We start from the raw sequence: 1,153,433 nt of genomic DNA on the forward strand, positions 1-1,153,433 counted from the left end.
AGAAAAAAAAAAAGATATCCCTGGACTAAAATCTCAGCTGTGGCACGGGCCGTACTTCTGTCCTGCTTAGCCATGTGATGAATGGCCGTTTCTAGTTGAGCTTTGAGAGGTCTTCTGCAGGATTGCAGATACTGCTGTCCTCCAAATGCCTGAAATTACACTTAGTCTTAATGGAGGAGTATAATAAAAGTCATAATAAAAATAACGATGACATGAAGATGATGTTGAAATGTTCTATTGTGATTTTGCTAAATGTACATGAACACACTGGTGGGCTTGTAATAACTTCTCATTTCTTAATATTAACAGAAACCCCAGATATTGACTATAAACGCATTTAAAAACAGGCTCTATGCTGTAAAAAAGCCTTGTTGAGAAAATAGAGTTGTCCAAAGCTGCCATGTGAAATATTTTCGTTGTTGGCAGCAGTTAAATCCACATTCCCCCAGCCCCCTAACTGGAAAAACAATTTTCATGTGAAAATGCTTTGGATTACATGGTTAGTGAGAGCAATTTTTCTTACAGTTTGTGTGGTTTCAGAAAAGGGAGTGCTTCCATATGTGCTGTGAGCTTCAACTGGTTTTTATCTTTTCCAGCCAAAAATATATGCATTTCTTGCTCAGACTCTGTGAGTATTCAGGGTCAGGAATTGCACTGCTTATCACAACGTGCTTAGGAAGGGATCATTTTTGAGATCACTGGGTCACATCCGTGCCTCATCAAAATGCCCGGCAACCCAGGAGGAAAAAGAAAAATGTTGGGCTGCTCCCACTGAGAAATCTGGCCCTTGTATTTCAGAAAATGCCCTGCGTGGCCAGAGCTTCCCTCACAGAAGTTCCAGTGATATTACGGAGCACTTGGTCCTGCCACATGTACGTGGGAAATGTCACTGTCCGATGCAACACTCCGGAACAGCACACATGAGGCCAGCGATGAATCAATGAGATGGGAACAGAGCCAGGCTTTGTGAAGCACTAAGAACAGAGACTCCATCAAAATTTAAACACAAATGTTGGACAACCGCACTTCGGCCAGAAGGCACGGCACATTGTTACTGAGTCTTAGAGAGACGTAACCCTTGCCTTCTTCATGTCACCTTCAGCCTCGTGGCTCTCCAGCCAACGGTCCAGCCCCGTACTACCCCATCTGACGACCTCTGACCCTCTCCCTCATGCAAAGCAGACCCCATCACCAGCAAAATATTAATATTGGTGCCCAGGGTGGTGGTCGGGGGATTACGGCAATCTTTGTTGTATTTCTTTATATTCTTCTGTATTTTAATTTTTCCAAGTTATGCATATAACTTGAAATTAGAAATAAAAGTTTTTAAGTTAAAATAATACAGAATGTAAGTTGAGTTAAAAGAGATAAGAGAATTATAGAGGAAGCCTTCCCTCACAACGGTCTTGGGTACCCTGATGGAGCTCTGCAGGGGCAAAGCCCTCAAGCAGCCCTGCTCCCAGGCTGGAGCTGGCTCGGTTCTGAGCTGGCAGCCCCACTGCTCTGGCTCCTGCAATCTTGGGGCCTCACTATTGCTCCTCTGGCTCCCACTCAGTCGGGGCCACTATATTTTAGGCTGGCTCTTTCAACTCTGAATGCTCTCCCTTGCCTGGTACCTACTGCTTACTCTGGATTGTCTCTGGCTTTGCTTCTTTCGGAACCAGATCACACAACCAACTTAGCACCTTACAGTCTATTTCTGCCCTTCGCACTGGCACACAACTTGATAGCTAGTACATATAATGCAGTAATTAAGAGCACAATCCGTGAGTTTAAAGCCAGGCTCTGACATTTAATACTTGTGTGGCTTTGGAAATGTTGCTTAATCTCTGGGCCTTAGTTTCCTCAAATATAAGATGGGAATAATGACCAAACACTTTGAGGAACAGAGTAGCAGGGGGGGGAGTCTGGGGACCATGGGTTCAGGGGACATCTAGGTCAATTGGCATAACAAAGTGTATTAAGAAGACGTTCTGCATACCACTTTGATGAGTGGAGTCTGGGGTCTTAAAAGTTAGCAAGTGGCCATCTAAGATACATCAATTGGTCTCAACCCACCTGGAGCAAAGGAGAATGAAGAACACCAAAGGCACAAGGAAAACATGAGCCCAAGAGACAGAAAGTGTCACATAAGCTAAAGATTCCATCAGTCTGAGACTGGAAGAACTAGATGGTGCCTGGCTACCACCAATAACTGCCTTGACAGGGAACACAACAGAGAAACCCTGATGGTGCAGGAGAAATGTGGGATGCAGCCCTCAAATTCTAGTAAAAAGACTGGACTTAATTGTCTGACTGGGAGTAGAGGAACCGCAGAGGTCGTGGTCCCCAAACTCTCTGTTGGCCCAGAACTGGAGCCATTCTTGAAGCCAATTCTTCAGACAAATGTTAGACTGGACTGCAAGACATAAAATGATGCTGGTGAGGAGTGTGCTTCTTAGCTCAAATAGACACTAGACTGTGTAGGCAGCTCCTGTCTGGAGGCAAGATGAGAAGGCAGAGGGGGACAGGAGAGGGTTGAATGGACATGGGAGATACAGGGTGGAGAGAAGGAGTGTGCTGTCACATGTAGGGAGAGCAACTAGGGTCATATAACAATGTGTGTGTAAGTTTTTATATGAGAAACTGACTTGAATTATAAACTTTCACTTAAAGCACAATAAGAATCAATCAATCAATCAAATAATGTTGGGAGAGACAATCTGCCCTGAGTACCCCTGCAGGTTCTTGCTGGGTATGCCAAGAATTAACACCCTGGGGCTTTTTACCCAGGCCATTTCTCAAGGTTACTTTCACAGGGAGCAACTTGAGGGATGAGGTAACATCTCCTGAGTGAAGAGCAGGCCAGCTTCTGCTTTAGCATAGCAGCAGGGACTCTGTGACATTTCATGCTCCTCAGTGCAGGCATCCATTATAGGCCATTTGCTTGTCCCCTGTGGGACTTCAAGGGCATGGGGAACCAACACAAACAGACATGAAGCTCAGGCTACTGCTTTTCTTGTGGATAATTAAGTCTTTTGTCTCTGACCCAGGTGTGTCATGTCTTCTGCCAGCATCCCTGAAACAATAACAGGTGAACTTGTTAGTTTGTAAGTAGGTAAAATCCAGACCCTGTTACCTTTCTTAACAGATAATAGTACTTACTTCATAGAAATGCAGTGATTAAACAAGATAGTGCTTGTAAAACATTTAGATCAGTGCCTAGCACAAAAAAATTAGATCTGTATTTTCATATTTGCAGATGGGAGCACTTGAACCAAACTTTTGGGACTGTAACTAGCTGACACAGTCAATCAACAGAATATTTGTCCGAGGACACTGGCAGTTTTCTCTTCACCTCACTCCTACCTCCACCCCAGCCCATGGACAACCATAACCCTAGCTTCATACTCAAAGAATATCTTAGCGAACATATTTGGAATATGTTCATGCAAGACAGACTTTCAGTTAAGGCTGTCTTCTCAGGATCTGGGGCTCTTGGGTCTGTCGCTCAGAGCACTAGGGGGGAATACTGATTAGAATCAAGTACTGAGTCTGGATTGTCATCGGAAGGGCAAGAGCTGAATGCCGAAATATAAATGGATGTGTTTGACATTGCCGTAATAGTTTCTGTGAAGGAAGCTAAGCTGCAAGTCAAGCATTTCTTTCCACGGACTCATTGATAGTTTGAAGGTTTGTTAATCTAACCCAAGTGGACTGAAATGTGGATTTACTAATTTTGTACTTGTGCTGTTAGGAAATATCTACCATATGTTACATCTGATTTGGTTTAAAAGAAACCTTACTTTGTCAGAATTTTATGCCGAAATGTTGTCACTTGAACCTCACCTTGATAACATTTATGAAGCACTGTGCAATTTGGTGCATTTTCTCATACATGTTACAATCTAAACCTCCCAGTCCAATGAGCTGGGAATCATTATAATTCAAATGTTACTGACAAGAAAACTGAGGTCGAAAGTGGTTGAGCATGCTTCTCAAGTACACCACATTTTCTCACATGCAAACGTCTCATATCTAGTTTGGACCACAACCATTTTAAAATAACTGGGAAATGACGGTGTTGATAGTTTCATGTGTGTTTCGATTTTTATATGTGTCTCAAATTTCAAACCTCTAGGACTGACCACAATTTCCTGGAACTATCAGGAATCACATCTTTTCATAACATTGGCAACTTTCACCATGTCTCCAATCTGTCCTCGTGAAGTGTGTTTCATAATTTGTACAACACATGTGACCATTAAAAATAGCCTTGGTAATGACCAGGGCATATCCTCAGTGAATCTATGCAGAAGGCAAGCTCACAATCACTGCCCCACATACCCAGGGCCCTTCTACTACCCCTTTGCTTCCTTTCCTACCTGCCTAGAGAACAGACATCATGCCTGGAACAATTTCCTGCCTCTTTCCCCCATGAAAACAGACCCCTGTGGCCATGGATGATACAGAAAGTAGTTACCACCTGGTACAGCCCAGCAGGGTCAATAAGAACTGTGACCGGCCTTACCACCAAGGCTCCCGAGAGCCCCTGCTGTGTCCGGAGTTACCCCTTAACTTTCTTGCTCCTGAGCAGTCTGGAGAGCCCAGAGGAGGCACGGGCATAGGATGTCTGAGGAATAGGACAGAGCAAGGGGAATTCAGAGATCTTGGGGCAGTGGTTATCTACCAACCAGTATGCAAGTACATGGAGCCCCTGGGTAATGCAGATGCCTCATGTGCTCAGCTAACAAAAAGGTTGGTGGTTTGAGCCTGCTCTGAGGTACCGCAGAAGAAAGACCTGGTGATCTAATTCCAAAAATCAGCTACTGAAAACCCCGTGGAGCACAGTTCTCTCTGACGCACAAACGGGGCTGCCAGGAGTCAGAATCAGCTCGACGGCAACTGGTTTATGCAAGCGCAGAGCTTGAAGATGGTAACAATTTTTTTTTTTATGTTTTTACAGAAATCAATTAAAATTACTGAAGGAGTTTATTTAACCTTACATCCCATGAGCATCCCTCCAGCTGTCTCTCTACGGGAAACGGCTCTCCTTGCACAGGCTGCATTTCTTCAAGTGGGGTTCCTAATCCTTTGCTCAAAACCCCTTGTTCCATCCACTGCAGCAAAAAGCTGGCTCTTTCACACCTTTTAAAGCTTTCCATGATCTGCACCCAAGCGGGTCATCCATGGATAAAAATGTGCACCAGGAGAAAAAGTAAAGCTTGTCTAGACAAGTCAAAGTCTCGGCTCCGCCGTTTTAACTTCCAGCTATTTGTCTAGTGTCTGTTTGCCCATGGCCATAGTTCAAGGCACTCGAAGAACTTTTCAGCTGTTCTCATCCCTCTTTGGCATGTAACTGACCGGAATATTCCATCCATGGCCACGTTGCATCCACGCCTAGCACTACTCCTTTGAGGGGATGATTTCTAGCCTGGACAGAACGGTGGTGTTTAAAGATAGTAACAATTGAGAAAACCAAATTGATGTGTACCCATTACATCTGAGTGCTGTTTTATGATATAGAAATAGTCAGAAATGATTAAGTACTTACTACATCCAGGGCCATGCCAGGTGCTTCACAATACAGCCCCTCGTTGAATTCTCCAGGTGCCGGAGGCACAATCATTGTCCCCAACAGATGCTTACTTTATTCAACTAGTAAGTGACAGAGTTCAATTTCCAAAATCAGGCAGTCCCAGCTTCAGAGACCCAGTACTTAATCTCTGCGCTCTGCGCCCTCCCTGAAGGAAGACAGAAAGAAGCTCTGCTGAGCTCACCCCCATCGGCACTGTAGGAGTTGTTTTCTTTGTTAGGTAACAAATTACCACAAACATGGTGGCTTAAAACAATACCTGTTCTCCCTCAAGCCCAAAACAATTGGATTCTATCCCAAAGCTTCTGGCAACACATCTTTGAAAGCTAATTAACTTCTTTTTTTCATTATAGTCCTTTCTGTTAATAAAGTTCCATAACACATTAAGCTTTATTCTGACTTAATATTTGACTTTTCACAAAAAAATTGGCCTGGACCATATTCCATTGAAAATTATTTAAATACCACTGTTCTGAATCGACTAGACTACAACTGGTTTGGTTTTTTGTTTTTGTTTTTTATTCTGATTTTACAGTCAACTCTTCAGCTTCCCAAAGTTATAGTAATGAGAAGAACCACCAAGATGAATAAGCAGAAAAATATTGCTTCCTTAAGACATCTTTAATATTTCTTAGCTGGATGTTGGAATAAGAATAAAGAACAAATCCGCTGGGAGAGCTGGTGAGCTAGGCCCTCTACATGGAAGTTCCTTGTGAAGGAGCATGTAACAAGCGGGGTCTAAGAATTGTATGGTTTACTCTATGAATGGTAACCCATTTCATCTTCAAACAAGGGTGTAAAGAAGCCATTCTTCTAATCACCCCCATTTTACAGCAGAAGAAATGAGGTACAGAGAAGCGGAGTAATTTTCCTACCATCACATGGTTAGTTAGTAAGTGGCAGTGCCCAGATTCCCACCCAGGGTGTTCTGGCTGAAGAGCATATATCCCTTTTTTTTTTTTTAATTGCCTTTTTAGTGAAAATATATCAACTTGACCACAATGGGTTTGGTTTTTTGGTTTAGACACATTAAAACAGGTTCCCATTCAACAATATCTATAAATAATGTTCAACGACACTGGTTACATTCTTCACAGGTGTCAACATTCTCATTATTTCCAATCTAGATGTTTCACTCCCATTAATTTAGACTCACTGCCTCCCAAACTAATCATCTCTGCTTTACAGTAACTTGTCCATTTGGTCTCATACAGGTAATTTTTTAAAGAGCTCGGTTCTCAAAGGTGGAATTCTTTACTTTTTGAGCTAACCTACTTTTTTTCTTTTTTAATATTTAGGTAAAAGGTGATTTCAGGGGATAGCTTCTGTTCAAGGTTTAAAGAGTGTCTCAGGGCAATAGTCTTGGGGATTCCTCCAGTCTCGAAGGGTCCAGTAAGTCTGGGTTCACTGAGAATCTGAAGTGCTGTTCCACATCCCCCATGCCCCATTCTATCAGGATCCATCTATTATGACCCTGATCAGAATGTCTGGTAATGGTAGCCGGGCACCACCTGGTTCTTCTGGTCTCAAGATAGAGGAGGCCAAGGCCTCTTTTTTTTGTTGTTGTTGTTGTTGCTGCTGTTGTTGAGTAGGTGAAGTTGCCCAGTTTTAAAAAACATGGGCTTTGTTTTCAGAGAAATCCGAGTTTAAGTTCTGGCTCTGCCATTTTTTGCTCTGAGACCTTGGAGAGCCCATGGTCTTAATGACTGTGATATACTGCTAATCTTAAGGATTAGAGGAGAGAGAAGAATGCACAGATATCATTCTGGGTACAACTGTGAAGAAACCACCCACATAGCGACCCTATAGGACAGAGTAGACCTGCCTCACAGAGTTTCCAAAGGAGCGCCTTTTCGAAGAAACCACACGGGGGGCATATATCAGGAATTATTAAGCTATGGTAGGAGGTTAACTTCAAAGATGGAAAAAGAACTCTAAGGGGTACTCTTGAGCTGAGGGACAGCACAAGGAAGGACCAACCTGAAAAGGGGGACCCCTCCCCAAGGCTGGGGTTCAGATTTCATTGAAGAAGGCACCATTACAGTCCATTAGATGGTGAAATTTGGTGGGTTACACAGGCCAGAGTCGCCAAGCAAGCAGCACCAACCATCTTGGGAGCAGGTAAGTGGAGGCCAGTGGGTGGGCATGCAGAGAGAGTGGGAGCCCTGCTGCAGGTGGAAGGCCTGGGCACAAGGTGTTTGAGTTGGGCAAGGCTACAGGAACAACTGTTCCAGATGCAGGAGAGAGCCAAGGTGACCCAAGGGCAAGCAGGCATGCAAAAGGTGTTGTGGTCCTGCTGCAGCATTGCCAGAACTGGGAGCCCTGGAGCAAACCTAGAGCACTTCTGTGTACAACTTAGGTTAGGATGGCTGCAGGAGGCTGGAATGCCGAGGGAAGGTCAGACATGGGCTTACTAGGTGGTGAGCCCACTACATGTACAGACGTGGGGCTGAGATGAGGGCTGAGGCACAGAACTAGGACTTTAGGTACACCACCGCTGCCTGAGTCAAGAGGCAGAAAAAGCACACGGTCAAAGGCTAGAGAAATCTGCACCCTACACGCACCTGTCATCACCCGTCATTGGAGAAATGTGGCTGAGCAGTGGAGGAGAAAGGTGTGCTGTCCAGGATCCTGGAGACTGAGCCACCAGGATCAAGAAGGAAGACTCCTTCCTCCTGCAATGTCTCCCTCTCCAGCACCCTCCAATCACAGAGCTTAACAGCATGCCAATTGCCAAAGGAAAGGGCTCACATTTATTCTCAAGGAGCAGGCAAGAAAGGGTGAATGTGGAGCTGAGAAGCAATAAATTGATAGCTGTCATGTTATGAAGAAAAAAACAAAATGATAGAAAGATCTGAATTTGATTCCTGTTTCCAAACTTAGTATTTGCGTGATCCTGAACAAGTGTCTTACTGCTCTAAGCCTCTAACTTCTTATCTATAAAATGGCTATAATAACTCCTACTGTTATGAAAGGAAAATATAACACATGCAAAGCACAGCACTCCAGTGCCTGCCCCATAAGGGTATTTAGTAAATTGTAGCAATGATGACGACAGAAACCCAAGCATATGAGGCAGACACTTTACCTCAAGGGTTTCACGATTCCATTAGTGGAAAAGTCATCTGATAGCTCTAACTGCTCCAAAGCTTAATCAATCAGGAATCATGACTAATATTGATATTAAAAACCAAAAAGACCTGTTGCCGTCGAGTTGATTCTGACTTATAGTGACCATATACGACAGAGTAGAACTGCCCCATAGGGTTTTCAAGAAGCAGCTGGTGGATTTGAACTGCTCATCTTTTGGTCAGCAACTGAGCTCTTAACCACTGCATCCCCAGAGTTCCACTTAATACACTCTGGTTGAGGAGCCCTGGTAGCACCGTGGTCAAGGGTTTGGCTGCAAACCAAAAGGTCAGCGGTTTGAACCCATCAGCCGCTCTGTGGGAGAAGGATGAGGCAATCTGCTTCTGCAAATATTACAGCCTTGAAAATCTTATGGGGCAGTTCTACAGTTCTACTCTGCCCTATAGGGTCGCTATGAGTTGGAATCAACTCAACGGCGGTGACTATGCTCTAGGCATGGTTCTAAACACTTTACACATTTAAACTTTTCAATCACACTCCGGGGTAGGTACTATTATTATTGCCATTTTATGGACACTAAGACACATGTGTTACTTGCTGAAGTTTTGACAGCTAGTAAGACACTGTAACAGATGGGGTAGAGACTAAGCTGCTGTAAGAAAGAGGCCCCAAGATGCAGTGGCCTGTACAAAATGAAAGTTCACTTTCTCTCACATACAGGGTGTCTAGGACTGGTAGTGAGGTTCTGCGATACTCAAAACATGGATGTCAGGTCTGAAACCCAGGGGACTGCATCGTCACTCTGAACCGGTGGTAAAGGGAAAAAGGCCAGGGGGATGGAGGTAGGGTAGGGACTGCACACGCATTCTTTGTTGTGGTCAAGATGTGGAGACAGTCAAAAAAAGAAAATTGCTGGGTCTCCCATCTCATTACCCAGGACTGATTCACCAGGCCAGTATAAGCTGCACAGTGTGCCGGTCAATGTAGCCTCTAACTTCTAACTGAGAAGTCAAATGTCCAGCTAAAAAGTGGGAGATTTTAGGGGCAAAATGGTTCTTGGCAAACAAGTAGCCTTCTCCACCGCAATGGGAAACTCCAGGCAGTTCAGAGATTAATCACTACGCTACACTCTCTCCAATCACGGGGAAGAGGGTGATGTTCTTGTGAATCCCCAGTCAAAAGAACTCATAACAAGTCCACTTACATCTGTCAAAGTCAAGGCCAAATCCAGTGCCTAAGTTGCTGGCAGATGCTCACATATACTGGACAGCAGACAGCATCAAAGGTCTGCTTAGCACTGGAGAAAATGCAAGGGCGTCTGGCCCTTTGGTGAGAACACTATTGCTGGCTCATTTCCGCACAGCCATGGAGTACAGACAGCCACATGTGGGGAAATACCAGGATGGAAGCTCAGAGGGCTTGGGGGTGCCAGATTAGGAAAGTCAGAGATAAGGACACACACATCTGTCTTGGAAGAAGTACAATCAGAATGCTCCTTAGAGGCAAGGATGGCGAGACAGCGTCTTACATACTCTGGACATGTTGTCAGGAGGAATCAGTCCCTGGAGAAGGACATCATGCTTGGCGGAGTGCAGGGTCAGGGGAAAAGAGGAAGACCCTCAACGAGGTGGACTGACACAGTGGCTGCAACAATGGGCTCAAGCATGACAGCGATTGTAAGGGTGGCGCAGGACCGGGCACTGTTTCGTTCTGTTGTTCATAGGGTCGTTATGAGTCAGAAATGACTCGACGGCACCTAACAACAACAACACAAGAACACGGTGAGTTTTAGCTAAAAACAGAAAGAAATCTCAATTTTCTAAACTCCAAAAGCGTAGGCAGCTGCACTAGTGCCCTCTAATTTGCAAAGAGATACTGTCACTGGCCTTCTCCAAAGCGGCCCCGCCTTCCTAATTAGGGTTGCAGCAAAATTACACGTTTCAAATTCTCTTCACTGTTTACCCCTAGAAGCTTTACTTATAAGACCCTTCCCAAAAAAGCTGATTTTCATTTTATGAACTTTGCCTTTGTGGAATTAATGCTGAGAAATGAACAATTGGCATGGATCTTTGGAAAATCTGAAAAAGAGTCACAAACATAATCACAGAAAGTTTGCTTCTTAAAAAAATCTGGAACAGAAATGTTGGGTTTCCATATTCTTCTTATCTTCATGGCAGTCCTTTATGCGGCAAGTTTTAGCTCGGTTGTATAAATATAAAAATAGATAAATAAGGAAGGATGGAGCCCTTATAGGTCCCTAAGTGGTGCAAACAAGTTGCACTTAACTAATAATGCACTAGGTTTGGGTTTTAATAACGTAAAGTTTGACTGTTCGAACACAACCAGCAGTGCCATGGATGAAAGGCCTGGTGACCTGCTTCTGTAAAGACTAGAGTCAAAGAACCCTACGGAGCAGTTCTACTTGGTAATACATGGGGTCACCAGGAGCCAAAATTGGCTGGAAGGAAACTATTAACACCAGAGTCATTACGCAGTAAAGCAGTGATCCCCTGCATACAGCCCACACACCAATAGCATTAGAATCACCTAGAACCCTGTTAGAAGTGCAAAATCTTGGAGCCTCCCAAGACCTACTGAATCAGAAATTCTGGGAGTGGGGCCTAGCCATCCGTTTTAACAAGCCCTCCAGTTGATTCGAACACAGGCAGAAACTGGAGGACCGTTAAGGTAGAGAGTCTGCCGCGTACAGTGGGAAATGTACCAAGGCTCACGTCTTTTCCACCCCTAAGAATTTGTAAAACCCTCCTTAAGCCTCAGCTGTGAAATCTCTGAGCTTCACTTTCCTCAGTCGTCATGTAACCATGATGCCTCATAGAGCTATCATGAGGCTGAAATGAGACACGGTGTGTAGAACTTTGCAAACTGATGACCACTATGAAAATAAAAGATATTTCAAGAAGCAATGTGATGTAGTAGAAAGAGCATCCTTGAGGCTTTGAAATCAGACCCAACTACCTCTTACTAGTTGTGTAGCGCTGGGTATCTTAACCGCCATGAGCTTCACCTGCTTTATCTGTAAACCAGGAATAACAATAACTACCTCATTAGAGGTTTTGGGATTAAAGGAGATAATGTCCTTACAATAAATTACATGTTAAATATTTACCCAACATTGATTCCTTTCCTTTCTTCTTCTACAATTAAATGTGATCTTTAGATATGGTTTCCAAATCCCCAAACTCTCAATCAGACAAGGTCTACTATTTCTTAAAAGGTCATTTGGGCATGTGTTTAAGATGTCCTGCTGTCTTACTCTGAGTATATTTATGCTCTGTTGGAATCATTTTGATCTACTTGTCCATCAGAAAGTTTTTCATTTTCTCATCAATAAATAGTTAAAACAGCCATGATTAGGGACTCTCGAAAGATATTCCCCCCACGTCTGTCAGTTTGTTGTACAGTCGGGGTTTGTGTGTTGCTGTGATGCTGGAAGCTATGCCCCTGGTATTCAGATACCAGCAGGGTCTTCCAAAGAGGACAGTACACTTTCAGCTGAGCTTCCAGGGTAAGACAGAGTAGGAAGAAGGATCCAACAGTCTAATTCTGAAAAGCATTAACCAGTGAAAACCTCATGAATAGCAGCAGAAGTTGTGAAGGATTTCATCTTACTTGGATCCACAATCAACAGCCATGGAAGCAGCAGTCAAGAAATCAAAAGACGCATTGCATTGGGTAAATCTGCTGCAAAAGACCTCTTCAAAGCGTTGAAAAGCAAAGATGTCTCCTTGAAGACTAAGGTGCGCCTGACCCAAGCCAAGGTATTTTCAATTGCATCATGTTCATGTGAAAGCTGGACAATGAATAAGGAAGACTGAAGAAGAAATGACGCCTTTGAATTGTGGTGTTGGCGAAGAATATTGAATATACCATGGACTGCCAAAAGAACAAACAAATCTGCCTTAAAAGAAGTACAACCAGAATGCTCCTTAGAAGCAAGGATGGCGAGACTGCGTCTTACATACTTTGGACATGTTGTCAGGAGGGATCAGTCCCTGGAGAAGGACATTATGCTTGGCAGAGTACAGGGTCAACGGAAGAGAGGAAGACTCTCAACCAGGTGTATTGACACAGTGGCTGCAACAATGAGCTCAAGCATAACAACAATTGTGAGGATGGCTCAGGACCGGGCCGTGTTTCTTTCTGCTGTGCATAGGGTCGCTATGAGTCGGAATCGACTCGACGGCACCTAACAACAACAACAAAGATTATTCCTCAACCTCAAATAATGGTGGTTCCTTGGGGAGATTAAGATGGCCAGCTTCTCTGGACCTCCTCAATTGGTACTATGGAAGTCACTACCTAAATAGGGGGCTGGTCTTTGTTTCCAGTTATATTGCCTCATGGTGGGGGGGAGTGGGAAAGTCCCACTTTTTCTGCAGCAGGAGACCCAGAAGGACAGAGAGGTGGATGGAGGCCATAAGCCAGCCTTGGCCCAGGGCACAGAGTAGAATGGAGGATAGAGAATAGATCGGGGAGGGTGTTGGGTGGAAAATGAGACAGGGTTGCAAATAGAGAATACCACACAAACAATAAAGATACAAACACAAAGATGTGGGGAAGGTTAGGGAGAACCTGTGGTGGAGCTGCAGTGTGGAGAGCCCAGTGGTGCTGATAACCTACCGTCAAGACCAGCTACATCATTTTCAGAAGCCAGAGCAAAATGAAAATATGGGGCCCCTTGCTTAAAATTTAGAAATTTCAATATGGCAACAGTAGACCATCAAAGCGTGTGGTCTTTCTGAGGTAGGAGCTCTGTGCAACCCCACAGGTCACACGGCCCTTTGAATCTGTATGATCCAAAGTTCTTTCCACTCCGTCCATCTCTGAAGACCGAGGCTCTGATGAGCTGCTAGCATTTGGCTTTAAAGAAAAAAAAAATGAGATCAAACAGTAGCTTACAGGAAAGCTGGCCCAGAAAGAAGATCAAAGCAAAAGCCCCAACTAACTGTATCAAGTGTCAACTGTTTTTTCTCTTTAAGAAACAAATTTCAACATTTCAGAGAAACTACTTCTAATTCTTCTTAGAAATATGTGTTTGCTTCCAAGGTAATGGAAAAACCTCCGACAGTGACTCACATGGCAACAGAAATCCTCCTTGGTTAACACTGTTTCCTGATACCGGACAGGAAGAAGCTGGCCTCCGCCCATGGACAGGGAGAAGACAAAGTGATACGTGTTAAATTTCTGGCAATACAGACATCAGCAACACCCATCAGGATTTTCGGGCCTGCGGACTATTCCCAGAGCTCCAGCATGTAAAAATCGCCCATGGTCTCAGCATGGTGGTAGACCCTCCGACTATAGTAATTCTAGGAATCAAAATGCCCGACCATCTAAGTGGCACCATTGAACAGGTCTGACTGTGAACAAGACAGAGCTATAGATGTCCAAAGGCATGAATTTCCCCTACCGTTTCCTGAGACTCTGCTTTTTACTATTCGAGATTTACCCATAATCCAAATGTCCAAAGGAGTGAATTTCCACCAAGATGCCTCTGGGTGAACTTGAACCTCAAACCTCTTGGTTAGCAGCTGAGTGTGTCAAGCGTTTGGACCACCCAGGGACACTGAAGGAACTGAGGAATTTTACTTAGAGGGAATAAAAAATGATCAAAGGAAACAGGGTAACATTCTTTCTCTATCAGAAGGATATCCTTTTGAAGGAAACACTGCTTAGTGTTTTGAGGCAGATGTTAAATTTATTTCTTTAGCAAGTTGGAACAGAACTAAAACCAAATTAAAAGGCATTCTATAAATGTGTGTTGAATGAATGCTAAGTCCCTGCCCTACCCCTTACTACTTACCTAAAATGACCTTTGATTCTTCTCAAACATTAACTGAGTCCCTACCATGTACAGGAAGGTCCCTGGGTGACACAACGATTTGTGCTTATTACTAACCTAAAGGTTGGAGGTTCGAACCCACCCAGTGGGCTGCAGAAGAAAGACTTGGAGATCTGCTTTCGTAAAGATTACAGCCAGGAAAACCTTACGGAGCAGTTCTACTCTATAACACATGGGGGCACCATGATTCTGTAGGAAGGCGCTGTGGGGTTGGGAGAGCGACAGATGCTAGCCATACATAGGAGTAGAATCTTTGATGTGGTAAAAAAAAAAAAAAACCTGAACTTGTTCACTACAGATGATCCGTTAAGCACCATGCTCACCTTGCCTATTGGATAATCCTCCCCTGAATGTGTATGTATATATTTACGTTCAGGGTTTCGAACTGGTACACTCTGGTTCAAACCCCAGCAGAGAATTTGCATTTACTTGTGTTCAGTGACTGCAGAGACATTCGACTGTGTGGATCATAACAAATTATGGATAACATTGCAAAGATAACATTGCGAAGAATGGGAATTCCAAAACACTTGATTGTGCTCATGAGGAACCTGTACCTAGATCAAGAGGCAGTCGTTCAAACAGAACAAGGGGATGATGCGTGGTTTAAAGTCAGGAAAGGTGTGCATCGGAGTTGTATCCTTTCACCATACTTCTTCAGTCTGTATGCTGAGCAAATAAGCTGGGCCATATAAAGAAGAACAGGGCATCAGGACTGGAGGAAGACTCATTGACAACCTGCATTATACACATGACACAACCTTGCTTGCTGAAAGTGAAGAGGACTTGAAGCACTTACTGATGAAGATCAAAGACCACAGCCTTCAGTATGGATTACACCTCAACATAAAGAAAACAAAAATCCTCACAACTAGACCAATAAGCAACATCATGACAAACGGAGAAAAGATTGAAGTTGTCAAGGATTTCATCTTACTTGGATCCACAATCAACACTTATGGAAGCAGCAGTTAAGAAATCAAAAGATGCATTGGGTGGGTTGGGCAAATCTGCTGCAAAGGACCTCTTTAGAGTATTGAAAAGCAAAGATGTCACCTTGAAGACTAAGGCGCTCCTGAGTACGGCCATGGTGTTTTCAATCACATTATACGCATTCAAAAGCTGGACAACGAACAAGGAAGACAGAAGAATTGACGCCTTTGAACTGTGGTGTTGGTGAAGAATCAAACAAATCTATCATGGAAGAAGTACAAGCAGAGTGCTCCTTAGGAGTCACTATGGCAAGGCTTTGTCTCACATACTTCGGACATGTTATCGGGAGGGATCAGTCCCTGGAGGAGGGCACCATGCTTGGTAGAGGGTCAGGGAAAAAGAGGAAGACCCTCAGTGAACTAGCTGGACACGGCGGCTGCAACAGTGGGCTCAAGCGTAGCCACAATTGTGAGGACGGTGCAGGCCCGGGCAGTGTTCCGTTCTCTTGTACACAGGGTTGGTATGGGTTGGACAGCACCTAACAACGACAGCCGAGGTTTCCAGGCATGCTGCTGGTTAGGGACCAATTCTGAGCGCCACTAGTAAAGCGGTGGTTCTCAAAATTTATTGTTTATTACTGGGGCTCTTGTTAAACTGTAAATGCTGATTCAGTATATCTGGGGTGGAAATGAAAATTTGAACTGGTTCGAAGTCCTGTTTACATTATAGTAAAGGTTTGCTAAGACACAAGCTTTCAAATTTCTTTGAATGCCTCCTACAGTAAGAGATCATTTTCTATCATGGTGGATACACACAGAAACACAAACACATGCATGAGAAACCGAAACAAAGAAGCTTCTTTGAATTATACTTCAACTTTACTATGTGCAAGGTATTCTGACTTTTTCTTTTCTATTTCTTCTCTGCTTCATTATATGAGTTTCTTGACCTCTCCAAAGGTTTGCATGGAGTTTAAAATTTTAAAACAACGTAAAATTTGCCTGAAGGCATGTAAACTATTTAAACCAAGTTTTCTAGGCATATATTATACCTTGTAACATGTTCTATACCTTAAGTTCTGAAACCATTCTGAGCTTTTAAATTATAAATACTAATTAATAATTTAATTAATTCAAAACTGATTATCCCAGCTTTAAATAACAACAGCCTTCTGCTGGGTTTTAAGTCATTTATAGCACCAAAACCAGTTTCAAACGTCGCTTTTGTTTTAAGACCAGGACCTCCTGCTGTAAAGCCCAAGACGAGGGCTGCAGACCGTTTCCTGCACCACAAGGGGTCAGGAGAGAGCCATTTAACATCTCCCGGAGTGATTAACGGAGTGTCTGAAAGAGGCCCGGTCAGATTCGCTTCACTTCTGGAGGAGGAGTGGACTGGGAGGAAGAGGGAGGGAGAGGCAGCTGGAGGGAGGAGGGCCAGGAAGAGAAAAGAAATAAAGGCCTGTCGACGAAAGCTAACTGCTGGCCAATCCCCTGAGCATCCCAACGGAAGGCCTCTCTGGATCTTGTCTGCTGCTGGCCTGGACGCCCCCCTTTCACCCTTGATTACAGAGTGTGGGTATCCTCCTCCTGTTACAATTAGGACCAGGCCTGCACTTCCCTGCCTTCTTCCAAGACAATTCGCTCTGCTTTCCAGATTGTTCCCAGACTTTGCTTTCTCTCAGCTCTCAGAAGTATTCTGACCAGAGGGCCTCCTTCCTTGTCCCCTGGTCCTCTGTGGCCCTGCCAGCATCTCCCCCATGAAAATATTGCTCAAATATGCAGTCTTCTCTCTTTTTCCTTCCACGGTGCCACACTTCCTGTAAGCCTCTGGAATATGGGAAAGCTTAGCTCATCCGTTCCCAAGTTTAAAATTTCCACAGTCAGCTCAGCCTCAGTGGCTTCCATTTCGGCACAGGAAATCGCCCGCCTTCTGCCTACTTCCTTTCTACATCATTTGCTTCAGACTCTGATCTCTTCAAAACCAGGCTCATGAACTGAGGCCAGTAGGCAGGCTGCTATCTGAGCCCCAGCTTGTTCACACCCAGAGGGCCAGGTGAACACTTGAGAAGCTGAGCATGGCACTTGTCATCAGGTGCCAAACACCATGTCTGACACTTTGCATGTAATATCTCAGAGACTCCAAGGAGAAGCATCCCCATTTTTCAGCTGGAGAAACTGAAGCTCAAAAAGGGTAAAGTCGCTTGTCCAAGGTCGCTCCCCTAATAAATGGAAAACCCAGCATTCAAACCCAGACCTGTGACTCCAGTCTCTCTTCTTACGCCCAGAAAAAAAGTATATACAGAGCTGTTGTCACTGAGGAGCCCTGCTCATGCAGTGGCTAAGAGCTGGGCTGCCAACCAAAGGGTCTGCCATTAGAGTCCACCAGCTGATCCCCGGAAACACTATGGGGCAGTTCTACTCTGTCGTATAGGGTCGCTATGAGTTGAAATCAACTTGATGGCAAAGGATTTGGTTTTGGATTTTGTTGTCATTGAGAAAAATTTCACTATTCTAGTTAAGTGAAATATTATTTCTTCAGGATTGAGAACTGAAGAAATGATCGAATTTTCTTACGTCTATTTGGTCTGTCAAGGGAGAAAAAAGTATCCAAATAGAAAAAAAAAGTTGTGGTTTCCAATGACTGCACAACACTCAATACAAAAACGCGACCCTCCCCTCACACACGTGCCAGGGGAAAGTGGGTGGGAAAGTGTAGCATCATGCATGACAAGGACATTGGCTTGGAAGCTCAGTGATATCTGGGTTTGAATACTGCCTCTGCCACCAGCAGGTCTGGAGCCTGGAGTACAGTCAACCTCTCTGAGCTCAGTTTTCTTGGTTGTAAAATGAGAATGATAATAACCAACCTGCAGGGTGATCATAAGGACTGAATGTGCTAGAATGCACGAACGTGCCCAACAAATGTTCCCTGTTTATCCTTCTTTTGCACACAGCGTGACATAGAAGAACCTGGCTCCTTGTCTAAGACTCACCGTTCCAAGTGGGAAGGCAGCTTTGGATTCAATGGATTTGGGGCCTTTTTATGTTTTTATTTTTCTCCTTCTATTCATTACATGAGGAGTTGTTTTCTGGTGATAAATGTACTTTCTCAGGCATTCATATCACTCTGTTACATAAACACTAGCAATTGCCGTGAGAGGCAAAGGACAGGCACAACTATGCCAAGCACTGAGCTGTGGGCTGCTGGGCTTACCCTAAGGGCAGCAGGGCTCGCTCCTGATTTTGCAGGAAGCAACACCAGGAAAGAGGAGGGACCACAAAGACAACCGAATTAGGAGAGCTGGCCTCTAGCTCAAGGACTTCCCCAGAGAAAGGAAGAATCTTGCAGAGGTGGGTTTCCTTTTCTGGGCTTGCCCACTGCCTACCCTCCTGTCCTTTCCTGTACAGGTTGTGGCTCACTAGGCCGGTAGTTAATCACCCCTCCAGCTGAAGTTCTCAAAGGAGGGTTCCAGTAGAAACCAGGTGATAGTGAGGAAATCCAAGAAGAATCTACCCACAATTTTAGGCTAGGTAGATTCACTTACAGGGCCCTGGTGGCACAGTGGTTAAGTGCCTGGCCGCTAACCTAAAGATCGGCGGTTCAAACCCACCAGCCACTCTGAGGGGGAAAGATGTGGCAGTCTCCTTCCATAAAGATTTACAGCCTTGGAAACCCTATGGGGCAGTTCTACTCTGTCCTATAGGGTCGCTGTGAGTCGGAATCAACTCAACAGCAATGTTTTTTGTTTTGTTTTTTAAGTAGGATCACTCTAAGTCAGGATCGACTTGAGGGCAACAAGTTTTTGGTTTAGATCCACTATAATTTGTTTATTTTACTCACAGATTAATATTGAGAGATAAACTATGGTCTATGAAAAAATTACCTCACATCAAAAATCAGTTGTGACTGGCAGTACTTTTTACCAATTATTATTCCTTAAAATGCCTGCAACAGTTGCTGATGAATCAATTCCGATTTATGGTGACCCCATGTGTGTCATGGCAGAACTATACTCCATAGTGCAACCGTACTTCTCAGTGACTACTTTTTCAGAAGCATACTGCCAGGCCTTTCTTCCAAGGTGCCTCTAGGTGAACTCCCACCTCCAACCCTCTAGTTAGCAGCTGAGCCTGTTAACCACTTGGACCACCCAGGGACCAAAATGCATGTGTGGTGTGCATAAAGCAGGCACAGTACTGTGTTTTCTAGGCTACAAGAAAAAAAATGAGACTCTTATTCAGAGTCACAACTGAAGGGGACAATTAATAAACAAGTATATTTGTATTATCTAGTCAACAAAATTATAAAATATTGCTTTTCAGATATTGTGGCCTTGGAAAAGTTATTTTATTATCTGTGTTTCACTCATTCAACTATAAAGTGGAAATAAAAATACCAACTCATCGTAAATTCAAAATTGAACTAAATCGTAACTTTTAAACATCACATTTTCATTTATATGTGAAGAATGAGCAAACAACAATGTGACTCAAAGAAGGCATGTGCCCTATAACGCTCTAATGAAGGAGGCATGGTACATAAATAAATATTTTAAGTGACAGCAATTATGTCTCAAGAGAAGAAAACTTGAGTTCAAAAGCAATGACTTCCTTCTTGATGAAACAATATTCATGCCTTCGACACATGGGTGGCAAGTGATGGCCAGGTGCTGTGATATCCAAGGAGATACAACAGTTAAAAAAAAAATACTCTTGTCAACCCTGCTGCCTGCACCAAACTGCCAAGAAAGACGTGGCTTACACACAGGAATTGGACAGAACAACACTTTACTCACACTGAGAAAGGTAGAGAGATCAGCTTCAAGAGTTGGTGACAATCTCTGATGGCCAGTGGGTCATCCCCCCAGCAGTCGATGCAGGGGTGATGGTCCTTAAGTACTGCTGTTGTGCCACAGAAGAAGGCCCTTGTTCCCTTCCCACCCAGAACAGATATAGAAGTGGGGTCGGCCAACACAACACACACACATAATTAGTAACAGACTATGTACCCAGAACAGGGAAGGAGTTTCCCTGATGAAGAAGAAAAGTCTCAGTTCCCAAGAACTCTGATGAGGCAGTCCAGGTCAGTGTCAGAAGGCCATACAATAGACTCTTTCCCAGTAAGTCTGCAGGTGTGTCTTCATGGAGAAGGGACTATTTGATAAGTAATATTGGTGTATGTGTAGAGAAAGGATATTCTAGTTGAAAGGGAGTGTGAACAGAGGTAAAACAACAGGAAAATTCAGGACCCATACAGGAAGGAGAAAAAAAAAAAAATAGTTCCATATGACTGGCTATCAGCATTCATAAAAGGAAGGTAAGGGAAGGAAATAGGGTTGGAAAGAGCAGTAGGGGCCAAAGAGTGAAAGGCCCTAAAGAGTTTGGATTTCATTCTAAAGACAATGGGGAGCATTTGAACAAGTGTTGACTCTTTCTGGGCTGTTCTGGAAAAGCTTTTATTACTTAGGACTTGTGGGTAAGCCTCTCTTGTACAGATTGATGAGATTTTGGCATGAAGTGCACCAGAGGATGAGGAAGAGGGAGATACAGTCACGTACGGTGGGTACAGGCAGGTGGACAGGGGGCAGGTTGGCAAAGTCAGGAGCTCAGGTACTGGTGGGCTCCTTAGGGAAGCACCCAGGTACTCAGGGCAGCCTTCGTGGACAACGGAGGAGCTTTCTTCCTGCTCCACTGTATTACGTTCCTGAGGGAAAACAGTTCATGGGAAGAAACCTTTGAGAAAGCCTCACGGCTGTAGCCAAAGGTCCTGATACCACTGATCCAGAGAATCTGCTAGAAGCTGGACTCCGACGTGGAGCCAACTTTACTTCTACAAACCTGGTGCTTCCTGCCATCAAAGAGCAGGTGGAGACTGGATTGCCACTTAGCTCTGCTTCAGAGATAAGTACATCAAATTGCCAAAGGGATGCCAGCTCCTGGAGGGCAAACAATGTCTTGTTCGTTACCATACCTGCACCTCCTAGCAGAGGCCCGGCACATGGTAAGCATTCCATAAATATTTACATTTATGGAAAACAAAGTTGACTGAACAAAAGTGTCGTGATGTCCAGAAAGATTTTCAAGTAAGTTACAGTCACTGAAGTCCCCAGAGTCTTATCAATTTATATTAACAGTTGTTGTAAATGTCCTTCAGCATTTTCCTTCCATGTCTAAGAAAAGAAACCTCTCCACTCCCTTCCCACTCTCGGGGGAAGGGGTCAGGAGAAGCAAGCTGGCCAAGCCACAAGCATGCTTCCTGAAAACTCACAGCAGCTCATCTCTGGTGGAATCTCTTTGTAAGATAAACTGCTTTCCATGCTTTGCAATCTTTTGTCCAAACTCTGAAAAGCATTGCCTGTATAAAAATGAGCTGTCTCTTATGAGGGAGTGGAGAGGGAAATACACTTAGTAGGCAATAGGTAAGTGGTGACTTTGGTGAAGGGTAAGACAGTACACAATACTTGGGAAGTCAGCACAACTTGACCAAGACAAAGTCATAGAAGCTTCATAGACACATCCAAACTCCCTGAGGGATCACATTACTGGGCCGAGGGCTGAGGACCATGGTCTCGGAGGACAACTAGTTTACTTGGCTTAACATAGTTTATAAATAAAATTTTCTATATCTTGCTTTGGTGAGTAGCATCTGGGGTCTTAAAAGCTTGTGAGCATCCTTCTAAGATACTCCAGTGGTTCCACCCCATCTGGAGCAAGGGAAAATGAAGAAAACCAAAGAAAGCCTTCACCAGACTGAGTCCAGTACAACTAGATAGTGCCCGGCTACCACCACCGACTTTTCAGACAAGGATCACAATAGAGGGTACAGGACAGAGCTGGAGAAAAATGTAGAACAAAATTCAAACTCACAAAAAAGACCAGACTTATTGGTCTGACAGAGACTGGAGAAAGCCCAAGAGTATGGCCCCTGGACACTCTTTTAATTCAGTACTGAAGTCACTCCTGAGATTCATCCTTCAGCCAAAGATTAGACAGGCCCATAAGACAAACAATAATACATGTAGCTCAACCATGTGTACGAGACTGAATGGGCACACCAGCCCAGGGGCGAGGACGAGAAGGCAGGAGGGGACAGGAAATCCGGGTGAATGAAAATGGGGAACCCAAGGTCGAGAAGTGGAGAGCAAAGTTGTCAGCCAATGTCACAAAACAGTAAGTGTATTAATTGGTTAATGAGAAAATAATTTGCTCTGTAAACCTTCATCTAAAGCTTGATTAAAAAAAAAAAAAAGTTCCTCCAAAGAAAAAGAGAGCTGTCTCTAATCCTACCTTCATCTTCTGTAAGGCATACATCTTGTCCCGACTTCCGCGTCTGGCTCTGCTTCCAAGCTCCTCTATTAAATTTGCCAACTGCAGCGTGTAGGAGTACGGTGGAGCTACAAGTGATCTTATAAGAAAGTTCCACTTGAGACAAATGTGGCAATATTTTCACAGTGGCAGTGGCAGCAGCTAGTGATCTAGTGCAGATCAGGAAGCATATTTTTCGAGAATGGCTTGCCAGACCGAACCAAGGGCTAGAGCAACACTCAGAAGGGCTTTAGGATTTGGGGGATTACAAGATTCTCATACCCTCGTCCGGGAAGAGTAGAAGTATACAATACTACTCTCGATTCCATGTTTATTCGGCACCACTGATTTTGTCAATGAAAACTTACCGCTAATATGTGTTACGCCAATTAAAGAAACTTCAATTACAGGCAAATCAAGACGGGAATAGATGATGTGCGTGCAGTAGCCACTGTGGTATGACATTGCTGATTAAAGTCATTCAGATGATAAAAAGCCACCCCTAGGGTATGTTTTCCTGAGAGGTGACGGCATATGTTAACAAACCTTTCCTCAGCCATGGATTAAAATCTATACATATACCCACTCTCACTTATCAACATGGTTAGGTTCCAAAAACCAGGTCATTGTGGGAAAATTGACGGACGTTATGTGATAATGGAGGATGACCACATTCAGACCACAAAATGGAGGATGACTACATCGGCTGCCAAATTACATCATTACATAACTGCCAAATTACATCATTACATAACTGCCAACCACTGAGAATCACGGCCCAGCCAAGATGACTTAAAACCTTAACTGTCACAACCAGCATTACTCTCTCCTCGCACCTAGGCATTTGTTACTGCCAGATTTACATTGTTAATGAGCAAAATAGTCAGATTGTAGATATTTTACTACTGACATAAATGTGAAATGTCAGATAAGGAGATAGTCCATAAGTGAGGAATAGTTGTGTGTGTGTGTGTGAGTGTGGGTGCGTGGGTGGGTGTATTCAGTGACAGACATAATGTTGTTAGCTGCCATGGACTCACGGCAACTCCACGCACAATGTATCAAAATGCTACCCAGTCCTGCGTCATCCCCGTGATCAGTTGTGGACTGGACCTTTGCGATCCACAAGGTTTGTATTTGATTTTTAAAAGTAAATTGCCAGGCCTTTCTTCTTAAGCTGTCTTAGTCTGATAGCTCTGCTTAAACTGTTCAGCATCATAGCAAGATAGATACAACATCACAGATAACATAAATCCAATTTAGTGGAGGATATCAGAGAAAAAAATTAGAAAAACTGAAAGACTGCAGTTAGCAAAAACTAGTGGAGCTATTATGCAGGACACTCATCATGCTGATTTGTTCTAGCAATGTTAATTATTTTGAAGAGGGGTGTCTGTAGGTGGAAAAACAAGCTGTCTGAAACTTTTGGCCTGTACTTTTAAATAGTTCAGCTTATTATGCTCTGAGAGAGCCTGACAAATTCCAGCTAGCATTATGACCATTAACCTACTATTACTAGCTTAAAGATAACTTTGCAAGCTGTTTTTGTTTTTTACTTTATTAATCTCCTTTCACAGACTTGGCTTCCTGCAAATAATTAAAGCTGGAAGGTCCTATTTGGAGTATTGCTCGGTATGTTGTTCATGCCTTTCTGATTGCTATTTCATAACTGCGTTTGCAGGGACAAACTAGAGAACGAAACAACAGCCCAGGCAATTCAGGCTTAAAGATTCTCACCCCTGGGTAGAGAAGCCAGTCCTCCCCCTACACCAGCCTAATCTGATCTTCTCTGCCTGGAAAAAAGACCACTTTGCCCTAAATACTTAAGATAGATTGAGTACAGTAAACACTTTGTTGCATGTGTAGAATGTTTTTATTTTTTAGACTCCCAAGGTGACTCAACCACCCTCTGCCACCAGAGAAGCAAAGTCAAGAAGTAAAAACAAAACAAAACAATGAACCAAATAAATGCTGGCAGGTTCTCATTGTCAATGATCCCATTGCAAACACCAGCACTGCCAGTTTGCCGTAGATACCTGGTAGGTTCAAGACTTGTTGCCTTCTACTTCAGAGACCGTCTTTAAAGACCAGGACAGTAAAACACTAAATATTTCAAAATAGATCCAATTACCAATGTTAATGGTATGAGCTGTCAGATAAGATTAAATGAGATAATATATCACATCTCTTAGCCCAGTGCCTAGGACCCATTTCAAGGTGCTGAAGAAATAGAGTACCCTTCCCCACTGGTCTTATGAAGCCGACATATCCTCATTACAGGAAGAAAAAGTTACAGACCCATTTCTTGCATACATAGACCCAAAACTCCTTACCAAAATATTAGAAAAATGAGTCTAATGCTATGTAAAAAGAATAACAGATTAAGCCTAGTTTTATTTTAGGAATGGAAATTGGCTTAACAATTGAAATTAATCAGGGTAACGCACCATACCCGAAAACCCAGTGCTGTCAAGTAAGAGAAAAAATGATAAAGACCATAGGACAACATCAACAATGGCAGAAACACTATGTAATAAGCATCAACATCCCTTCACGATTGAAACAAACAATAACAAAACCTGGAATAATAAGAAACAAAGGTATCTTTCCTAAGTCTGTCAAATGGTATCTAGAAAAACACCCACACACCCACAAAATCAGGGAAGAGACAAATACTTAAACTATCTCCATTTCTTTCAGCATCATACTAGAAGTACTAACCAGGGCAATATGGTAAGAAAAAAAAAAATTAAATAGCATTGGAAAGAAACAAAACTTATAACTGCAAACAAAATGATTATCTATGTAGAAAATACAAAAGAATATAAAGAACAACTATTAGAATTAATAAGTGAAATCACCAAGGTTGCTGGATATAAAGTCAATATCCAAAATTCAATTGCATTTCTATATACTAGCAACACACAGTTAGAAAGTGAAACTTAAAAAATATGTACAACATTTACAATAATATAAAAATAACAACAGCAAGAAATAAAGTTGAAAGACCTTTATAAAAGAGGCTATGAAACATTACTGAAATTTAAAGGATCATAAATAAATGCAGAAATATACCATGTTTATGAACTTGAGGGTTAAATGTTGCCAAAAATACCAATTCAATCCAAACAGAATTACAGATTCCATGCAACACAATCAAACTTCCTGAAGTTTTTTTTTTTTTTTTTTGGTGGAAATTGACAAGCTGGTACTAAAATATAAATGGAAAGGCACAGGGCCAAGAATAGCAATGACAATCTTGAAGAGGGACGAAGCTGAAATGCTTGTACTACCAGATATCAAGGCAATTCTTATAAACTTACAGTAACTGAAACAGTGCGGTGTAGGTATGGGATAAATAAAACACAAAGGAAAGTCCAGAAACAGGCTCAAACGGATATATCCAAAGGTGACAGAAAGTGTGGTAGAAAAAGGATAAACTACTCCGAATATATACTACTAGGTCAGCTGAATATCTATATGAAAAAACAAATGTGGATCGCTACAAAATATAATACTTAAAAACCATTTCAACATATACCATAGAGCTAAATGTGAAAGGTAAAATTAAGTTTCTAGAAAATTAAGTAGGAAAATATCTTAATTTCAGTTAGGCAAGAATTTGTTAAACAGGAAACAAAAGACCATAAAGAAAAAGACTGTTAAATTGGACTTGATTAAAATTCAGGATTTCTATTAAAATATAATATTAAGAGAATCAAAAGGCACGAAGCGAGAGAAGTTATTTGTGATACAAATATCTGAAAAAGGACTCATCCAGAACATATAAAGAACCACTCCAAATTAATAACAAGATGACAGAAAATTATTATTTTAAATGAGGAAAAGACTTGAGCAAGCACTTCACAAAAGACCAATATACATATCTGAAGGTGCTCACCCTCATCCATTATCAAGTGAATGCAAATTAAAACCACAATGAAATACCCTAAAAAACCAAAACCAAAATTAAACCCCTTGCCTTCAAGTCAATTGCAACTCACAGTGACCCCTATAAAACAGAGTAGAACTGCCCCCATAGGGTTTCCAAGGTGGATTTGAACTGCCGAGCTTTAGGTTAGCAGCCATAGCTCACTGTAGTTCTTAGCCACTGAGCCACCAGGGCTCCACTATATCCCCTAAAACCTAGGAGGGCTAAATTTTAAAACTGTCAGTGTCAAGTGTTGAAAATGATGTAGAGCAACTTGAACTCTTAACCTTTGCAGGTGGGAATGTAAATTGGTAAAGCCAATTTGGAAAATCATTTGACAGTTTTTTTTTATAAAGCTGAACAACAAAGAACAAATTATCAGTGCACTGAACAGCATGGATGAATCTCACAGATGCAATGTTAAGCAAAAGAAGACAGACCCAAAAAAGTACATACCATATGATTTCATTTGCATAAAGTTCACAACTAGGCTAAACTAACCTATGGTAAAAAAAAAAAAAAAAAAAAAAAGTCAAAGCAGTGGTTACTCTGTGGGAGGAAGGTGTGGCAGGAAGAGGCTTCTGGGATGCTGCCCATATTCTATATCTTGGTTTGAGTGGTTAATGCTTTCAAAATTCATTGAGCTAAAATGGAAATTTGTGCCCTGTACTCGATGTGTGGTGCCCTTCAACAGGAAGTTGACCCACGGTCGTTTTATTATGGGGTTTACGTCTCTGAAAATATTTTCTCCTTTCGGAGAGGAAAAGTATTTCTAACAGAAGAAGCCTAACTAAGAAATCTGTCTCCAAAAGAGTTCTAAAATTAATACAAAGGGGAAGAGAGTAAATATAAACTAAGTGGAGGTCAAATATTGTGTTGGCATCATTTGTAATAACCATTTCATTATCAGAATTTTCAGCGACGCCCATGCTTTTTCTGAGGATTTTAATCTCAGCATCACTCAGGGGTTTCCTAAGGGGCTCCTGCATGGTCACTGGAGAAGGACTCTTGCTGCCACAGCTGTGGATTCTGTTTCCATACCGTGGCATACTTATTGAAGTGGGTGTCCATCCCAAAACCATTAACACTGAGTCATTCTGACTCATCGCAACCATATAGGGCAGAGAAGCACTACCCGACGGCGTTTTCAAGGCTGTAACCTTTACAGGGTGGCCCAGGATGGCGCAGGACTGGGCAGTGTTTCGTTCTGTTGTGCGTAGGGTCGCTATGAGTCAGAACTGACTCAATGGCACTTAACAACAACAACAACAACTTTTACAGAAGCAGACTGCCACATCTCTCTCCCAGAGAGTGGTAACCCAAATATACAGTTTGTGGCTAACCTAAATCCCCACATTTTCATGTGTAGCTGCTTCTCTATGAACTTAAAACCAAAAAAAAAAAAAACCAAACCTGTTGCCATCGAGTTGATTCTGACTCCTAGCAACCCTATAGGACAGAGTAGAACTGCCCCATAGGGTTTCCAAGGAGTAGCTGGTGGATTTGAACTGCCGATCTTTTGGTTATCAACCAAACACTTAACCGCTGCACCACCAGGGCTCCTCCAGGAGCTTAGCAAACCATAAATATCAGACTTAGACCCACTTTTCTTCCCTCTCTCCCTCCCTTCTTTATTCCCATAAAAAGCTCCTCCCTTCCCCAATTCTTCTATGACTGAATGTCCCGTTGGTGGGTTAGGAAATCTCCACAATTTTCAAAGTAAAGAGACTTAGCTCTCTCCTCCTCCAAACCTATAACCCAATAATATCTCACAGCACAGACTCCGTTTCTGTAAAACAAAAATTCCTAGTTAGTAATTGTTATTACTCCTTGGGGCGGTGGGGGGAGGGAATAGAACTCTTCTTGCCCTACTCCACTGTATTGCGTCCAGTCCATTGTTGCAGTTTGATACTTCGAGGTCCTTAATGCCATATTTTTTCCCTTGTATTTACAAAATGCTGGAGATGGTGAAGCATTCCTACAAATACTATAGCTGGTTTCTCTCTCTCACTCTTGAGAATATTGACCCAGGGGTTAGAAATTTCATTGAGGATTTTTCTGATGGGTAAACCCCCACAAAAAAATAGGAAACATCATTTTGGTTGTATATTTTCTGTTAAAATATTGTCTTTCCTAGGTCTGGCAGTTGGAACCTAGCTATAAAAAGAAAAAAAAACAATGGTAGTGTCTTCCCACTACATCCTTAAGCAAGAACACAGCTATTCCCTAGCTTCTCAGAAACCAGAGCTCCAGTACCTTTTTAATATGTGGCAAGAACGTCATTACACTAAAGTCACACACAGCAAAGGTAGCAGAACCAAGTAAAACCATAAACATATGTAGACATAGGTGAGAAATGCCTTACAGCAGAACAGCCTTTCACTTCCTTCCTCCCAGGAGGCCCAGTGACCACCCTGTAGTCTGTGTTGAGTAAACATTGTTGACTTGATTGTGATGCATTTGGGCAAAGAATCCTGGTAGGCCAGCTTGCATGTGTCATCTTCCAAGGTAGTCTTCAGGTGGAGGCCACCCTCTCTTGTCTGATCACTGCCTGTCCTCATTCTGTGACAGTGGAAATGGGAGAGACTCAGCTAAACTACTGCTAAAATCATCACATTTGGCCACGCCAAGCATCAATGTGTATATTCTCAAGAGCCTACCACATAACTGCTCCAAACCCAGCATGCACACACACACAAACATATTTCCTTTTTTTTTTTTTTTTTGACTCTTTTTTAGGAGAACTAGGTGTGATTGGCACAATGGTTAAGGTCGGCAGTACGAATCCACTAGCTGCACCTTGGAAACACTATGGGACAGTTCTGCTTTGTCCTATAACGTCCCTATGAGTCAGAATCAACTCGAAGGCAACAGGTTTGATTTTTTTTTTTTAAGGTCCGATTACAATAAGGCCTGCCTTACGCTCTATATCTCCCTAGTCACTTTTCTCCTGAAACTGCATCTTCTGATGCTGTACCCTGACTCTGAAGATGCCGGGGACATCTTATTCTTTTATATTATCACACATTCAATAAGCACCTCTGGGCCCCTATCCTTGTGCCAAACCTGGGGCTAGAAAGATGAAAAATTTTCTCAAGAGATTCAGTTAGGCAGAAAGGGAAACAAAAAATGACAACATGGCAGAAGAAATAGTCGAAGTATGAATCTCTCATTCATAAAGATAGACCAAGTTCAGACCATGTTCCAGGTAACGTCTATGCCTTACAGCTGGCAAGGGCTGAAGGAGCAGTTTTCAAGAAGCCTTCCCTTCTCTACCAATTTGAAAATTTCATTATCTTAAGCCGTTTTTATAGACAAATCTGTTTGGCTCAACTCATTAAAAAATAAAATGGACTAAATTCCAAAAATAGTTGTCTGATTCTCTGTTGCACTATACTAAATCTTAAATCTGATTAGACTGTTCTACTTTGCAGTGTAGTTTACATCATGTATACACATTCTTAACATTTTTATTTATATCTCACCCTTGTTCTAAAAAAGATTGTGGCATTCCTTTCATGTTGATCTATGGACAAGTGGAGACCAATATGGGAGGAAAATGTTTGTGTGAGTTGACTTAGTAAAAAGAAAAACCAGTCACAAAGGAAAATTATCTTGGTCCTGGATTAGAAGGGACACTCTTTACTTCACTCCAAAGCTTTCCTTAGCTGTGCTGACTTGGCTTTTTGGAGGTAGTCTGGGAGAGTGAAATGCTATTTCATGATTACCGTAATCAGAATGATGATGACAACAGCGAATGCCTTTCCTTGAGTGTGTGCTCTGTGTCCAGTGTTTTCTGCAGATTAACAGAAGACCCTTCCTCCATCCTACCTGGCCCTACTTCTAGGACGTTAGTATGGGTAAGAAGCACTTGCATCATCTGAGAACTGAGAGCTAGAGATGCAGAATCTTGGGCCTCATCCCACACATATCGGATCCCCAGGGGATGCGTGTGCACATTAAAGTTTAAGAAGCATTGTCATTACTAGAAAAGGTGGTGGTTTTCTCATTCCTGACTCTGCCTCAAGCCTCGCTTCTCTACTGCTCCCTGTTTCTAACCTGCCTCTCTCAGGATCTCCACAAACCTTGCAGCTGGTTTTTGCCTAGAACTCTGGGACTTTCACCTTCTTCTGCTATGATGTGACTCCCACCCAGCTAGCCTCAGAAGACTGATATGTGTCAGCCACACTTTCCTTTACTGCACGATCTCTTGATCCCCCTCATCACCATGAACAAATGTCAAATGAGGATAATTGACCTTCCTGAAGATTCGGTAACAGCTGGTGGACACCACAACACAGGCGAGGGCTGGTGTGAGCAAAGGACCAAAAGCTGATTCTGAGAGTCTGTTGTTGTTGCTGTTAGATGCTGTCTAGTCAGGCCCCAACTCATGGTAACTCCACGCACAACAGAACACTCACTGGTCCCATGCCATCCCCACAATCAGCGGCAGATAGGACCGTTGTGATCGCTAGGGTCTTTACTGGCTGATTTTCCAAAGGCCTTTCTTCCTGGTCTAAGTCTGGAAGCTCCACTGAAACTGGTCCAGCCTCACAGCAATATGCAAGCCTCCACCAACAGACAGGCGGTGGCTGCACGTGAAGTGCATTGGCGGGGACTAAAGCCTAGGTGTCCGGTATGGAAGGCCGGTGTTCTACCAACAGACAGGCGGTGGCTGCATGTGAAATGCATTGGCTGGGAATAAAGCCTAGGTGTCCTGTATGGAAGGCCGGTATTCTACCAACAGACAGGTGGTGGCTGCATGTGAAGTACATTGGCTGAGAATGAAGCCTAGGTGTCCTGTATGGAAGGCCAGTATTCCACCAACACACAGGCGGTGGCTGCATGTGAAGTGCATTGGCTGGGAATGAAGCCTAGGTGTCCGGTATGGAAGGCCGGGATTCTACCAACAGACAGGTGGTGGGTGCATGTGAAGTGCATTGGCCGGGAATAAAGCCTACATGTTCTGTATGGAGAGCCAGTATTCTACCAACAGACAGGTGGTGGCTTCATGTGAAATGCATTGGCTGGGAATAATGTCTAGGTGTCCTGTATAGAAAGCCAGTATTCTACCAACAGACAGGTGGTGGCTGCATGTGAAGTGCATTGGCTGGGAATAAAGCCTACATGTCCTGTATGGAAGGCCAGTATTCTACCAACAGACAGGTGGTGGCTGCATGTGAAGTGCATTGGCTGGGAATAAAGCCTAGGTGTCCTGCAGGGAAGGCCGGTGTTCTACCAACAGACAGGTGGTGGCTGCATGTGAAGTGCATTGGCTGGGAATAAAGCCTAGGTGTCCTGCAGGGAAGGCCGGTGTTCTACCAACAGACAGGTGGTGGCTGCATGTGAAGTGCACTGGCGGGGAATAACGTCTACGTGTCCTGTATGGAAGGCCGGTATTCTACGACTGAACCACCGATGCACCTCCGACCACTTATCTACCACAACTTATATATTTTTTTGTTGTTTATTTCTGTCTATCAAGAACCATGCCAATCTCATTTGCTACTGTATCACCAGCACTGAGTGTGTGTATAGCACAAATTAAACAAACAAAAAAAAAAACCCAAACCCATTGCCATTGAGTCATCTCATCTCATAGCAGCCGTATAGGACAGAGTAAAACTGCCCCATAGGGTTTCCAAGGAGCAGCTGGTGGATTCAAACTGCCAAACTTTTTGTTAGCAGCTTGTAAGCTGTATCACTTAACCACTGTGCACCAGGGCTCCATGACACAAATTGGGTGTCCAATAATTCTATGATCAATGATTAAACAGCTATCAATAATTTTTAGTTTTCTCTTCTCAGCTCAATAGCTTTGGTTCCTCCAGTCATTTCACACGTAACACGGTTGAAGGGCTCTGAGCTTTCAGGTAGTTTGCTTATGGTTCCAGCTTCCCTCGAGATGCGTTGCCCAGAAATGATGGAAATACTCCATTTGAGATCTGACCGTGCAGGAAAAGTAAAGGACCATTCCCATTCTAGAGACTTTCACACGTAGTATAAAGCTAGTTTATTCCCATGGTCTTCTGAGCTGGAGGGGGAATATGTCTTACCCAGTTTTATAGGTGTGGAAACTGAGGCACAGACAAAAAGAATCACTTGTTCAGGATCACACCACCTCTGTGCAACAGGGTCTGAAATCAGTGCCCACTGGAATGGGAGGGGAGGGAGGGATTTGGTGGCCTTCTGTTACTTTCGGATGGGCACCAGCACCCCACAGCTTTCTTTTCCGTTCCACCTTTGCTCTTCTTTTAATAATAATTGCAACTTCCTGAGTGCTCACCATGTAGCAAGCACTGAATTTGATAGGCTCTTTTTTTTTTTATTTATACTGGAGCCCTAGTGGTCCAGTGATAAGAGCTCAGCTGCTAATCAAAAGGCCAGCAATTCAAATCCAGCAGCCGCCCCTTGGAAATCCTATGGGGCAGTTTTACTGTGTTTTTTATAGGGTTGCTATAAGTCAGAATTGATTCAACAGCAATATATTTGGTTTTTTGGTTTATTTAGACCAGTATTTCTAACCTTCACAATCATGTTGGTTGGACAGGTGAGGAAAGCAATTTGTTTAAGGCCATGTGTGAAAAGTGGGCATGCAGGGACCAAAATGCAGGTCTTTTTGATAGCAATGCCTGCCCTCTTTCCCCTACATCACAGACCACTGCCCACTCTCAAAATTATTCTGTGCCGATTGCTCTACTAGTCTGCCCTATCTTCACATAACAAATACGTGAAAATCATTAAATGCTTCTCTGTCCCTTTTAAAAATAGTTGCCCTTTTTTGGCCTCTACTTGAACTCCCTTCCTCCCCCCTCCTACAATTACTGGCCTTAGGTGGGAAGTGTGGTCAAGAATGAGAGAGAGTTAGGAGTGAGTGGCTCAGGAAGGCATGTGTAGGACATTATGTGCTTGGGAGCAAGATGAGCGATCAATTCAGAACCATTTTTCCTCATTCTCTGCTCTTCCAATGGAGCCCGCCTATGAAATCATGTTTGTGAACTACTTTTGTTTCTCATAAGTAATGCAAAGCACATTTTGGCCTTCTCTTCCTCAGTGGCTAGCAAGGGTAATGAGCGTCCAGGGGCAATCTCTAAGATGCGCCTCCCCAGCACAATTTCAAGATGAATACACGTCGATAGCAGCTACGCTTCAGCAGAAATGCCTTCCCCGCTCTTGTCCAGCTGCCTCAGTCAAGTGTCTTTCACGTTTGTGGGGCCTCAGAATGTCATTCTGTGCCTCATCTGGCACCCCCTTGGACTTGTGCCTGGGGGCAAATACCCCCCTTCTCCCCTCCCTTGCTATGCCTCTGCGTTTCCCTTGAAAGACTAATGCCTCACAGCATTAGTTGCCTGGCCTGGGCTAACCAACCTACCAGGAAGGAGTCAAAGCCATGGTATGCTACTAAACCGACTGTTCAAAACAACAACAGCAAAGCCCTGACTTGTAGTATTTGCTATTTTCCGTGGTGTAAATATTCCCACAGTAGCCAATATCAAGCTGCCAACATAGGTCACTGAACATGGAGTTGGGAAGCCGTGAGTGGAGCCGACTCTCAGACATGCATGGGTGCCCTCTATCACACCACTGGTAGAAGGTCAATTTGAGTGGAATTAGAGACAAGTTCAGGTAACCAATTAAACCAATTGTCATAAAGTCAGTTCTGCTACTTGGCGAACCCACGGGCGTTGGAGTAGAGCTGCGCTCCATAGGTTTTCAGTGGCTAATTTTTTGGAAATAGATCACCAGGGCATTCTTCCAAAGCCTTTCTAGAGAACACAAACATCCAAACTTTTGGTCAGTTAAAAACATAAACTGTTAACCATTTGCACAACTCAGGGAATCTAAGGCCGGTTAGGTGTGAAGATACGACTTCCCCCAGAGATTACTCCAGGTAAACTTTGGAAAAGACCAACGGAGTCTCCAAATTTCTCTCCGTTACCCTATTTCCCCCTAACCTTTATAGTAACTTCCTACCGCTTCCGTTCCAGGCCACTGGAATGGTTGAGCAAAGACTCTGAAGCGTGGAAGTCCATGGAGAGTTCAGAGACACAAGAGTAGCTCAGTGTGTCTGGAACACAGGGAGAGGGAAGGAGGTCAGATGGGAAAACGCGTTGGGGCCAACTTCTCTGATACATCCTGTACTTTCTCCAATCAGTCTCAGTACTATGCCTGTCACATCCCTGAGCATTTTCTTATGCTGTCTGTCTGCAGCACTTTCCGCTCCCTTATCTGACTGGTAAATGCCTTAGACAGCCTTCAAGAGTCAGCAACCTACTTCTCAAAAAAGCCTTTCCTGACTCCACTTCATACCTCCAGCAAGTAGCACTCTCTATTCTCCCCCTTTATTTTATTTATTTTTAAAAACTTTATTATGCTTTAGGTGAAAACTTACACAATAAATTGGTTTCTTATTCCAAAATTTACACACAAATTGTTTTGTAACATTAGTTGTAATCCCCTCAATGTGTCAGCACTCTTCCCCTTTGCAAGTAGCACTCTTGGTACACTTTTCTGTTACAGGATTCACTACTTTTTAATACAGTGATCAGTTTTACATTCTTTTCTCCTTAGTTAACTCCTTTTGGCCAAGAACTTGGTGCTAAGTCATTTCTGAATCCCCAGTACCTGCCCAACACTTGGTTGCTGAACTGGCCACCAGAATATTTGCTTTCTGACTTATCAAAGCCTCAAGCTAAAGAAATGTCCCTCTAATAATAGATTTCCAGATCTCAGCAAGCAAAACACTCATTCCCAAAGAGGATCACCCCCACGCTCCTGGAAACGTCTGGCTGCATGATCACTTTGGGGCCTTCGGGTCCTTATTAACCTCTTTTGCTTGACTGTAATCACTCTTCTAGGCTTGAAGAGGTGTTGTAGGTGCAGAATGCTTCAGGAGATCTAGAAGACCGTTATTGGCATGAAGTTTTCGCTCAGTTTTTAACAGGCTGAAACCTAAGCTATATTTTGGCCCCCAAGTCATCATCTCATACCTCAGTGAATATTTCCTTTTCAAAGCTAATTGCCTAAATACTCTCGAAGCACACGCACTACTCCCTAATGTAATCTCTGAGCTTTTTTGAGTAAACAATGGGAAATACCTTTCCTGCTTTGGAACTTCCTGTTCTGTGCAGAGGCCTGACAGTGTCTCCCCTCCCCCCTTGTGAACTCTGCTTCTGTCCCTTGAATCCAATTACCTCCTACCAAAGAAGAGGTTTGGACGAAGCCCAGTGTCCTAGGGTCATGGGGAGGGTCAGTTCTGTGAAAGGACGGGGCTGTACACTGGAAGCAGCCATGAGGAGCAAGGTTTGATAGCCTTAAAGGCAGATGAACAGCAGTAAGAGGGGCAGCTCTAATTCCAGAGAGAGCGGCCACAAGTGTACTTGTACATATTTCCTCTACACAGTTCCTAGCTTCTTTTTGGTCAAGGAATCATTTAGAAGCCAATGGTAGCTATGGAATCTTTTCACAGAAAAGTATGTATAAGCACATGTCATAGATTGAATTGTGTTCCCCCAAAATATGTGTCAACTTGGCTAGGCTGTGATTCCCAGTATTGTGTGGTTGGCCTCTATTTTGTGATCTAATGTACTTATCCTCCATTTTGAGATGTGTTGTCAGTCCTAATCTGTGATGTTAATAAAACAGGATTAGGGTGGAAATGTATCTTAAGCACCATCCTAACCCAAGTCACCACCCTTACCCAAGTCACCACCCTTGCTTGAGTCACATCTTTTATCTATGAGAGATAAATGGAGAAAGAAGCGAACAGAGAGAGAAGGACTTCAGTACCACCAAGAACAAAGAGTCAGGAGTGGAGCCCATCCTTTGGATCAGGCATCCCTGCATGGAGAACCTCCCAGACCCAGAAGAAGACTGATGCCAAGACACATGAAAATCTCCAAAGGACATCGGGTCCACAGATGTTGAAAGGAGACAAAGACTTTCTGCCAGAGCCAACAAAGAGAGAAAGACTTCCCTTGGAGTTGGCTCCCTGAATTCTGACTTCTAGCCTTCTAAACTGTGAGGGAGTAAATTTCTGTTTGTTAAATCCATCCACTCATGGTATTTCTGGTATAGCAGCAGTAGATAACTAAGGCAGCACATCTAAGATGTTAACCGAAAGTACAAAATCTAGAGTCATACTCCAGATTCTAAAAGGACTTATATTCATTCCATAGGAAAAAAAAAGTTTAGGTCATCCAAGGGATGGAAGTTACAGAGAAACATATCTTGAATTTCAGTATCAGAAAGGAATTTTCAAGTGGTTGCAACCAACCAAAGAAGGAATAGAATGCCCCCGGAGGTGGTGAGCTCCGTGTTACTGAAGGTTTTCAGGCAGCTGCCACGTGGCCTCTTGGCAGGATGTTATGTCTGATGGTTTCTGGACCAGATAACTTTCACATCTCTTCATACCCTCAAATGCTATATGTTACAACTCTATGGGAAAGCTCTGCTCCATAGTCTTGGGATCAGGCATCTCTGAACACCTAGAGATACAGATAATGACTGTGAGACATACGGTTGTGCATTGCAAGTCTTTCAGATGAAAATCGAGGCTGTCAACTCTATATATGTCAGTGAAAAATCCCTATAATTGACGTGCAAAATATTAAATACAATGGTTGATCTGTATAGATTGAATCTTGCACTTTATTTACTCCTTTTATTTCTTGGGCCTTTCAGGAGTCTTTGGATTGTTTCTTAGAAACTAATCATCGCAGACCACAGCCAGTTAGTTGCACAGAGGTTGGGGAAAGTTGCTGTCTGTCAAGAAACCCTGGTGGCACAGTGGTTAAGTGCTTGGCTGCTAATTGAAATGTTGTTGGGTCAAACCAGGAGAGAAAAGTGACAGTCTACTTCCGTAAAGATTTACAGGCTTGGAAACCCGGTGGAGCTGTTCTACCCTATCTTATAAGGTCACCATGAGGATCAACTAGAGGGCAATGGGTTTGGTTTGGGTTTGGCTCCCGGTAAGCCCTGAGGCTTCCTGCATGATTAGTAAACAGTCTTATGACATCATTAGTGGTGAAACTGGCTGACTTCAGGAGATAAAGGAATCCACTCATTCCCCATGAAGGCCAAACACATACTCTAAATATTTACTAGAGATATAGTTCTGTTTCCCGCCCTGAAATAAAGCAGATGTTCCACTAAGCAGTACGTTCACTTAACTTCATTTACAAGCTCCAGAAGAGAGAGACCAGATCTCCCCAGTTAATAGTGAGAAAGGACGTTCTCTTCAGCATGCAGTTGACAATATCCCGTTCCTCTCCCCTCTGCCTCCACCTACTTATTCTTCTGGACGCCTGTCTTCATTTGACTATGCGACAGCTGTGGCCCCTAGGACTACCCAGCCTCTTTTGGCTGTGGGTTCTCCTTGAAAAGCCAACACAGCTGTAACCTTGGCTGGCTAATTCTAAGAGCGCTCCTAGAGTTCAGAGTGAAAAACAACTGGCTCTTTGTGAAAGAGAAACTTGGCACAGAGAGGAGGGTTGCCTCTCTGTGTCAGCGGCAATCCCTGCGATAGCTGGCTGGCAGGCAGGCTGGCTGAGCACTAAGCTTTACAACGAGCCCCGGTTGTGGGACCATCACAGAGCTGCCTGGCCTCTCAGACACTCAGGGCCATCTCCAGAACTGAAACTGTGGAGAATTGGTGTGGGGAGCATAAGTCTTAGGCTATAAAACTCTTATCCCCAGAGAATTATTGAATTATTCTTTAATGGTGAGGGTAGTTTATTTTCAGCAGTTTTTATCTAGATGGGGGTTCAACACCTCCACAGATATAGAGCTTTTTTTATTTTCTTGACTCTGAGCCAGAATTTTGCCTGCGTCCGCATCCTCCCGAGAGCCGGGGGAATGCCATACACTCCCTCCCACACTCAGGAGGTCAGCTAATTGAGAACTTGTGCGCCTTTCTCCTCCCAAGCCAGCAAGGCCAAGTGTTATTTTACACATGGATTTTTTCTCACGGAAGTTTTCATTTGCACACAGTTCAAAACAGGATCCCATCTCCCAAAAAGGCCACTTGGTTTCTTCCCAGGGTCTCAGCATGCCCCCGGTGAGTGTCAGCGCCATCACTCTGGGCCAGCATTTTTCTCTATAGTCTTCCACGGAAGAACAGCCAGTCCAAGGTCCTGGGAAATGCCAGCCTTTTTAATCCTGTATTTGTCTGAGCCTTTTTGAGGGGCCAAGGGCTGGAGTGGAGGAAGATAATTGAAGCTATTCTGGGGTCCCCTGAAGCTCTGGTGGCACAGTAGTTAATGAGCTTGACTGCTAACCAGAAGGTAGGCAGTTTGAATCCATCAGCTGTTCCTTGGAAACCCTATGGGGCAGTTCTACTCTGTCTTATATGGTCCCTATGAGTCGGAATTGACTCAATGGCAATGGGTTTGGTTTGTTTTTTTATTCTAGAGTCCAAGGTGGCTCATTTGAATAGAGGGGCCCATCAGTGCTTGCCCAAACGGCCCTCAGAGAACATCTCACCAACTCGCTGGTTTATAGGTGAGAAAACTGTGGCCAAGAATGAAGTCTAGCCCAGGTTTCCCTTGATTACCCCTGAATACCAGCACAGCACCTTGTACACAATAGGTGTTGAGTAAGTGGTTGTGAAATGCTCCTTAAGAGCCGCACCCCGTGGACAGTCAGCTAGAACTAGAGCACAGGCCATCTGTTTTCCAGTGAAGAGTTCCTCTGCCCATGCTAAGTGCAGAAGACAAATTTGTCCTGCTTCCAAAATTTTTTCAAGTCCAGCCTTGTCCAAGTTTTAAAAAATTAATACCCAAGGCTAGGTGGCCAGGACTGGATCATATTTTGACCCAAACCAGCAGAAGCCTGGGGACAGATGGCCAGTGAGTGAGGACAGGCTGAAGGCCGGAGGGTCACACTACATAGCACTCCCTGCAGAGAGCCTCTGAGTTACACAAACCCTTAAGCAATTGACTACTAATGGAAAAGTTGGTGGTTTGAACCAACCCAGAGGTTGTTCCAAAGAAAGACCTGGAGATCTGCTTCCCAGAGGTCACAGCCTTGAAAACCCTATGGAGCAGTTCTAGTCTGACATACATGGGATTGCCATCAGTCAGAATCGACATGGCAGCAATTGGTTTGGTTTTGAATTGTTTTACAGGGTTCCCTGGCCTATGCAGATGTGGGGCAGAAAGTTGTCTGCTTTCTCAGCAGAATGAAGCCTCTGCCTGCTAACACCCAAGTGAACCAATGGATTTTAATGTCTCTCATACCTAAAAAAAAAAAAAAAAAAAAAGAGTGGAAATTTTGTTGTTATTATCTCTAAGTGGCAGTCTCTGGTGCAAAACCTATTATCACGGGGTTTTCGCTCTCTGTTCTCTTCATGACACCCTAGCGTAAAATAGAATTCTAGAAGCCTAAGGAGAATAGCCACAGGGGAAACAAAATCATTTATTCCGCACCAAATTTTACCGTTTCTCAGGCACAGTATTAAACGTCGTTCTCTGATGACAATTTAGCAGATCCTGTTAGCTGATCAAACAAAACTGAACCCCAACGTTCTTCTTGCTCTACTTTTTAAATCTTCAGACAGAAATCTGACTCCAAGAGATGGAGAAGAAATTGTACATCAAGGGCTTTCCCAAAGCAGTGCAGACAAGGGCCTAGGTCTGATAAAGCAAACAGACAACGCCAGTGACGTCCATTCACACATGCAGCCTGGGTGCAGGATACTCAACTTCCCTATTTTGGGGCCTTTAATGGACACTAACTGCCAGGTTAAAATTAATGGAAAATGGTAAAGTTCAGAAGAGCCATAACAGGATTAGGTTCGGACCATGGATGTCCTCAGACCAGAGAGCAACCTGACATCAGTGAGAACACTCAGAAGGTTAGAGTCTTATGAAGGCATAAAGTTCTAAGTGCTCACAGCAATGACTCCCTCCTGAAGTGAGTGGCCCCAGACAACACCTTCTGCATGAAGTGGCTGTGCTTCTGGTCAGAAGTGTCACTTGAAACCAACCCTGCTGCTATGCACAGGATAGATTGGACCAGGGTTCCATACCCAAACCAAAGTCAACAGGTAAACCATGGACCTAATGGAGGGTTAGTGCCTGTGCTAAACTATGTCCAGTAGGGACTGTCCTGAATGAAGGAAGTAAATTCATCTCATTAAGCCCTTTCTCAGGGGTACCAGTACACAATGCACACAAAGTCACACTAACAGGAGAAGCTGCACTGGTATCCTAAGTTACCTGGTCCTTCATCCCCGCACCCGAGGCCCATTGTACAGAAGAGGCTTAGAGATGCTAGGCCCGCCATGAGGCATGCAATTGAGATGATTCAGCACTTCTCCACTTCCCCAAGCACGCTTTTAAAACAACAACCTAAAGCAAATATAGCAAAATAAGTCCCAATGTCCAGTTTCAAGTCTGACCAATCACAGTGATTGATCAATATGCAGATAATTTTGAGGGTGTATCTGGGTCCCTGACAATTATCACAAAGATGGCACAGAACTGGGCAGCATTTCGTCCTCTTATCCACAAGGTCTCCTTGAGTCAGGGCAGACTTGACAGCAACAAATAGCAAAAACCTGGGTCTTGAGAGAAAACATGTGGGACTTGATTAGAACTCTGCTGTTTGCACTACCAGGTTTGTTGGGTATGCTCTATATTCCAGACACCCTGGTTAGTGCTAGAGATTCAGGGAGGAACAACTTAGAGTCTCTTTTTAAAGCATAAATTTCAGCAGGGAATACAGACAAAAACAATTTGTGACATTTTTCTTCTTTTCCTTACTAATAAACTTCTCTTGCAGTTTTGCAGGTAGCAATTTGCCATTTAAAAACTTGTATTTCTCAGCCCACCTTGCAAATAAGAGTGGTCATGTGACACAGTTTTGACCAATGAGATGTAAGTGGAAGGGAATCTTTTAAAAGAGGGAAAACTCAGCTAGCAGGCACCTATTTGCTCTTGTCCTTTGTTTCTTCTGCCGCTTCAAATAAATACGCAACAGCAAAATCCCCAGCAGCCATTCTGAAAGCTAAGTACAGGAGCCCTTTTGTAAAGATGGTAAATAGTAAAGAAGAAAGCATCACACAAGGCCTAGGGAGGAACCTAAGTCCCTGACGACACTGGAGCAGTCATACCAGCCTGAAACTGACCTCCCCTAGATGTCCTGGTTGTGAGAGAAAAAAAAGAATTCTTTTTCAAGTCACTTTTACTTGGGTTTTCTGCTGTGATAAGCCCTCTTCTTTGGAAATATAGCAGCTGAATTTCAATCACTAATGAAGCATGAGTAAACAAATCAGGGAGATTATTTCAGATTGACCTAAGGGCTATAAAAGAAATAAATGGGGAGACGCGACATATAAAGAGGGGGAGGGCACCTTGGATAGGAAGGTCAAGAGAGGTCAATCTGGGGAAGTGATGCTTGAGCTGAGAGGTACAAGACCAAAAGGACTCAGCCACACAAACAAGCTGTCCAGGCACAGCCAACAACAAATCTGTAAGTTTTGAAGTGGCAGTGAACAGCTTGTCCTGGTGTGAGGAAGACAGAGGAAGCTGTTTTGGATGGTGCTTAGTGAGAGACGGAAAAGAAGGATTAGAAAAATTTGGAGAGGGGAACAAGGACCTGGATATGCATTAAACCAAAATCAAACCAAACCTGTTGCCATTGAGTCAAATTCCGACTCATAGCAACCCTACAGGACGGAGTAAAACTGCCCCATAGAGTTTCCAAGGAGTGGCTGGTGGATTCAAACTGCTGACCTTTTGGTCAGCAGCCAAACTCTTAACCACTGCACCACCTGGGCCCTAGTAATGCATTCCTGGGGGCAAAATTTCCTCAGTTGAGAACCTCTGTTCTAATATATTTTATAAAGAGGGGAGATAGGATTGTAAGAGCCAAGTGCGGAAGAAGAGCGACCAGCTAGCTGGTTATATTAGTGGTCCAAGTAAGAGATGATCAGAACCTGGGCTAAGTGATAACAGTGAAGATAGAGAGAAATGGAATGACTCGAACTGTATTTTGGAGGAAAAAAATGATACATTAAATATATATATTAAATGTAGATGGGAAATGGTATATGAGCAAAAAGGGGTATAAAGCCATGGCAGAGGCAATGCTATGTGTTCAATAAAACATACACATGTTTTTCCCAGGCACAAAAGAAAAAAGTGACTAATTTCTCCCTTGCAGTTATACGGGGGCCACGCGACTGGGTTCTGGTTAATCAGATGCGGGCGGAAACAAGGTCTGTCATTTCTAAGCCAAGCTGGAAAGCCCTAAGCATGACTGCCCTCCAAGCGCTCTCTCCTGCCCTTCAAGAAATCAGTAGAAAATGTCAGAGTTGTAGCACCACACAATGGAAGGAGCCCAGGTTCTTCAGAAACTAGTTAGAGGAGAATTTTCCAAGAGAGCTGCCTGGCTTGAATCAGGCTATGATGTGGTTGAGAAATAACTTGTTTTTGTGTTACGGTGTAAATTTATCTGCTGCGGCAGCTAGCTAATGCTAACCTGGCCAATACAAAATCATAACTTCTAAACTTTACAGGTGAGGAAGTGGGTAAATGATTGGTGGTGCTATTTACAGAGATGGGGAACACTAAAGAGGGAGACCTGTGAGGGAGAGGAGGAGAATAAGGAAATTCATTTTTGATGTATTAAATTTGATATACTTCTGAGATTTTCAAGTGGAGATGTCAAGTTGTTGTTATCGTTGTTGGGTGCCATAGAGTTGATTCTGACTCAAAGCAACCCCATGTAACAGAGGAAAACGCCCCCGTAGGGTTTTCTTGGCTGTAATCTTTACGTAAGGGACTCTGGCGACACAACGGTTAAGCACTTGGCTGCTAATGAAAAGGTTGGTGGTTCAAACCCACCCAGCTGCTCCTTGGAAGAAAGAACCGGTGATCTGTTCCCATAATGATTATATCCTAGAAAACTCTACGGGACAGCTCAACTCTGTCACACGGCATTGCTGTGGGTAGAAAATCAATGCCATGGCACCCAGCAACAACAATCATTATGGAAGCAGATCTCCAGGTCTTTCTTTCACGGTGCCATGGGGTGGGTTGGAACCACCAACCTTTGGTTAGCAACTGAGCACTTAACCATTGAGCCACCAGGGCTCTTGGAGATGTAAAGTGGGCAGTTGGATCTGGAATTCAGAGGACTGAGCCAAGATGGAAAAATGCTCTGGGGAATCAACAGCTTGAAGAAGTTATTGAAAGAAAAAGAAAGTAGGGGGACACTGAGGGAAAAGGCACAAATAGAAAAGAGAACCCAGGATTAAGCCCTAAGAGATAGCAGCTCATAAAAGTTAGCTCAGGGAGGAAGAGCCAGCAAAGGAGGCTGAGGACAGGCTGTGAAAGAAGAGGAAATATGAGCATATATAGAGTCTTGGTGACCAACAGAGAAGAGTCTGTTGAGAATGGAGAGGGCACCTACATCCAAACTGTTAAGGTAATGGCAGACAAATGACCTTCTGATTGGGCAACCTAGAGGCCATTTGTGACCTTGAGATTTTTGTAGCATGGTGGAGGTAAACACCAGCTGGGAGTGCATTAAAGATGAAATTGTTGGTGACTGACAATCTAGAGACTGTGAACGTAGCCAACTCTTCAAAAGTTTGGTTGGACATGAAAATGGGGGAGTACTGCAGAAGATATAGGATCAAGAGGTTTTTTGTTGTTGTTTTGGATTGCAGAAAAGAGGTAGGGAGAACATGGCCGTATGCTGATAAGAAAGATCCAGTAGAGGGAGAAACTGATGGTATTTTCCATGGTTAGGAGACAGGGAGTATGGGGGATTCTATCAAATATCTGCTATCCTGATTAACATTAATAAGAACGTGTCTTTCTACCATAATCTGAAAAAGCCTATTTAACACAGTGTGTAAAAAATAGGCTAATAGAAAACCAAAGCTGGCCATAGAGAAGGAAGGCCAGAGCAGAGGAACATTGCAAGGCTCACGATTAAGCTGATATCCATATGCAAAAAAGGCTAAGGAACATGTCAACAGCTGGAATTTCAGTCCAATTGAATTAAAGATGAGAGAGAATACAGGTTAAGGTCCCTAGATAAAACACAAGAGGAACACTCAGTTAAATTTAAATCTCACATCAACAATGAACATTTTGTTAGTATAAATATGTCTCGCACAAAAGTCTAATTTAATTGGGCATCCAGTATTTTTATTCACTCAATATGACAGCCCTAGTCCAGGTGGGGAAAGATGATGTATAGATCAGGCAAAACCAAGTCAAGAGACTAGACAGCAAGAGCAGACCTAGCATTCTAGAGTATAGGGAACGTGATCAATTCTTCAAAAACAGGCAAGAACCAGGACCCGAGCACAAACGCTGAGATCAACACTTGTCAGCTTGATGCAATGAGAAAAGCATGGACTTTGGAGTTAGACACATGTAGGATTGAATCTTATTTCTGAAACTTACTGTGTGACCTTGGGAAAGTTACCTAAACTGTCTGTGTCTCAGTTTCTTCATCTGAAACACTGCAGTAATATTACCCCACACGTAGCAGGCTGTGATAAGGGTTAAACTGGATAAAGTATATAAATGAACTCACTTCAAGCTTTACACAGAGTAGGTGCTCAATGCATGCCATTTTCCTTTAAGCAGGACCTCAATTCTAAAGGAAGATTAGGGCAAAGGGAAGGGCCATGGGATTGGATTAACTATGGTGTGGATGTTAAGGCCAAAGCTGCACCCTGTGGGTTAGATCGGTGCCCACCCGCAATCTGGGACCAGCTCGAGTGCCCCAGCTTGCCTCTGCAGCCTTGGAGCTCTCTTTTGGGGATCAGAACACGCCATTCCAGGCTTCCCCAGATGAAAGTCCAGAGTCTGCTCCTGTGCTGTCTGTCCTGGTCAGGACGATTCCCGAGACCTGGCAGAACATGCTGATGGGGTCCTTGAAAAGAAGACAGGTGTGGGCAGCACAAGAAGACAAAATGGGTGGGGAGAGGGGCGAGGCCAGAATGAGAAAAGATGGCTGCCTCTGCTCTGGTCCTTCAACAGCCACTTTGCTAGGTGTCTGTCTGTGCCAGCAAGAGCCATCTCTGGTCAGTAAGCAAGACCAGGTGGGGACAAACATCTAAGTCTGTGGGGTTCCTTGTTTTTTATTTTGTTTTGTTTTGTAACAGTCATTTATTATGGTCTGTGTATTTCTAGAGCGCCTGATGTTTAACATAGAAGTTTGTTCTGGCCTGAAACAACGGGAGTACCAGTACAATATGGTGGGTTAGCTCCTTACACTTTTGAGTTGGGAGGGGGAATCCATGTGCCCTGCTGGGAAGCACAAGGGCAGAATCATAGAAAAACTCTCTCTGCTTGGAACAGTTCCAGCATCACGTGGTCTGGCCCAGTGTCAATCCCACATCAGCTCTTCTATCCTGGTTCAGGATTTGGATATAATATATAGTTACCTGGTAAGTATCTTTCAACTCAAAACTGTCCAGGGGTACAGCTTATCACAACTAAGACATTCACATAAAATTTATATTCTGATTTTCTATAATGGGATCTTGAGTTAGGGCAGGAAGGAAGCACGCCTTCAGTGGGGACATGAGCCAAGCACTGTGCTAAGCATTTTACGTGCATTTTTCTCCGTTACGCCTTACAGTAAGTCTATCAGGTGGACGCTATTATCTGTGTTTCACAGATGAAGAAATTGAGGCTCAGTGAAATTAAATAGTCCATCTAAGTTCACCCGGCTTGTAAGGTAGGATTGAACCCACAAATGTTTACCTGCAAAGCTCTACTAACCACCTTGTTATGTTGCTAGGAACTTTACCTACTTGATCTTCGTTTATCGTCCCGTTACAAATAAGGAAAACGAGATTTTGGCCAGTATCACCTAGAGCTGGGATTCAGATCTGGGCTTCTCAGTTTTTTCCACCACACCACGTTGCTTTTCAGGGTATCTTGACCACCGGTACTTCAAGACGTACCAATTACTGTGTATGCTGGATGAGAAATCAGCCTGGATTGTTTGAGCAAACTCAAGCGTTGAGATAGCAAGTGCTGCTCTGCCTGTGTTGGGAAGCAGCTTCTAGTTTGGTTCCCAGTGACCCTGTGCTTCCAGCTGGTGGCAGAAATCGCTGTTCTCTTGTGACAGATGAATGGCCTCAAGGCTGGGAAAGCAATATTGACCAGAAGCTTATCAGGGAAGGGAGACTCCCTCTGATAAGATGTAAAAGCACCTAAAAAAAAAGCGGTCCCAACAGCACGCACCAGCGGTTACAGGATTAACTTTAAGCATGACCTGCTCCGGCTGTTGCCAAGCAGAAGAAATGCGTCCAAGATGTCATGTGTTAACTCCTAAGAGACTCGGTGGCAGCAGTGGACGGAGCCAGCCAGGTACCAGCTGAAATACTTGAGAAGACCTGGATGAGACCAAAGAAAGCCCCTGAGTTTATGGACAATTCGGTTTACCTAACAATTTGTCTATCAATGATAACCCTTGGGAGAACATATTTAATGTCACTGATCTGTACCTGTAAAGGTGGTTGAAATGGCAAATGTTTTGTTACCTATGTATTTATCACAGTTTAAACAGAAGGAGGAGGAGGAAGAGGAAAAGGAGAAGAAAAGACAGCAGGACAAATAAACTTCCAATAAAGTATTTTCAACTGTGGGGAAAAAAAAAAGTAGCGCTTAGTAGTATTGTTCCATCAATGAGATTTCCATGGAATACAATTTAGGCGAATCTGTAGGAAACACCTTTCAGCTTCCTAAGATTCATTGACTACGTATTGCACACAAAACAGATATCATGCTAAATGTAATAGGAATTTAACAAATAAAAAAGGTGGACGGTAAAAGAATGTAATAAAAGAATATATCTAAATGGTTAATTATTCCAATAATAGACAAACTTTGTGCATCGTTATTGTAGTTTTCTTCCTCATGCTCCAGGAATGTGACTACATAAAAGCATCCATATTCTTACAAACAAACGAAAAAATAAAAACCAAACCAGTTACCTTTGAGTCAATTCCAACACATAGCGACCCTAAAGGTCAAAGTAGAACCACTCCATAGGTCCCCAAGGACAGCTGGTGGATCCAAACTGCTGACCTTTTGGTTAGCATCTGAGTTCTTAACCACTGTACCACCAGGGCCCCTACCCACCACTCAGTGCTGTCGAGTCGTTTCTGGCGGGATCTATAAATACCAGTTGCCCATCTGCAAAGGATGGAGAGAAGAAAGGAATTCAACACCTTATGTTATGTTACTTATAAGGAAGTTATCATTTTTTCTCTTTTTACATGAAAAGAAAGTGAACCCAAAGGTTAAGAACATACCAAATGTCTCGCAGGTGGTAACTGGGTTTCAGAACAAAAATCTCAAAAGCAAATTTTCCTTCCACTACAGCCGATTGATCCTTATAATGAACAAGAAGAAGAAAAAGAGGGAGTCTCTTTGAGGTGGTGCCTTAGAAATGCCTGGAATTAAAAGACGGGTTCCTAAAATATGTGAACTGTGCCTCAGACAGGGAGATGGGCCAAATGGCCAGATAGCCAGAGGGACAACTAGGAAGTGGTTGCGCCTGGACCAAAGAGTGCAAGGTCTATGACAGAAGACACTAAGTCACCAGTGCATCTGTACAGATTGAAATCATTTTCACTATTTTACTTAGAAATGTTGTTGTTGTTAGGTGCCATCGAGTTGGTTCCAACTCTTAATGACCCCATGTACAACTGAACAAAACATTGCCTGGTCCTGTGCCATCCTCACAATTGTTGCTATGTTTGAGCCCATTGTTGCAGGCACTGTGTCAACCCGTCTTGTCTAGGGTTTTCCTCTTTTTCACTGAACCTCTACCTTACCAAGCATGATGTCCTTCTCCAGGGACTGATCCCTCCTGATAACATGTCCAAAGTATGTGAAATGAAGTCTTGCCAAGGAGCAATCTGGCTGTACTTCTTCTAAGACAAACTTGTTTTTTATTCTTGCATTCCATGGTCTATTCAGTATTCTTCTCCAGCACCATAATTCAAAGGCATCAATTCTTTGGTCTCCCTTATTCATTATAAATAACTTAGAAATGTTGTTGTCGTTAGGTGCCAATGAGTCAGTTCCGACTCATAGCAACCCTATGTACAACAGAATGTAATATTGCCTGGTCCTGTGCCTTCCTCACAATTATTTTTATGCTTAAGTCCATTGTTGCAGCCACTGCGTCAGTCTGTCGCATTGAGAGTCTTCCTCTTTTTCTCTGGCTGTCTACTTTAACAAGCATGATGTCCTTCTCCAGGGACTGATCCCTCCTGACAACATGTCCAAAGTATGTGAGACGTAGTCTCGCCATCCTGGCTTCTAAGCAGCATTCTGGTTGTACTTCTTCCAAGATAGATTTGTTCGTTCTTTTGGCAGTCCATGGTATATTCAATATTCTTCACCAACACCACAATTCAAAGGCTCAATTCCTTCTTAGTTTTCCATATTCGTCATCCAGCTTTCACATGCATATGAGGTAACTGAAAACACCATGGCTTGGGTTGGAAACCCTGATGACATAGTGGTTAAGAGCTATGGCTGCTAATCAAAAGGCCAGCAGTTTGAATCCACCAGGAGCATCTTGGAAACCCTTTGGGGGCAGTTTTACTCTGTTCTATGGGGTCACTGAAAGTCGGAATTAACTCAAAGGCAACTGATTTGACTTCTTTCTGTTTTGGGTCAGGCGCACCTTAGTCTTTAATGTACCATCTTTGCTTTTTAATACTTTAAAGAGGTCTTTTGCAGCAGATTTGCCCAACACAGTGTATCGTTTGATTTCTTGACTGCTGCTTCCATGGCTGTTGATTGTGGATCCAAGTAAAATGAAATCTTTGACCACTTCAATCTTTTCTCTGTTTATCACGATGTCGGTTATTAGACCAGTTGTGAGGATTTTTGTTTTCTTTATGTTGAGGTGTAAATCATACTGAAGGCTGTAGTCTTGACCCACAAATCCATTGCCGTTGAGTCGATTCCGACTCATATAGTGACCCTATAGGACAGAACAGAACTGCTCCATAGGGTTTCCAAGCAGCAGCTGGTAGATTTGAACTGCCAACCTTTTGATTAGCCGCCAAACTCTTAACCACTGTGCTACCAGGCTCCATTTTCTTATAGTATCTTTTAAAGCACTTTTTTTTTTTTTAATTTTGATGAAATATGTTATCTATTCTGTTGTTATTGCTTGTGTTTTTGGTATCATATCTAAGAAACCATTGTCTAATTCCAAGTCACGAAAATATGAACCTATGTTTTCTTCTAAGAGTTTTATAGTTTTAGCTCTCATATTTAGGTCTTTGATCACTTTGAATTAATTTTGGGGGGGGGATGGAGGGTGACTCCAGGTTTCTGCTAGGGCAACAGAGCTGATGGGGAGCCATTTACCAAGACAGGGGACACAGGGGAGCAATGTGGAAAGACATTGCAGCCTATGCAGCGGCTGTGAAAAGGAGTTCAATTTGGGACACGCTGAGTCTGAGCTGTGTATGGGCCAGCAGGGAGTGTTGTCTGGAGCTCACAGCCAAGGACTGGAGGTAATAAATGGAAACTAAAACCATGGGAATGAATGTAATCCCATAGGAAGCATATGTAGAACGAGAAGAGGAGAGAACCTGGGACATGTTGGTGAGAAGCTCCAACACGTCAAGGTGGAGTTGAGGAGGGAGAGCCAGCAAAGTGGGAGTGGCCAGCTGGACAGGAGGAGAGCAGAAGTGGGGAGGCTCCCACCCTTCTGCACCCCACTCACATTTCTGTGACACTCTCCTTCCCTCTTCTCTCTTCTATAAATCCCAGTAAGGGAATGCCTCCCCAGTGCTGCTAGAGAGGGAGTAAATTGCTACACGTTTTTCTGGATGGCAATTGTGGTAGCAAAAATGATTTACAAATGGCCAGACCCTTAGCACAGAAATTGCTCTTCTAGAAACACAGCCCAGTGAATGGACGTAGGTACAAAGTTTCCCCTCCAGGGGAATGATCTCAGCACTCACTGTAGCAAAGCAACCCATGCATTCAACAACTGACTAAATCAACAGGGCACGGAAAGGTGTTCATGAAGGGTGGCTACATTTTAAAAGCAGTCTACAAAATAGTCTGTAAAAAATTATTGCTCCTTTTTTGTTAAAATATGTTCATGTGTGTACCATAAAATTCTGGAAGAATGTAACAAAAATATTAACAATAGCTTAGTGTGGTTGGGTTGTGTGTGGTCGGATTGTGTGTGGTTGAATTATGGTTGTTTTTTTCTTTCACTTGGCTGGTAAGGTATAATCTAAAATGAGCCTGTATTAATTGTGTGATAATAACACTAATAAGGATGAAGATGAAAAGTTAAACAAGAAAAAAGGGAAATTGTGGAACTTCAAGCTAAGCACTGAATAGAGTTTTAATTTAATTTAATTAATAACTCCTTATTAATTCTCCTTCATTAGCAATCCCTCCAGAGATTCGTCCTTCTCCTCTAAGGCATTCCTTGGGTAGATACCACTAGGAAGTAAACCCAACCAAAGAGACTGAAATTAAAACTGAGAGAGGGGGGAAAAAAAAAAAAGAAAGAAATGGTTGTGCCATCTGAAGCAATAACATTTAGAATAGTTATCGTCTTCCCAAACAAGAGTGATGTTCCAAAGAAGTGCATCAACAAGAACTTGCCAAGACACTTGGCCTCCATGGGGTCAGACGCTACGCCAGTGAAAGGCAATCCATCCCAGTTGTGTTCCAGAATTTGGCAACAAGAGGGCCTCTACAGACCAAAAAAAACTCACTTGAGGTTAATATGAAATAATTACTAAGATGTTTGATTCATAAAGTGTTTAGCCTTTCAAGCCCTACCAGTCACCTCTAAGGGAATTCTTTTGTTCTTCATCTAAGTTCTTGGAAATATTACAAGCCTTGGGTCCATTTACGTGAAGTTTAAAAACAGGCACCAATTAATCAGTGGCATGCAAAGCCAGCAAAGTGGTTCGCTGGTGGGGTAGTGTCTGGGGGCCCACGCTCAAGGTCAGCTTCAGGAGCACTGGTACTGCTGTTCATGGTTTACTTGTTGATCTGGGTGTTATTTGTATGAGTGTTTGCTGTTGTTGTTATTGTTTGATGCCGTCAAGTCGTGCCAACTTATAGTGATCCTATGTACAACAGAACGAAACACTGCCCAGTCCTGTGCCATCCTCACACTTGTTGCCATGTTTGAGCCCATCGTTGCACCAATGTGTCAATCCATCTCGTCAAGGATATTCCTTCTTTTGCTGACCCTCTACCAGTATCTTAGTTATCTCGTGCTGCTATAACAGAAATAACACAAGTGGATGGCTTTAACAAACAAATTTATTCTCTTACAGTCTAGGAGACTTGAAGTCTGAATTCAGGACACCAACTAAGGGGAAGGCTTTCTCTCTCTGTGTGGGCTCTGGAAATGGAGAGTGCTGTGTCACACTGAAGCACGTTGTTGTTATGTGCCAGCCAGTCAATTCTGACTCATAGCGACCTCACAGGCCAGAGTAGAACTGCCCCACAGGGTTTCCAAGGTTGCAGTCTTTATGGAAGCAGATCTCCAGGTCTTCTCTCCTGCAGAGCAGCTGGTGGGTTTGAACCACTGATGTTTTGGTTAGCAGCTGAGCACTGAACAACTGCACCACCAGGGCTCCTTCACTGAAGCATATATGCTACGAAAAAAAAAAAACAAAAAAAACAGAGTGTGAAGCCAGAAGCTCTGGGTTTACGTTTCCTTGGCTTTGGTGCATTGAACGCAACTTACTCCCTTTTTACAGCCTGTATTAGTTTCCAAAAGCTTCTGTAACCAGTTACCACAAACTGGGTGACTTAAACAAGAGAAGTTTGTTCTCTCACAGTTTTGGAGGCCAGAAGTCCAAAATCAAGGTGTCAGCAGAACCCTGCTGCCCCTGAAAGCTCTAGGGAAGAGCTCTTCCTTGCCTCTTCCGGCTTCTGGTGGCTGCAGGTGTTCCACGGCATGTGGCAAAATAACTCCAGTGTCTGCCTATGTCTTCATAGGACCTTCTCTGTGTGTCTCTCTGTGTCCTTTCCCATCTCTTATAAGGACTGTCTTATTGGATTTCGGGCTCACTCTAATCCAATAGGATCTCATTTTGATCCTTACCTTAATTACATCTTCACAGGCCCTGTTTCAAAATACGGTCACTTTCTAAAGTTCGGGGTGGACATAAATTTTTACAAGGCCATTCAATCCTTTAGTAGATTTCATTGCTCTGAAGATAAAGGCTAAAACCTTTGAATGCCCTCCAAGTTTCAACAACATCCGCCTCCTGTCTCACCCGCTCTCCACCACCACTCCGCTGCAGCTCCATCGCATGCCATCTCTCTCGGTTCAGCCACTCTGGCCCGTGGCCGTTCTTCCAACACACTGCCTTTGTCCCCACTCCAGAACCCTCACAAAGAATATTTCCTCTGTCCAAGCCACTGTTCACTTGTTAATTACCTCATTTGTCCAATAAATGCTTATCCACTGATCCTACTTATTTGTATTATTATGTTACTAATGACTGTTTTCCCAGGACCACACATCCACAAGGACAAGAATCAGATCTGTGTGGCTCACCCTTTCATCCCCAGTGTATAACCCAGACCCGGGATATGGTGAGAAGGAATCTGACTTTGCACAAAAGGATGGGTAGAGAGTCACTCCACTCACCTCAAGCTTGCACTCACCCCCCTACAAATTTAAGAGATTAGACCAAATGTCCTCAAAGATTTTATTCTAACTCCAAAACTCTCTGAGTATTTGAATTTTCTCTTCAACTGAATGTTAACCAGAAAATCTTCATGATGGAATTTTTGCAGCCGAAAAACTCTCTCGCACTGAATGAACCCTCCTCTCTGCCATAATAACTGGATTTTTGACACAGAGCCTTGGATGGCCCCTCAGGCTATTATCATTTATGGCTGTACTAGATGTTGGATAATGGATTTAAGTGATCCTGGATTATTCCTCTAACATTTGTTTATTAAATAAATCCCTATTACAATCTTTATTTCATGTATATCACCTATTCCTCCTTAAAACCAGGGGGTTGGAAAAAAAAAAAGTTGGTTCTATTGAGGGTACCAGTTAATTACAGAATGGCAGTGTTCCATTTGGAGTTCCCAGATCAGCTCCCCTGGGTAATCTCCGTTTTCTCAACTCTGTTGTCAAGGAACCACCAGGGTTACGTCAGTCACTGACACGCAACAACTGCTTCTGTTTTGTTGGGTTTCTCAGTTTCTCATAAACCAAGGGTAATCCTATTGACCCGTTTTATGGAATCCTCAGGAGGGCAGGCTAATACAAACCACAAGGGAATCACTTAATTAATGTGCCATAACAGATGTCAGCCACAGCAGGGCTAATGGCCGTGGCATATGATAACGGAGAGGCCACATTCAGAGCACATGAAGCACAAACGATTACTGTTTGGGCGGCTGCCCCCTGTCAGTAAAGATTCCACTCCTCCATTGCTTTCTTTTTTCCTCATCATAAAAGGAGGCTTTTCTTGGCTCAGGTCTCACTCACTGCCCCCATCCCCACCCCTTCTCCATTTCATTCTTAACAAAGCTAGCTGCCAGAGGAACTTTCTAAACTGTAAAACACTGATCCTGCCACACAAGTGCTTGGAATAAATACTTCAATAGCTGTGTTTTTGCCTTCAGGGTAAATTCCACAGACCCTTGGCGCTCTAATCTTACCTCCTTCCTTAATTCCCCCTCCAAGGAGCCTCTGCTTCCAAATGCACGCCAGCCAGACTAAAGGCTGCAGCCCTCAGCATGCTCCAATGCACTGCGCTCTGTGGGCTTTCTGCTCTCCCACCCACCCGACACCCAGATCGATCTCTCCAGGGCACCTCCAGACACTGCCTCCCAGGCTGGGACTCCTGCTCTCCTCTGTGTTCCCACAGCTCCCTGGACACTCCTTTTCAGCGCTGTCACATCGTATTGTCATTGTTAATAACTGCCTCACTAAACCTGGGGACGGGATGGTGTCTTTAATCTCCATGTCCACAGTGCCTGATGCACAGGAGGGAATCAAGAAATATTGTGAATGAAGGAATGAATAAGTAAATGCTATGATGCTCTGCTCCAGGTCCCTAAAAACAAAACGCGCACCAAAAGCTCACTGCTGTCGAGTCGATTCCAACGCATGGCAACCCTGTGTGTGTCAGAGTAGAACTGTGCTCTGTAGGATTTTCAGTGGCTGATTTTTTGGAAGTAGATTGCCAGACCTCTGTTCTGGGGCACATCTGAGTGGACTCCAACCTTTCAGTTAGCAGCCAGGCACATCAACCCTTTGCACCACCCAGGGACTCTTTCAGAAAGCACGGCAAGATGAAAAACCCGTCTCAATACTAAAGAAACTCCATTTTAAATACACGTGTGTGCTGACACACACCCCTCAGAAGAAATTCCTGGAGACAACCTTTAGCCTTCAGAGCTTCCTTTAGATCATAACCTGCAGAGGCAGGGAAAGCGGAGCTTCTGAGCGGCCAAGGGAAGAGGCTGGAGGGCTTTCTCTCGGATTTCCAGAGTGCTGCAGAAATCACAACGCGTGGTTGTCATCCGGCCTGGGAATAAGGCAAGCCCAGAGGCTCCCCTGGCGGTTTGCAGGCAGGCTCGGCGGAAGGGCTGCCGCCTGCAAAAACACCCCTGGAGGAGCCTGTTGAACATCTGTCTAGTCCCTATGGTTACGCCTGCAGTAACAAGCTGTTCCCAGGAAAGTGGAAAATCTGCTATGAGAAAAACAGACCATTCCTAATTTACAGCCCAGAGAAAGGAGACTCTGGGACAGCTAGGGACAAGGAGAACAGAACAGGTTGATTACACTCCAGGTATTCAAAACAGGATCCGAGGGGTCACAAAAGGCAGGGAAATCAACAGGCAGGGATGAAACAATGCAGACTCAACCAATGGATTCCTGTGATCTCCTGGGCGTTTACCAGACACCAGCTGGGCGTAGGCCCTCTCCTGGGACCTCTATGAGCTTTCTTTCTCCACTGTGTTTCTGGAGCAATTGCTTCACTTGACCTCAAGAACCTCCAAGGCTTGTCTTGGTCTGGTCCCTGGGTAACCACAGGAGAAGGATTGTCAAGTCCCACTTGAATATCCAAGGCGACACAGCTTGTTGCATTGTAGAGACCACCACCCGTGGCTGTCAAGTTGATTTACACGAGACCCCATATACGTCAGAGGAGAACTGTGCTCCATACTCCTCAATGGTTGGTTTTATTTTTTTTTGGAAGTAAATCCCCAGAAATTTCTTCTGAGGTGCCTCTACGTGGACTTGAACCTCCAACCTTTCAGTTAATAGCTGAACATGTGAACTGTTGCACCCCCAGGGACTCAGATATAAAGACAGGACTTGGCTGAGTCCCATGTCCCAGGTAGCTCCAGTGATGCTCCACTCCTCTAGGCAATCATGCTAATTAAAAAATAAAAAATGGGTCTGCAGGCAGAAGCCCTGACTTTCAGCCCTAGAGATGTGACCTCGGAAAAGTCATTTACCCAAGATGAACCTCAGAATTCTCTTTAAAATTAAAACAATTCAATCAACTGTCAAATAAAACCAAGGACACTAAAAACTGTAGCATTCATTAAATCTATCTGAAGAATTTTCCTTGCTCAAATACTACTTGGTCAAAGATATTCCAAAGGACTAAAGTAAGCTGCCAGGGATAATTTTGTCAGAGTTAAGATCCAAAATGGAAACCTATGATTTTGCTCTCTGGGGCTCAGTTTTCCCAACTGTAAAAGGAAATGGTTGAACTAAATGGTATCAAGTTCCTTCCTAGCTCCTAGGAAGAGAGGGATTTGAGGACCCAGAGAACAACTTCTATAGCTTCAACATTTTCACAGCAAAGGAGAGGAGCAGTATTTGCTGTAAGATGCTGATTGGGTGGGTAACACTTTGTTAAGGAATGCAAACCATGAAAGGAAGCTCTTTAGGCATCCTGAGCCAGCTCTCTCCAACCTTCTGGATCTCAGTTTCTTTACCTATAAAGGGACAAGGTGGAAGTAATTTGAAAGTTAAGCTCTTCCATTTATAAAAAGTCTATGGTCTTTGAAATCAGCAAGGTGGGTGGATAAAAGAAAAATGGTTTGTCTGTCTACAATTCTATCTGCTATAATAAGGATTTTATACCAAACCCGCATACCCTAAGCCAACGTTTGCACGCTTATTTCGCTGCTATTCTGAAAACAATTCCAGGCCCAACTTTATGACCATAACCAAGATGCCAATTTTTATTATTGCTTTTAAGCAGAATAACTTATATCTACATAACATAGCAATTCAAAAAAAATTAAGAATTTTTATCTTATTTGACCCTCACAATTCCTGTACAGGGAGAAATGATCAGATACTATTACACCCATTTAACAGATGTTGAAACCTAAGAATGAGCTTCTGTGGTGACAAAGGTAGTAAGAGACCACAGATATCATCAGCCAAAATCTTTGTGGCCACACCATCCCATCCACGGACTTTTGAATCAATTCATTACTTATTATCGGATTCAGCATCAGAGCAGACTATTGTATCATTTGAACCGTGGTATCTGAAGCAACGACAGCAATAATTTAAAAGGTGGGATTTTAGCATCTTCCAAAATTATAAAGAATTTTGTCTACAAGAATATCTCTTCAATTTTTCCGGGTAGGAGGTGGGACAAGAAAAAAAAAAAAAGACATTTTTCAACCCACTACATGTCTTCTCTGAGGTTCAGCCTTAGGCTGTGTTGAATTGGGGGAGGCAGCAGGCTTGACATCACAAGCCCTATGCTCGGTGAACTGCCTCCACGCCTCTAAGCAAGTCCTTGAGTACCCGTGAGCCACAGGTTCATGTACAATGTGAAGAGGGATGGACCGAAAAATCCGACCCCACCACAATTGGAATGAAGATTGAATGAGATACAGCGAGTAAAAGCTTAGTAAAGTTACATGAGACTCTTATTATACCTATGCTTGGATATAAATGAAAATAAAATTTGTCTTGGCCTTAAAATGACTCTTACATGGTGACTGGCCTTTGTCCTCAGAAGATATCTTTCAAGTAAGTCATCATAAGTCAAGAAAACCCCTTTGCAGAGAGATTAACAGACAGAAAGATAGAAAGAAGGAAGGAAAGAAAGAGAGAAAGGAAGAAAGAAAGCGAGGGAGGGAGGGAGGGAGGGAGGGAGGGAGGGAGGGAGGGAGGGAGGGAGGGAGGGAGGGAGGGAGGGAGGGAGGGAGGGAGGAAGGAAGGAAGGAAGGCAGGCAGGAAGGAAGGAAGGAAGGAAGGAAGGAAGGAAGGAAGGAAGGAAGGAAGGAAGGAAGGAAGGAAGGAAGGAAGGAAGGAAGGAAGGAAGGAAGGAAGGAAGGAAGGAAGGAAGGAAGGAAGGAAGGAAGGAAGGAAGGAAGGAAGGAAGGAAGGAAGGAAGGAAGGAAGGAAGGAAGGAAGGAAGGAAGGAAGGAAGGAAGGAAGATAGAAAACTACAGATACGAATATAACCTACTGCCATGGAGCCAATTTCAACTCATGGCAACCCTATATGACAGAGTAGAACTGCCCCATAGCGTTTCCAAGGCTGTAAATTTTTAAGGAAGAAGACTGTGACATCTTTCTCCCTCCAAGTGGCTGGTGGATTCAAACAGGGAACCTTTCAGTTAGCAGCCAAACGCTTAACCACTGTACAACCAGGACTCTAGACACAAATATAGCTTTATAAATTTATAGCTCTAGGATAAAAAAAAAAAAAGGAATGGTTAATATGCACATGGTTTAAAATCATTACATGAAAAGAAATATTCTGCCTGATTGATTTGCTAAGAAACTTAGACTTCGATAAACCAAAACCAAACCTGTTGCCGTTCAGTTGATTCCTACTTATAGTGGCCCTATAGGACACAATAGAGCTACCCCAGAAGGTTTCCAAGGAGCTGCTGGTGGATTCGAACTGCCAACCTTTTGGTTAACAGCTAAGCTCTTAACCACTGTGTCACCAGGGCTCCAAACTTTGCTACAAAGTAGAAACAGATACTGGGCAGTTACCTCTTTTCTCCAGGTCTCAGTTTATTTGTGAAATAAAAGAATGGAACTAGAAATCTTTAAGGTCCCTTCTGACTCTATAATTCCATGAACCTGAAAGCACTGTTCCACTGCAGATAGGACAGGGAAGTTTAAAAATAAGCAGAAAACAAATCAGGAAAGGCCAACGGAATATACTGTACACGCCCTAGAGCACCCACTGTGAATACTGAAGCCTCTGGAGAGGGGAGGCGCTGTTTGTGGGAAGGGAGAGGAGTCCCAGAGTAAGATTAGGTTGGAATATGCTTAGTTTAGGTCTTAAGTATTCCCATACGTTGCCCAGGAACAGCTGGCTCCTAAAATTTCAGAGTTGTGGAAAATCTTGGCTAGTTGGTGTTCTGGGCCCAGACTCCAGGCAGGTGTGAAGTGTGACTGGTCTCCCACAGGGGAGGCTGAAATTAAGAATGGATGAAATTTTTTATAAAGAACTTGGAGGAGAGCTAAAAGAAAAATCAAGTTGACATGGCTTCTCCTGGGCCTTAGAATGGTATGTTTAAGAAGAAAGAAATCATGATGGTGGTGTTTTGACTCATTGTTATGAAAACCAGATGAACCCATGAGTTTACATTCTTTCCTGGACTCTGGAGAACAGACAGAAGACGTTTCCTTTGCTTCTCTCTTCTCTGCTGTCAGGTTTCCACGGTCAAGAAAAAATAAGGGAAGGTGTTACGGATTGAATTGTGTACCCCCAAAATATCTGTCAACTTGTCTAGTCCATGATTCCTAGTATTGTGTGATTGTCCATTATCTTGTCATCTGATGTGATTTTCCGATGTTTTGTAAATCCTACTTCTATGATGTTAAGAGGTAGGATTAGCAGCAGTTATGTTAATTAGGCAGAGCTCAATCTGCAAGATTAGGTTGTATCTTAAGTCAATCTCTTTTGAGATATAAAAGAGAGAAGCAAGCAGAGAGACGGGGGACCTCATACCACCAAGAATGTAGTGCCAGGAGCAGAGTGTATCCTTTGGATCCAGGGTCCCTGCACTGAGAAGCTCCTAGACTAGAGGAAGCAGATGTCAAGGACCTTCCCCCAGAGCTGACAGAGAGGAAGGCCTTCCCTGGAGCTGACACCCTGAATTCAGGCTTCTACTAGACTGTGAGAAAATAGACTTCTGTTCGTTAAAGCCATCCACTTTGTGGTATTTCTGTGATAGCAGCACTAGATAATCAACCACAGAAGAAAACCCAATCTTCATTCATTCAACAAAGAGTAGGAAGGCCCACTATCTGCCAGGGACACAAAAGCAAATGAGTGCTCTTATGTCCTCAAGGTGGGAGACCGATATGCTGACAGCTCATTCCATTACACTGAGAGAAGGGCTATAGTGGAAGCATAAGCCAACTGAAACCCTTCTCCATGCACCCAAGGTCCACCTCACCTACTCAAAGAATCGCTCCTACAATTTTCCCCTCCCTTCCCTACAGCTGCAGTTCTTCTCTCTCAGCTGGGTCATTCCCAATAGGAAAACCCAAAAAAGCAAAAAAAAAAAAGCAACTTGCGTTTCTATTACATTATTTTTTAAAAAGGCAAAATAAAACCCTCTCTTGATCCCACTACCCTTGCCAATTAACACCTATCCCAGAAGCGTTATCTACACTCGCTGTTCCAAATTTGTCTCCTTATGTTCTCTCTTATACCCAGTGCAATGAGTTTTCACCCTCTCCTCCACAAAAATGCTCTTGACCAAGTCACCAATGACCTCCACTTTGCTAAATCTAATGATCAATTCTAAGTCCTCATCTGTCTTACTCGAACAACAGCATTAAAAACGTGGATTGCTCCCTTTCCCCTTCACTTGGTTTCATGGATACCACAAGCTCCTACTTTTCCTTTACCTTTTTGCTTCTTCTCCATCTCTTTTAATGGTGTCTCATCCTCTCCAAGACTTCTTAATGTTAGAACGTGTGTTGCATAGTCCTTGAACCTCTTCTCCTTAATGATCTCATCTACTCTCATGACTATCAGTATAAGTTGAATGCAAATGCTGCCCACATGTATAGCTAAAGCCCAGATTTCTTTCCCCAAAACCATACTCCTATATCCAAGTTCCACCCAGTGCCCCTCACTTGGCTATCTAAATTATTCCTCAGATTCAACGTGACCACCGATCTTCCTCCTCACAGTCTTCTCTATCTCAGTGGACGGCAAGTCTATCCTTCCAGTTGTTCCGCAAAAACTTTGGAGTTGTTCTTAACCACGCTCTTTCTCTCAGACACTTCCTAAATCAATCAGGAAATCATGTTGATTCTACAACATATTTAAAATATGTTGAGAATTTCACTTCTCACCACCTTCACTTCAGCCATCTTGGTTCCAGTCACAGCCATCTCTCAGCCATCTTACTACAACAGCTTTCTAACTTGTTATACAGGTGCAGGGAAGGTCTCTTCTGCATTGCTACCTGTTGTGCACTACTGTTTCTAGCAAATTCCACAACATTATAGGATGTCAGATAAGCAACAAGATTTAATGTAAAAGGGGGAAACTTACAAGAGTCAGTAAGAGAATAGAGGCACAGGTAACTCTGATCTCTCTGATCTTCCACATGGCTAAGGTCAACATCAAGTAGCCCGGGAAATATACTATACCTACTGTAGTGAGGGAGCCCTGGTGGCACAGTGGTTAAGAGCTACGTCTGCTAACTAAAAGGTCAGGAATTCCAACCCACCAGCCATTCTTTGGAAACCCTATGGAGCAGTTCTACTCTGTCCTATAGGTTTGCTATGAGTTGGAATCGACTCTATGACAATGGATTTGGTTTTTGTTTTGTTTTGTTTTTTTACTGTAGTGAGAGGCACCACAAAGTCACTTGGCAAAGGACATGAGATGACTGAGAGTGAGGAATCAGAAACCAGTATCCAATGATTATGTCAAAAGGGAGCTTGGTTACAGCCCTTCTACTGAGCGAAGGGACTTTCTGGTCCCAGCCAGCTCATTTTCTAGGTATCCCAGAATGAGTTTTCAGAGTCATTTTATCACTGTTCTGCTTGCTGCCTCTACCTTGCCCCCGATACTCTATTGTCAGTACAGCAACCAAAGACATACTTGAGCTTCATCTTGCATGGCTCTCTAGTTCACTCAGAGTACTAGCCATAGTCTTTACAACGGTCTGCAAAGCCCCATATGACCTGTTTTCTCTTTACGGCCCTGCCCATTTCTCTTACTAATCTTTACTTGGCTCATTCTGTTCCAGGTTTACTGCCTTGCTGTCTCAGGCCTCTGCATGGCAATTGCCTCTGTCTGGAATGCTCTGCCACCAGATCTTTGCATGGCTCACTCCATCAATTCAAGTCTGAGCTCAAATGTCAGTCCTATTTAATATTGCAACCTGCTTCTTCTCAGTCCTCCTAACTGTCTTGATTCTACTTACCCTGTTCAACTCCGTTTTAAAATAACATTTATCTTCTAAGACATGATAAGCCAAACCATACCAAACCCATTGCCGTTGAGTTGATTCTAACTTAAAATTACTTATAATGCTTATTGTTTATTAATTGTCTTTTCTTTTCCCACTTCCAACTATAAGGGAAGCTCCACAGGGCAGGAGTCTTTGTTTTGTTCACTGAAGTATCACAAGTAACAGTGTCTGGCAAATAGCATCCCTTTAATAAATACATATTAAATGAATGAAAGGTTCACGCAACACTTAGGGATAAACTACTGCGAGGTAGGACTTGTGCTAGGTGCTGAGGATGGAAGCCTGTATTTAAAAGGATAAATTTTAAATCAATAAGGCATGGTCCATGCCCTCAATAAGCTCATGATCTAATCCTATCCACGTGTATAAAGTGTGGATTAGTACTGCTCATGCTTGCTGATGCAGCAGTTACTACCAGAGCTGGAACTGGGATCCAATTTTCTTGGGCTTATTTTAACCTAAATCCCTCCTCTTTCCCACTGATGAACCCTCAGCTGATCCTTTCTGGAATAACAACTGTGGAAAGCTAATTCCAAGCATGTTTCCCCAATTTGACACCAACAAGTGGGAAATTTCCTGGGGACTCAAGCCCAGGCTCAGTTTTATGCAGAAATGAAACATGTGCCTCACCCCACCTCACCCTGTAGGAGTGCACCAACCTAGGTATAAGCAGAGGTCACACCTAGGGATTTGTCCTTCTTGAGTCAGCTTCTTTTTTTTATCATTGCTGTGATTTGAGAGGAGAGAAGAGAAGCATAAAAAGAGAGAAAAAAAAATGAATAGAAAGGATTGTGGGAAAGGGAAGACCAGTTGGTGGGACCAGGACTAACCCAACATGTGAGGTTGCACCAGGGAGGTTAAGGATGTGGCCCCTCCAAACCAATACTCTTTAAGTGTGTGCAGAGGTGTGGAGGAGAGAAAGAATGCCAGGGAGAGGAAGAGCAAAGAGGGAAGGGTACTCCTGGAAGCTTCCTGCCTCTCCCTTAGCCAGAAAGCAATTGCCCTGTTAGACATCTATTGATCATGGTTGTCCCACATCCCTCCCTGACTTTCAGTCCTAGCACCCCATTTTTCCTTTGGCCATTCCTCCACCGGGTGTCATAGTGAAGAACTTGGATTGAATGACCAGTGGATATCTCTCTCTACAGATAACAAACATGCTGAGAACCATGACCAGAGTTTATTCATCTTGGTATCCACAGAGGCTAGCACAGAAAGGCTCAATAGATGTTTGTTATAAAGCAATGCAATGAAGCACAGTGTTGGGGGTCCAAGACTCCCTTCCAACCATTCTTTCCCAAAGAAAAGAAAATAAGAGGGAGAACATACTGTAAATATCATGATAATCTTTCTTCCTGAAGCCTCCTAGGAAGCTTTGAATAGGAATCTTGCAGCTGGGAAACTCAATGAGTGTCTATGAAGTGAATGACATGGGATTTATCACGAGTTGGAAGGCGGCTATGACCTAGTTCTCTATCGTCTAAGGTTGTAGTGATACTTCTATGTAAGGCCACCAGGTAGAGTTGGTTGGTTTTGCCAAATTTAAGACATGGTAATTCTGTATTTATCATGACAATGTCTCTACAGAAGATAATAAAATGTCTTCAGGAAGAGGTGCCTTTCACACAAAGCCTCCACCTGGGCCAGTGGTAGACCTGCTTAGGAGGGTTCAACAGCCAGAGGAGTCTTTAGTGGACAGCAATGACATTGGATTGCATGACTTTTGAAGACCCTAACATCACCATTAGTGGTCCCGGGCTACTGACAATTGAGAAGGATCACAGTCAGATTCATTTGCAAAGCAAATAATCAAACAGCACTAAGTATTTTTACTAATCCACAAGGTCATTTATAAGTTTACTTGAAACAGAGCAAACTCTGATGCCTCCAGGGATCAGGCAGTTAAAGAACTTGGTCATAGACAGCACATGCTCAGGAATAGATGCAGCCTGTATAGCTCCCACCTACTGCTGCCATGTGGAAATAAGAGTGCTGGGTTTCAAGATCTTCCAAAGAGCAGATAGATACCTGAATTTTTATATGAACTTTCCTAATTTTTAAGGCACTCTGTGTAAAAAAACTACTCTCCTCGGTGAATCTAGCCTGTGGTCCAACAGTTTGCAACTTCTGGTTTAAAGAAAGATCCAACAGAATATCACCCCCTAAAACTGATTCCTGTAGCTATGATGCTTATGGTTCATTGGTTATTCAAAAACTAAAGGAGTTTGAAGGCATCGCCTTCTCTGCAAAAAAGATATACTATCTCTATGACTTTGCTTGGTAAAGTTGAGGGTCAGAGAAAAAGAGGAAACCACTCAACAAGATGGACTCACACAGTGGCTGCAACAATAGGCTCAAGTGTAACAGTGATTGTGAGGATGGCGCAGGACCGGGCAGTGTTTCATCCTGTTGTGCATACGGTCACCATGAGTCAGAACCAACGCAACGGCACCTAACAACAACAACAAATATGAGGTATGAGATTTGGAGTTTTCCTCTTCTTCAGTATTTTTGTTTAGATGGAGTCAATAAAAATAAATGTCCATGTATATAAATCAGTGGTTCTCAAATTTTAGTGCAAATCAGAATCATGCATGTATCAATGGGTCCCACCCCTAGAGTTTCTGATCCAATAGCTTAGGGTGGCTGATAATTTTCAAGTCTCAAAAATTGCCAGGTGATGCTGCTGGTCCAGAAACCACACTAGAGAGCCACTGGTATAAACTAAGGCTCTGTAGCCATCACCTAATAATCTTTTCTAGTAAAGACAACTAACAACATCTGTTGACTAAACAAATCAGGGAGCAAGTCCCCTTGGGTGTTCTCATTAGATTCTTCTCAGATGTGTAAGATTGCTTTTATGGAAAGCAAACTTAATTTATCAGCCTGCAGACCACAATAACGCACCGATCCACACAGATCCACATCTGTGAATGACATCACTGACTTTGTTTTCCAGAACCAAGATGACATCAGGCATACTATGTCCAAAGCTCAAACCATAGCTAATTTGCCATAACCCTCCTTAGCTGTTCTTAGGGGGAAGAAAAATGGTGACCCCAAATGAGACCGTAAGGTGTAAAACACAGGGCTCAGTCATTTATTTATCAGGATCTAAAATGGGTACTGGGTAAATACGCCAGAAATAGAAAAAAGGATCTTTTCTGCCTCCCTTCCTGTTCAGCATCACATCCAAATGTTCTCTCATGACTTTAAGACTTTGCTCATGTTGTTGCCTCTTTGGGAAATGGTTTTCTCCTTTCCTCCCAATTCCACTTAAAAAAAAAATTTAAAAAGATGTTGTCCAGCTGATTCTGACTCATGGCAATCCCATGTGTGTCAGAGTAAAACTATGTTCCATAAGGTTTTCAATGGCTGATTTTTTGAAAGGCACTTCTGGGTAGACTCAGGCTTCCAACCTTTTGGTTGGTAGCTGATTGCATTAGCCATTTGCACCACACAGGGACTTCCAGTAGCCCCTAATTATCTCAAAGACTCATGCCCACACCACCTCTTTTGGGACATTTCTCTTTTCATTCCTGTACCTACCTACCTTATAGTTTTGTTCTGGGCTTAAATGAGATTATGTATATAAATACAGACCTACATAAATATCTATTGCTTGCAAAATATATAAAAGTATATTATCTATATAAATATATATCTGAAATACATTACATATGTAGATATATAATTATCCATTATAAAACATGGCAGAGTCCCTGAGTGGCACAAACAGTTAAGCAGTCAACTACTAGGTGAAATGTTCATGGCTCAAACCCACCCAGAGGTACCTCGGAAGACAGCCTGGTGATCTACTTCTGAAAGTCCACAGTCTTAAAAACCCTGAGGAGCAGTTCTACTGTGCACACATGGGTCACTGTGAGTCAGAACCAACTCTATGGCAACTAGCCATTAATGCATATGTGCTTCCTTCCTTTTTTCCAGAATACCATCCTGGAAAAACAAGTAAACAACCCTGTTGCTGTGGAGTCGATTCCAACTAATAGCGACCTTATAGGACAGAGTAGAACTGCCCCACAGGGTTTCCCAAAGAGCGGCTGGTGGATTCGAGCTGCCAACCATTTCGTTAGCAGCAGAGCTCTTAACCACTGTGCCTCCAGGGCTCCAGAAAAATAAGAAGGCATAGGTAAATGTGTTTACAGAGGGAGGAAATTATATTTTGCCCAGTGAAGAGAACCTCTTAAGCTTGGGGAAGTTAGGGAAGACTCTGGAAAGGAGTTGGTCCTCTGAGTTGGGTCTTTCAGGATGAACTTTTGTCAGTTAAATATGGGATTGGGGAGTGTCCCAGGCAGAGGTAACACAGAGTGAAAGATCCCTGAGGTTTCTGGGAAATGGAATGCAGGGGTGCATGGGCCAAGATGAACAGGAGACGGGCTGGAAAGTGGGTTGAGACAAACTGTGAGGAACCTTGGGCTTAATACTTGAACCCAGAAAACTCGAAGCAGGAAAATGGTGTAACTTTTCTATTTATTCTTAAAATGATAACTTTGGCAGCAGACTGGAGAGTAGCCTGGAATACATAATGATATAGCAAATTGACAGGTTAAAGGCTATTGCAATGGATTAAATGACAAAGGATGGCTCAAAAAAGACAAAGTGGTGGTCACATACTACAATGGCCCACACTGAATAGGAAAAGTGGTATTCACTGAAGTAAATTTGAGTTATGAGATAATAATAGTAAGAATAATAATGTAATTAAAAGGCAGAAGTCATGGATTTCAATAGTCAAGTTTGGTGTAAAAACAATATCATGTATCTTTATTTGCTATCAATCAACTTACTTTTTGTTTCATAGTCTGAGCTTTCTGCTCAACTGGTCTTGAGGGTTCTCTCCCCACACTCAGTCATGGGGTCATGTCAGGCTTCTAGGATCTCGTCCAGTGTGAGGAGTCATGGAGAGAGGCTGCTCTGGTAGCTAGTCATTTGTCCCATTCCTGACCACTGAGACACCCAGGCCCAGCAGCTCTGCTGCTTTGGGCCGCACTTGAAACACAGGAAACTTAAGGTTTCCTCTGGTTTTTGGTGGTTCTGCCAAGCTCATACAGGTCATCCCTGCTCTTTGGACTGTAGACTCCTTTCTCCTCCTTCACTCAAATTGTCGCATTTCTCTCAAGCCACTCTACTTCTTCTTGCTTAGCCTTTACATCCTTGTAAAACTGTCTAAATTCTAATGGGGATCTAAGATTTTGGAAATCCAAAAATAAAAGCAGAATTCTTCTGCCTTTTGCCCTGTTACTTTCTTCCCTGTGGAAATGAAATATAGTCAACCACCCACTTAAATGAATGAAAGTGAAAAAAGAAAAGGGGCAGGAAAACATGTTAACATCATAAAATATTATACAGCTATAATTATAACAATGATGTTGATGATGATGGCCAGAACAATCATTTAATTTACAAGGTACTATGCTTTTTTTTTTTATGCTAAGCATTCGATGATCTTTTAATTTAATCCTGAAAACAGCCATAGATCTATAAATTATTAACCTCATTTTATAAAACACATAATTGACGTTCAACAGGTTAAGCAACTTAATCAAGCACTGCACAGCTAATGAGAGGCTGACCTGGACTCCTCACTTAGGTCTGTCAGTTCTATTGAGTGACTTGCATTCTTGACCATTATGTAAATCTACTCAGAAGACTAGTTCCAGGAAATCCACCTGCCGCGGAGCCACATGGCACTGCTCAACCCCCATCCCAAGCACTCTTTGCTCTTCTCACTTCCTCCGGGACCTCTGCAATACCGGCGTCTCCAAGTTTCCTCATCATGATTTCACCTCCATCTCTAGATTCCATTTGAAGGTAACACCATTGTTGATACCAATGGAGAACTGTAACCAAAAAGCTAGTTTTTTTTTTTTTAATTAAAACAAGATCTTGAGGAAGAAGGCTATATCCCCCTACTCCCAAATTACTGATATAATCAATATGCTTTTTGATAATAAAAGAGGTTAAGAGCTTGGCTGCTAACCAAAAGGTTAACAGTTCAAATCCATCAGCCACTCCTTGGAAACACTATGGGGCAGTTCTACTCTGTCCTATAGGGTCGCTATAAGCTGCAATCCACTCAATGACCATGGGTTGGGTTTAGGTTTTAGTTGACAATAAAAATCATTGCTAAGTTCTCATACCAAGGGCGTTAAAATTCATTCCACTCATCATATGTCTAACAAACTGTTGAGCTTAGTAAGAATCACTGCACCTCCCAAAAAGCAGACATGCTGAATCTATTTCTAGACCTAATATTATGATGTCTCACACTTATAAAAGCTAATATGAATCATCAGCATATTTGGAAAAATACCATGTGCCTTAGTTACATGTATCTGGTGTTTATTAAATATTCTTCCAAACTGATATAATGGGTAGAACTTGGTAGTGCAATTCAGTTAGTGTCATTACCAAAGAGGTCAAGGATGATCATAATGAAAAGTAATAATGATATCAGCTACCATTAACCTACCATCTACTATGTGCCAGGCACTGTACTAAATGCCAAACATGTTCTTTCACTTATAGCAAGAATCCTGACATATGTCAATGTTAATTTCTATTTCAATGATCTAAATAGACTATTATATACATTAATCTAGGCTCTCTTGTGAAGAAAATATATCTGTTCTTTGTATTTTCAATGTCAAGAAAATAAATTAGTACCAGATTCGACACCAGAGCAGTCTAAGCACATATAAATTGTTTACAGATGGTGGTTACAACAATTTTAATTTTTGTCCAAGAATTCAGTTACTAAAACAAGAATCTGTGCCAGGAGAGAGCCATCTGATAAGGCCACCACGTGTCTTGAATGAGCAAAGGGCCCAGAGGAAGTATCTCTTCATAACCCTCTTCCTCTGATTATGAAACCCAAAGATAAGGAATTGTGTCTCTTTGGGTCAATAGTGGATCTTAGCAAGGCCACAAAGCTGGCAATAAAAAGAAATGGCCACTGTGTGCCTAAGTAATTACTGAATGAGTGAATTAATCCAAGGTCACTTGTCCAACAATTGCATCTTTTTAGACCCCAATGAAGAACCTAAACATAGACACACACACACACACACACACACACACACACATTCATTAAAAAAAAAAAATCTTTTTGCCTAGTTTCTTCCAGCATTATTGGGAAATTTTACTCCAAAGGATATGATGAATTCGCTCAGTTTTCATACATTTCGCACTAGAAGCAGGAAATCAAAACAGAGGATTAGCCAACACACATGTGCCTGGTATACTCAGAGCAGAACAAACTCCAGGTGATAAGCTGAGGAAGGAATAAGACATTGTTTTGCCTGTTCATTTATTCAGTAAACACAGGCTTAGACATCCTATGCAACAGGAACTCTGCTTAGATTTAAGCATAAAAACAGTAAGACACGGCATCTTTTTTGTTGAGAAATTCACATAAAATATGAGACAAATAAGTAAATATCTGGCAATTAGAAGGCAAGAAGGAGGCCTCTTCACGTTTTGGTCAATTGTGAGGAAAAGTTGTGTTAGCGGGAAAAGGCCTCTAAGCTGGATATAAACAGCAAAAACTGAAGTCCAGAGACTGTGGCTGTGCCAAATAGCTCTTCAAGCCTCATTGGCTTCCAGCATCACTAATGTATAGCACAGCCTAATCACTGACCTTCATTGAAAATAATTAAGCATAGCAGTTTGTCTCTTTAAGGAAACGGAGAAGCGTGTACAATTAAAAAAAAAAAAAAAAAAAGACTAAAGGCAATAATCTAGATTATGCCCCATCGGGCCCCTGAAGGACAGAGTAGAACTGCCCCACAGGGTTTCAAAGGCTTTACGGAAAGCCGACTGACGCATCTTTCTCTCTCAGAGCAGCTGTTGGGTTCGAATTGCCAACCTTTTGGTTAGCAGCTGAGGGCTTAACCACTGTACCACCAGGACTCTTTTTTCATTCATTTAGAGTAAACAAATATATTTTGAACACCAACTACCTGCAAGGCACTGTTCTAGGTTCAGTGAACAGAAGGCAGTGTTTCCATTAGCCCTGTGGCTAAATATGTGAGTATTACCAATATCAGATCGCCAAAAACACAATCAGTGGATAGCTTTCTTTTTCTTTTGGTTTTTCAGAACCATATAACACAGTAACAGCGTGGGAACAACTTCCCAAGGAACCAAACCAAAACCAAACCCACTGCTGTTGAATTGATTCCGATAGGACAGAGCAGAACTGCCCCACAGGGTTTCCGAGGAGTGGCTGGTGGATTCGAACTGCCCACCTTTTGGTTAGCAGCCAAATGCTTAACAACTCCATTACCAAGGCCCCTCCCAAGGAACAGTGGACTGTAATACACATTTTCCTCCAGAAGTTATTATTAGGTCGAAAAAAGGGAAAGAAATTCTGGTCCAGGTCATGGTTCTGCTTCTGTCTCTCACCAGACAAGTTAACTCATTGCTCTGAGCTTCAATTTCTCCATCTGTAAAATAGGGATAATCAACTCTACCTGCCAGTCCTGGTAGTGAGAGAATATAGAAGAAGGTGCTCTGTAAAAGGGAACACCCTCACATAAGCTATTATGAAACCATTAGTTTGTCTTGCTCACGGAAGTACAGTATTTTCCATCACATAGTTGACATATAAATGTGTGTGTGCATGTGTGCAATTTTAATGAATTATTGAATGAACGTAATGACTCTGGTTATATGGCTCTTCATGGTAAGATGTCCACAGTATTTGAATTCCAGACCAAGCTGCCTCAAGAGAACTCTTTTAATTCTTGTTCCATTCAGTTGTGTTTATTTATTCATTCACTCACTCTTTCATTAACTAACACTTACTGTGAAATCACTCTGTGCTGCCCATATTTTAACCTCTTATATATTACAGTGTACCACAGGAATAAGGATTCATACCAGTTAAAATACAACAGGCCAGAAAAAGTCATGAGAGTAGTTCCAGGTTACAATCATAGATTGAGCATTTTGTAGACACCAAACATTGTACTAAGCCCTAGGCTACAATAAAGGAATCCTTTTGATTGAATGTGGCAGATAAGTGTGGTGGTAAACCCAGGAGAGCACATGGCTCAAACTAGAAACATCAGGGAGGGTGTATAACCTGAGTGGAAGTCAGCCAGTGGTGGAGAAAGGGCATTCCAGGCAAAGGGAGTAGTACGAGTGAAGGCAAGGGAGAGACGCCAGCTGGGGAAGGAGAGAGAAGCCAGTTCATTTGGAATGTCAGAGCATTGCTCAGGAGTTTGGGCTGTGATCGTGTAGAGTGAGGATGGGAAAACATTTTGGTTGCAGTTGTCAGAAAATCTAACTCAAATTAGTTTAAGTGAAAAGTGGAATGAGTCTATAGCTCATAAAATGCAAAAGACATGGGGGAGGTTCTAAAATACAGCTGGATCCAAAGTTTGTCGGGAGCTTTCTCCATTTCTCCCTCTCTCCCTTTCTATCCAAATGCCCGCCTCTTTTTTCTACCTTTCCCCCTCTCTCTCTCTCTCTCCCCAAATCTCTTTCTTTACCCTCATATCGCTATCTCTTTCTGTCTTTCATTTCTACTTTCTTCCTTGTTGACTTCACTTTCACCCTGAGGCCCTCTTCATGAGTTGACTCCCAACAGATCCACGTTTACATTAATCTTAGAACTAGCAGTTCTAGTCAAAAGAGGTCTTCTGTTTCCTAAGACTCCCACTTCCCACCAAAGTCCTGTGTAAAGACTTGTTGAACCAACTTAGGCAATATGTCCTTTCTTGGAGGCAAGGAGTAGGGGTGAATATCTCCCACCTTAACTACATGGACTGAGGATTAGGGATTGTAGTCTCCCAAAGGAAACTGAGGTGCAGCTATTAGGGAAAAAGCAGAGCTGGAACTAGGCAGGCGAAACAAACATTACCCACCAAGGGAAGGACCTCTTCTGATTTGCACTTCAGAAAGATCTTTAAGGCTGAAGAGTCGAGGAGGATTGATTTGAGGAGAAACAGGGGGACTAGGTAGTGACCCAGAGGAGGGCAGAGGAAGTCCTAGGAAAGCTCATTTTCCAGACAGGGAACAGAAAGACTTCTTGACAGAGAAGCTCTAGTACTTCAGTTTGAAGAACAAGAATGATTGGGGTAGCCTCTGAGTATCACCGTCACCTCCACCAGCAGCTACAGAGCACTTACTGTGCCTCAGGGCCTGAATCCCACACAGCAAGGTTTAACATTACACCACTTCATGTAAAATGTGGAAAACTTGCAACCATACAGGCTTTCCTTTCATGCTATAATTGTCTTAAGTTTTACATCTACATACATTGAAAGCCATACCAAACTATTAGAATTTTTGCTTTCAACAGTTACACAAATCTTAAATAACCTAAGAGAAACAAACAAACAAAAAAAATAGTCTTTCATATTTGTCCCAATATTTACCATTTGTTTCCCTTTCTCCACTCTTAAAGATCCAAGTTTGCCTCTGGTATCATTTCTGTCCACCCTGAAGAGTTTCCATTAACCTTTCTTGTACAGCAGGTCTGTTTGTGATGAATTCTCTTAATTTTCCTTATTTTTAGCATTACTTTTATTTTGCCTTTATCCCTGAAGGAACTTTTGCTCGATATAGAATTCTTGGTTGACGGTTCTTTTCTCTCAGCACTTTGAAGCTGCACTGTCTTCTAGGGGATTTCTGGAGAGAAACCCAGTCATTCAAGTCATTGTTCCCCTATATGTAATGTCATTTTTCTGTAGCTGCTTTCAATTTAATGCTAGATGTAGGGCAGGTGAGAGTATATTTACTTTGAAATTTAAATTCTATACTTCCTGGCTGAGAAACACAGTAAAAGCAGAAAAATTTGTCTACCTGTGAATGCCAGAGAGACCTAGAAATGGAAGAGTTCTTTACCAAAATTGGACTTTGCTTTAGTTGTGTCTGTGAATGCTCCTCCAGTTTGCCCTATTTATTGATGCCGTCTTGGCCCATTCTTGTTTTCTACAGCCATGCCTGCCAGGCTTGAAGGTATAAAAACAGCCACTGGCATCTACAACATAGCTGACTTGCCTATGGTCATGGTGGCTATAAGCTGCAGTCACTTACTAAGGTCAAAATCACAGGGGGTCCTACCCAAGGCTGAAAGCCACCCTTCCTCCCCTCTCACAGTTTTGAAGGCTAGAAGTCCAAATCAAGGCAATGGCTCTAGGGGAGGTCCCTCCTTGTCAGTAGCCCTATGTATTTATTTCCTAGCTTGTAGACAGATCTTCACATGGTCTCTTCCTCCTGTGTGTCTCTCTATGTTTTGACTCCCCTTTATAAGATACCAGAGACCTGATGGCAGAGTGCAGAGGAAGACCAAAGGCCTGTCTGTCCACGTCTTAGTTTGTTCCCAAATTCCATTCCTTTTTTATTTCTAACTGGACCTTCTCTAGATACAGGGAAATTGGAGCTTAAGTTCAAAACCGATTGAGGCATATTATGCAGAAGTCAGGCAAACAGAAATCAAAATATAATCTTTATTACTTATAAAGTTGATGTTAAAGTGGCTTAGGTCTGATTGCCAAGTAAGCTTGTTAAAGTTCCTTTTCCTCCATTTCCTCTTTCCCTTAGTCTAGACTTTGCAACAGCCCACCTGAAGGAGAGCTTGGGTCTACAGTGATGACATACGTATCCATGATATTTGACTTACAGTTGTCTACAGTTGGAGGGTAAGGAAAGGAAACAACTTTTTTTTACCTAATCAAGAATATGGGCCAATTTCTGTCACCTATGAGTGAGGTGGAGCCCTGGTGGTGCAGTGGTTAATCGAAAGGCCAACAGTTTGAATCCACCAGCCACTCCTTGCAAACCTTATGGGGCAGTTCTACTCTGTCCTATAGGTTGTTATGAGTCAGAACTGGCTCAACAGCAATGGGTTTGAATTTTGGGAGGGATTAGATCTAGGACCCATCCTACTCTATATGACGTTATTAATATAACAAAAGGAAAATCCTATTTCCAAATAAGTCACATTCATAGGTCCTAGCCCCTCAACACACTTTTTTTTTTTTTTTTTTTTGGTGGTGGGGGGACACACAATTCAATCCATATTAAGGTCCAAATGAAGCTAAGAGTAGAAAATTGGAAGGGGTAGGTCTGAGTAGGGAACACATTGATGGATACTGGGTAATGAAAGGAGAATACTGGGGAGCCAATAGCAGGAAGGAGTCTGAGGAGAATAAGGCAGCAAATGTGACGGAAGCAAATTCAAACATTAATGATTTTACTCAGGCCTCCCAGATCAGAGCCCTCTGAAAGGATGAAAAGTTTGTGTTCTTATCCTCAAGGCATTTACGCTTGAGGCTGACTTTCTCCCAAGTTTAAAGTAGCTGGCCAAAATCCCTCACTGTGCACACTACTTCCATTTGCAATTTAATCGTGTGATATGTAGAGAGAGATTTAACTACTCGTGCAGTTCCTGTGAGGAAAGAAACGCCCTGCTCCAATATCAATAAAGCTTTGTCCGTATTGGTCAAATAAAACATTCCATTTACGAAGTGTTTATGGGTGTTGTCCTTGCCAGTTCACACAATCAATCTCTCTCTCTCTCCTTCCCCTTCTCTTCCCCTTTCTCTCTCTTTATAGGGTATAATAGACACATCACAGCTCTGTTGATTTGGGAAGCAGCAGCAACATTACCTTAGAGTCTGGAGGTTGCAGGGGGGTGAGAGCTGGGCACTTTGAACTAGACTTCAGAGAAAGGCAGCTTAAAAGAATTCGTAGTCAAGATGGCTGTGACTCTTGGGTTGCCTTGACCGTAAAGGAGCCTTGACTAAAACCACTAGAGCAAAATTCTGAAAGTGCAATAGAAATGACACCAACAAAGAATAGCAAAAAAGAAGAACATTATCTTAAAAAAAAAAAAAAAAAAAAAAGAAGAAGAATCAAAATAACAATGGTGATGATTGCTTGCTGGTGAAATTTTTTTTTTTTTCCCCACAAATTTCTAAACTGTGCATGCATGCTAGCGTCAAAATTGTCTACATTCTGGTCCATAATTAAGAAAAAAAAAGAATTTACTATCTAATGCATCCTCTTTATTTGACATTGAGGAGGCTGTAAATTCACTCCAAGAGCATTCTCTTTCATGGACACAAAGACACCGTGGCCTCTTGAGGAACTGAAGGAAGGGCAAAATCACGTGTCGTTGGAAGAGATGGGTTCGACGGCCTCTCAGGCTCTTTTCTACTCTGAGATTCTAGCCCACAGTTCCAGGGTTACAGTCAATCCTACAACAAGCACATGGAATCTCTGCAATGAAGTTCACTTCAAATGATGAAAGCAAGTCTCATTTAGCTAAGGCATTTATATCTTTTGTTCCCAAAAAACTGGGTACTTGCAGAACTGCAGTTTAAATAATAAGACCCAATTTTGTATAGTGCTTTAGACATCAAAGAGCTTTCACACTTCACATGACAAATTTAACCCTCACCGTCCTGTGAGGGAGACATGGTAGCTTGTGGCATTGTCATCTCAGATGAGGACCTGAGATTCAGAGAGGCTAACAGATTGGAGCCAGGTCTCCCATTGACTGAGTGGCAGAGCTGAATAACCCCATATTCTGCGTTTTTATAGGGTTATTCACCACTGTATATATGCAGGTTTTGGAAAATTCTATGATCAACCTGTGTGCTATGAAACAGTCTCCAATCTTAGCATCTCAGAAAACTTCTTCAAATGGCCAGATAATAGCATTCATTTGCTCCAAAATGTTTATTAAACACTTTCTATGTCAGCCACTCTCCTAGATCCAGAGGGTAAGAGATAAGCATCTCACAGCACCACCTCCAAGGGCCGTGTCTAATAGAAGGGAGAAGAATGACATCATTTTACAAAAGAGAAAAGAGAACTTCTTTCTGTTCCTGAAGCATTCGCTGGGTTTCTGGGAGGCACAGGCAGCCTGACTGGTCTCTAATGGCCTTGATGGTGGTAACTAAAAGCCTAAAAGGTATACAAGGGGATCTGGACATGGAGTAGAGAATTTGGGCCTTCCCTGAGGGTGCTTGAGCAATGAGGAGAAACCCTCTGTGTGTTTCCATGGGAATGGGAAGAGGCAGATTTAAAATACAGACCTACACAGCACAACCGGACTAAACCAAAAGCAAAGACATTTCCTGAATAAACTGAATGCTTCAAAGGCCGGTGTAGCAGAGGTGGGGGTTTGAGGACCATGGTTTCAGGGGTCATCTGGGTCAACTGGCATAATAAAATCTATTAAGAAAACATTCTGCACCCTACTTTGGTGAGTGGTATCTGGGGTATTAAATGCTAGCAAGTGGCCATCTAAGATGCATCAATTGATCTTGACCCACCTGGAATAAAGGAGAATGAATAACACCAAAGACACAAGATAATTATGAGCCCAAGACATAGTAAGGGCCGCATAAATCAGAGACTACCTCAGCCTGATACCAGAAGAACTAGATGGTGCCCAGCTGCAACTAATGACTGCCCTGACAGGAAACACAACAGAGAATCCCTGATGGAGCAGGAGAGCAGTGGGATGCAGACCTCAAATTCTCATAAAAAGATCAGACTTAATGGTCTGACTGAGATTAGAAGGATCCTGGAGGTCATGGTCCCCAGACCTTCTGTTAGCCCAAGACTGGAACCATTCCCAAAGCCAACTCTTCAGATAGGGATTGGACTGGAGTATAAGATAGAAAATGATACTGGTGAGGCGTTAGCTTCTTGGATCAAGTAGACACATGGGACTACGTGGGCAGCTCCTGCCTGGAAGGCAGATGAGGAGGCAGAGGAGAACAGAAGCTGGCTGAATGGACATGGGAGTACAGGGTGGAGAGAAGGAATGTGCTGTCTCATTAGGGAGTGAGCAACTAGGAGTATACAGCAAGCTGTACATAAATTTTTGTACGAGAGACTGACTTGATTTGTAATCTTTCCCTTAAAGCACAATAAAATTAAAAATTAAATAAAATATAGACCTACAATTGGACAATGAATAAGGAAGACCAAAGAAAAATTGATGCCTTTGAATTATGGTATTGGAGAGGAATATTGAATATACCTTGGACTGCCAGAAGAATGAACAAGTCTGTCTCAGAAGAATACACCCAGAATGCCCCTCAGAAGAAAGGATGGCAAGAATTTGTCTCACGTACTTTGAACATGTTATCAGGAGGGACCAGTCCCTGCGGGACATCATACTTGGTAAAGTAGAGGGTCAGTGATAAAGAGGAAGACCCTGGACAAGATGGAATAACACAGTGGTGCAACAGTGAGCTCAAACATAGCAATGATTGCGAGGTTGGCACAGGGTCAGGCAGTGTTTGGCTCTGTTGTACATAGGGTTGCTATGAGTCTAATTCCACTGCACCTAACAACAGCTCTAACACTCATTTGATAATGAATCAGGTAACACTGTATAAAAGTTCTTATATTTTTTGTGTAACTTTTTTAGGAGGAACCTGAATATGCACTGAAAACTTTTCCAGTTGTGGCTTCATAAGGCCTAAGTTCAACTGCTGCTTCTATTCCATACAACCCTATGCCCTTGGGTATGTCAGAATATTTCTAAGTGAAAGTTTCCACAACTCAAAAAGGAGAAAAAATATTTCTGCCTCCACAGGATTATCACAAGGCTCAAATGTGTTAAAGGAAAATGCTTTACAAACTATGAAGTGTTGTGGCAGATTACATTTAGCCAGAAACTTGCTTAATACGGCCGCTTTTTTTTTTTAGCCATAATCTTTGTGACTCACACACAATGATTGAGTGGGACCATGCAAATAAAGCCTATGGAACCCTAATGAAGGGGTTGGTCAGTTTTGCCATCCAGCTAGACTCAAAATGAGCCATCCCACAGGCAAGAGGAAAGGATCTCACCACCACCAAGAGAGAAGAGCCAGGAGTGGAGCACATACTTTGGACCCAGGATCCCTGTGCTGAGAAGCTCCCAGGACCAGGAGATTGAGACAGAGGAAGAGAGAAAATGAGACAGCTGTTAACACTGAAGATGGCGAGAAGCAGTGGCAGAGAAATGACCACAGGAGAGACTGGCAGGAGACAGTGCAGTGGACCAGGAACTCACAGATCAAGAAAGCTGAGCACCTTTGTGCAGGAGGCTTGCTGGTGGAGTAGGGTGCATCTGGGAACATGGAGGTGCTAGGTTTACCCACCCATGGAGCCAGAGCTGAGTGCCTTCAGACCAAGGCTTACTGGCAGGGTGCAGTGCCTCGGGCCACTTAGCAGAGCTAAAAGAGCTTTGAAACACTTGTCCGAGCAGGGCAGAGGCCAAGGGCCAGAGGGAGGCATGCTTGCAGGAACGACTAAAAAGAAGCTGTCCTGATGGAAGAACTGTATCCTGAGCATTCCTGAAGCTGAATTGTAACCTGTTACTTCTCTAATAAGCCCCATAATCGTGAGTATTATCTATGAGTTCTGTGTGGCCACTGCAATGAATGATCAAACCCAGCAGAGAGGTAGAGAGTGCATGGGAGGGTGGCTGGTGTCAGAACTGGCAAAGATGGCGGAGAGAGGAGGCTTGTCTGGCCTCCGCCTCTTGGGAATCAGCCTTGAGCTGTTGATCTTGATTCTCCATCCCCCTTGTGAAGTTACAGGAGGTCAGATGCTGCCCCCACACCATTCTTACACTCCCGCATCAAGCCTATGTCCACATCTCTCAAACCTGGGTGGAACTTTGTGGAAACTTTGACTACTAGAATGTGGCAGAATTGCAACTATGGACTTCTGAGGCTAAGTTATAAAAGGTGGTAGGTACAGCTTCTGCTTGCGTCTCTCTCCTGATATGCTCACCTTTGAAGCCTAGCCAGCATGCTAGCGAGCCCAGGCCACATGGAGAGGCCCGCCAGGAGGTCCTCAGTCCTCAGCCTGGCAGGACTTCCAGCTAACTGCAGTAGGACTCATAGTGACCCTATAGGACAGAGTAGAACTGCCCCATAGGGTTTCCAAGGAGCAGCTGGTGAATTCGAACTGCCGATCTTTTGGCCAGCAGCTGAGCACTTAAAAGTGTCAAAAGCATCATAAATAGACATGTTTTTAGCAGAGCAAGTCAATTAAAAACTCTGATCCCAGCAGTTAAGAACAAAAAATTAACACAATTAAAATCATCTAGTTGAGAGATGTCATTTCACTGAAGAATTTTCAACTTCTAATGAAAATGAAAAGGCAGACTTAAGAACAAGGGATACATCTCTCAATTTGCTGAATTCCAGTCCTGTCCTAACTTAATGCGTGACTTTGGGGACAATTCATTGCCTTTCTGAGACTGTTTCCTTATTGGTGAAGCCCCTTACTGGTTCACAGTGAGCACACAGGTCAGGACACTACTTGTCATGGAGACATTGGGCCATCATGGACCCACATCTAAACCAGCAGGACAGGCAATGACACAGGTGTCCACTCTCCTGTGCAGAGTCTCAGTGCCTCACCTGTACACAGGATGGCTAATAGGTGGCCTCTGTGCTGCCACTCCCATCCCTCTACCCAAGACAGGCCCTAGTCATTGTTTTCTGTTGTTGCTGTGTGGCATCAAGTCAATTCCAACTCAGTGACCCTATAGGATAGAGTGGTTTCCAGGGCTGTAAATCTTTACGGAAGCAGACTGCCACATCTTTCCCCTGCAGAGCAGCTGGTGAGTTCAAACCACCGACCTTTCAGTTAGCACTGGAGTGCTTTAACCATTGTGCCACTAGGGCTTCTGTCACTGCCCTCTAGGCCATACATTTTCAATGGCATCATCCTAAGGGGGGTGATATTATGATTTCATTGGGGGGCTTGATTAGGAACAACATGTCTAAAAAGATTTCTTAGCAGGACCATAATGGAGGAAAAAAAAGGGGGGGGGGGGATGAAAACACTGCTCTAAGCATATAAGTCTGTGAAAATTTGCCATTGATATTTGACCAGTTGGCCATTCCTGAACTAGAAAATTCATTCATTCAACAAATACTTAATATTGAACACTTACTATGTGCCAGGCAGTCTTGACAACAACAAACCCCGTTATCATCAATCAAGTCGATCCCAACTTACAGCGACCCCATGTGTTACAGAGTAGAACTGCTCCATAGGGTTTTCTTGGCTGTATATTTTACAGAAGCAGATCCCCATGACTTTCGTCCATGGCATCCCTGGGTGGGTAGTATACGTGCCACCCAGGGACCTTGTTGGACATATATCCGCCTGCCCCCTCCTGAAAAAAAAGCAAACCTATTGCCATCAATTTCAACTCATAGCAACCCTAGAGGAGAGGGTAGAACTGCCCCATAGTGTTTCCAGGAGCAGCTGGCAGATTCAAACTGCCGACCTTTTGATTAGCATCTGAGCACTTAACCATTACACCACCACGGCTCCTTGACAGCTGACAAGCTATAGTTCTATTAAAGGAAAACCTAGTGATTCTCTCCAAGGGTTTCCTCCCCAGCCAGGCATGCAACTCCTGACACTTCCCACAGGCAAGGGTTCTGGTGGCAGCTTAAGGTCCTCAGTACCCAAGTCACCAGACGAAGCACCACATTCAGCTGGAACTGGTTTCCCTCAAGAGCTGAACAGATTTGAGACCTAGCCACGCCCTAGAGCTGGCAATACAGCTCAGAGGAAACCAGGGTGGTGAGACAGAGTTGCAGTCAGAAGAGTAAAAGGTAATTCTGCAGCCAGGCAGGTATTTACCTGTTTCCTTGGAGGGTCTCTTTTCTTTGCTCATTCAGTGATTGATACAAAATGTTCTCAATTCACACTGGCATTGCTCTAGCTGGGAGCACACTGGTAATACTCATGATTAAGACAGGATGTGTGCCACACAAACAAAAGCTCGGCTATGCTGGCTAAAAAAATAACCACCTCACCCTATCTGGAGGCCACAGACATCAGGGTCATCTTCTGAGTATTCACTTCTCATCTTCAGCAGATCAGTTACTGTGGAGTTGATGCTGACTCACGGCGACCCCATGTGTGTCATAGTAGAAACGTTCTCCATAGGGTTTTCAATTTTTGGATGTTGATCACCAGGCTTTTTCTGAGGCATCTCTGGGTGGACTCAAACCTCCAATGTTGTGGTCAGCAGCCAAGCACAATGACCACCTGCACCACTCAGAGACACCAAAGTACCTACTATATATGTCATTTGTTCAAAGATCGATTGCCTCTCTGGGGTTAGAACCGTGCTAGAATCTGGAATAAAAGGGGGCAAATGGCATACTGGTCCCTGTCCTTAGGAGGTACAATTTATTGAAGGAGCTTTCACGATAGTTCAAAAAAGTCCTGTACACTTGATGACAGCAAATTGGATTATCTCGGATAAGTAAGAGGCAAGATTCTTGGATGATTGCTGTATCTCTGGTTGGGCAACAGGGTGGACTGTGGTGCAGCCAGCTGGCCCCCTGAGCTCTGCTCACCTTTTTTTTCCTGTGACTTCACTAACGAGATAAAATAATTAGTTCTGCGAACCAGCAGCGAAAGGGGTTTTATCTTTTCATTATTTTGAAAGGAGATTGGGAGATTTGTCCTATATGACTACCAATTTTGAAAATGTGGCACCCTTGACATTCCCTCTTCATCCAAATGGCCTCTTCTCTTTCCCACCAAAATCTATTCTGAGGAAAGTGTCTTAAGCAAATAAATATATGAGAAGGATGAGTGTGTTGGCTTTTTCAGAATAAGATTCTAATTCAGGGCTTCCAACCAGTTCAGGCCAGCATGGTTCAGTAATTGGTGACGTAAGCAAGGGCAGCCTAAGAGTTGCATAGCAACCAAATCTGTTGCTGGTCAGATTTTGACCCACAGTCCTGGCAATAATCCAGTCTCCTGCTTGGATCCTGAAAGTTTCAGGAGCCTGATGCAGGATATTGGATTATTGGCAGGACTGTGGAGAGCAACATTCAAAGTGGTGCTATTTTTTTCGGCCGCCATCTTTGAGTGGGGCATGGCTGTTTGTTTCCTACTTGGGTCAAAATTCAAAGGGGAAACAGATTTCGTTGCTATGCATCCTGTATACCGCCCTCATTGTGTCGGCAATTACTGAACTGTTTCGAGGCAGTTCAATGCCCAGGGCTCCAGGGATTCTCATCACAGTTACAGTGTATTTGCGTATTTATTATGAAAATTGGAAATGGAAGTAATGTGTCTGGTGGAAGGGTGCCACTTTCCGACTCATCAATTCACTCTTGATCTCCATGTTTCCTGTGAGTTGACCCACCTGCTTCTTGCCCATGGAGTCTTCCTTCTCTCCTTTCTCTTCCTAGTGTTTCACCAGCCACTTTCTTCTAACTTCTTGCTCTCAGAGCTCGTGGTCCCTTTCTCTCTCTCCTCGGGCAAGGGAGTGGAGAGTCCTCTCTTCCTAAGAAGTTCTAGGGGAGTCAGTCCCCACCTTTTGCAGGAATCCAGCTGTCCACTGTAGGTACCATCTAGAGGTTATTCCCCTGCTTCAAACCTGTCACAGCTTCCCCAGAGCAGTCAGAAAGAAAAAAATAAACTCCCTAAGCTCCTTAAGACTTTCCGGCCCCTGCTTACCTGCTGTTTCACCCTGGAGTCCCTGTGGTCTTTCTGTCTGGGATGTCTGCCATCCTCCCACACATCCAACTCCAGCATGTCTTCCAGGTGCTTTTCACCATCACAAAATTTTCTCGACTTTCCAAGGTGAGTGAGGAGCTCCTCCTTTGTTCTCCTGCATCATCCGGTGCTTCTCCATCATTGCCTCTATGCTTGCCTGTCCCCTCTCACACCACGCTCCTTACAGGAACAGACTCCAGTCTAGCCTGTGTCTTGTTCACAGATCTCCAGAGCCTAGCACAGCACCTGGCAACTAGCAGGTGCTCAACAGACGTTAGTTGAACGCATAAATGAAATAAAGGATGAATAAATGAATTCCTGTTCATAATTTAGGGTGTGCCCAAAGTCTAAGTGAACAAGCTGAGGTTACTATACTGCCCACTCATCCTGACCGCACAAAACAGTACATATACAAATGCACACGCACGCTTTGGTTTGGTTCTACACAGAACAAGAAGGTATTTATTCACAGGATTCAGAGAACAAAAGAATTTGGGGTTATTTTCTGGAAAAGCCGTTTTCCCCAATCAAACAAAGAATAGGGATATATGCTCATCTGAGCCATTAAGAGGGTCCTAAGCCACTGGGTTTTTCTGCAGGAGAGGTGCCCACAATGCCCCATGGACTGCGTGTAGCATGCAGACCATGCTTCTGCCCAAAAAGTAGTTTCCTGGAAGCTTACATATTTATACTTTTTCTGTTCTGTCCACATTACCATAACTTAAAAAATTTAAAAAAACTACCAAGTAGATAATTTTCTAGATGGCGAAACTGAGGCTTAAAGAGGTTATGTAATTTGTCTGAGATCAAGCAGCAAGTGACAGAGTTAGCACTCACCCAAGTCTTGCGTCTTCAAAGACATTGTCTGCGAAAATAACAGGCTCCATTGGATCGGCTTGCCAGTCAAGATTCTCACTTACAAAAGCAACAGAGCCTTTGTCAACTTAAAAAGGTAAGGGGTAAGAATCAGTAATTATTTTTAAATAAGAAAAAAATCCCTTGAGATAAATATAAGATGGGTAGGTGCCTGTCCCTTAAAGGGTTTGTGTCCCCTAGCTGGGGAAGTAAGAGGCATACATAGGAAAACGTGTCAATGATTAATGACAAACAACAAAGAACTGGCCCAGACACAGGTCTTGCCCTTTCCTGCTGGTAACTTTGCCAGAGATAGGTCACTGCAGCCTGAGGAGGCGACAGATAGAGAGAATATAGAAATATCCCAAATAATAAGGATGGAAAGAGACAACAAATGGAGCATAGACTAAGAGCAGGAAAGGCATGTTTGGAAGGCCATGGGGAATTCAGTCCACTGGAGTGGGGGGTCTTATGGGAAGGAGGGGCTTCATGGGGGAGGAGGCTGGAAGGAGGGCTAATCCTGAGCCCAAGTGCACAGTCTCTTATGAACACATCCTGGCCTCTCTCTGGGATATTAGCCGTTGACTCTAACTTGAAGATGTTCTGGGTCAAAGTGGGGAGTTTCTCATCATAACTTCGTGGCTTTCTAATTCAGGCAGCATGTGTAATAAAGGAGTTTCAGCATTTCTTTCTTTTCCTGTTTGCATGAAAGCTCAAGTCACCACATTGTTATTATTATTACTTTTGCACTTTAGATGAAGGTTTACAAAACAAACTAGGTTCTCATTACAGTCAGTACCCATACTGTTTTATGACATTGGTTAACAACCCCACGACATGTCAACACTCTCCCTTCTCGATCTTGGGTTCCCTATTACCAGCTTTCCTGTCCCCTCCTGCCTTCTAGTCCTTGCCCCCGGGCTGGTGTGCCCCTTTAGTCTCATGTTGTTTTAAAGGTCTGTCTAATCTTTGGCTGAAGGGTGAACCTCAGGAGTGACTTCATTACTAAACTGAAAGGGTGTCCAGGGGCCATACTCTCAGGATTTCTCCAGTCTTTGTCAGGCCGGTAAGTCTGGTCCCTTTTGGTGAGTTAAAACTTTGTTCTGCATTTTTCTCTAGCTCTGTCTGGGACCCTCTATTGTGATCCCTGTCAGAGCAGTCCGTGGTGGTAGCTGGGTACCATCTAGTTGAACTGGACTCATTCTGGTGGAGGCCACGGTAGTGGTGGCCCATTAGTCCTTGTGGTCCGTTACACTCATCTTTCCCTTCTGTCTTTAGTTTTCTTCATTCTCTCTTGCTCCTGAAGGGATGAGACAAGTGGAGTATCTCAGATGGCTGCTCAGAGGCTTTTAAGGCCCCAGGCGCTATTCACCAGAGTAGAATATAAAACCTTTTCTTTATAAATTATGTTATGCCAATTGAGCTAGATATTCCCGAGACAATGGCCCCCACAGCCCTCAGCCCAGCAATCCCATCCCTCAGGGAGTTTGGATGTGTTTATGGAGCTTCTATGACCTTGCCTCATACAAGTTGTGCTGGCTTCCTCATATTTTGTGCTGTCTTACCCTTCACCAAAGTTACCACTTATCTATTGCCTAGTTAGTGTGAAAAACCACCACTTTTTTGATGACTAATTATGGCACATGGGGAAGCAGTCTTGAAGCCAGAACCCTCTCTCCAGGAGCGGGGCTGGACTTAAGATGACCAGAAAAAAAGATGGCAACTAAAATCGCAGGTGTGTGTTTGAGCCCTGCTCTGTTCTAGGCACTTGGATATGAATACCTCAGTTCATCTGTACAGCAAACTTGTGAGGTATGTGGTACAGTTACCTGTGTTTAACAGATGAAAATAATAGATTCAGAAAGGTTAAGTGACTTGGCCCAGGCTACACAGCTAATCATTACAGTCGGGATTGCAGGTCAGCTGAAGAAGGAAAAATTATTTGACACATTCTGATTCTTACAGAGAATTCAGTCCTTCCCATACGAGACACATTCTATTGACTATGCAACCCTATCAGCATCCTGGGCAACTCACAAAATGAATCAAAGTATTGATTACAAGTAGATGTGTGTTTCCTCTAAGTTTGGTAAAATGAGAAAAGTACCGGCCTCGGCATATGGAGAAATGGGTTTGGGTCTTGGACCCAAAAGTTACTGACTTGCTGAGAGAGTTAACGACAGCGTGACAGTGAGAGGGACCAGCCTGGCACACAGTATATACTCATTACATTTTCGGGGAAACTTAGTGCCCAAGGGTTCCCACAGAGCACATGGCAACCGACAAAACATCAAAACATCCATTTCCTTCAGGTTTTTTGACCACTCACTCTGAATCACAGTTCTAAGAAGTGATGACCAGTAGTCATTCTCGGGGTCCATTTCTGGTGCGGTAGCTTTTTAAAGACTATAAACAAGAATGTTTTCCGGGAACTTCCTTTAAAAACAGCTGCATGTGAATCATTCAACAGAGGCTCGATTTGTATCTTCTGATTTGCTTTGCTCGATGAAGACAGAACAACCAGAGAATCGGTTTGTACGCTGGGAAGGATGTCGGCAATTTAAACAGCATGTCAGGATGATGTCGTGGAGTTGCTGGATTTAGGGCTTTGACTATAACCGCGAACTAATAATTATTAAAGGGAGATTTACTTTTAGTAAAATACATTGGAAATAAAAATTTTCCATGATACCTAGGATTAGGCTCGATGTTGGGAAGGGCAAGAAAATACAATGAAAATCAAGACTTCTATTCCAAACTTTACCAAAACCTCTGTAATCGAAATGCCACACCAATTTACCATTATATATTTGAACAGTCATCGCAACAGATAAAGGGGACATAAAACATGTCTCTCCCCAGTGACGCTGAACTACTTCAGCTGTTGCCACCACAACCATACTTTCAATAATGAAGCTATTTCTGAAAAATGGGGTTTCCTGGTAGCAATGTACTAGACTAGCTACTAGACTGACAGTCAGAAATTATAATGAAAAAAAAGGGGGGGTGACTTTAAAATCACTTTATTAAGCTAGGGGATCTTTTATGGCATAAGGTAAAGCTGTTTTGAGAATGACAATGAATAAGGTATTGAGATTTTTCCCAGTAATCACTGACTTCCTTCCTCAGGAGACCCGTTGTTTGAACAAAGAAAACTTATCATGGTAAAAGGAGACTGAGTTATTTTTAGCAAATCCCACAAATATAAAAACAGTCGCCCCTACATATCCTGAAGTTTCTGGGACATTCCAACCCACATGTACTGCTCCCCCTCCCCCAGTCAATGCCTGGAGGTTTTAGGTTTGAGAAAATGTCTTACCAAAAAATACAAATGAAAATAAGTCCATACTTTGAAGATTTTGAACATAAAGGCTTAACACTCAAGGCCTCAAGAAACAAAAATGCACTGGCTGGTCGATACCTTCGTTAAAGTCACCACGATGATAAAGTGCAAAAAGAAACTTACCCAGATGTTACAACCAGAGTGAAACATTACAGGGAAGGAGCTTATTGGAAGAGGTTTTCAGTTGGGAAATGAATGAATGTTAACAGAAGCTGGATCTTTAGGGAAGCTCCTGGCTAAGAAACACAGCAGTGTGCTACGGGGCAAAGGGCTGAGTGCCGGGGGCCAGCCTCAGCAATGAACAGGGTTACCAGAGGAGGGGTAGAGTTCGGCGAAAAAAGAAGAAGCGGTAGAGTGTCTTATATTTTCATTCTGCAGAAAAAGAAGGCTCTGCTCTTTATTTTTTACATGGTCTTTTATATCATAAGCTTACAAAAGCATAACATCGCATGATCAATAAAGGGGCAGTACAAGATATAATCATAAACATTATTTCCCAGAGACATAATTTTCCAAGTGACACATAGTACAGTTCCGCATACATACACAAGTACAATGAGTTTTTTGTTTAATTGAAGAGAATATTTTGTTGATATATTTTTACACAAAATAATAATTGACTTCATATTGCTTTACACTTATGCTTAATCTTGCAATACCTTCCACAGTTTTTATAACAATTAATCTTTTTGCAAAATCATTGTTACATAGGCTTTGTCCATCTTGTCCAGGGTGGTCAAGTTCCTGAAGCCCAGCCACTTTGGGTTACGTCATATTGTCCACGATTATGCCAAGGACAATTAGCCCAATCTCTATACCCAAAGACCAGTCAAGCGCAGCAGTGAGCGGGGTGGACGAGAAAGTTGACCTGTAATTGGCTGAGAGATTGGCTGAGAGAACTCACTGCCTTTTGTTTTTCCACTTTTATGGGGTCATGTGTGGGTGGTGGTTTAATCACAAAAAGGGCCTTGGTAAATACCAGGATTTCACCATCCTATTCTTATTTTCCATAGTCGAGCTATTTGTTTTTCCCCTAAGACAACTTCATGTTGACCCCCAAGTAATACACGGGCTGTCCCTACCCAGGATTTCACCAGGGGATTATGAGTAGGACGCCCCCCGTCCAAAGGTCCCTAAATCTATAATGGAATTTTATGCTTATACATTCTGCTATACACAGGCTGAAAATGAAATAGAAACATAACACAGATGACAGAGATATTCCTGACTTTTCAGGAATTCTTCGATGTTTATGCTAGGGGCAGTGGGTGCAGAGGGGCCGCCCTTGCAGCCTGGCTCTTCCTGACTTTTCAGGAATTCTTCAATGTTTATGCTGGGGGCAGTGGGTGCAGAGGGGCTGCCCTTGCAGCCTGGCTCCTCCTGACTTTTCAGGGATTCTTCAATGTTTATGCTGGGGGCAGTGGGTGCAGAGGGGCCGCCCTTGCAGCCTGGCTCCCAGCATCTCCCCCTTTTTTATTTTTTAATTTCGCCAGATGAAGATCTGAAGCCACCTTTTGGATAGCTTGATTTAAGATTCGGAAGATGACTGGAAGAAAGAACAACAAAATCAAGAATAAACATAAAGAAATACCCGTGTTTAACAGAATGTTTTTAAGACTATGCTTTTGAATAAAGGAATTTAAGGAATCAATAAATTGTTTAGCTGTTTGAGAAGAGGAAAAATCTTTTTCTGCATTTGTAATAATATCTTGTATTTCCATATGTAATTTGTCAATATTAAAACTCAAATCGGAATGATTCCATATGCCCTGGATATGATTTTTGATTTTTTCCCAATTATGTATGGTAGTATTTACAGGCAGTGGAGTAACACAAATCCATTTGAAACTTACATGGCATCTCAAAGTAAGTCGCACTTTGAGATTAGTGATTTCTTGTCCTATATATAGAATTGCTTCTTCAAGGGCATTAACTTCTTGTTGTAATTTTCTATCAATGGCTTCTTGTGTGGCTAAGGCTAAAGTAATATTTTTACTTAAATTATTTACATAGTTTGCAGTATGAATCTGTTGTGTTAACGCCATAGCAGAAAGTGAAAGAGAAGTTGCTAAAGCTATGAGAGCGGAAATCCCCAGTATTAAAGCTGCTACAAACCGTTTGGCTCGAGATAAAATAGCAGAAGCTTGTTTTAAGGCTTCTAGGCCTGAATCATCATACCAATCTTCTTGTAAATGTACAGGAATCATAATATATTTTGGCTGTTGTAAAATCATCATACTTTCGACAGGAATTGCAGGATTTATACAACTGGTCAGTATACAATTTTCACAAGAACTAACATAATGTGTTTTCTTGTTTTCTATAACAATACTAGAGTGATTGCTGCGGCTAATTAATAACACATATGAAGCAGGTACACAAGCTTGAATATCAAAACTCTCATTATTAAAAGGACGGGACAAAGTGACATTGCCAGCAGCAGTTGCCAGTCTCCACAAAGATGGATGTATGTTACCCGTGAAGGTAGAAAGAATAGGGGGAACCCATCCATTTATATGCCAACGATTAACTTTTTGTGGGAGAGGGACTAAGGTATCTTGCCAATTAAAACGATATCGAGCTGATTGTAAAAATAGACGATAATCATCTTCAGGATTTAAAATACTACAATCAATAAGACGTGCAGACATTTTAGGCAAAGCATATACAACTTGTGAATTATACATACAATTTCTCCAAATAGGAAATCCTTTTGAAGGGTCAATCATAGCCCAATCTTGATTGCTCTTAGAATCCTCAGGAGGCGACTTATCACAGGTAGGAAAAAGAGGAGTGTGTACTTTTGGGATACCTTTAAGAAAGTCAGTTTTTTCTGGAAGGATGAGGCGTAGAGCCCATAATAATCTGTAAGGCTGTTGGTTTTAATTTCCATTAGGTGAGTCAGTAATCATTGATTTGAAGCCAAAAGGAATACAGCCAGGGATAGTTTTTTGCAAATTTCTTAATTGAATACAAATAGGAGGATTATCTGACACACCAGAATAGGAATAATTAGAATTAAAGCCCTGAGGGTTCCAAAATATGGTTTCGCCCCCCAGTAATGCAGAATTATTAGTAAATACAGAGGGGGAAGGATCTTCCCAGGTGACGGGATGAAATATAGGAGGTTTTGGGACATAAGCCCAATGTATATCAGCCGTAACAACACATACCTGGCAGGAAATGATAGCGAGCATAGCCACAAAAAGAGTACCCGCATTTACGGGAATATGTTGATCCACGGTTAAGGTGTGAGCCAGATGAGTAAGTTTTTTGAGTTGGCCCCAAGTTGGGGGCTCAGCCGCAATGGTTTGATGGGTTCTTGAATAGGGAGTATGTCTCCGGCTTCTCCACCGCACTTTGTCTCGAGATGAAGAGTTGTTGAGGTTTGTAGAGGGTTGTATAAAGTCAGTGAGAGGGGGTGGAGTAGAAGATGAAGAGGAGGAACTAGAGACAGGCAAAGGTGGGGGTGTAGATGGAGCATTTTCAAGAGACAGGTTTCTCAGAAGAGTCGTGGGAGGTGTTAGGTTTGTGAGCAGTGAGGGAGGAAGTGTTGGAGGATTTTTGGTGGGTTTTGGGTCTTGCATGTCTGATGAGTCTGTCAGGTATCCACAAAGGGGAAGTTTTGTCCTGTGGGAAAACACAAGCATAGCCTCTTCCACAAGAGATTAATGGGTCAGGTCTTTTCCATTTTCCATAACAAGAAACTACCCCCTGGTAAGCAGGATTTTGCCAGCTGATACCAATCATAAGGAGTCATCCAGCTGGTTGACAGAATATCTATTAACGACAGTGTGTATGGAGACAGGGGTCCATATTCTTTGCAGGCATTTTTAACTTCCTTGAGGAATTTATAAGAAAGAGGAGTCCATTCTGTATCCTCATCAAATTCCCCGCTATAATGTACTGGAAAGCACAAAGGGAGGGTAAGGTCTCCCTCAGACAAGCCTTGTTTTAAGGCTGCTTTGATTTTTGATTTTCCTGCCAGAGAAGGAGGTGGGGGAGGTAAAGGTACTCTATTTCGAGGAGTAAAGGTCAATGATTTAACCTCATACTTTGGAGGCTGTGACTCAATTTGCAACTTTCGTAAAGGAAGAACAATATCCTCATCTTGATGATATCTAGCAGCCTCCTCCTTTAGATCAACTTGCTCCTCCGGGCTCAGAGTGTCATTTGTGATTGGATTAGACAGACCAACCAAGGGAGGGGCTGAAGGGGTAGATGCTACAGAAGGATGTTTCTGAAGCAGAGGTGTTTCTTCCTCCTCTAAAGTGGGGTCAGAGTCAGGATTGTCTAGTACTTGGAATGCTTTAACAGAATCGGGAGCTGGGTCAAGAGTATCTCTGATAAGCATCCATAATGCAAAAGCATCAACAGGCACCCCCTCAGGACCACATCTAGTATAATGTTTTTGTAGCTGTTCTCCCACAGCTTTCCATATGTCCAAATTAACCGAGCCTCCCTCTGGGAACCAGGGGCATTGTTCCTGAACAAAATGTAAAAACCGAGCTACTTGGCTTCTAGTCACTGCGGTTCCCCTTTTTTTGAGCATACACGTGATGATATCAATAAACAGTTTTCTTTCTGCAGAGGATGTTTGTCCCATAGTGTTTTTCTAGTATTCTCCTGCTTATACAGGGGTCTAACAACTTCTCATATGTTTTGCCTATCTTTCCTTTCCTATCCCCGTCCTCTCTAACGACGGGGTGGCTAAAGGGAGCTTTTCTCCTTTCTTATTTAGCTCTAGGCAACAGCCCTATCTACCCCGAGACGACAATGCTTACCTTCAGGTCCCTGTTCGGGCGCCAGTTGCCGGGGGCCAGCCTCAGCAATGAACAGGGTTACCAGAGGAGGGGTAGAGTTCGGCGAAAAAAGAAGAAGCGGTAGAGTGTCTTATATTTTCATTCTGCAGAAAAAGAAGGCTCTGCTCTTTATTTTTTACATGGTCTTTTATATCATAAGCTTACAAAAGCATAACATCGCATGATCAATAAAGGGGCAGTACAAGATATAATCATAAACATTATTTCCCAGAGACATAATTTTCCAAGTGACACATAGTACAGTTCCGCATACATACACAAGTACAATGAGTTTTTTGTTTAATTGAAGAGAATATTTTGTTGATATATTTTTACACAAAATAATAATTGACTTCATATTGCTTTACACTTATGCTTAATCTTGCAATACCTTCCACAGTTTTTATAACAATTAATCTTTTTGCAAAATCATTGTTACATAGGCTTTGTCCATCTTGTCCAGGGTGGTCAAGTTCCTGAAGCCCAGCCACTTTGGGTTACGTCATATTGTCCACGATTATGCCAAGGACAATTAGCCCAATCTCTATACCCAAAGACCAGTCAAGCGCAGCAGTGAGCGGGGTGGACGAGAAAGTTGACCTGTAATTGGCTGAGAGATTGGCTGAGAGAACTCACTGCCTTTTGTTTTTCCACTTTTATGGGGTCATGTGTGGGTGGTGGTTTAATCACAAAAAGGGCCTTGGTAAATACCAGGATTTCACCATCCTATTCTTATTTTCCATAGTCGAGCTATTTGTTTTTCCCCTAAGACAACTTCATGTTGACCCCCAAGTAATACACGGGCTGTCCCTACCCAGGATTTCACCAGGGGATTATGAGTAGGACGCCCCCCGTCCAAAGGTCCCTAAATCTATAATGGAATTTTATGCTTATACATTCTGCTATACACAGGCTGAAAATGAAATAGAAACATAACACAGATGACAGAGATATTCCTGACTTTTCAGGAATTCTTCGATGTTTATGCTAGGGGCAGTGGGTGCAGAGGGGCCGCCCTTGCAGCCTGGCTCTTCCTGACTTTTCAGGAATTCTTCAATGTTTATGCTGGGGGCAGTGGGTGCAGAGGGGCTGCCCTTGCAGCCTGGCTCCTCCTGACTTTTCAGGGATTCTTCAATGTTTATGCTGGGGGCAGTGGGTGCAGAGGGGCCGCCCTTGCAGCCTGGCTCCCAGCAGCTGAGAGTGCGTATCAGACCAGAATCTTCCTTCCGGTTCTGCTCTTAACTTGCTGGATGGCCTTATGCAACCTCACCTACCCTCTGGGACCACTTCTCCTCCTCTGTAATTAGATGGCAGAAACACTATAACCCTTAAGTCTATCAAGCAGAGGCTACCCAGCTAACCACATGGTAGGGATAGCTAGTAAACTCAAGCATCTAATGGCTTTTGAAAATGTTTTTGCTTATCCATCCTACCTCCAAGATTCTAGGGTGTCATGGCTATAGATGCGGGTACTAATGAATTGGTAAAAGCAGAATAATTGCAATACAAAATCTAGTTTGTATAAATCAGATGTTTTTCTAAAACTTCCTAAAAATGCCAGAAAACACACTTATTTCTAAGTATGAAATACGCTCAACATGCATTTGGGGAGCTCACTGAGCATATGTAAGAATCCTTTGGTGAAGCTTTTGACTAAAATAACGGTTTACAACATTTAGCATATAATTTCACATGCAGGAAACAGGTTTTACGTGTTAAGAATAAGACAATAGCAATGTTTATCCCATATTTTCTAAAGCAATGTATACAATGATTAATTTCTGCTGGTTTTATATCATGCGTTTTAAGTTAAAACTGGCACATGACACTCACTTTCTGACCCCCACTCCCACTCCGTGCAAAGTACTGACTAGGGAAGCATCTAACTTAGTACCCGAGTGGTGTAAAGCAAATGAGTTTCAGGTGTGCCAGAACGAAACGAGCCTCTGGGTCGGTAGACAAATTGCTTATGACTTCTAGCAGCGCTGAGTGAGACTGTGGACCCCCAGATCCCCTGCAGAGAAGAGCATCACAGACATCACTGCCACCACCACCTCCTCATCCCACTCACTGCCCACGTGCATGCGCGTAGCCTGGCCAAAGAGGCGCAGCCCTGAGGCAACTATCTCAGCAGCCATCAGCAGAAGCCTGCAGGGGCTTCCATGGACAAAGGCCTTGTGAGCTGCTGCAGGAGCTTCCGGACCAGGTGTTCTGGAAACTACACAGCACACGGCATGGCAGGTACTCAGCACAAGATGCTGCCCTGGGGGAGGGGAAGATCACCAGGTGCTGGGTCCCCATCTCCACAGACATCCACTGCTCCTATTATGTTGTGGCTAACGCGCCCTTTTGTAACAGCTTTAACCCTGCAGGAGTATTTCAAACACATTTAAGGGAAACGGACATCTACTCCCATCATGCAAAAATTTTCAACGTTACATTTGCCACTGCAGAGCTGTTAGTCTTTAAATACAATTCTTCAATGATTGCAAAAGATGGCTTCAAATTCATTACCTTCTTGTGTGAACAAAGTTGATCACTGATGGCATCTATCAAGGATTTGAAGGAGCCTCGATGGTCCTGTGGTTAAGCACTAGGCTGCTAACTGAAAGGTCAGCAGTTCGAACCCACCAGCCCCTTAGCGGGACAAAGATGAGGTAGTCTGCTTCCTTAAAGATTGCGATCTTGGAAACCCTATGGGCCAGTTCTACTCTGTTCTACAGGGTGGCTATGAGTAGGAATTGACGCCATGGCAACAGGTTTGGTTTAGGTGGTTAGTATCAAGGATTTGAAGACTTCATCATTACAAGTATCAAAGAATTTAAGTATGTAATCTCACAAAAAAAGTACATTCAGGAAAACAGCTCAAGTTTCTCAATACAAACTTTGAAACGGTTTGGAAGTTTTTTTTTTTTATTCAATACTTAATTTCCCTGTAATATTTCATTTTTAACAATTTATTATGTAAACAGAAATAATTTTTTTCAGGCCCTGTACAAATACCCTCCAGTTATTTGCATAACAACTTCCTCTCTTATGCCAGGTTCAGAGCACAAGTGGATTGAAAGGGGTCACCCATGGTTACATATTTCTGGTCATAAAGGCACATACAAGCACAGTTCTGTAGAGGCAAAGTTTGTCTTTCTTGACCTCCAATCCTCCCTTATCTGTGACCTTGATTTTCATCTTCTCACCTTCCACTTGGGAAAAGCCGACTATCTATCATTTATAATTCAGTGTGAATGAAAGCCAACTTGTACGACACACTTCCTCTTGGACAAATAAATATCTTTGTCTACACCACAAAAACTTTAGGCAGCAAGGGGCAGACAGTTGCCAGAGGTTTTTTATGTTAGGCTGGTGGGGTTAAACTCCCACCCACCTAACATGAAAAAAGAGGAAAGGAGGAAGGAGGAAGGGAGAAAGGGAGGAAGAGAAGGAGAGAAAGAAAGAGAGAGAGAGAGAGAAAGGAAAGAAGCTGGTCCCATCAGTCCAACTAAGGCAGTCTAGCTACTTGAGTCCATTTAACTAATTCCCTTTCCATTTTTTTTTTCACATTTTTCATATAAAAGAATTAGTGACTACTACAGTTCTCCTGCTTTTTTGCCAGGACCTACCTCTTTTCATAATCATGTTTCAGGTCTCACACAGTGAAAACGTTATTACAGGTGTGAGGGGAAGAAAAAAAAAAAGCCATTCTCATTTGAACATGTGGCCCATTTATTTTAACTGAAAGGCGTCATTACACAGTGCAAACCCTTCTTTGGTAATGTATTGATTACAGTTAACATTAAAAAGGCATTTGGCAGTTGGCAACAGTTAGAAAAGTAAATAAATATGTACATTTTGCTTCATATTACAGCAATCTCCTTACAGTGGCTACTAAAACAAAACGAAGTTCATTCAGGCACTGCCCACTGTTTTGATAATATCTATAAAATGACACTGGTGATTCTGCAGCCATTTCAATTGGGATTACAGAATTTTATTGTAAATCACAGACAGCTTCTCCCTTCTGTTCACCGAGAACAATCATTTCCACATTGGCCCACGCCCCGGTTCCTCCCACATCTTTTAACCACTTACACACTGCCTCGGCAATGGCACTACAAGTTCGCCTCCAAGTCATATTTAGACATCCAAGCGTCCCCAGAAGACTAATACATAATCTGCTGTCATTTTTATACCTGAGCAACTTACACAACCATCAAATTTTTAGAAAAAGTTATACATTTCCTAGGGTGCAGAAGTCCTCCATTCCAAGATTTGATTACTAAATTTGACTCGATTATTCCAAAACGAGTCCCGTGCCCCCGTGAAACACCAGCCAGATTTTATGTATCATTTAATACCATGAGGACAGATGTTAAGCTAACCGTTTTTAAACAGAAAACAATGTATATACACTGTAAATACTCTAACAGGAATGTCAATACATCCCCGGCAGAGGTGGTACAGTCACAATGCAAAAAGGAATTTGTTATCTCTTGTAAGGAGGCTTACACTAGACAAGTGACACCAGACTGATCTATCCATGACCAGCGGGACACTGCAAAGGGACTTCACCCATCCTCGCCCCCTGATAATTGTAAAGTTTCACAGAAAAAGAACCACTCTCCAGGAAGCCTTCCTTCCTTCCCTCTATCTCCACACTCCCACCCTAAGCCACACTGCCTTCAGCACTGCTGCCCACGAGCCGTACAGCCAGCCAGCTACCGCCTTATACTGAAATTGCCTGGTTTCTCCTGTGTCTTCGCACTGGGAGTGCTATGAGGGCAGCGACGGTTTCCTCCATCTTTGTATTTTCTGTACCCAGCAAAGTACCTGACACATAGTGGGCACTCAGATAAATTTATTGAACTGAACTTGTATGTTCAGCAAAATGTTTCTTAGAACATATATCACTTTGTAGTTAGGAAAAAAAAAAGAAAAGAGTTTTTGGTCAATTAAAAAGAAAGAGACCATGAGGTACGATAGTTGCTTTTCAAGGATTTCTAAAAGAAGTTTTGCATAGTGGAAATGATTTTTCTGTCCTTTTCTAACACCTACAAAATGGGCAAAATGTCATAAAACAATGCATTTTAAAAATACAAATGAGGTATAGGGATGACTTAATTTTTTTTGTAAAGCACTCACACGACCTGAAGTTAGGAAGTTTCCAATGATCCAATTCCTTCTATCAGAAGAACCATCTAGAGAGTTATTCTTCTGTATGCACTTGTTAGGGACAGAGCCTTGCAGGTATGAACAGAGCAACAGCTGTCTGTGGACTGGTCTTGGCACCGCACAGTCACTCAGTAGATATCGGCAGATATGAAATGGCATTTCAGGGGAGTTTCACATTGTGTTCACAACTAGGCAATATGTATGCAAGTCAGAAATAAAAACGAACCTGTTCTCTAAATGTGGCTTCATAATCATCGCAATCATGTGTGAGAGGAGCTGAAACAGAGTCCCAGGCTTTAGTATGCTGTGGGCAAGGGGAATGTTTATGATTAAATGCTGATGAGCTGTGAAACGTTACACAGAGAACCAGGAAGAGGGGTATCATCAAATGTTGCTTTGGGGGGAGATAGGAGAGCCTATATTTCACTACTGAGACTCTGTATCACCGTGAACCCTCTCATTAAAAAAAAAAAAAGATTCCGTTCAGTTTGCCAAATACTGACTTTCTTTTTTTAATGTTGCTTGAAATGTAACCCAGATTTCGGCGTGCTTCTTTCTCTGGCGGCTCCATTATTCACACACATCTGCAGGAAGCACACTGGTAAGCTTCTGGTATCAGAACTAACTTTTAGAGGTATCCTGCTTTATTTAAAAAGAAATGGCAATATTAGCGGAAATCACTTTAGGAACCTAAATGATTTAACTGTGCAATTTAATAGTAGCACCAATTTTTTTTTTTTTCATTAAAAAAAAAAAAATTAAATAAAAACCTGAGAAATCTAACATGAAGTTAGGACATTTACCTACTTCCCTTCCCCAATATCTGCACTAGTATCTCCTTCCTCGTGAACACTCTGTAAAACGCGTCCTGTGCTCTATTCTGTAACAGCACCAGTTGAATGTTGTCGTGAAATGTCTTGAGTTCTTGATGTTTCTTTCAGTCTGCAGTTACCTGTATTGGCCATCTGATCTCAAGATGACTTAGCAGAGAAACTCCTAGGAATTTTTAAAAGGACCTAAGGCTTCTTTCCCATGGTTTTCTTTAAGCAGACTGGACAACACGCTCCTTTGATTTTCACGGGAGCCGGGCAATCTGCTGGCTGACAAGATTCCACGAAACAGGTAATCTGCCCGTCCTGTAGAAGAAAGATATTGTTCACAAATACATCATTCCCTGCAACATTTCCTTTCACAAAGCTCTTCACACTTACTTCCAATTTGTTATTTTGTACTGCTTTGATCACGTATACAAATTTTACCTCTTTCTGTGTATCCTGGAGCCCTGGTGGAGCAGTGGTTAAGCGTTTGGCTGCTAACTGAAAGGTCGGCAGTTAGAATCTACCCGTTGCTCCTTAGAAACCCTATGGGGAAGTTCTACTCTGTCCTATAAGGTTACTATGAGTCGGAACTGACTTGACGGCAATGGATTTGGATTTTTGTTTTGTGTATCTTGTAATAAAGGACTTATTTTCTTTCCTGATTTCACAGCTACCCACTGAGGATCACAAATAATAACGCAGGTATCTACACAGATATACGTAAAGATAAAGCCTTAGCAATAAGCAAGAGTTTAATGTTGAAACACGCACACACACCTCTCAGAAGGCTTGCTTTCCACATCTTTCACTACATCCTTTTCCTGTCTTCTTCCAGACCTGAGGAGGGCTTGACAAGAGGGCATGTCAAGCCCTCCTCACCTGCAACTGGCTAACGACTGATGGTGTGGGTGGGTGTCAATGGTAAGGAAGAACGGAGAAGGAGACAGAGGGGGGAAGGAACTCAACTCTCCTCTGTCTGCTCTGTCCTTCCCAAACAGACACAACCACCAGTGATATGGAAACAAATTTCTCCCGCTATCCCGCAGGACAGGGGCACAAATCCACACTTCCCATACTGGCACTGGAGGTTTGGGTCCCCAGATTGGCCCAAACCTTCCTCCTGTCCTCATCTTCCTAACACTTTTCATGAAGGCTGGGCTGCAGCCAGAGCCATCTACACAGTGCTGACCCCCATCACACCACACACCTGGCTAAGCAGGCCTCCTTGGTGCAGGGTCTCTGCTGCTTCCATCTCTCTGATCCTGCCTATGAACAGGCTCGTCTGGAGAGCCCTCTTTCCCTACTCTCTCCTTTCCTCAAGGCTAATTTCCCAATTTCCTTGTGGAAGCCCTTCCCTATGACTCAGCCTGAAAGGGTCACTCACCCTCTTTGCTAACTCATAGGTCTCTTAATGGGCTTGTTTCCATTTGCTGTCTTCCCACAGCCCTTGTATACATGGCCCAGGGACCTGGGCTTGGGGTTAAGTCTGAGTCATGCCCAGCCCTCCCCTCTGGGAGGACAAAACCCGGTTGTACAAGAGCAGCCCAGGCTGGACTTCAGCCCCACTGGCCCCTCCTCCAGGCACCCTGTGACCACACTGAGCGACCCTAGTTAAAGACTCTGTTCTTCATTTATAGTCACATTTGGCAAGTCACTTAACATCTCCGAGTCTCAGATTTCTCGCCTGCAAAGCAGAGTAATAACCATGACCTCATAGGGCACAAAAACACGACTGCTTAAGGGTTTCTTAAACCTTTCCTAGGACAAGTTAGGGTATAAACAGATAAACTTTGATGAAAAAGAATGAATTTTGTAAATGTATTTATTAATTTTTCTTTATAGGTCTGCTTTCTCTGGAAAACCATGAGCTGCCTGACGGGGACCACGTCTTATTCACCTTTTTAACCACTCCTCTCCCCTACCCCAGAGTGACAAAGTCAGGGGTGTGTCTAGGTAAATGTTCAAATACCTGCCCTGTCAGGTGGGAAGCCCTGATGTGTGGCTTTTTTGGGTTTCCATGGGGTAAATACTCCCAACATGGCTGACTTCAAGCTACCAAACTGTGGCACTGGGAAGGGAGTACACAACAGGCTCTCATGGGTGCTGCCCCCCTGCTGTAGGTGTCTGCTGCCCGCCTGCAGTGGGTGCCTGCTGTCTGCCCGCAGTGGATGGGTGCTGCCCGCCTGCTCTAGGTGTCTGCTGCCCGCCTGCAGTGGGTGCCTGCTGTCTGCCCGCAGTGGATGGGTGCTGCCCACCCACAGTAGGTGCCTGCTGCCCACCTGCAGTGGATGCCTGCTGCCCACGGGCAGTGGATGGGTGCTGCCCCCCTGCTGTAGGTGTCTGCTGCCCGCCTGCAGTGGGTGCCTGCTGCCTGCCCGCAGTGGATGGGTGCTGCCCGCCTGCAGTGGGTGCCTGCTGCCCACCTGCAGTGGGTGGGTGCTGCCCGCCTGCAGTGGGTGCCTGCTGCCCACCTGCAGTGGGTGGGTGCTGCCCGCCTGCAGTGGGTGCCTGCTGCCCACCTGCAGTGGGTGGGTGCTGCCCGCCTGCAGTGGGTGCCTGCTGCCCACCTGCAGTGGGTGGGTACTGCCCATCCTGAGGTCACATTTATGCACAGGCTCTGCACCTGCTAGTACTTCCTCAGCAAAGCGGTGCTGGCCAGACCCAGTGCTTCCGTGTGAAAGATGGGTGGGGGGAGATCAGAAACGGAGAGCCGGAGGAGGCATGTTTCTGAAACTTGGGCCCACCCACCATGGAATCACCACCTTTAGCTCAGTAAATCCGTCTCTTGGGATTTCAGAGTGTAACCTGGAATGTGGAAACAGATCTCCAAACTCACTTTGCATTCACAAACGGTGCATGAGTCCTTTTTCCACCTCGCGTTGTTTGTGTGAGATTTACCCTTTGCGTCAGTACACTCAGTTTTACTGAGTCGGGATTCAAGTTTCTTTATCTGCAAGAAAGCAAAGCAAAAGCATTTGTTGGCCACTTCGGGTTAAACTGTTACCTCTTATAGCTTCTGCTCAGGGTGGCCTGCAAATCTGGAAACGGATAACGGTAACGGGGGAACAGGATGATAAACGTAACGAAGGTCACTGAATTCAACCTGTGAAGAACACTGAAAAGGCACACGCTTTGTTACGTATGTATTTACCACAATTTAGAAAAATTGAGCTTTTATATTAAATGTTTCTTTGCTTTAAGTGATGCCTTAAAATAACACAGCTTGAGATGATTAATTCTAAACTTGTACAGAATGGGAAGTTTACAGATCAGGCAGGTGCCAGTTGTGTCGCAGTGCTTCATGACCAGATTACCTGTCCGTTGCCTCATCTGGTACCAGAAGGGTATACACTTTAATATATGGTGGTGGCTATGTGTGCCAGAGTCGATTCCGACTCACAGCGACTCTATATGACAGAGTAGATCTGCCCCATAGGTTCCTAGGTGGTAATGCTGACAGGAGCCGATGGCCAGGGCTTTCTCCTGTGGAGCAGCCAGCAGGTTCGAACCGCCAAACTTTCAATTAGCAGCCGAGTGCTAAACCATTTAGACACCAGGTAATTTCTTTAAAATATGGTTAGTAGTTATTAAAAAAAAAAAAACCTTTGCAAACAAACAACGAGGATATTCTCACAGGGCTGTGAAAGCAAAAATCAATGAACCAATTAGATGATAAAAACCTACACTTCTATTTTCAAATGAATGAATGACTGTGACAGGCTAATAATTCCCAATATCAAATCTTTATTTCTATAATATAAAACCACTCATTTTTTTAAATCTGGAAACACGGTGTCCAAGAATAAAGACTACACTTACCAACCTCCCTTGAGGCCAGGTGTGGCCAGGTGACTAAGTTCTGACCAATGGGATGTGAGCAAAGGTGCACCTACTTGGAAGCGTCTTCTAAGGATGGAGCATGCCCTTCTCTTACCCTTTTTCTCCCTGCTGCTGAGGGGAGGGCAGACAGGGTGGTGGTGGCTGAAAAATCCTTGAGCTAAGAAGTGACCTCAGAGATAGAGGCCACATACGATAGAGCAATAAGATAGAAGCAGCCTGGGTCTCTGACGCAGCAGCCTGGGACCATCGAACCCTAGACTTACATGAGAGAGAAATCAACTTCTATCTCATTTCAACCACGTTATTGTGTGTTTTCTGTCACTTGCACCTGAACCTAAACCTAGCTGATAAGTGAGGTCTGGAACGGATGTAATTTATTTATTGTAAATGTCCCCATTCTTCTAATAAACCTTCTAACAAACCATGTCCAGGTTTGGGTAAGGGTGCCTGCTTTGATAAAGTGGCCATGAATAAACTTAAAAAAAAAAAAAAAAATTCCTATGTACCTATTTCAACTAAAAAGCCTTCCATTTAGTCTGTGCCACAGCTTGGCAACAACAAATATATTGTCTTAAAGGTACGTAAGAGCAGATTATCTTACTAATGCAAAATATTACGCTATAGAAAGGTGTGAAAAATCACCTTAATCTCTGAATTTTAAGATTCTACAGCACTGATAGCCGGGTCTTCTAAGATTTAATTACTCAAATAGGCATTAACTTTGGGAACTGTCTCAGATCCAGCTCCTAAATGAAAATCATCTTTAAAATATGAATCTCTCATTAGCGTAATCAGCATTCAATTTATCTTAGACCCTTCCTAGTCTAAAACATGAAGCAAAGGGGGAAGTTCCGTGAAGCTTCAGAAGTCATGCTGCAGGATGGCTGGAAAGAACTCAAAGCTGCAAACCAGGCCATCTCTGTTCTCTGGAAGCCGCTGAGGAGGTCTGAAACATTCACTTCACTATCTGTTGGCTGACTGTTTTTAAATTTAAAGTCAGAGAGAGGAACAACGTAATTCTGATCCAGCATTCACCTCAGAGATACTCAGAATAAACACAGCTGCATGGAGCAAGTATGGTAATATATGGGATGCGGAGAGAGGTGATATGACCACAAATTTTGCACACGTACGTCCTGAGCTGCCATCGGTTGAAAAAATAATGACAAATACTCCACATGGCTTTCTCAAGGCATGGCAACATTTCTGAGGATGGCCACGCCCACTGTCTTCTCTGATGCATGTAGCCAACAAAGGGGTTCATAGCACTAACTTGGATCACACGCAGTTTATAGAAAAGAAACAACGATGCCAGAGAAAAACAGAAGTAACGAACAAACCCTAGTTAGTGTGGAATGTTGGCCTACAGCGCCCCACGCGTCATGCTGTTTTCTGCCTCCCTGCCTTTTCTCAAGCAGCTCCATCTTGCAGAGACCTCACCTCCACCCACCCTTTAAAAAGCATCAAAGAGTCATTTAGTCTAGAAAGTCTGTTCTGGCTGACTGTGCTAGTTACTACATATGCCCCTGAAGCCCGCAGCTGGCTCACTGTAATGCTCCGTGCCCTGATCACAACGCTCTAAGTATCTGCTTGGGTTTTCCTCTCCCATTCCTAGGCTATGGCAAAGGGTATTATTTCTTGGCACCTCTGGCACCTTGGACAATGCCAGGCCCATAGTGGGTGCTCACTCAGTCTGCTGAGTGACTGAATCATCACTGCTGCCAAGTATCTGAAGGGCTGTCATGTGAAATAATTCATTTTTAAGACTCCAGCAGGGAGCCCTCACAGCACAGTGGTTAAAGCACTCGGCTGTTAATAAAAAAAATCAGCTTGAATACGCCAGTGGCTCTGCAGGGAAAAAGACCCGGTGATCTGCTCCCATATAGATTACAGCTGAGGAAACCCTACAGGGCAGTTCTACTCTGTCATATAGGGTCGGTATGAGTCAGAATTGGCTGGATGGCACACGAGACTCCAGAAGACAGAACAAGGATCTGCATGTAGGAGGCAGATGTGGAAGAATCTGGAATTTCTCTGTGTTTCTGAGAATGAAACCTTAGAGACAGACTAGAAAATAACTAAAGTATCTTCCAAACCTAATAAGTGAGAATCCTATAAGTTAACAGAGCTGCAGATACAAAATTCAAAGTATTACAACATGAGCACCACTTATTTGTATACCTCATGAAAATTGTACCACGTGTAATCCACTTAAGTATGAAGAGCAGTGGTTTGCACGCTTCTTTTTATTTAGCCTTATGCTTTCTTCTGGAAACCCTGGTGGCGTAGTGGTTAGAAGCAGTTCAAATCCACCAGGCACTCCCTGGAAACCCTATGGAGCAGTTCTACTCTGTTCTATATAGTCGCTGTGAGTCGGAATCGACTCGACCGCAATGGGTTTGGTTCGGTTACATTTCTTTCTCTCTCTCCCAATGAATAACCCCGATTTTACCCAAGAGTACAATATAGAAAATAGGAAAGATGGAACTAAGCTCCTTGGGCAGAGTGTTGTTGTTGTGTGCCATCGAGTCAATTCGGACTTATACCGACCCTGTATGAGAGAGGAGAGATGCCCCCACAGGGCTTCCTAGGCTGTAATCTTTACGGAAGCAGATTGCCATATCTTTTCTCCCATGGAGTCGACCTTTCAATTAGCAGCCAAGTGTTTAACCACTGCGCCACCAAGGCTCCTTTCGGGCAGTGTAAGTCTTAGTTATCCCACAGGGAGGAGACATTCGTTGTTTGCAAAACCTCTGAGGTGCCTCAGGAAGTGCCTTGTGGGGAAATTCCTGTAGTCCTGCTTGACGCACTGGAGGGTACCTGTCACCTGACTCACATCCAGAGGTACCTGATCAAATACATCCAAGCGCCAACCCCAAAATACATCCCACCACTCCCTGGGAGCAGTTATTTAAAAGTTATTACTGAAGAAGTAGCTCAAGAGTTCAAACGAAAACAAATCTGAATCCTCCTGAAGTGAGCAGAACACTGGCAGGACTTACCGTATTTTTTCACAAATACAAGCCCATGTGAACAATGAGTACACACATACAGTGCCTGGAAATGATGAGGTTCAGTAAAACAGTTACACACAGTGCGCCCATGCAAGTGCCCCACACGTCTTGTGACATTTCCCGAAGTGAATTTCGGCCTCATTCACCTGTCCTCCCATTTTACAAGTAAATCACACCGTTCTGTTCCTATTCCTTTGTTCTCTGCGTTTTCTTTAATCTCCTGCTTACATGTATAATAACAGTCCAAAATGTTACTTCCGATCATAAGTGTACAATAAAGCTATAGGTCATGATCAAGAAGTCTTGGACCAAGTTTGGTAGCGCTTTCTCCTCACCCCCGGAAATCAGAAAAAAAAAAAAAACCCTGCATTTGTTTCTATTAAGTTGATAATTACAGCACATTAGCCTAACAGTTGAATGCCAAAACTTATCAGACCGTCTTAAGTGAAACCGTTACTTTATGTTAGGTGCTTATTTCGTAGTTTAATTATGTCTTCCTAGTGCTAATGTCTTTGATCAATGACCATAGGTCGCCTTAGTCACATGCTTGCAAGCACAGGCGTATAAAAGGACCCTTGCTGCTTCTATTTTTTTAATTTTATAGAACTTTAGATGACGGTTTACAGAACAAGCTGGCTTCTCATTGAACAGCGGGTACACATACTGTTTTGTGACACTGGTTAACAACCCCACGACAGGTCAGCACTCTCCCTTCTCGACCTTGGGTTCCCTGTTACCAGCTTCCCTGTCCCCTATTGCCTTCTAGTTCCTGCCCCTGGGCTGCTGTGCCCCTTTACTCTCATTTTGTTTTATGGACCTGGATAATCTTTGGCTGAAGGGTGAACCTCGGGAGTGACTTCATTACTGAGCTGAAATGGTGTCCAGGGGCCATACTCTCAGGATTTCTCCAGTCTCTGTCAGGCCAGTAAATCTGTTTTTTTTTTTTTTTTTGTGGGACCCTTGCCACTTATATACCTCACATTTGTGATTAGAAATAGAAACTTAAGTCAGCAACATGTACAAAAAAAAATTGGTATAGTGTGCTTACGAAAATAACGTAACACAGTTATAAAAAATGTATAACGCGTGCATTATTTGCGTAAAAACGCGGTATGTGGTATGGATGTTTCCAATAGGCAGAGGAATTGTGCAACTCCCACCCTTCCAACAACCGTCACAGGGTTGGCAACCCTGTGGCTTCTGCGGTGCTCAGGTGTTCCACCACCTCAGTGGACCTGATCAGGCTGGGCAGGGTGGGGATGACAGTTCAGTGTGACTCGGTTGCAAACAAGGCTAAAAAGAAGAGCAAAGCAAACAAAAATACCCTCTGCTAGAGGTTCTAGGAGTTTGAACATTTATGGATTATTACAAAGTGCTGAGGCAGAATTTACATCTTCAGAATCACCTACTAAATAAAATGTTTTTAAAATAGGTAGGAAGGATTTATGCTATTGAAAATGATGACTGTGGATACAAAGACAGAGTAACTTATAATTCCCATTACCTGTTTTCTGAGGTCTGTGATGGTCTTTTGCATTTCCAGAACAAATTCTTTGAAGTCATTTGTCCCTGGTACATTTGCGGGCTCATAGGAGGCTGAAGTGGCGTTACTGAAATATTTATTGTGTTTTACAACACTGTAGGGAGGGAAAAAGGAGAAGCAAAATATAATTTTAGCAGTTACAACTGCTGTCATTTTATGCAAGTTCAAAACCTGCCACCTTCAGAGCTCAAAGGAAAATTGAAAGTTGCTTGAATGGTGCCACTGGGTTAGATGCTTGACTCTGAGCTTGATGGAGGTTGCACTATCAATACAGACAAGGCACGACACAGGCTACAGGCTTGTCCCACTGCCTAGCCTACCAGCCTGTGTTCACCACCTGTCACAAGGGGGACCTGGTGGCAACAGAGATCTGCCCTTGCAATCAGCTCAATCCCCAATAATACTATGATGGTGAGACTTTCAGAACTATTTCTAGGAGTGTGGGAGGTCACTCTATACATCAAATTTTACCCATGTTGACAACCGTACCTCAATATTTTTTGTTGTCTTGTTTTCTTTGTGGGTTTATCTTCCTGGTAGCTGAATTCAAGAGATCGTCTGCCTCGGAAATGATATGAAAATGCGTTAAACTGTCCCCTAGTCCTACAGTCTGAAATGAAAGCATAAAGAGGTCTATTAGCTGTTGATGACTCTAATTTTAGGAAAAATTAAGTATACTTTTTCAAGTATTCACAATCTTGATGGCACACCTATGAAATATACTGTGACATCTTTATGTCACAGGCGATGACTGAGTGGATCGAATGGATGTACCCCCACTCTCCTAGACCCATCAAACCAAATAACCAGTCTTGCTGATTTAACCCTCTCTCGTTGCCTCCATCTCTGGTTCAAGCCCTCCTTCTCTCGAGTCTCCACTTCTCCAACAGCCTCCTATCTAGTCTCCCTGCCTGCAGACAGCCCCAGTCAAATACAGCCTTTACAAAGTCACCCAACCACACTCACCATTCTGTGGTTTAAAACCCTTACATGGTTTCCCATCACCTAGGTATGGGGCTCCCAGCTCTCCAGTCTTCTGGGATATGGCTCTGTTTACTCAGGCAGTGCCATCTTTCATCTCTGCCCACTTAATCTTTTGCTCTGGGAGCCCTTTATTATGGAATTCCCACATGTATCATATTACTTCATGCCTCCCTGTCCTGTTCTTGGGACCAGCAGGCATGCCCGTCCCTGTTTCCCCTCCTGGATAACTCCTATTCACCTTTCAGACCTAGCTAAGAGTTCCTTCCTGATGCCCTCAGATGGGAGTAAACTGCTCCTTAGTTCTGTCTCTCTCTGGGTCCTGTCTCCACACTTCTGAACAAATCATCTGGTTCTCAGTGCAGAGGGTATGAGTGTAAAGGTCATATACGGCCATTTTCAAAATTCAAAAGACTGGAGGAGAAACTCCGCAAGAAGAGAAAACCTACAGGAAGAATACACTGAAGCGAACGTGTCTGCTTACTCTCTCCCCTGCAATCATTCTTCTGGTCTAGATTTGTCCTGATTAAAGCTGGAAAGTCAAGCAGCCAGCGGTTGTGTGCTTCAGCTTCAAAACCTACAGCTCCACTTCTACCCACATATTAAAGCTGATAAACAATTCCACGAATGTATTTTGGCAGCTAACTAGTTTCTGATACAAATCTAGAACGCTGGATCCATCTCACTGTATTTTACTCACCCATTGTCTGCGGTAGAACAGAAAACTGCAGTGTTTCTTAAACAGCAACCAGGACATGAATAAAATCCTATAGACAGGAGCTCCTCTCCTTGACAGCCACACCCTCTCCCAGTAACACACCAGCCCTCTGCTGCCCATATTCCTTCCAGAGCTTTCCTCCCCCTTTGACTCAAGACCACAGCCTAAACATTTCTGAAACAAGAATGATTATTCTTGGCTTAAAAATCCCATCCCAGACTGTGTAGGGTTGGGGCAGTGGGGAGGGGTCCCTGTGGAATCATAAAGGTAACACACAAGCACCAGCATGTGAGAATAAGGCAGATGGAGGTACTGATCCAGTCACCAGGTACAAGTGTGAATAAGGGCTGCGGTGTGGACCCTGGCTCCAGACCCAAGAGCTTCTACTGAAATGTCACCGCAGGGGAACTCTGCCAGCAATGTCCTTCACCGTTGCCTCCACTCACCATAAAAAAAAGCACAGGTGAAATCACACCTGTGCAGCCACCACCTCCTTGCTACCCTGCATTCCTAGGCAACAAGCAGGTGGCCCTCCTGGGACCTAGCAGTGTATTTCCCACACAGTGCTTCTTGAGGTTGGTAGTAACGGAGGCTGGTGCACGCACCACATAAATGTACGAAGCCCATTAGATGCCTCCGGATCACTCTGTAAAACAGAGGATAGCCGGAGTTCAAAGGCGAAAATCCACATTACAAGCATCCCGCTACTCTTAGGAAACAGCACCAGTTTCAGTGGGATTTTAAAATAATCCGGTCCAGGTGCATTTCAGCATAGCAACAAGAGCTCATTTTAAAAGAGAAGAAGTGTTTGTTTTCCTAACCCTGATGACATTTTCCTGTTATCAGAGTTACGGATCTCTTTTCTTGTCAAGCACTCACATCTCATTTTAATCAAGTCATCCAAATATCACCCATCACGGGACAAAATGACATCAGGTGCTTCCTAACACGATGCATTGAGAAGGACACAGCATTGCCTGTACTGTATCCCAGCCAAAACTGCACAGCCTGAATCTAGTCATGAGAAAAAAATCAGACAAACCCAAGTGGAGGAAAATGTTATGAAAAGGATAAAAAGTAAAACTGAGAAACTGTTCCAGATGCGAGGAGATTAAGAGACAAGCAAATAAAATGTTAATTCATGATTCTGGACAGAATCCTGGATTGGACATACGCTGATATAAAAGGACATTATCAGGACAGCTGGTAACTGAATAAGATTAAGTCAGATAACAACATTTCCCCCGTGCTCAATTTCCCGATTTTGATCATACACACTGAAACCAATTATTTAGGAGTAAAGTAGCAAGATGTCTGCAACTTCCTCAAAGGACAAAATACATAGGAACGAAATATGTAATATGTGTATGTAACCCGTAATATGCATATACAGAGAAAGAGGATAGTAAATAATGAAGTATATGCAGCGAAATGTTACCAATCAATGAATCTGAGCGAAGTCCACGAGTTCTTTGTACTATTCATCATTTCTGCTCTATGTTTGAAATTATTCCAAAATTTGTGTGTGTGTGCAAGCACGCACGCACTCATGTGTGCGTATATTCTTTCCTTAACTCTTCGATTTCCCAAAAGCTGTAATTCTTAACTCTGGTCAAGAGAAAAAGAACCTATCTACCCTGGAGTTGCTTCTTTATGTTTGCTTTGTGCAGGGGTGTCATTCTTTAACTTAAAAACAAAATAAAATTTTAAAAAACTGATTAAAAGGTACAGCTCAAGAAAGTTTACTTTCTATGAATCTTTTTTTAAAGTTGAAATGAAAATTAATTAGCAATCAGCATTTGGTTCTACCAAACCTTTTTTTTTTTTTTCTTTCCTCTTTCCCTCTTTCTGCTCTACTTAGATACGGCTTCTGGACTAAGATCAGATAAAGCTCATAAAGCACTTTGGGCTTGATCAGCTTAGGGCTATGCCTGCTATTCTGACGACGAGGGAGTACCTGGAAAAAACTATGTCAAAAATTGCTTTAAGTAGCTAAATTTCTCAAACAGTTCAACTGACAGTAAGGAAAGGGCTCATAAAATAACGGAGAACAATGCCTGGCTTTAAAAGATTAAGTCTTTAAAAGGGCTTTGGATTTTCTGAGCAAAAGAGCAGAAAATCTGGCTCCACTGCTTCTTAAGCAGCTAAAAGTAACCTGGTAGACTTACCAGAAAATGAAGTTTTTGTATCAGAGAATAAAAAGAATTAGTACTTTCCAATGGTTTTCCAAGAGAATAATGTTCTGCAAATACAAGAATCAACTTTTCTGCCATGCTTGTGGAAAAGTATATTGAACTGAATAAACTAGTGAGGATATTAAAAAAAAAAAAAAGATACAGATTTCCAACAGATTTAAAACCAGATTTAGAAAACTGAGCACAATTTTAATTTTTACTTGAGTTCTTCTACCCTATTACACATCACATTTTGCTTTAAAATATACATACATACAAATACATATATATGAAGCTGTTAAAACACAACTCCAATGTATCAATTCAGATTTAAAATATTTACTAATTAAAATATCAGCCTGACCAGAGCTATTACTTCAGGAAAAAAGAGACGGTGGAGAAAATAATCCTGTATTTTCTGAACTTTGTGTGTTTTTCTTAAACTACTAATTACCCCACTACACTACAAAGTCCAAAGTGTATTGGATTAGGAACGTGGAGACCACAGTTGTGGTTCCATCTCTGCCAGCAGCTAGCAGTGTGGCTGGGTGACTTACCTCATCTTCCTGGGCCTCATTTCCTTACCCACAAAATTGTAGGGTTATATAAATGTGTTATAAAAGTCTCTTCCAGATCCACCATTCTATGGGTCTTTGATCATAGTTTGAATAAAGCCAACATCATATTCAAATTAGAAAATGGGAATCTAGGTTAACCACAAGGGGATTTTAGGAATGCAAGTAGGAACTGACAATGTTATTACACCAGACACATAAAACAGGTTGCTGTTAAAACAACCAACTAGTTGCCGTCAAGTCACCTCCAACTCATGGCGACCCATGTGTGCCAGAGAAATGGCTGATTTTTTGAAACTGGATAGCCAGGCCTTTCTTCTGAGGCACCTTTAGGGTGGGCTCAGACCTTGCAATGAGGGCATTAACGGTTTGCACCACCCAAACTGTCTTCAAAGTAAGCAGCTGAGAGCTAACTCAAGGAGCAATCTGGAACGCTGCATATAATGAAAACGCGCCTGGGTTGACTGTTATTCATGAAGCATTCTGTCCACTAAAGCTTGTAGACTCAAAATAGTAAGACCACCTTTGTATCTGCATGGTACACTTTAATTCTGTAAAACATATTTTATAACATTTTTCTTTGATGATACAGAAATTTAGAAAACCCAGCATAAAGTTTTTAAAAGAAAATTTTATATATTTGATATGCTCTTTTGTTTCTTCTGTATCCTTTATTTGTGGGCATTTCTGGGTTATAGTAAACAAGCAACACAACTCATATTTAGACACAAAGAGTGAAACCTGTGAGAGTCAGATCTGGACGGGACTTCCTCAGAGAACAGAGGATTATTTTCAAGCTTTGAGGGCTAATGTAATGTGTTCTGCTGACTTGCTTGGTGCCTGTTACTCCTTCTTTTCCTCCAGTTTCTCTCATTTGTAACGGAAATGTCTAGCTTGTGCCTGTTCTGCCATTGTACCTTTAGATGCAGACAACTCGTATTCTAGATTTCACGGATGAAGAGGAATCTTTGGATTTTGGACCTGGAGTTAAGACTTTTGCTATACGATGGGGTGAATATGTTTTGCATGTTGCAAGGATGTGATTTTTTGAGGGCCAAAGGGTGGCATGTCATGGACTGAACTGTGTCCCCCCAAAATATGTGTCAGCTTGGTTAGGCCATGATTCCCAGTATTGTGTGGTTGTCCTCCATTTTGTGATAGTAATTTTATGATAAAGAGGATTAGGGTGGGATTGTAACACCCTTACCCAGGTCACATCCTTGATCCAATGTAAAGGGAGTTCCCTTGGGATGTGGCCTGCACCACCTTTTATCTCTCAAGAGATAAAAGGAAAGGGAGGGGAGTAGAGAGGGGGGACTTCATACCACCAAGAAAGCTGCACTAGGAGCAGAGAGCATCCTGCACTGAGATGTTCCCAGACCAAAGGAAGACTGGTGACAAGGACCTTCCTCCAGAGCCGACGGAGAGAGAAAGCCTTCCCCTGGAGCTGTTGCCCTGAATCTGGACTTGTAGCCTACTAGACTGTGAGAGAATAAAAAAAAACAATTCTCAAAATCACAGTTTTTATTTTTTGGGCTTCATAATTCCTTAATAGGGATATAACATAATTTAACAAACCCCAATATTAACCACTGCACCATTAGGGCTCTCTCTCTCTCTCTCTATAAATACGTGGACCCCTGGTGGCGCAGTGGTTAAGAGCTTGGCTGCAAACCAAAAGGATGGCAGTTCAAATCCTCCAGCTGCTCCTTAGAAACCCTATGGGGCAGTTCTACTCTGTCCTATAGGGTCGCTAAGTGAATTGACAGCACCTAACAAAAACAACCCTGGTGGTATAGTGGTTAAGAATTTGGCTGCTAACCAAAAGGTCAGCAGTTCTAATCCACCATGCGCTCCTCGGAAACCCTATGGGGCACTTCTACTCCGTCCTATAGGGTCACTATGAGTCGGAATTGACTTGATGGCAGTGGGTTTGGTATTTTTTGGTTTAATAACAACAACAATATTTGTCTACATATGTATGTGTGTGTGTGTGTGTACTCAGCACAATAAAAAATTAAAAACAAAATTCACCAAATCTGGTAAAACGAAAAAGAAAACAAAGTCAAAAATGAGAAGCGATGCATGTTTTCGAATACAAACCTTCACAGCAATCCTGCCACATCCTTAAATCAACTCTGGGAATGTCGTCACAATCGCTGTATCCGTGTGGGAACTCCGCCATTCTGAACACATCCTTCTGTACGCGGGTGATGTTGTCAGCATTGTCGCATAGGATCCTGGCCAGGGACGTTTGCTTGATTTGTGTTAACTGAGCAGGGGAAAGCACCCCGGGGTTTTCATACCATAACCTGTATTTCCCCCAAATGAAAACAGAACCAGGTTAAAAACAAGGAGACTCAAAGACCACAGGGAGCTGAATTAAAATATCCCTCTACTAAGTTTCACCTACAGAAATCACTCAAACATTGCCCGTATCTCCTACTTATAAGGAAAAAAAAATTCCCCAAAGGAACAAAAATCTGGACTAAAAACAACAGAGGGCTAACTGTTCTAATTAACTACTAATGAGAATAGGCTTCTTTTTAACAAACTGACATATGCGTAAGCTATCTACTGAATTACTTGCTGGTGTTGTCACTAGGAAAGGCCTGCCACCTGCTTTTCCAATACATTAAACTCAACTGATTAACATTAAACTAAAATTGAAACTTGAAAATCTTGCTATAGGGTCAAACTCCTCTGAACACCTACAATGGGGTAACTGTAGGAACTGTTCAATTCTTTTCAGAACAAAAATATTCTTATCAAATGAAAGTTCTCAAGTTGTGGTGTCAGGTAAGCCCAAATCAGTTAATCAAAAAAATCAGTTGTTCACAACAAATACTAAGGGGTGAAGCATTTTCCTCATACTTAGCCCGTGGAAACCCTGGTGGCGTAGTGGTTAACAGCTACGGCTGCTAACCAAAGGGTCTGCAGTTTGAATCCGCCAGGCGCTCCTCGGAAACTCTATGGGGCAGTTCTACCCTGTCCTATAGGGTCGCTATGAGTCAGAATCGACTCGCCGGCACTGGGTTTGGTTTTTGGTCTGGTTAGCACGCGGGCAGAGCCACCACCAAGTCTTCCCCCCTCCCAAGTCCCACAAAGGATTTTCTTCTCTGTTGCGTCTATGTTTACCTGTCCCCGTCTCGCAAGCGTTTAAACTGTGTGCTCAGCAGGCACATCAGGGTGGGTCCCAGTCGGCTACCAGGAACCAAGTCTTCCACCATGAGGGCAGGAAATAAGTCGATGTTTAATGGTGAGCCGTATAACCTACAAAAACAAAACAAAAACCTTTAAAATATACTCAACAGAGCTCTATCTGATCAAAAACAAAGGGGATATGAAAAAGTCATTTTTTCTGTCACTCTTTCACATTATTCAGACCTTTACCTCCCAAAGAAAACGCATCCTTATTTCTTTAACTTATTCATTGCACTTTAAAGAAATTTTCCTACTTTCTGATTTATTCATAAATGTACGTGTGTGTTAATATAATATTTATTACGATAAGTTTAGAAAAGCCAAGAAATATATAAGGAAGAAAATTAAAACCACACCTTTTCCTACTATTCAGAATAACCACGCTTAATATTCGCTCCCATAGCCTTGCAAATTTCCTTCCACTGATACACGTAACCACACGTAACATCGGGGTGTATCGCCTTCCAGTATTTATGAACACCAAGGAGCCCTGGTAGAGCAATGGTTAAGGTGCTAGGCTGCTAACTGAAAGGTCAGCAGTTCGAACCCACCAGCTGCTCCATGGAGAAAAATGTAGCAGTTTGCTTGCATAAAGATTACAGCTTTGGAAACCCTATGGGGCAGTCTACTCTGTCCTATAGGGTCACCATGAGTCAGAATCAACTCAATGGCAATGCGTTTGTTTTTGTTTTATTTTGCTTTATATGAACACAAACTATATATAGCTACAGACACATTTTTTAAAGAATAAAATTGGGATTCTACTATATATTGAACATATACTGGCTATAAAGAAAATCTTTACTAAGCAGAGATAGTATAAAAGGCTAAGACAATAAAGTTGAAATGTTTTAAGAACAAACATATTCATCAAATTCTTCCAATTCCTTAGAAATATACTCTTAGTAAAAAACCAACAACTTCTATTATAAATTATTCTTATCTAATTTATATAACATCCAAAATACTCCACCAGGCAACAGGTGGCTTAGTTTCAGTTGCTATTCGAAGTGCCACTATGTTTTTATAAAATACATTCTATAATTCAGACCGCCCTTTTTTCACAAAGCTGAAACGAGTGACAGCTGTCATCAAGACAGAAAGTCTCCTTCTTAACTAACAAGGTGTACAAGGCTTATGTGTCCTCAGTGGACGTTCCTTTTACAAGGAAAATAGAGGTTTTTTAAAATAACATTTAGTTTTTGGAATTAAAGTTTAAAAGAAGGGTACGTTGTGCTACGTTCAATGACATGAACATTGAACTTCCGGGTATAAGGTATCTATTGTGATGCAAATATAGTTAGAAAGAACCTTGAAGGTTATCTGGTGTAGTGACTAAGGTAGTGTGAGAAACAGGTGTAGTGTGAGAAGCAGGTGTAGTGTGAGAAGCAGGTGCGCTGGACTCACCCAAGGGTCTTTTCAAAAACAAGAGAGAACTCTTGCTCCTGAGAGCGGAAGTTCCTTCTCTCTGCTCACTCTATCCAGTCCCAGAAGTAACCCATCATTATAGGACTGGAATAAACAGATTCTTTAGGCACGTTCGAGATTAAAAACCAAACCAACTTTAAAGTCGCCGCTTTAGTCCAATATGCTATTTTCATATCTGTGTTCATGTATTAGTGGTAAAAAAGATTGGAAGGCTATACACGCTGATATCAAGTGTGGTTACATGTGTAACGGCAGTAAGTGTGACTACATATATTAGTGGAAAAAGAGGTTATGTAGCTTGCACAAGTTAACACAGCTAGGAGCAGACACAGCTGTCTCAAATCCAAATAAAATCCTATTCACTTTCCATTCACCTTGGTGCCTTGAAATAAAAATAAAATAAATGGGTCCCAGTAAAATAGATAATAATGACGTTTCATTAAGATCTGTTACCAAACAAACAAACAAAAGTCCTTCTTCCCTTTGAAATCCTCACAGAGTTGATGTCCCCTGATGTGGCATAGTGGTTAAGAGCTATGGTTGCTAACAAAAGGTCAGCAGTTCAAATCTATCAGGTGCTCCCTGGAAGCCCTATGGGGCGGTTCTACTCTGTCTTATAGGGTCACTATGATTTAGAATCGACTTGATGGCAACGGGTTTTGGTTTGGTTTTATCATTGTTTAATTTTTCATGTATCTATATTTATTTCCCCAACTGACAACCTACCTCCCCTAATAAATAATGGGTTAACAGAGAAAAAAATAAATTAGTGACATAATATGCGGGTAAATAGTATGTAATTTCTACATCAGGGTCTATAACAAATAACTAAGCACAACTCCTGGGTCTGCCAGGGACAGAAAGTTGGACTGCTAACTCCTTTGAACTTTTTCAAAATAAGTTTGGCAGACGAGAGAATGACTGGAAAAAGTAATCCATTTCAGTCCAGACAAGAACAAAGGAGTATATTTAAGCACATAAAAACTGAAAGCAGTCCACAAAAATCCTAATTAAGTAAAAAATGTGGCAAAAAAGGATGAAAAATAGGTTGAAACCAGTAGAGCATATGTATATTTACTTAGTGATTTAATGGTATTATTTCAATGAATATTGAAATATATTAAACTTGGCAGGAAATAATCATTTATTCACAGCTTGCAAAAATTATAAGCGCAAAATCATTTTTCTCTAGAAAGCATGGGTCAGATCGTAAGGAGAATATGGTTCTAACTTCAGTGCCAGTAAACTGGCAAGGGTTCAGAAAACACGCTAAACAAGTCTTAAGCAGAATTTTTTTGAAGCAATTCTTTTCAAATGGGAATTAACATATTTAAGTATAAAATGAATGATAGAACTAATTAAGTCTGTGGACTATGAAGGATCGTTACGGTAAAAACTCTAAGAAGTAATTATTCTTATTTCCATAAAAGGCTGTACCCAAAGAAATTGGTATAAATAGCCTGAAGAAAAGCTAATGAGCAAAGGAGAGATAGGAACAGGCCTTTAAAGCAAGAAGAGCTGCTCGATCTCTACACTTAGGAGAACTCTGGAGACAGTCAGATTGTCTCAGAAGTTCCAGGGGAAAGTGAGTGGGTCTAAGCCTGGAAACCTCGACCCTAACCCCAGCTCCAGTACTTACTAAAGAGCTGCAGAGTACTATCTTTGCTTTTTACCCGTAACATAAGGGGTCACAGAAGGTGAGCTTGAGGGTTCCTTTTAGATGTAATTCACCTAAGGCGTTTTTCATTTTCTTAGGAATGGTAACTCACCAAATGGCTTTGTGACTCTGCTTTCCACTGAGACCTACAATTGTAGGCCAATGAGATTTACCCCCAGATCGGTAATGTTACTGCTCAGAAGACTGTAGGGAAGATTTACTGAGCCACAGTCAATGGCAATCACAGAGGATGTGGCTAGAATGGCTTGGACTTGGGGTAACACAGTGAATACAGGGATAAGTTACAAGCCAAAGCCATCAGAGATGGTTTGTTCAAGGGCCCTACTCTGCCAAGGAGCCCTGTTGGTGCAGCGGTTAAAGCAACTGACTGCTAACCAAAGGATCGGCAGTTCAAAACCACCAGCAGCTCCACAGGAGAAATACGTGGCAGTCTGCTTTACAGCCTTAGAAACCCTATGGGTTGCTATGAGTCAGAATCGACTGGAGGGCAGTGGGTTTGGTTTTGGTCCTACTCTGCCAACGCCAAGTTTTAGCTCTTTTCTCCCTCTACTCTTGATATGAATAGGAAACCATTCCTTGAAACCCAAAAAATAGTTTCAGGTCTGGTGTTTTTCCATTCAAATAATTCATAGCAACCCTATTGGAAACCCTGGTGGTGTAGTGGTTAAGTGCTACAGCTAACCAAAAGGTCGGCAGTTCAAATCTACCAGGTGCTCCTTGGAAACTCTGTGGGGCAGTTCTACTCTGTCCTACAGGGTAGCTCTGAGTCAGAATTGACTCGACGGCAACAGGTTTTTTGGTTTGGTCTGTAGGACAGGGTAGAGGTGCTCCCAGAGGGTTTCCAAGGCCGTAAATCTCATGGAAGGAGACTGTCACATCTTTCACCCACAGAAGGGTTAGCAGCCAAGCGCTTAAGCAATGGACTACCAGGGCTCCTTAGCCTCTTTATTACACAAACAAAAGCTTGACTATGTGTAGTTGTGGCTGGCTGCAGTAGAGTCAATTCCGACTCTTAGTGACCCCATGCACACAGAGCAGAACTGCTCTAAAGGGTTTTCAAGGCTGGGACCTTTTGGAAGTACATCTCTTGACCTGTCTCCTAAGGCACCTCTGGGTAGGTTTGAACCGCCAACCTTTTGGCTAGTAGTCAAGGGTTAACTGTTTGCACCACCCAGGATCACACTATTTGTCTTTACAGTCACCAAAACGCAGCTGTAAAAACAAACAAAATACCTACAATTTGTGTATCATTTTTCTTAACCTGTTGTTTAAAAAACAAAGGTTTAGAGTCACGGTTTCTTTAAAACTCACCTCTTCAGTTTCTCCCGGATTTCAGGATTTTTTATTTCATTTTTCAGATCTTCAAATGTGTAAGCTGAAGACAGGTTACAGTACACTCGGTAGTCATGATAGGGCGGGATTCCGTGGTCCCGGCCTCTCTGGATGTTGATGGCAGCCAGATCCAGGGCCACCGTGTGGGCCATGGAAAAGAGCCTCTCCGTAAGCTCCGTGTTCAGCAGCTGGGAGGGCATGCGCATCTTCCCCGCAACCCCAAAGAGGCCTCTGAGAAGCGGGTCGATGCCCCCCTCGTTCACGATTCGGAAGGGAGAGAAGAAGGCTTTGTGAAGAGGTATGTGGCCTTGAGGAATAGGCTCAAAGTGCTCATCGAGTCGGTAGAGTATTGGATTAACAAGTGTGTGGCCAAACCTAAAAGCTGCCGTGGCAAAGGCGTTGAAGATGCCGGCGTTAACGCCGGGGTCATAGCCCTTATACTCCCCCAGCATCTTCATACCCACCTCCCCAAGGATCTTGGGAAGCCAGTGCTGATATGTGATGTGCTGAATCTCCGCACCCACAATTTTCCTTGTCTCGTAATAGATGGTGTCTCCATCCCAGTGGGGATTCAGCTTGAGTAGTTCGGTGGCGATGCGGTTATGCTCTCTAAACCACAGCGTGTGCATGCTGGTCAGGCCCAGCTGCTCATTGGCTCGATGGTCCCCAGCTAAGAAACAAGGAATCGGACTCTCGTTTTCATCTCTCATGCACTCAGTCGGCGGCCCCGTTGCAAAGGGAAGGAGCGGCTTTCCGGATCTCTGCACGATGCCCTGTTTCAAAAGCCCTCGGTGGCTGGCCAGATCCCGGATTTCTCGGGCCTCGTGGTTGGTGCTGCCGTACACATTGGACGCATCTATATAGGAAGTGAGCTGGTTGATCTGTTCTCGGGGGTAGACGGAGTTCATGAGAAGGGACGTCATGCCACTGCCACAGACGGGGCTGGATCGCACGAAGAACATGCAGCGGGCAGCGTTTCTGACTCTGGGGTCATTGGGCGGGATGAGGACTGAGAAGCAGGGAGGATCGTTGCTGCAGACGGAACTACAGTGCTGCCCGTCGGAAAAACGGGCCTGGCTCAGGGCCACCACTGTGGAGTCCAAGTCATGGTCCAGGAACTGGCCCCACTGCATGGTCATGTGGGTGAACTGCTCATCAGGGGTGATCGTTTCCGTCCCTATCAGAGACGTCGACACCAAGCGGGGCATTGGGAGCACGTACCCATTGTAGAGTCGGTTTGGATTAATACCTCGAGGGGTGTTGAATCCATTTTCGTACACAGACTTTAGTAAACGTTCAAAAGCTGTCAGGGAGGCCCCCCACATAGGATGCTGGAGATTATTGCACGTTCCATCGTGAGTCCTGTATTTCTGGTGAAAGCACATATCTGAGCAGTTATTCACTCGCCGGTGGGCAGTGCAGCCGGAGAGATTAGCAATCAGACTCAGGTACTGGGGGGACACAAGGTCATTATAGTGGTAACCTAAAATGAGATGCAAAGGCAAGGCAAAACTTACTTCTGTTGGAAAACTGGGATAGAATATTGGTCACCCACTAGTTCCTTCTTATCTGTACCGTCTCTGAGCTCTCCGTAGCCTGCCACACTACTCTGAACCTGGCCTTCCTGGTGGACACTCTCTCACCTTCTTGTTTAGTAAAATTCCTTTTTGTCCTATTCTGCTCCTTTTCCTTCCCCCAACTCCAAATGAAGGTGTTCTCTCTGCCTTTCCTGTTCCTCTACCATGCCTCCCTTAGCAATTGAGCCAACCTCATGGTATCAATTACTAATGCTAAGGGGGATAATTCCCTATTCCGTAACTCCAGTCCTCACACCTTTCATGAATCCAAGCTTACATATTTTCAACTTCACTTTAAACCACTGCATGTAACTTGCAAATAAAATTCAATATAACCAACCACAGACAGCCTCCCGCCAAAATCTGCCCCTTCTCCACGTGTCAGGGCCCGTTTCCCAGACATAGATCATTCAAAACTTCAGTGATCTTTGAAGCTTTCATTTCCCTTTGCCTCAACAGGCAATCAGTTACCAACTCCTGTCTATTATACCTCCAAAATATTCCTAAAATCTGGGCCCCCCCCCATTCCTATGTTCATACCCCAGGTCAGATTTCACTGCTCCTTGCCTTGAATTCCAAGATCAGCCTCCCAACAGATAGTGTACCACTAACATACCCCCCACTAACCAATCTATATGCAGTGTTCTGACTAGTACATTTTCTTGCTAAAAAACCTTCAGTCTTTGCCCACTAGTTACAGAAGAAATCCCAAACTTGTTAGCTGGCAAATTACTCCAAATAGATCCTCATAATCATATCTGCTGTCCTTCGCCTTCAAGACATTTGCTCCAGTCAAAAAGAACTACTTAACATTCCCAGGGTGGCACACGCTCATGACTCTTTCCCTTGCCAATGTCCTTCCCCTAAATGTTCGTGCGTCTAAGCCCTTCTCAATCTTCAAAGCTCCTCCTCTCCAGGGCCGGCTCTAACAGCTTCATACACAGATACACATTCCTGAGCTCTGAGTCATCACTGCAACCTCCTTCTAAGGTGTCTAAGAGCTGATGTATGGCTCTCAAGACCAACTCTGCACACATTTAAAGCAAACAAGAAACAGGCCCCTTACCCTGGTGTCTGTTGAACAAGGCCCTTTCTTTGATGTAGGGCACCACGTACCACAGCAAACTCAAAGAGGCACCAGGAGCTATTTTAACATTTTCAGGAGAACACAGCAATTGATAGTGGATGTCTCATAGACACCTGGTGAACTACAACGCAGCTCAGTTTGACACTAGATTGCACTTCATTCTTTTCAAAGCTGGGTTTTCGGCGGTTACCCTGATAAGAAGCAAGCACCCCAAGAAAGTCAGTGCGTAACAAGAAACGACAGCAGCGAGGTCCAACCTAACTTCAGGGTTTCTGCAGTGTCCACCAAGTACACCTGTTCCATTAGCAAGTGACTGTGGTTATTTAAGGATAAAATAAAGTATGACTTTATTTTCCGAAAAAAGAAAGAAGAGGCCCCCTTTTGTGCGGGGGAGGAGTCTGAAATCCTTATGTAAGAATGCAAAAAAGAATTAGAAGGAAAAAATACTCACAGGCTGGAGGAGAAGCAATTTAAAGAAATGTAATTACTGGCGTATGGCATGGGAAAAAATTTTTGCCATTGTATGTAACACGCAGGTTTTCCTTGCCACCAGAGCTTTCAGGCTCAATTTGACTTGAAAGGTTTTAGCAGCACACACTTCCCGAGGACTCAACAGTGAGACTGAAATGTCTGGCTCTACTTTCACAGTTAAACTTTTAGGAAGTCTCAGAAAATTTTCAATCTTGAAAATCAGAAGAGCCAAGAAAGAAGACAGCCAAGAAGGAAAATGCTTCCTCTGAAATTTTCAGTCTGTGGGCTCAGTGACAAATCTCAGTAGCTTTCTTCAAGCACTATCATTTTTTCCAAGGCGTTTAGCCATAGGTTTAATAACAGACATGCTGAATCTTAGCGGCCAGAGAACGGGCAGTAGCACAGTCTTTCGGGCTTGCTTTCCAGGCTTGGCTTTGCTTTATGTCCTTGGACATGGGATCACACAAAGCTCAAGCCACAGGGCAGGCATCCACCAATACACATGAGAACAAACACACAAACAAAACTATCTTTTACAAACCAGATAAAGTCTTACAAACCGAACCTACTTATAAAATTAGGGAGGGCTGACCATCCTCCGTGGGTAAGTAACTTGTAAGATAATGAGCCTTTCATTAGGAATTTTGAAAATGTCACTGACATTTCAGACCGCTTTTATTCACTCTAGATGTAATCTGCTTTAAAATACAAGCACGCCGCTAGGGTTTCCACTATCTCAAATACAGACAACAAATAATGATTAAAAATATTGAAATGTGAGGAAAAAATACGTATCTAAAAATAAGGAAATGGGCTAAACAATGAATTATGACACAGAAAAATGTCCATGAAGAACTATAGTGAAAAACTTTTAAATTGTATTTTTAAACAGTGAGTTACTTTATCGCATTACAGAATCAGTATACACGTGTGCCTGGAGATAAATGTGTGTGTATGTGTATGTGAGATAATCCTATCCCACTCTTACACTTTATCCTCACTTAATTGTCCCCCATTTCATTAAGTGTCATCTCCATTCTTCGAACTGCTTGCACAAACCCCAAGTCATTTCTGACTCCTCTCTCTCACCATCTATACTCAAGCTATGAGAAAAACTTCTCCTGTCTACCTTCGAATCACATCTAGAATGCAACCACGTTTCACCAAAGAAGCCTGGTGCAAACATTCATCAACTCTCTTATTTATGTAGACCTACCCGAGTTTTCCTGGGTCTGGCCCCATCCTTTTACAGTCTTGTCACACAACAGCCTGATACCTTAACCTTCCTTTGCTCCGATCTAGCCATACTACTTGGTCCTCAAATGCCAAACATGAGCCCACCTCAGAGTCTTTGCTGTTCCTTCCACCTGGAACACTTTTCCCTCTGGTATCTGTGTGGCTTGGTTTTGTCAGGTCTTAGCTCAAAAGTCAACTTTTCAGTGAGACATTCATCTGTTGACCAAGTTATATAAAATGGTAACCCCCGTCCCAACCAGCACACCATATACACCTGCCATTCTTATTTTTATTAATCTCACTCACCTCACCATGTGCTAATTACGAATATTGATTTACCGTGTATTGTCTATTTCCCCCACTGGAATGTAAGATCTTTGGGAGGCAGAGATTTTTTTTAAGATCTCAGTCTGTAACCCACTTTTTTTTTTTTACTTTTTAATTATTGTACTTTAGATGAAGATTTACAGAACAAACTATATTCTCATTAAGCAATTAGTACACATACTGTTTTGTGACATTGGTTGCCAACCCCATGACATGTCAACACTCTCTCTTCTTGACCTCAGGCTCCCTATTACCAGCTTTCCTGTCCCCATTTGCCCCTGGGCTAGTGTGCCCCTTTAGTCTCATTTTGTTTTATGGGCCTATCTAATCTTTGGCTGAAGGGTGAACCTCCTGAGTGACTTCATTACTGAGCTAAAAGGGTGTCCAGGGGCCATACTCTTGGGGTTTTCTCCAGTCTCTGTCAGGCCAGTAAGTCTGGTCTTTGTGTGTGTGTGAGTTAGAATTTTGTTTACATTTTTTTACAGCTTTGTCCAGGACCCTCTTTTGTGACCACTGTCAGAGCAGTCAGTGGTGGTAGCTGGGCACCATCTGGTTGTGCTGGACTCAGTCTGGTGGAGGCTATGGTAGTTGCGGTCCCTTAGTCCCTTGGACTAATCTTTCCGTTGTGTATTTTGTTTTCTTCATTCTCCCTTGCTCTTGACAGGGTAAGACCAGTGGAGTATCTTAGATGGCTGCTCCCAAGCTTTTAAAACTCCAGACACTGCTCACCAAAGTAGAATGTAGAACATTTTCTTTTTAAACTATTTTATACCAATTGAGCTAGATGTTCCCCACAGCTGAGGGCAGAGATTTTGATCTGTTTTGTTCACTGCTATATCCCCAGACCTAGAGCAGTGACTGGAACAGAGTATGTGCTCAACACATACATGTGAAATGAGTTAATGAATTAACAAGTGAGTGCTTAGATAAAAAGCAAGTGTATACAATTATCTCAACTTGTGGGGGATTACAGCTGACTTTACTTTTTTTTTCCTGCTTTTCCAAGTTTCTAAATTTTTAATTAATTGTTTGAAACCAGTATACAGTTTATCATAAGAAGCAATTTTAAACATAGCCTCAATTTGAGTATGGGCTTCTAGATTTGCTTTATTTTTGTAAGGACGGTAGGAGAAGGTTCATGTGGTTTGCTTGTTGAGGCTATCACAGCAAATGTTCAAAGAGCTGAACCATCGATTAAAGGAAGAAAAGTAGGTAGTAGCAAGAAATAAAATTTAGCAACTCCCATTTAGCCTTCTCCAAAAAAGGGCCAACAAAACCCCCGTGGATCACAATGATCCAATCTGCAACCCATCATGAGGATGGTGCAGGACCAGGCAGGTTTTTTCTGTTGTACATGGTGTTGCCATGAGTTGGGGGTCAAGTTCATGGCAGTTAACAACACAACATTTAGTTTTCTATACCGGAAAGAAAGTAATCTCCGGGAAAAGGCCATATCAGGGACTTGTAAAAAAAACTGGGAGATGTGACAACGAATGTGTCCAATTAATCCCTGCGTCCCCAGCATCTAGCCCCCAACCAATAAAAAGTGTCTAAAGATTCCTGTCGAAAAAATGAATGAGTTGTGACACTTCCTCCAAGAGGTGATTAGGAGGTGAGGCTAAACTTTTGTCCATAAGTAAAACTGGTAACTGTTCTGAGGCTGTCAACTCTGACAATACTCCATCTAAGGGGTCAAGTGAAGGTCAGGGTGGTAAAAATTTGCAAGATTTGAGAGAGCAGAACAACGGTTTACACACGGCTTTGATTTAACGGTGTCTGGATGTTTAACTAAACGCATAAAAAAATAAAGTTGCTGTTGAGTCAATTCTGACTCACGGTGACACCATGTGTTTCAGAAGAGAATTTTCAGTGGCTGATTTTTTGGAAGTGGATCGCCAGGCCTTTCTCCCAAGGTGCCCCTGTGTGAATTCAAATCACCAAATTTTCGGTTAGTAGCCAAATGCTTAACTGTTCGTGGCACCTAGGTCTAAAACATAACAAATTGAGAAATGGCTCAGAGCAATTACTGTGCTCCAAGACAAGGAGAAATAATCCTACAATTCTCATTTCTACATCCCTATTATCTCATACATTCATATTTTATAGTATTAAATTTTTAACAACTTTATTTTCCTAATCAAAAAGATATGCTCACTGAAGACAAGTTGGAAAACGAAAGTGGGACATTACTACAGAGCCTACAGAAATAAAAAGGATTATGAAAGAATACTATGAACAAGTGTATTCTACAAATTAGATGATTTTGATGAGATGGACAAATCCTTAGAAATATACAAACTGACTCAAGGAAAAAACAGAAAATTTCAGCAGACCTGTAACAGGTGAACAAATTGGATCATTATCAGTGATCAAAAGCCAGCAAACGAAGCAAAATTCAGGGCCAGAGAGCTTGTCAATTCGACTAGACATTTAAAGAAAAATTAACTCCAATCCTTTTCACACTTGTCAAAAAATAATTAAATAAAAATTTAAAAAAAAACAGAAAAAGAAGAAACACTTGTTCTATGAGGCCGGCATTACCCTGATATCAAAGCCAGATAAAGATACCACAAGAAAAGAAAACTACAGACCATTACCCTTTATGGCTATAGAGGCAAAAGTCCTTGACAAAATTCTGGTATACTGAATCCAACAGCATATTAAAAGGATTATATGTGAGATTTTTTCCCAGGATCCAAGGGTGGTTCGACATAAGAAAATCAATCAATGTAATACACCACATGGATAGAATGATAGAGAAGAATCACATGATCATTTCCATTGATGCAGATACATCGTTTGACAAAATCCAACACCCCTTCACTATTAAAAAACACTCAATAAAGTAGAAATAGAGGGGCAATTCCTCACAACGATAAAGGGCATTTTTGAAGCACCCACAGCTAACATCACACTCAATGGAGAATACTGAAAGCTTTTCCCTTAAGATCAGGAAAAATAAGGATACTGGCTCTCACCATTGCTATTTAGCACTGTGCTGGAAGCTCTAGACAAGAAAAAGAATAAAAACCATCCAAATCCAAAAGAAAGAAGTAAAACTCTGTATTGGCATATGACTTGTGATTCTACGGATAGAAAATTCCAACGAATCCACGAGAAAGCTACTAGAGCTAATAAATGAATTCAGAAAAGTTTCAGGGTATAAGGTCAACACATGGAAATCAGTCATGTTTCTACACCAGCAATGAACAAACTGAAAATAAAATTAAGAAAAAAATTCCATTTACCATAGCACCTAAAAGAATAAAACTACCTAGGTATAAATTTAAGCAGGATAATTAAAGGCGTGTACATTAAAAACAATAAAATAATGCTGAAAGAAATTAAAAGAAGATCTACATAAATGGAAAGACATTCTGTGTTCATGGTCTTAATATCGTTAAGATGTCAATATTACCTAAAGTGACCTAGAGATTCAAGGCAATCTCTACCAAAATTTCAACAGATTTTTTGCAGAAATGAAAAGCTGATCCTCAAATTCATATGGAATTGCAAGGGCACAGGAATAGCTAAAACAATCTTGAAAAAGAAGAACGAAGTAGGACTCATACTTCCCAATTTCAAAATGTACTATAAGGCTACAGTCATCAAAACATTCTGGTACTAGTATAAAAATAGGCACAAAGACCAATAGAACTCAGAGTCCAAAAATGAACCCATACATCTAAGGATACTGATTTTCAACAAAGATTCTAAGTCCATTTAATGGAGAAAGAATAGTCTCTTCGACAAATGGTGCCGGAGCAACTGGCTCTTCATATGCAAAAGAATGAAACTGGAGTCACACCTTACACCACAGACAAAAACTAACTCCAAATAAATGAGGGGCCTAAATATAAAAATTAAGACCATAAAACTCTTAGAAAAAAATAGGGACAAATCTTCAGAACCTTGTTTTTGATAGTGGATTCTTAGATATGACACTAAAAGCATGAGCAACAAAAGAAGAAATATATAAATTGGACTTCATCAAAATTAAAAACTTTTGTGCATCAAATGACTTTATCAAGAAAGTGAACAGACAGCCTACGGAATGGGAGAAAACATTTGCTAACTGTCTGTCTGATAAGGGCTTAAAATAGACTCGACGGCAATGGGTTTGTTTTTGTTTTTTTTTTTTAGTAGGATGGCTACCATCAAAAAGAAAGAAATAATAACAAGTGTTGTCCAGGATATGGATAAATTGGAATCTTTGAATGCTTTTGGTGAGAATGTAAAATGGTGTAGCAGCTGTGGAAAACAGTTTGGTGGTTTCTCAAAAAACTAAACGTAAAGTTACCATATAACCCAGTAAGTCCACTAGGTCATACCCCTGAAAACAAATACTTGTACATCAATGTTCACCATACATCATTCACAAGAGCCAAAAGGTGGAAACAACTTCAGTGTCCACGGAAAGACGAAGGTATAAACAGGATGTGGTATATTCATACAATGGAATATTATTCACCATAAAGAGAAATGAAGCTCTGATGCATGCTTATGACATGAATGAATCTTGAAAGCATTATGCTAAATGAAATAAGCCAGACACAAAAGTACACATATTGTATGATCCTACTTACATGAAATATCCAGAATCGGCAAATGCATAGAGACAAAAGTTTATTTGTGGTTACCAGGGGTTAGAAGTAGGCAGGAATAGGAAGTTATTGCTTAAGGGGTACTGAGTTTTTGTTTGGCTTGATGAAAAATTTCTGGAAACAGTGGTAATGGTTGCACAACATAGTGACTATAATTAATGTCACTGAATTGTACAATTAAAAATGGTTAAAATGACAAATTTTTGTTATATATATTTTACCACAATAAATTTTTTAAAAATAATGATATTATAGTAATGGCATCTCTATTTACTGGGCAACACCATGTGCCAGGAACAGAAGCAACTGAGTATCATATATTACCTTACGTAATCCTCACAACAGCTTCTGAGACGGTTTTATTAGCCTGTTTTACAGGTACGTGAACTCCTAATAAACATCATTTTTAACAGTTGTCCGATATTTAATTGTACGCATATAGTATCACTTGTTGTTGTTAGATGTCGTCGAGTCGGTTCCGACCCTATGTACAATAGACAGAAACACCGCCCAGTCCTGCACCAACCTCACAATCATTGATATGTTTGAACCCATTGTTGTAGCCACTATGTCAATCCAACTCATTGAGAGTCTTCCTCTTTTTCAATGACCGTCTACTTTATTTAACTATAATCCTACAACGTCTTCCATGAAATCGTCACAATACAGGACGTGCAGTGTCACAAGTCTTGTTATGAGGCCAACACACAGTCCACCAGATGCACTGTTTGGGGCGGTCTACCTACCATCGACTGATGAATAAGTCTCACATGACTCAAAGATTTTCTTGTTAGACCAAAAGTGGGCACTACAGAACCTTATTAGCTCAACAGAACCTATATTTTTAAAGATATTTTATAATTTATAAACGTGGAATAGAAAATGTTGGAACTTTTCATCATGAACAGTATGGCACCAAATGAGATTTGATTGTCTATGCTTAACATATAGTACACTCAGGTAAGGGGAGGCAGAAGTAAAAAACACATGAAATACTAACTTGTTCCGTTTAAGTCAACCATTAAGCCATGCTGCACATGCTCCTGAATAAGCTGCAACGTCCTTTCAAATATTTCTCCTGCTCTTGCTTGTTCAACAGTGTAAGGGTCTCTTGGATACCGGAACAAGGCCAGCAAATCACTTGGAGAGCGAGGACGGCTACGGGGAGTTTAGAGAGGAAAAAAAGAGAAAATACAACTCAAATAAAAAAAAATTACTGAAGATGAAAATCCCTAATACCCAAAAACATAATCACTGCTATTTTAATATTTCTGTAGCTACCTTTATACAGACGTAATATGGTGATATACTGCACTTATCCAAAGCGGAAGGCAAAAAAACAAGAACAGACAGACAAAAACCAAAAGACACTAAAAACAAATCATTAATTACATCAGCAGAGAAAAACATACGTATTCCATTTTAATTCAAATGGAGAAAAACTCTTTGAATTGCTAACATGAGATAAATACATGAACGGCTTTCAAAATATTTTTGTTTTTGCCAAATCGTTTAGGAACAAGCCAAGAGAATGAGCTAATTTTTTTTTTTTTTTATTTGTGAGTCAGAGTTCCACTTCTATTTGGAAAATAGATGTCTTTCTGTTATCTTAACCCCCAGAAAATAGTCAGATGCCCGTGTTGTCTGTGATTTTTAAATGAAAACAGTTTGTTCTACAGATGTAACAGAGGTCAAAGATTTGTGTAGTAGAATTGCATGCATTCTTTAGATCCTGAAAGTGCAGGGACTGAGGGTCAGAAGCCTGCCTGCATCTCCACAGTACCTGTCAAACAAATGCGTGCGGGTGGAATTTATAGCTCTGTCAACAGTCGCAATTGCTTCAACAATTGATGTGGCTACAAATGGGTCTCCATTTCGACTGACGTCAGGAACTAGGAAAACACAAAGTTGCATATTACCAGGAAAGAAAAATACTATATAAGTTACTCATAAAATAACGTCTAGACACTACATCATTTAGACTTATGGCACACTTTTCTCCAAATGTTATTCTAGTTTTCAAACCAAAGCTTGAACTATTTTATCACAAATTCAACTGGAAGCTATTTTTAGATGGTGTGGAAATTACAGACTTTTTAATTTTTGAAATCATGTGTTACCCTGTAAAAGGACGTGGAAAAGTAGGTGTAACATAAAACGCTGAGGTTCTTACAACAGCGAAGCATGACAGTCTAACTAACGGGTATGTTAGCTCAGGCCAACCTGGGTGGACAGAGAGCGGTCAGTGACGGTGTTTTAACTTCAGGTGCATTCTGGGTTTTCTTCTTCTATTTCTCCTCTCCACCAGCTCATACGCTACTGCTGTCTAAAAAGCCTGTAATTTGAACCAGGAACCATCAGCTCCTGGCCCAAAGGCATGAAAAGCAAGCTTGTTTTGCTCCTGTCACCCACAAACTTCTCCGATGCTACCAAGGCTGTCCGCTCCAAAGCTACAAGATAAATGCAGTGAAAATGAGAACAAGTGTTTCATTCTCTTCAGTCTTGGTCATGGAGGCTGAAGGTTCTGGAGCTACCATTTTTTGTTTCCATCAATCAGCCGCCAAACAAATCTATTCTTTCTTCAGGGTACTTCCTAGTTGACCTTCTGCTATGCCACTGCAGACACGCTAGGCCAGGCCTCCCTCCCTTCATCCAGAGATCCTGACGGCAATTCCCCATCTGACTTCTTCCCCTGGAAACTTCCCTGCGTACTCGGGACCAGAATCATACTGGGGATGGAGGAAGACAGTAATGCTTGCCAAATATTCCATGGACTCGCCTACATTTCTCAGCTCCATTAGTCAGAATCGCTTCAAAGGCAACTAACTAACAACAACAACATGCAGCTGGGCAGCAACATGTGACTAGTTCTGGTCAATGGGCTGTCAGCAGAATTGATCTTTCACTTCTAGGTCAAAGCACAAAATCCTATGGGGCAGTTCTACTCTGTCCTACAGGGTTGCTATGGGTCAGAATGGACTTTACAACAGTGGGTTTGGTTTGCATTGGGTTACTAAATTTTAGTCGAGATAAAAAGAGCAATAATAATAACGATGATAGTCAATATCCACTGAGTGTCTGCCATGTCATTAATATACCAAAGAGCCATATGAGCTAATAATTAGTTTTATATACATCTTACAATAAGGAAACTAAGCCTTAGAGTACATGACTTACCCAAGGTCACACAATCCATTGGCTTACCTTCTAAGCCAGTGCTGTCCAATAAATGTTCTGTTGATGAAAATGTTCTATATTTGCACATGTGGCTATTGAGGAGTTGAACTGTAATAAGGGCTACAGTTTTAAATTGTAATTGATTCTAATTAACTTATATTTAAATTTAAATAGCCACATGTGGCTAGTGGCCTACCATATTGGATGGCACAGTAATTGTCCTGCCAAATAATTTACCTTTCTTTTATTCTCCAAAAACATTACTTTTTAAATCTTATTTATGAAGGAAGTAGTGGCAGTAGCACTAGTGGCAGCAGGAGTAATAATATCGCCTAATATTTATTATTTCCAAACGTGCCGGGCTCACAACAATCCTGTGCTATAGCTCCACTATCACTTATTTTCACAGATGGGGAAGCCGAGATTCAGAGGGCTTACAAAACCCACACAAGGCCAACAGGCAGCGAGTGCTGGAGCCAGTACACAGACATGGCCTTGTTCACTGAAAACCAAATTATAACAGTGAATAAATTAAAACATACATGAAAAAAGGACATCAAAACCCTCTGTTTAGTCCATGTTCCTTGGAGGAAAAAGTGTCGGTAGTAACTTCTTCTACAAATCCTTACAGAATTTTCTCTCTGTACACACATACGGATACTTCTATCTACCCAGCCATAAAAATGGGATCGCACTATGCATGGTATGCGGTAACCTGCTTATTTTCATTTAAAACTATATCATTGATATTTTTTTACATGATCTGTATCATTTTCATGGCCCCTCAGTAATCCCCTTTAAAGGTATCACTTACTTAACCAGTCTTCTATTTTTAACATTTAGACTGTTTCCATCTTAAGTACACACACAACTTACCCTTTAGTCTCCTGACGATATTGTCTCATTACTACTTTCCTCTTATCATTTATTCTTCACTTAATATTTGTAAAGCAGCAAGAACTTACTGTATAAATAACTCCCTTCCAGCCAATCTTGAATGCTTAACTATTGAATTGGCTCTTGCCAGGTCACCAACATTTCCTTCACTTGACTTCTGAGATACACTTACTTCTGGTTTTCCTCCTGCCTCACCAGGACTCCTTCTCTGTCTCAGTGTCTCTCTTGCACACTCTTGCTCTATCTCTCTTCTTCTGACCAACAGGTACACAGAGTTGGATTAATTATAATCCTTGCTTCCTCATGCATACTGATCACTGACCCATTTTGGGGTGTCTTTTTGCTGGCTTCTCTTTCTTTGACAGATGTCTAACTGCCAGAGAACCCCAGGGCATAATAATCAGTGGTTTTGTCTATCTGGAAACCCTGGTGGAGTGGTGGTTAAGAGCTATGGCTGCTAACCAAAAGGTTGGCAGTTCGAATCCACCAGGCGCTCCTTGGAAGCCCTGTGGGGAAGGTCTACTCTGTCATATAGGGTCGCTGTGAGTCAGAATCAGCTCGAGAGCAATGGTTTTGTTTTTGTTTTGTTTTTTGGTTTCTTCCATCTACAGCCTCTCCCTAGGTGATCTCATTTGATCTCATGGTTTTAATGTTCTCAAGTTTATATCACCAGCCCTGATCTTTCCCTTGAGCTCCAGACTTGTATATCCCATTGCTTACTCAGGCATTTCAAACTTATCGTGTTCAAACAGAACTCTTGATTCTCATCTTCCCCCAAACTGGCTCCTAGCCTGATGATCTCTACCTTCCAATACACAGTACCTAAATAGCTCAGGCAAAAACCCAAGTGTGATCCTCGATTCTACTTTCCCACCTCTGAGAGGCCACCCATTAGCCCATCCTGTCAGATCCGCTAGGTAATATGTCCAGAATCCAGTCAATTATTGCCTCCACTGCTACCAACGCTGGTGTAAGTCAGTAACTTCTCTCACTGGGACCAGAATCCTCATCTCATTTTCTTCTTTCACATTTAACCCCTTGCAATTTTTTACCCATCGCAAAAAAAAGTAATCTTCTAGAAATATAAGTTGACTTACAGCTCTCCCCTACTGGGAACTGTCCAATGACTTCCAATGATGATTAGAATAAAAATCGAATTCCACAGTATGACCAGCAAGGCCCACAGGACTGGCCATTTTCTCTCCAGCCTTTTCTCCCTGTGCTGATCCTCTTACAGAAGCCTATTGCTCTCACCACCCTGGCTTTCAGCTTGTTCTTAGGGCATCATACCTGCTATTCCCTCCAACCAGATTGCTCCTCCCCAGGTTCCATGTGGCTTCATTTTTCTCATAATTTACTTATTCCAGGAGGTCTTCCTTGACCATCTTATCTAAAAAAGACCTCCTCCATCTCTCTCTAACCCTAGGAGAGCTAAGGAGATTTCTACAAAAGGGATATTTGAGCATGATGGGGCTTACCTGGTGTTATGGACTGAACTGTGCCCCCCAAAAATACGTGTTGTAAATCTTAAACCCTATACCTGAGAATGGGTTTTCTTTGTTACGGTAATGAGGCAGTGTCTTAAATCAATCTCTTTTGAGATATTAAAGAGCAGATTGAGGAAGTAGCTAAGCAAGCAAGCACAGATAGTACAAGATAGATGTCACGTCACATGAGATCTCCAAGGAACCAAGAAACAGAAGCTGTAAAGAGACAAGGACCTTCCTTCAGAGCCAAAAGAGAGAGGAAGCCAACAGAGAGAGAGCAGGCATACTGAATTCAGACTTCTAGCCTCCTAAACTATGAGCAAATAAATTTCTGATCATTAAAGCCACCACTTATGGTATTTCTGTTACAGTGGCACTAGAAAACTAAGACCCCCAGTGAAGTTAGGTATTCTAGTATAGGCCAAAGCACAAGCAAGGGCTAAGTGCCACACGGGGTACGCAGGTTCTAGGAGGCATATGGCTAAAACTAAGGGTACACAGAGAGCTGGGGAGATGGACTATGCAGCTGGTGACATGCAGGTTGGGGACAAACTGTAAGGACTTGATGCAACGTTAAAGGGTTTGGATTTTATCCTAGTATTAACAGAAAGCATGAAGAAATAGGAGCAACATGTAATGAGACTTATTTTTGTAGAAAAATGACTCTGGAGATTATGTGCAGATACACTAGAATGGTGTGAGGCCTGCTGCAATAACCTGGACAAAATACAACAAGCACCAGGGTAAGACAGGGGCAGCGGGCAGAGAATGCAAGAGGGAATAGAATGTGGAGGCAGAATCAACACGATTCTAGGACTACTGACAGGCCTTAGGGAAAGGGAACTGCTGATGGTTATCTAGAGGTTTATACTGAAAGACACTGAGGACCTAATACACCCCAGCAGTACGCAAGGCCATACTCAATAGAAAGAAAAAGCACAGCTAAGGAGCATATAATTTTTTTTACAGCAATAACTATATCACTTTTGCCAAAAGATGACTGTAAATTATATATTTAAACAGTATAGGATTTGAATGACCACGAAACTAAACCACCAAATGATTGAACAAGGAAAGTTTTACCAAGTGAATAGACCACAGTGGCTTGCAGAATCTCCAAAGAAGAGCAGAAAGAATGAGGGCCTGGGAGACTGAGCCTGGCCCGGCCACTAACTGAGCTTTATAACACTGGGCAAGCTGCCTCTCTGGGTCCTTGGTTTCCTCACTTGTAAATTCACGATGTGTTCTCTTCTAAAAACAATTCTTAAAATTCTCTACTAATTAACCTGCCATTACATGGGAAGGCTGAGTATTTTCTTTCAGTTGCCTCTGACACCATTAAGTTTATGGGAGTTATAAAAGACTCTGTGAGCCCGTGTAATCTTACCGTTCACACTCAGGACCATACTAACTGAGGCATAGCCAATGGTGTTCCGGGCCACACACTCATAACGGCCTGCATCCGCTGTTCCAACATCATTGATGGTCAAGAATCCCTCAGGGTTAATGTGGAATTTTCCACTCTCTGTTACCTGAACCCCATCCTGGAGCAAAATGAATAATAATAACAATCGGAATTAGAATTAGAGGTTTTTGTTTTTTGGGGCGAGGGGCAGGAATACCATTTGTTAGGCCTTTCCAAATGGAAATGTCTTAAGGATTTGGCTCAGATCTTTCCAAAATTAGAGAGTGAAATTTAATATAATTCGACCAATACCAATACAGTGGAATAAACTTTCTTAAGCATTTACCCTTTGCTGAGGTCAAAGCTGGATGCAAAAGATACAAAGAGGAATGAGACAGGCTGTACTGGACAGAGTTTTCCAGGACAGTGGTGGTGGTGTTGGGGGGCGTGGGGAGGATCCACATGGTAATCTCCATAGGATAAATGCATAAGATATAGGATAAAATATGGTATGAATGCTGGGGCGCAATGGAAGCAATGGCCTCTAATAAAAACAGCCTATGAAATGCTCCCTGAAAGAGACAACAGTAGAGCTGAGACTTACAAGATGACTTGGAGCCGAAGAAGGAACAGGTGAGTGTTCCAGGCCCAGGTAGGAGCCAGGACAAACACACAGGTGTGTATGCAGAAAAGAAGACATGTATGGTTTGGGTACAGGCTGAGAGGTAAGGCAAGGCAGGCTGTGAGATAAAGCTAGTGGGGCAGGCAGGGGGCAGGTACAGAGGCCCTTAGACTCCATGCTTCAGAATTTGCACTTTATTCAGTGGGTGATGGGAACCATTAACATGATCATCTCTGATCATTTCCATATTAAAGCAATTGTTTGCATTTTTTAAGTACAGTGAAGAATTTTTATATCAGGCTTGATAAAAAACAAACACAAAAAACTGAAACAACAACAAAAGCCTTCCTGACTCTATGGATTATGTGACCTTGGATCTAATCACAGGTTTTTCTTTGCTTTTGTCACTGGGGAAACCCTGGTAGCACAGTGATTAAGAGCTATGGCTGTTAACCAAAAAGGTTGGCAGTTCGAATCCACCAGGTGCTCCCTGGAAACCGTATGGGGCAGTTCTACTCTGTCCTGTAGGGTCGCTACGACCCTGTAGGGTCGCTATGAGTTGGAATTGGTTTTGTTGTCACTGGGAAGGATATGAAAAGGACAATGTCCAGAGTTTGGCTGTTTTGTTTTCGTAAGTCAGGACACCCTCAGAATTTCTTCAACTCAAAAGTTTACAATTTGAACATTTTGTTCTTTTTCCTGGTATAAAAAATCTGTAGAAGAAATAGGCAGGTACTAGCTCCCCTCACTTAATAAAACTTCCTACAACAGAAGTAGAGTCTGAATGGCTCTTCTGTGCTCTGAAGACAAGGCAGCACCCAAGATTTATTACCTTATTCCATGTTATGACTGGCTCAGGCTCACCCTGGGAACTGCATGGAATCTGGACATTGGTGCCAACTTCCACGGTCATATCACTTGGAATGCTGGCAAACACTGGGGTAACTACAAGGCAAGGGACATGCGACTGAAAAATGTGCAGAAACCATGAAAACTTGAAATTTATACAAAAAAAAAGCACAAGCACGCTTTCCCTCAATCAGGCCAGATCCAACAGCACTGAGAACTATTCGGCACAGGTACCAGGCCCTTTCTCTAATCTCCTAACTGCTTCTTCACTTAATGACAAAGCTAAAACGGACAAGAGATCATCTGCCCAACTACTCACCCCATAATCCAACACTCTTCACAACATGAGCTCTGGTGTTTGAAGAGTACAGTCAACGCTAACTCCTCACCGCTCCTGAGCTAACAGCCCCAGTGCCTCTGACATATCCCAAAGATCAGCCTATGCTGAGTGCTCTCAGCACCTCCCACACCTTCGTCCCCCACCCCCACCCACTACCCACACCACAGGGAGCCATGGCGGCCAGGGACAGTCTCTGAGCATATGCTGAGGAGCATAATGAACTCTGCAGAGAGTTTGATTAGAGGAAGAAAATACATAGTTAGACAGAAGTAGCTTTTCTCTTCTGAAAAGTTAAGAAAGTTGGCTAAATATGATAAAGTTCTGGGTGGTTTTTTAAAATCAGTTCTACTCCATGTGTTCTCCCCGGGAACAGGCCGAGTGTTTTTAGCCACCCCAAATTCTATCAAGTCAGGAACCACAATGGCAAACCTCATAAAGCCCAGAGCCAACAAAGCCGGGTTGAGTTTTCAACAATCTGTTGATAAGAAACAAGAGGGGAGCCCTCTCTCAAAGTCCCAAAGCATTTCACATGTCAACAAAGAGTCATGATGGAATTCAAATGCCCTTAATCCCACCCCACTCTTCTCACTCTCCTGACCTCACAGGTCTGATTTTCAGTACAATGGGCTCTGGGTTATAAAGCAGCCTTGGCCGCCTCATTTCTAGGAGCCGCTTGGGCTTTAGCTGTCTGTGCTTGGAGACATTACTTAATCTTCTTTATCCTGATTCTATCAAAAAAGATATGAGGTAACTAAAAGTCTTCTAGAACAGGCTAGACAAAAACAGGCAAACAGCACATCCAAAAAGGACGAAGAAAAAGCAGGAATCAAATCATCAGACGGCAAACAGGAGAAAAACACAACTGGGCCTCAGTGAGCTGGCTTTACGAAACCCTTTGCTACTTAAAGGCTCATCTTAGAAAAGATTCGTATGAAACAACCCTCTTCTAAAGTAATATTAATTACCGCAGTCGATCTAAAAACCTGATCGGTCTCACTTTAACAAGTCAGCCTTATCAGAATTACATTTGAGCATCCTTAAAAAAAATAAATCTTTTCACTAGCTAAAGTGAATGGGATCTAACGAGATGCTATTTAAACACTTTAGGAATACAAGTATAAGTGACATGAAAAAATACAAAAACGGAAGAGTAAAATTCTTCTAATTAACAGTAAAACTAATATCGGCAGTATCAGAACAAATCAACTGAGTACAATACAAAGGAATGGGACACGGACCTCTTGGCTGTACCGTCAAATGTGCCACAACCCTCTGGGAGCCAATGATGTTGACAGCCTGGCACTCATACTGCCCCTGATCATGAAGAGCAACTCCGGAGATCCGCAGCGTGCCCGATGACAACACCAGGTGCCGTCTGTCTACGGAGAGTTGACTCCCTGAAATGCAGAGGTGGTATCTGAGTTATTATTTCCCCTCTACAGTACACAATTCGTCATTGATGTTAATTAAAGGTCCAAAAAAAAAAAAAAAAAACGAACAAATCAAACTCATTGCTGTCAAGTCAATTCCAACTCACAGGTATCCTATAAGACAGAATAGAACTGCCCCATAGGGTTTCCAAGGTGGATTCGAACTACCAACCTCTTGGTTAGCAGCCAAGCTCTTAACCACTGTGCTACCAAAACCAAAATCCAAACCCATGGCCATCAAGCCAATTCCAACTCTTAGTGACCCTATAGGACAGAGTAGAGCTACCCCACAGAGTTTCCAAGGAATGCCTGGTGGATTGGAACTGCCAACCTTTTAGTTAGATGACGCTGCTCTTAACCACTATGCCACCAGGGTTTCCCTGTGCTACAAGGGCTCCTAATTAAAGGTAACAACCAAAAAACCAAACCCACTGCCGTCGAGTCGGCTCCAACTCATAGCGACCTTATAGGCAGGAGGTGAAAAACTCAGGGGTTAAGGAGAAATGCATCGGAGTCTGGCAGTATGAGCCACGACATGGAATAATTTACCCTAGCCCCCCCTTTCCCTCCAGTAAGCAAATAATTCATTCAGCAAACTTTCATTAAATGTCCTTAAGATAAGCCATACATAAGCTGTGTGCAACCAACACAGGGATAAATAAATACAGTCTCTGACTCCCACGTAACTCACAGTAAGGGGGACGAGAGGCACAAACAGGAGAGAGCGCTGCGACGCACGCACTGAATAAGAATAAACTAGGATGACATGGGGACTCAGTTTGTGTTTGCTTCTTTACTTGTGTCCCAGAGGAGGCAGGAGATTCAGGAAGCCCGGGGTCTGAAATCTTACCTCCTTTCGTCCATGCAATGACTGGCTGTGGATAGCCCTTTGCTTCGCACTGGAAATCAACTGTCTGGCCCTCGATAACAGTCCTGTCTTGAGGTGTCACAGTGAACTGAGGAAGAGCTTCCAGAAGTGAAAACATTCAAAACATGAAATTTAAAAAACAGCAGTAGGTAAAAAGGCTACACATCAAAGCTAACATTAGCAATTTTTCTTCACCCTAGGGAAGCATGCTTCCATTTAAAAAAAAAAAAAAGTTCCCACGGAGTCAATTCCGACTCATAGCGACCCTATAAGACAGAGTAGAGCTGTCCTATACAGCTTCCAAGGGTACCCCGTGGATTCGAACCGCCGACCTTTTGGTTAGCAGCCGTAGCACTTAACCACTATGCCACCAGGGTTTCCTATAATTCCATTAGTGACAAGAAAACGATCAGAGTTGTAACAGGACATTTTACTGCTGAATACACAATTGATGAGAAGATAAGAATGGAAAGATTTACCTCGTTCCTCAGCTTAAATTAATATGTGCAAATGATGAACAAAATATCATCTAGTACATCTGTGTTTACCGACAGAAGTTTTTATTTATTATTGTTGTTGTGAAGTGCTGTCGGGTCAGTTCCGACTCATAGCAACCCTATAGACAGAGCAGAATTGTCCCATAGGGCTTCTCAGGAGTGGCTGGTGGATTCGAACTGCTGACCTTTTGGATAGCAGCCAAGCTCTTAACCATTGCACCACCAGGGCTCCGTTTTATTATTATTGGGTGAAAAAAGCAAGTTAGAGAACAGCATGTCCAGTATGATTCCATTTTTATGAAAATAGCCATCACTACAACAAAGAGTAAAGACCACATAACATGGATACGTTGCTATACGTGCTACAGGTGCATAAAAAGAACTATCAAGATGGATTAACAACAGACTGCTGTCCCTGGAGGCAAGAAACGGGTCGATGAGAAAGGAGCAGGGAAAGAAAAACATTCTTTATATTTTGCACTTTAGTATTGTTTTAATGTTTTCTAACAAACACCTCATTTTCCAATTTATTTAAAAACTAAAAAACCCATTTTTATAGTCAACTAAGCAGTCTGGAAACACATAGCAAAAGTCTTTAAAATTTAAAAAATAAAAAACACACTCCCAGAATTTTATGTCCAAAAATCGGTCCCTGCAAAGCATTCAAAGATGCATACGCAAGGCACACTGACTAATTCAATCTATGTGTGGGCAGACACACATTCATTTACTCCACAGATATTTATACATGCCAGGTGCTTTAGCTGCTAGGGATGATCACGACTGGAAAAAACAAAGACCCTCTAATAACGGAGCTTCTAATCAGAAAATAAAAAAAAAAATCACCAAGTCATACCTAATAAGGCAAATGGTGGTAGTATGATTTGACAAAAATGAAACAAGGTAGGGAGAACACAGAGTACTAGGATGGGGATGGAAACCAGGACAGGGCTTGCTTCTAGAATGGTCACAAATAAGACAAGAGGGTAAGCCATGTGGATACACTGACCCAAATAATCTGTCTTTACTTCTACTGCTTACCTTGCACAATGATATGAGCAGTGGCATGGATGCTATCGATACTGTTGGACGCAAAACACATGTACTCCCCACTGTCTTCCTGTATGACGTTCTGTATATAAAGGCCACCAGAAGGAGTGGTATTTACTCTAGGATCAGCCGGTAAAGGTGTTCGGTCACCTTTCGTCCAGGTGATGCGTGGTTGAGGGTGACCTGTGGCACTGCATTCCAACGTGACACTTTCTCCCACCAACACTTCCGTGTTCTGTGGCTGTATTACGAATGTGGGTCGAGCTGTCCCAATTAAAAAAAAAAATCTGAATTAATTTCTTCCAGTTAAACAATAGCTCCTTGAAGCATTCTATTTTAAGGCTCCTCACTCTACATAATTTACCTCCAAAACTAGCAAACCGAACACAAAAGTTAATTGTGTACTTTTCTTTCTTTTTTTAAGAACTGTGCAGACAGGTAAAGTGGATCATTGCCTTATGTCAAACAAAATGCAGGTACCCTGTGCACAATAAAGAATTATGATGGATTGGTAAGAGCCAAACTGCTTCTTTACATATTTACTTGACTCTGTTGAAAAGTCTAACATCTGTTCATTCTGAATGTGTTATGGAAATCTTACCAATTGTTCTTAATGACCCAAAACATTGCTTTTAAAGGCAGAGGCATTCAGAGCATATAACAAACATTACATTTGACACACAAAAAGAAAAATGCAAATTACAACTATATTAAGATAGTATTTTTCAACTCTGAATACATTTACTAATGAATTTTGTGGGTGAGTTTATGCAGAGACAGGATTCTTATACGTTATTAGTAGGAATACTGACACAACTAACCTGGAGAGTACTATGACCATATATATCAAAATTAAAAATTACTATGACCTTTTACCCAGCAATTACCCTTCTAGGAATTTATTCCATAGATAGTTTTACATGCACGTAAAATGACATGCATGCAGGTTCCCCCCCCCCCCCATATTATTTCTTCAGGTCAACAACCCTTATCCACAATTCTGAAATCCAAAAATCAAATTTTTTCACTTACTTGTTGGCAAAACTTGACGTGATCTGGCATGAGGCTATTTATAGTCTTTATTTATTCCACTTACTGTGACTATTCATTCAGGTTGCTACAGAATATGATTATATTGATTATAAAATAGTACCCAAGACTCTGCTGCCAATTTAAGTTATCACATGGATAACGCAGTATTTTACCCTTCTAAGGAAATTTCTCAAAACTCTTAATTTCAATTGACATCTGGCCTGAAGGATTTCTGGATAAAGGAGTGTGGGCTGGTGACAGCAAATATTTTTGGGAAAAAATGAAATGTACACCAAAAGAGAACTAGTTAAATAAATTATATAAATTTTGGAACTCTCGGTCCATAAAAGGCATGCTGAATATTCCTTATACATATGAAAGAGAGAAAACAATTTTTAAAAATTTGAGTGTTCAAATGAAAGGCTAGAAATAATTTTAAAATCTAGCAAGTAAAAAAAAAAAATCACTTGTCTTTCACGTGCTTTTAACTTTTCTAGCAGGATGAAGAAGAAACTACTATTAGTAATTTTGGGAGAGGGGAACTGGGGTGTGAATTGAGTGAATAATAGAAATAGCCAGGAGGGAATCTTTTCTATATGTTTTTGTTTGTTAATGTGTAAAACATAGTAATCAAATATCTAAGTAGAATAAGTAATAAAAAAATACATAAATGACATTCAATATCAGCCTTGCTAGCGATATGGCAAACTAGAGACAGTGAAGTTACTCACAGAAATAAGTAGAATACCAGTTAAAATTTGCTTTGAGGACATTTGCAGAACCTTATAAATTTGGCATTAACTAGCCTTAAACCCATTGCCATTGAGTCAATTCCAACTCATAGCAACCCTAGTACAGGGCAGAACTGCACCACATGGTTTCCAAGGAATGCCTGGTGGATTCGAACTGCCGACCTTTTGGTTAGCAGCTGTAGCTCTTAACCACTACGCCACCAGGGTTTCCTAACTAGCCTTAAGGGATGTGAAAGACAAGAGACAAAGATCAGAACCTGCCCAAGATGAGGCGCCAAATAGAAAACACTATATAAAGCTGGGTCCCCGAAGCACCATAACATCAGTATGGGAAAGTACTAGAAGTAAAGTCAACTTCCACCTACCTCCCACCCAGGGCACTATGCTGAGTAGAAAGGGAAACAGATCTTATTTACATTTTCTTAACTAAAAGCTGGTCCCCACATGGGTTTGCTGCATTACCCCACATTAGACAGAAGGAAGGTGATCTCCAATGGAAGAGCTGAGATGCAGATAAAAATAAAGGGCCAAAAAGTGCTAAGTGTATGGCCACATCTAGACAAAAACTAGGCAAGTGAAATAACAATGATGTTTTATAAGTTAAAAAAAATAATAATAATAACTCAAGTAAACTAGAAAGGGTGATTGTATTTGGGGGAGAAAGACAAAGACAGTAACTTTAGACTTTGGCAACTTAAGAACTCATATAAAATTTTCTAGGATAACTACTTAAAATAGTAGAATTTGAGTATACAACTTCCAAACCAGTAGTGGGAAATGAAAAGTAATTATTCCAAAATATGGCAAGAAACATAGAAAACGCTGGACATACAACCAAAAATAAGATGTAGATAGATAAATCTAAACACATTGGTAATTACCATACATATAAATGGACACACTTCAAGAAAATGATTGTCAGTATGTTTTGTTTTTTTTTTTTTAATTAGCTCTAAATTGTTTCTAACAAACACATTCAGACCATATGGATATAGAAAGGTTCAGAGAAAAACGATGGGAAAAAATACACCACAGAAATACTAATCAAAAGAAAAGTATTTCACCTATATTAAACCAAATTAACTTTTAAGACACAAACAAAGGTAGAAGTGTTAATGATAAAAAGTTTAATTCACCAGGAAGACAAAAATTACAAACCTTTATTCCCCCAATACAGAGCTTCAATAGATGGTGTATTTAACCCTTTATGACCCACTGAGATTTACAAGTCACTCTCTTATGACTACTATAGATTATTACTGCAGTCTAGGACAGGGGTTGGTAAACTGTTTCTGTAAAGGGCCAGGCAGTATATATTTCAGGCTTTGGGGCCACAGAGTCTACACCCATTACTCAACTCTGCCATTATAACACAAAAAAAGTCATAGACGATCCGTAAACAAGTGTGGTTGTGTTCCGATAAAACTTGTTATTGACATTAAACTTGAACTTCCTATAATTTTCATGTGTCATAAGATGGTACTCCACTTAAAAATGCTTGGCAGTCTTAGAAAAATGGGGGGTGGGCCAGTTTGGGCCCCCAAGGTATAGTTTGCTGACCCGTGGGCTAGGCTATTGGGTTTCTAAATGGCTGATTCCCTGTCTCTATAGTGACTTCCTATATACCAGACTGCAGGAGACACTTGATGTGTATGCTAGAGACCTATGTCAACATGCTCAAATTAGCATATTAAATAACGTGGCACAGTGGTTAAGAGCTCAGCTGCTAATCAAAAGGCTGGCAGTTCATATCCACTAGCCACTCCTTGGAAACCCTATGGAGCAGTTCTGCTCTGTCCTATAGGGTCGCTATGAGTCAGAATTGACTAGAGGGCAACAGATTTTTGGTTTGGTTTTTCCTAAGAAAAAAATTTCAAATCAAAGGGGTTAAATTTTGGAACTCTCGGACCATAAAAAGCATGCTAAATATTCCTGTTCCAGGGACCAACTAACCTGCTAACATAACAACTCTCCTAAATGTTTTATTATTCTCCCTTGTTCTATAACATATTCTTACAGCACTGAATCATTTTCTTCACTTTTTTGTGGTTTTTTTTCATTCCTTACACAGACAGTACAATCTCCTTATATACGGAGCTGTATCTTTTTTTTGCACAGGCTAATAGTAGTCTGAACACCTAGAAGAAAAGCTGACTTTGCAAGATGCTCAGTATCTTCTGTTAAACCTGTGGGAATATGCTCAATTAAGAACTTTGATTCAACAGCTGCATCTTCCTTTGCTTTTCTCTGAACTGAAATTTCACAGCTAGGAGTTCTCATTCATTAATATTTATCGACTCTATACTTGCAGCCCTGGCGGCACAATGGTTAAGAGCTTGGCTGCTAGACAGAAGGTCATCAGTTCAAACCCATCAGCCTTAGAAACCCTGTGGGGCAGTTCTACTCTGTCTTATAGGGTCACTGTGAACCAGAATCAACTCGATGGCTAGGGTTTGGTTTTGGGTTATGCTTGGACGTACCAAGCAATACAAAGCCAAGACTGGTTTTTAAGGAGGTAAAATTTTAAACAAAAAAACACAAAACTACTTATAATGCCATCTGTTAAGTTTTGCAAGGGCTTAAAATATAAAAAAAAAAAGACCAAGGGAAACAGAGTAGAGAATGATTTATTACACAGTGGATGTTAAGGGCAGGGGAGAAAGCTGCGCAGAGGAAGTTACAACTGCAACTTTGCCTTGAAGAATGACCTGGACTCCCCCGGCCTACACACCTGAGAATGGCCCGTAGACCCACTGAGAGTCGGGGAGTGACTTGCGCTGTTTTTACAGTAGCAACGATGGATCTAGACTGCTCCACTCCACACTTCTTTAAGAGCTTGCTCCTCTTCAGACCAAAGGTCCCAGATTAAACGGACGGATGAGAGCAAAGGCTGCAAGGCGGCAGGCCCTGGCTGATTACCCGCCACAGCTGTGTTTGGCTTGGCTTGGATGGTCTTTCTAAATTTTATGAATTAATTGCCAATATTTTAAAATTTTGCATAAAAATCCAGATGTTTGGCTACTTTCAGAAAAAGAAGATTAGAGAATCTAGCAAAATAGAGACCCTCATCACCAAATGGCAACAAAAGGCTGTGCTGAGTAGTTGCCTCCTTCAGATGGGGGGTGAGTGGGTGGTGTCACCGGGTGTTCATACAGCCTCTTCAGTCTTCCACAGCTCCCCCTGGACTCCCTGTGCTCATGCCATCACCTGCCTTGACGGCGTAGATGCCCCTGGATTAGGGCTGACTATAACAAAGCAAGTCCAATAATGAAGAACTCGTGACACCGTGCTTCAAAAGCCACGTCAGCCAACCCCGGTATATAAATAGGAACTTCAACTCGAGACTTTAGCAATTAGTATTATTTTGTTGAGTTGGGGCGAAAGGAAAAGAAGGAAAGGGCTAGGAAGGAAAGACAATTCTAGAAGGAGCCTGTTACATGAAGATGTTACGTACCTGGAGATCCAAAGTACCTGAGGGTCACCTCTTGTGTTTTCACTTCTCCTGCCACATTTTTCGCCATGCACTGGTAAATCCCCTCATCTGTCTCCTGAGTGTTTTGAATCATCAGAGTTCCATCGTCCAATAAGTTTAAACGGGAATCTGTTTTCATGCTCAGCTCGTTACTGTCAAGGCAAAAAGCTGACAGACTCAACATTTTAAGGCACACGGAAACTCACCAGCCCCAGTGAAAGGTTTTTTGGGACCAAGAATGGGATTCCAGCATTCCAGAGAGAACGCTGAGCACCTCAGAGAGGCAGAGCGGGAATGCCTTGGCTTCTCAGGACCTTTTTCTCTGAATAGCCTCTGTCTTATTGACATTTTTAGGAAAAGTGCCTATGTATTCGCATCTCTGATTAATTCATATATTCACTTTTATTATTTATATGTTCAATCTAGATCTATGTGTTTTAAAGCCATAATTCTGAAGGGAAAACTATAAAGATAGAAAAAAAAATTCAGCTAGTCATCTAGTGCTGCTATAAAAGAAATACCATAAGTGGGTGGCTTTAGCAAGAAGAAACTTCTTTCTTCACAGTAAAGTAGGCTAATTGTCCCAGTTCAGGGCGTCAGCTCCAGGGGAAGGCCTTCTCTGTTTGTTGGCCCTCTTATCAGTCTTTTTCAGGCTAGCAGCTTCTCTGCGCAAGTACCCTGGGTCCAAAGGACACGCTCTGGTCCCCGCGCTGCTTTCTTGGTGGTATGAGGTCCCCCACTCTCTGCTTACTTCCTTTTCTTTTTTATCTCTTGTAAGATAAAAGGTAGTGCAGGCCACACCCCAGGGAAACTCCCTTTACATTGGATCAGGGATGTGACCTTCCTAAGGGTGTTACAATCCCAACCTAATCCTCTTTAACATAAAATTACAATCTCAAAATGGAGGACAACCACACAATACTGGGAATCAGGGCCCAGCCAAATTGATACACACAATTGGGAGCGCATAATTCAATCCATGGCAGTAACATTTTCCTTTGTTTGAGACAAACAGATGAAAGACAAAGGAGTAGGAACATATTTTTACATTACCAAAAGCAATGTAAATATATATATATATATATATATATATATATATACATATTTTAAGTAACATCTACAAGCTTCTGAGTGCTTCTGTTTCAAAATATACAATAAGCCAGTGGTACTGCTCCAGCTGCCATTGAGAGCTCATCTGCCCAGATGTGTAATTCCCAGGACACTAATCTCTTGATCCTCCACATGACTGGTGAGTCCTCTGAACAATAAAGGCCTCTCAGCTGGGCTCCTGCCACATCACACAGACATTACCAATTCACCTTGTCTCACAGCCAAGAAAAGAATCCTGTGACTCAGCCCTCCCCCCATGTCTTCACACCAGACTTCATCTCTCAGTTTCTGCCCCCAAACCCCTACTCCACACCCATGTGAAAGTTCTTGGGTCTCATTGTTCAAAAACACGTGAGAAGGCGACAGTTGAAGTTTGACGTGTACCTAAGATCACAACTCATGGTAAACGTGTCAACGGAATAAGAAAAGCCAATATACTGAGCTACATGGGAGAACCCCGTTCCAAAATCTGTTGTCAATGAGTCAATTCCAACTCATAACAACCCTATAAACAGAGCAGAACTGCCCCATAGGGTTTCCAAGGCTGCATATGTTTACGAAAGCAAACTGCCACATCTTTGTCCCACGTAGCAGCTGGTGGGTTCGAACCACCGATCTTCTGGTTAGCAGCTGAGCACTTAACCACTGTGCCACCAGGGCTCCCGTATGGGAACACACACACAAAAAAAATGAAACCCACTGTCATCGAGTCGATTCTGACTCATAGGAACACGGTGGCACAGTGATTAAGAGTTTGGCTGCTAACCTAAAAGGCTGGCAGTTCAAATCTACCAGGCACTCCTTGGAAATCCTATGGGGCAGTTCTACTCTGTCCCATAGGGTCACTGTAAGTCTGAAATATGGGAACACAGACAGATCTAAAAAACTCCTATTTCTACCAGATCATCAAGACAGATAAAGACACTTTGGCAATAAAGGTTCACTTCCCTTAGTTCAGGAGCCCTGGCTAACCAAAAGGTTGGTGGTTCGAACCTACCATGATGCTCTGAGGGAGAAAGATATGGCAGCCTGCTTATGTAAAAGATTTACAGCCTTGGAAACCCTATGGGGCAGTTCTGCTCTGTCCTATACAGTCACTATGAGTTGGAATCAACTCGAAGGCAGGTGGTTTCCCTTAGTTCATGTAATTAATCATCTTCAGTGCTGAGAACGGCTCTACCTTATTCTCCTGCAAAGCCAAGAAATTGTGATTGATTACACCCACTGGAGGAAAAAAAAAAAAAAGCAATTTTTTCTGAGGTGTATTTTTTTCTAAATCATGCTTTAGGTGAAAGTTTACAGCTCAAGTTAATTTCTCATACAATATTTATACACATATTGTTACGTGACCCTAGTTGCAACCCCTACAATGTGACAGCACACTCCTCCTTTCCACCCCGGGTTTCCCATGTCCGTCCAACCAGCTCCTGTACCTTCCTGCCTTTTCATCCCGCCTCCAGACAGGAGTCGCCCATTTGGTCTCATGTATCTGCTTGAACTAAGAAGCATTTTTTAAATGCATCTCCTGTGGGCACTGTTAACAGAAACCTCAGAGTGCTTCCCAACAGTCTGTAAAGGCTCTCCTGTGTGATCCACACACATCCTATAGCCCACCAAGTTTTCTTAAGCTCTTCTCTGCCTGGCATGGTCTTAGTCACTAATCCATGAGAAGATTTTTGTTTCTACACAAACTTTTCTGGATAGACGCAACAATCATCTCAGGCCCCGTAAATGGCACTCATACCAGTACAGCCCAGCCTCCTTCCAATATCCGCAGTACATAGCAAGTGAGGTGGTTAGCAGAGACACGCTGGGGTAGTGGAGAGAGCCCCAGCCCAAGAAGACAGGTCTCAGGGCTTTGGCCCTAGCTCTGCCATATTTGGCTCTGGGATTTTTAACTCTTAGTATCAATGTGCTCATTTATAAAACGTGGGTATGAACTGTTAGAATCAAATTTATGCTCCCCTATCTTTTAAATCTACCGCCCATGTGTCAGTTTGTCATATTTCAGTGGTGTGTGTGTTGCTATGATGCTGGAAGCTATGCCACCAGTATTTCAAAAAACAGCAGGGTCACCCATGGTGGACAGGTTTCAGGGGAGCTTCCACGTGAAGACAGGCTAGGAAGAAAGCCTGGTGATCTACTTCCAGAAATTACACAATGACAGTCCTATCGATCACCACAGAATATTGTCCAATGTAGTGCTGGAATATGAGCCCCTGGGCTGAAAGGCGTTCAAGACACACAGTGGCTACAACCATGGACTTAAGCATACTGACGATCGTGACGATTACACAGGACTGGGCGACATTTCTCTGTTGTATGTGAGGTCACCATATGAACTGGACCTGCTTCTACAGCACCTAACAACAACTTTTTAAATACACATTTCATAATACTTCAGAATAACTCCAGTGCGACTGTCTGGATTTTAAACCTCGTCTACTTCAGAACCATCTGCAATACCAAGATATTTAAAGACCGGGACAGCATGTTACATCTTCCCTTGCACAGCAATTGGATCCAACCTCAATGTTATTTCACGGTTCTGACGACAAAATCTAGAGTGACATCAAATCTCCATAGTCTTTGTACGTACTAACATGTCCTCCCATTCTGTATCTGACTTTCCCACTATTCTCGTGTTCCTCTTTTCTATAAATGCTGTTTTACTCACACAACCCAGCCAGGTTTGCCTTTGAGAGTCTGGCCCTCAACTACTAAGGAACGATGAGTCAATCAGTGTCTGAACTATGCAGCAGTGGAACGAACTGAAACCTGAATCTTCTGAGACATCACCATTGCTCGGTCATGTCTAAACACGGCCCGTGAGCTCAAAGTGAAAACACTAAAAGCTGAGATGAACAGCAAAAACTTTGTTCCTAAATGTGTGCGTGTCAGTATCCTTGTACACATAAATCTGATGAGTAATGGGAGGGCCATCTGATGTTAAAGAATTCCTTTTTAGGATTAGCTTCGTAATTTAAGTTTGAGCACACCCCTCTTTTAACATGCAGGACCTTTAGTGATCTGACCCCAGACTTCTCCCCAAGCTAGCATTTCACACCATATACCTTTGCCCATACCATATACTTCCACTGCCCAAATGGGTCATGTCCTCCTGGCCGATTCCCTTGCACATTCTGTAATTTCCTTCCCTCATCTCTTATCCCATCTTTTCATGGAATCTTAGCTGATTCAGCTCCGTAACCTAACTGGGGGCAGAAGTAGGCCACTATCTACACTTTGCCCATACTTCTGTCACAGCATGGTCATCACCGTAACAGTCAGTTGATAGGACTTCCCCCCGTGGTCTGTGAGCTCCTGCAGGCTGGGGTGTGGGGGGTTTATCTCTGTAAATCCAGAATTTAGCAAAATATCTCACTTTTCAAAGGCCTCTTATAAATGTTTGTGAAAGAAAACGGAATCTTTGCTACAGGAGACAAATCAAAACCAAAACCAAACCCACTGCCATCGAGTTGATTCTGACTCATAGTGACCCTACAGGACAGAGTAGAACTGCCCCCCAGAGTTTCCAAGGAGCACCTAGTGGATTCGAACTGCTGACCTCTTGGTTAGCAGCCGCAGCACTTAACTACTATGCCACCGGGGTTTCCAGAGAAAAATCAGACACCTATAAACCAAAAAAAAACCTAACCCACTGCCATCGAGTCAATTCCTACTCATAGCGACTCTATGGGACTTTATAAGACAGAGTAGAATTGCCCCATAGAGTTTCCAAGGAGCACCTGGTAGATTCAAACTGCCAGCCTCTTGGTTGGCAGCCATAGCTCTTAGCCACTACTCCAGCAGGGTCTCCTAGACATCTATAAGAACTCAGTAAATATCTGCTGAATTAGCGGAGGAAGTCTGCAGCTGTTCCCACTTATCCTGTCTCCCTCAAGATGAGTCCTCAGTGGAGGGTCACTAATACCACCCTCACCCAATCAGGTGTGATCACTGTCCTCCAAGTTCAATGCCAGTTAACATCAATGACCAAAACCCTGCAGCTTCTGGCCAGAGCCAATCTGCTGCAGCCAGGAGATAAGTGGTGGGGGAGAGAAGAATGTATATTAACTTTCCTTCCAGTTTCTAATTCTGGGCAGTGGGAAGTTACATAAACCAAAACCAAAAACCAAACCCATTGCCGTTGAGTCAATCTGACTCATAGCAACACTGAAGGATAGAGGAGAACTACCCCATAGGGTTTCCAAAGCTGTAATCTTCACAGGGACAGACTGCCAGATCTTCTCTTCCCGAGGATTGGCTAGTGAGTCCAAACCACTGACCTTTCGGTTAGCAGCCAAGAGCTTAACCACTGTGCCACCAGGGCTCTGCGGAAGTAACTTTGCTTCTCTTTAATTCAAACCACTGCATGCTGGCAAGCACAAAGTGCATCGCCCTTTATGAAATGAGACCTGCTGAACTCTAATTCACATCCCTGTTCCTAAGCCAATGCACTTGGCAGATGTCCTTAAGACTAGCAGAAATGTCTGTTCCTAGTTCAGTTTGGAGTCCTGGTGGCACAGTGGTTAAGAACTCAGCTGCTAACCAAAAGGTCAGCAGTTCAAATTCACCAGCGGCTCCCTGGAAACCCTACAGGGCAGTTTTACTCTGTGCTATATGGTCACTATTAGTTGGAATTAAGTCAGGTTTAGTTTCAGTATAGATACCGAAACCACCGCCTGTCTGTTTGTCATACTGTGGTGGCTTGAACATTGCTCTGAGGCTGGAAGCTATGACACTGGTATTTCAAATACCAGCAGAGTCACCCATGATGGACAGGTTTCAGTGGAGCTTCCAGACTAACAGAGACTACCAAGAAAGGCCTGATGATCCACTTCCAAAAATTAGAACATGAAAACCCTATGGATCACAACAGAGTACTGTCCAGTATGGTGCTAGGAGATGATCCTCTTAGGTTGGAAGGTACCATACAGTGGCCACAACAATGGGCTCAAGCATACCAATGTTGTGAAGATGGCGCAGGACTGGTCAACGTTCCCCTCTATTGTACATGGGATCACCATGACTCGGGCTGACTCGACAGCAACTAACAACAACAACAAGTCCAGCAGAAGAGATGCAAAAAAAAAAAAAATGCTTTTTTTCTTTTATATACTTGCCTACATGGAAGAGAAAGAGAGAATCAAAGTAGAGGATGGGGAAGCTGATAGGAGGTAGTGGAAAAATCCACTGTCAAGCTAACAGAGCACCTGAAGATTATATTGAGAAACATATGTACCAAATGTATTCTAATGACATTTCTGTGCAACATTCAACTTACTTGTTTCGAAGCCAAATAATTTCGGGTTTGGGATTTCCTTCGGCTCTACAAGTAAAGTAAACGGTGTTCCCGGAGGTCACATCGGCGTCCTGGGGCTCTGACGTAATCCTTGGTCTTTCTGTTATCACATGATGAAAAGGAAACCTTATTAGTTCTAAACTGTCAAGTGAAATTACACAAGGGCACAAACCAAAGTCCTTGTGTTCACAAGAAACTCAAATGCACATCTCAACCATAAATATTTTATTGACCTCACAAAAATGACAGGTTGGCTTCTTTACAGGTATCATTTTATAGCATGAATCTTTACACTGCATTTTTTTAACACCCCAGAGAGGCCACTCTCTAAGAATCTTAGAGACGGGGTAACTCTGAAATGTTTTCAGTCAAGCATCATTACTTTAAACTGGTTTAAACGTCAGAGGTAAGCAAGGGATATCCACGTTCACGGTCTCTGACTTAGTACTTTCACTCCTGTGACTTCACCCTATGAAATTAATCCAAAGGGAAGAGTTCTGTGAACAAAAGTGATCACAGCAAGGCAACCATTATTTGTAACAGCAGAACCACTGTCCACCATCAGAACCTGGTCCTTATACAGACATTCACATGATCAATACAGGTATTATAGGGCAACTCCTGGTATTTAACTTTATTACAACCAGTCAAATCTGCATATAAAAATGTGCATATAAAAGTTTCTAAGGAGATAACAAACACACGATGGCCAACATAGCTATGTTATGGGTGGGATTATGGATGGCATTTACTGGTTTTTAATTTTCATTGATGTTGTTTTTATGTTGAAAAAATAACCCTACTTTGGATAAAGAACTAAAAGACTAATTTTAAGAGAAAAGAAAAAGTGGATTAAGAGAAAAGCTGAACATTCCTTGGGAATTGCAACTTGATTGGACTTTCTTTTCTTTTGATTTTTTTTTCTTAATTGAGGTGTTACATATATACAGTGAAGTGCACAAATTTAGAGCATACAATTCAATGAAGGCTTCACGTAACTACATTCCCATGTAATCACCACTCAGATCAAGACACAGAACAATTTCAGCTCCCAATAAGGCTCCCTCGTGCCCATTCCCAGCCAATACCTACCTTGGAAACCCTGGCGGCACAGTGGTTAAGAGCTATGGCTGCTAACCAAAAGGTCAACAGTTTGAATCCGCCAGGCACTCCCTTGGAAATCCTGTGGGGCAGTTCTACTCTGTCCTGTAGGGTCACTATGAGTTGGAATCCACTTGACAGCAACTGGTTTGGTTTGTTTTGTGGTTAGACCCTACCCATGGAAGCATCCACTAACCTGACTTCTATTACCAGTCAGGCAGCTACAGCTTTTAAACACATATTTGGTGGGAGAGAGGAATGAGGGAGAGGCAGTGGCAATCTGTAGTGGAATCTTAAAATAAAACCTCAAGTTGACTACCAAATAGTTAAATAGTTTCTTATGGATGCTATAAGAATATGACCTGATCAGTCCAGAAAGCTGTCTGGGACCCCCAGTGCTCTTTGTGGTATCAGTCTGTAAAGGAGAAATCAAATGTCCCCCTTTATATGCCATTATACATACAGTACCAACCTGATCGAATCACACTGGTATGATCATAATTAATTCTAGTGGCTACCATTCATTAAGTCTTACAAGGCACTTCCCATGCAAGCCTATAACCCATGGCAAGTTAGGTATTATTGTCCCCATTTACAGACTGAGAAAATGAAGCTTAGAAAAGTTAAGTTTTAGCCAACATAACCATTAAATTTACGACCCATCTGTCAATTTTCCATACTGTGGTGGCTTGTGTGTTGCTACGATGCTGGAAGTCATGCCACCAGTATTTCAAATACCAGTAGGGTCATCCACGGTGGACAGGTTTCAGCAGAGTTTTCAGACCAAGAGAGACTAAGAAGAAAGGCCAGGTGATCTGCTTCTGAAAATCAGTCACTGAAAAACCCGATGGATCGCAACAGAATACTGTCCAACAAAGTGGTGAAAGATGAGCGCCCAAGGCGGGAAGGCATTCAAAACACACAGCGGCCACATCAATGGACACAAACAGACCAGTGTTCATGAAGGTGGCACAGCACGAGGCAATGTTTCGTTCTGTTACATATGAGGTCACCATGAGTCAGTGCCCACTCAACAGCGACTAACAACAACAACAGGTACTAGAGAGCAGGGCTTCTCAGAGGATGTCCTTGTGCAGGCCCCCACCAAGATTTTATTTTTATAAGAACACAGCAAATGATGGCTGAAGAGATAACTCTACATGTGAAAATCATCTCAGGAATGCTAAAACCCAAAAGGAGAGTCAACCCAGATGCCTGGTAGAATTGATCTCCATCTGGCACTTCAGTGTGGGAAGGCACCAAGGGCTTACTCACCACAATTAAGTTCTTCTGGAGTGATTGTTGCCACTGATCTTCCCTGGATTCTTCTAGGATATTCACAGGTAGCTGCTGCTTGAGCATTACCAGACTGGGCGTAGGTCTTCAGCAAATCTGCCAGCCACAGAATTTCACAGTCACAGTGAAGTGCATTTGAGTCCAGTCGCCTTTGAAAAGGAAGCAGCAGCCAGTGAGGAATGGAAATAAGTAGTGTATTTTTTACGCAAATAACACACCTTCTGCTATTTTTTGCCGGCCTCATCTTCCTTCCTCCGTGAGGTATTATTTTCAGCATCCTCCCTTCTCTGTGAGGTATTTTCATAAAAGCGCTATGCTAATTTTTTTTTTTTTTTACAGCAACATATGGAAAAGGGTTGGCATGGCTGCGCTTGTGAGGGTGCCTCGCGGTGGGGAGGGTGCTATCCAGCAAACGAACGCTTTATTTGTGTAAAAATACAGTAGATGTTAATCCATTTAGACAGACAAAGCCCTCATGGTCCAAAAGTCACAAGTGAACCCGAATCAGCAAATATCCCATGGAAACTACCGGCTTTGTTTTACACAACGAAATATGAGACACAGCCCAGCCCTCAGAAACCTTGGACTAATTGGGGAAATGAAGCATAGACACCTACACCTCAGTAAAAAGAACACAAAGGGGGAGGTGGGAGGATCCCTGAATAACTAATAAAAAATGGAATAAGGCAGATTAAATTAATACGTGTTCAAATATTACACGTTTTAACTTCAAAACTAAGGAACAAATGTGGACCGAATAGGTTACAAAAAGTTTCATGAATGAGATATAGGGCAGAAGCCATTCATGAAATCGATAACATAGTAAAATTAGGAGCCACATTACTACATATTAGCTCAGTGAATCCTTAAAGAGCACACAAGGTAGAATACTGCATCGGAGCTGCATCTTACGCCTGCGGTTTGCTTCTACCGCCAGGCCGCAGGACAGTAACCACAGTCAAAATCACCCTGGCAAGTTTCTGATGAAGTGCCACGCTGAAGCCTGACACAGTATGTCCCCGTAAGGGAAGCACCGACCGTTCTGTTCTCTCCACCACCATTAGGGAAGATTGCTGTTTCTTCAGTGAAGAACAAATCTTAGAACCAGTAGTAGGAAAAGGAGATGGAACTAGAATAGCTAGCGGTCATGAAGCTAACTGTTCTGGACCCTTGTTATATGGCAAGTACGGTCACCTGAGAGTCACAGGAACTAACTCATTATCAAAACCCCTACGAAGTGGGCACTCTCTTTGTTTCCGTCTTATGGATTTAGGAAATGAGACCCAGAGACGTTAAGTAACTGACCCCAGGTCACAGCATTAAGGTAGGCAGAGCCAGGATTTGAACTTCAGCTATTTCCGGTCTTTAAGTTCACACTACCACCTCCACGACCAGTTGCCTTGGATTTGATTGCAGATATATGCGCGGAGTAGACTGCATTCTGTAGGGTTTTCACGGCTGTCACCTTTCAGTAGCAGCTCACCAGACACTTCTTCCAAGGCGTCTCTGGGTAGGTTATAACTGCCAACTTTTCAGTTAGTAGCCCAGCACTTAAGTTTCTGCACTGTCCAGGGACTTCCAAGTTCTCGTTACCTCTACTTCTATCCACTACCGTCAAGTCGATATCAATTCATAGCGACCCCGCAGGATGGAGCAGCACTGCCCCATAGGGTTTCCAAGGCTGTAAATCTTTACAGAAGCAAACTGCCACATCTTTCTCCCGCGGAGCCGCTGGTGCGTTCCAACCAAAGACCTTTCGGTTAGTAGTCGAGTCCTTTAACCACTGCGTGACCAGGGCTTACTTTTCTCTACTTAGCACTGGCAAAATCTTACAAGTAAGTTGAGCAATGTAAAAAGAGCAAATAGAGGAGAGAAAGGAGAGTATTAACGTCAAAGGATTTGCATTAGTATACAGGAGAGAATTTGTCAGACATCTAGGAGGCTGAAAACGAGGAAAAATGGTTGCCAGTATATTCAAGTCTTTAATTAACCCCTCCTGCCTGCCCTGAGTGGCGAAAACTGTTTGCGCTAAATACTAATTGTAAGCGTGGAAGTTCAAACCTAGCCAGCGACACCAGGGAAGAAAGGCCTGGCAACCCACTTCCCTTAAGATCACAGCCAAGAAAACCCTACCGAGGAGATCTAGTTTGTAACTTATGGGGTCACCATGAGTCAGAACTGACTCAACTGCAACAGGTTTTGGTTTTTTGCCTGCCCTGAGCCCTACTTGGGTCTTTTCTGGAGTATTTACCTGGCAATTTCTTTGCTACTCTCCTTTATTAAATATGAAAGATGTATCATGTCTTCTCACCTAGAATAGAGTTTTTATTTTGGCTGGTGATTTCTTTATCTTAAAGAAAAAAATTTTAAATAGTTTTGAAGGTTTTTGTCTTATTTCACTGAAAAGATAAAAGAACAAACAAAATCACTACTGGATCCAGGTTTGTTTCTTCTACTTTTCTGTTTGTTTCCTGAATTTCTACAAAGTAGGCGCTCAGTAAAGGTGCCCTGGTGGCACAATGGTTAAGCACTCAGCTGCTAACAGAAGGGTTGGTGGTTCAAACCCAACCAGAGGCTCCACGGGAGAAGGACCCGGTGCTCTCCTTCCGTCAAGATTACAGCCTAGGAAACCCTGTGGAGCAGTCCTACTCCGACACACTGGGTCGCTGTAAGCCGGAATCAGCTGGGCAGCACCCAGCAACAACGGGCACTCAGAAAGATTGAATTGAGAATAACGACCTTCAAGGTCAGAAGGAAAACCCAAGAAGCATGTCAAATAACCTTATCAGTACTAAAACAGCCTAAGTCTGGTGTAAGAGATTACTCAGTATCACATATATATGAGACCTTTAAAAACCAGGTAGACTTCAGTCTGTTCGATATAGTTTAATTTTATGTACATCTCAAATAAAAAGAATGGAATACAGTACAGAGATTCCTTCTAGACTGATTTTACCTCCACCAGTAAATTATTATACACCACTGTATGAAAAGTTAACTTAAAGAACTCAAAGATGGTTTAAAAAAAAAAAAGGTCTTCTCTCCTAATTTTGGCTACTGACCTCACAGTCTCAATGGAAAGACTAATTTACTACCACATTCACTGAGTCACATCTGAATTCTGTTTTACATTCTAACTGGTTTAATCCACCCTCTGTATGTTGGCACTCTTTCCTGATGCAAATTCTGATGGTTATACGCGCTTCAAGAACCCCAATACAAGGGATCAGGCAAATAAATGGAGGAGAGGGAGAAATTAGGCTTTGCTGAAAAAGTCACACAAAAGGTATTATACTTACAATCTTTTCATGGATTCCAAGTGATTAAAAGTCCCTGGAGCTAAATGTGTAATTCGGTTGTTATGTAAAAATCTGTTGAAAGAAATAATATAACAAACCAACTTTTTGAAGTATTTCTCAGCCGTGTAGAAAAGAGAATAAACAGTCTAATATACCAGCTTTTATCCATATTTCAGTGATTACATTTATTTAACACAAAAGAATCTGACAACAATGGTAATCACCCCTGGATCCCGCCCTCCCCGCCCTTTTATCATCATTTCCAAATAGAAACAAATTATAAGCCCAGCTGCTGCACTGTTAATTATTCTAGGAACACAGGTTTTGCACCAGAACAGTTTTCAGGTATTTGAACAGATAATGTCCTCAATTCTGTAAAGCCAATGAGCAAAACCCAGACACCGAAGATCTTCAAGTAAAAACATCAGGTGAAAGAACAAAAAGCAACTTACAGCCTTTCAAGCTTTGGTAGATGCTGAAATGATTCTGGGTCCAAAGTTTCTATCTGATTAAAGTGCAGGTATCTAGAGAAGTTTTTTTAAAAGGGAAAAGAAACATCATTTAAAACTATTTTAATTTTTTTTTTAATGCAAATTTTCCGCTAAAATTTTTTTTGGTTTTTCTAAGTAATCTCAAATTCAGAAATCAACAGGTAACCCTCTAGATTTCCTATAGTGTATGGAAGACAAATGAAATACTAAAATAGGAAGATTAAATAAAACTGAAAGTTGGGTATAGATGGTCATAAAATGTAAACTATAGATCTAGACACGCCGACTCTAGCAGGATGCTCCTCCAGGCCTATTTTGTTTCCTTTCAAAATATATGGCCCTATCGTTAAAGAAAACCAACATAATCTTAATTATAACACATATAGAAATATATAAATATCACCATTAAATATTCTAACTTATATACTAATTTGGGAGGGGAAATCAACACATACTTTAATTTACCACTAAGAATAAGTATATTGTCAGCTAACTAAACAATTACAGGAGCAATACAAGAAAATGACATGGGATTAAGACATAGCATTTCCTCGTATGTTCTTTAATTTTATAAAATATCCAGAGTTTATCATTCTTCCCATTCAAGATGCCTCCTTACATTCCAAAATGTATTCTTTTTTTGGTATAACAGATTTCTTCCAGTTTTCCTGAATATTGCTATCCTGAACACTGGTTTGTCACTTTGAAAATCGGTGCTTTTTTTTTTTTTTGTCCTTAAAACATATGACACAATCATCCTACTAACTGGGGTTTGTAGATGACCAGGTTAGCACTTCTGCAGCGTAAACCTCCTCTCCACATACAGCAGGAAGACAGCTACCCGCTCATACGTTCACTGCCAATCAGCACACATGTATTCTACTTCTAAAGATTCTGGGGACCAATCAGAGTAACAGGATTGAAATATCAGGAGTTACAGGTCTTTATCGTAAGTCCAAATAAAAGAAAGCTTTGTCAAAAGTCATCCCAGACAATGGTACCAGGATACTGCCACTGACTGCTCTGACAGCGATCACAATAGAGGGTCCAAGACAGAGCTGGCGAAAAATGTAGAACAAAATTCTAACTCAAGAAAATCCAGAATTACTGGCCTGGCAGAGACTGGAGAAACCCTCAGAATATGGCCCCCGGACACCTTTTCAGCTCAGTAATGAAGTCATTCCTGAGGTCCACCCTTCAGCCAAAGGTTGGACAGGCCCATAAAACAAAATGAGACCAAAGGGGCACCCGAGCCCTGAGGTAAGGACTAAAAGGCAGGAGGGGACAGGAAAGCTGGTAATAGGGAACTCAAACTTGAGAAGGGAGAGTACTGACATGTCACGGAGTTGTTAACCAATGTCATAAAACAATACGTGTACTGTTTAATGAGAAACTAGTTTGTTCTGTAAACCTTCATCAAAAGTACAATTAAAAAAAAAAAAACAAAAAACCCAGACATTACCGATTAGAGATTTTATTAGCTTTTTGAAATTACTTTAACCTCCCTATCAGCCACCTTCGACAGCCTATGTTCTCTGTCCTGCTTCTTCTGTGGCTCTTTCCCTGGACAGATCACCAGTCAGAACCACCACGCAGTCATTTCTCAAGTTTCTGAGAACATCTGCAACCATACCCAATGTGGCCAAAGGACTCTGGGCACCCTATCAGACTTTCCTTCCATTTTGGAACTGCCCTTTCCTACTTTTTCTCTTGCTTTCTCAGGTGGATATTTCTGTGCTTGTTACACCTCTCTTGTGGGGGAAATGTGAGAAAAGGCAGGAGGAACTGGAGCAGGAAAAGGAAAGAAAGTCAAAAATCAGTGACTGTCACATGTTAGTATCTGTAGCAAAGATGGAGAAGGAATCAAAAAAAAATTTTTTTTTAATAACATTTATGGAGCATCTTCTACATGTTAGGTAATGTTCTAATAAATAAATCATGGTCCCTCACTGCATGCAGCTGAGACCGGTCAAGGAGGCAGACACACAAAACAGATAATATTAACACAACGTATGATGCATGGAGGAGATACTTTTAGTCTAGCCTGGGCATGTGTGGAGACCTGCGTTAAGCCTTGAAGAATAAGTAGGGGTTAATCAAGAAAAGAAGGGGAAAAATGCAAAAGTCTCCATTTTATAGTCACTTTTTTAAAAAATGCATTCGCCTGGAACCCTTGGTAAAGGCTGGGCCAGGAAAAAGGCTGAGTAGGTGTGACTTAAGCATTCCACCCTAAAAGGCACTCAAGAAAAATTACTGTCAGGGATATACAGAGTCCGAGGGGTGCTGGGAGCTTCTCCTAAGAGCTTCCAGATTAAGAGAGACTAGGAAAAAAGGCCTGGTCACCTAGTTCCAAAAATTAGTCAGTAAAGACCTTAGGGATCACAACAGAACATTGTTTGACTGGCTTATTTTGGACTTGTCATCAAAAAGGAACAATTGCTGAAGGAAGACATCATGCTTGGTGAAGTAAAGGGACAAGGTCCAGGGAGACCCTGCATGAAATGGATTGCCCAAATAGGCACAACAGTCTGGAACATGAGACTGTGAGGAGGACACAGGACCCAGGCAAGGTTTCACTCTGATGCACACAAGGTCGGCATGGGTAGGAGCTGAACGGACAGCGACTAACAATAACAGGGCTGCCGGAGCTCCAAAGAGCCTGGGTGTCATCTCACCCAACCCTCCCACTGGACACTTGAGGAAACTAAGGACTAAAGGCCTAAGAGTGACTTCTCTCTTCCCAAATACATTTAAATCGTTGCTGAACTCAAATCCATGTTTCCTAACTCTGGCAAAGCACGTTTTCTGATACGGGACAATGGCCCCACAAGGAGCTCCCCAGTCCAAAAGGCTGCTCACGTAGACACCAGGGAGCTGGACCCCCCCAGGGGCCCTCACAGCCCCTCGCAGCCTTTGCATGGGGGCTCTGCTTCTTTGCCTTTTCCTTCGTGACTCAGACATCTTCCCATTAGCCTGGCTTATCAGGACACAAGTCTAAACTGCTTCAGAGAGGCTCTGTGCTTATCAATCTCACCCCTGGCTGCCTAGAAAGCGTGTATTCATCAGCAGCTTGGATCTGAAGAAGGAGCTCCACTGGATGCAGTTAGCCGAGATCCAGAGCTAACCGCTCCCTCCCCCTGTACTCAGCACTCCAAACACAGGTCAGTGATCACATCTCAACCGAGGTCTTTGAGGACATGCTTATCTCCTCCCCAGACAGGGCACTCCCTGAAGGTGGACACTCCGTTCTAATTGTCTATTTCCCTCAGATACTCAACGATGTTTATCAAATGAAACAAAAGCCTCAGTGGCTGAGACCCCTAACTCATCTAATCTTGAAGGCAGCCAAACTGACTCAAAACGCTCTCCCTATAATCACCAAAATGTTTATTGTCTAAAAGTCTTCATATATATGCTACTCCTTCTATTTCCTTCCCAGACACTGCCCGTTTCTCCCTTAAAAATAATGCTCAACTTACCTCCTCCCAAAGGTAGAATCCCATAACCCATTGCTGTCGAGTCGATTCCGACTCATAGTGACCGTACAGAACAGAACTGCCCCCATGAGTCTCCAAGGAGCACCTGGTAGATTCAAACTGCTGGCCTTTTGTTGGTTAGCAGCAGTAGCACTTGAGCACTCCTCCACCAGGGTTTCCGAAGCTAGACACCCCGGTGCTGTAGTGGCGGTGCTTAAAGCTGAATTAGTGTCACCTAACGCTGGTCTTCTAGCTCATGGGAATCTTAGCTGTGATTTTATCACCGTCTGCTGTGATCATCGTACTGCTTCCCACTGTATTAAAAGCTTGCTAAACACAAGTGTCCCTTTGTAAGCTCTCCCTGCGTCTACGTGTCTTTAGGTAGTTCCATAGTTTTTGCTATAACTTAAACTTTTTTGTTTCATTCTTTCCGAAGCAGAAACTATATTACTCTTTATATAAACCAAAAACCCATCGCCATCTAGTTGATTCTGACTCAGAGCGACCCTACAGTAGGACAGAGTAGAACTGCCTCACAGGGTTTCCAGTGCTGTAATCTTCACGGAAGCAAACTGCCAATCTTTCTTCCGTGGAGCAGCTGGTGGGTTCGAACCATCAACCTTTTGGTTCGCAGCCTAGTGCTTTAACCACTAGGCCACCAGGGCTCCTACTTCTTCTATACAACTTCTCAAATACATTTTATGACTTGTGCAACAAGCACAGGAAAGCAGTTCTTACTTGGATAAACACTTATTTTAATACATGAGCATCATGTGTGCTTCTAACACACAAGGCTTCAGCGTGGGTTCTCTCCCCAAATCTGCCTTAAATTCTTTGAAAATCTTTCTGGGCCCAGTCAGCCAATGAATCATGAAAACAAATAAACTGTTGTAGCAGAAGAAAGTCATCCTACATTACACCAAACGTCAGCTGTTTTCCATCCACTTCAGTAAAAGTGCATGATAACTGGAAACTCTCAGGAATCAGGTCAGCTAATTTAAAAGATGGCTGGCCAAGGTAACAAACCAAAAAAAAACTTTCAATAAAATCAACGTGCTGACTTCACAACGAAGTAGGATGTCATGAGGCTAAAAGAACAAACTCAATTTTGTTGCAAACTTAATTACGTTTAACGTATGCTAACTATAAATGGATAAACTCTGATAAAATTTGTTTTCTCCAAAATAATGGCATCACGATTGAGGAAAAGTAAATGGCACTATGCTCAGTTACAAAAACGAAACAGTGTACAATAAAAACATCCTCATTCTCCTTTGCCCTTGAAATTTCTACCACTAACAACCTTTGCTTGCATGTTTCTCTCCCATTAAATTATAAACACCATCAAGACAAGGAATCTGGCTTATTCTTCTTTGTTCATTAATGCATGGCACAGGATCTGGTGTATAGTAGAAACCCAATAAATATCTACTAAATGAATGAATGGATGGTTGGATGGATGGATAGATGGATAAATAACAAGTGAATTTACTGCTTTTTCATTTTCATGCACATACTATTGGGTCTAGCTACCTGCATCCCATTTAGTATACTCATGCATCATGCAGAGTTCATTTGTTCCCTAAGAGAGGCAAAAAGGCAGGTGGCATCAAAGAAGCTAAAGCACAGAAGAGAAAAGGCACTTACAGTTGCTCTAGAGAGGCAAGTCCCTTAAATGCTTGCCTGTCAATTGACTGGATTTCATTCTTGTACAAATAGCTGAAACAAGAAACATTGGGGAGTATTAGTACACAAACAAGAGGTAATAACTTAAGGTGGAAAAGGAGAATTCAGTTGACACGTGGAGACAGTTTTCAAATTAATGGTCATATTAGAATACAAACAAAACGTTTACACAGTTAAGTACGGTTCCTCTCAGACATTTCCCTTCCTTTCTAAAAGGAAATCTCGAATGGATCAATAGTGAATGGTCCAAACTGAAGTTAAGCAAACCCTTCCATCACATAATCTATAGGTTCTTGACCTATGACTTATGAATTGTTGAAAACACATTCTCTTCACAGCCTGAATAAAACAGGACCTTTTCCCCACTAACGTGTAAAATGCTCATCTTCAGAGGAAAAAAAAAAATCCATTAAATGTAAGATTTTACAACTGATATTAATACAGTTTTCAAATATCCAGAAAGGATTTAAGGAGTAAACAATACAGAGACTAAATGATGTATTGAATTACTCACCGACCAAGAATTCTAGTCTCATCAAACTGAAGCAATAATGGCATACCAGAGGAATCACATAAACTGGCCTACCACCCACTTTTTTATAGCCTATAAACTAAGAATGGTTTTCATATTTTTTAATGGTTAAAAAATATCAAAAGAAGAATACTTTGTGACACACGAGAATAATAAAAAATTCAAATCTCGGTGCATAATAAAGCTTTGCTGGAACACAGCCCCATTTACTCACTTACATGTTGACTACGGTGGCTGGGCGGTTGCAATAGAGACCATAAGGTCTGCGGGAATGGATTACCCAATAGGCAAGGTAAGCACTGGCTTACTTGTGTGAAACTGAGCACCACGGATTAGTAAGTAAACACAGTCAATCCTGTGCATACCTTGCTTCCTGTAAGCCATGTGGTGTACCCTGCTTACTGGTTCGTCTGCCTCTTGATTAAGAGAGGTACTTTCTGGCAATTTAGAGAAAGAGTTTGCCAACCGTATAGTAGGACTAAACCGTATATAGGACTTGCTGCTAGAGAACTATTATAAGGAAAACTGTGCTGAAATCAAGTCATCGTTAGTATACATGGTTTTATAGTTCTTTCTGGGATGACGATACTTTTGAATTGTAATACTTTGGTATGTCTTCATCCTTGATAGGTTAGGCCAAGTGTTGCAAACTGTTTCTCTCAATTGCTGGAATGCACATATTTTAACTTCCATGGCCCTTATGGTCTCTGTCACAACTGCCCTGCCATTGTAACTCAAGAGTCGCCACAGGCAACATGTCAACGAGTAAGCATGGTTGTGTTCCAGTAAAGCTTTATTATGGCACTGAAATTAGAATTTTATATTATTTTCATGTGTCAGAAATTATTCTTCTTCTTTCGATATACAGTTCTACAGCAGTAAGTAGCCCTGGTGGCGCAGGGGTTAAGCACTTGGCTGCTAACTGAGAGGTAGGCGGTTCCAACCTACCAGTCGCTCCAAGGAAGAAAGACGTGGCAGTCTACCTGTTTAAAGATTACAGCCTTGGAAACCCCATGGGGACAGTTCTACTCTGTCCTATAGGGTCTCTGTGAGTACGAACTGACTCGATAGCAATGAGTTTGTTTTGTTTTTTGGATAGCAGTTAAGCTCCAGTGAACCACAAGAATTTTGATTTAAATAAAAGATAAATTCTATACTCAGACACATAGGTATGTGCCACTGGCATCTCCTATAATCAGGCTGGCTTCGATTTCGATCTAGGTAGATGCACAAATCAAAATCTGCGCTTTTCCTAATTTTGACTTTAGGCAGAAACTTCTTTTCTGGTACTCAGTGAATGAATTTTCACCTACCTATTCTGCTAAACACACTTTTTTTTGTCTCACTGCTTATAATGCTGCATACTTCATTTTCAGGAAGACAGTAGGTCCAAATGTGCCTTAATTAGAGTAATGCTCAGTGGGGACCAAGCTTAAAAGGGCCTGCTCTGCTATCTTTAATTGTTGCAATCCATCTAAATGGTTCTCATTTCTCCCCGTTTGCAAACTTGCTAAGGCTTCCCCGCAAAGAATTACAAGCCTGAATATAAACCAGCCAAAATGTCCCTACCAAGGGGCAGCCCAGTGGCAGCACTCAGAGGCAGAGTTTGGCAGTTACTCAGCCAGGCTGCGTGGGTTTGAACCCTTGAGCTGCCATTTCCTAGCTGTGTGATCTTGAATAAGACATTTAACTTTTTTTGTGCCTCTGGCCTTTTTTGTTTTGAGTTTTTTTTTTTTTTTTCCCTTCTTCTTCTATAAAATGGAAATAAATAGCAGCACCTTTCAGGATGGTTGTGAAGATTAAGTAAATTAATAGATTTAAAGCTCTTAGAATACTGCCTGGCACATAGTAACTGTCTAGGCATCAGTTATTATTAATCCTACAGAAGGTAGGAGCCCTGGTGATGCAGTGGTTAAGAACCTGGCTGCTAACCAAAAGGTCGGCAGTTTGAATCCACCAGCCGCTCCTGGGAAACCATATGGGGCAGCTCTACTCTGTCCTATAGGGTCACTGTAAGTCGGAATCGACTCAGTGGCAACAGGTTTGGGTTTTGGTATGGAAGATAAGTCTGAACGTAGATTTCTGTGCCTATTTCTTAAAAACAAAACAGAATATCAATACTAATATCACAGTGCATGCACTAAAAAAAAAAAAAACAACAGAGTAAAGGAATTATTTTAAAGAGCACATAAAACAATTCAATCAAATATCCATGACTAAATGTTTATAAACACACTGAGGCATAATTTGTTCTCATAAGAACCAGGCACTAACTGAGCTAATAATAAGTTATAAGTAATTTTCTATTTCATAGACTTGACCTTTTGACCGTATCTCAAGAGTTAATTTCACAATTACAAACATTTCTGGCCACAGCAGAAATAACAGGGTTTCAGGAAATACCAGAATATTCAACTAATAAAAATACAGTTTGATGCTCACATACACACTGAATAGACCAGGTTGAAATAATAAATTCAGGAGCGTTCTTAAGAATTTAAATTATACTGCTACACAGTCTCCTAAACAGGGTTATCTTAATGTATTCTACCAATGCCATCGATTCTAAGGGATCTGGAGAAGAACAAAATTGGCAATTCCAAATAGCTGGATAAACGAGTCACCTTTCCATCCCCTCTTTATAGCTCTCTCCTTGCTTTCTGTCTTTTTTTCTCAGAGTGATGCACGTCCTCCCTTGACTAGTGACCTACTGCTTCACTTCCACCTTCTATGATCCGTGTTATCTACTGCCAGCAGGAATCACAGGTGCGTTTTGGAGAAGAGAAAGAAGAAGGGTTGGAACGTGGATGCCTTGAGAGTACGTGGTCAGTAGTCAAGGTTTAAAAAGTATCATTTAAAACAGAGTATCCCAAACTATTTAACATTCAAAATGTTTGCAAAGTAAATAGTAAGCTCTTAAGTAACCCAAAATAAAAATGAACTATTAACAAAGAAAAAGCCATGCGATATGAATGCTGGCTATCAGCTACCTGGATAGGCTTTGCAAGAAATCAAAAGCCCCTCCTTGGAACCTATGCAGCATTTAAATTATAATAATAATAAAGCAAACACATAAAAACTCAGAGTATAAATAGGAGACCTGTTCTTTTTTTTGTTTGTTTGTTCTTCATTTTAAAAGTGAGTCCAAATAGGTTTAGTAGTGTTCACAGAGAATTAAAAATTAACGTACTAGGTCAAAAAGGATGGTCAAGAAATATTTATTTGTAGTATTTTCATATACATTCACTGAGCTGAATATATTTGAATAAACGGATTAAAATTAGCTCTGTGGCTAGGAACCAGTGACACAACTAAAAAAAATCTAAACAAACTGCAAAATATCCATCAACATTAGCAATAGAACTGTTTTTAAAAAATCACCATAACTAATGTTTAGGTTCACTTATGACATAAATATCATTGATATAAATCCCTCGTTAAGTGGCTATATTTGAAAAGTTATCTAAGTCTAAAATTAAGAATAACTTGTTAATGGCACATGACATAGGCTTCCAATTTGTTTAGAACCAAGAATTAAACCTGAGTATTTTTCTTAATTCTTCCCAATTTTAAAATAAGTGACTTTTAAGTGTACAAAACCAGTACTTTCTGAAGAGATCATTTGTAAACTGCAAAACAGACTTGAGCAAACAGAATTTTTTAATGATAATAAATAAAATCAATTTTAATAGTAAAATAAAATTTAATTACATAAAGAAGTGAAACCCACTTGGAGGAATGCTGTTAGAATTAGCAAGTATTGGTGAAATTCCAATTGTATTTATAATTTACATCTATTTTTCACATACAGCTGGACAGGCCTGAGTGATTCAGCAATTTTAAAAGGCTATGAAAGCTTGTATTTTGCAAAACTTAGGTCAGTTATTCATGTTAGCAACTAAGTATAAGTTACATCTTCCATCTCAAGAATCTTGCATTATTACTCCTAAAATGATTTTCAGTGGCTATGCATTTTAATCTTATTCAGCAGCTACAGCTCTTACCCACTGTGCCCTGGCTATTAACCAAAAAGTCAGCAGTTCAAATCCACCAGCTGCTCCTTGGATACTGTTTGGTGCAGTTCTGGAGTAATGGGTTTTTGGTTTATGTAACTAAAGGCTTAATAGCTAAACACTAAAAATCACACAGTGTATACTGATGGAAACCCACTTTAACAACTGCAGCCAAAATTTCACTCACCTTCTGAACATAAAATCTCTTTAAATGAATGTATTTATAATAACTCATAAACAGGAGATAATTTAGCTCAATGATTAAATAGTTTAAATATATATAGCAGAAGCTTTTAGGTTAAAGAACTGATCATTAACTTACAGATATTTTAAATTTTCCAAGTCCTCAAATGATCCACTAGGTATCTTCTTGATCTGATTATTGTTGAGAAGCCTATGAGAAAAGTTTCGATAAGAATTAGAAAAAAATAAAAATTCTAAATTGTATTATGAAACAACATTCCTATAGTCTTAAAGAGAAGCATAAAATTATTAAGCCATGGACCTGCGTATCAGCACACAGTAAATGTTAAACTATTAACGACAAATAGCATTTTAAGTATTTAACTTTCATTATTACAAATTTTCTGAAGTAATGACTATCCGTATCACCTCACATTTTTATAACCTTTGAATACAATAAAGAAATAAGTCTCTCTCTCCTATACAAAACAGAGCCCTGGTTGCACAGTGGTTAAGAGCTCAGCTGCTAATCAAAAGGTTGGCAGTTCGAATCTGCTAGCCACTCCTTGGAAATCCTATGGGGCAGTTCTACTCTGTCCTGTAGGGTTGCTGTGAGTCAGAATCGACTCGATGGCAACAGGTTGGGTCTCCTATACAAAAAAAAAAACATGCCCATTGCCATCGGGTCAATTCTGACTCACAGCAACCCTATGGGACAGAGTACAACTGCCCCATAGGGTTTCCATGGAACACCTGGTGGACTTGAACTGCAGACCATTTGCCTAGCAGCTGTAAGCCTTTATCACTCTTAACCACTACACTACCAGGGTTTCTGGGTCTCCTGTACAAAGAAGCATAATCCTTCTCCTGCTTTCTCTTAGATTTTCTACTTCGGCAGGCTAATTTTAAAGGCAATCATAGAATTGCAGAATGGTCTAGTCAGATGTGGGAAAACCCTGGTGGCATAGTGGTTAAGTGCTATGGATGCTAACCAAAAGGCTGGCAGTTCCAATCCACCAGGCGCTCCTTGGAAGCTCTATGGGGCAGTTCTACTCTGTCCTATAGAGTCACTGTGAGTCAGAATTGGCTTGATGGAAACGGGTTTTTGGTTTAGTCAGATGCATAATTAAAAGTACGCCATCTAGTTCAATGAGCCATTCATTTTCCCAGATAAGGAAACTGCTACACAGCACAGCTAAGTGATCTGCCCCCAGAGGTCAAGGTTAAAAGGTGACACAGTTCTCACTCCTGTTTCCCTGCACTGTCCCATCACTTGCTGTCCTGGGGTAGAAGAGCCAAGAGGGACAAGCTTTCCAAGATACTAAGTGTGCTCTACAGCAACATGAGGCCTGCTGCAGAGTCATTCAAACGACGGGCACGTCTGTCTCCTTAGCTCCCCCTTTGAGGTCTGAATGCTGGGGTGCAATGGGCTGCCTTAAACGTTCTCCAGTGTACGCGCTGAGTTCAGGAGCAGTGCATCCTTCTCAGCCTTGCAATCAAAGACATGAACGAGCGGGTGTAATCAAGCCTGTTCTAAAAAGAGGCAAAACTGATACAATAATGAACCGCACAAATAAAGAAAAGGGGGTCACTTGGTTGCTTTTATGGATTATGCCCAATATAGGCAGAGGGATGAACAAACTGCGGACAAACACAAGAGTCTGCAGGCCTGAAATTTTCATTTGCATGTACTTCTCTCTGTCTTGGTCTCTGCTTTTCCCCATCGTGCCCAATCAAGATGGACAATGAAGAGCCGGCCATACTACTGAAGATGTACCAAAACCGAACCCACTGCCGTTCAGCTGACTCCAACTCACAGTCACCCTGTAGGGTTTCCAAGGCTGTAAATCTCCACAGAAGTGAACGGCCACGTCTTTCTCCCACAGAGCTGCTGGTTGTTTAGAACTGCGGACCTTTCAGTTAGCAGTCAATGGCTTTAACCAATGGGCCACCAGGGTTCCTCTATACCTCCAGACAAATGGCATAACAAGATACATATATATATGTATGTATGTATGTTTTGTATTTTTTTTTTTCTGTTGGATTCCAATGAAATGTTTCAACTTACAATGTATTCAAGTTCCTCAGCCGTCTGAATGCCCCAGGCTGGATCTCTCTAATTCTGTTAAAGCGAAGATCCCTGTGAAGAAACAAGAAACATACTTACACATGAGAGAAATTTGCAATCATCACTACTTCTACGCTATTCGTATATATTCAGTTCCATGACTGTGATAAGGCATTTAGAAAACACCGTGAATGACTCAGTTCACTCCCTGGATGAAGCATCTCTTTGCTGAGGTTAATGTGTGTATGAATATTTATTTGAATGACAGATTGACAATATCACATAACAGGAATTCATTTAAACAGTAATCATGGGGAAATAAAAAATTACATTAACCACCTACACATCCCACCTTCTGCCAATCCACTGTAGAACTCAATGTTCGTTAAGTCTGAAGATAATAAACCTGGGTTATTGTGTATATATTCCAGAAGACAGCACCACAGTCAAATCTGCTTTAGATTTCACTCTAATTATTTCATGAGCTGGAATTTGACTGTGTATCAACTAACTACCTATAATGTATCTCAATGAGAAAGTTTAGACTGAAAGTCTCAAAACCACAAAGCTAAACTAATCAAGCATATGAATCAGAAAAATAAGGCTACTTAATGTATGGATTTTAATCTAATGTTTCCAACTAGGGTTTTTTCTTTTCTTCTTTAATTGTGTTTTGGGTGAAGGTTTACAGCAAAAATTAGGTTCTTATTCAAAAATTTATGCACAAATTGTTTTGTGACACTGGTTGCAATCCCTGCAAAATGCCAGCACTGTCCCCCTTTCCCTTTCCACCCTGGGTTCTCTGTGTCCGTTCTTCCAGGTTTCCTGTCCCTTCCTGCCTTCTCGTCTTTGCTTTTGGGCAGGTGTTGGCCATGTGGTCTTATATACTTGACTGACCTAAGAAGCATGTTCCCCATGTGTGTTATTGTTTGTTTTATAGGCCTGTGTAATCTTTGGCCAGAAGGTGGACTTTGGGAATGGCTTCAGTTCTGAGTGAGCAAGGTGTCCAGGGGCCATTGTCTTGGGGGTTCCTCCAGCCTCTATTAGACCATTAAGTCTTATCTTCTTTTGTGAATTTGAATTTTCTTCTACATTTTTCTCCCGCTCTGCACAGGACCCTCTAGTGTGATCCCTGTCACAGCAGTCAATGGTGGTAGCCGGGCACCATCAAAGACACAGGAAAATACCGGTCCAAAGGATTCATGGACCACACGAACCACAGCCTACACCAGTTGAGTCCATCCAACTAGGCATTTTAAATGCAGCTAAACTTGTATTGGTAAAGCAGTTAGTTTTATTTCTGGGGTGCGGGAAGGCCTGAACAGCTTACAGAAGACCAGAAAGTGTAGCAAAGTTGACATAGACGCTGAACTGTTCAGCAGACCCAGCCAAGGAAAAATGTATCAATGCTTCTAGATTTATCTCTCTGGCCAACTGAGAGTAGGGCAGCTCTTACCCATATGGAGAACATGTCTGGTGACAAGATACACAAGCCAAAGTCAAAAAGCCATCAAAGCCACAGTGGGAAGTAAAGGAGTACAGAAACGTCTGTTTTTACCCTCCTTAAAGGCCCATCTCTAACTTGGATTAAAAACTATAAAAGTTAACAAGTATCAAAGTCACTACGAAAACTAAACAGGAAGACCACTTCCTTTATCAAATCAGTGCTAGGGCAAATTAAAATTCCTTACTCCCAGGCCCAAACCATTCCAACACAGTTCAGTAGGAATCCTGGGGACACATCTGACCACGGAAAAAGACTTTAGTATAAACACAAATAAATGGAAACAAGCTTCTTATCTGATACATAACAAATATGCGAGTTTCACAGCATTTGAACAAGCAAGCCCTGCACTGACAATAGAGAAAATATTCTCCTGGTGTCATGCCACATGATACGACGTCGAGGTTAAAATCACTAACTAATCAAGAAACCAAAACTACAGCTCCAGGGTAAAGACGGTGGACACGCCTTTTCACTCCCTGTTCCTGGTCAAAAATGACTCAAATCAGAGAAGACAATGGCCTCAGCATTTTGGAGGCTACAAAGCTGATTGATGAAGGATAAAGGACTCGGCAATTTAAAATTAAAACCTAAGTTGACTGCAGGGAGAGCTACAAGCCAACCTTAGTTACATGGCAAAAGCCACTGCAATCTGAAAATGGTGTCAACAAAACCTTTCGTAGTGACGGAGGTGAGGAAGTGTCTAACTGTGCTGCCCAATACAGCAGCCACCTGTGCTGCTTGTTGAATGGATACTTGAAATGCGACTTGTACAAAATGAGACATGCTGTGAGTGTAACACACACACCAGATTTCAAATTTCATAGGAAAAACAATTTAAAAGTGTATCATTAATAATTTTTATACTTATTTCATGTTGAAATACTAATACTTTGTAGGGTTACAGTATTAAAATTTATTTAACCTTTTTTTTTTTTTTTAACATTGTTGTTGTTAGGTGCTGTCCAGTCAGTTCCCACTCATAGCGACCATATGTACAACAACAGGACAAAACACTGTCCAGTCCTGTGCCATTCTCACCATCTTTGCTATGTCTGAGCCCATTGCTGCAGCCATTGTGTCAATCCATCTCGTTGAGAGTCTTCCTCGTTTTCACTGACCCTCTTCTTCATCAAGCATGATGTCCTTCTCCAGGAACTGATCCCTCCTGATAACACGTCCAAAGTACATAAGATGAAGTCTCGCCATCCTCACTTCCAAGGAGCATTCTGGTTGTATGTTTTCTAAGACAGATTTTTATTCATTCTTGTGGCAGTCCACGGTATATTCAATATTCTTCACCAACACCACACTTCAAAGGCATCAATTCTTCTTTGATCTTATTTATTTATTATCCAGCTTTCACATGCATATGAGGCAACTGGGTCAGGCGCGCCTTAGTCTTCAAGGTGACATCTTTGCTTTTCAACACCTTGAAGAGGTTTTTTGCAGCAGATTTGCCCGATGCCATGTGTCTTTTGATTTCTTGACTGCTGCTTCCATGGGTGTTAATTGTGGAGCCAAGTAAAATGAAATCCTTGACAACTTCAATCTTTTCTCCACTTATCATGATGTTGCTTATAGGTCCACGTGTGAGAATTTTTGTTCTCTTTATGTTGAGGCGTAATCCATACCGAGGGCAGTGGTCTTTTATCTTCATCCGTAACTGCTTCAATCCTCTTCACTTTCAGCAAACAAGGTTTTGTCATCTGCATAAGGCAGGTTGTTAATGAGTCTTCCTACAATTCTGGTGACACATTCTTTTCATATAGTCCAGCTTCTCAGATTATTTGCTCAGCATACAGACTAAGTACAGTGAAAGGATACAACCCTGACTCACACCTTTTCTGATTTTAATGCACTCAGTGCTCCCTTGTTCTGTTCAAACAACTGCCTCTTGGTCTACGTACAGGTTCTGCACGGGCACGATTAAGTGTTCTGGTATTCCCATTCTTCACAATGTTACCCATAATTTGTTACGATCCACACAGTCAAAAGCCTTTCATAGTCAATAAAACTAAATTAAGGAGGTAAACTAAATTAAGGAGGATTACTTGACAACCTGTTTATAAGTAATCAGACTGTCAGATCAATTCCCCCACAATGCTTAGCCAGACAACTAGAAAAGGACTGAACACTTATTCTATGTAGAGAATAAAAGAAAGGACCACCTTTCCAACAAAAATACCTTAGCATATAAATTTGAATACACTCTGAGAGCCTCTGCTTAAGAACCTCTTAGCATATAAAAAAAGGTAGTGCACCACCTGGGGACCTGTTAGAAAACCAAGTTCTTGGGCCCCACCCAAAGCATCCTGAATTAGAAACTCTGGGAGTGAGGTCTGGCAATATGCTTCAAGATGTTTGTTTGTTTGTTTGTTTGTTTGTTTAAATAGGTTTTATTGTTTAGAACAATTTTAGGTTTATAGAAGAAGTGTACAGCAAGTATAGGGAGTTCCCATACACCTCCTCTTCCTCATCCACAGTTCCTCCTATTATTAACACCTTGCTCTCCTGTGGTATATTTGTTACAACTGATGAACCAATGCTGGTATGTAATTAACAACTAACAGTTCATATTAGCATTTACTCCTTATGTTACACAGTCCTATGGGTTTGGGCAATTCATAACACTACCGAAACCCATTATACCACATGTCCACCGTTAAAGGACCACACAGAATCATCTCACTGCCCTGAAGACGCCCTGCGCTCTGCCTACTTGCCCCTCCCCACGTCCGCTGGACCCCTGGCAATCACTGGTCTTTTTACTCTCTCAGAGTCTTGCCTTTTCTAGACTGTCATATATTTGGCATCATATAGTATATAACATTTTCAGGCTAACTTTTTTTTTAAATAATAATATTTTATTGAGTTTTTGGTGAAAGTTTACACAGGAAGTCAGATTCCCATTTGACAATTTCCACACAAATTGTTCAGTGATCCTAATTCCATTTATCAGGATGTGTCAACATTCTCTTTAACTGTGTTCTGTTTGTCCAATTTTAGTTTCCCTGCCCCCTTATCTTCTCACCTTGGCTTTTGAGTCACTGTTGACCTTTTGGTCTCATACAGGTGGTTTTTAATCAGGCTGGCTTCTTTCACTCAGCAATACGCACTAAAGGCTCTGCCACCCTTTTTTCGCAGCTTGACAGCTCATCTCTTTTTACTGCTGCACGAAATGCCATGATATGGATGTACATTCACTTATTAATGGGCATCTTGGTTGCTCCCAAATTTGGGCAATTACGATTGAATCTGCTATAAACATAAGAGTGTAGGTTTTCATGTGAACGTAACTTTTTAACTCATTTGTCTAAATATACAGGAACACAATCTGCCTTTTAATAAGCCTTCCAGGTTACTCTGAAACAGAATAATTAAAAATCACTGCTCTTCAGTAACACTGTGAAGGAGCAAGGTATGTATGTATGACTGGTGTATACTTAAACGTGCATGTTTGGAATGCACATGAATGAAGTCTGCACACACACGCAGGCATTTGCTGGTTCCCTTTGCACTTCCACCATGTCCAATTCTTAGATCACTTATTGTTACCGGCATAAAAAAAAAAGCTTACATTAAATGAAAACAAACTAGACTCCCCAATTTAAAAAGTGGTTAATACCAAAAATGCAAATGGGGATTGTTCTTTTTTTTTTTTTTTTAAATAATGTCTGCACATGTCTAGGCAGAAAAATGTCTATTCCTGGAGAGTAAGATTTAAAAACTTACAAACAAACCCACTGCCATCCAATGGATCCCAAATCACAGCGACCCTATAGGACAGAGGAGAACTGCCCCCACAGACTTTCCAAGGCATTATGGAAGCAGATTGCTCTATTTTTCTCCCTGGAGGAGCCTGGTGGGTTTGAACCGATGACCTTTTGGTTAGCAGCCAAGCTCTCAACAAGATGGATTGACACAGCCTAGCAACAATAATGAACTCTCAACCACTTAGCCATCAGGGCTTTTTAGAGAATAAAATTAGAGAGGGTCATTCCTTTCCTATATTACACACTTACGCATGCCTCAGCTTTTGTTTCTGTTTTTTTTTTTTTTTTTTTTTTTTTTAGTAAGACAAATTATGGTAGGAGACTGTTCCCAGCAAATCCCTGAACCAGAGAACCGTAGGCATACCTCACTCATTCTATCCCACCAACGACAGTAACTCATCTGGAGTCTAAGAGCTCAATCGTGGGCTCTGAGCAGCAACTGGGAAATAAAAACAATTAAATAAAGAATAATTTCTGGCTATTTAAAAACTCCTGAAACTTAGTGTTCTTCATAATAATAGCTAACAGGTAGAAAGAGAGAAAAAAAAAATAGCTCACATTTCACTTACTTTCCATCAGACACTTTTAAAGCACTTTTTTCTGTATGAATAATACTTAAAAATGAGCTTCACATCACAATGCCTCCTCCCCAGAAGGTTCCAACAATTCTGCAGCCTCCTACTGTGTGATCTTGGGAAGCTAGAGATCCTCTCTAAAATTCAAGTAACCAAAACATAAAACACAACGGATAGTAATATTATTTCGTGTACAAGGTTACTGAAGGATAAAAGATCCTCTACGTGAGGCATGTCTGGTAAACTTTAAAGCTCTTTGTAAATATCCATCATTAACACCATTACAATGTCAAGTGGATCTCAATGATTCATTCATTGAATACACTAAGTACTTACTAAGTGACAATCACTGAATTAAGGAGTCTCTATTATTTTTTTAGAAAAGCTACGTTTAAGAGAACCTAAATATACAGGAAATCACTCAAAAATATCACGGTGCGTTTCATGGTCCATTTCAATCTTGTCTGGCTTGTCTTGAGGGAACCAAAGTAACATATTGGGGTAAACGTAAGCCAAATGCAAATTAGGACATATTAAGCGTGGTTAGTTTTAGGAAGGAAGAGAAGGAAAGGAGAGGATAGAGGGAAGGAAAGATGGAGAATTAGAATTAGATCAGAAGAAATTCCCTCATTTGGCAAACAAAAATTCAGAAACAAAGAAAGATTAAGCGATTTGCCTAAAGTCACTCACTCCGTAAGTGGCAAGACTAGAAATGAAACTAGAATGAGCCCAGGACTCCTTGCTCAGCACCAAATGGCTCCAATTCAAGTCCTTCAAGGTTTTAATCCTTGCTCCTAGAATTCACAAGACATCTCCTACCCCTCCAGCACTTACATTCAAGAGCTTTTCAAAATTTTATAGGGCTGCTTCTTCTGACCTACTTTAAACAAGTTTGGAAGCCAAAAGCAAGCCCTCTCAGGTTTAAAGAATAGCCTGGAATAACTATTAAAAATGAAATGTGAAATTTTCAAATCAGATTCTAAAAAACAGAATTCAGGTCAATTTATATTTTAAAAGCTAGTATAAACTTCTCTATGTCAAGGACTGCTCATTTTGATTGTTTTTGCATCTTTTTTAACGTTTCTGTTATCCCTATCAGGACAGTTCTACTCTGTCCTATAGGGTTGCTATGAGTCGGAATCGACTCGACAGAAGTGGGTTTGGTTTTGGTTTTATTATTCCAAAAGTCTTGATGGAGCCCAAAACCCCACCAGGAAAAACCAACAAACAAACAAAACTGGAAGAACTGTACTGTTTCGGATGAAGCATCAAAGTACAAGTTTATATTCAATACCAAAATTCACAATTCATTACAAAAAGGTAGAATAAATAGAGTTTAGAACTAAAGGGAAATTTAGAAATCCAGGTTTTAATCTAATAAAATACATCTATTGGTCCCATCCCATCCCATCTGGAGCAAGGGAGAATGAAGAAAACCAAAGGAAAATACTAACCTAAAGGACTAACAGACCACATGGACCACAACCTCCACCAGCCTGAACCCAGAAGAACTAGATGGTGCCCAGCTACCACCGCCAACTGCTCTGACAGGGATCACAATAGAGGGTCTCAGACAGAATGGGAGAAAAATGTAGCACAAAACCCAAATTCACAAAAAAAAGACCAGACTTACTGGACCGATGGAGACTGGAGGAAGCCCTAATACTGTGACCCCTGAACATCCTGCTAACTCAGAACTGAAGCCCACTTTTTAGCCAAATATTAGACAGTCCTATAAAACAAAGAGTAACACATGTGAGGAATGTGTTTCTTTGTTCAATCTATCATATGAGAACAAGTGGGCAACACTTGCCCAAAAGGAAGCGTGAGAAGGCAAAAACGGACAGGAAAACTGGACGAATGGACACTGAGAACTCGGGGTGAAAAGGGAAAGGGGGAGAGTGTTGACACATATTGGGACTGCAACCAATGTCACAAAACAATTTGTGAATAAATTTTCAAATGAAAAAAAAATTAAGAATGATTTATCCAAAAATTCAAACTTACACACCATATGCTGTTTGGTTTGAGAACCTAAAGTAATTCAATTAGAGGCTGAAATTTAACCACGTGAGAGCAACGAAACACGATAAAAATTACTTTTATGACATGATGATCACAGCTCTGGCATTTTACGCTTTCTTGGGTTTGTTTTGTATTTACCGGCTGTGTTTCTGATAAACAAGAGCCAGGCTGCTTGGTTCTTTAAAGTATTTCTTTACAAATAACACATTTCACTGTTGAACTGTCTTTATTCCTATTACATTTTTATTCCTATTTTCTCTTTGGGTTTGAATTTTTTAATGAAGTATTTTGGCTTCTTAGCTCAAGTAGGCACGAGACTAAATGGGCAGCTCCTGTCTGGAGGCAAGCTGAGAAGGCAGAAGGGGAAAGAAGCCAGCTGAGTGGACACAGGAAATACAGGGTGGAGAGGAGTGTGCTGTCAGATTGAGGGAGAGCAACTAGGGTCACATAACAATGCATGTATAAGTTTTTGTATGAGAAACTGACTTGAATTGTACACTTCACTTAAAGCACAATAAAAAAAAAGATTACAGCCAAAAAACACACAAACAAACAAAAAAGTATTTTGGGTATCTTTACATGTTTAAAAAAAAAAAAAATTTTTTTTTTTTTTTTTTTTTTAAATGTTACATACAAATTTTGGTCACATTTGGATCACAATGTTAAAACTCATCTTGAAGCTCCCTGCAGGATTATCCTCATTTTTGTGGTCTTCATTGACTTGTAGAATATCAACGGAAGTATTCCTTATGCTTTCTGCTATATTCATTGTGGATGTAAGTAAAACAGCAATCAGCCACTGATTTTGTGCTGCTTTGACAAGCATGTTGTCCGGTAGCTACAGCATATTCAATATAAACCTAAAGGCTTTGGAGGGGAATTTTTTTAAATATATACTTTTTTTTAATTTAAAAAATGAGTATTATAACAGATGCAGTATCCCTTTAACAACATGAATCCTCAAATGCTATTACCAGCTCCTGGGGTTCTCAAACCATTTGGTTCGAAAACGCCAAATCACACATCAACCTGCCCTATTCAACTTCTTACCCAAACTGTAAAACAACTGCAGATTTACCAGTAATGCAGAATTCGGAAAAAACATTCTAACTGGAGCTTATCCGTTAAAATTTGGCAGGTCTAAAACCATTGACTTTTTCTTTCATATACTAATGAATGCATTTTAAACACTGAAAGTACAAACACTTACACGTGTGCTTTCAGAGTTGATGCAAGCACTGTTCTCTGGATGGGGAAACACACGTAAGTCTACTGATTTAATATCTACTAGGTGTCTTTTGATGCACAGTCTTATACGGCACAAGGATCCCAAGTGGCACAACTGTTAAGTGCTTGGCTGTTAACTGAAAGGTTGGTGGTTGGAACCCACCCAGCTGCTCCAAGGGCGAAAAACCTGGTGATCTGCTATAGTAAAGGCTGCAGACTAGAAAACCCCACGAGGCAGTTCTACTCTGTCACACGGTGACTATGAGTCAGAGTTGACTCAAGGGCGCCCCACAACAACAACATAGGGCACACTTAATTGTTCAGAGTAAATGATGATGACTTAACAATGTCATTTACTCACTTATTTAATAAAGACTAATTAAAACCAAAAATAAAGCAAACTCATTGCTGTCAAGTCGATTTTGATTCACAGTGACCCTACACGACAGAGCAGAACTGCCCCATAGAGTTTCCAAGGAGCACCTGTTGGATCCAAGCTGCTGACCTTTTGGTTAGCAGCCGCAGCACTTAACCACTACACCACCAGGGTTTCCAAGACTACTCAAGCAGCCATTGTAAGTCGATCACTGTAAAATGGAAACCCGCTGAAGGGTGTCAAGCCTACAATAGTGGCAGGAACATCAGATGGAAAAGTGGATGGACTTGCGATATATTTGGAAGGTATTCTCAATAGGATTGCTGATGGACTGAATGTGTGGCCTGTCGAAAAAGAAGCATCTTTCCTCAACTACTGGTCAATGTTGGAACCACTCCCTGAGGATGGAGGAATTCAAGGGCTGGGAGGGAGGATACAAGACAGGTTGGGAAGGAGGAAAACGAGTTCAAGTTAGAAAATACTAAGTTTGTAAGGTCAGTTAGACTTACAATTATGGATGCTGAGTGGACATGGTCTGGAGCTAAGAGAAGTCCAGGACATAACCATAAATTGAAGAATTAATGGCATACTGAGGCACAGAACTAATATTTAAAGACACAGGAATGGAAAAGATCACTTAAGAAGAACGTGTAGAAGAAGGGAAGGGGACAGGTGGGAAAGCGAAAGGAAGTAAGGAAGGGAAGGGCCCCGTGGATTTCTAAAGAATGTCAACGTTCAAAGGAAGAGAAAGGAAGCTAATGAAGGACAGTAAGAAGGAGCAGCCACTGAGGTGGACTAAAATCTCTGTTCCTAAAACTGAGAAAGGAGAATGTTTTCAAGGAGTAAACACTTTAACTGGTCTTTTAACTGAACCTCACCAACCCACTGACCCACTCCTGCTGAGTCAATTTCGAACCATAGCTACCCTGCAGGACAAAGCAGAACTGCCCCACAGGCTTTCCAAGGCTGTACTCTTTATTTATAGCCCATGTTTTTGGTTAGCAGCTGAGCAATTAACCGCCTCGCCACCAGGGCTCCTCAAGCCTCGCCAAATGAGGCTAATTAATGTTTGCCGTAAATTGTTTATCTGGGGAACGCACTTAACTGTTCATACTAAATAAGTTAAAGACCTCTCAGGAGAGGAGTAATTTTAAGGAGTTTCTAAAGAGTTGATAAAACTATGCTGAGATATAACCCAAAACAAAAAAAAACCTTGAAGGTTTCAACACACAACTCACAATGTCTCCTTTCAAGCCAATTAAATAAAGCATTAAAAGATGATGAAATATACTTTTTCATTAAAATGACTAAGTTTTGATATTTGCCAGCGGAAAAAGCAAGTTCAGTTGCTCTGTGGTACAGAAAAGCTGACAGAACAGGGGTTACCACTTTTCTTTCTCTCACTAGATGATGCCATGATTTCAAGCACAAAAATGAAAAGAAACCGCCCAAGTACATAAAAACAATCCAACTCTTAATTGAGATGTTCTACTTCTTAAATATGAATGTAATCTTGCAGATTATTAGAAATTAGGTTTCCATTATTAGACTATTAGACAGGGTGGAATTAGAACCTCGTGGCTGAGCACTAGAATAATATTCTAACCTCACGGGTAAAATTTTCATTCCAGAAATGAGTAATTTCACTGCATTCCCCTTTCCACTGGCAGTTTTCAATGCTGTAGCCTTCTCCGAGACAGGCAGTTCCGAGACAGGCAGTGCTGTCATCTGGGGCCAGTTAGGAAGCCTGGCTTCCAGCTCATCCAAGCCCAAGGAGTACTCCAGCTTCCTCCTCAGTCTAGGGGACTGGGAGGATGAGAAGGGGCTAGACGTGAATCACGATTTACCAAACTTCGTCACTTAAGTCCTTATGGCAGGGTGGGGTGGTCATCTAACCATCGAGTGTAATGGTCTTAATCAACCTAACACAAGCTCATTGTTTACTGAAATCTAGCATTTACCCTAAAAACGTAAATGCATTTCACATTCTACCATGTATTACTATGATTGCTTTAAAACATGACATTTTAAAACTACATAGCAGGAAAGAAGAGGTTCCCACCATGTTTAGCATCTAGCTTTGTGATGAATGGAGCCCTAGTGGGGCGATGGTTAAGAGCTTGGCTGTAACCAAAAGGTTGGCAGTTCGAATCCATCAGCCGCTCCTTGGAAACCCTATGGGGCAGTTCAGCTCTGTCCTATAGGGTCACTATGAGTCAGAATAAACTTGATGGCAAGGAGTTTGATTTTTTGTTTGTTTTTTTAAAAATATATCCCTGTTCTCTAAGCACAGGGAATTAATGACATCAAAAAGGATGCTTAGGCTACAACCAATAAGTCCTGACAGGGAACACAACAGAGAATCCCTGAGGGAGCAGGAGAGCAGTGGGATGCAGACCCCAAATTCTCACAAAAAGACCAGACTTAATGGTCTGCCTGAGACTAGAAGGACCCCGGTGGTCATGGCCCCCAGACCTTCTGTTGGCCCAGAACAGGAACCATTCCCAAAGCCAACTCTTCAGACATGGATTGGACTGGACAATGGGATAGAAAAAGATGCTGGTGAAGAAAGAGCTTTTTGGAGCAAGTAGACACATGAGGCTATGTTAGCATCTCCTGTCTGGAGGGGAGATGAGAGGGCAAAGGGGGTTAGAAGCTGGCAGAATGGACGCACATAGAGGGAATGGAGAGAAGGAGTGGGCTGTCTCACAAGGGGAAGAGCAATTAGGAGTATATAGTAGCAAGGTGTATATAAATTTTTGTATGAGAGACTGACTTGATCTGTAAACTTTCACTTAAAGCACAATAAAAATTCTTTTTTAAAAATTTCTTTAACCAAAAAAAAAAAAAGATGCTCAAAGGCACCTCATATTATACGTGTCTTAGACCAAAACTCATGATCTGTGACCACAGATCCTGTTTTCTTCCTGATTCTGCAACTCAGCTAATGGCACAATCAATCTTCTAGTTATCTAAGCCAATGCCTAAAAAACTTGTTTAATATTTCCTTCTTCTCCTTCAACTCCTCCATCCATCACCGAGTCCTATTTTACATAAATGCATGTCACATCCATCTGCTTTTCTCTATTTCCACAAGCTACCCTCCAGTCTAAGCCTCCAGCTTCTCCCCCCGTGACTTCCACCGTGTTGTTGTCGTTAGGTGCCGTCGAGTCGGTTCTGACTTATAGCAACCATAAGCATAACGTAACAAACCAGTGCCTAGTCCTGCACCATGCTCACAATCTTTGCTGTGTTTGAACCCATTGCTGTAGCCACTGTGTCAATCCATCTCCTTGGGAGTCTGCTTTTCTTTCACTGACCCTCTACTTTACAAACATTTGTCCTTCTCCAGGGCGCGGTCCCTCCTAATAACATGCCCAAAGTCTCACCATCCTCACTTCTAAGGAGCATTCTGGCTGTACTTCTTCCAAGACAGATTTGTTCGTTCTTCTGAAAGACCATAGTATATTCAATATTGTTTGCCAACACCATAATTTGAAGGCATCAATTCTTCTTCAGTCTTCCTTATTCATTGTCCAGCTTTCGCGTGCATACAAGGCAACTGAAAATACCACAGCTTGGGTCAGGTGCACCTTAGTCCTCAAAGTGACATCCTGTCACCATAGCTTCCCAAATAGTTCACCTATAATCCCTCTGGTACATCCTCCAATCTGATCAAGCCTGGGTGACCTTTTCAAATATGATGCCACTATTGAATTTAAACCATTCAATGACTGTGCACTATTCTTACAAGAAAACATGATTCTTTAACAAGACTAGGAAGGCCCTTCTGGTCCTGCTCCACCTATCCTCTCAATGCTCCATATCCCACACTCCCAGCCTTCTCCACTCTCTCTACGCTGGACTTCTTCAGTGGCTTGTGCTCACCGTGGTCCCTCCTATCAAGGACACTTGGTGCATGCTGTCCCCTTAGCCTAGAATGCTCCTTCCTCTACTCTTCTACTTAAGCCCCTACTAAAGCACCACGTTTGCTCAGGAAAGCTGGACCAGATCTCCATGACCAGGTCAAAACAAACTTATCTCTGCCCTATCTCGAGCAGGTTACAATTTTCCGTTTATGTCTGTGATTATGCAAGTATAGGAAAGAGCTCTAATTTGTAATCCACATGTGGGCTCATAAACAAAGCAAGAACATGTAAGAAACTTTGTGGTAATGGAAATGCTGATGGTTTGAGCAAAAACCAAGACGTCACCGAGTACTAGGTTTGGTTCAGGGATGTTTAGGTTTTATAGCTACAAGTCAAAACTCTAAAATGCACCTTTATTAATGAAAGTCTTTAAAAAATAAATTTGTTTAGATATGCTTAAAATCTTCATTCCATAGGTAACCAAGCAGTTCCTGGGCCAAATCCTGTCTGAAGGTATGTTGTTTGGTTCACACAGACTTGGTCCCCATTGTGTCTTTTAAAAATCTAAATTAATGTCAACCTTTTTTAAAATAGGATTTTTTACCAAAAATTTGTGATTTTCTTTCTTTTTGACAAATTTTGAAAAAGAATTTATGAACACTGGGCCCTGCACTTCCAAAAGGTGCCTTCACCTGACACTATCAGCCGCCCCTTGAGAAAGGCACGTACCCAGCATTCCTGGTTTTTCTCATTCCAGCCCATTTCAGTCGTTTATACGCCTGCTCTCTACTGGCATTTAACTTTCAGCTCTGGTTCTAGTTAGCAGCACCCCATTAAAACGGTTATTTTAATGATAGAAAATTATATTAGTCAGAATGTCTGGTTGCCAGTTACAGAAACCTGACCTAAATTAGTTTAACCCAAAAAAACCTATTGCTGTCAAGTCGACTCCGACTCATAGTGACCCTATAGGACAGAGCAGAACTGCCCCATAGAGTTTCCAAGGAGCGCCTGCTGGATCTGAACTGTCAGCCTTTCAGTTAGCAGTTGTAGCTCTTAACCACTGCGCCACCAGGGTTTCCAAATTAGTTTAGGTAAACTCAAACCCAAATCCACAGCCATCAAGTCAATTCCAACTCATAGTGGCCCTAAAGAACAGAGTAGAACTGCCCCGTTTCCCAGGCTGTAAATCTTTACAGAAGCAGACGGCCACATCTTTCTCCCACGGAGCAGCTGGTGGGTTCAAAGTGCTGACCTTTTGGTTAGCAACCAAGTGCCACCAGGACTCCTTAGTTTGGGAATAAGGAGTCAATTTATTAGAGAGATACTGGAACACCTCATATAATTGAAGGCAGAAGGAGCCATCAAAACTTGGGAAGGGTGAAAACTTATTTGAGACTTACAAGCAACTGGAAGGAGAGATTTGAACACTCCTTTTCTTCTCTCTCTCCCCTTTCCCCTCCCTCCCTCTCTTGCTTCGGCTTCTCTCTGCACACTAGCTTTCTCCTCTCTCACTACAGACTGGCTTCCTGCACCTTGTAAGGAACACAGTCTCCAACCTGGGGCTCCCACCAGGGAAGATTCTCTTTTTTCAGCTGCAGGGCAGGCCCCACCAGAGCTGTGTTGCCCAGACGCAAAAAGCAGGATGTTCCTGAGAGCACCGTGGAGACTCGGGCAGTGGTATGCCGCAGATGACAAATGCCTCCACGATGACATTTCTTGGGAAATCAACCACCACATCTTTGACTATACATTATTCGCGGAGGTGTCCTGATGACTAAATGAGATGGTGCATGTGGGGACTAAACCAAAGACCAAAGCCCTGCCACTGAGTCGATTCCGACTTCACAGCGACCCCAGAGGGTTTCCCAGGCTGTAAATCTCTATGGCATCAGACTGCCACATCTGTCTCCTGAGGAGCCTGTGGTTTCAAATCGCCGAACTTTCAGTTAGTTAGCACTCAATCACATTAACCACTGTGCCATCAGGGCTCCTTATATGGGGACTAAAACCAAAACCGAACCCAACCCGCTGCCGTTGAGTCGATTCCAACTCACAGCAACCCTCCAGGACAGGGTAGAACAGCCCGATAGGCTTCCAAGAAGCATCTGGTGGATTCAAACTGCTGACCTTTTGGCTAGCAGCTGTAGCTCTTAACCATTACGCCACCAGAATAAAAATCACCTGAAATTACATGAAAAAGGCAACAGCAATAATAAAAACATAACCCATATGTCACCTGGCATTACCTACTAAGTAAAAATGCAGTGTGTTTACACCACAAGTCCCGGTGCCCTAAGCCCCCAACTGCTTGAGAACGAAAAGTCCCAGTTTACTCCTAAACTGTATCTGCCCCACTGATGTCACCTTGAAGACTAAGGTGCACCTAACCCAAGCCATGGTGTTTTCAATTGCCTCATATGCATACAAAGCTGGACAATGAATAAGGAAGGCCAATGAAGAACTGATGCCTTTGAATTACAGTGTTGGTGAAGAATACTGAATATACCATGGACTGCCAGAAGGACAAACAAACCTGTCTTGGAGGAAGTACAGTCAGAATGCTTCTTAGAAGCAAGGTTGGCCAGACTTTGGACATGCTATCAAGACGGATCAGTCCCTGAAGAAGGACATCATGCTTGGTAAAGGGTCAGCAAAAAAGCGGAAGGCCCTCAAGGAGATGGACTGACACAGTGGCTGCAACAATGGGCTCAACCATAACAGCGACTGTGAGAATGGCACAGGACTGGGCAGTGGTTTGTTCTGTCGTGCATAGCGTTGCTATGAGTCAGAACCAACTCAATGGCACCTGACAACAAGAGGAAAGCTGGAAGTGGGGAGAGATGAGTGAGGAGGTGGGTGATGTATAGCTATCTCATAAACTAAGGAATGCAGCAAGCCATCGCTGCAGTCCTTCTGCTCTTGAGGTCTGTTATTTCTCTGTGCCCCAGGAGGCCCAACCACACTGCCACCATGCCATCTCCAACTTCCTCCAGTGATTTTTCTCCCTCTAAAGTGAGACAGAAAACTCCTATTGCTACTTGTGACCAGCTCTTTCAGAGAGGTTTCCTACAGTGGCGGTGTTGGGCTACCTACCAATGGCCCAGTTGCTCTTTGTATCACAGCCCTTTCCTGCTCAGATATACCTAGGCTTTCTGGCAGAGACAAGTCAGGAGATGGCCAGGCCCAGCCTCACACTCTTCACGGAGCCACAGTCCCTGTGACTGCTAGGTGGTGCTGCTCAGGTTCTCTCAGCCAGAATCTTCTGTCAAGGTCATTTTGTCCCCAAACCCCCATCTTTCTCCAGTTTAGCTTCTTTAGGGTTTCGGGCCTTCAGACAGCTGCACACATCTAGTCCCCAACTGTAGGCTGTATTCAAGTGCCCTCCCACCACGTTCTTGGCTCCAAGCAAATCAAGAAACCTGCCTGAACACAGGATTTAGCATCTCTACACTTCAATGACAGGTAAGAAGCTCCAGGATTTCTGATGCATCTGGAGGCTGCTCTGCCCAGAGCATTTAGAGATCTCCAAAGGTAGATTTTCTCTGTCATCGTTCCTCAACGTAACTGTCTCAGATCAGAACAGGCTAAAGCCCCAGCCTTCCAATAGTCCTATCAGAGGCAGCAGTGGCTCAGTGGTAGAATTCTTACCTACCACGTGGGAGATCTAGGCTCGATTCCCTGCCAACACCCATCACGTGCAGCCGCCACCCACCTGTCAGCGGAGACTTTCGCGAAGAAGTTCCAGCAGGCCCTCCAGACTAAGACAGACCAGGAGGAAAGGCCTAGTGATGTTCTTTCGAAAATCAGACAATGAAAACCCTAAGAATCACAATGGTCAGATCCTGTTGTGCATGGGGTCGCCACAAGGGCGGACTCGATGGCAGCTAACAGCAACAACAGTCGTATCAAATCTTCCTAAGAGTGAGAGGTAACCATTTTTTAAATGACAGCGAAAATGTCTTTCCTAAAGCAATGTAAAAACAATACTGTCTTACTAACATCTCCAGAAGTTTCGACACAGCGTTCCCAGCTCAGTCCTACACTATATCCGCCCAGTTAAAAGTAACAACCTAAAATAACGACACATTTTTGATCAATCACAGATGTTGCATCTAAGCTTGTTAAATCCAGTGACAATATATAATCATAAAGCAATTATATTTTAATTGTAGATACATTTGACTTGTATAAAGAATAAACCCACCTAACCCAGTGTTCCTGGAACCACGATGCTGCCAAAAGCCTTCTAAAATGAAACAAGAGAAATCCCTGTGGTTTTTCCACTGTAGAAAAGGCAACAATTGTCTAAAGGAGGATGAAAAGAAAAGAAACTGTGCTGTGCATATGGCAGTGAACTGAAAAATGCTTTGGGGCTGATTCTTGAAATTTATCATAGACTAGAGAACTTTCCTGCGATGCCTGAAGTAATAACATGTGGCTATCCTTCCCCATGAAACCATCTCAATTTCCCTTAAAAAGGGAACAAAAAAACCTAGTATTTAAGACTAAAATATATGGAAGATCTAAACTTCACCACACATATACCAGCTTCGTGCCCCAGTCCTAGAGACTATTTTAAGAATGTTTAAACCAGCACAAAATGAGAGAAGTGAAACCAAACCCAGGTTATCCTAAACAGAGCCATTTTTCTGGCTACAACAATAAGCTCAGTCAAGGGAACAAGGGGGAACACGTACAGGCCCTGGTGATGGCAGCAGGAATGAAGGGTACCTCTCAGGAGGGTTATCTCCACAACATCAGGCCTGAGTAAATCGGGGAGCTTGGATTTGCTTTGGGCCCACTCTCTGTTCCACATTAAGAATGTCTGGAGGCCCCACTTGATTTTACGCAGGTGTCTAGGTTGAGCAATGAGGTGTGATCACTCATCCTTTGTTTCTGGCATCGTCCTGCTCCTGAGAGTTCGGCAGGGGAAAAAATTGCTCCTTAAAACACAGCAGTGTCTTTAGCTGACAAAGCTCATGTATTTTAACATAAAAGATTTCCTTTTACATTTAGAGTGGCACCCCCCGTCTTTATTTCAGGAGCTTAGTTTATCCCTAGGATTACCTGTGGACTCACTAGAAGATTCTTTGTTAACCTTCCCTTCACCTGGAATAAACTCTGTCATTACTTAAATCTCACCCACCTTCACAGCCCCTACTGCATGTTCTGCCTTTTGCATGAAGCCTTTTGCTGACTAGAATGATAAAAACCTTCAGAATCCCAATTGATCCTTAAAGTCACCTTTACAGAGGCAGAAGCCGAGGTCCAGATAGCTTCCACTTCTTACCCAAGATCACAGAAGTAGCAGAGGGTGGGTCTCCTGACACATGTCCCACCGCAGCAGTACCCTGTCTGACACAGTGCTCACTGGAAAGGCAGTAACCCTCCCAAGGGGGCTTCCTAAGCTTACGCTACGCTTCCAAGACAGAGAATGACTAAATCCACTGCTCCAAAGCATTCAAGGTATATGAACATCTAATATAAAAAAAAATATAGAAACAACAACAAAAAAAAAACCCACTGCCGTCAAGTCGATTCCAACTCATAGCGACCCTACAGGGCAGCGTAGAACTGCTCCATAGAGTTTCCAAGGAGCAGCCGGCAGATTCAAACTGCCAGTCTCTTGGTTAGCAGCCGTAGCACTTAACTACTACGCCACCAGGATTTCCAAATACATAAACAGCAATGTTTAATTTGAATCTGTTTTAATCATTTATTTCCTGTGGAAAACACAAATCATGAAGACCACCTCAAGTTTGGTATGACTTATTGTGTTCATTATGGCTCTTTTCTAAATTTTTATAGGTTTTAAAATGTAAGGTATTATTAAGTTTTGATGTAGAATTGTTGCTGTTAGCTGCCACCAAGTTGGCCCCGACTCATGGCTATCCCAAGCAAAACACAATTGGACTATTATGATCCATAGGGTTTTCACTGGTTGATGTTTTCAGAAGTAGATCTCCAGGCTTTTCTTCCTAGTCTGTCTTAGTCTGGGAGCTCTGCTGAAGCCTGTTCTGGCTCATAGCAAAACACAAACTTCTGCTGACAGACAGGTGGTGCCTTAGTCATCCAGTGCTACTATAACAGAAATACCACAAGTGGATGGTTTAACAAAGAGAAATTTAGTTCTTCTACATTGGATCAGGGATATAACCTGGGTAAGCGTGGTGCAATCCTGCCCTAACGCTCTTTAACATAAAATTACAATCACAAAATAGGGTGCAGGGAATCACGGCCCAGCCAAACTGATATATACATTTTGGGCGGGACAGTTCAGTCCATGACAGGTGGGAGCTGCACATGAAGCACACGGGCTGGGAACTGAACCCAGGTCTCCCTCACAGAAGGTGAGAATCCTACTACTGAACCACCACTGCCCCCATCTGATGGAAAATACAAGAACCCTGGATCTTACACTCACACAGACAGTACAGTGATAGGAAACTATGCCAAAATAATGGCAATTATCTGTCATTATTTCACTATTAGGCAGCTCTAATTACTGGCCAGCTCTTCTGTAGGTAAGCCAGACTCTGCTTCCTTGTCATTTCTTCCTACTGGCTCTGGATCTAACCTTTAGAGCCACAAAGAAGCGCCCAGTCTCTTTTCTAGTCATTGACACCTAACTATTTATCGAACACTCACCAGTGGTGGCCACTGCCCTAGGTGTGGAGAATACAGAGGTGAATAAATGATCATTCCTGCCCTCCAGGAGTATACCGGCAAAAGCAGAAGTTCTCAAACTCGAGCGCTTCAGAACTCCAGGAGGGCTTGCTAAAGCACAGGCTGCTGGGTGCTACCCCCAAAGTTTCTGATTCAGAAAGTCTAGGATGGGGCTGAGAATTTGCCTTTCTAAAATGCTCCCAGGTGATGCCGGTGCTGCTGATCTGGGGCCTGCACTTTGAGGATCACTGCTCCAAAAGGCGAAACAGGCCTGCAAAACTGAAGTTGTGACATTTGTACGCGCGTAAAGTACATGGGAGGAGAGAGAAGCATCTAATTATGGCTCGGAAGAGTCAGGAAAGGCCTCACAGAGTCAAAGATGCTTAACTTAAGGCCTATAGGGTGGATAGCAGTTTGCAAAATGGATAAAGATGTTGGGTTTAAACGTTTGTCTTACTGTGGTGGCTTGCATGCTACTATGATGCTGGAAGGTATGCCACCGGTATTATAATGCCAAAAGGTAACTCACAGTGCACAGGTTTCAGCAGAACTTCCAGACTTAGACAGATGAGGAAGAAAGGCTTGGCCACCTACTTCTAAAAATCAGCCAATGAAAACCCTATGGAACACAACAGAATATTGTTCAGCTTGCTTGCTTTGGACACATCATCAGGAAGACATCCCATTTGGTGAAGTAGAAGGCCAGCAACGATGAGAGAGACACTTGGATTGGCACAGTAGTTGCAAGGAGGGACTCAAAACACACCAGTGATGGTAAGGATGATACATAAATTGGAGTCAACTTGACAGCAGATAATCAATCAATCTATCTATCTCCACAGCAGTATGTACATATTTTCCTCACTCCTTTTTACAGCTGTAGAGCATACCATTGTGTAGATTTACCATCGACTTTCCAATCCTTTTTTGGGGGCCATGTGAGTTACTTCCAGTCTTGTACTATTAAAACTAGCATGGCAATGACTAGCTTCCTGCATATATCATTTCAAGTATTTCCTAGTGTATTCATGGAATAGATATCCAGAAGCAGAGTTGCTGGGTCAAAGGATAAACACATGTAATAATAGCTCCCATTTGTTGCACACTTGCTACGTGAGGGTCTCTCTTATAATACATTTTATCCTCACGCCCCAGATGATGGTACTTTCAATCACCTCATATGCATGTGAAAACTGGACAATGAGTAAAGAAGACCAAAGAATTGATGTCTTCGAACTGTGGTACTGGTGAAGAATATTGAATATACATACCAAGGACTGCCAAAAGAAAGAACAAATCTGTCTTGGAAGAAGTACAACCAGAGTGCTCCTTAGAAGCAAGGGTGGCAAGACTGCATCTTACATACGTTGAACATGTTGTCAGGAGGGATCAGTCCCTGGAGAAGGACATCATGCTTGGTAAAGTCGAGAGTCAGCGAAAAAGAGGAAGATCCTCAACGAGATGGACTGACACAGTGGCTACGACAAGGGGATCAAGCATAACAACAACTGTGAGGATGGCACAGAGCCGAGCAGTGTTTCGGTCTGTGGTACAAAGGGTGACTATGAGTTGGAACCGACTCGACGGCACCTAACAACAACCCCAGATACTACCACCACCCCTGCTTACAGGGGAACTAGGAAACTTGCCCAGAGTCACACAGCTAGCAAGTGACACCACTGGGACCCAAATCCACTCAATCTTGCTCTGCATTCCATGTTCCCAGCCACTATGCCATACTGCCCCTAGTTAAACCTAAAGCAGGACATTTCATGGGATTTGGTCTTTTTCCTAAAAAGTGAAGAGAGACGATGAGAGTTTTGAGCAGAAAACTGACAAGATCAGGTGAATTGTTTGAGAAACGACTGTGGCATGATATGGAGAGAGCTGAGAGGCATGAGCCTGGAGACAAAACAGTCAAAAGGTGACTCAGTTATCCAGAGAAGAGCTGATAAGCTTACAGCAGAGCGGTGGGAGTTAGTGAGCAACGAGAAAGGGTAAAGTACAGGCATGCTAAACAATGAGAGGCACCTGGGGTGGCTCACTGGCTTCTGGCTGGGAGAGTCGAATGGGGATACTGTGGATTACAGCAACAAACACTGATATAGGAAAAACAGACTGGAGTTCAGTTGAATGAAGTGACCATTAGATACCAGCGAGAGAGGATATGTAGTAAAAAAATACAGCTCTGTGGCTCCAGAGACAATCCTAGCCTGAGATATCCATACATACTGTTCTTTCACCACTCTTCTCTACCTGACAATGAGTATTGATTCCATACCAACCACATCTCTAAGGCTTATTTCAGTTTGTCTGTCTTAAAATATGGCACCCAGAGCTCAATGGTGTTCTAAGCAACATGGTGTGACCAGTACAGATCGTAGCAGGGCTAAACTATAATCTATTAATAGGGAGTGGCAATCTGCCATGAGCATTCCCAAACGTTCTTGCTGGGCATGCCAAGAATGCAAGGCCACGACCCCTCTTTAACCACGTCATCTTCAGAGTTGTGTTCGTAGCAAGCAACCTTGAAGGATGAGATAATGTCTCCCCCCTAGTCCAAGAGTAGGCTTGCTTACTACCCACCATATTCTCAAGCTTGGTGTCCCTCTCCTGTGATGCAACCCAATGCCTATACAAGCATCCATTTAGGTCCATTTGCATTGTCCCTATAGGTCTTAGAGAGCATGAGGAGCCAACACAAACATGAAGCTCATGCTGCCTGCTGTACTGGAATAAAGCCGTCTGTCTCTGACTCAGGAGCCTCCTAACTTCTGCCAGCATCCAAGAAAGACAAACAGACCTCAGCATTACTTACCTTGATTTGAACACTGTCCTTTAAATAAAGCAATTAACATTAGTATTTTCTGGCAATCGGATCACACTTTCCTATACTGAGTTTGGATCAACCAGTGCTGGTCAATCAAAGGAACTGCTTCCAATCAATGCCCTCCCATCTGGTATTTATGCAGCTGATTTTTAAAACATAACTAAATTCAGTATTCGCTGAGCCACTCAGAAAAAAATCAAGGGTCAAAGTCAGAAATTACGGGATTTTTATATATAATGATAAATTTAGCTTTATTTTTATTGATTTTCATCTCTATTTTCTTCCTCTCACAAATAATGAGAGGCAGCACACAAAATACCCACAAAGAACAATAGATGATACAGTTCAAGGAGTTAGGGGGAGAAGAATACAGGTAAGAAAAAGAACAACATTAACATTCAGAAGCTAGAAAAAAACAAAAAAACAAACCCAATGCTGTTGAGTCCATTCCGACTCATAGCGACCCTACAGGACAGAGTAGAACTGCCCCCATAGGGTTTCCAAGAAGCAGCTGGTGGACTGGAACTGTGGACTTTTTGATTAGCAGATGAGCTCTTAACCACTGTGCCACCAGGGCTCCAGGCAGATGCTAGCAGCAGGCTACAAACCTGGCTGTAAGCGGCTTAGCAACCAAACCAAAGAGGAAAAGCTGATGAAGTACAAGATTCAGTTGACCCAAAACAATCCTTATTCAACCACTTCGGAGAAACGAAAAGTTCAAAATTTCCGTCAAGAATCCTCATAAATACTAGACACTCTAGTTGTAGTAAACAACATCTCTAAAAGAGATTCAATGACTGATCTTGCATGGATATTTCTCTGTCCCTCACTGTAAGCCAATGGCATGATTTTAATGTATGATTCAACAAAAGCAAATGTACAAATGTCATTGTGTTTATCTTGGCTCATTACTGCAGCCTCTAAAGGTCTTTTTGGACTGTGATTTGCATTCAAGTATTAGCCAGTGCTCTCAGCCGAGTGCTGTGTACTTGTATAATAGGTCTGCACACTCCTTCCTATCCAAGTTGCGGGATGGGGGAGCATAAAAGAAAAAACAAAAGTGTATGGTACCAAAAGTCTGTAAATCCCAGTGTCGAAGACCTGGATGTAAGCGTTGGCTGCACCAGTTTACCACGCACTCTTGGACAAGTGACAATCGAATCAATAATATCAAATAAATAATTCTCACTCAAATGTTTCAGGGTTCTTTGTTGGGATATACTCCACATATGAAAAGCACTCTTGGACACTGGACAGGTCAGGATATGACAGTTCGCCCTTCCAGAATGTCTACAGTGACTATACATCCAGGTTTAGTCACCCACGATGACCCAGTATACATGTCTTTAATGATGTAATTTTTAATAACCTCTTTTCATTTTCAAGTGTCCCAGTATATATGGCAAATTATCTGATCACTCTAGGGATGCCTGACATGGATCCATAAGTACTTGTTCTCACGGTACATTTGTTTAATATTCTGCAAGACGGCATCACCAGCTACCTGTTCTCCATCAAATCCACAAATACTTTTGTGAGACTTTACTACTGAAGGCAGGCCTAAAAAATATCAAGCTGTATCAGGTATGAGTAGAAAGCACACTAGACTGCAAGTCTGAAGATCTGGGTTTATTTCCCGGGCCTATCATTTTACTCTGAGTCCTTAGCCAAGTCAGTTAATCTCTCTGAACTTCAGTCTCCTCAGGTATAAAATAAGGAAAACCACTTCATGCCTGCCCTGGTATTACAAGGGGAAGGAATGAGAGAAAAAAAAGAAAAAACATATATATGTGTGTGTATACACACACATATATAGAGCCCTGGTGGTACAGTGGTTAAGAGCTTGGCTGCTAAACAAAATGTCGGCAATTCAAATCCACTAGACGCTCCTTGGAAACCCTATGGGGCAGTTCTACTCGGTTCTATAGGGTCGTTATGAGTCGCAATCAACAACAGCAATGGGTTTCATTTTTATATATATATAGTTACTACCGTTAGATGCTGTGGAGTTGATTTTCAACTCGTAGCAACCCCATGTGACAGAGTAGAACTGCCCCACAGGGTTTTCTAGGCTGTCATTTTTACAGGAGGAGATCACCAGGTCTTCCTCTGGCAGAGCTGCTGGACAGGTTTGAACCACCAACTTTTTGGTTAACAGCCAAGTGCTTAACTGTTCGGCCACCTGGGCTCATCCACACATATATACACACACACACATACATGCATACACATATATAAAAAATATTATCCAGTGAATATCAATGAGTTGTGACTACCCTATTATTTACATATTGTTTTCCAATATAAGCAGTGGTTTGAGGTAGCTTTTTTTGAACATGGAATACCTTGGGTTCCTAAAACCCTTGAAGAGTAGAGAGTTGTATATTTTGTTTTCACGGCACTGGGTTGGATCATAGAACAAAAAGACACGTATAAACTTCTTTCATCACTGGATTAAAATGCTTATGTAGAAGAGAGTCATCCAAATTTGATGATATAGTAGACTATTTTTTAAGAAATGTCTCAAAGGAAAACCTCTGACGGAAATGAAAACTATTCCCATACCTCCAGCAACTGACTTCCAATTTCATTAACTACTACTTCTACTTGATAAACTACTTATTCACCTCAAAACACTGTAATCGTCTCAATAAGCAAAGTAAAACTATCTGGCAAGTACAGGAGAACCCTGACTTATGACTGTATGGCGGGGGAGGGGGGTGTCGAAGGATTATAACAACTTCTTTTTAAGGCAGGGAATTTTTCCTCCCAAGGAGACATATTATACAAAAAGTAGTGGAAAAATTCTAAGTAAGGTATTATTTTTTATGTAACATGGCCATTAGGAGGAAAAAAAAAAAAATCAGAAGAAAAACTGATGCATTTGAACTATGGTGCTGGTGAAAAATATTTCTGTACACTGAAGGCCTAGAGCCCTGGTGGTGCAGTGGTGAAGAGCTGCGATTGCTAACCAAACGGTCAGCAGCTCAAATCCACCAGCCACTCCTCGGACACCCGAAGGGGCAGTTCTACTCTGTCCTACGCAGCCGCTGTGAGTCAGAATCAACTCCACGGCAATGGGTACAGTGTACAGCGAAGCACCAAAACAATGAACAAATCAGTCTTAGAAGAAACACAACTAGAATGTTCCTTAGAAGTGAGGCTGGCAAGATTTCGACTATTATTTTGAACGCATCATCAGGAAAAGACCAATCGCTAGAAAAGGACACCACGTTTGGTGGAGGGCCAATGAAAACGAGGTAAACCCTCAGTGAGATGGACGGACACAAGAGCCACCACAACGGACTCAAAACACCCATGATCACGAAGATGGCCAGGACCCAGCAAGGTGTCACTGTGCTACACGTAAGGTCGCCGCGGATCTGAGCCAACCCAACAACAGCTAACAACAACAACGTGGAGTGACTCCTTGCTACAGCCAATTTAGAGCCCCTGGGTGGTACAGGGTAACCTTGGCGGCATAGTGGTCAAGTGCTACAGCTGCTTACCAAGAGGTCAGCAGTTCGAATCCACCAGGCGCTCCTTGGAAACTCGATGGGGCAGTTCTACTCTGTCCCACAGGGTTGCTATGAGTCAGAATCGACTCAACGGCAATGGGTTCGGTTTTTTGGTCCTGGGTGGTACAAACGATTACATGATCATCTGTTACTCAAAAGGTTGGCAGTTTCAATCCACACGAGGTGCCTCAGAAGAAATGCCTGGTGATCTTCAATTGAACACGCAGTGCTTAAGAATCCTATGGAGTTGTAAACTTTCACTTAAAGCACAATAAAAACAAAACAAACAAACAACAAAAAAGGATCCTATGGAGGGCAGTTCTACTCTGACACACATGGGATCGCCAGGAGTCAGAGTGGACTTGATGGCAACTGGTGCTGGTATAGGCAATTTACTGTGCCACGAAGACACAGAGTTAGCAGAGACTTGAATGTCCTGACTGCTTCTAGTTCTTAGCTATCTTCCCCCGGCACGGAGCGAACCACCACCAGTCGTGAAGTGGACTAGCATCTGTGGAGTCGTCAGTCTTCAGTGAGGTCAGTGCTTCTCAAACTATCTGTAGAAAAGGACAAGTTTTGCTGAGTTCCCCTATCCCCAATCCATTTTAAAGTGGTTGTTCTTATTAGGAGCCATCCAATTGGTTCTGAATCATAGTAACCTTACGCACAACAGAACATGAGTATTTTATTGTACACGGAATAGCTTTGAATTCCCTGCTGTGTCTATGACTCATCCAGAATCTCAAACTGCAAAAAGGAAGCCACAGATACACGAACACTTGGGATACGACTTGTCCAAAAAAAAAAAAAAAATTTTTTTTTTTTTTAGTTGTTCTCTCCACCGCTGCAGTGTAAACACCATGAAACCGAGGACCATATCTCTCTTGACCACGGAAGTTGTGGTATCTGACACATGTTGTCATTGCTAGCGAGGTGCTGTTGAGTCAGTTCTGTAGTCTTGCCATCCTTGATTCTAAGGAGCATTCCGGTTGTACTTCTTCCAAGACAGATTTGTTTGTTCTTCTTATAGTCCACAATATATTCAATATTCTTTGATGACATAACAATTCGAAGGTGTCAATTCTTTTCCAGTCTTCCTTATTCATTGTCCAGCTTTCATATGCATATGATGCGATTGAAAATACCATGGCTTGGATCAGGCACACCTTAGACCTCTAGGTGACATCTTTGCTCTTCAACACTTTAAAGACGTCTTTTGCAGCAGATTTCCCCAATGTAATGCATCTTTTGATCTCCTGACTGCTGCTTCCATGTGTGTTGATTGTGGATCCAAGTAAAATGATATCCTTGACAACTTCAATCTTTTCTCCATTTATCATGATGTTGCTTCCTGGTCCAGTTGTAAGGATTTTGTTTTCTTCAGGTTAAGGTATAATCCATACTGAAAGCTGTGGTCTTTGATCTTCATTAGTAAGGGCTTCAAGACCTCTTCACTTTCAGCAAGCAAAGTTGTGTAATCTGCATAACACACGTTGTTGATGAGTCTTCCTCCAGTCCTGATGCCTTCGTATAGTCCAGCTTCTATATGACACATATTGGGGCTCAATGAATATTTTCTAATGAATATATTGAATAAAAGAAGGAACAAACTACTAGAATAAGTCACAGGAAAGGCTTTGTTCTAGTTTCATGGCTGATAAGTCTTCCAACACCACCAGCTTCCACTGCATTTAGAAGTCACAAACTAAAATAGACCATTAAAGAACTGCTAGTGTGCAGCTCATTTTAAACAGGGGCTTTCTCTTATAACGTCGTTTCTCCAAATGCCAGGCTCAGTGCTTAAGAAAGAAGGCAAACAGACTAAGGGCCTTCTCCACTACCACCACGTCCAAAATTCTGCTGGTCACTCAACCAGCTAATTCCATCTCAGCTTCCTGAACGCAGAGTGCTCAACTAAATCACCTCTTGAGCCATCTTCTGGTAAATAAGCCTAAAAGTTCTTTACAGTTTTGATTGGTAATGACATTGAGAAGTGTATGTAAATAAAGAGTAAAGAAGAAGGCAGAAAAGCCTTTTTTTTTCCTCCAATGTACATTTCAAAAAAAAAAAAGTCTGGGAGAGAGAATGACACAAAGTATAGGGCAAAAAGCTTTGTTTCAACTTCAAAAGAAAACTGGCTTTTAGAAATGAATCAAGGCACTGATGCTTCCGTACCAGAAGACCTTGCCCTTCTCCCTTGGAACCCTGATGGCACAGTGGTTAAGAGCTCAATTGCTAACCAAGAGATCGGCAGTTTGAATCCACCAGCCACTCCATGAAAACGCTACAGGGCAGTTCTACTCTGTCCTACAGTCGACTTGACAGCAACAGGTTGGGTTATGCTCTTCTCCCTCACCCCACCCATGTCTAGTATCTCCAGTTTTTCCTTTCAATAATTCACACTCCAGGTTTAGGGTTCTCAGAGAATTCCAAATTCAAACACAGTCCCCAATATCTTCTACAGACTGATCTAAAACAATGATAGTTTTCTGGATTAACAATCAATAATAATAATAAAAAAAAAAAAAGGAACACTGTGCCTTCCCCTACTACACCACTAAAGCTGTGATCAACTGAAGCTCTGCCTCACCGCTTCCATGAAAGCAGGAATTATCAGGGCACCCATGTGAACAGAAAACAGAGAGATCCGAAGGAGGGAAACAAAAGCAATACCTGGAAAACAAAACCTTTTCCAGATTCCTACCAAAGTAACTTCTGGCCCAGGGAAATAATGCTTAGATGAGTCATCTCTGCAGACACAGGTGTCTCCCCAACAGCTTTTCAGAACCCCTGTGGCCTCTCCTGCTCCCCACAGCAGCAGCTAATAATGCCAGCTGCTCTATTTCCCAGCCTCCCTTGCAGCTAAGGGTGTCATGCAGCTGTTCCAATCAAAGCGATATCAGAAATTGTCTAGGAGACTTCTGGGAAAGATCTTCTCCTGGATAAAAGCCCCTTTGTCTTCATGGACTTTTGCCCAGGAAGTCTATTTTGTGAGGATCTGGTATGTGTAACTGTTGTAATCATCTTGCAAGGATGAAGGGATAAGCTGAAGGTAGACAGACCTCCAAAATCTGAGTTCAGCAAAGGAGAGATAGAGGCAGAATCTGAGCCCTAAAAGACATCATTATACTAAAGCTGCTTCCTCCCAGACTTTTGCTGTGTGAGGGAAGTTGGTCAAACTTGGTCAAACTGCTGTTAGTCACACATTCTGTCATTCTCAGCCCAAAGTGTCCTGCTGTACCCTTTGACCACAATTTCTGGATAGTTTAAACAAGAAAAAAATGTAGAGTGTTTGGGCAGGAGAAACTAATGGTCGCCCTGACAGAGGGGCAAATGAGAAGTAAAACGTGAGGTCAAATAACCAAAGAGGAAGACAAGCTTCCTGATATACTGTATTATGTGGGCCAGGTGGATGCTGGGCAGCATGTTGAAAAGGAAGCAAAAAAAAAAAAACTCTACAAACTTCTCTGACTCCACCAATAATGACCACCATGAATGTCTTAGTTATCTAGTGGTACCATAACAGAAATACCACACGTGGGTAGCTTTAACAAAAAGAAATCTATTCTCTCACAGTTTAGGAGGCTAGAATTCTGAATTCAGGGGGCCAACCCCGGGGGAAGGCTTTGTCTCTCTGTTGACTCTGTGGGAAGGTCCTTGTCATCAATTTTCCCCGGTCCAGGAGCTTCTCAGCACAGGGATCCCGGGTCTAAAGGACACACTATTCTCCTGGCTCTTGTTTCTTGGTCGTATGAGATCCCCATGTTTCTCTGCTCACTTCTCTCTTTTATATCTCAAAAGAGACTGACTTAAGACACAACTTAAACTTGTAGATTGAGTCCTGCCTCATTAACATAACTGCCGCTCATCCCACCTCATTAACATCATAAAGGTAGGATTTATAACACATAAGAAGATCACATCAGACCACAAAATGGTGGACAATCACACAGTACTGGGAATTATGCCCTAGCCAAGTTGACAGGTATGTTGGAGGGAGACAATTCAATCCATGACGAAGGATACTAATAATTTTTTGAACCGAGTCATCTGTTGGTCTTCTTTGTGTATTCAGTCATGTATTCATTCTGAATTTACATGTCACATGTACTGTACTTTCCAATAAGCACCTAAGGGGGCCCAACCCAACCCCAGACCAAGTTCTTCCTCCTCTCAGCGCCCTCCATAGAAAGCCCCTTCGTGCATGCGCTCACCTCCCTCAGCACTCAGTCCTACCCCTTTTGCCTCTACTGCTAATTACCTGTTTCACAGGATAGAAAGGTCTTGCTTCCTCAGAGTAGACTGATGGTACTTTATAGGCAGAGACCCTACCTCTTTCACTTTATAAAAATTCCACCCCCTTCCTAATCCCCACCAAAACAGTCTTCACTGACTAAGTCCTTCATATACCGCTGGTGCATTTGTAAGAAAAATGTTCCTCTTAGAACAAGGGCCAACAAACCTTCCCTGGAAAAAGCCAGAGAGTACAGATTTCAGGCTTTCTGGGCCAACTGGTGTCTGTCACAGTGCAAAAGCGGCCACAGAGAACATGTCAACCAATGGACGTGGATGTGCTCTGTCGTACATATCTACCAGTGCTTCTCATAAAAGAAATGCCACAAGTAAGGAAGCTCTCACATACAAAAGATTTATTTTCTCACAGGTTAACGCCAAAAACCCATTGCCGCCAGGTCAATTCTGACTCAGAGCCGCCCTGTAGAACAAAGCAGAACTGCCCCCATAGGGTTTCCAAAGAGCAGCTGGTGGATTTGAACTTCTGTGATTAAGACCTCGGCTGCTAACCAAAAGGTCGGCAGTTCAAATCCACCAGTCTCTCCTTGGAAACCCTAGAGCATCTGCTCTGTCCTATAGCGTTGCTAGGAGCTGGAATCAACTCTAGGGCAACAGGTCTCATAGTTTAGGAGGCTAGAAGTCTGAATTCAGGGTGCTGGCTCTAAAGGAAGGTGTTTCTCTCTCTGTTGGCTCTGGGGGAAGGTCCTTTTCTCTTCAGCTTCTAATTCCTGGTTTCTTGGAGATCTCCATGCAGCTAGGCACCTACCTTCCCCTAGCTCTGCTTGCTTAATTTGTCCTTTTATATTTTGTGAGAGATTAGCTCAAGACACACCCTATGTTAATCCTGCTTCATTAACATAACAAAGACAATCCCTGCCCAAACAGGATTATAACCACAGGCACAGAAGTTAGAATTTATAACACATATTTTGGGGGGGACACAATTCAATCCGTAACATGCTCCAATAAAATTTTCTTTATGGCACTGAAATCTGAATTTCATAAAATTTTCAGGTCATTAAATACTACTCTTGATTTTGCTTCAACCATTTGCATAATGTAAAACAGACAGCTAGTGGACCATACAAAAACAGGTGGCAGGCCAGGTTTGGCCCACTGCCCAGGGCCTGGATTAGGGTGAGGCTAGTGAAGCACCTTGGGCACAAAATGTAAGGAGTCACTCCCTCTCAGGGTCCTGCAAGTGCTGACCTGAAACTGTACTTTTCCCACCTCTGGACCCAAAGGCATCTCAGAAGAAAGGCCTGGCCATTGAAAAAACTATGGAGCACAGTTCTTCTCTGACACACATGGGGTAGCCATCAGTTGATGTAGACTCCACATCAACCGGCTGGTCCTAGGATTAATCTGTCTCTAGGTTTTGTTCTGGGATTACTGTTTTTCAGGCTATATACACACACAACCAATTAATGCAACGTGTTCCCTTCAGCATTAAAAATAAACAACATAAATCTATTAGCTCACGCCTATTGTTTCCTCTGGGTGTATGGGGCGGGGCGGGGCGGGGGGGGAGAATAAAACTTCTTCCATGGATGTTAAAAAATGACATCAGTATTTTTCCTGCTTCCTAGGCCAAAAAAAGAAAACACCAGAATTATGTACCAAAAGATTTTTTCCAAGGTCATTTTATTCTTTCCCAGCAAGTCCACAGCACAGGGGTTAAGGTTGAGGATAGCAATGTACTGCAGAGTAGAAAAGGGCCTCCACTCATTTTCTAAGCCAACAAGGAAGCATGCAAAAACAACAGCAAGGGTGAGCATGAAATCAATGAAAACATAAGCACACAGACTCTTTCTAATTAGAAACAGCCAGGCAAACAGCAAATTCACGGCAGCGAGTTCCCAGCAGGAACGCGTAAACGCAATCCCAGGCAGGCAATGGGAAACTGGAGCGCTTGCCTTCTCTTGAAAATTTGTGTATTTCTTCCTGTTATGAAAACAGGACACAGGTGCAAATGAATGAGTCTATCTTCTATGTCTTCTAATTAAAAGAACATGCAATGATTTCCGACTGGAGGCCTTCCATTAATATCAAAGGACAGACAAGAACAGCTCACGATGGGTCTCACAGTTCTGTGGTCAAGCCTGGTGCCCAGCTTCCAGCCTGTGGAAGCCAAACAGGCTAAGGACGTAACAACCAGGCAGAATCAGGGCACAGAGAACCGCTGAGGCACTCAGACAGTCTGTGAGAGGACCAGAACGCAGGGCCAGCCTGCCGCACACCCAGATTACTCAGGCTAAGGACGTAACAACCAGGCAGAATCAGGGCACAGAGAGCCGCTGAGGCACTCAGACAGTCTGTGAGAGGACCAGAACACAGGGCCAGCCTGCCGCACACCCAGATTATTCAGTGAACTGAACAGTTTACTCTTACTCAATCCCTCTACCCCAACCCAAACTCCTCCTGGTAAAACTCTTCCATGCTAAGGGTTAAGGCACTTTTCCTTGGAAAACAAAAAGAAGGTGTGTGTGTTTAGTTTTTTTTTTTTTTTTTTTAATTAGAAGCAGGCAAAAGCTCTTAATAAACTGTTCTGAATGTTGTTGTTGGCTGCCATCAAGTAGATTCCAACTCATGGCCACCCCGTGTGTCTACCAATCTTTTCTAAGTTGACAGCAGGTAGAGAGACTGTTACCTGTAGAAGAAGGAGGAGACCACCCTGAGATAAATCCCACTGAACTGGATATGAGATCCTGGACAAATTACTTGAACTCTCTAAGCCTCAGTTTGCTTGCCTATAACCTAAGACTAGTACTACCTACCTCGCAGGATTTCTGTGAGGGCTAAGTGAAATAAGATATGTAAAATATGAAACTCAGCACTAAGAGAAAGATCAGAGGGGTCTAAGGAAAGCAGAGAAGGCAGAGGGCACGAGGGGGCACAAGGACATGCTACACAAGGAAGCAGGTGGTCAGCATACACCACCACTTCGTTGGGACTGCCCCTGACAGAGACGAGCTCTGAGAGGGGCACCATGCTGGATCCCTGGGAAGGGTGGGGACTGACTATGTTTCTAAGGCAGCACTTGGCCAGCACTGATCCCTGTGGTTGGCTACACATCAGGCTGTTGTGACCCACAGGGCTCTCATCAGCTGATTTTCGGAAGTAGGTCGCTGGGCCTTTCCTCCTCTTAGGTCGGTGGGCCTTTCCTCCTCGTCCGTCTCAGTTTGGGAGCTCCTCAGAAACCCGATCAGCATCACAGCAGCCCCCACGCCTCCGCTGACAGACAGGTGGTGGCTACACGAGGTGCCTTAGCCAGGAATCCAGCTCGGGTCTCCCACACAGATGTACTCTCTTCATAACAGACACCATTGTCCCAACCTGCGTGACCTATAGATGGCACAACCAAAGCCTGGAAAGGTTACTTACTCTCTCAAAAGACAAAAATGTTAAATATTTCCTCACAGCACCATATGAGGCTATAAAACCTTCAAAGAACATCTAGTTCCACCCTTTTATTTTGCACTAAGTGGAAAGTTTCAGGGAGGTGAGTTTATTTGGCTAAAATCACACAAGACAACAGGGGCAGAAATAGGGGCAGGTTCCGGGCCTCCATCTTCCAGGTCTGTCCTCTCCCCTCCCCCATCTTCTGCCTCCATCTTCCTATGGCACCCTCTAGACAGTCCCTTCGCCAAGCGTTATGCATAAAACAGTCAAATTAGCCCTCAGCATTCCCCAATTTTAACTTGGCTAAAGAGGAAGACCCTCAACGAGATGGACTGGCACAGTGGCTCCAGCAACAATTGTTATGCTTGGCACAAGACCGGGCAGTGTTTCAATCTGTTGCGCACAGGGTCGCTACGAGTTGAAACCAACTCACCAGCACCTAACAACCCCAACAACAAGATGCATTTATTGAATTAAAGGTTAATCTGATTTTAATATAGCCATTTACCTTAAAATACTAAAATCACTCCAAATTGGAAGCTGAGAAACAATGGCCATGTCAAATTTCCTTCCCTCATCACAGCAATTGAGACTGTTATAAAAAATAAAAGGATGCAGGACTGGGGATTTTCTGTCCTTCCTTTAACAATAGATGAATACCCAACATGGCTGAGAGAAAAACACCAGTGGAAACTTTGACTGCTGCAAATTCCACAGCTGTCTCTCTGCTATTTAAGACCCCTTTGTTCTCAGTTTAGATGCCTGTTGATCCGTTCAAATACTTCTAGCCTGAGGCTGTCTAATTCAACTGGTCTCAGCGGCTTTTCCTGACTGGGAACCTTAGGACCAGGGAACAACGGATTCTGTGCACACACTGAAAAAGACTTCACCAACACTCTCTGGAATCTTTGGACGCTCCTATGGGGGAAAAAAAAAGCTTGCTATTGACTCAGTGGTTAAGAGTTCAGCTGTTAACCAAAAGGTTGGCAGTTCGAATCCACCAGGCACTCCTTGGAAACCCTACAGGGCAGTTCTACCCTGCCTTATAGGGTCACCATGAGTCAGAATCAACTCAATGGCAACAGGGTTTTTTTTTTTTTTAATATTCCTGAAAGGGTAAAGGCTAAGACTCATGTTGCCAGATTACTGATACGGGAAAATTCTTGTTTATGGAATTAATGCAGAAGTAATAACAGAATAGAGTTGTTGTTGTTAGTTGCCATCCGGTTGATTCCGATTCATGGTGACCCCATGTGTGCAGAGCAGATCTGCTCCATACGATTTTCAAGGCTTTTTTGACATTTAGAAGCAGATCGCCAGGTCCATCTTCCAAGTGCCTCTGGGTGGGTCTGAACTGCCAACCTTTCAGCTAGTAGACAAACGCTTAACTGTTTGTGCCACCCAGGGACTCCAAAATTAGAGTTGTTGTTAAATGCTGTCAAGTCAATTCCAACTCATAGTGACCCTATAGGACAGAATAGGGTTTCCTAAGCTTAATCGTGTCCCACAGGGTTTCCAAGGCTTAATCTTTTTTTTGTGCCTTAAGTGAAAGTTTACAAATCAAGTCAGTCTCTCACACAAAAATTTATATACACCTTGTTATATACTCCTAGTTGCTCTCCCCTAATGAGACAGCACACTCCTTCTCTCCACCCTATATTCCCCGTGTCCATTCAGCCAGCTTCTGTCCCCCTCTGCCCTATCATCTCCCCTCCAGACAGGAGCTGCCCACAGTCTCATGCGTCTACTTGAGCCAAGAAGCTCACTCCTCACCAGTATCATTTTCTATCCTATAGTCCAGTCCAATCCCTGTCTGAGGAGTTGGCTTTGGGAATGGTCCCAGTCTAGGGCTAATAGAAGTTCTGGAGACTATGACCTCCGGAGTCATCCTAGTCTCAAGGTCTGGAGACTATGACCTCCGGAGTCATCCTAGTCTCAGTCAGACACTTAAGTCTGGTCTTTTTACAAGAATTTGAGGTCTGCATCCCAGTGCTCTCCAGCTCCATCAGGGGTTCTCTGTTGTGTTCCCTATCAGGGCAGTCATTGGTTCTAGCCAGGCACCATCTAGTTCTTCTGGTCTCGGGCTGATGTAGTCTCTGATTTATGTGGCCCTTTCTGTCTCCTGGGCTCATAACTACCTTTTGTCTTTGGTGTTCTTCATTCTCCTTTGCTCCAGGTGGGCTGAGACCAACTGATGCATCTTAGATGGCTGCCTGCTAGTATTTAAGATCCCAGATGCTACTCACCAAAGTGGGGTGCAGAATGTTTTCTTAACATATTTTATTATGCAAGGGTTAATCTTAAAGGAGGAGATCACCAGGTCTTTTCTCCCATGGAGCTGCTGGGTGTGTTCAAAGCACCAATCTTGCAGTTAGCAGCCAAATGCTTAACCACAGCACAGCCAGGGCTCCTTGGATGCCTATTAGAATTAGTCAGTGATCTGCAATGGCTGCTAAGAGCACTGGTTGATGGGTGAGGGGAAGGCAGAGGGATCAGGCTAACCACACTGAAAAGCACTATCAGCTCTAACATTACAGAATAGAAAGTCATCTAGACACAGGTGTCTCCTGACATGCTGCAACAGGGAGCTCATTATGCTACCTCTGAAGTAGACTTATCAAAAACAAACCAGAATCTGATCTTGCCTCTAGATCTAAACCCCAGTTTATAGGAATGCAAGGCATAGAGATGAAATCACCAAAACCTTAGAGTGTGGGAAATCCTACAGGACAAATGCGGAGACCAACAGATTAAAAGAAACCCAAGTAACCAACTAAATGCCACACATAGACTGTCTTTGAATCTCGGCTTAAACAAAGTATTTAGACAACCTGACATGCACACACACAGAATAACTGAAGACATTAACCACTGACTGGATATTAAAAAAAAAAAAAAACTGGATATTAGGTGATATTAAAAAAAAGTAAAAGATATTGTTTTTTTTTAGATATTAAGAAAGTATTAATTTTTTAGATGTAATAATGGTATTGTTACTTTTTTAAGGTGTTCTTAAAAATAAAAAAATAAAATTTTTTTTTATTTTTTACCTTTTAGAAATACCTGCTAAAATATTTAATGTATGACATGAAAACTAAAAACTATAAAACGGAAAGACATTTAGTTAAAAGTAAATAAATACATTTAAGGAGCCCTGGTGGCACAGTGGTTAAGCACTTGACCACTAAAAGGCCAGCAGTTTGAACCCAACAGCCACTCCATGAGAGAAAGATGTGGCAGTCTGCTCCCGGAAAGATTTCAGCCTTGGGAATCCTATGGGACAGTTCTACTCTGTTCCATAGTGTTGCTATGTGTCAAAGTTGCTCAATGGCAATGGTCCCCACCCCCCGCCCCGGGATATACATATATGTCGGTGCTGCTGTTATTGTTAGCTGCCTTGAAGCCAGCTCCATACGCAGGGCAACTCTGCTCACAGCTGAATGAAACACTGCTCGTTCCTGCGCCATCCCCATGAGCGGCTAAAGATCAGACTGTTGTGATCCATATGGTTTTCCTCGGCTGAGTTTTGGAAATAGATCAGATTTTTCTTCCTCGTCTTTCTCAGTCTGGAAGCTCCCCTGGAACCTACTCAGCATCATAGCAACACACAAGCCTCCACTGAGAAACGGGTGGCGGCTGTGCAGCGGGTGCAGTGGCCAGGAATTGAACCTGAGTCTGTCACACAGAGGGCAAGAATGCCACCACTGGACCGCCACTGCCCACACGCACACACACACATACGGTTCAAAGTGAAAAAAATAATAAACAGAAATAAAAGCTTAATATGTGATATCAGGAACAAACTGAAACGTCAAGGTTAATACTATCTGTTTATTCATTTACAGAGCCTGTTACAGGCCTTGCTATGAATAAATGCCCAATTAATATATGTTGAAGCAAGCAATGCTGCGGTGAATGCCTGTCCTCTACCTTAAAATGGCCCAAATTGTTTTCCTGAGAATAAAATAGAACTCGGCAAAAACCCATCTTCGAAAATACCGATCCGTACAGTTGCATTTCTATAGCTTTTGTCTGCTGTAGGAAAATCAGTCCCCTAAAGAGCCAATGTGTAGCCCAGCCTTTCTGCAAATTATATGGCAAATACTTACCCACTCTGCAACAAAAATTAGAGCCTCCTTTGGGGATTTCTCCAGATTCACAATAGAAAGAAGAACATTAAAGGGTCTGAGATGTCCTACAGTGAGTGTGATGGTGAAGATTGTGTGTCAACTTGGCTGGGCCATGATTCTCAGTGTTCATATGTGATCACTCCCATGATGGCGTTTCCTGTGAGAAGTTAGAAATAGAGCTACCATACAATCCAGCAATCCCACTCCTCGGAATGTATCCTAGAGCAATAAGAGCCTTTACACGAACAGATACATGCACACCCATGTTTACTGCAGCACTGTTTACAACAGCAAAAAGATGGAAGCAACCAAGGTGCCCATCAACAGATGAACGGATAAATAAATTATGGTATATTCACACAATGGAACACTACGCATCGATAAAGAAAAGTGAGGAATCTGTGAAACGTGTCATATAATGAAGGAACCTGGAAGGCATTACGATGAGTGAAATTAGCCAGCCGCAAAAGGACAAATATTGTATAAGACCACTATTATAAGAACTCAAGAAATAGTTTAAACTGAGAAGAAAGCATTCTTTCGTGGTTAGGAGAGGAGTGAGGGAGAGAGGGTGGGAGAGGGGTATCCACTAATTAGACGGTAGATAAGAACTCCTTTAGGTGAAGGGAAAGACAACACACAATACAGGGGAGGTCTGCACAACTGGACTAAACCAAAGGCAAAGAAGTTTCCTGAATAAACTGAATGCTTCGAAGGCCAGAATAGCAGGGGCAGGGGTTTGGGGACCATGATTTCAGGGGACATCTAAGTCAATTGGCATAATAAAATCTATTAAGAAAACATTCTGAATCCCACTTTGAAGAGCAGCGTCTGGGGTCTTAAACGCTAGCAAGCAGCCATCTAAGATGCATCAATTGGTCTCAACACACCTGGATCAAAGGAGAATGAAGAACACCAAGGACACAAGGTAATTACAAGCGCAAAAGACAGAAAGGGCCACATGAACCAGAGACTACATCATCCTGAGACCAGAAGAATCAGATGGTGCCCAGCTACAACCAGTGACTGCCCTGACAGGGAACACAACAGGGAACCCCTGACAGAGCAGGAGAGCAGTGGGATGCAGACCCCAAATTCTCATAAAAAGACCAGACTTAATGGTCTGACTGAGACTGGAAGGACCCTGGTGTTCATGGCCCCCAGACCTTCTGTTGGACCAGGACAGGAACCATTCCCGAAGCCAACTCTTCAGACATGGACTGGACTGGACAATGGATTGGAGAGGGATGCTGGTGAGGAGTGAGCTTCTTGGATCAGGTGGACAATTCAGACTATGTTGGCATCTCCTGCCTGGAGGGGAAATGAGAGGGTAGAGGGGGTTAGAAGCTGGCGAAATAGACATGAGAAGAGAGAGTGGAGGGAGAGAGCAGGCAGTCTCATTAGGGGGAGAGTAACTGGGAGTATGTAGAAAGGTGTATATATGTTTTTATGTGAGAGACTGACTTGATTTGTAAACTTCCACTGAAAGCACAATAAAAATTATTAAAAAAAAATTTAATGTCTGTCTTCCACCCCTACTTCCCCTCCCATCCACTCCTTAACTCCCCTCCGCTCCCCGACACCATCAGTAGAACATAAGCTCCACAAGGGAGATAATTTTGCTTTGTTCACTGTTGTTTCCTCAGAAGATCTGACACGCAATATCGGCTGAATAAATCTTTGTTGAATTAATTAATGGATCTCCTGCCCTAATACATGTGCCCTCTTTGCTTATTCTGCCACTTTTTTCAAGGATCAACTCCCATCTCTACTCAGTTCCCCCCTTCACGCTGAACTCTCCCCTACCTGTGCCTTGTCTCCATCAAAACTCTGCTCCGTCAATAAACACTTCTCTTCTACATCCCCAGCCTCTTACTTTCCACTGGGTCCTCCTCTTCAGCTTCTCTTTTACTTATCTCTTCCTACAGCTCAGAGTTTGGAATGCAGGGTTAGTTATCCTATCTTTGGACTTCCACAACACTTTGTTCTTGCTTCTAGTGCAGAGCTTCTGGCTGAGCCGTCATGATGTTTACACATCCTCCTTCCTCCCTACATCACTCCAGGGCTCCAGAACTCTTACAGAGTAGGGCAGGATCCTGAAAGGCTACATACAGTTTAATATATGTATGTAATGTCAACAATGTCAACAACAATGCTTAGATACAAGTATAAAAATAAAATATCACTATGGTTGGATTTGCCTTATCTGGAGTTTATATAGCCATCAAACTCAGTTATGTGGAATAGAGCAGAATGCCTGGACTTGAAAAAGTCTCCTGAATAACTCAACCTGGGGCCATGAAGCCCACACATGTACCAGCTCTCGGAGGGGAGCCACTGAACTTACTACCTCAATGGAGTCACACATATTTGATGTGTAATTCTAACAAACTAGCTCGTATGGGTGTCCCAACTCAAAGGTGGCTAAAAGCAGAATTTCAGGAGGGTGAGAATGATCAGCTCACACTGACAGAAACTAGTCAGGATTAATGTCTGCCTAACATTAGATACAATGACTCAAAAAAGGTAACTCAAAGAAACACAGAAGCTTGGACAAGGTTGTGGAAGCTCCACAGGTACATCCAAACTTGCTGAGGGACCGAATTGCTGGGTTGAGGGCTGTGAGGACCATGGTCTCGGGTAACATCTAGCTTAACTAGCATAACATAGTTTATTAAAACAAATGTTCTACATTCTACTGTGGAGAGTAGCGCCTGGGGTCTTAAGAGCCTGTGAGCGGCCATCTTAGATATTCCTTCGGGAGCAAGGAAGAATGAAGAAACTAAAGATACATGGGAAAGATTAGTCCAAAGAACTAATGGACCACATCTACTATGGCCTCCACCAGACTGAGTCCAGTGCAACTAGATGGTGCCCAGCTACCGCCACTGACTGCTCTGACAGAGATCACAATAGAGGGTCCCAGACAGAGCTAGAGAAAAATGTAGAACAAAATTCTAACAGAAAAAGACCGGACTTACTGGCCTGACAGAGACTGGAGAAACCCCAAGAGTATGGCCCCTGAACACTCTTTTAGCTCAGTAACAAAGTCACTCATGAGGTTCACCCTCCAACCAAAGATTAGACAGGCCCATAAAACAAAATGAGACTAAAGGGGCACAGCAGCCCAGGGAAAGGACTAGAAGGCAGGAGGGGACAGGAAAGCTGGTAATAGGGAACCTGAGGTCGAGAAGGGAGAGTGATAACATGTCGTGGGATTGTTAACCAATGTCATAAAACAGAATGTATACTAACTGTTTAATGACAAACTGGTTTGTTCTGTAAGCCTTTGTCTAAAACTAAAAAAAAAAAAACCACAGATGCCTGCAGCCAATTGATACAGGCATTTTTAAAAATTCCTTAACGGGTGGTGAAAATGACATGCAGAACAAAAATTTATATTCATAATGATGATCTTAACTTATCAAGAGAATAAACACCAAAATCTGTAAGAATAAAAAGCTACATAATACATGATGGTATGACTTTGTGCCAAGAGGGGTAAGGGCTGGTTAGCTACAAAAAATTCTCTCCTATGAAATATCTCCTTCCTTGTGCATGATGCTAAATAAGGGTTCCTGTGCAGTGGCAGAGAAGCCAGAGCCCTCGCTGAAATCTGTCCTCTGATTGAAACAAGGTAAGCCCAACTCAGACTATCCATAAAGGCCTTTTGCATTTGGACTCTTATGTACCTTGATTTAGAGCGAGTGGGTAATTGTTCATATAGCACTGGACAGAACAGTAGTAGTTGTGGAATCTGGACAAGCGTGCATATGAATAGGAATTAGAATCAAGGAATATAGGTCTTTGATGGGAAGTTAAAGGTCACCTCCTCCAGCTCCCTTATGTGAGGAAAAGACAAACCGAGGCTCAGCTATCGATTGCCAGTCAGGAAACCAAAGCCCTGAAATTATCACGTGGCTTGTTGTAAATCACAGTGCCAGTTAACTGGAGACCAGAATGCGACTGGAGGTTCTCTGAGACCTTATGATTCCCCACCACATCACAATGAGTCCCCTGTCCCATTGTATAACTACTTCCATCAGGAAGGCTGGAGGCAATCTTATTAACTTAGCACTGCTTTATGCATCAATTATAATGTCATCAAAAACACTTTATAAAAGCCGTATTTTTCTAAGGAATGGGATTACAGCTACAGACAGCCTTTAGACAGGCTTGGGGCTGCATTTCCCTGCCCAATCATGTACGAAATCCCACTATCAAGTCAAAAAGTTCAAGTCGATTTTAAAAACTGCAAGGAACAGTGAGAGATTATAACAAAACAGGGAAGTCCCACTCTAGCGGGCAGATGTCATACTGTTGGCAGTCCAGGGGCCCCCCAAGACAGAAGCCAGATACCCACTTTCCTGGCCTCGCTTCGGCTAGAGCACAGTCAACGTAGCGAGCTCCACCAATGAAACACACTCCTTTTAAGCCATCAACTCAAAATACTGTGAAATGAAAAGGGAGAAGCCGCGAGAGTGGTTAAAAAGAACCCCGGCATTTAGAAGCGTAAGTGCTTCCAGAAAGTCCTAGCAGGACTACCTCATGCCCAGGAGAGTAATCAATGTGGCTCCAGGCTGTGTAGACTCCAGGTCTCACTCTCTTGTCTTCCTAGGGATTCTGTGAACTTCCTAATATTCCGTAACAGGGTCCTTTTCTGCCTGTCCTAATTGGAACGGGCCCTCTCGTTTGCAATGAAGAGCCCAGATACTTTAATGTACACTGTCATGTGGGGCTTCTTATGTCTCAATGCCTTTCTCAGCTTTCTTCTTTCTTCTGTAACATTGGCAAATTTCACAATGACATAAAACCAAGTACACACCACAATTTATTGTTCTACAGCAACCCACCATGACTTTGGCCCAAAAGAGGAATTTTTACTACAAACAGACACAGTAAACAAAACCATCCTTGATGAATATAACATCTAGACGGCTTGTCAAAAAACGATACAAGGTTCATACAAAAGCAAACACTTGCTAAAACGGCCTAAGCTTCAAATACAAGAAGAACTGCTAGCAAGAAGAGAGCCCACACTTCTCAGCTAGGACAGAGAGTATTTATTCCTTAGAGATGGTAAAGTGAGCCTGAATGTGCATCACTAGGACATTTATCCCCTTCTGAATTATACTGCCTCATCCAACATGCATAATGACCATTTCCCGTATTAATCTAGTTCCCAAACTAAATGGTAAACCCAGAGAAGTCAGCGAATTCCTTTTTATCCTCTTGGAGCCCCAAACTTGTTAGAATCCTCCATAGAGGAGGTCAGCCACAGACAGCATCCATGAGAGTGAAGCCTGCCATGCGGCAGGCACTGGCCCACTGCACAAGCAGCCCAGAACACTGAGCCTCCTGCCCCTAAATGCACAGAGCAGAGTGCCTAGGGGTAGATTTCAACCCCACAGGACCTCTCCTGGATGGGTGATTCCTGAGCCTGAAGCTCCATTCGGTCCAATACCTAGTCCTCTCAGCACCCGCTACAGTGTATAAGCTCAGTAAGGGCTCCTTTAAAGACACACACTCAAGTCCTCATTGGATTGCTCCTTCAGCATTAATTCTTACACGAATTACACAAACCCTTTACAGGTCTACAGTGAAGAAAACGTATGTCGTAGGTTTATTTATGGGGATCAAATGAAATAATGTATGTTAAGAAGATGTGAAATTAAAAGGAAGTATACAAATAAGAGGAATTATAGCATACTGGTTACGAGTGTGTGTTTCATGGGAAATAACTGCACAAATGGAATCCTGGGTCTGCCATCACTGACTGTATGACCTGGGGTCATTTACTTAATTCCTGTAGCCTTGGTTTGTTTCCTCATCTGTAAAATGGAACTAACAGTGGTACCTACACCTAATGGTGTGTTGTGAGAATTCATGGAGATAGTGCACGTACACGGTAGGGGCTCAGTGAGTTATCATGATGATCACGTTCATGGAAAGTTACCATCTTTGGAGATGAGCAAAGGAGAGGAAAATGAGGACCCGCTGATGATGCTAAAAAGATCTCTTCAACCACCATCTTGGTCTCACCATACAGAAAAGGACACATACACAGAAATAAAACAGGTAGAGAGACAAGTAGATAGACAGAAGCACAGATAAAGACATAGGTGTAGATACAGATGATCTCACTGTGGTAAATAAATAATATAAACAAATAGATGCACAGGAGAAAAGACAAAGTTTATATGCCCCGAGAATTATGGGCTACAAGAGTATAAATACCTCTCTTTTTACTTTAACTGTATTGTAAAATTCTTAAATGAGTGGCCTTGCTTATAAAGTAATAAATAAAATACAGTTAGTTCTCTTTTTTTATTTTATTCTACTTTCAAAAGAAAAACATAAAATGCTTTCTACGCTATTGTGGGTTCGAGTAACAAAAATCTCACTCAACGACCTTAAGTCCTGAGCAGGAATGGAGGCAGCTGTAGAAACGGGGTCCTCTCTGAAGCTCTCTCATCAGTCCCATGCTCTTTCTCCAGGTGTCTCTGCCTCTAGCTGTACTCCTGCACCAGTGTCCCCTCTCTACTGACACATCTCCTCTGCTTCCCAGGGAGCTTCTGTCCATCCTAAAGAGTGGCTTTCATGGGGTTGTCATGACCCAGCTGGCCCCTTCCCCTCATCACAGCTTTCCTCTTTCAGCTCCCACTGCTAGCTGTTTATTCTCTGAATATTTTCTATATTGAGTCCCCCAGAGAGAGCATCAGTCTGTGCTAAGCTCAGCCGTACGGAACTGGCCAACACAAGGATTGTCCTTGGATCAGGTGCCCATCCCACAACCAATCAGCTGTGACCTGGGAGAACCAGGATCCTGTGACATACAACATGGACAGTAAGAGGAGTGAAAGGGGCAGCTTCCTCTTAGAAGACAGTGTGAATGAAGCAGGCGTGCTGAGATTTAGCCTACTTATTAAAATAATAAACATTAGAATTCAAACAAATGAACGGGTTAACTGCAGTTGCTCCTGCACAGAAAGACAGCGCATGCTCTTTGAGTTCAGCAAAATAAATGAATAAATCATGTTATCCCACTGGGCAGGCATCCATGACTTAACCAACTGGCAAGCAGAAAGCCACACACCCTCAGCACGAAACCAAGCCCAAGAAATAACTGATTTCAGGCTCTACTAAAACAGACTTTTTTTTCACTGGCTGCTTTTTGAAAAGCCCCAAAGCAAGTTAATTGTGTTTTGATTACCTCCACTTGACCACAGGATCATATACGGAATCAACAACAAATATTTATAGCAAATAATTACCTTCTACGTAAGAGGCTCAGTGTACAACGTCCGGGACTTCCTACACACACAGAACTTAAGGCTTTTTAAGAAGACAAGAAATATAATTCAAGATAATAAAACTGAATGAGAAAACATTTTTTAAAGTGCTAAATAAAAGTTTCAGCAATCAGAAAATACCACAGGACAAAATTGGTATGGGACAGATAATAAATACAAAAGGAATCTATAATGGGCGGGTGTGATGAGCCTTTTAAACAGAATAAAAATAAATCTTACCCAAGGCAGTCACTCTCCAAAGTTTCCTGTGAGGACCTCTTAATTTTAATTAGGCCTACTCCAAGTCTCTAGCTTTCCTTCAGCTCTCTAGCTGGGGGCCTTGGGCAGTCTATCCTGCACTGAGTCTTCAGCGCGCTCGTGGTCTAGCAGAGAAACTAGGCCCTAACGCAGCCCTCTATTGTACGTAATGACTCCATTCATCTCCAGCCTCCAGATACTAGCTCGCTATGTTCCTTAAAATGTTCCTTGGAAGAGCTGAAAAAATAATCACTCAAATCATTTCCTGTTGGGCTTTATTCTCTCTGGAACAGGCTGAGAAAGGCTGCTAGACAAGAACTGGGAACTTCAAGGCAAAGGGGGCTACTCTAAGACAAAAATAAATAGTGAGGAAAATCGATTTTAAAGCTAGTACATTACCAGCTTAGGAGAAAAGAGGCTTGGTGTATAGGCAGGGCTCTTCTGCAGCTCTTTTTCTATAACCCTCTTGCTCTGCTTCCTACCCCATACTTAAACCATGAGGGAGGGTGGAAGGAGCAGGGCTGGGCTGCAGCAGGACAGAAGCACTAGCTATTGAGGCACTTACTATACAACTGGGTCCCTGACTGGCACAAATGGTTAACACACTTGGCTGCTAACCAAGAGGCACCTCAGAAGAAAGGCCTGGCAACCTACCTTTGAAAAATCAGCACTGAAAACCCTATGGAGTACAGCTCTGCTCTGACATACGTGGGGTCACCATGAGTCACGATCAATTCTATGGCAACTGGTTTTTCATTTGGGGTTTAACAGTTTAACTCCCCTTCTGGCCCACTTTGAGTACTCAGAGAACAGCGTTTGTGTATGCTTCATACTACTGCCTGATACTAATACGCATTCCAATAGGATGAGTGGGTGGGTAGCTGGGCGGCTGGGTGGATGGGCGGATGGGTGGATGGATGGATGGATATAGGCAGTGATCCAAGAAAATTACACAATGCAAAAACACACACAAGAAAACAAACGCTCAAGATTAGTATTTAGCTACCTGCTGCTATGCCAATACACACATCCCACAATTCTGAGTAAGTAACAATGATGACTAACTGTAACCACTTAAATTGCTATTTATAAAAGTTAAAAGTGCTGCTCTGCTGGTTATACATTTTTAGAAATATTTGCTTCAAAGCCAGGAAGCAACAAGCCTAACCTAGGTTCTCCTTCCCCAAACAAAGCTTGGCTGCAACTAGGAAAGAGGAGCATAAATGTAATAACCAGAAATCAGGCGAACTGCAGCCTTTGTCTCCCTTTGTTGAAACACACACTACGTACATTTTCTCTACAAAGTCGCTTCTTTCCTACAACACTTCTGAGTAAAGAAACCTTCCTGTCTCGGAGCTGGAATAGCCTTTGACTTTTCCCCACAGGAAGGGAAACTGTCCATCTTAGAGCGCCAATCACTGTTACGGCAAAATCTTGCCATCTCTGCCAAAGTCTGTCTTACATTTATTGAGTAGCTCTGAATTTCCATTTTTATTGTCCTCAATTCTTAGAAAATAATTTGCACTAGATCTATGAGGGTACTGTATTTTAGGAGAACCATTTTTAAAAATAAATAAAGTAAGGGAGTTGGGGAAGGGGCTCTGAAAAGGGCTGGAAACTGACATTATAGAGCATTTCCTGAGCTCCAGGCCTGTAAAAATTCTGTTGTCCCAAGGAATAATTGTTGTTGTTAGGTGCAGTCAAGTCAGTTCCAACTTATAGCAACCCTGTGTACCACAAAACGAAACACTGTCCAGTCCTGCGCCATGCTCAAAATCGTTGTTATGCTTGAGCCCACCGTTGCAGCCACTGTATCAATCCAACACTTTGAGGGTCTTCCTCTTTTCTGCTGACCCTCTACGAAGCATGATGTCCTTCTCCAGGGACTGATCCCTCCTGACAACACGTCCAAAGTATGTAAGGCGTGGGCTCACCATCCTTGCTTCTAAGAAGCATTCTGGTTGTACTTCTTCCAAGACAGATTTGTTCGTTCTTTTTTTTGGCAGTCCATGGTATATTTAATATTCTTCACCAACACCACAATTCAAAGGCGTCAATTCTTCTTCAGTCTTTATTCACTGTCCACCTTTTGCTTGCATATGAGGGGGCTGAAAACACCATGGCTTGGGACAGGCACACCTTAGTCTTTGAGGTGATAACTTTGCTTTTCAACACTTTAAAGAGATCCTTTGCACCAGATTTGCCCAATGCAATGCATCTTTTGATTTCTTGACTGCTGATTCCATCGGTGTTCACTGTGGATCCAAGTAAAATGAAATCCTTTTCCCATTTATCATGAAGCTGCTTACTGGCCCAGTTGTGAGAATTTTTGTTTTCTTTAAGTTGAGGTGTAATACATACTGAAGGCTTTGGTCTTTGAACTTCATCAGTAAGTGCTTCAAGTCCTCTTTCAGCAAGCAAGGTTGTGTCATCTGCATAACGCAGGTTGTTAATGAGTCTTCCACCAATCCTGATGCCCCATTCTTCTTTGTATAGTCCAGCTTCTCCGATTATTTGCTCAGCATACAGATTAAATAGGTAATGGTGAAAGGATACAACCCTGACGCACACCTTTCCTGACTTCAAACCACGCAGGATCACTTTGTTCTGTTTGAATGACTGCCTCTTGATCTGTGTACAGGTTCCTCATGAGCACAATTAAGTGTTATGGAATTCCCATTCTTTGCAATGTTATTCAAAATTTCTTATGATCCACACAGTCGAATGCCTTTGTATAGCCAATAAAACACTGGTAAACATCCTTCTGGTATTCTCTGCTTTTAGCCAGGATCCATCTGACATCAGCAATGATATCCCTGGTTCCACATTCTCTTCTGAATCCAGAATGAATTTCTGGGAGTTCCCTGTCAATACACTGCTACAGCCACTTTTGAATGATTTCAGCAAAATTCTGCTTGCATATGATATTGTTCGATAATTTCCACATTCAGTTGGATCACCTTTCTTGGGAACTGGCATAAATATGGGTCTCTTCCAGTCTGTTGGCCAGGCAGGTAGCTGTCTTCCAAATTTCTTGGCACAGACCAAGTGGACACTTCCAGTGCTGAATCCCTTTTTTGAAAGATCTCAATTGATATTCTGTCAATTCCTGGAGCCTTTTCTTTTTTTTTTTTTTTTTTCCGCCAATGCCTTCAGCACAGCTTGGAATTCTTCCTTGAGTATCATTGGATCCTGATCATATGCTACCTCTTGAAAAGGTTATACGTCTACCAATTCTTTTTTATATAACGACTCTGTATTCCTTCCATCTTCTTTTGATGCTTCCTGCATGGTTTAATATTTTTCCCATAGAATCCTTCACTGTTGCAACTTGAGGCTTGAATTTTTTCCTCAGTTCTTTCAGCTTGAGAAATGCTGAGCCTGTTCTTCCCTTTTGGTGTTCTATCTCAGCTCTCTGCACATGTCATTATAATACTTTGTCTTCTCAAGTTGCCCTTTGAAATCTTCAGTTATTTTACTTCATCGCTTCTTCCTTTTGCTTTAGCTGCTCAATGTTTAAAAGCAAGTTTCAGAGTCTCTCCTGATATCCATTTTGGTCTTTTCTTTCTTTCCTGTCTTTTTAATGACCTCTTGCTTTCTTCACGTACATTATCCTCGATGTCCTTCCATAACTCATCTGGTCTTCAGTCATTAGTGTTCAATATGTCAAGTCTATTCTTGAGATGGTCTCTAAATTCAGGTAGGATATACTCAAGGTTGTACTTTGGCTCTCATGGACTTGTTCTAATTTTCTTCAGTTTCATCTTGAACTTGAATATTAGCAATTGATGGTCTGTTTCACAGTCAACCCCGGCCTTGTTCTGACTGTTGATATTGAGCTTTTCTGTAGTCTATTTCCACAGATGCAGTCGATCTGATTCCTGTGCATTCCATCTGGTGAGGTCCATGTGTATAAACAACAAAAAAAAAATCTCAGCTGTTGCCGTGAAGTTAATTCTGACTCATAGCGACCCTGCAGGACAGTAGAACTGCCCCACAGAGTTTCCAAGGAGCACCTGGCGTATTTAAATTGCCGATCTTTTGGTTAACAGCCGTAGGTCTTAACCGCCACACCACCAGGGTTTCCACGTGTATAGTGACCGTTTGTGTTGGTGAAAAAAGGTATTTGCAATGAAGTAGTCGTTTGTCTTGCAAAATTCTATCATGCAATCTCCAGCATTGTTTCTATCACCAAGGCCATATTTTTCAACTACAGATCCTTCTTCGTTTCCAGCTCCTGCATTCCAATCACCAGTAATTATCAGTGCATCCTGATTATATACTCGATCAATGTCAGACTGCAGAAGTTGGTAAAAATCTTCAATTTCATCTTTGGCCTTAGTGGTTGGTGCATAAATTTGAATAATAGTCATATTAACTCATCTTCCTTGTAGATGCATGGATATTATCCTACCACTGACAGCACTGTACTTCAGGATAGAGCTTGAAATGTTCTTTTTAACAATGAATGCAATGTCCTTCCTCTTCAAGCTGTCATTCCTAGCATAGTAGACCATATGATTGCCCCATTCAAAATGGCCAATACCAGTCCATTTCAGCTCAGTAAGGCCTATGTTTATGCGTTCCATTTCATTTTTGATGATTTCCAATTTTCCTAAATTCATACTTTATACATTCCAGGTTCCAATTATTAATGGATGTTTGCAGCTGTTTTTTCTCATTTTGAGTTGTGCCACATCAGCAAATGAAGGTGCTGAAAGCTTTACTCCATCCATGTCATTAAGATCAACTCCAGTTTGAGGAGGTAGCTGTTCCCCAGTCATCTTTTGAGTACCTTCGAACCTGGGGGGCTCATCTTCTGGCACTATATCAACGTTCTGCTGCTGTACATAAGGTTTTCCCCGGCTAATTCTTTGCAGAAGTAGACTGCCGGGTCCTTCTTCCTAGTCTGTAAGCTCAGCTGAAACCTGTCTGCCATGGGTGACCCTGCTGGTATCTGAATACCAGTGGCATAGCTTCCAGCATCATAGCAACACACAAGCCCCCACTGTACGACAAATTGACAGACATGTGGGGGAAGGAAATTTAGGAGTTCCTTAAACATTTGATTTGGCCTGTTAGAGAAAACTGCCTATTTAAAATAAGTTGAACACCTATGTGTATAAATCATTTCCTGTTTGCATCACAAATATCTGCTTTGATTAAGGTCAGCACATACAATAAGGCAATAAAGTCAAAATCAAGCTCTCTGAGCTCACAGCCTGTTCTTTGCCTGGAGAAATGCCACCATACAACACAGTCCATCCCAAATACTCCCGACTGTTCCAGTCTTTCCTGAGTGAAATAAGTGTGAGTTCTCCCTCCCCTGATCTCCTCTGGCACTGCCTCTACTTTTCTTTGGGCAATTATGTTCAAATATGCATGCTTCAATGCAATCAAGATTATGATCACAAACACGACAACAGTTTTCATTTAAAAACCACCTACTTTGTCAGGAACTGAGTTAAGAGATTTACATGTATACTCCTCATAACGGAGGCCCCGGGCGGCACTAAAAGTTAAACACTCAACTGTTAACCCAAAGTTTGGCAGTTGGAACCCACCCAGAGGTGCCTTGGAGGAAAGGCCTGGCGATATGCTTCTGAAAGGGCACAGCCATGAAAACTGTATGGAGCCAGTTCTGCTCGGAAACACACAGGGTTGCCATGAGTTGAAATCCTCAAAATATTTCCACAGATGGGGAAGTTAAGGCTTCAGGGAATTAAATAACTTACCCAAAGCTGCACAACTGGTAAGCAACTGAGCCAGGATTCTAACACCACACTTAGCATGCCGTCTGCCCTGCTACAGGCTATTGCTACTCTGAAGTGTTTTTTCTTAGCCCTCAATTAGACAGAATTATCTTTTGAGGGCAGATCTCCATACATCTAACTCTTGACGTATCTCTCAAGGCTCCCTCAAGATATGCACACTACCATTCATAGTGGGGCCCGTCCTATTCTACTACAATGTTTAATGGAGTCCGTCATCTCCTGCCCACCAGACCACAGTACATCAAAATCAGATAGTCGCCTAGTCACTTCATATTCCCAGCACCTCCACACACTAGGTATTTTAAGACTCTTTAAAAAAGAATAATTAGATTCAAAGGCTTTGAAGTTAATACGTCAAAGGCAAAATATTTTGTCCCCTGAGGAAGATTAAGTCGAGACCGTTAAGAATTTTAACTGTCCTATTATTCTGCATTAGGAGCCCTGGTGGCACAGTGGTTAAAGCGCTTGACTGCGAACCAAAAGGTCGGTGGTTCAAACCCACCAGGGGAAAAAAGATGCAGCAGTCCGCGTCCATTAAGATTTACAGCCTTGGAAACCCTAGGAGGCAGTTCTTCTCTGTCCTATAGCGTTGCTATGAGTCAGAACTGGACTTGATGGCAACGGGTTTGGATTGGGTTTTCGTTATTCTGCATAGAAAACAGTCTTAAGTCCTGTTCTTACCAACTGATATAAGCCTTGAGGCACCAATTCCAAGGAAGGTTCTACATTAGGGAGCTAGGCTGGTGTCAGAGCACCTTCTGCTAAACAAAATCATTTAACCCTTCAGTGCTCAGTGTCTTACTTAGAACACAGGCCTCATCTAGTGGAACACAGGGAGCTGACCTAGAAGATCTTTCGAGCTCCTACCCAGCACAGGATCTCCAGGCTAAGATGTGACCGTCAGTCTAGGTGAAACAGGTAACGATTCGGCAGGGAACAAACATGAACCAGGCAGGCCACAAATCAAGGATTACCAGGATGGAGAAAATGGACAGAGCTGTCTTCCAAGTTCAGTGGTAGGCACAAGCCCTAAGGCTGGTTTAGTTCTCAGGATACACTGACTATCAAAACAGTCAGAGAGAAAACAAATGATAATGAACAAAATGTAGTTGTTGAACAAGTAAACGTAGATACATACAGATACCGTATTTCTTAAATTCAGGTATAAGAGAAAACGTCCTCCCTACGATGCTCCCCAAAGCACATGGTTCTTATAGACTTCCTCTATCTGACTTGTATTAGCTTGGTAGTTTATAAGTGATCAATGCTCAAATAAACAAGGACACTCATTCTCAGGAAACATGGACAATGGTGTCAAGGAAGGGGGATAACAAGGAAAGAGCCCAAATATGCCAATCACAATTCTTGGTACGGATCAAAATTTTGTAGATTATAGAAATGTACCGTAAATTTAATCAGGACAAATACACAAAAATATGTACAATGGTATTCTGAAAGTATTATTCACAGTAGCAGGAAAGTAGAAACAAAGAACTGGCACACGATGAAAAAAAAAACAAAACCCAGTGCCATCGAGTCACGACCCTATAGGACAGAGTAGAACTACCCCATAGATGAAGGTTTGGTTAAATAAATCTGATAATTCCAAGCCAACAAGTGCTATGTGGCTATTAACAATGGCAAGGCACACCTGTAATTATTGGCAAAGACACACATTCAGACACATTAGTAAAAGTACATCTGAGAGCAGGACATGTACTGGGACTCAATTTCTGGAAACATAGGCACATACATGCAGGAGAACATTTACACATGCATATACATACATACGGAAACCCTGGTGGCGTAGTGGTTAAGTGCTACAGCCGCTAACCAAAGGGTAAGCAGTTCGAATCGCCAGGCGCTCCTTGGAAACTCTATGGGGCAGTTCTACTCTGTCCTATAGGGTCGCTATGAATCAGAATCGACTCGATGCCACTGGGTTTGGTTTGTGTTTGACACATACATATGAGCATGTTTGTGTGTGTGTTTCTAAGAAAAAATTATGTTAACAGTTCTCTCTGAGGATAGGACTGGAGTGATTTTTGTGGTTTTTGTTTTGTTTCTTCGTATTTTCCAAATTTTTCTACTACGAACATGTACAACTTGCATGAAACCATTTTTTAATATGTTGTAAAGGAAAAATAACCAGGATGGTGCAATTCTGCGGTAAAAGTGCAGGTTGCATCATCTCCTTAGACACAGTGTTATTTCCAAAAAGCTGCTCACCCCTCCTTCACGCAGGAATGGCTAATGTGGCGTGTCTGTTCATTTAACCCAACTCCATGGTCTACAGAAGGTCAACAGTGATTAACGGTTAAGAAGTCCTAAGACAGAAGGCAGTGGGGCAAATTTCCAAGGATCTTACAAATTTCTACCCAATTTTAGAATTATGGGAAGTAAACAGGAAGAACTGGGAATCTTCCTGAGAACAGCCAGGCACGAGCACACACGCCAAAGGGCATACCTCATACCTGGCCTAAAGGCATCCGAACATGCACAATTGCCATCCTGAGCACAAACTGTTCAGAAATACAGGTGATTCCTGATTCTCAGAAGCTGGCGATCCAACTGGAAGATTAAAGATTCCTCCTTGATTTTCTCCTTCTAGCCCTTCACCACTTCACCAATTATTTCTGTAATTACCCAGCCCAGACGTTACGTAAAACTTAAATCTTCCTGGCCACTTGGAGAAAAGTCTTTAGTTAAGCAACTGGCTTGAAAGAAATCTGGCTGCGATCTATGGAGTACAACTACTGAAACCACGGTACCCTTACCACAGACAATCGCATTTGACAACTACATATTAAGGACAAATACATTTGCCTTTCATCCCCAAATAATAAATAACGAAATTTTCTTTTCACCGGAACAGGGACAGCATTTTAAAACTCTATTTATCTGTGTAAATATTTGCTACTGTCCTTCGTTATGGGTTGAGTTGGAAGCAGGGGGGGATAAAATTACCAGCATAATTCAAAGAACATAGAAACAATGGGAATTTCAGCATCTAGGAGACTTCTATGTTAGAAAAGCAGCAGAAGCTTAGAGCTATTCCATCCATCTACATTGTAGCACCCTGTCACTGACAGCACAAAAAAGGACAACAAAGGCGCAGAAACGAAAATGTCCCATGTAGGTCAAGGACAACATGGTAGCTGAAAATCAATTAGGGAGAGAGAGTTTAAGAGCGAGCACAATAACTACGCTCTATTAAAGCTCAGCACGACGGTGGCAGAGACTGATGAGATGCCCAAAACCACTTCCTCAGTACGCTCAGCCGAGTTACATTCCCCAGAACCCTTGCATCTTCAGAAGACCGAAGAATTGACACTTTTGAATTTTGGTGCTGGTGAAGAACATTGGCAGAATACTGACTACACCGCGAACTGCCAGAAGAACAAACAAATCTGTCTTAGAGGAAGTACAGCCAGAATGCTCCATAGAAGCAAGGATGCTGAGACTTCATCTCATGTACTTTGGACATGTTATCAGGAGGGACCAGTCCCTCAAGAAGGACATCATGCTTGGTGACGCAGAAGGTCACGGGAAAAAGAGGAAGTCCCTCAATGAGATGGAATGAAGCAATGGCTGCAACAACAGGCCCAAGCATATCAAAGATCATGAGGATGGTGCAGGACCAGGCAGTGTCTCGTTATACTGCACACGGCAACACCAGGAGTCAGAACTGACTCGAAGGCAGCTAACAACTCACATCTAGATGGGGAAATGTTGCTAGTTCTTACCAGTGCAGTATGAGCAGAAGTGATGGCACTACTTCTCAGCCCAGGCAGTGAAGAGCAAGTGTGCCTTTTCTGTGTTCACCCTCCTTCTTTCCCCTTCTGTGCCAGCGTGGAGGGCCAGGCACTGAGGATGACAGAGCTATGAGACAGAAAGAGCCTGGATCCCAAATCATTGTTTAAAGCAGGGCTGGCTAACATTTTCTTAAATAACCATGTAGTAAATATTTTAGCTTGTCACAATTATTCAACTCTGCTTTTGTAGCTAAATGGCAATCATAGACAATAGGCAAACAAAGCAGCATGGCTGTATTCTAACAAAACTATTTGCAAAAACAGGCAGCTAGCCCACATGCCATAGTGTGCCAACCTCTGGCTTAGAGCAGAACCTCCAAGGACAGCTGCTCAACCAAGAACATCCCCATTGAATTTGTGTGAGTGAGAAACTCACACTGTTTTAATCCACTGAGGTTTTGTGACTGTTTATTATAGCAGCTTGCATTAAATTACCCTGACTAATTGATTCGATGGCACTGGGTTTTTGTTTTTGTTTTTTTTTTTTAATACAACGGTATTACAAAGACAAAGGAAAAACACCAGGGTTGATTAATTTTTTTTGTTGTTGTTGTTAATCTGGACTTTGCAATGGGAATTCAGTCATTACTTTATTCTGATTTGTATTTATCTTTACCAAAACTTGTTGCAGAGGAGTTTAAGGAAGATTAAAAATAGAGTTAAAAAGAAAGAAAAAAAGTTGAGGACTTCTACTTTTGACCAAGATGGCATAATGGAGACTGGACTTACCCTCCTGCCTGAAACAACTAAAAAAACTGACAAAACATATGAAACAACTGTTCTTATGACACTGTACATCAGTCAATGGCAGGCAGTGATCCCTGAGAGAAAGAAAATGAACAAGACAAGCCCTACAAATGGCCCAGCTTACTTACTGCATAAGAGAGATTCCAGGGAAAACCTAAGCAGAGCCTGGAAGACTCTGCATTGAGAAAATGATGCTGTGAATCTGGGGAGGCCAAGACAGCTAAAATGCAGAGGACAGAGTGCCAGAGGTAAGATATTTATATACTCCAGGGGAAAAAGACAGAAAACTCCTCAGATCAACAGTGGCCCCCTCAAGTATTCAGCCAAGCACTGATCAGCACATGTGTACCTAAGCCTGGGGAAAAACCACCCGAAAGAATTAAATGTCACAGTGCCCAGGACTCATACAAGGCCAGGAACAGTACCTGTTCCCACCAACCAGACTAGAAAACCTCAAGATTTACAGGTCGTTGAGTAGAGTTCAATAGTATAATTATCCCTAGACTGAGCACTACTCCAGTCCTGCCTGACAAAGCTTAAAAGCAAGATCTGAAACAATCAAACTGGTTCCAAGTAACTTAACTACCCTCTAGGATAAAGCTCAAGAATAATTATAGGAATACAATAATAATCCTGCACACAACAAGACAAAAGGCACAATGTCTGGAATCTAATAAAAAGTAACATGCATGAAAAGAAACAGGAAACTATAATCTATAATGAGGAGATTAAACCAATCAATCAAAACTGGCTCAGCACTGACAAAGAAGTTAGAATTAGGAGATATGGATATTAAAAGAATTATTAAACTATATTGTAAAAGTTGAAAATGTTAAGACATGGAAATTTTTTTTTAAAGAAGACTCAGATTTTCGAGATGAAAATGTCTGAAATGAAAAATACACTGGATAGTATTAACAGCAGATTACACATTGAAGAAGAAAAGACTGGTGGCTTTGAAAACATAGCAATAGATACGACTAAAAATGAAACATACAGAAAAAAAAAAAAAAGGTCCACAATTAAAAACAAAATTGAACAGAGGCAGGGAGCTGTGGGATATTTAAGTGAACCACTATATGGGTAACTGGAATAATCAAAGGAGAGGAGACAAAGGTGGGGACAAAAAAAAATTGGTAAACTACCATCCAAAAATTTTCCAAATTTGTTGAAAACTGTAAACCCACAGATCCAAGCTTAAAAAAACCCAACCACAAAAAAAGGAGAGAAAACTACCTCAATGCATATCATAATCAAATTGCTCAAAACTTATGATATCAGAAATTTAAAAGCACTAAGAAACAAAAAACATGATACATACAGAAGACCAAAGATAAAGATGACAGTAGATTTCTCGTGGGAAACAATGTAAGTGAGAAGAGGGTGAATGGAGCAACATTTTTAAAATGTAAAAGAAAAAACTGCCAACCTAGAATTCTATACACAGCAAAAATATAATTCAAACATAAAGGCAAAATAAAGAATTTTTTAGACAAAGTTGAAAAGAATCCATCACCAACAGATCTTCACTACAAGAAATGCAAAAGAAAGTCCTTCAAGCAAAAGGATAGAAATATGGATATACACAAAGGAATGAAAAGCACCAGAAACAATGGAGAAATTTTTATTGTTTAAATCTCTTAAAACAATAATTAACCCCCACTAGAATGACTATTTTTTTTTTTTTTAGAATGACTATTAAGTTTTTCTAGAATGACTATAGGACCCCCGGTGGCACAGTGGTTAAGAGTTCAGCTGCTCATCAAGAGGTCAGCAGTTCAAATCTACCAGCCACTCCTTAGAAACCATATGGGGCAGTTCTACTCTGTCCTATAGGGTCACGATGAGTTGGAATTGACTCGATGGCAATGGGCTTTGGGGGGTTTAGAATGACTATCATCAAAAAAATGTAAAATAACAGGTGTTGGCAAGGATGTGGAGAAACTGGAGACATCATCCATCGCTGGAGGGAATGCAAAATGGTACAACTGCTGTGAAAAACAACTTGGCAGTTCCTCAAAAAGTTAAACATAGAACTAACATAAGACCCAGCAATAACGATTCTAGGTATCTGCCCAAAAGAAGTGACAGCAGGAACAAAACATATACCAATGTTAACTGCAGCACTATTGACAGTAGTCACAAGTGGGAACAACCCAAACGTCCTTCAACTGACAAAACGTGGCATGTACATACAACGGAATTTACTCGGCCATAAAGAGAAATAAATCCTGATGCATGCTACAAAATCACCGAACCCTGAAAACACTATACAGAGTGAAATAAGTCAGCCACAAAAGGAAAAATATTATATGATCCCACTTACATGCAACAGGTAAATGTATAGAGATCAAAAACTTAGTAAGGGCTACCAGGGATGAGAGAGAAGACAAAAGTGGAAATCATTGCTTAGGGGGCACAAAGTTTCTGTTAGTGGTGGCAGAATAATTTGAAAAAGGATAGTGGTAATGGGTACAAAATAAGATGAATGTAATCAAGTCACTGAATTTACATGTAAAAGTTGTTGAATTGGTACATGTTTTGTTATATACACTTTTACCACAATAAAAAATACATAATTGTATAAACAAAATGAAAAATGTAGTGTGGGATTTATAAGTTAAAGTGTATGACAAAAATATAAAGTGTTGGGGAAAAGAAAATGCTCCCACCAGCCAGACTGGAAAACATTTAAGACTCGTGGGCCACTGAGTAGAGCACACTGACGAAGCTTAAAAGCAAGATCTGAAATGACCAAATTGTGTTCAAGTAACTTAACTGTAAGGCTCTAATACTATTTTAAGGTTATTATACTAAATTTGAAGCTAGAGTGTGATAAGACAGAGATGTATACCATAAATCCTAAAGCAACCATGAAAATAACAACAAAAGCGTTACAGCTAGTAGTCAACAAAGGGGATCAAATGTAAGCATTTAAAACACGCATTTGATCAAAAGAAGGCAGAAAAGTAGGGAAAAGAAACAAAAACAAATGAGACAAATAGAAAAAAAATTAGCAAGATGATGGATTTAAACCTAAACATACTAATTATCACATTAAATTTAAATGGTCTAAATACCCCAATTAAAAGGCAGAGGTTGTCACAGTAGATAAAAAAGTAAGACCCAAAACTAATTGCTACCTACAGGAAATACATGTAGTATACAAAACACAAAAAAGTTAAAAATAATGGGTAAAAAAATATGATGCTAACTCTAATCAAAACAAAGTGGGAGTGGCAATATTTATATTAGACAAAGAGATTTCTGAGCTAAGAATATTACCAAGAATAAAAAAAGATATTTTATAATAATACACAGGTCTATTAACCAGGAGCTCATAACAATCCTAAATGTTTGTGCATCTAATAACAAAACATCAATACACATAAAATAAAAATTGATAGAAACTCAATGAGAAACAGATCAACCTACAATTATAATTGACAAACTAAGTGAGCAGAGAACCAGCAAAGATATAGAAATTTGAACACTATCGATGAACTTGACCTAACTGATATTTATAGAAGATTCCATCCAATAACAGCAGAATGCATTCTTTTCCAGCACACAGAACATTTTCCAAGACAGACCATATTCAGTGCCATAAAGCAAGTCTCAATAAAGTTAAACAGATCCAAGTCATACAACACGTATCCTCTGATCATAATGGAATTAAATTAGAGAAATCAATAACAAAGATTCCTAAATCAGTAACACACTTCTAAACAACTCTGAGTCAACAATGGGGCTGAAAGGATTTTGAAAATCAGAAAGTATCCTGAACAGAATAAAAGTGAAAACATGCATACCAAAATGTACTGATGCCTCTAAAACTGTACATGGAGAGAAATGGATAGCCCTAAACACCTATTTTAAAAAAGAAAAAATGTCTCCAATGACTTCAACTTCCACCTTAATAAATTAGAAAAACAGCTAATTAAACAAAGTAAATAGAAGAAATAACAAAGCAGAAATCAATGAAATAGAGAAAAATCAATGAAACCAGCAGCCTGTTCTTTGCAAGGACCAACAAAACTGATAAACTTCTAGCCAAAATGATCAGAAACAAATAGGGAAGACAAATTTCAATTATCAGTAACAAAACAAGTGCTATCCACAGATTCCTCAGATATTAAAAAGATAATTTTAAAAAATACTATGAACAACTTTATCACAACAGGTTTGAAATTTTATATGAAATGGCCAAGTTCCATGACAGGCATAATCTACCAAAGCTCACTCGAGAAGAAATAACTATCCTGAATAGTCCTATATCTATTAAAGAAATTTAAATTGCAGTTAAAAACTTTCCCATAAAGACAACTCCACACCCAAATCGATATACTGATAAAATCTAACAAACATTTAAGGAAGAAATAAAACCAATTCTACATGCATACTTCAAAAAAACTGTAAAGAAGGGAATGTTTCTCAACTCATTCTATGAGGCAAGATTTACCCTGATGTGCCAAAAGCAGATAAAATATTCCATGAAAGGAAAACTAAAGACTAAAATCTTCCCTTGTGAATGTAGATGCAAAAATCCTAAATCAGGGCAGAATGGTGTAAGGGAAGGATTACCAAGGGGAGCAAGAAAACTTTGGGGGCAATGGATATGATGTTTGCTGTCCTGGCCATGGTGACGATTTCACAGAAAAAGACATACGCCAGAGCTCATCAAAGCACACACTTCAAACATGTCCACCTTCTGAAATGCCACTTATGTCTCAATAAAGCTGGATTTTTTAAAGGGAAAACTCATCAGGACAAAATGTCAAATAAGGGAAGTAAGTCATCAGTTAGGCTTCTGCTTCAGACCTTCACATAGAGCAAACGACTAGATGATCTCGCAGGCAAGCCCCTTGGAAGCCTTTTGAGCTCTTCAGTGCTCCGTATATGGCCGACTATTCCAGACAGGGTAGATGCTTAATAAATGACTAATCAGACAGTGTGTAGTAAGTATAAACACTAGCCCCTTACTCTCTGAGCTCCTCAGATGGGCTGAGGAGCTAGACACAAATAAGGTATGATCCCTACCTTCAGTTAGCTGATTACACAGTGGGCAAGCATTTCTGGAGCAAACCACCATTTAAAAAAAAAGTGTGAAGTAAATCCTACGAGATGAACAAAGAGTGCTCTGGGGCAACGGATCAATTATTCGTGACCCAGGATTGTTATGCTAGGTTATTTTAGGGTCAGTGTCTCCCATTTCCCCAGCCTTCACGGTGCTTACAAGTAGGGGAGAGAGCAACCATTTCCAGAGTCGATTAGTTAACAAGGATCATTGAAAAACTAATACAGGCAGATCCCTCAAACCTTGTATCAAAGCCAGAAAATGGAGACCACAAGATGTAACTCATTAAACAATCAAAGCATTTTCCCTTAATTTTCTTCCCAGCTTCAGCTTACATCAGGAGTAATCATTCCACTGAGGTGTTCCTTAGGCTTTACCTATTTTGTTTACGGACTTGTGGCATCTCAAGAGAAACCAAACGACTAGGAAAGAAATGTATGTCCTTATTTTCAAAGTATACGTCAAGACGAAGAAAATATAAATCATTGTGTTCTATGGAGAAGGATTTTGATGCTATTTAAATTATTTTAAACACCCCAAAAACATTCACTTTCCAATCAACGTATCTATGCTGGGGCCCTGGTGGTGTAGTGGTTAAGCGCCCAGCTGCTAAGCAAAAAAGGTCAAGGGTTCCAACCCACCAGCCACTCCAGGGGAGAAAGATGTGGCAGTCTGCTCCAATAAAGATTACAGCTTTGGGAACCCTATGGGGCAGTTCTGTCATGGTCTACAGGGTTACTAAGAGTCAGAATCGACTCAACGGCAACGGGTTATGTGCAGATAGCACGCAGTAATCCAATCCCTGATCTCAAAAAGCTGCTGGTCTAATCACAACACAATGAATGTATAATCAGTGTCACTGAATTGTACATATAAAAATTGTTAAAGTGGCAAATGTTTGGTTATATGTACTTTTATCACAATTAAAAAAAAAAAAAAAAAAGCTATTAGCCTAAATAGGAAAATATCACCAACAGACAAAATAACTACATTTTAATTGACCAAGCATCAAACACAGAAAATTTTAACTGCTCTTAAATTGAATTCACCAGGGAAGTGTACTTTTAAATAAATCTCATTTTCTTCTGTATCCCAAAGGGTATGAAACTGTCACCAGTAAAATAACGAATAAAACCAAAGACTGTGACGTACAAGTAACCTGACACGATAGACACTGTAGGTCAGTGATGCCCAGCAACCTCCAAGATCATACAGGAAGACTAGAACTCAGGTCTCCAGCCCAGAGTTCTGCCTTTCTGGAGCTCTGCTGCCACACCCGGCGTACATTCATCCACTTGCATTTTTATTTCACTTCTCTTCATTGTCAACTGCAAAAAGAAAAGCCTGGTTTTCTCCAATCAAAAAGATAAGAACGTATGATTAGCAAATGGGAATGAAACATAACGCATGTTATCTTCCACCTTTTACCTGGTTTTCAAATAAATGAAAAGATTAACTCTGGAGAATGGAATTTTACCTCTGCGTTAAACTTTTTAATTTCAATTTTTAATTTTCAGCCTTGAATCAGTGTGGTAGATAGCTCTTATCTAGCCTGCCCAACATCCTTTCTAGTCTTGTAAGAAAATGCCTGTTTGCATTCTAGGCACATGTTCAGAACAGCAGACTCTATCCATCGCTCCAGAAGCAGCCATGAGCCCGAGGCCTGGTGATCAAGGCCTTCCATCCCTCCCAGTGATCTGCTCATGAAGGGGAATGTCACACCATCAGGTCCATTAAAACTAGCCCCAAAACTTCTGCTGTGCACCCAAAAAAGAGTCATCCGTTCTCTTCTTGCTGGACTTACGGCTGTCAGAAGGTAAACCTAAAGGTTTTAGCCAGTCGTCACTGAGCAGGGAAATCAAGTCAACAGAGAAGGAAGCTGAGCCGAGTCACCAAGGGAAGAAAACCAAGCCACGAAGGCAGCATTCAGACCCTAGATCAACCCAAGCTTAAAGTCGAGCTGCCTCTTGGAGTTTAGTCACGTGGACTAATATACTTTCTTTTGTACAACCAAAATAATCCTGGCTAAAATAGCTGGTATAAGGACAATTTCCTTGACATATTAAGAACATTAAGAAAGGGGAGCCATTGTTCGAAAAACCGAAGTACAGCTAAAACGTTGTATGAATTTCTAACAGGCAAGATTCTTTGCAAACACATAGTTTCAAACATTCAATTTTCAAATGTTAAAGTTGTAGTTGTAACTAAGCATATAACATACTCCCCAAATGACAAACTAGACTTCCCAGTAATCCAAAAGTCACGGCCCTCCAGGGATGGGCTCTCTCTGGGCTTATTCTTTTTTTCTTTTTAATATTGTACTAAATATTTATGTAACAAAACATTTTCCATCTCAACATTCTTCATATGAACAATTCTGTGGCATTAATTATGGTTAGGAACCCTGTGGCACAAAGGATAAGTGCCTGGCTGCTAACCAAAACGTCAGCAGTTTGAACCCACCAGGCCACTCCTCTGAAAAAAGACCTTAGCGATCTGCTCCCATAAAGATTACAGTTTAGGGAACACTATGAGGCAGTTCTGCTGTCACGTCAGTCGAGGTAAGTCCAACACTGACTCAATGGCACCTAAGCACATTACCAACAATTACGTTTATCATGTTGTTCAATCACTGCCAATAACCATTTCTAGATTTTTCCATCACCCGTAACAGTACCTCAGTGTCCCCTAAACTAAGCTTATTCTTGAAGGCTTAAGATTTTCTTCTCTTCTGAACACAGCACACTGTGAGCACCTAATCAAACTGATAATAAACCACCTTCCAGGCGTCTACACGTGATTCCTCCACAACAGCTAGTAGGTTGAGCAACTATTTGGCAGTCCACCCAACATTTTGGAAAAATAAATCATCAGTACCTAAATATTTTTTTACATGTCCTTATGGTACTTTCCATATGTATTTGAGTGGCGATAATACCTTGACTTCAACATAATAGCTAATTTAAAAGTAATTGGTTTTATGTATCTTAAAGACTCATCAGCTGAGGCCAGACGAGACCTGATACCGCTCAGGGGAGGGTTAACCAGTAAGCAAGGTACGCGTTGACTTAACGGTGTTCACTTACTAATCTGTAGTGCACAATTTCACCTAGTTCAGATTAGTTATGTAAGCACAAGTAAGCCCGTGCATGCCTTGTTCATCGGGTAATCTGCTCCTGTAAGTCGTTAAGTCAGTCTTACTGCCTCTGACTTCTACTACTGCAAATCTCCCAGCAAAGGAGAAGAGGCTAGCTGAGAGTATCCCTGGAGGCCATTTGGCCAGGAGTGAGGGCAGTTCTAGTGCTCCAGGAAAACGAAGCAAAGAAAGTGAATACTGCCAAGTGCTCAAAGAGAAAAAAAGTCCAGCTCGAAAGCACTCCCAACAGACAGCTTTACTCCACTGCCCACCACTCCAGCCCCTTCTCCTAACCCTCAGGGAACAAGTTTTACCTCCCTCCAATTCTAGGGAGTTCTCATTTCTGTGAAAAGGTACTAACTGTATAACGGAAGTTGGTGGAGAAATTAGACTCTCCTTACAGCCAAGTCTGGGTTAGCCACACAGCTTATAAACCTAAATCTTGGGCAACAGCTGTAGTTTACTTGGCAAGTCTTAACAAGACAAACGAAAACACTTAAATGGCCAGAAGACTCATTTCTCAACCAGGGTGTCATGATTCCCAGGGGAGGCCTGCAGGAGGGTGAGGAACCCCTGAAGCTACACAGGAGGTTGGCAGCAACGCTGCGACCTTCTATTGCTTGCAGAAAGTGGGCAGCCACTTGGCCCCATACCACCAGAGATGGTCCAGTACCCGGAAACTTGGCCACCGCCTCTATTCCCACAAAGCCCAGTACTTCCTGGTATGTATGGTCACTCTCATCACACCACTGGAAATTTCTCCTAACTCCTCCAATGTCCCCACTAGACTGTGTATTCCATAAGGAGTCAGGTCTCTTTTATGAACGAAGTACAGCCCTAACACTTAATCCTGTAGCAAAACCTCTTGCCATTGAGTCAATTCCTACTCATAGCAACCCTATAGGACAGAGTAGAAATGCCCCAAAGGGTTTCCAAAGGAGTGGCTGTGGATTCGAACTGCGGACCTCTTGGTTGGCAGCTGTAGCTCTTAACCACTGTGCCACCAGGGCTCCTAATGCATAGTAATTGACCAGAAAATAGCTGATCAATGAGTAAGCCAACGTCTCGCAGACTAACCCACGTGCCCAGCACTCTCCTTCAGACCCAGCAGCTGGCATGCTTTGGGGCCATGTCCACTGATACCTCTCTTGGCCCCACCCCAAACTTCATGTCTCGGACTCTCCTCCAGCTCCAGGGTTTCCTGTCACATTGGCTGCAGTTCGGGGTCACTCTCATGGTTTTAGAGTAGCTTAGGATGGATGTTAGTTTTGAAGAGCTGATTCCCATGACCTCAACAGTGGAGGATATAGAGGAAAGAAAGGAAGTCAGAAAATGACGGACAAATATGAAGGGCAAAGGCCCTGACATGCCCGTGGCCTCAACATCAGTACAGAATCCCTTTTGAGAAACAATCTTTAAATTTTTACTTCCCAAAAAGGCTGGGATTGAGAGGAGGGAAGGAAGGGGGCAGGGTAAAAATATCATAAATAAATTTCAGTATAAGTTTTTAATTATCATTCTAACAAACTTCCATTGTACTGAATATGGTATGGTATTCAAAAGTTAAACATCGCTATGGAAACGTCCGAGCAAAACTGAAGTGATACATCTTGATAGTGTTACAAAGGCGTTCTCTTAAATGGCAGGAGAGCGACATACCAGCAAAACCACACAGAGCCCTGAGGACGCTAGTATCACAGGTTGTCTGGCTGGTGTTTATTCTAGAATACCACATTCTACTTCTCAGTTGGAGGTAACCTCAAGGGTCAAACCAAACCTGAATCACAAGGTGGTCTTATACCATTATTTTCTGCCCCAAACCACAAATCAAAACAATCCAATATTAGGCCTGGCTTGAACACACTCCTGAAACGATGTGGAAGGAAAAAAGGTCTAATATTTTCCAGTAACATCTGATTCAATCTTCTTTTTATGGGGCAGGGAGGAGGTCTTGAAAGCAAAGGGGTGATGTGATGGTTGGATGGCCCAACCAGGTTCTAGAAGAGCCAGTTTCTTTATTTTCCTATCTTTTATGTTCACAATTTCCACCAAAATGCCAAAAACTAAAATAATGATAATAATAACTACATAAGGAGAATGGGAGAAACTACAACAGCAGACAAGAGAAATTAGCGTGCTTTCAAAAGATTAAAAATGGATCGATGGACGATTATTACCAGCGTTAGCTGAACCAAGACTCCTAATTAACGTGCCAGCAGAGAGGGCTATGCGGGAATTACCCAGTCATGCAGAAATGGTTGAAAATAAGTGAGAATCCGGTCATTCTCCCCATTCCAAACAGCTAGGGAACTCTTCTGGTGATGGCTCACTTCCTTCTTACCACATTCAGGAGACAGCAGAACTTCTAGCTACTAGTTCTACACTCTTTTCCATGTCACTAATAATAGTAATAGGCAGCTGTACTTGTTCTCTCTGAGCCTGTTTCCACATCTGTAAAATGGGTATGTGTTCAGGTCATTGACACTCTCCTTAGTTCTATAATGGATTTGGTCAGCTTAACATCTTTTTTGCTTGTCTCACAGAACTGATGAGATCAAACAGTAATTTCAAAACATTTTTGAAAACTATAAAAATAAAAATAGAAGGTATAAATTTATGCAAATAAACGCTTGCTGTACCTCTTCCAAATGCTGGGACAAGGTCACTTCACTCTCATACGCTTGGCCACTTTTACAAATGCTTTAAGTTTTTATGGAGGACCCTAGTGGTTAAGAACTCGGCTGCTAACTAAAAGGTCAGCAGTTCGAATCCACCAGGTGCTCCGTGGCAATCCTACTGGGGCAGTTCTACTCTGCCCTCTCAGGTCACTATAAGCCAGAATCGACTCTACTACAACAGGTTTGGTTTCTTACCATGCGTAGCATGGCAGAGGACCCACTTTGGTCCTATAAACACTCATATTTTAAAATACTGTTCTTTTTAAAAAGCAATTAAGATTTGGGGACAGAGCATATTACAAGTATCAGACTTTGGCCAGATATGAATAATGGTTTCATTGTCCAAGTTTTTTCCACTGACTCACTAAAGAATTAAAAGTATCCATATCCAGAGAAACCTCACCCTGTCCCATTTTAAAAATCCATTCCTTTATATACTATGTCGCCCTCTTGGCTATGAGCCCTTTGCTGGCCATTCAAACTCCCTGGGAAGCAAAGTTCTCTCTCTAGGGAGAAACTATTTCAAAGACTGAGAATAAGTGACCCACCAAAGGACCCTGCGGGGAGTTGCCTAAAAAACTCAATGACCACTAAGAAAGGTGTTCTGTCAATGTACTTTCTTTTAAATGGAAGAAACACTAACCACCCACTTTCTGAACAGTTCACTAAAAATTTTACAACGTTTGCAGGGTTTTTCAGGGGTGCCAAAAGTTCTCCGGCTGAGCCAGGAAAAGTGAAAACTATTTTTGGCATTCCGAATGGCAGCTATAGGACACTGAGCTACAAGTCAGCACCTAAAACGAACGCCTGCCTTTACAGATTTTGAAAACATCTAATCAAAGTCTCCTCAGAACACATCAAGTCCTGCAGCGAACTCTGGCGGCATTTCCGTACCGAAGAAAAACACACACCCCACAAAATGATGGGAATTCCTTCCTCCCTTCTGAGAGCCCTAGGTTGGCACGAAGGTCGGAGAAAGTTTTTCGTGTTTACGGTGAGATTCGTGAAGTGTGTCTCCTGTAATACATTTTATTAACTTTAAAGTGAATTATTAATAAAGTTTAGTACGTCCGATGAATACAGAGAATCCAGGTTATTTAAAAAAAAAAAAAAAAAAAAGCTTGCAAAGGGCAGATTAAGTTATGTATCGAAGGATCCAGAAGCTTCTCTAAGCACCTCGGATTTCCTCCTAGACCGGGTTTTGCTCTGCAGAACTTAGTAACCCGCGACAGGGCCCCTTCCTGGGCAACTTCACAGACCGGCTTGGGGAAGAATGAAGAGAAAGCCAAGCTAGGAGCGAAGACCGCGGCATCCTGCAGGACGCTCCTCCGGGGACGGACCTCTACTCTACAAGCACCTGGGAGGACGTGCGGAAGCTGGCTGGGCAAGGGTCTGCAGGCTGGGGCCGCAGGTAAATACAGGGCCAGGGGAGAGTCAGCCGCGCAGGGGAGGAGGGCGGGCTGACCGCGCTCCCGGGAGCTGGGGAGAGCTACAAAAAGCAGGGAGGGGAGGGGAGGGCTGGGGAGAGGAGGGGGCCCGGAGGTGAGCGCGAGGCCGAGGAAGGCCGGGGAGGAGGCAGGAAGAGGAGCGGGGGAGCGGAGGAGGAAAGCAGGAGGGGGAGTGGGAGCCGAGCAGAGGAGGCCCGGGACACCAGCGGGGACTCCCCGGCGTCTCCCGACCACTTCCAAATTAAGCGGTGGAATCTGGAGTTGGCCACAACGGCGGCTGCAGCCGGCGGCCGGCGCCAGGGCTGCGGCGAAGGTCCGGCTCCGCACCCGCGGCGCCCCAGCCGGGGCGGCCAGACAAAGGCGGCAGCGGGTCCCGACCTCCCGGGCCCGGGAGCGCACTTACAGGATGGAAGTCTGCGGCGCCACGGCGGGCACGGTCTCCAGCATCAGATGCATGCACCGCACGGTGGTGCGGAAACACAGGCAGCGGCTGGGGCACCCGCCGCCGCCCCCGCCGCCCGGCTTCGGGGAGACCCCCACCAGCACCCCCCAGCTGCCGCAGAGCAGGAGCGCCAGGCACCATCGCGCGGGACCCGCGCGGCGCGCGGTCATGGCCCACCGGCTGCGCGGACGGACAGACTGCAGGCGGACGGAGGGGCCGAGGCGTGCTCCCCGCGCAGAACCCAGAGCGCCCGCTGCGTCCTGCCGGCCCGGCTCCCCGACTGCGCCGGCTGGGAGCAGGGCGGATTTCCCAGCTGTGGGCAGGGGGAGCGGGCCGGGGGGGCGGCCAGCTGTGCACATGCGCCGTGGCTCCTCCCCACCTCCCCCGAGCCTCCCAGAAGGGCCGCGGGGCGGAGCGAGGGATGCGCGGGCTGTTCCGAGTCCCCGGCGGCTCTGCCTGGGATTCCCTGCGGCGCCGTGGCCCCCGATGGGCCGGCGAGGCCAAGGCCTCCACCCCGGCTTCACCGGGTGTGAAACTTCTCCGTGGTGGAAAGCTAAGAGCATTCGGGGCCCGGGTTTGAATCCCAGAGTCTCCGTTTAGGAGCTGAGTGTCCTCCGAAAAGTTATTTCACCTCACTTAACCTCAGTTTCCACATCTGTGCAATAAATTGGGTTTTGTTTAATACTTTCAGCGTACTTACAATTTTCCAGGCTCTCCCCTCTCTCAGTTATATCCATATGACTTCAAAACAATATCTCAGATGGCAGCTCAGACCCACTAAATGTTTCGGGAGAGAAAGATCTCGGTCCTGGAAATTCTATAGGGCAGTGCGACTCCGTCTTGTAGGGTCGCTATGAGTTACAATCAACTTGACGGCATCGGGTTTGTTTGTTTTGGTTTGGTTTGGTTTGGTTTAGGTTTGAATAATAGATGGTTTGTGTAGAGTCCTTGGTGCAAGGCACAGCTAGGTAGGGGCTTATGATCTTTCATTCTCTCTTCTGTTGGGTGGAATGGGGGAAAGGAGAACCTTGGGCCCACCACATGTTGGATTTATACGGATACAACAGAAGACATGGAAAGGAGGTAAGAAATGGAAGTTAAATATAGACAGAATGCCTTTTAAGATTTTACATACATTTTCTCAGTAATTTTCACAACCACCCTCTCTTTCCATTTATCCATTCTTGGTTGAGGCTGAGTAGTTTGCCTAAAGCCACACAGTAAGGGCTACATTCAGAATTTGAGCCCAGGTCTGTTTTGACCCCCCAAACCTGTGGTCGTCCATGTACCTTACGGTGCTGGTGTTCCAGCATTGTGGGATGGCAACGGTGGGGTGATATATTTATCTGTTGCTGTGTAGCAGATTACTACCAAGCTTTGCTTAAAACAACAAACACTTTCAGAAGGTCGGGAATCTGGCAGCAGCTTAACTGGGTGGCTCTGGCTCAGGGTCTGTCATGAGGTTGCAGGTTAGTTGTCTGCTGAAGAGACTGAAGATTCGTCTTCCAAGCCCGCTCATATGCCTGTTGGCAGGACGTTTCCATTTCTTGCCACACGGGCATCTCTACAAACTAGCTCAGAGAACATGGCCGCTGGCTTCCCCAGAGTAAGTATCCCAAGAAAGAGAATGAGAGCACCCGCGGTAAAAGCCACGGTCTTTTTATAACCTAATCTCAGAAGCGACAAACCATTGCTTCTGCTGGATTCTGTCCCTAGAATCAAGTGATAAACCCAGCTCACACTCAAGGGGAGGAAATTACACAAATGCCTATGTCCTAGTGCTGCAGCTGTGACAGACATACCATCAGTGGGTGGCTTTAAAGAACATAAATTTATTTGCTCGCAGTTTAGGAGGCCAGAAGTCCAAATTCAGAGTTTGGCTCTAGGAGGAGGTCCTTCATCTATTTCAGTTTCTAGTAGCTGGCAATCCTTGATTCCTTATCGATCTCCATGTGGCGTCTGCCTTCCCCGTTAGTGCTTTTATTTCTGTGTCTGTGCTGCTCCTTATAACTCAGCACATTTAAGTTAGGGCACACCCTGAACTGATAGGAGATCATTAGCATAACAAAAATTTCTATTCCAAAATGGAATTATGTCCACAGCTAGAAGGGTTTAGCATTCCACCACCTATTCTGGGGAGACGCGATTCAATCCATAACAACAAGGGTGTGAATACCAGAAGGCGGGAGACCTTTTTAAGGTTAACTCTTCTGAGTTAGTAAGGAACCAAGGAAGTGTACAGAAATAATCTAAGGTGACGTAAGGGCAGAACATTGGGTGGGAGTTAAAAATAGTCAGGTTGAGCAGAGCTGGGAGCAGAGGTGATGTGGTGCCTGGGAACAACGCTGGGCTTACATCCTGACTTCTCTCCAGTCTCAGGACTGCCGCTGTAGTAACAACCCAGCCACGCCAACGTTCTCTGAGAAATAGCCTTGTGCCCAATGCTTACATAGAAGAACTTGCTTAATCTTCACAGAGCAATAGCTATGTTATTATTATCCCCCTTTTATATAGAAGCAATTTCTCCATTTATCAGGACCTTGCTTATTGGTCCAGTTGTAAGAATTTTTGTTTTTTTTATGTTGAAGTGTAATCCATATTGAAGGCTGAAAAAAGATTGAAGTTGTCCAGGATTTCATTTTACTTGGATCCACAACCAACGCTCATGGAAGCAGCAGTCAAGAAATCAAATGATGTATTGCATTGGGCAAATCTGCTACAAAAGACCTCTATAAAGTGCTGAAAAGCAAAGATGTCACTTTGAGGACTGAAAAGGTGCACCTGAACCAACCCATGGTATTTTCAGTCACCTCATATACATACGAAACCTGGACAATGAATAAGGAAGACCGCAGAAGAGTTGATGCCCTTGAATTATGGTGTTGGCGAAGAATGTTGACTATACCACGGACCGCCAGAATAAGAAACAAATCTGTCTTGTAAGAAGTACAGCCGGAATGCTTCTTGGAAGCCAGGATGGCGAGATTTCATCTCATGTACTTTGGATATAAAAAAAAATCATGGACATCATGCTTGGTAAAGTAGAGGGTCTGCGAAAAGGAGGAAAACCCTCAGTGAGATGGATTGACACAGCCGCTGCAACAATGGGCTCAAACATAGCAAAGATTGTGAGGATGGTGCAGGAATGGTCGGTGTTTCATTCCGTTGTACATAAGGTCACTATGGGTCAGAACCGACTCGACAGCACCTAACAACTGCAACATAGAAGAGCAAGCTGAGATTCAGAAGGTTATGCAATTTTCCAAGAGGCATACAGTTTCTAAGTGATTGCATTAATTAAGGTTGATGCTAGCTCTGTGACAGATAGACCTAGGAATACAAAAAGTCCCACACGTAATAGAAGTTTCTCACTCATGCAATAGTCCAAAGACTCCATTTCTGGTTGATGGATAACTTTCCTCTCGGCTGCTTCCATCTTGTGGCTCCACCATTCCTAGAAGCTTGACGTCATCATCATCATCATCTTCATCCAGCAGAAGAAAAAGAGCTCCTCAGTGCTTAAGATGTTTGCTTTGGAAGTGACACACATCATTCCCACTCTCATTCTATTGACAAATATAGACACACGGCCACCCCTCGATGCAACTAAGAAAAAGAAATGGGAGTTTTTGGCTGGGGAGCCATTTTCCAAAGAAAACTCTATTCTGTGGAATCCACCACAGATTTTTGGTTGAAAGTGACCAAGCAGGAATTTTGAATCTGGATAGTCTGATGCTAGGCCCAATACTCTTCACCACTGTATTTTAAGTGGCTCCTCTCTCAGGTCAAGTTGCATCTCCCCTTCATGTCTCTGTTTCGTCATTCGTATGGAAAGCATACCAGACTATGTGTTCCAACTTCCTTTTAATACTAAGATTCTAAGATCCTATTAATAAATAGAGAACACACCGTGAAAGAAATTAAAGCTTTCCTCATCTGCAACATCTGGGGCCCTTAGTGGTCAAGAGCTTGGCTGCTAACCAAAAGATCGACAATACAAAGGCAGCAGCTGCTCCTTGGAAAGTCTATCGGGCAGTTCAGCTCTATCCCATCCAGTCACTATAAGTCGGAATTGACTCAATGGCAATGGTTTTTCGTTTTGTTTCATTTTTTGTTTTTTTGCTAAGACTCCTAGCTCAGGGTTTGACACCCTGTAGCAGCTCCACAAACAGAGGTTTCTCTTTTCCTCTTCATTTCCTTGACAGGGAAACCCAGACTTTCCAAAGACGTTCACGCTTAGGCAAAATGTCTGTCATTGGAGCTAGTATCCTCATTACAATATGGGACGTTCTGAGTTATCTAGGGCCACAGAACAAGCCACTCAGGTGTCCTACAAACTTACATCCACAGCTTTTTCCTGGGCTCCACAGTCTTCAAATTCCCTTACAGATACCTCTACCTGAATGTCTTGTAAGAATTTCAAGCTCATCGTGTCAGAAACCCAAAATATTATTCTCTGAAAAAATTTTTATTTCTCTCATAATTCCTAATTTGACCCTACAAACCACTTTCTGACAACTAGTACCTTGAAGTTATTCTTACCTCAGTTCTCACCCCACATTTAATTACAGTTAAAGGGGTTTTATTTTGACGACTATGTCTTAAGTCAGTTCTGATGTAAGTTGAATACATCATTTTTTATTATTTTTCATTATTATTGCCTTTTGTTATCAGTATCTTTATAAATCCAAACTTTATTTGTCTTTGGAGGTTGCAAACATTGCATATAAATTTACAGATACATTTTAATGCGTACATACATAAAAAAACACACAAATCATAAGATTTACGCCAATGATGAAGAAGAGCTGGACAACATGAGCATTTTGTCAGTTGTGGTAATAACTCCTTTTGTGGAAGGTTCTGGATCATCTGGATTCTCCCTGGGAATGGGGATGGCATTTCTAGTCAGAAAATTAGTGGGAGTCATCTGTATGGCCTTTTTCTTTTTTCTTCATATATTTCCCCCTAATGTCTCACTGCTTCCAGAATCTGCCTACCAGCTCCACCAAATCAACCATCATCAAGTCCATGTTTTCGAGCATCTGAAGCCCCAGGTTTAGTTTATACAAAAACTCCGGGTTAATCCTTTCACTCTAAAATTTTTTGACAACTTCTCTCCTTCCTCTTCCTCATTATTTTGTTGTTCTTACAGCATTTCTTTCCTTTTTAAAATCCTTTAAGCCCTGATCTGTCAGTTCTTTGCATCTATAATGTCAAGTTCTTGCCACATGGACAATTTTTTACCAATCTCTTCCATCATACTATCCTGATCAAACGCTTGGAACATGCTCACATTCCAAAAAACCAAAACCAAACCCAGTGCCGTCAAGTCGATTCCAACTCATAGTGACCCTATAGGACAGAGTAGAACTGCCCCATAGTTTCTGAGGAGCACCTGGCGGATTCGAACTGCCGACCTTTTGGTTAGCAGCCATAGCACTTAACCACTACGCCACCAGGGTTCCCATGCTCATGTAACACATTAATTTTTTCCATATCCCCTGTAGGCATTTTCCTGTAAATTCCTCCCAGGAAGATCTATTAAAGTTAAGGTGGATTAAAAAAAAAAACAAAACAGGTTGAAAGTGTGGTTTTTTGTAACTCAGATACGTGGTAAGTCAGGGACTACTTGTAATTATGAAATCCCATTCCTTCTATTTATTCGACATCGCTCAATCCATTTCTGTCCTTTCTATCCTCACTGCCTATAACTGGTTCTGGTCCTCATCAGTTCCCCTGGACAATTACTGCAGACCCCTTGCTCCACATCCTGCTTCTAGGGTCTGCTCCACTCCATCCTCCATCCAGCCAAACCAAAAATCCATTGCCATTGAGTCAATTCCGGCTCCTATTCGTAGCGACCCTACAGAACAGGGTAGAACTGCCCCGTAGGATTTCCAAGGTGTGGATGGTGGATTCGAACCACCAACCTTTTGGCTAGCAGCTGAACTCTTAACCGCCGTGCCACCAGGGCTCCATCCTCTACCCATTGGACCCAAGAATACATTACAGCCTTGACCCCTCCCTCCACATCCCTGTTCAAACCTTCTACTGCCCCTCTGGTTTGACAGAATGAAGTTTGCCTGGGGATCCTGATTCAGTAATGCCCACACACCAGGTCACTAGTCAGAATTGCCTCTGGAGAGCTTTTTGCTTGTGTTTGTAGTTGGGTTTGATTTTGTTTGTGTGCGTGTTTATTTATTTTAGACCAGATGTCCTGGCCTCATCCTAGGGATTCTGGTTCCATGCCTGCAGTATGACCCAGGATGCTGTGTTTTCTCAGCTCTTAAGTCTGCCATATGGCCAGGTTTGGTGACCTCTGGTCCTGGGCTCCATCTTCAGCTGTTTTGTCCTCCATTCCTGCACACCCACCTCTCCCCTTCTACCAGGCACCATGTTATTGCAACTCTTCTGCCTGGCAAACTCCTATTCAACATTCTAGCCCTTCTAGTTTCTGATGGCTCCTCCTTGTGAATCGTTTTAGCCCCCTTTCCCATCTCACTCCCCAGCATTAACCTCTCTCTACTGCTACATCATACTTTCCATAAAATCCCATGATTACGTTTCAATACCTAGACCTTCTTCATGGCTCTGAGCTCTGGGTGAAGGACCATGGACATCCACTCTTGCATCCCCTTCCTGGGCAATGATTGAGTGCCCAGTATATATCTGTTAATGTCCCTATGGTGCAAATGGTTTGTGCTTGTCTGCTAACCTCATGGTCCGTGGTTCAAACCCACTCAGCACTATCTCAGAAGAAAAGGCCTGGTGGTCTGCTTCCATTAAGATTACAGCCAAGAAAACTCTATGGAACAGTTATACTCTGTAACACATGGGGTTAGCATGAGTAAGAATCAAGTCTTGACTCTCCACAGTAGCTGTTTTGTTTTGTTTCCTTTTCAGATGACCTTAATGGCTTCTGGGCAGGCTTGTACTTCTAAGTCTGCCTTGACACTGACCTAGAATGGGAGATGGCCTTGAAAACATCCAGACAACACCTCAACATTTTCTGTACTAGATTTGTTTAAGTTTAGGAATCATAATAATTATCTTGATGCTTTATAGTATTTCATCTTCTCAACAAAGCTCTAAGGGTAGCCTTGAGTATTGGTATCTCATTTACCCTGATCCGTTGCTGTCGAGTCGATTCCGACTCATAGTGTCCCTATAGGACAGAGTAGAACTGCCCCCATAGGGTTTCCAAGGAGCATCTGGTGGATTCCAACTGCCGACCTTTTGGTTAGCAGACAAGCTCTTAACCACTGTGCCATCAGAGCTCTAGTTATTAAATTTCTAGCTAAATGTCCTGGTGCCACATGTAGAGTGGTGCTGCTCAGAGTGAAACTCGTGTCTCTGACTCCCCAGTTACCAGTCATCTATCTAGTCCAGCCTCTCTCACAGACAAACCTGCAGCCCTCATGCATCCCAAACCTGACAAGTCCCAACACCCCCAGCCTACTGCCATTTCAGGCAGGAGCTAGTCACTAACTCTTCTCAAAGCGAGCCATTTCTGTGGTATTGGGCTAGGAGGTGGAGAGTGATAAAATATACTATTTTGTCATCAATTCTCTTTTTTCAGTTCAATACTACTGAGTGCTACAGTGAACAGGGCTGTGCTAGGGTGAGCGCAGTGATGAATGAGGCCTGAAAGAACTTTAGTAATGACATATTTAAGTATATTGAGCTAAACGTGCTTCTCCATGTCTTTCGTTCATCAGTTCATCAGTTCCTGCTTCTGAGCCACAGAAGCCTAAACACTTCCACTTTCACGATGTTGACCTCCAAATAGGTCACTTGTCTGAGGGCTACGAAAGCTACTAAAGATTTCTTTTCCCCCGAAGCCAGGTAAAATATTCCCATTTTTCTCTGATGGCCACTTCCCAAATCTGATTATCTTACCCAAATCTAGGTATCTGTGCTACAGCAAACATTCCTTTCAGGTGCTGATTGTGCTAGGTAGCAATCTTTAACTGTTGAGATATTTGTACAAAGAAGTAAAGATTCAAACCAAAACCAAACCCATTGCCATAGAGTCAATTCCAACTCATAGCAACCCTATAGGACAGAGTATAACTGCCCCCATAGAGTTTCCAAGGAGTGCCTGGTGGATTCGAACTGCCAACCTTTTTAGTTAGCAGCCGTAGCACTTAACCACTATGCCACCAGGGTTTCCAAGTAAAGATTAGTGAGTTAGAATATACTATATTATCGCCACAGGTAAACATCTTTCTAGTATTCTGTGCTTTCAGCCAGGATCCATATGACATCAGCAGTGATATCCCTGGTTCCACATCCCCTTCTGAATCCAGCTTGAATTTCTGGCAGTTCCCTGTCAGTGTATTGGTAAAGATGCTTTTAAAATGATCTTCAGCAAAATTTTACTTGCTTGTGATATTAATGATATTGTTCAATAATTTCCACATTCGGTTGGATCACCTTTCTTGGGAATAGGCATAAACACGGATCTCTTCCAGTTGGTTGGCCAGGTAGTTGTCTTCCTAATTTCTTGCTATAGATGAGTGAGCACATCCATTTCTGCATCCGTTTGTTGAAACATCTCAGTTGATATTCTGTCAATCCCTGGAGCCTTGGTTTTTGCCAATGCCTTCAGTGCAGCTTGAACTGCTTCCTTCAGTACCATGCTACTTCCTGAAATGGTTGAACGTCGACAAATTCTTTTTGGTACAGTGATTCTATATATTCCTTCCATATTCTTTTGACACTTCCTGCATCGTTAAACATCTTCCCTATAGAATTCTTTAATATTGCAACTGGAGACTTGAATTTTTTCTTCAGTTCTTTCAGCTTGAGAAACGCTGAGCGTGTTCTTCTCTTTTGGTCTTCTATATCCAGGTCTTTGCACATGTCATTATAATACTTTGTCTTCTTGAGCCGTCCTTTGAAATTTTCTGTTTGGCTCTTTTATGTCATCATTTCTTCCTTTTACTTTAGTTACCTGATGTTCAGGAGCCAGTTTCAGAGTCTCTTCTGATATCCATTTTGGTCTTTTCTTTCTTTCCCATCTTTTTAATGACCTCTTGCTTTCTTCATGTATGATGTCCTTGATGTGATTCCACAACTCATCTGGTCTTCGGTCATTAGTGTTCAATGTGTCAAATCTGTTCTTGAGATGGTCTCTACATTCTGGTGGGATATGCTCAAGGTTGTACTTTGGCTCTCGTGGGCTTGTTCTAATTTTCTTCAGTTTCAACTTAAACTTGCGTATGAGCAATTGATGGTCTGTTACACAGTCAGCCCCTGGCTTGTTCTGACTGATGATACTGAGCTTTCCCATTATCTCTTTCCACAGATATAGTCGATTGTGTATTCCATCTGGCAAGGTCCACATGAATAGTTGCTGTTTATATTGTTGAAAAAAAGATATCTGCAATGATGAAATCATTGGTCTTGCAAAATTCTGTCATGCAATCCCCAGCATCGTTTCTATCACCAAGGCCACATTTTCCAACTACCAGTTCTTCATTTCCAACTCTTGCATTCCAATTACCAGTAATTATCAATGCATTCTGATTACGTGTTATATCAATTTCAGACTGTAGAAGTTGGTAAAAATCTTCAATTTCACAGATGTCTACCTGTGTTTTATTGACTATGCAAAGGCATTCGACTGTATGGATCATAACAAACTATAGAGAACATTGCTAAGAATGGGAATTTCAGAACACTTAATTGTGCTCATGAGGAACCTGTACGTAGATCGAGGGGCAGTCATTCAAACAGAACAAGGGCATGCTACATGGTTTTAAGTCAGAAAAGGTGTGCATAGGTTTTTATCTTTTCACCATACTTATTCAATCTGTATGCTAAGCAAATACTCCGAGAAGCTGGACTATCTGAAGAAGAATGGGGCATCAGGATTGGAGGAAGAATCACTAACAACCTGCATTATGCAGATGACACAATCTTGCTTGCTGAAAATGAAGAGGACTTGAAGCACTTACTGATGAAGATCCAAGACCACAGCCTTCACTACAGATTACACCTCAACATAAAGAAAACAAAAATCCTCACAACTGGACCAATAAGCAACATCATGATAAACAGAGAAAACATTGAAGTTGCCAAGAATTTCATTTTACTCGGATCCGCAATCAACACCCATTGGAAGCAGCAGTCGAGAAATCAAAAGACACATTGCATTGGGCAAATCTGCTGCAAAAGACCCCTTTAAAGTGTTAAAAAGCAAAGATGTCACATTGAAGACTAAGGTGTGCCTGACCCAAGCCATGTTGTTTTCAATTCCCTCATGTGCAAGCAAAAGCTGGACAGTGAATAAGGAAGACCACAGAAGAACTGACACCTTTGAATCGTGGTATTGACAAAGAATATTGAATAGACCATGGACTGCCAAAAGAATGAACAAATCTGTCTTGGAAGAAGTACAGCCAGAATGCTCCATAGAACCAAGGATGGCAAGACTTCATCTCACGTACTTTGGGCATGTTATCAGGAGGGACCAGTCCCTGGAGAAGGATATCATGCTTAGTAAAGCAGAGGGTCATCAAAAAAGAGGAAGACCCTCAACAAGATGGATTGACACAGTGGCTGCAACAATGGGCTCAAGCATAACAATTGTGAGGACGGCACAGGACTGAGCAGTGTTTTGTTCTGTCGTACACAGGATCATTATCAGTCAGAACCGACTCAATGGCACCTAACAACCACAACAACAACATTTTATCACTGTTTCTCTTTTTTCAGTTCAGTACTGCTATTGAGCACTACAGTGAACAGGTACTGTGCTAGGCACTGGAGATGTTGTTGTTGTCAGGTGCCGTCGAGTCGGTTCTGACTCATAGCAACCCCACGCACAACAGAATGAAACACTGCCCAGTCCTGCGCCATCCTGGAGATACGATGAGAAAAAATAGTTAATGCCGTTTGAATATCTGCTCAGCGGCAGGAATTAGGTGATGCTTGTTACAATCATTTTATTATACGTTCCTCACAACATCTTGTGTACAAACATTTTATTATTATTCTAACAACCTGTGAAGTAGGTATTATTTCCATTTTGCAAACAAACAAAAAAAACTTACAGAAAATAGTATTAACTCAGCATTTATCATGTGCTGGGCACTGAACTGTATGCTTTATATATTGCAGTAGACATTGGCTATGCCCTGGCCAGGTCTTTTTTTCTGCTACACCCACAAAAAAAAAAAAAAATTTTTTTTTTTTTTTTGTTATTAGTATGGCTGCTAACATTCTCTGGAGATATGCCTAGGAATTTCAGGAGCCAAGGAGCCATGGTTGCACAGTGGTTAAGCACTCAGCTGCTTACCAAAAGGTTGGTGTTTGAACTCACCAGCAAGAATAGACCTGATGATCTGCTCCCATAAAGTTTACAGCCTTGGAAACCCTATGGGACAGTTCTACTATATCTTACAGCATCACTATGAGTTAGAATGTCCTCAACAGCAAGGGGTTTGGTTTTCGGGTTTTACCAGGAGCCATCTCACCTGGAAATGCCTGGAAATTTATACCCTTAGCCAAGTGCAGCCAACAGCCAATGGCTGACTGTTAACATGTCGGCATCCTTGCTTCATGGTTGGACAATTCTCTAGTGCCATTCATGCTCCAGAGCTCTCTGTGGGATCAGGCTGAAACTCCACCTTTGTTAGCTTGTTCCCCTCACTCCTCAGGGTACTCCCTCACTCCTCAGGGTACTCCCTCACACCTCAGGGTACTCCCTCGCTCCTCAGGGTACTCCCTCACTCCTTAGGGTACTCCCCCACACCTCAGGGTACTCCCTCACTCCTCGGGGTACTCCTCCACACATCAGGGTACTCCCTCACTCCTCGGGGTACTCCCCCACACCTCAGGGTACTCCCCCACACCTCAGGGTACTCCCTCACTCCTCAGGGTACTCCCCCACACCTCAGGGTACTCCCCCACTCCTCAGGGTACTCCCTCACTCCTCAGGGTACTCCCCCACACCTCAGGGTACTCCCTCACTCCTCAGGGTACTCCCCCACACCTCAGGGTACTCCCTTACTCCTCAGGGTACTCCCCCATACCTCAGGGTACTCCCTCACTCCTCAGGATACTCCCTCACACCTCAGGGTACTCCCCCACTCCTCAGGGTACTCCCCCACACCTCAGGGTACTCCCTCACTCCTCAGGGTACTCCCCCACACCTCAGGGTACTCCCCCACACCTCAGGGTACTCCCTCACTCCTCAGGGTACTCCCCCACACCTCGGGGTACTCCCCCACTCCTCGGGGTACTCCCCCACTCCTCGGGGTACTCCCTCACTCCTCGGGGTACTCCCTCACTCCTCGGGGTACTCCCCCACAACTCGGGGTACTCCCTCACTCCTCGGGGTACTCCCCCACACCTCAGGGTACTCCCCCACACCTCAGGGTACTCCCCCACACCTCAGGGTACTCCCTAACTCCTCAGGGTACTCCCCCACACCTCAGGGTACTCCCTCACTCCTCAGGGTACTCCCCCACACCTCAGGGTACTCCCCCACACCTCAGGGTACTCCCTCACTCCTCAGGGTACTCCCTCAGTAATTATCACTTGCACCAGAACCCCTGTGTCAGGCTCTGCCCTTTGTGAACCCAACTCAGACATGTATATTCTTTCATTTGGCATTCACAAGGATCCCTTAACATACATGTTCTATATTATCTGTTACCTCATCATGGTGTAATGACTTGATCTATTTACCTGTCCATTTACCCCACTATGTTAAACACTCTTCAAGGGTTTATAGAAAAAAGAACATGGGTTTTAGAAAATGACAAAACTAGAGGCGGCCTTATCACCACTGCTTTCAATTGTGTAACCTTGGGTGCCCTTTTCATTTTTTTCCTCCATAGAATTTTCTTGACCATAGTCTTTGTGGAAGCAGATCGCCAGGCTTTCGTTATGTGACGCTACCGGGTAGATTCAAACTACCAACCTTTAGGTTAGTGGCAAAATGCAAGCTGTTTGTACTACCCAGGGACCTGAGACGAGGATAACAGCTCCTATTTAAAAAGTTGTTGTATAGCGGTTATGGGTTAATTTGTGTCCCCAAAAAAAGATATTTTCAAGTCTTAACTCCCAGTACCTGTGGATGTGACCTTATTTAGAAACAGCATCTTTGCAGATGTAATTGGTTAACGTGAGGTCATGCTGGAATAAGGTGGGTCTTGGTCCAATATCACTGGTGTCCTTATAAAGACACAGAAAGACAGACACACAGGGAAGAATGTCATGTGAAAACACAGAGAGGCACAGAAGGAAGACAGCTGTATGAAATTGGGGGCGGAAATTGAAGTTTTGCCGCCGCAACCCAAGGAATGCCTGGGAAGACCATAAGCAGAAAGAAACAAGAAAATCTTTTCCCTGTGAGTCTTCAGAGACAGCAGGGCCCAGCCCACATCCTGAATTCAGACTTCTGGGTTCCAGAACTGTGAGACAATAAATTTCTGTTGTTTTCAACCATAAATCAACCAACCCGTTGCCATCGAGTCGATTCTGACTCAGCGACACTATAGGACAGAGTAGAACTGCTCCCATAGAGTTTCCAAGGAGTGGCTTGTAGATTTGAACTGCTGACATTTTTTTGGCTAGCAGCCGTGGCTCCTAACCACTGTGCCACCAGGGCTCCTTTATGCCATATTAAAGAAAAACCAAACCCGTTGCCTGGAGCTCATGCCGACTCATAGTGACCCTATAGCCATATAGCTGGTTATGATTAGTTACAGCAGCTCTGGGAAACTAGAAGATAGATTAAATGAGAAAAGGTGTATAAGGTGCCTGAACATAATAACATTTAATAAGTATGGTTTGAATGAACAAGTCAGTGAAAGAATCAATGACTCTCTTGCCTGTGAACATTCTTATGGTCTGAGTAAAACCTGGTGTCTGGAAAGCAGTTGAGTCATTCCTAGACGGTGAGTCAGGCTCCCTCACAGAACCTGCCCATGCCAGGCCAAATGACCTCCTCTCGATGTTCATTCACCCACTTATTCGGCAAGGATTTGAGGTGCTTACTCTGTGTATCCACCTGCCTACCTCCTTCAACTCCAATTTCAGTGCTGTGGAGGCCCTGATGATGAAGCCCACAAGGACAGTGAAGACCAACAACTGGTTCAGGGCTAAAAGTTAAGAAGGTAAGTGTCTTAGTTATCTAATGCTGTTATAACAGAAATACCACAAGTGGATGTCTTTAACAAACAGAAATTTATTCTCTCACAGTTTGGGAGGCTAAAAGTCTGAATTCAGGGTGCCAGCTCCTGGAGAAGGCTTTTCTCTCTGTCAGTTCTAGGGGAAGGTCCTTGTCATCAGTCTTCCCCTGATCTAGGAGCTGCTGAGTACAGGGACCCCAGGTCCAAAGGATGAGCTCTGTTCCTGGTGCTTTTTTCTTGGTGGAATGAGGTTCCTATCTCTCTGCTTGCTTCTCTCTCCTTTCATCTCTTGTAAGATAAAAGGCCATACCCCAGGGAAACTCCCCTTACATCAGGTTAGGGCTGTGACCTGAGTAAGGGTGTTGTATCCCATCCTAACCCTCTTAAACATAACCTAATCTTGCCTGATTAACCACAGGCAGAGATTAGGTTTTACAGCACACATCAGATCACAAAATGGAGGACAACCACATAATACTGGGAATCATGGCCTAGCCAAGTTGACACATTTTTTGGGAAAACAATTCAATCCATGACAGAGCCCATTAGCGTCAGGGTCCCAGCATGAAATGATGGCACACTCAAAAGAGTTTAATTGAAGAGAATTTAATGGAAAGGCTATATGTAGAGGTGGCGACAGAGTTAAAAGAATCTAAAAGGAATGGTGAAGCACCAAGGATTAGGCCCAAAACCACATTTCTACCCTCCAAGGTTTTGGAACGGCAAGGAAAGGGATGGTGTATCCTGGCAAGGTCTGTAACTATGAAGCAGAGGCTACCCAACAAAAGCTGTGGCCACAGGTAGAGGGCTGTAGCCACTGCTCAAATCCTGGCTCAGCAAGGAGGATGGTGGGGAAAATAATCTGCTGGTGCCTTCCACTGGCCACCCCAAAAGGAAGCCAGATGAGAAAAGGGTCTTGGTGATGCAGTCCATTAGACATCAGTCCCCCAGGGTACAGAGCCTGACAAGGAAAGGTAGAGATTGGATCTGGAGGGGCATAAGACACTAATGAGCATAGCACTCATTCAGCTAACTTGGAAGTGAGCAATTGACATATGCTCTGAATTACAAAAAACAATAATCAGGGTACCTATTAAGTTTGGTGGAAACACAACCTTCTAAGTAAGTCATCGGAATACAAGTGGATGACCCCAACCTATAGGATTTATATAACATATGTAACTGTGGGAAACCCTGGTGGCACAGTGGTTAAGTGCTACGGCTGCTCACCGAAGGGTCAGTGGTTCGAATCTGCCAGGCGCTCCTTGGAAACTCTATGGGGCAGTTCTACTTTGTTCTCTAGGGTCGCTATGAGTCAGAATCGACTCGACAGCACTGGGGTTTTGGGTATGTAACTGTGACCCTGGCAGTAAAAATAACAAATGTAATAATAAAAAGCCAATTGCTGTCAAGAGATGTGTGCCATTGTAGAACTGAGCTCCACAGGGCTCTCAGTGGCTGATTTTTCAAAAGTAGATCGCTAGGTCTTTCTTCTGAGGTGCCTCTGGGTGGACTCAAACCTCCAACCTTTCGGTTAGCAGCCAACCACGTTAACTATTTGCACCTCCCGGGGACTCGAAAAGTAATAACATAGTAATAATAATGAGAATGATTATTATTTATCATAGCTGATATTTAATGAGTGCTCACCATGTTTCAGTCCCAATGTAAGACCTTTAGAAAAGATTATCTATGTCCACTGTGTTGTTGTGTTGCTGCTGTTAGGTCCCATCAAGTCCACTTCAACTCAGGGTGACCCCACGCGACAGAGCAGAACTCGCCATAGCATCTTCTTGGCTGTAATCTTTATGGGAGCAGATCACCAGGTCTTTCTCCTGCAGAGCCACTGGGTGTGTTTGAACCGCCAGTCTTCCAGTTAGCAGCTCATTTTGTCACCAGGGGCTACTTATATAGTTATGTAAAATATGGTTGTGTATTATAGTTATGTAAAATATTACTGTTGGAAGAATCTGGATTAAGGACTGTTTGTACTATTTTTGCAGCTTCCTGAAAGTTTATAATGATTTCAAAATAAAAAATATTTTAAAACTTTAAGAATAAATCATCTATTTCGGACCAAATGGTCAACATATAGTCAAAAGCAAAGATGAGAAGGCCAGGAGGCAGCGAAACTAGATTACTGGAAACGAACAACCAGAATGGAAATAATGAGAAAGTTGACTCACTGTAAAAAATGTAAACAATGTCACTGAACAAACTGCATAGAAATTGTTAAATGGGAACCAAATTCACTGTGTAAACTTTCCCCAAAAAGTTTAATTTTAATTAAAAAAAAAAAAAAACTTCTGTGAAGGCTAAGACAGTACAAGGTACTGGAAAAGTCAGCACAACTTGACAACGGCAAAGTCATAGAAGCCTAATAGACATATCCAAACTCCCTGAGGGACCAAATTACTAGGCTGAGGACTGCAGACCATGGTCTCAGGGGACATCTAGCTCAATTGGTGTAACACAGCTTATAAAGAAAATGTTCTACATTCTACTTTGGTGAGTAGCGTCTGGGGTCTTGAAAGCTTCTGAGTGGTCATCTAAGTAAGGTACCCACTGGTCCCACCCCGTCTGGAGCCAGGGAGAATGAAGAAAACCAAAGACACAAGGGAAATATTAGTCCAAAGGAGTAATGGACCACAAGTACTACAGCCTCCACCATACTGAATCTAGCATAACTAGACGGTGCCCACGTACCACCACCAACTGCTCTGACAGGGTCACAGTAGAGAGTCCCGGACAGAGTGGGAGAAAAATATAGAACAAAATTCAAACTCACAAAAAAAGACCAGACTTACTGGCCTGACAGAGACTGAAGAAACCTCCAGAGTAACATCCTCTTAACTCAGTACCAAAGTCACTCCTGAATTTCACCCTTCACCCAAAGTTTAGACAGGCCCATAGAACAATAATACACGTAGTTCAACTATGTATATGAAACTCAATGGGCACACCAGCCCAGCGGCAAGGACGAGAAGGCAAGAAGGGACAGGAAAGCTGGACGGAATGGAAATGGGAACCCCAGGTCAAGAAGGGGAGAGTGTTGACACGTCATGGGGTTGGCAACCAATATCACGAAACAGTATGTGCATTAATTGTTTAATGAGAAACTAATTGGTTCTGGAAACTTTTATCAAAAGCACAAAAAAAAATATATAAAAAGCATTACCTCAATTAATCTTCCCAACACCCCTAAAATGTAAATACTATTATTACTATTAGTTTTTAGAAACACATAAGGAGAATGAGACAAGGATATGTTAAGTGGTTTCCCCAAGATGACAGAGGTAAAATAAAATGGAACCATGACCCAAATCAGGCAGTTCTTTCAGTCACGATGCTGTATCTTCTCCCTAGGGATGTTTCATTTCTCTGAGCCCTGTTTTTTTCCATCTGTAAAATGAAACAGAATCTGTTTTTCACCTAAAAAATAAAAGTGTCTATTGTATAGGGTTGCTGCAAGGATTGAGCGAGATATGCTTCTAAAGCTCTTTCCATGGTGGCTGCCTAGTACACCTACGCTCATTATATGCATATCTTCCCTTTCCAACTTCCCTTTCTAACACTCCGCCCATCAGGCCTCTGCACTCCTGAGAAATGTTCCTGCAAGACCATATTATTTGCTCTTACTGCCTGTCATGGATTGAACTGTGTCCCCCCCAAAATGTGTGTCAACTTGGCTAGGCCATGATTCCCAGTATTGTGTGGTTGTCTGCCATTTCGTGATCTGATGTGATTTTCCCAGGTGTTGTAAATCCTACCTCTATGATGTTAACGAGGCATGATTAGAGGCAGTTATGTTAATGAGGGATGATTAGTGGCAGTTAAGTTAATAAGGCAGGACTCAATCTACAGGATTATGTCGTATCTTGAGTCAATCTCTTTTAAGATATAGAAGTGATCAGAGAGATAGGGACCTCATGTCACCAAGAGAAGAGTGCTGGGAGTGGAGCACATCCTTTGTACCCTGGGTCCCTGAAAAGCTCCAACACCAGGGGAAGATTAACGACAAGGACCTTTCCCCAGAGCCAACAGAGAGAAAAATCCTTCCCCTGGAGTTGGCACCCTAAATTTGGACTTTTACCCTCCTGTGAGAGAATTTCTTTTTGTTAAAGCCATCTACTTGTGGTATTTCTGTTATAGCAGCACTAGGTATCTAAGACGCCCCCTAAATATTCAGCTTTTCCACCTCTCCACCATTTCTTGTCCAATTTCACCATTCTATTCTTCAAGACTAAACTCTAATGTCATCTCCTTTTAATAGACCTCCTTGATCTGACCAACCTGCAGGAAAAGTTGGTCTTTTTCTTCAGTGCCCCTTAGCATTTTTCTCTTTTCCTCCACTACAGCACTTAACGTCTTCCATTGTTAATTCACATGTTTTTATCCCTCACTGGATCGTGAGAACTGTTTACTTTTGATAGCATAGATGCTGTCTTAGTCATCTAGTGCTGCTGTAACAAACATCACAAGTGGATGGCTTTAACAAAAAGAAATTTATTCTCTCACAGTCTAGTAGGCTACAAGTCCAAATTCAGGGTGTCAGCTCCAGGGGAAGGCTTTCTCTTTCTGTCAGCTCTGGAGGAAGGTCTTTGTCATGGACCTTCGCTTGGTCTGGGAGCATCTCAGCCCATGGACCGCAGGTCCAAAGAACGCACTCTGCTCGCGGCATTGCTTTCTTGGTGGTATGAGGTCCCCATGTCTCTCTGCTCACTTCTCTCTTTTATAGCTCAAAAGAGATTGGCTTAAGACACTATCTAATCTTGTAGATGTCACCAATATAACTGCCACTAATCCATCTCATTACATCATAGTGATAGGCTTTACAACACATACCTGAAATCACATCAGATGACAAAATGGTAGACATTCATACAATACTGGGAATCATGACCTAGCCAAGTTGACAGATACTTTGGGGGGACATAATTCAATCCATAATAGATGCTAATAACCACTAGCTAATGAGCACATGGGGAACTAATGAGTAAATGAAGGGCAGGATGGACAAAAAGCCCCATTACCCTTGGCTGGTTGTGGAGCTTCCTCTGCAGACTGTGTGCGTCATTGCATCAGGGGTTCTCTGTCTTACTCACTATTGTGGCCCCATGCCAGGCACATTGCCTGGAACATAGGCTCTGGAGAAATGTTGAATGAATGAATGTATGAACATATGTGGCATGGACAAGGTGTGCTGAACAGGTCAAGAAAAGAAGTCTTCTCCATTGGGTTGACTGCCGTGGGAGGGAGTATACACTAAGGGTAAGAGAGCAGACTCTGGAATCAGTTCTGCCACTTACCAACTTTGTGCCCTTGGGTACATTATTTTTTTTTTAATGCCTCTGTTTCTCCATCTGTAAAATGGTACCTACCATGTAGGGTGTTGTGAGGATTAAATGAATCAATCTAGAGAGAGCACTTCAAATAGTGCCAGGCACACAGAAAGTGTTTGCTCTTGTTACTATAGTAAGTCAAATCCCATTATGAAGACATAGCCAGACTCCTTTCTGTGAAAGCTTTCTTGTATTTTATTTTGCTTGTATACCCACACCCCCAAGTCCTCTAGCTTCTGGGGCCCCAGTTCCCACCTCACATTCTATCCAGCATCCTCTCCCATATTTCCAGGAGTTTCAGGTTATGTTCCCCTGGTCATCTCCACCTCTGAGTTCCCCTCTTCCTACTCCCCAGGTGGTCTTGTCCACACTAGGCACCACATTGTCCACTCACGGCCACATTTCACAGAGCACCACAGCCACAGGCTGCTTCATGTGACAGATCTTTCCACATAGGATGTGAGGGTAACATAGGGGAACTATAGACAACACTGAACAATGGATAACTCAAAATTGCAAGTTAACTATTTCTTTTTATAAACATCCTAAACTATCCCTAAAACCAAAAAAATCAAACCTGTTGCCATCGAGATGATTCTGACTCATAGCAACGCTATAGGACATAGGACACAGTACAACTGCCCCATAGGGTTTGCAAGGCTGTAATCTTTATGGAAGCAGACTGCCACATCTTTCTCCTGCAGAGTGGATGGTGGGTTCATACTGCCAACCTTTCAGTTAGCAGCCAAGTGCTTAACCACTGCACCACCAGGTCTCCTAAACTATTCCCACTGCAGGGAATTTCTCACCCCAGCCTTTATTCTGACCACCCACTATCTTCTTTGGGATCTGCTCCAGCCCCTCCTTCCAGTCCCGATGCTCCCAATGCCCCTTAACCCCTTTTCCCTGGCACCGAAAGCCCTTGACTCCCCCAGGAGTATTGTGAAGTATTTGAAATATTTTGAAATCATAACATTTTTGCCATCACACAAAAACAGATAATGTGTTTATTTGACAGAGCTATTTAATTCTGCTTTGTCTCAACTGCTGTACCCCAGACTAGATGCTGGGGCCTGCCTTTGCATAAATAAAAACACTAAGGAGATTTTTTTTTTTTTTCCTTAAATGAAGTCCCACCTACTCTGATCTTTGGGGCAGCCACTTTCTTTAACACGTCCTCAAGTGAAGGCCTGTACTCTATTTAAAAACGAAAGTAATGTATTGAGAGCAAAGGCAGGTCGAACCAAGGACATGTCAGATCTCACAAAGTGAAAACAAGTGCTCCAAAATGACAGAGTTACAGAGGCATTTTTATGAGTTAAAATGCCACATTCTGACTGCAAGTTGCAAGATTAGGTAAGCAGGAGGCGGGGCAACTTGAAGCAGGGGTGGGGAGAGGGGACTTTACAGTGACTGGTTGGAAGCATGAATGCGGACTAAAGGGACTGGGTACACTCACATAATTGTGGAAGTACATGTCCCAAGATGATTAATAGAGGACCAGGGTCTGCTGGTTCCACCAGCCAGAGACCCAAGGTTACATTCTCAGGAATGCAAAAGTAGAAGTCACAAAATGGAGTCAGGCCTACACTTGAGCCAGCCACCCCAGGCATACCAGGCACCTCAGTTTTGGAACCCTTACACAACCTTACCCAAATCCACTGGCATTAAGTCAATTCCAACTCATTTCAACCAAATAGGGTTTCCAAGGCTGGAAATCTCTGCGGGAGCAAACTGCCACATCTTTCTCCCATGGAGCCACTGCTGGTTTCAAACCACCAACCTTTTGATTAGCAGTCCGGCACTTTAACCACTGCACCACCAGGGCTGGCACAACAGAACCCTTATTCCCTCTGCCCCAAGCAGCTCCTGCTCCACCTGCCCCTCCCCCCTGCTCTTTGCTCCTCCTCTGACCCTATAAACCAAACCAGTTGCAGTCAAATCGATTCTGGCTCTTATAAAGGAGCTCAAATTAACAAATATTTATTGAATGGTTATTTTGTACTGAGCTAAATCCCAATGGAGAGATAAAGGTTTTCCTGCCTGGTGAATAACCAATAGGAAAAATCAGCTACGTGTCACAGGTGCTATCAGGTTAATGAGGTCATTTTTTTTTACCAGAGTAGGGTAGATCCTAATCCCCTGTGTCTGTCTTAGTTATCTAGTGCTGCTATAACAGCAATACCACAAGTGGGTGGCTTTAACAAACAGAAGTTTATTCTCTCACAGTTTAGTAGGCTAGAAGTCCGAATTTAGGGCTCCAACTCCAGGGAAAGGCTTTCTGTGTCTGCTCTAGAGGAAGGTCCTTGCCATCAATCTTCTCCTGGAGTAACAACTTCTCAGCACACCAACCTCATTCCTGGCACTAATTTCTTGGTGACACGAGGTCTCCATGTCTCTGCTTGCTTCTCTCTTTTATATCTCAAAAGAAATTAGCTTAAGACACAACTTAATCTTATAGATTAAGTCCTGTCTCATTAACATAACTGCTTCTAATCCCAACTCATTAACATCGTGGAGGTAGGATTTACAGTGCATAGGAAAATCACATCAGATCACAAAATGGTGGACAATCACACAATACTGGTAATCATGGTCTAGCCAAGTTGACACACATTTTGGGGGGGCACAATTGAATCCATGACAGTGTCTTATAAAAGGGAGGAACAGACACAGGGACAGAGTCATACAAGGGGAAGACAGACGCCATGTGACGATCCATCTACAAGCCAAGGAATGCCAACAAACGCCCTAGGCTACTAGAAGCTGAAGGAGACAAGGAAGGATCTTGGGCTTCAAACAGATTAGAAATGGTTCAGTCATGGCTGATGGAAACAAGGAAAGTGTATACATTGTGTAGGAACCAAAGCTCCTGCCTGTGAGATTTTGTCCCGCCTGAGTAGGAAACAGCTCTGCCCTGCTCAACAATGGCGGCCAACTGCACCACTTTGAATGTGTAACAATCTCCACATTCCTGCCAATAGTCTAATCACCTGCATCAATGTAGAGAATGACACACATTCAAAGTGGCACGGTTGGCCGCCATCTTTGAGCCTGGTAGCATTGTTTCCTACTCAGGACAAAATCCCACAGTCAAGAGCTTTGGTTGCTCCCACTTTGGTGAGTAGCGTCTGGGGTCTTAAAAGCTTCTGAGTGGCCATCTAAGATACTCTACTGGTCTCACTCCTTTGGGAGCAAGGGAGAATGAAGAAAACTAAAGACACAAGGGAAAGATTAGTCCAAAGGACTAAAGGACCACAACTACCAGAGCCTCCACCAGACTGAGTCTAGCACAACAAGATGGTGCCCACCCACCACCACTGGCTGCTCTGACAGGGATCACAATAGAGGGTCCTGGACAGAGTGGGAGAAAAATGTAGAGCAAAATTCAAACTCACAAAAAATGACCAGACTTACTGGTCTGACAAAGACTGAAGAAACCTCAAGAGCGACACCCTCTTAACACAGTACTGAAGTCACTCCTGAGGTTCACCCTTCAGCCAAAGATTAAACAGGCCCATAAAACAAACAATAATACATACAACTCAACCATGTATATGAGACTAAATGCATGCACCAGCCCAGGGACAAAGAAGAGAAGGTATAAGAGGACAGGAAAGCTGGGCAAATGGAAGTAAGGAACCCAAGGTGGAGAAGGGGAGAGTGTTGACACGTTGAGGGGTTGACATTCAATGTCGCAAAACACTATGTGTATTAACTGTTTAATGAGAAACTAATTTGCTCTGTAAACCTTCACCTAGAGCACAATTTTAAAAAAAGAGCTTTGGTTGCTATGCGGCCTGTACACTGCCCTTGTTTCAGCTGACCTTGACTGAGCCATTTTGAACCAGCTCAAAGCCTTGAATCTTACCTTATAGAGGACAGAAAGGGAGCACAATCCTGCCAATGCCCTGAGTTTAGACTTTCAGCCTACAGAACTGTGAGAAAATAAATTTCTGTTCTTTAAAGACACCCACTTTGTGGTATTTTGTTACAGCAGTGCTGGGAAACTAAGACACTATGTGAGTTTATGTACGTACTATTCATATAGTGCAACATGTACTACATATATACATATGTACATATACATATGCATAGGTACTATATAACCCACCCACTGCCGTCGAGTCGATTCCAACTCATAGCAACCCTATAGGACAGAGTAGAACTGCCCCATAGAGTTTCCAAGGAGCGCCTGGGGGATTTGAACTGCCAACCTCTTGGTTAGCAGCTGTAGCACTTAACCACTATGCCACCAGGGTTTCCAGGTACTATATATACACTGCAATATGTACTACATATATACATACGCACATATACGTATGCATAGGTACTACAATATAGTGCAACATGTACTACATATATGTACTTACACATATGCATAGGTACTATACATATAGTGCAATATGTACTGCATATATGTACATATGCATAGGTACTATACATAGAGTGCAACATGTACTACATATATGTACATACACATATGCATAGGTACTACACACAGAGTGCAATATGTGCTACATATATGTACATATACATATGCATAGATACTATACATATAGTGCAATATGTGCTACATATTGCTGCTTGGAAACCTTCTGGGGCAGTTCTACTCTGTCCTATACTGTTGCTGTTAGTCAGAATTGACTCAACGGCAACAGGTTTGGTTTTGGGGTTTGCTTCAAACTCATAGGAGCCCTGCTGGCACAGTGGTTGAGGCGCCCAGCTGATAACTGAAATGTCAGCATTTCTAACCCACCGGCCACTCTACTGGAGAAAGGTATGGCAGTCTGTTTCTGTAAAGATTTACAACCTTGGAAACTCTGTGGGGCAGTTCTACTCTGTCTTAGGCTGGCTAGAAGTTAGAATCACCAGCAATCTCTTTCTGAAAGGTCACAACCTTGAAAATTCTATAGAGTGCATTTCTACTCTGCAACACATGGGGTTGCCAGGAGTAGAAATCAACTCAACAGCATCTGGTCTGGTTTGGTTTTATGGGTGAGGAAGGCAAGGGATGGGTAAGCCAAATAACTCGCCCAAAGTCAATCTGTAGCTAAGTGTGGGTGCAAATATATGAAACTAGGTAGTTGAGTTTTAAAGACTTTTCTCCAAACCATTATGCTATATATCCTGCTAACACAAAAGGAAGAAATACGGAATTTGAATGCAAGAATGGGTTGCTTTTTATCACTTAAAAACCACCTTCTGAGCAGAGTTGCAGCGTCTTTCTTATTCAACAAATGACTGAGTTGGACAGCTTTGAAGTGGACTTGAGGCTCTGCCAAGGTTGTGCCAATGCCTGGGAATTTCTCCAACCCTTTCTCTTTGGTGTAACATTCTTCATGTACACATCCGCAGAGCAGCCCCGTGCTGGCAGAACAGCCCCACAGAACAAGTCAAAATATGACAGTATAATTATAGTAAAAAAAAAAGTCCAACGCACTAGGCTAAAGATGCAAAGAGCAGCTTAAGGAAAAATCAAAGATCACCAAAGAAAGTGTCACCTTCGTGGCCAGAGTGGAATGTTTATGTAAACCGAGGTCATGAAAGGCATATGAAAACCCATGTGTCTCCTCAAGAATGAATTATTTTCATAAAATACAAAACAGCCTGCGTCAGAAGTCTCAAATGAACAGCTTACTGTAGACTGCTACAGGGTGACATCATATGTCTCCAGTGTGGAAATAGAGCATTTAATAAGCACTCACCTTCCATTGTGGCAAATATACTTAGTCTCCAGCCCAAAGTATACAGCATAACACGGAGCATGCGTTTGTCTAACAGGGGTGAAAATCGTAATTAGGTCCTGCTTTTTTTTTTGAAATGCCCCTCTAGTCCTGTATAAGGAGTTAATCACTTCGGTAACAACAGTGTGGGCACGCTGGCCAGTTCCAACTGCAGCCAAAGTCACTGCTGATTCAGCAAATCCAGTCACAGCCATACAGTTCCTTGATGAATGTTTTCTAATTTGTCAGGCGCTTTTGTACGTAATCATTGTAAATATATATTACCTAGCAGCATTTACCTAGCAGCCAAAGAATGTTAACTGTAACACCACGTAACTGCTGAAACTTACACTGTGGATGTGTTTTCCATCCCTGACTATAGAATTAATGAGTGTTTTATGAGAAAATTCCAGGACCCTCCTTTGTAAACTCAATATGACTTCAAAAGAGTCTCTCCATCCTCACAGCACAAAGTAGTTGAGTATATTTGAGCTCTGGCTTCAAAGGCTGAACTCCACACTGGAGTCATAGCACCAAGGTTCTCACCCATGACTGCCAGACATGGACCCAGTGTGGTGGGAAAAGAAATCTGGGTCATCCCTCCCTTACAGTCTGACCCCCACTTCAGGACTTGTACCCTCAACACAGACCCAGGAAACCTGACAGGGTCAGAACCCCTGCTATTGCTTCCAGTCTTGTCTTTGCCTTGGAAAGTTATGTGGGGCTCTCTTCCTGGCTTTCTGAATTTTAGTGTGGGCAGTACTGTTGCTAGATGGGCGGAGCAGAGACTCGTTTCAACTTTAGCCCTGTTATCCATCGCTGGACTTTGGACAAATTCACCACTCAGAGTCTTAGGATCTTCTTTTGTGAAATGGGAATGGTATCAACCAGAATTGGTGTAAGGGCTAAAAATGGTTATGCGTGTCATTTGGTTGGAGCTAACAAAAACAAAGGTCATTTATTACTAGTTCCCCTCTACCCGTCTGGACTTTTCTAAGAAATTTAACTATGCTTCTCAAATAAGGAGCAGGGAATACATGTTCTTTTTGAAAAAGGGAATTTGGGTCTTGTGTGTGCAAAACGACTTCGGTTTCAGTTTTTTGAACTCTGTTTTCCCTCCCCTTCCCTTCTTTCTTTTTTGTGAGGGGAAGGTTAAGTCTTAATATTCGAGTCTGCAGACTCTGGGTGGCCCCACGCCCAGAGATGGTGCCCTCCACAGTCACTTGGTTGGCGGCCAGTGGCCTCCTCGGCCTTCTGTGGCGGCCACAGGATCATCCTCAGCTCAAACTCCACAACCAGCTCAAGCTGGACATAGAGGCTCGGGTGCCAGCCTAGAGCAAGCCGGTGGCCAGCACGCAGCGGCCCCCACAGCCCACGCCCAGCAAGAGCTGCCTGGGCCCAGGTAGAAGGTGGCCTGCTCACCAAAGACCACTCGAACAAGAAGCTACCGTAGGCAGCCTTGCGACCCATGTCACTGTGCATGAAGGCCATGACTCAGATCGTAATGCCAGGAGACCATTCCAGAACCTAGAGAGGAAGCTGCCTCCCGAAGAGCCAGCGTCCAGGTAGTGCAGCTAGGACACGGGAAGAGGGGCTCTGGAAGGGAGGAAAAGTGAAGCCCCAGCGGCTGGTTGGGTGGGTGGATGCCTGGCTGGGACGAAGGACCCCTGGACATTTCCCTCCATCCCTGAGGGGCTGCCAAGGTGGCGGCAGTGCTATCTGGAAAGTGGCATTCCATTTCTGAACTCTTGACCTATGTGCCACATTTCCAGAGATCATCTTGATTAATCAGTAAAAGCACCCGTTAGGATTTTAAATGACATTAGCTTTTTTTAGTCCAAAAGTAGTTTCCACACAGATGGGAACTCTGCTTGATTTTATACCCAAACCACACACCACACTACAAGGCAATACAACCATGGATAGCAGAGACAGGACTATGTTGCCGTGGTGTTCATTCCCACTCATAACACCCCTATGGGACAGAGTAGAACTGCCCCATAGGGTTCCCAAGGGAAGGGGGTGGAGGGTTATTAACCATCCCATAATAGTTGTTTTTCAAAAAAGTCTACTCTTTTTACATTTCTGTTACAACACCTCACCATGCCTGGTTGATTCCCCAGGTTTCCTCTCTTCTCCCGGCAGGAGGCTGAGGCACAGGCACACCGACTCCAAATTCACCGGCTACGTGACCTTCCTGGGGTGGCACTAGCCAGCCGCCGCCATTTTTTTAGGGCCGTGCGCGGTATTTTTAGAGCCGTGTGCAAATACTCATTCACAAAAATTAGGTGGGCTGCGCAGGCGTCGCAGGAGTGAAGACGCTCCCCTCACTGTCCCTGAATATGTCTGTCACTCCTTACATAAGGAGCAAGTCTGCCTTAGCTCAGGGAGCTGGCAGCCTTAGGTCCTGAGACCCTGGCTGCCTCCCAGCTTGCAAACTGTGAATAAACCTTTCTGTTTTCTGACTGGAGTCTGCCTGACTTCAATTTGCTAGTCTGCTGGGCAAGAACCTATTAGTTGTCAGCTTTATAAAGAGCAGCTGGTGGATTTGAACTGCCAATCTTTTGGTTAGCAGCAGAACACTTAACCGCTGGGCCACCAGGGCTCCACACCACACCACCCACCCCACCCAGTGCCGTCCAGTCGATTCCAACTCATAGCGACCCTATAGGACAGAGTAGAAATGCACCATAGAATTTCCAAGGAGTGCCTGGAGGATTCGAACTGCCGAACCTCTAGTTAGCAGCTGTAGCACTTAACCACTAGGCCACCAGGGTTTCCCCGGGGCTCCAAGATGTTAATAACAGGAGGAATAGTATGCTGGGGGGGAAGGGGAACTCTTCTCTGCACAGTTTTTCTGTACACCTAAAACATAAAGTCTATTAAAAAAAAAAAAACTTTGCTGAGACTTAGCATTCTCTTAAGACTCTAAATCTCTGACATTAATACCCACAGCACAAATCCAACATTCGAACTTTTTATTTATTTTCGCTGTTGTTGTTTTAATTAGCGAACATAGCTCCGAGAACAGTGGTTAATTCTCTTTAGTTTCTCAGGTCAGTTATTGTGGTCATCAGCAATGGCTCATAAAAAAAAAAAAGATTGCAATCAGTGTATCAATGCCATCAGTTTGGCAATTGCAAATTAAACAAATTGCTTGTAACTAAACCTAGAACTCTTCAATAATTTGCAGTTTCACAAGTTAAGTGCTTCATGGTTCTAGCAGTCCACTGAGGTGTCGTTTCTTCTCATAGGATTGTTAACGCCTGGGAAAAATTCTCCAAGCACTTCTGGCATGTTTCGAAAGAAGCAAGTGTGTTTAGCGTCTGGCCAAACAGGGCAGCTCTGGAGGTCTGGGCCCTGGTGGATGTGGGAATGTGGTTCCCCAAGCCTCAGACCATCTGGCCACATTTCTCCACCAGAGGTCTCCATCCAAACTTCACTTTTGTTTGTCGCGCTTCAGATATTTTTGGACACAGTCTCTTAACTTTTACTATTCGCTACCATATTTTCTTTTTTTTTTTTTCTCCTTCCTAGTAATTCCTTTTATCCTCCCCACTAGCCAGACCCCCAGCTTGGGGCAGTGGCCCTGTCAGTTCCCTCTCCTCAGGGGACTATTCTCTCAAACATCCTGCTTAGAGCTGGTCCCTTTGTGGTAGAATTCCAGGCTCAGGACCAGGCAGCGGCCAGCCACAGGGCACTTATTAGTTTACTCAGCTAGCAACAGCCTTGACTCAAGTGAGCAAACCAAGGGGGAAACTCCAGCATTCTACCTGCCCTGTAAAGAACTCAGGCCCTCCTTGCCCTCCAGCTGCTCCCTCCCACATCCCTCCCCTTCCCCCAGCTCCAATAAACTGGGTCCATTTTTTTTTTAAGTCAACTTCATGTTTTAGAGCAGCTTTACTGCATTGTGCAAGAAGACAGGCAGAGTCCCAGGCAGTCTGGGTTATAACCATGGCAGGCTGTCTCCTAGTCAAAAGCTGAGCTGTCTCTATTGTTCTCTCTGCTTAGGTCTTCTGTGTCTTGTGAGTTGCCATCCCTTTCTTCCTCCTTGTCCCTTTGCTTCCCACGTCCCCTGGAAGCTACCTCCTCCCACCGACAAGAATATTCTTGGAAAGGTACCAGTTGTATAAGTTACTGCCAAAAAGTCAGCAGAATTGCTTCTCTCCATGCCAGCTCTTGGAACTGCTGACCCGACTCATAATTACAACAATAATAGAAACCCATAATAATAATAGAAACTGCAACTACTAAGATGTCCTGAGCCTTTCTATGTGCCAAGCCCTGTGCTGTGTGCTCTAACGCCTTTTTCATTCCTCCCTTGAACCAACCTCCCGGGTAGGACCAACTATTATGTCCATCTTACAGTTGAGAAAACAGAAAAATTACATAATTGACTCAAAGTCCCATAACTAATATCTGGGTTTAAGCCCATGTCTCACTTAAAAGCCCGAGTGCTACTGACTTCAAGGGTCCTGGCTCCCCATCTTTGTCTCATATTAAACAATTCCCACCCAGGTTTTCATTCCCTTGTCCAGCAGCAACTCAGTTCACAGTCAGCTCTAAATGATGGACGGATGCAAATGCAGAAACAACCAGAAAAACCAACAGTGGGGGCCGTACTTCCTGCACCCTCTCCCTGTTCATCTGTAAAGTCCTGATATACCTGGGTAGCATGGCTGTTTAAGAACATGATATCTATGAGGGCAAAAATGCATTCTTGTTAACCTCCAGGTACTCTTTCAAAAATGCGTGGTCCAGTGCCCAGGAACCATTCGTTACGGGAGATGATTAACAGCGTGACCTCCGCTGCCTGAGAAGGTGCGTTTAGCCCGAGTCAGGGACAGAGTTGGGGGTTGTTGAACTGGGCGCTTGTTTTGATGGTGCGCTAATTGCTTTCGTAGGTAGAGTGCACTGTTTTCTATAGAGCAGGATTTTCTGTTTTGTCTTCTTTTCCTGCTTTCTGGCTCCATGTTGAGTAGCTCCTCCCTCCTGCCCCCCCCCAACCACCACTCTTCCCCCTACTCAGTTGTTTCAACTTCATTCTCCACCTGAACTGCCAGCACACCACTCTGCAGTGTTCCCAAGGTTTCCACTTGTGCAGACAGGCCAGGCATCCATAGCCACTTCCAGGTCCAGCAGGGTGGCTGCTATTTCTCATGTCTACTGCCAGCACTCCCTGAGGACCCGGTCCAGCTGTGTGAGTCAGGGTCGTGCAGCAAGGGAGGGAGCAGGGGTTTGCAAACTGACAAATTTGCAGATATTTTAAAAGTAATTCTATCCCAACCATGTTCTGTAAGCATACGATTGTCCTGCCTAGTGTCCAGTTTGAGAAGAACTGCCAATGAACCCAGGCTAGGAGAGTGACGTAGGGAATTATAACTGGGAAAGAGCACCTGGGTGCATACAAAATGGAATTGTAATAGTAAATTTTGCATCCCCTAAACATCATTTTAGTAAGATAAATCCTCATGGGAGGACTGAATTTGGGCTCCAGGCCTGGTGGGGGGAGGGGGGTTCTTCTTTAGAGGACTAATCTTGCCCAAAGATAAGTTTGTCCCTTGACCAACTCCTCGGAGGTAACCTCTAAGCCCTTGGAATGTCCTGCCTGATAAGGGTGGCTTTGTTTACCTAGGGGCCTTGGACTACTCCAGATAGTCCATGCTACCAATGTGATTTATGGTGGGGACCTTTGGCTATACAGTATCAGCCTGACTTCTGGAGGGGCTGGAGACCAAGGTTAACCATTGACCAACCCTCAGTAAAAATCCTGGATACCAAAGCTCAAGAGAACTTCCATGGTTGGCAACACTCTATGTATGCAGCCACACATCATTGCTGAGAAGTAAGCACTGTCCACAAGACTCCAGAGGACAAGTGGAAGCCCTGTACTTGGTCTCTCCTGGCCCTGCCCTAGGAAGCTTTTCCCATTGCTGATTTTGATCTGCATCCTTTTGCTATAATAAACCATGAGTTTACTATGAATGCCTCTAGAAGATCATTGAATCTCAAAGTGGTCTTAGGGAGCTCCCAAACTGCAGTAGCAGAATCTGGGGCAATACTAGAGGCAGTCCTACCCCTGAATTTGTCAGGCCCAGGGCAAGAGCTCAACTGGAGACCGCAGGTCATGGCCTTTTCTTTCCATTCTGACTTATAATGCTGTCTTAGTTATCTAGTGCTACTATAACAGAAATACTACAAGTGGGCAGCTTTAACAAACAGATTTATTTTTCACAGTTTAGGAGGCTAGAAGTCCAAATTCAAGGCACCAGCTCTAGGGGAAAGCTCTCTCTCTGCCAGCTGTGGGGGAAGATCCTTGTCTCACCTTCTGTTCTCTAGCCAGCCATCCACGCAGTTCCTGGGCTTGTGGACTGGTCTGCTTCTGTCATCTTCAGATAGTGTGCGTCTTCCCCCATGTCTGCCTTCTTCTGTGCCTAGTCTGCTGTTTTATATCTCAAAAGTGATTTGCTTAATACATACCCTACCCTGATATGGCCTCATTAATGTCACAAAGAAAGCCCTACCCCCATATGGGGTTACATCCATGGGCCTAGGGGTTAGGTTTTACAGCACATATATTTGGGCAACATAATTCAGTTAAGAATAGACACCCAGTGAGGTCGTCTGAGCACAAGAGTGTGAATGTCCCTTCCCAGCCAAACTGTCCCCAACTGCTAACAACTGCCCCTTGAGCTTAGACGTGCATGCACAGGCCCTGGAAGTGGGCTTGGAGTTCTCTGGGAAAATAATTCAAACAGTTCTTAGAACATTGGCTAGGAGGAGGGTAAGGGCATGGGTTCCAGCTGGGCGTGTCTCTTTGACCCTGTGGTCTCTTTACTTCTTGAAGAGGGATACAGCCTGAGGAGAGCCAGAGCAGTGCCCTATAAAGACAGAAGGCCTTGTTTTCCAGTCTGGGTCAATGCTGACTAGAGGTATAAATATTCTTAGAGAGGGTGTGAGAACACAGATCACATAAATACCTGAGAGCCTGACTTTACATGGCTTTACAAGCCCTGGTGGCACAGCGGTTCAGTACTCGGCTACTAACCTACAGGTTAGTGGTTCGAACCCACCAGCCCCTGCAGGAGAGAAGACCTGGTGATCTGCTCCTGTAAAGGCTTAGCCTAGGAAACCTTATAAGGCAGTTCCACTCTGTGCTATAGGGTCACTGTGAGTCAGAATCAACTCGATGGCAATGGGCTTGGTTGGGTTTGACAAGCCAAAAGCCAAATAATTGGTTCCAAGCTCTTACTAAATTAGTCACTTTTGTCAATTCTATAGGTATGGGCATGTTTGGTTCAATTCAGAGGCTAGTCCATTTTTTTTTAAAGGTCAGTTTTTATTAACTCCAGTTATAGACCCATTCACCTATTAGACATTCCTTCAAAGTAACATGCCAGTTTCCTGCTCGACAAACTATAAAACTGATAAATTGCAGGCTTTTCATGCCCCCAGTCTACAGGAAGTTCAGGCAATTTTAGGAATGGCCACTAATCACAATGCTATGCTCTACTGGATATGCATGTCTGAAGACCATGAATGAGGTCAAATTGTTTAGGAACATAAGATTACACAATGCTTAAGCACACTTTCTATTGCCTTTTGCTCGGTGACCAGGATTTAGTAACGTACATTCGTTATATGAAGCAGCGCACACACACAGTCACACAGTGTGTTCTGTTTTTTATTTCCAGAGAAGTACTAGGCACACATTCAGTCTCCCTCCCCCTTTCAAGGACCTGATACCATTCTAGGGCTACTGGAAACTCCCTATTCCAGAGAATGGGAATACCTTTATAAGCGGATGGTATCACTACCATATAGCTTAATAGATAAATGAGTTTAAGGATTAGCTCTTCTGAAGTCAAAGCCATTCTTTTTGGTAAATACCCCTCAAGATTCCACTGTAACTCCATATAAGACCCTTTTTTGGTAACCAGTTTATCTTAAAGCTTAGTTTAGTAAATTACAATGGTTAACATTAGTCATGTAAAGCTTTTTTAATTTAATTTTTTAAATGAAGTGGAAGAATAGAAATACCCACTCGCAGTTGTTTTAGACTATTAATACAGCTATGCCTGTGTGGCTCAGCATTTGGGGGCTGTGATTACTAATTCTTTCTTAAATAAATGTTGAGCCAGCCCTTAAGTAGCTGTTCACTTAACTGTGCAGGGGCGTCCATTCAGGCCCACCTCCTTAGCATATTTTTCAATTCTCTTAAACTACCTGGCATGCAGACCTTGGCAAGGGAGGTTTCAATGGAGAATTATGGGGTGGCAGAAGCCAGATTTCAGTGAATTGAGGAATAAATTAGAGGTGAGAGAAGGGGGAAGTCAGAAGGGTTGTCAGAAGGGAACATAGGGTCCAGGGAGGGTTAGGATGAAAGAGCTTTGAGTCTACTAATAGGGTAGAAATCCAGTAGAGAAAGAAGGGCTGAAAATGTAGGAGATGTAATTGAGCCTGTTGCAAATAAGGAGTAGTGGCTAGACCAAGGGCAGAGGTGGAGAAGTTTCCCTCCATCAGGAGGAGATCTCATAGCCTCAGAGATGAAAAACAGGTCTCACAACTGGTTGCCAATGTAGGTAAATTTATCTCCCTTCCTTACATGAGTTCTGTGGTGAGGTCGGCCCCTCATTTGCTGCAGCTCAACATGTTTCTGGCGATGCTGTCCTGGGGTCGAGAGTGAGAAGATGGCCACCCAGGTGAAGGATCAGGTCCGTAACATCTCCCGGTGTCGAGAGTCAGAAGATGGCCACCCAGGTGAAGGATCAGGTCCGTAACAGGATTGCTGTTTAGAAGTGAGGGGTCTGCTGAACGCAGAGAAGCTGAGATTGAGGCCAGCACAGTCAACAACTGTTTCTTCAAAAACTCTATAAAGTGTAAAAAGACCAGACTTAATGGTCTGAATGAGCCTAGAGGAACCACAGAAGACAAGGCCCCTGGACTCTCCGTTAACCCAGAACTGAAACCATTCCTGAAGCCAACTCTTTAGGTAAAGATTAGACTGGATTATAAAACATAAAATGATACTTGTGAAGAGTGTGCTTCTTAGTTCAAGTAGATACACGAGACTAAATGGGCAGCTCCTGTCCAGAGGAGGGATGAGAAGGCAGAAAGGGATAGGAGCTGGTTGAACGGATACAGAAAACCCAGAGTGGAAAGGGGGAGCATGTTGTCACATTATAGGGATTGCAACTAGGGTCACATAACAATATGTGTAAAAATATTTGTATGAGAAATTAACTTGAGCTGTAAACTTTCGCCTAATGCACAGTTTTAAAAAAAAGTTTAAAAACTTGGGGCAAAAAAAAAGCCAAACTCTGTGAGATCCTGTAAGTAGAGCAGGAAAAGCTGACTGTGTATAGCTTTGGCGGGTAGGCGTGTGGAAGGACAAAGGCATGTGGGAGATGAGTCTTGTGGAATGGGAAGAACAGCTGGTGGCTGGTCAGTGCTGATATGGTTGAGCCGGCGTCTCAGATGCCTAAGGATCCAAGCGGTGGAAGAAGACGACTCGTAGACTGAGAATCTGGGTAGTCACAAAGGCCAGTTTTGGTTGCAGAGGGAGGAAGGAGGAGTTCTGGGTCAGAAGTAGATGTTCCAAACCTAGTTTCTTAGAGATGGGTCATGAGAGTGACCAGAAGAAACCCAGGGTAGGCCTGAGCTGGAGAGGGATTCAGGCAGGCAGCAACACGGTCATGTGGGCTGAAGAAAAAGAAAGTGAGGCTGGTGTGTAATAACGTACTTCAGTTTGGACCTATTAGGAAGCTTGGTGCTGAAGATGGTTAGAGAAGCAACAAAACACAATGGAGAGTGCAGAGATCAGAAGCTAAAATCACTGAGCACAGGAAGAAAGAGAAGGCAGACAGCAGCAGAGGATGTAAGTTGTTGTTGTTGTCGTCGGGTGCCGTAAAGTCGGTTCCGGCTCATAGCGACCCTATGCACAACAGAACGAAACACTGCCCGGTCCTGTGCCATCCTTACAATCGTTGTTATGCGTGAGCCCATTGTAGTAGCCACTGTGTCAGTACACCTTGTTGAGGGTCTTCCTCTTTTCCGCTGACCCTGTACTTTGCCAAGCATGATGTCCTTTTCCAGGGACTGATCCCTCCTGACAACATATCCAAAGTATGTAAGGTGCAGTCTCGCCATCCTTGCCTCTAAGGAGCATTCTGGTGATACTTCTTCTGTTTGTGTAAGTAGAACCCAAGAATCTCAGAAGAACCTATGATAAGTGGTGCTGGGGAAAAAATGGCATGATGGGGGCTCCAGAGAATAGGTCGATCCTTCCTGTCTTCACAGTTTATAACATTTATAAACCTTGTCGCCCTTAAGATACATATTGAATGCATTTTAAATAAATTCACAGATGACAAGCCAATTGCAAAATAAACTGAGAAAATTCTAAAGAAAACACAGAATGTTCTGTATGTATAAAGCAATGTGGTATATCTGTCAGCACAAACTATTATGTATTCATTTCAGGTCTCAGCTGAATAAATGCTCTGCTGGTATCAACTTTCTCACTCATACAAGAAACTTCCTTTGGAAATTGAATAAAATGAGAGTTTAGAGGAGCTATTAGGAGTTAATCATATCCAGGCTATGCATATGAAACTATAAATATATTATTTTAAATTTCCTGGGGAGGGTAAAGAAAAATGAGGGAGAGATAACGGTTGAATTTTTAAAAAATGCTGGTGATTGTCTGTCAAACCGAATGCAGCTTTGAAAGGTCCATGAATGATTGAGCTGTCAAAGGTTCTCTTGTTTCTCAAACACACCGCGCAGCTTGTGTGTGTGTGCGCACATGAGGGACGCACAGGTCATTGATGTTTTTAGACACTTCCCTCCTCACTTCTGCATTTTGGAGGCAATAAGGAGCTGGGAGGGTGCCAGGGAAATGCTTGCCTCTCCAAAACTCTTGGCAGGTATCTATTTTCAGTTCATTTAGACAGTTTTACCCTTAATGTGTTGCAGAATAATTTCACTGTTTATTTTGCATCCACTTAGCTTCCAATTACCCCAGGAATGTGATAGCCATTACCCAGGATTCAGTTCAGGTGGGCCTGTTTGGTCTCTTACCGTTCCTGGCAGACTGTGACAGCAATTAGTACTGGATGCAGCATAATCCCAGCTATTACAGTGTAGAGCTAATCACACTGGCATTCAGCGAACCTCGGAGACAGGTGGATTCCTGCTTTGTCAGCATTTTAAATAGACTCAAAGCTGGAGGTCAAGCATTTCCTGCCGATGAGCGCAGGACATAATTCATTTGGTGAGACACACACAATGAGGCAGGAGGTTTACGTTATCCCCTTTGGACCATTGCTCCTGGCGTTAAATCGTGCTCCGGAAGTTACAAACCAAGGTCAGCGAGACACCAGGGGTATTTCCATGAGGAATGCGCAGAATTTTTTTTTTTAATTATAAAAGTAATCCATTTTCACTATAAAAAATTAAAATAATGTGCACAGAAAAAAAGAATACAAAAGTCCCCTTATGCCTCTCCCTCCTCCTTCACTTCAGGTGTAATCACCGATAATGGTAAGGTGTATATGCTCCCAGGTTTTTTTCTATAACTCAAGAAACATGTTTTTTAAGCTATTTAAACCAGGCAACTCTTAGATCAAGATCTTCAAAGTTCTTTTAGCTTAAAAAAAAAAAAAGAAAAATAGTTGCCAAGTTGATTCAGACTCATGGGAACCCCATGTATATCAGAGTAGAACTGTGCTCCATAGGGGTTTTTTTTTGTTTGTTTTTTATTAACTTTTATTGAGCTTCAAGTGAACGTCTACAAATCAAGTCAGTCTGTCACATATAAGTTTACATACATCTTACTCCGTACTCCCACTTGCTCTCCCCCTAATGAGTCAGCCCTTCCAGTCTCTCCTTTCGTGACAATTTTGCCAGCTTCCAACTCTCTCTATCCTCCCATCCCCCCTCCAGACAGGCGATGCCAACACAATCTCAAGTGTCCACCTGATATAATTAGCTCACTCTTCATCAGCATCTCTCTCCTACCCACTGTCCAGCCCCTTTCATGTCTGATGAGTTGTCTTCGGGGATGGTTCCTGTCCTGTGCCAACAGAAGGTTTGGGGACCATGACCGCTGGGATTCCTCTAGTCTCAGTCAGACCATTAAGTATGGTCTTTTTATGAGAATTTGGGGTCTGTATCCCACTGATCTCCTGCTCCCTCAGGAGTTCTCTGTTGTGCTCCCTGTCAGGGCAGTCATCGATTGTGGTCGGGCACCAACTAGTTCTTCTGGTCTCAGGATGATGTAGGTCTCTGGTTCATGTGGCCCTTTCTGTCTCTTGGGCTCTTAATTGTCATGTGACCTTGGTGTTCTTCATTCTCCTTTGATCCAGGTGGGTTGAGACCAATTGATGCATCTTAGATGGCCGCTTGTTAGCATTTAAGACCCCAGACGCCACATTTGAAAGTGGGATGCAGAATGTTTTCATAATAGAATTATTTTGCCAATTGACTTAGAAGTCCCCGCAAACCATGGTCCCCAAACCCCCGCCCTTGCTCCGCTGACCTTTGAAGCATTCATTTCATCCTGGAAACTTCTTTGCTTTTGGTCCAGTCCAATTGAGCTGACCTTCCATGTACTGAGTGTTGTCCTTCCCTTCACCTAAAGCAGTTCTTATCTACTAATTAATCAATAAAAAAACCCTCTCCCTCCCCCCCCCCCGTAACCACAAAAGCATGTGTTCTTCTCAGTTTATACTATTTCTCAAGATCTTATAATAGTGGTCTTATACAATATTTGTCATTTTGCCTCTGACTCATTTCGCTCAGCATAATGCCTTACAGGTTCCTCCATGTTATGAAATGTTTCACAGATTTGTCACTGTTCTTTATCGATGCGTAGTATTCCATTGTGTGAATATACCACAATTTATTTACCCATTCATCCGTTGATGGACATCTTGGTTGCTTCCAGCTTTTTGCTATTGTAAACAGAGCTGCAATAAACATCGGTGTGCATATATCTGCTTGTGTGAAGGCTCTTGTTTCTCTAGGGTATATTCCAAGGAGTGGGATTTCTGGGTTGTATGGTAGTTCTATTTCTGTTTAAGATAACACCAGATAGATTTCCAAAGTGGTGGTACCATTTTATATTCCCACCAGCAGTGTATAAGAGTTCCAATCTCTCCGCAGCCTCTCCAACATTTATTATTTTGTGTTTTTTGGATTAATGCCAGCCTTGTTGGAGTGAGATGGAATCTCATTGTAGTTTTAATTTGCATTTCTCTAATGGCTAATGATCGAGAGCATTTTCTCATGTATCTGTTAGCTGCCTGAATATCTTCTTTAGTGAAGTGTGTGTCCATATCCTTTGCCCACTTCTTGATTGGGTTGTTTGTCTTTTTGTGGTTGAGTTTTGACAGAATCATGTAGATTTTAGAGATCAGGCGCTGGTCGGAGATGTCATAGCTGAAAATTCTTTCCCAGTCTGTAGGTGGTCTTTTTACTCTTTTGGTGAAGTCTTCAGATGAGCATAGGTGTTTGATTTTTAGGAGCTCCCAGTTATCTGGTTTCTCTTCATCGTTTTTGGTAACGTTTTGTATTCTGTTTATGCCTTGTATTAGGGCTCCTAGGGTTGTCCCTATTTTTTCTTCGATGATCTTTATCATCTTAGTCTTTATGTTTAGGTCTTTGATCCACTTGGAGTTAGTTTTTGTGCATGGTGTGAGGTATGGGTCCTGTTTCATTTTTTTGCAAATGGATATCCAGTTCCATAGGGTTTTTAATTGCTGATTTTTCAAAAATAGATCACCAGGCCTTTCTTCTGAGGACCCTCTGGGGATCTAGGGTGCACTAGATCCCCCAACCTTTCTATTAGCACCACCCAGGGCTTACTGGATCCCAAACCTGGAGTGTTCGTTAAAATACAGATTCCTGGGTCCCATACCTTTGTATTTTTATTTGGTAGGGCCGAGGAGGATAGACCTGGGTGTCTGCACATATAACATGCTCCCCAGAGGATGCTGTTGTAAGGAGCTTTGGGGAATCCATTTATATCATAGATGGGGCCAGTGAAGCCCAGGGACATGCCCAAGGTCATAGAGTTGTTGGCAGAGCTAAGACGAGGACCTAGGTCTCTTCCTACCTATCCAATGTCCAAATTTCTTGTCATCATGCCACATTGTCAGAACCAAATACAAGTAGTTAAGATGACTTTTAAGAACAACAGAATCGGGTATTGGAAATCAAGACTATTTGAGTTACATGGTTCTTCCTCACCGTACTGAACCCTTGGGTTTTGATGCGGCCATTTTGGTAATGGGCACACTTCGAAATTCAGCCTAATTTCGTATCTGTAAGTGACACAAATGGTGACACAAACGGTTAAGCATTGGACTACTGGCTGGAAGGCTGCGGTTGGAACCCACCCAGAGGATCCTTGGAAGACAGGCCTGGCAATCTGCTTCTGAAAAGTCACAGCCTTGAAAACCCAGTGGTGCAATTCTACGCTGCACACAAGGGATCACCATGAGTTGAAATCAACTTGATGACAACAGCAACAAACATCTTGCAGCTTTTAAAAAAAAATATCTGGTGATGTGCAAAGTTGATAATCCTGTCCAGCCCCTCCTCCAGGTATCAGTGATGACCTAGCCTGGGGAAGACCCCTCGCAGCCTTCTGCTTGGAGCCTAGCAATGCTCGATCTGTCAGCCATGACCAGAACCAGGCTGAAGCAAGTTGTTGCTGAGTAAAGAAGAAGTTTTATTATAAGCAAGATCTGGCAAAGATCACTGTGAAGTGGCAGTCTTTTCTGTGCAGATCTTCTGACCACTATGGGTAGGTTCCTTTGGACATTCCTTCTGACATGGAAAAAAACACCCAGATTTTTCTGTAAACAACCACCTAAGTAGTGTTTCATGGAGCCCTGGTTGTGCAGTGGTTAAGAGATAGGCTGCTAACCAAAAGATTGGCAGTTCGAATCCACCAGCCGCTGCTTGGAAACCCTAAGGGGCAGTTCTACTGTGTCCTGTAGGGTCACTATGAGTTGGAATCGACTCAAGAGCAATGGATCTGTTTTGTTTTTTTTTAAGTGTTGCATTATCCCTCCCCAAAGAATGAGCCTCTCTCAAGAGAATAGAGACAAGTGGGGTACACCCTCAAGCAATTAACTTCTAATTATAAATGTCTGGCATTGTAACATTTATGTTTAAGATAAAATAAAATTTTCGGTGTGCATAAACCCATTGCCATCGAGTCGATTCCGACTCATAGTGACCCTATAGGACAGAGCAGAACTGCCTCATGGAGTTTCCAAGAAGCGGCTGGTGGATTCGAACTGCAGACCTTTTGGTTAGCTGCCGTATCACTTAAAAACTGTGCCACCAGGGCTAAGATGAACTAAATTTTAAAATGTTTTTGCTTTGAATTTTTCTTTTAAACCACACCTTTTTACTTTAGGAACAAAACAAAACAACAATTTCTTTCCTTCTCTCTCCTTCAGCAATCTCAGTTAATCTTAGACTTCAATTCTCGCCTTTAATCAAAGACACGTAGCCTTTCCAATCAGAGGGCTTCAAGCCCCCCCCCCCGCCCCCCGTGCAGATTCCAGTCACACAAGTTTATCTCAGCAGCAGGATGACCTGCAAGGATCTGCAACCCACAAGTCCAAAACTACATCATCACCCCCCGCCATTAGCATTAACGTCGCCCTGGCTCACTTGGGGAATGACATCACCATCTGCTGATGACGGATGGCAGCACCAGGTCAACAGTCCTCTCTCCCTCAGACTGCCAACACTTCCTCCTCCACATTTGCTGTGACCCCTGTGTTCCCTTTCTATTACCTGCAGTGTTGATTTAAATCAGGCCCTTCTTACCTTTATATCCTCCTATGGGGCGTTTCTCAAATATCCCCAATGGTAAGAGTCACCTGGGATGTTTGTTAAAAAAAGTTTCCCAAGCCCCTCCCTTGGAGAATCTGATTCGGTAGGCTTGGGGTAGGACCCAGATGATTCTTTAACTATGGGCAAGATGAGAAATAATTCTGTAACAACATAGCCTCCTAATTTGGCCTCCCTGCCTCCAATAGCTCCCTTCTCTGACCCACCTGATAATCACTATTGCCAGGTCTTCCAAAGGCAGAGCTCAATCGTACTGCCTTTAATGATTCCATCTCTTGAAGTTGCAACTCCAGAGCCTGGCATTCAAGGCCCGCCAGCATATCACACCAGCCTATTTCTCCCATTCTTGTCCTGTGTACAGTTACCGTCTATGAACCATTGTACATATTGGGCCCTAACAGACTATGCCAATCTCTTTACAAATGTTTTCGCCAGTCTTGATGACAATCCTTGTGTGCATCTACCCCTCTCTGATGCACGAGGAAATGGAAGCCCAGAGAAATAAAGTAGCTTTCTAAGACCACAGAGCTGGCAAATGGTGGCACTTGGATTTCCTGACCCCAAAGGCTTTGATTTTGTCTACTTCCAGAGACCTGGGTACTTACCTTTCCAGCATCTTCATCACTTTTCTGTTTCATGCTACTACCTCTGCTTTTTCACTCGTCTTTCAAGACCCAGGTCACCTCCTCCATGAACCTTCATTTCCCACCCACCCACCTTGCAGAAATCTTGCTCCCAAGGTGGGGTTTTATGCTTAGCATAACTGCCTTTTTTACCTAGCTATTTGACATTTGTCTATGATTCTTATCTTCCCTACTGGACTTCGAGGGCAAGGACTGGCTTCTTCTTTTGCCTCCCCTAAGGGAATGTGGAGCCCTGGTGGCACAGCGGTTAAGAGCTACAGTTGCTAACCAAAAGGTTGGCAGTTGGAATCCACCAGCCACTCCTTGGAAACCCCATGGGGCACTTCTATCCTGTCCTATAGGGTTCCTGTGAGTCAGAATCGACTCGACAACAACGGGTTTGGTTTTAAGGGAATGTACTTTCTTCAGAATATTATGAAGGGCTGGCTAAGTGGAGTCGAAAGGTGATACTAGTATAATGTCACTGAACTGTCCATGTAAAAAATATTGAATTGACAAATGTTTTATTACATATGCTTATCATAGGGTCACTATAGAGTCACTATGAGTCGGAATCAACTCGACAGCACTGGGTTTGGTTTGGTTTTTTTTACCACAATAAAACCAAAAACCAAACCCAGTGCTGTTGAGTTGGTTCCGACTCATAGCGACCCTATAGGACAGAGTAGAACTGCCCCATAGAATTTCCAAGGAGCGCCTGGTGGACTTGAACTGCCAACCCTTTGATTAGCAGCCATAGCACTTAACCACTACGCCACCAGGGTTTCCACTTGCCACAATAGAAAACAAAAAATAAAAAAACCTGGCAGTAGTACTTGGAATACTAAATGTTACCAAAGGTTTTAATTTGGTGGGGAGAAAAATTTATGAGTATATTAAATTATTTTGAGGTAAAGTTCATACCTGTATTAATTTTCACTTAGTCTTGGCCAATGTTTCACAAAATAGCTATTGCAAAACGTGGTTGGCTTGGCCTGCCCTGACCTTGCAATTGAGACATCTGAAGAAACTTCATTTTAGTTTTCTCCTTAAAATCACAGTGGCAAACCTGTGGGGCCCTGTTACTCATCCCAGAATGAGCATGGAAGAATGCAAAAACCGGGCAGCTTCGGAAACCTGCTTGGACACTCCCTCTTAGTTCAATGCTGCCCCCTGCTGGTTGGACCTCTTGTCCCCACAGTGCCCTTTGTGGACCTCAACTGACTTTCACTGGGAAGTACTGTCTTTAAGCTTACTACAAGGTGAACCATGGTGGGAGACTTTTCTCCCCTTGGAAACCACATTCAGTGAGGTGTGAATCCCTCTAGTGGCTCTGATCTGAGAAATGCACAAGCCTTGTATCTGTGTTTGAGATAAACCCACTGCCATGGAGTCCATTCCGATGCTTAGAGACCCTATAGGACAAAGCAGACCTACCCCATAGGGTTTCCAAAGATGTAATCTTTACAGAACCAAATCATCACACCTTTCTCTTGTGAAGTGGCTGATGGTTTTGAATCACCAACCTTTTGGGTTAGTGGCCGAGGGCTTAACCACTGCGCCACCAGGGCTCTTGTGTTTGAGACACTGCTATTCTGAAGATACCCAGTAACTAAGCCCCATCTTAAATAATGTATAGACCCTACTGAAAGAGAAAACATTAAACACCCCCTCCATACTTTTTTTTTTTTCCATACTTGACACCAACCCTGGCTATGGCGAAGATAGACCACACACACACACACAAAATCCAAATGAAATGCTAAAATATTTGAGATACAAAATACCGAAGATGCAATGGTGCTTCTGCTACATTAAGCCAACCAAAACCTTTGCACTCAATGGATTCATAGCGACCCTTTAGGATAGAGTGGAACTGCCCCATAGGGTTTCCAAGGCTGTAATCTTTGTGGAAGCAGACTGCCACACCTTTCTCCCCTGGTGGGTTCCAAACACCAGCCTTTTGTTAGCAGCCAAGCACTTAACTGCTGTGCCATCAGGGATTCCTATTTATTACATCATGTGGTAACAACTCTCCACTGTCTGAGTGGAGTGTCATCGAGAAAGGAAAAGGCCACGCAGTGACATACATGATAACCCGTCAGAAACATGGCCTCTATTGATACAGCCAAACCCTGCACTGCAGACAGGGAAACTGAGGCTCATAGAGAGAAACTGGCTTCCCTAGGTCACACCAACCAAACCAAACCTGTTGCTGTCGAGTAGATTCCAACTCATACAGACCCTATAGGGCAGAGTAGAACTGTCCCATAGGATTTCCAAGGAGCAGCTGGTGGATTCCAACTGCTGACCTTTTGGTTAGCAGCCCAGCTCTTGACCACTGCACCACCAGGGCCCCCTAGGTTACCCAGCAAGTACTAAAGACTGTTGAGAAAGTGCCAGGTATGTTCTGACTTAGCTGGGCTCTTCCTTTTCAACTTTGCTTCCTAGAGACTCATTTTCTTTCAGCATAGAGTTCCACCAGGAAGACTGCACACCTCAGGAATTCTGGCTTCCTGCAAACCCTGGTGGTGTAGTGGTCAAGAGTTACGGCTGCTAACCAAAAGGTCGGCAGTTTGAATCCACCAGGTGCTCCTTGGAAACCCTATGGAGCAGTTCTACTCTGTCCTATAGGGTCGCTATGAGTCACAATTGACTTGAGGGCAATGGGTTTGGTTTTTTTTGGTTTGGCAATCTTAAGGAAATCACTCCCATCAAATATGCATCCACTAGGCTAATGCTTCCCCTCCTTTAAATTGAACGCTTCTTGATATTTTTTCCTTATAACTGGAATGTATGGTCAATGTAGAAAAATTGGTGGGTAAATTTGAGAAAAAACAAACCACACATCGAGAAGACCACTGTATTTTCATTTTATACTTATAAATTGCATATATTTTTCTATTCACATACTTATGAGGAAGGGAGGGCTACTGGAGTCCTGTCCTAGTCCTCCCCCTCTACGTCCCTTACTGCTCTGGAGTCCCCAAGGCACAGTTTGGAAACCACTGAGTAAGTAATTTTGTCCTTCCAGCTAGAAAATGGAGACTTGGTGGTTCAATGGTTAAGAGCTCAGCTGCTAACCAAAAGGTTGGAAGTTCAAATCCACTGTCCGCTCCTTGTAGAAAACAGCTGCTAACAAGCACATTGCTGGACCAGAAAGGAAGCCTAGTGATGGGTGGGGAGCACCCTGCAGGGGTCTCTCTAGGAACTGGTTGGAGAAAGATGAGTGTGTCAGAGGAGAGTGTGCGGAAGGGGGGCAGCAGCAACCTAAACCCAGGTGAAGTCGTGTAGAGATTCCCTACAAAATTAACCCGCTGTTTCAGCCTGCTGAACTCAAAAGCAGGGCTGGGACTAGTTTCATAACTTAGTAGTCAGCATATCTCTGGAGGAAACAGTGTAAGTTCAAAACCTGTGCCTACACTTAGTGGCTGGGTGATATCAGGCAAGTCACTCAATCTCTGTGCCTTCATTTCCTCACTTCCAACATGGAGTTGAGATGTGAGGTTTAAATGAATATACATGAAGCATCGATAGTGCCCAGCACTCAGAAAGTGGTTGGCCTTAACTAGGGCTTCACAAACACAGGTTTAACTACCACTTTTAAAAATAGATTTCATGGTGCCGGGAGGTTGCTCTAAGTTCATATTCAGAGGCTGCACCACTGTATTTTCCAAATGCATCGGGGGAGTCCCACAAGCAGCTTCTGCTGTGGGTGACAGGCAGATCTATCCTTGGTTTCCCTTTCATCTGCATCTGAGGGGCACGCTGGTCTTTTATTGGAACACAGTGTACCCCAGTGAGGGATGCTCCCAGGAATGGCAATTGTCTGACGCACTTGGAAGCCACGTGAATGGACAGCCCCTGCAACTGAGAACAGATATTGAGGCTGATCTGCTAAGGGCCTGAACGTGGAACCAATGGCCATTTAAAGATACGAGGTAACAGCGGGCGCACCAAAGTTCCTTGCGTTATTCTATTTTTAGGCCTTAAATATTGGCTTATTTTAATAGCAATTTTTAATAAATCAGCCCAAGAATTCCTGTTCTGGGTACATTTTCTGCTGTAACAAACCAATAATTAAGCAGAAATTTCACTGGAGTCTTAAATACTGTGGTACAGTATCGGGCTCACCTTCAGAGAGGTCTTAAAACTGGTATTTCAAGATTAAAAGCCATGGCCTCTTTTCACTTGAAAATGAGGAATACACCGAACTAAAAGGCAATCAGCGTGAATTAACACAGCTGGGGTCCTGACCTTCATTCCTTAAATTCTCTGTTACGCAAAGAGAAATTATAACAGAGCCCTTCTGAAAATAGAAGTTCGCCACCTTAGTCACTCCTAAGACTCAGCATTTTCCCATTTGCTCTGAAATTCTGCTCTGAACACCACTGCTCTGAAATTCTCACAGGCCTATTTTTAGGTTAAATTAAGAATTCCAACTAGTCATTCTAGAAGCAGCAAAGTCTTGGGAAAAGCTTACCTAGAGCTAAGGAACTTAGAACTTAGCTTGTTAGTACCAGGAAGAGGAGACTGCATTCATATGGAAAAGGGAACCAGGGGTCTGGGAAAAAGAAACATGCTTCTTCACGTCCCCCAAAAATAAAGCAGGTCTTGGAAGTGATTTAGAGATCAAGATTCAAATTCTTAATTTTATCTGGGGGTCACTGAGTTTGTTAACGGTGGAATATTTTAGAATAGCCCATTGCCCTTGAGTCAGTCGATTCCGACTCATAGCAATCTTACAAGACAGAGTTAAAACTGCCCCATAGGATTTCCAAGAACGCCTGGTAGATTCGAACTGCCAACCTTTTAGTTAGCAGCTGAACTCTTAACCACCGCACTGCTAAGGTTTCCTATTTTAGGATAGGATAGTGGTAACGGTGGCAAGAAAAATGTAATCGTTACCTTTGAATTGTAGATATGGAAGTTGGCTGCTGGTTTTGATGTTTACATTTTCATGGTTACAGAAAAAATCCAGACTCAAGACTTTCTAAGAGCAGAAAGTAAAGGGTTTTTTCCCCATTTTGCAGAAGAAAATAATGTAACCGTGGGTTTACCTTTGGGGTTTACCTTTCATAGTCTCCATCAGATATGCCCAAAACATCTTAGAATATTGTTACATCAGTACTGTACTGCATTGAGTTCCTGGAAATATTTTTGGCAAATACAGCCACTAACGTAATCCACAAAGCAGGAAGCAAGCTTACCATCTGGACTGAACCTGTCAAAGGAAATTTTACTGAAATCTTTGACCAAAGGTGAAAAAAAAAAAAAGACTGAACTGACCTGGAATCCTGCTAAATTCAAAACCTTCTTAACGATGCCTAACCTTTTGGGCTCCTTACCTTGCTCAGCCACCATCAGCAGTCGGGAAAATGCCTTCCCACTTTGGCTGTGCAACACACGGAAGGAATGTGTTCTAAAGCCTAGGCACACAGATACACGAAGTCTCATCTCATTCTCACAGGTCGGGACAGTTATCTGGAACCCCCTTATGTTATCAGAAAAATGTTGCCTCAAGGAAGACATTTTCAACTTATCTTGTTTACCCTGTTGAAAGCAATGCAACTTGAATAGTGTGTAATGTCCTCAATAAATGCTTGCAGTACACAATCTCAGGAAGCCTGTCTTAAGATAGCTAATCAATACCTAGTAAAACCTGTCCACTGTCTTGACTATGGGAAGAGGCTCCATCCTGACATCATCTTGTCACCAGTCTGGGTCTGCTGATCCAGCTGTTGACCCACATATCCTTTAAGAAAATCACCGATAAATTCCGCTGAGAGAAAGCTAGCCTTTAACTTCTAAGCACTTTGTGAACTGTTATCTAACCATGTAAAGATGTTAGTGTATTTTATGAAATGATTTCCTGGTGTCATGTCAGTGAGCAGCGTAGCCCCCAATTTGAATCGTTCTTTAAACCCTTAATAAACCATTTAAGGTTTCTCTACAATAAACCTCAACATTTGGCTCTGAGCATTGAAGACAGGAGATAAAACCGTCATCAAGCAGAAAGTCTGTTTTTATTAACTGACAAACACGTTGTTAGTACAATGATAGAAAAAGGTGGAAACTAAAATGAGCAAAGTTTTACAGGGAGATACCCAGGAGGAAAAGGGAAGAAAACTTTGAAGGCGGCATCAGCAGATGTGACTCCAAGAAAGAAGGTAACATCTACGATGAAAACTAAGTTTCATTTTCTAGATCCTGCTGTGGCCAACCTATCAGCTTCTTCATTGCCTCTGATGCCTCGATGGCCAGGAACATACTCCTATTAGGGTAAAAAAAAAATTTAGAGTTTATTATTACTCATCCCAAATCTTTTCCCATGCCCTAACTCACCCCTAAGATCAGCAATGAAGCTGTCATCTGTTATGGCACACAAGGAGCTTGTGTGTAGACCAGCCAAGTTTAAAGGGGAAAAAAAAAAACTTGTTATGGCTCAAGGCTGGTCCTCCAACACCTTGGGTACTTTCCTCACATACATTCTGTGTCTGAAATCTATCAAGCCACAAAGGTAACAATGGTCATTGTGCTGAAGTTTTTGTTTCTTACTCTTCGGCATTAACACTTCCCAGGTAAAAAGTAATGTGGTAACATAAATAACTGGAGGAAAATGGTGGCAGGCTTCAGAATGCCAGATCGATTGTCGTAGGGCAAACTTACCTGATTTCCCACTCTTCATATCTTTCAAAGGTAAGATGTTATGATGATGGCAGCATTATACAAATCTTTGATTTACTCTATTCCCTCCCCCCATTTGAGGGACATGGTACTGAACTGTAAGTGTAGCAGTGTAATTATAGAGCATTATATGAAAAAAAAAAGATGGGGGAATGGAAGCCTCCCATTTTCAACATTTCAATCTAATATTGATAGAGGAGACCCCGGTGGCTTAGTGGTTAAGAGCTATGGCCAAAAGGTCAGCAGTTTAAATCCACCAGGTGCTCCTTGGAAACTTTATGTGGCAGTTGTACTCTGTCCTACAGGGTTGCTATGAGTCAGAATCGACTCGATGGCAATGGGTTTTTTTTTTTTTTTTAATATTGATAGAATAGCTACAGCATGAAGACCTCACTTTTGTGTGATGTTCCAGCCTAATGCTCAATTCCTACTTCCCAAGTCCCACCATGAATCCAGTCCCACAAGAACTTAAGAGTCTTGTCTTCCCCAGCAACAAATGGACCTACAATGCTGAATTTCAAAAGTGTACCTCTCCCATCCACTGGACTTGCGTTTACTCCTCCTGGTCCCTTGTTTTCAGTTACCCCTAAAATGATGGCTTCCCGTGTACTAGAAACGGATGTTTCTTTAAGAATAGCAAATCTGTATAGTATCAGAATTTCATAATGCAGGATTTATTGTATCCAAAATTCAGAAATGGCAATTTTCCATTAAATATTATGTAAGTAATTTTCCCAGATTCATTTTTATCATCCCTCAGCCAAAATTCCTTACATAGGAATGTATCTCAAATCACGTGTTGAAGAGTTATTATGTTTTAGGAGTGTATCTGTTTTAAAAGATGTAATGCAAAGCTAAATAGTTACCAGTATTAATTTTAATTACTTTAGCTTTTAATATAATTTTACATATTTTATATATATATTTATATATATTATATATATATGATATATATGCCTTCGAGTGCATTCAGACTCATTGTGACCCTACAGGACAGGGCAGAACTGCCCCATGGAGTTTCCAAGGTGCACCTGTTGGATTCAAACTGCCAACCTTTTGGTTAGCAGCAGTAGCACTTAACAACTATGCCACCAGGGTTTCCATATAATTCTTATCTCTTAAAAAGTATTTGAATTGGGATGGAATTGAAATTAGGCACTTGTTTGGTTTTCTTCTGGCTAGGCTAGTTTCTAAAACCAGAGACATATTTAATAGGGAAACATGATACAGAAATAGATACATTCTCCAACAATTCTCACAGCTAAACATGGAATAGAAGAAATGGACCAACAAAGTTTCTGCTGACCTCAGAAGTTTACGTAATCTTTCATGAGAATGTAAGGGGTTCCGTGTTTGAACTCTGTATTGGCTGAAGACAAGCAAACGCAGTTCTAACTAGGTCTCTGGTACTGAGGACTATGAGCTGCTTAGTGGTTTTCTGAGGAAACCATCCACCTTTTGGCTTTTAGGCAACTAAAAAGTTAAGAATCATACTAATGGCTAATTTTAAGTTGCCATAAGGCATAAATTTGTAACCATCTTCCAGTGTCTTAATAGATTTGTATAGCCCTAACCCAGTGTTGTTATTGACTGTCAAGTGTGCCCACCCACTTATGGGGTCCCATGTACAACTGAAGGAAATGTTGCCCAGTCCTGTACCATAACCGTGATCAGTTGGGGATGAGACCTTTGTTATCTATAGGGTTTTCACTGGGTGATTTTTGGAAGTAGATCCCCAAGCCCTTCTTTTTAGTCGTAGTCTGGAAGCTCTGCGGAAACCTGTCAAGCATCATAGCAACATGCGAGCGTCCACTGAAGAGGGTGGCTACCCATGAGGTGCACTGACCAGGAACGGAACTCAGGTCTCCCACGTGGAAGGTGAGACTTCTACCACTGAACCATCAACGCTCATATTCTAGCCTAGCAATTAAGAGATTATAATAGGAACAGCAAGTCTTTCTCACCCACTGAATATCCATGCCTTGGGAAGCTTGATCAATCTTCTCAAAATCACTTCTGTTGACAACGTCTTTTCCAGTGACTGTTTTCCAACCATTTTGCTTCCAGTTAGGCATCCATTCTGTCACGCCTAAACAATTAAAATACAGCACACCTCTGAGGAGAAAACTAACTATCCTTCTAGCTTTCTAAAAATTTCTCCATGCTCAATTATCTAGTGCCTTTTCTGAAATGAGCAAAGAATCCTGTAGGATTCTGCCAAGATATATTCTCTGCCCCTGAATCCTAAGAATCTAGAATTTGGACAACTCAGACATGGATCCATCAGGAAGGAAGGTTAATGGCCCTCAGAGGAGGCAGAAATTTCTCCTGGAAAAAGGGAGGAAATTAACATATGACAAATTTTGTTTTCCTCATCTTGCTTTAGCCTTCACAAACGTTGCTCTGATGGCACAGTACTCAAATTTTAAACATAACTCAATGCAGGTACCGGGAGGCAGGACTGGTCTGCAAAACAAGTGGTAGAGATCAGATTTTTGGCGGTTCTCCTAATTCTTCTGTGATGTTGAGGGGAACTGGAATTAATGGGAAGATGTTGCTGGAAGGGATGGTCAGGGAAGACTTCACAAGGACAGTCTTAAAGGATGTGTAGGTAGGATGTAGCCATGGCAAGCCTCTACTCAAGAATCCTCCTTTGAACACTAAATCCCCACGAAGTTAAAAAGGGAAGTGTGTGAAAGGTGGGGGCCAGAATCTACACTACATCAACTCAGTCTGTTCATGGATTACATACAGGTAACTCAAGTTTCCTTAGAAACTAACGTGAGACAGAAAAAAGCCTTTTCCTCCAACCTTGTCCATGTCTGCAAAGTGCCAGGGATTCTCTGGCAGGTGTTTTTAAGTGTTCTCATGTAATCCACATCTGAAGGCAGGTTTTTATTCCTTTACAGAAGAGAATCTGAGGCCAAGAGGCTTGCCATGGCTGAAAGACTAAAACATCAGGTTCCTTGTTTTCAAAGACCTTGAGCCTCATGGACAGGCAGCTGTTTCCCTATTGTGTACGGAATAAGACCACCGGGGAAGACCTGGCTTACAATTGGCTAGTCTTGAATGTGACACATCTGACGCCTTTGGCTGAAGATTAATGAACTGGAATAATACCAAGAATAGAGCTTAATTCTTGAGGCTCTTGTGCTAAGTATGTCTTTTCAGCGCTCTTATCTGGAGCCTTTGTTTTTTTTTTTTTTTTGGATTAAGAATCACACTTGAGCAACAACGAAGGTGTCTTTTCTGATCTTCCTTTCAAGCAGCCCAAGCACCCCTCACTCACACTTTTCCTGATTGAAATCAGTGAACAAATCAAGTGGCTTTCTGTCCCAGATTTTACCTGGCAACCTACAAGCTATTATCATTCTCAGTGGAAAAGTTACCTTTGACGACAAATTCGCTATCAGTTTTAATGATGAGTTTGTCCATATTTTGGCTCTTTGCTTGTTCGATTGCTCTGTGGGCTGCCTGTAAGAAAGTTTCTGACTTTTATTCTTCAGAAAAAGATAAATTTTCCAAATAAAGTACATTAAAAAGTTCAATTTAACACATGGCATGCAACAAAACCTTGGTCATCACCCTCTATGTGTACCTATATGTACCTACCCTTAGGTATCATGCTTCCCATCTGTCTTCTTGATCTTGGAAGGGAGGATCAATGCCAGGTTTATCCTAGAACCTCAATGAGTAGTGAATGGGGTGCTTAAATATTAATATCCTTAACTGACACATAGGAGTTTTCAGACTCTTAAACGGTAAATACGATTGACTAGCAAGATGTGTCGGGAGGCTGAGGGGTTGTGGAGGAGAAAAGGTTCTTAGTTCCCGAGCCAAGAAAAAGCACTGTGGTTTTTAAAGAGCCACAAAACTAGAGTAATTCTGTACCTCTTAAAAATCTATTCAACTGCCTTTGGAAGATTTGGGAGGCTGGTTGGTGAAAGCAGTTTGCAATTGGCCTTTAACCTCAAGGTTGGTGGATCAAACCTGCCCAGTGGGGCTCCACAGAAAGCCTGGCAAACTGATTCTGTGAAGACTGCTGTTGTTAGGTGCCATGGAGTCAATTTTGCATCACACTGACCCCAGGTGACCCATAGGGTTTTTCTTGGCCTTAAAATTTATAAGGAGCAGCTTGCCAGGTCTTTCTCGCATGGAGCCACTGGATGGGTTTAAACACCCAACCCTTCAGCTGGCAATCCTGCAGACACCATTTGTAGCAACCAGGGCTTTTTTCCGTAAAGGTAACAGCCAAGAGAAACCTTTAGAGAAGTGCTACATACACAGGGTGGTCATGAGTATAAATGACAGGATGGCAACTGGTAGTGGGTATTGCTGCCCCTTTGTTACTTTTATGGTAGAATTAGATGGGAAAGGCAAAAATTACTCCTATTCATTCATTTTAGTAAAGTGGAGGGCAGAAAAGAGGGCATGATTCATCTTTAGTAGTCAAGTGCTAATAAAAAAAGCAAAAAAAGTTAACAATAAAGCAGAGACTAAAAAAACAAAAACTACAAAACAGCCTGAACACCACAGTGGTCTGGCATGAGGGGGCAATACACCTTGTTCCTGTGGGGGCCAGTCTCCCACTGATTCTTCGCTGGGAGACTTCAGCATTACAGCCCCGAGAGGAAAAGGAGCTTGCCCATCCTATATTGATATTTTCTCCTTCACAAGAACCAGATTACAAATAAAAACGGAAAGCTGAATGTCGGAACTGTTAACGTGCGTTAACACAACTCACCCTCAGTTCCGCCGTTTGGTTTGTCTGTCGTCCAGAAACCCTCTCGCTTACATTTCTGTTTTGGGATTTAGAAATAATTTGTTAATTTTTTATTGTATTAAGAAGTTCTCATTTTGATCACGGACTGCCCCCAAATTATGACAATCTACACTGTCACTTTTTTATGGCACCATCTAAATTTTTATCTTAAATTCAAATTATTGCCAAGAAGTCAATTTCTGGCATCTTGAAAATACAAATAGCTCTCCCCATATGTTGTTATCCAGCTCTCCAACTACACAGGATTGGAATTTTGGACAAACGTAAGGAGAGTTCCCAGGGATTACCTGAGGGAGTATGTCCTTAGATTTGGATAAGATTTTAGAGGAGGTCATTTACCTATGAATGCTGAAATGTTATTGTTTTAAATGTATCCAATGGAATCTGACTACCACACCATTTGACAGGTGAGAGGGACAGCTGTCTGCTGGGAAAGCGCACCAATAAGATTTTTAACAGCAGGACATTGTATATCTATCCTCTTTTAAACACGTCCCACCCCCCACAGCATTTTATTCTAAATAGAATAAATTTCCACGGTTGAAAATTTACTGATCAATCTATTCACCAATTATAAACACAGGATTTAAAATGTCTTATGTTCATAATGAGCTCTGGTGGGCACACTGGTTAAGAGCTAGGCTGCTAACCAAAAGGCCAGCAGTTCGAATCCACCAGCTACTCCTTGGAAACCCTATGAGGCTGCTCTACTCTGTCTGTCCTACAGGATCAGAGTAGGAAATCAACTTGATGACAAAGGGTTTGATGTCCATAAATCTCTAGGTGTTTTTTTCTTTTGGATTGAATTATTATAAATAGCAGACAATAAGTTTTAAGTTTTGATAGATTAAAGTATAAATTTTATGATCTCGGGGTTTCTTTAACATCATCCACACCCATGTACGTCTTGGATACCATGGACCCCTGACCCCTCCCCCCCAGCTTAATGAAGTCTTTAATACCCTTTTCTAGAAAAGGAAAAAGGAACGACAAGGCTCAGCACAGTGGTTTCCTCGGGTGAGAGGAGGCAGTGGGATAGGGGGAATTCTCACAGCTGTGTTCTGATTTTCCTACATGGTGGGGGTTGCAGGTGAATTCATGATTCAACATAAATATACATCAACGGATCGAATGAGTACACGAAGGCCTTGCAACTCTCTAGTGATAACCGTGTTATGAACCATGGATTTTTACTAATTCTTTAAAATATCTTTTTCGTAGGGGTAAGAATTTAACACAGGAGCCCGAGTGGCACAGTGGTTAATTGCTCAGCTGCTACCCAAAATGTTGGAGACTCAAAACCACCAGCCGCTCCTTGAGAGAAACGATGTGACAGTCCCCTTCCATAAAGATTACAGCCGTGAAAACCCTATGGGGCAGAGCTTTACTGTCCTATAGTGTAGCTATGAGTTGGAACCAACTCCATGGCAACGGGTTTTGGTTTTCGTATCTATTTAGCTTTAAATTTATTTTACTTACAGTGGGTGTCCAGGTCCCCAATAATTGCCATATCCAGCTCTTGCGCCATCTCTCCCGTTATTTTTGCAGCTGCCATCTATGTAAACAGTTGGCGTGTGCTCTGCAAAACAAATCAATTGCCTAAGAATTGCGTACGCCTCAGTATACACTGCAAGCTCACATGCTACTGGGTGAAAATGGTTAAAAGTTCTAGCCAGACAGATCCCTCGGCTTCAGGCAAGTATTTGAGGTCCTAACACAGGGAGCAAAGGCCCTGAGATCGGAGGGTACCTGTTTGAGAAACAGCAAAGAGACTGGTGTGGTTAGAAGAGAAGCAAGTAAAAGAGAAACAGACTATACTATCAGGCAGGTAATAGGTGATGGAGCGTGGAACCCAGAGACTTAGTAAGACAGGGAACAGAGGGGCCCCCAAATCTGCAAACAAAGTAACAAGAGATGGGCCAGAGCACAGAAAACAAAGCCATTCCCCAGAACAATGGGGCAGAGTTATCTAAAAATAGTGCACAAACTTCTTTAAAGTTGCCTTTTAGAAGCAGCTAGAGAAAACCAGGCCCAGGGGCATGCGCAGAACATCCACCTGTGACTGCTGTGTGACCTTCCACCGGGGCAGTGAAGGGCTACAGCCCCAGCCAGGGAATCGAACCTGGGGAACAAGAGACTGCGCAGGCGCAATTCCCCATAAGTCTTGCTATGAGCCCCAGAGGCCTCTGGGACAAGAGCCATATTGGAAAGCTGCCGCGCATGCACCTTAATTAACATACCCCTTCCTGTGCCTGTGAATAAACATGAATCTTTTCCTGCCCAAGAACTTAAAAAAAAAACAAAAACCGCAGGCCTCTCTTCCGTTCTGTGAGATGAGGATAAGCATTGCTCTAGGCCCTTCTCATTTCCGCTTGCAAGCCTCTTCGATAAAGCTTTGCTCGTGTGGAAAACTACATGCCTTACCTGCTCATTCTTGAGCCCAGTGAGAGGCAAGACCCTTATTCAGGTAACAGTCCTTCCTACCCTCTCAGGAGTGATGGGGGGATATGAAGAGCCTGTCACAGAATTTCCTGGCCCCAGCAATGGCAAACAAGGGTAGCCAGAGCAGGTTCCTGAATTCACGGCAGGTGCAAATGCCCCTATTGTAGGACCAGCCTCCTCTGGTCCCCCCAGAGTTCAACTGAACTTAGGCGTCCTCGCCACAACCTGGTGCCGACTCATGGCATTTATCAGGACAAGCAATGCCCGTTCATTTCTGGGCTGTCTCCTACACTCAACACCTGGAGGGTAAAGAACCAGTTATTGGGTCTAATCTGGGCAGCCAGGAAAATGGCTATTACAAGCCTCTACACCCTGACCCCTTTTTATCTCCCTCTTAAAGCAGTGTCTTTTAAAGGTGTCCTGTGGAAGGGTACGTATGTTTATTTTTAGTGCTTAGCACAGTGCCTGGCACAGAGGCTGTCCCTCAATCTATGGTATTTATTAAAATTAAAAAAATCAGCCATTACTAATTTGCCAATTCCATTGTCAGCACAAAAACAATTTTCCTGCCCGAATATCCCACCGTGCACAGTGCAGGGAAGGGGGTCCCAGTTTCAAACTTTTTCTTGGTTTGTCTTCAAATAGCCAAAGTCTTCAAAAAACAAAAACAAACCATTTTCTGCCAATCTGGGTTCAGAACCGAAGATTTTTTATCCCCATTACCAAGCTTTTTGGGCGACCACGTAATATTTAAACGACCCCTTTGTAAACACTAAGAATGGAGGGCATCTCCCTGAAGGCCACGAAGGCACGCCAAAGTGAAGGGACAAGGTTTACGCTGGCTGTGACTAAAAAAAAAAAAAAAAAAAAAAAAAATTTTTTTTTTTTTTGGGGGGGGGAACCAAATGGCCCCAGGATTTCGGCTCCATCACACGTGGTCTCACTTCCGGGTCACTGGGTCCTTTTGCAAAGTGAAGGCACCATCTCACTTTTTTTTTTTAGACGGCTCTGCACAACACGGATGAGCTTACTAGACCCCATAAACCTACTACGGAGCACGCAGGGGCAGCGGGCTGGAGAGGTTTTTGCCACCCTGACACCTTCCAGCCGTCCACCAATCCACAGCGGTGGCGCCGCTCCTCCCAGGGTCGTGGAGAGCGCGCTGGAAAACAGGACCTGCCTTGCGCAGTGACCGGCAGGCGCAGGGCCAGATTTGTTACTCACCTAGTGCATCCTTCGCGCCACAATCCGCTACCTCCCAGGTTTCCCACACACCCTCCACTCACCCAGGGCTGGAGAGGAGCGACCAAGGCCGGCGGTGAGGGGGTTGCACGGGCGTCGTGGAAAGAGGCCAAGAGGGCCCAGAGGCCTCAGCGCCCACCCAGACTGGTTCCTGGGCACGTCTACCGGGGCACCCCTAAGTCCCTTCCCTTAAAGCTCTTAAAGTTTCTGCGTGTAGTGAACCCACGGGAGCATGTGGGAAGTTAAGAGTCTTTGCAAATAAAGGATATTACGTGCGAGCAAGGCCCCTGGAGGCCTCGACGACTATCCCTACAGATCTTGGGAGTATTTGGGAAGTCCTGACCCGGGACTAGGGGGTCCAGCTCCCAAAACAGCAGCCCCCACAGCCCCCGCGGCCATCCCTGAACAGTCGCTCCAGCCCCTTACAAACGCGGTCTCCTCTCTTCACTTCGGCGACGTTCCCAAGATGGCTCCGCGAGGTCGCTCCCCAACGCTGTGGGGACGCGCCGAGCGCGCGCACCTCCGGAGCATCAGGGTGGCCTCCCTACCCAAGCCAGCGGCTCACCTCCGCCCCGGCCAGAGTACTGTCTGCGACGGTCCCCGAAACTCATGTCGGACTTTTCCACCACGGTCAACCTGAGACGTTCCCGGTGCCCCCGTTCTGCAGTTCTGGCCCCCGCCGACGCAACCAATTTGAGGAAGCGCCCGCCGGGGGGGCGGTGCTGGCTCGGAGACGCCCACCTCCTCCTCCTTTAGCCTGAGGGCATCCGGGGCACTTGCCTGACTCTACGCAGTCCCTCTGAGCCTTCGCTTCCGCGTGGCTTGGCAGTCGGCTCCTCCCCTCCCTCCCCAGGTCACAGAAGCCTTCCGCCCTTCCTCCCTGGTCCCCCAATCCATCCCTGAGGTCACCTGCTAACCTCAACGTCTAGTGAGCTAGTGAGATGCGAGTGCCTCCTCCGAATGAAAGCCAGCTAGAGACTCGTCTCCTTAAAGGCTGTGTCCCCAGAATTCTGAACCGAGTCTGAGTCTGGCATTCATTACGATCTCACAAAAGTACCTGTTGGACAGATAAATAGATGAATGAATGACTGAAACTTTACAAAGAGAGCAGCGTAATAAGTGGGAGGCCCAAGGGTAAGGGAGCTCCGGGGGCAGGTGCGGAAGTACCAGGGAGAAGAAAGGCTGTTACTGGTAAGGATTACTATTACTTGTAAGGATTAGAAAATAAAACTTCAGGCAGGAGGCGCCATCTGAAGTGGGCCACTGTTTGGACTAGTCGCGATGTTACCACTAGTGACACTGACGAGAGGTGTCACCTAGTAGGTGTTGAATGAAAATGTATTGAATTGTTTTAGGAGGAAAAATCAGGTTCCTAACTGAGTTTTCTATATTATTTCCGAGTATTAATTCTGCTACAGAGAGCAAGGGTAAAGTTTATGTCTTAAGCATAGAAACCCACTCAAACCAAAGAAGCTATGAGCCTGTGAGACTCCTTACATGAAAGAACATGTCTGTGAACATAGATTTAAAAAAAGGATGGCAAGACCAAGTAAACACTAAATGCTCATGATAAAAATCCATTTGTCATCAAGTCAGTTCTGATGCATAGAGGCCCTATAGGACAGAGTAGAACTGCCCCATAGGGTTTTCAAGGAGCAGCTGGTGAATTCAAACTGCTGACCTTTTGGTTAGCTGAGCACTTAACCACTGTGCCACCAGGGCTTCAATATTCGTGATACCTTAAATAAATGTAACTGGGACTTACTCAACGGTTTTGAGGTATGCTGCCCATCTGTCTAATTTTCTACCTATCCTGCCAGTTCATTAAGGACAGGGATCCTATGTTATTTTGTATCCCTAATGTGAAAGCTGGACAATGAATAAGGAAAACCGAAGCCTTTGAATTATAGTGTTGTCAGGAGAAAGAACAAATATGTCTTGAAAAGACATCCAGCCAGATTGCTCCTTGGAAGCGAGAATGGGGAGACTTTGTCTCACGTACTTTGGACATATTAAGAGAGGCCAATCCCTGGAGAAGGACATCATGCTTGGTAAAGTACAGGGTCAGCAACAAAGAGGAAGACCTTCCACAAGATGGGTGTATGCAGTGGCTGCAACGATGGGCTCAACATAACAATTGTGAGGCTTGTGAGGGTGGTGCCGATTCTCTGTTGTACATTGGATCGCTGTCAGTTGGAACCTACTCAGGGATGCCTAATAACAACAACCGCTTTATAACATCACCTGAATGGCTTGTCTCCAGTGATCAATCAGAAACAAAATACTTGTTAACCAAACTTTGGTTGAGATTCTCTGCTTACCCAGTCCCTTACCTTTCGCCCACCCTCAGCCTGAGCCACATACAACCACTCCTTCAGGGAATAGGCTGGCCTTGGTGAAAAATGTTCTTTGGTTTCCTGAACCATCACATCGCTCTCTCATCCCACATCTCCATATCTGATTTTTTCCCACTAGTTTCATTTGGGAAACCCTGGTGGTGTCGTGGTCAAGAGCTATGCCAGCTAACCAGAAGGTTGGCAGTTCGAATCCACCAGGTGCTTCTTGGAAACCCTATGGGGCAGTTCTACTCTGTCCTGTAGGGTCATTATGATTCAATGGCAGCAGGTACTGTTACTCTTGTCTCTATAAAAGAAAAAAACCTTTTGCCTAAGCTTTTTTTTTTTTTTAATTGTACCTTAGGTGAAAGCTTACCAAGCAAATTAGTTTCCCATTCGATAGTTTGTATGTGAAGTGTTCCATGACATTGGTTTCATTCCCCACAATGTGTCAGCAACTCTCCCCATTTCTGTCCGAGTTTCCCCATTTCCTTTCGCCTGATTTTTCTACCCCTTCCTGCCTTCTCATCTTTGCTTTTGGGCAAATGTTGCCCTTTTGATCTCGTATAGTTGATTGTTCTTAGGAGCACCTGCCTCTCTGGTGTTATTGTGTATTTTCTGTGGTGGTCTCCAGGAATTTGCCGAACTCTTGAAACACAGTTTTTTGAGGATTCTGCCTGTTGCAATAGTTCTTTCTGAATAAATCACCTCCCTATCAAAGTCCGAATATTTGTTTATTTATTTATTTTTTGGCATGTGTCATGCCTCAAATGGAGCCCTGGTGGTGCCCTGGTTAAGAGCTCGGCTGCTATCCAAAAGGTTGGCAGTTTGAATCCACCAACCGCTCCTTAGAAACCCTATGGGGCAGTTCTATTGTGTTCTGTAGGGTCATTAATGTACCACATAGGCGCCAGAATTTTCAGGAGGCAGGTCAAGCAAAGGAACTGCAATTCTGACGCAGATTTGGAGGCCTGCTGAGCTAAAGAACTGGAATTCCGATGCAGATTTCGAGGCCGGCCATTCTCACAATTGCTGTTAGGATTGAGCCCATTGTTGCAGTGACTGTGTCACTCCATCTTGTTGAGGGTCTTCCTCTTTTTTGCTGACCTTCTACTTTTTACCAAGCATGACAATGAGGGAGGAAGGAAAGAAGAAAGAAGGAAAGGGAGAGGTCAACTGAGCAATGGAACTAGAGATGGCCAGGTGGGCCAAACAAGCTGCGGTAGAATTTTTGTGCAGCCTGAGAACCTCTGTATTACCGGCAGGCAGAGGCTCTGGTATTTTCAACCCATCGACTTCCGAGGTTGCTACGGTTGTCTTCATCTTAAAAAAAAACATGGGGAAAAAGCATGGAGGAATCGGACCCGGAAATGTCACTTAGATTCTTTCAGCTAGAAATGAGTCCTATAGCCTATAGCTGACCAGAAGAGTAATTGGAAAATATGACTTAGTGCTAGACCCAGGAATGGAGTAGAGCACAGGTCTTGATGAACAACTAGCAGCCTCCGTCATGGTGGAGTCCTGTAAGTCTTTGCCAAATTCACAGACTAGGGTCGCAGGCTCCCACTTGCCTCATACTAGGAGGCTCTGCCTCACTTCTTGACCCTGGTGACACCATGTGAGGTCTGAAGACTTTGACCCCCATCAGACAACACTTTCCAGCTTCCCCTTCAACTCCTAACATTTTCTCTCCTCCTTTCCCCCTTTCTTATTTCCTTCCTTCCTTCATTCCTCCCTCCTTCTTTCTTTCCTTCTCTCCCTCTTTCTATTTATTTACTTCTCTACCTCTTTATCCACTTATTAGATTTATATTTACCTTACACCAGTAAGTTGCATGAGGGACCACGGAACTATACCACAGCCAGGTCCCAGGTGGAAAAGAGAGATACGGTCCATCCAGAGCAGTGACAGCAACTCTCAGTTAATCAATCTCCTGAGGCTCTGAGCCTCATTTTTAGATAAACCTCTAGAGGAAGGATTAAGGGAGTAAGATATGTTTCTGGAGGGTTTTAGTTTCTCTGAGATCCTGCTCTTTTTTGTTGTTGTTGTTGTTAAATGCCGTATAGGCTTTTCTTAAGTTAATTTAGTTTTAAAATTACACATGTAAAATCCTAGTTTTTCTTAAACTTTTGAAAGTTCCACTTAAAAATGTTATTCTTCTATTTATATATAACAGGTTTTAACAATTACTTGTAAGGACTGAAAAGTTTCAAACTGGAGATGCTTGTGTCAGACCCAGAACGATGGGGCCAACATGCCTTCTCAGGAAACAAAAGGTCAGGCTGTGAAGCATTTAGAAAGAGTGTGTCAAGATGTAAACGATTGTTCTTGGAAAGAATGTGTTCATAATTAACCCAACAGGTCAGGGTGTAAACCATTTGGGAAGAATATGTAAACAGTTTGCTCTTGGCACCAGCTACAATCATGAATACCCAAAAAATTCACTGCTATCAAGTCACCTCTGACTCAGAGCTACCCCATAGGGTGTCCAAGGCTATAAATTTCCAAGGAAGCCAGCTGCTACATCTTTCTCCCGCAGAGCCTCTGGTGGTTTCCAATCACCCAGTTTTCAATTAACAATCGCCTTAACCATTGAAATACCAGGGCTGACTACAATTCTAGGATCCTACTTTTTTTAGTTTTTTATAGCCTAAAAGGTGGACTTCTCACACCTAAGTGGTGATTCACTCCTCTGTCCTTTGCATTTCAAGGGACTTCAAGCTGAAGCTAATTATTTACAATCAGTCATTAACTCCTCACCTTTCCTTTGTTCTCTGTGCTTGAAAGGCGCCCTGATGGTGCAGCGGTTAAAACGCTTTGCTACTCACCAAAAGCTTGGTGGTTCCAATCCACTGACGGCTGCAGAAAGATGTAGTAGTCTGCTTACATGAAGGTTTCAGCCTTGGAAACCCTATAAAGCAGTTCTACTCTATCTTATAGAGTCACTATAAGTCGAAATAGACTTGAAGGCACACAACAATAACAAACCTGCTAAACTTTTTTATAAATTAAACAGGCCCCTTTTCCCTTAGAAGTACTTTCCTTGTCTGTTGAAAAACTTTTTCATGTTATTCTTATAAATAGAACTTAATCTCACAAATGGGTAAGCCCTATTTCTTTCAGTGGCTCTGTTGATACACGTAGAGGAAATCACAAATAATTCAATAACTAAATTACCCACTTGTAATCACAAAGCTAAAGCATCAATCTAACTGGCCAATTAGCTTAGAAGTTTCAATTTCTTAAAATATCAAATATGCCAAATTTTATCAAAAAAATTTTAACTTACAACTCTAAATTTTAGCAAGGCCAAAAATACTTACTAATAAGAAAACAATTTGGGGTTTACCTTCCCAAGTAATTTTACTGGGGCTTCTTAAACCATTGGACACCCTGGCCAGGACACTCACCAGAGTTTTTACAGAGTTGGGAGTGAGTCACACTGTACCCTAGTTGTGAGTTTATTCTAAGGTACTTCTTGTGTAACCAAAACCTTTTGTTGTCCAGCCGATTCCGACTCATAGTGACCCCATAGGACAGAGTAGAACTGACTCATAGGGATGCCAAGGAGCAGCTGGTGGATTCGAACTGCCAACCTTTTAGTTAGCACTCTTTATGTAAAACCCATTGCCGTCCAGTCGATTCTGACTCATAGTGACGTGACCCAGAGGACAAAGTAGAACTGTCCCATAGAGTTTCCAAGGAGTGCCTGGTGGATTCAAGCTGCTGACGTTTTGATGAGCAGTAGCACTTACCCATTGTGCGAGGACTTCCATAAGTAAACTGAAAAATGTAGATACTACTCCTCAAACCTCGAGGCTTGAGCTATTTGACTACCCCTTTGTGGAAGCCTTGGTGGCATAGTGGTCGAGAGCTGTGATTGCTAACCAAATGTTGGAAGTTCAAATCCACCAAGCGCTCCTTGGAAACTCTATGGGGCAGTTCTACTCTGTCCCACAGGGCCACCATGAGTCAGAATTGACAGAATCGACTCCATGGCAATGGAGTTTGGGTTTTCTTTCTTTTTTTTTTTTGGCTTTTGAGTCAAATAGCTCAAGTCTGGAGATTTGAGTAGTAGTATCTAAATTTTTCAGTTTTCTTATGGAAGTCAGCTACCCCCACCTAGACAGTTACATCACTTAACCTTTGTATTAAATTGGTAGTAGCTCTCAAGTACTAAAGGCCTTTGAAAATGAAGAAATGCTGCACTTTTTTCTTAATCTTTTCTTAATAGACTGCGTCTTGAATATTTAAAGTGCACCTACTTCGATTCCAGTGTCATAGAGCTATGTCTGTCCCTATGAAGGGAGGGAGAGAGCAGAGTGTTTCCTCCAATGCTGTCCCCTCCTGTGTGGGAAGCAGAAGCCTCTTCCCTCCAGGAAAACGTGACGAGAGATCTTTGGCTCTCCTCTCACACTATGCGTCTCTGTGTTTTCTCTAGTTCAACCAAACACCAGTTACCATCAAGCTGATTCCCACTCATGGTGACCCCTGTATATCAAAGTAGAGCGGTGCTCTATATAGTTTTAAATGGCTGATTTTTAGAACATAGATCACCAGGGATAACCACAGAAAATATTGAAGTTGTCAAGGATTTCATTTTACTTGTAACCACAATCAATGCCCATGGAAGCGGCAGTCAAGAAATCAAAAAGACGTATTGGATTGGGCAAATCTGCTGCAAAAGATCTCTTTCAAGTGTTGAAAAGCAAAGATGTCACTTTGAGGGCTAAGGGGTACCTGACCCAAGTCTTGGTGTTCTCAAAAGCCTCGTATGCATATGAAAGCTGGACATTGAATAAGGAAGACTGAAGAAGAATTGATGCCTTTGAATTATGGTGTTGGTGAAGAATACTGAATACACCATGGATTGCCAGAAGAACTAACACATCTGTCTTGAAAGAAGTATAGCCAGAATGCTTCTTGGAAATGAGGATGGCAAGACTTCATCTCCCATACTTGGGACATGTTATCATGTCCTGGAGAAGGACATCAAGTTTGGTAAAGGATCAGCAAAAAAGAGGAAGATTCTCAATGAGATGGATTGACACAGTAGCTGCAACAATGGGCTCAAACATAGCAATGATTTGAGGATGGGACAGGACCAGGTAGTGTTTTGTTCTATTGTACCTAGTGTCTTTATGAGTTGGAACCAACTCGATGGCACCTAACAACAACAACAGATCACCAAATCTTTCTTCTTAGATGCCTTTCAGTTAGCAGCCCATCTCATTAACTGTTTGTACCACCTAGGGTCTCCTTTCACTGGTTAGGATGAGATGTTTCCTAGGAAATGTTGCATCCCTCAGGTCATTCAGAAATGCCTGGAGATACCTGATTTCTAGGGGTGGATACTGCTCAGCTGTAGGAAAGTCACCAAGCAAAAAATCTAGTGTGGGGACTGATGAATAATAGATGCTAAATAATGTCACTTTTCTAACCCCCTCCCCCAAATGGTCTTGGGAAATTTTTTGCCCACAGATTAAATGAAGAAAACAAATTGAACACGTATTCTTTCTACCTTACACAGGAGAAAGAAAAAAATGTTTTCTAAATCCAAGGAAAGGCACAAACCACGATTGTGCAGTAGATCTTATCAGATACTTGTCATTTTTTGTTAACGAATTATTGCTTGAAATCTCTGCTAATTTGCCCAGGTCTGGCACAGTGGAGGTGGGTGGAGGTTGAGATGTTATTATTCAGAAAGTCCACAGATCTATTGTTACTGGTTAATGGTGCGCAGATTGTCACGACCCAGATTTTCTCCTTTCCACTGGTAAAGATGGAATGTTTTCACAGTCTGGGAAGTGAAAGTTTGTGGCTCACTCTTTGTCTACCTTTCTGGTTGTCTGTTTAAAGAGTTAAATAAAGTTCATATATACTCAGGGTCAACTTTTTTAAAGAAATTTACTTTCAATAATCTAATATTTTGAAAATGCAGTCTTCATTTGTTCAGTCATTTAACTTTTAATCTTTAAACTCTGTTCAAGGTATTTGAGAGCAGCAGTAAGGAATACAACTTTAGGGACATCTTTTTCTCCCTCATGATTGAAGATCAATATGTAAAGCAACAAGAAAAGACCTGGGAGGGCAGAGAGAGGTCGGATGTGGAGCTTTGTGGCCTCTGAGGACTGGCTCCTCTTTGTAAATGAACAGGTAAAGTGCTTGTCTGGCTGAAGAAAGGCGAGATGCTAGGAAAAGCAGGCCCACCTGAGGATAGGGGTGAAACTGAACCTCAAGGAATGATAGGCTCATTACTATATTAAATCATATAACTCTATTATAAGCACAAAAAAGTCGGCAGTTCGAATCCTCCAGCGCTCCTTGGAAACCCTATGGGGGAGTTCTGCTTTGTCCTGTAGGGTTGCTTATGATGGGATTTGACCGTTACGTTGTTTTTACATTTAGCCCAGAACGTGTACAGTAACCACTCTAAAAACCAAACACATTGCTGTCGAGTCGATTCCAACTCATAGCGACCCTATAGATCAGAGTAGAAATGCCGCATAGGGTTTCCGAGGTGGTTTAGAACTGCCGATCGATCTTTTATTAATAGCCAAATGCTTAACCAACCACTGCACCACCAGACTTTATTTATTCATTATTGATGTTGAAAAATAAAGTCTGAAAAAGTGATATTGAGATGCCACACCATTAACTGATATTTACGCTGACTCGAGTTAAGGAAGTGGAAAAAAAATCCAAAATGGCCTCAGACTAATTGTGTATGGGTCATATGTGTGGGAAAGAGGGCATTTGGTGGGAGGTCAGAGAAACAACATACAAGCTGTGCTGAGGACTAGGGTCTCTATGAGTCAGAATCGACTGGATGGCAACGGGTTTGGTTTCTTTTGGTGTAAGGGCTAGAAATGGATTCTTATGTAATTGGAGAAACCGAGACCTACTTCCTGACAAGGAGGGAGTGAAGAGAGGACAGTTGGGCTGGCCTTGCCAATAATAATGGAATCTAGGAGGAGATGGAAACCTTGGTGGCGTAGTGGTTAAGTGCTATGGCTGTTAGTGGTAAAGGTCGGCAGCGCAAATCCACCAGGTGCTCCTTGGAAGCTTTATGGGACAGTTCTACTCTGTCCTATAGGGTTGCTATGAGTTGGAATTGATGGCAACGGGTTTGGTTTTGGGTTTTTTTTGGCAGGAGATAGGTAGCACAAAAGGTCTGCTCTCAACCACTAACCTAAAGGACGGCCGTTTGAACCCACCTGGCAGCACCACAGAAGAAAAGTCTAGTGACCCACCCCTGTGAAGATGACAGCCAAGAAAACCCTATGGAACTTGGTTCCACTTCGTGACACATGGGGCCACCATGAGTTGGAATCAACTGGACGGCAGTAGGGTTGGTGGTCTGGTTTAGAAGGAGCCAGAGGTCAGGCCAGTTCAATCCAGAGCTGAATCTGCTAATGTGTTAATTGTTTGTTGACCTGCCTGTGGCTGGCCTGCAGCGGCATTCACCTCTTAGCATACATTCTCTTCATCCTTCCCATTGTGTTCTTGGTTCTTGTTTTTTTTTTTAATGCCAAAAAGATTAAATAATGCAGCCTTGGAGGCATTGCCAGAAGAATTGGAAAACTATTCTTTGGATGCACTCAATGCCTTGCCTCAGCTCAATAGCCTTCTTCCCCTATGTTGTTGTTAGGTGCCGTTGAGTCGGTTCCGACTCATAGCGACCCTGTGCACGACAGAACGAAACACTGCCCAGTCCTGAAGGATGGCTCTTCTCCTATACTGTGCAGAAAACCCACTGCTGTCGAGTCAAGTACAACTCATAGCGACTCCATAAGGTTTCCAAGGCCGTAAATCTCTGTGGAGCAGACTGCCACATCTTTCTCCCTCAGAGGCGCTGGTGGTTTCAAACCGCTTAGCAGTCGATTGCTTTAACCACTGCACCACCAGGTTTCCTTACACTCTGCAGAAGCCTCAGTAAATTCAGGCTTTCCAGAATAATTCCATTTCTTTGTCAATGGTTAGAAAAATGCCATCAAGGCCTTCTATTCTGGTACGCATAGTTGAAATATGTACAGGTATGCCAGTGTGAGACAAAGGACTCTGGGGAAACCAGGTAAATCACACAGCTCTTTTTACTCAAGGCTGTTTGCTTTCTAATTTCAGCTTCACTGACTTTCCTCTTTCTCTCGCCCCAGGTCCGTCTCTTTTGACAATTCACTTTGATTTCCTTGAGGCCAGTGAATAGTGTATGCCTTGTGGCTCCTAGTTACCATAGCAAGGAATGTGGTGGAGCCCTCCTTATGCAAAACAGTGGGGCTTCCTTAGAGCCCGGGTCCCATAGTAGTTAAGAGCTCAGCTGCTAACCAAAAGGTTGGCGGTTCAAATCCACCAGCCACTTAGAAACCCTGTGGGGGCAGTTCTACCCTGTCCTATAGGGTCACTATGAGTTGTAATCAGGTTTGGTGTGTTTTTGGGGGGGACTTGCATGGAAGGCAACAGTTGAAGCTCATGAAATACGGTTATCTCAGCAGTTAATACATATACCAACTTGTTCTAAACTTGCTGTTGGTGACCTGTTTCTTCATGTGTTCACAGTCTTTTGTATCGTTCTCCTATTTTATCACAGGCATTTTCCATCCTATTAAAGAATATTTGTAAACCTCATTTTAATAGCCCTATGGCATCCTATCAGGTAGACTTATCATCAGCGACTTGACCACTCCACCATAACTGGGCTTTTAGGTTGTCAGTGTTGACGTTGGTGTCTTCACAGTTGCTTCAGTGAATACCTAAGTTCGGTATCTTTAGGCTAGACTTCTGGAATTGAATTAATGGGCCAAGAATTTTATAGATCTTTTTCCATTATTGACAAACTGCTTTCAAAAATGTTTGTACCAATTCACAGCCACTTTGCTCATAAAGGAAAAAAAAAATTGCTTTTAATTATTAAGACTACAGACTTAAGTAACTGACAAAAGCCTGTAGACATTTACAGCCACCATCTGCATGAACTTCATTTGTTCCTAAAGACAGCCTTTGACAGAGCTTCCATCCTGTAGGTCTAAACCAAAAAACCAAACCCAGTGCCATCGAGTCGATTCCGACTCATAGCAACCCTATAGGACAGAGTAGAACTGCCACTAGAGTTTCCAAGGAGCGCCTGGTGGATTGGAACTGCCGACCCTTTGGTTAGCAGCCATAGCAGTTAACCACTATGCCACTGGGGTTCCTGTAGGTCTAAAAAAAAAAAAAAATTTTTTTTTTTTTTTAGAGAGTTTAAAATGTATGAATCCTAAGAAAAGATGGCATAGTCACCCCCTCACCCTACAGGCTTTAGTGAATCTGACAAAGAATCTCAGTAGGACCGTATTTTAATCCTTAAAGTTTCCAGAAAGAACTGCAGTTTCATGTAAAATATCAAACAAGACTAGCCTGCAAGAGGTACTCAGGTAACCTTTGATCTTAGAACATCAGAACACTCCAGTCAGAATAAATTTTGGGATTGACAGACACTATGAGGGTCTGTTCCTTAAATTTTAGATTTTGGGGAATTTTGTCTATTGCGGGACAGTATTTTTGGAGTTTTAAATTTTGACTTGTACTAACAAAGGCAAAGTGAAAGTAATTCATCGTTAAATAATATTTGTGGGCTACTTAAGTTTTATTAGTAATATTGACACTTGTGATCTTGTTGATCATGTCGAAGTAACGGTGAGTTATTTCAAAGCCCCAAGATAGTCAATCACAGAACAAACTCACAGCAGGTATCCTTGATGCGGTACACTGAGAAGGGTACAACATCTATTTAAACTCTCAGGAGGAGAAGCCCTGTTCCTTGGAAACCCAATGGGGCAGTTCTACTCTGCTGTGAGTCAGAATTGACTCGATGGCAACAGGTTTGGTTTTTGGAATCATGAGGAAGCATCAGACAAATCCATCTTCAGGGGTATTCTACAAAGTAGCTGTCAAAAATGTCCATGTCCTAGGAGACATAGAAAGTTCAAGACACTATTCTAAAATAAGGAGATAAAGAGTCAGGACAACTGAGTACAGTATGTGATCCTTGATTGAATACCAGATAATGAAAAACTATTTATAAAGGATCTTATTGATTCAGTTTAGCTAGGGAGCCCTGGTGGGGCTGTTTGAATTCAGCAGCCACTCCTTGGAAACCCAGCAGGGGCAGTTCTTCTCTGTCCTAGATGGTTGCTATGGGGGGAGGGAGTACAGTAAATGATAATATAGTATTAAATGTGATAATTGTATTGTGGTTGTGTAGGAAAATGTCCCTGTTCTTAAGAAATAGATGCTGGAGTATTTAGAGGTCAAGTGTGTCATACTGCAATGAACTCTCAATAGTTCACACCAGAGAGAGAGAAAGACAGAGAGAGATGGATAGCAACCAGGACAAAATGATTTTTTTTTTTTTCAAAAAAGTAAGACACACTGAAGATACTATAAGCTACTCACATAATTTTTAGAAAAATCATTTAATTTTACATGTCTTGCACTGGAAAATGAAACCTCTAAAAATGTTTTTTAAAAAAAACTACCCTTGGAATGAAACTTTCAAAGTGGAACCTGCCTGGGCCCCAGATGCTGCTTCTCCACAGAGTCAAGTAAAAACACAGACCCGGGCTAGAGAACTATCATGCTACAAATATGGCAACGCCTTTTTTTTTTTTTTTATTTAGAGTAAGATGTGTTAACATCCAGCATGACAAAATTTGTACAAAGTTCACAATTTAAAAATGAAGTATCACAGCAACTTGTGATTCCACACATTTATAGCAAAATTAAAACGTCAACAAATCCATGCTGTGTAGTACAAAAATAAAGGAAACTTCAGTTCCACAGAGAGCACAATAAATAGTTTATACAAAATTCTGTCCTTAATAAATGATTACTTAAATTAACTTAGAAATGAATATGAACAATAAGTTTTAATAAATAAACTCTGATGACTCACAATAATTCCATATGAAAGGTTAGCATTCTAATATATGACACTTTTGTGATCCCTATATAATAGTCACGGATAGCTTTTGATTTGATTTTATGTACCAACAGTAAATGAGCAGCAGATTTGTGCTTAAAACCCCTTTCCATTGTACATAGGTGATAACAAGAAGAATCCAAAACTGATACTACCTATTAGTCTACTAAAAGCATTACTATATTGGCAAAGAAGCTGCAGACACAATGCAGTGGGGAGATGCATATGCCATTATGAACAATGGAGGGCCCTAAAAGGAGGCTAGGGCCCTGGACAATATATATGGCATCAGGTGAATGACAAGCACCTTGCTTCAGCTCTCAAAAAGGCAATTCTGAGCATGGCCGCTACAACTAAGAACACAACAGAAAGGGGGCGCTGTACAGAGAAGATCCTGCAGAGCCCCGAAGTAATTACATAATCTTTTTTTTTTTTTTCCCAGCTAGTTATTAAAGTCCTCGTGGAAAACTGTAAGCTTTTGTACAGTGAACAGTATAAAGTGCCGCTGGGATATACATATATTTATACATATATATATACCGAGGTTGAGTATTGTATCAGAATATTTGTTGTGAGATCCCTGTAGTCTCCCTTTAGCAATATTATTGGATCAGCCGTCCAGGTTCAGTGTCACGAGGCTAATGACACAGGAATTGCACACCTCCGTACGGATATATAGGACAAGGTAAGTGCAAATAATCAACTGGCACACTGTGGGGACAATGACCCTGTAAGTCCTGTTCTGCTAAAAATATTTTTTTTTATTATTATTTTTACAAAACCCATCTTTTTTTTTTTCATAACAAAATTTTAAAGTACTTTTGTACTTTCTGCATAACATCAAGACATGGAAGGAAAAGAGATGCTATTAAATGTAAATCAAGTCAACACCAGGAAACACCACACATCATCAAAGGTACTACTCAAAAGGGAAAAATGCAGCAATAAAAAGTGGTCTTATGCATACATATAGTGCAGTCATTTGGAATAAAACAATCAAATCTTGAAGGTATAAACAAGTCTAAAAGGATCTACATTAAAGCAAAAAAAGTGCTGAAGTATATTTAGTTCCTTTTCAAATCTGATTGCATTCATTCTTAGAATAGGTCACAATAAACCAAACAACAAGGCTACGTAAGTGCGATATGGTCCACTGATCTCCAGCGAAAGTTAGAACCTAACTGGCATTTTAAGAGTACTCTGAATAGAACCGGAAGCTTATTCAAAGCCAAGGTTGGGGTGGGGGAGCGGGGGAGAGAGAAACTTTACTGAACGGCGTTTCCTACCCAAGCCAGCAGAAAATTCAGTCCAGTAACTAGAATACTCACACGTCATTTATGTGTAGCCCCCAAAGGTCAAATAATGTTAGTAATAATTCTTAAAAAAGGGGAAATAAATGCTCTTCAATGGCCTTTTAATTTAAATGGAAAACACACAAATTCTGTTAAACTACATTGCAATAACAGACAGTTCAGAGGGGCACACAACTCTAGGGGAGATAAGAGAAGGCTGTTGCAGAGTTTATTGAAAAGGAAAAAGAAAATCTTCATGTTGTCCACCTCTGATAAGCTCCTGTCTTAACTGAAGTCTCCATGGTCACACCATGTAATGCTTAGGAGTTAATTTAAAAGTGCTGTTTAAGCTGCTTTGAATCTTCTGTCAAGTTTCCATGGCTTGATGTTGTCTTACAATAAATTACTTATTTCATTTCTTATAGTTAATCCATGCCATTTCCTTGGAATTCAAAAAACCTCATTTACTGCCCCCACCATACACCATCCTCCTAAAACAAACAAAACAAAAAAATCACATAATATTTCCAAGCATTGTTCAAAAATAAAGCATTTTTGCAACCAATTCTTGCTATGAAACAATACGCACACAAAGTGTATTTCTTAAACTCCATAAAATCCTCCAACATGAGGCAAAACGAGAGCGTTTTAAAAAGTGGCTGCAGGACCGCAACATTGTCATTCAAAGCTATTTTTTTTTTTGTCCATTTCAGTTCAAAATACTAAAACATTTAATCACTAAAGCATTAAAAAGAATTTACACTCTATTTACTTTTGATCAGCTTACCTCTTCAGAAATATATATACCCCCAAAATGTGCATACATTAGCAGCTATCGACATTACATGGCATATCACACTATGTCAGCTTATATGAAAACGTACAAAATGTGGATGTATTCAAAAACTATTCTGCAGTTACTATCTTTAAAGCAAGACATAAAATCATTATGAAGTCTTGTAAGCATAACACTGTTTCAAACAGAAATAAATATAGAACACTTTCTGGTAAATACAGCAGCAAAAAACAGGAGGCATCCTTTTTTTAAGCAAGATTTTCATCACTAGAGCAGCTGTTCAGACCTGAATTCCTCTCACAGCCTGCTTTATATTTTCCAGTAGGGCTTTATTTTCTGGACTCTGATAACGATCTTGATTTGTATACATGTCCGTCAAAGTAGTCACGTAAGCATCAAAATTTTGTTCATTGATTGGATCCTACGAGATATTAAATAGTAGTTCATATACAACTTTTATTTTCTTAATAGTATATTCACATAAGCATAAAATAGTATAATACCATAGTGCCACCATTTCGTTAATATTTAAAAGGCCTGTTTAGAGCATACTTAATTTTATGGGGTACATTGGATCAGCCCCACCAATGTTTTTTAGCAGTTAACTTTATGGTTTCAGGGTAGTAACCACAAATATCCAACGGTTGAAGAACCATAAAAATAAAGAATTAAAAAAAAAAAAAAAAAAGACATCTACGTTATGCTGTGCACTGCGGAAGATTGCCAAGTTCCTTATCTCGCACTCTCAGTCACTTACCATATGTGGCAGCTGGATATTAGCTAGACTATGAATTAAAGACTGGCTTAAATTGGCCAGCTCATGAAGAAGAGACTCATTTTGCTGTTCAATTACTTTGTTCTCCTCTTCTATCGTCTTCAGGTTGCTCTCCATTGTGGTAATCTAAAACGCACAAATTTGTGTAACATGTAATACAAGGCAAGCCGTTAGGGAAGCATGTGCTTTTGCGTTGAGTGACAACAGTTCTATCAGATGCAAAGTAAGAACTTTTTTGCTTAAATAAAAAGGCTTCAGAGTTAAAAATTTCGCGTTTTCAGGCTTTATTTTTATGTTTTTTATTCATTACACTTGGAAATTTGGCAACTTGACTGTAACGGCTTGTCTTTCTGAGTGGGGTTAGTGTAACGTAGGTTCCTGAGCTGTCTCAACGTCCATTCCATTTTTACAACAATTGTTTGTCATTGCACATTTAATCATATGACTACTTTTTCTCTATATTACCCTGCATTTTACTGACTTGCTTCTAGTACTAATTCTTTTTTAGCCTGAATCTAATTTTATAAAGTCACTGAGTGGGGCATACTGTTAAAGCTCTCAGCTGAGAACCTGATGATTGGAGGTTCAAGTCCACCCAGAGGCTCCTTGGAAGAGAGGCCTAGAAATCTACTTCCGAAAAATCAGCCATTGTACACCTTCTGGAGCACAGTTCTCTGCTGACCCACACATGTTATCGTCTTCTTAGATGAATGCCATATACGCACTCTGCTTTTATCTACATATGATAGCATCAATTCTTTTGTAGACCAGATAAAGACCTATCATGACTTCCTGTCCCACTCTTTTTTTCCTCTGAAGAGTCTAGATTGAATGTTATCGCCAAGGTAAAGAACCCTTTACTGTGGGTGCCTCCCTGGCCTCCACATAATAACCAGACACTCTAGTACTTACTTACCCAACAAATTTCCCAGATACGGCACCAGAGCTGCCCCTTGTCTGTATGATGGTCTCTGCAGTTTTGCATCACACAGTGTAGGGCACAAGGGCCCCAAGGCATGCCTCTTCATTTGCTCTGGATCCATCTTTCTCCACTAACCGATCCATGAGGTCGAAGAGCTCCCTTGCCCATCCTGTTCCTTCTTCTTTCCCCACTTGTTACTCTTGAATCCATCTCTCATGAGCTTCTTTTCTTTTTTCCCCTCTATTTCACCTTTTCCCATTTTCTTATTATCCTTCAGGTATTTGGTTTGCCATTTTTTTTTTTTTTAAGTCTCATGCTCTCTCCCTTTCAGTACCTCCTGTCTGTCATTCGCTAACCTCAATCCCAGACTCTTTGTCAGAAACCAGTGGTCCCACTTTTGCTAGACACTCTCAGGCGATGCCTACCTTCATGTGGGGTTCCCCCTTTGAAAGGATTCAGCAGTCCACAATGTTCTCTCAGGGACTTAGAGAGGCCCTCTCAATATCAAATGGGTTTATTTCTCCCACAACAACTTTCTCATTTGTTTTTCTTGTAATTATCAAATTAGTGTTCCCATGTCAACTGACTCATCTGATGAGAATAACAAGCTCATGAGTTGATGTATGGCCTGATCCATCTCGCCTAGCCTTTTAGTTAGGCCCCTGAAGGGCAGCTTTTCCTTATTTTGTTTTCAAAGTGGATTTTGTAACTCTCTACAGGGCTTTCTGTGTTACGCTCAGACCGGATGGTGACCCTTTGTGTGGGTCAGAACAGAAATGGCCTGCTTAGTAAGTTACTGGAGAATATCAATTTGAACAGATATGCTTTTTCTGTGTTTGAAATATAATTTAGGGAGGTGACAAAATTATCACATAGGATATGGGTTTTTAATCAGAAGGAGAATGAATAGGAAACACACAGGGGTGGAGGCACAGTAGAAGCAGTGGGTACAAGGATTTACACATGGACAAAGAGGAGAGTGGCTACTCCTCGCCTTTCTACCTGGGGATTTCTATGTAACAATGATGCCTTGGTGCTAGCTACAGCTCTTCGACCATCCCTTAGGCTCTTCAAAGTCCTCTGTCTTCAGAAAGCCTTTCTGGGCTCCAGCCCACTTGCCTTTTACCATTCTGTTGCTCTCCAACAATTTTTTGTGTGTCTTCCTGATTTCCATGAGAATGGAGAAGACAATTTAAGAGTCTTTAAGGGCAAACACCAAGCCTTAGGCTCTGTCTTGGGCTGTTTAGTATCTCCACTTGCTAGGGGTCAATTTAACTTTTGCTGCTTGTTTGCCTGCCTCCCAACCGTTATTAATGGTGGCACATTTTAGATAAATTTCTCTTTCAACCTGTGTTCTATATCGAAAATTTGACAACCCCTTTGAGAAGGGTGAAGAGTCTTCCTGTGGTCCATAAATCCAAGAGAAGTTATATCATAACTTCCCACATGGTGTGACTAGAGTTGTTAGCTAAGGCTCTACACCAGGCCGGGTGAGCCTACTTATAAATTCTTTGCCCTTCTCCAGAGTAGAGTAAATATTTTGTTGGTTTCACTCAACAGTGGAACAAAATATGCAGTCTAAATAAATGTACTTTCAAAGCATTTGTTACAAAGGGCACTGGGACTCCTTGGATGCCTTAAGTGATTTGTATCAGTCTGTTTTTGGCTTAGGAAAATTACCATCTTCTGAACCAGAACAGCATGCCAACCCTACACCGATTTTCAGAAGGGATGTCAGAAAACAGAGACTTCATCATTTTAAAAAATAGAAATGTTAGATATATGTTGGGAGCCTTGGTGGCGTAGAAGTTAAAAGCTCTGCTGCTAACCAAAAGGTCAGCAGTTCGAATCCACCAGCCGCTCCTTGGAAACCCTATGGAGCAGTTCTCTGTCCTATAGGGTCTCTATGAATTGAAATCCACTTGATAGCAATGGGTTTGGTTTTTTTGTTGTTGTTGCTGTTGTTTAGACTTTGATTTAGGAGGCCTGGGGTAGAATCCCGGTTCTACCTGTCATTAACAATGTGCTCCTAGGCCACCCATTAACTTTTCTTAGCCTCTGGGAAAAGAAGAAAGTTGTCATTTATCATTGACAGCATTTCCACTGCACTAACCTGAGTCCCTGGTCGCATAGTGTTGTTAGCTGCTAGCCAAGAGGTCGGCAGTTCGAATCTGCCAGATGCTCCTTGGAAACTCTGTCGAGCAGTTCTACTCTGTCCTATAGGGTCACTACGAGTCAGCATCGACTCGATGGCAGTGGGTTTGGTATTCAGTTTTTAACCTGAGTCTCATAGGGTTGCTATGAGTTGGAATCCACTTCAAGGCAATGGGTTTGGTTTTAATCTCAGTCTACATTGTTGATGAACATCTACTTCCTCACGGCAAAGATAGGAACTTGCTCAGCATTCTCTTTCTGACTCTCTACTTAAAAAATTAAGCCTGTACAAACTGCTAGCAAACAGGTATATTGCATATCCTACTCCTTTTTCGAGAACGTTGTCTTTATTTGCAGGCAGGATGATAAATGGGTCTAGGTCAAACCCTGCATGTTACACAAACAAGTTTACGCCATCTCACTTTCTGGGCCTAAGTAAGCATTTCATAAGACCAGTTGTTGTCTAGACCAAGAATTGGCAAAGTACAGTCCGGAGGTCAATTTCACCCTGTTGTTTGTGTTTGTGGAGTCCTGATGGTACGTACAGTGGTTAAGAGCTCAGCTCCTAACCAAAAGATGGGCAGTTCGAATCCACCAGCTGCTCCTTGGAAACCCTATGGGGCTGTTCTACTCTGTCTTATAGGTTCCCTATGTGTCGGAATCGACTTGATGGTGATGGGTTTGGCCTGTGAGCCAAGAACATAAAACCCCTGCGCTAAGAATTTTTAAAATATTTTTAAATGGTTGAAAAAAATCAAAAGAAGGATATTAATGGAGGAAAAAAAAACTTCTGACATAAACATGTCAAGTTCAAATTTCAGTGTCCACATAAAGTTTTACTGGAACACAGTCACACTCATTCATTTCTGTACATATTGTCTATGGCTACTTCCATACTATCAGGGCAGAGCTGAGTCACTGCAACAAAGACTACATGGTCCAAAAGTCTAAAATGTTTACTATCTGGTCTGTTACAGAAAAGGTTTGCTGATCCTGGTCTTGACTGAGTACCCAGGATGGTCTGATATGGTTTTAAAAACATTTGCAGAATAAGCATAAAATATACAAGTATTCAAAGAAGTGAAGAGTGGGATGGTGGAAGCAGATAAATTCAAGGAATGTGTCTTTGCTAAGGGGAAAAATGCCTTCCACCATTAATTTTGTGTCTTTGAAGACCGGTTATATGCTTGAAAATGAATAGAAATTGGTATTTAGGAATTATAAGGAGGCTGAATTACATATAGAAATTTTAAGTCAAAGGTAGAACAACCTGTTATCTAATAAATCGTGCAGAAATACTGTGACCCAAGACTCTAATCACAAGGTTAACTAGCCTACTAAGCTCAGAAGAAGCAAATTTAATTATCCTTAATATTAAGATGTTCAATACTCGTTCATTTAGCCCACCAAGACAGAACCTATACAATTTCTCAACTAGGTAACAATCTAGCCTCAAAGTACTACTTCCCTTTGTAGTCTAATACTTCGTCCTGTCTAACCACCTCCCTAACAGAACAGCTATGGTGGATCTGACCATTTTACCACAGTAGACAACTTCACTGCTTGGGAATATGTTTCCTACTCTCCCTGCCATCGTTTTGTTCTTGTGCCTCCCTATGCCTGGAATGATCTCTTCCCATCTCCCTCATCTTTGCTGAAATCCTCCATTTCATTTTGGGCCCATTCTTAAAGACTTTTCCTTCTTTAGAGACTCTCACTCTGGACTTTGACAACGAGGGTGGTGTGGTCTCTCCAATTCTAAAGGCCCTTAGAACATTCACGGTTCACATCCAGCTTTACTTACCTCACTCTTCCTGGTGTTGTATTGCTCCCATGCTTATCTTACACTTCCTTTGTGTTCCTTAGCAGGCACTTTTTTTTCTATGCTCTATAACAAGCAATTTGTATACGTTGCATGAGGGCAGAGAATGAGTTTTACCCCTTTGTATCTCTGTGCCAGTACTCTTCATGGTAATAAGTGGTCAATAAATGTTAATAGGAAATGAGTTGAATTGGGATGACAAACCTTTTTGGGGTGTGATGAGTAATCTTGTGGAATTCAGAATAGAATCTTGCGTAGGCCTAGCAGGGGGGCCTGGCAGGTCATAAGCACCTCAAAATATGTGTTGCATTGAATTCAGCTGAATTGAGACTGGGAAAATAGCCAGCCTGGTAGCAACTTCAACAATTTTGCTGGTGCTGAATTGCAATGGGGGCAAAGTGTAATCCAGAGATTCTGTAATGGGGCAGGAATTTAGTGTTTCTGATCTGGGTATGTGTTCCGGTAAACAGATCCCTTATGATTGCACTGCAGAGCATAAGAATGTCTGGATTTCTCAGGTGCAGTGAAGTTGTCTTGATTGTACTAACTTGAACCAAAAGACTTCACCCTTAATACTGTTCAAACACATTCCAATTTGGTGAAATCATCTATTCAATTAAACAACGGTGTATTTGCTCTAGATTTGAATTCTTGCAACCGGGTAGTGAACAAATTGTATTCTACATTTTAATAAGAACAACTCTTGGGTTAGAGATGGCACCGCTAACATCTTTCTACCGAGAATGGCAGGGGAGATTGTCTCACCCTGGACAGATATTTGAAATTTATAAATGGTTTGATCAAGTTCCTTTTTTTTTTTCCTTCTCTCTATAATTTCCCCTGTTCTCTAAGAGATTCAAAGTGCATAATATACAAAATCCAGGTACGGCTAACGTGAAAAGTAGGAATTAGAAATGAATTTAGCTAAGCAATCCCTGACTCGATAATACTAAAAACAAAAGATAACTTTTCCAACCATTTTAAATAAAGAGACAATGAAACGCTGCTACTTTAGATTTCCAGGGTTCTTGTTTCTCTTCTGCTGCTACTTTGATATGTGACCTTGGAAGTTTGGCATGTCTTAACTGGACCTCAGATTCCTCAGTTGTAATATGAGGGGTTTAGGTTTGATTGTCAGTTTATGAAATTTTTTAAGCAGCAGAATATATTTTAAATTGAAAGTGTATATGGAACCCTCGTATGTAAAGGTAGGGCATATTATCAGGAGGGACCAGTCCCTGGAGAAGCACATCATGCTTGGCAAAGTAGAGGGTCAGAGAAAAAGAGGAAGACCCTCAATGAGATGGACTGACACCGTGGCTGCAACAATGGGCTCAAACACAGCAACGATTGTGAGGATGGCGCAGGACCGGGCAGTGTCTCGTTCCGTTGTCCACAGGGTCGCTATGACTAGCAGAACCAGCTTGACGGGACCTAACAACAACAGTGTGTAAAGCAGATAAGAGGGAGACTACAGGTGAGGGTCAGAGCCCACTTTCAAGGCCTCTCAGGAGGGCCTGGAGCTCAGAAACCAGCTCTGACATCCTCAGCTCGCACGTTTCAGGGGAGAACGTCATATCAGTTCTTGTTTACCTCATAACATCTCACTGGTTGTTCTTGCCTTTTATGGGTTCGGACTCTGGGAACAAGCATACATTCCCTTTATTATGGTGGTGGTGTTAGCTGCCATCAAGTTGATTCTGACTCATGGCGACCCCAGGTGTGGAGAGTCGAACTGTGCTCCACAGGGATTTCAAGGCTGCGAGATTTCAGAAGCAAATCATCAGGCCTGTCTTCTGAGGCGCCTCTGGGTGGGTTTGAACTGCTGACCTTTTGGCTAGCAGTTGAGCTCTAACTGTTTGCCCCACCCACGGGCTTCTCCCTATAGGACAGAGTAGAACTGCCCCACAGGGTTTCTAAGGAGCATCTGTTGGATTCAAACTGCTGATCTTTTGGTTAGCAGACGAACTCTTAACCACTACTCCATCAGGGTTTCCACTGTGTTATAGTGTGATTTAATATGTTAGGTGGCCCTTGGGAAAACTTTGCCTTGATCTCAGGTCAGATTTGTCAAAAATATATACAAGTGTGGAATCGCCTCCCCTTTCTGGTATTGCTCAGCTAAGGGAATGAGAGCATGAGACTCCTTAGCAAAGCATCAGAACCTTAATGTTCCAGTGTGTTTTTTTTTTTGAGACAAGTAGGAGGCTCAATCAGTAGAGCACGTGTGACTTTATAAACCTGGAAAGCCAGACTCAAAGCACCATCCAACAGGGCATGCGGACCGGGTGCGTAAAGAAAGGGAGCTCGTTAAGGCATCAGCACAAGTCGTTTTCTAATAAGTTTTGTCCAAGGTCTAGCCTATTTAAGAGATGACCATGACCTTATGTTGCCTGTGTTGCCATCTGCCTAGCTCAGTATTTGAGACTGATCTTCAATCCCCATCCTTACCCGTACTTAAGCACATGGGCTCCAGCCCCGCCAACAGCAAGGCTTAGGGAATATGTGGCTTGGTGCATCCTCAGCCCTCTGAACTATTTCTGTGTTCCCAGCTCACTTTTAAGAACTTGAGCTTGCTTTTCATAGTATAAACTGACCCACTCCTACGTGTATCTTTCATTAGCCATGTCAATGAGAATAAACATTAACGCTTAAAATTAATTTTTGGCACCAGACATAAATAGACGCAGTTAGAAGCAAATGTTCACCTCTGATATCAAGAGTGAAAAACAAGCTAGTGAGAAGAAACAGAGATACAACAATTCCTGAGGAGGGAAACCCAGCGTGCACAGTGATTTGTCATGTATTTCTAGTCTTCATGGCTCTTCAGCCAAAGAGGATTCAGTAGGGTTCTGTATTCTTCACTACAGGGAAGCTTCGCTCTAGGTGAGCACAGCATTTATCCTGACATGGCTCTTGGCTAAGCTCTAGCAGTTGAGGCTTTCCTTACAGCTGGAGGGTGAGAACTGTTTGTGGGGAGGAAGAGGACTAGAGCAGTTTCCCATCCATCAATGAACAAAGACATTGCAAACCTGGGTCTTCACCGCACAGGAAGGCACTCAGATAGAGGGAAAGACACACTTCCTGGGTTTTCAAAAGGTACCATGTTTGAAACCACCCAATGGGGTATGGATTTAACTCCAGGGGCCAGATAAGAAAATTAGAAGTCATCAAGAATTGCTTTGAAATGTGCAATAATCATTCAAGATTTTCAACCTTATGAACGAAATAAAACACAAGGGTAGATTTTTTTAAGGAGCCGTGGTGGCGTAAACAGTTAAGTGCTCGGCTGCTAATCAAAAGGTTGGCAGTGCAAACCCACTCAGTGGCTCCAAGGGAAGAAGACCTGGCAATCTACGTCTATAAAGATCACCACCAAGAAAACCCTATGGGGCAGTTCTCTCTGTTGCACGGGGTCTCTATGAGTCAGGATCGACTTGACCGCACCCAACGACAACAGATATTTTTACCTTACCCAACCAAGCAAATTATTGCTGATTTGGTTATCTCATTTCCTTTACCAGAAAAAGAGATCCATGGAATACTCTTGTGGCCGTGGAGTCCTCTGAGACCAAGAGGCTCCCTCCGTGAACTCGGCTGCTCCAATGGTCGAGAAAAACCACATGACTGTCACTTTATCTTCCAAACCCAAAGTTTAGGTAAGCTTTAAGGAGAACTCCGATCTGTTTGGCCAGGACAAATAGACAGAATCTGGCTAAGGCTTCAGCACAATTATAAGTGCTGAGGCACAGAACTGGAAAGATCAATAGACTGATACCCACGGATTTCAGTAAACAGGTTGGTATCAAAACAATTTAACAGCAACAATTACGGCCAAGTAGAAATTTTCTTCCCTTTGTTTCGTCCTTGCACTTGGCGGGGGCACCGTTGAAATTCCATTCACTTGCTCTGGAGGCCCACATCCCCTGAGGATATCTTCGCTTTTGTGCCCCCCATGAATGTATGGAAGAGCAGCAACAGGTGACAGAGCAGAGCTGTTGACCACTAATGGCTGTCATTATTAAACCTTGGGCAAGTTACTTGATCCCTCTGAGCCTTAGTTTCTTCATCTATTAAAATAAAGCTAACGAGAGGACCTACCTCATGAGGGTGTTAGGAGGACTCCATTACTTAATCCATGCAAAGCCCTTAGATCTGCCTAGAGTAAACACTGAGTAAACGATAGCTGCTGGTTTTGCCATCATAATCACTAGCTCTCTGAACTCATGCCTAGCCAACTGAACTAACTTTACGGAGGATGCCGACGCATTTCCTAAGAATATTCACGAATACTGTGTACTACTTGGAGAGTGCCCTGTTTGGGTTAGATGGTCCAAGTCCACAGTGATGATCAGAGGTAGAGATATTGTTTCTAGTGGAATAGCAATATCTCGCCTTACCTGTGTTAACACAGTGGAGAGGGTCCCTTTACCAGCAATGGACATCTACTCCTAGAGCCTACGTTAAGCGATTCAAAGGCTAGTGGAAGGCACGCTCGGCACTGCATGTGGCTTGGAAGTCAGAAAGACCTAAGTGCAAATTCCCCATCGGTGGGGTGTGTGACCTTGGTTTAGCTGAAGCACTTCACCTCTCTGAACCTTAGATTTTCCATCTGTAATATAAGGCTGGTAGCACTTACCTTGTGGACCATTGGTGAGAATGAAATGAGATTACATGACTACAACCACTCTGATATCTGGCACTTAGTAGGTGCTCAATAAACCTCTCTTCCCTCCCTCCTTCCTCAATGCAGACTGGCCAGCTGTACACTTCTGTGTACCTGTGCAGGCTGAGGCCTGGGTCCCTGAGAATTCGGCACATACATGGAAGCTTAGCTACAAGCACCAGGCACTGAGGAGTTAAGCCTTAGGTACAGGCACCCCTTATTTGTAATCCTGGTAATACTGGCTGTCAAATATAAAGCGATTAAATAATATTAAAGTCCTAACGTGTCTTGGGAGAAAAATAACTCATCTGCTGAAGGAATAGGCCATCCTCTGGGGATGACTATTCATGATGGTATTTCTTTAAAAACAAACATAACAAAAAACAGAAAACAAGAAAACCAATGGTTTCTCTGTTGCAGCAAATGTGGCCACTGGTGCTATTTCAGCAGAAGACCAACATATAGAGTAGAAAAATGAAGGATGAAAAACAATGAGTAAAGAAAAAAAAGGGAGTGGCATCTGTTCTAATGGTTTGTTGACACGTTCCTCCAGTGTGAGAGCACATATACACAGCTAACGTTTAGGGCTTCGAAAAACTGTTACCTGAGTTCTGAGTTTAATCATGTCAGCTTCCATCTGAGAATTGGATTCATTTAGCTCCTTGATTTCTTCATCTAACTGTTTGATTTCTTCATCATTTTCTATACCTGTAAAGACAAATATCAGTACGTTAAAACTAGTATTAGAGCTAGAATTTTGAATTTTCTTTTTATATTTGGAATGGGACTTGCCTGGAAAATATATCCCTTGAATTAAAAAAAAAAAAAAAGATTTGCAACTTGTGTGGCTTTCTATTCCCAAATCTCTTCACCCCCAATTTAGGTACTTCAAAAAAAAAAAAAAAATCAATTGAGGGCACAAAACACATAGGCATTGAAAGGTTAAAACTCCCTAGGAATAATTAGGATCTTAAGGACCTGACCCTTTTGCATTGGACAGAAACCATCTTTGCCCAGGATATTTTACTAATTCAGCTACTTATTGTCGCCTTCATTATTCATGGGCGCATGTGTTCACTCACTTTCTCACCGTTCACTCTGTGAATGTGCTGGGCTCTGTAGGTACACCTGCCAACAACATTCACCTGTGTCCGCTCTCAGGGAGCTTATGTTTTGGTTTGGAAAACAGACAGCAGATGTAACCAAAGGTAGAATCCTGTGAGTGTTAAGTACTAGCCTACCTTCTTTACCAAAATGAAACAGTTTAATGTGAATGTGACTGACTGGGGGACAGTGACAGACTTTAGGTAGGTGGGCACAAAAGGATTCTGAATATGTGACACCTGAATGATAAAAAAAGTGCTTCCATTTGAACATTAAAAAATACATCAACTCACAAAATTACCAATTTGTATAGCTTTGCAGGAATGACTCCATCCAGCCGGCTATGTCTCTGATTATATACGTGACCCTAACAGAAAGTAACGATATGGCTGGTGATTGCCACTGGGTATGAGCAGCTGAGTGTGGTGGAATGGACTATTCAGTCTTTGCATATCTGGGTACAAGGGCTACATTATTATATTTACAAAGGACATTTTCAATCCTACTTAGTTGGCAGCTCTGTTTGACAGCTGCCAACATCACGTTGTTGTTGTTAGATATCACCAAATTGGTTCAGGCTCAAAGTGACCGTATACACAACAGAATGAAACACTGGCCAGTTCTGCACCATCCTCACAATTGTTCCTATGTTTGAGCCCATTGTTGCAGCCACTGTGTCAATTCATCTCATTGAGGGTCTTCCTCTTTTTTGCTGACTCTCTACTTTACCAAGCATGATGTCCTTCTCCAAGGACTGGTCCCTCCTGATAACGTGTCCAAAGTACATGAGATGAAGTTTTGCCATCCTTGCTTCTAAGGAACATTCTGGTTGCACGTCTTCCAAGATAGATTCATTTGTTCTTCTGGCAGTCTATGGTATATTCAATATTCTTCTCCAACACCATAATTCAAAGGCATGAAATTTTATTCCGTCTTCCTTATTCATTGTCCAACTTTCGCATGCATGTGAGGCGATTGAAAATACCATGGCTTGAGTCCGATGCGCCTTAGCCCTCAAAGTGACATCTTTGCTCTTCAACACTTTAAAGAGGTCTTTTGCAGCAGATTTGCCCAATGCAATACTTCATTTGATTTCTGGATTGTTGCTTCCATGCCTGCTGATTGTGGATTGAAGTAAAATGAAATCCTTGACAACTTCACGTTACCAAGATCTGAAAGATCCACATTCCTTTTCATTTTTAGCCATTTGATCTCATATGGCTGAGTGGACTCCGGTGGGGGTAGGGGGGGAGAGCAGAAATTTTACAAGTAGAAAAACCAAAAAAAAAAAAAAAACAACTAAACCGTTGTCATCTAGTTGATTCCGACTCATAGCTACCTCATATAACAGAGTGGGACTGCCCCATAGGGTTTCTTATGTTGTAAATCTTTATGGAAGCCGACTGCCACATCTTTATCTTGCAGACAGGCTGGTAGGTTGGAACCACTGACCTTTGGGTTAGCAGCCAGGTGCTTAACCACTGCGCCACCAGGGTTCCTGCAAATGCAAATAATCTTGAAAATCCATGACACGTGATTGCTGTTCCCATTGGTCACAAAGGACAATAAGGAATCCTTATTTAAAATCAGTGGAAAATATGTCAGTCAAGGCCTCTGAGGGGAGCTCAGGGTGGGCAAATGCCTCTTTAAACTTTGTAGATGGAGTTTGTAGATGCAGCTTATTGAGACCGATGGAATAAAAGCATCCAAAAATACTGCAGAGACTAATGTGACACTGCTCTCTCCACTTAGATTTTTAAGTCAAAGAAAAAGAGAAAACAATGGGATAAATGAAATTCGTTCTAGGTGGTTGTGTTTTGTCTTGTTTTAGTGAAATGAAATTGATTCTACAGAGGTAAGCAGCCCTGGCAAAAAGGAATCACGTTGCTTCCAAAACATTATCATTTCTCCTAAAAGTAGTAAGAAAGAACATGGGATGCTGTTTTCTTATTACAAAATTCAGAAAACTGTGGAAAAAATAGTGTCTAAAAATTCCAGTTAAATAATCGTAATTGGCATGTAGGAGGCACTCAGTAAACGGTGACTAATATAACAGTTAAGCATTTAAAACACCCACAAATGTCAACATCTTTATCTTGGGGTTGTCGTGAGCTGCTCTCAAGTCCCCCTAGACTCATGGCAACTTCACGCATAATGGAATGAAATGCCACCCAGTCCTGCACCATCCCTCTGAAGGGTTGCGGCTCAGACCGCTGTGATCCGTAGAGTTTTCATTTGTGATTTTCAGAAGTAGGTCGCCAGCTCTTTCCTCCTAGTCTATCTTAGTCTGGAAGCTCCACTGAAACCTGGCAGCATCCTAGCAACACGCAAGCCTCCTCTGACAGATGGGCAGTGGCTATGCTTGAGCCTGTATTGTCCAAAAATAGAACCCGTGTTTTCTGCACGGAAGCTGAGAGAGAATCCTACCACCGAAACACCAATGCCTCTTATCTTGAGATTAGACTCTTGCAAATTAAAATTTAGAAAAGCTTTGATAAAGTTAGGAGAAGAGAATGTGGTCTTTCTTGAATGTAGGTTAAATCTTAGAGGGCCATTTTGCTTTACTTTGATTTTGTATAAAACAGTTTCTAATGATTCTTATTTTCTATTTAACCTTCATGAAAAATCAACATTGAAACAGTGGCTAGGTCTCACATGACCTGGGGAAATTTTCTGAAGTACATAGGCATTTCTGGACTGTCATGATAAGAAGTTAGGAGTTAAGAGCCTGGGTTTTGGAACATGACCAGCCTGGAATCTCAATTTAGATTCTTCTACTTAAGAGTTTTGTAATAATGAGCAATTTTCTTAATGACTCTAAGCCTTAAGTTCCTGCATTACAAAATGATGGATAATAATAGCACCTATTTCATAAGGTAGGAGCCCTGCTGGTACAATAGATAAGCACTTGGCTGCCAAGCTGAAAGCATGCTGTTTGAACCCACCAGTGCTTCCTGATATGCAAATAGCTAGGTGATTTACTCCTACATTCACGCTTTTGCTGCTTGCTTTCTGGACCGGAATTATTATTATAAGGCAAGCAGCAAAAATGAATTTCAGACGAAATCACCTTGCTTGCTTGTTTGCCTGGAAAATTCCTTTGTATGTGTCTGAGGAGGCAGCAGTGTGCCTGGTCTGACTTCTCTACTGATCCCTGAGTCCCAGGAGTGTTGAGCCCTCCACCTCATAACATTTCAGATGCCAGAAAATCTGTCCATTAAACTAAAACAAAATATAACATGATGTCACAAAGGAGCTCCGGTGGCACAGTGGTTAAGAGCTACAGCTGCTAACCAAAAGGTTGGCAGTTTGAATCCACCAGCCGCCCCACAGGAGAAAGATGGGGCAGTCTGTTTCCGCAAAGATTGACAGCCATGGAAACCTTGGGGCAGTTCTACTCTGTCCTGTAGGGTCGCAACAAGTCGGAATCAACTTGATCGCAACAAGTTTTTTTTTACGTCACAAACGAAGCAGTCTTGTCAAATTAACGCACATGGTCTAAGAAGACTAATTTATTTGGAGGTCTTGATAGCTCCTGAAAGATAAGCATTCTTATATGGAAGGGAAGAGCTTCAGAGTTAGACCACACTGGTAACCTTCACGAGTTCCTTGGCCTGATCAAATTAATTAACCTCTTTGAGTTTCCTTTTCCTCACAGGTAAAGTGGAAACAGCAGTACCTAGTCTTCAAGGTTGTTGGGATATTAACTGTGATAAAATACACCAAGCCCCCAACACAGTGCTTGGCCTTGGAAGTGCTCACTAAATTTAGAGCTCATTTCCTTGGCTTCCTTTCTTCCGTAACAATAAAGGAAAGAAAAAAAAAATGTGTTATCGCATATCCTTCTCTGCCAAAGCCTTGCCAAAAAAAGAAGGCCAGGGAGACCACTGCTTCAGGCACGATGTTAACAGGCCTAAAACAGACTTCTTTTGCAAAGGTATTTTGGACAGGTAACTGCTGATAACTTCAAGTTACACTAGGCTGTCAGGATATACGGAAACCCTGGTGGTATAGTGGTTAAGTGCTACAGCTGCTAACCAAGAGGTCGGCAGTTGGAATCCACCAGGTGCTCCTTGGAAACTCTTTGGGGCAGTTCTACTGTGTCCTATAGGGTCACTATGAGTCAGAATTGTCTCCACGGCAATGGGTTTGGTTTTTTGCCAGGATGTAACTGAGTACTAATTAATTCTATGAGATCATTCAGGGGGATCATGAAAATAATGATAATCTTGTTGGAAGAGATGAGAACAGAAACTTTTCCAAGTTAAAAAAAAAAAAAAAAATTTAGAGCCGGAAGGGATATTCAAGGACGTTTAAAATACTTCTCTCCCTTTTCAGATAAATGCTTGAGAGAAAAAGCTAAAATCCAAAGACAAGGACTTGCCCAAGTTAGCGTTAGCAATGTAATGGTGCAGTTAATCCTAATCAAACTCCTTGAGGCTGCTTAGTACTCTAAACTGGGGCAACTGCAGGAGAGGGGTGTTTCTGACTCATTTGTTACATATGAGGGCATGAAAGTGACTTCAAGTAAGATTTTGCATTCATGATACTTGATAAAAGAAAGAGACCCAGAGGTTGTGGTCCCAGGACTCTTTGTTAGCCCAAAACTGAAACCATTCCAGAAGCCAACTCTTCAAAGATTAGACTGGACTGTAAGATAGAAAATGATACTGGTGAGGAGTGAGCTTCTTGGCTCAAGTATACATATGAGACTAAGTGGGCAGCTCCTGTCTGGAGGCAAGTTGAGAAGGCAGAGGGGGACAGGAGCTGGCTGAATGGACATGGGAAATACAGGGTGGAGAGGAGGAGTGTGCTGTCACATTGTAGGGAGAGCAACTAGGGCCAAATAACAATGTGGGTATAAGGTTTTGTATGAGAAAATGAATTGTAAACTTTCACTTAGGACACAATAAAAAAAAAAAGAGAGAAAGAAAAAGAGATCATCTTTTCCACATTTATAGCTGTTGTTGTCGTCAGGTGACCTCGAGTTCATTCCCACGGATAGCGACCCCATGTACAACAGAACGAAGCACCGCGTGGTCCTGCACCATCCTCACAATTGTTGCGGTTTGAGCCCATTGTTGTAGCCACTATGTCAATCTGTCTCGTTGATGTTCTTCTCCAGGGACTGGTTCCTCCTGACAACATGTCCAAAGTATGTGAGACGCAGTCTCGCCATCCTTGCTTCTAAGGAGCATTCTGGTTGTACTTCGTCTAAGACAGATTTGTTCATTCTTCTGGCAGTCCGTGGTCTATTCAATATTCATTGCCAACATAAAAGCAAGTCTATTGACTTTTAAGGATACAGTCCACCACCCATCTGTCAGTTTGTTGTCCTGCAATAACTTGCATGTTTCTAGGAAAGCTACTGCCACTGATATTTCAAATACGGCAGGGTCATCTATGGTGGACAAGTTACAATGGAGCTTCCAGAATAAAACAGACTAGGAAGAAAGGCCTGGTGATCTACTGATAAACCTTATGGATCACGAAAGAATATTGTCTGATACAGTGCTGGAAGATGAGCCCTCTAGGTTGAAAGGTCCTACGCAACAGCCACAGCAATAGACTGAAACATACCGACACACCAGCGATCGTGAAGATGGCACAGCGGCAGGCAACCTTTCCTTCTATTATGCATATGATTACCACGAGTCAGAGCTGACCCGACAGCAACTCAAAACAACGGTAGTTACAGTGGACAATGGAATATTTGTGCTTCTCTACTCTGAAGAGCAGTAGCGACGTGCTTGTTGTCTATGGCCTTGAATTAACAACATGGAGATGACACACAATTCTCTATACCCTCTATCACAGCTTTTCCACGAAAAGAAGTATCCTTTAGAGTTTAGTAATAAATGTCTCTGGTCTTTGTACAAGTGGTGTCAGGACGGACTCTAGCAAAATTGGAACGAAGCTCCAGGCTTCCAGCATGGGCTCTGAATTTTTAAAGATCTGGGTTTGAATCCTGGCAGCTTCATCTTCTGAATGGCCTTGGACTTTTCCATCTGTAAAAAAAATTTTGTCCTAAAACTTAGAATTAATCAAACTGTGTCCAGTGACTTGGATTAAACGCCAGAAAAATTACTGAATAGTGGCCCAAGAAGCAGTAGGAGCTGTGTCCAGCTGACGAGCCCACGTGACCATCTAGTATCTGTGTGGTAACTGGTTCCTTGCTAGAGATGAAACCCTGTTGCTTGGTTCCTCTAATTAAAAGCCACAGTCCAATTGTTTGTTTTAACCTCTCTGATACAATACCTTTTTTTTTTTCTGATTAACAGTTAGTGTCTGGAATTACAGAAATTATAGGTTCTGAATTTTTGATGTTCTAAGTGTTAACTCATGCCAATTGATAAAGGGATGGCAATTTGATGGCTTTGCCAGGCCAACAGCTCTGTGAAATTGTTCACCGTTTGCCTGTGGTAGACCAGACACAGGTATAAACATTTCCTCCTTTACTATATGCAATCTGTTCTCTCCTGATTTTCTTTCTTTCTCTTCCTTCCTTTCTTTCTTTTCTTCCTTCTTTCCTTCCTCCCTTTCTTCCTTCCTCTCTTTTTGAAAATGCAATGCCACCTAACTATTATTTTCTTTATTAATGAGTAATAAAGTTTGCCATATACTCAGATCGATTTATTAAGAATTTCTGCTTTCACAGCAGGGCTACTTGAGTGTAAATGTCATGGAAGGTATTTTGGAAAGTGCCTGGCACACAGTTGGAGCGCAGGGGGTGTTTCCCTTCTGGCAATGAATGTTGCACCTTAATGACTGAGAGAGAAGTAGACACTCGTTATCCTGGAGTCTTAAAATTGAGTTCCTTATGATGGTCATTTGCTACTCCAGGGAGAGATCATACAGGCTGATCTGAAGACTTCTTGAAGGCCAACCCATTGCCACTGAGTCAACTGTGACTCATGGTGACCCTATGGTGAGAGTAGCACTAAGCACCATAAGGTTTTCACTGGCTGATTTTCTGGAAGTAGATTTCGGATCTTTCTTGTGGCACCTCTGGTGCACTCAAGCCTCCAGCCTTGCAGTTAGCTGCCAAATTCATTAACTGTTTGCACCACCCAGGAAGGCAGGGACTGTCTAATTAATGTCCATCTCTTTAGCACCTAATTGTGTGTTAAACAGAAGTAAACCTGTAGTGAGAAAAAATGCTAGGCTCACAGGAATATCATGTATCTTATTCTTCTGGTAAACTCATTGACCACTTACTAAGGAATATTTTGAGCTTGCCACTGACAGAGGCCACACTTTTGCAGGCAGGTGCATGCTCAGTTAGGGCAGTTGTTTCTCATGCTGTACTCAGGATTCCAGATGGATGGTTAAGTGGCAGACAGACACTCTCTTGACTGTAGCCCCGAAATTTCATTTACCAGTAGATTACGGTGCTATTCAGATTCAGTCTCATTGTAAGTTGATTACATGGGGGAAAAGCGAACCCTTGAGAAATGCTACAGTTTGGGGCATCAGTAGTTCTTCCTCAGGACCACTTTGTAGGATGCATATATTTTTGGTGGATTGAAGAGCCTTCAGCCCTGGAATGACCCAGATTTTGTGGGGTTTGAAGAGTATATACTCTTGGTGTTCCCGTTAAGAATACAAACTTAGGTATGGGCCTTGCAAGTGAGGGGCCCAGAAGCTTCTGTTTCATTAGTTTCATGGTAAATCCAATTTCACTTAAGCCCTATTCTTCATTACAATCTTCTTTAGAGGGGGAGAAGTGAATGATGAACTTCCCTAAAAACGTGACAAGTTTGCTGATGAGTTTCAAGGTAAAATGTTTATAAGGGCAACATAGTCAATATGAGAAGAATGGGACTTAAGCAGCTTTTCTTCCTCCTTCATGCTTCTCCTGAGGCCTCTATAGAGCTTTATACACTAATGCTGGCTGGTAGCAACAGACACTTAGTGGGAAATGGACCCTACAGGCAGATTCAAGAAAATCCTTCAGGCAGCTGGACAAGCTGAGAGTGAAACGAGGGAAGGAATGAAAGAGAGGAAAGGTGTTGCCATTCTTTTACTGTTGTGCAGCCGAATGCTCCTCTTATTTTGCTCGTCTAGTTGAGAAGGTTCAGGATGCTTCTTAGAGTGAAGATGGTAAGACCTTGGCTCCCTTACCTTGGACATGTCATCAGGAAAGGCCAATTGCTAGAAAAGGACATCATGTTTGGTAAAGTAAAGGGTCAGTGAAAAAGAGGGAAACCCTCAGTGAGATGGATTGACACAATAGCCAAAACAATGGGCTCAAACATATCAAATAAAATTAGTTTATTATGGAAAACATTAAACTTACACAAAAGTTGAATTTAAAAGAAGGTGAAGGACAGGGCACCGTTTTCTTCTGTTATACATAAGGCCACATGAGTCAGATCTGACCCACAGCAACTAGTAACAACTCTTAAGGCACAAGCCGAGAAGGCCTGAGGACCTGAGCAGGGAAGAGGCAAAGGAAGTGATGTCTGTCCCGCGCTTCTTGGGGTGCAAGTCTCCTAATGTCCGACACTCTTTCGACTTTAGGTGTGTGATGCTGGGGACAAGTAAAGTCTAGGAGATGACTTTTGGAAAGACTGAGTTCTGAAAACTAAGTTGATTAGCTCTACAGATATGACCAGAGTTATTTCTCCTTCTGCTTTCTAAGAAAATTAGAGTGTAACTGTCCTCAGTCCTGGTATAATTAAAGGATACAAGAACTGGGGTTATATTATGTAATTGTGGGCTTATTTCTGATCTGTAGATGAAATGAAAAGATGTGAAGAGAGCGTGGTTACCGTTACTGGCCCGCTGTTTGATGGTTAGCATCTGCTCTCCAGACAGCTTTGCTTTCTTCATTGCTGATGTCGCCCTGGGGCATCCTGACAAACTGGGGACAACAAGAAACAAAATGGCCTGTTAGTCACAAGTCTCAGGAGAGCCCCTAAGTCCAGCAGAGAAAATGGTCGCAAACAAAGTGCCACTACAACATTATCTTCTTAGGCCAGTAGCCCATGAAAGACTATCTGAAAATGGGAAAAACCAAAATGGAAAGACCAACATATAAGTATGCCCAGTTATCTATACATACAAGATGAAAGGATGTGTGTGGGTGTGTAATGTTTATGTTTGTATACTCGTATACATTTTGTGGGCCGATACATAAGATAATGACTGCAGGTTGCCTCTTGGGATGAGGTCAGAGGACACGGGATGCTGAGGTGGGAGGGAGATGTACTTTTCATTGTAGACCTTCTAGAGCTATTTGGAATTTTATGGTGTGAATATATTGCTTTAAAAAACTATTTTATTATGGAAAATATCAAACTTACACAAAGGTTGAATTTAAAACAATTTGAAATTTATATAAAAGTAGAGAAGAGAATAATGAACTCATCATGGAAAATCTTATTTCAACTATCTCCCCTCACAATTCCCCTAATAGATTACTTAGAAATAAATCTCATATGTAAAAACATAAGCAAAGCCTCATTATCTTGCCTAAGTTTTTAAAACTAATTTGTTAATATCATCAAATATACAGTCTGTCTTCAAACTTCCCCAATTGTCTCATAACTTTTCAGCAGCTGGTTTGTTCAGTGCAGGATCCAAACTAGATCTTCACTTAGCGTTTGGTGGATATACCTGTTAAGGGTCTTTTAAGCTAATGATTCCTCTGTCTTTGTTTTCTTTCTGGACATCAATTTGTTGAAGGCAGTGGGTCATTTATCCTGAGTGCCTCTTTTATGGCATCAAGTGCATGGGCTTTGTGACAACGATCTCAGTGTATTAGGGGTCTTCCCTGTCTCATGGCAGGGTTCATGGCTACGTTCTGAAGAACTGGGTTTACCAGAAGCCCAGAATTTGGAGAGGTAGACTGTTACTCTACTTATGGACAGAGTTCACAAAATACTTCATATAAGGGTAAAATAAATTATACATATATACTTATATAATGGTGTATTAGGGATCTATCTATATCCATCTAACACTCAGTGGTAGTATAAATAGGTTAGGTAATTATTAGAAAGGTCTTCTTTTTATATATATATAGGTATATATAATCATATATAATGAGGTTTTTAAAATATCTCTTCAGAAAAATTTTTCTTAGCAGATGTTTTTGGGTAAAATCTATCTTTGTATAAGCAGTATTTTTACTGTTCTTTGTAATTTACACTGAAGGTCTAAGTTGTCTTTTTAATGTAACTGTACTATAAAAAAAAAAAAAAAAAACCCATTGCCATTGAGTCAATTCTGACTCATAGCGACCCTAAGGAATGGAGTAGAACTGCCCTATAGGGTTTCCAAGGAGCATCTGGTGGATTCAAACTTTTGGTTAGCAGCCATAGCTCTTAACCGCTACGCCACCAGGGTTTCCGATATATTATAATATCCATAAAATGTTAAATAATTATATTTGTTGCATTTCCCAAAACCTTGTGGTAGTGAATTGTATTTTCTTATTATGCTTCTAGATTAGCACCTGTGCAACAACTAAACAAAGCAAACAAACAAACAAAAAAACACAACCAAACCCATTGCAGTCAACTCGATTTCAACTCATAGCGACCCTATAGGACAGAGTAGAACAGTCCCATAGCATTTCCAAGCAGTGGTTGATGAGAAAAAATAAAACATCTCTGTGAAAATGCTTGTGAGGTTTAATAAGAATGTACAGCTATGAGGATAGGGTTTTAAAATATATACATATTTTTTATCCACTGCTATGTTGGAATGGTGCTTGGAATAGAACAGGTTCTCTATATTTTTGAAAGAATAAATCTATATAAACCCATTTTATACTAAATAGACAAGCTATTTAAAGGTCTATTTCTATTGACTGCATAGACCGTTCGGAACCAATGGCACGGACTGGTGGGTGAGAGGTCCAGGTGAGGGTGAAGGTAATGAGAACAGTATAACAACATGCTCTTGTATGGCAAGTGCCGGGGACCTTGGAGGACGAAGGAAGTGTCCTAGCAAAGGACAGCGAGCGTCATTTTATCACGTTTCCAAATTAAAGGAAAACTCTTTAGTGCTGGCAAAGAGAGAAAAATGCAGCTGCAGCCGCACTGGGTCTTAGCGTGGAGAAAAGATCCAGGCTGAGCGTAACAGCGGGAGGCCCGTGGTGGATGCTGTTGTATGAACGCTGCTGTGGCCCTTACCCATGATTGGAATTGCTGGAACAAAGACAGTGCTGTTTCCTGACTGGGAGCCTGGTCAGTGAGCAAACACAAATGTTCACACAATCTGCTATAGTCTGTATATGTGTTATAATATTGGTTATGGCATAATGTGCATGATCATGATGTTATGAATTTTGCTGGTCCCTGGGTGACACAAATAGTTAAGTGCTAGACTACTAGCTGAAAGGTTAGCAGTTCAAATCCACCCAGAGGCACCTAGGAAGTAAGACCTGGCAATTTGCTTCTGAAAGGTCATAGCCTTGAAAACCTTATGGAGTGTAGTTCTCCTCTGTACACACAGGATCACCACGGGTCAGAATCGGCTGGAGGGCAACGAACAACAACAACAATTCTAGAACGCTTATAAAGGCAGAACTCTCTTGCACAGGTACAATTCTCCAGGAAATATGGGGAAGTCAACTCATATCCTCTTTGTTCGAAACCTCCCTGGTCATTTTTATTTGCAGCTTCTAGAAGATCTGGCCATGTGTGCTTACGAATCACCTCAAACTGGATGGAGAGGTGGACAGTACGGATATCAGGATGAGAATTATAAACCCGTTAACCCTAACACCCCCAAAGACCTGTCTTGGCATTTCCACCGTTCGAACGTGTGATTAGCACAGTGCCTGACTTAGAGCAGCAGGCAATGAATGTTCCCTGACCTGGCTATGCTGAGGTGAGACACTGCTGTTCTTAAAGATGGAAGTTGTCTCTTAAATCTATCCCATTCCATTCTACCCATGTCAACTCTTGTAATCATGTCTTCACTGGGATCCTTGACCTTAGTCTCTCTCCCCTCCAATTCATCCCAGATCCCACTGTGAAATAATCCCTTGAAAGCACAGCTCTAACAAAGTTACCCTTCAGTCCCCCTGGAAAAGCTTTCAATGGCTTCTCACAGGGCAGTGTCCAAACGCTGAAGTTATTTCCTAGAGGCTCTACCTGACCTGGCAGGGTCCTTGCCTCCCACTGCTTCCTGCACTCATTCTCTACTTCAGCCAAACTACTTGTCTAGTGATGCTATAACAACAATGCCACAAGTGGATGGCTTTAACAAAGAGAAAATTATTCTTTCACAGTCCAGGAGGCTAGAGCTCCAAATTCAGGGCACAGTTCCAGGGGAAGACTTTCTCTCTCTGTCGACTCTGGGGGAAGGTCCTTGTCATCAATCTTCCCCTGATCCAGGATCTTCTCAGTGCAGGGACCTCGGCTCCAAAGGATGAGCTCCACCCCAGGGCTTCTTCCTTGGTGGCATGAGGTCCCTATCTCTTGGCTCACTTCTCTCTCCTTTTACCTCTTGTAAGGTAAAAGGTGATGCAGGCCATGCCCCAGGGGAACTCCCCTTACATAGGATCAGGGCTATGACCTGAGTAAGGGTGTTGCATCCCACCCTAATCGTCTTTAACATAACCTAATCTTGCCTCATTAACCACAAGCAGAGATTAGGATTTACAATGCCTAGAAAAATTGTTGTTGTTGTTGCTAGGTGCCATCCAGTCAGTTCCAACTTGTAAGGACCCTGTGTACAATAGAATGAAACACTGTCCTGTCCTGTGCCATTCTTACGATTGTTATGCTTGAGCGTATTGTTGCAGCCACTGTATCTATCCATCTCGTTGAGGGTCTTTCTCTTTTTTGCTGACCCTCTACTTTACCAAGCATGGTGTCCTTCTTCAGTGACTGGTCCCTACAGATCACATGTAATTGGATCACAAAATGGAGGACAACCACACAATACTAGGAATCACGGCCTAGCAAAGTTGACGCTTATTTTGGGGGGACACAATTCAATCCATGACACTACTCTTACCTACCAGCAATCTGGCAAATGCCCACAATGCTCACTGCTTGTATTTGTTTTCCCTGTTCCTGCCCCCATCCCAGAGATGGATTACCCAACAAGCAAGGTATGCACGGGCTTATTTGTGCTGATTTAGTAATCTGTAATGCATAATTTCACCTGTGTGGTGAAACCGATGTTAAATTGTGCACTACAGATTAGTAAATAAACACAACTAAGCCTGTGTGTACCTTGCTTACTAGTTAGTCTGCCCCTGCCTGGTCCATTTTTACCTCCCAACTCTTCTTCACACTTCTGTATATAAAAGAGAACCCATCCTCCTCCAGGAAACCTCCCCGGCCTGAACCTCCTGTGAAGTCTTCTTCCTTGTACGTCCTAGGACTCTCCTTGGGTGTAGCTCTCATTTGACATCTACGATTTTGCATTTTCATTTATCTTTTCATGTAGCCAATCAACTAGATTCTAATCTCTTTAACGCTGTCCATCAGAATGCCTAGCACATTGCCGGGTACCTATAGGTGTTACAGAAACATTTGGTGATTGAATTTTAGTAAAACTACATATAAATAGAAAATCAAAAAAGACCAACTCTATGTAATCTAGAGAGCCTAGTTAAAAACTTCATTTTTAGGGGTTACCAGGAGTGGAAGGAAGGGGGGAAGAGGGGAGTTTTTGTTTAGGGAGCGTTGAGTTTCTGGTAATGATGGTAGAATAAGCTGGAAAAGGAGAATGGCCACAGTTACACAAGCTGAAGAAGGTAATCAGTGCCACTGAATTGTGCATGTAGGAGTTCCTGAATTGCTATATGTTTTGCTGTGTATATTTCCACCACAATTAAAAAACAAACAACTAAATTTTTCTTCGAGATGCTGCTTTTATGAGCCTCAGTTTCCCCTTTTCCCAGACTCCAAGCTCTTTGTGTCTGCATAGCTTTCTATGCCTTTCCTCTTTTGTAAGTCTTGCTAGAGAACTTTTAAAGGATGTTTTCAATGTAAGTCCCTTCGCCAGACTCTAAAGTCTTTGGGGTGGGCCCCATATTCTTTCCCCTACACTAGAGTTTAAATGTTTGCCAAATTGTTGAGGCAGGCATGGCAGAGATTATTAAACCAGAACAACAGCTAGTTAACAGCGGAGCCAAGCATAGTACCTTGTTTCTCTGTCTCCTTGCTCAGTGCTCTGTTCTTAGAGCATCACTTTATTTAAAACATAGGAACTTCAGAAAATATGTAGAGGATGAGACCTGGAGTCAGAGGATCTCTGCTTAAATACTAATTTGCCTATTTACTCATTGTTTGGACACCCAGGAGAATGAACAAATCTGTCTTGGAGGACATACAACCAGAATGCTCCTCAGAAGTGAGGATGACAAGACTTTGTCTCACTTACTATGGACGTGTTATCAGGAGGGACCAAATCCTGGTAAAAGACATCACGCTTAGTAAAGTAGAGGGTCAGCAGAAAAAAAAAAAAAATTAAGACCCTCGAGGAGATGGATTGACACAATGGCTGCGACAATGGGCTCAACATAGCAACGATTGTGAGGATGGTGCAGGACCAGGCAGTGTTTTGTTCTGTTGTACATAAGGTTGCTATGAGTTGGAGCTGGCTTGATGGCACCTAACAACATGACCCTCCCTAAGCTCTAGTGTTTTAGTTTGTAACCCAAAACCTAACCCATTGCCACTGAGTCGCTTCTGACTTGTAGCGACCCTATAGGACAGGGTAGAACTGCCCCAGATGGTTTCAAAGGAGCAGCCGGTGGATTCGAACTGCCAACCTTTTGGTTAGAAGCTGACATCTTAACCACTGTGCCACCAGGACTCCTTAGTTTGTAAATTGGGGGTAAAAATAGTCTTGCCTCACAGAGATGTTTTGAAGATTGGATATAGAAAAAAATATTAAACAGCAACAACGATAGGCAAATATCATGATAGCCATGCCCGAATCTGCTCACTGACCTGTCTCCTGGGAAGATTCGTTCTGTAGAGTCTCACACGAGATGAACTCAGGGGCATACATAAACCTGGCTCTCTGGGCACGGTTGAGACCTAGCGTCCAGCTCCACTCTGTCAGCTTCCACGGAGCTGGGCTCTGTGACAACTGACAATCATGAGCTTGGGTTTGCCCAGTAGGAATGTCCCCTTGTGGGAAAACCTCCGCTAACCACCCCCTCTAAGCAGGTCCGTCATCATTGTTGGTCCTGTCTCACCCCCTCATTCTTATTCACTGTCACAGCCGTCTCTTGTTTGCCCTGTACTGGAAGTGCTGGTTACAGTTCATAAGGACAGGCAGCTTGTTTACTTAGTTAATAACTTTCTCCTCTATTAAACTGTAAGCTTTGCGAGGGCAGGGACCAAATCTATCTATATTTTTACCCTATGCCCACTATCTCAGACAATGCCTGGGACATACACCACACGCACCCCAGTTGCCTTTGAGTAGATTCTGATTTATGGTGAGTCCAAACGTGTCGAAGGAGAACTATGCTCATAGGGTTTTTAGTGCCAGATTTTTCTAAAGTAAATCGTCAGGTTTTTCTTCTGAGGTGCCTCTGGGAGGACTCAAAGTACCAACCCTAACTGTTTGCATCACCCAGGGACTTCACCTGGAACATAAACCAAAAACCAAACCAAACCCAGTGCCGTTGAGTAGATTCCGACTCATAGTGACCCTATATGAGAGAGTTGAACTGCCACACAGCGTTTCCAAGGAGCGCCTGGTGGATTTGAACTGCTGACCCTTTGGTTAGCAGCCGTAGCACTTAACCACTATGGCACCAGGGTTTCCACAGTGAATACTTAATACACCTTTGTTGTATGAATAAAATAATGAATGAAGGAGGGACTTCTTGGCTAAGAATGGTTAGAAAACAGAGAATTCAATGTTTCTAGGTGCATTCTTGTTCTAACACTGAGGAAGAAAAGCAGAGAAAGTACACACAGGTGTTGGCCCTTTCATTTATATTATGTCTTTTGAATCCACATAATCACATCCTCTTGCCTCCCTTCTCTGTCCCTAAGCACACTCACTACTGGCCCCAGACATGAGACATAGTTGTCCAAGCCAGCCTTTCCAGAATTTCTTGGCCCACCTCTACTTTTCCTCATATATTATCTTTTCAGCTTTCTTTGCTTGTCTCTGACAGGCTTCCAAGTTTTCCATGCTCTCTCTGAGCCTTAGGTCAAGTTCCTTGCGTGATTCCGTACGTGCACACACGACACACGAATGTGGCCCCAGTATAGATGGAAGACTGCGCCATGTTTTCCTGTGCATTACTTCCTTTAATCCTTACAATATATCTTACTAGGGTGGGCAAGGTACTTATATTTATTTTTCTTGAAAAATAAAAAAAGACAAAACTGAGGCTTCAAAGGTTAAAGTCCTCTGGCAATAACTCAGCACCATCCATTACTAATGTATCAGTTAAGTATTTTCCAACTTGGATTGTTTTTGGTGGACCCAAGCAAACAATGATTCTTGACTAAGCATTGTCCATTACAGAACGAACTCTAGAAGCACATGGCCAAATCGGATAAAACCTAACTCCAGTTCTGTCGTGTTAGGGCAATTCTATGGGCTTAGGGGCATAACTCTGCCCTCATACATGCTGGTGTCTTGAGAAGCTTCAGGCCCAGGTAAGCCTCCCTCAGGAGAGAGGGGGGAGGAGAAATCTGTCTCAGCACCTACCACCCCGTATCATTTTCACTTCCGTCTCTGGTTCTCAATCCATGTTGTGAAGCCAACCAGGGAATATGGCCTGATAGGGAGGAGGTGCTGTGTGAGGAGAAGCCAAGGACATTTCCCATCTGATAGTCTCACAATCTGAAAGCAGCAGCCAAAAACCACTGTTCAGAGAGGCGCCAAGACTAAGGCTCATGAACCAAAAACGTGCACAGTGCCATGTTTTGTTCATTTAATTGATTTCATGGGAACCTTGATCACCCGCTCTGTTCTTGTCATAGGTCTTTGCTTTCAATCATACCAGGCTGCTGAGGGACAGCACCGTGAGGGAGGCTGGAGACCTGCTCTTTAGTTCCAGCCGGCACAGCACCACACCATTCAGGGCCCCAAGTTCTTCGTTTTCCAAAAGAAAGTGAGTGATCAGGTGGCCTCTGAAGGTCCTTCTCCCAGAGGGGTTCTCTGCTATGACCTGATCACCTTTTGTATCAGCAACTTTGAGTGGAAAAGGACAGTTACCTATGAATTAGGGCACCACGGTCACCACGTCCACTATTTGCTAAAAAGAGCAACTGTTACTTTATCTCTGATTTCACTCTGTTGGCATTTGCTACTTAAATACTGGAAGTCACAAAGTGGCGTCCACTGAAAGGGGAGCCCCTGGAATAGATACTAGCAGCAAAGCCGGATGCTCATTTTATCCTTTTTTGAAAAATCGTATTCCTGTATGATTCGCTTTTAAAAAACCGTCCTTTGTGTGTGTATTTAAATAGTCACATACATTCGTTCTCTCTCCATCCAGAATTCTCCTACTTTGCAAATAAAATAGTCAGAATTAAGTTATAATTCACTGCATGGATAGAAAATAATGGAGAGAAATGTTCAATAAAGTAAAATCTAGCAGAAGTAAATCAAATCAAGTATATCCGTAGGTAACTAGAGCAGTGATTCTTTAACCTGAATTTGCCCGGAATGATCTAGAAGCTATTTAAAATGCAGATTCCTGGACCCCAAGCTGAGATTCGGTACCAAATTTGATGACAGTCTTATATTACTTGTCTTCGTTTCGGTTAACAAAACTGCCAGCTAGGCATGACAACAGTATTACTGAACGAGTTTCGGAAACTAAATTAGGAAGTAAAGACCGGCTCAAACAATCATGTATTTTATTCAAACATCCATGTGTTGCGTTTCTTCCATTCCGACCCCGTGACGAAGTCGCCAGCGTTGGGTCAAATTTGGAAGTAAATCTCCTTGGAGGGACCCGGCCTACAGAGTTTTGCTCAGGTTGCCAGACTCCCCTTACATGGAGAGAAGCACTGCCACCTAGTGGGGGCTCGCGGTAACTCTAACTTTGCTTTCTGCACAGGCTGCAGCTTGGAGGGCTGGGGGGTGGGGGGGGGGCGGTGCAGAGCTGGGTGAGATTTCTTATGAAAAAAAGTCTGCTTATCCATCTCCTGCCGGTGAAGGAAACCCCAGTTGAGTGTCTCAGGGTGGTGCGAGGAGTTCTGAAATTAAGATCCAGCAGGGTATGATGGAAAACTCTTCTCTAATTAAAACTGGGTTGTTTCTGAGCTTAGATTTGGAAAGTCACAGAATCGCAGTGCTAGGAAGTTCTGGGCAGCAAATAGTTAACCCATCGCCCCACCAGCTAGCCTCGGGCTCCAGACAACCGGGCACCAGGCGCCAGCAGGTAGAATTCCAAATTAAGGATCCAGGCAAAGCCTTTAGAAGGGTTTCAAACGGAGATCTTAGGTCCCAAAATAAGAATCAGGACTTTAGCCTAAAAGGGACTTTCTTTGGAGTATATTGGAACTGAAAATACCTAAATAAGTAAAAGAGGGTGGTGGGGGGAAGGAAATGGTTAAAGCGGTATTTTGGGGGCGATTGTTCACTGAGAAGGAAAATAGGTGATCTGAGAGAAAGCAGGGTTGTGGGTTATTACGAAAATTCTGTTCACTGCCCAGAGAGTAACTGTGTACAATGAGAAAACTTAGCGACAAATAACCCTGCTCGTGAGACTCCAGTGAAGTGGACGGTTAATGCGCAACAGGCAGGAGGGTTGGCCTCAATTTGACGTCCATCAGCTCTGTTTTGTAGAAAACAAGGCTCAGACAAGTTTGGAGTATGATCCAATACTCCCTTAGGAGATACAACTGAAGACATCAAGATGCAAAGCCGTTTTCTTTACATTAATTTTTGCTATCATGTTACTTATTATTTTACCATTACCAGCCTTCGTGGTGTAGTGGCTAAGAGATTGGCTGCTAACCAAAAGTTCAGCAGTTCAAATCCACCAGCTGCTCCTTGAAAACCCTCTGGGGCAGTTCTTCTCTGTCCTGTAGGGTCACTATGAGTTAAAATTGACTTGATGGCAATGAGTTTTTTGCTTTCATATATATCATTAATTTAGACATGATGGTTGAATATTTATTATGTTATCAGTAAGCAAACACTGACGCAGTGTAGCTGGTAACAGCCACTCCTGGATTTAACCTCAAGGCTATCCTATTGAACAGAGCAGCAGTTTTTACATTTGCTTCCAGGGACTCTAGGCTTTCAGTAGCTGTGTGGGGAAGGGGGGCAGAAGACTGGTCCTCTCAGCTCCAGGGATGCCTCCATCAGGTTCTTTATCGGATCCATTCCTATCTCAGTGCAAAGAGATGCCTTTGTAGACTCTTCTAAATCCAAGAGCCAGGGTTTGCAGTTTTTTTTCCCCAAAAAAGCATTCCAGCGCCCAACAGTGTGCTCTGGAGTCCCGGAGAGAGAATAGTGTTTTGAGAACAGTCTCTGTGCCAAGTAGACCTTTCTGCCACACCTATAGCCAAGCCCAGCACCTGGTGCTGGGCCTAGAGTTTATCCTGGAGTTTCACATCAGTAGGCATTTAATTGTTGTTGTTAGGTGTGGTCAACTCGGTTCCAACTCATAGCGTCCCTATGTACAACAGAATGAAAAACTGACTAGTCCGGCGCCATCCTCACAATCATTCCTATGCTTGAGCTTATTGTTGTAGCCAGTGTATTAATCCATCTTGTTGAGGGTCTTCCTCTTTTTCTCGGACCCTCTACTACACGAAGCTGATGTCCTTCTCCTTCTCCAGGGACTGGCCTGTCCTGATAACATGTCCACGTAAGACGTAGCCTGGCCACCCTCGCTTCCAAGGAGCATTCTGGTTGTACTTCTTCCAAGACAGATTTGTTCGTTCTTTTGGCAGTCCATGGTATGTTCGATATTCTTCGCCAACACAATTCAAAGGCATCAATCCTTCTTCAGTCTTCCTTATTAATCATCTAGCTTTTGCATGCATATGAGGTGATTGAAAGCACCATGGCTTGGTTCATGCACACTGTAGTCCTCAAAGTGATGTCTTTGCTTTTTAGCACTTTAATGAGGTCTTTTGCAGCAGATTTGCCCGATGCAACACGTCTTGATTTCTGACTGCTGCTTCCATGGGTGGCGTAGCGGTTAAGTGCTGTGGCTGCTAACCAAAAGGTCTTCAGTTCCAATCTACCAGGCAGTCCTTGGAAACTCTATGGGGGCAGTTCTACTCCGTTCTATAGGGTCACAATCCATCGGAATTGACTTGTCAGCAATGGGTTTGGTTTGGTTTGCTTCCATGGGTGTTGACTGTGGATTCAAGTAAAATGAAATCCTTAACAACCTCAATCTTTTCTCCGTTTGTCATGATGTTGCTTATTGGTCCAGTTGTGAGATGAGGACTTTTGTTTTCTTTATGTTGAGGTGTAAGCCATACTGAAGGCTGTGGTCTTTGATCTTCATCAGTAAGTGCTTCAAGTCCCCGTCACTTTCATCAAGAAAGGTTATGTCATCTGCATAATGCAGACTGATAATGAGTCTTCTTCCAATCCTGATCACCTTTTTTGGGAATAGGCATGAATATGGATCTCTTCCACTCAGTTGACCGGGTAGCTGTCTTGCAAATTTCTTGGCATAGACAAGTGAGCACTTCCAGAGCTGCATCCATTTGTTGAAACATCTCAATTGGTACCCCATCAATTCCTGGAGCCTTATTTTTCACCAATACCTTCAGTGCAGCTTGGACTTCTTCCTTCAGTACCATTGGCTCTTAATCATTGAATTAGCATTTGTTGAATGAATGGGAGTTAGAGACAGAGGGAGTGTGGAAGGCTTTGCAACAGTTTTGTTTCTACTACTCATTTCCCCCTGCAACCCATAGTATATTGACTGAACTATGGGCTATGGAGCCTTTTGTTAGTACTCTGGGATCCTTGCCGTCATACATCTCTTTATTTATTGGGGAAATCCTTCTCCTCTGCAGACACTCAGGGCTTGCTGACAAAGGCGGACTGGGCCTAACTGGAAAGAGTCAGACCCACCCTCACCCTCAGTGAAATAAGGAAACTGGGAGAAAATGGAGGAACCCACTGTTTGGAGGAGTGCAGTGTTTTGACAAGAGGCTGCTCCGTGGTATAGTTACGACACCCAAGGCCACAAAAAAAAAAAAAAAAAAAAGGCCACGGCAGAACCTTACAGGAGTGGTTTACTTCATGGCTTCTTGCCTCACACCCCAGTGCAGAGCTGGAGGGGCTGGGAAGGGAGAGGGAGAGCGGGCAGCTCTCCTTTTCCCCAAGGCACTGATGGCGGGAGTGAAGCCTGGGGGTGGGGAGTGCTTTCAATCAAATATGAGAATGGGGATGAATTTTTTTTTTTTTTCCTCTTTTTTTTTTTTTTTGCTCAAAAAACAAAACGGAAGTGATTTATTGTTCTCCTTTCTTGTTCCATTCAAAACCACCGTGTCCTCAAATTCTAAAGTAGATGTTTGCTCTATTTATCTTTTGCCACCCCTATTTCAACATCTCAGTTCGCCCTGCCATTTTCTCCTGCACTGATAGCAATAGCTTCTTAGCTGCTCTTCTGTTTCCATTCTTGTCCCACACTAGTACTTTTTTTTTTTTTTTTTAACATTGCAGTCAAGGTTATCATTTTAAATAATACTTAAATAAGACATAAGATTCTCCTGTTTACTAAAACCCTCCAACTGATTTCCATTATACTTTCTTAATCTGTATAACTTTTTTTTTTTTTTTATAATAACTTTTATTAAGCTTCAAGTGAACGTTTACAAATCCAATCAATCTGTCACATATAAGTTTACATACATCTCACTCCCTACTCCCACTTACTCTCCCCGTCTTGAGTCAGCCCTTTCAGTCTCTCCTTTCTTGACAATTTTGCCGGCTTCCCTCTCTCTCTATCCTCCCATCCCCCCTCCAGACAAGAGTTGCCAACACAATCTCAAGTGTACACCTGATATAATTAGCTCACTCTTCATCAGCGTCTCTCTCCCACCCGCTGACCAGTCCCTTTCATGTCTGATGAGTTGTCTTCAGGGATGGTTCCTGTCCTGTGTCAACAGAAGGTCTGGAGAGCATGGCCGCCGGGATTCCTCCAGTCTCAGTCAGACCATTAAGTTTGGTCTTCTTATGAGAATTTGGGGTCTGCATCCCACTGCTCTCCTGCTCCCTCAGGGGTCCTCTGCTGAGCTCCCTGTCAGGGCAGTCATCGATTGTGGCCGGGCACCAACTAGTTCTTCTGGTCTCAGGATGATGTAGGTCTCTTGTTCATGTGGCCCTTTCTGTCTCTTGGGCTCTTAGTTGTCATGTGGGCTTGGTGTTCTTCATTTTCCTTTGCTCCAGGTGGGTTGAGACCAATTGCTGAATCTTAGATGGCTGCTTGTTAGCATTTAAGACCCCAGACACCACATTTCAAAGTGGGATGCAGAATGATTTCATAATAGAATTATTTTGCCAATTGACTTAGAAGTCCCCGCAAACCATGTTCCCCAGACCCCCGCGCTTGCTCCGCTGAGGGGATGAATTTTAAGAGCTGAAATACAACTGTTTTAATGACGAAAAACAACGATTCATCATGAGCTCAAAATAAGCTGTCATTGCAGGAGTTCTTACCACAGTAGAGAAGTAAGAGTTTGAGAGAGTGCCATGAGTCAGAAGAGACTTTAGGGCGACTCACGACAACAAAAGCGTTAGAAAAAGAAGACCATTCCGTGTTTATATTCAAATGAATTGAGACTCCCCAGAGGTGGGAGCTATCTGCATTGGCTGTAAACTCCTGTAGCAACGAGGCTTCCTGGAGATGAAACCTTGGCTCTCCTCACTGGCTGCTAGGGAAAGTCTACTTTCAGGGGCCACAGTCTGTGTGGTGTGGTCAGATGCAGGAGATACAGCCATGGGATTGCTGTAGGATTGCACAGACTTACACACAGCTTCCCCACGGCCTCCCTACAAAACTAGTCTGGCCTTTTGAATGAAAAAAAGGTACAAGACAACCTGCCTCATTTTCATAAACAAAGGTGAGTCTAAAAGCCAGAGGAGAGAGAAGCTGAATGCAGATGGTCTCTTCCATCCAACCCTAGTGCCTGCCACTTGCCCAAGAAATCAACTGAAGAGCAACTGCTATTCAATCTCTGTTAAAAATGCTGTTTGGGAAAGAAAACCAGAGAAGAGACATAGTGGAGAGCCATTTCTGTAGGTTGTCTCACTTCATATCTGCATTCATTCATGCAACAACGTTTCTTGGGTGTCCTCAAGTACAGCAGTAGTTGTTAGGAGAAAAAGGATGATGATAAAATTAATAAAAAGAATGGCTAACCCTTATATAGTGCTTTGCTTATTCTTTGCCAGGCATGTTCCCGGGATTTGACTACTCAAGCGATACTTACAACAGTTCTAATGATACAGATACTACTGTTATTCCCATTTTAGACAGATGCAAACTGAGGTACAGAAAGTTTATCTTACCCAAGGCCACACAGTCAGTAAATGGCAGAACTGGATTCGAACCCAGGCAGTCTAACACTGAGCACTTCACCCTTAGTTTTACTGCCTTTCTGTATTCATCTGTGAGTGATAGATAGTCCGTTAGGGTTCCTGCCCTTGAGGAGATCAAGGTTAAGTAGGGACAGGAATCCATGTGAATTACCTACCTACCAGTTGCCATCAAGTTGATTCTGACTCATGGCACCCCTGTGTGTTGCTGTGTAGAACTGTGCTACACAGGGTTTTCACGCTGTGACCTTTTGGAAGCAGATCACCAGGTCTTTCTTCCAAGGTACCTTTGGGTGGGTTCAAACCTCAACCTTTCTGTCAGTAGCTGAGCATGTAACCAATGCCCCCATCCAAGGACTCCTCCAAGTGAATTAAGATCTCCTTAAAGCAGGGCTTCAAGCCTGTTTTGGTTTGAACCCTGCTGAGAACTGACATTTCTGACAAGTTCCCTGCTGAGAACGTGCATTTCTATCCCAAGTATACTGAATCAGAATCTATATTTTAACCAGATCCCCTGCTGATTCTTATATATAATTTCCTGGGAATCTGTTAGAAATACAAACTCTCAGTAGAAATTCAAACCAGAATGAACGGGTTCGAAGCCCCGTCTTAAAGGGATATATGTGACCTGATGACAGAACGAACAGGTTCGAAGCCCCGTCTTAAAGGGATATATGTGACTTGATGACATGGATGGTACCTAACAAGAGGGAGAATGTTAGCAAGGTTTCATAGAGGAGGTGCAGTCTGAGTGGATATTTAAATATGACTATTTGTTTCAGAGGCCTAATTAGCAATAGAGGGACAGGAAGAAGTATGATGTATTCAGGGAGTGGCATACCGTTTAGAATATCTGTAGCCTCAGATTTGGGCATGAGAGAGACCTGGAGGCAGAATGACAAATGGGGCTAGAAAGATGGACATGGAAGCCCTTATTTACCTTGCTAAGGACATTGGATTTGATTTTCTAGTCAATAAGAAAGGATTAGAATAGTTTAAGCCAGGGAATAACCATAAATTTTGCATTAGAAAGTTCACTATTATTGCAATAGCCTGGGTGAGGGACTATGAGGGCTAGAACCTAAGACAGCAGCAGTGTGGATGGAGAAGAGGGGTCCAACAGAAGGACAAAACCTTGGTCAGCAGCTGGTTGAACACCTATCTGAATTACATTAGCTTAGATCACGGCAGTTCGAATCCACAAGGTGCTCCTTGGAAACTCTATGGGGCAGTTCTACTCTGTCCTATAGGGTCGCTATGAGTCGCCGGCACTGGTTTTTTTTTTTAGATCACTTTAGAAATACATTTCCTGAATGAAGACTTCAGTATTAAATCCTCTGCTTAGATGATGAATCTACATAAGAAATGGCTACATCACAAAGACTGCTGTGTCTCTTGAAGAACTATCATTAAAGGTTTTGTCCATTGTATCACTCAGTGTTTTGTTAGTATTATTATTTTTTTTAATGAAAGCGTACAAAAGTTCAGTAGTGCTATGAGGCTTATATCCTTTCACCATTCTTATTCAATCTGTATGCTGAGCAAATAATCCAAGAAGCTGGACTATATGAAGAGGAACGTGGTATCAGGGTGGGAGGAAGACTCATTAACAACCTGCATTACACAGACGACACAACCTTGCTTGCTGAAAGCGAAAAGAACTTGAAGCACTTACCAATGGAAATCAAAGACTACAGCCTTCAGTGTGGATTACAGTTCAACTTAAAGAAAACAAAAATCTTTGTAACTGGACCAATAAGCAACATCATGATAAACAGAGAAAAGATTGAGGTTGTCAAGGATTTCATTTTACTTGGATCCGAAATCAACACCCATGGAAACAGCAGTCAAGAAATCATAAGACGTATTGTAATGGGCAAATCTGCTGCAAAAGACCTCTTTAAAGTGTTAAAAAGCAAAGATGTCACCTTGAAGACAAAGGTACGCCTGACCCAAGCCATGGTATTTTCACATATGCATGTGAAAGCTGGACAACGAATAAAGAAGGCGGAAGAATTATTGAACCCTTTGAATCATGGTGTTGATGAAGAATATTGAATATACCATGGACTGCCAAAAGAACGAACAAATCTGTCTTGGAAGAAAAACAGCCAGAATGTTCCTGAGAAGCAAGGGTGGTGAGACTTTGTCTCACATACTTTAGACATGTTGTCAGGAGAGACAATTCCCTGGAGAAGGACATCATACTTGGTAAAGTAGAGCGTCAGCGAAAAGAGGAAGAGCCTCAAGAGATGGACTGACACAGTGGCTGCAACAGTGGGCTCAAGCATAGCAAGAATTGTGAGGATGGCGCAGGGCCGGGCGGTGTTGCGTTCTGCTGTACAGAGGGTCGCTGTGAGTGGGAACAGACTCGATGGCACCTAACAACAACAGCAACAACACATGGCTGACAATGAAAAACAGCAAATTGCTGCTCCGTCTTTCCCTGGCCCACTCTCTAGAGGCAATACTTTTCAACAATTTTTTCAGCTTCTTCTTGTGTCGATTTCGATGTTTTTTACTGCTATGTCTTGATTTTTAAATTGTAGACATGACTGTTGGTTTCTTATTTTGGAAGACAAGTTTTCCTTTGGTTTCATCATCCACTCACCTTCCCTTCTCACCACCCTTCCAAAGTTTACATTGCTGTAAGTACAACTATTATTCACAGGAGTCCTGGTGGCGCAGTGGTTAAGAGCTTGGCTGCTAACCAAAAGGCTGGCAGTTCGAATCCATCAGCTGCTCCTTGGAAACCCTATTGAGCAATTATGAGTCAGAATCAACTCGATGGCAATGAGTCTGGTTTTGGTATTGTTCATAGCTGTTGTTGTGTGCTGTTGAATTGATTCCCACTCATAAATAAACCCTGTTACTCAGATTACATTTTTTTTCTTATCGTGGATTATTGTAAAAATGGCTGTAAATTATTCTTCTACCTTTATCCAGGCTTTCTGGCCATGCCCTCCTACACTGACTCTGGGCTAGCCTTGCGACTTGCTTTGGCCAATTAGCACATGTCATGCAAACAGAAGGTTAAAAAACACCATCTCATTATTGCTGCCTTCTTGCCGTTCTTCGGAAGTCTGTGACTACTTTGTGAACACGCCCCGACTAGCTCTGCTAGACGCTGGCCTATGTGGGGCCCAGGAACCCCTGATGTCCCCGCTGACGGCAGACATCAGCCAACAGCCAGCAGCCACAGCCAGGCATGTGACTGAGACCATCTTAGACAACCAGCATTTAGCCCAATTGGCTGAAGGAAGAGGCACTTTACTGATGCATAGACTTGTTAACAATAATAAAACAGTTGCTGGTTAAGACCACTGAGTTTTGGGATGGTTTGTTATAGAGCAAAAGGTAGTTAATATACTTGCTCACCTACTTTGGCCCTGAGGCTAGTAATTGTTTCATGTTTTAGTTTGCATAGTTTTTCCCAAGGTATTTGATATAAGTCTAATGTACCTCTTATTATAATCAAAAAATCAAGTGATAATAGTTTTCTTTTTTTTTTTTTAGGTATCGCTTCTGTAGCCCTTCATTCTCCTACCTCAGCCTGTACAGGCTGTTCTTGACATACTCTGCCCTGCTGTCATCCTCGAATTCCCCTTCACCATCACCCTGGCAATTCCTTCTGTACTCTCCCGTGTTGGCTTCTCTGTTTCTTGGATCCCGTAGATTTCTTTTGCTTGGTTGACTCTTCATTTTGGACGAACACATTCTATAGTAGTGCCCTCATGGCTACTTGTGAAGTAAATTTTTAAATCTTGCCAATTAGAAAATATCTTTATCTCTCCTTTACATTTGACTGGTAGCTTGGTTGGGTATAGAATTCTAGATGGGTAATCATTTTTCTAAGAATTTCGAAGGCATTGTTCTCTTTCCAGTGATGCTATTAAGAAGTATAATATCTGTGGGATTCTTACTCTCTCTCTTTTCTGAGGAAGACTTTAAGATTTTCTCTTTAACCCCCCAAAACCAAACCAAACCCGTTGCCATCAAGTCAATTCCGACTCATAGCGACCCTAAAGGACAGAGTAGAACTGCCTCATAGGATTTCCAAGGATTGTCTGGTGGATTTGAACTGCTGACTTTTTTGGTTAGCAGCTGTAGCTCTTAACCACTATGCCACCAGGGTCCCAAAATTTCATGATAATATATCCTCATATGGGTGTCTGCGATGGTCAGTTTTATGTTGCCAAGGTGGCTAGGCTCATTACCCAGTTATTTAATAAAACACTAATCTAGTTGTTGCTGTGAAGGTAGTTTGTAGATGTGAATAACATCAAAAATCAGTTAACTTTTTAAGGAAAAAACATTCTTGATAATCTGAGTGGGTCTGAAAAGCCTTAAGAGTAGGTCTGAGGTTTCTACACATATGTATCCTTCTGGCTCTGTCTCTCTGGTGGAACTCTGACTGATAAACTATCTTTTCATTCTTTGTACTGGGTATTCAAAGAGGCCTTTTTTTTTCGAAAACCCAGGATGTTTGCCCTGGGAATTTTCTTGTGTTCTTTCTTTGATACTTTTCTTTTTTCTATTTTCTCTACTTTTTCAGAAACTCCCATTAGTTGGTAATTAACCCCTGTGAATTATTTCTCTATTAAACAAAAAATTTTATCTCTTCTCTATTTCTTTATAATTTAAGGGAGATTTTTCTCAACTTTATATTCTAATCTTCTAATGAACTTTTCATTTCACTTATTTTTTAAAAGAACTTTCTCGTTCTTGTTTCTTGGGTTATGAATACAATAAATCTTAATTATTATTTTTCTTCTTCTTTTCCATCTAATGATAAATTACAGCTTTTAAAAAGACTTACTCTTTCCGACAGTGTCTCTCTTGTCTTAGCTTCCTTCTTTTCCTTTTGGTTTGTTTGTTTATCTTGGTTTCTGTCACGCTATTTAGAGCTTTCCTTAAATGGCTGGTAATCCCTGGCTGTTCATTTGTGCTTAAGACTTCCCCAAATATCAGTAAGTCTAGACCCTTTCTCTTGAATCTCCTCACTTCCTAAAGAATCCCGCACTCTCTTGTCTAGAGTGGGGATGGGAGTTGGCAGAGAATGCAGTATAAAGCATCGTCAATGCCAGGTTCTGTGAGCCAGAAAGGGGAGGCTGGGGGGGACCTCACCATTCACTTCATTTCCCTGTTTTTAGTAACACAGCTTCTTCCTGTTTTCAGCTGTTCCTGCTCTTCCCTGGTTTAGCTGCTCCTGCTGCTGGTGTGAGGGAGGGGCAATCATTTACAGGTGTGGGGTGGGCGTTGGGAGTGGAATTGCTTCATTTTTTTTTTTCTCTTTCCATTTTTATTGTAGTGACAATGTAAGCAAGAAGACATTTGACAATTTCTACAGGTATAATTAGGTGACACTGATTAACACTCTTTGTGTTATGCAACCATTCTCATCCTCCTTTGCTGATTTATACCACCACCATTAACATAAACTTGATGCCGCCTAAGCAAGAATTCCCCCTACACCCCCTATTGAACTACTTCTTCCATATATACATGTTTTTCCATTAATCCTCTGTTTTCAACCTCCACTGAAGCCCTGGCTTCAGAGGTGCCTGGCAGTGTCCGGTGGATTTATGAGAATCTGCAGTGCACGTTAGCTCACTTCTCTTCTTGGTTCCCTTCCCCCACCTTCACCTCTCCACCTCCAGCTCTTCCCCTCACCTTGCTTGGCAGAGTAGAGAAAGCTACAACTTAGCTGCAACTCCCAGTACTTTGTGGATGTCTGTTGTAGGCTGTTATCTTGTCTTTGTTCCCTCCCCCCCATCTTGTGGATTTATAAAATTAAAGTAAGTTTTAGTAGATTTTTGAGATTCAGTGGAGATAAATGTGTATTTAATCTGTGGAGTTTGACCAGGATTCTCCATAAAGATTAAAAAAAAAACTTTTTTTTTTTTTTTTTTAATACCTACTAAAATTTAGTAGTGGAAAATGTGTTTGTACTTTTGTAGAAAGTGTACACTTTTCCCTTCTCTTTTATATCAGCCTCTGGAGCCCTGGTGGTGCAGTGATTAAGAGCTTGGCCGCTAACCAAAAGGTCAGCAGTTCGAATCCACCAGCCGCTCCTTGGGAACCCTATGGGGCAGTTCTACTTTGTCCTATAGGGTAGCTCTGAGTCAGATTTGACTCGACAGCAATGGGTTGTTTGTTGTTGTTATATTAGTATATGGCAGAGAAAAGAGACCTGGTGCAAACGGTTAAGTGCTTGGCTGCTAACTGAAAGGTTGGAGGTTTGAACCTGCCCATTGGTTCTGCGGGAGAAAGGCGTGGCGCTCCTCTTCTGTAAGGATCACAGCCTAGAAAGCCCTATGGTGCAGTTCTACTCTTTCACATGGGATTGCTGTGAGTCAGAATCTACTGGGCGGCAGCTAACAACAAAAATAACAAATGGCAGAAGTGCAGGTCGTGCCCCAATACCTGTCTCCCCTTCAGGGATAAACTCCCCAAGTATGAGCTAGGCACATGGCTGCCCACACCCTGGGCTATAGGTGACTTGACCTTGAGACTAAACGCTGGTCTGGGTGATATAAGCAGAAGAATTGTGTGCAAATACTGGTAAGTCTTTAAAGAGAGAACCCTTCAGCCAGCTCCTCCTCCCTACTGGCTGGAATCGGACAAGATGGCTGTTGTTGGAACAGCAAAGTAGATCTTGAGGTGGAAGCTCAAAGCATAAGTTGGCAGAGCAACAAGATAAAAGGAGCCTGTGATGGCAGTGCTCACGGCGCTGCTGTGTCAGGCCTAAACTGCTTGTGTTTATGTGATTAAAAAAAAGTCAAACTTCCATCTTAATAAGTCACGATTTGGGTTTTATTTGGGTTTGCTGCTGCTGACAATCGAACCTAATCTGAACACATACAGACAGTAAGGAAATGCTTCACTCGTTGTTGCTATATCTAGTGTTAATCATATTTGTTAATTAATTTTGGGTTCCTAGTACACATATTTTCCCACACTCCTATAAGATTTCTATTAAAAAAAAATTTGAATTATAATATTCTGTGGATGATTTTTTTTACCACCAGTTACCAAAAATGACGTTTCTATGTGGGAAGATATAAATTATAAACAAGAAGACAGCATGGCAGTAAAGCTGTGACACTTTCAGGGGAGGGGAGCAGACCTCAGTGACCAGCCATCCTCCTGGTCAGGTGGTGGTCAGAGTTAAGGTCTTCACTTTATTTGCTTGGTCTCTGGCTCCATGCTTGGCCTCTTTCCTTTTTTATTGGAGGAGGGATGGATGATGAGTGTAAACGACAATTGCTAAAGCAGTTCACAGAGCAGGCCTGCTAAAGGGAATCAGCAGTGCTGCCCTTGGAGGCTGCGGTCAGCACTGCACATGATACCTTGCGTTATACTCTCCCCCGAAATTCAGAAAAATGATTTAATATCGGCAAGAAATACCTATAACTGCAGACTGACTTTTTCTCTTTGGTCTAGACCTGTGCTGTCTAATATATGGTAGTCATTAGCCACATATGGTTATTTACATTTCAATTTAAATGAGCTGAAATTAAAGTTGAAAATTCGGTACCTTGGTCTTAGTAACCAAAAGTCAAGTGCTCAGCAGCCTCACGTGTCTAGTGGCTGCCACATCAGACGGTGCAGGTCCGGACAATCACTTATGTGCTGACAAGACCTTCATGACAGTGGGTGTGGAGGAGTCAAATCATTTCACCCCTAAAGTAGGCTGTCAATGAGGAGAGCAGGAGGAGGGAGGTTTGGTTTGCTAGAGAAAGTGCCTTGCTTTCTTGATTGGGGGTAGAGGGCTGTTTAGTTTGGGTTCTAAATAGATAGCGATTCTCCTTGTAAAAGAAATTTAAATAGTAGCTAAAAACAGTTGCTGAGACTTATTAAGTGCATTCCCATGTTTAAGATTGTCAGTATGTTTGTTGTTGATTTTGTTTCTGTCGTTGTTTGTGACTTAGGAGACACCATATGTGACAGAGTAGAATTGCTCCATAGGGTTTTCTTGGCCTATAATCTTCATGGAAGCAGATTGCCAGGCCTATTTCTTCTGTGGGGCCACTGGCTGGGTTCAAACTGCCAACCCTTTGGTTACCAGGCAAGTGCAAACTGTTTGCACCATCCAGGAACCTTGGTCATTGGCATGTTTGAGTCCATACTAACGATCGTGAAGTTGGGGCAGGAGGACCAGGCAATGTTTCATTCAGTTATACACACAGTTGCTATGACTCAGAGCAGACTGGACACCAACTAAAACATGGTTAACATACTGTACTAAGCATTTCATATACATTATCCCAGCTAATTATCTCAACAATCCTACAAAGTTGATTAGGATTAGGTTATGTTAATGAGGATTAAGCTATGCTTGTTATGTTAATGAGGCAGCATTAGGATGGGATGCAACACTCTTATTCAGGTCACAGCCCTGATCCTATGTAAGGGGAATTTTTTTTCTTACAAGAGATAAAAGGAGAGAGAAGTGAACAAAGAGAGAGGGACTTCAGTACCACCAAGAAAGAAGAGCTGGGAGTGGAGCGTGTTCTTTGGACCCAGGGTCCCGGCCCTGAGAGACATCTAGACCCAGGGGAAAATTAATGCCAAGACTCATGGATATCTCCAAGGGACACCAGGGCCACAGATGTTGAAAGAGACAAGGATCTTCCCCCAGGGTCAACAGAGAGAGAAAGCCTTTCCCTGGAGTTGGTGCCCCGAACTTGGACTTCTAGCCTTCTAAACTGTGACAGTATTTATATCTGTTTGTTAAAGCTATCCACTTGTGGTATTGCTGTTATAGCAGTACTAGATAACTAAAACACACCTACTTAGTAAAATTTATTTGTAACCTCAAAATGAGTACTCATGGCACTTCTGTGGTCATTTGCAGATGTGTGCAGAGTAGTGAAAAATTTGTCAGCTAACAGACATTTCCAGGTGAGGTCAAAGAAGACAGCGCTTTGCCACCTTGTTTCAGCTCTTGGACTGTAAACAAACGTCCTTTTCACAGTCAATCTAGTACCAGATTTTTTGTACTTCTGTCCTTTTTGTTGATGATTCTGCTGTTTAAAATGCCCCCCGCCAAGCGTAATGTTGTAGTGCTGTCTACTGTTTCTGAGGAAAAAAAGACTGTGATGTGATTTATGAAGAAAATACATGTGTTAGATAAACTTCATTCAGGTAGAAGTCATAGTGATGTTGGCCATGAATTCATGTTAATGAATCAACAACATATATTAAAGTGTTTTTTAAACAAAAAAACACACATAAAACAATTTTATGTATTGCTTGGTTGACGAAAATGTCACCAGAGAATCACAGACCTTAGCCCTGTATTTCCGCTAGGATCAACGGTTCAATGTTCACTAATTAGTGTTTGTGGCCACTTTATAGACCATAAATACCACAAATAATAAGAATCGACTGTATATATCTATCTACATCTATATATCTATACCTACATATGAGCTAAAAGGAGAAAGAAGCAAGCAGAGAGAGAGGGACCTCAGTACCACCAAGAAAGAAGAGCTGGGAGCAGAGTACATCCTTTGGACCAGGGGTCCCTATGCTGAGAACCTCCTAGATTCAGGGGGAAGACTGATGCCAAGACACATGGAAATCTCCAAGGGATGCCGGTCCCACAGGTGTTGAAAGGAGGCAAGGACCATCCCCAAGAGCCCTATATATTACTCATACAAATATGTGTTTTAATACAATCACATTCAACACACGTTTACTATATTCCTGAAAACCTACTATTTATTGAAGAATCAAGGATGATGTGCTATCAGAAATGATTCGGGGAAGTCAAGAGATCTGGATTATATTCTTAACTACAGGCACTAATTATGAGGACTTTGAAGTTGTTTTTTTTTAACTTGAGATTAATTCACGTATCAGGACCTTAAAGCTCTTAAGAAGTCAGATTCTACATCTGTTTATTGGAGATAAAAATTACCTTGTTTGTTATTTTTTGTTTTTTTTTGTTTGCAGATTTGTCTTCTCTATAAAATTGTACCAGATTAAGATTCTTGGGGCAGATTATATTAAAATTTTTATTCCTCCAAAGATGCTAACACAGTGGCCAAAATAATGTGCTGTGCTAGATAGAATTCTAAAATGGCCTTCAAGGTGCCTGGCCCCTAGTATAAAAACCCTGGTATACACACCCTGTATAATCCCCTCTTCTTGATGTGGGTAAGACCCATGAATATGATGGGATAGACACTTTCATGATTAGGGTACATTATAAAAGGCTCCTTGTAGCAGTCTGGAGAGAGACTGTCATGCTGGCCTTAAAGAAGCAAGCTGCCTTGTTGTGAGATGGCCATGTGGCTAGGCCCTGAGGGCAGCTTCAGATAGCTAAGAGTGGACTCGGCCAACAGCCAGCAAGAAACAGGGACCTCACTCCCACAGTTGTGAAGAACTGAATTCTGCCAGGAATCTGAGTGAGTTTAGAAGTTGAACCTGAGCTGCAGCTGAAAATGCAGCCTCTTGCCCCTTGATGTCAGCCTGGTGAGTCCCTGAGCATAGTATCTGCTTATGCCAGGCTGAAATTCTGATCTATAGGAACTGAAATAATAAAGGAGTATTGTTTCAAGCCACTAAGTTTGTGGTACTTTAGAAAACTAACTTGGAAGTTACTAGAAAACTAATACAGTGCTCATGCAACAAATGATAGCTTTAGGAGCTGCTAGTCAAGATCACGTTGAATGCTTACTAGACTCTGGGGATATAAAGATGAGATGGTGAATGTGAAAGTGCTTTAGGAGAAAAAACGCCTGTAAAAATAAAATACGGCCGTGTGCCACCCCCCCTAGAAAATACTGCACAGAAATATGTGCTGTTTCAGGCAGAGGAGGTCTAACAGATGTAACCTTTAGCTTTTAACTTTTCACGATGCCCTTTGGGATTCACGGTTTGAGACAGATGTTGGAACTGAGTTTTCCCCTGTCAAATGCTTTCTGTCAAATGCTAAAATAGGGATAATAAAATAAAAAAGAACTGGAACATCTGAGGTGCTTCTAGGAAGCAGTAGCAGTAAAGGGTGGCAGTGGTCATTGGGGAATTGGCCGTAGGGACACTTGACATGGGGAACCCAGGGACTGAGCGGGTAAGTCTTACTCCAAAGGGCAGTGAATTCAAATCACCCCCAAATCTTTCTCAAATAATTATGGGACCAATAAAGCCAATTATCCAGGAGAAATGGCTCTGAGGATAAACAGTGAAACCAACTGAACTCTTTCAAATGGGAGGCAAAGAACAGAGGTTAAGAGAATCGCATTTCTTCCCATCTGTAGCTCATCATAGTGGCACTAGTTAAGTCCTAATTTCTCCTGGGGCTGGCTGTGGGAGCAGAGGAGCCTCAAAGCACAAACAACGGGTAGTATGCGGAGCTGCTCTGTTAAGGGACGAGAGGTCCTACAGTCCTGGCCCAGCACAAAAGAGCATAACTATTTCCTCAATAAGATCTCAACGTTAAATCTCCCCTCTTCCTTTGGGCGCGGGAGGCGGGGAAACACTCTCACAGAGAATACTTTTTTTGAAGTGCTCAGTTTTGAGCTGTATTCTTTAGGGCTAACAGTGGCTCCCATCTGCCTAGCCTCCTTTGGCAACAAAATGGATTCTAGGATCAGAGAATAGAACTTGAATGAAACACAGAAATTTTTCTGTCTTTTCCCATAAACATGGCAACCTCGTTAGACCATTAAAGGGTTGTCAAGTGAAATTTGGGCATTGGTAGTTTCCTGGGGGCAGGAGACCAGAAAAACCACCAGGTCAGTACACAGGTTAGCACTGAGTGTAAATGTTCTTCATTCCCCTTGTAGAACATTTTCAACTTCTGTAGAGGGACCACCTTCTCCTTGACCCACTTTCCCCGTTCCTCATCTCTTTCTGTCCACCGAGAACCTCAGAAATTAGGGAACATTCCTTCTTGTGTTGAAAAATGAAGTATGATTTTTTTTTTTTCCCAGTATGCTTTGGTAAGACAAAAAACTGCCACCAGGTCTGAAGGAGTCCCTGGCAAAGTCTTCCTCATCCCTTCTAGCCAGCAGCAGAAACGGGAAGAGGGAGCACAGAGAAAATGTGGGAAGGGGTGGAAGTGGTTAGCCTGGGGTAAGGCAAGAGTGTCCATACAGTGTCTTCAAAAAAAAAAAAAAAAAACCAAACCCAGTGCCGTTGAGTTAATTCCGACTCACAGCGACCCTATAGGACAGAGTAGAGCTGCCCCCACAGAGTTTCCAAGGAGCGCCTCGTGGGTTCGAACTGCCGTCCCTTTGGTTAGCAGCTGTAGCACTTAAACACTACGCCACCAGGGATTCCACAGGGTCTTTAAAGGGTATCGATAAGAAATATTTCCAAGGTAGCGAGGCTGTAGGTTTTGTCTACTGCATGGAATACAGTCACCAGACCCGTGATTTTCCTATTCCCTGACTCTCTGAGATTTGAAGTTATCATCAGAGAAAGCCTTGAGTGTAGAACGACTTGAAATCCCTTCAGTGTCTTCTGTTTATATGTGTGGTCTTTGATAAGGCTGGCCAAGGTCTGAGCCATAATAGAGCACCTAGCCAGGTACTCTGGAGCCCTGATGGTGCAGTGGTTAAGAGCTACCACTGCTAATCAAAAGGTTGGCAGTTAGAATCCACCAGCCGCTCCAACTCGACGGCACCTAACAACAACAGCCAGGTACTCTGGATATTCAGATACATAAGAAGTGCTCCTAACTAGATGGAAAAACTAACTAACATTATATGGAAAGGAAAAGAGGCCCTGAATAAGCAAAGCATTTTTGAAAAAGAGGAACAAAGTAGGAGGCCTCACACTACCTGATCTCAGAACCATGGTAGTCAGAACAGCCTGGTACTGATACAGCGACAGACACATAGACAACGGAGGGAACAGAATCGAGAACCCAGGCATAAACCCAGGCGCCTATAGTCAGCTGATCTTTGATAAAGACCCAAAGTCCATTAAACAGGGAAAAGACAGTCTCTTTAACAAATGGTGCTGGCAAAACTGAATGTCCCTTTGTTAAAAAAAAAAAAAATGAAATTGGTCCTATACCTCACACCCTACACAAAAATTAATTAAAAACAGATCAAAAATCTAAATAGAAAACCTAAAACTATAAAGATTATGGACAAAAAGACGGGGACAACACTACGGTCCCTAATATGTGGCCTAAATAGGATATAAACTGTAACTAACAATGCACAAACACTAGAGGTAAACTAGGTAACTGGGATCTCCTAAAAATCAAACACGCTCATCAAAAGGCTTCACCAAAAGAGTAAAAAGAGAACCTAGAGACCGGGAAAAAATTTTTGGCTGTGACATATGCAGCAAGGGTCTAATCTCTAAAATCTACAAAAAGTATCTTGTAGATTTTAGAGTTTAATCTCTAAAATCTACAAGATACTTTAAAACATCAATAACAAAAAGGCAAATAATTTAATTAAAAAAAACGGTCAAAGGATATTTTGCCCAGTCCTGGATGCCATGCTAACTCACTTGAGTCACTCTGCTACCAACATCCTCAATTTCCTCATTCTTTGCCCTTCTACCACTTGCTCCCTGCAAGTCCCTGGCACTGATCGATGCCACGATTCCCTTTCTCTTTTCCATGCCCATGGGACTGACAAAGCTGCAACTGATGAATGGTCTCTCTGATTTCAGCTGGGTCCTGGGCCTCACTATTATTCATCTTATTTGGCTGCTGAATCCTTTTTCATATTGCTCTTAAAGACAACTCCAAATGTTTCCCACTTTCAAGTTCCCTGCCTAAATGGCCCCCAACTCACTCCTGTTAGCTGATGTCCATGCTTTTTATAACAAAGTTACTGTCTTCAAATATGATTTCCTTTAACCTCTTGCTTGCCCTCACTTACCAGTGTATTTATATCCACACTTATCCTTCTTGATCAACACCTTTATCTTGTCCTTGACTCCATGTTTATTGACCTCCAACAAGATGTTTTTCCAGTTAGTCTCTCTGCTCCTTTGGTGTCTTTGATTTCCTTCTCTTTCCTGGTTTCTTCTCTTCAGATAATCGGTATATCCAAGTGTTCCTCTTCTTACAAAATCCTCCCTTACCTCTCCAACTCTTTCTATTTACTACCAAATGCAGTTCCCCTTCTTCTCATCTAAACTTCTTGCAAGATTAGTCACATCCTCTGTTTCTACCTTGACACCTTCCATTCGACTCTTGACCCATTTTAATTTGATTTTGGCACCTGGCCCCTTCCCTAACCTTTCTATGAGTCTACTTTGCTGAGATTTTTAATGCCAACACCTCCTAATTTTAGAATCCAATAATCATTTTTAAACGTTCTGCCTTACTGGCTCTCTCTGCTACATTATATTGCTTTCTGTTTTTTGAATTGCCTCTGCCATATCAACAAGTCTCCCTATTCTCTTAACTCTGCCTGTCTCTGTCTTTCTCATGGCCTAATTTTTTCAACCTTTTCATTACATGTTAGTGTTTCCTAGAGTTGTCTTTGGCTCATTGCTCTTCTTGTTCTATCTACGGTCTCTGTGTGACCCATGGGTTTAACTGTGACATATAAGTTTCTGATTCCTACATTGCTCTAAGACACTCTTGTCTCATTTCCAGTTGCCTGCTGGTCATTTCCACCTCAAAGTCTCACCAAAAACTCAGTGAAATCATCAACTTCTCCTACCTTTGTAAAAAATTTGCTTCTTTTCCTGTATTCTTGATTTCTGGTTGGTAGCATTGTCATCCATATGGTTGCTTAAGTGCTTGGCAACTCCTCTCCCCCAACATTTATTCTCCAGGTCTTTCTGATTTCAGTTTCTAAACATTTCTCTAGTCTTCTTTCTACCATCAGCTAAGGTCAGGCCCTCATTACCTCTCACTTGGATCACTGGAAACTGTCCGACTTGTCTCCCTGTCCCCTGTCATGGTCCAATCAAACCATCCTCCACACAGCCACCAGAATGATACATGTAAAACATAGACTTGATCCTCTACTTAAACCTACTTTAATGTAATATTCTTCCCTAAGGTTAATTGCACCTTTTTATCCAAAACTCCTGAACTCGAATCTTACTTCTGGTGGAAGACTTTCCTGTTTACCCTGGGGTCACCATGAGTCTAAATTGACTCGGCAACAACTGGTAGACTTGATGTTTCTTCTCTGTTCAATAACGTCTTGTGCTGATCTGTAGCCTAGTATTACTTTGCTGCATTGTAACATCTTTTTTATTTATCTACAGTCTCCTCTAACCATTGTCTTCTCCTCTCTCTCCTTGATGGCACAGACTGGGTATTCATATTTTATTTCCAGAACCCAGCACAATGACCCACACTGTAGGTTCTGCATAAATGTTACTTGAATGAAACAAACGAATAAACGTATCAGTCAGCTGGGCTGTGCTCGAGATTTCCTTTGGAATGTGCCTAAAAGGTCTAAATTGTCTACGAAACCTTCTCAGATTTCTCCAGGTCTAACCTGGGTCTCTCCTACTGCATGCTCCCTTCACATCTTGTCTGTTAAGTTTGGTATTTATCCCATTCAAAATGCTTTGTATTCAAGGTCTTTATGTAAATATGTGTCTTCACCATGACTTCTGAGCTGGTGGAGTCAAGAGATGTGTCTTTATCACCATTTTAGGCTCTGTTGTACTTGGTGCATGGCTTGGCACATAGTCAGAATCACGTCATGTTCTGTGAATGGAATTGAACACGTCATATGTACTATGTACTAGCCCTTGTTGGCTTCCCCTATTTAAGACCCTAGCACTCTCCTTAGTTTGTGTTGACTGAGACTGAGGCACATTTTCCTGACCCATATTACCTGGGCTTCAAAATCCTTCTGTATAAAATAAGTATTTTCTATAATAACTTGTAGTTGTCATTATAGAATTATCTCAGTGATTCTTCCTTTCTGGGCTTTTTGATTTGCCTCTGGGTATACATCTTATTTCTGGAAAGGATAGGCCTTTTGTGTCTGACCCTGAGAATCTCAACTTAGTTGCTTCTACAATTACACCCATTCTAAAGATAATAGAACCTGAATTGATCCTCAGGACACAGATGGCCCCTCTGGCCCTGTAGCTTAGCCCCTGCTGGATAAGTCACCTCTGCTGTGGCTTTAGGTATGACTGACTCTGACAAAGTGCTGATAATCACTTGACCGTCACAAATATTGATGGGAGGAAGCATCCTCGTGGGAATAATCATTCAATCTCAAACACTTTCAAGAAGCAGAAATGAATTTTCATAAGCACATGTGTTTTTAAAATGTGCCATCTATAATTAGGGGCGAAAAAAGGAACGTAAGTCTTTTTTATTCTTTGGGTACCAGTAGCATGTTTCAATAGAAACATTTGTCTGGTTTATATGAGAAAGCATCTGGTTTTGAATGACCTATTTTTTTTTTTTTTTCATTTTGAACACTGCTTTTCTAGAAAGGCCCAGCCAAATAAACATTTTCTATTACTTTTATAACAGCTCAGTTTCTTTTCAGACACCACTCAGCTCCAGCAAAAATGAATTGGGAAAGAAATATTCTTTCTCAACCCCTTACATACGTAAAGAATTTCAATTGTTCCAGGCCTATGAGATGAAATGGAAGCAATTTCACAACAAATAGGATGGTGTGGATGCTTAGAAGCATCTGTCAGTGACCAACATCATTATTTCGGAGACTAGACTCTTTAGGCCCCCATGCAGTGAGTGTTACCGTATTGAAAAGGAAATTTGAGTGAGCAGACTTGGTATACAACGAGGACCATGAAGCCGTAGAAAACTGGCCTTCTGTTCATCTACTGTTAACTTCTGGCACTCCTTAGGAAGCAATTTTTTAATCATGTAATTAGTTTGTTACAATTTGGGGGAAAGAGAAGTAAAAAAAAAAAAAAAAAAAAACGAAATTTCTGCTTCAGTCTAGTCTTTTCCTCTGATTCCAAAATTGCTTTGCTCTTAGGAACAGAAGACATGAAAGGAGCCATGCCTTGAGGACTCAAGACAACTGACAGTCTGCTCCAGACGCCTAGGCAAGGCCATGGGCCTCCTGAGAAAAGAAAAATGTTCCAGGTCTTTAAAAAAAATTTTTAGTTTTTTCACACACTTAGGTGTGTTCTTGCCCAGTATTAATATTACTACTTTCCAGAAAACAATGTTTTGCCTATCAACAAAACAAAACAAAACAAAACAAAACAAAACAAAACAAAACAAAACAAAACAAAACAAAACAAACCCATTGCCTTTGAGTCGATTCCAACTCGTAGCAACCCTGTAAGACAGAGTAGAACTGTCTCATAGGGTTTCCAAGGAGCAGCTGGTGAATTTGAACTGCTGACCTTTTGGTTAGCAGCCAAGCTCTTAACCACTGTGCCATCAGGACTCCATGTTTTACCTACGTAGTGAAATAAATGGAGCCCTGGTGGCACAGTGGTTAAGAGCTATGGCTGCTAACCAAAAAGTTGGCAGTTCAAACCCACCAGGCACTCCTTGGAAACCCTAGGGGAAAATTCTACTCTGTCTTATAGGGTCACTATGAGTTGAAGTCGACTCAACAGCAATGGGTTTGGTTTTTGGTTTTTAGCAAAATAAATGGAAATTTGCCAAACAGATAAAAACCACAGGTTAACTCTGCCCACAGGTCCTAACGCCCACTTTCACCCAAGCACCCCTTGCCCTCTGTTTTCCTTTCACACAGAGACACATACACACACTACAAAACAGAGGCATTTGGGCACCTTAAACCACCAATATGTCAGAAACACACCTGCTCACAAACCAACGTCCCTTTCGGTCCTCAGAGATAACTAATGTCAGCAGGTTCAGAGCATTCTCCATTAGCCTTTATGGGAAAATAAGGTATCAAAGCCTCCTCAAAGCTCTGCAAACCAAGGTGTGAAACCCAACACGAATTAAATCTGAGATACTTGGAGGTTTTCATCTGTTCCAGCTCCATTTTCCACGTAAAATAATAATGGCCATGACTGGCACTGCAATGCCCTTTCTAGCACAAGCTGGTGATCGTCTGACTGGGAGCGTGCTTAGAGCTTGTTGTGGTCAGCTCTGTCATGCTCTGCACTTCTGTGACCTTCTCCAGGGACCCAGGACATTCACCAAGGGAGTTGATAGGACTCTAGCAAAGATGTGGTGACTAACAAGAACAGACATAAACCCATAGAACTCTGGGAACGAGTGGTTTGCAGACCACAAAGAGAGTACAACAGAACATCTCTAGAAAGGTGAGCTTCTTGGCGTGGCATGTATCTGAGTAATATGAGCCTGTAAGTTGTGATTTTCTTCACTATATCTGATCTCTTCCCCAAGATTCCCTCAGGTGTGTAGGGATGAGTGTGTGCATTTGAACAAACTCTACACGTGTCTGAGTCAGAGAGCCGGGTGAGATGCATCTTTATGGAGAAAAGACAGCAGGGAAGAGCCATAATCCCGAGATTAGGCTCAGTCTAACAGATCTCTGTACTTTTAGTATCTGGGTGTCAAGTAAGAAAGTAAACCAAGGCACATAGGGGTGAGAATGTAATAGTGGTGACTTTCATTTATTTCTGAATTTGGGGAATGTCTTTGGAAATTCAGTTCAGGACTAAGGCAGGATGGGGCAGGGTGTGGTCCTGTGTGAGTCCTCCTGACCCTGGTGCTCGATCTCTGGGACTCAGGTGCTCCCAGAACTCATCCCTCGCGAATGGTGTTGAGGATGTACAGGTCATTCCCCTGACCGAGCTGCACCAGAGGACTTAGATACGTGAGCCTGCTGAAGGAGAGTGAGAAACCGCTTTCTGAAGCACTGTACTCTGCACCGCGGAGACTCCAGACAAATGGTTATTTTCTTGACCCTAATATAGAAATATAAAGGTTTTGAAATAGGAATAAATGTCATACGCCTAGCAGCTTCTAAGTGCTTCATAAAATCAGATGGATAAAATCTAAGCAAGCGGAATACTCGTCCTCAATGCCGAGGCCTCTGCAAGGTGTTTAGCTTTATGTAGTTGCTGATCTTCTTGTACGGTGAGGTTTTTTGTTTTTACTTCAAGGTATGCATATATTTAATATAAGAATTGTAACTCATTTCTTTGTGTCAGATTAGCAAAATGTATATACCATTATGCGTATATCATACGGGCAGTTCTAAAAATTTTACTAAGAGCCGAAGATTTGGGGAAGTAGGAACTTTTGGGAAGATAATCTGGCACTAGCTGTTGAAATTTAAAAAGCTAGCATTTTTGCTTCTAGGAACATATCCTAAGACATGCTTGTACAAGTACACGAAGATATATGTATAAAGAATTTTCTCATAGAATTGTTCGCAATATTGAAATCTAGAAAGGAGACGGTAACGGTATGGACGTACAATGTAACGAGAACGAGGAATGAGGCAGCTTTCTGAGTGGTAAGATGGAAAGATTTATCCATCCAAGGATGAACGCTTGCTATTTGCTGGGTGGTGCAAATTGTTAACCCACTCAGCTGCTAACCGAAAGGCTGCTGGCCCGAGTCCACCAGAGGAATATCTGAAGAAATGCCTGCTATCTACTTCTGAAAACTCTGCCACTGAAAACCCTATGGAGCACAGTTCTACTCTAACCCACATGGGGTTGCCGTGAGTCAGAATTGGTTGGTTTTTTATTTTTTGGTGTATAATAGTGAATAAACAGACAAGGTCCTTGTTCTAAGACAGATTATCTAAGATACATTATGATCTATTTGTATACAAAGAAAATATGGTGAAGGGTGTTTGTTTGTGTGTGTGTGTGTGTGTGTGTGCTTGAATGCGCAAATGTGTCTGTACAGATACGTGGGCTTTTATATTCAAAGGCAATTTTTGAAAGAAGACACAAGAACTGACTATCTTTGGGAGGTGAGGTGAGAGACTGGGCCAGGAAGAGGAAATACAATTTTACTCTTTAAACCCATTTATACTGTTTGAATTTTCTACCTGAGCAGGAATTTCGTTTGTAATTAAAAAAAAAAAAAAGAAGTCTTGCTTAAAATGTTAAGGCTCAATCTCACATATTCCTTTTGATTTGCTTATGAATTTTTGGTTCAGTCTGTTTTTGATATAGTTTTACAAGTAAATTCAAGATACGTGTACGTAATTTGTACAGAAAATACCCTGAGAGAGAAACAGAAAAGGAAGAGTTGTAAAATGTCTTCACGCAAGGGCATGACGTTTCCTTTGTTTATAAGATTCCTGAATTTTCTCCTCCAGCCCCTCCCCAACCTGGTTTTCATAAAGCCTCTTGTGCTTTCTCCACCCGACAGGTTCTTAACTCCTTTACAGTGAGGCCATTTAACTTGACAAAGCAGATCTCTTCTTTAAAACAATTTAATTGAGTATTTTTCTTTTTAAATTAAGTAAACGCAATGAATGCGGTTGACTGAATCTTTTGGAAATTTCCTGATATATCTTTGGCCATGGCAAACATGAGGCCACTGGGCCAAATGCCATCCTCCCGCCCTGAGTGTGGCCTGCCATGATAAATAACTAAATACACAGATAATCACGTGTGTCTGCCTAGAACATTAACATTTATTTCCTTCTGTGGGCCATGATAAAAAAAAAAAAAAAAAAAAAACTTGAAAACCACTGTCTTAATAGATATGGTCGCAGAAGTTTGTGATTTAAAAAAAAAGAAAAATTTCATCTTTTCCCAACCCTCAGAACTTCATTAGTTCGGTATACTTTTCAGCCTTGTCTTTTCTCTTAAACAAAGGTGATGAATTAGGGGGGAAAAGTGCTCACGCCACAACCAGCCGTGTTACAGAATTCCCACCAGGACTATAAACCATCCAGTAGGGTCATTACTCACCTACGGTGCGTAAGGAAACTACCACTGACGTGTCCTGATCCATCACATCCTGGAGTGGGACATGACATACCTTCCGTCTTCACGGACTTCCAGGAGAACTGGGAGCCATTTAGGTACCCATCCTTTTGCCGTTTGGCTGCTAGGGGGCACCCCGACGCACTGCGGTGGGATGCATACTTCCCAGTTATATGACCCTGACCATCACAACCAGGAACTGGACATCTGGATAGCAGATAGATGAGATAAACTTTATTGTCTTGCCATCATATACCTGGTAGCCTCTATAACAAAGTCAAAATAACCTGACATGAAGAAAAAAAAGAACAATCATGCTCTACTGGCTAAGAAAAAGAAAGGAACGAAAAGAAAAGAAAAGAAAAAAAAAAAATCACTAAAAGACACCACCTAGTGGAGCAATGAAATTTTTCATGCTGGCTGAAATTCTTATTCCACCATGGACAGAATACTTATCCAGACCAGAATTTCTATGCTTTGTGAGGGATGACTGATTCCAGCATATGAAGAAGAAAATTAGATTGTTGCCCTAAGTGAAATACAGGTGTCTGTTTAAATGACACCAGTTTTGGGACAGAATAGTAGCTTTTATGGGAGAAAAATGCACAGTTGATGAGGAATAGTGGGACTATTCTTAAAAAAGGCGATTTCAGAAACCTGTGTTTTTCTCAAGAGCGAAAAAAACATCCATTCGGTTAGCTGTGCTTTCTCAAGGCCATAAAATACCTTTCCACTTAGATAAGATTTTAAACAGCAGAGATGATAATTAAAGCTCCTAGAATAATGTTGGCACAGAGTGCGAGGTCAGTAAACTTTTTTGGACTAAATGGCAAAATCATCTGCTAGAGCTGAAGTTCAACTACAGGCTCATCAGCGTTTTCCAGACTTTTCTATTACTAATGGCAGGGTTTTTTTTTTTAATGGCAGGGGACACAAAACCAGGAAAAAAAGTTTCCTTGTGTCTCAGAGAACGTACAGACGCAGCATAATACTCCCCAAAGTTTGTGCAATCTGCCTGTCTACCTTTTAATGGCTAAATTTACACTCTTTAGAATTTGTGTTATATATTCATTTTTATCAGTTTTAATTCATTTTAAATAATTTTCCATAAAAAAAATTTCCCCAGAGAATTTGAGTAAACATTTTCGGACAGAGGCACTATGTTTTCTGTGTGAGTTTTTGAGGTGCAGGCACAGCAGGTATTGAACAGGGGGGCAAATACCCTGGTTTGAGCAGCGAGTAGAGAATGTGATCCTTCTTCAACACGCTTGGTGCTTAGTGTAAACCATCTGTCTGAAGTCTCTTTTAGAACAAGGCAGAGTATAATTAAATAAATTGCATATGACTAAGTATTATCTTTCACTATTATATTTAATACCTTCATATGATTCCATGAACCTGCCTTTCCTGGTAAATTAAACTGCTTATACCACCAAGTGCTATAAGTGACTTTCTTGGAATGTTGCTTGCTCGGATCGTTAGACAGACCTTCAGCGTATCCATGGGCGTAAGACTAGTGTTAGACATCACCTGTAATTTAGATAACTATTTTTGACTAATTAGCAGATGTGCTTTAGCTTTTGATATAAATTAGTGGTCACCTTTAGGTGACCTCTCAGTTTATTGAAATCTCAGAGAATGCTCACTAAAAACTGGTTTCTTTCCTTTATGAGGGCTCCCTTGCTTCTTTTAAACCTTTAAATTGCCCCACGCTAGCAGCCATGCCCCCTGTGTTTCTCGGTCTCACTGGGCACTCATACCTAATTGGCTCTTGATCTTCTTTGTCTTCTTTGCTTTGTGCTATCCTGATGCCACTTTTCTTTGCTCTCGGGCAACCTGAAAGGCTAAACGAGAAAAATATTTTCAGAAAGCAATCTCTCTCTGTTAATTCTGGCAAGGTTTCTTTACAATTGAAGTTGCCTGGACTTCATTCTCCCCAAAAGTTTTTGTTTCTTGGCATAAAAAAAAGACTCTGAGGATGAGGCTCCTTTGGATGATGCACCCTCTCAGAGCCTTTAGACACTGTCAATGCGTTTTCAAGGGAAGTTAAGAGACTGGGGTGAGCTAGGATGGCTTAGAGAGACGGGGAGAACACTGGTCAGCTTGTAGAAACAGAAGCATTCAGGAAGCATCAGAAAAGAAGCTGGAGGATGTTTGTTGTGATAGAGACAGACACACACAAAGGATGGACACATCCACAAAACAGGGGCAATCACTGCAAAAGAAAACAGAAACTTCCCTCATTCTCTTTCCTAGTGACTTGGTTTCTGATAGCCAGCTTGCCAAGGCCTTCTATCTCATAAATTTGTATCATGGGATGGATAATATATACCAATTCACCTAAGGTGTGGACTTCTGGTTGTATATAGAATGTATAGTGGAAGTGGAATATGCTTACTTTATCTAATTTTCAAATATTTTGGATATAGAGGCTCACATTTATTTAAAAGAAAGTTTTCAACTAAAACAGAATAATGCTTAGATCCAAAGATGAGTATATCCTGAGGAGGATGTATAGAATAAATGGGATTCTTTGTAAAGAATTAAAGAACTGGAAATTAGATAAGAACAAGAAATCAGATTTGTTTTTATTTGTTCCATTCCCCAGATCTTTTTTTTTAGTTGTGCTTTAGATGAAAGTTTACAGAACAAACTAGCTTCTCATTAAACAGTACACATATTGTTTTATGCCATTGGTTAACAACCCCACGACATGTCAACACTCTCCCTTCTTGAACTTGGGTTCCCTATTACCAGCTTTCCTGTCCCCTCCTGCCTTCTAGTCCTTGCCCCTGGGCTGGTGTGCCCCTTTAGTCTCGTTTTGAGAAATCAAAAAATTTACTAATATGTCCTATGATCATATAGAAGTTGAAACCTTCACGTTGACTGCATAGCTATGTCCCAGGTAGGTTATAGGCTGTCCTTCCTGTTTTTCCTGAGCTCGCAAAACATTTTTTTTTCCTTTTGGATTCTGATATCTTTTTAAACATGCTGATTCTCAGGTAGGAAAGGGGCTTAATCCACCCGAGCCAGTTGTCATGGAGTCAGCTCAGACTCATGGCAACTCCATGTGCGTCAGAGTAGAACTGTGCTCCACAGAGTTTTCAATGCCTATGATCTTTCAGAAGTAGATCTTCAGGTCTTTCTTTCAAGGCACCTCTGGTTGGATTTTAACCACTAACTTTTAGTTAATAGCCACTTAACCATTTGCACCACACGGCGACCCTTTATTCCACCTAATGAAACCCAAACCAAACCCACTGCCATCGAGTCGATTCTGACTCATAGCGACCCTATAGGACAGAGTAGAACTGCACCATAGAGTTTCCAAGGAGTGCCTGGTGGATTTGAACTGCTGACCTCTTGGTTAGCAGCCATAGCACTTAACTACTATGCCACCAGGGTTTCCTATTCCACCTAAAGTGAGGCTCATTTCCCCATTCACCAGGTCTTGGCTATGCTCTTTTTTCCTGGTGTATTTCAAAGTTTGTGCTGGTGGTGGCTTGGCTTCTCACAGCTGTAAACCAGCCATATCACTGGCAGAAAGGTGGGTGGGAGAGGGTATCTCAAGACTTTCCTGGGACTGAGCACCAAGGTCTATCTGGTACCGGTCATGCCATGTGTTCAGCATGATGATCAATGTCAGGGCCACACAGTTGGACTCCAAGCTCCTGATGCTGCTGACAGTTGCTGACCTATCCTCTCTGTCTCCTCCCTTCACCTTGTAAACATGTTCAGATCTCCCCGGGGGCTGTCAACACCATGCCTCTCGGGCGACTTTACCTGTCTCCTTCTTTTACAACAACAAAAAAAAAAAATTAAAAGAAAAATGTGCTTGAACTTGCTGTCTCCTGCTGCTTTCATTTCTCTCCTTTCTTTTAAAATTAAAAAAAAAAAAAAATTAAAGAGGTGCCTGCACTTGCTGGGTTCTCTTTACCTCCTGCTTGTTCCTTAGCCCATTGCATGCTTTGCAGTCTGGCTCCTGATCCATCTTCTACAAACACTGCTTTTACCAGGGTCACCCTGACATTGAGGCCAATGGAAGCTTTTTTAATCTTTGCATAATTTGACCATCTGCAGCACCTGGGACTCTTCCTTCTAGAGACAGCCTCTAAATCTCGCTTCCGTGATTCTAACTTTTCTAAAAATTCATTAGTTTCAATTGCAGTCAGCTCTTCCTCTGCTGCTTTTAAAATTTGTATTGTTTCCTGGGGTCCTTTCCTAGCCCTTCCCTTTCTCACTCTTCAACTGTTTACTGCAGAATCTCATCTACTCCTGTGTCTTAAGTTATATGTTGATGGCTTCCAGAACCATCTCTGTAATCCAGACCAAAATGGAAACCCATGTGTCTATTGACTACTGGACACGTCTATTTGAATATCTCAAAGGCTCCTTAAGCTCATATTGGAAATGAACCCTCATCATCTGCCTCACCAACCCAAACCTATCTCCAGTTCCCATTTGTTGCCTCTTTGTAAATGGCCCCTGTCTTTTCATTCACCCAAGCCACAAGCCACAACACTGGGTTCACCTTTGCCTGCTCTCTCTTTTTTTACTTCTCACATGTCCTGTAAATTTTACATCCTAAGTATTTTTTTAAACCTATCCATCTCCTATTTCCATTGACATTATACAGCGAAAACTGTGACAGCCAGAACTCGATGGGACTGCCTTTTATTTTCCAGTTCTCACAAGTTTTCTGCCTTTGCAGTCTTACCACTTTTCTATCATTTTCTAATAGTGGAAAATATTTGTGTTTTCCTTCTCTGATAGGTTTCTGCCTTATACAGATTCTGGTTTTGCAGGTTGTTCTGTATTAGAATAGACTAGCATTAACTCTGAACAGTATTCACTGTTTAAAGTCATCCAATGGCTCTTCACTTTCCTTATAAATAAAAATTCCTTCATATGGCTTGCGAGGCTCCTCATGGCCTGGCCCTGCCACCAGCCTCAGTTCATCTCCTGCTGCTGGCCTCTTACAGGTTTCTTGGCTTGCTGTCTCTCACCTCCAAGTACTTACATATGCAATACCCACTGCCTGCCCTTACATCCTTCCTTGGTCTGCTTACTCATTGCTACCCGTTTGACCTCAACTTAGATGTCACGTCCTTAAGGGAAACTTCTCTGACCATCCCATACCATTTCGAGGACTAGTTCTGTGACTTCTCATGTTGTTGCTGTTAGGTGCCATTGAGTCGGTTCTAACTCATAATGACCCTGTATACAACAGAATGAAACACTGCCCGGTTCTTTGCCATCCTCAAAATCGTTGTTATGCTTGAGCCCATTGTTGCGGTCACTGTGTCAATCCATCTGGTCAAGGTGTCTTCCTCTTTTTCTACTTTACCAAGCATGATGTCCTTCTCCAGGCACTGGGCCCTCCTGATAACATGTCCAAAATACATGAGACGAAGTTTCACCATCTTCACTTCCAAGGAGCCCTCTAGCTGTACATCTCCTAAGACAGAGTTGTTCGTTCTTTTGGCAGTCCCTGGTATATTCAATATTCTTTGTCGACACCATAACTCAAAGGCGTCAATTTTTCTTCAGTCTTCCTCATTCATTGTTCAGCCTTCGCATGCATATGAGTTGATTGAAAATATCATGGTTTGGGTCAGGCACATCTTAGTCCTCAAAGTGACGTATTTGCTTTTCAACCCCTTAAAGAGGTCCTTTGCAGCAGATTTGCCCCGTGCAGTACGGTTGTTTGATCGGTGACTGCCGCTTCTCATAGTTCTCTCCGTTTGCCCGTTGTAAGTTACTTGTGCTTTACTATAACAGTCAATTTACTTATCCACATCTCCAATTTGTCAGTTCCATGAGAATATAAACAATTCACCTTAATTTCCCCAATACCTAGTCCATTGCCTTGTACAGAGTAGCTGATATTTAAATATTTGTTGAATGAATGAATAAGCGAATGAACAAAAGTGGAATGAAACAAGGGGGCTGGTTGGACCAGAAATCTAGAATGGATTTTCTAGCGCTGAGAATTTCATAGTCTGGCTCCCCAATTTTCTAGAAGGTGGGTCTGTGCTGGAAGACGCACTGGCATCACTGCATATACATTCTGCAATGTTGACCACACTGGGAGCATGAGAAGACTGGGCGTACTGGGGGTGGGAGATGGGGGTGCTGGCTGAGGCTGGTCAGTTTGTGACCTCACTCTCTCCTGGGCTCTCCTTCAACTCCTGTTGCTCCACAGGAGTCCTTTTCCTGCCCTCTTCTACTTGTCTTTGGTTGTTTCCCAGTCTTCTGCTGCTGTTCTGTCCTTTCTCACACTTCTCATGCCAGTAGCTTAGATTTCCCTTCAGGACTTACCTTCTTCACAGACCCAGGGAGGTCCACTGGGCCTTGTTTTCACGGGCAGCGTTTTAATGCTTGAGCTGGTTGTTTTACACTACTTACTTCTTGCTAATGTTCATGCTTGATGGAAGCAAGAAAACTTGCTCCACACACCAATTAATCACTAAAACCCCAGGAATAACAGAACTAAAAGAAAAATGCTTAATACTTTAAAAGTCTCCTTTTCTGCTTAAAACATGGAAATGAAAATCCACTACTTGCTCTTTGCCCCAGAATGGAGATTCTCTACAGAATTATCATGCAAGGAGAATGATCTGGGCACCATTTTGACAGAAAGCAGCATTAAGTGACAGAAAGAATGTGAGAGCTTGTGTCAGATAGGCACATGAAAATTTCAGTTCTATTACTTCTTAGCTTTTTTTTTTTTGTTGTTGAGTTTTTTTTATTACTTCTTAGCTGTGTAGACTTGGACAAGTTATGTAGCCTCTCTGAGCCTCAGTTTCCTCATCTATATTATAGGGTGAATAAGACCCACATCATAGGCTTTATATAAAAACCAAGCATAGTTGGCACAGATAAGGGGTCAATAATTTCAGATCCTTTGCTTTTACCTTTACCGATATTAGGGTCCAAATTCAAACACAACAAAAGAAGATTCAGTCCATTTTTTCCCTAGTTTTGAGCAATATGGAAATTCATTCTGCATGATTATCTCTTCCTTTGTGGGCCTCTGAGCTGTGCCTCAGTGGTTCTGCTGGTGGTGAGGCTGAAAATCTAGTTTTCTAGCATTTGGACCCATCTTTCAATCTTTTTTTTTTTCTTTTGGAACCATCTTTCATTTTAAAAAGGCATTATTAACCTTTCATTGCAATTATTCTTTCAGTGGAGCCCTGGTGGTACAGTGGTTAAGAGCTATGGCTGCTAACCATAAAGTCAGCAGTTCAAATCCACCAGCTGCTCCTTGGAAACCCTATGGGCAATTCTACTGTGTCCTACACGGTCACTATGAGTCAGAATCAACTCAGTGGCAACGGGTTTGGTTTGATTTTTATTCTTTCGATGAGTTCAAATAGCAAGTATATTGGTGACTCTAAACCTTTATTTCTACTCTTACCCTTTCTCCTTTGCTGACCTGGAGATGCCATAGGAATCTCAAACTTAATACACTCAAAGAGGATTTTCACTCTGTCTGGAAGGCTTCTTTATTTCAGGTAATGACATCATCACATGTCTAGCCTGGGCATCTCAGATGCACCATTGACCCCTCCCTTCCTCACAGTCAGCTTCCCCCTCGGGTTGATGTCTCACACGGGCCTTCCTTTCATCTCCCTCCATCACTGCTTCCAATCACCCCTCACCTTATTTTCATCTGGACTATTTGCTATTTATTGCTATTACGCTTTCAGACCCTACTCTCCTACCAGCAATAAAGTCTCTATGCTCCAATCTAATCGTGCCACTGTCTGACTGAAAAATCGTGGGCGATTAAGCCTTTTATAATTAATTTAACAAGACTTTTAAAAACAGGTTTCATCCATAGCCACTCTCGTTCTTACAACCAAGACTCTAACCAAAGTGAGTTTTTCAGTTTGTCAGATATACTTTTTTTCTTTTCTGCTATAACATTTTTTTGATGCTGTTTCTTTGCTTGGAATAGCCTTCTTCCCCATGATCTTCTGGAGACGGTGACCTATTCTTCAAAGCTTGGCTCCAATGGTGTCTCCTCTTTATAGTTTTCTCTAGCCTCTTCCCCATGACCTTCTGGAGACGATGACCTGTTCTTCAAAGTTCGGCTCAAATGGTGTCCCCTCTTTATCACTTTCTCTAGCCCACCTTACCTGATCAGAATTAATACCTGCCTTATTTGTGTTCCAATAATCATAGGTGTGTGTGTGTATGTATATGGCTGTATGTGTGTATATATATATATGTATATATAATTGAAAGATATATAATACATTAGAGTGTACTATATTTGTTTGTTTTTATGTCTCTTTTCCCCATTAGATTATCTATCCTTTGAGGTTAAAAAACCAAAACCAAACCCACTGCCGTTGAGTCGATTCCAACTCATAGCGACCCTATAGGACAGAGTAGAACTGCCCCATAGAGTTTCCATGGAGCGCCTGGCGGATTTGAACTGCTGACCTCTTGGTTAGCAGCCGTAGCACTTAACCACTACGCCACCAGGGTTTCCCCTTTGAGGTTAGGAGCATCTTAATCATCACTGTCCTCCAGTCTCTGGGATGTATGTCCTCAGTAAATATGTACTGAATTTAATAGAGTTCTACAATTCTGGACTGAGATATGGGACTGTGTTTTAAATGATTAGCAATTTCCTAGATAGAAACTGTATTTTTCACAATTAGCTATCATTGATGTGAGGCTCATCACATATTTGTACCCTTATTTGAAATTCTATGAATACTGAAAACACTATAAACCCTTATAGAATTCTTGCCTTCTCTGGGTGGAAGAAAAGGCTAGGGGGTTTGGAGATCACTAATAACTCATGGACAGAAAGGCACGTTTCAGCGTAAGGATAAATACCAGGCAAATTGGAGGATTTAAGAGAAATCAGAGATTTTGGTTCTCAGGATGAGGTGTGGCCAAAGGAAGTGTGTCTTTGGGATACCAGATCAGAAATGGTGCTGAGAAGGTTATCAGACCTGCAGCCCAAGACTAGAGAAGAGGCCGGCCACTTCACAGAACCTCTAGCTAAATAGATCTCTCGCCCATGTGAGAAAAGATTCCCATTTAACCAGGACTGAATTAAATAGGCTTCTAGTACCTCCCATGGAAACCCTGGTGGCGTAGTCTTTAAGCACTATGGGTGCTTAACCACTGCAGTTTGAATCTACCAGGTGCTCCTTGGAAACTCTAGAGGGCAGTTCTACTTTGTCCTGTAGGGCCAATAAGAGTTGGAATCGACTTGACAGCAACGGGTTTGGCTTTGTTTTTTGGTACCTCCCATGTTTTTTTTTCCCATGGTGAAGAGTCCCATCTTCTGATTTTGTGACAATGGTCCAAGGCCCCTCAGATGGAGACTAACTCCTTGTTTTTTCTTTTAGTTTCTTTAAACCTAGTTCCTTGATTGCCTTTTTCAACACACTGTCATTTCTCTGCTTCAGCACAGGTAATGCCTTTGGGATCCTCGCTTTTGACTTCCCACAGCACATTTAGAACAAAGTAGATAGCATTAGACCCTTCGGCTGTCATCCTAGAGGCTTAGACTTTGCTTATTATTATAAAAAGTGAAATGGAAGTACCCCAGTAGAACACAGGAGTTGAAAGTATATGTTATTAAAATTTCTGAAGCCCTGTTTCCCCATTTGCAATTAAGATAATAATAATATCCTCACAGGATAATGAGGTGATATATGTCATATGTTCACGGTTCACAGTAAGTGCTAATAAAATTTGTCTTCCGTTATTATTTCATACAGCTGTACCTTTGAGACCATTCTGGAACCCTGAGGTACAGTTGCTCTGTGACGCTGTCTCAGTAGGACGCAGACTCATCCAGCATAATCATGTACTTCTATACTGCAACACCTTCAGGAGCTTTAAATCTCTTGCTATTTGTATGATCCTCTTAAAAAAGCAAATGGGGTGAATAAACCAGAGAAAACAAGGAAGACCTTCTAGGTAAGCCCCTGCTAAGACCACTCTGAGAGGTCACCATTTTGACACGTCTGAAAATTTCGGAAGAGTAAGAAGACCTTGGTGACATGTGAGAGAAAAGTAATAAGGATGACTGGAAAATATGACCTTTGAAGAAAAACTTAAGAAGTAGATTTTGTTGTTGTTGTTGTTAAAGAAAAGAAGACCAAAATAAAATCTGATAATGACTGTAAAATATATGAATAGCTTTCTATGGAGGTTGGTAAGCAGATAGATGGTCTCTATTTTCACTGAGGACATAAAGGGAAGAGCAAGACATTTGATGAAGGATTTTTTGATAGAACATCATAAGCAGTGAATAATTTTGTTAAAATGAAAGTAGATACCGTGCAGAGACTGAAACACACCACCACCATTAAAATCAAAACAAAAGCAAATTCAAATTAAATCCCATCAAAGCTAGTTTAGGGTGCTCCTACTTTTGCAGTAGGGAGCAGACCATATGGCCTTCAAGAGCCATTTTGGACATGTAGGTCTACGAAGAGAAAGGACTTTGGAGTCAGAAAATCTGGGACTGAATTCAGCCTTTGCTACTTAGCCTCTCGTGATCGCAGTTTCCTGGAAGGTAAAAAGAAATGCAATCACCTAACTCTCATTATGGCTATGAGGGTTATTATAAGATACTGGAAGTTCTGGTGACATGACAGGCAAGACATTTCTTTTCCAAGATAAATTAAAATAACGAGTAGCACAGACTATGCTTGACTTTCATATGTAACTAGAGCTCTATTGTTTTTTTTTTTTTTTTTTTTTCATTTTATTTATTCTAAGCCAGTGATTTCACTCTGGCAGTTCTTTTTGGAGATAGTTGTCTGTACTTAATGTGGTCTATACTTAATGTAGTTCCCAGCTCTGGATTGCTAATACAACTTCTCTCGACCGTGTCTATGGTTTATTAAAGCCAAAAAAATCAAACCCGTTGCCGTCAAGTCGATTCTAACTCATAGTGACCCTATAGGACAGAGTAGAACTGCCCCATAGGGTTTCCAAGGAGCAGCTGGTGGACTCGAACTACTGAACTTTTGGTTAGCAGCCGTGGCTCTTAACCACCATGCCACATATGATTTAGGGCAGTAGTTATTTCACTGGTGACAATTTTGCCCCCAGGGGATATTTCGCAATGTCTGGAGACATCTTAAACCCAAACCCAGTGCCGTTGAGTCAATTCCGACTCATAGCAACCCTATAGGACAGAGTAGAACTGCCCCATAGAGTTTCCAAGGAGCGCCTGGAGGATTTGAACTGCCAACCTCTTGGTTAGCAGCCGTAGCACTTAACCACTACGCCCCCAGGGTTTCTGACTTCACCTTATATGGGTTTAATTCAGGAATGTTCTTGTCCCTAACTTGGCTTGGACTTGTTCATCATAACTGAATATGACATGGAAATTCCTGTATATGACTACAAGATTAGATTCACTTCTGTGAAGTCAATGAATGTACCAAAAGTTCCTTTCAATTCACTTCTAAAATAGGGCCTGGGATAAAATAGGCATTCATAAAATACTTACTGAACGTCAAATTAAAAAACAAAACAAACTCATTGCCCTAAAGTCGATGTCAACTCACAGTGACCCTATTGGATAGAGTAGAACTGCCCCATAGGGTTCAAAAGAGTGGCAGTGAATTTGAACTGCCGATCTTTTGGTTGGCAGCCGTAGCTCTTAACCACTATGCCACCAGGGTTTCTGAATGTCAAATGGCACAGATCATTTAAAATCCCATATGAGTGAATTACTATGCTATATTTTTTTTTATTTTAGACACACTTTTCTTTTTGGGGGTGACAGTGCCTGAATTTGTAAGATTAAGCATTTCCAGAGAGCTCAGTTTTGGTAATCCCTGTTTATAATAACTGTACAGCTTTGTGGCTCAAATCTTTTTTTTTTAATTGTACTTTAGATGACGGTTTACAGAACAAACTAGTTTCTCATTAAACAGTTAGTACACATATCATTTTATGACATTGGTTAACAACCCCACGACATGTCAATGCTCTCCTTTCTCGACCTTGGGTTCCCTGTTACCAGCTTTCTTGTCCCCTCCTGCCTTCTAGTCCCTGACCCTGGGCTGTTGTGTCCCTTTCGTCTTGTTTTGTTTCATGGGTCTGTCTAATCTTTGGCTGAAGGGTGAACCTCAGGAGTGACTTCATTACCGAGCTAAAAGGGTGTCCGTGGGTCATACTCTTGGGCTTTCTCCAGTCTCAGTCAGGCCAGTAAGCCTGGTGTTTTTTTGTGAGTTAGAATTTTGTTCTACATTTTTCTCCAGCTTTGTCCGGGACCCTCTATTGTGATCCCTGTCAGAGCAGTCGGTGGTGGTAGCTGAGCATCATCTAGTTGTACTGGACTCAGTCTGGCAGAGGCTGTGATAGATGTGGTCCTTTAGTCCTTTGTACTAATCTTTCCCTTCTATCTTTAGTTTTCTTCATTCTCTCTTGCTCCCAAAGGGGTAAGACCAGTGGAGTATCTTAAATGGCTGCTCACAGGCTTTTAAGACCCTAGACGCTACTCACCAAACTAGAATGTAGAACATTTTCTTTATAAACTATGTTATGCCAATTGAGCTAGATGTTCCCTGAGACCATGGTCCCCACAGCTCTCAGCCCAGCAATTCAGTCCCTCAAGGAGTTTGGATGTGTCTACGGAGCTTCCATGACCTTGCCTTGTACAAGTTGTGCTGGCTTCCCCAATATTGTGTACTGTTTTACCCTTCACCAAAGTTACCACTTATCTATTGTCTATTAAGTGTTTTTCCATCCCCGCCCTTCCCCTCCCTCATAGCCATCAAAGATTGTCTCTTTTTGTGTGTAAACCTTTTCATGAGTTTTTACAGTAGTGGTCTCATACAATATTTGTCCTTTTGTGATTGACTTATTTCACTCAGCATAATGCCCTCCAGATTCATCCATGTTATGAGATGCTTTCCAGATTCATCATTGTTCTTTATCTGTGGCTCAAATTTTAATATTTAAGAGATAAGCTCTCAATGGTACTAGAATGTTTACCTCAGTGACTATTCTCAGGAATCTTATACTAGAGATGATTTTTTTTCCCTTTACTCTTTCAATTTAGAGTTACTACTGAATGATTTCAGAAATGTTTCTTGCAGATGGGGCCACTTGTACTACAAGAGAGATGTCACAAAGGGAGCTGTTTGGGATTGGGGTAATAAAAGCCTGTTTTCTAAGTAAGGCCTGATTAGAATGGCTCTGCCGTGTGGTTCTAAGGATCTCTAGATCTTTAATTTTACCAGTGAGGTCAAACTAAGCATGCTCCAAAGTCTGAAACCTGAACAATGTTCCTGTGTGTAGATAGTGCTGTTATTTAAATAAGAAAGAACGGTTTTGAAGAGAAGAGAGAAGTGTCTCTACATACCTTCGATGAGAAGCATAATTGCCAGTAATATGTCCAGAGCCATCACAACCAGGGGTGGGGCACCTACAATTAAAAATGTAAATTGGGTAATTTACTCGAAAGAAATAAAATTCCCCAAACAATTAACTTCTTTACTTATCCAAAAAGTAAACTGTACTGTTCAGCCTCTCTGCCTAAAAGAACCTGAACCGAGCTGGAACCTCCCCAGCTCAGTTTGCCATGGAATCGTGTTCATTAATCACAACTACCAGATACAAACCTTCTTCCTTCTAAAAGCAAGGCCACCTTCCAGAAGGATCATGAATTTCGGAGACTGCTTGGGATTCAGTAGTCTCTAGAGAAGATAGCATTCTTTGTCCCTAGGCTATTTATTTTAGAATCTCTATTCCCTCCAAATATCCCATGTTTGTCTTCTCTTACTGTTACTTTAATGAGTGCCCAGTTATAATGGGACTTTTTGTCACACCAAAACAATATGAGGTACAACTGATACATTGAGAGACATATATAGTGGTCTGTGAGAGTGGTCCTAGCCTGAACTTGATACACTAGTGTTATAAAGGGATTCCATCATACTGACTTTTCAGAAACTTGATTAACTTGGTTAACTCTAGGCTCCAAAATATATAGCAACCCATATCCTAACTGTGGGAATGAAAGAACAATAATCTTAAATTCTCTCAGGCTGTGTCTGAGCCCTTAGGCACGTTTGATTTACCTTAGGATCTTTGTTACTTTTAACTGACTGGAGTAGAAGACTGGAAATTTCTCTTGATTAACCAGGGCAGGTCAGTGAAAATACCCAGAATAGTATATGTGTGAACACCTGTCTATGGAACTCCACCTGGTTTCTGAACTACTACATTGCCATTGCGCTAATGGGAAAAACTTACCCAAAATAATTTTATAAGTATTGCCCTCCATATTAACTTCTTAAATATGCCATCACATGAATGATCAGAGAGTACTACAAAGATATTTTCCCTTTAAACTATTTCACTTGCATTTAAACCCATCATGATTGTAAAAGTTAAGGGCAAATGTTAATTAAAACAAACTCTTCTTTCTTTCCATTAAATTTGTAACTCTCACAAAATAACAAGGAGTAGTAAGCATTATTTTTAATAGTAAAACCCAAATCATGCCCATTCCTCCATCCTCATTTAATAAATTCTTATCAAGGACAAAAATGACACATTTTTACTTATCTAATAAACATACACTACTTCTGAAAGATTTCCATTTGCTTTCTACTGAGAAAGTCACCCTTGCAATTGAAAATTGAGAGCAGGCCAGCACAATTTCTTACAGATTGGGATTCTCAAGATAAGATGAGAGGGTCAATGAGTGGAATGGAAACTAGAGTGAAACTGGACTAATTTCAAGTGTATGAATGTCATATTTTGACACTTGGGATATGTAAACAATCTTTGGATATTTAGAAATTTTCTAATTCTCTTCTAGTCCTAAGAAAGGGAACCTAGTTCTAGAGCTCACATTATAGAAATTGGCATTTGCCATATAGTATTAAAAGATTAAGTTACAGCCCCGGCTGTAAGGGGACAAAAAATATAATTAAGTGAAAAGGCAGTAGACACAGAGTTGTTGTGCCTCTATCAATGCCCTTGAAGTATAAGGGGAATCCGGACTTTTAAGGTTGTCTAGGACAGAGAAACAATGAGATATTTTAAATGGCATCTATATATTTAAAACAGCAATCCAAATCTGATCTCTGACTCGATTTTTGTTAAAGTAGCAGCTGTCTATATACACTTGCAAAAAAAGTTTCATCTTAAGACTGTCTTCCATCAATTGCTGTCATTATTTTATAAATAATAACTTATATCACTGAATTTAACTAAGTGCTCTTCCAAATGACACCTCACACGGATGACCCACAGTCCCAGAAGGCTCATGTAGGGGGAGAAACTGGAAAGTGATAAAAATGGCTCTATTTTAAGAGAAGCTAAACTTCATGCAAGTTTCCATTTGGAGAATTTACCAAGAAACAGAAAAGTTTCCTACCGGCCAATAATTTATATTTGGCATTACTTTTTTCTCAAAACAAAACAAAACCTTATTTATTTAAAATCTATTCATTTTAATATGATTGGAAATTTTTTCATGTCTTTTTTTTTTTTGGGAGGGGGGGAGAAGGTTTACATACTCTGCTCAAATTTAAAGTGAGGTGTTGTAACCAAAATAATACAAATGAAAATCAGACTTTACTACCTATTAAAAAAAAGAAAGGTTTTCAGAGTCGTTTTTATTGTGCCATTTACAAATGCATTTATTTTGGTCATCAGAGTTATTTAAAATGTCCTTTATCACCATCCAATATCTTTATATATGTGTATAATGTCCTTTTTCACTTAACACACACACACATATATATATATATGACTTACTTTCAGAGGTTTCACTGTGTTGGGAAAGAAAAAAACATTAGCGGAAAGAGGGCTTTCTTCCCTAAAAGGTTTGTTTTTAAGAATTTCTAGGGTTTCAAGTTAGGAGGACGGGGTTTGAACTCCGGATCTGCCACTTGCCAACTATGTGAATTTGGGAAAATTGTTTAAGGTCACCAAGCTTTACACCCCTCACCTGGGGCTGAAACCCTGGTGTCATCTATGTTCTGAGGACGGGAATGTTAAAAGGCCCAGAAAAAGCTTGCGCTGGGCTCGGGCCCTAGTAGCTGCTACTTCCCTTCATTTTGTTGTTACAGTTTGGGGCTTAAACAAAATAGCCCAGGGCTGCAGTTAGCATTCTTAATTCTCACTGGTAGGTGTGGAGTTTTGAGTACAGGTTTAGAAGTACCTACCGCATTTTATTGTTAGCTTCCCCCTCCAAAAAATACCAACTCGGGCTTTCATGAAAGTGGTAATTTGGCTTTCTCATCTTTAGGTGGTGCTTCTGGACCACATAGACAGCCCAGAAATATTTTTCAACTATTCTTTGTTTGAACATGGCTAGGTATTCATTTTTATGTTACTGTTCAAGATTTTAAGGTTTTTTTTTTCAAATTCTTAGATTTACATACAAATTTCCTAGCTTTAAGAAACCTCAACATTCAAAAATACGGTTTTCTGAAGTAGATGAATGAGGAAGTGATCATTCATCTAACAAAAGGAGGCTTTGCCTCTCCAGTGGAGTCAAGTCCAGGATCCTTGGTAATGAAAGCCATGTAAAATCGATTTACAAAAATTCGATTTGCGTCTCCCCATCGAAGACTGCATCTTTTCTATAAAGGGAGGCCCGTGTGGGATAATCAAAATCCCCTGTGGATAAAATCAGACTGTGACATGTGCTGCACAGCTTGGGTTTTGAAATGGCAGAAGAGACTGAGTAAGTTTCCATGGAAACTGCCCCCACAACTCCCTTTAAAGAAAGCACAGGCTCATAGCCCTGAAGTCCTCAGGCTGTCATAGGGGAGGAATGCTGTTTTAAGGGCACCACTAACTTAACGGTTCTCCTTGCTTTCTAGTAGTTCTCAGGGACAGCACTGAGTCTATGTCAAGTCCCTATGGTTAAGGACATAATGCTTCATTAAAGAAAACACTTCCTTTATATGTATATTTCCTCTTTTCCACTCCAAAGGCACTATTGGTAAAAAAAAAAAAAAAAAAAAAAAAACACTTGGAGAAAGCAAATGATGAATAAATTATTTCAAAATCTATACTTGCTGCCTCATGGATATTTTCAAGACAAAAATATTTCTGCTCCCTGATCCTATCACCTTATCTTTGCTCTTGTCTCGGTTTTGGAATTAAAACAATATCAACAGAAAGTAATTTTTGGTAGCATATATTACTGTATGGCTTGAAAAGTTGGCCTTATACAGATATTTAAGAATGGCCATGGAAAAACCCATAATAAAACATTTTAAACAGTGTTTATGTTATGGGTGGAAACCCTGGTGGCCTAGTGGTTAAGAGCTACGGCTGCTAACCAAAAGGTCAGAGGTTCAAATCCACGAGGCACTCTTTGGAAATCCCCTATAGGGTCACTTGTTGCTAAAAGCAACAAGTTTTAAGTTACGGGTGACATGCAGAATTCAGGCAAAATCTAAAAAAAAAAAAAAAAATCTAAAAAAAATATCAAGATCACTCACAAACTTTTAGTATTCTGATTTCATGAAAGCAGCCCTGTTGAACTAGGAACAACTTCTGTTTCTGCTGCTTTTGTAGATCTAAGACATCAAAGAAATCTCTAAGCCTGAACATCACCAAGTCCCTTTGTGCTCATTGTTTTCCTTTTATTTTTCATCATCAAAAGAACATGCTATTTGAATATTAATGCTATTCTTTCTAAGTGTGTAGACATTTCATTTTAAATGGTACTAAATGTTTCTCCAAAGCTATATGGGACTCATCAGTACCACACTTACACGGAGGTCATAAGACACATCTCCTAACATTTAAAAAGGGTATCGTATCTGTGCATTAAAATACATAATCATAAATCTTATGATTTTGCATTTGTACACATCACAAAGATGCAGTAGCAGGTAAGCCCAGTTCTCAAGTTTGAATCTGAGTTGTCCTTCAGAAGCCAAAAAAACCTGTAAAAAACAAACGAACAAAAAAACCTTTGCCGTCGAGTCAATTCTGACTCATAGGGACCCTAAAGGACAGAGTAGAACTGCCCCATAGGGTTTCCAAGGAGCACCTGGTGGATTTGAACTGCCGACCTTCTGGATAGCAGCTTTAGCTCTAAACCGCTATGCCACCAGGGTTTCCCTCCGAAGCCATAGGACCTATTAATATCTTGTTTTCTGAAACTGGGTGGTGGAAACGGAAACTGTTAAATCTACTCGCTGAGTTTGTACTATCGTATAATTATTCATAACAATGTCTTTAAAGTGCATTCTCCATGTGCCATCATTCCACCCTCTCCTTCAAAGGGACATATTATGACGATTAACAAATACAGTGACATAAAGTAAGACAGTTAAAATATGACGTTCTCTTCACGATGGGACTGTCCTTTAGTTAGGTGAAGGTACACATTAAAGAACATTCTACTAAGTATTAGGTGATTAAATAAGCGAACCCACTTCATGTCAATTCCATTAGTGACATGAGTCAGTAAACTCCTTGAGAAGTCCAAGACAGAGCCAACATTTACAAAAATTTGCTCTCTAGGGATCAGCATAAGCTGCCAGTGGATATGGAAACCCTGGTGACGTAGTGGTTAAGAGCTATGGCCAATGGAAATAATGTGGGATAAACACGGAGAGCCAGCTAAGCTCAACCTCTCTCTTACTATATGTCTGGAGAGTAAGCCCACACTGATGGCTAAAAGGACAGTTTACCGTCAGAGTGTAGAGCCCTAAGGGTCATTTTCATGAAATGTCTAACTCAACGTCTGGACTGAGACATGCCAGCTAGGTGAGACTGAGCTAATTAAATGTCCAGTCTATTTCCCCCAAAATCAATTTATAGGAAAAAAAGCATGATCTGTCATCTTCATATTTATTTTTAAAAATCTTATTAATAAAGGTTAAAATAACTATATCTGTTATTAATTGTCTGTGTAGCTGACCTAATCTAGTTGAATCAGTCCTAAAAGGTTGACTTTCAAACAGGTCCTGAGCTTAGTAGCTAAAATATACAGAAAAATTACCCAACTAAACATTTGGAAACATAATAAAATATCACACTGAAAAACTTTGAGTTCTTTGAAGAACTTCATGGAAAACTCCTGCAATGGTGTCATTTTTTGGTTATTTGTTTCATGGCAAATCAATCAGGAACTTAAGAAGTAAAACACAAAACTTGACAGAATATAGTATTTTTCTTAATACTTTCAATTTCAAGAAAAAAAATTACAAAAATGTAAAATTAGGCCATGTATATAGTAGCAAAAGAGATTTGAAAATTGGAATGATTCAAGCCTTTGCCCCACTTATATAGAAATCTCAATTCAATTTCCCCCTAAGATCCTAACAATATATTTCTAATTTGATTATTTTTGTCATATAAATGGGAAATAATGAAGAAATGCAGGGAAGTGCAAAATAAAGATATTTTAAAATGGAGAAATTATGTATACTCATTCTTACAGACACTTTTGCAATTTTCTTCAAAAAAGAAACTAGATCACTAATAAGGAATATACACTGCTTCTCCCCAATTAAAAAAAATATATATATATATATATAAAACCTGAAATTTAAGGGAAAAAAACTTTTAAAATCACTTTTTCATGTAAGATACTCAATAATTTTTTTTTGACATTCAATATTAAGTATGCATGTTTTGAGCTTTATCCCACTCTAAAGAAAAAAAAAAAAAATCCACAGTATCCCATATCGGGATACGACACTTTGCAAATCTCCCTTTTACTGTCTTTCCACTCAGGAGGAGCCTCCCCTGCCTTCTTCCCTCCACACACAAACCTCAGCCACTCACTGACCAGTTCTCTTCTCACCCTGCGTTTCCAAGGTCTAACAGGGAAAGATACGGCAGACACTCGTATGTATATAAAAATAGCAGCTAACACAAGAGTACTGAAAACAAGATCTGAAGTCTTGGGAATAAAGTGCTAGAGATAGAATTTGGGTTCTGTGAAGTGCAGGTTTGGGGAGTGGGTGGCAGAGCTGGGCACCACCAATATTACACCATTTAACAAGCCATCAGGTAAGTCTAGCTCCGAACTCCCCACTTCCGGCTGAATGCTTCCCGCATTCTGAGGCCCCGCTCCTCTTGTGAGCATGCTCACACCAATCCTGTTCTCCCTGGGGAAGGATTTATGGATTTACGTTCTTTATTAAGCCCTGACACACTTCTTTGAGCTTCTCCCGTTCTGCTTTTTCCCTTGGGAGTCAAGTGAGGGGGCTTCTGAAATGTAATATTTAGTATACTCCAGTTGTATGAAAACCTATATATTTAAAAATGCAAAATATACTCATTGGTGTGAGCAGAACTTAGATGGAAGACTACCCTCCACAAAACATCTTTTTCTTTTGGCTCCAAGCACTTTTAAATTGCACTCAAAAATAAACAAACATAAGTAAACAGCATTTTAAAATTACCCCTAACATGATTTTAAAAACTTCTTGTTGATTCGGGTAACGTTTTGGAATAGGTTAGGCCTCAGGTTACTTTATTAGCATGTCACCATGCAGGTAAAAGTCCAAAGTGTTGGTTATAGAGACTCTTGGTTGCCAGAGGAACTGTGCGGTTAAGGGAGCAATAGCTGAAAATAATAGACTTCCTGGGTGGCACAAACCTTTAAGTGCTTGGCTGCTAACTGAAAGGTTGTTGGTTTGAGTCCACCCAAAGGTGCCTTGCAAGAAAGGCCTGGCAATCTTCTTGAAAACCTGTGGAGCGTGGTTCTACTCTGACATACATGGATTCACCATGACTTGGAGTCTACTCGATGGCATCTTTTTTTTTTTTTTGATGAAATTATGCAGCAATTTGATGGTTGGAGGAGCTTTATTAGTTCCACGATGCCCCAAAAGTGTTCTAGCCAGACCATACGTCACATTCTGTAAAGTTCATTTGGAAGGTCCACTTATCGTACAATCCTTTGATCAGCAGGGATATTTAGGAGTAGGCTTACATTTCGACTTAGAGGATAACACGCCTGCCATCAGCATTGGGTTTATTCTTTAACACAGGCTGTTTGAAGTCCCACCCTTCTGCCCTTTCCACTGGTTCTGGTGGTCCCCATCACTCCCTCGTCACGGTGTCTTAGGAGGGACTATACTGCATTGGCTTTGCCTTCCAATAATAGATGATAAGGATTTGGGGATAACTGGACCCCAGATAGAACCAATGAAGAGTCTCATCCTGCACCAGGGTTCATTTCCTACGGAACCTTTCAAGCTGTGGGGCTGGCTCTTTGGGGAAATACAACGGGGGCTGCTACAGCAGCTTTATTATTCATGCTGCATGCAGTTTGTTTTTTTTTTTAGTCATGCAGCCTATAAATCCTAAATTATAAGTCATCTGCATTAATAATGCTACCCTCATTGTCCAGGGGGTAGAAGCCTAACTTGGACCCCTTCGTTGCCAACACTGTGAACTGCTGCCCCGCTGAATGGCATCCCAGATACATCCAGCAAACAGGCTCCTGTCCAGTGTGGCAGCACGTACCTAGCACATCCTGACGTCCCATTCATTTAACGGGATGTGTCCATAGGAAACTGCTGCCAGAGCACATGCACGTCCCAGCAGCAGTGAAGGCAGCTAAACAAGAAGCTGGGACAGCTGGAGTCAGTATTGGAATTGGACTCGAAGGACCCATGCAAAAAAAAAAATACAAAAGGTGACTAGTGCAGCTGACTCAAGGCAACAGAAACCACCATTCCTAATCTCTTGTCCTTAATTTGACAAGTGAATTACATTACGGGGCCTTTGAGCATTCAACAGTAACTCTCATAATGCAGGTGGGGGCTTCGAAGTTGACATGCAAAGAGATCTTTTACCAGGCTCGACTTTGGGGCTCTCGGGGCGAAAAAGAAGTACTCACCTTTAGTTGATTAAATTGAACTCTAAGGCAGGTAATATCATTTATATGTAGTAAAAGACAAAATGTGAAAGGATTTTATGCATGTCATCGTAGGGATTGCTTTCGGCCCATGGGAACAGGATTGAGATGTCTACGAATGAGTGCCTCTAGTTTATTCTTAAAACAATCATTAGATGGTCCAGAAATGTTTTCACAAACGTTCTTTGCCTCTAAGAATGGAAAAGCATTTGTGACCATATCCAATTGGCCTTTAATGGTAAGTAGTCAAACATCGAACGATGAGTTGTTTGTTGTTGAAGTTTATTGATTTGGATGGGGCCAGGAGGGGGGAGGGGGAAGAGGATTCTTAGCAGGGACTGTTGGTTTAACAATGCCAATTTTCTCACCACCATGAACCAATTGGATTGCACTTGAGACAGAGACCAGCCAATCTATCACAACCACAATGACTCCTCTCACTGCTACCACTACTTCTACTGACAGGCATGCACACACACATTTATACTTCAAGCTCCGAAAGGCAAAAAGGGAGATGTTAGGTGTGGCTACACAAATCCATACAGTTCAGACATTGTTTTTCAAGCCTGGAAACACTGAGGCCCAGAGTAATTAAAAGACTCATTCCGGTGGGTCAGACACAGACAGAAGTGTAAGCATATAATGGAAATTCTGCGTGGCTGGTGACTTTTCAGGTTACAAAAGCCCGTGGTGACGCAACCATATTCAGTTCCATTTCCCTGTCCACGGATGGTTTAAAACTACTTTTAAGTTAAATGAAGAAAGGAGGTTTATATAAGGGAAAAGCAGTTTCGTTTCTTGAAGCTTACACATTTCAACGAGCTTTAGGAGAGGTAGGCTTTCTAGGATAGAAGAAGGAAGAATTCTAGAGTCATTTGCAAATTTGTAGTCAGAAGAGAGTTGCTACAAATTTTCCCTTTTAGCCTATTTGTTGTTTCTATCCTTAATTTTTTTTTTTTGACTTTTATTTCTCTTGTCTACTTTTTCTATGTTTGTCAGGTTTGTGGATCTTCTATTTTTCAGATCCTCTATTTTGTCTCGTGGAGAAAGCATTTTGTAACTAATTTGGAGAAACAGAATCCACACTCCATTTTGCAACCTGTGGAATCCTGGAATTCTCCATCATTTCTTCTTCTTTGGGTCACTTTATAAGTTCTCTCTCTCTTTTCCCCAAAACCTGACACCTGTCCCTATCTTCTTGCTTATATCTGTCTGGTTTTTAAGCATTTTTTTTTTCAGTTTATTTTCTCCTCTTGTAGTCCCTCATTTAGGATAAGGAATTCTAGCTCGTCTTTCTTAAGGGATCTGCCTTTACACCCAGTTACACATCTTTGTGTGTGTGTGATGTGTGTGTGTGTGTGGTGTGTGTGTGTGAAATTTACAAATAATTTCACAGACTCTTAGTTTTGGAAGATGTTTTAGAAATCAATTAATGAAATATACTTATTTTATGGTCAAGGAAAATAGGTTAAGTAACTTGTTTAGGGTCATACAAGGTGTGACAAAGCTGGGGTTAGAATGAAAATCTCTCGTTTTCTATTGCTTTTTTACTTGACTGAACACTTTTAAAATATCCCCCTGCTATCGATAATTCCCAGCAAGTTCATGGATCTATGGTACCATCTATCTCTTACCTTCAGTACATTTTCATTTACTTTAAAAGCATAAGAGTTCATTAGTTTCTCTGTTCACAATCATTATTATTATTTTTTATTCATGTAGTCTTTCCAGTGTCTTATAAAAGTGGAGAATGAAGGAGATAGTAAGGAGAGTGAAATAAAATTTCTTTAGACTTTTCTGTCAAGGATACAGGCATAAGGGCTTTCTAAAAATCAGATTGTCCACTGATTTTCAATATTTCCATTTGGTTACCAGAAAGGCAAGTAAGGCAGCAGAAACAGAAGAGTCAGATGGTTTTAGGGATGTGTTGATCCTGTATGATTGTTCTAGAATCAGTAAAATATGTTCCACTGAGATAAAAGACAAGGATGAACCAGAGAGCATTCCGGGGGAAGGAGAAAAGTAAGGAGAGAGGTGAGTAAAGAAGGTGGGAGGGGAAAAAAGAAGAGAGACCAGGAGAAGGTAGGCAGAGTTGAGAGAAAGCTACCGCAGGCTCATTTACAAACAGCCCCATAAACTTTGGAGACTCCTGTATCCAACATGGTCCTCACAGTGATCAGATTATGCAGGCTTTCGGGAACGTGGAGGATGCTGACAGGCACTTGATTTCCTCAGCCCAAGGCAGAACCCTGGTGGTTTGAGCCCCAATAAAGACTGTGCTTGTTCTTTGGGGCTCAATGCCACTACTTTTTCTGATTGGAGAGAAAAAGGTGGATTGTTTCCTTGAAGAGCCCACAACTTTGTATGAGAAGTCTTAACTAAAGATAATGAATTCTGGAGATCCAAGTATGGAATATGTTCTTTTGCCAGCTAGGTTTGATGTGGGAACACTGTGGTGGTCACTTCCATTTTTTATTTCCAATGGTCATTGAAATTATAAGCAAATGATACATAAAAGCATGCTAAATCAACTTTGGACATCTGCTAGATGAGTAAGAAATCTCTGCCATCTGGGATTTATTTAAAGAATAATTAGGGGAAATAGACTTAATGAAATAGAGAAAGATATGCTTAAAGCACGCGCACACACACACACACACACACGCTCAAGCTGTGATAAAATAAATGGATAAGAAAGACTGAAGTCAGATATGACAGTCCCCAAATCCCGATACTCATTTAGAAAGCCTTTATTCATATGACTAGATTGTAGAACAACTCCAGCAATGCTAAAACAAAAACAAAAAACTCCATCTTAAATGTTCTCAGTTTTGTGTCCCAACAACTAAGAGTGATAGAAACAGCATATTCCAAGAGTGGCCAGGGCAGTAAAAAGAATTTAAACCATGTCATTTGAGGGAGAAAAAAAAAATTCAAAACATTTAAGGATATTTAGTTTGGAGAAGAGAAGGCTCAAGGGAAACAAAACCATTGCCCAACAGTATCTGAAAGGCCTTTATGGAGGGGGAAACTTGTTCAGTGTATTTATAAGGGGTTGGGGGACCACTTGCAGGACGAAGAAAGAATGGACTCTCCTGGGAAGTTGTGAACTCTCTACCACTGGAGGTGTTCAAGAATAAATTAGATGAAAACTAAGAAGCATGGGGGATACCACAGTGGGGGGCAGGTTTTGTGCCTGCCGATGACATTATAACTCTCCCAGGTCTGAGGTTTCCAGGTTTTGTCCAAAGCCTGGGATATCCTGAAGGGAAGCAGGAAGTGCCCATCCCTGCAGCCTCTGGAAAAATCATGACGCTTCTTAAGGGAACTCAAGGGGAGCTCCTCTACCTCCTCAGGTGTTTTAATACTTGAGAGAGGGTGACTCTTTTTGTGGGCGCCTTCCTCCAAGGTGTGGAGAGAAAAGCCCCTTGCAGGATGAGGCAGGTCCAGGCCTTCTGGAAACCCCTGCCTCAGTAGACACATGCTCTCACCTGAGTCTTTGGCATCATCTTCACTATTTCCTTGAGTGACGAATCCCACTCTGAAAGTTGTACTGGTCTTCACTCTAAATCTCCCTCTGTGATCTTGCCTGCCCCTCTCAGCGAACTTCAGGATGTCTGAATTTCTTGGTTTTCCTTTATGCCAGGATGTTTTGTGCCTCAGCACCTTTGTCACCCTGATCTCTTACTCTTTCAAAGATGAACCTCGTCCATGTAAGTTTTCCTGACCACTCCTCTCTGGGGACACTGGACTCTCTCCTTTTTCTGCCTGCAGTATTCTCTCCTGATTTCCAGCCTAGCATGTACAACCTGATGCGCTCGGCCACACTTACGTTTCTGTTCTACTCATCTAAAATGCAGGCTCCTTGAGGACAGGGGCGTGTTGTGATGGCCAGAACCTGGCACCATCGCTCATGCTAAGGGGATGCTCGTGGAACAAGTGAACATAGGGTGTTTATGGTTTCTTCCTTACAACCCAGACCTCAGCAGCTACTTCATGGAGCGGTCATTACACTCGCTCTTCAATTTACTTCTTTGAATCTGTTATAGATTAGCGAATTATGTAGCTAAGATTTATAAATCTGGTGAAAAGGAAGAGGAGATGGGTGATTTATTGAATGGACAGGACATTGAGGCACCCATTTTGGCTTCTCAGAGGCCTGCTGTAAACTTCCTTCTCAGGTCTCAGCTGGGTTTCAGCTAGCTCAGGTTCTTGTTTAGCTGTGTCCTAGGTAGTTGAGATTTTACTCCATTTAAAGAAAGCTTTAGCTTCCTTTCTGGCATGAGTTGAATTTTCCTCTCATTAGGTTTCTACCATCAGCAGCTACAGTTCAGAGGCCACTGTCGTATGGGCCCCAGGGTGCTGCTCCTTGCCAGGCCACTCTTAGGCAGGAGGCAGGAGTGAAGGACATTCTCCGTGCCTCCTCTGTGGGTGTTAGCATGTTAACCAGCTAGACTGTTGCATTTGACGTGACTGGACACAGCTCTGGGTGTGTCCCCAGGGAACTGGGTTTTGAGAATTTCCTAGGGATCTTTGTGGGAAGTGCTGGGTTGGGAGCAGGAGTATTCAATACTGGCTTGGGGGAAGGTGTTAGCAAGGTGAAATCTGTCAGTAAGATGGAGCACAGCACCCACTTGCTCCTGCCAAGCGGCTCCTCTCCCCCACACCTGCTGGGAAATTGGAGCTTTGATGCTGGGGTGCAAAGGAATGCAGTAAAACAAACAAACAAACAAACAACATTGGCTTACGAAGCATACAACACAGAATAAGACACTGAACCTTTCTGAGCTGTAATTTTTGCATTTGTAAAACAGGGAGAATAGTGCGCACCAGCACTCCTAGGATCCTTTTAGGAGTAAAGAACTAAAGTATGCTCCATGCCAGCTTTTTCTTTCTCTTTTTTAATTGGCAGTCTAGTTTACAACTCTCCTAGATTTCTAGAGGCGGTTGAGCTTCTAGTTTTAGCCCATTATGCATTGGCATATGTGACTGTGTTGTTGTTGCTGCTGGCTGCCTTCGTTTTGGCCCCCTGCTCGTGGGGACCCCATCATGCACAACAGGATCAGACCACTGTAGGGTTTTCACTGGCTGATTTTTTTTGAAAGTAGATCGCCAGGCTTTTCTTCCTAGTCTGTTTTAGTCTGGAAGCTTCCCTGAAATCTGTTCAGCATCACAGCAACATGTAACCCTCCATGACAGACCCATGGTGGCCGCAAATGAGGTGCATTTACTGGGAATTGAATCAAGGTCTCGGCATGGGAGGTGAGGATTCTACATTGGACTACTGCACCAGAGCTCAGTTAAATTCCACTGGGGTAATGAAACTAGCTGAGCGCTGTGTTGTGATATTTCATACCAGTAGTCAACATTTTTTGAATGCCTACTATTCCAGGCATTTAATTGGCCTAAACAGTTAGTCACTGCATGCTTAAAATGTCTTACTAGTTAACATTCTAACTGCTTTATGTGTGTTACCTCACTGACTCTTCACAACAGTCCAGTGAGGTAGATTCTACTGCCCTGGCCCCTAGTTTACAGATGAAGCAGGCACAGAGATGTTAGGTAACTTACCCAAGGCAATGGGTGGCAAAACTGGGATTTGAATCCAAACTGCCTAGCTCTATCACCAGTGTGGTTAGCCACCATGTTTTAATACTTCTGCTAGGACTATATTTATGAGAACATCTGTAGCACATACAGAGCACAGAGCACAAAAGGACACTTATGGAAACTAAATAGCTTGGAGTCAACAGCCAGGAGAGGGCAGACTGGGATGCCGCAATGGGGAGAAGGGCTGAGATCACTGGAAAGAAATGGAATAAACATAGGTGAGGTTCAAGACTTTTAACATATCCAACAAGGAGAAAATCTTTCTTATTTTGTAAATAAGAAAGATTATTTAAAATCGTGGTGGGAAGAAAGGAAGAGTCAGGTCAATGAGAAGTTGTAAAGGGACAAGGAATGAGAAGGCATCACAGAAAAATCTAGACCATTTCTCTAGGCTCCCTTCTCTGGTTATACAGGACAATGGCAGTCAACAGGGACCTGCAGAGGGACAGCCCTGTACAGAGCAGGTACAGAACAAGATGCAGTAAAGAAAAGTGTCCCCATCCCAATGAACAAGAGTCACTGAATACAGAAGAGGGAAGGTGCAGGATACAGACTCCTCTGACCAAGACCTTGGGTAAAGTTATTCATGAAGCATTGACATCAGTAGGTAGTGAGATTCTGAAGCGTGCCTTGGGGAAGCCATACACAACCACCCAGCGTATCTGTACTTTCCCGAGGCTGCTTTGCCTGGACTCCCAATATCCTCAGTGCCTGAAATGTATGTTCCTTTGCTTCCTCCTATCTGTTGGATGTCCCATTAGCGGAGGTTTGGTTCATATGTCTGTCAGGCTTTCCTAAACTAATATTCATCAGTTTCAGGCAAAAGGATATTGCAGTCTGGTTGGGGGAATTAAAGAATATATTATGAAGAGAAAACAGTAAAAAAAAAAAAAGAAGCCAATGAATGACAGATACTACAACAGTGGTTCTGACAACCAAGGCCACGAGAGCTCAGAGTCGGGAGGAATCCTTGGTTTTTGTTACTAGTTACCCTTGAGAGCAAGGATTTATGTTTCATATTGCCCTGCCTGTAATTCCTGCTCAATCCCAGGACGCTGCATGGCATCTGCGTGCAATAAAAGCTTGGTGATTAAATGTAGGTATGCTCATTAATTCAAATATGTAGATTCAGGTCATGGTTATCACATTACCATCATTCTATTAGTTACTGTCTATTAAATTGTGCACTGAAGAATGTCCCAGGTAAAAGAACAAACTATAGAATCTGCTGGCTGTTGAAAATGTAAATATCAACAATGCCTATTTTGCTTTGGAAACCCTGGTGGCGTAGTGGTTAAGTACTATGGCTGCTAACCAAAAGATCAGCAGTTCGAATCCTCCAGGTGCTCCTTGGAAACTCTATGGGGCAGCTCTACTCTGTCCTATAGGGTTGCTATGAGTCGGAATTGACTTGACAGCAGTGGGTTTTTGGGTATCTTGCTTTAGTGTACCTTTCACAGAAAGCTAATTTGGGCTCTCATTTTAAGAAAGTCATTTTAAAATGTGGCTGTCTCAGTGTGTATTTTAATAGAAACTTCACTTGTCTAACCCAAAAATGTGTTTCTTAAGGAAAAGAATCACACTTTAACCCTTTTGCCCTTGGTGGTTCATATAGCGACCATGGACTTTTTTAGCCTCTAGGGTTTATTGGGAAGCTGCTGACAGTGTGTGCTGCAAGGCAGGGCATTTTTGATTGTTTGAAACCAAAGAAAGGGGTGCATGCTGCAAATTACTGTTTTTACAGGGTATTGTATGAGATGTCTGAGTTTCTGGTAGGAAAAATACAAATTTTGAAAGTTTTTGTTACACATATGTACTAACAGACCCCTGTGGGGACTTTGGGGTATAATCAGTGGTACTTTATATGGACCAGTAAACACTTAGGGTAGGTTTGTAGGAGGAGGTAAGAAAAAAAAAAATCTATAATACCTATCAAAAATTCAGACAACTCAGTCATTCATCATGCTTCCATGAATGAAAACGTATAATATCAACAAAAAAATTCAAAGCAGAAAATAACTGGGTCACAAAAGGGTTGAAAATGATTTTTGTTAGGTAAGCTATTAAGGAATAAAAGGAATAATTTTCTGGAAAAAGGAAGGACAAAGCCCTTCCTAATCAGGAAGCATTTTAGAGGACAAGAAGCCTGCAGTAATTTTAAACTTGCCTATCTTATTAACGGTTGCTTGGAACAAGCCTTTGGGGCTACAGCCTTTCCATCAGAAGGCAGGGCAGGTGTTACTTGTCCTGGGACGCAGCTCTTTGAAGGTTTGCAGGGGTGAGAAGAACCTTCTGTACTCATTTACCCTGTAGCACTAGTTAGGCCTGCTCTGGGACTAGGAGGAGGTGGAATGAGAGTGAGTTGCTATGGCGACACTGGTTGTGATGTTCCCCGTCTTCCCTCAGTTATCCCCGGGGGTGCAGGCTGGTTCTATAACTTGCAGAAAATAAGGCTGGTTATTAGCTGTTGAGCAGCTGGGAGCTGAGCTGGGAGAGCTGCCATGAGACTCTTCAAGCTGGCCTAGTTTAAGTTGGGTGGGGTGGAGGCGAGGGTACTACCCTGAGGGTCAGAGCTTGGGGGTTCAGTGTAATCTGTCTCTTGCCCAGCAGCTAACAATGCAAACCTGGAGCCCAGGAACCTTGTGGATGCATACAAGCCTTCACAGTGCTTCTACTGAATCGTTAGCTATCAGAAACTAGTGAACCAAGAGAACCCTCAAGCCAGGCCTGCCTGTTGGCATGGGGTCCACCAGGGGAGATTCTAAGATACATTTGTACAAAGCTCAGCTGGCATTTCTGATGCCTGAAAATACAGATCAAAATCATGTGCTTGCTGTAATTCCCCTGTCTACATGCCAGTATGCCTCTACCATTGCTGTAATTCCCCTGTCTACATGCCAGTATGCCTCTACCATTGCTGTAATTCCCCTGTCTACATGCCAGTATGCCTCTACCAAAGCCAAGCATGAAGCCCTGGGGTTTTGTGGTATGACACTGTAATACAGCTGCCCTGGGCATTTCCTCTTAAAAATAGGGTCCGATGGAGGATGGTGAGGCCTCCTGGGAACAGCACTGAGTTGAAGTGAGTCATCAGATCTGATATCTAAATTCAGCCCTCTCACTAGCTAGCCGAGTTACTTTAGGCACATTACTTAACCCTCCTGTGCTACGGCGCGTGTGTGTTGTCTCTGTAACAAGGATGAGACTATGTCACTTCTGTGTCTCACGGGCTCAAAGAAGATGAACACTAGCTTAAGGGGAAAACATTCTGCTCTACCACTCTACTACCGTCGAGTCAATTCTGACTCACAACGACCCTGTAGGACAGAGTAGAACTACCCCATAGCGTTTCCAAGGAGCGCCTGGTGGATTTGAACTGCTGACCTTTTGGTTAGCAGCCGTAGCTCTTAACCACTATGCTACCAGGGCTTCCTTCTGCTCTGCAGATGCATGGAATAATGATGGAACAGTCCATGCTTCCCGCCATCATTCATTTCTGTCTTCTCTGCATTCTATAGCGGTTACCTACAATCAGGAGCCCTGGTGGCGTAGTGGTTAAGAGCTCAGCTGCTAACCAAAAGGTGGCCGTTCAAATCCACCAGCTGCTCCTTGGAAACCCTATGGGACCGTTCTACTCTGTCCTCTAGGGTCGCTATGAGTCACAATTGATTCAACGGGCAACAGGTTTTTATTTTTTTACTTACAGTGTACCAGGCCTAGAATTAGGCATTTAAATGCTAACTCATTCAAATTAGTCCTCATCTTTGGCTTAGAAGGTGGCTATTATTATCCCAGTTTTAGAAATAAAAAGTCTGAGGTTCAAGAAAGTCAAGTAGTAGCCCAGGCTCCCTAGCTAGTAAGTGGCCAAAGCAGGGTTTAAACCAGTTTGTTCAAATCTGAAGCCTGTGTTTGCCCCATTAGAAGATCACATATAAAGAAAATAATATGTAAGCTTTTCACTGCTTATATAAAAAAAAGAGCTATTCACCTAATAAGCTCTTTAGGTTTAAAACACATTGAAAATAAACTTCATCCTTTGAGTCATAGAATTGGTGATCTGAAGGGTTGATCAGTTAATGTCACTCATTCTTTCAAGGCTACAGAGGGGACTATTATTTTCTACTTATTGCATGATGTCTTATAGTCTTACAGTGACTCATGGATATACTGATTCTCAGTTATAAGACTTTTTTCACTGAGGTCATTCGTTGAAATTATTTCATGGTCCAGAGAAGACTGGCTACTCTGCCAGCAACATCAAATGTACCAAAGGTGTGGTGAATTTTGGGAAGTCATCAATGTGCTTTGTCATTTCAAGCCAATAGGAAGGCTTAGTCCTGGTCTTTTAGCCTGCTTGCTGCTTGAGGACTTGTCTTCTCCTGGTATTCTCAGACCTCAACTCAGTCTCTCCCCTATGTAGATTATGGAAAGGTCATGGAAGATTCTTCATGCCCCTCAGATTCTCCCAAGGAGCTCGGTGGCACAATGGTTAAGCTCTGGCTGCTAATTGAAAGTTGGTGGTTTGAATCCACCCATCCCTTCCTTGGGAGAAAGACCTGGTGATCTGCTCACTTGAAAATTAGAGCCTAGAAAACCCTGTGGGGCAGTTCTACTCTGTCTCATGGGGTTGCTAGGACTGAAAATTGACTTGAGGACACCTAACAACCAAAAACAACAAGATTCTCCCAGGGGGTAACAGTTGTGCTTGATTGTCAAAGACACACACACACACATACGGGTGACCTAACAGGAAAACATGGCAGTTCCCCTGCCCTTGCTGTGGTGATAGGGGAGGTTGTGGAGGGTCTACTATGCTTGAAGCTTACAGAAATATCCCAAAAGCTTGCCTTACCACCTGTGTGTCCCTCTGCAGCTGTTCGCTTTGGTCCAGACAAAACCTCCATTTTAGAACATGACGGAGGGGTTTCTTCTTCAAGGGCTAGGGCACCCGTATTGCCTTGTGTGTTAGACAAAACCGGGTCAAGTGAAATCCTTGGTGAACTCTGAGCCATTCTGTTCTATGCAGAATTCTGAAAGGGGTATTTTACTTGATTTATGGGGTTTTTTTTTGTTTGTTTGTTGATGTAGTTTATCGTAAAAAAAAAATCAAACCCATTGCCATTTAGTCAATTCCAACTCATAGCGACCCTATAGGATAGAGCAGAACTGCCCCATAGGATTTCCAAGGAGCGGCTGGTGGATTAGAACTGCTGACCCTTAGGTTAGCAGCCAAATGCTTAACTACTGCGCCTCCAGGGCTCCAATTTATCATAGCCCACGGCAAATTATAAATGTCAATCTATACTTTTTTCTCCTCTAGTTAGGGAAGATTGCATTGAAATCTTGTCTTTGTGAAAAGCAGCTCTGAAACTTTAATTGAAGTACAATACTTGTTAAAGTCACAAGTCTCTCAAGGCACAGTTACGTTGACTTAATTTCTTGTTCGTGAAAATAGTTTCCAATGTGTGGAATCCCGTTCCCTCAAGCCAGTTACCTGGTTTTCTGATGGTCACCCCCCCGCCCCCGCCACCTTCCTGCCTTTGTTCACCCTGCCCTCTGTTGTAGCTATTTGTTGGTGAAAAGACACATTAGATATTTTGGGTGCATCACAATGTCTCCACAAAAGGACAAACCAGGGGAGAGGAATGAATACTATAGAGACCTCACAGATGTGGAGTTGTTGAGTAATGACACGGACTATTAATTAATACCACATTCCTTCCTGGTGTCTGGAATCTGTTCACTTGTTTCCCAAAGTGCATAATTAAACCTCAGAAAAAAAATTATTATTCTGATGAATTGAAATTAAAATGACTTAAGTATCTATGTTGAAACCTCCACTCTTCTCAGGAAATCCAAAGGCCATCCACTTAAGATGACACAGAAATCCAGGTGTGCTCAAACACATGTCTTCATGAGAGCTAAAGGAAAGGATGCTGGACTAGGGTGCCAAAATGTTTTACTACTAAGTTGCTTTGCGATTCCAGGAAAGTCACTCAACATCTCTGTTCCCGTGTAATGAGAGAAATGATCACTCCTCTTTTTGCTGCGCTCATATCACGATGTATGGAGTTCCTGGGTGGTGCAAACAGTTAATGTGCTCAGCTGCTAACTGAAAGGTTGGAGGTTCGAGTCCACCCAGAGGTGTCACAGAAGAAACGCCTGGCAATATACTTCTGAAAAAATCAGCCATTGAAAACCCTGCGGAGCACAGTTCTGCTCCGACACACATGAGTCATAATCGACTTGATGACAATTGTCTTTTTTTCAATCGCAATGCATGTACCCCTTTTCTCTGCCACCTCCACCTCTGTGGAGTCCTAGACATGTTCTCCTTTGAGTCCCTCAAAAGTCGTGTGACATCGAGGGGCAGATATTATTGTCATTTTCTACACAAGAAAACTGAGATTCAGAAAGTTTAACTAACTTGCCCAGTGTCACATAGCTAGAAAATGTAAAAGATCTGAATTGAGGTTGTCTGGTTCTAAATCCCATGTCTCTCTTTCTCTACCACACCGGGAGTGCAAACACCTGGCCCGGCAACATCACTAGGCCATAGGACCCTGAAGGAAGTTTGCCTGATTTCTCATCTCTATCTTCAACATCTGATACAAGGCCTGGCACAAAGTGAATGCTTAAATAAATATTGCTGAATGAATTGGTTTTGCAAATTAAATACTAAACGGACATTTTGAAATAACTTAAGTGCTAGCAAGAAGATACTGCTAATGTGTAAAAGAGAGCTGTAGATTTAAACAAAGATTGTTGCTACTGACAGTAGGAAGTTAACATCAAAGCCTTCCAGAAACTGAAATTAAGGTCACCCCTGAGACAAGCAAATGGGTCTTGAATGAGGTATCGTATTTGTAGGAAGAGTGCAGCCCCACACAATGTAGACTGTGGTGTTTCAGCCATCAAGGTGATGTTGGTACGAGCTCCTGAAGGTATAACTAGCATGCAACTAAGAAAGTTGAAACCGAATCTGTGTATAATAGGCTGTCTGAAGAAGTAAGGGGTCTGGTCTGGCTTAGACTGATAAAAGATGGTAAATAAAAAAAAGGAAGAATTTCTCAATGACTCCAATACTGTCTAGAAGGGTGTTCTGGTCCACAATAATCTATAAAAATATTTTTAAAAATTCCTCTATTATGTTCTAATCTGAAAATGAATGTCATCTGAAAAAGGCAAAAGAACAGAAGAAGGAAGTCAGGGTAGTTTGAAAAATAAAGAAATGACAGAGAATAAGATGATCAAAATATGCCAATTGGGAAAAGCCTTTAGAATTTGGAAAGTGGGGAGAAGAGAGTGAAATTAGTAAATGTGGGTTTGATCTGATGTGACTTCAATGGGCTGATGGACATTTTTATTTGATGATTTTAAACCTGCTTTGCAAGTCTGATACAAGCATTTTAAAATTGTACCACATCAGACAAGAGAGAGAACAACACATATTAGGAAAATGGAATCCTTTGAAATATTTTGATCTTGGTTGTTGGAATTTCAAATATAAGAAGTTTCATTTCATTCATTACTGTGATTGGGTTAAATTTTAGGTTGAGATCTTGACTGTCTTTGTCCTTTTTTTTCTCTGTTCTCCCCCATGTACCCCCCCCACCCATCATTCTTATTCTACACTAAAAATCTCCCACTTATACTCCTTTGGCCCTATCAGGTGTTCATGGTTTGGTCCTTGCCTCTCTGTCTTGTCTCAGGCCTCATTCTTTTATTTAACAAGTGTTTAAACAGCATATATTGGGTGCCAGGTACTATTCTGAGCACTTTACGGATATTAACTCATTGAATCTTTACAAGGACCTGTGGCACAGTGGTTAAGAGCTATGGCTGTCAACCAAAAGGTCGGCAGTTCGAACCTACCAGTGGCTCCTGGGAAACCCTATGGGACAGTTCTACTGTCTTACGGGGTTGCTAGGAATTGGAATCAACTCAACATCAATGGGTTTGGTTTGTTTTTTTGGTATCAAGTAGATATTAGCATCATCCCCATCTGTACGTAAGGAAACTGGAAAGTTAAACAATTTACTTAAGATTGCATAGCTTGTGAGTGGTCAGGCCAGGATTTGAAGCCAGGAGGTCTGGCTTCAGGGTCTGTGCTCTTTACCCCTGCTCTCTGCCAACTGCCTCCTGCCTTGACCTGTAGAATCTTGGGATAGAAACAATCCGAAATTATCCAGACGTTGGAAGAGGTTTAACTCTTGATGCTTATGGTCTGACAGTGCTTCTAATCTTTTGAGAAGTCTTTATTAATGCAATTTAAATACTGACTAAATTTTTAAAAAAGAAATGTCTTTTAAGAAAAGAAATAATAGACCCCAAACACTTGCAAAGAAACAATAAACAAAAATTTAAATAATTATTTTTACTTAGCCTAAAATCTTGCTCCATTTGATATCCCTGGGGAATTAGAAGGTATTTTCAATGGCAAAAACTTCTGTCATGATAAACAAAATGAAACAAAAATAAACCAGTTGCCGTTGAGTGGATTCCGACTCACAGCAATCCCGTCACACAGACAGAGTAAAACCGCCCCACCTGGCTTCCAAGGCTGCAACCTCTATGGAAGCAGACTGTTGCATCTTCCTTATGTAGAGTGGCTGGTGGCTTCGACCGCTGACCTTTTGGTTAGCAGCCGAGCGCTTAAATCGCTGAGCCACCAGGACTCTTCCCTATCATGATAAGAATAGAAACAAACGAACAAACAAAACAGGTAGAAATACCACACAGCTATGCCAAAGCAGCCTCCCAGGCTCTATGCAGACTGACAGCGATCAGTACAGGATCATCCGGAGAGTAAGACGTGACTGGACCAGAAGTGTGAATCGGGAATATGGTGGCATAATTGGTAAATCACGGTTGGTAAAGTAGACGGTCACTGAGAAAGAGGAGGACCCTCAACGAGATGGATTGATGCAGTGGCTGCAGCAATGGGCTCAAGCATAACAACGATTGTGAGGGTGGCGCGGGACCAGCAGTGCCTCGTTCTGTTGTACGTAGGGTTGCTATGAGTTGGACCTGACTTCATGGCACCCAACAACAACAATTGGTAAAGATCTTGCTCATGAAAGGCAGAGTTACTTAAAATGACTTGAAGTGGTGGCTCAATTAAATTAACTGACTACATATATATTCAGTGTCTAGTGTGTGCCAGGCACTGTTCCAGGTGCTGGGAATATGGCAGTGAACAAACAGGTCAAAATCCCAGACTCGTGGAGCCTGCATTCTAGTAAGTTCTGACCACACACATGTGAACCTATCTAAGTTATGAGAACTAAGCTAAACCATTACATACTTAATTGAAAACAAACAAACCAAAATACAAAATTCAGCAAATAGATATATCCTTCCTTGGGAGGCAATAAAGCTTTGGAGAATAGTATATACTCAGAGCTACTTGGCTTGAAAGGTTATCAATTGAAAAGCTCTAGACACTGGGTTGTTAATATCTTCAACTGAATAAATATCACAGGTGCTGGAAGGAGATAACAAGTGATGTTGAAGGATGTTGGAAATGTATTGGGTAGACTTGTAGGGAGAGAAGAAAATAACAAGCGGCTTTAAAGTCAAACCCAAAAGTCAGGAGGGAAGGAAATAAAGGAGAGAGAGAGGCAAAGAGTAGAGTGGATGGATATGAATGCAGGGATTTAGACAACGGGGAATCTTATAAAGGCAATGATTCCTGAAAAGTCAGTTCTCCTAACAAGGAGAGGTCCATGCTCAAAGTAACTATCTATTCCATCCCATTTCCTTTTGCAAACAACCCAAATCTCGAAAACAGATAAAAATCATTTTTATTTTCTAAGATGAGTTTTCAATGTGGGAAAGCGGATATGAGTTCAACAGAAAGATCCAAATAGGTATTTTTCCTGTTGTCCCATAGGAGCCAGGATGCAAACACAGGCCACTTTCGGAAACTTTCATGAATTTCACTTTTCTCTGGCTGTTTAATGTCAATTGCATCATACACAACCCCAAAAACATAGCTGTCCTCATTGGTTTGGGCTTATTTGCATGACTCTAGAAGATCAAGTCTGAAATTGCCAGGGGTTTAAGAATCCTTTAGGCTGACCCAGGTCTGCAGACCAAGGCTTAGGTGCTGTACTGATAGGAAGCCAAATAAGAGAACTAAAATCATCATCCTTTAGTGGAAATTTGTTCCTGGCAATACTCTGATTATCAAACAGTACCTGGGCACTCTCTACCACTACATTAAACCGAAAAAACCAAACCCAGTGCCGTCGGGTCGATGCCGCCTCATAGCGACCCTATAGGACAGAGTAGAACTGTCCCATAGAGTTTCCAAGGAGCACCTGGCGGATTCGAACTGCCGACCCTTTGGTTAGCAGCCATAGCACTTAACCACTACGCCACCAGGGTTTGTACCACTACATTACGGGACCCTTGAAGAACAATTAAGCTGGAATGTAAATTAAGGAGCCATGTATTTTAATGAGAGAAATGCTTTGATTTTACTCTTCACAGGAAGAATAAGGCATACTCAGAGATTTGCAGACTATTTCACCTTAAGGCTTGAAGACAGTTTAAAAAATCCTAAAACTGTATACCTTACGCAGTAGTTAAGCTCTTGGCTGCTAACCGATAGCTCAGTGGTTCGAACTCACAAGCTGCTCCTTGGGAGAAAGATGTGGCAGTTGGCTTCCATACAGTTTACAGCCATGGAAACCCTACTCTGTCCTATTGGGTCGCTGAGGTGGAGTTGAATAGACATCTTTTTTTTTTTTAAACATGTTCATTCTTAAAATGACCCTTCAGATTCATGCATATTTAATGGTTCAAGAATATGACATCATCCCTTCTTTGGTTCTCTTTTATATGCAGGCACTTCCTATGAGAGTCCTTTCTTGATACTTTTGTTTATCAAAACCCAACTGTTCACCCAAGTCCAACTACAATACTGTTTCAGAAATTAACTGAGTTTCTTATTTCCTGAAACTGAATATAATATCTCACATTTATAAAGGGCTAGAACACTTTGACTTATTCTGCTTACGGTGGTCACGTTCTACCGTGCTCTTGTGGTTATTTGGTAGCTTAAGTCATGTGCTAGAATGTGGGTTCCCTGAGGGTAGGACTCAGGTCACAATTATTTTGCTCTCTCATCTGCAGCACTCAACAGAATGTTTAGTACATTTTTGGGAATGAGTTGATGAATAAGTAATGAGTTGATGAATAAGTTTACTTGTACAGCACAACTTTGTAACAAATCAAGAAATTCTGAAGGGAAAACTTCAGAATTGAACTAGGGCAATGAACTAGATCAGTAGACTGGCCAATCACATGGCCTTGGGCAAAAGAGGGCATTTCCCCGAACCCTAGTTGCCTCCTTTGTGAAGTGAGGGAACTGGGCAAGATTAACGGAAAGGCTCATATGACTTTGAAAATTCTATTGCTCTAGGTCACAATGAGGCCATGATAATGGGTGAAGTGTATTATGTCATTTTTTGTATAGGGAAGTTGGAGCTGGCTACCACAGCTGCAGGTAAAGGGAATCCAACTGTTATATAATCTATTAAACGTAAGCAGGGCTGCATGGAGGTGACAAAACAGTGCACATGCAAAATGATATGGGTCCAGTCTAGCTCCTGGTGACCAGCTCATATCATCATCATCTGCACCACGGCTGTGATTACTTAGCAAGTAACCAAGGAAAGACATGCATTCTTTGCTATGAACTGAAAGTTGGTGCGGAAGCAATGTCCCTGTCAAGCAGAAAGACTAGTTACTCTTCAGCCGTGCCCTTTACCTTTACTCATGCTCCCAGGTTCACAGCAGTTCTCTGTGGCAGTATAGGAGGAACACTAAGCACAACAGACAGTCAGGATCTGGCCAACTCCAAGTAGAAGTCAGCAGAGTTTGAACATTTTAATCAGTAGGAATACAATTATCTAAAGATGAAAAAGGAAGCATTTCCATACATTAGCTCATTTAGTCTTAGAAATGTAGGTAATCTTGTTAACCCCACTTTACAGATGAGGAATCTAAGACTTATTTGGGATAAATGACTTGCTGAAGAACCCAACTAGGAAGACTTTACTCTCTGCTCATTCTATTACTCCAGGTGACCATACCGATGGGGTCGTTGTGCAAGTGAAATTCTTTGTTAATGTGTTAGAGAAAAAAAAAAAAAAAAAAGAGTAGGATCATGTTTTAAATAATCTCCAAATATTTAAATCTTAATAAGTCAGATGTAAAGTTTTGTTTTTGAAATACAGTTCTGCTTCTATACACCCTATCATCTCTAACCTAGATTATTGATACAGCCTCCCAGCAGATCTTCCTTCTACTTTTGCCACTCTGCAATCTGTCCTTACATAGCAAACCAGAGGCCCGAGAGCTGGCTGCCACCAAATCGTGTCATCAATACGTTGAAAATCTTTTATGCCATCTCATTCTTACAGGTATTCTTTATGTAGTAGGAATGCTATGGTTAATGGAGACATTTCAGAGAGAAAATGTCTGTAGCAGGATTTCAAACTTTTTTTTTTTAATGATTTTCATTTCAAGAAAATAATCAAATTATCCTGGGATTGTCTTCCCCCCTCTGCAAAAATCAAACCAAAACCCACTGCCATCAAGTCGATTCATACTCATAGTGCCCTTATAAGACACAGTTGAACTGCTCCCTAGGGTTTCCAAAGGGCAGCTGGTGGACTCAAACTGCCAACCTTTTGGTTAGCAGCCAAGTTCTTAACCACTGCGCCACCAGGGTTCCAGAGCTTGCTTAGCCCAAAAAAACCAAACCCAATGCTGTTGAGAGTGTTAAAACAGACAGATCCAGAGGGCCTGAGATTTAGTACAGTTTTAGGTGGGATAAGAAAAAGGGGTCAGTCCTTGGACTTCTTTTGTTGTCTACACTCACTCCCTGGTGATCCATGAGTAAAGTCTCACAGATGGTACTATTATCACAGATGGTACTATTACCATCTGTATGCTGACAATTTCCACATTTGTATTTCTAGCCTGGACCTCCCCCTGGATTCTATACTTGCATATACAACTCCCCCCTTAATTCCTGCATGCATGTACAACTACTCAGCATCTCCACATGGATATCTAATACCCACTGCCATCGAGTCGATTCCAACTCATGGTGATCCTATAGGACAAAGTAGAGCTGCCCCATAGGGTTTCCAAGAAGCAGCCAGTAGATTTGAACTGCCAACCTTTTGGTTAGCATAGCTCACCGTAGCTCTTAACCACTGTGCCATCAAAGCTCCTCAAATGTACAGGTCTAGCTTCCTACTCTGATTCTACCAAACCTCTCTTCCTGCAGGCTTCCTCATTTCAGGAAATGGTAGTCATTGGGGGCAACACCTTTGGGCCATTCTCGAGCCTACCCTTTTACACACCATATCCACTCTTTTGGCAAGACCTGTTCATTCTACTTTCAGCATACATTCAGAATCTGACCACATTTCCTCACCTTCGCTGCTACTAACCTGGTTTAAATCACCATCATCTTTAACCTGGGTTATTGCCGTAGCCTCCCAACTAGTCTTCCTTCTATTTTTGCCATCCGACACTCTCTTCTCTACCAGCTACCACAGCAATTTGTAAAAATACATCAGATGATGTCACCACTGTGTTGAAAAACCGCCTCACTCAAAATGGAACTCAAAGTCCTTCCATGGCCTGTAAGCCCTGACCTGATTTTGTCTCTTCCTGCCTCTCTGCTTCATGGCCGGTAACGCTCCCCCACCCCCTTCCTCACTGACCTCCTGGGGGTTTCTCTAGCATCTGTCACCTCAGATTGTACACTTGCTGCTTTCTTTGCTTGAGATGTGTTTCTCCCAGATATCTGCCTGGCTTGCTCCCTCATTCCCTTCAGAAGTAATGGGAGGATTTTGTTTGTTCACCGCTGCATCCCTGGACACTAGAGCACAGCATCCACAATAACAGGGGCATCTTAAGGCCAGGAGACAGGGTTTTGCATGCTAATCACATTATAAAATACAAGACCTTTGCCTATTGCTATTTTAAAAGCTTAGATAGACAAAAACAAAACAAAACAAAATTCAGATATTAGGACTATAGAAGAAATGATATATATAACATACATATAATCACACTTTAAAAGGTACTTCCACATCTATGATCTATTTCACACTGTAAGGAGACTGTTAATATAGAATTTTACAGATGAGCAATACTTCTTCATAGATTATAAGTGTTTCAGAATGCCTGGATTCTTAGTGTTGGGGAATTTTTGTTGTTGTTTTGCTTTCTATGATGGAAGTTGCAGAAAATTTTTTCAGAAATATTATGCAGCTACTAAAATATGGGAAAGCCTGGTGGTGTGGTGGTTAAGAGCTACGGCTGCTAACCAAAGGATCGGCAGTTTGAATCCACCAGGCGCTCCTTGGAAACTTTATGGGGCCGTTCTACACTGTCCTATAGGATCTCTATGAGTTGGAATGGACTCGACAGCAATGGGTTTGGTTTTTGGTTTACCAAAATATGGGAGCCCTGGTGGCACAGTGGTTAAGAGCTACGGCTGCTGACCAAAAGGTCAGCAGTTGAAGAATCCACCAGCTCCTCCTTGGAAACCCTGTGGAACAGCTCTACTCTGTTCTGTAGGGTCGCTATAAGTCAGAACTGACTTGACGGCAATGGGTTACTAAAATATGATCCTGTAATCTATATTTTAGGCAAAAAAAAGCAGGCTCCAAAAACTATAGATACATTGTGGATAATCCACGTGCCACCATTTCTACTAGAGTGGTAGGATATATAGTTTTTTTTCCTTTCCTTACTTTCTCAGTTTCACAGGCTGATATTAGCAGAAAATCATTAAAAATATCCCTTGCCTGATAAATAATGTATTTTCACCCAATCTACTTCCCAAAAGTCAGCCATTAAAAAACCCTATGGAGCACAGTTCTACGCTGACACACATGCAGTCTCCATGAGTCAGAACTGATTTTTTTTTTTTTTTTAGCTAAGAGGATGCATATGGGTTCACAGTATATGATTTTATATATGATATATACTTTTTGTGGCACAGTGGTTAAGAGCTCAGCTGCTGACCAAAAGGTTATCAGTTTGATTCTACCAGTTGCTCCTTGGAAGCCCTATGGGGCAGTCCTACTCTCTCCTATAGGGTCATTATGATTTGGAATCAACTGGATGGTAACAGGTCTATGTACTTTCTATCTTAATCAAATGAAAGTACGCAACAAAATAACATTAGTAGTTGACTATAAAAACTCATTGCCCTTGGGTTGATTCCAACTCATAGCGACTCTCCAGGACACAGTAGAACTGCCCCATAGGGTTTCCAAGGAGCAACTGAGCTCTTAGCCACTGTGCCACCAGGGCTCCAAGTCGACAACAGGAGGATAAATTGAAGAACAAGAGGGGAGTAAACGAGAAATAGCCACTCACACGTCTGTAACAGGGAACAGAGGAGCAGGGAAGCAGTGGGGTGTAAGCACTAAAGTTAACATTGAGTTGCTCTTTATTAGCTCTTTGATTTCAAATTAGCTGCAACAAGACACCTATTTGTATCCTAGATTATAAAGGATGCATTATGATGACATCTTCAGAATTCAGACTCTAACAGCATTTGGGAAAGGGAAATGCTGAAGTTGATCTCTGTGTAGCAAGCTTTTCTCTATAGGCAGGCTAATTAATGGCATAAGCAAGCTTGAAAGAGAAATATTTAAAATACTAGTGGAAAACAGGCTTCTAAGAACGTTAACAACACCAATTATTTCTATGCTAATTATAAATCAGGTTTATTTAGCCATTAAAGTAGGTGGCCTAACGACCCCTATTTGATGACACCTTGTTAACCAAACCAAATTTGAATTTCTGTACATACTTGAAAGAGATAAAGTTGAATATGCCTTAAAAATACCCTAATTTGGACTTCCCACTAACTTACTTCGAATACTGCCTAATGGTCCTAAATAGCGAAGTCTTCATTTATTTCACAACGCACATGCAACGATTCTACTCTGAGACAGTAACACTGAGAGATTTAGGTCATATTCAGCTTTATTCTGTCTACAAACTGCATTCAATGAAAAAAAGAGAACAGGATGCAAATATAAAAGGATTAACCTCTTTTGTCAATGGTTTAATAATATATCAAAAATGTAGAGGACCAGGTGCTAAAAAGGATCATAGTAGCAGGAATAAAATACCCCGGAGTGTTTATTAAAATGGGATCAAAATATAAAGAATAATATAAATGATTTCTGAGGCTCCACATGGCACTGCCCAATAAGGTAGTCACTTTATGTTGTTGCTACTGGGTGCCACTGTGTCCATTCTAACTCATAACGACCCCATGTGACACAGTAGAACTGCCCCATAGGGTTTTCCTGGCTGTAACTGTTATGAGAGCAGATTGTCAGTCCTTTCTCTCGAGGAGCAGTTGGGTGGGTTTGAACCACCAACCTTTTGGTTAGCAGCTGAACAGTGCTTAAGCACTGCGTCGGTGGGGCTCCTTAGTCACTTGATAGATATGGCTATTGAAATTTAATTAGAATTGGTAGAATTAAGTACAATTAACAAGTTAGTTCTTCAGCTGCACGTTTCAAGTATTTAATAACTGCATGTGGCCAGTGGTTACCATATTGGACAGTGTAGCTATGGAACTTTTCTAACATCATAGAGATTTCTGTTAGATAGTCCAGTGGGTATTCATTTCTTAAAGCCAAATTATGTTTTTATTTTTATTATTAGAAAGTATTTGTGATTTTTTTTTCTGAAAAGATATTTGGTAAGAGCATTATGCCTTTTCTCTTTACCCTATTATAATAATCTCAAATTCTCTTTGAAGGTAGACAAGATCTCTCTATCTCTTTATCATAAATAGAAAAAACAAAGAAGCACCTATGGAAGTTATAAAAAAAAACCCAGCGAGTAGGCCCTTTAAAACATAGGTAATTAAATGGAATCTTACTAGTGCCAGGGATACTACAAAGGACAACAAAATAATGTAATAGTTGAGATGTGACTTTCCCTGAATTGTCACTCCTGAAAGATCACGTTTCATGTTTAGAAATAAGTACTTAGGTGAAAACTACAGATGCTGTTTATGAGGCTTTCTCCTCTCTAGCTCTCCCCCGTCCACCAAATGGCTCTTTGATCCATCCAACATCTTCCAAATCTGGAAGGAGGCCTGAGAGCTGAGGGGTGCCAGTGCTCACGTTGCAGGGACCTGCCCAGAGCTGGACGTGCCCACCTAACTGACAGAAACCATCCTCCCTCCTTAAATTGCCAGGAAAAAAATACCCTCCAAAATCCTTGGCAATAATTTCCCAAAGGGAACACCTGCTTTATTTTCAATTTTGTTTATTTGGCTCCAGGGAACTATAAATTAGTTACGTGTTTACTAGATTAAAACCTCAAATTTACAATTAAAAGCCGATGGAACCTAATCCTTACCGGTGAGACATTTCCGGCACAGAGGGCTCTTTCTCACTCAGCTGTGCGGTCCAGGGACCTGATATGAATATGGAGTTCCCCGAGAGTCCATAGGAGGTCATTTCTCAGAATCACCCCAGAGGAGCCAAGAATAAGATGAATAGGGTACCAGAATTCCCAATAATTGAGGAGCTGCCCAATTTAATTAGATGTGATACATGAGGAGGGCTCACAATTTCAGATGTTTTGTGAAAGGAAATGTGTCCAGGTTTACAATCCTAACTTAACAAAACATACGTTTAAAGCTGCAATACTTAACATTGTAAGAAAAAGACATTTTTTCATTTTATTCATTTATGTCAAACATGATGTATACGTTTTAAAAAGAAAAGTTACTAATCTGGAAATTAAAAACAAAATTATTCAAATAATAATATCAAATAGTTTGTATAGAATGTATTAGTTTACATTTGATTTGATGACAAAGGATTTTTTTGTTTGTTTGAAAATAAGTATTATCAATACCATGCAGTCGTTTCTGACGTCTACTAGATGTTTTATGATTTCAAAATGTGAGGATGGAATGCTAAGAAACATTATTTCACAAGAAAAAATATTTTCTGAGTTTGTTACAATTAAAAGACAAATAAAGGAACATAAAGCCATGTTTGACTGATGAATAGTTAGAAATTAACTTTAACCGCCATTCCTGAGGAACAACTTGGAGTGTCCCAGTCTATAGGTTCCAGCACACCGTATGTAGTCCTTATAAACTGCTTTTTAAATGGCTTAACATATGAGTGGTAAAACTAATATAGTCAGGAAGCCAGTGAATATGGCCGATTGAAGATAAAATAAAATAGGAATGTCCACTGAATCCACCCTCTCTCTAATAAAATGTCTGATGATTTTTCCACAGTGGGATTTGCTAAGGTAAAATTCCTTGACCACAGCTACTAATGAAGAAAGCATAGATCTAGAAAGTTTTTAACTAAGACTTTAATCGTTGTTTCTTAGCTCATTGTTGATCAGGGGATCTTATCTATATTCATCACATTTCATTCAGTTTTGATGAAAATGGATGACAAAATATCAATGAAAAGATAAAAATTTTCATTTTCTATAAGCAACATGAAGAACAGGTTTTCAAGGCAGGCATTTACAGTGAGTTATGCAAATCCTTCATTCTGACAACCAGAGAAGGTACCAAGGCATAGTCCATGAGAGACTACATGGTCCAAGTAAATATCTTATTTTGAATATAACACGAGTGACAGGCCTTGCTATTTAATATCGACTGCGATAAGCCATTGCTTTTACCACTGACACCTCAAACTGAATTTATGACAATCAAATCTAGCCAACTTGCTACCTTTTTCTTTCCAGGAAAGGAACTTTGAAGTCTCTCTAGACTCCACTCTCTCTTCACCTCCTATGATCGATCAGAAATCAAGCTTTGCTCCTTCTACGTCTCACATCTTTCTTAGATCCACTCCCACTTCTCTATTCCCACTGCACTGCCTTATTTCAGACTCCCAGATATTTTCATCTGTAATAACACTCTATCTCTAACCACCTCTCTGAGTCAATCTAGTTTCTGTTGTTGTGTGATGCTGAGTTGATTCTAACTCATAGCAATCCTATAGGACCCTATATGACAGAGTAGAACTGCCACATTGGGTTTCCTAGACTGTAATCTTTATGGAGCAGACTGCCATGTCTTTTCCATGGAGCCACTAGTGGGTTTGAACCACTGACATTTTGGTTAGTAGCTGAGTACTTAACCATTACACCAAGGATCTACCTAAAATGATCTGATAATCTCATCATTTCAGGGCACTACTTAAATTTCCTGGTTTATTATGATAAAATAAAAATATATCTGCCACAAGCTGTATGTCTTACAGGCATTAAAAAAAAATGCTGTTAGTGGAAAATTTCAAACCTTTTACAGATGTTGAAATCTAAATGGTATATGACTAGGTTCTTGCCGGAGCAAGAAAAAATGCATTCAGTTAATTGCGAGAAATTCATGTGAGCGGCTTTCCACAAGTGACGCTGACAACAGTGATTACAACTTAGTACCTGGAAGTTTTGATGTCAATGGTCCTGATCACCAGTTTAACACTGTGTGTGGGTTATATGAAAATATCACTTGAGACCAAATGTTGAGAGTTTCATTTAAAAAAAAACAAAAAGAATTGGTGTGTGCATTTATTTGGTTATTTTTTGTTGTTGTTAGTTGCCATCAAGTCGATTCCAACTCATGGCTACTCCACATGTGCAGAGTAGAACTGCTCCATAGGGTTTTCAAGGAGCGCCTGGTGGATTCAAACTGCCGACCTTTTGGTTAGCAGCTGTAGCTCTTAGCCATTGCACCACTAGTGCTTAGCCATTTGTGCCAACCAAGAACTCCTTATGTGGTTATATAAAAAAAAACCCCAAAGAAACAAAAACCCTAAAACCAAACCTGTTGTAGTGAAGTTGATTCCAACTCACAGCGATCCAATAGGATGGAGTGGAACTGTCCCATAGGGTTTCTAAACGTGGCTGGTGGATTAGAACAGCCAACCTTTTGGTTAGCAGCTGAGCTCTTAACTACTACACTACCAGGACACCTATGTGTTATACACATAGTTAAATATAATCTTTATCACTTGCAAAACAACATACACGTAAAGCATGATGTTGTGGGAAAGGTACTTGGTTTAAGTTTTGTCACTGCCACCTATCGTCTGTGAGTCCTAACTGAGTTGCCTAACCACTCTGTTGTTATGCTTGACATCACAACGATCGTGAGGATGGCGAGGACCAGGCAAAGTTATGACCTGTTGTACCTAACAACAACCACAGTAACTCTGTGCCCCAGTTTCCACAACTGTAAAAATGGGTCTAACCATACCTTCCCATCTCCTTTCACAAATTAATATTCTATCAAATGCAAATGATGCAAAAACACTTTGTAATATACCAAGCTTCTTACAAAATGTGAAGTATTTAATTACAATTAGGTGTTATTGTGAATTGGGGAAGTCTCACTACAGTTAATTAAATCTCAGTAATCTGGCCAGTATGCACCCAGGGTCCCCGTACATCACTTACATGAAAGTGCCTGTACACATGTGAGAAGCCAGATTTGACAGCCCATCCTCTCACCCAAGCACATTCATACTCATGCAGGTAAATGATCACATAAGGCACCCAGGCATTCTCAGGTAAGCGGCTTCAGCTGCAGAATGAGATCATCCTTCTAACCGAAACAAGCATGTCAGTAAGAGTACACTCTGAAGTGAAGGCTCGTGTCTATACCTGGCTCCTTCAAGCGTGGAGGCTAGAATCTCACCGTAACTTTCTGTCATAATGGAGCTAAATTTACACAGAGGCCAACTCCTTCTTCTGATAAGGAAAGACAGCTGTCAAAGAAACTAGACCTGAATTGAGGGCAGTTGTAATGCACAAAGGCTCTGCAGATTTAATATTGTAAACTGTAAAAGGTAAGAGATTATAAAAATGGGGATTATTTCTAAGAACCCAAGGTGCAGTAAAGGTGGATAAACTCCCTGCACCCTAAACAATGGAAACTGGAGGGTGACTCAAAGCCCTATTAGATCCTGGTAAATAATCCTCCCTGCTGCATGTATTAAGTTTATAGCTGGGGGGGGGGGGCATAGAATATTCTAGAAGTAAGCCTTTAGCTAAAAGTAATATCTTGGCCCACGTTCAAAATTTTAATTCTTTGATTTAAGGTTTACTTTAAAATAAATGTTACCTAATTAAAAAAAAAAAGTTCATGGTACACGTGGCCAAAATTCCTTTATGCCTAAGCTAAATATACCTAGAAAAAGATTCTTAGAGGCTTATAGAATATATAAAAGAAAAATTTTAAAGGACAAGGAGCCAGGAAGCCAGTCCTATCCCCCATAATGATTAAATCAAAGTTCAGATATCAAGAAATAAAGACTAAACAGTAGCTTTAAATTTCTTTTCCCGGAAGCACGATACTATAAGACAAATATATGAATAATAAGGTGGTATCTAAATTTGGCCAACCAGCATATAAATGGAAGATAATTTTCAGGCCTGTTTTGAGAGCTAATTGCTTCTGACGGAAATCAGGTTTGATTTGGTTTAAACTGGTTACTGAGATGGCTAAACACCTTAGATATCTGTAACTAAAAAAAAATCTGGAAATAGAAATAATAAGTCATGGCTAGAGACTGTGGGTCCTTAAAAACAAAAGGCTGACAATGATATAATTGCAAGTTCTTTCAAGTTGCTACTTTCAGGTGAATCTAGCAAATGAAATGTTAAGAGACGATACCTCCCTTCAGAATCAGAGCTCACTTAAAAGCTGAGTTCTCACGAAAAAAAAAAAAAATCACTTTAATTCACACATTTTTATTCTTTTGACCTGGGTCTCAGTGAATGTTACAATCAGGAATCCTCACAACACCCCTGTGAGGTAGGTTTGTGGAAGGTATGTACAATGCCAACTAGTGACTCCACCTCAAAGCATCAACTTGAAAGTATCTGCAAGCCACAGAAGCTTTCTCAACTGTGGTTAGCCTTGTCGGCCACCTGGAAGCTTCGGTTTTACCCTATGGTGCTTCCTACCTCACTCCTAAACCACTGAATTATGTTTTTCTCTATCAGATGGACTAGGGACCAGAGAAAGCAATAGTCCAGAGTTTGAATAATATTCATATACACATTAAATTTTAATACATTTTCAGTTTACATATTGTACATAAATAGACATAATTATTATTATTATTTTTTTAGAATATCCTCCATCTGCTACTCTGAATAAGAACTGAGCAAAATATTATCTCAGTGTGTTTAAGAGGCTTCAGGATCCAAGACCCAGAGTTTATCTAACAAAACTTGTTATCTTGTCCATGATCAAGAACATCCTGTTAATGGCCAACTATTAAATTCAGCATTGGAATGAAAAAAAAAATTCCAGTAAATTCCATTTGTTAACTGATGGATAATGGAGAAATCCTTTTTTTTTGTGGGCGAGTGGATAATTGGGACTCACTTTCTAATTACGTCTTTATGAAGAAGTAGAGACCATTACAGTGCCCAATCAGTGTGACTTCATTCTCTTAATCAATAAGACGCTGCTGTTGTAGGAATTGACCAAAGCTCTTTAATAAAATACATAAAGAGTAATTACTGAAAAGGACCCATGCATGAATTATCCTAGAGAACTCTGGTGTAAATCTTAAAGGGACTAATGCATGCCCCTGTGTTTGGGAAAGCCACCCAACAGATCCTTCTGACTCAGATGAAAAGGTAACAGATGGAGGGGTATCATTATTAAAAGGTGAAAGAAAAAAAAAAAAGATTATTCTCTAAGGTTTCCTCAGTTTAGACAGACATGTTATCTAGTAAAATTTGGTCATTTAAACATTAGACTTTTTATGGCAACCATTTTATTGAAATCCCTAGTTTTTTAGATCCAGGAATAGAAATGGACCATTTCAGAAAATTGGCCAAGTTTTGATGTCCCAGAAAGAGTCAATCAAAATGGGATTTACTTTTCTCAAAGAATAGATTTAGGAATAGATGAGTCTTTTAGGTTAGCCAAAATTAGAAAAAGGCTATCTGCCCTCTGGAAGACAAGTTTTTGTCTCCAGGAAGAGGTGGGAAGGAGGGACCTAACCAATCCTACACTGTACTGGAGGATGTGAAGGCCAAATGGCCTCCCTCTGAAGATGCTGATGTCAAAGAGGACCATCAACCCAACTTCCAGGATGAAAAAAAAGACGAGAACAAAGTTCTGAAACTGTAGAAATGGGACCGGTGAGCTCAGCAGGTCGGCTTGGAATTTCAGATCAACATAGACTTCCAAGCTCAATGTCAAGGGATGCAAATGAAAACTAAACCGGATAGAAAAATATTCTGGTCTCTGGGGGCTTCGAGACACTAACCAATTAGAAACAGTACTAAATACAAGTTGTGCAAAGGCTATTTTCTTGGTTACAGATGGCCTGATGGAACTGGAGATACGTCAACTTTTTGCAAAGCATTTTTCATCAAGAAATTCAAAGGAATGTTGCCATGTTCTGATGTGTTGGCCCAGTTCCAAGTGGGGTGAATCACGTTTGACATGGGGGAATATGGCTTCATGCCACGGGAAAAAAAGATGCATTAACAAAGTGGGCTGAATTGTTCTTGCTAATGCTGTCCGTTTTGAGATTCTAAAAGCTATTTTGTCCATTAGGCACTGCTTTGGATGAGGCTACAGACTTTAAAGCTGTTAAGTAAGAGGATACCCTCCAGGTGTTTAAATTCCATGAAGATAACTCCAAGAGTCTTGTGACGAAAAGTGCTAGTTCAGGAAGTCACTGAACATGAGCAGATGATCTATGGCACTAGCGCCTTGAACAGGGATCCTGTAAAAAACGACATGGGTGTGAAACAAAATCCTACACTTAGTGACAACCCTGGTCTATCGCAAGGGGGTGGGGGTGTGGGAGTGGAGAGAGGATAGCCAGGAAAGGAATCAAATATAGGCTTGGAAACAGCACTTTCCTTACATTGGTAATGAAGTCTTTTCCAAGCAAAATGAAAACCAGGCAATTTGACATGATGGTATTTGTAACATGTCACATGTGGAAAAGATAATTAAAGACATTTTAAAAAAATATTCTTGGTTCTCATCATGCTGTGGAACTTTCTTTCAAGTTGTTTGTCTTGCCCATCTTTCTTTACATATACCTGAACGGCTACTCCAACTTGAGTATCTAAATTTTTAATATACTTTCTATAAAAAAAAAAATAAATAACTTGTACCAACTTCTTCCAAAACCTGTCTGGGAACTGAGTATGGATGAATCTTCACAATGTCAATTGTGGCTCACCATATTTGTGTGTGTGTGTGTGTGTGTGTGTGTATAGGGGTGTATGCACCCCTATACACACACACATGCAAAGGAGAAAGACCACAATGCCTTAGGCTGGGGGTATAAATGTAGGTGATTTTACAATATTTATGCTTAAAATACAGGAAAAATTACAGGCATAGAGGAAATGGAGGTAAAACTATTAGAATTATGTGTGTGTGTATGTTCGTATTGTTGAATACCATGACTACACAGATTAATAAATTAGATTATCACTATCCTAAAGAGTATTAACTACGACCACAGCGTATTTAAGAAATTAACTATTACAGTGGTAGATTTTTTGTCATAAGTGCTATTTAAATATCCGTAATTTAAATCATTATATGAATCACTAATTTTTTTAACGTCAATTTTTGGCTTTTGAATTTGCAATCATTTCCTAAAAACTGGAGGAACTTTGTAAAGTCTCCCTTCTATGTATATGGATATCTGAAGAGAAAGTACTTATGCTTGGAAAATTCAAGATAGGAAGGATATGACATGAAAAAACTAGCGGAAAATAAAAGGGAAAAAGGCAGGATGGATTGCCCTGCAAAGTGACTGAAGTGAGGACATAGCCATGTGTGCCAAGTAAAGGCACTGATGTGACAGGTGATCTCACTTTAGACATTTTTCTTTTTAAATCACACACCTTTTTTTTTTCTTGGTGAACTACTAAGTGGATAAAAAAAACTAAGTGGATAGATTTTTAAAATAGAGAATTAGTTTCATTAAATCTTACTTGAGTTCTTGTGAACTGGTGGCCAGCATACTTCGAATGCTTTTGTCAGCCAATGGGCAGCCAGACAGACTGTAAGACAGGTCAGGAGATTCAAGTAAGTCAACCCTCTAAATAGCTGAAACCTCCCGGACAAACACAACATAAAGATTGAAATTAAAAAGTTCAATGCAGAAAAGCGATGGGGGCAAGTGCTGTATATTGAATTTTTATAAAATCAACCCTGAATATGTTGAAATATAAATTCAAGAAAATTTTTCAATTGATAAACTTTTTTTTTTTTAAAGATGAGATAAAATATTTATATTCTTTTGCTTAAAAGTTTAAAAAGGAAGTTTGCGAATTTAGGTAATTTATTTAAAAATAAAAGACATTATACAACACATAAATTAGCATGCTTTTAAAGGTCAACATATAGCACTTAAAGGGTTGACACGTAATTCAACATTTTTACTTTGACAGCATTGTTGAGGTAAGCTGAAAACAATAAATTGAAAAGACAGAATCCACCATGAAAAAAATGAAGTCACACCTTCTATGTGAGGCGTAATTACCAGTCACATGACCACTCCCATCACACCCCGGTGTTGGACATCTGCCACCAAACAAAAACAAAACAGCCAAAATAGTAAGTATGTTTAAAAAAAAAAAAAAAAAGCTTTTAAAAAAGTTTCATTGTTTCCAGTTTAGCTGCAATGTCTGCAAGGGGATTTAAGCACCCTAAAGAAAAGCTGCGAAGTGCACAGGATTAAATGAAAATGGCGTCTCCATACAATAGAGCGTCATTAAGAACAAGCAAATACACAGTTAGCTTCTCACTTTACTGAACTAGCAATTGGAAACATTTATATGCTGCGAATGTCGCATGCTCAAACAGCAAGGCATATATACAAATCCAGTTTTTAAAAATAAGCCAAAGAAAGGGAAAGTTAGGAAGAGTCATAATTTCACCTCACATTATGCTTACGTTATTAAATCCTTTTTGCTCTCCTTGCACTGAGGATACTTGGGCTTGGGACTCGGGATGGTCACTTCCCCAGGATACCGCCTTTCTTCTAGAGCTTCCTGGAATGGATCCAACTCTTCTGGCTGTAGGCAAGACACAGCTTCAGAGCCACACAGATGATAACATGAGACACAGACCAGAGAATGTGACAGGGGGCTGTGAGGATGGTTCTCTACATTTTCCACCTCTTACTACTCACTACTCTACTTTTTAAAATGGTTGTATATCGTCGTCCTGAGTAGGGCCTTTTTTGAAAATGCAAACTGAGCTTTGTTCGGAAAGTATCTCTTTTCTATGGTGCACCTTATTTTCTCATCAACTGTAGTAAATTTCTACGATAATGAAAAACCACCAGGGGACACAGCCCATGTTCAATATTAAACTTGTTGCTGTCGAGTCGGTTCTGACTCACAGCAAGCCTACAGGCTTCAGAGTAGAATTGATCCATATGGCTTTTTTGGCCGTATGTTAACAGAAGCAGATTGCCAGGTCTTTCTTTCATGGTACCCCTGAGTGGGTGTGAGCCACCAACCTTCAGGCTAGCGGTCATGGAAAACCATTTGAGTCATCTAGTGACCTTTTATGTTCAATATTACTTTGGAGCTAATCATGACATGGGGTCCCTGGGTGGCACAAAAGGATACGCACTCGATCGCTAGACAAAAGGCTGGTGGTTTGAACCCACCTAGAGGCACCTTGGAATACAGGCCTAGCAATCTTCTTCCTAAAGGTCACAGCCTTGAAAACCCTACAGAGCAATTCTACTCTGTACACATGGGATCATCGTGGCTGGTAATCCACTCCATAGCAACTAACGACAACATAATCAGGACACTGGACGGGAAAATGGTCAGATAATCAGGGAGACTATTTCAAATTTGGTCTTTCTCTACCCGTGCTCGATACATAGTTGTTGGTAAACTGCTGTCATTGATGATACTTTTATTCCACACGAAGATGAAACTCTATATCTAAAAATATTTTAAAGCTGAGATTTTTCTAATAATTGGTAAGCCTTTTGTGTATATATATATGTATATATACATATGCTTTTAAGACCCAAGGGAATAGAAAACTAATTTTGATGAATATTGAATTTTTTTATTATTCTTATGCAGCATTTTCTTTTTTTTAAGAAAGAAGCTACTTTTGAAAAGGAACTCTGATGGCACAACAGTTAAAGCACTCGACTGCTAACCGAAAGGTTGGTGGTTCGAATCCACCAGCTGCTCCAACCAGAGAAAGATGTAACAGCCTGTTTCTGTAAAGATTACAATCTCGGAAGTCCTATGGGGCAGTTCTACTCTGACCTATAGGGTCACTATGAGTCGGAATCCAGTCCATGGCAGAGGGCTTTTTTTAAGACTACTTTTGAGAATGGTGTCCAATTGCAGAAACAGGGAAATTCCTATAGATGGCAATGTTCAGCAAAAATGTCTCATAAGTACGTGTACCTCGCGCAATTAGGTTTAACTTCTCTGACAGTCAATATGGTGAGAATATTTCTGCTGATTTATAAGGGCTTAATTTTAACTAAAATAAATTTTGTGATTCAGTTATCATGCCTTATTTGGTAGGAGAGAAAAATGTTACAGAATTAAGCTTGCCACTCAGATTCCATTCTCTTTTACACGTCTAGGTACTTAAAACAGCTTGAAGAATAAAGATAATACACTTTGAGATGTAATGGCCTTATGAGCAGATGAATTCCTTGCCACTTCTTACATATAGCTATTGTTTCCTTTTTCCTGCACCCCCTTGTTTCTGTAAGACACTCTTGCTTTGAGGTGGTCTCGCTATTGTATTCAAGAAGAATTTCCATTTTCACTGAATAAAGAAGATGTCATAATTTTCAGAACTGAACACTGGAGAAAAAAGTCAGCCGAATAAAGAATAAAGTATTCTTCATTTCTTTTCTTAGCTTAAAAGGTAGTTAACAACCTAAATTTCAAAATTGTAATGACTTCAAAAATATGTTCTTGACATCATAAGTGTTTCGGTAATATTATAGTTGGTGAAGATTTAGATGACTGAATTGAAATAATTTTTTCAAGCCTGGAGTATACTGTCTTGAATATTTTAAGTTTCTTAAAGAAAAGGCACTGTCCCTAGCTTCAAAGAGCTAGGTAATAAACGGTTGACTTGTTTGCTCTTAAAGTATTTAAAACACTCGCCATTTTCTACCTGCACAGAAAACCCTATATTATAAAAATCTGTCGCCCAGGAAAATGCACTGATACCCTCGCTGTTTATACATGATTGTAGACAGACCCTTTGCGACAACACACAGCTATTAGAAAACAAAATTCATCAGTTAAGATACAGTCAAAATGTTTCACTCAGATCAATGTTTGTCACAAATCTCTTCCGGGTCGACAAAAAATGTTTTTTAGGTCCTGATAAGCTAAGGGTCCTATTTAAAGAGAGAATACATATGGTCTTAAGGTGTGTGCAAATGGGGCTTCCCTTCCGCTGAGGCAGAGCTCTAAAGCTTAGGAGTCTACGAAGTCAGGCATCAAGGAAAAGGACGTACAGTAACCTCTTTGCAGTCATCCTCATCTATCCTTCTGGGTTTCATTTTGGTGTAGTCTACTGGCAAGTCCCAGCAGTCCCCCTCGTTCAGCTGAAAACACCGATTGTTCATCGCTGCCTGTTGTTGGGGGGACATGGGCTCCAAAGGAGTCAAAATGGGGCAACAGCCATCTCGCAGCCTCTGCTTATTCATGCTGAGGTCCAGAGTCCCATTTTCATCCACCTCCATGTCTGGATTCTGTCAAGATAGAGACACACGGTGATGTGGCTTATGCCCGACCCTCTTGTAACCACCATGCTTCTATCTGCCCAGACTGTAATCCTGTCTCCAGCCAATACAGAATTCAAAGGCTGAGTTCCTTACATTCTCATTCAAGCTTCCATAAACATCTAACGTAAGCAGAAAGGGTCTGTTGGTCCATTTATTTTATTCCGTGTTTAGCTGTGAGTATGGTTGGACAATACATCTATTTCTCTATTTCCCTATTAAATACATCTCTGTTTTCAGAAAGTAGCCTAGCCAGAAAAAAACCAAACAAGTACCTAATTTCAATCCCATCCCGGTCCAAATACTTTTTAAGAGATTAGAACCACACATGCGTACAAGCCTGTGAGCACACACACAGGCTTGCCATTTCTCCTTTAGTTCCATTGGTGCTAATAGCTCAAGAGTTAGAGAGGAGAAAAACGAAAGAGATAGAGGGATGAAGGGAGGAGGGAGAAGGCATTAGAACTTACTTTCTAATACAAAGTCCTATGATGAAGAAAATTTTCCATTCTAAGACAGGGAGAAACTCACAGTTCAAGATATCTCTATTACAGTGATTATGGTCTGACCTACTGTAAATTTCAGCAAACCTGCAATTTTAGTTAACTGGTTAAAAAAAAAAAGCAGTACAGGCTGAGTTTTTTTTTTTTTTTAAGTGATGCTTTGAAACATCAAAAATTCTTCCAGGCTTGCCTTTCGGTAAGAAAGAGAGAAGGAAGGACGTGTGGAGGACAGAAAATAAGAAAAATGAAAATATCCCCAACAATCCTCCATTTTTTCCCTGAAGAGTTACATTCTCCTGAAGAAAAATTTGATTTCACCCTGGCATGGATGCCGCTGCCTACACAAACGTCTAGCAGCTCTCTTTCCTTTCCAGGTAACAACAGAAGGAGGCTGCCTCGAATGAAAATCCCATCCTTTGGGCTGTTACCTTGAATAAATTACACAGTATTATTCAGCCTGAACTCTGTCAAAGTGCATTTCTGATTGCAGCTTTGACACTAATTTAAGCTTCATAACGTTGGATTTATTCTCTCAGTCTTAGTTTAATTTTAATAAAGTGAAAAAAAAAAATGGGAAGAGCTTACTGGTTTTTTTTTTCTCTCTCCCTCTAGTCACAGAATCTCTTCCATGCTAGTCTCACATCTTAGCAACCCTGATCACAACGAAAGCTGCATGCTCCTGACGATTCTCCAATATACAGGAATAAAGATATTCATAGAAAAGAAAGCATTTGCAAAACATAAAGTTACTGACCTTTCTCCATTCATATAAATTACACTTATTTCTAACAACTACTGTCAGTGTGGTGAGCTCATGGTGCATGGCCAAGAAGCTTTAGATAAGAGAGAAGGAAAACCTTTGTTTTCTGGAAAAGAGGTGAACATGTCCGCCTGCCTCAGCCTCTGCTCTGAGAACACCCAGTACAGCGGGCTCCCTGGCACTGCCTGGCTCTCCTCCGCCACCTAGCGGCCTCCGCGAGGTAGCGCTCCCCTAGCTCTCTGGCGCATCTTAATGCTGCTGTAAGCGTGGGCAACGAATCAACGGATAAGAAAATGAAAAACATGAAACATTGCATAACGTTTTAGCTTCTATAATTTTTAAAACTAATGAGTGCTAGCTAGGATTGCAGGAAGGATGAGATGTTAGTGTCAAGATCAGATTTTTAATTTTTTTTTTGTTTTGTTTCTCTAGTGCCGGCTAGTATATTGGGAGTGGGGCGAGGGCACACTCACTCCCTGGCATGTTATGTGATAATGGAGCTATTAAATCTTATAAAAATTTAAAGTTCAAGTCATATTACTTCTTTAGTTTGGTTTTCTCTGTGCGGCCATTTGAGACAGGAAGAAAATTGTGGGGTACCCAACGTTTACAGAAGTGATCCGTGATGCTAATTAGGGTTCATTTATACATATTAATCCGAAAGACCTGGCCATTTCTCCTCATTTAGAAAACGAGGACTGGTAAGACCATGGTGCTGTGAAAGGTACTGTAAGCAAACTTGCAGTAATTTTTCAAAAAAAAAAAAAAAAAGGCGTTTATGTAATCACTGAGTCTACAGACTCCAGCAGAGTTTAAATCCTAGGCTCCTATCATTAGCCCTGTATTTTTAAGACGGTCAGTTTGACCTGGCTTGAAGTGACTCAGCATCAGTATTTTTATTTGACTGCATTAAAAAAAGAAAGAAAGAAAAAGGCAAAGCCGTAGCTGGTTCCTGGGGAGAGCCGCCTTGCAGAGCGAGCGCGGCAGCCCGCCCCCGCGACCTCCGCCGGCACCTTCCGCGCCAGGGGCGTTTACCCGGGCCGCGCAGAGGTCCTGGGGCTTGGTGGACAGGTTCTGCGGCATCTCTCGGCAGCGCGTGGACAGGTTGAGGATGGCCGTGGCGGCCATGTGGGCCGCCTCCATGTCATGCGTGTAGTCGAAGCTGCTCTTGCTGCAGGTACTGCTGGCGCTGCTGCCGCCTCCGCAGCTCAGGTTGCTGCTGCTGCTGGGGGCGTAGCTGCTGGTGGTGCTGCTGGTCGGGCTGGGGTTCTTACAGTACCGCTTCGCTGTGGGGGCGCAGGGGGGACGGGGGAAACAGAGAGGAGCAGAGGTGACTCCAGAGGCCGAGCACGCTACGCAAAGGAACCGAGCCAAACCGAAAAGCAGAACAAAACCCACTGCCCTTTTCTGTCGCCCCTCCAGTCTACACCCTAACTTCTAGGTTGTTTTTTCTTCAATTTATTTAATATACACAATATCAGTGGGGGGCGGGGGCGCGGAATCCTAACGATGTCACTGGGTTTATGCATTAAAAAAAATTCATTTTTTTCTTCTCTTTGGTAATTGTGTTTGAATGAGGAGAGGGTTGGGGGCTGGGTGAGGAGGAGGATTCGTGCATACCTAAGGGGCTCACGGCTTTCTCTCCACTCCTAATTGCTGATGAGCTCATTTCATGACTGGGACCTCCGCAGATCTCTCGTCTGGCAAGCGATTGGCTGAGTGGAGGCCAATCAGAGCTCACCGTTGTAATGTGCAGGCGACCCAGATTCGCAAGGCACCTGGGGACCACCTCCTAGGCCTGCTGGATCGGGTGCACTTTGGGAAGCGGGTTTCCAGCCAGACATACCGACCAGACTCATAGGGTCACTGTGAGTCGAAATCGACTCAATGGCAATGGGTTTTTGGTTTAGACAGACCAGAAACTCCTTTCCTTAAGAAAATACTTTTATAATTTTAATAAAGAGCCACTGTAATGAAATAGTGATGGCTGAAGGGGAGAAAACAGCACATACCCACAGGCATAAATAAGCCCAAGACGAATTTTAAACAATGCAGAGTGGCCGTTTGGTGATACTCAGATATGCACGCTACATGCCACATGCGGTAAATCTCTTCATATTTAATAGCCTGTCCATCACCCAGCAACAGGGCTTTACTTACAGGACTCTGGTAGCTTAGTGTTCCTTTCTGAACAGCCCTCGTCACTAACAGCCAACAGGCACTTAAGAGCCAGTGTTATTTTTTTTAGAGCCGTTTAAAAACCTCCTTTAGTACATGGGTGAGAAAATGTTTGGAGCAATGATTTATTATGAGGGGCTCTTTTTTACTGACTTATTATCACTGACGGGATCAGTTAAGTCACAGGATGTTCATTTGTCCAAAGGCCAGATATTGTGTCTTGAATGGGTGGAGTAATTACCTAAAGGTGAGCCTGGGTGGTGTGGGAAGAGCCACCACAAAAATGTCTCCTTCTGCAATGTCCTAAGGCCCTCCATTAGAGAGTCACTCCTTTTATTAAGCATGGCGACCTTGAGTGGTTCTTTCTTTAAAACCCCAAAAATATCTTAAGAGGGGTAGCACACTGCCTCTGGTACCTTATTTCCAAAGCTTTCTTCAGTGGCCAGCATGAGGGTGTGGCCTGAGTGGACCTGATGAGGAGCCAGGGACGGGGGGAGGGAAGTTTTATGAAAAAGAGAAAGGAACTGTTAAATACTAATTTGGACTGGTTTTCAGTTTTGTTTAGGGCCTGTCCTGGTCCTAACTGGCCAAACCCTGGGCTAGATACTTCTGATAGAAACTTCGATTATGGCCATTGTTGAGAGGAGAGGGGGAGGATTTAACATCCTGTCACTGGTCTCGCTGTTTTTGATATTGTCATTAACCGGTTCTACAACTGGAGGCCTCCCACCCTCACCCTTCAGGCAGACTTCTCAGCGGTTTCCCTCCCAAATGGGAAGAAACAAAACAAAACAAGTTTAAACCAAAAAACCTGCTAATACAGCTAAACACAATCATTATAAGAAATATTAAGAAATTACCCCCAAACACTTTATTAAAATACAAATAAAGAAAGAATTAAGCTTTCATTATTGATTAATTTCGATTTTGGCATGAAGAATATGTTTTAATGACCTAAAGAATGAAGCATATAATTTCCACATCATAGTAGCATGACACTTGTAAAGCAGAGGCAGCCACAGGGTTAGCAGAAGTGTGAGGACTGGAGCCCCAGAACCTAGCTGGGCCAACCTCCAATCTCATCTCAGCTCCCTGCCAAAAGCTATAAAGCAAACCATACAAGCAACTAAGCCAGTAACTATTTCATACCCAGTCGCCCTGCATGCACCAGAGGGTCAATCTAACGACAACAACAAAAAAATCCATGATGTACAAGAAGTAAACTGAAACCAAACCCACTGCCTTCTCCGACTCATAGCGACCCTAGAGGACAGAGTAGAACTGCCCCATAGGGTTTCCATAGCTGTAAATCTTTATGGAAGCAGAATGCCACATCCTTCTGCTGCAGTGAGGCTGGTGGGTTTGAACAGCTGGTCTTTTGGTTTGCAGCCGAGCACTTTACCCATTGTGCCATCAGTAACTTGTAGGTCCTGTTACTTCTATTATGTTAACCTAAATTAGCACAACAGTAGGGAATAATTGTTCCACCTGTTGGGGAGTGCAAGCATTGCTGAGACAAGTATCTGACGATATGCATCCTTTCTCTTCTTTGTTAACGCACCTTATGTAAGTAGCAGGAACACCTGGTGATGGAGGTGGGCAGGGGCCGCTCTTTCTGAGCAGCTTCCCTGCAGCCTTTGAGAGCCCACTCCTGCCCACTCTTTAGGTGGGAACCTGATGCAGCTCCTACAAGTGGGCAAAGCTGTGACTTGGGTCACTCCTGCCCAGGCCACTCATGGGGCTAGAGGGGAGCAAACAAGAGGGACGCAAAATAGACCCTTGTGATGTAAACCCCCACCATCATGGCTGCTCCAAATCCATTCAGTGACTCGTTTAGTAAACTCCATAAACCACACTCAGACAGTAGCTGTTAATTTGTAGTTTGTGATACTCTGACATGGTCTACAGTTCATGGCTTTACATCATTTAAAATTCTCTTACAAAAACAGAAGTATAAAAATTGTAGGAAAAATAAAATAATACTTATGAGGGATCTTTTTTTTTTCTTCTTCTTCTGGTGAGAGCTACCTACTGGTTCAGGAAAAATATGTGGTCCTCTTTCCATAGATAAGAAAAATAACATAGTGTGGAAATGAATTTCAGTTTCAAAAAATAAAAAAAAATTAAAGGATCAAAACGTTTCTGCATCACAAATTGTCACACACACACGGGTTGGTTTGGGTTAGAGTAGTTCATCAGTGCCCATAGCCCCAATAAGGAACGATTTACTGTGTGTAGTCGGGATACGAAGAGAGTGCTAGTTACTAAGAGAAAAATTAGGCACTTCCTATTGTGAACGCCTCTCATGGTAATGACCCTTTACATTGGTGTAGCCCTGCACAGTTTATAGGATACTTTCAGATGATTTCATTCAACCATCTCTACCACCCTGTGAGATACTACAAGCTCATTTGGCGATGTAGAAACTAAGATTTAGCAAAGTCAAGATTAAGGTCTACAAAGGGAGGAGCCAGGACTGGAGTCAAGGAAGCCAGGCCTCCTGCCCTGATCCAGCATTCAGTCTGTTAAAAAATACTATCTCCATGTGAAAATGGCGTCTTTAACATCCTTGACGTTGCTGCACTTCTTTCTCTCATCTTGCTTGAATTGCTTTAAATCATCTTAAAGTTGTGGTTCTGTTAGAAAAGGCATGGAAGTAATAGTATGTCTACTCCGACTAAGGTTTGAAGCAGAAGATTCTACTCCTCCTGGGTCAGGTCAGGTAGATATGGTGCCTACTCAGTGTTAGCAAGTGACTCAACTGTCAGGAACTGGTTGATGATTTTATCCATGCAAGTCATTCAAACCATCAATTGTGACAAGACTTTCATAGGTATCCTTCAACGATCCTATTTTTACTTTATTTGAAATTAAAATAAGGATTTCTATACTTTCAATCTCCCAGGAAATGAAGGTCTTTCATCCTAATGATTGTTGCTTATTGGAAATGTTTGCAGAACTATTATTATCAGTAATCATTATGATGGCCACCTCTGAGCATTTCCTCTGGCTCCTGACATTTCTTTCCTGATCTTGTTTGACAGGCATTGCAATTTGACCACTTAAGAGGGGTGGAGGGTGCTGCTCAGCAGCAAGCCCCAAGTGGGGAAGGTGCTCTTCAGGAGGGTACTGCTGTTCTCACCTCTCTTCCCCCAATACTGACAGAGCACTGCTTCCTCAGATTAGAGCAGACTCATAGAGACGGATGCACTATCTTTCTCTTTTGCTAAACAGAGCTATAACCAATCAAATCATTTTTCAATCAATCAGTGGACAAGAATTGGTTAATTTTCTTCTCTGTCCAGCATCTCACTGGAAATCCTGAGAAACAGAATGGCTTTTACTCTAGAGTGCCACACTTGCGTATAATAACAGCAGCAATCTGCTAGATTTTAGACCATGCTGAGAAATACCTTCTCAGTTATTCTCTCCCCTCTACTTCAGGAAAAAGGGAAAACTTTCCAGGATTCGTAGTGGTTAAATACAGCTGTATGCATAAATTAAACAACAACAACAAAAAACTTCCGAACAATAATTCTTATTAACCTACTCTGCTTGTGAGGGTCTTACTAAATGTACGTATTTTATTTTACTACTTCCTTCAACTCCACTTCCTGCAAATAGCACCTCCTTTCGTGAATTAGCATTTTCCTGTCAGGACTAGATAAATGTGTCCTTTCCATCCAAAATTCCTAGGAAAACCAGACAGAAATGAATATAATCAAAAGACATCATCATAAAGTTTTTGCCGTGTGGGACCTGGCTAGCATTTAAGCTTAATTTTTTTTTTTTTTTAATTTGACGCAGCCCTTGACACACCATAATTTATGACACTGACTTTCATTGTTTTTATGTAGGTTCATGTTTGTGCTTGATCTTAAGTACATTAAAATGCAGATGCAAAACCTTACATGGGGGAAAAAAAACTTTCTTGTCAGGTTATCCTTTTAGATTTCCTTTGCGATGCAAATATTTAACTTCTGTGATCTGAATTTTTTTCATATCCAAACAAGGATTCTTGATTTCAACCTCTAACTAAATAGTAATTATCTTTTGTGTGGCTTATATCTGCCTGGTGTGCATCGGCACTTTAGGGTTGAAAAGAATCTTAAGACAAGTCCTCTTGCCCACAAAGAGCTTACAATCTAGTGGAACAGAAGACATTTGCACATGAAATTACTAAAGGACAAGATACAGAGCCACGGTGTGCAGTATAGATAATTACAGAGAAAGGACAGGATGTGGTTCACCAACAATGTTTGTAAAGTAAGTCCAGAGAAGGGCAGCTGAAGCCAGGCTAGACTTTTGTCAGAGAGGACTTAATAAAGGAGATATTTCTGGAAGCAGATGTTGAATGTAGAGAGTGTATGGTTAGGTAAAGAGAAATAGTTTTCCAGCTGGAGAAAAGAACGGTCGATCCCAGAGGTTGGCATCGAGTAGGGCAGATGGGTGGTGGGAAAGGGGAGGTTCTATGTTAGAATAATCAACAAGTGGAAGATGATGGAGGGGAATGACTAGAGAAAGACTGGCTAATGCAGTGAGAAGGGACTGAGGTGATGCCACCTGGACAAAGGTAATGGCAGTAAGATGGGGAGGTTGAGCAAAGCAGAGTGATACTGAATGTGAGGAGCGAAAAGCAGAAAGTCCAAAGATGTTCAAAAATGTTTAATCCTAGAGGATTTAAAAGTTGGGAATAACTATAAGGGAGAGTTGTGGGAGGGAGTTCATTTTGGGGCTGGGAATTTAAACAAATGAAGTGTGATATTTTGCCTGGAGATACGAGTGGAGATGTCTTAGAGCAGGGCTCAGCGAACTTTTTTCGTAGAGGACCAGATAGTCTTTGCAGGCCATATGGTCTCTACCACAACTGCTCACACAACGCTGCTGTTGTAGCTCAAAAGCAGCAGCAGAAAATCTGCAAATGGATGAGAGTGGCAGTGTTCCAGTAAAACTTTATTTATGGACGCTGAAATTTAATTTCTTATAATTTTCATGTGTCACAAAATATACTTTGTCTTTGGATTTTTTCAACGACCCAAAAATGTAAAATCCATTCTAGTTCACCACACAAAATAGGTGGTGAGGTTGGATTTGGTTTTTGCACCATGGTTTTTGACCCTTGTATTAAGCCGAGGAAAAATGTGGGTTTGGAACTCACGTGAGAGGACAGAGTCAGAGATACAGATTTGGGAATCATCAGTTTTTTTTTTTTTTTAAATCTTTCTTCTTCTTAATAATTTCTCATGCATGGATTTCCAAGTCCTAGAGAAGAGTGCCAAACTCCTCAGCATGGCAAATGAAGCAATGCAGTTGGTTCCTTAGAGGTCTCCATAGTTGTCTCCTGTTCTTCTTTCTCAGGCATCTTAATGCTGGCCTCATCCAACCACTGATACTTTCTATGAATCTGTGTTTCCCTGCCTTCGCAGAAATACACTCTCTACTCAAGTTTATGATCCAGTTTCAAATTTACCACTTTTTTAAAAAAAAACTTTGATAATACACTCTCTACTCAAGTTTATGATCCAGTTTCAAATTTACCACTTTTTAAAAAAAAACTTTGATAAAGCTTACGATAATTCCTTCCAGTAGAGTGGGCTCCTTGCTTCACTATACTGTTAGTATGGGTTTCACGGTCTTATATACATATTTTTTTTGGAATCTCTTCTTTGAAGCTTATTATTAAGAAGAAAATAACAGGCAGGTAGATAAATATATAGATTAATCAATAGATTAACTGATTGATAGATAGCAACTGGCTCAGTGTCTGGAAAAATGTAGGTGATTAAATAAACATTTGTTGAGTGTTTTGGTCACAGTTGGTATGATTGAGGTCTGGTATCCAGAGCCTGGAGAGAGGGGTTCCACAGTCTACCTGGTTCTGCAACTGCAGGGGCCTGATCTCCTGTTCCCGAAGCATCATGTTTTCCCTGCCCCAAACAGGCTGATTTCACTCTTTCTTTAAGAGTAATGACTCAATTATTTGGGCACCTGAAGCGAGGTCTTGGGGAAGACCCAAGGTAACTCCAGACACAGTAAGTAGGTAGTATCTACTGCCTGGTGCCCAGGTACAGTAATGATGCCTCTCAGCTCATATCCCACTGATAGTCCTGACCCTGTCAATCTCATTTTTAGTGGGTACTTTTCTTGATGTTTAAAAAATCTGACAGATGAATCTAGTAGAATAGAAATAGAGTTGCATTGATTTTCTTCTCAGTAAGTTGTGGTAAGAATGTTTCTCTTTTTTTCTTGGTCTCCCGAAGCCCTAATATTGAAGTTTTCATTCTGGTTGCTCAATGAATTCTTGTGGCTTAACAGAAAACATTGCTGTGCCTAAGTTTCTGACGAGAGATATTTTGCCAGGGCATGTGAGAATTAATAATGTTGATTAATGTATATTTGTTAAGATCTTTTCAGTTGGCAAAGTTCATCTATACACAGTATTTCAACCAATCTACACAACAAACCTATGAGGTCAGAGGGCAGAAATTATTACTCCCATTTTACTCTTGAGGAAATGAAAACACAAAAAGGTTCCTTTGTCGGATATTGTACAACCTGTAAATGGTAATACTAAGAATAGAACTCAGAAGGTTTGACTCTGAGTCCACTTAAGGGCATGTGGCCATGGAAATGTGCTCTACTGATTACGACTTTATCCAGAAGTCCTCATTTATTCTAAGGTTACAGTCCAATCATAAAAATAAGGTGAAAGAAACAAGGCCCCACACAACAACAAAAACAACAAAACCAACAGGTGGGTAAAAATGAACATCCAATGAAAGTAGGAATAGAATTTCTATAGAATAGGAATTGGAAATCAAAAAGCAGAATCATCAATTATGTAGATGTAATTTCTTTTGATTCTTCATTTGTAATTGAATGAATAAAACTACAATAAAATTTGCAATTGGCAAGTTATTACTACAAAATAAAAAAAATAAAACTGGTTCTTCTCCGTTATAGCCTACAGCCACTCCTTTTATTCCACTTATATCCACGTTCCTATATGTTAAGAATTGACACACACAAGCACAATCAGTATATGATACATCAAAGAAATATAGGCAACAATTAATTGTCATTAAGGTACGAAATAACTTAGAAAAATGTGCAGCCACTGGTATTGAATTGAAAAACGGTTTCAGAATTCCCCAAGCATTAAATGTAAATGAAATTTGTTTTTTGTGTACTATGATTTTAATTAAATAACTTTTTCAAAGAGGAGCACAAAAGTCTTTAAAAACCAACTCCTTTCCTCGCTAGAGAACACCAATATAAGACTTTAAATCATCGAAACATTTACTCCCTAAAATTTGCCAACTAAATCCATACATCCTGGAATCTAAAGCAAAATCATGGTTAGACAGATTAGTAAAATCAAAGAAATACCATCTTCCCACCTAACATTAAACTATTTACCAAGTTAGCTCTATAATGAAATGGTAACTAGTTTACACCATTGATAGTAGACTTAAGAATGGGTAGAAAATAAACTACCCTTTTTCCTGTGAAGCATGTAGTATCATACTTGTTTTACCAATTCTATTTTATTGGTATATTCCATTGTAGCTATGAATGCAGCAAATGAAGTCACTCTGAGGCTCCCTTTTCTCCCCCCTCTCCCCCTAGACAGAGAACCAACACAGGATCCTGACATTGCTGCCATAAAGAGACTTGGTAAAGCAGCAGTTGTCAACTCTTGACTGCACACTGGAATCACCGGTACTCTTTTTTAAAATGACATTGCACAGGGAATACCCCTAGAGATCCTGATTTAATTGGTCTAGGATGCAGCCTGGGCAACAGAATTTTTTAAAATCTCCCCAGGTGAATCTAATGAGCATTCAAGGCCAAGAACACAGAGGTAACACAAAACTTCCCCCAAAAAGTGCCAAGAGCTCAGAAGTTCTCCCACCGGCTCTCCCTTGTATTATCTGTCCTGGTTCCATCCATTTAAAAGTCATTTTTTAAGCTAAGGACACTATCTTACCAATACCATGAAAAACAATGAGCCAATGGCTTCTGTATCTTCACATTCTGCAAGCAGCCAGAATGTGTTTCTTGGGAGGTACTGAGGGAAGAACGTCTTCTTTCCCTGCCTCCCCCTGCACCAGGCTCTCATTTACCCACACTTGTGTGATACTTTAAGCATACGATACTATGCTGTGAATTGGCATTCTTTTGATACCCATCACGTGACCACAGACGCTCAACTAGTTTGTAGGAAATGGATATACACAACAACAACATTATTAACGGCAAACGTGTCTCTCATGTATAAGAGTGTGCACCTCCTACCATCATATCCTTTGGGGGATATATCCCTGGTTTGCACCTTGGGAGCTATGGCTCGCTTGCCATAAGTATGGTTGTCATAACTGTTGTATTCAAACGAAGTCTTGGAATATTTCTCAAGTTCCTTGGCCAAGTTGGAACGAGGAGTGGTTGTGGGGACATTGTTTCTGTAGCCATACTGAGGGATCTCAAGCTGCTTTACAAAGCACATTGGCCTGTGAGTAAAAGAAAACAAACAGTGAGCTTTGTTGTGGCCCTGTGTAAGATTTAAATTAAAGCTAGAACAACACTTCTCAATTGCATTAAGGAATCAGAACCTTTCACTAAAATCATAATTGTATTTCCCTGAGAAAGGACCAAGTGTGTTTTAACTGCATAAAAACCAAAAAACCAAACCCACTGCTGTTGAGTAGATTCCAACTCATAGCGACCCTATAGGACAGGGTAGAATGGCCCAATAGAATTTCTAAGGCTAGGCTGTAAATCGTTGGGAAGCAGACTGCCACATCTTCCTCTCAAGGACACATGGGTGGGTTCAGCTGCTAACCTTTTAGTTAGTAGCCAAGTGCTTAACCACTGGCCACCAGCTAATTATATAGCAAAAATTAAGCTATTTGTCTAAAAGTCACTTTAACAATTAAAAAGACAAAGTATTAATTTTTTAAAGAGGTCTACTATGCATGACGAGGACATAAATTACGGAGATGGGGAAAGAATCTCACATCCGTGCGTTTTCTTTTGCAGTAGCTATGAACAGGAGCGGAAGTTACACATAAATGAAACGAGCTAGTAAGAAATTTCCCTCAAACAAACAAACAAACAAAAAAGGAAGTGAAAGAAATACTCTTAGAAACATATACTGAGACAAAGCTAGATCAAAATTTATCTAGCTGGACAAGAAAATGGAACATGCGGTAATATATCTTGACAAATATCAGCGTATATTTTCCACATTCTTACCTAACAGTCCTTTTCTTCTGGAATAAAATGCTTAAATAGAGGTGCATTTGATTATTATTCATTCACTCATATTCTACTTTGTTTATGTATCTATGTGTCTGTCTCTATCTATACATCCTGTATCTATATCTATATAAGTAGAATTTCTGAACTTTTTATTTGAAATAATTTTAGATTTACGGAAAGTTGAAAAAGTAGTAAAGAGTTCCTTACACCTTTCACCCAATTTCTGTAATTTAATGTCTTACATAACCACAGGACATTACCAAAACCAAGAAATCAACCTTGGTATAATATTATTAACTGAACTATTAACTTTATTTGGATTTCACCAGTGTTCCTCACTAATGACCTTCTTCTGGTCCAGTATCCCATCCAGGATCCCACATTGCATTTAGTTGTCCTGTCTCCTTAGCCTCCTCAGTCTGGACTGTTCATCACTGGTTCCTTGTCCTTCTTGACCTTGACACTTTTGAAGAGTACTGGTCAGTTTTTTTGTAGAGTACAGATAGATACAGACATTTAAACATAGAATGCCATAGTTTAATAAGCCATTTCTCTGTATTTTTTAAAAATTTTCATTGTGTTTTAAGTGAAAATTTACAAATCAAGTCAGTCTTTCATACAAAAATTTATATACACCTTGCTATATACTCCTAGTTGCTCTCCCTCTAATGAGACAGCACACTCCTTCCCTCTACTCTCTATTTGTGTGTCCATTTGGCCAGCTTCGGACCCCCTCTGCCCTCTCATCTCCTTTCCAGACAGGAGCTGCCCACATAGTCTCATCTGTCTACTTGATCCAAGCTCACTCTTCACCAGTATCATTTTCTATCCCATAGTCCAGTCCAATCCCTGTCTGAAGAGTTGGCTTTGGGAAAGGTTCCTGTCTTGAGCTAACAGAAGGTCTGGGGACCATGACCTCCGGGGTCCTTCTAGTCTCAGTCAGACCATTAAGTCTGGACTTCTTACAAGAATTTGAGGTCTGCATCCCACTGCTCTCCTGCTGCCTCAGGGGTTCTCTGTTGTGTTCCTTGTCAGGGCTGTCATCGGTTGTAGCCGGGCACCATCTAGTTATTCTGGTCTCAGGCTGATGTGGTCTCTGGTTTTTGTGGCCCTTTCTTTGTACTTTTTTTGATGTAGAATATTTATAAAAATACTTATACTTTCACATAAGCATCATTTTTGCACACTAATGGCCCTTTGTGCTTTTTTTGATGTAGAATATTTATAAAAAAACTTATATTTTCACATAAGCATCATTTTTGCACGCTATAGCTAGAACAAAATCCCGAATTTTAAGGGCAGAAAGTTTTCTGATGGGTCATTCTTTATCTTTCTAAATTATATAAAATGTGTTAAAATAATGATCCAGCAGGGGCTAAAGCTTTAGTAGGAAAAACAAAAGGTGGGTGAATTCACGTGTTAGTGTTAGGTTTACAGCCAACTTACAAAGGATAATTTTTTGAGTAAGACTGCATTTCTCGGTTACTGGTATCAGATCTGCAACTCTTACCTGCACCTGAAACAGTGTGAAATGTTAGTAGATGTATAAAACTAGAATACCGGAAGATAGGAATTTCTACTGTGAAAGTAGAATGTTTTCTTTGATGTAGAAGTACAAACAATATCCTGATTGTTTCTCCCTGTGGGATAATAACCTAAGAGATTTTCCTTTCCTTTTTCCTTTCCTATTTTCCACAAGTGTTGTTTGAATGTCTAAATAAATATGCTTTCTCTTATTTGCTCTGTCTTTCTAAAGGTTGAGCAGACATGTGAACACAGAAGATTTATACCTGCTTTAGGAATAAAGACTTTTTAAAAACATTGTTTTGCTTTTTGTGATTCTTAGAGCACTACACGATTCATTGAAAAAAAATATTCAGGAGATACAAAAAATATAAAAAGAATATATATCACCTATAATTCTCTCGGAGGTAAAAACTGCTAAGATTTTAGTGTATTTTTTTGGGGGGGGGTTAATTTTATATCCATTTAAATTGTTTTTAGAATCTTGTATTTTTACCTACTTTATACTTTATATAGTGTTTAATTTTCCCTTCTGCAGCTTAGGCATTAAAAAAAACTGTTCTTAATAGCTGCATGATATTAAAATCAATGAATATCATAATTATTTAATTGTTTTGCAAATTTACTTTACTTTTTTTGCTATTATATATGCTACTATAATATATATTATATATTGTTGTGTGCCATCAAGCCAATCCTGACTGATAGCAGCCTTATAGGACAGAAAACTGCTCCATAAGGTTTCCTAGGCTCCAATCTTTACAGGAGCAGAGCACCGGGTCTTTTCTCCTCTTGGTGAGTTTGAACCTCCAAACTTTAAGTTAGTAGCTGAGAACTTAACCACTGAGCCACCAGGGCTCCTTATATGTTAAATATCTATTATATATTGCCTAATAAGGATTCTTATAAGTAAATCTTTTTCTTCTTCGGTTATTTCCTTAATTTAGATTTGTTTTGGGGCTGTTATAAACTTTTAATAACCAGTCAACTTTGATATGATGCGGTTGTTTGGTGTCATCGAGTCAGTTCCAACTCAAAGTGACCCTATGTACAACAGAACGAAACACTGCCTGGTCCTGCACTATCCTCACAAAGGTTGCCATATTTAAGACCATTACTGCAGTCATTGTGTCAATTCATCTCATTGAGAGTCTCCCTCTTTTTCCCTGACCCTCTGCTTTACCAAGATTGGTCCCTCCTGATATCATGTCCAAAGTTTGTGAGACGAAGTCTTGCCATTCTTGCTTCTAAGCAGCATTCTGGCTGTACTTCTTTCAAGACAGACTTGTTTGTTCTTCTGGCAGTCCATGGTATTTTTTAAATTTTTTGCCAATGCCATAATTCAAATGCATCAATTCTTTTTCTGTCTTTCTTATTCATTGCCCAGCTTTCGCAATGCATATGAGGTGATTGGAAATACCGTGACTTGGGTCAGGTGCACCTTAGTCCTCAAAGTGACATCTTTGCTTTTCAACACTTTAAAGAGCCCTTTTGATATATTGCTGAACAATATATCTATGCTACCTTTACAGTGACTTAGTAATGGCTATGGATTAGCACAGTGGCTGTAAGAGTGGGCTCAAACATAGCAACAATTGTGAGGATGGTGCAGGACCAGGCAGTGTTTCCTTCTGTTGAACATAAGGTCGCCATGAGTCAGAGCCAACATGACGGCACCTAACAACACCAAAACCAAACCAAACCTGCTGCGGTGGAGTTGATTCCAACTCGTAGTGATAACAACACCAGGAATGGTTAAATATCCAATGTATTTACCAAATCACCAACTCATTTATTTTTTATTTTATTAATTTAGACTATCTCTTGCCAAATCAACAAAATAGAGTGAGGATTAATTGAATGTTTATTATTTTCAAGGCATTTTATCAGGTAATACTGGAGGTGCACAAGTGAATAAATTCCAAGGCCTTGCCATTCCACATGACAGTATTTTAAGTCAAAGTGTTATGAGAGTTCTAAGAAGAAAATGTCACTTTAAACTTGGCAGTCAGATAAGTTTGAACAGAGAAGACAAAGTGTGAATTAGGGTTTGCAGAATGGGTAGAATTCTAAGGTTAAGGTTTAGGGTGGGATGAGAAAACATTCTAAAAAAAGAAACTAGAAGGCTAAAGGTGCTGAGGCAGGCAGGCTAGGAGCACCTCTGGACATTAGGGAACCATGTGGTAGTTAGGGGCCATACTGGTAATAAAATCATTTGTCTAGGAAGAAATGCCAAAGGATTTGGGGCCTAGGATAAGCATAATCCCTAAAGCTTAAAAAGATTAGGACCAGGCAGAGGGAGGGGAGATTGCAGCTAGAGGCATTAATTAGAAGGCAGTACTTTGCAACAAAATGGAGGCTGTAAATGGGGGACCGAGGTCTAGGATGTTGAAAACAAGCTTAAAAAGTTGAACAAGATTGAAAGTGCTCACTTAAATCTTAGGTGCCTATTAAAAAAATTACTTAAAGACTTATTTTTTTTTAACCTCAATCAGTTAAATGTCTGTTGGTTTAATTCTTTTTTTTTTTTTTCCCCTCTTCTTTCCTTCCAGACTCTTTCGTTGCCCCACTGAATGAACACTGCTGTGTTCTAGACACTGTGGGGGAATACAAAGATGACTAAGACGGAGACCTTGTCCTCAAGGTGTTCGCAGCCTGCAAAATCAGTGCTGGAGATGAGAGTCCTCTGTAGCTGGAGAACACAAAAGAGCCCTTGAGGTAAGGTCAATCCACCAGCCCAGCAGCCAAGCTCCGCCTTGGAAAGCCAGAGGCTGCTATGGGATTGTTACTCAGTGTTGCCTGGGGTGGCTCCTCAGTGCCTCCCTAAATTGTTGGAGTAGGGGGTCTTTCTTTTGGTTGTGTCCCACAGGAAACCCAAACCCAGCAGTAGGCATTTAAAAATTTTTTCGTAGATGCACAGTGTTTTGTCCATCGCTGCCTGCTTTGTTGGCAGTCAGTGTAGCTTTCCATTGCATTAACCTGAAGAAAAGGTCTGTAGGTTATAAAGCCACACAAACAATGGAAAAGGCTGTTGCTTTAGGCTTCCATATCAAAATGGAGACTTCCACTGGAACAAGGTGATATTGGCAATCAAATACATTTCTTGTTAGTCTTAATCTGCCAAGGGAGCTTCTCATTTAACTGCAAGCTAAGCACTGGCCAGTGACATAAAAACTACACCTAAACATACAGTGCAGCATACCCCCGGTAACTTTTCAAAGAAGGGTGCTGAGCAAGGGTTCCTTTCCAGCCTTCTTGAGGTCTGGACAAAGTAGGCAAAGGAAAATTTTTAAGACGATCTCTCAGTTCAAAATTCTTTTCTACCTATGTTCTCCAAAAACTCCTTTGGCTAATAACCATCTCTTCTCAAACGTACATACCCCTGAGGCTTCTGGAGGTGGACTGGTGGGGCGGTTTCTTGTGCTACCCTGCCAATCACTAATGGCTGGGAGTGTGAGCCACAGGGCTCGGGCAGGTGGTACTTATTTGGTATTCAGTCTTACCATTTGTAAAGTGAGTGAGTTACAGTGATGGAAATACTGGTATACTAGTGGTATTTTAAATTAGAGACACTAGTACATACAAAAATTTAGAAGTATATCTAATAAAATTTTTTGAGGGATTACCTCTGGATGTTAGGATCATAGATGGTTTTTATTTTCTTATTTTTTGCCTATTATATATTTCACATTTCCTATTTGGGAACCCTGGTGGTGTAGTGGTTAAGTGCAGTGTGACGGCTGCTAGCCAAAAGGTCGGCAGTTCAAATCTGCCAGGTGCTCCTTGGAAACTATGGGGTAGTTCTATCTACTCTGTCCTATAGGGTCGCTATGAGTCGGAATCGACTTGACGGCACTGGGTTTGGTTTGGTTGGTTCATTGAGAGAAAAAGGGAGTTCAATTACAGGGGTAAAAATCTATTAAGAAAGCTGTGAAATAATGCACAAAAAGAAAGCAAAAAGGTATTTGTGTCCCTTGCCTTGTGATTTTCTCTAAGTGATATATCTTAAAGAAATAATTAACAAAAGCAAAATACTACATACACACAAATGTTTATTATTCCTCTCTCTTTAATAGTAAAAGTCGGAAACAATCTAGGGGCTAGAGTTGAGTTTTGTCACTGATGTTGCATCCACACAGTGGAATATATGTACCTATTAAAACGATAATTATGATTGATTACTATATGGAGACACGGGAATGTGTTTTTGGTATGCAATTAAGTAAATATACAGAATATACAATGATCATCATGGTTTTCAAGTGGACAGGGATTTGAAGGGGATATGCAAAAATGAAAGTAGGATATGTGGGTATGGGAGTGTACAGTCCTTCCTGCACCTCCTGGCCCAGCGATCATCCTTCTATAAGTTTAACAAAGCAGTAGGTCCTTTCCCAGTTTAACATTCACTGATGAAGTGACTGCAGGTAAGTCACTTAACCTCTCTGCACTTCGGATTTTCTTGCTTGTCAAATGGGGATAATAACACCTACTCCCTCCCGCCTACCTCATAGGGGTGTCTGAGGATAAAAGGAGATGACAGCTTTGAAGGCTTATTTTATTTTATTTTTTACATGAAAGTGTAAGGTGGTATTACCATCACTATTACATTTTCAGAAACATTAATACCACCCTGAAGGTTGACGTTATGCCCTCCCTTTCAAATTAGGATAAAATTACTTTGGACATCTCATTAATTTTTAAAAAGCTTTGCATTCTTCTAGCTTTATAGGATCATGAAATATCAGGGCCAGAGAGAAAACCAGAAATAATTTTGTCTAATTCTCTCATTTAAAAAATTACAGTGAGTCAAAAGACCCAGAGAGGTGAAGTGACTTCCTCTCCCTTGTCGTTGTTGTTGTTGGTTGCCATGGTTGCCTGCACACATGGTTCCAACCTCTTGGTGACCCCATGTGTGCAGAGCAGAACTGTTCCACAGAGCTTTCAAGGCCTGTCTTCCGAGGTACTTCAGAGTGGGTTGGAAATGTCAACATTTTGGCTAGTAGTTGAATGCTTAACCATGTGTAACATCCAGAGTCTCTTCTGTCCCTCACACCACCGTTATTGACTGAACTAGGCATGGAACCCAGGTCCAGTGATCTTTTAACTATACCAGCCACCACCCTTTGTTCCTGTTACTAAGTACGAAAATCAATGTCATCTAGTATCCCAACTACTTTGAAGAATCTTTTTGATTGAGCTTAGATGAACTCTCGTGAAAACGACACATTCCATATTTGGGAAATACCTTAGGACTCGGTCTGATGCCTGATTGGACTTTGACACATCACAGCTCTGGTGTTTTTCTTGGGCCTTTGCCAGTTTCTCTGCTGCAGCAATAGGGCATCCAGAGAGGCTGCAATTACAGAAAGGGAATTTAATTGTCTTGTCTCACATAGTTTCACATTACCCAGACATATTACACTGATCCAACTACCACCTTCCACCTTCTCTCCCTTAGTCAGCACAAGAAGGCTCCAAACAGTAAGAGGAATTTTCTCCAACCTGTCATGGCCATTCCTTATAAAATGAATTTGGGGGTGGGGGGAGATTGTTTTTCTTTTATTTGGCAAAGAAATAATAAGTGTTTCTAGTTTGCGTATTTTCCTTTTGGTTTCCAATAGACAATGCTGATGACAGTGCCATTTGTAAAGCATACTAAATTCTTTTGAATTATAACCAGCCAAATTCTGTGTCATTCAAGATAAGCATGAGGTAGTTAAATTTTTAGAAGCAGGCTTTGTTCTGTGATAGTCACCATTTCTGGAGACAGCTTGTGTAGGATGAGCTTTTAAGATGCTCAAGAACGGCAGTTAACTGATTGGGACCAGAAGATGGAGCTCTAGGCTGATTCTATAAAAAACACTGACTGACAGAGCTTTTGCTTGTCTGTCTGACCTTAGCTCTTTTTGTTCTCCACAGAAAGAGAAATGAAAATGAGGAAGAAATCAAGATAAACGGTAGGACTACAGTAAGGTGTTTTTTTAGAACTTAATATTTTGGACTCAGCCTATTTGGAAGAGGCTAAAGATTGACTCCTTGTGTTTGAGCTTATTGCTCATGAAATCATGATCTCTGCTGTGTGCGTGTCTATGCGTCTATCTGCACATCTGTACAGATACTCCACATGCATATAATGTCTCGAAAATACATGATTGCATTTAGATTTGATGAAGAAACTGATATTGTAAACGCTACATCAGACAGCACTCAGCATGAACCTTATACCATGTCAAACTATTTATCGTTTCTCCCTCCTGCAGATTAAGCACAGGAAAATTTCTGAAGGGCACAGAGTTGTGGCTTGTTTCATCACGAATTTAACACAAGTAACTTTTTTAACCAAACTTACCAGTCAGACAAGCAAAAAAAGTAAAGCAATGTGAAAGTTTGCGTCCACCATTCAGGTACGGTTTTACATGACCTTGGGAAACTGACACTATAAACTATAAGACATATGTTAACAGAATCACTTTCTAGGTACTGAAAAAAAAAAAAAAAACTATCTGATGTGAACTGAACATTATAAGCCAGTTAGTAACTCTGACAAGGCCTGACAAGGACAGAAAAAGTGAACTGGAATATATTAAGAACAAAAGTGTGATTCTGAGTCTGCTTATTTGCAGCTGTGGTACAATAAAAGTCTATTTACTTGGTGTGTTACCATCCCAAATGTTCCACTAACCAGCACATTCAGACATCTGCTAGCATTATGATCATATCCATACTGATGACCCGGAGACTCAGCATAGCTACAAGGGGCAGCCGGATTAAGTCATATACTACAATGTTTTACTATATTCTAATCCATCGCTCTGTATGATACGTAGCAGTCCAACCCCTTCTTCACCCACGGAGGAGAATTGAGCCTTTACTGCATTGTGTCTAGTTGTTGTAACTGGTCACGGTTTCCATCTTAGAGATTATACTAAGGACAAGGACGGCTCCTTCTAGGGGACTGTTATCCCCTCTCGGCGAGGTGGACAAGACAACTAAAAAAATTCAATCTGCAGAAAAGGAAACTGAGTGTTTGTCTTTCCTATGCAATACATGACAGCACTCTTCATTCTTCAGAAACGATAGGCGGAGGACCATCTGTCTCCTTGGGCAAGAAAAGAGACTGAGCACATGAAAGAACACTCCCTCAGAAGGGTTTGCCAGGAAAGCCACTGTCGGGAAGTGCCTTCCCTCCAGCGTAGAATCCAGTAATGCTTTGCTTACCTTCTGTGAGAGTTCCTGTTGCTATTTACATGCCCTCGCCCTGTGCAGCCCGGAGTAGGACACTTGAGAACATTTTCATGCATGGCAAGAACTTGACAAGGAGAGGCAAAGAAAACAGCCCAGTATTAAAACACAGAAATGGTCAGAGTACAAGAATATGCAATCATTTTAACAAAGGCTGGGTTAGTTTGCAGCAGACAGTCCTACAGACACTTGTGATGGGCATGGTCAGGAAAACGCATGTAGGAAAGACAGAAGGTGGTTTGGACCTTACTCTAATTGGCATGCAGAGCAGGGTGTGCTAGAAGAGAGGTGTGACGGAGGTTAGAGAAGGTAATCATTAAGCTGTTTCAGACGGGATAGGGAAGCAAGGGGCTCCCGATGTATTTTCCATCCGTAAGAAACCACGAATATTGATTAGCCATGTGATGGCATGTAAATTGGTGATTTTAAAAACATGCCTATACTTCAGAAGCACACAGTGTTATGAAAGTGCGGTAGTCATGGGTGAGTAGGAGACCCCAATCTCATTGTTAAATACAATGAATTTAAAGAACGATTTTTCATTTCAGAATCAACTACTTTATAACTCTTGAAGTAGAATGGGCGAGAACAGCAGGTGCTATGCACTTTACCATGTGAAATTAACACGTAGGAAAGACAGTATGGACGTGCTCTCATATGCTACAAGGATGCTACTGGAAGGTATCTTTTTAAATTCATCCACTGGTGGCAAGTGACCTGTGCTTATTGGCTTATTCTCCTCCTTCTGGCATGTTATGAACGTGCCCCTGCCCTGAATTATGAGAGACGACTAGCACAGGCTACAGGTGCAGGGGAAAGTCAAGAGGATTGACCCATGACATTGGCCCCTTCAGTAAGATGCTTTGCTCGTGTGAGTTGTCTATAACTTCAGGATGATGAAGTAGCAGTAATGCCTCTTGGAGCTCTCCCTGCCAGTAATGGTTACCTAACGCCAGGTGAACATGGAAGATCTATCAAAAACAGATCTGCCCCCAAACAATTATGTAATTTTTTAAAACATTTTCTTCCTTCTCAAGAATCATCTCTCTCATTTCCTTGAAACCTACAGATGTCATTTCAGTACTGAGTCCTATTCCCACACAATGTTGCTTTTATTTGAGTCTATGCTTTTTCTCCTCACTAGGGTCGCTATGGGTCAGAATCGACTCGACAGCACACAACAACAACAAACTGTGTAAGTTCCCTAAAAACAGAGTCTATTTTTTATTTATCCTCACGGCTCCTGCCTAATCCTTAGGCATGGTAGATGGTCCATAAAGAGTGATCAGAACAATGCAGAGTCCATTTACGATTCACTTTGGGACATGCCTGGAGTGAGGCTGTAGGAGGTCTCCTTTCTGCTGGCATCTGGGCACAGTTCCCTGTCTGTCTACTCTCCTGTTGCAGAGGAAGGACTGCCTCCTCCTCTCTTTCAAAGGGAACTCTTCAACTTGCATTCTTATCTGTCCTCTCTCTTCTCCTCCAGGACTTCGACTTAATATATCAGCAGTTTCGTATTCTTTACTATTTTTCAATCATCTGGTTATAAAATCACATAAATACTTTCCTAGACAAGCTTCCCTCTTCAGTTAAAACTCATCTCTCTCTTTCCTGTCATGTGAAGCTTTTCAACTATAAAGTCGTCCCTGGAGATAGCAAACGCCTTCCATGTTTGCCTATGGTATAGATCTCAAATTGATCATGACTCCCTTTCCTGCTAAACAGAGACATAGACTCCTAGCCACCATCAACTGGGATTCATACTTGAGGTGAAATCTGTTTGCTGTCCTTTGTTTATACTCTTTACCCGCATTTATTTCTCAAGCTGCTGTACTATGTGTGGCTTCTAACCATGTCTACTCGTCTAACATCTTTTTTCTGTCAACAATAGCCTTTTGATCAAAAAATTTAGGACCTGTTTAGTCTTTATCTTTTGGACTTCTTTGAAGCCTCAGGCATCCTCTTCAGATGTTGAACTTTCTCAGAAATATCCTTCTCTTTGGTTATCTGTTCCCTCTTTGACTTCTTCCTTTGCTCCTCCCTTCTATAAACTTCTGTCTGCAGGTCCCATTTTTGGGCTCCTCTTTTGTTCTCACTTTAAGCTTTCTTTCGGGCAATTTCATTTTCAGTGTCTACTGACACTGCTGAAAGAATGGTATCCAAACAGACACTTCTGCACGTAGATTACTCCAGATCTCCAAATAAGGTCTCTTGAAATCCTGCTGGAAATATTACGCTCCAATTCAAATTTAAATTGGAAAAATCTAAAGTCATTATTTTCCCTATTAAACATAGTTCTATTTCTCAATTGCCTACATCTATTATTACATCATCCTTGCCAGTAAACTGGCTACAAGTCTTAGAGTCACCTCGTTCTCCCTTTCTCTTGTACACACATACATTGGTCTTCAAGTCCCACCAGCTCCGTGTCTAGAATGTTTCCTGAATTTGTCTGTGTTTTTCCGTTCCCACTGTTAATGGCTTATTCATGCCCTTATTTAGTATGTGAAGCATTATAACAGCCTTTATAAAATTCCTTGTATTCATTCGCTCTTACAAAGGACAAACTAACTCACTGACTGGATGAAGCCTTATGGATCTCTCCAGAATTCATTCGTCCCTTACTTCTTCTTTAAGTTTCTACAGAAGTTTTGTAAATCTCTAATATGCAATTACCATATTCTGCCTCGTGCTCCTGCCTCTTTGTTCCACTAGACTGTGAGGCCTTTGAGGAGCAGAACTGCATCTCATCCATCCTGGTGTGCTCTGTGTGCTCAGTGTGTTGCTAACTGAAAGCGCAGAATGCTTTATTGAATTCAATTGAACAGAAACGATGATTTTAGGTGAAACTGGCCTAGAGGAAATTAAAAAACAAACAAACAAAAACAAAAAGAAATGCCCTCTGTGGAGTCCTTGAATTATTTTTTTTACATTTTTATGATGTTATAAAGAACCATACATGAGCAAGTATTAAGCAAGGCTTCTCTATAGCTACTCTGGAATACACCTGGGAGATTGGTGACAGATCTGAGCGCTCACTTCCTCACAGGCTAATATGACATCAGGACATAATCTGACCCATGGTTTGTACAAATACGTGTAATATCCAACTTGTCAGAATCCATGTTTCAATTACATTTAGATGTTTCCTGTGAAAACTTGGAATTGGTAGACTTTATTGGTCATAAAACAGAACTGATATTCTACTTTGAAGGGAAAAACGTATGCCTTATAGAAAAATTATATAAACGCGCTCTTTTGTCTTAAAAAATTAGAGCTTGGTCCAAATGCTTCATTTTGGAGATGAGGAAAATGACTCTGAACATGTCCAGAGTCACACAGGTTGGTAGGAGTGAAATTGGAATATCAAACCCAGGTCCCAGGGGAAACAGACAAGCTTGGGAATTAGATAGATCTGGATTTAAATCTCAGCTCTGTTATTTACTTGGGCAAGTTAGTACTTGCTCAGAAGAATTTAAACAATATTAAATGTCCTCAATATGCCAGGCACTGTGCTCATCCCTGGAAAGAGGATGATGAAGTCTCTGGTCCTCATTTCCTCTTCTGAAAACAGGGCTGATACTACCCTGAAGGGTTTGTGTGGAAATTAAATGAGTTAGTGTATGTGGGTGTGAGCTGAGTGCCTGACACAAAGTGTGTGCTCAGGGAACAGAAGCTATTGTTAAACCATGCTGTCTCCCTGTTCATGTAACACACGGGATCATATCCATTTGCTCGGCTTATTTTCACGCTTCAAGTTTGTTCCCCAGACACAAGAATCATGTGTTTATTATTTTCAGTAGTCATTTGAAAACCTGGAGCCACAATATCTTCTAAGATATTTCACCTGAAAAGGTTCATCTAAACTTGGTTTCTAAGTCTCAAATATTGTGAAATTTTCTTCAGTCATACGGATTTGCTTCTCAACTCTCCCATAGTTACCTGCTGTAATGGGACATCCCCAAAAGCTCCTCTAAAAAACCAACAAGTCACTTTGTCATGTCTCAGGGCAAGCTGTTGCATTTTCCTCACCAGAAATCGTGTCTTAGATGATGAGGTAAATCCTCAACATACTTTAGACACAACATCAGATGATCTAAAATTCAAAGTCATTTCTAAAAATGTATCTTTTCCCTAAACAATCAATTCTAATTGTTTTTAAATAGTTGGTAAACTTTAGGTGTTGAGAGAAAGATAAACAAACAGTATTAAAAGAAATTTAGTTGTTTTCTGTAGGTTTATTTCATATTATCAGAGCCTAGCTAGTTAAAAGGAATGTATAATATCAAAACCCAGTCAATTTCCTGTTTAAGATTTTATAGTGTAGAAGTTTGGGGACAACTATGACATGAAACAGACCTTGCAAGTAAAATGCAATAAAACTTCCTATATTATAAATATTGATTTGTATTATATACAGAAGTCTGGATAATTGGGCAAGAGATGCCTCAAGGCCCTTTTTTCTCAAGAATTCATAGCAATTTAGTGACGGAAGGGACACTTTAGAGATTATCTAATTCAATTCTATAATTTGTTGGAAGAGAAGCAGAGGAATGACTTGCCTGAGGTCACAGAGCAGGTAAAAATTGAACCTGGGACTAGAGCTCAGGCCTTTCTGCAAGGGAGCCATATTACAGGGAGATACACTTCATAGTGGGCTGCTGTACTAGGGTTGGTCTAGCAGGCAAATGATACCAAGAGAAACACTGCATGTTGGAGGCGGAGGGTAAGATCCCTTTGGCCATTGATAGGCCACTAGTCCTGGATGAATTGCCCATTAAGAAAAGTAAGGGTCTAGTTAAATTAGGTTGTGTTGAGTCATAAGATGGAAATGACAGAAGGTAAGAGGGATGATATAAACAGATTTGTAGGTGTTTGTATTCCCAAGGGTAGCAGTGAAAGACGGACTTACTTTCTGGAGGGACCCTATCTTTGTGCGGGCATCCGGATAAACTGCGATGATGAGGATAAAGCCCAGTTACGTGGCCAGTTCCATCACACCCAGGGGTTGGACACTTGCTCTCTTTCTTTTCTGTTCTTGAGGGATCTAAAAGCGACAACAGGTGTCAAGAGAATGAATGTTTACCAACTGAAGACAAATGTGGTTATTTAACAATCTGAAGAAACCTTTGCTGAATAAAGAAATAAAGCAGGTGTCAGGGGACAGGCTGTGATATCAGACTTTCACTTAGGTAGTTCTTTGGTTTTGGGTGGTTCCTTTCTTTTTTTTTTTTTTTTTGACCTTATACAGTTTAATCATGAATTATAAAATATTTTAGTATCTATCCTAAAGGAAAAAAAGAATATTCCTAACCTTAACTCTCCATTAATTATTTTCCCGTGTGTTACATGATAAGCTGTATTGCTCAAAGGAATCAACATAAATAATGATGAGACAGTGACCTTCTTAGAGAACAAAACTCCATACCATTGTCATTCAAACATTTCTCTGTGAAATTCAACCAGAGAGTGTAATGCCATTCCAAAACTCTGTAGCTGAATTTCTTATCGAGTGCTCTCATCATATACACCATAAGTTGCAAAATTTTACTGGTATTAAAATTTACTCCCTTGAGGTCAAGCAACACTGTTCCCTGGTAGACCAATTCAGCGCTTTTCTGGAAATCAACCGAACTCTCAGAAGGCACTGTAAGCAAATGACCAAAATGGTGGAAATCCCACCTGAAGTTCATGATGGGCAATCAAAAATGTTTCAGAAGCTGCTGGAGCAATCATTTGTTTTGATTTCTTCGTCTCTACTTGGAAACCAGAGGAAGGGTTTTGTAAGGCTGTGCATGCATACACAAAATTAAGAGGTAATGGTATTCTATAGCCCTGTTGGCTTCTCTGCAATACCAGTCAATGGAAGGATTAGAGAAGATGTTTTGTCAAAAATTTAATGTCAGATGCCAGAAATGTAATGATATCACTAATAAAATTATTTTTAAACCCCAAATTTATCATAGTTCATAAACATGCAGTATAATCATTCCAGAAAATATTTTTAAGATAACGCTCAGACAAAATAGTAAATATAAGTATGCAAAAAAACTGAATTTTTGAGCCAGCTTTTGAAAACCAGTTGCTAAGATCGTCAATAGACAGTCCATATAGTACGGCTATTAAGATTTTGTCCAGGGAATGCTATCTTTATGTTTTTTAAGGGACTTTTAAAATTGATATCCTATTAATCATGACTTTAAAAATTGTGTTCTCCTTTCAGTTGAGAATTCACTTCATGTCAAGAAAAAAGCTTGGTTTAAATTTTTTTGAACTCATGGACACAAGTTATTCATGTTAACTTGAAATGGAAAAGGGCCTGACAGACATATATAAATGCTTGCATGTTTATATAAAAAGCTCTCCATTTTTTTTTTTTTAAGCTACCCATATATTCTAGTTAATGGTCCTTTTAGGTGGTGGAACTTCGTACACCAGTTCTGGTGTTGAGGAAAATATCCTTTATAGACTAGTCAGCTACTTTGCTACAATTATTTACATAGAGTAGCCTCTGAGGACAAATCCAAAGTTATGTTATTGTGACTTCAAACCTGAGATACCTTACTGAAGCTTCTCTTACAAATACAAACTAAAAGGCTAGCATTTTGAGTAATTTTACATTATTGATAGAGTTTAGTTAATGTAAATACAAAAGAGTAAGGGCACAGTAAGAGTTTCAGAGGAAAATATTGAGTATTTAAAACTATAGAGATAAGAGATTTTTAACTAGATTAAGTGATTTTCAAAGGATAAAAAAATAAATTGTAACTAATACGAATTATTGAGTTAATTATTTTTCATGAGGTCACTTATAGTTTCCCAACAAATTGTATTATCTGAAAGATTTCAAAAGTATTCTAAAGTTAAACCCAGGTTTGTATAATAAACAATGTGGCTCAAAATTATTTCAAATTTTGGACAACAACAAGGGTATAATCTCCTCTCGATGCACCAAATCCTATCGAGGTTGCATACACTGTTCACTATCACCATAACCCGTTAAAACCCATTATTGTGTAGTCGATTCCTAACATAGCAATCCTCTAGGGCAGAGTAGAACTGCCCCATAGGCTTTCCAAGGCTGTAAATCCTTACAGAAGCAGACTGCCATGTCTTTCTCCCGCAGAGCGGCTGGTAGGTTTGAACTGCTGACCTTCTGGTTAGCAGCTGAGCGCTTAACCACTGCTCTACTGGGGCTCCTACCATCACCGTTACTTTCCCTCAGTTTCTTAGTTCTTGTAATCCCAATTTGTTTTAAAAGCAGACATATAAGCAAATACAAAACAACCAAGCAAGCAAACAGACCAACAAGTCAACCAAAAACCTTTTGACAATTTTCAGAAAAAAAATTGTGTGCTAGATTTAGCTTGCTCCCCTATTGTTCCTTTTAGAGTGGACTATTGAATAGATGAAAGATAAAGGAATTTCATTATTAACTTCTTTTGTTGTAGCATGAGATTTGGGAAATGTTGCTTATTCAGAGGTTCAAATCAGTTTGGGTAGATTGTGTGCGAATGAGAATCGGTACGCGTGTTCCCTCCATCTTTAATAAAATAACAGAGTAGCTGGAAATAGAGACTGTAGATACACTACATTGCAGGAGTTGCCCTGTGGCTGTGTTGGCAAAATTATTATCACATAATTTTTTAAGGGATATTAGTATCTTTGTCTCACTTTGGTGGCCTTATTTGTTTTTTATTTGTTTGATTCTGAATATAAGTAAAGATATTGTCAAAGGAAACTTGGGAACGATGTGGAAAACACTGGTAGAAAACTGAAATGAACTTTGGTCAAAGGAAGAAGGTCTGGAAAACCTGAAGAGAGAAGAAATCAATGTTTTCCAACTCATTTGGAAAATTCAAATCCCCGCCCTTTTCTGCATTTCAGGGAAAAAGTATCTCTCAGCTTTTACTGTTCATTTCCATCTCTGCCCCCACTTATTTGGGGGAAGCAAGGGGTTTGAATTTCATTACTTGTAAAAAAAAAAAAAAAAAAAAAAAGTCCAAATCTGCATAAAGCTGTTGAGTTTAAAGGGACCACAGAAACCAAGAAACCACAGCAACAAAGAATACGTACTACCAAATCCATCCACTTGCTTTTATAATATATCACTGCTCCTTAAGGACAGAATTCAATAATAAAACCCCCAATATGGAATTCTAAAACATACTCCTAAAACTCATTTGTCCAATTCCTTCCTAAAATGTTTAGTTTCTTTAAGACTCAAAAATACAGCTAAGAATTCCTAATAACTTCAGCACATATTATTTACAACGATAGCCCTACGGTTTTAAACATATATGCTATGTTCCTTCGTCTTTAAAACTCTCAGACAAAGCCCTGATATGCTGCTACGCTAAAGACTCTTTCCCTTTTAAAAGACAACCAACCCCCTTCACTCAAAACAACACCTCACAACAGTCTAGCCTTCATTCTCATAGTGGAAGCAACTATCAGTGCTCAAAAAAGTACTTGCCAAATGGAGAACCCAGTGGCCCTTTGGCTAATGCTTGACTCCAATTTGGATTTCTGTTATAGCAGCGCCCAACTTGTCATAGAACTTATGTGCACACATTGAGAGGAGAATACACACCTATGTCACAACAGAAAAAAAAAAAAGTTTCCCTAATTGAAATTTATAAGCAACTGATTTTCAAATTACATTTCTGAATCTCATTATCAGATCTACAGGGAGGAAACGCAGTGCTGGTGATGAGTAGAATAAAATGAAAAACAAACAGAAAAACATTTTTATTCTAATATGGGGGGTTTAAGGAATCACCAATTTCACTTTCAATTGCTTCTTACTTTGTTCTAAAAGAATCTTGTAATTGAGATATTTACAATGTCCAGGTTCTAAAAGACGTTAAATTATAGTCTGCCTCATATTGATGGTGGATACCATCTTCATTGCAATCATTCAGGCTGGAACTATATATATACACACATAAAACATTTCTTATAGATATCTGCAAATATGAGCATATATTTCATTAAGTGCAAATCTGGTTAAAAATATCATATTGGTTGGTTTTGGGTATTTCATAATAAATTACATTTGAAAAAAGCACCAGAACTGTTTCCACCATGGAATGGAATCAGTGAGGCGTAACGAATATCGTAAAGAAATTGCTATTGATCTTAGCCTAGGCCACACCATGCCTTGCATAGCAAATGGTTTCCATTACCTTACTATCTTAAGATAATTCATGTGCAGTCACTGCCCTTATCTTTTGTTATCGGTCATTCTGTTACTGTTCAATTTCTATCAGAAATGTTTTCTATGGGGGAGGTTTCATCAATAACTGCCGTTTGATGATAATTTTATAAATCATGATGCCACATACCCAATCCAATTTAGAAAATATGTGCTTTGGCCCTGATTGGCAAATTGTTACAGAAACTCTTGCTGCTCAATATAGATAGTGATTCTCTTAGAACAGACTTCTCCTAATATCTCCTATCACGTGGCGTGTTTGTGCTGTAACCCTACCCTTCCCAAAGAATGCGTTTTCCCACTGAAATAGTATTCGTCTGCTCTAATAACATGACATTGAGCTGCTTTCTGTATTTCTCAGAAAAACGTTTTATTTGCTCTTCAGAAACATCATCACAAAATATAATTCTGGAATCACCTCTAAGAAATAAACTTTAGAGATATAATTTAGTATAACTCATACATTAACTGTAGACTATGATCGACACATTTTACTCTAGCTCATGTCTACATGAGTCAACTTACGGTAGGTAGAAATATTACCTTTACCATAGTATGGCTTTTTGACATGGCTGTCACTGGATTTAGGTTTTCTCTCCTCCCCGGAAAGTTGTCTTGGAGACTGCTCCTCATATGATCTCATATTATCCCTCCTTCCAGCTTCCATTGCCATTTTTTCCCTCATGGCCTTGGCTCTTTCTGTTTCCAAAGCAATAGCTTTCTCAAGAAGGGTTAAATTACCCTTGGTCATATCAAAGACTTCTTCAGACCTGTCCGAGTTGACAGAGGTGGTATCGTCATCTCTTTCATGACACCCATCCTCCTTGGCACAGCTAGGAAAAGTTCTAGATCTGGGACTCAACTGTTCTTCAAGCCTCATTAAGTTCATCATGTCAGAGTAGTTCCTATCCGGTGTTCTTCCTGGGAAGTCGTCTTCTTGCCTGACGTGCTGACGGATGTTCATATTTTGCTGTTGGTTCCTTTCCTGTGGGTTTGTCTCACTGAGCTTCCTGGCCAGGTCAAAGCACTGATTCCTCAAACACTCCAAACTGCTCAGACACACCTCCTCATCACTCTCCTCCACCATTTTTTCCATGAGTCCATTGTTCATGGGCTTCCCTAACATTACATAATTCATATTTCTGTTATCCTGTTGTGACATACTGTCTACATAATTTCTGTCATTAATGTTTTCTGAGAGCACAACACCATGTCCTTGGGCTAATAATTTCAGGGAGTCCACCGTTTCCCTAACGACATCGCTGTCTAAGTCTAAACTTAACTCACTTTTCCGACCAAGGTTTTCATTTTTGTCACTATCGTCTTCCAGACTATTGGAGGTGTTGCTGTTCATTTCTGACTCAGTCCTGGCCCGGTATGCTGCATCCTCGGCAATCTTGCCAAGATTTAACAACGACTTGGCCACCAGTTCATCGTAATTGTCATATTCATCGTTATTATTATCATCCTTTTCTGTGTCTTGCATTATTCGAGCATTGTGACAATTCATTTGATGGTCTTCTGCAAAGAAAAAAAAAAGACAAAAAAGAAAAGAAAAGAAAAGAAGTGGCTAGAACTTGAAGTTTAGTTGCAACAGCATGGATAGCAAGTCAACTGCAAGTCAAATACTGCTTATCATACGCTAGAACCTTAAGTCCCGTTTCAGCTGGGTTGAAAAGGCGACACAAAGAAAATGGATTGTGCTAGAAAGTAGGAGGCTATTTAAAATATTTGCCATGAACTATTAATTCCCTTACTTTATCTTAAAATAAACCAGTAAATATGGTAAATATAATTTTAAAAGATTAGCTTTCTTTATTTCTAAATTTTAAAGAAACACTTTTCGTCATTGGTTTTATTTACAACACACCCAGATGCATAAGAATTATATCCATAGTATTCCTAGGATTTCTTAGAGTTCGAGCATTTTACTTATTGCCAACCTGTAAACAGCTGTTCACAGCAACAGTTTTTAAATTGCTTATTTTCACAGTGATACTTATGTAACATGGAGGAAAGCCTCAGTTTCCTGAGGAACCATGGAGATACCACACATCTTTTCGGTGTTCCGTATCATCAGCATATGTTCAGGTTGAATTAAAAGTTCTTTTGAGGTCAACATGGTAAACAGTGAAGAAGAAACTCTATGGTAAAAGTTTAGTAAGTACACCAGATTAACTATGATTCCCACATACGTATCTCAGCAGGTTCGAGAGAAGAGGGAGGTGAAAAAGGGCACAGTGACCAAATTCCTATAAAACACAGAATTGAGATGAGTTGGTACAACTGCGGCAGGTACGGTACGGTATTTAATTTGACATGCAGTATTATTATATTCATCCATCTCACCCCCTCAGAAAAATATTGGTGAGTTGGTAGAAATACGTGAATTAGTGTCAGACCTGACCTGTAGAAAGTATGTAGAAATACTCTTTAAAAAAGAGAACACATTAAAACATACATAAAACTCATGTTTCATCCAAAAGGTTTTCTGTTTAACACTCAAAGACTGTTTGAGATATTTACCTTTATCTATCATACTATATAATTATTAACATACATATTGCATGGTATAAAAAAAAAACATATTGCACGGTATAGATAATAATAAATGGATCCTCAAATGTATTTCCCTGAGACTGGATTTGGTGAACTCCATGCCATTTTCACCTCTGTTCTTTTTTTTTTTTTTTAATGATTGCAAAAACCAAATAAGAAGAATTTTTAAAGTTGATTAATACTTTGAAGTAGTGAGATATTATTGACTAGTAAAATATTGCAGTTAACTAAGAATTCCTAATCTCAGCTCTTGTGCTTCCAGGGGTTGTTTTTTGATGAATTTTATGATATCTACACAGAAAAGGCTTTTGCTGGCGAAGAAGGTTTGGATCTACATATATCAATAACAGAAAACAGCATTCTTGCTAGCCCACACACAAGATCAACAAAATTTTTAATCTGACACCTCTTTCTAAACATCAGCAAATCAAATTCACCATTTGTTAGTCATGGAGCATTCCTAATCATATGAAACAAATATTTTCTCTCTTCTGGGTAATTCCTATAGGTTCTTGTCTGTAGTTCAAGGATGATCCTTAAAGATCAGTAAGAGGAAAGAAAACCGGTGAATGCAATTAGAAACTCAAAAGAATACGATAACCTAGAATGCACACCTTGTCAGGGGCCTAGGATTCAAACTCTTAATCTTTGAAGTCAATCCTGTTCTAATGATTTTTTTGAAAAAAAAAAAAAATTCTCCTCTCAATTTATGCACTTTAATTCTTATATTCATGGGCTGAAATTAGAGCATTACCCTTATGATAACCAGGCTGTGTTATCTCTGCTCAATACAGTTGTGAATTTTCATAGCAAGCACCACCGTACCTATGAAGAACCAACTACGAGATGAATTTATACATTATGGCTCAAAACCAAGAAAACACATGCAACATCTTGAAGCATTTTGAAAGTTAAGTCAAAGAAGAAACCACAGTCAGGTAATACTTGTGACTTTCATAAATCTTCTCCTAAAGCTCTCTTGTGAAATTCATCCTGTCACCCGAAGAGTGTGGAAAAAGAGAAGGAAGTCAATGAAAGTAGAGAAGATGATAAGAGAAACCTGTATCATCCTCCCTGCTGTTTCTAAAACCACAATAAATCCTGCACTTGGAATATGACAATTGTCTACATTTTCAAGTGTCTCTTGGGTCTTACTTTACACCTTCCTATTCTTCACTTTCATACCAAACCTGTTATGTACATGATTGTTAATTTTCCACACTCTCAGTCTCAGGGTTTACCTTCAATTTATTTTCCCCAAATAACAAATAAATTATGCCAAGTTATTTTGGTTTCCCAACAGCCCTTATATTCTCCTCTCTGCAAGCCTCCATTTCTTCAGCTGTCACCTATTTAATAACCATATCTCACCTTTTCAATACTTAGATATCTATTCTTCTTCCCATTCAATTCATGGGTTACTAACCCCCAGGAGGTTAAGACATAAACGGAGCAGGTTATTCACACAGCCTCACCATCCTGCAGTTGCGGGACACTCAGAACACTAGAAGGGAGTCTGTTAACCATGAGAAAACTAGGAGAGTGGGACCCTCTCCAACGTACACTCCAGATTTAAATGCTAAAAATGAAGTACAGTAACTGCAATTTTTGTACCTTACTTTCGTAGTCATATCTGAATAAACATGAAAATAGAAGTTATCTGACCTCGTTCTCACTACTAACTTGCTGTTTGCTAATTGTATGACTCTGGTAAGCTAAACTTTTGAGGCTTCATTAGCTCATCCATTGTTGTTAGCTGCCATCTAGTCGACCCATGGTGACACCGTGTATGCAGAGAAGAACTGCTCTATAGAGTTTTCAAGGGTGGGGCCTTTCAGAAGCAGATTGCCAGGCTTATCTTCCAACGTAGATATGGCTGGGTTTGAACTGCCAACTTTTTGGCTTGTAGTTGAAAGCTTAACCCCTTCCACCACCTAGGGACTTCTAGCTCATCTGTAAAGTGGGGATAAAAAAAAAAAAGAACAAAAAAGAAACTTCCTGGCCCTTCATAGGGAGTTGTTGCAAGAATCACGTGACTAAGATGCGCCCTGTGAAAGAACTCCATATGATCTAAGTGCTTTGGACATGGGTTACCTAGTCTTTTCATGGTGGCATTGGTCTGTGGAGCAGATGCCTAGGGGGGAAATGAGGCCATTTGTAAAGGAAATCTGGAAACTGGTAAGGAAAACATATTAGCACCTGAATATGCAACTATCATACTGGTTGTCTCTCCTTCATAACTGTTAGTGCTCTATGACATTGAGGTGTTATGACTGACAGCAGAAATGTGAGCATGGTAGGTGAAAATGCCATGAATGGCTGACAATCCTCACAGGCTAACAGAATTGCTGAAGTTACTGGTATTTAACTATTTCCCAACATACTTGAAAGAAAGTCAACTCTTAATTATCTAGGCTAATGGAGGGCAACAGTCAGTCAATCCGTCAACAAGCAGCTTCTAAATATCCACCAAGCGTCAGCCTCATCTTGGATTCAAAAAATTATTTACATGTAGTTTTTAGAATGCCATCTCTGGCTTTATGTTTTTCAGGCAATTTACCTTTCCAGTTATGTGTTTACTGAAGCTAATAATGAAACAAATCATATGTGGCAGTGGGCTATGGGAGATGAACCAGGATTTCTGTGCCAATCTCAGGTTAACAACAGGTTACAGATAGCCCACAAATAAAATATTCCAACCACAAAAAAGGCAAGAGTTGATTTTATTAGTTCTTCATGTGATCAATGTTTTTTCAATTAGGGAAAATGTTTTTGTAATAAAAAGGCTTTTTACCAGAAAAGTATCTTAAAGTACAAGTTTATGGTCTAAATAACCAAAAAAAGAAAAAACCAAACCCGTTGCTGTCAAGTTGATTCTAATTCAAGGCGACCCCATGTATGCAGAGTAGAACTGCTCCATAGGGTTTTCAAGGTTGTGACTTTTCAGAGGCAAGTCTGTCTCCCGAGGTGCCTCTGGGTGAGTTCGAACAGGCAACTTTTTCAGGTCGTCAAGTGCTTAACTGTTTGTGGCACCCAGGGCCACTATGTTCTAAATAAAAGAGTATAATTATTTAGATAGAGGTTTAAAGAAAAGACCAAAGCATTTAGAGTTATCTTTTTTTATACTTTCTTTTTAAAATTCTGTTTTCTAGCAAAGTTGCACACTTCTACAGAAATCTAGGCATTTTTTCACCCAAGAGTAATAGACTATGATAGTAAGTCCCAAGCTATGTGTTCAGCATTGAGGTGGAATCCAAGAATTTTAATAATAAAATAGAAGTTGGAGATGGTCTGGTTCAATCCCTTTCAAATGAGGAACCAAGTCCCAGAAAGAAAAACTGATGTAGTGGCTAAACCTGTGTATTTCTGTGTTTCCATCAGCTAATTACAAACCTCATTTTTTTGCCATCTAAGTATTTTTCTTTTTTTTTAAGTATTACCTTAAAGACCAAGGTGTGCCTGACCCAAGCCATGCTGTTTTCAATTGCCTCATATGCATGTGAAAGCTGGACAATGAATAAGGAAGACGGAAGAAGAATCAACTTCTTTCAACTGTGGCACTGGAGAAGAATATTGAATATACCATGGGCTGCCAAAAAAATGAACCAATCTGTCTTGGAAGAAATACAACCAGAATGCTCATTAGAAGCAAGGATGGTGAGACTATGTCTCACGTCCTTTGGACAGGTTATCCAGAGAGATCAGTCCCTGGAGAGGGGCATCATGCTTGGTAAAGTAGAGGGTCATCAAAAAAGAGGAAGACCCTCAGTGAGATGGACTGACACAGTGACTGCAATGATGAGCTTAAGAGTAACAATTGTGAGGATGGTGCAGGACTGGGTGGTGGTTCGTTCTGTTGTACGTAGGGTCGCTATGAGCCGGAAATGACTCGACAGAAATGGCTAACAACAACAACATGTATTACAGGAGCCCTGAAGGTGCAGTGGCTAAGAGCTCAGGCTGTTAACCAAAAGGTTGGCAGTTCAAATACACCAGCTGCTCCTTGGAAACCCTATGCGGTAGTCCCATTCTGTCCTATAGGGTCACTATGAGTATTACACGTGTGTTTTCAATTCCTATATAAACTTTATGAAATTTGTAGGTGTAAATTTTATCTCTTGAGTCAGATTGCTATAAGGAATTCATGTTCCACAATTACAATTAGAAAACCAAAAGATTTTAATTAAAAAAAAAATGTAATTGTAGGTGATTTTTCCTCCATTCGCACGACTAATGTACGGTATGGTTAGGACTTTGTGGTTTATATCTTTACAACAGTCCTTTGTAAACGCAAGCGATGACTTTTTAGTATTTTGTCTTATGTCTGAGACACAATTTTTTTTTAACATTTTCTGATTCTTTAAATATCTAGCCCTAATTCAGTTGCTACTGTTCTTTCTAAACATTAAAATAGGCCACGGACAAACAGACAATCAATTTAGAAAGCATAGCCTTTGACACTATTTCAAAGCAGAAATTATTGTAGTCTTTACCAGATCAAGGGAGACATGGCTGGGTAGTGCATTAATGCATATCAAATCATGAAAGACCACTGTTTTATATGACATTAGTTTTTTTTTTTTTTTGGCTATATAAACAAATAGAAAAGTAATTTTACTTGTAAACACAGAAATTGGATAATGTCTTAGATTCTATTGAAAAGATCATGGTGTTTTAAAGATATTGCAATTAAGGAAAGAACAAGTGAAGGGATTACATATACCACATCACATCAATGGTGAAACACAGAACGTGCCTGCATTATCAGTGAAATTCATGAATAAAGGAACACAGACCTGCCCCAGTCTCGTTGCATGTAGCTATTTGTACTCCTTTAGTCCCAGGAATGACTGTATGACATAGACACTATTATGCTTACTAGTTAGTCCCTCTTTAAATATGGCAATATTGAGCCAAAGAGAGGTTAATGATTTCCCCCAAGTCACACGCTACTAAGTGGCAGAGCCGGAACGGCTCCCAGGAATCCTGGGTGCAGAGCCACATTTCCCACAGTGCAACACGGGCTCTGCTTTGGCTGCAACCAAAACTGCACAATTCTCACCAACCTGGGAATCCAACAGGTTCGTTCTGGACTAACTCCAACTAGACTTGCAGCTCTTCGTTAATAAATGCTAACACAATTGCCTAATTATTCTGGGTTTTGTTGTTGTTGTGTTTTGCTTTTTTTTTTTTAGCATTCATTCTTCTCCTTCTTTTTTTTTTTTTTTTTACTACTGTACATTGGTTTGGTATGGTTTGAGGATTCGGTTCTACCAGTTTAGGTAACCAGTCATCTACAAAGTCCAGACCAAAGATGTTTGGGTCCTTTCTGATATCTAAAGGACATTTTAAGACTTAGGAAAATCCTGGACTATGGACTGATATTCAACAGAGCACTGGGGTCCTAATTTCCTTCAGGTGCCTGGAAAATAAGAGGGAACTGATTAGGTAGAAAGGCAGATGATGACTCAGAACAAGGTTATGCAGAGAGGGGAATGGGAGGAGCCATAGGATAGACTTTGAACATTCATTATTTTGTTTACAATGACCTTCATTGTAATATACATAGTTTCCTTCTTAAGACAGAACAGAGACAATATGAGGTTATTTACCTCTTCTGTCCTCCCCCAGACACAGTTTCAGATAGGTGTGGCATCTTTCCCTCTGAGTAAGAGAAGTACTCCTGCCAGTCCAGGTACTATTCAATCCAATAGCTTCTGCTAGAGAGATGTGCCTAGCTACCCAAAGGGCATGGGAAGGTGGCCTTCCTTCTTCTACTCTCCAGCCCTAGTAGGAATATACCGAGGCAGTGAGGCAGCCCTGGTTCTGGTCATGGCTCCTCCCCTAGTTATTAGCCCTGTGACCCTCGCATCCCACCCTCTCTGTCTCAGTTGTCCTCATCTCAATGATGATGTGGTTTAACTGGAAAACCTCTAAGACCCCTTCAAAATCAAACATTTATAACTCGAAGTGGAATCTTGAAAATGAGAGTGGAATAGAGAGGGGGAAGGTGCATGTCATTTATGGCCAGAAAATACCAGATTTGTTACCTCTCTAGACTGAAAAAAACACATTTTCTAATTATTTCTTAATTAAAAATATTGTTAGTCTTAGCTTCGGTTTTATGGGAAACTTTCAGACTATGTCAATCTATAGTCAGCATTTCAACAGTGAAATGTACTATTGGAAGTTCAAATTATCCTAGTAGAAATTTGCTCTCATCTTTATAAGCATGAGTACAGAAAAAAGATTGCCAATTTTTCCATATCTTTGTCTTTTTTTTTTTAATCATAGGATATTTGTGCCAGAAAGAATTACAGAGGTAATCCAATCAAAGTTCTTAGATTACACTTGAAGACACTTAGGTGCAGAGTTGAAGCAACACTGTTGCCACTGATAGGCCCTGGAGAGTAAACCACGGGGTATTTATCTACCATAACAATTCCTCTACAATCTCAAAGCTCCACATGCTGGCTGTATATTTAAATAATATCATCAGTGACAGCACACACCTACTCAGGAAGTGTCACTTGTAGGTGTGGCACAGGATGCTGGGAGGACAGAGATATGCGTACATACTCCACAATGGAGGGACCATGAACGCGGTTGAAGACGTATCTGATTTTTGGTTTTGGATACTAACAAAACACTCAAAGCGTCTCTTAAAAGTTGTTTAAAATGCACAGTTGATATCTAGCATATGATTTCCCTGTTTTTGTAAAAAAATATTTAGAATTAGCTGGGATTTTTTTTTAAACAAAGGAAAGTACAAATACCGTACTTCGGTAATAATTTCTCTACACTGTACAGATTAACCAGAGAGATCCCCATGCCACTGTGAGAATCTGTAGCTTATATTCTATTTTGAGGAAGTTATTTCCATTTTATGGAGATTGCATAGGTTAATTATTTCAATTAAATACTTTATCTGCATAATCTCTATATGCAGGAGAAAGATATATCATGGCCTATTACTCCTTACTTCTGTGGAGTATCACCACTGAGAGGTGCTAATAATTCTTGGAGAGAAGGAAGGTAGAGGACAGGTCTGGGAGATGGAAGATTGGGGTCTTGACCTTCCTCCCATATTACACCTTTGCCCTCTGTTTCTTGACTGATCTGCTGTTGTGACAGCAACACGGAAAAGAAGAGCTGTTTATAGTTGGAAAAGCAAGACAGGAGATTTATACTCATATAAGGCAGTATAACTCTATGGATTTAGAATTACACTTAGAGTCTTTTGACGGAGCCCTGGTGGTGCAATGGTTAAGCACATGGCTGCTAACCGAAAGGCTGGCAGTTGGAACCCACCCAGCTGCTCTGAAGGAGTAAGACCTGGTGATCTGCTCCTATGAAGATTAAAAAAAACAAACAAACAAACAAAACCTGTTGCCATCGAGTTGATTCCGACTCATAGTGACCCTATGAGACAGAGTAGAACTGCCCCATAACTTCCACGGAGCGCCTGGTAGATTCGACTGCCAACCTTTTGGTTAGCACCCATAGCTAACCACTACACCATTAGGGTTTCCCCTGTAAAGATTACAGCCTAGGAAAGCCTAGGGGCGGTTCTACTCGTCACATGGGGTTGCTATGAGTAGGAAATCGACTCGACACCATCTAAGAACAACAGCAAGTTTTTAGGGAATTTCCTCCACGGTCCCTATATGGTACAAATGCTTTGCACTGGACTGCTGAATTTTGTTTTTAGATAACTAATATAATACACAACATCTGTCTTATAAGTTGTTTACAGTGCACAACTGCTATCTGGTATACGATTTCTCTATTGTTTGTTTATTAAAAAAATTAGAATTAGCTGGTTGGTGGTTTGAACCCACACAGCAGTACCAGGGAGGAAAGGCATAGTGACCTGTTTCCTCAAGATTTCGGTCAAGAAAACCCTATGGTGCAGTTCTGCTGGACTCAGTGGCAACTGACAACAGGCTGTTACTTCAGAAAGCAGTTTCTTTGTTCTTATTGGTGCTAATTTCTGTGGAGATGGTTTTGATGTACTGTATGCAATTAGCCAAAATATATTTCTAGTCCTTTTCCTCAACTGTACATTGCCTCCTGTATGGTTATTTCTGGGCTTTAGTCTCATTATCTTAAATGCCTGTACATTGAACGGCTTGACCTACTTCTCCACCAATAGAACTAATTTACTTGATTTGACTTTGTTTCTCTGTTCCTTTGTATTTGCTGCTTTCTTAAGCTTCCTCTCTTTGTAAATCAATCTATTCTGAGGAACAGTACCAAATGCTTCCCTAAGCTTTAGATAGGTTGTGTACATTATTTCATCCTTGTCTACCAGAGGAGCCCTGGCGGTGAGGTAGTTAAGCACTAGGCTACTAACTGAAAGGTCGGCAGTTCAAACCCACCAGCTCCTCCTCAGGAGAAAGATGTAGCAGCCTGCTTCTGTAACGATTACGGCCTTGGAAACCCTATGAGGCAGTTCTACTCTGTCCTACAGGGTCACTATGAGTTGGAACTGGCTCAGTAGCAATGAGTTTGGTATTGGTTCTGCCAGTGCAGTTCAGGGCTGGCGTACCAAGTAAGGCTTGCTATACCAGCCACACTCTTCCCTTCATAAATACATGAGGGCTCCTCAATAAATTATGTATTTCTAAAATGTTTAGTGATCTTAGCTCCTGTCACCGCTTTAATGCCTTCTGTACAATTTAAATGAAGCATACAGGCCTGACGTTTCTGACATTTCCAAGGACATTGTCTAAAGTAACAGTAACTCTAGGATATAAGCACTGGTTCAGATTTTGGATGATCCGCCACAGCCGATTAAACCCCAATAACACATCTGTCACAAGAACGATCTTACACAGCCAGCTGAAGCATACAGACACATTTCTTCCTGAGATGTTGAAGCATGTATGAAATTTCATCAGCCGCTTACTTACTTAGGTTAAATATTGCCATTTCCAGGTATCTCTGTAAAACTGCAAATGCAGAAACTTGTGAGCGGGCAGTGTAATACAACCCTACCATTTTCTCTATCAGGTCACTGACAAATGTTATAATCATCACTGTTTTGCAGAAGTTAGCTCTGCTGAGCCCAGGGGAAGCACTAACAGAGTGATACTTAACCTATTCATTTACAAATATGTATTCAGCACCTGCTTTAGAGCTGATACTGTCCTATCAGGTAGCCACTAGCCACATACGGCTTGTGTGACTAAGGAACTGAATTTTAATATTATTTAATTTTAATTGAATAACACTTTATTTAAACTCCAATAGCTAAATGTGAGTAGGGGCTACCATGATGGTCAGCACAGGGTCAGAACCTAGAAGTTCATTAAGAAGAAACCTGTAATTTTAATGTTTATAACACACACACACACACATACAGTTTACATAATATGAATTTTATATAAATCATAATATATATAGACAATTGAGCCCTGGTGGCACAGTGGTTAAGATCTCGGCTGCTAACCAAAAGGTCGGTAGTTTGAATCCATCACTTGGTTGCTGGAAACCCTATAGAGCAGCTCTAGTTTGTTCTATGAGTTGGAATTGAGTTGATGGCAATGGGATTTTTTTCTTAAGCATGTCTAAAATAGCATTTGTCATTTCATCATTTTCTATAGTAGTTTCTTTAGCACGGGAGAGCACTGGTTTTGGAGTGTGGTCCTCTGGTCATGATAACCTACTCTGAGAAAATGTATACTGTTTAATCATCTGACTCCGGGGAACTATAAACCAGTCTCTATTGAGTCAATTCCAAGTCATGGAAACCCCATGCATGTCAGGGTACATTTGAACTTCATACGGTTTCCAATAGTTGGTTTTTCAGAAGTAGGTCGCTAGGTCTTTCTTTCAGGACACCTCTGGGTGGACTCAAACCTCCAAGTTTTGGTAAGCAGTCCAGCATGTTTAACTGTTTGTACCACTCAGGGATTTCTGGATGTTTAAGGTGTTCAATAAATATTTATTGGATCAATGAATGAACTAAGCCAAGGAAAGGAGAGCACATATTTCTAAATGACACCAAAAAAGGACCCCTTGCCCAGGGGATTGTGGTAGGAGAGGAGAGCAACTCCTCCCTCCATGAAGTCCTTCATGTATCTGTTGCCTGTCTATGTCTCTCATCCCACTCCTTGTCAGAAAAGCCAGAATGGTTAAGTGCTTTGCTACTAACCGCAAATTCTGTGGTTTGAACCCGTTCAGGGGCACCTCAGAAGACGGGCCTGGAGATCAGCTTGCAAAAGATCACAGCTTTGAAAACCCCATGGAACAGTTCTACTCTGGACACATGGGGTCACCATGACTGAGAACTGATGCTACTTACAGCAACCCTATAGGACAGAGGAGAAATGCCCCAAAGGATTTCCAATGAGTGCTTGGTGAATTTGAACTGCCAACCTTTTGGTTAGCAGCCATAGCTCTTAACCACTACACCACCAGGGTTTCTGACTCTACAGTAGCCGATCCTGATACCTCCTCCTTACCTCTGATTACTCCCCTCTTCCTTTTGGTCCTTACAAATACTATGGGCGTTTCAGCTGTTGGTATGCGTATGTTTCCACTTGGCCAGAACAGTCTTGCCACTAATTTCATACAACCTAATCTGATATATTGTCCAAGAATCGAAAGCAGCCCTGGTACGACAATAGTTAAGTGCTTGGCTGCTAACCAAAAGGTCAGCAGTTCAAACCCACCAGCTGCTCCATGGGAGAAAAGACCTGGCAGTCTGCTCCCACAAAGATTACAGCCTAGGAAACCCTATAGGGCGGTTCTACTCCATCATATAGTCTTGCTATGAGTCGGAATCCACTTGACAGCACACTACAACAACCAAGATACAAAAAGCCCACTTCTTCCTTGATCACCACTATAGCCCCCAAATAATGATGATGTTTATGTTCCTTGAATTTATAGTCTATGATTTAGTTATAATTTGCTGAATTACCCTGCAGTGAATTTACTTTGTGTAATTTGTCCCAAAGCAATGTTACAAATTCGTCTAATTCCGGGCTGATATGTTTTCCTTTGGTTTACCACACTGTGGGTCTATTTTGCAGATTAGCTTTTTTTTTTGGAGATGTCTTGACTCGACCCCACTCTTTAAAAGTAAGTTTTTTTGAAGTCAATAACTCTCAGATTGAGATTGACTGAAAAATACTAAGCAATTGCTTCTCTCTCTCTCTCTTACACACAAGTAGATCAGAGTTTCTAAAATAATTGTAATAACTTGAACATTTCTTGCCCAACAGAGCAAGATGGCTTTGGTTACTGTTCATGTTTGTAAATCAGACAGTGGCAAAAAAGTCTTTGTGAAAATTCAGGTTCTCCTCTTTTCCACAGTGGGTTTGAAGCATATGTAGCTGCTCCCATAAGTCTGTTTGATTGGGAGGAACCTTGAGAGGGCATCGGGGTCCCTTTTCTTCACTTCTGGTCAACCATAGTTAATCCCTATCAAATAGAAAAGAATCTGATCTGTTTCTAAAGACCTTCAGAGACAACATTACAACTTTCCTTTGTAACCTAATTTAAAGCTTAACAATCCTCAATACCAGAAAATTCTTGTTCTTATTTTCAACTCAAATCCTTAAAGCCTTCATCTCAGCTCATGACTTCTAATTCTGTCCTTGTAAAGAACCGTAATTTATAGTTTTTCATGTATGCACACCTCTTTTATACTATGCTATGTGCTTCTTTCAGCAAAACCCATTGCCGTTGAGTTGATTCCAACTCATGGGGAAACCTATAGGACAGAGTAGAACTGCCCTATAGGGTTTTCAAGGAGCAGCTGGTGGATTTGAATGGCCTTTTGACTAGCAGCTGAATGCTTAACCACTGTGCCACCAGGGCTCCTCTTTCAGCAACAAGTGATGTCTATCCTGTTTGTGTTCCCATGGAACCCAGCACACCACTGGGTACATAGCAAATACATACCATGTTTTGAAATGAGCTGTTGCCATGCTTCCAGTCTTTTTTAATTCACTCAGACTATTATACATACATTATAATGTACATGGTATATTTGCTATGTATAGGCATGGGTCTTGGGTTCAGAATGAAGAAATACTTGAATAAATATATGGAGAGTAATATCATGTTAAAATCATTCTTAATAACAATTGCTACATTGCAGTTCTGGACTGATTTGCCTTTTTTCAAACATTTTCATATATTGCAACGTCTTTAAGTTTCAAAACAAGGCAGTGAGGTGAATGAAGGGCAAGTATTAGCGTCCTTAATTTGATATCAAACTTAGGGCCAGTGAGGCTGAGAGACTTGCTCAGGATCAGAGGTACAACCAGAGTTAGGAAACACACTTTGTTTCTAGAACTTATTCTATACTTCGACTGATACACTAGAATTTGGAATAAAAATGAAATTAACAAGACAAATCAAATAAATTATTAATCCCCTAAAGTGGAACTTAAAAACAAATAGAATAAAAATAAAATTAGACCTATTATCTTACATGTGTTATTATTATTACGTAAAAAGTGTTTCTCAGTGGATTATCTTATAATTTGCAACTTAAATGTAAATCGCATTACATTTTCAGCCAAGTTTTCTGGTTTGTATCAAAGTACCTGAAAAAATTCATCAAATATAAGATATAATTATGTTTTATAGTTTTGCAAGATTAATTTGCATGAAGAAAGTTCAGTTTTTATCACAGAGAACTAGAAACATTAAATTTTTTCATTACTTATTCTCAAGAGACAAGTGCCATACACTTCAACATAACTTGCATTCTGCTTTCTCTAAAATAATGCTTTCATACTTGCACACTAAACTTTCTAAAATAATGCTTTCATGGACGTAGGAAAAGATTAATTTTTAATATGATAAAAAATCATCATTTTCTTTCTCCCAACTGTGTCTACAGTCGTTCTCATGTGAAGACTTTGCATACTAAACATGTCATCTTTGTTTCTATGTTGGTCTCAGAACTCATTGCTTTTTCTGCTGACTGCAGTAGAAAACTGGTTGGCTAATTCTGATTTTCACAGCCCGTCTGCATTTCAACTTACTTCCCTCATCAGGGACATCTCTCTGAGAAGGATATGAGAGGATAATTGGCTAATCAATATGGAGAACAACATCCTAAAGGGAAGTTGGGGAATCTAGAGGCCACAATTCAGACCCCTCATCACATTCGTTCTGTCATTGTCTGATGAAAATTCAAGCCTATCTATTACCAATTATTGGGATGCTTTGGTAGCTTGTTTTTTTTTTTTTGGTTGCTTGTGATATCACAGTACATTATCATATTTGAAAGAGAAAAAAAAGTCCAATGAACTTCATAATTCTTTTTTTATGTTTGTTTCTGGGCAGGTTTTGACTTATATTCTTTGTAAGAAACCTAGTTACTAAGGGGTGGGAATGGCCCCATTAAAAGACAGTCTCATTGATAGGACAGTTTCGTGGTTTGGGCAGTGAGTCCAGTGAATAGGTACTGATAACTAGCACATCCATGATTATTTTAATAGATGACATTGAAGACTCAACACGAATTGAACAGAGGCACCCTCTCTGTTTTTGAGTCTACACACACGTTTTTGTTCTGCTTCTGGTCAGTGTAATTTGCCTTGCTTAGAGTAATCATATAAAAAACCAAACTCATTGCCACTGAGTCAATTCTGACTCATAGTGACCCTGAAGAACAGTAGAGAACTGTTTCACAGGGCTTCCAAGGAGCGGCTGGTGAATTTGAACTGCCAATCTTTAGGTTAGCAGCCAAACTCTTAACCACTTTGCCAGCAGGGCTTCAGAGTAATCATATAGTGTTTGAAAAGGTTCTTAACATAACTATCCACATTTTCCCTCAAACCACCAAATTTCTCCTTAGATGTAAACTTCCAAGGATACCACCACACATCTCTGGCTAATTGCTATGGAGAACAAGAAGCTAAAGAAAAGCCAGGAAACCTCTAAAAGAGGAAGGAACCTACGTCTCACCTAATTTAACCTAATGATAAAGTGAATTGTCTTTCAAAGTCCAATAATCCAAGGTGGTCTTGAGAGTCAGTAAAGGGCAGCAAAGAAAGAACGTTATCCACTTAAACTGCATGTTAAAGACAGAGTATTTCGAGAGACAATTGTGTGTTAAAAATGGAAGAACACATGAAAGTTTTCTTTAGTCTGCACAGCAAATTGCTAGACTCTTTTTCCTCATGGAATTTTTATTACTGTCTACAGGGAGTTACAATATGTGTTCAAGTGGACAGATATAGACATAAACACACATATGTGCATATATATACACACATATATGGGTGAATATGTTTTATTTAGATAGTTATTCTATTTATGGGCTTAAAAATAAAAAAATCATAACTTGCTAGGCATATAACAATTTATTTTATATTTATCAAATCACAGAATTAAAAATATATTTATCATAACATGTATAAAATATGCTGATAGAAAAATCTGTGAACACTGAATAATAACTTTCTTAACTTTAGGATACCAACGGTATTTTAAAAATATTCATACTTAGAACTTCATAATATATTTTGAAAATAAAATTCTTCACATAAGCCTACTATAGGTCAACTATACCACAAATATAATTAATTATGAATTTATATCATCTAAAATTAATGACTCAGAGATTCTTCTCTATTGTTCAAATAAACAAAAAGTTATAACAAAAAAAATCAGACACAATAACATATACGAATCTACCCATTGGAGATGTTCATTATTTTGGGTTCAAATATAACCACAATCCTGAAGGATTCTTGGAATTAATATAAATACTTAATTCTCAAGTTTCAGTAAGGGTTTTTCTATGATTGCTGGGCTCCTGTTGTGTTAGTCTGGTGAGCTGTATGACTTTGTTTTAGCTAAAACAAAAACTTCTTAATAAACTCCACATTTCAATTTATAATACAGGTGGAAAATGCTACACTTGGTGAGCAAAGAGTGGCATCCTATTATTATAAGTAGGGTAAACTTTATATAAATGTAAACTTTACATCTACTTGTAAAGCTGATGTCAGCTTAATTTCTATCCATGTGGTTTCATCATGAAACCTTGACTTTTCCATATCAAACTATGATCATCTACCATGTGTTTTTTCTGCACGTGCAAGCCAGGTGCTTGGCATAGCATTGGATTGTTTTCTTCTCACTATTTCCTGAATGCCTTACTTTTGTCTGAACTTTACATCAATGTTTGTGCTTCTACTTGCTAAGAAAAAGACAACTCAACCTTAGAAGAAATCTGCTGACCCCACAGACATAATGGTAAAGCAAGGAGAATGAAATGCCTATTTCAAGACGGCGATCTAGTAACTCTGCTGACCAAACATAAGAAAGGTACACTCTCCAGTTCTTCAGAAATGAAAATTAATAGCAAATCCATTTGGGGGGCAAGGAGGGGAAACAAAACAGTATCTCTTTTAGGTGCTATATAAGATATCTGATACTCATATTGTGTTTCTCAAGTTATAGAAGTTGCCATCATGACAGAGAATTTTATTTGTTGATAATGATTTTGGCACCAAATTTAGCAGTAAAGTGAAATGTCATGTGCTCAGAAGTGAGGATATGAAAATAGGCGATTGACAGAGATATGTCTTTCGAAGCCTTATTTTAATAAATTAAACATAACTAGGAGTTTTGATCATGGAAAATGTTCAATCAACAAAGCTACACAGTTCCTTTGATCTAGGATCTTCCTGAAGATTCCTGACCTTGAGGGATTATGAAATACCTGGAGTATAATCCACCTGGAATATCCTCATGTGATATTGGCTAAAGGGTGTCTTGGAACACTCATTCCTGGAGCTCCTAAACGTTAGAGACTTCTCTCTATAACAGGAAAGCTTTGTGAAACAGTTTCTAGGAACCAGGTCTCTGAAGTGAATTTTTTTCTTAGGAGACATACTTTGATTCGCCCTAGAAATCAAACAAGTCTTTGGTGCTTCCCTCCAGGGAACCTGTAGCAATCAAAACCACAGTGAAAGGACCTCTCTAATCAGTCCATTGTGTTTTATTCTCAGTGAGACTTAGGATTCGCATGAGATGCTATCTGAAAGGGAGTAAATTATTACACTTTACTGCCAAGGATATTCAGTAAATTGGACATATTTGTCTTATAATGGTAGCAGAGAGCCTAATAATCTCATAATCTTATCACCTTGGCTGAACCTGTCTTTAGTAGCTCCAGATGATTCCTCTAAAGTTCATGCAATGGATGATTATACAAAGCGTTTTGTCTTGTTGGATAGTTGGATACTAAATATGGATTCTAAAACCGTACATACAACACTTGATCTTTTATCATTGCCTTGTCTTCTGCGTCCTCTTCACTGGTATTTGCTTTCTGGGACCTATTTCCTTAGAGAGCTTCAGATTCAGATTCAGACAATGATTACTGAATACCTAAGTGCTAGTGACTGCTAGGTGTGGCCACTTCATTAGAAATACTGGGACCTGTGTTAAATTTATGCAGTTATTTGTTTGCTGGTACTATCATACACCCATTTGTTATGCCCACTTTCCTGAATTTTTCTAGCAAAAAAGTCTTTAGTTCTGTTACATGACTTTAAAAAGAACCTCATTCTAAGTGTTCACATCAGAATAAACAAACCCTGCACAAGCGCTGCAGTCAATTTCTGAAGCTATTTCAATAAGATTTCTGACTACCTTTTCACAATGTACTGCTTTGTACCTATAGAGATAGAGCACATAAAAGATGACCCTAAATAAACTAAAATTGCAAGTTTAAATCTAGCAAATGGAGAGCAGAACCTGAAATTTAGTTAAGCCTCTTACTTAAATGATAAATCTTAAAAATCTCCCCTCTGCGAATCCATTGCACAAAAGAACCTCTATAACTTCAAATAGTAATGCCTTCTGCTTTCCAAACAAAACAAGAATATGAAAGAGTCATATTTAACATCTCATTTATCATAAGCCATGGCCATGTTACATATCATCAACCTCAACAATTACTGATGTTGCCCGAAACTACACAGATTTAATACAATGTCCAGAAATAATTGGCCAAATTGGCATACGCTTCAGCTTCCCATGTATTTTTTTTTTCATAGAGTGACTGTTTTGCATTCTCAGCATGAAACTCACCATCATCTCACTGATGACACTGAGGCATTATGACCAAAGGAGGCTGACTAGAATTAGTGGTGACTTTTTTTTATTTGTATGTGTTCTGAGACATTTGACTATGTTATCTCCACACCATTCTTCATAATATCAAGACAAGAAAAAAATCTTGGGAGACTGAAATCTAATTCGTGAAATGTGTGTGTGTGTATACAGGTGCATATAGAAATGTTTGTATATGTATGTATATGTTTGTATAAGACAGTAGTAAATTGTTTTCATCAGAACCTTAAAAAAAAAAAAGCCACTACAAAAGTCCAAGATTATTTCATAACACTCAGGTTTCATGGCTCAAAACTGTTAGGACTTCTGTAGGAAGAATGATGCATGTATGCTTGCCCCATGGGGTTAACAACAAGCAACTCACACCTACCTGGTCAAAAGAGCTCTCTCCACTGGCTAAAACTATTGTCTTTTGTATTGAGAAATGAGCTGTCCCAGAAATCAGATTCTTAAAGGGTTTTTGGGCCCAAGGGAGAAGTGTAAGAAACAAATATTCTCTTAACTTAAAAAAAAAATTTTGTTTTAGCATTTCTAGCAAGCCAGTGAAGTAAGACTACATCTAGGCTCTTCAGAAAACTCCACTTCTTGAGAAAAGAAATGACTTTTATGAAAGGATTTGTTCTGAAGTCCTATTTTTGAGTCAGATAAAAAAAAAAAAATTTTTTTTTTTATTTTTGAGTCAGATACTAACAGAAAATTGGAAATAAATGCAAAACCCTATTAAGCTTGTTGCCTAAAAGATTCTCCCTACTCCGTGCATCACGTTGGACACCTCGAATTAAACTTGTTGCCTAAAAGATTCTCCCTACTCCGTGCATCATGTTGGACACCTCGAATTCAGAAACACGTTCTCAAACATGGAAACAAATGACAGGTCAATTCATTATTTCCATTGTAATCTTTCTCACCTCCTTACATGATAGTCACTGAAGTAAAGCTTTGGCAATTAACAGACAAAATCTATGTCACCAGTTGATGTACCAGCTAGAGCTTTCACCCTCTTCTAAGAAAGCATGTAATTAAAGCCATCCCAATAACGCTGCTTTGGCTAATAGCATCTCTTGGATAGAACATTAAAGAAAATGTAAAATTAAACTCTAGGTTTGCTGATTTTACTTCTTTGATAATTTTTGCTAAGCTAATCAAATATGCACAGCATAAATATCTCAACAAATTATTATGACAACTGATTTGAACACTTATTTGACTGAAATAAAATCTAAAGTCTAACAGATAACTTGAAGGAAGTCTTTAAACCAAAGATTAAAGACGCATAAAAAGCTAGTTTTTTCAGTGTTGACCAGGCTTATTTATATGACAATCACAAATGTGTCATGAATATTAAATTCAGACAATTCATGTGAAAAAACTGACCTAAACTACCATTTGGTACTTTGCTAATATTTTAAAGATTACCATTTTCTTCTTCTTCCTCCTCTTCCTCCTCCTCCTCTTCCTCTTCATCTTCTTCATCCTCCACATCATCTCCATCTTCATCATCATCATCATCATCTTCCTCAATCTCCTCCTCTTCCTCTCGGTCCACTTCCTCATCCTCTTCATCCTCGTCCCCTTGCTCCTCATTGTCCTCAGAGTACTCTTCCTCTTCCTCTTCCTCCTTCTCATCCATATCTTCAGTCCCATCACTTTCATAACATTCATCTACTGAGGAGCTGTCTGCTTTAACGGCGAATGGCTTTCGTTTAGGAGCTGGCTCTTGGGGCTGCTTATCTTGTGTTTTTCTTTTTTTAGCCAAGGGACAGCCATATACACTGTTAAAAGAAGAAGACAGGAAGTGTATTATTATCTCTGAAGGACAGAGAAGTAGGAGTCCTTGGCCGAGATATTTAAGGTTTAGCATGAACACCATATTTGCTGGAAGGGTATAAGCAGACATATATTCTCACGCATATTCTAAAATCTGCTAATGACATTATAACACAAAGAAATACAGCTTACATTTGTTTGGTTACCGTTAACATTTAGTTTGAGTCTCCTCTCTCCTCATTATTGGAATTCTGAATAATGACATGAACATCCTAGTAAAATGCATGAGGACGGTTTGTGAAGTATTTGCATAATATGAATATCATGCAGTTCATACTACAAATTAAACTTTTTAATATTTACTAAATATATACTATAGTGTACATTTTAAAAGAAGAATGAGTTCATATGCACTACATTATAATACACTATATATACTTAACATATACGTTCATGTGAAATATAAAAATAAATATGTTGTGAAAGAGCTTTGGTTATATTTGGATTTGAATATTCCATGGATACAATTATACCTTTGGACATAATAAACAACTGAAAGAAAATGGACCATAAATGCTTATAGATGAGAAAACCCATTGCCATGGAGTCAACTCTGACTCATAGTGACCCTACAGGACTGACTAGAACTGCCCTGTAGGATTTCCAAGGAGCAACTGGTGGATTTGAACTGCCAACTTTTTGGTTAGCTGTCGAGCTCTTAACCACTGCACCATTGGAGCCCCTTATAGGTGAGAGCAACTGCACAATTTAAAGTTATTGAGTTTTGGCTTGTGTTAGTCCCATTTCCAGCGTTATGGAGAATAACCTCAGTGTTACTGATAGTCACCATTGAGTCAGCAATGAAACCAGTGAAAACTTGGGTAAGACCTTTATAGAAGCGGCTCACAATCTTTTACTGAGAAAGGGCAGTTTTTCAAAGCTACGACGTTAATTGCAGGTTTTTTTTTTTCTTCTGGAAACCCAATAAATCCCTATAAGACATGAGAGGAAAAGAAAAGGTTTTGTGGCAAAAATACTGTGGCCAAATATTCCATTTGTCTCAAGTGGGATGTGTGATTTCTATCACTTACTGTATACTTCTGTAGGGAATTCTTGCAGACGTTTATTAGCTTAGTTTTTCAACCTGGGAGTGCTGAACTGTTCATCCGGTCTTGAAACCATCTTGTGCATATTTATTTTGAGAGCCTCCTCTATGCCAGACCCTATGCTGTGTAGGAGATTCAGAGGTGAAGGGCATGGCTCCTCAATTCAGGGCACTTATGGTCCAATGGTAGGACTCAGAGAAGGCGACACACACCACTTTAGAACTATTCATCACTGGAAATCACGGTACACTGAATGCCTAGCATGTCATAAGCATTCAATACATTATTTGTTGAATAAACGGATGAAGTGTGATCAATAGTATGGTAAAAGTATGTACAATGCACTGTGTCGTGAAAAAAGAGGGGCAACAAGTCAGGGGTGCTAGGAAGTTGTCCAGGAAGACATAGCACTGGAGATGGGTCTTGATACACTGTATTTGGGAGGTAAAGAAAACCCTTTGATACATTTAAGGCAAAAAACAGAATTTGCAAAGGCATAAATATGAGAAAGAACATGAAAGGTTCACGAAGCTAAAAACAAAACAAAAGCTGGAACTGGAATGTATGAAGGTGGTGATGGACACAAGAATGGGAGAGAAGAATGGAGAGCTAGACAAGGGTCAGATCAAGCTTATGGGTTAATTATGGCATTCCAGATTTTTATGCAAGAAATAGGGAGTTATTTGAGTTCTTCCAAGGACTCCCGGATGCAATCAAATGTGCATGTCGGAAAGAGAATGGCAAGGAGCGATGAGGAGGGTAGATTAGAGAGGGTATGAGACTGGAGGTGGGGAGAGCAGAGTGCAGCTAGCGTAATTACACTGGCAGTGGCCATGGTTTGAGAAAGTATATCGAGAAAGGTAGTCATAGCACCAGACGGGAGGACAGATGGGTAAAAGAGGTGAAGAAGACCAAGTGTCTTGACTTATATTCTGCTGTACAGCTTAGACCATGGGGTGGGTATTGGGAGCATGACGCACCACTAGCGAAAGGAGGAACAAAATTAGATGTGCAGTTGCTGTGAAGTGGTGAGGAGAGGGGAATATGATAAATTTTGTTTGCGACATGATGAGTTTGGATTGCTTACAGCAGGTCTTACTGACTGAGTGACACTGGACAGATTTTCAACTTTGTACCTCAGCGTTATCATCTCACACAGTTGTTTTAAGGATGAAATGAAAAAAAAAATATATATTTAAGAGGTTAGTATAACACCTGGCACATAAGAGGTATGCAAGGGGTGATGGTGACCTATGCCTAATGATGATAATTAAAAAAAAAATAATAAATAATCTGTATTATATTCCATTGTTTCCGTTTCTATTGTATCCAAGGATCCAGTTATCCTGTGAATACATTGCTCCTTGTATCTTTGGAAACTTAATATTATACTATTTGTGTCTCTTACCAATATTTCTAAGACAGTTTAGACCTGAGCACACTAATGAAAGGAAACAGCAAAATATTTTATGTTTCTTAGGAAATGATTTCTTTTCTTACAGCTTGGGTGTATTTCATATTATAATAAAGATAATATTATTAACTTGGTGTCCAGGAGGAAGCAAATATGGTGTAGTGCCAAGAGTTGAGGGACTTCATTTCCAGCTTATTGTGGGTAAGTCCCTTCTTCAACTAGGATGTCACTTTTCTCATCTGTAGAACTGGACAGTTGGATGAGTGATTTCGAAGGCTCTGAAATACTATGACAGCTGTTCATCTGCTTTTTAAATTTTATCTTTCAAGAACATGAAAATCAAAATAAAAGTAATTATTATTATAAGCAGACAAAACTGAAGGAAAGAAATATTTGTATATATAGTTTTTAATATGAAATGAACACAATCTGGGAGTTCTTTTATGTAAACTTTGACATGTGTTGGGGGAGGATTTGAGTCAATAATCTTAGCAAAATATTCCATAGCATTGAAGGGGCTGTCCCATCCCAGCCCTTGCTATCCAACTCCATCATCTGAATTAGTCACTTGACAACTAGTGAGCACTAATTTCCATGCCAACCAGTCTTCTCTCAAGATGGAGTTGAGTGGACTTCTTATTTTAACAAATCTATTCTGTTTGTGTCGAAATAATAAATGGATGCTGTTTCAGGGTCTGCCCAAGTTTTTGTGGGTCATAATGGCTATTGTATTCTTCCCATTTCTTATCTCTCGCCTCTCAGTTCATCAATACATTGTTTGGTACAGTCTGCTCTGCATAAAAGCTACTTGAACAATAGGTATTCATTAAAAAAGATAATTAGACCCATCTCTAACAAAGTGATTAATCCAGATTGCTAAGAAATGTTTTTAAAACCGATTGATTTTATACTATTCAGTGATGTTGTTCAAAGTATCTCTCACCCTGACTTGGCAATGGTAAACTTCCTTTAGATGGTATAAGTCCAGCACCGTGGCAGAGTGCCCCTGTTTTATTATTTCTAATCTCATGTACAAATAGTTAGCTACCAAAAATTTCAAGATGGTTTACTTGCTGTTGCTCAAACCTTGCAACGGTGGTGCTGCAACACCTAGAGCAGGAGAATGGAGAGATGGTACTTTAAAACAGATGTTTCGCCTGGAGGTGAACAGAACTTGACTTCATTCATAATAAACCTCGGTCACTGAGATATTGGAAGACAATGTGTCCGGTCGATGAGGACATTTGAGGCATGGGGTCTGAGCTGTAGGACATTTTGGTGGTGGGTTTGTGGGCTGTAATGTTAGGAGATGGGAGTCTCTGGGCCATCAGGTATTAGAAGGTGGGATGTTCAGACGTCTTCCCAGTTGTTCCTCCAGTGCTCCTCCAGAGAAAGTAAGGCAACTACAATGTAGCTAAGGCTCCTCTCTTGCTTCTCTCCACATTCCCTTTCCCATTTTCATGCTGCCTTTTCTTATCTCATGATATCTACCATGGTTCCCATTCCACTAGAACCCTTTGGGGATGGAGACATGGGTGAGAGAGGAGGGACAGAAATAAAGAAGAGTAGAAGAAATGGTTGAGTAAAGAGAGTGGAAGTGTATGAGTGTGGGTCTGGAAATCAGCAATTCATGTAGAAATTCAAGTAGCAAACCAGTTGAGAGAGAGTAAAAAGGGAAATTAATGAATTAATTTGTGTTTCTGCCAGTCACAATCTGGGGTATGGTCATAATCAAACAGGCTTGGTTTTTACCGTTATAAAAAAAAAAAATTATATATGTTTCACAAACTAGGAATGTAGTCACAACAGTGACATGGAGAGAACACTGAGCCCAGAGACCTGGCTTCTAGGCTTAGCTTTGTTAACACCTAATCGGGCTACCCAGACCACGTCACTTCAACTCTCCACTTAGTCCCCGCTTTACCTATATGCAATGCGTAATGAATGGGTTAGTAATCTGCTTCCTGCTCTAAAAATTTTAAATCATTTAAATTTTCTAAATGTTTTCCTTCTTATTGTCAGAACTTACTAGCAGAGTGTAGGTTTAAATATAATTTAATCTACTTCTATCCTTACCTGGGTTGACTTTACTTTCCTATCCTACTTTTTGGAAACAATTTAGGTTAAATTTATCAACTCTTTGGAATTAGCTGGCCTCAAACTTCCAGTGTCTCCTGCCAATTCACATATTTTGAAGCTCAAGCTTTTCTCTATATCCATTAATGTAAAGTGTAAATAAAATTGACACCCCCGACTACAAATTCCCTTTTGTCACATCTCTATTTGATACATTCTCATTTACTGCCAGTTCCTGGTATCCATTTTTAATGTGACAACTACATCCAAGCCCTTAAGACAGATTTCACTCTGTTAAACAGCAGGTGGCTCAAGAACCCACTCAAATCAACAGATGCCTCGTGGTCTATGAGACTCAACAGTTTGGAATATTTCAAAGAAATGCCTTGGAACAATTCTGGAACCTGACTGAGCCTGGGTTCTCCTAAACATACACTGTGTGAACAACTTATCTGGTGACGAGATGGGCAGCAAACCTGGACAGGAAGAATTTTGCACATCTGAAGAAGAGTGGGCTATGGCTTCCCTTCCTCCTCTCTACCTGGTGTGTGTTGTAGAGCCAGCTGCTGGATGAGAGCTTAGGTGGCCTTATGATGTTCAGTAATGTTATTCAAAATGTCCCCACCCACTGCAATCACACTCAGATTCAGCTAGGCCTGTGAAGATCAATACATAGGAGTCTTTCTGAAAAGATGACAATAAAGCCATGATTCTGAAAATGTCCCCAGGTTGACAGAAATCGAGTGGAATAAATGGTAGAATCTTGGGAACAACTTAGATGCTGGGAGCCTAGGTGAGAACTCCAGTGAAATGAAATTGGCAGGTGCCATATGCAGATAGGGTCGAAACTTGACTCCATTTTTTGTAACTCATGTCATTGTCTCATTCCTTATTTCTGCTTTTTAATAGCATAGTTAGGCATCTACCAGCTGTCTGTTTCCCATAATGGCTAATGGTACCTTGATTATGATAGTTGCTAAATGAGTATTTATTGAATGAACAAACCATAGTTTCCTACATTTATTAAAAAACGAAAGCACTTATTGTACTCTATTATGAGTATGGGTTGGCCCACTGTCTTTTTCCTCACTAGACAGAGAAAATCGCCATTGTTTAATTGATTCTTATGTATTAGAGCTGTAATATCAATACTGTAGCCATTAGCCGTATGTAGCCATTTAACTACAAATTTAAAAAGATAATTACAATTAAAAAACATTAAAAATTCAATTCCTAAGTTGTACTAGTCACATTTCAAATGTTCAAAAGCCACATGTGACTACCATATTGGATAGAGTAGATAATAGCACATTTCTATCATCCTGAAAAGTTCTTTAGACATTGATATGAGAGCCCAGTATAGAGTCTGGAACCTAGTAAGTGCTCAGTAAATATTTATTTACTGAAGAAATGATGGGGAGGGCCCTGGATACTTCGGAGAAGATGAGAGAGGGACAAGGGAGAGAGGACCTGAGACAAGGAAGGTAGCTCGTAATTCTAAACCATGACTGCAAGAAAGGTGCTCTCCTGCTCCACTCTGACTCCAGCAGCTCCAGGGAATATATCCTACGAGACCATGGCAAGGTCAGGCTCAGGCAGTGCCCAGAACAAGGCCTCCGACGATCGCCGCAGCTGCTTTAAAGCAGAGGCGCTTCCTATAAGCTTCCAAATGCTTTTACACAACTCTTAGGCTAAAAGGTAATCCTGGCTGCCAAATAAATTTTATGCAATGCATTTACAGGTTTTTTGATGTTCAGTTAGATAGTCTATCCTACACTCAATGACTTTACATGATATATAATATTTGAAGATTACAATAGGAATAAATTCTATTTTTTTTACACAGCTGGAAACTTCAAAGAATTAGTAAATGTTATTACTTATAAGATCATGCTAGCTCACTAGTCAATGGCTGACAAAAATCCTCTCGCAATTTTTCAATGTGGTATCTCTGAAATAATTCTTCGTGTAAATATAAGGTATGAAAGCCAGTAGTGACTTGATTTCACAGATAATTATGCTAAATATTCTTTTCAGATTTCATATAATTTACTAGTGCCCAGTGAAAGAAAAGCCCAAACTACTTTTAACAGAGTAAAAAACAAAAACAAAACTAAACCCGTTGCTGTCGAGTTGATTCTGAGTCACAGTGACCCTATACGACAGAGTACAACTGTTCCATAGGCTATCCAAGGAGCGGCTGGTGGATTTGAACTGCTGAACTCTTGGTTAGCAGCCGAGCTCTTAATGACTTCGCCACCTGGGCTCCTTTTACAGAGCGGGGAGGAAAATAAATGGTTGAACTATAATTGGATAATCTGGGTCTTAAGTGTTTTCACCTCGTTTTAAGTTACTCAGAAACCCTGGTGGCATAGTGGTTAAGAGCTACAGCTGCTAAACCAAAAGTTGGCAGTTAGAATCCACCAGGCACTCCTTGGAAACCCTGTGGGGTGTTTGTACTCCGTCTCACAGGCAGCTATGAGTCAGAATCCACTCGATGGCCATGGGATTTTTTTTTTTTTTAAACTATGTAGTAAGTGGAAAAAAAGGTTGCCATAGAGACGATGCCACACATGGCAACCCTATGCGTGTCAGAGTGGAATTGTGCTCCATATGGTTTTCAATGGGTGACTTTTCACCAGACCTATCTTCCGAGGCACCTCTGGGTGGACTCACACTGCCAACCTTTTGGCTGGCAGCCGAATGTGTTAACCATTTGCACTGCTCCGTAACTCCACATAGTAAGTAGGTACTCAGTAATTTTTGCTGAATGAATAGATTAAGTGATTCTTTCTTCCATTTATTCAGGGACGGGGGGAATAGGTATGTATCATTCTGAGGTGGGATCTGAACTTGACCTGGAAAGATGGGTTGGATTTACATGCATGAGAGAAGATTCAAAGTCAACGTGTATGTGTGAGAGGTCTATGAAGTATATCGAGAGCTATACAAGTAAGTAAATGATGACTGGGCTAAAGTGTACATATTTACATAACTTCCCCAGGGTCATATAACTATACACTTTTTTAATCTTGGTAATTTGTTTAGTTCCTGTTAGCCTCAATTTCTTCATCTGTAAAAAGAACATAGTAATATCTATTTTATTGACATTTGAAAGGAAAATTTCTGGCTGCTGAGATTGCTTTCTTGAGTTTATCTTTGTCCTTGAAATTCCTTCCTCATTTCACATAAAGTAATCCAAGTGTTTCCGTTCCTTTAAAGCTGAAAGACTGGAACCAATACAGCCCTTGCGTGTGTGGGTGTATATACACATGAACACATATGTATATATACACATACATATATATTATATATAACCTGCCCATTGCCTCTGTCTATTCCAACTCATAGCAACCCTATAGGACAGAGTAGAACTGCCCCATAGGGTTTCCGAGGAGCAGCTGGTGGATTCAAACTGCAGACCTCTTGGTTAGCAGCTGAGCTCTTAACCACTGCGCCACCAGGGTTTCATATTACATATACATACCATAACTGCCCCCCCCCAAAACAAACCCATTGCTGTTGAGTCAATTCTGACTCATAGGGACCCTAGAGGACAGAGTAGAACTGCCAAGGAGTCCCTGGTGGATTTGAACTGCTGACCTTTTGGTTAGCAGCTCTTAACCACAGTGCTGCCAGGGTTTCCATATATATGTAGATATGTATGTAAATTTATTTAATGAATATTTACAAAGTAATGAACATAAACAAGGTTATCATTAAGAACATAGTTTCAGAAATGAAATAGGTACTAAATATCTCATACCTAAAGCAATACACTAAAATAATCACACTGGTTACATGTGGGTGGTAGAATTCTGTAATTTTGTGTTGTTTTCCCTTTTGCAATTTCTATCTTTTAAAAAGTGAGTGAGTATATATTGCTTTTATATTTATAAAAAGGTTATCAGGCAGTGACATGATTATGCACATAATACATGATTTCCATCTACATAAAAGCCAATACGAACAGAAACTATCTCAGAATGACACAACAATGAATTATGGTTTCCTTACTTCGACTTTTCTTCACTTTTTATTATTTTCCCCTAATAGCATGTTTTGAAGGAAACTTAACCATTAAAATAAACCAAAATACCCAAAAGGCCCAGACAGAAAGTTTTAGGACTTTTCAGATGTCCCCTCCCTCCCTTCCTTCTTCCTCTTGTACTTCTCCATTTGAACTGCACGTCACCAACCTTGAGTTTATCTCAAAAGCAGATGCTAAGTGGGATATCTAGAACTTCCACAATTACACACCCTTTCAGATGTATCTGCTACACTTCTATGAGATCCTTTCTTGAAATGCAACCGTCCCACTAGGCCAAGAAGTATGAGAACATGAATTTGGTCACCTAGAACTGGTATTCTGGGGACACAAGTAATACCATAAGTATTTCTTCATATTTAATCTCAGTCTCATTGATGTTTTCTGCAACATGCCCTCAGACAGAAGGAAGGCGTCAGTGAGGTGCGGAGAAGGTCTGTGTGCTTCTCAGGAAGTCTGTGAGTCAGGGCTCAAAGGATGTAGATTAGAGCAGGAGTACTTTCCTGTTCTCAAATTCTGTTAGACTGTGCTTGGGTTCTCAGTCTGTCACAGCTGGATTTATCTCCTAGCAGACATGTCTAAATCTAGTCACTTCCTGTTGCCATTATCCTGCTTGAAATCAAACAGATTTTCTTGACTTCTCTCAGGTCACTTCTCTATTCAAATTTCTTCCATAGCTATTACACACTGAATCATATTTCTACTCCTCTGCTTGATTTTTAAATTAGATTTTATTTGCATATAATTGAAGGCATCAACCTATTAGAAAACCAGTAGATCTCCAAATCTCTCCTTCAATGAATTTTCATTCCCCAAAGTAAATATTTTCAAAATTTTAACCCATTCGTTTTCTTTTTCTTTTTTTTACTTCTACCTCTCTAAAAATAATGCCAGTATGACTACTTCTTGATTTTCTAGTTTTAGACATTGCCTAACACAACACACTCCCCCATATGTGAGTGTCTTTTCAGTACTCCCATTTCCCAATGTGGTCATATGGCAATTTTAGTTAGATCAATATTCAGTTTTGATATTCTTGAGACTATGCAAACACTACAGAGCAGCTAAGCTAGGTTATACACCATGAGTATTTTTACTTTCCTATACAATTTTGATTTTCACAGCATTCATAGAGTTTTACTTTCCTTAATTTTCTATGTAACTTTCATTAATTGTTTCCCCACATCACCTCCAGATGTATCAAACTCGTCAAATAAGTTCAAATCCAATAGCCAGTCTATCAATTTCATCTTCTTGAAGGAACCTCTGTTTGAGCCTTCTCTAATATGGCCTGATGTAGGTGTGTCCTCAGCTGTCATCTTGGAATCCCCCTTCATCATTTTCATGGGAATGTCCTTCACTACTGTTATAGACTAAATTGTGTCTCCCTAAAATGTGTGTTAGAATCCTAACCCCTGTACCTGTGGATGTTTGGAAAGAGGGCGGTCCTAAATCTAATTATTTCTGAGTTATAAAAAGAGCAGATTAGACACAGAGGCACACAGGCACACACAGGGAAAAGAGATGCCATGTGAAGATCACCTACAAGCCAAGGAACCAAGGAATGCCAGAGACTACCTAAAAGTGGGGAATTGACATGACCTAGACCAATTTGGACTTTTTCTCTCCAGAACTGAGAACAAATACATTCCTATTCTCTAAAGCCACATTCCTATTCTCTAAAGCCACCCAACTTGTGGTATTTCTGTTACAGCCGCCTTAGGTGGCATAGTGGTTAAGAGCTACAGTTGCTAACCAAAAGGTCAGCAGTTTGAATCCACCAGGTGCTCCTTGGAAACCCTATGGTGCAGTTCTACTCTGTCCTTTAGGGTCGCTATGAGACGGAACCGACTCGATGGCAACGGGGTTTTTTTTTTCTTCTTCACTGTGTTCTAGTTTCTAGTGATTGTGTTGGAAAGGACAATTTTTTTTAAAATAATTTTTATTGTGCTTTAAGTGAAATTTTACAAATCAAGTCAGTTTGTTACATATAAGCTTATATACACCTTACTACATGCTCCCATTTACTCTCCCCCCTAGCGAGTCAGCCCACTCCCTCCTTCCAGTCTCTCCTTTCGTGACAGTTTTGCCAGTTTCTAACCCTCTCTACCCTCCCATCTCCCCTCCAGACAGGAGATGCCAACACAGTCTCAAGTGTCCACCTGATACAAGTAGCTCATTCTTCATCAGCATCTCTCTCCAACCCATTGTCCAGTCCCTTCCATGTCTGATGAGTTGTCTTCGGGAATGGTTCCTGTCCTGGGCCAACAGAAGGTTTGGGGACCATGACCGCTGGGATTCTTCTAGTTTCAGTCAGACCATTAAGTCTGGTCTTTTTATGAGAATTTGGGGTCTGCATCCCACTGATCTCCTGCTCCCTCAGGGGTTCTCTGTTGTGCTCCCTGTCAGGGCAGTCATCGGTTGTGGCCGGGCACCCTCTAGTTCTTCTGGTTTCAGGATGATGTAAGTCTCTAGTTCATGTGGCCCTTTCTGTCTCTTGGGCTCGTAGTTATCTGTGACCTTGGTGTTCTTCATTCTCCTTTGATCCAGGTGGGTTGAGACCAATTGATGCATCTTAGATGGCCACTTGGTAGCATTTAAGACCCCAGATGCCACACTTCAAAGTGGGATGCAGAATGTTTTCTTAATAGAATTTATTTTGCCAGTTGACTTAGAAGTCCCCTTAAGCCATGGTCCCCAAACCCCCGCCCTTGCTCCGCTGACCTTCAAAGCATTCAGTTTATCCTGGAAACTTCTTTGCTTTTGGTCCAGTCCAGTTGAGCTGACCTTCCCTGTATTGAGTATTGTCCTTCCCTTCACCTAAAGTAGTTCTTATCTACTATCTAATCAGTAAATAACCCTCTCCCACCCCCGCCTCTCCTAACCACAAAAGAATGTGTTCTTCTCAGTTTGAACTGTTTCTCAAGATCTTATAATAGTGGTCTTATACAATATTTGTCCTTTTGCATCTAACAATTTTTTTTTTTTGATCGAAGGATTTTTGATCCTTTTTATGACACTTGAGGAGCCCTGTTGATGCAGTGGTTAAAGCGCTAGGCTGCTAACCAAAAGGTTGGCAGTTGGAACCTACAAGCTGCTCCACAGGAGGAAGAGGTGGCAGTCTGCTTCTGTAAAGATTTAAAAAAAAAAAATAGTACAGCCTTAGAAATCCTATGAGGCAGTTCTACCCTGTTTTATATGGTCGTTATGAGTCAGAATCAACTTGGATGAAACCCAGCTTTTTCCTCCTCTCATTGGAAACTTTTTGGATCTTTTGTTTGACTCAGTATTCTGAGATTTCATGATGAATTCTCCTGGTGGAGGTATATGTTCATTTATTATGGGCTGAGTTGATCGTGAAAGTCAGTTCAGAGAATTTAAATTAACTTCCTGAACTATTTTCTACTCACCATTTTCTCTGTTCTCTTGTCCTGGAATTCCTGAAGTAGATTTCCTGAACTTGTTCTCTAATTTTCTCATCTTTTTTCCCTTATTTTTCTTTCATCATTTTGTCATTCTAACTTGAAGATTTCTTCAACTTTATCTTCAATCCTCCTCTTGAGTTTTTATTTTCGTTAATTTTTTTAGGCCTTAATAGTTTTGTAAATAAACTACCTTCTCATGTCTTTGAGGATATTACAAATCTTTTTTTCTTTTTTTTGAATTTTTTTCTCTCTACAGACTTTCTGTTTTCTCCAAGTTGTTTTTATGTTTTATCCTTTCCATCTCTAAACTTCTTACCAAAAAACCAAACCCAGTGCTGTCGAGTCGATTCCGACTCATAGAGACCCTATAGGACAGAGTAGAACTGCCCCATAGAGTTTCCAAGGAGCGCCTAAATTTCTTACTAGAGGATTTTTCAAATGTCTGATCTTTGGTTCCACAGATTTAAGGCTAGGACCACACATATTTAATGGTAGGATTCTGTGTTGACTCTGAGTTTCAAGTACACTTATTTGGTGCGGCCATTTTGTCATTTACCTAACATGGTAGTATAATTTTTCCTCTTGGGTTGGTGAGGTTTCCTGGAGAGGACTCTTTCAGGCTCCCAACTGGAGGGGACAATATTGATAGAAAACATGATTGGAATCCTGTGGGGGGGAGGGGGAGAGGGTTACAGATCTCAACATCCAGCACCTAAATGCCCACTGAATCCTTCTGCTTTTAGAAAAGAGTCCCTATCCTCAACTGTCCTGATGACACCAATGATGAACTCTGGTTTGTTCTCTCTAGGGAATAAATCTCTAGACTTCTTTTTTTTTAGTGCTTTAGGTGAAAATTTCCAGCTCAAGTTAATTTCTCATGCAAAAATTTATATGCATATTGTTATGTAACCCTAGTTATGTTGTTGTTGTTAAAAAAAAAAAAAGGTTGTTGTTAGGTGCCATCAAGTCAGTTCTGACTCATAAAAGAAAATATAGCGACCCTATATACAATAGAACAAAACACTGCCCGGTCCTGCGCCATCCTTACAATTATTGTTATGCTTGAGCTCATTGTTGCAGCCACTGTGTCAACCCAGCTTTTTGAGGGTCTTCCTCTTTTTGGCTGACCCTGTACTTTGCCAAACATGATGTCCTTCTTCAGAGACTGATCCCTCCTGACAACATGTCCAAAGTATGTAAGACGCAGTCTTGCCATCCTTGCTTCTAAGGAGCATTCTGGTTGTACTTCTTCCAAGACAGATTCGTTCATTCTTTTGGCAGTCCACGGTGTATTCAATATTCTTTGCCAACACCACAGTTCAAAGGTGTCAATTCTTCTTTGGTCTTCCTTATTCATTGTCCAGCTTTCACATGCATATGATGCAATTGAAAATACCACGGCTTGGGCCAGGCACACCTTAGTCTTCAGGGTGACATCTTTGCTCTTCAACACTTTAAAGAGGTCCTTTGCAGCAGATTTACCTAATGCAAAGCGTCTTTTGATTTCTTGACTGCTGCTTCCATGGCTGTTGATTGCGGATCCAAGTAAAATGAAATCCTTGACAACTTCAATCTTTTCTCCGTTTATCATGATGTTGCTCATTGGTCCAGTTGTGAGGATTTTTGTTTTCTTTATGTTGAGGTGCAATGCATACTGAAGATTGTGGTCTTTGATCTTCATTAGTAAGTGCTTCAAGTCCTCTTCACTTTCAGCAAGCAAGGTTGTTTTATCTGTATAACGCTGGTTGTTAATGAGTCTTCCTCCAATCCTGATGCCCCGTTCTTCATATAGTCCAGCTTCTCGTATTATTTGTTCAGCATACAGATTAAATAGGTATGGTGAAAGGATACAACCCTGACACACACCTTTCCTGACTTTAAACCAATCAGTATCCCCTTGTTCTCTCCGAACAACTCCCTATAATGTGACAACACACTCTCCCTTTCCACCCCAGGCTTCACGTGTCCATTCAACCAGCTCCTATCCCTTTCTGCCTGATCATCCCGCCTCTGGACAGGAGCTGCCCATTTAGTCTCATGTGTCTACTTGAACTAAGAAGCACACTCTTTACGAGTACTATTTTATGTATTATAGTTCAGTCTAATCTTTGCCTGAAGAGTTAGCTTTGGGAATGGTTCTAGTCCTGGGTTAACAGAGAGTCTGGGGCCATGTCTTTGAGGGTTCCTCTATTCTCAGTCAGATCATTAAGTCTGGTCTTTTTACTAAAATTTGAGTTCTGCAGCCCACTTTTCTCCTGCTCCATCAGGGACTCTCTGTTGTGTTACCTGTCAGGGCGGTCATTGGTGGTAGTCAGGCACCATCTAGCTCTTCTGGTCTCAGGCTGATGGCATCTCTTGTTTCTGTGGCCCATTTGTCTCTTGGGCTAATATTTTCCCAGTGTCTTTGGTGTTCTTCATTCTTCTTTGCTCCAGGTGGGTTGGGACCAATTGATGCATTTTAGATGGCCGCTCACAAGGTTTTAACCCCAGATGCCACTCACCAAAGTGGGATGCAGGACATTTTCTTAATAAATTTTGTTATGCCAATTGACCTAGATGTCCCCCAAAACCATGGCTGCCAGACCTCCGACCCTGCTCTTCTGTCCCTCAAAGTGTTTGGTTGCGTTCAGGAAACTCCTTAACTTTTGGTTTAGTTCGGTCGTGCTGACTTCTCCTGTATTGTGTGTTGTCATTCCCTCACCTAAGATAATTCTTTCCTTCTCCCTCCCTCCCCACCCTTGTAACCATCAAAGAATGTTTTCTTCTGTGTTTAAACTGTTCCTTGTCCTTTGGCCATTGACTAATTTCACCCAGCATAATGCCTTCAAATTCATCCATGTTGTGAGATGTTTCATGGATTCATCATTGTTCTTTATCATTGCATGGTATTCATTGTGTGTATATACTGTAATTTGTTTATCCATTCGTCTGTTGACGGGCACCTAGGTTATTCCTATCTTTTTGCTATTGTGAACAGTTCTGCAATGAACGTGGGTGTGCATATGTCTATTCGTGTGATGGCTCTTATTTCTCTAGGACATATTCTAAGGAATAGGGTTGCTGGATCTTATGGTACTTCTATTTCTAGCTTTTTAAGGAAGCACCGAATCAATTTCCAAAGTGGTTATATCGCTTTACATTCCCACCAGCACTGAATAAGTGTTCCAGTCTCTCCAACATTTATTATTTTGTGTTTTTTGGATAAGTGCTAGCCTTGTTGGGGTGAGATGGTATCTCATCAGTTTTTATTTTCATTTCTCTATTGGCTAATGATTGTGAGCATTCCCTCATGTATCTGTTAGCCACTTGAATGTCTTCTTTGGCGAAGTGCCTGTTCATATCCTTTGCCCATTTTTTAATTGGGTTATTTGTCTTTTTGTTGCTGAGGTTTTGCAGCATCTTATAGATTTTAGAAATTAGACCTTGTTCAGATATGTCACAGCCAAGAATTTTTTCCCAGTCTGTAGGTAATCTTTTTACTCTTTTGGTGAAGTCTTTTGATGAGCATAAGTGTTTAATTTTTAGGAGCTCCCAGTTATCTAGTTTCTCTTCTGGTATTTGCACATTGTTAGTTATAGTTTGTATTCTGTTTATGCCTTTTATTCAAGCATCTAGCATTGCCGCTATTTTTTCTTCCATGATCTCTATCATTTTAGATTTTGTATTTAAGTCTTGGATCCATTTTGAGTTAGTCTTTGTGCTTGGTGTGAGGTATGGGTCTTGTTTCATTTTTTTGCAGATGGATATCCAGTTATGCCCGCACCATTTGTTAAAGAGACTGTCTTTTCCCCATTTAACAGACTTTGGGACTTTGTCAAATATCAGCTGGTCATAGGTGGATGAATTCATGTCTGGATTCTCAATTCTGTTCAATTGTTCTATGTATCTGTTGTTGTACCATTACTAGGCTGTTTTGACTACCAACGCAGTATAATAGATTCTAAAATCAGGTAGTGTGAGGCCTCCCACTTTGTTCTTCTTCTTCAGTAATGCTTTACTTACGCAGGGCCTCTTCCCTTTCCATATGAAGTTGGTGATTTTTTTCTCCACCTCTTTAAAAAATGCCACTGGGATTTGGATTGGGACTACATTATATCTGTAGATCACTTTGAGTTGAACTGACATTTTCACAATGTTGAGTCTTCCTATCCATGAGTAAGGTATGTTTTTCCACTTATGTAGGAGGTCTCTTTTGGTTTCTTGCAGTAGTTTCTTGTAGTTTTCTTTGTAAAGGTCTTTTACGTCTCTGGTTAGATTTATTCCTAAATATTTTATCTTCTTGGGGACTATTGTAAATGGTATTGTTTTGGTGATTTCATCTTTGAAGTTCTCTTTGTTGGTGTAAAGGAATCCAACTGATTTTTGTGTGTCTACCTTGTATCCTGATACTTTGTTGAAATCTTCTATTAGTTTCAGTAGTTTTCCTGTGGATTCTTTGGGGTTTTCTGTGTATAAGATCATATCATTTGCAAATAGGGATATTTTAATTCTTCCTCACCAATTTGGATGTCTTTTATTTCTTTTTCTTGCCTTATTGCTCTGGCTAGGGCCTCCAGCACAATGTTGAATAAGAGTGGTGATAAAGGGCATCCTTGTCTGATTTCTGTCCTTAACGGAGATGCTTTCAGACTCTCTCCATTTAAGATGATGTTGGCTGTTGGCTTTGTATAAACGCCTTTTATTATATTGAGAAATTTCCCTTCTATTCCTATTTGCTGAGAGTTTTTATCATGAATGGGTGTTGGACTTTGTCAAATGCCTTTTCTGCAACAATTGATAAGATTATGTGGTTCTTATCTTTTGTTTTATTTATCTGATTGGTTACATTGATTGTTTTTCTAATGTTGAAACTTTCCTGCATACCTGATATGAATCCCACTTGGTCATGGTGAATTATTTTTTTGATATGTTGTTGAAATCTATTGGCTAGAATTTTGTTGAGGATTTTTGTCTCTATGTTCATGAGGGATATTGGCCTGTAATTTTCTTTTTTTGTGGTGTCTTTCCACGGTTTTGGTCCCAGGGTTATGCTGGCTTCACAGAATGAGTGTGGGAGTATTCCATCCTTTTCTATGCTCTGAAATACCTCTAGTAGTAGTGGTATTAATTCTTCTCTGAAAGTTTGATAGACTTCTGCAGTGAAGCCATCAGGCCCAGGGCTTTTTTTTTTTTTGTCAGAGGTTTTCTAATTTCTTCTTCAATCTCTTCTTTTGTTATAGGTTTATTAAGTTTTTCTACCTTGGTTTGTGTTAGTTTAGGTAGGTAGCCTGTTTCTAGAAATTTGTTCATTTCCTCTAGGTTTTCAAATTTGTTAGAGTACAATTTTTCATAGTATTTTGCTACAAATCTTTTAATTTCATTTTGGTCTGTTGTGATATTGCACATGTCATTTCTTATTCAGGTTATTTCCTTTCTCTCCTGTTTTTCTTTTGTCAGCTTGGCCAATGGTTATCAATTTTGTTGATCTTTTCAAAGAACCAAGAGTCTTGTTGACTCTTTCAATTGTTTTCTATTCTCTATTTCATTTATTTCTGCTATAATTTTTATTATTTCCTTTCTTCATGTGTCCGAGGGCTTCTTTTGCTGCTCTCTATTTGTTCAAGTTATAGGGTTAATGTTTTGATTTTGGCCCTTTCTCTTTTTGGATGTGTGCATTTATCACTGTAAATTGACCTCTGAGCACTGCTTTTGCTGTGTCCCAAAGGTTCTGGTAGGATGTGTTTTCATTCTCATTTGATTCTGTGAATTTCTTTATTCTGTCCTTGATTTCTTCCAAAACCCAGTAGTTTTTAAGCAAGGTGTTGTTCAGTTTCCATGTACGTGATTTTTTTTCCTTGCTTTTTCTATTGTTGATTTCTACTTTTATGGCTTTATGGTCAGAAAAGATGCTTTGTAATATTTTAGATTATGTTAATGCTTGCTTTGTGGCCTAATATGTGGACTATTCTGGATAATGTTCCATGTATGCTGGAAAAGAAAGTATACTTGGATGCTATTGGCTGGACTGTTCTTGCATATGTTTATGAGATCCAGTTGGTCAATTGTGGCATTTAGCTCTTCCGTGTCTTTATTGAGCTTCTTTCTGGATGTCCTGTCCTTCACCGAAAGTGGTGTGTTGAAGTCTTGTACGATTATTGTGAAACTGTCTATTTCTCTTTTCAATGCTGTTAGAGTTTGTTTTATGTATTCTGGAGCCCTGTCATTGTGTAGGTAAGTATTTATTATGGTTCTGTTCTCATGTTGTATTGACCCTTTAATCATTATATAGTGTCCTTACTTATCCTTTGTGGTGGATTTTGAGCTTGACTACTCTGCCATCTAGGCCCTGCCTACTAAATCTCTAGACTTTTAAAAAATCTCTGGAATGAAATTGAGTTAGTTCATCAGCTACATAGAGTAAAGAAGTAGATTGGGTTATCTGTTTCTTAAATAAACAAAAAGCCAGTTTTCTTGTTTTTAGCTCCATTGTAATCTCTACTTCTAGAAATCCCTGAGTTTTAAGGATTTCCATAGTAAAATCAAATCATCTCTCAGTTTTCTTCAGTGCTGGCCAAATATACCTCTTCTTTTTGTGGGGACAGGGTCTGCAATGTCAGAGACCACTCATCTACATCTTTTCCTGCTTCCAAAATCTTGACGCTGTTTCTTCCTTTCCTGTCATCTTCTTCCAGTGGATTTTTGCCTTGAAAAATTTTTTTTTTTTTAGATAACTGTAGTGTGTGTGGTGGGGCCAAGATGGTGGAGTAGTCAGACACTTCCAGTGTTCCCTCTTACAACAAAGACCCAAAAAACGAAGTGAACAATTATATTTATGACTAGCTAGGAGCCCTGAACATCAAAGGCAAAGTTAAAAAATCAACTGAGCTGCAGGGAGAGGGAGAGATGGTTCAGAAATGGAGAGGAGCTGCCGGACCAGAATCACTGGGAACCCTCAGGCACCATTCTCAGGAGCAACCTCAGTGGCTGGTGGCTGGTGGCTGTGTGCTGTCTCACTGGGGAGAAAGCAACTAGGAGTATATAGCACGGTGTGTATAAATTTTTGTATGAGAGACTGGCTTGATTTATAGACTTTCACTTAAAACTCACACACACACACACAAAGACTCTTGATTTGCATTGGTGCAACCTCAAAAGAAAGCTCTGGCTATCTACTTAAAAATAAAATCAGTCATTGAAAACTATGGAGCACAGTTCTACTCTGACACACATGGGGTCACCATGTCAGAGGCATCACACACATGGGGTTACCCTGACTCAGGGGCATATCTAAGTCATGGCAGGCATGGCTTGTGCCCTGAGCACCACTTTGAGGGGGTAGGTCCCACTGAGCAGTTTCTATTAACCATCGCAGTTTCCACTGCCAGCTGCGAGAGATCATGCAGCAACTTAAAACTAATACTTTCATATTTGAGAGCCTCCATGGGTCAAGGCAGGCTATGTGATCTTGCTCTGCTGAGTGCAAAAATGAAGCTGAAAAATGACTCTGAGCACGTCATAGCCCAATATTCATCAGTGAAAGTAAGGAAGGGGCAAATGTTATTTTCAAGTAGAGCCATAATATGCTAACTAAAAGATTAATGAGCTTGACTTGTATTTTTGAGCTTATGCTATAGAAGGAATCCTGGTGGTACAGTGGTTAAAGCAATCGACTGCTAACCAAAGGTTGGAGATCCGAAACACTAGCAGCTCTGCAGGAAAAAGATGTGGTAGCCTGCTTCTGTAGAGACTTACAGCCTTGGAAACCTTCGGGATTCTCATGAGTCAGAACCGACTCCATGGCAGTAGGTTTGGTTTTATTATGGTCAGATGTTTGGGTAGGGGAACAGTGACATAGTGAGGTGGGACACAGGGGGACACTTGCTCCTGGGTGCAAGTCCAAGGGGGCAGCAGATGAAGTACAGAATGACATTCCCAGGGGCCACAAATACAAAAGGCACCTGGCTGAAGCAGGAAGACGAAAGGCAGGATTTCTGCTGACGTGTCGCTGCTATCAACGTCTATTTATCCTGAAATTTTGGGGTGAGGGCACAACTTAGAGCTTGCCCCCGGGGCACTCCTTACCCTCCCTATGCCTCTACAGGGGAACAATTTCAGCGCTTTCAAGGTGCTACTTTCTGTAGGTAGTAATGAACTGGATGGCAATTTTTTTTTTTTTTTTAACAATTAATGATGTCAAGCATCTTTTCACATGTCATTTGTGTATCTTCCTTGGTAAAATGTCTATGCAAGTCATTTGCCCATTTGTTTGATTGAGTTATTTGCCTTTCTGTTGTTAAATTGTAGGAGTTCTTTATGTATTCTGAATGAAATAAGTACATCACAAAAGGACAAATATTGTATGAGCCCACTCATAAAATATCTAGAAGAGAGAAAAGTATAGAGATGACGGTTCATTAGTGGTTTCCGGGGGCGGGAGGGGTGGGGGGGGTGTGAGTCTCCATTAAGGGTGATTGAAGAACCTGAAAACACAGTGATGGTGGTTGTACACGATGAGTATCATCAATGTCACTTAATCGTATGCATAAATAATGGTAAAATGGCAAATGTTTTGTTATATATACACATATTCGTATATATTTGCCACAACAATGGAGGCCTGGTGGTGCAGTGGTTAAGAGCTCAGCTGCTAACTAAAAGTTCAGCAGTTTGAGTCCACCAGCTGCTCCTTGGAAATCCTATGGGGCTGTTCTATTCTGTCCTATAGGGTCACCATGAATCGGAATTGACTCGATGGCAATGGGGTTATCATCATCATCATCATCATAATAAACTCAGACTATTTACTGTCATTTTAGTGAGGTTTTGGAAGTCAGTGGAAGCTAACAAGTATGTTCAACCAGTCATCTTTAACATGGACATGGTAAAGTTAATTTTTCTAACCTTCAAACATTTGGAGGCACCCTTCCTATATAATTTCAGATTCCTCTACATACCTACATTTATCTTGTATTATAGTCAGTCCATCTTTCGTCATTCTCATTCTACAATTCTGTGTTTATTCAGGACCTCTCTTTTCTGGAATGCCCTTACCTACTGATCCTTTAAGACCTATCTCAACTTCTGCCTCTTCCATAAAATCATTCCTGATCAGTCTAGGATTCGGGATCATCTATCTTTATGAACTCTGTTCCACTAGATTTCTGTACCACCATGTACGTAGCACCTAATTTTAAACTACGTTATATTGTCGTTGACATTTTCATGAAAGCTTGTCTTATCTCTTCAATTTAACTGTTTTTTCCTTGGCTTTAGGGACCATGTCATGTAATTAATTATTCTAAATTCTCACTCTGCCAAATGAAGCGGTCGGTAACCAATACACGTGTTTCTATTGATTGATTTTATTGCCATATTTGGTACTGGCCTACCAGCCATTAGGTTTGGTTCTCCCAACCTTTGTCTTTCAATAAAATGCTGTCTCTTTCACTCTATAAAACCAAATTTGCTATACTTGCTACTTACAAGACTAGACTGTTGAGAATGTTATGATACAGTTATTCCGGGGTCAATCTACTTCTTGGCAATAGGGTAGACACATTATGCTGCGTATAAAATATTTAAACTACCTTAGTGCTCTTTAAGTGACTTTCTATTTTAGCTTAAAACCTCAGATGGTTAACAGGGCTTCCTAAAGTGGCCAGTTCATTAACAGATAGTGACATACATACTAGGAGACACTACTTTCTAATGAAATACCCTAAGAACAATGAGAATCTGGAGAGGGAAGGATCTTTGAAATCACTTAATCCATCTTTTTACTTAGAAAATGAAGCTAAGCCCCAGAGAAAGATCTATTGACACACGTAGTGAGGTCAAGAGTCAGTTAACAAAAGACCAGTGTCTCTTCACCTCATCTCCTGGCCAAACTATAAGTTGAAATAAATATTAGCAAAAGCAAGCAAACAAAACAAAACCTCTATTGTGGACATACATCAAACATTGTATTTCTCATACTCACTGTCTGTTAAACATCATAGTTATATTTGCTTAAAAGACTAAAACCAGGGAGAAAATTACTGAAAACAAACACTACACTTGCAGCTAGACAGTCAACAACATATCAATCTTATCTTTCTGAATATTAATAAGCTAACACCAACACTCCAGGTCAGAAATGTGCTGGGTCATATCTAACACTACCACAGTAACATGGACAATCTGGTCTCTATTTAGACAGATTTGTTTGCTATGAGTCCGAATCGACTCAGTGGCAATGGGTTTGGTTTTTTGGTTTTTTTGGTTCTTTCCTCTGGCAGTCCATGGTATATTCACAGAAATTATATCTATTAATGTGCTTTAATGTTTGTGGCAGCAACTGTGACATCATTAGCAAATGATTGTTGCCTTTTAATACTGTTATGGTTACTTCGTACTGTATTGAATACTGTTTCAGTTCTCTTTTTAAAGTACTTCCAAAGTTACAACAGTGCTACTATCTGGAATTAGGGTAATTAAGGCTGATAGAAGACCTAAGAAACAGTCTATATGCGAATTTATAATTCTATCAGTTACATCTTTGCTCCAGGACAAATTTATACATGGAAACAGACACCTGTCAATTATACAGGAAAGGGCAGAGGAGAGGGTACAGGGAGGGGAGGGCGGAAGGAGAGCGCTAAGAATGAAAGGATGCTAACTTACACCTACGAGGTTCTAGCATGCAAGAATGAGGCTACACTAACAAGGTAAAACCAAAAAAAAACCTACTGCTGTGATACACTAACAAGGTATCATCAAAAAGTAAGAAAATACAGTAAAGCTAAAGATTTCCTACTCTTCCTCAAATACGTACTAGATTGCCCTCTTTTAGCCTCCAAGGTATATAGTACTTTGTCTTTTTTTGGCCGGGTAGATGTTATTTAACTGTGAAATAGTAAAATTCTGATAGTTAAGATTGAGACGTTTACGTCTTTACCTTGGGGATAAAGGAGAGACGGTTGAACATTCCTAGCTCAAAGTAATATAATTACTTTTATAATTGTATATAAGTATAAAATATAAATATAAAAATTACAGACACACACACATATACTCACTTACAAACTCCAAGCAAAATGTGCCTCTCTATAGAAGTTGTGAAGCTTCTAAAATATACATCTTCTAATGGAGTCGGAATCAACTTGATGGCAATGGGTGTGGTTTTTGGTTTTGGAATGAGTTATTGCAGGCACAATATAAGTGTCGACTCCACATAGATTGTCAAAGCTGCTCCATAGTTTTGTGGGTATCAGGCTATAAACAATGAGCCTTAAAAATCCAATTACTATAAAAAGGAAAAAAAAAGTTTTCTCTGTCGTATCTCCTTGCTTTTAATTTCTGTGGCAATAGTTATTTACAAGCTGTTGTGTCCTTCACTTTTTTGTTGAAGCGTAACCTTATAACCAAACCCCATCTGCCTTTATGGCTTCCCACCCAGTGTTTAGATAATATCTCAGCTGGACACAGCTATTTTCATTCTATTTATTTACTTTTCAAATAACCATTAGAAATACTTTTCCAAAGAAAGCACATAACAGATATCTTCATTGTATACCCTGTAGTACTCTAAAATACACCACAGGTGGGAATACAACTTTGGTCATATCTTACAAGATCAGAGGTTTTTATTCCTGCATTTGCTGTACTTTGTCATTGAATACTGTATTCATAGCTATGGACCTCGATTTTTCATACTGCAACCTTCTGATTTTCCTAAACTCTATGACAAGAGATGCTTGAGTTTCTCACGACAGACAACACTAGTTTTCAACAGGCAATTCTTGCCTTCACATAGTAATCCAGTGAAAAGCAATGGGAAATGCCCTATTTGTTTGCAGCCAAGGTAGAGTCAGAGTCCCGTAAGAAAGGTGCGGTGAGGACAAGGTCAAAGTGTGCACTGAGCTTCATTCCAATTCTCTCTTGTATGACCTGAATATATTACCTTGGTACTATTTGTCTCCTGCTTGTTTGTCTTTGTGGACAGGCAGGATGTCATTCAGGGCACACAAGGATGCCCAGTGTGGCTGTGAAACCCCGAATAGATGAGTGCAGCAGTAGCCATGTTATCTTGAATTTCTACTCCAGAGGAGATTGGTTGTGGCAGCAGCAGTTGAAACTGGGAGAGGGTTCTGCAATTTACAGCAAGCACACTGTTTTGCTTTAGACAGTTTCATTGAGGTGTCCTAGTTGGGTGTGGGGTCATGGGATGTGTGTTTGCGTCTATATTTACACCTGTCCTTGTTAGGTGCTGTTGAGTCACCTCCAACTCATAGTGACCTTATGTACAAGAGAATAAAATATCGCCCAGTCCCATGCCATTCTCACAGCCCAGTCCCATGCCATTCTCACAGCCCAGTCCCATGCCATTCTCACAGCCCAGTCCCATGCCATTCTCACAACAGTTGCCAAGTTTGAGCCCATTGTTGCAGCTACTGTGTCAATCCATCTCATTGAGGGTCTCCCTCTTTTTCGCTGACCCTTCTACTTTACCAAGCATGATGTCCTTCTCTAGCGATTGGTCCTTCTCGATGGCACATCCAAAGTGAGCAAGATAAGGTCTCGCCATCATTGCTTCTAAGGAAAATTCTGACTGTACTTCTTCCAAGACAGATTTATTCATTTATCTGGTAGTCCGTGGTGTGTTCAATATTCTTCACCAGCACCAACACCAATTCAAATACATCAATTCTTCTTCGGTCTTCCTTTTTCATTGTCCAGTTTTCGCATCCATATGAGGCTACTGAAAATACCATGGCATGGGTAAAGCACACCTTAGTCCTCACAGTGACATCTTTGCTTTTTTACACTTTTGCCCAAGGCAATGCCTTGTTTGATTTCTAGACTGCTGCTTCCATGCTTGTTGATTGTGAATTCAGGTAAAATGAAATCCTTGACAACTTCAATCTTTTCTCCGTTTATCGTGATATTACTTATTGGTCCAGTTGTGAGGATTTTTGTTTTCTGTATGTTGAGGTGTAATCCATACTGAAGGCTGTAGTCTTTGATCTTCATCAGTTAGTGCTTCAAGTCCTCTTCATTTTCAGCAAGGTTGCATCATCTGCATATCTCAAGTTGTTAATGAGTCTTCCTCCGATTCCGATGCCGCGTTGTTCTTCATATATTCCAGGCTCTCGGATTATTCATTCAGCATATAGATTGAATAAGTATTGAATAAATATATACACACAATACAAATATGTGTGTATTTGTGTGTATATGGATATACATATACACATATGTATGACACATATATGTGACATATACTTAACGGAAATAGAGCGGTGAACCACCTCTGTTTATCTTTCTCACACTAACATTTGAGATGTGGACTGTCAAGCATCCAATTTTCTAATAGAGACCATCTGCTCCTTCTTTTAAAGCAGCCCATGTCCTTGAGAAACATAGGGGAGAGGCAGGTTGACTCAAAGTATACATCTGGTGCATTCTAGGTTCTTTGTTCTTATTTTGTTTTAATGAATGTATTGCACATTTAAATCAAGGGTATGAAATACTTTAGTGAAAAAGCTCTAAATCTATTTCCATATCTTCTGTCTCCCATAAGCTGTTCCATGTGGGTGTTGTCTTATAAGGCACACGGGGTTGTCTTCAGAAGCCTCAGTTCATCTGACAATTATGATTCTTGTGAGAAGAGGACACACTTCATAAAAAGCGTCCTTAATTGTAGATAAACCTGGGTAGACCACTGTACCCAGGATAAGGTTTGAGTCTTTTTTTTTTAAAGACATATAATATTGCTTATTTCATGTCCATCTCAGAAAATTTGCTGATGGAGCCTGGGGAGAAGAAGGTAGCCATTGTATATAGACTTCAGATAGGTGCTTTCTTTGTTACTAAATAAAATCCTCTGAATCCAGCTCATTTATCGATTGAATGTAAATGATGCTGCTACCAAATAAAAAAACCAAACTCATTGCTGTCAGGTGGATTCTGACTCATAGCAACCCTATAGGACAGAGTAGAACTGGCCGTAGGGTTTCCAAGGATCTGCTGGTGGATTTGAACTGCTGACCTTTGGTTAGCTGCTATAGCTCTTCGCCACTGTGCTACCAGGGCTCCAGTGCTGCTGCAGTGGTGCGTGAAACCATTTTATCAGTCTCTCTCTATTTTTTTTTATATTTAACAATATTTTTATTATTATTATTTTTTTATATTTAACAATGCTACATAGACAGGAATTTTTCTTAGACAGGAATTTTTCATCTTTTCTATCAATTTTCTCAGGAACTGCCCTACCTTCTCCCCTCTGTAAGCAGAAAGATAAATCTTAGTCTTACAAATGACGAATGTTCTCAGACTTCTTACTGGGGGGGAAAAAAAACTGGTCCAGAGAGACAGAAGATCCAGGTTTTAAACCTCTTCTATCACGTGGCCTTGAATAAGTCGCTTATCACTATGAGTCTCGGGTTCCTCATCTATAAAAGGAAAGGGTTAAACAGATCCTCAGGGGTTTTAAATGGAGTTTTCTGAATTCTTGGGTGTCTTCAAAGAGCTATCTTGGGGCCTCTGGCAAGCAAGGAGGTGGCTGCAGAAGCCCTACCCCCTTGAGCCTGAGCAGTTCTACTTTGGCCTGTTTTTTACATTGGAGTTCCGTGTTCCCTGTAGATTTTTATTCGTGGGGAAAAGGGTTTAACCGACTGACGTGATTGCTAAGTCCCTTCGGATCTAGGATTCTATGGTGTTTCTTTAAGCAGTTCACACTTCTTTTTGAAAATAGGTTAGTCATATAAATTAAAACAAAAAAACAAACCAAACAAACCAAAAAACAAATAGAAAAGAGTAAGGATCTGCCTACAAGGCATAGACCCATTTAGGCATGTTAGTTTCTCAGCATCTGACAGGTGCTAATATGAGAATTGATGATATGAAAATCAACAGTGTTGTTAGTTGTCATTGAGTTGATTTCGACTCATGGTGACCCCATGTGTGCAGAGCAGAACTGCTCCATAGGGTTTTCAAGGCTGTGACCTTTAGGAAACAGATCGTCAGGCCTGTCTTCCTGGGCCTTGAGGTGGGTTTGAGCCACCAACCTCTTGGCTAATAGTCGAGTACCCAATTGTTTATCTTATTGCTAGAAAAACAACAACCCTGAAACAAAAGTCTAGATCTGAAAATAAAGCAAATGTACCTCTGAATTATTTAAAAACATTCTTTAAAAATGGTGTGTATTGGGGCTTCCTGGGGCAACATTCCTAAAGACATGGCTAAGAAACTAACTTTAACTCGTATAACCCTAATTCGTTCCCTTCTCGACTCTCAGTCCTGTGTGTTTTAGGGATTTTCCACCCTCTGTAAGCTGGGGCTGTTGAAATAAGAGGACACAAGTAGATAAAAGAGCAAGGTCTGTCTGTGCAAACCAGCTGGCATTCTCTTGCTGGTACCTAATCTGAGTTTGCACTGACTGAACTGGGCAATGTTACCAAAGGTTGGCTAGTGTGTTGTGGCCAACTGCTGAGGGAGCGATAGTGTTAAAGTGTCCTGTAGAGCATGGTTGCGGGGTGTGGTATGGGTACATCCTGTACCGGTATGAAACTTACCAAACCAAACCCATTGCCTTCGAGTTGATTCCGACTCATAGTGACCCTGTAGGACAGAGTAGGACTGCCCCGTACAGTTTCCAAGGAGCACCTGGTGAAACCAAACTGCTGACCTTTTGGTTAGCAGCTGTAGCTTTTAACCACTACGCCACCAGGGCTTCTGTAGGAAACTTATCCACGTGAATATCTTTCTCTAACATTATTTTCCTGAAAACATGCTTGTGTGCTTTGGAAATTATTTTTTAAAAATTGGAAAGATAAGCAATAAAAAGAGCTGTTGGGCCTCAGGTAACTAATAGTTGACTAGGATATGCTGGAAGATTGCAAACCTTAAAAATGATAGTTCTCCAAGTAGGCAGTTGCCTCCTGGCCCTTTTTTCTCCTGTATGCATCACCTTGGTTTTGAAGGTGAGAGAGGGACAGTGGCCATGATGGCATCTTAGTGTCAGTTTACTCAAGAAGGACCCTTATAAATATCTTAGCTTCCTGGGTCTACATCTGGGGTCACTGTTCAACTACTGAAATAAATAATCACAACACAGTTAAATGTATGGTAAACTGGATACAGTGACAAAAAATGGTACAATGAAAAGTACACAGGACTTGGTATGAGAAGGACTGAGATCCAGACCCAGGTTTACTAATTACTATCTGTTGGACCTTGAGCAAGACATTCAACCTCATTGATAAACTCAGTCCCCTCCACATAAAATGCGGATAACATAACTTTCTCACATATGTAAAAGTACATGTAAGCTGCAAACATATTGAGAGTCACCTTGCTTCAAAAAGGATTTGAGGTGAATGCTTTGTAAAATATAAACTGTTGTGCTATAAAATCACATTAAACGTGCTATATTTCCTCCAACTCCTGTGCTTTGTACTGAATTACGTAACTGAGAACGGCAATGTTGTTTTAGTTGCTGACAAGTCATTTTCAACTCATAATGACGCCATGTGGGCAGAATAAAACTGCTTTATAGGGTTTTCAAGGCTGTGACCTTTGAGAAGCAAATTACCAGGCCTGTCTTCTGAGGCACCTCTGGGTGGGTTTGAACTGCCAACCTTTTGGCTAGTAGTGGAACACATAGCCACTAACCTGACTCAAAATGTGGGAGTAAAGCTGGATTCCTTCCTTTCCCTCACTCTTGCGCAATCAGTTTTGAGTCCTATTCCGTCTCCTGAATGTTTCTTGAATCTCTCCTCTTTTCTTTATTCTCTCTGTCGCTGCTCAGGCCAGATTGGTTATTTTTCATCTGCATCTCTGCAACAGCTTTTTATTCATCTCATCTTCTTCTGATTTATTGACCAGAGAGCTGACAGGTTGTCTTTCTAACACATGGTTCCCCATGTCTACATTCTTCGATGACCTCTTTTCTTTTTCCCTTCTGCTTCATTCCCTTCTCTTTTCTTCTCTCTCTCTTTCCTGAGAGGATAATATCTGCACACATTTTATGACAAACAAGGTCTTTCATGATCTGGCCCTACTCATACTGTCATCACCAGTGACCATAAAGTTTAGGTTTTTCTACCTCCACATGGTCGCATAGGAGGCCCTTCTACAATGGAGACTCTAAGGCGAAGAGCCTCATTTCTTGCCATGTTCTCCTCTAGCATCCTAACACCAGCTCTGGTGGCCACCTGTGGTCTCATGGAAGGCTGTGCTTTCTTTATCCTCTTCACTGAGCTCCCCTCTGTCATTTCCTGCCATCACTCTGCCCCATCTCAGGCTAATTCTCTGTTACTTCACCACTTCCCTTCAGTGGCTCTGCCTCTGTGAAGCTTGGCCTCAAATACCAGGATGGACTTGGTGCTTGTCTCCTGAGTTACTCTGTACTCAGGAATTGAAAATTTGTGGAGAGCAGCAAGTATGCCTTGTTTACCCTTGGATTCGCAGCACTCACCATAGTGCCTGTCACATTGCAAGCGCTAGGTAAACAGTTTTATATCAAATGACTGAACAAATATTGGAAACTTTCCTGTGCCTTCATGCCTAATCACACACTTCTCTCCATTGCCTGGATTGCCCTACTACATACCTCCTTATTGCAAATTCTACTTTTCTTACAAAAGCCAATTTCAGAATCTCCTCCCTTGTGAATGCTTACTGGCAATCCTAAGAGGGTATAGCCAGTGTATTTCATTGCACCTCACAATAACTCCTTTTAAGCACTTGTAATAGTATATTGTATTACAAGTGATATAATATTTTCTGCAGAGGGGCTGCAATTGTCTTAAGGGGAGAAATTGTTTCCCTTCAGTTATCTATTTACTGTGCATAGCACAATTCCTGACACATGGTATTCAGGCAACAAATATTTTGGGTCATCATTGGGTACCATTCAAGAAGACTTACTCTAAGAAAAAGATATAATATTTTACTATGGATTATAAAATTAGGTAGAATTAAACCTAACCCAATCTCTTTTCAGTACCGTTTTATTTCATAGGTAGCAATGTTTTTCAGCCAACATTCAATGAACGGTCACTGTGAGCCCAACATCGTAAATAACACTGCAGGTAAGACTAAGCGGTAGAAGGCATTATCTATCTTCAGATGACAATCCATTTGGGAAGAAAATTTTATACATGGACAAAAAGTGTGCAGTAATTGAAAGGCAACATAAGAAAGTGTTTCACAAAAATTGGTATCATTCGTGTTTTAAACACAGCAAAGGAATCTACTTTCTAAGGGAAAGTTGTGACGAATCCTTGTGTAAAATGAAGAATCATATGGCAATTTGAATAATCTAGACAAACCCTCAAAGGAACCCAATGCTGATTTATATTTTGCATATATGAAAATACTGTGGAAAGAGAGGTGAAGTAACTTGTCCTAGGTCCTATAGCTGTTAAAGCCAATGTTGGGACTAAAATCCAAATCTCCTTTTCAATATGTCATCGCATTTTGAATTTTTTTTGTCCTAGCCTTTTCTTATATTAAAATCAACATGCCTAGTATCCATTGCCTTTGTAAGTGGTGATGGAAGGAAATACAAATGATCATTGCCAACAATTTGTTGGCTAGGTAAAGTCTTAGTCTCATTATACATGGCAGAAGACTCATTATAAAGTCTTCTGCTTGCAGCTCAAGAAGTCTTTTCACTCGTTTTTCATTCTCTGGTACTTCTCCCATTCTTCTCCCTCCTCATCTTCTTTGACAACTTTTCTCCCTTTGTCTATTGCTGCGCTTGCAGATACATGCACACACCTGTGTCTGTTACAAGCTCACACAATACATCATAGACTTCCAGGTCAGGGTCCATGTTCCTAAATGTCACTTCTGATACAAAACCCTGCATGCCATTGACACTCAGAAATTTAGTATTACAGGACATCTTTTTAGAACACCCACAGAGTCATATAGCCTTCTACCTGGCCAAAATAGAGGTGATCAATTAAAACTTGTCTATCCGCAACTCCCTAACAAATATTGTAAGGTCCTTGGTGGTACAAATGGTTTGTGCTCAACTGCAAACCTAAAGGTTGGCAGTTCAAACTCACTAACAGTACTATGGAAGAAAAGCCCTGGTGGCCTGTTTTCATTAAGATTACAGTCAAGAAAACCTTAAGGTGTAGTTCTATTCTGTAACTCATGCTGTACCATGAGTTGGATTCAACTTGACAGCAACTAACAACAACAACAATAACAAATATTTTATTTTCTAAAAAAACAACAAATGTTTTAATTTCTGACAGGAAGCAATTAGATGAGTTTCCAAAGTGATCAAAGAGATAGCTGATTTGTGATACCCAGCTCATTCCACCTGCTTACTCTTCTTTAGTCTCTCTGTAATACTTCCAAGGCCACATTTACCACAATAGGCTATAACTGCTCATTTGTCTTTTGTTTCATTAGCATGTGTGTTTGTAGAAGGATGGGATGGTATCTCATGCAGTTTTCAAACAGACCCCACAGTACCTGATGCATGGTAGATGCTGAATAAATATCGGCTGTGGTTCTCTTATCTGGCTTGCCCTACTGATGATGTCAGGGTGAATTCCTGACAGCTGCAGCAAGGGACTTAAAAGGGGTCCTAAAGAAACCCAGAAGGCACGTGACAGCAGTTGTGCAGGAAAAAAAAAAAGCTCACAGCGTTATGTTGCAGAATCGCTAATGTACATTTCAGGCATGAATTTCTATGATTTTAAAGCCTAAAGGCACTTTTATATCATGTTCAAACCTAGACCTTTAGTAAAGGCAAAAATTACCCTAAAACAATGCTCCCAGAGGACTACAAATTGGCTTTTTGCTCCAGAAAAAAACAAGGATAAACATTTCTGATTAAAAATCATCTTAACTAACTAGAATTATTTCATATTATTATTCATTTTGAGATAATATAAGGAGAAAAGAAATCAGCCCACACGAAAGACTTAAAAATAATAACAACTTTCAAGGCATGAGGTATAAAAATCGACTATCTGAGTCTCGGTATCTACAGCTTGCAGAGTGCACACAGCCTGTACTCAGCTCTTGGTACACAGGTGTCTGTACTCTGTGAAAGGCCATATGCTCAGCTGAGAGGAGTCCAGGACAAGGACTTTGCTCTCAAGGGGCTCAGGGTCAAATATAATGAGAAGACTGACGGCCTGGAGGTATGCTCAATCATCAGAAGTGGCACCCACCAGATAATACTTACTGTGCTAGGAACGTCATATGCATTTTACTCCAAAAACAAAGACGGAAACAACTATGGAACCTGATGAACCATCAGTTTCCAGAGAACCAAATTAACCAGAATATTACGGTCACTTGTAGCTCACTTATGCAAAGAGATAGAGGACTGTTTCAAAAGTCTAAGTGTTATGGATTGAATTGTGTTCCCCCAAACTATGTGTTTGAATTCTAATGCCTATACCTATGTAATCCTTTCAGGAAATAGGGTTTTCTTTGTTATGTTAATGAGGCCATATCAATGCAGGGCAGATCCTAAACCTAATCACTTCTGGTTTACAAAAAGAGCAGAACAGACACAGAGACATGCACACACGGGGTGGGTGTATGGGGGATGAAGTGGGGCAAAGGTAGTTAGGTAGATGCTACGTGAGGATTGTCTACAAGCCAAAGAACCAAGAACACTTGGGGTGTCATGGATTGAATTGTGTCCCCCCCAAAATGTGTATCAATTTAGCTAGGCCACGATTCCCAGTATTGTGTGATTGTCCACGATTTTGTCATCTGGTGTGATTTTCCTATGTGTTGTAAATCCCATCATTGTGATGTTAATGAGATGGGATTGATGGCAGTTACGTTGATGAGATCTGCAAGATTAGATTGTGTCTTAAACTAATGTCTGCTGAGTTATAAAAGAGAGAAGCTAAGAGAAAGAAAAGGGACCTCATGCCACCAAGAAAGAAGCACCTGGAGCATAGAGCATCCTTTGGACAAAGGGTCCCTGCACAGAGACGCTCCTTGACCAGGGCAAGATTGATGATAAGGCCCTTCCTCCAGAGGCAACAGAGAGAGAAAGCCTCCCCCCGGAGCCGATGTGCTGAATTTGAACATGTAGCCTACTAGACTGTGAGAGAATAAATTTCTTTTTATTAAAGCCATCCACTTGTGGTATTTCTTTTATAACAGCACTAGACGACTAAGACATCGGGCTACCTACAAAGAAGGAATCAACAAGGCAGAGACCCTGATTTGGAGTTTTAATCTCTAAAACCATGAAAAAATTAAAATTCTGTTTTTAAAGCCACCCACATGTGGTATTTATGTTACAGCAGCACTTAAGTAACTAAGACATCAAGTGAACGGTCAGGAAAGAGGACTACGACCAGGCTTTATATTTTACACACTAGATGAACTCTTAAGGTTTTGAAGGATTAAACTTGATCCGGAGTTTATCCAAACGCATTTGGTAAGAGAGTAGGTCTCATCCAGTGTCAATGGAACCTCTGAGTATTTTGAATGTGGAGAGTTGTCAGTTCCAAGCCAGGAGGCATGAGGTGGTGAAGGGATTCAGGTTCTCATCTACCTTATTCTGCCCCTTCCCCACGATGTATGAAGTTATGAAGATTTAGGTGAATTTACCTTGCTATCTTAAAGAATTATAGCTGGTGACTAGAATGAAGAACAATCTACCATCAGTCCAAAGCAAAACTGAAAAGAAAAGTGATAAGTTGAGGAAAAACAAAGGCACCTGAGCACTGTTTACCACCCAGGCTCAATTTCTGGCCAATGTACTTCACTTGCACCCACTATTCCTCTGTCAGTGGCACTTGGGTGTTGCTATGATGCTACACAGGTTTCAGTGGAGCTACCAGATTAGGATGGACTAGGAAGAAAGTCCTGACAATTTATTTCTGAAAATCCAACCAATGAAAACTCCATGGATTACAACAATTTGATCCCTCCGTGCATGGCATTGCCATGCACTGGGGGTCAATTCAATGGCAGCTAACAACGATAGGCTTTATTGGGCACCTAGAATATTCTGGCTCACTTGCTGACTGATGGGAATACAAAGATGACTAGCGCACAGTGTTGTTTTCATCTAGAGGATGCAGAGAAATGTATTCAGGACTTAACAGAAAGGCACTGTCCAGGTGTACTGAGAGCAGGCTAACTGATGACCCCTGGAAACTATCAAGTCCCAACTTTGCATGACAGTGTGTGCATGGATGCTACGTGAAGGACACTGTGACTTTCTATTTTATGATTTACTGTATCCCTGCACTAATATAATTTTGCTTGGTGGCTTCAGTGGCTAGCCACACAGCTTCTCTACTCTCCAGTGCTTGGGAGAAGGGGCTGAGCGAGTGGCTGTGTGGCAGGTGATCGGTAGACAAGGTATGTGACCAAGCGCATTTTATTTTCTGCCAGGAATGAAGAATAACTGTCACTGCCTAGCAGTCAGTTCCTTTATTCAGCTGTGGTTAAAAAAAAAAAAAAAAAATTCCTGTTCGTAAAGTCAGTAGGGTAGGGAAGAGAGGAGGATACTACGCAAGCTCACTCACAAACTCTAGGTAATTGAATTTATTTTCTCAAAGGAAACTGGCATGGCTTAATTAAATTGTTTTTTTCTCCCAGAATTTTCTGGAAATGGCAGTGTAGAATAAAATGATAAATCTTTAAAAATTGATCTTTAAAAAAACAAACAAAAAAATAGGAAGCAAATATTTTAAAAATAATGATTTTCCATATAAGCTACAGTAGGATGACACAGGCATCCTTACACTCTGCTGATGGGAAAGTAAATGGATCCAATCTTGCTGGAAAAGGAAGTGGCACTAAAATTCAAGTCTTAAAATAGCTCACATCTTCATGTCCTTTGACCTAAAACCCCCCTTTGTGAGAACCTATCCCAAGGAAATAATAAAAAAATGAAAGAAATTTAAGTGCAAAGATATTTATTATACATTATTAACAACATGAGAAAAGCTAAAACAAAAATAAAAACAAAAACCTAAATTTCCAACAAGAGGAAAGTGATATAAATTATAGTACATCTACGGGATGGGAGTTAGCCATTAACATTATAATTAAAATCTTCAGTGGTAAGGAAAGGGCTCATAATTTTAAATTAAAAAAATTTTTTCATGTATAGTATGAGCCTAATTAAGACAAGTATAGTAAAAATGCATAAAAATGAATTAAAAATATCTAGCACAGGTTACTGATCTCTTAGCCAAATGTTACACTGTGCTGAACTGAGCAAAATGACTATAATACTATACCAAACCTGTTGCTGTCGATTCGATTCTGATTCATAGGACAGAGTAGAACAGCCCCATAGGGTTTTCAAGCAACGGCTGGTGGATTTGAACTGCCAACATTTTGGTTAGCAGCTGAGCTCTTGACCACTGTGCCACAAGAGCTTCATAATACTATAAAAAAAAAAATATTCATAAAAGGATGTCCCCATTTCCATTATTATTTTTCTTTCATAATTTTATTTTTAGTCTTTATTTAAGAAAATAAGCATTTTAATCACAATTGAGCCTGCATATTATTGCTATTCGTTTCTCTTGCCAATAATATACACTAGGAGCATCAGTTATGAAAATTTAAAACAGGGTTCCAACATACACAAAACAAACTCTAACAGCACAGAGAAGAGAAATTAACAGTTCCACAATAACAGTAGAGGGCTTCAACACACCACTCTTGGTAAAAGACAGAATTTCTAGAAAGAAATTCAGCAAAGATACAGAAGATTTAAGGCCACAATCAACCATCTTGATCTCATAGGCATATAGAGAACACTCCACCTAACAGCAGCAAAGTATACATTCTTTTCTAGTGCACACGGAACATTCTCCAGAAGAGGCCACATCTTAGGCCACAAAGCAACTCTCAACAAAATCCAAAACCCTGAGATAATACAAAGCATCTTCTTTGATCACAACACTATAAAGGTATAAATTAATAACAGAAAGAGCAAGGAAAAAAAACCCAAATACATGGAAACTGAATAACACCTTGTTTAAAAACTACTGGGTAATAGAAGAAATCAAAGATGGAATAAAAAAATTTCTAGAATCAAATGAGAATGAAGACACATTATACCAAAACCTATGGGACACAGCTAAGGCAGTGTTCAGAGGTCAATTTATATGAATAGGCATACACATCAAAAAAAGAAGGAAGGGACAAAATCAAAACATTAGCCCTACAACTCAAACAAATATAGAGAACAGCAAAAGAAGCCCACAGCCACAGGAAGAAAGGCAATAATAAAGGTCAGAGCAGAAATAATTGAAATTCACAGAATAGAAAACCAATAGGAAGAATCAATGCAACCAAAAGTTGATTCTTTGAAAGGATCAACAAAATCGACAAACCATAGGTCAAACAGACAAAAAACAAAACAAAACAAACAAACAAACAAGGAGAGGAAGCAAATAACCCAAATAAGAAATGAAGTAGGGGACATTCCAACCGACTCAACTGAAATAAAAAGCATCTATGAAAAACTGTACTCCAACAAATCTGAAAACCTAGAGGAAATGGACAAATTTCTAGAAACACACTACCCACCTAAACTAACACAAACTGAGGTCAAAAATCTGAACAGATCCATAGCAAGAGAAGCGACTGAAAAGGTAATAAAACAAACTCCCAACAAAAAAAAGTCATGGCCCAGATGGCTTCACTGGAGAACTTTACCAAGGATTCAAATATCTTGCACCAGTACTACTCAAACTATTTTCGGAACATAGAAAAGGAATACTTTTGAATTCATTCTCTGAAGCCAGCACAACCCTGATACCAAAAACAAAGACACACACACAAAAAAGAAAATTACAGACCAATGTCTCTCATGAATATAGATGTAAAAATTTTCAACAAAATTCTAACGAATAAAATTCAGCATCACATTAAAGAAAAAATACACCACAACCAAGTGGGATTCATATCAGGTATGCAAGGATGGTTAGACATTAGAAAATCCATAAATGTAATTCATTACATAAATAAAAGATAAGAATCACATGATTATCTCAATCAACGCAGAAAAGGCATTTGATAAAGTCCAATACCTGTTCCTGATAAAAATTCTCAATAAGATAGGGGTAGAAGGGAAATTTCTCAACAGAATAAAGGGCATCTATAAAAAAAATTTTTTTTTTTTTTTTTTATACAAAACCAACAGCCAACATCATTCTTAACAGAGAGGGGCTGAAAACGTTCCTGTTGAGAATGGGAATGAGACAAGGATGCCCATTATCACTACTCTTATTTAACATTTAATACATGAAAATGTTTCCACACAGAAAGAAACAATCTTTGATGGTTACGAGGGTGGGAAGTGGTGGCGAGGGAAAAACTTTACCTAGATAGTAGATGGATGGTAACTTGGGTGAAGAGTAAAACAGTACATAATACTGGGGAAGTCAGCACAGCTTGACCAGGGCAAAGTCATAGCAGCTCAACAGATGCATCCAAATGCCCTGAGAGACTGAGCTACAGGGCTGAGGGCTGGGGACCATGGTCTTGGGGGGACATCTATCTCAACTGGCATGACATAGTTTATAAAGAAAATGTTCTACATGCAACTGTGTTCAATAGGGACTGGGGTCTTAAAAGCCTGCAAGTGGCCCTCTGAGATACATCAACTTGTCCCATCCCTGCTAGAGCAAAGGAGAATGAAGACCAAAGATAGAAGGGAAAGATTAGTCCAAAGGACTAACGGACCACAATTACCACAACCTCCACCAAACTGAGCCCTGAACAACCAAATGGTGCCCATTACCACCACCGATTGCTCTGGTAGGGATCACAATAGAGGGTCCCAGACACAGCAGGTGAAAAATGTAGAACAAACTTCAAATTCTCGAAAAAAGACCAGGCTGGCTGTTCTGACAGAGACCGGAGAAACCCCAAGAATATGGCCCCCGGACACACTTTTAACTCAGTAGTGAAGTCACTGCTGAGGTTCATGTTTCAGCCAAAGATTAGACAAGTCTACGGGGCTGACAACAACACACGTGAAGGAAATGCTTCATAGTTCAACCATGTGCATGAGACTAATGGACACGCCAGTTCAAAAGCAAAGATGAGAAGGCAGGAAGGGGCAGGGAAACTGGACGAATGGAAACACGGAACCTGCAGTGGAGAAGGGGACAGTGTTGGCAACCAATGTCACAAAACAATTTGTGTATTAGCTGTTTTATAAGAAACTAATTTGCTATGTGAACTTTCACATTTGCTACGTAAACATCACAATTAAAAAAAAAGAAAGAAAATTCAAAAAGCAAACTCCTTTTTAGCCTTTCGGAATCAAAATTGTTTCAAAATTGAAAAACTCATAGTCTTTCTCCTTCTTCCCCTACTTTGAACCGAAAGGGCAGGAAGGCCTAGGTTGGGTGTGAGGATCCCCGTGTGAAGAGCCCCTACCCCAGCCATGGCTCAGCTTTAAGGAGTCTGAGGATGCAGTCCTTTCAACCATGACCCAGAAGCAGGGCAGGCAATACATTAAACGATGCTGATTCATTTCTGGAGCAGGGAGGAGAATTCTGGTGCTGGCCCCAGCTCAGAGCACTTCCTGTCCTATGTCTCCATGCCCTCCATCCCCTTTTCACGTATTAGAAATCAATTTGGGTTAATTTAAGAAAGCTTCCCTGACAAAAACCATACGCGCCTTGTGGAAAGTTCAATTCATTAGTCATTCAAAGGGTTGTGCGCCTTATTTTAATAACTTGATTAGTACTTCGTGAGATTGGCTCTAGTAGGGAAGTAGGAGGGTTGGCTGGAGCTGGAAGGAAGAAATAGTCATATTAGAGTGGGAGAGAAACCTTGGATGGAATGGGAAACCATTGGCTCAAGGGAAGAATTTTATTACAATGAGTGAGATAGGAGATACTAATGGTGATTTAAGACACAGGCCAGGGGCCTGGTGCTTTGTAAATTATAAAGTACTTCACAAATATCCACTCTTGTTATGGTTGCTGTTGCTAGTATTATGACAAGGGATTCTGAGGGCTGCGGAATGGGTCTCAAAAAGGGAAAGGAGAAGGAAGCGGTGACAAAGTGTTCTTACATGACAACTTTGCCAAGACTCCTTCATAGCAGCTGCCACTAAAAGCCTTCTATGTCTTAAGGCAAACCTGCCATAGGTGGCTGATGCCTCAGTTAAGGTGAAAAGACACATCTAAAAAAAAAAAAAGACACATCTACTAGACTATAAATCCTCTCTCATTTAAGCCCAGTCTCTTCAGAGCCGTCCAGCGCCCAGCTTCTATTTTACCCTCCACCTCCTCCCCTCATCCTTCCAGCATCCCATGAGGGAGAGAGAAAGGGAAGAGGAAAAGGAGGAGAAAGAGGTGTGTCCCTATTTGCTCTCTAGTATTGGCTCACCATTGGTGGGATTCTGTGTTCCTAGGGACAGTGCCAAGTAGCCACTGTGTAATTAAGTCCCATCAGCCTATTAAGCAGCCCTTAGTGGCACAGCGGTCAAGAGCTTGGCTGCTAACAAAAAGGCTGGCAGTTCGAATCCACCAGCCACTCCTTGGAAACCCTATGGGGCAGTTCTACTCTGTCTTGTAGGGTTGCTGTGAGTTGAAATTGACTTGACGGCTATGGGTTTATTTATTGTTATTATTCTTCTGCCTATGAATAATAACAAGGATACATCCTGGGTTTCACTGCAGTGACTAAAAGCTACGAGCAAGAATCACAGCTCCAGGATTTGCAGTCTATTAAGCCCTTCACTAAGCCTGGCTTGCTCTTGGCCTTCCTGCCCTCTTAGCTCTCAGTTCTTATCCCTGGTGTAGGTAGGCCAGGCTACACAGGGCTCCTCAGCTTTCTTGATGAATAAATGTAACCATTATTATTCCACTCCTCTCCCTTCCTCTCCTGCCCCAGGCTCTCTGGAGAACACAGACAGTTCATTGAGAAGCATAACAAGCCATCTCATTGGCTGAGGGGGATAACGAAGTGATTTGAGAGCATCACTAAATCACAAGATATTATTTATGGATAGAATTTCTTCCAAGATGCTCACCACCACCCCCACTCTCTCCTCCCTGGAGTTTTAGGAAATGCATCCACTTGTATATGAAGCGTATCTCTGGCGACATCCAATATAGCATTAGATAATATCCACAGCCCAGTGGAGTGGCTACTAAATGACAATGAATGGATCTTTTAAAATCTGTTGAATTATACAGGTGGAGCTCAGAGCTTCCCCTTAGCAGGAAAGGGGAGGGCTGTTTATCTTAAAGATCCGTTCAGAGGTATGTAAGTGTTCATAGAAGGCCATACCAGGTCCAGGGTGGTTCTTTCTGAACAAGGGAACATAGAGTTTCCAAAGGGTTTCACACAGTCTCCAGGAATGTCAGGATTATATTTCAGGGAGCTGCTTTTGTTCTTTATTACCTGTGTGCTCCTTGTGATTGGCTCTGTCCAAGCTGAGGCTGTTGGCAGAGAATGGTCAGGGAACCTCAGTGCCTTGCTCTTCTCAGACCATATCCTGCTCTTGTAGTTGTTATTGGTTGCCATGGTGAACCCACGTGTGCAGAGTAAACTGCTCAATAGGATTTTCAAGGCTGTGACCTTTCACAAACAGATCGCCAGCCCTGTCCTCTGAGGTGCCTCTGGGTGGGTTCCAACTGCCAACCTTTTGGCTAGTAGTGGTATGCTTAAATGTTTGCACCACCCAGGAACCTTTAGAGCCTGCTCTAAAAGAAACAAAAAACAAAAACCTGTTACTGTCGAGCGGATTCTGACTCATAGTGACCCTATAGGACAGAGTAGAGCTGCCCCACAGGGTTTCCAAGGAGAGGCTGGTGAATTCGAACTGCGGAGCTTTTGTTCAGCAGCTGAGCATTTAACCACTGTGCCACCAGGGCTCTAGGGGAGATGAAGGAGGCGGGAGGACGTGGCTTGACTGCTCTGAGCAACCCCAAACTCCCAGACCACACCCACCAGAGGAATAGAAACTTTGAGGGACCCCACGATAGCTTTGAACCCTGGTGGTGCAATGGTTAAGTGCCCAGCTGCTAACCAAAAGGCCAGGAGTTCGAATTCACCAGCCACTCCCTGAAAACGCTATGCAGCAGTTCTACTCTGTCTATAGGATCACTATGAGTCAGAATCAATTGGAAATCAATGGGATGATGGTTCTGGGTGAAGTACACATGTAGGGCAGAGCCAAGGGAAGCTGCCTCTCCTATGGCTCTGGCTGCACGCCAAACAGGGCTATCCTTTTTTTTCCCCAAAGAGCTGACATATATTTCTTACGTATTTCTAAGGAGGGTAGTTATATAACCTGCCATGATTATCAATTTCATAATTCTGTGGTATGAATAGGAGTGAAATTGAAGATAACTCTTTTCCCAATAAAACAGTCACCAAGCATGGTCCCTTGCTCTTGTTCTTCCCACCAGTTCAAGGCATGAAAAGTGAAATAGGATGACTGCACCACTAGAGACATGGCTAAGAGGCCACTGGAGGAGGCATGTGTCCATCGCCTACGTTTCTTATGGAAATGTGGAAATACATCACAGTTACATGCAGAGCTGGTAGGGTACAGTGAAAAGAGCCGAATTCCGTGAGTTGGAATACTTGAGTTCTAACTCTGAGCCTGGCAAAACGAGAGGGTATGTATTTTGATGATTTATAACTTCCTGGGCCATAATTAAATCTTTTAAATAGGGAGCAGGGGACTGGAAGAGATTTATAAGGTAACTCCTGGCACTAAAGTTCTTTGAGGTGAGGTTTGTGTTGTTGTTATTACATGTTTGCTTTTGTTTTTAGATTCATATGTAGTGTTGGTTTTATTTTTTACTTGCTTACTCAGAATAAACTCTCGTTTTTCATTACCTGAAAAAAAAAATTCCATTTAATCAGGTATCCATTCTTTGCCCATATAGGCTTGGTTTCTTTGGACAGTGGTTCTCAAACTCAAGGTGAATGAGATATCTGAAGGAAATACTGAAACACACATTGCTGGGCCCTACGCCTAGAGCTTCTGGTACAATAGGTCTGGGGAAGGGATCAAGAATTTTGATTGCTAGCAAGCTTCAGGTGATGCTGATGTTCCTGGCCAGGAGACCACACTCTGAGCATCACTACCTTAGAGCAAGGTGACCCAACATCTCAGTTCCAGAGGTGGGCTTCATAGTTATGAGGACAATCATACTTGCTTCTCAGTGATTGTTTTGGGAATAGTCCTATGACCCAGTTTGGTTTTTTGGTGGCTTCTTGGAAAGTTCTTCCTCACTGTTCTGAGACAGCTTCTAGAATTGACTTCCTCTAGCCTTCCTCTGGATTTGGGGGGTCAGCTGTCAAGCCAAGACTACTACATTCTGTTCCCATGATGAGAAAAGAACGCAGAGGAACTAAGAGTACTACAAGAAAGACGCAGGGCGATAGAGCCAAAGCGACTGTTTTAAGTGAACCTGCCTCTGAATTTTCAGGTTAGGTAAGACAATTAACTTAATATTGTTTGAGCCAGTACAAGCTGGGTTTTCTATTCACTACAGCTGGTAGCATCCTAAATTATACAGAAAATTTTCAGATGAAAACATTAAATTTGCATCACATTGAAGCAACACTAGAGCTAAGGTAGTACTTCCTCCTTCTACGTCTTTTATTTGTTTTGATAGGAGAAATATATTGAAGTTCGGGGTTTCAGTCATACTTTGGGGCCTAATATCTGAAACATTATTTTCTCTTCAGGACAGAAGTCAGAAGTCAGCCAGTGAGTCTGCAGTCTTAAATGTTAGCAAGCAGCCATCTAAGATGCATCAATTGGTCTCAACCCACCTGGAGCAAAGGAGAATGAAGAACACCAAGGACACAAGGTAATTATGAGCCCAAGAGACAGAAAGGACCACATAAACCAGAGATCACATCAGCCTGAGACTAGAAGAATTAGATGGTACCCAGCTACAACTGATGACTTCCCTGACAGGGAACACAACAGAGAACCCCTGAGGGAGGAGGGGAGCAGTGGGATGCAGACCTCAAATTCTCATAAAAAGACCAGACTTAATGGTCTGACTGAGACTAGAAGGACCCCAGTGGTCATGGCCCCCAGACCTTCTGGTAGCCCAGGACAGGAACCATTCCTGAAGCCAACTCTTCAGACAGCGATTGGACTGGACAATGGGATAGAAGATGATACTGGTGAAGAATGAGCTTCTTGGATCAAGTAGACACATGAGACTATGTTGGCATCTCCTATCTGGAGGGGAGATGAGAGGGCAGAGGGGGTTAGAAGCTCTCAGAATGGACATGAAAAGAGAGAGTGGAGGGAAGGAGTGGGCTGTCTCATTAGGGCGAGAGCAATTAAGAGTATATAGCAAGGAGTATATAAATTTTTGTATGAGAGACTGACTTGATTTGTAAACTTTCACTTAAAGCACAATAAAAATTTTAAAAAAAGATGTCAGCTAGTGAGAGGGTCAGAGGAGAGAAGAGAAACAACTGCTTACCCAAGTCAGTATTCAGAGGGTCATCTTAATTATTCCTTGATCTCCTCAAAGTCTGAATATAAATAATAGTGATAACAATAGTAATATGACTAACCTCAAATATGGATTTAAGGAACTGGATCACAATGCTGCTTATAATGCAAGTTCCCCTCTCTCCCCACTAAAAAAAATCATTAGTTTGTATTGCAAATTCTAGGAACTTAAAATTGTCATCTGGAATAGCCATCTGGGCTAACTTAAAGAGATGTGATAAGGGGAGTCTCATCCTGTCAGCCCTTGCTCCATCCACCCTCTTCTCATCCTCTCTTCTCTAGTAAATGGAGAACCAAAAGCCAAAAACCAAACCAACCACCCTGGGGTCAGTTCTGACCCAGGGAGACCCCTTGCGTGTCAGTAGAACTGTGCTCCATGGGTTTTCGATGGCTGATTTTTTTGGAAATTGATTCCAGGTGTTTCTTCCAAGGAACCTCTGGTTGGACTCAAACTTCCAATCTTTTGGTTAGTAGCTGACAGCTTAACGGTTTGCATGACCCAGGGGTAAGTAGGATGCACACACCTCAAAATGGATATATCCAATAGAGCTACCTAACAGCTGACTGACTGTCAACAAGAATGAGAATCACATCTTTGGCGTAGATCTCACACACACGAAATGGAGAACTAGCTCAAGGTTACAAAACCCACAATTTGCAGGTGTATTTTGTTGTTGTTTGTAAGTGCATGGCTGCGTCAACTTCCTTTGACATCCTGCCTTTGAATTTTCCATTGCCAGATCAGGATTCTATCTCTTGGCACATCAAGATCTAAAAAGTTGCTGCCATGTATTTGAAATAACCTCAATCGAGATGGTGGTATTAAGTACTGAACTGTGGTATTTTTTAGTGAGTAAACCCTAGACAATAGCTATACCAATGATAGCACACTAACACGGTGTATATTCTATTGATGTTGCAGAGCCCTGTCTATATATACATATTTTTTCTTTTTTTATTGTGCTTTAATTGAAAGTTTACAATTCAAGTCAGTTTTTCATACAAAAACTTACACACACATTGTTATGTGACCCTAGTTGCTCTTCCTACAATGTGACAGCACACTCCTCCTCTCCATCCTGTATTCCCACGTCCATTCAACCAGCTCCTGTCCCCCTCTGCCTTCTCATCTCCCCTTCAGGCAGGAGCTGCCCACATAGTCTCATGTGTCTGCTTGAGCTAAGAGGCACACTCCTCACCAGTATCATTTTATGTCTTAGAGTCCAGTCTAATCTTTGTCTCAAGAGTTGACTTTGGGAATGGTTTTAGTTTAAGGCTAACAGAGAGTCCGGGGGCCGGGTCCTCTGGGGTCCCTCCAGTCTCAGTCAGACCATTAAGTCTGGTCTTTTTTTTTTTACTAGAATTTGAGGTCTGCATCCCACTTTTCTCCTGTTCCATCAGGGGTTCTCTGTTGTGTTCCCTGTCAGGGCAGTCAATCGTGGTAGCCAGGCACTATCTAGTTCTTCCAGGCTCAGGCTTGTTTATATATTTTTAATCAGTAGTCAAGATATCAAAGATTGTGACGGCTAAATCTACATTTGACCAACACAGGTGATAAACATTCACTACACTGATTTCCTTTATACCCTATCTGAAAATACTTATGTGTTCCATATCTTTGAACATGGAATTATTTTATAAATTTATTTAATTTTATAAAACATCAAAAATATGTCCTGAAATGCACTTCACAGCTCTAAATACACTGTCAGTCACACTGTATTCTAAAACATGTAACAAAACAGGCAATGCACAGAGATCTGTCTATCCGGGCAGGCATATCATGGACAAGCAATACGCAAATTGTTTTCTTAGGATAAGGCCCAGAAATCTTTTTTTTTTTTTTTAAATAGATGATTTATTGGGACAATAAGGATTACTTGCCAACACAGTCCTAAAAGATCATGCCTGAATTTTGTGAATTTGCACACATACAATTAGCGCGAAAGCATCAGAGCAACAATGAGTCTGGGAAGTCCACGGGCTTTGGTTCTCCACTTTACACAAATGAGTTCCGAGATCACAAAATTTTTGCTCCATGTGCAACTGTGCCATGCTATCAAATTAATGTTAAAATATGTATGCCCTAACTTCTGATTTACACTATCAGTGACAAATAGTAAAAAGGACAGGAGTGCCATAAAATTTATGGATGGAGTGATGGCATGCACAATGATGTCTCATAAAGAAGAAAGGGTGGGGGAGTTATTTATTCTGGGGGATGCATGAAGTAAAATACAGATAGGCTGGCTGGGTAGCTGCGTGCCCAGAATTCTTCATAAACATCCCACAGTGCGCTCTGCGGTACGGCGGCCGTACGTTAATTAGAGCATTCGGCAGACACGGCAATGTGCTACACGCACCCAAGTGCATCTTCATGTTTCACATGCAGGGCCTCACTAATTAAAATCAGCTTTGCAATTAAACGTGGAAAATTGTGTTAAACTTTCAAGCGTGGTTACAAAAAAAAATGTAATTATTTTTAGGGTATTTTATTTTAATGCAAATGAAATTTCCATCAAAGTGAAACTGGTAAAAGGGAGGTATAGGGATTTTTATTTCTCTCTGTTCCTTCTTTTTTTTTTTTTTTGGATTATAGATGCCCCTCTCAGTTGCAAGTTGCAATGCTCTGCTATCGCTCTGCCAGTACCTGGCTCTGTTCCAAAGCTTTTAGTGAGTGCTATCTGTCAAGGCATGAATAATACAGGCCCGAGGCTGTTGGCAGAATCCAAATGAGGCATACATCAGGAAGCAAGCCCTCGACTTTAGCTCGAGAACATGCTCCCGTGAAGACAGGCAATTATTCACCCGAGGCTGCCACCACGGCAATCACACTGGTGGGTGAAAAGGTATATGAAAGGAAAAAAAGAAAAAAAATCTGAATAAGAAACATGGCACCACAAGCCAGAGAAAATTCAATAATTTTCTCATCAAAAGGAAATGCTACCATCTGAAGCTTTCGATTTTTCAGATTTCGGGATCAAAGGATTTGATTCAGTATGTTCTAAATTTGGAAAGGGTTAAATGAAATACCCAAACACAGCCCCTGACTTTCTGGTGCGTGTTGAGTGTGCAAAGACACTAAACCTAAATTATGGCTCAAATATTTCACCAGAAGCCTTAGGCTCAATAAACAAGTAACTAAAGATACTGCAGGGAAAGGGTAATGTAAATGAAACCCCTTAAATTTCAGAAATAAATTCAGAGAATTCACAAAAGGTACAGAGAAAGAAACAGATATGTGAAGAATGAATCCATTACTAGGGGCTTCTTCTTTTTTTTTTTTTTTTTTGTACATTGGAAGTTTATACAAAAATCACTATTTGGAAATAAGTAAGTAAATACAATTAATTTCAAATGTCCTGGAATGTGTATAACTAATGTAAAAGCCCTCTGCCGTCCAGTTGATTCTGACTCGTAGCAACCCTGCACAAGTAAGGCTAAAACCTCAAATTCCACTACATTATTTAACATTAATCTGCACTAGTCAGCCATATGCATTTATTCCTAATTTTTTTTTGAGGAAATTAAAAAAATGAAAAGTTAAAAATAAGAAACTAACTACTATTTTCCTATAAAATTAGTTTCTACAAATATTTTCATTTCTAAACATCAAGTTGCATCTTGTCTTTAACACAAACAATACATTATATCCACAGGAGGAGAAAAAAAAAATGCTATGAACATGAGCCATTAGAATTTTCAAATTCGGTCAAATGTTTAAAAACGGATTTTTGTAAAAATGCCTTGAATCTTGGCTTTTTAGCTACTATCTTCCTACCTGCTTATGTAATATTCTAGATTAAAAACATCTCCTTATCAGGTACATGAGCTATAATAAAACCATTATAGATAAAGGGTGATGTGTGTGGTTCCTTTCTCAACAAGTCCCCACCCTTCTTTAAAGATGTCAGTCTTGGGTTTGGGGGGATTGCCAACAGAAAACACTGAGACCCCCAAGTCCTTTCGTGTGGTCCACCCTCTCTTGGCAGGAGTCAGGGGTTTGGGACGCACTCCACAGCAGCAGCAGACCCAAGTCCCTAAACCTCCTGCCACAGACGTGCTGGTATGCACTCTTAGTCACCTACTCTGGGTTTGGCTCTTCCAACTAGACATCTTACTTGGTACCTTTCCTGCCAACAAGTTACTGGGGGAAGGTCAGATGGAGATCCGTGCCAGCAACTTCCTAAATCTCAAGTTAGGTGGCTTCCAAGAATTCTATTTTTTTTTCCTACCACTTATTCACTAAAACTTAACTGCAAACACATGGAGCTTTTCTTTCATCTCATGGGCATTTTAAATGCTTACAAGTTACACTCGCACAATGGGGAAGGAAGTGATTGAGAGAATGGGGGGCTGGGGGTGGGGGGAGACTCAGAAAGTTTACTTCCCCCTACCTTGGAGATCTGAAAACTAAGCTTTGGAAAAACTCACGATGATTGGGATTTTGTTTCTGCATCTATAAAATGAAGCTCTGTGATTGGAGGCTGTTTTCAAGACTGGTAAATGTCTCTAGCCATCTCTAAGCATAATCTAAAAAAATGTGTGCACACAAAGTAGTGGAATACGTTGAGCCATACACACAGCAGTATAATAATGTGAGTCAAAGCTAAGAGATCAGGTCTGCTATATATAGAAAATTTCAAGTTAATATTTTTGTTTCATAGTATGAGAGTAACTTTGAGCCCCAACTGCAGATTTCATGGTGTGTTCGTCATATTTATATGTTGATGATATAAAGCCTCAGTTGGGGAAGACAAATGGCAAATTTATGTGTCAGTGTATTAATGATGTTTCTTAAATTAAGTATCAATTCCTAAGAGGCTGGCCTTGATCGCCTGTATCAGAGCATAGAAATGTTGACTGAGCTTGGATCCCTGCTGTGGAATGTATGGAAATTCAAACATATTTATCTTCCATGCTAAGAGAATTGTTTCTCCTGAGGAGTTGCTATAATCCTTTTATCAGATAACTGGAACTCCATAATTCTTCTTTTTCATTTTTTGCCTTGGCTGCCAAGAGACTCAGAACTAAATTTAATACTAATGTAAAAACCCCTGATATATCCTGGGTTTTTAAACAATTATTTTTCCATTTCCCTTGTTACTCCTGATTAAATCTTTTTTATTTAATTTTTAACTGTCCAGTTGTACATATGCTTACTATCAGCTACCTCAAATTGTTTATGAACTACTATCATGAACTATTAATGCAAATAAACTATCTATGAATAAATTATCATCTGTTCAAAAACACACTTTTTGAACTAAGATGGAAAATCCAATAACATAGGTAATATAACCTTAACTCCTACCCCCTAAACCTAAACAGAATCTTAAATTGTGAATTCTTTTTTCGAATTGGTGTTTTCTTTCACAGGTACTGCCCAGCGATTGACTCATCTCTATTATTCCTCATTTCTTACAAACTCACAACCTTATCTCTATCATGCTGGGAGAAGGGGATCAGTTCTAGCAAACACCACAGAGAATCAACAGTACTAAAGTTGTATAACTAATACCTAGGGCTTACTACAGTGTATGTCCTACCAAGCAACAAAATCGTATATTAAAATTTGATTTTCTTAGAAAAAAATTTTTAATATTAAAAAAGGACTAAATGGTGAGGCTCATTTTATCACTTGGGATTCACTATTTTTAAAAAATTCTGATTTTTTACATTATTGATTCCCCACCCCACCTCAAGATATTTTTTGTAGGTTCAAATAGATGCTTCAACATGTTAAAAGGACCCATTTTTACTCGTGTATGAACTGATGTGATATACGAGTAAAGTGAAATTGTGGCCTTACATAGAATATATTCATTCAAAAAAGTCTTGTTTAAAGCTTAAAAAGGGCAGATAATTTCATCGAAACCAAAACTAAGTTGGCCACACCTTTGTCTGACTTTGAAGAGGCCCGATGTTCTGCATCTCACCAGGAATTTAACAGCGAGCATAAAAGTCACAACTGTGTTCGTGGAGTGTGTGCTTTTATTTACGTAAAAGAATAGATGTTAGGTGGAGAAAACTTTTGTAGTCAGTAAGCCTTTTAAAAACAGAAAAAACAAAGTCTGATATAATTGAAATCTTACGAATTTGAAATGGCAATAATCATTAAATATTAATGTATAAATGAGTCTTACCTATCACAAGAAGCACGTTTTTTAGTTTAAGAAATCTGAATGTCATTTTTTTAGTTCAAAACTACTGACAATATACAGACTTCCTTCAAAAAAATTTACAAAACTTGATGCTTCAGTGAGATTTTTCTCAAAAGAAGTGATATAGTGACAGTTTTAGAATGGCAATTAGTTATACACACTCAAGTCAGCACGCTCCCATTTTTAAACTGAGGAAACTAAGTCCATAAACGTTAACCAGTTCTTCCAAGGTCCCTCAGCCTATTAGTGACAGAGAAGAAACTAGAACCTGGGACCCTTGACTGAGAAGGGTTTTTTTTTTTGTATACTATGTTATATCTCTTAACAATTTCTACTAAAATAATAATTGTAATAATCACGTGCAATATGACACATGGTGAAAACTGATCAATTATTTTAAACTTGAAACATTTTTGTTGAGAAAATTTTCAATTTTAATGTCTCTGTGAATTCTCCTTATAAAATCCACCCCATGAGCTCCTTCAAGATGGGGAAGACAAGGGTCAGGCAATTTAAATGTATTATTTTAAAAATAATAGACCAAACCTTGATTCTAAGATTCAGGCTATTTCTAGCATTGGCATTATATCTCAAAAGGAAGATGATGACTGGCCATATTCAAGACACCATCCAATCTAACTTTAAGTGCCCCCCCCTTTTTTTTTAAATCAGGGAAAGATATTTCATATACATATGTGTATCCGTATCTCCTAGGGATGCATCAATACATATCTTTTATTTTCAATCTGTATCTTAGTGGAATTCACCTTGGTTAAGATACAAATGTTTGAAATAATTCTTTGGAATGGAAATGTTGAGATTTTTCCTGCAAAATTGTGGTTACGAAATTATATCTAGTTGTTATCTAATTAACACTTCAGTTAAATAATTTCTTTTGGTAACATTGTCATAAAATTTAACTATTGACTAATCTCAGGAGGTGATGAGGGAAAATAATTAGATTTTACCTGGTTTACAAACTTGTTTTCCATTGAAAATATAAAACAATTTAAACTTTTAGATCAAAGTTCTACTTCCAGAATCCTTCCTAAAATAATATAAACATTTAAAACAGACTATTCATTTGTATTATATAATTCAATAATTTACTATTTTATACAATAACAATGATAATATAAGAAGTTAAATTTAATAATTTAAATGACCAAATTTCCTAAAAAAATAAGTGACCCATCACTCCATTGATGATACATAATAAAGTCTAATGATCACTTCAGGATGAATGCTCATTAAAAATTCCATGCCTCTTTACATGCTAGCATGGGCACTTTTGGAGTAACTTGTAATCTTTTCTCTTGATTTTACTAAGGGACAATCAAAATAATTGCTTGATTTCACCCATAAATTAATGTTCAGCAGAAAATGAAATAAAATCTGAGGCAGTGAGGAAAGGTCACCCTGAGAGGCTGCGGTCAACACCTGCTTTAGAATCTGAGTTTTGATTACACGTGTCTGGTTATCGGTGGTGTGTTACACAGGAGTAACCTTGGTCTTAGCAACTTAGTTTGTGAAAAACTAGCAAAAAAATTTATGACAGTCTATAAACATTTCTAACTCACCGTAACTGAAAGCCTCCCTGTTGAAAGGCAAATTGCATTCACATTATAGAGAAGAAAATACTGACTTAGAAATAACAAGGGGGGAAAAAACCTAAAGGGTGATCTGTACGTGAGGTTCAGTCATCGGTGCATTTTTAGCAATAATTACCCAACCACGTTATTTTCTAGATGTTCTTTAGTAACCTCATCACTGGGAAAGACCCGAAATCACAGTATTTACGTGGCTAACATAATCATTTACGTTGCAAAGTCTCATTAGTATGATGTGTCCAGGACTTTCACTTCTAGATGTAACCTCATCCCACAGCTGCCCAGGTGCCCGGCGAAGGCTTTGTTTCCCACACTGAACTCTGTTACATTCCAGAAGCCGCACCGGTACCAAAAGGTCAGTAAGGCCACATTTTAATTTACCATCCTCCAGCTCCCAGGAGGAGAACCCCCCCGCCCCCCCGCAAGTAGAAACAAGCCTTCCCAATAAAACAGTGGGGGGTTTTCAGGGAGCTGTCAGCATGCTGAGCACTGTCTATGACTATAGGGAAAAAGGAGCTGACGGCTCTTCTTCATTTGCGTCCTCTCACGTGCTATCATAAATTCTGCCCCATGAAATGGGTAGAAAGGCTGAGGTTTTGAGAACCTGAACAAGAGACAAAAGACCGAGTGTATTTGAGAGAAGAAAAGAAAACTACCACCTGTACAGTTTCCCAAGGACCCTTAGCCATTCGTTTTCACCATTTGGTTTGGGTCTCTAAAGAGCGCCACTTCAGACAATGCGGCTATCAAGTCCCTTCAGTTACATCGTGAAAAAATGCAGGCGTTACCTTCTGTGTCTTGCATATTTGCCGCTAACATGACCACTGCCATCACAGCCAGGAGTGGGACAGCTGCAAGAGGAAAGAGTTAATTACACAGGTGTCGGTGTGTGGCAGACAGATGACACTGAAAGCTTCAGTGGGCATTAGAGAGAAAAAAGGGCAACAAAGACAGAAAGGGAGAAATCAAATAACTGAAAGGAGGGGAAAAATTAAGGGATGCTTTTTATTAGCAAGTCTCCAGGGAATTAATTTCATCAGCGCAGCAGGGGATGAGCGAGCCACCAATGAACTTGAAAGTGCATTATCCCCATTAAAAGGCAGGAATTTCCTCCATGGCTGGTGGGGCTCCATTCTACCCGCAGAGCACTAACCTGAACAGCTCTTGTATGGCTGGTTCCACGGGAACTGCAGAGAGATGGAAAATATATAAAAATTTATCATCTATTACAAGTACTCCTACAGAAAATTATGGAAAAGGTTGTGTAAAAGCAGGGGTCAGGACGAATCGTGCAAAGAGCTCCTGCTGGCTGAAGGTCACCCTGAGCTGGGCCTCCAGTGATTTAGTGAAGCTGGGGACGACGTACCTCGAACACCTTTGGAGCGAGTGCGGTGGCGCTTCTCCTCGGTCTCCACCTCCATCTGGGAACAGATGAGAAGGCAGTCAATGGTCTTATCCTGCATGCTCAGACTGTTCATACGGGGAGCGTGCACTCTCCCGGGTGTTTTATCGACAATATTTTAATCCTGTTTCGCTCTGTAAAGGGGAGTCCTCAACAAGGGCAGGGGTGGGGAAGGCAAGGGTCAGGCAATCTAAATGTATTCTTTTAAAAATAATAAACCAACCCTTGGTCTTGTAGGGAACATTTAATCAGGAGGCCCTTGTACTCTGTAACAGGATAGAATTTGATGAATTTCGAAGGGCAATGTGTTTATTCTCTTTTAAAGGATTTCATTAAAACACAACTGGGGTGATTCTGAGTTGTACTTTGTACCAAGAATATAACCACTAAGTTTGTAAGATGGTTAAAAAAAAAAAAAAAAAGCACAGATTCTCCTTTTAACTGAAAGATCTAATACGATTAAACACTTAAAGAGGAAAGGAGGTAGATATGGTGAGACCTGTGAAAGCCAGAACTCCACACGACTGCTTTGCTTTTCCGGGTCTCACAAGTTTTCTGCTTTTGACAGGGTGTAGTCTTACCAATTTGGCATCACTCTCTATTAGTGGAAAATATCTGACTTTTCCTTCTTTGGCGTGTTTCCGCCTTACACAGGTTCTGGCTTTCCCAGATTTTACCGTGGGATAGCAGAGGGACAAAATTTTTACCATTGGGTGCTTACTTCCATTGTTGCCTAATGCCTGAAATATAATTGTCATCTATGTTTATCCAAATTGTTAGGTTGTTTTTTAGGGACCTGTAACCTTTACTCAGAGGAACTGGCACCTACCTGGCTTATACATCAGAGATTACAAAGCATTTTCATATATTATCTTGGTTGTTCCTCGCAACAATTTTGTGAGGAAGGTACATTTATCCTATCTATTTTACAGATGGGAACACTGAAATAGACCACCTGACTTACCCCAGATCATCTGGGTAAAAGGTTTTAGTCTAGGGACCTGAAAACGAGCCATCTGTCCAAAATGCCATTTTTAAACAACTAACACATGGCCACATGGATGAACACGTACTCAAGTATTTTTGCACCAAGTATTTCCACAGTCTATGACTAAATTCTCGTGGCAAGGCTTTGTAGTAGGAGAATTCTACTCATAACAGAGAGGATGGTAAGAGATTAGCAATGGAAATGACAGCTTTTCTTGACCAGATTACAGAAAGACCACTTTCCAACCCTGATCTGTGACTTCTCTGCCCTGCCTAATACAGCCCTAGCTGAATTCCTAGGCAGAAGACAAGGATACATAAAAGGTTATCTACACACAGTTTACCACACTCTAGATATCAAAGCCACTTTCTCCACAGTCTATGACAAGAATGGTCAGAATGGGGCCAAGAGGAGTGTAGTGCGATGTATATGGCTCTATTAAAGGCACATTATCTGAGAAAACAAGACAGACCTGGAATTACAATAAATTATTACCAAGTCACGACTCTCAACAGGTATAATACTTAGGCATCATAAAGTCACATTGGCTACTCCTGATTGAATGTTTAATTCAATTAACCACAAAATATTTATTTATTAATACTGCATGCTGAATACGGTGCCAGGGGACACAACTTGTTGCCGTTGAGTCGATTCCCACTCATAGTGACCCTATAGGACAGATCAGAACTGCTCCATAGGGTTTCCAAGGAGCGCCTGGTGGATTCGAACTGCTGACCTTTTGGTTAGTAGCCGTAGCTCTTAACCAGTACACCCCCAGGGTTTCCAGGGGACACAAAGAATACTATAATAAGAAACATAAGCTCATTTAATGAGCCTAATATCTTTTGGAAACCCTGGGGGCATAATGATTAAACACAACGGCTGCTAACCAAAAGGTTGGCAGTTTGAATTCACCTGGTGCTCCTTGGAAACGGTATGGGGCAGTTCTACTCTGTCTTCTAGGGTTGCTATGGGTCAGAATCGACTAGGCCACAATAGGTTTTTTTTTTTTTTTTTAATATCTTTTAATAGAAAACATATATGAGCAGATATAATAAATGTGCCAGATTTAATAAAATCAGAGGCATTTCAGAAAAGAGGAGCTGATGTGAATTGGATCATCCAGGGAAGACTTTTCAGGGAAAGGTGTGGTAGTTAATAATTATTTGTTTAGGCGTAGAGGAGAGGAAAAGAGACTATATATTTACATACAGACGCTTGGTATCTATTGTTGAATGAGTGAATAAATCCATTTGCTGGGAAAATAGAGAAATATCAGTGATTGAAAACCCTCTGGGGCTCAGTTCTGTTCTGACACACTTGGAATTGCCAGCAATCAGAACCGACTCAAAGGCAGCTGGTTGGAAGGGTGCAGGGCAAGGAGACGGCATGAGCTTGGCTTAAGGGAGAGAGAGGAGGGGTGTTTAAGGGCTACGTGGAGAATTAGAAGGGGACATTACGGAGTGTGGGCGGGGGGAGTTTACAGTTGTACAGTTAGATATACAGCTGTTACAGTTCCTTGACCGTGGGAGTAATCAGTCAAAAGAATATTTTAGAAACAATTAATTTAGTAGAAGTTTGAGAGACAGCCTGGAAGGGGAACAGGAATGGAATCAGAGAACAAGAGCAGACTGACAGCTAAGAAAAAAGGAGATGACAGTGGCTGAATTAAATTTGTAGTTTTGTCTCATTGTTGTCTAATTCCAGGAGCCTAATTTTTTTTAATTGTCTAGGAAGAAAGAGGTGGAAAGGAAGACTGGAATTTAAGAAGCATTCTGATGGAAGAATAAAGCCAATATAGTGGCTGATTGGACTTCTGGGTGTTCTGCTCTTTCTCTGTTATTTAAGCATATGCAGAGGGTATAAAGTCTCTGAACGCAAGCACATTTTATGGATTTGTTATATAAATAAACTGCACCCATAGGTACTACACCTATGCTCTACAGTTGCTATTCCACATGGAAACATTTAAAAAATGGTAACATTTTAGCAAAGCAATGTAGAGCCGATGTGGCATGAGGCAAAGTGTGTGTTAACATCCAAGAAGCACACAGTGATGGCGGAAATTCTATTATACCTTCTCTAGGAAAAGTGTATTTCCTGATGTACCGTGTGCCCACGACAGGACTGAGGATACAGAGATAATGGGATTGAGTCCTGTTCCTGAAGAAATTCAAGATTGAGTAAAAAATTTTCACAAGGGGAGGTAAATTGAGAAACGTTCTCAGTTCAGTATAATGAGAGTTTGGGTGCTGGGGAAGTGGATGGACAGTCTTCTCATTGAAAGCAGTTGAAAATTGAGCTGAGTTTTAAAGGTTAAGTGAAGGCTTCCATAAGTCCGTGGGTAGTGCGAACATTTAATGTGCTAGTCAACTAACCAAAAGGTTGGAGGTTTGAATCCACCCAGAGGCGCCTTAGAAGAAAGGCCTGGGATCTACTGAAAAACCAGCCATTGGAAACCCTATGGAGTGCAATTCTACTGTGACACACATGGGGTTGTCATGAGTTAGGACTGACTTGATCAAAACTGGTTTGAAGGTTCCAGGTTTACAAAAAAAGGGGGGTGGGGAAGCACGTCTCAGGCAGAGGGAACAGGATATACAAAGACACGAAGGTTTTGAAGGCACTCTGACATGTCCCAGGGGAGGTTAAGAGTTGTACCTTGAGACAAGGAGGAGCAGTGCTAGGGAGTTTGTTGTTACGTTTCCTTCAACGGAGTATAGGTTTATGTTAATTTTCAAGCAGGAACAGGGGCCAGTCCCGTTTTCTCAGCCAACCCCTTTGCTTATACAGTGTCTGATGAATAAACCTGAATTTCTGATGCTGCTGCCGTCTTTAAGGAGAGAATTTGTGACCCCAGAAGTGTAGTGATAGCTTCTGTCTATGGGCCCAACCCAAAATTCTCGACCTCATGCCTAATTGCTAATCTGGTTGGATAAGAATTAATTTCTTTTTTACATTTAAATTCTTAATCCATTTGGAATTTACTTTTTGTATGTTTTTACATAAAGGGGGCCAACCTTATTTTCTTGCAGGTGGATAGCTGATTCTGCCTCTAATGACTTATTAAATAAAACATGTTTTTTCCACTGCACAAAAATACCCCTCTCCGCATGTATTAAATTTGAACTCTAATTGGGTCTGTTTTTAGGCTCTATTCTGTGGCACTTACCTACTTGTTTATTTTAGTGCTCATGCTGTTTGGATCACAGTGGCTTTATAACATGTTTTACTCCCTGATAAATAAAACATGTTTTGCTCCCTCCTTGCTGTGAAAATTATATGAGATAATTTATACAAAACGTGAAGCACAATACCCAACATATAAACCAAATCAAACCCGTTGCCATCGAGTCAATTCGGAATCCTAGCAACGCTATAGGAGACGGTAGAAGTGCTCCATAGGATTTCCAAGCAGTGCCTGGTGGATTCGAACCGCCGACCTTTTGGTTAGCAGCCATAGCTCTTAACCACTAGGGCACCAGAGTTTCCGCATATAGTAGACACCAAATAAAGGGTGATTCCCTTTTCTGTCTCTCTCAGCTAACGAAAGCAAAACCTGAAGAATATCAACATTTTAAAATTTTACTTTTATGCAGATGTTAAAAAATGGGCATAGAGGTTCAGATTAAACAGGACCATAACAATACATGGTCCGAGATGGCAGAGTTTTTCATTTTGTAATATTTATACCAACAATCATGAAGACGGCACAGAACACGGCAATGTTTTATCCCTTTCTGTTAATCGTAAAGCCACTAAGAGTGGGAGTGGACTTGATGACAACTAACAACAACCACAACAATGTTTACACCTAAAAGTATGTGGTCGAAGGCTACCCAACACCCATAGACTTATTCACACCTTTCCTTCTTCATGAATTCCCTCCTCCTCCTGCCTTCCCTCCTCCATTCCCACTTGCCATTTTGAAATCTTCAAGGAGGAAAAGAAGGCTCATTTACACCTGCAGGTTTCCTGCCAACTGGTTGCTGTTATTTGCAGCATCAGGTAAACTGTATTTTTGAATTAATTCTTATAGTGTTTCTGAAGCCTAAGTTGCCAGAGCTTCATTTAGTGAAGTGCCCTGGTGGTGTAGTCCTTAAGAACTCAACTGCTAATCAAAAGGTCATCAGTTCAAATCCACTAGCTGTTCCTTAGAAACACTATGGGGCAGTTCTACTCTGTCCTATAGGGTCGCTATGAGTTGGAATCGACTCAAAAGCAACGGGTTTGGGTGTTTTTTGGTTTTCATCTAGTGACGCTGTAAGTTGCAAAGCCCTGGTGGCACAGTGGTTAAAAGCTCGGCTGCTAACCAAACGGTCGGCAGTTTGAATCCAATAGCTGCTCCTTGGAAACCCTATAGGGCAGTTCTACTCTGGTCCTGTAGGGTTGCTATGAGCCAGAATTGACTCGAAGGCAATGTTTTTTTTTTTTTTTTGTAAATGGTTCAGGAGGATTTTTCTAGTATATCAGTTCTAACCTTCCCTGGAATTTGAGAGAATTAACACCTATTATCACTACTTGGGTGTCCTGACTACCTCTTACATTTGTAAAAATCATCCTTAATGTACTACTTTAGTACTAACTCTCTCCTTTGTAATCCCAGTGTTGGATTTTAGAAATTTACATTACACTAAAATCAATAAAATGCAGAACATTTTTCTGTTATTGCACTTTAGATGAAGGTTTATAGAACAAACTAGCTTCTCATTACACAGTTGGTACGCACATCATTTCATGACATTGGTTAACAACCCCACGACATGTCAGCACTCTCCCTTCTCGATCTTGGGGTCCCTGTTACCAGCTTTCCAGTCCCCTTCTGCCTTCTAGTCCTTGCCCCTGGGCTGCTGTGCCGCTTTAGTCTCATTTTGGTTTGTGGCCCTGTCTAATCTTTGGATGAAGAGTGAACCTCAGGAGTGACTTCATTACTGCGCTAAAGGGTGTCTGGGGGCCATACTCTCGGGGTTTCTCCAGTCTCAGCCAGGCCAGTAAGTCTGGTCTTTTTTGTGATTTAGAATTTTGTTCTACATTTTTCTCCAGCTCTATCCGGGACTCTCTATTGTGATCCCTGTCAGAGTAGTCAGTGGTGGTAGCTGGGTACCATCTACTTGTACTGGACTCAGTCTGGTGGAGGCTGTGATAGTTGTGGTCCATTAGTCCTTTGGACTAATCTTTCCCTTGTATCTTACTTTTCTTCATTCTCCTTTGCTCCTGAAGGGGCAAGAGCAATGGAGCATCTTAGATGGCCATTCACAGGCTTTTAAGACCCCAAATGCTACTCAACAAAGTAGAATGTAGAACATTTTCTTTATAAACTGTGTTATAAAATGCAGAACATTTTAAAAGCAATTTTTTAAATTGTTGAATTGCATTGTTTAAATACTGTTTAAAAATGACCCAGTGCTGTCGAGTTGATTCCGACTCATAGCGACCCTTTAAAAATGACTAGAATATATAATTTCTAATTCTTGATGATCTTGACACATGGATTTTTATGGGCTGAAACTTTTATACTCCCATAAAAGAAAAGACTTGAATTTACAAAAGCTACTTTTAACCAACAAAAGCTATGAGAAAGATTTATTGACAAGAGAACAAGTGTATTATTTTTTAATATCTAAAATTTTCACTTGGAGTCAGGGTTTATTTTATTACTTTGATCTCCTCCTCCTCACCTCACCCATACAATGCACCCTTTGTTCAAGTTGAGCCTTAGTAAATGTAGCCTAATAGTAAATAGATCAAAAACTCATAAATGCAGTAAAATTCTTTCAAACCCTAGAAAGCTTCCATCTGATACTGACTACTACTTCAGATTAGAACAGTGAATCCCAGTGGAGGAACTACACTTTGGATCACAAGACTGTGAAAGTCCACCAACATTCTCTTCTTAATGTTCTCCCAGCCTGAGCCTCCCCGCTCACCACTGAGTTTTACTGGCAGAGCCTTTGCAGCAAGAACAGGGACAAGAGAGATAGACCATGCTCTATATTGTTGACAGCTCCTACTTTTACATGTAGAAACTGACCTCCACTTCTCCTTCCTCTACCATAGTTGCTTCTCAATTATTCAGAAAGCAATTATCCATTTTGTCAATTATCCAGACCCTATCCTTCACCTCTTGCTGTTCACCTTTTGGTCATTTTACTGCTCATTAGCACCACCAAGAAGAGTGGATTGGAGGAAGGACAGAAGCTGAAGCTCAATTTACTAAGCTGGGTGCCTGGTAAGAAAGTCTGACAAAAGGTATAATGAGAAGAAACTAGAAACTTCTGGAAAAATGAAGTGTGTAGATTATTCTATATGCAGATTTTACTCCATGTGCTTACATTTCTCCAAATTATTGTCTCTTAGTAACTGAGAACTGACCTGATACATATGCAACTTTACTGATAGAAAATGTTTCCATATTTCAGTTCAAACTCAAGGAAGTTTTGACCCATAAAAATCTACTTTTAAGATCATCAAGAATAAGAAATGATGTATTCCAGTCATCTTTAAATAGTGTTTTAAAAAAGTACTCCAATGATTAAAAGTTGCTTTCCAAAATTTTCTGGTTTTTATTGACTTTGATGGAGTGCAAACACATTAAAATATTTGTAATTTCTATCATACGCCTGGTGGTGCAGTAGTTAAGAGCTCAGCTGCTAACCAAAACATCGGCAGTTGGAACCCACCAACCACTCCCTGGAAACCCTATGGGGTGGCTCTACTCTGTCTTATAGGGTTACTAAGAGTTGGAATCGACTCGATGGCAATGGGTTTGGATTCATATCAAAAGAAAAGAAAGCATTATTGTAAAGAGGTTGCAAAAGAGTTATACGAGACGAGTGGGTTTAAAATTCATTGCATGATGAATTATAATTTTTTTAATTTCAGTTATCCAATCTAATGGGATGAAAATAAGAAAAAACTAGACAAATGTAACAGAGAAATAAAAAATCTTGGTCTATTGGCTTGCAATTTTTCATCTGCTTCTTTCTCTCTATTTCTTTATCGATGAGAATGAGTCAGTTAAACTACCTTCTTAAGAAAAGAAATGGGTAGCCCTCAGCCCCTCTGCTCCAAGAACGGGCGTATGTGTGAGTGTGTGGGCTGGGGAAGGGTTGGTCCCAAGAGAGGCAAGAGAAATCGAATTGATGAAATAAAAATTCTCTTGGTAAAAAATTAATAAATAAAAGGAAGATGAAGATACAGCTATCATATTGTCCTATCTGTCACTATGGTATAGAGTTTGAGGTTCTCTGTGGTGAACCGGAAGTAAAACATCTTCCTCTAAACTTAGAAATAAAGAGGAGAAGTGTTATATATATCCCCACTCATGGGTGATTTTTGTGGGTATTGTTCTTCAGAAAATGCAGGATAGTATAGGAATTCAAATATTTGAAGTTCATGGGAATGAAGATCTTTGAAGGTTAATTGTTTTATGAACTGGTCAATAAGTAAATTTTAAGTATGTGAATAAAAAAATTAGAAAATCATTATAAAAACATGTCCTTATTAAATAAGACCTTAACCTAACAATGAAGAGAAAAAGCACTCCCTCTTTGTAGAGTTACAGATTCCTTAGCATTAAATTCTAAAAAGGTGTGTGTGCTATAGCAAGTTAAATTTTGACTTTCAGATGTCTCGATCTCCTTGGACTCTGGTCATCGGTCTCAGGCCTCTGCTAATTATCCCCTAAAATGGAACTCTGAAGGGCAACCTTTAGGTACTTACATTCAACTATGAGAGCAGGAAAACGTACGAAACATACAGCAAGTATTTAAATCTGTATTTGCCTGTATTTTTGCTTTACTCTTGAAAAAACACTGGAAGGTTCATTTTCATTATTATAATGCAGCAGGTGTACCTTTTTCATTTTCACAGATTCAGGAAGTGTTTTGAGCCCTGTGAGCAGAGTGGCCATATTCCCCTGCTTCCAAAAAATTATTGACGCATGGCCTGACAAATAATACTTGTACCATTTCTTAGGGTAGGATGCAGTCTGTGAGATAAAAGCCCCATTACTGGAAGTTATAGGACATTTGGAGAATTTGCTGGCATGCCTCAATAAGATAGTTGAAATCAAACCAGTCTTGGAAAATTTAAGATGCATGCTTGCTCTAACATCTTAAGACTGTAAAACTCATACAAATATTACCAAGTGACACTGAGAGTAAATCTTTTTAAACAGTGTAGCTCAAACTCTTAATAGGCTTCTGTGCCTAATTTGGGACTTAGCACTTTAAGACTAATGCTCCAAATCCTAAGAAAATAGCAATCAAAATAACTATAGGTTGTAATAAAAAATGTCCCGTAATAGACATACTGGAGAGGAAATCCATCATCTTGACAGTCAACCTGTGAGAGCACGAAAATTGGAACAAACTACTAATTAAAGCACCTCGCAAAAGAGAATGACATGCTGAACTCTGAACTCAATGGATATGCCTGGTCTCTTGGTTCCAACACCTGTGTATGTATGTGTGCATGTGTGTGTGGGGTCTGGGGCGTGGGTGGGGGTTGGTCTCAACAGAGGCAAGAAGAGAACAACCACAACGAAGTTCTGTCTTGTCTCTCATCATCTTATCTTATGGTTAGTCTCTGTCGCCAATCTTATATCATTCCAAACAACTAAGACTATAACCACGCTGCAGAAAGCAAGAAGGACAGAAACTTTTCTATCTTTGCGGTGGTGCAGTGGTTAAGAGCTAGTTTCACTTCTTTCTAAAATCCCAAAGTAATGATGGTCTTTGCCATAATTTTCACTTTACCAACAATACAAGGCATTATATAAGATATGGGGGCAGTGGTGGTTCAGTGGTATAATTTGCCTTCCATGCTGGAGGCTGGGGTTTCACTCCTAGCCAACGCACCTTATGTGTGGCCATCTCCCGTCCCTCGGTGGGGGCTTGCATGTTGCTGTACTGCTGAGCAGGTTTCAGCAGAGCTTCCAGACTAAGACAAATTACGAAAAAGGGCCTGGCACTCTACTTCTGAAAATCAGCTGATGAAAACCCTATGCAACAAAACGGTCTTATCCACAACCAGTCGTGGGGATGGCGCAGGACCAGGCAGTGTTTTGTTCTGTTGTTCATGGGGTTGCCATGAGTCAGGGAACAACTTGACGGCAGCTAAACAACAACATATATGATATTGTGTTATGATTGCTCTTACAAGATGTGTAGGTGGTGCATATGGCTTGCACTTGACTCCTAACTTAAAGGCTGGCAGTTCAAACTCACCCAGTGGTACTGCAGGAGATAGACCTGGTGATCTGCTTCGGTTAAGATTATATCCAAGAAAACCCTACAGAGCAGACCTACTCTGTAACACATGGGATGACAGTGAGTCAGAACTGACTCAATGGCAACTAACAACAACATGTTCTTACAGGCTGTCATGTAGACTATAAGTTAGCATCTTCTATGATTCTTATTTGATTCAATGTATTTTAAGAAAAAGTGCTGGCCTCTGTACCAGGTGCTGGGGCTAGGGCTGGGAGTTGGACTCAGCCCTGCCCTCCTGGACATGCTAACAATTTCATACAGAGATAAGTAACCATAACATAAGGCAGACATAGACAAGTGCTGTGATAAAGATGGAGAACAGGGGAGAGAAAGTCTCCACTTCAGGCTGCAGGCTCAATTCTGTTCTTCAGCAGGTGATGGAAAAACCTCATCGCCTCACCCCCAGCGACTGTCCAGAGCACAAGTGCTGTCACCCCAGTACTTCAACTAGCTTGGGAACATAGTGAACCAAAAAGCCAAACCAAACCTTTTGCTGTTGAGTTGATTCTGACGCATAGTGACCCTACAGTGCAGAGTAGAACTGCCCCATAGGGTTTCCAAGGAGCACCCTAAATATTTGTTAAATTAATGAATTAATATAGATAAATTTTCTCTGACTATTCTATAACTGACAAAGAAAATCTCTTTTAAGAAATTATAGAAGCATATATTTAAAGCCTTATTTTCCTCTGTACTCGTGTACTCTGATTTCTTTGAAGCAAAAGAACAACGGTTTATAATGACATCCTATTAAATCAGGATTTTAAGAATAAAAGCTCAAATTTATAACTTTAAACATACGACATACACACACACAGAAGACCAGATTTCCTGATCTGACAGAGACTAGAGGAACCCCTTAGACTATGGCCCCCAGACACCCTGCTAACTCAGAACCGAAGCCACTCCCAAAGTCCACCTTTCAGCCAGAGAAACAATAACACACATGAAGAACGTGCTTCTTAGTTCAGTCACGTATACGAGATCACCTGGGCAACACTTGACCAAAAACAAAGACGAGAAGGCAGGAAGGGACACGAAAATTGTATGAACAGACACTGGGCACCCAGGGTAGAAAGGGAAAGAGGGAGAGTGCTGACACTTTGCAGGAAGTGCAACCAACGCCACAAAACAATTTGAATATAAATCTTAGAATGAGAAACTAATTTGTACTGTAAACTTTCACCTAAAACAAAATAAAAATACATAAATAAAACCACAATGAGATAGCACAACAAAAAACAAAATGAAAACCAAATCTATTGCCTTCGAGTTGATTTCAACTCATAGCGATCCTATAGGACAGAGTAGAACTGCCCCATAGGCTTTCCAAGGAGCAGCTGGGGGATTGGAACTGCTGACCTTTTGGTTAGCCGCCAGAGCTCTTAACCACTGTTCCTCCAGGGCTCCAGCATATATATATGTATATTATATATACGTATATATATATATACGTATATATATATACACACACACATATATATACACATATATAAGATATGAACAGATAAAAGGTCAGGACGTTGAATCAGAAAAAGGAACTCTATTGCGTTTTGAAATCCTGTTTCTCCTCCCTTGACTGTCTTCTTTGCTTTCCTGCCTAAGTGAATTCTGTTTATTCTTTAAGGACTCACTTAGCCCCATGTCTCGCAGGAAACATTCACTAGACCATTTCCTAGAGAGCTTTCCTTTCTCTGAACTCTTCTATGCACCGGGAGCAACTAAAAAAATCAAGCCCTTAATATTTCTCCAAATAAGTAATTTGTGCATTTATTTTGAAGGTCCAACCTAGTTTTCAAATTCTGTGCGAACAGAGTCCAAAACATACACTTCATATGTGTCATAGCACCCAGAACAATATTGTGTTTAAGGTACCGTGGAGTCGATTCCAACTCATAGCAACCCTCTAGGATGGAGTAGAACTGCCCCATAGGGTTTCCAAGCAGCAGCTGGTGGATCTGAACTGCTGACCTTTTGGTTAGCAGCCAGAGCTCTTAACTAGCATGCCACCAGGGCTCCCAGCACAATATTGGGTTCCTTAAATATTAGTTGATTAAGTCCAATAACCTTGGTGGGAAAGAGAAATTTCTGTTCAAGTGGGGACAATTATTTCTGCCTTTAACCATCAAGGTAACATTTTAAAAACTTTAAATGTTCCCTTTGAGAGTGGCATACACACATACACTCATGAACACAGAGACATGCAGATTAAAAAGAGTCATGATAGATATATGTTTTCTGTATTTCCCATCTCACTTAGTGGCAATGAACATTTGTAAAGTCACCCAAGGCAGATGCGTGGGAGACATGCTTAACTTTATTTTCTCCCTCACCACCCGCTTATCCTCCACATCAATATCCAATCAACTAACAAAAAACCAAAACGAAAAACCAAACCCATTGCTGCTGAATCGGTTCCGACTCATAGTGACCTACAGGATAGAGTAGAACTGTCCCATAGGGTTTCCAAGGAATGCCTGGTGAATTTGAGCTGCAGACCTTTAAGGTTAGCAGCCATGCTCCTAACCACTGCACCACCAGTGCCCCCATCAAATACCACGACCTCCCAAATATACCACCAGAGCACACAGTGACTTTCTCTCCTATGGCCTCCTCTGCAACAGCCGTTGCCTTATCCTCTCACTGGGACTACTTGAAAAGCCTTGTATCTGGTTTGCATCTACTGGGTTTCCAAATTTAAACCCATCCTCCATATTACCACCTGAATGAGACAGCTGAGGAATAAACCTCACCCTCCTAGTCCCTGACTTAAAACCCTCTGCTTGCTTCCCTTAGCTTATGGGGTAAGATTCATCCTCCTTTGTGCGGCTAACAAGCTTCTCTAGCCAGATCCACCACTGCTCTCCAAGCCCAGGGCAGTTGCCTCCACATCTCGTTACGACTCTAACACCTCCACATACAACGCCCTTTGTTTTTCCCCCTGGCCTCCTCTTTTTATTTCACTTGCTCCATAAAACCCAGTGTAGGTATCACTCCTCCAGATGCCTTGCCCACCCTCAGTCCTGCTCCAAGGGCCAGTGACTCATGCTGCCATGAGGACGTTCACCAGCTACACTGAAACCATGGTTCACTCCACTGGCCTCCAGGCTTCTCCAGACCAGGAGCAGTATCTTATTTTTATCACAAGTTCTTGATATATAGCAGACATTCAGTAACGTAGATAAAACTACAGTCATCTTTGGGAGTATATTGAGCCATGAACTCCCTTAGGAAGTTTCTTTTATTTTGCTTTAGGTGCAAGTTTACAGAGAAAATTAGTTTCTCATTAAACAATCAATCCACAAATTGTTTTGTGACATGGGCTGCCAACCCTGCTACGCGTCAACACTCTTCCCTTCTCCACTCTGGTTTCTTTGTTTCTATCCGTCTAGTTTTCCTGTCCCTTTCTGCCTTCCTGTCTTTGCTTCAGGGCGGTGTACCCATTTAGTCTGTTATACGTGACTGAACCACAAAGCACATTCTCAGATTTGTTATCGTTTTAAAGACCCAGCTAATCTTTGGCTGAAGGATGACCTTGGGGAGTGACTTCAGCACGAGTTAAAAGGGTGTCTGGGCGCCATACTCTCAGGGTATCTCCAGTCACTGTCAGACCAGCAAGTCTGTTTCTTTTTGGAAGTTCCTAAGTAGATTCTAATACTGAATAGGAATAATCTGGCCATTGACAGATGTGCGCACTTTTCTTTTGATGCGTAAATTACTTATTTTCATAAATAAGCAATAATATATATTTTGCCAAAAAATTCTATCTGTATGGCAATTTCTAACTTGCAAAATACTTTCAAATATAACTTATTTAATCCTCATAGCAACCCTTTTAGGTACATTTTAGCTCTGTTTTTTATGAGAAATGGTAGCTTATTTATTCAATTAATAAATATTTCGCACACTTATAATAATAGGAGTCCCTGGATGGTGCAATTGGTTAACATGCTTAGCTGCAAACTGAAAGGTTGGAGGTTCAAGTCCACCTAGAGGTACCTCAGAAGAAAGCTCTGGGGATCTACCTCTGAAAAATCAACCACAGAAACCCCTGTGGAGTACACTTCTACTCTGACACCCAAGGGGTTGCCATGAGTTGGAATGGCAAACACTTATCCAGGACTTATTCTTCTAAATGCTTTATACGTATGAATCCTAATGGTCATCAACACCACTTTACATGAGAGGTATTATTCTTGTCCTCTTTTTAAGGATGAGAAAGCTGAAGCACAGAGAATACCTTGGCTAAGTTAAGTAACATGTAGCTAGTAACAGAGTTGAAACTTGAGCCCATGCCTCTGTAGTCCTTGCTTTTAACCAAGACGCTCTTTTACCTGTTGTTATTGGTGTAGTTAGGTGACATTTTCATGGCTGTGTGCTCACACTTCACCAGTAACAGAGCTGACCCTCAATCCCTGGTCTTTCGAATATAGAAAAAAAAATCATGAAGAGAAGGATTCTATCTTTTAAATAAATATACAAAAAACCAAACCTGTTGCCATGGAGTTGATTCCAACTCATAGCAACCCTACAGGACAAAGTAGAATTGCCCCATAGGGTTTCCAAGGAGCGGCTGGTGGATTCGAACTGCCAATCTTTTGGTTAGCAGTCAAGTTCTTAACCACTGCGCCACCAAATATACATTGTAATAAAAAGGTTCCTAGCACATAGTACGACAAACTTGTGTGTTGCTGAGATGCTGGAAGCTATGCCACCGGTATTCAGAAACCAGCAGAGTCACCCATGGAGGACAGGTTTCAGCTGAGCTTCCAGACTAACACAGACTAGGAAGAAGGACCCAGCAGTCTACTTCTGAAAAGCATTTGCCAGTGAAGACCTTATGAATAGCATCGGAACACTGTCTGATATAGTGCTGGAAGATGAGTCCCCCAGGTTGGAAGGCACTCAAAAGATGACTGGGGAAGAGCTGCCTCCTCAAAGTATAGTTGACCTTAATGACGTGGATGGAGTCAAGCTTTCAGGACCTTCATTTGCTGATGTGGCACGACTCAAAAGGAGAAGAAACAGCTGCAAACATCCATTAACAATCAGAACCTGGAATGTACGAAGTATGACTCTAGGAAAACTGGAAATCGTCAAAAATGAAAGGGAATGCATAAACATCAATATCCTAGGCATTAGTGAGCTGAAATGGACTGGTGTTGGCCATTTTGAATCGGACAATGCTATAGTCTACTATGCTGGGAATGACAACTTGAAGAGGAATGGTGTTGCATTCATCGTCAAAAAAGAACGTGTCAAGATCTATCCTGAAGTACATTGCTGTCAGTGAAAGGATAATATCCATGTGGCTACAAGGAAGACCAGTTAATACGACCATTATTCAAATTTACACACCACCCACTAGGGCCAAAGATGAAGAAATAGAAGATTTTTATCAGCTGCTGCAGTCTGAAATAGATCGAACATGCAATCAAGATGCATTGATAATTACTGGTGATTGAAATGCAAAAGTTGGAAACAAAGAAGAAGGATCAGTGGTTGGAAAATATGGCCTTGGTGATAGAAACAATGCCGGAGATCTAATGATAGAATTTTACAAGACCAACGACTTCTTCATTGCCGATACTTTCTTTCACCAACATAGACGGCGACTATACACATGGACCTCGCCAGATGGAACACACAGAAATCAAATTGACTACATCTGTGGATAGAAAAGCTCAATACCATCAGTCAGAACAAGGCCAGGGGCCAACTCTGGAACAGACCATCAATTGCTCATATGCAAGTTCAAGCTGAAACTGCAGAAAATCAGAGCAAGTCCATGAGAGCCAAAATATGACCTTGAGTATATCCCACCTGAATTGAGAGACCATCTCAAGAATAGATTTGATGCATTGAACACTAGCGACCAAAGACCAGAGAAGTTATGGAATGACATCAAGGACATCATCCATGAAGAAAGCAAGAGGTCACTGAAAAGACAGGAAAGAAAGAAAAGACCAAGGTGGATGTCAGAGGGGACTCTGAAACTTGCTCTTGAGCATCAAGCAGCTAAACCAAAAGGAAGAATTCATGAAGTAAAAGAACTGAACAGAAGATTTCAAAGGGCCTCTCGAGAAGACAAAATGAAGTATTATAATGACATGTGCAAAGAGCTGGAGATGGAAAACCAAAAGGGAAGAACACGCTCGGCATTTCTCAAGTGGAAAGAATTGAAGAAAAAAATTCAAGCCTCGAGTTGTCAAGGGTTCCATGGTGAAAATATTAAATGATGCAGGAAGCATCAAAAGAAGATGGAAGGAATATACAGAGTCATTACACCAAAAAGAATTAGTCGATATTCAACCATTTGAAGAGGTGGCATAAGATCAGGAACCGATGGTACTGAAGGAAGAAGTCCAAGCTGCTCTGAAGGCATTGGCAAAAAACAAGGCTCCAGGAATTGATGGAATATCAATTGAGATGTTTCAACAAACAGATGCAGTGCCAGAGGTGCTCACTCATCTATGCCAAGAAATATGGAAGACAGCTTCCTGGCCAACTGACTGGAAGAGAGCCATATTTACGCCTATTCCCAAGAAAGGTGATCCAATCGAATGTGGAAATTATAGAACAATATCATTAATATCACACACAAGCAAAATTCTGCTGAAGATCATTCAAAAATGGCTGCAGCAGTATATCGACAGGGAACTGCCAGAAATTCAGGCCGGTTTCAGAAGAGGAAGTGGAACCAGGGATATCATTGCTGATGTCAGATGGATCCTGGCTGAAAGCAGAGAATACCAGAAGGATGTTTACCTGTGTTTTATTGACTATGCAAAGGCATTTGACTGTGTGGATCATAACAAACTATGGATAACAATGTGAAGAACGGGAATTCCAGAACACTTAATTGTGCTCAAGAGGAACCTTTACATAGATCAAGAGGCAGTTGTTTGGACAGACCAAGGGGATACTGATTGGTTTAAAGTCAGGAAAGGTGTGCGTCAGGGTTGTGTTCTTTCACCATACCTATTTAATCTGTATGCTGAACAAATAATACGAGAAGCTGGACTATATGAAGAACGGGGCATCAGGATTGGAGGAAGACTCATTAACAACCTGGGTTATGCAGATGACACAACCTTGCTTGCTGAAAGTAAAGAGGACTTGAAGCACTTACTAATGAAGATCAAAGACCACAGCCTTCGGTATGGATTACACCTCAACATAAAGAAAACAAAAATCCTCACAGCTGGACCAGTGAGCAACATCATGATAAACGGAGAAAAGACTGAAGTTGTCAAGGATTTCATTTTACTTGGACCCACAATCAACAGTCATGGAAGCAGCAGTCAAGAAATTAAAAGACGCATTGCATTGGGCAAATCTGCTGCAAAGGACCTCTTCAAAGTGTTGAAGAGCAAAGATGTCACCCTGAAGACTAAGGTGCGCCTGACCCAAGCCATGGTATTTTCAATCACATCATATGCATGTGAAAGCTGGACAAGGAATAAGGAAGACCGAAGAAGAGTTGACGCCTTGGAATTGTGGTGTTGGCGAAGAATATTGAATATACCATGGACTGCCAAAAGAACGAACAAACCTGTCTTGGAGGAAGTGCGGCCAGAATGCTCCTTAGAGAAAAGGATGGCGAGACTGCTTTTTACATACTTTGGACATGTTGTCAGGAGGGATGAGTCCCTGGAGAAGGACATCATGCTTGGCAGAGTACAGGGTCAGCGGAAAAGAGGAAGACCCTCAACGAGGTGGATTGACATAGTGGCTGCAACAATGACCTCAAGCATAACAACGATTGTAAGGATGGCGTAGGACCGGGCAGTGTTTCATTCTGTTGTGCATAGGGTCGCTGTGAGTCAGAACTGACTCGACGGCACCTAACAACAACAGCACATAGTAGGAACACCGTAAATATTGGTTCAAGCAGTGAATGAATGAATAAAAAAATTATAATGAGCTGATGCTTCTCTTGGTTAGCTACAGTGTTAATTACCATTTATTGATGACCTTATTAGTTTTTAAAACTTTCATCATACAAATAAAATGCTGCAAAAAAAAAATATTCTACTCTGGATGCAGTCCAAAGAGATACATTTATTTGTATAAGAATCATGGGTATGCCATGAGAAGTTCAACATCCATGGAAGGCTAAATATGAGTGCTTTCCTGCTGCATTCAATCATTTGATTTTATGCCAGAAGGGGAGCTTAAAAACTATGAGAAATCTTTTATAATTTCAAAAGAAATCACAGGGTATTTGCTGATAAGAAAACCTTGGGTTTTCTTCATCCAGGGAGGGATTCTATACAACAACAGTAGAATCTGAGAAGCTAATGAAATATTAGAAACCAGTATAAAACTAAACAAAAGTTTCACAGCCTTCAAAGATGACTAAGGGGTAATCAAGGCCGTAGTTATATTTTAACAACACCAGCAACAAATTGATGTTTGATTTTATTCAAATAAAGGAAGATCTAGACATGTTGCATCCATGAAAAATCTGTTCCTCGATTTATATTGTCTATCATAAAAGTTGATAGGCACCTAAAACACCTGTAAGAAGAAATTGTGGGAGAAGCATTCTGGGACAGAAAAAGGAGATTTTAATTTACTTTGGAATCTACTCCTGCAGAGCGTGTCTCAGGCCAGTTGGGGAAGCAGATGCCAATGGAAGAAATGACAGTGGTGACCCATAGACAACCTGGAGCTATTTTGAAGCTTTATTAGTTCACAGTAAGTGTTAACAACCCGAGAAGCTGAAGGTTATTTTATATTTCACAACTGTGTTTGCAATCACAGTGTGACATTTCCTTTTAAATGCAGGAGAGTGGTTGTTGAGCAGGGGAAGTACCCATTTTCAGAACTTTTGGTGAAATATCAAATCAGGTACCATTCAAATAGAAAATACAAAGTTTTTGGGGGGAGGTAAGTAATTTTTGCTCTTTTGGCCCCAAGTGTAATAGAAAGGAAATAAATATATATTTGCATTTAAGAATATGATTTTCTGAATTTGAATGTGTTCCTCATTACTTCTCCATCGATTTATGCCACCAGCAAGTCCTGGCAGAAAACACATGAAATCCTAGAATTTTAGGGCTGAGAGAAACCTTCATAAGCTTGTGGTAAAGGTGCCAGTATCCAGGCACGCGTTCTCTAGGCTCATGGTGTTTAAAAACTGAGCTAACATTTAAACATCTGGAAGCTATATATAAAAATCTGGGCTTTTGATTTCTCTGGAAAATATGACAATCTGAAAAGGCTGTCGCTAAATTTCTCTTGGCCACAATCGTTAGAGTAGCACCGTTTCCCTAGAGAACGCTATGCTTTCTTCAGCACCATTGACCCCATCCTACCCTAAGGTCTTTTATCCAGATCCAGTGGGCTTCATTTGTTTACAACTGCCCACCCGCTTCAGGTACTTGACTCGTCGCTCCTGATCCAGCACAATCTAAGTCGGAAGGCCTGGGGCCCAGGCAGGATGTCTGACTTGTTCCAGGCTTCACGTGGGGTGAATGTAGAAGGAATACAATTCCCCGAGCCTCCTTGTCCAGTGCTTTTTATGCTTGATATAACTGAGTCTAAGGAAGGCAAAGCAGAACATCTAAATCTCAAGGCCTCTACACCATGCAGAAGCCAGACCTAAAATATATTTTGACCCTAATACTCCCCAGCATGTTTTCTCCTTTTCAGAATGGGTGACTGAGAGCTTGACGTAACTAATGCCATGATGAACCTATAAGTTTTTCTCCTTCCTCTGCCTGCCTTCTCCTTTCCGCATACCTTTGTTAATGACTTTGTTAATGATGTGATGCAAATAACTTTGTTCTTTGTTTTGATCTGAATGCTAATAACTTTGTTTTGTTCTGTCTGACCACCTGTGACTTAAAAGTCCCCCCAGAGAAATTGGAGCCCAGGTGTCTGACATGTCTATCTTTAGCCTGATAAGGAGATGTCTGGCATGTATCTCTTTAGTCTGATAAAGAGTCTTTTGTCATTGCCTTGTAATGAATAACTTCTCCGGCCATGCCATCTGCGGGCTACAAAGACACTTCCAACCTTTGTAAAAATCACGTATAAGCTCTAATGTAAAAAAGCCTTTTGGGACTCCAGAGAGACAGTCTGCATTACTGTTGGATTCCCAGTGGTGGGTACCTCCTAAACAAACTTTCTCACTCTTTCTGACATGGAGTCATGGGCTCAACTGCTTCAGGGCACAGACCCTAAACAGGTAACAATATGAACTTTAGTAGGATTTTATGGAATTTTCATATGAACAGTATTCCCATGCTGGGTGTCAGGACTCAGGATCCAGTTAGTCAGAACTTTTATTGGCAGCAGTCCAAGGCATGGGACTTCAGAGGGCTAGATTGATAGTGTTACCACAAATGTTAAAGGTTCAGAATATGTCAGCTTCTCCCAGAAGCCATTTATGTTTCTACTATATGGACTTTTGTTCAACGGTTTAATAATTTATTTAAATTTTGTGTTCATTCAATTTCTTGAGCATAACACATTCTTTAATATTCTTTTCTTTTTTTCTGAAAGTTACTCTGAACAAGTTTCCAAAGACTTTGCATATGCCTTCAAGAAGTAATTATAATTTTATCTTAAAATACTTGTTTATGTAACCATCTTTCATACAAACTATGAGAATCTTTATGGTAGGAAAAAAAAAAAAAATCAAGCTAAACTAGTAGCGTTCAAGTCAGTTCAGACTCACGGCAACCCCGTATGTTGCTAGGTAGAACTGCAGGTAGGGTTTTTAAGGCTGTGGTCTTTCAGAAGCAGGTCTCCAGGTCTTTCTTCTGGGGTGCCTGTGGGTTGGTTCTTTCTGTTAGTAGTCATGTACTTAACTGTTTGCACCACCCAAGGACTCCATTCATAGCAGAGACCATGCCAAGTTCAGGTTCGTATCTCCTGCACCTCTGAAAGAGCTGGCCACAGCAAGGACTCTGTAAATATCGAGTGGCTGCCTAACTGAAGTGGATGAATGGAAAGTGGACCCGTGGTACTGTAAGGATTCTGAGTGTTTCTGAGTCTGCCTTTCATGGTTTCACAGGTAGGTAGCAAAGCCCCTCTAATCCTCTGGCTTTCCAGATTGAAATGTCTTGATATTTTTAGATCCCACCATGTCGGCACTCATTCCCCTCATCTGATCCCTCTAGGCGCTCACTGTCATGTGCACTGGGGTAAAAAGACCATACATTATAGAGGCAGATGGCCTACAGTTTGAATACTGGCTCTGCATTTACTAACTGCATGATGCTGGACAAATTAACTTCTATGAATCTCAGTTCTCTCAGGTGTAAAATTTCTACTTATCTCACCGGGTGGCTGAGAGAACTGGATGAAATGATTTTCATGAAGAATCTAGCATAGAACCTGGTACATAATAGATGCCAAAGAAATGTCTGTTGTTCTCTTCTTACCTCAATTTCCTAGGTCTATTATGTTTTTCCAAAGAAAATAAAGCAAGCAGAAATGCACATAATATCCAAGTTATGGCCATAAGAAATTGTTACATAGGGTAAGATGATGTTCTTTGCATATTTTTTTAAATTACCTTTCATAGTATCCAATTTTGTATTGGCCTTTTACATCTCTGAACCAGTACACTGGGGTTGTGGCTTTAGCACACTGTGTCTATGATGACTCCTATAGCCAAAATTTGGCTGTATTTATAAAATCAGAAAAATGTATGTGTGTGCATGCATACGTGTGTGTATATGCAGGTTGCATGTAGGTATCAGGTGAAAATCAAACCAAACCAAATATATCGACCCTTTTATAGGACAGAGTAGAACTGCCCCATAGAGTTTCCAAGGAGCAGCTGGTGGATTCAAACTACCGACCTTTTGGTTAACAGCTGAGCTCTTAACCACTGCGCCACCAGGGCCCCATATCATGTGGAGAGTATAACATTCTTTTTTGGTTGAAAGCATTTCCTTTGGACTCTTAACAATCTCCCTTAATCCAACAAGTTCTTTATTTTTAATAGGTGTAAGACTTTTAAATTCCCTAGCCTAGAAAATTGAATAGCAGAGGTGCCTTCATAGAAACTGTAATTCTGGAAACTGGGGGAAATGGGTCACTTCATAGAAGAGTTAGCTCCCTGGAGCTATCAACACACCAGGAGAAACCCAACCCCAATATCCACAGCGTGGATATTCTAGGACAGGAACAATGCATTATTCATCCCGGTGTTCTCTCGCTCCCGGCATGGTGCCTGGCACAGAGGAGTTGCTCAATAAATATTTGCCGAGTCGTACTAAATAAAAATACCACAGTTTCTTTATAGATAGTATGGAGGTGGACAAGCCTTCTTGACAATAAGGACAGAAGTTAGTTAAGGATCACAGAAGCTCTGCAGAGAAAAAAAAAGTGAAATTTTTTTTAGAAGTTAATATTCCTACATATTAGGGGAAACTTCAAAAATATTAAAGAACGAAGATTCAAAAAGGGTAAGCTAAGCATCATTTAGCGCTTTTTAGTCAGCACTTTTTCAGACAAGTCGGGACTGAAATCAAAATCATTAATCTCAGGCCTTTGGGAACCTCTAATCAATATCTTGAGGCACCATGGTGGTGCAATGGTTAAGCGCCCAGCTGCTAACCAGGAGTTCAGCGGTTCGAACTCACCAGCGACTCTTCGGGAGAAAGATGTGGACGTAAGGATTACAGCTTTGGAAATCCTACGGGGCAATTCTACTCTGCCTGTGGGGTTGCTACGAGTTGAAACTGACTCAAGGCAATGGGTTTGGTTTTAATCAATTCTCTGCAGGACAGATAGCAAGCATGGTCAAGAGAAAACAGTAGCGGGCTACAAGCATAACTAAGATCCCTTTCTCCTTCTTTCCTTCCATGCAATTCTGCTGAGAAAGAACGAAGAAGACCAGGTATCTTTCCTAAGGAGCTTACACCTTTCTCCTCTGCACTCTGCATTTTCTCGCCTGTATTGCAGCTACTTACATACAAACTTAAAAACTATTTACAAACCTGTAACTGTTTCCTGAGGGTAAGATTTTTTTCTAATTCTTTACTGTGCTTACTGGTTCTTCTATGTATGGCAAAGTTTCTTGTAAATAAAACCAAAACCAAGCCAAACCCGTTGCCATACAGTTGATTCTGACTCATAATGACCATATAGGACAGAGTAGAACTGCCCCATAGGGTTTCCAAGGAGTAGCTGGTGGATTTGAACTGCTGACCTTTTTGTTAGCAGTTGTAGCTCTTAACCACTGCGCCACCTGTAAATAAGAGATACTTCAATAGTTGGTAAATTACTGAGGAAGACAGATACTCAAACGACAAACTGTAACGTAAGATAAAATGAAGTGAGTGCCAAAATATAAAAATCACTATGGGCTGTATGGAAGGCAGTTTAGAGCACTGAGTAAAGCCTTGGTCTGGAGCTCAACTCCCCAGACCAACCTTTCTTTCTTATGTCTTTCTTTCTTCTTAGCTGTACAATCTTTGACAAATTATCTAACTCCATGTCTTTAGTTTTCTCACCTATAAAAATGTGAATAATAGTACCCATGTATATCCCAAGAATTTGGGGAGAATCAAGGAGAAAACAGCTTTGCAAGTGTTCTAGAAAATAAATAACGATTCAATATAAATGCAGAATGCTAGATCTTAACATTACTGAGTCTAGTCCTGGTAGTGCCCATCTCAGGCTATATCAAAGCCATGCAAGGAAGCACGGTCAATGCCCTCCTCAGCACTTCCTGCACTGGGCATATATTGGAATAAAGAGCAGAGCTCTGTCCAGGTAGCTTGATGTCTAGCCATCTGGGCCCTTGGACAAAGCTTACCCTTCCTTTGTGTCTCCCTGACTATTCTATAGTCTAGGCTTAGCCTCCTCAGTGGCTAGTTGAGACATGCTCTCCCCTCAAAAGCTTTGTTCTTTCCACCCTTCTGATTAAATGACCTTGCTATTTTCCTTACAAAAAAGAATAGCGCCTTCCAATGGAGTCATATATGCTTATCTGCTAGAGGTCTCTTTTTGATACCTCCTTCCAGGCAGTCTCTGAGTAAGAAGCCTCCCTTCTAAACTCCTCTTCCCATCAGTAATCTTGATCCAAAAATCACAACCACTTATTGAGCTCCTACCATTGCTGGTGTGGTTCCAGGTCCTTTTCATACATTATTTCACTTCTGCTTTACGACAACGACATGTGGGTGGAACTACTATTGTCTCTAATTTACAGAAAGAGGCTTTACTGTGTTAAGCAAGTTGGTGTAAGGTTACCCAGCTAGACAAAAAGAACACTAGAGCTAGAATTCACACTGAGGTGTCCTCCACATATTCTACCTCCCCACAGGGTCGCTATCAGTTGGAATTGACTCGATGGTAACAGGTTTGCTTTTTTTATCTTAGTCCATTGATGGTTTTGCTAGATTACTTTTCAAAAAGGTGACTGTCGAGGGTTCATTCTCTTCCTAACCCTTCTTTCTAGCATGTTCAGTCTGCTCCTCTCATCTGGCCTTTCCCCTCCTGTTTTTGGTTAGGCTGAGACTCCCTCCATCGCATAAAAACATCTTCCGACCTCATTGACTCTTTTAACAAATGTCTTGCCTTCTTCCTTTGCTGCCAAGCGTCTCAAACAATGCTGTACACCTTCGTAACTTACTTCCTCTCTCATGCAGTTTGGGCCCTGTCCCGATCAAAACAAAAGAAAACAAAACACCGAACTGTAGTTGTCTAGTGGATTCCAACTCATAGGGACCCTATACGACAGAATGGAACTTCCCCACGGGGTTTCCAAGTCTGTAGTCTTTAGAGAAGTAGGCTGCCACATCTTCTCCCATGGAGCAGCTGGTAGGTTCAAATCATCTACCCTTTGGTTGGCAGACAAGTGCTTTAACCACTGCACCACCAGGGGTCCTTCCTGTCCTAGTATCACTTCTAAATACATTCTTTTAATAAGCACCAGTGACCTATTTCCTGAATCCCCAAAGCTGTATCAGTTCTCATCCCTCTGGATAGCGTTTGCTACTATCGATCACTTTCCCAAATTATTATCTCCCTGATGTCAGATACTGGTTTTAACTGTCAGTGTTCCCTCCTGGGCCCACTGCTATCATGTTTATACTGCTCAGAGGAGAATTTCTCTTTCCATTATTCCCTCCACAGTGAAGAACCTCAAACCAGTGTTTTACCCCTAAACTCTCCCTTAAATCTATGATTCTACATTTCTAGCTACATTTCTGTAGAGTATTACTATCTCAAATTTATTTTAAACCCACATTCAAAATATTTCTTTCTAATGCACAATGCCCTTTCCCCAACCACATCGTTTCTCTCTATTGCACCTTAGTTGTTACTCGCAGCTCTCTTCTCCCTCAGCATTTTGTAAACTTCTTTATTAGACATTTGTGTCCCTGGATTATGGTAGAATGATTTTCCTCCTTTGGTCTATAAGCATCTTGTGAGAAGCGATCTTGTAATATCCCAGCATCAGTCCAGTATTTCTCAATACCTATTTGCTGAATAAATGAAGCAATCATTCTTTCAGTCTTAAGCCTTAAAATCATATGCCTTTTTTTTTTTTTCCTTTTCTTTTCTTCACTCTCCTATCGAATCATCTATCAGGTTCTGGTTTTTTGTTATGGTTTTGTTTTTTTGTTAGGTCTTTTCCTTCCATCACCCTGGATATCACACTAGTTCAAACCCTTATCCTATCAAGATTGAATTATTGCAATAGTCTTCCAGTAGTTCTTCTCATCTCTAGTTTGCTTCCTGGTTAATCCACTATGTTTATAGCTGTAATATTATCATCCCATTTCCATCATGGCTTCCCCTAGTTTAAGAGTCCAGAATGGTTCCCTGTTGACAAACTCGTCTAAACAGGTATACCTGCTTTTCTTTTCTTCTTTTACATTATTGGATTAAAAAAAATGATCAAAAGAAGTACATACAGTGACATAGCAAACAGTGCAGTTGGAAATAAAGCAAAAGGTCTTAGCTCCCTGTCCCTCTAGCCAATTTCATCTCCAAGAGGTAACCCACATTTTCTATACTACTAAAACACAATGAGTAAATAGAGCATTTTGAAAATATATTTATTGTTTACAAACACAGCCTCCATTATACACAAACTTTTCTGTAAGTTGCTATTTTTCAATGATCAAAAGACGCAAATACATATCCAGGTCAATACTTATAGATTAAACTTATTTCTTAATGGTTGCATAATTATTTCCCAGAATGCATATACTATTAGTTATTTAACCACCCTTATAAATTTCCCAACTAACGGACATTCAGAGTATTTTACTTGTTTTATGTCACTATAAAAATGTTGCAATAAATATCACTCTATACACATCTTTGCACATAATTTGGTAAAACAGTTTTCTAAAATGATATTGTCAGTTAACTATTAAAAAACATAAAAACCCATGCACTTTTTAGTAATGTAACCTCATGCCTGTTCCTCTAGGTCCTCAGCACAAACGAATCACATCAGTCTTTAATGTTTGTTGAGTGAAACAAAGTATCTCATTGTTGCTTGTATTGTCTTTTCCTGATTTATGAGGTTAAACATTTTTTCATATTTTGCCCTTTTGCATTTCTTCTTCGGTGAAATTTGAAACAGCTCTTTGTATATGACAAGTATTAACCCATTTGCCTGTCTTATCATCTGCAAGTGTTTCCTTCCAGCTTATTGTTTGTAACTTTGACTTTGCTTATGATATTTTTTCCATACCAAAAACCAAAACCAAATCGCTTGCCATCGAGTCGATTCCAACTCACAGCAAGCCTATAGGGCAGCATAGACCTGCCCCATGGAATTTCCAAGGAGCAGCTGGTAAACTTGAACTGCCGATCTTTTGGGTAAAAGCTGACCTCCTGACCACTTCGCCACATTCAGGTAATCCATTCAGTCATTTCAAAAGGATTCCTTGGTTCTCAAGGTCTCCTATGACCTGGTTATGATTACTTACTGGGCCTTGCTTCCCAGTGCAGCCTGTCTAAACCCTCACTGCAACGGCCTCAGTCCCCTCCTGGGCTCTCACTGGGCTGATTCTCATCTTCACAACTTCAGTCTGGCTCTGTCACCCCCCCTTGCTGCTGTGTCCACCTATACTCTGAGATATATCCTGCCTCCTCTGTGAAGTGGTATCTGATGTTGCTGGCCGACAATAATCTCTCCTTTCTCTAATGAATACAGTTGTCTCTTGGTATATGCATCTGTGGGGACAGGGTTCCAGGATCCCAGTGGATACCAAAATCCAACAATGTTCAAGCCCCTTATATAAAACAGTGTAGCATTTGCATAAAACCCACGCACATCCTCCTGTATACTTTAAATCATCTCTAGATTACTTATAATACCTAATACAATGTATTGTTACCTAATACAATGTATTATTTAGGGAAAAACAACAAGATGGAGGTGAATAATGCTCCAATGACAAGTGCTGGAGAGAGACAGGAACTGTGAAATGGTGGGAGGCTACACCAGGGGGTGCTGCACATCATTTCATTCCTGTCGATTCAGCAAATTCAAGGTTTGCTTTTTAGAACTTTTTTTTGAATATTTTCAATCAGTGGTTGGTTGAATCTGAGGATATAGAACCCACAGATACAGAGGGTTGACTCTAATTGATATATGTGTGTGTGTGTACATATATATACACACATATATCTAAAAACCATTACCATCAAGTCTATTCCAACTCATAATGACCCTATAGGAGAGGGTAGAACTGCCCCATATGGTTTCCAAGGAGTGCCTGGTGGATTTGAACTGCTGACCTTTTGGCTAGCAGTTATAGCTCTTAACCATTATGCCACCAGGGTTTCTGTATGTATGTATATGTATGTAATTGTTGTGGTGTGTGCCATTGAGTGAATTTTGACTCCCAGTGACCCTTTAGGACAGAGTAGAATTGCCCCATAGGGTCCCCTATGCTATAATCTTTACAGGAGCAGATGGCCAGGTCTTTTTTTCCTAAGAGCCATTGGTGGGTTCAAACCTATAACCCTTTGGTTAGCAGTCAAGCACTTAACCGTTGTGCTCCCAGGGCTCCACAGATATACAGTCATGTGCCATTTGATGTCCCTTGGAACTCAGATATGCCTGCTCACCCCCCACCAGCGGGAACAGGCACCCCTGCCTGGGAAGAGTGGGTACCCGATCCTGCTCCTGAGTGTGCAAGGTCAGCAGGCATCCTGGGCCCGGCTGGGGCAGGCTCACTGGGGTTGCCTAGACTGCTCCCCTTCTGCCCAGGCCCACCCCTGAGCCTCCCTGCAGCAGTGGCCTTCATGGGGCTGCAGGTACACGGGGCGGGGCCCAGCTGAGAGCTCACCTGAGGCTTCAGCAGCAGAAGCTTAGCCCAGGCAGCTGTGTGCCTGGGAGCCCCTAGGACCCAGGTGTTTGCACAACGAACAAAACACATAATGACCTATTTCACTGAATACATAGTGGACATTAAGTAACACATGACTGTATAATTAAGGTGGAGGTGAAAAAATAAGAGCCCAAAATACATCTCCTTTTGATAGTTATTAAAACTATAAATGTGACTAAGGAGTTGCTTTTAATACGTAGTATACAATGTTATATATTCATGAGTAGATTTGCAAAACTTCTTCTGAGACTGTACCTGGTCTATATCAGCACTTCCCACCCTTTACTTCTCCCAGATTTAATTTTTGAAGAAAAATACAGGTAAAAATTCATAGATATTTTAACATTGGAAAGCCTGTAACAGAAACTGTCCATTAATATAGGTATTTGAAATTATCCTAGCGATTTTCTGGTTTATAAAAAGTTAAGGTTTTTTTTCAAAATTATTTTATGTTTTTTAGAGAAGGAAAATATTAAAAGAATTAAAAATAGAAAAGTTAGAGACGTTTATGTCTACAAGTGGCTGAATATGTAGTTTGTGAAATACATGTCTATGTTCAGGGGAGGCAAAATATACTACTCCACAGAAAATTTTCCAAAATGAAAATGCTTTGAAATGATTAAATGGGCAACATATATGAATTTTAGAGACAGAATGCTAGACTTGAACTTTTTAAAAAACCTGAGTTGAGTTATATTTTTTTCACTTACTGTGTTCCTTTACCTTCTTAAGTCTCAATTTCATGATCTATAAAAAAAAGTCACCCTCTATAAAATAAGAATCAGATGGATGTGAAAGTTCATAACATATGTGGGAGAACCTGTTCTGATTGCATTGTCTCCCCTAAAAATATTTGTTGGGATCTCAACACCTATACCTTTGCATGTTGTCCCAGTTGGGAATAGGGTTTTTTGTTGTGTTAATGAGGTCATACAAGTATAGGGTGTGTCTTAAACCTAATCACTTTTGAGTTATAAAAAGAACAGATTAGGCACAGAAACAAGGGAAGACAGAAGCTATTTGATGAGGACAGAGGTAGGTGAGTCTACAAGCCCAAGACTCTACGGATTGCTGTCTACTAGAAGTTGAAATTGACAAAGATCTCCCCACAGAGCCAGGCTCTGAATTCGGATTGCTGGCCTCCTAACCTGTGAGAAAATATATTTCTGTACTTTAAAGTCACCTATTTGTGGTATTTCTGTTACAGTAGCACCCAGGACCTAAGACAGTGCCCCTCACCTCAGGAAGCTTCTAGAGAGCAGAAAAAAACAAAAATGCTTTGACAGAAGAGTCACCCAAATGATAGGAACAAAACCTCAAGAAACAACATGTAACATAAGGCAAGAGAGCAAAAAGTTCTAGAAGGAATGAGAGGGACAAGGAAGGATCATGCAAGTTATGATCACAAAATCTTGAAGGCTGTGGACTGGATGAAGTCCATTAAAAACCAGACCAAAACAAAGCAAAAATACCTGTTGCTGTCAAGTCAATTCCAACTCATAGCAACCCTACGAGACAGAGTAGAACTGCCCCACAGGGTTTCCAAGGGGCAGCTGGTGGATTCAAACTGCCGACCTTTTGGTTCGCAGCCACGCTCTTAACCACTGCGCCACCAGGGTTTCCAAAGTCCGTTAGTGGTTCCGTATTGTCCATCACTAGGATGCAGTGAAACATAAGTGTGTTTCTGGCTGTGGGGTTGGTATACCAAATCTTTATCCATTAGATGATGGGATGTGGAACTAGCTGATGCTTAAACCCCTTGCACCCCTGACGTTGTGTGAACAATGGTGGATTTCTAAAGAGAATCTCAGGAGAAAAGTAGAAATACTTTCATATTTCAAGAAACTATGCAATAAACAGGTGGTGAGAAAGGCAAGGCCTTAGGTTGAGAGTGCTTTGCCTGAGACAGACTTTAAAAGGACAGAGATAAGTAAAAGCTAGAGCAGGAGTGGAGCAGGGATGAAGGAAATGTCTCTCTCTTATTTATTTATTTATTCTCAAGATAAGGTCTACCTATCAGAGAGGAAGAGGGAATAGCTATACAAAGGAAGAGAAGGCAAAAAATGGAATAAGGGCTTTGAAGAAGAAAAGTGGACATACTTTGTGAGAGAATAAGAGGCAGATGGAAAAGGTGATGATAGAAAGAGGTTTTGAGGTAGAGAATGAAGGGCTCTTATGTTGGATAGTTTTCATTGCGTAAGGGAGTACTTTGCTGACAATGCTGGTCTAGAACAGACATCCCTGCCATGCTAGAAAATCTTAATACTCTGATTTAGTACTTTATACCCACCTGCAGAGTATAAAACCTCACTGTGCACAGTGAGAGGCTGTTCTGCACACAACCAGAGGTAAGAAAGAGGCCACCATTTACCTTGCAGGAAGCCTTCTCTCCTAAGAACGGAGGCAGCGTGACTCAGTGGGCAAGACAGAGGCTTGAGAGTCAGGAGTTCTCTCTAAGTTCTAATCCTGGTTCTCTCCAGCTTGTGACTGTGGTGAAGTCACTTAATTTCTCTGTGCCTCGGTTTCTCCATCTGAAAAATATGAAAAACAGTATAAATCACTGAATGTGTTCACTAACATACTAGGAAGAAAAATAGAGAGCGTCCTCTTTACAAGCGTCTGTAATGATACTTCAGCTTTCTCAGGGACAAAATGCCTTTTTTATATCCATAGACATCGAATCTCCATTTGAATTTACTGTCCTAGAATTGAAGACTGTTCTTTAGACCCTGACTGTGTCTTCTGGGACTTGCTCAGGTGGTCCTGTGTGGGTCCAGTTGGCCCAGAGAGTCTACCTCTCTAGGAGCTAAGTCAGTTCCGTAGGTTGTGATAGATTTGGCCCTACTTGAAAAGAGTCTGTGGGCTCTTAGCTCAAGTGGACCAGCAGCCTTCTGGCCAGCCTTAAGTAGAGTTTCTTTTCTAGATCTAGGATGGGATCAGCCCGTACTTGAACTTTGCCGGGTAGTCCCCAACCAGAATTTGCATTGTGACCTTTATTTGGTCTGCAATTTCTCTGGAGACTTTATGAGCCATAGGAAAAGGTTTGTCTCTTTAAAATTTGTAAAGCTAGAATAGTTCACAAAACATGTTCTCATCCATTATGTCATTGAGTCATCAATCAAATTATAGGAAGGAAGAAACCAATCCTCAGAGAGGTTGAAATTTGCTCAAAGCTACCCAGCTCAACAGAGGTGGGGTCATGACTGAATTCGAAATCTCTTGTCTGAAAATCTAGCACTCCTCACACTGTAATAAGGCCTGTTCAAACAGGGAACCTAAGGGGGTGAGAGACAGGGTAGGGGAGTTAAGTCCTCGGGCTCTTGGAGGAGGATCTGGGAGGTGGAGGTGGTGCTGGCTATAAGCAAGACAAACTTGCTTCTCAACGTATCCACTACTATTTATTCAAAAAAATTCAATACCTGTTTCTCTTGTGGTTTAATGGAATAAAAAACCTATTTTAAAACTGCTCACAAGTGAAGAGCCTTGAGATGCTTGGAGCTACTATAATCTAGAATTTACTATTGCTATTTCAATTAACCAGCTTAAGATAGATGATCAACATCACTTTGTAATGCTGAAGTTTTGTATCAACTTTCTTTGTAATTCCCCACTTAAGCAATAGGTAACTAGATACCCCACTGCCTTCTGACTCAAAGCGACCCTGTAGGACAGAATAGAGCTGCCCCATAGGGCTTTCGAGGCTGTAAATCTTTACAGAAGCAGACTGCCACATCTTTTCCCCGAGGAGTGGCTGGTGGGTTCAAACTGCCGACCTTTCAGTTAGTAGCTACCAGGGCTCCTTATTTACCTTTCTCTGAATCATGAAACCAGTGTTCCTTGTACTGAGTTGTAAATCCTTTCCTTGGACACTTAATTTTTCCAAGATAAAAATTGGTCCACACAGAAAATAAATATTGGAACATGTATAAGCTGCCAAGAATATAATGATATAGGTCACAGAGGATTCAAACTCATTAGTTGTCAGAAAGAGAAAAGAACTAGATAAAAAGAGCTGCTCCCCACTCTCTCCTTTGTACAGAATCATCTTCCCTAAACTTTATTACAAACTCCTCGTCTATCTTACAGCACAGTCCTCTTGGCAATAGGCAAAATTTCTTGTCTTTGTATTGGCTTTTAGTAATTGATTAATAGGAACTTGTTGATCAGATGACAAAAGAAATAAAAAAGACAAAAGATAAGGTTTCTATCGAGGAATGGCATTCTAATTAATTAATGTTATATAAATGACTCAATCAACCAGTAAAATGTTTAATTGTCAAAAGATTTGAAATCAGTTAGAATTGGATTATTATAACACTACCACTTACTATCTCATGACCTGAGTAAGTTGTTTTGTATGCATTGATTTCCTTGAAATTCTCAATGTTTAAATTAAATAATATACATAAAGGGTCTAGATCATAAGTGCTCAAAAAAAGGCGGTTGTTGTAGTTAGGTGCCATCGAGTTGGTTCTGAATCATAGCGACCTTATGAGTCCAACAGAAGGAAACACTGCCCGGTCCTTTGCCATCCTCAGAATCACTGCTGTGTTTGAGCTCATTGTGGCAGCCACTGTGTCAATCCATCTCCTTGAGGGTCTTCCTCCTTTTCTCTGACTTTACCAAGCATGTTAGGTTTATATATTATTATCACCATATACCAATTTAATAACATAAAAAAACCAAAATCTATTGATGTCAAGTTGATTCCAGCTCAGAGTGACCCTACAGGACACAGCAGAATTGCCCCATAGGGATTCCAAGGAGCAGCTGGTGGATTTGAACTGCCGACCTTTTGTGAGCAGCTTGAGCTTTTAACCACTGTGCCACCATAATCTCTCTGAATTTTAGCTTCTCATTGATAACTGTGATGATGTAACAAGTAGTAAAAGCTATGTGTAGAGAACTCTGGCTCCCTAAAAATGAATGCTGTTAACTCATTTAATCAATATTTATTGAGGGCTTACTATGCGGCATTTTGCTAGACTTGTGTAATATATAGTGTAAAAGAAGACAGACGAGAGATTTTTCCATGAATGCAAAGGGAAGCTAAAAGCTGGACTACAGAAAATTTAGGACCAACAAAGTTGCAATCTTAAATATTCAGAAACGATTTGATTTGGGGTATAAAAGAAAACAGAAATTATGACAAACAGAAAGAAAAAGATGTTTAAAAAAGTATGTGTAAAATAGAAATTTCAGGGCCATCATTAAATTCCTCCTGCAAAAAAAAAAAAAAAAAAAATCACAAAAAGAGAAAAACACAATGTAATCTATTATGGCAAGAACCAAACGAGTTGATACGCACACGCTCCATTTTCATCCTACAGTGTACGCTGGTTGCTTTGTCTTTTTTTTTTTTTTTTTTTTTAGTAAATCCTTTTATAAAACTATTGTTATGGTAAAGAAGTATTTTGCAGTTGATACCCAATTGCATGTTAGCAATATTAAAAAACATAATATAAATAGCTCAAAGTATTTAAAAAACTAAAGAAATTATGTATTAATGAATGACAAGCAAGCGATTAATTATGGCACAACTAGTATTACCAGAATAAATTAAATTAGATCTGAGAGTTCTACGTATCGAAGTTGTCATACAAACCAAAACATATTCATTCATGGGTTTTGTATTTGGTTAACAACAAAGCTGCGTTAGACAAAGCCGCTTAAAATAACACATGGAAGAAGGGGAAAGAATAATGAGGTAGAACAAATTCTCTGTTTGAAATCTGCATGTTAACCTAACTTTAATCAGAAGATAGTGTCTTGTGATTCCGAACAGGATACTTACTGCAGAAAGCCAAAATGCTTCCCTCACTAGAGTAAGACCAGACCCGACGGAGTACCAACCTCTCTCTCTCCATCCGCTACAGGGCTGATCAGGTCCTTTCCAAATACAGCTAGAAGTAAGAACCCAGCAGAATACTTCCTTGTTTGGTCCCTAATTTATTTATTTTTAGCATTAAAAGTCAGTAGAACAAATTTCCTCTGGGAAACTTATTTCAGAAAATCAAAGTCTCAGACCTAATTTATTTCTGTTTATTTGGTTTTAAAAATTTCATTCACAATTGTCCAGATAAAGACCTTAATAGGAAAGGAAATGGACTGAAATATGTAATTAGTGGTAATCTCATTGTGCGGGGAACCTCCACTATCAGAGCAGTTATTGACTGTGTTTATTTGCTTATTTACTTGTTTCCCATCTCTCTTAGAATATAAGTTCCTAGAGGGGAGAGGATTTGTCTATTTTTGATTCCTAGGTTAATTCCACTGTTTTAGTATCCCATAACTTTCTTGTTCTGTGTGTGTTTGTGTGTATTTTGTTGACACAACCCCAGGTATTTTTTCAGAATCAGAACCTACAAGTAAATTTTCTGAGTCTCTGTATGTCTGGTAATGTCTTTATTTTTACTCCTAATTGAAATTCTAAGTACAATATCATTTTTCCTGAGAACTATGAAGGCACTGCTTCCATTCTGGCATTCCATACTGAGGCCAATCTGATTCTTACACTTGTCAGAAGGGCCACTCTCTCTCCAAATAGTTCTTAGGATCTTCTCTTCATCCTTGACTTTCTGAAATTTATAAGCATATGCTTAGGTGTGTGAGTCTTTTTTTCATCTTCATAGTTTAGCATTCAGTGGACCTGAAGCCTGTTGATCTGTGAGAATTGTTTTCTCATTTCCTTAACAATTTCTTCTCATTATTTTCATTAATGTCTTTGTTTGTCTGAATTCCTACTAAGTTGACTTGGATTGTCCAAATTGATCATCCATTGATCTTAGTGTTGATATTTTTTTTCATTTCTTTTTCTTTCTTTCTCTATCTTCTGGAAACTGTTCTTGAATTTATCAAGTTCTCCAACTTGGAGAATCCTATCTTTTATATTCTAAAATAAACTTACATTTATTCTGATGATTTTTTGACTTGAGAAGAGGTTAGAGACCAGGTCTCACCATTGCCTGACCAATACCTCTCACAGTGGGTGACACAAAACAAGCATTAGATAGATACGAGCTCATTAATGAAGTGAAATGAATCTCCACGACAGCTAAATGTCGTTACCACCTCCACTTTGCAGATGTTGAACAGAGCTGGAAAGAGGTTAAATAATTTGCCTGTGTTTGCTCAGTTTATGAGTAAGTCAGAAAACAAAGGACAGGATGCCCTCAAGTACAATAGTCAAGAATAACATAGGGAACAATGCCAGGGTTTCCTGTGCTCCCAAAATTCTTGGTGTGCATTTTTCCTTTGCTGAATGAGCAATGTTCAGTTTCCCTTGCTTAGTGGCCTGATTTCATCTTCTTTCTATGAGAGACCAGGCTGGTGGTTTTCAAGTCTTTCGATCCATAGTAAGATACATACTTGACACCTTGATTCGGTGTGTACGTACTATGCATATTAATAGAGAAAAGTGAAACTACAACTGAGACAAACATTTCACAAAACAATACTTAATGCCTATTTGGAAAAGAATAGCAAAAATGGTTGCACAATATAAAGAATGTAACCAATGTCAATGAATTATATATGTAGAAATTATTAAATTGGTGAATGTTTTGTTGTGTATATTTTCACTACAATTAAAAAAAACTTATTATATTGGATGTCCTCTAATGTTTTCCATTAAAAAAAAAATATTGGTCTCAACTTTCCAAATTAATTTCACAACTTACTTATGAGTTGTGACCCACAGCTAGAAAAAATGCTAGCGAAGGCCAATGGATGGGTGCTCTCTCATGTTCACCTGGACTTGCTATGTTACCATGCCTTATTGACCCTGTGCTCCTAACATAATATTCAGGGCTGCTACCAGGATAATGGCCTGCCTTGACTTTTTCTGGCCCAATTCATCATCAACTTTTATGAGGATCAGGTGTTGAAAAATCATTCACAAAACTAGTTGTAAAGAAAATAACAGTTTTGTATTTCACGGCTGTATGTAGAATTCCAAAAAAGCTTTTCATATTACATTACACACTTTTGTTGGCTTGTAGTTTGATACCACTGGTACATTTTGAGTTACCTTTGTGTTCCATGCTGCCTATGAGAACACATGGATGTATTTAAAAGACTCCTGAAGCATGCCCAGTTTTTCTCAGGTCTTTAATGTGTCCAAAGTATACTAACTGCAAAACAGCCCAGTCACTTGACTCTACTCATTGCCACGACACTTTGGAAAAGTTTTTCAGGAGAAATGTTAGGCGTGACCACTCTGGCCTTTGGAATTCAAAAAACCTATGTCTCCATGTCACTCCAAAATAAAGCTTACAAGTACTCCAAAATATGAACCTGTTATCCTTGAGTGCTACCTGCATAGCTTTCCAGTTAGGCTTGGTCTGTTTTTACAACACAATCTACAGGGTGTGACCTCTCACATCTACACCTTTAATCCATATCTCTCAATTCAGCTTCATCCTTATTTCCAAATGCCTTTTGGACTTTTCTACCTAGACATTTCAGATAAACCATCACCAGGTTCAAGTGTAACTTATTAAATACTCAGTAAAACCTGCTCCTTCTATGTTCCCTGTGCTGGTGAATAGAAACATTATCCACATTACCCAGCCCGGAAATGTCTGCCATTTTTCTTATTCCCATATCCAGCTGTTTCCTAGGTCATTCAAGTCTAATCCTTAAATGTCTCTCAAACCAATTTTCTCCTCTCCTGTCTGTTATTTTGCTTTATTCCTTCAGCATTGGCCATGGTTCCTGGCCTTATTGCTTTTCCTTGGGATGCCTGCAAGAGATTTTTCCTGGTGTTCTTAACACAGCTCCCATTCGGTCCATTCTCTATATCTTTGCAAGATAAATCTTGGTGAAATACAAAGTCAAGCAAATGGATTCCTGCTGACAATTGTTTAGTATTTCTCCATCAACTTCAAGATAAACCAGCGCCTTAGAGTAAGGCATCACAGGTCTTCATGACTTGGCCCCTGCCTACCTGCCTACCCCATTTGGAGCAATGCCCCTCATAATAAGCCCATGCTAAATGATATCAGTTTCCTTCCCCTTCTCACACCTCTTGTCTCTTTATATCCATAGGTCTGCATGGATCATCTTGCTCTCAGTCTCTCTTTGATTCAGTTAATTATCATTGTCTCGAAGAAGCGTGTGCCTTAGCGCCACCCTACCACTCCTGAGCTAGCTTAGGTGGCTCTGTTACGTATTCCTAGAGCACTGTGGAAACCTGGTGGCACATTGGTTAAGTGTTTGGCTGCTAACCAAGAGGTTGGCAGTTTGAATCTACCACCTGCTCCTTGGAAACCCTATGAGGCAGTGCTACTCTGTCCTATAGGGTACCTATGAGTTGGAATTGACTCGACGGCAACAGGTTTGGTTTTATAGCATCTCATGCTTTCTTTTTATCATAAAACTCATCACATTCATTTATTTATTACAGCAATAGATTTGGTTTTGTTTTTGGTATAGCACCTCAGGAGCCCTGGTGGCTAAGAGCTTGGCTGCTAATCAAAAGGTCGGCAGTTTGAATTCACCAGGCACTCCTTGGAAAGCCTATAGGGGCAGTTCTACTCAGCCCTATAGGGTTCCTATGAGTCAGAATCAACTTATCGGCAACGGGTTTGGTTTTTGGTTTTAGTTTTATAGCACCTTGTCATGGATTGAATTGTGTCCCCCCCAAAATATGTGTGTTAACTTGGTTAGGGCATGATTCCCAGGATTTTGTGGTTGTCTTTCATTTTGTGATTGTAATTTTATGTGGAGAGGATTAGGGTGGGATTGTAACACCACCCTTACTCAGATCCAATGTAAAGGGAGTTTCCCTGGGGTGTGGCCTGCACTGCCTTTTATCTCTCAAGATACAAAAAGAAAGGGAAGCTAGCAGAGAGTAGGGACCTCATATCACCAAGAAACCAGCACCAGGAGCAGAGCATGTCCTTTGGACACAGGGTCCCTGCCCCTGAGAAGCAACTTGACCAGGGGAAGATTGAGGACAAGGACCTTCCTCCAGAGTCGACAGAAAGAGAAAGCCTTCTCCTGAAGCCAACGCCCTGAATTTGGACTTGTAACCTACTAGACTGTGAGAAAATAAAGCCATCAGCTTGTGGTATTTCTGTTATGGCAGCACTACATGATCAAGGCACATCTCATGCTTTCTTTTTATCATAAAATTCATCACATTCATTTATTTGTTTCATTCATATCTTCTTTCTTTCATATTTCAGATAGAAGAACATATTACTCGGTATTATAGCTATCTGCTTACTTGTCTATTTCTCTATTGTATTTTAAAGTTTATTCTGAAGCTGTGCAAAAATTCTCCTTTCACATTTTGGGTATTTATAGGATAAAATGGGGAATATGCCAAGGTAGTACTCTTACTGGCAGGACTCCTGAGTGGGTTATTCTATTTCTCCTAGCACTATAGCTGTTTCTCCATATAGAAGGTGCCAGCAGGTGAGAAGTGCAGCCAGCAGGAAACCAAGAAACACCATTTCTCTATATGACTCTTCAGGTCTAAGGGAAAACATTCAGAAGAATGGAATGGGCTGCTTGGGTGATTTGAGAAATTATAGGCTAGGAAGTCTGGAAGCTGACTTTCCATTTGGAAGTTCTGCTTGGCTATGAAAAATCTATGTAGCACCTGACAGTTAAACCTTATCTGGCTGCTGGACCAGAGTCCCCTGATCGACAAGGCAGTATTTTAGGGTGAAAGTTTTATTTGAGGCGTGCCATTCTGCTGGTGTTTTACAGTTCTACCAATAAATGCATTACATTGGAGTAAATCTTGGTACCTTCTGCAGTCCCCTGTGAAGGTCAATGTGAAATTGGTCCAAAGATATAACAGGTTGCTCCTGAGGTAGTAAGTTTCCCATCACTAGGAACTGGTCAATAATGGCTCAGTCATCGCTTGTCAGGAATGTTGTATCATAGAGAGACCAAGGATTGAACCCCAGCTCTACTACTTATTGTCTCTGTAACCTTTAAGATTCATAAGACACCTCAAGGAACACTCAGGAGCTGTGAGTAAACCAGTCAACCTGAGCCACTGAAGCAAACTCCATTTCGGCCTCCGATGCCAGGGGTCAGGTTCCCTTGGAATTCAGCTTTCTTTTTCTCCTGGGATTTTTGTTATTAGACTTTCTCTTGAATGATTCTTGGAAACTCCCTCACCAACCTTTCTTCTCTTAGCCAAAACTATTGCTTCTCAGCAAAAGGATCTGATAGTGTATCTGCTTGTCACTAACCAAGAAATTGGATTCTGTCTCTGCCCAGCTGTTCTGGAGTGGGACAATAAATCTGACCTCCATTCTGAGGCCCAGAGAAGTGAATTATTATGCGCAAGATCACGGCTTGTTGTGGTAAAGCTATGCGTAGAACCTATCTCTTTGTTCTCAGTGCAGCACTGGCCAGTGCTGATAGGGTTGTGATCATACTTCAGCACCTGCCACCTTTGCAGGAATCCTAGTTTGGCTGTTGATCAAGTTGCTTCAAGTTGACCCCAATTTCAAGTCAATATTCTGCAGATCAGGTGACACGTGGGACACAGGCTGCCCTCCTGTTCACTAAGTCCAGTTCCAGCTTAATTGAAGTAGCCAAAAATAAGTAACAATACTTACAGGAGAGGTGAGAACCCTGATGGCCTGGGTGGGTGCCATGGAGGGTAATTAAATTCCATCAACATAAAATGCTCCTGCAGTTTTTGCAAAGTGTTCTTCAGGTGTTGCTGCACACTGGCCAGGCCACCAGGGGCTGCTAAAGAGTTGCTTCCTGTCCCTACAGAGGCTTGAGTACTTTGGGTCACAGGTGGAGTTATTGTGCATAAACTGTTTCATGCATATGTATGTTTAAGAAGCATTTGCTAAATGCATCACGTTATTTGATCTTATGGGGATTTGATCCATATGACCAGGATTGTGGACACCTGTACCTTTTTTCTGTGCACCAAATTTGTCTGATAAATAACAATTAGGTGTTAAAGAATGCCTGCATCAATAATAGATAGCCTCGCTGTAGCTTTTAATGAAAATAAACATATTTAAAAGCTAGCAAAGTGCATCATAACTGTTATTATTTAACTCTTTACCCTGAGGCGGGATGTGTAGGAATTCTGCTTTTCTCTTGAGCAGTTGGGGAGACTTCAGCTGCCTTCTGTCTAGTGGGAAAGCGGGGATTTAATGCTTTAATCATAAGCCCCTGTGCTTCTGAGCCACTTTCATCTGAGAGCTCCAAGTTCCTCACAAACAGTGACTTAATTAATCCTCACAGCTGCCCTCTGCATTGGGTAAACATTATAATCCACCCTTCACAGTTGATGGAACTCCAGGAAGGCAGATCACCTTGGAAGGAAATGAGTGCCCTGTAAAGCTCTATAAACTGTGGACTAGACATTAAAGGCATTAAAGGAAGCCATGGTGGCATGGTTGTCTCTGGACTTGAAGAGGTCTTTATCCTCCCCTTTATCTTCTCTCACTCTTGGCAATCAATTGTTGCCAGCATCACAGAAATGATAAAATCTGAGTCTTTCATCAAGGACTGGGCCCTTATCTTAGCCCTCTTTGTAACCCAGTTGCTAAGTACATAGCCTAGAGCTCCATGCGCTATGGGATGAGTACAGATAAGTTACATTTAGTTCAAAGGATAAAGAGTGATGCAGGGCAGTGAAGTGCAAATGCCAGAGCTAATGGGAGAGGGTTGTAATCAGAGGAGCTCAGGGCAGACAGAGCTGCTACAGACAGAAGTTTCGGGGAAGAAAGTGAGAGTTGGGCCTTGAAGGGAAGAAATAAAACAGATATGCACAGAAGATTCACCTGGCATTTTGGTGTCAGAGGTGGGATAGCAAGGGCAAAAGCCCAGAGGTGGTACTTCTCAGCCTGGATGAGAAGCAATAGGTAGAGAATGATGATGGAGAGAAAGATTTTGGTAAGGCAGAGTACAAGGTTTCTGAATTAAGGAGTTTGGACTTTGTTTTCCTTTTATGTAAAAAAGGGCTATTGAATGCTTTAGAGCAGAGCACGCTTATAAGCCATATTATGTTTTAATTTTTATTTAATGAATGAATTCTTTACTTAGTTTCATTGGAAACGTAAGTTATCTAGCTGGGCCAGCACTTGATCTGATTTTTTATACTTATGAATCAAGAAAGGAGTTAGGTTCCTGGTACAAAACAGATCATAAACATGTCTAAGTGGTTTCAAAAATTGGGCATCATGGTCCTAAAAACACTTGCAATGTTGAAGAGGGTGGATATAAAGGTGGGGCCCTGTGGTGCAGTGAATTACTTAATATGGCCCTTCTAGTCATAATCTTTGTGACTTCTATATAATGTTTGAGTGAGACTATGAAAATAAGGTGCTTGTGGCCCACCAAGGGGATTGGACAACTTTCTGCTAATGCAAATAAGGTGCATGGAACACTTGTGGGAGTGAAACCATGCAAATAAGGTTTATGGGACCCTAACAAGGGGATTGATCAATTTTTCCATTCCGCTAGACCTAAAATAAACCATTCCAGAGATGAAGAGGGGAGACCTCACTACCACCAAGAAAGAAGAACTAGGAGTGGAGTGCATCCTTTGGCCCTGGGATCCCTGCACTGAGAACCTCCTAGACCCAGGAGAGAGAGAAAGATGGCTGTAACATCAGAGATGGTAAGACATGGCAAGAAGCAGCAGGAGAGAAACAGGAGCCGCAGCAAAGGCAGCAGAACCCGGAGATCAGCAGGAGATCGGCTTCCCCACCCACAAAAGGAGAAAGCTGAGCACCTTCAAGTAGGAAACTCGGCTGGTGGAGTGGGGTGCCTCTGTCCACTCGGAACTAGGCTTGCCGACCCAGGGAGCTAGAGAGTTGAGTGTCTTTGCCCTGAGGCTTACAGGTGGAGTAGGGTGTCCCTGGGAACTTATTGGTGGAGCTAAAGAGCTTTGTAACAATTTCTTGATCAAGGCAGACTGAACCAAGGGGACAAGGGCCAGAGAGAAGCCTGCCTTGGGTAAGAAAGAGAATGTCCTGATTGAAGAACTGTATCCTGAGTCATTCCTGATTCTGAATTGTATCCTGTTACTTCTTTAATAAATCCCATAACTGTAAGTCTAGTCTGGTGAGTTCTGTGTAGTCACTGCAACAAATTATCAAGCCCAGAAGAGAAGCAGAGTGCCGTGGGAGGGACAGCTGGTGTCAGAATTGGTAAAAAGGTTGGTGGGAAGAGGTACGTCTGACCTTCACTTCACAGGAATCAGCCTTGGGCAGATGCTGATAGTGACTCTCTCTCTCATCCTTGTGAAGTTCGAGGAGGTCAGGTGCCTCTGTCACGCCATGTTTTACAGACCCTAATAAGCAGCCTCCCAAAGATCCTCTCAACCTCTGGGGATTTAATTTAGGGCTCACTGACAATGATGAAAAACTAAAAGGCATGTGGCACGGATGTTTGTTGTTCTTGGTTGCTGAGGAGTCAATTCTCGGCATGTGTACACAGTAGAACTGCTCCATAGGGTTTTCAAGGGTACCTGAGAATTCCTTATATTGTTTACAAACAGCTTTTACATTCAAGATCTCATGTGACCCTCACAAGAAGCCCATGGAATTGGAAGGTTCCCGCTGACACTGTTTTAAAGATAAAGAAGTCAAAGCTTATTGAGGTTGAGTGATCCTTCCTTCCACCAGCTGGGTGAGTAGGGAAAGTTAAGCTCCACGACTGCACTTTCACTTTCCCATCCAAGGTTAGATACATGCAAGCAGCCAGATTAGGATTCCAACATGGATGTGCTCATGACTCAAAGGCATATGGTCCAGAGCAAGCAGATGTCACCAGAACAAAAGGAGGCATTGCAAAAAATTGATCTGGGGCCGATAACATGGGAGGCTATGCAACTTCAACTAAATCTTTTAATAAGATATCAACCTTAGAAAGTAAATTTACATTTCTTTTGGTTTTTTTTTTTGGTTAAGCTAAAACCTAGTAAGGGTTAAGCTCCCGTATTCACTGAACAAATAGACATTGAAACCTTTGTTCTTGTTGGGAACTGATTTAGGTGCTGGGGATATGCCAAAACAAACAAAACCCAGAAAAATCAGAACTGCCGCCGTTGAGTTGATTCCAACTCATAGCAACCCTGTAGGACAAAGTAGAACTGCCCCACAGGGTTTCCAAGGCTGTAATCTTTAGGGAAGCTGACTGCCACATCGGTCTCCCACAGAGGGGCTGGTGGGTTTGAACTGTGGACCATTTGGTTAGCAGCCCAGTGCTTATCCACTGTACCACCAGGGGATATAGCAGTGACAAAAGCAAAGCCATTGTACTCATGGAGCTTACAGTCCAGTCAGGGAAGAAACCAACAAATAGATATACAATGTATCAGGTGGGATGGGTACTAGGAAGAATAATGAAAGCAGCTTAGAGGGATAGAAAGCAACAGGTAGTTGCTATCCTTGGTTGGTTGGCCAGTGAAATTTGTCTGACAATGTGGGCACATGAGCAGAGCAATTCCTCCTCCCACCTTTCAAATTTCCAAAAGCAAAATTTGTCAGGTGATTATCTTAGGTATGCACACCACACTCTAACTCTGCGAGGTCTCACAGATGCCATAGAGCTATTTGCTTCCCTGAATGGACCAAACTGAGGCAATTCCTCCAGACACAGCTTCCACAGAAACACGTGGGAATTCCAGGGCCCTTGTCCACGATAGCCCTCTGCAACAACTTACACACAAGTCAGATTTTGTGGGTTCTGAGACTACATGTATAAAAGCAGAATTTACAAGAAAATAAAAGATAAAAATAATACCTAGAGTAAAGGGTCAGAAAGAAGCTGGTCTGCTTGATCAGAAAAGTGAAGGAATGATGTAGAAGTCTACATGGGCACACACATCTATATCATCTGCACCATATGAAACCACTTAGGAACAACCATCATATGCATCTAAAGTATTTGGACTCCTCATTTTGTCAATCTCAGCCATGGCATTCTGACAGTAAATCAACCAGGTTACATCTAATTAAAGCAGAGCCTGATTTTCTTAGTATGGATTTCACTACACAGATGGCAATTAAAAAGCATCTACCTGCTTAAATTAAAGGAGGTGATATTAAAATCTTGCTAATAATTGAGTCCAAAGGCCCACCAACAGCTGTGCTATCTTCCCTCAAAGACAGCCAGAAGCAGAGGTACAGTGTCATCTGGGAGTTCACACTGAGCCAGTGTCACCCGCAGTGGAGAAAGGATTGGGTTGTTGTTTTATTCATAGGCTCTCAGGATTCAGGGCTGAAAGTCACCTTAGAGATCACCCAATCCAACCTATTCATTTCACAGATGAGGGCCATCAGGCTTCTTGAGCTTAACTGACTTAGACAACACTTTTCTTCTACAGGATTTCCCACCTCACGTCTGCAGGAGTTACTCAGAAGAGTGATACAATTAAAGCAATCTAAATATTCAGCACCATGGCAAAGGCTGTATGATGTATGATAATCCACTTCTCAGAATCGATTTTGCCAAACAGATAGGAGTTTGAATGTGGCTTGAACTGTGTCCCCCCAATGACGTATTGAAGTCCTAACCCCTGTACCTGTGAAAGCGACCTTATTTGGGGAACTAGAGTTTTGCTTTGCAGATGTTATTAGTCAACGAAGTCATGCTGGAGTAGGGTGGGTTCCGATCCTAATCCCTTCTGAGAGGACATTTGTAAAACAGAAGACTGACCTGGAGAGAGAGTCACACACATATGAGGAAGACGGCATGTGAGGATCTTTCTACCAGCCAGAGAATGCCAAGAAATGCCTGGGGCTACAGAAGCTGAAAGAGACTGAAATTGCTGAGAGGCTCTTCCTCTGGAGCCCACTGAGAGAGAATCGCTCTGCTGAGCCCTGTCTTAGGACTTCCGGCCTCCAGGACTGTGAAAAAATAAATTTCTGCTCTTTAATTAAAGCCACCGCTTAGTCGTACTTTGCTATGGCAGCCCTTGGAAACTAAGACAATCAGTTATTAGCTGTTTCCTTGGTCTGATAACCTAGGTGTTCTGAGTCCCAGTTCTCTCCTTTATAATGTGGAGATAATAATACTTTCCAGATAGGCTGTTGGGTGGGTGTATTAAATGAGGCATTATTTAAAATACCAAGCACAAAATCAGAACCAAATAGATATGTCACTCTTTTTCATTGTAAAACAAGTAATCATGAAGACTTTGTTTTAAGTACTTATGAGGTAATTAAAATAAAAAAAATACGCTGCAAAATTATAAGTATGATTATAACCATAAGGAAACACAATGGGCATAGGCAAATATTGGCAGGAAATACATACAAACCTTGATAATATCTGCAATGATGAGATTTTGGAATATGTACTTTTTTAACTCCCAAACATTCTCTGCCATTGCGATACTACATTCCCAACCTAATGAAGGTGAGGACAATCCTATTATTTTTGCCATCTCTCTGAAACATTTAAATACATATTGTGACTAATATTAAATTCTGAGTACAAAAGACACTTATTAACTAGACTGTGAGTCTTCAATAGTGCTAACTTAATAATGATGTTAGAGGCTTTTGTTTTGTTCTATTTAATTCCCCATTAATTATGACTTAGTCAGAACCCAAACCCAAACCAAACCCAATGCCGTCAAGTCAATTCTGACTCATAGCGACCCTATAGGACAGAGTAGAACTGCCCCATAGGGTTTCCAAGGAGTGCCTGGCAGATTTGAACTGCCAACCTTTTGGTTAGCAGCTGTAACTCTTAACCACTACACCACCAGGGTTTCCTTAGTTAGAACAGGAGACGGAAATTCGACCATAACCATTGCACAGCTTGTATTTTAATAAAATATATGCTTATAACATGTTTTATATACATAAAAAGGCAAACTTTAAGGAAAATAATGCCAAAGGCTCTTTATAACAATAAGGCTAAACACCATTGATTACCTCCCTAACCTCTTTATCGCCTCCTATTTTCCCGATCATAGGATCTATGAGTCGGAATTGACTCGACGGCAACGGGTTTAGTTTTGGGTTTTATTTTCCTGATTACTATGTATTTTTTTAAATCATTGATTCCATGTTAAGATTGGTGTTCCTTTTTTTGAAGATGACCACATTTACCTCCTCACCACTGAGATTTAGCTAAGTCTAATTATCCCTGAATATTTTCCCAAATTTATTGATTGGTACATAATGACTTATGATACGAAACACTTCACATGAATCCTGCTACTAGAAGACAGAATTCTGGAACTCTACCCCAATTTCATTGCAGACACATCTTCAGTGTTTGGACAACTGTTTCTTTTCTAACTGACTTTTCAGAAAGATTTTAAGACTAAGTAGTACAAGTTAGAAATCCCTAACAATTCCTGCATGCATTTTTCAAAAATATTCTGTAGGACATTAGTGTCCCACAAAAATAGGCTTTTGGGGGAAATATACACGAATAAGCCCCCGAGTTTATCCTCCTCTTAGAGATTAACAATGTACAATAGTGATTTAAAGGCTCTGAGAAGTCCTTCACTTAAAAAAGAATTTGTCTTTGCTTAATTTTTAACCAACATTCCAAATATAACTGTCTACTGAATTTTTTCTTTCATGTAATACCCATTTTAACATCCCTTGGAACGAAGGTCCCACAGGACACTTTTGAGAGATGATGGGTTTTGCACAAATAGAAGTTGCCCAATGTTTCTTTGCTAATTCTAGAAAGTTGTATTTTATTGGACTTAAAGAATACTAATAAAGAATCATGCTAAGACCCATAAGACTTTGACTACAATTTATATTTCCATCCTAATTTATGATTAGCGTATGGCAAAGTACAACAGCAGGCATGGGTTGAGCACTGTCTTAGGAGATGGAGAGAGAAAGGAACACTACTCCAGGCCCCTGATACTTTCACAACCAAAGTGAGTCAAACTTACTTCACACTGTCCTGTTTGAAGCCAGGCTCCACATCTTGTTTATACACTCTACACCAGCCACGATTCCTGGCACTCTTTAAGGGAACAGAAAGATGACTCATCCTAAACATTGACATACAAAAGTCCTGCTTTGGGCTGGTCTTTGAAATTTTGGAAATGTTAAGCACTCCGATGCTACCCTAAAAGTTGGTGGTTCAAACCCACCGAGCAGCTTCATGGGAGAAAGAGCTGGTGATCTGTTCCTGTAAAGGTTAAGCCTAGAAAACCCTATGGGGCAGTTCTACTCTGCCACATGGGGTTGCTACAAATCGAAATTTGACTCAACGGCACCTAACAACAACCACAAAACAATAATACATACAGATATATTTTCCATATGAGGAGCAATGGCTACTATTGTATAGCACCTGCTGAATAAAACTAGGTTAAATGAATTGGAATGTCCTGTGAGGAAAATGTCTGGTGAGAACGAAGCGTGGAGCCCACATGCTTTCAGATGAATCCTCCGTGAGAGCAAAATGAGACAACCTAGCCTCCAAGCATATAGACACTAACTTTAAGCTCCTAAATGACACTGAGCAGGTTGGAATTTTGTCTCTTTTCTTCAATCACAGATATTCCAGGGCATGAGATAATAAAAAGTTTTTATTTTTATTTTGTTCTCAGCCTCTCAGACACCAGTTACGTTCACTGTAGAAAATGCAATTGATCATTTCCTTAGATTACAAGTAGAATCTGATGTCTCCTAGAATGTTCTCACTGCCTCTCTAGCTGGTTACTAATTGAAAGAGAGAGAAGCAGATGAGAAGGGAAAAAAGGACAGAGGAACAGAAGGACTTAAGTTAGTTGCTAGTAACCAGCCACCAAAGGAGCCCTGGTGGCACCGTAGTTAAGAGCTCGGTTGCTAACCAAAAGGTCAGCAGTTTGAATCCACCAGCTGCTCCTTGGAAACCCTATGGGACAGTCCTACTCTGTCCTACAGGGTTCCTATGAGTCAGCATTGACTCAATAGCAATGGGTTAGCCAGCTGCTAGAGTCCCTGGATGGTGCAAACGGTTAACAAACTCAGCTACTAACAGGAAGGTTGGAGGTTCTAGTGTACCCAAAAATGCCTCAGAAGAGAAGTGTGGTGATCTACTTCCAAAACACCAGCCATTGAAAACCCTATGGAGCACAGTTCTGCTCTGACACACATGGTTGTCATGAATTGTTTCTGACTCAATGGCAATTGTTTTTATATTGTTTATTTTTAGCTAGCCTCTAGGCTGAAATAGGGTGAAAGTACCACTTCAATTATAGGGAATATCTCTGGGGCAAAATATTATTGTTTGGGTTGTGTACTGCCAGCTCCGTTTTATGTAAAATAAAATCTATAATATTTTGGATCAAATTTAGGCCTATTTTTTTCCTTTTTTTTAATGGTACTTTAGGTGAAGGTTTACAGAACAAATTAGTTTCTCATTAAACAATTAATACACATACTGTTTTGTGACACTGGTTGCCAATCCCGCGAAGTGTCAGCACTCTCCCCCTTCTTAACCTTGGGTTCCATTTCCATTCGTCCAGTTTTCCTGTCCCCTCCAGCTTTCTCATCTTTGCCCCTGGGCTGGTGTGTCCATATGGTCTTGTTTGTATGGTTGAACTATGTGTATCATTGTTTTATAGGCCTGTCTAATCTTTGGCTGAATGGTGAACCTAAGGAGTGGCTTCAGTGCTGAGTTACTTACTGGTCTAACATAGGCGGGAGAAACCCGTGAGTACGGCTCCCAGACAACCTTTTAATTCAGTACTGAAGATTTAATCCTATTGAGGCAGCTTATCCAACAATGTTTTTCTACTTTGACTCATTTACTGCAATTCACACTTTGTAAAGTAACAACGTTAACAACTAATTATTGCTCCTTTAAAAACCACGCAAAGTAGGAATGAGCCATAACACTGATATTTTCCCAGAGCCTAGATGCTATTACTGGCTGGCCAACTGATCTCTAGTGTGTATTCTCCTTTTTCACATGCGGTTTTACTAGAAAATCGTCTTCTCTACCCTTCCCCCTACCACTGAATAGCCCACGTTTGTGGAAGAGGTTAGGAAAAAAGCCATTGCACTTTCTCAACACCATCTGCATTTTTGTTTTGCATGTGAGAAAAATGAGTTTCAGAGAGAGGAAACCACAGAGCTAGCGCAGGCATAGCTCTAAATACTTCTGTGCTTGCCCGGTGGTATTAAAATAGTGCTGCGATGAGCAGTTGATTTGTTGGTGAGACAGATGGTTTTCAACTGGGTTAGAGAAGCCATTTTAATTTCATAAAATATTAGATTCTGACTTCTCTGTGAAGTAGATTTTTTTACTGCCATTTATCACACAAGAGAATTAATTTTGGGGACTTAGAAAGGTTAAGTCGATGGTGGCGCAAGGTTAAACACTCAGCTGCGAATTGGTAGTTTGGTGGTTCGAACCCACCAGAGGCTCTGTGGGAGAAAAGACTTGGAGATCTGCTCCCATAAAGACTACAGTCTAGGAAATTCTATAGGGCAGTTCTACTCTGTCCTATAGCGTTGCTATGAGTCAAAATTGACTCGAAGGCATGCAACAAGAGAAATGCTAAGTAATATACCTAAAGTCACTCAGCCAGTGATAACAGGCTGGTTCCCAGCTGGGGGCATCTGACTCCAAGTCCGTGGCTCCTAAATGATATATGAAAATATTCTCATTGGAGAGAATACAGATATCATAGATAAAATTCAAGATCCTTTTGACCATACCTCCCATCCCAGTCCCTGCTCTAGGACAAACACTAGTATTAGTTTTGTTCGCAACCTGCTATAGTTTTCTGGTACATCTAGACACGTACACAAGTACAGACACAGCTATAAGCCGTACCACATACATACACACATAGAGTGCTTTTTTTTTAACATGAATGTTGTCATATTGTATACATTCTTCTAAATTTTTTTTTCTGTTAGAGTTGGAGACATACCCATGTCAGTATAATTAAAAAAAATAAACAAAACCCATTGCTATTGAGTCGATTCCAACTCACAGCGACCCTATAGAACACAGCAGAAACGCCCCATAGGGTTTCTAAGGAGCGGCTGGTGGATTCGAGTTGCTGACCTTTCGGTTAGCAGCCTGAGCTCTTAACCAGTGCACAACCAGGCTCAGTATAATTAGCTACACTTGAATTTTTTGCATTTGTGGGTATTATTGGGGAATTGGTGATTCAGTGGTAGAATTCTCACCTTCCATGCATTAGACTCAGGTTCAATTTCCAACCAATGTCCCTCAGGTGTAGCCACCACCTGTTTGTCAGTGGTGGTTGGCATGTTGCTATGATGCTGAACGGGTTTCAGAGGAGCTCCCATAATAAGAGGAACTAGGTAGAAAGGTCTGGTGATCTATTTCTGAAATTTAACCTATGAAAACCCTATAGATTGCAATGGTCCAGTCCTTGACCATTCAAGGGGGTGGCACCAGACAAGGCAACATTTCTTTCTTTTGTGCACGGATGGGTTGCTATGAGTTGGGGGCCAACTCGATGGTAGCTAACAACAACAATTCCACAACATGGCTACACTTAATTTATTAAACTGACAAAAGTCTTGACATATATTTCATTTTTCACTGAATAAACAACGTTCTAAAAATATTCTTGGATGTGTCTCCTCCTTGCACACGTGCTTAGACAGACGTTTAAAGCTTTAACAGATGCTGACAAATTGCCTTCAAAGTGCCCTAATCAATTTACAATCAGTACATGAAAGTATGGAAACCCTGGTGGCGTAGCGGTTAAGTACTATGGCTGCTGACCAAAGGGTCGGCAGTTCAAATCTGCCAGGAGCTTCTTGGAAACTCTATGGGGCAGTTCTACTCTGTCCTATAGGGTCGCTATGATTCGGAATCGACTCAACAGCACTGGGATTTTTTGTTTTATATGAAAGTATTGGAAGTTGTTGTAGAGGGCCAGAGAAAAAGAGAGGAAGACCCTCAATGAGATGGACTGACACAGTGGTTGCAACAATGGACTCAAGCACAGCAACTATCATGAGGATGGTGCAGGACCAGGCAGTGTTTCGTTCTGTTGTGCATAGGGTCACTATGAGTTGGAACCAACTTGATGGCACCTAACAACAACAACATATGAAAGTCCACATGTTCCCTAGTTTTGAAATTACTTGGTAGTATCAAACTTATCAAACTTTATTGCCAATTTGATGGCATCTTTGCGTATTTCAGATTACATACTGAACATATTATTTTTGCTAGCCATTTATATTTCCTCTTCTATGATTCAGCTAATTGTATCCTTCGTCCTTTTGTTTATATTGTGCGAGTTTGTATTCTAGATATTTATCTTTTTCATGTTTTACATGTAGCAAATTCTGGGTGAGGAAGGAAAATTCCCACACCTGACATCAGAGGGACCTCCCCTCCCCAGTCAACAACACAGAGTACCAAGTAGTGGGACTGGAAAGAACTTAAAGTTTGCTTAATTTATCTTATTAGGTCTTTCTTTTCAGAAAGAGGGGTCTTGTGCAATAGAATATCCTTTAAGAAAGAAGTGTCCAGACTCATGTTAACTTATTCTTTCAACTGTGAATTTTAAAATCAATTATGAAATAAACTTTCTGAGGTGAGATCTTCCTTTGGAGAAAAATATAAACCTACAATGAAACACTATTCACTGCACATGGTACCTTTGAAATTGTCTAATTCTGAAATCCCTCAATTAAAACAAAAAAAATCTAGGGCAAAAATTTTCTTGCCAACTTGCTTTCTTTATGTCTGGAAAACCTCAATTCTCCTCTGAGAAGACACTTTACATGGATTTTAAGTACTTTCCTCCAAGCGAATGCCAATTTCACGTAATCACGAAGTTTTCAATCTTAGTTACAACCTAAAAATTACCAAATTATAAATTTGATCTGTCTTCTGCCACTACTCTTACTAAAATTATTCTCTCGAAAGGCGTCTAAACTCACCCCATCCAGGGGCATTTTCTCCGTCTTCCTTGATCTTTCTGTAGCATTTGATACTCTTGGCCATTTCATTCTTCTTGAAACTTTTTTACTCTTATGGCTTCTGTAATTCAGGTTCTAAGTTTTAAGCTGCTCTTTCTGCCCCCTAAACTGAGATCTCCCCAAAAGTCTCTTCTTGAGTCTCTATTTTCATCCTTAAAATTTCATTCACTCCACGAATTTAACTTTTATCTTCAATTAAACAACTTATAAAACTTTATCTCCAAGTCTCTTTTTTTGCCAAAATTTCTACCTCCAAATTTCAAGTGTTTGCTTAGTCCCCCTGCCCAGGACATCCCAAGGATGCCTTACACTTGTGCCTAGCTTCTTTCACTGCCAGCCAGCTAACTCTGACTTCCCTTATTTTTCTCAGTCACCTTTCCTTGAAGCCAGAAAATTGTCTTTGGCTCTCTCCTTTCCTTTTTCATTTTTGATCAATTGTAAGGTTTGGAAATCTTTTCGGTCTTAACTCTGACATGGTTTCTATGTCTTACAGATGTCTTCTGTCTATTCCCATTACGGCTACCTTCGCCAGGTATCATGGAGTTGACTCTGACTCGTGGTGAACCCGTGTGTGTAGAATTGTGCTCCACAGGGCTTTCAATGGCTGACTCTTCAGAAGTAGGTCTCCGGGACTTTCATTGGACGCACCTCTGGGTTGGCTCAGATCTCCAACTCTATCTGCCAGATGGTTAACCATTTGCAGGACCCAGGGACTACAGCTACTTTAGTCTGGGCCTTGCTATCTTATACCTTGACTATTTCAATAGCTTTGGGTTAGATCTCTGTGTTTATTGTCTCCCCTGCTGTCTAAATAAACCTCCTGAGACTGATTCCATATCCTTCTTTCATCCCTTTATTAATGGTTAGTTTTTACTATAGAAATTTTTAAAATCTTATACAGAAACCAACATATAAGATGAATAGAAGCTCAGCTACTCTGGCTGAAGTGGGGGCGAGTGGCGTGTGAACCCGACCACTAGGGGTTTCCTTATTTCCTAAATAGGCCACTGTACTTCTTCAAACCCCTGGGATTAGTTGAGCACAGTGTGAACTTCCATGCAGCACACCACGGCCACAGTTTGCCTCTGCTTAAAACCCTCAAAAGCTTCCCCCAAACTGTCACTTACAACGTTCTCAGTCTGGGGATTCGCATTCTATCTCTGTGGCGGTTCTCCTCCGCAGCAAACGGTAAGGCTCTTCAAAGTGAGGGCTACATTTTATTCACCTCGTATGGTGCCCTGAACAAAAATGTGCCCAGTGATATTTATTGAAATTGAAATCAGCTTCAAAAGCAGCACATGTGAGAAATACATAGATTGATTTTTATGTAAAAAAGACACTGCTAAGTTGAAAGACAGCCAGTGTGATTTTTCTTAACTGGAATAGTCTAGAAGAATTAGCCTTTTGAGAAAAGCTATCAGATTGTTCAACAGGGAAATAAATATGCTTAAGTCTTCCTGAGCATGTGACAAGGACACCAAACTCCCTACTGGACTAACCTCTTACAACCAACACACTCTCCAAGCAACTGAGTGATTGTGCGAGGAACATTAGCATAGTCATTTACATAAATTTACATACAACGTTCATCTCAACCCTAACTCCGAAACCTGCACACTGGATAAATTAAAAAAAAAAAAAAAAAAGTAGTGTGACCTATTGCAATTATATTCAAACCCAATACTCAGAACAAGATACATAAAGCGAAACAAAAATCTAAACCAATCAATTACATGCCTGATTAGGATAAAGATAGGCAGAGGTTGAGCAAGAAATAGAAAACAAAATAGCTAGAGCTGAAGTCTTCTCACACTCAGCACTTCAATACAGCAGTAAACCCAGCGCCACTGAGTCGATTCCGACTCACAGCGACCCTAGAGCTGAAGTCTTCTCACACTCAGCACTACAATACAGCAGTAAAACCCAGCGCCACTGAGTCGATTCCGACTCATAGCGACCCTAGAGGACAGAGTAGAACTATCCCACAGAGTTCCAAGGAGCACCTGGCGGATTCAAACTGCCGACCCTTTGGTTAGCAGCCTTAGCACTAGGCCACAGCAGTAGCAACCCTGAATCCCTTTTCCTAATTTGTTGCTCATTTACTTTAACAAACATTTATGGAGCACCACCATGAGCCATGTTCTATATTAGGTGTCCAATGTTTTATCTCTAATTTCATCATTATAATAAAACTATGGCATGGGTACTATTGTCCCCCATTTACAAATACTTAAAAAATTCAAATGGGCATTTATTGAGGTTCCACTGAATGCAACACAGATAACGTCTATCCCAATCTGTTTACTTAACTCTCCCTACAGGGACGTGAAAATGTGGGGTGTGAGTTTCTGTAGAAGACCCATTAATAATGGTCCTATATTTGCCTGCACTAGAGGAGCATGGGGAAACCCTGGTGGTGCAGTGGTTAAGTGCTATGGCTGCTAACCAAAGGGTTGGCAGTTCAAATCCACTAGGCGCTCCTTGGAAACTCTATGGGGCAGTTCTACTCTGTCCTATAGGGTCGCTATGAGTTGGAATTGACTCGACAGGACTGGGTTTTACTGGGTAGAGGAGCATGAGCAGCAACCCTGGTGGCATAATGGTTAAGAGATTGGCTGCTAACCAAAAGGTCTGCAGTTCAAATCCACCAGCCACTCCTTGGAAACCCTGTGCCTGTGGGGCAGTTCTACTCTGTCTTATAGGTGGTTATGAGTCAGAATTGACTCGACAGCAGTGAGTTTTAGAGGAGCACGAGACGAAGTGGGAGCTTAGAGAAAGTTAGGCATAAAATAGGAAGCTAGGACACAAGAAGGAGGTAGAAAGGGGATGGGTTGAGAATAGCATAGCTACCTTTGAATTCTGATTCTGAACTGACTCTACAGGAATTCTAACAATGGTGGTGATGGGCTGAGTAAGCCCTGAACTACAGCTTAAAAAGAGAAATATATCTAAATTAAATACACAATCACAATAGAAAACAATCACTAAAAAAAAAAAAAAAACCTAAATTAAATTAAATACACAATCACAATAGAAACCAACCACTTAAAACATAAAGGCTTAGTAAAAACACAACTTCTCAGACCTCCATGACTTTCTTACAAACAAGAGTACTTTATACTGCATTGGAGGGTTTGTTCTGAAGACCAGCATCTTCTGGAAAAGTGGAAGGGTGCTGTTGTGGATTGAGTTGTGTCCCCCCAAAATGTGTATCAATTTGGCTAGGCCACGATTTCCAGTATTACATGATTATCCACCATTTTGTCGTCTGATGTGATTTCCCTACATGTTGTAAATCCCACCTCTATGATGTTAATGAGGCAGGATTCGAGGCAGTTATGTCAATGAAGCAGAACTCAATCTACTGGATTAGGTTGTGTTTTAAGTCAATCTTTTTTGAGATTTAAAATAGAGCAGAGAGATGGAGAACCTCATACCACCAAGAAAGCAGAGGCAGGAGCAGAGCACATCCTTTGAACCTGGGGTCCCTACGCTGAGCTGCTCCTAGACCAGGGGAAGATTAATGACAAGGACCTTCCCCCAGAGTTGACAGAGAAAGAAGGCCTTCCCCTGGAGCTAGCATCTTGAATTTAGCCTCCTAAACTGTGAGAAAATACATTTCTCTTTGTTAAAGCCATCTGCTTGTGGTATTTCTGTTACAGCAGCTCTAGATGACTAAGATAGGTACCATGGTTGGGCCATAGCTAATCAAGCTAGATCAGTTTTTACCTCCACTCCCTGAAGCCCTGGTATGGTGTGGAGAATTTCTCTGTCACTAGTGATGGCTTCTGGTACTGTAACTTCCCTCTTCAGAGGACATGGTGGTGACTTCACCTCGCCAACAGCCACCACCACATCATGATGCTGTATGACTGACTGTTCTTGAATGCCACTCTAGACTCTGTTGCTGCCCAATGTTACAATACCAGGAGTGGTGAGCTGTGAGAAAACCAATGCCTCCATATTCTCAGAAGAGGAAAAATTAGCCTCTCTGAGTTTATTTTGGGACCGTGAAGTGATTTTCACAAAGTGTGTTTGGTAAACTCATCACCACCAGGGCAAACAGACCAAAGACCAAGGCTTTCTAGGTATAAGTGGGCATGTCAGGAGGTAGAGAGAGTGGCAGTCCATTGAGGAACCCGAGAGAATTTCCTGATGAGATCACATCTATAACACTGTATATGTAAATTTCTCCTCACAACTTCCAGGAAAGGAGTAGAGTCTGGAATCTGGTGATGGGGAAGGGATTATATGGTTAATTGAACCTCCGGTCCTGTTCGAAATCTTTCAGCTGCTATATACCTAAGCACTATTGTTGTTGTTGGGTGCTGCCGAATCGATTCTGACCCATAGTGAACCCATATGACAGAGTAGAACTTTCCCATAGGGTTTTCTTGGCTGTAATCTTTACTGTAGTAGATTGCCAAGTCTTTCTCCTGGAGAGTCACTGGATGGGTTCAAACCACCAACCTTTTCATTAGCAGCTAAGTGCTTAATCATTGAGCTACCAGGGCTCCTTAACCAAAGTACTAAGGCATCCCTTTCAATGGCAGTAGGCTGGGCATCTGAGAGGCTCAGACTACTGTCCACCTCTATCTGGAGATTTAGAATCAAGCAGAAGAAAAGCCTGGAGGCTGGATATACAGACCTTGATCAAGCGTTTTTACTAGTCCCTGGGAGGAATAAGATCCTCTTGGCTAGAGTTAATGCTTGCATGGTATCCCTCAGTTCAGTTTAAAAAAACCATCCACAGATAAAACTGTGTCTGTGTTACAGGCAAAGAAATGTTTAAACTTTCCCTGGACTCGTGAAGAAGTTGGGGTGATTCTGTATTGTTGTACGTAGATTATAGAAAGGTCACTTAAAGGCGAATTTGGTTGGTAAAAGATACAAAAGGTACATAAATAATAATTAGCAAAACTTTTTCTACACGTATTTTTTTTTTTTATGTGGAGAATATATTAACTTGGCTTCTATGAATCAATCAACTTGTAAAATAACATTGTTAAGATGACATTAAAAAAAAAAAAAAACAAACCTGTTACCACCGAGTTGATTCTGACTCATAGTGACCCTATAGGACAGAGTAGAACTGCCCCATAGAGTTTCCAAGGAGTGCCTGGTAGATTCGAACTGCTGACCTTTTGGTTAGCAGATGTAAGTCTTAACCACTATGCCACCAGTGTTTTCTACATAACAAAAGCAGCTATCGAATATGAGTTGATTATTTTAATTGTTATTGTTGTGTGCTGTTAAGTTGACTCTGACTTATAGTAACCCTGTGGGACAGAGTAGATCTGCCTGAAAAGGCTGTAACCTTTACGAGTGCACATCACCAGGTCTTTTCCAACTGCCAACTTTTCAGTTAGCAGTTGAGCACTTAACTAGTGCACTACCAGGGCTCCTATGTTAATAGATTAGAAATACAAATAAAGAAATAATGTAATCTGCAAAAAGATACGATGTAATTACCAACAAACATACTCTAAGAGCCTGGCTTAATTCAAACTTAACAAAGTGTTTAAATATACCAACCTAGATCTTCCGTTGCTTATTGTTTGGAGCCATGGAGTTAATTCCGACGCATAGTGACCCATGTGACAGAGTAGAACTGCCCCAAGCTGGCAGCCATTTGTGCCACTAGGACTTCTAAAAAATTAGCTGTGTGATATTGGGCAACTTTTGTAACATCTCTGACTCTTACTTGTCTGAGCTATACAAAGGGGGTGGTTACAGTGTGAATTAGAGGTAGGCTCATAAAACATGAAAGATAAAATGATTATTTTTGACTTTAGGAACTAAAAGTAAAAGTGAAAACTGACGAATGTAGTAACATTGTTGTTTCCTTCTTGGATGATCCCTCTTACATAATTTCATCATCTGGTAGAACTGAGTTTCTATCATAGCTGCGGTCCTAAGTACGTAGGTTGCATGGAAAATATTTTTCAAAGGGTGTATCACAATGCTTAGCAAATAGCTTCTAATGTATATATGCTTCACCATACTCACTCAGGTGTTGCGAGTAAATAAATAATATGCTCTCAAAGAATAAAAAAGAACGATTATCTAAACCTAGCGAGTCGGTAAGTGCTGGTACCTTGCTCCGTCGCTGGGAGTGGGCTCGCACTGGCAGGCCAGCAGCCAGGCCTGATCCTGCAGGGGCCTGTGGGTAGATGGAGCAGGGTGACCTTGGAGGAAAGTGGGTTTCCTGCTTAGGTGGCCTCTGGCAGCTGAGTCTGAAGCTGCGGTAGTGTTAATATTTATGGGGCAAAATTGAAGGGACTAATCAATAGATCCAACAGGTCAAATCATTCTGAGGTCAGAAAATGACAACCATAAAGGGAGGTTCTAAACCTGCACAGTTGCAAATAGTGGGAAAAGAAAACAGTCAGGCAGCAAATGCCGAAACTACAGATTTTATCCAAGTCCACACTTTAAAGCAGGGGACTCTTTTTTAATTAAAGGAATATTTTGTGTATGGTGAGAAAAAATCATGGTTTCAAAATATGATTTCATCAGGCATAGGTGAGGCCTGGTGGCACAACGGTTAAGCACTTGGCTGCTAACTGAAAGGTCAATGGTTCAAACCCACTAGCAGCACCACGGGGAAGAAAAGCCCCGGCAGTCTGCTCCTGTAAAGATTAACAGCCTAAGAAATCCTACGGGGCAGTTCTACTCTGTCCTGTAGGGTTGTTAGGAGTCAGAATCGACTGGACATCATATAACAACAAACCAAACCAAACCAAATCCATTACCATCAAGTGGATTCCAATTCATAGTGATCCTATCCCATTGCTGTTGAGGCGATTTAAACTCATAATGACCCTACAGGACTGTATAGAACTGCCCCATAGAGTTTTCAAGCAGTGCCTGGTGAATTCGAACTGCTGACCTTTTGATTAGCACCTGTAGCTCTTAACCACTATGCCATCAGGGTTTCCAGTGACCCTATAAAATAAACTGCCCCATAGGTTTTCTAAGGCTGTAATCTTTATGGGAGCAGGGTGCCACATCTTTCACCCACAGAGCGGCTGGTGGGTTCCAACCGCTGTCCTTTCAGCTAGCAGCTGGGCACTTGACCACTGCGCCGCCAGGGCTCCACAACAAGGCACAGGTATAATATAAAGGTTAGACTTCGTACTGGAGGCATGGCTAAAGCTAAAGAACTGAATCCACTGCAATCAAGTCGATTCCAACTCATAGTGACCCTATAGGACAGAGTAGAACTGCCCCATAGAGTTTCTTCGGCTGCAAATCTTTATGGAAGCAAACTGCCACATCTTTCTCCTGCAGAGAACCACTGAAATTTTTGGTTTAGCAGCCAAGCACTTTAACCACTGTACCACCAGGGCTCCTGGAGACATGGCTACTATTCTGAAATTTTTAACAAAACCTTCACTCATTCATTCAATGAATCTTTGCTGAGAACCCACTATGTTTGGTGGGTACTAGGGATTCAAGAACACAGCCATATAAATCCGGAACCTACAGTCTAATGGGATAAACAAAAACCAAACTGTTAATTAACCAGTGTTTAAGAGGTACGGAGAAGGGAAAAATAGGGGTGTATGTATTAGGGAAGGTTTCCTAGAGGATGTGATTTTTAATGGAGTCTTATTTTGAGCAAGATACTTAACTCTTGGAGCCTCAATTTCCTTTTCCTTTAAAGTTCTTTCCAACTTGTGATGTGATGAATTACTTAGTATTGCCTTTCTCACCATGGTCTTATAACTCCCACCCAGATGATTGGGTGGGGTTGTGCAAATAAGTTAATTATTGTCCATCCAGGGGATTGGCCAGTTTTGCCTTAAAAGACAGCCAATTCCAGAGCAGAGGGGAGGATCCTACCACCACCAAGAAAGAAGAACCAGGAGCAGTGAGCTGTCCTTTGGATTCAGAATTCCTGTGCTGATAAGCTCCTGGAAGTAGCAGACAGAGAGGGAAAAAGAAAGAGAGAGAGCTGTAACCTTGAAGACACCGAGAAGCAATGGCAGGAGAGACCTGACAGCAGAGACCTGGCAGCAGGAGACAGAGCGGTGGGCTTCCCAGCCCATGAAGACAGAAAGCTGAGTGCCTTTGGGCAGAGGCCAAGGGCCAGGGAGAGGTGTGCCTGTGAGTACAGCCGGGGGGGAGGCTGTCCTGATGGAAGAACTCTATCCTGAGTGTTCTTGAGCCTGAGTAATTGTGAATACGGTCTGTTTGAGTTCTGTGTGGCCATTGTGATGAATTATCAAATCCAGCAGAGAAGTAGAGAGTGCTATGTAAGGGACGGTTGGTGTTAGTGGTTGGTATTAGTAACGATGGCAGAGAGAGGAGGCTTGTCTGGCCTCCACTTCATGGAAGTCAGCCTTGCACTGTTGATCTTGGTTCTCCTTCCCCCTTGTGGGGTTGGAGGTGGTCAGACACTGCCCCCGAGTCATTTTTACACAACACTAATTTTCTAGGATGTTAAAAATATCTTTTAATTTAGCCTCCAGGTAGTCAATAAGTAGTTGAAGGACCTTGTTCTAAACATACCAAAAAGAAAAAGTTAAATTTGTATTGTACTATAATTACACAAGGCAGCCATATCTACTTGGGACTAAAGTGACTAGCATATTACATTAATGACTGATCCAAAATATACATATACATGTTGTTGTTGTACGCCATGGAGTGCATTTGGACTCACAGCGACTGTATAGGACAGAGTAGAAATGCCCCATAGGGTTTCCTAAGCTGTAATTTTATGGGTGCAGACTGCAACATCTTTTCTGCTGCAGAGCCACTGGTGGGTTTGAATTACCGACTTTTTGGTTAGCAGCCAAACACTTAACCATTGAAGCACTAGGACTCCTTATACATACACATAAAATAACAAAACCCATTGCCGTCGAGTTGATTACAACTCATAACAACCCTATATGACAGAGTAGAACTGCCCCATAGGGTTTCCAAGGAGCTCTTGGTGGATTCGAACTGCCAACCTTTTGGTCAGGAGCTGTATCTCTTAACCACTAAAGCCACCAGGGTTTCCATACACATACACGTATATAAACATTTATGTATAGATAGATAGATAGAAAGATACATGATTAGATAGTTAGATGATAGATACATAGATGATAGAGGGAGAGAGAGAGAGAGACAGACAGACAGAGAGCCCTGGTGGTGGGTGTAGTAGTTAAGAGCTGTGGCTGCTAATCAAAAGGTCAGCAGTTTGAATCCACCAGATACTCCCTGGAAACCCTATGGGGCAGTTCCATTCTGTCTTATAGGGTCGGTACAGGTCAAAATCAACTTGACGGCAATGGGTTGGTTGGTTTATATACATAAACCAACTTTAACACTTTAAAGATATACGCGTACCTTTAAAGTGTTAAAAAGCAAAGCTGTCATTTTAAGGACTAAGGTCACTGACCCAAGCTATGGTGTTTTTAGTTGTCTCATACGCTTGTGAAAGCTGGACAATGAATAAGGAAGACAGAAGAAGAATTGAGGCCTTTGAATTATGGTATTGGTGAATAGTATTGAACTGCCGGAAGAATGAACAAATCAGTCTTGGAGGAAGTACAGCCAGAATGCTCCTTAGATGTGATGATGGCAAGATTTTGTCTCACATATTTTGGACATGTTATCAGGAGGGACCAGTCCCAGGAGAAGGACATCATGCTTGGTAAAGCAGAGGGTCAGTGAAAAAGAGGAAGACCCTCAATGAGATGAATTGACACAGTGACTGCAACAATGGGCTCAAGCATAGCAACAATTGTGAGGATGGCGAGGACCGGGCAATGTTTCATTCTGTTGTACATAGGGTGGCTATGAGTTGGAAAAGACTTGAGGGCACCTAACAACAACAACAGCACACACACACATATACATACACATATAAGTGTATTATATTTTGACTAAACTGGTTCTCTATGCCTGGAATGATTTGGAGTTAGAATTATATTTATGTGTATACACATTGTATATTTATACACATAAATATGCAGATAGTATTACATTAAAAAGGAATCTAGCAAATTATCTTCAAAACTGCTAACTAAATAATTTTTAAATACTTTAGGAATGTATTAACATTTGATATTTGTTGGGTATAAACATAATTGAGCAAATACATATTTTTATGTCTAAGATTATACAAAGGTAAAAACAACAATCTCACCATGACTTACTGAGTTTTACTTTAGCTAACTTTTAACCATTTTATTTATTTATTTTTTAACTGTTAGAAAAAGGGAGATTAAGTGTTTTTTTTTCCCCCCTTGGTCACACAGTGAAGGAGCAGGAGATGATCCCAGGAAGGAGATCTTCTATGTCTCCGCTCATCAGCACCTTCTACCCACGGCAATGACACAGGACTTGGAATCTGGATTTGGGCCCTGTCAGGCTGGTCTATTTGCAATGTTACTGCCTGAAAAGCACTTTGACACCAAGAGGAAAAGAGCCTCGCTCTTAATATTTGAAGGTGACATTAAAAATCAGTATTTTTAATTCTGGGTTTCACCTTGCTAAAGGAATGTGATTTTAAACCATTACAATCTAATGGAGATGATCTGTAGTAGGGGGAAATCTATTAAATTAACCCTCCTGGGAAGATGATTCACTATTCCCAGCTGTTTTCCCCCACCATTCAGAGAAGTTTGAAGGACACAGTGTTTGGCAAAGTATCAACAGCCCATTGGGAATGGCATGACACTACATTTTGGACTGTTCCATTGTCAGGAATTTCTATCACGGAAGCAGTAATATAGTGTCCCATTTGCATTTCATTTTAGTAGTCAAGTCACAGTAATGCAGAGGGAGAAATTACATGAGAGTGGCAGTTTAATTATGACAGATAAACTTGCTTGTGTTTTTAGAACCCAAGCAGTAGAAAACGTGCCAGCATGGGCATCAGAAGCCCTGGCTTCTGGTTCAGGTTCCAGCCTAAGTGGCTTTCTAACTGTCATTTAATTTCTCTTGTATTAAAAATGAGGTAAAGGATTAAATGGTTGTTAATTTCTCTTCCTGTGATTTCTAAAGTCATCCACACACCGAGGGGAAATGAGCTCAGAAGAGAATATTATTATCAACGCAATGAACTATTGAGATACGTATGAGGAGTTATGTCCTTCCTAACTCACAGCTCCAACAACACCCAAAACATAACAAGTCCAAAATGGAAGCCTTAATTCCCCCACAATTTCTGCCATCCTCTGTCTTCTTTTTCCTAGTAAATGGAACCCCATCCACACAGTTGTTCATGCAAAAGATTTAGGAGTCATTCTTTAATTCGTCTTTCTCTCTCAATTCCCCATATCAGCAAGTCTTTACAACTTTATCTCCAAAATATATCTTCAACCTTTTTTCCCTCTCGCCTTAGTCCAATCTACATTTTCTCTCATCTGATTAATGAAACCACTCCTAAATGGTTTCTCCACTACCTTTCTATCGTTTTAACAATCACATCTCCGATCTATGTAAGCAGGAAAGTTAAGATATGAATATGTTTCTGGTATTCTCTTGTTTAAAACCTATGAGTGGTTTTCTACCATACTTAAACTCCAAACTCCTTATAATGGTTACAAGACTGTACATGTTCTGGTCCATTCCTTTCTCTCTTATGTCATTTTGCATTACATCACTGTACATTCACTAAGATCTGGCAGTGCTGTCTTCCTTTGGTTCAGAATAAGCCTAGCTCAGCCCTACCTCAGGATCTTTGCACATGCTAGTTCCTCTGCCTAGCAGGCTACATCCCCCACTTTTGTTTTTACAGCCAACTCCTTTTCTTGAGATTTCAGTTTAACTGCCATTTTCTTTGAGGAGGGCTTTCCAAATCATCCTACTTAAACTAGATCTGCCACTAGTATTTTTATCTCAATCTATTATTTGCTCACTACATAGTATAGTTGTTGCAGCTTTCAATCCTTTCATGTATCTATTTGTTTCTTTTCTGTCTGCCTCTCCAACAAGAATATAAGTGCCATGATAACCAGGGCTGTATTTACCTTGTCACCATTGAATCTCTATCACTTCGCACGAGCACGTTGTCTAACGATGGTAGCCATTGTTGTTATGAAGACTTAGCATCACTTTTCTCACCACTTATCAATGATGGTTGATTCACCCAAGATGAGGAATAATTGGGTTCAGGTGATTAAAAAAAAAAATACTGATTTAGTCGAACGTGCTTCTCACTTTGTGCCTCCTCCGTTCCTTGCCCCCTGCATTTAATGTATACAGCCTTGGATAACAGTTATGTTTTTGTCTTTGTCTTGTCCCCCTTACTAAATTATAAGCTCCTTACAGGTAGGGTTTATGTTTTAGTGAACTTTGGATCTCATGCAGGTTTAGTACAACCCTTCAGACATTAGACATTTAATAAGCAATAGTAGTGGGGGTATAATACGTGTTGGCTGAATTAAATGACATTATTTCATGAAATGTTCATCTCTTACCAGAATATTAGAATGGTCTGCACTTTCTAAGATTTACTTTATTAGAAAGCAAGCGTATTTTTATCATCTATCATTTTATTACCACTAAATTCTGTAGACAGAATTTTGAGATGTATTTTTAATCTAAGATTAAATTACATAAACTTTAAATATGCCTTTGGTTGAGTAAAATCTCACATATTCAAGAGTGACTTCATTATCTTATCCTTCTTTTCCACTCTAGTGAATGGTATTTCCATCGTAACTCATGTCCAAGCCAGGAATGTGGATATATCCCTGACTCCTCCTTCCTCTCCATCAGCACCCTCGGATAATTTCACAATATCCTATGAATTCTACCTCTCTATTTATTTTATTTTATTTTATTTTTTTATTTATTATCCTGCAGTTTGCCTAGTTCTGTCCATCCTGGCTGCCACTCTTTGTGAAAAGTGCCATATCTGTTTGTCAGCTCAGGGCTGTCCCCAGAAGTGGTGCTCAATGCATTTTCATTTGAATTGTAATTAATTATAAATTGGATTATTTCATAATTACTTCTAGTTTTAAAAAGATATTCTTTGTCTTTTAGCAAATGCACCCTCAACCAAAGATCAGAAAATACCCAGACACTGTATAGGCATATGGGTGTGTAGGTAGGTACAAATGTATACATAGGTGAGAACATACAGAAAACCAAAAAAACTGGACCCATTGCTGTTGAGTAGATTCTGACTCTAAACAACCCTAAATGATAGAGTAGAACTGCCCCATAGAGTTTCCAAGGCTGTAATCTTTACAGGGAAAACCTGGTAGCATAGTGGTTAAGAGCTATGGCTGCTAATGAAAAGGTCAGCAGTTTGAATCCACCAGGCGCTCCTTGGAAACTCTATGGGGCAGTTCTACTCTGTCCCATAGGGTGGCTATGAGTCAAAATCTACTCGATTGCAATGGGTTAATCTTTATGGAAGCAGACTGCCACATCTTTCTCCCACCGAATGACTGACCTTCGTGTAGCAGCTGAGTGCTTAGCCACTGTGTCACCATGACGTACACGTAAATACAGATATGCAGGTGCAGGGACATATATTCATTGAAGACACAAGTACGGATATTCTTCAGACAAACCAAACACCTTTCCAGATTGGTTTTCTGAGTTTGAAAGCTTAGGACCATAGTTTCATGGGACAACTCAATTGGCATAACACAGTTCACAAAAGTCACCATCTGCATCCTAGGGAATGAGTAGCATCTTGGGTCTTGAAAGTTGTGAGCAGCCATCTAAAATACAACTACTGGTCTCCACTCACCAGGAGCAAAAGAGTAAGAAGGTAACCAAAAGCTCAGAGAAGAAACAAGTCTACATGAGCCACAACCTCATCTACCCTGAGACCGGAAGAACTAGATGGTGCCTGGCTATCACCACCGACTGTTCTGACCAAGGTCACAATAGGTGGCCCCAGATAGAATGGGAGAAAAATGGGGCAAAGAACTGAAATTTTTTTTTTTTTTTAGAACTCAAATTCTTATTTTAAAAAAAAAAGAAAAAAAAAAAAGCCAGACAAACTGGAACAGTAGAGAACAGAGAAATCCCTGAGGCTACCACCCTGAGACACTCTTTAAACCCAGAACTGAGCCTATTCCGAGATCACCTTTTAGCGAAATAGCAGAGTGGCGCACAAAATAAAGGATATTACCTGTAAGACTGGTGCTCTACTTTGCATGAGACTAAAAGGTCAACAATGACTCAAAAGCAAAGATGAGAAGGAAAGGGCACAGGGAAACTAGAGTACTGGAAATGGAACAAACAGAACACAATTAAAGAGAAAAGAGAATGTTGGCACACTGTGATAAATATAACTAATGTCACTGAACAATTTGTATGGAAATTATCAAATAGGAACTTAACTTGCTGTGTAAACTTTCACCAAGAACTCAATAAAATATTATTTAAAAAAATAGTTTCTCTTTACTCCTAAAAGAAGACAGACAGAAAATACCTAGACACACGTTTTTCACATGCCTTAGGTGGGAGAATATTTGAAGTGTTTCCCTCAGTGTATCAGGAACCAACAGGGCAGCTTTCAGCTGTTCACCAGCCATTCAGCACAAACACTGACCCCCAAGGGAGATCTCTGCCTGCCCTCCCTGGAAGCATGGTGAAGCAGTCACTGGTTTTATTCTTTATAGACTCTTTGGAAAGAAGGGAAGGGTTCTGAGTACCTGTATCTTGCAGTTTAAGCAGATGGTTTTAAAAGTGAGACATCTGTGGCTGTGTCTAGCCAGAGTCTTTAATAACAACCCATCTTCCTACTTTAAATTATACCTTTGAACTTGAAGGTTCTCTGACTGTAGAAAAGTTCTTCCCTTCTAGTGAGATTGTGTAATAAATATATTTAAGTTCTCACAGGAAATTGTTTTGTACAGCTTCTCTCTATGCCTCTGACTTTCTTACCAAATACGCTTCGTTTGAGTTAATTTTATCTGTAGAATTTTGTTTTCTAAGCTGATAATACTATATTTTTATGTCAATCTCTGAAGAACACTTAAAAAAAGGTGTGATACAGGTTAGTTTTATTAATCTTAAACAATTAAATTGTTTCTGTACTCAAAGTTGCAATGTCATATATGTGAAATTTTGTCACCTTAATCCATTTATTTTCTTAGAAACTTTGTTCTAATGAATGTTATAGTGAAATTCCATGAAATCACTTATCATTTCCTCATCAATTATCACCATTGGCAGGAATGAAAAAGGGCTTCAGAACTCTGCCTGAGAGCTCCATTCTTGTCCATGATACTCCCAGCCTCACCACCACCATCTGCCTTGAGGTAGACAAATCTCCTTAAGATCTTTTCTCTATTGTAAATACCACCATTATAAGCCCAGGACTCTCAAGTCATCCCTCACTTCTCAGCCTCTATCTGCTTGATGTAAACCTCTTTCTCTCCCAATCTCTCACCCTTCCTCATTCTTGAAATCATCACAATGGTCCCTTGTGGAACTCAAGGTCAGTCAACAACAAAATCCCCTATATCACCCTCATCTCCATTGAAGGTTTCTTTCTTCTGCCCAACTTATTTGAAAACAGGTTCCTCTCTGAGGATGCTGCTTCTCAGGTTGCCCTCCCACACAGGGCATGAGATGGAGCAGACATTCTCCTTGTTCCTCATTGCCACTGCTTGACCATTCTCTTCCATGTCTCCAAAACCCTCCACCTTTGAATCTCAAGTCATCAGAGACTCAAAGCTGCTCCCTGATGTAGTCCCCAAATGTCAAGGCCCTCACCCTCACTCTGAAAATTTTGGCCCATGGTTATTCTCCCCCAAACCACTCCTGAAAGACTTCTGATGATTTCTGTGTTCATGTCAATGATCCTCCCAAAATCCTGACTTCCTGATTCCTTGACCATTTACTGTTCTGCCTCAGCTACTTACTCCCATGGTCACACCCTAAACTTTCCTATTACCAATGACCGCAATCTCATTATCTCAGATTCACCCACCCTACTCTCTGACTCTAACCTCCCAGCTCTCTCCCTCTATTACCCTGACTCTAGCAGTTCTTAGAGCAAGTGCACGAGAGCCTACATATAATTCATTGGTCCTACCATTTTTTTCACTGACTCTCACCTGTGTCATGCCCTTGCCCCCTTCCTTAATCATTTAGATTAGATAGATCATGATTACATTTATAGCTTTGCATGCTCCATAAACTCCCTTGACCTTCTCTCATTCAAATTTACTCTCCAGAAAAAAAAAAAAAAAAAAAAATCTATTCCTCAGTTGACTTAATGTCTGCACCATCAGCTGAGTGTGGCTGGAAGAAAACATATAACCGTGCTGTCTGCTATTACTTTAAAAGCATGATCAGGAATCTCAAGTGGGTATTGAGTGCTACCTGGCAATTCTACTTTTTTCTGGTCCCTTCATGAACTGCCCCTGCTCCTATTAAAGGTCAGGTGCCCTTCCCCACTTCTTGTTCAGAGAATCTCTTTCCTTCTCCCCTCAAAGGTATCACCCCAACAAGTCTCCTTTCTCTCCTACATCATTGTCACAGACTGAATTATGTCCCCCCACAAATGTGTGTATCAGTTTGGCTGGGCCATGATTCCCAGTATTGTGTGGATGTCCTCCATTTTGTGATTTTATGAAAAAGAGGATTAGTGTGGGATTGTAACCCCACCCTTACCCAGGTCACATCCCTGATCCAATGTAAAGGGAGTTTCCCTGGGATGTGGCCTGCACCACCTTTCATCTTACCAGAGATAAAAGGAAAGAGAAGGGAGCAGAGAGTTGGGGACCTCATACCACCAAGAAAGCAGTACCTGGAGCAGAGCACATCCTTTGGAACTGGGGTTCCTGCGCCTGAGAGAGCAAGACTTCCCCTGGAGCTGACATCCTGAATTTGGACATTTAGCCTACTCTACCGTGAAGAAATAAATCTCTCTTTGTTAAAGCCATCCACTTGTGGTATTTCTGTTATAGCAGCACTAGATGACTAAGACAGTCATTATCTGTCCCCATGTATACTGGCTTATTCTAGAAAATTAGCATAGGGAAGTGATTAAGAGAATGGCCTTTGGAACCTGAATGCTATCAAGCCCTGTGTCCTTGAAAAAGTTCTTTTGTCTCCCTTTGCTTCACAGTTCTTATTTTTAAAATGAGAGCAATAATTGAAATAAGTTACCATAATTGCTTTGAGGATTAAATGACATAATGTTTTAAATTAATTAAACTTTTTCAAGCTTACAAATATACTGTTTTTTTCTCCCATGTTAAAAAATGCTATTAATTCTACCTACACTTAAGCTATTATTTAACTTCTCTACTCTCTATTTAAAGGTCCCTTTTTTACATGCAAACGGTTTGCACTGGACTACTAAGTGAAAGGTTGGTGGTTCGAACTCACCCAGCAGTACTGGGAAGGAAAAACCTGGTAATCTGCTTCCATAAAGATCACAGTGAAGAAAACCCTATGGAGCTCAGTCCTACTTCGTAACACACAGGTCACCATGAGTAAGATTCGACTTGACGGCAACGGGTTTGGTTTTTCATTTTACTCCCTGTTTACTGCTAACCTCTTTGAAGGTGTGGTATGCTCAATGTCTTCATAACCTTGATTCCTACCTGACATGCTGTATATTTTATTTATGTATTTTTATTGTCTCTCGTTACCCTATCTTCCTGGAAGATAAGCTCAATGTGGGCAGGGATTCCTGCTCTGTTGTGTCACTAGCCTCTAGACAATGCCTGTCACACAGTAGGTGCTCAATAATATCAGTTGAATGAAGGAATATGGACAAACAAACTGATCAGATTATCAGCACAGTGATTACAATTCAGAAATCAATTTTAAAATTATATCTATTAAAGATAAGGCCAAAATTTGAAGAGAATTTGATGGATTAGAGAGTAAGACACACTTTGTCATTTTGGTTGACAGAGGCTTACTTAACCCAGATGGATTTTTTTTTTTTTTTAGCAAAAGGATTAATGATAATATCTTAGAAAAGATACTTCTTCTTCCCTTGTTAATTTAACTAATTGAAGAATTGGTTTTCTGGGTGAAAATTTTTTAAAGGGATTCGTTTATGATCTCTTTTTTTCATCCATTAATACACATCTTTTTTTTTTTATCTTCTATTAATCTAGCTCGTCTTTCTCAGATAAAGATTCCTGTCCTGAATTACAATGTCACTATATACATACAGGCACATGCAATGGTAAGACACTATCTAATGCTGCTATCTGTCTATAAGTTGTTACATAAATTAAGTTACAATTATACCACAATACACTGTATTAATCACTCTCAATCAGAATTAGATGTACCTGAAATTATCATGCTAATTTTTTGTTTCATTCTCAATCAGAATTAGATGTACCTGAAATTATCATGCTAATTTTTTGTTTTTTATCATCAACTATATAATCATGCTGCCAGTACACAGTGTTGGGCTCCATAGTGTACGTATATAACCTCAAATCCCCCCACAACGGCCACCCCCAACTCCTAGTAACAGATACCCAAAAGCACTAATTGTGGTTTAACATGATGGGCAAATAACACACACTTAAAATAATAACAAGAAATCTACTCAGCAGGCTCTTGAAAAATCCAGAATCTATCACCTTAAATGTAAGGTGAAATTAACCCTATGTTTGGCACTGCAGAAATCCTCTTAGGAACTACTTTAGCTCACTTCTATATATTTGCATTAATTTTATAAATGGACCCACATTTTGGAGACTTGGGGAAGGGACAGTATTGAGTGACAGGGTTCAAGTCTAGCCTTTCTCCTCCTAAACCCAATCCTAGCTGCATATATAAGCTAGCACTTTAAAAAGGATTGGTATCTGTAGTCACTGTAAAAATAATTCTAGTTCACAACAAGGACTCAGTGTTCCTATCCTTCTACCCCCACTTCTATTTTGAGACGCAAGCTCTGTTGTCACCGAACAGAATGACACTCACAGCAGGTACAACTGACACATGGAAATTTGCTAGATCAGTTGCACTAATTGGATATCTGCATTTGCAAGGTTTGTGGCACAAGTAGGAGGTGTTTAAACATGTGAGTTCAGAACCCTGTTTATGGTCCATTTCCATGTAAATGAAGAGAGCCAGCAGCTTAAGTGCAAGAAACACGGTCATACACCAAAGCTAGCTCAAGACGGAAAAAATGAAGCCTTGAGCAAGAAACCCCATAAAAAATAAAACTGGGTTTTTTCTCACCTTCCCAGCATATAAGATTTATGCCAGAAACTCCCATTAACACTAATAAGAATTATGCATGTAAATCTCCCATGAAACGATGGGGAGATTAGCCTCATCAATCACCCATGCAGATACCACAAATTCTGGGGCAGGCTTCTAGCAGGCAGACTGCTTTGCTGGGATTGATTTTGCCTGCCCTTTCATAAAGTGCTGAAACAGCAGGCCCTTGCACAGAAGGCAGGCGGGGAGAGGCCCTGGGAGGAACACCCCCAGAGCAGTGCAGAGGGACGGCATGTGGCTCAGCAAGTACTTTGAACAACACATAGATCATCATCATAACCACCCGCCTGCTCTATGATCGGAGCCCTGGTGGCACTGTGGTTAAGAGCTCTGCTGCTAACCTAAAAGGTCAGCTGTTGGAACCCACCAGCCGCTCCTCGGAAACCTTATGGGGCAGTTCTACCCTGTACGGTAGGGTTGCTATAAGTCGGAATGGACTTGACAGCAGTGGGGGTTTTTGGTTGGTTGGCTCTATGATTACACACGCTAGAAAAATAAAATGAACAGCCCCAGAACATGTGAATGGATCCTCTTTCTCCTGCCCTCTTCATACCTGTAAATTGTTTCTTAGGAAAGCAGGTGAAGTGTTTTAAGTAAGCTCCCAGCAACTAACCGTCACATCTTCTTGTTCCCTGCTCATATAGTTACGTGATGCATGCACCAGCAATGGGACAAATTCCCTCTTTTCCAAAAAGGATCTATGTTTTTTTGCCTCAGTACCTCTGCTCACGTTAGTGGAAGGCTCTCCCCACCACTGTATATCTATCGCATTTGTTTGAGATGTTTCCATCTCCAGGACGCCTTTCTTCTTCCCAAGGGCCTGGTGTCTCTTTGTGTTTCGAACTGATGGCCCTTCATCTATTTCTTTCTGTGGATTCTTTGCTGGTCTGTTTTTGTCAACATTTTTAGGGACCATATCTTAGCCTATTTAGGAATTATTAGCTCCCCCTGACCACAGCAGTCTTGTGTCTTCTTATTACCCTTTGCAGGCTTAACATAGTGACTTGCATATAGCCTCTCCATGAATATTTGGTGAATATAAATACAAATAGCCAATTTATTTTCATACATACACATGGCACAACATTATTAGGCTATCAAAAGGTATCCTGTGAAAAGAAATTCTTCTGTCCCATCCCCAATCATCCAATTTCTTTTCTCTGGGACAACCAGACTCTTCCTCTAATATTCTTGCATTGACAAACATGTATATATAAGCATGCTTTTTTAAAATATAAACATGGTAACACTATACACACGGCTTTGCACCCTGCACAATTTTCATTTAACAATCTATGTTGGGCTAGATCACTATGAGCCTCCTAATTAAAAAAAAAAAAAAAATTATTTGTAGTGTTCTATTGCATGAATATAACATATTTAACCAGTCTCCTATTGAGGAACATTGAAATGGTTTCCAAAGTCTTGCCCATACAAGAGTCCATAATAAGTATAACAAAAATTACCAACATTTCTAAAGAGTCCACTATGTGAAAATATCATTTTAATTCATTTATTCCTCCCACTACTTTTAAAATTAGGTATCAATACTGTGATAATTCCTGATACACAGAAAGGGAAATTGAGACATACAGGGGTCAAACAGGTTGTGCCAGGTCATGGGCAGGGGTGAAGCTAGGATTTGGATTAAGCAATGTAGCTTCAGAGGCCATGCTCTTAACTGCTGAACTAGATAACATTCCCCGACAGCTTTGCAAGACAACTTTGCTTCTGTGTGTGAATATTCATACGATAAATACCTAGGAGTGTGGTTCCTAGTTCAAAGGGTGTATCTGTTTTAAATTTCATTATTATTGCTCAATTGACCTCCACAGAGGTGGAACCAACTTACAGTTTCATCGACAATGTATAGGAGTGTCCATAACACACACTTCCAGCAATACTGTTACTAACCTTTTTGACCGTTGTCAGCTGATATGTAAACAATGCCATGGTATGTAGTTTTAATTTGAATTGATGATGTTAATGAGGTTGAGTAACTTCAAATATAAAAGTCATTTGTATCTTCTCTGAACGGTTTTCTTAAATGCTTTGCCTATTTTAATCTTTTTTGTTTATTTGTTAAATTTAATATGTTAATAAGCCATTTACAAGAAGCCCTGGTGGCACAGTAGCTAAGCCCTCAGCTGCCAACCAGAAGATCAGTGGTTCAAACCTACCGGCTACTCCATGGGGGAGGATGTGGCAGTCTGCTTCTGTTCTGTCCTATAGGATCCCTATGAGTCGGAACTGTCTCGAAGGGAATGGTGTTTTTTTGCTTTTAATAAGCCATTCGGTCCACATATTTCTGCTATATTGTAAAGGCTTATTTAGCTGTATAACAGTAAAGCAATGCATGATGAGAATTTCCATCTTTACCTTGTTTTCAAGTGCTTTTTAATAGGCAAGACTTATCCATTTCTTCTATATTACCTACTTTCAAATTTAACTCTATTTTCTGGTCCTAAATATGTTATTTGTTATACTTTGGCAAATGTCTAGTACTTTTCACCTGCACATTTTACACTGAGTTTAAATTATCCACAAATACAACCTATGAGATAAGGGTTAATATGATTTTTGTCCTGGTCAAATTAGAGTATGACCATAAGGCTAAAGAAAATAAGACATCGGAGGAAAATAATTTTTCCCTCCCTTCCCCCCCCCAATTTTACCTCCAAAGGCAGTTCTAGACCCTTTTACAGAGTATAGCTACAGGAAAAATCTCCTCTAAGAATGAGGAGAATGGGTATGCATTAGTAAACATTAGTATTCTTTTGACAGATATTTTACAAGGCTTAGCGTGTTGAATTAAGGTTCCATTGTCTCGAAGGAAAATTAAAAGTTCTACGCACTACTTTTTATAACAAAAATTCAGCTAACTACCTATAGAAGGGACTGTTGACTAGCAAAGACATTTAAAAAAAATTAAATGGAAAGTATTACTAGAGCAAACACACTAATAACAGTGGATCTTTATAAATAAGATAGTGCACAATCTTTTTGTCAAACAAAATTAAGATCCAACAATAGGATGTAAACTATCATTAGGGAGGAAATATGAAAACAGTGAACACAGTATTAAGCTGAAACCACAGCAAGAAAATTTCCTCCCAGCAAAGGCTACAAAGCATAATTTTCTTACCAGCCACAAATTTTTAACAGTAGAAATCTCTACAAGTGTTACGCATTGAATTGTGTCCTCCAAAAATATGTGTCAAAAATATGTGTGGTTGTTCACCATCTTGTAATCTGATGTGATTATCCTATGTGTTGTAAATCCTAATCTCCAGGATGTTATTGAGACAGTTATGTTAATGAGGCAAGACTCAAGCTATGAGATTAGGTTGTATCTTGAGTCAATTTCTCTTGAGATATAAAAATATCTCCTCCTACCACCAAGAAAGAAGCACCAGGAGCAGAGTGTATCCTTTGGACCTGGAGTCCCTGCGCTGAGAAGCTTCTAGGCTCAGGAAAGGATTGATGACAAGGACATACTCCTAGAGCCAACAGAGAGAGAAGGCCTTCCCCAGGAGCTGGAGCCCCAAATCAGACTTCTAGCCTCCTAAACTGTGACAGAATAAATTTCTGTTTGTTAAAGCCATCCACTTGTGGTATGTCTGTTATGGCAGCTCTAGACGACTAAGACAACAGGGGATATGTAAAGGTTCCTCTTGTGTGGCATGGAACCATCCATAGCACAATTCAAAGGGTATCAGACCAGAGGGTGTAAGCTACTTGACGATACAGACTGCAGCCCAATACCTTGCATACAGCACCTGTTCAATAAGTGTGTTTTGTTTGTTTTCTGAAAATTTATGATATATAGTCTGATGTTCAAAACACTTGGTACCAATAATCTCATGGACAACTTTAGCATGCCCTGCTATCTTCCAGTCCTTGCCCCCCGCCCCGAATCTTATATAACAATTCTGGTAAGGCCAGGAGTTGATATAGATACTTGAGATTTCTCCAAGCTTGAATGTAACTTCAGCAAAAATGTTATGTTCTCTTAACATCTTCCCATTTGGAAGGTTTCTTAGTCCTACTCCAAGAGGGAAATAAGAGGAAAGAGCATTCAAGCTATGAAATTAATGTGTAGAAACTCTAAACCACCCTCAAGATGCCCTGGAACCAGGGGGCATCATGGTGCTGCTAGGGACCTCCCAAGATCATACAGTCACCATGACCCAAAGGTGGTTCATGCAATAGACTTCCACTCACTGCCAGACAGGACCCTCAGCAAAACAAAGAGAAGCTGGTTTCTGGTGATCCTCCTGCCTTCTAGGCCCTCAGTGGTCTCTAGCTGCTCCAAATGATGTCTCCCTGCTTTCCAAATTTTCTTCAATCCAAAACCCACTGACTTAAGGTGATAGTTCTCAACTGGGAGGAGAGAAATTTCATGATTTTTGCAGTTTCTACCAAACTCTAAGGTAGAAGAACCAGGCATCAGCAATTTCCTATCCTCCTTTCCAAAAGATTGGTGGCCCATGACTTTGATGACACCAAGTCATTCAAAATGTCAATTTCTCCTAATTCTTAAACTAAATTCAGGTAAAATCCATGTCCAAACACTTTATTTATTTTTACTACCCATAATATTTTCAAAAGTCCTATTTTAATAAATGTAGTTATAATGGAGAGGCACAAAAGTCATAAAAATATTATTTATGTTAAACAGATGAATCACTATGAAAACAACTGGAAAGCGTTCTTTCATAAATTAGCAATGATCTTGACCAACATGACCCAAAATTTGTTGACTGTGTTCTGGGAATGGGCATATGAGAGTGATGACTATAAAGTCCTATCAATAGCCCTTGCATCATAAAGCAAAATAATTCGATTTAGCAGAAAACCGAACAATTTTACAATTTTTTTGTGCAATAAATGTTTAGCTATTATTATAATAATTTGTAGTCAACATCAATCTATTACATTAGTATCATGTAATCCATCCCATTCGACCTTTCTATAGCCCTTTTAGCCTATTTTACAAAAAAAGAAACGGAGATGTAGGAGGAATTTGCCCAAGGGCATCCAGGCAGGTACTGGCAATGCCAGGACTCAAATCTAATGGCATTTGTTGGCTTTTTAAAAATACACTCTTTTCAAAGGGTTAAAGAGCCTAAACTTTTAAAGCTGGACCTACTTCAGCAGATTCCCCTTGCTGGACACGTGATACACTCTTCTCTAAAAGGGCTGCCGTTCAGAATACAATTCCTGAAGTTTTTTGGGAAACAGTTCTGGATTTTATTTTAAGCAAAGTCTTTAGCATGGAGATTGAAGGCACAGTGTGATTTTCTCTTTGGGCTCTGGTTCAGAGGAAATTGGATTTCCTAGAGTGCCAGCTGCAGAGACACCACAGGTGCTCACGGCTCAGCAATCACCGTGGTTAATTGGGACACACTAGGACAAAAAAATGCCCTAAATCTGAATCTTGTTTGATGGCATTTTTATTTCTCCCATGAGAGCAAGCCCCAAAGTCCTTCTTAACTGATGCTATAGGAAGCTAGTTACTATAAAAAACAAAAACAAAAAACCTGTTACCATCCAGTTGATATTGAAGCCAGAAAATATGACACGCGAGGGTTTGGGGAATCACAGGGTAAGGAAGAACTAAGAGTTGTGGAAGGAAGTAAGATTTAGGGTTGTATCCAAGAGCTGCTGCTTACCAATGTGGTTGGTACGAAGGGCCCTTGCCATGGCATATTTCTGAGCTTACGTGGTAACTTAAAGAGTTGGGCATTGAAGAACAGTTGTGGGAATCTACATTTGAAAAACTACACAACAGTAGCTAAGATAAAGTCCAGCCAGTTGAATATATTGATGTTGGGTATTGGGAGTAGGAGTCCCTGGGTGACACAAACAATTAAGCTCTTAACAACCAAAAGGTTGGCCTTTGGAATCCATCCAAAGATGTCTCAGAAGAAAAGCCTGGCAATCTGCAATCTAATTCTGAAAGGTCACAGCTATGACAAGCCTATAGCAAGCAGCCTATTCGGAGACACATGGCGTTGCCATGGGTCAGAATCATCTTGACGGCAACTGGTTTGCTTTTTGGGCATTTGGTGGAAAGGGCAGCTGGCAGATGAGAGAGAAATAAAATCGATGAGAGAAAGGTGTTAGTAGTTAACTTCTGGGATCTAGAGAGCTTACATAAATTCTTACACTGGGTCACTCTGCGGTGAAGGTAATGAAATAGAGTTATATAACATTAGGTCTCCTCTGGACCACACAACTCACACAGTACACATATTCACCTTACACGTGCCGAACTTAACCCCGAAGAGGGTAAGCCCCTGGTCTCAGTACGGAGTCGAACATGCCAAATGACTTGTCTACTCCTCTGTGCCCCCATCTCTCCCATCTTTGAGATTTGTATTTTTCCGTTACCTAGTTAGTCCTCCCCAGATGAACTAAGCTTTCACTTCCTTTGGAAAGGCCTCTTTGACCTCTCTAAACAGAGTTAAGATTTTTTCTGTGTCCTCCTACATTATCTTATGCAGACCTCTGTTGATTCAATAAGCAGTTCCTGAGCACCTAGTGGGGCCCTGGTGGTGCAGTGGTTAAGAGCTCAGCTGTTAACTAAAAGGTCGGCAGTTCAAAACTACCAGCTGCTCCTTTGAAACCCTATGGGGCAGTTCTGCTCTGCCCTGTGGAATTGCTATGAGTTGGAATCAATGATTCAAGTGTACTTCCTGGCCTGTATTAGGTGCTCAAATAAAAAAAAAAAAAACTAAACCCATTGCCACTGAGGTGACTCGGACTCACTGCAACCCTGAAGGACAGGGTAGAACTGCCCCATAGGGTTTCTAAGGAGCAGCTGGTGAATTTGAGTTGCTGACTTTCTGGTTAGCAGCCAAACTCTTAACCACTACACCACCAGGGATCCTTCTGTGAATATAGGAAGGAATAATACAAATTTTGCCTTGAAGGAAGGAACTTAGCTAGTCTCAAGGCCCTTGCACACCTTATGTTCAATTTAAATTTTGAGCTTTTGAGGGCAATTACCATGTCCCACTCCGTTTCATACCTTCAGAGACTAGAAGAGTGCCTGGCACAAAGTAAGTAACAAACATTGTCAGAAGAGTGAGAAACTGATGAATAAATGAGTAGATGCACATGTATTCCTTGGTACTGGTGGCGGAAAAGGGAAGTGGTGAACAAAGCATTTTGTTTGGGGGTGTGTGTGTGTTTTAATTATGTTGTACTCTAGTGTTAATTTGGAGCCTTGGTGGCACAGTAGTTCAGTGATTAAGCGCTCAGCTTCTAACTGAAAGGACAGTGGTTTGACTCACAGTGACACTAAAGGGCTGAGCAGAACTGCCTCAACAGGGTTTCCAAGGCTGTAATCTTTACAGAAGCAGGCTGCCACATCTTTCTCCCATGGAGTGGCTGGTGAGTTTCACTGCTGACCTCTTGGTTTGCAGCCAAGCACTTTAACCACTGCACCACCAGGGCTCCTTCCGATGATAGGTATTATAGTATCAAAACTGACACCTGAGGACAATTAACGATGCATTCCAGCAAACTACGCCTGTCTATGTTGTCAACATTGACTGTGGCCTTGGATGATGCTCAGCGCTAAGTTTTGTATCCTGTCTTGCAGTCTCTCCTTATGAAGAATAAACTCCTGCCCACCAGAGAAGATTACCTTTAAAGGAAAAGATTACGTGGGACATCCTGGACCATTGTTGGCTTTCTACCTAAGGAAAATGCTACGGAATGAAAGCCTTTAAAATGCTCAGTTTTAAGAAATTAAAAAGACCGCATCTTTATCCTCAGGGCAGATTTTGGATAACTTTACATTTAGCATTCTTTTATATCAGCATTATTCAAAAGTAAGTTTTATATTTAAATGTTTATTGTTCACAGACCAGGTTCAGAAAAGCTAGTAATAAAACCTGACTTTCTTCCCAACTGAAAAAATGATGACTTAAGGTGACGGTATGTGCTCAAACTGGAAATTCATTACTATAAAAATGCAAACTTTTATTTCTTTCTGATTAAGAAATTTAGCCATAACCTGAAACTTTGCAGCGAGCATAGCTTTCAAGATCCACGGTAACACTGAGGGAGGTTTATCAACAGTAATTGACAGCAACCTACGAAAGCTTTGGGCAACATGAATGAAGCCCTAATTAAAGACTTGCTTAGTTTCCTTAAGAAAACCCTGATGGCATAATGGTTAAAAGTTCGGCTCCTAACTAAAAGAGGTCGGTGGTTTGAATTCACCAGGTGCTCCCTGGAAACCCTGTGGGGCAGTTCTACTTTGTCCTGTGGGCTCACTACGAGTCTGACTCAAAGGGCACCGGGTTGGTTTGTTTGGTTTGGTTTGGTTAATTTCCTTAAAGATAAAATGTCCCTAAACAGAATGAATAGTGGAATTAAGGATTGGACTGTGAAGGAGCTTCTCTACAACAACTGAAGGGTGAACAAGATCTACTAATTATTTTTTGGGTAATGTTGTAATTGGATAATAGAAGGCTTGTTGTTGTTATTGTGTGCAGTTGAGTTGATTTGGATTCCTAGTGACTCTGTAAGACAGAGTAGAACTGCCCCATAGCGTTTTCTAGGCTGCAGTCTTTCAGGAAGCAGATCACCAGGTCTTTTCTCCATGGAGCAGTTGGTGGGATGGAACCACCAACCTTTTGGTTAGCAGCCAAGCTGCTTAACCACTGTGCCACCAGGGCTCCTTAACAGAAGGCTACTTGAGTCTATTTTTAGCATTAGATTATAAATTCTGATTTCATATTGAATTTGCTTATTAAAACGATAGGATGCTGTTTTCTTTATCAAGTAACCTACATTCACAAACCTATCTTCACGCTTTTTAAAAGTAAGATAATTTTAGGTAAATATACAAAACATTGTCAGCATGTAAAACATAAAATGACATAGAATCATGACCTTTATGTAGCTCCTTGGAGATCCATATGTCTGCAAGACCAACGGGAATCTTTCTTTGCAGAATTTTGTTGACAATTTGAGCGACGCAAGCACTTGATTGGCTTCAATAACTACATTTTCTCCCCTCTTCCACCAGATGTGGTCACTCTAAAGAAGAATAAAAAGGCGGAGTAATGAGGTTGATATTCATAATGAAACAAAACTTTTACATGACCGATACAATTATCAGGAGGGTTTTTTTTTTTTAAGTTTGTTTCCTTGATTTTAACGTACTTCAGTGAAATAGGATAATAATAATGAGGTTGAATACACAGATAGAGGGGAAAGAATCAGGGGGGAGCAATGGGGATAACTACTGAATATTGCAAACAATTAATGTTTGATAAATAATTCCTTACAGAAAATTCCCTTTAAGAAACTAATTAAATTATTTTTTGTCACATAGAAATTATACAAAATTTTAAACACATTCTTATAAAACTAGGTAGAATAATTACGATGATTGAGTCTAAAAGGTATTAAGAATGTATGCAATACATAGAGACTCATTCAAGTGAGCAGTAATGGGAAGAAATGTAATATATCTGTATATAGGTTACATAGCTTTTATCAATAGGTAGCCATACTGTGTTTATTTTTGTCCTTCTCAGTTGAAAAGACAGTCAATAGGCTGCAGTCATCTCATCCAAAAAATTTTCAGGAACATGTTATTCACTAATTAAAAAACGAAAATCAAAACTCAACTACTTCTTTTAGGTGACAATTTTGAATTTCTTATTTTGTGTAACTATAAATCAACAACCAAACATAGTGTTCAAAATGGAGTTTATGCATCTACTTCTATGATTAATATTTATGTCGTGGGTACAGTTATTTTGAGTACTTTCTGAGATTATATACTTAGAGTTGGCTAAGGGGCTAAGGGGCTCAGAGTGATTTGGATGGTATTCAGTATAGTATTTCTCTGAAAATGCAGGTTAATTATCTTGCCATACGAAGAGCTCCAAATAGACGAGTAAATCTTAGGAGTGAAACAACATAAAGCAAAACAAAAAATTGATTGAGAATGCATTAATAAGACTGAATGCTAAATAATGATCAAGTCACCCCATTTGATATATTGCCAACACTGTTAAAAATCAAACTTCAGTAAAACTTTTTTCAATTCGTTTATACCACGTCTTACTTTCCTCGTAATCCAAGAAATTCATCTCTATCATTTTAAGCATTTTGTAACGTTCTATAGATTCATTACGGAGATCTACCACCACACCGGGGGAAGTGTTTTCCTCACAGTCAGGGAAGGTAGAAAAGGACAAAGACCTATAGATCATCATGCCCCCCTCCCGTGGGAGCAGATATGCCTGAGAATAGTCAGGAAAGGGAGGGATTTTTCATTAAAGCGATAATCATCTACAAAACAGAGTTTTGTTGACAGAGTGAAAGGTTTTATTTGGCGCTTGCTCTCTTCTGCATGCGCGCGCAGGTTCACAATTATCAGAGAGTCAAAAAGTGCCCTTTGCATTTCCAATGAGAAACGTCTGCATTGCTCTTAGCCTCTCATTGAGACGCTCTTCTAAATATCAGTGTCTTCTCACAGCCTCAGGTGCCAAGATGACTCAGCTGGTTTCCTGCTTCCTTGCCCTCACGAGGAGTGACACGCTCCCAAACAGGAGACTCCTGCTTTTGAAAGATTGGAATAACCTTTACATGCAATAGGTCTGCTCCAAGATGCATTTTCAGTCTGGGAGTCATTATGAGAGAGACATAGATTTAAACAATCACGGACAAATGGACTATAAATGCCCTTAAATGGGCATGTTCTTTATTAAAAATTTATATATATGTAATATTACCAGTTGCCACGGGGTTGATTCTGACTCATGGAGATCCCATGTGTATCAGAGTAGAACTGTGTGTGCTTCGCAGGGTTTTTACTGACTGTGATCTCTCAGAAGTAGATAGCTAGGCCTTTCTTCTAAGACGTGTCTTCGTAGACTCAAATTGCCAATCTTTTGGTTAGTAACCAAGTCCTTAACTGTTTGTGCCACCCAGGGATATATATATATAGATATATATGGATAGGTATGTATATATATATGTGTGTGCTTATATTTTGGAGTGGAAAGTTAACTAAATTAACTGCAGAATATAAATATAGTGAAATTAAGTATATTATTCTTTTAACAAAATATATTTCACTTTATATAAGGATCCACCAGAATAAACTATTAATGAATGATTTCCCTTAGTGATATGATCTTACGAACTTCACCCTGTTCCCAATGTTTGCTTTTCTCACTTAGCATAGCTCTCTGGACATACATCCAAGCTGTGTATATCAACAGGTCATTCTTTTTTATTTCTGAGTCGTGTTTCATATTTCAGAAGAAAGGCCTGGTGATTTTCTGCCAAAAAATCAGCCACTGGAAACCTTATGAAGCATAGTCCTACTCGGACGCACACGGGGTTGCCGTGAAATCAACGTGATGGCACCTGGTTACTGGGTTGGTAGTGCTTCACTGTATAGATGTACCACAGTTTGTTTAGCCCACTGAAACATTTGGGTTGTTTCTACTTTTTGGCTATTATGAGATAAACTACTATCAACATTTGTGTACAAGTTCTTTTTAAAAAAATATTTTATTTATTTGGTGAAAGCTTGCATAGCAAATTAGGTTTCCACTTGACAATTTCTACACAAATTGTTCAGTTTACATTAGTCACATTTTTCACAACGTGTTTAATTGTGTTCTGGTTGTTCTGTTTCCAGTACTCTAGTTTCCCTGCCGCCTTATCTTCTCATCTTTGCTTTGGAGCAGTTGTTGACTCTTTGTCTTGATTTAGAAAGTAATATTGGAATTATTATTCCCTGTCCTTGCGCACAGAGAATGTGACCCAGCTGGAGCTGGGACCACAAGGACTCACAAGGACACATCAACTGGACCCTGAGATAAAGACAATGGATTGGACAATCTTAGAAATTATCTTTTAGGGAAGAAAAATATCTTTTAGGGAGCATTTCACTTAAAGCCAATCAAACAGAACACAAACGACTTTTTACTCATCTCTTTCTATTAATATTTAGTGAATAGAAATTTGTTGGACCAATGAAGACCCTCCTGACTGTCCATTACTGAAACCTGTACCACTGATTGTTAAGGAAGACAACTGAAGATACAAGATCAGAGTTCGTAGCCAGTCTGTGAAGAGACGAAGCTTTCCGTGCCTCTACCCATTTTTGTGATAATGTATGCCAGCGGTTCTGTAACCGTCCTTGGGTTCAGGCAGACGTTAGCTCTGGCAGCTTGCTTGTCTGCTTCCCACTTGTGTCTTTTGGAATACATGCCGAATAAAACTTTCTTTTTGCTTTACTAAACTTTGTGATGCCTTTTCCCCTACAACAGTCTCATACTGATTTTTTTTTTTTTTTAATGGAGCACTGCAGTCATGGATAATATCCTTTATTTTGTGTGCCAGTCTGTTATTTTGTTAAACAATCTGTTATTTAGCTTTGGCAATAGCTTTGGTTTAAGGCTTAAAGAGTGTCTCAGGGCAACAGTTTCAGGGAGTTCTCTAGTCTCAGTTGGTCCAGTAAGCCTGGACTTTTTAAGAATCCGAGTTCTGTTTCTCATTTTTCTCCTGTTCTATCAGGATCCATCTATTGTGGCTCTGACCAGAACCATCAGTAGTGGTAGCTGGGCACCATCTAGTTCTTCTGGTCTCAGGGTAGATGAGGCCGTGACTCATATGGATATTTAGCCCTGTAGACTAATTTCTTATCTGACACTTTGGTTTCCTTCTTTCTCTTTTGCTCCCAACCAGTAGAGGCAAATAGTTGTAGCTTAGATTGCCGCTCATAAGCTTTTAAGATCCAGACACTACTAGCCTCATTAGGATGCAGAACATGAACTTCGTGATGCCAGTTGACTGAGTTGTCCCATGAAACGAAGTTCCTAAGCCTTCTAACCCAGAAAACCATTCTCACAAGGTCCTTATATCTGAAAAGGATCTGTAACTGTGTCCTGTATGAGTATATGTGCATGCACACATGTATTTGTAAATACACATACATATAGATACTTCTATCTGTACACACATATGTACTCACCTGTACCTACCTGTACACATATATGCCTATACACCTACATATGCGACCATATGCTTTTCTTTGATTACTGTTGGTGTTGCTGCTAAATTATATATGTCATATTCTTTAGCACAAACATTCTTTCCTCTTGTATGTTTCTTAGTGCCATCGTTCACTTGGGTCATGCTGTACTTCTGCACAAGCTTTTGAGTGAACATATACTTCTATTTTTCTGGGGTAAATGCCCAAGACCTCAGTCACTGGGTCATGATAGTTGCGTGTTTATTTTTAGGAAACTGCCAAATCATTTTCCAAAGTGGCAGTTCCATTTTACATTCCCAGTACAAATATGTTGAGCGATCCAGTTTCTGTATTCTTGCTAAAATTTGGTGTTGTCACTATTTTTTATTTTAGTCATTCTCGTAAGTATATTGTGATAGCTCATTCTGGCTTTAAGTTGCATTTCCCTATGTCTGATGAAATTGGACACTTTTTCATTTCTTCTTCCCATTTTACAATGAATTTTTTTTTTGTTTCTTTATTGTTAGATTTTGGAAGTTCTTTGTATATTGTAGATACTAGTCCTTTGTTGAATGTGTGGTTTGCAAACATTTTTCCCAGTCTGTTGCTTGCCTTTTCATTGCCTTAGCAGGGACTTTGATAGGGGAAAAGTTTTAAATTTTGATGAAGTCCAACTTATAAATTTTTTCTTTGTGGAGCATATATACATTTCTTTTTATATTTATTTTCTTTCCTTCCCAGCTGAAAAAATAAACTCCATAGTGGCAGAGACTTTGCTATCTATCATATTTCTGAATCCGAAAAGTCTAGAGCAATGCCTGGCACACAGCCGATGCTCAGCAAGTATTTGTCGAATGAGTAAATAGATGAATGAATAGTAATTTACTGGATAAAAATTATTTTAAATAAGTTCTTTTACTAACACTGGGGAATAATAATACGTGTAAAAAATAGCATATTCATATTTTGTAAAATGCTTTTAAACACATTATTATAACTGTGATTTTCATAACCCCCCCATGGGGAATACAGGCTAGATATTATTCTTTTACTGTTTTAGATGAGCCACAGAGACTTGTCTAACTCCACATAGTCAGTAAAGTCTGAATCTTGTTTTCACTGTAGCTTGTTGATGCTCCGTATTCCCTTAATATTTAAAAGTGATTGGAGGTGAATAGAAGGAGTGTTATGGATTGAGTTGTGTCCCCCCAAAATATGTGTTGTAAATCCTAACCTCTATGCCTAGAGTTACCCCTTTGGGAATGGGTTGTTTTTATTATGTTAATGAGACAGGATTAGCGTATGGTGTGTGTTTTGAGATAAAAAAAGAGATTAAGCAAGAAATTGGAAGAAGCAGAGATGCAGTAGGACAGATGCCAAAACACATGGAGGTCTCCAAGGAACCAGGAAGCAGAAGCCGAAGAGACAAGGACCTTCCTCCAGAGCCAATGGAAAGAGAAAGCCTTCCCCTCCAGCCAGAGCTCTGAATTCAGACGTCTAGCCTCCTAAACTGTGAGAGAATAAATTTCTGTTTGTTAAAGCCATCCACTTGTAGTATTTCTGTTACGGCAGCACTAGATAACTAAGACAGACCAAAAAAAGCCATTGCCATCAAGCTGATTCTGACTCATAGTGACCCTATAGGACAGAGTAGAACTATCCCATAGGGTTTCTAAGGTTGTAAATCTTTACGGAAGCAGACTACCAGATTTTTCTTCCATGGAGCTGCCAATCTCTCAGTTAGCAGCTAAGTACTTAACTCTTTCATAAATGAATTACTTTATGTTTGTAAGTTTTTGGCGATGTAATGTTCTTAACCACTGCGCCACCAGGGCTCCTTTAACTAATACAAAAAACCAAAACCAAACCTGTTGCCATTGAGTCAATTCCGACTCACAGCAACCCCATAGGATGCAGTACAATACCCTATAGGGTTTCCAAGGATTGGATAAAAAAACTATGATTCTCTGATTACTTTATGATATGTGGTTGGAAGAGAGTGCAGTATCTATATTTCCTTGGTTCTAGGCAACATCAAACCCAAATTATTCCAGATAAATGAAACCTTACATGGAAGTATGAGAAATCACTGAATCTGCCATGGAATTACGTTCTGGGTTTTAAATGTAAGGGTGTTCTCAGACCCCCCACACACGCCCTCAGTCCTTATTCACCCTGCTCTGTGTTCCTTCACTTGGAGCTCAGTACCCTCTGGCTTATGGTGGATTACCCCATAGGACACAACAGCAGAAGCTCAGAAAATGGAAGAAAAAAAGGTCAAATTTTTTATTCGACCCTAACTTCTCTCTCCGACCGGAGCTGGTGATGGTTGCATACCTCCATGGAAGGCCACACTCCTTGTTGGGCAGCCCTTGCTTACAGAGATAGTTTCAGCTCTGTGGGGGCCTGTAACTACCCTTTGAGGCCCTGGTGGTGCAGTGGTTAAAAGCTTCGCTGTTAACTGAAAAAATGGCTGGCAGTTTGAATCCATCAGGCACTCCTTGGAAACCCTATGGGGCAGTTCTACTCTGTCCTATGGGTCGCTATAGGGTTGCTCTGAGTTGGAATCAACTGACGGCAACTTTTTTTTTTAACCACCCTTTGCCCTGCAGGCCCACGAGTGGTAATGGCCCCTCAGTTACTACCTCTGGGGGCTTCACTGTCCTTGTTGGCTTTGCTTAACCCTGTGCTCACCTTCATAAATAGGCCCTTTATTTGTTCCTCCTCAGTCACCCCTTTGAGCATGTCATCTGTTTCTTGCTGGACCCTGACTGATAACAGTCTGTATTTCTAATTGAAACATCTTCATAGCAACTTCACTCTCCCCTGCCTTCATTGGAATTATATCTACCGTTATAAAATAGTCTTTAAAGTTTTTTTTTTTTTAATTATAGAGAAAAATATCCTAGTACAAAAGCTAGCACAGGATTGGCATTCAATCAAGGTGCACTTTCTAGGATCATGCTTCCTTTGCGAGTAATAGCACCAGGTCTAACATCTGAGATTCAGATCTGGCATTGAAGACACCATGCTTCTTTTTTCCTATTTTCCAATTTATAATTGAAGACTTATTTTATTATTCCTAATGGCCTTTTCTTTTTTAAATATATAAAAACACACTATATCTCTCCCCATGCAACAAAAAAAACATTCACCCTGTGGGCACCAACAGTAAATAACCCTAAATTATTTTATTTTCCATTAGCGTAAATAAGCAGAGCCTTTTAGACAACAGTCAGTCCACCAGCTCATTTCTTAATGTTGGAGGTTCAGGTTGGAAAACTGTGTCCTGTGGATACCAGACACATTCTCAACCAAACGTCTCCCACCAAGAAAGGAGAGAAATCTGGGAGAGCTACTCATCAGAAGGCACTCAAGTTGCTCATGACATTTCTATTGAAAAGTCTCTTTCTCAAAATTCATAATCAAGTCTATCTCTTCCTAGGCTTTTCACCTTACAGGATCATTGAAGTAAAAAAGTAAATAAAAAGTAAAAAAGCCAAAGTACACAGAAAATAGCATTGTTCTTCAGGTTACTATGTATAAGTTGGTGACTCTCACTGAAAACGTGATGAATTTCCTGGTAAGAATTTTCCAGAAAACTTTGGGGGCTGTGATACACCTTGGGTTAAGAGGCTTTTATAGAATTCTCTCATGGAACTCTTGGCAGTGTGCTGTAATTGTAGATTCATTATTAGCACACCTGACTCTACTACGAGATTCCACTGTGTTTTTAGACTCTATATCCCTACAACTGGAACCACTGTAAACATGAAAACTGCTAAATTTAATGAGCAAACCCAAGAAGGACTAACAAGCCAACCAACCAACCAACCTCTACCCATCATTCCATGGCTGTCAACCAGTTCCTAGGCACATTAAATAATACAACACTAAGGAAGGACTATAGCTTTCTGGAACAACTCTAAGATGGTCTTTAGTTTGGGGCCTTTGGATCCCTTTCTCAGGTACTGAAATCATTTATTTATTTTTTAACAGTATATGATAAAGAAGTGATTTTAAGTAAAACCTTAATTTTAGATTAGTGTATTATCAATGGTTGTATTATAGAGTTTATTTTAACTTAATCCTTATTAATATTTCTAACATATGGAGAGACAGATTTTGACTTTCCCCAATTTAACAAGGGGTGTGTGCTGTTTAATTCACTTTACATTAGTTATGTAGTAAATAAAAAGCATGACTTTTCAAACAATTCAGTAATGATCGAATCATGTTTGGTTTTCAGACTGATTGTATATTAAGACATAGGTTGAAATTTAAGAATATATTTTGCTATGAAAAATAGATACCAATTGACCTTCCATTTGGGTTTTTGTATTTGGAGCTAAAGAAAACTGGACTTGTTCATTTTTTATCGCCTTCTCTGTTTCTAAATGGTGAGGTAGACAAGAATATTTCAGGCTGATATTTGCAAATACTTCTCCATATATAACATGTTGTTGTGTGCTGCTGAGTTGATCATAACTCATAGCGATCCTATAGGACAGAGTAGAACTGCCCCATGGGATTTCCAAGGAGTGGCCGATGGATTTGAACTGCCGACCTTTTGATTAGCAGCCTGAGCTCTTAACCACTTCACCAAGGTGGGACTATTACTTTAGTATTGTTGATACATGAAAAAGTTAATTTGGGTATAATTTTCACTCTATATTGTTTTTTCTTTTAACATTGTTTTTGAAATACCAGAGAAATAATTTGAGAATTTTATTCATATAACTGTAACTTACAGAACTGGTGGAGATAATTTTGAGGCACGTTTGCTCTTTGCTAATTTGAATTTTATTATCAGTTTTCCTTATGTTTCTTGTTTTTATTACTGGCTCATTACAAATACATGGCTTACATAGTACGTGGCTCTGCATGAAAGAAATTTCAAAACTGCAGACTGGCTGGATGGGCCACAGCAGTCAGCAGGGTTTGGCTGAAGGAGAAACCAGCTGAGTGACCAAGTCCTAAGCACACTAGACTGACCTCAGTAACTGCCAGGACCAAAAATAAACTAGATTCCCATCCAGAGCTCCTGGAAATAGTTATGTTTCTGATGAGAAATGTATATATATTATCCAGTTTTAAAGATAGAAGTTGAAGCAGATGTCTTTAGAGCCTTTGTTAACATGAACCCCCTTTCAACCACTTTGAAAACTTCTGAGAATTTATCGACTACCTGCTGGAAAAAAACTGTTATCGAGAAATGAGCGTTTGTCAGTTACCAAATGTATTTATTACCAGGAGGAAGGAAGGGAAGATGGAAATTGAAGAACTTTTAATGGGCTTTTTATTCCAAAGACAAAATATGCAACTGCAGGCTCTTTTATTTCCTATTCCTGACCTGCTATTCACTCAAAGGACCTTGAGGTGTGTATCTGGGTTCCGGGAAACACTTCTTTATGAATTCCAGAAGCTCAGAAATTCCTATAGCCAGGCTCCAGATTGTTTGTGGTCTGCTAGTCTGTAATTATAAGCCAATAATAATGAACAACATGAAGTAAGTTGTTGTTGCTGTTAGGTGCCCAGGAGCAGGTTCTGACTCATAGCGGCCCTACAGAAAGAAGCTCTGCCCAGTCTTAGCTATGCTTGAGGCCATTGTTGCAGCCACTGTGTCAGTCCATCTCGTTAAGGGTCTTTCTCTCTTTCACTAATCCTCTACCTTACCAAGCACGATGTCCTCCAGGGACTGGTCCCTCTTGATAATATGTCCAAAGTACGTGAGACCAAGTCTGGCCATCCTCGCATCTAAGGAGTATTCTGGCTGTATTTTCCAAGACAGATTTGTTCATTCTTCTGGCAGTTCATGGTGTGCTCAATATTCTTCGCCAATATCATAATTCAAAGGCATCAATTCTTCTTAAGTCTTCCTTATTCATTGTCCAGCTTTTGCATGCATATGAGGTGATTGAAAATACCATGGCTTGGTTAGGTGCACCTTAGTCCTCAAAGGGGCATCTTTGCTTTTTAACACTTTTAAAGAGGTCTTTTGCAGAAGATTTGCTCTATTCAATATATCATTTGATTTCTTAACTACTGCTTCCATGGGCATTGAGTATGGATCTAAATAAAATGAAATCCTTCACACCTTCAATCTTTTCTCCTTTTGTCATGATGTTTTTTTTTTTTTTTTTATGTTGGGTGTAATCCATACTGAAGGCTGTAGTCTTTGGCCTTCATTAGTAAGTGCCTCAAGTCCTCTTCACTTTCAGCAAGCAATGTTGTGTCATCTGCATATTGCAGGTTGTTAATGAGCTTTCCTTCAATTTTGATGCTATGTTCTTATTCATACAGTCCAGTTTCTCGGATTGTTTGCTCAGCATACAGGCTAACTAAGTATGGTAAAAGGATACAACCCTGATGCACACCTTTCCTGATTTTAAAAAACACAATATTCCCTTGTTCTGTTTGAATGACTGCCTTTTGGTCCATGTACAGGTTCCTCATGAGCACAATTAAGTGTTCTGGATTTCCCATTCTTTACAATGTTATCCATGATTTGTTATGATGCACACAGTTGAATGTCTTTGTATAGTCAATAAAATACAGGCAAATATCTTTCTGGTATTCTCTGCTTTCAGCCAAGATCCATCTGATATCAGCAATGATATCCCTTGTTCCATATCTTCTTCTGAATCAGGCTTGAATTTCTGGCAGTTCCCTGTGGATATACTGCTGCAACCACTTTTGAATGATCTTCAGAAAAATTTTAGTGGTGTGTGATACTAATGATATTGTTTGATAATTTCCTCATTCTTTTGGAATAAATATAAATATATATATAAATGTCAATGAAGATCAAAGACCACAGCCTTAATTATGGATTATACCTCATAATAAAGAAAACAAAAATCCTCACAACTAGAACAATAAGCAACATCATGATAAATGGAGAAAAGAACGAAGCTGTCAAGGATTTCATTTTACTTGGATCCAAAATCAACACCCATGGAAGCAGCAGTCAAGAGATCAAAAGATGCATTGCACTGGGTAAATCTCCTGCAAAAGACCTCTTTAAGGGGTTGAAAAGCAAAGATGTCACCTTGACTAAGGTGTGCCTGACCCAAGCCATGGTATTTTCAACCACCTCATATACATGCACAAGCTGGATGACGAATAGGGAAGACCGAAGAAGAATCGACACCTTTGAATTACGTTGGCGAACAATATTGAATATACCATGTACTACCAAAAGAACAAATTCGTCTTGGAAGTAGTACAGTCAGAATGCTCCTTAGAAGCAAGGATGGTGAGACTTTGTCTCACATGCTTTGGACATATTATCAGGTGGGATCAGTCCCTGGAGAAGGATATCATGCTTGGGTCAGCAAAAAACAGGAAACCCTCAACAAAATGGGCTGCACAGTGGCTGCAACAATGGGCTCAAGCATAACAACTATTTTGAGGATGGTGCAGGACTGGATAGTGTTTCCTTCTATTGTACATAGGTTTGCTGTGAGTTGGAATGGACTTGACTGCACCTAACAACAACAAAAAATATTTATTTATATATATATATAAAATATCCTTGGGATTGTGCCTGATTACAGTAAGTGCTATAAAAGTATTTTTTAAAATAAATCAATTGATAACTAAACACTGAGAAGAAGACTGGTTTTGCCTCTCACCTGAAGGGTATCCACTTGGAAGAGAGGTAGATGAAAGATGTTGCAGGTCTTAAAATTCAATATCTAAACTTAATTTTCCTGTTTTTTGTATAACATCCAGCCCACAACTGTTTTCTATTATTCCACAAAGAGGCCCTCTGTTTTTTTTTTTTCCCCTCTGAAGAGTAAACCCTGAGTTTTCTCCTAGAATAGAGAGGACATCTGGGTGTCTAACTGGTTTTTAACCTTTCAACCAGTTCTCCAGTTGTTAGTCTTACTTCTTTTTCAATGCCCAGGGTACCTGGTTCTGCCACTTCTGAAGAATTTTGAGGCTCCGGGGAATGATGCTGAGTGTTCCTTGGCTTTATCCCATTGCTGGTTTAGGAGTCACCTTCCTTGGGTTGGAGCCCCTGGTGGCACAGTGGTTAAGAGCTCAGGCTGCTAACAAAACAGTCAGCAGTTCGAATCCACCAACTGCTCCTTAGAAACTCTATGGGGCAATTCCATTCTGTCCTATAGGGTCACTATGAATAGGAATTGACTCGACAACAACGGGTTTCCTTGGGTTGGCTAAGTCAGTTATAATTTGCCTTTGTTTCCCAGCTTTCAAAGTGTCATTGCCTTTGTCTCCTCTCTTTGTTCTTTTTTGCTTGCTTGTTTTTAAGTAAAACTTCCTTTTCTGTCATTTTTGTAGGATTTTGAGAAGGAGTGGGGGCTAATGTGGTTTTCAATCTGTGATCTTTAAATGAATACCCTGCAATTTTACATCTCTTCATCTCTTTTACACAATAATCACATTCTAAGAGAAGGAAAGAGAACTTACAGGAGGGTTTTTACTCTTTCCTTTTAAAAGGTAAAGTCATCTAAGACTCCATCTCTCTTTTAATGTAATTCTAAATAAAAACTGAGTATTAAATATAAGCATGTATGCCTTAAACGAATTAGTAAAATAAATTTTCTCATGTTTATCTCAATTGTCTATGTCCTGCATCATTAGTCCTCATTAATTTGTACTGTATTGCTTCTTTCTTTTCCTTTTTTTAAAATCATATGCCAGCTTATTCTAATTCTTTCTTCTCGTCTTATGTCCTCTTCCCATACCTTGCAGAACAAGATCTTCTTTCTTCTTTGGTTTTATATTCCTTTTTAAAAAAATAACCCTCTCCTTGGACATATTATTACTATTACATATTTAAACATTAGGCTTGCTGAAGGGTAGGGACTATTTCTTATTTATGTGTGTATCCTTAAACTTTGTTTAACAAAAAAGTTTAGCAAAAATTAAGCAGTTGCAAAATGAATGCCTGCTAAAAAAAGTAAGAACATTCACGTTACTCTCATTGTGTCTCTTATATTTCTCTCTTCCGCATTGTATTTGGCTGTACCTTAGAACTTAGTACTCAGTAACATTTGTGTTTCTATCTTATTGTATTGTGAGTATAATCACTTATAACACTCCTGGACCCAGATTCTTCACCAGACTTCTGCATTCCCCCACTATCCTATACTATTTCAACACATACTTAGGAGTAATGACTGTGCACCTGAGTGGTGCTTAATACTGGGTTTCAGAGTAAGTCAGAGACTTGTCCTTAATGGCTCCACAGTCTTGGTCTTGTTGGAATTTAAATTGCCTTCATATGTACAAGTCTTGTGATTTTTTTCCCCCAAAATTACAAGTTTTCCAGGGTGGAGATGTCCTTGATATTTCGTAACTGGTCTCCACATATCCCTCAAGGCTAACTACACCAAAGGCTCTCAATGCTATGTATTTACATATGGTATCAGTCACTACAAAGGATTCCTAGAAACGTAAGGTTGAGAACTTTCAGCATATTGTCCTTTAACATCTATTATAAGACAGTAGGGTCTTGGGAGGGATATAAAGATAAATATGATCTGACTTCTTCAGTAGTTGACCATGAAGTGAAGGCAAGGAAGGGCAGGAGCACAAGAAAGGGGCTATGACAAATGACACATTTCTGTCAACTTTACCCTGGTCTCAATGGGCACATGTTGAATTTGTATATGTTGGGTAGACTTCACTTCATTCCCTTCAGTCATAGAGGATTTCAGGGACAAAAACACAATCAGTGCCTAGGCTTAGTTGAGTGGAGCCCAGACTCAATTTATGAATGGCACCCTAGCTGAAAGAAGCCTTAAGTCCTGCTTCAGCTCATCAAAGGTGAAGACCCGCACACACACTGTCATGGCCAGATTTCATGATTTCCAATTATTAACAGGGTAGAGGCTGTCCAGGAGAATAGGGGAAAATTCAACTTTTGAGAATGGAGGGAAGCATTCAAACAATTCTAACTAGGAAGCATGAGGACATTGTAGTCACGTTGTAGCTTTTATAAAAGATAATAATACAATGCAGATGCTGAGGAGGTAATTATTATCACATCCCTGGAGGTGACTAGAAGTTTCTGTGTTCATAGAGAAGAATTTAAAATATTTGCAGGGGCTTTTAAGAGTGTAGCTTCATATCTTTCTCAACACTAACAATCTGCAAAATTCTGAACAATAAACGGAATTTCTCAGTTCTTGAGAATCTTAAAATTTTTGGGGGGGTAAAACAATGTTACGGAATGCAAAAAAATATCTAATAGGATCCATGTAGATAGAGATATGGATATTTTATTTTATTGTAAAGTAAATAAATCTCAGTGAAGCTTATTGAAAAGTACACTTTTTCAACTCCATAACATTTCCCCATTACCTTTCATTATAAAATATAAGATTGTTCTAGTTTAAAATATTTTGGCCAGTGTATATAATAAAATCGAAATTAAGAAAGGAATCCACTTCAGAAAACCTCACCGAATGACCGTAATAACTATAATTAAAAAACTTAACAAAAACTCCTTAAATAATTATAATACTCAAAATTCAGGGCTACATACAAAGTCACAAGTATATCTTAAGTTAAAATGTGTAGCAATATAAAAACCTCAACATCATAATCACCGCCCTCACCTTGCTGCATGCATTAATCCTTTCAAAGAGGCAGCCCTTCCTAAAGTAATTGCCTTTTGATTAAATTGATCACCTGCCTCAAACTACCTTGACATTTTAAACTATGCACCCAAGTTAGCCATTATAATCATCCCTCACCCAACTTGGATTTACCAGCCTGAAGAACTTTGCATGGTCTCCTAGGCTACTATATAATGGGAGATAAAATGATGTATCATTTGGTTATCAGTGGGTATCTTGTTTTCTCATTGTGAGCTTAAACTCCAATAGCAGAATATTCTCATGCATTCTGTTCTCAATGTGTTCATGTATTTATTTACTTAATTAGAGTAGATGACAATGTTTTTTGATGAACTTGTACAAATTCTACTTATTTTCGAACCTTAATATTTTGCTAGTGCTTATCAGCCCCACGCATCTGTCAGTTTGCCATACTGTGGGGGCTTGTGTGTTGCTGTGATGCTGAAAGCTATGCCACCAGTATTCAAATACCAGCAGGGTAACCCATGGTGGACAGATTTCAGCTGAGCCTCCAGACTAAGACAGAGTAGGAAGAAGGATCTGGCAGTCTACTTCCGAAAAGCATTTGCCAGTGAAAACCTTATGAATAGCAGTGGAACATTGTCTGGTATAGTGCCAGAAGATGAGACCCTCGGGTTGGAAGGCACTGAAAAGACAACTTGGGAAGAGCTGCTTCCTCAAAGCAGAGTCACCCTTAATGACATGGATGGTGTCAAGCTTTTGGGACCTTCATTTGCTAATGTGGCATGACTCAAAATGAAAAGAAACAGCTGCAAACATCCATTAATCGGAACCTGGGATATATGAAGTATGAATCTAGGAAAATTGGAAATGGAATGCATAAAGATCTAGATCCTGGACATTAGTAAGATTAAATGGACTGGTATTTCAAAATGGTCACTTTGAATTAGACAACCATAGAGTCTACTTGCCAGGAACAACAACTTGAAGAGGAATGGCATTGCATTAATTGTCAAAAAGAACATTTCAAGGTCTATCCTGAAGTGCAATGCTGTCAGTGATAGGATAATATCCATTCACCTACAAGGAAGACCAGTTAATGCGACTATTATTCAAATTTATGCACCAACTGCTAAGGCCAAAGATGAAGAAATTGAAGATTTTTACCAACTTCTGCAGTCTGAAATTGATCGAACATGCAATCAGGATGCACTGATAATTACTGGTGATTGGAATGTGAGTTGGAAACAAAGAAGAAGAATGGGTAGTTGGAAAATATGGCCTAGGTAATAGAAACGATGCTGGAGATCGCATGATTGAATTCTGTAAGACCAAAGAAATACCTTTTTTCACCAACACAAACAGTGACTACACATGGCCTCGCCAGATGAAATACACAGGAATCAAATCGACTACATTTGTACAAAGAGACGATGGAAAAGCTCAATATCATTAGTCAGAACAAGGCCAGGGGTGGACTGTGAATCAAACCACCAATTACTCATATATAAGTTCAAGTTGAAGCTGAAGAAAATTAGAACAAGTCCACGAGAGCCAAAGTACGACCATCTCAGGAACAGATGTGATGCGTTGAATACTAATGACTGAAGACCAGACAAGCCGTGGAAGGATGTCATACATGGAGAAAGGAAGAGGTCATTAAAAAGACAGGAAAGAAAGAAAAACCCTAAATGGATGTCAGAAGAGACTCTGAAACTTGCTCTTGAAAGTCAAGTAGCTAAAGCAAAAGGAAAAAAATGATGAAGTAAAAGAGCTGAACAGAAGATTTCAAAGGGCAGCTTGAAAAGACAAAGTAGAGTATTATGATGACATGTGCAAAGACCTGGAGATAGAAAACCAAAAAGGAAGAACACATTCAGCACTTCTCAAGCTGAAAGAACTGAAAGAAAAATTCAAGCCTCGAGCTGCAATACTGAAGGATTCTACAAGGAAAATATTAAAGGATGCAGGAAGCATCAAAAACAGATGGAAGGAATACACAGAGTCACTATACTGAAAGAACTGGTTGATGTTCAATCATTTCAGGAGGTAAAATGATCAGAAACTGATAGTACTGAAGGAAGAAGCCCAAGATACACTGAAGGCATTGGCTAAAAACAAGGCTCCGGGAATTGACTGAAAACCAATTGAGATGTGTCAACAAATGGATGCAGTGGTAGAAGTGCTCACTCATCTATGCCAAGAATTTTGGAAGACAGTTACCTGGCCAGCCGATTGGAAGACATCCATATTTAGGCCTGTTCCCAAGAAAGGTGATCCAAATGAATGTGGAAATTATCTAACAATGTCATTAATATCACATGTAAACAAAATTTTGCTGAAGATCATTTAAAAGTGGCTGCAGCAGTATATATGGACAGGGACCTGCCAGAAATTCAAGCTGGGTTTAGAAGAGGACATGGAACCAGGGATATCATTGCTGATGTCAGATGGATCCTGGCTTAAAGCAGAGAATACCAGAAAGATGCTTATCTGTGTTTTATTGACTACACTAAGGCATTTGACTGTGTAGATTATAACATATTATGGATAACATTGGAGAGAATGGGAGTTCCAGAATACCTAATTGTGCTCATGAGGAATGTGTACATGGATCAAGAGGCAGTCCTTTGAACAGAACAAGGGAATACTTCACGGTTTAAAGTCAAGAAAAGTGTGTGTCAGGGTTGTATCCTTTCACCATACCTATTCAGCCTGTATGCTGAACAAATAACCCAAGAAGCTGAACTATATGAAGAAGAATGGGGCATCAGGATTGGAGGAAGACTCATTAATAACCTGGCTTATGCAGATGACACAACCTCGCTTGCTGAAAGTAGAGAGGACTTAAAGCACTTACTGATGAAGATTAAAGACCATAGCATTCAGGATGGATTACATCTCCACACAAAGAAAACAAAAATTCTCACAACTGGACCCAATAAGCAACAGCATGATAAATACAGAAAAGATTGAGGTTGTCAAGGATTTCATTTTACTTGGATCCAGAATGAACACCCATGGAAACAGCAGTCAAGAAATCAAACACGTATTGCATTTGGCAAGTCAGCTGCAAGAGATCTCTTAAAGTGTTAAAAAGCAAAGATGTCACCTTGAAGACTAAGGTGCACCTGACCCAAGCGTGGTGTTTTCAATCACCTCATATGCATGTGAAAGCTGGACAATGAATAAGGAAGACTGAAGAAGAACTGATGCCTTTGAATTGTGGTGCTGGTAAAGAATATTCAATATACCATGTACTTGGAAGAAGTACAGTCAGAATGCTCCTTAGAAGTAAGGATGGCGAGACTTCATCTCAGATACCTTGGCCATGTTGTCAGAAGAGATCAGTCCCTGGAGAAGGACATCCTGCTTGGTAAAGTAGAAGGTCAGTGAAAAAGAGGAAGACCCTCAATGAGATGGATTGACACAATGGCTGCAACAATGGGCTCCAGCATAGCAACAGTTGTGAGGATGGCGCAGAACCAGGTGGTGTTTTGTTCTGTTGTGCATAGGGTCACTGTAAGTCGGAACCGACTCGATGGCATCTAACGACAACAATAACAAGCGCTTATCGATCTCTCTCTCACACATACACACATCTAGAACTTTAGCTGGAAGTTACAACAAACAAATAAAAACAAGGTATTAGGCACAAAATAATAGCAAGATAATTCAAGTTATTAAGTTCTACAGGAATGATGTATTTCTTTGAGAACCATTATGTCATCTTGTGTACTCGCCTTCATGTCCTGTTGCATACCATCCCTTAAATCACCTATTTTCCACCAACTTTATCTGTTTAAGATCTACTCATTTTCAAAAGCCCAGCTCGATTACCACTTTCTCCAAAATAACTTCTTGGAATTTTCCCCAAAAGTCATCTATATTCCTTAAATATAGTACTAAAATTATACCTTGCATTAGGTTAGATATACATACTATTTTTCCTATTAAATTAGATATTTGTGGTAAAAAATGATATAGAGTAAAATTAATGATAATGGTCATAGTAAAAACTCAGAGATGACCCACCATGTTCTAAGTGGTTTATAAATATAAATATTAATTCGTATGATCCTGGGAACAGCTCCATGAGGTAGGCACTACTGTAATCCTCATTTTACAGGAACAGCCTCTGAACAGTGGCTCTGCCACTTACCAACTGTATCATCATAGACATCACTGTCCCTCTCTAAACCTCAGTTTCTTTTTCTTCATCTTTAAAATGGTTTTGACCATAAAATGTTCTCCTTATATTTACAGTTATTTTCAATGAGTTTGGGTCTTATCCCTACCAAAACACCAAACTAGCAAGGACACTGACTTTTTACAGCAAGACTCATTTCAAGAGGAACTAAAAGGAGCAAACAGCAAGAAATGAAGAAAATTGGGTTGGGGGTGCAGAGGGGAAATTCTGATGTGGTTTGTGTATGGCATGGTAGTTTGGACTGGGGAAGGAGGCAGCCCCTCAAAACGGTGGGGGGGATAACACAGAGGATAAACTGCTGGATTCCTGCTCTTGCTTCTTCCCCATCATTGTCCTCAAAAGACAAATTATTAAAACTAATCTGAGAGTTTAGTAAGTGGTTGGGTATACCATGGTGACACTTATAGTAGTATTATTTAGGAAAACATTGACATTAGTATTCAAGGATATAAAGTAGCTGATAATAAATTTAACAAAAATAGGCAAATCCTCTGCAAGGTAAATTATACAACTTCATTAAGAGATGTTAAAGTTAACCAAAATCAATGGGGAGATACAGTATGTCATGATTGTTGTTATCAGCTGCCATTCAGTCAGCCCCTGACTCATGGCGACCCCACGTGTTACAGAGCAGAACTGCCCCATAGGGGTTTCTTGGCTGTGATCTTTACAGAAGCCTATCACCAGGCCTTCCTTCTGCAATACTGCTGGGTGGGTTTGAACCACCCACCTTTAGGTTAGTAGCCGATTGCAAACCCCTTGCACCACCCATGCTCCTTATATCATGATTAGGAAGGCTTAGTATTATAACCATATAAATTCTGCCCAAATTAATGAATACAGTCAATGAAATTTCAACAAAAATAGTATATATATATATTTTTAAGGAACTTGGTATTTATATGGAGGAAAAAAGGGACAAGAATATTCAAGACCCTTGTGCAGAATGAAATCAGGGAAGGGGAAATTGCTCTGCCAAACTTAAGGACTTTTTCTAAAGCTGTAGTAATTAAGATAAGTAAACAAAATGTCAGCAGTTCCAATTCACCAGCCCCTCCTTGGAAACCCTGTGGGGCAGTTCTACTCTGTCCTATAGGATTGCTGAGTCAGAATAGACTTGACGGTGAGTTTTTTTTTGGTGGAGGGAGTTGGTTATTGGTTCAAAACCAAAACCAAACCCAGACAAATTGACCTATAAAATAGGATAGACAGCCTGGAAACAGGCTGTATATGGTGTATAGTGGAGATTTTTTTTTTTTTTTTTTAAAGAAGGTATGACAAAACGAGATAGGAGACACGCTCTGATAAACGGAACTAGAAAAAACGGTTTGAAATGGCAAAGGATAAAATCCAGTTGTTACTTTACATCTTAAAAAAAAAAAAAAAACTCAAGGTGGGTTAAGGACTTAAATAGCAAAACCAAAATATCTAGGAATAAGACTATTCCTAGAAAATATAGGTGAATACATAGTTTGGTTCTAGGCTGGGTATATACTTAGATCTTGAAGTAAGAAAAAATTTCTTTTTTAAACATAATACCGAAAGAATTGACTATAAAAGAAAAAAATGCATAAATTCAACACCTTAAAGAAAGTGAAAACTCAAGTCACAAACTGGGAAAAGATTCATGTTTAATTTACATAAAAAGATATACAGAACTAAAAATAAATAACAAAAGAATACAAAGTTCAATGAAAGAATGAGGAAAAAACACCAGCAAACATTTCAGCAAAGAGGTAACGTATACGCCATAAGAATATGAAGAGAGTCTCAACAGTTATTGATCAGAGAAATGTGATGCAAACCTACAATGTGATACTAGTCTCTTCCCATTTAATTGCATTTTTTTTTTTAAAGGGAGGTGATACCAAGTGTTGGCGAGATAATAGATTGGCAATTTCCTAGAGGTTTAATTTTATATCCAGAGAATAGAACCAGAGAATTCTAATACTTGAAAGGACATTAGAAATCATCCAGTCCAATGAATTTCACACTGTGATCTGTGATTCTTCAATGGCTTGAGGGGATATTTGAGAAGCCACCCCGGAGAAAGAAGAGAGGTGGGCTGGTGTCCTGTGCCGAGCAAGCATTCCTAACCAGAAGAACTGTGCTAGTATCTGATTTATACAGAAAGCTTCCTATATGAGAAAGGAAAGTTTCATGGTTAAAATGTTTGAAATCCACAGTTTTAGAACAGTGCCCTCATTTCACACATGAGCAAATCAAAGGCCACAGAATTGGGCTTAACTTACAGAGCAAGTCAGCTGAAGTAAGATCAGAAACTGCGTACTAAGTTTTCTCATACCCAGGTTGGTACACTCTCCTCTTCTACTTGGCTTCATGAAAAGTATTCACTGAAATGAATAAACAACTTACCCTGTTGTCATGGGTTGAATTATGTCCCCCCAAAATGTGTGTATTAACTTGGTTAGGGCATGTTTCCCAGTATTCTGTGGTTGTCCTCCATTTTGTGATTGTAATTTTATGTTAAGAGGATCAGGGTGGGATTTTAACACCACCCTTACTCAGGTCACCTCCCTGATCCAAGGTAAAGGGAGTTTCCCTGGGGTGTGGCCCACAGCACCTTTTATCTCTCAAGAGATAAGGAAAGAGAAACAAGGAGATAGTTGGGGACCTCATACCGCCAACAAAGCAGCACCAGGAGCAGAGGGTGTCCTTTGGACACGAGGTCCCTGAGCCTGGGAAGCTCCTTGACCAGAAGAAGATTGAGGACAAGGACCTTCCTCCAGAGCCGAAAGAGAAAGCCTTCCCCTGGAGCCGACGCCCTGAATTTGGACTTGTAACCTACTAGAGTGTTAAGAAAATAAATTTCTCTTTGTTAAAGCCATCCACTTGTGGTATTTCTGTTATGGCAGCACTAGATAACTAAGACACCTGTATATTTTTATATTGACTAAAATTCTGAAGTATGAGAATTAAATCCTCATAAATGTAGATTTAACATGTTACTCACTTTATAAACATTCCTGCACAATTTTTCTTAAGGTAAATATCTGAGAGATGATAGTATTTCCCATTACCTGTAATGCTACAAAATGCTACAAAAATATTCTCAAGATAAAAACTATACTTTCGTCTTCAAAATTACTGAGTTAAAAGGGGCAAACATTTTTAGACACAACATGAATGCCCGCTAATAAAATACTTGACTAAACAATAACGCAGAGCAGACAGGACTATTCCTATGTTTGACAAATTACAAAAAATAAGTGAGTGGAATATAGTAGGCTTAGAAGCCAATGTGCCACCACCATTCCCCTTTCCTGACACATTACAACTTAACAATAGACAACTTTGTTATTTTTGGCTAGTTTAGATCCTACCTAAAGTCCCTAGGTGGCTGCCAATCGAAAGGTTGGAGGTTCCAGTGCACCCAGAGCCTCCTCAGAAGAAAGGCCTGGTGATCAGCTTATGAAACAGCAGCCAGTGAACACCCTGTGGAGCGTCTGGCACGTGTGGGGTCGCTGTGAGTTGCAGTCAATTTAACAGCAGCTGGTTTTAGGCCTTTGCCTACTTGCTTCTCACCCCAACACACACACACACACGCACGCACGCACGCACACACACACACACATCTGTTGGCTTTGTAAGAGGAAGAGTTTTATCTGGGGCAATGAGAAGAGGATATGGGAACTAGATAACAATGAACAGTGTAGTAAAAATTGGACAAAAAGGAGCCTTTAGCAATAAAGGTGGCTCAGCCTGACAACACTTCCAATTCTGAGGCAAATTTTATTTAGCAATTTAAATCCGTTCCCTGATGCCTAAACCCTATTAAAGGGCATGTCTATAATGTTTCTGAGAGAGCTGGATTCTGAGTCTTTTGCCTCCCAAATAAAACACAGTTCGTAAGAATAACTTTAATATATAATTCTATGTTATGTTGTTGTTAGGTGCCGTCCAGTTGGTTCTAACTCAAAGTGACCCTGTGTACAACAGAACAAAATACTGCCCGCTCCTGTACCGTTCTCACAACTGTTGCTATGCTTGAACCCATTGTTGCAGCCACTGTGTCAATTCATCGCACTGAGGGTCTTCCTCTTTTTCACTGACCCTCCACTTTACCAAGCATGAAATAATTCTGTAGCCTTATATAAAAAAATTCAGCTATTTAGATATTGAGTGAGGTAAGATCACAGAGTTCTGTGGAGTTAATCAGTTTAAATGAACGGAGAATAAAACCCCAACATATCCTGAGGGTGCTTCTGAGAACCCCCTTCAGGGATCATGGGCCAGCATTGAAAGTTGAGCAGATGGCTTTCAGAAAGCAGCTCTAGACTTTGGTGCTATCCCTGAAATCTCTGGTTTTCTTATCTTCTTCCCTAGCATTCACGTGGGGAAAAGAAAAATGTTACCAAATAGGCTGAATATAACACATTTTAAAAATTATGGTTTGCTTTTTATGGTCCAATGTTATTTTTTTTCCCCCTTGGAGAGAAAAAAAAAAAAAAAAAGACCCAGTGCCGTGGAGTCAATTCTGACTCATAGCGACCCTATAGGACAGAGTAGAACTGTCCCGTGTACCTGTATTTTTTTTTTTTTTTTACCTTTTTTGATGTCTCTGCCTGTGTGTGCATGTTGTGTGTGTGTGTGTGTGTGTGTGTGTGTGTGTGTTGGGGTGGGACATATGTAAAATAGTGACTTAATTGTTATCACCTCTCCTTGGTAATTAAAAGAAAAAGTTTCCTAATGTGTATTCAAAATGTGTCTTATATTTCTTTGTTCCTCCAGCTCTACTACCTTTCAAGAAAAGCAGGAAAAAGCTGATTTAGCAAGAGAGATTGTCATACTAGTTAATTCATCATTATTATCTACTTTTTTCCAGAATAGAAGTTTATACCCCCTTTCATGGCAAGTGTCTTGGTTATCTAGTACTGCCATAACAGAAATACCACAAGTAGATGGCTTTAACAAAGAGAAACTTATTTTCTCACAGTCTGGTAGGTTACAAGTCCAAATTCAGGGCATCAGCTCCAGAGGAAGGCTTTCTCTCTGTGTCAGGTCTGGAGGAAGATTCCTTGTCATCAATCTTCCCCTGGTCAAGGAGCTTCTCAGGCGCAGGTACCCAAGGTCCAAAGGACGTGCTCTACTCCTGGTGTTGCTTTCTTGGTGGTATGAGGTTCCCAACTCTCTGCTTGTTTCCCTTTCCTTTTAAGAGATAAAAGGTGGTACAGGCCACAGCCCAGGGAAGCTCCCTTTACATTGAATCAGGGATGTGACCTGGTAAGGGTGTTAAAATCCCACTCTAATCCTTTTAACATAATATTATAATCACAAAATGGAGGACCACCACAGAATACTGAGAATCATGGCCTAACCAAGTTGATACACACATTTTTGGGGGACATTAATTCAATCTACAACAGGAAGCTATCTACCTTTTCATTTCCCCATCAGTCCACCCATTCTTTCATCTCTGCATGCATACATCCATACATCCATCCACCCATCTGTCGGTCCATCCTTCTCCCACCTTTTGACTCCCTCACATTTTAATCTCATTTATGCGAAGAGCTACTCTACTAGGTTTTCCATCTCTAGCTCTTTGCATATGTCATTATAACACTTTACGTTGTCTTCTCGAGAGGCCCTTTGAAATCTTCTGTTCAGTTCTTTTACTTCTTCAATTCTTCCTTTTGCTTTAGCTGCTCGATGCTCAAGAGCAAGTTTCAGAGCTGGAGATGGAAACCCAAAAGGGAAGAACACGCTCGGCGTTTCTCAAGCTGAAAGAACTGAAGAAAAAATTCAAGTCTCGAGTTGTAATAGTGAAGGATTCCATGGGGAAAATATTAAATGATGCAGGAAGCATCAAAAGAAGATGGAAGGAACACACAGAGTCATTATACCAAAAAGAATTAGTTGATGTTCAACCATTTCAAGAGGTGGGATATGATAAGGAACCAATGGTACTGAAGGAAGAAGTCCAAACTGCTCTGAAGGCATTGGTGAAAAACAAGGGTCCAGGAATTGATGGAATATTAACTGAGATGTTTCAACAAACAGATGCAGTGCTGGAGGTGCTCACTTGTCTATGCCAAGAAATATGGAAGACTGCTTCCTGGCCAACTGACTGGAAGATATCCATATTTATGCCTAGTCTCAAGAAAGGTGATCCAACTGAACATGGAAATTATAGAACAATATCATTAATATCATACGCAAGCAAAATTTTGCTGAAGATCATTCAAAAACAGCTGCAGCAGTGTATTGAGAGTGAACCGCCAGAAATTCAGGCCAGTTTCAGAAGAGGACATGGAACTAGGGACATCATTGCTGATGTCAGATGGATCCTGGCTGAAAGCAGAGAATACCAGAAGGATGTTTACCTGTGTTTTATTGACTATGCAAAGGCATTTGACTGTGTGGATCATAACAAACTATGGATAACATTGCGAAGAATGGGAATTCCAGAACACTTATTGTGCTCGTGAGGAACCTTTACACAGATCAAGAGGTGGTTGTTCGGGCAGAACAAGGGGATATTGATTGGTTTAAAGTCAGGAAAGGTGTGCATCAGGGTTGTATTCTTTCACCTTACCTATTCAATCGGTATGCTGAGCAAATAATACGAGAAGCTGGACTACATGAAGAAGAATGGAGCATCAGGGTTGGAGGAAAACTCATTAACAACCTGCATTATGCAGATGACACAATCTTGCTTGCTGAAAGTGAAGAGGGCTTGAAGCACTTACTAATGAAGACCAAAGACCACAGCCTTCAGTATGGATTACAAAAAAAAAAAAAAAAAACAACATAAGGAAAACAAAAATCCTCACAACTGGACCAATGAGCACCATCATGATAAACGGAGAAAAGATTGAAGTTGTCAAGGATTTCATTTTACTTGGACCCACAATCAACAGCCATGGAAGCAGCAGTCAAGAAATCAAAAGATGCATTGCACTGGGCAAATCTGCTGCAAAGGACCTCTTCAAAGTGTTGAAGAGCAAAGATGTCACCCTGAAGAATAAGGTGCGCCTGACCCAAGCCATGGTATTTTCAATCACATCATATGCATGTGAAAGCTGGACAAGGAATAAGGAAGACCGAAGAAGAGTTGACACCTTTGAGTTGTGGAGTTGGCGAAGAATATCAAATATACCATGGACTGCCAAAAGAATGAACAAATCTGTCTTGGAAGAAGTGTGGCCAGAATGCTTCTTAGAGGCAAGGATGGCGAGACTGCTTTTTACATACTTTGGACATATTGTCAGGAGGGATCAGTCCCTGGAGAAGGACATCATGCTTGGCAGAGTACAGGGTCAGCAGAAAAGAAGAAGACCCTCAACAAGGTGGATTGACACAGTGGCGGCAACAATGAGCTCAAGCATAACAACAATTGTAAGGATAGTGCAGGACCGGGCAGTGTTTCATTCTGTTGTGCCTAGGGTCGCTATGAGTAGGAACCGACTCGATGGCACCTAACAACAGCAACTCTACTAGGTATTGGACACTCAGAACTGAATAAATTTAGTTTGGCTCTTCAGTTAGCTCACAGTCTTATTGAGGATTAAGTGCCTGAAGTAATGAAGGGACGTTGAAAAGCTGCTAATAAACACCTTGTGTCTAGATATTGCTATATGTAGCATTTCTTGCAGTCTGTTTATGGGATTCGATGTTGACCTGATTTATTTTACCATGGAAAGCAAAATACAGAACTCTGAACTGCATCTGTACCAGACATATACTTGTATTTATTATACCAATTCTGCTGGGTGTTGAACAAATTATGACATCTGCTCTCAAACCTAAAATATTAAAAGCCAAACATCAGTTATAATAATCCATTAACTTAAAAGTAAGTTAAAAAATGAGATAAATACATATTTCAAGACAAAGAGAAAAGCAACATGAATGAAATGAGCACTAAGTTTTAGTTTTATCTGCATGATATTTATTTGGGTATCCTTGGAAAAGTCATTTAATAGCTACTTGAATATTCGTGTGTGATAAATGTCTATAATTATATTTTAACTGTATTCCTGGTGAATTACTTTGAAGATTAAATGAGATCAACAAAGAAGATCAAAACACTTTAAAAAGTATGAAATGATACTAATACAATGTAGAAATTATTAACAACAACAGTGATGTTAATAATAATGTCAATAGGGAAAGAAGGCACGGGCTAATGTTTAAAACTAAAATCCAGAGAAATGCTTTAAAATGCAACGCACAGATGAATCCTGATCCTCCAATGGCTTTCTGATTTATGACATGGAAATAAAACTGTTAATATGGGGTAAAACCTCACAAATCCTGACTAATTGGGGGAAAGCCAATTTAAATTTCCTAGAGGTTTTAAAAGAATTGTAGTTCTATTACTTTAAAATGAATAGAGTAATATGAGCTACTGGTTAATAAAATCGCTGTGCTCCATTAATAATCAGATTAGGATAATGTTTAATCATCACTGATTCATTAATTTAGTCAAATATCTACCAAATATTTGAGTGTTCTTCCCACTGACTGAGTCAGGCCCTGGGGATAGAAGACTAAAACAAGGCAGCGGTGTTGTCCTCAACAAGTTCACTGTCTAGTGGGTGGTACTGACAAATAAATGACTAATTACGTATAGTCTCATGAATTTTGTTACAATATAAGGAGGTTCAGGGTGCTAGAGGATCACATAGGGAGGGCAGCTTTCTCAGTATTAGAAAGTGCAGGAAGACTTCTCATAAAAAGTTGCACCTCCATTGAGACCTAAGAGAATATGCTAAGAAAAGGGGGAGTTGGTTTGAACTTTGTCTTACTGGAAATGAGAATCAGGAAAGATTTTAAAACACAGAATTCTAGATAATAGAATTTGCACTTTTTGAAATTCGCTATAGCTTCAATGTGGAGAACCGACAGGGGCAAGTAAGTCTAGAAGTTGTTGTTGTGTGCCATTGAGTGGATTGCAACTCATAGAGACCCCATAGAACAAAGTAGAACTGCCTCACAGGGCCCCCTAGGCTATAATCTTTATGGGGGCAGATCACCAGGTCTTTTCTCCTGCACAGCCACTGGTGGGTTGGAACTGCTGACCTTTCCAGTAGCAGCAGAGTGCTTAACAAACTGTACCACCAGGGCTCAAGTCTAGAAGAAGGTAGGCTAATTAGGACGCTACTGTAGTAACCTAGGCAAGATGTAATAGTAACCTAAAACCAGCGCAAAGGCAGAGAGGATACAGAGGAGTATATGAAATCGAGAGATGCCTTGTAGGGCCAATACATAAAACTGGTTGATTGCTTAGATGAGAGAATGAGAGGTGAGGGAGGAATCAAAGATGGTGAGGGGGTATCTGGCTTGGCCAACTGAGGGGACATTGGTGCCATATACAGGGATCAGAAACATTGGAGAGTTGCAGTTTAGGAGGGAAAGCTAATTTCTGTTTTGTACATTTTGATTGTAAAATAAATCTGGACTTCCAGGTTAAGACTTGTGAGAGGAAATTAGATTTATGGATTCCCAAGTGAAGATTTTAACAGTTGGGTTCCATGTTATATCATCAGTTGCTATGTTCCCAAAATAAATATTTGTGCTGAGCTTTTCTTGAAAGACTAGCACCATTAATCAAATGGTTTATTTGTTAACTTCCCAAATACAGGGTAGTCTTTGAAATCTACATTGTGTTGGATTTCATGATACCATTCAGTGATTTCTCCTTTGATGTATCTTTGGTGGGCTCTTTTTCTTCTATCTGCCCTGTAAGATCCATTATTTTGTAGGGTTTTATTACCTTTGTTAATTGATTTTCTCATTCCTCATTGTTATTATATCACTTCCCCGGTTTTTGCTTACTACCTTGGGTGGCGCAAATAGTTAGGCACTTCTCAGCAAATAACTGAAAGGCTGACTGTTCAAACACATTCAGATATGTCTTGGAAGAAAGATCTGGCAATCTACTTCTGAAAGATTAAACAAAAACAAAAACAAACCCGTTGCCATCAAGCTGATTTTGACTCATGGCAACCCCATGTGTTAAGAATTTCTCCATAAGGTTTTCTTGGCTGTAATATTTAAGGAAGCATATCACCATGCCTTCCTACCATGGCACTACTAAGTGGGTTCAAACTGCCAACAACTAGATTAGCAGCTGAGTTCTTTTGAAAACCCTATGGAATGCAGTTCTAAACACAAGGAGTTGCCATGAGTCCAAATTGACTCAATGGCAACAGTTTCTTTTCTTTTTTTTTTTAACTATGCTGACGATTTTCAAATATAGTCCTGAACTCTGCAATGAATTTCATACTTGTGAATCCAGATGTCTCAAAATTGTTTACTGGAATGTCCCATACCAAACCAAAACCCATTGCTGTCAAGTCGATTCTGACTCCTAGCAACCCTACAGGACAGAGTAGAACTGCCCCATAGAGTTTCCAAGGAGCGCCTGGTGGATTTGAACTGCTGACCTTTCTCGTTAGCAGTCGTAGCACTTAACCACTATGCCACCAGGGTTTCCAAATGTCTCATAGTTATTTCAAATTCAGTGTGTTCAAACCTGAACTAATCATTACCCTGCTACCTTTTCCACTGGATATTCTCTTTCTGCCCTCAATTGCCCAAAGAAGAAATTCATGAGACATTATAACTGAGCCTTTCTTCTCCCACACTCTCTTGCTTCAATGAATTTTTAAAAAAATCATCCCATTTTATCCATTCCTACATGACTATCTTAACCCTGGCTCTCATCTTCTTTCAACTAGGCTAGCAAAAGTCACTTAATTGCTCACTCTGCCTTCTGAATTTCCCTTCTTAAAGCTCTCTTTTAAAAACCGTCAGAATTCTGCAAAATACTGATTAAATCTCTATTAAAATCCTTTATTGGATTTTCATTTGCTAAAAAAAAAATCCAAGTTCCTTGACGCAGCCTCCAAATTTCCCCACATATGGCCGTAGTCCACTTCTCCACCCTTCATCTTCCTCCAGTACCTGTCTTGGACAATATACGCTAGTAATTCTAAACCGCACGTAGTTTCTGCACAATCCAGGTTGTTACGCATCATTGCTCCCATGTTATGTTTCTTCTTCTTCCTGGAATGTCCTTTTTCTCTTTATTTACCTTATCCTTCAACGCAGCTTAGTTATCACTTTCATTTCCAGGGAAACCTCTTTTTTTTTAATTTGACAGTCTCCCTATTCCTGAAGGGATGAGGTAAACTGCTCTTTCTTTACTCCCATACTTCTCTCTGCATAACTTTCCATATGTGTGCCTTATACTACTATTCCTGGTCTCACCCACTAGACTCTTAAGGTGCTGGCCGTACGGTAGCCTTATAATTTCTGAACAAGGCACAAGGTTTAGTAATAACTTTTATGAGCTGTGTTCTGTTGAGAAATCTTAGCAGAAATGTCTATTTGAATGACCTATATATTTTTTTTTTAATCTATTCAACAATTTCACTGTTCCTGTGGGTGATTGGAAAACTTTACTGTGAACCATGATAGAAATCTTTTTCTACTTTCCATAACCCATGTTGGTTAAATATCCTTGCTATTAACCCAATTTTTTTTTTTTAAACAAGCCAACTGTTTTATTTTTAGCTTCATATAAAAGTGATATTCTTTCCTCTAAATTGCTTCTATTCAGCTAATTGATAGAAGTGACAAATACTCTACTGAAGTTTTTTAGTCAAGGCTTATTAGCTGCCTTAAAAGTCACAGCCACTGTGAGTTAAAGCTGATTGCAACATACCTTAGATGTGAGCACATTTCTTTGTCTATAAATTAGTTGCATTATGTTTTATTCACATATTAATTACATTACAAAATGAGCAGCAAAGACTATAAATAGTAGATAAATTCTAAGAAAGGCGATATCAGCCTATAGATTAAAATATCAGTTAAGGCTTGGAGAAACCTGTAGAGTGGATAGGATGTGGCTACAAGTAAAAGAGAAATACAGTATCCAATCCAGTTGGAAGAAATAAGTTGAAGAAAGGTGGAGAGGTAGATATGTGCTTAAAGGACAGCAAGATGAAATAGCCAAGCTGCAGTTCAGGAGGATAATGGAATTTTTTTTTTTTTTAATGGGCAAGGTACATTCAGTTAAAAAAGAATATTAGGAGTCAGTCTGGTAAATTCTGCATCTTATGTAGGAGGCTATGCAGGACATTTGGAGACCCCTGACCAGTAAAATAATATAATAATAAGAGATAATATTTATTGAGGGCTTATTTTGTGACAGGTGTCACCTTATTTAATCTTTACAAAAAAGGTAGTTATGATTAGTATCCTAGTTTTACAAATGAATAAACTAAGGCACTGTGAGGTTAAGAAATACATCCATGATCACACAGCTAGCAAGTGGTAGAGTTAAGTTTCAAACCTAAACAATCAGACCCCAGAGCCTACCCTCTTGTTCACTTTCCTATGCAAGGGATATTTGGTGAGAGGAAACTTTTGGCAGTGTACAGGACGGAATGGTGGAAATAGAGGCTAGAATCAGAGAAGCCACTTAAAAGATGATAAAGTTATTGACTCCTTTGTGGCAGAGAAAATATGTAGGAAAGAAGAAAAAAATATTTTTACAAAGTAGAAGCACTATCAGAAGTTTTTAACTGTTCGTGGGTTAGCCATCTCTCTGAAAATTTGATGAAGCTATGATTCCTCCTAATGTGTGAAATGCTATAAACTCAACATTGTGCATACACTTTCAGAAAATTCAGTCTCTTGGGGGTCCAATATCCTCTTAGGTTAAGAACTCCCATCTGAAGCCGTAGAAGTAAGAAAAAATCATAAAGTGGGAAACAGTTCTTGAGAATTGTTCAATCTTATAGGAAGATTAAAGACTAAATTCTATCACAACTTGAGATAGCTATGAGGCCATATACAATCCCACGTGCTACATTGTGAGATTCAGACAGTAAGAATTACAGGAGGAGGAATGAACAAAACTTTACTGAACACAATTATTGTGTTATTTGACCACATATGAGTAAAATGGCAACTGGAATTATATTATGAAGGGCACTGTTAATATTTTTTATTAAGTAATAAAAAGCCAGAGAATTAAAAAAAAAAAAAAAAGCCTGGTAGCATAGTGGTTTAGAACTACAGCTGCTAACCAAAAGGTCAACAGTTCAAATACACCAGGCTCTCCTGGGAAACCCTGTGGGGCAGTCCTATTCTGTCCTGTAGAGTCGCTATGAGTCAGAATTGGCACGACAGCAATGAGTTTGTTATTTTTTGGTTATGGGTTGGCAAAACAGTTCTAAAATTAACAATTTCAGAACTCTGGCAATTAATTAAAGCCACAGAATGAACTGAAAAATCACCCATGTAAGAGAAATTATTGAACTTTGGGAAAAGAGTGGACATTTTTGAGATTTTAACTTGGGTCCATTCCCATTCATCCTTCCTCCCAGCCAAGTGTTGTGGTAGCAAAAAACTGGCAATACTGAAGACAATGGAGAGATTTGACTGGTTTTGGGCTTCCATTAAAAGCACCATCCCCAGAGCATAGTCAATATTTTGCCTGAACTTGCAGCTCCCTGGGAAATCTCTATTCTCTATTCCCTGAGTGTGGCAGCTATTTGCTTTGATTGGGAACTTAGCTGGGTGATTGGGGGAGGCAGCTTGCCTCTAGGGATTACCAAAACAATAGTCAGCTCCTGACAACACTGCAGCTGCCTCCACTCAGGCAATGGATTTGGTTTTTGGTTTTAAGGTATGATTTCAGTTGGGACTAACAAGAGCCTGGGTGGGAATTTAAAAGGAAATCCTAGAAAACTACTAGACAACCATAGGGAACTCAAAAGCTCCAACATATTTGTGCTAGCATGCACCACAAGAAACACTAGAGTGAATCCTTTAAGCTGAAATGATAGGACCCTAGATAGTAACCTGAATCTACATGAAGAAATGAAGAGCACTGGTAAAGGTAACAGAAACCCTGGTGGTGTAGTGGTTAAGAGCTATGACTGCTAACCAAAAGGTCAGCAGCTTGAACCCACCAGACACTCCCTGGAAACTCTATGGAGCAGTTCTACCCTGTCCTATAGGGTCACTGTGAGTTGGAATCAACTGAATTGCAACGGGTTTTGGTTTTTGTAAAGGTAACTATAAAGGTCTCATGAAAGGTAATATAAATGCATTTTCTTCTCTATCTAGTTTGAAAGAAAATTCCATAAAGTAATAATTATAAAACTGTGTTGATGGGCTTATAATGTATAAAGAGGTAATCTGTATGACAATAACAGTACAATGGAAAGGGGAGAAAATGGAAGTCTACTGGACTAGAGTTTTTTGTTTACTTTTGAAGTTGAGTTATTAAATGAACTAGGTTGTTTTAGGAGTCCTTGGTGGCACAAAGAGTTAAGTGCTCAACTACTGGACGAAAGGTTGGCAGATTGAACATACCCTGAGGTGTCTTGGAAGACAGGCCTGGCAATCTGCTTCTGATAGGTCACAGCCTTGAAAACCATATGGAGCAATTCTACTCAGCACACATGGGGTCACCATGAGTTGGAATTGACTAGGGGTCAACTAACAACAACAACAACAAGAACAGATTGTTAATTGCTAATTTTAATTCCTCGGGCAACTGCTGAGAACAAGAAGATAAAAAACAAAAGTAAAAGAACAAATGAATTTAAAAAGGCATGCTAGAAAAGATCTATTTCATAAGAAAGAAGGTAGAAATTGATCAATAGAGGAATAAAAAAGACATATAGAAAGCAAATAACAAAATGCCAGTCATAAATTTACCTTATCAATAACTATATTAAGTGTAAATGGGTTAAACCCCAATCAAAAGACAAAGATTAAAAAAAAAAAAAAGCAGAGATTGGCAGATGGATTAAAAACACGATTTGATTAGTGCTGCCTATAAGAAACATATTTCAAGTTCAAAGACAAAAATAAGTTGAAAGTAAAAGGATGTAAATACATATACTACACAAGCAGTAACCGAAAGAGAGCTGGAATGGTTATACTAATATCACACAAAACAGGCTTTAAGACAGAAATTTTTATATATTTGACAAAGGACATTATATAATGATAAAAGGCTCAATCTATCAAGAAGATATAATGATTACAAACATATACGCACCTAACAAAACAATATCAAAATATATGAAGCAAAAGCTGACAGAATTGAAGGAAGAAACAGACAAGTCAATAATAATAGTTGGAGACTTCAATACTTCTCTTTCAATAATGGAAAGAAGAAGACAGAAGCTCAACAGATACAGAACTCGAATAACACTATAAACCAACTAGACCTAGCAGACGTATATAGAACACTCCACCCAATAACTGCAGAGTACGAGGGCACAAGGAAAATATTTCAGGACAGACCATATGTCAGACCATAAAACAAGACAAAATAAATTTAAAGGATTGAAATCAGACAAAATATGCTCTTTGACCACATTGGAATTAAATTAGAAATCAATAACAAATAAACTTATGTAAATTCACTAACATTTGGAAACAGAGTTCTTCTAAATAACAAATGGATCAAAGAAGAAATCATAAGAGAAATTGCAAGATATTTTGAGGAGAAGAAAAATAAATGCATAACATCAAAACTTATACAATGTGGCTAAAGCAGTGCTTTGAGGGAAATTTACAGCTATAAATGCCTATATTGAAAAAGAAGAAAGATCTGAAATAAAAAAATCTAACGTTCCACCTTAAGAACCTAAAAAAAGAGGAGCAAACATACTAAGAGTAGCAGAAAGAAGATAACAATGTAAATTACAGCAGAAATAAATAAAAAAGAAAATAGAAAACCAATAAAATAAAAAATCGGCCCACTGAGAAGATCAACAAAATCATTAGCTAGACCACCAAGAAAAATGACAGAAAATACAATTACTAAAACAGAAGACATCAGTACTGACTTTACAGAAATAAAAAGTATAAGAGGCTAATATGAAAAAGGAAACCCTGGTGGTGTAGTGGTTAAGTGCTATGGCTACTAGCCAAAAGGTCAGCAGTTTGAATCCACCAGGTGCTCTTGGAAACTCTATGGGGCAGTTCTACTTTGTCCTATAGGGTTGCTATGAGTTGGAATCGACTCGATGGCAACAGGTTAATATGAAAAACTGTATGCCCACAAATTAGGTAAATTAAATGAATTAGACAAATAACTAGAAAGGCACAAACTACTCAGACTTACTCAAGAAGAAATAAATAATATTGTAGGCCTACTTTTTATAACAAACAAAGAAGGTTAAGTCAGTAAATTAAAAACTTCTAACAACAAAAAGCTCAGACCCAATGTCTTCACTGGTAAATTCAACCAAACATTTAAAGAAGAATCGAGACCAATCCTTCACAAATGTTTTCAAAAATTGGGAGAGATCACTTATCAACGATTTCTATGAGTCCAGTATTAACCTGATACAAAAACCAGACAAAGACATAATAAAGAAAGCTAAAGATCATTATCCCTTATGATAATGGAAACAAAATTCTTCAAAAAAAAAAAAAAAAATACTAGCAAGCCAAATCTAGCAATATTATGTGACCAAACAGGATTTATATGAAGAATGCAAGGTTAGTTTAACATCTGAAAATTGGTAAATGTAATACACTATACCAATACAAAAAAGAATAAAAACCACATGATTATCTCAAAAGAAGCAGAAAAAAAACCTGACTAAATCCAATACCCTTTCATGATAAAACACTCAAAAAACTAAGAATTGAAGGGAGCTTCCTCAAGTTGATAAAGGGTATCTACAAAAACCCCACAGCTAACTTTATTCTTAATGGTGAAACAAAGAAAAAAAAAAAAAAAAAAAACCTAGGCATAAATTTCACAAAAGCAGTGAAAAATTTGTAAACTAAAAAGTACAAAATACTGTTTTAAGAAATTAAAGATTTAAATATATAGAAAGATATCTGTAGTCATTGATCAGAAGACTAACATTATTAAGATAGCAATGCTGCCCAAATTCATCTACAAATTCAATACAATCTCTATCAAAATCCCAGTTGTTTTTGGTGAAATTATTAAATTGATCCTAAAATTCATATGATATGCAAGGACCCGGAATAGCTATCATAATCATTAAAAAGAGTAGCAAAGTTAGAGAACATACACTCTCTGATTTCAAAATCCACTACAAAGTTAGAATAATCAAGACAGCGTGATACTGGCGTATAAATGTAGATCAATTGAATAGAATCAAGAATTCGGAAACTAATTTTAGTTTCTAAATAAACAATCACATTTATGATCAATTGATTTTCGACAAGGCTTCTAGTGCTATTAATAGGGAAACAATAATCTTTTTGACAAATGGTACTGGGACAATGAATATACATATACAAAAGAATGGGGCCCTGGTGGCAGAGTGGTTGAGACCTTGGCTGCTGACCAAAAGGTCGGCAGTTCAAATCTACCAGCAGCTCTTTGGAAACCTATGGGGCAGTTCTATTCTGTCCTATAGGGTTGCTATGAGTCAGAACTGACTAGACAGCACTTAACAACAGCACAATACAAAAGAATGAAGTTTAACTCCTTCTTCATACCATATACAAAAATTAACTTAAAATGGATCATATACCTAAATGTAAGAGCTAAAACTATAAAACTTCTACTGGAAAAAACCATACGATCAATTTTTGTGAACTTGGGCTAGGCAATGACTTCTTAGATACAGCATCAAACACATGGGACAAAATTAAAAAAAAAATTTGAATTTCATCAAAACTAGAAGCTTTTCTGTTTCAAAGGACATTATCGAGAAAGTGAAAATACAACACACAGAATGGGATAAAATATTTACAAATCATATATCTGACAAGGGACTTTTATCCAGAATACATTAAAAAACAAACAAATCCTTACAACTCAGGAATAAAAAGACATTCATACAACGGACGGTTCTTGGGTCATTAAAAGGAATGAGGTACTGACACATATTACTACATGAATGGACCTTGAAAACATGCTAAATGAAAGAAGCCAGTCACAAAAATGTATGGTATATGATTTCATTTCAGTGAAATGTCCAAGAACAGGCAAATCACCCAAGGCAGAAAGTAGGTTAGTGGTTGCCAGGGGCTGGGCAGAGGGGAGATGGGAGTGTGACTGCTAGTGAGTGAGTGTGGGGTTTCTTTCTGGAATGTTGAAGAAGTTCTAAAATTAGACCGCGGTGCTAGTTGAACAACTCTGTGAATATATTAAAAAATCCACAAAACCTATTGCCGTTCAGTCGATTCTGACTCATAGTGACCCTAGAGGACAGAGTAGAACTGCCTCATATGGTTTCCAAGGCTGTAACCTTTACAGAAGCAGACTGCTACATCTTTCTCCCTCAGGGTGGCTGGTGGGTTGGAACCAACCGACCTTCTGGTTAGCCGTTGAGTGCTTTAACCACCACGCCACCAGCGCTCCTTGAATATACTAAAAACCATTAAATTAAATAATTTTATTGAGTGAATTTTATGTATGTGGAATATATTGCAATAAAGATGTAAAAAAAAAAATATGGGCTTACACTGTAGACAGGGGAAAAGTTAAGTGGGTGTGTGCCATGACTCTTCATTATTTAGTAAGGAAAAATGTCATAGTAGTGACAGATGTGGAAACCCTGGTGGCGTAGTGGATAAGTGCTATGGCTGCTAACCAACAGGTCAGCAGTTCAAATCCACTAGGGGCTCCTTGGAAACTCTATGGAGCAGTTCTACTCTGTCCTATAGGGTTGCTATGAATTGGAATCCATTGGATGGCAACAGGTATTTTTTTTGTGTGTGTGTGACAGATGCACTAAAAATTTATATAAAATATGATATGATATATCATTTATATTGTGTCAAGAAAGCACTCAGACAAATAATTGAGATTCTCAAACAATGTGTATATATTCAAACAGGAATTTAGAATATATAATTATATTATTTTAAGCATTATTATTATGTTCTTGTTATGTGCTGTCGATTCTGACTCATAGCAACTCCATAAATTTTATACTTGTACACTATGGTTATTTAAAGTAATGGGTAAAGGATAAAGCAAAAGGTTGAAAAATATGCAAAGCAAAGCTAGTAACAGAAAGAACTCTGTCATTGCGGCCCATTTCACTTGGAAGATGCATATCATACTTTTTCCTTTTTTCTTACTTTGATGTATATTGGTGTAGCATTTTATAATCAATAAACTGCAAATCATATCATATGTACAGTAATTCAGTAATCTTCATTATCATTCCCATTTAACTGAAGCTCAAGGCAGGTTCATGCCTTCCCCAGGGTTCCCAGGTGAGGGAAGGAATCCAGGTTCTAAATCCAACCTTTTGTTTTCTTGGGTCATTCTCTGTGGATGAAATCTCAGACAAAGGGCTGAAGCAGTTTCTTTGACCCTTTGTTTACAAAAATCCTTTTATTGTTTCTTGGAGATCAACTTGTAGGCAACACTTGATGTTTTCACACAGCAAATATCCGCTCTGATGTACCTCTCCTACGGTTTCTGGTGTTAGAGCCTTCTAAGATGCCCCTATTTACCTCATGCATGTCACAAAACTCTCGGGACAAAATTAATTTATCGTACTTAAAAAGAAGCCAAATATCACTCTTTAAGACAAACTGTCCTTAACTTCACAGCCCCTACATGCCCTCCTGGTTGAGGAATGAATTATGTCACCATTAGAAGGTCTCTGGAGCCGTGGTGGTGCCGTGGTTAAGAGTTTGGCTGCTCACCAAAGAGTTGGCAGTTCGAATCCACCAGCCACTCCTTGAAAATCCCATGGAGCCGTCCTAATCTGTCCTATAGGGTCGCTATGCATTGGAATCGACCTGACGGCAACAGGATTGGTTTTGATTAGATGGCCACCACTGTCCAGTGCAACTAGGACTCTATAAGCAATTTCCGATGGCACCTAATACTCTGGGTCCCACAGTTTATCACTTGATTATAACTGTTTTCTATGTCTCTGGTTGTTTCTCTGCATTACTGGTATGTTCCTCTTTGTGGGTAGAAGCCAGGTTTTAGAGTGCTGGGCATAATAGTTTTTTTTTTTTTTTTTAAGATAGGTTCTTGCAATGCCGAATAAAGTTGAAAAGCACTAACATATGTACACTTTTTTTTTTTTGTAAAGATTTACTCTCATTATTCTCCTTTCTTTACAATTCCTTTGGAAAATTGTCTTATAGCCGGAGAAGGGCTAGGCTGCCACAAGTAAACTGATAAGGTGAAGCTCCAGCGTTTGGTATCATCATGGGTCAGACTTTTGAAGTCGTTACTACAAGAGATGTACCGGGATGAGACTCAGGCGTCGGCACCTCTAGATTCGCCTGCAGGTGCCTGAGGGCATCACAATAGCTTTTGAACCAATTGTTGGTCTGTGTTAATTAACAGGAGCCCTCGTGACTTAGTGGCCAAGAGCTCGGCTGCTAACTGAAAGGTCAGCGGTTCCAACCCACCACCTGCTCCACGGGAGAAAGATGTGGCAGTCTGCTTCCGTAAAGATTACAGCCTTGGAAACCCTACGAGGCAGTTGTACTTTGTCACATAGGGTCGCTTTGAATTGGAATGGGCTTGATGGCAATGGGTCTTGTTTTTGTTTTGGTTTGATTAATTAACTGCTAATCTTATACAGCTTAGGCAAGGTTAGATTTTCAAAAACATGTTAAGAATTTGTAAAATAAGTGCTTGATCTAAAATAAAATCTGATGCATGCTTATTGGTCTTGGTTTCTAACAGCTGCAATGTGCCATGTCAAAGCACTAGATTTAGTACCTATTATATAAACATTACTCATTTACAGGAGACTTCACTGATGCTTCTCCGGTAAGAGCCGTTACAAATAAGTCAAAAGAAAGAGTGGAAGGAAAGACTATAAAGTTCCAGATGGATCTGTAATGGTGGCTTTTAAACATGAAAAGTATTTGGGAGAGCATGATAATGTGGAAACCATTACGGTATAAAGACAGATCTACTTGGCTTCCAGGAGCTTGCTTTGGCCATGTGCCAGCTCATGACTGTGGTTGAGTTAGTCAACCTTCCTGAGCTTTCCCTTTGGTCTCTATAAAATATAGGCACAAATATCTACCTTGCAGGCAATAAATGATAGAGTTCATCTAAAAGTACCTAGCAGAGTGGAGGGTATAGCGAAGGCAGTAACTATTATAATAAATTGATATTATTGTAATAAATATTACTTATTATAATGCTGGGGCTAAACCATGTATGACATGACAATTGTCCAGAGGGAAGGTAAAGTGATGAGTGACTCCTTTTCTCTAGAAGGCAGAAAATAAAATGTGTCAGAAAACCTGTACAGGGAGCCAATGAGAAAAGCATTTAATAATTTTAAGACTTATCTCTCTTCAGAAAATTATTAACATACAACATCAAAAAGTAAGAAAATCACAATAAAGATTTTTATTCTTAAAAAAGACTTTACCAGTTGAGGTTTGTGATTCTCATGGTGAGACCTGGTTTCCTGACACCAAACTCACAGAAGACTACTGACCTGGATGACACTGGGGAGACCAGATGACTCAATCCATCTAATTGTTACCTAATGTGAGAAACTTCAGTCACTGGATCATGGAAGAGGTGCATGTAGACTCTGGTACAGGAAATACCGAATAGGTACAATCTGCACTAAAGAGGAGGTCAGGCTTAAATTTGATTGATTTACTGGAACAAAATGACAGGAAGTTCTAAAAACAGAATTACAAAAGATATTCTGTGTTTTTAATTTATTAGTCATTCAATACAGATCATTGGACCCAGAGGAGTGTTATGCCTCTGATCTGAATAGTACCTTTGAAGAAAGAGTATAGTTAGTAATTTGAATTTAGTCATTGCAACCAGTCCTATGGAATTTGTATGTTATTAAAAACAAAAACATTGGGCCTATCTAATTTCTCCATCAAACCTCAACAAAACAACTCTCTCAATTATCTTACTAATATGGGAAGAATCCTATTCAGAAATAATTTTATAGTTTTTTTCCCCCAAGATAAAACTGGTAAAATCAATACATGTTAAAAGACATTTACCTAATAATGAGTATGATAAACAGCGGGACTTTAATAATGGTAAATACATCAGTGGAACAGAAACTACAAACAATTGGCTTTACCAATATAGGAAAATATGTAATGTACTATTATTTGGAATTTACCGTAAAGAGTCAGGTTTAAGCTAATCTAATTTGGAGCAATTTTTTTTTTTTTTATTAGCTCTTTTGTTAAAACTACTTGAATCACATTTGAATTACACCAAGTTACAATTAGGCATGCAAATGAAACTCCATACCAATTTAGCAAGAAGCACTGAGAAGCACCTGAGGAAGCCATTGCTGTGGTATCTAAAACAGCACCAGGCATTAGATGTACAGGGAAGGGAGGCTGGAGGAGCAGGCATTAGGAGGTCTACCTACTCTCTCTCTTTCGGTCTTGCCTAGTAACGTTAACAAAGCTCATATTCAGTTGAAGAAATAGTGTAGACAAACACAAAAGAGACAGAAATCATGGCGGTATTCCGTAAAGTGCTATTGGGAGAGAAATTCTAAAGAAAAACATTGAAGATGAAATGTCATCTGTAGGGACTACACAGTAAGTTTTTAAAAAGTCCACAGAGAGTTGGAAGTGTGAGAACTGGAAGAATCTTTAGCAGTCATTGGTCTGAACTCATTTTATAGGTGTTCAGAGGTTAATAGTCAGCAGAGAGGACTGAAAAAGGAAACAACAGGTCTTGGAGGTGTACAGACCTGGGCCACACTCTCTTTCTTCCATTATCTACTACAAGTGAGTTACTTTACCTTTTAAATCACTTAATAATGCATAAGTGAGGCTCATTGTGAATATTAAATGAGATAATGTATGAAACACACCTGACACGCCGTTTACGTGTTCGATTCCTGCCCTTAAGAAACTACATGAGGTAAACTGCAGAGCCTGAGCTAGAATCTGTGTTCAGTTCAAGACTTCCTCTAGCATATCACTCTGCAGCTCACCGTAAATAACTTTTATTTTCACTACCCCCTTAAGGTACATTTTGACTAGAGTGGATCTGCCCTCATATGCACAATCTTCAGTCATTTTTAAAAATGTTAATTACAAATTCCCAAAAGTTCACACTTCTAATATTTAGCCACCGTGTCATCTGCTGCTCTCTGGGGGTGAACTGTGTTGCTGAGGGACAGTCTCTGGATTGCTGGCTGTACATTCTTAAATTTGCCCTGAGCTCTTAATTGTAAAATAATAATATTTAGCATAGAAGTCACAAATCCTCCGGTCTTTTAGTACTGACAAAAGAAGAAAAAAGAGACAAAGGAAACTACTGTTTAGGAAGGGGCCTACTCCTTGGTATTTACCCAAATGAGTTGCAAACATACATCCACCAAAAAAAAAAAAATTCATAATTGCCCCAAAGTGAAAGTAACTGAGATGCCCTTTAATAGGTGAATGGATAAACAAATGGTGGTACATCAAATGAGCTATCAAGTCATAAAAAGACAAGAAAGAAATTTAAATGCATGCTGCTAAGTGAAAGAAGCCAATCTGAAAAAGCTACATGCTGTATGATTCAACTCTACGACATTCTGGAAAAGGCAAAACTATAGAAGCAGTGAAATCATCAGTTGTTGTCAGGGGTTCAGAGGGAGAGGAGTGGGATGAATAGGTGGTACACAGGGCATCTTTAGGGCAGTGAAACTATTCTGTATGACAGAGTAATGGTGGACGCATGATGTTATGCATTGTCAAAACCCATAGGACTGCACAACACAGAGTGAGCCCTAATGTTAAATATGGACTTTAGTTAATAACACTATATCAATATTGGTTCATGAACTGTAACAAATGCACCACATGAATACGAAAAACAACCCCCCCCCCAAAAAAAAACAACCAAACTCGTTGAGTTGATTCCAACTCATGGCGACCCTATAGGACAGGGTAGAATTGCCCCATAGGGTTTCCAAGGAGCACCTGGTGGATTCAAACAGCTGACCTTTTGGTTAGCAGCTGTAGCTCTTAGCCAATATGCTACCAGGGTTTCCAAATGCAAGACATTAATCATAGGAGAAACTGTGTACTGGGTGGAAAGGGGTATATGGGCACTTTCTGTATTTTCTGCACATTTTTCTCCAAACTGCTCTAAAACATAAAGTCTTTTTAAACAAACAAACAAACCCCGTGCCAAAAAAAAAAAAAAAAAAAAAGGAACCTAGAAACGGTGAGGAAGAGCAAAGTTTCAGCGTGACTGTTGCCAGGTGAACGCAAGGCACGGCTCTAGCAAGGCTGAGTTGAGCCTTCTAGTAGACCTGTGAGAAGCAGGCTTTCTGAAACAGAACAAAGCAGAAGACATAAAATCTTCTGGGCCACCTGGACACCACTCTGCTGACTTTCCTCTCTCCCTCTAGACAGTGAGGGAGCCTTGGTGTTGCTGAGAACCAGCAAGGGTATGGATGTTTATAAATGTTAACGGTGTAGATTTTATATAAATTCTTTGGCAATGAACCTGAATATACAAGGACTGTGGTCCAGAAAGAAACCGAGCTTATGCCATATGACAAGACCTTGCTTGGGCAGAAAACGTCCTGGCAGATGTATCACTCCCTCTGCGCCCCCATTAGGGGAAGCTGTGCTGGAACTGCCCTGTGTTGCTGCTCTGTGTAGCTACAAGGTTGAGTCTCGGAACTGTTGCCTAAATCTATAAAAATAAGAACTTTGTCTACCCTTAAGGCAGGTGTTTGTGTGGGCTCTTCCTTGTGGACCAGGTGAACTATTGCAAAGGGAATGAGCGCTGGGGTGTCCAAAAGGAGTAGGCTCTGGTTCCACTCTTTGGTCAATTTCTGTAGGCACATAAGCTAATCTTGATAGTCATCACTGTCCTTATCTGAACAGCAGAAGACTTACACTGGACGGTTTGCTTGATTCTTCACATTGCTCCACTCTCAGGTGGGCATCAGCTCCTCTAGCCCCTTCGCACTCATCATGTTATTAGATTCTTTCATCACATTTCCAGGCTTAACATTCAATGACTAGATTTGTCCACTGACTCTCTCAATTACACCCACAAGGGAATTGTGCAAAAAGACAGAAGCGGATTCTCAGTTCATATATTGGCTTCAACTCCCACTGAGAAATATCCATTGGTGACCTTTGACAGCTAATTGCTCAAGCTATGTAAACAGGATATTAATAATTTAAGGTATTTTTTTTCATCTGTGGATTTTAGGTATGTTTTGAGCACACTTACTAATTGAATTTGTAATTTAAATAATTTTGATTAATAAAAAAAAATTTATCATTAAACATTTCTTAATCATAAAGGAATGGCAATCGTGAATTAAAAAAAAAAGTGATTTTAATTTTTGTAGTGGCAGAAATAAAGGATGCTGAACCAGAGTTTATATCCCTCTCTACCCAGTTTATATTCACTAAATTAGCCAAAGCAGATTGTCCAAGTTTAGGTGCTGTCTTAGTTATCTAGTGCTGCTATAACGGAAGTACCACAAGTGGATCCCTTTAACAAAAAGAAATTTATTTCTTCAAAGTAGGCTAAAAGTCCAAATTTGGGGCATTGGCTCCAGGGGAAGGCTTTCTCTCTCTGTCAGCCTTCTCATCAATCTTCCCCCAGACTGGAAGCTTCTCTGCACAGGGACCCTGGGACCAAAGGATGCACTCTGTTCCCGGTATGCTCCCAGTGCTGCTTTCTTGGTGGTATGAGGTTCCCCTGTCTCTCTGCTCGCTCCCTTCTTTTTTATCTCAAGAGATTGCCTCAAGACAAAATCCAGTCTTGTAGATTGAGTCCTTCCTCACTAACACAACTGCTGCCCATCCGCCCTCATTAGCATCACGGAGGCAGGATTTACAACATAAAGGAAAATCACACGATATCAGGAATCAAGGCCCAGCCCATATACACTTTTTTGGGGGGACATAATTCAGTCCATGACAGGTGCCATTGAGACATCTAGTGTGTTGTTTACAATGAGTGTCACTTTGCAGTGTGAACGTCTTCATGGGGTTGAGGCAGTTGGTGTCAGCCAGCTGCCTTAGAAAGATCGTCGTTAGTGTCATTGGCTGCTCTCTCCCTGTTTACTTCCAGAAACATAGCAATTACATATTGCTTCTCCTTCTTCTTTCTAATAGTTTGCATGGATTCAGCATTGAGGAAACCCTGGTGGCGTAGTGGTTAGGTGCTATGGCTACTAACCAAAGGGTTGGCAGTTCGAGTCCACCAGGTGCTCTTTGGAAACTCTATGGGGCAGTTCTACTCTGTCCTATAGGGTCACTATGAGTCTGAATTGATTCGATGGCACTGGGTGGGTCAGCATTGAGTCTGTTAATGCTATTTAAGCACCTTGGTGTGCTATTCGTGACCATCTCCTATAACCATGTAGACCCTTTACAGATTTTCCAAATAACTGAAATGCCTCACTTTTTCTGCACTCTAAGCCCTGGTGGCACAGTGGTTAAGAGTTATGACTGCTGTGTAAAAGGTTGGCAGTTCAAATCTACCAGCCGCTCCTTGGAAACCCTGCGGGGCAGTTCTACTCTGTCCTATAGGGTTGCTATGAATCAGAATTGACTCGACGGCAATAGGTTTCTTACGGGTATTAAGTTTAAATCTTGCCCATGTTTAAAAAACACAGTAAACACTTTGTATTTTTTTAGAATACACTGGTCAAGATGAAATGTTTTCTAGAAGACGAAAGGTTAAGAGCACAATGAAAAAGAGCACGTCACAGCATCTTTCTATGTGCCCTACCCAGCTAGGGCCCTTCTTAGTGTATAAATGCCTTCCTGGATGCTATATTCTTCTACAGCACAGTAGCTAACACACTGGTGGACAAAACTGATTGAGAAATGCTTATTTAAAATATCTTTAAAGTCTTCTCATGTCTTATGGCTATCTAAAGACCTCTCTGGCCCCTCTAGCCCATGGTGTTCACAGTCCCCTCTGCACTCCACCGCTGATTGCCCACAGGACTCATCTGACTTAGTCACGTGTTTACCAGGGTATTTTCTACTGCTGCCTTGGATCATTTAACTCCTATTGGTTAATCTTCATATGAATGTTTAATCTTTTCGACTAGACTATAGGCTTCTTGAGGACAGATACCATGCTTATGCACCTTTTTATCTTGTCAGGACTATCCACAGTGTTGGTCATGACAATAAACCATTACTGTTGTACAGAACTTTATAAGAGGAGAGAAGATTTTTACACATTTGATGTGTTATCTTTACAATGCCCGAGGGAGAAGGCAGGTCATGCACTATGATTATTCATACTTGCATATGCATGTGGCTTGCTTAAGGTGTCACAGAAAGGAAACGAGGGGCAAAGATTTGAATGCAAGTTTTCTACTTTCACAATTTCACCACACTGCCTCGCCTAATATGGGGTACAGATAATATCCTAAAAAATAAACCTATGGCTTGATAATAGCCGTGGTCCTCGTTTTCTCATGGCCTTTACAAAATATTTGTCTTTCAGAATACAGCCATCATCTTTTTAAAAAACCAAGATTTCTTGCTTTTTAAAGGGTCTGAACATAAAATATATATAAATGGAGATAAAACACATGGTCCATTAATCTTAAGTCAGACAATGCTGGTACTCAGCATTGTATCTCCAACTAACACCATCAAAACAGAGTTCAAATAAATTGCTATCTTAGGCAGTACTCAGCTATGAGTTTTGTTGTGTTCTAGACTGGTAGGCGATCGTGCCTCCCAGGGAACATATGGAAGTGTCTGGAGACATTTTTGATGTCACAACTGGGGGAGAGGTGTAGAGTGCTACTGGCATCTAGTGGGATGCTTCTCAACATCCTATGGAGCAATGGAAAGCTCCTATAACAAAGAATAACCTGGCCTATCAACTTCCCCAACTGACATACGATGGTCTTTGTATAAACAAACAAACAAACAAAAGCAAAAGAAAACCAGAATGCTGACCGTCTAGCATGCTGCGGTTAAATGTGCAGTGATGTCAAAAGTGCAAGCCAACTGGGAAAGTAGGATTTATAAATATATTTTTCCCCCAACCATCCCATGGTGAAATTAAGTGGCATCAGTAAAAAAAAAAAAAAAAAATTTTTTTTTTTTTTTAGTGGCTTTCTTAAAGGTAGGTGGCAGGCTCTGCGATGACGGTACTAACAGTTGGACAACCTGCTGGTAAATTCATCCCTAGCACCTCCTGAGAGGTGCAGGAGTCAACCCTGAAATAGGTTGTGGATCTGCAGAAAGCAAGTACGACCCAGCAGGAACTACAGAGATTTTAGTACAAGCACCAAGAGGCAGAAGATTACATGCATTAGTGAACTGGGAACAAAGGAAAATTCATCGCAGAGCAGCCCCAACTTACCTTTTCTGAACATCTAAAACCTAATTCCCTTGTTTGCTTTTTCTTCCCCCCAACAACATGATTAAATTATCACTCCCCATAGTGGTTAAGTGGCTGCTAACTAAAAGGCTGGCAATTCAAATCCATTAGGCGCTTCTTGGAAACTCTATGAGGCAGCTCTAATCTGTCCTATAGGGTCGCTATGAGTGGGAATCGACTTGACAGTAACGGGTTTGGTTTTGGTTTTTTATAGCTTAAATTTCTGTTGTTACATGGTCAACACAACCAGGTACTGGTTTCATTTTCTCAGATGCTTGTGACTTTCCCAAGTGTGGTATAGATTCAGACTTGATTATTAGTGGTTCATCTCTGCTTGCACCAAACAACCAAAACAAAAACAAAAACCAAAAACAACGGACCATTCAGCTTCCAGAACAGGTCATACTTCAATTTTGGGCCTATTTATTGTTTTCTCATTGGTGGCTGGGTGGGAGGAAGGAATGGGAGGGAAGCATTGGCTAATACGTAAAAGCTTCTGAAAAGTTGATGATATGTGGATCTCAAAACTGGGTTCCCTTAGGAAATTAGTGCAAAGAAAAAAAATCTCATATAAAATTTCTGGCACTTATCTTCAGGCAGAATAAAATGTTTTTAGAGTACTTATTTACATGGAGTCCTAAAACCTAATTGTTATTTAATATGGAGAAGAGGTAGAGATATAGACATGTACCCACTAAAATCTACTTTGTTTTATTTTAAGCTCTGATTAAAATATCCTAACAAAGAGTAAAAATAGTATCGTTGTCCTCTATAAGGAATTCAAGCTTGCTAGATACTCTGCCAGGGTCAAGAGATACCTCAGCTGCAAGTCGAATATATATTGCCACACATTTTTAAGTTATGAGTTTTGTCATCTAACTAGAGCCATCTCAGTAAGACCAAGAATCTTAGTTTATTTATTTAATTGTTTATGCCATTTTATTTTTTTCTGGTGACTCTGAGGGGCAGGTTTGCCTATTCACATAGAAGGGAAATCTTGGAGGCTAAGAAAGTTGGACAGAGCTAAGATCATAGGAAACAGCAGTGTCTACTGAGTGGGCATGGGAACAAAAACACTTCTGCATCCTAAACTGGGTCAGATTCCAGCACTACCCAGGAAGCTCGTGATACCAGGGCACGGCACTAGGCTTACCCTTGCTTCTTGCCTCAGGGAAGAGACAGAACAGTAGAAGGTGGGGGGGGGGGTCTTTTCCAGTGTTGTGAATTGAAACAGCTTAGGAGAAGAGGGAATTATTCATGGCATAGATAGATTTGGGAAAAACCACTCCCCAAACCAGGCTTCTCCATGTAGGCCTGCCAAAGCTGGTAATGGTAGTCCAAATCTGTCTATAGATAATGGTTGGCTCAATACATTTTGGAGTGTTTGTCTGATGACGTCAAAGACCAGATGGGTCTCTCCTCTTCTCCCATACTCCTTAGTAATAATATATGAGCCTCTGAGAACTTAGACAAAACCTGGAGAAAAAAAAGAGGAAGAGTCCAACAGGATAAGAGCTCAAAATAGAAATTAAGTTTAACTATGGAGAAACAGGAACCCTGGTGGCGTAGTGGTTAAGAGCTATGGCTGCTAAACAAAAAGTCAGCAGTTTGAATCCACCAAGTGCTCCTTGGAAACTGTATGGGGCAGTTCTACTCTGTCCTATAGGGCTGCTGTGAGTCCAAATTGACTCGCCGGCAATGGGTATAGAGAAAAATGTTGTAATACTTGCTCACACAGAAAAGAGAAAATTGAATTTACATTTTTCATTTAGTTCTCTAATGCCAGGTATGATTGTTTCTGATTATCAAACCTGTGCTGGAATCACTTTTATCCTTAGGATTTATTCTTGCTCCTTCTCAACAAATCCATACCCATTATTAGTCTCTTTAATTAAGTCCTGGCTCAAAACTCATATCAGAGATGTCTCTCCTGTCCAGACATCTGATATATTATAGTCAGGCTTTCAGTAGGCATGTATAAAATGTTGCCCACATCTGCAAATTGAACCTACATTTGGATTACATTTTGACTTAATTTAATAACATATTTGCCATGTTTTTGATAATTAAGAAAAGGAAAACAAGTACCACAGTACAAAGACTTTATATAAAATAATATTCAGCATTTATACCCACATGGAACATATAGTTCATGTCGAACTAAGGAGTATTCTTCTAGATCAGATAAAGGAAAGGATTTTACTCTTTCAACCTGATTTTGGCAGTATTTATCTATTGCCCTTCAATAGAGTTTTGAATAGAATCATCACAATTGTAAGCTAATTCCTGACTAACTTTGACTGATATTTTATACATTATGTATATGTTTCTGGAAAGGCCTTGGCAGCAAATGAGTTCTGTACCAGAAGCTGAAAAAAAACCACTTACATGTAGTAAATACACTCATCAGTTGGCCAGGTACCACTAGAGTGTAACTTCCAGTGGTTAGGAATAGACATGTTATCAGGAGGGATCTGTCCCTGGAAAGGGACATCATGCTTGGTAAAGTAGAGGTCAGCAATAAAAGAGGAAGACCCTCAATGAGATGGATTGACACAGTGGCTATAACAATGGGCTCAAACATGGCAACCATTGGGAGGATGGTGCAGGACCAGGTAGTGTTTTAGTCTGTTGTACATAGGATCACTATGAGTCAGAACCAACTTGATGGCACCTAACAACAACAACAACAACAGGAGTAGAAGCTTCAGTTTCAAGGCCCCAACCCTTCCTCTACCACGTGCTATTCACGTGACCCCATGCTGGTTGCTTAACATCTCTGAGTCTGATATTTATTGTATGTAAAATGAAATAATAATAATAAAGTAACTGTGAGTTCTCCAAGGTATCAAATTAATTCATTCACTCATTCATGGGGCTGTTGTGAGTATTTGAAGTACTTCATTATAATATACCTGGAAGAACAGCATTTGTTCTCAAAATTATAAAATGGCAGCTATTACAGCTTATCGTATGTGAAAGGGATCACCAGTCATAACCTTCTTGAAAAGCGGGCTCTGCGATTAGATTTCTCCAAGTACTTCAAACTAAAACACCAAACCTGTTCCATTGAGTCGATTCCGACTCGTAGCAACCATATAGGACAGAGTGGAACTGTCCCATAGGGTTTCCAAGGCTGTAATCTTTACAAAAGCAGACTACCACATCTTTCTCCCTCGGAGCAGCTGGTGGGTTTGAGCCACTGACCTTTTGGTTAGCAATCGAGCATTTTAACCACTGTGCCACCAGGGCTCCTTCCAAACACTTCAGTGGCTCCATTTGCCCAGCTAGTTAAGCACACATTCTCCATCTGACTGGTATGCCTTTACTTGGATCACACTATCTGAGAAACGTGTGCCTCTACGGTGGCTGCCATTTTATCTTCATCTGAGTGTCCACAGAGCTGTACCTATATCACTGTGTGACACTTATTTTGTAATTATTTTTATGTTTGCTGTAGCTTCCTGGACCTCCCTTATAAGAAATTTTATTCGTTTTTACGAGATCCTGGCAAAGTGCCACATGCATAGTTGATGCTCAATAAATGTTTGAATAACATCTCAAAACTGCTGTGAGAATTATAATTTATTGATTAGTTTGAGAGCCACAGATGAAACATATGTATATATTCTATTTACCTTAATTTTTTATAGGTAAGTTGTTTATATGGTTTAAAACCAGAAGGTATAGAGACATCTACCATGAAACATCTTCCTTCCCTTCTAATCTTTTATCTGTGTAATTCCCAGCCCTCCTCACTATGCAAACATGGTGCTTGATTTCTTACACATCCTTCCAGAGATTCTTTGTATACACAAGCAAAAAGGATTCCTTTCTTCCCTTCTGTTATTCCGTAAAAGATACCCTACAACGCACTGTTCTGCCATTTGCATTTTGCATTCTGCTCTTGACAATATATCTTGGAATGTAATATTGATATATTATTGCATTTCTGAGAATTCTTTTCAGGTAAGTTCAAAATTTTGGATACTAACACAACCTGAAAGTCACTAATGTGGTATAAGATTTTTATTAAATTAAAAAAATGAAAACAAATTGTGTTGTTCAAGTTTACATTAAAACCTTACACACACACACACATATGTATATAGTTTTAACAAATATATAAGTACACATAAATATACATACATATAACCCATCATATATGTGTGTGTGTGTGTATATCATGGACATATAATTTCTTTAATCCCTAAAGAACTGAGTCTTGGATAGATTAACTCAAATTTCAAAGGTCACAATTACAGCCCAGATTTCTTGCTTCTCAGTAGCAGCTCTTTTCCCGTACTGCCTCTAACTGTAGCCAATACCTAGTTATAATATCTAAAGTAGTTTCCCAGTTGAATATTAATCAATATTGAAGTCCTGTGCATAGTGAATATAAGCAGTTAAAAAATAAATTATATTAATATGATATAATGTGATAAATTAAAAAAATACATTAAAATTCCTGTAAAAATGAAGACTCTGTGGTTGAAAAATAGTGCATAGCATTCGTGTACTTAGTGCTAATAGCGAATTCCTTCACAGCAGAGCCTTCTGTTGCTATGGACACCATTCTCCAGAGGAGGTTTAGAAAATTCCTCCTTTACATATGGCAGAGAGAGTCTGCATATTTTCCCTTTAATTCTTAAAGAAATCTCTGCACGTGGCGATTTACACTTGAGGATTTAGAAGTATTTGGGGAGAAAAAATTACCCACCACCACAACAATCCACCAATGAAACAATACATTTACAAAGGTCTCTCCAGGACCCAAATTTTTTAAAATTAATTACCCCTAGTCAGCCAAAAGGATTTTATCCCTTGCCTCTACCAGGGCTCCTCTGCAGTGCTTAATCCTGATGCTTGTCATAGAGTTGTGCAGTAGGGCTGCCGTGAAATTCTAAATCGATAGTCTGCCAGCCCACTCCCCACCCCGCAACCAAGGCAACACCTCCTCTTCTTTCCCAAATACGGAAGTTAGACTGGAGTGCCCGGTGAATCTTAGCTTCGGGGTAGAGGAAAGGATGGCCTGATCATCAGCCAGTGGGAGTACAAGGATGTGGCTTTGATACACAGAGTGCCACACTATTAGATTAACTGGACCAATTATGATAGGTAGCCTAGTGTTCCTAACACAGGTCCCACTGTGGAGGTGGGTTTGATGTCTGCACAGGTATCTTCCCTAACATTTAAGCCAAAGAGACAAGCCAAACCCAGGCAGAGCTTTGCCTCTGCTTCCCTGGCTCCACCCCTGTTCCTTCTCACTCAGGCATCTGAGTTAAAACAGATGCTTGCTAGCATACCTTGGTTTCTCCTTCTGGAGAAAACAAAAGCAAAACTCAAACTGGTTTTCACGGGTACGTGTTGCTAGGTTTGGTCCTTTTGAGTCCGGTGACATGATGGTGTAATCTGAGGAGTACCTTAACCTGAAGTTTCACCCAGGAATGTTTCCACATAACAGGCAGCTGTGAATATGAGGGAATGGATTTTCTCCCCAGCTCAGTCAAAGGCAAGTGCCGCCTGGCTCTGCACTGGAGCCCATCTGTACTTGTCGCCTGGCTCTGCACTGGAGCCCATCTGTACTTGTCGCCTGGCTCTGCACTGGAGCCCATCTGTACTTGTCGCCTGGCTCTGCACTGGAGCCCATCTGTACTTGTCGCCTGGCTCTGCACTGGAGCCCATCTGTACTTGTCGCCTGGCTCTGCACTGGAGCCCATCTGTACTTGTCGCCTGGCTCTGCACTGGAGCCCATCTGTACTTGTCGCCTGGCTCTGCACTGGAGCCCATCTGTACTTGTCGCCTGGCTCTGCACTGGAGCCCATCTGTCTAAAACTTCTGATGACCAGTATCGCTTATCAGTCTGTTTCAACTATGGCTCTCAATTGCATTTCTGAGATTGTTTTAAGAAGAGTTCAGAATTTTGGATACTAACACAACCTGAAAGTCACTAATGTGGTATAAGACTTATTAAATTATAAAAATGAAAACAAATTGTGCCATTAAAACTTATATTAAAACCACAGTATATCCACAGAATGGATACTGTGCAGTTGGGGCAAATAATTGATAAGCTTAAAAGGCATGAAATAACAAGAAAAAAAAGGAGCCAACTTGCAATAAATTAAAAAAAAAAAATCAACCCTATAACACTGTAACACACTTCACAGAAATGTTAAGATTCTCAACGAACAATTATTAAATTCTTTCAAGATGGAAAGAATTGCATTGTGAGTAATAACAAGTACCACATGCAACCACTATATTGGTGATAGAATCAGAAAGTTAAAATTTCAGCTGAGAGTGAGGTAATCTCTCAGGGTAATAAAAAATAAAAAAACACAAACTAGAAGGGAATATACAACTGTTGCTGTTGTCAGGTGCCGTGGAGACAGTTCTGGCTTACAGCGACCCTGTGTACAACAGAATGAAACACTGCCTGGTCCTGCACCATCCTCATAACTGTTGTTATGCTCGAGCCCATTGTTGCAGCCACTGTGTCAGTCTGTCCTGTTGAGGGCCTTCCTCTTTTCTGCTGACCCTCTACTTTACTAAGCATGATGTCCTTCTCCAGGGACTGATCCGTCCTGATAACATGTCCAAAGCAGGTGAGATGAAGTCTCACCATCCTTGCTTCTAAGGCACATTCTGGCTGTACCATACTTGTTTCAAGAACTACTGGTATTTTAATAAGTGAATGAACACTGCATAAATTTTAAGTGGGCAGAACATACCCAGATAGCATTTTAGTAAGGGCACAATTCATGGCAAGAGCTTGGCAAGAGCTCCTGTCTGAGATCAGCTGAAGTATGCATGTTCCCATGGATGTGACGGATTCAGCAGCAGCTTTCAGATTTGCCTCTCTGTGCTCTGGGGACCACAAGGGATCTGCTGGTGGTGCACCGTAGACTAAGGAGTCAGAAGACATTAGGAGGAGGATTTATTTTCCACACAAGGAGCTACCATTACTGGCATTATGGGAGGAGAAGAGCATAATAAATAAACTCAGAGTGGTACCAGAAAGGATGTTCTTTGTCCCTCCCTCTTTGTTACCCCGAACGTTGTAGGACTAATAGGTAAGCTTTGTTAATGCCGCGTTTTTTCTCTTCTTCATTTCCCCCCGTGACATATGAACAATTGCTTTCTTTCTGTGCCCAATATGCTCTGATTTTTGCAATTTTCTTTATCTTGTGACAGAGTTCTTCTTCTTCTTCTTCTTCTTTTTTTTTTTTTTTTTTAAACAGGAGTGTTATCAGTGGGGGCTGGAAAAATAGTGATTAGAGATCACTCTTTTCCTTGTGGAATTTTTTTTTTTTTTCAAATCTGTCTAAAAAGATGGTATGATACACTCACAAGAATTTCTTACAAGTCACTTTTGTACTTTTCCCCTCATATCTGCAGAAGGAGTAGATGCTGGGGAAAAGTAAATCTGATCAGAGACTTTATAAGATCTGGTGCCCCCCCCAAAAAAAAATTACCCTTTGAAATATCGCAGAATAAATATTGAACATATGGGTATGCCTTCTACGGTTCATTTTAGGGAGAAAACAACATAATTTAATGAATTTCAATACAAAACACCAGGCTGAATATAAGTTGAAGCATTTATACACCAAGGACAGAATGCTTCATTAAGATAACTCTAATGCCATTTTTGGTTGAAAACCAGAGTTAAATACTATCCAATTAAAAGCCAACTTTCTGGTTTTTATCACGTTTGACCAGCTTAGGGGAATGCAGTATCCCAACATGGGGCACCATGAGACCTGGCTCATTGAGAGACTATGCAGTTTACATCCTGAAACTGACGGTAGGGAGCCCTTAGCAAGGGAAGTACCTTCACATATTTCTTTGGCAACTTTTCAATTCAATTTTTTAAGAGGGAAAATATGTTAGAGATAGTGAGATGAAGTGTTCATTGCAATTGATTGCATTTTTTTCTTTAAACTCTGTTGTACAGTTAGTGTAAAAAAAACTCCCAAAGCCAAACCCATTGCCATCGAGTTGATTCTGACTCATAGTGACCCTACAGGACAGAGTAGAGCTGCCCCATAGGGTTTCCAAGCAGCGGCTGGTGGATTCGCACTGCTGACCTTTTGGTTAGCAGCTGAGCTCTTAACCACTGTGTCACCAGGGCTCCACATTTAATATTAAAAAACAAACAAACAAACCTTTTGCCGTCAGGTCGATTCTGACTCATTATAGCTTTCTATAAATAGAGCCCTGATTAAAATAAAATTTACCTCATGTTCATAACTCCATGGCTTAAATAGCCATACTCAACTATTCAGGACATGCCCTCTCAGTTTTTTGAAAAACCCAAAGTTTAAGCATTTGATGCATCAGATATCCTAGAGGCATTTCAAATTCAGTAAGTAAGGGTCGGGCTTATCATGTGCTCCAAACCTGTCCCCACATCCTGTAGACAGTGATATCTGATGATGTCTGTCAGCACGTGGTGGCTGAGAGTGTGGGCCCTGGGGCCAGACAGAGCAGGTAGGAATCTCAGCTCAGCTAGTATCAGCTGTGAGGATTTGGTTAGGTTAGCTACCCGAATCATTGGTGATGAAATGTAGGAACTGACGACACAGAAATACGACCAGAAACCTTTAAAAGATTTTCTCTTACACATTATATATTCTCAATTTCTTAATATTTTTCTCCCACTCTGTTTGACAATCTATAATAAAAAAATATTTTAAGACCAAACCAGGCTGGCGTGCCAGTTTTCAGAGCAGATAAGGGAGTGTATTTTTTTCTGTTGCTGGTTTGGAGGGACGAGGAATCCTCAGAACAGACTGCAAATCGTGGAGGCAGCTGCAAAGAGGAATGGAAAGGAAGCTGCATCCCTACAACGTGAAGACTAGGATAATCAGTATATGGGAAGTCAGACTAGGGTTAAAAAGTGGCCCATGGGGCTTATGCTCTCTGTTTGCCTGAAGCTTTCAGCCACCAACCAACCATACAGTGAATCATTTGTTCTGAAACATTGTACTCAGAATTCTAAAATTGAGTTCCTTCAAATACTACATAATAAATCTAGAAATTTATTTGAGTCGATGTCTAATGAAATTGGGAATGCATTTGAATGCAAACTCAATTACCTGGTAGCTATGAGCTTTATGTTTACCGTTGTAACAGGTTGGCTTGTCATTCCGGGGGGCTAAGTGTGTATATAAGTGTGTATATAAACGCAAAGAGTTTTATAATATTTCAGCAAGAGACAGTACAGAAGATGAAAACTACTTTGCTCAGAGTATCCCCATGTTATGAATAGTCTCACATGTAAGGGGCCTTCTCAACTTACCTGCTGCTGAAGTCCTGGGAAGCGCATCCTTTGGCGTGCTACCACTATTGAAGTCTGATATGCACAGAGGAGAAAAGAGGGCCCTGAGACAATACCGTTTATGGTTTAGTTAAAACCCAGAGAAACCAAACCTGTTGCCATAAAGTGGATTCCAACTCATAGCGACCCTATAGCAGAGAGTAGAACTGCCCCACAGGGTTTCCAAGGAGCAGCTAGTGGATTCAAACTAGTTAGCGGCAGAACACTTAACCACTGCGCCTCCAGGGGTCCACCAGTTTAGTAAAAAAAAAAAGTTAGGTATTGTTATATGTTAAATAGGCATTTAGGAACTGATCGTGAACTAGGTTACTACTTCAGTTACTTGTTGTAGTGGATTGAATTATGTTCCCCCAAAAATATGTGTGTCAATTTGGCTGGGCCGTAATTTCCAGTATTGTGTGGTTGTCCTCCATTTTGTGATTGTAATTTTATGTTAAATAGGATTCCGGTAAGATTGTAAGACCTTTACCCAGGTCACATTCCTGATCCAACGTAAAGGGGGTTTCCCTGGGGTGTGGCCTGCACCATCTTTTATCTCTCAACAGATTAAAAGGAAAGGGAAGCAAGGAGTTGGGGACCTCATACAACCAAGAAAGAAGCACCAGAAGCAGAGTGTGTCCTTTAGACCCGGGGTTCTTGCGCAGAGAAGCTCCTAGTCCAGGGGAAGATTGACCAGAAAGACCTTTCTCCAGAGCCAACAGAGAAAAAAGACCTTCCCCTGGAGCTGATGCTCAGAATTTGGACTGTGAAAAAATAAATTTCTTTTTGTTAAAGCCATCCACTTGTGGTATTTCTGTAATAGCAGCACTAGATGACTAAGACATTTGTCCTCCATGTTCGGCCATGTTTAACAGCATTTTACTTGGGTACTCTTCCTTTAAGCTTTACCGTAACATCTTGCTGTTGGCTTGTTATTTATTTGGGTTCTCTTTCAGCAGAACTATCTTCCCCGCTTCTGACTATGGGTTTTCTAACGATTTGTTTGGGACAGAACCAATATATTCAATATTTCTGAATTCTACCGTCACACTAAATGATATCAAAGCCAGTAGAAGCCATTCCTTGGACAAAGGTATTATAAAGGGAAATTGCTTTTAAAATAGCTAATTTTAAGCATGTTATGATCAAAATTACTTCAAAGAAGATTGCCAAATAAATTCAACCTTTTTTTCCTACTAAAAAAAAAAAACTACTACATCTCACTTATTCCTATTATCACTATTATCTTCATTTCATTTTGTCCAAAAAGATGTGCCATCTGATTTTATAATCTTTGCAATAGTTTTTTTTTCTTTTTGCTCTTGAATATCTATTTTATTATTTAGATTTATGGGATGTATTTGCTGCTTTACTTCTGATGATATTGTACAATACATTACAAATTACTCCAGCCAGGTTTTTGATTATTAAACACACTCATTTTTTAGATTGTGGCATATTCCACCCCCTTGCTTTTCCCTCTCTTCTACCCTGCCAGCATTTTGATCATTGCCTTGTCTATACACTAGAATGATCATAACAAGGGCAAAAGGATACCACTCAAATCTGTCAACTCTTAATTGCTAAAAGTCTGTGGATTTCACTTCACTGATGTCAAAACTGTCCCTCAGAGATAATTATAATAATCATGGATAATTATGTGATAGCTTTGATTGCAAAAAGTCATAATTACAAAGATTTGATCTTCAATAACTGCATTTGTTAGGCATAGCCCTGTTAGCACCAGCCTTTTTGGTCATTTATTACAGAAGAAATACAGAGAGAGGTGCCAGAGATTTTCATCCATGCAAAGTAGTAGCACACTGTCCTGTGACATTTTCTTCTCTGACAGCTTATCCAGTCCTCACCTAGCGCCCCATGGCAGCTCAGAGGGCCCAGGGAAATCTGCTGAGAGTCTTTGCAAGAAAGGGGCCTAGGAAAAAGAAGAAGGTCAACAGACAGGAAGCAAAATTAAGGTAGACATGGAAAGAACAAGTGGGATATCATAATACAAGATGCCTAGACCAGGCTTTAAAAATTTGAAGGACAAAGTGAATGAAGCCTTTGAATTCATTCTTCCTTTGCTAACTTCCCTAGCAGTTTCTGGAAAAAATAGAATAAAAAAATAAAACAAAACTGGTAAAGAAAAAAAAATTAAGTCATTTTAAATCATGTCCCAGTCAAAACAATTTCTTGAAAAACTAGAATTTTTTGAAGTGGGGTTGGGGAGGGAGACAAAGAAAATTAAAGGAAATATGTAAAACAGGTGTTTGGATTTTATTTGAAGTTTTCAATTGATGACAAAAGTGAAGAAGTGGTTTTTAAAATCACTCTCTCTCTCTCTCTCTCTCACACACACACACACACACACACACACAAAACCCAGCCATGTATGGAGATATAATTTCAGGGAGGAATATTCAGATTCACAAAAGCACTCAAAAAAACCCACTGCCATCAAGTCGATTCTGACTCCTAGTGACCCTATAGGACAGAGTAGAACGGCACCATGGAGTTTCCAAGGAGCACCTGGCGGATCGAACTGCCAACCTCTTGGTTAGCAGCCATAGCACTTACCACTACGCCACCAGGGTTTCCTCACAAAAGTACATATATGTATATTCCTTTAAGAAAAAGAAATCAGAGCTAAAAGATTCTAAATCAAATAATGCTTAACAATTTCACGGCCACAGAAACAAACAGTGAAAAATGGTGATGTACCTATCTGGTTAAACACACCCTTAATGGTGTTAAGTCCGTGAGTCTAAACTCAGGAGCCTATTAGTTCAATTCCTAGCCATGGGTATTTTGTGAATATATACTATTAGTCAAAGGGAAGTGGATTTTAGTCAGTTCCTATTTACTGGATTATTCCCATCAGCATACAAATATATCATAGTATTTCCTAAAAAAATAAGCCCACTCTTCAGACAAAGATTAGACAGGACTATAAAACAACAAATAATACATGTGAGGAACATGCCTTCTTAGTCCAATCGGATAAATGAGACTAATGGGCAGCTCCTGTCCAAAAGCAGGATGAGAAGGCAGGAAGGAACAGGAACTGGTCAAATGGACACAGGGAAGCCAGGGTGGGAAGGGGGAGTGTGCTGTCACATTGTGGGGATTGCAACCAATGTCACAAAATAATATGTGTATACATTTTTGAACGAGAAATTAACTTGAGCCGTAAACTTTCACCTAAAGCACAATAAAAAATAAAAATCTCTTACCTTGACCTCATTATTTCCTTCTAGATTCATTTCTCTGCTCTCCTTTATAGAAAAACCTTGAATGAGTTGTCTCTAGTGCTTAATCCACTTCCTCACTTTATATTCATCCTTCAATCCACTTTAGTTTCTGTTTTTGCCACTTCGTTGAGATTGCTTGTGTCAAAGCCACCGATGACCTCCATGTTGACAAAATCCAGTGGTCACGTTTCTGTTCTCGTCTTAGTTGACTCTCCTCTCAGTTCCCTCCCTCCCTTCCTCCTTCCTTCCCTCTAGTCCAATGTCTAATATCTCTCAGTTTTCATTGCTTGCTCCTACTTCTTTCCTCAGTCTGTTAGGGTTTTCTGGGAGTTTCTACATTTCTCTGGCTCTAACATCGAGTTCGCTGAAAACAGGCTCTGAGATGCAGAGCTGCATATACAAGGTGTATTGAAGAATCTTCTTGGTAGATATTCCTGTAAGGCAGTGTAGAAGCCCGGAGGGAGCAGACCAGAAATGTGGTTGGAACTGAGACCTCAGCCAATCATATGGGGAGTCCTGGAGCTGAGATGTCCCTTCACAGTTGTCCCAAATATCCTTATAGGATAGAAGGTTATGCCTTTCTAACTTTGCCTCAGCCAGTCAGTGGCCATGGCTTTCTACTGGGAGGGGGCATAGCCTTAGGTGAAGCATTTTCCATGGCCAAGAGCTGTGCCCTGGGGTGGACAGAGCTGTGAGCCATGAGCAGCCTATATTCCTTATGGCTGGAAACTGGGTATGTCAGCACTGAGGAGAGATCTGGGTGGAGCACCACAGTATCTAATATGGTTTATATGCTCTTATTAGGAGATCTTATTGGCTTAAGTACAATTTATAGGAAAATGACTCTAAAATTGATATTGCAAGCCCTGCCATTTTCGGAGCTCCAGACTCTCAAGACAAATGCTTGCCTGGCAACGCCACTTGAATAGCTAATAAGTATCTCAAATTTAACAGAGTTCAAACAGCAATGTTTATTGCAGCCTGCCCCATGCTATACCCATACAACATGTTTCTCTCCCAGTTTTCCCCATCTTAATATATGGCAGCATCATAAATGCAGCTAAGACAAAAAATTAGGAGTCACTTTTCACTCTTCTTTTTCTCTCTTTTTCCATACCCAAATGCATTAGCACGTTCCTTTTGGCTTCACTTTCAAATATATTCTCGATCTATTTACTTCTTTTTGTGTGTGCTGCTATCATGCTAGGAAACCCTGGTGGTGTAGTGGGTAAGTGCCAAGGCTGCTAACCAAAAGGTCGGCAGTTTAAATCCACCAGCAGCTCCGTGGAAACTCTATGGGGCAGTTCTACTCTGTCCTTTAGGGCTGCTATGAGTCGGAATCAACTCGACGGCCATAGGTTTATCATGCTAGGCCAAGTTACAATCACCCCTCAGCTGAACAACTCCATTAGTCTTCTCACTGGGGTCCTTGATACTGATCTTACGATGCTGCAGATGTTTTGCTACACAGCACCAGAATTATCTTTCTAAAATTTATATCTGACTGATATTTCTCTGATTAAAATCTTACTATGACTTCCCTTAGTACCTAGAATAAAATGAAAGTCATACCATAGTCCAACCTAATAACGACCCTTCTTTTTTTCTCCCTGAACATGCTGAAGTATTTCTTCCTAGGTCCTTTGCACTGGATGTTCCCTCTGTCTGGGATGTTTTGTACCTAAATTTTTACAGGGTAATTTCCCAAACCTGCTACTTACAGTTGTAAATTATGCATTACACAACTATGAGGGCATCATTCACCTCATGGTCATTGTGGATTTGTATAATTATGGTAATGTTTCTGAGGATAGCAGTAAAGCATCTTGAAGAAGGGGAATATTTTTCTATTTCACACCAAGTCAACATATGGGCTAGCAGAGAGGGAGGTTCCAGACAGTTGGATCTGGCTGGCTCTTGCTTGTCTATAGGGTCTCAGTTCAAATGTTATCTCCCCAAACTTCCAGTCTAAAAAACCTATTTCCTGTTCCATGTCCGTCACACATGCTTATTTTATTTTTTAATATATTTATGACCATCTGGAACTATGCTGTTTATATATTTGTTGACTTTTGTAATTTTTGGTCTCATTTCTGGAAATCACAAGGACCCTGTTCCCTATTCTATTTCCAACAAATAAGCCAGGGTCTGGCACACAGTAGGCACCAAGTGTATGTTTTTAGAAATAAAGTAATTTATTGTCTAACTGTATTGCTATGGCTAAGAAAACTCACCAAGTAGACCAAATTGAAGGGTGGGTCAGTTGGATCAGTTTTGGGGGGGGGGGAGGGGAAGACATTACATGAGCAATTCCTCTTAACGTGTTTTCCAAAACTAATACTGAGCTGTTGGACGTTAAAAAGATGTCACTGACCAAGAAAATGCTGTGCCTCGTTGACTCAGCTTAAAGAAGCAGGAAAACTTGTATAACCCAAACTATTAGAATAAATGTCCTAATTACATAAAGAATTTGCTCATCTAAAACATCAAATTCTAAAACAATTAATAGAATAAAAATCAATGTCACCAGTGGCTAGGTCAATGAGTTGTTAAATCTAGTACTCTTCAGACATCAAATAGGAAATACCTACAAATACACATAAAATTGAAGCAGTGGGAATATAAAAACTATAATATACTTGAGTGTGGGCCAAATTAGCAAAGCCAAAGAGGAAAAGATGACAGGAGACAAAACAGAAAGTTTACTCACTGAGAATGACTTAACTGAAGTTAGGAATTTATCAACTCGAATGGCAGTTAGTAAAAGAATAATGGTTCTGATTGTTCAAACAGAAGCCTAGCATAGATGAATTTTGAGTTAAATTACAAACAAATTTTTGGAAGTCTACTTCCATTCAATATGGAAGCGTGAGTCAAGCGTGAGACTGAAGAAAGATATTACTACCAAAGAGAGACATGAATAAAGTCAAGAAGGCTGGCATAACAAGTAATATTCTACCAAAATGATTTATTTCATGTCATGAGGCACTGTGCTGGGCACAGAAAAAAACACTGAAAAAGTATTTGATAACTTAGTGAATGATGGACTAAATGAATGCCATATGGGCTAAACTATTAATATTTATTTCTCTTTTCAACATAGAAAACTGGGAGAGGGAAAGAAAGTGTGAAAAGTCAGAGAAAGTCAACAGCTTTTTGTGAGTTTTTAACCTCTGTCTTTGCAGAAACTACTCAACAATCACATAAGACGAGGGAGTTCCATCTGTGATAAGAAAGCAAGGTGGATTGAAAGGACTTGGGAATGGTGGTAGGCAACTGTAGCAAACTAGACGAATTGAAATTAATGGAGTCTAATGACAAGCATAAGGAGCCCTGGTGGTGCAGCTGTTAAAGTGCTGGGCTGCTAACCAAAATGTTGGTAGTTCAAACCTACCAGCTGCTCTGTGGGAGAAAGATGAGGCAATCTGCTTCTGTAAAGATTTACAGCGTTAGACACCCTATGGGGGCAGTTCTACTCTGTCCTATATTGACATTATGTGTCAGAATTGACTCGATGGCAATGGGTGTATAATGACAAGCATTATATGGTGTTTAAGGAATTGAAAGCCATCTTCACGTACTAATTTTGAGACCTTATGGGATAATGGAGCAGTTCCTAAAAGTAAAGGTAGTTAAAAGCTCCTTCTAGCAAAAAGAGAAAGTATGTTGTCAGTTTTACTACGGTACTAGGAGATACAGTAGAACAAGCTATCAAGTAATACATTCATGAGCACCTAGAACAATGCAAAGACTTGAGTAGAGACCTACAAGAGTAGTTGGATCATGAGTGAATTTTTTTCTCTTTAAAATACATGTATGTATACATATCAAAATGCTTTGGGGGAAAAAAGATTAAAAGAGTGAGTAAATTAGACTTGAGTGTTAAAAGCCCTACACACAGATCGTCGTCTGTTCATATTTCCCTCAATTTGTCGCCATGTTTGGCATGTTTTCCCTTTGGGCAGTGTATAATTTACCTGCTTTTGTCATCACTCAGCTGAACCACCATAACAGAAATCATCTGCATGTCCAAATAAGACTCCATTTGGGATTGTTCTCTGAGCATATGGACTTGGGACCATGGTTTATCTGCTGGATTCTTGAGAAGTGTGAAAGCCACAATCAAAGACAATCTGACAACTCAACCAGGGAGATAAAAGATGAAAAGTTCACAGAACAAAATCTGAAATTCTGGCTGGCACGTGGATGGGCAGTGAACTAAGAGCTCCTACTAAACAGATCTTGCCCAATCTGCCAGGCACCTTCAGCACACCGTCTGTGTGAGAGGAATTTTTGGAATTGTCTTAATCACATAGATTCGTCAGAAAACAAACAAACAAGAAAATTAACAATTACAGACTCCATTCTTTTACATTGCCGCACACACACATAAAAGAAATTCTGAACGGATTTTTTTTTTTTTAATTGTGCTTTAGGTGAAAGTTTACAGCTCAAGTTAAATTTCTCATACAAAAATTTATATACATATTGTCATGTGACACTAGTTGCAATCCCTCTAATGTGGCAGCACACTCCCCCTTTTTACCCAGGGTTTCCCATAGCTGTTCAGCTAGCTCCTGTCCCTTCCTGCCTTCTCATCCTGCCTCCGGACAGGAGTTGCCCATTTGGTCTCGTGTATCTGCTTGAGCTAAGAAGCACACTCTCCACAAGTATTAGTTTATGTTTTATAGTCCAGTCTAATCTTTGTCTGAAGAGTTGGCTCTGGGAATAGTTTTAATTTTGGGTTAACAGAGCGTCCGGAAGCCATGGCTTCGAGGGTTCCTCCAGTCTCAGTCAGACCATTAAGTCTGGTCTTGTCACGTGAACTTGAGCTGTGCACCACACATTTCTCCTGCTCCGTCAGGGATTCTGTTGCGTTCCCTGTCAGGGCAGTCATTGGTGGTAGCGGGCACTATCTAGCTCTTTTTATCTCGGACTGATGGAGACTCTGGTTTATGTGGCCCTTTTGTCCCTTGGGCTAATATTTTCCCTGTATCTTTGGTGTTCATTCTCTAAAGGGAAAGTTTCTGTGTGCAGTTTGCATGTTGTTGATGTTAGCTGCTGTTAAGCTGCCCCCGACCCATGGCCACCCCGTGTTTTACAGTAGAACTGCTCCATAGGGTTTCCTTGGCTGTAATCTTTAGGAAGAAGTTTGCTGGGCCTATCTTCCATGGAGCTGTTGGGTGCGTTCAAACCACTAACCTTTCAGCTACAACTTATTGCAAATTGTTTGCACCAAACTAAGGAATCAGAAATTTTTTTTCTTAGATTTGTATGGCGTGAGAAAGAAGGAGCAACGCAAAACCCTCTCTGCTCTCTATTCCTGTTTCTTTATTTTAGGTTTCTACGAATGGTTAACAGTGTCAGTGCTTAGTACTCTGATCCTCTTTTCCTGAAACCAAAATACTATGTTGTTGTTGTTAGGTACCATAGAATGAGACACTGCCCTGTCCTGCATCATCCTCACAATCATTGTTATGCTCGAGCCCACTGTTGCAACCACTGTGCCAATCCATCTCACTGAGGGTCTTCCTCCCTTTCACTGACCCTCTACTTTACCAAAATATTATGTGCCCCTGTTAAAACAAAAGACCTGTCTATCAAAACCCAGGGCAAGCTTCCATGGCCCAAATTCCAAATTAAACAACAATATGTTCATTTACTTATTTCCAGAACCAAGAAATAGTTCAAAGTGCTCAAAAACCAATCAGTTCTTCAACCTACCACTCAAGTTTTACTGGTAAAAGGAAAACATGCAGTTGATTAAAACAATTTTAAAACTCCATTTAGTTGTATATCTGAAACTTGAAATCCAAACAATAAGGTAAAACTTAAAAAAATAAAACAGAACTAACTGATTTCCTTCCGCGAATAACTAACTAAACGTAAAGAAAGCCTTGAAGTATCAGTGTAGGCTGGAGCCAAGGAGAAACATCCTTTGTGGAGTCAGTGGCCTTTAGCTTCAAAACCAGCTGCTGTAGGGTCAGCTCTGACTTAGGGACGCCCCGTAGGTGTCAGAGTTGACCTCTGCTCCACAGGGTTTCCAAGGACTGATTCTGCAGAAGTAGATCACTAGGCCCTTCTTCTCAGACGCCTCTGGGTGGACTCGAACCTCAGGTTTGCCGCTGAGCCCATTAACACTTTGAACCACCCAGGTTCTCTGTTCTCTTGGGGCTTCTCAAACTTTACCAAAACCAAACCTGTTGCTGTCAAGTCGATTCCGACTCACAGTGACTCTAGAGGACAGAGCAGAACTGCCCCATAGGGTTTCCAAGGAGCAGCTGGTGGATTGATCTGCTGACTTTTTGGTTAGCAGCCTGAGCTCTTAACCACTGTGCCACCAGGGTCCCACTCAAACTTCAGGGATCACATAAACCCCCTTGGGATCTTGTTAAAATGCAGGTTTTAGGTCAGCAGGTCTTGAGTGGGGGTGATTTGGGCATTTCTGTAACACTCGGGCAGGGCCAGAGATGGCGTTTCCTGGATTATACTATGGGTTAGTTCATGCTCATCGTGAAATCAATTGTCATCTGGCACAAGCTGGCTCATTAGGAAAGTTTTTTGTCTTTTTGTTGACCATTATATCCCCCTTACAGAAGCCTGGTGACAGTAGTTAAAGCAGTCGACTGCTAGCCAAAAGGTCAGCGGTTCAGAATCACCAGAGACTTCGAGGCAAAAAGATGCGGCAGTCTGCTTCCATAAGATTACAGCCTTGGAAACCCTATGGAGTCATTACGAGTCAGAATCGATTCCACGGCAACGGTTTTTTTTTGGTATATCCCCTTAAAGCATCAGTGCCTCTCCATAATATCTTTTTTTTTTTTTTTTTTAAATCATTTGTAGATGTGATAAGAAATTTCTTTATGAGTCTTAAGACCCTGAGTTCAAATATTGGCTTCTAACCATGTGACCTTAAGCAAATCATATAACCTTGCTTTGATTAAATTTCATTACCTGCTGAATACTTGTAATAATAATCTACTACTTAGGGTTGATGTAAAGAATAAATGAGACAGTGGATGTAAACTGCCTAAAATCGTGCCTGGAATATAGCAAGTGACATAGCAAGTATTCAGTAAACGTTTGTTGTTCTCCTTCTGCTCCTGCTGTTGCTGTTATGATGAACATAACGAGGCTGTTGATGACGCTGTTGACACTTGGTATTATCGTCTCCTGTTGGAGATGGAGGGAGCCAACAAATGTCAGTCTCATCTCCTCCTGCGTTTGTAACTGAGTAAAAAATAAGAGTAAAACTGACAGATGGAGATCAAATATCACTTCCTTTTTGATAAAGTTGAATTGGAGAATGGCTTCAGATTGAAGTTAAACACGTTTCCTAACACTCCAAGATTAAAACTTGCCCCCTTCTCCGAACTGCAAGTCTCCCCCTTGTAGGGACAAAGTTTTCCCTAGTAAGCCTACTGCATGATTGAGCTGAGAACACATGGCCGCCTGGAGAAGGAGCTCCCCTGAAACACCCAAAAAACCCCACTGACATATACATGGTCCACTTAACTTCACCAGTCAGCAAGGCTGCTCCTTCAGCCAAGGAAGGACTGTGAGGTGAGTGGGCAGAGGCAGGAAGTGGCTTTCTGGCGGAAATCCCCTCATGGAAACATAAAGCAGGAAGAAGGTAGGTTCCCCCCCAGTGCTGCTTACCAGACTGCGTTCCATTCTTATGTTGTATGTTCTGGTGAGAATTGGATCATTTTAAGCGAAATTTTGCTTTCAGTTCTAACTGCCAACTTCTGTGTCAGATAATTTTATAGACATTGTTTCATTTAATCTCACAAAAGTTATGTAAGTATTATCGTCTCCATTATTATATCCATGAGGAAAATAAACTCGGAGATTTCCCATCACATATCTAGGGACACTAGAGCTCATAGGAACTCTCTACTAAGCCACTTGCTGCATCCAATATGGGATCAATTATAATTTAACTCTTGAAATCTGAGCACTGTTTCAAGGTGTAGTGCAGAAACAGAAAGCCCATGTTTCGACTCTGAATGAAGGTGTTCTTACTTATAGCATCTCTTCTCCATGCAGGAAAAAGAATTTTTATGTCACCGTGAAGTCTGCTGTGAATTTTTCTAAAAATCAGTCTTACATTGGCAAATATAAAACTTTGGAATGTCTTTCTCTTTCCCATCTTCCAGGTTTCAGATTCAAAGCAATCTCTTCTGAGAGTTCTTCATTGACCATCTCATTTGAAATAGGTTCCCTGTAATTCTGCCATGGCATGCCATATTTTTCCTTCATGGCACTTATCATAACTTATATTTAGATATTTATTAACTTTTCAGATGTTTAATATATGTTTTTCCTAGGAGACCAAAAAGGCAGGAGTCGTATTTTTAGTTCACCATCGTATACACATTCTGGACTATAATAAGTGCTCAATAAATATTTGTTGAATGGATGAATGAATGAATGAATGAATGAATGAATGAATACTCATTTAGTGAATGAGTAAAGATCGCCCAGATCCAAGATCCCTATAAAAAAAAAATGTAAGGACTAGAAAAGACCGTTAAAATGTAGATAAAAGTACTCACTGTTTAGAGAGTACCCCAGGTCTAGGTTTTCCAGCATGACATTCATAAATCACAACGATTTACACTTTCTTGGCTATTCACCTTCTTTGCCGTGTTTGTAATACCAAATGGTTCCTACTTTTCTTAAGTAAAAAATATGTATTCTCTTCCATGTAGGTTCAAAAGTCCCACCTACATGGATTCTCACAGACTTCTTTGCAGCTCTTCATATACATCTAGGGTGTTGAGATTTTGGCACTGGCTGTCCCCTCTGCCTGGACACACCTCCTCCAGACACCTGCACAACTTGCTCCTTCTCTTCCTTCAAAAATTCAAACCCATTTCTTTCGAGTCGATTCCAACTCATAGCAACCCTACAGTACAGAGTAGACCTGCCCCATAGGGTTTCCAAGGAGTGGCTGGTGGATTCAAACTGGCAACCTTTTGATAAGCAGCCTTAGTTGTCACCACAGTGAGTTCTATACCAACCCACCTATTTAACATTTCATCTTGCTGGCACTCTCTATCATTCTTAGCCTGTTTTTTCTCCATAGCACTAAAACTTTTCTGAAATGCAGTATATTTATTTATACAGTTTATTATCTGCATACCTCCACCAGCATGTAAATTCCATAAAGCCAATTTTTAATTTTTTTTTTTTTTTTGCTATCTACTATAGCCCCAGCACCTAAAGCAGGTAGCACATAGCTCAGTATATTTGTTTTTAATAAATTAATTTATAAAATTGCTACAAAAAAACTCTCAATAATTTAAGAGAAAGGGACTTTGTCCTCTGGAGCTTTTATAAATCCATAAGAGAATGATAGGTGTAGAGAAAGTACTCATACTTCTATGTTAACTGTTTATAGGACTCAATTAAAAACCAATGTGACAATGCAACTTTAATCAAATATTTAAGCTTACAATAAAGAGTTCAATTCATTTGAATTTGCCAAATATTTATTAAGTGCCTACCAAGTGCCAGGGCCTGGGCGATATCCTGAATAAACATAGTAAGCAAGATGCCACCCTTGTCTTCTCGTAGCTCCTGGTCTTGCATAGAATATGGTCAAGAAAACATACCATGGTGTGGTTCATGCAGTAATGTAGGAAGTGTAGGGTGCTACGGGATAGCATATGGAATAGTCATCTGCAGATATGGAAACTGAAACTTAGAGACGTTGATATATTATGTCTAGTTAATGAAAATAAGTAAAGCCCCAAAGTTTCTTGACAGATACATAAAACTGTTAAATTCAACATTTGCTGGATGCCTTCTAGTCTCATAATTCCCTGTGCTGGGGCTGGGAACAAAACTCTGCATAAGATAGATACCATCAAGAGGTTTAAAATCTAGTGGAAGAGATATTTTGTCCCCCTTCTTTAAACTCATATGATTTCCATGATACTGAACCTTCCTGATTCCATCTTACTTTCCTGAAGAAGATGTCTTTACTCCCTTCATTGACACATACGGTCATTTCTCAAATAGAGGTGTTCTTTAAATCTATGTCATTGGCTCTCTCCCTTGATCCCTGGAAGTTCTCAGCTACACCGATGGCTTGAATTCTTCAGACTGGCAATCTTTGGAGTCATGTACAATCAATCTCTCTTTCAATGTTCCATACTTGACTCATCTGCAGATCATGTAAGAAGTCTTCAAATTTGGGTCCCCAGTAAGCCTTGCCTCTAATACTTGTGTAGTAACCTCTCCTTGAAACTTGCCAGGTTTGTGACTCTCCTTTGATCAGTAAATTCCAAGGAATTGATGCTGTGTGGATTCCAGGCCTAGGTTATGTCTTTTAGCTTCCATATAGGTCTCCTGGGATATTTGTCTTAAGACGAGCCTAAGCGTGCAAGATGTCAGACTACCCCGAGACCATCACGCTTTGAGGAAGCTCAAGACAGCCATGTGGAGAAGCCATGTGGACAGAGAGGGAGATGCAGGCATCCCTCAATTCCTTTAGCTTCCAAACCAGGGGACAAACAGGTCGATTGAGGAATTGCCTTGTACATCAAGACGAGTCACCTTCAGAAGACTCCAGGAACATATGCCAGTTGTCAGCTATTGCATGAGAAGCAAATGAGAACCACCCAGCTGCGTGCAATCAACCCACTGAACTATGAGAGAGAACAATAAACTGATGTTTTAGGCCACTAAGTTTTGCATGGATTTTTATATAGCAACAGCTGTCTGGAACACTCTTCCTCTGCAGTGCCCCTCACATCTAGTCATTCTTTTCCATCCCTTCTGCCTGTACTTTTATTTAAGCCCTCAGAGACTCTGTCCTGAACTAGGACAACAATTTCCTAACCACTCTCCCTTCACTTGGAACCCTGGTAGCTCAGTGGTTAAGAGCTTAGGCTGTTAGCCAAAAGGTCAGCAGTTTGAATCCACCAGCTTCTCCTTGGAAACCTTATGGGGCAGTTCTACTCTGTCCTATAGGGTTGCTATGAATCGGAAACGATGTGACAGCACACAACAGCAAGTCCCTTTACTAATGCCTTCTGCCTGTAACCCAAATGAAAGAGACTGGTTATCTTCAGAAAACACAGATGTGATCATCTCATTACTTCAAAATTTAAAATAATTTGATGAAATGCAATTATGAAGAATTATGAAAAAATAAAACGGATAAAAGTGATCAAGATAGAAAAGAGAGGGAGGGCCTATGAAGTCGATCTCCCTGTTGCCCAACGTTTTATTCTCCTCAGTGACCCTGGGGGCTCCACAGATCTGCAAGGACTTCTTTGCCCACAGTCGAATTCCAGTGGACTGCGGAATAAAATGTTTTAGAACAGCAGAACAAGGTATTGCTCTCAAGGAAGCCAGGATACATCAAGGCTTGAGGACAGGATACACTCACTCTGATATTAGGCTGAATATAATAAATGCCATAAGATATATAAAGAAAATTTTATGATTGCTCATGTTTAGATGTAACTTTTCTCTTAATTCTTATTTATTCTTAAAAACCAAGCCAAACTCATTGCCACTGAACTGATTCCGACCCATAGCGATCCTATAGGACAGAGTAGAACTGCCCCATAGGGTTTCCAAGGAGCGGCTTGTAGATTCTAACTGCGGACCTTTTCGTTAGCAGCTGAGCGCTTAACCACTGCGCCACCAAGGCTCCAAGTTAATTATATTAACTGAACTGAACAACAACAAAAAAAAATTATGGCTTGGAGGAGGATCATCATGATAAAAAGTAACCAAAAATGAAGAAATGTCCTGAAATTAGAAGCTGTGGTTTGATTAGATAAAAATGAGGAGGCCACTGTTGATACGAAGCTGACAATTCCCAAAATAATGAAAGAAAAATCAGTAACAGTAGGAAAAAGTTAAGTTTGAAAACCAACAAATTTTCTCATTTCTTATGCTTCTCATTGTTGTTTGCTTATGTTTGGAATACTAACTCTACACATTGTCAAAATGTTATATGTATGTACACAAATGCACCCATATACTCACATATACACTATATATTGCTTATTACCAGGTTTTTGTTCTTTAAAATAAAAATTTGAGGCTGAGCATAATATATGTAGCTATTGGTGTGCTCACAGTGATACTGAAGCCTTACGCTAACCAGAATCTCAGCTTCATACTGACCGAAAATCAAGTACGTTTTGTAATGGTATGAAAACGACGCCTGACATAGCTAAACGTAAATCAGTACAAACGGTGAGAGAACCACTTGCTGGATAATTTGATAGGAACAAACTAATAATTGTAATAAGTCAGTGTTTCAAAAATTACAAAGTGCTTTGTACATACTTTAATAGGCACTCAGGAATTCATGTTTACCATAAATAAATAGCAAACCGTGAAAGATCTTGTATAACGTAAAAACCTATAAATATCTCATCTTACATGGGAGTCATTAACTACTAAGTAATAAAGGAAAGCTACAAATTCAATTTTTGTGTAATGAATATATTAAAAATGTATCTTAATGCAGGACATGGGATTATGTCTTTGAATTCTAAAACAACTTTCAACGATTAAATGGTCATTTTTCCACACTACGAAAACTTTTGTATTAAATACTGCAGAAGGAGCAGTGTGTCAAGGATTTAGGGCAAATGTCCCCAAGCCAAAGCCTACTTAGACTTGAATTCCAGTTTCAGTACTTATTTGTCCCTTACTAACGACAATGAGGAGCCCTGGTGGCTCAGTGGTGAAGAGCTCAGGCTGATAATCCACCAGCTGCTCCTTGGAAACCCTCTGGGGCAGTTCTACCCCATTCTATAGGGTTGCTATGAGTCAGAATCGACTCGACAGCAATGGGTTTTTTTTTTTTTTTTTTTTGGATAATAGACAATGGAGCCCTGGTGGTACAGTGATTAAGAGTTTGGCTGCTAACCAAAAGGTCAGCAGTTTGAGTCCACCAGCCGCTCCTTGGGAACCTTATGGGGGCTATTCTACTCTCTCCTATAGGGCCATTATGAGTCAGAATCAACTTGAAGGCAACGGGGTTGGTTTGGTTAGTGACAATAGTCAAGTTACCTAACCTCTTTGACATCTGTAAAATGGGGTAATAATAGGGTTATTGTGAGGATTAAATGTGAAATAATTCATGCAGAGTGATTAACACAGGGACTTGCAAATTGTTAGGTTTTAACTCTCATTCCATTTTTAACAATTGTCTCGAAAATAACAATTCACATTTATGCAATATGTTACTATTTTAAAACATGCCATCACATTTATCAACTCATTCCCATTTTACAGACACCAAAGCTGAGAGAGGTTAAGTGACTTTCCCAACATCTCTTACAGAGTTAAATGGTGAAGAGAGTTTTGGAGCTACGGTCTTTTGACATCATCCACCATGGCCAGGTAGTTAAGGCAGGTGTCCCATCATCTCTTTATTCTTTCTTGTGATTCGCTTGTCTTCATTGTTTAAGATTTGGCTCAAGTTGTCATCTTCTTGCAGGAAAACTTCATTCTCACATAAAATTGTTACTAGGCAGCCTCTCCACTGATGGAGATCAGCTTATATGACTCTTAATTACATAAATCAACACACTGTATTTTAATGTTTAGTTCTCCCCATTAACTGAAAGCTCCTAATCAGCAGAGTTTTGTCTTTTTTTTTCAATCATTGTACTCTGGGTAACTCGAAGAGTGTCTGATGCCCTGAAGGTGCTTCATGTATGTTTGCCAAATGAATGACTAAAATAAATACACATGCTTTGGACTTGAGTTAGCCGGATGTCGAATTAGTTTCCTTCTTCTTCACATCTAGACACAGGATCTGGCCACGTCTGACGTCACAGTGGCCCTCTGTAAGTGTTGCTACACTCCATCAACCGTGCTCTTGCCAGAAAGATGGTTTTGTTTCCCATTCCATTTTCTGACCATTTTATTGTGTAATTTTCATTGTCCAACATATATTGAAAAAAAGGTCAAACGCTTGGACTTCTGAAAGTCAAATGCTACAAGCAAAGGAACAGTTCCAAATTAAATGTCAGAATCTCTGGAGTCAAGGGCTAGCAAGAACGAGGAGGACTGGCGGTGTTCTCGGAGGATTACAGGACCTCTTGGTGCAAAGTCTACTCATTAAAGCCCCAGGAACTGTTAACAGGCAGCAAGGTTAGTGGTCAGTCGAGATCTGGAAGAAATGTGCCTGTGAAGGTTTAAAGTGTACAAGTCAAAGTCTTTGCTCGTAAAGTTTTATTTTATTTATTTTTTTCCTTCTTTATTCTATGGTCCTTTTGAATTTAGCTTCTAAAATCCTCCGCCAAAGCACTATGCCTCTCCGCACATGGGTGCGATTCAGCCGCGTAGCACACGTGGGGACGTGTGCTATCTTCCTTCCTAGATTACAAGCTCATCAAGAGGAGGAATGCGTTTTATTCATTATATTGTCCTTTCTGGTGCAATTTTAATAATAACACCTATGCCACAAATGCCTAATAAATTTAGTATAAAAAAAAAAATCCCCGAAAAACCAAAAACCAAACCCATGGCCCTTGAGTTGATTCTGACTCATAGTGATCCGAAGGGACGGGTAGAACTACCCCACCGGGTTACCAAGGAACGGCTGGTGGATTTCAACTGCTGACCTTTTGGTTAGCGGCCTGAGCTCTTAACCACTGTGCCACGAGGGTAGGTACCCCTGAAAGGTTTTTGGGTTTTTTTTAGCCTGTAAAGCAGTTTAGGGTAGAAGCTTATTTAAGCATCCTTTGAGAAAAAAAGCCTACCTATTTTTTTTTTAATTTTGAAATGATATCATTTTTCTCTCTTTAATTAAAATTTTGTCACATTAAAATTTCTTCCTTGTTGTTATTAGTGGTGGCAATGTGTGTCAGTCTGTGTGTCTGTGTGTGAAAACGAAACTTCCTTAGCTTTTGCTCGTGGGACATGGTCCAGTTACTTATGTGTGTGTGTATGTATGTGTGTGTGAAGATGTTTTTCAAGACCATCCTTATAATGTCTTTTTTGTCACTTATTTCGACTAAAAATATAACTAATTGTTTGGTTTATATCATACCTTTCACAGGAGATATTTTAATATATGCATTTTTATTCAGATAATAAGGTTGAATGGCAGGCATGAAATTCAGGATTTCCCCCTCACCAGCATCTGACCATATTTGTATACTACCCACTTTCTCAGTTAGGTATACAGTGAAGTGCCCATTACCTTAAGATCTTACCTCAAAACTTGAATTGAAAATCTGTAACAAATAACTTATAAGAAAAGTGTAAAAAAAAAATCTCAATAATACTTTTACCCTGTTATCAAGTGGTCTGTGCACTTTCAAACTCAGTTGAGGGTGAATCCTACCTCAACGACTTACAAGTTATGACTGGGAATTTACTTAATGTGCCTCAACTTCGGTTTTCTCATACGTCATATAGAATTACCCCAAGGACTAAATCACATACTGTTTCTAAATTGCCTACTGTGGTGACTATAACTTAACTTGTTTAAAAAAAAAATACTACTTACCTCCATACCTTCCTCTTCTTTCCACTACATTAAGCTTTCCATTAAGGCTTTGTTATTTATATTTATTTATTTAAAAAAATAACTGGGAAGTCAATACAGCCCTTGTTTTCCCTCTCTTAAACTGAAATTATTATGGCCTAAGGGCTGGCTGCTTACACTTGTGAAGAATAGGTGTGATGCTGACGGAAGACGTGTCCTTACAAAAACAGAGCCATAGGTGGACTTCAAGTAAAGAAGCAGATACTCTAAGAATCAGGTAATTTCTACAGGATTACACAATACAGATATGTAGATTATAAAAGACTATACAATGCTATTTATTCCTTTCTTGTGGATAGGAATATACATACTACACACACAGACACACACACATACACCCACAAATAAATGTCAATATTCGTTATCACCATGCAGTTAGTAAAATCATAGACTATCCAGCTCCTTGTAAGTGTTGATTGTTTGTACCAGCTAACCTTTATTGAACACTTACTACATGATAAAGCCCGTTACCTTCAAGTCCGACTCATAGCAACCCTATAGGATAGAGTAGAAGTGCCCCATGGAGTTTCCAAGGAGCAGCTGGTGGATTCGAACTGCCGACCTTTTGGTTAGCAGACAAGCTTTTAACCACTGCACCATCAGGGATCCCTGCTATGTGACAGATATTTTAATGTATTAATCTTGCTTGCAGAGTCAACCTTAAATTGAACCTTAAGTCGCAGTTCTCAAAGAGCTTATTTGAGTTTTAGATCTACTGCCACCAGATGGCGATAGTTGTCACAGACAAGCCAGGCCACCTACTACAATGTGGTGAATGACACACAACGTTTTCTTTTGGAAGTTGAAATGTTGCCTCTGATCAAGTCTGACTGATTTAACAGCCAAATTTTTATTATTTTATAACTTAACTCTGGAGAAATTATTTAATATTAAACATAACAGTCATTTCATTAATCCCCCCTGCATATCATTTAGCAATAAAAGCAACATCTACTAATTTGGTCTCAGTTTTCATTATGCTTCATGTCCTTTTATTTATTTATTCATTTATTTTAGCATTCAGCTATTCTCTACCACAGATTCAGGCCTAGTCTACCAACTTTGGCCCTTCAAGCCAATGAAAAGGAAGATCGTTAGGTTGCTATTTCAATGTCCTTTTTCATCTTCTTGATTCTTTTTTTCACAAGAGACTAAATGGAAAAAGAAACAGCTACTTAGCCTTACGTTGACCCTGATTCATAGAAATACTCCTATTGTCTGCCATTCCCCTAATTAGGACAAAGCAAAATCTTACTTTACTCTTCTTAATTTTCTTCCTTTCCACAGCTTTTAGCATCTTTTTCCAGGACTAGTAATATCTAAATTTGCTAACAGTACTTGTTGTATTATCTTACAGGCTGATGTTGTCAGCAATGCTTGGAAATTAAATCACTGAATCTTTACTATGAACGTTAAGATGTGGGACCTAGCCCCAGACTGCTTAGATTTGAATCGTAGCTCTACCCGTTCCTATGTATGCTAACTTGAATAATTTATTTAACCTTTCTATGCCTCAGTCGGAAACCCTGGTAGCATAGTGGTTAAGTGCTATGGCTGCTAACCACAGGGTCGGCAGTTCGAATCCACCAGGAGCTCCTTGGAAACTCTATGGGGCAGTTCTACTCTGTCCTGTAGGGTCGCTATGAGTCGGAATCGACTGGACAGGACTGGGTTTGGTTTTTTTTTGGTATGCCTCAGTTGGAAACCCTGGTTGCATAATGGTTAAGAGCTATGGCTGCTAACCAAAAGGTAGGCAGTTCGAATCCACCACGTGCTCCTTGGAAACCCTGTGGGGCAGTTCTATTCAGTCCTTCAGGGTCACTATGAGTCGGAATCGAGTCGACAGCAATGAGTTTTTTTTTTTGGTTTATGCCTCAGTTTCCTCATCTGTAATGTGAGAATAGTAACAGTACCTCCTTCATGGGAAGGCTGTAAGGAGTAAATGCATTAGTACACATGAAACACCCAGAGTAGTGCCTGGAACATAGCAAAAACATCTTTAAGAGCGTTCTAGCTGTTAGCACCATGGAATATCTATATGTGTACGTCATTATACTAATGAAAGGAGCCCTGATTGCACAATGGTTGAGCACTCAGCTGCTAACCCAAATGTCAGTAGTTCAAATTCACCCAGCAGTTCTGCAGAAGAAAAGATCGTGCAATATGTTTGCATAAAGATTATAGCCTTTCTAGGCTTTCTGCCATATGGGGCAGTTCTACTCTGTCATATAGGGTTGCTATGGGTCAGAGTCAACTCAATGGCACACAACAACAACAACCCTAAATGAAAGGACAGAAAAACAAGCCCACATACTTAGCTGTAACAGTAGGAAAAATACATAACCTTTGTATAATAATTATTCTGTAAAAACACACCAGTTGTCATTGAAATGATTCTGACTTATGGTGATCCCATGTGTGTCAGAGTAGAACTGTGCTCCATAAGGTTTTTAATGGCTGAGTTTTCAGAAGTAGATCACCGGGACTTTCTTCCAAAGTACCTCTGGGTGGACTCGAACCATCAACTTTTTGGTAAGCAGCCAAGCGCATTAACTATTTACACAACCCAGGGGCTCTAATTTCATCTAGCGTCTAAATTCTTAAAGAACATGAATCCTCTAAACAAAATAGAATATCTAAAGCAAAATGTAAATTCCTCCAACATTGGCTGTTGTATAACCTTGAGATATGGGAAAAAGTTATCAGTATGTAAAAGTTCAAAGGTTTTCCTCTCCTGTCAAAAGGAATCCCAGGTTTTTGCCATTCAACTTACTGCCCTTCCTTATCATCTAAGGATTCGGCCTTTGCCAGACTGGTTCCAGAAATTTTATGCAGATTGTGAAACTGGAAGGGAGGGTGGTAGGATTTGTGTGTGTGTGCGTGTGAGAGACAAATAAACAGAAGGAAGGACAAGAACCAAATGGTAGGGCTTTGAGTGGCTTGTGGTAACGAGTAGAAAATGACAGTCAAATAAAGTATATGACTGTTAGACATGTTTCTTTGAGTGTAGTACCACTCAGACTGTACCATGAGGGTTCTAGTCTATGTTAGTTTACATTCTTATTCACTTAAACAGAGAAGTTAATGGACTTTATTTATTTGGAGTTGTTTCATCCATTTTGGAAACTGTGGTAGACAGAATAAACCCATTACCCATTGCTGTCAAGTCAATTTTGACTCATAGAACTGCCCCATAGGGTTTCCAAAGAGTGCCTGGTGGATTCGAACTGCCTACCTTTTGGTTAGCAGCTGAACTCTTAACCACTATGCCACCAGGCTTTACAGGCAGGATAATGGCCTCACAAAATTGTCCCCATCCTAATCCCTGGAAGCCGTCAATATGTTACCGTATCTGACAAAAGGGACTTGGCAGGTGTGAAAGATATGGAAATTATTCTGGATTATCTATGAGGGTGCAATGTAATTACCGGGGCCATTATAAGGGAAAAAGGGAGGCAGGAGATTCTGAGATGGAGATGTGACAACGGAAGCAGACATTAGAATGACGTGCGGCTACATGCCAAGGAATGCAAGCGGCCTCTAGAAGCTGGAAAAAGCAAGGAAGCCTCCAGAAGGAGCACAGCCCTACTAACCCATTTTAGACTTCTGAATTCCACCATCGTAAGAAAATAAATTTGTATTGCTTTAAGATACTAAATTTATGGCAGTTTGTTACAGCAGCAATAGGAAACTAACAGGGCCCCTAATTTAAAAAAAATAAGACTCTGTAAAAACACTTATTGAGAACTCACAGATTACTAGCTTGCTATTTGATTTCTCATTTGTTTCTTGAGATCCCTTTCGCCAAAACAGGGGCACTGCCCTCATCTCCATATGTCATGGTTATCTTCCACACGATCTGGAAATTTGAATCCAATTATGAGGGTAGAGAGAGAATTATTCTTTAACTTTTTATAATGTTTTCGAATTTTAAGAGATTTTTTTTTTATTATCTTCTGTATCTCATTGGTTCTTCATCAAAACCATGTGAAGTCAAAATATACGGATATTTGTCCCATTTATGAATACACTTACAGACATAATTTATGCAGGTTGTACATTTCTCCCAGCTGTGTTCTCTATTCTACCCTCTATCCCTTTTTTTAAAACCCTTCCGTGACTCAATTATTTTTTCCTTTAAATTTTTTTTGATATTATGTGTTTTCAGTAATGGACAGCATGCTGAACCATGGAGTGGGTCTGGATTTTTGGTAGGTCATCTGGATTTTGTTTTATGTCTCATTCCACAAATCGTACCCTTGGAGTCCAGAGGTACGTATGTGTACCAAATAAAAAAAATTTCAAAACTCATGTTTTCCCTACCAAAACTTCAATGATTCAGCACCACCTCCTGCAATACCCTGTAAAAACAATAATTTGTGGCACACACCTGATTTTCTATTTCAGACTGTTATCTAGGGCCCTGCCTGCTGCCAGCATGTACTGTCAGTGGGACAGTAGCTTCTCAATGAATCTCAGAGATACAAAAAGTAAGTGGTAGCTATATATACAGCCAGCCCTGAAAGGGTTAACAGAGACAATTTACTAAATGTCCTTGTAACTAAATTTTAATGGAAATCAAACTTCAAAAAGGTAAACTTTATTTACAGGCAGTTAAGTTTTCCATAACTGAAGAATCAAGCTATAATAGTTAATTGAAGATACATAGAAGGAAGTCTAAAATATGTCAGGGTTTCATAGCATCTCATCCTAGTGATCTTTCCACATTCTTCTCTCTCACCATACTTATACAACCCATCAACAGGCTCAACAACTTTTCTTCTTACATGCTCCCTCCTTGACTGTATCCACTTGCCTCCATCTCGCTCACCATAGTACTCCATGCCTCAGACAGTGTTGGACTATGGCAGGTCATCTTCCTCCACAAAGATGATCTCTTTAAATTGTATTTCCTGCCCTGCCTCAAACCTTCAACAATGCCTTGCCCCACTGACCTTAAGATAAAACAAACAAATGCCTTCGCAGATTTAGGAAGAGTTGCATGACCTAACTCCTGCCTGCCTCCCCAAGCTTATCTTTGTCACTATGAATTCCAGATCTCGACTTCATTGACTGCCTTTTGTTTGCTCAATGGAACCTTGATTCCTCCTTCTTGCGTTCATTACCTGATTTCTTTGCCTGGAACACAAACCCTCTCCGTCCACTCCAAAGCTAACTTCTAATCTTGTATATCTCCACTGAAATCCTTTGAACTGTGCAGATTAGATCAGCAACACAATTACACTGTATTGTAGTGCCCTGAATTTAGTAGTGTTTCTAATTATATATTGTGTGATAATTTTATTTATTATCAGAATGGCTAGATTTTACAACATAGCATTTATAGCATACACTTTAATAAAAAAATGACCCATAATCTCTTTACTGAAGCAACTATGATATTTTTTAAGTAAAAGCAGTCTGTGTGAAAGATTAGAAATTTTAGTTAGTATTTAGATACACAGGATAAAAAATAAAAGCCTTTCTCATCTCCCATATTCTTTCCTCCAAGCAAATCAATTGAATAATTCCTTGTGATTTTTTTCTAGAAAGAAATAAGCATATATATTTACTTATTAAATGACTATTTGGTTTAAGGATATATGCCACCCTAAACTGTAAGCTCCATGAGGGCAGGCAATGCTTGCGTTAAGTTCACTAGTTTACCCCTTGGGTCAACTGTTATGTCCAGCACATAAAAAATACTCAATAAATATTTGTTGAATGACTGAATATTAAGACATGAAAATACATATAATTCAGGTATATGAAGACATATGAAAATCCAGGCTTAACAAAAAATGGTGTGATAATTAGAAATATTATATATTTAGTACAGCTGGAATGCTCCTGAGAAGCAAGGACGGCAAGACTTCATCTCAAGTACTTTGGACATGTTATCAGAAGCGGCCAGACCCTGGAGAAGGGCGTCATGCTTGGTAAAGTAGAGGATCAGCCAAAAAGAAGAAGACCCTCAATGAGAAGAATTGACACAGTGGCTGCAACAATGGGCTCAAGCATAATAGCCATCGTGAAGATGGCACATGACTAGGCCGTGTTTCGTTCTGTTGTATATAGGGTCTCTATGAGTCAGAACTGACTAGACGGCACCTAACAACGACAACAACAGTTTTCAAAAAAAAAATTATGAGTGATATAAAATGGCATTTTTTCTAGTATGCTTTATTTAGTGTTGTAGATGATTAAAGGAGAAAATTGGAAGGAAAGAGTAGAGAACTAAAGGACCTAAAATCATTATTATTAGAAATCAGCCTAAACAATCTCAAATATTATAAATCAACGCCAAAAAGAAATCTGATTGTGTTTCCACTGACTTTTTCAAACAGGAAAAGGTGTAACTGTTCTAGTAACAGTCTACAAATCACAAATCAATATAAATAATGAAAGGCCTTGTGTGCATTGACAAAACACTTCTATATGGAGTAGTTATTTCTTATTATGAATCTAGAAAATGGGAAAAACATAATATTTTTCTCTGTTGACAATGACTAACCCAAGGCTCAGGGGAAAACTCATTTAGTAAATAGAAGAACCCATTAAAAAAAAACCCATTTCCGACTCATAGCGACCCTAAATGGAAGAGCAGGGATTTAAATTGTTTTCTCAGTCCAAACCCTTCACTTGTCCTGTTGTTGTGGTTGCCATAGCGTTTCCTGACTCATGGGGACTCCATGCAGGGGCGGATTACCCAACAAGCAAGGTAAGCATGGCTTCCTTGTGTTTATTTCCCAATCAGGAGTTAACAATTTCACATGTTTTTTTACTACATCAGATTAAGGTAAACCCATACTTACTTTACTCACTGGGTAATGCATCCCTGTCAGGGATCGTAAATTTGAAAAGAGGCTTTGATTCTGTAGGAAGGTGCTATGGAGTTGGGAGACAGATGCAAGCCACACCTAGAAGCAAAATCTTTGATGTGGTGAAAAACTGTGAAATTGTTCACTACGGATGATCTGGTAAGCAAGGTAAGCACTGCGCTTACCTTGTCTATTGGATAATCCACCCATCATGGAGTGAACTGTCGGAGCCTCCTCCTACACCATCCCCATGATTGGTTGTGCATTGGCCATAAGGTTTTCATTGGCTAGTTTTTCAGAAGTACATCACCAGCTCTTTTCTCCTAGTCTGCCTTAGTCTGGAAGCTCTGCTGAAACCTGTTCAGCATCATAGCAACACACAAGCTTCCACTGACTTGTGGAGGTGAGTGGTGACTATGCAGGTGGTGCACTGGCTGGAGAACCAAACCCAGGTCTCCACATGGAAGGCAAGAATTCTACCACTGCTGCCTTTACTGGTTCTACCAGCCTTGATTATACCCTATGCTCACCTGGAAGGAACATAACTTAATTGTTTTTCTGATCAAGCTGCTCTAATATCACAGTACCTATCTTGGTAGATTATTTTGAAACTTTTTAGAGCTAGCATACTGGTGATTACCATGTATTCAATAAATAATGATGCTCGTTATTGTATAAAATACATGTTAATATTTGCACTAGACATTTTCTGAATTAAAGGAACCCGATTCTGACTCGACAACACTAAGTTTGGTTTTTTTTAGGTTTATAGCTCCAACTGTGAAGAATATTTCTATAACAACAAAAAAAAGTCCTTAGAAGTTGACCATCATTCCACACCTTCCTTCCTGTTTAGCAGCATGGGTTTTGGAGGATTGGTCCAGCAGAAGGAGTGGGCCCCAATTAGGTTGTGTTTATCCGGATTACTTCATCGCCTTGCCAGATAGTTGGGTCAGTGATAGGCAAGCCACAGGAAGCCAGTACAAGGCATTATTCTGACCAGATTTTTCAGAAATTAGCTTATAACCTAATCTGAGCCAATAAGAAACAAAGAGGAATTCTAGAAGTGGCTTTTTCTTCTACAAGATATTGTTATTTGAGGAGGCAAGGGCTAGTCTAAAAGTATCCTAAGTGACATTTAATTTATGCATTTTATAAAGTCGGGTTTTTGTATACTGCATTTTACGGCATGGACCACCTGGATAAACGTTTATTTATGACTAGTAAAATTTTCTTTTGCGTTTCAGAGGATTTATAGCCAAGATACAGTGGCATCTCTGTACCATGTATATTTAAAATGTTTCCATATATTGCAAGCCTGCAGTACTTCTTTATAATGAAACTCTCTAGTGTTACATTACCCCACATAATTCTCTGGGTTTATGCATTTATAAGAGCTAAATTGCCATGTGACATTAACCAAAGTAGTATATTCTGCTATAAATTCTATGTGTATTTTACCATTAGACTTTGCTATGCACACACACACACACACACACACACACACATATACATACATGTACACACATGAAAATCTCTTTCAGGACTAGCCAAAGTACTGCCTCACTGAAGGCAATATTTTCTTTTAAATATGAAGTACAGCATATTTTTTTATAGCTTTTTTGCTTAGATGTAACACCCATGTAGTAAGTACATAAAATAATCTAATGTTAAATTTCCGCTCTATGAGTTTTTACATACGCATGTACCCATATTACCACCAGCTCAATGAAGACAGAGAACATCCCCAGCATTCTGGAAGGTTCCATCATTCCCCTCCCAGTAAGTACCAATCCTCCCACACGGTCACTATTCTGATTTCCATCACCATTGATTAGTTTTTCCTATTCTTGAGCCATACATACAGAAGAAATCAAACAGCACGTACATTTGGCATCTGGTTTCCTTCATTCAACATAATTTTTGAGATTAATCTACATTGTTTGTATATCAGTGGTTTGTTCTTTTGCATTTCTGTGTAGTATTCCATCGAATGAATATACCGTTGAACAAAGAATTGGATGGAAATGAGCATATAAAGACATGCTCACATTTATGTCGTCCTGTCAGAAGGTTCGTTCCATAGTTTACACTTTTCTGCATCCATACAGCCCATCCTCATCTAGTAATGCAAATAGAAATATTATGGGCTTTTGAGTCAGGGGTCTGGGCTTAAGTTCTGTTTGAGCCGTTTACCAGCTGCATGAAATTAAGTAAGTCATGAAACCTCTTTCAGGCTTTCCAAAATAAAGGTATTGATGATGCTACCTAACAGGTATGTTGAAATGATTGGATGCAATAATGTATATAAAATTATTTTTCATAAGAAAGTACCATAAAAGTGACACTTACTAGGAAATAATCCTTTCCTGGTGTTAAGAAGACAGTGAGGCAAACTAGAAAGATCTGGGATTTTATCCCCATTTAGTAGTCGGATATGTCAGTAAAATCTCTTTGCTTCTGAACTTTTCACTTCCAAATGGAAGTAATATTACCCCTGGTCTCTAGCTTTAGGGGCAGAATTTTTTGCAGGAATTAAGATGGTTATGATCCATAAAACCTCTTACTAAAGTTAATGGTGATAGGGATTATTCAATGTTAAAACAGAGGCAGGATCTAACATACTACAATTATACATGAACATTTCTATTTTTTTATTTAAATAAAATTATAAACAACTTATTAATCAATACATAAAAGATAAATATCAGTAGATAATGAAAAGCAATACAGTTCTGTAGCAATTTTCAATAAATGTTATACATCAAATACTACCAAATTTCAACTGCACAAGTCACATTAAATGGCAAAATGTTAAGACCATTCCACTGAGATCAGGAAAAAGACAGAGATGACCGTTATCATTACTTGTAGTTAACATTATTTCGGAGGTTTCAGTTAATATAGTAAGTTAATTGTCCAACATTATGTGTATAAATCGGAGCCCTAGTGGCGTGGTAGTTAAGCATTCAACTGTTAACCAAAAGGTAAGCAGTTGGAATCTACCGTCCACTCCTTGGAAACCCTATGGGGCAGCTCTACTCTGTCCTATAGGGTTGCTATGAGTTGGAATTGACTAGACAGCAATGTGTTTGGTTGTTTTTTTCTCTTGGTTTGATGTGTATAAATATTAAAAGAGGGGACACTTATCTTATTAGCAGATGAAGTGATTTAATACCAAGGAAACAAAAGAAGCTCTTCTAAGGAATATTAAAATTAGTAGGGAACTTGAGAAGGTGGCAGGATTCAAGAAAGTATACCCAAACTAATAGCTATTCTTACATTAATAGTCACCACACTGAAACAGCAATGGGAAAGAAAACCGAATCCACTATGAAAACAGACATAACCCAGCAGACAAAGACCAAGACTTGAATCAATGGAAAGACATGTCATACTCCTGAAGGAGAAGAACCTTCTAGGAAGACATCTCTATCAATAAATACAATCCAATGTAACAATAGTCTGTTTACAAGTTGGTTCATGGGTGGAGGGTGGGTAAATTATTTTAAAGTTCACTTAGAAAAAGAAATAAGTGATATTTGCTAAGCAATAAAATAGAGAAAAGTTACGTCCTACCGGATATTTAAAACTTACTATAAATTTAATGTCATCCAATTGGTATGGTATTGGCCCAGATACGAGAAAAATAGATTAGCTGAGAAAAATAAAGAACTCAGAAACAGATCCAAATGTATATGGCAAAAAATACAGGCTCAGAATGTCATTTGGAAGGTCCCAGCAGGGCACAAAGAGTTTGTCCTCGTCTGCTAACCTGATGGTTGGCAGTTTGGACCCACCCAGCAGCGCCACAGAAGAAACTCCTCGTGATGCGCTTCCATTAAGGTTACAGCCAAGAAAACCCTAGGGGCACTTTTACTCTGTAACACGTGGGGTCACCATGACGTGGAATCGACTCTACCGTTAGTGAGTAAAGATGGCTTTCCTCACGAAGCATGGCTGCCAAATGGGCAATCCACATGGGAGAAAATAAAGACAGGCCCACGTGTTACAACATATATAAACATAGATTTTAAACTGATTAAAGATCCGAATTTTTAAAAGGCTGTAAATATACTGGAAAAGCTTTATGAGAATATTATCTTAAGATGGGGAGAACTTCTTAAATAACATAAGAAACAGGTGGTAAGACGGGCAGATTTGACTATATAAAGTTAAAAATTCACACAAGGCAAAAGGTCTGTAAATATAGGGAACAGCCAAATAAAATAACTGAGAAAATATTTGCAATACATGTGACAGCGCAGAATTGACATTCCCCCCAAATATAAAGAGATGTTGAAATTTGACAAAAAACCACAACCCAGAAGAAAAAGAGCCAAGAATAGGGGTACAAAATGACTGAACTGGAAGTGCAAATAGCCAAAAATATATTCAAAATGCTCAGGCTTATTGGCAGTAAGAGAAATGCATATTGAAACAACATAACATCTGCATCAATGAAATTGGCAAAAATTCAAAGAATGGATAACATCCACAGCCACTGGAAAGAGAATACACTGAAGTTGTTACGGCATTATTTGCAGGAATCTGACACTACGGGTTAAAATTTTGAGCGGTAGTCCCACTGACCCAGAAGTCCAATATGTGGGAAGCTCATCTCCGGAAATAAAAGCACAGGTGTCTAGGTATATACGTGCAAAGATGTTTACGACAACATTTTCTAGAGTAGCAAAATACAGGAATCAGAATAAACGCCTGTCGACAGAGGGGCAGAAAAAGAAATTAAGGCTAAAATATACCATGGAATATCCTGCCACCATTATATTAAAAAGAACGAGAACGAGACAGATCACTATATTTTGGCCTGGAGAGACGGCCACGATACATAATTAAGAAATGGAAGTCGCAGAGAACACTTATGGTATAATCTTTTATTTGACAGGAAAAAAAATGTTTTATATCAACAGAAACATTTGTGACAGGATAAATGTAAGCTGCTGAACTGCTGACTAGAATAAGGGGAAGGACATTAGCTTTGTCTTTTTATGCTCTTGTTTGTTTAGCTTACATTGTAATCTTTTTTTTTTTTTAATTTATAAAAGGAATCCAGGCAAAAATACATTTTGAAAGTTGTTTTCATAAATGTATTTATGAAGTCAATCAGAAATTTCAACATGAAAATGCTAAAAAGAAGCCATCAATATTTAAAGGAAAAAATGCATTAGCTCTAAATATTTTTTAAAAGCTAAGGAAATACAATTTGTGCCATAAAAGGGTAAAGTAAATGGAGAAGAGATGGCCTTTAACAACAACAATCTCTGACTGGGGAACCCTCTTTTGCGGTTTTCTCCCAATCCTAACTATGGAAAGTTTTGGTGACCCAAAGGAAAACAGAGCCACTAAAACTGAACAGCAATGACCCACCAAGATGCCTGAGAGGAAAAGACATGAAAATGTCAATTTATCAACCTTAGAATGCACGTTGCTTAGCAGACTGAGAGAAAATACTGTCCAACACATAAAAAAAAAAAAAAAAAACTAGTGCCATCGAACACATAGATGCACATAAATCAAACAGCCTATGCCACCACAGTATTGCAAAAGTATTCTGGTACCCACTAGCTTACACAAAACTCACATTAGCTTATTCATAATTTGCAGTGCAGGTGCCACCTTAATTTTCTAGAATTTCTTTTTTATGAAAGACGGCATTTTATTGGTGAAGGATCTACGCAGAGAGTTTATTTACTGATTAGATTTAAAGCATGGTGACAACTGTTGGAGGCGACAAAGAATATTAGTAACTAATTGAGAGGCTGGCAGCTTGGCTAACACATGGCTCTAGCCTATGATGTTGGGGGTGAGGTGAGGGAATAGGTAGAATACATTTAATACAAGATGGCCCAGTTTATGCAGCCCTGGTGGTGCAGTGGTTAAGAGCTACTACAGCTGCTAACCAAAAGGTTGGCAGTTGGAATCCACCAGCCACTCCTTGGAAACCCTATGGGGCAGTCCACTCTGCCCTATAGGGTCTCTATGAGACAGAATCAACTGGATGGCCATGCTTTTTTTTTTTTGGTTCGGCCCAGTCTATAATGGGACCAATGGAAAAAGACTTTCCAAAGTGGTGATTTTGAAATTTCATGATTATAATCAGCTTCAATACGAGAAGCTGGACTATATGAAGAAGAACTGGGCATCAGGATTGGAGGAAGACTCATTAACAACCTGCATTATGCAGATGACACAACCTTGCTTGCTGAAAGTGAAGAGGACTTACTAATGAAGATCAAAGACCACAGCCTTCGGTATGGATCGCACCTCAACATAAAGAAAACAAAAATCCCCACAACTGGACAAATGAGCAATATCATGATAAATGGAGAAAAGATTGAAGTTGTCAAGGAATTCATTTTACTTGGATCAAACATCCATGGAAGCAGCAGTCAAGAAATCAAAAGACGCATTGCATTGGGTAAATCTGCTGCAAAGGATCTCTTTAAAGTGTTGAAGAGCAACAATGTCACCTTGAGGACTAAGGTGCACCTGACCCAAGCCATGGAATTTTCAATTGCATCATATGCATGTGAAAGCTGGACAATGAATAAGGAAGACTGAAGAAGAATTGACGCCTTTGAATTGCAGTGTTGGTGAAGAATATTGAGTATACCGTGGACTGCGAAAAGAACGAAGAAATCTGTCTTAGAAGAAGTACAACCAGAATACTCCTTAGAAGCAAGGATGACGAGACTGCGTCTTACATACTTTGGACATATTGTCAGGAGGGATCAGTCCCTGGAGAAGGTCATCATGCTTGGCAGAGTACAGGGTCAGGGGAAAAGAGGAAGACCCTCAACAAGGTGGATTGACACAGTGGCTGCAACAACCAGCTCAAGCATAACAACGATTGTAAGGATGGCGCAGGACCGGGCAGTGTTTGGTTCTGTTGTGCACAGGGTCGCTATGAGTCGGAACCGACCCGACGGCACCTAACAACAACGACAATTAGCTGTGAAACTATGGAGCTTCTAATAACCGTGGATGTCTAGAGCCTTCCAGAATTCTGAGTAAGAATCTCCGTGGTGTGGCTGGGTAACTCTACTGCCAACTGTTGGTTTAGAGGCCGATAGCTCTGAAGTAGGCTCTGGTCCTCTGGGTGTGGGATGTAACTCTTAGGACAACTTGTCATCTTTTTGGCAGAGTCCAAGGGAATCGTTGGATCCCATCGACATGGCATCAAAAACTAAGTCCAGAGAACTATATAAATTAAAAATTAAAGTACCTTTAAGATATATATTGTAATCAGAACTGTTAACTGTAGCCTACTGAATGCTTAATGGGTGTCTTGTGTTTTGTGCTCAAAAAAAGTCCTGCCCATTCGTAACTTTTTTACTTCATATTTGATAGCATTTTCTTTTTCTGAATGATATAATAACAAAAAACATGAAGAAGCAACAGCGTTCTCCCCTCCTCATGTTCCTCCTATGCAGATTGTTTCTTTTGGGGGAAAGAATACACACATTTGGAGACGATGCCTTTTGAATATTTGGGATCATGTCAGGCATGTTAAAATTATCCAAATTACGTGGTTGCTGTTGCTAACTGTTGCCGAGTGAAGCCCCGACTCATGGTGATACCATGCACAATGGATCGATATGCTGTCAGGTTCCGCACCATCCCCACGATCAGTTGTGAATGGGACCACTGTGATCCATTGGGTTTTTACTGGCTCTTTTTGGAAGTAGATCATCAGTCCTTTCTTCCTAGCCTCTTAGTCTGGAAGCTTCGCTGAAACTTGTTCAGCACCATAGCAACTCACAAGCCTCTACTAAGGTGGCTGCAGATGGGTGCGTGGCTATGCTAACCTCCAAATCCATTTCTTCAGGAAGGTCACAGTGTAGTAGTGCAGGGTGATGGCCTAATTGGCTCACTAACTTACGATGCGATTCTCCTTCACGCAATTAATGTGAATCAGGTCCAACTTCACTCAGTATTTGCCAGTTACGGAAAAACATAGAGACGCATTACAAAACAGTGAACTTAACAAACCAGGGTAAAAATTTCAGTGGAAACAATCAAAGCCTCTGCCCTCCGAATTTTTAAATATGTTTACCTTTGATGTTGTTAATTCTAAACCATTTCTCTTTATAGGAATTAAATCCCAAGGAAAATAATCTCCTCAAACGAATACAATGTAGACTCAAAAGTGCACAAACGTACCACAGCTTGAAATGCTTTCTCTCGATAAAGTGATAAAAAAAGTAAAGGCCTTGCATTCATGTTTTAATATACATGAAGTTTAATTATGAAGGATATGCTGCCTTCTTTTTTTTTAATTTAATCTCCAAATCACAACATATCTCCAATTTCCTGAGTGGCCACTTGATGCTCATCTGATTCAGCCAAAGAACCAGACCAATGTGTCACTTCCCAAGAGATCCAGGCAACTCCACAAACTAAGGCGGCATTTTGTCTTGAGGTCAAGCTCCCTTGTTCTTCTGCTACTTTTCCTGATTCTCCATTATGCAGGCATGAATCTGGATGCACCCAAACACCCTAATTGTGCACACGTAAATCAAATGTATATGAATAACTCTTTAAATGCTACTCTATAATGTTCATCTATCTGCCGTAGAATGAAAATTTCAATTTTCTTTAGAAACTACTACTTGTACCCCTTACTCCTTTGCATTCATCCTAGACCCTCATCCCAAATCGCTGGGAGCATCTTGCTATTTGTTTAATGACGAAACACAAATCCGGCATATCTAGATCTACCCCTACCGCTGTTTCCTGAAAATCTGTTTCCCTTCTAGAGTCACCGCCTCAGTGAATTGTACCAGCATCCCCTTGTGACTCATGCTTAAATCTGGGAGTCATGCCTCTCTCTTATGGCTTCTGCATCCGAATGTTTGTTCTGTGTTGTAAGTATCTCTGCGATCTGGTCGCTTCTCTGTCCACACTGCCGCTGCACTAGCAGCGACATGATAGATGGAGAAAGAACTGAAGTTGTCGAGGGTTTCATTTTACTTGGATCCATAACCAACACCTACGGAAGCAGCAGTCAGATCAAAAGGCACATTGCAACGGGCAAATCTGCTGCAAAAGACCTCTTTAGAGTGTTGAAATGCAAAGATGTTACCTTGAAGGACTGAGGTAAGCTTGGCCCAAGCCATGGTGTTTTCAATCGCCTCATGCATGTGAAAGCTGGATAATGAATAAAGAAGACCAAAGAACTGACGTCTTTAAATCGTGGTGTTGGTGAAGAATACTGAATACACCACGGACTGCCAAAAGAACGAACATGGAAGAAGTACAACCAGAATGCTCCTAAGAAGCAAGAATGGTGAGACTATGTCTCACGTATTTTGGGCATAATGTCATGAGGGACCAATCCTTGGAGAAAGACATCATGCTTGATAAAATAGAGGGTCAGTGAAAAAGAGGAAGACCTTCAATGAGGTGGACTGCCACAGCAGCTGCCACGATGGGCTCAAGCATAAGAAAGATTGTGAGGATGGTGCAGGACTGGGCAGTGTTTCCTTCTGTTCTGCATAGTGTCGCTATGGGTCGGAATCAACTTGACGGCACCTGACAACAACAATAATTGCACTAGCCAAGACCACTTACATACTTGTCCTTAACAGTTGCGAGTATCCTAAGAGATTTTACTATCTCCAGGCTTGCTCCCCTCAAATATGCTTGCCCAGATAGTCCCACTTCATTACTGTTAGAAAATAAGAAAGACCCTGTCAGTCCCTTAGTTAAAATCTTCCATGCCTTCCTGTGGCCTTGGCTAAAAGCCCAACCTCCTTAGCATGGATTACAAAGAATTACCTCTCCTACCTCATTTCTTACTACGAATTTTTCTCCTTCAGTCAGCTATCTGGCCATAATGCTCTTCTTTCACTTATTCAAAGGTTTTACCACCTCTCTCACTTTCAAATTCTTGCTTGCCTTCATTCCTGAATAATTTCTATGAATCCACTGATCCACTCCACCACTTGCCCTCAAAATACCCTGTAGCTTCCCTGACACGGCATTTGTAAGTTTATTCTAATAATTTATTAAGTTGTCTGTGTATTCTACCCATTTGTTAATTCCACAGGGGCAAGAAACGTTCCTGACTTGTTTAGCATCCTATCCCAGAATACAACAGAATTTCTGAAATATGTTTGTTGACTAAGAACAGCATTAAGTGAGTAAATAAATTGGTAAACAAAGGAAAGGACAGATGGGTGGACAAATACAGGGATGAATAGGTAAGGATGTTGGGTCTTATTCTGTGGAAAAAAGCTTTAATTACGTAATGGGGTATGATCAGATGATAGCATGCAGTAGTCAGTGAGCAGCCAAAGGACCAGAGACTGGAATGTGATATTGCCGTTGTTAGGTGGGATCCAGACTATTTCTACTCAGCAACCCCATGCAACAGAGTAGAACTGCCTCATAGGATTTCCTAGGCTGTAATTTTTTTTTAATCTTTGCAGAGGTAGGTTGCCACTTCTTTCTCCCATGGAGCCACTGGATGGGTCTAAACCAACTACCTTTCAGTTAGCGATTAACCATTTGCTCCACTAGGACTCCTTGTGAACATCACGCCACAGTCATAAAAGGTGGAGAGGGTCCCCTTTCTCACTCTCCCTTCCTCGGGCCGTGTGGACCTGGGTATGCCTTTTGCCTTGTTTAACCCTGGTTCTCTCCAGGTGCTTTGCTAGTTCTAGCATTTTATGGCCCTCCAATCTGTGAAACTACTGGGAAAAACAGAATAACCTGCTCATTTCGGGGAGGCATGTTAACCACTTCATGTCTCTCAGCAATCGTGTCAGAAACTGTATTTTCCTGTGTACGGATACCTTGGGGGTTTGAAAGAGTTAATGCGTTACCGAAGAGTGAAGAATTTAAATTCTTCCGCTTCTTACCAACAAGATCAGGCCCGATATCCAAGAAACTGTTAAATTCTTCAAACCAAGGCTGAGAATCTTCGTGACAGGCAAATGCATTTCTCGGCTCTAAGTAACAGTTGCTGAGAGATGTAAATCTGAGAGATTATTTCTTTCCCTTTTCTCGCCCTCAGGAGGACTGTGCTAGCCAATCACCAGAGTCACCAGCCTCCCGGCGTAACCTAATTTCTTTGTTGGTTTAAAATTAATGCATGTTCTTTCTCTACTCGTTTTTAGTCATGAAATCTTCAATTTTAGTTAATCTATATAGTTTTTACTGTGTAGATTTTTTTTCCTAATATCCAAAGAAATTGCTAATATATCATGAATTACTTATGAAGTTAGTTAGGAAAAAGGACGAGCTTTTAATGCCGTCTGCACTTTTTCCCTCATGGCAACAGTGGCTTTGCGCTGGTCTTACTGCACCAGTAATTCATTCATTCAGTTTTAACTGCCTGCCAGGAGGTGTGCTAGGAACAGCATATACCAGTAATCATGTTACTTCTTATAAAGGAGCCCATATTCTAGTGGGAGGCCATTACAATACAATTTATTAGGTGCGTTAGAAGCAGCCCTGGTGCGCTGTGGTTAAAACACACAGCTGCTAAACCGAAAGGCTGGTAGTTCGAATCCACCAACCGTTCTGTGGGAGAAAGATGTGGCAATCTGCTTCCTTAAAGATTACAGTCTTGGAAACCCTATGGGGCTGTTCTACCCTGTCCTATAGCATCACTATGAGTTGGAATCAACTCAATGGCACTGGGTTTGGCTTTGGTTTATTAAGTGCATTGATTCAGATGCACGCCTTGTTCTATAAGAACAGATATGAGCACCTCATCTACCCCGACAGAATCTGGGAGGGCTTCCTGAAGCAGAGTATGCTAAAGAAGTACACCACCGTTTTCTCTGCGTACGTGATTTCTGGCCATCAGAATTCCATTAACTGAAAGGGGAGATGTCCATTCCATTAATCAAAAGGGGAGCTGTCCATTCCCTTAACCAAAAGGGGAGCTGTCCATTCCCTTAACCAAAAGGGGATCTGTCCATTCCAGGAACTTAACTTCAGCCCTGAAACTTCTTCTTTGTGAAACTTTAATACAAGAATGTAACTTGTAAAAAAATGTACATGTATAGGGCCTTAACAATACTTGGGAAAGACCCATACTTACACAAAAGAGATGGGTTTTTTGTTTGTTTAATATTATGGCTAAAGACTAAGTAGAACAAAAGAATTAGAAAACCCTAATCATTCTTGTGGAGCACTGGTGGTGCAGTGGTTAAGGGCTACAACTGCTAACCAACAGGTGGGCAGTTCAAATCCACCAGCTGCTCCTTGGAAACCCTATGGGGCAGTTCTATGCTGTCCTATAAGGTTGCTATGAGGCATAATAGACTCGAAGGCAACAGGTTTTTTGGTTTATTCGTTCTTCTATCATTAGGGCAAATGTCATTTTTATTTTAAGAAAAAAATTTTTTCTTGATTACGGCCACTCATACTCTCAATAAAGAAAGATGAATTTGAATTTTCTCAGTTGTTTTTTTTTTTTTGGTTTGTTTTGCTTTTAAATGTAAAATTCAGAGTAGGGAGCCAAAAGCAGTAAAAATTATGTACCACGTAACCCAAATTTTAATGTATTACATAAAGGTTTCACATAGACTAACTAAAGCAATGATCCCTCACAACAGAAATAAAATGCTTTGCTTGTTTATTCCTAGTATTTAATCTTCTACTAGAGCATATGTGTATCTAAAGACAAAAATTCCTAATTGAAGATAATTCTATCAGGGCTTTTAATACAAGAAAGTATTAACACACATTGATGAGCATCACTGCTAAATTTAACCTGAATTAAATAAAATATTTAAAAAATGTCTATTCAGAAACACTGAAAATTCTGGAACGGATAAGATTTTTTAAAAATATAATTTAATCCAATTATATAAAATTTATCGAACAATGCACTAAATTTATCTTGTATGGGTATTTGCTGGTTTTGCTTAGTTCAAATCCAAGATAACAGATCATTGTCTTTGGATATCACTTTTTGATTGTTCAGAGTTGGCAACTGCATGTAGGAATAGTGATCCAATACATTCTAAAAAATTAACCAAAATTTCTGTATTCATAAAACTTCTGGTTTCTTTAAATATATCTCAAAAAAACTTTATATTAATTTCAATACTACTTGTCTTGATTATAAAAGTGATTCATGCTCTTATAAAATATCAAATACTCTGGAGACATATAGGGAAAAATATAAAATTGAGTAGAAACTGTATTCACAAATATTATTATTACCTTACTGACATCTTTCTATTCACTTCTGTCTATATGCACACACACATGCACACATATACATATGCATGAAAATACATATTTGTGTGTAAATGATATCACAACTATATACTCTTTGTAACCTGTTTCCTATTCAAAAATAACTTATGGATTTTTTTATGTCGATAAATTTAAATGTATATCAATATTTAATGGCTGCATAGTAGCCACTGTGGTTGTAATATATTTCACAGAAACATTTAGGATATCTCCAGCCCCTACCTTTTATAATCAATACAGAGAACACCCTCACTTTTTCCATCTTCCTACATGTATGTATTTCATTATCTCCATAGGATACGTTTCAGGGGTCAGATTTCTGGGTGTTGTTCTGTTGGGTTCTTCTTTTTCTTAATGTTGATAGATATTGCTAAGCTGCCTACCTAGAGGAGTTGTATCAATTTAAACCCCAAACATCAATAAAAGAGATAGTCCACTTAAACATTAGAAAAAAGTATCCCCCAGCTTTAATAATATTCTTCGGCATATCATTAATCCTCATTCTTACACATGCATTTCATTTTTAGAAATAGCCAAAAGTCACCAGAGGCCATGACGGTTGCGTAAGTTGAGTGCTTGAGCCAAGTAACATGCTTCTCAGTCAAATGATGGAAGTATACTGTGAACCAGCTTATAGTTCAGATGCTTCAGTTTACTTTTCCGTCTTAAAATCACAGAGAAACTTTAAGATATTTCAAATTCAAGACAAGAAGTCGACTAGTTTGGAGAGGATCAAAAATAATAATAAATAGCACATCTTCATATATTATTTTGACATTCTGATTTTTTTCCACTGTAAAGTTTAATATTTTCTTTCCAGTCAACATAGGGAAGTAACATCTCTCCTTAAAAAACAGGTAATTTTTTTTTCTTGAAAGATCAGAATTAATGTCAAGTTTATGCTTTCTCTGTCCATGACACCGAAATGATGTAATCCTTATATCCATCTCCTGCCTATTTCAGTTCTCTTTTCTACTGCATCAATATCTCTTCCTAAATTTAGCATTTCCTCTTGTGTTATTACTTGTAATCATCTATTTGAAAGAGCCAAATCACTGACCTTTTCCAATGTTCATTGAAAACTGATAATAAATAGCACATCTTCATATATTATTTTGACATTCTGATTTTTTTGTTTGGAAAACTGTTCCATGTATTATCATGATATTTATTCTCCCACCGTCTTTTCACATTACTCCTTTTTTATAATTCATAATATGCCACGTATCTTATGTATATCATCAATTTTGAAGATATTTTAACAGAATATTTTTGGTCAAACAATGGTCACTTATTTTTATACCCACCATGAAAAACCACCCTGGCTACTGCTTCAAAAGTACAGATTGTACAGAACATACAGGAAAACCATCCTTTGAGAGGGAGCCCAAGCATTCATGTATGTATCAATAATCCATACTAAATTTATATGTAATAAAATTAGGAAAAAACCTACATGTCTTAAACATCTGGAGACAATGTTCCTACTACTGTATTAGGTGATATAAACAAACCAAAAAACTTGTTAACTTTTAAAAGTGATTCTGAAATTTAAAAAGAAGGGAAATGTACTAGAAAACTAGAAGCCGATGGGGGAGCTGTACCTGGGGACGTACTCTCAGATAGGACATGTCTGATGAGAAAAGGCAGTCTCTCATTTACACAGCCTGTATTTTTTTTTTTTAATTGTCCCTAAAATTTTATGGGTTAAGTATTCACATGGGAAACCAAAGTTTTTCCTTAAGAATTCTTTAAGAGGGTTGCAAGTCTCATTTACTCACACATAAGTAAGTTTACCTTTGAGAGACTGCTTTCCTCCTAACTTCTGTGTTGGAGCCCAAAAAATGATGTGGAAGGAGCAGAGGAAGGAGCTTTGAAACCTGAATTAATGAGGCAAGAAGGGAGAGGAGGGGGGTTCAAGGCAGCATTTATGCCTGGCAAGATCAGTACAAGAGGTTACCCAACACAAACTTGGCCCAACTTAAAACTTTTGTTGGGTTGGATCTGCAACTGGCAAGGAGTTGTGATAAGGGATAAGAGGGTTATTTGTTCTGCTTCCTCCTTCGTTGCTGTTGGTGTTCCAGGACTGGTAAGAGTTCCACGTAGAGGAGGAGTGGCCTCTGCAGCTGCCTCTTCCCAACTATCTTCTCCTCTGACCACCATCATTACTAGACAATCTCAAGGGAAGAGAAGTTCCTAATCTCATTTATGAGAGCCTGAGGCACTGATCGAAGCCCTGGTGGTACAGTGGTTAAGTGCTCAGCTGCTAATGGTTAGCAGTTCAAATCCACCAGCCGCTCCATGGAAGAATGATGTGGCAGTCTGCTTCTGTAAAGATTACAGCCTTGGAAATCCTATGGGGCAGTTCCACTTTGTCCTGTAGGTTCACTATGAGTCAAAATTGACTCCACTGCAATGGGTTTGTTTTTTTGAGATGCTGATTGACATTTTACTAGAAGCTGTGATTACTATGCTTTAAAGTCCAGGCCCCAAGTAGCCTTATGTTACTTTTCCATATACAGCGTCAACTTGCCAATCCCTGTGACTGGGCAGGTAAAGAAAAATTGAGGAGCGATTAGAAGGTCTAGCATAACATCCCTTGTCCTCAAGTGTATTATCCAATCCAAGCTCTACTGAAGTGCCTTGCATTGCACAATACTGTGAACCCGTGCACCTATAAGTAAATTGATTTATTTACCATCAATTTATTGTTCTTATAGGTATGGAGCCCTGGAAGTACAGTGGTTAAGAACTCGGCTGCTAACCAAAAGGTCAACAGTTTGAATTTACCAGCTCCTCCTTGGAAAGCCTATGGGGCAGTTCTACTCTGTCCTATAGGGTTGCTGTGAGTCAGAACCAACGCCACGCAAAGGCTTTATAGGGAATTGATGTGATGGCACACAACAACTATTTGCAGGAGTAGGAGTTACTAGGAAGATTTGAGCATCAAAACCTCACCTTGAATGCCTAATTCTATGGTACTTCATCACAGTGAATAAAGGGAAAAATGAACTTTCCTGGGCTAGTTGGGGAATCTGAGGGCCACTTACGTACTGACTCTAAAGGAAAACTCATTCTTATCTTCAAATACTTTTAAAGCACCTACAACCTCCAAATGAACTTTTAAAGTGCTTAGAAAAGTCCTATGTACATACATTTACATTTGAGGAAATAATTTCTTAAGGAACAGAGGAGCTAGAACATGTACAACGTACTTTAAACATTTTAAGTTTTAATTGACTTTCACAGGTTGGCCAGTGTCTTGTTGCTGCAGCTAACTAGGTGTAGAACAAACACAACTTCAAAGGCGTACATACTACATTTCTCTTGCCCTCAAAGCTCCCCAGAATATTGTAATGAATTTCACCTTTGATTATATAATTATTCTTATAAATCTTCTCTAAAAAAAAATAATAAAATGTACTGGGATAGTAAAAAAAAAAAAAATTTTTTTTTTTTTTTACTGGGATAGTATGATATGATAATTATACTTGCAAAAATATCTAACATTTGCCCTCTTTTAAAAATATGAGTGTGTGTATATATAAATATGTGCATGTGTAGATATATATGTATACATATATGTGCGTGCATATACACATGTATATGTGTATGTGTGTATATATAGATACCTCACACAACAATATATACATATTCCTTACAGTGTGACAAAGACCACTGCATGCCCTAGAATTCAAAAAGCTAACTTAATGTAAGCAATACATGCTTGACTCTGAAGCTGTGGTCCCACTATACTCACAGCACAGTGTGTCACCCTAACAAATGGCCTTTGGAGAGATTATTGTATACAAATAAAACTAAATCCCTGAATGACCACATGGTGCCATGGAGGTGGTATCGAATATGTGAAATGGAATCAACAACATATTTTCCTCTGGCTGTTTCTGAACAGCCTTTTCCAACACCCGACTCCTTTTGTATATGAAACAGAGACCTAAATAGCCCTAGAGATAAAAGATAGATTATAAAAATGAGCCAGTCTTCATGGCTTCCTTTCTGTTGTTTCTGAACTTGCTATACTGCACTAGCCTAAAAAAAAAAAAAAATTTTTTTTTTTTTTTTTAACCTAGTGGGATGCAAAGGGCCTCTACAGGGCTAGATTTAAATCAAAAAACTTTTAGGGAGGCTATAGCACTTTTAAAATGAAAAGGACAGAAAAAGATGTAGGGAAGGAGGAAAGAAACCTTTGCTCTCCCAAGGAAAAAAAATATTGCCATAAAGACGGACACGAAATGGTGCTTTGGGGCAGACCTAAGAAAAAAAAAGGCAGTTCATTAAAATACACAGAATTTAATATGAAGTTTTGATAAATATGTCATTACGTAAATACATTTGGCTTTAAACTGGAAACCACTCAGGAAAGTTCTAATAAGGCAGAGACTTACCCAGGCAAGGATTTTATAAAATGGTCATTTCAGAAAATAAAACATTGCCCAAATGACTTTTATCCTTTCTATTTGGAAAGGAAACGTTAGTCTCATCTTCACTGCAGGTGCCGACAATGTGGAATTTTTATAAGCTTGTTTTCCCATCGTAACAAAAGAAGTTGCTAGTATGAGTGTCTCAGGACTTTGCAGCGCTGAAGATTGGTTGGAATGCCCATTGCTGAAGCTACAGAGACGCACAGAAAGCTGCCCTACTAAATAAGCCAATTTCCATGGTGTTTTATATTTCTTCAAAAAAACTGACAAAACATTATGCAGTTTGGCTCAGAGATTAATGTATATTTTTTCCTTTAAAAATCAAAGAAAGAGATGATGGGTTTGCTGGCATGAGAATGAATAATTGTCCTCTCACAGGCCGTAGGGACACCAGCGGTGTGCTGCTGCCAGAGTGCTGCTCTGGAATGACTTGCGAATAGCCAGCACCCTCTGTACTGAATGTGAGCTGCACTAATGATGATGGATACGTTGTACAGACAAACTGTCTTCTCTCCTGTGCTCAGTCTTGTTACCTACATCTCAGTCCACCCCAGGAGGCCAATGTGACCACTATATGGCACAAATGGTTAAGCACTCGACCGCTAGCCGAAAGGTTGGAGGTTCAAACCCACCCAGAGGCACCTCAGAAGACAGGCATGGTGATCTGCTTCCAAAAGGTTACAGCTTTGAAAACCTTATGAAACAGTTCTCCTCTCTAACAGAGTGAGTTGCCGTGAGTCTTAATGGACTCGAGGGCAACTAACAACAACAACGACAAAGATAAATGAGCATAAAGTCAGATCTGTAAATATTCTTGGGATTGTACTCTGTGTCCAAAGAAGATTTAATTTGTTCAGGAACTATTTTGGGGATTAAAGAGAAAAAAAAATCCAGAATTAACAAGTTTATCTAAATAATTGTTTCTGTGCTTTCTCTTTACTGTTGCATTTTTCTTAGATTAATCAATGAGCTGACATCCCACTTAAACATGGATCAGGGTAGACATGAGGTCATTATATAATGTGTTTCCTTTGGTACGTCTGTAACAAAAAAACTCCTCTGGACAGTGCCCAGTGTGACCTTGAACTTTCTCCAGTACTACCACCATTAAACATAAGGCTCTTAGTCCAATTTGTCACATAGAGCAGAAAGGAAAGGATCTTAAGTATTTGTTACTTCTCATTTGAAGTCATCTCTTAGCCTCATAATGACTTCAAGATGGCATTTCTCAGCAATGAGATTTGGTGACAACTGAGGGGAACTGCAGTTATTAGCATTCAAAAACTATCCAAAGCTGCAGCTGAACTCCAGCTGCCAGCAGGCTTGAAAATACCCACTGCCTTGCAAATCTCTCAGACAGGAGCGTTTTGGAGACCAGCACTGCATGACCAAATCATCTTGCAAACGTAAACTTTCCTTCTAATGATAATGAATAACACAATCGCACAACCATTTCAGCCTGGATGCTTTAAAAATCTGCATCAGAGTGCGGGTGTCAAACAAAGCACTAGAAAGGATTCATGATCTAGTCATTCAGAAGCCACTCTAGGTGACTGTGTGCATGCACACACGGGCACCTTTTATCATTGGTGACATGGGTCCCCAGGTCCCTGCACAGACAGCTAGTTTGTAAAGGAGCCTAGATTTGAGCCCCAATTGAACTGCGAACCCTGTGTTTCCATATGACATCCATCTTGAAGTCCACTGCTTTGGTTTGTATCATTACCATCACTTATCTAGACAATTGCTTCCCAAGCCTACCTCCATTGTCCGCTGCCATTAATTCAAAGATGGTGCAAATGGTTAAGTTCTCAACTGCGAACTGAAAGGTAGGAGGTTTGAGTCTAGCCAGAAGTGCCTCGGAAGAAAGGCCTGGCAATCTGCTTTGAAAAAATTAGCCACTGAGAACCCTACGTAGCACAGTTTTACTCTGACACGTGTGGGATTGCCAGGAGTCAGAACTGACTCAACAGCAACTTTTTTTTCTTTTTAATTGTTAAATGAGTATACACAGAGTTGTTAAGGAAGATGGCTGCGGGAAGATTGGAGCCTCCATCAGAAGCCGTTTCAGCTGTGACCTAAGCTAGGTTTGCTCTTGTGGAATCTGAAGGCTGAATGAGTCCCTAGAATCTAAAGCTCGCTCTCTGCTCAGGCATAAGATATTTCCAACCAAATCAACATAGTCTGCCGTTGAAACTGCAGCTTGTGGCCTTAATGTGACTTTAAAGGAGTTTGAGTCCTTTGTATCCCAGAGGACTGGAGGGGCTTGTGGTTCAGAGGTTGACAGCGTGCTGACATGCTGCCAACCTGGTTGTGAGAGCTGAAATGGCAGCCAAGCGAACGTTAAGGCAGAATGCCTATATCCCAGACGAGGACAGCTGGGGCACATAGCAAGTAGCTCCATCCACCTGGGAGTCCCTGCACCAGACAGCAGTTCACTGTCATTTAAAGACATAGGTCCATCTGGTATCATGTCTCCTGGCTACAAGAAGGATTTCCAATTTTGCATTTTAATACACTTTGCCTTTCATTTTACCCCTCAAGAAAGAGCCACAGACATTAAAGCTCTTAAACAGCAGCTCAGTCTGTGGTTTTAAGAGCCAGAGAATTCTGTTAGAAGCAATTAGTGAAGGACTGCCTGATTAGAGTGTACACCTCTAATTTAAGGAGGATGCAGGATCACACTTCTCTCATCCTCAAGGGGCTAACCGATTCCAATTTGCCTTGTCCCTGAATACATTGTCTGGGACATCTAGGAGGGTGGTAGAAAAGTCTAACAATGGTTTCTTTACTAAAGGCATGAAAAAAGGGGTTGAGTACATTAGGTACATCTCTTTGTTCCCAAATGAAACAGTAGAGAGAAGTTGAGGGGTGAATTTACACTTTTCCATCTCGAAACCCACTGGTTTGAGAATGTAGTTGTCTCTGGGGAAGTATTTCCCTTTCTGTATTCTGCAGAGCACTGGATCCTAGTAAATATTCCATAGGGAAAGTTCTAGAGTCAAATATGTTTGAAAACACTGGGGTAAACAAAGTTAAGCAGGTTTTCTCACTTTATGATTTCCTTAAATACTTTAAATAAGTCAAGGCACAGCGGTGTAAATCTCCAAAAAGAAAACATTGCCTGCAATGTGCCGCATTATTCTGTTACAAAATACTTTTTGTGTGGCATGTATATACTGCTCAAGAGACAAAATACATGACCTTGTTTTTAAGTCACAAACTCCCTTAGGAAGATGACTTCCTCCTTGGTCCAGTTAGATTTCCATTAGCCTGGTGCAATTTTCACTCCCTTACGATGACATGGTGGTATTCTCAAGGCTGTTTCAAAGAAGAGGGGGAAAAGCCCTATAGAATATGTTTCTTAGGTTTGTCCTCAGTGTGTTTTTCCTTTCTTCCTCCCCTCCTTCCTCCCTCCCTTCTTTTCTCCCTTCGTGCTTCCCTCTGTCCCTTTCTCCTTCCTTCTCCTCATTCTCCTTTTTCCTTACTTTGCTTCCCAATTAAGTTCTTAAACAGAGTAAATTTAGCAGCACAAAAAAAAAAAACACATAAATTAACCCTAGAGATCCCGGTAAGGTCTAAGGGACATTAAGGGGAAGTATCTTTTTTAAAATACTGCAGAAAAGAATAATGAATCCTAGTAATCACTGCTGCAGATATAAACACCAAAATGTGAAGGAAACGATAAAGATGGCTAACATTTATCGCGTGCTTGCACTGTGCGAAGGACTCTCCAAAAATTACCAAGCGTTAAGTGAAGTATATAGAGAGAAACTGAAGAGAGTTTACTTGCCCAAAGGCACCTCAGCCTGAGTAGCTCAGAAATCACTTGAACTTTGAGTCCACATTAATTACTCGGCGGAACTATCTATAATTCAGTTTACCAGCTCCCTGATCTGTTACGCTAAGGGAGAAGATTTAGAATTGTAGTCCAGTTCAGTAAACATGCTACGTGTCAGGTAATGTGCTAGGCTCCTTACATAAATTACAGTTTTAACCCTTTAAATAGTTCCATGGCAAAGGTGTTAGAGAAAACAGGAATCTGAGGTTACTTTTTTTGACCATGGATAAGAGCACTTCACTAGTTAGTAAAGAGCTGAGATTTGAACTCGGATTGGACTGCAAACCCCATGTCTCCATGCCTGAAACTCAATTTACACTCTTCCATCTTGAAATCCACTGGTTTGTATCCTTATCATCTCTCATCTAGGCAACACCCTTCCAAGCCTAACTCCATTGCCCACTCCACGATTTGAATCCCAGTATTATTAAAATGCAAACCCTGGTGGTGTAGTGGTTAAGAGTTATGGCTGCTAACCAAAAGGTCAGCAGTTCAAATCCACCAGGCGCTCCTTGGAAACTCTATAGGGCAGTTCTACTCTGTCCTATAGGGTCGCTATGAGTGGGAATCAACTCAATGGCAGTGGGTTTATGGGTTTATTACTAAAATAGGAATGATGATCCAAATCCACACGCCATAACCTGGCTAGAATGTGCTTTCCCTTCCCTCCCTCACCTCCCCTTTCTCCTCTGACTCTGCAATTCTCCTCTTCCCTTTACCTGCTGGGTAGAAAGGATTGTTGGGAGAATACGTCTGAATGAGTCTTAGAAGCTTTGAATGAATGGATGGGAATAGGGATGGGGGCAATGGTGCAAGTTACTAAGTTATCTTGAAGAAGATAGTTCTCAAGGAAAAAAAAAACTGATAGAAGGCTAACATCCTAAGAATTCTTTAAGAGATACTTGGTCTAGGACTGAGCTAATCTATACCTAGAGGATGCAGAAACAACACTGAAATAACTTCTCTTGATGTGTGCTGACAACTTATGTGTCATTTTGACTTTTCGACATATCTTCAAAATAAGCAAAGAAAAAAAATTTTTTTTTAAATATTCAATTACTATTTTGGCTTTCAATTGTCATCTGCTATAGTGAATAAGATAATTTGGAGAGAAATAAGCCAATATTTAACTCGCCAAGTGCAGCTTAGAGGCCAAAGTCTCAATTCTGTCTCTTCCTCTGTCCTGATTATTTTGGTCTCTTTTCTGACAGAGTCTAGCTGATACCCCCGGTTTTGATAAAAATTAAATCATTTTTAGAAACCACACAATCAATCACAATGATCTGAATTTATCTTGAGCATTAACCTAAGAGAATCAAGATATCTGCTCCTTCTTGCACACGGAACTACCTATATCATCATCCTAATGGCTTAACACTTATAATCTTATTTTTCTACAAAGGTGCAAAATATACAACTAGGTTTTTGATGTGGACGAAGTGGCCTCAGGAAGAAGAGAAAGGAGAAAGGGAGGAGGGAGGGAGGGAGGGAGAGAGGAGGGAAGGAGGGAAGGAGGGAAGGAAGGAAGGAAGGAAGGAAGGAAGGAGGGAGGGAGGGAGGGAGGGAGGGAAGGGAGAGAGGGAGGGAGGGAGGGAGGGAAGGAAGGAAGGAAGGAAGGAAGGAAGGAAGGAAGGAAGGAAGGAAGGAAGGAAGGAAGGAAGGAAGGAAGGAAGGAAGGAAGGAAGGAAGGAAGGAAGCCAGGCAGGTAGGCAGGAAGAAAGGATGGAAGGAAGGAAGATAGGTAGACAGACACTTAAAGAAATTTCAAGGGCTTGGGGTGGCTTCCTCTAAGGACAAATGTTAGGCAGGATAGTGAATGCTTAGGAAGGAAGAGAATGCCATACTAAGTACTCATTGACACTCATAAAGAAAGGAAATGAATAATAAAAACTTGTACTCTGTACCAAGACAACTCAGGAGAAATCATTTTTTAAAGATATTAGAAAGGAATTATAACTCAGCCAGCTTTAATGTCTCTTGTTTAGCTCAGTGCCTAAAATACTTGTGACTTATAAAGAAATTAAGACTTTTCTGTAGAACTATAAACCAAAGTGAGAAGAGATCACTTTCTAATATCATTGTTTTTATAAATATTGGACTCAAAAAGATGTTCTCTCTATGTAGGATAGGGAAAAAGCCAAAAAATGTATAGCCAAGTACTATGTATAAATAGCTTATACATAAGCATTTATTCAGAGGGAAACCAACTACCAAGGGAATTATTCATTTACTGAGTAAATTCTTACTGGGTACCTACTACGTGGCATGCACTACAGAATTTAGGGGAGAAACTTGAAAATAGGATTTATTCTTTGCTATGAAGAGGCTGGAAACCCTGGTGGAGTAGTGCTATGGCTGCTAACCAAAAGGTCAGCAGTTCGAAACCGCCAGGAGCTCCTTGGAAACTCTATGCGGCAGTTCTATTCTGCCCTATAGGGTTGCTATGAGTTGGAATTGACTCGAAGGCAGCAGGTTTGGTTGGTTTTTGAAGAGGCTTTCAATCTAGTATTAAAAAGAAACAAGTATATACATATAGTGCAAAGTTCAATATAATATTTGAAACAATTGCTGTGGAAGTTAAGATGATTACTAAAATCATAATCATTCTGGGAGGAATGGGGTTCAAATGGGGAGAGGATGGGTACCTGGAAGAGGTAACTGATGATTCAATGATATATAAACCAAAAACGCATTATCATCAAATCGATTTCAACTCATAACAACCCTGTAGGACAGAGGAGAACTGCCCCATACAGTTTCCAAAGCACAGTTGGTGGATTTAAATGGCCGACCTTTTGGTGAGCAACCCGGATCTTAATCACTGCACCACCAGGGCTCCTCAATTATATATTGGAGTAGATTAAGTGAAAAACCTCCTTCCAGGCAGAAGACAGAAAGCAAGTGCAGAGGCGTGGGTCAGGAATACAGATATCCCCCGTACAGGTGAACCTACAAAGCCTAAGACACATCATACCAAGTTGCAGTGAAGAGAGGAGAGCAGGGGCCACACTGTCATATATCTCGTAGCCACATGAAAGCATTTAATTCCATAGATTTTGATTCCAAGGCTTTGAAAGATTTAAGCAGGGGAGTATCATGGATAGATTTAGAGTTCATGTGGAATATTTTGAAAGCTGTATCAAATAACCTGGTGGCGTAGTGGTTAAGTGCTACAGCTGCTAACCAAACAGTCGGCAGTCTGAATCTGCCAGGCGTTCCTCGGAAACTCTATGGGGCAGTTCTACTCTGTCCTACAGGGTCGCTATGAGTCGGAATCGACTCGGCGGCACTGTGTTTTTGTTTTATCAAATAAAGGTTTGAGGGAGGCAAGCTAAAACACAGGGACAATGACTAGGATGCTGTTGGATTGGTCCAGGAGAGGAATGATAAATGTCTGAATTAGAGTGTGAACAGGAATGGGGAAGGATTGCAAGAGAGGAAGTATTTTGAAATTAAAATCAGAAGGGCATGGTTCTGATTTTATTTACTTATTTTGATATTGCACTTTGCACTTCCTATATATTTTTTTACTTGTGTTTTTTTTTTTCAACACTAGATTTAAAGCTTCTTCAAGACAAAGAAAATCATATTTTCTACCAGGCAAGGGGAACAGATTAGAGGAAGAAGAAACTCCCACGATTCCAGCTTGTGTAATTCTAGAAATGTTAATGTCACTGACTCAAAAAGAACGCAATAGGAGGGACAGCCTTCAAAGGAAAGGTGATGGTCAAGTTCAGGGGTTGAGTGTAAGGTGTCCAAGCAATACTAAAATTAAGGTGTTTACCTGCAGCAATATATATAATCTGACTGATACGTAATAGGTGGAAGTCTGAATGGGAGATACAAATTTAAGACTCCTCACCACATAGGTGTCTTTTAAACTAGGAGAGTGATGAGATTAACAGAGTGTTTTCATGGATTGAACTGTGTCCCCCCAAAATATGAGTCAAATTGGTTAGGCCATTGTTCCTAGTATTATGTGACTGTCCTCCATTTTATGATTGATGTAATTTTCCTATGTGTTGTAAATCCTAATCTCTGCCTGTGGTTAATGAGGCAAAATTAGGTTATGTTAAAGAGGATTAGATTAAGGTGGGATGTAACACCCTTACTCAGGTCACATCCCTTGATCCGATATAAAGGGAGTCTCCCTGGAGTGTGAGCTGAATCACCTTCATCTTGCAAGAGATAAAAAAGAGAAGGGAGCAGAGAGACATGGGGACCTCACACCACCAAGACAGTAGTGCCTGGAGTAGAGCTTTGGACCTGGGGTTCCCATGTAGAGAAGCTCTGAGGCCAGGGGGAGATTGATGACAAGGACCTTCCTCCACAGCCCACAGAGAAAGAAAGCCTTCCCCTGGAGCTGATGCCCTGAATTTGGACTTCTAGCCTCCTAGACTCAGAGAATAAATTTCTCTTTGTTAAAGCCATCCGCTTGTGGTATTTTTGTTATAGCAGCACTAGATGACTAAGACAAGTGTAAAGAGCAGGGAATGCAATGCACTGAGATTGGGACACCCAATGCATGAAAGCACAGGGAGAAAGAAGAGACAAGGGGCAAAGAGAGTCATGAGAGGATAGGGTAATGGAAAGTAAGGAAATGGCAACAATCAAAAAGGAAGTGATCTATAATGTCAGACATAGTATGGAACCCCAACAAGATAACAGAAAAAAACGTCAATTGGATTTGGAAATTAGAAACTCAACTAGTTGCATTAGTGAGTTCAGCTTAAATTACAGAGGTGGAATGAGTCAGTTGGTTGAAGACTGAATGTAAAGAGAGGAAATGAAGACTACTTCTTGAATATGGTTTGATGGGAAAGGAAGGTGGACTCCCAAAGGAGCTGACATCTGGGCCTTGAAAGAAAATGGGTAGATGGAGAATGAGTAGAAGGAAGCAGGAATGGCAGGAGAGAATACACGGAGGAACAAGAAGGTATGGTATATTACGAAATTTTGAGAAATATTTGATATGGCAAGATTGGCTGGAGGTTTCTTAGATAATGTTGGTGGGAGAAGATGAGAGAGAAAAGGAAGGTAAAAATAGATGATACAAGAGAGGGCATCTGGAGGAAGATTGTGGAGATAGAAGCCTGCGTGAAGGACTGGGGATTCTGGAGTGTCCTTTGACTGAGTATCTTTTACATTTATTAGGGGCTTAGTTGAGGTATCAAAGATGGATAAATATTCCAGCCTGGGGTTTATGTTCCTGCTCTCTACTTACGTGTTTACACTCAGAGGGCTGATGCCTAGTTACATTGCAGAGATAGAAGAAACCTTTCCTAACTGGTAGATTCTAGCTCTGGGGTTTGAAATGCATTCACCACCTGTTAGGTGAGCTACTTTGCCTTACTAATACTTAGATTAATTAATATTTATTAATTCACTAGCTAGGAAAATTAAAAATAACCTGTGTTGGCAGCTGAAATTAATCTGGCATTAACTGACTACCTAAAGAATAAAGACTATGGTCAAATTTATAACTCTTATCTTAGGACATATTTTCTCTAAAAAGTATTGAGCTGGATTTGTATAACTGGTAAATAAATTAAAAAAAAGACAGATATGGATTGTAATCATTAAGTATCCAAAGTATCTAAAGAAGATCACTTCTTTCTAAGAAATAGTTCATGTCTGATATCAAAAGCTCTTTGATAACGTGAATAGGACACGTCGACAACAAAAGTAAAATCTCTGCCACTCAGAACCCTTAGACACAAGTCACATGTACGTTTGAAGTGCTATTTTTTACTCTAAGCAATATAGGTGAGAAGATTTTTCTACCTATATACACCTGTTGCTTACTGAGGGCCTATTACTTGTCAGGCACTAGCCCAGGAATACTATATACATTACCTCATTTAATCCCACGACAACCCCTACAACATACATGAAGTCAAATTGGTCCAAACTAGTATGTCTGAAAGTCAAGATTCAAACCCAGGCCTGTCTGAATCCAAAGCCCTTGCTCCTTCTACTACAATATGTCAAAATATTGTCTCCAATTTCTAAACTTTATTGCACATTAAACAGAATACACTGAACACAATATAAACTTGTATTGATGACTTACAGTCATCATTACGGGCATTACTTTATTTACTTAGGCCATCATAGCCTCATGGCTCAGTCTAGAGCTACGTGTATCTTTTCTCAACAGCCACCCTTTATGGGGGCATTGGTGTTTCAGTGGCAGAGTTCTCACGTCCCATGCATGAGATCTGGGTTGCATTCTTGGCCAATGTACCTCATGCATAGCTATCACCTGACCCTCACTGGAGGCTTGTGTGTTGTCATGATGCTGAACAGTTTTCAGTGGAGCTTCTAGACTAAGCTGAACTAGGAAGAGAAAGCCTGGAAATCTACTTTTGAAAACCAGCCAATGAAAACCCTATGGATCAAATGTCCAATCCCATTGGGCATGGGCTCACCATGAGTTGGGGTCGACTTGGTGACAGCTAACAATAAAAATAACAACTCCAAACGACTATGCTTTTAAATTCTGATATCAACATTTACAGTTTTTATTTTCATATAACCCTTTACTCCAGAACTGTCAATACCATTTCTCCCTGTCAGCGAGTGTTGGTTTCAAGCGCCTGGTAGTTGAAATCCTTGTTCCACTGCTTACCATCTATGCAGACTCAGTTATGTGACTTATCCCTGAAACTTCACATTCTTCAGACATAAAAAGGAGATCATATCTAACTCAAGGGATCTTATAGTGAACCACTGGGAATATACAGTAGATCACTTTTTTCATCTGCTGCTGGATATAGAAATAAACAAATGAAAGCTATACTATTACTTTAAATATGTTGCTTCTTAGTACAAAATGAATTTGTAAAATGCATAACAAACCCGCTTAACCCCTGCAGGGCCCAGCTATTTTTTTCTTTTATCTTTTTGCTGATACTGTGTGTTTTCAGTAACGGCGGGCATGCTGAATCATTCAGTGTGTCTGAATTTTTGGAAGGTGATACGGTTTTTGTTTTATACATCATTCCATAACCGCACCCTCTGAGTCCAGAGGTACATATATGTACCCCTTGTGAACATAAATGCCATCCCCAGCGTCCAGAGGTACAGATGTGTATCAAATAAAAATTTCAAAATTCACATTTTTCCTACCAAAAATTCAATGATTCAGCCCCACCTCATACAATGCCCTGTAAAAACAGTCATTTGCGGTACACACCTGTTTTGTCCTTCTCAAACTGTTACACAGGGCCCTGTCGGCCAGCAGCCCGTACTGTCAACGGGACAGCAGCTTCCCAATGAACCCCAGGGAACAAAAAGTAAGTGGTAGCTATTTATACCACTGGTCCTGACAGGGAAGATTATAAAAAAATAAAATTAGGAATAATCAGGCTTGTGAAGATTTCTTATGAGCATATTGCTGAATTCCAGCTCATGGGCTCGGTTCTGTCTATTTTGGTTATCTGAACCCTGTTTATATTTTGGTGCCTCCCTAGGTTTCAGTTTCAGCAGCAATCTGGAGGCCTGGCTATGGAGTAGTTGCCGTCTCTCTCGGGAGCTGTTCCTGTATTAAAAAATGACATATGTCTCAGCACCTAACGCTGGGAATAGAAATAAGTTATTAGCCTTAAAGTCAACACAGCTACCAGCTAGGATCCTCAAATGATAACAGAATGCAACACACTGACTTGCCAGACAAAAAGCTAGTTTTCTGAAAATGCTGCCTTCTGGTGTCCTTTGTAACACAGCGGTCAAGAAAGAAGTCTTTCTATGCTTATTAGACCAAAAAAAAAGAAAACAATTTCGTTTCAAAAGTTTACATAAGCACATGTAAAGAACCTGAGGATTATATGTTTTTTGTAAAATATTTTCAGTAAACTTCAGCCCATTTAATTCTAAAGAGCAAGTGGAATTTTAAAAATTTAAAAGTCTAATTTAAAAATTAAACGAGACGAGAGGTTTATTGAGCTCAATTTATTGGGAGTCATTAAAGTGTTTCCACCCTTACCAAAGAAGTGTGATCCTGGGCTTTTTTCTTTCCTCTGTTTTCTATCTGTCCCTAAATAGCAAACGGGAGGAATCATCGTGAGGGTACACGCTCTGCCTAGCCTCATACCAGGCAAATATCAGAGGCGTGGTTTTCAGGGCTGCTGGGAGTACCTCGCATCACCCGGGGGGAAATCGCCCAGCTTTAAGCCAAAGCAGCCAGTCCTGGGCCTGGCACAACGAGACTGTGGGGAGACTGCTGAGACAGCATCACCCTCAGTAAGTTCTTGAGGAAAAGTCAGAAAAAACAAATACATTTTAACTGGACCTTGTCAAGGTTTATAATGAAAATAAAATAATTTTTCTTTGTCATTTATTTCTATGAGTCTGGGGCAAAATCCCCAGGTTTCATTCAAGCCCATTTGGGCACCACAGAATTTTGATCATGGTGTAGCTGATTTGGCAAAACATATATCGAAACACTCATGACAATTTTTCAGGACATTTCCCTGACCGTGGCTTATTACTCATTTAGAAGCATGAAATACAGAGACATTTTTATAAAATAAAATGATAAAACAGATCAATGAATCCACTGTCTAAAATCCTAAGAATAATTGCCAGCTTTGTTTTTTTTTTTTTTAGGTTTTATTTCATTGTTTAAAAACATATAAAATGCAATCATATAGTACAGGCGAAGGCAATTTAGAAAGGAAAAGTGGCAACTATGGATAAAAGACATTACTATTATGCATCATTTTGCTTCATGAGTTTAACAGGGACATGGCAGGTAATTTATAATTTTGCCAAGTAATTAAGCAAACTTAATACAGTAAAACATGGCAAAGCAGAAACCTGGGTAAAACGGAAACCTGTCAGAGAAGGAAAACTCAAATATTTTCCACTAAAACAAGGAATAAAAAAGTGGTCAGACTGCACCCTGTCAAGGGCAGAAAACTTGTGAGACCTGGAAAAACAAGGCAGTTCCATGGAGTTCCAGCTCTCCCAGGGTCCGCTCTATGTCCATGTACTAGGCTTCAAAAACACCCATTTAATAATATTACCTAATTTTCTGAAGTTTTTTTTTTTTTTTTTTTCCTGTCAGTTATAAGAGAAGCAGCAGAAGGCAGGAGGGCCTGAAATTAATATTGGTTCAATGATCACTGTTTCAATTTTACTACAATTTTCACAAAGAACACTACTTTTTAATGCCTTTTTTTTTAAGGGACAAAGTCAGAGGGGCAGGTGAGCAGTTCGGACGATACGTGCATTGCACACATGAGAAAAGACACCAGATGAAAAAGAGAGAAAAGCGTAGAGAGAAAAGCGTATGTTTTCGTGAGTATTCCGATGGGGGAAAATACCTGCCATTTTTCTTCTTGGACCTTTATCTGCTTCTCTACCAGGACACAGATGCTTCACTTTGCTTTCATTTAATTTTAAAAGAAATTGTCTGCTGCCACAGAAATATTTTCTGGTGCTGAAATTGTTATCACACTGGCTTTTCTCTGGGTTTTTGTTTGCAGCAGTCAGCGTCTCTCCTCCATATAAATCCAGTTTTATTTCCCTAAACTTTTAACGATAGCAGACAATGGATCCACAGTGCCTAACTCTCCAGAGGCTTAACATCATAAAGATTTCAAATTTAAATAACACACTGAACTCTGAATGAAATTTCACACCTGGCTCCTTATTCTATTTCTGGGTCCCCAGCCCTTTCCACTCTGTTCTCCCCAGCTGATCTCGTCGTGGAGGCAAAATTTACAGTTCTGGATGCAGTCCAAGCGCTCCGATCATTCTGCAGTGCATTCAGGAAGCTCTGGTTCACTTAGCACCCTTTTTCTACTGTAACATCTGTCCTGCAAGCTAGAAACGGTGATCGAGCACACACACCCAGATTACACTGCATCCCTGGCAAATGGGTGTAGAGCATTATCTCTGAGACAAAGTGCCTCTTCCAATTTACACAGGCCTTGGTTCTTGCTAGGCAGATTAAAAAAAGAAAAAAACGTTTCTGATATTCTGCCTTTTTATCCTGGAGAAAAAAAATTTTGTGAGGAAAGGTTTGGCAGATTCACGGGGAGTTGTGAAACAGCATGTTTGGCACCAAGTCACCCTACCAGTAATTTGCATGTTCCCAGCTGTCATCTCTAGGCTGCTCCTGACAAAACCTGCACGGGGATTTCAAAAACGTTCGCCGCTCGGTCCTTTCTTCTTTACACTTAGCCTTGAGCTGGGCTTGGTCACTGTCCTGAATCAAACTGCACTTTGCATAAGCACACATGTGGGTTTCTTTATTCAGTTATTGCTCCACTTTCTCCTCTCCATCCCTCTCGACACACGACACACACACACACATGCTCTAGATTTAACGCCATTAATATTGACATGGGGGCATACATAGGCCAATAGTAACAAAGATTCATGAGCTGTCTTCAGGACAAGTTGATGGAGCAGGGTGAACTTAGAGCCTTCTCCCACACTGAAAGGTACATGGGGCACAATAAGGACATCTCTGATGTGGAAGGACTCCTAGGGCTTAACCAGCCATTTGTTCACTTACCTATAGAGCACCCTACTGTTTTTACCTGTTGTCTTGTGACTGGTGTGAAGGAAAATAAATCGAGAACCTTTGATGTCTAAAGAACTTCTTATTTTGTCATAATAAAGAAGGAGCTCACCTGCTCTTGTCTCAAATGAACAATAGCCAACGGCCAGAGCAGAGACGGTTGAAGAACTCCAGAGACCTCTCGTGCTAATGAGGTCTTGGAGGTCAGGCAAAGCCAAGATTTTCTCCCAGTGAAGCGCTCAGTGAAGCGGGAAGGTTATCAGAATGGTGATAATGGACCTGTATTTTAGTCTGAGCTAAAAATGAGGGGAGGAAGGTAACTAGACTGTATGGAGTCCTCATGGGAATTGCTGACTTTTAAATTAGTTTCAAGAGTCCAATATTCAGAGTTTCTTCAGATGCTCTAGACTTGTAGGTACCTATGCTGGATAGATATTCTTTTACACCCCAAAGGTGTGTTTTAATGAGGTGCACAGGTGTGCATTAAATGGTGGTGAACGGCATTGAATGGAAGGCTTTGGAAACTCCCTTTAATTATCACACAACAGGTATGGCATCGATTCCAAAGCCCAGCATCCCTTACCAGATCACACACGTTCAGTAGCATGAAAGAAGGTGCTGCCGAGCATAAATGGCTGTGTTTAGGGCAGTTACCTTCCTCATCCATGTGCCTGTGATGAAGCCTCCAACGAAGCTGGCAATTAATACCAGCATGGGAAGCTTTAGTGAGTGGGCATTTATTCCCCAGTCACAGCTGTGAGATTAAAGATTTTCTCATAAAAGGACAGAAAAGCCATTAGCAACTCCTGGCTATTGAAAACCCCAGGGCAACCTTCACCTCAAACCAATGAGATGACCTGAAAAAACCCTTATTCTGTCACCTTAATTACCTACTTGCTTTATATTAAATTATTGATAACATGCATTTCTTTTGGAATACTCTTCTGTCTGTTATTTTTCCTTCTTTCCCTCCTTACCCACAGGAATATGCAATAAGCTATTGGTAAGTTCAGAACCAAAAGTACCCAGAGCTGGGCTTGAGCGTCGGAGTTGGACTATCTGATACAGAACCCAAACGTTGCTGCTTACCAGCTTTGGACCATGGATAACAGGCAACCCTTTCTGTGTTTCAGTGTTATCATCCACAGATGGAGAATACAATAGTTACCACCTCAGGGCTTGTTGAGAATTTTAGCTGATATAAATACATGCATAGCTCTTACCACATAAAACATAATCAGCTTTAATACTCAATAAATGTTAGTTCTTGTTTTTATTATCATTGTTAAAGGTTTATAAGTAGGAAAGCCTGTAGGTTTTGCAAACAAAACAGAAACTCAGGAGACAACAGGAAAAAAATTTCACCTAATAATGCTTTATTCTTTTTAGGGTTCATAGTCCACATCATGACCCAAGCCATGACATTTTCATTTGCCTTATGTCCATGGGAAAGCTGGACAATGAATAAGGAAGACCAAAGAAGAATAGTGAATATACCACAGACTGCCAGAAGAAGGAATGAGTCTGTCTTAGGAGAGGTACTGCCAGAGTGCTCCCTGGAAGCAAGGATGGGGAGACGTCTTCTCACATACTCTGGACATGTTATTAGGAGTGGCCAGTCCCTGGAGAAGGGCATCATGTTTGGTAAGGTAGCGGGTCAGCGAAAAAGAGGAAGACCCTCAATAAGATGAATTGACATAGTGGCTAAACAACGGGCTCAAACACAGCAATGAGTGGGAGGATGGTATAGGACCAGACAGTGTTTCACTCTCTTGGGAGGATGGCACAGGACAGGGCAGTGTTTCGTTCTGTTGTACATAGGGTCTCTATGAGTCAGAACTGACTCAATGGCACCTAACAACAACAACACTCCACATCAAAAGAGGCGGGAGATCATTATCCTGAAGATCAGTAAAGGGAAAGGAACATTTATCTTGCTTGCTTATGGAAAAGGAAACAAATAGTTGATGAAAGGAAGTTTTCTTTATAGACGTATTCCAGCTAATAAATGAAGAAGGGACGATAGACTATCACTTTGTAACCCCAATGAAATTGTGGGTCTAGCTAACGAGCATCATTAACTGCTAAAACCGTTAGGTGGAAAGGTTGATGGGTGACCTGTTAATAAACAGCTGTATCAGGCTGACAGCTTGGACATCATGGAGACCTATCGATCCATCATAACACTACAGAAAGGATGACAACTAGACATTCTACACTTCCCTTTGTGATGCAGTAGGAAGGTATCCAAAAACTCATATCTGCGTCTTATTAAGCCTCTGACTCCCAGTTTGTAGGAAACACAGGGGTCAGAGGAAAACATTTAATGACATTACAGGAATGAAACAAGCAAAGTAGAGACTGTGGGGAACTCTACATGACAAATGACTGGTTTACTGAACAAGTAAGTTGCAAAGAATGGGAGGAGAGAAAGAAGGGAAAACTACATAGATGAAAAGGAAGAGACGCAAGACACTTATCAGTCAGATGCAGCTGTGAGCCTCGTTTGGCTTCAGATTCAAATAAGCCAAGTATAAAAGCAAAGTTATGAGACAATCAGGGAAATGTGAACCATTTGTAGATGTCTGATACTATTAAGACTTTTTTTTTTAGGTTTGATAATAATATTGTGGTTATGTTTTTATTTTAAAAAATTATATTTTACAAATCCATACTGAAATATTTCTCAGTGAGGATATACATTAACTTGGATTTGCTTCAAAATAATCCAAGTATGGAGGAGGAGGGATGAGTGCAGGTATAGACAAAATAAGACTAGCTATTTTTGTTGAACACTTGAAGGTTCACCTCTACTTGTGTATATACTTGAAATGTTCCATAATAAAAAAGTTTAAAAAAGCAAAGAAGAAGAAGCCCAAAAACATATTTAAAAAAAAGAGAGAAGTATAAGTAATAAAAATTTTCAGGTCTTAGGTACTGAAACAAAAAATAAAATGAAAGAATCCAACTCACTGGGCCTACAGTAATAAAGAAGGGCTGTTTGTGGGGAAGCCCTCTTCCAGGGAGCTTCACAGAGGTGAAACTCATTCTTTGGTGAATTTTTTGAGGTTTAAGACAGTAACTCATCATTAATGTGCATAGAAATTCCTAGGGTGCTTATTAAAACTTTCATATTTAGGCCCTGCCCCTAAAATGCTGATTTAATAGGTCTTGAACGGAGATCAGAAATCTATATGAAGGAAAGCATACTGGGTGATTCTATGTAGGTGGTTCTGGGAGCACTCTGGGTAAAACACTGCTGTAGGGCCAGGTTCTTATGCTTATAGTTTCAGAAACAGGCATACTAAGGACGGCTTCCTCTCTCAGGATAGACTGGCATCACCAAGTTCATAGATCAATGCTTAAAGAAAGGCATCAACTTATACATATATGAACCAACCAACCAACCCCATTGCCATCGAGTCAAACCCGACTCATAAAGACCCTATAAGGACAGAGTAGAACTGCCCAAGAGGGTTTCCAAGGAGCGCCTGGTAGATTCGGACTGTCAACCTTTTGGTTAGCAGCTGTAGCACTTAACCACTACGCCACCAGGGTTTCCATAGGTATGTGAAGGGGAATATAAATGGCATTAGGACCTAGCTCATTATACTCCTTCCTGGTAGGCAGAACTATGTGGGAAGCCAGACGGCATTAATAAAATTTACTTGAGCAGAACAGAATCAAAATTAGGGAAGCTGGGTTAATGAGGATAATGTTTATGGCAACAGGTAATCCACAATAGTTAGGGCCTTGCCCACTTGCCATTGGGGCAGGCCACGGAAACAGTGCTGTTTGCCATCTACACCACTTCCTCTTCCTGGGCACACGGGAAGTCCCTATTTCCCAGTGTCCTTTGCAATTAGATCGAGATCTGGCATCTGACTTCTGGCTAATGTAACATGTCCCAGCTAATGGGATGTCTTAGCATAGCCCCAAACATCCTGCACGATCCTCACGTCTGCTCTCCTTTCTTGAAGGCCACAAACTCTAGATGGCTGGGCCACAAAATGGAGGTGGCTGCCCAGCCTTTGTTAGATTGTGATATTAGCAAGAAACAACTTTTGTGTGTGTGTGTGTGTTACGCCTCTGAGATTATTTCTGAGGCCATTTGTTAAAAAGTCCAATCTATCCTCATTAATACAGGTGATAATAAATTTTATAGGCAATGAAAATGTCCTATCACTCTCAGGTGGTTTTGATTATTTCTACTTTGATATGTGCTTGAGGTAATTTAATTTGCTACCTTTCCATCTTCTTGGGTGTGGGTGATTCTTATTACCACCCTCACATTTGCAAAGAATAGCAACTCTTAAGACTACATAGTCAAATTAAAGTTATTCATATTTTCTATAAGACCAAATAATTAATTGTAAATTTATGACGAAGCATTTTATAGATAGATAAATGAAATATAATTCATGTCACTTGCTTGTAGTAGTAAAAAAATAAATAAATAAAAGAAAAAAAAACCACAAAGTAGAAAAACACTTTTGTGGTCCTCTTCTGTCCCGACATCCAAATATATTCTTTTGTTTAACATGTCAGGGAAGCATTGAGAGGACATAACAAAGAAAGTGTGATCAGGTATGGATTTTATAATGTCTATATGAAAAAAGAAACTTATTTCTTGTCTTGTTCATTGGTGCTCATACATGAGATAATATTATATATTATTATATAGATAATATTACATACTTAGTAAAAACAATCTTAATTCCATTGCTACAGCAATACACATTAAAATATATATATATATTTTACATAATGTTGTTATGGATATTGAACAAAGGATAGTGAACAGAATTTAAGCCTTCTTGATGAATTGGGCTAAATAAGATAATAATTATTATTATTTTACAGAACGATGCAGTCATGCTATTCAAGGCCATGCAAATTAACAGGCTCTCTCTCTTTTTTTTTTTTTTTTAGTTTCTTCATGCAACTAGGTTCTTATTATTTGTCTTTATTTACTGTGTCCCTTTTTCCCTTTCTTCCTGTCCTCCTTCCTTCCTGTAGTTTTGCTTTTTGATGTCTTTTGAATATGCTCAGTAGGCTATCGTTTCTTAGTAACATGTGTGTTTCCTTTTGTTTCCAATCTCATGCCTTATTTTATACATTCTGTCTGACTGAGAGTGGCTTACACAACTACGGAACAAAATCGATGCGTATTGTGATATCTCTTTGCTGCTTACCCCGTTTGCCTATGTGGGCCCTAGCTGGCAGAGTTTCCCAAATGTCTGACTTGTTGACAACTGAGTGTGTGAATGCTGTTTCTTTCCCTGCTCTGTTTAATTTCCTATAATTGAGGCCTAGCACAAAATCTCATAGATCTTGCTCAAGAGGTGTTGTTTAAATTAAATTTTATTAATTACCCCTTTTATTTTCTGTGTTTAGAGTGCAGTTGCATTCTCATATATGCAAATTATCATACTACATATTGTGTTATACTAAAGTTTATTTTAAATAATCAGCCACTGTATAAGTAATTGCAACATGATATAGGTTAAAGAACCTTGTACCCATAGTCCATTTACAGCTTTGTCACGATTAAATAGTTTAAAATAGCCATAGAAAATTCTCTTTGTTTTCAGGGCTGCTTTTTCCTCATTGGTAAATAACGGGGTAGTCAATGCTTGTCAATTTTTTTACACGGATAAATCTCTGATGAAAGAATGAACCAGTTCTCCTGGGATATTGGCAACAGAGCTCAGAGTATAAGCCCCAAACAAGACATTTTATTTTTACTTAATTGGTAAAGCAACTTCTGAGTTCTACTCCATATCTGTAATTTCAAATGAATGATTGAGAAATAAATCTTTAAGAAAAATGGATGCAGTAAGGTTAGCTTGTGCCTTTGTGAACTATCTTACACACACTGCCAAGTATCATGGGGCATATGAATCCAAAATGAGAAGGAAGAGACCCTGTTCTGGATTCTTAGATAGCAAAAGAAGTATAGAATATGGTTTTTATTTCTGATTCTGACAGTTACAATTAAATTCATAAAACTTTTTATGCGTTCTGTTGTTCAAGCCAATGTAAATGGTAAGTTCATTTCTCTAACCTCATAATATACAAATTTCCATATGTACCATCAGCTTATTTCCTAAAAATACCTCATATCTACCCATTCTCCTCCACTTCCTACACCACCATGCCAGGTCAGGAGAATAGGACATTTTGCCTGGACCCAAGCATTAACCTGTCCCGTAGACTTCTCTATACCTAAATGTTTCCTTCTCCAATCTATTTCTCATACTATGTCAGAATACCCAAACCCAGTGCCCTCGAGTCGATTCTGACTCATAGAGACCCTTTAGGATGGAGTAGAACTGCCCCACTGAGTTTCTAAGGAGCGCCTGGCCGATTCGAACTGCCGACCCTTTGGTTAGCAGCTGTAGCACTTATCCACTATGCCACCAGGGTTTCCATATCAGAATAATACCTTTGAAATTTTAATCTGATCTCTGTTTAACCCTCTGCTTAAAATTCTTTCATGGCTTCAAAGTGTTCTCCAGAAGAAGACCAACGTCCTTAACACATCTCGCTTCTCCTGATGTTCCGTTCTCGTCTTTTACTCGATACTCCTTTGCTCCCTGGGCTCCATCCAGAGAGGATCCAGGATTCTTTCAATTCCTCAAGCAGGTCATAGTTCCTTCCACCTAAGAGTCTTTGCTCATGCCATACCCTCATCCTGGAATGTTCTACCCACACCCCACCTCCCACTGCTGTCTTCAATTCACTCCTGAACCTCTTTTATACCTCAGCTTAGTCCTCCTTTGAATGGAGGGAAAACATCTTTGCAACACCTCCCTGGAACATATTTCATGTTTTACTAGAGAGAACTATATAAACTTCACTTTCATCTGCATCCTAAGGTGGGACAACCCTCCACACATTGGCTGTACAGAGAATTGGAGGCAGCAGCCAGGCTACAAAAAAAGTAACAGGCAACCTCCTGACAGTTTTAAACTCACTGCTCAGCAGTCCCATCAACTAGCGGGGAATTATTTGAGCACCGGAACTCGCATTCAGTCCTCAAGATTTTCTGACTTAAATGTTAGGGAGTGTTTGAATCTGCAACTTAATCAGTGTCCTCTCTAAAAGCTTTAACTGGGTTTTGTCATCTTACGTCATTGTCAATGCTATAATTCTATTCTGACCTAGAAAAAAAAAAGTTCCAGGTTAAGTCTCCAATCTTGCTTCATCCCAACTGTTTCTCTGCTGCCTTTCTCTCACAACTATACTATCCCTGCATTTTCTGAGGTGCCCTTGTGGTTTGGAAATTCTAAAATAAATAATAGATTCTGGAGGGTTGTTCCCAAAGCCACTCTAGAGTTTCAGTCACAGAGTAAAAGAAAATATGTGAGCATCTACTAATAATAAACAAAGAGAGTATTTATCAAGATGGTTAACATTTATTGAGAGTACATTATGTGCCAGGTATTGTTGTAAAGTCTTTTTTTTTTTTTTTTTTTAATATTAGCTTATTTAATCTTGACAACAACCCCACGAGTTATACAGGTTCTGCTATTGCCATCATGCTGATGGTCACACAATCATCATTACGCCATCCAGGAAAACAAGGACAGAGCTTAAGTAACCGGCCTCAGGCCACCAGTAATAAGGGTTTCAAACCTCAAGTTCTTACTCCAGAAACATCCAGATGTCAAGCGTCTATTCCACGGCAGGGATTGTGCTGGGTAGTTAATACATTTTATGTCAGTAAGTTCAGTGAAATTATCTATTGTACTTTAGAATTGAAGGAAATAATGTTCTGAGCTGTTAAATGGCTTGTCTGAGATTAGCCAATCAGAAAGCGCCCAAGCTGTAATTCAAATCTGAAGGAAGAGCCCATGATCAGCCCATTAGCTTCCTGATGCTGCTGCTCAGCTAGTCCGTCCGGAGCAAACACACAGGGCAAACTGAACGGCACTGCATGCCTCTCGTAGAGCCCTCGTGGTGCAGTGGTTAAGAGCTCAGGTTGCTAACCAAAAGGTGGGCAGTTAGAATCCACCAGCTGCTCCTTGGAAACCCTATGGGGCAGGTCTACTCTGTCCTATAAGGTTGCTATGATTCAGAATTGACTCAATGGCAACGGATTTGGCTTTCCGGGTTTGCACACCTCTCATGGGAAGAAATCATTAGCAGAAATGCCCTCCATAATGCAACATTGTTTCTTGAATAGATGTGAACTTGCAACAGTGAGGCTTAAATTTCAAAGGAGCCTCCCTCCATCCCCAACTTTTTATTTTGAAAACTTTGATCTTACAAAAAAAATTGGAAAGAATAAGTCAACACTCACTCGCTTGATCTATCAATTGTTAACATTATGACACATTTGTCTTATTCCTCTCTCTGTACATGCACACACACACACACACACAATTTCTCAGCCTTTGAAAGTACGTTGCCTACACCATGACCATTCATACCTTAATATTTTAGCATTTATCTCCTAAGAAAAAGACATTTTCTGACATAACCTAAGTATCATTTTTAACAAAAAAGAAACAAAATTATTTCAATCACTTCATTCAATATGTCCGTATTCACATTTCCCCATTTGTCCAAAAAAATGTTCTTTGTAGCTGTTTTGATGTAGTCTTTGGTAGCTAAGATATGTTTACTTTTCCCTTATTCTTTTAATGAATTTCTTCTATGATTGCCTGATAACCAAAAAAAAAAAAAAAAAAAAAAAAAAAATTCTCATAATGATATCTTCAATGTTATATTAGAAAATATTTCTTTTTAATAACTTTGTTACCTTGGTCTTTAAATTACAACTCTATTACCTAATAAGTGAATAAACAATGGTATGATTTCCCATTTTACATTTTGTAAAACAAATTTTAAATTAGAAGATTTTAGAGAGAAACTCATACATGAAAGATTGTAAGAGCTACAGGAAAAAATAAAGCTATTAAAAGGTAATTGTGCTTATTATGTATACATTGTTAACCTGGAATCTGGTAATGTAATTTCTCTCCCTTCTTTCCTTCATGTCGCCTCTCCTTTCCTTATTTCTTCCCATAGTTCCATGGTTGTTTCTCCCTCCCTCCTTCCCTGAGCTTCTCCCAGTTTTCCTCCTTCCTTTTTTCCTTCCCTCCCTCTCTCCCTCCCTCCTTCCCTTCCTTTCTTCCTCACCCTTCTTCCCCTGCTCTCTCCCTGCTTTGTTAAATAAGAAACCCTTTTCAAACAACATCTTTTGGTTCTCCTTCCCCCTCCCCCCATCATCACCATTTTTATTTATTTCCTCCTTAACTCTTATCTCCAATCCCAGTCATGTCTATCAAATAATATTTACGTACACCAATAATAACATCAATACAATTCTGATAGCATTGCCATATGCATCATAAGAAGAGAGAATGTTGGCAACAGGTGAATTTCAGAACCAGAATTCAAATCAAGAGTTGTCATTCTAGCTGCGTGACTTGGTCAAGTTATTTAAATGTACTGAACCTCAGTTTCCTCCTTTGTAACACAGAATTCAAAATGCCTTTTCTATATAACACAAGGGGGCTGGGAGAACAAATCAGATGTTATTTAAAAGAACTCTTTTACCATTTTATAATTTAATTTTTTAATAAGAAATACATTTACATGGCTCAGAAATACATGAACATATGAATAAATGAATGAATAAAATCAGTTTAAATTACTTCCTCTCAATATTCTTTTTCTCCCCAGTTTCCACACACATAAACAATTTTGTTAGCTTCTTGTTTAACCTTTTAGAATTTTTTCATGAAAATACAAGAACGTATGTGTGCATGTATTCATATTTTTTGCTTCTCTTACTCATCTTGCTTTTTTCTTTAAGACAATATCCTTGAAATCTTTCTACATCAGTACATCGAAGGGTCTTTTTTTATGCAGCTATATAGTAAGTGCTTTGATTTGAACAGCATAAAGCATAACATTCATGCGAATCAGATTACTTCTGCCTTATTCTTTTACGGGAAAGCAAATATGTCTTAGTTTTTTGTGAATAATAATAACAGTAAATATAATTTGAAGAGCTTGAGCTATGTGCTAGTCACGGTGCCATATGTTTTATATGCATTATTTTACGTAATCCTCAACAAACCCATGAAGTGGAAATCATTCCCCCTATTTTACAGATGAAAAAAATTGAGGTTCAGGGAGATTGAATGTATGACTTCTGCAATATTGTACGTCTTTCTGTTTTCAAGGGCTGTGCTATTAACTATTCTACAATTATTCCTCCCAATTGAATTCATTACAAAGTCTACATTTCTTTTTGATTTGAAAACCAGTGTGATGGTGTTAGGGCCTTCACATCCACCTTAACCTTTTTTATCCCATACCCTATACTAGTTGAGGAAACCCTGGTGGTGCAGTGGTTAAGTGCCACGGCTGCTAACCAAGAGGTCGGCAGTTCAAATCCGCTAGGTGCTCCTTGGAAACTCTATCGGGCAGTTCTACTCTGTCCTATAGGGTTGCTATGAGTCAGAATCGACTCGACAGCAGTGGGTTATACTAGTTGAGGCCTTTCACAACTCTCTCCTGGACTATTTCAACAGTCCCCTACTGGCCTCTCTGCCTCTAGTTTTAGCTCCTCCAATCCATCCTTCACACCATCTTTGGAAAAGGAAAGTTTGACCATGTCTTTCTCTGGCTTAAAGTCACCAGTAGCCCCTCGCTGTCTACAGAACTTAAAGGAAACTTCTTAGCGCCTCACCTACCCTCCACTCCTGCTTCCCACTCTTAAACTTCACAGACTCCTTTTCAGATGCTAGTTCTTGTGTCTGAAATACCCCTGTCTGTTTGAAAACCCGTAGGAATCCTTGGAGTCTCAGCCCAGGAGTTAATTTTCCAAGACGCTTAGATGCTTTCTCCAGACACGGTTAGATTCCCCTCCTTTTCGGGCCTAGTATACTTTACTACTTGATACATTCCACTCTTACAGGTCTTTTTACAGTGTGGGGTTGTTTATTTATTCCTTGGTATGTGTGCCTCCCAATGAAATAGTTAAACATGAACAGCTTCGAGGCAGGATTCTATAATTCCACTTTTGTATCTACAATATCTGGCATAAAAAATGTGTTAGGTATACGAAATGATACACTTAAGTGTATGATAATAACTTCAATAATTCATTTTAAGTATGTATTTTATTAAAAAAAAAACAGGAAAATAAGCATTCACTTACTTAGATATAGATTAAATTTTCTCTCTCTACTTGTAGCCAGTAAGAAACATCAGGTTAGGAACACTCAGAAAAATGGGTGACCTCAAATGAGTGGGATTACTGTTTGTAGATTTACGATTTGGCAACTTGCAGCATGGTCTGGGGCCACCACAACAAAATAGCACAACTGGGCATTCAAGGAGGTTCCCGGTAAAGAAGATGTTGAATGGTGTAGGCCTAAGATTATATATATGAATGGATAAAAAAGCTGAATTGGCAAAAGTTGTGTGATAGATATATTTGCAACAACAACAACAACAAAGCTGCTGAGGCTGATTTTATACAACCAAACACCTCATGGAATTTGGATCCTTGGTTTGGAAGTTTAGGCACATGGTTTTACGGGATATCCCAGTTCATTGGCCTAATAACATGTTTAGTGCTTCTGTTCTGCCTCCTAGTTCACTGTGTAGTGCCTGGGGTCTTAAAAGCTTACAAACAGCCAACCAAGGCACAACAATTGGTTGTGCCAATCTTTTTCTGAGAACTTGAGCAAGCCAGATCCACCTTAAGCCTTTCTAATGCTAACTCCCCCTGTCCCCACCCCAGGTCCAGAGCTAGGTGATCCATGATCCAGTTGGTGATTTCTTTACTCAGGTAGCTGCAGTTTTGGAGGAAATTAGGGTTACCTCTGTCTGATATTTAAAGGCAGTCTGATGCCCATTCCAAGAACAGCACTAAAAAAAAAAAAAAAAAACAAACCATTGCTGTTGAGTCAATTCCGACTCATAGCAACCTTATAGGACAGAGTAGAACTGCCCCATAGAGTTCCCAAGGAGTGCCTGGTGGATTCAAACTGCCAACCTTTTGGTTAGCTGCCATAGCACTTAACCACTATGCCACCAGGGTTTCCAAGAACAACACAGCTACCTTAAATTCTAAAATTGCAGCGTAGGTTCTAACGCACTTCCTCATCTTACCATTGTAACGAAGACCTGAATCTCTTTCCTACTAGCGTAAACATTTACTAAGGGTCTTCTGTGTTTCAAAGACTACACTTAGTACTTGAGAATCCTGTGGAGAAGCTCTACTTTGTACCCATGGGGTCGCCATGAATTGGAATCAACTCAACAGTCACTAACATCGACAACTGTAGCTCCTTTAATCCTTAAAACTGTCCTGTTATGAAAAGATCATTATGCCCATTTAAGTCATGGGAAAACTGAGGCTCAGACACAAGGAGCTAAATAAATTCTCCAAAGTTACACAAATACTGTGGTGGAATTAGAGTTTATCTCCTGGCTGACTGCATCTACTTTGTTATCCAAAGTTCTGCTTGGCATTAAACTGTTAGACTAGCAGAGCTTTTTTTTTTTTTTTTCTTAACTACTTCAGGCGACATGGCAGGTATACACACATGTAGGGTGTGTTTCTACCATTTTTCTGGTACTCAATTTCTCCTCTTTTGATTTATTCTGAAATAATTTAAAATTGTGTAGAGTACCACATTCAAGGTAATACATTGTAGCAAATCATTTCAGTGGAAAATGCCAATAAATGTTTTGCATTTTGGCGATCTGATTTATGTCACTAATTCACACCTTAAATAAGATACAAAGTTTGAGGTATTCATAAAATAGTCCTTTATTTTATACTCTATGACATCATTACGGTCTTTTCCAAACACTTTTATCAAGTTTATGAGATATAATCGATGGAATTTGAAACTATTCTTTTGTATTTGGTTATTTTATTCCCCATGGTCCCTGTATTTCCGTTTTGTAGTTGCAGAGTATTTGGGAATACAGACTGCATGAATTATGGTTTTAGCAAATTGGATTCCTTAACCAAAATGGATTGCCACGCACAGTACCTCCGTGACTACATTACTACGTTAATTACTAACACTACGGTTGTTGTTTTTGTTAGTCACTATCAAATCAATTTCAACTCATGGTGAGTCCATGTGCACAGAGTCGAACAGCTCCACAAGGTTTTCAAGGCTGTGTCCCTTCTGAAGAAGATCTCCAGGCTTATCTCCCAAGGCACCTCGGGGTGGGTTCGAACCACCACCCTTTCGGCTAGTAGTCGAGCACTTAACTGTTTGTAACACCCAGGGAGTCTGTTAACTAACACTAGTACCACTTGCTATCCTAGGGGATATGTTCTCATTTGGTATGTGAGGTTTTATACATATAACTCCTTGTGTATACAGGTGTAACAACACCCTTTGGTATTGGTTTTAATTTGATTTTATATCCCACACAATTTCCAGGATAATTTAAAGATTATATTTCTTGGCAGGCAGGGTGACATGGCCTTGAAAAGAGTACAAATGTTTTCTCTTCTTTAAATCTTACGAGTTTCTTGGATTCTACCCTGACTTCTGCAGATAACATAACTGTTCCTTCTAGCCTCCTTTCAGGCTTTGTGGCAGCTTCTGTTGGAGCTCCATCCTGACTGGCTGGCTCACGCACCAACAAAGGACTTGTCTGTGGAGCAGCCTGTCTGTGAACAACAATAATTTTAGACCCTATTGTGTGAGATTTGCAAGTACTAAATTTTGAAAAGAGAGTAAGACTTATATTTTCTTTTCCAAAAATAATTGTGGCTATTTAGGAGCTCTGAATTTAGATCTATACCATGGGTTGTTAAACTACGACCCACAGGCCAGATCCACTCACCGTCTGTTTTTGTAAATAAAGTTTTATTGCAGCATAGACATGCCCATGCGTTTACAGGTTGTCTGTGGCTGCTTTCATGAAACAATGGCAGAATTGAGTAGTTGCTACAGAGACCGGATAGCCCACAAAGCCCAAAATATATGCTGTTTGGCCCTTTACAGGCTATTTGGCCCTTTACAGAAGGTTGTCCTGTCCTGATCAATGTAATACCATGATTTACAAATTGTCATTTTATAGATGATCATGTGGAGATTTGTTCCCAGAAGCTATTATTATAATCCATTATTATTTCTATTTTGTAATGCTAATTTGTTAATTTAAATTTAGTTGTTTTATTTATATTATTTCATCACTCACAGACTAAAGTATTTATGACGTACATACTGGAAATAAATATCAATTATTCCCTGAGGGCCAAACCCTAATCTTTAAAGGAAGAAATAATGAATTACACAACAACAACAACAACAGAAATCACAAAGTGTAAATGTAGAAATTCTTTGCCTTTGTGCTGACTTTTGTGCATATTATTACCAAAGCTTTAAAAGCAAAAGATGGCTTGACAGGTAGTGAGGATTGAATGAAATTCTACTAGCGAAATGTTCTCTAAATAAATCACTCAAGTATTTGTAGTCATTATTATTATCTGGTTGAAGCTGGAGGCCCTTGGAGATTGTAAAGGTAACTAATGTCACCTCTGACACACAGATAGTCTTCTTACTCCAAGGCCTGCATGGAGTCATAGCCAGTGACACGGAGGACAGACAAGTTAGTGGTAAGGAAGACAAAACAGAGAAAGGTTAACCAGTTGCATTTAACTCAGACTCATGGTGACCCCTGTGTGTCAGAGTAGAACTGTGCTCCACAGGATTTTCAAAGGCTATGATTTTTCAGAAGTAGATCACCAGGCCTTTCTTCCAAGGTACCTCTGGGTGGACTTGAACCTCCAACTTTTCTCTTAGCAGTAGAGTGCTTTAACCATTCAGAAAAAGACTAGGGGCCTTCTAGAATCATGAAATCTCTTCATCTTCTTTAAACAAGCCCAACTTGTTCTACCCATTTTGAAAATGTAGAGCTTTCAAAAATCAAACGTTATGCCTCATCCAAGAAGCGTATTCAAGGCCGAGTTCACCGAGTGTAAACATGTATTTCTCTTTCAAAACCAGATTATTTTTATTTATTTATTTTTTAAATTGGTCATGTGATTTGTACTTGAATGCTTTAGATTAAACTACATTGATAACCCGTATTTAAATGCAAAGGAACATTTAACTTGATGCCAGCAATGCCAACTCAAGAAATCCCATTTTAAAAACGAGACCCATATAAAATATTCCATTAAATATTCTTTAACATTACTAAAACTCAATGACATTAGACAAAACCCAGTATCCTAGATGAATAAAACACTGACAATTCAGAAACTTTTAGCTGATTTTAAAGCAGAATATTATCTTCTTAATACTCAATGTAAAGCTTTTTTTTTTTTTTTTTTTGTAACTTAGGGAAAAGTACAATTAACCATAATGGCTCCCCAAAACCAAACCAATGAGTGCAACGGATTTTTCAGAGAAAGAGGAGAAAATAATTAGAACAACTGTGACCTATTACAGCAGTTCATAAAGCTCTTAAAGCACACGACACCCACAAGGTTGTAGCATATGGAAGACAATCCCAGAGCCTAATTGCCACGTCGTAGTAGGTAGCTCTGTTATCAGACGGGAAAATGGGACAGTCGGCAGACAAAGAAATTACCGTTGCACAGTGAACCTTACAAGGCATGCCGGAGCTTTCTTCACACAGCGTCCTGAGAAATTACTATTTTATCAGAATCTTCTTATCTTTCTCCAGCAAAGTAGCATGTGTAAAATGTACTCCTGAATGTGGGTATTGAGAAGATAACACCACAATTTCTGTCGTCAGTCTTCCATACAGAAGCTGACACATTGTCGCTCTGAGCTCTTGATCATATTACAGTCATATCACCTTCAGTCTTGAGATTCCCTAAAAAGCGTGCTACCAAGGTAGCAATCGTTTGATATTAAAAACGGAAAACCTTCAAACCCTCAAAACCAGAATCAGTAAACTTTACTAACCAGTTACTTGTATAGCAAGTGTGGTTTCTGCAATTATCTGAAAGGAAACATTTCCATTTGAAGGCCATCTATCACTTCTTCCCTTTGGCAACCCTGAGAACCCCTCACAACAACACAGTTGTGTGTGCATTCATTCCTGCCCTATATAACTTTAGTAGCGAGAACAATGTATGCATCATCTAATTGAACTGCAAATGGCCCCGTTAGCATGAATTGTTTGTTTGGGGAGGATACACAACAGAACTTTTAACTGCCTCCCTGAAACCATGAAGCACCAGGCAGCTAAGATCAGAGTAGTTACTCAGAGCATCAAATGGGAAAAACCCTGGGGGAAACGAACCCCGTCAATAACCTCTAGAGAGTGCTGGTAGAGGCAGGTACCTGAACTCCTGCGCCCGGTAGTCACTCTTTGTCGGATTTTCTCTCTCAGTCTGTCAGTGTTCAACGATGCTCGCTCCCTGCGATTTCACCAGTTCTCCTTCGAGTTCATTTTCTAAAGGATAAAGCATCAACAACAACAGTAAAACAAAAAACTGAAAAGAGGAGAAACTAAAAAACAAAATAAAAAAAAACTCACCTTTGCACTATCGTATTTACAACAAAGAGTTACATTTAAAGATAGGCAGCTGTACATTAAGAAAATCTGTAAATGACTTTACTCAGAAAAACTGATACGAAAGCCGATAACGGCTAAGAAGAAAATGTTTTTAAACATTTAGTGAATTTACTGGGGAATCCAGGTTTTTTAAAAATAGTTTAGATATCTTGGATTTGAAGTGCACTAGTATTTCGATGGAAACCCTGGTGGCGTAGTGGTTAAGTGCTACGGCTACTAACCAAGAGGTCAGCTGTTTGAATCCGCCAGGTGCTCCTTGGAAACTGTACGGGGCAGTCCTACTCTGTCCTATAGGGTGGCTGTCAGTCAGAGTCCACTTGACAGCAGTGGGTTTGGTTTTTTTTTTTGGTTTAGTATTTCTCTTGACCAATTACCAGCCAATTTCTAAAAGTATTGTTTTCTTTAATACTTTGACACAACTGAGAAACAACTTAATAAGTGAGAAATCTTTTAGCTGTTTAACTATTTCTTGGAAACGACATGAATTCGTTAATAATGAAATATAACCTGTTGTAGGCAATAGTGCTTTCCACTGTCAGGGCCCTTTTACATTAGCAGAGCAACAACCAACAGCCTAAGAAATTATCTCCATTCGTGTAAAGTTGGACTCTATCAGCTTTCTATCAAGGTTTCCTGCGATGTTTTCGCTCAGTAATAGGAACAACTGACTGTTGTAATCTAAATAGAAGTACCTAGATTACTTAAAAGACACAATACATTTGTTTTAAAAAAAAAAGAAAAAGACGAACTAGAGAATCCGAAACTGAAGAGAGCTGGGTGCTTCAGCTGTTGTTTCCGGTGCAGATCTCCAAATTGGGAGACGCTCGTTAAACGGAGTCTATGTGTTAATGGGCAGCAGTGGAGCGTGTCAGGAAAATGAAGAGACCCTTAGGGGCTCTCCACGCTGTTTACGATCAGCCGCTTTCAGCAGCATTACCATAAATCCTCTAAGAGATACTGGACTCGACTTCTTGCGTGTTACCACTCCATAAAGAAAATATCCAGAGTGCTTAGCAAGGGGGATTTGAAATAAGATAACATGTAATTTCCTATGAAATACACAGGAAGCCTATCAAATGCCACCATAACACAATTTCTTCTTTCCCCTAATAAGAATATACTAAAGCAAGAAGACATAAAGAATGGAATAATCCAAAAATATGCACATAAAATGAGAAATGTTTTGAAATGATTCTGAAAAGTCAAGGTCAAAATCTTTGTTTTGTGTCAAAGCCCAGATTTATCAGTTTGGAGTTATTCTGTGCTATTTCTACACGTAGGAAGCTTTTAATTTAAATTATGACTTGGGATTTTAGTTATAGCCACAAAGACCCATCTATGCTGGAGTACCTTTAAGAATGGTACACTTTGTGGCCTCTTTCTATCTACCAGTACCCAAAATACACATACACACAAACACACACATACACACACGAACATGCAAACACATTATATATAATGTAAGAAATGATTTTCCATGTTAATTGTTCCTATATTTACAGTATGATTTGTATGCTTAACTTTTACGTGACAAAGGGAAATGCCCTCAAACGTCCTCATATCAAGCATATCACTTCGGTACCACCGAGATTCTGAAGTGAGTACACATCCCGGACAACAACTATTTCTTCTTTTATCCTTGATCTTGTTCTTTGACCAGTAAAGTCAGAATTCAGAGTCCAACTCCTTCCAAGATATAGAAAGAAAAGAGAGTACAGGAGCACATTTTTTATCGAGACTCTACTGATTTTCAGCACAAAGGTTGAGGCAGGTGAATGTGTGGTTAGTGGCCATTCAGTATTATCTGAAATTCTTTATTCTGTCTGAAACTGGGTCTCATTTTCTTCTCCATCAGACTATACTAAGGTAATTAGCATATAAACTTGGCATTATTTATTTTGATATAACAACATCATGGTTTAAAAAAGAACGCAGTATTCTTTTCATTAAGTATTATTAACCCATTGCTGTCAAGTCGATTCTGACTCATAGTGACCCTATGTTATTATTAACTATATGACATGTCACACATATGCCTTGTTCCTGGATTAGCCATCCTCATTTCAGTCAATGTCAGTGTGGACATTGGATATTTTAGGAGTCATTAAACGTCTCTGAATGTCAAGTCCTCTATTAGACAATAACGGGGCTGGGAAAGACACTTACAGTATTTCTTTTTCTATCCCAAACGCTTTTACCTAGAATTTCCCAAAGCTTGCAACAGCATCTGACACGAATTCTTATTTAGTGAAACATGTGTACAATAAGTGTGCCGTGTCCATTTGGCAAACTTGCTCAAATCTCCTTTTTAACTTTGCTTAAACAGCAAGCATACATTTATAGCATTGAACATTGGTTGAAGGGAAATAGGAATTGTTATGCAAATGAATTTCTTTCCCAGGAGTACATCTGCAGCTGGATGTTCTCTGATGATAGGAGCTGATGAAGTCAGTCTTCCCTCCACCCATTCTTGACCCATAATGTACCTCACTCAAAAGCAGGTGGCTACTTTTGACGGCACTGGGTTCTGGGTTGGTACTTTTGACTTTGGCACCAAGCTTCAGCACACTATGTTGAGTATGTTATGTAATACTGTCCGATATCATGCTGGAACGTGAGCTCCGTAGGTTGGAAAAAAAGGGGCTCAGAATACAGAGCGGTCACAATAATGGACTTGAGTGTACCAACTCAATGATCATGAAGGTGTCACAGGACCAGGCAACTTTGCATTCTGTTTTGCATGAGATCGCCATGAGTTGGAGCCAATTTGATGTCAACTAACACCAATGCCAACAACATTGTGTACATTTCTTCATGGCCTTCAGGTTTCTTGTTGTAAAAAAGATCTTTAAGTAAAGTTTCGTTCCACAACACATCCATGTGCCTGTCTGGCAATCTGACTCAGTGCTGCAGGATTAACTACAATGGAATTTATTTCTTGCTGGGTTTTTTTTTTTTTTTCCCTCCTAAAAGCCTTGTGTGCGATTGGTTTAAAAAAGTGGGGGATATATTTTGACAGGCTCTTCCTCAGACTAACGACACTGAACAATAAAAATCAGCCAATGCCTGACAAAAGTCTACCTAACATGCCACAGTTAGGAGAAGGTAAAATCCTTCTCAGCGAGCAGACAACTTTCCGATGAGGTTTCTACAAATGACTCCAAAGTACTACTGAGCTTTATTTTGTTTATTTTCTTGGACTCGTGTCTCAATAGCATCCAAAAGAGAAAATGGCTTTTGAAGAGTTTTCCAGTGTGCTTCATTGATCAACTTGGGATCAATCCTGGCCAAAGAAGACTATTTCATTACAGCAAACATCTAGCCACCCTGAGCCCTCCCTGTAGTTTGCACCTGCATCTCCTGCTATTCTGTTTGATTTTCCAACCCACCTATAACTATTCATAGACTGTGTGATCCCATTGCTCAGGGACTGGGTTGAGATGAATGAACGGCTTTCACTGTCTAGTACATTGTAGGTCTTCCATCAGTCGTTCTTGGTTGAATAAAGGTATGATGTTTCCTTTTATGTCAATTTAGAGATATTTTAATAAGCTCATCCCTTTGCTAACAATGTTTTTAGAAAATTCTCATGAGAGGATAATTCAACTTCCAGCTGGAAATGAAATTGAGAACAAGTCCATTTTTGGTTTTTCAGAGAAAAGAAAAATGACCATTTTCAGAAGATAAAGATAAGGTAGACAAAGAAGAAGAAATACATAAGAGAAGATGTAAATGAATGAGGATACCTTAAAGAGAAACAAAAGGAAATCAGGAGATCTATGCAAATTTTAAAATCACCCTTCTTTTCATCTTAAAATTCTTGTGCACATCTTTCTTTTGTGTTTTAAAGTCTAAATCAATTATACATTTGTCTGATGCGTTCAATTACTTATAGTATTCTAATTTATTTTTGACAATTAAGAAGATCTAGTATATTTCCTACACATGGATTTACCAATCCCAATATGTCCCGTAGGTTTCCTGTAGCATATTGGTACTCAGAACTTTACCTTATTCTAAGCCTCTAAATAAAAGACCATTGATTCTAACGTGCTAACAACATGAGAAGATAATAATATGTACATAATTCATAATTTTGAGCTATGTATAGACCAAAAGTTATAAAAACACTATCTACCTTCTAGCTATCCTCTTATTACTAGTTATTTCCAATCTTAGACGTGTATCTGAAGCCAACCATTTAATTGCTCCTTGACACTAACGCTAGAATAGGAAATCCCATATCCCACTGAAGGTTTTTAGAGAGAGCTAGTAGGATTCTTGATGCAGAGGAAAGGACAGTCGAGGCTTTACCCTGCCTATGGGGTATGTGGGAAACATGTGTGGGAAACAGGACTTTCCTACAAGTTCATGTGAATATAAGTTGGAACAACCCATGGTAAGGAACATGGAAGTGTGGATGAAAATATAAAATGTGTATACTCTTCAACCTAACAATTCCAGTTCTTGGTATCTCTCCTACCAAACATGTGTTTGTCAATCATGCACAAAGATGCATGTATAAAAAATTTTAACATAGTAATTAAAAAAAATTTTTTTTTTAATATATATAATAAAAAAAATCATCATAGGTGGGAGAATCAGATTATCTACAATAAAGGCAGATTTTTAAAATATGAGAGTTGGTCTACGTATTGAAAAGACAGAATCATCAAAACATGAGGCAGGGTGTTTAAAAGACTGTTTTTGGGCCATGATCTCATGGGACATCTCAGTTAACTGGCCTAGTGCTGTTTTTCAGTGCTTCTGTTCTACCTCATTTCGTAGTTCATTACGTAGTACCTGGGGTCTTAAAAGCTTGCAAGTGGCCACTCAAGCTACAACAGTAGGTCTGCATTCACCTAGAGTCATACAGGAAGGAGAGTTAGGAATTGGAGGAGAAAATGTTGCCAGTATAAATACCAGCATCTTGTGCCATGAGACCAAAAGAACTGGATGGCGCCCAGTTATAATTACTGAACGTTTTGATCTAAGATTCTGTAGAAGAAATTCTGATCAGAAGGGGAAAAAACAGAACAGAATTTTAAATTCTCAATGGAATCTAGACCTTCTGGAGCCATTGAGGCTAGATGAACACCAAAACTATTGCCCTGAGATAATCTTTAAATCTTAAACCCCAAACCAAAACTCTCCCTAGAAGTCTGCTTGGAACCTAACAGCTTCCTTATTAAAGTATGTCTGCCTTGAGCATTATGCTCTTTCAAAGATTTATCTATGTAGGATCAAACTGACAACAGCATCTTGAAAGGTTAGATGAGAAACTTAGGGGGCAGCGAGTTTATGTTAACGGTGGTAGGCTAATTTGGAAAAGGACAGAGAAAACAGTTACACAACTTGAAGAATATAAACAATGGCACTGAATTGTACGTGTAGAAATTGTTGAAATGGTGTAAGGAAAACTTTCGTTTTTCACCTTAAGTACTTTTAATTGTTTAGTATTTTATTACCAAAGCAAACTTATGTAAGCTTTATGTAACAAAAGGAATACAATGACAATTTTATACTTCTCTCAGTATTTTCAAAAGTTACAAACATCAACTGCTGTAAAAAATGATTAATATATTTAGGTTAAAAAATTCATACTTCCACATTTACATAGTAATTGCGAGCAGCTTCAGTTCCCCAGAAACATAAACCATATATCGCTTTGCTGTGCAGTTTATAACTGGCCCTGGAATCTGCTTACTGTTCACACACCAATAAACAACGCTTCAAGGAAATCACATTTAGGCCCAATTAGATCATGCTAGCTCATTAAAAAAATTTCCTAGATTAAACAAAAAGGCAATTAAAAATGGAAGCAATTAAAAAAAAAAAAAGGTCAGTCAATGATGTGTCAGAATGGAGACGGCTGCCTTTGACACTTAGGTCCTTTCCCAGGCATGCTGAGCCAGCAAGCAGTCCGTAAGCAAGCTGGGCATGTGAGAGGCTGTCTATATCAAATTAAGGTCAGCTAGGAAACCTATGGGCAGTTGTACTCTGTCATAAAGGGTCACTGTGAGTTGGAATTGGCTGAACGGCACAAAACAACAATGACAACAATATAACCCATGCACGGTCACCACTCATCCCACAGTGGAGGCTTGTAGGTTTCTCTGATGCTGAATAGGTTACAGTGGAGCTTCCAGACTAGGACAGATTAGGAACAAAGGCCTGAGAATGAAAACCAACCAGTGAAACCCCTACAGCTCACAATGGTCGGATCCACAGATGATCACAGGGATGGCGCAGGACTAGGCAGCGTTTTGTTCCATTGTACATGGCTGCTGTACGCCGGCTAACAAAACAATAACAACACAAATCTACTACCCACTTATGAAGAGTGAGAATTTATGACCAAAGGCATGACCCCACCAATAAACATAACAAGATAGAATGGCTTTTGGTGTCATTGGATATTACAACTGAAAGTAATCTGGAAGATTATTTAGCCTGCCCCCTTCATTTTCAAATTTGAATGGTGAAATCTAGAAAAGCAAAATAACGTAGCCAAGGTTACAAGGAAAGTAAGTAGTAGAACAGGACAAGGTCCCAGGGGTACCAGCTCTCATTCCTTCACCCACCCCTACCCCCAACAAAAAATATTTTAGAGAAATCTAAGAATTAATTTTAATTATTATTAGTTTTTTAATCAATAACACAAAACTGAGTCTTTAGGACACATGGAAGGACAACTTTTTACACGACTTATAAGGGGCGAGAATTAGCATTCGCCTAAGAATACTTCCGGTTCTGCAATCCACATCTTGCAGGAATTACTTAGTCTGTGAGCCTTTGTGAATGTGAATTTAGCTTTTTTTTAGTAATGAATCCTCTCATATGCACCACTAGTAACTGCAGAATTTGTCCCTGAACTGATTCCATCTATCCAATAAGAGTTTCAGGTTAGCACGTACCCTTTGTCTACCAGTGAATTAAGCAGTTCCACATCTCGTTGACATTAAACTTTCCAACAGGGAAGTGTTCATATAAATCTCAACCAGATTACTCAGTGGCATAAGCCTGCCTTCATTTCTTTTCTAATTACCCCTAAACTGAATTCCCTTAAACTTCCCTACCTGTCTTCCTTATCCTATTCTTCCTCCTCCCACTCGTTCAGGTCCATCCTTCTCTGTGAAAAGGATCGTTAAAATTTTTCTTCTATTATGCCATATTATTACTCAATAATAAATCCACTCAATAACAAATAATAAAAATTGTTACAACCCCTTATGTATGTATCACAATTTAAAGTTAAGAGTGATTTCACACACAAACTTGTAAAGTAGGAAGAATTATATTCATTTTAAGGTGAGGAAACTGAAGTCCAGAGAGGACTGCTTTAACCAATAAGGGCTATAAGAGGCAGAGCTGGAACTGAAAAAAGAGAAAAATTCCTTAGTCTGGCTTCCAACACTTTCTAAAGCTTATAAGTTATCTTTTAAGTCTTAAGTCTCATTACTACCTCACAAGACCTCTTAGCTTAAGTTATTTTATTTTCTTGATGTCTCTCAAAAAATAAAGACTATACTTTTTCACTTTTCTTCACTATTTTCACCCCTAATAAATAAATAAATATTTTTTATTTATATAACAAAGACTTTTTCACTTTCATCTGAAACTCTAAACCCAAAACCAAACCCACTGCTGTCGAGTCGATTCCAACTCATAGCAACCCTATAGGACAGAGTAGAACTACTCCATACAGTTTCCAAAGAGTGCCTGGTGGTTTTGAACCACTGACCTCTTGGTTAGCAGTTGTAGCTCTTAACCACTGAGCCACGAAGGCTCCTCTGAAACCCCACCATTTATCTATGCAGAGACTTTCCAGACCACTCCAACCCTCAGTACGAGGCTATGTTTCTCTGACTTATGATAGTGACTCTGTAGCTGACCCATTCATATGATCATAAACCATGCACATTGATAGCGTTAACATCCCATCTAACATAGCTAGCCAACTCTTCAATTATTTTCTCATTTTTGCTGCTGTTGTTATTGCTGCAAAAAATGGTAAAAATCTTGAAGGCAGGTATTGTATCTATTCATCTTTGTATCACCAGGGGCCAGGAGAGAGGAGATTTGTTAAATGAATGAATTAAATAATACATTTACGTACAGCCTTCCAAACTAGACTGTAAGTTCCTGGACAATACATAAGATGTTTACTATTCTTGAATTATAAAGATACCTTGTAGTACCTAGCGCAGTACTTAGCACATATTAAAAAAAATGAACAACCACCACCAACAAAAACCCTGTTGTTGTTGAGTTGAGCCTGACTCATGGCGACCCCATGTACGTCAGAGTAGAATTGTGCTCCATAGGGTTTTCAAAGTTTGATTTTTTGGAAGCCGATTGCTTGCTTTCCATGCATCTTTGGGTAGACTCGAACCTTCAACCTTTCAGTTAGCAGCCAGAGGCATTAACTCTTCGCACCATGCAGGGACTCCTAAAAAACATGTTAAAACCAAAAGCAAAAAAAACCCATATCCATTGCCATCAAGTCAATGCCAATTCATAGCAAATGTACCCCTAAATATATACTGATCAATTAAAGATATATAAATCATTTTACAAAGGAAAGCCAGCAACCTGTGTCAGGAAAAGAAAGGGCATAGCACAGAACTATTTGAATCAACTGTGCTGTCTTAAGAGTGAGGGCACGTGACAAGGGACCATAACTTGATGTAGATGCATCATCACAGTATATGTGGGGGCATGAGGGCGTGTGTACACCTGTGTGGTTACATGCACTCACACTCGCAAGGCTATTTCTAACTCTTTTTGTTTCCCAGACACAGCAGCTTCCTTGGAAGCCTGTGCTGCTGACTGCTCAGTGAACTCCACCAAATCTGCAAGGAATCCTTCAGCAGAAAACCAGAACTGTAGGAACAAGCCCTCCTCTTAAAATGGACATAAATTACTGTCTTTCAAGGGCTATGATTGTAGTCTGAATTAAATATGCTATTACTTTTACTTAAACCAAGGCCACACTTGCCAACTTGAATGCTCTAACAATAAGGAGCATGTGTACACTTAGCGACCTTCAGTGCTGACAGTCAGCTGGGTGGAAATGCTTTGTCTTCCTGTGAGGAAATGCCAAGGATGGGGCAGTGCTCAGTGGCTCTGTAAAGCCTACATCCATTTCTCTTACAAGGAAATCTCAGGAAGGGAACAAACTGAGAAGAGACCCCTCTGTATAAAAGTATTTTCCAACTAACCCCCTTCCAAGTGAGAGAAAGAAACTTTCTGGTGTTATAAAGTGTTTTCTTGTGAATTGTTTCACTTGGTCCTCAAAACAATCCTGAGGGTAGGGCAAGTGAGCTGTTCTTGACCCTACTGTCAAAGAGAAAACTGATTTTCTGAAAAGGTAACTTGCCCAGGGTCATATAGCTGAGATTAGAACTCGGCTTTCTTGAATATCCACTTACAAATTTCCACCATATCAAGTCGCCTCCCAAGCACCGTATGTAAGAAATATCAGGAGTAAAAAATTACTACATCACCAAATATGACTCTACTTGTACCTTTGGGAACTATGACAAAGGAGAAGTGGAATACGAGGGCTTCATCTGAAAAGTCCTGAAGATATCTGACTTTCTGACGTGATTTGAAGACTTTAGAAAAGGCCCTCAGTCAGATATCTAAACCAGTACCTACGTCAAGGCTTAAAATCTTTATATTAGAAATTCATTGTTTTGAGGATGAAATTTTTTTCAAGAATTTGTCTTTATAAAATGCTGATAATCCTTGGAGAGCTCATTCTTTAAGTCACTATTCATTCAAAAGATATTTGTCTCCCATGCAGCTGGGAGGCTAGTTGAGTTAGGCCCGTTGTTCCATGGTGTGGATCAGCTATCCCCTCTCTTCTCTCTGTCTTTCACATACACACACACACACACACACACACACACTCATACTCATCTTCAATGTCTCTCTTTTCCACAAAGGAAAAAGCTAGAGGGTAGCAACTGCAATGATTTGGCTTTAGAATTTAGGAGAGATCGAGACTTAGAAGCCTATTGATGCCCGTATTTATCAAATCACGATATCACGGCATAGTCATTCTTTTGCAGCTGATAACAGAGGCATGTTCTGTTTTCCATTTGGCTACAGCTCATGTTGTGTACCTTCCTTAGGAGCCTTTGGGCAAGGAGGAGTGATGGAAAGGGCACTGCCTGGGAACGTCTAGATCTCTACCAAAACACCATGAAAGGGCACTGCACTCCCAGCTCAGCCCACAGTGGCAGGTAGCAGAGATAAAGAGACAAATAAGCCACAGCCCCTAGGCGGAGAGGCTAGACTCGGAGAAGACGAGAGAAAAGCACACAAACAAATGTTTACATTCTAAGTCAGCAATGCCACAACAAAGGCACGCACAGGGTGCTTCGGGATCACCAAAGAAGCGAACTAGTTGAGCCATGGGATTGAGGGAAGGCTTGCAGGAGCATGCACATCTAAGCTATGAGTACTTCCTTTCTTCATGAGATAAGGTACAGAGGGAATTTCAGGGACAGGAGACCGTACACGTAGCAATGAAAGTGAACAGCATATTTGGATAATAAACTCCTGTGGGGAGTTTCAGTTTCATTCTGTTCACGTGGGAAACCATTACAGGTTTTCCTACAGGAGGATGATAGGATCAGGTTTATGTCTTAGGTAACTGTGGGGACATGGTGGACGGGGATGAACCAAATGCAGTAAAAAGCCCCTGTGAGAGATACAAGGAGTGAACTAAAGCACGAGGAATGGCAAGCTTGGCTTATGTATTTGTGGAGGAAGACGAAAGCCAGCTAAGAGTATGGCCATGTGGGAACAGAACCGGGAATGTGACAGGAGGAGAGAAGAGAGTGTGAGGCTGTTTGGAGGAAACACCACAGCAGAGGAGGTGAGAAAATGCCAAAGAAACAAACTGTCTATTTTACCGTCTTGCCTGGGAGAGTTTACTAGGCGGGGTCTGTGTCGTTCACATGTAGGACAAGAGATGCCTTAGATTTCCAGGCATCTAATGTTTCCTTATGTTTCCTAGGAAACCCTGGTAGCGCAGTGGTCAAGAGCTGCAGCTACTAACCAAAAGGTTGGCAGTTCGAGCCCACCAGGCACTCCTTGGATACTCTATGGGGCAGTTCTACCCTGTCTTATAGGGTTGCTGTGAGTCGGGTTTGTTTTGTTTTTATGGCTCTGGTAACAATCAAAAAGAAAATCCTTCCTGTTACAATGCTTGAAAGAGGAAAATATTTTGAATTTTTGAAATCAGTATACTATACTTGATGGCCCCATGAGATAAAGAAAAGGTAAGAAGGTTCTCAATGTGACAATGTAGGTAGTGGAAATATTTAAGTAAATTATGTTATAAATGGAGGAGGGTAAAGAGATGTAAAAATGAGTACGATTTCTACGCTTCACTCAAACTGGTAAAATGTCTACACCACTAGACTGTAATGCTGTTGTTGTTAGGTGCCCTCGAGTCGGTTCCAACTCATAGTGACCCTATGTACAACAGAAAAATGTGATAGTTATGGATATACGATGCAGTACCTAGAGTAACCATTAAAAAAGCTATATGACGAGATACCGTCAAAATACACTATAGTTAAATAAAAATGGAATTCTAAAAAACTGTTCAGGTAACCCACAAAAAAGAAAATAGGGAAATGAAAAAGAGAACAAACAGAAAACAAAAAGCCTGTGAGCATTTACTACAGGGCAGAATGTGCGCAGTGAGTAAGACTGTGAATGTTTCAGTTCTCGTGAGAACGATGACCCAAGCCATTTTTTGATCAATTTTAAAATTTGTGTCAATAGTATATATTTGCCTAATGATGTTACTTTTTGGGAAAGAAAGAAAGACGGGAGGGAGGGAGAGAGGAAGAAGAGGGCCTTTATCGGAACAATTTGATTCACGCCGAGCCTGTTAACAATTCTGAAAATTGGAAAAAATTGCTAAAATCTATCTGTAGGAGAATTGCTAATAAATCATGATGTTTTAATATTGTCAAAATATATAATTCCTAACAATGATTAACAAAATGATAAATATACATTCAGTGTTAATGCATGGAAGTGTTGAGAAGGAATTGTGAGTGCAAAGCACAACAAAACATAAGAGAGCATGAACACACAGATTATGGAATGAAAGAGGCCTCAGTGTTACCAGTAATGGCCAGGAAGGAATATGGGAAGAAGTGCTTTAGTGATTCCACACCATTTATGTTTATTTTTTATGCAAAGGCAAATTTTAAATTGTAAACTTAAAAATGGCTAGTTTGTGTGGCAAAGTAGTATTTTTTTAAACTTTTAAAAATTTGAGATTGTTTCATAGGATGACATTATTGATAAAAAACCTCCAGACAAACATATCCCACACGCCAATTTGCCCATTTCCCAGTCATCTAGACACAGACAAAACCTTCTTCTAAGCAACGTGACATCCAGATTCCTCCCCTGGCCTGAACCTTCCCTGCATACCTACGGGGCAGACATTGGCCTAACGAGAAGCAGAACTCACCGAGGAGGCCACCCCTAGAGCAGTTAAACCTAACCAGTTGCCGTGAAGTCGATTCTGACTCAGGGTGACCCCATCCTTGTCAGACTAGAACTGTGTCAACAGCTGACTTTTCAGAGGTGGCTCACCAGGATTGCGTCCGAAGTGCCTCTGGGTGGACAGAACCACCCATCTTCAGCTTAACGGTAGCAGCTTAGCAGTTTGTAGCACCCAGGTTTAAAACCAAAAAAAAAAAAAAAATCCATTGCCATCAAGTCGATTCCAACTCGTAGCGACCCTACATGAGACCCAGGGCTTAGGCAGGTATTTTTCTCGGAGATGGGGAGAAAATCTCTGGCTCTCTTCCTGTGATGATAAATCCCCCGTACGTTAGCTTTAATTTCGGGAAAGAGAACTCCTGGACTGAATCAGTGATTGCTGCTCACATTTCCCTGTGCAATCCATGGGACTTGAGGTTTACAGGGATCACGATGAGATCCAGCTACGGGATGCCACGGCTCTGCTTTCGTGTGAGGCTGTGGAAACAGACACATTGGGGTCAAAGCCCCGTTCTATCACTAACTCTGTGATTTGGGGTAAGACTTTCCACCTCTTTGTGTTCCAGTTTTGCCATATGTGAAAAAGGGATGGTATTAATAATTATATCTACCTCAAAGAGTTGTTGAAGAATTAATCGAGGTCACATAGCTCAAGTATTTAGAAAGCGCCTGCCATACTGTAAGCATTTCTATTACATAGTCAAGGACTATTTCATAAGCATCCGATAACCACTTTTACTTTGTGTTCAATAAACATTTCACTAATATGTTGTTCTATTGCCTCTTTACAAAAGGGCCAATCTTTAAAAAATAACAATAGCAAAAAGGATTGAAGGTAAGTAGGGATCAGAACATTTTAAATGCACAGTTAATATATCTATGTACTACTTAATTAAAATATTACTAGCTGGTCACTGTGAGTTTTTAAAAATTTCCTTGTGTTTTGATAGTATTATACAAACTTGGAGGAGTCCTGGTGGCACAGCAGTGAAAGCGCTGGGATGCTAACTGAAAGGACAGCATTTTGAACACACCTGCTGCTCTGAGGGAGAGAGATGTGGTAGTCTGCTTCAGTAAGGACTTAGAGCCTTGGAAACCCTATGGGACAGTTCTACTCTGTCGCAGTCTGCTTCAGTAAAGACTCACAGCCTTGGAAACCCTATGGGACAGTTCTACTCTGTCCTATAGGATTGCCATGAGTTGGAATCCACTTGATGGTGACAGGTTGTCTTTTTTTTTTTTTTAATAAAAACTTGAATGACTCCCAATAAATTGTACTGTGTGCAAACAAATATATTCATTCTGTTGGTATCTGCATGTAAAAGTGATCAACTTTAGGCCATAGTGAATGTCACATTTCTTAACTGGTTAGGTGCACTGCTGTTTTGTTGTGTTTTTCATCGTTCTTCAAAGCCAAGTTATTGTGCATAACACCAAACAAATATAGATCTTGATGAACACATAATGTGGAAAATTTCATGAACCTATCTTGGAATTAAGTTCCTAATTTTTTTTTTTTTTATCATCATGCCAAGCCCTGGTGGTGAAGTGGTTAAGAGCTTGGCTGCTAACAAAAAGGTTGGCAGTTTGAATCCACCAGCTGCTCCTTGCAAGCCCTGTGGGGCAGTTCTACTCTTTCCACTATGAGTCGGAATGGACTTGATGGCACACAGCAACAACAATTGTCATATGCATATAGAAGAAAAAGCTTCTATACAATAGTAACTGGATGACTCTTGACATGTCAGCATGAAATTTACATTCTCACTCTACGGCTCATAAAATTCATTCTTGTAAATGAAGATTCCTTGGATCTTTTCTTGTTTCTAAAATAATTAACATTTCACGCAATTTTATATAAATATCACAAAATCAAATATCTATAATAAAAAATTGTTATATTCTACCCATTAACAATTAAACTCTTCAATTCCAATTCTGACATATTGTAAAAGCATTATGAATTAGCATTAGTGTCTACAGTTTAAATTATTCACTTTGCTCTTTTTTTTGTACTGATAAAAAGGTGTATAACTTAAATGTAGTAAAGTCAACCTGTAACAATGATCTTTCTGCCAAAATAATTCAGCAAAAATGGATAGTATACCTGTGGACACTCTAGCATTTGAATGTTTAGACTGTTCAGTTAAAATAATTAGCAACAATTCTGAAGTAAAAAAGTCAGGCATTTGAAAAGTGATTTGCCTTATTCTCCTATCAACCTACTGGTAATTCCAAAAGAAAATAACATAGTTGTGCAAAAGTAGGAAGCTGCAATAATTCTCATATGGGGCAAAAAGAAACCATCCATGGGAGTAAGTTTATCTGATAATCAGATAAACATGTAAAGCATAACTTAGCCTAAGAGTCCACCATTCTTCAAGGAAGGTAAATTCATTCCAAACGTGGGAGAAGGAGATCCTTGGTGAGCTAGACTGGACCAACAGCCAAAAGGATAAACTTGAACATGCTAATGATGGTGAATATGATCCAGGCCCAGGCAACGTTTTGTTCTGTTGTTCATAAAGTCACCTTGAGTCAGAGTCAACTCAATGGCTGTTATCTCTCTGTGTGTCTATCTTCTTATTTATAACTGAAAAATCATGCCTTATACTTCCATGTAATTATTTTTAAATTCCCCTTGTATATTTAAATCCAATTTAAAAATGTTGACATTTTAAGTAAATTTGTATGAAAATTAAAAAATTAAAGACATTAGAAAACTTTGCACTATCACTTATTTAAAGTTTTTTTTTTTTTTTTTTCCTTTTGGTTGGTTTGGGTAAGTGACTTATCCAAGGTTACATAGTTGAGTCCAACCAATATCTCAGCACTGCTGGTCCTTTCCATTATTCCATTCAACATTTCCATGATGATGTGCAAACAACAAAAGTTAACCATCTGGAATCAAAAATTTAATTTGTTCTCTATACATGATAAGGAAACCCTGGTGGCGTAGTGGTTAAGTGCTATGGCTGACCAAAGGGTCAGCAGTTCGAATCCACCAAGTGCTCCTTGGAAACACTATGGGGCAGTTCTACTCTGTCCTATAGGGTCACTATGAGTCGGAATCGACTCGATGGCAATGGGTTTGCAGTTTATGAGCTGGAATTAACTCGATGACAATGGGTTTGTTTTTTTGGTGTACAGGATAAGAGTAAGAGCAATAGAGTATAAATTGAGTTTAGCTGCCAAATTATGATGCTTATATAATAAAACACTACATAAAGTCTGGGACAATTGTTTACATTGTTTGAGGATCCAGCATGATGCTGTAGAGGGAGCTCATTGAAGCATTTAGAAAATGTGGTTTTTGGTTATGGCTCTGTTCCTTATGAACATTACAATCATGGACGAATGTCCCACCTCTGTAGGCATATCTTTACATGCATCAATAACAAATTCAACTAGATGATCTTCATGGCCATTACAAATCTAAATTAGACAAGTCTATGATGGTCTTTTTGGGATGATGGTCTTGGGCCAGCCTCACAATTGTTGTTATGCCTGCAAGAACGAGCTCAAGCATAACAATTGTGAGGGTGGCACAGGACCATGCAGTGTTTCGTTCTGTTGTGCATGGGTTCACTATGGGTCAGAGCCGACTCGACAGCACCTAACAACAGCAACAGTGATTAAAATGTCCCTTTCAAAACTGAGTTCTACTACTTTATGTTTAATACAATTTGAATAAGATATCAAATTTATATCCATTTTTAAGCTATACATTTTATAGACAAAATATACTACATCATCTCCCAAAGAAAAGTCCCTTTTAATTTTTATTTGCTTCTGATCCCCCACCTTTGAGAAACAAAGAAAAAAGCCGTTTTTAAAAGAGGTGTTACCCAAACCTGACCTTAATGAATCAAAATCGCGATTTGTAATCACAAAATCTGGTCTGTTTGTGGATTGCAGACATAAGGTAACGTAGGTTGCAGGCGCTAGTCCTTTATGTAAAAGCAAATGTCAAAAGAGAAGCTATGATATTTGGTTGTGGGCTCCCACTTTTCACACAGGCATTTCCTAAATCCATGTTTGATGAGCCTCCCCAGCTATAAATTCTGTCAATCCCCTCCGGAGCAGTACGTACAGAGTGTGTTTCATGAAAATGTCATCTGCCAGGGCTGCAATTACTCACACTCCAGCAATCACGTGCACAATGCAGAATGGGTCGAATTCAGGTGAGAACGAGAACCAGCAATCAAGCCTCTGGAATTGAGAACAAAGCCATTTTCTTTCATTTGCCATCAACACAACCATCAGGCCTTAATTACAAGGCAAGTGTCAAGCCTGGCTGCTGAAAGGCTGATTATTATACGGCTCAGCTTCAAATCAGTTTTGTATTGATGAACTGCAAAAAGAGGAAACCAGCATAGCCCCCAAAGAAAAGAAACAGGGACTAACTGATTAGGTGAGTGGCAGAGGGGGGAAAACACTCGAGGGAATCAAAAATATTTTTAGAAGGAAAGGGAGGGACCAAGTACCAGAAAGCTAGCTAAAAATACGTTTCCAAAAGTAATAGGCTTGCTTAGTACATTCCTCGCTAAATTCAACACGCACACGTTCACTTCAACCGTTTACTCCTGTGCCACTTATTTTTTTATCTTACTCTTTAAGATTTTGAAACTGTTCTTTTCTGACAAGATTCCCCCAAACCTTAGCCTACTAAGGACGTCCTTGGTTTTTATTCCTAATTTTTTATAAGAGATTTAAGAGCATTCTGAAACAGGTTCCCAAAATATTCCTTTCTCTCTCTGTAACATATATCTTATATTTAAATTAACTATATATTACATAGATATGTTTTGCTTATGTTGAAATATTGAAAGTTCAGTTCAAAACATCCTCTAGGTATTGTGATATGAACACTTAATTGCAATTCCTATCTATCTTTGAATACAGCCTACGCATTAAAAAATAAATGCACTATTTACCGTTAAAATCATACACACACACACCCGTTTTCTTCCCTCTTATATTAAAACACATATACCTATGTATGAACTAAATACAGAAATGCATATCCCTCAGCACTGCTGAAATTTCATCGTAACAGTGATAGCCCCACAACAAAATATGAATTTGAAAATGCTTGGCTTAAAGTTCTAAAAAAGATTCTGCCATTTGGTAATGTAGTTGACTTGGATGTGGGATCAAGGGATATAGGTGCTTCAAATTGGTGAAATCTACACTGTCAATATTCAGTCTGATCTTTGGGTGTATGCATGAAGCTACTCATCACAAATTGTAAATTCATGCAGGTCATAGTCATGTACAAGCATTTACAGTACTCACTGCCAAATTATGTCCTTTAATAGACATTTACGTTTCCTAATCTATTTAAAATGGCCTGGAAAAGAAGCACTGGCCCATGGGCCTGGACTAGGTCTATTAAGAATCAGACAGACGGTGTAACAAAAACCAAGGCATGAACTTAATAGGAAATTCAATGTTCTTTGTAACCCCTCCCTATCTCTTTTTGTCCAGGCTTTCATTTTCCTGAGGATATGTCCAGGAAAGATGCTCCTATTTCTTAGCTTATTGCTTATGGAAAATGGTAAGAGTAAGACAACTAGAGGGAAGTTTTCATCAATGTTAATGAGCTGGTCAAATGAAAGTAGGTCAAATAGATCTTTGAGTGATAATGATTTTTGAAATCCACCTCCAAGGTAAACTTAAAATACAAAGTTGTGTCCTTCCACACATAGACATTTAATTTCCCCAGGATACCCGGTTACTGAAAGATGGCACTGGGTGGGTGGGTACCTGGTTACTGAAGACCTAGGAAGCCCAAGTTATTTTCTGATCTTTTACACATGCCTGAAGGTGAACATGTTCACTATCAGAGAGTACATAAACCAAACCAAACCAAACCCAGTGCCATTGAGTTGATTCCAACTCATAGTGACCCTATAGGATAGAGTAGAACTGCCTCATAGAGTTTCCAAGGAGTGCCTGGTGGATTTGAACTGCCGACCCTTTGGTTAGCAGCCGTAGCACTTAACCACTACACCACCAGGGTTTCTGAGAGTACATAAAGAAGAAATAAATTTAAGCAGCTGTCACATCCTTCCTGGAGGCCTAATGGCACAGTGCTTAAGAGCTTGGCTGCTAACCAAAAGGTCGAGAGTTTGAATCTACTGGCCGTTCCTTGGAAACCCTATGAGACAGTTCAACTCTGACCTACAGGGTCGCTATGAGTCTGAATCCACTTGAAGGCAATGGGTTTGGCTTTGGGCCACATCCTTCCGGCATAGTTAGGAGGAACAGATTCCTAACCAGTTTCTGCAAATTCATTCCTTTGTCTTCCAATCCATTTTACACTCAGCAGCAAGAATGATCTTTCTAAAAATTAATTTGGGTTATGCCACTTTCCTCTTAAGATCCTTCAATGGCTTCCAATGACACAAGGCGACTTCCAAAACCTCAACCCTTTTACAAAGTGCCATAAGAACTGACCCTTTCTTACCTCTCTTGACTTTCCTTACACCACTCACTCCTTATTCACTATGATCTACTAGCACAGTCCTTAAAGTGGGATTCAAAGAGCCCTTGAGCATCCCTGGGCCTCTTTCAAAAGATTTGTGAGTCCTCCCTCTTGTAACTACACATCATCTGTGAGGCTGGATTATCTTGACACATTAGCCAAAACGATATGATGCAATATGTTGAATGCCGAAGCAGGTGAGAATCCAGCTGTGTTCTGTTATACTAAATCCTTCTTTTTCTAATTTTTCTTTGTTATGGAAAAATAAGGTTTGTTTTTTTTTTTTAAATAAAAATATATTACTTGTATTGGCATGTAATTGTTTTTATTATTTATAAATAACTAGATGCTTTAAAAATGTCCCAGTTTTATATTTTAATAAAATAACTATAACCTCATAAACAAAAAGCCTATAAAATCCTCAGAATATGAAGAGTACAAAGAGATCTTGGACCCTAAACTTCTAAGGACCTCTGCTCTGCTGCGTTGATTTTATAAGTCCTTGTACGTACTAAGTTCTCTATCCTTTTGCCTTTGGGCTTTTGCACATGTGGTTTCTTCTTCCAGAAACACCATGTCCACCTATCTCCCCTGATTTTCCATAAGTTTAGCTTCTTCACACCTTTTACTTACCAGCCTAAGTGTCCGCTCTGCATCCAGGCTTCCTTAGCCCTCTCTCTAAGGTAAGTGTTTAGGCCTTATTTTCTCTATCAGTGTTGTGATTTTCCTTTTTTCAGGACCCCGATTTTTAATTAATTAATGTTTCCTATTTCTACAAAAAAAGTTTAATAAAGTCAAGGACTTTTCTATTTCCCATGGTATCTCCACAGTTCCTGGTACATGAGAGGCCCTTAGTAAATATGTGATAAATGAATGAACAGTGAATGAATGAATTAAATGGTTGTGCTATTTCAGAACAGATTATTGAAAAATTGACTAGACATCTTCAAGACTATGGCAGATTCTTATTTGTCTACGATGTTTTAAAGAAGGCTCACTTGGAGACTGGAGGGTGAACAACTCGTAACCACTGTGAGTTCTACAGTAGAACACTTTTAGGATGCTATGAGAGTTGATGGAATGGCTTACTTCAGTACTACAGGTGGAGGATGCCTGATAATGACAGCCTAAGAATCACATAAATGCTAAAATCCCATTTATGTGGCAATTGCAAAGAACCAGGTGACAGGAAAGTATAATCTAACAGGCCAGATCCGAGCTTGTAAAGTGAATACAACTCACTTTCAGTCTGGATTAGAGACTCCGGGAAAATGTCAAACCATATCCCTTATGAAAAAAACCAAACCTGTTGCCACTGAGTTGATTCTGACTCATAGCGACCCTACAGGAGAGTAGAACTGCCCCATATAGGGTTTCCAAGGAGCGCCTGGTAGATTCGAATTGCTGACCTTTTGGTTAGCAACTGTAGCTCTTAACCCCTATTCCACCCGGGTTTCCACGTTCCAGGTTGGTCATACTTATCGTCATATAACAGGAGTCCTCAACTTTCTGCAGAAGGTAGATGACTATCGCTTCCCTATAGGAAGAGACCACTAGGCAAAAAGAAAATGCTGATGTTGTGAATGTGGGGGTGGGGAGGGTGAGTGGTGGTTACTTAGTTCAGCAGTTCAACAGGAGAAATTGGGTCAGTACCTGTGCAGCATGTTTGCCCATCTGCACGTGGTAGAATATGACTAAACGTGTTAAACAAGGTCTTTATAATAGCAGAAAAACCAAGACTATCTTATTATGTAGATACTAATGTACAGAGCCTTGCCTGGGCATCTACTTGTTATTTTACAACTCAGATTTTCCCCAATCCCATTTCTTGATCATTAGGAGAGTCTTATCTTTTCAAGCAGAAGATGGAATGGAGAAAGACTCTTCAGAACACAGATCACGTTGCGCTTCCTGCAATCTATTATTCAACATCCATCAAAAATGGTAGATTATTGCTGTGAAACCTCCAGTATAATCTGTTAATTCATTTTCTAAATATTTATTGAAGTCCTGCTACGTACCAGACGCTGTGCTTATTCCTAGATATATGACAATAGACAAAACCAGACAGTGTTCCTACCCTGATGGAAGTAAAAGCCAATTAGTCACATCCATATGTAGTAGAAATCTGGCTCTTTTAGACACTGTTATATAGTGAGACAAATCCTGGTCTAGGAGACAGAAAGCTTATCTTTAGGTCCAGTTCTGCTACACAGTTTGCGATGATCTCCCTATACATTTCAAATTTCTAAAATATAAGGACCAACCTGAATTATCTTACATTTTATTGAAAATATATGTTTTATTGACTATGCAAAGGCATTCAACTGTGTGGATCAAAACGAATTAGGGATACATTAAGAGGAATGGGAATTTCAGACATTTAGTTGTGTTCTTGTGGAACCTGTACGTAAACTAAGAGGCAGTTGTTCAAAAAGATACAGCATGGTTTAAAATCAAGAAAGGTCTGCATCAAGATTTTATCCTTTCATCATACCTATTCAGTGTGTATGCTGAGCAAATAATCTGAGAAGCTGGACTATATGAAGAAGAACAGGGCTTCAGAATTGGAGGAAGACTCACTGACAACTTGTGATATGCAGATGACATGACTTTGCTTGCTGAAAGTGAAGAGGACTTGGAACACTTACTGATGAAGATCAAAGAACACAGCCTTCAGTATGGATTAAACCTTAACAGAAAAAAAAAAAACAAAAATTCTCACAACTGGACCAGTAAGCAACATTATAATAAATGAAGAAAATACAGAATTTGTCAAATATTTCATTTTACTTGGATAATTAATCAATATTCATGGAAGCAGAAGTCAAGAAATCAAACGATATATTGAATTGGGCAAATCTGCTACAAAAGACTCCTTTAAAGTGTTAAAAAGCAAAGACGTCACCTTGAGGACTCAGGTATGTGCCTGACCCAAGCCATGCTATTTTCAATCACCTCATATGCATGCAAAAGCTATACAATGAATAAGGAAGACTGAAGAACAGAATTAACACATTTGAATTATGATGTTGGTGAAGAACACTGAATATGCCATGGACTGCTAGAAGAACAAACAAATCTGTTTTGGAAGCAGTACAGCCACAATGCTCCTTAGAAGTGAGGATGGTGAGACTTCGACTCACATACTGTGGACATGTTATTGGTCCCTAGAAAAGGACATTGCTTAGTAAAGTAGAGAGTCAATGAAAAAGAGGAAGACCCTCAAAGAGATGGATTGACACAGTGGCTGCAACAGTGGGCTCAAACACAGCAACAACTGTGAGGATGGCGCAGAACTGGGCAGTGTTTTGCTCTGTTGTATACAGGATTGCTCTGAGTCAGAACCAACTCCACGGCACCTAACAACAACAGCAACACTTGAAGTGTGAACTAGCAGAAAACACTGTCTAGAACTTAATGCTCCACTCTCACATTATACAACAGTCATAAGAAACAGTAAGAAAACACATATAAAGTTTTAGAAAAATGACTCAAAATTCTCGTTATGCCACTGCTTCTTTTTCCTTTATTCTTCTATTCAGGGTTACATGTTTATTTTTTTGCTCTCCCTGCCAGCACATACTTGTAACTTTTCTCTAGGGGTAGGGAAAAGCCTTATTATAAAATTAAAAAAAAGCCAGAATATCTTAAACCCACTGGGTGCACACAGTACAGATAGGTACCCCATGTTACTATCAGTGGGTGAATATCGTCACGTACTTAATTTTGATTCTGAATGCTGGCTTTGTTTTCAGGTTTTCTTGTCAAGTGTTTGACTATTTATCTCTCTATTCTACCTCACTTGAGTTTGCACCAGCCAACTTGACAGAGTTCCGAAGGCCTAGTCTAGAAGCCTCTAGCATTTTTGTTTGTTTGTTTCTGTGAAAGGGGAGCAACTCTTGGCTGCCTACAGTACTGAGATCCCTGGTAAGGAGTGAATTTTGCTCTAGTTCATGATCAGAGTATAATCAGGGGATTATACCTAGCAGTGTGGCCCGTTCCCTTAAGGGAAGTAAGAGTGATTGGCTTGCCAATGTACAAGGCAAGGCCTCAAGTTAAATCTATAAACACTAATTGGTTTTAGAATCATGTTTTTTAATGTTAGAACTGCCAGTTCGCTACTAAGAAACATACACTTCCATTTTCTTCAGCTATTAAATCAATGTCTGGGTTTGGAAACTCATGTTGTCTGTCTGGACTTTGAAGGGCAGTGACTTTGCCAAAAAGATGTGCTAATTAAGAATCTTCTAAATGCCTAAACATTTGAAAACACAGTGTAGTGTAGTAAAGTGCTCGAATGTCAGAATGCTGACCTCCTAACATTGCTGCAAATTCTCAGTTCTATCTTGAATGGTTTGGCTTTTTCGTGTCACTCAATGAGGCAAATGCATAAGGTTTGTTCTCCATATTTCTATCTGTGAAACTTTGGAAATACGTTATCAATCCATTTTGTGTTTGGAACATCACTGATACATTCTATAATCTAATTTTTGATAAGCTACTTATGTCTGGCAAATTAAAAGAAAAAAAAAAACAGACAAGAATGGGAATTAAAAATAACCAATTTAAGCTGTGTGCTGCCACATCACAGGATTCTATGATCTCGTCATACCTGGTAAGCTAAGTGGGATTGACTGGATCAATAAGAGGATCAGAAAACAATGAATCCTAGGTTGTAAGGAGGTGGTTTTAGAGATTTCAGGGTGGTGATGCTCCCTCTAGATTATGTTTGAGCTACAAGAATTTGTCTGAACACGCAGCAGTCCAAGGTTTTATTTTATACCTAAGACTTAAAAGACTTGAATATCATTTATATATTAAATGATTTCAATAAAAATTACATTTTCATTTTCTAAACCATTGTAATGATTTTGGTTGTATTTCTTGCTTTTTTGTTTAATGCCGTGTCCTCATTGTCTATAAGATTAATCAACTAATGACCACTATTTTATAGCTATTAATCATTCTCTATCTTCCTTTAGAACATGCCAGAATCTTTGTGATGCCAAGAGCTTCTGTCTCATATTGCAATTGAAATTTAAAGCTATTTTCCCTTTGAAATGTTCTACATGGAGATGGAGAAGAATATAAGCAACCCAAAAGTTACTAATCCTTCTGAAAGAACTTGCTTTTGTTGTTGTTTTGTTTATTGTTGTTTGTTGCAGGCCTTAAATTCTATCAAAGACTGAATTTTTTGGAGGTTAGTGGGGCAATTTGTTCTGCCTGCCCTTGTCTGGAAAGGGAGGGAGAAGCGGCATGCCTGTTGCTCTAGAAAATGACACTTGCCTGGCTGCTTGAGAAGTTTTCTGGCTGACTTCCTACCTTATCAGACCCTCTCACAATTCTATACTCACAACTCTCAGAACAAATTGATGGTTTAAAAGTCAAGTACATGTGCATAATAACATAAAATGTTACCTAATTGTATTGGAATACTAGAATGCTCAGGCTGAAATGGGCTTTGGAAATCATCTACCCCAATGAATGTTCTTCAAACCTAATTATCTAACATAATCACTTATGATGGGTGGGGTAGTGAGTAGTTCAGATTTTGGCAATGGCATGCTATCTTATTTCAGAGCAATCCTCCTTCCCATAACAATGAGAAAAGTTAAACTATATTAGTATAATCTATTTGAAGGCATTGGAGAGCTATCAAGATAATGACGATTTGTAAAACCAAGGTCCCAGACAGAAGGAAAAGTCAGAGAGATGGGTCCTATATCCAGCACCATTTTTTTCCTTGAAATATTTATTGAGACCAATGTGATCCGTGGGCGTGTGAGCAGCTGAACAGAGGGTTTGGCAGAATTGCATGGCTTAGAGGTACGAGATTAGTGTTCAGGGGCCAACAAGAAGGAAATTCTCTGATAAAAACCACAGGTTTTCATTTAAGATGCTATGGGATTGCATTCTAGAAATAAGGACAAAATGTAAATAGCCCAATTTTCATGGGTAACAAAGGCCAGCTTTGAATAATATCACTTCTTGACTGAATTAAGGTGATCAGCCCCTAATCCAGGTGCCTGGGAAAAGGCAAAAGTAAATCCTTTCTGGAGCAAGACAACATAGACCCTCGAACGTGACTGCAATTTTTCATCTACACCGTTATTCAATCAAAATAAAATAAGTACATAATAAGTCAAATTTGATTAAAACAAAAAATTAAAAGTCAACAGAAATATATTTTAATTATCTGACAGAACCTAATATTGATTATAGTTACAATACTTCAGGAATTTAATAAATGTTTTCAGTAGATAAATGACAATTATTTTAAAAAAAAGAATTAAATGGAAATTCTAGAATTGAAAACTGTAAAAATTGATATTAGAAACTCAATGAGATTAAAAACAGCATATATCTGGCTGAAGAGAGAATAACAAACTATAAACTAGGTCATAGGAAACATTAAGAGTAATACATAGAAGGACAAAATAAGGAAAATGCATAAAAGAGTATAAGATATGTATGAGGTAAACACTCTAGTGTATATAAAATAGGAATCTCAGAAATAGAAGAAAGAGAAAATGGAGCAAAAGCAATATTTGCAAAGATAAAGCATGAGAATTTTTCAAAAGGGATGAAAGACATCAATCCACAAATTCAAGAAGCACTAAGAATCCCAAGCAGGAGACATACAAAGAAAATCACACCTAGGCATATCATAGTGAAACTGCTGCAAACCAGGTAACAAGAAAAACATTTTTAAATGCAGCCAGCAATTACTGATGTCTAACTTCTCAACAGAACCAACAGCAGCCAGAATAAAATTGAATTGTACCTTCAAAAGGCTGAAAGCAAATAATAGCCAATGTACAATTCTAGCCAGTGAAAAAGTCCTTCAGAAATGAAGGTGAAAAAAAGGATATCTTTGGACAAATAAAAAATTATAGAATTTGTCATCAGCAGATTCACATTAGGGAAAACATAAAAGATTCTTTAGCTAGAAGAAAAACCATCACAGATTGCAGCTCAGAGATGCCTGAAGAAATGAAAAACAACTGAAAGGGTAAATACGTAGGTAAATCTAAGTGCCTATTGATTATATAAAACAGCAATATTATTATTATATACAATATATATTATATAATATTATTATTATGTATTATAATTATATATATAATTAAAGCCCTGGTGGCACCATGGTTAAGCAGTCAGCTGCTAAGTGAAAGATTGGCAGTTCATATCCACCCAGTGACTCAACGGGAGCAAGATCTGGCCTGCTTCCATAAAGATTAAAACCAAGAAAACCCTATAGGGAAGTCCTACTCTGTCGCATGGGGTTGCTATGAGTTGAAATGGACTTGATAGCACCCAACAACAACATATAGGTATTACCTCTCCCACAATAACCCATAAGTTGGGGGTGTGGGGTAAATTGAGCTAAAGAATTCTTAAAGTCCTTAAATTTGGGGGAGGTGTTAAAACTACAAGTTGATAATAAACATTAATAATTCAAGAATGCATACTGTAATCTCTAGCGTAAGCAATGAAGAGTAGTGAAAGAACATGTACTAATAAGTTAATACAGGGGAAAAGAAATAATATAAAACACTAAATACAAATAAAAACCCACTGCCATCGAGTTGATTCTGACTCATAAATAAAGGCAAGAAAAAAGCCATAGAAGAGGTGGGAAAACAATAGTAAATTGGAAGATGCAAACCCATTAATAATTCGTACTAAACATTGTCATTAAAAATCAAAGATTGTTAGATCGGATTAAACACAAAACCCAACTACACGCTGCTTTGAAAAATCACACCTTAAATATAAGGATACAAAAGTTGAAAGTAAAAGAATTAAGAAATATATACAATGTCAATTTTAACAAAAGAATCACCTAAAGAATTTTTAAACACTAATTTTTTTTTTTAATGCCCAGCCCAAACATAGTCTATCATGATTTTTAAAATCTCAGTTAGGCAGCTGTATTATTGAAATTGTCCCTGGTGATTCCATTAAGACTCTTCTCATCTAAAACAATGACTTATTATACTTTTCATCAAAGATTTATTCTATATTTAAGGGGTACTTTTTTTTTTATGAGCTAAATGATGAATAAGGTCTGCTTTCTTACTTTATAGTTTTCGAAAAGTTATGATATTAGAGGGCACACTTATGGATACTTACTACATATAACCAAACACCTTGGGGGATTAGTTCTCTGTGTTTGAAGGCTTAGGACCATAGTCTCATGCAATAACTTGGTCAGTTAGCATAACATAGTTCACAAAGTTTATGTTCTACATTCTAGTTTGGTAAGTAGCTTCCGGGGTCTTAAAGCTTACAAGCGGTCATGTAAGATACAACTATTGTTCTCATCATGGCTGCAGCAAAAGAGAAAGAAGGAAACCAAAGACTCAGAGAAAAAACTAGTCTATAGGACTAACAGTCTACAGGAATCACGGCCTCATCTACCCTGAGACCAGAAGAACTAGATGGTGTCCAGCTACCACTAATGATGTGCTGATCAGAGCCACAATAGATGAATTCTGATAAAAGGGGAGAAAAATGTGGAACGGAATTCAAATTCCTGAAAAGTCCAGATTTTACTGGACTGGTTGAAACGAGAAGACTCCCAAGACTATGGTCCTGAGATACTCCATAAACCTTGAACCGAAACTACCCCCCGAGGGCGCCTTTTAGCCAAATTAACAGATTAGCTCATAAAATAAAGAATATTACCAGCAAGTACTGCACACCTTTAAAAAAATCATCTATATGAGATCAAATGGTCAACAATTACTCTAAAGCAAAAATGAAAGGGCAAGGGGACATGGAAACCAGATTACTAGAAGTGAAACATACAGAAGGGAATTAATGAGAATGTTAAAATATTGTGAAAAATGTAACCAAGGTCTTTGAACAATATGCGTCGTAATTATTAAATGAGAAACTAACCTGCTAGGTAAACTTTCACTGAAGACACAATAAAATATTATTTTAAAAAAATGCACAAGAAAAAAAAGTTATGATGGATATATATAAATATCTAAATAACAGCAAAAGACAAAAAAAGGAATAAGCCTTAAGAATGGGATAAGATAAAATGATAAGAGTGGGATGTCAGTTATAGAGAGAGGCAAAAGTTTAGCTTTCACAGGATGAGAGGTTCTTTTAGCTGTCTTAGAAAAAAGAAGCAGGTTTTAGAAAAGCTGAGAAATGAAGGAATGACATCACATTTATGAGATCTTTATGAACAATATTCTTAACAACAAAGTAAAATCTGGGCCCACTTCTTTATAAAATATTCATCCTTTGCTCTGAAAAAAAAATAGATTTTTTAATTTGAGATATTTAAAAATGCCAACCTCTTAAGTCAACGAAAGGATTCAGAAAAACTACCCCACCAAAAAAAAAAAAAAAAAAAAGGATGGTAAGGAAGAGATTGCCAGTGCTTACCAACAACTGGATTTTCCTCTTCTTCCTGGCCACGGAGCAAAATTACACTATATGGCCTCCCTTACAGTAAGGTATGGCCATGATACCAAGTCTGGCCAATGGAAAGTAGCAGAAGAGATATGCAACGCATTCCCGTCAGCTCGTGTTTATCTCTAGTACATTTTCCTTTATCGCTTTCTCCATTGGTTGAGTCATTAGCGGGTGGTGGAGCCCCATGATGAAACCAGTGTAGGTTCCAGAATGACTGTGTAGAGCAGAACTCCCTCCTCCTCCCTAATGACTTATATGCCTTCAGCGTAAAATTCGCTTTCTACAGTTAAGCCATTTACACTTTAAAACTGTGTGTTCAGTAGTTAGCTTATTCTGTCCTATTAGAGTTGGCCTCCACTCACTTCTCGGGCTCATTTGTTTAGTTCTATTCCCAGACCCACTTTCCCTTCTCTCAGTTGACTGCCCAGCAGAATCAGTCATGTCCATATCTAGTCCTTACTCTGCTGTAGAAAGAGCAGCCGAGGCACACCCATGCTTATATTGATTTTGGACTTTGCAGTTTGTAAAGCGCATTTCTATAAAATGTATCATTTGATTCCCACAATGTACTCATGAAGAAGCCTAGGAAAGTATCATCGCCATTTCACAGATGGAGGGAAATGGTTCAAGGGGTCCAGTGACTTAGCCACTGTATTAGTTTCCTATTGGTGCTGTAGCAAATTACCACAAACTTAGTGGCTAAACACAACACAAGTTTATTATCTTATACTTTTAGAGGCCAGAAGTCCTAAAACCAAAGTATCAGCAGAGCTGTGTTCCTTTTGGAGGCTTGACAGGGAGAATCTGTTTCTTTGCTTTTTCCAGCTTCTGGGGCTGCCTGCATTCCTTGGCTAACAGACCGTTCCTGTATCTTCAAGCAAGGCATCAAACCGATTCGAACCGGATCAGTCGTGGCCAATGAAGCAAAACCTGAACAATCCTTAATTGTTAATGTTTGGGTGATTTGGAACAGTAAAGGGAATGAGAAAAATTATGGGTCAAAACCCTGGAATGTGAGACTCAGACAAGGCCTAGTGAGCTCTTTCAGGAGCCTAATGCATGAGATTGGATTATTGGCTGGACTGCAGAGAGCAACACACATTCAAACTGGCCTGTTCAGTTGCCATCTTTGAGCAGGGCACCACTGCTTCTGACTCTGTTCAAAATCTGATGGGCAAGACATTTGGTTGCTATGCAATGCATACGCTGCCCTTGTTTTCTAAAGGGAGATTGAGTATAGAACAGGGCTTCGGCCTGTAATTTTTTGTGTTCCAGCGATTGTTCTGATTCACTTGAGTTTTAAAAGTTCAGATCTGTTCCAATTTCGCTTCCTTGCCATTACTGAAGTGGGAAGAACCGGTCTGAAGCCCTACCGTCAAGGCACAACACTCCAACATCTACTTCATCATCACACCTTGTTCTCTGACTCTGTCCTTTCTGCGTCCCTATTTATAAAGATCCTATGATTGCATTGGGTCCACAAAATAATCCAGGATCTCTCCATCTCAAGATCCTTAATTTAATCACATCTGTAAAATCCCTTTTGTCTCATAAATTAACATACAGGTTCCAGGCGAATTTAGACAAGACTTGGGGAGGGAGCATTATCTATCCACCACACCCATGTACAGTAAGTGGTGGAGTAAAATCTGAGCCCTCTAAAGCCACAACTTCACACTGTACAACCATGTCTCTTCGGAGGAGGGAATTGCTCAAATAGCAACAACGACTGAGAAAAGTGAGGCAGTCCTTGCTGCACATCTGGCAAGGTTAGGGCGCAGTAATAAACTGAAGCTTTACCGCTCCTGAATTGTATATGGAAAGCCACCCAGCGCAGTAAGCAAAGGTGTCAGTTCTTAATGTGATACTCCAGGCTCCTGCTTCTGCAGTGCAGATTAGATTGTCTCAGAATATGTAATCCACTCAAAATAAATGAGTTTTTTTGGAGGAGCAAACAGAGCATGCTGCTATTTAATCAGTAAGGCATGACAGGTTTATGCTATGTGTGGGTACTCGGACCCTTTATGAGTGACCTCAAGGCAAATGTTCTATAGTGTCATATCAACTAGCTGAAGTGTGAAAAAGAAATCAAAATTCTGAAAAAATCTGACTTTGAAATGGACAAAAAAGGTGTATTGACGATGGCGTACAGACGTCGTCACTGGAGACTCCGTTGTCCAGGAGCAGGTAACTTGGCTCGGTACGTTGCTCTGCTATAAACTTAGATGAGATCTGCACTCATGATTGTCCAGCTCATTTTTCCAACTTGGTTTTGATTTAACCTATGGTTTCACCAATCTTCCATTTTGTCAATAACAGTTTTAAAGTTATAAACATTTTAAAATTTCACTGTAGAGTGTCATTTCAAGGCGAATTCCTTACTCTGTAGTTTACCTGTAATGCTAAATCAGCTTTTAGGTTGTGAAAATACAAGAATCCCCTAAGCAATCCCACTAAATCCAAACATTCAGTACTCTAAATCTAGGCCTCCAGTACTATTTGCATCCAGATAATTTATTCTCTTCAATGTTACCAGAGTTATCTTTCCAAAGCACATTTCTAAGGATGTTTCTCTGAGCCTTCTTCTCTTCACCTACCGGTTCAAGTCCAAAATCTTTAGATTGGTTCTTGCCTGTGCTTCCAGTCCTGACTTCCTTTATTCCTCACTTAACATTTTATATAACGGCAATACCAAAGTGTCTATAATTTTCTAAATCTACTAACCTGTTTCATATCTTCATATCTTTTTGAACATCAATTTCCACTTGTTCTTTTCTTGCTGTTTACCTAATAAAGTCTTATTCATCCTTCCAAATCTAGCCCATATGGAGCACTTTTGATAAGACTTCCATGATACTGGACAGAAAACTTCAGTGTTACTTTTTATACACATCAGTTGATGCTTTCACACTGTGTTGAACTTGCCATACTTTTTAAAAAAATTTATTCACATCTGGCCTGTGACTTTCTTGAGGACAGAACACGTGTTTTATGCATCTTTCTATTCCACCAGTTAATACAATGTCTGGAGTAAGTAGGGTTCTCAGAATTCAAATTAAAACATGGAAACACATTAAAAGAAAGAGCAGAACATTGATTAGTTTATCCTTCAATGTTGTTGTTAGGTGCCATCCAGTCAATTCCAACTCATACTGACTCTATATGACAGAGGAGAACTGCCCCATAGAGTTGTCTTTGTTGTAACCTTTGCTGACTCAGATCCCAGGTCTTTCTCCTGGAGGGCAGCTGGGTGGGTTTGAACCACCAACCCTTCCATTAGTAGCTGAGTGTTTGTTTAACTGCTGCACCACCAGGGTTCCTTCAATACAGACATAAAATCCAGATGATTTATATGCAGTGTTGCTTCTATGAAATCCATTCTTCATTAAGTCATTGGGATGAATATAGAAAAATACACAAATAGAATTACTTTCCTGCTTAAAACCAAACCTAAGGATTAGAAGTAGTCTGCATGCTTCATTTTTCTCATCTATGTCCTTTATCAAGGAGAAAAATGTCTTGAAATATTATACTAGATTGGAAGCCAGAGCCTAGACTGGTTTTACAGTTTGTAGGGACCCTGGTGGCACAGTGGTTTGGTAAAATATAGTATAATGTTTAGTACAATGTCTTGACATATAATTTAAACACATCGTCAACTAACCAATTAAATTTGCTGACTGCCATACATCTGCAAGGTAGAAAAGAGCAAGGGCTTTGTTTTATTCACCCCTGAACTTAGAACAGTAAAAAATTATGGAATGAATTTTTCAATAAACTCTAAAAACTGTACAATAATTAAGACTTTTTTTTTGTCGATGGATTCTCTTAGGACCTGATGAAAGCTATATGGGCCTTCTCATCTAAAAAATACACAATGCAGAAACTCATAAAATTTCTGAACGTTCACAAATGCACTGAAGCACATCCATATATGCCTGGAAGATAGCTTAATCCCAGATTAAGAAACCGTATGATCGAGAATAAAGTTCTCAAAAAAGTTTAAGTACCTAAAATCTTAATTAATTAACTTATTTATTAACTTAAATACAATTAAATTCAAGAACCTAATCTTAACGTAAAATGTACTTCATGTTCTAACTCCTGCCTGCTTTCAAACCCAATCTCTTAATATAATTCCCTTACATTTTATGCTTCATATTGTCTGCTTTGACTGAGAAGCTGGGCCACCCTATTCACTTGGAAAACCCATCCACGAGGATCTAACTGGGATCATTATCCATGTACCTTATGAGTTCTCTAATTTAGGGAGATTGGTAACAGAAAGATCACCAGTCCAAACAAGCCTGCCTCCAATGGTCTTGTAGTTGAAATGCTAACACTCTCTCATGGGAGGCAGGATGAGTAGTGGAAAGAACATGAACACTTGCTACAAACGCCATCTACGACATGTGACATACCCTTTCTAAGAATCAATGTTCCTAGTGAACTGTGGTGATAATGATGTTTGATGAAATTGTGGTGAGGATTAAATGTGATGTGTGTGCAAAGTGCCTATCACACTGCCAGGGCATAGCAGGCCTTTCATATTTGTTTGTGCCCCCAAATACATTTGGTTACTATGCCTTGTAGAACAGGTTTTCTAAAATTTGACTGATCAGGCATCCCTTAAATACTATGCCTTGTAGAACAGGTTTTCTAAAATTTGACTGATCAGGCATCCCTTAAAAAAAAAAGGAAAAAAAAAAAAAAGGCAAATGGTCCTCTACCATATATGCATGTAGGAGCCCTGGTGATGCAGAGGTCATAGCCATCGATGGCTAAGCGAAAGGTTGGCAGTTTGAAACCACCAGCAGCTCTGCGGGAGAAAGATGTAGCCGTCTGTTTCCATAGACATTTACAGCCTTGGAAATTCTAGGGGTCACTATGAGTCCAAATTAACTCAACGGCTTTATATCTCAACCCTATAGGACAGAGTAGACTGCCTTATAGGTCTTAACCAGTACATCAGGGCTCCAGTTATATACATATATACAATACCTATAGATCTTGGCTGCTAATCTAAAGGTCAGCAGTTCAAACCCACCAGTCACTCCTTGGAAACCCTATGGGGCAGTTCTACTCTGTCCTGTAGGGTCGCTATGAGTCAGAACTGACTTGATGTGGATATACCTGTATTTGTATCTTTATCTACATCATCTCCTGGTAGCAGTGGCTAAGCACTGGGCTGCTAACCTAAAGAGTGGTGGTTGGAACACACCAGCCACACCAAGGGAGAAATTGTGACAGTCTGCTTCTGTAAAGATTTACTGCCTTGGAAACCCTATGGAGCAGTTCTACTCTGTCCTATTGGGTCGCTATAAGTGGGAATCAACTCTAACGGCATCAGGTTTTATATATATTATAGGCTGGCATAGAAAGAGAGTGGAACATACACAACAATAAAAATAAAATTAAACATTTAAGAAAGTATTATATTTATTAACGCTACAAACTTTTTTACTTCTGATCTATACCACAAATGTTTTTAAAATGAAAGAAATGTCTTCAAGTATAACTTATTGTTTTTTAAAATCTTGCCTGACACTTTATGACAGAGCAGTTTCAAGTTCTATTTCTAAGTTAGATTTATATTGATGCTTGTTTTTAAGACCTGTCACAGTTGAAAAGATGCCTCACAAAAACACAGTCACCTAAAACGGAGGATGGTATCATTGGCCATAGCACTATATTTTGTGACTCATTTTTCAGTTCTATCTATGGGCTATGTCAAGGTTTTTATTAAAACTCAGCTAATCAATTTCCATCATTCCCAGTGCCATTTAATTGCCCTTGCAAACTAATCAGAAGTTGCTAAATACGTATATTGAAACTGATTCAAACCCACTGAATTGATACCTTTGGGCAATTTTAAAAATTATTTGAATTTTGTTTCCAAATTTTAAAAGCGTGTGAAACAGAGAGTTTTTATAGGTGACACATTGTTTGTAGTAAAATAAAAACCAACCACAAAACGATGACAACACCCTTAAAGGTTAAGTTTCAAGGGCTCCCTCCCTAGTACAAGTTTCATTTTAAAGCTATTCTTCTTCACTAATTGTTAGAATGTCATTTGCAGAATACCGTATTTGGCACATAACTGATACCTGGAAAAGCTGAGCGTGTCTATACTCATATTTAAGTTTCATATTAGAAAAGCTTAATCTATTTATTAATTTGAGAACAAATAAATTCAAATATTTTATACCCCAATACCTATGCCTGTTGCTGTAGAGTTGACTCTGATTCATAGTGGCCCTACGGGACAAAGTAGAACTGCCCTGTGGGGTTTCCAAGGAGTGGTTGGGGGATTCAAACTGCTGACCTTTCAGTTAGCAGCAGATCTCTTAACCACTGTGCCACCTGTGAGTATTTCCACACTACAATCATTCTACCTTGGACGCCTGTGTTCTAGAGCTCCATGTTGATGTTCAGATTCCCCCCAAGATAAGTCACTTTCTAACAAAGGACCAGTTAATAATTTAAGAATATTAACTGGTGCCTTTTTTTTTTTTTTTAGCTGAGACCCAGACGTGAAATATGTCCTTCATGGCTTTTTAGGTTGTGAACGAAAAATGTGACAAATAAGCAAATTAAGTATTACAGAAAGAAATAGCAAATTTTATAAAGCAGTAATTAGGTGTAAGTTTATAGCATTGTGTGTATATTAGAAAAGAATAACGTCTCAAATCAGCGCTCTCAGCTTTCACCTTAAGCAACTAGAAAGAGAAGAGCAAATTAAATCCAAAGTAAGAAGAAGAAATTAAATTATAAAGATCAGAGTGGAAATCAATGAAACAGAACACAATAGAGAAAAATCAGTGAAGTCAAAAATGTATTCCTTGATTAGGTAAAAAATCTGATAAACTTCTATTCAGACTGATTATAAAAAAAAGAAGGCACAATTAGCAATATCAAGAATGAGAGAGGGACCATTAATAGTGTATATATAAAACAAAAGGATAATAAAGGACACATACATACAACTTTAGCCAATAAATTTAACAACTTAGATGAAATGGCCAGATTTTCTTGAAAGAATAAGGTATCAAACTCATTCAATAAGAAACAGATATCTTAAATAACCCTATATCTACTACAGAAGCTGAAATTGTAGTTAAAAACCTTCCCACAAAGAAAACTTCTGGGCCAGAGGGCTTCCTTGATGAATTGTACCAAACATTTAAATATGAAATAGTATCAATTATACAGAAATTCTTCCAGAAAATTTAAGAGGAGGAAATACCTCTCAATCCATTCAATGAGGCCAGTATTACTCAGATAATAAAATCAGATAAAAATATTACAAGATAAAAAAAATACAGAACAATATTCATCATGAACATAAATGAGGAACAAAAATGCTAATAAAATTTTACTAAGTTGAATCCAAAAGCCTATAAAAAAGAATACTATATCACAACCAAGTGGAATTCAATCAAATTTAGCGTAACATTTGAAGATGAGGCGATGTGAATCGCAATAAATAAAGAAGAAAAATTTATATTATCTGAATAGATGAGAAAAAAAAGTGACAATATCCAACATCTATTTCTAATATACTCAGAAAACTAGGAATAAAAGGGAACTTGCTCAACCTGATAAAGGGCATCTACACAAAAGCTATAGATTATATCATCCTTAATTTACCACTAAGATCAGAAACAAAGCAAGATGTCCACCATTACCACATATAAAAACCATTACCACTTATAGGCAACATTATATTGGAGATTTTAGCAGTACAATAACGCACAAAACAGAAGTAAAAGTCATACGAATTGAAGAAGAAGTAAAACTTTATTTGCAGACAATATGCTGCTCTCTGTAAAAAATCTGATGTTATCTCCAAAAAAAGCTACTAAAACTAATGTACATTTAGCAAGGTTGCAAGGCACAAGGTCAATATAAAAATTGTATTTGTATATATGTGAGTGAACAATCAGAAATTTAAATTTAAAAATATCACTTATCATAGCATAAAGATATTGAATATCTGGGTATAAACCTGACAATAATAGGAAAGTCTTAAAACCAAAAAAAAACAAAAAAACCCAAACCCAGTGCCATCAAGTCGATTCCAACTCATAGTGACCCTATAGGACAGAGTAGAGCTGCCGCCATAGAGTTTCCAAGGAGCACCTGGCATATTGGAACTGGCAACTCTTTGGTTAGCAGCTGTAGCACTTAACCACTACACCACCAGGGTTTCCAAGGAAAGTCTTAGACATTGAAAAATACAAAACTTTGCTGTGAGGAATTAAGGAGGACCTATGTAAATATATATTATGTATACTATCATTGAGGTTAAGATGACAATATTTTAAAAAATGGCAGTTCTGCCCAAACTTATCTATAGTTTCAAGGCAATCCCAACCAAAATTCCAGCAAGCTTTTTTAAATGAAATTGACATGTTGATTCTAAAATTCAGATGGAAATGAAAAGGACCTAGATTAGCCAAAATAGCTTTAAAAAACAGTGAAAGGTGGGGCATTAACACTATCTGATGCCAAGATTTATTACAAAGCTATAGTAACTAAGACAGTGTGGTATTAAAGACAGATATGTAGATCAACAGAACAGAAATGAGAGTTCAGAAATAGACCTGCACGTATTTGGGCAGTTTATTTTTGAAAAAATGCAAAGGCAGTTCAACGGAAAAATACTAGTCATTCCTACAAATACTGCTGGAATAATTGAATAGCCATAAGCTAAATAACAAACAAAAACTTTGATCCATACCTTGAAACACAGAAACTAACTGAAAATTAATCATAAACATAGCTGTAAAACATAAGGTACTAAAACTTGCACAAGAAAATGTAAGAGAAGATCTTCACAACCTCTGGTTAGGCAAAGGTTTCCTAGATACAACACCAAACCCATCATACATAGAAGAAGGTATTGCTAGTTTGGACTCCATTAAATTTAAAAATGCCTATTCTTTAAAAGGCAGAGTTGAGAGAATGAAAAGATAAGTCACAATGTGGTGAAAAAATATTTGCAATTCATAAAAGAATTCATATTTAGAACATATAAAGAATTCCCAAAACCCAGTAAGAAAACAAAGACCCCAATTAAAAAATGGGTAAATGGTTTGAACAAACCCTTTATTGAAGAAAATATAGGGATGGCAAGTAAACACATGAAAAGATGATCAACATGGTTCGATATTAGGGAGCTTGAAATTAAAATCATAATATGTCCTACACAACTGTTAGAAGGAGTAATAACAAAAAAAGACAGATCATACAATGTCTTGGCAAAGATGTTGGTGAAGATTTAAGAACATATACTTTGCAAAACAACTTGGCAGTTTCTTAAAAAGGTAGGCATACGCTTGGAGTCATTCCACTCTTATATATTTACCGAAGAGAAGAGAAAGTGTATAACCATACAAAGACTTACACATGAACGTTCCACAGCAGTTCTATTTGAAAAAACCGACAATTGAAAACAGCCCGCTATTCATCAATAGTGTATTGAGCAAACAAACTGTGTAATACCCACGCGGTGGAATACTACTCAGCAATAAAAATTAATGCACTATTGGTTCACATAACAACGCGGATGTGTCTCCAACTACTTATACCTGATAAAGAAACAGGCGAAAATTATAGACCGTATAATTCAATTTATATAAAATTACTGAAAATGCAAACAAACCTATAATGACAGAAACCCATTTGGTGGCTGCCTGGGGATGCGGGAAGGGGGTGCCTGGAGGGAGGGACTGTAAGGAAGCACGAGGAAACCTCTGGGGGTGATGGATATTTTCATCATCTTAAGTTAGACAGGTATATAAATATGTCAAAACTTATTAAATTAGGCACTTTGCATATGAGGAGTTTAAGGTTTGTCATTTATACCTTTATAAAGCCCTTAAAACAATGACAAGAGGAATTGGTAAAGCAGAGGAAAGAGTCAGCTCCAACTTTACTTTTTCTCCAGATTTTTTCCTTGCCTTTCAAAACCTAAAAGACCCTGGCAGTTTAATGTAAAGAATAAATTAAACATAATAGGGTATATTCCCAGCATACCTATCATCCCAATATTTCTGGTCTGTAAAAGGTCAAGTGAATTTCCAGACCAAGGGGCAGTACCTTCCATCCCATAATATGAAATAAAAAGCCTAGGAACTTGAAAATCTGAGAGGTAATACACTGGCTTGGATAAATTTGCTAAAATGGAAATGATATTTCCTGTTTTAATGGAAGGAAGGTATTTTGTGTCAGGAAGATGCTTGTTGGGTAAATGAGAAGTTGAAGGCAGTAAAAACCAACTTTACAATTTTGCTTTCTATTTCTTTGCTTTTTTTTTGCTCGGAGAAAAAAGCTGTGAGCAGGTGCTCTTCATGTATTTGACAGCTAATCCCATAAACAACTTATTGTAGGTACTAGCTTATGGGTACCAAGTGAGAGACTTAAAATTAGAAACGAGGAGGTATTAAAAATTTAGTTTCTTTATAACTTTATGAACGACCACTCATCTGTCAGTTTGTCGAACGGTGGTGGCTTATCTCTTGCTGTGATGTTGGGGGCTATGCCACTAGAGTTTCAAATACCGACAAGCTCACCCATTGGTGGACAGGTTTTAGTGAAGCTTCCAGACTTAGAGGGCCAGCAAAAAAGAGGGAGACCCTCAGTGAGATGGATTGACACAGTGGCTGCAACAACGGGCTCTAGGATAACAACGATTGAGAGGATGGCGCGGGACTGGGCAGTGTTTCCTTCTGTTATACATAGGGTTGCTAATGAGTTGGAACCGACTCAATGGCACCCAACAACAACAACAACAACATAATTTTATCAAAGATACTCTGCCTCCAGCCTTCTTTCCCTCGAAGAGCTTTGAGCTAATCTTCCCGCTCAAGGCCAGCCCCCACAAGAAGGGTTTTAGGGCAAAGGGAAAGTTAAGTTTCAATGTGTGAGTGGGTAAAAGGGGAGCATTGGAAAAGTGGAATGAAATGTATGGTATTTTCAGTACCAGGATAGTGATGATTTACTAGTAGTGATGATCTCAACAATAATGGCAGCATGAAGAACAAAGAGAAAGAAGTGAACTTAAAAAAGGTAATAATAGTGATGAAAACAAGAAGTGACTAGATAAAACACCTATTAGCAGAATCAGAAATTGGGAAAAATTGTACATCTTGGAATACCTGTTTTTGGTAAGCATCTTCTCCCTACAGTCACTTTTCTTCTCCTAAATCCTGTTTTTGCCCAGAGATTTCTTCAAAGAGGTTCTGAAAGATTTTGATCATGAGACAACAGTGTTGGCTCAAAACTTTCCTGGACTACTTGGGGGCCAAGCCAGATAACTCCCCAAGGAGGGTAGACTGGGAATGACTTTTATTTGGTTTGAAACCCTCTCGGACTTTCTTGATGATGAATTATTAGTCTGAGCCTGCTGACTTTTTCTAGCTAACTAAATTTCGGTTCAAGATTGTCATCAAAGACTGGATCCAAAATCTCATTTGGGTGGAGGAAAAGTCTGTTCAGAGCTTGTGACGGGAAAAGAATGCATCTAAGGTCCCTGTTTTGGGACTAGGCTGTTGCACAGTTATCTTTGTGCTGCTACCTCTAGGCTCAATTTAAAAGGAATAGTTAATGGGAAAAGAAATGAAATAGCGTTACTGAGTAATATGGGAGAGAGACAGACAGACAAAGGGAGAGACGACAGAGAGAGAGAGACAGTGACAGGTGATTCTCCACAGATCAGTAAATGTTAAGCTTCTTCCCCTTCAGTAGCTCTGGGATAGAAACTTCTGGAAAGTCTAAATACCTGTCTTACAACCTATATTTGTTCTCTTTTTTTAGATAAACTTTCATAAGCTTTTATCTGATTACACAAAATAAATAGAACAAAACTTAGAGTTTTAACAATCTTGAGGTTATTTGCATTTCAGAAGAGAAGTTTTAAAGATAAAAAGCCTTCAATTTCCAAATGAGTGCAGATTTAAACACAAAATTAATGGGTCCAGAGCGTTAGAACCCACTCGTAAAATACAGCACTTCCTGTTGAGATTATCTTATCTATCAAAGCCACACAAGGCATGTCCACACCTGCACAAAGGCAAATTCTTGATGATGGCATAGATTATGGACAAACTTAGCACATTTCTCAACCTTGGCTAAAGTCAATCAGTTAAACACTATCCTGGGTCTTTTTTCAGATTATGTTCTTCTGTATGAGTTTTAACTAGGCTCTTCGTAGGTAAAATTTCTCTGTTAAATATGATTTGGGAAAAAAAAAATCAAGTGCATTTACTTATTTTGGAGTTTTACCAGCCACAGATGAAGCTAGATTTATAAGTGGCACATTCCTCCTTAGAAAGAGTATTCAGAGTTTTGTTGACTTTAAAACTAAAATTTAATTCCTGATTGGTTCCTATTGACAAGTGGCATTAGGCATTTCTTGAAATAGCTGACTTGTCAAATTATGAAGAAGTGGTAATTTTTAATTATTTCCTTCACATGTGCAACCATTTGCTTTCATAAATTTTTACAAGACTTTATAGGCCCATTTTTAACTTTACAAGATTGGATTCAGGGAGACAACTAGAAGTTGAGAGTCTGTCTCTTTTGCAATTAGCTCTTCTATCAGAAAGGTATCCATTGAGCATATTTTCTTCTTTCATTTTCATTTTGACACATTTTGAAAATTTTCTTCTAAAGGTAAATTAAGTGTTTCAAGAAAAATCTTTCCAAACACGAGGACTACATTTGAAAATGCAACTCTCAGTTCCACTCCACCACCAAGCGCACTCAAAATAGTTCAACCAAGGATGACACATGGAAACTAAATTAAAATTGCTGATAACTTTAGGGATTGCTTGACACCCAGAGACCCTTTGCATTGCTTTAAATTAGTTGATCAGTGAAGTGCGTTTGCTGTATGGTTCTTTTCAGACGAGAGTCTAAAAACAAGGCTCATTTAAACATGTTATTTGACCAAATGCATTCGAAAGCTGGGTGATGAATAAGGAAGACCAAAGAAGAATTGACACCTTTGAATTGTGGTGTTGAATATTGAATATACCATGGACTGCCAAAAGCATGAACAAATCTGTCTCAGAAGAAGTACAACCAGAATGCTCCTTAGAAGCAAGGATGGCGAGACTGTGTCTCATATACTTTGGACATGTTCTCAGGAGGGATCAGTCCCTGGAGAAGGACATCATGCTTGGTAGAGGGTCAGCAAAAAAGAAGACCCTCAATGAGATGGATTGACACAGTGGCTCCAACAAAGAGCTCAGGGATAACAATGATTGTGAGGATGGTGCAGCGTCAGGCAGTGTTTCATTCTGTTGTACATAGGGTCGCTGAGTAAGAACTGACTCAGAGGCACCTAACAACAACAACAACAAACATTTATTCAAAAACAGAATGAAGAGAGTCTTAAGTCATTTAAGGACAACAAGCCAGTTAGAGTATATAGAAGAACTTCGAATGACTCTTCCATCAATTTGGACTTGCACTGGATCTTCTTCCTTTATCACAGGAAAACATTCGGTGCAAAGTTTTTCTCTCCTTGCCCATCTCAGAGCCTATTGTACTCCCTTATTTAAAAATAGAAGGGTCTTATAACAGCTAGAGAAGCCTGGAAAAGACGTCTAGCTGAACAACTGAGGTTTTCTAATAGACAGCAAAGTTAGTTTTTCTAACAAAGGGGTTCGGTGGCATTGTGTAGAACTTATATTCTTGAGAAGATAAGACAAGAGAATGAGGTGACATCAACACTATTGTTTTTTTTCTTTTTTTAGTTAAAAAAATTTTTTTGCATGTGAAAAGGAAAGGAATTGGGGAGTAGCTTCAGTCTCATTCTGATTCATGCGTTATTTATTTTTCCATTAGGTAAACAAATAAGAATATATTTGCATCCTTGAGAAAGGTCTTAGGGCAGGACTGGCTGACATGTGTGACCTGTGTATTCTCATAGGGCCCTGCACTTGGAATGGCCCTGCTATTGGTATAATGCTGTGCTGTTGCCACCTTGAAATTCTTAAAACTGATTGAAGAAGAGGCCCTACATCTTCATTTTGTACTAACCAAAAAGACAAACCTGTTGCCTTCGAGTTGATTCCGACTCAGAGCAACCTTATAGGACACAGTAGAACTGTTCCATATGGTTTCAAAGAAGAGACCGGTGGATTCAAACTGCTGACCTTTTTGGTTAACAGCTGAGCTCTTAACCACTGCTCCACCAGGGCTCCTTCATTTTGCACTGGGCCCTGAAACTTATGTAGCTAGCCCTGTCTCTGATATCTATCTCTGGAGATAATACCTTTACTGATACAGTTAAAATTTTTTTCTCTGCCTCCTTGACTCAAACTAGATCAGTTGTCCATCTTGTGAGTCCACCCGGCCCCTAATCCTAGGAACCTGTTCTTGCTCTTACCCTCCCCTCACTCTCTATGATCAATCATCGTGTCTTTTCTGGTTCACCTATAAAATCAATGGTTCTCACCCAGAGAAGTGGATCATAATTCCCTTCCCACCTCATTGTGAGCATCTGAATCATAGGTAGGGATGGGGGAATTAGAAGCCCTGATGGCACAGTAGTTAAGAGTTCAGCTGCTACAACTGGACTAAAATGAAAGCAAAGAAGTTTCCTGAACAAACCGAATCCCTCAAAGGCCAGAGTAGCAGGGGTGGGGGTTTGGGGACCACAGTTTCAGGGGACATCTAGGTCAATTGGCATATTAAATCTATTAAGCATGCATTCTGCATCCCACTTTGGAGAGTGGTGTCTGGGGTCTTAAATGCTAGCAAGTGTCCATTTAAGATGCATCAATTGGTCTCAACCCACCTGGAGCAAAGGAGAATGAAGAACACCAAAGACGCAAGGTAATTATAAGCCCAAGAGACAGAAAGGGCCACATAAATCAGAGACTACATCAGCCTGAGACCAGAAGAACTAGATGGTGCATGGCTACAACCGATGACTGCCCTGACAGGGAACCCAACACAGAATCTCTGAAAGAGCAGGAGAATAGTGGGATGCAGACCTCAAATTCTCGTAAAAACACCAGACTTAATGGTCTGACTGAGACTAGAAGGACCCAGGAGGTCATTGTCCCCAGACCTTCTGTTAGCCCAAGACTGGAACCATTCCCAAAGCCAACTCTTCAGACAGGGGGTCGACTGAACTATAAGATAGAAAATGATAGTGGTGAGGAGTGAGCTTCTTGGCTCAAGGAGACATATGAGACTATGTGGGCAGCTCCCATCTGGAGGGAAGATGAGAAGGCAGAGGCGGAAAGAAGCTGGCTGAATGGACACGGGAATATAGGGTAGAGAGAAGGAATGTGCAGTCTCATTAGGGGGAGAGCAACTAGGAGTACACAGCAAGGTATGTATAAGATTTTATATGAGAGACTGACCTGATTTGTAAATTTTCACTTAAAGCACAATAAAAAATTAAAAAAACAATGAAGAGTTTGGCTGCTAACAAGAAAGTCGGCAGTTCAAATCCACCAGCCACTCCATGGAAACCCTACAAGGCAGTTCTACTCTGTCCTATAAGGTCAATATGAGTTGGAGTCGAGTTGATGACAACAGGCTTATGTTGTAAAACCCCAAAGGCAATAGTAACACGTACTCCTACCTGCGAATCATCATAGAATTTCCTCTCCAATCTCTTTTCATTTCTCTAATTTTATTGACTCTGTGTTAGTCCAGGATATCATCATTTCCAGGCAGAATTAGTCTAAAATCCTTGAAACTGGTCTCTCCGACTCTAGCTTTGCTTTCCTCAATTCATTTTGCATAGTCCAAGCACAGATATAATTATAAAAACATTCCATGCCACACCTTTCTTTGGGACTAGTAGGGAATAGTGCTCAGCTTTCTCACAAAATTCCAAGAAGGTGACAGGATATCAGGAAAAAAAGTTGCTGTGCAGTTCATTCAGGAGGCAAATTCCTAGATGCCAACTTTCTAAGATCTATGTGGTCAAGACAGCAGTCTTTGATTGAGCTGTTACATTTTTTTTTTTTTTGTCCTAGTTCCTCCCTCTCTCTCCACATGCATGTGTACACACACACACACTAAGTAGCAGTCTCTTTTGCTCTCATAGTGTTTCCAAAAAGGCGTTGCTATTTTTTTTTTTTTTATGGATAAAGTGCCACAAAGGAAGTCTGAGTATGATGGAGAGAGGGGAGGGAGAAAAGGGAGGGCTGAAGACGGGGAAAGCAGGCAGATGGTGGTGGGACTCCACATGCTTTCAATGAACTCAGACTTTGAGCATAAGGGTGGAGGCAAGAATCCAGAAGAGAGGCTGGACACTAGCAGTGGAGTTCTCTGCCTCCACAATGCATAGCCTGAAAGCAAAGCCATTGTAGTGTGAGATACCACACTGGCAAGGACCACGGGGACCACAAGAGTACTAGCAGCTACCATGATTGATTTGGACACAACTCTGGAAGAAGTATGCAATAAGATAATCACAAGTTCAATACCCAGAACCAAACCAAACCCCTTGCTGTCAAGTTGATTCTAACTCATATTGACCCTATAGGACAGGGTAGAACTGTTCCGTAGGGTTTTCAAGGAGTGCCTGGTAGATTCGAACTGCCAACCTTTTGGTTAGCAGCGGTAGCTCTTAACTGCTAGGCCACCAGGGTTTTCCACAAATTCAACAGGTGAGAGAGAAAAAAAAAAAAAGAAAATGGTAGTCTTTGGATACCTGGATGTATGGAGTAACATTCTGACTCATGGCACAAGCTCAGAGACCAAACTGGGGAAAGGTATGTAGCCTCTCCCTGCCAAAACCAAAACAAAACCATTCAGCAGCCAACTTGCCTTCAAAGGACCAATCAGGTGTGAAAAAACGGACTTATTAGAAATGAACCGGCCACAGATGCTCTGCTCTGTGTAAAATCTGTGGGACTTTTGCTGGCCACGGTGGTTACGAGGGAACCCCATAGTAATTAATATTGAAATTCTCACCACCTTAGTGATCAGGATCTTAGAGCCACTTATAATTTGATTTACCAACGGCACCCTGCGCCCACGAGGTATTTTCCTAAGTGCCAATATGACATTTTTTTTTTTTTCACATGTTGCTTAAAAAAAAAATTAGCTTAGCATGCTTAGGAAAATACCTCGTGGGCGAATGGTGCAGTTGGCAAACAAACATGGAAGGCACACATTATTTGTGTAAAAATATGTTAGTGGACAAATAGGTGTTTGTGTCTCTGTTTCAAGAGTTTGTGGTATTTACTACCACCATATTTTAATTCATTGGTCTATATACTAATATAGACCAATGAATTGATACACAGAATTACACACAATCTTAAATGAGCCCATTCCCCCACCTCTCTTGGAATTCGAGTCATCGCTCCTGCTCAGTTGTGAGCTCCTCAATGAACAGGAATTTGTTTTTTCAAATTTAAAACCTCCATGTGAAGTAAAGTCTAGTGAGTGATCCATCAGTGAGTGTTAACTACGTATATATATGTATATATATATATATGGAAACCCTGGTGGCGTAGTGATTAAAAGCTGTGGCTGCAAACCAAAAGGTCGGCAGTTCAAATCCACCAGGCGCTCCTTGGAAACCCTATGCAGTTCTACTCTGTCCGATAGGGTCACTATGAGTTGGAATCAACTCGATGACAACAAGTACATTCATATATATTTATTACATATTATGTAAGTATGTATATTTATATCATGGGATGTTTAGGAGGAAAAATATTAATATGAGTAGGAATATTAGTAGGGGGTTGAGTATCTAAAAATGAAAATAAGTGTCGCGTTTATTTTACACACACTATATGGTGCTTACACTGTGCGAGGCACTGCTCTGAACACCTTGGTAATGCTAACTCAGTTGCCTATTGCTGTTTGTTGCTGTTCAGTCAGTAGTCAGTTCATGGTGACCTTGTGTATAACAAAATGAAAAGTTGCCAGGTCTTCCACCATCCTCACATTTTGGTATTTTTTGGGCTCACTGTTGCAGCTATTGTGCTATTATGTAGATTTTTTTTTTTTTTAGCTGCATTTCAAAGATGAGGAAATATGACAGAAAAGTTGCCCAAGGTCACAGAGTGAATAAGTGGTAGAAGTGGGCCTTATTCTTTCTTATAGGTGCTTCCATGTGCCAATACCTAGATGTTGCAATGCAGAAGAAGCTCCAAAGTGGAGGCCAATGCCCACTGTTCAGACTCAGTAGGTCCCAAAACTCTTAATAATAACTGCAAGGACTATTTGTATTGTTCCATCAGTATGTTGGGCTTGTCCATCGCTTGTGAAAATTAGTAATATCCAGGAGCACATCTCCCATTGCCTTTTCGAAAACATCTTTATGGAGATATAGAAGGAGCCCTGGTGATGCAGTGGCTAAAGTGCTCAGCTGCCAACGGAAAGGTCAGCGGTTGGAATCCGCCAGCTGCTCCATGGAAGGAAGAAGTGGCGGCTTGCTTCTGTAAAGGTCGCAGCCTTGGAGACCCTATGGGGCACTTCTACCCTGTCCTAGAGGGCCGCTAGGAGTTGGAGTCGACTTGATGGCTACGAGTTTTTTGGTTTATGGAGATATAATTCACATTTCATAAATTTCACCTATTTAAACCGTACAATTCAATGATTTTTAGAGTATTTATGAAGTTTTGCTGATGGCCTTTTGGGATTTTCATTTAACGTCTTCTACTTGGATTCATTTTGCCTGTAAACTTTCAAACTTCAGTTGCTCCACTCTGCATACAGAGCCCAGGACAGCCTCCAGGGTTTGGTCTTTTAAACCCTCTGCGATGGCGCCCCTCTCCACCCATCCAATCTCGTCTCCTGGGTTTGGTCTTTTAAACCCTCTGCAATGGCGCCCCTCTCCACCCATTCAATCTCGTCTCCTGCTCCACAGCCCAGTATATCTTACGTCTCGTTCACAGAGCCCTCCTCAACAACGCGCAGGCACTGCTCCTATTCTCCCACTATCTCTGTCTCTTATGCAATCTCAGTCTCTTTTTCTGGAATGGTCTCCCTAACAACTCTTCCAGGAGAAGGTAGATTTTGAGGTCCATCTGTCACCCTATTTTCTTCTTTCCAGATACCACTAGGTAGATGAAATTTTTCTAAAATATCAACCTCCCATACTTAATAGGCATTTTGGTTATACATTTATTCTGGTGTGTAAAGTCTGCTTTGTTATGGAGTTATTTCTTAATAATAAGCAATCTCCAGCCCTCATTTTATTTTACGTATTTGCAGTATTTGACTCAACAGGTCATTTACTCTTCTTTGAACTATTCTCTTGATTTCTGGGATACCTACTCTCCTGGTTTTCCTTCTACCTAGAGGGATGTTCTTTCCCAGCTTGTTCGCTCATTCTTTTTGGCTCTAATTTTGGAGTGCCACAGAGCTCATTCCTCAGAACTTTGGAGGAAGTAGTTCATGCACGCAGTGCATCTGGGCTGCTAACCAAAAGGCTGGAGGTTTGAATCCACGCACGAGTGCCTCAGAAGAAAGGCACAGTGATCTACTCCTGCAAAAATCAGCCATTAAAGCTGTGTGGAGCACAGCTCTGCTCTGACACGCATGGGGTTGACATGAGTCGGAATCGATCCAGTGGCGTCTGAAGGAATTGCTAGACCTTATCAACTTGTTCACCAGAAATGTTGCACTCACTCACGTGTCCACAAGCAGGAACAACTGGCTTTTGGCATCTAAACCATCGATGGTCTAGGATGTTGTGAGTTGCTATCGGGCTAATTCTGACTCACGGAGTGTGCAGAGTAGAACTGCCCCATAGGGTTCTCAGGGCTGTGACTTTCTGGAAGCAGATCACCAGGCCTACCTTCCAAGGCAGCCTCGGGTGGATTTCGGCCACCAACCTTTTGGTTAGTAGTCCAGATCCTAACCATTTGTCCCACTCAGGGACTCTTCTGTGGTCTGTAAGTGATACATAATAATACAAGAAGCTTCCATTTAACGCAGTATGCCACCCTGTGCTAAGAATTTTATGTACGTATCTTTTTTTAGGCTTATAATAACCCATCCACGTGTGTATTACTAGTCCCATCTCACAGGTGAGAAACCAAGCTCATATGGGGTAGCTAAGTTGCTTAAGGTTGCCCAGCTAGTAAGAAGTAGAATTAGACTCCAAATCCACATTTGTCTGCCTCTAAAGCCCTTGTCCTTTCCACAATAATGTGGCACCTGGTCGACATTAAAACAATAATACCAGGTTTACAAATTGGTGATCTTTAAATTCTTTTAAAAATATGTATTAAAAAATATGCTTTAAAATGTCATTACTAGAGGGAAGTATAAGTGGCATCTTCTATATTTTCATATTTAACTGTTTATTTGCCTAACATCACTTTGATTTCAAAACCATTCCTCTTTTCCCTCATTTAAAATATATCTCAAATGCTATGGTGACTTATCAGTAGACACAGCCTTACGGTTCATTTGACAACCCTTTTCTATGGTGAATGGTTATTTCTCAATTGGAAAAATTAGCCAATAAAAAAAACCTCTGTTTTATAATTGAACAACATATTTATAGAAATGGTTAGGAAAAATCCGACAGCTGTTTCAGTCAGGTCTGTTGTACAGACGAAAACACAGCTTATGAAGTGCTAAAGGGACCCAACTTTCAGGCAGCGTGATGTTTTCACCTCCTTAGCGCTTATACGATACAGTTTTATTTTGATTGGCAGGGATTTACGTTCAAGCTCTGATTTCTGAAAGTAATTCATTACAGGGTATGATAAATAATAAGTCTTGCCTCTTCCTGGTAAACTTATTGACAAGCTGAATTGAGAATGATGAGCCTCTCACGTGTCTGAGACAGAGAAGTCCAGTTAAATGACTATTTATGGGTCTTGCTGAGTTGTGATGGTAACACTGGAAAATTCCCTGTGTTTCTGTCCATCTCCAATAGCAAGTGAATGCCTGGGAGGTGACATGTGACAGTGAATGCCAGCTCACTACCCAGATGCCAAGCTGTGGAAAATCCCCTTCCAGCAGCAGCATCTGGCTCCTTGGCGGGCTCCATGGGCAGTGAAGCTGACAGCTCGGAAGTTGCCTGTGGGTCTGTCATGTAGCGAGGCAGCTCACTGGGCTGAAGGATTCCACTTGAAGCCATTTTTCTCTGGCTTACCTTTGATCCTTAGCGATTTGCATATTGTTATGAGCTCAGGGGGAGAAAAAAGTACCAGAGTAAATACCTCTTGAGATCTCCCTGTCTGTGTATTGTTACGGTAGAAAAATTTGATGCCCTCAGCCTGGGTAGGAGTTACACTTCATGAAGAATTATAATAGGTAAGCTCTGCACACATAAACCAAAGTGTAAGAGTCATGCCCGCCAGAAAATTACCAAGGTCTCACTAGAAGTGGAAAAACAGCAAAAATGAGCTTCTCAAATATATCAAAATATGAAGTGATGCTATTCAGGTTATTATAATTTCCACTCTTCAACATGAAGCATGGCTCTCATCTCCCTGATTTTTTAAAAAATTTACTATTGTTTATTTATTTATATTTTATTTTAGTGATTCCTAGATGATATGGATTGAATTGTGTCCCCCAAAAAATGTGTGTCAACTTGGCTAGAATATAATTCCCAGTATTGTGTGATTGTCTACCATTTTATGATCTGATGTGGTTTTCCTATGTGTTGTAAATCCTCCCTCCATGATGTTAATAAGGCAGAATTAGAGGCAGTTATGTTAATGAGGTAGGACTCAACTACGAGATTAAATTGTATCTTGAGTCAATCTCTTTTGCGATATAACAGAGAGAAGCAAGCAGAGAGACAGGGGACCTCACACCACCAAGAAAGTAGTGCCAGGAGCTGGGTCTCTGCACTGAGAAGTTCCTAGACTGGGGAAACTTGATGATAAGGACTTTCCTCCAGAGCTGACAGAGAGCTGGTGCTCTGAATTTGGACTTCTAACCTCCTGAACTGTGAGAAAATAATGTTTATTAAAGCCATCCACTTGGCGGTATTTCTGTTATAGCAGCACTAGATGACTAAAACAGAATTTGGTACCAAGAGAGTGGGGTGCTGCTCTGACAGACACCTAAAATGTGGAAGCAGCTTTGAAGTTGTGAATGGGTAGAGACTAGAAGAGGTTTAAAGTGCCTAATAGTAAAAGCCTGTTTTGGAAGAAGTACAACCAGAATGCTCCTTACAAGCAAGGATGGTGAGACTATATCTCACATACTTTGGACATGTTATCAGGAGGGATCAGTCCCCAGAGAAGGACATCATGCTTGGTGAAGTAGAGGGTCAGCGAAAATTAGGAAGACCCTCAACGAGATGGATTGACACAGTGGCTGCAACAATGGGCTCAAGCATAGCAACAATTGTGAGGATGGTGCAGGGCCAGGCATTGTTTTGTTCTGTTGTACATAGGGTTGCTATGAGTCAGAACCGACTCAGTGGCACCTAACAACAACAACAATAGTAAAAGCCTAGATTGCCTTGAAGAGACTATGGAATTATGGACATCAAAGACAATTCTGGTGAGGACTCAGAAGGAAGCGAGGACAGCCGTTACCCCGGAAATGGTGTAGATGGTGAGAGGCAGCAGCAGAACTAGGAGACCAGACCTGAGTGCCTTTTGGCTGAAGTTTGCTGGCAGAGTGGGGAGCTCCAGGCTCTTATTGGTGGTGCTAAAGAGCTTTGGGACACTTGTTCTGGCAGGGCAGATGCAGGGGACTAGGCCCAAGGGGCGGAGAGACAAAGGAACCAGGAAGCATAGCTGAAGAGGCAAGAAACACAGGAAGCAGAGCTGCCTCAGTCTCAAAGGATAGGGCAATGACTTCTGGGGTCTCAGAAGGTGGAGATATGCCCTCAGGAGCTTCAAAGAGTGGAGCCACAGCCTTCTCGGTTTCAAAGAGTCAGATCTTCACCAACTCGCTTCTGAAGTGTGGGGCTTCCGTTCACAAGTGTCATCTCTAGGGGAAGACTGATTACAAGGACCTTCCTCCAGAGTTGACAGAGAAAGAAAGCCTTACCCTGGAGCTGGAGCCATAAATTTGGACTTCTAGTACGCAAGACTGTGAGAGAATAAATTTCTGTTTGTTAAAGCCATTCACTTGTATTATTTCTGTTATAGCAGCACTAGATAACTAAGACACCAGATTAGTGAATTAGATTGGGAGAAAAAAATATTAACACTTAAAATTCAAGTGTGAGTTAAATATACTGCACTGAAGAAGCTTGAAGAGAGAGATGCTCTTTTATCCATACATTCATTCAGCCATTTTTCATCTCTTTGTCTATGTGTCCTTCCATCCACCCATCTATCTATTCATCTATCTACCATTTACTACTTCAGTAAATATTTATAATTTGCCTGAGTCACTATCCAAGGTGTTCAGTGATAATTAAGGAAAAACAACAAACATGAAAACAACATAATGAAAACCGATTTGAGGATCCAGGCAATTGGACTTCAACCTACCTTCCTCAGTCACTCCCCTTGTCTCATATTTAGCCTTTGTTTATTTGTTTGTTTCATTTTTTTTTTTTTGCATTCTGGTTTGGCTTGATCTCTAAAGTAACCAGGATTAGTAACAAGTTACTGTGGTTCTTTTTTAGAGCTACGGGAAAGATCTGTCTGAACTAGAATTACCTGAAAGTTGGTACTTCAAATCCACTTAACAAAAGAGGAAACTACAATTATAGCAAAAACTTACTGTGCAAGTATCCCCGGGAAACAGAACACAGTGACAAATACACAATAAGATGTAAATGGTAAATTATTAAATTCTCCCATGAAAGAGTGAAGAATGGATGCATTCAGTAGTGGAGAAGACAACTGGGTATATAAAAAGTGTGCTTGGTAGGATGGGGAAAGAGCAGCGTTAAAGGAGGAAAAAGGCAATAAAAAGGGGCTACTGAGGCACTGATGACAGCTGCAGCTGCAGTTAAGAGCCCAGTTCTCAATGCAGGGAAGCGTTGCTTTTCACCTAGAGCTACTGTGGCGAAGAGGGAATGAGAGTATGCCATCTTCTCGGGTATACAATCCTGGGGTTTACTCTAGGAGTACTTTCCTCTACACATTGGTGTTCCATAGTGAAAAAACACTAGACTTGGAGTCAGCACTTCCATCCATTTCATTAATTTCTCTTGGTCCAAGTAGGTTCATTTGTAAAATGGGTATAAAACTACTTGTCAGGGTTATTATGAGGTTTTCTTACGGGCAGTGGTTTCATTTCTTTATAAAATTTTATGGACGATAATTTATGTTTGAATCAGGAAGGCAGTGTGGTATAATGATTAAAAGATTGAACCCAGAGACAGGCAGATTTGGGTTTGAGCTCTAGCACTGCTGCTTACTAACTGTGACCCTGGAGTTTCTGATGGTCTTGAAGGCTCTGCTTTCTTATCTGTGGTATGGGAATAACAATATAATTTAGCTTGCAGAATCACTATGCTGATTGAATGGGACAGTAATTATAAAACATTTGACTTAGTGCCTGGCACACACTCATCAATCACTAAATATTAGTTACACATTCCCTGATTTTTTATTGTTTTCAGGCCGGCAATCTGCTCCAACACATTGGGTTTTCCAGGCTATAATCTTTGCAGGAGCAGATTGCCAGGTCTTTCTCCCTTGGAGCTGCTGGGTAAGTTTGGATTCATCAACTTTTCGGTTAGCAGCCGAGCGCTTAACCGATGTACCACCCAGGCTCCTTTCCCTGACTGTAGTAGGTACTTAATAAATATTTGTTGAATGAATGGATGGATGAATGAAGGAATGAATGATAATAATTTTTAAAAAGTCTTGCATCTCATGCCTCGGTAATCTAGGAGAGACCGTTTAGTTAACAGAGCTGAGCTTTCTCAAGGTCACATAACCAGCTAGTGGCAAGGTCAGAATTAGACTTTTTTTTCCTAGTTCAGTGCTCTTTTCACTGGAAGATCTTATCACTGTATTTGCTTAATTGAATTGAAGCTGATGTTAAAAGGAATGACAAAGGTAATCAGACACTAGCATGGAAGTCTGCAACAACTTTCTGTTTTTGGGTCACTTAAGAATAGAAACTCGCCTGGGTGGCTGCAACGTTGAGCCTGAAAGCAGCCCACGACCCAAGCTACACCCAATCATAACAAGGCAAAAGCAAGGCAGAGGATCTAAGGAGGAGGCAAAACATAATAAATGACATGGATCACAGGACATTAATGACTAAAGTTCCCGAAAAAAAAAAAAAATCAGCTAGAATGTCCTGTCTTAGTCATGGAGATTGCCAAGATTGCATGAGACCATTTGATTACTTTATGATGACAATTCAGTAATTATCTTATTAGTGATTGCATTATGATGTACTGTGGATATTTGCTCTATTTCTGAGGCTGCTTTCACTAATTCCTGAAGGTGTTCCCTCACCCAGTAAAGAACGGGGTTGGGTTAGATGACCTCTAGTACCTGAAATCGTTGGGGTATCCACAGTATGTGAGAAGGGGAAAAAATGGTGGCCTTTGAGACACGTAACAGAGCAAACAGCAGTGCAGAATCACCTCACAAACGTAATAATTTTGAGAGGAGATAGCAGAACCGAACAGCATCAGATTCACAATTAAACAGAAAACGAATCCAAAAGGTGAGGCAATTGCCTTGGATAGTGAGGAATCAATTTTAGTAACTGTATTATTGAACAAAAAGAAATTTATAGTGGACTGCAAAGAGGTGTTCAGATTCTCATACTGGATGGTATTTCAATGTTTGGCATTTTGTTGTATCAAATAACACTCAGGGAAATAGGAGTAACAGCTACTGCTCAGAAACCTTTTTTAGTTACGAAAAATTTTTTTTTTAAGCATGGGACCGTGGCAGAATTGGAGACACACACACACACACACACACACGTATGTATATATACACAAACACAACGATCCTATAACCAGGCTTGTAACTCCTAGATAAGTCCATGATTGTTTTATGTAATAAAATGCTAAATTAATCTACCAAGAAAAACTATTCTATAAGTAGCAAATGGCAACTTGCTGACATTTATCAGGTCAAGAAGCTTGGATTTGTGAAATGCAAGAGCTTTTTTGTCTTTTTAATGTGCACAAGTGATTCTACTCATTACAAATCAGAATTAAGTGTATAGTAAGGAATAAGAATACAATCCTTACTTGGTGCCGTTTTCTAGATCATTTCAATTAAAAATAATGGCACTGCGTGAGCTTATAATTTCATACTTGTCTTGGCCTTCCTACTCTGAAGATCGTAAAACAAGAAAGGCGCTAATTATACTCTGGAGACAAAGACACTGAAGATGGAAGAAGATGTACGGTAGTGGATGCTGAGCTTTCTGCTATTGTACAAGGCACTTTAGACAATACATTTACAATGGGGCAAATCTGGGAAGGTTCTAGAAATTCTTTCTGTTTACACAGTATGTCCATTTGCTCTTTATTAATGCTTGAGACAGGAAGACCACAGACAAGGAGAAAGCCAGTCTGGCACAGAGTTATCTATTGCTCAAGGCCACAATATTGCATTACCTTGCTTACAAAGTCAAGGGTACCTCATTTCCTTATAGGTCTCATTTAAGCAAAATTCCAATACTTCTGGGTTTGGTGGTTTTTAACAAGCAGTAAATTTTTAGAATGTCCTGGCTCAAGTTGTGGATTACTTTCTCTATGCTTCAAGTCTCGATAAGCTAACATAAAGCCATACTCAATAAATAGGAGGACCCAAGTGAAATAATTTAGCATATTCATTAAAAGCAGGCTTTGTTTCAATATGGGGGAAAAAAGAGAATGTTCTGGCTTATTTTTATGCCTTCTGTTCCTTAGCTCTCTATTTACCTTTCTGATCCCAAAAGCTGGCTTCCTTTACCAACAATTCTTGTCCCTTGCTACCTGCCCTTTCACCTCGCCGTACCGACTTCCTCTCTTGGTCTCTCTTTCTATCTCTGCTTCTTCCTTTGTATACTGTCTGACTACCAAATTTGGATTTGGTCAGAATGGATTTGTCAGAAACCATCAATATCTTTTTTTCTTTCAAGCTGACTTTTTTTTGCAACAACTGTGGTTTCCCCTTAGAAAGGCACTCCTTAGGTGGCTGACTTCACTTCTGTTCTCCAAGTTTCTCAACTTCTGATCTTATTGTTATCTATACTATGTCTTGGCCAATATCTCCACCAGAGCTGTATTGTTTCCTACCTCCGGCCCTTTGGATGCTTTGTCTTCTTATCATTCTGCCACATTCTTTTTGGCTAGGGTAAGATGACTGTCACTAACAACCCAACACGGTTCCGAATCCCACTCCACCCTGAGATTCACCGGAGCTTTGATTAATATACTAAAACCTGAGATAACTGGTTTATTTCAATGGTGAAGGTACAAATTCACATCGTTTTACTTAGCTTCCAATTCTTTTATTATCTGCACTCCCCACCCCTCTGCCCTCCCCCATGTACACTTCGTTCCTAATTAAAACAAGATATTTGTGCTGCATCCGGAAAGCTTTTTTGCCCATGAGTTTTTATTGCTAGCAGGCAGAAGGACAGATAATCTGTTCTTTAGAGAAAGGCCAAGGGCTCTATTTGGGGTGAGTTTGAATTTGTGAAGCAAATAGATACAATGTGTTATTTACAGAGTCTTCACATTCCTCAACAAAACCCAAGAATTCACAGGTTTCAAGGCAGGCCATTGCACCACAGGGCAGATTCAGAATTTCCCCTTAGCCTGCAGTGGGAACTGTTGAATACTTACCAGTTTTCCTTTCTTTAAATAAGATAGATGTTTAGGAAGGAGGCATTTGAATATTCCCATCCCACATCCTCCCTTTCTGGATGCTTCTCCCTCCTCTTCCCTGCTGTTACCAACCCCTTCTTTATCCCTTTCCCCCGCTGCCTGGCCTTACTCTTACACCTCCACCCAGTTTCACAACTAACCAGCGATTTTAACACAACACTGGGGCGTCTGTGTAGAACCTGATCTGCACTGATTATCCTCTATCCCAAACGACTTTTCACACATAAATCAATGTTATGTTCCTTGGTGATGCAAATGGTTAAGCGCTGGATTACTAACAGAAAGGTTGATGGTTCAAACTCACCCACAAGTGCCTCAAAAGTCAGGCCTGGTAGTCTGCTTCTAAAAGGTCGCAGCCTTGAAAATTCTACGGGACAGTTGTACCCTGTGCACCGTGAGTCAGAATCCGCATGCCACAGGTGGTCGAGAGTCGGGGGACCCCACGGTCACTGACAACAACATGATCACAGTTTTAATGACTTTGACAGAGAATGATGGAGCGAAGTGTATAATTCTGTAATCCCGATAGGTCTCAAACATCGTCTTCTTGCTTAACAAAATGCAATTGTCAGTGCTTTAAATTGCTACCACGCATGCTTCATTTGAATAATCATTGCCTTAAAACCAACTCATCCGAAGGATAGGGAGACAGGACCTCCCTTTAGAAGGTTAGAAATGGCTGTGCCTCCCTGGATATACAGCGTCAAGAGGAGATGATGGACAGGGAAGTCACTACCCCATCCTGAACGCTCACTGCGTGGCACGCTTTTTCACATAAATTACCAATCAGCCAGGATTGGGAAATTCACTTCTCCAGAGAGAGTCTCAGGGAGCTTAAGTAATTACTGAAAGTCACAAACTTGTGGATTTCTGAATGGCAGAGATGCCATTAAAAGCTGGCCATTCTGCCTCATTTTAACAGTTAAGGTGATCACCTATCTGGGTTTGTGTACAGAAAGTCTCCAGTCCTGGGATAGCTTCCAGTCCCAGACAAACTGGGACAGCTGGGTGCCCTCCAACTCTTATCCCTGCACCATGCTACCTGAGGAATAGAAAGTCAGCACATTTAACAAGCAGGACCTGGATGCAAAAATCCACAGGATTTGTCTACAATGAAAATGGGTAAGACCATTGCATACTGAAAACATAGAAAAGGTCTTAAGGATTCTTAGTGGGCTTATTCTTTAGCATACTGGATCCCCAGATTTTTCTCAGCACCTTGAAACCTGAGGCGGGGGGTGGGGGGAATCTTTAATGCTATACTTTTCTCAGCGTAGCAGAAGTTAAGTCACAGTCATCACAGTTTTTGATGAAGACATCCCTTACCCAGGAATTCTTGGGCTCTGTACTTGGCCGAGTGTCCTGGGCAAGTTCCTCTGCTTCTGTGGGCTTCAATTTCTTAACTTATAAAATGAGGGTGTTGGGCTAGATCAATAGTTTTCAAACTGAGCTCTGGGGAAGCTATTCATGGCAGAGAAGTGGGTGGTGGTATCGAGATCATCCACGCCCACTTCACCCAGTACAGTTCTCGAGTGATCTGTAATCCATATAGAGTTTCTGTAAATATTTACTTGAAGACAAATGTCCTCTGTTTAAAAAGTATTTGAAGATCACTGCTTACAAAACGTTCCAAAACCAGTGTGCTAGATAACACACCAGGAGGGCAGTCGCTTGTAATTGTTGCGGTGTCTCTCTTGTACTCTGGAAAGCTAGGTGTCAAGTCAGTTCCATTGCCAAGTAAAAAAAGAAAACAAAGTATCTACCAGCAAAATTAGTCTAAAGACTTGAAACGTTTGTACAACACATATGTGACCATTTCCAGCTTTATCATCACTGTGTCGAAAGCATGTTTGTTAAAGCCCCTCTGGAGATTAACTTGCAATAAAAATGCTTTGTGCAAATGCAACAAATGAAAATACAATAAATATGCCTCTACATCTACATGATAATCCCCGAGTAAGCCCTGTTTGACTAGAAACTACCCTTTTCTTTAGCAGCTCCAAGAGTTACAGTATTCCAGTCTTAGGTGGCTGGATCTAAACTTTATTTTGGTCTTTTTCTGGCTTCGGACGGCAGAGGGTAGGCTTACTGGTGGGAGACTGAAAAGACCCTGTACAAGGAGTGTAACAGATTTGATTCATGTACCAGTTCTCCATATAGTACACCCTGGGAAACCCTGGTGGCATAGTGGTTAAGTGCTACAGCTGCTAACCAACAGGTTGGCAGTTTGAATCCAACAGCTGCTCCTTGACAACTCTATGGGGCACTTCAACTCTGTCCTATAGGGTCACTATGAGTCAGAATTGACTCGATGGCAGTGGGTTTTTGGGTGTGACCTTGACCAAGTCTCTTAATCACCTTGAGTCAGTTACCTGATCTTTAAAAATGATGATCATAGTACTTGTCACTTAGACATTTTTACCTGCTAATGCATACATAAAAGCAATATTAATCCGAGACTAAAATATGAATGTAAGTTATCATTTTTAGTTTACAGCAAACGCCTCAGTGTATACACTGTAGCTTTGACAGTGACCTTAAGGGAACCTCAAATACGCAGTGCATACATGTTGAATTTGTGCACATATATATATGCATAGACAGAAGGAGGAAGAGGGAAGACAAAAAGTGTCTATCGAATAACATCTAATGAACATTTTTATAGACCAATAATGCTTCCTTTACATTCTCCATTATTGTGGCAGTGTAAAAAAAAAAAAAAATTTTTTTTTTTACCTTGGTAGCAGATAAAATAATTCCAGTTTTGCATAGAGTTCAACAAAATTAAAGTCAAGAAATTTAACATATTAGAGGCATATAAAGTGCTACTGATCAATCACAAATGAGATATTTGTTAATTTGATAAAAAAACGCTGTATGCGTTAAACCAAGAGTGGGTAGTGCCTTTCCACGGCTGACGCTGGAAGTTTTGCTGCACTGTTGCCACACGGTAAAAATAAGCACAAGGTTTGACTTTATCTAATTCCTAATCTGCTTTGATTATCCATGTCAGGTCCTCATCCCCAGTGGGCTAGTTTGGCTATCCAATATGCAATCTGCAAGACACTCAAAAATTAAAAGCAAGCAACAACAATGAAAAAGGCAGGTGGGAAACCAGCTAATTAGCTATTTAGTGGATGGAACTGAGAGGTGAAGTCTCCCAGCCAGAGCGCAGAGTTGCTGGTAGGTGTCCCTCCTTCATTCCCTATTTTTTCTCCATTCTTCCTTACCTCCTACTCTAATACCTGATCACCATTTTAGATAAAATTTAAATTTAGCCTGTGACATATTTCTTGAATAAAATATTTCATTCTGTGCTCTAAAAACTAGTTGCAAGAGAGGGTTTTAATTTTTTTTAAAAAGTGTGTATGCATATGGAAATGATAGGATGGACATATACCAAAATGGCAACTCAGGTTACTTCTGGGTGGAGAGTTTTGGGGTGACATCTTTTTCCCCCTTTGCTTCTTGTTATTTTTGAAATCTTTCATAATTAAAATACATTGTTTCCATAGGGATAAAAATTAAAATATATGTGTATAACCCCTTGTATAACTCCGTGGCTAAGAGCTTGGTTGCTAACCAAAAAGCCGGCAGTTCAAATCCACCAGCCGCTCCTTGGAACCCTATGGGGCACTTCTACTCTGTCCTACCGGGTTGCTATGAGTGGAATCAACTCGACAACAATGGGTTTTAACAGGTAAGGCAAGAGAAGAAAAATAATGCGCATTTTATTTCCATATAGACTTGGATTATACTATTCAACATTGAGGATTAGTGAGGTGAATTGACACAAAAGCCACAAAAATGGACTCAAATATGCCCGGAATCGGGAAGATGGCCCAGGACCGTGCAGCGTTCCCTTCGGTATTTGTGTATTTTCTAAACGCACAAAGCACCACCCCCCCATGGAGCGGAAAGCGTTCTGAGGGCACAGTGGTGCTTCCCTCCCTGCCAGCCTCCAGGGCAGATTTGTGTACATACTGGGCCCTCAGTAAACGCCTGGTGAGTGTATTTCTTTTCCCACCATTGTCATGGAGTTGGAGAAAGATTTCTAATTTTAACAAGTTAGAAATTTAGGTCAAAAGTTATGCTGCTGAAAACCAGGACCAGAATACTGTAACGTCCTAATTTTTCATTCATAGATTTGCATCCCTGCTATTTGCAGTTTAGCCTGGAAGCCCTGTCACAACTACGTATGTTGAGGAGAGATGGAGAGGAAAAAAATAAAGACAAATAATAATTGTGAATGCAACGCGCGAACCCTTTTTACTTCTTCTTAACGTTTGTTGCTGGGATGCTGCCAAGAAATTTTTTGGAATTCCTGATTTTTGCACATCAGTGAATATATTAACAAACCACCAAATTTATACACGCCATAATAGCACATTTCTCAGCAAACCTCATTTGAACTTATTCCTCCTTCTATCCTGCCACATCCAACAGATGGAAAATGTATGATCTACAAATGGGACTTACGAATGCATTATTGTCTTCTTTTAAGACACTTACATACATATATATACACAAATATGTATATATACTTTTTTTTTTTTTGGAGTAACATGGCAATCATCAGAGAAGTAAGAACAGAGGAGAACCTGGGAAGGTCTGTGCAGTGTGCCATTTGCCCTTCTTATTTACACATCTGTGCTGTCCTTAGCCCTGAAACCTGGACATCAGTTTCTCTCTCTGTTACTCCTGTGCTACTCTGAGCCACCTGTTCATAAACTGTTCTACCTGTTCACTTCCCTATTTGTCCCGTTCACAGAAAGCTGGACCAACTATAATTTAGATATATTTGAGTACTGTATCCCACACTGCGCTTAGTGGAGTGCTCAGTATACCTTGATTGGTTGGTTGAAAGAAAAAAAAAAAAAAACTAAGGAAGGATAGACATACAGAAAAAAAGGAAGGGATGAAGATAAAGAAAAAAAAATAGTACAGGCTTGCATCACGTAAGTAACTGGAAGATCAGAGTTAATTACTAGGAAAGCTTACAGTGGGCAAAATTTTCCTAAAAAGAAGCCCATGACCACAGAGACCAGATCTATCTCTCTACTTCTGTGACTGTATGCCTAGCACAAGCTCAGTAAATATCTGTCGCATGGATGAATCAGAAAACCTAACACATCTTAATATTGTTATAAATGTAACTAAGTGTCATGGATTGAATTTTGTCCCCCCCCAAAATGTGCGTATCAGTTTGGCTGGGCCATGATTCCCTCTATTGTGTGATTTTCCTATATCTTGTAAATCCTACCTCTATGACGTTAATGAGGGAAGATGGGTGACTGTTGTGTTAGTGAGGCAGGACTCAACCTACAAGACTGGATTGCGTCTTAAGGAAATCTCTTGAGACATAAAAGAGAGAAAGGGGGGCCTCATACCACAAAGAAAGCAGTGCTGGAAGCAGGGCACGTCCTTTGGACCCAGGGTCCCTGCACAGAGAAGCTCCTAGTCCAGGGGAAGATTGATGAGAAGGCCGACAGAAAGAGAAAGCCTTCCCCTGGGGCCGATGCCCCAAATTTGGACTTTTAGCCTACTTTACTGTGAAGAAATAAATTTCTCTTTGTTAAAGCCATCCACTTGTGGTATTTCTGTTATAGAAGCACTGGATGACCGAGACACCAAGTAATGATTCATGCCATTCATGCAGGAACTCGGTACTAAAGATCAATTACAAATATTCAGTATATACCATGAATAAACAAACAAAAAACAGAAAAACAAAACAACTTGATGCTTTAGCTAAAAGAAAATTCCCTAAGTCTTTTTCACCTTCATTTATTTTTTTTACTTAGAAATAAGTTCCATGAAGGCATTCCTACCCTCATTGCCTAGAACAGTGGTGGCATATAGTAGGAGCTCAATAAATGAATATTGTAAGACTAAACTGATGTATATGTTCATTCAATTTACATTTATTGAACACTAATCACTCTGGGGAAGACTGGGGGATGTCAGAAAAGCAGCAGACAGGACCCTTGACCCCAAAGAATTGCAAATGCACACACACAAAAAAAAAAAAACCCACAAGAAGCCATGAAAATACAGCACTATTACAGAGGATTAGGAGTGAACTGGACCTAAGGGGATGTGATGGTAAAGGTTTTGTTAGCTTGGCTGGGTCATGATCCTTGGTGGTTTGCCAGTTACGATGTAGTTTGGCAGCTATGTAATGATGTAATCACCTCCATCATGAGATCTGATATGATGTAGTCACCTCCATGATGAGATCTGTTATGAGCAGCCAATCAGTTGAAAGGGATTTTCCTTGGGGGCGTGGTCTGCATCCAATATTGGTGAACTTTCTGGCAAAGCTAGCTGGCTTTTGCCCACTCTCGATCCTGTAGCTGGCTCCTCTTCATCTGACCTCTGGTTCTTGGGACTTGAGCTAGCAGCTTACCTGCCAATCTTGGGATTCATCAGCATCCACAGTCTGTGAGCCAGGGGCCTGCTGCTGTCTGACCTGCCTATCTTGGGTTTGCCAGCCCCTGAAGCTACATGAGTCAGGAGTAGCCTCCAGCCTGATACCTGACTTGGGACTTCCAGAGTCTGCAACCGTGTGAGCCATTTCCTTGATATAAATCCCTCTCTCTCTCTCTTTCTATGCTTCACTGGTTTTGCTTCTCTAGAGAACCCAGCCTAAGGCAGGGGGCATCCAGGAGAATGGCCTATTTCAAGAAGTATCAGGACCCAAAACAGTGTTTGGTTTAATGCAAGGCTTTGAATTGGTTCGTTCTGGTTGGATCCCCTGCTGAGAATTTGCACTTCTGACAAGTTCCAAGGCAACACTGATGCTGCTGGTTAGGAACCAATTCTAACTACTAGAGCAATAAACCAAAACCAAATACATTGCCATCAAGTTGATTCTGACTCATAGTGACCCTATAGGACAGAGTAGAGCTGCTCCATAGGGTTTCCAAGGAATGGCTGGTGGATTTGAACTGCTGACCTTTTGGTTAGCAGTCATATCTCTTAACCACTGTGCCACCAGGGCCCCAGTAGAGCAGTAGTTCTCAAATTTAATTATACATAAGGATCACCTGGAGGTCTTGTTAAAATGTGGATTCTGATTTAGTATATATGGGGTAGAAATGCAAATTCTCATCAGGGGTTGGAACTGGATGAAACAGTTTGAAACTGTGGTTTAACGAGTGGGGCATGGACTTAAATGACAACAATGTAAAGTAGAAAGTGATTACAGAGGGGCCACCACAGTGAGTTCTGAGGAACTGAAGAACATGGCGGGTGTACTCTGTGTGCCAAGTTTCAGTAGTCATAGGACAGTAATGAGAAAAGTCAGCTTTTCAGGGAGGATATAGAGCTAAGAAAAGGGAAATCTATGTATGTTTGTTGGCTAAGAAGCGATATTAAAAGGAGGTAGAGAAGATAAATGAATGGGCCAGAGATACAGAAAGTGCGGTTCAAAGGCATAACGGAAGTATGAAGAGGAAGACTGCCTCTAAGATGGAAAATAAAAGGAAGAAGGCAGAAATATTGAAGTTGAGGTATTAAAATTGACTTAAACACACACACACATGCACACACACACACACACACTTTATTATCATTTCTTGAGCAAGTGTGCTAAAAATCAAGCATTGGGCAGACTAATCCTATTTTAAAAGTCCTAGGAGAGTTTCCTATTGGAAGTCATTCTTGGTGAATTATTTTGCAAAAGGAACAATTCCTTTGTAAAACGAATAATCTCCTACACAAACATATCTTCTTAATATTTGCTTAAATCAAATTTAGCCTCCCATGACATATTTCTTAATCTGGCCAGCTGGATTTAGGGCCAAAAAAAAAAGGGGGGCACAACTAATAGACTTAAAAAAAAGTAGCTTCAGACAAACATCATGCAAACTCCCCTCCCCTGACCAAAAAAAAAAAAAAATATATATATATATAGCCCCGGGACACCCTGCTAACTCAAAACCGAGGCCACTCCTGAAGTCTACTTTTCAGCCAAAGATTAGAGAAGCCTGTAAAACAAACAATAACACATGTGAGGCGCATACTTCTTAGTTCAATCAAGCATACAAGACCAATTGCAGGACACCTCCGCAAAAGCAAAGACAAGAAGGAAGGAAGGGACAGTAAACCTGGATGAATGGACACGGGGAACCCAGGGTATAAAGGGAAACGGGGAGAGTTCGGACACATTGTGGGAGTTACAATCAATGTCACAAAACAATTTGTATAAATTTTTGAATAAGAAACTAATGTGCACTATACATTTTCACCTAAAACACAATAAAATTAAAAGAAAAAAATCATGCAAACTCACAAATTATCTTGTAAACCAGTTACATATGATGCAGAAGAAAATAAAAAAATGTACCATGAAGTTGGTACGGCACGCCTCATTTTAAATGAACACCCTGGCTAGTAGAGGTTAGTATGCCATAAAAAAAAACAAAGAATCTTTTTGTTCACAGGGACGCATATGACTTGTGAGGCAGAATACGCAGGACTTCAAATATGCGTCTTTCTTGTACGATTTAACTCTTCTTCAGTCTTTGTAGGGGACTAAATGGAGTTAGGTTGTTTCTTGGATTCTGGGGGGAGCTGCAAGCAACGTAGTTAAGTCATTTTTGGCATCCAAACATTCCCCAACACATTTCAGTACACGGAACAGCTATGACTCTCATGTTAGTGTCTGGTGAAAACAATGTTCACATTACAGAAAAATATGCACTCTTATTGGCAACATGGTTAGCTGCTGTTTAAGCAGAAAGTCTAAAGGCAAGTTCGAAAATATAGACTGACAGGCTCGATATTTTGAATGACTAAAATTTCAGATACGCCCAAAAGGCAATTAAATACAGACTCCAAAATAAAATACTCTCAGAGCCTTGGTGATTACAATTACAAATGTGTGTCTATTTATGATCATGTCTTTCTAGCATGCACAGGTTTGCCAGGATGGCAGAGTCTGTGGTAGGCAGAATAACTGTCTACCCAAGATGGCCATGACTTATGAATAGGTTACCTCACATGGCAAAAGAGACTTTGAAGATATGATTAAACTAAGTTAGGAAGATCATCCTGAATTATCCTGATGTAAAAAAAAAAAAAAAATTTTTTTTTTTTTTTTTTTTAATCACCAGGGTTTTTATAAGTGAAAGAAGAAGGCAGGAGATTCAATGTTAGAAAGAGATGTGAAGCTGCTACATGTTTGCGTTCAAGATGGACAAAGGGGCCATGAGCCAATAAATGCAGGTGGCCTCTAGATGCTAGAAAAAGCAAAATATATATATATATGTGTGTGTGTATACATAATATATATAATCAGTATGTATATGTGTGTGTGTGAGTATGTATATATATATATTTATATGAATTCTCCCCTAGAGAATGAATGCAGTACAGCTAACCTTGTTTTTAGCCCAGTGAAACCCATTTCAGACAGCTGATCTCCTAAACTTTCAGCTGAAGCATAGGTGTTATTTTAAGCCATCAAGTTTTTGGTAACTTGTTACAGCAGCCATAAGAAACTAATACATGTCCATGGCTTTTCATTTACCAGTCTAGCCTCGCCCACCTGAGGGCACTAGGCTTGTTTTATGAGAACTGAGTACTCAAAAAACTAAGAAGAGAAGTGACAATGATAATTAATTTACCAGATTCCATGAAATATACACCAAACCAAACAAACCCATTGCTGTGGAGTCGATTCTGACTCATGGCAACCCTGCAGGAGAGAGTAGAACTGCTACATAGGGTTTCCAAGGAGCGAGTGGGGATTTGAACTGCCGACCTTTTGGTTAGCACCCATAGCTCTTAACCACTGCACCACCAGGGCTGAAAAATTTAAGCACCAGGAGAGGTATGACCCTCTGTGGGTCTGCAAGGTATTCCACCAGAAGAAATACTTCCTCTTGAATATTTATGCTTCAGATTTCTTTCTGTTTACTTTCCAGAGACCAATGTAAGTGGGCACCTTGTGGCTGGGCGTTCGTGGTAGGCACAAATGAATTGAGTTGTGCATGTAGCAATGAACACCATAAAAGACACTACAAGGGAGTATGGAAGGAGAGAGAAAGAGTTTCAGCTGTGAAACACCAGTTTCTCAGTATGTGTGAGGTAGAGCTGTTTGCTTTTTTTAATCTTTCAGACAGCTCTGGTGTTAACTACATCAAATTGGCATCTATTTATTGAGTGCCTACTGTATGTAAGCTACTGTGCTGGGTAGTTTTACCTTTTACTTCCTTCAATATTTGATTATTATTTGTATCAGTCATTTATGTGAAGGAATTCACAAAGTCCTAATTAGGACTGATTGAAAGGCAGTGATTCTATGTAAGGCGAGGGCTAGAGGGATTTTCTTAAACATTTAAAATTGGATTTACTTGTGAAAGTGAATGTTACTTAATTTCATTGATCACTTCTTAGGAGCCAAAGCACCTAAACTTTTGCCTGTTAAGTTACCCTTTAAGTGTGTCAACGCTGCTCCTGGCTTTTTAAGATAGACGTAAAGCTGGTTTTTTGAGGATCTCAGTGTGAGGTTGAAGAGTGTGGCTGGCTGAGAGTTCCCAAACCATTGGTGAACATATTTGACTTAGGCACTTTCACAGGTTTCTTAATGGGAATGCGGATTGTGGCTACAGTAGTGTTAGAAGTCAATCTGAAAATTTACCCCTGGAGTTTATTGCAGCCATTCCCCTTCTCAGAATCTATTCTAAAATAATAATAATAATACAATAAAAAGCAGAGAAAATTTGAAAATATTAATCATAGCATTATTTACAATTGAAAAAAATAAAAATGAAATGTTTAAATTAGAAAATAGTTAAATAAGTTGTAAGTCTAGAAAATATTTTATTTAATAAACTTATCATAACTTATTTAACCATAAGTAGATAAGTCTACTAAATAAAATATTTTGTAGACTCTTAAAATGATGTTTACACAGGACTTTAATGGCATGAAACATGTTTTTAAAATAAAGTGAAGCAGAGAAATAACCTATTAAATTAATATTTGTGTTAAAAGTTATTTCTAATGGTGAAATTAGAGGTGATTTTTATTTTGCCTCATAATTTTCTTTCTTACAATAAGACTAATATTGCTTTTGTCCCTAAGAAATAGCAATGTAAATTTTGTTAAAGGTACTAAAAATAGAAATGTTTGATGTGTTTCAAGCTTTCTTTCCTCACCTGGTTCTCTTCTTGCCATCGTATTGTTGGCATTCTTCTAGAAGCTCTCTCAGGTCTCCTGTCATAACCGCCTATTGCTGATGTCATCCTGTTTCACAATATGGACTCTCAACCTCAGAAGAAGCTTGACATTGTGTTCTACTAACCTAACCCTTCCATCCCCACCCTCCTGCCAAACATTCTGGCCTTCTGTTTTTATTATTTATTTTATTTTTATTAACTCTAGTTACTGCAAAGAATACTTTCAATGGAAACTCATACATTTAAGGAGGTATATAAGTCAGCATGAGCCCTGGTGGCGCAGTGGTTAAGAGCTTGGCTGCTAACCAAAAGGCTGGCAGTTCAGATTCACCAGCCACTCCTTGGAAGCCCAATGGGCAGTTCTAGTCTATCTTATAGGGTGGCTATGAGTCAGAATTGACTTGACATCAACCGGTTGGGGTTTTATAAGTCAGCAAACTGAAATGAATCGCATTTTCATTACTTACAGATAAATGCATATATGACTACATTATTCCAATCTACTGGTGAACAATTGATTCAATGATAAACGATACATTATTACGGTCTCAGAGCAGTAATGTACCATTGCTAAGAATGCCTTGTTCTCAGAGACAATGTCCCCATGACTAATTCAAGATCGGATGTTAGACATCTAATATGAACCAATCTAAGTAAGGGAACAGAAATAAATAATGCCGTCCAACGTAACGGTATACAATAGGCACTCAAGTAACACAAAACAATTAAATATTACCTAAAGCTATCTCGATTTTAGCCATGGGCAACTTTAAAATTTAGCTCTCCTCGTTATCAAATACTCTATCCCTTTTTTCAAAAGTTCAAAAAATTGGGATGGGGTGTATGCCCCCACTTGAGCCTCTACCAAGCCTCAATTTACTTTTTGGGTCTAATGGCTCACATATTATAACAGTGTGGTCTAATCGTGGGCACATCCGTCCTTTCCCACTTCTCATTTTTCATTTTTCAGACTTCCTGTTTTCCTCTAACCCCTGCCTGTGCTTCACATTCCAGGTTAAGATTCACCTCTTCCGTGGCGTCTTTCGGAATTTAGGAAATTTTCAGCGATCTAACGTCACAGACCCTGTCTGTATCTATTAATGAGTCTTGCACTGCCCTGTAACAGCTGATTAAAAGAAAAAAAAAAAAAATCCCAGTGCCGTCAAGTTGATTACGACTCATAGTGACCCTATAGGACAGATTAGAACTGCCCCATAGAGTTTCCAAGGACTACCTGGCAGATTTGAATTGCCAACCCTTTGGTTAGCAGCCGTATCACTTAACCACTACAGGGTAGTGTTATTTAATGTTAGGGATGTACCTTTTGTCTCCTTAACAAAATTGTGCTCAATTCTACAATCCAGAGGGTATTCCAGAAGTATTTCCACAGAAGTGTCAATGCAGAAAATTTTTTTTTTAGCCTTAACAAACTGGTAATTCTGTCACATCTACTGTTCTATAGGGGAAAAGGGGATGCAATTAACAGGGAGGATTGGGAACTCATTTGTCAAAAATTGTGCCAGGAAACGCATATGAAGAAACTCATAGGTTAGCAGAAGAGAAATGAACCAAAGAGGCTAAAACTTAAGAAAAACAAATCTAAGTTCATATAAAGGAAGCTGGAGCATTGTAGGAAGTCAAAACTTTATAAAAATAAATTATTTTACCCATGCCCATTCTTCTAACTTTTGCCTTTACTTTGTTGTTGTTGTTAGGTGCCGTCAAGGTCGTTCCGACTCATAGCAACCCTTTGTACCACAGAATGAAACACTGCCCAGTCCTGTGCCATCCTCAAAATTGTTGCTATTCTTGAGCCCATTGTTGCAGCCACTGTGTCAATCCATCTCATTGAGGGTCTTCCTCTTTTTCACTGACCCTGTACTTTGCCAAGCATGATGTCCTTCTCCAGGGACTGATCCCTCCCGACAACATGTTCAAAGTATGTAAGATGCAGTCTCGCCATCCTCGCTTCTAAGGAGCATTCTGGTTGTACTTTTTCCAAGACATATTTATTTATTCCTTTGGCAGTCCGTTGTATATTCAATATTCGTTACCAACAGCACAATTCAAAGACTTAAACTGGAAATTAACTTTCATGTAATACATTAAGTTTTTTTAGATACAAGATTACACAGTCCAGGGGAAAATGTTCCAAGATATACATAAAGACATGCACACACACACACGCACAATACTATGCATGAAAAATAAATTCAATGTAAGGCTCCTTATAATAAGTACTGAGGGAGCAGTGCAGATAACACCTGTGACATGCTTTACTTAATGGTGTGTTATCGGTATTCCAAATCATATGTGGTACCATTTACAAATGGTACCATGTAAAATTTTGTCTGTATTTGTTCAAATATACATGTCACTAAACAAATAATGTACTTTTGTACTAGATTCAATCAATAACATTTGTAGAAAAATTCTCAGTAATTACTAAAAATTAGAACTAAAAGAGGAGCTTTAGAGTCAGACCCCATCAAGTAAGGGGTAAAAAATGGTAGGTTCTCGGGGGTTAGTAACCTCCTTACTTACTAACCACTGTGTCTCTGTCAGAAACCCTGGTGGTGCAGTGGTTAAGAGCTACAGCTGCTAACCAAAAGGTCAGCAGATCAAATCCACCAGGCACTCCTTGGAAACCCTGTGGGGCAGTTATACTCCGTCCTATAGGGTTGCTATGAGTTGGAATCGACTGGAAGGCAAAGGGTTTTTTTTTTGGTTTGGTGTCTCTGTCGGAGCCCTGGAGGTGCAGTGGTTAAGATCTCAGCTGCTAACCAAAAGATTGGCAGTTTGAAATCCTATGGGGCAGTTCTACCCTGTCCTATAGGGTCGCTATGAGTTGGAATTGACTTGACGGCAACAGGTGTGTGTCTCTGTCAGGTACTGGGGCTGTGCTGCATCTCCCTGATGTTGTGTGATACTGCTGAGAGATGGTTTTGAGACGCGATATAGTCTGCTGCTTGAGAGTATTGATCCTGGAACCCGATTTCCCGGGTTCCCCCATACTTCAGTTTTCTCATCTATAAAATGGTGCTAATGATCTCTCACAGGTTGCTGTGAGGATTAAGTGAATGAATACATACAGATTTCTTAGTGTTGCGACAGGGCTTAGATCATGACTTTTCCCCTTCCCAATCTTCCCCTGTAAGGAAATAATCTACACATTGCTTTCCTTTCCCACATCCATAATCTGCCAATGCCAACCTTTCCCACTTCTATGTTGTTGGTAGCTGTTGCTATGAGTCGGAATTGATTGGATAGCAAAGGGCTTGTGTTTTTTTTTTTTTTGGTTAGCAAACTATGGATTCAAATCAAATCTATGGCTGCCTCTTTTTGTAAATAAAATTTTATTGGAACATAACCACACCCATTCATTTACATGTCACCTATGGCTGTTTTGTGCTACAACAGCAGGTTTGAGTAGATGTGCCAGGGACCATATAGTCCACAAAGTTGAAAATAGTTACTCTTTGGCCATTTCCAGAAAAAGTTTGTCAGCCCTTGTTGCCTTGAGAACACTGCATAAAAAGAGTAAAAAGAAGCTACTCCTAGGACAATAAACAGCATTTGTGAGTTGCAAGGTGATGCAAAATATATTCTAAAAAATAATAGAGAAATAATTGTATTATGTGGTCAGCTAGCACTGATAAAAACAGACAAAGCTGTAATAACAAGCAAAGGTATAGCAGCAAGCTTGATGACAACAGAGATGAGTGGCCCAAGGTTTGGAAATGGAGGAAGTGCAGGAAGAATCTACAGAGGCATGCTGTTGGTGTTGGTGCTTGAGTCTGAGTGTGCAGGTATAGAAAAATTTCATTCATACACACACATGCTTATCCTGCATGCATACATACATTGTTGCCTGCTCAGCATTACTCCAAAACAGTGATTTTAAAATTTTCCCATGCATCAAAATCACCTGGAGGGCTTGTTATAAACACATGGGTGGGCCTCACTCCCAGAGTTTCTGATGCAGTAGGCTGGTGTCCACCCAAGAACTTGCTTTTCTGACAAGTTCCCAGGTGATGCTGCTGTTGATGATTGGGGACCACTCTGAAAACCACTCCCGAAGAGAATCATCAACCCTTACTAAAGAAATAAATCCCTCCTCATACTCGCCCTGCAGCTTCCTACATAAAACCAAACCAAACCCAGTGCCATAGAGTCGATTCCGACTCATAGCAACCCTGTAGGACAGAGTAGAACTGCCCCACAGAGTTTCCAAGGAGCGCCTGGCAGATTTGAACTGCTGACCCTTTGGTTAGCAGCCGTAGCACTTAACCACTACGCCACCAGGGTTTCCAGCTTCCTACATAATAATAAAAAAAAAATAGTGAGAATTAATTCAGGTGAAAATTGGCCCTGCAGTTTGGCTTTGTGACTTTGAATGTGGGGCTCATATTTGAAACAGCTCTTGGTGTCCTCTATGCATGCTGTCTTCTTTCCTTTGGTTTGTCTCTCTGGGCTTGGAGGCATGAGGCCCTCTGCTCTACTGCACTGTCAGCTACTCTGGACGATGGCTGTCTGTGAGCAGTCCCCTGAGTCCCCAGAAGTGACACATGGACACCTAGCAAACATTTTAAGTCAGACATTTCCAAACACACACTCCAATTTGGTGACAGTCTCTCTCTTTTTGTGCGCTGTAGTATCAAACCAAAAACTTTAAAATATATATGTATATATTTGTTGTTGTGTGCTGTCAAGTTGATTCTGACTCATAGTGACCCTATAGGATAGATGTACATACATGTGTGTGTGTATGTATGTATGTGTGTGTGTGTAGCATCGAATAAAGCTTCTGTGAAAAGAAATAAGACATAAGACCAGATGGCTGGCCTAACCCCAGCTTGAAGGGTCATTGGTAGAGTTTTTTTGGAAGCGTAACTCTAGGTATTATTTGTAAAAACTACTGTGTAACTAAGCAAACATGTTATTAATTAAATGTAAAGAGGATCGTGTTTAGGAAAAATTATATAGCATGGTTATTTTTGAATATATAGCTTATTTCTATACTCTTAAACAAAATATTTTTAAAATATAAATGAGAAGTTCTGAATATTACTAACAATAAAAATACATGAATTGGGTATATTTTACCCATGCTTTGAGACGATCACTCTACGGTGATGGTGTAGGATCACCATTATGAATTGAATTGTGCCCCCCCCCAAAAAAAAAGATATTAAAAGCTTACAGGTTAGAACTCTGGAAAAGTGGCCTTGTTTGAAAATTGGGTCTTTGAAGATGTTATCAGTTAATATGAGGTCATTTTAGAATAGGGTGGGTCCTAATTCCATCTGAGTGATATCCTTATTCAGTAAAACCTGTGAAAGGCGGAACTTGGCTAAGACAGACGCCTATCAGAAAAGGAAAACCCAAGTGTTTTCTACTAAAACGAGTGGTAGAAAAGTGGTAAGGCTGCATCCTGTCAAAGGCGGAAAACTTACAAGACCTAGAAAAACAAGGCAGCTCGTCAAGTTCTGGCTCTCACAGTTTTCACTGTAAAAGAGAAGAAACTCAAGAGAGACAGACCAGGAAGACCAGCTATGTAAAGATGCATTTACACGCCATGGGACGCTGGGGCTACTGGAATCCAGGAGAGACAAGAAAGGACCTTCACCGAGAGCCTTCAGAGAAGCATGGTCCAATCCACATATTGATTTGGACTTCCGGCCTCCAGAACTGTGAGACAATAAATTCCATTTCTTATAAACCTTCCAACCTAGGGGGAGGGAGGGGAGGTTCATCTTCCAGCACTTTGTCAAACAATAGTCTGTTGCGATCCATAAGGTTTTATTGTCTAATTTTTGGAAGTAGATTGCCAGGTCTTCCTTCTAAGCCTGCGTTTGTCTGGAAGCTCTATTGAAATCTGTCCACCATAAGTGCCCCTCAAGTCATTTGAAATGCCAGTGGCATAGCTTTCACCTCATAGCAACATGCAAGCCACCACAGTATGGCAAAATGACAGATGACTAGCGGCTATCAAATGTATATATATGTACGTGTGTGTGTGTGTGTGTGTATATATATATATATACATGAGTCCTGGTGAAGTGGTTAAGATCTCAACTGTTAACCGAAAGATTAGCAGTTTGACTCCACCAGCGGATCCTTGGAAACCCTATGGGGGCAGTTCTACTATGTCTTATAGGGTTGCTATGAGTCAGAATCGTCTTGACAGCAATGGGGGTGTGTATGTGTGTGTCTCCCCACTGAATCAGTATTTCTTTTCACCACTATATGATTTATTTACATTGCTGTTAAATGATTTACTTCTGAAGAGTATGAACTTATCAGTTTTAATGCATTTACAAAGTATATTTCACAAAGATCAAAACTTTTTGGAACTGGTTTAAGTGAAAGCGTTACTGATTAATCAAATAAGGCAAAGTAACAAATTTTTAGACTCTTGGCTCCTGCTGGAAAAAAGCAAGAAAAATACCATGTCTTTAATTATTTTTTCTACTCCACAGAAATGTCAGAGCATTGGTAAGATTGTAGGTCAGGAGCTACTTCTCGATTGAATGACTCTAAATTTGCAGACCACAGAGATGGTAAAGAAATTGTTGCAAAATCAAATGGTTTGAGACAGTAAAAAATTGCAAATCTTTAGAAAACATTGAATGAGAAGGGCTTTGCAATAATTACAACAATTTATGGTTTTAGGGAGCATATCCAATTTTGTTTTGAGACCTAAGTGCCCAGTGAAAAATGCCTGAAAGTTCTCCAAAGATGCTTTCTTCTTCATAAATACAGAGCCCGTCTTTGTAAGTGAAAACCACCTTATCACAATGGACCTTTTAATCCAGAAAACCAGTCTACTAAAACGAATAATCTCTTCCTGCACAGAGTGACCTTTCTTTGTTTCTATTCATTTTGCACTAAAATTTGCAAAGAGTACCATCTCCTAAACCTCCAGGTATCTGAGAATCTCTTGGGTTTTGAAGACCAAGAGATTGCTCTCCTTTCTATGGATAAATTCAAGAGTAGGATAAAGAAAGAAAATTCTAGCCAAAAAGGAAATTGGTGAGAAATATCAAACAGAGATCAGGAGTAATTTAACGCATAGGTCTAATATTTCAGAAATTATATGATCTCATTATTTGATAGTTTATTATAAAGTGTCATAAGAATCAAGAATATGTCCTCAAAGTAAATAGTGGCTTTTGAAGTCTCTAAATCGTTAGATTCAATGGGAAAAAATTTCCATATTCTGACTGACTGTTAACCTATAGGAGCCCATGGGTGGCGCAAACAGTTGAGATGCTCGGCTACTATACAAAAGTTTGGAGGTTCAAGCTCACCCAGAGGTGCCTTGGAAGAAAAGCCTAGTGATCTACTTCTGAAAAATCAGCCATTGAAAATCCGATGATGCACAGCTCTTCCCTGACACATTGGGGGTTAAAATTAGTTGGAATCCAGTCCATGGCGACTGGTTACTAATCTCACAGAGAGTACTGCTGGCATTGATTCATTTCGATGAGTGTCAATCATACTCAGATTTCAAGATATGCGATATCCTTAAAGTCAGATGGATTTTGGAGTTGGAAAACCTGGCTTTGAGTTTTATCTACACAGCTTAGAAGCTAGATGATCTATGTCAAGTTATTTAATCTTTCTGAGCTTCAGTTTATTTTATTTGGGGGAAAATGATGTTCATAACTCTAAATAAGGATTGTTAGAAGAACAAAATAATCTAAATTATATGGAAAATTATTTGGAAACAGCAAAGTGGCATAATGTAACTTCTACAACACCTTGTGCCAATCTCTAGACTCACTTCAGACATCAGTACTGACTATGGGAGCAGGGAAGGATAATCTTCCTGACTTAAGGTTGTGTTTTCTACACATTATGTAATTAGTATTGCCTTGCTTGTTCTAAGAGCCCTGGTGGTGCAGCAGTTAAAATCTTGGCTACTAACCAAAAGGTTGGCAGCTCGAATCCACCAGCTACTCCTTGGAAATCCTACGGAGCAATTCTACTCTGTCCTGTAGGGTCACTCAACGGCAATGGGTTTGGGTTGCTTGTCTAAATAAGATGAACTTGCAGCTTCTTTCCTTAATATTTTCAAATCTACTTAATTAGCAGGAAGAGTATATCACAGAAAAAATTAAAAAAACAAGATTTATAGTTAGAGTACTTAGGTTTCACACATGGTTCCTTCTCATTTGACATGTGACCCGGCACATTATTATCTAACCTCAGTAACCTTATCAATTTTAAAGGCACAGACAGATGTTGGTACTACTGTATAACAACAGAAGGGATTACCGCTCTATCACAAATGAAAACGATAGATTTTATAGAACAGTCATCACTTCTCGCCAGAAATTGGATGCTACAGCCATTACTCCTTATTATCCCCCATCATCCATGCTTCTCATTTTGAATGATTAATAAGAGAATTACTACAAACTCTAGGGGAAGCCCTTTGTTTTCAGGTTGAGGCACTTTGGAATTTGTTATAGAAATACACATTTCTTTCTATATTACAGAAGCTTATTTTATTGTAGAATTATTTTTTTATTACATTACACCCAGACTCCATTTTCTTAAATTTCCTAGATAAAATACCCTTAGGTTTTCTTTCATTTCATGGTTCCATATATAAAATGGAACAGAATACATTTTCCAGTCTCTATGGCATAACCACCTACAGAGTCTCTTCAGAATCAGACACTGAAAATAGTTACCAGACCATTTACTCATTCCAGTGAAGAAGGAAGAGTATTTGTTTCATCGTGTCATTTTAATATCTTCTGAGGCAACGTTCCTACCATTCTCCTTGAGAAATTCTGCCAAATTCTAAAATGCTCTACTCTCAAGATTGTTTGATATTTTGCCAGAATGTTCTTTTCTGAAATTTCAGTCTATTATTCTAAAAACTAATTCTGCTTCTTATTTCCATGTGTTTAGGTTAGTCAGTGGTGTTGGCGAAGAATATCAAATATTCCATGGACTGCCAAAGGAACAAATGTGTCTTGGAGGAAGTACAACCAGGATGCTCCTTAGAAGAGAGAATGGCAAGACTACATCTCACATACTTTGGACATGTTGCCAGGAGGGATCAGTTCCTGGGGAAGGACACCATGCTTGCTAAAGTAGAGGACCAGTGAAAGAGGAAGACCCTCAATGAGATGGATTAATACAGTGGCTACAATGATGGGCTCAAGAATAAAAGCCATGGAAAGGATGGCATAGGACAGGGCAGTGTTTTGTTGTGCATGGGGTCACTATGAGTTGGAAGCAACTTGATGGCACCTAACAACAGCAACAGTTAGTCAGACAAACTGAACATAACCAAATCTTATCTTAGGAATCTTTTAGTGAATATTGGCATCATTCACTTGACCCTTACTGATTTTATTGTCCCTTTTTCCAGGTTTTAAAAAAATTTTATGTTTGTATTTTATCTCTCTCCAACACATGTCTCAAATAGGGTCTCCAATTATTATACTATTTTTTTGACATGGCTCTTTGCAATTTCTTCTATTTTGTTGTTCTCAGAAACATCACTTCAAAACAAACTTTCTAATGCACTTATGCACATATCATTTGATATTTTTGCTCATTTATGTTATAAATCTCATTACAGTCTTTTAGACAAATTGGAAATGAGGAATATCATGAGCTAGGACTATCATCTGTTAATGTTAAATAGAAACAGAATGATTTGAACAGATCTAAGAAGATAATTAGCGAGCACTTGGGACATTAATTCTCTGCCCCATTAAGGTATGAAATAGAATTATTTCCAATGCTTTGTCCTTAAAATTTTTATTAATAGGGGTTGGCTGATGAGGATATCCAGATTTGGCCAATTAGGAAAACAGTAGAATTTGGTATATGGCATATTTATATTAGATGTTAACTAAAAATAAATAAATAAATCTGTCCAGATACTAGCACAACTTCTACATTTAAAAAGAAAAAAATTATAGGGTTGCAGAAATCTCGAAAACAAAGGCTTAGGGAGCCATTTAATTTTGATGTACTCATGGCAGGATGAGACCAAAAGAGTAAAGCCTACTTAGGCAATTTAAAGCTAGGTATTATCATTATCTTTTCCTGAGACAGGCAGAAAGGGGAAACAAGCACTAGGAACATCCTTCATTACTCAAAAGAACAAAATTATATTTTAAAAAATCCACACAGAAATAAAGTAGCAGAATGAGATGAAATTCTTGGTAAAGTAGAGGATCAGCAAAAGAGGAAACCCCTCAGTGAGATGGATTGACACAGTGGCTGCAACAATGGGCTCAAGTATACTTAGTACTTGGTAAAATTCGTGAAATTTCTTTGTCAGTATTTAATATTTCCAAAAAAGGTGGTTAATAGGATGACATGATAAAATGAGGGCCAACTCAAAACACAACAGTGGAAATTCTAAGATCCAACAACTTTATTAGGCTACCCCTCCACTACAGCTTCACGGTGCTGGGGTTTATATGTTTTTTGTTCATTTGTTTTCACTGTGGAGCCCAGCACCTAGAACAGTGTCTTGCTCATAGTGGATACTCAACAATTTTTTTTTTTGAATACTTAAATAAAAAAGAATCAGTTTTGGGACAAAATGATGAATGAATGAATCTTTCCTGTGATTCATGTATTTTCCAAATCCTCTAAATTTCTGAAATTCTTGATAAACTTTCCAATTTTGCTGTGACACCATGTCAGGCAAAATATTTTCATAAACAACTACAAAAGTTGATCTGACTTTGCTACTATCAATTTGAATTTTTCTAGCCAAGCAAATGACCAAATAATTTCTACTCAAGTCCAACTCTTAAAGACATTTTTCCTTTAACATGCACCATAGTTTCATTCATAGGTTGTTATATGCAGAGTTTTTTTAAATAATTTTTATTGTGCTCTAAGTGAAAGTTTACAAATCAAGTCAGTCTCTCACACAAAAACCCACATACACCTTGCTACACACTCCCAATTACTCTCCCCCTAATGAGACAGTCCGCTCTCTCCCTACTCTCTCTTTTCGTGTCCTTTTCGCCAGCCTCTAACCCCCTCCACCCTCTCATCTCCCCTCCAGGCAGGAGATGCCAACATAGTCTCAAGTGTCCACCTGATCCAAGAAGCTCACTCCTTACCAGTATCCCTCTCCAACCCATTGTCCAGTCCAATCCATGTCTGAAGCATTGGCTTCAGGAATGGTTCCTGTCCTGGGCCAACAGATGGTCTGGGGGCCATGACCACCGGGGCCCTTCCAGGCTCAATCAGACCATTAAGTCTCGTCTTATGAGAATTTGGGGTCTGCATCCCACTGCTCTCCTGCACCCTCAGGGGTTCTCTGTTGTGTTCCCTGCAGAATTTTTTTTTTTTTAATTTTCTATGAATGTGAAGAGTTTTTGATACCTTTATTCAGGGTGAAGCCCTGGTGGCAGACTGGTTAAGAACTTGGCTGCTAATCAAAATGTCAACAGTTTGAATCTACCAGCCACTCCTTGGAAACCCTATGGGCAGTTCTACTCTGTCCTACAGGGTCCCTATGAGTTGGAATCGACTCAATGGCAACTTTTTTCTTTTTTAATTCAGGGTGTGGAGGTACAAATACGTATAGGTAGTAGAAAACAATTTAGCTTTTTAACTGAGGGAAAAAAATAGCACCATCAATTAATAAGTAAAATGACAAAAGGCAGGTGAAAAGTACAAGTGCCTTTTTCGCCTATAAACTACATTGAAACAAATAACATTTAAATGGGAACTGTCATTGCCTTGGGAGAAGGTAGTTAAATTTCATTCTCTCCTGAAAGACCAAATGTAACACTTTTTTTTTTTTTTTGGTAACAGATTACTCTTCCAAAGGACAGTCCCTCTTTCAGAATTTAACAAGTGTGCTTATAGTCACATTGAAAACTGAAGAGAAGCAACATTTGATTTGCTTTGATGGTTCTAACAGTAAGTGGAGAGCTTGGCGCCCCATCACCTTCCAGCTCCATGCCTCTTGCTTCCCTTTACCACTATCCTCAACTCCTCAGATAAAAAGGATAATCCACACATGCAAAAGGCAATCACAGAAGGGAAGTTCTCCCATTGTAAATGAGTGAATGAATGAATAAATAAATCGACAGTAGGGTCAGATTACCTTTTGTCTCTGGGTGTGAAAGATATCTCTAAAAAGGCACTTTGCATAGAAGACTATAAAGCAAATTTCTTGATTAATATAATGGCTATCAATATTTGCAGCAGAAATTCTCGGCCAGTCCGTGCTTTACACAGAGCCACAGTGAACTAATACCAGTTTAAACCCTAGAATCCGGGTGAGTAGCACAGAAGCGACGTTTCACCCTTTTAACTGATTTGACAGCTGACACTAATTTAGCCTGGAACTCATAACTAAATTTTTCAGAACTCTTGAATGTTCCTGACTTTTAGGAAGCTACACGTTGGAAGGGACAATATTTGTATGGACTTGCCATATGTCCAAAACTATGATTTGCACTGTGTGTGTCCTATATAGCTTAACTCTTACAACAATTTTATGAGGTAGATCTTACATCTGTGTTTCTCATTTGAAAATATTTGGGCTCAGTTAGGTTATGTTGCTCAGTGTTGCTCAGGAACCCAGAAATGTCCCTGGGCCTGATGTCATTTATATATTCATATCCAAATAATGCCCTGAGATATCAGTAGAAATATTCTGCTCTGATTCCTCCTTCCCCTTTCCCTCCAAAACACAGGAATACTCAAATTCACAAGAATAATTCTTTGCATGTTACTTTATATAGGCATAAAAGTAGAACAAAACCAGGTCGCAGCCCAGCACTCTTACAACCCAATAATATTAATCAGCCAAGGAGAAAAAAAGAATATATTAATTCTGCTATGATTGACTTCATTTAACATAATTCTCAGATTTTTTACAACATGGTCACAAGACCCTAAAGGCCATGGTGATAATTTCCTCGTACGGAATGCTTATTTGCCGGTAGATCAGCATGAGTGGGGTGCATGAATGATTTGGTGAACTCAGATCTTTATTGTAGGACCTTTAATGCCACTGAAAGGTCGGCACTGAAATTGAATTCAGGTGGTAGTGAATTATAGAAAAGTCTGGAGGAACTCAGCGTCCCATTATCAGGGCATGAAGAATGACGCAGCAGCAAAACTCAGTGGACCCAAATCAATCTGGCAAACTTTTTTTTATTTCTTTTTTAACACTTGCGATGTAAAAGATGCAAGGCCAAATGCTAAAAGGACTCAAAGATGACAAAATAAGTTAAGTTCATGCGTGAAATTTGGAGGGAGTCAGACTTAGGTTCAAATTTCTGCTCCATCATTTATTGGCTATAAAATTTAGGTCAACTAAAATTTAGTATCTTCATTTCAGAATGGGGTATTGACATCTATCCACTAAGGATGTCATTCTTAAGGATGAGATTATGTAAGTGAAACACTCAATACATTGCCTGGCACAAAAATATTAAATACATGGCAGCTTTTGTTATTTTAGTAAGATAGAGGCCTTGAGCTCAAAGAGAAGTCTCTAACAGCATTCAAAGCAGAGCACAGCAAGTGCTATACAACAGGTGCAGAGCGTGTTCTAGGGGAACTCAGACGAATGTACGATCACTGAGTCCACCCAGGGGTCCTAGATGATCTTCGGACAGCGCTAAGTTCAGCATCTGAGGAAACAGCGTGTTTAAGGTCACGGACTCTGCAGCGGGGCTGCCTGGGTTCGTCGTTCAGTCTTGTCTCTATCGCCTCTCAGTTGTCCGACCATGAACGAATCATTTGTCGTTGTCGTCAGTTGATGTGGGGCTGATTCCGACTCATGGCAACCCCACGCCTGCAGAGTAGAACTGCTCCATAGGGCTTTTCAAGGCTGTGACATTTTGGAAACAGATGATTAGGCTTTCCTTCTGAGGCATCTCTGGGTGGGTTCAAACTACCAACCTTTTTGCCAAGAGGCTAGTGCTTAGCCATTTGTACCACCCAGGGATTCCTGGGACAATAGGAAAGCTTCCTGATCTGTCAGATATTGATTGTAAGTGTACCTACTGCATAGCGGTGTGATAAGTATTAAAGAGCAATTCATGCTACGTGGAAAGCATCGATGCATTTAGCTTCTGCCGATGACAATGATTCAAATTCGGGAAGGATCAGAGGGAGATGGGATCTGAGACACTAACAGCTCATTTGTGGGGGGGAATGAAATCCAGCTGCAAAGGCGAGTGTTAAAACCACGGCGTGGGCACCGTCCTTAAAGCAGTGTGTAGAATGAGAAAATAAGAGAAGAGGGCCACAGACGGAAGCTTTAGAATGGCACCCTAAACACCTGCATTGTTCAGTCCCCTTTAAGTGGATGTGACTCCAATGCTTGCTCTGAAGGCCTGACTTGAAAATTCATTTTTTAGTCTTTTAATCGATACTAATAAAGGGTGAGATTGCAGGCAATAAGGGCTGGGATTTCCATAATGCTAGACTGACTTATAAAATATATTACAGAGTGTAAAATGTGGTCATTTTTCATTCCCTGGAAAAAATATATTTATATATATATATGTCTACTTTGTATGGAAGGCTTTTATTTTCTTGGCTCCAAATAATCAGTATAATTTTGTCACTGTTCAATAGGAATGAGGGGTAATGATAAAAAAAAATACGGGAACAATAAAGACAATACACCCTCAATATGCAGAAATCTGATTTCCATACATTTCAGCATAAAGACTTAGTAAGGTGAGTGGAATAATTACTTTGTTAATTTACATATAAAGGTGACCAGTTCACCTATGCGGGACAGACAGCAGAGAAGAGGGAAGAAATAGGGGAAAAAAAGTGGGGTGAGAAACACCTTTAGGTGTATTATTTTAAGATCTCAATTCCCATATTTAGACCGAGCCATAGCCTATGAAAATTATTCATAAAATAAAAATAGCACCAGGTATAATAAAAAATTACCATTTAACACTAACAGTAAACAATTAGAAAAAGCATCTAGAAAACATCATGGTCAATAATACATTGACAAATGGAAACCATTGGTAAAGCAAGATGGATAGGAAAAACCATACCAGAAAATCCTTAAGAGGGATTCTATTTTTCATTAATTTCCAATATATAATTATCTGTTCTTACTGTGTGCTTTCAGCCTTGGAGATAACCCATGGCGGTTGTTAATTCTGGGCTGACTTCTCTACAATATTTTAAGAATACCCCTGCCCCTAAGTCAAGTATTCTATGTTTAAAATTCATTTAATTACTAGCCTAAGTAAAATATAATTATGAAAATAAATCTGTAAGGAAGAGAACAAAACAAATAACCCGTTAAAAATGCAAATAGAAATGACACTTTGATTAACTCCTTCTTTAGTTCATTCCTGAACAAGTTCATTTCATTGACATTATTAAATGGTATTCTTAAATATTAGGGATGATATAAAAAAATATAAATTTTGTTGTCTCTTACATCAGACCAGACACTTATGTATAGAGGATGGTGCCTGGTCTGATGGTCTAAGAAATAGCAACCATTCGTAATTCTGCAGCATCTAGCAACGTGACCTTGCTCAACTAATATTTTAGTGCTTTCAAAACTATCTGTAGGTGAAGGACCAGGTTTTTTAAAATTTCAGTCGAATTATTTTAGAACAATCATTCTGTAAAATTCAATAAACAGTTATTAGAAAAATCATCATGCACTTGAAGAATACTGCAACCCCCCCCCCAAAACAAACCCATTGCCATTGAGTAGATTCTGACTGCAGCCACACCAAAGCTCTAGAAGTTTCTAAACTCCTCCTCTCAAGTTGCGCAATTATCTTGGTGTGGATGGGTAATGAGGAATGTGTGAACCTAGGCCAGGCTACAGATCACACTCTGAGTAGCACTGCTGTAAATTCTTTTAGCCTCTTTCTTCCCCTACAAAATGAAGATCAATTTTCCCGTCTCGTGACAGTTCTTGTTGTTGTTAGGTCCCGTTGAGTTGGCTCTGACTCACAGCGACCCCATGCATAACAGAATGAAACATTGCCCGGTCCTGAGCCATCCTCACAATCGTTGTTATGCTTGAGCTCATTGTTGCAGCCACCGTGTCAATCCACCTCGTTGAGGGTCTTCTTATTTTCCGGTGACGCTGTACTCTGCCAAGCATGATGTCCTTCTCCAGGGACTGATCCCTCCTGACAACATGTCCAAAATACGTAAGATGCGGTTTCGCCATCCTTGCCTCTGAGGAGCATTCTGGCTGCACTTCTTCTTATGAGGATTAAACGAGATCATGAATGTGCATGTCTTATACTCGGGCAAGTTTTAGGCCATTGTTGGCACCAGTTTTTTCCTTCTTCACTTTCATGTTACTTCTCACTTGGATTATCTCGAGCTGCTTTTGCCTCCAAGTTGAATAGAGAGTCCTGACAACTTTACCTTTTCAAAGCAAGCTCAGATCATGCCATGCCTCAGCTCAATAACCTTCAGGAACCCATGATGCCATTTACCATTCTAAGTTTTTCCAGCCTAGTCTGGCATTCAAAACTCTCTAAAATTTTGATGCTACATACTTGATATCCAACTCTTTTAATACTATGCTTACCCTTCCATATATTCCAGCAAACTTAACAATGCTTGTGGTTTCTGGCACACCCCAATACTTTTAAGCTCTGCAGTGTACTTCTCTCCAAATAAAGAATGCAGGTTCTCAGTAGAGTCTATTTGCATAAGTTAAAATCTTCTTTGATTCTGTAAGCCAAAATATCTCTTTTTATCCCCTCAAAAATCCCAAGAAGATTCATGTTATAAATTGTGCATGTGTGTGTTTAAGGATTCTCACCACCACTGAGAATCTCACGTCTTGCATGAAGAGTTCTGGTACATATATTAAAAAAAAAAAAGACAAAAACCAAACTTGTTGCCATTGAGTTGATTCTGACTCATAGCCGGCCTATAGGACGGAGCAGAACTGCTCCGTAGAGTTTCCAAGGAGCACCTGGTGGATTCGAACTTCCAGCCTTTTAGCTAGCAGCCATATCTCCTGACCACTATACCAGCAGGGTTTCCTGATATAGCAAAGGTTTAACAAAACCGCCTTTTTTTTTTTTGGTTGTAGTTTTGTTTTGTTTTGTTTCAACAGTCTTGCTGGGGCCACAAATGAACACAGTGCCTAGAATGGGAACTTAGAATTTTGAGGAAGCCCCCAAAAGCGTTAGAGCTGTGTCACTATCCAGTGTGACCAGGTAACCAAGAAACCACTGGAGGATTCCTCCATGGAGGCCTTTATTTATTCCAGTTAATAAAATACAATTTCTCACATTCATAAAACAAGGTTTTTACCCATTCATAATGATATTACGTGAGAAACTAATGAGTTGAAAAGTTTTTTTTTTTTTCATCCCATTTTAATTTTGAGAAGTCATAGTTCAGGTCTTAGTATATCTTTAGGGGTGGAATTGTCTCAATTTGCCCCAGGAGAGAACAAAGGGGGGCCCACCACACAGTATTACTCCTCTGAGCTAAGGCACTGAGGTAATTTGGTAGTATTTTTAGTAACTGGGGGTAGTTACATAGTAGCTCTTCTAAGGAAAATCCAGAGGATGAAAGGTAAAAGGAGTCTCTTCATAATTGTATATTCCCCTGTTACATTTAAAAATCTGCAGTAGTGTACTATATTCACTGGATTCTGCAAGGCCCCCTCCCCAGCCTGCAAAACTCACAGCCTCAAGGCTGAAACCAGATATAGTCTACTAGGACAATGCCTTCATCCCAAAGACTAGCAGGCATCTTACCACTCTCTTCCTGTCATTTTATTCTGACCCCATCTTCCACCACTCCCCACGTCCACCTAGTCTGCCATTCTCCTTTGGAAACCGTGAACTATCAGCAAAATCTCCAATTTCCTCAGCCTCTTCTCTGACCATGTCATGCTTTCTTGCCCTATCTGAAAGTTTATTGTCCTCTGAAAGCACTTCTCGCCCTGCATCTCTCTCAAGTGGTGGTTTCATCACAAGGCATGGGGGTTGGACGCTCTCCATTGCTGCTTCCAAACCATTGCTTGTCTGTCTTTTAAAAAATAAAACCCAGCTCCTTTGTTCCCCGTGCCATCAGGCTGAAAAGCCTATCGGCCTTCTTCGTTGCGGGCATCTATAGATCTCTGGTGGCGCAGTGGTTAAGGGTTTGGCTGCTAACCAAAGGGTCGGCCATTCGAATCCACCAGCCACTCCTTGGAAACCCTGTGGGGCAGTTCTACTCTGTCCTATAGGGCTGCTGAGCAGGAATTTGACTTGACAGCAAGGGGTTTGGTTTGTTTTGGTATAGATCTCTGGGTCAATTTTCTCTTTCCTTGTAGGTTTTTGTTTCTCTCTCTCATCACTTCTCTCACAATTCTTTACTTCATTATTCATGCTCATACGTTTTTCAATAACCCCACATCTTAGGCTATTCTTCACACTTCCTCAGCCACACACTTCCATGGTCACACTTTAAATCTTGTTAACCAATAACTGCATCTTTTCCACAGCCTCAATTGCAGGCATTCCATTCCCCAACTACCACCTTTATCTATCCTTTCATCGCCCAAATCTAACAGTGCCCTTTCTCCTCTAGGACCCCCAACCTCTTAGCCTGATTACATTTTCACTCTCTCTCACCTAGATCTCTCTTTGTTACATTAGTATTTTATGCTTTCTCTTTCCTCAAATCTCCTTCACCTCTTCCATTCTCTTATTCTTAATGGATGACCTGGCTTCTTATTTCACTAGGAACTAAGTTCCTGTGGCTGCCTTCCTTCCTTCCTGATAGTATGAAAGGCCTGCCCATGCTCCTATCAGGGGCCACCACTCCTCTTTGGGCACTGGATTCTGTCACCTCCAGCCTATTCAAGGAAGTGGTTCATACATTTATTCTCCACCCCCCTGCCTCACTAATTTTCCTGTGTCTACTGTGTCTTTCCCATCCTTATCACCATAGGCTGTGTTATTTTCCTTTATAGATAAATATTAAATAAATAAAAATAAACCTCCCTGGAACCTATATCCTCCTCCAGCTACTGTCCCAATTACTTATTCCTCTTTATGGTAAAACTCTCATAAAAAGCTGTGTATACTCCCTGTCTCCAATTCCTCTTTACTCCTTCTCTCTTTTCTTCACATCATACTGGCTTTCGCCCCTACCAACCACTGCTGTAGTCAAGGCTTGCAATGACCTGTACATCAACAAATCCAGTGGTATATTCTCAGGGCTCACCTAATTCAACCCATCTGCACATTCAACACAACTGTCCCTCTTTCTTTGTTGAAATGCTTTCCTTACGTGGCCTTCTACGCTTATGCTCCTTTTGGTTCATCTTCTGCCTCCCTGTTGATAATTTACAGTCCTCATTGCTAGTACCTTTTCTTCCTTACAATCTTCCAACTCTGGAATATCTCAAAGCTAAGTCTTTGAACCTCTTACCTTTTCTATGTAAGCTCACTCCTAAGGCTTTTAATACCATCCCTATCTCAACAATTCTAACACTGTAATCTCTAGCACACGTATCTCCTCTGCATTCCTGAATTGCATACCCAACTATGTAACTGATCTCTCCATGTGGATATAAAGTAGGTATCTCAAACTCAACCTGTCTAAAACTGAACTTCTCATTTCCCTCCAAAACTAGCTTCTCCAGCAGCCTTCTCCAGCTCAGCAAATGGCACTTTCGTTCTACTACTCTGCTCGGGCAAAAACTTTGAAGTCATCCTTGATGCCACTCTCCTTCTCACACTTCACATCTATTTTATCAGTAAATTCTGGTGGCTCTTAATTCCAAATATTTTCAACCATATCTCACCATCTCCACCACCTCCATACTAGTGCAAGCTAGTATCATCTCTTGCCTATATTATTGCAATGCCTCCTGACTCATCTTCCTCCTTCCACGCTTGCCTATCTTCTCAATCCTGTCACTAGAATGATCTTCTTAAAATGTAAATCCAATTATATCATCTCTCTGCCTAAAACTTTTTAAGAGCTTTCCATATCATTCACAGTAGAAGCTAAAGCCTTACTCTTGTCTATATGCCCGTACTGGTCTGCAGCCTCCTTTCCTCCCATTTACTATTTTGTGAAAGTACCAGCCATGGCCCTGTGTCAGAGCCTTTGCCTTTCTCTGTTCTCCCTACCTGGATTCCTCTTCCCCAAGATACCTACCTGGCTTACATTCTTACTGCTTTCTCAGTTCTGCAGAGTCTCATTAGTGGGACTTTCCCTAAGAAAAATATAAAATAGTGTCTTGCCCCCACCTCTATCCCTTTATATTCTCCTTTATCGGCTTCATTTTTCTTTCCAGTCTTATCACTAAGACAACATATATTTATTTGTTTATTTTCTACCCCTCCCAAACACACACACTAATTCATACTCCCCTTAAAGGTGAGGATTCTGTTTCATTTTCTACTATGTTCCTGGAGCTTAGTATGTGCCCATTTTTTTTTAATAAAAAAGTGAGTAATAGAAAATTAATATAATGTTCAGTCATTGATAAAAAAGGTAAATTCTGAAGGAAAGGAAACAAAGTAAATAGGAAGAGGAAATTTGTATCAGAATTAAAAACTGTGTAGCTGACTACTGATAATATAAAATGTTTGGAAATATAAGAGGACAATATGGAAAGTGGGGTGTCACAGAGAACTCTCCAATTCCAGTACATTCTTACAGGTGTTGGGACTATGCTTTTTGTAACTTTTTAAATGTAGCTTGCAAAAACGACTAAAATTTTCATCTGGAAATGTTTCTATCTCCCCAAAAAGCAATTTAAAGAGCAGTCCTTCTTACCTGGCACTCTAGACCCAGAACCAGCTGCTGGAGTGAGGCGGAAAGCTACCCACAGGGCAGCCAGGGTTCACCAACAACTACGCTGACCTGCTCTGTCAGACATCAGCTCAGAATGGACTCTGCCTGAAGGGAAGGGGAGAAGCACATTCAGGCCAAGCAGCATGCTGGGTAGCTGCATCAGTAGTCAGTACCAAACCACTAGGTCTAGTCTGCTGTAAGTTTGTAAGGTTACGAAGGAGTGAGTTTGGGTTATAGGAAGGAAAAACAGCAGAAAAGACAATTGCTGTTACTGCTCTGTGAATGTCAGGAGGTGAGAAAGTTATGTAAACTGCTGCTTTTCCTCTACCCACATAAAATATTGCTTGTGGGTGAAAATTAGAACTTATTTTCTTTTTGGTATTTTAAATCTTCCTTTGTCACTAAAATAATTTTAAAAAAGGATATAAAATGTCTCAGAACACTAAGCAAATAATCATGAAATACAAACTGATATACAACTATATACATATTATATGTTTGCATAAAGAAAAATGGAAAGAAGAAAGGAAGGGAAGAAGGAAGGAAGGAAGTCATGCATTCAAAGTGCACAAATGTTATTAGAATTTATTTATAACTTACAGTAAATTTTCTTTCAAAAGTTTTTGAGAGAAGAGGAGAAAAGTTTTTTTTTTTTTTTTGTAAGTAAGAGAGATTTATTTTAAGGATGCAGAGATGGCTCACCAAACCCACGAGCAGAAATCTCACCAGGTCTCACAGAGCCTAAACTAGGAACTAGAAAGCTGTTGGGCAGCCATGAGCACTCTTTTTCATCTCTCGCGACTACTTCTCTCTCTCCATGGCTTCTGTTCTTCTTTCCCAGCAGCCAGCTCTCTCACTTTATTACCCAGGTCATTTGTGGATGCAAAATGGGTACCTACAGCCTCCGAGTTCACCTGTTACAGTTGCCGTCCATCCTGATAATCTTTCTCAGTCCCAATTCCAAACTGAAAGGACACATTCTTAAACACTCTTAAGATGTGAAAATTCTTAGCATCTATTTTTAGTAATCTCAAACTTCGAATGCTTATGCTCTACGAGATTTTGGTTTGATTATTTTCTAAAGTTCTTTTGGAGGCTAATGGGACTAGTCTGAGAAAAAATTTCTAATGTGAATAAGCATATACCGTTGCCTTCCAGTCAATTCTGACTCATAATGACCCTATTTTTTTTTAAATAAAGGGTAAATATTAACATTAACTATAAAATTTCAGCATACAGTTTTAGTAATAATATCACTTTGCCTATGAATTTTACTTTTAAGGTAAGCCTTTTTAAAAAGTCTCCTTACATTCATAAACTCACAAAACCTGTAAAGCATACTTTGGTAAGATAGAAAAGATAAATCTCTCTCAAATGCCCCACAGAGTAAGTTTGTGGGCAAAGGCAGAACTAAGAGTCAAATTCCAAGACTTTTTTCTATTAGACCCCTAAAGCCTCCATTTTGAAAGCCATTTACCTCAGCAAACATTTAGTGATCCTTACTGCATGTTTTGAGGGGAGCAGGAACAAAAACCGGTGATGATAATGCAATGAGAGAAGGGCAGTATGGTACCAGGAATAAGAAAACATTCTATGAAAGAACAGCAGAGAAGCAAGTGCTCTGGAATAGGGCTGGTGTTTGGGGAGCATTAGAGGTTAGGTGTCACTATGGTTGACATTCAAGGTTGGCCTTCAGGATGACTAGGATTCCACCGATAGACAAGTTTGGAAAGGGCATTTTAAGCAGATAAGCAGATATCACAATAAAAGTATGAGTGTGACTGTGTGCATGTATGACACAGTAAAAAAAAAAAAAAAGTTGTCATCCAGTTGATTCTGACTCATAGTGACCCTACAGAACAGAGTAGAACTGCCCCATAGGGTTTCCAAGGAGCAGCTGGTAATTGGAACTGACGACCTTTTAATTAGCAGCTGAGCTCTTAACAACTGCTCCACCAGGGCTCTATGACATAAAAAAAAAAAAAAATAGTACCCAAAAAACCAAAACCCACTGCCGTCGAGTCAATTCCGACTCATAGCGACCCTATGACATAGTAGAGATATTAAAATGAACTATTTATCTGGGAATATCAGGTAACTGATTGGGGCCACCACGTTGTGCAGAATTGTTGTGTTAAACAGAACAAAATCAATTTCATTCAACTCCATTCTGTATGCTGTGGCTTCAACAACGTGAGCTACTTCTTGTCATAAAGTACTGATTTTCAACCTATGTGATGCAGTGGTTAAGCACTCAACTGCTAACTGAAAGGTCAACGGTGTGAACTCACCAACCCTCTGTGGGAGAAAGAAGTGGAAGTCTGCTTCTGTAAAGATTTGCAGCCTTGGAAACCCTATGAGCAGTTCTATTCTGTCCTATAGGGTTGCAGTAAGTTGGCACCGACTTGAAGGCAATGGATTTGGTTTTTGGGTTTTAGTGGAGTCGGAATTGACTTTGCAGCAATGGGTTTGGTTTGGTTGGGTGACAATTAGTCCTACTATTTGGATGAGGTGATAAATGCTTTCCTTGACGTCATATAGTCAGTTAGTGTTAGCTCAGACACTCGACCAGTATACTTCCTCCTACAGTAAGTTCGTAAACATGATTAAAACAAAAATACCTCCTCTGGGATGTTCTCTCGCCTTATCAGAATGATTCTGGTATTTTTTTCCTTCTTTATTTCAATTGTATCATGAATATTCTTCACTTAAAAACTTAATGTGCTTCCTCATTGCCTATAAGATAAATCTCAAAAAATTCATTGTTTTTTGCCATTGAGTCAATCCTGACTTATAGTGACCCTATAGGACAGAGTAGAACTGCCCTGTAGGGTTTCCTAGGCTGAAATCTTTACAAGAGCAGATCACCAGATTTTTTTTCTCCCACAGAGCAGCTGGTAGGTTCCAACTGCTGACTTTTTGGTGAGTAGCAGAGTACCTGTTGCACCACCATGGCTCCTTTCCAAAAATTTATTATAATGTCCTTTATAACCTTATCACAGCTTATTTTTCCTCATTTATCTTCCATACATAACCATTCTTCCTACATAATTGGCATATTCTTTCACATTATCTTGCTTTCTTTCTGTTGATACCTTTACCTAGAAAGTTCTCCACACCCTCCTCTGCTGAGGAAAACCCCTACGTATTCTTGAAGACCATTCTGAGGCGATGATGGGGCCATCCTGAAGATGGTTGCTATGATTTGGAATCGACTGGACACCTACAGGTTTTGGTCACCTTGACATCTTCCTATTCTATGTGCTACTGATGCTGGGGGTCTTCTAATGTAACAATGGTATTAGGTATTGAGTGACAGTGACAGAGAAGAAATTTAGAAAGGTAAAATTCATTTTAAACCAAAGTTAATTAAATCTCACCCTCTCTACAGATATATACAAAGAATGCCACTTCCTTTTCACATTTTGCCTTTTTTCCCTCTTTTTCATGACTTTTTTTTTTCCCCTTCATAGCAAATACCAAAATCTTTTTAAACTGTACTCTTCTTACAAGAAGCCCTGCCAGCTCTCTTTATCAGAATGGCCGTTCTCTTCTCTGAAGCACCTTACATGTGTGTTTGCCTTTACCTCACCTGCTGAATGTGATTAACTTTCTAGAATGTTGGATCTTTACTCATCTCTTTATCCCTCCACGACTGGCACAGTGATTTCTATTGACCAGTTGCTGGAAGATAAACCTGGTAGAAATCACTTCCATTGTCTTTCAGCAGTTGAAATGATTACTGGATTTCCATAAATTGTCAAGGTAATCTCATATTGGAGGGAACAGAAAACAAATAAACAAGACCACACAGAAAAACAGATGGTAAGAATGGAAAAAATAATGACTATCCATTGTTATATATACTAATATTTTCATGTTCCTAAAAACTTTACCTTGATTAGCAGTAAAAGGGGATCCTTTAGAAAATATTAACAAAACTCAAACCCGCTGCCGTCGAGTTGATTCTGACTCATGCCAACACTATAGGACAGAGCAGAACTGCCCCACAGGGTTTCTACGGCTGTAAATAAGGAAGCAGGCTGCCACAGCCTTCTTCTACAGAGCAGCGGGGTGGGTTGGAACCGCTAACTTTTCAGTTAGCAGCTGAATGCTTATCTACAGACCACCAGGTCTCCTTTATAAAATATAATTGTCCCAAATTAACAGTATCTGTTCCTTTCCAAGAGCAGCTCAGAGTTAGGTTTAAAATACAGTGAAGAAGAAAACATTGTAAGATTAAGCAGCTACAATGTTACTACCATTCATGTGTTACGCAAGGGCAAGATATAAATGGCTAGACAACAATTACATAGAGGGTCAGTGAAAAAGAGGAAGACCATCAGGAGATGGATTGACACAGAGGCTACAACAATGGGCTGAAGCATAACAGTTTGTGCTGTGGCTAACTGACTAATTAACTGAGCTAATCTGCTTTGAAGGAAAAAAAAAAAAGACAATATATCCCTAGGAAATATTAAAAGTCCAATTAAAAAAAAAAATTTCTTTAAATATCTTTAGAAAATCCATCCAATGTTATCCAAACCAAAACCCGCTGCTGTCGAGTAGATTCCGACCCACAGAGACACCACAGGATACAGTAGAACTTCCCCATAGGGTTTCCAAGGCTGTAAATCTTTGGGAAAACAGACGGCCACAGTTTCTCCCAAGGAGCGGCTGGTAGGTTCAGACTGTGAGCCTTTCAGTTAGCAGCCGAGCGCTTAACCACTGTGCCACCAGAGCTCTTTCCAATAATATCAGTTACTATATTAAATCAATTCTGCTTTTAGTTTTAAAATAGAAAGAAATAACTATTAATTTCAAAATGTTTTTCATATGTCATGTTACAACCAAAACTTGTTGCCATCAAGTCGATTTTGACTCATAGCGAGCCTACAGAGCAGAGGAGAACTGCCACATGGGATTTCCAAGGAGCGGCTGGTGGATTGGAACTGCTGACATTTTGATTAGCAGCCAAGCTCTTAAGCACTACGCCAACATATAATGTTAAGATTTTCTTTTACTATATAGCCATTGCAAATATAAGAAATTCTTAGTTGAAAATGAACATATTCCCCTCTGTACCAGTGAATCAGAGCAACCATATACAAAGGCTATACTATATACGAGGTACTATACTATATACTGTAATAAGTAGTTTACCTGTAACTACTCATTTAGTCTCCACAACTATCTTAGGAGGTCCACACTATTATTATCCTCATTTTAAAGATGGGGAAACTGAGGCATAGGGAGGAAATTTAGCCCTAGCCTTTCAAGGCTTGTAAGTGATGAAACTGGATTTATGTCTAGCCAGTATGGTATTAGAGGGTATATTTTCAATTATTATGTTATGCGACTTGTCAGTCATTGCAACATTTTAATATGGAAAACTTTAAGTACATACAAATCTCATAGACAAGTGTAATAAACCCCATATGCCCATCATTCAGTTATAACAATGTCATTTCACCTATATCTCCATCAGATACCCAGTTCTATATTATTTTGAAGCAACTTCCAGAAATCATTAATTTTATCTAGCAATATTTCAGTATGCATATTTAAAATATCAGAACTTCATTTTTAAACGGAGCCACGTTAACACACCTAAAAAATTAATGGTAGTTCCTTACTATCTCACAGTTGATACTTCAAATAGATGATGGTTTATATTCCAGGGGTAAAAATTAATGCATCAGGTGCCAAGCTTTGGTCAAAATAAAATGTTTTTTTTTCTAGCTGTATTTGAACACATTGTTATTCCATATAAAACGGGAAAAAAGTAAGGAAAAGGGTAAAAAAATAAATGAAACCAAACCCGTTGCCGTTGAGTCCGTTCTGACTCCTAGCAACCCTATGGGGCAGTTTCCAAAGAGTAGCTGGTGGATTTGTACTGCCGACCTTTTGGTTTGCAGCCGTAGCTCTCAACCACTGTGCCGCCAGGGGTCCAAATAAAAGGATAATAAAAAAAAAAAAAGATAGCGGAAGAAAATTAGGCATTAAATGTTACCTTGAGCCAGAGAGCCAGATCATGTCAGAAGGAAGATAATGTACAATACTAGAACCTTACCAATACCGAAAAAGACATTTTTCTTTTTCTTGTTTTGATCTTCTTAATGACACTTCTCCTTGGCTTGCTTTTATCTGCCATGATTACTTTGGGTCCGGCACAAGCAAAGCTTAGGACCGTCCCTGTTGTTTATCAGGTCACACGGCTTCCTGCTAGGTGTTCCTGTTGTACTGCCCTCCCCCTCTTCTTGTGCCACTGGTGATGTGTGGGTCAATCGGAACAGCATGTTCTAGGATCATCTCAGGTGTTACCTTTCACCCACAGCCACCTCAAAATAATTCCTAAAAAAATTCCTAAAATACAACAATAAATCTGAATAGCTCTTTCTTACCAGGCCTTTCTTGCCATTTAGTATTTTTACTATACAGCCCGTTGTGAGAGCATAGGGCCCATTTTGTATTTCTGGGCACAGTTAAGAAAACTTTTTTGGTTCCATGGTTTAAGATTTGATAAGGGTTAATAATTATTTACTTTTCTCATATTTCAGAGTGACTCCTGAATGTCACTTCAGGTTAAAGTATAGAGGAAGATAATAGCTTTTTTCTTACACAGGCAAAATCACACATTTGTGCCATGATGCAGCCACTCACCATAAAAGAAGCAGAAGAAAGGTAGGAAACAAGGAAAAGGAGGGCAGAGGGGAGGAAGAGAAGAAGGAAGAAATGAGGAAGGGAGGGAGGAGGAAGGAAGGAAGAGAATAAGATTATTCCTCAAACTTTCATCAATGTCTTGCTACATTTCTAGGTTACTTTCCCCTGTAGGAGCCCAGGTGGCATGGTGGTTAAGAGTTCAGCTGCAGTTTGAGTCCACCAGCCAATCCTTGAAAACCCTATGGGGCAGCTCTACTCTGTCCTATAGGGTCACTATGAGTCGGAATCAACTTGATGGGAACCGGTTTAGTTTTTTTGGTTTCCACTATAAGTTCAAATTTACCTCCAAGTGTTTTTGTTTATTGGTTTGTTAGTTTTTGGCTGAATGAAAGGCTTCATTGAATTTTCTTTTTTGCAATTCTATGTTTGTCATGGGCTTTTATTTTCCTCCTTACATAGGCAGACCCTGGACATTAATATTTGTTTTACACTTATTTCTTTTAACCAGAGAATATAAACTATACAGAGTAAGTAGAAAGCTATTGTCAACAGACTCTACTTACATAATTTACGTATCGGGCAAGCAGAGAGAAGCATAGAGCATAAACTAAATGGTGGGAGTGAGAGGTAAGGGAAACAAAATCCCTTATGTAGTAAAATACTTAAAAAAACAAAATAAGGCAGAAGAAGTAGTAAAATATGTATGAGATAGAGGGAGTGAGGAAATAAGCAGCAAGCTTAATCAGGAACTCAAAAATAAAAGTAAAACAATATGCATAAACAATGAAGCACATTGATGGACTAAAAGAGAAATTATTCAATCTTAAAGGTTATTCTCAAATCAAGAGGATTTCAAACTTATTATGATATCAGATTTGGGCATTTTAGTGAAATGACCATAAGAAAACTGGTTAAATATTATTTATGTATCTGAGTTGTATAGTTCACAAAGTTGTGGATTCATATTTTATTTTTCTTTCTGTTTTCTTATACATCAAAGTTGCCTTATTAGAGGGTATTTATCACTGAAACAACCAAGTCATCAAGAAGTTATTTGAAGTTTAGAATTTGGAGTAAAGTGATTTTAAATCCCCCCAAATGGAGCCCTGGAGGCCCAGTGGTTAAGCATTCGGCAGCTCTCCAAAAAGTCAGCAGTTCAGATCTATCAACTGCTCCTTGGAGGCCCTATGGGGCAGTTCTACTCTGTCCTATTTGGTCACTATGAGTCGGAATTGACTTGACAGAAATTTTTTGTTCTTTTAATGTAGTGCAGATACTAGGAGCACAGACTCTGGGGCTCCTAGTATCTGCACTACATTAAAAGAACAATAAATTTTATTCAAGCTTTTCTTCTACTTGACATTGTGCAAATTATGTAGCCCCCTGTGTCTCAGTGTTCTCTTTAAAATGAGGATAATGATATCTGCAATCTTAGAGAGTTGTCGAGGATTAAATCAGCTAATACATGTAAACGTCGCAGGACATAGTCATTCTGTATACATGTCAGTGACGATGGCTTTACACAAGGTTCTGTGTTAGACACAGTCAGATAGAGAAGGAGAAAGAAGCCAGTATAGGTGAGATGTCCTCCAGAATGGCAGGGTGAAGAGAAAGCCTCCAGCAGACCCAAAACCTAACAGGTATGCAGAGCTTTGTAATCCAAATTCCAGAACAACCAAGCACCGGATTTAGTCCCGACATCTTTGAATGTAAAGTTCCCTCACAGATTATTGTGCCTTTCATTTTATAGGTGAAGAAGATGAAGACTGTAGAAGCCGAGGGCTTGCCTAAAGTGGCAGACAGAGAACAAATACACCAGCCTTTTGGATTTTCCATTCAGGTTTTTCTACTATACCAAATTTACACAACAATGGTGAGGTCTCTTGTGTCACAACTACTAATATTTTGGGGTAAATGGCTTTTTTTTCTTTTTTAAACAAAATCCTTGGTAGTTTATATGGGGAGGAGGGGGGATAGAAATCTGTGTTCTTCTGGTCAATTGTAAGACTCTCTCCAACTAGCCAATGTGTGCACTCAAGAATTGAGGTCACTGTTTGTTACTTGGTAGAAAATTGTGCACCAGTCCACACATAAGCTCAGCAGGCTTAGCATAGTAAATTTTCAATTATCTTGAATAGGTTGAGTTATTTAACTTGGATGCTTAGGAAAGCATAAATACATAAAATATTGGAAAAAATAATTTGTGAAAGAGAAATTAGCCCATAGCAATTAAGACAGTTCCTGAACATAGCAGGTTGTTAAAATACATTGGTTGAATTGATTTGAATTAGATTTATTTCATGTCTCTCCAGAGGTTAAAACCAGGAGCAAGAGGTACATATTATAGAATAGTAATCTCACCTCAGGGTATGGAATAATATTTCAGCCATTAGTACTACCCAACAATGGAATGGGCTGCCTTGTGGAACAGTAGACTATCCATTCTTGGAAATATTCCAGAAAAGGCTAAAAGGACTGCTTTGCAATGGTGAGTGGAGTTGGGGGCAAAGGAAGTGTTCTCACAGTACAGTACACCATGCAGTACAGTATAACAAACACAAAACAAGCTTTCCAGAGGGCCTTAGGAAAACCCAGGTGGTGAAAACAGTTAAGAGCTCCACTACTAACAAAAAGGTTGCTGGTTCAAATCCACTCAGAAGTGCCTCAAAATACAGACCTGGCTATCTGCTTATAAAAGGTGTTGTCAATTAACAACAACAACAATAATGGCTGTGGCTCTTGAAATACTCAGGGTTACTGTTTAAGAATAATAATGATCACTCTATTGAATGGTCAGTAATAAGATTGTATTTTTTAATGCAACTATGTTATAGTGCTTATCACACTATGTATCAGGGAAACAATATAAGTGTCAATTCCATTACTGAAGAGTGAGATCTTCAAAAGCATGGGTCATGGCCTATTTATCTATATATCAACAGTGCCTGACACGGAAAGAGAGAGTAGAGGGAGAGAGCGGGCTGTCTCATTAGGGGGAGAGTAGTTGGGAGTGTGTAGCGGGGTGAGTATGGGTTTTTGTATGAGAGACTGACTTGATTTGTAAACTTTCACTTAAAGCACAATAAAAATTATTTAAAAAAAAAACAGTGCCTACCATCATGTCTTGCACATAGTAGGTACTTAATATGTTGAATTAATATATAAACAAGAGAATAAATGTGTAGCAGTTTGAACAGAGTTTTTAGAAATTCCAGAACATGTATCGAAGTAAATTTTTAGCTTTTTAAAAACTAAATTCATGGTATAAAATCAGCTTTTCTTTAAGTCAAATTAATAAGAGTTCATTAAGGAATGGTAGTGCATTCCAACACTGGAAGACTAACTCTGTTTAGAAAGCAGAGGTCGTGCAGTGAGATGAAAGACATAAGAATGTAGAACACTTTAAAAGTATTAACCTTCTCAAAAGCCCTAAACTGAACATCCCCCCAACCCCATTTTTTTTTTACTAGAAATTCATCTTAAGGAAAAAATTAAGAGTATAAAAATTTAAATCATTAAAACTTTTAAGAAGGTCATTTTGAAAGAATGGTCATTAAAACTGTTCATAAAGCAAAAATTTTAAAAACTTATAAAACTACAGTAAAGCATTAGTTAAATACACATTTGTATATCTATAAAGTGGAATGCTATACAGCATGAAAATAAGTATACTTATTGACCTAGAAATAAATGCATGATACATAAATTTAAAAAAAGGGGTCAAAACCAAAATACACAGTATGCTCCATCTTAATTTAAAAGTATTTATGTAAAGAAACCAGTCATGAAGAATTTTAAACTAATACATTAACTGTCTGCACTTGAATTTTGGAATTTTCAGTACAGTTACTTATTTTTTGCTAAATATGTATGTGTGTAGGTGTGCATATATGTATACACATACATATATGCATATATTTTTAATATTCTATATTTTCTACAATGTGTATATGCTAATTATGTAAAGAAAACAAAAGTTAAAAAAATTTCTCTCTCTGGTAGTTAGATATAAGTAGAAAATACAACACTTGGAGGATAAGTTACTGACCATATTGCCACCAAATGTAAGGGAGAGTAAAGGGATAATGCCTTGAAAATGTGTAAGTTCTGAAGAACTACAAATTAATTGTATAGTACATGGAGAACATCAGGTCCAAAAGATTGGTTCATTTCTCACAATCCTGATGGAAATTAATTTGTTTTATTAATAAGAATAGAGGTTCTCGATTCCAAACACTTAGAAAACAGGCTCGGAAAAGTCAGTATCTGTGTGAGGGTCACAGAGCAGGTGTGGGAAGGGCAGGAACAAAGGTCCCTGGACCATCAGGCCCCTGCTCTAGTTGCGGCCATGCTACTCTTCAACAGGCTTGAAAATTCGTAGTTTTGTTTCACTACAAAAAAACCCATTGCCTTTGAGTCGATTCCGACTCATAGCAACCCTATGGGACTGAGTAGAACTGCTCCATAGGGTTTCCAAGGAGTACCTGGTGGATTCGAACTGCTGACCTTTTGGTTAGCGGCCGAGCTCTTCACCTCTGCACCCTAAAGGAAACTGCTGTGTCAAAACTGGCTCTAAGCAAACAAACAAAAAAACCTGTTGCTGTCTAGTTGATTCCAACTCTAGTCCTTGGTAAATTCTTTGAAATCTAGTGATCTTGGGCCACTTATCCAACCTCCTTCAGCCTTGATTTCTTCATGTCAAAAGGGAGGGAGTGATATCTCCTTCATAGGGGTACTGTGAAGATTGAAAAGGAGCCTTGGTGGTGCAGTGTTTAAGCATTGGTCTGCTAACTGAAGATCAGCAGTTTGAACCAACAAGCAGCTCCGTGGGAGAAAGGCCTGGCAATGCGCTTCGGTAAAAATTACAGCCTAGTAAACACTATGGGGCAGTTCTACTCTGTCCTATGGGGTCATTATGAGTCAGAATTGATTTGACGGCAAGTGGGCAGGGTAAAGATTGAAAGGGATGATGAATAGAACATGGAGAAAATGTTGCCTGACACAAAGTAAGCACTTAACTACATGCTAAATGTTATTATTAATAATTTGCCTCTCCATGCATGTATCAACAGAGAAGTAATTTTACAAATTTATAACAGATCTAAAAATGTAACTTTTTGTCCTTTACAGTCTGAGTCTGTCAAATGTTTCATTATGACAGGCAAAGAGAATACCAGAATGTGTGAGTTTCGTCAGTCTGCTTATATGCAGAAGGTAGTTTAGTACTTTCCACCATTTTTTTTTTTCAGGGTTATTTATGCAGGTCAAATGAAAGACTATGGGTGGAAGTATTCTGAAATCTATGAAAACCTAAAAAACAAACCGGTTGTCATTGAGTTGATTCTAACTCATAGCAACCCTACAGGACAGAGTAGAACCGCCCCAGAGGGTTTCCAAGGAGCAGCTGGTGGATTCGAGCTGTTGACCTTTTGGTTAGCAGCCAAGCTGTTGACCACTGCACCACCAGTGCTCTGAAATCTGTGAGGCATCGTATAAATATTAGGAATAAAAAAATGAGTACAATTTAAAAAAATATACAATGATAAATATGTGTGCTTTTTGGATTATGTTCTCTGGTTGATTTCTCAAATATTTAGATTATATACAATACTCTTACAAGAAAAATTGTAATGGATTATGTATCAATTTAAATATGTATATGTAATCAACTGAACAATAAAATAAAATTGAAACATCTAAATATTTAAAACAATAATAGCTGGTAGAAAAAACTCAACTCCTCTATCAACTTTGAAACCGAATGGCTTCTTTCTCAATAGACCTAACTTGACATCAGTCATTACTGCATTCCACGTTCTGCTTGTTTTCAGGTAACATTCTTTACATTGCTCGTAAAATCACAAAATTCTATTTTTATTAACATACCACCCTCTATAGTTCTTCAAATGTCAAAGTTGATTGGACAGACATCCAGGAAATAACAGCACGTACCTTGTCCTCGGCAACAGCTTCTGTGCGTTCTTTCCTGCACATAAGAGAAGACATAAGGAATTGTTAGTGAAACTCCTAACCTTCCCTTCTGACATAATGGAGAATTAATAGCTTCTCTGTTTTTTCTGGGTTTTGAGAGATTCTCATTAAGTTAATGGAGGCTATCCGCACAAACCGCCACATGCACTTTAATTCAGCTGAGGGACAGTACTGGAGTAACCCATGCATAATGTACCTCCTCAAAGTTGAAGTGCTTTTACATAAGAGTTGGCCCTTTAATAACAAAGAGCAAGGTCAAGTGTGTGAAACCTGAGTCAGTCTCTAAGTCTCTGGCCTCTCTGCAAAGACCATCCACAAAGGGAGATGAGCTGGAGACTAGCTCAAATGCCAAGAACATCAGGTGGTAAATGCAATCGTGAACACAAGGTTCTAGATGTAGGGGAATGTCTCTTAGATTCAGATATGGCAGTACATGCTGGTTCAAATGAGGACCTCAAAATCTAGTTACTTGTGTGAAGCCATATGGTGACTGATTCTACAATGGAAATAATAGAAGATCAAAAAAATAAAAATGAAGAAGGTTGAAACGAGGAAGGATGTGAGTTTCCGGCATTTCCTATTTCCTAAATTTACATGGAAAGACTGGAGTGACTCGAGAAAAGGAAAATAATTTCTTTGGAACATTAATTCAAGTTTTTCTAACCACCAACCATATTCATTCCAATTTTAGCAGTTCTGTGGGAGGAAAAATGAAACATACAATTCCTCCACACTTTCAACTTCACATGTATTCTTTACCTCTACTTGGAATACTCTCCCCTCTCTCCTTTCGGGTTTGTCACAATCCTGCCCAGAAGTCACACTTCTATTTTGTGTGATGTTCCCAATGATAGTGAAAACAGTGATCGTCTTCATAACGACATAACAGCACCAGTAACAATAGCCTCCCTTACTGAATCTCTAACTAAGAGAAGCAAGACCATATGCTGGATAGTAGATGCTGTAGGTTCATTATCTCCTTTAATCCTCACAAGCAAGGATTACGATCCTCACTGTATAGTGTCTCAAATGTTAAGTGACTCTGAGACACACAGCTAGAAAATAGTTAGCTGTGACTCAAGACCAGGTCTTTCTGATGCTACAGTTTTATTTTATCAGGCTACTCTCCAATTTTTCAGACCCTCCAATACTTCAGTCCTGTCTTCTTCATCCTTTTAAAGAAAACATCTAATCTTTGTGAACATGCTGTGATTGACACATAGAAGCATTTGCAGATGCACACAATGACCCTTCCAGGACAACAATGTCACCCTTACTAAAATGTGGAGGACATTTCAGATCATTCAGAGTCAAATGAAGTATGTGAACACTTTAAGGCTCTTAGTATCGAGTTTCTGATGATTTCTAATAAATGAAATAAATAAAAAAAGGGGCCCAGGAGAAAATATTTATGGGAATTTCAGGCCTTGGGATCTTGCTTTGATAACTGAAAATGGCAGTAAATCTAGTTTTTAGTTGGGTTAGAGTATGTTTGCCTCTTATGAGTTAGGAATAAATGTTCTCGCAGTTTTAAGCGGCCCAAAATGGTTTGCTGTACTTGGGCAGGGCAAAGAGGTCATCTGTGGAGAGGGCTGCCCATGGACACTTAAGTCAAACTTAAGTCAAATGTAAGCGTTATACGTGTTTGCTTCTGAGAACTATGTCAGTATGCACATAGGCCTTAATTTTCTCTCTCATTTGAATTATTACCTGCAAAATGATGGGGAGCGGTGCATATAATCTTGAGAGGCAGGAAAGAATGAACAATTGAGAGGAAAAGACTTGGTGTTAAAAGCAATCTGTGCTAAGTTCTATTGTCCACATCACTTAGGTTGGGGGGAAAAAAAAACTACGGAAATATACAGACTTAATGCTCACGTTATCACATGAGAGAGACATATTGATCTCCAGATTTGTATGTATGTATATACATATATGTGTGTGTGTATTACATTTTTAAATCTAGAATGCCACTGCTTTGATTCATTTTTAGTGACATTGTTTAAAATATTTCAGATAAATATAAAAAAGACTACAAGATTTTTAAGTTTATCAGAGTATTGGATTAAAGAACATTGAGAAAAATTGACTGGACTATAAGTTATTTTAGATGTCAGATCCAATATCTTTTATACCTTTTATTAAGCTCTATTTTTTATACCACTAACATCCTGTCTCTATTAAAAAATAGTGGGTTTCACTTTGGTAAGTGGCACCTGGGGTCTTAAAAGCTAGCAAGTGGCCATCTAAGATGAATCAATCGGTCTCAACCCACCTGGAGCAAAGGAGAATGAAGAACACCAAAGACACAAGGAAAATATGAACCCAAGAGACAGAAATGGCCTCATAAACCAGAGACTCCATCAGCCTGAGACCAGAAGAACCAGATGGTCCCTGGCTACCACCAATGATAGCCATAACAGGGAACACAACAGAGAACCCTTGGTGGAGCAGGAGAAAAATGGAGTGAAGACCTCAAATTCTAGTAAAAAGACCAGATCTAATTGTCTGACTGAGACTGGAGTGACCCCAGAAGTCATGACTCCTGGACTCTCTGCTAGCCCACAACTAAAACCATTCCTGAAGCCAACTCTTCAGACAAAGATTAGACTGGACTATAAGACATAAAATGATACTGGTGAGGAGTGTTGTGCTTCTTAGCTCAAGTAGACACATGAGACTAAGTGAGCAGTTCCTGTCTGGAGGTGAGATGAGAAGGCAGAGGGGGACAGGAGCTGGTTGAATAAAAAAAAAATAGACATGGAAAATACAGGGTGGAGAGGAGGAGTGTGCTGTCACATTGTAGGGAGAGTAACTAGGGTCAGATAACAATGTGTTTGTAAGTTTTTAGATGAGAAGCTGACTTGAATTGTGAACTTTTACTTAAAGCACACACACACACACACAAAGAATAATGGGAAAAACACAGGAAAAAAAGTGGATTTAAGAGCTTTGCAGATGTACAAAAGTAAGTGACTTATTTTTTAAGAACCATTAACTAGAATAAGTCAGTCTCAATCTTCCTTTTTTGGTCTTTCTAAAATCTTAAATAACTTAATTACTGCAGGTACAAAAAATGACAGAATTTCAAAATCACAGAGTGACTTTTCATTTGTAAAATGATAAAATAGGCTAGATGAATTTTAAGCCCCATTCTGATCTCTATAATTAAGCTTTAGGCAGTGGAAGTTGGGAAACTTGGTCTTTAAATGTACATAAAAGTTTCGTTACTTAACAGTTATTTCATATTTTAAGTAAAATGGTAGTTATTTATGTGTGGATATCACCACTTCTTAAAAGGAGAGGAAGCGCTAACCATTTCATGGAAAGAATAGCAACAATGTGACTAAAATTTTAATGTTATTGTTGTTGTTGGGTGCTACCAAGTCAGCTCTGACTCATAGCTACCCTATGCACAACAAAAGGAAACACTTCCTGGTCCTAAGCCATCCTGACAATTGTTGCTATGTATGAGCGCATTGTTGCAGCCACTACGTCAATCCATATTTATTTCAACTTTGGAACTTAACACAGTGGAGATTTAAGTTTGAGCTGTATCAGAATTTAAGGCTTGACTTCAAGAATTTTCTGGTAAGGCATACAGCGCAGTCTAGGATATTTACTTGCCCCATTTTGTAGACTTCGCCCAAGCAGACATCAGCTATATCATTGGATATACCATTTGGTCTCATTATCTTATTATCTGAATTGTTATGATTCATTTCTGAACAAAGGGAAAGATGTATTTATGACATTTACAAAGATACCTTATAAATAGCAGCTATGTGCAAAGTAGAGGACATACATTGTTTCATCTAAGCTTTAAACTAGGTAGGTGAATTATAATACCAATTTTAAGACAACAAAACTGAGGCATGGGGAAGCTAAATAACCAGGATAAGATCATATAGTTTGCAAATAGTACAATTGGACTTGAACCCCAGCAGCCTAGTTTTGATGAAAATTAAAGACTACAGCCTTCAGTATGGATTATACCTCAACATAAAGAAAACAAAAATCCTCACAACTGGACCAATAAACAATATCATGATAAACGGAGAAAAGGTTGAAGTTGTCAAGGATTTCACTTTACTTGGATCCACAATCAACACCCACGGAAGTAGCAGTTAAGAAATCAAATGAAGTATTGCGTTGGGCAAATCTGCTGCAAAAGACCTCTTTAAAGTGTTAAAAAGCAAAGATGTCACTTTGAGGACTAAGGTGAGCCCAATCCAAGCCATGATACTTTCAACCACCTCATATGCATGCAAAAGCTGGAGAACCAATAAGGAAGACTGAAGAATTGTGGTGTTGGCAAAGAATATTGAAGATACTATGGACTGCCAGAAGAACACACAAACCTGTGTTGGAAGAAGTACAGCCAGAATGCTCCTCAGAAGCAAAGATGGCGACACTTAGTCTCACTTACTTTGGGCATGTTACCAGGAAGGACCAATCCCTGGAGAAGGACATCATGCTTGGTAAAGCAGAGGGTCAGTGAAAAAGAGGAAGACCCTCAACAAGATGGATTGACACAGTGGCTGCAACAATGGGCTCAAACATAGCAATGATTGCGATGATGGCTTAGGACCAGACAAGGTTGCATTCTGTTGTATGTGGACTCTCTACGAGTCAGAGCCGACTTGACAGCACCTAACAACAGTCTAAATCTTTAGCATGTGCTCTTAAACACAGCAGTAAAGCCTCAATGTAATTAATCTTTGTTTTTAATAAAATCATCACATAACTAAACAAAGCAAAACCCTGGGAATAATAAAATGTTTCTTATTATCTAGATCATTTACATCTCTGCTGCCTAATATCTTAGCCACTAGCCACACGCGCTCCTGAGCACCTGAGACGTGACTATTTTCAGCTGAGATGTGCTGTAAATGCCAAATACCAGTACGGAAAAAGAATGTAAAATATCTCACTGATAATTTTATATTGATTACCTGCTGAAATGATCGTATTTTGGGTACTTCCGGTTAGATGAACATATTAACTTTATCCACTTTTTATTTTATTTAATGCCTATTAGAAAGTTGAAAATGATACATGTTAATTTATAATGAGCTAGATTTTGGATTTTTGTCAGAACTGAGCTACATACAGATGCTCCAATTGACGGTACTATTGCTAGAGGCCTATTTAACACATTCAAGGTAATCTCAGAAATATTAGGTTTATATTCTTCTTAAAATGTATAGCTTCTTAATTTCTTATTAGCTAATAAGAAAAGTTTTCTCTTAGGTAACCACATTTTAAAAACTCTCTAGCCCTCTGCACTTCTGCAGGCTTCTGTGGCTCAGAAATACAGAGGCAAGTCAAGATTCCTTATTCCCTGAGGGAGCCCATGGTGATGGGGACAACTGCCTGGGCAGAGAGAACTCTTCACTGGCAATGGAGTGAAACCGAAGGTCAAAAACGATGGCGGCCTATCCCATGTGCCATGGGTAGTTTCCACCCATTAGGGCTGGCATATTCTATCTCACACTTGCAGATAATTTGGGACTTTTTTGCATATTAGCCTAAAAGTTTCCTTCTTTACACATTTTTGTTTATTCATTTATTTTTCAGGCTTACACTATTTCTCCCTGTGCCTTGAGCATGGTAGTAGTATAGGATAGTGACACTATGGTTTTAATTTTTTAAAAAAAGCTCCATTTTCTTAGGATGATTTTTTTTTTTTTTTTTTCCAGGCCAATTCAGTTACATCTAGGGAGCTAATTTTAATATATGCCTTATGGAAAAATTGGGTTTTGATAAGTAAATACAAAAATATCTTCAAATATATGAACATACAGCAAAACTTACAGCAACAACAGTATGAATCGTAACAACCAGCTAGCCAATGTGTTAGCTTGGAGAGCCGTCTTACCCAAGCTTTTAGTAAGACTGAAATAAGATGGTTTCATGTGCATTCTCTGATGTTCTCTGAACAAAATATAGTAGCTCTCATTGCTACTTCCGATGGAGTAAAAGCAGGCTAAATGAAATAAGACAGAAAATCCTCTCTAAGTGAAGTGAGCACAAGACGGATATTTTAAAGCATGTGACATCAGGGAAATTATGTGACTTTTTTTATTATCTGAGGACACACACACACACACAAAAGAGAGATTTAGATGTCGATCCAATTAACAGCCTACGAAGTCAGCAACCTCCCAACTCCACGCTCACCTGCGTCACAGCATCAACAAGAGCCTCACTGCAACCCCAGCACCGAGAGGGGCCTGGGAGGCTGATCCCAGGAGGTGGGAAGAGGAGACAGCTGGGTGTGTCCTGAGAGGAAATTTACCCTCTGGGGAAGACCTCCCGAAGTCAGCTTTAGTTTCCCTGTGGGAGGCAGGGTATTTACGTTCTGACACCACCTTGGCAACCCACCATTACCCCTCCACCACATGATGACCATGAGAGCAGTCGCACAATCGCAAATTACTGTAAATTGGCGAAAAAGCAGTAGAGAGAAAGTCAGAATTTCTGGATTGAAGTCTTTAATCCTTGGCTGACTTTCGAGTCCTTTTCTTGGTCTAATTTTTCTCAGCAGCAAAACAAGAACCTTAGGCAATATTAGTTGTTTTCAAATGACGTTCTCTACCTCTTACGTCTCCTGAGGTCATATTCAACCATTGATTGAACAGGTATTCATATGGATCTAGAATTCAAGCAAGGGGAGGTTCCCAGCTGGAAAATGCTCCAGACCAGCTTCGCCTTCAACCTAAGTAGCTTCACCTTCATCTGCTTTCTCTTTAGGATTCTACACGTTCTTATTTTTAAAAAGGGCTCTTCAATTAATAAAACTATCACAACTGTTGGACTTGACGATCTCGAAAGTCTTTTCCCACTCAAAGACCAGGGCGCTCTGTGCTTCATGACAGCCAGTGTAATGGCAAGGGAAAAAACAAGTTACAATGATCCAGTCTGTGTGATTTGAGGAGTTCCATTTTAAAGAAATACAACTCTGATACAGGCATAAGGATAACACTGGAGTCAGGGAATTGATCAAGCTTAGTTACTCACAGTCTGTACACATTGACTGGGAGAATATTTAAGGAATGGTAAGCTAAAACGTCAAAATTCTATCACTTTCCCAAGCACCGCCACCCACACAAATGCTCATTCCCCAACAGAGAGGTAGGAAAACAGCACAGTTTAAAGGTGCAGTTCGCAAGGCTGGTTGCATATTAGAATCACCTGGGGAGTCTTTAGAACCCTCTGATGCTCACCTGCAAAGATTCTGACTTCACTGGTCTGGGTGAAGCCCAGGCATCAGTATTTTTGTAAAAGCCCCCTGATGTGCAGCCAGGGTTGTTCCGAAGAAATGCTCAAAAGCTAGCAAAAGAATCCCTAGGTTGATTTGGTATTTTGCCACTTCCTAACTATACATTTCACAATCCAACCATTAAGGAAATAGGAAAAACAAAAACAAAAACAAAACACCTGCCTCATTCACTTTATAGGACTAGTATGAAAATCAATTTAGACAATATAATGAGGAGGCTTTGTAAGCAATATATAGTCTCGGCCCTCAGTTTCTGTGGGTTTCACTGTGTCCATGGATTCAACCAATCATGGATTGAAAATATTCAGAAAAAGTTCCAAGATGCAAAACTTGAACTTGCCATGCTAAACACTCCGCTGGATCCAAGCGAATGGAAAGATGTGCAGACATCCCTGCTACAGCCTCCCACCTTTCCACAGATCCTCAGTCTTTCTCCAGCACTCCTTGTTTGCACATTGTTGGCCTGGCTCTTGTCATTACTTCCTAAACAACACAGTGTAACAACTATTTGCCCAGCATTTACATTGTATTAGGTATTGTAAGTAATCTAGATGTGATTTCAAGTATACAGGAGGATGTGGTTGGTCACATGCAAATACTATTCCATTTTATATAAGGGACTTGAGTGTCCCATGATTTTAGTATTTGGGTCCTGGAACTAATCCCCAACGGATACTGAAAGAAGACCTGTGACTACATGTACATTCTATTTTTACTTCAGTAAGAAGCTGGGCAGGTAAAACTCTGGACCAGGGGACAAGAAGACAAGGCATAAGAGCAAAATGAGAAAAAAGAATGATTGAAAAATCAGAGAAAAGGGTAATATTCTTGGGTTTTATCAGGAAAGTCATGGTATGATTTTTCTATCTCTTGACTATGAAGCTAGTGATTTGTGATTTGAGCGTAAATCCCTTTATGACATAAGATGAAAATATCCTGGACTCAGGACCTTGCGATTTTTTAAACTCATAATTTTACACATTAGTGCTGAAAGTGATAGTCTCCCAAGCCCATGATTTTAGAAATGTAATCCAGCAAGGTTTACAATCTGCAAAGAGGTGAAAGGCTGAAGGGAATGAGTGGCAGGAGAGTGAGCAAGGAGAAAGGCCAGGTCTTTGTCTTAAAGAAGCTCACCGTACAAACTGAAATGTAAAATAAGGTACAACATATTTACTAATGGAATGAAGAAAAGGAAGCCATTATTTCTTGATTGATATGTGGTGAGTAAACCCAGTGCCCTCCTAATAATAACTGCTTTGCTGTGAGGTATTGCAGGTTTACAGTGAGAATCCATATGATAGGAGAGTTGCTGAGCTGTGCTTTCATGCCTGATCTGCGAGATCCACCATTTCTCCTAGCTTCAGCCCTCTAGTCTGCAGGCTGGAGGGGTTGGACTAGATAATTCTAGACTCCCAGATTTGTAAAGAACCTTAAAATCATTAAGTCTCATGGTATACTTAAGAATTTTCAGTACTTCTGTAAGTAATTTGGCTTTTTCTGTAATATCTTCCCAAACTTTTAAAAAAAAAGCACAATTCTAAGACACCAGAGAAAGCAGATGCACAAATACATCAACTGTAGAGTAAGGGGAGGCCCCGGCACCGACGGTCCAGCCCCTCCAAGCGTCCCTTTGCACGGATTGTAAGTTGGAGCAGGACGGTTGGAAATAAGCGTGTTGGAGTCTGGCTGACTAACCCCGGACTGTGGGTTGCATTGTTCTCTGCTTCCCCCTGTTGATGTGGAGTGGGAAGAAAGAAGTCTTTATTTAAAAGTGGGCGAAGTAACAGCATGTCCAGGGGAGGTGAGGGTACCACTGCAATTACAGGGAGCACCAGGCGGAGTGAATGAGCGTGGAGAATGAGGGGCAGAGGAGGAGCCCTGCTTTGGGGGCGGTGGCCTGGGGCCTCAAGGAAACCTTCCGCCCTGGCAACAAGAAGATCAGTCTTGGTCTCTAACAAAGCTGAGTTCTTATCCTCTTTTAATCTCTGTGTACAGTTTTTCTTAGGTGAGCCTGCCACCTCCATGGGACAACGAAACAATGATATTCCCAAATGTCTCAGGTAAAACTGAACCTGAAATAAGAGAAAAATCCTTACAAAGTACACAAATGCCTTCTGTTTAGCTATATAAGAAACTTTGGGGGTGAATTCCCAAGGTAGATTTTCTTTGCTAGTTTTAATTTACTTGGGACTTTCTGGACATGCGTAGGACTGGATCACATAATGGCCTTACAGCTATGACAAATCAACTGGAAAGGGACATTGCAAATATAAGATGATCAGGGGCAAAGTGTAGGCTGCTGTGAGCTCCACGAGGGAATTTAGGTCCCGAGGGTCTGGAACATTGAATGGCACATGTGGGAGTTCAGGGTGGTCCCCTGAGAAGACTGGTTATATACACAGCTTGGCAAGGACCACTCCTGGCCCCAGCCTCAGGGTACCACAATCAGGACCTAGCTCAAGTCATGTGAAGAACAAAGTTTGTATCTGTCATTAAAATAAAAACTACCAAGTGGTTCTGCACTCCCATGTCTAAAGACAAGTCTGCATTCAAAGCATCGGATGCATTAGATCAATAATACCTGACATACCTCTCTCCCTGAGCAATGCTTCTTATTTTAAGCCCAAGTCTGTAAGCAGAACAAAATGAAGAGGTTTGAGAAAATGAACACAGGGATAGAAGAAGAGGGACAAAAGGTGGGAAAATCAGGGCTAGAGAAGAAGGAGGAAGAGTCATTCTTTTTTTAACTGAAACATACAAAAGAACGTTTTCCTCCATCGCGCATATTCCTCTTCATTTGCATATCCCGTACACAGAATAAATCTGAAGTCGCGAGAGGCAGAACAGAGAAAGTAGAGGCGATGGATTCATAGCAGAGACAGCCCAGAGGCAAGAGGGGGAGAGCTGGGGATTCCAGCCTAGCAGCTCTGCCAGGTAGAGCCCCTAAATCACTGGTGAGATTAGGTGCCACAGGCGCTGTATCGCATTTACCCAGGATCGCTGTATCCGTCCTCTCTGTAATCCAAAGGGCTGAGAGCAGAATAAGGGCAAGGATGATGCCAAGGAGGGGAAGAAAAATGCCTATATATCTTAGGGGCTGCCTGCCAAGTGCTCTAAGGAAAAAAAGAAAGTTACAGATTTCAGAGCGCTATCCCTAGAGCCCAGGTGTTATAGAAATGAGATTTCATTTTCCCCATACTGGCTCTGTTCATTATGAAGAGACATCACAATCAGTCAGAGATACAAGCATGCAGAGGGCAAAAAAAGGTGAACATGGATGTTGCTAATTCATAAAATATGAAAACAACAGTGACTGTGGACAAAATGCCTTCCCACCCCCCCTTGGAGCTACCAAGATGGTACTCAAAAAGACAAACACTTCTGTGTGAGAGGGTGTCTGCAGGGAAATAATACAAGCGTTACCAGGAGGGAACCAGTCCCTGGAGAAGGACATCATGCTCGGTAAAGTAGAGGGTCAGCCAAAAAGAGGAAGACCCTCAACTAGATGGGTTGACACAGTGGCTGCAATAATGGGCTCAAACATAGCAATGCTATTGAGGATGGCACAGGGCCAGGCAGTGTTTCATTCTGTTGTACACAGGGTCACTATGAGTGGGAACCAACTCAATGGTACCTAACACCACCAATATGGTTAAACAATAATTTTTTAAGAAAGTGTATGTATCAGGGGTCCCTGGATGGTGCAAATGGTTAAATGCTCAGCTGTTAACCGAATAACCAAAAGGCTGGAGATTCTAGTCTACCCAGAGGTACCTCAGAAGAAAGGTCTGGAGATCTACTTCCAAAAAATCAGCCATTGAAAACCCTGGACCGCAGTTCTACTCTGACACACATGGAGCATTCACAAGTCAGAATTAACTCAATTGCAATTTTTTTTTTTTTTTAACGTATTGGGGAAGAGTCAAGACAGAGCTCTGTGAAGCTACTTTGGCCTCTTCGTTTGGTGGATTGAAGCACCTGCCTTATTAGCCTGGTGAGACAGGCAGTAGGAACACCAGCTGAGATACACAAGACTCAAGCACGGTTGCCTCATCCTGGGCTTTTCTAGACTCAGACAGTTTTAAAAGCAAATGCACACACCAAAAGGAAAGATGTGGGATGAGATCCTGGTAGGAACTCAGGCTTGTTTAGTTCCAAGAATTTCAGCCTGCTCTTTTCTTGGCAAGTGTGCTGAGGGCACGCTTCTGTTTGATGCCAGTGATAAGAAGAAAGCAATCAGCATTGGAGAAGTGCTGGAGATTCTTCCACTACTTCTGATGGAAATTAAAGGGACCAGTTAAAAAAAAAAAGGTGATATATTAAAAAAAAAAAAAAAAAAAGTGAAAAAAAGCATAGCTATATCCAATCGCTATATTTTTTTAGTGTAAAATACTAAACTAAGATTTCAGGCTATGAGGGGTTGCAAGACTTAGAAAAAGGCCAGAGAGACAACTGCAGTTGGTAGCTTATGGTGGTGGCCAACTGAGAGGTCATTTTCAGGTCATTTGACTGTATTTAGAAAGCTATCTGTAACCAAAGTGGAACCATGTAAATATGAAACCCCTGACGCAGCCTCAAACTTACATCAAGCAGCAACACGATAAAAACTAAGTTGCTTTTTAAAATATACTTTAGAATAGTTTCGCCCTGGAAGAATGGGCAAAGAGGGTTGGCAATGACTGAGAAAATCAGAATTTTGCCTCAAGCCCAGCAGATCATCATCCAAAAGCTGTGTTTAGCACCCCTACTTCACATAGTGCAGAGGAGGCCACAGAAGAGTAACAAACCCCAATTTTGAGCAAATGATGGAAACTGGATTTCCATTCAATATGCAAATGAAGAAGAGGGAAGAGAAAGGAAATCTCCTTTAAAGTAGGAATTACGCTATTGTACAGATAATGAGACCAAAATCCACTTTAAATATGTTTTGGTTTATATCTGTTCTTTTAACTGGTGAAGGCAAGGATGTCTAAACCACACACACACACAGACATATATATTTAAAAATATAAATACCCACCACCCAGAAACCCAATTATATATTTGTAATTATATATAACAAGAGGCTTACCCAGAGCATCGATGCTTTGTACTACGGAGGAAGAGAAGTCAAATAAAAGTGACTGTTACACAAGAGAGTTAGAAAGGGAGACCGAGACATGCTCTCTGCCTTCAGAATCACTTTATTTCAAAATGGTGGCAACCCATATACATAAAATCAAGAAATTTAAGAGCAGTGTTACATTAGAAACAAAAAAACTAACAATAGAAGAATAATTATAGAAAATATATTTTTAAAAAATTAATCTGTTTTTCCAGGAGTTACCTACGACGAAGCCAGAGTCAGTTAAAAAGAAATCCTGTCTGGTTAAGAAGCTTTACTTTATAGTTACCTGAAATGCAGGTAAGCCTGTCACTGTTCCTGGAACAAAGGCTATTCAAGAACTAAGAGGAGTGGAGACCAACCCTCAATCCAAGAATGTTTGTCCTGTTTGGTAAACTGTTACTATTCCCATTTAGATGAAATTTTTAATTGGGAAAGAAGAAATAAAATTCATGGTGACAAGTATTTCCATTCTGAGGGTTTTTTCTTTTGTTTAAGAAATTAAGAAAATAATAATAATAAAAAAGCTCTGTGATTAATACTGGGATGTTTTTGCATATGTACGGTAAATGATTTTTTTTTCTTTTTTTTTTGGTCATGGTGGTATTTCAGCAGTGATGATATATTTTCTCTTTTTGAGAAATGCTGTCTTGCTAATGCCATTAGCAAGGGAGGGGAACTGAGAACAAGAAAGAGGCGTGTAGCAACAGTCAATGTTACAACAAGGAGATCAGCAGGGGAGAGTGAGGAGACAGGTGTCCCACGCTGTTCTTTCTGCTGGGAATGCAAGCGCTGTCCCCCCAGTGCCAAAGTGCGCACCCTGGTATTTCTCCATGATGAAGGGAAGCCTGTGGGCGGCTGCCAGCCAGAAGAAACCACTTGCACACAATCTAGTTGCGTTAGGTACAGCCTTTACCTTTTTATATGTAGGTTAGCACATAATCATGCCTAATACGGTATGTACAGAGCTTGAAAAGAAGCCCGAAGGCACCTTAGGCCACAACAATGACAATCAGTTTTTAATGAAAAAAAGGAAAAGAAACTACCCTTGCTTTAGTTCAGGATAGCACCTGGGTACGAAGGAGGTAATGCCTCATTCTCGGGTTTGCTGTGCGTGGGTCTGAATCTAGAGGGCTCGTCAGCCCCACTTACAAGGACTTGATTCTGACTTATGGCCACCCCACGTGTCAGAGTAGAACTGTGCCCCACAGGGTTTTCAATGACTGATGGTTCGAAAGTAGATCCCTAGGCCTTTCTTCCAAGGCACCTCTGGATGGACTCCGTCCTCCAACCTTTTGGTTAGCAGCCCAGAACTTTAAGCATTTGCACCACCTATAGCCTACCAGCCATTTGAAACCAAGAGCAGTGTCAACACACTTTTAAGGAGGGCCAGTAACAATGCAAGTATCAAGTCACTCACAGCTTTCGTTAAGCAAAATGTACACAATCCTCATCCAAGGCTAATTAGTTCTGCTGCTTTTCTGCATCTCTGTTTCCCAAAGTCATCTCAGCGAAGTAGCGAAAGCCTGAGTGTCCTAGAAATGCCTTCTGAGTCACTACTTTTTTTTTTTCCTGCTCAGCTCAAGTCAGAAGCATCTTGAAATCTGTACTTAAATGGCTCTAACAATAGGGCGACAAAACTGGGGTACCTTGTTGGGACAAAAGCCGAACTGGATGAGAGGTCTGGTCAAGAGGTGTAAACCAAGACCAACCTAGAAAAATATAAAAGTGTGGTCACCCTGGAGTGGTTCTCTGGAGCTTGACAGAATCCACCTGTCCATTATTTATAAACAAGGTTCTCACCAAATACATACTCTTCTGCATATGAATCATAGCCAAAAATAAATAAATAAACCCAGTGCCATCGAGTCGATTCCAACTCATAGCGACACTATAGGACAGAGTAGAACTGCCCGATAGCGTTTCCAAAGAGTGCCTCGTGGATTCAAACTGCCAACCCTTTGGTTAGGAGCCATAGCACTTAACCACTCACTTAACCACTACGCCACCAGGGTTTCCATGGATCATAGCAATTCATACGAATTTGCCCCCAGAGACTGGTTTTAAAATTCATAACATTCAAACACTTCCACATCCCTCTTCACTCTCCCCTTCCCACCATCCCAAAAGCTTTATACAATACTCAGTATGCCCAGATTCATTAACTCAAGAAAGGGTTTCAAGAATTTCTCAAGAAAGAACAAATGCATCAACTTATACAGGATGAAATATTTTCCTCCTCCTCCTCCTCCCTATTACCATACGAGCACTTTCCCAGGGAGGGAGGAAGGCCAGAAAAATAAGTGCCTTTGGGAGCCATCTAAGGTAAGGAGAAAGGATCCTAAATTTTCGTAAAGCAAAACAATTCTCCTTTCTTCATTCTCCAAAAAAAATAAAATAGGAATAAATAGGCATTTCAAAGCACTGCATTCTTTTTCACATTTATCTTAGCTTCGATGTTCACACCTACCTTAAAAGTCTAAGACAAGGATCAGAGAAAGCAAGCTTAGGGTAATCAGCTGCTGTCGAGTGGATTTGGACTCATGGTGACCTCATGTGTGTCTGAGTAGAACTGTGCTCAAGCTTATCATAGTTTGGGTTAAAGCTCTTGAAGGGAAATAAAGGAAGCAAATATCCACTAAATACCCTTAACTCATTCCATCTCCCTAAGTATCATAATAACTGTGAGGACCACTTTTATCTTTGATTAAACTTGGCTTTTAATTCTAGGCTGAAACAAAAATGGTAACATTCGATTTCCAAAGCAACTGGGACACACTTGCATTTTTCGGTCGCCATTCATAATGCACCTACAATGACAACCAAATACAGTGGGAGATGTTGGTAGAATATGGGTATTATTCTCAAAGATCTTATACCTAGCTCAGGAGACAAGATCGAAGTATGAAAAATGGTAACACTTACATAATAATTAGATTTGAAATCATTAAATGTAGCTTAAGTGTAAACTTTCATTTGGGGATGGGATTTGTCAGGGAGAATCTTTATGAAGGAGGGGCATTTCAATTTACAGGTTGCTTTTTGAAATATAGGGTTGCTATGAATTGGAATTGACTCGACGGCAATGTGTTTGGTTTTGAAATAATAATTTGTTTGCTGCAATCAAGAAGCAGACCATAATAGTTTCAAGTTTTGTAAACTTCAAAGTAAATGATTTCTTAAAAAGTGCCAAGATATTTATTGTTTTCAATAATATTCTATGATTTAAAAAATAAATACCGTAATTACTAATATAAAATATCTTAGATCTAGAAGAAGTAAAATAAGATGACCAGTATTTATAGAAACACAAATATTTATGACATATTGTCATGGATTTAATTGTGTCCCCAAAAAATATGTGTCAACTTGGCTAGGCAGTGATTCTCAGTATCGTGTGATTGTCCACCATTTTGTCATCTGATGTGATTTTCCTAAGTGTTGTAAATCCTATCTCTTTGATGTTAATGAGGTAGGATCAGAGGCAGTTATATTAATGAGGCAGGACTCAATCTACAAGATTAGGTTGTATCTTGAATCAGTCTCTTTTGAGATATAAAAGAGAAAAGTGAGCAGAGAGACAGGGGTACCTCCACCACCAAGAAACAAGAGACAGGAGAATAGCATGTCCCTTGGACCCAGGGTCCCTGCACTGAGAAGCTCCTTGACTGGGAAAATTGATGACAAGGACCTTCCCCCCAGGGCCAAGAGACAGAGAAAGCCTTCCCCTGGAGCTGGCACTCTGAATTTGAACTTCTAGCCTCCTAAACTGCAAGAGAATAAATTTCTGTTTGTTAAAGCCGTCCACTTATGGTGTTTCTGTTACAGCAGCACTAGATAGCTAAGACAGGTATCAATAGCAGCATTCAATCTTACCATTAAGATTTGCAAGATGGAAAAAAAAAAAGATTTGCAAGACGCTGTATTTTTTTATGGGCAGTGGCACCAACTACCAAAATTAGCAAGTGTTATAGGCATGCCTAGGAAACCTTATGGGACAGTTCTTCTCTGTCATACAGGGTCGTTATGAGTCGAAATTGACTCCACAGCAAACAGCAGGACAGGTCAATGTCGTGCCATGGGATAAACTTCTCACCCTGTTATGGTAACGCCTTGTTCATTAAAGAGGGGCATGAAGAACGCAAAAGCATTGGGTTCTTCTTCAAGGCAGGACACAGTTGGTCTTACTGAAGCAGAATAGCCAGTGACTTAAGGAAACAGTGGCTCTTCCAGGCAGCAGAGTCTGCCACAATTTCCCAAGGTGCAGCTCTGCCCACGGTACTCACTAATAGGGGCCACCTCTCCAGAGCAAGAAGAAAGCAGTCTTTGCCTTTTTACTTGCCAGACAGGGTTCTAATTAGAGTTGGCTGTGGTAAACATGATTTTTGTTTGTGATGTGGAAGCTTGAACGTCCACCAGTCTGTTAGAGATCTCAAGAACTGTGTGTGTGGGCTAGCGGCAATGCAGAGAGCTCTGAATTTGAAAAGGGAGGTTTTCCAGTTCATTCAAGATCACAGCTACAGGAAAATGGCGGTGCTAACTGCATTTCTCAGAGCTTTTTAAGTAAGCAATATTTTATCGGATTTCTCTCATTCAAATGCAATCAAAAGTGTTAATGGTTATAGGTTGAATTGTGTCCTCTGGAAAGGATATGCTGAAATCCGAGCCCTCAGTATCTGTGAATGTGACCTTATTTGGAAATAGGGTATTCTTAAGATGTTATCAGTTACCATGAGGTCATAGCAAAACCAAAACCAAACTCATTGCCATCAGACTCTGACCCATAGCAACCCCATGTGACAGAGTAGAACTGCCCCATAGGGTTTCCATAGCTTTAATCTTTAAGTAAGCAGATGGCCAAATCTATCTCCAGCCAGTGGCTGGTGGATTCAAACCTCTCATTTTTTGCTTAGCAGCCCAGTGCTTAACCTCTGTGCCACCAGGGCTCCTGCGTGAGGTCATACTGGTGTAGAACAAGCCCCAGTCCTATATGACTGGTGTCCCTATGAGAAGAGAAGCAGAGGGACACGGCAGGGGGGGAGGGGGAGGAAGATGGCCATGTGAAGACAGTAGCAGAGACTGGAGTTACCCTGACAAAAACCAAGGAATGCCTGAGGCTCCCAGAAGCTGGAAGAGTCAGGGAAGAATCTTCCCCTAGAGCATTTACAGAGAGCATGGTCCTGCTGACATTCTGACTGTGGACTTCCAGCCTCTCCAACCCTGAGAGAATATGTTTCAGTCGTTTTAAGCCACCCGTTGGTGATGCTTTGTTGCGGCATTACCAGGGAACGAATACATTAATGAAATTAGAAACTTCACACCTCTGAATTGTTAATCATCTTTTTTTCTTTAGCTCTGTTTATTGCTGACTCGCCTATCTCTTTAAAAATTATAGTGAGAGACTCCATATTTATTGAATAGTGGATAGCTTCATTCCAGATGAGAGTTTTAAACATCAATCCCATTTCCATACCGTTGCAATCTTTCACTTGTCAGATTCCTGAATCATATTTTGGCACCAGATGATTTTCCACCACTTTGCTGACATATTGTATCCTTTTAATCAACTTTAAAGCAGAGGAAAAAAATCAATGCTGTTTTGGTATGTCAATGACTTTGGAGCGATTCCTAAACTGCTTAACCTGGCCTGAAGTCAGATTATTATTCTGAAACATTACAACGGGACAGTGTGATCAGGAAAAATAATATAAAAGAAAACTAAATAAATTCAGAAATTCAAATTTTTCTGGAAATTTTTTTGTTTGTAATGACTATTTACAAGTTATTAGCAGTGAAGCTAATATATTTCAACCCAAAGATATTAAACAAACATATATTTGTAAAAATGCATACAATTTATAGGATATGTTTGAGTATAGTCATTTAAAGGAGCCCTGATGGCACAGCAGTTAAGCACTTGGCTGCTAACTGAAAGGTCAGTGGTTTGAGCCCACCAGCCCCTCTGTGGGAGAAACATGTGGCACTCTTCTTCCATAAAGATTATAGCCTTGGAAACCCTATGGGGCAGTTAGTTCTACTGTGTTATAGGGTGGCTGTGAGTCAGAATCAACACAATGGCAGTGGGTTTTTTTCTTTTAGCAAATATTCACTTCATATTTTTGAGCCCTACTATGTGCCAAACATGGCAATAAAGATTTGGTTACAACAGAGAGTAAAACTAAAATTAAAGGATTGATGAATATAGCCATCCCCAAAGTTTTCTTTAACAGAGAGTGTAAATATGGGAGTATTGTGTTGATCTACCACAGTGCCCCAAAGGTAAAGTTGATGTGAATTTGATCAAAGCAAAAATGCTTAACATATATTACGTGTCAGGCACTGGGCTAGATTATATTGATACAAAAATAAAGAAAACATGATTGGAAATGTTATAAAGAAGGATAGGCTCACAAATGGCCCTTTGTCTACTACAAAGTTTATACCCAGAATAGGCTAATATGACTCTCATTAATAACTTTTAAAGTACATTAGTATAGACACATTCTACAACTACCAGTCCTGCAGAAAATGTACATGTAAATGTAGAAAAATAAAATGGTATGCCATTATTTTCACAAATGGAAACTGTGGTATAACATTGAAATAGAAACTGATTCTACAAACAGGTACTCATCTGGACTCTACACTGAAATTCAATAGACTAATTAAATAAGAAATTCATTACCTGATTAATAAGGAAATGTTGTCTAAATATTCAGGACATTTTGCACCAATTGGAAAACAATGCACAGAAATGGTCTTGGTTTGTTCCTTCATGTGAGTTTGTTCATCTATATAAGGCGAGCTTTGGAGATGTGGGACCATTTTCCTTTGAAATGGTGAGGAGGAGGAGCTGCTGTACTTCTATTTTTGCCTGACTTCAAGACAAACTTGACTGAGATGTCAAATTGCAATGACTATGCCTGCCACTAAATATGCTGATATATGCATATTCCCGTAGCTGATGTCTGCTTACAATGAACAATGAGTTCTTTCCAGGTCTCTAGAAAGATAGACAGCTTTGTGTGCTCAAATGGCTGGGACTGAAGAAAAAAGTAGAAACTTGATCAAATACTTGTAACTCTCAAAGAATTAAAATGGGCTCTTTTGTCTCATCTAAAACTTTGTTAAACCTGAAATTATTAATTATATTATTTAAAAAAAAAAAAAAACCTAACCCGTCACCATCGAGTCAATTCCAACTCATAGCAACCCGATAGGACAGAGTAGAACTGCCTCATAGGATTTCCAAGGAGTGTCTGGTGGATTTGAACTGCTGGCCTTTTGGTTAGTAGCTGAGCTCTTAACTACTGTACCACTGGGGCTCCAAATTGTATTATAGATCTGTTAATATCCAATAATCATTTAACACATGAACAAAGTCTTTGAGAGAAGGGCCAGGTGACTGCTTGAAAGAATAAGGGATTTCATTTTAATGGAAAGGCAAAAGTACTTGGGATTATTATTCATGAATGCCCCTCAGTCATAATCAGCATTGAATCCCTTCGTAAGTATGCTTCTTTATTTTTATCTTTAAATAAATTATTCAACCTGTGTTTATTCAGCGTCTACTATTTGCCCAGCACTGGGCAAAGAGGCTCCAACCTCGACTATAGGTTAACTATGACCAAACAGCACCAACCACCACCACAAAAACAACTCTGACAGTCATCATCAGAGTAATCGAGTTTGCAGAATATCACATTTCTCAGTCATCCCATTTCAGTCTCCCAACAACCATGATAAATGTAATTGTGTTAATATTATGATTATTTGATAGGTAGAAATATAATGTCAGATATTAGGTGATTTGTTGAAGAAGTGGACAAGCTAAAACTCTAATGGTGATCTTCTGACTGATTGCTCAGCACTCTTTTGGCTAAATCCTATAATTCTGTATTCTTCCGCTGAGTTATCTTTCCCTTTTACCCATTGTTGCCGTTTCCCTTTCTTCTTTCACACCCCCAGAATACCTAGCACCGTTTCGAAGTACAGACTCAAACCAAAACCAGACCCATGGCCATCAAGTGGATTCCGACTCATAACGACCTTATAGGACAGAGGAGAACTGCCCTATAGCATTTCCAAGGCTGTAATCTTTACCGAATCAGACTACCATATATTTCTCCCACACAGCAGCAGGAGAAATATATGGTGAGTTCAAATCGCCAACCTTTCAGTAACCACTGCACCATCAGGGCTCCTTTAAGTACAGATTATGTCGGAATCGACTTGACAGCACTGGGTGTTTTTGTTGAGTTAGAAGCTCAGTAAACTCTTTATGGCTGACTTTTGTTTACCAAAAAATGTATAAATATACTAGTACCTTCTCTATGTAGCCATACCTTGAAATTAAATGTTTCTGCCTCATAAGGAATATTACTATCTCTGGATAGACTAAAACTGGGATGAAAGATCCAATCACACTAGACCCCATGGATTTGTTTATGCTAAAGGAACAAAACTGGGTTGTGCATAGACTGTGTGAGGACTGTTCTGAACAGGACAGATTTGAGAGGCACTTTCATTCCATGACATTCAGTGTTACGAACAATTCATTGACCCACAGAAGCCAAGAGGAAACTTAAAAACAAAACAACAGATTGTCTGAAAATGACCACAGTTCAAGGTCAAGTAATAAAAACCACTGCCGTGGAAACAATATTTGCTGCTTCTCAGGTGAACAACATATGAAACAATATATCCCCCTCAAGAAAGGATTTTCCCAGAGTACATTCGCCCCCAGAGGAAAACACTGAACACAGAGCCTCAGGAACACATCCTAATGATGGAGAGTCACCACAGCTGCTGAAGTTGTCAACGGCCCTGTCTTTCATTTTACGTTTCTCATTGAAATTTCTCTTGAAGACCCTTTCATTCAAGAACAAAAATTTGGGTTGGGATTACAAAGAAGAAGGAAACAAAAAGTACACTAAAATGTAAACTAAGGTGTTATACCCATATTGGATTTATTAAAATGCTAACAATAGGTACTTTTAAAGCCTACTCTAGTCTAGTAATCAAACAAATATCTACTGAAATTAATACACTGAAGGCATATTCCTATTTTTCAAGAGATGGAATCTGGGGGTGGGTAAAAACAAATACATTAATTAACAAGTAACCTGAAAAGTTAGGTTACTAGCTTGGTGTGTGAGTGGTATAGACAATGCTAGCTACTGGAGTATAAGGAGAGATGGATCCCTGTGGGATGGGTAAGTTTTAACAGAGGAAAAATAACATCAGCTGAACTTTGAAGAGAGGGTAGCTAGTTAAAGCCTCAATCTTCCAATCCAAAAAGGCCCATAACCCATATCCAATCTCATGTCTGTGCTTTTTGGTTAATGACTCTCCTCACCCTCTTTATGATTATTTAATAATAAATGCTACTTTGCTTTTTTTCCCTTTGTTGCTTTTTCTTTTTAAATCGTTTTCAGCTCACTCTTGTTTATGAGGTGTCATGGATGAGGTTGCATTGCGTCTGTATCACCAGTAGTCTAAGTTGCTTGCCAGAGTTTACTCTGTGAAAACTGGAATTTAGACTTGCTTTGGAGATCAGGTAAAACTGACTATGAAGGCTATACTTCTACATCACAAACCCCTGCACAATCTATCAGACTTATCACAATCTAAGCAAAGCCCAGAGAACAAAGAGAAAGGCTATTGTGAATTCCAATTAAACATCACCGGCGGAATATGTAAAGGATAATTCACAGTGCACACCTCACTTTGCTTGACCCAGCTGGTTTTATTCATGCCTGCATTTGACAGCTAAAATCTATTCCTTAAGCCAACTTTTGGTTGAAAATACACCAAAATGAAGTACGCCATCTAAATGCATTTTTCCCCCAAATAAGTCTAATATAGCATAGTCATAGTAATTAAATTATTAAAACAAATCTTAGTTTTATAAATTACCATAAGACAGAAAGGATTTTTTATTGTCTTCGGAACAGGCGGTTCACTAAGAGTGTTCTGCTCTTAAGATCACTGTTGCAAAAAGAGCTGGCAAAGATGTCAAACGGTTGCATGTTTCTCAAGACTATGACGTCTTTGGTTACCAGTGTTCATCTGGTCCATTAAAGCAATTTCAGTGACCACCTTCCTTTCATAATCAGTCTTGATGACACTTCTGAGCCTGAAACAAGAGGAGGTCAAAGGCTTCTCTGTAGTAAACTTGGGAGTTTTTATACCCTAGCTGCTCATTTGCCTTATCGTCATTTCTACCCTGGTAGGAGGAAGAATGGAGGAAAAGGGGAAACTTTCCCTTCCTAGTAGTTCAATTCCACTTCCTTTGCTGTCATTAGCATCGACTGCTGTGAATAAGCACTAGGAGCTTGAGCTTTCAAGGGTCTTTCTCAGTTGCTCGAAATCCAGTGGCAGATATACAACTGTTTATTTTTTAAGTGGTATCAAATGGACCAGATGAAACAGGACACACTCCTCATATAAGTAGATAAAATAAAATAAAGTGTGTAGAAGGCTAAGATTTTCAAATAGGAGCGTAAACATACTATTTATGAAATGTTTCTTTGGTTGGTTGAGAAGCAACATTGTTTTTGCACTAAGCCTCCCAGTGATAAAGAGAAACACAGCAAATGCACATTTTCAAGCATTCTAAGCCTCTTATGAAGTGATTTTCATGCAATGACCACAGCGTAACACAATGCACAGTATAACATCGGCCAATATAAAGTGATCACCACTATTGAAAAATAACTTATAAAATCAGGACAGCCCTAGAAAATCTGGGACCTGCATGGTCACCACAATCACTGGTATGCTGAACATCGCAATCAGCCTTAGAAAGGTCTCTGCATTCAATCTCTTCCCACCTATCTATTTTTACAGTGATGACAATAATACTAAATGAGCTATTTATTCATTGACTGATTCCCTCCTTCCTTCCTCCCTCCCTCCCTCCCTTCCTTCCTTCCCTTCTCCATTCTTTCATTCAGCAAGCAGTTACTGCACCTTACTATGTCCAGAGTTTGTGACAGGAAGATAAACACATGGACAGTAGTATTCTATAGCTGAATAGAGAAGGTGATACAGTTACTTAAATGACTATAAATGATAAAGACCATAAAAATAGGCATTGTGGAAGTCCAGGGGAAGAGGGCTAGATTTCATCTGGAAAAAATAATGAAGACATTGTGGAAAAGTGGCATTTAAACTAGCCTTTGAAGAACGAATAGAATTTGTTTATATAAACACCAGAGAAGGAAATTCCATTCGGGAGAAATAGCATGAACAATCTGATCACAGATCGCAAAGAGGGGATGATCCAAGTTCCTATCTGAAATTGATTAATATGCTACAAGGATGGAAGACAGACTTGAGAATGGTTTGTGAATTACATAAAACAGTAGGTTAAGGTGTTTGTGTTTCATTCTTTATGAAACAGAAAGGCCCTGGTGTTGTGTTGAGGAGGAAAAGGCCAAGGCTGTAGTTTGGAATAATTAATCTGATAATAGAATGTAGAATGCATTTATAAGTGTGTGTGTGTGTTGGGGGTGTGCCATTTAAAGCTACTATAATAATCCAGGAGAAAGATAACGACAGTCTACTCTAAAGTAGTGGTAGAAGGAATGAGAAGGATGGAACATTTGGAAGAGCTATTTTAGAGACAGAATTGGCAGGACATAGCCTCTGATTGGCTGCCAGATTAATTATCTCAAAGAATAGCTCTGGCCTTGTCATTTAACTACACAGAAACCTTCAGCAATCTCCCATTATCTGGAGAATAAAGTGATAGTCTTATCGCCTATAGACCCTTCCGTGCATGACACTCGTGACTCTCCATGACCTATGCCCTACCTGTGTTAGGATTATTCTCCACTGCACTTCTTCAACTGTCCTGCTATCTCATCAAAAAGATCTCTAAAATATTCCCTAAAAATCTGTGTGTATTCTTACCTATGAGCTTTTGTCCACATTATTTTTCCCTGCCTGACTTTTTTCCCCTCTTCTATCATTATCTGTTAAAATCTTACTTTTTCTTCCAGGGTTGTCTTAAATACTACCTTTTTCATGTTATCCAACTCTAGCCTTGGCTGACATAATCTCCCCCTCCTTTGAGAAAATCATAACACTTAATTTGTCATTCCTGACTGCCTTTGTCAGATTTTAAACCACACTTCAGTCATTTATAAACTTGTCTTTTTCTTCCCTATTGGTCTATAAAATTTCAGAGAACAGAAGCCAGTTCTGATTCATTTCATTTTCTTATAACCGACAGTTATATCTTCACCTAACATGATAAGGAATTGGATAAGGAATGGATGAAAGGATATTTACATGAATAATTATATGAATAACTTTCCAATGATAGTGAACAGGAGAGTTCCTTCTCCTAATAATCCAACAAACAAAAATTAAAGAAGAAAGAAACCCATTAAATTAAATGCTGAAAGGCTAACATCTGATTGCACTGCTCCTGTTAATGCCTCAAGGCTCTCAGCCATCATTTTTGGTCACCTATATGGCCAATGGGGTAGGATTTCAAGACTACAGATAACAAGGAATTTAAGATTTTGATGACCAAGATCACATACCAAAAAAAGAAGAAAAAAATTGTTGCCATCGAGCCAATTCTAACTCATTGTGACCCTAAAGGGCAGAGTAGAACTGCCCTATATGGTTTCCAGGAAGTGGCTCGTGGATTCCAACTGCTGACCTTTTGGTTAGCCATCAAGCTCTTAACCAGTCTTCCACCAGGGCTCCAAGATCACATAGGAATCAGAAAAAAAGGCTGATGTCGAATTCAAGCTGATGGTGCATAAAGATGAAGACATTTGGCATATTTTTCTTGTTTTTCTCCAGACCACATCACACAAATGTTTGTGTCCAACCTGTATATTATATGCTGATGTACCTAGACAAGAAAATAGCTGAGTAGCCTGGATCAGGTTACTTGCTCTGCCTTATCTAATAAACATTCTCTAACTCTATTTATGTAACATGGATAGGGATTGCAAGATTTGAGATGCACAATAAAGTTTATCTCACATAGATATAAGCTGAGAGCTCTACAACTGCCTTCCTTTTATTAAATGAAGTAACAGATGATTGTATCTAAAGAACAAGGGCAAGGCTGCTATTGTCGCACAACTTCAGGGGGACACCACTCAAATTGTAGTCAATGCGAATGGAGTCCTCAAAAGTTGTGCATGCTCAGAGGAGAGAGGAGGCCTTCTGAGCTCCTATATCCACTTGCCTGGACTGTCTCTTGGACAGAGGCACATTAATACAAGACAGAGGAGAAGGAACAAATGGGGAGCCATAATAACCCCTCCATTTCTACCAGTAATAAGCTAAGTTCAATTAAACACATATTGTATACCTAATTTGATTCAGGATTTGAGGACACCTTATAACCTACAGGCATCTTGTTGTAAAGAATTAGAAAGCAGACAAGTTACACCAAAAATGCTTGGGTCTTTGACCTAGGACTCATTAACCAAGCCAGTCCAGGGAGAGAAAAAAAAAATTATCTGGAATATCAATAAAAATGGTATGTAGCAGCTTCAGTTTATTAATGGGTTATGCTCAAACAGCTTGGGATTCCAAACACATTTCCTTATAGTAGTTAGGTCCTGGGTTAGTGCATATCTTAGCCTGTGGTATATATGAATCATAGCACTCAATTACGAATACTGCAATATTTAATTGTGTGTGTAACAATGCTACTGTGGTAAAAACAAGTTCAGATTTATGGTTGAAGCTGGAGGAGAGACTGCAATTCTAGTCCACTGATAGAGATACTACCTTAAGTAGTATCTCTAGGTACTGGGATTTGGAAAGGGAGTTAGCAGACAGAATGGACTCTGAGGGAAAATAAAAGGAAGGATACAAGGCAAGAGCTAAGATTCCACACCTGTAAAATAACCTAGTAATATTACAGTTCTCCCTGATCAGCCTCTTTTCCAATTCTGTTATGCCACACATTTGGTACTAAACTTCTCCCTCCTTTCCTTTCCCACGGTCTATACCTTTGGTTTCTAGCGAGGTTGTCTCCTTTCCTTGACCAGTGAAAAACAATATCACAATTTATTCTCTCTCTTTCATAGAACTTCTGAGGTTTACTAACAGTTTTTGCTACTAGAAGTTTTTTCAGTAGTTTTGTTCTCTGCTTTCTATCCCATTAGTCACTCTTTTTTAATTTTAGAACTGGTAGAGACAGGGACAAAGCCTGCATTACACTAACCTAGGACAGAAGAAGACATGTTTGTCTCATCAAAGACATTTTGCCTAGAAGCTATGGGAGAAGCCAGTTGTGAGATAGGGCACTGAGAAATGAGAGTCTAATGGGAATAGGGGCGGTTCTCTCTATGAGAAAAAGGAGGAAGATGGGGAAGATATAGCAGGCCGTACCCTGTGGAGCAGTTCTATTCTGTCCTGTAGGGTTGCTATGAGTTGGAATCAGCTTGATGGCAATGGGTTTGGTTTTTTTGGTTTGTAGTAGAAAGAGAAGAAAATCTCTTTGGCAATTTGGTGAATTAGCTAATGGTTGAGTGGTCTTTGTTTGAAAAGAATGAATGAAGCAAAGGACACGTAAATTGTGGGCAGCCTGGGTGCTGAGAAGGAAAGAAAGGAGTGGAAATAGCAATGAATTTAGAACCTAAATATTTTACTTACATTTTGCCTTCCTTTCAGAACATGTATGTATGAAGGATTCATATTCTTCTTTCACTATAGTCAATAAGTTACATGAGTGAAGAAAGGGTTATGGAAATAGGTTTTTTCTAGATGTTCTTTGCACATTAACAGAACTTTGATGGACACCCAAGCTGATCCCATTCAGTGCATTGCTTTCTGAACATCTCAATTGATATAAAATTTTGAAGATCAAGTGCAATCAATGGCTCACAGGTCCTTTAAACTTGCTCTCTCAGATATTAACTGTCTTAACAGGACTTTGATGATGGAGTATAGCAATGATTTTAAGCTCTCTAATACAAGTTCAGTAGATGAAATGCCTTGCTAATTTAAGAGGGACCTGAAACCAGACAATAAATCTAACATTCTGGGTAAGGTTTTGAGTATTTTTTGGTTTATAAATTAGTTTGAAAAAAAGTTTTGTTTGTTTTTTTTTTTTAAAGTTACGGATTATATAAAGAAAGAGAAAGTGTGGAAATTATTCCTCAAAGATTAGGAAAAACCCTAACTTATATCACCCTAGATCTTTCAGAAGACTTTGGGATGGGAAAGGATACGTTTACTACTGTAGTAATAATATCAAACAGTAACGTTTCATAATACTTTTTTAGTCTTACTCTGAAAAAAAACTAAGAAATATTATTTATGTTCTTATTTTAGGTACACTATCCATTCTGTGAGGAATGTTTAAGTTTGATCTTAACACAAAAGAATGAGATATTACTAATTTTAAAGCCGTATTGAAACCTGAGTTCAATAGTTTATCTTCACACTCAATTTTGTAAATAACTTTATAAGTAAACTTCTAGACTGTCATATTTAGAATTAAGTAACATGCATTTGGGACTTTTTTTTCTTAAGCAAACTGTTTACAGTTTTCAAAATAGAACTATTACTCACATATCTACTCGTATAACCCCCAAACACCACTACAAATCATGTACAAAAGCCCTGGATAAACGACTGGATGAACACGTACATACTACCAACTATCACTCAGTAATGACAACTCAGAACACCACGTTCACCTGCTACATTCACTGTGCTTATTTTACGTGAATACAGAATTCCTTCTGTTTTCCACTACGTATCCACATTATGCTCACTTTCAAGTCTAGCCCCAAATCCCACCTGTTTATATGCTTTTGATGGCCACCTGACCTAAAATATGATAGCCCATTGTTGTGTATTCTTTATCATAGGCACTCCTATCATCATTAAGTGCATACCATATTTTTTTCACAAATAATGCAGCATAGCTCGTTTACAAAAATAGCAATGGGGGGGATTTCGAGGTTGGCAGGAAAACATGTAACGCACAGGTTATTGGTGTAAAAATGTGATAACCACCAAAGTACACATGTCATTTCTTCTAGTGACTTGATTGTTTTTGCAGTTTTTTTTTTTTTTGGTTGCTGCTACTTAACCATTTCTATATTTTATATCTTGTGTCCTCAACTAGATTGTTGAGTTCTTAAGTGTGAAGACTATGACTTAGTTTAAAATACTGCACCACAGATATCCAGTCAATAGGTGTTTGGCCTATTTAAAACCATTGCTATCAGCCAAATAAATTACTAAATTATAGGTCCAGTTGTCAATTATATTTCCATTTAGAAAAAACTTTGTATTTTGGGGTATTATGTGTTTTCTTAAATAGTACATATATACTATTGCCATTGTGTCTATTCTGACACACAGCAACCCTATAGGACAGAGTAGAACTGCCCCATAGGGTCTCCAATGCTGCAATTTTTCTGGAAGCATATTGCCACATCTGTCTCCCATGGAATGGCTGGTAGATTCGAACCTCCAACCTTTTGGTTAGCAGCCAAATGCTTAACCACTGCACCACCAGGGCTCACTCACTGTCTCTCTCTCTCTCTCTCTCTCTCTCTATAAAACCAAAAACCAAACCCATTGTCATGGAGTTGATTCCGACTCATTGTGACCCTATAGGATAGAGTAGAACTGCCCCACAGAGTTTCCAAAGGGCGCCTGGTAGATTCGAACTGCTGATCTTTTTGTTAGCAGCTGTAGCACTTAACCACTACGCCACAGGGTTTCCATATATACTTCTATATAGATATATATGTATGTATGTGTATATATATGTATACGTATATTCAATGATCTGAATTACTTAGTGGGTATGCTATTTTTACCTTTTATGGTTATGGAAATAATAACAACATCACGAAAATCCTATAGGTTCTTATGGGCTTTAAATGATACAATCCATGAGTAAACCATGAAGTGCTCTGCACTTGCTAACCAAATATTAGTTGTTGTTACTATTGTTATCATGGTGTTTCCTGACAATCTGTTTTTAATTAGTTTCTTAATATACTATATAAATAGTTTGGATTTGTATAAAAGAGACTGCCTTTGTCACTTAGTATTTCTAAACTTTGATTTTGCAAAAGTCTGATTTTCTTGTTTGGCCCATCTTTACAACCTTCCCTGTCCATCTCACACCTCAAATTAGAATCCGTAATACTCAAATTGCATATCTTAAGCATATCTATATTGTCTATGAATTTCTCTCACTTTTTAATATTCTTCTGCACTTTTTGTTCTTTTATTTTGCTTTCCATCCCCTTCTCCCCTACACAACTACCCTTCTTTCATCACACATCTCTATCTCCCCTGGTGTAAGATACATTTCCTAATATTTAGAGAAAAGTTCCACATGGAGCATTTTGAGCTCTTGAAAGAGCAGATTGTTTTATTAAATAAAATACATCTCCATTAAATTTTCTTTAAAGAGCCTCCTTGGTAACAGCTACCTGGAAAGGTTTCTGTGACTCAGGTGAGAAAGGATGTTTTTTTCAGGTCTGCCAGAAAGAGCTGTCTGACCCCGCACGTGTTGCTTGATTTCTCTTCCTCCATGGGCACAGTTTTCTACTTCACAGGGATATTTTGAGGACATCATTCAGGCCGAATTTTTTGAGTTGATGATGAGCACACCATTGGCTACTGTGGAAGAAACTTAGTATTTATTTATACCCATGTGTTCTTGTTTGTCCTTTTAGGATGCCTTAGCTACAGGAAGTAGGACATGGATCGTGTAATAGATTTCAGCTGCTGAAAATGTGTTCCTACTTAACCTGTGCGTACCTTGGTTGTTACTACTACCCAAACACTGGTTCCTGAAGAGAAAGGTGACATAAAGCCAAGGGGTTATTTCTTTAATTATCAAGCCAAGTCATATTAATTGAATATACTTTATTTCCTACATCATGGCAGGTTTAGGGACATACAGTTATCAGAGGAATCAAGAGAAGAACAGTAAAAATATAGACATCATGGCAGATATACTGTGATTTCTGTCATGGCAACACACCACCTATAGTTGCCACAATGGAATACTTGCCTAAAGTAAAATGAAACCACAGACAGAAAATAACTACATCTAAATTTTTTTTTAAGAGAATAACTTAAGAGAAAGTTTTTTTTTTCAGGGACATGTCTGAGTTCCACACAGTCAAGTGATTTTTCCAGATGACGAAGAAGCCTTTGATTAGATAAACTGCAGTTCAATTTAACTCAAGTTAGTAATCATGGATTTGGTTCCATCAGTCAACTCCTACTCTAAGTACTCCAGTTTGATGGTGTTGTACATGGTTTTTGTGCTTCTCTGCAAAATGACAATTAACAAACAGATGTAGATGCTGCCTACCAGGATTAGTGCTGCTGACAATATCAAACCTCATCACTCCACAGTAAAACCATTACAGGATGGTCACTGCTGAAGGATGCCAAATAAACAGAATCACACGATGTTAGAACTGGGAAAGGCTGGAGAAACTATAAAGCACAATTCTCTCATTTAAATGACGATACCGAGGTGTGAATAGTTGAAATGTCTTGTTCAAATTCATCCTCAAATTACAAGAAAAGACGACCTAAGACTAAGGTCCTTCCAACCCATGACTATTTCACATGGCCTCTATATCATTGTCTTGGTCAGCTGAGGATGGAAAATCTCACTTAGAAAATAAATATGGCAAGAGAAGAAAGGTGACAAACATGCTTAATACTAGGTGACAATCCCCTCCAAGAAGTTAATGGAAAAAAGATGTTTCCTAGTGTCAGGAGTCATTTTTATTATGATGGAGAGTTACTCAGAAACTTACAGCATCTGTGCCACCTAGCTGGTAGAACCAAACCAGGCGGGGTGTTTCCGACTGCTTGGAAGAGACCAAAAAAATCCATAAAGGAATTCTTTAATGGTTCCCATCGCAAGGCCTTTAGTTAAATAAAAACTCAGGAGCAGGATAAAATAGGGTACTAGTGCAAGCAGAAAAGGATGAAGTCAATGATTTCATCTGTGACCCCTCAAAATTGTTTCTCAACCAAGAATCATCAGAATGCGAAGAAGGGAAGGGAGACAGAGAAGGAGCCATATTGAAGGTAGGAAGACAGTGTGGAAATATCTGCCCATTTTTCTATTGCTGATTGCCTAGTCAGCAACCCCACATTTCAGCAGTGTCTTTGAAGCAAGAGCAAATGCTTTAATCTGTATACATTGGATTTTGAAAATGTAAAGCACCAAATATAATGTTGATACCTGTAATTTGGAATATTTATAAATATTCTAAATTTTTCACAGACTGAGTATACTTTCTGGTTTATTTGGAATGTAATATAGACATGTGGAAATGTTGTGTTAAAGATGTGGAGTTACCGTTGATCCCACAAATTTTACTGTCTTCCCAGTCATACCAACCCCTTTGATCAGATACTGTTTTGATCATTAACTTTAAAACTAGATGAACAGGTGGCTCAGCCCATTTGTAAACAGGTGTATTAACTTGTCCCTGGAGAACAGATTACACTATTTCTTGGCTTGCACTATGGGTGTGAGTCTCTTAGGGAAAAAGATTGTTTTTGAGCTAACAAAATCCCAATAACCACGTACTAGCTAAAAAATATTTGGGCAATGAAACTACTTCCATTCTAGTTCTCAGGAGTATGAACAGAGCTGCAAGAGATATTGGAAGCTTCAGAATACAAACTCAGTGGAAAATCCCAAATGTTAATTCAGTACCAAATGTGCCATGTTAACCAAAGGGCAAAGAATGCATTAGATCATCTATAATTTATCTGAGAAAATTATCAAAGATTTTTTTCCTGTTATGTACAATTATCTAGCACCGGCCAATAGTTCTCACTTTATGTAATCTTATGCTTCCATTTTTAAGTAAAGACACGTGGCTTTTTGATGCCTGAGCTACTTAAATTTCCAAGACCCTGAGAGAATATGAAAATCTAATTCTAACCTTTCTTTTCTTTTAGAGGATTTATTCTGCAAAATCCTTAATTCTGAATAGGCAGATATGTTTAGTCAGGTCTGACTCAATCAAATGCCGCATACAGTCATCTGAATGCTGTGAAACGCATGGCCAATTTCTAATTTGAATTCTACTCTCCGCCTCCTTTGGATGCCTCTTCAGCCAATGGTGAGCAGGTGGGTGACCAAGTGGGTGAGCAAGTCTGCTGTCCTGTTTAGCTGTCTGCATCAAGGCAGCGCTGCTTGTGTCACAGACCAAAGTCAGAGCTGACTGAGCAGGAACCAGGACAACTTTCGTCTTTGCTGAAGAGGTTGGCCCTTCGTCAGAGAATCTAAAGCTTCACCATGCTGTATACAAAATATTCTGCTGTTGGTCTCTGGGATCAACCGCTTTGAAATGCTCAGAAATTGCAAAACAGACACCTGACATTTACCAACACTCTTTCCTCAAAATAGCATTTTATTTACTGCTTCATACACTCTCAGACAAATACAGTCTTGTTTAAATTGTAGCTCTGCAGATCAGAAGGAGATGGCTAACATACACACAGCAACCTTGATGAATGAGGACCCAAATATTCAGAACCTTCAAAAAGTTAGAAGTTTCAGTTCCAGATTTTAGAAGAAGGCCATAAATGCAAATCATCTATTTAATTAAGTAAAGAAATACAAATATACAATGTTGTGCAGCTAGAAATCATTTTCAGGATGATCACCTGGATCCCTGCAGTATTAATCTCTCAAGAAAGGGACATCAGTGTTTGCCTGACTCTTCTTATTAAGTCTGAAGAATGGTTTAATCTACTTCCAAATATATTCAAGGAAAAGTAAATCTAGAAGCATTTGTGATTAGTCTTTATTAGACACACAATGTGCGCATACACACACACACACAAAATGCATGCACACAGACATGAACACACTGACTCTTTGTAGGGCAGGACTTTATCTTAATTAGTTCTGCCTCTTCCAGCTCTGCTCATAGTAGGTACTCAGTAAATGTATGTTGTGTGAATTATTTCATCAATGATGCCAAGAATGAAGGGAGGAACTGGCTTTCCAGAGTCATGCCTGTCATTTCCAGCTCTGACTTTAGCAGTTCTTCTTCCAGGAGAAAAGGGTGAGGGGAGCCTCTGAGCTGCCCACCACTGCCGCTGACTCTAGCTCCCCTGTTACTAAATCCTTCAAAAATGCAGAATCCAATAATAATTCATACATTTTCAAACAGGGTCAAAGGAAAGGAGAACAAAAGATACACCCACTCTCCCAGCAGCTGAAAAGCCCCACTGAGGTGAAGACATATTCCCCTAGATATTTAACCCTGTAGCGTCTCCCTAGAGTTCAGTATAAAAGCCCCAAAGCACCTTCCCTCAGGCAGGAGTGGGCTCAGGGTCAGCATTTCGTCTAGTCATTGATGGGCATCTGTTTTTGCTCTCTTTAGTATAGTTGGGCTGGGGAAAGCACTCACACAATGAGAGGGAAGGATAGGGTTAAATTCATAACATGGTACTTATTCACACTACATTAGCCATAGGAACACTACAATTAGGCATAAAATTTTATTCCTCTGATAATATACTCCAAGCCCGAAAAAGAGCCAGGGAAGAAAGGAATTTCCCTGAGGAAAAAAAATGTAAAAACAAAACCAGTCACTCTTGGAGATAAACAGCAGAGCGCTATTCTGGCAGCCATCACCATTCACTCCAACACTACAGGATATGGTTTCAAAACATAGGCTCAAATCCAGAAAATACAAATAATTATGACCTCTCACGTTGTCCAATGAAAAATCAGAACCACAGAATTTCTCAGTTTCACGCGTCCAGTTGCTCTCCGTTCCCAAGTTAGCTGCAAAGTACAAGCGACCACTGTGTCATGGAGGAAGCCAGCAAGCAAGTCTGTCTGCAGAAAAGGGTTATACAGATAAAACTCCAGCCAACTGCCATTAGCACAGACACCAACAATTTCTTTTTCTTTTTCCATCCCTCAGCCTTATGATTTCTCCCCTTTTTCCTGCAACTGGTGATGAGCAACACTTTCCACGATGCAGACAACAGCTGGATGGGTGCCAAAGGGCCATACATCCGTGGTCTACCATGCCCTTTTTAATCAACTTCCTAATTAAAAAGTGCCATGCTGGCATGAGGTATGAGGGGAGGAGGCTTGAAATATTCCACAAAATAGCATCCCCTAATCATGGGGTTGTTGAAAATCTGTGTTCTTACAGATGTTTATGAGTTTTCCTGGTGCAGAGATAGAATCAATTTGCTTGTGCCTGGCCCTCAAGACGTATTAAATTTATCCTGAAGGAAACTGGTTTCTGGAAAGCTCTTGCCCAGATGCATTAGGCAGGTGGGAGTTTCAATGAACCAGAGGGTCCACTGGCAGATGCAACATTGATTCCTGAATGTTCACAGTCTACCAGACAGTTCCAGAGCAGACTTGATTTGATGGCTCTCTATGGGGTGCCCTCCAGCCTTGATTATTTCCACAACCAGTCTGGCTAGTATTGTTTCATGACCACAATGCTCTGTGTTTTTAGCTTCTGTTCAGATGGCACAGGCTAGCTGAACACACGTAGAAGGGAGGGAAGAATGGGCCAAATTTAAAGTCAGCTTTTAAGAATTGCACACTGCTTTCAGGCTCCAGTGATGTGGTAGTCCCTGGAACTGGGAGGAAATGCTAACTTTCAAATATAAAAAGAAAAAAAAAAAAATTCTGTTGAGAATTGTTATAATACACTATGATTCTAGATTGATATAATGGCATGACGATACTACTCAAAACAGTGTTTGAGCTAGAAATTCTATAATGAAAATCTTTGTTAGTGTATTACAAGGAGCTCCCCCTACCCCATAAATTATTAATTCATGAGTTGTTTGATTTAGACTTATACCTGGCATTCCACACCTGAAAATTTCCCAAACAAATGTGCAATATTCCTGAGGTAATTATTAAAAGAAATTTGACTATGCTATCTAAGCAGTCAGGCTTTAGTAAAAGGCAGTCAGCATATAATATCGAATCATAAAGTTCCTTTCAACTATACTAATGATTGCACAAATATAGCTAAAGCAGACATAACACAGCACAGATATTAACCCAATGGCTTGAATGTTGTATACACCACATTTCCACATTGGCATTTTAAAACACACGTATGCACGTACTCACAAAACCGTAATTATAGCATTCCTAAGTGTGCAAAAATACAAGATTTTCAAGGAAATAGGGTCAAATGATATTTTGAAAGTAAAATATTTACCTATCACTCACAATCAATGGGAACACTACTAAACAATGGCATGTGTAGCATCCATGACACAGATCAGATCTCACTGAGATAAAATACTTCTAGATACCAATCACTATTCCCCACGCAGAGCAATTAATTCAAATAACACCCTGATATGTGGACTAATATTTTGGAATCTCATTGTTTGCTTAGAAAATTTGCTAGGAAAGGCTGCTTTTCTTTCCAAAGTTGACATTCAACCTTAGAGACAAACTGGAAAGGAAAAAGAAAAAATAAAAAGAAGTTCCTTAGAAATGCCATTTTCTGTTAGCCTAGTCAGGTATACATCACCATATTTCTAGCTCTGGGACCTTTCATTGTCTTTGAATGCAAGCCCTTCTGAACTCCACAGTGCCTGAGAACTAAGGTGACAGATAGTGGCATAAAGTAACTCTGTCAACTGGAAACCAATATGACACAATTTTGGCCCTAAAAAAAAAAAAAAAAAAACCACTGGACTATACCTCTGAAAGGCAGCCAAGCACAAAGAAAGCATTATAGGTAGATGAAGCTCAAGTAGACTCTTCTGTTTTTAAATGGACACGATGAGGTTAAAAACTAAATGCTGAAATTTTGCCCTGAAGAAAGATATTCACCAGTATAAAACTAAGCAGGCTTATTTTAATCGTAGAAAGCTTGGCTCAACTCAAATAAAAATATAGCAATGGAAAAAAGGTAAAAAGTATTACTTTTATGTGGGTAAGAGTTCATGAATCTGAGATTAACTTGGTATTTCATATTGTTTGGATTAAAAAAAATTAAAAACTCAATTATTTTCTCTTTTTACTTTATCAATAAATTTGAAAATGAAATATAAAAACATTATATGTACATTGAATTAAAAAAAATTCACCTATTATGCAAAAAAGCTCAACGTGAGTGTTCAGAAACTTAAAGTATGAGTGAGAAAATGACCCAAAGTGTTAGCAGCTTCATATGAAGAGTTAATATGTTTTCCGATATCTTATGTTTGAGGTTTTAGTTCACTGAAGGTAGATTTTTTTTTTTTTTTAAGAAAGGCATAGTGTTTTTCAATGCAAGAAATGTCCCCCAAATAAAATGTTGTATTTTCTGTCAAATATTCACGGTGATTGCCTAAAGCAAACAGCTGAAGTAAAGCAACTCTTTAGGGGAAAAAAAAAAAATAAAAGCAAAATAAAATCATTCGGTGATCTAAAATATTCATAAAAGTCTAAAAAGGCAGTTGAAGAATAATTTCTATTTAAGTTCTACTTTAAACCTAGCTTGCTTAAAATGAAAACCTTGCCTTTTAATGGCAGTAGAAATCATTAAAACAGGATAGAACTATTTATCAGTGAATTCCCTGAGACGGAAGTATATTTCACTAAATATTAAAACATCCCTGTTGCAGTCTTACAGTCACCGAATTATATAAGAAATGTGTATCACTGATGACAATAAAAAATGAGGATTCTACCAGGCTTTATTGTTAACTCTCAAACAAAATCTTCAAAAGGCTGATTTGTAAAACTAATCTCCATTTTTTGGAAAAGAATTGAGAGTAAAAGAGTTTGTGCTAATTTTTATATTTCCAATCTGTAGATTCTACAGACCCATCAAAACTTCAGTTGGATTTTCACCATCTCCAGTTTAAAAAAAAAAAAAAAAGTTGCTGGTAAAATTAGTTATAAATCTTCTAGCTAGGAAAAATATATACTAGTCAAAACTAATTATGTCTGGGGTTTCATTGAAACAGATTTGCTAATGTTGCTGGTCTGGATATACTGTTCCAGAAAATATCAATTAAACCCATCTAATAATGGCTTTTTTTTTTTTTTTTAATAATGGCTGCTGTAAATTTCTGAAAACAATCATCACTAAACAGTTAATTTTCACTTCAGACATATGCAAAGGAAAATGAAGGAAGGAGCTACCCCAAACCAGCAGCAATGACTATTCTTTTGTTACTGGCCATAAGGAGTTGAACTTTGCTCCACTTTGAGGAGAGAAGCAAAGACTCTGGAAATGACATGGAGAACAGGACGTATTTACCTTGAGGGGAATTTCAAAGAGAAACCTGAAGAATTGCAAAACAAAGTAGTCCAACTGAATTATCTCCGCCTGCAGTCGAATTTGGCACCTTCACATGGGCCAGACTGTGACAAGCAACCATCCCCACAGCAGTCCCCCTCGCCTTCCATCTTAGAGATTCACCCAGAAAATTCACCAACCTGCTCCACGACTAGGAAACTCTTCTAATGCTTTTGAACGCCCACCATTTGTCCTCCATTCATCCAATCAACTTTTCACTGCACATCTCTTTCTATCGGCGCGCAGACACCGGGCCACTTCTCATCTGTATGCTAATTATTTTGCCACATGGACAAAAGTAATAATGCTTTTAGACAGGAAACTAACAGGCCTGAAGTCGAAGATGGAAATTAATAAGTTGACACCACTAAACGCCAGGAAGGGTGGGCATGCGTGCAGCACTCTGCCTGATGGTGCAAGTGTAGCCTCCATTTAAAAGCGGCAGCAGACAGGCGATGAACTACAAAAAGCCTGACTGGGTTGTCTGCATCAAGTCCAAGTTCCCTTGGAGACCACATTACCGCAGCAGAATCACACCGGTAGCATATTGCTGACTTACCCTGTCTCAGGCTGCATCCTTTAAGCAATACAAAACATATCCATTTCCCCAAATCCTAATAGGTGGGAGAACTTCATCGCTGAGCTAGATATTTTTCAAGCTAGAGCTGTGGATTAAACCAATAATTTCTAACCTTCCTGTTTTATTAAGCTTGCAACACGATTGGGGATGTACGCTGTATACTTCTTACATTGTACCCACAGGCCCCTAGAACGTGTACCATGTGCAGTGCTGTATTTAATGTAATAGATGAGAACTGTAAATACCAGAGTCAGGCTGTTAAGAGCTACTGGCAAGGTAATACATCTAAAAATCTCCCCCCTATCATTGATGTTATGGTAAATTCATGCTGTGGCCAAAGAAACCTCACAAAAGTCAGCTGAACCTACACTATTTTCAACGGAGCTCCTTCTTGACATCAAAACAAAGCAAAAAGAGGGTCCAAAACCTTTGCCGTCACTTCTTAAAATGAGTGGACTGCTACGGAAGAGTTAACTCTGGTCCTTAAAACCTCTTTTGGATTGCCAACCATACCATACTCTGTTTCAGTATAAGCTTCTTTTATCATTTGTTTTTAAAACAAAAGATGGAGAACTATTTCCACTAAGAAAGTTAAAACATTATCCACATTTATAATACTGTTAGAAGGAAAAAAAAAAAAAAACTTTTATCTGAAAAGACAGGAGCAAATAAGATTTCAAAAATAACAAAAGAGAACATAGATACATGACTTCCATTAGCATTTTTTCGGTTAGAAAAAAAAGTGCTGATTTTATAAATAGCTTCTTGAGACCAGCAATAAATGCTTTACTCTGGCGGTAACTATACCATGCCACTCTTTGCAAATCTCTCTCTTATAACACCACCATGAAAGGCTACATTAAATCATAAAGGCTACTTTAGCACCTCCCCACCCTTCCCCCATGGAACCTAGCCTTTAATACACAGACTTAATTTTAAGAACAACTACTGGCAGCATGCAGGCATATCTGGTGCCCCACAACGGCATCATACTGAAGGGTTAGCTCTGCTTTCAGGAGGGCTTCATTGTTGGCTCGCTTGTATACTAACCCATGAGATTTTAAGAAGTGTTACAGTTAGTGATTCAATAAAAGCTGAAGATAGGCAGGCAAGGAAACAACTATTTGTTGAAGTACTTCAGAGAAACATCTGAAATAATTCTGAAGAGCTAAGAGTTGCCACAAGCAGACAAATTCACAGTCATATGCAACCTTTCAGGTAAAAGGAAAGAGGTACCTTTTTGTAGAAGAGCTGCTGGCCATCAAGCAAAATCCAGTTCGGCAGTCTGTTTCTCCACACAGATGAGGCTATTTCTGCCATGAAGAAACCATCACACGTGTTGATTGCATTTCCCTATGTATTTCCATTCTATTCACCCCTGTCCTCCGGTGCCTCCACTGTTAGCTCACTCTGTTAGCTCCAGTGATAGTAAAGCAGAACCACCACCGGTGATAAAACACTGCAGGTTTTCTACATAAGACAATGCTGACTGTGGTTTCCGTGGCGAGGACTGGCAAACACACGTAGTAAGTTACCGAGAGCACCTTATTCTAGCTCTCAAAGGTAATCCCTCTAAAGACCAAGCCCTTGCTTGAAGTGTTGAGACCAGACATGCTGATTACTACAGAGGTTACAATTCCCTTCCATCTAGCCCTGCCAGAAATCACTGCAGTCTGAAATCCAGAAAAGCTTTAAGAGAATATCCTGGATGTTCTGAGTCTCCTCACAGCACAATACCCTCTACACTTAAACTAAAATATGTTCCTCCCCCTCCCAACTTTTCGGATAACCACCACGTGGGGAGTAGGGATTGTTTTTTAAAGAGGTATATTTTAGGAAAAATTTTCAAACAGAACAGTTCAAATGTAGCAATGTTTATCAGCATTTCTTCATAAAATAAATAAGTATTGATGCATCCTTTCTAGTTTTATAACACCTGGCTTACATTTTCTCTGCCATCTCTGATTACTTCTACAGATACCCTGAGGACTCATTATGATGTCAAAGCTTAAAACAGTTTCATTGTGTGTGCTTGAACAATGCAGGTGTGAAACAGGGACAGAAGAGAGGGAAGCAAAAAGAAGCAAACAAGGACAGAGTTAAAGACAGAGAAGACAAGAGGAGAGTAGAAGAGAAAGAGAGAGAGATGGGAAAAGAGAGAGAGAGAAGAGAAGGGGAAAAAAATACAGGACAAAAAACATACTCCAAACTGAAACCACATTGCAATGAAACACAGCCTACTGATGAAAAAAATGTATAGCTGCTACCTTAAAATAATCTGATATAAAAAAATTAATGAGTTACAACACAATTAACAGTGTTTAGTATTATTTCTTGATATAAGTTATAGTCATTATATGAAATGTTTTCTGGGTGGGATACGCCAATTAAAAATTCCTTTTTCTCTATACCAGACACAGGGGGATATAATTTACCCTTTACATTTTCTCCACGTACCCCCACCCCCCCAAAAAAACCTATACATGTTTTCTTCTTAAAGTTTGTGGAATTTCTTTTTTTTTAGTTTAGTTTGGAATAAGTATAGCTCAATATCAGGCATAATATTGTGGAAAAAATCTAGTATGATGGAACTTAGTTTGTGAATAAAAAATATCTTTATTAATGTTAATAATTTTTTTTCCCGTGTATCCTCTATTCCTCCTTTCTAAGGAATGCTACACAAATTTTAAAAAGGGAAAAAGAGAAAGGAAACATTCATTAGAGGTTATAAAACATGGAAAATAAGATAATGCATAATGCCATTGCAATCAAATTATGATAGGGTAGCTTGATCACTAGACTTCAGCAAAAACTGTAGATCTCTCTTTCTGAATCTGTCATTCATTTGCTTCCTGGACAGAGTTCAGGTGAGACTTTGCATCAAAGTAGACTTTACAGCAAAGTACTAGGTGCATTTGAATAACTGGTTATTGATTGGAAATTAGAACCGTGGACTAAAGGGGACACCTAGCCAAGCCAAACTCAACTGCAGGGCATAGAGGTCATTACCAAAAATGATCTTATTATTCCCTCTTACTCTACTTAGTAGACTTACATGTATATGTTTATAAAATATTTAAGAGTAAATAAAACTTTAAGTTGTTTGAAGTTAAAAAGTAGTCGCTAAAATGAACAATAGGCAATGTATTCCAGATAATTTAGTATGTATTTTAAAAACAATACCTTTCCCTCAAATTGTATTGGCTTATAGGTAAAGTTGCAATGTGAGTTTATACATATGACTTTGGCAATATTATTTATTCAAAAAATTACTCAAAGGGAGATAATTGGATTTTGTTTTCATCACACATATGAAGTACTATCAAAAGCAGATGAACAAATAATCAGAATCTAAACTCTGAAACTGTATTTTTAAGCTTAATTTTAATGCATAGAAAACTTCAGAAGCTTTGAAGTTGCAAATAACTTGTATCTTTTCCTTAATCCATTGATAGTTTGCACAGAAAACAGACATTAAACATCAGACAGTGAGATAAATATGTATATGCAATAGTAAGGTATGGAATACATTTTCAAGTGAGTAAAAAAATAAATCAATGAGGTGAAAAGCATGACAGAAAGGAACAATGAAAGCAGTGAATTAAAAAAAAACTCCTTCTCCAAAAATAGTCACATATTTCTAAAATCCTGCTTATGTTGTTTTCATAATCCAAAAGAAGCCTATGCATTCATATTCTTTTAGTAACACTCGTACATAGTTGCAAATTATGAGGCCTTAAATCTTGATTCCTGTCTCCAACACAAAATTATGAGATTGGCATAAGGTCTGCTGGAAGATGCAAGTGGAACTTAAGAGAAGTTGGGATGCATGTGTCATATATACCTCCTGCCTGACTGTTATACCAGACAATCCCAGTTCATCTATTCAAGCATGAAGTTATGTTAATAATTTATATATATTTAGGTAGAAATTTTCTGTTTGAAAAGTATGTTCCTATAGTGCCTACAGTTTTTCAACTCACAATGACACATAGGCAAGTAATCTTTAACAAATGCATCAGTTTGATAATCTTGACAATAAGACAAAATTTCTGTAATGGGATGGCAGCTTGAAAGTCTTTACAAAATAAAAATCTTCAAGTATAGAGATTACGTATCTTTGCTGCCACCATCTTCAAAACACCCGATTGTGACCATAAATGTTTCTCCTACTTCTACCCCAATGAGCACAATCATTAAGGTGATGAAAGTGACCCATTTTCACATTGCCAGTAAACTAGTAGGAAGTCAGTCACTGCTGAATGTAATTGCTATCAGCAGCGGACAGCTCCCGGTGCTGAAAGGGAAAGGCAGAGAAACCTCACTCACAATAGCTCACTCAACCAGCCTTTGAAAAATCACAGCAAAACTGAATGAGGTGGCAAGTGCTCAGGCTGAACAGCACTGTCTACAGAACAATGGCAGCCAACTCCAAATCCTACTATAATCACATTAATGAGATTAATCAGTGAATTAGCAGCAGTCAAATGTCAGGGAGGCAAGGAAGAATCCAACCAAGATGGGTAATTAACTTTTTTGGGGAGGTTGGGAGCGGGAGAGTCAATGGTCCTATCTCCTAGATTTTTCAGAAGTTGACAATTTTGCTTGCAAATTTTAAGACTATCTGTGCTGATCAAAAGCCAACAACATAATCCTTCCCGTTATAATAAAGATCCAGGTATCATATTACTGATGCTTAAAGTCCTCTGAGAAAATTATTATCACTTCAAATAATCTTCATAAACTATCTGGGTTTTATTGTTTTGAACTTTTAAGTGTGACATTAATATTTAAAATGAACTTATTTCTTTAAAACTCAAGCTGAAATATGTAAAAATATGGTTTATTTTTAAAAAGGAAGGATTAAGGATTATATAACAGCTGTTATTGTTATATGAAGGCTATGACAGTATGGCAAGAGTTTTAAAAGTGTCATCAAGTAAAACATCATAATTCAAATATATCAGCAATGGTCTATTTTCTTTAATAGAGAAAATTCCTTATTCCGATAGAACTTTAAGGAGAATTTAAACCAATTGACTTATTGCACTTGAAGTAATGGAGACATATGCTTTCCTTTAGGTCAATTAAAAAAAAAGCAAACTTCCTTTTTCTGGAAGACATCTCTTACAATCATTTATAACATACAATCAACATTTGGATTCAAAGTTCTTGAGAGGTGAAAACTTATTGGAATGAAATGTTATTTTTTTTTTCAAAAAAGAATATTGTGTTAAAACACTTTCATTTTAAAAATAATGACATTTTTATTTGTATGAACAAAATGCCTTTATTTATCATTTTAAAAGCTACATGACTTTTTTGAAGTTGAACAATTACAAAGATCCACTTATGCCTATCAGGGTGATGGTGGTGGGGCTTTTGTCTATGAAGTTAGTCTTGTTCAGTGAAAAATATACACACTTGACTAAAAACGCTATTATGAAAAATATTTTTACTTTAAGGCAGTATATAACTTAAAATTCTATCAATTTTATAATTTTGTGGTACGACTAATTGTTATGGCTAAATTAGTACTAACTTCAGAATGTTCGGTCTGTTTTGTATAGCTAACTATTACATGATTATTTACAAATTTATTTATTGCCTTATTTTGTTCTATCTTAAAGCTAAATAGTTTGAACTTTTAGCTTATTCATTTAAATGGCATTAAAAAGGCATATATATGTTGCAGATAGAATATCATTCCATTATTATGAACTTTAAACATTTGGGTCATAGTTAAAAAAAATTTGAGTTTATCAGTTTAAACAACATTAATCAATTTTTTTTCTTACCAGTATGCAAATATTATATCAAAATATCTAATATTTTCACAACCTTTGTATTAAACGCTCTGCTTTGTTTGTGATGTAAAGTAATCCGATAAAGTCTCTGAGAAGTTTTCGTTTTAGTATCCTCACATCATCCAAGTACTGTGCATGCAGCAAGTTTTTATAAACAACATCACACACCACAGCTAAGGCATGCAATCTCATACCCATTTAGCTCTTAAAGACAGACTTCTGTGGATTACCAACCCTGTGTAGTCCAGAAACATTTCACTACCAGCCATGCTATTAAAAATAACTTTAAAAGAGAGCAAACAATAGGCATTACAGTATAAGCCCTTGAACTACAGTAAACAGATCCTGTCCACTTAAGTCTAAAGAATTAACCTAATGAATATCACATACCTCACAACATCACCACAACCGCTCACAAGTTAAAGACAAGTTCAATTTTGGCAACTGTACTGGCTGAAAATACACAGACAGGAAGCGAAACCCTGCTCCACAACAAGTTGGAAAGGATGACGAGGAATAAGCATACCACCGAGACGCAGAAAAGGTTGCTTTTTTGTCTTCAGTGAATATGAATATTATACCCCATATGCCAGGAAAAAAAAAAAAAAATTAAAATACACCCACCAACACCGAGTAAAAAATCAGGGGGGCTTCAGGAAGACTGCAGGGAAAAGCTCTCTCACTCTGTTTAGTGTGCAGAAGCTTAGGGGAAAAAAAATGTCGCCCGGGCAGGAATGACAAATGCAGCGTGATAGGCTCGCAGGCCTCAGGGATCTCTTTTACTTCCACATCCATCCCCTAATGCACGCGCTCCCACTCATCCTCTTGATATGCCTTCTTTTTTTTTTTCCACATTTTTTTCACGAGCTCTAAATCCCCGGCATATGACCTTCTGTTAAATAGATAAAAAAAAAAAATGCTTATCAGTCATGCAAATGAGGCTGAATTCATTCTCCACAACAGATGGCCTCATAGATAATGATGATGGAAGAGAGAAAATTGAATGTCTATCACAAGGTGGCCATGGCAACCAAGAGCAGAATAATATCAATAATAAGCTCACTGCATAATAAGGTTGTCAATCCTACAAATCAAAGTCTCCAGCTAAATCAGGTGTACCACCCCAACTAGTTATCAGGTAAATAAAAAATAATGCATACCTATATTGTGTGTTACAGTGACTTCGAAGGAAACTAGAATTTCAAGCCACTCAGTGGATTTCTGTGTGTGTGTGAGGGGGGAGTGGATAATGAAATGACAATGTGACATATTTTTTTTTTCCTTTTCTTTTTCTTTCATTGTATTTTCTGTAATGGCCTTGAGTTCACAAAGAAGGTTCTTTCAAAAAGCCATATTGAAATTTGGGATTTGGTGTGCTCAAGTCTTTTCTTTTGCTTTCCCCTCTTCCCCCTCACTCGCCCTGTCTGATGTGGTGTGCTGCATTGATGCAATAGCAGCTCGCCTCAGGCTTCCACCTTGGCTCCCAGGGGGACATCCTGCAAAATGAATCAGCAGCCATCCCGAGCAGACTGATTAAAATGAAAATGGCAAGGCACATGTCTGGGCGGAACTGGAGCTGAGCTTTGCTGCCTGTCTGGCAAGCATGCTCAATATAGCTCTTGCTAATAATGGCTTACTGCCTTTTGCTTTTTAAAAAGGTATCACCCTCTTTCCCCTTAACCTACGGGTGTTGCTGTATGTATGTCTGTGCATGTGTGTGAGGCGGGATGGGAGTGAATAGTTTGATTCTTTTAATTTTCTGCTGTTTACATGCAAATGGTCTGCCTAATGACACTATTATTGTAAAACTGAACTTACTTCACTCTTTCTTTAAGTGGGGGGGGGGGGGGATGAAGAATCTTAGAGTGGAAGGGTCAGTTATAAACTCTGGCTGCCTAACAGACCTAGACAACATTTTCACACTCCAGAGACATTAATTTCTAACCAAATCCTAGGCAACGGACCTCAAGAGAACTCCAACTCTGCTTTATATGTTCACAGTTCGACATGCTGAAATACAGTCTATGTAAAAACCTATTTTTGTTTCAAGCCTTTGCAACCAGCCTGTTACTGTATTCTAGGTATTATGCAACACCACACCTTAAAAATAGAAAAATGAAAGCTGACTAACTGATGCAATAATCTAGCAACAACTAATAAAAATAAATCTTTTATTTTTTTCGTCAAAATTCTCAGGCATAGCTTTACAAATACCCTTAGATAAACTGTACGATTTCTGTTAAAAAAATTTTAAGGCAGTATGGAAATTAGACACTGCCTGCCGTGAAAAATGGCTTAAAAAATTAGAACCAAGAATGCTTCTTAATTTATTATACCCTGTTTCCTATATATTTCACTATAAGTTATACACAGTCTTTCAGTTTTGCTGTCAAAATATCCCCGTTTTGGATCCCTTTGGTAACAGATACACACACACACACACACACGTGTGTATATATATGTATATATATATATACACACACACATATATATATATATACATTTGCCTTTAGTAAGTCCTACTTCTGAGATGCAATTTTTTTTTTCTCCTGCACTCCAGCCCTGTTGCTGCAGTGTGAATCAGAAATCAATGGAGCTGCCCTAATGGAGACTCCACTCCGCACGCAGCAAGGCGGCTGCAGTCTTCTCTCCCTCTCTCTGCCTCTCTTTCACGCAAGCGCGTGCGCGCGCGCACACACACACACACACACACACACACACACACGGAACTAATGACGTCTGCGCAGCTTTTTCAGCTGATTGGGCACCACATCGGATGTTCTGTGGAGCAAAGAATAGGAATCATTTACAGTCGGTGGAAAAAAAAACGGGAGCATGTATTTTCCTGTCACTAAGAGACTGATCCTGAGCTCCCCAGACAACCAGCCACCCTGGTTAAGGACAGTTCTCCAGGTCGTGTGGTCATTACGGAGTAAAGTATGACCCCGAACCGAACAGAACTGTAATTGGACTACAATGGGATTCCCTCCCCCCCCCCCATTTTAGAAAGGACAAAGCATTCCTCGAAAAAGTAAGGAGAATACAATTGGCATGAAATTTTACATGTTTAAGTCAATTGGTGAGCTCCTGGGCACTACTTAAGAACTTAAATATATAACATATTATTACTTTAAAATAATTCCAAATACACTTTAAAAATAAAGTACAAATGAACAGAATACAGACATACACCCACAATATATTCCTTACTGGTTTCTCTGCCTTATCTTAGTTGTTAACAATAAGCTATCTCAGTTAAAATTTATCTTATCATATAGTAAAAAGAAATAAATCTCCAGATGATGCTAAGCCACAGTATTTTAAGTCACACATTGATTTGTATACATATACTGTGTTTCTTGCATATATATGCATGCCTTTGAAAATACACTGTATATTAAATACCGGGCATTTGCACGTATGCACACATGTACGGGCATAATACTGCTTCAAGAGCAAATGGTTACATGAAGCTGTAGGTGTGTCTCACTGGAATGACAGGCCTTTGCATTGATGGGCACAGAATCTAAGGCTTTGCCATTAAGGTAAGCTATGCCTGGGCTCTGCAGCTATGAAGAATGCTTCTCCGCTCACCACACTCACTGTCAGTGCCCTTCATTTGGCCTCATCTTATTGACAGCAACTGCCCCAGTCTGCCTCTGGCTCCAGTGAAGCTTCTGTGTTCTTTGCACCCATCCCCTGCATGATTTTTAGAGCTTGAGATGCTAGCCCTCAAATAGCTTAAGAGAAGGGGAGAAAAATGAATGAATCATGAAGCCACAGAGCACAACAACAGAGCAACATTTCAGTCTGCGTTTGGCAGTTATGTTTTAGGTGCACTTAATAAATTATGATTTCTTAAAAAATGAAATCAAGTGCTCTGCAAATATGGTATAATAAAACCCTTCAGGACCTTTAAGGACTCTGGGGTGGGGGGGTGTCCAACTTGAAAGGCCATTTGGATTAAAAATCTTTTAGGAGTTCGCAATTAAACTGTACAGCAAAACATTTTGCCTCTGAATCTCTCTCAAACTCTTTCTTAAATTATATCTAATATATTTTATGCTGCTCTTGAAAGTTCATCCCACAGATTAAAGGCTTTCTGAATTAGGATATTCACAATGTATCTCCATTAGTTTTATTTATTTCTTTATGAAAAGTAATTGGAATATGTGGCTATTTCTAATGGGTATGTCCTTCAAATTAATAAAAAGAATATAAATTTCAGATAATTTTATATCTTAAAATGATGAAATACCCTGGATATACATGTTTCCCACCTAACAAAAAGGACACGCCCTTTACCTTCAAGTCTCTGGATTTCTATACAAGGACTGTGGTCGCAACATGATATCTATCAACAGGGGTCCTCCATATTTCTTCAGATGCCATGCTATTCTGCACCACGTTTCACACCAAGATGAGGGGACTAGGAATTAAGCGTCTATATAAAGAGTGATGATTACTTTTCTGAGCTTCAAGGATTGAGAACTGTCCTAAAATATATATATATATATATAACCCAGTGCCGTCGAGTCAATTCCGACTCATAGCGACCCTAAAGGACAGTGTAGAACTGCCCCATAAAGTTTCCAAGGATTCGAACTGCTGACCCTTTGGTTAGCACCCGTAGCACTTAACCACTATGCCACCAGGGTTTCCATACATGTATATATATATTTTATATATATATATATACATATTTACTTTTATCCAAATTTATGTCTATGATTAAGTGATGTGATATAGTTGGAATCGACTCCACAGCAACAAAAACAGGTTAAATTGGGACAATAACAAATAGCATAGAATCACACATGTAGGGTGTAAATGGTTAAAACCTGATTACTTTAGACCCCTGGAATCCAGATATTAGTATATCAGCATGTACACTACTCAAAAGTAGACATTAACCTTAATCTCAGTCCATCAAAAAATAAAAATATAAGTCAGCCAAAAACAAAAAATACCTAACGTGTTATCATCGAGTAGATTCTGACTCATAGCGTGACCCTATAGGACACAGTAGAGCCACCCCACAGGATTTCTAAGGAGGAGCTGGTGGATTTGAACCACTGACCTTTTGGTTAGTAGCACATCTCTTAACCACTGCAGCACCAGGGTTAGACATATATAAAATAAGGGCTATTTTATTAATGTATCAAACAATGATAAAGATGTGAAGCCCATTTTCAGTATAGTGAATTTGCTTCAGCTATCCAGGGCATCTATAGAACGCTTCGATAACAAATGGTTAAAAGGAATAAGGTATAGGTGGTTAACATGGACAATGAATAGAGTAATGAGCAAGACATTTGGGGGATATTCCATAAGGAAGAATTGACACATTAACTGCAGTTACGGCCCAAAAGGGATTTGGTTGTATAACGTCTGTGAACTGGCTGGATCAGAAAGGACAGGCCACGAAATTCTTAGAGCTCATGGCTGTACATTTTGCATCCATCTGGTATTGACTATTTTATTGCATGTTAACCTATACAGAGAATTAGGACTCTAAGGTATGTATATTTAGGCTGTATGGACTGATTTTACAGACTTGATTATTTTTGAGCAAAACATATACATAAATCGCATCAAATATAATTCTCAGACATACAGGAGCATTGGGAATTTAAAGTTTAGATGATTATAACCAACAAACTAAGAGGAAACTAAGGTGGGTTATTTCACCTGGTAGTGAGCATCCAGCAAGTATTAAGAGATAAGAATTTGTCAACTAATGGCACACAACGGCAAAAAAAATTATCAACCATTGTCATGTGGGAATAATCTGCCCGCTAAAAGCAAGGTATTTGGGGGAATCTGAGTAGCACTTATCATGGAATTATACATGGAACATAAGGAATTTAAGAACTAACTTTGCTTTACATTTTAAAAGAAACATAATCACAAGTTCAAGTCCTAAATTTTTTGGCTCATGGAATGAGATACAAACAAATGACATTCTATGACTATGCAAAAAGATCCTTCTATCCCCTTCAGCTGCAGAATTGAGGTAGCCAAAGTCCAGACTCACAATTTAATTGTGAGTGTTGCCAAATTACATTGGACCTCTTCTGGGAAATTTGGGTATTGGTTTGGAATGCTTGGGGACCTGAGAACCGTTTTTGAGGTAGATGAAAAGACTGAGAAGACTCAACATTTGCAACCTATAAACTTCCTTTATCAGGTGAAGAAACCTCTCCTCCTTCTCTTGGTGAGATTTTTTCTGCCTTGCTTGAAGTTCATGTAATGACCCTTTCTAAAGGAATTATTCTATGAGGGAAAGCCAATTCTCCTATCCCATTCCCAATATCCCTTATTATGCTCAGACATCTAAGGAGATCCTAGCATGCCTGAGGGGATAATTACTATGCTAAAGTTTGGAAGAGAGTGTTCATAAACAAAAATAATTGCAAGATTGTTTATAATAATTGTTCTTTTATATCAACAACTACATGGATTTATGTGTATTTAGAGAGGATTTTGAAGGTGTCAGGCCAAACTTTTTTATTGTACTTTAGATAAAGTTTTACAGAGCAAATTAATTTCTCATTTAACAATAAATACACATATTGTTTTGTGACATGCCAACCCTGTGACATGTCAACACTCTCCCCTTCTCAACCTTGGCTTCCTTACTTCCATTCATCCAGGTTTCCTGTCCCTCCTGCTTTCTCATCCTTGCCCCTGGGCTGGTGCGCCCATTTAATCTTGTACACATGGTTGAGCTGTGAGTATTATTGCTTTTTTACGTGCCTGTCTAAACTTTGGCTGAAGGGTAAACCTCAGGAGTGACTTCAGTACTGAGTTAAAAAGGTGTCTGGAGGGGATAATTCTAATTTTTGATCAGCTTGATTGATCAGAGTGTTTTTACCAGAGACACTGGGGTTAATGTGCTAGCTTGAGGTAGACCTAGGAGCAGTATCAATTCCTTAATTGGTTTACAAAATCTGAGCTCAGTGGTGGCCCCTCTTAAATGGAATTGTAGAGTCGGAATCAACTTGATGGCAACGGGTTTGGGAAGGTGAGAAATTCCATGTAGTGATAATAATCCACAGGCTGGAGGAGATAAAATGTTTGAGTAGATTTCTCATGTGTCACTGGTGGATACATCCACAGAACGGGCTTCACAACCGGCCAAGAACCGGCCAAGAACTGCTTCCTTTACAAGGAATCTAGAAATATATTAATTGCAGAAGTACTGTCTCTGGAACAAGCTCTAGGAGATCATAGGCAAAAAAAAAAAAAAAAAAAGGAGAGGTAAAAATGGGTTTCCTGTTTTATTGGAAATGATCATGTTGACAATGGTTAGCATAAAAGGCATCAGGAACAGGTAGTAATCACGATAGTTTCATCAATTGGTTATGTTTGGTAAATAAATTATGCGGTTGCTAGACTGAAATAGATGGGTGGTTAGCAAAGGTCCCATTTCATTTGTAGAAGAAATTTTATATATATGAATAGAGGTCTGACTTGAGCCAAACCATAAAAATTCAAGATTCTTCACCCAATCCCCAGGTTTGAGTTGGTTCTCAGATCTAAGAGATCTAGAAGAAGAGTGCTTCATGTAAGTAAATAATAGTTTTCCAGAAAGGACTTTAGTCAATTGATAGAATAACTATATATTGGGAAAGTAAAATACCTAAACCTTATGGGCATTATTAAACACTGGCTTACCTTATTTCTGGTAACCCAGAATATCACCGTGGTCCACTATGTAAAGTGCAGACTTATGGGGTTAGGGGCTGGTGAGAAGTTGATTCAGTACAGCCTTAAACCTTTTCCATGGTTTTCCAAATTTTCTAGAGGAAGAGATTAAAAATATATATATAAGTATATATGCACACACACACACACATACACACGCTGTTGATAGGTGTCATCAAGTCTGTTCCAATCATAGCGACCCTATGTAAAACAGTACAAAACGTTACCTGGGCCTGCACCATTCTCACAGCAATTGCTATGTTTGAGCCCATTGTTGCAGCCACTGTGTCAATCCATCTCATTGAGTGTCTTCCTCTTTTTCACTGATCCTCTACTTTATCAAGCATGATGTCTGTTATGGACTGAAATGTGTTCCCCCAAAATATGTATCATCTTGGTTAGGCTATGATTCCCAGTATTGTGTGATTGTCCACCATTTTGTCATCTGATATGATTTTCCTATGTGTTGTAAATCCTACCTCTACGATGTTAATGAAGCAGGATTAGAGGCAGTTATGTTAATGAGGCAGGACTCAATCTACAAGATTGTCTTAAGTCATTCTCTTTTGAGATATAAAAGAGAGAAGTGAGCAGAGAGATATGGGGACCTCATACCACCAAGAAACAAGAGCCAGGAGAATGGCGTGTCCTTTGGACCCAGGGTCCCTGCGCTGAGAAGCTCCTCAACCAGGGAAGATTGCTGACAAGGACTTTCCCCAACAGAGACAGAAAGACTTTCCTGGAGCTGGCAACCTGAATTTGGACTTCTAGCCTCCTAGACTGTGAGAAAATAAATTTATCTTTGTTAAAGCCATCCACTTGTGGTATTTCTGTTACAGCAGCTCTAGATAACTAAGACAATGTCTTTCTCCAGGGACTGATCCCTCCTGATATCATGTCCAAAGTATGTGAGATGAAGTCTTGCTATCCTGGCTTCTAAGGAGCATTCTGGCTGTACTTCTTCCAAGACAGATTTGTTCCTTCTTCTGGCAGTCTGTAGTATATTCAGCATTCTTTACCAACACCATAATTCAAAGGCATCAATTATTCTCCGGTCTTTCTTATTCATTGTCCGGCTTTCGCATGCATATGAGGTGACTGAAAATACCATGCTCTGGGTCAGGTACACCTTAGTCCTCGAAGTGACATCTTTGCTTTTCAACCCTTTAAAGAGGTCTTTTGCAGAAGATTTGCCTGATGCAATAAGTTCTTCGATTTTTTGACTTCCATGGACATTGATTGTGGATCCAAGTAAAACGAAACCCTTGATAACGTCACTCTTTTCTCCATTTATCATGATGTTGTTCATTGGTCCATTCGTGAGGATTTTTACTCTATGGTGAAGTGTAATCCATACTGAAGGCTGAAGTCTTTCATCTTCATCAGTAAATGCTTTAAGTCCTCTTCACTTTCAGCAAACAAGGTTGTCATCTGCACATTGCAGGTTGTTAATGAGACTTCCTTCAGTACTGACGCTGCGTTCTTCTTCAATTCCTATTGAATTTCTGGCAGTTCCCTCTCGATATACTGCTGCTACCACTTTTGAATCATCTTTAGCACAATTGTACTTGCATGTGATATTAATGATATTGTTTGGTAATTTCTGCATTCTGTTGAATCATCTTTCTTTGGAATGAGCACAGATATGAATCTCTTCCAGTCGGTTGGGCAGGTAGCTACCTTCCAAATTTCTAGGCATAGAAGACTGAGCGCTTCCAGTGCTGAATCCTTTTGTTGAAACATCTCAATTAGTATTCTGGAAATTCCTGAAACCTTGTTTTTTGCTAATGCCTTCAGTGCAGCTTGAACTTCTTCCTTCTTTACCATCAGTTCTTGATCATATGCTACTTCCTAAAATGACTAAACATTGACCAATTCTTTTTGGTACAGTGTCTCTGTGTATTCCTTCCTTCTTATTTTGATACTTTCTGCATCCTTCAATATTTCCCCATAGAATCCTCCAATATTGAAACTTGAGGCTTGAATTTTTTCTTCAGTTCTTTCGGCTTGAGAAATGCCTCCGAGTGTGTTCTTGCCTTTTGGTTTTCTAATCCGGTCTTTGCACATTTCATTATAATACTTTTCTTTGTCTTCTCAAGCCTCCCTTTGAAATTTTCAGTTCTTTTACTTCATTATTTCTTCCATTCACTATAAATACTCTACATTAAGTGCAAGTTTCAGAGTCTCTTCTGACATAGATTTTGTTCTTTTCTTGTCTTTTTAATGAACTTTTGTTTTCTTCATGGATGATGTCCTTGATGTCACTCCACAACTTGTGTGGTCTTCAGTCACTAGTGTTCAGTGCATCAAATCTATTCTTGAGATGGTCTCTAAATTCAGGTGTAATATACTCAAGGTCATATTTTGGCTTTCATGGATGTGCTTTAATTTTCTTCAGCTTCAACTTGAACTTGCATACGATCAATGGATGATCTGTTCCACAGCTAGCCCCTATCCTTCGTCTGACTGATGATATTGAGCTTCTCCATCATCTCTTTACACAGATGTAGTCAATTTGATTCCTGTGTATTCCTTTTGGTGAGGTCCCCGTGTATAGCTCCTGTTTATATTGTTGAAAAAAGGTCTTGCAAAATTCTATAATGCGATCTCCAGCATCATTTCTATCACCAAGGCCATATTTTCTAACTACCAGTCCTTTTCTTTGTTTCCAACTTTTGCATTCCAATCATAAGTAATTGTCAAAGCATCTTGATTGCCTGTTTGATCAATTTCAGACTGCCGAAGTTGCTAAAAATCTTTTATTTCCTCATCTTTGGTATTAGTGTTTGGTGCGTAAATTTGAATAATAGTCATATTAACTGGTCTTCCTTGTAGGTGTATGGATATTATCCTATCACTGACAGCATCGTACTTCAGGATGGATCTTGAAATGTTCTTTTGATGATGGATGTGATGCCATTCCTCTTCAATTTGTCATTTGAAGCATGGTAAACCATCTGACCGTCTGATTCAAAGTGGCGAATACCAGTCCATTTCACCTCATTAATATCTAGGATATCAGTCTTCAAGTGTTCCATTTCCTTTTTTACTACTTTTAATTTTCCTTGAATTATGCTTGGTACATTCCATGTTCCAATCATTAATGGATGTTTGCAGCTGTTTCTTCTCATTTTGAGTGGTGCCACATCAGCAAATGAAAGCCCTGAAAGCTTCAGTCCATTCATGTCATTAAGGTTGACTCCACTTGCATGAGGTAGCTCTTCCCCAGTTGTATTTTGAGAGGCTTACAACCTGAGGGGCTCATCTTCCAGCACTACATCAAACAATGTTCCACTGCTATCCATAATGTTTTCACTGGCCGATTTTTTCAGAAGTAGATCGCCAAGTCCTTCTTCCCAGTCTGTCTTAGTTTGGAAGCTCCACTGAAACCTGTCCACCGTGGGTAACCCTGCTGGTATTTGAAATACCATTGGCATACCTTCCAGCATCACAGCAACATGGAAACCACCATGGTTCAACAAACTGACAGACGAGTGTTACAGAAGTCAGAGAGGGCTCCTGGAGAATGACAATGACATATTGTAAGCTTAACTGAGGAGAGTTATTTCAAATGTAATCTTTTTACTCAAGCAGATCAACACAGCTCCAAGCACAAGACAACGGATTTTATACCAGTAAGAGGGTACCACAAAGAGTGGTTTTCTTTCTTACATGAGGAACAGTAAATTTTCACTGTCTTGTTTCAGGTGAAATTAGCTCTCCATCTTTGTAGAAACTTGGCCATCTCACTGTCCCTTAAGAAAAGAGGTGGGCCCACCCTAATAATAACATAATGCTGAAAGGACCTAAAGAATAAGAGTTAGTATTCACTCTATATTTCCTGGCAGGATATAGGCATATCAGAGACTGGGAGGTGAATTCAATAAAAATACCGAGGCCTGCCACCTTATGAAGTTACTGAGGTCTAATTGGAGAATGTCTGGGTTTTGCCTGCAAAGAGAAAGCAAGATGCTTTTCCTTGTACTCTCTACTTTCTCATGTTGGCTCCTCATGTTACTGGGTGAACAGATATAATAGGGTGTATGGTGTTGACTGAGATGATGGATTCTGATAATGAAAGTATAGGATAGCTGTTACCCAGTGATGACAGAAGGAAGAGATGTAAATGGAAAAGGGGATCCCATGACGCTACTTTTAATAATGCCAGGTTCATTGGTAAAAGCTCAGGAAAGGCCAGCACAATTCTATGCAGACATTCAGGACTCATATCTCTCAGTAAAGGCATTTTGGGTCATTCTATAATATGAATAACTCTTACCAGCTGGGTGCTAGATGAAGACAAAGGGAACACAGATTTAGTGGAATAGGAGGAATGTCATAAATAACAACTATTACAATTAAAGAAACAAGAAATACAACACTTAACTGTACTTTATTTTGCCTGCTGGGTCATACATATATGTGTTTATGTAATTTAATTAATTTTCTGCTTTCCTCTTCCAAGATTTTATAGCATTGGTGGTCTACAATTCACAGAATATCGATGTAGAATTATGGCAAAACTAGAGGAGGAGCAGACATAACCTAGAGGTCCTGGACTTGGAGCTGGACGTAATAAAGTGAGGTCATTCCATTTTTGAAGAAGGGGTAGGACATTTTTGTTTGAGAAATAATTACATTAAGGTATGCAGGATGTCTTAATTTTGGGGGGAGTATATGTTTATGTAGGACAGCCAAATTATGGAAAACAGTGACCATTTATTCCACACTGATTTCTGTTGTGGGATTTCCAACCTGATGATCCTGATGGGCATTGGGGGAGAATTCTCTGGGGGAAACAGTGGTTGCAGCAAGACTGAGATGTTGGGATGACAATGGCGGCGTGTAGTGAGTGCATGGAGGCAGCAGTGGTGGTGTTCTAACTGAGCTCGGTGTGATGTGGCGCCTTGTTCATGGCTGCACAGCCCTCTCAACTGGGATTCTGTGAACTCCCAATATCTTTTTAAGAAATTGTCTTTACTCCTTAAATGAACCTATTGGTTTTCTTTGGTGGCATCTATGTACTCTCACAGATTCAAGTGTGCAAACACAACACTCAAAGTCACAAAAGCACACACACATATGATAATCAAGGTTTTTTTCTCCAAGGCTTTGGACAACCTAATGCTGCTAAAGTCTTTTCATGGCCGATCTTTCGTCATAGCTCTGTTGGCATCATTCTGCCCAGCATCTCTGATTTCTTTGCTTCTCTGTGCAGTGCACACTTTCACTCAATAAGATATTCTCCAAGCCTTCTAAGTGAGGATAGCCCTTGTCCATACAAAATCTGATAGCATTCTAGTTTAAAAAAAGTTTCTTCTCCTACCTGCAGTATGCAAAACCCCTTAGGCTCATGATAAGAAATAAATTGGTGCAGAATCTAAATCATACCAGCAATGAAACAAGTAAGTAGGCTCATAAAAATTAACACTTCCTGACACTGTTAGTTACCAACTCTTTTACGACATTGAGCTAGAAGAAACTCCGCAAGAACAACCACCTCAACAACATATCTTCAGTGTGTGGTTTTATTATTTATAATAATGGGCAACTCTTGTTTTTCCTTTTGATACACTAAGCAGTAGGAGGTCTGTTTCCCAATTATGGTCTAAAAATGCCTCTGTCTCCTAGCTTATTCTACTCTTGAGATACTACCTAGGAGTCGTCCAAGCACCATCCAGACGATCAACACCAGCACCAGATGGGAGCTTTTGAAAAACAGTCTCAGACACCATACCAGGCCTACTGAATTAGAATGATAGTTTAGCATAATTCCCAGGTGATTTGTATGTTCATTAAGTTTGAGAAACCCTGGTCTATATCAATGCTTTCAAATAAAAATATAACTCAAGCCTCACATGGAAATTTTTTTAGAAGTTACATACAAGAAAATGAGCCCTAGTGGTGCAATCGTTAAGCATTTGGCTGCTAAACAAAAAGGCTGGCAGTTCAAACCCACCCAGCAATTCTGTGGGAGAAAGACCTGGCAATCTGCCCCCATAAAGATTACAGCCAAGGAAACCCTGTGGGGCAGTCCTATTCTGTCACATGGAGTCATTACGAGTTGAAATCGACTTGATGGCACCCAACCACAACAACATATAGGAAAGTTAACATAAAAAGGTGAAATTAATTTTATTAATATATTTTATTTAATCTAATATATATTTTTAATATATACAAAATATTATTATTTCAACATAAAAATTATTAGTATGATATTTTACTATTTTTTTGCTGGCATCTGGTGTATTTTACATTTACCCATTGCTGTCGAGTTGATTTCAACTCATAGTGACCCAATAGGTCAGAGTGGAATTGCCCCATAGAGTTTCCAAGGAGCACCTGGTGAATTTGAACTGCCGACCTTTCGGTTTTACGTTTACAACCCACCATGATTTGAGCTGACTATAATTCTAACACTCAGTTGCCACACGTGGCTAATGACTGCCTTATCAGGTTCTCAGATAGAATTCACTCATCTTTTGTCCTATCTGCTGACTGGAAAAGATCTGCTGAATTGCCTCCTGGTCCAAAAAAAAATCATAGTAGTGTCCACATAGAGGAATGTAAAATTACAGAAATAACCATAGGCCCAGCATATTTTTCATACATGAAAATAAGTATGAATAAATGTTTGACTAGTTGAATGAATGAATGAGAGAATAAATGAATGAATATTCATATTCCTCAGTGCTTGTGCATGCTCTCCTTGACTACTGCCCTGACTCTTCAGAATCTCTTTGACTGACCTCTTCTTTTTTAGGGCTTCAATGTTTGTATATAGTTGTTACTATACGATCTTGTAACTTTGTTCAATTTGGATGCCTGTAGTTGTATGTGACAGAAAGAAAGGCCTGGCATATTCAGCAATTTTGGAAACTCAGTAAATCCTATTTACTCTATGTCTCTTCTGACTCTCCTTCCACTTCTTACCTGATTCTCTATAGTCTACCCATCTACTCTGTTACTGATGTGGCTTTTCCAGGTTCCCTGTCCTCTTACTATGTGTAAGGCCTTGCGTTTCTGTTGGACTTGCTAAAAGCCCAGTGTTGACAACAACATATATTATGTTGGTCTCTATATCTTTTACCAAAGTAAATTTTGGAGACCTCTCCTTACAGCATCCTTGTGACTGATGGCGAGTTTTACACTAGGGTGGCTCAGATGTGCTTCTTCAGCGCTATTTCTGAATGTATGCTTTCATGGCAAGTGCTGTTTTTGCCTTGAACCTACTTTCAGCTTCACCAGAAAAGAATTTCAAATGTTGCAGCTAAACACTACTCTGTTGTATGGAGGCTTTGAGAAGTGGTTACGGGATGCCCACTGCCTACATCTATTTTAGACGCCTACTTTAATTTACAAAATTGAAATCTCTTTGCCCAATTTCAATTACTGTCGAAATAGAAACAAAAGTATAAACTGACGTTAGAATAATAGGAAATTAGAAGTGGAAAGGCTACCTTAAAGATTATTAACTTTATAAATTAGGAAGCTAAAGTCCAAAATCAATTATTAAAACAAAAGAGATAGAGAATTCTGACTCACAAAAGGGAACTAATTCAAACCTCTCAAATGACCCAGTCATCACAGTCATTCACTGAAGACAGAGTACTGGGTTACATGCAAAGAGTGGTCTCTCTGCAAAAATCACACTATTTTAAAGAAATCTAAGAAAGTTTGATTAGCAGGAAATTAACAATTTATTTCTGGACCTTTAGAGCTCAAATTTTAGAGAGCAGTAGTGGGGCAGTGGTAGAATTCTCACCTTCCATGGAGGAGACCTGAATCTGATTCCTGATCAACACACCCCATGCAGAGCCACCACAGGTCTGTCAGTGGAGGCTCCGGTGTTGCTGTGATGTTGAACAAGTTTCAGTGGAGATTCCAGACTGGGACAGACTAGGAAGAAAGGCCTGGCAATCTACTTCCAAAAATCAGCCAGTGAAAACCCTATGGATCACAATGGTCTGATCCCATTGTACACGGGATTGCCATGAGCTGGGGGCTAACTTGATGGCAGCTAACAATAACACCAAGAGCTCATTCTGGGGAATGAAATCAAATTTGAATAAATTTACCTACACTAGGTTTGAAAAGTATCACTGATTTAACTACGTTCCTTTAAATGGGGACCAATACAAGAGGTGTGAGAGGAAACTGATATACAGGGACTACGTTAAATACTGTCTACACATTATTTCATTTGATTAAAACACCAGAAAATATAAAGTAATATGACTGATCTAACAAATACCAAAACTTAACACCTTCAAAAACCTCTCTTCCATTTTAACAGAGTTACATTTATCCCAGAGTTCTATATTAATTAAGACAAGGCTGAAAATTTTCACAATACGTTTGGAACACCTTCAAGTTCCCTGGTACATAATATGATTTCCTCAAAGTGAAAAATCTTCATCTTCTGAAGATATAGTTTATTAAGAGCCAAAAATCATTCAAAATAAATCCTAGTAAATGAAGTATGGAAAGGTATGGTGAGAGGATACAACCCTGATGTACACCTATCCTGACTTTAAACCATGCCGTATCCCTTGTTTTGTTTGAATGACTGCCTCTTGATCCATGTACAGATTTCTCATGAGCACAATTAAGTGTTCTGGAATTCCCATTCTCTGCAATGTTATCCATAATTTGTTATGATCCACATAGTCCAACGCATTAGCATAGTCAATAAAACACAGGTAAACTTCTTCCTGGTATTCTCTCCTTTCAACCAGGATCCATCTGACATTAGCAATGATAACCCTAGTTCCACAACCTCTTCTAAATCTGGCTTGAAGTTCTGGCATTTCCCTGTCAATATACTGCAGCCGCTTTTGAATGATCTTCAGCAAAATTTTGTTTGCATTTGATATTAATGATATTGTTCTATAATTTCCGCATTTGATTGGGTCACCTTTCTAGGAAATAGGCATAAATACGGATCTCTTCCAGTCGGTTGGCCAGGTAGCTGTCTTCCAAATTTCTTGGCACAGACAAGTGAACACTTCACTTTATTAAAACAAGAGAGAGAGAGAGAATTCTGACTCACAAAAGGGAACTAATTTAAACTTTTCAAATGACACAGTCATCACAGTCATTCACTAAAGATGGAGTACTGGGTTACATGAAAAGAGTGGTCTTTTCGCAAAAATCACGCTATTTTAAAGAAATGGTTGAATGTTGACCAATTCTTTTTGGTATAGTGGATCTGTGTGTTCCTTCCATCTTCTTTTGATGCTTCCTGTGTCATTTAATATTTTTCCCAAAGAATCCTTCAGTAATGCAACTCGAGACTTGAATTTTTTCTTCAGTTCTTTCAGCTTGAAAAATGCCGAGTGCATTCTTCCCTTTTGGTTTTCTACCTCTAGCTCTTTGCTCATGTCATCATAATACTTTACTTTGTCTTCTCAAGCTGCCCTTTGAAATCTTCTGTTCATCTCTTTTACTTCATCATTTTTTCCTTTTGCTTTAGCTGCTTGACATTCAAGAGCTAGTTTCCGAGTCTCTTCTGACATCCATTTTGGTCTTTTCTTTCTCTCCTGTCTTTTTAATGACCTCTTGCTTTCTTCATGCATGATGTCCTTGATGTCATTCCACAACTTGTCTGGTCTTCAGTCATTAGTGTTCAACATGTCAAATCTATTCTTCAGATGGTCTCTAAATTCAGATGGGATATACTAAAGGTTGTACTTTGGCTCTCGTGGACTTGTTCTAATTTTCTTCAGTTTCAACTTAAACTTGCATATCAGTAATTGATGGTGTGATCCACATTTGGCCCCTGGCCTTGTTCTGACTGATGATATTGAGCTTTTTCATGAATCTCTATCCACAGATGTAGTTGATTTGATCCTTGTATATTCCATCTTGGGGAGGTCTGTGTGTATAGTCACCGTTTACATTGGTGAAAAAAAGGTATTTGCAATGAAGAAATTGTTGGTCTTGCAAAATTCTATCATGCGACCTCTGGCATCATTTCTATCACCAAGGCCATATTTTCCAACTACCAATCCTTCTTCTTTGTTTCCAACTTTCACATTCCAATCACCAGTAATTACCAGTGCATTGTGATTGCATGTTTGGTCAATTTCAGACTGCAGAAGTTGGTAAAAATCTTCAATTTTTTGAGCAAACAATCTGAGAAAATGGACTGCATGAAGAAGAACTAGGCATCAGGATTGGAGGAAGACTCATTAACAACCTGCATTATGCAGATGACACAACCTTGCTTGCTGAAAGTGAAGAGGACTTGAAGCTCTTACTGATGAGGATCAAAGACCATAGCTTTCAGTATGAATTACGCCTCAACATAAAGAAAACAAAAATCCTCACAACTGGACCAATAAGCAACATCATGATAAATGGAGAAAAGATTGATGTCAAGGATTTAATTTTACTTGGATCCACGATCAACATCTATGGAAGCAGCAGCCAAGAAATCAAAAAACACATTGCATTGGGCTAATTGGCTGCAAGATATGTCTTTAAGGTGTTAAAAAGCAAAAATATCACTTTAAGGACTAAGGTTCACCTGATCCAAGCCATGGTCTTTTCAATCCCCTCATATGCATGAGAAAGCTGAACAATGAATAAGGACGACTGAAGAGAACTGATGCCTTTGAACTGTGGTGTTGGAGAAGAATATTGAATATACCATGGACTGCCAAAAGAATGAACAAATCTGTCATGGAAAATGTACAACCAGAATGCTCCTTGGAAGCAAGGATGACGGGACTGTGCCTCACATACTTTGGATATGTTGTTGGAAGGGATCAGTCCCTGGAGAAGGACATCATGCTTGGTAATGTACAAGGTTAGCAAAAAAAGGGTAGACCCTCAAAGAGATGGACTGACACAGTGACTGCAACAATGGGCTCAAGCATAGCAACAATTGTGAGGATGGCGCAGGACCCCAAATTGTTTTGTTCTGTTGTGTATAGGGTTGCTGTAGTCAGAACAAACTCAACAGCACCTAACAACAGCAACAACAACAAATAAAGTAAGTGTTACATATGTTTCTACTCTTTCGAGGCAAAAATCCAAAAGTAACAAGGCAGATTTTCAAATGTATGCCTTGTAATATGATTCTGACAAGTGAGTCTGAAAGAAATGTTGACAGAAGTTGATCAAAATCATTTAAACACATGTACCACCTCATAAAACGTGGACATATGAAACCCCACAGGTTCACTGAAATCAACTTACTGAGAGAGATCTCTCTGGCTTCCTCTGGCCCCTCTGGTTGTGGAAGTATACCAGAGGTGGTTTAAGCAAATTTGATAATGGCAAAGCCTATATGTACGTGTCTTAATTATCTAGTGCTGCTATGACAGAAATACCACAAATGATTAGCTTTAACAAACAGAAACGTATTTTCTTATGGTTAAGGAGGCTAGAAGTTCAAATTCTGTGTGCCAGCTCTACATAAAGGCTTTTTATCTCTGGGTTGGCTCTGGAGGAAGGAGCTTGTCTCTTTTAGCTTCTGCTCCTGGGAAAACTTTATGAGGCTTGACATCTCCCTTGCCTCATCTCTGCTTACTTGTTTAATCTCTTTTATATCTCAGATGAAACTGAAGAACACCATTCACTAATCCTGTATTATTAACCCATTCATCAATAGGAGTATAAGCACAGGGATAAAAAGAGGTTAAGATTTACAACACATATTTTTGGAGGACACAATTCAACCCATAACATTCCACCCTTTGGCCCCCAAAAATTCATGTCCTTGCCAAATGCAAAACAAATTCACTTCATCACATCATCCCAAAAGTCTGAAATCAACTCCAAGTTCAAAATTTCATCTTCTGAATCATTAAGATCAAATACAGCTGAGACTTCAGGTTATTCTATTTCTTTCTTCCCAATATGGATACCTTTTCTTATCTTATTGCATTAGCTATGACTTTCAGTACTTGATCTAGTTGCTTACCATTAAGTATAATATTAGCTGTAAGTTTTTTAAAGTTGGTATTTTTTTAAAAAACAAGTTGCAAAACTTTCTCATTATTCAGAGGTTGCTAAGAGTTTTAATCATGAATGATTGTTGGATTTTGTAAAAAAAAAAAAATTTGTATCTATTTTTATGATCATGTGAGTTTTCTTTCATAACCTGTTGATGTTATGAGTTGCATTAATTGATTTTTGAATGGTGAACTAGCTTTGCACACCTGGAATAAATCCCACTTGGTTATGGTTTATGATTCTTTTTACACAATGTCATATTCGATTTGTTAATATTTCCTTGAGGATTTTTGCATCTATGTTCATGAGAGACATTGGTCTGTAATTTTCTTTCCCAGTAATGTCCTTGTCTAGTTTTGGTATTACGGTAGTGCTGACTTCATACAGCCAGTTTAGAAGCATTCTCTTTGCTTCTATTTTCTTAAAAGCTTGTACAGAATTGGTGTCATTTCTCCTTCATTATTTCTTCTTTTAATCTTTGGTAGCATTCACCAGTGAAACCATCTGGGTCTGGTACTTTCACTTTGGAAGGTTATTAATTGCTACTTCAATTTCTTTAATATAGACTTACTCAGATAATCTATTTCTCCTGGTGTGAATTTTGTTAGATTGTGTCTTTCTGGGGATTGGTCCATTTCTTCTAATTATCAAATTTGTAGCCATGTAGTTATGGTTGTCCATAATACTCCCTTTATTATGCTTTTAATGTCCATGAGACCTGTTGTAATGGTCTTCTTTCATTTCTAATACTAGTAATTTCTCTCTTTTACAGGTTAGCCTCGTGCAAGATATATCATTTACAATAATTTTTTTCAAAGAATCAGATTTTGCTTTTGTTGGTTTTCTCCATTTATTGTTCCAAATTTATTTATTTGTTATATTTTTTAAAATTATTTCTCTTCTGTTTACTATAGATTTAATTTTCTCTTCCTTTTCGAGTATCCTAAAGTGGAAGCTTTCTGATTTTAGATCTTTATTCTTTTCTAATATGTGCATTCAATGCTATAAGTTTTCTTCTAAACACTGTTTTTGCTGCAGGCGTATGTCTGGATGCAATGAAAGCCAGGGTGTGAGGCAAGAGTAATGCGGGCTGTGATGGTTAAGGTTATGTGTCATCTTGGTTGGGCCATGATTCTCAGTGGCTTGGCAGTTACATAATGATGAAGTCATCCTCCGTTTTGTGATCTCACTGATGTGGTCATCCTCCATTTTTGCATAATGCCAACTTTTGCGTAACGACCTAGTCTTTGGAACCTAACCATGTTGGTAAGAGGATGTAATAGTTTATTTCTCCATGCATTTCTACCTATTTTGCCTCACACATTTTGATGTTCTGTTGTTAGGCACATACACATTCAGCATTTTTATGTCTTCTTGTAGAATTGACCTCTTAATCATTATGTATTGCCCTTCTTTAACCTTACTATATTCTCTGAAATCTTCTTTGTGTGAAACTAATATAACTACTCCAACTTTCATTTGATTGGTGTTAGCATGGTATATTTTTCTCCACTCCTTTACTTTTAACTTATTGTGTCTATATTTAAGGAGGGTTTCTCATAGACAATATATATATTGGAACTTGGTTTTTACAAATACTCTGATAATCTTTGTCTTTTAATTGGTATATTTAGACTGCTCACATTTAAAGTGATTATTGACATAATTGGATTCATGTCTGGCATATTTATAATTGCTCTCTATTTGCTTCTCCATTCCTTGTTTTGTTTGTTTGTTTTCTGATCTTTCCCTCTTTCTTTTGCCTTTTCTAGTTTTAATTGAGTTTTTTTTATGGTTCCATTTTTCTCTTTTCTCTTAGCATACATTATACTTAAAAAAAAAAAGTTAGTTGTTTCCCTAAAGTTACAATATACATTTACAGCTAATCCAAGTAAATATTCAAGTAGTAATATACACTTAATTATACACTTAATGGGTGGTGCAAAAGAAAAAAACCAAGTTGCTATAGAGTTGATTTCCACTTACGGCAACTGCATGTGTCCCAGAGTAGAATTGTTCTCCACAGGATTTTCAATGAACAAACTGTTTTTTATTAGATCAATTAAGAATAAGAGATTATTTCTTCTTGACCACTGTTCTTTATGTAGATCCAGATTTCTGATCTATACCATTTTCCTTCTCTCTGAAAAACTCCTTTTAAAATTTCTTGCAAGGCAGTTCTGCTGGCAACAAATTCCTTTTTTTTTTTTTTTGGCTGCAAATAAAATATGTATTTCTTTTTCACTTTTGAAGGATATTTTTGCTAGGAACAGAATTCTAGTCTGGTGTTTTTTTGTTTTCTTTTGTCTTTCTTTCAATACTTTAAATATTTAACTCCTCTATTTCTTGTTTGTAAGGCTTCTGAAGGAAACTATGATGTGATTCTTGTCTTTGTTCATCTATAAATAAGGTTTTTTTTTTTTTTTTTTTCCCCACTCTGGCTTCTTTACAAAATTTTGTCTTTGATTTTCTGCAGTTTGAATATGATACGACTAGGTGTCGACTTTTTGGTATTTATCCTTGCATGGTGTTCTTTGAACCTACTGAATCTGTGATTTGGTTTCTGTCAAACTTTTAGAACATTCTTAGCCTTTATTGCTTCAAATATTTCTTCTGTTATTTCTCTTTCTTCTCCCCTTTTCCATTAGATTCCATAGCATATTAATCAGTTACTTTAATTCCTCTGTCTGATAATTCCCAAATCTCTGCCATATCTGAGTCTGATTCTGACGCTTGCATTGTCTTTTCAGACTGTTTTTTACCTTTTACCATGCCTTGTAATTTTTTTGTGAAAAGCCAAACAGGATGCATCCATCAGGTAAAAGGAACCCAGGTAAATAGACCTTTACTATTATATTGCATGTTTATCTGGCTAGGAACTAGTATCTACTTACTGTTTTCTGTAGCTGTAGGTGTCAGAGGCTAAAATTTCCTCTGGTGCCCTTCTTCTTCTCTCTCCTGTTGTCTTTGGTTTTCACTAGAGACTCCTTAAATAGGGTCTGAACCTTGCAGTCTTCTTCAGCTATAATCCTCTGTTACTATACAGGAGTCCTAATGAAGTGATGACAAGGCATGGAGGGAAAGAAAGAATTCGTGACCCTATGATTCAGTCTCAGGCTTCTAGAGAGCCTGTGCCCTTGGGCTGTGATCTTCACAAGTACTTCTCAGTTTGTTTGTTTGTTTTTGGCTTTATTTAGCTCCCCTCGGTGAGACAGGAATGGAAACCCTAGTGGCATAGTGGTTAACCATGGCTACTAGCCAGAAGGTTGGCAGTTGGAATCCACCAGATGCTCCCTGGAACTCTATGGGGCAGTTTTACTCTGTCCTGTAGGGTCACTATGAGTTGGAATCAACTCGACGGCAATAGGTTTTTTGGTTTCAGGTGAGACAGGAAGCCTAGAGGGTGTTGGAGTTGGGCATTTCTCTTTCCCTCATTGTTTAGACTCTGGTAAAACCCATCTTGGTTAGTCTTTGGTAAAATAATCTCTTCCCTTGAAGGCAGGGCATTGTTAAGAAGAGCAGACAGCTCTGGGTGTATTTCAAAAGGACTGCCTATCCCCGCAGAATGAGGAAAGTACTGGGGTCCGCCTAAGGCCCAGCCTCCAGGTTTTTATTTATCTTTCAAGCTACTCCATCATCAGTCACCAGCAATTAATCAATTACTCTTTAAATATTCTTACCAGATGCTAGGTCCAGGGATGGTTTCTTCACCTGGTGAACTGGAATTGTCCGTAGCTGCCTCTATTTCCAATTTTGAAGGCAGTAGTTTGTCTTCTGACCTCAATGTCTTATGGATCTAAGAACGCTGAAGATCTTAAATTATTTAGTTAGTTGTTTATTTTTAGCTTTTTGCTGTTGCTGTGAGGAAAGGAATGATGACTTCCAAGCTTTATACTTGCCAGATGGAAAAAAGGAAGTCCCACATAAATCTTTGAGTTTTTAGTCTTTTTTTTTTTTTTAATTATAAATGAAAAACAGATACAGAAATACAATGCAAAAAAAAAGTGCAAAGCTTAATGAATACTACAATGCAAACCACCCTGTTATCCTCCACACAGGTCAAAAAAATAGGACTTTGCTAGAAGCTCATCCATGTGCTCTGTCCCAGTCACAATCACCTTTTGCCTCCTCAAAATTAATCACCATCTTGTAGCATTTCCCACAGTTTTCCTAACTGCAAACACATGTTCTAGTCCTTGCATTTCCTGCAAACTGGCTTCTGGTTTGAATGACTTCATCAGCGTCAGGTTCCATACCTAGGGCATACCTTCAATGTGCCTTTATCAGGAAACACATATGTCTGGCAATATACGCCCGGCAAGACTGCGTCTTACATACTTCAGACATGTAGTCAGGAGGGATCAGTCCCTGGAGAAGAATATCATGCTTGGCAAAGTACAGGGTCAATGGAAAAGAGGAAGACCCTCAACAAGGTGGATTGACATAGTGGCTGTAACAATGGGCTCAAGCATAACAACAATTGTGGGGATGGTGCGGGACTGGGCAGTGTTTTGTTTTGTGGTATGTACGGTCACCATTAGTTGGAACGGACTCAAGGGCACCTAACAACAACAACAATAGTAAAAGCCTAGATTTGTGTGTGTGATGTTTTCAGTCACTGATGCCCAATGCCTAGATACTTGGGTTCTGGGGAGGTTGAGAAATGTAGATATTCTAATTCTATAATTTATTTTTCATTTATTTCCTGGTATGGTTTTAGAAAAAGAACTTCCCCTCATTATAGGAAAGGTAGGATAAGTGCTTCATCCCTTTCTTTTATTTACTACTGTCAAGATAATGAATTTGCTCCCTATCATCCTCCAAAGATAGCCAATTAGGTTTTTTTTTTTAAAAAAAAACATAAAACATTTAAATATATTTGATAGGTTTATACACATTATAATTGTTGTCCTTACTGAAGTCCAAGTTGTCCAATTTTTAACCAGTGGAAGCCTCTACAAGTTGCGAGTTGATGCTTAGCCTTTTTGATGTTTCTAACTATGAGTCGGTATCAGCTCAATGGCACACAATAACAATAGTAGACTGTAGTAGTTTTCTTTTTACCTTTCATGGCAAGATGTCCCAGGTTCACTTTGTACCTATCTCGCTCCATTTTTCTGAGATGCTCTGGTTTCCTATATAGGGAAATTATATTTCTAGACTACAATGTGGAGGCTAGGGTTGCTCATTGTTACTGGGCTGGCAACGTATCTAGGCTTTTTTCAGTGAACATATCTAGGAAATAAAACAACTTAAAATTTCCAACTGGTATTTCCAATCAAATTCAGGGATATAGGCTTTCAATTTAACTTCTTCTAGACCATAGGTAGGTGCCTGACTAATATACATTGATCGGATGCATGAATGAATTAATGCTTTGGATAAGCAAAATTTAAGCATGTAGAGAAATTAAAATAGGTAAAAAATGGAAAAGAAAGAAAAAAATACTTTCCAGAGTAAAAATAACTCTTGACCCTAATATCTAGAACTCACCTGGAACCAATTCATACTGTGTAATATAGTAATATGATTTTTCACTCAAAAAGAAAGGAAACTGTAGAATTACTGGTTCCCTTTAAACAGTAGAGCTTAGAATTGTAATTTTAATTCTAATTCACCTTAATGGATTCATCTCATTTTACCTCTGGATTCTAAGTTTTCAAAGAAAGCAAGGAGGAAAGTGGACTCTCTAAAAACAGAGGACAAATTCATCCTTCAAGGCCTTGCACAAATATCACATACATGTCCTCTGCCCTGCTCCCTCCTTTGTATTTTATGCACTTGGGACATATCTATGGTTTAATCCTTGCCATGTTGGTTCCAATTCATAGTAACTCTCTGTACAACAGAATGAAACACTGCCCAGTCACACACCATCCTCACAATCGTTGTTATGCTTGGGCCCATCATAGCAGTCACTGTGTTAATCCATCTCGTTGAGAGTGTTACTCTATTACGCTGACTGTCTACTTTACCAAGCATGATGTCCTTCTCCAGGACTGGTCCCTCCTGATAACATGTCCAAAGTATGAGAAAGGAAGTCTCACCATCCTCACTTATAAGGAATATTCTGGCTGTACTTTTTCCAAGACAGATTTGTTTATTCTTCCACTATAGTCAATATTCTTCACCAACATCATAATTCAAAGGAATCAGTTCTTCTTTGGTCTTCTTTATTCATTGTCCAGCTTTGGCATGCGTATGAAGTGATTGAAAATAACATGGCTTGGGTCACGAGCACCTTAGTCCTCAAAGTGACATCTTTATTTTTTAACACTGTAAAGATGTCTTCTGCAGCAGATTTGCCCAATGCAATATGTCATTTGATTTCTTGACTGCTGCTTCCATGAGTGTTGATTGTGGATCCAAGTAAAATGAAATCCTTGACAACTTCAATATTTTCTCCATTTATAATGATGTTGCTTATTGGTTCAGTTGTGAGTATTTTTGATTTCTTTATGTTGAGGTACAGTCCATGCTGAAGGCTGTAGTCTTTGATCTTCATCAGTAAGTGCTTCAAGTCCTCTTCACTTTCAGCACACAAAGTTGTGTTATCTGTATATCGAAGGTTGTTAATGAGTCTTCCTCCAATCCTGATGCCCTGTTCTTCTACATATAGTTCAGTTTCTCAGATTATGTGCTCAGCATACAGATTGAATAAGTATGGTGAAAGGATAAGGATACAACCCTGATGCCTACATTTCCTGATTTTAAACCACATAGTATCCCTTTGTTCCATTTGAATGACTGCCTCTTGGTCTATGTACAGTTTCTGCATGAGCACAATTAAGTGTTCTGGAATTACCATTATTCACAATGTTATCCATACTTTGTTATGATCAACACAGATAATGCCTTTGTATAGTCAATAAACTGATAAACACCTTCATGGTATTCTCTGCTTTCATCTATGATACATCTGACATCAGTAATGATATCCCTCATTCTACATTCTCTTCTGAATCCTACTTGAATTTCTGGCTGTTCCCTGTCGATGTGTTGTTGCAACCACATTTAAATTATCTTCAGCAAAATTTTACTTGCATGTGATATTAATGATATTGTGCAATAATTCCCTTATTTGGTTGGATCACCTTTCTTTGGAATAGGCACATGTATGGTTTTTTTTCCAGTTGGTTGGCCAGGTAGCTGTTTTCCAAATTTCTTGGCATAAGTGACTGAGCATCTCCAGCACTGCACCTATTTGTTGAAACATCTCAATCGGTATACAGTCAATTTCGGGAGCCTTGTTTTTCACCAATACCTTCATTGTAGCTTTGACTTCTTCCTTCAATACTATCGGTTCTTGATCATATGCTAACTCCAGAAATTGTTGAAGGTCGACCAATTCTTTGGTACAGTGACTCCATCTTCTTCTGATGCTTCCTTCATCATTCAACTTTTGGCCCACAGAATCCTCCAATATTGCAATTAGTGCCTTGAATTTTTTTCTTTCAGCTTGAGAAATGTTGAGTGTGTTCTTCCCTTTTGGTTTTCTAATTCTAGGTCTGTGTAGATTTCATTTTAATACTTTGGCTTCTCAAGCTGCATATTTGAAACCTTCTGTTCAGCTCTTTTACTTCATCATTTTTTCATTCACTTTGGCTGCTCTATGTCAAGATGATGTTTCAGAGTTTCTTCTGCCATCCATTTTGTCTTTTCTTTTTTTCTTGTCTTTTTAATGATTTTTTGTTTTCTTCACGTATGATGTCTTTGATGTCATCTCATGAGTCATCTTTAGTATTCAATGTGTCAAATCAATTTCTGAGTTAGTCTTTAAATTCAGGTGAGATATACTCAAGGTCGTAGTTTGGATTCTTGGACTTGTTTTAATCTTCTTCAGCCTCAACTTGAACTTACATATGAGCAATGGATGATTGTTCTGAAGTTGGCCCCTGGCCTTCTTCTGACTGATGATACGGAGATTCTCCATCATCTCTTTCCACAGATGTAGTTGGTTTGATTCCTGTGTATTCCATCTGGTGAGATCCATGTGTATAGTTGGTGTTTACGTTGTTGGAAAAAGGTATTTACAATGAATAAGTGGTTGGTCTTGGAAAATTCTATCATGTGATCCATCACCAAGGCCATATTTTCCAACTAGTGATTCTTCTTCTTTGCTTCCAACTTTGGATTCCAATCACCGGTAATTATCAATGCATCTTGATTGTGTATTTGATCAATTTCAGACTGCAGATGTTTGTAAAAATCTTCAATTTCTTCATCTTTGGCATGAGCAGTTGGTGTGTAAATTTGAATAATAGTTGTATTTAACTGGTGTTCTTTGTAGGTGTATGGACATTATCCTACCACTAACAGCATTGTATTTCATGATAGATCTTGAAATGTTCTTTTTGAATATGAATGAAACACTATGCCTCTTCAGTTGGTCATTCCTGGAATCATAGAACATATGATCGTCCAATTCAAAATGGTCAAAACCACTCCATTTCAGCTCACTAATGTCTAAGATACTGATTTTTATGCATTTCATTTTTGATGGCTTCCAATTTTCTGGTTATTAATGGATGTTTGCAACTGTTTCTTCTCATTTTGAGTTGTGGCACAAGGTTAAATGAAGGCTCCAGAAGCTTTACTCCGTTCATGTCATTAAGGTTGACTCCACTTTGAGGAGGCAGCTCTTCCTCAGTTGTTCTCACATCACAGCAACACAGAAGCCACCACAGTAGGAGAAACTGGCAGACAAGTGGTGGAACCCTTCATAGACTACACTACACTTGAATTATTTAGAAGATGGTTGATTTTCCCTACAGAGTGGTAATTATTTTTCTTTGTATCACTCATAAAGCCAAAATAGCATATTGCATATAATAAATAGTGGAAGATGTATTCAACTGAAGAATGTTTTCATTCATCCTAGTAACTGTCACATCATCATTAGATAAATGAAATATATTAAAGGTATTCTAAACACTAACTACAGGATGTGATAGCCTACCTTGTTATTTATATGTGTGTATATATGGAAACCCTGGTGGCGTAGTGGTTAAGTGCTATGGCTGCTAACCGTGAAGTTGGCAGTTCGAATCTGCCAGGCTTTCCTTGGAAACTCTATGGGGCAGTTCTACTCTGTCCTATAGGGTCGCTATGAGTTGGAATCAACTCGATGGCAGTGGATTTTTGCTTTTATATTTGTATATATGCATATAAGTATCCATATTTTTTAAAAATGTGTTTGAGGATACACGGAAATCCTGTTTAGACATGATAGCCCAGCAAAAAAGGAATGTATTTTTAAGATTAAGAGATTTGAGTAGAATATATTTCTCTGTTGAACACAGAGATGACACTATCATTTTTCTACCCTTCACATGGGCACATTTAAATAATTATATCTAGAGGATTCACTTATGTGAAAAGGAGATCCAAACTTCTTTTATTATTGTTTTTTGATTTTTTTTTTAAATATAAGTGATCCAATCATTTTATAAAAATCCTAGCATCTTTAGAGGACCAAAGAAACAATATAAAGAAAATGAAGAATTTCTTTACCTGAATAGCCTATTATCAAACTTGAACAATGTTCATTTTTTGCTCATAATGATCTACATTGACTTATTATTTTTCACAGGTATCTGACCAATTTGCAAAAAGAGGAGCCAATAAGTACACACACTATGTCAAAAATAAATTGAAAAAAAGATCTGGGAGTAAAATGTGGTGATTCCATGTCCAAGGTTACCTTTTGAATATATTAGATTCTAGTGCAAAATATAAAATTTTATTTTTTTAAATACAAAAATCCTCTTTGTGGATTAATTTTTCTTCTGGAGTCTGTGTATCATCATACACATGGCATATTTTATTTTCCATAATTCCCCTCAAAGAACTTAAAAATTTCATTGAAAGAGGGTGGGAGTAGGGACTGAATTTCGTATATCCACAGAATGTGTTTTTTTTAATTGGTTTCTTTTTTCTTTTGCAATTTATATTGAGCTTTAAATCTTATTATCTATAATTAAATTATTATTTGGCTATGTTCCAAGTATATTTAGTACTTATTTTTCTCTCGTTCTTAAACTTAATTATGTAGAACAATGAGGATAAGTTTGGTTTTCCAAGCTTTTTTTAAATGTTTTTCAATAATTACTACTTACGTTCAGTAAATTTTCTGAATCATATTGATGGGTTCTTACCTTGGGTCAACTTTTCTATACATACTGGAATTCCTAAATATAAAAATTAAAATCATTTTCTGTATTATTTCTGTAGCTACAATACCAAAGTCTTAAAAAACATTTAAACTTGAGTTCATATTGATGTAAGCTCCCCTGTCCTACATGGAGAGATCTCCCTAAATATTTCATGCATACTGATTTTACAATCACGTGTTTATCACTTCCCTATCTATTTCTCTGAGTTTGGTGCTGGAGCCTGCCTGACATCAGCATTAGTGAGGTGTTTCTTGATTACTAACTATATTTGTTCTTCTCGTGTCTGGATCTCTTTTCTATTACAGGCCCTTCCTCTGTTTTTTGACCAGAGCAAAGCTGACTTTTCTTTTTGTCACAATATTCTCACCGTTAATGAATTATCTTTGTGCTTTCCAAAGCCCCTATTGTTTCCTCCTGTGGCTTTGAGGCCTTTATTACCCACCCTACGTGTGAACTAAGCCTTGTCACTTTCATTAGCCTCTCCTGAGATCTTTTCATTCTTATCTTTAGCTTTCCTTGGCATTTATTACATGCCTTTGGATTCTTTCCCTACCAGATAGTTTACACCTTGTCTCCTATCTTTGATATTTATATTTTCCATTTTAGCTCCACTGTGTTCTCTATACTTGCTTTTTCCTTGAAAGGCAGCCTGATGCCTAGGCATATATCACTTTCTTTAAAGAACAATAGGAAACACAATATAATGCATTTGTTTTCTTTCCTTCTTAGATATAATTTGATCTCTACTATTCAATAAATGCCCGAATTTCATATTTGTGCCATTGTCCTCTGCTGTGCAAGTGTGGTAATGTGGCTAAGGGACAGAAGGCCTCCCCCATGAAGGGCTCTGTGACATTGTACAAGGTGGAGCTTCCTAAAGGGAAGATCTCTCTGTCTGTGATGCAGGGAAGTTGGAATGGTGTACTTGTCCATGCAACTAGGAACTTTGGAGACTGGCACTCTACAAGGAGACAGAGTTGTCCTATAGATTACTTTCCTTCAGTAGCGGCTCACAATCATAAGAGATTTTGTGTCAGATATCCTAGACAAAAAATATTCAATCTTACTATATCTAAGCAACTTAGAAAGCTGATTCTGGAAACCATTTCTTCACTTTTTGCAAATTCTAACCCAAGATTTTTTCCCCAGGCTGTGTGTCTCATTGAATGCTTGTGTTTGTGTGTTTTCCATAGTAACGATAACAACAAAGAAGATAACACATTCAAGACAGCCCGTCTACCATTGTTCTTCCATGATCCAGCCCCATGACTGCAGGAATCTTTGGTTGATGTCAATTGGAACCCTACAAAAGGAACAGTTCCAATATTCTAAATGAGAATGAGATCACATAATGATTACCATAAAAAAGAGAACAGAAGATAGGATATAGGTCAAACTGAAGAAAATAAAGTACTTGATAATTTGTATAAATTTGTAGGTGAATGTAAAAATGTAGAAGTTGTCCTGTCCCCACCAGGTACTTCCACTCGACTTCCTTGTCCATATGTACATACTGAGCATCTCTGATGTTTCAGATACTTAGATAAGGTTTTGAAAAAATGATAACAATATCCGTTCACAGAATAGCTGTGGAGTCCCTGGGTGGTGGAAACAGCTAATGCAGTTGGCTGCTACCCAAAATGTTGGTGGTTTGAGTCTACCCAGAGATACCTCAGAAGAAAGCCCTGCTGATCTACTTCCCAAAAATCAGCCATCGAAAACCTTACGGAGCACAGTTCTACTCTTACATACGCGGGGCCACCATGATTGGAACTGATTCGGCAGCAGCTGGTACTGGTGTAGTTTCTCATTTCTTCCTCACAAGAAACCTTCAGGTTGGTGTATTGTCAACCAGGTCACAGCTGAGAAAACGGAAACAATAAGAAATTATAAAACGCAAACAAGTTCATTTCCTGAAAATTTGGTCTAAAACTAGCTCCACATACAGTATATTTATTTGATAAATATTTTTCTAAGGTTGATCAAACAAACCTTATCTATAATCTTTTTAATATTTCACTGACTGTACACTTATCCATTGAAAAATCAGAGTTCTATCAAAGGATTCATTCCACAAATTAATCTAAGTTAATTTACAAAGCAGTTCTTCAAATAATTAAAGATTTTTAAAAAATCTAATTATAATGGGCAGCAAAAAAGAAAGTGTGTACCGCCACTGCTTTTGTATTCAACATCATCATTGTCACTAAAATTTATATTTAACTTATTCTGCATGTGTGTGTGTTTACATACATTCTTAAAAACTACAACTTTTATTTCTTTTGTAGACTATCATAATTTGGACAGAAATATGAATTAAATGTATATGTGCCACTACCAAAAGCAATTTCAAATGCATTTGTGTTCCAGTGCATTTACATGATGCTGGCTCAACCAAATTTTGTATCCTTAATATCGCTGAAAAAAATAAATTCATCTTCAATGTTTTTTAGCTAAATTTACTAGAGCCTCCAAATAAAGTCAGATCTTTTACCTTCTGACATAAAAGCATTACTTTTATTCTATGATTAATTGATTTCTGTATTTGAAGCAGGATCCCTGGTGGTGCAGTGGTTAAGCTCTAAGAAAGGTCAGCAGTTGGAACCCCAGTCACAGAAAGATGTGGCAGTCCGCTTCTGTAAGGATTTACAGCCTCGGAGACCCTATGGGGCAGTTCTACTCTGTCCTATAGTGTTGCCATAAGTCCATATCAACTTGAGGGCAACGGGTTACTTGCAGCATTTGATGAGACTGAATTCAGACTGGGCTCATTTTGCTGTTTGTGACATTCTTCAGCTAAACAAACCAGCACAAGAGCAGCTATTGCTTTACTTATTTCACACTGACACGAAAGCTTCGAATCAAGACTGAGAGAAATTAATTTATAAGTTTTTTGATCTAAAGGAAATGTTTGGCTTCACTGAGTGACAGATAGACATACCTTCTGCAACCACATGTGGTAAATCACTGTCTTCATTTTTATTGAGATCATGAAAGAGTGAGAAATTGTCACAAATTGGCAGAGCCTTAAAAAAAAAAAAAAAAAAAACTTGTTGCCATCGAGTCAATTCCAACTCATTGCAACCCTACAGGACAGAGTAGAACTGCCCCACTGAGTTTCCAAGGAGTGCCTGGTGGATTCGAACTGCCGACCTTTTGGTTAGCAGCCATAGCCCTTAACCAACTATGCCACCAGAGTTCCCGGAAGGGCCTTGGGTGACACAAAAACTAAATAAGTATAGATTGGACACCAGAACAGAAAAAGGACATTTGGGAAAAACTGGCCAAATTTGAATAAGATCTATAGTTTATTAATAGTATTGTACCAATATTAATTTCCTGGTTTTGATAATTATTCCACTGTTATGTAAGTTGTTAATGTTAGAGACATCTGGGTCCTAACCAGGTGGGGCTTTGGATAAGGTCTGGAATGGTATATGAGAATTCTCTGCACAACTTTTCCAATATTTTATATAAGTTTAAAATTATTTCAAAGTAAAAAGTTATTAAAAAACAAATAAGTGGGTGTCAATGTCTCTTCAATATATTTACGTTTATGGATTTCATATACTTATTGACATCGCTAGGGCTCTCTTGTCAAATGGGAATGTTGACAAACATTGTGTATAATTACACATTCATTATTGACCTTCTTAAGAAATTGAGATTTATTATTTATTTTTTCATTAAACCGCCCCTCCTTCTCCCTTTCTTCCTTCCTTTCCTTCCTTTCTTTCTCTTTCCTTCCTACCTTCTTTATAGCTACCATCAGAGTTTGCAAAATTTAAAAAGCATTATTAAATAATAAATAGTTACAGATTTACATAAATAAATGAATACAAAAATCATTGTAGCAAGAATATCCCTATCTTTACTATAGGGATATCATACACCAAGCACTTTAAACACGGCAAACGTGGCTAAGCACTCAGCCACTAACCAAAAGACTGGCAGTTCACAGACTCTAACTACTACGGAGAACTGCTCCGTCTTTATTTCTTGTTTATAGTTCACATATACCCAAACCATAATACTTCACCTTTCTCATTTAGCATGTTAATTGGCCACCTGGTGGCTTTGTGCATATTGCAGGCCCAGGCACTGGCCAGGGCACTACGTGGTTGGCAGGGGCTGCAGCAATGAATATGTCTCCAACCACCACTCAGATCAGAGAGGGTAGCTTTTGCAAACTGCTCCTAAAAGCACTTTGTCTTAACCATGGGCATGCTGACCTTGAAAGGAACTTTTATTTGCTCTGTACTCTGAAAGTGTTGGACAAAGAGAAATGCATTATAACAGGTCATCTTTCAGATTAGCCACATGTGTACTTGTTGAGGCCATGGCAGAAGCTGGAAATACCAAGTCAACAACTGTCAAATCCACCCTGCTTCTATAAATTCAATTTCGGATAATAATACTTTGTTAGGAAACAAAATTCACGACAAATGGTAAAGCAGATGTGATACTGAGAAAACAGATCAGGACTATCCTGAAAAACCTAAAACCCCCTTGCCACCGAGTCCATTCTGACTCATAGCGACCTTATAGGACAGAGTAGAACTGCGTCAAAGAGTTTCCAAGGAGTCCCTGGTGGATTAGCAGCCATAGCACTTAACCACTACATCACTAGGGTTTTTATGATCACGGATCTTTAAGGCACACTAAGCTCTCTGAACGCGGCAAAAATGGTTAAGCGCTCAGCTACTAAAGTTAAGATTGGCAATTGGAACCTACCCAGAGGCTCCTCGGGAGAAGGACCTGGCCAACTACTTCTGACAGAGCATGGCCACTGAAAACCCTATTGAGAACAGTTCTACTCTGACTCACATGGGGTCACCATGAGTTAGAATCAACTTGACGGCAACTGATTTTCTAAGTTCTTTAAGCAGCTTACAGTAGGCATTGCGATAGATAGCGCACGTTTACTTCCTTTTAAGGCATCTGTCAGCAGTGGACAAATGACAAGGATGAGTGAATTCATGGCCAGCCTTTTCCTATATGCCCAGAAAGAAAAAGAAAACCAAGAAATAGGGGAGTAATTAGCGGAGATATCAAAGAGTCATCGAAGGGGTGGTTAACTGCTTTTATGGAATCAGTATCTTTTAGTGTTTTTATTCTTGAAATCCAGCTTCACCCGTCAGTCAGCTTTTGGTCAGGGAAATAGAAGCCATTCTATGTATTCTCAGTATAAAGGATTTAATATAGAATCTGGGGTTTGCATGACTACTGAAAAAGCTGGGGAACCTGAGGGCAAGAGAACGGCTGCTTAAGGTCGGAAAGTTGCCACCCCAAATCAGGAAAGTTGAAAGTCAAGTTATCAGCCTGAAGCACTGAGGCAGGCTCCTGGAAATTGCCCCTGTTCTATGGACTTCCTGAACAGCCCCCTCCGACCGTCTGTCTGCAGAGGTGAAGCAGAGCTCCCTGAGAAGTGGCCAGGAAGCCGATGGGAGGCTCTCAACTGCTCAGACACATGTCCCTGCTGCTGCCTGGGGAATAATGGCTCCTGTTTCACTTTCACGACGGGATCTCCTGTGAGCTGTGCTCTTGGCCAACGCTAACCCTGGGCCCTGGCTGGAAGGGGATTTTGCAGAATTTGTTCCCAGCCTTAGAGGGGAGAGTGGAGGTGCTGAGTTAACAGGTAATCAGGACAAGCATGCACTGGGAGCCACATACAGCATGCTGAGTGAATTCAGTAAGTTAAACGGTGGCTATCTGCTACTATTTACATTTTACCACTAAAGAAATCACCCCCTCTATGGTGGCTGGATTCAACACGTGGGGTCTGAACAGTGGAGATGTACGAGGAATGCGTTACTAGCTCTGACATTGTTGTTTCTTCTAATTAGAAAGTTAAGTCACCTAGAGGAATTAAAAAAAACTAAATAAAGGAATAATTCCTAAAAAAAAAGTAAAATTAGAAAGTGAAGTCACCTAAAGGAATAATTTCTAAAACAAAAAATAGTTGCTGTCAAATCAGTTCTGACTCACGGTGACCCCATGGGTACGGAGTAAAACTCTTCCATCGGGTTTTCAAAGCTGTGACTTTTCAGAAGCAGATCGCCAGGCTTTTCTTTCAAGGTGCCTCTGACTGAACTCGATCCTATAACCCTTTGGCTAGTAGTTGAGCACGTGGCTGTTTGTACCACCCGGGAACTTCAGTGGAATATTTTAGAGATCTCTAATTTTTTTTTTTTAATTGTGCTTTAGGTGAAAGTTTACAGCTCAAGCTAATTTCTCATACAAAAATTTATACACATATTGTTTTGTGACATTAGTTCATTAGTTGCAATCCTTACAATGTGGAAGCACATACCCCCTTTCCACCCCAGGCACCTTGTGTCCATTCAACCTATTCCTATTCCTTCCTGCCTTCTCATCCTGCCTCCAGACAGGAGCCGCCCATTTGGTCTTGTGTATCTGATTGAAGCACACTCCTCACGTGTATTGTTTTTTGTATTATAGTCCTGTCTGCTCTTTGGTTGAAGAGCAGGTGTTAGGAATGGTCAGTTCTGGGTTAACAGCATCTGGGGACCATAGTTTTGGGGGTTCCTTCAGTCTTCCATCAAGTCTGGTCTTTTTATCAGAATTTGAGTTCTGTCCCCCACTTTTCTCCTGCTCTGTTAGGGACTCCCTGTTGTGCTCCCTGTCAGGGGATCCATTGGTGGAAGCTGGGCACCATCTAGTTCTTCTGGTCTCAGGCTGGTGGAGTCTCTGGTTTATGTGGCCCTTTATCTCTAATTCTTAAGGAGGAGTCTGTGGGTGATGCGCTTGGTTAAGCACCCAACTACTAGCCAAAAGTTCAAACCTACACAGAGGTTTCTAGGAAGACAGGCCTGGAGATCTGCTTCTGAAAATTCATAGCCTTGAAAACCCTATGGTAGAGTTTTACTCTGCACACATGGGGTCACTATGAGTTGGAACTGACTTGGTGGCAACTAACAACAACTACAATTCTCAGGGAGGGACGTTCAAGGTAGCTATGATTTCTGATTAGATGTCATCACTCCCATGATCGTATATTTACACCTTGTTAAAACAACTGTACCATCTCATGAAGATCGAAGACCACAACCTTCAGTATGGATTACACTTCAACATAAAGAAAATAAAAATCCTCTCAACTGGTCCAACAAGCAACATCATGATAAACCGAGAAAAGATTGAGGTTGTCAAGGATTTCATTTTGCTTGGATCCACAGTCAACACTCATGGAGGCAGCAGTCAAGAAATCAAAAGAAACATTGCATTGGGCCAATCTGCTGCAAAAGACCTCTTTAAAGTGTTGAAAAGCAAATATGTCACCTTGAGGACTAAGGTGCACCTGACCCAAGCCATGGGGCTTTCGATTGCCTTATATGCATGCAAAAGCTGGGCAATGGATAAAGAAGACCGAAGAAGAATTGATGCCTTTGAATTGCGGTGCTGGCGAAGAATATTGAATATAACATGGACTGCCAAAAGAATGAACAAGTCTGTCTTGGAAGAAGTGCAGCCAGAATGTGCCTTGGAAACAAGGATGGTGAGACTACGTTTCACGTACTTTGGACATGTTGTCAAGAGGTATCAGTCCCTGAAGAAGGATGTCAAGCTTGGTAAAACAGAAGGTCAACAAAAATGAGGAAGACCTTCAACAAGATGAGTTGACACAGTGGCTGCAACAATGGGCTCAAGCATAGCAACAATTGTGAGGATGGCACAGGACAAGACAGTGTTTTGTTCTGTTGCGCATGGGGTTGCTATGAGTCAGAACCAACTCGATGGCACCTGACAACATCTCTAAATTTTCAAAGACAAACAAGCATTACATTTCTGACACTATCTTCTACCTTCACAGCCTACCTTCTGTAGCATATACAGTGCCAAAAAAACCCAAAGCCAAAAATTTAGGCCCAGTGAAGACTTCCAATGCTTTGGCGCTACCACATTTGCACTTTCTCCTACCCACATTGTGTCCTGTCTTATAGCTCTACAATGATAAAATGAAGATTTTGTATTTTAACATTTTGGATGGACCTTTCTATGATGTATCACTTTTCTTCTTTCTTGATTAAATTATTTTGTAAGCAATTTAACCCTTTACAAATGCCTCGGACCATCATTAAAAACAAAACAAAACAAAACAAAAAACCCAAACACATTGCCATAGAGTCCGTTCTGACTCATAGCGATCCTATAGGACAGGGTAGAACTGCTTCATAGGGTTTCCAAGGAATGCCTGGTGGGTTCGAACTGCGGCCTTTTGGTTAGCGGCTGAACTCTTAACCACTATGCTGCCAGGGTTTCTACCATCATAGGGAACTTTGTCTTGTGGTTTAATATTTGATGATAGTAGCTAACATTTACTGAATGCTCGTTATCTACCAGGAACTATGCTAAGCACTTTATATTAATAAAATAATTTATCAGAAAGCCCTATGAAGTAGATACTATTACAACTCCAACTTTATAGACAAAGAAACTGAGTTTTAGCTTCAATGTTAGTACCTTGCCAAAAAGCCCGGAGCTAGTCAGTGCTTAGAGTCCTTGGGAGTTGCAAACAGTTAACGTGCCAAGCTGCTATCTGCAAGGTTGTAGGATGGAGTCTAACCAGAGACGCCTTGGAAGAAAGGAAGACTTCAGGGGACAATTCTGGTTTAAGGCTTAAAGATTAAAGGTTATCTCAGGGCAATAGACTCAAGGGTTCATCCATTCTCAGTGGCTTTAGAAATTTGGGATTCCACTGAGAATTTTAAATTAAGTTCTGCATTTTTCCCCTTTTGATCAGGATTCTTATATAGAATCTTTCATCAAAACATTCTGTAATGATTGCCAGACACCATCCCGTTCTTCTGATCTCACGGCAAAGAACGCAGTTTTTCATGGAGACAACCAGACATGCACTCGATTTCCTCCTCTGATTCCTGACTCTCCTTCTCCCTCTTTTGCTTCAGGTGAATGGAGACCAATTGCTGACTGCTTGCTAGCTTTTAAGACCCCAGTCACTACGAAAAGAACTAGGAGGTAGCACAGAAGTACTGAGAATCAGTATTAGGCCAGCTGATTAGGATGTCCCTCAAAACCATGACCCTAAACCCTCAAACCAAGAAAAAAAAATCCCATGATGTATTTCATTGTACATAAGCAGCCTCAACAGCTACTTTTTGTATGTGTGACTATGTATACATATATTTTGTTTGGGTTTGTCTGATGTTTCGTTCTCATGATTATGTGTCTTTGGGAGGAAGGCCACAGAGGTAAATTGCAGTCTCCATCACATCATATCAAGGGTACATGCTATCAGCAAACCTGTAACTGATGACATTTAGCTGATCACCCGGCTGCGGCAGTGTTTGTCAGGCTTGTCTGCTGTATAGTTACTTTTTTTCTCTTTTCCATACTACACTCTTTGGAAGCAAATCACTACGCTCAGCCCACACTTAAGAAGTGGGGAGTTATGCTCCACCTACTTGAAGGGGCTCAGTATCTGCATAATTTATTTAGAATTCTTCTGCATGAGAGGTTTGTCTCTTCTCCGCCATTTATTTATTATATTATTTATATCAGTATGGGCTCATGGATGTTTATTTTATGCTTTGTTTTACAATCCAAAGTCACATTATTTATTTTGTTGCTCAAATTTTTCCAGCTTTGGACATTGAGAGCTTTTTTAGGTTAGCCCCTATGTTCCTTTTTTCACGCCTTATCATTTTGCTTTTGAACATTTCCTTCTTTTTTGACAGAGCAAGAAACTCCAGTCTTAGGATCAGCCATTTCTCCTAGGACTCCTGGTTACTTTTACGGAATGATATTAGGAATCAAGACCTGGGCTCTGGAGATGCTTGTTGCTGCTGGGTTTCTACTGTTTCCAAGTCCTCTTGGAGGACAAAACTTGGCAATATACTTATACATTCTAACCCATATCAAGATAATAGCTGAAGAGCAGAATAAACAGCCAACATGTTAAAAGTGGTTCAATCTGAGGATGGAAGAAATGACCGATGACGACTATTTTCCTCAAAATCTTGTAGACGTTTTGATTTTTTAAAGCAAGTGAATGTATAATTTTGAAAAGGAAAATGTTTTAGAAGTGCTAATTTTAGCCTTATGTTAATACTTGGAATAAAGTTTTCTAAAATAGTGAAGGATTTGCTTACCCTCTCGTCATCTGAATCAATCTCTAATTTTTCACCTCTTTCACTTTAGCATAGTATATCTAATCTAGTGGTAACATAACAAAAATAAAATAAAAGAACACAGAAAGATAATACCAGATATCATTTTCTGAGCTAAAAAAGTTCGCAATTTTTGAAGCATAACAAATAGGTACAATTAACACTTTTAAAACAATGACTAAAGGACGGTTTGCCTATTTGCAGGAAATAGTCACGTTGAGATGCACGTAATCACCAAGACCTAACAATATTGTTCTTAATACGAAATACCTCAGACAGGACTTCCATTTTTTCCCCCAAATCTCTCCTTTTAAAATTTATTAATTCTGCATTTCTCACAAGACCCAAAAGAAGGTGTCAGCAAGGACTGCGTTCATTTCTAGAGGCTCCAGCCTCTGCAGATGAATCGACTTTCAAGCTCACTCAGGCTGTTGGCTGAATTCACTTCCTTGCCCTTGTGAGACTGGGGCCCCTGTTTCTTTCTAACTGTCAGCCTGGGGTGGGTCTCTGCTCCTAGGGGCTGCAGGCATTCCTTCTCCTGCCTCCCATGTGACTTCTCTCCAGCAAGGACAAACCATCCCTCTCCTGTTTCCAATTGTTCAGACTCCCTTTTCTGCTGTATCTCTGATTCCAGAGAAAGTTGTTTAAAAATAAAGAAATGAGGGATAGCCTAGAATCAGGGGCTGTTGGTAGCAGAAGTAGCCCATTTGAACTGAAGATTATTCATTAATTAACTCATTTAATATATACATGAGAATCTACTATATCTCAAACATGGCGTGAAAAGCTGGTGACACAATGATGAACGAGATAGCATAGCTCCTCCTCCGGTTGGTTTTCGTCTAATGGGGGAAATAACGACACGTAGCGATGCAGCGGTTAAGAGCTTGGCGTCAACCAAAAGGTCAGCAGTTTTAACCCACCAGCTGTTCCTTGGAAACCCAATGGGGCAGTTCTACTCTGTCCTATAGGGTCACTATGAATCGGAATCGATTCGACAGCAACGGGTTTGCTTTTTTGAGTTTTTTAGTAGCAAATTGCATGTGAAAGCTGGACAATGAATAAGAGAGACCAAAGAATTGATGCTTTTGAATTATGGTGTTGGTGAAGAATATTGAATATGCCATGGACTGCCAGAAGAATGAAAAAAACCGTCTTGGAAAAAGTACAGCTAGAATGCTCCCTAGAAGCTAGGATGGCAAGACTTCATTTCACACACTTTGGACATGTTATCAGGAGGGACCAGTCCCTGGAGAAGAACATCATACCTGGTAAAACAGTGAAAAATAGGAGGACCCTCAGTGAGAGTGTCTGCAACAATGGGCTCAAAATGACAATGATCGTGAGGGTGGTGCAGGACCGGGCAGTGTTTTGTTTTGTTGTACATAGGGTTGCTATGAGTCAGAACAGACTTGGGGGCACCAAACAACGACGACAACAGTAGGAAATTACAAGACAGTGTGACAGGTGTTATGACAAGGAAAGGGTATGATACTATAGAGGCACATTAGAGAGATGTAATCCCAATTGGCTATGCAAAGGAAATAATCTATGGTGAGAACTGGAGAATGACGTGAATGAATGATCCTACTACTTTATTTACAAGGACAAGGAAGTGAATTCAGCCAACAGCCTGAGTGAGCTTGAAAGTGGGTTCACTTGTAGATCCTAGAGCCTCCAGAAATAAATGCAGTCCTTGCTGACACCTTGTGAGGCATGCAGAATTAAGATATTAATTTTTAAAAGGACAGATTTGGAAAAAATATATATATAAACGTCCTGTCTGAGATATTTGTATTAAGAACAATGCTTATAGGTTTCAGTGATTATGCACACCTCAATGTGTTTTATTTGGAACTCACACTTATTAAGAGGAATGACTGGTTGAGTTTTTTATAGTATTTAAATTATGTTCTGCCTCTCTTTTATTAAATGATGGTGATTATATAAGCGTCTGCAAGTTAAGTGTGCATATGATGTGAACCTACAATATAGATTAAGTAAATTTAGAAACACAAAAATTCTGTCATAACTGTCTATAAGTCGTCACTGAAGCAGAGTGGTATTAAATGTTCTTTTCTATTTCCCAGTTATCGGAAATTCTATTTACAAATAACTATACACATAGAAAGAGACTCTTTTAATATATTCAAATGAGTTGAAGGACCTCATTTCCAAAACTATTAATCCAAAGCTCCTTATTTCATTTATATACTTTTTGCCCTTTTATTGTCCAAAGTCATTCTCATCCCAAGAATTTGCGATGGCACTCCAGTTTTTCAGTGAACTCTGGCACTGGGTTGGACAACAGCTATTACTACACAGATGGCAAACTGTTAGCATGTGAAAGACAAATGAAAATGAATATTAAAAGTGACAGAAATCAAATATTCACCTGGACTATTATTATACACCTACTTTTCCTCTAATTAAGAAACTTAGGAGTAGCACAAAGACAGTCTTCCTGTGAAAGGTGGATGTTCAGAATCATGTTTTAACCTTGGGAGATAGCTCTTGTCGTATCTCCCATACCCTAGAGATTTTTGGAACAATTTATACCTTCCGTAAGCTACTTTTCTTCACCCATTTGAATTTTTTTAGGTATTCAGTTAAAGAAAAGTTAAATAGACTTCCATATATATATTTTAAAGGCATGTTGAGGTGGAGGAAATAAAAATAAAAAACAACAACAAGTAAGTCAAGTCTATTTTCAGGGTAAGGAAGTGAAGCATGTGCTAATTAATAAAATTATTTAGTAGGGTTACGAGCCATAAGTTCTTTCTTGAAATATCCAACATAAAATTCATTACAGTCTCTGGATGGTGCAAATCATTTTCTGTCAGCTACTAACCTAAATACTGACCCAAGCCATGGTATTTTCAATTGCATCATATGCATGTGAAAGCTGAACAGTGAATAAGGAAGACGGAAGAAGAATTGAAGCCTTTGAATTTTGGTGTTGGTGAAGAATATTGAATATACCATGGACTGCAAAAAGAACAAACAAATCTGTCTTGGAAGAAGTACAACCAGAATGCTCCTTAAAAGCAAGGATGGTGAGACCGCATCTTACATACTTTGGACGTGTTGTCAGGAGGGATCAGTCCCTGGAGACAGATATCATGCTTGGTAAAATACAGGATCAGTGGAAAAGAGGAAGACCCTCAATGAGATGGAGATGGACTGACACAGTGGCTGCAACAATGGGCTAAATCATAACAAAGATTGTAAGGATGACGCAGGACTGGGCAGTGTTTCATTCTGTGGTACGTAGGGTCACTGTGAGGCAGAACTGACTAGACGGCACCTAACTACAACAACAACTAACCTAAAAAATGTCACTAGAAGATGTCACTTTTAGGATTAAAGTGAGCACGACCCACAGCATGGTATTTTCAATCACATCATATGCACACAAAAGCTGGACAATAAAAAAGGAAGACCAAAAAAGAATTGATGCCTTTGAATTATGGTGTTGGCAAAGAATATTGAATATACTATGGACTTCCAGCAGAACAAACAAATCTGTCTTGGAAGAAGTACAGCCAGAATGTTTCTTAGAAGAGAGGATGGAGAGACTTTGTCTCATGTGCTTTGGACATGTTATCAGGTGCGATCAGTCCCTGGAGAAGGACATCATGCTTGGAAAAGTAGAGGGTCAGGGAAAAAGAGGAAGACCCTCAATGAGATGGATTGACACAGTGGCTGTAACAATGGGCTGAAACATTGCAATGATTCTGAGAATGGCACAGGACCAGGAAGTGTTTTGTTCTGTTGTACATAGGGAAGTGATGCAATGGCACCTAACACTAACCCTAAGCTAAAGGTTGACATTTAAAATCCACCCAGAAGTGCCATGGAAGAAGGGTCTGGTGAGCTGTTTCTGTAAGGATCACAGCCAAGAAAACGTTATTGAGCAGTTCTATTCTATAACATCTGGGGTCGCCATGAGCTGGAATGGACTTGACAGCAGTGGATTTAATGGGTTTGATGCTCACCATTCCACCATTACAGATTCAATAATTGAGGATTTCATTTTCAAATCTCCAAGAGTTACATTTTACTGTATAAGTGACCAATGGATTCTCACTTATTAGTATAAGATAAACCTTAACAGGGATTGGTCAACCACTAGCTGAGAAATATTCCATTACTCTAGAAGAAAGATAGGGATTTTGGGGGTTTGCTGAGAGGAACACTGGGAAGATATTAAAATAAAATATTGTCCCTTCCTAGTTTTACACAGGGCTAGTCCTGCATCTGTCATCCTGGAACAGTGACCAACTTCAACATGAACCATTTTGATACACATTATTTTCTCTTCCTTTTCCCACCCTGGAAGGATGAATTCACCTGGAGAATCAAATGGAATTCAAGTCCCTCTGGTATCAAGCATTGTCTAACTGGAAAGGAGATCAGATAATTGGTTATAACAAAACCCTAATGAACACATTATTTGGTAGATACTTATTTTAGAATTTTTGTACCTCTGAAATTATTTAAGCCTTCCTGAAATGGTGAGAAAGTAAAGTCAGGATTTTATCATAGCTGAAAAAATGGTTTTGACCTTGATTACACTTTTTTAATTCATTGTTTTTAGTGAAACTGGTGAGTCAAACACTAAAACAACCTAGAAAAGCCCGAATTCAATTTTGCTTCAAAACACAGGCCTATAATTCCTTATCTGAAATCCTTTGATCACACGTGTTTCCGAAATTCAGATTCCTTTTTTAGATCTCAGAAAAGATACCTGTTCCTGTTGCTGTCGAGTTGATTCCAACACAGAACAGAGTAGAACTGGTCCACAGAGCTTCCAAGGAGCACCTGGCAGATCCAAACCGCCGACCTTTTGGTTAGCAGCCATAGCTCTTAACCTCTGTGTCACCAGGGCTCCCTAGAAAAGATGTAGGGTACATATATTCTATACTACATGGCACCCAGGGAAGTCTGGGGCAGCTGCTAGTAATACAACACTTTGCTGTTGTGGCAGTGAACACATGAATAGACATACCAAGAAGGGAAAATACAATCTATGAAGGCTTTTCCATCTGCAAGGGTCAGGATTGGCTGCCTAGCAAGTGCTGGTCAGTTTAAGTTTCCCTCCAAATGAGAAACTAAGTAGACAAAAAACAGTTGGTCAGTGTGTTCTGGACTGGGAATTGCAGAAAACAGACTGTAGACCTGTGTTTCATTGCTGTTATGCATGTGGAAGGCACTTAAAAAAAAACAGAAAGACTAAACTAATATGTGAATTGGTGATCTTACTTCCCCAAACAGTTTTAGAGTAAGGAAGGAGACAAAGCCAATGAAATCATAAGTAATCTTTTTTTGACTATTGGACCCATGAAGACTATTATTCAAAGGACGATAATTAATGCAATCCCAAGAAAGACAAGTCATTTTATTGTTTTAGGATAAACATAAAAATAAATTTCAATGAAATAAATTCAATTTTTGTTGTACAAATTTATATAAAATGTAAGCATACAGTAACTAAACGACCACCGCCTCGAAAGAACAAAATATATTTTTAAGAACAGTGTCAGTGACGCTTCAGTGGTAGAATACTCCTCTTCCAATGCAGGAGACCTGGGTTTGATTCCTGGCCAATACACCTCAAATGAGGTCACTACCTGTCTGACGGTGGAGGCTTATGTGTTGTTGCGATGCTGTACAGGTTTCAGTCCTGGTGATGTCCTTCTGAAAATCAGCCAGTGAAAACCCTATGGATCACAACGATTAGATCTAGCTGTGCATGAGTTGGGGGCAGGAGCCTATCTATGGAAAGTCTTACCTACTGCAATCAGTTTTAAATTGCTGAATAATCTCTCCCAGCTGGCAATGGAAACAGCAATGGCCAATAGATACTGCTCATTAGCACCCTCCTCAAGGGACGCCCAAGGCATGAGCCGTAGTTACACCTCTGGTCGGGGGTCAACTTGACTGCAGCCAACAACAACACGAGAAGAATATCCATCGTTATTCAGAAGTTTGAGTATATTTAAGAAGAATATGCCTGATTATTCCCCAAATTAATAGAGCTGTAACAATAGAAAAAGAGCTAAGTAATCGGTCCACTAGTAAAAAAAAAAAAGTAAGGGGGTTTCAAACAGACAATGACTGTGTAAGCAATTAGGTGCTGGAGTTACTTTAGCATGTTAAAGAACCTGTTATCACCAGATCAAACCAGCACAGGCAACAAAATAAACAACAAAGGGGTTTTGGACCAGATAATTTTTTTCTTGTTTCAAATGTAAATTTATTCTTGAAGTAGAAAACAACAAAAAACTCTTCGTCGAGTCGATTCCGACTCATAGCAGCCCTATAGGACAGAGTAGAACTGCCCCGTGGGGTTTCCAGGGAATGGCTGGTGGATTTGAACTGCTGACCTTTTGGTTAGCAGACGAGCTCTTAACCACTGTGCCACCACGCCTCCACAAGGCAAAAAACCAAACAAACAAAATACTAACTTCATGTACCTAAAACTAGCAATTTGTACGTCAAAATATTTGTTAAGGATCAGCTGACTTGGTGATCCCGAGATGACCAAATTTCATAGAAAATAGAAAAAGAAATGAAAACATTGAGAAAAAAAAAAAAACTGCTAACCATAATTGATCTCTGCTGAGATTGACCTTTGTAAATTTGGGTTCAAATGTGGAGAAAGCTTACCAGGCGTACACAGAAATATATCTCTTACCAAGCAAACACGGATATGTTAACAGTTCAGTTTTCAGGACTGTCATTTCAAGAAGCTCCAGTCATGTAAGAACAAAAAAATGAAAATTTAAAGCAATAAGTGAGCTCCCGTGAGTTTAGAGGCTTGAATTAAACTTGGCTTTGGCCCAGTACCGTGACTTCCACTCAGCTTGTAGGCTATTTTTAACTCTGTTATAAAATACAGTGCACCGAGAAGCAATGTTGCATACAAGGGTCCGCTTAAAATACTAAAAGAAGTGCTAGACACGCCATCTGGAAAATCCAAGGGGCAAACTGGAAAGGAAGAATGACAAAAGAATGGGAAGTGTGTAAGGGAGGCTGTGGACTGGAACAGAGATAGAACAGGTGTCCAGGGGAACAGGGTATAATAAACGTCTTAGCTTATTTAACTTCTGATGAAGGAAGACACCGTGCTAATCAAAAATGCAAAGGAAAGGCAGACAAAAGAGGAATGGTACAGGCACACGCAGACAGTACTGTGTGTTGCAGACAGTACTCTGTGTTCCTTGACTTTACACTATCCGGAAAGACATTTTCATTACTACTTTGACCAGACTTTCATGCTTCTAGCATCTACGTGTTCCAGAGTGGTTTACAACTTATTTAAATAATTTTTATCTGCAATTTTTAGGTGCCGTCGCTCCTATAAAGGAGAAGTAAAATAGTATCTCTTGTTATAATCTACAGCTCAATGTCACTCGACATATTGGTAATAGTCTCGTACATACAATTGTCACTAGGCTATTAGAAGCAACCCTCCAAAAGGACATCTTATTCTAACTTGATTTCACTTTTTTGTTAGGTAACCTTCTAAGCAAGTAACAAGCCTTTACACCATGACCTGAAGGTTATAAACCCTGTGTTTCAATTGAGAGTAGAGCTCTCATTCTGGACTAAACAGCCATCACAGCTTCTGGAATTTCAAAATGTGGTGAGAACCCAGATGGGTAGTCTGATCTTTTCCACGCTTTCCCCATTTTCCTAAGTAATTTGCTATATTAGGACTTAGGTCAAGTGAAGGAATTGCTTGCAATTTTAGAAATCAAATATGAATAACTAGAAAGATTTTAGTGTTGTAATGAGTACTTCAGATATACCATAAAAAAAACAAAAACCTATTGCCGTTGAAGTCAATTCCAACTCATAGCAACCCTATAGGACTGAGTAGAACTGCCCCATAGGGTTTCCAAGGAACAGCTGGTAGATTTGAACTGCTGACCTTCTGGCTAGCAGTTGAGCCCTTAACCACTGTGACACCAGGGACCCAGACATTCCATAGACCCAGACAAAACACAAAATGCTAAAAGGTAAAAATCAGTGCTGATAAGGCTATTAAAGTGAGAGTCATGTGTTTATGTTCTTTTGCATAAATACGCCTGTATATATAAACAAATACACATACACACATATATATATAATTTTACACTCAAAGTTATAAATATTAAAGTAAAATGTTAGCTTTTTGAGATGTTTTCAAAGTTAAATTTTAGGGACATTGAAAATGGGTAGGGTTGACAACAGGAGGCTGGTTTCTCTATGTTGCTCTTGAAACCAGGATCATTACAAGGAAGCATTGTGTTTGAGAAATGAAAGGGGACATTTTGTTCTTTATACCCCTAGAGAAGGATTATAAAGAAGGACTGAGAACATGAGTTGACTGTAGTAAAGCACTTGATGTTTAGGTCAATTGAATTAATATTTGTTGACCAAACTCTAGAATGGACGAAGTTTGAACCAGCTGCCTGCGGATAGAGATGAGTAAACTGTTTTTTTTTTTTTTAATTTTTATTGTGCTTTAAGTAAAAGTTTACAAATCAAGTCAGCCTCTTGTATAAAAATTTATATACACCTTGCAGTTGCTCTCCCCTTAATGAGACAGCACACTCCTTCTCTACACCCTCTATTTCCGTGTCCACTCAGCCAGCTTCTGTCCCCCTCTGCCTTCTCATCTCCCCTCCAGACAGGAGCTGCCCATGTAGACTCATATGTCTACTTGATCCAAGAAGCTCACTCCTCACCAGTATCGTTTCCTATCCCACAGTCCAGTCCAATCCCTGTCTGAAGGGTTAGCTTTGGGAATGGTTCCTGTCTTGAGCTAACAGAAGTTCTGGGGACCATGACCTCTGGGGTCCTTCTAGTCTCAGTAAGACCATTAAGTCTGGTCTTTTGAGTAAGCTGTTTTTAAGGCGCTTATAAACCCTGGTGGCATATTGGTTAAGTGCTACGGCTGCTAACCAAAAGGTCGGCAGTTCAAATCTGCCAGGTGCTCCTTGGAAACTCTATGAGGCAGTTCTACTCTGTCCTATAGGGTAGCTATGAGTCAGAATTGACTCGATGGCAGTGGGTTTGGCTTTTTTTATATATATAAATTAGAAGTTGAAAGTAATACAGAAGTGTACAATAGAAATTAGCAGACATTTTGTCATATACCTAATGGTATTCTCCATTTGGAATAGTGGACAGAGAGGTGGTAACTAATATTTATATGAATCCCTGGGTTGTATGCAGTGGTTAAGAACTTGGCTGCTAACCTAAAGGTCAGCAGTTCGAATCCATCAGCTGCTCCTTGGAAATCTTGTGGGGCAGTTCCACTATGTTCTGTAAGGTCAATATGAGTTGGAATCAACTTGACGGCAACAGGTTTGGTTTTTGGATTTCTGGGTTGTGCAAATGGTTAATGTTGTCAGTTGCTAACCCAGAGGTGCCTTGAAGAAAGGCCTGGTGATCAACTTCAGAAATATCAGCCACTGAAAACCCTACGGAGCACAGCTCTGCTCTGACACACCTTGGGTCACCATGAGTCAGAGTAGGCTTGACGGTAAGTGGAAAAAATAATTATAATGTAATTTAAATTTTCACATACAACTGTCTCCCCACACCCCACCAAAGTCTCATAGCAACACTGTTAGATTCTATTGATATACCCATTTTAAAGATCAGAAAACTAATATATATGAAGGTTGTATAATTAGCATAAAGTCACCCTGAGAGTAGTAGAAGAGCTTGGATTTGAACTCAGGATTTCTGAGCCCCCAAACCATGTACTTCCCGCTACATCATGGTGCCTCTTCCAAAAAGGAAAGGGAGGAACACTGGGATGTTCCAACTAATTTCAGACTAAAATCAAGAAGAAAGGCGTTTAACTATATCACGCTTGAATTTACTAGAATTGAATTGAAGAACTTTCTCCTTCAATCTGATCCTCTTCAGCATCGCTACTCAAAGTGTGGCCAGGAAACCAGCCATTCAAAAGCTTGTTAGACATTCAAATTCTGGGGCCCCATCTGATCCCCACCTAGTAAATCAAAGTCCCAGGGTGAGGCATGAGGAAGAGAATCTGTGGTTTTAGAAGCCCTCCAGTGATTCTTGTACCCTGCTTTGCATGTTTTTTAACTCAGTGAATGTCATCACCATCGTCCAGTTGGGCAAAGTAGGAAACCAGGTGTCTTTCTGAAGTATTCTGTCTTCCTCAGTCCCTATAACTATTCAAATCATTGTATCATGAGTATTTTTCCAACAAAACATTTCTCAAATATTTCCCTTTTTCCCCAACTCCACTGCCACATCCTAGTCAAAGTCTTTCATCTAAACTACTACAAAAAAATCTCCTCTTTGAGGTCCTCCCACATAGGATCTTCCACTGCCCCCCCCCCCCCCGCCTGCAGGCCATTCTCCACACAGCAATCACAGCGATATTTTAACAAACACAAATAACATGCAATCCAACTCAAAAGCTTTTGCTGGTTTCTCATTGCTCTTAGGATGCAGGGCAAAATCCTTAATGTGGTTTTGAAGCACTCATAGTTTGGCTGTTTTCCATGCCCCATGCTTCTTATCACATATTACGCTGCCTGTCAATCATAATGGAATGGCTTATGTTGTAACGAAATAGTCCATTATCATCATAAGCTTAACAGTGAGGCTGGATATCTACTAATATGACCACAGATCAATAGAAATTACAAATACCAAGACTTGGTATGAAAATGGTCTTCGGATGGCTTGTTACATACAGAAGGTGAACAAGATTCAGGATCTTAGAAAGTCACCCTTAGCATTTAGTCGCCGTGTGATCTTGGACAAGTCGTTTCATATTTCTAAGTCTTAGTCTTCTCATTTATAAATTATCAGTAATATAAATTGACCTGGTTGCCTCGCAGAGTTGTTCTAAAGAGGATGTTAGATTTAAGAAAACACACTGAAAAATGCAAAGTGCTCCATAAATTCCCTGAGTTTCAATTTCCTCCACTAGTGGTACAGTGGTTGAAGCACTCAGCTGCTAACCAAAAGGTCCACAGTTTGAACCCGCCAGCTGCTCTGTGGGAGAAAGACGTGTCAGTCTGCTTCTATAAAGTTGCACAGCCTTGGGAACATTACGGGGCCATTCTATTCTGTTCTATAGTTTCGCTATGAGTTGGAATCAACTGGACAGTAGCAGGTTTGTTTTGTTCTGTTTTTTAAAACAGAGTATCTTCTCCTTTATGTTTTGAAAAGTAGATATGATATATGCAAAACATATTGCACTTGGCCTGACATTTTTTGGCACTCAATGAAATCATTATTGGCTATTGTTGTTTTTGCTGCTGTTTTGTTATATAAATGCAGCATAGTATGTTGGCTGGATGAGATCCATAAACATCCGGAATGAGGAAATATACAGTAAAGAACACTAAGTACTGCCTTTTTTTTTTTTTTTTTTGCCATGCTCCCATCTGTTTGCGTCCAGTAATTTACATGGGGCATAAGGTTCCTCTAATGAAAAAAATTCAAACTTTGTGCACTTTGGGGTGTTTATTATATACAGTTATATCTAACTGGGATCATGGCTGAGGATGGGTGGCCACAGTAAAAAAGAGAAGTTAAATCCTTAGAGCACATTGGCCAACTTGTAGATGAATAGACTTGATGACAAAGTCAGAAGACACTGGAGACAGGGGATTGTCCGCTTCCTGAAAACATCTTAGGCCAAACTCTAAGGCTTCATTTTTTCCAATAAATTAAGTAACAATTTGTTGTTGTTGTTGTCATGTGCTATTGAGTCGATTCCAACTCATAGCGACACTATGTACAATAGAATGAAACACTGCCCAGTCCTGCGCCATTCTCACAATCGTTGTTACACTTGAGCCCATTGTTGCAGTCACTGTGTCAATCCATCTCTTTGAGGGTCTTCCTCTTTTACACGGACCCTCTAATCTACCAAGCATGATGTCCCTCTCCATCATGTTTGGTGTGGTGACTGTTCCCTCCTGATAACATGTCCAAAGTATAGGAGACAAAAATCTCTCCATCTTCTCTTCTAAGGAACATTCTGGCTGTATTTCTTTAAAGACAGATTTGTTCATTCTTTTCCGGCAGTCCGTGGTATATTCAATATTCTTCGCCAATGCCATAATTCAAAGGCATCAATTCTTCAAGTAACAACTTAAAAACCAAAAAAACGAAACCCACTGCCGTCAAGTCGATTCCGATTCATAGCGACCCTATAGGACAGAGTAGAACAGCCCCATAGAGTTTCCAAGGAGCACCTGGTGGATTTGAACTGCCAGTCTTTTGGTTAGCAGCCGTAGTACTTAACCACTATATCACCAGGATTTCTTAGGTCCCTAAAAATTGGGCTATGGAGTTTTTCTAGAATAGCCTAACGTAGGAAGAAGAGAGCCATTACCCTTTTCATGTGAAAGTAAGATCAAGCATCTTAAACAGTAAAGGAATAAAAAAAAAAAGGAATAGGCAAGATCATTCTCAGCTATAAATCACTCTCATATCCCTGACTACACTAGAAAAGATGTTTTTGAAAACACCTCTTTTTTCATTTATCAAAGAGCTGGCAAGTAAATGAGAAATTTCTAGAAACCGAAAGCTGAGTGGAAGCAGGAACCCATAGCTATGAAACAGGTCTTCTCCTTCTACACTGAACTTGGTGACCTTGAGTTTTGGTTTTCATAGCCTCGTGGGGAACAGGACAGAAACCTCAGATGTTGCCTAAGGTTCAAAGATCAGTCAGTACTTATTAACAAAGTAATAGCTTTCGATGTTGATATTGGAAAATACAAAAGGTGAAAAATTGATGAGCTAAGCTTCTAAAGTAATTAGAATAAAAATAATAGATATATAATAGTAAATTTTTTTTAATAGTAAATATTACCAAGGGAATACCCCATGGTTTAAAGTCAGGAAAGGGGTGCCTCTGGGTTGTATTCTTTCACCATACCTATTCAATCTGTATGCTGAGCAGATAATACGAGAAGCTGGACTATATGAAGAAGAACAGGACATCAGGATTAGAGGAAGGCTCATTAACAACCTGCGTTATGCAGATGACACAACCTTGCTTGCTGAAAGTGAAGAGGGTTTGAAGCACTTACTGATGAAGATCAAAGACCATAGCCTTTAGTATGGATTACACCTCAACATAAAGAAAACAAAAACCTTACAACTGGAACAATACACAACGTCATGATAAACGGAGAAAAGGTTGAGGCTGTCAAAGATTTCATTTTACTTGGACCCACAATTAACACCCATGGAAGCAGCAGCCAAAAAACCAAAAGATGAATTGCCCTAGGCAAATTGGCTGCAAAAGACCTCTTTAGAGTGTTGAAAAGCAAAGATGTCACCTTGAGGACTAAGGTGCGCCTGACTCAAGCCATGGTGTTTTCAATCACCTCTAATGCATGTGAAAGCTTGACAATGAATAAGGAAGACTGAAGCAGAATTGATGCCTTTGAATTGTGGTGCTGGAGAAAAATATTGAATATGGACTACCAAAAGAATGAACAAGTCTGTCTCAGAAGAAGTACAGTCAGAATGCTCCTTAGAAGCAAGGATGGTAGGACTACATCTCACATACTTTGCATCAGTCCCTGGAGAAGGACATCATGCTTGGTAAAGTAGATGGTCTTTGAAAAAGAGGAAACCTTCAACGAGAGGGACTGACACAGTGGCAGCAACAACAGGCTTAAGCATGGCAACAATTTTGAGGACAGTGCAGGATCAGGCAGTGTTTAGTTCTGTTGCACATAGGGTTGCTGTGGGTCGGAACTGACTCAATGGCACCTAACAACAACAACGTAATAGTAAAAATAACAGAAATTCAAAGAAAATCAAAGGAACTAAAGATAAGAGCACATATTAATGAAACAAAAATTCTACAATAGACATGATTAAGAGTCAAATGTTATTTAAAAAGCTAAAGAATGAAAAAAAATGAAGATGTCTTCTTGTACACTTGATTTAAGAAAGAGAGAAAAGGCATAGATAAATAGTACCAGGAGTGAAAGCATGCACAACAACAAAATCTAAAGAGATTAAAAAGGCAACAAATTATTATAAACAACTCTATGCCAATACATTGGAGCACTTAGATGAAATGGCTAATTTCCTAGAAAAATATGGTTTCCCAAAATTGGCTTAAGTAGAAACAGAAAACTAGAGTACTCCTATAGCTGTTAAAAAATTGAATCACTAAAAATCCTCCCACAAAGAAACTCTGGGCTCACATGTTTTTACAGGGAAGTTCCACTCCACTTGCCAATAGTAAATAATTCCAATTTTATCTCAAATTTCCAGAGTATATAAAAAGAAGGAATTAAATAATCTTACAAAGCTAGCATAAGGTTGATTAAAAAAGAAAAAAAAAAAAAGCAAAGGAATCTGAGAAGGGCAGAGTAAAAAGATAAATTCATGCTAAAAAAATGGACAAGAAATTTGAAATAAAATATTAGTAAAAAATCCAGCAATATACGTGTGTGTGTACAATCAAAATCAAGTTGGATTTTCTTAGGAGTGCAATCTTGTTTAACCATTTAAAAAAATCAAATCAAATCATTAACTATATTAACTATTTAAATCATAATAAACGGAGAAAAGATAGGGGTTGTAAAGGATTTCGTTTTACTCGGATCCACAATTAACAACCAGGGAAGCAGCAGTCAAGAAATCAAAAGACACATTGCATTGGGCAAATCTGCTGCAAAAGGCCTCCTTAAAGTGTTGAAAATCAAAGACGTCACTTGAAGACTAAGGTGCACCTGACCCAAGCCATAGTGTTTTCAATCACCTCCTATGCATGTGAAAGTGGATCAATTAATAAGAAGACTGAGGAACTGACATTTTCGAATTATGGTGTTGTCAAAGAAAACTGAATATACCATGGATTGCCAAAATCTCTCTTGGAAGAAATACAACCAGAGTGCTCCTTAGAAGCAAGGATAGTAAGCCTTTGTCTCACATACTTCAGACATGTTATCAGGAGGGATCAGTTCCTGGAGAAGGACATCATACTTGGTAAAGTAGAGAGTCAATGAAAAAGAGGGAGACCCTCCATGAGATTGATCGACACAGTGGCTGCAACAACGGGCTCAAGCATAACAATAACTGTGAGGATGCCAAATGCCCAGGCAGTGTTTCACTCTGTTGTACACAGGGTCGCTATGAGTTGGAACTGATTCAACAGCACCTAATAACAACAACTATTTAAATTAGAAAATTCATGATAGTCTCAATAAATGAAGAAAATTCATTTGATAAACAAAATGCTTTCAAAAGAAAAAACAAAACCACCACCGCCAACAAAAATCTCTTAGTAAGCAAGCCAAATCAAGTACTTGTCCTTTTTTTTTTTTTTTGCTTTGGTTTGAAACACCACTAAAATAACCATAAAAACAAACAAACAAACAAAACTCATAGCCATAGAGTCGATTCTGACTCATAATGACCCTATCAGACAGAGTAGAACTGCCCCATAGAGTTTCCAAGGAGCGCCTGGTGGATTTGAACTGCTTACCTTTTGGTTAGCCGTTGTACCACTTAACCACTACGCCACTAGGGTTTCCAAAAAATAAAAATAACCATAAAGTAATTTTTTTTTTTAAGGCATAGACACAAAATTAAAAGGAAAATGGGGGTAGATACAACAGTTGGGTGACCATTTGTCTCAATTTTCCTGGGATTGTTTAGGTTTATGCATGTAGGCCTCACACAACTACTATAGCTTTCCATTTCTCAATCAATGTGGCCCTGGTTTGCATGAACACTCTAAGGTTATCCCTTAGACAAAACATAGTTGCAGGATAAGAAAATGAAGAAGCGTATCTGAGAAAATTAAATTCCAAAGAACAATGATGAAGGAGGAAAACCAACTTAATTTACACTGATGAGCCTCCAGAAGTCTCAGGAAATAGTGACACCAGTTATCTTTAGAAAGGGGTTAGGATTACTGGAAATTCTAGAAACCAATCAGTTCTTTACTTCTACCAAGCCAATGGAGCCTTGGTGGTGCAGCAGTTAAGAGCTATGGCTGTTAACCAAAAGATCAGCAGTTCAAGTTTACCAGCTGTTCCTTGGAAACCCTATGGGCATTTCTAGTCTGTCCTATAAGGTTGCTACAAAAAAAAAAAACAGTGCCATCGAGTCGATTCTGATTCATAGCGAAAGGTTGCTATGAGTCGAAATTGATTCAATGGCAACAGGTTTTGTTTTGCTTTTGGACCAAGTCAATAGAGCCATTATCATCTCTTCCTTGCATCACTATATTGGCTTCCAAACTGGTCTTCCTCCTTCCACTGCTCCCCCTAGGGTCTATTCTCAACAGAGAAACCAGTGATCTTCCTAAAATGCGAGTTAGATCATTCATTGCTCCTCCCAATATCTTGACATGATTTCCTATTTTACTAACAGTGAGATCTAACAACCTTATAATGACCTGTAAGGCCCCACATGATCTGCCTCCTTCCCTCACCCACGCACCCTCACTTTTATTTCTCTTATCTTAGTTAACTTCAGTCCAACTATACTGGCTTCCTTACTGTTCTAAGACATACCATGCATGCTTCTGTCTTAGAATTGTTGTATAAGTTATTTTCTTTACTTGGAATGCCCTTTCCCCAGATACCCACATACTAACCTAACTCACCTTTTCAATGAATTCTACTTTGACCACCATATTTAAAACTGAAATCTATTATCAAATGCACACACTCCTGATCCCTCTTATCCAACTGCCCTTTGTTTTCCATAGCCCTTGCAACCCTCCACCCTATTAAATAATTTATTTAAAAAAAAATTTATAATTTGTGATCTTTCTCCCTTGGCAACAATGTAAGCTCTAAGAGGGCTGGGGTCTTTGTTTTGCTCACTACTGTATCTCAAGTGCCTAGAACAATGGCTGATACTTAGCAGCTGCTCAATAAGTATTTTTGAATATGTGTTTTAAAAGAATGGTTATGAAGTAGGCAGAGCCTTCCCCCCCACCTCCACCCCAGAATGTCCTCTTAAGGCAGCTACTTTTCAGGTCTGTCAAAGACTGGAAACAATTTCCTGGAGATGGCCAAACAGACATTCTCTCATGTATTAGGTTTCTAAGGCTGTAACACATTACAACAAGCTTAGGAACCTAAAACAACATGCATTTATTATCTTACCATTTCCATGGGTCAGGAGTCTGGGCATGGCTTAGCTAGGACCTGGGCTCAAGATTTCACGAGGAGGGTATCAACCTGTTGGCCTAGATGTGTTCTCATCTGAAGCTTGGGATCCTTTTCAATGTTCATTCAGTTGGTTGGCAGAATCTAGTTCCCATGGTTGTACGACTGGGGTCCCCATTTTCTTGCTGACATTCAGCAGAGGGTTAATCTCTTAGAGTACCCTCTCAGATCGTAGCTGCATGGCCCTCTCACCACATGGTAGTTTGCTTCTTGAAGGTCAGCCAGAGAATCTCTCTTCAGTCTGCCATCTCATAGGCACAAGTCCCCCCTACACTCAAGGAAGAGTGAGAGTTATACAGGGCTCGGTATACCAGGAGTTTACAGAACCATCTTAGAATTCTGTCTGCCATCCTCAACAGTATAATTCCATTTTTATAAGGTTCAAAAACATACAAAACTTAACAAAGCTTTCATAGGAGGTTACAAACACATGTGGCAAAACTATAAGGAAAAGCAAGAAAACGATATAAACTAAATTCACAGTAGTGCTGGTTACCTCTAACAGGGGAGGAGCCCAGAAGGAAGGAGGTGGAATAGGGGAAGTGCTCTCAGTCAACCTCAAAGGTAATTGTAATGTTCTTTATCTTCAACTGGTGCTGGGTGCATAGGTGCTCCTGAAGAAAATTCTTTATACTTCACACATTAACAAAATATTATTCAGAATCTATGTGATATTATTTAAAATGTGTTTAAAATTAACTGGGTCAGCCAGCAGAGGTACTGGACTCAGGCAATGACTGTACTCCACTGGGATGCAACCAACTGTTGTTTGTGTCAGACATTATTCAAGGGACCTCAGAAACACCTTATAACAGAGAAAACACAGATACAGAGTATACTTGGAGGAAAAGGCTATTGGTTGGTGAAACCTGGGTTTTAATGATTCATGTAAATGTTACTATTTCTGTATTCACAATCTGATGTAATCAAGGGATAACTGGGTTATACACATTGAAATAATTATTGCTACCTATAGACATTTTTAGCTCCAAGAAACCAACTGTCATTGAAATCCACAAACGTTCTAAGGTTACTTTAACCAATTCACTTATTTCAATTCGTCTACTCAGTACTTACTCTATGCAAGACACTGTGCTTAGAACTGGGAAAAGAGATAACCACGGCAAATATTATCTTTGTGAAGCTCACATTCTAACAGGAAAGAAAGACACTGAACAGCTAATTATATAATGAATTTTTAATTTATATTGCCCTAAATGTCATGGGTGAGATACACTGGGTGTATGAGAGCAGGGACCTGATTTCTAATGATGTGATATGGAAATCAGTCTTGAGACAGTGGGAAATTAAGTCAAGAATCCTTGTGTGGATTAGTGGGGGAGGTGGCAGGCTTTCCAGGTAGTGGAGCTGGCACGTCCTAAAACCGAAGACAGGATGGAACAGGGCCTATTGCAGGAGCTGAAAACTGGTCAAGTGAGCAGAACAGAGAAAGGTAAAAGGAGCTAAAAGCAGAGGTAAAAGCAGTCAGACTATAATAAATTGTCAAGGCATTATTAATGATTTTGGTCTTTGTTTCAGTGGAAAAAGAAGCCCTGAATATTTTTATGTAAGGGGAATAATACAGTTAGGTTTTGGTCTTCAGCTCACCCTGGCTTTAGTGCAGAGGTTGGATTGGAGGGGGCCAGAGAGGACATATGCGTGGAGACTGATTTGTTGGCTATTTCAGAGGTCTTGGTGGTAGATTATGGTTTATCTGCCTAGAATGGTGGCAGTTGAGGTGTCCGTAAGTAGATGAGAAGACATAATTAAGAAAGCAGAATTAACAGAATGTGAAGATTGAGTAGATAGGGGAATAGAGAGATATCAAAGATGGCTATTAAATTTCTAGCTTGTACGATTGCCAGGATGGCAGTATCCACAGGAGATACTACAAAAAATAACTTATTCAAGAGGGAAGATGATGAGTTCAATTCTGGATAGAGATTTGAAGCAACTCTGAGACATCTAAAGGGAGGTGGTGAACAGGCACTTAGTGAGAAAAAAATGACAGGAACTGAAGGTCCAGTACTTAGAGATCTGGTAGATGAGGCTGACCAGACAAACGTCAAAGATTGAAGGGTGGCAATCTCATACTTAATAGCTGATTTGTGTCTCAACTACTCTTCATCTAGTAAAGACATTAAATGGAAAAATAATGAAGGGATGAACTGAGAGAAGAAAGAGGAAAAGCAAAGTGTCCTAATAAGCCACAGCTAGGATAGTGAGCCCTTAAATAACCAATCTGGGATATATGGTTTAAGCAGACACTTAATGTCACCTGATGTTCTAATTTGTTAAATGGAGCTAAGGATGCAGACCTGCCTCAATGAGATGCACTGCAAATTAGTTTACTATTTGAAATCATTGAGATAGCACAAGTGATAACACCGTATTTTATTATTTTTACTGTAATACTCCAAGGCTCATCCCACGAGAATGTGAAACATCCAGGAAAGAAAAGCAAGCAAAAAAAAAAAAAGGAGTAATTTTAGATGTTGTGCCTACTATCTAGGACTGGAGGGAAAGAATGACCACTGATGGTCTTTAAAGTAACAGAAAATATCTTAATGTAGGTGGCATTTAGAACCTTTGGTTATCTACCTTATACATGGAGCCTCTGGCTTACATATATTACAAGTTTGGATGATTTTTTTTTTTTTTTAATCCCCACAGCATCCTAGCCCTATGAGGGTTACTGTTTATCTGGGAAAATCTTAATAACTCAAATTTACAATCCCTTGCATGTTTAGCTCTCAGTGAGAAAATTTTACATTCAGTGATGTCAATAAAGATGCTCTTGGCAAAGATCACCAATGACTTCCTGAATACCAAGTCCAATGCAGGCCTTTCATTTCTTACCTTACTGGAATTCTTCATATCACTTAATTATTTCTCTGTTTTTGAGACTCTTTCTTCTCTCGAATTCTGTGATGACACACTCTACTTGTTCTCTTGTAACCTCTCTGAATGCTTATTTCAGTTTCTTGTGGGCAACTTGTTCTCCACCCAAACCTAAAATATTACCCTGCTGAGGGTTTAGTCCTTGACTTTTTTTGTTGTTGTTGTTCCTGACTCTAAAATATTGTTCTGAATTGCTAGGAGGTGATACTCTAGCAGGAACAAGATATGACAATAAACAACAAAGAAGAATGATTTAATTTTTCAAAAACAGTAGCAGGGCACCATCTTTGGAATGAAGAGCTCTCAACACATTAAGAAAACCTGAAGCTCTCCTCGGTCACATTATATAGTAATAGACGTGGACAACTATCACCTTGAATCATCATGAAAAATTAGAACATTTCCACATCTTCAGCATACTCCGACTAGAAGGACGGAAGCACACACACTAGGTTTCAAACTATTTTTGTAGTAATTGATTACATTTCCTATCCCACTTTTCCAATGGCTTATTTGACATTTTCACTTGGATATCTAGTAGATATCCAAGATTACATAATAAACATGTCCAAAACTGTACTCCTCATCTTCCTTCACCAATTTGCTACTTCCATAGTCCTCACCACCTCCATTAATGGAAACTTCATATTTCTTATTGCAGAGAAAAATTCCCCTTTCTCTTATAATCTGTATCAATAAATACACTGATTACTTCTTTCCACTTCTACTATTACTATCCTAGAAAAGTCACCATCACTTCTCACTTGTGTGATTTCAGTAGCTTTGTAAAGAGTCTCTTCTTCCACCTCCCATCCTATACAACTGACTCTCAATGAAAAAGCCAGAGCAGTTCTTTTTAGAACATAAATCAGGACATCTTACACCTCTGATGGAAATCATGAAATGACTCCTTATTTCATTCAAAATAAAAGGCAAATTTTTCACAGTGATTCCAAGGCTTTACATGATCTGGTTTCTCTTCTCTGATTTCGCACCCAAATACTCTCATGCTCACTCAGTTAACTCCAGCCACGCTGGCCTCCTTGCCATTCCTCCTCCCGCGTGTCGGGCACACCAGTGTTTCAAGGCTTTGGGTCTTGCTGCTTCTTGTGCCCAGAATGCTTTTCCCCTGATATATACAGACACACATATACGGCTTAAGCCTTCTCCTTCTTCATGTTTTGCTCAAATGTCTTCTTAGTGATGCCTATGCTGATCATTTAATTTAAAATTATATTTTCTCCTTTTCTTGTCCCCATTCCCCTTCTCCTGCTTTACTGTTTTTTCATGGTGCTTCTCTCCTTTTAATATATAACTTAGTTTATTTCCTTTTCCCCTGCCTCCTCTTCCACACACACTGCAAAGGAACATCTATGAAGACAGTGTTTTTATTCTCATTTGTTATTGTATTCCCAGGCCGTAGAAGAAAGATATGTACACAATGTTGTTGTTGTTAGGTACCACAGAGTTGGTTATAATTCATAGCAATCCTGTGTTCAACAGAGCAAAACAACTCCTGGTTCTGTGCTAACCTCATAATTCTTGCTATGTTTGAGCACATTGTTGCAGCCACTGTGTCAATACATATCACTGAGGGTCTTCCTCTTTTTTGCTGATCCTCTACTTTACCAAGCATAATGTCCTTCCCCAGAGACTGGTCCCTCTTGATAACATGTCCAAAGTATGAGATGAAGTCTCTCCATCTTTGCTTCTAAGGAGCATTCCGGTTGTACTTCTTCCAAGACAGTATATAGTAGAGACACAAAAACATTTTTGCTGAATGAATTAATACACTTTGAAATTATATTTACAATTTGAAGAACTAAATCTTTGACTATCTGAAAATTCAGAATAATACATTCCACAAGATGCTCATTTGTCAAGATTCTAACATACTGCAGTGTTATTATTCCACTTTGACCACATTTTATATCAAGGGAGTTTTGGCTGACAGGATTTGGAGTATATTCACCATTCATAACATTGTGCTCACGAAATAATATATTTGTAAACACTAAGCTTACAAACAGGAGCCGCGGTGGTGTAGTGGTTAAAGCACTATGATGCTAACTGAAAGGTTGGTGGTTTCATCCCACCAGCTGTTATGCTGAGGAAAGATGTGGCAGTCTGCTTCTGCAAAGATTTATAGCCTTGGAAACCCTACAGGGCAGTTCTACTCTGTCCTATAGGGTTGCTATGAGTCAGAATTGACTGGACAGCAGTGGGTTTGGTTTAGGTTTAGTTTTAAGCTTACAACAGGCTTCTGAGACATATTTTGTATTATGGGGTTCCTCAGCATCATCCCAAGACAGCATATGTGATGAATATAGTGGTGAGCAATACGTCAGGTGCCTTTAATTGTAGCTCTCCGCTGCCTCTGATGAGGTGTATAAACTAGGGCAAGTATGTTGAACTATCTAGCCCAGTTCCTCCACCTATAAAAAGAGGTTCGGACTATGTAGTCTCTAATATTCCTTCTGGAATGAAGATTATGTTTTCTCAAAAAAGCAATAAATTATGAAAAGAATTAGAAGTTTTCCCAGTAACTCTTGGTTTCCATAGAATCTACTGGGTTATTTCATAAAAGCTGAGGACCACAAGGGTACCACAGGGAACTGTCCACAGATCATGTGTGGGGCCCAGACTAATTTATCTATAATTCATGGAGGTCTCAGAAGACTAGGTTAAGGCAAGGGTTCCTTATGTAATTTAATCATGTCTGATCATTAACCTTTATTAGCCAGTGAACCTGCCTTGAACCACACATAATACACATTTTTTCAGCTGATGTTCACTGAAAGAAGAGATTGAAATCCAAGGTAAAGTGCCAGATGGTGGTTATGGCATCCTTGTGAGTAACATCCCTATTTCCTTCAAATGGGTCAATTATATGATTTTTTTTTTTCTGGGTCTCTAGCTTTCCAAACCCATATGTTATTTATAGACTGCTAATGGTTCCAAAAGACAGAGCAAAAAGGAGGAGACACCTAACACTGATTGAATGCTTAGTGAGTGCTAAGCGTGCTCTACCCATGACACATGAAAATTTATACCTGATTAGTTGTTGGCTTTAGCTGATGTTGAGTCGGCCCCAACTCATGGGAACTGCATGCACGGTGGAAACAAACGCTGCCTGTCCTGTACTATCCCCATGATCAGCTGTGTATCAGACTGTTGGGGTCCACAGGGCTTCACTGGCTGATTTTTTAAGGTAGATCGCTGGGCCTTTCCTCCTAGGCTGCTTAGTCTGGAAGCTGTGAAAGTGTTCAGCATCATAGCAACATGCAAGTTTCTAGTGACACACTGAAGGGGGCTGAGCATGAGTACCTTGGCCAGGAATTGAACCCAGGTGTTCTGCACAGTAGGTAAGAATTCTGCCTCTGAACCACCTATGCTCCCTATGCATGGTTAGTAGTAATGTTGATTATTATTAGTTTTTCTTCTAATATTTCTATGTAGAAGAAAATCAAACAGGCCAATTTTTTTTCTAAAAAGTTGGAAATATTTCCTTATTTTTTAAGACTATGGATGTAGTTGTCAGAGCAGAAAAATTATATTCTAGGTGTTCAGAGCCATATCCAAGGCCCAAGAAATTTTTTTAGAGCACATTTCTAGGAAAATAAAATTGCTATGGAATTTCCATAGACTTCTTACAACTAGAGAAGGTGTTATGTCAATGTAAAGGGTTCTGCAACTAGCAAATTACTCTCAGCTGCTAGGAAGAGCGCAGCTAACTCTAGTTGTTGTTGTTAGTTACTGTCAACTTGGCCCCAACTCATAAACACGTTATACACAACATAGCAAAGTATTGCCCAGTCCGGAGCCATCTTCATGACTGTTGGTATGATTGAGTTCATTGTTCTGGCTATCGTGTCAATCCATCTCATTGAGGATTTCCTGTATTTTTTGCTGACCCTCTACCAATCATGATGTCCTTTTTTTTTTTTTTTTTTTTAGCAGTTGGTCTTTTCTGATGACATATCCAAAGTAAGCAAGCCAAAGTCCTGCCATCTTTGCTTCTAATGAGCATCCTGGTTGTAGTTCTTCTAAAACCGATTTGTTATTTTTCTGGCAGTCTATGATATATTCAATATTCTTTGCCAACACCACAATTCAAATGCATCAATTCTTTTTCTGTCTTTGGCCTTGCCCCACCCTGCCTTTGACCTGGTGGCAAAAATGGCAGCTTCAAACGTACCAAGAGCAAATTCAGTGTTAGGATATTTGAGGGTCTTAGAGACTGGAGCAGGGGCAGAAGCAGGGGCAGTTGTAGGAACAAAATAGATATGTGGAGAAATTCCTCAAAATTTTGGCAAATTGATCTCTTGATTAATGACCCATTTGGTGAATTGATCATTTGTTCAACTGATTTTCAGCTGATGGGTTTTTGACAAATTGGTTACTCAGCAATAGAAAATTGATTTTCAGAAAATTACCCTAGAGTGTTGTTGCTGTTGTTGTTAGGTGCCATCCAGTCAGTTCTGACTCACAGTGACCCTATGTACAACAGAATGAAACACTGCCTGGTCCTGAGCCATCCTCACAATCGTTGTTATGCTTAAGCCCACTATTGCAGCCATTGCGTCAATCCATCTCATTGAGGGGCTTCCTCTTTTTTGCTAACCCTCTACTTTACTAAGCATGATGTCCTTTTCCAGGGATCAATCCCTCCTGACAACGTGTCCAAAATATGTGAGATGTAGTCTCGCCATCTTTGCTTCTAAGGAGCATTCTTGTTGTACTTCTTCCAAGACAAATTTGCTTGTTCTGGCAGTCCATGGTATAGTCAATATTCTTCTCTAAAGCCACAATTCGGAGGCATCAATTCTTTGGTCTTCTTTATTCCTTGTCCATCTTTCACATGCATAGGAGGCAATTGAAAACACCATGGCTTGGGTCAGGCACACCGTAGTCCTCAAGGTGACATCTTTGCTTTTCAACACTTAAAAGAGGTCTTTTGCAGCAGATTTGCCCAATGCAATGCGTCTTTTGACTTCTTGACTCCTGGTTCCATGGGTGTTGATTGTAGATCCAAGTAAAATGAAATCCTTGACAGCCTCAATCTTTTCTCCATTCATCATGATGTTGCTTATTGGCCCAGTTGTGAGGATTTTTGTTTTCTGTTGTGATGTAATCCATACTGAAGGCTATGGTCTTTTATCTCCATCAGCAAGTGCTTCAAGTCTTCTTCACTTTCAGCAAGTAAGGTTGTGTCATTTGCATAACGCAGGTTGTTAATGAGTCTTCCACCAATCCTGATGCCCCATTCTTCTTCTCCTGATGCCCTGTTCTTCTTCATATAGTCTAGCTTCTCGTATTATTTGTTCAGCATACAGACTGAAGAGGTATGGTAAAAGGATACAACCCTGGCGCACACCTTTTCTGACTTTAAACCACACAGTATCCCCTTGTTCTGTTTGAACGACTGCCTCTTGATCTCTGTACAGGTTCCCATGAGCACAATTAAGTGTTCTGGAATTCCCATTCTTCGCAATATTATCCATAACTTGTTACGATCCACACAGTCAAATGCCTCTGAGTAGTCAATAAGACACAGGTAAACACCCTTCTGGTATTCTCTGCTTTCAGCCAAGATCCCTCTGACATCAGCAATGATATCTCTCGCTCCACGTCTTCCTCTGAATCTGGCCTGAATTTCTGGCAGTTCAGTGGCGATATACTGTGGCAGCTGCTTTTGAATGATCTTCAGCAAAATTTTACTTGCATGTGATATTAATGATATTGTTTGATAATTTCTGCATTTGGTGGGATCATCTTTCTCGGGAATAGGCATAAATATATATCTTTTTCAGACTAGACTAGAGTCATGGAATTCTGGAGCCCTGGTGGCATAGTGGTTAAGAGTTCAGCTGCTAACCAAGAGGTCGGCAGTTCAAATCCACCAGCCATTCCTCGGAAACTCTATGGGGTAGTTCTACTCTCTCCCATGGGGTCACTATGAGTCGGAATCGACTTGATGGCAACAGGTTTGGTTTGGTTTTAGAGTCATGGAATTACTTCCAGGAATAGGTTCTATCTTCCCACACTTCTAAATTATAAATGGACAACTGAAAAGTTTCAGTTGTCATTACCAACTCTGATAAGTGCAATGCAGGAAAATCCCAGATCTGGGAGACCATCTAACAGGAGGATCTAAATGCTCTGAGAAGCAAGGGAAGAAATTTTGAGGAAGTTACAACTGAGAGAAGAGCTGAGAAATGACCAGGTGTTAATCAGGTGAAGAAAGACAGAGAAAAACATTCTGCGCATAGGGAGCAGCAAGTGTGACGAATCTGAACAAATGAATGCAGCCAGAGTGGTCTGAGCAGAGAAAGGCAAAAGGCGGGGGGGGCTAAAAGGTAGGAAGGAACAGATTATGCACTTTTGCCAGTCATGTCAAGGGATATGTATTTTTACCCTAGAGCAATGGGAAAACAAAGAACAGTTTTAAAATTCTCATTTTAAACAGATCACTCTGAATGTAATATACAGGTTGAATTACATGAGCAAGACACAAGGAGACCAATTTAGGAAGCAATTCAAGTTGTCCAGATGAGAAAGAAGGGTACCTTTGACTAAAGTGGAGGCAGAGGAGATGGTAAAAGGTGGATAACTACGAGAAATGTGTCTGAGGAAAAATGGACAGGTCTTAGAGATTAAGCAGATACGAAGCGTGAATACAGGGATATAAGGATACTTATGATGATAATAATTACCATGATGGTGATGCCTTGTATTTAGTGAACATTTGCCAGGCCCTTTCCCAAATGCTTTACTTACACGCATTTATCATTTTATCTTGAATATAATTTTATAAAATAGGCACTATTATTATCCCTGTTTTAGGGATGAGGAAACTGAAGTCTAGGCTACCATTGTCCGTTAGCAATATAATATGAGCACATATGTAATTTTACATTTTTTAGTAGTCACATTAACAAAAGCAAAAACAGAGGAGTGAAATTGATTTTAATAATATATTTCATTTGACCCAATATATCTAAAACAGAATTTCAACATATAAAATTATTAAAAAGATTTTTACATTCTTTTGTTCCATTTAAGCTTCAAAATCCATTATTTATTCTGCACTGGTTGCACTTCACAATTTGGATACCAATTTTTCATCGGAACTAGTTGATCTGTATTTAGATTTCATAAAACTTACAGTTGAAAAAGTAGTTTCACATACCCAAGTTGTTCCAACCATACCTAAAAGTTTTCCAGCAATTGAAGCAAGCATCAGCTTTTTTAAATTTAAATTAATTAAAATTAAATACAAGTAAAAATTCAATTCTTCAGTGCCACTAACTGCACTTAAAATGTTCAATAGTCACATGTGGCTAGTAGCTACTATAATAGACAGTACAGTTCAAAAGAATTGAAACATTTTTTCCCAAAAGCACTTTAATCATAGGTTGTAGTGTTGGGGTTTGAGTCTAAAAATCTTCCCAAGAGCCCACATTATGCCATCTCTCTGAATACATGCCTCTGCTTATCTAACTTCAAGAGATTCTTGAATTGGAAGTTCTTTTTTTCCTTCCTTCCTCATCCTTCAAGACATTAAGCATAAGTTTCTCCCTTGGCTAGGCTACTCTTCATCTACTTACTATTTCAATGGTTTTTCACTTTCTCCTTTATATCTCAGCTTAAATGGCACCTGCTTATAGAGACATTTCCTGGCCACCCGAAATAAAGGAGATTCTGTCCGTTATTACTTACATAGAATCATGTATTGTACATATAACATATGATATATAATTATGTAATTATAATGTATATTTGTAAAAAGTGTGATAACGCTTTCTCTTCCACAAGATAATAAGCTATGTGAGGACAGAGATTTAATACTTAGAACAGTACTTGGTATGTTATGAGCATTAAGAAAATGTTTTTAAGTAAAAAATAAAATATGTTTTAGAAATCCAAGTGAAATGTGAAATAGATGGTTGGCTTTATGGAGATGAAATTCATAGGGAATTCTACATTGAGTGTGACTGACATGTAGGTGGAGCCCTGGTTGCACACTGGTTAAGAGCCACAGCTGATAACCAAAAAGTCGGCAGTTTGAATCCACCAGCCGCCCCTTGGAAACCCTATGGGTTTTTTTTTTTTTTTTTTTGGTTTTATAGGGTTGCTATGAGTCGGAAGCCACTGGATGGCAACAGGTTTGGTTTTTGGTTTTTCTTTAACATGTCAAAAAAAAAAAAAAAAAAACTCAAAAACCAAACCTGTTGCTGTCCAGTCGATTTAGGATTTGCAAGGAGCACCTAGTGGATTCGATCTGCCATTCTTTTGGTTAGGAGCCAAGCTATGCCACCAAGGTTTTCTTTGACATGTCAAAAAAAAAACCATTGCTGTCAAGTCAATTCTAACTCATAATGACCCTATAGGACAGAGTAGAACTGCCCCATAGGCCTTCCTATGGTAGATTCGAACTGCCAACCTTTTGGTTAGCAGCCAAGCTCTTAACCACTATGCCACAAGGGTTTCTGTTGACATGTAGGTGGGGGATAATTGAAGCCATAGGTGTGCAGGTGGTTACCCAAGGAGAGAGCTGTCCAGATTGCAGCTCCTGGGCAGTGGCTTTGCAGATCTTTCAGGAAATAAGAGAAATATCAAAGAAACTGGGTATAAAAGACTTATCATACATCAGTAAGTTAGAGGAAGCAACACAGCATTAAAAATATCAATTTCAGGATGAAATTGAACTCAGTTGAAGGAGGTTTAGAGTCTGCATTTACCTCAGTTGAATCCCCGAGAGTCAATGGGCCCGAGAACAGTGGGGTCCAGGACTCTGGTTCTGTGTACTCCTGCCTAGGATGTTCCTGGTCTGAAAGCAATGATCTCCTGAGTCGTACCAGCAGATTGAGCCCTGGTTGTGCAGTGATTAAAACGCTCATCTGCGAACCAAAAGTCGGTATTTCAAACCCACCAGCAGCTCTACTGCAGAAAGATGTGGCAGTCTGCTTCCATAAAGATTTACAGCCTTAGAAACCCTATGGGACAGCTCTAGTCTGTCGTATAGGGTCACTGAATCAGAATAGACTTGATGGCAGTGGGGTTTGGTTGGGGTTTACTAGCAGAGCCTGTATCAGTTTTAAATACAGGCATCTTCTTATTGACATTATACTGATCTGTTTGGCCTACTTCCCCTTTTGATTCTCTAACTACAACAGAAGAGTTCTTTTCACCTCAACTGTTCTTTTCTTTACCCTCAGGCACTAGGACACATCCTGTTCCATGCTTAGAAGCTATACACACACACACACAAAACCCAAATTCATTGCCACTGAGTCGATTCTGACTCACAGTGACCTTACAGCACAGAGTAGAACCGCCCCATAGGGTTTGCAAAGAGCGGCTATTGGGTTTGAACTGCTGACCTTTTGGTTAGCAGCCAAGCTCTTAACCACTGCGCCACCAGCACTCCAGAAGCTATACATAAGTAGCTTATTTTGCTAGTGTTAAGTTAGCCTTATGTTGACTGTTTCCTTGGTTCCAGAAAGCTGGACTTTTCCTCTGTACTTAGGGCTACCTATCCCCTTGCATATATTTCCAGTAATCTGATCCTTAATTTTTCCTTCTCCTTCCTACTTTATTTTATTGCCCAATACCCCAAAATTACCTACAGATCAGGGCTTTGTTCCTAAGCTTCATTCTCTGTGGCTGGATTCTTGTTATCTTCATCTGGCTTTTGTTTAAAATAAAGTATAGGTCAGCATACATTTTCACTAGTAACCTCTTACTCAAATTCTCAAGACTAAATCTACACTAAAAGCCAACAAGTTTCCTCTAAGAATGTGGAAAAAAATAATAACTTCAATCAAATTCGATGTACTTTCATATTGCAGAAAGGTCAAGGCAAGAATATACAGGACAGGCATTTTTGTTTACTTTTGTTCACAGCTGTATCCCCAGTACCAAGAAATGTGCTTAGCAAATAAAATAGTAGGGTATACCCTTTGTAAACTTTTGTGAACAAATGAACACAGTATATACAGCCAAAGATTAAATGGCTATTGGGCTTCAAAAACTGAATAAGAAATTCAGATTCATAATCACTCTTTACAGTGTCCATATGTCCCAGATTGTCTGGGACAGGCCTGATATCAAATATTCTGTCCCACTTTCAGACCATGTGTCAGACCATATGTCCACATTTATGTTTAAGAAAATACGGTATTTATTTCTTTAACAAGAAAGTAGACCAAAATCACTGGGGAACCACTCCTGAGTCTAAATTCTACCCACTATCCCTCTACTCTAAAGATTAAAGGCAAATGCTTAGCATCTCTCTGGGGTCAACCTAAACAGCAGCATCTATGTGACCTGGAACCAGAGGCAACTATAGGCTAAAATCAGGCCCATGAGCCACGGTGGGATTAAAACCCAGTGTCTATGCACTAGCCATTCTGAAAGCCAGACCAGCAATATTTTAATCACTCTCTGTTTCCCGACTGTTTTTCACAGGCTCCAGGTAGCCACCACTGAAATTTTTCTTAGTCTATAGCAAAGTAAACAGGTCCAAACTCTCTAAGAAGCATTCTCTGAATATCTTCTGTAAACTGACACAGTTCCTCTATTTCTCCTGCATTCTGAGTTGGTGTATATGCGTGTGTATGCATGATTGTACGAAGATATAAAAATAATGGATAAGGAATAATTAATTGGTTCTCATCCCAATTCATTATATATCTTCTTTTATGCTGTCATCCATAAGGAGTTATTTCCTTACAAGAAGGAACTATTTCTTAGAATGGCTATAAATGACATAGCACAGTAGTATATGATAAATTTTCTCCTGAATTCTGAAGGTCAAAATTTAATACCATGAGGTAGTTATGTCGCTTAACAAAGGTCCCAAAATACCACAGGGACACATCGACCACCTAGAAAATATGTATTAATATAAAAACAAAACTGCCATGCTATCATTATGTTATTGTTCAATTATTTGAAAACAAGATTTATAACCTAGTTCAAATGATGTGTTATAATTTGATAAATTTATATCTATATTTATTGTATGTTTTCTTATTAAAGGAAAGCTGAAAATCTGATAGAGATAATCTAATTATAATATCTAATTACAGAATGAAGTAAATCACTAAAACCAGCTTAATGAGTCTTAAATACTAATTAATATTCAGACAAGAGCTGGAGTTTTGACACTCCAGTCATGTAGTAAAAATATAGGAGTACCTAAGCATGCAGGATGTTTTCTCATTTTGAATTTGAAATTTCTTGCACCCTCTGCATTGTTCAAATGAATACTGTGTTCTTTGATGATTCTGTTTTCATGGTCTAGATTCATCAGGAAAGAGTTATTAATGCCACTCACTATGTGGAATTATTAAAAAGGACAATTTTGATAAAATCAGTTAAGGGAAAGAAAGCCTAGAGATGATTTTAATCAGTAGTGTTGTAAAAAATGCTCAACTTCTTTATCAAGAGGGGGTAGAAATAAAGGGCCCCCTGAGAGGTGGGTATGTAACAGGTAACAGGCATATAAAAGTAATTAAAATACTCTAACATAATACACATATTTACTCTCTTTCTGATGTTAAGAGGCAGCCTGATGTAAAGATTAGAGCCCAGACTCTGAGACCAGACTGCCTTGGTTTGAATCCTGGCTCTACAACTTACTACAAAGTTGGTGAAGTGTTTTAACCCCTCCTTGCCCCACTTCCCTCTTGTATGAAATAGGGATGATACCATATAGGGTTTTTATGAGTTAATATTTATAAGTCACTTAGAATGTTGCCTGGCATTTGTTAACTGTTTATCAAATACTTGCTTTCTGTTAGTTCTCCTGACTCATGAAGACCATGGCCATACCTCATTCATAGAAGTACATCTACTGGCATTATTCTGAGTTTTTTGCAGTACCACTTGTAAATTCAAATTTTCAAAAATCAGATACCCAATTAACAATGGTTGCAACAACCTACTATAATATGAGTGAATAACGGGGCTTGAAAGGAAAGAGGCTGGAGAAACCTACATACTTAATAAAAACAGAAAACTGAACTTAGCATCGGCACTATGTTTCTTTAGTCAACTGATACTAATGCTGTCAAAGGCATCATTATTGTGACATTGATCTCTGAGAAAAGAATTGGTGAATATTTTGTGAGCTTGTCAAGAACTTTTGAAAAGCATCATCTCTTTAAACTTATCTAAAACTAGATTTAGGTCATGTCTGGCAGTAACCATTAAACCAACTCTTTTTCCATCATTTCTGCTTTATTTGGCAGTCTAAAACAGCTGATCTTCAAACAACAGATTGGATGGGACGTATCAGTGTATCTTTGCCACCTGGTTCAACTCTAGGTATCACAGCTACATGACTGACCCGGAAGAAATTTTAGGATCCTATGAAAAAATGTTTAGCACCAAGACCATCCTTTTTTTTACATATGTTTAATCTTGAGATGGTTTGTTCATAAAGCACAATTTAACAAAGTGAATAAATAAGGAATTTCACGTGCCTGTATTTTATACTCAGAATCATAAACCAGATCAGCCAATCCAATAGCAGGTAGGCAGGTAGATGACAAGAAGCTGAACTTGTCTAACTTAGATGTCAGTTCATACTGCTGAAACTTAATTCTATATATATGTATATATATACATATAAATGACATAGATACACATGTTGTTGTTGTGTGCAGTAGAGTTGATTCCAACTCGTAGCTGCCCTAAAGGATGGAGTAGAGCTGCCCCATAGGGTTTTCAAGGAGTGGCTGGTGGATTTGAACTGCTGATCTTTCAGTTAGCAGCCTAACCACTTAACCTCTATACCATCAGGACTACACACACACACACACACACACACACACGCAATGAGATAACCCACAAACTCCTTTCTGATTGTCCTGCTGTACTTGTTCTTTCTCTTCATTAGAAAATGATGAAGTCACTTAAAATGAAAACAAAATAAAGATACCCATGGCAACATGCCTTCTTCTATACCATTTCATTGGTAGTACCCTCACCATCATCACAAATGACCTAAGTGACAATAACCCTATTGGGATTTGATTCTTTCCTTCCTGTATGTCTCTCCTTTGATGAGGTTTTGATCACTTTTTCTTGATTGTCCTTTTTCCTTTCTAGGTCCTCATTCTCATGGGATCTCTTTCTCTCCCTCTCTCTTCCCTATTCCACACTTATCAATTAATTGCTGGTATTTCTCAAGATTTTATTCTGAGTTCTTACATTTTCTCATAGTTCATATACATCTGGGTAATTTTATTGATACCCATGGCTTGAAACAGCACCTACAGGCTATAAATCCCAAATATTTATTTTTGGTTCAGATTGCTCTATTAAAATTTTAGCTCCTCCTTCTTACCTCCCTACTAGATAAGATCCCCTGGATATATACTAGATGAATTACACTAAGCACAGAAAATGTTAATCAGTTTCCCTGTCCCCAATCTCTTATATGTAAATAAGAAACATCACTATTTACACAGTCACTAAAATCAGGAAATCAGAGTATGTTCTAAACTTTTTCCCTTCTCCTTCCTGCCCTAAACTTTTTTCGAACTCCTTCGTCATCGAGTTCTGTTGGCTCTACTGCTAACCTACTTGTGAAATATGTTTCTTCCTCCCAATATTCACTGCTATGACTTTTGCATGGACCTTATCATTTCTCCTCATGACTACAATAATACCTTAAAAAATGATCTCCTGTCTCTAGCCTGTCTCCTTTTCAATTCATCCTTCACGGAACTTCTAAGTGACCTTTAGAAATGTGTATTCGATTATGCAGCTTCAAATCCCTCAACCTTTCCCAACTACCTTCAAGATGAAGTGCAAACTCCAAATGAAAGCCACTTCATGATCTAGTTCCTGACTTCCTGTCCCACATCTTCTGCCAGCTTACCAATAACCATATTCTCCACTCCAGCAAGGCTTAGGACCTGCAAGTTCTAGAAAAAGCAATAGTATTCAAATATGTTCTTCCTTCTGATGTATTCTGCACACGTATCAAGTATCTTCTCCCCTTGAAGCCCTCCCTGTGACTCCCATAACATCCTGTGCATTTTGTACATGCTACTACAATTTTTGGTTTACTTATTTACCTCTCTCCCTCTTGACTGTAAGCTACTTGACAGTAAGGATTAGCAGCATATATCAACTCATCCCCAGTAGAGTGTCTAACTTTTGGTACATAGTAAAAACCATAAAAAAAACCTCATTGCCATCAAGTTGATTTTCACTCATTGAGACCCTACAGGACAGAGTAGAACTGCCCCGTAGGGTTTCCAGGGAGCTGCCCGATGGATTTGAACTATTGACCTTTGGTTAGAAGCCATAGTTCTTAACCACCATGCCACCAGGGTTTCCTTAGTATATAGTAGGTGCTCAATAAATGCCTATTAAATGCACGAATAAATATAAATAATGAAAATACATTTAACTCATTCATAAAAGCTTTATTAAACATTTATTATGTGCCAGACACTGTTCTAGGTACTCAGATGTATCAGTGAACAAAACAGGTAAATATTCCTAACCTCATTAATCATATTGCAGCGTGCAGAGAGTACTATGAACAAATAAATACAATAAGTAAGTGAAATATATGGTATTTTTAAGCCGACAAGTACTATGAAAATAAGGAAAATGTCGAGTAGGGTAAAAGGGGATTCAGAGTGCCAAGAGAGGTTGTAAATTTCATCAGAGTGGTCAAGGCAGGCTTTATTTAGAAAATGATATTTGAGCAAAGGTTAAGAAAATCAGGTTCGGAGTTACAGATGTGCTATCTGGAGTAATCACATGCCTAGCAGCAGAAACAGCCGGTACAAAGGTCTGAGTCTAAAGACAGCTGATCAGGCTCCTTGAATAGTGAGAAGGCCAACATGGTTGGCTGCTTACAAAACACTGGCAGACAGAGTACAAAGCTCCAGAATTGAGTCAGGTAGTCTCTGACATAGAATGTACAGATCAGTCAATAGGTCAATTAGTTGAAAAGATTCCAGAGTTTACCAGAATAGGAAAAAACAACAAAAAGTTCAATAAACAGAGAAAAAAATAATTCACAAGCTCTCCAACCCAAAAAACCAAACCCACTGTCCTTGAGTCGATTCCGACTCATAGCGACCCTAATAGGACAGAGTAGAACTGCCCCACAGAGTTTCCAAGGAGCACCTGGCAGATTTGAACTGCCAACTTCTTGGTTAGCAGCCGTAGCACTTAACCACTAAGCCGCCAGGATTTCCCACAAGCCGACCAGTACTTGCAAATTAAAATAAGGAATTGGGTTGGACTCAGAAACAGACAACTTAAAATTTCTATAATATCAAGTGTTCGCAATTCATGTAGAATGGAAACCCTGGTGGTGTAGTGGTTAAGAGCTACAGCTGCTAACCAAAAGTTTGGCAGTTCGAATCCACTAGATGCTCCTTGGAAATTCTATGGGGCAGTTCTACTCTGCCCTACAGGGTTGCTATGAGTCAGAATTGACTTGATGGCAATGGATTTTATGGTTTATAATATAAAACACTGCAAAGCAATTATAAATCATGTTGTAAAAGAATAATTCATTTATAAGAAAGGGTACACTATACAATGTTAAGTGATTAAAGAAGATTACATAGTAAAATACACAACCACAGTCCACTTCTGTGTTTAATCTGCATTATAGTGCTTGGAATAATAAACACGGTATAGTTTTTTTTTTAATATTTTTTGTTGTACTTTCCTATATTTTGCAAATTTCCTAAAATAGGTATAATTTTGATATCAAGAAAAAAATGATATTAAAAAGAGACAGAGAAACCACTGAAATAGAATCTAATGTATATTAAAACAAACAAAAATAAGTAAGGCAAGCCTTTGTATATCATTGGGAAAGTTAAACATTATTCAACAAATATTACAGGTTAAATCGGGGGATAGCTATTTGAAATTAAACAAACAAAATGTAGGTTCCTCCTATACCCTGTGAACCAAAACACATTTCAGTCATATTAAATAACATGTATACACACACACACACATATATCTATTCAAAGAAAATAAAATTTAAAACCTTTATTTAAATCTTCTGGTTAATGATAACAGATTGGCCACATACATTTACATAATATACTTCCTAGGAGCCCACTAAAATAATAAGTCATATCCCTAGGTACATTTCCTGAAGTTATATATTTAGGCAAATACTAATTGGCATTCCCTAATCCCATCCACAATTCTAGGGAGTATAATGTAGATTTATTTTACAGTATGGGGAAGTAAAATGAGGGGATAAAAATAGAATGGTGTTTAAAATATTATATTACAGACAGTCCATAAGAAAACTAGTTATTCAGCTCCTAAAACACATACCCCCAGGCATATACACCCAGGAAAGAGATTAGAGGATTATACTTTGAAGAAATTAAATAACCTCAATTCTACCCAACTGCATTCAGGGTCCTGTAATGAAATGGCTACCTCTTGCCTAATTACTCTACAATTATGATTAAAAATGATTAGTAGTCAGTAATTCTTACCCGTGCATTGTGAACTTTCAGCTAGCTAGTTACTACATTATTCTCAATTATGAACATTCAGCTACCTCTTAACATTTTCAGATAGTTTTTAACATGAAAGGAAAAAGTACAATTGAAGCAAATAGAATAAATGACTCTGGAGAAAATAGAAATAATTTAAGGAGAAAAAAATTTCAAAAATTCTAAAGCTTAGAGATATAAGAAGGCATTGCATCTATAAGAAAAAGAGTAGGATGCAGTAAAAAGGGAGCAATCAGAAGGGAATAAAATCCATTGACATTAGGAATATAAGATTGAAAATTAAATATATATATTCTGTATCTGTATCTATGAATGGAAAAGTAGAAAAGAATAGAAAATAATTTACCAAAGACTTCTTCTTTCTTTTTTTCCAGAATTAGAGATAAAAAAATTTCAGTTCCATACGAGAGATCAAGAATTAGAAAAGTATTGACCTTTTTATGCAAAATACTTTATGTGAAATTATAACAGAGCTTTCCCTTCAAATTATGAAGAAAAAAAAATTCTGCCTAGAATTTTATACCTAGTCAAGCTATCAAGTGACTGCAACTGGAGAATAAAATAATTTTCAAGAATTAAAGGATTCAGAAAATTTGATTATCATGTGTTCTTCCTTAGGAAGATAAGACAGAATATATTTCAATATGTGATGGGAATAAATTAAGTAAAAGAAAGATATAAAATGCTAGAGAGTTTTAAAGCTAAATTGCTATATGACAGCTATGCACCAGGTCTTGACAAAAATCAGTAAAGATTTGAAAAAGAGAATAGAATACTTTGGGAAGGAAGTATTCAGAAAAGTGAAGGGACTGATTATTTGATACAGCAGACCATTTGGGGGAAAAGTATGGACACAATTGATAAATCTTTATTGAAAAAATTAAGACATATATGTAGGAGAAGTAATATAAGCACAGGTTTCTAGTAGTATTGCTATGAACAATATTTATGTAATGTGATCAATATTTTTTTAATTTATATAAAATATGATTTAGTGATGTAAGAGTGGTACATTATAAAAGTGACTAAATTTGATAAATTTAAAACTACTGTAGTTAGCTAAAATAAGTACTTATAGAGCATCTTCTATGTAATATCTACTATATTTATATGGAGATAAATATTAGAATAATACCAAATATAATTATCTAAAATAATTTATTATATGCCAGTTAATGTTCTAAGTATTTTGCATATATTATTTATTACTCTAGTAACTCTGTGAAGTATTATTATCATCATTTCCATTTTTCATATGGAGAAACTAAGAGAAAGAGGAGTTTAAAAACTAAGTAAGTGGCAAACTCAGGTTCAAACACAGGGACTCTAGGACTAAAGTCTATGCTGGTAGCCACTACAATTGATTACTTCTAAAACAGTGTGTGAGGATGCTGATTAATTGGATATTCTCATACACTGATGCTAATTAAACTACTACAGAAAACTTTTGGTGTGATCTATTAAATTTCAAAATGCAATTCCAGATATATTTACTAGAAACGTCTGCACATGGGTACTTAAAGACCTGTGCAGGAATATTTACAGCAGCACTTACTATATTAAAAACTGTAAGTAACTCAAATATCCATAAAAAGTACAATGAATGATGATATTGTGGCATATTATATAATGAATACCTATATAGCAAATAAAAATTAACTACATCCTGTAGGGTCGCTATGAGTCGGAATCGACTCGACAGCACTGGATTTTTTTTTTTTTTTACAGTCACATTTGTGAATTTTGAAAACACTTTGGAAAATTAGCAGTATCTGCCTTAAATAGTACATACCCAAGATCAGCAATTCCACTTCCCAACACATGGGTATATATGTTCATCATAAGAATGCTCATAGGAGAATTATATGTGCTAGCTCCAAACTGGATTCTAGCAAAATGTCTTTCCAAAGTAGGATGGATATAGTCACACAGTGGAATACTACATAATAGATATACACAATAACATGGATGAATCTCACAAAATAAATGTTGCACAAATGGAGTCAGGCGCTAAAGAATAGATACTGTATGACTTCTTTTACATAAATGCAAAAAATAAGAAACCTCCTGTATGATCTTAGGAGCCAGAATAGTGGTTACCTTCCAGGAGAAGGGAAGGTATAGAGAAAAGGTGGTGTACTGATATTGTCCTATGTCTTAACATTGCTGTTAGTTACACGGGTGTAATTACTTAGCTGGATATTATTCATTGAACTTCGTACTTATGATTTGTACATATTTTTACATGTATGTAAAACTTCAACTAAAAACAATATAATTAATAAATATATGTTCCCTCTCACTTGAAAGGGTGGAGTTTTATGCAATAAAGAAAAGCAGATACATTTGTAAACAGCAAAACCTCTTGAAATGAATACGGCTGGTTAAGGATAGAGCCTGGCTCTTAAAGACAGGGATTGAGAATTGAATTCTGGCTCTGTTGCTTTATATTTGTGTCACCTATGTCAAGTGATTAATTCCATCAGTTTCCACATCTGTGATGCAGGGAAGATAATACCTCATAGCATTTTTGAGTATTAGATGAGTTGACAAACGTAATATAGCCAGCAAGAGCCTAACATAGAGCAGCACTCAACTCGTACCACCCTTCTTCTCTAGGAAACCTCTATGTCAATCCAAGTGGTGGTGATCACTTCTCCCTCCAAAAAGATGTCTTCCTTCCTTTGCAATCGCTATAAGCCATTACCTGTCTTGTGATTCTGTTCTGTTTTGTCTTTTTCCTTAAAATGTTCATTTCTCTTTTCCAAAAGAATCAAAAATTGAACTTTTTGATGCTAAATTTTTTTCTTCTCTCACGAGTTTAAGTTTCTTTCTTTCTAAAATGAGATTAATAATAGCAGTTTTTCCTATGTCACACTTTTTAACTATAAAGTATCCTTAGAGTATAAAATCAGGAAAGGTATGCAACACCATTCTTATTCAATCTGTATACTGAGCAAATAATTCAAGAAGCTGGACTACATGAAGAAGCATGGGGCATCAGGATTTGAGGAAGACTCATTAACAACCTGCAATATGCAAATGACAAAATTTTGTTTCTTGAAAGGGAAGAGGACTTGAAGCACTTACTGATGAAGATCAAAGACCACAGCCTTCAGTATAGATTACACCTCAACATAAAGAAAACAAAAATCCTTACAACTGGACCAATGAGTGACATCATGATAAATGGAGAAAAGACTGAAGTTGCCAAGAATTTCATTTTACTCAGATCCACAATCAACACCTATGGAAGCAGCAGTCAAAAACTTAAGACACATTGCATTGGGCAAATCTGCTGCAAAAGATCTCTTAAAAGTCTTCAAAAGTACTTTGAGGCCTAAGGTGCACTTGACTTAAGCCATGGTATTTTCAATCACCTCATATGCATGAGAAAGCTGGACAACGAAAAGGAAAATGAAAGAAGAATCGATGCCTTTGAATTATGGTGCTGACAAACAATACTGAAGATACCATGGACTGCCAGAAGAATGAACAAATCTTTATTGGAAGAAGTACAGTCAGAATGCTCTTTGGAAGCAAGGATGGCGAGACTTCATCTCACATACTTTGGACACATTATCAGGAGGGACCAGTCCCTGGAGAAGGACATCATGCTTGGTAAAGTGGAGGGTCAGTGAAAAAGAGAAAGACCCTCAAGGAAATGAATTGACACAGTGACTGCAACAATGGGCTCAAGCATAGCAATGATTGTGAAGATGGCATAGGACCAGGCAGTGTTTCTTTCTGTTGTATATAGGGTTGCTATGAGTAGGAACTGACTGCACAACACCTAACAACAACAAAGTATAAAAGATTATTAGTATAAAGTTTTAATATTTTTGATAACACATAGAAAGTGTGTTCACTGAAGCACCTGCTACACTTTAACTGATTTCATTTCTAGTCCAACTTGTCTGTTCTTCTCTGCTGCTCTTTCCAGAGCTGTACTCTTTTGACTATTCTTCTCAGGGTCGTCTCCCTTCTGTTCTACCCAGTTTCCTCCAAACTGACCAACTGACACCCATTGTTTATGATCAGCATTCAAAAAGAGCAGGAGACTGGCATTTTTCTTTTTTTTTTTGATCCTAGATCTGAATTCTCTGGTTTATTCCATCTAGCTCTCTGCTTCCACGTTTCCTAATTTTCCAGACTCCTAACCTCTTATTTTATACCCCCTTGCCCCATTCATTTCTATGTTCAAAACACACTGCTCTTCCACTATCAATATTGGATTCTCTCTGTCTTGACTCTTCACGTGCAAAAGATAATAAGAACTCCCTTTCATAGCTTTCTAAGAATAGACTCTGATGAAGTTTGTGCTTTGGAGGATGTGGGAGATGGGAAAGCAAATGGTAAGTCATTGTGATTAATTACTTTCGTGTGTGGCCTTTCTAGCCACAGTCTCCTAACTCCCACCCAGGTGATTATGGCCAACCAAGGGGATTGGTCAGTTTTGCCTTAAAAGAGAGCCAGTTCCAGAGCAGAGGGGAGGGCCCTACCACTACCAAGGAAGAACAGCCAGGAAGGGAGAGCATGTCCTTTGGACCTAGGATCCCTGCACTGAAAAGCTCCTGGAAGTAGGAGACCGAGAAAGAGAGCACAAGCTGTAACCCTGAAGACAGCGAGAAGTGGTGGCAGGAGAGATCCCACAGCTGGAGTCCGCGTGGTGGGCTTCCCAGCCCACAGAGAGAGAAAGCTGAGTGACTTTGGGGAGAGGCCTAAGGCCAAGGAGAGGTGTGCCTCAGAGGGCGGTTGGGAGGAGACTATCCTGATGGAAGAACTGCATCCTGAGTGTTCTTGAGCCTGAATTGTAGCTATTACTTCCCTTATAACAAACCCCTTAATTGTGAGTAGGAAACCCTGGTGGTGTAGTGGTTAAGTGCTACAGCTGCTAACCAAAAGTTCGAGAGTTCGAATCCATCAGGCGCTCCTTGGAAACTCTACAGGGCAGTTCTACTCTGTCCTATAGGGTCGCTATGAGTCAGAATCGACTTGACGGCAGTGGGTTTGGTTTGGCTAATTGTGAGTATGGGCTGTGAATTCTGTATGGCTATTGCAATGAATTATCGAACCCAGTAGAAAGTGCTATGTGAGGGACGGTTGGTGTCAAAATTAGTAGACAGCTAGAGAGGGGAGGCCTGTCTGGCCTCCACCTCATGGGAGTCAGCCTTGTGCTGTTAATCTTGGTTCTCCTCCCCCCTTGTGGGGTTGAAGGAGGTCAGATACTGCCCCCATGCCATTTTTACAGTAAGCTAAAAAAATGGGTAGATCCAGAAAGCTAAAAGAAGGTATGAATTATTTACAGCCATAGTTCTCAATGGAGCCCTGGTGCTGCAGTGGTTAACAGCTTGGCTGCTAACCAAAAGGTCAGCAGTTGGGACCCACCAGCCGCTCCTTGGAAACTCTATGAGCCAGTTCTACTCCGTCCTATAGGATAGCTGTAAGTCGGAATCAACTCGACAGCAATGGACTGATGGATGACTAATTCTCAATCAAGGGTAATATGGTCTTCTGGGGATATTTTGCAAAGTCTGCACACATTTTTTGGTTGTCATAACTAGGGGAGTGCCCCTGGCTTCTTGTGGGTAGAGGCCAGCTATTCTGTTGAATGTGGTGCAATACACAGAACAGGCTCTGACAACGGAGAATTATCCAGTTCAAAATGTCAGTAATGGTGAGGTTGAAAAACCCTGACCAAGAGAATTCGGTGGAGTTGGGGAAATTTTGAGGTCTTAGTAGGTGGCTGAACTGATCTTAATAGCTTTTAATTGTCAGAAGAATCAGATTGAAATAGCTGCCAAATTGAAATAGAGTAGAACAAGATAGATGTGCCTAAAGACGGTCTTGAAGATGTATGCCATGTTATTCACTGTTATTTTATCTACTAACTCTTTATTAATTAAGACATGTTAATTTCAAGAATTTTGGGATCAAATTTGAGTATTTTTAGAATGTGATTCCATATTGAGATAAGTTTTAAAAGAAGATCAAAAAAGGTCTATATATATATATATATTTTTTTTTTTTTAACTCTGTATAGCCTATCTTGACCCTTGAGTAAGTCCTGGGAGCCCATACCAGTTTCAGTGATATGACCAGTATTTTTCATTGTCTTTTCCTGGTCCCTGTGGGGAAGATCTAGACATTTTTTTCTTGCTTTCTTTGTTGCATCTGACAATGATACTCTTTGGTAATTCTACTCCTTTTAGTGGCCCCCAGATTTTAAGAGGTTCTGCCCTGTGCACTTGAACTCATTTACCCATTTCATGAGACTGTTTATGTTGATCCTAATGGTTTCAGCTAAGCTGTTTGCAATCTTGTCAGAAGAAGGAAGGCTCAATTCTGGCAGCTAAAATTTCATGTTTAATGCAAGCATAATATGAAAAACAACTGCTGCAATCAGAAAAGGCCCCAAGGGGAGACATGTGAAAAGAGGAGTTTAGATAGCAGTCACACATGTTAACTGAGAATCTAACCCATAGATGAAATTACTCTTATTACAAAGCTCCAGTTTGTTATGGCACTTGTGTTATTTTTCCCCAAGGCTTATGTTGCCCCTACTTGTAAGGGTCAGAAAAATCCTAAACCAAGGTTAAACTTCCAGGTAAGAAGGGAATACATTTAAAATATCACATCAGTATTTATTTGTTGACAAAAAGATGTACATAAGTTTACAACAGAGAACCCCTGAGAGAGCAAGAGAGCAGTGGGATGCAGACCCCAAATTCTCATAAAAAGACCAGACTTAATGGTCTGACTGAGACTAGAAGAACCCCAGAGGTCATGGCTCCCAGGCCTTCTGTTAGCCCAAGACAGGAACCAAAGCCAACTCTTCAGACAGGGATTACACTGGACTGTAAGATAGAAAATGATACTGGTGAGGAGTGAGCTTCTTGGATAAGTAGACACATGAGACTATGTGGGCAGCTCCTGCCTGGAGGGGAAATGAGAAGGCAGAGGGGGACAGAAGCTGGCTGAATGGACATGGGGAATATAGGATGGAGGAAAGGAGTGTGCTGTCTCATTAGGGGGAGAGCAACTAGGAGTATATAGCAAGGTGTACATAAATTTTCCTATGAGAGACTGACTTGATTTGTAAACTTTCACTTAAAACAAAACAAAAAGATATACATAAATTTAATATTGAAAGATTGCACTTATTAAATTGAGAACCATAGTAAGTATTATTGGGAGTCGATCCAACATCCTTTCCAACTTCTTACTGGCTGGCAGCGTCCTGATTTTGCTCAGGTATCGGATTTTGCTCTCTCCTTAGTTTATAACAAGAATGGTGTTCTCAAACTCCTTTCCATTGATGGGATTAGGTATGAGCATCGGTCAATCGATATAAGAGGAGTCTGCTGGAATTTTCTGAAAAGATATTTGACCTTGCTGTTGTTAAGCTATATAAGGAAGTGAGGGCCCTTATTCTGGAGAATGCTGTCATGTCTTTACATAATGTCAAGAATGACAGCCAACTTATAGCCATGAAGACACTTAATCAAGTGGTATGCTAACAATATGAAAAAGGTTTAGCAAAGTATAAAAAAAAATTTTGTTCTTGTTCATGTGGTTGAGTCTTTGAATTGACCAACTACGAAGCCATCATACTTCTGGTCTTATTTGTCAGGATAATATTTTATTTGCTTTGAGTTGGGTTTTCTGTTTACTTGCTTCCAAAAAATCTAACTGGTGAAATGACTTTGTATTTGCCACAGATGGTAAATCATCTTCTTTTACAAAAGAAGTACTAAGTTGGACAACTTTATATTAGTGAGTTAGAATAACTGGTAAGTCAGCATTGTTTGTATACTAGGAGAAGGTCTCCTGGCTTTGGCTTGGTCTCAATCACTTACTACCTGTGTGTCTTTGAGAAAGTTGAGCTTTACTTTATGGTCATAAAGTACATGAATTTTAATGGCATTTCTGCATATACTTAACATGATTATTATTTATACACTTAAGACTTCTTTTCAAAGTTGCCTTGAAAAAGGTCAGTTTTGATCTTTAGAGCATGTATACAAAATTTCTCAGTATCAGTATTAGTCTTTCTTGCCTCCTGCATTCTATATAAGTTCAATATGTATTTTATATGTAACCTGGCATTTCCAGGTTGACAGGTATCTAGAGTTCTCTTTTAAGCTTTCTCATGATCATCAATAAATGATTAAGAATCCAATTATAGATTCTATTATGTGTACAAACATGATTGCAAGGTTGTGTTCGCAAACTAAAAAGAAATTAAAATGCAGTTGATTAAATTTAACACGTATTTACTGAGTGCCTACTACTATTTTAATCTTTTTTTTTGTTGTTGTTACTACTATTTTAATCATTATTAATATCTTACTTTTGTATAGTGTTTTGGAAATTAGAAGGTGATTTTATATGCATTTTTAATTTTAATCAGATTAATATATATCCAACAATATGCCAGATGCTGAAGGAATTTAAAAAATATAAAACTGGATTGGTTAACTGAAATCATGCCAAACAAAAGTTTTATTGAAAGATTGATTTAAAGCAGTTATAGGTGTTATGAATTGAATTGTGTCACCCCAAAATGAGTGTCAACTTGGCTAGGCCAGGATTCCCAGTGTGTGATTGTCCACCATCTTGTCATCTGATGTGATTTTCCTGTGTGTTGTAAATCCTACCTCTATGATGTTAATGAGGCAGGATTAGAGGCAGTTATGTTAGTGAGGCAGGACTCCCTCTACAAGATATGGTAGTATCTGGAGTCAATCTCTTTTGAGATATAAGAAAGAGAAGCATGCACAGACAGGGTGACCTCATACCACCAAGAAATGCCAGGAGCAGAGCATGTCCTTGGACCCGGGGTCCCTCTGTTGAGATGCTCCTAGACCAGGAGAAGATTGATGAGGACCTTCCTCCAGAGTCTGCAGACAGAGAAAGCTTTCCCCTGGAGCTGACGCCCTGAATTTGGACTTCCAGCCTCCTAGTCTGTGAGAGAATAAATTTCTATTTGTTAAAGCTATCCACTTGTGGTATTTCTTTTACAGCAGCACTAGATACCTAAGACAATCAGTAATGCTAGAAGGTATTATAACCACTGTTCATATGCTAGCTTGATACTAATACGACAAGAGTAAAGGAATTATCTCTCTCTATATGTGGATCCATGGCACTATTTCTAAGCCCCAAGCTAACAGATACATGAGAAGTCATTAAATGAAACAGCCTCTATTATGTAGACACAAACACACACACACATTTGTTGCTGTGGTTAATTGCTGTCAAGTCAATTTCGACTCAAAACAACCAAATGTGACAGAGTATAACTGCCCCATAGAGTTTTTTAGGCTGTAATCTATGTGAGCAGATAGCTCTATCTTTCTTCCATGGAGCTGCTGGGTGAGTTTGAACTGCCAACCTTCCATTTATCAGCCGAGTGTTTAACCAATGCACCAACAAGTCTTTCTCTCTCTCTCTATGTATGTACATACATATATATGAGTATGTGTGTGTGTGTATAATATACAGCTATTTATATACGCACATATATAAATAACCCATTGTTGTTGAGTTGATTCTAACTCACAGCAACCCTATAGGACAGAGCAGAACTGCCCCAAAGAGTTTCGAAGGCTGTAAATCTTTATGGGAGCAGACTGCCACATCTTTCTCCTGCAGAGCACCTGGTGGGTTCATACCACCAACCCTTTGGTTAGCAGCAGAGCACTTAACCACTGCACCACCAGGGTTCCTATATATATAAATAGGTAGCTGTACATAGATATAAAACCAAACCCGTTGCCATCGAGTTGATTCTGACTCATAGTGATGCTACATATATATTTTCTGCTACATACATATACAGATACAGATCTACATCCAGAGATAACTATCTTAAAAAGTGCCATTTCTATGGAACTTACACATCTTGAAAATATTAATTTTCCATTTGTAACCAGAAATTAAATCTGGAAAGTACCAAACGAATTTCTTCATAATGCTGCATAGTATATTCATTTCATCACAATATAATTATTTGATTATTTTTTTCTTATACAGTTTTTACAATCATGTTTTTCTGTATACTAGAGGTGGAAAATCCAAAAATGGAATTGGCAAAACAGTTCCAGTTACAATAGCATCAAAAATAATAAATATTCAGGAATAAGTTTAAGAAAAGGAATGCAAAATTTATACTCTGAAAACTATAAAACATTGTTGCAAAAATTAAATAAGACCTAAATAAATGGAAAGACTTCCCACGATCATGAATCAAAAGACAATATTGTTAAGATGGCACACTACTCAATTTGATCTATAGATTCAATAATACGTCCCTAGCAAAATTACAGCTGCATTTTTTTTTTTTTTGTCAAATTGAGAAGCGTGTTCTAAAATTCATATGGACCTGCAATGGATTCAGAGCAGCCCAAATAATCTTGAAAAAGAAGAACAACTTTGGAGAACTCATGCTTCCTAATATCAAAACGTATAACACAGCCGTAGTAATTAAGATGGTGTAATACTGGTATGCAGTATTTTCATAAAGACAGACATTAGATCAGTGGAATGGAACTGAGAGTCTAGAAATAAACCCTTACATTTAAGGTCAAGTGATAAAACTCTTAGAAGAAAGCAGAGGTTTGTATATTTGTGACCTCGGATCAGGCAGTGGCTTCTTAGACATGATACTAAAAGCACTAGAAAAATTGGACTTCTTCAAAATTAAAATCTTTTGTACTTCGAAAACCAAAATCAAACCAAACCTGTTGCCATCAAGTTGATTCTGACTCACAGAAATCCTATAGGAGAGAGGAGAACTGCCCCATAGGGTTTCCAAAGAGTACCTGGTGGATTTGAACTGCCGACCTTTTGGTTAGTAGCTGTAGCTCTTAACCACTACACCACCAGTGTTTCCTTTGTACTTCAAAGGATATCATAAAGAAAATGAAAAGACAACCCACAGAATAGGGAAATATATTTACAAATTCTACGTCTTATGAGGGATCAATATGTAAAGAACTCTTACAGGTCAGTAATAAAAGGATAAATAACCAATTTAAAAAGGGGAAACTTATCTAAATAGATATTTATCAAAAGAAAATAACAAAAGGTTAACGCCATTAGCAATTGAGAAGATGCAAATAAAAAACAAGATATTTAACTTCACAGCCACTGTGGTGGCCATACTTAAAAAGACAAAGAATAACAAGTGTTGGAGAAATGTGGAGAAACTGGAACCAGCATAAACTATTTGTGGGGATGTAAAATGGAGCAGCCTGGCAATTCTGCAAAAGGTTAATCACAGAATTACCATATTACCCTACACTCCACCCCTCAGTATATACCCAAAGGAAATGAAAACACATTTCCACATAAAAACCTGTACCTGGATATTCATAGTAACTTTATTCATAAAAGTGAATAAGTAGAGAAAACTCAAATGTCCATAAGTTATTGAATGGACAGATAAAAGGTGTCATATTCATACAATGGAATATTATTTGGCAACAAAAAGTAGTGAGCTATTGACACATATTACAACATGGATGATCTTTAAAAGGGTTATGCCAAGTGAAAGAAGCTAGTCACAAAAGACCACATATTAGGGGTTGACTGTGGCTGGGCGACTGACAGGAAATAAAGAGTGACTTTTTACTGGGTACTGAGTATAGGCTTTTTGTGCAAGATGACTGAAATGCTCTAAAATTAATTGTGGTGTTGGATGTGGAACTTTGTGTGTATATTAAAAATCATTAACATATACACTTTAAATAAGTGAATTGTACGGTATGTGCAGTATGTATGTTTCGATTAAGGAATTATATATTTTGAAACCAAGCTTCAAAATAAGGAAAACAATACTAATAGAACTAAAAGAATAGACAAATTCTTAAGTGATAACCATAAAGGGAACAATGGATTAGCTGAAATACGTAAAATAAAGAACTTCTGATCATAAAAATACTATAATTACAGTAAAAAGGAAAACTACATAAATGATACATAAAATAATAAAGCACACACACATAGCCAATAAAAACATTTTAAAATTTTCAATGTAATTTTTTTTTTGGAAATGTATTTTTATTTTGAAAATACACCTTTTTCATTTGTAAAGGTAATTGTGAGTTTGCAGGATTTAGGGAGCCTGTCGATGTAATTTTTTAACCAAGGAAATGCAAATAAAATCTCACCCTGACACAGCTTGCATTTTCTCCTAGAACAGATTGAAAAAAAGGAAAAAAGCTGACAATACTAAGAATTGATAAGGATGTAGAGGAATTGAACTCTTATACACTGCTGCTGGGAGTATAAGTTGGTACACTGTTAGGTGTGTAAAAAGGCATTTTGGAAAGCATGTTGTCAGTATCTACCACAGATGGACACTGTGTTCCAAGAATTCATGACGCAGGACTTCTCTACTATGATTAGACAGGAACTTCCTAAACTTGATAAAGGACATCCATAAAATAACCACAGCTATAGGGTCGCTATGAGTTGGAATCGACTTGATGGCACTGGGTTTTAACATCATATTTAATGGTACAAATGGGTATATATACAAGAGAAGTGTATGTGTATGCTCACCAAAAGACAAGTACAAATAGCAGTTCATAACAGCCCCAACTGAAATCTATTCAAATGACAATTAGCAATAGATTAGATAAATAAATAGTGACATATTCCCACAATGGACTCTTGTACAATAATGAGAATAAGTTAACTGCAACTACATGAAACAACATGAGTAATTCTTACAAACAGGATGTTAAATGAAAGAATTAAGACACAAGAGCACATACTGTATGAATACATTTATATGAAAAAAAAAAAAAGAAAGAAAACAAAGCTAATCTATGGCTTCAGAAGTGATGGGAAGATGGGGAGCCTGACAGGGGCTTCAGGATGTGGTTACAGTTCTACTTCTTGATCTGACCTGGTGATGGTTACACAGATGTGCTAATGTTTGAAATTTTATTGAGCTGTACACATATGATTTGTGTTTTATGCTTGTGATTATAACATTCTCGTCTGTATATATTGTCTTTCCATACAGTATTTACAAAAAATCAAACAAAATTAACTAATACATAGTTTTGGCACAGTATCAATAAACCAGTTGCCATTGACTCAACTCTGATTCCTGGCAACCCTACCTGTGTCAGAGTAGAACTGTGCTCCACAGGTTTTCAATGATTGATATTTTGGAAGTAGATCACCAGGCTTTTCTTTTAAGGCACCTCTGGGTGGACTTGTGTTTAGCAACTGAATGCTTTACCCCTTTGCACCATCAAAAAACTTTAGAGATAGTACCTGTGTCATAAAACTACTTATTAAAAATAAGATGATACAACTTAGAATGATGCTTATTTTGTGAGGAGGCAAGGGATTAGTTTAGGGAAGAAGTACTCAGGTACATGCGGCAATATTAGTAAGAGATATTAAGCTTGCTGCAGAGTTCATGGATGTTCACATTGTCATTGTGGCCCATAACTTGCATATATGTTACGTATGTTTTTATGTACCCAATAAAGAGTGGAAACATGAAGATCAAAGAGAAGCCTGCTGCAGAAATCTGGGTGAGAGGTGCTGGTAGATTGGACCAATGTGATGATAGTAGAAATTTCAAGATATATTTAAAAAGACCATCTACAAAGAGTGCTAATTGGTGGCATATGCAGGTGAGAAAAAAAGGAACCAATCAATAAGCACACACAAACACACAAGTTTGATTTGAGCAACACAGTAGAAGTGGTGATGAGAAGAATAATATGAAGGGTCAGATTTGCCTGGCATAACAAGACTTCTATTTCGAGTATGTTTAAATTGGAATATATGTGAGAAATTAAAGTTGAAATGTCAGGTATAGCCATTGGGCATGTAAGTTTGATTCTCAGAAAGATGGTCTGAGTGGGCAATGTGAGGTGAAAGTCATCAGCATAAAAATGGTATTTCATGTGGCGTCTGGGGTCTTAAATGCTAACAAGCGGCCATCTAAGATGCATCAATTGGTCTCAACCCACCTGGATCAAAGGAGAATGAAGAACACCAAGGTCACATGATAACTATGAGCCCAAGAGACAGAAAGGGCCACATGAACCAGAGACTTACATCATCCTGAGACCAGAAGAACTAGATGGTGCCTGGCCACAACCGATGACTGCCCTGACAGGGAACACAACAGAGAACTCCTGAGGGAACAGGAGAACAGTGGGATGCAGACCCCAAATTCTCATAAAAAGACCAGACTTTATGGTCTGGCTGAGACTAGAGGAATCCCAGCAGTCATGGTCCCCAAACCTTCTGTTGGCCCAGGACAGGAACCATTCCCAAAGACAACTCATCAGACATGGAAGGGACTGGACAATGGGTTGGAGAGAGATGCTGATGAAGAGTGAGTTACTTGTATCAGGTGGACACTTGAGACTGTGTTGGCATCTCCTGTCTGGAGGGGAGATAGCAGGGTAGAGAGGGGTAGAAACTGGCAAAATTGTCACGAAAGGGGAGACTGGAAGAGCTGACTCATTAGGGGGAGAGTATGTGGGAGTGTGGAGTAAGGTATATATAAGCTTAAATGTGACAGACTCACTTGATTTGTAAACGTTCACTTAAAGCTCAATAAAAATTATTAAAAAAAAATGGTATTTCAAAGTTCTTAGAATGGATGAAAATACCTAGGAGAACAGCATATGGATAGATGAAAACAGAGTCCAAGTGTGAGCCCTGAATAATTTCAAAAGTAAAAGTTGGATGGGGAGGAAGAAACAACAAAGGCTACAAAATAACAAATTTAGTAGGAAGACATTCAATAGAACATGGTGTCAGAAAGAAAAAGAAGTGAGTGTTTCAGGATAATTCGGCTCCGGTGGAAATGATTAAAGAGTTGAGCAAGATTAGAGCAGAGAAAACTTCAGTGAATTTGGAGTATGGAAATCACTAACAACTTTGTTAAGAAAATATCAATGGAATGGTGGGGATAGGAGACAGATAAGATTGGGTAGAAAAGTGAAAATGGATGTGAGGAAGGGGAAATAACATATTTAGACATTTCTTATAAATATTTTCCTGTGAATGAAGATCAGACGAACATCTTATTAACAAACAGTATTATTATTATGAAATTATCTACAAATGATCTAAGGTCTGGAAAAGAATAGATGCTAAATTAATATTTGTTGAGTGAATTAATAAATGAACAGAAATAAACCTATACTATGCTTTTGCCAAATGAACTCAAAGTACTTCTCCATTAGTCCTCATTTTATCAAAACACCGAACATAAAAAGTAAAATATACTATAGAATATGTTCAATAATTTGCATTTGGCCAGTAGTAGGACTAAGATGAGTCCCTATGCCTTAGTTGAGAAAATTTTCCACTTGAGAAAATTAGGGATATGAATAAATATATAAAAATCAAATCAGTGATCAGTTATTGCATGCCTACTATGTGAGTAATACCAAATACATTGTTTTCATTCAAAAAATTTGCAAATGATTTAATATGTTTTTCTGACTGTCATGTTGTTGTTGTTGTCAGGTGAGGTAGAGTTGGCTCTGACTCATAACAACCCTATGTACAACAGAACAAAATGTTTCCCAATCCTGTACCATCCTCACAATCATTGCTATGTTTGAGCCCATTGTTGCTGCCATGTCAAATCATCTTATTCAGGTCTCCCTCTTTTTTGCTGACCCTCTCCTTTACCAAACATGGTGTCCTTTTCCAGTGATTGGTTTCTCCTAACATGTCCAGTGAAAGCAAGACAAGGTCTTGCCACCTTCCCTTTTAAGTAGCATTCTGGCTGTACGTCCTCCAAGATAGATTTGTTTGTTCTTCTGGCAGTCCATGGTGTATGCAATATTCTTCACCAACACCACAATTCAAATGTGCGAATTCTTTTTCCATCTTCCTTTTTCATTATCCAGTGTTCATAAGCATACGAACTGATTGAAAATACCACCGCTTGGGTCAGGCACACTTTACTTTTTAAGTTTTTAAAGAGGTCTTTTTTTTGGCCATAGATTTGCCCAATGCAATAAAGTCGTTTGATTCCTTGACTGCTGCTTCCATAGGTACAATACTCAGTATAATATGAGAAATCTTCTGAACAAAAGTTTTTTGCAAAAAGGACATGTCTCCATAGACCTCGAATACCCTGCTAAACACAATATTACTATAATACGAGTAATAGATTTTGAGGCTGTGTTCCTTGAAATATATGTGCCAGTTGTTGCCTAAGTTCCATCACAGTTCAGACTGTGTCTGTGAGACTTGATTACACTTTCCCATTTGCTGAAAAAATTGTGTAAGATTCTAGTTTTTTTCTGTGGTAATTTACAATCATAATATCTGCATTTGTGTTAAAAAGTTGGGAAAGTCTCTTTATTGCAACAAGTGAAAAAAGTCAGATTAATGTACTTATATTATAATACTTTTTATTTTTTAACCATTTTTGATGTGTTAGAGTCATGAATTGAAGCCTTAATATTGTTAAAATATCAGTTTTCCCCTAACTGGACAAAGAATTCAAAACAATGCCAATCAAAATACCAGCAAATTCTTGAGGTGGAAATTGTTATGCTGACTCTAAAACACGTAGAGAAATGTAAAGAACCTAGGATAATCAAATAAATTTTAAAGAGAAGAAGAAAGTTATAGGATTAACACTTCCTGTTTTCAAATATATTAAGAAGTTAAAGCAATCAAGATAGTGTATGAGGACAGGGTGTAAGGACAGAGAAAAACAGACAAAAAGAACAGACTGGAAAATTCAGACATAGATCCACACACAGATGGTCAATAGATTTTCAACAAAAGTACCAAGGTAGCTAATGTGAAAAAGAAAGTATTTTCTTCAAACAGTGCCAGGATATATGAATATACATAATTTTTTTATGGAAAAAAAAGTACCTTTATATCTACCTCATACCGTACACAAAACCTAACTCAAGAGATATCATAGACCAAAACTTAAGGTTGAAACTACAAGGCTTATAGAAGATAACATAGAAGGGTATCTTTGAGACCTTGAGATATAAAATAATATTAGTTAGGACACAAAAGAAAATAACCATCAAAAAAAAAAAGAAGAGGCCAGGTACACTTCATCACAACTAGAAACTTCTCTACATCAAATACAACTGTTAGAAAATGAATAGGTAGATGAATACAGGGAGAAAATATTATCTATTACCAAGAATTTATATCTAGCTTATATTAAGAACTTCTAAAACTCATTCATAAAGAAATAACAAACTCATTAAAAAAAAAAAAGAATCCCTCATGTAGGAAAATATCTGAAATGTTATGAAGTTCATAAATATGTGATCAACATAATTATTTATCAGAAAAATGCAAATGAAAACCACAATGATATACTACTACCCACTCACTAAAAAACTAGAATGACTAAAATTAAAAAGATTGACATCAAATGTAGCTGAAGATGTGGAGCAACCAGGACACTTATATGTTGCTTGGTGGAGTTTTATAAAGTATACAGACCTTGAAAAAGGGTTTGTAAGTTGCTTCTAAAGTTAAACATACACTTAGCCTCTGAATGAGCAATTCCACTGGTGGAAAGAATGCCTCTATCCACAAAAAGTCTAGTGTAAGAATGTTAATTACAGTTTTATTCATAACAGCAAACTCAAATACCCATAAATTGAGTATGAATAAAAAACAGGATCATGTCTACAATGCATACTGCTGAGCAATAAGAAGGAACAAACAACTGAAACAAGCAACATTACAAAAACATTATGCTGAGTAAAAGAAGTCAGACAGAAAATGTACATGCTGTTTGATACTATTTATATGAAGTTTGAAAATAGCACAGATACTTTAAGGTAAAAGAAACTGGGATAGTAGTTGTCACAAGGCAGTGAGGCATGAATATTGCCTGGGAAGGGGCAGGAGGAATCTTCTAGGGCGATGGAATTGTTATGTATTTTGATACACGTATGGGATTTCTTCTGTCTATGCATTTGTCAAACTTATTGAATTCTAGCACTTAAGATTTGAATATTTCACTGTATGCAAATTATATCTCAATAAGAAATTAAAAAGCAAGCAAGCAAGTCAACCCAGAAGGATCACACCAAGGAACAATGATAAAGCAGAGGTAGAGTCTCACAGCGACCATAACACGCCTCTGATTCAGATGAATTTCTGGTTGTATTTTGGTGGTAAATCTCTCATTCTGTCTTCCCAAGAAAAAAACTGGAACCCTCTCTGATAAAAAAAAAGAGGGTAACAAAATTCAAAACCTCCAAAATTGTTTCTATGTAATGTTCAGGATGCAATAAGGAAAAAAAAAAATTCACATGAAGACATAAGAATGATAGATAATGTAGAGAAAATTGATATACACTGACAAATTATATGGATATTGGATTTAGCAGATAAGCATTTTAAAATAATTAGGATTAATATGTTAAAGAAAATAAAAGAAAAACAGACAAAATAGGTGAAATGATCATTTTACCAAGAATTTTGAGCCTATTAAAAAAAATCAAATGGACAATTCCAATATTGAAAAAGTAAATAAGCTATGTGCTGGAGACAATTTCTGGATCATGGGCACAGGGATGCACCATCTAAAGAGGTCAGGAGCCTCAACAAACTGAGGGATATAGAGATTAAAGAAATGCTGAAGTGGCTGAAATTTGCAAGGCAGATTTCAAGGAAGGAAGAGGTTACTCAGAAAGAGTTCCAGAAACCTGGTTAAAATTTCCCCTGAGTCAATGCTGAGTAATAGGCTTTGCATATATAAAGTGAATCTCCACAAGGCTAGGCAAAGAACAAGCTTATAAGTGGAACACTTAGCTGAGATCATATGGGAGCAAGGAGACATTCCTTCTCATCAAACCAGCCAAAGAGGAGAGTTCTCTGAGATCACCCACAGCATTCAGTGGATACCCCTAGAGAAACCAAAAAACCAAAACTTTATTGCCATCAAGTCGATTCCAACTCATAGTGGCCCTATAGGACAGATTAGAACTGTCCTATAGGGTTTTCAAGGCTGTAAATATTTACAGAAGCAGATTGACACATTTTTCTCCCTGAAGAGCAACTGGTAGTTTTGAACTGTAGACTTTTTGGTTAGCAGCCAAGCACTTTAACCACTGTGCAACCAGGGCTCCCGCTAGACCCCAAAGATATTTTCCCTGTATTAAAAGCTACTGTAGACCTGCTCTAAATAAAAAAAAAAAAAAAACTAAACCACCTGCAGTCGAGTCAATTTCCAACTCAACTCGATAGGACAGATTAGAGTTGTCCCACAGAGTTTCCAAGGAGCGCCTGGTGGATTCAAACTGCCAACCTTTTGGTTAGCAGCTGTAGTTCTTAACCACTATGCCACCAGGGTTTTCAGACCTGCCCTAGCAAAGCTGAGAAACAGGCTTCAAAGGGATTAATTTGATCTACAAAAGACTCAACTGCCTACCAAACAGGCTCAACATTTTTAAGGAATATATGAAATACTAGACTCACAACAATTCAACTTATCTTTAATATCCAGTAAAGGTTCTAAGAATCTAGAAGTAACATGGAAGTGGTAAAAATAATTTATATTTGTGTGTCATGATTTCACTTTAAAATATCCAGGGAAACCTTTAAAGGAAGAGTAAAAAAATATATAGCTAATAAATTGATAGTGGTCAAAAAAATAAAGATTTCATTACAAGAAGGCAAAGGAGGAAAAAAGGAACACAAAACAAATGGTTCAATAGGGTATGAACAATGGAAAATTATATCAATAGTAAACTGACTGAATGCTCAAAGTAAAAGACTAAGATAGTCATATTTCATTTAGAAAACAGTATGCTTCTGTACTTTACATACAAGAGCATGGGTTGAAAATGAAAGAACGGAAACATATACACTGTACTAGGAACATAGTGATCACAGCAGAGTTGGTTTAGCTATATCATGCAAAGCAGTCAGTAAAGCAACAAGTACTAATAAAGATAAAGAGGGTACTTTCCTAGTAACAAATAGGTCAATCCAACAGCAAAATACCCAAATCTTTAATCTGTATGCTCCACTCTCTTGATCATCGTCATGCTTGAGCCCATCGTTGCAGCCACGGTGTTGATCCATCTCACTGAGGGTCTTCCTCTTTTTCTCTTACCCTCTACTTACCAAGCATGATGTCCTTCTCCAGGGACTGATCCCTCCTGATAACATGTCCAAAGTATGTGAGATGAAGTCTTGCCATCTTTGCTTCTAAAGAGCATTCTGACTGTACTTCTTCCAAGACAGATTTGTTTGTTCTTTTGGCAGTCCATGTTTTATCCAATATTCTTTGTCAATGCCATAACATATGATACATTTGACTGTCATTGACACATAGAACATTGCACCCAACAATGTTCTGTGGATCCTGCTTCTGCTCAAAAGTACATGGAATGTTTACTAAAAGATAAGGATATTCGGGTCCCTTTTTTTTTAAAGAAAGCTTTTTTTTTTTAAGAAAGCTTGAAGACATTTCAAATGATTGAATTCATTTAGAGTCTGCTCTCTATTAAACTAGAAATAAATAACTGTATTAAATGGTATTAAACTAGAAATCAATAGTAAAAACACAACTAGAAAAAAATCATGGAAATCATAATCTAACGTATCAGAGCTAGTGAGATGCAGCTAAAGCAGTGCTTAGAGGAACATTTATATCATTGTATTAGAACACAAGAAAAGCTGAAATTAGTTATTTAAATTTCTGTCTTAAGAAGCTGAAGAACAGCAAATCCAACAGATGAAGAGTAAAGGAAGGAAATAATGAAAATAAAAAAAATCAATGAAATATACAAATGTACAGTGGAGAAAACTGGGTAGCCAAAAGCTAAAATTAGAAAAGATTAATGATAAAAGCTTTCCTAGAATGACTCAGAAAATGAGAGAAAACAAATACCAATATCAAGAATAAATAATTGCATATGTTAAGAACAATATTTGTTACAGAAACTTGTAGCAAATTTGTACCTTTTATCCAAATGAACAAAATATATAAAATGTAAAAATTCCTCAATAGGATTTATCAAACTGACTAAAGAATAAATAGAACACTTGAGCACTTTTACAACCATTACCAAAAAAAAAAAAAAAACGAAGGGTTTTCAAAGCCTTTCCACCAAAAAAAAAAAAAAAGCTCCAAAGTCCAGATTGTTTCACAGGTAAATTCTTCAAAATAAGTAGGAAATAACACTAGTCAAAATCTTTCAGAGAACAAAAAATGGGGAACATATCTCTATGATTTTTAAAAATGAAGCCTACATAAACTTTACAAGAAAGGAAAATTACAGAGCAAATTCTAGTGAATATATATGCAAACGTCCTCAACAATCTGTCAGGAATAGAGACACAGAAACTCTAAAAAAAATTATTAAAACATTGATCATTTATAAAAATATAATACATTTTCATGAAGTTCACTCAAGGTATCCAAAATCATTTTATATAAAATTGATTTATTGTGAACCACAGTCTTGGTGAAAAACTAGCTCAATTGGTGTTGTCATTATTAGGTGCCGTCGAGTCGGTTCCAACTCGTAGCAACCCTATGCACAAGAGAATGAAACACTGCTCAGTCCTGGGCCATCCTTACAATCGTTGTTATGGTTGAGCTCATTGTTGCAGCCACTGTGTCAATCCACCTCGGTGAGGGTCTTCCTCTTTTCCGCTGACCCTGTACTCTGCCAAGCATGATATCCTTCTCCACGGACTGATCCCTCCTGACAACATGTCCAAAGTACGTAAGACGCAGTCTCACCATCCTTGCCTCTAAGGAGCGTTCTGGCTGCACTTCTTCCAAGAAAGATTTGTTCGTTCTTTTGGCAGTCCATGGTATATTCAGTATTCTTCGCCAACACAATTCAAAGGCATCAACTCTTCTTCAGTCTTCCTTATTCATTGTCCAGCTTTCACATGCATATGATGCGATTGAAAATACCATGGCTTGGGCCAGGCGCATCTTAGTCTTCAGTGTGACATCTTTGCTCCTCAACACTTTGAAGAGGTCCTTTGCAGCACATTTACCCAATGCAATGCGTCTTTTGATTTCTTGACTGCTGCTTCCATGGCTGTTGATTGTGGATCCAAGTAAAATGAAATCCTTGACAACTTCAATCTTTTCTCTGTTTATCATGATGCTGCTCATCGGTCCAGTTGTGAGGATTTTTGTCTTCTTTATGTTGAGGTGCAATCCATACTGAAGGCTGTGGTCTTTGGTCTTCATTAGTAAGTGCTTCAAGTCCTCTTCATTTTCAGCAAGCAAGGTTGTGTCATTGCATAATGCAGGTTGTTAATAAGTCTTCCTCCAATCCTGATGCCCCGTTCTTCTTCATATAGTCCACCTTCTCGGATTATTTGTTCAGCATACAGATTAAATAGGTATGGTGAAAGAATACAACCCTGATGCAAACCTTTCCTGACTTTAAACCAATCAGCATCCCCTTGTTCTGTCCGAACAACTGCCTCTTGATCTATGTACAGGTTCCTCATGAGCACAATTAAGTGTTCTGGAATTCCCATTCTTCGCAATGTTATCCATAGTTTGTTATGATCCACACAGTTAAATGCCTTTGGATAGTCCATGAAACTAAAGATGTTTAACACAGGTAAACATCTTTCTGGTATTCTCTGCTTTCAGCCAGGATCCATCTGACATCAGCAATGATATCCCCGGTTCCACGTTCTCTTCTGAAACCGGCCTGAATTTCTGGCAGTTCCCTATTGATATACTGCTGCAGCTATTTTTGAATGATCTTCAGCAGAATTTTCCTTGTGTGTGATATTAATGATATCGCTCTAGAATTTCCACATTCGGTTGGATCACCTTTCTTGGGAATAGGCATAAATATGGATCTCTTCCAGTCAGTTGGCCGGGAAGCAGTCTTCCATATTTCTTGGCATAGATGAGTGAGCACCTCCAGCGCTGCATCTGTTTGTTGAAACATCTCAATTGATATTCCATCAATTCCTGGAGCCTTGTTTTTCGCCAGTGCCTCCAGAGCAGCTTGGACTTCTTCCTTCAGTACCATTGGTTCCTGATCATATGCCACCTCTTGAAATGGTTGAATATAGGCTAATTCTTTTTGGTGTAATGACTCTGTGTATTACTTCCATCTTCTTTTGATGCTTCCTGCGTCGTTTAATATTTTCCCCATGGAATCCTTCCACCATTGCACCTCGAGCCTTGAAGTTTTTCGTCAGTTCTTTCAGCTTGAGAAACGCAGAGCGTGTCCTTCCCTTCTGGTTTTCCATTTCCAGCTCTTTGCACATGTCATTATAATACCTTGTCTTCTCGAGAGGCCCTTTGAAATCTTCTGTTCAGTTCTTTTACTTCATCAATTCTTCCTTTTGCTTTAGCTGCTTGACGCTCAAGAGCAAGTTTCAGAGTCTCCTCTGACATCCATCTTGGACTTCTCTTTCTTTCCTGTCTTTTCAATGACCTCTTGCTTTCTTCATGGATGATATCCTTCATGTCATTCCACAACTCTTCAGGTCTTCGGTCAGTAGTGTTCAACGCATCAAATCTATTCTTGAGATGGTCTCTAAATTCAGGTGGGATATACTCAAGGTCATATTTTGGCTCTTGTGGACTTGCTCTGATTTTCTTCAGTTTCAGCTTGAACTTGCATATGGGCAATTGATGGTCTGTTCCACAGTCAGCCCCAGCCTTGTTCTGACTGATGATATTGAGCTTTTCCATCGTCTCTTTCCACAGATGTAGTCAGTTTGATTTCTCTGTGTTCCATCTGGCTAGGTCCATGTGTATAATCGCCGTTTATGTTGGTGAAAGAAGTGACTTGCAATGAAGAAGTTGTTGGTCTTGCAAAATTCTATCATTCTATCTCACACATTGTTTCTATCACCAAGGCCGTATCTTCCCACTACTGATCCTTCTTTGTTTCCAACTTTCGCCAGTTATTATCAATGCATATTGATTGCATGTTCAATCAATTTCAGACTGCAGCAGCTGATAAAAATCTTCTGTTTCTTCATCTTTGGCCCTAGTGGTTGGTGCTTAAATTTGAATAATAGTCGTATTAACTGGTCTTCCTTGTAGCTGTATAGATATTATCCTATCACTGACAGCATTGTACTTCAGGATAGGTCTTGAAACATTCTTTTTGACGATGAATGCAACACTATTCCTCCTCGAGTTGTCATTCCCAGCATAGTAGACTATATGATTGTCCAATTCAAAATGACCAATACCAGTCCATTTCAGCTCACTAATGCCTAGGATATCGATGTTTATGCGTTCCATTTCATTTTTTATGATTTCCAATTTTCCTAGATTCATACTTCGTACATTCCAGATTCCAATTATTAATGGATGTTTGCAGCTGTTTCTTCTAATTTTGAGTAGTGCCACATCAGCAAATGAATGTCCTGAAAGCTTACTCCATCCATGTCATTAAGGTGGACTCTACTTTGAGGAGGCAGCTCTTTCCCCGTCATCTTTTGAGTGCCTTCCATCCTGGGGGGTTCATCTTCCAGCACTATATCAGACAGTGTTCTCCTGCTATTCATAAGGTTTTCACTGGCTAATGCTTTTCAGAAGTATACTGCCGAGTCCTTCTTCTTAGTCTGTCTTAGTCTGGAAGCTCAGGTGAAACCTGTCTTCCATGGGTAACCATGCTGGTATCTGAATACCGGTGGCATAGCTTCCAGCATCGCAGCAACACGCAAGCCACCACAGTACGAAAAACTGACAGACCAACGACTTCTTCATTGCAAGTCACTTCTTTCACCAACATAAACGGCGATTATACACATGGACCTAGCCAGATGGAACACAGAGAAATCAAACTGACTACATCTGTGGAAAGAGACGATGGAAAAGCTCAATATCATCAGTCAGAACAAGGCTGGGGCTGACTGTGGAACAGACCATCAATTGCCCATATGCAAGTTCAAGCTGAAACTGAAGAAAATCAGAGCAAGTCCACAAGAGCCAAAATATGACCTTGAGTATATCCCACCTGAATTTAGAGACCATCTCAAGAATAGATTTGATGCGTTGAACACTACTGACCGAAGACCTGAAGAGTTGTGGAATGACATGAAGGATATCATCCATGAAGAAAGCAAGAGGTCATTGAAAAGACAGGAAAGAAAGAGAAGTCCAAGATGGATGTCAGAGGAGACTCTGAAACTTGCTCTTGAGCGTCAAGCAGCTAAAGCAAAAGGAAGAATTGATGAAGTAAAAGAACTGAACAGAAGATTTCAAAGGGCCTCTCGAGAAGACAAGGTATTATAATGACATGTGCAAAGAGCTGGAAATGGAAAACCAGAAGGGAAGGACACGCTCTGCGTTTCTCAAGCTGAAAGAACTGACGAAAAACTTCAAGGCTCGAGGTGCAATGGTGGAAGGATTCCATGGGGAAAATATTAAACGACGCAGGAAGCATCAAAAGAAGATGGAAGTAATACACAGAGTCATTACACCAAAAAGAATTAGCCTATATTCAACCATTTCAAGAGGTGGCATATGATCAGGAACCAATGGTACTGAAGGAAGAAGTCCAAGCTGCTCTGGAGGCACTGGCGAAAAACAAGGCTCCAGGAATTGATGGAATATCAATTGAGATGTTTCAACAAACAGATGCAGCGCTGGAGGTGCTCACTCATCTATGCCAAGAAATATGGAAGACTGCTTCCCGGCCAACTGACTGGAAGAGATCCATATTTATGCCTATTCCCAAGAAAGGTGATCCAACCGAATGTGGAAATTCTAGAGCGATATCATTAATATCACACACAAGGAAAATTCTGCTGAAGATCATTCAAAAATAGCTGCAGCAGTATATCAATAGGGAACTGCCAGAAATTCAGGCCGGTTTCAGAAGAGAACGTGGAACCGGGGATATCATTGCTGATGTCAGATGGATCCTGGCTGAAAGCAGAGAATACCAGAAAGATGTTTACCTGTGTTAAACATCTTTAGTTTCATGGACTATCCAAAGGCATTTAACTGTGTGGATCATAACAAACTATGGATAACATTGCGAAGAATGGGAATTCCAGAACACTTAATTGTGCTCATGAGGAACCTGTACATAGATCAAGAGGCAGTTGTTCGGACAGAACAAGGGGATGCTGATTGGTTTAAAGTCAGGAAAGGTTTGCATCAGGGTTGTATTCTTTCACCATACCTATTTAATCTGTATGCTGAACAAATAATCCGAGAAGGTGGACTATATGAAGAAGAACGGGGCATCAGGATTGGAGGAAGACTTATTAACAACCTGCATTATGCAATGACACAACCTTGCTTGCTGAAAATGAAGAGGACTTGAAGCACTTACTAATGAAGACCAAAGACCACAGCCTTCAGTATGGATTGCACCTCAACATAAAGAAAACAAAAATCCTCACAACTGGACCGATGAGCAGCATCATGATAAACAGAGAAAAGATTGAAGTTGTCAAGGATTTCATTTTACTTGGATCCACAATCAACAGCCATGGAAGCAGCAGTCAAGAAATCAAAAGACGCATTGCATTGGGTAAATGTGCTGCAAAGGACCTCTTCAAAGTGTTGAGGAGCAAAGATGTCACACTGAAGACTAAGATGCGCCTGGCCCAAGCCATGGTATTTTCAATCGCATCATATGCATGTGAAAGCTGGACAATGAATAAGGAAGACTGAAGAAGAGTTGATGCCTTTGAATTGTGTTGGCGAAGAATACTGAATATACCATGGACTGCCAAAAGAACGAACAAATCTTTCTTGGAAGAAGTGCAGCCAGAACGCTCCTTAGAGGCAAGGATGGTGAGACTGCGTCTTACGTACTTTGGACATGTTGTCAGGAGGGATCAGTCCGTGGAGAAGGATATCATGCTTGGCAGAGTACAGGGTCAGCGGAAAAGAGGAAGACCCTCACCGAGGTGGATTGACACAGTGGCTGCAACAATGAGCTCAACCATAACAACGATTGTAAGGATGGCCCAGGACCGAGCAGTGTTTCATTCTGTTGTGCACAGGGTTGCTATGATTCGGTACCAACTCGACAGCACCTAACAAGAACATCCTGAAGTACAATGCTGTCAGTAATAGGATAGTACCTACACACCTACAAGGAAGACCAGTTAATATGACTATTATTCAAATTTACTGACCAACCACTAATACCAAAGATGAAGAAATTGAAGGTTTTTACCAACTTCTGTGGTCTGAAATTGATCAAATATGAAATCAATATACATTGATAATTACTGGTGATTGAAATGCAAAAGCTGGAAAAAAGAGGGTTTGGGAGTTGGAAAATATGGCCTTGGCGATAGAAATGATGCCTAATATCACATGACAGAATTTCACAGTACTAACGGTATCTTCATTGCAAATACCTTTTTCAACAACATAAACATTGACTATACACATGGACCTTATAAATGGAATACACAGGAATCAAATCAACTGTATCTTCAGAAAGAGACTATAGAGAAGCTCAATGTCATCAGTAAGAACAAGGCCAGGGACCAATGGGGGAACAGATTATCAATTGCTCATATGCAAGTTCAAGCTGAAGTTGAAGAAAATCAGAACAAATCCACAAGAGCCAAAATACAACCTTGAATATATCCCACCTGAATTCAGAGACCGTATCAAGAATGGATTTGACACATTGAATACTAATAACTGAAGACCACACGAGTTGTAGAATGACATCAAGGACATCATAACATGAAGAAAGTTAGAGCTCATTTAAAGAAAGGAAAGAACAAAATCGATGTCAAAAGAGACTCTAAAACTTGCTCTTGAACCTAGAGTAGCTAAAGGCAAGGGAAGAAATGACGAAGTAAAAGAGCTGAACTGAAGATTTCAAAGGGTGGCTCGAAAAGACAATGCAAAGTATTATAATGAAATGTGCAAAGACCCGAAGTTAGGAAACCAAAAAGCAAGAACACACTTGGCATTTCTCAAGCTGAAGGAACTGAAGAAAAAATTCAAGCCTCAAGTTGCAAAATTGAAGGATTCTACAGGTAAATATTAAATGACGCCAGAAGCATCAAAAGAAGATGGAAGGAATACACAGAGTCACTGTACCACAAAGAATTGGTCAACCTTCAACCATTTCAGGAGGTAACATATGATCAAGAACTGATGGTACTGAAAGAAGTCTAATCAACACAGAAGACTTTGACGAAAAACAAGTCTCCAAGAATTGACAGAATACCAATTGAGATGGTTCAACAAAAGGATGCAGTACTGGAGGTCCTCACTTGTCCATGCCAAGAAATTTGGAAGATAGCCACCTGGCCAACTGATTGGAAGAGGTCCATATTTGTGCCCATTTTAAAGAAAGGTGATGCAACAGAATGCAGAAATTATCAGTATCATTAATATCACACACAAGTAAAATTTTGCTGAACATCATTCAAAAGTGGTTGCAGCAGTGCATTGACAGGGAACCGACAGAAATTCAAGCCAGGTTCAGAAGAGGACATGGAACAAAGCATATCATTGCTGATGTCAGATGGATCTTAACTGAATGCAGAGAATACCAGAAGGCACTTTTCTGTGTTTTATTGACTATATGAAGGCATTCAACTGTGTAGATTATAACAAATTATGGATAACATTGAGAAGAATGGGAATTCCAGGACACGTAATTGTGCTCATGTGGAACCTGTACATAGATCAAAAGGCAGTTGTTCAAACAGAACAAAGGGATACTGTATGGCTTAAAGTCAAGGAGGGTATGTGTAAGGGTTGTATCTTTTCACCATACTTATTAATCTGTATGCTAAGCAAATAATTTTACAAGCTGGACTATATGAAGAAGAATGTGGCATCAAGATTGGAGGAAGACTCATTAACAACCTGCATTATGTAGATGATACAACCTTGCTTGCTGAAAGTGAAGAGGAATTGAAGCACTTACTGATGAAGAAAGATCAAAAGCTACAGCCTTTGATATGGATTATACCTCAACACAAAGAAAATAAAAATCCTCACAAATGGACCAATAAGCAACATCATGATAAATTCAGAAAAGTTTGAAGTTGTCAAGGATTTGATTTTACTTGGATCCACAATCAACACCCATGGAAGCAATAGCCAAGAAATCAAAGGACCCGTTGCATTAGGCAAATCTGCTGCAAAAGACCTCTGAAGTGTTAGGAGAAAGTAAAGATGTCACTTTAAGGACTAAGGTGTGCCTGGCCCAAACCATGGTGTTTTCAATTGCCTCATATGCATGGGAAAGCTGTATGATGAATAAAGAAGATGGAAGAATTGATGCCTTTGAATTATGGTGCTAGCAAAGAATACTGAATATGCCACGGACTACCAGAAGAATGAACACATCTGTCTTAAAAGAAGTAGGTCCAGAATTCTCCTTAGAGGCAAGGAGAGAGAGACGTTGTCTCATACTTTGGACATGTTATCCAGAGGGACCAGATCTTGAAGAAGGGTATCATGCTTGGTAAAGTATATGGTCAGCAAAAAATAGGAAGACCCTCAGTGAGATGGACTGACACAGTGACTGCCACAATGGGCTAAAAGCATAACAACGGTTGTGAGGATGGCTCAGGACCAGGCAGTGTTTTGTTCTGTTGTACGTAACATGGCTGAGTTGGAATCAATTCAGTGGCACTGAACAACAACAACAACACCACATACACATATACACATATAGAGAGAGAGAGACAGAGAGAGAGAAAGATTTATTTCAAGGAAATGGCCCACGCAGTTGTAGAGGCTGGCAAGTCCCGAATCTGAGGGTCAGGCGTCAGGCTGGAGGCTTCTCCTGACTCACATGGTTGCAGGAGCTGATAACCCAAATCGGCATGTCTGATGGCAGACTGCATGCTCTCACGGGGCTGCTGGAGCTAGTGAATACCAAAATCTGCAAACGGCAAGCTGCTGGCTCACGTCCCAAGAACTGGAGGTCAGAGGATCCTGAGTAGGATGCAAGTTCGAGAGAAAGCAAGCTTTGCCAGAACATCCATATATATTTAATGCAGGCCACACTCCCAAGGAAACCCCTCTTTCAAGTGATTGGCCACTCATATCACATCACAAAATGGAGGACGATTACATAATGTCTACCAAACCACTGAAAATCATGGCCTAGCCAATTTGACACATAACTTTACACATCACATGCCCAATTTGCAATTTCTATTGCATTTGCCCTCCCAAGTAGTTATTATCATTATCTTGTATGTATTTATCATCATCCTTCAAGTTGGAAAGTAACACTGTCTATATACAGGTATGACTGAAAAGATGTGTGACCAGCAATTCATTGCCACACTTGGAGTCTGTTTTGTTCTTGTACGTTAGTCACCACTTGCAATCGGGAGCTCCTACCAACTGTCCTTTTGTCTCAGTTCCTGCCATCAGAGGAAATCGCTGTATCTGGGAAAACAGCCTACCAGACTGTACTGTCATCTGTCACTGTAGATTCTTAGCATTACAGACTTTTTAAGGAGTGCCATATGACTCGTTGTATTTTTAAAATCTTTGTCCTGCTCACCTTGCTGACAGCCTCCCTTCTTCAGCCAAAGTAAGGGAGGTTGTAAAACTGAGAACAAAACTGTCATCGTGAAGTATGCTAATTTTTTTCCGAACTCTTTAGATTGAGATTAAGCCAGTCTTCAATCAAACCAAAATGGTTTATTTTGCCTTTTATAATCTCTGTACTTCACAGCTGTCTCTTCTAGTACGATGAAGAACAGTGTACTTGCAAGACGAATTAACACTACTTGCTCTTCCCACTCATCCACACACACACTTCTGGCTTTCAGGGGGTGCTGTCAGCAGCACTCTGGTTGTTTGGGGCTGCTCCCCTATTGGAGAACCTGAGAGCCAGTGAGGACCACATAAGGATCACCTTTTTCAGACATATCATCCTACAAAGCTTTTCCAGTTCAACAATTCTCTTAAAATTCAGGTCCCTGAAGCAGGCCTTTAGAACCATCTGACTGTCTACAACCACTCGCTATAGTCTTGCTTGCCACAATCAGGCCACTCAAGCAATTTCTTTTGGACCTCCAATAACTCATTGCAAAATTCTACATCAGATGCCTTCTTTTAAACTCACACCTTTAATTGACAAACATTAAATGAATACCTGGTGTATGTGTCAGGCACTGTGCTAGGTGCTGGAAACCTATCAGTGAATGAGGGCCATGATTCTCAATGGTTTGGCAGTTTTATAATGATGTAGTTTGGCAGTTAAGTAATGGTGTAATATTCCTCCATGATGTGATCCAATGTTTGTAAAGAGAGTCTATAGAGGAAAGACAGGTGACTAAACTGTCAGTGGCCATAAGGTGGCTTAGAACAGGCCCCTATCAGCCTATCAGTTGTAAGGAGAGTTTCCTGGGAGGTGTGGCCTGCATTCAATATATATGGACATTCTGGAAAAGCTCGCTGGCTTTTGCTTGCTCTGGACGCAGCATCCAGCTTGTCATCATCTGACCTCTGGTTCTTAGAACTTGAGGCAGTGGCCTACCGTCTTGCCTGCTGATCTCGGGATATGTCAGCCTCCACAGCCTATGAGCTAGCAGCTTGTTGTCTGATCTGCCAATTTTGGGTTCGTCAGCCCCTGCAGCTACGTGAGTTAGGAGAAACCTCCAGGCTGATACCTGACCCGCAGACTTGGGACTTGCCAGCCTCTACAACTGTGAACCCTTTTCTTTAGATAAATCTCTCTCTATATATATGTATACATTTCACCAGTTTTCCTTCTCTAGAGAACCAATCCTAAGACAGACAGGGATTGTAAAGAGTTAGAGTCTACTGAGGAAAGACAGGTGACTAAACGGTCAGTGGTTATAAGGTAGCTTAGGACAGGACCCTAACATTCTCTGGAGAAGTCAGGTAAGGGTCCTAGAGGAAGGAAGTGAAGTCTAGACTGAAACCTAAAGGTAAAGTTAACACCCAGGCAAGGGGGACAGGCAGAGCGTTGCTGGAAGAGAAAATAACATGACGGGAGAAGGGTGACCCTTTTGGACAATTTCAGGAGGGTCAGTGTGGCTGAACATGGCATTAAGGGTAGGGTGGAGGGAAATGGATGGAAAGGGATGATCTCAAAAGGGAAATAAAGCCAGAATAAAATGACTTCTATGTCATTTTTTTGAGGTGATTAAGGATTGTGGATGGGAGATTGTTTTAGAAGGCTGTTAGAGTAATGGAGAAAAAAAAAAAAGAGTAATGGAGAGGAGATATATATTCTTCACTCAATTGAAAATGCAGTGTTTTCATTGTTGTTCAGTTTTAAATATTTTCTAATTTTTATAGTAATTTCTTCTTTATTCAGTAATACTTTGAAATGCACTTTAAAATTTACAAATGTATGGGAGGAATTTTTTTTTTTAATTTTGCTATTTTTGGTGGTTGATTTCTTCTAATGTTATTAAATTGTGGTCCAGGTACATGGTCTGAATGATATTTTTATATATGTATATATACATTTTTTTTTTTTATATATACATATTTTTTTTCTTTTTGGATTCTTTGCTGAAACTTCCTCTATGGTTAAATATGTGGTCTTTTAAATTTTTTTTTTAATGTTCCGTCTATGTGTGAAAAGAATATATTCTTTTTGTGTGTATATCCATCAGATCAGTATTACATGAAGCTTATTAATTTTGCTTAAAATATTTTTTCATTAGCTAGAATATTCATTTTAAAAATAGTGTGAAAAAATTTTAACTAAGATTCTAGATTTTTTTCCCTTTATTCATATAATTTTGATAATTTTTCTTTCACATTTTTGAGATGAAATTCTTAGGAACATACATGTTTAAGATTTTTAGATCTTTCTGTTGATTTTTTTATTGATTAATGACTATCTTTATACCTAATAAAGCTTTTTGAGTTTGTCTTTTTAACTCTGATGTTAATAGTACTATATTTTCCTTGCTTTTAATTGCTTAGCATATCTTTATTTTAATTGTTCTGTTATATGTCAGATGTATCACTTATAAAGTGTACATAGCAAATATTATTTAAAAAAATATTCTGTGACATTCTGAATAACACTTTAAAATATTTACATTTATGGCTTTTGATATATTTTGACTTATTTTTTACCAACTGTTATTTCTACTTACCGTGTATGTTTTGCTTTTTTTTTTTCTTCCCTCATTTCTCTTTGGTTTCCGATACATGGACAGAGCTTTCTTTATTATTTATTCTTGTTTTTGTTTTTACTATTTTGTCAGTTAACATTCTATTTCTGTAGTTTTTCATTATTGCCATTAAATTTTAAATACATACTTAACAGTGTCATAATTTAATCAATGTTTCTATCTTCTTATCAAGGAACAAAAGTAACTTTGAACTCATTAATTCTAATCTGGAAGCCCTGGTGGCGCAGTGGTTAAGGGCTTGGCTGCTAACCAAAAAGTCAGCAGTTCAAATCCACCAGCCACTCCCTGGAAACCCTATGGGGCAGTTCTACTCTGTCCTACAGGGTCGCTGAGTCAGAATTGACTTGAGGGCAATAGATATGGGTAAATCTAATCTTGTTCACTTGTGTCCTTCATGTCATTGTTTATTAGAAATTTCAAAGAATATTCCAAACCCTCAAATATTTGTCTTCCTTTTAGAATCACGCACTATTTGTTTGTTCATCATTATTCTTTGTACTCTACTCCTTCCTAATGGGTTCAAAAATTTTATTTTTATCAAAGTATATCCTTGAGTAGTTCTTTCTATCAGGATGAATATTTCTCTGAAAAAGTCATTAATTCATCTTTCACTTTTGAAAAATACAAAATTTTAAGTAGACAATTCTTTTCCCTCAGTATTTTGAAGATATTTTCCTATTGTTTTCAGAAATCTACTTTTTACTGATGAGGTCTATAAAAAGATATTTGTATAACTTCAATGTCCATAAGTGAAAAATACTAAATAACAGATGGGCAGTTTGTCAAGATAATAAAGTATTTCAATCCTAAATATAGTGTGATGGACACAAAGACATGTCATCCATTTTCCTCTTCCAGGACAGACTTCTCCCAGCTGCTGGGAGACTTGTCAGCAGACATCCGTTTACTGCCAGCTCCTCTCAGGGGTTGCCTCTGCTCCAGAGAGTTGCCTTGACCAAAGTCTCTGCTTTTGGGAAGAGGGTAATGAAAGAGGGGAGGAGGCATATCCTTTAATGTTTGAGGTGATGCTATAGGAATAAAAAACCAAACCAAACCCATTCCCATCAAGTTGATTTCAACACTAGATAAAGGCTTTTTTTAGCCCAATTTGAGACAACTTTGTATCTCCTTATTGAGTTGCTGAAGCTGTTGCACGGGCTATGCCACAGCTACTCTGTCCTCTGACCACCCTTCTTCCTTCTCCTCCTTTCTATAAGTGTTGCTTGCTTCCAGGGCCGATCACTAAAAAAAAAGTCATGCATGCTAAACTCCATCTCACAGACTGCTTATTGGAGGACCCAACCTGTGAACTTTGGTTCCAGGAACAGCAACTACAAACAAATATAAAGGTGATAAGATGGAGTTTTGGAACTGGATCACTCTTTGTGCGACTGGTAATAAGGACCCCATCACTGCTGCAGGTGGACTTCAAAGAGCCCCCAGCACAAGATTGCAGTTCAATTGTTGAAATTCTCACTAAGGATAAATGCGGATAAAACACTGGTGGAAGAGGGTCCACCGGTCAACGGGAGGTTTTAGGCAGGGCTTCCAACCAGTTCCTTCTGGTTTGAACCTCTGCTGATAATTTGCATTTCTAAGAAGTTTTCGGGCAATGCTAATACTGCTGGTTAGGCACCAGTTCTGCGAGTAGAGCCAAAACCAACTCACTGCTGTGGAATTGGTTCCAACTCATAGTGACCCTATAGAACAGAGTAGAATTGCCCCACAGGGTTTCCAAGGGGCGGCTGGTGGATTCAAACTGCTGACGTTTTCGTTAGTAGCCTGAGCTCTTAAGCCAAGTCCTAAAGAAGGTTAAACTCCCAACCAAAGCAGATCAGCTATGTGACAAAGCCTATGTCAAGGTCAGAACCCTGTTTGGGAAAGAATAGAATTCTGACACACGAGATAAACAAAAGTTTCTATAAGGAAGAGTTTCTTGATTTAGAAGCAATTTCCCTAGAGATGTACAATTCAGCATAAGATAAAGTCTTCAGAGATGGTGTGAAATTGCTACCAGGGTGGTTTTTAGATGTGGGGACAAAGCGTTGACCCTTGCTAAATGAGTTGAAAAGCTGGAATTGCAAGGCAGACGATGGACAGAAGGATTAAAAGATTCAGGGAAACGGGGGTGCTGGAATGGATATACTCCTCAAAATGAGAATACTCACCAGGTGGTTATGGTCAATGGGGAGGTCTGGAGGATTCACTCTGTACCAATATCAGAAGGAATGCATGGTCAGGCGAGACACCAACATCATAAAGATGTTCAATGGTTGTGGTTGTTCTCCTCTGTAACCAGGACTGATGGTAGCTGAAATCATTTCAGAATTAGGGTCACTATGACAGGACACTGGAAAAACAGAGGCCAGGTAGCAGTGTTTAAATATCAGAAAGGAGGTGAATGCAGTTATCATCATGCCTGGAAAAGTTAGAATGGCAGCCAAGAACTATGAATTATGAGGATGATTCATAGAACACAGCATCCCAGGAAGAAAAATACATGGGTAGCCAACAAGGACATTATGTGTACAATCAGAAGAAATCAAGAATAGACGACCTGGAAGCTGAGTACAGTCTGCCCCTTGCCCCGTTTCCAGACCTGAGCCAGTTTTTAGACCCAAGACCCATTGGTTGGAGAGAAGGCTAATTTCCCAAGAGGAAGGATCCTGAAGCACCATGGCAATTAGGAATGGGAATGATTCTCCCATCCCTTCCTTAAAGGGATTTATGGATATTTTCTTGGGTATCTGCACAGTAGGGAAAAAAGAATATCCAAACATTTCAGGGATGGTTGAACATAGAGTCTGACTTAATAAAACTCAGAGACTTTCGGAGTTCTCACTACCCTCCTGTTAGAGTGGGGCACATGGGCCTGGGTAATAAACGCAGCCTTCGCCAACTCCAGCTCACAGTGGATCCACTGTGTGTGCAGACTCACCAGGTTATCATTTCCCTGGACCCTGAATATATATTTGGGAAAGATATACTGGGCATTTGGTGTAACCCCCATATTGGGTCTCTGCCCTGTGCAGTTGACATATCATTGCACAAAGGCCAATTAAGCCTCTGAAGGACACTCCCCACCCCTACCCTTTAATACTAGGCACAATTGTAAAAAAAAAAAAAAAGAGTATTTCATTCCAGGTATGATGGCAGAAACTAGTGGCACACTTGAGCTAAAGTATACAGGAGTAGTGGTTTCCATCATATCTCCATTTAATTCACTAGTTTGGCAATTATGGAGAAACATGATTGATTCTGGAAGAAATTGTTATCATCAGTTGGAGTGTCATGCTAGATGCTACAGCAGATTAACCTGGTTGCAAGCAGAAACTGATTACTCAAAAAGCAAGGTATGCAGGGGTTTACTTACTAATTTGTGGTGCACAATTTTGCCCCATGTGAAATTGTGGACTACAGATAAATTAAACACAACCTCGTGCATACCTTGCTTACTGGTTAATCTACCCCCGGCTGCAGGTACATGGTATGAGGGCATTTATTTGGCAAATATGTTTTTTCCCATCTCTATCAGAAGAGTGGATCAGAATGTTTATATTTATATGAAACTGACAACAGTTTATATTTATAATTCTCTCCCTGAGCTATGTGACTTCTCCAACACCAGTCATAATACAATCCAAAGAGATCTGGGCTATCTAAATGTCTTGCAGAATATCACATGATCAGCTATAGATGACATCATGCTAAGTTAGCAAGAAGTGACTAGACTGTTGGAAGCCTTGACAATCCACATTTACTCTAGATAAACCCCACAAAAATTCAGGAGCATGCCACTTCAGTAAAAACGTTAGCGGTCCAGAGGTCAGGGCATATGATACAAAGTAAAAGTAAATTATTGCACCTTGCCTCCCACCACAAAGAGGGAAGTATACCATGTGGTAGGCCTCTCTGAGTTTTGGAGCTCCACGTTCCATACTTAGGAATACTGCTTTAGCTCATATACCAGGATCCTCATTTCTCTCAGGGAGACAGCCAATGTCCTTCCAATGTTCCATCATGATCCAGATCCTTCCAGACCCCTCTGATCTCATCTCTTATTACTACCCCTCTTATTTCACATCAGCCCACAGATCAACTTCCTGTTCTTCAAACACACCAGCCAAACTCCTGCCTCACTGCCATGCGCTGCCTGCTCACTCAGCCTGGGCCCCAGAGAGCCACTGGCTAAATCTGTCATCTTCAAATCTTTGCTCAAATATCACCTTCTCAGTAGGGCCTACCCTAAGCACCACCTCCTCCTCATCCCCCAGCATTTCTGATCCCACCTATCTGCTCATTTTTTTTCTTACATAACACTTACTACATTCTAAAATACATTGAAATCTTGACTATACTATGTATTTGTCACCTTCTCCTCATTAGCATTTTGGTCTGTTTTCTGATGAGGCTCTAGTACCTCCAACAGTACTTGTCACGTTGGAAGAGCTCAAAAAAGTTTATTGGGTGAATGATTTCCAATTTAGAAATTTATGCTATAACATATGTATATATGCACAAAGTGACATTATTTGAAATACCCAAAGACTAGAGTCATCTTAAGTGTTTATTACTGGGGTATTGTAAAATACATTCTGGTACATTCATACAATGGAATGCTAAGTGTCCATTTTTGTTAAAAACTTGTTGCCATGGAGTTGAGTCAATTCTGACTCATAGTGACCCTATAGGACAGAGGAGAGCTGCCCCATACGATTTCTAAGGAGCGCCTGGTAGATTCGAACTGCCGACCTTTTGGTTAGCAGCCGTAGCTCTTAACCACTATGCTACCAGAGTTTCCGAGTGTCTATTAGTAACTAGTAAAAATCAGTAATTATTTTTCAAGTTAAATTGTTGAAAAAAAAAACTCAGATGTGCAAAAGAACTTAGTATGCTGCCGTTTCTGTCTCACACATACATGCTTTTAAATGAATTACTACCTTTGTGAAAATTCAACAGGAAACTTGACCCTGGGCAGGGAAGCTGGGTAGAGGAAAAGCAGAGGGCTATTACTTTTAGCTAAATATCATTTTGAAACTTTTAAATTATGTAACATGAGCTTTATATATAAATAAAAGGATGTCAAAAACTTAAGTTTCTGCTGGGAACCCGAGATCACTTTATTCAGAATTTTCAGATGAAACACTCATAACCTTTTCCATGCTTGTCGAACTCTCTCATTCATTTTTAAACTTTTTTTTAAAAAAACCAAAGTACAACATAAATAAAAGCGAACAGGTAATAAATTTGCAACTTGATGAATTATATGAATAACCACCAAATGAACACACCATGTAACTGCCATCCAATTCATGAAATTGAACACCACCAACACCCTGTAAGCCACTTTGGTACCCTCTCCCAATCACTGACACTATCTGGACGTAAAAACGGCGTGGCAGCGGCATCTGACCTCCCCTAACCTCAGGAGAGGGAAGGAGAATCAAGGTGAACACCCCAAGGCGATTCCTCTGAGGCAGAGGTCAGACACACCTCCTCTCTCCGCCATCTTTACTGATTCTGACACCAGCCTCCAACCCTCCTTCCCAAGGCACTCTCCACTTCTCTGCTGGGTTCAATAATTTCATGCAACTGCCACACAGAACTCACAGACTATACTCACAATTTTGGCATTTGTTAGGGAAGTAAGAGGTTACAATTCAGGTTGAGGAACACTCAGGATACAGTTCTTCCATCAGGACAGCCTCATCTCAGCCGTGCCTGCATACACGCCTCTCTCTAGTCCTGTGCCTCTGTCCTGCTCTGGCGAGCGTTACAAAGCTCTCTTAGCTCGGCCATAGGAACCCTAGGCACCCCAGTCCTCCAGTAAGCCTGAGTCCCAAGGCGCTCAGCTCTAGCTCTGTGGGTCTGCCGCCAGCAAGCCTCCTCCGCCAGCAAGCCTCAGTGGGAAGGCACTCTGCTTTCTGCTCTGTGGGCTGGATGCCCCACCGCAGCCATCTTGTTCAGGTCTCCTGACTCCCGCTGTCTTTCGCTTCCACCTCACGGTCTTCAGCCTTACAGCCCCTCTCTCTCTCCTGGATCTAGGAGGGTCTCAGCACAAGGATCCCAGGCCCAAAAGACACACTTCACTCCTGGCTTTTCTTTCTTGGTGGTTGTGAGCTCCTCTCTTCCCCGCTCTGGATGAGCCATTTTAAGGCTAGCGAGATAGCGAACTGACCAATCCCCTTGGAGGCCCACGAGCCCTCGTTTGCCTAGTCCTACCCCGGATTTTGGTGGAAGCTGTAAGACCCTAGCCAGAAAGGCCGTAAAAAATGGATCCATCGGCAGCATCTGACTTCTAATACTATAGGCTGCCGTGGATTAATGTCTGTTTTTGAACTTTATGTAAATAGAACTGTATGTATTCTTTTGTGTCTTGTTCGAGTTGCTCTACTTTGTGGGATTCTTTCGTGTTAAGTGGAGTTACAGTTTGTCCGTTCTCACTGCATGTTATCATATCGTCTCATGGTATATACGTGAGTATCAGTGCATTTGCCCATTCTCGTGCTGATGAACACTTGAATTATTTTCAGTTTGGGGTTAGATACAGTTCAACTATGGACGTTCCTCTGTATCTCTTTTAGTGCGTTTAGTTGAGTACATACCTAGGAATAAAATTGTGAGTCACAGTACATGCACTGATTATGCTTGTACTGTTATATATTTCTCTCCTAAGGAAGAGAAGTGTTCCTTAGGTTCAACTTTCTGCAAACTCCCTTTACTATTTCATTTTCTGAGATTTCAAGGCAAATGGAGGTCCTGTGGGTGCAGCCAGGCTCATTACTTTGAGGGAAAACATTTTCCAACTCTAGCCTTCCAAATTGGGGTCCGTATGCACATTTCGACACAATTTAGGTTTTCAGCTTTCACATCTCTAGTTAAGCCCTTTATTAGTGAATAGCTTCAGCACTGACCATTTCATAAATTCTTGGCTTCCGATTTCCTGAGACCATCCATAGCTTCTTACCGAAATAGCATTTGTCCTTACTTTTTTCTTTGGTTTTCTCAAACTGTAATCGACTAGTATTCTTTTTTAAGATTGTAACTTTCGAACAGGAGAACACGAATTGAGAGCTGTAGGCGTGAGCTGCACCCCCAGAATCACGGGCCACTGTCTGACTCTGCCGTCACCTCTGATTAATACATAAGCGTTTTCTTTGGGGGTATTGTTTTGAGGTTACGGCTTTTTCCAGGTAGTCAGTTAAGCCTATTGTTACCATTAAAGTTTGATGTCAGGGATTCTTACTATCGATTCCTGAGGAAGATAAAGGTGTCTTACTGTAGTCATCCCTGAAGCTCCCACAGCATCTGCCATACAGCCTTGTCCTTTATAAATCTGTGGTGATGAATGGATTGAAAAGGAGTAAGTAAGCACACTGATTTTCCTTCCGGGCTTCTTGAAATTCCGTAGAGTTTGATATGGATTTATCTATTCTGAATGAAGCTGAGGTATATGATAACTTATAATTCAGATAAGTATTTAGCTCCATTCTTCTAATACTCTTTGGCTTAAATACTGAACATGCTCGTTTTTGTCCTGTCTGTTTTAGTCAGTGATCAAAAAAAAAAAAATTCTGTAAATACATATTGCCCTCACACACATATGCTTCACAAACTACACACATACACACACAAAGAGTTCCTATCACAAAGAGAGAAGCAAGTGATAGGCTGCCCTATTGTGTGAAAAAGGAGCCCTGGTGGCACAGGGGTTAAAGTGTTTGCTTGCTAACTGAAAGGTTTGGAGGTTTGAATACACTAGAAGCTTTGCCACAGAAAGATTTGGCAGTCAGCTCCCAAAAGCTTTTTAAGTCCTATGGAGCAGTTGTACTCTGTCCTATAGGGTCGCTATGAATTGGAATTGACTTGATGGCAACAGGTTTTGGTTATATTGTCAAAAGGAGCCCTGGTAGCACAATGGGTAAGCACTCAGGTGCTAACCAAAAGGCTGGCAGTTCAAACCCACCGAGCAGCTCTGAGGGAGAAAAGACCTGACCATCTGCTCCAGTAAAGAGTACAGCCTAGGAAACCCCGTGAGGCAGTCTACTCTGCCCTATAGCTTCGATATGAGTTGAAATCAACTCAATGTATCACAGCATTATGTTAAATTTGTTTCTATTTGAAATTTGGAGACAGGCATTTTTCTTCTTGATTTTTGAAATCTTTGACTGATTAAAAATACATAAAATTTTAATACTGTGATAAACATGTTCTAGTTGATTCAAAGTAGATTTTGGAAAGTTTGTTTTTGCTTTAATTTCTTCCTTTTAAGTAGATAGCCTAGATTCATCTTTTGCCGTTGAATCAATTCCGACTTGTAGCAAACCTATAGGACAGAGTAGAACTGTCTCATAGGATTTCCAAGGAGTGGCTGGTGGATCCAAACTGTCAACCTCTTGGTTAGTAGCAGAGCTTTTAACCACTGACCTACCAGGGTTCCATAGCCCAGGGTTCCATAGCCTAGATTAGGGGCTATTAATTTGATTTAAAAAAATAATTGAACCTACTTGAACCAGGCAACTATTTGTGCAGTTCATTAAAACTAATCTTCATTCCCCCAAATGAACATGTTCAAAACTTATCACCTCAGTATAAGGCTAACCGTGGTGATGGTTGTTGGGGTGATAGATGATAAACTCAAAGAGCAAAATTCCTTCAAATATGCAATGTGCCTACACTATTAAAATGTATTAGATGATTAATGTGCTACTTTGGGTCCCATTAAGTTTTTCTTATTACTAAACAGCACCATTGCCAGTCAACTAACACCAGTGACATAGGACTTAGTCATTTAGCAATCCCCGTAATCAGTTTTGTATATTCACTCCGATGCTTTCCCCAATTGAAATGAACATATTGTTGTTGTTAGGTGCCTTCGAGCCAGTTCCAACTCATAGCAACCCTATGTACAACAGAACAAAACACTGCCTGCTCCTGAGCCACCCTCCCAATCGTTGCTATGTTTGAGCCCATTGTTGCAGCCACCAGGTCAGCTGATCTCACCTAGGATCTTCCTCTTTTTTGGTAACCCTCTGCTTTACCAGGCATGATGTCCCTCTCCAGAGACTGGTCCCTCCTGATAACATGTACAAAGGACGTGAGATGTAGTCTTGCCATCATCCCTTCTAAAAAGCATTCTGGCTGTACTTCTCCCAAGACAGATTTGTTCGTTCTTCTGGCAGTTCATGGTCAATTTAGTATTCTTTGCCAATACCACAATTTAAAGGCATTGATTCTTCCTAGGTCTTCCTTACTCATTGTCCAACTTTTGCATGCATATTAAAAAAATTAGGTGGTTTAAAATACCATGGCTTGGGTCAGGTGCACCTTAGTCCTCAAAGCGAGATCTTTGCCTCTTAACACTATTAGGAGGTCTTTTGCAGCCGATTTGTCCAATACAATACATTGTTTGATTTCTTGACTGCTGCTCCCATGGGCATTACTTGTGGATCCAAGTAAAATGAAATCCTTGACAACTTCAACCTTTTCTCCATTTATCATGATATTGAGTATCGATCCAGTTGTGAGGAGTTTCGTTTTCTTTATGTTAAGGTGTAATCTATACTGAAAGCTGTGGTCTTTGATCTTCATCAGTAAGTGCTTTAAGTCCTCTTTACTTTCAGCAAGCAAGGTTGTGTCATCCGTATACTGCAAGTTGTTAATGAGCTGTAATCTTTATGGAAGCAGATCGCCAGGTCTTTCTCAATTATTTACTTGTCGACAGTCTTAAAGGTGCCTTAAATTCACTGTAACCCAAATTAAACTTTTTTTTTTTTTTTACTACAGCCCAAAATTTCAGTATTAATTTGTTGAATAGCAGCATCACCTACCAGTATCTAAAATTAGAATCCTTACCATTATTTTTAAGCCTGGTATAGCTCGCCTTCTGAAGAACAGCACCGCAGCTTACACATAGAGCCCAGTCATACACAGAGTTCCAAGTCCTAGGCCCAGCCCTACCTATTCTAAGTACATCAGTCTTGCCCTTTGATTCCTGGATCTAGAACCTCACTCTCAATTTGTACATCTGGCCCCTTTAGTTCTGAGTAGCCAATTGGACTTCCTTCTTCAGTTTAACAAATGGTTTCTTCTCAGCTCCCAGGTCTATATGTCCTAATTTTGGCAACTACATTTTAGATTAGAATCAGAGTCTCGATTCCTTTTGTCAATCAGGTTAGCCCTTACCCTAACTTCTTTCTGGAAAGAATTTCAGAAGAATCACTCTTCCTTGCCCTTCACTGGGAGGGTAGGAGCCATGAAATCCAATTAATTCTTCTCAAGGAATTGCCCTACTATTGTAGTTCTAGCCTTTTGCTTTCCATCTGGATTACTGATGATGAGAATTAGCTGGTCTTCCTGCCTTCACTCCCTCACATCTCTTATGCACTTATGCATTTCTCATACTGCTATTAAAATTATCCTTTGTTTTTGCCAACAAATAAACGTGACCATTCAATACGTTGCTAAAACAAAATAAAATTTCTTACCATGATATATATGGTTATAATCTGGCTGAAGACTTCTATTCCAGTTTTGATTCCATACAAAACACAAGAGACCTTATTCTCCTCCAGTCATACCAAACTCCTTTTTTATCCTTCAGAATATCATGCTTTCCTACTTCCCTATCTTTGCATAAGTTGATCTCTTGACTGCAAAGCATTTCCCCCTCTTCTCCATCTAGCAAATTTTATTCATCTTTTCAGGCTGAGCTCAAACATCACTATCTCTGAAAAGCCATCTCCATTTCCATTCAGAGAGAATTGCTCACACCCTTTCCTATATATGGAGAGCTGATGACATTGCCACATTTTCAAAGATTAGAACCATGTCTTATTTTGCTTATTATCCTTTTATTTGCTTTGGAGTCAAGCCTAGTGACTCCTGATCAGCCTTCTGACCCTAAATATACATCGATACCATCTTTTAAAATTAAGTTCTATGCTAGATTCTTTGACATAGGTATATGAAAGAGAAGAAACCCTGGTGGTGCAGTGGTTAAGCGCTAGGCTGCCAACTAAAAGGCTGGTGGTTCCTCCGCATGACAAAGAAGCAGCAGTCTGCTTCCATAAAAGACTTACAGACTTGGAAACCCAATGAGGCCGTTTTTTTCACACTGTCCTATAGGGTTGCTAGGAGCTTGAACGACTTGATGGCAATGGATTTAGTATATGAAAGAGAAGGATTAGGTATCAGAATACTGAAGTTAGTATCCTTTACCACCCATGGAACATATGATGCAACTAATAAAAAATCCAACTTAAATTTGTTTAAACAGTTAATGCGCTTTATTGTCCCACAGCAGCCACGACAGCCAACTCAAACATACCAATAGTCATGAAGATGGCACAGAGCCGGACAACATTTTCTTCTGTTATATTGTATAGGTCATCATGAATTGGAGCCGGCTCAATGGCAACTGACAGCAACAGACATTGTCTCACATAATTGGAAATCACAAACAAACAAAATAAAGGGACTTTGGAGCACCTCGATTGTCCTCAGTAATGTTATCAACAATCCAGATCCACTCTGCTCTGTAATCTCTAGTGTCAGCTTCTTCAAAAGGCTAGTAATCCTCACACCAACAGGTTGACTGATACTAGTGACCGGGTCTCTGTGCTTCCTTATTCATGCTCAGGGGAGAGAGAGTAAATTTCTCTTCCAGTTTTCCAAGCAAGAGTCCTGAAATGGCTTTGCTTTGGTTGGGCTTAGTAAATAACAGGTCCGTTTCTGACCACGACATGGAAAATAGAAGTAAGATTGGTTTAGGCCAACTAGGGCGTCTCACTGGTGCTCAGGTGGAATTTCCCTGAAGCACATGGGCACCATATGGAAGGACTGGATGCCTGAACAAAAATCTGGAAATAAGTATTTTTCAGTTAGGCTTTCTTTCAGCTGCATTTAAAAAGAACTTACCCACAGAAGCATAGCTAAAGAAGGTACATTTTTTTTCCTTATACAACAAAAAGTCCACAGGTAGGAGTCCAGGTCTAGCGAAGTGGTTCTACAGTGTCTTCATGCAACCATCCATATTTCTGTTACCATTCCTAGAAAATTGTTCCATTCTCATGTTCACAGTCTGCTATGTTTCACACATCACCCTTAGTATTACTGGCACAAAGAAAAAAGTTACAAAGAATGACAGTGAATCTATAACCATGCTCCCCATATATGTATACATTCACTATAGTCATTGCTGTCGAGTTGATTCTGGCTCATAGCAATCCTATAGGACAGAGTAGAATTGCCCCATAGTGTTTCCAGTGGGCGCCTGGTGGGTTTGTACTGCAGACCTTTTGGTTAGCAGCTGTAGATCTTAACCACTACGCCATCAGGGTTTCCATATATCTGGAAATGTTTGGTTTTGGTATATATATACACACGGTTCCCAGCAGACTATCGTTTAAGTCTCATTGGCCAGAACTATGTCACAAAAAGGGTCACCATAATTACATGAAAGGGTGAGGAATAATAAGCTTTCTGTTTTTGTTTTTTGAACCCAATGCCTCTGGAATTGTATGACCCAAACATAATAGGCTATAACTCTTTCTCACCGTAGGCAAGTGACTTTCATGTTTGGAAAGTTTGCTTATGGCAATTTCAAAATAAAATCTGGTATTTTCCCCACAGAAAGCTAATCAAAAAGTAATACCTATTATTCCCTTATTTCCATTTTGAAAAGGCAAAACCAAAAATCCTTTATGCAAACTATAACAAGGAAATAAAGAATTTCAATTCGATTGGGCACATTATTATGCAAAGCATTGTGCAAATTATAGCGAGTGAAATAAATATGAATGAGATATGGTCTCTCCCTTCCAGGATTTCACAGTCTAGTGGGGAGAGAATTGTTAGCTGGGACACTCTGACCCTTAAGATTTACATATGATTGTCTCAAATCTCAATTTTATCTCATTAAGGAAAATTCAATGGCCTTGCAGGTATTTCTTCAAATACCATGATGGGTGGGGAGAGACCGTTGACACTGAGGTGGTCAAGTTGGTTATAGTTCCCTGCCTCAATTGAACTCTTCATCACTGCCAAATAGAAGCAAACAAATAGAACATGCTTCCTTCTCGAACTTCCTGCACATACCCTCAGATACGTAAACTCACACAAACAAAGGCCTTCTCAGGGTGGCACACTTGAATAAATTTTAAGAAAGATGAAGTGTCCTTGCATTTAAACATGCAAACAGATTGACACCCCAGTTTTTAAAAATTCATTGACCACTTCAGCCAATTCCTGGTCCAGGCTCCCAAAATGCTGTGGGGCTCTCACTTCAGTTCTCATCTCCACCTGCTCTTGACAACTTCAAAAAAAATCTTGCCACTTTTGTATAAAAGCAGTTCAGGTTTCTTTAACGCCTACAGAAAAAAAAAAAAATTAGTTTCAGATATCTCTTTTAATACCCATTCATTTGATCATTCAGTTAACAAATATTTATTGAGTAGCTGCTGAGAGTAAGACACTGTAATGTACACTGAGGATAGAAGAAAGAGCAAGAACAAGCATGCTGTCTACACTCATGGAGCAGAGTCAATAGATAATGATGCAGTGGAGAAAATGGATATTTACTGCAAGAGAATCACACAATAAATGTAGAATCCTCATTGCAGTAAGTTCTACACTTGAAAAGTATATGCAACAGTGAAAGAATAGGACAGGGATATTTGACTTGTTCAGGGAGCTCAGGGAAGAATTTTCTGAGTAAATAATAATGATACGTAGTCATATTTGAAGGCTGAGAAGGAGCCAAGCAAGCAAGGGGTTTGAGAGAGAAGAAAAGCAGACAGAGGGAAGAGAGTATGTAAAAGCTTGATGACTGAACAGAGGGTGGCACATCTAAAGTACTAAAAGACCAGCATGACTGGCTTACAAAAATGGTGTCACATGGTGCCAGGTGAGGCTGATTCCTAGGGGAAACAAAGAAACGTGCTTGAAGAGTTTGAAATAGAACATCTATATTGTATGGAGCTCTGGTGGCACAGTGGTGAAGAGCTTGGCTGCTAACCAAAAGGTCAGCAGTTTGAATCCACCAGCCACTCCTTGGAAACCCTATAGGGCAGTTCTACTCTGTCCTAAAAGGTCACTATGAATTGGAATTGACTCGATGGCAATGGGTTATGGGTTATACTGTACACTTGAGAATGTACTGAAAGGCAGAAAAGGAAATACAAAGACACTAGTTGCAAAGATATTGAAATATTCCAGAGTAGAGATAATATTAGCCTGATGATCTAAGGAAGTGGCAGTGGACAAGGAGAGCACAGAGAAGACTTGAAAGATATTTACTGGGTAACATAGTCAGGATTCTCTGTTATTGGAGAAATGGTGTGTGAAAAAAGTGAGATGTTCCAAATGACGACTAGATTCCAACCATCTCAGGACAACTGTCACCTTACAAAAGAATATATATAAATAAGTATATGAAAAAATGCTTAGCAACATTGGTGATATGACAAACACAAATTAAACCTTAATGAAATATCACTATGTACCATTACACAATGGCTAAAATGAAAAAAATATATATCTGCTAATAGCAAGTGTTGGTAAGTATGTGGAACAACTATAATTCTTACACATTGCTGATGGGAATGTAAAATTGTTCAACCAATTTGGAAAAATAGCTGGTTGTTATACATAAAGGTAAACACAGACTTACCATATGACCCAGCCATTTGCCTCTTGGGTAAATATAAGCATTTACTCAAGAGGAGTGAAAATATGTGTCCACACAAGGTCTTGTGCATAAATGTTCATAGAAGCTTTATTTAAAAGAGAAAAAATAAAAACAAAAACTGGAGACAATCAAAATGTCCAGTAACAGATGAATGAATGAAAAAATCGTATTCTCATTTAGTGGAGTACTACTCAGCATAAAACAAAAGAAAAGAAAAGAAACAAATAAAAAAAAACCCAATGTAGATGAATTTCAGGTAAATTTTGTGTAAAAATTGCTATAAATAAAAAACTGCATTATGTGATTCCATTTCTGTGAGATTCTCGAATAGGCAAAATAGAGAGAGAGAGAGAAATCTGATAAGTAGTTGCCTGGGGCAGAAGGACTCATGACAAAGTTTTCTAGGAACTTTTCTGGAGTGACGTAAATGTTCTATATCTTGCCTGAGTGGTGGCTTAATGGGCTTACACACTGTCATAACTCATTAAACTGCACACTAAAAATATATGGATTTTTTTTATGGAAACGATAACTCAATAAAGTTGATTAAAATAAAAAATAATTTTATTGTATTGAAATTACACACAACAAAACAACATACATTATCTCAATAACTTCTACATGTACAATTCAGTGACATTGATTACATTCTTCAAGTTCCTTCTCCAAGTTGCGCGCTCATTCTCGCTATCCTTTTGCAAATCATTCCACCACCATTAACATAAACTTAAGTCCCTCTAAGTGTTTCTCTCCCTACAACCCCTGGTAACCACTAATAATCTTTGGTTTCTATGTATTTGCTTATTTCATATAAGTGAGATCATAATAGTATTTGGCCTTTTGGGATTGACTTATTTTGCTCAGTGTAGTGTTTTCAAGGTTCATCCATGTAGTGGCATGCATTAAGGCCTTGTATCTCTTTATAACTGAGTATATAACATGTAGGAGCCCTGGTGGCGCAGTGGTTAATGCACTACACTGTTAAGCAAAAGGTTAGCAGTCTGAACTCACCAGCTGCTCCATGGGAGAAAGATGAGGTAGTCTGCTTCCATAAGGATTTACAGCCTTGGAAACCCTATGGGGCAGTTCTACTCTGTCCTATAGGGTCACTATGAGCTGGAAACAACTCAACCACAGTGGGTTTGTTGGGTTTATATACCACATTTTGTTTATCTATTCACCTGTAGATGGACATTTTGGTTATTTCCAGCTTTTGGCTACTCTGATAGGTACTGCACTGAACATTGGTGTACAGGTTTCTGTATCCATTCTTGCTCTCACTTCTGGGTATATACCTAGAATCAGGATTGCTGAGTCACATGAAAGTTCTATGTTCAACTTTTTGAGGAACTGCCAGATTGTTTTCTACAGAGGGTACCGTTTTATACTCCCCTTGGAGGAGGGTTCCAGTTTTTCTACAAGCTCATCAACATCTGCTGTTTTCCTTTTACGGAATTTTAATGGGGGTGAGATGGTATCTCATTGTGGTTTTGATTTGCATCTCTTGGCACAGTGGTTAAGAGCTACAACTGTTAATCAAAAGGTTGGCAACTTGAATCTACCAGCTGCTCCTTGGAAACCCTGTGGGGCAGTTCTACTCTGTCCTATTGGATTGCTATGAGTTGGAATCGACTCGACGGCAACGAGTTTCATTTTTTAATGGTTAATGACGCTGAGTATCTTCTTATGAGCTTGTTGGTAATTTGGATATCCTTTTTCTGTTCCAGTCCTTTGCCCATTTTTTATTAGGTTGCTTGTATTTTTGTAGTTAAGTAATAAATCACTTTTAAGAAAGAGTATTGACTTCTGGCTTGTGTAGCAAACTGGCTGATGGTGCCATTCAATGAGATAAGTAACAGTAAAAAAGAGTGATGATAGTGGTGGAAAAAAAATTATAAGTTCCAATTAGGCATGATGAGTTGCGATGTTTAAGTGGAAATGCCAAGTAGGCATTTGGGTATATATGTCTGATATCCAAAGCAGTTATGGGTGATACATTTTAGGTCTCTGTCTGACTGAACCTGGCAGAAAGCTGGCATTAACGTCTGTGTAAAAAAGAGGCCTGAGAAGAAGGCAGGGAAGAAATAGTCAGAGAAGTAGAGGAAATAGTGGTTCAGTGTTGGGTTATGAAACCCAAGGGAGGATGATGCCTTAAAAACAGTACAGCAGGTGAGAGGTAAAGTAAGACAAAAACTGAAAAACTCTCAGTGGATTAAGCAAACATAAAGGCCATTGCTCACTTCCCAATGAAGTGTTTCAGTTGCATTATGAGTAGAAAGGCTCACTCATGGTGAGTTAAAAGGTAAAGCAAAAACGATAAAATGGAGCATGTGATTTAAAAAAAAAAAAGGGATTTAGAAAATTTGGCTATTCGTTTAGGGGAGCCAGGATAGGAGCTGAAGATACTGTGGGATTAAACAAAGTTTTTTTTGTTTTGTTTTGTTTTAATGGAGAAAAAGTCTGAGTAATATATAATAGTCCATGGGAATGATTGAGTTGAAAGGGAAAGGCTGAATATTACTAACCATGATGGAAAAATGTAGTTAAAAGTACAAGTGAAGTAGCTGATGCCTGACTTGAAGATAGAGAGTTTGGTACTTGAAGTGGGCTTTGGAGGATTGGTAGGATGTAGACAAAAAACATAAAAGACACTGAGTATCAAATTCTTAACATAAATTCATAACATAACATACCTACCCTCTACCTGATACAGAAAATGTCTCTCCAACCTCGTTCACATGCATAAAAACACCATGGGTAGAGAAATGCCTTATTTTCTTTTTTCTTTCTTTTTTTTTTATGCAAAATTGGGAAACTGGAAGGTAAAGACAATATTTGAGAGCCATGAGATGGAAGAAAAAAGGACTTAGTGAGAGGTGCTAGGTTAATCTTAGTAAAAGCTCTGGAAAAATGAGAGGAAGAAAAAGAGAAAAACCCGTGCCATGTGAGCTGGTATAAAGTGCTGTGCAATGTGAGAGGATTAGGGAGGGAGGTAAAGGGGTTATAAAAAGTGCTAAGGAGTATGAGGAAATCCTGGTGGCACAGTGATTCAGAGCTTGGCTACTCATCAAAAAGTTGGCAGTTCAAACCCACCAGGTGCTCCTTAGAAACTATGGGGCAGCTCTACCTTGTCCTATAGGGTTGCTATGAGTTGGAATTCCACTCGATGGCAACAGGTTTTAAGGATTATATACTCGATCCCTTTCAGGTTTTTTCTTGAGAGAACACAAAATATTGGAATTCCTGAATAATTATTTTTGTTTGCTATACTCTGCTCAGAGAGCCTGTACCACATGAGATTAACGAGATTAAGGTTTACAGTCATTGGCAAGTGCATCTGAACAAAATTTATGCTTTTGCTAACACTGACGCTATACCAGTCAGTCACCTAAAAATCTGTCCCACTTTTTTTGCTTTATATAAAATGTCTCTGACTCCGAAATTCTGTCTTTTGGTCTGAGATCCATGACAATCTTAGAGAGAGAAACTATACTTATTGTCAATATTTTGGTGTAAGGTCAGCCTATCCAGGGGAAACCAAAGACAAAAACCTGTATCTTGTCAACTTTGCAAAGATTATTTAATTGAGTGAGAGTAGTGTTAATAAGGCCCTGATTATGGTCTGACCACCTAGTATAGCATAGTTTGTGATCATGGATCATATTTTTATCATAACTAACCATGTCCTAGATCTTAGGACTCTAGGACCTAGAGTAAGTGACTGCTCCCTGAATCACTGTGTTCTAGAGCCCCTGTCCTGGCAATAAACAGAGCATCACAATTAGAGATATGCCACCTTCTCTGATCATGTCCTTTAAAAATGCAAGCATTGCTGACAAAGTACAACAAGTAAGCCATTAGCGTATCAGTTGTCTTAGCAACCTGTTATACTGAAAAAAGCATAAAATTTAAATTTAACTCTGGAATTCACTTGCTACAGGACCTAGAGCAAGTCATTTAACATGCCTAAAGCACAGTTTCCTCAATGTAAGATGAGGATGGTGAACCATATTTTCTCAAAGCTTTATTGTAAGAACCAAGTAAAATGCTGTTGTTGGTTGCTGTCGAGTCATTTCCAACTCATGGCAACTCCATGTGTGCAGAGTAAAACTGCACTGTAGTAGTCTCAAGGCTGTTATCTTTTATAAGCCAATTGGCATGACTGTCTTTCAACCCTGGGTGTGTTTGAACCGCCAATTTTTCGGGTGGTAGTCTAACACTTAACTGCTTGCACCACCCAGAACCAAAAAAAAACAAACCCAGTGCCATCGAGTCGATTCCACCTCATAGCGACCCTATAGGACAGATTAGAACTGCCTTATAGAGTTTCCAAGGAGCACCTGGTGGATTCAAACTGCCGACCCTTTGCTTAGCAGCCGTAGCACTTAATCACTATGCCACCAGAGTTTCTGCATCACCCAGGGACACCTTAAATAGCATAACGCGTGTGAAAGTGTTCGCAACTATAAAGGGTTGTAGAAAAGGCAATTGTTTTTAATGAGACCAGTTACCTTTCCAGTAAGAGAAGAGAGTTCAATGTGAGAACCCAGATTATGGAAGATCCACTTAACCATTGCCAGAGAAGATCCTGGACAAGATGGATACAAATTTATCACCAAGATTACAAGGGGACAAAGGGGACCTGCCCCCAGTGGTACTCACTTAATAGGGGCAGGGAGAGGTGGAACAGGGCAAAGGCAAGGCAACCTTGAGGATAGTTAGAAAACCAAACCACGCTGCGTATGGGTCCTCAGACCCTAAGATGTGAGGGGCAACTCTGCTTACAGGCATCCCAGGGGAGGACAGAGTGCCCACTCTCTGGCTTCCCGAGAGGCTGCTGCAAGACATGGCTTACTTGTCAACAGGCTGACCCAGCAGGCTACAAAGACCTAGCCTTTGAGATCTTGGAAACAGTTTTCAGAGAGTTTGTTCCCAGAGCTTCCTCACTCCACTCGCTCCCACATCCAATGGGCCAAACTACTCTGTCCTCTTAGTTAATCCTTCCACACTCAACTCAAACATAACTTACGAAGCTTTCACATTTCCGAAAGACCAGGTAAATTTCCTGTCAAAACACTCTCACAGCATCTTTTATTCCTCTTTTGTAGGATACCCATGAAGGAAACTAAATAATTGAAAGTGTAATTTGTTATTTAATTCTCTTACATTAGAATGTAAGCTGCATGGAAAAAGGGAGTGTGTCCATCTCAACCAATACTATATCTCTGATGCCTAGTATGTACTTAAAAGTTTACTGAATGAATGGATTACTGTAGGAAACACAAGGAGAAGGGGATTAAAAAAATTGATGTGTTTGGTTTATATAAGTTTAAGATATTTGTAGAATATCCAAGGAATTTTTTTCTTAGAAATAATTGAAAATCTGGCTTTCATAAAACTTTTGCATAGATTGAAATACCTTGCCCATTTGAGGAATATAAAAAAGAGAAGGAGATATTTGAGCTGTGGCTTGTAAGGAACACATGAAGCTAATAGAAAGAGGATAACTGTGAACGTAGTGACCAAGGTTGTAGTGGACATTACGATTTTGCAACAATTTACATATTATTTATTTATTTCAATTTATCTTTATGACCATAATATTAACCTGAATATTGACCGTAATTGTTTTAGCATAAAGAAATATCTAATACAAAATTTTGATTGTTTCCTTGACTGTAAAATACTCATTACTGGGCAGTAAGGAAACCCTGGTGGTATAGTGGTTAAGTGCTATGGCTGCTAACCAAAGGGTCGGCAGTTTGAATCCACCAGATGCTACTTGGAAGCCCTATGGAGCAGTTCTACCATGTCCCATAAAGTCGCTATAAGTTGGAATCAACTTGAAGGCAATGGGTTTGGTTTTTGGTTGGACAGTAAGGATAAGCTGATCACAGTTTTGAGTTTCATTTCAGAAATGATTAAAATAAACTTAAAATTTGATGAATTATGTTCACATTTTTACAAGTCCAAGGACATTATTTCTGAAATCTAGGATGTATTAGTTTAATTTCTTGTTGTTGTTGTTAGGTGCCATTGAGTCGGTTCCAACTCATAGCGACCCTATGCACAACAGAACAAAACACTGCCCGGTCCTGCACCATCCTTACAATCTTTGTTATGCTTGAGGTCATTGTTGCAGCCACTGTGTCAGTCCACATCGTTGAGGATCTTCCTCTTTTCTGCTGACCCAGTGCTCTGCCAAGCATGATGTCCTTCTCCACGGACTGATCCCTCCTGACAACATGACCAAAGTATGTAAGACGCAGTCTCTCCATCCTTGCCTCTAAGGAGCCTCCTGGCCGCACTTCTTCCAAGACAGATTTGTTCGTTATTTTGGCAGTCCATGGTATATTCGATATTCTTTGCCAACGCCACAGTTCAAAATCATCAACTCTTCTTTGGTGTTCCTTATTCATTGTCCAGCTTTCACATGCATATGATGTGATTGAAAATACGATGGCTTGGGTCAGGCACACCCTAGTCTTCAGGGTGACATCTTTGCTCTTCAAACCTTTGAAGAGGTCCTTTGCAGCAGATTTGCCCAATGTAATGCATCTTTTGATTTCTTCACTGCTGTTTCCATGGCTATTGATTGTGGATCCAAATAAAATGAAATCCTTAACAACTTCAATCTTTTCTCTGTTTATCATGATGCTGCTCATTGGCCCAGTTGTGAGGATTTTTGTTTTCTTTATGTTGAGGTGCAATCCATACTGAAGGCTGTGGTCTTTGATCTTTATTAGTAAGTGCTTCAAGTCCTCTTCCCTTTCAGCAAGCAAGGTTGTGTCATCTGCATAATGCAGGTTGTTAATGAGTCTTCCTCCAATCCTGATGTCCCATTCTTCTTCATATAGTCCAGCTTCTCATATTATCTGCTCAGCATACAGATTGAATAGGTATGGTGAAAGAATACAACCCTGACTCAAACCTTTCCTGAATTTAAACCAATCAGTATCCCCTTGTTCAGTTTTGATCTATGTAAAGGTTCCTCATGAGCACAATTAAGTGTTCTGAAATTCCCATTCTTCGCAGTGTTATCCATAGTTTGTTATGATCCACACAGTCAAATGCCTTTGCATAGTCAATAAAACACAGGTAAACATCCTTCTGGTATTCTCTGCTTTCAGCCAGGATCCATCTGACGTCAGCAATGATATCCCTGGTTCCACGTCCTCTTTTGAAGCCAGCCTGAATTTCTGGCAGTTCCCTGTCAATATACTGCTGCAGCCATTTTTGAATGATTTTCAGCAGAATTTTGCTTGCGTGTGATATTAATGATATTGTTTTATAATTTCCACATTCAGTTGGATCACCTTTCTTGGGAATAGGCGTAAATATGGATCTCTTCCAGTCAGTTGGCCAGGAAGCAGTCTTCCATATTTCTTGGCATAGATAAGTGAGCACCTCCAGCACTGCATCTGTTTGTTGAAACATTTCAATTGATATTCCATAAATTCCTGGAGCCTTGTTTTTCGCCAATGCCTTCAGAGCAGCTTGGACTTCTTCCTTCAGTACCAAGGGTTCCTGATCATATGCCACCTCTTGAAATGGTTGAATATCAGCTAATTCTTTTTGGTATAATGATTCTGTGTATTCCTTCCATCTTCTTTTGATGCTTCCTGCGTCGTTTAATATTTTCCTCATGGAATCCTTCACTACTGCAACTCGAGGCTTGAATTTTTTCTTCAATTCTTTCAGCTTGAGAAATGCCGAGTGTGTTCTTCCTTTTTGGTTTTCCATCTCCAGCTCTTTGCACATGTCATTATAATACTTTACTTTGTCTTCTCGAGAGGCCCCTTGAAATCTTCTGTTCAGTTCTTTTACTTCATCAATTCGTCGTTTTGCTTTAGCTGCTCAACACTCAAGAGCAAGTTTCATAGTCTGCTCTGACATCCATCTTGATCTTTTCTTTCTTTCCTGTCTTTTTAGTGACCTCTTGCTTTCTTCATGGTGATGTCCTTCCACAACTCGTCTGGTCTTTGGTCACTAGTGTTCAATGCATCAAATCTGTTCTTGAGATGGTCTCTAAATTCAGGTGGGATACTCTCAAGGTCATATTTTGGCTTTTGTGGACTTGCTCTGATTTTCTTCAGTTTCAGCTTGAACTTGCATGTGAGCAATTGATGGTCTTTTCCACAGTTGGCCCCTGGCCTTGTTCTGACTGATGATATTGAGCTTTTCCATCCTCTATTTCCACAGTTTTACTCAATTTGATTTTTGCGTGTTCCATCTGGCAAGATCCATGTGTATAGTCACCGTTTATGTTGGTGAAAGAAGGTATTGGCAATGAAGAAGCCTTTGGTCTTGCAAAATTCTATCATTCGATCTCCAGGATTGTTTCTATCACCAAGGCCATGTTTTCCAACTACTGATCCTTCTTCTTTGTTTCCAGCTTTCGCGTTTCAATTGCCAGTAATTATCCATGCATCTTGGCTGCGTGTTCGATCAATTTCAGACTGCAGCAGCTGATAAATACTTCTGTTCCTTCATCTTAGTCCCTACTGGTTGGTGCGCAAATTTGAATAATAGTCATATTAACTGCTCTTTCTTGTAGGCATATGGATATTTTCCTATCACTGACAGCATTGTACTTCAGGATAGATCTTGTAACATTCTTTTCGACGATGAATGCAACATCATTCCTCTTCGAGTTGTCATTCCCAGCATAGTAGGCTATATGATTGTCCAATTCAGAATGGCCAATACCAGTCCATTTCAGCTCACTAATGCCTAGGATATCAATGTTTATGCGTTCCATTTCATTTTTGATGGTTTCCAATTTTCCTAGATTCATACTTCGTACATTCCAGGTTCTGATTATTAATGGATGTTTGCAGCTGTTTCTTCTCATTTTGAGTCATGCCACAGCAGCTAATGAAGGTCCTGAAAGCTTTACTCCATCCACATCATTAAGGTCAACTCCAGTTTGAGGAGGCACTCTTCCCCAGTCATCTTTTGAATGCCTTCCAACCTGGGGGGCTTATCTTCCACCACTATATCAGACAATGTTCTGCTGCTATTCATAAGTTTTTCACTGGCTAATGCTTTTCAGAAGTAGACTGCCGGGTTCTTCTTCCTAGTCTGTCTTAGTCTGGAAGCTCAGCTGAAACCTTTCTTCCATGGGTGACCCTGCTGGTTTCTGAATACCAGTGGCGTAGCTTCTAGCATCACAGCAATACACAAGCACCCACAGTAGGACAAACCAACAGACACGTGGGGGGTCTAATTTCTACCTTGTACTAATTTTGTAGCATTATTTCCAGCCTAAAATTGCTTCAAAATGGAAAATTAAACATTATTTCTGTTTATTAAGGATATTTAGACAATTTGAAATTCATGATGGTCTCCCACTACATAGTCCTACTAGTTGTCAATCTCTTATAGTCTGAGTCTCTTTCATCATTTTCTATTTTATTGCTTGTTCGATGTTTCATAAGTGTTACGGATTGAACAGTGTTCCCCAAAAATATGTGTTGTAAATTCTAACCTCTATGCCTGAGGTTATGATCCCATTTGGGAATGGGCTGTCTTTGTTACATTAATGAAGCAAGATTAGTATAGGGTCTTTTTTTGTGTCAATCTCTTACAAAATATAAAAAAAAGTAGATTATGACAAAGAAGCAAGCAGAAATGGGGGAAGAGAGATGCCAAGCCACATGAAGATTGCCCAAGAGCAGAAGATCAAAGAGACAAAGACCTTTCTCCATAGCTGGCAGAGAGAGAAAGTCTTCCCCTAGAGCCAGCACCCTGAAATATGAATTCAAGCCTCCTAAACTGTGGGAAAATAAATTTATTTGCTAAAGCCAACCATTTGCGGCATTTCTGTTATAGCAGCACTAGATAACTAGGACAATAATTTTCTCGTATCTTTGTCAAGTTATTTATTTCCTACAATCCATTTCTTCCTCCATCTTTTTTCCTCCTGCATTTAAGTTCCTATTATGTTCAAAGAAGCATTAGGCTTAAGTATACAAGATTTTTCTAAAAAATACAGTTTTCTTCACTATAAATTATACAGATTATAGTTGGGTAGGTAGACCTGTATAAAAAAACAAAATCCAAATCCATTGCCGTCGAGTCAATTCTGACTCATAGCAATCCTATTGGACATAATAGAACTGCCCCATAGAGTTTCCAAGGAACGCCTGGTGGATTCGAACTGCCGACCCTTTGGTTAACAGCTGTAGCATTTAACCACTGCGCTGCCAGGGTTTCCAGACCTGTATAAAGATAAGTAATATACAGTATGATAAATGATAATATATATTAAAAAAACAAACCCGTTGCTGTGGAGTCGAATCCGACTCATGGTGACCCTATAGGACAGAGTAGAACTGCCCCGAAGGGTTTCCAAGGAGTGGCTGGTGGATTTGAACTACCAACCTTTTGGTTCACAGCCATGCTCTTAAGCACTCTGCCATGTTAAAATTGCCACTCCCAGAGGGAGAAATTGATGGTAGAGCAAGCAGGGCAGGTAAGTGGAATGTAAATTTCATATATAATATTCAGAAGCTACTTTGTCATGGTTCTGTACAGACCCACTGCTGATCATAATATGTTAATGAAGCCAATATATTAAAGGAGTGAAGCCTTTCTGATTAACGTTGTGATTTTAATTTAAGTCCAGAAACAAAGATAGCATAATAAAAGCTATATACCAAAGATGAAAATTTCTGTAATTAATTTTTGGTTTTCTTTTTAACTATTTTTTTTTTTTGCACTAAATAGCAGTCTAAGGGCAAAAATTTACAAGTAAAAGTTAAACAGAAGTTCAATAATGACATTGAGTTTTTATGCTTCCCTTTGCTGAATCCCTCCTATACTGGTAGTCGTAATATACAGAGAGAATTCAACTGTATTCAAATTATTCATGTTGTGTTTACTCTTTCTTCTTAAACTAGGTAGTTAACTCCATAAGGGCAAAAACAAGCCTTTAATAATACAATATCAATTATTATTACAAGATATATTTAGCTCATTTATTTTGTAGTATTCAAAACACTTTCACTTACATTGTCTTCTTTAATTGAAGAGGCAGATGTGTGAGGATGAACAAACAGTATTTTTAGGCGTTTTTCTCCTAAGGAAGAGAGATGTTAGTGACTTGCCAGTGCTTACCCAGTAAGAGGCAAATGCTGATGAGTTTTCTACCTTTGGCTCTCATCTCTCCCCTGCCTGCTCTGACTGTTCTGTAACAGATCAGGCTAAGTGGAAGCTTAATAAATTCACGTAACAACTGTCATTGGTTTGATTGAGCTGACTATAAATCCTGAGCCCGATATTCTCTGAGTTAAGCAGAAGTTCCTCTATTCCCAAATGAAGTAACAATATAGTAAAGAATTTGAAAGCACTGACAACCTCTTTAAAAAATGTGAATTTAGTGGTTCTCAGGAAACAGGGGTAAGAAGGAAGACAGAATACCGTGGCACCTAAAAAAATATTCTGAGGCCAATTCTCCCTGTACTTTCTAATCCAGTGCCAAAGAGCACTAATGGTGGCCAATGACAAATGCTCTGAACCTTAGCCCACTGAGGCTATGATGCTTTCAAGTCTACCAGTGACAGCAGCATCCTTTCTCCAGCCCCAGCACCTGGGACTATACAGCATCCTCAATTGGCCTCTCTCCTTTGCCAATGATAGTATCTATTGATGCACAGACAACGTCTGGGGGAGGAGATGCTGAAGCTGCAGTTTGAAGACCATTTCCATAACTTTTGAGAGAACTGGCAGGTTGGAAATGAGTCGATAGTTCAGATAGATTGTCAGGTAATAAGTCGTTAGGACAGGGGAATAACTGTAGCTGCTTTAAATTGAGCAGGAATTCAGCCAGATGTCAAGGTAGAAGCTACACTGCTAGTTGTAATAGAAGACCCGTCTTCTATACATTCCTAAAAAAAGCCACGTGGGCCATGAGTTCAAACAATAGGTTGACAGCTGCAGCTCCCAAATTGCCTTCATCTCTTGTGCAAGGGTAACCACGATGAAGTCAGGAAAGACAGATTGATCTGGTGTTCAAAGAGTCACAGTACTAAAAAAAAAAAAAAAATACTGGTGGCTGGGCCTCAATCGTCTCAATTGCTTGTATGAAATGAACTGGAAAATTCTGGCAAGTCGAGAAATTAAGGGATATAAAAGCCAGTTCAACAATTACTCTCTTATTAAGAGATCACAATGAATACATATATTCACGTCAGTATTCAATGCAGTTAAGTAGCACAATGCTTAGCTTTCAGCTTCCTCCATTTTAGGACAACAAAAGTTCTCAAGTGTCCAGAGCATGTGAAAGGGCAAGAGTCTACCATTGTTGGTCCAGGTTTTAACCATCTACGAACATTCTACTAGGCTTTATGCCCAGCTACACAAAGAAAGCTTCGGAAGAAAGACTTTGAGGAGTAACATGATTCGAATATCAGTGCAGGTACAGATTAATTTACAAATGCCGGATGGATCCCCTTAGCACGTTGTAGGAGTCATATGACACTTGCTGTCTGGGTCTCAGAAATGACCACTGTATACCCACATCACATAGATTCATATACTAAAGGATGATTTGACCTCTGAAGGAATAAATCACAGACATTTTTATATGAATAACAAAGGTGAACGTAACATGCCATTTCGTGCTTCCATACTCTCTGTTCTTTTGTTTCTATGCCCCTGGAATGTTCCGCCATGACTCTTACTCGTCCTTTAAAGCTCAGACCAAACGTCGCTTTCCGTGGGAAGCTTTTTCTTCCCACTATCCATACTTCCAGAGCAATTTCTTGATTTTATAACTCTATTAGTGCAATCATTACATGCTTTTATAATGGTTAACTACTTGTATACCCCCCCAATAAAATATGAACAGAGACTAGCTTATTTATTTTGTATCCTTAGTGCTTAGCACAGTGCTTGACCCATAGTCAGAAATCAATAAATAATTGAAGCTCTAATAGCCTCTGCGTTCCAAAGAGACCAAAGACACTTGAAGAACTAAATATAAATTAGCATAGCAGCAATGGAACTGGAGAGAGTGGAAACTTTACATCTAGAAGAATTCTTTACATATCTGCAGATGAACAGGAAAAACCATAAATAAATGAGGGGTTATCTGACCCGAGATCTACAGCTGAATCTCAGCTGTCATTTTGACTTTTCTAGAATTTCATTTAATTGGACTTTGAAATATTTCGTGCCTGTCTTTTTTTCACATAGCAAGATGTTTTTGATATTCATTCATGTAGTTACATGTATCAGTAATGCATGCATTTTTATTACCGAATAGCATTTCATTGTTTAGCTGTGCCGCATTTTGTTTCTACGTTCACACGTTGATGGACATTTGACTTGTTTCTACTTTGGAGCTATTATGGATAAAGCTGCTATGAAGATTTGCATACTGATCTTTGTATGTTTTTATTCCTTTTTGATAAACACCTAGGTGTAAAATTGCTGAGACATAAGGTAAGTGGTTATCGAACTTATAAAAAGCTGCCAAATTGTTTTCCAACGTGGCTATGCTGTTTTTCCTTCCCACCAGCAATGCATAAGACTGCCAGTTGTTCGCACCTTTGCCTAACCTAGGAATTGTCAGCCTTTTTAATTTTAGCCATTCTAATACAGTGTGTGCAGTGGGGGCAGTGGTGGTTCAGTGGTAAAATTCTCACCCCCCATGGGAAGACCTGGGTTTGACTCCTGGCCTATGAACTTCAAACCCAACCACCACGCCAGCATGCAATGTTGCTATGATGTTGAACAGATTTCAGCAAACTTCCAAGAAAGGCCTGGCTATTGACTTCTGAAAAATCAGCCAATGAAACCTGATCCTGCTGTGCATGGGATTGCCACCAGTTGACGGCCAACCTCAACAGCAACTAACGAAAACACGTTACACAGTGACATCAAGTGCATTGATCCTGTGTAAGCTTCACGGATACCTGTTGCCAAATTCGCATTGCAGGAACTGAGTGCTTCCTAAACAATGACACTCTTCCTCTTCTTCCTGCCCTGAATAACCACTGAACTTTGGCCTCTATACATTTGCTTACTCTAGATATTTCATACAAGTGAGATCCTACAATATTTATCCTTTTGTGGTTGACTTTACTCGGTGTGTTTTCAAGTTTCACCCATGTGGTAGCATATGTCAGGAATTCATGTCTCTTTACAGCTGAGTAATATTCCATTGTACGTATGCACGACATTGTGTTTATCCATTCATCTGTTGACTGAACCTCATAAATATGCTGGGGTTGAGGATATAAAATTAAAAATAGTCCCTGATCCTTAATATTACATAAACCCACCCAGTGCCATCGAGTCAATTCAACATTTTATAAAGGGAAATTTTTAATATATATATATATTTACAATATTCTTAAACGTAATAAGATGGATTTTTAGTGTCATGATTAAAGATTCAGAATTACATCTATGCCATTCACAATTGTCAAAAGGTGGAAACAACCTAAATGTTCATCAACAGATGAATGGATGAACCCCTATTTTTAAACAAACTTTCAGAGCAATTGTTATGAATGTTGGAATGTGCCAACCAAGGTCTTCAGGACTGAGATAGCCATTTAATAATTATATTAGCAGGCATTAATTCTTCTCATTATCTGACCTAGTATTTTCTTATATGTTTATCTTAAGGAAACAATGAAAATAAATCAACATGTAACAATGCCTGAAGTTGTTCATCATACCAATATTTATAAATAAAGCTTTAGAAACAACCTACATATCCAGCAATAATAATAATAGGAGCCTTGGTGGCATAGTGGTTAAGAGTTCGGCTGCTCACCAAAACATTAGCAGTTTGAATACACCAACTGCTCCCTGGAAACCTTATGGGGCAGTTCTACTCTGTCCTATAGGATCTCTATGAGTCAGAATCGACTCGGTGGCAATAACTTTATCCAGCAATGATTATTACAAATATATAGTAAAGAAATTGTCTTAGTTATGTATTATACTACAACAGAAATACTCCCAGTGGATGGCTTTAACAAATAGAAGTTTATTCTCTTACAGTTTAGGAGGCTGGAAGTCTGAATTCAGGGTGCCAGCTCCAGGGAAAGGCTTTCTCTCTGTGTCAGCTCTGGGGGAAGGTTCTTGTCATCTATCTTCCCCTGGGTCTAGGAGTTTCCCATTGCAGGGGGCCTGGGTCCAAAGGACTCACTTGGCTCCTGGTTCTTTCTTGGTGGTAGTAGGTCCCTCTCTGCTCACTTCTCTCTTTTATATTTCAAAAGAGATCCACTCAAGATACAACTTAATCTTGTAGATTATGTCCTTCCTCACTGACATAACTTACCTCTAATCCTGCCTCATTCATATGATAGAGGTTAGGAATGACAACACCTAGGTAATTACAATGAATCAACTCAGCGGCACACAAAGACAACAGGTAATTACATCAGATCACAAAATGGAGGACAACCACACAATACTGGGAATCACGGCCTAGCAGTGTTGACACACATTTTTGGGGGACACAATTCAATCCATAAGAGGAACGTTATGATACATTATAGCCATTAATATCACACTTATGAAAAACATGGGACAGTAAATAAACAGGCAATGTAGAGATAAGGAAACAACAAAATTGTATGTGCATCATTGTTAAATCTGTCTAAAAACGTGTGCAATAAAGAATAGAAAGAAACATAGAAATAAAATCAATTTTGTTGGGGTAATGAAATTATAATCATTAACAATATTCTTTAATGCTTTGATATAATAATACTTCATAAGAAAAATTAAATAAGATCTACTGACAATTAAGTTGGATGATATTGATTTTTTGAAGTGAATTCAGTTTAAATATCCTTTCCATTTTTTTTTTTTTTTTTTTTTTTTCCATTAAGTCTAGTATCACCCTTTTAGTAAATTCCTGTAGAATTTACTAAATTTAACACTCATTAGGAGCCCTATTGGCTGGCAGAATGAAAATGTTTAGACAGAGAGAGTGCTTATAGAGTCAGAGAGTATTGAAAGGGCTTGTGTATCTGAGGAATGGAGTAAATCTCAGTGTTGTGTGGGCTTCAAAAAGTGTGGTCGATAGAGCCAATAGTTAAGGACTTTCTGCCAAGTTAAGAAATTTAGGTATTTTCCCAAAAGCAAGAAGGTAAGGATATTTTCTTAAGTAGGGAAATATTTGAGTTTTTTTTAAGTATAGAAAGTTTTGAGGGAGAACAGGCAAGTGAGAGGCAGACACAGTGTCTTAGTTATCTAGTGCTGCTATAACAGAAATACCACAAGTGGATGACTTTGACAAAAACAAATTTATTTTCTTACAATCTAGTAGGCTAGAAGTCCAAATTCAGGGCGTCAGCTCCAGAGGAAGCCTTTCTCTCTCTGTTGGCTCTGGAGGAAGGTCTTTGTCATCCATCTTCCCTTGGCCTGGGAGCATCTCAGCTCAGGAACCTCAGGCTCAAAGGAAGTGCTCTCCTCCCTGCGCTGCTGTCTTGGTGGTATGAGGCTCCCCAGCTCTCTGCTTGCTTCCCTTTCAGGCCACACCCCAGGGCAACGCCCTTTACATTGGATCAGGGATGTGACCTGGTAAGGGTGTTACAATCCCATCCTAACTCTTTTAACATAAAATTACAATCACAAAATGGAGGACCAGCATAGAATACTGAGAATCATGGCCTAACCAAGCGGATACCCAGATTTTTTGGGGGGGAACATAATTCAATCCGTGACACACAGATAAAGGATAAGGAGGGTAGTTGACCAAGTATTATTAGTATCAGATTAACAATAAATCCATACTATCCTGATATGCCAATATGGCCATCTTCTACTCAAACTATTCCTGCATAATACTCAAAATATTACTTTCCTGATAGTCAGTTGTGCCTGGAAATTTGCTATCCCTGTGTCAGCCTGGACTCCCCTTCAGATTAGAGCTTTCTTGAAAGAAATAGGTAGTATGTTGGGAAGTAGATTTTGTTCATAAAAAGGAACAAGGAAGCCTCAGTCCTTTTGGTCGTGAAGAGGAACTACTTGACGTTACAGGTGAATAGGATTTATTATTTCCATAATTACAAGAATTAGGATGGGAAAGTATCCTGAACTTATGAGTACAATTTTATTCCCTTTTGTGTTCAAAGAGGGGGAAAGTGAATTCTGTTCTCAGATAATCTGTAAGGACTTACGGGGCACTTACTGTGTGCAAAGAACTGCCACAGCTACTACGGGATATACAAGAAGAAACTGTGGTCCTACGGCCAAAATATAAACAAAGCTGACTGATAATCAATTGCTAAATAATGCTATAAAATCCTGTAAATCACTGATTGGGGAAAATGGCACAAGCCCTACGTAGACAACCCTACATAGCTCCATAAAAAGAGAGATCAAAAGCCTTACATGGGTCTGGGCAGGCTTCAGAAGGACTACAATGAAACAAATTTCTGTGCTTTTCCACTTCTATGGTCTGAATTTTTTTCCCTCCCATTGCCTAATTTCCTTCTCTTAAAGCCAAATAGTACTTTATTTTTTATTTTATTTTATTATATTATGCATTGCCTTCCTCAGACCAAGATACTGGGCTTTCTTCCCCCCTTAATAAAGTCCAAGCCCCTCCTTAGTTTATTTTTCTTAGAACCCCCTACACTTTCCCACTCTGTGCAAGTCTAGAATTGTGTCACTTAAACACTTAAAATGTAAGTCCCCTCCTGGGGGCTGGAATTGTGTTCTTTGTTCAGTACAATTTAATCTATTGTTCTGCACAATGTACATTTACTGAGCAATAGAGAATGTAAATAATAATAGTCGATATTCTCAGCGTAATGCACAAGCAAGTGGCTGGTTTCCAGTAGCTTGCCATCAGCAGGGTCTTTGACAATGGCTTGTCACCTGAACAGTGAGGGTAGCATTTAACCCACATATGTGTTCCATTATGTGGAGTCATTTAAGGAGGTTTATTTCTTTTTAAAAGCAAAACGAGACAACTGAATATTTATCCTTTTAAGCATCTTTTAAAAATCAAAATTACTCTTTAATCCCAATTATGGTTATTAACCAATTAGTTCCTCCACATCTCGATTAAATAATTTATTGCAGAACACACTCAAGGAAGATTCTCAAACCCAAGTAGTGCTTCAAGTTCACATAATTACCACAGCATTAAAACAACATACATTCCAAGAACAAGAGGCTATCAGTGGCTTCACCTCAATGCTACACTGCTTGCTATTATATTTATCTTTCACCAGGTTAGTTGTATATAAAGCTAAGCCTGGAGAACAGAGATAATTCAGTAATTCATATACAGAAAACATAACAGCAAACTAGACTATGAGAAATTTCAAGTGTAACTTTCACAAAAAAAACCTCAGAAATAGAAATATTTATAAAATTATTTAGGGTAAGATATGAGTGTGTATGTATGTGTGTACATGTGTTGGGGTGGGGAGAGTAGGCTAAAAGGTCAATATCATTGAAAAAAAAAACAAGGAAAAAAGAAAAAAAAGGTTTGGAGAAGGACATGGTTACTTACTGTTTCAGTCCTCAAAATAATGGAATGAGAAAATTGACTGTATCTATACACTTGCCATCATTTTTCCTGATGCATGATCATAAGAAGATATTCAGAAATAATAAAGTCATCCTAGATGAGAACCACCTAACCTTACACAAATTTGGAGGAGAGGAATTTATATTTTTTCTAAATGTCTTGGAATCACTGATTTAACAGAAAATGGCAAGGGATTGAAGAAGGAAGACTTTGGAGAAAGGTAGTAAGATATGGTTAGCCCTCACCGTACCTTTCTACTGGTAAGAAAACTCGCATCTTCCTTGGAATAGATGCAGCCCCACCCCAGGGCACATGGCTCTGCAAGGAGAGGGATGACTGGATTTCAAGCTCCATTTGCCTCCTTGGCCAGTTGCCCTTGTTCAGGGCATAACTCATACTACCAAGGAAGAGTGGGAGGGTGTGATACTTCCTCTAGCTGCACCCTACTTGTGAGACTGAAGAAAGGCAGTGTGGAAACAGCAAGTTTGGTACTTTGTCATGTAATCAAAAGTAGATTTGTACCTATTGGCAAAAAGTTTTCTATTTAGAAACATTTGGATTTTCTCATCATTTAATTAGCTCTACTTTTCCAAAATGGCATTGATGAGCTTTCTCTTTCATTGGTATTCAGACAAATGTTCTAAAAGAACCAAAGTACAACCAAATTTACATAAATATAGTCCATGGTATGGATTTCACTCTGGGAGAGGCACTTGATCAAAGCTTTCACTTGAAAATACCTCTTATCACAGAAAAAGTCATGCCAAAATAAGAATATAAAAACAAATTTGTTGTAAATTGTGAATTTTGTATTGAAGGAATTTAAGAATTAGAATTAAGATTGCTGAGCTAAGCTAGTGAATGAGAGCAAAGTTATGTAAAGTCAGGAATTCTGAACTCCAGTAAGTCACAAAAAATCGTTTTTGGAAGGTGAAAGTTTGGATGCATAATTAGGTTCCTCAAAGCACATTTTTTTTTTTAAATGTGAAAAGATAATTTGGTAGATTTTTTATTGAATTAGAAGGTAAATAAAAGTATAAAATCTTATGTATATAACACATAACACGATGAGTTTTCACAAAGCAAACACACTTGTATTCACCAGTTCACTGACGAAAAAATAGTATAATCAGAATTCCAGAAGCCACACACGTGTCCCTTCTCAGTCACTACCCTGCCCCCTAGGGTAATCAGTCTCCTGGCTCATAACACCATTGATTTATCTTGACCGTTTTTGAAATTTATCTAACGCAATCGCACAATATGTAGTCTGAGTCTGGATTCTTTTTCTCACCATTTTGCTGTAACGACGATGAGGGGACGGCGTCTGACCTTCTCTAACTTCACAAGAGGGAAGGAGAATCAAGATCAACAGCCCAAGGCTGATTCTTATGAGGCAGAGGTCAGATGTTCCTCCTCTCTCCGCCATCTTTACCAATTCTGACACCAACCGTCCCTCCCACGGCACTCTCTACTTCTCTGTTGGGTTCGATAATTCATTGCGATAGCCACACAGAGCTCACAAACCATACTTATGATTATAGGGTTTATTAGGGAAGTAACAGGTTACAATTCAGGTTGAAGAATGCTCAGGATACTGTTCCTCCATCAGGACAGCCTCTTCTCAGCCCTTCCCGCAGGCACACCTCTCTCTCTCTGGCCCTGGGCCTCCACCCTGCTCCAGCAAGTGTTTCAAATCTTTTAACTCTGCTGATAAGTAGCCCCAGGCACACCACTCCACCAGTAAACCTCAGCCAGAAGGCACTCAGCGCTAACTCTGTGGGCAGCAAATCCAGCTCCACCAACGTGCCCTGAGGCACCCTGCTCCGCCAGCAAGCATCTTACTATTGATGAACATTTGGGTAATTTCCAGTTTTTAGCTATTATGAATAGTATGCTAAGAATATTTTTGTATAACTACCCAACTGTTTTCCAAAGTTATATCAACTTGAACTCACTCTAAAAATGTATGGACATTTTGTCTGTTGCACATTCAAGATATCAGTTAGTATTGCAGTCTTTTTGCTGTTCTGATAGAAGTATCACATTGTAAATTTAATTTACATGTTCCTGATGACTAATGACTAATGAAGTTGAACACCATTTAATATATCCATTAGACATTTTTATTTGCTTTTGTGGATGTTTATATAAGTTCCTTGCCCATTTTTGTTTTTGTTATTGTTGCTTTTGTGTTGATTTGTTCAAATTCTTTATATATTCTGGATGAGAGTCTTTTGTTGGGTGGATGCATTGCAAATGTCTTCTCCCTCTCTTAGTAGCTTGTTTTTTCACTCTCTTAAATGGTCATTTGATAAATAAAAGTACTTAGTTTTATTACAGTCTGTTGTGTCTATGTTTTGTTCATAGTTTTATGTCCTATTTAAGAAATTTTTGCTTACCCCAAGTCATAAAGATGATCTATTATTTTTCTCTAAAAGCAGTACTGTTTTCTCTTTCACGTTTATATCTTCAGTGCATCTAGTGTTTATTTCTCTGAATAAGATTTATTTTGTGTGGCAGGGTTAAAATTATTATTATTTTTTTTTCCCATATAGAGTCAGAATCAGCTCAATGGCAATGGGTTTAGTTTGGGTTTGGTTATATAGATATCCAGTTGACCCAGCATGATTAATTGAAAAGACCATTATTTTCCCACTACACTGTAGTTTCACACTTCTCATAAATCAGGTAACTTTAATGGGTAAACCTGAGTCTGGACTCTATTTTGTACTTTTTTTTCTAAATCTTTCCTATCATTCTGTTTTAATTACTATAGCTTTATAACAGATCTAGATATACAATAGCTTAAGTCCTCCAGTTAAATCCTTGTTTTTCTAGATTACCTTGGACATCTGCATCTCTGTATAACTTTAGGAACAACTTTTCAATTTCCTCCCAAAAAACCTGCAAAAATTTTAATTGGAATTGTATTATATCTACAGCTCAATTTCAGAAAAATTGAAACTAATGTCAAAGAGGTTTTTAAAGCTATGAACGTGGTATATCTCTCCATATATTCAGTTATTCAATTTCTCTCAATAATGCTTTATAGATTTCTGTGTAGGGGTCTTTTGTACATTTCTTTTATTTATTTTTATGCATTTGATATGGTTTGATGCTATTATCAATTTTATTTTATTTTTTTACTGTTGGTATATAGACATTTGATTGATTTTTGAATATATGATTTTGTATCTAGTAACCTTGCAAACTTTACTTTTCAATTCTAATAATTTATCTTTGGAAACTTTTGGAATTTCTAGATACATGATCATGTCATTTGCAGAGTAATGTGATTTCAACACAAAAAATATATCAACTTGATTCTAGGTGAAGACTGTTAAAAAATAAACAATATATAAAGAGTTTTCTCTTTTCCCCATGACAGTTCCTTTTAGAAGTTCTCCATGCTGAAAATATGGAGAACACACGAGGTATACAACACTTAACGATAGCATCTGAAAAAAAAATTTTTTTAAATTGGCTATCAGCCTGCAGCATTATATGAGTGCCAAATAAGCTATTAGTTTTTAATAGAAAGTATAGTGACAGGAAAATGGGAAGTGATGACTCCCTCTCTCTATTCTGGGCTAGTCAGGACTCCACTGCAATGTTGAGACTGTCTCAGGGTACCAGTCTTTTTCTGGTAGAGATCAATGGGAGAAAACCAGAAAGCATGTCACTGAGGAAGAAACTGAGAGCAACAGTCTGGAAGTGGGTAGACTCATGGTGGCTATCATGAGGAAGGAGGATTATATGTATCTGGATAAACTTGGAGTGAATTAGCAGGGCAAATAGTTACAGGGTAGCAGCAGGTAGCTCACAAAGAGTAATCTAACAATCAAAACCTTCCAAAGTTATAATGAACAGCCTTAGGAGGAAAAGGGCATAGAAGTACATAAAATTGTAATAAAAATCAATGTATCAAATAAACAACTGGAATATAAAGTGTTAAGGTCTACTTTTAGGTCTACCAAGATCCTGTGACTCTAGATGTGCCATGGATGGGTGAGATAGGCTTTGAGTTTCCCAAGCCTAGAAACTCTTCTAGGGATGCTTTGCAAAGGCATAAAATGTACCTACAAGAATGTTTTCATATTTACCTCTAAATTATCTTTCACTCTAAATTAGATCTCTCAATTTTTTTTTTTTGATCAAAACCATAACTGTCTGAAATTACACACATATTTCCATCAGAGACAATTTATTGACCTGAAAGCTTTCACAGTTTAGTGTTTCTAACATTTTGGGTACATTTTAAAATTTGATAACACCTTTTTATGGATTATATTCCAAGAAAAAATGTATTTATAATCACACAATGCAAGTACACATATACACATGTACACACACATGCATACACACCCCACAAATTCACATATGGTTGCAGTGGGTCCACAGACTTCTGCAGTAGCATGGATCAAAAATTCCTAAATGTGCTTTAAGGCATTTAAGATTTTACTTATAAATCAGGAGCTCTTTCACAAGGGGGAAGAGAAACTTAAAGTAAAAGAACTGACAGACACATCAACGAAAGATCAATTTCCAAGTGAAAAGCAAATAAACGGTTTCATTTATAAGCATGTGGTTCACACATAATTTCTACGGGACCTTTATTTTGTATTAAATGAAATGAATTTACGTCTTTCCTATTTAGTCAACACAGTTATTTTTACACAAGCAACAAGGTATTTGCGTTTAAGTACTTACCATATTAGCTTAGCATATAATCAAGAACCAATGGTATTGAAGGAAGAAATCGAGGCTCTGATGAAGGCACCGGTGAAAGACTAATCTCCAGGGACTGACAGAATACCAGCTGAGATGTTTCAACAAATAGACGCAATGTGGAGGTGCTCACTTGTCCATGCCAAGAAATTTGGAAGACAGCTACCCAGCCAACCAACTGGAAGAGATCCATATTTATGCCCATTCCTAAGAAAGGTGATCCAACAAAATGAGGAAATTTTTGGACAATATCATTAATATCACAAACAAGTAAAGTTTTGCTGAAGGTCATTCAAAAGTGGTTGCAGCAGTACATCAACACAGAAATTCAAGTTGGATTCAGAAGAGGACATGAAACAAGGAATATCATTGATGATGTCAGATGGATCTTGGCAGGAAGCAGAAAATGCCAGAAAGATGTTTACCTGTTTTATTGACTTTGCAAAAGTGTTCAATTGTGCGGATCATAACAAATTATGGATAACGTTATGAAGAATGTGAATTCCAGAACACCTAATTGTGCTCATGAGGAAACTGTACAAACAGTACAAGGGGATACTGTTTGGCTTAAAATCAGGAAAGGTGTATGCCAGGGCTGTGTCTTTTCAGTATACTTATTCAATCTGTTTGCTGAGCAAATAATCCAAGAAGCTAGACTATATGAAGAACACAACATCAGGATTAGAGGAAAACTCATTAACAACCTGCAATATGCAGATGATACAATCTTGCTTGCTGAAAGTGAAGAGGACTTGAGACACTTACAGATGAAGATCGAAGACTTCACTATGGATTACACCTGAACATAAAGAAAACAAAATTCCTCACAATTGAACCAATAAGCAACATCATGATAAATGGAGAAAAGATCGAAGTTGTCAAGGATTTCATTTTACTTGGATATACAAACAATGCCCATGGAAGCATAAGTCAAGAAATCAACTAAGGGGCCAAGATAGATGCTTCCTGTCATTCCTTTTACAAGAAAAACCTGAAAAAAAAATGAATGAATGGAATATATACGACAGTGTAGGAACCCTAATCATCAAAGACAAAGCTGAAGAATTGGACTGAGCAGCAGGTGGAAGGACAGACAATTCAAAAACAGGAGAAATGGGGAACCACAGAGCACAGGATCGCTGGTGCCCTGCTAGCTGAGTCTGCACAGCACATACGCGCTGAGGCAAGCTGCAACATCCCAAGCCAAGGCCCATCACATCTGGTTCAGCCAAGCAGCAGCAAACCTGCCTGCACCTCTAGAATCATCAGGAGCAGCACTAGACCTGCAGAAGTTAAGTGCAAGCTCCCAACCTACCATGATCACTGGCAAAATAACCCCTTCCCCCACCCCAGAGCTTCACAGAGAAGAAACACTCCTTTCCCTTCACGCACCGCCTACCCTGCTCCAATGCTAGTCCCGTGGCAGTCAACAATGTCACACCCGCTAAGCCAGGAACTCAGGGCTGGTTGGGAGGCCCTGCCCCTTCACCCAGCCCCTGGCAAACAGGGTCCATGGACTTACAGCACCCTTCACCACCTCCCAGTCCCTTGTAAACCTATTCAACATCTTAAGCCCTCATTAGCATAAAAAAGCATGTCATACACCTGAAGTTCATTTTTACCTGCAGCCAAGGGGGAACTGCAGATTTTTTACATTAAACACCACCCTGTCCCCTGAGAAGGAGCCTCACCCACCAACACCAGGGGCCTGAGGGCTGGCGGTACCACCCTCCATTTAGCCACCCACAACAAGGGTCTGAGAATTAGTGGTGCCTCCCAGTCCCTTCAGCCCTTGGCACTGGGCACCCAGGGACTGGCTGCACTACTCCCCCTACTATACACTCTAAGGGACAGGGACATGCTACAGAGGAAGCTAACAAACCTACTCATGAAAATAAAAAAGAAGAAAAACATACTTGGCAAACACAAAATCAACAATAATGAAAGAGATGAAAAGAAAATACATAAACAAAAAGAACTCAACACAGAAAATTAAGTGAAATGAAGAAACTGTCAATACCACAAACAAACATCAAACTAACAGTAGTAAACTCATGCTTATCAATAATTACACTGAATGTAAATGGACTAAATGCACCGATAAAGAGAAAGAGAGTGGCAGAATGGATTAAAAAACAATCCGTCTATATGCTGTCTACAAGAGACACACCTTAGACACAAAGACATAAACTAAAAGTCAAAGGATGAAAAAATATATATATCAAGCAAACAGCAACCAAAAAAGAGCAGGAGTGGAAACACTAATCTCTGATAAAATAGACGTTAAAGCAAAATCCACCATAAAGGATAAAGAAGAGCACTATATAATGATTAAAGTGTCAGTATACCAGGAGGATATAACCATAATAAATATATATGCACCCAATGACAGGGCTCCAAAATACATAAAACAAATTCTAACAGCATTGAAAAGAGAAATATATGGCTCCACAATAACAGTAGGAGACTTCAACACACCACCTTCAGTGAAGGGTAGAACATCTAGAAAGAAACTCAATAAAGATACAAAAGATCTAAATGCCACAGTCAACCAACTTGACCTCACAGACATATACAGAACACTCCACTCAACAGCAGCAAAGTATACATTCTTTTCCAACACAAGTGGAACATTTCTCCAGAATAAACCACATTTTAGGCTACGTCAAACCTTAAGAGAATCCACAACATCAAAATAATACAACACATCTTCTCTGATCATAATACCACGAAAGTAGAACTCAATAACAGAAACAGAAGAGAGAAAAAAAAAAAAATACAAGGAAACTGAACAACACCTTGCTAAAAAACTAGTGGGTTATAGGAGAAATCAAAGATAGAATAAATAAATTCATAGAAGCAAATGAGGAGGAAAACACATCTTACCAAAACCTTTGGTACACAGCAAAAGCAGTGTTTTAAGGTTAATTGTAGCAATAAATTCACACATCAAAAAAGAAGAAAGGCCAAAATCAAAACATTAACACTACAACTTGAAAAAATAGAAAGACAGCAGCAAAAGAAGCCCTCAACACTAGAAGAATGGAAATAATAAAGACTGGAGCAGAAATAAATAGAGATTAGAAAAACAATAGAAAGAATCGACAAGACCAAAAGTTGGTTCTTTGAAAAGATCAACAAAATTGAAAAATCACTGGCCAGACTGACAAAAGAAAAACAGGAGAGGAAGCAAATAACCTGAGTAAGAAATGAGATGGGTAATATCATAACAGACTTGAAGTAAAAGCAATCATAACAGAATACCGTGAAAAACTGTACTGCAGCAAATCCAAAAACCTAGAGAAAATGGACAAATTTCTAGAAACACACTACCTACACAAATGAACACAAACTGAGGTAGAAAAACTAAACAAAGCCCTAAAAAAGAGGAGATTGAAGAGGTAATAAAATAAAACTCCAAACAACAACAAAAATCCCTCACCTGGATGGCTTCACTGGAGAATTCTACCAAATTTTCAGAGAAGAGTTAACACCATATTTCAGAGCATACAAAAGGAAGGAATACTCCTGAAATCATTCTCTGAAGCTAGCATAACCCTGTTACCAAAGCCAGACAAAGACACTACAAAAAGAGAAAACTACAATTCAATACCCCTCATGAACATAGGCAGAAAAATCCTCAACAAAATTCCAGCCAATAGAGTTCCATAGCATATCAAAAAAATAATTCATCATGGTCAAGTGGGATTCATGCCAGGTACACAAGGATGGTTCAATATTAGAAAATCAGTCAACCTAATCCACCACTTAAATAAAACAAAAGAGCCACATGATCTTACCAATCAATGTAGAAAAGGCATTTGACAAAGTCCAACACCCATTTCTGATTAAAAAAAAACTCTCAGTAAAATAGCAATAAAAGGGAAATTCATCAACATAATAAAGGGCATTTAAACATAGCCAACAGCCAACATCATTTTAAACAAGGAGAGATTGAAAGCGTTACCCTTGAGGACGAAAACAAGATTAGGATCCCCTGTGTCACCACACTTATTCAACATCGTGCTGGAGGTCCTAGCTAGAGCAATCAGGCAAGAAAAATAAATAAATAAGTAAAGGGCATCCAAATTGGTAAAACAAACAAAAAAACCCAAATGTGTTGCCGTCAAGTTGATTCTGACTCACAGCAACCCTATTATCCCTATTTGAAGATGATGTGATCTCATACACAGAAAACCCCAAAGAATCCACAGGAAAACTACTGAAATTAATAGGAGATTTCAGCAAAGTAGCAGAGTACAAGATTAACATACAAGAATTAGTAAGATTTCTCTACACCAACAAAAAGAACTTCAGAAAGGAAGTCACCAAATCAATATTATTTAAAATAGCCCCCAAGAAGATTAACTAAAAAAAAAAATTAATAAATAAGAGTACTTAGGAATAAATCTAACCAGGGACATTAAAGACCTATACAAAGAAAACTATAAAACACTACCACAAGAAACCAAAAGAGACCTACAAAAGCCAAAAAACATACAATGCTTATGGACAGGAAGACTCAACATTGTGAAAATGTGTCAATATTTCCTAAAGTGATCTACAGATACAATGCAGTCTCAATCCAAATTCCAACAGCATTTTTTAACAAGATAGAGAAAAAAATCATCAACTTTATATGGAAAGGGGAAAGACCTTGGATAAGTAAACCATTACTGAAGAAGAGGAACAAAGTCGGAGGCCTCACACTACCTGGTTTTAGAACCTATTATAAAGCCATGGTAGTCAAAACAGCCTGTTGTTGTTGTTGTTGGGTGCCATCGAGTCGGTTCCAACTCATAGCGACCCTATGCGCAACAGAACGAAACACTGCCCGGTCCTGAGCCATCCTTACAGTCGTCGTTATGCTTGAGCTCATTGTTGCAGCCACTGTGTCAATCCACCTCTTTGAGGGTCTTCCTCTTTTCCACTGACCCTGCACTCTGCCAAGCATGATGTCCTTCTCCAGGGACTGATCCCTCCTGACAACATGTCCAAAGTATGTAAGAAGCAGTCGCGACAGCCTTGCCTCTAAGGAGCATTCTGGCTGCACTTCTTCCAAGACAGATTTGTTCATTCTTTTGGCAGTCCATGGTATATTCACTATTCTTCACCAACACCACAATTCAAAGGCATCAATTCTTCTTCGGTCTTCCTTATTCATTGTTCAGCTTTCACATGCATATGATGTGATGGAAAATACCATGGCTTGGGTCAGGCGCACCTTAGTCTTCAGGGTGACATCTTTGCTCTTCGACACTTTGAAGAGGTCCTTTGCAGCAGATCTACCCAATGGAATGCATCTTTTTATCTCTTGACTGCTGCTTCCATGGCTGTTGATTGTAGATCCAAGAAAAATGAAATCCTTTACAACTTCAATCTTTTCTCCATTTATCATGATGTTCCTCACTGGTCCAGTTGTGAGGATTTTTGTTTTCTTTATGTTGAGGTGTAATCCATACTGAAGGCTGTGGTCTTTGACTTTCATTAGTAAGTGCTTCAAGTCCTCTTCACTTTCAGCAAGCAAGGTTGTGTCATCTGCATAAATCAGGTTGTTAATGAGTCTTCCTCCAATCCTGATGCCCCGTTCTTCTTCATATAGTCCAGCTTCTAGTAGTATTTGTTCAGCATACAGATTGAATAGGTATGGTGAAAGAATAAAACCCTGACGCACACCTTTCCTGACTTTAAACCAATCAGTATCCCCTTGCTCTTTCCAAACAACTAACTACCTATTGATCTATGTACAGGTTCCTCATGAGCACAATTAAGTGCTCCAGAATTCCCATTATCCATAGTTTGTTATGAACCACACAGTTGAATGCCTTTGCATAGTCAATAAAACACAGGTAAACATCTTTCCGGTATTCTCTGCTTTCAGCCAGGATCCATCTGACATCAGCAGTGATATCCCTGGTTCCATGTCCTCTTCTGAAACCGGCCTGAATTTCTGGCAGTTCTCTGTCGATATACTGCTGCAGCCATTTTTGAATGATCTTCAGCAAAATTTTGCTTGCATGTGATATTAATGATATTGTTTTATAATTTCCACTTTCAGTTGGATCACCTTTCTTGGGAATAGGCGTAAATATGGATCTCTTCCAGTCAGTTGGCCAGGAAGCAGTCTTCCATATTTCTTGGCATAGATAAGTGAGCACCTCCAGCACTGCATCTGTTTGCTGAAACATCTCAATTGATATTCCATCAATTCCTGGAGCCTTGTTTTTCACCAATGCCTTCAGAGCAGCTTGGACTTCTTCCTTCAGTACCAAGGGTTCCTGATCATATGCCACCTCTTGAAATGGTTGAACATCAACTAATTCTTTTTGGTTTAATGACTCTGTGTATTCCTTCCATCTTCTTTTGATGCTTCCTGCATCATTTAATATTTTCCCCATGGAATCCTTCCCTATTGCAACTCGAGGCTTGAATTTTTTCTTCAGTTCTTTCCACTGGGGAAACGCCGAGCGTGTTCTTCCCTTTTGGTTTTCCATCTCCAGCTCTTTGCGCATGTTATTATAATACTTTACTTTTTCTTCTCAAGAGGCCCTTTGAAATCTTCTGTTCAGTTCTTCTATTTCATCAATTCTTCCTTTTGCTTTACCTGCTCGATGTTCGAAAGCAAGTTTCAGAGTCTCCTCTGACATCCATCTTGGCCTTTTTTTTCTTTCCTGTCTTTTCAATGACCTCTTGCTTTCTTCATGCATGATGTCCTTGATGTCATTCCACAACTCTTCAGGTCTTCGGTCACTAGTGTTCAATGCATCAAATCTATTCTTGAGATGGTCTCTAAATTCAGGTGGGGTACTCTCAAGGTCATATTTTGGCTCTCGTGGACTTGCTCTGATTTTCTTCAGTTTCAGCTTGAACTTGCATATGAGCAATTGATGGTCTGTTCCACAGTTGGCCCCTGGCCTTGTTCTGACTGATGATATTGAGCTTTTCCACCCTCTCTTTCCACAGATGTAGTCAATTTGATTTCTGTATGTTCCATCTGGCGAGGTCCATGTGTATAGTTGCCATTTATGTTGGTGAAAGAAGGTATTGGCAATGAAGAAGTCATTGGTCTTGCAAAATTCTATATCATTCGCTCTCCAGCATTGTTTCTATCACCAAGGCCATATTTTCCAACTACTGATCCTTCTTCTTTGTTTCCAACTTTTGCATTCCAATCGCCAGTTATTATCAATGCATCTTGATTGCATGTTCGATCAATTTCAGACTGCAGCAGCTGATAAAAATCTTGATTTCTTCAACTTTGGCCCTAGCGGTTGGAGTGTAAATTTGAATAATAGTCATATTAACTGACCTTCCTTATAGGCGTATGGATATTATCCTATCATTTACAGTGTTGTACTTCAGGATAGATCTTGAAAAGTTCTTTTTGACAATGAATGCAACACCATTCCTCTTCAATTTGTCATTCCCAGCATAGTAGACTATATGATTGTCTGATTCAAAATGGCCAATACCAGTCCATTTCAGCACACTGCTGCCTAGGGTATCGATGTTTATGTGTTGCATTTCATGGAAATGGAACAAAACAGCCTGGTACTGGTAAAACAACAGACACATAGACCAATGGAACAGAATTGAGAACCCACACGTAAATCCATCCATCTATAAGCAGCTATTTGACAAAGGTCCAAAGTCCATTAGACGGGGAAAAGACCGTCTCTTTAACAAATAGTGCTGGCATAACTGGCGTGACTGGATATCCATCCACAAAAAAATGAAACAGGATTCATACCCTACATCATACACCAAAACTAACTCAAAATGGATCAAAGACCTAAATATAAAATCTAAAATGATAAAGATCATGGAAGAAAAAATAACAACAGTGCTAGGGGCCCTAATACATGGCATGAATAGTATACAAACCATTATTAACAATGCATAAACATAGGAAGAGAAGCTAGATAACTAGGAGCTCCTAAAAACCAAACACTTATGCTCATCAAAAGACTTCACCAAAAGAGTAAAAAGAGAACCTACAGATTGGGGAAAAAATATTTGGCTATGATATATCTGATAAGTGTCTAATCTCTAAAATCTACAAGATACTGCAACACCTCAACAACAAAAGGACAAATAACTCAATTTAATAATGGGCAAAGGGTATGAACTTCACCAAAGAAGACATTCGGGTGGCTAACAGGTACTTGGGGGAAAATGCTCATGATCATTAGCCATTAAAGAAATGCAAATCAAAACTACATCACCCCTACAATACAGGCACTAATCCAAAAAACACAAACTAACAAATGTTGGAGAGGCTGTGGGGAGATTGAAACCCTTATGCACTGCTGGTGGGAATATAAAATGGTGCAACCATCTTGGAAAACAATAAGGAGCTTCCTTAAAAAAGCTACTAATGGAAATACCATATGATCCAGCAATCCCTTTCCTAGGGATATACCCTAGAGAAATAAGAGCTGTTACACAAATAGACACATGCACACCCATGTTCATTGCAGCTCTATTCACGGTAGCAATCAAATACCCATCAACAGATGAATGGATAAGCAAATTATGTACATACACACGATGGAATACTATGCAATGATGAAGATCAATGATAAATCCCTGAAACATTTCACAACATGGATGCATATGGAAGGCATTATGCTGAGTAAAATAAGTCTGACACAAAAGGACAAATATGGTATGAGACCACTACTATGAGAATTCAGGAAAAGGTTTACACACAGAAAAAAGCATTGTTTGATGGTTATGAGGGTAGGGAGAGGAAATCACTAACTAGATAGTAGACAAATGTCAACTTTGGTGAAGCAAAGGATAACACACAATATAGGGGAAGTCAGCACAACTGGACCAAAGCAAAAGCATAGACATTTCCTGTTATTACTAGGTTCTTGTTAAGTGCCTTCGAGTCAGTTCTGACTCATAGCAACCCTATGCACAACAGAACGAAACACTGCCCAGTCCTGCGCCATCCTTACAATCATCATTACACTTGAGCCCATTGTTGCAGCCACTATGTCAATCCACCTTGTTAAGGATCTTCCTCTTTTCTGCTGACCCTGTATTTTACCAAGCATGATGCCCTTCTCCGGGAACTGATGCCTCCTGAACAAGTTTCCTAGACACATCCATACACTTTGAGGGACTGAGCAGCTGGGGCTAGGGCCTGGGGACCATAGTCTCTGGGGACTTATAGATCAATTGGCATAACATAGTTTATGAAGAAAATATTTTACATTCCACTTAGGTGAGTAGCATCTGGGGTCTTAAAAGCCTGCGAGTAGCCATCTAAGATATCTTTATTGGTCTCATCCCACCCAGAGCAAAGGAGAATGAAGAAAATCAAATACACAAGGAAAATACTAGCCCAAAGGACTAAAGGATCACATGAATCAGAGACTCTTCACCAGCCTGAGAGCAGAAGAGCTAGATGGTGTTTTGTTACCACCAAGGGCTTCCCTGACAGGGATCACAACAGAGGGTCCAGGACAGGGCAGGAGAAAAATATAGAACAGGATTCAATTCACTTTTACAGACCAGGCTTACTGGCCTGACAGAGACTGGAGAAATCTCCAAAATTATGGCCCCTGGATGCTCTGCTAACCCAGAACTGAAACAATTCCCAAAGCCCACTTTTCAGACAAAGATTAGACAGGCCTATAAAACAAAAAATATCACACGTGAGAAATGTGCTTCTTAGTTAAAGTATATGACACCAAATGGTCAGCTCTTGTCCGAAAGCAAGATGAGAAGGCAGGAAGGGGCAGGAACTGGTTGAATGGATTATAGGGAACCAGGGGTGAAAAGGGGGAATGTGCTGTCACATTGTGGGGATTCCAACCAATGTCATGAAACAATATGTGTATAAATTTTTGAATCAGAAATTAGCTCTTGAGCTGTAAACTTTCACCTAAAGCACAATTTAAAAAAGAAAGAAAGAAATCAAATGATGTATTGCATTGGGCAAATTTGCTTTGACTCTTTAAACTGTTGAAAAGCAAAGATGTCACTTTAAGGATTAAGGTGCCTGACTTAAGCCATGATATTTTCAATTGCCTCATTTTTTTTCATATGGATGCGAAGGCTCGACAATGAATAGAGGAATACCAAAGAAGGCTTAATGCCTTTGAATTATGGTGTAGGCAAAGAATATTGAATATAGCATGGACTACCAGAAGAACGAACAAATCTGTCTTGGAAGAAGTACAGTCAGAGTGCTCCTTAGAAGCAAGGATGGCAAGACTTCATCTCACATACTTTGGATATGTTACCAGGAGGACCAGTCCCTGGAGAAGGATGTCATGTTTGGTAGAGGGTCAGCAAAAAAGAGGAAGACACTCGAGAGATGGATTGACACAATGCCTGCAATCATGGGCTTAAACATAGCAACAATCGTGAGGATAGCGCAGGACCAGGCAAAGTTTCGTTCTGTTGTGCATAGGGTTGCTATGAATCAGAATGGTCTTGACAGCACCTACCAACAGTAAAAACAACTTACTATATTAAAGACTACTGGGTGGTAATAAAAAGAACACATGTCAGGGAAGCAGGAAATTGAATTCTAGCTCTGAATCTAATCCTAAAAACCTGTGACTCTTGGACAAGTCAGTTCCCCTTTGAGATCTCAGTTTTCTCACCTGTAGAGTGATGATTCTGGACTCCCTGCTCTGTGAGATACTTCCCAGATTTGAAATTAAAAGACTTTATGATCCTAAAACCAAACATCTGTTGCTGTAGAGTTGATTCTGACTTATGGTGACCTTAAAGGACAGAATGGAACTGCCCCATAGGGTTTCCAAGGAGCAGCTGGTGGATTTGAACAGCTGACCTTTTGGTGACCAGCTGAACTCTTACTGCTGTGCCACCAGGGCTCCCGTACCTGCTAATATGAGTATGAGGTTCCCAACAGTAAGTCTACCTGATCCCTGCCCTGCGATAACTTCCATTTTTGTGTTTTACCTTGAAAAATTATTTAATCTCAGATGCACCTCAGTTTCTTCAACTATTACATTCTAACTTACTTCCAGCATTTGATATGAGAGTTAACAAAGAAAATAAATGGAAGGACCTTATCACACTGTATGACACATATTAAGTACTCAGTAAACAGTGACTATTAAGAGTAGTGTTCTTTGTTATAGGATAGATGTAAAAACAAAATAAAACAAAAAAACCCAGAGACAGCATTCTCCTATCATAGACATATCTATTCTAAGATACTAAGGAATACTGGAGAAATTGCAATGCATATGCAAGCATGAGGAGCCCTGGTGGTGCAGTGGTTAAGAGCTCAAGCTGCTAACCAAAAGGTCGGCTGTTAAAATCCACCAGCCACTCCTTGGAAACCCTATAGGGCAGTTCTACTCTGTCCCATACAGTCGCTATGAGTCAGAATAGACTCGACAGCACACAACAACAACATGCACATATGTGTATCTCTACATGTATGTATCCATTTCTCTTTGTCTCTCTCTCATACCAGTTCTTTTTGTTCTCTACCTTTTTATAACCTGTACTCTTTGAATTCTAGGTAGTTTGATCTTTTTCAGTCCTACCTACTAACCTCCCTATCCATCATCTCCACTTCCCTCCACCACCAAAAAAAAAAAAAACTTAAAGTTTAAAAAAATTTTCTTACCCCATGAGGTGTCCAGAAGTGAGATAAGACTAAGGCATCCTAGTGGGTTTTTCCCCATATTGATCTTTCCTGTCTCCTGATCCTTTTGAGTATTTTTCTGTTTTACAGTCCACAAAGCAGCGAAGTGAGCGTACACATATGCAAACCATATAATGTTACTATTTGTCTAAAATCTTTCAGTAGCTCCCCATCACTTAGAGGATCAAGCACAGTACCTTACCATGATATATCAGGCTGTCCTTGATCCACCCTCTCAAACTTCATCACCAACTATACTTCCTGTTTCAATCATACCACACTACAGGTAGACTCCTGACAATGCCATGTGACCACACCATTGGGTATCATGGCCTTTCCCCCCTGCTGATCTGATTAGCTTCTGCTCCTCCTTCGGAATCCATTCAGGCTGTCCTCTGCTTTGTGACATCTTCTCTGACTTCCATCCCTGACTCCCACTCTTCTATGCCTTGAACATATCTTTTTTTTTTTTTAATTGTATTTTAGATGAAGGTTTACAGAACAAACTAGTTTTTCATGAAACAGCACATATATTATTTTATGACATTGGTTAACAATCCCATGACATGTCAACACTCCCTTCTCAAACTTGGGTTCCCTACTACCAGCTTTCCTGTCCCAACTTGCCTTCGAATCCTTGCCCCTGGGCTGGTGTGTCCCTTTAGTCTCATTCTGTTTCATAGGCCTATCTAATCTTTGGCTAAAGGGTGAACCTTTGGAGTGACTTCATTACTGACCTTGAACGGTGTCCGGGGGCTATACTCTTGTGGTTTCTCCAGTCTCTGTCAGGCTAGTAAGCCTGGTCTTTTTCTTGTGAGTTAGTATTTTGTTCTATATTTTTCTCCAGCTCTTCCCGGGACCCTCTACTGTGATCCCTGTCAGAGCATTCAGTGGTGGTATCCAGGCACCATGTAGTTGTACTGGACAGTCTGGTGGAGGATGTGGTAGTTGTGGTCCATTAGTCCTTTGGGCTAATCTTTCCCTTGTACCTTTAGTTTTCTTCATTCTCCCTTGCTCCTGAAGGGGTGGGACCAGTGGAGTATCTTAGATGGCCACTCATAGGCTTTTAAGACCCCGGCTGCTACTTACCAAAGTAGAACATAGAACATTTTCTTTATAAACTACATTATGCCAGTTGAGCTGGATGTTCTCCAAGACCATGGTCCTCACAGCCCTCAGCCCAGGAATTCGGTCCCTCAGAGAGTTGGGATGCGTCTATGGAGTTTCCATGACCTTGCCTTGTACAATTTATGCTGGCTTCCCCAATATTGTGTACTGTCTTACCCTTCACCAAAGTTATCACTAATCTATTGGCCTTGAACATGCCTTTACTGATGCCTTTACAAACTCTCTGTAATTATTTTACATGGCTATTTGTCTTATTAGACTGTCCATAATGCTGAGAACCTAGTGACCATTCAATAAACATTTCTTGGAGGAATCAATCAAAATAAGCTCCATGGGAAAGAGGACCTTGTCTGATTCATCTATGTATGATTTTTTCACTTTTTTTGGTATGTGTACAATTAATACCTAATCATGTAGTGCCATAAACTTTAACTTTCTATCTTAAAAATTCATTAAATTATTTATCATTTAATTCTCTCCTCCTATTAGTTGTAACCCACAACACCTAACTGAGCATTTGTCATATAATGGGGATTTAAAATGGGTTAATGGATGGATTTTGGTACTCTGGTAAATTTTCCAACAATGATTTTGATTTGTCAATATAAATAGTTAATATCAATAATAAATCTAATAATTCCTAAATTCTTACCAAGCCTATGAGACTCCTAATTCCTATTGTTTAAAAATATTAATTCTTTTAGTCACCTCTAAGACTATTAGTATGTGTGGAATAACTCATTGCACTTACTGAATACACAAAGTAAAATATCTCTTCTGTCTTTGTGGACTTGCTTTCAAGTTTGAGAAAGTGAGAAAATACACAAAGAAGAGATGATTGATGAGTTTATGTCAAGTATTGTGATCCTGATATTTTATCTATACAATTTCCTTCATAATTTCCTGAAACTTTAAAAACTAGCATTTTTCATCAACATCCCAGGTATTGTTATTACCCTGAAGGACAGAAATTGAATGAAATATTAATTTTTGTCCAGTCTAGTTTAGAGTCTGTAAAAAGTATTCCAATTCCCAATTCTAAACAATCTGATTTGCTTCGCATATTGTGGTAACAGCAAAAGCAGCCAAGAAGCCGACGGGGCTACACTTAATAATATTTTCTTACTGAATATGTGCCTTGAGCCAACCCTACCCTACATCATTAGAACATAGAACTTACTGTAACTCTAGGACCCAGTGGTATACATAGCATCTTTTCCAATTAGCAAGAATGCTTTCTAACTAAAAATGAGTTTGTTTGTTTTTTGTGAGACTTCCCCCAGTTTTATTGCTGAATGAGGGGTTGCAAAGAGATTCCCCTCCCTCCATTCCTGGGAACCAAATGAAAGTTTTCTCATTTCTGGTGGGTTCTTAAAAGTCCTGCAGAAATCCCAATGACAAATAACTACAAAAACTGAGGAGGATATAGTTCTAGTGTTCTAGCTATTATCAAGCCAGTCAAAAGAATGCATTTGAAGGTCATCAGCATGGCAGCCCCGTAGCAGTAAAGTTGCTTTCTGGAGCTGGCTATCCCAGAAGCACAGTTTTACATGTAGGGACATATTAAGGTCCATCCCCCTGGTGTCTTATTCTAATGGTAAACTGATGGTAGAGCAAGTAGGGACAGAGCAGCATGGAGAAAGCAATATTACTGGATAAATCTTCACTTAATTCAAGGTAGAAATAATAGGAGACAGTTGTGGAATACACCCAAACAAGAACTCTGGATATTAATTTCTATCATTGAACACAAAGAGATATATTGAGAGATCAAAACCTGGGTGTTGCCTCTGCAAACTTTTGAGCATAGTTGAAAGTATGAACAATTCCTTCGGCCTTATGATCACATAATGAAAGTAATGGGACAAAATGTCAAAAGAGGAGCTGCGGCTTCTGCCAAGATATTTTCTAAACTCAGATAAGGAAACTTTTCAGACATTTTAATGGAAGTGTTGATCACATGAGCCTGGTAGGACTAATCTACATACATTTTTAAAAGATTTATAGACTGGTAATTTTGCCATAGTCATTGCAAGACATTTTAGGGAATGTCTATACGGTTGATTCATTCTTTTGCTCAGAAAATATGTATGTGTTCCTACCATATATCAGGCATCATGATAGATACTGGAGCTACACATACAATTAAGAAATAGTCTCTGCTCTAAAAGTATTTAGAATACCAAGGGAAAATACAGGTGTATGAACAGATACAGGTAATCAAGTGTTATGAAAGGACAAAATACAGGATGGAATGAGAGCAGAGGAATTGGGAGGATCGGGGCAAAAGAATCGAAGAAAATTGTCTTCACGAGTTTGTGAGATGAATACGTGGAGAGACACCATTCTAGGCAGAGCAAACAGTAGAGTAAAACCTTAAACGTGTAAAGTGCTTTCTTGGAAAATTTCCTACAATTTAAAAGAACTTTTTGGATTATCTATTTTTTTTTTATAGCAAAGGACCTATCTTTGCTGAGTAGAATTGAATAACTCTATTGGTGCAGTCTTATCCTTAGAAAAGTGTTGCCAAAGAGGGCTGTGATGCTGTAAGGCATGAGTGGAACATGGTTATGGAACTTAAATCTTAGGTAAGAACAAGAGCTTCTTTACCATTTGTGCAAATTCTATTCTGTAAATGCTTGCCCTTGACTGACAAATTCTCAGTGTCAATGTCAGCGTGGCTCAGTGTTTTCAGACAAAGCATGGTCTTAGTCTGGAACCTCTGCTGAAACCTGCTCAAAATCATAGCAACACACACAAGCGTCCGTTGACACACAGGTGGTGGCTGCTCACGAGGTTCCCTGGGCAGGAATCGCGTTTAGGTTTTCTGGATGGAAGGTGAGAATTCCACCACTGAACCACTATGCCTCTCTCTGTCTCTGTCTCTCCGTATATGCACACACACATGCATGTACATACACATGAATACACATATATGCATACACAAACCTGCATGTGTTTGTAGTGATCTCCCCCTGACCTCTTGGATTCTAAGGAGGTAAGATCCATAGTTTGCTTCATCAGCATCAGGGCTGTGTAGTGCTGAGTGGCAAGGGGTCGGAGAGGAAAATGGCAGAAGGTAAGAACAGATCAAATTATTTTATAAGCGAAAAGTGCAAGAGGAAAGTGGGGATATGGGACAAGGGGATGTTGTTTTATGAGTAGCAGGAGCTGTATAATAAGATGAACAGATGCTGTGAGGAGTGGGACTTCAGGAGAGAGAATGGGGTAAAAGGCAGACTTAGGGATTCTTGGTGTGCTGCGCATTTGGACCCGGCCTTCTTCATGCTCCCTCAGAAAAGCAGGTAGTAAAGCTTTATATTCCTCTTCAGGGTTTTTAGGGTCGCCTTTGGCTCCTTTTGGATGCTGCATTGCTGAGTCAGGTCCTAAGGCTGGAGCAAGAAAAAAAAATTTTTTTTCTTTTTTTTTGTGGTTTATTCAGGTTACAGTAGTACCAGGTATTAGTTATTTAGTACTTTTCAGAAGCCAGCTTCTGTACAGACATTATCTCTAATTCACAAAATAAGCTTGTGAGGCCAATTTTGCTTAATTCAAGTTAACAGAGGAGGAAATGGAGGTGCAGAGAAATGAACTAGCCCAGTGAACCACACGTTTGCCGGATGCCCAAATCCTTACTTTTGCCATTGTATATTGCTCCTTTTCTGTACACAAACTTTTTTGCTTTTCAGGATTCTTAAATATGTAGTTCTATCAAGAAGTCTACATAGTTCTGTTTATATTCTTCATTTTACAAGGCATGAGATTTCTAGTGAAACCATAAAAAATGTATGATAGTTCCTCAACCCCATAACCCCAGTAGGCTGTGAATCTCAGGTATTTGGGACAAACATGTCCCTGTGCTTGATCTGGTGTCAGGGGCACAGTAGGCCCGTGATGAGTGTCTGCTCTTGAACCTCTTTGCAGTGCATGAGAGGTATTAAGAAACAATGCTGTTTCTGCTAAATGCTTTCACATATGCTATCTCAATGAATTCTCATGAAAACATTACCAGATAGGAAATACTCTCCCCGTTTTGCTGCTGCTGTTGTTGGTAGGTGCCATGGAGTCAGTTCTGACTCATAGTGACCTTAAATATGACAGAACAAGACATTGCATGGTCCTACACCATCCTTATAACTGTTGCTATGTTTGAGCCCACTTTTTCAGCCATTGTGTCAATCCATTTTGTTAGGAGTCATGCTCTTTTTTGCTGACCCTCTATTTTACCAAGCATTATGTCTTTCTCCAGGGATTTGTCCTTCCTGATGGCATGCCCAAAGTAAACAAGACAAAGACTCACCATCCTCTTTTCTAAGGAGCATTATGGCTGTACTTCCTCAAGACAGATCTGTTTGTTCTTCTGGCAGTCCAAGGTATATTTAATACTCTTTGCCAATACTATGATTCAAGTGTGCCAGTTCTTCCTGAGTCTTCCTTTTTCATTGTCCAGTTTAGGCATATATATGGAGTGATTGAAAAGACCATGACTTGAGTGAGGTGCACCTCAGTTCTCAAAGAGATGTCTTTGTTTTATAATACTTTAAGGAGATCTTTTGCAGTGGATTTGCACATTGGAAATCTGAATCCTCCTTTTACTAATGAAGAAATGGAGATTAAGAGCAATTAAGTCATTTATTCAATTCTACATAGCTAGCCATGAACAGAGCCAATATTTGTACTCGCCCATTTTGACTCCTCATCCAGTGAGTGCTCTCTTCCCTATATTACACTTTCAATTTTATATGCTCACTTCCCACTTATGAGGAAGCCATGGTACTGGAGAGCTTTCTTCACGGGACTATAAATGGGGAATTTACATTCACACTCATTGCCAAGTTTTGCAAGATGAGTGAATGCCTTCTGTGTTATGACGGCAATAAGAGCTTCTCTGCATTTACATTCAGCCCATATCAGGCCCTGTGCTGAGCACTTTAGTTACATCATCTCATTTAACCCTAAAAGCAACCCTGAGAGAAAAACATTACCCCAGGTTCAAAGGTGAGGAAACCAAGGCTCAGAAGATTATATGTAGCTTGCCTATCATTGTTCAGCAAATAAGTAACAATTCTGGAATTCAACAGATACTTCTGAATTCACAGATTATGCTCTATTGCTCTACCATGTTTCCTTGCAACGGAGAAAATAATTTACGTTCAGCTCATTTTGGTTTTCATCTGTACTCTATTGACTCATTTCAATGTATATATTCCATTGTGGGAAAACTGTGAGGTCTTTCAAAAGATCCATACTTTGGTGAAGGGTAAGACAGTACACAATACTGGGGAAGTCAGCACAACTTGACCAAGGCAAAGTCATAGAAGCTTCACAGACACATCCAAACTCCCTGAGGGACTGAATTGCTGGGCTGAGGATTGGGACCATGGTCTCCAGGGACATCTAACTCAATAGATATAACATAATCCATAAAGAAAATATTCGACATCTGACTGTGGTGAGTAGTGTCTGGCGTCTTAAAAGCCTACGAGAAGCCATCTCAGATAAATCTGCTTGTCCTATCCTGGATGGAATAAGGCAGAGTGAAGAAAATAAAAAACACAAGGGAAAAATTCGTTAAAAGGACTAACGGATCACAACTACCACAGTCTCCACCAGACTGAGCCCAGAACAACTATGTAGCGCTGGGCTACCACCACCAATTGCTCTGACAGGGATCGCAATAGAGAGTCCTAGACAGAGAAAGAGAAAAATGTACAACGAAATTCAATTTCACACACACAAAAAAGAAAAAAGACCAGGCCTGCTAGTGTGACAGACTGGAGAACCTCCAAAAGTATGGCCCCTGGGCACCCTTTTAACTCAGTACTGAAGTTACTTTCGAGGTTCGCCCTTCAGCCAAAGATTGGACAGATCTATAGGGCAAACAGAAACCCTGATGGCATAGTAGTTAAGAGCTACAGCTGCTATCCAAAAGGTCAGCAGTTTAAATCCACCAGGCGCTCCTTGGGAACTGTATGGGGCAGTACTACTCTGTCCTATAGTGTCGCTATGAGTGAGAATCGACTCGACAGCAATGGGTGGGTTCATAAGGCAAGCAATAACACACGTGAGGAATGTGCTTCATAGTGCAATCGTGTGTATGAGTTTAAGTAGGAATACCAGCCCAAAAGCAAAGTTGAAAAGGCAGGAAGGGACAGGAAAACAGGATGAGTGGAAACAAGGAATCCAGGTGGAGAAGGGGAGAATGTTGATGCATCACGGGGTTGGCAACCAATGTCACAAAACAACTAGTGTATTAATTGTTTAATGAGAAACCAATTTGCTCTGTAAACTTTCATATAAAACACAATAATAATAATAAAAAGATCAATAATCAGAGAATATGGATCCAGAATTAAGACTTAAGAAATCACCTATCCAAAGGGATTCTATAAATGCTGAGAAGTCTTGGTGTTCCTGGCCTTTGATCCCATCACTGCTATTGTCTCAAATTCCATCCACAAATGCAGATATCAGAGTAAAAGGGTAAAATGTGAAGCTCTTAGCCATTTAGACTTTATAATTACTCAGACCCTATACGCATATTTTTAGCAAAAAAGTTGAGCAAGACAATTAAAGAACTAAGGATGCTTGGGAAGGAGTCTGCTGAGGCAAGGATGGAAGGAAAACTGCAGAGCACAGCCATACCTAAATCTCCATGACCTCATAATTGTTCTCCACCTGTTTGGTGTGTAGGAGAACTCCCTATTAGCCATAAACCAATTGCCCTGGAGTTGATGTTGGCTCACGGTGACCCCACGCGTGTCAGGGTAGAACTGTACTCCGCAGGAATTTCACCGGCTGATTTTTCAGAAGTAGATTATCGGTCCCTTCTTCCGAGGCACCTCTGGGTAGACACCAGCCTTTCACTTAGCAGCCAAGTACATTCACCATTCGTGCTACCTAGGAACTCCCTGTTAGTCATGTGGTTGTTAGGTGCCGTTGAGTCAGTTCCGATTCACAGTGACCCTATGTACTGCAGAATGAAACACTGCCCAGTCCTGCACCAGGTTCACAATTATTGTTATGCTTGAGCCCATTGTTGCAGCCACTGTGACAATCCACCTCGCTGAGGGTCTTCCTCTTTTTCCTGACCCTCTACTTTACCAAGCATGATGTCCTTCTCCAGGGTCTGATCCCTCCTGATAACATGTCCAAAGTATATAAGACATAGTCTCGCCATCCTTGTTTCTAAGGAGCATTCTGGTTATACTTCTTCCAAGATAGATTTGTTTATTCTTTTGGCAGTCTAACTCGAAGGCATCAATTTTTCTTCCGTCTTCCTTATTCATTGTTCAGCTTTCCCATGCATATGATGCGCTTGAAAATACAACAGCTTGGGTCAGGAGCAGCTTCAAGGTGACATCTTTGCTTTTCAACACTTTAAAGAGGTCTTTCACAGATTTGCCCAATGAAATGCATCTTTTGAGTCCTTGACTGCTGCATCCATGGGTGTTAGTCATAATATTCTGCTAATCAGGTACAGGCCTTTCCTTCTCAACGCTCTGTTCCTTAGACACCCTGATCAAGGGAAAGGCCGCATACCTGGGGAAGACAGAGGATTAAGTAACAAGAAGATAAAGACTATCCTACAGGCTGAATCTCCTTAGAAGTGAAGATATTGAGAACTTATCTCACATACTTTGGACATGTTATAAGGAGGGATCAGTCCCTGGAGAAGGACATCATGCTCGGTAAAGTAGAAGGTCAGTGAAAAAGAGGAAGAACCTCAATGAGATGGATTGACACAGTGACTACAACAATGGGCTCAAACATAGTGATGATTGTGAGGACGGCGTAGGACTGGGCAATGTTTCCTTCTGTTGTGCATAGGGTCGCTATGAGTCAGAAGTCACTCAGTGGCACCTAACAACAACAACAGCAACCACAAAGACTATCCTGAAGAGGCTTCAGAATCTTACCACGTGGTAATTTTAATAAAAAAGGTAACATTCTATCTCCTAGACCAGATGTATCTCACAGAGACCATCACAAAGATTCCAGGAATAGGCTATGGGTTAGGTTCTTGATGACAGTTGTCTCTCCTGTCTGGTGGGACAACAATGGGGAGATTTTGATCTCTATAATTGAACTAAGGATTAACTTTTAAAATAAATGACTTTTCTAGGTTTAGATTGACTGCCAACGTGATAACCTGTTGCGGTTGAGTTGATTCCGACTCATAGCAACCTTATGGAACAGAGTAGAACTGGCCCGTAGGGTTTCCAAGGAGCTGCTGGCAGATTCCAACTGCTGTCTGTTTTCAGTTAGCAGCCGAGCTCTTAACTACTGCGCCACCTAAAGATAAGTGCATTCGCCTCCAGAGGAATTTGTGTCTAACCTCTAGTAATTAGTAGCATTAGCAGAGTTGCCTAGTGGGTGTCTCTTTTTGCAATCTTAGGAAAGTATATCTGAATTTAATTCAATTTGCAAAAAAATGTACTGATTGCACTTTAATTTATCTTAATCCAAAAATATGTGAATATGTGACGTTAAGTGTATATGATACCAATTTTATAAAAGTCTCAGACATTTCTTATAAGTAAATCCTTTTATGAGGAATTTTTAAAAAATTATCAGCGTTGTTGAACAGCTTCGGCCCTGAGGAATAAAATGCCTGTGTACTGAACGACGAGTTTTCATATTTTTGTGCTCATTTTGCGGTGATGGTAGTGGTGGTGGGGTGTGTAGCCTTCTATTCAGTTTGTATCAGAATAGCCTTTCTCTTATTCTCAACGTTTTCCACTCAACAAATGACCATATTTCATTATACAAAATTTGAAGTCATTTTGCCATTTAAGAATAATCACAGGCAGTTGAGTTCGAACTAAGACAAAACAATTCAGCAAGCAATCACCGTTACCAAAGTATATGGATTCTGGGCCACGGAGTTAGGGCTGTGGCCTCAGATGGGTCTCTCAGCACCTGCCTCTCCCTTTCCTGACTTCTGCCGTGATGCCGGCTGCCTCATCCCGGCCCAAACTCAGACCTGACTCCATGCAGATAAGCGAGATGACATTGCTCAAGACAACAGCCCCGTGTAGACACCTCTTTGATCGTGGCCGACATTCACCCCTGTTTTTCCTTCTCAGCACCTGACCTTGTCTCCTGCCAAGCACTGCACAGTCACCCTTAGATCTGAAGTCAGATATTGCTTCTCGGATTTTGACCTCAGCTCCCCTATTCAGCTACAATTTATGGTTATCACTTGGAAAATGTCTCTTTTTAGTGTTCTGGGAAATAGCCAGGGCAAACTCAACACACAGCACCTGGACCCTCCCAACTTCAGTCCCCACGGCCAGTATTCCCAAAGAAAAAGCCGAGTAAAAGCCAAGAAGGAAAAGTGTCAGCTTTGCCAGAGCTGAGGGCTACGTGGTCGGCCTGAAGAGAAGAACCAGAATATACACTTTCACCTCCAAAACTATCCATGGCAAGGTGAGTCGAATAAGGGAGGAAGAGACAGAAAAACAGATAATAATAAAAATCACTTATTAAACGCCTATGAAGTGCCCGGTTTGGCACATATAATATTTATACAAGAACAGTTACACAGGTGAGGTAAAGGATTTCCCTACTGTTAGGAGGTTAGCAAGCACCAGAGGTGAAATTTCACTCCTAGGACTTGGGCTGCTGAGAACCCCACCCGTGAAAGTCAGTCTTCATGAGGGGTTTGAGAATGCTACCTGGTGATCCTGTATTTTTGCTCTTCATCTTTTTCATAATTAGATCCCCCCTCTCTTTCTCCTATTTTGCCTTTACAATGACTGCTTATTTATTTTTATTGCTATTATTCATTACTGAGAAACTCCCTCAAGAGCCTCTGGATCATTCTGGGAAGAGAGATTCTCTGTAAATTGTCTCAAGTGAGAGTGGCCACAACAGGCAGCAGGGTGATGGGGTTTAATGTGAAAGCCAGGGCAGGAGCGGCGCCCTGGGCGTCTCTTTACCCAACAGACAGGCGCGGTGTTCAGCGCTAGGGTTCCACGCCGCCAGTGCCCGGTGCACAGGTGGGACAGGGGCGGGTCGTAACCGACAGGGCTGGGAAAGCCAGCAGGCGCGCACGTGCCAAAGGAAAGCCTCCTTGGGGAGCCTCCTGCGCAGGGCTGCGCTCACACCAGCCGCTGCTGTGTGGGGAGGGAGGAACGACAGGAGAGAGGTTACAGAGAGCAAATTGGGCAGGGGGCCTTATAAAATACAGGAAAACAGGGATTTAAGTCCTCCTCACATTTCCCTTTCAGATGAGAGCCTCTACAGATGGCTGTTTACACTCCTCGTTATCCCTCCACAGCTAGCTCAGTGGCACGCGTGATTTTTCCCATTTTACAGGTGGAAGAACGAAGACGATTTGCTGCCATCACACACCAAGTCCTGAATTACATACGGGGCTCCAGACACCTAATTTGCGGCTTCCACCACTGCTGCAAGGCTTTCTCCTTTTTGCCCTCTCCTGTTGGGAGAGGAGGTTTGCATTCCATTCTTCATTTCCTTTGATACCCTATTCTCTCCCCATCCTGGTGTGGAGAGATAAAATGAATTACACGCAGAGGTAAAGAAAAGGGGGTCTTGCCCAAAACGAGGAGACCGTCTGGACAGGCATTTGCTACAATTGATGTCTGACAATAAGGGAGAGATTAAAAACCCCATGAAAGCCTTTCTGCGCTCTCGTGTAAGAGGCTGAAAGGCAGCTGTTTTGCTGTTCCAGGAACCTCGTAGCAGGAAGAAGCTAAAAGCTTCTGTCCCATCCCCGAGTTCATTAAATGGCTTCTGCTGTATTAATCTTTTTGCCTCTACTTAATGGAGGTTACAGTGAATGGGAGGAGGTGAGAGCCCAGGATACGTGGGGCTCTGAGTGAAATCACCATGGAAACAGCAGCTTGATCACCAATTGGTGATTAAATATCCAGTGCCCACCCCTGGAATTTCATCTCTAAAGAGGTGCACGGTCCAGGTATCACATCGCTCATTAGACCGCAGAACCAGAGCGATCTGCGGTAGATCGCTCCACGGGTCACCCAGCCGGCCAGAGCCTCATCCCTTACGGAGGCCTGTCCACTCGCCCGCCCTCCTCTTCCCCAGGGACTCTGCTAGAATCAGTGAGAAACAGCTGAGTCAGGAGCTTTCTGTGTGAGCCAGCCCAGAGCAAGTCTGCCAGTTCTGTTTCCAAAGCAGACATTTTCAGAAAATGGGGAAGGGGAAATCAAAACAGCAGAGCAGCTAAGAGCTCGGTTCAAGGACCTGGGCAGCAGTGCACATCAGCGCTACTCAGAAGGCAACCTGGGACCTGCAGCATCAGCACCACCTGGGAGCTGTTAGAAATACAGATTCCCCGGCCCGCCTTAAATATACAGAATCAGAAACCCTCCTGGCAAGGGCTCGGCAATCTGGGTTCTACCCTGGTGATTGCCATGGACGCTCAAGTCTGAGAAGCACTGAATTGTGGCTCACATCCATTGTCCCTCCCAAGGGGGGAGGGAATCCTGCTGAGAGTTGGGTGGCTGGATTCAGGAGCAGGCACGGGTCCTAGTGGTCTGAAATGTATACTGACAAAGCTATGTTGAAAAGACCAGCTGTTCCAGCCACCAGGATACAACTTCTTACATAAACATTTTAGGTAAACAAAAGTCACAGAAATGTGAGGTTACAACAGAACTGGTTTCTTTTTCATTATTCCATGCACTGGTTTTTATACATTTTCTCAGCAACTGGACCTTTTTAATATGAAATGTTATAAGTGACCCCAAAACGCATTTGAACAGATGGGAGTGCAGATGTTTTAGTTGTAACAGGAGAGGTACAGGGAGGGGAGGAAGACAAATCCAGAGCTTCTTTGCATGACCCTTGGGTATGCATGGATTCCCCAAATCCCAAGGTATACAGGTTACAACTACCACATGACAGTAATGCCACCTTTGTAGCTTGAATTATTCTTTAGAAGATACCTAGCAAGTACTTCTACGTATTTGGAGGTAAAGATGACCAGCCTTTCCTTAAAATATGTATTTTCATCTCCTACTTCTAAAAGAAACTTCCACTTTGTGATCTACACAGCAACCACTCGTTTTAGGCATCAGAGATGGGGAACTCACTACCAGTCAAGGTATTCTGGGTTCTGAAAGTGCCTCCTTGAGGAAGTTACTTCACCTTCCTAAATCTTAGTTTGTGTGTGTGTGTGTGTGTGTTCAACTGCAAAATAAAAATAATAGTAACACTAATTTTATTTAATCTCAGTTGAGTTACCGAGAAAATTAAATGAGGTAATTACCTTAAAATCCTTAGGAAATTACTTGGCCAGAAGAAAGCCTTGGCCATCCATTTCTGACAGATAGCCATTGAAAACCCCATGGAGAGCAGTTCTATTCTGACACACATAAAGTCGTCATGAATTGGAATTGACTTGATGGCAACTGGTTGGTATAGTATCTGGCACATGACGAATACTCGAAAAAAGTTAGCTATTGTCATCATTATTATTATTGCAAACATTATTATTATTAAAATGTACTTATTATTGAGCTGGAAGAAGCATTGCTGAACTTTCACCAATCCATCTTTGCTGTACCCTTAGGATTCACCGAGAATGAATGAATGGGGCTTCACAGAGAAAACAGAGGCCTTCACCTAAGACCTCACTCACTTTCTAGCCACCAGATTTTAAAACTTACCCAAGCTCCATCCTTCCTTTTGTCTGTCCCTCTTTTGTTTTGCTCACGTTTCCACCTGTGTTCTTGCCCAGATATCCCTGCCTTCTCAGGAATCCCCTCTATCACTAGCCCACACCTTGTCTCCATTTTCAGCCTCCTCCTCTTCAAGGGCCCACTCAATGCCTGCTCGTATATCTCCCAATGTAAACACCAATAAATATTCTCTCTTTCCCAAATTCATTTCTGGCTATTGTCTTGTGTCATTCCTTCCTTTCATCAGACACTTCTCAAGAAAGTTGACCACACGTGGTGTCTGCGTTTCCTCACTTCCCACTAATTCTTCATAACAAGTCCACTGAAAATTCTCTCACTAAGGTCACCAATAACCTCCTTATTGTTAAGGTCATGTAAGATTTTCAGTTCTTATTTTACTTAATCTTTTAGCAACGTGAGAATGTTGAATACTCTATCTCTTACGAACAATCTCTTCTCTAGGATCTCTTGACACTAAATGCCTCTGGTTTTTGCCCTGGCCAGTTTTCCTTAGGAGCCTCTGTTCCCCTGCCTTGATATTCCTCAGGCTCCTGTACCAGGCTGTCTTCCCTTCTCACTCTATACAGCCCTGGATGGTTTTGTCCCGCTCCATATCTTTTATTACCATTTATCCAAGTGTATATATCCAAGTGTATGTTGGACATAACACTTGGATATCACACCAGCAACTTAAACCCAACATTTTCAGCACTAGAGGGAACATCTTTCTTGAAAATTTGTTCTTTATTCTGTGTTCCATGTCTTAGTGAATTCATTCATCCACCCATCTATCATTCAAAAAGTATTTATTGAACATCCTATCTCAACTGTCCTTTCCCTGATAGAGCTCACAGTAGAGTAAGAATGTCAGATTCTAATTAAATAATTTCATGAACAAATGGAAAATTTCATCTATGCTAAGCACTATGAAGGACAAATATACAGACTTATGAGTGCACATACCAGTGAGGTTTGGCCAATTCGAAGCAGACGGGGAAGCTTTCCATGAGGAAGTGACCCTTCAGCTAACACCAGAAGGATGAGGCACCGAGGAAAGAGCTTGTGGAAGGGCAAGGTGTGTGTGAGAAAGATTGCCTAGGGAGAGAGTTCAGGGCGAGAAGAGAAGAGGACACAGATCTGAGCTCCGAGGAAATCCAGTGCTTAAAGGCTTAAGGAGAAGGGCGAGGCACTTAGTTTCCTAGGCCTGCTGAGACAAAATGCCACAAAGCAGATTCCTTGAGAAAACAGAAATTTACTGTCTCACAATTCTGGAGGCTAAAAATTCAAATCAGGATATGGGCCATGTTGACTGATTCTGAGGGTTCTGAGGAAGGAATTGTTCCATGCCTCGCTCCCGGCTTCCAGTGGCTGTCGACAATCCTTGGTGTCCCCTTGTTGCTCACATATGTATCTGTACATGGTGCCTTCTCCTGTGTGTGACTCTGTCTCTATGTCTGCTCCCCCTTTTTATGAAGCACCAATCAGAAGGGATTAGGATCCACCCTGCTCTTATATGGCCTTGTATAACATAACTGATAATATCTACAAAGAAAAACTCCAATTCCAAACAGGGTTACAGGTACAAGGGTGAGGACTTCAACATGTCTTTTGGGGGGCACACAATTCAATCTACAACAGGAATCAAAGGAGATCGTGAAGGCACAGCTTGTGATGTAAGGGTAAAACAGAATTTTGAAGTCACAGAAGACTAAAAGAAGGTGGTCAACTGTGTCTGCTGAGCATTAAAGACTCTCCATTGTACTTAGCAACACAGAGGTCATTTGTTATTTTGAGTCATGATGGGGACAGAAGCCAGGCCGGAACATACTGAGGTGTAAATGGGGAGTGAAGTGGAAATAGCATATACTGAGGCATCTTTCCAGAAGCATGCCTTTGAAGAAGAATAGAGAAACAGAATAAAAGCTAGAGGTGGATGTGGGGCCAAGGGAGGTGGTTTTAGCTATTCTATTTAATTGTTTTTAAGAATGATGTTATTAGATGTAGTAGATGTTATGATAACTGCCCAGGTCCTCTCTTAGACCCACTTAAGAATTAAACATCCATTACCCCTCTTGCAGGGAGTGTTGGCAACTGACGGTTCTCGCCTGAGTCCCTGTTCAGGGATTGCCTTTGAAAAAAGACAGCTGTCTTGTCCAAGGTCATCTCTCCCTTTCTGACCACAGTCCTCATCAATGACTGGTCATTGCAGCACTATAAAGGCACAGTCCTCTTACCTCATTAGGGAAAACTCTCAAGGGCAATCCCAGGTCCAGAGCTTGCCGGGGGATCAGCTGAGGCCTCGGTTGCATCGTAGCCCAGCTTCTCCCAATATCCCACTGCCCTTACTCCAACTCAAAGTCTGTTTCCAAGGTAACCTGGGACATCAGACTAGGATGTTCCATCTGTCAGCAGGGGCATATTATCCAATAGGCATGGTGAACACAGTGCTTTCTAGAATATCTGTAGTGAGCAATTTCACATTTTTCACCACATCAAAGATTCTGCTTCTAGGTATGGCTGGCATCCATCTCTCTGCCAAACCTGCAGCACCTTCCTACAGAATCAAAGACTTTTTTCAAATTTGCCATCACTGACAGGAGCAGATGTCCCAGTAAGTAAGGTAATTTCACTACAGATTAGTTAACTAAGCACAGTGAAACCCCTGTGAAATTGTTAACTACAGATTAGGAAGTAAGCACAAGTAAGCCCATGCTTACCTTGCTTACTGGGTTATCCACCCCTATCTGTCAGGCACATTCTAGTCCTTTTTTTCCTTGAAATCCCAATACAGATTCACTGCTCCAAAAATTCAGCGCAGCAGAAAGCTAAATTCTATGCTCTTCCAACATGTTCCCGCATGTACTATCCCTGTTGTTAGGTGCCATAGAGTTGGTTCTGACTCAGAGCAACCCTGTCTGTATACAACAGAACAAAACATTGCCCAGTCCTGAGCCATCCTCACAATCATTGTTGTGTTTGGGCCTATTGTTACAGCCACTGTGTCAATCCATCTCCTTGACAGTCTTCCTCTTTTTTGCTGACCCTCTACCAAGCATGATGTCCTTCTCCAGGGATTGTCCCTTCTGATAATATGTCCAAAGTATGTGAGACAAAGTTTGTCCATCCTCACTTCTAAAGAGCATTCTGGCTGTGCTTCTTCCAAGGTAGATTTGTTCTTTCTTATGGAAGTCCGTGATAAACCGATATTTTTCACCAACACCATGATTCAAAGGCATCAATTCTCATTCAGTCTTCCTTACTCATTGTCTACCTTTCTCATGCATAAGAGGCAATTGAAAATATCATAGCTTGGGTCAGGTGCATCGTGACATCTTTGCTTTTTAAAGCTTAAAATAGGTATTTTGCAGCAGATTTGCCCAGTGCAATATGTCATTTGATTTTTTTTTTGTATTGTACTTATTTATTTATTTTATTGTCCTTTAAGTGAAAGTTTACAGTTCAAGTTAGTTTCTCATACAAAAATTTATACACACATTGTTTCGTGACCCTAATGGTTCTCCCTTTAATGTGATAGCACACTCCTCCTTTCCACCATGTATTTCTTGTGTCTAAAAAAAAAAAAAAAAATTTTTTTTTTTTTTTTTATTCAACCAGTTCCTGTCCCTTTCTGCCTTCTCATCTTGCCTCCAGACAGGAGCTGCCCATTTAGTCTCATGTACCTACCTGAGCTAAGAAGCACATGCTTCACAAGTATCATTTTATGCCTTATATAAAAAAAATTATAGTCCAGTTTAATTTTTGTCTGAAGATTTGGCTTCAGGAGTGGTTTTAGTTTTAGGCTAACAGAGAATCCGGGGGCCGTGTCTTCTGGGGTTCCTCCAGTCTCAGTCAGACCATTAGGCCTGGTCTTTTTACTAGAATTTGAGTTTTGCATCCCACTTTTCTCCTGCTCCGTCAGGGACTCTCTGTTGTGCTCCCTGTCAAGGTGGTCGTTGGTGGTAGCCAGGCACCATCTAGTTCTTCTGGTCTCAGGCTGATGGAGTCTCTGGTTTATGTGGCCCTTTCTGTCTCTTGGGCTCATATTTTCCTTAAGTCTTCAGTATTCTTCACTCTCCTTAGCCCCAGGTAGGTTGGGACCAACTGATGCATCTTAAATGGCTGCTTGCTAAATTTTAAGACCCCAAATGCCGCTCACCAAAGTAGGATGCAGAACAGTTTCTTAATAAACTTTATTATGCCAATTGACCTAGATATCCTCCGAAACCATGGTCCCTAGACCCCTACCCCCGCTACTCTGTTTGATTTCTTGACTGCTGCTTCTGTGGGCATTGATTTTGGATCAAAGTAAAGTGAAATCCTTAGCAACTTTAATCTTTTCTATGTTTATCATGATGTTGCTTTTGGTCCAGTTATGAGGACTTTTGTTTATTTTGAGATATAATCCATACTTAAGGCTGTAGTCTTTGATCTTCATCAGTAAGCGCTTCCAGTCCTCTTCACTTTCAGCAAGCAATATTCTCCCGCGATAGCAATTACCCCTCGCTGGATACAAATAGCTTCATTTGTGGTCACCCTGCTGCACTGACTCATTAAAACACAGATTGTTGCTGAAATATGTGCCATTTCAGTACATATAGACATTTTCTCCATGTTCTCAATGATGTCGCAAATTGAGTGTGTTCTGCAAACACAATGTCCTCTGTTTCTGCCATTTGTTTTGTGTTAGAAAGAACAGTTTTGATGCACAATGACGAAAAGAAAAAAAAGTTGGGCAAATGATTGTTCTGCATGTGGCAAAAAAAAAAAATGAATGATGATTATCAATCTGCACAGTAAAGTTCAAGCCTTACAACTTAAGGTGTCTATGAGTAAAGGATAGAACAATCAGTAAGGAATTAGAAATTGGTGAAAGTCCTGGGATGATATGAAGAACATCATAAATATCTCTCAGTTTGGGAATATTGACCAACAATTATATGAATTACTGATAGCTGGATAAAGCCAAGGCTTCAGAAGAAATTGTATTACTGAGAGTTTGAAAGCAAGGAAAAGCTATTGCCAATGTTTGGGTGGATTATTAAAACTACTACTTTCAGAGGAATTTCTTATTTGCTAAACAGAGTCTATGTGTATTGTCATTGTCTTTTGACATTATCTGTATATTCAATCAAAAGATTAACTTTGGAGGGCCAGGATTGTGCCTGGCTTGTTCATGTAGTATTCCCAGCACTTAGTATATAGTTTCACACACATATATATATATACCCAATAAATCTTGGATGTATGGACGGATGGACGGACGGACGGACGGACGGATGAATGGATGGATGGATGGAAGAATGTATGTGTGCATATTTACCCCTTGGATATAAAGAGTGGCTAGTGAGACAAGTTGTTGATATTAGGCATACACATTCAAATTCATTATGCGTATTATAGGAATTTGGGGTATAAAACTTCTATTAAGATAGATGTTTTTACTATATGATTGCTGGTATATGGCAGAGCCTTTAACTTGGATGGAAACCCTGGTGGCTTAGTGGTTAAGTGCTATGGCTGCTAACCAAAGGGTCGGCACTTCAAATCTGCCAGGCGCTCCTTGGAAACTCTGTGGGGCAGTTCTACTCTGTCCTATAGGGTCGCTATGAGTCAGAATCAACTCGATGGCACTGGGTTTTTGTTTTGGGGCTTTAACTTGGATGGTCTCCCATCCATAATCAACCCAGTATTTTGTCTCAGATGGTTACCCAATCTCAAGTTGCCAGAATTATTGATTTATTCCACCAAATTATTCAACCTTTATTACATGTTTAGAATGAGATTCGCACTGAAAAATACAAGACCTCATCTTTGCTCTCATTAAATTTTGACCACTACCAAAAGATTAGCTTCTACAGGAGTTCCACAATGTAACTGCGTTCTTTGCCCCATCTTTTGGTTTCTCTTATATTTTATTTTAGGGGTACAGTTACTCTCCTTCAATCATAATTCTATTGTCCCATGTCTAACATTGTAAAATCCATTATTATTATTTCTACTAATATTATTTTGTGCTAAACATTTTTAGATGCGTTGCAAACATGAACAAGTCTTCAGAACTATGAGGGGATATTATCTCCATACATTAAATGTGAAAACTAAGGCTTGAATACATTGTCGTCGTTAGGTGCCATCCAGTCATAGCAAACCCTATGTACAACAGAAAAAAATACTGCCAGGTCCTGCATCATCCTCACAGTCATCGTTGTGCTTGAGTCCATTGTTCAGCCACTGTGTCAATTCATCTTGTTGAGGGTCTTCCTTTTTTCCCCTGACCCTCTACTTTACCAATCATTATATCCTTCTCCAGGGACTGATCCCTCCTGACAACATGTCCAGGTCTTTTCATCCTCGCGTCTAAGGAGCATTCTGACTGTACTTCTTCCAGGACAGATTTGTTCATTCTTTTGGCAGTCCATGGCATATTCGATATTCTTCTCCAACACCATAATTTAAAGGCGTCAATTCTTCTTCAGTCTTCCTTATTCCCCACCCAGCTTTCACATGCCTATGAAGGGATTAAAAATACCATGGCTTGGGTCAGGTACACCTTAGTCCTTAAAGTGACATCTTTGCTTTTTAACACTTTAAAGAGGTCTTTTGCAGATTTGTCCAATGCAATACATCCTTTGATTTCCTGACTGCTGCTTCCATGGGTGTTGATTGTGGATCCAAGTAAAATGAAATCCTTGACAACTTCAATCTTTTTTTTGTTTATCATGATATTCCTTATTGGTCCATTTGTGAGGATTTTTGTTTTCTTTATGTTGAGGTGTAATACATACTGAAGGCGGTGGTCTTTGATCTTCATCAGTAAGTGCTTCAATTCCTCTTCACTTTCAGCAAGCAAGGTTGTGTCATCTGCATATTGCAGGTTGTTAATGAGTCTTCCTCTAATCCTGGTGCTATGTTCTTCTTCATATAGTCCAGCTTCTCAGATTATTTGCACAGAATACAGATTGAGTAAGTATAGTGAATGGATACAACCTTGACCCACACTTTCCTTGCCTTTAAACCATGCAGTAAACCCTTGTTCTGTTTGAATGATTGCCTCTTAATCTATGTACAGATTCTTCATGAGCACAATTAAGTGTTCTGGAATTCATCTCAATTGGTATTCCGTTAATTCCCGGAGCCTTGATTTCCACCAATGTCTTCAGTGCAGCTTGGACTTCTTTCTTCATAATCATTGGTTCTTGGTCATACGCTGTCTCCTGAAATGACTGTGGACCAATTCTTTTGGGTGCGGTGACTCTGTATTCCTTCCATCTTCTTTTGATGCTTCCTGCATCATTCAGTATTTTGCCCAATAGAATCTTTCACTATTGCAACTTGAGGCTTGATTTTTTTCCTTCAGTTCTTTCAGCTTGAGAAATGCAGAGTGTGTGCTTCCCTTTTGGCTTTCTAACTCCGATCTTTGCACATGTTTTTATAATACTTAGTCTTCTCGAGCTGCCCTTTGAAATCTATTCCACTCTTTTACTTCATCATTTTTCTGTTTGCTTTAGCTACTTTATGTTCAAAAGCAAGGTTCAGAGTGTCTTCTGACATCCATTTTGGTCTTTTCTTTCTTTTCATGTTCCTCTGCTTTCTTCATATATACTGTCCTTGATGTCATTTCACAACTCATACAGTCTTCAGTCATTAGTGTTCAGTGCATCAAATCTATTCTTTTAGATTTTTTTATTTTGGATATATTAAGTTTCCATATGTAGGAAATGAATGATCAATAATTTGAATTTGCACAGTCAGATGCCAACCCTGGCGTCTTTATAATATTGATTTTATTTACCATCAGATAAGTTTTTTTTTAAGTGATATGGACATTAATTCATTGGGAAGTTGGTGAGGAATTATTGTTCTTATAGCATAAAGATAGGAACTTTAAGGATATTAAAAAAAAAAATAGATATGACCCCTGCCTTCAAGGAGCTTACAGGGTATAGTAGGAGGAGATAAGGAATGGCCAAGAGAAAATTTAGTCAACACAAGAACTTCTCTATGAATTGACTATTTTGCTGAAAGCCATTATCTTTAAGATTTGCTTTGTTAATTCCAGCTTCCAGAGCAGAGTGGTGTAAGTGACTTACAGAAGCTATGCAAAACATCAGTAGTAGTTCTGCTCGAACATCAGAAAATTGGTAGTGAGTGCCTAGTATCTAACAGTGCTTGGGTTTAATATAAGTTCTTACCAAAGGATCTATCCCATTTCCCCCAAGTTTTATTTCTTTTTTGGAATACACTTACCTCTGTCTCTACACTAGTCACTTGTTTCCAGTCCCCTTCCAGGTCAGAAGGGCTTCTGTGATGGAAGGATAGCAATTACTATTTCTAGACAAGGATTCACTTCTGCTGCTGCCACCCCCCACAAGGCTGAGGACCTCTTTGAGGTTGCTCCTGGCTTCTTACAGGCCAAGTGGGAGACAACACATTGAATTTGTAATCACAAGCCAGTGCTAATGTGGTTCAGTTCCTTCCCAGCACTGATAGTTTGGGGAAATCATCTAACCTCGCATCATGTCAATATCCTCATCTATTAAAAGAAGGTAGTAATATCCACCAGGAAAGGTTGTTGTGACCATGACGTGAAATAGTATAATTGAAATCGCTTTATAAACTCTAGAAATCCAAAAATAATATGATGGCATTGTTACCTTTCCTTTGCAGCACCTTCTAAGTTATATTTTCTTCAGTCAGTCATTGAGAGCACAAAATATACTTACTACGGGTGGGGGTTTGCCTAGAAGTAAATAAAATAGAGATTTTTCACTTTAGCCCAGAATTCCCCAGCTTAGCAAGTCTAATGTGTTGTCTCAACTAATTTAAGCTAAATTTTCATAGCCTTGGGCACTCTTCCTCTTTGAATACTACTCTATCATCTCTCTCTTGGAGATGCTTTTCTGCTCTTCTCCAGCCCAAGTTAGTGGCTCTGCTTGGGTCTACAACCTAGATACTTCAATTAACTTCCTTTCATAAAAAATAAAAAATAATATATATATATTTTTTTTCATAGGCCTTCCTTAATCTAGGTCCTGCTCACATTAGGTCAAATTTTACTACCAGCCTCTCTCCTCAGCCTCGAGACTTGAGTACATTTGATCAAGAACTGCTGGCCCTATTCCTTACTTTGGTGCATTCCTCCTATGCCTCCTCTCTCTTGCTCAGCATCCTTCCTTCGGGGTGATCAAAATAGGTCATATCTTGGCTTGGTTTGTATTTTTGTCTTCCTTATTTTACTTCTGCCCACCAACCCCTGATCCTTAAAAAGTAGCATTGTCCAGACATATTAACTCATCACATTTAAAATAACTTTTATCTAAGTCAAGTGGATATATAAATCGTATATCCACATGGGTCGCTACGAGTCAGAATTGATGGCAATGGGTTTATTCATCACAGTCTCCTTCCAACTGAGGGTGAGCAGAGATGTGGTTCCGTGGCATGAGAAGGTAAAACTTCAGCTCTGGCTTCTGACCTTGCAGACGTTAATCTCCCCACCCCCTACATCTGTTTTAAGGCAGTTTACTTCACCCTAATCAGTCCCTTCTGATCCGTAGTCACTTTATCTTCCCTGGATGTTCATCCTGAATATAGTGCCTACAGGCTTTTGTTTGTTTAAAAATAGTTATTGCTATTAATGACAGTATCTCTTTCTGTACAAAGATGGCCTGCCCAGGAGGGTGCCGAGAAGACAGCCCTGCAGTAATGGATGAACACAGAATTTTGGTGACACAGACTGTCACCAGCACAGGACTGTGGAAAGAATCCTGGAGAGGGAAGAAGATGCAAAGCAAAGCCCAAAGCGCCACTTGTGAGCTGCATAACCCTGGACCAGTCTTTTTTCTCCCTCTGAGTCTCTGTGTTTTCATCTGTAAAACGAAGGTGTTGGACTGAATTATTCCCAATGTCCCTTCAAGTTCTGACATTGCATGATGGCTGTCAGCCTTCTTAAGAGTCCTCCTGCTGAGCTGTCTTCAGAACCCTTAGAAATGACATCCCAGCGTTCAGACGCTCATGCAGTGCTAGTCTGAGAAAAAACAAAAAACACATCAATTGTAGAACAGCACTTCATGTTTTCACAGAATTTTACACCAATCCATGATTTTCCCTCTCCTTATCTCATTTGAGCCTTGTAATTATCCCAAAAATTATAAAAAATTATAGGAGGCAGAAAAGACAACATCATCCTCATTCTGCACACTGAGAAACTGAGGCACAGGGAAATTTAATGGTTTTTCCAGGTTCTCTGTATAGAGAAAGACTAACATCCAGGCCCACTGGCCATAAGGCAGTCCAGCTACCTTTCTCAAAGGATTTTTATACATTTATGTGTTTCATTACTTTCCTGAACTTGAAGGGTCTAAGTCGAATGAGAGCACTGAGTGAACATCTCCAGTTTAGGGAGGACAGAGACACAAGACCCATAAAGAGGGAGTGTGTCAGCCCAGGAGGTAGAAACAAGGGAAGTGGGAGGCAGGAGAGGGTCGTGCCTGGCACTTCCATGTCCTGGACGATTGGGGGCAGCTGCTCCTCCTCCTCGTTCCTATTCCTGCTCTCATGTAAGAGATGCAGCCGAGTGCCACTGGGAGCCAACAGCCTTCCAAGGGGAGAATCACCTGATTGTCTTTGATTGTTCCAAGACTTTAATTAAAACTCATTCATTTTACCTTCCGTATTGCTCAAGAGGCTTCTGGAATAATGGCTACTTCATCAACCCTTTAAAGTGTCAGTGCGCCTCTTGATCAATGCCCCAATAATGCAAAGAAAGATTCATCTTTGTCACACAATAGGCCACTCACCTTGTGGCAACCGCTGATTCTGACCTTGACCCAGTGGACCAAGACAGGTGCAGTGCCTGTTTCCAAAGAATGGTGGGTCATACAATCTTCTGGTTTCTTTAGGCACAGGTATGCTGTCTTTGTTTTGTGACCAGTGTCTTGGGCCCACTTCTGGAATAGTGCAGGATATAGGAATGAGCACTTATTTATTTATTCTCTTATTTATATGTTTGTCTACATTTGTATAACATGAAGCCCTCAGCTGGGCAGTGGCTGGCCTTAGTCCAGGTGTTCAAATATTAGGATTAGGGTCTTAGTTATTTAAGTGCTGCTATAACAAAAATACCACAAGGCGGTGGCTTTAATAAATAAAAGTTTATTTTCCTACAGTTTAGGAGGCTAGATGTTTGAATTCAGGGCACCAGCTCTAGGTAAAGGCTTTCTCTTTCTGTGAGCTCTGGGGACAGGAAGGTCCTTGTTTCTTTCCAGCTTCTGTTCCTGGCTTCCTTGGCAATCTTCATGTGGTAAGGCATCTTCCTCTCCATCCGCTCTTCCTTCTCTGTGCCTAATCTGTTTTTTCTATCTCAAAGGTGATTGACTTAAAACACACCCTACACTGATTTGGTGTCATTAACATTACAAAGAAAGTCCTATTCTTGAGTGGGATTACATCCACAGGTATTAAAAAAAAAAATTTTTTTTTTTTCTTTAGGATTTATAACACATATTTTTGGGGTACACAGTTCAGTCCATAATGGTGGGTATCTCTGCAGTGAGTCATTTGGTCTGGGGCCAAGATGGTTCTGGACCTTCAGCCATCATTTCCACGTTCACACAGCAGGAGGAGGAAGAGTGGAAGCATAAAAACCCTTGTCTGGAACCCTAACTAATGACTTTTCCTTGCATCTCATTGACCATCCCTACCTGCATGAGAGGCGGCTAGGAAATGCCAGTTTTCAGCTGAGTACCTTGCCACTGCTAATAATATGGGGTTGCTGTCAATAGGGAAGTAAAGACTGGATATTGAATACTCTCGTATGTCTTATTCAGAGCCCTGGTGGTGCAGGGATTAAGAACTCAGGCTGCTAGCAAAAGGCCTGCCTGTGGGGCAGTTCTCCTCTGTGCTATGGGGCCACTATGAGTCAAAATTGACTTGACTGCAATGTGTTTATGTTTTTTGTTTTTAATCTCTTATTCACAGAAACAGGTTTCCATGACTGGTTCTGTCATTATCTGGCTGTTTAGTGTTTTAATCACTAATTAATTAATTGAGTGCCTTGATTTTTCTATATGGAAAAGAAGGGCGATAATCCCTTCTCTTCTGCCTGTGGAGGTGAAATGAAAGCGTGCATACTGATATGACTTTTAAAGACAAACATTTAACGAGAAGCTTTTGAAATGCTTTCACATACATTAGAGGATGCTTAGTTTTCTGATTTGCCTTAATATAATTTATAGCTGCAGATGTTTATTCAATGTATGCAAAGTACTAAGCTCTGGCAGTAATTGGAGTGAGACTCACTGGAGACAAGGACTTGTAAGAGCAAATTGCTCAACTTCTCTCAGCTTTTGTTTTATCCTGACTACCTCATTGGTGGATCCCAGTTCCACATTGGGCAATTTCCGAAACCATGTCTAATGAATGACTTCACACCACAGTGTTGGTGACTCAGTAGTACACCCTACTGTCTTAGGCATCTACTGCTGCTATAACAGAAATACCTCCAGTGCATGGCTTTAACAAAGAGAAGTTTATTTTCTCACAGTAAAGTAGGCTAAGAGTCCAAATTCATGGTGTCAGCTCCAGGGGAAGGCTTTCTCTCTCCGTCGGCTCTGAAGGAAGGTCCTTGTCCTCAATCTTCTCCTGGTCATGGGGCTTCTCAAGCACATGGACCCCAGGTCCAAAGGACGTGCTTTCTTGGTGGTGTGAGGTCCCCAACTTTCTGCTTGCTTCTCTTTCCTTTTATCTCTTGAGAGATAAAAGGTGGTGCAGGCCATACCCCAGGGAAACTCCTTTTACCTTGTATCAGGGAGGTGACCTGAGTAAGGGTGGTGTTACAATCCCACCCTAATCCTTTTTAACATAAAATTACAATCACAAAATGGAGGACAACCATAGAATACTGGGAATCATGGCCCAGCCAAATTGATACATAGTTTTGGGCGACACAATTCAATTCATTACTCCTGCTAAGAACAATTTACATTTTAAATGAACATTTAGATCAGGGGACATTTAACCACATTTAGACCAGGGGATATTTAAACCATTAAAAAAAAAAAAAAAAACTCATGATGGGGATATTTAAGTGTCAGTAGAAATTCTGTCCTTATTGGAGACTCCTTCAAAGCAAGTACATGATTTGAATTCAAGAACCCTGAAATCAAATATTGCCTTTGCTACTTGCTATCGGTGTCAGATTCCTAGTTGATAAGAGGGGAGTGGAAATCCCTGGACTGTCATTCTCACAAGGTTGTTATGATCATACAAGACAATATGTGTGAGATCATCCTGTAGATACACAAATGAGACTGGGTATGTAGGCTAGTGGAAACCATACCCATGGGTGTCAATTCCAACTCACAGCAACCCTATAGCAGGGCAGAGTAGAGCTGCCCCACAGGGTTTCCAAGGCTGTAATCTTTATGTGAGCAGACTGCCACATCTTTCTCCTGCAGAGTAGCTGGTGAGTTCTAATCATGACCTTTTGGTTAACAGCCAAGTGCTTAACCCCTCCACCACCAGGGCTACTTAAAACCAAAAACCAAACCAAACCCCTTGCTGTCAAGTTGATTCTGACTATAGTGACCCTATCGGACAGTGTAGAACTGCCCCACATGGTTTTCAAGCTGCATCTGGTAGATTGGAACTGCAGACCTTTTGGTTAGCAGCCGTACCTCTTAACCACTTCGCCACCAGGGCTCCTTAGGGTAGTGGAAAGTGTATGTAATTAAAACGTAGAGAACCCTGGTTCAACTCCGAGCTTGGCAACTTCTAAGTAATTTGGTCTTGGGAAAGTCATTGAAACTGTCTAGCTTTATAAAGTTCGTATGGGAAACAGAAATGATAGTCCCAACTATTGCTGTAGGTTGCGAAGGTTTTTAAGATGATAACACAGGTAACAGCCCTTGAGAAGCAACAGAGAAGCAGGTCATTGTGAAGCGACGCCAGCCTGCTGATCACGGGCTTTTTTGAATTGACTGTGGAATCTTTTTCATCTTGTTCACAGATTTGAAGACTGGGTCCTGGTTCTTGAACCCTGGCTCTACACCCACCAGATTTCCTGGCCAGGCAGCACCATGAAGGAACAGCCCTCGGAGGTCAGAAGATTCCAAACTTTCTGGTGTTCATGGTTTTGAAGATGCAGCATTTAGCTGGGAACTAATATTTTCTCTCTAGCTTCCCTTTCAGGATCCCGGAACAGAAATATTTCACAGAGGAAATAAAATGCAGCAGGATGCCTCCTTTGTGAGGAAATTTCGCGCCAGTGGGATTTTCCGGGGCACGTGCACAGTCATTCATGATGGCAGCTGTTATCAAGCAGACTTGTGATAGAATCTCCCTGAAAATGATTGGAAAAATAATTAGAATCCTCTCTCCGGGTTGGTATGACAGGGCCCGACACTGCCTTCAGCCCTGCGAGGTCACAGAGTGGTGGGGCCCGGGGACTGATGACAAGGAAATTCATCTCCACCCTGAGTCCCGGCCTGGCACCACCATCCAGGGGCTCTAATTAAGCTCTGCCTAGATCCAGATTCTATGGATGAAGCAGAGCTGTTAATTCTGAATCATACTCTCAGGGAACGAGCCGTGTCCAAAGATTTGACTTTTCCGGAGTTCAAATTCCCTCTGACAATCTGTACAAAGTAGGAATGGCCCCTGCTGCAGCCAGTCTGAGTTGGCCCCTTTCCTAGGGCACGTGATGAGAGGCTGTACAGGATCTTAGGCAACTTCAAACCCTTCGCCTTAAGGCCCAAGGATGCCCATATGCTGCAAGTGTTGCTTGTATTAGCTACCTAAGGCTGCTGTAACAAAATATCACAAATGGCTGGCTGATAGGGACACAAATTTATTGTCTCCTGGTTCTGAAGTCTAGAAATCAACATGTAGGCCAGGCCATGTTCCCTCTGAAGATTTTAGGGAAAGATCCCTTCTAGTCTCTCCCAGATTCCGGAGCCCCAGGTGTTCAGTATAGAGCTCTCATCCCATGGCCTCCTTCCCTCTATCACTGTGCTTCTTTTCCTCTTTTATAAGGACACTACTCAGATTGAATTAGGAACCACCCCACTCCAGCATGACCCCACACTAACTGACACATCTTGCTGTTGTTAGCTGCCATCAAGTTCACTTCGGCCTCATGGCACCCCTATGCACAATGGAATGCAGTGCTGCTCAGTCCTGTACCATCTCCATGATCAGCTGTGATCAGGCTGCTGTGATTCACAGGGTTTTCATCAGCTGATTTTTGGAAGTAGATCTCCAGGCCTTTCTTCCTAGTCTGTCTTAGTCTGGAAGCTGCGCTGAAACGTGAAGCTCCCCTGACAGACGGGTGGTGGCTGCAAATGAGGTGTGTTGTCTGGGAATTGAACCTGGGTCTCCCTCATGGAAAGTAGGAATCCTACCACTCAACCACCAATGCCCCTCACTAACATTGTCAAAGACACAATTTCCAAACAAAGTCACGTTTGCAGGCACCAGGGGTTAGAATTTCAACATACAGGTACTTGGGGTCGGGGTGGGGAGGCACAATTCAACCCTTAACAGGCCTCTTTCCTGAAAGGAATATATGTGCTCAGTCTGGCAGTGCCAGCTCCTGGGCAGGTGGCTGCCCGTAGGAGACATCACTCAGGGAACACAGCTGCTCACCTTGACCACAGGGCACTGTCCTCTCTGGCTTGGGTAAGGAGACAGTGGGAGATGGCAGGACAGTTGCCCAGCAGTTGTGGAAAGGGAAACCGCCCTGAGCAAAAGCCGTCTCCTTCTTATTCAAAGTGCACTCCAGCCACAAGCAACAAGGGGTCACTTTGGAGTTAGTTCGAATGCAGAATCTCAGGCCCTACCCCAGAATCACTGCACCAGAATCTGCATTTTGACAAGGCCCCCAGTCGATCCGTGTTCGCATCACCCTGAAAAGTGATGGCCAAGAAGATTCTCACCGCTCTCTTTCTGGAAGGGGCTAGGTTGCTTAGTGATTTGATTTGCCTTTTGGTTCCTCCACTGTTTTCTGTCCAGCCTTAAAAAAAATAAAAAATTGGTGCCATTTTTCTATTTTAAACCAATGTCACCTTGATGGAAAGTTCACCCTGCACTGCCCTCGATTCTGAGGGCCATGTGGGAGGAGGAGGTGAAGGCATATATAGTTTTCACCTCCTCTCAGATATTACAAGCACCTCAGGTGTCTGAAATCTCTGAACTCCCCCTGTGTAAATTGCCAGGTACTGAGCCGCAGAATCTGCGCCGGGCTGGCATTTCATTCCATCAGCCGCTCAGCCTGCACGGAGGGAGGCAGGGCGCACGGCTCTGGCCAGGGGAAGAGGCGGTGCTCCTTCGTCCTTTGTGAAAGGATGGGTCTGGACAGCTGCCCTCTGTTAGCCAGAGCTGTGCTCCCTCTGCCCCTCCTGCTGCCTCCAGGTGGTCCCACCAAGGGCAAGGCGCTCAGGGGATAAAGAATGAGCAGCCTGCGGGGCCGTTTGGGACCGAGCAGAATGAGGATTGCACCCAGACAGACAGCAACGATCTTTCGTCTTAGAAGAAGGGCCACTGGGAGTTTTGTAGCCGAATTCATAGATTTCAACCTTTCAAACTCCACTCGTAAAGATGAGCTCAATCTCAAAGTTTGCAACCCTGAGGGCATCCTGTCTTCACCCATACACCCGTGCTCCCGTTTCTCTCCCCGCAAAAAACCAACCTGTTTTTCTCTTTGGGTGGCAGTGCGTCCTGCGAGAGGGTGCATGGCCTGATCTCCAGTAGATGCCGAGATGCACGGCTGTGTGTCCTGGGGGCAGTGTCTGTAAACTGAGCCAGCCAATGTTGCCTCTGGAAACACATGGTTGCGGGTTTGAATCCCGGCTGGAAAACTTACTAGCTGTGTGTTCTCATGCATGTTGGTTGTTCAACCTTTCTGAGCTTTTTTTTTTTTTTTACCTCTACTATTTCATTTGTTAAAAAGAAACTGGGAAATATTATCTGTAAGGTAATGGGGAGGGTTTGACAGAGAGAGTATTGAATATGTGCTGCCCCGAGCCCTGATAGCACAGTGGTTAAGAGCTATGGTGAGCTAGGCCTGCTAGCCAAAAGTCGGCAGCTTCAAGCCACCAGCCAATCCTTGGAAACCCTATAGGGTCACTATGAGTCGGATTCAACTAGACGGCAATGGGTTTGGTTTTTTGGTTTGGGTTTTTTTTAAGGTATGTGAGATTGTGAGGTTCAGTATCTTTCTTTTTCCACTCCTTCCCCAACTCCAGTTGCTGTGTCCAGTGGACTCCAACTCATGGGGACCCGACCCCACGTGTGTCAGAGTAGAGCTATGCTCCATAGAAGCAGACCTCCAAGACTTTCATCCAAGGGGCCAGTGGGTGGTCTCAAACCTCAAACCTTTTCGTTAGCTATTGAGTGTGTTAATCATTTGTATTACCCAGAGAGGATCTCCCCAGCAACTCCTCAAATTCCTCTTTTTTCTGGTCCCTTTGTGAATGCCCTGATCATCTGTAAAGAACTCTGTGGGCCTGATAGTTCTTCTTCCTACCAAGAGTTGAAGGAGCCCAGGTGGCACAGCAGTTAAGCTCTCTGCTGCTAACAAAATCATTAGCAGTTTGAACCCACCCATTGGCTCCACGGGAAAAAAGACCTGGCAATCTACTCCTGTAAAGATTACAGCCTAGAAAACCCTATGGAGTCACTATAAGTCAAAAATTGACTCAGTGGCACCTAACAACAACAGCCAAGATTGCCTATATATTTTTCTCTGGATTTTCTACTCACAAACTTTGGCAAATTACGGCACAGAATAACATTCTCCAAAATGTTTCAAAAATAATTTAAGAAAAGGCAATGCATCCATTCACCCATCCATCCATCCATCCATCCATCCATCCATCCATCCATCCATCCATCCATCCATCCATCCATCCATCCATCCATCCATCCATCCATCCATCCATCCATCCATCCATCCATCCATCCATCCATCCATCCATCCATCCAACCTTCCTTCCATCCATCCATCCATCCACCCACCCATCCATCCATTTGTTCATCCTTTCAGCAGTCTTTTGCTAAGGACCAACCAAGGACCCAGGCTGTACCACCATTTTGAAAAATTCGTAGTTGAATAAGACAAATCGTGAAGCCTTCCTGGGCCCTTACTGCTTCATTTGTAAAAATAAAACCTTTGATTGGTGAGCTCTAAAGCCCCTTTCGACATGAACATTCTGTAATGCTTTAATCATTCTCATCAAAAAGCATCCACAAAAAGACCAATTACATGGGGAACAGTGCTCTACCCAGAGAAGAACTCTATATCCCTCCTCTCTGCCTTCAGGGAGATTAAAATCTGAATCAAATGGTGAGCTCTGCAGGCAGATAAATTTAATATATTAATCCTGGAACCCTGGTAGGCGCAGTGGTTAAGAGCTATGGCTGCTAACCGAAAGGTCGGCAGTTTGAATCCACCAGTTGCTCCTTGAAAATCCTGTGAAGCAGTTCTATTCTGTCCTATAGGGTTGCTATGAGTCAGAATCAACTCCAGAATTAAAAAAAAAAAAAAAAGACTTATAGTTGTCTTTATGACCCTTCAGTATGGGTACTATCTGAGCAGGATTGTATGGCACTGTTCTAACATATTTCATTTATCACCGCATTTTATTCTCACAACAAACCCATCAGAAAGGGAGTTTTCTTATACCTGATTTACAGATGAGAAAGCTGGGAAAGAAAGATGCCCAACACCTGCCTAAGTTCACTCAGCTAGAAAGTGGAGGCCCAGGGTTCAGCATCGGGCAGCCCCTGAGGGCTCTGCTGGTGGGGCCTCTCCAACCACTGGTTTCTATTACCTGTTCTGCCTCATTCACTTTGCAGATAAGTGCTGCATAGTCAAGCAGGTTGTCACGGATTGAATTATGTCCTCCAAAAATATCTATCAACTTACTGGGCCTTAAGTCCCAGTATTGTGTGATTGTCCACCATTTTATGTGATTTCCCTATGTGTTGTAAATCCTATCACTATGATGAAATGAGATGGATTAGTGGCAGTTATATCGATGAGATACACAAGATTAGGTAGTGTCTTAAGCCAATCTCTTCGAGATATAAAAGAGAGAATTGAGCAGAGAGCCAGGGGAACCTCATACCTACCACCAAGAAAGCAGTGCTGGGAGCAGAGGACATCCTTTGGACCTGAGGTTCCTGCACTGAGATGCTCCCAGACCAAAGGAAGACTGATGACCAGGACCTTCCTTCAGAGCACACAGAGACAGAAAGCCTTCCCCTGGATCTGGTGTCCTGAGTTAGAACTTCTACCCTACTGGACTATGAGAGAATAGACTTCTCTTTGTTAAAGCCATCCACTTGTGGTATTTCTGTTATAGCAGTGCTAGTTGACTAAGACACAGGTATGTCTTTTACTCAGCAAACACAAGTCCAAAAGTAGGAAATGCGAGAGAGACTAGCTGTGGGGACATCTCCTTTAAGTTAGGGGCCTTCCCCCTCACCCCCCTGAATTAATTATGATGAAGGTACTACCCTAACTTCTAATAAATTTCTCACTGATAATAAGAAACTAAAATACCGTTCTCTTATTAACTTACTTGAGTCTCCAATGAATGCATAAATGATTGACAAGCATTTAGTACCAACATTCTTGTGGTACAAAGAGATGAAAAGAGTCTGTAGAAGCCCAGGCCCCATGAGCTTAGAAACGCACTCAGTCTTCACGGAGAAGTATCCTATGTGTGAAGATAAAGCTACCTGATGTTGTTCTGACTTCTCTAGCTTTCTCAACTCCATATAATCTCCCTTTCTCCTGTAACTCTTTTCTTGTAAACTTCTTTTTAGACAATTATTTCATTGAAACTTGGTTGTGGCAACTTATATACACTTCTTATCCCAACTCCCTGCCCCAATTCCTCCTCCACCCCATTAGATTGAGAGTTCCTTGAGGGCTCAGTTCATAAGCCTATTATTCTTTCTTAATATTCTTACACACATGTAGCGCTTCACATGCAAGTTGACACATAACAGGTATTTAATAGATGTCGGTAGAATGAATGATAGATTTCTATCCTAAAGAAGCAAGTTGTCATCTGAAACATTACTCTTTGTAGCAGGGACAGAAGAGAAGGGAGACTGCTGGGTATGATCCATGAACAAAAAGTGTGTGGAACAGAAAATGAAGAAGAGGGAGGGAGAGGGGGAGGAAGGGAATGAGAAGAAAAGGACAGATAAGAGAGAGAGAAAGGAGAGAGAGAGAGAAAGGAGAGAGAGGGAGAGGTCTTCTAGGAGAAACATAAGGAAACAAAGAAACACACACATACCATGTTATGGAAGCTTGATTTATGACAAAATGCAATTTTAAAAGATAAATGTACAGGCTGGAATCAGGAGACTAGACCTGCCACTTCAGGCTACATAAAGAGTGAGATGAACACTTTTATCCCCTATCTGTTTGTGCCAACCTTTCTTTACCTCTTTAGTCCAGCCGTCCGAGAGTCTGTCTGTCTCCTCTCTCTCTGTCACCCTTTCTCTTACACACACGTGCTCGTGCACCCACACACGTACACACACACACAGTTGCACGCACACGCCCTGCTCCCACCTCAGGCATGCCCCCAGCTCTCTGCCCTGTGCTTCCCTCCTGGCTCTCTCTGCAGTCGGGTGCAGGATGAAGATTTATAATAACTTTGTGCCCTGCTCCTGCCTCCCAGACACACTCATCCCACACGAAGCTTCTTTATATGGGGCTGTTAGCTCTGCTCTGCTGACTTGGGAGGGTACATATTTTTAATCTTTATTATTTTTAATGCTATACTTCATTCCTGGGCTTCTGACTCCAACCACATCCTGACCTCAGAATATGAACATCAGTAAAGCCACTGCCATTTGTCACCCCCACGCTGATAGCCCTGGGTTCTTAAATTAAAAAGCGTGGGAGGGAGCTGGTCCTGAAGCCCTTCAGCTCTCAGTCTGTAAATGCAGAGAGAACGTTGGCTCCTGTGACTGAGAGCTGCACACTGCAGACTGTATGCATGGGCTTTCACAAAATAAAACTGTACCTGTACCTGTGCTTGTGAGCAGCACAGACGAACAAGACTCGGTTGTGCATAAAAACACTTCCCTTTTGTAAGGGAAGCCACATATATGGAGGAAAAAATTGCCGGAGTGATGAAACAAAAGAAAAACTACTACACACCACCCCTAAACTCGCAGAATGTTTCAGGACTGTGCATGCAATGGGTGCCGCGGCTCCTCCGGCTCATGCAACCATCAACCAGGGAAGCGAGTCAATAGCATCTTCTTCTGGGGCGACAAAAGGTCCCATCTCTATTTCCAGTGCTCACAGTGAGGCACAGGGACCTTAGCAGATCACTTCTTTGTTTCCTGCTGGGTCTCATTTTCCCCTCACCTCTAACTCATCTGTAACTCAAAGGGTGAGGAGGCATAATGAAATGATATTTTTAAAAAGCTCTAAGCTTCCTGGAGGAGGGTGCTTTATCAATGGCTGTGCAATATTAATAAGGCTGTGCTCTTGTGGACTGCTCCGTGCATTTTCCAAACACTTTCATGCAAGTTGGCTCCTCTGAGTCTAACCACCACTCTGTGAAATAGATTTCCAAAGACATGTTTTGCTCCATTTTGCAGATGAGGAAAAGGGACTCAGAGAAGCTAAACGATTTGCAAACAGAAAATCAAAGGTCTGGCTGCTGATACACCAAAGTCTTGCCTCAGAGCTCTCTTGCTCTGTGTCACATTTCTACACTAGCTGTTATGTGACAAAACTGAACGGGAAACGACCACAACCCTGAGCTCAACATCCAGCCACATTTCCCAGAGCGATGGGGTTTTCTGTTCTCCAAAAAGCTTAGTCAAAGATGAAGGAATATTTCTAGTTTAACACTTTGATGCAAATGAAAATCTCAAATTTATACTCCCTACCTTAAGTCATTTAGCCTTTAGAGCAGAAAAGAAGACAATAACACTGCTGATCTGGGCCTGTAGGACAGGGTCAGGTTCTAAAGCCACAGGGGGTGGCCTATTTGGACTGATTTCACAAATTCAGGCAGGGCTTTGTTCCTCTGCCCAAAACCTTCCCCACTGGCTCTGCTAATTGAAATTATTTTTCATTCATCCATTAGAATTAAGGTTTTAAAACGCAGAGACTCCGGAGAAGGGAGGGAACCCAGTAAATGGAAACTATATCCTCCGTGGGAGGCTTGGAGTTCATCTGACCTGAGAACAGGTTTGGGTGAGGCAGGGAGACAGCATTGGAAAAGGGTGTCCAGAGGTACTTAAAATTTCCTACCTGGCAGTTGTACTCAGGGTGATTCCTTGTATTATGATCCAAAGTGGAACACGTGCTCCTGAATACTGTTCTGAACATATTGCTTTTTCTGTCCACCTTTAGTTAATCACTGTTATGGATTGAATAGTGTCTTCCAAAAATACATGTTGGAATCCTAACCCCTAACCGTCTTTGGGAATAGGGCTTTTTGTTATGTTAATGAGGCCGTATCTATGTAGGGGGCGTCCTTAACCTAATCACTGCTGAGTGATATAAACAGCAGCCTAGACAAAGAGGCAAGCAAGCACAAAAAGGGGGGACGAACCTGATGACAGAGGAGGCACCTACATCTACAAGCCCAGGAACTCCAAGTGGTGTCTCCTACTAGAAGCTGAAATAGACTAGGACCATCTCACCCTGCAGTCTCTGCCCTGAACTTGGACTTGTAGCCTCCTGACCTGTGAGAAACTAAATATCTGTTCTTTAAAACCACTCACTTGTAGTGTTTCTGCTACAGAAGCACTAGGAAACTAAGAACAATTACTAAACATAATTCTATATTTACTGACTTTTGTATGTTCCTCCATGACAACATCCATTAGATATTTCCGGATTCGATATTTCCAGAATGCAACTTGACGTACACAACTTCAGCACTGTGCAGGGCCTCCTGAGGGACCGCTAAATCCTGTTGGATAACAAAATCCTGCAGGCAGATTGCACAAAGCTATTTTCTAAGCCCATTCGCATTGCATGGAATCTGAAAATCTAACTGGACATTTTCATATTCTAAATTGTCTTACCGTGGTTTGTTGGCTATAATTTATGCTTTTAGTTTTGCTAGGCCAGAAATACAAATATGTGAAGTGAAGGATAAAGCAACAACAAGAACAAAAAAACCCAAAGACACTCTCCTAATATATAGCTGGCCTCAGACACCTACTGCGTCCATTCCATGGTCTCTCACCCCTACCGCCCAACACGGAGTCTGTCCTAAATCCATATCATGGTCTTTCAAAATGAGTCCTCCTCCCAGATTTCCCAGTTCCTCAACCTAAGTATGTGCTGGGCAGGTATTAGTCAAACAATAAGTAATCGTCACATTCAATTGTATTAAGATTGGATCCATCAAAGACACAATTTGCAGTGTACAAAATGTTCTCACATGTATCACCTTACTTGAGCCTTATAAAAACTCTGTGAGAAGGACAGGATTGACGTTGTTTCTGTTTTACAAATGAGAACAATAATGCCCAAAGAAGGTAAGAATCTTGACCAAAGACACAGAATTAGTAAGTAATAAATCAGAGATTCAAATGTAGTTCTCCTCCCTTCCAGCGTGGTGCCTCCTGCAGTACTCTCTGCAGTATTAGTAGAAGAATTCCATCAAAGATTCCTTCTGGCTAAATGAATTCTGTTTCTCACCTCAGATTCTAAATAAATTAGAGGAAATTACTTTATAAATTAGAGGGATTACTAATACAAAAATCAAAGGAAATGGATTGTATTACGTAGTGCATTACATCATGGATGACTCAGGTGAAGTAGTACATTTCATTATCAACACAAGCTAGTGAAAGGTTCTTTAACATCATGTCAACCAACACACTCATTGCCCATGTGGGATCCCCATGGTGCAGTAGCCACTCTTTACAGAATTTTGCATCTTTTGGCTAGATGGTTGGGTTGTTTCCTCCTGATTCATTTTATTGCAGTAAAAATTCTTCTTACTTTGATCCCCTTGCCTCAGATACCATTGCTCTTTGTTCCCTGAGGTTCACAACCTCTCCAAACATATTATCCTCAAAGAGTAGCTGAGATTTCTACTTGCACAATTCTATGCTGAAGTTGGGCCTGATGCTATGAAACCAGATGAAGATGCAAAAGTCGTTTACTCCTAATCTCTTCATGGCTCCACCAGCCCTGCTTGCTATAAAAAAAAAAAAAAAAAAATCAAGCTTTTATTTTTTAACTTTTTTTTTTTTTTTAACATGGAGTCAGTGTGGTGAAGGAGAAAGGACATGAAACACAATCGGACTTTGTAATAGTGTCTGAGGGATCCCGGGCATGTTACTTAACTTCAATTTCTTCAGTTTTGTAGAGAAATGTTGTGAGACTGGAGATAACATACACTTTTCATATCATGTGCATCCTAAACAAATGGTAGACTTTATTGTTATTATTACTATCATTATTATTAGTGTCCTATAACCGGAGGGAGCCCTGGTGGAGTAGTTAACCAAAAGTTCAGCAGTTTGAACCCACCAGCTGCTCTGTGAGAGAAAGATGTAGCAGTTGGCTTCCATTAAGATTTACAACCTTGGAAATCCTATGGGTTGGTTCTACTCTGTCTATAAGGTCACTATGAGTTGGAATTGACTTGACAGTAGTGGATTTTTTTTTTTTTTTTGTAAGGTGGACAGTAGGTCCCTGGGTGGCATAAATGGTTTCTGCTGGACTACTAACCTAAAGGTTGGTGGTTCGAACCCAACTACAAATGCTGCAGAAGAGAGGGCTGACAATCTTCTTTCACAAAGACTACAGTCAAGAAAATCCTTTGAAGCAGTTCTACTGTAACACATGGGGTCATCATGAGTCAGAACTGACTTGATGGCAACAGTTTAGTGGTTTTTTGTTTTGTTTTTTTAAGATGGAGAGGAATCCCTGGATGGTGCAAATAGTTCCGCACTTGGTTGCTAACCGACAGGTTGGTGGTTTGAATCCACCAAGAGGCACCTTGGAAGAAAGGCCTAGTGAAATATTTCTGAAAGGTCACCAGCCATTAAAAAACTCTATAGAGCACGATTCTACTCTGAAACACATGAGGCCACCATGAGTCAGAATCAACTCACTGGTTTGGTTCTTCTCTCTCTCTTTCTATATTTTAATAAGCTGGAGATAACAGAACTTTGAGCTTCTAACCAGTTGTCATAGAGTCAATTCCCACTCATGCGTTTCAGAGCAGAACTGTGCTCCACAGGGTTTTCAATGACTGTGATCCTTTGGAAGCAGTTTGCCAGGCCTGTCTTCTGATGTGCCTCTGGGTCAGCTTGAACCCCCAACCTGTAGGTTGACATCTGAGCACATTAACTGTTTGCGACACTCAATGACTCCTTTGGGCTTCTAAGCCCCTATGATTCAGGGCTTGCCTGTTCCATATTTAATTACGTGTCTGGAACTTCAGGAAGGTTATCATAAATAACATGTATAAGGAGAAACTAATATCAAGATTGCACTTTCACATTTCTAAGTGGCTTTCCATACTCTGTACCATGCGATCTTCACAATCCTGTGAGCATGTAGTACGTGCTGTTCATTTCAGAGGAAGTTGAGAGTCAGGAATTTTGTTACTTTTCTGAGGTCAGGTAAGTGGCACAGCTAATGTGTGAGCAAAGAGTCTTTTGTTGCAGGTAACACAAGCTGACTTTGGAGAGCCTGAGCAAAAAATGAAATATATAAATGAATGAACAAAGGAAAGAATACACAAAGACTTGTTTGGAGAATTCTGGGCTTATTCATTAACACTGAGCTTCGGATGGATCCGGAGCTGGGTCAACACCAGGAGCCTCAATGCAGGGCACTGTCTTTGGGAAGACATTCCTGCTACCTGCCACCTTTGTCGGCATCTGTTCTGGCTCTGAATTCCCAGGAGAGAGATTCTAATGGAGTCAGTCAGCTGTGCCCTAACATGGATGGAGGAGCAATGAATTGTTGAGAGCCAGGCAGCCATCTCAATCTGTGTCCACTAGGGCTACGAAGAGGTGAAGCTGGGACTTGCCTCCCAGGGTCCTTAGACCAAAAATCGTACTTCTTAAGGTAAGAATGCATATTTTAATTTACTCTATTTAGATAGCCGAATTATGGTGTTGATGAAGAATATCAAATATATGATGGACTGCAGAAGAATAAAAAAATCTATTTTGGAATAAGTACAGCCAGAATGCTTCTTACCAGTGAGGATGGTAAGACTTAGTCTCACATACTTTGGACATGTTATCAGGAGGGACCAGTCCCTGGAGGGGGATGTCATGCTTGGTAAAATGGTGGCTCAGCGAAAAAAAGGAAGACCCTAATGAGACGGATTGACACGGTGGCTGCAACCATGTGCTGCAACAACAATCCAAAGATAACAAGGGCTATGAGGATGGCGTAGGACCCAGCAGTGTTTTGTTCTGTTGTGCACAGGGTCTCTACGAGTCGGAACCGACTCAACGGCACTTAACAACAACAACAGGGTTTAGAGAGCTATTCCCTTCTAGATTTGCTCTGTTTTAACCAGCATTGAAAGTTTTTTTTTTTTTTTTTCAGTCCAATGAAAGGGAGACTTTATTGAGGGTCTAGGGCTCCGGGGCTTGGGAGAAGGAGAGCCGGCAGAGGGGGACCCTTATTTGACCTTCTTCTTGGGACGCAGGCTGCTGATGTGGCTGCACTTCTTCTTGTGGCAGTTGACAGCACGGGGCTGCAGGCGAGGGTAACGCACTAGATCATCGTGTCACAGTTGTGCTTCTGGACAAGCTGGCACAGGGAAGGCTCAATGTGCCGCCACCATGCAGATACAGCACCAGGTGCAGGGCGGACTCTTTCTGGATGTTGTAGTCTGAGACAGTGCGGCTGTCCCCTAGCTGTTTGCCCACAGAAACCAGGCTTTGCTGGTCAGGGGCTATGCTCTCCTTGTCTTGGGTTTTGGCTTTGACATTCTTGATGGTGTCACCGGGCTCAGCCTCAAGAGAGATGATCTTGCCTGTCACGGTCTTCGCAAAGATCTGCATCTCTGCGTCCGCCACTCAGCTGCCTCCTTCTCATTGAAAGTCTTTTAACTACAAAATGATGGAAAATTTAAAGCGTTTAGAGCTAGCTCTTGGGGAGTAGTTCACAGAAGGAGCACATTTGCGCCTGTGGCCTTCGTTACACGGATGTGAGGGGACTAATGCTAGACTAAGTATCAGGAACTGGAGCTAATAGATGACTAACATCCTGCTGTCCACGAAGAGGGCAAGGCAGGTTTGTAGTACCTATATGGAAGAACTCACAAATTAATGACTCACAGTGAATTGTCTGAATTTCCAGGTGGCCCTCGTTCCTGACCTTACCAAAGACCAAAGGTAATACTTTCCTTCAGTTCTATAAGTTAGCCCAGAAGTCTTCCAAGAAGTCTTTACTCGTTTATTTGCCCATTTATTCATTTCTTTTCTTTTTTTGCTCAGGTTATCAAAAGCTATTTTCTGTTATTTTATTTAGTATAAGGCCTTGTTTTTTTTTTGCTGTTGTTGTTGTTAATAAATACCAAGTCCCTGTGAAAGACATTACACTGAGTAATTACCAGTTGTTAAGCCCCTTAACGAAGCAGCGTATCAGATCCTATCCCACCTGACAGCTAGTGGAGGTGAGGTTTGGCTAATGAAGAAGTAGGAGTATGGTTCTGAACACTGCCTGGCTGCCAGGGTCCATGATAAAATTGCCATTGGTCTAAGATAAATGAAGGAAAATGTGGACAACTGTTAAAATTGTGTGGGGGTGGAGTCTGACCTCCTCTAACTCCACAAGGGGGAAGGAGAATCAAGATCAGCAGCCCAAGGCTGGTTTTTATGAGGCCGAGGTTAGACATGCCTGATCTCTCTACCATCTTTTCCAATTCTGACACCAACCATCCCTCCCAAGGCACTCTCTGCTTCTCTGCTGAATTTGCTAATTCACTGCAATGGCCACACAGAACTCACAAACAATACCCACGATTACGGGGTTTACTAGGGAAGTAACAGGTTACAGTTAAGGTTCAGGAATGCTCAGGACACAGTTCTTCCATCAGGACAGCCTCTTCTCAGCCGTGCCCACAGGCACACCTCTCTCTGGCCCCTAGGCCTCTGCTCCTGCTCAGGCAAGTGTTACAAAGCTCTTTTAGCTCTGCCAGTAGTGCCCCGAGGCACCCCACTCCCCCAGTAAGCCTTGGCTGGAAAGTACTCAGCTCTAGCTCTGTGGGTCATCAAACCTAACTCCACCGAGTGCCTAGAGGCACCTTACTCAGCCAGCAAGCCTCCTGCACAAAGGTTCTCAGCTTTCTCACTCCATGGGCTGGGAAGCCCACTTAGCCCTCTCCTGCTGGCCTCTCCTGCTGCCTTTTCTCTGCCATCACTTCTCACCGTCTTCAGTGTTACAGCTGTCTCTCTCTCTTGGTCTCCTGGTTCCAGGAGCTTCTCAATGCAGGGATCCCAGGCCCAAAGGATGAGCTCTGCTCCTGGCTCTTCTTCCTTGGTGGTGGAGGGATCCTCTCTCCCCACCTCTGAGATGGCTCATTTGAAGCCCAGCAGGATGGCAAAACTAACCAACTCCCTTGGTGGGCCACAATTACCCTATTTGCACAGTCCTACCCAGTTACCCAGGTGGGAATTACAAGAGCATGGCAAGAAAGGCCACACAAAATTGGTTCATTGTTCTGCAACAGCATAGTGAATATTTCATAAAGATAAACATATTTTATTTAATTTAATGATTGCCTTTATTTTGAGGTGATACATTCCTGAATGTTGGTGTGTATATGAAATAATGACAATAAAAGATGGTTAGTATCTTTTTTTGAAGCATCAACCCAACCTCAGCCTACCCTACCCTATGGCACTTTTATAAAATTGTATTAGTCCATTTGATACTAAAATTTAGGAATTGCTGGCTTAGGGCACACCAAGGATGGATAAGATGTAACTGGTTTTGGGTACCCAGTCAGCTAGCAGGTAGAGATAAAAAATAGGACGCTTCATGGAGGCAAACACACGGTAGAAGAAGTAAAACAACGGAGAAGAGACACTTTTCCTAGTTCACAGCTTGGTTTAGGACTACTTTAAACCCATTGCTATCAAGTCGATTCCAAATCATATTGACCCTATAGGATAGAGTAGAACCGCCCCATAGGGTATTCAAGGAGCACCTGGTGGTTTCAAACTGCTGAACTTTTTGTTAGCAGCTGAAGTCAATTTTTTTGTACTTCAGGTGAAGGTTTACAGAACTATCTTTTCATTGAACAGTTAGTACACATATTGTTATATGACTGGTTAACAACCCCACTACATGTCAAAACACCCCCTTCTTAACCTTGGGTTCCCTATTACCAGCTTTCCTGTCCCCTCATGCCTTTTGGTCCTTGCCCCTGGGCTGGTGTGCCCCTTTAGTCTTGTTTTGTTTTATGGTTCTGTCTAATCTTTGGCTGAAGGGTGAACCTCAGGCGTGGCTTCATTTCTGAGTTAAAAGGGTGTCGGGGGGCCATAGTCTCAGGGTTTCTCCAGTGTCTTTCAGGCCAGTAAGTCTGGTCTTTTTTGTAAGTCAGAATTTTGTTCTACATTTTTCTCCAGCTCTGTCTGGGAGCAGCCGAACTCTTAACCACTGAGCCGCAGGACTCCAGAACTAGTTCAGGCTAAGAAAATTAGGCCCATGTTCACTTTCTTATCTCTACCAACCTAAGCCTCACATGAGTTGTTCCTACGTAGTGTTCCCTTCTTCTTTTTTTTTCCTCTGAGCATCTTGACAAGTACATTTCCCCCCTGCCATGCTGTCACTAAAGATGGACCCTGGGAGAAATTGTGCAATGCGATGCCAGCTTCTGCCCCAGGATGCTAATGATACCAGCTGCAGAGTTTCTTGAAATCTCCAAGAGAAGAAATGCGTATCCCATCGTCTGGCTGCTTTCTGATGAGGTCAAACTGGCTCATGCTCCAGCCCTCCCGGGCTGGAAAGTGGGAAGAGTTGGCTGCCATAGCAAGCATTAGGGCTCACTGTTTACTCGAAATGTCAAGGTGGAAGTTATGTAAAAAAATATTTCTAGCCAGTCTCCCTGCTGTCTGAGCAGTTAGAGTAATGCCTCCTTCCACTGACACCTGGTCATAGAATCATCCTCTCTCTCTGGGGTACAGACAGATGTGAATATCTGGAACACTGCAAGCCTGGAATATAGTGTATGCATGTGTGAATATGAGCGTGTGACTGTGTGTGTGTGTATGTGTGTGTGTACATGAACGCACATGTTTGCTACTGTTGTGTTAGAGAAACTCGGTGTGGAAGGAGAGTCTGAGGTCACTCTCTGCAAGAATGTGTCCTTTGAGTCACATATAGCTAGGGCCCATTTTGCAGTCTCCTTCAACCTGGCACTGACACAGATAGCCACATGGAGGCCACAGCTGGTGGAAAACGGAGCTGCCGGCCTACTAGTGGGAGCTGGCTGCCCACTTCTTGTCTCAGAAATGCTTGGCGATTGCCTCTGGCTGTTGATCCAGCCTGGGAGGGACCTGAATGTCTTAGGAGCTGACTAACCACCTAATTCATTTTGCATATGCTCTTTTTGGCTGGCACTGCCACCAACTGGTCCCAGGTTTGACCTGGTTAGAAGTGGAGGTAGGATACTCCAAGGTTGTTCACACACATAAACCAGTTTTGATGCTGGGACAAATTTGGCTAATAAGCCAGCTTTCTAAAAAAAGTTAAATTTGTTGAAAAATGTGTATAGACACATTTATTCCCAGTATTACCAGCTAGCCATATCTGCAAACTATTTGTCTTTTGACTCATTTTTAACAACAAAAAAAACTGATTTATCTTGTCATACATTAGTAGTAGACACTTGGTAGACATTAAAATAATTGGGTAAGTGACCGCCAGCAAAGGTTAACTTTTCTAGAGCTCAGCTTATTATTTTTTAATTAGGACATTGGAAACAAGGGGCTAATTTCCTCAAAGTTATCTTACCAGTAAGAAAACAAGAATAACAACCAACTTTTTAAAAAATGCTAAAAGGATATTTAATATTCAGCAATGGATAGAAATCCAACTTAGATTGGCTCAAACAGGGAGAATTTATATTGGGTGAAGTAATTGAAGAAGATAGAGTGGGCTTATGTGTATGGTAGGGTCTAATGGCTGGATTCAGAAGTTCCACATCAACAAAGCTTTCCATTTCTGAGCTCCACCTGCCTCTGATTGTCTCTGTGTTTGGACATATTCACTCCTACTACAGCTATAGGCCATTCCGATGGCAGAAAAAATAAAACGAACAATGGCCAAATTTCTAACAACTTATGATTACAAAATTTTGAGAGGTACCTTTTGCTAATTTTGTAATCATAAAAAACCTTAAAAAACCTGTTTTTGGCGGTTTTTTTATCATTACAAAATTAGCAAAAGGTACCTCTCAAAATACAAGTTGGAAAACTCTGAGGACTCAGACTGGCCTCTTTGGTCCTGTGAAGACTAAGTGCACCTGGGGGGATGGCCCAGCTGGAGTCACATGCTGATTCCTGGGGACGAGAGGTAAGGACAGAAGACTTACAATGCCACTAGGGTTACATGAAGTAGCTGATGGGTGGTTCCCCAAAGAAAGATACCCTACACAAACAAAGAGAATGTGTGTATACCATAGACGTAAACACGGAGTTCACAGGTCAATATAAACATTTTTAAAATGTTCATTAAGCTAAAATGTAAAGAAACTAGAACAATGAATAAGTATATCTTATTCTATCAGATTGGCGGAGATGGACACATTTGATAATATCCAACTAATACCCAATGTTGGGAAGGGTGTGTAAAACCATGTTGTTGGGGTAAATGTATATTGGAGCAAAATTTTTGGAGAACAAATACCCATCAATTTTTTAAATGAACATATACTTTGACTCAGAAATCCTATTTCTTAGAATTTATTCTACAGATGGATACATTCTCATAAGTACGGAAAAATATATGCACCTGGGTGCTTATTACTGTACTATTGGAAATTAAAAAGCAGGAACAACCTAAATGTCCATCAGTTGATGGCAAGTTAAATTACTTATAGTCCATACATACAAAGGAGTTATGAAAAGAACAAGTTAATTCTTCTGTTACCAATATGGAAATATGCACATGATATATTGTAGATGAACAAGTTGCAAAATAATATGCATGGGATAACCCAATCTGTGCTTTACATTTTAAAAAATCTCTATGTATGTGAGTGTGTATGTGTGTGTGTGTTGAGAAAGACAGAGAGAGAGAATGCATATCCCATAATTTAACCAATTCTTTACCATTGGACTTCATTTTGTTTCCTATTTTTCACTATTTCAGGTATTATTTTGGTATTTTTATAGTAACATTTTAGATATTTTGGTAATAACATTTTAGATATTTAATAACACTTCAGATATTTTTGTAAATACATAGGTGTGTAAAATTGCAGCTGGGACATAAAATCCTAGTAGTTGTTCAGCTGATCAAAGGTTTTGAACATTTTTAATGCATATTGCAACATTTCCCTACAGATATTTTGGGCCATTTAACACTTCTTTTTTTTTTTTTTTACTAGGAGAATATGACAGTATCTATGTCCTTTCCCTTCTGCAAACACTGGATATTATAACTAAAAACAGAAATTGCTATTTACATGCATATCATTCCGTTAGTGGACTTGGGCAATTCATTACTGCTCTTCGTTTATGGCAGGTGTGATTAGTTGCTGTTGGGTTGTCTTTGGCTCATGGCAATCTTATGTATAACAGAAGGAAGCATTTCCAGGCCCTGTCCATCCCCACAGCCTTTAGTACGTTTGAGCCCATTGTTGCAGCCACTGTGTCAATCCATTTCGTGAAGTGTTTCCCTCATTTTCACTGACCCTCTACATTACCAAACATGATGTCCTTTCTGATGATGTGTCCAAAGTAAGCAAACAAAGTCTTGCAATCGTTGGCTTCCAAGGAGCGTTCTGGCTATATTTCCTCCAAGACAGATTTGTTCATTCTTCTAGCAGTCCATGGATATATCAATATTCTTAGTCAACACCACACTTCAAATGTTCCATTCTTCTTCGGTCTTCCTTTTTCATTGCCTAGCTTTCACATGATATGAGGTGATTGAAAAGACTGTGGCTTGGGTCAAGTGCACCTTAGTCCTCAAAGTAACATCTTTGCTTTTTAACACTTTGAAGAGGCCTGTTGCAGCAGATTTGCCCAATGCGATATGTTGTTTGATTTCTTGACTGCTGCTTCTATGAGCACTGATTGTTGACCCAAGTAGAATGAAATTCATAGCAGTAAGAACCCCATTTAAAATATAAAGCACTTTATTAAGGTACAATTGATATACAATAAATCACACATATTTAAAGTGTATAATTTGATCAGTTTTACATATGACTATACCTGGAAACCCTGGTGATGTAGTGGTTAGTGCTACGGCTGCTAACCAAAAGGTCAGCAGTTCGAATCTGCCAGGCACTCCTTGGAAACTCTATGGGGCAGTTCTACTCTGTCCTATAGGGTCGCTGTGAGTCAGAATCGACTCCACAGCAGCAGGTTTTTGGGTTTATACCTGTGAAAACACTACCACAGCCAAGATAGTGAAAGTATTCATTACCCCCAAAGTTTCCTTATGCTGTTTTTATTGCTCCCTCCCCACTTTCTCCATTAGTTTGCATTTTCAAAAGCATTCTGGATATACTTCTTCTAAGACATATTTGTTTATTCTTCTGGCAATTCATGGTATATTCAATATTCTTCACCAACATCCATTCTTCTTTGATCTTCCTTTTTCATTGTCCAGCTATCACATGCATTTGAGACCACTGATAATACAATGGCTTGGGTCAGGCACATTTTAGTCATCAAAGTGATCTCTGCTTTTTAAGATTTTAAGGAGGTCTTTTTGTTGTTGTTGTTGCAGATTTGTCCAATGCAATATGTCATTTGATTTTTTGATTGCTGCCTCCATGGGCATCGATTATTGATCTGAGTAGAATGAAATCCTTGACAACTTTAATTTTTTCACTGTTTATCATAATGTTGTTTATGGGCCCAATTGTGAGGATTTTTGTTTTCTTCACATTTAGGTGTAATCCATGCTGTAGGCTGTAGTCTTTTACCTTCATCAGTAGTGCTTCAAGTTGTCTTCATTGTCGGCAAGCAAGGTTGTGTCATCTGCATATCACAGATTGTTAATGAGTCTTCCTCCAATCCTTGATATTGCATTTTTCATACAGTTCAACTTCTTCGACTATTTGCTCAGAGTATGGATTGAGCAAGTAAGGTGAAAGGATACAGCCTTACCAGACACCTTTTCTGGTTTTAAACCATGCCATATCCCCTTGTTCTGTTCAAACAAGTACCTCTTGGTCTATATACAGGCGCTGCATGAGCACAATTAAGTGTTCTGAAATTCCTATCCTCTGTAACGTTATCTGTAATTTATTATGATCCACACAGTGGAATAACTCTGCATAATCAATAAAACACAGGTAAACATCTTTCTGGTATTCTTTGCATCCAGCCAAGATTAGCAATATTCCTTCTTGCATGTCTTGTTCTGAATTCAGCTTGAAATTCTGGCAGTACCCTGTCAATGTATGGCTGCTGCTGTTTTTTTAATTATCTTCAGCAAAATTTTGCTAGCAATACTTCCATGATATCTTGGGAATTACAGGGGATCTGGAGATTCCTGATCTAGCTGCCAAAGAAGGTCAGTGGTGTGGAGGAAAGCCAGCTCTCAGGAGAGACAAAGAGTCTAGGAGCTATAGGTGCCAAGAGGTGTGAGTTATGTGCTGAATGCTACCTGACAATAGATTCACTGCCTACCTTCCTTCATTCAACTGTTCTTAGAGAGGTAGTCCCACGAGACCGTCATGGTTCAGGTGGGCACACCTCTAAAGTGAAAGCTCTCTGGAGCTATGACATCCCCACAGGTAGTGCCGCTGTGTCCTGAGAATGCTGAGCTAACAGCCACATGATTGAGGCTTGTTGTGGGATTTGATGTCTGTAACGAGGATCTCAAATGCAGGAGTTCTAGAATACAGTGTAGACATTGGCTGGTATTAACTTCACTTATATGCATATATAGGAGCCCTGGGGGTGCAGGGATTAAGATCTCAGCTGCCAATCAAAAGGTTGGCAGTTTGAATTCACCAGCCACTCCTTGGAAACCCTATGGAACAGTTCTACTCTGTCCTGTAGGGTTGCTATGAGTCGGAATCCACTTGACAGCAATGTTTTTGTTTTGGTCTATATGCATATATAATTGGTCAAAATGGACCACTTGCCAAATATATTTCCTTCATACCCAAATGTGCTCACCATTAAAGTCTCAAGATTCCTGATAAGCAACAGTACTGTCCTCAAAGCCAGACAACTCAAATGAGTTCAATCATTCCCGCACTTTCTGCTAACGTGAAACAAGATAGGCTGGTTACTGAACATTTCTGAGCCTCAGGAGCCTCATGTATAAACAGAGTTGTGGAGGAAGGAAACATAGGAAAACAAGTGTGAAGTGTTTAACGATGGGTCTGATACATAGTAGGTGCTCAGTGGACGGAGTAGCAGAAAATAATTCCTGTCACGCTCTGAAAAACATCTTATATGCTAAGAAAATTTTGCATAAGCCAACTACTTAAATATATTAATAAAAGAGAACAAAAATAATATTTCTACTAATTAGATTGACAATAGATGGACCTGTTCCCAGGCATTTTAACATGCTCAAATGGGTCCATGTCAGCAAAGTCAATCAAATATAGATTGCTGCTTAGATATGGAAAGTCTTGACACATAGAACTAAATTTTACAACAATATCTGCTTACAAGAGGAATTCACCTGTTTTATGTTGTTGCTGTTGTTGTTTTTGTTTTTGTTGTTGTTGTGTATAAGTAGTGCTCAAATATAGGGAAGAGCAAAGACCAATGCCATCTCTACATTTAGAAAGGTAAAATCCTAGGTCTTTCTCTTGTGCAAGTTTCGGTTTCCTTAAATCTCTCTGTGGATTTTCAGGAATAGCTGGCAGCAATTCTGAATCTATATATTCCCAAAATATCTTCAGTATTTACTTTTTTCAAGTGATAGCCTTACCCCACGTTTCATCTTCTAATTGTATGAATGGTACAGAGCAAAGCACCCTGCTCTAGTCAGAACCTCAGAAACAAGTCGGCACCCTGGGAAGTATGCCCTTTGGGCTGACCGATGGGTAGATGTCTGTGTTTTGCATGGGAACATCCTCTGCACAGGAATACTGCTTTACAGCTTAGAACATTTTAATATTCAGAATTATCTTTGAAACTGTCATCATCTTATGGCTAATGCAGGACAGAAACCATCGTAGAATCTCTGGGCTGAGAAAGCTGTTAAGGGACAGCAACACCCCATCTTTCACTGGGATTTCTTTTTCAGAATACCTGCCTAAACTTCTCTAGATTAAAGAAGGTCATACTATAATTTTAGAATGTATGTGTGTTTTTTTTTTTTTTTTGGCCCAAATCTTCCTTCTAATATACTGTTCAGCCCTTGATGCCCCCTCACTACTGAATAAATCTTATTCCTTTTCCACATGATAACTATCATCACATATTTTAATGGCAATCAGTTGCTCCAGCACCATCCCCCACAAACAAAAAAAAAAAAACTTCATTCTAGAGAAAAGATGCTCAGTTCTCCCAATTGCACTACACATGGCAGAGTGTGGAGTTCTCTCACTGAGCTGTCTTCTGTACCAGCTCCCTCTGGAACTGAGAGCAATCATCTAGGTGTGGCCTTGTCCAAACAGAGTATGGAAGAGCAATGCCTTTCTTTGTTCTCAAGCTGACATATATCCCTATCGGAATGTCCTAACATGCCTGCAGTGACTTAAAAACAAAAACAAAAACAAATCCATTGCCATCGAGTCAATTCTGACTCATAGCGACCCTATAGGACAGAATAGAACTGCCCTCACAGAGTTTCCAAGGAGTACCTAGTGAATTCGAACTGCCAACCTTTTGGTTAGCAGCTGTAACTCTTAACCACTACGCCAACCAGGGTTTCTGTAGCACTTTAGGGGATATATTTTTGGTGGGAGGTGTAGGGTGAGGCTGAGAGGGATACATATAGATGTTTCGTCTTCCTCTTAGATTTAAGGCTCAGAGACGAGATGACCAAAAATCTTTTGGTCAGCAAATAACAGGATCTGAAGACAAGGAGACTCAGTTCCTCGTTCAAGGCTTGTTCCAGTAGACTTGCTCTGGTGATTTTACACCCCAGTCACTCCAGACCGCCCAAATTAATTCCACTCTGCCATACTTCATTACTCTCCCTTCCTGCTCCTGCCTTACTTCCTAACAGAAAAATTATGACATTGCTTCTTCCCCCCAGGTAATTTCGAATCCTATCAGAAGCCTTCAAAGTGCAAATATCTTAGAACCATTCTTTGTCTTTCCTAACTTTGCTGACTTCTTCTCTATCAACCGAAGCATACGTTTTCTCTTGTGTATTTGCAAAAGTCTCCTTTGATCTCTTTTATCCCTTTTCTTTGAATGAATGTACTCTGCTATTTTGTGTAATTAGCAGAGACATTGCGAAGGTGTTTGGGTCCGAGAGAGGGAGGAGGCATTTCCCTGCAGAGCAGGCAGGAGGCAGAGTTGTGAGGGAAGTCCCCTTGTTGCGCATGTCCTTCCACCTGCTCTATCTGTGTCTCTCTTTCCTGCTAGCACCAGCCTGGGTCTCATTTCCACCAGGCTTTTCCGTCAACTGACTAAGAGCTGGTAATGGATTAGGACATAAATCCTGTAAGAATTTTTGGCCTTTTGAGCAATACAACAACAGCAATAATGTATTTATCATATCCTAAATACACACTTTTGAAAAATAGGATATGTACGTAATTCCATTTGATTCTTGCAATCACCCTACGAGATATGAATCATGCTGATCATTTTACAGATGAGGAAACTGAGGCCCACAAAGCTTCAGTTATTTTTTTAAAGTTGACTCAGCCTGGAAGTAGTGGATCCAGGGTTCAAATGCAGTATAACTACGGTCAGTACGTGCTCCACCAGAGCATGCTACGTAGAACTGAAGCTCAAAATACCTCCAAAGCTTAATGGACTGATCATCAAATTGTGGAATTAAATTAATCCAGAAAGCATTATTTGCCACTTACTACTTGCCAGGCACTTGACGGCACTGGGTTTCACTGGGTACTTGTCAGGCATTCTGCTATGAAATGGATGAAGTAGGCTCTGAGGTTGAGTATCTGGAGCAGTGTTGCCCAAATGTGGGTGATGGGCACAGAGTCATTAAGCCTCCTAGACATCATGAACCAAAATCTCTGTTGTTGAGACTCAGAAATCCACATTTTAACAAATACTTCAGGTGACTTTTAAAAAACAAAACAAAACAAAACCCATTTCCATCGATTTGATTCCTACTCACAGTGACCCTATAGGACAGAGTAGAACTGGCCCACAGAGTTTCCAAGGAGCGACTGGTGGATTCGAACTGCTGACCCTTTGGCTAACAGCCGTATCTCTTAACTGCTATGCCACCAGGGTTTCCGGATTTTATATATACTAAAACAAAACTAAAAAAAACCTAGTGTAGAGGATACGAGGAAGAGGTGGCTTAACAATTACGGAGGGTCAGATTGTGAGTCGCCTCAGTATAGTTGGACAGAAAGACTCATTTTCCAGTGACACAAGATAACTGCTATGACAATGATAACCCAAGTTTGAAAGGAATTGCTAGCTTTTGTCTGGGTTAGAGAAGAGTTCACTGAAGAGGGGACTTCTGAGCTGGGGATTGATGAATGAGAGGGAACAATAATGGTAGGATTTTCTTCGCCATTATAAGTGTGGGAGAAATTACAGGCGAGGACCTCTTATCACAGTCCCATCATAGAGGTGGCTGTGTTTGGTTAAGGAATGAGTTTTCAGCCTCCTCCATAAACACAGAGTGACCATAATGTACTGTTGGAACTGGATATTTTGAGAGGAAAGTAGGGGAAGAATTAATAACTACATCGGGACCACTGGCATTATTGGAGTCTGTCCCCAGCAATCTAGGGCATACAGTTTATTCTGCTATAACCCCTGTTTTGGAAATGTGAAATTGTTCTGACATGAGTGTGATAAATTAGGGAGTGATTTGATCATCACATGAATTTTGCATTTGCTTATGTGTGATTTCATGTGCAGGAAACACTAAATGAATGCAAAATGTGTATCTGCTGAGCTGAGCCTCATAGGAACACAAGAACCACACCTGGAACATCTACCAGCTGCCTTGGTTCACCACCTGTGTTGTGAGCTACATCCATTGACATTGGGTGTTACAACATTTTCCCATCTGATTTCCACCTCTTCATAATAGCCCCCAAGCTATTAGTCCTTCTGACACCCACTTCCACAAGCACACGTCACGATTTTTTCAAGATTAAGTCTCATATTTATTATAGTGTTCTTTATACCGTAACTGTCTTACATGTATAAAACTGTGCTACCATTTTTTTTAGATTCTGATCTTTTGTTTGTTTGTTTAATGCATGGCTGACAAAATTTTTGAGTGTGGTGGTTCTAACATCATAGCCCTGAGGTTTTTTTTTTTCAAGACTTTGCATATTGTGGTAATTTTTAGGAGTGTATATGCTGCGTTATAGAAAAACTCTACCTGCACAGAACCTCCTGCCTGCCCCGTACCTCCATTGTACCTTCCGTCAAGACTCCGGAAGCAGATACGGTGTGAAAGGTGGCTGAATTTTAGCAGGTCATGGTGCCTGTAAAAACTTCACAAGAAGAACCTAGAATTTCCTGAAGGTTCAAATGACCCTGTAAAAGAATAGACAAACAAAATGATTTATGTTCTTCTTGATTTCGGGGGAAGTTCATGGTGAGAATAATTTAGGCCACGTTTACAGTAAGGGTAGGAGGAGACATTGGGTCCCGACATTAGTACATTTCTATTTTTATGCGGAGGCTGGCTGTGCCCTGCCCAGCTTTTCTTAAATCATGGTGCTCAGTTGGCCATATTCTATCCCAGCAAAACAGGCTTCAGGGACCATGTCAGTTTTACTTATTATTGTATCTCCAGTGCCTAGCTCAGTGGCTGGTGCTTCATAAGTGGACAATTAATATTTGTTGAATCAATGGAGCTTTAGGTCTGCCACCTGCCAGTAGACCACAGGCACAGCCCTCCCTATCCTGAGCAACCTCCTATCATCTGCAGAGGTAGGGTTTGCAACCCTCCATGAGGAAGTTGTGAAGTATCCACTTAGCTGCAAAAATGGAGGATACCTGCAGATGACTCTCTAGGAAGCTGTTCTGACTGGGCTCTATCCACAGTAAGAGAGTCCCTGGGTGATACAAAAGGTTGGTAGTTCAAGTTCACCCAGAGGTTCCTCAAAGGAAAGTCCCGGTAATCTACTTCTGAAAAGCCAGTCATTGCAAACCCTACAGAGCCGAGTTCTACTCTGACACCCATGAGTTTCCACAAGCTGGAATCAGCTTGACGGCTCTCGGTTTTTTTAGTTTTGTCTACAGTAAAAGTGCAATTAGGACGGCCCCCGGAGAACTGTTACTGCAGGCTGGGCTCCCGAGAGCCAGCTGGAGGGTGAAAGAAGAGGGAAAAGGAGCTGAACTCTTCTGCCCTGCACGCAGGTCTCCTCCTCCCTTCCCCTTTTCTTCCTCCTCCTTTACCTCTCACGCTTCCCTTCATTTCCTTTTTCTCTTTCTCTGGCCAGATTTGTAAGGTTCTTTACAATACCCACAAGAAAGGAATCACTCCATTTACCTAACTAGAGTTTTCCATGAATTGCTGGTAAATTTCTTGGTAGGAAACTCCCAGTGCCAATCGAAGGAGTAGAATACAAGGACCAGAGCATGGTATGAAAGAGCCACAGAAAGAGACCAATAAGGGGGAAAAATGCTAGGGCCTGGAGGGAGAGAAGACGAGAAATAACTTGCTGATCATTCATCATCGACAGTCACTGGGCTGGGAGCTTTTACTAACATCACTTCATTTAATTTTTAGAAGGGTCCTTCAAGTAGGTATGCCTATCTGCAATACATAGTTGAGGAGATTTAAGCCCATGAAATTTAAATAATGAATTTGCCTAAGATCATAAATATTAAGTGGGGGAGCCAGTCTAATCAGCTCTGAAGGCTTCCTCATTTCACCATGCTCTGCTGCCTCGAAAAAGGAAGGAGGAGAAAGATACTAAAGACAGACCGCTGAGTTTACAAATTTTTCTTCAGGACAGACGCCAGCCTTGGCACAAATTCATAGATTGCCTAACTGGTGGAGACCTGCACTACAGAAAATTCAGTATCCGGAGACCCCTGCTTCATGGGAAATGATCTTTATGGCTCTGGCAGTCAGCAGTGATCTCAGAGTAGCAGTAATGCCTTGGCATACCTTCATCTTGACCATGTAGAAAACTGCCACAGCAATGAGGCAAATATCCATCCTGGTTGTCCTTAGCTGCCATTGAATGACCCTCAACTCATGGCAACCCCGTACACAATGGAACAAAACAGCTGCCCAGTCCTGAGCCATCCCTATGATCAGTTGTGGATAGGACCATTGTGATCCACAGGGTTTTCATTGGCTGGTTTTTGGAATTAGATTACCCAGCCTTTATTCCTAGTCCTTCTTAGTCTGAAAGTTCCAATGAAACCTGTTTATCATCATAGCAACATGTCAGCCTCCACTGACAGATGGGTGGAGGCCTTGCATGAGACACATTGGCTGAGAATTGAACTTGCGTCTCCAACAGGGAGGGAGAACTCTACCCCGGAACAACCAATGCCCATCCAGGTTGGCTAACCCTGGCTATTCCAGAAGTCTGATGTAACACTTTAGAAAAAAAAACAAAAACACTTTAGATTTAGCTCTAATTATGGACAAAAAATGTGGTCAGGCAAAACGCATATTAAAGGTTCTGGGAAAGCCATCCCAAAATATGTTTCTCTCCCTGAACCCGCCTCTCATGCCTGACATTTTAGTATTATAAATGTGTGCCTTTGAGCTGAACAATCTTCTAGAGCAAATACCCTAAGTCTGCAGTGATTGTTAACACAATCAAATTCAGCCAGTTATGCTGAACTCTTCTCCACAAGAATAACTTGCTAGGTGAGATATAACATATGAACATGTGGCTGTAAGAAAAGTAGTCAGGGAGGGGGACATTTATAAGACCACTCAGGATAAGCAAGCTAATGTCACTGTGGAGAAACTATAGGGCTTTGGACATGGGGGTGGGGTAAAGGAGGATGATCACAGAAGCTAAGATCAGGGAGGGGGCTGTAAGAAATCCTCAGAGGAAAGTGTTGCCTTTAGATCATTTAACAGTTGTCAAGTCCAAAGAGAAAGACGAAGGAGGCAGCAGAGGACAATTAGCAATTCTATCAAACTGTCATTACATTATCACATATTAGGAGCCTTTTAAGAAAGGATGTTTACTCTGGGTGGAAGGTGGAATTAGATGACCTCAAAGTTCTCTCCCTACTCCCTGGGTCTACAAAGCTCAGGATTCAGGTTCCAGCCAAGAGTATCTATGAAAATCTATCATGTGAGACACCATCCTTGATTCCAACAATTTTACAGGGAACAAATGGACTATTGGGAGCCCTACCTAAAACAAAGTCATATTTATTGGTATATAAGTTAGGATTGAGTTCAGCTGCATTTGATTAAAAAAGAAGTCAATATTATAATGGCTAAATTAAACAGTCCATCTGTCACATAAAAGAATTCTAGAAGCAGGCAGTCCAGAGCTGATGTGGCAGTTGAGCTGGGGGCAGGGATTGTAGTTTGTGCTATCATACTGATCTGCCATCCTTGATGCATGCTTCAGAGTCCAAAATGGCAGCTTGGAATCAATCTTTACCTGTTACATCCACATTCCAGAGGCAGGAAGGAGGAAGGAAGAGAAAATGTCCTCTCTTTGAGGACATTTCCAGGTGTCCAACACAACCCTTCTGCCTACAACTCATTAGCCAGAACCTGGTCACCTGAGTGACTATAAAGGTGTTGAGAAGGAGATTTTTTAGTTGAGGAGCAATACACTAAACTAAGATGTTGGGGTTCCTTTTATGAAGGAAGAAGTAGAGAATTAATATAAGAAGGAAGGCAACCAACCTTCTCTGCTACAACGAATGCTTTACATGAAAGAAAGGACAATCAACTTTATCGCAAATGAGCAAATTATTAGAGAAGATAATAGAGTATGGAATGTATACTCACAATTTTCAGAGCTTCTGTTCGGGTTTTGTCTTTAACTAAAATGCGTGTAATAATACCCCCCTACAGAAGAAAACAATGATCCAGGTAGTACAAAAGATTGGCTAGCCCTGAAAAGTAATGCTAGTTGATTTTCCAACTACTTTTCAACAAGAAACAATATATATGGTCATTAGGATGGGGGGCTTGATGTCAGAAGAGTTTGTGTTTGAATTATAGCTCTGCCTCTTGGTACCTGAGTAGCCTTGGGAAAGCTATAACCTATGAAGAATTAAATTTCTGTGTTTTGCTATAAAATAGGCATAATAAAAGCTACGGTAGCTATTATTATGCTCATTTTAGAGCAGAGAATACAGAGGTTTATCTCTTCATAGATAATGGGGCAGTCCTACTCTGTTCTACAGGGTGGTCGCTATGAGTCAGCATCAACTCGACGGCAATGGGTTGGTTTTGGTTTTGGTTTAAAAGGCTATTACGAAGACTGAAGATAATTCAGGTCAATCACTTAGCACAGAGTCTGTTACACAGTAAGTATTCAATACTCACTGGCTCAAAAAGATAGCTCCCGTGAAGTCATTGTTGCTGTTGTTGTAGTTGATCCCGAATGGGCTCTGACTCATGGTGACCCCAGGTACAGGAGAATGAAACATTGCCCAGTCCTGTGCCATCTTCACAATTGCTGGTATACAAAAAAACAAAAAACCCGTTGCTGTTGAGTTGATTCTGACTCATAGCGACCCTATAGGACAGAGTAGAACTGCCCTATAGGGCTTCCAAGGCTGTAATCTTTACGAAAGAAGACTGCTACATCTTTCTACTGTGGAGTGGCTGGTGGATTTGAACCTCCAACCTATAGGTTAGCAGCCAGGCATTTAAACCACCGCACCACTAGGGCTCTTTGACTGTTGGTATGCTCAGGTCTATTGTTGCAGCCACTATGTGTTTTGAGTGCCTTCTGACCTAGGTGACCCTTCCTTCAGCACTACATAGGACGATGTTCTGTTGTGATTCATAAGGATTTAATTGGCTAATTTTTGGAAGTAGATGGGAAGTAGACCTTTCCTCCTAGTCTGTCTCAGTCTGGAAGTTCTGCTGAAATCTGTTCACCAGGGTGACCCTGCTGGCATTTGAAATACTGGTGGCACAGTTTCCAGCATCATAGCAGCATGCAAGCCACCACAGTATGACAAACTGACAAATGGTTGGGGCTTTGTGAAGTATGGGAAGATGGAGCCAGGCTACGCAGATTTTACAGGTGTCATCTTGGACTCAGGAAAAGCAGCATATGGGAGAAATTTAATTTATATTCATTAAACAAATTGAACCTGGTGGTAGAGTGGTTAAGACCTCGGCTGCTAACCAAAAGGTCAGCAGCTCAAATCCACCAGCTGCTCCTGGGAAACCCTATGGGGCAATTCTACTCTGTCCTATAGGGTCACTATGAGTCGAAATCAACTTGACAGCAATGGGTTTGGGTTTGGTTTGGTTTTTAAACAAATTGAACAAATATTGAGTTTCTGCTATGCAGCATGGTGTATAAGGGATACACCAACAGGTGATCCAGGTAGAGGCCCTGGCCGCTTAACGTAACAACTTATAGTAAGGGCGATAGTGTGTTTTAGGGTAGGTCTATTTGTAGCTGCAGTTTTAGCAGTCCATTCCTTATTATCCATTCATTTTGCCTTGGCCCCACTGAGGTCCACATCACCTCCCAGAAGGACTCTGAAGAATCCTCCTAATAGATTTCCCTGCCCCTCTTATCCTCATTTCCCACACATCCAGTCCATTATCTTACCCAGACAGTACTACTAGTATCATTGCCCTGAAACTCCAATGTGTTCACTCAGGTCATTCCATAATGCCTCCAGTGTATCCCCAGGAAAGCCCTTTGCGACAGCCGTGCATGTCATAGTGGATCTCACCCTGAGCCTGTGCAAGCCGACCTTCACTCATACTCTGTCCATGCAGCTCCTGCCCTCCTCAAGGTGCTGCTCAAGTCTTACTGCCTTCCCACAGTCCACTGGACTCTCCTTTTTCTTGAAATCTACCGCACTTGAAATGTGGTCAAATGACCTCATGCTTTCTTTCCTCAGTTAGAAAGTAAGCTCTTTGGGACCAGCGATATGCTCTGATCCATTTGTATTTTCTTTTTCCTCAAACACAAATTCCAGGGTGCCTATCTTGGGACTCGGAAACACCGGTGGCGTAGTTGTTAAGTGCTACAGCTGCTAGCCAAAAGGTCAGCAGTTCAAATCCACCAGGCGCCCCTTGAAAACTCTATGGGGCTGTTTTACTCTGTTCTATGGGATCCTATGAATTGGATTCAACTCCATGGCAACGGGTTTGTTCGGTTTATCTTGGGATTCAGCTGTAGCTGTAAGTTCAGTAAATGTCTTCATTGATTAATCTCTAGCAGAGGACCCTTTGATTAACAGGGAACTGCTCTTTGACTTTCGTGACCATATTTCAATTTCAGGATTTTTTTTTTCCTTTGCTCCTGACTTTGCTCTTTTCCAAGAATCTGATTGAAAAGTCACTAAATTCTTCCAGCAAATCATACTTCTCTAGAGGTAGACCCTCCTTCCCAGTCCTGTGACCAACAGCAGCATAGCTAGTGAAGGGAGAAAGGGACGCTACACTAGCTTAATTCAGGGAGCGCTGCTGGCACAATGGTTAAGCCCTTGGCTGCGAAATGAAAGGTCAGCAGTTTCAACCCACCAGCCACTCCAAGGGAGAAAGATGCGGCAGTGTGCTTTTATAAAGATTACAGACTTGGAAACCCTATGGGACAGTTCTACTCTATCCTATGCGGTCTCTATGAGTCGGAATTGACAGCAATGGATTTGGGCCTTTTTTTTTTTTAGCTCAATTCACTTAAATAATTTTAGGGAAAACAACTTCTACATGTGCTGCTTTTCCTGAGTCCAAGATGGCACCTGTGTCATCTGCATAGCCTGGCTCCATCTTCCCGTACTTATTGTTTCTGTAGCTTCTGCTTGTCTTGTCCCTAAGCACCTATACATTCCAGGCACCATGAATGTCTACCTCTGAAGTTTCCCTGCGTCATAGAAAGATGGAGAGGGTAGAAATTCTTCAGTACTTTCTAGGAAGAGCCTTGGTTCCACAAAGTGTAGGAGTAGGAAGCTAGGCTCAATAATTCAGCCAGCTTCACTGCATTGTGCTCCATCTGTCCTGGAGGGAAGGGAAATGTTTTCCTCACAAGGCAATGACCACTACAGATTCAAGCTTATCACCCACTTCAAATTCCTGGCAAATGTCCTAGAACATTCAAGAATTCAGGGGTGTTCCCCAGATATAATAGGCAACTTCTCAAATGAGACTCCAACTATAGAAAGGACACCTGTATACGGGGCTACTCCTCCAAAACACCATGTTCACAGGGACCCTCCAGCCGGGGACTGCTCTATGTCATGGTCAGATGTCTGCCCTAGGTATTCTTTCCATTGTCTGCTGGCCTTGGTCCCTCCTCAATTATTCAAATCCCTAGGATTTAGGGTTTGGGAGGCCTCAGGTATCAGTTAACCTACGGGACAAAGAGCCTTGGCACTCTTCTTCCCTTACTCTTCCCTCTTATTTTTCAGTCTCTCTTATAACACCTTGGAACACCAAAAATAGTTATCCTCTCCTAGCCTGTAGACAAGAGCAATTAATACACTCAACATGACCCAGGTACAAATAGTCTATTTAAGGGCTGTCTTTGGGGTCACAGACACAGGGAAACTTCTGCTTTTTATAGCTTGACTACAAAAGACTGGTAACCACCTCTTGTCAGAGGAGATATTTCTATGTCTTAAAGGTATGTCAACACTTATCTTCCCAGGAAAGAAAACATCCACAAGTTAAATTGCAGAAGGCATGTTCAGCCCTTTACAAATAAAGCCATTGATAGAGCTACTGAATCCCCAAGGAAATCTCCCAGCAACCTAAAAAGAGAGAGGTGCTGAGAGCATCAGACCAGAAATTTAAGGCCCTAAACTTGACGAGAATTTTCTATAAAGTGTTTCGCTCCCACATTTAAGATGTCAACTGAAAAGCAAGTAAAAGATTTTTCTTAGTTATGAAGTAAATTAGAATAACAGTTAAGATTGTGGACCCCGACTCCTGGGATTCAGCTACATCATTTACTAGCTCTGCTACTTTGGGTAGGTTAGTATAACTTCCCTATGTCTCCCTTTCTTTATATTTATAAAGGGGATAATAACAGCACCTCTCTTACAGAGGTGTTCGGAGGATTAAATGAGTGAATACAAATCAGCGGCTTAGAACTGGACCAAACAGGTAGGGAGTGCTTATTAAATATTGTTGTTAGGTGCCTTCCAGGTGGTTCCAACTTATAGCCACCCTATAGGGCAAAGTAGAGCTGCTCCATAGGGTTTCCAAGGAGCTGCTGGTAGATTATGAACTGCCAGACTTTTGGTTAGCAGCCAGGCTCTTAACCACTGTGCCACCAGGGCTCCTATTAAGTATTAGTAATTGTAAATGCCCATGTCAAGGCTCCTACTAAGGAGGCCCAGGATGTCTCCATTGGTCCTTGGCATTGTTGCATTCTAAACAACCTTGAGCTGCCCTGAAGTGACTGGGTCAAAGCTTCTGTATTTGGCTGTTTATGCAGTGGGCTGCACAGCTCTAGATACAGAAACATGGTTGTGCAGTGTGCCTAGCCCAAGATTCTTCGCCAAAGACTGTTTCTTAACCATCTGAACCAGAGGCAAATAGGCCATGGCTTATTTGTGAGGAAATTTAGGAACAAATGGATCAGCCTCCCCCCAGTCTGCTGGGAAACAGGGAAAAGTCCAGTCTCAAGAACTGAAGCTGCCATGAAAAGCCCTCCAGGGAGTGGGCTGTAAGGGTCCAACTCTGTGCCTACAGATACTCCTAGGGTCTGTGATGAGTACAGATTTTGAAGTGGGACAGGAGATCACAGGAGGGCACCTGTGCCTGACGGCAAGTGTGGGCGAAAACAGGGCTGGAGATCGGGCTACGGAGGTCTGAAGTAGGGGTCCACTGAGAGCTAAAGCTCGGACTTTGAAGACATCTCCATTTTGCCTTCGGCTGGCCTAGTCTTAGAACACTGGAAATATTAATCCTCGAAGGGCATCTCAGATATTCCTTTTCTGGGCCTCTCCTACAGGCTCCAAATCTGCCCCCAGCAGCTACAGGAAGCCCGAACCTCACGTGGTATTTCGCTCCATGCAGGGCCCCTGACTGGCCCCTCTAAAGTGGAACGCTGGGCTCAACTGGAAGTCTTCCTCTTGCGTACAGGAAGATGGTGGTCCTGGCTGTGCGGCATGTCCTGCCCCTCCCTCGCCATTAGATGTCTCTGCAATCAGCAGCAGCTGCTGCTCTTTTCTAGCATCAGGGTTCTGTTGTTTTTTTTCCTCCAGAAAAAGAACAACGTTACCATCCATAGCTAATTAAAATTAAATGCAAAGCTATTTCCGGGTCAGTTAAGCACAGCAGGTCACTAGCTTTTCCTTGCTTTCAAAGCAGAGGAAAAATTTCTCAGGTTAGTGCTGTTCGGCCCTGTGAATTGTTGGCTGAACACGAAGTACATGGATTTGTGTGCTTGTGTTTTTAAAGTATTTATAGTGTAGTTCAGGGCATGAATGGCAGCATTTTTTTTTTTTTTTTTTTTCCAATAGCAATTGGGAGGAGCCCTAGTGGCACAGTGGCTAAGAGCTGCTAATCAAAAGATTAGTAGTTAGAATCCACCAGCCTTCTTGGGTACCCTATGAGGGAGTTCTACTGTGTCCTATAGGGTTGCTATGAGTCGGAACCTACTCAATGCCAACGAGCTGGGTTTTGGTTTATAGCAATAGAAAGAACACTCCAGAACCGAAGATCAGAATATCTCAGCAAAGTGGTTTTGCTTTATATTTTTTTTTTATAGAGAGGGGTTATAGGTGGAGAGATTTAATTTTGGAATTGTTTCTGCAATGTGGGGAAGTCTCCGTCAGTCATTTTCCCAGGTAAATTTGGTTCAGTGGTTAGGATTTTAACAAGGAGTGTGTTTAGATACTTTTGATGTGGCCAGTCTGAGAACTGTCTCTCAGAAAAGCTAGGGCATATGACTTTCAAGTCGAGGTGCTGACTGCATTGGCATTGTTTGTGGCACCTAGATAAGGGATTGGCAGCCGTTTAAATGAGAATGTGGTTATCCACAGTCCCGCTGAGCATTCGTGTTGCCTTGCTCTGGAGACATTAAAACAAGCATTGCCAAATCCTGCCTGACAGGAACTCAAGAACCGTGAATGAGACACACATAAAAAAAATAACAGAAGAAAATAACTTTTAAACATTTAAAATAATGTTGAGAAGAAAAACGTGAGCTGAGTATACAAAGTGCTTGGTTGCCTTGAATGCAGACAGGGAGGTTGTACCAGAGATAGTGTCTGGCATTAGTAAGCAGAACGCCTACCAGCCAAGGTAGGGACAATTCCACGTGAGCTCAGAACGTACACAACGACCTTGCCGTCTGCTGCTCCATCTCAGTCGCTCACTCCTAGTGTCCCTTGATGCTCTTCTGGTGCTGGGTCCTGTGCATGTGTGTCTGCCCATCCACAGGAGCCTAGCTGTCCTCATAACGGTCTTCCTTTGCCTGTGTTCTACTCAGCAGAGAGTACATAGCCACACAGGCTTGTTACCGAACAACAAACGGGGTTCTTATTTCTTACTGAAATTCTGAAATAAGATGATGGAGGTGTCAGGGCTCTGCAAACTGTATAACATTAAGCAAGTCTCTCTTCTCCTTCTGTCTACCCTCCACATAGTCACCAGAGTGAGCTAGCCAAAGAACAGGTAAGATAGTACCACTTCTCTGATGCTTACCTTGGACTCATTCTCTATTGGCTAAAGGATCAAGTTCAAGTTCATGAACATATTCTAAAAGGCCCTTCATGACCTGGCTTCAGTCTTCTCTTGTCTTCCTTGTCCCCATCCAGCACCCTGTGGGCATTCTTACTGAACAAGGAACAGTCCCCTGCACATGCCACGCAGTTGCCATGATCCATGCTACTGCCTATGCTGTGGATGCTGTGGTTAAATTGCTAGCCAAGAGGTTGGCGGTTCAAACCCACCCAGCTGCACAGCAGGAGAAAAGACCTGGCAATCTGCTCTCATAAAGATTACAGCCTAGGAAACCCTATGGGGCAGTTTTACTCTGTCACATGGGGTCACCACGAGTCCAAAATTGATGCGACAGTATCGAACAATAATTATAACAGCACACTGCTAGGGGAATTGCCACTCTTATCCACCAACTTACACTAGAAGCGTTTTCCAGCCTCTCAGCAAATGGAGGTGTTTCTTCCTAACTCTGCCCATCGCATCTCCTACACATTGGGATGAAACCAGTTCTCACACTGGTTTGCATTTGTCTGTTTCCATGTCTTCCCCGTCCCCCCACTAGACTGTAAAATCTTTGACTGAAGGGGAGATCTTATTTATTTCAAGTGTTTGGCACACAGTAAGTACTCCATGAACTTTGCTGAATGAAAACAAAAGGGAGGCAATTACTCCAAGAAGCTGCTACTACAGTATGAATATGCATTCATACGTTATTTCTTACAAATCATATAGTATATTTAAATATAATATATTTATATAGAAATGTGCCTTCATATAAACATATATATCGCATACATATAAATATATGTGCATCGACCAGACGGCACTGGGCAGGTATACATATATAACATATCTATATCAAAAAACCAAACCCATTGCCATAGAATCAATTCCGACTCATAGCGACCCTATAGGACAGAGTAGAACTGCCCCATAGAGTTTCCAAGGAGTGGCTGGTAGATTTGAACCACTGACCTTTTGGTTAGCAGCTGTAGCAATTAACCACTGCACCACCACGGCTGCTATATATATATATATATATATATATATATATATATATTTGAAGTAGCTCTCTGCTTCAGTTTCCCCAACCCCCAATATCTAATCAAATCGTATTCATCTCTTAAATCCACATTCGAGACAATTCTACTTCATCAGTCTAAGCTATGGTGGTATTTCTCGCCCTGGAAATGTTAGCTGTAATTCTTGGTATGTCACTTCTCATACTTATTTAAACATGAACTATCCTCATGTTTAACTATCCTCAGTTAAAACTATCTGACACGGTGTGAACAGCCGTTTAGCTTTTCCCCTGCTTAAGCCTTATCTCCCCAATTACACTCCGTGCCTGGAGGGCACAGTCCCTGTGTTAAATTTGTTTGTTTTCTCCTAGTTCTGACCTTGTACTAAGCATGAAGGCATCTAACTGATACATGCAGAATGAGGGAATGAATGAATGAATGGAATATTGTGTAGTAAAAAGAGATTTAAGGTTGGTAGATAAGGATTTGTATCTTTGCTTTGTGTAACCTTGGGCAAGTTACTTAAAACTCCCCGAACTTTTATTTTTTAATCAATAAAATGGGGAAATTAATGTCTAACCTTATAAAGTTGTTGCAAGGATAAATGAGATAATGTGTGTGTGTAGCAAATATATACCGTGTGGCCCTCAATGAATAGTACCAAAAAACCAAACCCCTTGTGGTCGAGACAATTCTGACCCATAGCAACCGTGTAGGACAGAATAAAACTACCTAGTAAGGTTTCCAAGGAGCGACTGGTTGATTCAAACTGCCGACCTTTTGGTTGGTAGCTGTATCATTTAACCACAGTGCCACCAGGGCTCCCAATAAATAGTAGCTCTTTAATATTAATGTTTAGGCCAGTAGTATGCTCTCATTCCATGAGTCTTTGATCACTGGGCAATCTCAACAGGAAGTAAATAGTACAGTGGAATAAAATGCTGAAGACTTATGGAAAATATGATCTAAACCAAGAGGCAAAGGTACACCTACCTAAGTCAGCTTAAAAGCCTCACTGGCAAGGGTTTGAGGTACTGAAGGATAAGGCAAAAGCAGCAATACAACTTCAGAGTGAGCAAAGAAGATAAATTTAGGGCAGGTTCAGAAAGAAAAACCAACCACCTTGTCGATTCAGGCAGGCAAGAGGCACACAGGCAGAGAGGAGCAGAGACTCGCTCTGAGAATGGATCTGCAAGAAAGGGGCTGGGCTTCATCTGGGGTAGGGGGCAGACTGCTTGAGAGGGTGATGACTACTTATAACAGCCCTCAGGAATTGGACAAGCCTCTAGATCTCCCTTGCTGGTCACAGGACCATGGGGCTCCTTAGAGAGTTTAGGGATATCTACCTGGCAAACAGTGTGTGCTCAACAAGTGATTCTTGTTGTGAATTGAATTATGTTCCCCCAAAAACGTGTTGAAATCCTAACTCCTGTACCAGTAAATATGGTCCTGTTTGGAAGTAGGGTTTTTTCTTTTGTAATTTTAATGAGGTAATACCAGTGTGGGGGGTGGGTCCTAAACCTGATCACCTCTGAGCTATAAAAAGAGCAGGATAGACACAGAGAAACTCACAGGGGGAAGACACCACATGAAGACAGACACATGGCAGGTGCATCTACCAACCCAGGAATGCCAAGGATACACTTAGCCACTAAAACCTGAAACAGAGAAGGACCTTCCTCTAGAGCCACACACTGAATTGAGATTTGTGGCTCCTTAACTATGAGAAAATAAATTGTTCTTGAAAGCCACCCACTTGTGGTATTTTGTTGTCATGGCAGCACTAGGTAACTAAGATACTTACCTGACTATAAGGACCCTGGAAGCCACGTGTTTCAAAAGACCAAGCTACAAATCTGAAATCCACCTAAGTTCCAGAGTTCCTAGTTAGAAGTGAGCTGCCCTGGACAGCCTCAAGACTTGCCACTGACTTTCCTAAATGAAACATAGCTTTTGTTTTGATTCTTCACTGAGGTTTTAGAGTTGACTTGTTACCCCAGCATAGCATAGCCAGACGTGACTAACCGCGCGTGGTGTTGTAGACAAGGCGTTGCATAGGGCAGAAGAGGTGAGGACTCTAATCTGCCTCTGTGTGACTTCAGAGCTGATTTTTCCTATGTGTGAAATGAGGACACTGGAGTGCATAATGAATCACCAGGCACACATTATTCCTCTGGCTCCCACCAGAGAGGACCTTTACTCTAATGCATCTTTATCTCCCTCCCTTACCACCTGCCGTGGATATGAAACAATCCTAAGAACAAAATGGTGATGGTGATCATGATGATAGTTCATATTTGTTAAACAGTTACTGTGGTTTGGGCACCGTGTACGTGCTTTACATGTGCAATAGGAAATAAAATAGAGGTTTCAAAGTGAGTTTTGTGTCAGGCTACTCTGTAGAGTAAGACTAAGGCGTGTTTGACCCAAGCCATGGTCTTTTCAATCACCTCATATGCGTGCAAAAGCTGGACAATGAAAAAAAAGAATTTCTGCATTTCAACTGTGGTGTTGGAGAAGAGAATTGAGTATGTCATGGACTGATAGAAGAATGAACAAATCAGTCTTAGGAGAAATGCAACCGGAGTGCCCCTCAGAAGCCAGGATGGCGAGACTTCATCTTGCTTATTCTTGGAAGCATCATCAGAAAATACCAATTGCTAGAAAAGGACATCTTGTTTGGTGGAGGGTCAGTGAAAATGAGAAAAACACTGAATATGTGGATTCAACAATGTGCTCAAATATATCAGAGATCATGGAGATGGTTGCAGGGCTGGACCACATTGTGTTCTTTTATACGTAAAGTCACCATGAGCAGTAGCTGACTCGATGGCAACGAACAACAACTCTACAGAAATTTCAAAGTAAAGAAATGAAAACTATTTACAGGACTTTAAAAAAATCCAATCCGATAATACCTATTTAACTAGTACATTTACTCCGTTTCAATTTACTATGGTCATTAATATATTTGGACATGTTTTTATCATCTACAGTTTTGTATTCTATCTTTCCTGTATTTCTTTTCCTTCCATTTCCCCTCTCTGTTTCTCCTTTTCACATTGAGAATTTTTTCTTTCTTAGTCCCTGTTTTTTCTCGCCACTGATAGGAAATTTGTGCTTCTTTTTTATTTTTGTGATTAAACTTGATAATTATTAGGCATATACGACTTAATGAAATCTATAATTAAAGGGTATATTAATATCCCTCCAAAAGAGTACTCCTTAACTTCAATCACTGCTACCTGTCTAAGATGATTTTTCTGAGATGATCTGTTCTTTTTAAAACACCTTGGCAATCATTATTCTTAATAAATACAGGCAGTACTTATTTAAATTTATATATATTCCTTTACCATCTTACTGGCTTACCATTTATTCTTTATCTTAGATCCTCTTTTTATTTAAAAAATATTATCTTACCCTCTTCTTTCATTTCAAAGCTTTCACTTTTCTTTTTTCAAAACATACGTACTACAAATGTTTCTTTAGTTCAGGGCTCTTGGTAAAATACTTTTCCTTTATTTATCTAACAGCGTCTCTATACTGAAAAGATAGTGTTGCTGAGTACTCATTGTCTTTCCTCACAATATTTTGAAAATATTATTTTACTGTCTTTCATTGTTACTGTTGCAGGGCCTGTTGTCACTCTAATTTTTTTTGGCTTAAGATCTTCTCTTTCTTTTTGATGTTCTGCAGTTGCACAGAAAGAAATCTAGGCTTAATTTCCTATTTTTTCTTCCTGTTTGGGGTACATTGTGCTTCCTGAACCTTTACCATATGTATATATAATCAGTTCTAGAAGTTTTTCAGGCATTAGTTCTCCAAATATTGCTTTTCTCACATTTTCTCAATTCTCTTTTTCTAGGACATTGATTGGTCGTATGTTAGAGGTTCTTCTATTCTCCACACTGCAACTTTTAATTCATGTTCCTTTTCCATAAACATTTTTTGATATATCTCTAATTTCATTTATTCCCTTTCGGCCACATCCAATATATTATGTAAGCCATCCACTCAATATTTTTAATTATTTAAGTTAACAATTATATATATTTTTACTTCTAGAAGTTCCATTTGTTCATTTAAAAGGCTACTTGAGAGTTTCTTCTTGCCTGCCCCTCTTTTTAATTGCATTCTTTATTTATTTAGACATCTTATACAAATCTATAATATAAGCTGTGTCTGAAAATTCCCATATTTTAAAACCTTGTGAATATATACATTCCTTATTGTTTCTCATGAACTTTGCTCACTGTAACTTCCTTAATGAAGACTGATTGTGGGTTTCTTGTTGTAGCTTGTTATGTGGGAGTCCTGTGGTACTAAAGCAGGAATGTCTTCCCCAAGGAAGACTTGTTTCTGCTTTCTCTAGTAGTCAGTGGGGACACTTGGCATGAGACCATGTCAGCCTAGTCTTTACTGTTCCACCTTGGCAATGGCTCAAAACTCATTAATTTAAAGAGCAGTGCTAATAGCATCTACTCTCAGATTAGCCTCCCCACTCCTGACTACCTCCAGCTCTGTGTCCAGGTCATTGTTTTGCTTTTTTGGTTGCTTTGTTTGCTTTTCGCCAAGGAATGGGCAGGCTATGGAGGGAGGGGGGAGGGGGGAACATGGCTGCCTAGTTAAGTGTTCTGACAACAGCAGAATGAAGGATAGTTATTGTTGTGTTGAAATCATCCTCTGTTCCTAAATTATCCTGGAAAAAGCCACATGAGTGTTTCCTATGAACCACAGGTAGACCTTGCCTGAGATCAAGCTGGCATGGAAGTCATCACAATTTCTATCCAAGAAAGATATCCGAAAAAGTAAACAGAGCCCAGCAATGGGGAAGTTGAAGACACTGTTAGATTCCAAGGCTGAGTGACAGCAAGGGACCAATAAGAAGAGTGAAGCATTCCTCTAATATAGGTAAGAGCATGGCTTCAGCCCTGAAGGATTAAAAAAAAGGAAAAATGCCACCCACAAAAAGTGTAAAGAGAAGGGTTAGAAGAAAAAGAGTGAAAATGGAACCCTGAGCTGTTTCCTTAATGGAAGGTTCTCATCTTCACTGAGCTTCAGCTGAGGGAGAAGAGAGATTTATCTTTAAATCAAGGGCAGAGTTTTGATCATTATGATTAAATATGTTCTGTCACTGTGCACTTTCAATTACTCAAATTAAAGTACATTTATGGCTTAAAATTACTGTAAGATTTTGAATGGTCTAAGAGTGACCATGAAAGCGGTGGAACTTCCCTACTTTTTATACAGAATAGGAGCAGACTTGTCCCATCGAATACTTTTTTTTTAAAAGGATATAACCAAAATCAAACTCATTGCCATCAAGTTAATTTCAACTCATAGTGACCCTGTAGGACAGAGCAAAGCTCCCCGCTATGGTTTCCAAGGAGCAGCTGGTGGATTCAAACTGCTGACCTTTTGGTTAGCGGCCGAGCTCTTAACCACTTTGCCACCAGGGCTCCTAAAAGGAGACAGAAATACAGTTGCTTCTTGAATACATCCCTCACGTTGCTCAAAACCCCCATTATACATGCACTACATTGCTTACACTATACCACAGTCTCTGTGAAATAAACACCAACGTATTTTATAGATGATGAAACTAAGACACAGAGGTCAATTAACTTGCCCAAGACTACACAGTCAGCAAGAGGAATAGCAAGGATTTGATTCAGTCTGATTCAGAGCCTATACTTTTAATCATTCCACTCTATGACCTCCAATATGTACTACCACGCCAATAACTCCAAAGGATAAAAGTGTTTCCTTCTGCAGAGGAGTGGCTAGCAGTGAAAGTAGCTGGGGTGAATGTGGGAGCCCCCGAAACGCAGTCATTAAGAGATCCACTGCTAACCAAAAGGTGGGCAGTTTGAGTCCACCAGTCACTCCTTGGAAACCCTATGGGGCAGTTCTGCTCCGTCCTATAGGGTCGCTATAAGTTGGAATCGACTCAGTGGCAATGGGTTTGGTTTTGGGTTTTTTGGGGTGATTGTGTAGAAGTGATGGCAAGGAAGGCAAGTAAAGTCACGCCTGTGTCTAGTTTAACTAAACCCCACTGTCACCTTTGCACTCACTTTCCTAAAATAATGATTATAAAATAAAGCAATTACCGATATAGTGAAAAGAAAAATAAAAAAATATATCCCTAGCATCAAGAGAACTACAGAGAAATTAAAAGAATTTTAATTCACTGGCAGTTTTATGTTTCCTCTTTCTCCTGTCTTTTTGCAAAAACAGAACTGTTTTCAGTTGGCTATGTCTGTCCTCCTCAAAATTAAGAAATTCTCAAGGGAAATAAATATTTGATTACAAATCATACTCTACGCTGGTTAAGGTCAGTGCAATGTGCCCGAAAGAGATACGCAGCCTACCTGGACATCAGAGGGGCTGCAAGAAGACCAGGAGAACCCCTGGCCACCCTCACTCAAGCATCCATTTGCTCATTAGTTGGTGTGTGAGAGTTCATTGAGAGCCTTCTCTGAGCCCAGTACAGTGCCAGGTGCTGTTCTCTCAATCTCTGGCTATAGCTCTTTCTGTTCAAACCTCTCTGCCAGGTCCTGTGCCTTTTCTCCACCATTGCACGGGGTGGAATAAGCCACTTTGCTTGATGTAGGAAATCCGGATTTTTTATTGTCAATCTGTACATCTGGTGTTTGAACATTTGAATGTCTTTTGATCTCTCTGGGACCCAGTTTATTCAGCCACATAATGAATGAGAAGGCTGAAGTTATCTCTGAGATTCCTTCTAGTTTTATAATTTTATGGAGCTTGCCGCCCAATGCCAACATTTAATTCCATCTCTCTAAGAAGTCTGCAAGTATCTGAAGGGCAGGGACCAATGATACTCCTTTTCCTGACCCAGTTGTACCTTCCACAAAGCTGACAACTGATCCCTCCTACAGAATACTGTTTCATGCCATTGTTGGGGAGCACGTCACACTAGAGTTCTGTTTATTTGACTTCTAAAAAAATGAAAAAAAAAAAAAACTCTTGAGGGTAGGAAGTTTGACTTTCATTTGCATGCACTGGTTGTACAGCATATCAGCTGGCACAAAATAAATGCTCAGCAAATATCAGGTAAAGTGGATAAAAGCATTGCTCTTTGTTTCTTCTATAACAAATTTTTTTTTAAATACCAGCAATACTGCAAAGTGTCAGAAAGTCTGTTGGTCTGGCTTTCAGCCAATAACTGGACCCACAGTAGAGCACGAATAAAACCCTGGAGGGGAGCTGGGTAAGTTATGGTAGTAGGCCAGTGGCAGAGTTTCTTTTTTTCCTCTGTTTGCAGAAAAATGTGAATCTCCTACTTAGACAATGGCAGAATAAATAGAATATGACATATTCCATAATTTGTATAGCTGATTCCAGGTACTTTTAACAGTGCTATCACATCTCTGCCAAGTATAATGCTTCCGCTTTGTAACCTGGCACTGTGTGCCATTCCTCCCTTTCACCCTCACCCCAAACCTGGTCTCCTTTCCCTCATCCTATGCTTCTGTAGATAACCTTCTTGAAGACAAAGATCCAGTCCCTCCAAACCCTCTCACAGCTAAGCTGCTGTGCCTAGCTCAGCAAGGGGGCTCAGCACAGGAGGCCCTGATGCGGAATGCAGATGCCCACCTACATCGTAGCTGTCTGCAGAGCACCTGGGACGTACGTCCCATAGATCTGTAAGTGAGCATCAGGTCATGTGCACAGATGGGCACTGGCATGGGCCCCTCTGAGGGAAGTTGCACACTTCAAGTTTCAGTGTTTAAGTGTGGGTCTCAACTTTGGGCTGGGCCCTCAAATCACTTTCCATTTTGGGCCTTGGCCAGCCTGTTTAATGTACTGCCTTAAGAAAGAATCATTTCTATAAATAATCCAGCGTAATTTAGTGGTCACCACAGAAAAGCCTGGGCCCCACCAGTGTTAGAGGTGAGAAGGAATTCCCTCATCTCCCAGACTGTTTCTCTACCATTTCTGGAAGCTCTCATTTATCATTTCTGATGTACTCATGCTGTTGTTATTGTATGTGTCAAGTTGACTCTGACTCATAGTGACCCATTAGGATAGAGTAGAACAGCTCCATAGAGTTTCCTAGATAGTAATCTTTATGGAAGCAAATCACCAGGTATTTTCTCCCTTGGAGCCACTGGTGGGTTTGAACCACCTACCTTTCAGTTTGCAGCTGAGGACTTAATTACTTTGTCACCAGGGCTCCTTGATGTACTCAGGAACCGAAAAAAAAAAAAAAAATTGCCATTGAGTTGATTCTGACTCATAGTGACCCTACGGGATAGAGTACAAAGGCCCCATAGGGTTTCCAGGAAGAAACCTGGTCTCCTGTGATTGCAACTTCTCTTTTATTATCTGTGTGATCTCTGAGGTAATGGTAAGAGCCCTGGCCACAAGACAAAGAACGTGGGTTCCTGGCCCAACTAGGGGTTGCTATGAAGTGCAGCATATAGAGTTTAAAGGTCTGAGTTCTGGTATGACTTTTCCACCTAGGAGTCATAAAACATTGAGCAAATTGATTAACCTCCCATATCTTCACCAGTAGAATGGTTATGGTGCTCATACCTGTCTTACTGAGCTCTCGGGAATCCACTGTGGGGTCCTCTGGAGAGCTTCCAGGAAAGGGCTGTCTTTGATGAGTTTTTGTCATACAAATGGAAGTTATGGCAGTCACTATGGTCCTATCCAGCCCCAAAGTCCCCTATTTCTAGAAGCACTATCATCTTCATTTCACTATATTCATGCTGATTCTATAGAGTCCAGAGCTACCACCTATTCCGTTTTAGATGCCTGCTGCTTCCACATTTGAGCAGACAAGCTGTGTTTGAGTGAACAGTCCCTCTCTCATCCCAAACCCTCCCTTGAAGCTTTAAGCCCTTTCTCGCACGCATAAAGCTTGGATGCTCCCATCCCGCCACAGCTAGCATCTGTTTGTTTTGTAACTGAAGGGGTTTAAATGCAGGTTTGCCCTTCCAGGAGCCCTTCCCTCTGACTAGTTCTCTTACTATGTGAGGAGAATGAAATGCAACCTTGGGGGAGCATAAGGCTCTGCCTTTGACAGTGGCAGAGCCATTCAGGCCGTCTTCACAAGATGAATGCTGGCTGGGTCTTCGGTACAGAGCTGCTTGAGAGAGAGAGAGCTGATCCATGGAGACAGCAGGGGAGGAAAAAAAGAACTGCTCAGCAGAATCTATGGATATCTGGCCTTTCCAGTTTGCTGCAGCTGGTTAAAACGGCGCTACAATTCAGGACTACAATTTCTGGGTCTTTTTAAGTGGAGTCAGGTACATGGGTCCTAATAAACCCAAAAGGCAGTGCTGACCCAGGGCAGCTTGTGTCCTCAACACAGTAGTGGAGTCCTGGCTACTACTTACCAGCAACGATTCCTAAATGGTAACAAGTACATGCTCCTTATCCAAAGCCAACAACTGTTCAGATCAGTCACCCGTGGAGAATAATCCGTAATGGTGGCAAGCACAATTTGGGGTCCTTCCTCTGCCACTTGCTAGTGGAGTGACTTTGGGCCACCCAAGACCCATAGCTAAGCCTCATCCCCATATATATAAAAACAATAATAGGCGATAATAGCAGTACCCAATTTACCTAATTCACAGGGTTGTTGTAAAGATTAAATGAAATAATGCATATAACTTAAATAGTATAATGTCTGTGGCATAGATGGAGCTAAAGAAATAATTTTTTGTTGTTGTTACCATTATTACTATTATTATTATTTAGGAGAAAAATGGTCTAGTGATTCTCAAAAGTAGGATCACGCAGCTTCTAACACATTAACTCATTTAATCTTTATGAGAAACTTCCAAAGATGGGAAGAGCACGCGGGCTCTAATTACCACCACACAGACAACCAAGTTCAAAGAAGTTAAGTGCCTCTCCAAGGTTACACAGCAGTCTATGCTCCGTAAAGGTCCATTCTGAAAACAAGAACCATATTCAGATTTTTGGTAATAGAAGAAGTCAGGAGGCCCTCCTCTTTAAATACAAAGAACTCATTGTATTCAGATGTATTCATCAAAACTTTTATATATTCGGTTCTTTCTCCCTCTATTGTCTTTACTACATTCCTTAGCAAGTCAGAAATTATTTCCTGTATGTTATAATATAATGTGTATTTGTTCATATATACCTCCACGTCTCTTCATTAACTGGAGACTGGGGAGGGAAGAGAAAGCAGACACAGAACTACCGTTAATTCTCCATTTTTAGAGAGCTGATTAACCACTTTTGAGACATTAAGCTGCAACAGGCACCTGGAACTTAATCACTTCCCAGGTAGGGCTAAGTAATTACAGCAACTCTACTTGGTGATTGGTGCTAATTGCTGCCCCCTTCCTTACCTTCCCTCTGTTTATCTGCTCACACCCTCTCTCACGTTTCCCCAGCAAAGGTCCAAATATTTAGAGCACTTCTTATAGAACTAATATGATACATTTCCCATCCTGAAAAGCCCCCCACCTGGTAGAAGAGAAGACAGACATTAAACACACAAACACACACCCCCAAAGTGCTCTGACATCAAGGCACGAGAGGTGGTTTGGATGTTCTGTTGTGGACGTAGAGGCAGGAGTTTTTCTGGAGGACTTCAGGAAGGCATTTCAGAGGTGACAGTTGATCTGGCTCTTCCAGAGAGGTGAGGAGTTTGTCAGGCAAAGAAAGCCAAGTTCTTCTACCATAAAGAACAGAGCACTTTTTCTACCCATAAAAGCAGAGCAATATAAATGTTCCTTTCTGTCTGGAAAATAGTGAACTGAGGGTGGAGGCTCCCAGAATGTATGGGGTGAGGACCAAGGGTGACTTCTGAGAGGATGGGCAAGCCAGGCCAAGAAGGATGTTGTATGCCTGCAAGGAGCAATTTGTGGGCAATGGTGAATAACTGCTGTCTCTTCAAAGAGCATAGAGAAAATTACTGGGTCACTCTGGTCACATTGTAGAGGATGAACTGGGATAGGGCTAGGCTGGAAGGGACAGGAGACCATGTAGGATGTTGTTTCATTCCATGGGTTAGAGTGATAGGATCTACTATGTCATTTGTGAGTACCTCGATGATGTTTTTGTGCCAAAGGCAATCACCTTAAGAAAGAAGGATATTTGGTCCATGGCTTTGCAAAAGAACTTAAAAACACAATGATTTTAAAAAAAGAAATGATTTCTCAAAAAACATACTTATTATCAGCTTGAGATCTTAGCTGGTAATGCAACAATACTTTTATTCAAATTAATTTTGTTAAGTCACTCAACATTAAGATTATTTTTAAATATTTTCTTGAACTTTCTGCTATCAAATAAAAGTTAAAAAATGAGGGGAATAGGTTGTTTTGTTTTTGCCCAAATATAAGTCTGGAATACATATTAGGCATGTCTTCCCTGCCAATTTGTAGCTTATAAGTAAATTGGCCTGGTTCTTCTTTGTATGAGGCTTAATATTTGTCTTATAACATGCTATAATTAATTCATAGTATTTGGGGAATGACAGTTATGGTAATCTGGCAGTGAGGTGAAGTAGAGGGAGTATAGGACTGTGAGTTATAAGAAATAAGAGCCATTAAAACTACTTGAGTGACTTTCAACAAGTTCCTTCCCACCTGCGAGCTTCAGTCTTCTCATTATAAAATGGAAGGGGTGGTCTAGCATCAGGCTCATCTGGGAGTCTCTGGAAGTTCATCAGAAAAGCACAGTCTCAGACTTATCAAACCAGAACAAGATCCCCTGGTGATTTTGTAAATGCATTGAACTTGGGAAAGCACCACCCACATAGATGACGCCCAAGAGCAACTGTAGCCCAAACATTCATTGACAGGATGACTCCAGTTCTAAACATAAAGGGGCCATTTTCAAATAAACAGAATGCTGTCAATAAATAAACATCATTGTTACATACACTTAACGCTAAGATTGTCCAAAACATAACCCTATAGGACAGAGTAGAACTTCCCCCATTGGGTTTCCAAGTTGTGGCTGGTGGATTTGAACTGCCGACCCTTGGGTTAGCAGTTGAGTTCTTAACCAATACGCCACCAGGGCTCCAATTTTATTATATCTTGAATGACGTTGCCAATCTTTGCCCTTCAAAGGCATCATTACGGATGCCAGATTGGATTGTTGAAGCCTGTATACTGAGGTATAGGGAGAAGCCACAGGTGTGCTGCCGGAAGAGCTTTCGCCTATAAAGAGAGCTAATGCTGTACACCGCCGAACTTACCATCCATTGACCTGGTGACAGAAGGAAGTTGGCATAGCTCTTGGGATCTTGGTGTTTCTAAATGATAACAAAGAAATCTGAGTCAAATTATCTTTAAAATCACTTCCAGCCTTTAGATTCTGTGGGTCATTGTGGTTGGACTGATTTTGCAGTGACCTCAGGTAGATCTTCCAGATTGCTTCCACAGGGTATGCCAACATATCTTATGTATTCTTTTTGTATATTTATTTTACCAAAGAAGAGCACAGGGAAAACATAATCTGGTTATTTGAGCTTTTCTATTATTTTTCTGTAAGGTATATATTTTTTAACTCTTGCAAATCTGTTGCATACCATTGATTAAATCAATGTTTGTTGAATACATTTTTTTCTTACCCGCCTTTTCATCTTTAAAGCTTGGACTTATTTCAAATGACCACTCTGCCGATATTAACAGAATGCCTTTTATGTAGATACGAGGCACCATTTTAAATACAAAACCCGGTAAGGAAGTCTATTCCTTCAATAGACATTTTTTGAATGTCTACTATGTGCAAGGGAACACTGGTGGCGTAGTGGCTAAGTGCTACAGCTGCTAACCAAAGGGTCTGCAGTTCAAATCTGCCAGGTGCTCCTTGGAAACTCTATGGGGCAGTTCTACTCTGTCCTATAGGGTCACTATGAGTCGGAATCGACTCGACAGCACTGGGTTTTGGTTTTGGTACTACATGCAAAAAGATAACCCAATACTTTCAAGTTGAATTCTACATGAGTTCTTAATATTTGTACCATATTGACTTTTAACCCCACTGAGACAGAACCCTGTCTATCTGCATTTTGGCACTCTAAACCTCTGTCATGCTGAATGGCTATGAAATAATAGAACTGATCACGAGGATTACCATAAACACAAATGAATATATGGCCTAGAACATTTTCAGAGGGTGAAGGGAACTTAATGCTGAGTCAGTAATATTAGTGATTCTGACAAAGAAAATGTAGGCTTGGGTGGTAGGGATAAAGTACTAAATATTAAAACAGAAAGAAGTCTTAATCGTTAAGAAGTAACAGGAACATAAATTCCAATGGAGTCTGTATTCTGCCTTTCTTTTAGGAAACAATAAAGTGCCCGCAAAATAAATTACATCCTCATCCTATGTCAGGAGTCCCTGCATGGTGCAAACAGGTAAGTACTCCACTACTAACTGAAAGGTTCTAACCCACCAAAAGGTGCCGCAGATGAAAGCCTTGGAGATCTGCTTCCAAAAGGTCGCAGCTTTGAAAACCCAATGGAATGCAGTTCTATTCTGCAACACATGGGGTCACCATAGTTGGAATCTACTCCATGGCAACTGGTTTTGATTTTTTTTTGTCCTATGAGGTGAATAGTAATCTTACACCTCTCCAGCCCTTTCCCTCAAGTTATCTGGTTAAAAAGAAAAGAAAAAAAATTTTTTTTTTAGTGGTACTTATATTCAACTCCGTGGTTGGTGTTCTCTGTTTGTCTTCTATTGACTACCCATTACCCACCCATTGCTGAGGAGTCGATTCTGACCCATAGCGACCCTAGAGGACAGAGTAAAACTGCCCCATAGGGTTTCCAAGGAGCAGCTGGTCGATTTGAATTGATCAATTTTTGGTTAGCAGCTGTTATCACTTAACCACTGAGCCACCAGGGTTCCATTGACTAATACCCTATCTATCCATTAATTGTTTCTGATCACATTAATAAACTGTGCAGGGATGGAGTGGTCTCATGAAAAGTTGGAATTAAGAGTCTTCCACTCTCCTCTGTTCATTGACTCATTCTACAGATATGTAATGTGTATCTCCTATGTAGCTAGTAGTGTTCTAAGCACTATAGATTCAGTGGTGAACTAGCCAAGTCCCCATTAATGTTACCCTCTAACACGGTGATAGAATAAAGTAAAAAATAATAGGAATAACAATAAAATAATGTCTACTTCTGGTACAAAAATTGGTCTCTATTTTCCTGGAGCAAAACAGAAAGAAGACACAGGAATAGGAAGAGAAAGTGGAATGTGAGTCTAATTGCCCCCATGAACAACTGCCTCCTTTGCCATGAGATCCGATGAACTGAATGGTAGCTGGCTACCATTACTGAATGTTTTGATCAAGAAGAATCCAGATCAAAAGGAGTAAAATTTCAGAACAGATTTTCAATTTTCATGGAAGCCATACTTTCTGAAACCATTGAGGCTGGATGAATCCCCAACACTATTGCCCTGTTAACCCTACAACCATAACCAAAAAAATCCCCTAAACCTTTTTTTAAACCAAACAATAGCCTAGCTTAACTAGTAACAAATGTCTGGCTTGAGCATTCGGCTCTTTTAAAGAACTGTCTGTATGGGGTCAAACTGACAACGGCAACTCAAAACCTTAGATAGGAAGCTAGGGGAAGTGAGTTTATGTCACTAGGAGGAAAAAATCAGAAAAGAGGGTGAGAACGGTTGCACAATTTGAAGAACGTAATTAATGCCATTGTATCACACAAGCAGAAATTGATGAACCAGTGTATGTTTTGCTGTGTATATTTTCAATGACGATAAAAAATGTAATGTTCACTTCTAATAAGTGCTCTGATAAAAGAAAGCATTGGTTTATATGATCAAATCACTGGTTTAACTTGGGGACAATGAAGTTCTAAGGAGATGGATGATGTTTGACCTCAAACGTCTAGAAGAAGATCTGGAGAAAGCAGTATCTGGATGGAGAGAACTGGTGGGGAAAGCCTTTAAGATAGAAAGGAGCTTGGTTCATTCAAAGTGGAGACCAGTGTGGGCAAATCTAGGTGGCCAGGGAAGAGTGGCTGGTGATGTAAGCAAAAGTGGGAGCATGTACAGCCTTGCAGTCACCCAGGTGAGCAATGGTGAAGTTTAAGTCTAAGGTAGTGGCAGTAAAGAGATGATTAGGCACAAGACGAATTTCGAAAGCAGAATATACAGCACTGACGAAGGTGGGTTATTATTTCCATCTCCCTTTCTCCCAGGTTTTCAGGCTTTCTTGTGCCAAATTCCAGGTTTCTCAGGTCATCAGAGGAAGGAAACCTGATCATTTTACCTGCATTTAAATAGACCATCTTGCCACTGGGGAGTTTAAATTTTCAGAAAGGAAACAGAGGTCTATATTGAACACTATGAAATGAACATCTAAGGGGTGTATTTCAAGCTGCTCCATGCCAGGATGAGAAAAAATTATGAATATACTGCAAACCAGACTGGGTGGCTGACCTCCTATCAGATACTATATAATACTGTGTGGAGAGGGTAGCTCTTCTCTCACCACTGCTGGATGTAAAAGCATACCTTTAAGGCATCAGTTTTGTGCCATCTTCAGACTGTGTTGTGGGTGAAAACAGAGCCCTGAGATGTAAAAAGATAGTCATTTTATTGATGTTATGATACAGATGGAAGGGAGTGAGACTTCAGTATTCCATTTATGAGAGTTACATATCATAAATGAAGAACATTTACTTTAGAGAACCTCAGTGTGTGATGGGAGCACCGTCAAAGTGGCCATATGCTATGTGCAGTGTGATGTTGTCCACCTGGGTGACGCTGGCACATTCTCATTTGGCACTGAGGAATGAGTAATTGCTTTCGGCGGTGTCATGGAAATCAATGCAAGGGAGAAGCAAGGTAGCACATGAGGGCATAAGGAACTAAGAGGAAAAATGTTTAGAGATTTGTGGAAAATACAAATAGAATTTCCCACTGCCTCAGGCCAGGGAAGTAGCTGTTGGCCTTGGTCAGGTTAAGACATATTTTTGAATTATAATGTAGTGCCAGCTGGATTTGCATATCGAGATGGCTCCCTAGATCTGAGTCAGATCCTTAGAACCCTTGCCCTGACAACCAAATTATGGGATGGTGGTTCTGGGGTGTAGGCTAATATCTTATAAGCTATGCTGCTCAGCTGATACAATCTCAGGATCAAAGGAAAAATATGGTGCCTAAGGCTGCCTTAGAAACCCTGGTGGTGCAGTGGTTAAGTGCTGTGGCTGCTAACCAAAGGGTCGGCAGTTTGGGTCTGCCAAGCACTCCTTGGAAACTCTATGGGGCAGTTCTACTCTGTCCTATAGGGTTACCATGAGTCGGAATCAACTCAGCGGCACTGGGTTTGGTTGGTTGGTTGGTTGGTTGGTTGGTTGGTTTTAGGGCTGCCTTAACAAAATTAATGTCTTTAAACAATACATATTTATTGTCTCACAGTTCTGGAGGCTGAAAGTCTAGATCAAGGTCTTGGCTGTGTTGACTCCTTCTGAGGCTCTAAAGGAAATTCTGTACCTAGCTTCAGTTAGTTCCAGCCATTGCTTGGCTTGCAGCTGCAATGTCACATGGCTCCTGTCCTCTGTCTGTCTCTCTTCTCCTCTTTTATGGAACATTACTCGGGTGAAATTAGGACTCACTCTACTCTGGTATGATCACAGGCTAACTTGGTAACATCAGCAAATCAAAAACCCTCTTTTCCAATCAAGTTCAAGTTCACAAGTACCAAGGATTAGGACTTCAACCTATCTTTTTTGGGGGGAACACCATTCAATTCATAACACCTTCTAATATTATTGTTACAGTCTTCTGACTAATCCCATGGTCTGAGATAGAAAGTTTCAACTAGAAAATTGGACATTATACGAGCTTATTAGACTGAGCAGTTCAGAAAGCTCTCTAAAGAAATACCAGATTGAAAGTTCACTTGGACTTCTACTGACATGCAAGTACTTAAGAAACTAGATATTTTCCTGGAAGGAGAAGGGCAATCTGTATCAAATAGGTTTGGGCTTGATTCCAAGCCCTGCTGCTTTGCCATTGGAGACAAAATCCCCTAGAGACTGGGCTGCTGCTCTGGGCTGCCTCTCTCAAGCAGGCATGAGAACAACTAGTTCAGGCCATGTGTCTCAGGTAACAGACCAGTGAACAATGAGGAAGAGTTTGAACTGTGGTCATAACATACCACCAAAATGTTACAGGGACCAATAGACAGAGAGACAACAGGAATTAATAGGAATTTTACAGGAAATAGCATTAGGAATCATCTGTGGTCTCAAAACCCCAAGTGCCTTTGCTTCTGTGGTAGGATGTCTGACAGCACTCAAGTGGGTTTCCGATAATGTGGATAGTTGCTAAAACTCATATGTCAAGTTTCTAACTACATACCAAGAGAAAGGAGAAAAGGCCTCCACATATGTGGTGAGGCTCAAGAAACATTGTCAGTAAGCCACAAACGACGCGCCAGGTATGCAGTTAAGAAAAACAAGGCTTCGTCGTGGCACGTTACCCCAGGAGCTATCCCTGGTGAAGCACTACTAGAGAAACCTTGGAGTTTGAAGGGTCCCCCAATTTTTGCTGAAGGTAAAGTTCAGTTCAGAGTTAGAATAAGAGGAGGCATCACTTGCTATCCTTAAAAAAAAACCAGAAAAGTATGAGAAAAATATAATCTGGCTATTTGAGCTTTCACAGTATTTTTCTTTAAGATATTTTCTTACTCTTACAAATCTATTGCATATCATTGATTAAATCAATATTCCTTGACTAAAAAGGTTGGGATAGGAGATTTCGGCTGATTTAAGGAGTTGGAGGTGATATGGGTATGACCAATTCCCCAGATCCGATCCTTGGCAAGCCAGAACTTGGAAAGAAGTTGGGCAGCTTCTTTGTGTCTGATGAGATGGCTGCTCTGAGAAAGCCGAGAGCCAAATCAGAGACCTCTACCTCATTCTCAGCATGTAGACTTTGTTCACAATCGAGATTTCCATTACCACCTGGGTACGCTGCCCCACCTTCTAAACACCCGTTCTTCCAATCTGGCATCAGGTTTACATAGGACAGGTTAGGAAAAACACTGAAGACTGTCCATGACTCCACAAGGAGGAAATGTACATCTTTCTGGTTCAGTATAGTTAGAATGGGCATTTGGGTTTGCCTGCCAGAGGTGAAGCGCGGGTAACAAGAGTCTGGGTGCAATCTCTAAACTGCACCCCTCCTAATTTCATAATGAGTAGACATTAATAGCTGCGATGAGTCAGAAAGCCTTCTCCCTGTCATCTGGCTGCCCCAGCAGGTGCCTTTCATATTGTGGTGTCTCAGAATGATATTCCGCACCTCATCTGACCCCTCTTGGACTTGCACCTGGGGACAAATTCTCCCCTCTACGTCTCTGATGCCTGCTGCCATGAAGCCTCTACTGTATGGAATGTTTAAAAGCATGAGCTCCAGGGTTAGAATAAGTGAGTTTTAATCCTTGATGATAAGACACTTGTTAGTTTTTTAAAACAGTACTTGGTACCCTCACTAAATGATGGGTATGATTCTCAAAATATTCAAGGTGAAAAATGAGAAATGGACCAGGCTTCATGACAGATATATAAGGACCCTCTCCTTCCTCACATCAGATGAGAGACCTCAGGGGGAAGAAATGAGCTCGGTCTTGATTGTGCACTTTTTCACTGTGTGAGGATCAGGGATCGTAGACATGGGACGGGCTCTGATTCTGAGGGTGGATCAAGGAATAAGCTAGGAATGACCTAGGAATTTAGTCAATAGGGCCACCGCTAATCCCTAAGGTCATCCTGTTTGCTGCACATTTTCCCAGCCATTTCTGCTTCTGTGGGGAGGCCATGGCCCGACTGAAGAAGATACATCTAATGTATGGGACTCTCCCCTTTCTCTCAAGCAAAGCCAGGAACCTGTGCCATAAAAGGGATCTGCTATGGGTTGAATTTTGTCCCTCCAAAATATGTGTTGCAAACTCTAACCCCTATATCTGTGGCTGTAATCCCATTTGAGAACAGGGTTTTCTTTGTTATGTTAGTGAGGCTATATCAGCAACAACAACAACAACAAATATCTGTAGAATGAAAAGAAGGAAGGGAGGAAAGAAGAAAAAAGGAGGGAAAGAAGAATAAAACAATTGAGTTCATGGTGTCTACCTCAATTCAGACGAAGTTTTGTTGAGTTTTTCTTCCCATGTGAAGAGTCACCAAGCATTGGGAGTCATTTTAGAATCACACCCTGAAGGGTTTTCATCCCCACTGTGTCTTCCCATTAACTTTTCTAAGAAGCCCACCCAGGGAAAGGGGAAACATATAAATAAATGCTGCTTTCCCATCAAATAAGCCCTTTGTTTGTTTTCTGTCCTTCTGCCAAGCTGGTTTTCCACAGCTCTGCTGACATTGAATGGGCTTCACCTAAAGTCCACAAGTTCCTCTCTATAGACCGTCACAACTATGATCCTCCCAAAAGCCTGGTCCCTCCACTCACTCTTTACTGCTCCTGGCAGCTCCTAGGGCTGAGATGCTTGCATTGCTGTCCTCTAGGCTCCCCTAGACATCTTGTTTCCCTTCCTGTAGCACATCCTAGGGCTATGGCTCTGATTCACACCACAGTCTTACCCACTGACCTTGCTCACTGACAGCTTGTCCTTGGCCAATGTGGAGTCTGCCACCTTGCCTTGCTCTTTGTCCTATGGTGAGCCAAATAAATGCATCTGACCTGCCCAGCAAACACACTGCTATACACGTATGAAGCCTCAGCTGTCACCCCAACATTCTCCCAAGTCACTCTCACTCTGAGCTGTTTCATCTCTCTCTTTTTTGCTCTTACTCTGGTTCTCTACTCTGCCTCCCAACACCCATGCCAGGCCTTTCTGGCTTTAAAATTCAATTTTGGTGCACTTTTGGTTTCAACCTTTAAACTTTTTCTGTCAGACAGAATTTTATGCTCACATCATGGCTCCATGAATTCAAAGCTCTGGCTAAGAGATATTTTTGTCACCTGCCATGTCCTGATGCACTAGAGTGGACAGGGGCTAAGATGCTGGTCAACTCAGTCTTTGCCACTCACCTAAAACCACATAATATGCTTCAAGATTTTTTTCTGGCACAGCAGGCACAGACCTTATACTAGCTTTGCCATCATCACTTTATCCATAAGATGGAGGTTCTCTGCGCTATGGCTTACATGGGCCAAACCCTTTAGCAGAAGTTTGGTGAAGTCGCTAACTGAGAAGTCTGCACAGATACCAAGACCCGACTTTGGGATTCAATGTCTATGGGAATGGAGTCTGGATTGTCCTTTGCAACCAGATACATGGTGCCTTGTCCCCAGGAACCTCCTGGACAGAAGGCCCCTTGAGCCATATCTTATAAACATTTTATCCCGGGTTTCCAGCTTTTCCATCTCTTCCAGTTTTAAAATCCAGGGTCCATAGGCAAACAACCTCTGTTGACTCAAGCATGATACTCCTGTTGCCTTTTTTCTTCCTAGTGACCAGGTATGTTTAGCTCTGCCAGAGACCTGTGACACAAGAAAAGACCTTCTGACAGCTGAGCTGTTGGTGGGTAATGGACTGAGCCGCTTCAGGAGGTAGTAAGCCCACAGTCCCTGAAGGTGTCTGACACCTTTGGGAACTACTGCAGAAGGAATTTGGGCAATAGTAGAGTGAAAGATGTGGTTCCATGATGACAATGGTCCCTTTTGATTATGAGAAACAAGAATTCCTTAGTTATATGATTTTAAAGATGGCTTTTCCATTTCCTTGCTGCATCTGCAGAAGGGAAATCAGAACCTGGAAAATGGTAGAGAGCCGTGCTGAAAAAGAGGTTTCCCATAGGGTGTGGCTTGAGGATGATCCTTGGACCTCCCAGGCTATAAGCTTTTCCCAGAGCCACCATACTGTCTCTCTGTTCTTTGATGTAAAAAACACTGTGAGGCAAACATCACTCCTTTCTTTTCCTGTTCCTTTCCCCACTTTCCCTTTCTCTTGTTCTCCCTTTTCCTTTGGGTCTACAGTTTCTGCCACTGTAGCATCAGGCTGCTGAGATGCCCTTTTTGCTGTAAAGCCTGCTGATGGCTTTGCCAGGTGCAGACAGCACCAAGCCTTGTAAAGTTTCTTCCTGACATATTCATTTATTGTATGTTAATGGATAGGAGTAGTCACTTCCTGAAGTGAGCAAAAACTACAAGGCTCCTATTCCTGCCCCCATTATTACTCTTACAAATATTAAATCACAAATCACAACAGAACACCCAGTCTGGCATGTCTCAGTCGCTCATACAGAGGTGATCCTGTTAGCAGAAGCTCTGCTCACCCTGAGGTACCTTCTCCTTCTCAAAGTTCTCTCGATGCCACAAGACAGAGAGGGACAGGGAGTTCACAGATATTAGCAGCCTGACAAGTGTTGACAGAAAATGAGATTAACACCATCTTCATTTTGTATTAAGAGCCTGTGGTTTTCCTTCTGATTCACCCCTGTCCTCCTTCTTAAATGACAGAAATATTCAGTAATGGCTTCAAAGACACTTAAATAGCACATTTCTATAAGCGAGAGAGAGATGAAAGTTGATTTGAAAATGCTTCTAAGTAATTTGATTGCCAGGGTTTTCCCATCAATGGAGAAAAGAAAACACACACACACACACACCGCTGTATAAAGCTCCTTTAAAAAAAAAAAAAAATTGAAATAGTGAGTATTTCTAACCAAATCCAAGGCACTGAAACACATGTTATATTACACCAAGAACATGTTTTATCTGTATGTCATATAAATAGAAATCCTTAGAACAATTGGAAGTGTGATTTTTTTTTTAATTTCCCTCTACCTGATTCTAGGGAAGGTTGTGCCTTAGATGTGTCTTGGTGCTTTTTGACTAAAGGGTGAGGAATACTGAGTTCTCAGAAGACACACTGTGACAACTCTGAGCCCAAATAAAGATTCCTAATTTGAAGGAATTCTAGAAGATTTAATTGTGCTCATGAGGAACCTGTACATACAACTAGAGGCGGTTCTTCAAACAGAACAAGGGATAGCACCTGGTTTAAAGTCAGGAAAGACATGTGTCAGTGTAGTATGCTTTCATCGTTTACCTATTCAATCTGAACGCTGAGCAAATAAGTCGAGAAGTGGAACTATAAGAAGAATAACAGGGCATCAGGATTGGAGGAAGACTCATTAACAACCTGTGTTATGCCGATGGCACACTTGAAGCACTTACTGATGAAGATCAAAGATTACACACAGCCTTCAGTATGGACTGCACCTCAACATAAAGAAAACAAAAATTCTCACAACTGGACCACTAACCAACATCACGATAAATGGAGAAAAGATTGAAGTTGTCAAGGACTTCATTTTTATTTGGATCCACAATGAAAACCCTGATGGTTTAGTGGTTAAGAGCTATGGCTGCTAACCAAAAGGTCGGCAGTTCAAATCCAACAGGCACTCCTTGGAAACTCTATGGGCAGTTCTAGTCTGTAACTATAGGGTTGCTATGAGTCGGAATCGACTTTACAGCAGTGGGTTTGGTTTTTTTGACTTTGGATCCACAATCACCACCCATGGAAGCAGCAGTCAAGAAATCAAAAGACACATTGCATCGGGCAAATCTGCTGCAAAAGACCTCTTTAAAGTGTTGAAAAGCAAAGGTGTCACCTTGAAGGCTAAGGTGTGCCTGACCCAAGCCATAATGTTTTCAATCGCCTCATATGCATGGGAAAGCTGGATGATGACTAAGGAAGACTGAAGAAAAATAGATGGCTTTGAATTGTGGTGTTGGCTAAGAATATTGAATATACCATGAACTGCCAAAAGAACGAACAAATCTGTCTTGGAAGAAGTACAACCGGAATGCTCCTTAGAAGCAAGAATGGCAAGATTACATTTCTCATACTTTGAGCATGTTGTCAGCAGGGATCAGTCCCTGGAGAAGGACATCATGCTTGGTAAAGTAGAGGGTCAGTGACAAAGAGGAAGACCCTCAACAAGTTGGATTGACACAGTGGCTGCAACAACGGGCTCAATCAAAACTACGATTGTGAGGATGGTGTAGGACTGGATAGTGTTTTGTTCTGTTGTTCATAGGGTCGCTATGAGTCAGAGCCAAACAACAACAATTTGAAGGAGAACTTGAGACATGGCTTATCCTTGTCATGGCTTAGGACACTGATGGCCTCACCCAGTCACTTTCTTCATGGCAGGGCAGAACAGGAGGGGTTTGTGTTGGAACTGCACCTACATCCTGGAGCAGGTGCTAGAGAATCTGGGTACAAGCTGATTGGTCCAACCTCACAGATAGAAGAGTGTAGAGAGTCCTGACTCTAAATTATGGGAGGTTGTCTAGGGAAGCCAACCTGGGGCCATAGGATGTGCCAACAGGTGAGAGCAGCTCAGTGATGCAGAGTCCAAGCCCAGGCCATGCTTCAAAACCCCTGCCTTGGAGTTGTGACAGCAGGCCCATGGGACCCTGCCCATCAAAATGAGGTTCAGAGAAATCTGGGATCCCTGCAAGTAGACTATGTATAATTTCTAAAGGCACTCAGGCACTGAGCACTTTACCAAGCAAAAGGAGCAGGACAGTGACCCAGGTCAATGTCTAGGGGTGGAGATGGCCCCTAATTTAATTTAAGCTGGCTGTCGGGTCACCTAATCTACTAAAGTGTTGAGAGGTAATAAAGGTATTAACTGGTGATTCCCCCTTTCTGTTCATAATTTTTTAGAGACCCCCTTGCCACCTATAAGAAAATGTCTAAACCCCCTCATTTGGCATTACAGAACTCTGTGATTTCACTTTTCTTCTTCCAAGTCTTCACTCTCACTGCTTCCTTGTTTGAAGGTAACATTACAGGAAAAAGTCCTTGAACTAAATTTGGCTTTGTACACCTTCTTGGTTTTATTCTTTGCTACTTCTGTTTACCTTTCCAAATCCTACTCACCTTTTAAAGACCAGCTCAAATCCCACTCACCTGGGACTGTTCTCCCACTCCTCCATCTGGCCAAAGGCTCTCCAAAGGCTCCATTTGTTAGCCTTTGTTTTATGTGTACAGGGAGAAGCAGGCATGCCTTATTCATCTTGGGGTATTCCACCTGAACTAGGACCTGGCATATAGTGGTGACTCAATTAGTATCTTTTCATTGGTACTAGAAGATACGTATTTTTGAAAACAGAAACTCTTGAAACAGAAAATTATTTTAGAGCCAATGAAAGTGATTCAATTCTATAAGCTACTGTAAGCATCCATGGGGTCACTAGGATTCGGAATCAACGCGACAGCGATGGGTTGGTTTTGATAATACATGGCACAATGAGTCAGGCACTGCAGGGGCTTCAAAGAGGAATAACACCTCAGTTCCACCCTTAAGATACTTCCAATCTAGGAAATAAGGACAACTATACTTTTTTTTTTATACAAATAATCGATAATTAGTAATAATACACTGTCTTGGCCATCTCATGCTGCTGATACAGATAGGCTTAACTGTGCTGGCGGAACAAAAGAGCTGTTAAAAGATTACCATCTAGAAGTTGGGTAAACAGGAACCACACCTTGTCAACATGAGTTAAGACTGAAACAACCTGTGAATTATTATCTCCTTCTTAGTGTTTTTCTAGTCTCTTCCCCCTCTACAGGCTCAAGCATGCGGGGAACAAAGTGTGACTGCTGTTTAGCCTTCCTTAGCCCTCCGAAGATGGTGATGTAGTGCCAAAGATCAGTGCGCTTGTGCTATATCCCATAATAAGCGATGCCAAGTGAATATCAGTGGGTTCCATCTTGGATTCCAGATGCATATGCAACCTAATTAACATTTTTTTTTTTTTTTTTGTCATTCTGAGAAGTACCTGCCCCTTGAAAGAAGCCCACTAAATATTCATTACTCTATTGTCTCCACTGAACCCATATAAGTCCTAGCCTTGCTTCCCTTTTTGAGTCAGTCTTTTGGACAAGAGGCTTAGATCCTCGCTGGCTCCTTTTGTTTGACTCAAACAAAATAAAGCTTGCTGAAGATAAAGTTTGTCTTTCGCGTGTAAGACAAGGACCTTTGTGTCAGATTGGCATTTGGTAACAGTGCTGTAACAGAAATACCACAAGTAAATAGCTTTAACAAAGAGAAATTTTCATTTCTTCATAGTAAAGTAGGTTACAAGTCCAAATTCATGGTGTCAGCTCCAGGGAAAGGCCTTCTCTCTTTGTTGGCTCTGGAGGAAGGTCCTTGTCCTCAACCTTCCCATAGTTGAGGAGCTTCTCAGGTGCAGGAACCCCGGGTCCAAATGACTCGCTCCGCTCCTGGTGTCACTTTTTTGGTGGTGTAAGGTCCCCAACTCTCTGCTTGCTTCCTTTTCCTTTTATCTCTTGAGAGATAAAAGGTGGTGCAGGCCACACCCTAGGAAAACTCCCTTACCTAGGATGAGGGAGGTGACCTGAGTAAGTGTGGTGTTACAATCCCACCCTAATCCTCTCAACATAAAATTACAATCACAAAATGGAGGACAACCACACAATACTGGGAATCAGGGCCTAACCAAGTTGATACACACATTTTCTGGGGGGCCATAATTCAACCCATGATATACACTTAACGTTTATTCAAGCCTGAACTTTCCATGAAGGTTCTCCGATATTAATTGCATTTATGATTTACCGTCTTGGTATGCTTAATTCAGAGATAAACAACCAGTGGTTTCCTGGAGCTGGCTTGTATTGGTTTACAAGGGTCAGCTGTTAAATTTTCAAGAATTTTGTGAGCTAGCTAACATCTTACAGGTAGCTTGAAATCAGCCATGGTAGGAGTATTTATGCCATAGTAATTGGCTAACACTACACATCAGGACTTTTTTTTTTTTTTTTTTGGAAAGAGTAGTTCTTATGTATTTACCATCAGACTACTTATTAAACTCATCCATTAATTAAATTATTTAACAGCAATTATTTATTAAAAAATAGTTACATACTAGGCACTGGGCTAACACTGAGAATACACATAAGTACGAATTAATTGCTTTTTCTTAAGTAGCTCCCTCTATAGCTGAGAACACTAAAAAGTAAACTAACATAAAAATTAATTCAAAAAGACCTAAACTTAAAATGCAAAACTATACAATTTCCAGAAGATAACATGGGAGAAAATCTAGATAACCTTGGGTTTGGGTTGACTTTTTCGATGCAACACCAAGAGCCTGATCTATACAAGAAAGATTTATAAGGTGGACCTCATTTATATTAAAAAGACACTGTTAAGAAAATGAAAGAACAAGTCGCAGATTGGAAGAAAATATTTGCCAAACACATGTCTGATAAAGGACCTGTATCAAAAATGTACAAACACCCTTAAAACTCAACAATAAGAAAACAACTAACCCAATTATGAAATGGAGAAAAGATCTGAAGACACATCTCAATAAAGAAGATGTACATAAGTGTTGTTGTTGTGTGCTGTGGAGTCAATTCCAACTCATAGGATAGAGTGGAACTGCCCCATAGGATTTCCTAGGCTGTAATATTTAAGCGAGCAAATTGCCGGGTATTGTCTTCAGCTGAGCAGCTGGTGGATCTGAGCCTCTGAACTTTCACTTAGCAGTAGAGTGCTTAACTGCTGTGTCATCAGGGTTCTTTCATAAATCATCAGGGAGTTGTAAATTAAAACAATGAGATGCCACTACACACTCACTAGAATGGCTGTAATACAAAGTACTGACACCACCACATGCTGGGGGGGATATGGAGCAAAAGGAACTCCATTCACCGCTGGTAGGAACGCAAAACCGTACGGCCACTTTGGAAGAGAGCCTGGCAGTTTCTTACACAGCTAAACACAAGCTTACTATATGACCCAGCAATCTCACTGCTCGGCGTTTCCTCGAATGAGATAAAAATCTATGTCCATATAAAAACCTATACACGAATGTATATAGCAGCTTTATTCATAATTGCCAAAAATTGGAAACAACCAAGATGTCCTTCAATGGGTGAATGGATAAACACACTGTGGAAAAACAGGGAAGTATTATTTAGTGATTAAAAAAAAAGCTATCAAGCTACAAAATGGCATGGAGGAAGCTTAAATGCGTGTTGCCAAATGAAAGATGCCAGTCTGAAAAAGCTATATAATGAGTGATTCCAACTATACGGCAGTTTGGAAAAGGCAAAACTGTAGAAAGAATAAAAAGATCAGTGGCTGCCATGGATCCAGAGGACACGCGGAAGGGATGAGTAGGTGGTGCACAGGTATCTTTAGGGCAGTGAAACTACTCCCTACGGTGCTGTGATGGTAGACACGTGACATCATGCATTTGTCAAAACCCTTACGTACAGAGCAAACCCTACTGTAGACGATGACTTTAGTTCATATCAATGTCTCAATATTGGTTTGTCAATTGTAACAAAGGTACCACAGGAATCAAGATGTTAATGATAAGTGAAATGGTGAAATGGGAGGGAGGCGTATGAAAACTATAAGTCCTGCACACTTTTTCTGTAAATGTAAAACTGTTCTAACAAATAACCTTTTTGAAAAAGTTAACCATGGGCCTGGAAATGGTCCTTGGGCTGTAGAAGTCTGCTATATAACAAAGGATAAGAAACATCTCTGTCCTGGAGGCCTTCCCTGACCCCGACGATTGCTCCTACCTTCCCTTGTGCACACGTGTATGCTGCTTCTCTCCAAGCACCTCCGGAAACCCTTAGTCCGAAGGCCTATGCTGGGTCACAGCTGCCTGTTAACTGCTCAGTCTTTAAACACCAGGTGAAAGCACTGCTGACATAAGTAGTTAGAGCAGCGGAATCGCCAGGAGTGGCATTAAATGGTGAGGATGGCGCGGGACCCGGCAGAGTTTCATTCTGTTGTACATCGGGTCGCTACGAGTCAGAACCGATGCAATGGCATCTAAGAACGACAGCTTTAACACACAGTCAAGGACTGTGGTCGGGAACCCTCTGGCTTCAAGTCCTGTGAACCGTCATAAATGCAGTGATGTGCAGCCCCAGAAAATAATCCTGGGAGTACACCCTTACGCAAGCATAGTCCCCACCTCTGCTCAAGATTCAGGTTTGTTCCTTCTGGTTCCTCATCTCTGAGGAGTTCCTGTACAAGTGAAGAAAAGCAGTGTTTAAAGCAACTGGATCACGCAGTTCATGGTTTATCTGATTTGCTAACAGGTCTCTAAACTTCATAAAGGTTAAGTGCAAGTTATCATCTTTGTCTTCCTATTATCGAAGATAGAGCTGAAAACAATATAAAACCAAACCAAACCCACTGCCGTGGAGTCAATTCTGACTCATAGTGACCCTATAGGTAGAACTGCCCCATAGAGTTTCCAAGGAGCACCTGGTGGATTCGAACTGCTGACCTTTTGGTTAGCAGCCGTAGCACTTAACCACTACACCACGAAGGTCTCAATAATCTCATGTTGAAAAAAAACAAATAAAAATCCAGAACAGTAGATACAATTGACAGCTGCATTTATAGAAAACACTCATCAGATACGCTCTTCCACCTAAGGATGGAAAATTAAAAGAAAAGAATTTGTGCTTAACTATAACAAGAATGATTTAGGGTAGGGATTAAGAAGCGATTCCTTGCACTAGGTTTATTTTTAAAGAAAATAATGAAAAATGAACTCTTAAAAGGAAGTCACAGCTGTACTTGAAAAAAAAAAAAAATAGAAGAATTGAGTGATGTTTTTCCTGAGGCCAAAGAGAATGAAATATTGGACTTCGTGCAGACAAAAGAGATGCCCAGGACACCTAGGAATGGTGCTACCAGCATCTCAAACCACCGTCAACAAAAAGACGAAAATGATGGGGATTGGAACCAGATAGCTTTTGCTTTAGGATATACTGGGAAAGGAAGGTCCTTGGCATTACACAGAGACAACAGGGGCCCGCACTGATTTACTTGCATGATAGTCCATTTAGCTTTTTCCCATAAGCTAGAAAAGGCAGAAGAATGTTGTGGGAAAATATACAGATACTTGGGTAGAACTTCTCCAGGAAAATCACACACATCTCTAGCCCGAATAATGAATATTAACATGAAATGTATGTTCAGAAAAGGAAAAAAAAAAAAAAAAAATGAGGATTTTTAAAAATGTGCATGGCAGAAAGTGTTGTTTAAAAACATCAACATCCATGTGGCATGCTAAGCAGCTTTATCTCCTGCGCTAAATCACGTGCATTACAAAGCACCGAAATATGGCTATTGTTTGCAAAAAGGGAGCCTGGCAGCGCTGAATATGCTCTGGAAGGCCTTGAAATCTGTGTCTGCAAATACATAGGCACCGCGGCAGGTTGGTGTGCAGTGTAGTTAGACAAATCCATTGTCCAAAGCGTGCACTTCAGAGTAGGATTTTTTATCTTTGTTTTTGCATTTATAGCTTTAATTTTCTCTTCACTGGAATTTGGAGATCCACAGTGGATTCTGTGATATTTCACTGAGGTCATTAGAAAACCATTTCATGTTCTTCTCTAATACAGGATTCAAAGCCTAATTTCTCAGATCCAAAGATACCATTTTTTTTTTAATGCCCAAGGCAAGAAGCCAGAAGCACCACTGCATGCAATTAGTGTCAGATCCAATCTAGCCCAACCTAACCCAGGCATATACAACCTTTTTCTTTCATGAAATGTATTGATGGATAATTTAATTTAAAAATAATTTTGAGATGAGCATATTTTAAATCACCGGTCCCTAAATTGTTGTGTGTGCAGGCATACACACTTCTTAATCATCAGTCTTTTTAGAAATAAATTTGTGTAACAATTTAAGTTAACTTTTCCAAACGCTAAAAAAAAAAATCCCTTTTAAAGCTTTAAAAATATGAGTTGAGCTACAGGGATCCTTCATGATTATAAAGATGGGATGTACACAATGTTCTCAAAAATGATAGAATTACACTAACAGGAGAACAGATAAGTGATGATCAGGGGTCAGTGTTGGGGCAAGGGTGGGATTATAAAAGGGTAGCAGGAAGAATTACCTTTGGAGCCAAGGAAGAGTTCTGTGTGGCTGTTACATACATGTATACATGCAATAAAATGTCAGAGAACTATCACACACAAAAAGAATGCATATAAAAAATGGTGAAGTCTGAACAAGTAGGCATTTAGTTAACAGTATTGTACCAACGTCTCTGTGGTGCAATGGGTTTTTTTTTATGTGGCCTCTCTGGCCCTGGGTTTGTAATTCTCATCAAATGATTGGCTGGGTTGCAGTCTTGTAAGGGATTGGTTGGTTTACTCTCTGTGTAAGTGGCTTGCAGGGATTGGTTGGTTTACTAGCCAAATAAGAGGCATGCAGAAATTGTTTTACTATCTGCATAACAGGCTTGCAAATCCACCCAATAGGATTGGTCAGTTTATAATCCACTTGAGGGATTGGTTGGTTTACGAAAGCCACACCCGGAAATTGACAAGGAATGGTCCTATATAAGAATCAGTCTCACAGAAGTTTTTAGGGACATCCTGATCACTAAGAACCTCGAGAAAAGCGTATCCATTGGACCCTGGATCCCTGCACTGAAATTTCCTAGATCCAAATAAAAGAGCTGTAATAAAGGTCAAGGGCCATAATACAGGTCAAGGGCTGTAACACTGAAGACTGAGAAATGTGCAAGAGGCCTAGAGAAGAGAAACACTGGCAGAATCAGTGGAGGAGAGGCCCAGAAGGGGCCCAGTGGCAGAGAGAGCACTCAGGGAGGCAGCAGCTGGGAGTCTGCCCATGGAGAAGACTATGGTGTTGGGCAGAGTTGGCCCATGGAATGGAACTGGATACCTCCAGGCAGAAGGTCACCAACAGGACAGAGGCTTGGGCATCCACAGTATAGGGGTTGCCTGTAAAACGGTTTTGTCTTGAGAGCTGATGTTATGCCTACCTAGCCCTGGCACTGGCCCAGGGTTGTCCTGAAGCTGCTGGTTGAGAGCTGGACCAGTAAGCACAGGGTTCAGACCCAACCAAGAAAAGCCACAGAGAGAAAGAGAAGGAACACAGCCATGCCATGCCCAACCTGACCCAGTGATACACCTGCTGAGAGACAGAGGCACAAGCTGACACCTGGTCCATGGTGTGCCCGCCAAGTGACACAAAAATGGACATGGGTGATTTGAGAAGGGTGAGCCGGTCCCCTTTTTGACATAAGTAGGGTTCTTGTGGAGGTGGAGGGAACCAGTTCACCTCAAATCTGTTCTTGTTGTTTACTGTTCGCTTTCTATAAGTAATCTGTTCTTGCTCTTTACTCTTTACATAATAATGATGGCTTTCAGTTGCCAACATTGTGTAAGTGTCTTGTGTGTATGACCCAAATAGATCACATAATAGACTCTTCATCCCTGTGCTCTCATTGCTATTTGTAATTTTGAGGCAACCAGCATGTGTTTATGCACAGTTCAGTCACTTTCCTGATTTGACAAGTATTCTGTGGTTATGTAGGATGCTCTCATTGGAGGAAGCTGAATGAAGAGTATACAGAAACTCTGCACAATTTTTATATCTCCTTTTGTGGTTGTTATCTGCCGTCGGATCGGTTCCAACTCGAAGCGACTCTGTGTGTAACAGAATGAAACAGTGCTCAGTGTGCTCCGTCTTTGTAATCGTTACAGTGCTCAGTGTGCTCCGTCTTTGTAATCGTTGGTGTGTTTGAGTCTATTTTGTGACTATTGTGTCAATCCGTTTCACTGAGGATTTTCCTCATTTTCGCTGACCCTCTACTTCACCAGCCATGAAGTCCTTTTCTAATGATTTGTCTTTCCTAGTGAAATGTCCAAATTAAATCTCACCATCCTTGATTCTAAGGAGCATTCTGGTTGTATTTCTTCTAAGACTGATTTGCTCATTCTTCTGGAAGTCCACAGTATATTCAATATTCGTTGCCAATGCCACAATTTGCAGGGTACCCTAAAATTATTTTAAAATTAAAAAAAATTTTAATTCTAATTAGATTGCCATTTTGATTAAAATTCTTTAAGAACACTACATCATTCTCAGTATAATGACCACATCCCTTAGCATGGCACACAAAGTCCTTCAGAAAGTGGCCATTTGTCTCTTTCCCTTGCTAACCTTCCACAGCCTCTGAAATCCTATGGGCCTTCACGATTTCATTTGTGCTATTTCGTATGTCATTCATCTGCCCTGCTGATTCCTATAGATGTTTTCTGACCTCTTCTCTGAAGACCTCACTGACCACCCTATGCTCTAGGCTGAATTAGGTGCCCTTTCTCTGTACTTTTACAATCCCTGGGCCTATGTCCACCTGCATAATAGTCACGTGGTATGGTAAAGCCTGATTTACTTATCTAAATCTTTGTCTATATATGCACACTCAAGGAAAGCAACCATGCCTTTTATCACTGTAATTGCTTGGTACAAAGTGGTTTCTTGATAAATGCAAAATGAATGCATGTGCATAGAAAGTGCACTATAAATATTTGCTGAATGAATAAAACAGCAACACAAAACACTAAGGGAATGCAGATGTATAGACCAGTGAGTTTAACACAGCTACTGTTCCTGACAGTCAGAGGCACAGCGTAATGGCTAGTCCCCAAAGACTAACAGACATGGTCATAGATAGTTTTAACCAGGATAATTAGGAGAGCCTGGCTTCCTTCTTCTTCCTTCCTCTTCTCTCTTCCTTCTTTTAGCCCTTCCAAAAACTATTTTTTGAGTGACTACTCCCAGCCAAGCCCCAGTCAAAGGACTGGAATATACACATGACTAAGACAGGAACCCTATTTAAGAATTGCACCATCTAGTAAAGAGATACTTAAGGAGACAATTACCACATGGAAGAGCAAATTGTCTCTGTGATAAATAAACATAAACACAAGGTGCTAAGGGAAGATGAGGGGACACCCTACCAGACTGGGTGGTACAGCACCAGCTGCCTGGAGGAGCCATCCAGGAGAAAAGCTGGGAAATCAGCATCAGGATCACACCATTTCAAATTCTTCTGGCATCACTAGAAGGGTTAGGGGAGGTGCAGACTGTACTGGGTGATACCATCAGAGGGGTGACACCAAAATGACTGTCTATAAAATTTTTGTGCAGTGTCTCAGCAGAAATTTTTTTTTTTTTAAATAAAAATATCCCTGTAGTTAGTTATAACAAAAAACATTTTTCAGAAACCTAGCTTACATATACCAACATTCCTGCTGTTAGGTGCCCTTGAGTTGGTTGGAACTCCTAGAGACCCTATGTACAGCTGCCTGGTTCTGGGTACATCTACAAAGCTAAAACTCTGCGCTAATTTACTTTTTGAACCTTCTAATGTGCTCCGGTCAGAGCTGTCATCATGACCCAATTACAATGATGCTTCCAATCCCGTGGTTTCATCTACATGAGCTACAAGCACCCGCTTTTGTTTTCATTGCTGTGGGGTTTTTATAGTCACTAGTTTTGTCCTTTTTTTTTTTTTTTTTTAGCGTTTTAGCTACAATATTGTAATTAGCATGGGGGGGAGGGTGACACCATGAGTTACTGCACTGGGTGACACTAACCTTAGTGATGCCACTGGCTGTTCAGCAGCCTTTGTGGCTCTTTTATTTCTCTGTGATGTGTGATTTTGAGACCCTGTACAGCAACTTTTTACGTCTGATTGAACAAGTTCCAAATCTCTCTTATTTTTCATGTTTTGCTTGGATCTCCTCCCCTGTTCTTTTGAGAATTATTTAATAAGTAAATATCTTGGGCCTTTTGATTTCAGTGCCATTTTACTACAAAAGTATTCAGAAATAAAAGAAAGCAGTTACATTACATATGATTGTAACAAGACCTTCGACCTTTCCAAGTTCCTTATCAACTTAAATGAGTAAAGAATTTAAAAGGTACAAGAAAATAATCACTGATGAGAAGATTTGGCTCAACTATAACAAAAATGACACATACACTCAATCATAGAATTGTTATGTGCCAACCAAAATCAAGCCCACTGTGGTCCAGCCAATTCCAACTCCTAGGGACCCTATAGGACAAGGTAGAACTGCTCCATAGGGTTGCCAAGGCAATAATCTTTATGGAAGCAGACTGCCACATCTTTGTCCTGGGAGCAACTAGTGGGCCCAAACCACCCACCTTTCAGTTAGCAGCCAAGAGCTTAACCACTGTGCCACCAGGGCTCCTTAGTTATGTTCCAAAAACAAAGCAGCAGACAAACCCATTGCCTTCGAGTTGATTCTGACTCATAGCAACCCTATAGGACAGAGTAGCACTGCCCCACAGGGTGTCCAAGGAGCAGCTGGTGGATTCGTACTGCCAACATTTTGTAGCAGCCGAGCTCTTAACCATTGTGCCATCAGGGCCACAGTTAATTTACTTACAGTGTATCATTTAACCGTTCCAGAAACTCTATGGTTCCCAAACGTTGCTGCACATTGGAGTCGCCTGGGGATCTTTTTTAAAAAATACTGATAACTAACTCCCACCTTGTGATATAATTGGAGTGGTATGTGACCTGGCCCCAGAATTTTTAAAGTCTCCCCATCTGATTCTAAGGTTCGAAAGTTTGGGACTCACTGAAGTAGGCATCGTTATTTTTACTGTGCCCAAATCATAAATGAGCAAAACTGAAGTTCTTTGACACATTGGGTGATCGTCATGCCTGAACCCACAGTAGTAGGTCATGGAAATGAGATTCAAATCAAGGTTTCTGATTTCAAACACATTCCCTTATCACAATGCTCTTATATCTCCAAAGGCAGAGACTCCAAACACCATCCTAGATGGAGAATCACTCCACATGTTGATCAGTGAGAACGAGATGGTGGTAGAAAGGGCTTCAGACCCATTGCCTTAGAGTCCATAAACTGAGAGCACATGCTGATATTTAATTATCATAACTTTGGTCATATGTACCAAACCTAAACTATTTTACTGTTTGGATTAACCAGTCTTTTGTCATGTAAGCTACTGACTGATTTGATCAAACTACGGGCATTTTACCTTCATTTTTAATTCCCTAGTATTTATTTCAGAATCATTTGTACCTGAAATTGTTTTGCTAGAAAGGGGAAAGGAATAGGAAAGAGAAGTTGACAAAGTGAAAGAAATGCCAGGTTTGGGAAGCACAGCAGGCAGCCCTAGAGGTCCTGTTCACGTCATGAGATGGCAGCACGGGTCACAGCAGCGCTGGTGTCATCCGGGGCCGGGGAGGGAATCTCACAAAAAGCAATGGATACAAGTTCTAGAGGCAAAGAAGCAAGTAGCAGTCATTTAGATTCTACACCCAGGGCTATCTCATCTGAGGAAGGGCGATTGCGGAAAATTGGTGTGAAGAAACAAGATTACAACTTTCTGGAGGATGTCAGATATTCTCCTGGTCCTGGGCAGCTGGGGGCTCAGGGAGGTCTGCACCTCATCACTTATATATTGAAGGGTCTGCAGAGCCAGTGAGCCTTCTGACTCTTCCCGCTGCTGTCACTCAGGGGCTGACCTTGTGTTCCTCTCTGTGAAGGGTGAGGATGCTTTCAAAGAGAATGAACTTCCCAGGAAGGGACGAGGGAGGAAAGCATTGAAAGCACAGTTAAGAGATGCTTTTTTTTTAAGGCAAAATCAGTTACAAATAAAATAAAAATTGCCACCTACAATGGGTAGTGCCATTTAAAGGCAGGAAATGCAAACTCAGGGAACCTAAACCTAGGTATTTCTGTGAAGAGTTTTTCACCAGTTATCATTGCTCTGAGCCAAGTACTCTGTTGGCTGTGGTTGGGGAGATCAGACTAAATGAGATATTGCCCAAATCTTCTAGAAGCTATCAGTCCAGTAGAAGAGGCATGTCCAGAAACATCTACAACACAAAACTGCATGTAATCAACATGTACGAAGGACAAATATTACCATAGCTGGGAAGCTAATGATCTTAGTCCGCACATGTAATAAACTTTTTATATGCGACATTCCTTGGCTATCTGCGTTATTGTGTTAACCGTTTGCATAGCAATTTTTCTTAGCTATTTGGAGTTTGCATATGCTATAGTTTCTCCTAAATAAAATCGGGTGTATTGGACTTGAATATCTGGTGATAAGCTAACATCTGGTATTACTATATATACATGCGTACATACATACGTGCGCTCACATATTCATGTATATGGTTATATCTGTATCTATACATATGTATAACCTTATTTCTAGTTGGCATCTGGCAACAAATTGGCATCTGGTATGTACTTTAAGCTTCACGCAATTGGTATATGAACACAATCATTAAATATGCATAATAAGGAATGTGATATAGTTTTCTTTTTTTAAAGCATCAGTTGCTGTATATTTAATAACCATAATTAACATTTACCTTGCTAAAAATAATTTTGATGTTTACTTTTAAGCAATCTGTGACTCTCAGCACTCGTGGCCTGGGATTGTATTCTCACACGTAAACTGAGGCGTAACTAAGGTAGGTAGGGCCTGTGCCTTGTGCACACTTGAGGAGGGGCACTAATGCGCAGTTTCTGTTGGCCGTCGCAGTTTTCATCGCCAGCTGTGAGAGATCATTCAGCAATTTAAAACTAATTGTCATAGGTGCCATTTTCTATAGAGAGGCCCCTACATATAAAGATCTAGTTTCACGGCAAGACTGGAAGTTCAGGAGAAGGAGGTATTTCTTGCTAGAGAAAACAAGTGTCCTCAGATAGGAAGTAGCATCCACACTGAGGCTGTAGATCAGTCATTTCCATTGGCAGAGCTAAGGGAAGATATTTTGGAATGGGGAGATATGATAGGAGAGTAATATGCAGGAGTGAAGGAGAATGGTGGTGGTGTTTTGGGTCATAAAACAGAACTATTTGGCTCCAATAGAAGGTTCTTTTAAAGTAGAAGTGAATAAGCTAAACCATAGAGATCTGAGTTATTGAGTGAATTGGACGGTCAACTCGTTCAAAATAGCTGTACTTGTAGCTTGAGTCAGAACAATGCCGTATTTAGGAAAACACTGTGCTTTTAGCCAAGCAGTATTGTCACAGTATTCTCACTTTACTTGGAAATATAAAGCAAATTAAACATAAGCCAGAACACTGAATTGAACACATATTATCCATGTATTTGTTTTGGAATTCACACGTTTGCTTTAGTTTTTTAGTGCTGCTACAACAGAAATACTACAAGTGGGTGACTTTCACAAACAAATTTATTTTCTCACAGTTTAGGAGGCTACGGGTCTGAATTCAGGGCATCAGCTCCAAGGGAAGGCTCTCTCTGTCTGCTGTGGGTGAAAATCCTTATCTTAGCTTCTTCTTGGACTTCTTTAGAGACCTCCACATGGCATCTATATTTCCCCATACCTGCTTACTTTCTTCTGAGCCTAATTTGTTCCTTTTACAAGGAACCCTGGTGGTGCAGTGGTTAAGCGCTGGGTTGTCAACTGAAAAGTCAGCAGTTCAAACCCACCAGCTGCTTCGTGGAGAAAGATGTGGCAGGTTGCTTCCGTAAAGATACAGCCTTGAAAATCCTATGGGTCAGTTCTACCCTCTCCTATAGAATAACTATGAGTTGGAATTGACATGACGGCAATAGGTTTGGCTTTTTGGTTTTATACCTCAAAAGTTATTGACTTAAAATACACCCAACACTGATATGGCCTCATTAATATAACAAATAGAAAATCCCCATTCCCAAATGGGATTTCATCCATATGTTAGGGTTAAGATTTACAACACATATCTTTGGAGGAAATCCATAACAATGGTGGACCAGAGTCTTGGACTAGCTGTTAACCAAAACTCAAATCAAACTCACTGCAGTCAAGTTGATTTCAACTCATAGAGACCCTATAAGACAAAGTAGAAATGCCCCCATAGGGTTTCCAAGGCTGTAATCTTTACAGAAGCAGATTGCTACATCTTTCTCCCACGGAGCAGTTGGTAGGTTCAAAACACCAACCTTTTGGTTAGCAGCTGAGTGCTTTAACCCCTGTGCCACCAGAAGTCCTTTGGACTAGATGTTAGAACACCAGAATTGTTGTCCTGTATTAGGTGCTAATTGCTTTCCGTTATCTTGAGGCAACTCAGTTTTCTCTACTGTGAGACAAGGATTTGAACTGGATTTCTAATTTTTTTTCTCCTTCCTCTAAAATTGTATAATTATATAAAATTATCATCAGTAAACATGTAGAACTAATAATCACATCCATATATGCTGATTAATTACACTCCACTGCTGGAGTCATACTGATCCGGTTTTTGTATTATTTCTTTCAGGTAGAGGGAATCACTTTCTACCTGAAAAAATCATCTTTAGAATCACTCTGAGAAAATGCTGGTGACTGGCACGCACTTTTAGAGTTTGTAATTTAATTAGTGTGGACTAAATATCCTAGATACCTGCATTTTTAAAATGTATTCCAGTCAATCAAAAATGCAGCCAAGTTTGACAACTACTGGCTTAACCCTTGCAGATAAGGCTAAGCCTTTTCAAGTTGTAAGTCATTTTTAACTAAGCTCATATCTCCAGAGCTTAGTCTATTCCAACTCAGAGCTACCCTATAGGACAGAAGAGAACTGCCCTATAAGGTTCCAAAGAACAGCTGATGGATTCAAACTGCTGACCTTTTGGCTAGCAGCTGTAACATTTAACCACTGCACCACCAGGGCTCCACTAATAATGATAAAATAAATAAATAAATAATGATAGCAGTAGCTAAATTTCATGAAGTATTCACTCTGTTCCAGGCCAAGTTTGAAGTACTTTAAATACATCATCAAATGTTATACCCAGGGCATATCCATAAGTTCTTATGAAGATTACATTTTCCCCATTTTACAGATGAAGACACTGAAGCTTAAATAGGTTCATCTACTTGTCCAAGGTCACAGAGCTCATAAGTGACATACATAACACACCTACATGATGCTATGATGCTTTTATTTAAATGGATTCTACATTGATACCCACATATACTCTCTCTTGCTCTTTCTTTCTTCCTGGGCCTAGGCCTGCACACAGTAAGGCTAATAATGCCCACTTATAACCACAAGCCATCCACATAGTTGACTTAACTCAATTGCTTGGCATTTTAAGTGTCTCCTCATCTCCTGCTTGACTCTTGTGTGTGGAAGTTCCAGAAAAGACTCCAATATCTTGGACTTAAGCATCGTTAGCTACACTGTACCCTAGTTCTGAATAGTCTGAATCTAAATATCAGTTTATTTGCATAGCTAAATCCATCAATAATGCTCAGTGGCCCCCCTAAACAAATAAAAGCAAAACCTTACATTTCTGTGGTCCTTGGTCATTTTCAAAGTACTTTGACATGGATGGTCTCATTTTGATTTTGATTCAGACAACAACTTTGAAGGCAGTGGCAAAAGAATAATACTGTACCTCCTCTCCATTTTATAGAAGAGAACTCAATAACTGGTCTGTGACATAGCTCATAAGTGAGATAGTGACAATTTGAAGCGTGCCTTCTCTACAGCTTCATCTTTTATTCAAAATCGTGAAAGAGGCTGCTTACTTCACAACAGAAGACAATGGCGGAGGAGAAAGAGCAAAAAGTACTTGCGGTGAATCTCAGCTGTCCACGTACTGGCTGTGTTACACTGGTTGAGTCAACGAATCTCTTGGACGCTCAGTTTCTTCAGCTGGAAAATGAGAATGACAATGCCTACTTTGCAGAGTTGGTGAGGACCGATACTAACGTATGGAACACGTCTGGCACGTACTGAATACGCATTACTCATTAGGCACTGTGATTATTATTTTTTCAGTATTGACTCTCTCCTCAGGATGAGGACAGATGTCCCTGCTTTTTTCTGGCTACTTCAGTCACAAGAACCTTATGGTTTTACTTGGTGTACTTTCAGAAAGTGAGAGAAGAGAAATGTAGAAAGTAGACCCTTAGTTCAATCCTTTTTTCTTAGCTCAAAGTGCTCATGAAATCCCTGTTTGATCTTTAAATCATATATAACAGAGGCTTAACGAGAGAAGATCATAATCCAAAGAGGGGTAAGAAAACAGTGTACGGTTGAGAAGATGTAATAAAATGACCGGTATTAAAAAGACCGCGTCTTTCATTGTCTATGTGTGTGTGTGTGTGTGTGTACTTGAATGTGTTTGCAGAAGAAAGCATGTGCTTCAGTTTAATTCACCTTGGATTCAAACCCTGAACCCACCACTTACTGTGTGAAATAGAGCAAAGAGCTCACCTGTCTCTGTTCCAGCTGTTGTGGGGATTAACAGAGATAATGAATAGAAGAGCACCTATCACAGATAATGCTACCATATGCTCAGTAGGTATTTATTTGCCTTTATCTTTCTTCATTAAAAGAAAAAAAAAAAGTCATCACATGCAAGTCTCTTCTTTACCTGGACATCTTCTTTTTGTTTATTTAGTTTATCAAAGGCTACAGAAAGTGATCTTCAGCCAAAGTTACCCAAAGGATATCACTGTTGGGGCTCACATATTCGTCCCAGGACAGACAAGAGCACTCTCGCATATAGCTCTCAATAGATAGTGGATTCAATCTGCACTTAATTCAGGTCAGAAAGAAGTCTTGGGGCTCTGAATCCACCCAAGGGAAGTTCATTGAACTATTAGAGGTCATCTGGTTGCCATTGCCTTCCAGAAGAATGTGAGACTACTCCCATCTTGGGGACTACATTACCCCAATTTACCACAGGCCTGCCAACCCATTAATCAGTAAAATGTCCTGAAAGAAACAAGGGTCCAACTATTCTTCTTCCCCCTGAAAACTGTACTCTAAGGCAGGAATCAAGATTTCAGGTCTGGAATTAGCTTCTTATTAGCTCTGTGACCTAAATCTGTAAAACTAGGGGGTGAGATACAAAGGTCCTCCCAGATCAATTATCCCATGATAGCCAATAGGTGAGTGCTTCACCTAACATAACCCAGAATTTTAGTTGTAATTTGGGGGTTAAAAATGCAGGTCCGTGATTATTACCATGATGGTCATGGTCCTGGTGGTGTGGTGGTTAAGAGCTTGGGTGCTAACCAAAAGGTCAGCAGTTCCAATCCACCAGCTGCTCCTTGGAAACCCTATAGGGCGGTTCTACTCTGTTCTGTAGAGTCAATATGAATCAGAATTGACTCGACCACAACAGGTGTGGTACGACAGGTACGATCACGAAATTGCATTTCTGCTCTTTTTGTTTGGCCTGTCTTCCTAGCTATGGCTCATAATGTTTCGTCCATCTTACTGGAGTTTTCACAATACTTTGAGATTCATCCATTATAATAAAACATATTTCATTAGATGCTCATCTTGTTTTGTCTTTCAATGTGAATATGACTGGGCCAAGGTAAGTTTGTCTCAGCAGGTTTAGCTTTGACTTTCCGAACTTTTCTACAAATAAATTTTCATGCCTAATAGAGATGTGTGCATTTCATTGTTTTAATAATTTAGTTCTGAGATGATTTATGGTTAGCACGTTAATTATGAATACATACATTACCATTTTTATAGCCTATTTGGATATGGATCAGCAAAGAATTAACTGTTATCCTATTGTTTCCATTTATCACTTGTCTTCAGTCCTGCATATTTGTAAAACAGAGCTGTGTTCCAAACAGCAAGGATTAACCCAACCATTTCTCAAAGTCCCCTTGATTTCATCAAATGTACAGAATGTCGAGCTTCTATTGAAAAATTGTCTGACTAATAGCTCTTGACAGATCTTTTCTTAATTTCCCTCCAAAATACTATGAAAACACAGGAAAAAATAAAGTCAGACAGACACACACACACACATACACACGTGAGTGCACATACACGCATATCAACCCTCCTACTTCCATAGACTGAGAAGAATTTCCAATAATTAAAAAGACAATGGAAATTCAGTAGAAGCAAAAGATGGAAATACTTGAAATATTAACAATAATCATCTCTAGGTAGGGAGATGTCTCACCTCCCTGAGGCAGTGTGTTGTAGAGAAAGGACTTTGAAGGCAAGCAAACCTAGGCTGAAATCCAGACTGCAACACTGACCAGCGGTATGGTCTTGAGCAAGTGTCTTTAACCCCAGTTTTATCATCTGTATAATGAGGCTAATGACAGCTAACTTGCAAGACTATGTGAGGTTTAAAGGTAGACATGTGAAGTACTAACACTGTGTCTGGCAAATCGTAGGTCCTCATTGAATATTTTTTGAAAGAAGTTTTAAGGAAAACAAAAGTCTGACTGTACGCAGCCTTCTCATGCTCGACATGGGGTTTTTGGGTGATTTTGTTATTGGTTTAGGTAATGGGCGAAGGGCAACTGGAAATGCCAGAGACTAACTTACATTGGAAAGGGGAGCTGGTGATGGCATAGTTAAGATGCTGGACATATTGGGGGGTAGGAGTGTGGAAAGGCCAGGCCTAACCTAACACACTAGAAAGAGACCTTAGGGGAGTTTGGAGAAAAGGAGTAGAGAGAATCAGGGTCTGCTGTTTTACCCCTGACCGTGATCATCCTCATTCTCTATCTCTCCGTTTTACGCTCTCTCTCTCTGTCTGTGTCTCTCACCCCCCCATCTCTGTCATATTTTCAAAATATTTTTCTATGAGGAGGATCTACTTTGGTTGTTGAAGACTTTATTAATAATTAATTATTTAATTTCATATTTCCCCCTATTTCTGACATCTGGTGCTTCTCTGGGTGTGACATCATGCAATGACCTAGTTCTAAGCAACACACTGCTCCAACTTAATGCAAATGAAACGTGAAGAATGAAAAGCTGAAAGAGACTTGGTCCTTGGCACAGATGCACTCACAGAGAAAAGTAAACAACTGCACAGATGAGCAGTAGAAGGAAGCACACGCTAACCATAGTGAAGGTGACGGTGCCATGGGACTGTGGAATCACAGAGGTAAGAATGAGGAATCCCAGCTGGAGCCATCCCCTGAATATGCGAGCTAGCTGATAAGAGAAGTGTGGCTTGAACCCCAGATTCCTTGTCCAGGGTCCTTTCTATTCTGCTGGGCCCTCTGTCATAGCTCCCTTTTATAGCCCAAATGTCCACTGATTTTGCTGGTAGCTTTTGCTGTTGTTGTTGTTTCCTTTTGGAAATAATTAAGGGACCCCCAATGTAATAATTATCACCCCACTTGATAGATTATTTTCTGTTCGAATTGTCACTGTTGTCATTAGGTACCGTCTCGTCGATTCCAACTCATAGCAACTCCATGTGACAGAGTAGAAGTGCCCCATAAGTTTTCCTAGGCTGTAGTCTTTATGGGAGCAGATCACAGGTCTTTTCTCCCACAGAGCCACTGGGTGAATTCAAACCTCCAACCATTCAGTTAGCAGCTGAGCACTTAGCCATAGCACCACCAGGGCTCCTTCTATTTGAATGGCCTGTGTTCATTTTTCCCCGACATTTTTTTTTTTTTTAGGGCTGTACCTGAAGAAATGTGTTACAATGGGGGTCTCATATGTTTTGGGTCTCTTAGTGGAGTCAGGCCATATGCTTTCTTGAAAGGTAAACAGGGATTGGTTAAGCCATGGATTTTATGTTTCAATATATAGAATGGGCTGAAATTTAGAGAGCTACACCAAAGCAGGAACAGCTTACTGGAAGAAAACAAAACAAAATAAATCGTAAACTTTTAACCCAATCCTAGCCCTAAGACAGCTGGCTTATCTTCTCCTATCCACAACCCTTCAGGAGGCCCGAATCTAATAGGAAAAAGATTTTAAAAACCTACAAATAGCCTTCTTCAGCTTGTTCTCAGTTTGAGCACTGAAAGTTCGTGCCTTGACCTGCCATGAGCTCTGGGCTCTGTTCTCCCCTGGCCTCCTCCACTCCAGATCCCTTGTCTCGTCTGCTCACAGCTTCGCCTGCCCTTTAGACAGGACGCTTGAGCTGCCTGCTCGCTCCTGCTGACTCCCAACTCCCCTCTTCTGCTGCGAGGATTCTCACCCCGTCTCTTCCCTCCTGGGCCCTGAGACTCAGCCCATGGTACCAGGCCCTGAATTCTTGCCAGTTTTTTTCCAGAGCCCACTCTTAGGTTTTGCTGAAGTTATTTTCCTATAAAACGATAGTGACTAAAAAGCAATGGACGCGTTGAGTTTTAGTTTAAAATGACAAATGCAGTGCTTCTCTGGAAAGCCGGCAGTGCCGAGCAGGAAGCTCTGTGATCCGCTTAGGACAGGCAAGAGAAAACTGGCTGTCCATATTTTTTTCCCCGATCATCTTTTTAAAATTTCAAGAAATACGTTCCTTACTTCTGTTAAGTATTTGAAGTACTACCGCCTCAAAAATGCTAATGCTTAAAAAATGAAAACTATGTAATTTTTTTTTTTTTTATGGCATATAGCTGCAAACAATGTCACCACAATAATCTTTCTGTTTAGGCAAACCTATTTCCTCATTAAGTTGGCATATGAATATTATAGGCATCATAACAACCAAATTGAAAGAGTCCTTCAGCAATTGTTCTTCTTTATATTTTTTTGTCCGCAGCAGTAAAAGTGAAATCAATCTGAAAATGACCATTTGGTGATGGCAAAGACACAGTAATTGTGTATTTTCAGCACATGTTCTTGAGGCACAAGGTCTATTTCCTCTTGGTTTTGCTGCTTTTGTGGTAACCAGCCTCCAAGATGGCCCCAGGGATCCCCACCTCCTAGTATCCATACCTTTATACAGTCCTATCCCACACTGCACCAGGGTTGGTCTGCCTGACCAATAACATATGGCAGAGATGACTGGATGTCACTTTTGAGATAATTTTATAAAGGACTGAAGCTTCTGTCTTGGTCTCTCTCTCTCTTTCTCTCACTCTTTCCTTCTCATTATATAGTCTGGACGAAGCCAGCTGCCATGTTGTGAGGACACTCAAGCAGCTTATGGAGAGGCCTACACGGCGAGGAATGGAGGCCTCGGGACAACAGACAGGAACTGAGACCAACCAATGGCCACATGAATGAGCATGGAAGTAGGTTCTTCAGCCCCATTGGAGTCTCAGCTGACTGTAGCCCTGGCCAACAGCCTGACTGCAAACTCCTGAGAGACTCCAAGCCAGAACCACTCTATATAGCTTCCAGGTTCCTGACTCT

The 1,153,433-nt window shown here is 40.3% G+C and overlaps 3 protein-coding genes, 1 long non-coding RNA gene and 1 pseudogene across 7 annotated transcripts; all 5 read right to left on the minus strand.

Annotated features, from left to right (window-relative positions):
* Positions 1-476: 476 nt before the first annotated feature.
* On the minus strand, positions 477-83,730 carry LOC126086444 (uncharacterized). Its single transcript, XR_007519514.1, has 3 exons — positions 83,540-83,730; positions 5,534-5,723; positions 477-3,058 (listed from the first exon to the last, which is right to left on the minus strand). It is a non-coding gene; the product is annotated as an uncharacterized LOC126086444 (long non-coding RNA).
* A 10,925-nt stretch (positions 83,731-94,655) lies between these two features.
* Positions 94,656-239,122, minus strand: PXDN (peroxidasin). The gene is made up of 23 exons (XM_049902573.1): positions 238,736-239,122; positions 169,914-169,985; positions 167,985-168,056; positions 163,079-163,150; positions 157,917-157,988; positions 157,465-157,536; positions 154,145-154,314; positions 151,751-151,868; positions 145,336-145,505; positions 140,089-140,361; positions 138,533-138,649; positions 137,491-137,649; positions 135,896-136,008; positions 134,424-134,580; positions 129,259-129,367; positions 128,476-128,633; positions 118,153-119,656; positions 113,670-113,804; positions 112,635-112,843; positions 106,573-106,693; positions 106,045-106,177; positions 100,523-100,636; positions 94,656-98,004 (listed from the first exon to the last, which is right to left on the minus strand). Exons 1-23 carry the CDS (start codon positions 238,942-238,944, stop codon positions 97,885-97,887), a joined length of 4,449 nt encoding a protein of 1,482 aa, XP_049758530.1. The 5' UTR covers positions 238,945-239,122; the 3' UTR covers positions 94,656-97,884.
* A 47,376-nt stretch (positions 239,123-286,498) lies between these two features.
* Positions 286,499-296,436, minus strand: LOC126086441 (ribonuclease H1-like). The gene is made up of 6 exons (XM_049902611.1): positions 296,211-296,436; positions 293,441-293,540; positions 291,923-291,977; positions 290,568-290,652; positions 289,143-289,267; positions 286,499-286,765 (listed from the first exon to the last, which is right to left on the minus strand). Exons 1-6 carry the CDS (start codon positions 296,254-296,256, stop codon positions 286,688-286,690), a joined length of 489 nt encoding a protein of 162 aa, XP_049758568.1. The 5' UTR covers positions 296,257-296,436; the 3' UTR covers positions 286,499-286,687.
* Positions 296,437-310,420: 13,984 nt separating this feature from the next.
* MYT1L (myelin transcription factor 1 like) lies at positions 310,421-840,243 on the minus strand. Of its 4 annotated transcripts, none has more exons than XM_049902577.1 (24): positions 840,054-840,243; positions 739,015-739,126; positions 608,480-608,626; positions 558,859-559,018; positions 527,854-527,908; positions 527,641-527,674; positions 527,276-527,338; positions 474,841-475,196; positions 454,288-455,265; positions 449,440-449,574; positions 444,504-444,594; positions 442,531-442,638; positions 434,796-435,007; positions 425,355-425,605; positions 422,790-423,026; positions 420,218-420,339; positions 419,254-419,322; positions 380,101-380,163; positions 368,498-368,581; positions 366,723-366,944; positions 331,244-331,335; positions 321,970-322,073; positions 311,784-311,927; positions 310,421-310,721 (listed from the first exon to the last, which is right to left on the minus strand). In XM_049902577.1, the coding sequence occupies exons 5-24, from the start codon at positions 527,906-527,908 to the stop codon at positions 310,695-310,697; spliced, it is 3,447 nt and encodes a 1,148-aa protein (XP_049758534.1). In that variant the 5' UTR covers positions 558,859-559,018; positions 608,480-608,626; positions 739,015-739,126; positions 840,054-840,243; the 3' UTR covers positions 310,421-310,694. The 4 variants fall into 4 exon arrangements, with proteins under 4 accessions (XP_049758534.1, XP_049758533.1, XP_049758532.1 ...); XM_049902576.1 differs by having other exon boundaries at positions 321,964-322,073; XM_049902575.1 differs by lacking the exon at positions 310,421-310,721 and adding an exon at positions 311,210-311,447.
* A 243,714-nt stretch (positions 840,244-1,083,957) lies between these two features.
* On the minus strand, positions 1,083,958-1,084,348 carry LOC126086649 (ubiquitin-like; annotated as a pseudogene).
* Between the last annotated feature and the right edge of the window lie 69,085 nt (positions 1,084,349-1,153,433).

The sequence above is a fragment of the Elephas maximus genome, chromosome 12 (assembly GCF_024166365.1).
Source record: "Elephas maximus indicus isolate mEleMax1 chromosome 12, mEleMax1 primary haplotype, whole genome shotgun sequence".
Taxonomy (NCBI): Eukaryota; Metazoa; Chordata; class Mammalia; order Proboscidea; family Elephantidae; genus Elephas; species Elephas maximus.

What these genes read in the sequence shown, in the direction of transcription:
- PXDN (XM_049902573.1), bottom strand. Translation starts at nt 238,944, where the DNA reads ATGACCGCGCGCCGCGCGGGTCCCGCGCGATGGTGCCTGGCGCTCCTG. An exon ending in CTACCAAAGCTTGAAAGGCT is followed by an intron (nt 157,537 to 157,916) that starts GTAAGTTGCTTT and finishes TTCTTTCAACAG; the next exon opens with ATTTTTACATAACAACCGAA. An exon ending in TGCTCATATCATTGTGCAAG is followed by an intron (nt 138,650 to 140,088) that starts GTAAGCAGTAGA and finishes CACTTCTGGAAG; the next exon opens with CTCTTCCTCAGTTCACTGTG.
- LOC126086441 (XM_049902611.1), bottom strand. Translation starts at nt 296,256, where the DNA reads ATGAGTTTCGGGGACCGTCGCAGACAGTACTCTGGCCGGGGCGGAG. An exon ending in ACCAAACGGCGGAACTGAGG is followed by an intron (nt 290,653 to 291,922) that starts GTGAGTTGTGTT and finishes ACTTTCTTACAG; the next exon opens with GCAGCCCACAGAGCAATCGA. An exon ending in TAGCGAATTTGTCGTCAAAG is followed by an intron (nt 289,268 to 290,567) that starts GTAACTTTTCCA and finishes TTAATTGTTTAG; the next exon opens with GCGTGACAGAATGGATGCCT.
- MYT1L (XM_049902574.1), bottom strand. Translation starts at nt 527,908, where the DNA reads ATGGAGGTGGAGACCGAGGAGAAGCGCCACCGCACTCGCTCCAAAGGT. An exon ending in TCGCTCCAAAGGTGTTCGAG is followed by an intron (nt 527,675 to 527,853) that starts GTACGTCGTCCC and finishes ATCTCTCTGCAG; the next exon opens with TTCCCGTGGAACCAGCCATA. An exon ending in AAATATGCAAGACACAGAAG is followed by an intron (nt 475,197 to 527,275) that starts GTAACGCCTGCA and finishes TTCTTTTAACAG; the next exon opens with TGTATATGGCTGTCCCTTGG.